The 1,004,175-nt window shown below is 38.6% G+C and overlaps 4 protein-coding genes and 1 non-coding gene across 9 annotated transcripts; 3 read left to right on the forward strand and 2 right to left on the reverse strand.

Moving 5' to 3' along the window:
- Nucleotides 1-49,156: 49,156 nt before the first annotated feature.
- LOC134363271 (cytochrome P450 26B1) lies at nucleotides 49,157-64,943 on the reverse strand. Of its 2 annotated transcripts, XM_063078843.1 has the most exons (6): nucleotides 64,740-64,943; nucleotides 60,950-61,174; nucleotides 51,887-52,162; nucleotides 51,550-51,705; nucleotides 49,935-50,219; nucleotides 49,157-49,549 (listed from the first exon to the last, which is right to left on the reverse strand). In XM_063078843.1, exons 1-6 carry the CDS (start codon nucleotides 64,941-64,943, stop codon nucleotides 49,157-49,159), a joined length of 1,539 nt encoding a protein of 512 aa, XP_062934913.1. The 2 variants fall into 2 exon arrangements, with proteins under 2 accessions (XP_062934913.1, XP_062934915.1); XM_063078845.1 differs by lacking the exon at nucleotides 60,950-61,174.
- Nucleotides 64,944-107,943: 43,000 nt separating this feature from the next.
- EXOC6B (exocyst complex component 6B) lies at nucleotides 107,944-873,517 on the reverse strand. 3 transcript variants are annotated; one of them, XM_063078344.1, is made up of 22 exons: nucleotides 873,293-873,517; nucleotides 768,818-768,983; nucleotides 761,940-761,987; nucleotides 760,227-760,317; nucleotides 760,075-760,120; nucleotides 736,038-736,242; nucleotides 561,304-561,480; nucleotides 539,786-539,854; nucleotides 485,428-485,511; nucleotides 484,996-485,042; nucleotides 482,123-482,243; nucleotides 474,290-474,361; nucleotides 473,479-473,576; nucleotides 471,891-471,996; nucleotides 470,905-471,014; nucleotides 468,644-468,755; nucleotides 449,231-449,365; nucleotides 436,073-436,252; nucleotides 346,631-346,772; nucleotides 293,253-293,326; nucleotides 115,667-115,779; nucleotides 107,944-111,393 (listed from the first exon to the last, which is right to left on the reverse strand). In XM_063078344.1, exons 1-22 carry the CDS (start codon nucleotides 873,403-873,405, stop codon nucleotides 111,267-111,269), a joined length of 2,436 nt encoding a protein of 811 aa, XP_062934414.1. In that variant the 5' UTR covers nucleotides 873,406-873,517; the 3' UTR covers nucleotides 107,944-111,266. The 3 variants fall into 3 exon arrangements, with proteins under 3 accessions (XP_062934414.1, XP_062934415.1, XP_062934416.1); XM_063078345.1 differs by lacking the exon at nucleotides 761,940-761,987; XM_063078346.1 differs by lacking the exon at nucleotides 539,786-539,854.
- Nucleotides 750,925-751,115, forward strand: LOC134363487 (U2 spliceosomal RNA). The gene has a single exon (XR_010021734.1). It is a non-coding gene; the product is annotated as a U2 spliceosomal RNA (small nuclear RNA).
- A 77,528-nt stretch (nucleotides 873,518-951,045) lies between the features above and the next one.
- SPR (sepiapterin reductase) lies at nucleotides 951,046-955,171 on the forward strand. The gene is made up of 3 exons (XM_063078519.1): nucleotides 951,046-951,567; nucleotides 952,141-952,431; nucleotides 954,200-955,171. Exons 1-3 carry the CDS (start codon nucleotides 951,246-951,248, stop codon nucleotides 954,388-954,390), a joined length of 804 nt encoding a protein of 267 aa, XP_062934589.1. The 5' UTR covers nucleotides 951,046-951,245; the 3' UTR covers nucleotides 954,391-955,171.
- A 25,301-nt stretch (nucleotides 955,172-980,472) lies between these two features.
- EMX1 (empty spiracles homeobox 1) lies at nucleotides 980,473-996,410 on the forward strand. Of its 2 annotated transcripts, none has more exons than XM_063079034.1 (3): nucleotides 980,473-980,992; nucleotides 986,835-987,019; nucleotides 996,243-996,410. In XM_063079034.1, the coding sequence occupies exons 1-3, from the start codon at nucleotides 980,473-980,475 to the stop codon at nucleotides 996,408-996,410; spliced, it is 873 nt and encodes a 290-aa protein (XP_062935104.1). The 2 variants fall into 2 exon arrangements, with proteins under 2 accessions (XP_062935104.1, XP_062935105.1); XM_063079035.1 differs by having other exon boundaries at nucleotides 980,572-980,996; nucleotides 986,839-987,019.
- The last annotated feature ends 7,765 nt before the right edge of the window (nucleotides 996,411-1,004,175 follow it).

Consider the following 1,004,175-nt stretch of genomic DNA (forward strand, 5'->3'; position numbering starts at 1 on the left):
GGCAGCAGCCCTAGGGTTCCCGCCCTCCCCCACACAAGGGTTTCCAAGGGCCGACCAGACCTGCAATGCCACCTGCCAACCAAACACCCCACTCAACATGTCCCACACCAAACTCGCCTTTCTCCCAAGACCTGCTCCTTCCCTGTCACCCCCACAACTTCACCACACACTCGGGGGTGCCTTTACTCCCTGTTCCTCCTCATGCTCACGCGCAACAGGCTGCCCGTGCCCACTGCTCTTCTTCCCAAATGTCTCTCTCACCTACCTCCGCCTCCCGCCGCAGGGCCACTGCCCCACTTCAGGGCCTGATCATCTTTCCTAGACCATGCACTTGCCTCTTCCATCAGTCAGGATTCCCTCGGCTGCCACAGGATGCCCAACCAACAGAGGGTAAAGCAAGCAGGATGCCGAATACTGGTTCTTTCACCTACTAGTTGTGTGCCCAAGTCACTTCCATTCTCTGTGCGTAGTTTCCTTATCTGTAAGGTATGGATAAAAACCTTGAATAAAATGTATCTAGGCAAGGTATAGACATAATTATATTATAGATATGATATAGATTATATGTTTATATTATATAGATAATGCAATACATGTGTTGCATGTATAGATAACAATATATGTTTTGATTCTTTAACTGCCCCTGAGGTTGGGACAGCACTGAGCAGATGTTAGCCACCGCTGCTCCATGGTAGGCAGTCAGGGCTCGGCAACCCCAAGCCTGGTTAACTCAGCTACCCTGCGAGGCTCCAGGCCAGCCTCGCCTTGATTCTCTTGGCCATGGATCCCAATACCACATTCTCACATGGCAAAGTCTAAAAGCAGAAAAGAAGAAAAATCCTCCTCAATTATCTTTTTATCAGAGAGGAAATTTTTTCCTGGAAGCCCTGCCACAGTGGAATTCCTGCAGCTTCCATCAGCCAATTCAGGCCCTACGCCCATAACCTGGCTGTGAAGGAGGCTGGGAAAGCCTGACGTCTTCAGCCTCTTCCCCAGAGGGCGGTTTCTGCCAGCAAGGAGAGGGGAGGCTGCCACCCTGGCTAACTGGATTACCCGCCCTTGACTTTTTCTTCTCCAGTGCATCCTGATACCTGAGACTCCAGACTGATCTGTCTACTCAGACTCGGTTGTGTTGGTCCTGCTTAACATCTTTTAATAATCGACCTCAGGATAAAGGCCACAGTCTTCGGTGTGGCTTGCAATGTCCTCCACTGTGTGGCCACGTCTCCTCCTGCCGTTCCCCAGCCTCCAGCCAGTTCAGACTTCTCCCCGTCCCTCAGCCAGGGCGCCCGTCCCCAGCCCGCCCCTCCTAAACCGGCCTGACCAAACCAAACTCCTACTCGTTCCTCAAGACGCAAGCTTCTCTGTGAAACTTTTCTGGCTTCCTCCTCCTGTCAGGCCAAATTCCTACCACGGTGCTGGACGGGAGGTGTACAATCAGGGTTTGATGAAGGAAGGAAGAGAGGGCGGGAGGGAGAGAGGATTAGGAAGGGGAGAAGGGTCAGGATGATACAGCATGCACCCCTTTATTCCTCCTGTGGAAAGCTCCACTCCCTACTAGGGTAGCCCTAGGGGGCCACCTGCGCGTAACATTTTGTCCCATAGCACTGGTGGGGATGGAACTAGAGACCGTACTCTCATTATTTCAGGATTCAAGTGTTTTGGCTTTTTCCCTTTGGGGCAACTCCCTCACCCGATGGACTATTCTCCTGCAGCCAATAAGAAACACCAAGCAGTTTTCAAGAGCGGCAGTGCCCCAGGATGCTGCGGTCAGTGGGGGCACATTTCCCATTTGTCCACTTTGAGTGTCCTCACATTTCACTGGGCCCATCTCTCCAGCCTGACACCCAATCGCTGTCCCTCTGAGTCTTGGGTCACGCCCTCATTTGGTAAGTTGGTCATCTGTGTCCTCATCTCCACAGCTATTAACATCATTAAACAGGCCGAGACATTCTGAGGAAACCTCCCTCAGTTTCCCTCCATCAACAGCCTTTGTGTGTGGTGAGCTGGGTAGGAACAAAGCCTGACTCGGGGTAACCTCAGGAGATGGGCAAGTGGAAAACCTGCCCCTACAGGGGCTCACCAGGCCTGTGGAAAGCAAGGGAGGGGAGACTGATGCAGACCCCTGAAGGCTCAGCATGGCCGTGGAGTGCATCTTCCCCAGCTCAGAGCAGGCGTCTCTCCTGCCCCCTCCCCTGCCTCTGTCTCTCCTTTTTCCTGCCTGATTTCTATGAGTTAGCACACTCTTGAAATTCCCAAGAGAGAAGATCTTTTAGGGCCAGCTAGTCACCATCTGATATGGAGAAAAACGCTCCTACTATCTCCAGCCACGAGATGGCTTCCTTGGACCCAAGTCCTGATTCCTGGGCCAGCCAGATAAGGCCGGAGGATCAGGGTCCCAGACCCCAACACCCAGCATTCACTTGCAAGGAGCTGCCCAAGGCTGCTTCCCTCAGAAGAGGGCAGTGGGAATGGCAGGCACTTGGAATCCCATGGACTAGGCTTCTGGCACTGAGCCTGTGAGAACAGGAGCTTGAGGCCTGTAGCCTGTGATGAGCTGGGATCTGGAACTAGCCAGGACTCTGGAGCAGCTGTTTGCTGGGGGCACAGCTAGATGTTATCAGGGGCAGAAGTGCAATTAGGCCAGTAGGAAGGAGCAGATTAACAGCAGATACTGCCAAGGCGGGGCCAGCCATGGTGAGGCCCAGACAGAGGGAGGCAAAGAGAGGAATCCAGCAATGGACGTCCATGGGCTTCCTGGCAGATGGGGCTGCACATGCCCAGCGGCAGTGTGGAGTTCATTGGAAAGAGGTGTTACCAAGCCAAGGGCTCCCTGCCCCACGTGCTTAGAAAACAACTGCTACAGCACCGGTCTTGAGAAAAAGAGAGGCTTTATTGCATGCAGGTGGACCGGCAAGGATACAGGAGGTGCAACTCAAATCTGTCTCACCGATCCACTGTTGAATTAAACTTTTATGGGTTAGGAGAACAAGCTGGGATGCAGAAGCGCTGGTGGGGCGGGTGTTGACTGGTAGACTTCAGCACAGGAAGTGCCTGGACAACGGACCCATCACTCCTGAAATGGCCCCGATGCTTCAGGTTCTGGTCATGTCGTAGCCTTCTTGATTCTGTAGGAGAGACGTTAGTTCCAGGTGTTATTTGGCCCCTGAAGGGCCCCAGGAAGAATACAGGCCCAGAAACACAGTGGGACCCTGTGTTAGGCTGGGTTCAAGCAAGCCCTATTCTCTGGATCTGGGGCATTCAGTCACCACAAGGCTGAAAATGAAAGATAACATCACTGCCTTATCCAGTTACAGACCTAGCTCCTTACATTTCCCACAGCCCCGGTGGGGATTTACTCCTGAATCAACTTTCCCACTAGCTGGACATCCACCTGGCCTCAGCTGTAGGGGGAAGAAAGAGACAGGGTTAGAGAAGGGCCAGGTCGTCCCAGCCCATGGGTCTCCATTTGGCCCCACAGGGATGACTTGAGAGACTTTGGCTGAAACAGACACACCTGTCCCCCACCCAGCCCCCTCTGTCACCTCCTACTTTGTAACCCTTTAAAAATGAACATGAAGGAATTTCGCAGGTTTGTCAAGCACAGCCAGGACGGTTCCTGGTGGTGACCATGTTCCTTTCTACGGTCACAACTGTATCTTTATCTACCCAGTCCAGGAGCCCACCTGGGTTTGATACCTTCTGCCATAATCAGCTCCTCTCCTCTCTGCCCTCCTTTAAATTCAGAATGCTGTTTGCACACGTTTCCTGACTCTCTCCAGTTTCCATGACGGTAGACTTGGCAGTGAGCACAGTTCTCTCCAGGCCTTCCAGTTAGGACCCACAACTTATCAACAGGATACCAGAGCTTCAATTGATTACCCTGGGGCAGTGTTTGCATATTGTCTGAGTAATCAGGTTCAAAAGGGCAGCATTGGAGTTGAACCTTTACTTCTGGATTGTTCACCTAAGAGGAGGGAAAATTCAGCCCACGGGCAACAGGAGGAGCCCTGGCTTACACCTGGGGAAGGGCTCCTGAATGGTGGTGTTGTATGAGCCAATTCCTCACTCATTTTGTAAGATCAAGTCCAAACTCCTCAGCCTCATGTGAGGAAATGACTCTTCACTGTAGGCAGCAGTTGGTCGATGTGCTGCTACTGTGCATTTTGAAACATGAACGTAAAACAGTAGTGATAATATACTGGAAAATTATTTCACCTGAAAGGCAGGAGGGAGGCCTTGGGCATTGCTGAAGGCTGGTGACTTTGGCTGAAAAGGGCTAGCTCATCATGAGTCTTAGTCACCTCTTCCCTCCAAATGTGCTGGGAATTAGAGGTGTCCCTAGGCTGGAAACTGGAGACATAAAGGTCCTAGGGGGACCATGACCTTGGAACCAGGCTTCTCATTCTCTCCTGGTCCCTCAGCTTCTTCCCTCCACTAACTCAGCATGAAAGTTCCCACCATCTTAATAAACAAAACAAAAATAACTTCACAGAGAGGGAATTGGTTAAATAAATATAACATTATTTAATATATACCTAATTTATATTTATTTAATACTCATATCAATAAATTGTATTTAAAATGATATAATTTTATTCTGCTGTTAAAATCAGAGTCGTAAGGAGCATGTACTGCTTTTATAAGAAAATATCGGGATTACTAAAGTCAAAAATTTGTGTTTAAAAACATTGTTTTTGAAAGTTTATAGTAGCACTCCCTTTTATTCATTCAATGGAAGTCCCTTATTAATGTGTCTAGCTCTCTGTTAACTTTTCTGATCATTTGCTTTTTAAATTTTACAGGGCTCGCTTTCAGAATTTTCTGAATCTCTGGAATCCCAGTTTTCCCGTCCTCCTGTCAACTTCTCTTTGGCTCCCTTTCCCAGCCAAGCTTCTCCATAAAGAGGTCAGGACTAACCGCCCCCATCCCCTCCCCTTCCCTCCCCTCCTTTGCAATCTGACTTCTGCCTCTGTCACCCCAGGAAACTGTTCTCCAAGGTCACCAGCAGCCTCCTGCTACTAAACTCAGTAGATGATTTCCGGGCTTCATTGCAAGTGATTTCTTGATATTTGACACGCGGCAACTCCCTGCTCCTCCCAAGTTGCTCTCCCTTTAATGCCCACACATCCCCTTGCTCTGATTTTCCTCTTGGTCCTCTGCAGGCTCTCTCTTCCTTAGCCTGTCCTTAGAGGCTTGCCTTCCCCAACCTTCTGTCCTGAGCACCTTCTTTTCCCTCTACCTGTGGCTCCCCTCACACGGATTCAATTCCATTGATCAGATGATGACCCTCCTGAGCTCCAGATCCAAGTCCCACAAGTGCCTCAAACCCAACAGGTCCAAACCCAACCCATTGTCTCTTGCCATGTGCCACCACCCCCACTCCTCCTCCCTTGGCATTCACCTCTGGTGGTGGTGCCACCACCCAACCAGCCATTTGGTCAGAAAAGTAGGAGATCTCCTTATCTCCTCCCTTTCCCTTCTCTCCCTCATTCAACCCATCTTCAGATCCTCCAATTGCCTCCTCTCCAATAGCTCTCAAACCCACTTCCTCCTTTCTGCCTCTTTCTTGCCTCACCAGGGCACTGCAGTGGCCTTCCAGCTGGTCTTGTTGACATCCCACCCCTGACATGCCCATCTCCACCCTCACTCCAGTTCATCCTCCGTGCAAGGTGTGATTTCTATAAAATGCAGGCCTGATGATGTCATTGCCCTTTTTAAAGGCTTTCAAGGGATCTTTCTCACCTTTCAAGGAGAGCCCCACTCTGGGGCCGGCCTGCAGCCCTCACATCCTGAAGCTGTCCACCTCTGCAGCTCCTGCCCTGCACCAGATCTCACTCCTAGTCAGTCCATCCCAAGCCTCCTTCAACTCCTCAAGCAGGTAATGGTACCCCAGCCTCCAGGTCTTATTCCAAAATCCTACGATTGCGTAACCCAGGTTGGCCAAGAGCTCACCAGCCTCAAAAAAAAATGAGGTCACCCTCTTGGTAATAACGTAAATTTCTCTGGTCTATATCAAGCAAGAATTTGGCATCTTACAATCTGCACTCCAAGTATTTCTAGGAGTACCCAAGAGTGTCTCATGTATGTCCACACACAAGTCCAGTTGCCACCTAGTGGTCTGCTGGGCACTTGTCGAGGATATATGGTTGTCTTCCCAGCCTTCACTTCCCACTTCTCCTTGTGTAGCAGCCAAGAAGCAAAATGGTCCTGGCCCCATCTCAACTCTAAGGGGGATTCTGAAGAGTCTAAGCCAGGGTTTCTCAACCTGAGCACTACTGACATTTTGGGCCAGTTGGGGGTGTGGGGTGGGGCTGTCCTGTGCATTGTAAGATGTTTAGCTGCATCTCTGGCCTTTATCCTCTAGTCACATACACACACCCCTTGTGACAAAACATCTTCAGACATTACCAAATGTCCCCTGGGTGGGGGCGGGAATTGCCCTTGGTTGAGAACCACTGGTCTAAGCCAATTCCATAATGTCATTCCCTTCCACAGTTATTGGTTAAGTTTGGAGACATAAATTAGAATGAAGTTCAAAAATCATGTTCGGTGTTTGTGGTGTTTTGTTTGGTTGGTTTATTTGTTTGTTTGTTTTCTCTCACCTGCTCGATGTGGCAGCTTGGGGATTGGATGCAGCCATCTTTCAAACACAAGAAGAAGGAACTCTCATACATTGTTGGTGGGACTGCAAAATGGTGCAGCCTCTATGGAAAATGGTATGGAGTTTCCTCAAACAATTGCAGATAGATCTGCCATACGACCCAGCTATCCCACTGTTGGGAATATACCCAGAGGAATGGAAATCATCAAGTCGAAGGTATACCTGTTCCCCAATGTTCATCGCAGCACTCTTTACAATAGCCAAGAGTTGGAACCAGCCCAAATGCCCATCATCAGATGAGTGGATACAGAAAATGTGGTACATCTACACAATGGAATACTACTCAGCTATAAAAACGAATGAAATACTGCCATTTGCAACAACATGGATGGACCTTGAGAGAATTATATTAAGTAAAATGAGTCAGGCACAGAAAGAGAAATACCACATGTTCTCACTTATTGGTGGGAGCTAAAAATAAATATATAAATTCACACACACACACACACACACACACACACAAAAAACCGGGGGGGGGAGAAGATATAACAACTAAAATTACTTGAAGTTGATACGACAAGCAAACAGAGGGGACATTGTAGGCGGGGGAGGGAGGAGAGGGAGGAGGGAGGGAGGTTTTGGTAAGGGGCAACAATAATCAACCACAATGTATATTGACAAAATAAAAGTTAAAAAAAAAATTAAAAATAAAAAAAATTAACTCATCTCATTCAAATGCCAAAAAAAAAAAAAAAAACACAAGAAGAGCCAGCTGCAGGATAAAACTGACATTGTGGAAACAAAACAGAGAGAGGAAAAGAAAAGAAGTCCTGAGTGACATCCTTAGACCTCAAATTGCCTTAATTAAGCTCACTGCATTTTTGGACATTTCTATATACTAAGCCTATAAATTCTCTTTGTTGTTTATAGTCTTGTTACTTGCAACTGAAACCATCACTGCTACATTCTCTCTTGGGCCAGATCCACAATCTGACACAATCTGACACAGGGCTCTGCACAACCACTGGTTACTACTGTCATTCCCCTCTGGGCTCTGATCTCCCTCTGAGCATGTTACCCACATGCAGCACTTCCCAGTGGGCACTGCCCAGTGTCCTGCAACCCTCAAGATACAAAGTCATCAGGGTCCAGGGCAAAGTAAAATGGAATATCTTTCTCCCCTTCATGTTACATTCTGGGAGAAGATATCAAAGCTCATTATTATTCACATATTATTCAGAGTTTTAGTAAATCAGATATTTTGGTTTTACTTGCATTGCAGCTCTCTCTCCCGAAGGACAAGATGTGGGTTCATGGGACATGGTCAAGGGTATATGTAAGTAATAGACACCACTCTATATTACCCTTAGCCTCTCCAAGGCCACCTAGGCCACATGTGGATCTTTCTAATCTTAGAACATATTCTTTCCCAGAAGACCCCTCAGTTCCTCATTCAGATAGACAATGGTTTATTAGACCAATATTGGTGAATCAGTCAGCTTGTGCTGGTGTAGGCTGCAATAACAAGCAATCCCCAAATCTCATTGGCTTGCAGCAACACGGGTTTTACCATAGTAAATATTATATTTATAATAGAAACATAATATCATACACAAATTTATTCAAGGTTCATCACCAGCCCTTTATTATAATGGTTTCTCCATTCCAGAGTTCTCTATTTAGATTCATCTTTTGATTGACTGGATTCTATCATCACATAGTCTTTTAAGAACTACTGATGGTGCAACAGATCCCGCATATTTTTGTGTTTGTGAATGCCTATTGCTTTTAGACTTGAGTGACAGTTTGGCTGAGTGGGAACGTGTTGGGTCATACTTCTCCCGGAATTCTGCAGATGAAACTCCACTACTTTTTGCTACTGAATGTTACTGGGGATATGTCTGAGGCCAGTCGATGTTGTTTTCTCCTTTGTGAGTGACTTGCTTTTTCTACATGGATGCCCAGATATCTACCTGGATAATTCTTTGTTTAGCTTTGATACTTAGTTACCTCACTAGGCTGTGTTCTTTCTGGAACATAACATACCCTTTCAAATTGTACATTCAGGTCTTCCTTTATAAGACAGTTTTATTTTTTAAGTTTTTTCTATTCCATTCTTCCATCTACTTCTACTGGAACAACAATTGCATATATGCTGGAGATTTTCTGTCAGTCTTGAACATCTACCTACCTTTTCTATCTTTATTTTTCTCCATTTTACTTTCTGATATTTTTCTCAGGCTGATCTACTGTGCATCTGACTCCACTTTCAAAAATCTGTTCCTTCCTTGTGATTTTTCAGTAAGATTTTTGTCTTTCTAATCTATTTATATTATCTAATATATTTACTATTTTCTTACATTTCTATTGTTTGGGTGTTTCTATTGCTTTGTCAGCTCATTTTTCGTCTCTGTCCATTCTCTTAATGTTGCTTCTTTAGTCTCTTCTCTGAGTTCTTCGTTTCCCCCATAAGAATTCATGTTCCCATCAATTTCTTTGAGAGAATGGACAAGATGTTTTTCTGAAATACTCCTCTGTTTCCTGAAGTAATTCTTTTTCTGATCTGTATTCTTCGTCAGCTTTTTACTTATGTGTCTTTTCTCCTTTCTCTGTTGAAGTAGTTTGCTCAATGATTCTTTTCTGTTTATTACTCATCTTTGAATGGGGAAAGTTCTGCATAAGCCAAAGTTTTTCTCAAGAATTATGATGAGGAGATACAGAGGAGTGGGCCAGGGCAGCTGACAGCATCAACTGAGGCATTATCTCAAGACACTTTCTCATCTGAAAGCACTGTGTTCTCTGCCTAGGGGCACAGTAGCGCCTCAGGTTCTGGTGATCCTCTCCCTTCTCGAATCTTCAGGATGAGCAGCACATTTTTTTCACAATTCTCTCTTCTTTGAATGCCCTTCCTATTATTTTTATACTTTTTTCCTTCATTTTTAAAAATCAGCTCTATGGGGTTAAAAGTCACCCATTTTAAGTGTACAGTTTGAGGAGTTTGGCGATTGTATATAGTCATGAAATCACTGTCGCAATCAAGGTAGAAAGCATTTCCATCACCTTAAAAGTTTCCCTGTGTCTCTTTGCCTCAGTCCCCTTCTCTAGCTGCCCGCAGCCCCAGGCAACCACTGATCTTCTTTCTTTCAGTATAATTTTACCTTTTTTACAATTTTATATGAATGAAATCATATAATACACATAGTCTTTGGTTTTACTTCTTTCACTTAGGAGAATACTTTTGAAATTCACACATACTGTGTGTATCAATCTTGTGTGTCACTTTTGACTGCAGAGTAATATTACATGGAAGTTCTACTGTTTGTCTACTCATTTGCCACTTGACGAACAATTGGGCTGTTTCCAGTTTGAGCCACTTACACATAAACCTGTTAAGAACATTCACCTCCAAGCATTTGAGTGAACAAATGTCTTCTCTCTCAGATACATACCTAGGCGTGGGATTGCTGGGTTGTATGGTAAGTGTGAACTACACTGTTTTCTAAAACAGGCGTGCTCTCCTACATTCCCAAGTAACGTGTCAGCCTTCTGGATGATTGTCCTCAGCAATCTTTCATCAATCTTTTAAATGTAATTCCAGTGGGTATATAGTGGTATCTCATTGTGGTTTTAATTTGCATTTCTTTGCTGGAGAATAGCAAGGTCGAGCATCTTTTCTTGTGTTTATTGGCCATTCGTATGTCTTCTTTAGTGAAGTGTCTCTTCCAATATTTTGCTGATTTTTAAATTTAAATTGGGTTATTTGTCTTATTACTGGGTTGTAAGAGTTCTTTAAATATTCTGGATACAAGTCCTTGGTCAGATATATATTTAGCAAATATATTCTCCCATTCTGTGGCTTGCTTCTTCATTTTCCTGATGTCTTTTGAAGAAAAAAACTTTTTAATTTTGATGAAGCTCATTTTCATCAATTTTCTTTTTCTATGGTTCATGTTTATTGGGTCCTGTCTGAGACATCTGTACATAAGCCAATGTTACCAAGATTTTTGCATGCATTTTTTTCTAGAAGCTTTATCATTTTACCTCTTACACTTAGATCCATGATTCATTTAATTTTATGTATGATGAGAGGTAGGGGTTGGGATTTCATCTTTCCAGACAGATATCCAGTTGTTCCAGCCCCTCCACTTGTTCTCAACTAACTTTCTAAATTATCACTGAAGTAATATGTGGCCATTGTAAAAAAAATTCAAATATTCATACATGACCCCCCCCCCAAAAAAAACCCACCCATAATCTCACTACTCAGAATTTAAAACACTCACCAGTAGTTTATGGGCTCCTTTTCAGTCACCCCCCTAAAATCTGGCATTTTCATTGTTTTAGTCTTTACAGCCAATCTGGTAAGTGAAACTTATCTTTCTTTATTTTGGATTTATGTGATTGGTGTTAAAGTTTGTATATGTTTGCTGGTCGCTGTATTTTTTCTTTTTGTGAGTCTTTATCTTTATGTCTTTAATCTTCTCTTAGTGTGTTTATATTTTTCTTAACAATGTATACTGGCTCATTATATATTAAAGATTTTTGTTATATGTGATACAAATATTTTTCTAGTTTATTATTGGCTTTGTATTCATCTATTAAATAATTGTTGAGCACCTACTATGTGCCAAGCATTTGATTAGATACAGAAAAATCACTGGTGAACAAAATATGATTAAAAAACCATGCCTTCATGAAGCTTATGCTTTTAATCATGAGTCCAGAAACTTTTCCTGTAAAAGGACCAAATAATAAATAGTTTAGGCCAACAGGCAAATTTGAAGTACGTTCCTAATACAGCAAGAGAGAACTCCTGCTCCTCTCTGCCCCACCCTAGTAGCCTGGGTGGTGGTACAATTTGTGCAGGCGGCTGTCCACTGCAGACTAACAGATCTGCAACATAACCAGCACCATTTTAGACAAGCCCAAGTACAAAATGGCACCATCCACCTCTTCACTTCTCCTTCCCCGTTCTCTTTTACAAGAAGCCTCATGGTTTCAGAGAAAATGAAACTTTTGGCGTTTCGCATGCACAGAACTCTCCATTCCCATGACCTAACTCAATCCCCACCCCGGAATTACATCACCCAGTTCTTGGTCCCAACATACCAATATAAGCTCCCACCGCCCCATGTTGGCTATTGTCCTTGTTTTCAGGGCAGCCCCGAGCTGCCTGCCACTTTGAGCACAGCCCAGCAGATTTTCTTCCTTTAGTAAAGCTTGAATGGTACCCAGCATCTTGGCTCACTTTCTTTCACAGACATTCTTAGAAAGAGGAGCAACCATCCCGAGAAGAAGGGGGCAGCAGGCAGGAGTCAGGGGCAGCTGCGATGGTCAGCTTCACTGTCTGCCTCAGCAACAACCAAATCCTGGCATGCTTTGCTCCTACAGAAGAAGCCAGCCTTCTCAACTTGTGCGGCTGGGTAGAGGGGAGGAGACTTTCTGGGTCACTTACTCCTGGACTGAGATTCTACCACTCAGTGTCTGACAGCTGCCAGCAGCACACAGGTGGCAACCAGAGGGTCCTGGGAAGTTGGGAAGTATGATGGGGGAGGTAGGCACTGGGAGCTGAGGGTAAAACAGGGTCACAGGAGGATGCTCCAACTGGGAACTCCCAGTGCTACCCTGCATGAGCAGTTGTACAAAAACAGACCGCAGACTGGATTTGACCCACATGCTGTAGCTTGCCAACCCTGCTCTAGAAGAATGAGCCATACAGTAAATAAATAAATACACAATATGTCAGATTATTGAGGTGCTGTAGAAAAAATATAAAGCAGAGAAGAGGGGCAAAGGGTTCTGGTAGAGAGATAGGGATTGTAACTTTCAATAGGGAAGGCCTCACTGAGAAAGGACCATTAGATCATGACTTGAAGGAAATGAGGGAGCCAAGCTATTCACATGTCTGAGGGAAAAGATTCTAGACAGGAAGGAACAGCATGTGCAAAGGCCCTGAGGCAGGAGCATTCCTGGTATGCTAGAGGAACAGCAAAAAGCCTGGCTTGATTGGAACATAGTGAGCAAGGGAGGGAGGAGAAGATTGTAGGAGGTGAAGACAATGAGGTAATGGGGCAGATCATGTAGGACAGGGGTTCTCCACTCTACCTGTGCTCTACGACCACCGGGGAACTCTCTTACACTTCTGATGCCAGGGGCACCTCTAGAGATACTCATTTTATTGGCCCAGTCCTATGCATCTCTGTTCCTTTTAAAGTTTTTGAGATGATTCTAATGTGCAGCCAGAGTTAAGAACCAATGGTGTTGGGCCATGGAGGCTGTTGTAAGGATTTGGGCTTCTTCTCTCAGAGTTATGGGAGCTGTGGGGAGGATTCTGATGGAGGAATAGTGTGATCTTACCACTCTGGCTGCTCTGTTGAGAACAGATTATAAGGAGCAAGGGCAGAGCAGGAATTCCACTGGGGAGGCTGCACAGCGATCCAAGTGAGTTGTTCTAGAGTGGAGACAATGATCATGTAGGACAGGGGTTCTCCACTCTACCTGTGCTCTACGACCACCGGGGAACTCTCTTACACTTCTGATGCCAGGGGCACCTCTAGAGATACTCATTTTATTGGCCCAGTCCTATGCATCTCTGTTCCTTTTAAAGTTTTTGAGATGATTCTAATGTGCAGCCAGAGTTAAGAACCAATGGTGTTGGGCCATGGAGGCTGTTGTAAGGATTTGGGCTTCTTCTCTCAGAGTTATGGGAGCTGTGGGGAGGATTCTGATGGAGGAATAGTGTGATCTTACCACTCTGGCTGCTCTGTTGAGAACAGATTATAAGGAGCAAGGGCAGAGCAGGAATTCCACTGGGGAGGCTGCACAGCGATCCAAGTGAGTTGTTCTAGAGTGGAGACAATGGGGTGATGAGCAGTGGCCAAAGTCTGGACATATTTTGAATGTAAAGCTGACAGTATTGGCTATGGATTAATGGTGGGATGTGAGAAAATGAATGTATTCAAAAGTGACTCCAAAACTGTTGGCCTGAGCAACAGGAAGGATGTATTTGACACTAATTGATATGAAGATGACCATGGGAAGAGCAAGCTGGGGAGAGAGAGAGATGCTGGGATGCATAGTGGACATCCCAGTAGAGACCCAAGCGGGCAGCTGAACACAGAGGTCAAATCCAAAAGAGAGGTCCAGGCTGCAAATGTAAATGTGCTAATCCTCCGAACACAGAAAGTCCTTAAAGCCATAATATTGGCTGAGATCACCAAGGGAGGAGGTGTGGACAGAGAAGAAACCAAAGAATGAGCCCAGGGCCTCTCAACATTTTGTTTATGATAACTTCCTAAAGAAGTTCCCAAATGTGTATGCAGTGAAATCTATGGAGTTTGCCTTTGATCTTATGTTAAAAAGTCCTTTCTCACCCAAAGATTATATAACTATTCATCTATGGTTCTTTTATGTAATTTTTATATTTAATTATGTTTAGATCTGTATTTCTCAATACGATTTCCCAGTCAAAGGAACCAGAGTTCCTTAGAGAAATGGCTGATTCCAAATCTGGGGTAAGGAAAGTACAAAATACACTGGAACATCTTCTTGTGCCAGAAAGCAAAGTAGTGCTCAAAAAATGATGGAAAAAGGCCAGAAAGCACAGGACCCACTGGCCAAGTCTAGGACAATTTGAGCATCAAAATGAATAGAGACGGTAATGGGTGAAGTCCCACTGAATAACACACGCATCCATGGATGCATAATGAGAGGAAAGAAAGAGGGAGAAGGTGGGAGGGGGAAACGCTTCCTTATAATAAGATGCCAACCAATCAACACTGAAACAATGATAGGGTTAGAAAATCACCACCTTACAGCAATAATGGATAACAGGATATTTACACAGCCTCAAAGTATCCTTCCTCAGATTTTGTATTCATCAAAAAAGGAAATAGAATAATTTAATAGAGAATACATCTGTCCAACATTTTTTAGCCAAGTAATTAAAGTTAACATCCCCAATAATGGAGCAAACATTAACCATGAGCCTCTTGAAGTGATCCCCTGAGAAGAACACAACAGTCTTACGCTGCATTCCTGCAAAAATGCATAGCCTGAACCTAATTATGAAGAAATAGCAGATAAACATGAATTGAGGAAGATTCTTCAAAACAACTGGACTGTATATTTCAAAAAATATCAGTGACATGAAAGACAAAGAGAAGCTGAGGGATTATTCAGATTAAAGGTAACTAAAGACACGACAACTAAACGCAATGAATAATCCTAGGTTGTATTCTCAATGGAGGAAGAGGAACGCCTATAAAGGACATTATTAGGTAACTGCGAAATTTGAATGTGAACTAAACATTAGATAATAGTATTGTGTCAATGTTAAAAATGTTGAATTTGATCACTGTATTGTGGTCACATGAGAGAATGCCCTTGTTCAGAGGATCTCACTGAAGTTTTACGGATAAAGGGTACACGTTGCCTGCAACTTACTTTAAATGTTACAGGAAAATATACATCTATGTATTTGTGTGCATATGTGCGTGTATATATATATGCATGTGTATACATATGCACATGTGTATATGACAGAGCAATTGTAAAATGTTAACAAGTGGTGAATCTTTGTTAAGAATATGATAGAATTCATTGTATTATTCTTACATCCTTTTTTCTAAATTTGAAATCCTTTCAATGAGTTAAAAATAAAACTATACATAATTAAAAACTATACATAATCATGCATTTTGAGGAAGGAATCTAACTTAGCCTTTATTCATTGATTTTTCATTTTCCGATGCTATGAAATACCTCCATAATAATCAGTAATAATTTTTCACATGCATTTGGATTTGTTCCTGTCTTTCTAGTCTGTCCAATGAATCCATTTGTCCGTTTTTCTTCACCAGTAAATGTTTTAATTGTTGTAGCCTTTAATTATGTTTAATATCTAGCAGGGCAAGCCTCCACCTTGCTCTTCTTCCACATTTTCCTCTCCACACTTCTGTTCTTCCAAAGAAACTTACAATAATTTTGTCAGGATTCCCTTAAGAAAAAAATCTCACCGAGATTTTGATTGGAATTTAGTCATTTATAGATTAATTGGGACAATTGAAATCTTATATGTTACTCTTCCTAGAAAAAAGTGCCTGGTTCTCCTTTTGTTGAAGTCTCAATTTGGGTTCCTCTGTAAAGTCTTTTCATTTTCTTTGCATAAATCTTGCACATTTCTTGTTAATTTCCATGAATTCTGTTGCTGTAGTAAATGCAATATATTTCCATGATGTTTTCTAATGGCTTGCTCATTATCATAGGAAAGGTATTTTTTTTCACAACTATATTTCTATATTTTGTGACTGCCAGCCTACTAAATTCATTTGTTAGTTATATGACATTTTCAGTTGATTTTTTTGAGATGTTCAAATTAAAAAACCATATCCTCTGAAAATAATGGTGATAATATTTATTCCTTGGGAATATTTATGACCTTTATTTTATCCTCTTGTTTAATTCCATTGCTAGAACTTCCAGAACATTAATAAGTAATAGGGGAGATAAAGAGGCATCCTTATCTTGTTTCTGAACTTAATTGAGATGTCACTAATGTTTTCAGTTAATGATGATGTGTTTTGGTTTGAGACAGATTATCTTTGCAATGTTAAAGGAGTGTTCTTCAGTTCTGCTTTTATTTACAAAAACATCCCCGGGAATGGATGGCAATTCCTGGAATTTTCCTAAAAGCTCTGATTCTGTGTCCAGCTCTGTACGAAGAGTTTTATATTCATTATTTATTTTAATCTGTACATGACCCTGACTGACTGTTAAGCGTTATTCTCCAGATTTTAAGATAGGAAAACTGACCAAGGGTCCACAGTTGAGAAGTGAAGAAAATACAAGATTTGAACTCAGGCTTTCTGATTTCAAAACCCACATTACTAATACTCCATGACAATAATAATGTGGGGTTTTTTTGCCTTCATCTATTAACATAATTGATCACAGTAAGAGATTTCCTAATATTGAACCACATTTGCATTGCTAGAATCAGCTTTGCTTGTACACAGTGTATTGCTATTTTAAACATACGGCTACATTCAATTTTCTAATATTTTGAGTCCATATTTGTGAAACTGAGCTTACAGTTTCTTTCTTTGCCCATCTGGCTGGTTGGCTTTAGTGTCCAGGCAATGCTAGTTTAGTAACATGACTTGGGAAGCTGCCCATCGTTTTCCACGTACTCACCCTGTTTAAACAGTACAAAGATGATCTGTTCCGAAAAGGGTGGAAAGAACTTGCCTCTAAATTGGTCTGGGTTTAATACTTTTTTTTTGGACAACTTTTTCAGCATCATGTAGGATTATTAGTCTATTCAAGTTTTCTACCATTTCTTCCATCAAATTTGGTAATTTATATTTTCCTAGAAAACTATCCATTTCATCGAGATATTCCAGTTTATTAGCATAAAGTTATAAAACCTGTTTCTTTATATTTTTCATTTACTTTGTCTCATATTTCATTTCCGAACTCGCATATTTTCTCTTTTTCTTGATTAGGCTTGCCAATGGTTTCTGTAATTCATTGGTCTTTTTAAAGAGCCAGACCCTGGATTTATTTATCAATTTATGTTTTCCATTTTCTAATCCATTAATTTCTGGGAGGTTTTATTATTAGCTTTTCCTTGTTTCCTTGGGTTGTGTTGCTGATGATGGTGGATGTAGTTTGCTTTTCTCTTTTTCTGGCATCTGGAAATAAATGTCTGGCTCATTTATTTTTCTGTGTCATCATTATCATTATGTTCTATGCAGCCTGTTATTGATGTTTGTTTTCCCTTTTAGACCCAAGAGTTACTTAGAAGAGTGATTTTTAATTTCTCACGTGGCTCAATGTTTTTGTTCTTTGCTTATCCTTTGCTTTTTCATTTCTGGTTTTCTTGAATTCTGGTCAGAGAATGTGACCTGTACATTTTAGAGGTGATTGATCATTTCTTTGTGACCTGGTATAAGCACAATTTTTGAAAATGCTGTCAACATTTCTGAAACGAATGTCCATTCTCTGTTTGCACGGTCCTCTCGGATGACCACTGAGCCTGCTGGAGGAGTAGAAGACGGTGAGGCTGTGCACGCCCACAGGGGCCAGTTAGCAGGGGAGAGAGGAAAATTAAGAGAAGGAAAGAAGCTAACAGATGGGGTTCCATGGACAGCAAAGGCACATGAGGAATTGGTGAGACACCCCCCCCATGGTCCTCCTGCCACATCTTAAAGTGGGACCCACGGGCCTGGAAGCTCTCCCTTGGGATGCTCGTGGCAGGCAGTGGGTGGGGTGCTTGGGACCCCTCTAGGAACATCGTTTGCTCGGTTCCCACCGATGTCTACTTATTGAACTGAAAAAGGCAAAGGGGTCAGGTGGGGCCTCAATGTCATCTGAACCATTCAGATTTGCCGCAGTCCCCTCACGGCCTCCCTTCTGCAGAGAACAGGCCTGCTCCTCACTGGGCCTTCTCGGTCAAGGTGTGACATTAGAATTTGGAGTGGGGAAGTCATGTAATCTGAATACAGTCTCAGAGAAAAGAGAGCCTGCTGGCGCGACGGTTTGTCTTGCTTAGAAAAAGCTGGAGTGCGGTAGCACAGCAGCAGAATCCACAGCATGTGTGCGCGTGGCCACTGCAGACCGCCCTCGCCAGTTCCCAGAGCCCCACACCCCAGCCTTTCCAGACCACAGCCCGCAGGCCACCACAGCCATCCCCAGGCCCCGGTCCTCCTGGAACCAGCCTTTCATTGCTCTCCAAGTCCCTTGTCCCCATTCTCTGTCTTTCTCTGTCTCTCATCCCAGACCCTTCCTCCTATCTCTTGAAACAGAAGCACAGAAAATCTCCATTACTGGATCACACAGAAGAATTCAGCTCCTTAGTGAAGCTTCCCCTCTTCACATGGAGCCCTGTGCCCTTCTTCAGTCACCTGCACATTGAATGCATGCTCATGGATGTCATCAGAAGGCTCCTTTACTTTTACCACTGTCTCTGTCTGTTTCTGCTCCTAGAACAGAATGCCTTAGACAGAGTGAATTATAAATAACAAAAATTTATTTCTCACAGTTCTGGAGGCTGGGAAGTCCAAGGTCAAGGCACCAGCAGATTCCGTGTCTGGTGAGGGCTGCTCTCTGCTTCACAGATGGTGCCTTGTGGCTGCGTCCTCACCTGGCAGAAGGTGAAAAGGCAAAAGGGACTAACAGACCCCCACTAGCCCTTTCATCAGAGCATGAATCCCATCCATGAGGGTTCTGCCAAATCCCATCCCAAAGGCCCCACGTCTTAATACTATTGCATTGGGGACTATGTTTCAATGTGAATTTTGAGAGGACACACACTCGAACCACAGCACCCACCATCAGTCATTTAAACTTTATTCGCTGAGAGATATTAGTCCCCAACACCAAGGTCAAAAATTGGAACATTTCCCCCCCCCCTCAGTTATAGATAAGAAAAATTGCTTAAAGTCCCAAATACTGACTCAATCAAGTAATTGAGTATCCAGGCCTGTTTGACGATAAAATCCCCAAACATGATTTTGAGTTTCTCCCCTATCTCATCAAGGGAAAGCTTCGGCGGCCACTTACAGTGTGAGTGGTGCGCAGGGACAACTGGGGAGGGGTGTTCTGAGATGTCTTTGTGCTCTGCCTCGAAAAGGTGACCTCCTTATGGTGCACGTTCATAGTCTTCAGAGGCCACAATGGGACACTGGACCGCACTTGCTATGAAGGGGGCCGCAATCTCTTCCATGACCCTTCCCCATTTTCATGCTGCCTGTCTGTCACATGGGTCCTATAGCCCTTTCAGGAGGTCGTCTGGGCAGGGTTTCTAACAGCTCTAGACCAGATGATGTGTTCTCATCCCATGTGGCTCTCTCTGGTCCATGAGAAATGAGCACATGCACACCAACCCACTGCAGAAGCAGATTCTGTCCCCAGGTGGCCAGTCTCCCTCTGCCTTGCTGCCACGGCCTGAGAGACACAGCCTCTTCTTTCTTTTGTTGCCTGCACACTGAGAAGAAGGATTCATGGATGTCATCAGAAGGCTCCTTTTCTTTTCCCACTGTCTCAAGCCCATTTCTGCTGCTAGAACTAAATGCCTTAGACTAGATGATTTATATGTAGTAGAAATTTATTTCTCTGGAGGAGAATTATTTATACAGTTCTGGAGGCTGGGAAGTCCAAGGTCAAGGTGCCAGCAAATTCCACGTCTGCTTCATAGATAGTGCCCCACTAAGTCCCTCACGCGCTCCCAGGACCTTCTCAGTAGAGTCAGGCGAGTGGGAGACAGACCCAGTCACACTGAGGCTCTCTGAAGAAATTTTCCCTCTGATTCTCTCTAACCCCGGCAACCTGACCTTCTCACAGGCAGATGTGGGTAAAGAGCTCAAGGACCAGAAAATCATTTTTTTTTTTTTAACCATTTTGTGACTTTGGCATATGGTATCAAACAGCAGTTCACAACTTCAGGTGCACATTGAAATCACCTGGGGTGTTTTAAAAAATAGTGATGTCTGAGTCCCAGCCTGATTCTTATTTAATTGGTCTGGGGTGTGACCTAGCATTGGGATTTTAAAATACTCTCCAGGTGAGTCTAATGAGTAGCCAAGAATGAAAACCAGTGTCCTCAAACTTAAATATGTTTGTGGAATGCCTGGGATGCCATTAAACTGCAGGTTCCTGTTCAGCAGGTCTGGCCTGGGGTCGAGAGTCTGCATTTCTAACTAGCTCCAGGTGATGCTGATGCTTCAGAGTCCAGGATCACACTTCCAGCCTCAAAGAGCTAAAATATCTAAGTTCCTTGGTAAAACTCGGATTTTTTTAAAAATAGAATCTATTTTTTAGAGCAGTTTTAGGATCACAACAAAATCGAGTGGGCAGTACAGAGAGTTCCCATACAGCTCCCGCCCCACACGCACAGCCTCCCGTCTATCAACATCCCCCATCAGACTGGTGCGTTGTGTCAAATGATGAATCTCCATGGACACATCATTATCACCCAAAGCCCATAGATTGCATTAAGGTTCATTCCTGGTGTTGTACACTCTGTGCGTCTGACAGACGTATAACAACACGAATCTACCATTATAGTATCATATGCAGTAGTTCCACTGCCCTGAAAATCCTCTGTGCGCTGTCCACTCATCCCTCCCTCCCCCGGCACCCCTGGCAACCACTTAAAACTGATTTTTAACGTCTTATTACCTATTTAAAAATGTTTTAAATCCTAAGAAGGTGTCTTTCTAAACAAAGTAGACAATAATGGCTCTACAGCAGAATTTCCCACCCTGAGCACCATTAATACTTTGGGCCAGATAATTCTCTGTTGTGGGGGCTGCCCTGTGCATTGCAGCTGTTCAGCAGCTTCTGCGGTTTCTACCCACCAACTGCTGGTAGCAATCCCCCTCCTCCAAGTCGTAACAACCAAAAATATCTCCAGGTACTGCTAAATGTCCCCCGGTGGCCAGAATCACCCCCAGTCAAGAATCACTGATCTATAGCAGTAGGAAGAACTTAAAGAAGTTTAAAATTTTTATATTTAAAATTTCACTTACTTATGAATTATACTATTGAGCACCTATTGTGTGCCAAACAGAGTTTTGGTACTAGAGATACGAAGGTGAATGAATCAAAGGATATAACATCAAAAGGCTGGCCCAGTGCTCATCATACTAAGGTCCAGGCTTTGATCCCTGTACCAGCCAGCTGCCAAAAAAAAAAAAAAAAAGAATGTAACATCAAGTAATGATTATTATATGCAAAAAAGATAAATAAGCAAGATAACAGAGTAGTGGTGGTCTAGAGCAGGGTTAGACAGCAGGGAAAATCCCTTCAGGGAGGGAGAGGCAGGAAAGGCCTCTTTGAGGAGCTAACTTTTGAGCAGGAAAATGACATGCCGACAAGTCAGAAGAACACAGGGTGAGGGCAGAGGGCAGGTTGTTCCAGACTGAGGGAAAACTGGTGCAAAGGCCCTGAGGTGAGACCCACAGCAAAATGTTAGGCTGGGCTGAAGATGAAGGGTTTGTGCTGCCTTCTCCATCAACAGACAAAAGGGAGCAGGGCAGGCTTGGAAGATGGTTCTACCTTGTTCAGGTAGAACCTTGGGGACTCCACTTTTCCATCTATTCTGTTATACTCATATCATTCTATTTCTTTACACTGTATCTTTTTTTAGTCACCTTGATCTGTCAAATACAGGGATCCATATGTATAAAATCTCCACTAAGACCATGGATGTATGGATTTCTTCCTCTGTTCATAATAGATTTTGCCTTCTGTTTTTTGATGGGATGTTATTTGGTTTGTAAAAGTTTATAATGTATCTGTCTTATGGATTGTCACGTTTTATTTATTTGATTTTTTTATTGGCATTATGATCAGTATAAAATAATACTGTCTTATTTGCATTTTTCCTTGAATTTCACCTCTTATAATACTAATATTGTATCTCTGCTTTCTTTTTGTTTGCATTTTCTGAGTATAATATTTTCCCATTTAAAAAAATTTTTTTATATTTTCATGTCATGTTTCTGGAAAATTATCTATTTTTTTACATGATTTAAACATTTTTATCTCCTCACAATAGAATTTTATATGTTCATATTTGTTGTGAAACTTGCATATTTGACATTGTTTCTGTAATATTATTTTGTGCTTTGTTTTTATGTTTCCTTGATGTTTCTTTTTCTGAATTTACTTGATTGGCCAATTTTTCTTGGCTCTTTTTTCTATAATAATTTGAAAATTATGTACCTTCATAATAAAACAAAATATTTAAAGCAACAAGTATTCTACCAATATCAAGAATTAAATAATGTATTTAAGTACAGAGCAGTAAGATGAGAAATTTAGGACACTTGTATTTCTTTCTTTGCCTTACCCGCATCATAAATTTTTGTTTTAGAATAATCATATGTTTTGGATTTACATTTCTTTTCCTTCAAGAATTATTTCTGATGTTTGCATTTGGTTTTATAACCATGTTCCAAACAATGATTTAGACATTAACTGTTCCTTATTGATTTAATTACTCATGTTTGTTTCTTTTGTACCACGTCTTCTATTTTGTAGTACTTAATTTTGACTCATTTCTAGGTTGATTGGTGAACCTTTTGGGGCATTGTTTTTCAGGCAAATTACGTGAGTTTTTTCATGTTTGAGAATGTCTCTCTTTTGACCTAGATATGAATTACATCCAGCTATGTACAGAATTATTCACAACTGTTGCCCTTCAAAATTCGGCAGACATTGCCTCATTGTCTTCTGAAATTTAGAGTGGCATAAGTGAAGTCTGGGTCAGCCCAATTTTCTCTCTCTATCTGGGTAACCTGTTTCCTTCCTGCATAGATACTAAAAATGTTTTTCCTTTACCCTTTCAAACTTGAGATTCTATAAAGATATAAGTATTCATGGGTCCCTTTAATATTAATTTCACCTCTTAAATCTGATGGCTCATGTCTTCCTTCACATCAGAGAAATTTTCTTCTATGATTTCTTTGATTATAAAACCAGTAGGTTATAAAAAATAATTAAATTAAAATGTCAGATAGAAACTTTAAAAGCTCCACTAGTTGTTGGCTCATAATAGGTTCAATAAATATATGTTGAATGAATGATAAACAAATGAATGGATGAATGAATCCTTTTTCTCCTTTTTCTTTGTTCTCTTCATCTCCCTGTTATACGAATGTATCACCTGAGTTCTCTACGCCGTTTATGTTTTCCTTCATCCCTATAGCCTTTTCCTGTGACATCTGATACAATTCTTCAAGCTAGTTTTCTAATTTAATTTGGTTTTATGCTATTCATGGCTTACACTTTTTAAATTTTATAATAGTGATTTTTCGTATAAAAGGAATTTTTGTGTTTGAGATTGTTCCTTCTCTTAAGTGCAATGAATCTGGTAGAAACTATAAAGAAGTGTAGTATTTTATTTTATTTTATCTTTTTGTTTTGTTTTTTGTTTTCTCTTGTTTCTTGCTGTAACTCTTTCCTACAAGGGAACACCTGTTCAGTGTCCTGGGATTAGTCCTTCCCAGAGCCAGCCTCCAAGACGTCCCCTCAGGAGCCCACCCCTGCCCTTCCTGCCCTCCCACATGAACCAGGACTGACCTGTGAGACCAATAGCGACTCATCATGACCTCTGAGGCTCGGACGTCATAAAAGAGAGTGTGGCTTCCTCTCTGTGCTCCTGGACTTCTCAGTCCGTGGGAAGCCAGCCATCATGCTATGAGGACACTCCAGCAGCCAGTGGAGAGAACCACCTGGGGAGGAAATAAAGTCTCCGCCAAAAGCCAGCACCACCTTTCCAGCTGTGTGAGAGGCCACGGTGGAAGTAGATCCTCCCAACCCGTCAAGCCTTGGATGACAGCAGGCCCAGCCGGCTCATGAGAGTCCCCATCCCCAACCACCCCACCAAGCTGCTCCCGAACTCCTGACCCCCCAAAATTGTGAGACATCGTAGTGTTTATTACAGTTTTAGACAACTAAGCTTTGAGGTGATTTGTTAGACAACAACAGATAAGTGATACAGTCCCTTCTTTAGAACTACTTGGCCATTTCAATAAATGTTATTTTTCCTCTCTTTACCCATGGGATTCGACATAGGTTCCATCAGACATCTGTGGGTTTCTGTTCAAATCCTTCATGCCTGGGGGAGGAAGAGGAGAAAGTTTGAGCTGTGCTGTAGGTTCACTTTACCTGTCCAGAGCTCTGTGTTCCCCGTGAGCAGAGGTTTCAATGGCTTAGGTAGCGGTGCCAGCTGTCTCGTCACTGTGTGGAAGGGTTGTCTCTGGGTATATGTGAATGCCAGCAGTAGCAGGGGTCTGTCCCTGCTCCCAACCAGAGGTTAGTGATCACTAGAGCCAGCAGCTCCATGGCTCATGGGCCCACCATGTTGATCTTCTTTCTGACTTACGCCAGTGTCTCCCTGGCACCTGTGTTGACTGTCCCCAAGGCTGCTGCAGGTGCCAGTGATGCCATGTTGTAGGGCATTCGAGAGCCAAACACTCCTTTTCCTTCACTGAAACCCATCACTCTCATCAAATTAACTCCCCAGACCATGAAGTACTAGGGCAATATCAGGAGCATTAACCACACAGGAAGAACAGACTTTGGGAAGCAGAGTGGCATCATCTCACAGAGTATGTAACCTACTTCTAAAGAAGTTCTGGAATTTGTTCACTGAGAAACAAGAATGTTCATAGCAGCACTGTTTACAGAAGGAAAAAACTGCAAACAACCAAGTGTTCATCAACCACGCGATGGATAGATACATGGAAGTATGTCTGTTACGTATAGTGTTCGTTATACAGTAGTGAAAAAATGAAGCACACACATCAGTGTGGAGGAATCTCAAAATTCATAACGTGGAATAAAGGAAGCAAGTGGAACAAGAACGATTCCACTCATGAAACGGCAGCCAGCGCCACATACTATTTTGCTCAGGGCTGATGTAACTGAGGCGCGCCTCGCCGGAGTTGGTGCAGGGCCTGCAGAGTCCGTTTCTCATCCGGAGTGGTGGTTCCGGGGTGTTTGCTTTACTGTGATTCTTTAACCTGTACACTCCTGTACACACCTGTACACATGCTTTTTTTAACATGCTCTTCAATATGTAAGAAGTACTTCACAATGTAACAAATTGAGAAAAGGTCCTAACCAGCCTTGTGACTCAGGTCTTTACAATGAGGGTGTCCTCTGGACTAGATGCTGACTCTCCCCCTCCTTCCTCTTTCAGTCTCAAGGCAGCAGTCCCTCCCTGGACCAGAAGTCCCCAGCCCTTCCCCAGGAGAAGCCCACGTCAGCTGTTCCTCCCAGGGTCCTCAGTCTCAAGAAGCCCCTGTGTCCAGCCAGATTGGCTCCAGTTTGGCATCTCTCAGGCTGAGGTCATCTCCTCCCTGGACCGCCTTGAACAAGAGGCAGGAAATTCCTTCTTGTGCACAAGCTAGTTTGAGTAGGGATTCTGTCATTTGCAACTAAAAGAACGCCGAACCATACACAAGGCTTTGTTTACTGAGTATTTCTCCAAAGGTACAGGGCCCATTCTGACACATGTGAGAAGGTCTGAGAATTTATCCACATCCTTCAAGTGGCTGGTTTCAGAGCAGAAGACTTGTTCGTTGCCTCCGTACTCAGGGTAGCATGGGCGGGGGCAGACACTGGCCTGAGAGCCAGGAGAGCCAGGCTCTGCAGACAGCCCTTGACAAGCCAGCTGGTTGCGGACAGTCACTTTGCCCCTGCGCCTCAGTTGCTTCATCTGATAGGTGGCAAGTTTGGACGTAATGAAGTATGTGTCCATTTTCACTTCAGTCCCCTCATTGCTGTGCAGAGTGTGAGAGTCACTGGGGAGTACAAAGAGACCATGTTCCCCTTGAGAAACAGGGCCACCCTCAGCATGTAATCAGAGAGCGATATGAGGGGGCGGACTTGAGAACCAGATTCCCCAGCACAGACGCACCAACCACAGGCCCTGAGAAAAGTTGCCCACTGAGGCTGGACTTGGGAGCACATGTGCATGGGGATGGGAGCAGGGGTGTCACCTGGGACCTCGTGGTCCCACCGGCTCACAGAAGTTTCTCCTAGCCTATTTCTGGCACAGTCCTGGAAGGCCCAGCTGGAACCAAGCGTGGAGGGCGTGAGAGGTGAACCCCAAGCTTTCAGCTGTGGAAGACTGCAGGCAGGCTGGGTTTAGAATCAGTCCAGTGGGGAATGGGGAAACCTGGAGCTTTGGGGTGGAGGAGTTTGTGAAGCATGCTGGCTTTCTGGAGGGGGCGCTGTGTCCATTCCCCAGTGTGAGGCCCTCTTGTTGGACGTAGGAGTTAAGTGTTACCATCAGAAACTTCCCAATGGCTGAATGTCTGGTGTGTAGACAATGCTGAGGAATGTTCTAGCATCAGTCCTCCATCCCCTCCAGCAGCTGTGCTGAGTTTGACTCCAGCCTGTGGGCTGATGGAGCCCAGGAACACTGGCTACTCTGGGTCCTCTACCCTACCCCATCCTTGACTAGTAGGGTTTTCGTAAGATCGTTGGTGCAGGATTGGATGGTTTGTGGCTGGGCCAAGAGAGGGAGGTGAGAGGTAAGAGTCAACTTGTCTAAAACTGATCCCCTGTGGCCTGGCCTCCCAGAGAGGGAGCTGGCCTCCTGCAGAGCTCCCCAAAAGTAGCCTGGTCCTAGCACCCAGGAAACCAGTCCTGGGAGCAGGTGGAGGGAATGGGGCAGGTTGCTGTGCTGAGAGCTGCCACAGCCTGGCCCCAGATCCTGATGTCAAGCCCTGAGGACCTGTGTAGGCCACCCCGAATGAGACGTACAACAAGGACCCACAGCCCTGTTGCCCCATCTCTGAAAGTTGCCTGTGACCAAATGCCCCAGAAAGCACAGAGAGTGTATGTGGCCTGGTCACACTCTTTGTTTGCTCAACATGAGGGAAAAGACATTTCCCTGTGGGAATTGCCTGTCCTGAATTGGACAGAAATCCTCTTGTTACTGAGACACAAGGTCTGCCATCTGAGTCCTCCCAGGTCTGTTATCTCCTGACCCTCCCGACCCTCTGGGAGGAAGCCTGGCAGGGGAATTAGCCTCTCAACGGTCAGGACTTCACTACAGTTGGAAAGGGCCAGAACGGCAGCCAGAGTCGCCAGTGTGCACAGGAGCAGCGGCTGGGCATCCGGGAGGGGCGGTGGAGGCGTACTTTACCACCTGCTTCCTGGTCATGTGGAAGCTCCTGTCTCACTCCAGGCACTTGCAGTGGGACTGACAATCACGCGTCCCCCACCCCGCATCACTCCATGGGCAAGCACGTGGCCTCACTGGCCAATCAGGTAGCCCAGTGTCCACCTACAACCAGTCAGTCTTCCCTGAGACTGTGGTACGGAGGGTGGAGAGAGATGTTCTCCTCCCACTGGGGTTGTATGGACTGGGACAGTGGCGGTCACCCAGCCTCCCAATCACCAAGAGCGGAGCCAGCCAGAGACAATCAGGGACCAAGAGATAAACCAGAGACCACCTGGGGGTCCCATTTGGACCCCAGGAACCAGTAGGTCCCCCTCTGCACTTGGCAGCTCTGTGAGCCAGTAGGAACTGTTTCTTGTGCTTATAAATGACACGCCTGGGCCTGTGTCCCACAGCTGTCACCGTAGCCCCTCAGCCTCACCCGCCACAGCCCACTGCTCAGCCCCCGTGGCCTGCAGCCGCGGCCCAACACATGAGGACCTCGGCCCTAGCCTGGCCATCGGACAGCTCGGAGGCGGAGGTGCAGAGCACACTGCAGGCCTTTGTGCCCGGTGCCGAGCGGGCAACGCTGGGCTGGCGCTGCCTGGCCTGGCCACAGCCCTGTCCGTTCTCGGGAATGCACGTTGCTCCGAGGAGCTGCCCTGCAGCCCAGATGCAAAGGCTCCCTCCCAGCCCCAACGCTTCCCTCCAAGAACATGTCACACACCATTCTTCTGGTACATTATTATTTGACATTTTGTCTCCTTAGCTTGAAAGTTTGTGAATTATTTCTCCTTCGAATGAAATGTCAAATCAGCGCTAACGATGAAACTAAGTGGTGTGTTAGGAAAATGCTTCTTTGAGCCCCAGCACAAAATTAGTACAGCCTTTCCGTGCTCTGTGGACTGAGGGAGCCGGGGGTCTGCACAGTGCCGGGGCTGGGGAGGGCTGGGGTGCGATTCTGAGCCCGCGGTGAGGGGACACACTCATTCAGTCCCCAAGTGCGTGCTGAGCACTTGCACATGCTGGGTTAGGTCGAGATGCAAGGAGGCCATGCAGAGATCCCGCCAGGGGCAGGCGAGGGGCCGGGCACAGGGCTGGCCTGTCCAGGACGGAGGGTCCATGCACCTTGCCATGGGAGGAGCCGCCCAAGAGAGAGATGCCCATGTCTTCCCCGGCGTGTTGTGACAGGGAGGGCACAGGCTGGGGAAACCAGTCAGTCACTCTGTGAGTCAGGGCTTTGGTAGGCGGCCCATAGCCCCAGGGCATCTCTGACTCAGCCTGCTGACTGACAGACAGTAGGCAGTGAAAGTGCCAGGAAGGGGTGGCACTGAGGGCAGGTGAGGCCCCCAGCTTCTCCAGAGAGCTTGTGCTGGGCTTCCTGGGGCACCCCTTAGTCTTCCAGGCCTTATCCCCCTCCTCCTCTCCACACAACCTCCTCAGTCCGAGAGCCGGGGCCTATGAGAGGCGATTGCAGGACAGAGAAGGGCACTTCCCGGGCACAGGCAAGTGAGCGGCCCAGTGGCCCTACTCCAGGGCAGACATCACCCTGCCCTTCAGAGGACAGGGCCCTCTGGTAAGGGTGGGGTTTATGCTGAGGGCTGAGGAAAGATCACTTCCTGGCCTTGAACCCTTCCACACCCATCATGGGTCCCACCCCATAACCAGTTCTCTCCAAGGCCTGCTCACTGCAAGCTTGGGGCCAGCCCTGACCCCCGGGTCGTTTTCTTAAGCATGTGCGCCTCATCAGCTTCCCCCACCCTGAATCAGTGCTGCCAGTTTGGCCCCTCAGGACACACCTTGTTCAGCTTGAGCCCACACATGCCCTGACTCTTCTCTAGACTGTCATCTCTCCTCCCAGCCTCCCAGGCACAGATCCCAGTCTGCCACTGCCAAGGGACCCCTAAGGATCCCCCCAGCCCCAGGGCCACCTAGAGGCCAGAGAAGGGGCTGCATGGGCTCTCTGGAGCCCTGGGAGGGGCCTGCTTTGTCCCTTTGTTCAGCCCCTTCTCTGCCCTCCTTTCAGGAGGGAAAAGAGAAGGCTGTGCCTGACAGCTTCTGCCCAACCTAGAGCTTCTGTCCCAGTGCTCCAGGCCCATCGGGCAGCTGTCCCACCCCAATCCTGAGCCAGGAGAGGCGAGACTTCCTGCAAGCTGCACACCAGGCCCCTCCCCAGCTCCGCCCCGTTCCCCATTCTGGGAGAAAACCCCAAGGGACAGCCTGTGATGGGGAAGTCTAACTTTTGAGCTGTGGGACCTTGGGCGAGTTACTTAGCACTCAGAGCCTCAGTTTCCTCAACCATAGAAAGAGATATCCTGGCCTGCGCTGTAGTAGAATGATGAATAAAAGTTATCTCTTATTATTCTATTACTGGCCTAAATGTAAAGCACTGATTCTTTACCTCCATTGATCTCTGGGCCCCTTTTTAAAGTGATGGGAGCTATGAACACTCACCTCTGAGAAGGCACATACACAAAAATTGTAAACAAGACACTGAGAGTGTAAAGGACCCCTGAAGCCATCCGTGGATCCCAGGTTAAAAACCTCTATCCTACAAATGCGGGCTGGGCTCGGGCTCGGGGCTCACTCTGAGGCCAGCGTTCACAGTCACTCTGGGCCCCACTGAAGTGATATTTCTGCTCCATCGTTTGCCCGTCTGGGAGTGGCACTCTCAGGTTTCTGCAAGGGGACAGGAGCCCCCATGCAGCTTTGGTCTGGATGTGAACCGGGACCGGGAGATGGCCCCCGCTCTCCTGGCAGAGCTGCGGGAAGCCTGTGGGGTGTGCCGCCCCCTCCTCCACCCTCCATGGGCTGGGGTCCCCAGGCTGTCTGCCACCCCAAGGCATCGTGCACAGGTGCCTCCAAGCAGTCCAGACGTCCCCAGAGGGATGCGGCTTGTGCCACGCCCTCATCTCCTGCCCATCTCTTGCCCAGGACGATCCCACGTCCTTGTGTATTTTAAACTGTGTGTGTGTGTGTGTGTGTGTGTGTGTGAATACAACAGACCTACGGGAAAGTGCATAAAAAGATAGATGTATAGTATTTGAAAAGTTTATAAAGTAAATGCTAGTGTGACCACCACCCAGCACCATCAGGATCAAGAAGAGAACACTCCTCCCACGAGGCCCCTCGGGGGCATCACGGCTTTGCTTTTCACTGCAATGTTGCACTCCTGTGCATGTATCCCTAACTATACACTTAACTTTGCCTGTTTAAATGTGTGTATATATATATATATGTAAAATCTCAAAAGTATACACATGTATAATATCACATTTTATGCCCGGCTTCTTTTGGTCAAACTTCCATTTGTCAGACTAACCCACCCATTCGTGCGGCTGTAGGTTGTTCATCGGTGTTGCTCTGTGGTTGTGTAGACAATTCTAAGATGGCCCCAAAGATCCCTGGCCCCTGGTGTGCACACCCTGTATAACTACCTCCCCTTGAGTGTGGTTGACTTGTGAATGTGAAGGATTTCACTCCAGTCTTTAGGTTATGCTTTCTGGCAAATGTATAGTGATCTGCCAATATAGTTAAGGTTCTAATGAATTGATTTTAAGTTAATCAAAAGGAGATGCCCTTGGGTGGGCCTGGCCTAATCAGAGATCTAGAGGTCAGAGACAGATAAAGCAGCAGGGACACCTCCAGTTGGCCTTGAAGAAGCAAATTGCTACATTGTCAGAGGACCATGTGGCAGGAATAGCAGATGACCTTTAGGAGCTGGGGCCTCCATTCCACAGCTTTGAGGAGCTGAATTCTGCCACTAGCTAGTGGGTTTGGAAGAGGACCCCGGGCTCAAGATGAAAATGCAGTCTGCTGAGACCCTGATGCAGAGAACTCCGCTAAGTGTTGCCCAGATTCCTGACTCATGGAAATGGTGAGATAATAAACAGTGTTGGTTTAAGTACTGAGTTTGTGGCCTTGTGTTAAGCAGCACAGTACGCTATTTCTCTGGCCCACCCCACCCGTCAGCATCCTCCTCTATGCTGAGAGACCCTGCCTCCCTGGACATAGCTAACTGGCCCAGAGGTTGACACAATTGGTCCAATCAGATGCTTTCTTTTGAGAACTGAAATGTTAGACCGGAGGATCCACTGCCAAAATGCCACTGGAGCTGAGTCACACTGATAAAGGGCAGTGCCACAACCTCCCATTACTGGGGTCTCCAGGCCTGCCTCTTCCTACAGCTCAGGGTTTGGCTCTTCCTGGGAGTCCATGAGACATCCAGTGTCCTCCCAAACAATTCCGCTTTGTGCTGAAGCTATATGTGTTTAGTCTCTTTTACTTCTAATGAAAAGAATCTGAACTGATCCAACATTGGATCAGGAAGAACAGTCAGCCTCCAACTCCACTTTCAGATGGGAGAGCCAAAGCCAGAGAAGAGTCAGTAGCCCAGCACCCACAGATAGAGGATGGCAGAAATTGGACTGGACCTCAGTCTCAGACTCCCTGACCAACAGCCACCGTGTCACCTCTGAGAATTGTAGCAGTGCTCCCAGTACCTGCCTCTTCCAACAGCAGCAGGCTCTCAGATGGTGCTGGGTTGGGCAAATGAAAGGGATGGGACTGGAGGGAGACCTGGGGCAGAGGCTTGTAATAGTACGTGTAGCATCAAGTACATATTTGTACTTAGAAATTTATAATGGTCTTCATAACCAACCCCTGCCCTACCTGGGGTATTAAGTTATTCATAAGTTATGGAACTCAATCAAGACTCAGACTATGAAATCAATACAGAGGCATGATGCTAATGACAGGCAAAAGTGTGTGGGCTGTGTCTCGAGTTCACACCGCAAGTTCGTTCTGTCGTTGTGCTCTACCCTCCAAGAGGGGATTAATGCATCTTCCAAGCAGGGGTGCTACCAACATGGGCAGTTTAGACCTTGAGGATGATTTTTTATTCCTGATACCAGCTCCAAAGGATATCCCGCTTTTTGGGTAAAAAAATCAAGGATTGACCTGATGGAACTTTGCTTGGGATGGAGGCACCTTTGGGTGAGAGCCAGTGGTCTGTTCAGTTCAGTTCAGCTGGAGTTGGTGGCGGTGGGGATGGACTGGGTTGATTCCTGCTTCCCCTCTTATTCTCTACACTCCTCATTCACTCAAAGGGATGGAAAACTGGAAATCTGGCTCCAAACCCAGGAGTGGAGAATAAAGAAGTGGGTGTGGGAATGAGAAAGTATCTGCCGAGGTGACTTGTAAGGTAAACTCTCCCTGTACAAGGGGTGGACATTGCCACTCTGAGAAGAAGTGAGAAGACCAGGTCTTCTGCACCGTCCACACCCACCCCCTGGCCTTTTCTGTCCCTAATAGAAATCACTCTGCCACATCTGACTTAATTTCACCCTCTTTTTCCCCACCCACTCTTCAAACCAGCAGAGGACCTTTGGGGAAACTTTCAATCCTGGATGTTTTGGGAGCAGAATAGAGCAAACCACACATGGCAGCTGGGACCCTCTGTACAACTTGACACCTCTGTCTGCATTCTGGGACCCAAATGTGAAATTCAGCCATGCTTTTATGTCTTTCAATTTAAAAAATGCTTATTTAGTGCCTATTATGGGCAATGCATCCTATAAAGCATGTAATAAATATTAACAAAAAAGGCAGGAAAGATATTTCATTTTCTGGTTTCTTATCTTATTTTTGAAATTCTAAGACTTACAATGTTACGTATTAAACCAAAATAATCTTCAACCATTCCCGCCTTCTCATCCCCAATCAACATATTTTAATTTTGAATTATCCCTATAACCAGTACCTATGCACTGAAATCCATAAGTTGAACATATTTTTATAGAACAGAATGAGTAAGCGTCTCCTCCCTCCCCTCTCTTTTGTCTATCACTGGGATATTCACAAGTTCTTTTGTTTATTCATTTATATTTATTTATTTAAAAGACTTTATTATGTACAGCAGTTTTTGGTTCACTGCAAAATTAAGAAGATACAGAGATTTCCCTTTTACCCCCTACTCCCACACATGCATAGCCTCTCCCATTATCAGCATCCCCCACCAGAGTGGTATGTTTGTTAGAACTGATGCACTTTGATTTTTAAAAATACACACACACATACACACACTCACACAAAGCCCTTGGGAACATGGACAATGGACGTTGTTTTGATGGAGAGGTAGCTGACATCATAATAATGCAAACACCTTCACATGGAGTCGCAACAGCTTCGACTTAGAACTTCCCCACTCTTAAAATGTCAGTGACCACCCCCCATCCCCCTTGGCTCACTTACCACTTTGCTAGCACCTTCCCCCTCTTCTGGGGTAACATTGTTCTCCACTTGTCCTCTCTCCCATTTCTTCCTCATCTCAACAGCAGGCTGCCAAGATGTCAATTACCCCCAAATTGACATACACATTTAATACAATTTCTATCAAAATCCCAGCAAGAATTTTTGCACAATCTTATTTTAAAATGTATACGAAAGGCAAAGGATCTAGAATAGCTAAAGCAATATTTTTGAAAAAGAAAATAACGTGGAAGGAATAATTCTACCCAATTTTAAGAATTATTATGTAGCTACAGTAATCAAGACAAGAACCCTGCCTGGGAAGCCCACTCATTCTTCAGGCTCAATACTCCCTTTTGTCACCCAGAGACACCAGAGTCTAGGTGGCACTACCAAGGTGATCACGCCACAACAGGCACCTAGCCTGGGAAACTCCTTTGTTCGAGACAGGGGCTATCCTGTTACAAGTGCCCAGTCTGGAAGAGACCTTTTTCCCTGTAGACCATAAACTTCCTTCTCCCACCCAGAATCACCAGGCAGCTCAGCACAGGGAGGCTCCTTCTGCCCTCTCGAGCAGCACTAGAGGGCTAGTGGGAGTCTCAAAGGCACTAGATAAACTAAGCAGACCAAAATAGCACTGCAAAGACTCCGAAAAACTAAGCAAGGACTTTCAGTCTAAACTTAATCAAGGAGACTGACTACTGAAACAAGAAATTTACATAGGACACAGAGTCTCCTATCATAATAGTCAAAATATACAAGCTACAATAAAAAATCACCTGTCACATGAAGAATCAGGACAATACCAACTTGAGTAAGGAAAGGCAATCAACTGATGCCAATCACAAAATGAAACAGATGTTCACATTATCAGACAAAAATGTTAAAGTAGCCATCATAAAAATACTTCAGCAATTACAAATTCAATTGACACCCAGAAAATTACAATATATCAACAAAGAAATAAATGCTATTTTAAAAAGAAAATTGAGGAAATAAGAAACACAATGACCAAAAATTTAAAAAGACTCACTGGATGGACTCAATAGTAGAATGCAGATGACAGAGGAAAGAATCAGTGAACTTGAGGACAAAATAATAGAATAGAGAGAAAACAGAATGAAAAAATATAAACAGATTATATTAACAGATTATATTTCTGTTGCTTGTAACAGAATATCTGAAACTGGGTAATTTATAAAGAAACAAAATTTATTTCTTACAGTTTTGGAGGCTGGGATGTCTACAGTCCAGGGGGCACAGCTGGTGAGGGCCTTCTTCTGGGTGAGAACTCTCTGCAGGGACACAGAGTACCATGGAGTGAGGAAGGCAAGAGCTCTCTGATGTGCTCCTTATAAACCATCAGTCCACACCTATGATAATTCATCACTCCATGAATGGATTAATCCATTCACAAGGGCACGGTCACCACAATCCAATCACCTCTCAAAGGCTCCACCTTTCAAATACCATAATCAGATTTCCCACCCTCTTAACACTGTTACAGTGGGGGTCAATTTTCCAACACATGAACACTGAGGGGATACATTTGACCCATTGCAGGGATCTCTGTGAAAATGACAAAAGATACAACATTTGTATCACTTGAAGAAGTGGGGGATGGGGACCTAAAAAGTACACATAAAAAATAGCTGAAGTTCTAAATTTGGCAAAAAAATAAAATAAACCCACAAAATACAAGAATCTGAGTGAACTCCAACAGGATAAATTCAAAGAAACCTATGATGAGACACATTATGATTAAACTTGTGAAAACTAAAGATGAGAGGGAAATCTTTTAAGCTGCCAGAGTGAAATGACACATTAACACTAGTGCTACACCAGTTTGAATTTTAAAAGTCTCATCTGAAACCACTGAGACCATAAGGAAGTAGCACAACATTTTTCAAATGCTGAAATAAAAGAACTGTCAACTATGAATTCTACATTGAGTGAAACTATTCTTCAGGAATGAAGGGAAAATAGACATTCTCAGATGAGTTAATTTGTGGCTAGCTGACCTAACCTTAAAGAATGGCTAAAAGAAGTTCTTCAAATAGAAAGGAAATGATACAAGGAGGAATCTTGGAACATCAGGATCGAAGCTAAAACAACAGAAAGAAAAGAAATATGTCTAGGTACAATAAACTAAACCTCTCCTCACGAGTTTTCTAAATCATATTTGATGACTGAAACGAAAAATTGTAACACTGTCTGAAACTAAGGGAAAATATTTAAAAGCAGAGAGGAAAGCAAGAAAATAAAAACAGAGAAATGAGAAACAGAGTAAACAAACAGAAAACAAATAACAAAATAGCAGCCTGAGGCCCTAACATATCCATAATTACCTTAAATGTAAAGGGTCTAAATACACCAATTAAGAGGCAGACTTTCACGCAGAGAATTTAAAAAACAAAAACAAACAAAAAAACAAAACACAGCTATGTATTGTTTATAAAATCTCACTTTAAATTCAATATGATAGGTAGGTTAAAAGTAAAATAATAAAAGAAAAGTGTCATGCAAACATTGTATTTTTAGATAGTGGGTATAGCTCTTTATTCATATGGGATGAAGTACACTTTAAAAAGAAAAAGTCATTACTTAATGATAAAAGGATCATTATATCATAAGCTATAATAATCCTAAATGTGTATGCACCAAACAACAGAGCTTCAAAATCTATGAAGCAAAAACTGATAGAGCTGAAAGGAGAAATAGACAAGTCACAATTATAGTTGGAAACTTAAATAACCCCCATTGGGCAACTATTAGAATTATTAGACAGAAAATCAATGAAGATATAGAAGATCTGAACAACCCAATCAATCAACAAATTCTAATTGACATATATAGAATACTCCACCCAAAAAGAGCAGAATATACATATTTTTCAAACACTCATGGAACATTCTCCAACATAGAGCATATCCTGGGCCATAAAACAAACCTCAACAAATTAAGAGGATTGGAATAATACAAGTATGTTCTCTGACTATAATAAATCAAACTAGAATTCAATAACCAAAAGACACGCAAAAAATCTCTAAACACTTGGTAACTAAACAACACACTACTAAATAATTCAAAGGTCAAACAAAGTTTCAAGGAAATAAAAAATACATAGGACTGCATGAAAATGAAAATACAACATTTCAAAATATATGATAGGCAGCTAATGCAGTGCTGAGAGGGAAAATCATACTACTAAATACTTACTTCAGAAAATAAGAAAGATCTCAAGTCAATAATCTAAATTCTTACCTCAACAAAATAGAAAAAGAAGAGCAAGGTAAATCCAAAGCAAGCAGAAGGAAGAAGAGCAGAAATCAGTGAAATTATGAACAGGAAACTAATAGAAAAATAATCAATGAAACAAAAAGCTGCTTTTTTGAAAAAAATCAACAAAATTGATAAACTTCTGGCAAGACTGACAAAAATAAAAAGAGAGAAGGCACAAATTACCAATATATGGGATGAAATAAGGAATAGCACTCCAGATCCTGCAGCCATTACAAAGATAATAAGAAAATAATATAAGCAACTTTACACTCACAAATTCAACAACTAGAAGAAATGAGTCAATTCCTCAAAAACTACAAACTATGAAAACTCAACTGAGATGAAATAGATCATATAAAATGGTCCTATTACCATTATGGAAATTGAATTCATTATTTAAAATAATGCAAAAGAGAGAATGTTCACTGGAGAACATTCAAAGATGAATCAACACCAATTTCAGACAGCCTCTTTCAAGACATAAACAAGAATACCTCGTAAGTAATTTTATGTGGTCACTATTACCCTGATGATAAAACCAGACAAAGCCAGTACGCAAATCAGCAACAACAACAAGAAAAACTGTCAAGTATTATCTTCAATAAATATATATGCAAAAGTCATCAATAAAATATTAGCAGATCATCTCCCAACAAAGAAAAACCCAGGACCGTATGACTTCATCAGTGAATTCTACCACAGATTTAAAGAATTAACACCAATTCTCTTCAAACTTTTCCAAAAAATTGAAGAGGAAGAAACACTTTCAAATGTGTTCTATAAGGCCATTTGGTATCAGCATTACCCTGATACCAAAGTCAGAAAAAGACGCTACAAGAAAAGAAACCTGTAGATCAATAGCTCTAATGAATATTGGTGTAAAAATCTTCACCAAAATGCTAACAAATAGAATTCCACAGTACATTAAAAACATTATATATCACAACCAAGTGGAATTTATTCCTGGAATGCAAGGATGGTTCAACTTACAAAAATCAATCAATGCATATAAATAAATAAAAACAAATAAAAAATTTTAATCAATCAATGTAATACACCACATTAACAGAAAGGAAAAAAAACCCACTATAATCATCTCAATTGATGGAGAAAGCACATTTAAAAAAATTCAGTACCCACTCATGATAAAAACACTCAACAAACCAGGAATAGAAGAAAACTACCTCAACATAATAAAGGCCATACATGAAAAGCCCACAGCTAAAATCATACTCAATGCTAAAACACTGAAAGCTTTCTTCTAAGATCAGGAACAGGACAAGAATGCCTACTTTGGCTAGTTCTGTTCACCATAGTACTGGAAGTCCTGTTTAGAGTAATTAAGAAAGGAAAAGAAATAAAAAGTTTTAAAATTGGGAAGGAAGAAGTAAAATTAACTCCCTTAACAGATAACTGGATTGTATGTGTAGAAAACCTTAAAGATTCCACATACACACAAAAAATTATTACAACTAATATGTCAATTTAGCAAAATTGTGGGATACAAATCAACACACAAAAAACAGTTGCATTTCTATACACTAATAATAAATACTCTGAAAAAGAAATTAAGAAAACAATTGCAATTACAACAGCATAAAAAAGAATAAAATACTGAGGAATAAATTTCCCCAAGGAAGCAAAAGACTTGTACACTGAAAACTACAAAACATTGCTGAAAGATATTAAAATGGAAATAAATAAACACAAATAAATGGAAAAACATCTTGTGTTCATGGATTGAAAGACTTAATATTGTTAAGATGTCAATGTTACCTAAAGCAATCTACAGGTTCAATGTAATCCCTATCAAAATTCCAATAAATTCTGTTTTGCAGAAGTAGAAGAATCTATCCTAAAATTTATATGGAATCTCAAGGGACTCTGAATAGCCAAAACAATCTTGGAAAAGATGAGCAGGGTTGGAGGTCACGCATTTTATGATTTCAAAACTTATCACAAAGCTACAATAATCAAAACAGTATGGTGCTGGCATAAAGATAGACCTATAAACCAATAGTATAGAATAGAGAGCCCAGAAATAAACCCCCACCTACATGGTCAAATGATATTTGGCAAGGGTGCCAAAATAATTTAATAGAGAAAGAACAGTGTTTTCAACAAATGGTGCTGAGAAAATTGGATATATCCACACACAAAAGAATGTTGGGCCCATATCTTACACCATGTAAAAATTAACTTAAAATGTATAGAGCTAAAACTATAAAATTCTTAGAAAAAAATATAGAAGAAAAACCTCATGACACTGGATTTAGCAATGATTTCTTGGAAATGACACCAAAAACACAGGCAACAAAAAATAGAGATAGTTTGGACTATCTCATAATTAAAAACTTCTGTGCACCAAAGGATACTATCAACAGAGCAAAAAGGCAATCCACAGATGGGAGAAAATGTTTTCAAATCATATATATGATAAGAGGTTGAAATCCGGAATTTATAAAGACCTCCTACAACTCAATAACAACAATAATACAACCCAATTAAAGAATGGGCAAAGGACTTGAATAGAAATTTCTTCACAGAAAATATACAAATAGCTAATAAGCAAATAAAAAGATGCTCAATGTCACTAATCATTAAAGGAATGTAAATTAGAAACAAAATGATATACCACTCACACTCATTAGGATGGCAACTATTACCAAAAAGAAAAAAAAAAAAAAAAGAAAGAAAATGGCACGTGTTGATGGGAGTATGAAGAAAATGAGGCCCTTGTGCACTGCTGGTACACTGGAATGTAAAATGGTGTGGCTACTGTGGAAAACAGTATAACAGTTTCTCAAAAAATGAAACATACAGTTAGACTATGATCCAGAAATTCCATTTCCAAATATATAGCCCAAGAATTGAAAGTAGGAACTCAAAGATATATTGTGCACCCACATTCATAGCAACATTATTCACAATAGCTAGAAGGTGGGAACAACTCAAGCATCCATCACTAGATGAATGAACAAAATGTTTACATCTAACGACATGGATGAACCTTGAAGACATTATACTAAGTGAAATAAGCAAGTCACAAAAGAGCAAACATTGTATAATCCCACTTATATGAGGTACCTGGATTAATCAAATTCATAGAGACAGAAAACAGAATGGGGATTTCCAGAAGCTAGGGGCAGAGAAAGAAGGGAGAGTTAGTGTTTAATGGATACAGAATTTCAGTTTTGGAAGATGAAAATGTTCTGGAGTTGCATGATGGTGATGGTTGCACAACAATGCAGATGTTCTTAAAGCCACTGAACTGTGTACTTAAGAATGGTTAAGATGGTGACTTTTCTGTTTTGTCTATTTCACCACAATACATATATATATTTACCAAATCAAAACTAACAATCTATAAACAAATTATACACCATGACCAAGTGAGATTTATTCCAAGTATGAAAGACTGGTTCAATATTTAAAAATAGGTCAATGTAATTCACTATTTCAACAGGCTTAAGAAGAAAAATCATTTGATTAGATCATTGACAGAAAAAGCATTTCACAAAATCCAACATCCATTTGTGATTAAAGACAAAAATCTCAGCAAGTTAGGGATAGAGGAGACCTGTCTTAATTTGATAAAGAGCATCTAGAAGATACAGCTAATGGCAAGCTTTCCCTAAGATCAGGAATAAGGTAAGGATGTTCACCTCCACCGCTATTATTCAACATAGTATTAAAGTCTTAGCCATTGCACTAAGGCAAGAAAAGGAAATAAAATGTATACAGATTATGGGGAGGGGGAATAAAACTCTCTACATTCGTGGATGACATGATTATCTATTTAGAAAATACCAAACAAACAAACGAAAACCTCCTAATAGCTCTAAGTCATTCTACCAAGACTTCAGGATATAGGATCAACACACAGAAATCAGTGCATTGCTATATACTAATAATGAAATGTGGAAACTAAAATTAAAAACATATATTCACACTAATGCAAGATGTTAATAATAGGGGCAATGGTGGGGGCGCACAGAGGGACATATAGGAACTCTCCAAACTTTTTGCTCAATTTTCTGTAAACCTAAAACTGCTTTAAAATACACACACACATACATTTACAGTCACTCCAAAAGAAATGAAATACCTATATATACACTTGACAAAAGTTGTAGAAGATCTGAATGTTGAAAATTGTGAAATGCTGATGAAAAAAATCAATGAAGACCTAAATAAATGGAGAGACATACCATGTCCATGGATTGGAAGACTCAACATGGTGAGGATGTCAATTCCCCTCAAATTGATTTAAACACAATACAATTTCTATTAAAATCCCAGCAAGATTTTTATCAATATATACAAGCTTATTCTAAAGTTTATATGGAAAGGCACAAGCCCTAGGATAGCTAAAAGAATCTTCAAAAAGAAGAATGAAGTGGGAGAAATTACTCTACCAAATATTAAGTTCTGCTACATAGAAATAATCAAGATAGGTGATATTAGCAGATAAATAGACACATAGTTCAACGGAAAAAAAGAGATTCTTGAAATAAACCCATACAAATATGCTCAGCTGACTTTTGACAAAGGTGCAAAGGCAATTTAATGAAAGAGAAATAGCCTTTTTAACAAATTGTGCCAGAACAATTGGACATCCATTGCAAAAAAAGAAAAAGAAAAGAAAGAAAGAAATTTGACCTAAATTGCTCATCTTATTCAAAAATGAACTCTAAATGGATTACAGACTTAATAATGAAATATAAACCTATAAAACTTGTAGAAAAATAGGAGAAAATATTTGGAATCTAGGGCTAGGCAGAGTTCTTAGACTTGACATCAAAAGCATGGTCAACTAAAGGAAAAATTGATAACTAAGACTTTATCAAAATTAAAAACTTTTGCCCTGTGAAAGACCCTATCAACAGGATGAGACATCAAGCTGCAGAGTAGGAGAAAATATTTGTAAGCCACATACCCAACAAAGAGCTAGTTTCTAGAATATATAAAGAACTCTCAAAATCAGCAGTAAAACAAACAATTCAATTGGAAAATGAGCAAAAGACCTGAACACCCTTATCAGCCAAGAGGATTTACAGACAGCACATAAGCATGTGATAAAATGTTCAACATCACTAGCAATTAAAGGAATGCAAATTAAGATGACAGTGAGATACCACTATGAACCTATCAGAGTAGCTAAAATTTAAAATAGTGACAATACATAATGCTGAGAGGATACAGAGAAACTGGATTTCTCATACATTGCTGGTGGGAATGGAAAAGGGCACAGCCAGTCTGGAAAACAGTTTGGTAATTTCTTATAAAACGAAACATGTAACTACCATATGGCCCAGTAATTGCACTCCTAGACCTATATCCCAGAGAAATAAAAACTTACGTCCACACAAAAACCAGTACACAAATGTCTATTGCAGCTTTATTTATAATAGCCCAAAACTGGACGCAACCCAAATGTCCTTCAATGAGTGAGTGGTTAAACTGTGGTACATCCACACCGTGGAATAGTGCTCAGCAACAAAAAGAGACGATTGACACATACAACAACTCGGATGGCTCTCAATGGCATTATGCTATATGGAAAAAGCTGATTGCAAATCATCACATACTGTATGATTCCATTTATGTGACCTTCTTGAAATGACAAAATTATAGATATGGAAAGCAGATTAGTGGGGCTAGGGAGAGTGGGGGCAAAAGGGAAGAAGGGGGTGTGTCTGTAAAGGGGTAGCATGAGGCAGATCTCTGTGGCAGCAGAACAGTTTTGTATCTTGATTACCGTGGTAGTTTCACAGATCTACAGGTGTGATAAAATGGCATCAAACTATGTATATACATTGTACCAGTGTCAATTTCCCAGATTTGATATTGTACTATAATTAGGCAAGAAGCCTCTGGGTGAAGGGTACACAGGACCTCTCTTGTACTATCTTTGCAACTTCTTGTGAATCTATATTTATTTCACAGTAAAAAGTACATACACACACTGTCACACAAAGCCCTTGGGAGCATGACAGGCATTGTTTTGATGGAAAAGGAGTTGACATCGTAGTAATGCAAACAACCTCCCATGAAGCAGCAGGGGCTTCCATTTAGAGCTCCTCCACTCTTAGAACGTCCCTCATTGCCCACCCGCCGTTTTGCACTCCTGGCACACGACCTCGGCAGCCCTGGTCTGCCCCCACCTTGCTAGCTCCTTCCCCTCCCACCTTAGCTGTGCTCTGGAGTAACCTTTGATTCCACCCGTCCCCTCCCACACTTCTTTCTGACCTCTACCTCCAGTTGCCAATCATAAACCCCTCCTCCGCCCCACCCCAAGACAACCAATCAGAGGAAGCCGTCCTCCTGGGGCAGGGGGGTGGGGGACGGGGAGGGGGTGGCCTGTGACTCAAGTTAGGCAATCAGAGTCCCTGCAAAGGGTTGTTCTAAGGCCTGTGCAGTGACGGGCTCAGAGTGAGGCCTCAGTGCACACCTCCGGAGGCACGATTCATGGTTTGTTCTGCGTAATATTTGGTTCAGAGGGAATCTAAGCCCGAGTCTGAGAGGATGAAGATGTGGGAAGGACGAAGATGCGGGAAGGACGAAGATGCGGGAAGGACGAAGATGTGGGAAGGAAGCAATGTCCAAATGTCAAGTCTATACCAGGCAAGGCAAAAAGAGCTTCTGTGGGCACAGACAAGCCAGAAAGGAGGGGACCACAACCAAGCATGTGGGCACTGCCCAGGGACACCTGTCTGCCAGACCACCCACATCCCCTCTCGGGGAGCCCATACCCTCAGGTGGGCTGGCACCCTGGCCACATAGCTACTGCCAGCCAAAGAACACCCACTGTGCCTCAAACAGCCTCCAGGGCAGAGCCAGCTCCCTGGGAGGGGGGTCTCAGTGCCCTACTTCATGGAAGCTTTTCTGGGCTCCACCATCACTCTCGTTCCATGCAGGTTGGGGGATCATTTGGAGGAAGCCAGAGTCTTGGAGCAGCAGGGCTTGGGGGATAGAAGGGACACAACTCTTTACAGGAAGGAGGCCAAGGCTGAAGGGACCAGAACAAGAGTCTCTTGGGAGCACAGAGTCTGGGACGAGCAAGGCCAGTGAAGGCCAAATCTTGGGCCAGATCAGCCTCTTCTGGTGAAAGGGAAGTTGGGTGGGAGGTGGAGGAGCTGAACCGACACTGCAGCCTGCTGTCCCTCCACCACCACCTCTGAGCTCAGCGTCCGAGGGCCGCTACCAGGCACAGTGCTGGGCCAGCTCAGCCCAACGCTCTGAGGCAAGCCAGGCTGGTTCCTCCTCTGTCCCAACACAGACACACACAGTCACTGTCTCACCCCTCTCTTTCTCCTCCCACTCTCTCCCTCTCTCTCTCTCTCTCTCTCTCTCTCTCTCTCTCGCTCTTTTCCCTCCAAGGCATGTCAAAGCGGAGCAGAGCTGGCAGAGCAGCGTCTCTGTCCTCACCTGGTCACCCATCCTACTGGCCCCAAGGCCCTGCTTTTGCCTGCTCTGTTCCTGGCTCCCAGCCCCCTGCCACCCTGGGCAGCCTGGCCCGACAAGGCCGGGCTGTTTTGGAAAAGTGCTGGGAGGTGGCAGAATGTGCGGTCTGCAAGTTCCCTCCAAACTGGTGCCCCAATCCCCGGACAAACAGTGCCCGTGTTTGCCTGTCCGCAGCGGCCTGTGTTCTCCTTCCAGCCAGGGGATCCCGGGGGCCGGCGGCCGTGTGGGGAACGGCAGGCGGGCGGGCGGACGTCACTGGCCCCAGGCCCAGTGGGGAGAGGCAAAGACAGACTGGGTTATGACGGGGCCAGCCACCCTCCCAGCCGGACCCACCCCGCAGCAGGGTGGTCAGGCCAAGGGCAGCCCAGGGACCCATGCTGCCTTCACGTCTGCTGCCACACGGGACACTCCGCTGGGAGAGATGGAATTTACACTCTGAAAACCACTACCTGTCCCTGGCTGCTTCCCCGCGGGTGCCGGGGCTTTTCTGCGCTGCTGCTTATGCTGGCGGCCACCGTCTGAAGGAGTCCCTCAGAGTGGCCCTGGCTGGGAGGGGCGGGTCGCCAGAACCACCCTCCACTTCTGTGTGGCCTTGGGAAAGTCGCTGCCACACTGAGACTCTGCTTTATCTTAGGGACAAGAGGGACTCACCTTGCTCCTCTCCACCCTGGGGAGAGTGAGGGACAGGACAGGGAGCAGACCCAGGCACGGGAGGAGAGGGACAGGAGGCCCAGACAGCATGGGGCAGATGAGCGGGCGACCAGCGCTTGCTGAGCATCCTGCCCGGGTGGCATTGTTCAGATGTTGGGTCATTCTCCTCTGGGTGGCCAGGTTCTGTGACGCAGGCAGAGCAAGGCCCTGAGTCCCGGGTTGTGCCTGGGCCAGAGTGCTCTGAGCCGAGGTTGGGTCTGACTGACTGACTGTGTCACAAACAAACACTGCAGCCACAAAAAGCTCTTCTCAGGCAGTTCGGGATTGGGCCGTGGGAGGGGACCAGGGCATGTAGAGGCTGGGACCAGCCTGGACACTGTGGTCTCTCACCACGGGGCTGGGTCCTTCCTGGTGCCTAGCCTGCAGCTCAGGGGCCAAGGCTCCATCTCTTGCTGCCCTCGCTCCCCGTCCCCAGCCCCCTGGTCCTCAGGACCACGCCGGACATTGCTTGTCTCAGCACTGGACATCTCAGCCTTTACTTGTCCTCATCTTGGGCCTCTGTGGCAATCAGGCTGGGGAGAAGCTTTATATAAAAATGTGGTGAGCAGCAGAAGAGAACAAGGCTTCAGTCCTCAGACAGGCCTGGAGAACGCTGCAACCCGCGTCTCCCTACACTGCACCGCCCTGAAGCTACCTGTCCTGGGGCTCAAGGTTCTGAGATGTCCTGAAGAAAAGGAGCCTAACTTCATTTAGCTCATTTCCCAAACTTCTCTGATCACGGAATCTATCTGATCCTGCAGTACCCATGAAACAGGCCTTGAGAAGTGCCAGCATGGGGCACGAGGCAGACATTAGGAGAACTGAATCCTGCTCCCCAGTTTGCCATGTGGCTGTGGACATCAGTGTTCTCACTCAACTAAATTAGACAGGCTCTGAGGACAAGACCCCAGAGCTCTGGATCGCCGTGTCCAGCTGTGAGACCCCTGGCACAGCCACACCCGGTCGGGGCTGCGGCCTCCCAGCTGCCCCATCCCCCAGCAGGCCAACCAGTTACATCTTTCCCTCCCCGGGGGAACCTGCTCCTCCCGAGACCCTGCTATGGACTTCTCTGTGTCTGCACACAGGAACAGAGGCCCGGCCTCACAGGACAGACGTGTCATGGAAGAACTTCCTAAGTGCAGGTTGGACTGGGTGTGCAACGTGAACACAGGTGGACCAGAAGGACCCTTTCAGTGAGGCTGAGAAGGCAGAGACCAGAGAGGCAAACGAGACGAGGTGAGTCCCCACGGTTTATTATGGAAGCCGATAAAAGAGCCACATTGAGTATTTCCAAAAATCACAAAATGCACAACATTCATTTTTTTAATATGCAACGTGGAATATTATATACAGATTAAAACCACATGACAGCAAAAACGCTCACACGGCACCAGTTTCATACGAAAACGAAACACACAAGTGCTTTTTCAATATTAAAACAACTGTGATAAAACATATTAATATTTTGAACCATGTTTACAATAGAGAAAAAAAATCCATATTTTACTAAATAACAAATATTTAACAGCAAAAAACTTTATACTAAATATCTATTTTGAATTATAACAAAAATAGTACTTATAATAGTTTATAAAGACAGACACAAAATTATAACATTTATGAAAAAAAAAAAAAGTTTTGTGTATAAAATAATATCATAGCCATCTGGGCAAGGTCAGGATGGTGCCCAGAACACATACGCCAGCGCCCAACATCGAAAGTGCTTCAATCTGCAAGCCCATGGCAGGAAGAGTTTTGTGGGGTTTTGTCTTTTTAATGTCAAGTTACAATAGTTAAGAACGGTAAGTGAGAAAAACACCCATCTAATGCTACGTCTATAAAACACACACACAGACACACGGATACAGACATCTCAGTACAGCTCTACAGAGGAGACGGACCAGTTGCAGCCCTGGAAGCCCGTCCGCCAGCCCGAGCTTCCTGCAGGCCTCTTTTCCTTGCCTTTGAGACCCAGCAGGGCAAATGATCCTTCTCTCCTCCCTCATAGGGATCCCCCTCAGCTTTTCCTTCTCTGCCCCCTCCCAGGCTGGCCATCCCAAGGGAAGGCCCCTGAGACCCCCCCAGAGCCCTCCAGCCCCCCCCCACCAGGGCCAGACCTGGGGGGGCTTCCTGTCTGAAGTTTCACTTACTGCACTCCTAGATAGTCAGTCAAAAGCGATTGGTTCAGGGCAAGCTGGATCAGCTTAAAGGGAAAGGAACCTTCCAGACACTGGGCTTTTTTGTGGGTAACAGATTCTGGTGCACCATGCAGCTATTTTGCAAGCTTTGATGAGTCTTTACACATTTTGGCCTGTTTTTCAGAATTCGGGGGGATTGAGGGATTTTACTAGTTTTCTTAAAATCTCTAACTATTTTTGCCAATAATGTCTGTTCCCCATTGTTTTTAGTAGCGAAAAAGTAGGAAACACTGAGCTGCTTGCAGCAGCAGTTAGGGAGATCGTCATGTCTGCATTCTTCTGTGTTTTTTATTTTCTTGTAAAGCAGATTCATTGCTTTCATAACATCAAAAACCAATAGAGAAATACGGAAGGCAAAGAAAAATCTGAAAACAGACAAAATTGCTTAGAGACTCAACAAAGGCCCCCAAACCATCCCCAGGAGGCATCCCAAATTGCCAACACTCAAAATGGCAGTGGCAGGAGCTACTTCTCTGCTCCCAGCCATCCCCACTGGCCCGTTTTCAATCGCTTCTGACAAGTCACACGTACCCTCCTCCTCAGCTCCCGCCGCAGCCTCCCCGTGGCTGCTGGAGGCCACCAGGCCCCAAGTCAGCCCTGAGGAAGGACTGTCTCTAAGCTCACCACCCCTTGCTTTCAATTCGTCCCCACACTTGAGCTGGGCTGGGCAGACAGTGGCATAGAGGTGGAAGGGACATCAAGGACACCTTTCCAAAGGCTAAGGACAAAGGGTGAGGGTTACAGAGGGGAAGACGACGGAGGCCCTCGCTCCCCGTCACAGGAAAGAACCCGTATCCTTCCCCTACTCACTAGCTCAAGTAGGGGGGCCCTGGGGGGAACAGTGGCCAAGCAGGAAATCATGGCAGCCTCCAAATCCACGTGATCAGGGTTTTTGACAGGACAAGGAGGAGGCAGTGGGGCCATTTCTCCATCTCCTCCAGGGAACAACGGGCGGAGGTGCTGGATTTCAGCTCAGAGCGAGGCTCTGAGGTAAAACCCAAGTAACATCTGGAGTCCGGGAGGGCTGTTCCCCTAGGCCAGGGGGGCTGGGTTTGGCCAGAGACCCCTTCATCTTCACTTGCAGAAGTCTTGCCTGGGACGGCTGGGACGGAGGCTAGGGCATGGAGGAGATGTTTGCTCCGGACCCAGCACGGCCAAGATTCTCTATCAGGGAATAAATATGGGGCAAGGGGCGGGCAGCCCATGAGCCAAGGGCCTCTGCTGAGCGTGCGTGAGCAGGGAGTGGGCCTGGCCCAGCAGGGCCTGCCTGGTGGGAGGGTGGGATGTCAGTGCGCCTGCCCAGGGCCACCAGAGAGGATGCTGGGGGGACAAGGCCTGGGACTACTTTGCCCCAAGGTCAGAGGACAGAACAAGTAGCAGCAATAGGTGATTTCAAATGTCCAAACTGGCGGGGTGGGGGTGGAGGGGGCAGGGAGGGCTCTCCAGGATGGTGTAGCCCCTGCCCCTGCCTCCACCGAGGCTGTCCTATTACCCAGGATGCTGTTCTTTGGGCAGCCACAGACAAGGGGCACAAGCCTGGTCTGAGCAGTGGCAGGCGAGGGGACACTGAGAGAGCACCAGAGAGGCACCTCTTTTCCTCTCTCCCCCAGCTCAACCCCCTGATCCAACTAAAAGGGGCCAAAAGAAATAGGAGCAAAGGGGCCAAGTGGGAATATCACAAGCAAACACTGTAGCATGAACCGACAGACACTTAACACTGTGACAGGCATGCAGGGCCCGGGCCACACCTGCCCAGGAACTAAGCTGGTGGAAGTGGAGGAGCCTGGGGAGAAGTGGGAATTGGGGAGGACGGGGCCCTTCTGGCTTTGGGTAGGTTTGCCAGGGAGGGGAGACAGGGGAGGGCAGTATGGGGGCCGCTGGCCCTCCTTGGGTTCCAGCCCCCCGCACACACAGGTTTTGACCTCCCATCACCCCCACCCGCTGCCGGCTGGGCTGAGGCAGGTGCGGGCTGGGCGAGCCTGGTTAGACCGTGGCGCTCAGCATGGCCTCCGTCTCCGGCAGGATCTTGTTCTGGTTGGAGTCTAGGCCGAAGAACTTGACGCTGAGGCCATCCACGGGGTGCACGACAGGGACCAAGGTGACGCGGGGGAAGGTCCGGGTGGCCAGCTCGAAGCGGCTGGTGCTGGCCAGCTCCACCGCCAGCACCTTCAGGAACAGCTTGGCCAGGTGCTTGCCCAGGCAGGTCCGGACGCCGCCACCAAATGGCAGGTAATGGAAGCGGCCATCCTTGTCTTCGCGCCGCGCCTGGCTGAAGCGGTCGGGGTCGAACACGTTCACGTCTTTGAACACGGGTGCCGTGTCGTGGGTGTCCCGGATGCTGTACATGACACTCCAGCCTTTGGGGATCTGGAAACCCTGCAGTAAGATGGGGGGCAGAGGTGGGGTGGTGAGAGGCAGAGGAGGCCAGGGGAGGGCCCAGGACTGCCACTTGCCCGTCCCCACCCCCAGAATGCTCATGATTGGCCTCTCCCTAGAGGTGCCCCGCTGTGGTCCCCAGGCCTTGCCAGCTTCTCCCTCCCAGCATGTTAGTCCAGTCTCCTATTTACAGACGTCCATATGCAACATCACATATGACACCTGGGTTGGCACCATCTGACGCTCTCCCATCAGACTGCAAGCTCCCTGAAAGCTGGCACTGGCTGCCCAAGGGGGAGGCTGGTCCTTCCCATGAGTCAGCCCCGGCCCCCATGGCAATGTCCCCCTGGCCCCCCACCCCCAGCCCTGCGGGGCCCAGCCTCACGTCGAGCTCGAAGGTCTGCAGCACGGTGCGGTAGCCGCCAGAAATGGGTGTGAAGAGGCGCATGACCTCCTTGATGACACAGTCCAGGTAGCGCAGCCCGCTGAGTGTGTCGAGGCGCAGGGTGCCCTCGCAGGGGCAGCCGCCACTGTGCAGGATACCCTGGGCTCGCAGCTCCTCCCGCAGCTTCTCCAGTACGGCCGGGTGCTTCAGCAGCTGCATGATGAGCGAGGTGCTGGCGCTGGCTGTGGTGGCGTAGGCCGCGAAGATCAGCTCCAGGGTCCCGTCCTGCAGCGGCACAGAGGAGAGGCGTCACTGGCTATCTGACCGTGGCTGGGTGGGCCCAGCCCGGGGCAGCCCTGTTCTGCCAGTGTCCCCTGTGCCCAGGGTCATCTGTGCTGAGCCCTGCCCACTTCCTGATGTGGATTCTGCCTCCTTGGAGACTCATGTTGCTGGGGCACTAGGGCCACGATGGACATGAGGGCATAGACAGTCCTTGGCTAGACAGGAGACACAACTTCTGCCATCTAGGGCAGAAGCACTAGTCTGTAAGTCCCTTGGGGCAGAGCCTCTTGTCATTTGCTGCTGGATTCCTGGGCCAGCCCAGCAGGCCTGATCAATGCCATGAGCTCACAGAAGAAAAAGAACAGACCCTAAGGGGCTGGGCACCAGGCGAGCAAGTGCATGTGTGCGTGTGTGGGGACACAGGTCTGAACCCGGCCTTCCCACTTCCAGCCGCAGTTCCTTCCTCCATCCCCAGGAGAAGGACATCGGGTAGGTGGTCAGGGTAGCTGACAGGGTCTAGGAGGCAGCCTGGGGCCACATCCATGAGGACTGCAATGAGAAGGCTGAGGGGAGGTGACCCCAGAGGACTTAAAGGCACCTGCAGGGTTCTCTGGGGAGCAGGCCACAGTGGCCATGGGTTTCCCATGGAAAGTCCCCAGTAGGTCATCTTATTCCTAGCCCTACAATTTACAAATGTGGACACTGGTCCCAGAGAAGGGAGTGAGGGGGTCTGGGTCTCCTCCCTGACATGGCACTGCATACAGGTCACAAAACTTCTTGGTCTCTTCCTGGCTCCCCAGGAAAAATTTTAGGGCTAGAATACGGGAAGCAAAGACAGTGGGGATGGGAGTTTCCAGTGAGTGCCAGGGGCACCCTAGGTGGGGAGGATAAAGACCCCTCCTCAGTGGCACATCTACCCAAAACAGGCCTGGAAGTCCTGCTTGGGGCCCCACTGGGCTTGGCCAATGCCAGGCAGGATAGGAGAGTCCACAAGGGCCACCAGCTTGGAGGAGAGCCCAACTCAGGTCCACATCTCCCCTGCTCTTCCCCAGGGGCCAAGTCTGGCCTCAAGCAAGTGGCTTCCCTTTCTGGACTGCATGTCCTTTGCTGCTCAAGCTCCCAGGAGCTGTGCGGAGAAGACAGTGGCCCACTGCTTCCTACACAGCAGGGGCAGGGACACATTCTCTGCTTCTGGTTTAGCTCCCTCCAGCCACGCTTGCAGCTCAGAAAGTGTGTGTGTCTTGGGACCAGAACAGATAGAGACAGCCAGGTGCCTTTCCCAACCCAGAGGAAGCCCCGGAAGGGAGCTCGTGCTGCCGGGGGCAGCCCCCACCTTCAGCTCCTGCATGCTCATCTCCTTCCCGTGCTCCTTGCTGCTCTCAATGAGGATGTCCAGGGCGTCTGAGTAGTCCTTGCCCTGGGTGCACTGCAGTTTCTCCCGGATTGCCTTTTCCAGCCCCTTCTGCAGGATCTGCCGAGCCTGTATGCCCTGAGGGGAGAAGACGCTGTCACCCAAGGGCAGGGCAGGGCTCCCATCTGATCCTCAGGACTGTCCTACCCTGACACCTCTCCTCTTCATCCCTGTGCCCTGGTGCCTGTGTTGGTGGCCTCCTCAGGGTGGGCTTGTGGAAGCCCCCACTCCCCTCTCCTACCAGGCCCTGGGTGCTCACCCGCCGGTAGCCACTGAAGGGCAAGTCGACTGGCAGGGAGAAGATGTTCTCCACAAACTGCTGGTAGACCTCGAAGAGGTGCCCGAGGTCTTCCTCGGGGATGCTGAAGCCCAGCAGCACCCGGATGGCCATGCGGAAGGTGAGCTTCTGTGCCTCCTGGTACACATTGATGGCCTCGGGGTGGCTGCTCCAGGCACGCAGCGTGTCCTGTATCACCAGCTGGATCTTGGGCAGGTAACTCTCCAGGGCCTCGTGGCTGAAGATCTTGGAGAATACCTGGAGGGCAGACAGGCAGGCGGGTGAGCTGGTCAGCACAGTCCGCCCCAGGCTGGTCTTCTGAAGCTGACATGGTCCCCGCTGTGCCTGGATGAGGCACCCATCCCAGGACTGCAACCAGAGAAATTCAGGTCCTCACTTCCTCCCCACTGAGCTCCCTGCTTCCATCTCCCAGAGGCCTCCCAGACACAGCCCCCTTACTGGGTCCCCTACTCCGAACCCCCATTCTACTTCCTGTGTCTTGGCAGGGAGGCGGGAAAGAACAAGATTAATACATAGTTCATAAGCATTTTCATTCCAAGTTGGGACTCTCCACATAACTCATAGGGTGGTGACCTGGGCTGTCATCTCCTTTCTTGACCCACAGAAAAGTGTGTGCTCCACACAACAGCAAAGCCTTGAGGACTGGGCAGTCCAGATGCCAACAATTCTGCAGGGGATGTGGCTGTCCCAGCTGTGGGGGGGCACAAGAGAGGGTTGAGACAAGCTGGAGCAGGGAGGCTGTCTTTCCACTGCAGGGAAGAGTCCATTCCCGCACTCCTGGGATACAGGGCAGAAGTGCCCAGGAGGAGCAGGAAGCGGGCGAGTGAACTGGATAGAGAAGAGGCAGAAAGTAGTAGGTGGCTTTTCTTCTGCTCCACTGATGGGAGAGCAAGAGAGTCTAAGGCTAGACCACAAGCAGAACTTCCTGGGAACAAAAACTGTCCTCACTCCCTGGGAAACACCTACTGGCTGGAGATTCTAGGAAGTTTATTAACAGTTGTGCCACTAAAATGGCCACCAATGTGGCCAGGTCTGGAGGCAGGGGGATGGGGGCAATGGCTTTCCACCCCAAAAGACCACAAAGACAAACAGAAGCCCTTTTAATTCCCTGCATCTTCCAGGACCATTTTAAGTGGCCACTGAGTCCCTGCTTCCACCTCCCCCTGCCTTCCGTCTGCTGATTGGCCCGGTGGCCCCCTTGCCGCCCCTCCTCACCCAGATACCCCTGCACATGTTTTTCACACTGCTGCCCACGGTGCACAGAGGGGGAACGATACTAGTTTATTTACTGACAGCCTGTGGGTGTCCCTTGTATCCAACAAACTCCGTCCCTCCAAGAGTCCAGCGCAGAAGGGGTGCCCCCCCCACCGGCGGCAGGGGAAAGGTCATCAGGGAAGGCAGGGAGGGGAGGGGCAGTGCAGAGGGAGGAAGCCCCCCACCCACCCCATGCAAACCACACACACACGCCTGCCCTCCCCTCCAGCTCCCCAAACACAACCGCCGCACAAACTGTAAATGTGAGAATTTCCCCTGCAGTCAGCTCAAGGAGGAAAAGGTAACATTTTCCTGGCCTGGGCCCTGCATGGCTAATGGGAGGGCTGGTTTGCAGAAATAACAGTGCTGGCCCTTCAGTGGCCCAGCCAGGCGCTCACAATAGCACTTTCATTCCGAAATTCCCGGTGGGTAGAGGGTGGGAGGGAGGGAGGCTGGCGAGGGGCAGAGAGGCCCGCACTGTTTGGAGCTGCTCCCGCTACAAAGAGACAGCTGAAAGGTAGAAGGACAATACGAGGTCACCTAGGTCAGCCCAGGCCCGGATGAGTCACTCACACCTTGCCCAGTTTCGGGGGTCCCAGAGAATTTCCAGGGGGGACTTTAGCTACCACCTCCATCCAGAGGGTTATGAATAAAAGCCATGCTGTCTGCCTCCACGCCCTCTGGTGTCCTTAGGATTCCAGCTGGGTTCAGCCCTTGGTGAAAGGGTCTTGGTGGGGAGTGGGAGTGGGACCCTACCCCCAGAACCCAACACTGTCCAACTCAGGGCCCTTACAGATAGTGAAGAGGCCACCAGGGGAGCAGAAAGCAGCACAGAGGAGCAGAGCAGGCCCATCAGGAGAAGAGAAAGTGAGGCAGAAAGGAGGAGGCTACCAGGCCCCCATGGAAGGAAGGTGAGGTAGGAGGCCACGCCGGTCCCTGAGCCAGCCAGCTCAGGGCAGACTAGGGGTACTGTCATGGAGGGGGTGGGCTAGCCAGGGACCCCTGCACATGGCAGACATGGGCCCAAAGAGGGGCATGTGGAGGAGCGACAGGCAGAGGCCAAGCCCACCAGGAGCAGCTGGACTCTAAGGTGCATGGGGTGATGGGAAAAGGTAGGTTGGGCACCCAGAGACTTGAATTTTAACCACAGATCATCCACCAACTTATTGTGTGTTCCTGGCCAAGTCACTATCCACCCCTGAGCCTCAGTTTCCCCATCTGTAAAATGGTGAGGTTGAACCAGGTTTCTATCCAGAGCACCCAAACGCTAATATCCACTTGCGCCTAAGTAGATGCAGACCCCTGAAAGCAACCCAGAACCAGGCAATGCTCGAGCCACCTGGGGAGGGCCTGCTAGACCCAGGAGGGCCCATCCCGGGGTTTCCAAAGATGGAGTGCTGAGGGTCCCCACTGCACCCCAAGAGTGGCCAGCTAACCCACTGGCAAGCCCTGACCTGCCCCATAGGTTATGGTCCCCGCGCCCTCTAGTGATGGCTGGCTGAATCGCGCCTGCTTAGGCCTTGGGGGCCAAGCAGGGCAGGAGCAACCCAGTAAGACAGAAGGGTCCAGGCAGACCTGGGACTGAGCAAAGAGACTCCAAGGGCAGGAGGTCCACACCTGACTCCCAGGTGGGAAGGGGTCCCAAGCAAGGCCAGGAATTGGAATGGCCCCAGGAAGCCCACTGCCACCTGTACCTGCAAGAGAATTGAAGCCAGGACCAAGGCTTTTGTCTTGACCAGCCTCTGGTCTGCCAAGTAACAGCTAGCAGGTTGCTGCCCCTCTGAGGCTGTTTCCCCACTGGTTTCATGAGGGGTACAACCGGATTTTCTGAAGCCCCTTTCCACCTGGCTGTCCCATGATTCTCCTCAGAGCCCCCCTGAGGTGGAGAAAGTACCCAAATGAGAAGCCAAGCATAGGGAGTGGCAGGGCACTCTGGCCCCGAGGGGCTTTGTTCAGAGGTCACCAAGTCCATGGCCCTTCCTCCGGCCAGCTGTTCCACAGGCACTGGGGCCCCTCAAGGGCTGGGAAGACTCCAGGGCCTCATCCCTGGGTCCGTGCCCAGGGTTAACAACTCAGGCACTTCCTGAAGCCAGGCAGCCCAGAAACCACCACCCACCACAAAGGACAGGCGGAGGCGGAGGAGCCGGCCAGGGCAGAGGGAGGCTGGGCTGCGTCAGGGCAGGCTGGGTCTGAGGCGGCCGCCTGCCGGGGTCAGGACTCGGGCACTCTGGGAAGATGCCCGGGAAGCGGCTCGGTGTGAAGAGAGGAAGGGTTCCCGGCCCCCAGAGCCGGCTGCCCTGACCACAGTCATCACAGGAGCCAGGGCTGCTTTGTTTTCCTCTGGGGCTTCCCTCGGAATTCCCAAAAGTGAGCCAAGAATGTCGGACAAAGGTCACTGGGAACCAGCCCAGGCCCAGGCAAAGCCCTGCAGAGGGAGCCGCAGGTATGGACTTCCCACCAGGGTTGGGGTCTGGGCGGGTGAGGGCAGAGGGTCACAGGAGACCTGGGCACTCCCATCCAGGTATACCTATACCTGCTGGAGCCTCAGAGGCACAGGCAGAGGGGAGGAGGGGCTCCTGTCTTGAGGGATGGCCTTAAACAACCCCCCAACAAAAACAATAAGTTTCCCCAACAAAACAATAAGCTTGCGAGCCACATCCCAGGTTCTCTTCCTCCCTTTGGAATGTGAACCGATTCACAACAAGGCTCTGGGGGCACCACTGGGGGCTTGTCAAGGCACAAAGCCCCTATAATTGTTTCTGCAAATGCTTTCTGCCCCCAGTCAGGCCTGTATCGCCCCTCTCGCCCCAATCTAGTGTCCTGGGAGAGGTGGCTCTGGAACCTCAGGGCCCTGCATGCTGAGCCTGCTCAGCCAGATAGCCTCTCCTTCTCCGCCAGAGGCTAAGGATGGACAGACACAGAGATGGGCAGCCACGGGAGCAGGAAGAGCCCGAGAGAGACCCCACTGCCTGTGCCAGTGACTCAGACTGGGAGGAATGGAAGCAGCTGCCCAGGAGGGGTGGGGGCCCGGGCAGGCCACCCGGCCAAGCCACCGGAGCCGCAGCCTGCGGAGTGGAAAGAATAACAGAGGGAGGGCAGCCACCGAGGCAGCCGTCCACACAGGGTGACGCCAAGGTGTGTACTTTATACTCAAGTAAGGGGGGTGGACAAGAGAGGACGTCATCTTCCCAGCTGCCTGGGGTTTCTACCAGGCCTCGACTTCACCCCACTCAGCCCTCTGGTTGGGAGAGGCTGGCCCAGAGGGCACCCCCTGTCCCCAGCCTGTGCATGCCCCTTTCCTGTCCCCCATGGGCTCACCTCCAGGCCTGCTTCTCACCCCCCTGACTCCCACACACACAACAAAAGCACGTGGAGGTGAGGGCAGCGCTTGGCAAATAACTGCTGGGCCCCAGACGCAGAAAACGCTTGCCTAAACACTCTTATCCCTCTTCCAGCCACAAGATACCCCCTTAAAAAGCTGAGGCCCAGAGGGGAAAGGTCACAGTGCAGGGCATGACTGGCCACACCCACCAGGGTCCCTGATCCCCCTGCCTCCCACCACTCCGAACCCCACTGAGCTGCCTTCTACTAGCCCTGGTGGGCTCTGAATTTATCTAAGAGTCCTGAAGTGGATTTCCTCCATGGCCCAAGTTCATTCTTGGGGTAAGGCCAGCTGTTCTGGCTACTCTGGTTTGTTCTCAGCATTTATCAGGTCCCTGGAGCCCCTTCTTTTCAGGCCTGGGGAACTGAGGATGGATATAGCGGCTGGCACAGGGGCTCAGGGCTAGAGCAGACCCCAGCCAAGCCTTCCCACTCCCTGCCAAGGCCACATTTGTCTTCCAAGGCTGGGAGAGTGAGCAAACACATCAGCACCACAGCCTTGGACCCCTCCCTGCCCTGGGAGAAGGACACAGAAAGGAGAGAAAAAAGGAGGGGGCGGCCTCCACACCCAGCCCGCCCACCCACCCTCTGCCTGGCGCAAGGGCATGGACAGGGAGGCGCCCACTCCCAGGCACCCTGGCGGCTCCCTCCCCCGCTGACCTTCACAGAGATCTGCTCCTGCCTCCCGCCCCCTCAGCAGCCCCTGTGCCCACCAGCTGGTGCTACAGTAACTTTTGGGTGAAGGACTTCAGCTGGCAGAACAAAGGCTCTGTGCCTATACCAGGGGCTGGGACAGAGCTCCCAGAAGCAGAGCTGCCTGGCTGTGCCACCTGCCTTCCCATCCAAGGTAGGTTGGAGCTTCTGCCCTGAGCTGAGCCTGGTGGACATCACTGTGCAGCCAGAGGCTGTGCCCTGGTCTGAGGACCCACAACTGTAGGTCCTCCTGGCTTTGCCCTCCTGCTGAGGTCCCTCCTGGCCTCTCCAGCCCAACACAAACTTCAGCATGCACAAAGTCTCTGAGAGGAGTGTGGTGAGCCTGAGCCTGAGCCTGACCTCCACCCCCACTCCAGGACAGGGCCCAAAGGCCAGGTCAGTGAGGGACAGTGGCTGGGTAGGCAGGGCTTCTCTAGCCTACCCCCAAAGCCCGTTCCTCCACCTCAGCTTTGGGCACAGAAGGCCCTGTAGGCAGGGATCTGGGTAGAAAGGCCAAGAAGACCACTCCTGGGGTCACCCTAGTCCAGGGGCTCCAAGGCTAAGTGCATCTCCTGAGATGCTCTCCAAGTCCCCTGAGGGTATCTCAGGGCCACCGTCAGGGGTACACTAAAGCTGCTGGCCCCTTGGCTTGAAGAGGCCCAGCCTCATCTCCAAAGAGAAAATGCCCAATCCCGGTGTGGGGCTAGGCATCAGAAGCTTCCAGAACTACGCCCTCCACCACGTCTCTGACAACCCTTTCACCCCCCACCTTCCCAAGCAGACTCCAGCCACCCTTCCAGGGCAATACCCCAGCCACTCTGTACACTAAGAGGGACGAGGTCACTCCCCCATTCATCAGACATCTCAAGCCCCGGGTGGGGGAGGGGTTGTAAAGGAGGAAGGAGGGAGTCTCAGGCCCTGGCTGTAGGGACACAGACCTGGCTTCCAGATGATTCTGTTCAATCTGGCAAGACTTTCTGGACTTCCTCCCTGGCAACCCCAACCCTGCTGGCCCTAGACCACCAGGGCAGCCAGGGCAAACACCTGGAGTACAGCGATGGCAGCAAGGAGCCCCCTCCCAGCACATCTGGTCAGACCTCCCAGAGAAGGGTGAGCCACCAGCCCCAATGGAAACAGTGACGCTTCTAATTCCCCCCAGCCAGGCCCCAGCACACCTGGTCCCCACTTCCTGCCTGTACATCCTAACCAGGCCACTCTCCAGCCAGGTCCCTGACTGAGGCCTGGGCTGGAGAAGGCAGTGTGAGGTGCACGTGGCAGCCCCCACCCTCGCCACATGGAGTCCACCAGGCACTGGGTCCAGCGGACTGGCCATTCTCTCCAGGACCAAGGTGGATATTTAGAAAGAGTGTCCCCAAGTATTCTCTTCTTATTTCTCCAGCTAGACTCCACTTCTTGAGGACAAGGGTCAAATTTCCTGCTTCAAAGCACCAGCCCTTTTATCTGGTTCAATTAGGGAGATTTGGGGGGCAGGATCCTTTTGTCTTACTGACTACTCATTTACTGCACGGCCCACACACATGCCAAGTAGCAAGCACACAGCTAGTACACACAAACGGAGGGCCCTCTATGTGGTTCTTAAGCCTCGGTCAGGATGAACTGGCTTCTGGCCATTCCCTGACCCCAAGCAACTAGAGGGCCAGTGCTCTGAAGAGGCAGACCATCAATATCTCACCCTCTGTCCTCACTTTCTGCCCCCAGCCCCAGCCCCATCCCTGTCCCTCTCTCTTCCTTCTCAGTGTATCCCTCTCACTGTTCATCTGTACTGTTTGCTTCCTTGTGCTGCCCTCAACCCCCACCCCCAATGGACAATATAAGCCAAAACCTTGGGGCTTTCCAGGCAGGCCCTCTCCACCTGGCACCTGGATGCCCAACATCAAGTCAGGTAGAGGGTGGGTGGAACCCCAAGGCCTCATCCCAAAGCCCTCTACACCCTCAAGGTCTCACACTCTGGCCCCAGCCAAGCCTCTTTCTTCCTCCCAGCACCCCCTACTCACCTACCCCAGCTTCTGGTAGTCCCAAGTGAACAGGACCGAGTAGAACTCTACTTGGTGGCCGAGACACACCTACTCCCATGGATGCCGAAGGCCTGTGTTGCAGGCTCTCCCTGCTTTCTTTGCTTCCTGACCTAGTTCATGCCTCACTCAACATCTCTAAGCCTTGGTGTCCCCTTCTGTGAAAGGTGTACAATAATTCCTTTCTTGTCAAAGCTTCTATACAGATGAAATGAAGAAGCAGCCAGAGCCTTTGGAGCTGGGGTCTTGAGTCTCAGCTCTCCCCTCACTCTTTGGAACGGGTCCTTTGGTAGAGTCACAAAACTATGTCCAACACCTTTGAAAAGCCCTCATTTTTAAGTTTACAGACCCCCTTCCAACCACTCCTCAGAACCGCCCCCCCATTTGTCCCTAGGACGTATTAACTGCTTCCATCTCTGAGTGAGGTAGATGGAAGAGATGACATCGGCAGCCCCTTTCCAGTTGCTAAAATACATGCTTTATTAAGGATTGGGGGGGGGGGGACACGCACTCTCCTCAGTTTGATTTTTCTTGCTTTTGTCTGCCATGGAGATTTACCTTTCAGAGGCAGTTCAGAGAACATCAAATTCTACAGGGCTGTCGGCGAGTAGCACGGTTCCCCACGTTCACCAAGGCCAACTCACGCACAGACTACTGGCGGAGGGGCCTGCCCCGTCGCTCCCTCCCCTGTCCCGCGGTCGCCATTCCTCCGGGAGACCAGAGACTGACTCTCCCTTTCCTTTAGGTTTCCAACCTGGGTGAGTCCTCTGACCCAATGGAAAAAAATGGAGTGGGGGAGGTCCTGCAGCCTCCCTTCTGGCAGATTCAGGCCCGCAGCCGGCGCCCCGCCCGCTCGCCGGCCCGCCGGCTCAGCTTCGGGTTACTGCAGTTCAAGCAGCACGTGCCGCCCGCGCTCTGAGCCGCGGCGGCTGCGGCGGCGCAGCCAGGGGGAGGCGGCGGGGAGGCTTGCTCCGTGCGCGCTGGCTCGCCGCCTCCGCGCCTCTTCCAGTCGCTCGGGAAATCCACAGGATAAACACCCACTTTCTCTTCCTCTTTATGGCGGGTGGGGGCGCTTTGATCCCCCGCCCGCGCCTGGGCTGCTCTCCCACCCCTCGCCCTTCCCCCACGTCCAGGCCGGTGCGTGCAATGGCGCAAAGCTCACCCACCGCACCTCTCCCAGGAGAGGCCCCGCAACCGCTGCCCGTAGGCGGCCCACCCGCCCTGCCCCGCGTCCGCGCGCGTCTCCCTTAAAGCAAACTGTGCGGTGAGAGCCAGGTTTGATTTTAGAATGATCAGTCTCCAGTCCTCGGAATTCCCGGGGGAAACTTGGAGCACCGACCAATTTTCCCGCCCCCTTCTTTTTGCAGTTCCGTGGAGCACCGCAAAGACAGGCGTTGGACACCCCAGACCCCGCAGGTTCAAGCTCTGTCCAAAGCATCCCCAAACGGCCACCCTTTGGGCCTGGTGGTGTCCCTAGCGCAGTCGGCCAGGAGGAGGCCTGTGCAGGCCGTAGAAGGGCTCAAAGCCGTCTAGGCAGGAAACTGCGGGGTCCTCGAGTATGATCCGAAAAGAGGGGAGCAGATTCGGGTGGGGAGTTTCCGCCGGGGTTCGCAAACTCCTACCCCCAGGGGCGTGCACAGAAGAAGAGGGCCAGAGCTCTTACCTTGCGCTTGTTGCGGTGGATGTCGCCGATGGAGTTGGCCACCGTGTTGGGGCCCAGCAGCATGCGCGCGCTGCGCGGCCACTCGGTGCTCACAAGGTGGTGCTCACCCATGAGGATCTTGCGCACGTTCTCCGCGCCGGTCACCCGGATCAGCGGCCGCCCCAGCAAGTGCGTCTTGAACACGTTGCCATACTTCTCCCTCCGTGACGACTGGAAGCCGGAACCCTGCGGAAGCCACACCAGAAACCTTTTTCGGGGTGCCCATATCCAGAAGGCCCTTGGGGGAGGGACGGCACACCCCACTCCAAAGTGTCATTCACCTGTCCCTCCCAACACACACACACACGCAGGTTTTATTTTTTATAGCGTGCACAAGAACTGGGAAGTAGGACCTAGAGAATAATTAACGCAAGGAGGCGGGAGGCCCAGAGCACCCTTGGGACGCTGTTTTTTAGTAATGACTTTCGGGAGGGGAAAGGTATCCCGGACGGCTGGACCCGAGGCTAGAGCTTCTACTCCCCATGCCCCACCCCCACCCCGCGCTCGAGAGCCTCTCGGAATAAATATTTCCAGGCTTCGGGCCACGGGCTGGCGAGACCCCGCGGGGTGGCCGCAGGCCAAAGATTATTTATAGCAGTGAGCGGTCCGTGCCCGGAGGCAGTCACTACAGATGGGGGTTGGAGTTTCCTCCGTTCTCCGGTGTGGCCCGCGCAAGAACCGGGCAGCCCTCTGAGGGCTCTGCAGGGCGGGGTCGCGGGGCGAGAGCCGCAATTTTCCGAATGCATTTTGCCCTGGAAATAACTGAGTCGAACTTTCGTTACCGCCCTGGAGTTTGGAACCAGAGCGCGGAGGAAGGCGCGTTTCGCGGGGCGGGGCGGGAGCGGGCGGAGCGACCCGCGCAGGTAACCGGATCCCCGCCGGCGGCGGCGGCGGCGCGAGCCGAGGATGGCTGGGACCCGGCCCCGGCCTGGCGCTCCGAAGAGGTGGCGGAGCGGGCCCCGCGAGGGTACCGGAAACCGAGGGGACCTCGGAGGGGCGGGGGCAGGGACGTCCCGCTCACCTTTGACGTCGGCACTCGCCACCCCACCCCACATTAACTCTTCTCTTGCCAGGGTAGTACCGGGTGAGAAGAGGAGAGGCGCCACCTGTCCAGCCGACCAGCCTGCCCGCCGACAGACGTAGGCATTCGGGCTCCAGACCCCCCAGGTCATGCACCCCCAAGGAGACAACCCGGCTCCTTCCTTTCCCGGGTAGTCTCCCTCCTCACTGTCCTTCCTTCCACGCAAAACTATTCTCCAGCTAGATGTGCACACACCCCGGCGCAGTCGAAAAGTGACTCTGCAGAACCCGAATCCCTAATCGCTTTTCCACATGCGCCTCCGGCCCTGGCGCGCGACAGGGAGCTAGCGGCGAGCGCCCGCGCCGCCAGGAGGGGGCCAGGTTGCGGGGGACGCCGCCCCGCTCCCGAGGTGGAGGGTGGGGAAGGGCTCCCCCCGCCGTGTCGCCGCTCCAGACGGCGTCTACCCCTTTAAGAAAACCGAGGCGGAGGGGGCGAGGAGCGGGCTTCCCTCCCACCGTCTGCTGTGCCCGTCTCCCTCGCTCCGTCTGACGCTCCGTCTCTCCTCTCCTTCTTTTCCTCTGTTTTTCTTTTCTTTCGACACAAAAGTTGGGTTGTGAATTTTCCGAGGTCGCCGCCGCCTCGCCCCCACCCCCCGCCTCTGATCTGCCTAACTATAATTAAAGTGCGTTTTTTGTGGCATTAATAAAGAGTTATTTGTCCGCCGTTTCCACAGTCTTCACAAAGAGGACTTTCATAGGGGCGGCCGCTTGGGCCGCGAGTCCAATTTATACAAAAATGTTGTATTTTTAGCCCTGGGCTCTGTTTAGATGGCGCTCGGTGGAAACGGAGAGCCCTTGGAGGTCCCCCCGTAAAATCTGATAAATGACTCCAAAAAAATAACGTTTGCTTCAGAGGGCTCCCATTAACCCCTTCAGCGTTCCTTTTTACGCACCCCCTAGTTTTCCTCCCCCCGCGGGATCTCGGGCCTGGGGCTGATGGATGGGGAGGCGCAGCTTTTCCCTTCCCCAACTTCCGTGCGGGTTGGACGCGGACCCCCTGGGGCCCTTGTAAGATTCAGAGAAGAGACCAGGGGAGGGAGACGGGGAGACAGAGAAAGGTCTGCAAACGGGGTGGGGGGCGGTGACAGACGGCGGATTCTGCAGTTTGGCTCTAACAAGGCGGGAGCCATTGCCCGTTTGAGTTATTTTATTTCCTAAATTTGCGGCCAAGAGCCTAGACCACCGCCGCAGTTAACCCTTTAAGTGTGGTGGCAAAAAAGGAGACGCTCTAGGGATTTCTTGGCGGGTGGGGAGGGGGTACTCCTATTGGTTGAAGTGAACCCCACCCCAGTGCACAAACAACCCCCAAAAGAGAAAGGTCGACTCTGGGACATGGAAAGACCACAGGGCAGAGGAACCTCCCGCCCCCTCTCCGTCCCGCTCCGCTCTGCTGTCACTTGGCCCGCGGCGGTGCAGAGAGAGAGAGAGAGAAAGAGAGAGAGAGAGAGAGAGAGAGAGAGAGAGAGAGAGTGTGTGTGTGTGTGTGTGTGTGTGTGTGTGTGTGTGTGTGTGTGTGTGTGTGTGTGTGTGTGTGTGTGTGTATGTGTGTGTTCGCGCGCGCGGATTGCACGCGTCTGTTAATTTCAAGCCAAGCTTTCGCACCTAAACCCACAGGTCCCCGGGCTCACCTTTCGCTTCACCTCTCCCGTGCAGGGGTTGTCTGTTTCAGGACATCCACTCTTCCCCTAACCCTCATCAGCACCCATCGGACAAACACGCGTACACATTTACACACACACACCTCCCGCGGTTACCCCAGAGGGCCCGCCCCCCCCCCCCGAAAAAACCTGGTGTGTATCAAATTGCAAAAGCGATTGTCTAGCATTTGACAAGGTTAACTCCAGTTTAACCTCCCCATTACCTACCTGGGTCTGGTGCCCGACGCGCCCCACCCCCATTATGAGCAGAGTGGGGTTCTGGGGCGTCTAACGACAAACACACGCACTCTCTCAATAGATCTTACACACACCTCTCCCAAGTTTCCCTCTCCTGCAAAACTGTCCCCACCCGAAAAGTAAATAGACCCTTTTCCCCGAAAGCCGAGAGTCCTCAGGTCTCTAGTTTCTTATTTTCCTTGGGTTACCTTCTTCCTCTCCCACCACAAACACACACACTTGCGCGGACCGCGGACGGGGCAGTTGTACCTGGCGCAGCCGACTATGCGGCAGGAACACAGCCCGAGTCTTAAAGGGGCTACTTAAGTTGCCACCGCCCCCTTCTCTCGACACTCGGTTTTCGACTCACAGCGACACCGTCAACGGCGGTGCCCAGGAATACGTCGGAAACTGGGGCCTGCCTGGAGCGCGAGGGGAAGGCGACAGCAACTCAAGATCGGACGCCCCCTCCGACTCACGCCAGGCGGGGAGTAGCCAGGGCGCTCCACGCATTCTTGCTTGGTCGCCCGCGACCGGGGCAAGTCAGTCTTCAGAGCCTCCTCGGGTCACGGAAGCCCTCCCAGCTCCCTGAACGTGCGCACCGGGCTCCAGTGGCCTCGCAACCACGCTGCAGGCGGGCAGGGGAAGCCCGGGCGGCGCAGGCTGCGAGGAGGGAAGGGGCGGGGCGGGAACCAGTGCCTTCAGGCTCCCGGCGCCCCCTGGCCCGCCCGCGGCTCCGTCTGCCCGGCGCTCGCAGCTAGCGGACCCCTAGAGCAGCGGAGCGAGCGCGCCCTTACCTGTAGCAGCCAGTGGCCGGTCTCTCCGATGAGCGGGAAGCCCATGGAGCCCTTGGGTATCGGCAGCTTGCAGCTCTTGTCGCGTGTGGCAGCCCAGCGCAGCTGCCACAGCTGCTGCGACACGGCCAGCAGCAGCGTCACGGACACCAGGCACGCGGCGAGGGTGGCCAGCGCCGACACCAGCTCCAAGCCCTCAAAGAGCATGTTGGCGGCCGCTCGGGGGATTGGCTGTGCCAGCGGCGGCGGGGGAGGGGAGGGCCGGACGGGAGGGGACCGGAGCGGCGGGGGAGGGGAGGCTGCGGCCAGGGGTCCTGGCACCTCCAGCCGAAACAGAGGAAGAAGGGGCCGAGGGAAGGAGAGTGGAGGCTGCGAGGGGAGCGGAGAGAAGGAGAAGAAAAATTGTCTAAAAGAAGAGAGAGAGGAGACACGAGGCGACTCGGGGTGCAACTTTGTTTGTTTGTTTGTTTGTTCCTTTATAGCGGGTTTAGGGGCTGCTCGGGGGGTGGTGAGATGAAGCCGTGAATCAGGCTGGTGGATTTGCTCTCCCCGCAACCATCACACTCGGAAAACTTTGGAAAACTTTGTCCAGCAGGAGCCTCTCTCTCGTAAGCCCCTTCCTCTGCTCGGAAAAAAAGAAGGGGGACAGAGAGCTAGCAGAGAGAAAGTGCGATCGGTTTGTCACAAATATTCCCCCAAAATTCCTAGGTTAAAAAAAAAGAAAGAAAAAGAAATTCTTGAATCCAAAAGTTCCAACGAACCCAGAAACTTTGGGGGGCGAGGGAGAAGGCTCCCCGGCTGAGGCGAGTGGAGAGGCCCGAGCCCAGAGTCCCGGGGCTGCCCCGGCGGCGCGCCCGAGCCCCAGAGCCTCCGCGGCACCCCGAGGCGGGCGCGGCGGGCGAGGCGGCGAGGCAGGCGCGGCGGCCGGAGCGCGGGTGCGGAGCCGGCGGGCCGCGGCCGGGACGGGACGCAGCCGGCGACAGAGCCCCGGGCGGGCGCTGGGGCGGCGGCGGCGGCGGCAGCGGCGGGCGGGCGGGCGGGGTGAGGCGGGGTGGGGTTGGGGGAGGAGGTGGAAAACCCGATCCGGGCTATTGTATCAATTAAGGAAAGGCAGTCCGTCCTGGGACGCAGTCTCTCGGCTCTGGAGCTGCTGCTGGGGAAAGAAAGGGGGAAAAAGGAAAGGAAGGCAAAAGGAATGAAAGGGGGGGAAAGCAGGAGGCAGGATTTCAGGGCTGGTGGTTTTAAAAGCTTGTCTCAATGTGAATTTGAGTCCAAAGCGCGGCGATGCGTGTGTTTATATAGAGGCGGGAGGCTGCGCCGTGGGCGCCCCGCCGCCGCCCCCACCTCGCCGAGCGCACAAAGCCGGAGGCGTGGTGAGAGGCCGGGCCCGCGGCCGGAGCGTGTGAGCGCCGGCCGGCCCCCCGCCCCGCCCCGGCCGCCCGCCGCCCGCCGGGGACCCACTTGTAGCCGCCGCAGGATCAAACTCAGTTCACCTCTCGCCTCCTCTTCCTTCTCTCCGGCGTCTCGCTGAGCCCGGCACCTACAGACGGACGAGATGAGACACGCGCGCGCACACACGCGCACACACACACACACACACAAACACACACACACACACACAGTGCGCACTCGCTTGGTGCCCGTTTGGCCGCTAGGCTACTTCCCTCCCTCTTTTCCTCCCTCCCCCGTCCCTGGCCCCCTCCTCCCGCTCCGGGCAGTCCTGCGTGGGCCGGAGCCCCCGCAGCAGAGGTCCTGGCTGGGCTACCCTCTCGACTGGAGGACGACACCAGAAGCCCCGGAACCTGGGCCTGGTGTTCCAAGCGCCCATCCAGCGGGATCCCGCCGGCTCTTATCTCCCAGGTCCCCTCATTTGCCACTGTCTAGCCCGGGTCCCCCATTCCCGGGCCGCTGACGCTGCAGCCCCTCCTCACCAACACTTGGAGGCCCCCCACCCCGACTCCGTAGTCCCTGTCCGCTGCTCGCAGCGTTGGAGGAACCCCGACGCTGGTCCCGGAGAGTGTCCCGCGCCAGGGACGAATGCCGCGGTCCCGGCACCCGGAGGCAAGAAGAGTCGGATACAAACGTTCATTGATACAAATGAATAAATAAACAGGCCTGGTGAACGCGGCCACCTTCTGAGCGCCAGCCGCAGAGGGCCCGGGGCGCGTGCCTGTGTGAGGTGTGCGTGTGGCCCTGGGCCGCACCTGTGTGTGTGCGCGCGTGCGTCCCCGAGTCGGCCCGACGTCTGTGGAACGAGGTGGTGTGTCTGCGGGTTGGTTGTGTTCTCTCTGAGGCTGTATTTGTGTCTGTGCATCCACGCATCTGCCTGTCACTGGCCTCTCCGCCCGCGAGCCTGCGTTAACACGGAGCTACGCACATACCAAGCCCGGTATCTGTCTAGCTAGGGCCTGGCTCTCCCTCTCCCGTGCGTCCTGTTTCTCCCAGCCGCCTTGGCTCTGTCGTCCACTCTCACTCTCCTGGAGCAGAAGACTTCATACCCCTCCTTAAGTTTAGGGGTGTGTGTGTAAGAGAAAGTAGACTCCCCTTTCGACACTTCCCTCTGCATCCAGTACGAGTTCTGCTTTAGCGTTCACTAGAAGAGAATGTGTGTGAGCGTTTGAGGTGCACGAGTATGTGTTGTCCCACCCTGCGTGAGCGCTTCCCAGGCTGATGTGGCCAGCGATCTAAAAGCTGGTCTCTTGCTCCTTAGCGTTGGGTCATCTCGGCTTTCACTCTCTGCCCTAGAACCCCACCTGGTGGACAGTTATAGTACTACAGATTCAGGGGAAAGCAATTCCCGCTCCCCCCTTCCCCCAATCTCCTTTCCTAGTAGGAAATCAGTTCCAAAGGGCTTGCTTGTAGGCTCCCAAAACGCTGCATTCCCGCCTCAGTGCCCTCAGACTTCCACCCCAGGCCGCTTTGGGCCCGAACACTCACGAAGTACCTGTGAGGACACTGTGGCCCCAGAAATAGAAAGGTGTGGAACACCGCCACAGCAGGGAGGTTTCATAGGACAGTCAAATCTGGACTGGCAGGAGGAGGAAAGGGGAGTTAGGGGAGGGGCGGGGGGGATGGCCAAGAGTGGTGAGGCCAGCACCACTTCACTCCCCATCTGTGGATGAAGCTGGGGTAAAATGGGGCTGGGGAAGGTTGTTGAGGCATGCTGTCTTGAAGAGCCCTAAGAATCTAGCCTGTCCCCCAGACACAGCACTGGCCCTGAGGGGGTGAAATGGGCAAGATGACCCTGGGGAACCCACCTGTGGAGACATCCATCTCCAAAAGGATGGACATGCACACACAAAGGTGCACATACACAAAATTGGAGGATCATTGTCTACAGACCTCCTAGCTCCCAACCCAACAATCCCCAGGAGGTATCTGCTCTGTGGAGATCACGGCCCCAAGAAGTGCCCCCCAAACTCTGATGGCCTTCCCCTCACCCCCTTACTATCCTCCCCAGAGACAGCTTTTGTGCACTTTCTTCTTCCAGTGCCTGGCCTCTCTTCCTGGTCAGGTGTAGAGTGGGTGTTGGGAGGGGCACGGGGAAGAAATTCTGAGTCCTTCTTATTGCCCAGCTGCTAAGTGAGGTCCTAGGGAATGTCCACAGGGACAGCACAGTCCCACAGCAATAGCTGCTGGATTTCCTAATTGGAACTTTCTGCTCACATCCCAAAGAGTACTTAGTAAAAAAGAAAAGGAAAGTCATGATATTATAATTCTCTAAGATTTCCTAGAAGAGCTATGGAGAGTAGGAATGCTGGGACTGTGGCACAGGCTTGCTAGAGGATGACTAGGACAGAGGAAAGTCAACAACCATCTTCACCAGTCAGATTCCATCAGAGGACATTCTTTCATCAGCCTCAGATGGACTTCTGACTCTGGCCCCAGACTGAGCCCTGCTCCAGATCTCAGTCTGATCCACAACCCTGACCTAAAGCACACCCCAGAGCCGAACTCCAGACTGATCCTTAATCCCAGTCACAGATTGACCCTGTCCCTGACCCCAGACTGAGTCTCAGTACTACGAAGCATCATCCAATCCCACCTTTGGCCACAAGTGTGTAGCTGGCCCCTTGTGGACCACCCCACAGCTGGGGCACAGCTCAACCCATGAGGTTGTGGGAGCAGGAGTGTGTTCTAGAACAGAATATTTTTCTCATTCTGGACTTAGAATGTATTTGCCTGTTCCCCAGTGAGCACCTCTCTCCCTCCTGGCTGGCTGTAGCTAATATCACAGGAACTACTCGCTCCCCCCCACACACATGCAAACACACACTTTTCCATGTGACCAGGGCACACCCCAGGACTTCAGCTGTTGCCTGCAGTGCTGTGAAGACTTGGTTCAAGGCTTGCCTTGCATGTACCTGTAGCCCTTCAGGCACTTTGAAATCAGTCAGAGCAAAATGGGAAATCAGTCTGGGGATGCTGGTTCAAGTGGAGTTTTGTCTGGATGAGATTTACGATGCTTGGCAGGAGAGGCTGGGAGAATACAGAGGACCTGCCTCATGCACTCTCGGAATATGCAGACAATGGGCAAGGCACAGCCTCTGCACCCTATTCCCAGGCTTAGAAAACACACACACACAGGGGCAGCGCTGCCTAAAGTCCTGCTCCTCACTGAGGTACAAAGCTGCCCAGGAGTGCTGTTTGTCCTGGACTTTCTACATCCAAGGGATTGAAGATATTGCATCTTCCAAGTCCCTTACATGTGTGCAGTTCTGTATAGCCAACAAATCTCTCCCACAGCTATTATTTTATTTCATCTCCACAACAGCCCGTGAAATAATATTATTTTTAGATATCAGATTTACATTATCACTTTTTGTATTGATGAGAAAACTGAGGCCCAGAATCCCCCCTCCCTATTCCCATTGTATTGTCCTGTCTCCTCTCCCACCAAACCAGCACACATTTCCATGAGCTGTGAGATCCTGTCCCACATGGACACTCCCTCTTTGTTTAAAACCCATGCTTCTGACAACTAAAGCTGACAACAGAGGGAGTTGTCAACATCACACTCAACTTTTGCATAGTTTTGGCCCTGAATTTTTTTGGTTGATGCTTATTTACTTTCTTTTCCCTAAAATCACCTTTAAGTCTTCCATCAAGAACCAAACTGAAAGGGGGAAAAGCCCAGGATAAAGGTGGAGGTGGCCCTTTTACCCTACTGGCCAGAGTATGCAGAGAGCAAAGAGATCAGGAGGCGATGGGCAGGAGGCAGGGCTGCATACTCAGGGGACAACAGAGTTCGATCAGGGCCTTCCTGGCCTCCTGTCTGTACCTTGGGCAGTCTAGCCTGAGGGACTAAGATTCCACCTTAGGGAGTTCTCTCTGTTCTTACCCTGTCCTGTCTTGCTGGCACCCAGCAGCCATTGGAAAACAGCTCTCAGCTCCTCCTCATCCTCCCCAGGGCCTCGGGCTAGTCCTGTTCTATTCTAAGGCCTCTTGGTACACTGCCTGAATGTGGCAGTGCCCCTTGGTTGCAAAATTCCAAGTCCAGTGGGGAAGTGACATTCTGAGGAGCTGTGGAGGGGAGGGACCTGGGACAGCAGGTCCTGCTTGTACCTTTCTCCGGAGCTGGAGCAGAAACTGCTACTCCAGCAGATCCCAGCTCGTGGCCCAAGATATTCATCTGAGGCCCAAGCTCCATTTGCCTACTCTTCTCCCTCTCTGCCCTCTCTCCAGCACAGGCGCCGCAAGGCAGGAAGTGCCCCTCCAGTGCCCAATCCTCAAGGACAGTTTAGAGGACGCTCCCTGACTGTGCCCTGGCTATTCTGAGAGGGACTTGGACCACAATGGCCAGGCTGGTTGGGGGTAGGGGGATACAGCGGTGTGGGGGTGCAACACACCTAACCCAGCGAGGCTTAGAAATCACCACAGTGCCACAGACTCGCTTTCAGAGCCTACAGAGGCTAAACTCCCCTCCCTCCTCCCCTCGCAGCTGCAGTGGCTCTGAAGCTGTTTAGAGAATTCACTGACCCCTTCAAAACCACTGCTCGCCAGAAACCCACCCAGCCCACATACTTCTTTGGAGAGGCCATCCTGCTGTTTGTGATGCTGCTGAAGCAGAGCTGGATTCTGGAGTCTATGTATTATTTTGTAAAGTCTTCCTTCTTCTCTTTCTTTGTCCCTTAGTGCAACTTGCTCCCACTCCACCCCCAAGTATCTTTAGGTTTGTTTTAATTTTGTTTTATAGATAATAACCCCTGTCTAAGCCCTTCTACATGGCAAAGCCAGCCGCAAGCACAGCCTGGCTCCTCATTCCCAGCCCCTCAGAGAGGAAGGGCTAGGAGAGCCCCTCACCCACCCCTCTGCAGCCCTCTGGGAAGTGGGTAGCCCTTGAGAAAGAACTTTGCCTCTTTCTCCTTTGCCTGAATATGGGACAAGCCTCACCCCTTACCTCATCTCAGAAATCTCAGCTTCAGAGACTTGCCCCAGAAGGAATTTTTTTAAAGAAGTGGAAATACCCCATTCTCCCCGGTCAAAGCCCCCATACCCAGTCCTTCTCCTCCCACCCACACCCAACCCAGATGAAAGCAACCCAAAAAGGGACTTGCCGATGGAGAGGACGGGTAGGTACGAGGAACGCAGCTGATGGCTGTGTCCAAATCGGCACTGCCTGGAAAAGAGTAGCCTGCCCGGTGGCGATGGGACACCAGCAGTGCCCCAAGCTGGCTGTGGCTGGCAAGGACACTGCTGCAGCGATGGCGTTCCCTCAGGCCCGGGGAGCCAAGAGCCCTTTATAGCCTGAAACCTGCCCTGGCACCGCCCACTGGGCGGTTGAAACAAGGGCCTGCAACTAGGGGAGTCGCTAGGAGCTGGGAGGGCATCTGTCCCAGCACCCCAGGACCAGGCCCCCACACACAAGAGTCTGGGCTTCAACCTCCTCCCACCCCAGGCAACTCTGCGTCCTGTTGTGTGCGGGACTGTGTGTGTGTGTGTGTGCGTGTGTGCATGCGTTCATGCTTAAACGTCCATTCAAAGACCTCAGATCTCTTTCCCTCATCCTCTTTCTCTGGCAGTAACAGTTTTTGAAAGGATGGGGAGAGCAGTGTGTTTCTGCTCAGTTTATCAAATTACACTCAGTGACAAAGGACTGAAGTGCATTTTCTTGAAGGCTTGACAGTTGGGATCCAGGAAGAAAAAAGAAAGGCATGACAGAGAACCCAGAGCTTTTGTCAAAGGTAAAACACTGATATGAAAGGCGGGGGATGTGGTTGGGTGGCTCTAAGTGAGTTTGCCTTCATGTTGCTTGGTGTTAAAAACTGCTTCTCCCACCCTCAACCCAAGCTGCAAAAATCCCACGGATCCCAGAAATTGCAAGATGGTTGATTTTTAAAAGGAACACTGTTCATTTTTGCAGGGCTGAATCAGACAAGCTGGAGCATAGCCTCCTCCCTCCAGTGCTCCCGGGACTCCCAGGTCCCCTTCCCGGCCCCCATGCCAGGATATCCTCCTCAGAGAGGTCACTCACAGAGGTACAGTGCCCTCTGTACCCCCATCTTGGCCTGACCAGCTAGCTTCTCTTCAGGGATACGGTTGGGACAGGAGTGGGGTGGGTTTCTCTCTTGCCGATCAAAGTTCTGTCCTGCACCTGAACTCGAGGACTGCTAGACGGAGAAGGGTGGACTGGCAGGGCAGGTTTGGGCCTGAAGCTGAGTACATGGGGGCAGTGGACTGCTTGTCTCAAAGGTTTCCATTCTCTGGGGGCAGGGAGGAAGGCAGCAACCTAAGTCATCAACCTCAGACACAGAAGAACAAATCTGGGAGGAAAAAAACTCCTTTTCCAGAGCTTAGAGACAATCCCTGCCTTCTCGTTCCACCTGATTTTTGTTCAGAAGTCCCCAGTAGGCAGGCCAATCGGCTGACCAGCACCCTTGCCCAGAGACCTTGGAAAGCGGAGCTAACTGACAATCAGGTTGGCAGAGCTCCCCACCCCCAAGTCCCAAATGCTACCAAATCGCTTCCTCTTGCCTGAGGCCATGGCTGCTACTGGCTCCCTCTGAGAAAAAGGAGATGGACAGATAGAGAAGAGAGGCTGTGCGATTGCCCACCTGAACACCCCCAACCCTTCTCCTCACACCTACACCAGCACCACACCCCGCCTCCAAACTCACCTGGATCCCTGATGATGCAGCTTTAGCTAGTTTCCTTCCCAGACACTGGTGTGATGGACAAATTTAAGAGGAAGGATTTTCAGTAAGATGCCCCCTCCCCATCCTGACTGTTATGATGGCCAAGGCTATGCTGGCACACACCTGTGGTCCCTCCAGGATTTTACCTGGTCCCCACTGCTGAAGATGAGAATGTGTGAGAGGGGCAAAAGTCTTCCCAAGAACCTCTTGGGGACTTCAGACTTTTGCCCCTCTCACACATTCTCATCTTCAGGATTTCAATCAAATCTGTATGCTTACTCCTCAAACCTAACTCCAATACAGTCCCCTTGTCCCCACCCCCTGCAACCAGATTGCCACCCTGAAATCCCTTCTATATGGAAAATCTGAAGCACTTCCAACTCTTCATTTTCTCTTCATTGGCTTCATTCCTTCCTCACTGTCCTGCTATTCTAAATCCATTAATTCTTCATACTTGCAAATAGGCAGAGTCCAGTAGACCGAGGCTCAAAATCTGCTCTGCTACTTGCTAGCTTGAGAAATACACTTTACCTACCTGAGCCTCAGGTGCTTCTCCAGTATAGAGAAGAGAAGAGAGTGAGAGTGGAGGCCGGGATACCTGTCAGGAGATGATGGTGATAACTCAGGTAGTAATAATAACAATAATGGGAACAATAATAATAATATCAAAATAATAATAACAATAATAGCTAACACTTATTTAGCACCTTCCTATGTGCCAGGCACTTTATAAGGCACTTCACATGTGTTAGTTCATTCAAACCTCACATCAACCCCAGGAGGTAGATACTAATATCCTCACTTTACAGAGGAAGAATCTGAGGTACCAAGTGGTTCGACAATTTGCTCAAGTGATTCTTCTAGAATTCAAACCCAGAGAATCTTGACTAGAGCCTGAGCTGTTAGCCAACACACTAAAAACTAAACCAAGCTAGTAGTAGTGAAGATGGAGAAAAGTATATAGAATTTAGAAGTATTTAGAGTAGAATAAAAAAGTGAAAAGAATTGATTTGGTGTGGGGGAAAGGGGGAGCAGGGTTCCGGGTTGGGGAATGGGTGTGTGATGACGATATATACTGAGCTAGGGAACTCAGGAGAAAGATGAAACGTGGGGATGAGATGGTGAGTTTGGTTTGGACCACAGTAGGTTCCAGGCAGTTAAGGGATATTCCAGTGGAGCTGTCTGGAGGCTGTTGGATATTGAGGTCTCAAGTGTGGAAGACAGAGCTGGGCTAGAGTGAGAGATTTGGATATGATCTGCATTCAGATGCTAATGGAAGACACAGAAGCCTGCCTAGAAAGATAAGTGGGCTTACGACAGAGCCCCAAGGAACACCAACGTTTAAGGTACACATAGAGGAAAAGGAGTCTGGGAAAGAAGGGTCTCTTTTCTTTGCCCCAAATGCACATCCTAGTTAACCTCACTTGAAATTGATTATTCCTTTTGTTTGTTTCCTTTCAGCACTTAGAATCTCAGGGTTATCAAGGAACTCAGAGGTTAGCAATTTTGCCCCTACCCAACCTAGGAACCACTACACACACACACACACACACACACACACACACACACACACGTACATTTGTGTGGACACACAGAACTTCCTGACCTATGGACTCCCTTTAGCAGAATTCTTTATCCATCTGCCTTTTTAGGAGTTAATTTTGGCATTCTATATTTGTATATAAAACCATCTATATCAATGAGGCTTTTCACTACATCATAGAGTGGCACAAACACCTCTAGGGGCACCTCCTAAGTGGATATAGATCTTGCTCACCCCAGACTGAAACTTCATCCAGGCTGCAACTCTTTCATCAGGGTAGAGCTCCCCGACTCCACTGTGTGCTCCTTCAGGCTGTGAGTTCCTGGAGAATACAACCTGACTCTGTAGCCTTCTGCTGTGTGCTCAGGGCTGACAGGAAGGGGACCTCTGTGGGAGCAGGGAGTGTGAGGAATCCAACGAGGTCAATGAGTAGAGAGTATCAGGCAATGAGTGGAGAGAAACGGAACCCCTTCCTGCCTCACCCACTGTGTGAGAGCTTATGCATTGGAGGAAGAGGGAGGGATGCAGAGGAGTATTTTGCATTTAGAGGCTGGAGAGGTCAGGGCCTGGGGGAAGGCAGGGAAAGGAGGGAGGAGATAGGTGAGCGAGAGGGAGGAAGATGGAGGTGCTTGGACAAGGTCTCTACATGATAAAGCTGGTTATTAAAGTCCCAGCTGAGACAGCCCTGGGCTAGGTATGTCCTCTGCGGGAAGACAGGCATTGCCCTCAGGGGCAAGTGGCCACTGTGGGGAAGATACTTGTCAAAACCAGCAAATAGAGAGCAAGTGAGCAGGGAAGAATTTGTGATGCTTCCTCCACTAAGTGGATGCACACATTCTTATTCTCACAGATGCTTCTGCACCTGTTCACAGAGTTTCACACGTTCTCTGCCCATGCACGTGCCCAGCCCGCTCCCCATTCTCCACAAGCTGGTTCAGGGGCTGAGCTTCATGGCCCTGAGACTCTTGCCTGGCAGGAGCAGAACCACACACCATTCTCAGCACCTTAGTACCCAGAGGAGTAGATTGGCTTGGCTCCAGTGTGAGGGACACTTCACAAGAGCACAGATGGAGAGAGGAAGGCCTGCTGGGGATGGAGTGGGGATGGGAATGGGACAGGCTTCTCAGAGAAGTCAACACTAATATAAAAAGGACCCTGCATGGCCCTCAACCTGGGCCCCAGATATGGGCTTCCAGCTCTGCTCAGCTCCTGAGCTCCTTCCACCAGGAACCAGTTCAGATGGGCCACAGTCAGTTTGGGGTGGGCAAGATTAACTGTTGTAGGGTAAGGGAAGCCCTAGGCTTAGAGCACCCCTCATTGATCCCTATGGCTCAATGTTACAAAGATTTCTTCCACCCTTCCTATCTCTGTCTCTGCCTCTGCCTGGTCCCTCTCAGGCCCCCAAGGGCAGCTGCAGCACTGGTTATAGAGCAACTTCAGAGAGAGGGGACTCCCTGTCTACAGCTTGAGGGGAATCTGGAAAGGAGACACTTGGGCCAGAGGCCCCTCCCAGCCCACCACATAACCAGGCACCTCAACTCAGGCCAAGGGGCGGTGGCGTGAGCACAAGCCAGGAGATAATGGACCTGGTTGCAGGCATCATTCTGTACTTACCAGCTGTAGAAACTTGGCCCAGTCACTTCTTCTCTCTGAGGCTCAATTTTCTTATACAAATGGGGAGAATAAATCTTGCCTCACTGGACAATTGGAAGTTGTGAGGATTTTAAAAGAAGATAATGCATGTAGAACACTTGGCATCGTATCAGGCACACAGCAGGGACAGATTCACGGTGAAGCTGAGGAAGCTGAGGCTTTAGGGCCCTTCACTTGTACAGGCTCCTTCCAAAGCCCTAGGAGGGGCCCTAGCAATTCATAATCTGCATTATTTTCTTAAAAGGGTCCTTGAAATCATACAAGCTTCATGTTCCATGTATCCTGGGACCTGAAAGGTAGTTGTTTCCCCTCTCACCCCACCCCATTCTCAATCCCCCGAAGTCTCCTCCATGCACAGAGGGAGACTCACCCATTATGGCTGGGAATAGCTGAAATGAGCCCTCAGCAAGGCCTCAGCCCAGTTAGAAGACTGGCTGAAATAACCTTCCATGTGAAGGTTGCTCTAGGACTGGTCTCATTCCTGAACTGGACTTGGCACCTACTCCTCTTCACCTTCTTAACCCCACCTAAGATCCCATTTAAATGCATGCCCTGGGATTCTTAGAAGTTGTGGTGGCTGCTGTGCTCCAAAAATGATGAACTCCTAGAGAAGCCAGTTCCATGTCTGTGCTAGGCAACACAGGGGCTCAGGAATGGGCCTTAAGGAAAACAAAGGCAACTTGGTTTGCTTCTCCATTAGCACCCATTTCCTTAAGGAGCCTTGGAGGGAGTGGGAACACAGGGCTCTCTCCTCAGTGTCTGGGAGATGGATGGGCTGATTTTTTCTACAATTCTTCCCCATAAATCTGATATGGCCCCTCATCTGTCTAGGCCAGTCTCCATGGAGGAGTGTGGTAGTGATGAATGGGCTGCCTGGCTAATGTGACGGGGGTGGCAGGGACTTGGGGAGGGGCTCTGCTCTGATGGATGGTCCTCATGAGGGCATATTGCATTAGACACCCATAATGCAATCAGCAGGGCCATTACGATACCAATTTGTTGCTCCTCCTCACAGGGTGGGGCAGTGGAGCTGGAAGATTAAGGAGGTGTCAGGACTTTGGAGACACCTAGGGGGATTTTGGGAGGGGGCAAGATTTCCCTTTTGGGGGTTATTTCTGGGGAAATAATATGGAGCCAAAGAAAGTGCAAGCTGGAAAGGGAAGAGAGAGGATGTGAAGCTCAGAGAGAAGGTGTGACCTATCCAAGGTCACTTCTGGAACCAAAGGGAAGAGCTGGAATTAGAACTTGAGTCTCCTGCTTACCATGCTGGGGTAGAGAGGGATGGAAGAGGGAATGGGAGTGGAGGGGAGAGACAACTTCGCTCTGGCCTGTATGTTGCTAGAAGCCTTCCCACCTCTCAAGAGAGCTACTGAGATCGGTGAGGCCAGTGACTGCTTCTATTCCAGAAGGAGGTGGCCGACTGTGGGTTCCTACACTGGCCCTAGAAGGCACCCACTCCAGACCATCCACGGTTTTACTGTCCCCACCTACGCACACTAGTTCTGACCTCTGTATCTTTCTCCTGTAATTTTAAAGCAGTCTCCCAAACACTACATTGTTCCAGTCTTTCCTTATTCTCTAGGTCACTAGAGGGGATCTTTTAAAACAAAAATGTTATTTCTTGCTTCGAAGCTGACAGCAGCTCCCTGTTGCCCTCGGGACCAGGGACCAAGGCCGCCCACGGCACTCTGACCCCAGCCCGTCTCCCTGCCTCAGCTCCAGGGCCCCTCCACCTCACCCAGCTTCTTCTGTGGTGACAGCATACCATCCGTTTTATACTTCTAGGTCCATTGTTTGGTCCTCGGGGGCTGGAAACTGATCATCATACTCCTCAGTTCATGGATATTTCAGTGAGTACAGGTTTCACTCTTATTTCCTCTTCCCCTTCAATTACCAGCCCTACTCTCGATCCTCCACTTCTGTCCCCAGACACGCATTCCATTGTGTTGGTATATGCCCCTGGTGATGGATATGCATCTTTGAAAAACACTGCTGTCTTATGTATGCACGTATTTTTAACTTACATGAACAATCTTGCACTATAGAGCTCATTTGTTTTAGATTTTTTTAAAAACTTAACACTGCTTTTGAGATCTATTCGTGTTGCTTTGTGCACTCCCTAGTTTGTTTCTTGTCACTGCTGAAAATATTCCAAAATAAGTACAGTAACTGCCACATTTTACCCTAGTAACAGACACCTAGATTGCCTCCACCTCCCTGTTACTGCAGTGCGCAGTGAATTCATTTCATCCGGGTGTTTAACCGGGAGTGAGCTTATGGGGGCCTACAGGATGCGCACACTTTACGCTCTGCAGTGACTCTCCACAGAGGCTGCACTAGTCCACACTGATCGGCAGTGCACAGAGGTGCCGAGTCACTCATCCTCAACTTGCATTAGTCCACTTTCTCATTTTGCCAGTGTGACAGGTGTAAAGTTACATAAGCCTTTACTCATACCAGTTACCACTGCTTTGAATATCCTTCCTTTTAATATTCTCTTGAATACCCTTCTGCTTTTAATATCCTCCCTTCACTATTTGGTAAACTCCTACTTATCTTTCAAAACCCAATTCTGCTATCATATTCTTTGTGAAGTTTTCCAGTTTGTCACCCCTTTCTTAGTGCTCCAGAACATTCTGTACAGACCATCCTAGCACTTATATCACTGTAATCCTTTCTTCCTTTCTCATCCACACACTACTTCCTACCTTGGCTATTAAGTCAGATATGGTTCTTGCCTCATGGAACCATGGGGAGTGGAAGGGACAAGGTGAAGAAGGAATGAGGTGGGTTGTAGAGGTGGGAGCTGGAAAATTGGATAATTATATTCTTCTTTCTCTTGATGGTTTAGAAAGATTTTAAGTACAGAGATAGCGCATTCTTCTTCTATATGGATCCAGCGTCTATGTTCTCATTAAGTTTTTCTGAATAAATACTCTTACATACTTCAGGATCTCACTCACTTACATCTCAAGCACCTTTATCCTAGCTATTTCTAAATGTTTCTTCCCTTCTGCCTATAACTAAGCTGATATTTCTCAGCTTGAAACGACTTTCCCTTAATGCCAATGAAATCCGGGTTGACATCTCACAAAGGATGAGATGCAAGACAAAGAGCATGGTAATTAGAATTAAAAGACCTTGGGGAACTCACTTAATCTGTCTGGGCCTCTGGGTTTACTGATCTGCACAATGCAGATAGGTTAGTTGTGAGGATTACAGGAACCACATCATAGAACTCCGTGTTCATTCTCTTTTCTTCATCCAGTTTTTAAAAGATATCTTCTACATGTTCAAAATTTAATTCTTCATATTCTTTCAAACCAACCCTCCTCTGGAACTTTTTGCTTCCCACAACCCTATTATTTTCTCACCTCCCCGGCTGTTTAGTTAACCAAAAGTCCATTAATTTATCTTTCACGATGATTCTTAAATATACTTATCTCCATCCTCATTTCTACTATCCTCAGAGTGGGGGAAACCTCAGACTGGGTACTAGTTTACATACAAATTAAGTCTGTTGGTAACCTATTTTCTTAAGTTACATCGCACCTTAACTGCTTCTTTCCCATCTGTATTCATTTGATGGTTTACAGGAATCACAAAACATCAATGACCAGCACTCTAGCTACCTCCCCCTGCCCCAGATAAAGTTGGTTTTAAAAGTTGTGTCAAGGAATAGACAGTCCCCAGTGTCACTGTCTCCCACAAATCAATGAATTTACAATTATAAAAATGTAACATCAGCCAAGCTGGGGCCACTGGAGCTCAGGGGAAGAGGAGGAGAGACCTGTGGAACTCATGAAGGTGGAGGAAACATGAAGAGAGAAAGAAAAAACTGCTCTCAGAGTTTCAGGCTGCAGCTGCTTTAATGCTGGAACACATGGAGCAGGAGCTGGCAGAAGCCGCAGCTGTGCCCTTTAGACGGGACTACTTGGAGGAGGAAGGGGAGGAGAGGACTTTGGTGGCCCCAGGACAGCAAGACCACTAACAGGGTTCCCGTGGACCCACACAGGAGCGAGGAGCCAGAAAAGCTGGAAAAAGGGAGCCACTCAGAGGCCAGTGAGTCATCGCAAGGGACCGGCGCATGGCCCGTCCCATGGGAAGTGTTTGCAGCACAGGCAGTGGGGGAGACGGGCCCACCGGGAGAACACTGGGACACGGCAGGGACAGCTGATCCGCTCCCCAATCAGCACAGGACCACTCAAAGGAGACTGGTTGGGAATGCAGAATTGCATGGGGTGCAGTTTGATGAAAAAACTCAGGCCCAGATCAGAGTTTCTACACAACCCAAGTGCAATGAATACCTGGAGAGGCGGAAGTACCTGTAAGGTCAACCATTAAACCCTGAGCTGCACAAAAAGCCTTCCCTAGGGAAACAGCAGCAAAGCAGCAATTTACTCAACCACACAGCTCAAGTACTGGTTCCACAGGAAGTTCCCCCATGTTAAAAGTAAGCAAAGAACAAAAACTTAGTTCTGGCCCAGGCACACCACGAATGCCTTGGGGCCCACCAGGGTAATTTACCTCAACCACACAGCTAAAGTATTGGTTCCCACAGGAAGTTCCCCTGTTTTAGAAGCAAGCAAAGAACAAAAACTTAGTTCTGGCCCAGGCACACCATGAATGCTTTTGGGTCCACCAGGGGACATGAGGCATGGAGCCAGGGTCAGGACCCCCGTCCACAACTACTCATACCACCAGCACCTCAGGGCCCCACCTAGGAACCCGAGGATTGGAGATGAGGACTGGACCCCACTCCCACATACAGGCATATTACCAATGCCTAGGGGCCTGCCCGAGGACCTGGGGCTAGCAGCCAGGGACTGGACCCCCTTCCCACAACCAGGCATGCTGTGACAGTGCTCCACCTGGGGGCCCAAGGCATGGAGAAGGTGACCAGACCTCCCTCCCTCAACCAGGCACACAGTGCCAGCACCTCAGGGTCTGCCCGAGGACCCAAGGCATGGAGAAGGGGACCGGACCCCCCTCCCACAACCAGGCACACAGTGCCAGCACCTTGGGGCCCACTTGGGGACCTGAGGTATGGAGAAGGGGACTGAAACCCCTTCCACAACCAGGCACCACACACCAGTGCCTTGAGGCCTGCCCAGGGGCCTGAGGCATGGAGAAGGGGACTGGACCTCCCCTCCCACAACCAGGCACCCTGCGCCAGCACCCTGGGGCCTACTCAGGGACCCAGGGTATGGAGCCGAGGACCAGACCCCACTCCCACAACCAGGTATCCCATGCCAGTGCCTTGGGGCCTTCCCTGGACCCCGGGGCATGGAGAAGGGGACCAGATCCCCCTCCTACCACCAGGCACACCGTGCCAGTGCTTTGGGACCCACTCAGCGACCCAGGGCATGGAACTGGGGATCAGGCACTCTCCACAACCAGGCACACTGCCAGCACCATGGAGCAGACCAAAAACATCTCCTCCATGTGGGTGGCCCACCATAGCTACCATGATAACGATGGCTGCCGCAAAGGCAGCTAGATGCCACAACCACCACACAGATGGTCCACCAGCCACTGGAGTGAGTTGACACAAGGAGAGTCACCAGCAGAGATAAAGGAGGAGGATGTCTGTCTCCACAGAGCCCATTTCATAGTGACGGAAGAGACATTTGCTCTATGATAGTATTGGGGGACCTGATCACGCCTCTCAGCATTGGACAGATCATTTGGGCAGCAAATCAACAGAGTAACCATTATTCTTTCAGAGGGAGAGAAGAAATCTAGAGGGGGTGGGGGGAGAGAAAGGGGGATGAGGAGGGATTGGACAAGGGGCATAAAGAATAATTACAGTTTGTAACAATATATATGCTAGTAATATTGATTTGATCAACATATCTCAATGTTGAAACCCCAAAATATGTATAATCAATTTTGATTCAATAAAAATTAAAATAAAAAAAAAAAGTTATGTCAAGGAACAGATAACCGTTGATACACAAAAGCAAAGAGAAGGATAAGATTTCTCAAAAAAATGTTTCCTGCATACCAAAACTAAACCTTTTAAAGTCAGCACAAAAACCGTTAAGTACAGACAAACCTTGTTTATAAATATTTATATAAAAATTCTAATCAAATGTTACCAAGTAAAATTCAGAAGTTCACCAAAATAATAAGACACCTTGACCAAGCAGGGCTGAACCCATAAATGAACCAAAAGATGTTTCAGCATTAGGACTTTACTATATCAATATTAGCAGGTAAAGGCAAAAGGTTTATCACTCCAATTGATGCTGAAGAAAAGCATTTGATAAAATTCAACACCAATTTCCTATAAAAACTTACAATAAGCTAGAAATAGAGGAAAACTCCCTTAACTTGATACAGCAAACCTCATAATTAACAACTAACATTAGAAGCACTTTGATAAAAGAGACGAATTCTTACCATTACCACTATTTCACCACATTGTCTGGTTGTCTTAGCCAATTAAATAAGAAAAAAAAATCATAAATGCAAAGAAATATCTAAAGTATAAAAATGAAGAGCTATCAGAGATAGCTCTTGGACAACTTTCTCAACTTCTTTCATGATTATTGGTATTTGGGGGCTTTCTCTGTCTTCCTGGTTCAATTTTGGTAATACGTATTTTTCTAGAAGCATCATCCATCTTTCTTTAGGTTTACAGATTTATTTCCATAAAATCACATTAAGTATCTTCAACATCATCTATATTTAAATTGATATTTTCAATTATTGTTTAAATTGTCTCAAGTCTATGGTTATTTCCATTTTCTGATTTCTAATTTTGTTCAGAAATTAGAAAAGTATTTGTACTTTTTTTTACATTGTTTATTCTTGATTAGGTTTGCTAAGTGGTTTGTCTATTTCATCACCCTACCAAAAACCAGCTCTTTGACTTAGAAAGGAATAGAATATTGTCATTGTCTACAGATATTGGTCTGTCCAAAGCAGAATTTTCCAGGGAATCAACTGAAAACCTATTAAATCTAGTAAAAGCATGCAGTAATTTGTTAGGATATGCTATAAACATAATCAATAGCTCTCTCATATGTTACCAATAAAATTGAAAATGTAATTTAAAATACTTAGAGAATAATGTGAATATTCATGTGAGTAATGTGAATTCATGAATAATGTAAGATTTCTAGGAAAAAAGCATAAAACTTTGTGAAAGACACACACACACACACACACAAAAACCATGTTGGGATGTCAGTTTCTCCCAAATTGGATAAATTCAACGTAATCTCAGTCAAAATCCCAAAGGGATTTTAAAAGTGAAATTTCACAAGTTAATTCTAAAACTCATCTATGAGACTAAACATAAAAGGAGAGTCAAGAAATTTTTGGAAAAGATCAACGATGGGAGACTTTTCCTACTAGTTATTTAAGGTTACAAAAATTAAAACAGTCTTGTATTGGCACAGAAATAGACCAGTAGAATATAGAGTCTAGAAACAGACCCATGCATTGCAAATCATTGAGGAAAGAACTGACTAATAATAACAGGTGTTCAGAATCTTTAGATAAACATTTAAGAAAAAAAATTATATCTGTATCTTTTATATAACCCAAAATAAAATCCAGATAGATTCAATATCTAAACATAAAACAAAAGTAAAATACTTTTATAAACTGGAGGTGGCAGTGAGTGGGAAAGACAAGATATAAAACTCAATAGCTTAAAGAAAAAGACTAATGATTAAACTACATTCTGTAAGAGGACAGCTACCAAATACAAAGATTAAAAGTAGGTGAAAGTGGGGTGTCTGGGTTAATTCTGAAACTGTATAGTAGGGTTGAGTAAATAAGTAAATGGTAGTAGGTAGTGGGAGACATGATGTACTCTTAGAGAGAGACAAGCAATAAGAAAAGAGTGGAATGATCCCTGTGGTACCAGATTAGAGCTGAGACATAAGTATGAACTCATGTTTATATATATAATGCCTCATAATACAGACACACACACTCATATATACATACAGATGTATAGAAGAAACAATCAGAGATATCTGTATATACATGCGTTATTATACATAATTAATATCTAGCTGTCTGCTGAGAGCCTAAAAGCAATGACACACCAGTAGTGATGAGTACACCCAGCAACCAGATCTTGATTTTTAAATACCATTCTCTAATAAAAGAAGCCAGGTTTTCATGATGAATTGGTTAATTCCAGGGCTGGGACAAAGAAAGTACAAGATAAGTTTGCAGCATCTTGTAGTACCATAAAGCAAGAAAACACTCAAAAAACAAGAAGATAGGGATATGTCAAAGGCACACAGAAGACAACCTGAAAGAGCTCCCTATGGCCAAACCTGGAATAATTTAAGCAACAAAATAAATATATAACATAGAATTGGATTACAACCTAAAATATAAAACAAATACATAAGTCCAAAGGATAGATATATAGGTCATTAGGAAAGAGCTAGGAGTCCCAAAATAAATCCATATATCTATGATTAATCAATTTTTTTAACAAGGGTGGCAACACCATTACATGGGGATTGCATTCAATAGTATTTTTAACAAATAGTGCTGAGACAACTCATATGCATATATACAAAAGAATGAATTTGGATCCCTACCTTATACAAAAATCATATACAAAATCAATTCAAAATGGATGAAAGAGTTAAAACTATAAAACTCTTAAAAGGAAACAAAGATATAAATCTTCACACCTCTGGATTAAGCAACAGTTTTTTAGATTCTCAGATATCAAACCAAAAGCACAAGCAACAATAAAAAATGGATAAATTTGGACCTTATCAAAATGTAAAACCTTTTGCATCAAGGACACTGTCAAAGTATGAAAAGACCCACAGAAAGGGAGAAAATATTTGCAAATCACACATCTGATAAGGGTCTGGTATCCAAAATATATAAAGAATTCTTACCACTCAACAATAAAAAACCAAATAAACCAATTTAAAGAGAGGCAAAAGATTTGAATACATTTCACCAAAGATGGTACACAAATGTTCAATAGCCAAATGGAAAGATTCTCAACATTATTAGTCATTATGGAAATGGAAATCAAAACTACAATGAGATACCACATTACACCCATTAGGATGGCTATTATTTTAGAAACCCCCAACTAAAACCAAAACACAGAAAATAAGAAATGTTGGCAAGGATACAGAGAAACCAGGAACCTCACACATTGCTGGTGGGAATGCAAAATGATGCAACAGCTTTGGAAAACAGTTTGGCAGTTCCTCAAAAAGTTAAACATAGAGTTACCATATGATCTACCACTTTCACTCCTAGGAATATACCTAAGACAAATGAAAACACAGGTCCAAACAAAAACTTGTACACTGATGTTTATTCATTATTCATATTAGCCAAAAAGTGGAAATAACTCAAACGTCCATCAACAGATGAATGGATAAACAAAATTTGATATATTTATACAATGGACCATTATTCAGCCATAAAAGGAATGAAGTACTGATACATGCTACAACATGAATGGACCTTGAAAATATCATGCTAAGTGAAAGAAGCAAGACATGAAATGTCACATATTATGTGATTTCATTTATATGAAATGTCCAGAATAAGCAAATTCATTGAGAGAGAAAATGGGTTGGGGGATAGGGGAAGAAGGTAATTGGGAGTTATTTCTAATAGGTACAGAGTTTCTTTTGGGATAATTCTTTTAGTGAATACACTAAAACCCACTGAATTGTACATTTTGAAATGGTGAATTTTATGTTGTGTGAGTTACATCTCAATAAAAAAATTACAAAAAAGAAGGAAGCCTAAAATCGGTGCAAAAAGATACACGAGTTCATACTGATATAAATAAATGATTTAAATAAATGGTTAAATCAATCAATCGATCAATAAGTAAATGGGGGTGAAGAGACAAGTCTTCCTTAGAGAAGAATTCCAAATAATTTATGGAGATAGTCCCTGTAGGAGATGAAGCTTAACGCTTTAACTCCGCTACTCCTCCCTGCCACCATCTTAAGTCTAAGCTGCAAATAGTGACTTGCTTCTAATAAATATAGAAAGGGAAAAATAGTAACTTTACAATGGAGAAACCTGGCAAACACTGCCTTAACCAAGTGATGAAGGTTAACATCACCAGTAATGTCACGTGGACATCATGTGTCCTCTGACAGACGATGAGGAGGGCACTTCACTCTTGTGGCGTCCTTCAAAATAAATAAATAACCCCAATCTAACCAAGAGAAAAGCTTCATACAATGCAAATCGAAGGATATCTGACTATTACTCCTCAAAACTGTTCAGATCGTGTGAAGAAAGAATAGACTGAGAACCTGTCACAGACCAGAGGAGACTAAGGAGGTATGAGAACTAAGTGCAGTGTGGTATCCTAGATTGGATCCTGGAACAGAAGAACATGGTAATGTACGATGTTAACAATAGGAAATAGTAGGTGAGAGGTACATGGAAACTTTGTACTACTTTGCAACTTCTCTATATACCTAAAATTATTCTAAAATAAAAATTTACTTAAAAAGTAAGTGAAATACTGGGAGAAATATTTGCTCATATTTAAGAAACAAATATGTAATTGGCACCAATAGGATCAATAGGTTGAGGATATTGTGAAAGACCCCATTTCTTTTTTTTTTTTTTTTTTTTTTAAAGATGACTGGTAAGGGGATCTCAACCCTTGACTTGGTGTTGTCAGCACCACGCTCAGCCAGTGAGCGAACCGGCCATCCATATATGGGATCCGAACCCGGGGCCTTGGTGTTATCAGCACCGCACTCTCCCGAGTGAGCCACGGGCCGGCCCGAAAGACCCCATTTCTTGACAACATTCCTTTTCCCCTGACTTCCCTACAGTCAGCACTCAGACTGGCTCAAGTAGTGGTGCAGATCCCTTAATCTCTTGCCCCTACCCCAGCTCCACTGATCTTTTCATTCATGCATATAGTTTAGCTCATTCAACAACACTTATTGAGCATATTCCATATGGCAGAAACTCTTCTAGGCCCTAAGGATGGAACTGTGAACAAAACACTCTGCTCTCATGGAGCTCACAGGGAATGAACCAGACACAATGATCCTACTCCCTTTGACCATGATTGGTTTGGGGGTGGCCATGTGATTCAGTTCTGGCCAGTAGGATGAAAGAGAAGATAATATAAAGAGATCATTTGAAATGGTAATTTAAATTTAAATAATTTTGAGAACAATTTATATAATTTCAGGGAAATAAATCTGAAAGATGGAAATCATGGGTTTCAAAGGGATAGATCCAGCTTGAACAGCCCTTTATCTCTTTGCTCTTCTTTCTTTTTTCTGCCTAAAAAGTGGATATGATGTCTGGAGGTGAAGCAGCTGTCCTGTGACCATGAAATAATAAGCTTGCTAAGGATGACAGAACAGAAAGACAGAAAATGCCTAGGTCTCTGTTGCTTAGCTGCTCCAGTCCTGTAGTGCTCATGCTTAACCTCCAGAATTCCTCTTACACCAAAAAGCAAAAACAACACATAAACAAAAAACAACTCTCCCCCAAACCCAAACAAAACAAAATGAAACAAAAACCCCTACCCCATTCTTTACCATCCTCATAGTCCATTTTCAATTACTTGTAGCTGAATACACGTCTAACTGATGAAGATACCAACAATTTACTGAGAATAACTATAAGTAGTAATGAGATGTAAAAAGATGACTCAGCATAACAGAAATTGGCAATTGCAAATTAATACATCATTTCTCCCCATTCCAGTTTGACAGTCTTACTGAGGGTGTGAGGAAATGGGTGCTCTCCTGTGTTGTTGGTAAGGGTATAAACTGGTACAGCCTTTTGAAAGACAATTGGCATTATGTATCAAAATGTAAAATACATACCCATTACCTCCAGAAATACATGTACATATGCAAAAAGTTACCAAAGATGTTTGCCTCAGCAGTTTTTGTAAGAATTAGCACGTGAAAGCAAGTTAAGTAACAAAGAAACGGTGACAAAAATTAAGGTATAGTCATACTGTAGAATATATGTAACCATTAAAAAGATAGAGAACATTTTGTAGAATACAAGTCTATTTGTAAAAACATTTAAACATTTTGCCATATTCTTTTAAAGAAAGAAATCAAACTTTATAAAGTAAAAAAACAATAACAAAAACCTACTGTGTACTACTCCCGGGGCCCTCAATGAATATGGTGTTTATCACCTTCATGCATGTTTAAATTTTAAATGGTATTGTACTGTTATCTATCATTCTTCAACTTGCTTTTTTTATTCAACAACTTTTTTTTAGATTTACTCATGCTGACACATGTAGCTATAATTCATTTTAATTGCCATATAGTTTTCCACTGACGAATATATCACAGTTTATTTATTCTCCCATTGAAGAACATTTAGGTTATTTCTAATTTTTCATCATTATAAACAATGCTAAAATGAACATTCTTATAAATGTTTGCTTGTACATATGTAGATAAATTTCTCTAGGGAATATCCAAAGAAATGGAATTGCTGGGTCTTAGGATATGCACATGTTTGACTTCACTAGATAAAGGTTCACAATATTTTGTTCAAAACCCTTGGGCCCAGATGTTTCAGAATAAGAACTTTTCAGATTTTAGAAAAGCTATATGGTATACGTGCCATATATAACAACCTTAGCAGGATTTGGGAAGTAGCCCATAATCAAAAAAATTATTTTTTCCTGGGTTAAAAAGTATAAATATCCATATTAAGTGGGATAAACAAAGATAAATAACTTCACATCAGTCAGATTTTGCCACCAAATTAGTTCAGAAAGAACTTTTGGTTTTTAGAACTTTTCGGATTTCTGAATTGCAGATAAGGGATTTGAACCTGTACCACCAAATTGCTCTCTAAAGTAGTTGTATTAATTTATATTTTCACCAGTATGAGATTCTATTTCTCCATATCCTCACTAATAATTACTAATCAGACTTTAAGATTTTGCCAGTCTAATATGTGTGTACATATTACTTCTGTAATTAAAAAAAAACATAGAACATGGAAGGAAAGATCTCATTTATAACAGCAATGAAAACATAAAATATCCACAATTGTACTAAGTAGCAAGTGTAAAGAACCCAAATACATAAAATGTAAAAACTAACCGAGGAATATATGAATATGATAAATAAATGAACAGAGATTTTTCATCATTGCATAGGCAGGCTTTGCATTACAGAGATGTCTTTTACCTGTAAATTATTTTATAAATTCAATGCAACTCCAATCAAGATCACAGGAGACTGTGGGAAGATGGTGGACTAGAGGAACCCAGGATGCATTCCTCTTGTGGAAGAAGACCAGAACACAACCAGCACAAACACTGCTGCACTCACTGGTGACACTGTTGAGACCCAAGACCATTGCCCACATTCCCATAGTGAGTTTTACCTTGCCCCATGCTGCTGCAACCTGTGGTGCTACACCACCCACTGCCGCAGCCAGTAGCCATCCATACCAGTGCTGCAGTGCTGACCAAGCCAGCCATGCACAGGATACCTTCCCATGCCACTGCACCAGCCAGCCTGACTGTACACAGGACCAACTCGGACTGGCTGTGGGAAGGACCCACTGCTGCCACTACACATTGGCACAAGAAGGGTCACAAATGGAGCCACCAAAGAGGCTAGCCAGCAGAGATCCATTCCTCAGTGGTGCAGTACTCATGACTGCCTTTACCCAGGGAATGACATATACAGAGAACCCAGGGAGTACAGAAACCTATAAGAATGAGGAAAGAGAAACCTCTTCAGGGTTGCCCATTCAAGCTGAGGAGATCCAGTATACCCCAGTGCACCCATCAGGGTCACTGGACACTAGCCAGGGAGCCAACAAGTCTTCCTAGAGTCACCTACCCCAGCCAAACAGTGAGAAGGCACCCAGGCACTTCACCCAAAACCTTGAGAGCTCACCCATGTCCTTGACATCCCAACACAGTATCATGAACATCAGCAAGAAATCAGTAAGTGCCCCAGTGCCTACACCATGGAGACATGCACACACAACTACAAAAATGAATATGGCAGAAGTACCCATACAGAGACTACACTACTGTGTCTACCTGGAACAAATACTAAAACAGCCTATTCAACAGTCAGTATGAAACACATCCCCAGGAGGAAGTCTCTCCTTAAAGCCCACTCCAGAGTAATAGAAGAAGCATCTGCTCTACCAGGTGACTACACATCAATGTAGAGACTAGAAATATGAAAAAGCAAGGAAATATGGCACCACCAAAGGATAATTCTCAATCCCAGACCTCATAAGCAGGAAATGCTTGAAATACCTGAAAAGGAATTCTGAGTAACAATATTAAATAAACTCAGTGAGATACAAAAAGACTCAGACAACACAATGAAATGAGAAAAATAATCCAAGACTTGAAGGAGGAAATTTACAAAGATATTAATACTGTGAAAAATAATGCAGCAGAACTCCTGGAACTGAAAGACTCATTCAATGAAATGAAAACTATACTTGAGAGTGTAAGCAGCAGGCTAGAGCAAGTGGAAGTAAGAATTTCTGATCTTGAAGACAGTCTCTTGAAATAACCAAAGCAGGGGGAAAAAAAAAGAAAAGAAAAAAGAATTTTTTTAAAAATGAAGAAAATCTAAGAGAGCTAGCAGACCACCTTAAGTGCACAAACATTTGAATCATGGGTGTTCCAGAGGGCAAGGATAAAGAAAAAGGCATTGGAAACACAGTCAATTAAATAATAGCAGAAAAATTCCCAGATATTGGTAGAGATACAGACTTTCAGTTCCAAGAAGCTCAAAGGTCCCCAAATAGATTCAGTCCAAAAAGGTCCTCTCCAAGACACATTAGCCAAACAAGAAAAACTCAAAGACAAGGAGAGAATCCTAAAAACAGCAAGAGAAAGCACTGAGTCACCTATAAGGGAGTCCCCATCAGACAAACAGCAGTCTACACAACAGAAACTCTACAGACCAGAAGAGATTGGGATGATATATTCAAAGTACTAAATGACAAAAATTGCCAGCCAAGAATACTATACCCATGAGGCCATCCTTCACAAATGAAGGGGAAATAGTGTATTTCTCAGAAAAACAAAAGCTGCAGGAGTTCACCACCACATGACCAGCTCTACAAGAAATCCTTAAAAGAGTCCTGCACCTGGAACCCCCAAAATGATAACCACAACCATGAATACATAAGAAAGAACAAACAATACTAGTAGAGCAGATATGCAAATAAGAAAGAGAAAGAGAGTATACCATAGCACCACAAAAAACCTACAAACATCAAAGACAAACAATAAAATGGGAAGAAGGGAACAAAAGATAGTTAAATCGATCATATTAAAAGCAATTAAACGTCAGGAGTAAGACAATACCTTTCAATAACAACCCTAAATGTAAACGGGTTAAATTCCACACTCAAAAGACACAGACTGACCGATTGGATTAAAAAGCTAGACCCAACTATATGTTGTCTACAAGAGACTCACCTCACCTATAAAGACAAAAAAGACTAATAGTGAAGGGATAGAAAAAGATATACCATGCAAATGGGAATCAAAAATGAGAAGGAGTAGCTATTTTTGTATCAGATATAATAGACTTTAAACCAAAAACCATAAAAAGAGACAAAGAAGGTCATTATATAATGATAAAACGATCTATTCATCAAAAAGACATAACAATCACTAGTATACGTGCACCCAACTCCAGAGCAATCACATACATAAAATAAACACTATTAGACCTAAAGAAAGAGACCTCAACACAATAATATTTGGGGATCTAAATACCCCTCTCTCAGCATTGGACAGATCATCTAAGCAACAAATCAATAGAGAAACACAGGATTTAAACTACTCTTTAGACCAATTAGACCTGGCACAAATCTACAGAACATTTCATCCAACAACTACAGAATATATATTCTTCTCATTAGCATATGGAACATTCTCCAGGATAGACCACATGTTAGGTAACAAATCAAGTCTCAACAAATTTAAAACACTGAAATCACTTCAAGTATCTTTTCAGACCACAATGGATTAAAACTAGAAATCAATAACAAGTGAAACTTTGGAAACTATACAAACACATGGAAATTAAACAACATACTCCTAAATGACCTACAGGTCCAAGAAGAAATTAAACAGGAAATCAAAAAATTTTTTGAAACTAATGAAAATAAAGACACATCCTACCAAATCTGTGGGATACAGCAAATGCAGTATTAAGAGGGAATTTTATGGCAATTAACACATATCAAAAGAATAGAAAGATTTCAAACAAACATCCTAACATCACACCTCAAAGAGCTAGAAAAACAAGAACAATCCAATACCAAAATTAGTAGGCAGAAAGAAATATTAAGATCAGAGTGGAACTAAATGTAATAGAGACCCAAAAAATGATACAAAAGATCAATGAAATAAAAAGTTGGTTTTTTGAGAAGGTAAACAAAATAGAGAAGCCATTAGCTGGCTAACTAAAAAAACAAGACAGAAGACCTAAATAAAAAAAATCAGAAATGTAAGAGGAGACATTACAACTGATATCACAGAAATGCAAAGAATCATTACAGACTATTATAAACAACGTTATGCCAACAAATTTGAAAACCTAAAGGAAATGGATAAGTTACTGGATACATGCAATTACCAAGATTGAACCAAGAAGATATAGAAAACCTGAACAGACCAATAACAAGCAATGAGATTGAAGCAGTAATCAGCAGTCTCCCAACAAAGAAAAGGACCAGATGGCTTTACTGTTGAACTCTACCAAATCTTTTAAGAGGAATTAATACCAATTCTCTTCAAACTATTCCAAAAAATTGAAACAGAGGCTATTCTGAGCGGTTTCAAGATGGCGGCGGCTGCGGCGGCTGGCGCGGAGTAGCTGAGGTGGAAAAGGTGGCCACTGGGCCTCAGGCAGCCGGGAAACTTGTGGACCTTCCTCTGGCCATCTCTTAAGGGAGGACTGCTGCTGCTGGCCGGTCGTGGGGGCTCAACGCCACTTTGCCCCCGGCAGGAGAGGCTGCCTCATTTACAGGCAACAGCTTTGAAGTGTGGAGCAGGAAAAGAACTGATTCTTAGCTGCAAAAGCGAGTCTTGAAACAGGGAACACGGCGCCAGGGCTGCTGTGGATGCAGCCAGGATCCCGGAGGCTGGGGCCGCACTGAAGGCGGCCAGCTGCCCTATTCAGGATTCGAGGTTTCAGGCCGGCATTAAAGAAGATTCCTGGGAGCGCCCGAGCGGCGCCGCGACTGAACAGCCCGAGGCGGCAGCGCCGAGAACACGGAAGGCAACAAACCAGAGACAGAGCGAGCGCCCGACCTGGCACAGCACTGTGAGTGATCCCTGGCCCACGCGGCTCCCGCCTGCACCACCAGGCCACTCACTGCCCCGGTGCTGCCTCCATTTTCCCAGGTGCGGGCAGCTCCGCCCTGCTCGGCCATCACTGAGCCCATTTGCTTGGCCTGGCGCGGGGCTTTCCGGACCCTGCGGGCCGACCTCCTCTCCCACTCCCTCCGCGGTTCTCTGGCGGGGCTGGGGGTGTGGGGCGTCCCGACCAGTGTTGGGAGGGCTAGAAAGTACGGGCGGGCCGACTGTCACTCCACCACACCCTGGACTCCGGCCCCGGTAAACTTCCTGTTACTGGGAGGCAGATAACATCTCTGCGACCACCAGTTTGGAAAAAAGCCTAACGAATTTCTGGTTGGGAATAGTGTGGTAGGAGAGTTCCCAGGTCCGCTTGAACCTGCCGGAGAGCAGGCTGCAGGCAGGCATTAGACTCGGTTTATACCGGGGGGATACAAAGGTGAACAAGACCCGAGAAAGATCTACACAGTGCTACAAAGGCACCCAGAGAGACCGGTTGTCTGTGCCTAGCAGAAACCTGATAGACTTCCTGGGCGAGTCGGTGCTGAGCAGGGTCTTGAAGGCCCAGCTGATAGACGAGGGGTGCAGAAGACACGCCCCAGCCCAGCACAGTGTGCACAGAGGGGGGAGACTCGACAGAAACCACACACCCGGTGGGGTCGCCACTGCACGATCTAACAGCCTGGGCCAGAGCACACGGAACGGGGAGAAGTCCTGTACAGAAAGTGAAAGCTCAACAGAGATCACACACCCTGTGGTACGTGATCCACCAGCCCAGCAGAGTACAAGCTGACCAGAAAGGTGGATCCCCGGAGAAGCCCAAGACCCGAGGCAACCCCACACACAAGACACTAGAGGCCAACTGAGCAGTCACGGCGGGAGCCATACCAAATTAGCAACCACAGCAACATCCTAGTTAGTCATTAGTCTCAAACCGGTGGACTGTGAAACCCCCTGCCACAATGAATAAACACCAAAAAAAAGACACCAGAAATACAAAAAATCAAGAAAGTACACCACCAAAAGTTAATAAATCTCATACTCTAGATCCTATAGAACAAGAAGCCCTTGAAATAACTGACAAGGAATTTCGAGTGATAATTCTAAGGAAACTGAATGAGATACAAGAAAACTCAGCTAGACATCATGATGAAATGAGGAAAAGTATACAGGATCTGAAAGAGGAAATATACAAGGAAATCAATGTCCTGAAAAAAAATGTAGCAGAACTTGCTGAACTGAAGAAATTATTCAGCGAAATAAAAAACACAACGGAGAGTTTAACCAGCAGGCTTGTCGAAGTTGAAGAGAGAACCTCTGAACTTGAAGATGGGCTGTTTGAAATAACACAAGCAGACAAAAAGAAAGAAAAAAGAATCAAGGACATGGAAGAAAATCTGAGAGAGATATCAGACAACCTCAAGCGCTCAAATATCCGAGTCATGGGTATTCCAGAAGGGGAGGAAAATGGAGATTCCATTGAAAACATATTCAACAAAATAGTGGCAGAAAACTTCCCAGGTATAGGAAAAATCACAAATCTTCAGATCCAGGAAGCTCAACGATCTCCAAACGTATTCAACCCAAAAAGGCCTTCTCCAAGACATGTCATAGTCAAATTGGCAAAACTCAGAGACAAAGAGAGAATCTTAAAAGCTGCAAGAGAGAAGCGTCAAATCACCTATAAGGGAGCCCCAATCAGGTTAACATCAGACTTCTCATCACAAACCCTAAAAGCTAGAAAGGAATGGGATGATATTTTCAAAATACTAAAAGACAAAGATTGCCAGCCAAGAATACTCTACCCTGCAAGGCTATCCTTCCGAAATGAGGGGCAAATAGTATATTTCTCAGACAAACAAAAACTGCGGGAGTTCACTACCACAAGACCACCCTTACAAGAAATCCTCAAGGGAGTACTGGGTTTGGTTCCCGAAAAATAACTACCACTGCCATAAAAACCTAAGAAAAATCTAAACCCGCTAGTACAATAAAAATGGCATTCATGAAGAGAAAACAAGCTAACAAAAACACTATCTACAACCTAAGGAACCAACAAACAAAGAAACCAAACAGTAAATCAGAAAGCAAGGAACAAAAGACACCTAAGACAACCAAACAACCAATAAAATGCTAGGAATAAATCAACACCTTTCAATAACAACTCTTAATGTTAAAGGCTTAAATTCCCCAATTAAAAGACACAGACTGGCTGACTGGATCAAAAAGCAGGACCCAACTATATGCTGCCTACAAGAGACCCACCTCACCCATAAAGATTCACACAGACTAAGAGTGAAAGGATGGAAAAAGATTTACCATGCAAACAGAAAAGAAAAACGAGCAGGAGTGGCTATTCTTATATCTGACAAAATAGACTTTAAACTAAAAACCATAAAAAGAGACAATGAGGGACACTACTTAATGATAAAAGGACTGATCCATCAAGAAGACATAACAATCATAAATATGTACGCACCCAATGTTGGAGCAGCCAGATTTATAAAACAAACTCTATTAGACCTAAAGAAGGAAATAGACACTAATACCATAATAGCAGGGGACCTGAACACTCCACTGTCAATATTAGACAGATCATCTAGGCAAAGAATCAGTAGAGAAACACAAGATCTAAACAAGACTCTAGACCAATTGGAATTGGCAGATATCTACAGAACATTCCACCCAACAACCTCAGAATATTCATTCTTCTCAGCAGCACATGGATCATTCTCCAGGATAGATCACATATTAGGTCACAAATCAAGTCTCAATAAATTCAAAAAAATTGGAATTATCCCATGTATCTTCTCAGACCACAATGGATTAAAACTAGAAATTAATAACAAACAAAACTCTGGAAACTATACAAACACATGGAAATTAAACAGCATTCTACTTAATGACATATGGGTCCAAGAAGAAATCAAGCAGGAAATCAAAAAGTTTATTGAAACTAATGAAAACAATGATACATCATACCAAAACCTGTGGGATACTGCAAAAGCAGTATTGAGGGGAAAATTTATTGCATTAAATGCTCACTTCAGAAGAATGGAAAGATGGCAAGTGAACAACCTAACACTTCACCTTAAAGAACTAGAAAAACAAGAACAATCCAATCCTAAAGTCAGCAGACGGAAAGAAATCATTAAGATCAGAGCAGAACTGAATGAAATTGAAAACCAAAAAACAATTCAAAAGATCAACGAATCAAAAAGTTGGTTTTTTGAAAAGATAAATAAAATTGACAAACCATTAGCATGGCTAACAAAAAAAAGAAGAGAGAAGACTCAAATAACAAAAATTAGAAATGAAAAAGGCGATATTACAACTGATTCATCTGAAATACAAGGAATCATTCGAGACTACTATAAACAACTATACGCCAACAAATTTGAAAATCTGGAGGAAATGGATAAATTTCTGGACACACACAAGCTCCCAAAACTGAACCGTGAAGACGTAGAAAATTTGAACAGACCAATAACAATAAAGGAGATTGAAGCTGTTATCAGAAGGCTCCCAACAAAGAAAAGCCCAGGACCAGATGGATTCACAGCAGAATTTTACCAAACATTCAAAGAGGAATTGACACCGATTCTTTACAAACTATTCCAAAAGATTGAAACGGACGCAAATCTCCCAAACTCATTCTATGAAGCAAACATCATCCTGATACCAAAACCAGGTAAAGATATAACCAAAAAAGAAAACTACAGGCCGATATCCTTGATGAATATAGATGCAAAAATCCTCACTAAAATACTAGCAAACAGAATACAGCAACACATACGAAAAATTATTCATCATGATCAAGTGGGATTCATCCCAGGGATGCAAGGTTGGTTCAACATACGCAAATCAATAAATGTGATACACCATATTAATAAACTCAAACACCAGGACCATATGATCATCTCTATAGATGCTGAAAAAGCATTTGATAAAGTTCAGCACTCATTCATGACAAAGACCCTCTATAAGTTAGGTATAGAGGGAAAGTATCTCAACATAATTAAAGCCATATATGCCAAACCCACTGCCAATATCATCCTGAATGGGGAAAAGCTGAAAGCTTTTCCTTTAAGAACAGGCACTAGACAAGGATGCCCACTCTCACCACTCCTATTCAACATAGTGTTGGAAGTACTAGCCAGAGCAATCAGAGAAGAGAAGGAAATAAAGGGCATCCAGATTGGAAAAGATGAAGTCAAACTGTCCCTGTTTGCAGATGACATGATCCTATATATCGAACAGCCTAAAACCTCTACAAAAAAACTCTTGGAATTGATAAATGATTTCAGCACAGTAGCAGGATACAAAATCAACACACAAAAATCAGTAGCATTTCTTTTCTCCAATAGTGAACAGGCAGAAGGAGAAATCAAGAAAGCCTGCCCATTTACAATAGCCACCAAAAAAATAAAATACTTAGGAATTGAGTTAACCAAGGAGGTGAAAAATCTCTATAATGAGAACTACAAACCACTGCTGAGAGAAATTAGAGAGGATACAAGAAGATGGAAAGATATTCCATGCTCTTGGATTGGAAGAATCAACATAGTGAAAATGTCCATACTACCCAAAGTGATATACAAATTCAATGCAATCCCCATCAAAATTCCAAAGACATTTTTCTCAGAAATGGAAAAAACTATTCAGACATTTATATGGAACAATAAAAGACCACGAATAGCCAAAGCAATGCTCAGCAAAAAAAATAAAGCTGGAGGCATAACACTACCTGACTTTAAGCTATACTACAAAGCTATAATAACCAAAACAGTATGGTACTGGCATAAAAACAGGCACACTGACCAATGGAATAGAATAGAGAATCCAGAAATCAACCCACACACTTACTGCCATCTGATCTTTGACAAAGGCACCAAGCCTATTCACTGGGGAAGGGACTGCCTCTTCAGCAAGTGGTGTTGGGATAACTGGATATCGATATGCAGGAGAATGAAACTAGATCCATACCTCTCACCGTATACTAAAATCAACTCAAAATGGATTAAGGATTTAAATATACACCCTGAGACAATAAAACTTCTTAAAGAAAACATAGGGGAAACACTTCAGGAAATAGGACTGGGCACAGACTTCATGAATACGACCCCAAAAGCACGGGCAACCAAAGGAAAAATAAACAAATGGGATTATATCAAACTAAAAAGCTTCTGCACAGCAAAAGAAACAATTAAAAGAGTTAAAAGACAACCAACAGAGTGGGAGAAAATATTTGCAAAATATACATCTGACAAAGGATTAATATCCAGAATATATAAGGAACTCAAACAACTTTACAAGAAGAAAACAAGCAACCCAATTAAAAAATGGGCAAAAGAGCTAAGTAGGCATTTCTCTAAGGAAGATATCCAAATGGCCAACAGACATATGAAAAAATGCTCAACATCACTCAGCATCCGGGAAATGCAAATCAAAACCACATTGAGATACCATCTAACCCCAGTTAGGATGGCTAAAATCCAAAAGACTATGAACGATAAATGCTGGCGAGGCTGCGGAGAAAAAGGAACTCTCATACATTGTTGGTGGGACTGCAAAATGGTGCAGCCTCTATGGAAAATGGTATGGAGGTTCCTTAAACAATTGCAAATAGATCTACCATACGACCCAGCCATCCCACTGTTGGGAATATACCCAGAGGAATGGAAATCATCAAGTCGAAGGTATACCTGTTCCCCAATGTTCATCGCAGCACTCTTTACAATAGCCAAGAGTTGGAACCAGCCCAAATGCCCATCATCAGATGAGTGGATACGGAAAATGTGGTACATCTACACAATGGAATACTACTCAGCTATAAAAACGAATGAAATACTGCCATTTGCAACAACATGGATGGACCTTGAGAGAATTATATTAAGTGAAACAAGTCAGGCACAGAAAGAGAAATACCACATGTTCTCACTTATTGGAGGAAGCTAAACATTAATATATAAATTCACACACACACATACACACACACACACACAAATCGGGGGGGGGAGGGAAGAAGATATAACAACCACAATTACTTGAAGTTGATACAACAAGCAAACAGAAAGGACATTGTTGGGGGGGAGGGGGGGGAGGGAGAAGGGAGGGAGGTTTTGGTGATGGGGAGCAATAATCAGCTACAATGTATATCGACAAAATAAAATTAAAAAAAAGAAACAGAGGCTATTCTCCCAAACTCATTCTATGAGGCCAGTATCACCCTGATACCAAAACCAGACAAAGATGCAATAACAACAACAACAAAAGGCCAATATCTTTGATGAACAAAGATGCAAAAATCCTCAACAAAATATTAGCAATCAGAATACAGCAACACATCAAAAAAAATTTACACCGTGATCAAGTGGGATTCATCCCAGAGATGCAAGGATGGTTCAAAATATGCAAGTTAATAAATGTGATACACCACATCAACAAAATCAAGGAACAAAACCATATGATTATCTCAATAGATGCAGAAGAAATATTTGACAAAATTCAATATCCTATCATGATAAAGGCTCTCAGCAAATTAGGTATAAAAGGAAAGTATCTCAACAAAATATAAGCCATATATGACAAACCCACTGCCAATATCATCCTGAATGAGGAAAAGATGAAAGCTTTTCCCTTAAGAACAGGAACAATACAAGGATGCCCTCTCTCTCCATTCCTATTTAACATAGTGTTAGAAGTACTAGCCAGAGCAATCAGCAAGAGAAATAAATACAGGATATCCACATTAGAAAAGATGAAGTCAAACTGTCCCTGTTTGCAGATGACATGATCCTATATATAAAAAAACCTAAAGATTCTACAAAAAGACTCTTAAAACTGATAAACAATTTCAGTAAAGTAGCAGTACACAAAATCAACATGCAAAAATCAGTAGCATTTTTATACTCCAATACAAAGAAATCTCATTACAATACTCACCAAATAAATGAAATACCCAGGAATAAATGTAACAAAGGAGATGAAAGATCTCTACAATGAGAACTCCAAATCACTGCTGAAAGAAATTAAAGAGGACATAAAAAGACAGAAAGACAGTCCATGCTCTTCGATTGGAAGAATTAACGTTGTGAAAATGTCCCTACTATCCAAAGTGATCTACAGGTAGAAAGCAATTTCCATCAAAATACCAATGATATTCTTCACAGAAATAGAAAAAAATAATCCTAGAATTCATATGGAACTACAAAAGACCCTGAATAACCAAAGCAATCCTGAACAACAGAAAAATAAAGCTGGAGGCATAACACTGCCTGACTTCAAGTTATACTACAAAGCTATAGTAACCAAAACAGCATGGTACTGACATAAAAACAGACACATGGAACAATAAAACAGAATAGATAACCCAGAAATTAACATACATACTTACAGCCAACTGATCTTTGACAAAGGTGCCAAGAACATACATTGGGGAAAAGTCTGCCTCTTTGATAAATGGTGCTGGGGAAAATGGACATCCATACATAGAAGAATAAAACTATATCTGGACCTCTTACCATATATAAAAATCAAGTCAAAATGGACTAAAGACTCAAATATAAAACCTGAAACTATAAAATACCTAAAAGAAAACACAGGGGAAACACTGCAAGATGTAGGACTAGGCAAAGACTTTAAGAATGAGATCCCCAAAGCACAGGCAACAAAAGAAAAAAATAAACAAATGGGATTATATCAAACTAAAGAGCTTATGCACAGCAAAAGAAACAATTAGCAGAGTGAAAAGACAGACTACAGAATGGGAGAAAATATTTGCAAACTATGCCACCAACAAGGGATTAATATCCAGAATATACAAAGAACTCAAATACCTGAACAGTAAGAAAACAAGTAACTCAATTTTAAAAAATGGGCAAAGCAGCTGAACAGGCATTTCTCCAAGGAAGATACAACACAAATGGCCAACAGACACATGAAAAAATGCTCAGCAATACTAAGCATTGGGGAAATGCAAATCAAAACCACATTGAGGTATCATCTCACCAAGTTAGACTGGCTATTATCAAAAAGACAGAGAATAACAAATGCTGGCAAGGATGGGGAGAAAGGGAAATTGTCTTACACTGTTGGTGGGACTGTAAATTAGTACATCCATTATGCAAAACAGTATGTAGTTTCTTTAAACAACTACAGATAGAGCTACCATACAATCCAGCAATCCCACTGCTAGGTATACACCCAAAAGAATGAAAATCATCATGTTGAAGGGATAACTGCACTCCCATGTTTATCATAGCCCTATTTACAGTAGCCAAGAGTTGGAACCAACCTAAATATACATGGACGGACTGGATAAGCAAAATGTGGTATATATACTCAGTGGAATACTACTCAGCCATAAAAAAGAATGAAATTCTGCCATTCACAGCAACATGGATGAACTTAGAGAAAATTATGTTAAAGTGAAATAAGCCAGGCACAGAAAGAGAGAGGCTACATGTCCTCACTCATAAATGGGAGGGAGGGAGGGAAGGAAGGAGAAGGAGAAGGAGAGGGAGCAGGATAGGGAGAGGGAGAGATAGAAAGGGGGAGAGAGAGAGAGAGAGGGAAAGAAAGGAAAGAAAAGAAGAAAGAAAGAAAAGGAAAGAAAGAAAGACCAGTCACAATAATACACTGGACTTTCAAAAATAAAGGAAAGAGAACTGTGGTTTTTAGAGGTAGGAGAGGGTAGAGGGAAAGGGGTTAGTGAGAAACTGGTTAAGGGTCACAAAGATTGATTATGTTTTGTAAACATGAGTATACTAATTACCCTTATTTAACCACCACATATTGTACACAGGTACATATTGTACAAAGGTATTGATATTCAAATCTGTACCCTCAAAATACGTATAATCAAGTATTTAAAAAACTGTAAAAAAAAAAAAAAAAAAACCACAAAAAAACCTTTTGAAATTTGAAAAAAAAAATGATAAAATTACCCTGGAAGAATAAATATCCAGACATTCATGAACATTCTGAAAGAAAAGTATGATGCAGGAATGGACTACTAGATATTAAAACAGATTACAAAGACATGGTAATTAAAACAATTTGGCAATGGTTGAGAAACAGAATGATCATGTTATATAGTAAAGAAAACTCAGAAATAGACCCAAGGATAAATGGGAACTAAATATACAATAAAGATGACATTTTAAAATAAATCAATAACATTGTGAGACAACTGGTTAGCCATTTAGGGAAAAGGGAAAAAAAAGCTGAATTACTGTCACATTCCATATCTCAAAGTAAATTTCAAATTGATAAGTGATTTACAATTTACATATTAAAAATTAAGTATCAGAAGAAACACAGGATAATATTTTTATAATTTTGTAGTGGGGAAATCTAAGTATGACATGACATCTAAACATCACAGAGGAAAATTTTGATATACTGACATTTCAAAAATAAAAACCTTCTATATAGCAAAAAAAAAAAAAAAAAAAAAACCACCGTGTGGTGAATATTGTGGCTGTGTCCTCAATATTCCTTCTACCATCCTCCCCATTGTGTAGCTGCCATGCAATTTGTTTGGGGGTGAGTATTCACACCTCCTTACTCCAAGTTCCAGGGGTGAGAACTGCTTGTTTTAACCTATCAGGGTAATCCTGTTGCCCTTGCCACTGTGACCGGTTTGGGTAACCCTGATCAAAGCAGTAACTATGGCATGCTTCTGGTCAAAAAGAACAACACGTAATCCAATTTAGGGCTATAAATATTGGAGACTTGTGGAATAGAAAGTTCCTTGCTCTTCTAAGAGGGTCATTGGAAGTCAGTTTCTGCACAGTGTAGAGTAGGTATATGAAACCTGGAAAAAGAGCAGCCATTTAGCCACCATGAGGGAAGTGATATTTAGGATGGCTTTGTTACCATGAAAGGGGGAGTAGAGGGAAGGAAAGAAAACAGAACCCCGACATTTTTTAGTGACTGAATTAAACTAATCCTGAACTACCTTTGGACTTTCAGTCAATAAATCTCTGACATGGACCATGAACAAACTCAAAAGACAAACTGGGAAAGTATTTGCAGTGCGAACAACAAATAGTTAAAATTTCTAATACAAAGAGCTACAAATCAGTATGAAAAAGAAAACAACTTAATTTTTTTTTAAAAGGCAGGATTTCTGGATAGCCAATTCATAGAAGCAGAAATAAAATGACCAACAAACAATATAAATACATGCTTAAGCTCACTATCAATTAAAGAAATGTAAATTAGAACAAAGGAAAATTATTTTTTTTTACTTATAAGATTGGCAAGAATGAAAAAATTGATATTACTCAGGGCTGAGGATATGTAGAGAAACAGACTCTCACATCATTTTGGAGTGTGTAAATTGGTGATTTTCAAAAGCATAATTACACAATTCTAGTAACATTTATGTTTATAGCTTTTAACTAATCAATTTTACTCCTAAAATTTTATGCTATAGAAATACCTAAGCAAGTAGGCAAAGATATACACAAACCTCTTACAATATTGTTTATAATAGTGAAATACTGGAAACATTCCAAATATCCATCAGTTCAGAATTGGTTAAATAAACTCACGGTATATCCATGCAATGGAAATACTTTATGAGCTTTGTAAAGCATGAAGAAATTCTATATGTTGCCAATAAAGGATATTTAAGATACATTAAGCAAAAAAAAGGTGTAATATAATACACTATGATTATAATTTTTTTGTGTAAATATATACATATTAAAATAATCTGAAAGAATACCATCATGCTGTTAACAGTGATTATATGTGGAAAATGGGATTAGGGTTCAGTGAGGAAGGCCACAATTCTGTCAGATACCCACATACACATACATATACACATACACGCACACACATACACATACACAAATTCATCACCACTGCCAGGACCACATCCTCCATCAGGAATTAAACAGCTAGTTTGGTTACTCATCTTGCTCTTAATCTGCTTGCAGCCTGTTCCCTACTCTGCGGCATGACAAGAGTAGGATGGTAAATGTTTGTAGACAATTTTAAAACCATAATAAAATGACTAAAAGTTGGTTTGTTTTTAATTATCCACCACTAAGTTGGCAATTCTAAACAATGCCAGTAGGGAGTCCTGCTCTCACAGCCACCTCCCATGGTATGCAACTGTCCTTAACAGTAAGTGTGACTCATTTGATCATGAGTGCCCATGTGCCATTTGCTGGGCTAGGTGCTGAGGGGGATTCAGACAGGAGTATGATGTTTTCCCTGGCTTCAAAGAGCTCATTATTCAGCAGAAGCATCAGACAAGTCCACCATTAACTAGAGATCACATCTCTCTGGGGCTCAACTTCCTGCCTGCCTGACCCAACTCCCATGTCAGCCTCTTGTCCAGCTGTCCCTGGATGGGCCCTATTGTCACCTCTCTTACTCTGTTGCCCTTATGCTGCCCTGCACCTAAGGCCTTACTGCTTTTCTTCACCCGGGAAAGAAAAAAGTTCTTTGATCTTTTGGTGTTATTTTCTCCCATGGCCATTTTTGCCTCTCTTTGTCTCCAGTGCCCAGATCACCACTTAATCCTCACTTTGTGACTGCAAGCTCCTTCCCTAAAACCTTGGAAACATATCTGGAGAGAAAAAATGAAATGATCACTCAGAACTGGCTATCTGAAAAGCCTTTGGGTGGTGCAATGATAGGCCCCCTTTCAAGTGCCCACAAAATTGTTTCCCCAGCAGGCTTCTCTGGAGAAGGGGCTCACTGGAGAGGGCAGAGCCTTACTCTATCAGCTTTAAAAGTAAGCACCCCATGGAATAGAAAGAAAGAAAAGCCATCCACCCAGCTTAACATGAGCCTTGTAACAGAGAGGGGAGTGTGTGGGGAGAACAGAGGGAGATCCAATTAATTACCCTTAGAAGCAAAGGTAAAAGTTGAAGATTACGAGACCCATTTACAAGAGGAAATAGACCCATCATTGAGCCTAGAGAATGAGAGGATTGTTTAGGGCCAGAAAAGCGTCTCAATGTTCAGATTCCATTCCTTTTCTGGAGCTTTGGAGAGAGGAAGGTCATAGCTTGGGCTTGGAAGGTACACTTAGTAGTGGGTTCAGACAGGGAGGGGGGATGTTGTCTGGGCCCACAGCCTGATCCCACCCTGAAGGAATAGGAGCTTCCATCCTTTCTGGGAGCTGGTGCAGGCTGGCCAAGGAAGGGGTGCCTCCTGTAAGAGAGGCCCCTCCATTACCATCACAACAGCCAATGTCACAGACCCCACAAAGCAGCTAGGGCCCCAAATGCAGGGAAACCCTAATCCCACCAGCGATTGAAACAGATAGAGGGGTAGCTCTCCACACAATGCCCAGGGCCTCACTTTTCTCCTCCTCCTCCTTGCACTTCCTCAGAAGCCTTTGTCTTCTGGTCCCTTGGGCCTGGAGCTCTCTTATTCCAGGCAAACACTGCCCATTAAATTCAAAATGAGGGCCTCTAGGGAAAGGGTCTGGCACTCTCTCCCTCCCTTCTCTTATCTCCCATTAGCTATTACCCACCTTCATCTGCCTGGTGAGCAGATAAGCAGCCCAACTGTGAGAAAAGGGGCAAGCCTGTGACTGCTTCACATCCTTCCGTTTTGTTTTTTTGTTTTACTTCATTTTTCCTCCTCAGAGTACCTCAAGAGGGCTGCTTGTACCTCTCTGGATAAGGCCTTGGGCCAGAAGTTGTAATAGTCAGGGCTCAGAGCCTATGAGAAATGTTCTGGTGTGAGTCACGGTCAGTTTCACTGTGACAGCCTAAGCCTCTGTCTGTATTGGACCTCTTGTTTGTCATCTCCCCAACCAGCTGGAAGCCTCTGTCTTCTCAGGGGTGTCATCCTTCCCCCCTCAGTACCCCAACATTGTATGGGGAGAGAAAGCTAGGAGAGTGGCTATATTGGTCTGTAGGTGTGACCTGAGGTTCAGGTGGGGGCTCCTGGAAAAGGTGGGTGGCAGAGCAGCAGGTGTTGAAAAATCTGCCAGAGCTATATAGGCAAGGAGAGGAGGTAACTGCTCAAAGCTTCTGGCTTTCCTTCATGGGAAGATGCATGTTTCCAAAGGGATTTATTTATTATTCAGTATTTTAGTCATGACTCTATCCTAGAAATTGATGGAAGCCATGAATCTTTCCAGAAAAAATAGGTGGATACAAGCCTGTGGGCGTGGGCATGCGTGCGCGCACACACACACACGCACACATACACACACTTCAAGGGTTCTTGGACCCCTGGTTAAGAACTTCTGAGTTCTAGAGGGAAGTATACATTTTGGCAGTAAAGTGAGAGCAGAAAATGTTCCAGGTGGTATTGAGGGTCAGGTTCCACCTGAAAGATGGCTCTACTCTGACCAGGCAGCTGGCCAGCTGATTTGAAAGGATTGTCCCTCTGTTTCATGTACAAGTGCTTAAGGGATGTCACTACAACCAAACCTGTGCTGGCCTTGTGGAGAGGAAGCCAGGAGGCAGAGAAGCTCTGGACACTTATGTCCAATGCTCTGTCATGAGGTATGTTGTGAAATTGGAGGGAAGGGAGGAAAGGCCTTAAACAGTGCATATGTTACGGCTTCAAACTGGCTAAGCATTTTGAACTTTGATAGCTCGTTTACACTTCACAACAATCCTGTAAGTTAGGGACTACCATTCTGCTTTCCCTGATGATGATTATGAGATTTAGGGAGTTAGTTAAGTAATTGCTCAAGGTCATCCAGCTAGTAAATGACAATGCAGGGATCAAAGCCCAGGTCTCCCAGACATCAAAACCCAGTTGCAGTAGTCAGACTTGCTACTGAAGAAATTCTTCCTAGCCTATTCCCATGGCTTCCATGCCAGCCTGGGGGGCAAGCAGGCTGGGTGTTGCTGCACTGATTATTTCTGGTCTCACCATGATTCCAGATGTGCCTAGCAGGTTCTTCACTATCCTCCCAGTACGTGCCAGGCTTGTGCCAACTTTGTACTCTAATGTGGTCTGCACCTAAAATATTCCCAATAGCTTAACAAAGTTTGAATTGAATTCCTTCAATTCACTAATTAATGTCCTGCTTTCTCTGTGCTGTCTTCCCTGACAAGACCCTTTCCCATACCAGGCCGAGAAGCCTGTTTCTCTCCCTGACTGAGCTCTAAAATAGGCTCTTCTCTCTGCCTTCCCCAGCTTGGCTTTGTTCTGGATAATCCTACATCACTCCATCTTGACTGGGAGCCTTTCTATGGCAGGGCTGGGAAACACACTTGGCCCCAAGTTGCCTACTCCAGTACTGGACATAAATCAGGCATTTCAAAAATTATTCCTTTTGATGATGATATGATGACAGTGTTAGCTGTATAGACTGTAAAACAAAGCCCAGTGATTAGGGTCATTTCCAAGGCCACAATATAGCTCCTTGCCTTGTGTGAAAGACAGGCTTTCTCTTCCCCACCAGGCTCTCGCCTGCTCTTGTCCTCAGTTCAGCTGAGTGCAGATGCAATGTCTGCCATCCAGTTCACCAACCACAGCTGCACTGTGGAAAAGGTATGGAAGAACAAAAAACCCATGAGACAACACCGTGGCTTTTGAAACAGGTACGTAGGTTCTCTTTTTTAATAGCAGTTAAAAGAGGAAAATGTACAAGATGAGTAAACATGCTCTTTCCACAGAGGAGCTTTTCCCTAACCATACGGCCCATCTGTATCAGTAGCTTTACTAGTCAGTTTTAGAGAAAAAAGTTCCCTTTAGAGTTAAAAACGGACTTTACTAAATTTTCTTCATAAATGTGCAATGATTTGTGCAAAATAAAAAGGCCATTTCCAACATATTAGTGAAAAGTAATTGCAAATGCAGGCAAAACAGAACAAAAAAACAAAAACAAAAAAAAAAAAAGAGGCAATTAAAGGGTTCAGGAGAAGAGTCCTGGGGAAAGGGAGGCTAAGGCAGGGAGATTTCTGCAGCAGGCCCCAGGGAGTGTGCTCAGAGGCCTGATGAGGAAAGTCATGGCCGATGCTAATCTAGGGGGATGAAGGACCCTGGGTTCTGGGACCTGCTGAGCAAGCACTTGTCAAGTGTGCAGTGAAGCTAGGCTGACTTTGAGGACTGGGAGACTGTTAGGCCTGGTATGCAATAAAAACACTGCAGAACTCTTCCCAGAAGCTGTGTATTCCCTTTGCCGACAGGGACTTCCTGCTGATTCCAGTTTCCAGTTCTTGTTCTTCCCCACCGCCAACAGCTTCATTTATTGGTTGCTAAAAGAGATTTTCATATGAATGGTAAACTATGCAAGCTGCCTTATACTACTGAAACCCACTAGGGTCCCAAACCAGACTGTCCCTTCAAGAACATAAACCTGGTTTCCCTAAGAACTTGGCCAAAGGTTCATACTGACCAGAAGGTAGTCAAGCTTCCAGCTACCTATGTTCTTGCCCTTTTATTGAGTCTCTCCGGGGCACTTCTATGTCTCTAGGTATTTGATGCCATATCGAAGGAATCTGGGGGTGTGGGCACAAATGCTCTCAAGGACTGACCCAGCTACAAGCATATAACAAAACTGAGAACATCCCACTTCACCAATTCAAAAAACTTTGACATTGCTGGTCCATTTTTACCTTCCCTGGCCCACTAAGCATATGTCTCTACATACAACTCAGTAGGAGTATGCTGTTTTTTGTTATAGAAGAGTGAAGGCAGGCCGAGGGAAGAGGAGGTACACCAGAGGGTCCATCCTTTGAGTTCTGAGCTTGAATAAGCTTTTTCTTTAGCAAGATTTCTGTATTGAAGGTGCAGGGTAATCCCTATTCCACCACAGCACAGTTCGTCCAGGGTAGAGGTTTGAGAGCAGATCAGCAATGGTGACTTTCTAAAAAGACAAACACTGTGATATGCTTAAGCTTCTCTCCATTCCCACTTCAGAGCCTCACCACTCAAAGCTGAAGAGATCTTGCTGCAAACTGGGTCCTAGTGATAGATGGGTTTTGGGTCCTTCTCAAGCAACAGGACTTCATATTAGTAGAAACATTTCTCACTCTTTTCAACATACTCCAAGGCTTGGAGATGCCATCTTGGATCTAATTTCCACAGGTCCCTGCCTTCCTTTGGCTTATTATTAAGTTCCATGTGGCAGTTCTTACCTCTGAACCTCATCCTAAAACCCTGGGTCAACTGTCTAGCCCTCAGGATGAGCCTCAACAGGTTTCTGCAGATCTCACATGTAGCCTGGTCTCTCCAGCTCTGAGAAAGGTTGTATATCTGTGTGCATATTCTCTTCCACATGGTTTTCAAGATGTGATAGGATGTGGTGAGGGTAGGGGTTAGGGAACAAAAAAGGAAGCACTGTCCTCCCCAGAAGCAACTCAGTAGCTCACAAAGGTAGTGAAGAATTCTATTTGATGAGTCTCTCCTCCCACTAATCCAAGCTGGAAATTCCTGTGTAGCTTATTTGTCATTGCTTGGTGATGTACAATTATACTCTTGCCAGAAGCCATAAGAGCATCTTCCTGAAGGTCTTAAAGTGCAGGTTCCTTTGACGGGCCACATAGCAAAGTCCTATTAAGTCTTAGGAGTCTATCTCGGACAATGGACACAGCTTCTAAGAGAAGCTGGTCTAGGCTCCAAAGTTTTAGGGATAGTATTATAGGCAATTTTTCTCAGATGAGGCCAAAAGAAGGCTTTTGGGATCTTGAAAGAAGATGAATGCCTTGGACTTGAGCAAAAAGAGCTTCATAATCAGAATATAAAGTAGTGAGGGACAGTTGGACCAGAGGCAACAAGCCACTAGCCATGGTTGGCCTTTTCTACTTCATGGTGACATTGACTCCATCCTTAGAGGAATCCAGTCCAGCTGTGGCTGCCCCCTCAGTGCAGAGCTGGTGACAATTCCTTTAAAGATGGTGGCTAGAAAGCTGGTTTTAAAATATGAAGGAATCTGGTAATCCTCAAGTTTTTTCCTAAGGGTAAAGTAAGGGCTATTTTCAGGCTTGTGAGATCTGACCTATCCCAATGACATTGCTGGAGGAGGCCAAGTCTGAGACTCTCTGTGAGGAACTATGGAAATAACTGTTGACTTATTCCCTGAACCAAGTGCTCTGACTGTGAAAGAAGGAAATGAGAGGAATGGGGAAGGGACTGGAGCTCTGATTCCATTCAAACTGGATTTCAAGATGCACAAAAACTCCTGAGGCTGAGACCCAACAACCCTAGTGTGGGGGCAACCTGCAGTTAATCATGTGAGTCCAATTATTACTGCTGCCTATTCAGCTCTATCCCACCCCAGAAAAATTAGCAATTAATAGCCTTGAGCAAGATCTTGGCTAAAGAAACTGCCATTGTTAGGGGACTGGAGTGAAGCTGTCATCTTGCCCCGTGTTACCCTTGTTCACCAGCCAATGAAAGTCAGCGGACAACGAACTGGACAATGAACATCCAGAACTGTGTGCTGGCCTTTAGTGTACTAAATAGTAATGTTTTCCAGGCCCTTTCCTTGTGTCAATAAGAATCAGCCTCATCTATGTGGTGAACGGGACACCCAAGAGTGAACAGGATATATCTTATTATCCTTTGACTTACTCACCTTACCTTCTAGCACCAAGCACCCACTTTGTTTATGTAGTTCTTAAGCTCCAGACCTAAGCTCTAGAACCATGGGTGAAAGGTGGCTCATCACACTGGGATTGATGATACCACTATCTCTAGGATAATACGGATAGAGTAGTAATAACTTCCTCTGAGTCCCAGCCTAGCAACATCTCATGTACTTGCTTATTTTTGTGACTCTTTTACTACAGGGAAAGGTAATATGAATACTGTACAGGGGTTAATAAAAAAATACATATTTTCTTTTTGAAGAAGAATGCACAAATGCTAGGCCAGCCAGGGCTGGATCCCAGACTATGTAGGCCCAGGACCAGCCTTCATGAGTGGTGGCTGCTGATGAGTCCTCGGAGCTGCTTGGCCACAGTGTCAATCAATTTCTGCTTGTCTCGTTCATTTTTCCGAAACTGTGCAAACATGTTGTTCTTGCGGCTAGTATCCTTCATCCTAAACAGAAAAGGAAAGAAAGAGGACAAAGTGTTTGAGAAGACAATGGTGGAAGGAGAACTTGCAGGACAAAGGATAGTATAATGCATCTATATGATCACTACTCAGAGTGAGAGAGTCCAGAATACTTCTGTCGTCAGGCCCATACTTACCTACTGATCAGGAAGCTGTTCTTCTAGCACCCACAGCCCTCCCAACTTTAGTCACTTCTAGAAAATAGTGAAGAGCCAGCTTTGGAGGGGCCAACCTCCTGACCCATAACCACCCCACCTAATTCATTCACTTCTCTCCCCCGATATGTACCTATTGTAGGTGTCTGGGACATGCTACAGTCCTTCTGGTCAGCAGGCTCTTACAGAATATCTAGGATCCATTCATTACCTTACAAGCCTACTAAATCCTGCTGGGACCTTAGCAATAGTATTTGAAAGGTTAAGCATGAAAGATGCTCCTAACTAGCAATTCCAAGAGAACATAAATAACTGAAAGCCATGCATATTTCCAAACCTCATTCTAGCTGGTTACTCTAACCCATCTTTAACAAAACCAAGGGCACGACTGATCTCTTTTCTTTTGTTTCAGAGTAAGGGCTGATATGCAGTGAGGTGGCTAAGATGGTATGGTGCTGAGGAAAGCAGGTGCCAAAGGGCTGGGCTATCCTCTCACTTGATAAACCAGGGCTTTCAGCAAGAGAAGCCCTGAGTTCTCAGCGGCTGTTTATATCCTCAGATCTGTGACCTTTGGATCATGCTATTGCTCCACAGGTGACGTATTCCTAGAGCACAAACCATGGGCAGCTCTGGTCAATGATCCTGTCAGAAAGAGAGCCCTAACTTTGAAGCCGCAATAAAGAAGATCAAGACTAGGCTGATATTGTCACAGAACTCCCAAGTCTGACCAAGCCACTGTTACAGAATCCAGGAATCTGCTATTCCCTGCAGAGAGCCCACAATCACATCTACTGGTGGGCATTAACTCTGTTCCTGGCCTCTGTACACCAGACCCCCAGCCCATAGCTAGTTCTAGTGTTAGAGGATTAAGAACAGTGCCCAGATCAATTTCTCCCTGGGATAGAGAAAGGAGCTGGGCCAGCTCTCTAACTTCACTGCTCCCTGGGCTGCATGAAGACAGGCTACAAGAGGGGAGGGAAGGAACCCAGCACTGGGGTATAAATTATGCCTAGGTTTACTTCCTTGGGACCTTTAGCTAATCCTGGGCCTTTTATTGCCTGTGGGTGACCCTTTGCAATGGGGAAGATTAAAGACCAGTAAGTCAAAAGGCCAGAGATCCCACAAGAGCATTTTTCATCTGATTTATATCTGATATATATAATACAAATATATGACACACAAGGATACTTCACAATGTTTGTAGAAAAATGGAATTAAATGATAATACAAATCTTTCCATGAAGTTTTTGAAGACCCCTTGTATATATATTCCATAAGGACATTATATGTGGCAAGGAGGTTCTGATGAGCACCAAGTTGTATGGCTCTGGCTGACAGTGACAGTCACAAACTAATTGAGACTTCTCTCCCTGATCTAAGTTCAAGGGCCTTCAGGCTGGAATCACTCATAAAGGAAACTCAAAACACTGAATATAAGGTACGACCACCCATATGTAGAGGTCTGTGCTTAGAGCAGAGAAAAAAATGGTGACCAGGCTTGGTTAAAGAGAAAGCACAAGGATCCTCAAGGATCTGATGTTGACTGTATTTGGTCCCTTACACACTAACTGAATAATTATATTCATGGAACTGGCCTGGTTTTGGATTATTTATTCCAGAAAAGGATTCCCTTTCCTCTGTTGGGTATGTTATAAATCTAAACAAGAACAATACAAAACAAACAAAAAAGAGAGAAGAAACAAAGAAAAACATTTCCTGTATTCATAAAACATTTAGTTTAGTGTCCTACGTAATCATTAATTTTATGACTCTGCAGACCTGGCTTTCAGTTCCCATAGGGAGGCTCCTGTAATGCCTAGGAGAAAGGGAAGAAGAGGGTAGTTTCTTAGCTCCAGAGGCTAGGATTTCTTGGTCACTGAGGCCTGGAGTTGGGATTAGGCACTGTACAGATAAATTCAAGTGCCCTGAGGGCTGATGGTGGCATATTGGTTTGTGCCCAGGAATGCTCCAAAACCAAAAGAGAGTCTTCTCACCTTCCCTCCCATTCTGTAAGCCCGGGATCCTTTTCTACTCTAGCTATGCCCTCCTCTCAATGACACAAGGACCTCTCTTTTTCCAGAATGTCTTCAGCAGGTCTTTGGGTCTTTCTATATTTCACCCTGCTAAGAAGGACCAGGTTGAAAAGAAGAGAAAGGTCAAGCTCTGGTGGCACAGGTGGCTGTGGGGAAAGCAGGAATGGGTTAGGTAAGGGAATTGATTCCTGTGAGGCTGGGAAATATGGATTTTATTGACCTCAGAGGCCTTTGTCTTACTGTGTTTGTAAAGAAGCTTTTAAACCCTGCTGACTGCTAGGGCTGAACACATAGCTTTGTTACTGGTGAGGCCTCTAAAATGGTAGAGAGAGGCTGATTATTTTAGCCTATTGTTGATCCCCAAGAAATGGATGAGCCAGTACTTTCTGGATATAGAGACTCTCAGGATCAGAGGAGTAAAGGACTGCTGAGAGAAGTAACTGACTGGAAGGATTCCCAGAGCCCATTTGGATACATCATCAATATGACCATTTAAGTATCAACTCAAAGGCAAAAATGTCCCCCCAATTTTAGCTGAGTACTGAGAACTCTGGGATTAAGCCTGGCCTCTAATGAAGAGTCTTCTATGGAAGATGTACATTCCAGATCGTAAAGCCATGGGCCTTACCACCAGGAGGTAGGGGAGACTGCTGAGGAGCTCTCTTTTGTCAGGGCTGAATTTCAGGTCCTGCGCTAGCAAGAGTATTAAGAGTGCCAGAAAGCTGAGTGGGAACAACCCTTTATCTGGCACTGATGGGGGAAAATCCTTACCACCAAAATCCTTGCCACTCCCAGCCCCAAAGAAATTAGTAAGCCAAGGGTCACTCTGAGAACCAAAGATAGAGGAGGCAGTCAGCCAGATGGCACCAGGCTAGTTTAGTAGATTAGTAGGTCAGGGCGGGGATAACTTACAGGGTAGGTATTTTAATGTAGTCATTAGTGTCAATGAGGAAACCAGAAGGACTTGCCTCAAAGTAAGGGAAAAGACCCAAGTGAATAATATACTTACTCTCTAGATATCCTATGAAGAAAGGTCATTGGGAGAGAGAACCATGGGAAACAGAGTTAAAATGGAAACATCTGTACCTGATGGTCAGGAGAAAACTGCACTCTGGTTTCTTAGTCTCTTGGCTCCAAACACATATCCCCGTATCCTGCTCTTGTTACCCTCCATCTCTTCCCCTTCGCTCCCACTATAATATTACCTAGTAAGAAGAATATACCTCGGCATCCCCTTCTTCTTAAGGCTCTACTCTGACTGCCTATGCCCTAGGCCTTGCCTTCCTAGGATTTGAGACATACTTGACTGGCCATATATATAGACTTTCTACACTGCTTAGATATAGGGCATTATTTTGAGCAGCTGGGGATCAACTAGTTCTTCTGATTACAAGAGAAAGCTTCCCTTTTATGGGGGTCTTGGTCTCTTGTCTGCTGACTGTCAACTAGGTTATCAAAAGCCAGAGCCAGGCTGCAATGCATAGTAAATCCCAGCTTTTGGGTGACATATTGGTTAGCCCTGAGATATTCTGGGGCTGGCTAACCTAATTTCAGTGGTAGCACCTCTGCTTCAGAGAGGGTACAACTCTGTGGTAAGGCAACCTTTGCTAGCTAATGACTGCTTAAGGCAAGACTGAGACACCTTTGCCAACACAGCTTTCTTGGGACAGTCAGCACAGTAAAGCTCAGTCTGACAGGGGGCAGGACGTGGGAGTGGGTGAAGGTTCCATTAATACTGGGGCCAGCCTCATTCTGTTCACTAGGCTGGCCCGAGTTCCAAACTAAGCCATCTTCCTTTCTTTTCTTGTCATCTTTACTTAAAAACATTTTGCCTCATTGAATCTAATTCTGACCCACACTTGGCTTAGCTTGTTGGGGCTCAGGAATTAAGAGGCTAGAAGAAGACTGGCCTGCTAAGTCCAATGACTGAGACTACTGATAGCGCCTATGGCAACTTCAAGTACAAGGCTGTCTTTCAAGGTATTGGCAACAGGAAAATTATCTTTTAATCCCCCAATTCCCATTCCCCACCCCACCCCCCCAACACAGACCATTGAACTGAGTACTCACTTTTCAAGCAGGGTCAGAGCTGTCATTGGGTTTACCCGGAGATACTTGCAGTTGGGCTGACCATAATCAGCCAGGTAGGTTGACCAATCCCACTGGATGAAGAGATCCAAAAGCTGTAAGATATCCAAACCCCCACCCCAGGGATTAATTCAACAGATGAGACCAAACAGGATACCAGAAGCCCCATCATTCCTTACTATTACCTAATAAATTTGAAAAATAAATATAAAAATGTAATAAGAGAAAGAATGGCTACACAGTGTGATGCAACTAAAAAAATAAATGAGTAAACATTAGAAGGCAGAGTCATCTCTGCCATGAGCACGTAACACTGCTAAAACTACATGTGATTGGTTAGCTCTCAGAGTCAGGCCTGTGACAAAACTAACACTGGACTGAATCAAAACACAAGACTATCATAACAATATTTGTTTAATTTATTTAATAAATACTTATCAAAATGCCTTGCACATGTCAAGCACCATTCTAGGAGCTCAGTATTCAATAATGGACAAATAAACGTGGACATAGCTCAGTGCCACATATGTAACTGCTTGAACTTTGAGGTTAAAAGGTCTGGGTTCACATATAGTCAAGCATCGCTTAAGACAGGGATGCATTCTGAGAAGTTTGTAATTAGGTGATTCTGTCATTGTGTGAACATCATAGAGTGTACTGACACAAACCTAGATGGTATTGTAGCGTACAACACACCTAGGCTATATGGTACAGCCTGTGGCTCCTGGGCTACTAACCAGTGCGGCATGTAATTATACCAAATACTGTAGTCAATTGTAACACAATGGTAAGTAATTGTGTATCTAAACATATCTAAACTTAGAAAAGGTACAGTAAAAATACAGTATTATAATCTCATGGGATCATTGTCACATATGTGGTCCATCATTGACCAAAACGTTGTTATGCAGCACATGACTGTACTGGTTTCATGGCTTGCTGCACTGAATGTACCCAAGTTACTCAGTAAATACAGATATATACACATGCCTATACACATAGAGGACAGACAGACAATGCATAAACATTGAACCAAGGCACAAATGGGTCATGTTGCATTTATATGAGGTGATATGTGTTACACCTACGTAGATACAGGATGAGCAGATGCAAACCAGGACTGTGGTAGGTCAGGACTGTGAAACAGGCTTAGTCCATAACTGAGGACACAGAGTACGGTATTGGGGGTATGGATGTTAAAGAGAAGTGCCCAAAAACCAGATGTGTGAGAAGACAATGAATGCTTTTTGAGGGTAATCAGAGTTCTGACACTGGGGGAGATTTTGACTTCAAGAAACTGAGGAACTTTTGTCAAAGTCCTTCCTTCCCAGCCAGTTTTAGTCTAACAAATACTCAACAATTATAACTGAGTAAAACAAACAAACAAAATCACTGCATTTCAAAGGTGGGGGTGTTAGCTCTCCTCTATAAGCTTCTAGAGGAGGCACAGTACTGGATTCACATCATTACATAGAAGAAAGGCCCTCATATAAGTATTTTTTAAATTTTTTTTTAAAGATGACCGGTAAGGGGATCTTAACCCTTGACTTGGTCTTATCAGTACCACACTCTCCCAGTGAGCCATGGGCTGGCCCTAAGTACTTTTTTTTTTTAACTTATTTTTTTAACTGTACATTTTACGAGGTACAGTTTGTTGTTTCAATACATGCATGTATTTTATAATGATCCAGTCAGAATAGTTAGCATAACTACCACTTAAACATTTATGATTTCTTTGTGGTTATAATATTCAAGATCCTCTTTTCTGGCTAACTGGAAATATACAATATTATTAGCTACTGTCACCCTGGGGCACTAGAACTTATCCTTCCTATCTAACTGTAACTTTGTAACTTTGTACCCCTTTACCAACCTCTCCCCAACTCCCCTTTCTTCCTCCCTTTCCTTGCCTCTAGTAACCACTGAGATGACGGATATGCTAATTTGTCCCACCATAGTAACCATTTTACTATATACATATATATGTAACTTTTTTTTTTTTTTTTTTTGTCTTTTTCGTGACCGGCACTCAGCCAGTGAGTGCACCGGCCATGTGACCGGCACTCAGCCAGTGAGTGCACCGGCCATTCCCATATAGGATCCGAACCCGCGGCAGGAGCGTTGCTGCGCTCTCAGAGCCGCACTCTCCGGAGTGCGCCACGGGCTCGGCCCTATATGTAACTTCTAACATTGGGTTGTATATTGTAAAATAAAGAAAGTAAGTAAGAAAGAAACCATCACAATAATACATTGAAGTTTCTAAAAAGAACAGAACTGTGGTTATTAGAGGTGGGAAAGGGGGAGGAGGAGGAAGGTTAGCAAGAAATTAGTTAAGAGTGGCAAAGACTGATTATGTTTTATAAACATGAGTATACTAATTATCCTGATTTGATCACCACATATTGTACACATGTATCGACATTCAATTCCATACCTCACAAACATATAGAATCAATTATGTTTCAATAAAAAAACTGTCAAAAAACAAGGATGCCCACTCTCACCACTTCTATTTAACACAGTACTGGAGGTACAAGCCAGAGCCATCAGGCAAGAGAAAGAAATAAAGGACATCCAGATTGGAAAAGACGAAGTCAAACTGTCCCTATTTGTAGATGACATTATACTATATATAGAAAAACCTAAAAACTCTATCAAAAAACTCATAGAGCTGGTTAATAACTTCAGTAACATTGCAGGATACAAAATAAATGCCCCCAAATCAGTTGCATTTATATTCTCCAATAATGAACTAACAGAAAGAGAAATCAAGAAAATAAGTCCATTTGCAACAGTCGCACACACACACACACACACACACACACACACACACACACACACACACACACACACACACAAAAAAAAAAAAAACCCCAAAAACCTAGGAATCAATTTAACCACAGAGGTGAAAGATCTCTACAATGAGAACTACAAACCACTACTAAAAGAAATGAAAGAAGATACAAAAAGATGGAAAGACATTCAATGCTCTTGGATTGGAAGACTTAACATTGTGAAGATGTCTATACTACCCAAAGTGATTCTACAGATTCAATGCAATCCCCATCAAAATACCAATGACATTCTTCACAGAAATGGAAAAAAACCATCTTAATATTCATATGGAACAACAAAAGACCCCAAATAGCCAAAGCGATCCTGAGCAAAAAAAATATAAAGCCAGAGGCATGACACTACCTGACTTCAAATTATACTACAAAGCTATAGTAACCAAAACAGCATGGCACTGGCATAAAAATAGACACTTGGACCAGTGGAGCAGAATAGAGAGCCCAGAAATCACCCCTCAGGCTTACAGTCATCTGATATTGGACAAAGGCAACAAAAACCTACACTGGGGAAAAGACTGCCTCTTCAATAAGTGATGCTGGGAAAATTGGATATCCATATGCAGAAGAATGAAACTAGACATGTATCTCTCACCATGCACTAAAATTATATATAAAATGGATTAAAGACTTAAGTATAGGATCTGAAACTGTAAAATTACTAAGGGAAAATATAGGTGAAACACTTCTGGAACTAGGTCTGGGCACAGACTTTATGAACAGGAGCCCGAAAGCACAGGCAACAAAAGAAAAAAATAAACAAATGGGACTGTATCAAACTCAAAAGCTTCTGCACAGCAAAGGAAACAATCATCAGAGTGAACAGACAACCTACAGAGTGGGAGAACATTTTTGCTAACTATGCATCCAACAAGGGATTGATATCCATAATATACAAGGAACTCAAGCAATTATACAGTAAAGACCAATAACCCAATTAAAAAATGGGCAAAAGAGCTGATTAGATGTTTTTCAAAGGAAGACATACATACGGCCAACAGGTACATGAAAAAATGCTTAACATCACTAGTCATCAGGGAAATACAAATTAAAACCACATTGTGATATCATCTCACTCCAGTTAGAATGTCTATAATCAAAAAGACAGAGAATAACAAATGCTGGCAAGGGTGTAGAGAGAAGGGAATACTCCTACACTGTTGGTGGGACTATAAATTAGTACAACCACTATGGAAAACAGTATGGAGGTTTCTCAAACAACTACAGATAGATCTTCCATACAATCCAGCAATCCCACTTCTGTGTATATATCCAAAGGAATGGAAATCATCATGTCAAAGGGATACCTGCACTCCCATGTTCATTGCAGCTCTGTTTACAATTGCCAAGATATGGAACCAACCTAAATGTCCATTGATGGATGATAGGATAAGGAAACTGTGTAGATATACACCATGGAATACTATTCTGCCATAAAAAAGAATGAAATTCTCCCATTTGCAACAACATGGTTGAGCTTGGAGAAACTTATGCTGAGTGAAATAAGCAAAGCATAGAGGGATAAATACTGCATGTACTCACTCGTTAAGTGGGAACTAAGAGAGAAAGAAGGAAGGAAAGGAAGACCACAGTGGTTTGTTGGACTTGCAGAGGGAGAGAGCATACCTAGGGATACAAAGTGGAGTGGGAGAAAGGGGATGAGGAGGGATGTTGGGGATAATTGGGTGGGGGACATGGGGTATAATTGCTATCTGTGGTAACGGGAGTGCTGCCAGTATGGATCTAGCCATCACATCTTGGGAACAAGTGGTGACAATCAGCTTTGTATCTCATGAATATTCATAACAAATAAAAAAAGATTTGCTTAAAAAATAAAATAAAATCAGTTACAGAAAAACATTAAAAAAAAAAACTGTCAAATAAACCCCCCAAATAAAAACATGTATAAAAAAATGGCTAGCATCATACTTTTAAAAAATGAATTTATTTATTTTTTAATTGACACATATTAGTTGTACATATTTATGGAGTACAGAGTTATATTCCAATACATGTGTGCAATGTGTGATAATCAAATCAGGGTAATTAGCATATTCATTATTGCAAAAATGTATCAGATATTTGGGTATTTTCACTTGTATCATAGCACTTTGCTATCAAAGTATGGTTTGTAGATCAATAGCATTGTAGCATTATACTTAAAAAAAAAGTACTTTTTGACTCAAGACATTTCCTTATTTCTCCTTTTCCAAGAGATAACTGCTGACGGAGACAAGATGGTTGTCTCTCTCTGCAGAACAAAGACTGAGAGGCCTAGAGTGCCATCACATCTAATGCCAGAGCCTGGGCTCTAAGGTACAACTTCACCCTATGTCTGTCTTCACTGTGCAGCTGGGCAAACAGGCACTGTGAGCCTTGTCCTGCTTGGCCAAGTCTCCACTTCCATCCATTCTCTTAGAATAGCTATTATAAACTTCCTCAAGCAGGACAGGAATTGGCTGAAATCCCGAATTTAAAACTGAGAAAAGCCCGTACAGTCTTAGCCAAGAAAGGGATGTTAAAGATGAGAGAAGGAGGGAATGGGAAAGACAAACATATATGCTGGTTGGTCTGGGCCAGCATGGCCCCAAGGGCCCTCTCAGGCCTCTTTTAGGTCATGCCTATTTTAGTTGGCAAGTAAAAAGGCTTCTACCACTTCCTTCTGCTGACCCAAGGCCTCACAGAGTTGTCTTTTAGGAGAGAATTTTCCCTTTCTACTGTAACTTTGGTATTTTTTTTCCCATAGTATCCAAAGACCACTCCAGATATATCCTTTTTAGTTGCTCCTAGGGACCATGATAGACATCAGAGTGCCCCCTCTGTTTTATAGTTCTTTCAGTACTGTGCTTTACCAATCTGATTGTGCTTTCCCTCAAATACCAGGGGAAAAAAACTATGAAAAAGGATAGCATTTTCTCAATTAAAATTTTTTCACAAAATCTAAAACATACCCTGGGGTTTTTTTTCTGTTTGCCCACTAGGGAGCTAATAAAAGTGGATGATTACCAAAAAAGTCTATGTGAAAAACTGGAAAACCTGATATCTTAAAGCTACTTTAGGTATTACTTTTCAGATGTGGTCATATAAAGGTACTTTAAAAAGCTTGTGGATTCATATTATCTTCTAATTCTATATTTCCAAATAGTTTTTGAAGTATTCTCATATACATGTGTGTAATAAAACTACCTTCTTTGTTAATTAATTCCTAATTTCTGCTATGAAATTAATGGTATCAGTATTTTCTGATTTATTGCAAAGAACACCGTGTCTTTCTGGGTAATGACACCTGGGTAAATCACTAATGGACAGTGGAGGATAGTTCATGACTTAGCTCTAGGGATTTCCGTTTTTATCTTTCTGCCAAAATCTCTCAATGCCAGTACTGAGCCTAGGAGCGCTGGAATGATAAGCTACCTAATTTATTTTACTCTAGTCATGGAAGCTGCATAATTTTATTAAGCTCAACTACCATGAGCCTGTAGATCACACTCTGGGCCCATGATGTTTTCCACAGTCCTTTAGGGTACACCTTTAGGACTACACCGAAGACTTATGGCCAACACCTAGGTCTTATGACCTTCTGTGAGAGAGATGGGCAGAGAAAAAAGTCAGGAGGTATTTAACTAAGTTAGCTGTCTGGATGCACAGTTCTACTGGATTCAATAGAATATAGAATAAGAGGCCAAGAAAACCAGCAGATCTATTTATCAATACAGTATGTTGGTTTCCACACTCTGACTTTCAAAGATGAATGCAACTCTCCCAACCTGGTTCTCCACATACAACAATCTTGTTAGATCTCAATAAATACTCTCCCAAGGATGCAGAACACTCAATCATCACTAATGACCACTAACGATTCTTCTTTATTTTTTAACCTTTCATTTGGAAATAATTTCAAACTTATCAAAAAGTTGCAAGAATATGCACAGTATAAAAAAAGCATATACCTTCCACCCAGATCTACCCATTGTCAATATTTTACCCATATGCTCCATCATTTTCATTCTCTACACACACACACACATTTCTTTTCTGAATCTCTTGAAAGTAAATTGCATATATCATGGCCCTTTATCCCAAATACTTCAGTGTTCATAACAATTAGGGATATTTTCTTATATAATTACAGTATAATTTTCAACTTCAGTTAATGTAATATTGATACCATCCATAAGTATTATATTAGTCGTCAGGTCTCTTCAGTCTCCTTTAATCTGGAATATTTCTACAGCCTTTCTCTTTCTTATATGATACTGATATTCTTGAAGAACATAGTCCCCCGCCTTCATTTTTTCCCTCAGTTTTATTTTGTCTAATGCTTTCTCATAAGATTTAAGACATGCCACTCCCAGCCAGCACACTACACACATGATGCTGTGTCTTCCTTAGGGTGTCACATCTGGAGTCATATAATACTTTTTTGTCTCTCATGGTGATATTAATTTTGATCACCTGGTCAAGATGTTGTCTGATTTCTCCACTGTCTATTTATTACATTTTCCTTTGCAACTAGTAAGCTATTGGGGAGATGATTTAAGACCACACAAATATACTGCTCCTGATTAAAATTTTCCTTATATTTAGCATGTGGTGAGGATTCTTGCGTGATCCAATATTCAGTACGAGGACTGCAAACTGATGACATTCTAACACCATCTTTCCCTCCACATTTATCAGTTGTAACTCATTCTTCTGTAAGCAAGTGCTCTCCCTTCTCCTCTGTTAATCTCTATTTATTTTTGGTATGGGCTTATGGGTTCCCATTTTTTCAATGGCTTATATTCATTATTATGCCTATCGTTTTGCTGCTCAAATTGTCCCAGATTTGGTAAGTGGGAGCCCCTCAAGCCTGTGTCCTTGTGACATGCCACCCCCCCCCCCAATTTTTTGAGTACTTTCTTACTTTCTGGCATAATAAGGTATTGCAGGCTCATCTTGCATCTACCGTGCCCCAGCTCTACAACCAGCCATTTGTCTGAGAAGAAATTTCTTTTACTGGGAATGTTATTGGAGATCAACATTTGTTTGCTAAGTGCACTCATTGCTACAGGAGTGTCTCTGTTCACTGCTATTGGGGGACAATCTGTGGGGAACTAAGTGCTTTCAGCAGACAGAGCTAGGAATAATATGCATGTTAATATACACATACACTTACAAGGGTACCTCAAAATGTTTATGGAAAAATAGAATTAAAAGATAATATGAATCTTTCCACACACTTTTTGAAGAAGACCTCTCGTACATATTTTAGAAATCATGAGTTCACACCAATACTTCCAATTCTAACCCATTCTCACAGGGTTCTTTTTTTTCCTTCCCCTATTCTATTTATGTATGTGCTTTCTTCCACAGTGAGAACCTGGCTCTCAACATCATTATCTCATGTACTAATTTGCTCAACCCTAAAATACATCTACAGCGGTTTCAGAATTGTTCAAGATTTGTTTGCAATTCTCCATCACTTAGATTCATTTTTTTCCCCTTCAGTGTAGCTATGTATTCTTATAAATGCAACTGGGTTCTCTCTCTCTCTCTCTCTCTTTTTTTTCATTTGCTTTTAGTTTTACGTTCCTCCCTCCCATCCTTGTTAATTTAATTTTTTGAATATGTTGAACATTAACATGCTTCCAAAAGTCAAAACTATACAAAAAAGGTTCAAGATGTGTTACTCCTCTTATTGTATCCCTTTTACCCCAGTTCCTCCTGAGCCTTGTAGGTAAATAACTCCACTGTTTTCATGTTGGTTCTTCCTATGTTTCTGTTGATAAAGATAAAGCAGATACATGTATGCTTTCTTGTCTGCCCTTCTTTCTTACGTAGAAAGTAGAAATGCTATACGTACTTCAAGGCATCTTATTTCTTGAATTGATAAGTAGGTGGTGGATGGAAAAGAAGAAGGGGGAAGGTCAAAGGTGGAAGACTAAATTTAAGATCACTATCCCCCAAGTCTATTATTTATCACCTTCACAATTTTTATCATATCCTCATGCTACATGTATTAATATTTACTTAATATTTTTCTTTGTATTGATTCATTTTTTTGTGTTGTATAGATTCATGTTTTGATCATAAGCAAAATTTAAAAGAATATTTAACATCACTGTCATAAATGGGAAACTATTCTCACTTGCCATAAATAGAAGACAAATACTCGTACCACAATGAGATGTCCTCCTTGTCATCAGAAAAACTACAAAGGAATAGCTTTCTCATACCATGATTTAGTGTTTAGTGGCTCATCATTAATGGGTACTATCTAAACCCATCTTGCCTATCACTTTATATAGCCTTCTATACCTCTAGTATTCCATCACCCTATGTTTTAGGATTAGTTTGCGACTTCAACCAAGAGTTGAGTGATGACTCTGTGCATGGAATAAAGTGGTCTATGTGTACAAAGAAACACTTATAGCAGAAGTTCCAGCCAAGCATCAGTCTCATTATGAGAGATCAGTGCACACACAGGCCTTGTGTCCTGGACTGGCCAGGAAGGTCCATGGCTAAGGGCCTGGTTTGGCTGGTGAGGTCTGATGAGCATAAATGGGCTGGACAACTTGCTAACACAACCACAAAAATAGCTCATAAAGGAAAAGCAAACTAGTCCTTTGTATCCTCATTTTTCTCATTACCAGGTTTCCTCATTAGTTATTAAGTTACCTTGATCTTGACTTTTGATGAGTTCTTACCTCTATTAGAACATTGCTAAAATTCTTGATTCTGTACATGATGACTTCTGGCAGAACTTACAGAACCACACTTTTAACCTGCACTGTTCATTCTATTCATATTTTTTTTTTTTTTTTTTTTTTTTTTTATTTTTTTATTTTTTTTATTTTTTTTTATTTTTTTTTATTTTTTTATTTTTTTAATTTTATTTTGTCGATATACATTGTAGCTGATTAATGCTCCCCATCACCAAAACCTCCCTCCCTTCTCCCTCCCCCCCTCCCCCCCAACCATGTCCTTTCTGTTTGTTTGTTGTATCAACTTCAAATAATTGTGGTTGTTATATCTTCTTCCCCCCCCCCCCCGGTTTGTGTGTGTATGTGTGTATGTGTGTGTGTGAATTTATATATTAATTTTTAGCTCCCACCAATAAGTGAGAACATGTGGTATTCATTCTATTCATATTTTGTATAAAAATTATAACCTTCTGAAGTTTAAAAAGTTCAAGTGAAGTAATTTCTAACATTTACTCATAGAATTTGAAACATAAATAATAAAACATATATGCTTGTCCCAGATTTTCTTAATGAAGATGTAAACCCATTGAATTCAGCATACTTTTTTTTTTTTTTTTTTTTTTTTGTCTTTTTTGTGACCTGCACTCAGCCAGTGAGTGCACTGGCCATTCCCATATGGGATCCGAACCCGCGGCGGGAGCGTCGCTGCGCTCCCAGCGCCGCACTCTCCCGAGTGCGCCACGGGCTCGGCCAGCATACGTTTTTAAAGCATTTAATATGTGCAAGCAACTGGGCTGGGACTTGCAAGTGATATTAAAATAAGTGATCTCTCCTCATATAGGAGAATAAAAGAAAAACATTAATAACTGTAATTCAAGCCAAATTAGTTAAATGCTGTTTAAGTAACATACTGACTGCTGCTCCTTTCTGAATCACCAATTGAACATTTTACAAAGTTTTCCATTTATAGCAAAATTTAAACAGCTAATATAAATTGTGGCACAGAATACACACAGACACATGTGTGCGCGCACACACACACACACACATTGGGTGTACTTTAAGTTTATTCTGGTTGTCAGATAATGCCTTAGAGATGATGGATACTATATCAGCAATATCAAATAACAGTTATGCTTTTATCTTTGTCACAGAGTTCAATATGGGAAATTTGGTTACATTTTACTAACATCTGTATCAGATTTTGTTTTTTCTCAAAGCTTTTCACTTTGAAATAATTTTAGACTTACATAAAAGTTGCATAAAAATAGTTCAGACTGTTCTTCTATACCTTTCACCAGCATCTCTAATGTTCGTGTCTTACATTACCACAGTACAATCGTCAGAACCAGGAAATTAACATTGGTATAATACTGTTAACTAAACTATGACTTTATTCTAATTTCACTAGAGTTTCCACTAAAGTTATTTTTCTGTTCCAGGATACAACTGATCCCGCATTGCATTTGGTCATCATGTCTCCTTCATCTCTTCTAATCCTGTACAATTCTTCAGTCTCACCTTTCAAGACCTTGGTACTTGTGAAGAGTTTATTTTGGGTCATTTATTTTGTAAAATGTCTCTAAATTTGAGTTTGTCCAATATTTTCTCACTATGAGATTGAGGCAGTAGTTCTCAACCAGGGAAGATTTTGACTCCCAGGGGACGTCTGGCAATGTCCAGAGACATTTTTGGTTGTCACAAGGCTGGGGTGGTGGTGGTGGCGTGCTGCTACTGGTATCCAGCGGGTAGAGGCCAGGGATTCTGTAAAACATCTTACAATGCCCAGGACAGCCTCCATAGCAAAGAATTATCTGACTCAAAATGTCAATATTGCCAAAGTTAAGAGACCCTGGATTAAAATTATGTTGTTGTTTTTTTTTGCAAAGATACCATGTAAGTGATATTGTGCCTTTCTTAGCACATCATATCAGAGAGTACATGATGTTCATGTATTGCATTACTGGCAATATTAACCCTAATCACTTGGTTAAGGTGGTGGCTCATAGGTTTCTCTACTGTAAAGTTACTATTTTTCCCTTTGCAATTAATATATTTCTTGGGGAAGATATAGTTTGTGACTATGCAAATATTCTGTTTCTCCTCAAACTTTCACCTGCCAATTTTAGCATCCGTTGGTGGATCCTGCCTGCAACAACATTTACTGTGGTGTTTGACTAATGGTAATTTTCTATTTCCCTCATTCCTTCTGTAATTTTTAAGTGGAATTCTTCTGTGAGGAAAAGCACTGTCTGTTCTCCCCCATTTATTTATTTATCCAATTATTTATATCAGTATGACCTCCTAGATATTTATTTTATTTTATTGGTTATCATCCAATACAATCATTATTTATTTTGTTATTCAAGTTATTCCAGCTTTGGCCATTAGAAACTCTTTAAGATTGGCTCCCCTGTCCTTTTCTGAACAATTCCCTACTTTTTGGCACTACCAGATGTTCCAGGCTCATCTTGTACCCTTCCCTGCTCTGGCCTTGGAATCAATCACTTCTCCAAGGTGTACAGGTTCCGTTTTTAGAGAATGGTATGTAGAAACCAAGATCTAAGCACTTAGCATGCTCATTTCTAGTGGGGTATTATTGCATGCAGACCCTCTCAGTGGACAGAACTAAGGAAAATATGTATGTATACTAACTTGCACATACATCTATATTTACTTCTGTAGCTATCTGTGTATATATATATGTTAAAATCATGAGTTCACACTGATGTCTCCAATTCCAGTCCAGCACTACAGGGTTCATTCTAGCCTCTTCCTTCTTTCCTTGTTTATCACTTCTTTCTCTGACAGTGAGAAAGCTGGCTGTCATTATCTACAATGTATTTGACTTATTTGTGCAATCCTAGTATAAAGTAGTTTTGGAATTGCTAACCCATACCCCTGTGAAACAAATTTACTAACTAGAGTACAGTATTTGTACACAGTTCTTTCTGTCTTTAGCCTTACAATTTCCAGTCAAAATATTGGTTTTTAAAGTTACTTAGGTTAGTTTTTCCTTCCTCACTCCTTTCAGTGTGGTTATGTTATTCTTTTGTAATTTGTTTAAATTCAATCTTTACTGACTGTGGTTCATTTTGGATTCCCCCACATTTTGGTTGATTTTAATTATTTATTTTAGGGTATATGAAACAATACCATAGTTCTAAGAGTCAACTATATGAAAAAGTATACTCAGAGAAATATCAGTTCCTTTTCATCCTAACTAACCTGTTCTCATCCTCCCCCACTTCTTTCCCATCCATCCCTTACAGGTAAACAATATAGTTTCTGGTTTATAACCCTCTTTTATTTCTTTTGTACAAATGAGCAGATACATGTGTGTTTTCTTATATCTTCCTCTTTCTCACCTAAAGGGTAGCATACTATAGCTACTCTTTTGCACTTTGTTTTTTGCACCTAACAGTGTATCCCAGAACTCACTCCCTAGAAGCTCTTTCCTCATTAATGATCATATTCTTGATTTATTCATACAAATGCTGTTTCTGTAAGCTAGATAAGAGAATAAATTTTATTCTATTTTATTTATTTTCATTGTAACATAGTTGACTGTACAGATCTGTGGGGTACAGTGTTGAATATCAGCTGTGTACAATATGTGATGCTCAAATCAGGATACTTAGAGAGAAGTCATTTTCAAGGGACAGACCCAATATTACATTTTGGCGCATTCATTGTTAAACTGGTTGAACAGAGGAGTGTTAGATATTTACAGGGTAGGACATATTGATGGTTTGGGCTAATTCAATCAAAAGCAAACTCAACCAATCATTAATGATGCTTTGATCTCAAACACAGAGCTATTTGTTTAAGATATTTCTCAGAACACAGGAACTAAACTAGTGTAGTAGTTGATGTGCCACCTTATAAGCTACATAGATTAATTAAAATTGTATATAATGTGATTATTGACTATTATACAAAAATGTGTACAGTGGGAAAGGATAAGACAAGGAAAGATATTTTGAATCAGTTTATACTAAGCAAGTTACTATAATAGAATACATTTTTTTTGGCCGCTTGTATGACTTTTATCTATGTGACTTTTAACTGGGGCTTTGGCAAATTTCTAAAGCTGCCTGTGCTATATTTCTTTCTTACTTCAGACCATTCTCATGGCTTAATAGGACTCAAATTACAATTCCGATTTTATAGTGGGGGTGAGGGGAAGGGAAGGGGGAGGACCAAGATCTAGAAAGGACAAGTGACTTGCTGAAAACCACAGGTAGACAAAAGGTAGAAGATGCTTCGTTTGGTCACATTCTCTAAGATGCCATAAGCTGTCTGTTTTTTCAAATCCTCATTGCTTTTGTCTCTGAGCTAGGTACTCCTCTGAGGTGAGGCCAAACTTCTGAACAGACTTTGCAATGGCAGCTAATACAGACTAGAAAAATCCAAAGGAGTCAAAGCAAAAACTAGTCCAAGGCCACACAGTGAGTTAACCGCACAGAGAACACATTAGCATCATTATAATAGCAGAACAAATGCAAAGTTCCAGAAAAGACTCTCAGAATGAGAAATTATTAAGATAAAGTAGGACTCTGCTAGTCATTGTTACTGCATACCAACATACACACATCTCCAGAAGAAAATATAGAAATAATTCAGAGATGAGTTGCTCGTAGTTAAAGGAGTAGAAGGAAATCTTCAAGTAAAAATTATAGGCTAATATTCAAGTAAACTATTTTGAGGGTGCCCTTGTATTCTCTTAGGCAGAAAGGATTACCCATGAATTCACAAAGTGAAAATGAAGAGCCTGGTGGAGAATGCTCTGCTTATTGCTACTACTGAAGTACTGTTCATTACCAAACCAATTCATATCATGCCTATCACAGGTAAAGAGAATTGTTGGATATATCTTGTCTTCATTGCTAGTTCTTGGGATCTGAGCCTCATCTCCTATGTAGGCTGGGAGCTCCTCAAGGATGGGGAGTATGTTTTCTCCTTCTGACTCCTCCACAGCATGGACTAGATTCCCAGCAGGTAGTCAGCAAAGGCATGCTAACTGGAATTAAAATGGGTGAACTAACATTTCGTAGCAACAATACTGGCTAAATGGTGGGACATGCTTATAGTTTGTGTTTCTCACAACAAACTTCCCAAATGTTCCAAGCCTAGGGTCCTCCTGACCAGCACTAAAAGGAAAGTGGTGTGAGGAAGAAGGGAGCTTCAAACAGGAGAAATGAGATCTATGATAGGTGAGTGGAAACCCAGTCCTAGATATCTGATTTCAAGGTTCCAAGGGAAGATACCTATGACTAGTGAATGGAAACTCAGAGGATATTTCGTGACATCTGGTCTGGCTCCTGGTGGGCACCATGGGGCCTACCTCATGTTTAGGAAAACTTTCTCTTCCCAGAATTCCATGGGGAAAAAAAGATCATAGGAATTAAGGTAGGCACACAGACAAACACAGATACAAAGACACACTGACAACAGCTGTACCCCCTCTTCCCCTAGGGGATTTTCTTTACATGTTTTCTCTTGAACAGGCACACTGAGTCCTGTACAGAATTGTGCTCCCAAAGCAGGTATGTCCTTGAAGTAAACTTGATGTAGGAAAACTTGAATTTGTACTTTATATACATTCCAGAAGAATTCTTCATGTTAAACAGGATAGACTACAAAATGATTTCAAATAACATGCTTCTCTGGGACACTTAACATATAATCCAACAAAAATTCTAAATATGCTACCTCTTCAGAACATGGCTACTACATAAAGTGCAGTGTACTTACTCAAGAGAACAGTAACACGCAGAATACTAAGCCAGGAGAAGTTTCTTTTGTCTACTCCCTGCCTTTAACAGAATGAAGCTAATCAGATAATTATAAAGTATGTTTACAGTCACCGATCCATAGGTGCCTTTTTAGGAGGCAATAGAGCACAACAAAAAGAGCCCCAGACGGAAAGTTGCCTGACTGATATTGTGCCCCCAGGTATGCCACCAAATCTGTTTTTCTGGTTCAGATATGGAATCATAACAGCTCCTATCAGCAGCTAAGGGAAGACCAAGAGAACAATTGGGAAAAGTTTACTAAAAAGCATAGAATTGACTGATGACCTATATGTGTATATTGCCCAAGATTTCTTCAGTTCCTTGTCCCTGGTGTGGGGCCACTCTGATTCAAAGAAAAGCATCTGCCTACCTCCCGTGTATGCTCAGGAGCACTTCCTGACACAGAAATCTGGGAAATGTAGGAAATTAAAAACAGGATTTATTTTAACAAACATAAATTGAGCACCAACAATGTGTCAGACACTCTTCTAGGCTCTGCACATGAAAAGATAATATCTCCAGTCTTGAGAAACTCAATCTCGTCATATACAGAAGGATGTGAACACTCTAAGAGGTACTCTAACAGGGTAGAGAAAGTTCAAAATAAGGGCATCTAAGCTTGAGCCACGTAGGTGGGGAGTGACAGGGGTCGGGTGGAGGTGTTAGTCAAGGAATTTGACATGGTTGGATCTCTCAGGAGTGCTTTGGGAAGCTAAGCTAAGGAGACTGAATTTTAGCCTTGAGACTTCTCTTCTTATTTTCATCAAGGCTGCAACCTGCTTTCTTCTAGAACAGGGGATGGAAAACTACAGTCACCACCTCTTTTCGTAAGTAAAGTTTTATTGAAACACAGCCATGTTCATTGGTTTACATATTATCTGTGACTGCTTTTGTGCTATAATAGCTGAGATAAGTAGTTGTCACAGAGACAATATGGCTCGTAAAGCCTAAAATATTCACTATTCGATCTTTTACAAAAAAAGTTTATGTCTAGATCCAGGGCAGGGAGGTCAATGTTCTCTGAAATTCTCAGACATAAGATGTCTAATATATATTAAATTAAAGAAAGAAAATGGCTTTATGGAGACCCTTCTAATTGTAATAAGATGGCAATAAACTTTATTATCTTCCCAACTGGCATGAGAATTCTTTTATGGGAGAGAAACATGTTTGGGGAAATATCTTGCTTGGTGAGACCCACAAGGTGCAAACAGAAGAGGGAAGGAATTTGGTATTCTGATTTTTGAGAGGCAGAATGTGAAGGGAGGAGATTTAACTAATATGTGTGAGAAGAGCTAAGGAGGAAATCCTTAACTGTATTGTATCTCCAGACAACTTTGGAGACCTGGCATATCTAATAAGCGACTTTTTCAAAGCTGTTTGCTGTGTAGTCCCAGTCTCTCTCTCTCTCTCTCTCTCTCTCTCTCTCTCTCTCTCTCTCTCTGTGTGTGTGTGTGTGTGTGTGTGTGTGTGTGTGTGTGACTCAAGAGAAGCAGCTGAGATTCACATCTAGAAAGTTGCAAAACTGCATTGTGAAAATGGGAGCCCAGGAGGCAAGAAGACTGAAGATATCCAGGGATTCACAGAAATCTGAAGGAAAACCTTAGATTTTCCATAGGCTGTGGAACTGGGGTGGGGAGAGGTCCCAAGTTTCTCTGGACTTCTGTAGGTTAAGGGAGTCTGGCTTATACCTAAGCTTTGCAACAATGGCCACCCAATAGGCTGGCTCCTGGACCTCCCAGGAAGGTCTGACTTCCTCTTACTTTTCCCTGCTTGACTGAGGGCAGAAAAAGAGGTAGGAGAAGGGGCAAATAGTGGCTGTACACCTCCCTGCTCTCACTGCAGCCCAGTTCCAGGTGGATAGAGGTTTCATTAGGCTCTTTGTCAGTGACCAAGTGCATGTCAGCAGCTTTCTCTGAAGAGGAAGATCATGCTGAAAAATATTTATTTGCCTCATAAGTATGGGTTTTCTCTCTAAACTTTTTACCTCTAAGACCACCTTGGTAAAGAGGAAAAGAAACGTAGGGAGTCTTCTGGCTCTGCTATTGTCACCAGGTGATGCTTAAGGGAAGACTCTGAAATAAATATGCCCAAACCAAGCATTCCTTTGAGTCAGAGACTGTCCTGTAAGGCCATTTCTCACTGATGACAGCATCCATCCTGTTGCAGGGGGCAGAAAAAAAACTATTATCACACTGGCTAATAATAACCATACTGTACATACGTATATGTTTAAGGGGAGGATAGGGGGCCCCTTGCCATGGGCTGACTGAGTTGCTCCTTGTTATGGTGGGGGAGGCAGGCAGACATGAGTTTTGAATGGAACCTCTGCCACAGATGTGGTAGGAGAAGAAAATAAGAACGTTGGGCCAGTGCTTATTTTCTTTCAGTATATTGTGCCTTATTAAAGATTCCTAGGTGAGTAGATTAGGGACTATATTATTCGGTTGCTAACTAAACTAATCTCCCTCTCCAGCCAGAATGACCAGGAGTTTTAAAAACATCCCTGTAAAGATGTTTAATAACGTAAGTGTAGCAAACATCAAGAAAGTGGCAGAGCTCAAAAATCTCTTAATCATAATATAAGATCTTTGTCATCCACATTATAAAGTAAAAATAGTGATGCGCCAGTCAGATTTGATAAGTCAGTCCCCCAGATTTGAAGTGACAAAAAAGCTATTTAAAATATAATTTATATCCGCTATTGTGAAAAATGAATTTTACTTAGCCTAAGTACATATTTTGCCTCGAAATATTAATGATATTAGTATGTGTGTGCCCATACATGTGCACACATACAGATTTTCAAAGGTAATAATAATGTTCTGTTTCTTAAACTGCAGTGGGGAGGAGGCTGTGTTTGGAAATATCCTTTTGTAGCTATTAAATTCTAATTAAAATTTATTAATAAATTATTATACCTACAGATGTATTAGGATGAGTCCTCAAAATTTATTTTACCAACACTAGTGCTTAATGAAAAAAGTTTGGAGACACTGGCTAGGTAACCTGCAGGGAAAACTATTACAAATTTATAATAAAAATGGTTTGTGTTCACTTTACAAATGAATAAATTAAGAAATATCATTGTAGAATAAAAAATTTTTTTAATTTTAAAAAATAAGTATAGTTATAGAAAATTACTTATTGTTTCATATGAGTCATTATTAAAAATTACAGCCCAGGTACCTTATAGGCATAAGCATAAATATCTAACATTTAAGCATAGTAAAACAGGGAATGTCCTTATACCCTGGATACATTTAGAATAAGCTAGAATCTCAATGGCCTAGGAAATATGCTTGAGTCTGGCTAAAAGGCTCAGCACTAGATAACTAATTTCTTAAGACCCTTAGATCAATTAGATATGCATTTAAAATCTATTTCGTTCACTTGGGTTTGAGGGGTTGGAGATTGAATAAAATTGCAACTCAGAATTCCATTGTCAAATTTTGGAAGTAATCAATAGATCAATTAAAGAAGTATTAGGTAATAAGAGGTTCTCAACCACCAAGGGATCCTGTTTGTTTGTTTGTTTGTTTTCCCTCCATAAACTCCAAATTTCAAAAGGTTCTGCCTCCCCAAAACTGTGCTAAGTAAACACTAGTTCCCAGGAAGGCTATATAGTCTAAGCCCCATGGGGTTGGTATATTTGCTGTTTCCTTTCCCATTAAATTTCTTTTCTTTCTTTCAATTCTATTTACTAATTGTATTTTATGTACTTTTTTAATGAGACACCTCAATTCCATTTTGGATATAAGTGGGACTAAACAAATTCGATAAAAAGTGCTATTGAGCATGGCATCTGCTCTTGAGAGTCAAAGAAGGAGCCCAGGTATTGAGTACTGCATGCATTCAGAGCAAGGAAAAATCAGGGGCTCCCAAAATTTAAAGTTCTACTCTGTCAAAAAGATAGGCATGATTTAGATAAACAGAGAAGAAAAAGAATGGAATTTCAAGTAAAGAGACTAGTGGAAGCCAAGGAACAGAAACAGAAGTACCTGAGAGGTGTTCAAGGGAAAAAGAAAATGGATATTTCTTGAACTCCTACTATGTGACAGATACTGGGCTAGGTATCTTACTTATCTATTTCATTTAATCCCCAGGAAAGTCAATAGCTTAAGTGGTAGGTATCTCCATTTTAAAGATGAAGAAATGGAAGACCCAAAATGTTGAATGAATGGGTCAGAAAAAAGAATGGGTTGAAAGGAATATATCCAGTAAGTGACAGAGTCAGGAATCAAATCCAGGATATACTGACTCCCAAACCTTATCTTTATCTTCATTCCCTTTGGGCCTTGGTCAAGGGCCAATTGGTATACAACTTGGATGAAAGCAGAGGTGATATAGAAAGGAATAATAGTGGAAAGGTTGAAGAGGAAGTAGGTAGGGTTAGACTATGGAGAGTATTGACTCCCAGTCTAAAGATTTCTTAAAAAATAATATTCCATGAGGAATGGTAACATTTCAGTAGCTATTTGTTTAGTAAGACAAATTTGGCAATAACATACAAGATGGACATGAGGAGAAAAGTTTAAGGCAGGAATATCTAACATAATGAGTATCTGGACTAGGACAGCAGCAATGAGATGAGAGAAGAGTGGATGGCCACTGTCTCAGTACAGGTGAAGGATCTGAAGGCTAAGTGTTGAAGAGGACAGGGAAGACTAAAAAATAATCACAAGGCAGGGTTTTCAAAATCAGTTGCCTCCGGAGACTAGGCAAGCAATACAAATAAATGAATCAGGCAGGTGAAATACAATAGTGAATGGTGGGGGCTGTGGAAAACTGGAGACTACATAATACTCCTAAAGGCAGTCAGATTCAGATATTGTAAAGACACTTCACCAGTCACTTCTCGGGCCATTAGTCTGAAACTTTTGTATACGGTTTTGAAGCTGGATGGGACACAGGGCAGATGAAAGAGGAGACTGTTGGGTATTGCCTAATAATCTATGTACCATTCATGTTCCCACAGTCTATTTCCTTCTCCCTTTAGCAGGATATACCAAGTTAATTAGGGTCTTTATCAGAACTCCTTTCTACCCACCAACTGAGATGACATGCCTGTCCCACGAAGAGGAAATAAGGCCAATGTGAAAAGAAAAGTATTTCAAGTTCAAGCCAGTGTTGTCAAGGTTGCTTAGAATACCATACTTTGGCATGAGCTAAACCAATGACCTTTAGGAGAAGAGACAGATACCAAATGAGCTGTTCCTCTAAGAAAAACCAACATAGCATCAAGGGCCTGTTCTCTCACAGAGCAGGGCTGCTTCCTTGCCTATTTTACTCCCTTTCTCTAGTATCTGAGTCCATTTTGAAAAGAACTCAGATCAAGTCAAGTCAAATCGTAAGCGAGAGGGGAAAGAAGGTTACGAATATTTATTGAAATCTACCAAGTGTTGGCTCTGTGGTATATGTTTTACATAAATAATCTTATTTGATCCTTTACACAATTCTGTGAGATAGGTATTATTGGCCCATTTTTATAGATGTAAATAAGAGAGGTTTAAGTGACTTGCCCAAGTTCATAAAGTTCATAAATAGCAGGGTTTGATCTGAATTTAAGTCTCTTTAACTCCAATGTTACACCCTTCTCTACTAAGCCAAGTTACTTCTCAAAGAGAAAAGATGTCAAGGGCTCAGGTCTCCACCACTCCCCGTAACTGTTCTCATGCTAAACAAAAGCAAATGAACCAACACGTCTCTGAGTTCTTTCACACCTGTCTTTTGCTTAAGCTACGTCCAGTACTTACACAATTCAGTAGGAGGCAACACTGAAATCAGATTACTTCAAATCTAGGGTGTCTGAGTCAGGAAAGTCCGGACTGATGACCATATTTAAATCCTGGAATGAGGCAACTATGAGAATGTGACAAGGGCTGGATAAATCACTGCCTGACTTTCCTAGCCTTTACTCGTAAGTTTAAAAGCTGGAAAGAACCTCCAAGAAGGGCAGAACAGAAGCTTAATGAGATTCCAGGAAGCAACAGCATTCACTAATGGAACCACATGGAAAAGAGAGTGGTGCTACAAGTGCAAGTATTAGACTGGAAAATGAAGAGTCTCACCCAGAACTGGCTTGTCTCTGTAATTCAGTGATTTCTGACAGTAACTAGGCAGCAACACTGAGCCACCACCAGGGGGGACAGAAAATCATTCAAGATGATTTTATTAGGCAAGTGACTTAGAGGGTAACGTTACCTTAAACCTTTGCTCAGCACCACACTCAGTTCCAAGATGCTCAAAGGCAATGCATACGAGTAGGACCAGTAAGTGGGTACTTGCTAAAAATCTTGGCTAAGTCTAGGTGGCACAATTTGCTGAAGACTATTCAGAAATGTGTGTGTGTTTGGGGGAATTGGGGAGGTGAAAATGTATGTCTTGATTTTTTCTGTCTTTGCTCACTGTAAACTTTTATAGGCAGAGTGTAAGGCTGGCCAGGGGCCCGTGGCAGGTTTCACTGACCAACGGCAGTCAAGGCTCAAAGAAATAGGAAGTCTTAGAATCCTTATCTAAATCCTTGGACAAATAGCATTCTCTACATCCCCACCCACATCATGAATATCCTTCCTTTTCTATCAGAATCTTCTTTCTCAAATTGTATACATGCCAAAAACTGTCACAATATTACTTCTTACAATTCTGCTCTGAGAGATTAAGAATCCTACATAGAACAGTCTTTGATTGAATTCGGCCTGGCATTTAAAAAATATCCTGAACCCTAAACCTTTTCAGTTTGTTCCGTATTATCTGTCTCTTGGTTAGTGAACATACCTTTAGTCATCCTGCTTTCCTTTGCTAGCTTTAGACTTATTCCTTTGGCTTTTGAGAGGTTTTCAGACTCCCAAAATAGAAGACAGAAGACCAGCATTGTAGCCCTGGATCAGTCACTAGTCGTCTTGTGACTTAAGACTCTTCTATAACTCACTTTATTGATGACTGGATATCTAATGTCCCTTCCAGCTCTAAAATCCTAAATCTAATGAATTCCTTATTAGGAAGTGAACAGTTATAGGATAGAGAGTGATTCTCATCACCTCGCAGGAATGAGGCTGCTAAAATGACAGACTGTGAGGTACTACAGAGGACAGCACCTTCCTTCATCCTACAGAGGAGGATACTGAGGTCCAGAAAGACTAATTATGGCAAAGCCACCACGGATGGGGCTGTGGTGATAACACAAGCTCCAGACTTCTAGTCTGCTTTTCTTTCTACTGCATAATACAATTTAGTCAGCTGGTGGAGAACCAAAATCTTTGAGAACGGTATACCAGTAGATGCCTAGAGAGGTAAAAAATGCAAGGGAGATTTGTTTTGGTTTTCAAATAAAAAAGTAATAAAGGATATTAAATCTACCTTATACCAAATGAACAGACGTTAATGATTTGTCTAATTTAGTTTAAAAGGAATAAAATGTTATAAATAAAGATGAAATCCCCCTCCCTTCCTCTGTCCCTTCACCTTCCTGGAGAAGACCGTTATCATGATTATGTTATGTATTTGCTACACGATTTCATGCTTTTAATCGATAAACAGTATATGGTAATGTTTTGTTTTAGTTTATGTATATATATATATATATATATATATATATAAAACATTGTACACAATGTTCTGCAACTTGCTTTTTTCACTCAATCTTATGTTTTCAAGATCTATCCATGTGAATACAACTAGATCTAGTTCATTCACTTAAAGAGCTAAATAATATTCTCTACTGTATAAGTACAGTCAGCCCTCCGTATCTATGGGTTCTGCATCTGTGGATTAACCAACTGCAGATCGAAAACATTTGGGAAAAAAATTGTGTCTGTACTGAACATGTACAGATTTGTTTTCTAAACATAATATCACAACTATTTACATAGCATTTACATTGTATTAGGTGTTAAAAGTAATCTAGAGATGATTTAAAGTATACAGGAGGATGTGCATGAGTTATATGAAAATACTACACCATTTTACATGAGGAACTTGAGCATCCATGGATTTGGGTATCTGTGGGAAATACTGGAACCAATTCCCCACAGATACTGAGGGATGACTGTATACTTAAATATACTACAATGTATTTATCAATTCATTCATGATGGGAATTTTTACAATTGTGTTTCTGACTGATAGGGGAATGGGATGCTTGCCTATACCCAGGGAGCAGACAGCAACCTAGGTGAGTATGGTGAGTATGTATTATCAGTCAATCTTTACTACCATACATATAAAATGATGTAAAAATGTCAGGCCGCTTAGTGGGACAACTTAAATACTTCCTGAATTTGATCCCACAGCAAGTGGCACAGAGAAAACTCAGATGACTAGCCCAGGCCAAGACTCTTAATCCGTCTCTCCTTGGAAGAGAACATGCAGAGGAATAAAGAAAAAAGCACAGTAAAGCTGAGGTCACTAAGCCTACCTTGACCAGAATTAAGATAAACACAAAATATTTCTTCTCTGAATTGTAATGTCAGGAAGTTTCATCTCCATTTCTGAGCCTTTGGGTATGGTGAGTAAGTCTCTACAGAACATTCAAAGGTATGTGAAGTTGACCTGGGATGGTAGAAAGGGGTAAGCTCTGCTTCCATAGCTATCATCCTTGATTCCAATTTACATTTTCCTTTAATTTGACTAGATTGTCTCTGAAATTCTCTGAGAAGCATCTAAATGCCCATTAGGTAGTGTTTGAGTTGGGTAGGAAGGAGAAATTAGGAGAAGAAAGAAAACCTTCCTGTCGTGGGAGAGCTGGGAGAGCTTGGTATAATTCTCAGAGATCCTAGGATGAAAAGATTTCTTCCATATTCTGGATGGACAAGCTTAATCTTCTAATTTCTTATGTGGCCAGAGCAATATGCTCTTTAGTCTTTGATGGGATGGGGGCTTTTATCCAACATTAGATCTTTATCTTTATTATCTCTGGGTTATAGTATGCTTTTTGTGAGGTCTCAAACAAATCATTACAGGTTTCTGACTCAGTTTCTCAATCAGTTAGGTGAATTTGTTAAAACCTGCTCTAATTTACTGCATAGGATATGAAAAGAGATATAGTAAGTGAAAGCACCTGAAAACTTTACATTGTTATAGTTAATAACACTATTACCACAAGGCATCATTATTCCAAGAGATTTTTAAAAAGCAACTTAACATTGCCCTTTGTGAACTTGAAAGCAATCGAAGTTGTTCTTTTACTTCAATTTAATATAGACCGGAGGTCTTGGCTCTCATCCAAACTACAACCCTCTTCTCCCAACCCCAGAGCCATCATGTCCATATTCCCTGTGAGCTAGGACCATATGGACATTCTCCAGATTATCATTTGTCCATGTGGCTTGTTCCCTGGGAGCAGAGTTCCTTTAAGGATCTTAACAAGGGCCAGATTATAAGCAGTGGTTTTTGGAAGGGGACCACCCACAGCTTAAATACAATGAGCAAGCTGTGGGAGAAACAATCTATCCTTTTACCTGAGATCTCTCCCATGTCTACCAAATATCACCCAAAAGCAAACAGCAGGGTGACATTGGAAAATCACCATCATCTTGTTTTGGCCAGTCCTTTCCATCTGGTGACAAGTCACATGCCTGACTTGAAGACACTGTCTTTAGTAGACAAATTTTCCCAACACCTTCCTACCTCCTGTCCTCTTTATGGATCTCACAAACAAATACATTGCAACACTGAGCTGGGGACAGAGGGGGACGGGGGGGCAGTTAGGAAATCTTCAGTTATAACAAGTAGTGGTATTGAGGCAACTCCAAGTCATTCTGCCTAGTAGCTGCTGTCAGTTCAAGACTTTCATTGTTTCTCACTTATGTGCCCTTGGGCAAGTTACTAACCTCTCTTTAAAAGTGGAAATAATACCCACTGTGGTAAAGTACTCAGTGTGGTGCCTGGCATATAGTAAATGCTCAGCAAATATTAGCAATAATGATGATGATAATGATGATGATTATGATGATGATGATGATGACGAGAATGAAGATGACAGACACATTCCTGCGTTCAGAACTGCACTCCTTCACTCACGCTTTTCGCTGATGAGAATGTGTTTCCTTTTTATCAGTAAATATTGATTTACTGAAACCCAGGCACAATATTTCATTTGGTATTATTGTAGCCTATCTTAAATCACTAATTGTTTCTTTTGTCTGGCCTCCCCGGGAGATTATAAGCTCCTTAAGGGCAGGATCTTTTTCTCTGCTTCTAGTTGGCGCAGGTCTGGACCCATGGTAGTATGAAATACTTGATGCTAAGGAGATTTCTATTTTCTGGTCACAGAATGGTACCAAGCACAGTATAAAGGGAATTTCACAGCTAAAGGCCATGTCTTCTTGGCTGCTCAATACCTTTGGACTCCCTTTACCAACTGTCTGGCGCTCTACCGTGGCTAATGTCTGCAATCCTGCTCACAGCACCAACTGCAGAGCTACTTATCCTGTTCAGACACCAATGTAAAGCTACTCGACCACGCTAGTTGTCAGGCTCTTTTACCTGCTGTTAATCCTGCACCGACTGGGCTGATTGTTGAGCTAGGGCTGGGTCTGGAGCTCCCAGACCCCTCAAGCCCATTCATAGACTGGGTCACAAACCCTTCACATGCCAGGCTGGGTCCCCAGACCCCTCACATGCCAGGCTGGGTCACCAGACCCCTTCACGCAGGTCTATGAGCTAGGTAACTGGCCAAAAGGAGTCATAGGTTGGAAAGCATGGCTGCGTGGTGTGGATGCCTGAGGCTGATGCCTGCCTGCCTGCTTCACCAAAATACTCTCTCTCTCACTCTCTCTCTCTCTCTCACTCTCTCACACTCTCTCTCTCTCTCTCTGTCTCCTCTTTCTTTTTCTCTCTGCAGAACACAAGAACAGCAACAAAACTAAAAAGATACATTGGCACACATGCCCACTAACTCCACACACACAATTTGCTTACAAAGGATGCCGAACCACATCCAACTGGACCCGAGGCGAAGGCCCTGACCAAACTATTCTATTTTCCTAACACCAACTCATACAACTAAAATGGATGAAGAGATGAAAAGTCTATATTGGATGAAGAAATGAAAAGTCTACATCCCGGAATACCCTTCAAATGAGGAAGGGGTTCTAGAAGCCAGTTTGGGATTTAATAGTTGCCACTGATAATTCACTAAGCAATTATTTCTACTCTAGATATTGGAGTACTAATTATACCCCCACATCCCCAAGACGGCTGCTGAGGTGCAGCAGAGATATGTTTCCCATACAAGTTTGTACTGGCCTAGAGGTGCTGGACTGCCAAGGTATTGGATTTACGGCAAATTAAAGTTGGTAGAAATCAGCAAATGGCAACTGCTCTTCTGCAAGCTCTTGATGTTCAGGCTATGGGACCCCAATATATTATATACTACCTCTTTAAGCTTCTGGAATTCTCTGGTCTGAAGGCATCTCTGCAAATGGGCTGGAGACTATAGCACAGCCCTACAATGGAGGAGAACTTCCAACAGGGTTCTCTCCAGATGCTATTGTCATCTTTCTCTGAATACCAGCAAAGTCTGCCTCCTTCATTTTCCTACCTGTAAGGCCAGATCATAGATACTCTCACCTTTCAGCGTGTAAGCACCTTAAGGGCTTGTTCATCCTTGTTTTCTTAGTGTTTAGCACTGTGTGGTGGAGCAGAGTAGGAGCTCAATAAATATGTACTGACTGATGATTGTGAGAAAGCATTGCAGGAAGCCAGTGTCCTGGCAAGGCCCGGAATGTATCACAGCAAACACCTCTGCCTGAGGTCTCTCCTCTCCCTCCTCCCAATCTTACCTCCACTCTCCCTCCTCCTAATCTTACCTCCCCACTCCCCCCAGCTCCTTAAAGTTCTCTGGGGTACCAGGGTCTAGCTCCAAAAGGTGCTAGTCTCTGCTTTCGGCTGATGTTTCTTTATGCTCTCCAAAAGGCGGAGAATGGGTGGAAAGGCTCAGCCACAGGATATTGGACTGTTTACAGCTGGCCAGGCCAAGATTAGCGTGAGCACAACATATGCCAAGTTCATTGGAAGTTACATTTTCCCTTTGTTTACACATTAAAGGGGAGAAGACCAGAAGAAAAAAAAAAAGGTGACCTCCTGTTAACCTCACCCGTCTGCAGAAGGCTGCTGCCCTCACCTCTGAATGAACTTTCAGATTATCTCAGACGAGATTCACCTTGCGCTGAACTTGTACGCCTGCTCTGAAGCCCCCAGTCACGTAGCTGTGATTAAACATTACAGAGTGGCCATAAATTTACAGAAGTATTATTGTGGCTTGCTTTCCTCTTTCTTCTTTGGGAGAGGAAGAGAGCAATGGGTTTGGGGTGGGGGGAGTTAAAAAAGGGAAACCCATAGTCAAACACACAGTTCCTTTTCACAGCTCTGAACAAAACAGAAAACATTGCATAGGTGTCCCAGAAAGAAGGGGAAAGAAATCTGTCCGTGTAAGAGAAATTAAAGCTCCAGAAAACTGCAAAAGCCCCAAACTCAACAGAATAGCTGAGGTTCTTCTGGTCCCATTTCCAGACAATCTGAAAGTTTGCAGGTGAAACACAAACCTGTTCCGCTCTTGCTCTTGGTTTGTCTTGAGGGGAATCCCTAAGTAATACTTCGGTGAGACAGAGAGTGAGAGTGAGAGAGAGATAGAGAAAGAGAAATGCCCCGCCTTGGGCTCGCTATACAGTATGGGGTAACTGACAGGGTAGCAGGCAGGGGAAAGAAGACTGCAAGAAAACACAGTTCATTTTGTTCTTTGAGCTGCTGTGAGAGATGAGGAAGCCCTAACATCTGGTACATTTAAACAGAGGGACAAAGACTTTACCGTGTTCTAAAGGAAACACCCTGTAGCTGTACCCAGGAGACTGGCCAGATGACCTAAGAACATTTATTTCTATCATTCACTGTTTTATGCTTAAAGTAGGGGGAGAAAATGGATAATCTACTGAAGTAAAGTTTGCTAAACCCTCTAGGATTCCAAAGCCAAGATTCGCCTGCAAAAGGCTTGTGCTGACCATGAAACAATGAGACCTCTATAACCAGAAAAGGCCAGAGGGTACTCTACTTGATCCAAAAGTATTGAAAAAAGTGGTCAGGAAGCCCAGACTGAGGTGATAGTTGCTGGCCAGCAAAGTCACCTTTGGAAAGGAGTCATTCTGTCTCTGGTTACCCTATGGCAGTGACAGGGGTGCTAAAGAGGCTCATTGTTTCTACAGTTGGCAAGGTCCCTCCATAAAAGCAGCAAAACCCAGGGTCCATCCATATGAGGAAGGCAGCTGATGGCTTAGCTCAGCGCTGACTTTCGGCAAGATCTCTTGCTGCTTGTAAGAATCAGACCTTTGGAAATGCTCAGGCTTTGACTCTGACACACAGAGCTGAGCCAGGAAGTGAAATGGCCATGGTGTCAGGGCAGTATTGGGAATATTTAAGTTTGGCATGAGAGTTTGGAAGTCAACCTCTGGTTCTCAGAGGCAACCTGTGTTCAAAACTCTGGTCTGGATGTGGGAAAGAAAGAGAACGGGTTCCTGCATCTCAGTGGGAGTAATGTTTTTAGTGGTGAGTCCAGGAGTCTGGACATATGGAGGCTGGAATATGAGAATCATGGGAAGGATGAGAGCGCAAGCAGGGGGCTGTACTGAAGTTGACTATCTGAAATCAGGCAAATAATCATGCAACATATAGGTACCACACAAGGGTTGGAACCAGGAAAGCATAAGAGGAAGGAACACAAGTCAGTACCAAGAGCTAAAAAATGAGATGAGACTGCTGGGTGGAAACACGGGAGGAAGAGGGGAGCATGATAAAATTTACATTTTTTGAGAGCTGAAAGTGGGCCAAGTACTATATTAAATGCCTTATTGGTACAGTCTCATTTAATGTAATTCTAAGAGGAAGATACTATTACCATGCCTATTTTACAGACAAGGTAATTAAGGCACAGAACAATGAAAGCAACTGCTTAAAATGACATTGCTAGTAAGTAAGGAAGTCAGAATCTGAACTCCAGGTCTATCTGGCTCAATTTATCTTTAAATATGAAAGTAGAATCTTAGAAACATAGAATTAAGGAAATCTGTAAAAGTTCATGCCACTCAGACTGAGTAAGATTTCCTCCTCCTTTTCCTACCATCCTTCAAGACCCTGCTTAAGTCCGCATCTCCTCTAGGAAACCCCTGAATACTACTATCAGCTTCTTAGATTTATCCTTTCTCTGAACTCCATTTGTACTTACTGTTTAGAGTGCACAGGAAGCACTGTATCATATATTTTTCTACTACCCAACTCTCTGTCCCTCACAACTGAACAACTGATTGTGTCAGTAAACCAGATGCTGACATAGAGAAAAACCTAAATGTTTTATGTTTGTCATCTCCCAGAATAGAAAGTCAACTTTTTGAGGTCTAGGACCCACAATGCCTAATACAGCAAGGAACACACAGTGGGACCTCAATATATTCTGACTGGGCCCCTCAGAAATGAACAGAAAGCTCTTGATGTATAAAATAAGGAAAAATTTTATAATAAAGAGAGTTGTTCATTAGTGGAATGTGCTGGAGCACAGAGTGAAAGGGATATATATGTTAAAGTAGAATGAGTTCTACTTATGTGTATAATTTTTTCCTCAGATGATGCAGTGTATTTCTTCATAAAAACAATATATGTTCTTCATAAAAAAAAATTCAGAAAAAGCTTTACCTCAAAAAAACATAATGGGAAACTATCACTCATAATTTCATCTCCTAGAGATAACTGTCAATAATTTGGTATCTAGCATTTAAGACTCTTTTTCTCAGCAAAAATAGGGCAAATTATATATACTGTCTGTAAGGTAGATGCTGGACATAGCCCTATTCCCCCTTCCCTCCTCCCTGGGGCGGGGGATGGGTGCTGCCCCTGGCCAAGGCAGTTGTCCAAGGAGGGGTGCATCCCCTTTAGAAAAAACAGGATGCTGGAGGAAGCAGGACAGCATGTGAAAGTGAGGTGGTTGAGGGCCTGCATGTGAAAGTGATTAACGTTGATCTGTTGACTATATAACTATCATGTGTGCTCCGTGGTGGCATAGGCTTATTACCATCAGTGCTCCTCATAAGTCTAATAAACCCATGTCTCTACCTGCTGGATGTTCGGGTGATTTCTTCAGAATAGGTAAACAATACACAAGTGCCCTCTCAGATCTGGGGCTTCTGTGTTACACTGTCAAAAGTTGAGTTTTTTTCCACTTATACAGCACAGACATCTTTAACACGTAAATACACAGGGATGAACTTAATCATAGTATCTATTTTTAATGGCTATCATACTAAGTTGAACAAATCCCTTATTCATTGATTTTTTTTTCCCCAATCTTCCCCTATACTACCCAATGCCTTGAATATGTATCTTTGTACATTTCTCCAAGTGTTTCCTTAGGAAATAGTGCAAGTTACAATACAGCACAGTAGTTATAAGTGTTGGCTCTAAATGTAGACAGTCTAAGTTAAATTCCTGGCTCTTTCACTTATTAGCTTTGTGACCTTGAGCAAGTTATCTAACTTCTTTATAATCCAGTTTCATCATCTGTATAGCGGAGATAATAGTACATATACCATAAGGGTGTTATGTGGATTGAATGAGTTAATTCACGCAAAGCACTTAGAACAGTGCCTTTCACACAGTAAATGCTGAACAAATGTTAGCAATAATGATGATGACTGATGATGATGATAAATTCCTGGAAGCAGAATTTTAGGTCAAAGCTTTTGATATCCTCTGATAAATTGTCCTCCAGAATGGTACAGCAATTTACACTCCCATTAGCAGCTATCAGAGTGTTTTTGAATGGAAATACCTGAACAGAGCCTAGATAAACATCTGTCAGAAATACTACAGGGGTATCTCACTGAACAAAAAGCTTTAGGTTTATGATCTCAATGATCCCTTTATACCATAAAATCCCATACATTCTTGCACTTTTCCTAAATTATACAAACATAATGAAAATTGTGAGAACAAGTTGAAAATACCTGGAACACTTTGGAAGGAGAATGCTAACTTGCATTTTTTAAATTCTTTTTCTTTTAAAGAAAATGAAATTTTATTAATATTATTTTCTACATTCTAGGATGTTGTGGAGCAATTGGGAAGGAGGGGGAGAGGAGAAAAAGGATGGAAATGGGATGGAAGGAGGAGGGAAAAGGGGGGATGGGATTGAGGCCTGTGGCACCACCCTCATTCCCACAGGGGAGACTGGGTAGCTTCCAGCAGTGGCTTGGTCATTGCTGCGCTGGGTGCAGATGTCAGGTGGGTGTGGGAAAGCCCTCGCCCCCACCTTCCCAGCTCAGGAACCCGAGGCCCTTCTTGCTGCAGCTTGGTGGTTGCCGCTGGGCTGGCTACGGGTGTTGGGGGTGTGGCTGAGGCCCTCAGCCCCCTACCACCCCTGCTTCGGAGAGCCCAGGTGTTGGGAAAATATAGGAAAATGGTCAGAGCCCCTCAGACGTTCAGAATCTTGCTGAGCATATGATGTAAATACACACATGCGCCCAGGTGTTCCTTGGTTATTGTCTAATGTAATTGCAACTGTGCACCCAGGTGTCCTGGTTTATGGACTTAAGTATAAAGGATGAATGGCTCTGATGCACGGGCGCCCCCCTCTCCCTGGGATGCCCGCGGGGAGCCATGGGGAGGACACTACTGCTGCTGGAGGCTGTTGCTGTAAGCTGTTACTGGCACTGTCCCCGGGATGTCTTGAGAGGCTGCTGCCTCTGCCAACCGACCCATAAGTTGCTGGACCTGTAAGCTGCTGCTGCCATTGCTGAGGACTGAGCTCACGTCATCTGCCAATGGCTCCCGGGATCTTGCCCAGTTACCTTAACATGGACCTCTATGTGAGGGCTCTGGTGACCCAGCCAGGCATGTGAGGGGTCTGGTAACCCAGTCTGTACAATGAGTTTGAATGGTCTGAGCCCTAGCCCTGACAATACAAATGGATACTTAGTATAACTAAAATAATGAAACGTTTTGTCTCTAGTTATGAATTGCCTCAACCCAACAACTGGCGTAGTCATGTAGCTTTACACCGGGTGCTTCCTGTACCAGCTTGGTGGTCATCGCTGGGCTGGTTGCATGCATCGGGGGGGAATGTGTGGCCGAGTCCCTCGGTCCCCCACCACCCTGAGTTGGGAGAGACTGGGGTGCTTCCTGCAGTGGCTCAGTGGCCGCCAGTGGGCTGGCTGTGGGTGTCGGGGGTGCATGGCTGAGGCCCTCGGCCCCCCACCACCCCAGCTCAGGAGACCCTGGGGTTCTTCCTGCTTCAGCTTGGTGGTCACTGCTGGGCTGGCTGCGTGTTGGGGGGGGTGTGGCCAAGGCCCTCATTCCCCACCCTTGAGATTGGTTGTGGGTGGCAGGGGACATTGTTGAGGCTTCTGGCCCTACCCCCTTTCTAGCTTGGTATCCCAGGGACTTCCAGTCCTTCTAGGTATTATAGGTGTTCTTTGGTGAAATGAGACCTTTACTAGTTACTATCAAACTTTGTCTCTGGTTGCAGGTACTTTGTTTTTTCCTTCAGTTCTGTGTTGGATTATTTGCTGTTCCCACCACTTACACTCTGTGCGGGAACTAATTTGTTGTCCTTTGCTTACTTCTAAAATGGGGGAACTTCCTGTGGGGACCAGCACTTGAGCTCTGTGGTTTAGCTAAATTGCTGCTTTGTTGCTGATTCCCTAGGGAAGGCTTTTTGGGGAGCTCAGGTTTTAATGGTTCACTTTTAGGTACTTCTGGGTCTACTGACATCCAGTGTACATGGGTTATGTAGAAACTCTGGTTTGGGCCTGAGTCTTTTCACCAAACTGCACCCCATGCAATCCTATATTGCTGACCAGTCTCCCTTTGTGGTCCTGCACTGATTGGGGTGCAGATCAGCTGTCCTTGCTGTGCCCCAGTGTTCTCCCAGTGGGCTCATCTCCCCCACTGCCCATGCTGCAATCACTTCCAACGGGATGGTCCGTGTGCTGGTCCCTTGCGATGACTCACTGGACTCTGAGTGGCTCTTTTTCTTCAGTTGGTGTGGCTCTTCACTGCTATGTGAGTCCACGGGAACCGTGTTAGTGGTCCTGCTGGTCTGCAGGTCGCCAAGGCCTTCTTCTCCCCTGCTGCCTCCAAGCAACTTCATCTGGAGAGCACAGCCGTGGCTTTTGCCAGCTCTTGATCCGTGTGCTCAGCAGCTCCAGCCTGGACACAGTCAGGGCTTGAAACAGTCTGAATGGTTTTTTTCTTTCTCTCATTATGGCTTCTCCCACCCTCATGCACTCCGGCGGTCTCTCCTCCTCTTCCCCTGAGCTCTAGCAGCCCCACCTTGGCTGCTGTTGCTTTTTTATAGTTTTAAATTGGTTGATTTGTGGGTGAGAGTTATGCTGGGGACTGTCTATTCTGCCATCTTGACTGGAAGTCTTAAGTTGCATTTAGATAGTATTTTATAGTTTGTGAAGTATTTGAAATACGTTCTCATTTTTTGGTACAAATACCACCTACCTTATTGGCTATGCAAATTCATACTTTCCAAGTGGGACAAGTGAAGGATGATTAGATTACCAAATAACCAAAGAGACGTCAAGTCTCATCTTAACCCTTCTCAAGATCCTAAGATTCAACCCTGTGCCTCTGAATGAAGTAGACCCAGGATATTTGCACCCTTCACCTCACCACCTCCATTGTCCCTATATGAATGTTAAGAAGCTTCTTTGGATTTTAACCTTGCAACCACAGCTTTTTCTCTCTACTCTATAGAAACTCATATTAAATGAACACATAGGCAAGGAGGTAGAGATACAATCTTATTACCTGAAGTAGCTTGAAATATTTTAGCTTCTTAGCTGTTTCACCCTTTATCAACTGTGAGCATTTACTAGAATTTAACAAGTTAAAGTTCCTTAGCTGTTTCTATCCTTCTGGTCCCTACTCTAATAAAACCTTTTTTTTCTTAAATTTTCAGGTTTCTAAAGAAGCAAAGCTCAGTCTGGTGTTTTTAGGACTTCCCTATAATTCTCTCTATCTTAGAACTTCCTTCTGCTAATAGGAAGTGTGACTATCTTACTCTATTAGAAAATAGATGTTTCAGCCAAAGACTCAATGCAGATCTATGCTTATAGAAGAACAGGCTCATTTTGACTATCTCACTCTATTAGAAAATAGATACGTTTCAGCCATAGACTCAGTGCAGACCTATGCTTATAGAAGAAAAGGCTCATTTAAAAACTGGGCTCTAGTTATATTTCTGATTGTTACAGCATTTGCTGAAGTAAAGGCTTCTATGTCTACATCAGAGAATTAGTGCTGTAACCTGTGCCCAAGTGTTAAAATCAAGGCTAGGGCTTTGAAAATACAACTATGGGCATTTGAATACAGTCTTACTTACCTCTTGCTTAGAATATATGGTCTTTAATTTTGGTCTCCAGTGATAACATTTTTATGTTGTTGCTCTTTCCATTCAAATATCATGCACCTAACGATGCTGGTATGCATGAATTACATGGGCATAAATTTTTAAAAAGTACTATAAATAGTAGACTTTTTTGGGTGGGTATCTGTAGCTGCCATCTGCAGGGTGTGCGGCTCTTTTGGGTCCTAAACCTTTGCTTGCTATCAGCTTCCTCCCTAATCTTCCCTGGTTTGTCTCCAGTGTTTCCTTAGGAAATAGTGCAAGTTACATGTTTTTTAGGCATGTACTTAATCAACCTTTCAGTATTTTCTCTGCATCTACCATCATGTAAAATGCTATTAGGACTACTAAGAAAGGAAAAGATACAACCTCTGCCCTCAAGGAGTTTACAATTTAGCTGGGGAGCAAGATCCACATATCTAAGTCAATCAAAACACTATTGTTATGGATGGCATGTTGCTAACTTTCCAAGGCTAAATAAAATGAATACGTAAGTCTGATATAAGGTAAGGATCACCACAGAAAATTCAGAAGGAAAAGCAGTGGACAATAATAATATTTTGTTCATACTGGATATCCATTTACTAGCACAGTGCCTGACACAACAGACACTCAATAAATATTTATAGAATGAATTCCCTCTCCTAACCTGTTATATTTCAAAGCTAAGGGGCCTGGTGTTTTCCAGGACACCTACCTTCCCCAAAGGGCCCCTGAATCAACAATTTCCATAAGGTTGTGCAGTTTTCTGGCAGCCATCCCAGAGGAGGCCACGCCTCATCTAACAAGTCAGTGTGTGCTGTTTCTCTGGAGACAGCACCCATGGGAGCTTGGTTTGCATTTGTAACAAGATTTTTTTTGTGTGGTGGCAGTGGGAAGTAGCAAGGTGGAAATATAGGTCTTCAGTGGTAAGGCAGAAACCTTGGAATGTTTGTCCCAGTTTCCTCAGCAAAGCATGCATATATCCTGAAAGGGCTTTCAGCTGTGGGATCCCGGATATTATGGCTGGGCTACAAGAGAGCAATGCTTGTTTACAAAGGCATTTCCTCAAAATGTTTTTATTTAGTGATTATTTGAGGGTGCTGATTATACCAAGTCCAATGGTATCTGTAGAAGGTGACAGTACCACCTCCTGCAGCCACAGCTTCCTCCAGCCAGAGGTGATCCTGGAAAGTATTAGCAGTTTTACTCTCCTCTTTTCCACCTAAAGTGAGACCTGTCTGCACCAACTGCCTGGGCACCTTTAATGTCTAAGACTTATTTCTCAGTGGACCAGTTTACATGCCCTCTGGCAGAGATTCAATAACAGATGTACTGACAGGTGATCCTGGAAAAAGTCATAATATTCTGGACTCAATTTCCCCAATAAAATGAAGTTTTGGGGCTAATTGATTTCCAAGGGCCCTTTTCTAGCTCTGAAACTTAATCTCTAAATGTGTCATATTCTCCAGTGAGAAAATGAGGTGGAAAAATGAGCACTCCTCTTCTAGAGCTGTGCTGTCAGGGGAAGGCAAATCTTTAGAGAAGTCTGGTACAAGCTTGGGTCTAAAGTTGGGCCCCATTATTTCTGTACATGCATTCATTTACTCACCATTTAATGAATGCCTACAATAAATGCCTACCATGTGACACAAACAGTGTGAAGCCATGCCAGAAATAAAAACTTTGTCCCTGCTTGAGATGGAGCATTATCACATAAACACCATAGGCTGGGTTTTATGGAGAGTTTACATGAGGCACCATACATGGCGAGGTTACTAGAAGGCGATGTGCAGAATTATGAATGATTTTTATTATACACCTGCCCATTTCCCATTGTAAATTTGTTATATGGTCAGGAAGCATACACTGAATTACTATGAAACTAATGTGATTTTGGATAAAAGTTTGTTTTGTTTGTCAATCTTAGAGGCTATGTGAAGGATTTATGAGGATGCAAATCAGTTTGGTTTACCTGTTGCTTTGGTTTGACTTTCTCTGTCACCAAGGGTTAATCTTATGCCTCTTAAAGTTTTATCCCAGTGACTCTCAATGGTGGACTTTTGCCAAACCACATAGCCCTCTCGCAAACTCACTGCCCTAATGAGCTATGAGCCTCTGCCACTGTTAGGAGTGTGTGGAATCCCTCAGGTGTATTGAGGTGGGAAAAGAAGAGGTTCTACTGCTTTGGAATATGCTAAGGGCATTTCTCCCTTTGGCCCAAGAATGGTATGTCAAAGTGACTGCTGTTTCAAACGTAGCTGGAAGGGTCTGCCCTAAGACTAGATAGGGCCTCTCTCTGTAGTAAGGTGGCATCTTTGTCCTGGGGGGACCTGAAGCATGTCTAGATGTACGGAGCAAAAGCAGTAAAACACTTTCAAAGGGTATAATGGCATCTATCAGCTACCAATACAGTTTTTTTAAATCTTTGCCCAATTTAGCTCTTAGTCTTCTCCACAGTTCTAGTTCCTTGGGGGCAGGGCAGGCTGTTTTATGACTTGTTGTAGAGATTTGCTTTAACTACTAACATGTCATAGAGATAAACCTGAGTTTCTAACACACACAGGAAAAGAACAGCCCTCGAAAATAACAGCCCTATAAAAGAGTACTTGGAGTTACTGGTACTGAGAAGGGATAAAAGAACAGAGCAATAAAAAAACTAAATGTCAGTATCAAGCATATTAAGTGAACTGAAAAATCCCTGTGTTGATAATAAAACACCTTCAACTTAATAATAATAAAAATACATTTGACTTAGATAATAATTGGGGAAATGGACTAAGAATTTGCATCTTGTCTCCTTCCAGGTTTCTTCTTCACAACTAATCTTAAGAGAAACAGAGTTCAAGCCTATTGGGTAATCAGCCTTTCAATGATGTATTGAGAGCAATGACTCCCATGTTCTCCATCTCCATTATAAAGTGAACAAAAAAACATGAATGCCACTTGCACTACGTAATGCTTGGGTCCTTTCCCTTTGAATCTGGACTAGCCCTAGGCCTTGTTTTCATCAAGAGAATATGGTAAAAATGATGCTTTATTACTCCTAAGGCTGAGCCTTAAAAGATCATAGTTTCTGCTTCATCACCTGGAATACTCATTCTTAGAATCCAGTTGCCTAGTCATGTGGAGAGGTAGAGAGAGGTCCCAGCCTATCAGCCAATCCTGCCAATGAAGCCATCCTGGTATTCCAACCCTAGCTGTCACCTGATTGCACTCTCACAACAGATACCAGTTAACACCACATAAAATTGTTCACCTGAGCTATGGCCAAATTCCTGAACCACAGAATTGTGAACCAAATAAAATGGTAGTTGATTAAAGTCACCAAGTTTGGGGGTAATTCTTACCCCAAACAATGTAACAAAAGTCAAAGATAATCAAAACTGGTGGAAATCTTCCTCATGGATAACTTATAGGAACAGATTAGATAGCCATCTGTTTGGGAAACTCAGGCAGAGACAATTTGAGGTCTTGATCTCAACTTTCTAGTTTTAACAATCCACTGGACATGGAGAAAATGAGGAGGAATAAATTGCTTTAGAATCTCTATAATGAGATTTGTTAGGAATTCTGACAAAGCCTTCAAGTGGTTCTATGGTCTGAATGTTTGTATCTCCCTAAGATTCATATGTTGAAATCCTAGCTAGCCCCACGCGTTGTATTAGGAGGTGGGGCATTTGGGAGGTGATTAGGTCATGTGGGTGGAGGCCTCATGAATGGGATTAATGCCCCTATAAAAGAGATATGAGAGAGACCCCTTGCCCTTTCCATCATGTGAAGATACAGCAGACGCTGACTGTGTCTCGATCTTGGATTTCCCAGACTCCACAACTGTGAGAAATAAATTTCTGTGCTTATATGCTACCCAGTTCTTGATATTTTGTTATAGCAGCCAAATAGACTAAGACAAGGGGAAATTCTTTTTTCTCTTTAGGCTTGAAGCTCTTTGTAGTGGATTGAATTATGTCCCCCCAAACTCACTGAAGCTTGAGTTGTGTCCACCAAGTTTTATGTATTAGGAACTTAGCCCCCACTGTGACTGTAAGGAGGGTGGGAAATCCTATAATGGTAATTGTAAGGTGGGGTCCTGAAGAGGTGACTGGGTTGTAGGACTGTGCAGTATGGATTAAAAATGGTAGTCAGGGGCGTGGATCTGAGTGCTTTAAAAGAGGAGGAGAGTCTCTCTCTCTCTCTATCTCTCTGCTCTCTCTGCTTCCACTATCTTGCAATGTGAGACCCCTGATTCACTGTTGCCACCACCAGATGGACTTTGGACTTCCCAGTCTCAGAAACTATAAATCACCCAGTTTCAGGTATTTTGTTATAAGCAACATAAATAGACTAATACACTCTTGGAACAGAAACTCTGCTCCAACAGAAACTTTGCAATGATGCTCTTCCGCCCAATGCCCTCTAGAGCCCCTTCCTGTTATGGAAAACTGATGTCAAGAATGAGTCATTTCTTTTCATATTGCCATTTGATATTACTGAGAATTGTTACTGATGAGACTTCTGGTCAAGATGGCAGAATAGATGGTCCCCAGCATCACTCTCACCCACAAATCAACCAATTTACAACTATAAAAAAGCAACGATAGCCAAGCTGGGGCCACTAGAGCTCAGGGGAAGAGAAGGAGAGACCTATGGAGTGCATGAAGCCAGGAGAAGCCATGATGAGAGAAAGAAAAAACCTTTCTGACTGTTTTGAGCCCTGCCCACTTCCAAGCTGGAGCTGCTGAGTGCACAGAGCAGGAGCTGGCAAAAGCCACAGCTGTGCCCTTCGGATAGAGTTGCTTGGAGGCAGCAGGGGAGAAGAAGGCCTTGGTGGTCCCCAGGCCAGCAAGACCACTAATAGTGTTCCTGTGGACCCACATAGGAGTGAGGAGTCACAACAACTGAAAGAAAGGAGCCACTCAGAGGCCAGTGAGTCATCGCAAGGGACTGGAGCACGGCCTGTCCTATGAGAAGTGTTTGCAGCATGGGTGGTGGGGAAGACAGGCCCACCAGGAAAACACTGGGGCACAGCAAGGACAGCTGATCTGCACCCCAATCAGTGCAGGACCATGCAGAGGACTCTTGTCAGCAATATAGAATTGCATGGGGTGCAGTTTGGTGAAAAGACTCAAGCCCAGACCAGAGTTTCTACATAACCCATGTACACTGGATTTCAGTAGACCGAGAAGTACCTATAAAGTGAACCATTAAAACCTGAGCTGCACAGAAAGCCTTCCCTAGGGAATCAGCACCAAAGCAGCAATTTAGCTAAACCACACTGCTCAAGTACTGGTCCCCACAGGAAGTTCCCCCATTTTAGAAGTAAGCAAAGGACAACAAATTAGTTCCAGCACAGAGTGTAAGTGGTGGGAACAGTAAATAATCCAACACAGAACTGAAAGAAAAAACAAAGTACCTGCAACCAGAGACAAAGTTTGATATTAACTAGTAAAGGTCTCATTTTACCAAAGAACACCTATGACACCTAGAAGGACCGGAAGTCCCCTGGGATTCCAAGCCAGAAAGCGGGGAGGGCCAGGGGCCTCAACAATGCCCCCCAACACCCACAACTGATCCCAAGGGTGGGGGATAAGGGCCTTGGCCACACACCCCCAACATGCGCAACCACCCAGTGATGACCACTGAGCTGCTGCAGGAAGTGCCCTGGGCTCTCCCAAGCTGGGGCTGTCGGGGACCTTGGGCCTCAGCCACGCCCCCACAACATGTGCAGCCAGCCCAGTGATGACCACCAAGTAGCCATAGGAAGCACCCTGGGCTCTCCTGAGCCAGGGCAGTGGGGGACCTTGGGCTCAGCCACACCCCCTGACACATGCAAACACCCCAGTGATGACTACTGAGCCACCACAGGAAGCGCCCCCAGCCATCCTAAGCTGGGGTGGTGGGGGGCCTCGGGCCTCAGCCATGGCCCCTTGACACCCACAACCAGCCTAGCGGCAACCACCAGGCTCCTGAAGGAAGTGCCCTGGGCTCTCCCAAGCTGGGGTGGTGGGGGGCCTCGGGCCTCGGCCACACCCCCCTGACATGTGTAACCAGTCCAGCAATGGCCACCAAGCCATAGCAAGAAGGGCCCCAGGTTCCTGAGCTGGGGTGGTGGGGGATGAGAGCTTTTGCCACACACCCCTGACATCTGCACCCAATCCAGCAATGACCAAGTCATCGCTGGAAGCCCCCTGGTCTCCCCCATGGGAATGAGGGGGATGCCACAGGCCTCAATCCCACCCCTCCTCCTTCCTCCTTCTTCCATCACATTTCCCTCCCTTTTCCCCTCTCCCCCTCCCTCCCAACTGCTCTGCAACAACATCCTAGAACATAAAAAATAATATAATAAAATTACATTTTCTTTAAAAAAAAAGAATTGTTAGTGGTGCTTGGGGCACAGGACATGCTCTTAAGTATCTTCTCTTATGACTATTTGTTACCACACATGATTGTGGTAACCCAAGCCCCTATTCGGTGTCTCTTTTGGCTAGGGTTCCCCAGACAATTCACTGTGCTTCCATGGAATCATCTCTTGTATTTCCTTCCCATTATCCATCCATAGTTTCCACTCGTCAGCTGACCTGCAGTTAGAATGCATCAGACACATGGAGAGGTGGCTACTTGTAGGCTTCTTCCTTTAAGACTGTATCAATGCCATTGATGAGAGACTCCCACCTTAATAAAGGGATTAATTTGATTTCATGAACAGAAGCATGAGCTGAAAAAGTTCAGGAGAAGCTTTCCCAAAAGGTTTGGTTGATGCTATGTTTTCATATGTGAAAATCTTGCTTTGGGGTTGTGAACTCTTTAAAATAAACAGTTGAGGTCATTGTTAATGGGAGACAGGATGACTCGCATAGCTTCTGTCAAGACTGACTGCTTTTAGGGAGGAAATGCAACAAACAGGGTTGAGCCTTTTCACAATGATCCATCTTTCCAAAGCACAAGTGAATGTCCTCTCTCATTAATCATAACAGTCTGGCTTACATTGAGAATGGGAGCAACAGCTATACATGAGGTATCACATCTCTTGCTGAATAGTGAGAGAGATCAAATAATCTCATCTTTTCCCCACTTGCCTACTAAGGAACACTTCTCTGGGCAGGCTGGACACAGGAAGAAGGGATGGACATTCAAATAAGTGAGTCATTATTTCATGGCTCTCCTCTGAGGTAGGATGTTTGGGAGAAGAAATCATGTTTCGTTCTGGGTTTTCCCTGGGCTAGGCACAAGTGCTATCATGTCTCTTTGATTTACCACCTTACCATTACCCAGTAACCAAAAAGGACAGAGCAAATACATCTTCTGCTTCACATTACCTCCCAAACCTGTCTCACTCCCCTACCTCACAAAATGCTTATTACCTAAACCTAACATCCAAGAAAGAAATCATTATCGCCGACAAAATGACTGTAGTAGATTGAATTATATCCCCCCAAAACTCTCTTAAGCTTGAATTGTGTCCCCCAAGTTTTATGTATTAGAAACTTAGCCCCTACTGTGACTGTTAAGAGGGTGGGAGATCCTATTATGGTAATTGAAAGGTAGAGCTTTGAAGAGGTGATTGGATTGAAGGACCATGCAGTAGTGAACAGATTAAAAATGGTGGTTCAGGGGCGTTGTTCTGAGGGTTTTAAAAGAAGAGGAGAGTCTGTCTGTCTTGCTCTCTCTCTGCTCTCTCTGCTTCTACTATCTTGCAATGTGAGACCCCTGGGTCACTGTCACCACCACCAGATGGACTTTGGACTTCCCAGCTTCAAACTGTAAGCAAATAAATTTCATTTTCTTTATAAATTACCCAGTTCCAAGTGTTTTGTTATAAGCAACACAAAATGGACTAATACAGAAAATTGGTACCAGAGAAGTGGGGTGTTGCTTGTAACAGACACTTGAAAATGTGGAAATGGCTTTGGAACTGGGTGTTAGGCAAAGGTTGGAGGAGTTTGGAGGATTCAGAAGAAGATAAAAAAAAGGAGGGAAAGTTTGGAATGTCTTAGAGACTGATTATGTGGTGGCAAGCAGAATGCTGATAGAAATATGGACTGTAAAGACCATTCTAAGGAGGTCTCAGATAGAAATCAGAAGGAGTTTATTGGAAACTCGGGCAAAGATCACCCTTGCTGTGAACAGGCAAGGAACTTGGCAGTGTTGTGTCCATGCCCTATGACTTTGTGGAAGTTGGAACTTAGGAGTTGTGAGCCAGAACATTTGGCTGAAGAAATTTCTAAGCAGCAAAGCATTAAGGAAGCTGCACGGCTACTTGTAACAGCCTACGCTGAGTTATGGCGGCAAAGGCATGACATAAAGCCAGAATTTAAAAGGGAAGCAGAGTGTAAAAATTTAGAAACTTTTCAGCCTGGCCATGCAATAGAAAAGCAGAGAGCATGCAATGGTGCAGCCCAACGAACACTAGCTAAGAGGATTAGTATAAAAAAAGCAGATTATCAAGAGAAGGGGAAAAGGGCTGCGAAGGCACCGCAGAAGCCTCTGGGGCCAATCATTCCATTTCAGGCCCAAAGACCTAGGGAGACAAAATAGTCTCGGGGAATAGGCCTGAGGCACCTTCCACAGGCTCACTGCTCAGGGCAACCTTGGGAAGCTGCTTCCAGCACCAGTACCCCTGCTGCTTTAGCTACTACAGCTGTGTGTAAATTGGCCTCAGGTGTGGCTGTATGTGCAGCTTTGGAAAATACAAGCCAGAAGCCTTGGTGGCATCCACATGGTGTTAATTCTTTAGGCTTACAGGCTGCCAGAGCTGTGGAGGCTTCAGAGCCTCCACCCTGATTTCAAAGGATGTATGGAAAAGTCTCGGGGCCCAGGAAGAGATCTGTCGCAGGGGCAGAGTCACCACAGACAACCTTCACTAGAGCAATGCTGAGCAGAAATGTGGGGTCGGATTTGCAGCAGAGAAACCCCATCAATGCCATGTCTAGTGGAGCTGTGAGAGCGGGACCACCATGGAGACCCCAGACCTGTGGAGTTACCAGGGTGCAATGCCAGCCTGCCAGAGCTAAAGCATCACCTGAGAGCAGGAAAGCCATAGAAGTGGAGCTACCTGAGAACTTGAGGATCCAACCCCCACACCAGTGTGGAGAGGACATTGAACATGGAGTCAAGTTACAAGATTCACCAGCTTTAAGATTCAATGCATGTCCTGCTGAGTTTCAGACTTATTTGGGACCTATTATGCTTTCCTTTTGGCCTATTTCTCCCTTTTGGAATGGGAATATGTACCCTATGTTTGTCCCACCATTGTATCATGGAAGTAGATAACTTGTAGTGATTTCACAGATGGGATTTTGAACTTTGGACTCTTGAGTTGAAACAAGTTAAGACTTTGGGGATGAAATGAATATATTTGCATGTGAAAAGGACATGAGTTTTGGGGGGCCAGGGGTGGAATGTCATGGATTGAATTATGTCTCCCCCAAACTCCCCAAAGCTTGAATTGTGTCCCCCAAGTTTTATGTATTAGAAATTTAGCCCCCACTGTGACAGTTAAGAGGGTGGGAGATCCTATTATGGTAATTGAAAGGTAGAGCTTTGAAGAGGTGATTGGATTGAAGGACCATGCAGTAGTGAACAGACTAAAAATGGTGGTCAGGGGCGTGGTTCTGAGGGCTTTAAAAAAAGAGCAGAGTCTGTCTGTCTTGCTCTCTCTCTGCTCTCTCTGCTTCCACCATCTTGCAATGTGAGACTCCTGTGTCACTGTTGTCACCATCAGATGGATTTTGGATTTCCCAGCCTCAGAAACTGTAAGCAATAAATTTTGTTTTCTTTATAAATCACCCAGTTTCAGCTATTTTGTTATAAGCAACAAAAATGGACTAATACAATGACCAAAGAAATCAAAGCAGTGTAAAAACTTCATAGGAAGTTGGTTGAAAAAACAACTAGCCTGAAATCAAAGAAGATCTAAAGAAATGGAGGAGATATACTATGTTCATAGATCAGAGGACTCAAGATTATTAAGATGTCAAATTTCCCAAACTGATCTAAAGATTCAACACAATTCCAAATAAAGTTCCAAATAAAGTTCCAATAAAGTTTTTTTGGTAGAAATTGACAAGCTGATTCTAAAACTTATATGGAGAAGCAAAGAAATTAGAAAACCTGACAAAATTCTAAAAAAAGAAAAACAAAGCTGGAGTATTCACACTACCTATTTTCAAAGGTTATTATAAATCTACAGTGATTACAACAAAGTAGTTTTAGAGAAATGACAGACCCATAGATCAATGTGCCAGAGTAGACAGTCTAGAAATAGGACCAACACATATGTGTGGTCATTGGTCTTGACAAAGGCAACTCAAAAGAGAAAGAAGAGCTTTCTCAATAAATGGTGCTGGAAGAATTGGATAGCCATTGCATTAGTTTCCTGTGACTACTATAACAAATTATCACAAACCAGGTGGCATAAAACAACATAAATTTATTCCCTCCCAGTTCTGGAGACCAGAAGTCCAAAATAAAGGTGTTGGCAGGGCTGCATTCTCTCCAAAGGCTCTTGGGGAGAATCTGTTCCTCATCTCTTCCAGTTTCTGGTGGCTCCAGGCATTCACTGACTTGTGGACATGTCACTCCAATCTCTACTTCTGTGGTCACATTGCCTCCTCATCTTTTGTGTGTCCCCCAAATCCCTCATTTACTCTCTTATGAGGATACATACAATTGCATTTAGGGACCCACTTGGATAATACAGGATAAATGCCTCCTCTCAAGATCCTTAACTTAATCGTGTCTTTTGCCATACAAAGTAATATTTACAGGTTTTGGGATTAGTATATGTGCATATCTTTTTGGAGGCCACCACTCAGCCCACTACAGCTACACACCAAAAAAACAAAACCCAAAAACAACTCCAATCTATATATTGTACCATCTACAAAAATTAACTCAAAATGGATCATACCTAAATACAAAACCAATAGCTATAAAACTTCTAGAAGAAAAAGTAACCTTTGTGAGCCTGGCATAAGTAATAAACATTTCTTACATATAACAAAGTGTACAGATAAAAAAATGATAAAAATTAGACTTCATCAAAATTAAGAACCTCTGCTTTTTAAAAGAGAATAAAAATGAAAGAAAAAAGTGAAAGAAGCCAGACTCAAAAAGCTTCATATTGTACTCATATGATTCCATTTATATAACATTCTGGAAAAAGCACAAATATAGGGACACTAAACAGATCAATGATTTCCAAAGTCTTGGGGTAGAGAAAGGATTTGACTACAAAGGGGATGAAAAAAACCTTTTAAAGTGATGGAACTGTTCTATATCTTGGTTATGATGGTGGTTATATGACTGTATGCACTTGTCAGAATTGTACACTACAAAGAGTGAATTTTGATGTATGTAAATTATACCTCCATTAAGGCACCCTCCATGCACAGACATCCTCCTCATTCTGCTCAGACTGTGACATCCATGCCAGGCCATTCTGCAGAGACACCTCCTCACCCTTAATTTTATTTTCTGAATATGTAAACACTAAGGATTACTGAAAAATAAGAATTATAGAAGCTTAGTGTTGACCAAATGTTGCCTCAGTTTTCAAAAAAGAGAAGAAAATGGATGCCAAAAACTAAAATAAAAGACATCTCATATACTGTCACTGATATTCTTTGACACAGTGATTTTATTCCTGATAGTTTGTACTAAGTCATCTGACATGACTTAAAAAGACTTATATACCAAAATGATCGCTACACATTTATTTATATTAACTAAAAATTGGCAACATTCAACGACAGGGGAATGCTAATGTAAAGTATAGTGCAATCATGACAACTTTATGTTTGTAATGGCAGGAGAAAATGTTCTTAAAATAACCAGTAATAAATATCAGAATATCGAATATATGAGGGTACTTCAAAAGGTCATGGAAAAATGGAATTAAAAGATAACGTGAATCCTTCCATGACCTTTTTGAAGACCCCTCATACAGTATGAGCTCAGCTATGTAAAAATATATATTAAGTGAGGAAAGGAAATACACCAAAATATTTACAGTAATTATCTCCAGGTGGTATGACAACAGGTAATTTTTTCCTTCTGAATTGTATCTCCTATATTTTTAAAATTTATTTAATGAACATGTATCAGTTTTAGAATGGGAAAAATAAATTTTAAGACATTAACTAGTATCTATTTTCACAGCACTGTAAGGAATACAAATTAAGGAAGGATAGATCCTGCTTTTAATGAGCTAATACTGTAACCACTACTCATACCTTTGACCAAACAATGAGTCTCTTCTTTACGGGAAAGTCATCACCTTAGAAGCAAGCATAGAACATCAAGAGCCATGAGGAAGGACACTCTCATCTGACTAATAGCAGCATCAGTAGTAGTAGCAACAGCAGCAGCTAACATTTATTGAGTACTAACTGTATGCCAGGTATTGTTTGTATATCTCCTTATTTAATCCTTATAGTAGCTCTATGGGATTCTATTATCTTCTTTTTACGAGTGAAGAAACGGAGGCACTAAAAGGTTACCTTACACATAACCAGACAACTAGCATATGGCAAAGCCAGGATTTGAATATATGCAACTGATTCCATAGATTAGTAGGATGGGCAGTTTATAAAAGAATAAACCCTGATAATGAAATGGGTGAAAGATTGCAGCACAATGACCTCACAGCCTTCTAATTTGGCAAAGATAAGATATGCATACATGGTTCTATCAAGGTAGAAAGCAATAAATGTCATAAAAGTGAGTTATGGTCATGGGATCTTTGAGAGGGGAGAGATGACTTCCATTTGACAGCGACATGGAGAATGATTCAGCAGTCCATAAGAATGGTGGCAGGGAAACCATTAAGAAAAGTTGTAGTAATCAAGGCAAGAGAAGAAGGTGACTTGAACCAAGGTATTTCTGTCTCTTCTCCTATATGCCTAGCTTTGTGGATTAAAGGTTTACATTGTGTGCTTCCCATAGAATTCCATTAGTACAACTTATTTTCCCATTGCTAGACCCACCCTGGATAATACCAATATTTGCAGGTCAGGAAAAGTTGGAAATTAAAAAACATTATGCAATTCTGGACCTAAACCTCACAATCCCTCCCTCTTAACTACTTTCTCTCCCCTTTGCTCAAATTAGGATAAGAAACAGGATTCTCTGGTTGGTACAGCATAGATACCCAAGCTGGATTCCAAACTCAATGGCACAGAATAAGGGTATTGCAACCTCAGCTACAAAAAGGAGCTGGTGTAAAAGGAGTGGGTGCATTCAGAGCACTCACTTTGTGCAAGACTCATTATGTACCAAGTGTCTGCTCACAGAGGAAGAAAAATTCCCCCCACTGAGGAGCTCCTGGTCTAGTGGCTGAGACACAGTCTTCCATAACAGGGGCACTCCCTCTTCAAAGTAGGAGTGGGGGAACTTGCCTTCAAAGGGCCAGACATAAGAGTGGAGGTCAGGGAAAATGATGTAGGACAATCACAGTATGAATATGGATGCCCGAGTGCTTCCTCAGACCAGGGTCTGCTTCAAGGGACAGATATCAATTTTAGTTAGGGGTTTCCAGCAATTGAAAAGATAATGAGCATCTTTAAGCTCCTTGATTATGCTTTATTTTCTTTGTGCTTCAACTAGGATAGGACCTATCCCATAATTAAGCATCCAGTAAGTAACAGGACTAATATGGTTACTATGTGACAGGCACGGTGCTAAGCATTTTTATACATCATTTTAATTATCCTCAAAACAACTCTATGAAGCAGAATTTATTAATAAGTCCCCAATATAGATGAAGAGAATGAGGCCAAAGAGGTTAAGTAACTTGTTCCAAATCACTGAAGGACTCTTTGGAAAAAGGAGAATGTGTGCTATTAGGGGAGATAGTGAACATATTGCCAGTCAATGTGCACTCAGAAAAAAAAGTACTTGCCTTTTGTCAACTAAGAGAACACCTCAAAAAGTGTTATTTGTGGATTTGCACATTACTGTGTAAAAAGTAAAGTGAATATTTAGTGTTCAACTCATCAGCAAGGTAAATTTTTCAGGTTGCTTCTTGCTCTAGTAGCCAGAGAGCTTTAATCCTAAGAATAAAGTCATTTTACAGTTTAGCATTTATGCACATTCATGAATTCTTTGATTCTGCCTTAATTTCTAGGGATTAAATTTAGAATAAGGAGGCCACCCAACAAGGGTCCCAGAATATGGTGTGCATGTGTGGGTACATGTGTGTATGTATATGTATGTATTTAGATATGTGTTTATATCTAAGACAATTACTAATCTCTTTAATCAACTTTAACTGATTAGGAATAATTTATTTTTCTACTGTCCTCCAATAGTGTTCCTTACCTGCAAAATTTTTGTTTTTTCCCAGGACCTCTTCTTTTGCATTTATCTTTCACAGCTTGCTTCAGTTTTTTACATTTCCTTTATCCTTCGATTCTACTCTTATATGCCCAATCTTTTTTTTAAAGAAATGCAGAAAAGAAAAAAAAAAAAAAAAAACCTAGAGAGAATAAAAAGAAAAACCAATGTTTTGGTAACTTGATTGTCTGCAGTTGTTTGTATCAGGGGGCCTTGCTTTCTATTAGCAACAACAAGCACTGGCGTTCAGCAGTGATAACACTGAAAGAAATTGTTGGCTTGGAATTCTTAAGGCCAGAGAAGGCTGAAGAGAACATCAACTGCAATCATCAAGTGGCCAGCCAGTGTGTGGATACTGATAACCAAGTTACTGGTCTCAGGCAGTAGCATGAGGGAGCAAGGCAGTGAGGAGGTAGAATGCAGGACTATATGATCTTGAATGATCATTACCACATCTGGGATACAGACCAATGGTTTGGACAGCAGAATCCAGCTGTTAAAGCATCCTCTGCTCTTGGATTTTAAGCTTCTTTCATCCTGTTGCAATACTGCTTGAATTCATACAGTAATTCTTATGCCAGGATTAGCAGTTTTTATAGCATTGTTGTACTAGTACTGAAGACTCACAATTTACCTCTTTCATTTTACCTCTTTTCTCCGAGCATTCCTCATTCTTTTAACTTTAGTTTACTGTGTTTTGTTTTCTGTTTCTTTCCTACTCTAATCTGAGTCAAATAGGGGGAAGAGTGGCTTAGTTTTGTTAAAGGGTCAGTCATAGGTTTTCTCTCTCTCCATTTTTTTTTTCTGCTCTGGCCCTAAACAAGAAGAACTCCCTAAATATGAAATAATTAGGCTTCTGTCCTTCTGCTTTAATCCATTACCTAATTATAACTAGCATTATAGCACTCTGTTTGCTTCATTTTCACAATCATTCTTTGAAATAGGTAGGACAAAGATTATTAGTACCCCATATATGAGAGTACTTCAAAAAGTTCATGGAAAGATTCACATTATCATTTAATTCTATTTTTCCACAGACTTTATGAAATGTCCTCATATGTAGGAAAAAACTAAGGCTCAGCTAAGGTTAAACAATTTGTGCTGGTGAAGTCTCAGTTGAATACTGGTTCATGTACTATGGAGGTAGTGGGGACCTGACTCACAGTATAGCTTCAGGTAAGTCACTTTAACCCATTTGTGTCTAATCTCTAAAATGGGGATAAAAATACCAACTTGTTTCCCAGGGAAGTTGCAGAGATTAATTAGCCAATAAGAAATTGTAAAGGGATTTGGAAATTCAAAATGTTACATAAGTGTTTTAACAAGCTTTTAATGCTAAGGTTTCATTAGGTACCCACAGGTGGAAATTAAGGTGAACTTACCTGTGAGCATTTGTATTTTCCAGGGTCTGGTGAGAACATAAATTGGATTAGAGAATATGCTCAGTTCTTTCTAAACTGCTCCTAAGTGCTGTTTCCACTACTTGCAAATCCTATTTCTGCTGGCCCTCCCACATTTAAATCCAAGCAGATGGGTTGCTATCCAGCCAAGGCAACTAGAAAATACCAGAAAGAGGGCTGGCTCTTCATGCCCTCTGGGTGCAGCAGAGATGATCATAAGCAAGCGTCTATTGTTAGCCCTAGAGACCTTCCAGATGGTCACTCTGACCTCCATGAAAACATCCCAAATAATTTCCAGAGCATTCAAAGCATATACAGTGTAATACAGCTACTAAAAAATGACTCAGACTTATACCTAAGGTCTCCAGGCTATAGCTTCCCTCTCTTCATTGAAATTCATTTAACTTGCTTCATAACAAATTTAAGTACGTTATATTGCACAGGGAAATTGGTGACAATTTAACATCATATCAAAGAAAATATCTGAAATCAATTCACTTTATAAGAAAAGAAATCTATGAGGCCCAAGGAAAATGAGCTGTGCATGACATGCTATTACAGTGCTCATCTAAAACATTGTGCATTGGGCAATGTTCAGTTTTGTGAGTCTAAGGGAGTTAGGTTAGTTCCCCTTTCCTTTCTGTGTCTAACTTTTCCTAATATAGATAATGGTTTCTGTCTAAAATCCACCTGGATTTTAATTCATTTAATCCAGGGCTGATATTCAGCTGGTACATCAGATTTCTTCATTTAAAAATAAGAATAAAACAATTCACATCAAATTACTAAATTTAAAAAGGCTGTAAATTTTAAATATTAAATCATGGCTCTCCCATCACATGGAATACTACTTTTCTCTCAGATATCTGCTTGACTATTACATCATCTCCATAAAGGCGTTGCTCAAATCTGGCTCAATGAGGCCTATTCTATAATATTTAATACTGCAACCTGTTCTCCCAAGTCCCCATACTCTCAAATCCCTTTCCCCTGTTCTACTTTCTTATTCCTTCCACAGTACTTATTACCTATCTACAACTGTAGAATTTATTAATTATGCTTGTTGTTTATCTTATTTCCTTACTCTTCTGCCCTAAATTGTATGCTCTGTGAGGTTAGGAATCTTTGTCTGTTTTTTTCATTGATGTATCTTAAGTGCCTGGCACAAAGTAAAGGCTCAGCAAATACTTATTGAATGAATGAATGAATAAATGAACCTCTAGGAATAATTAACTTTTAAAGTACCTTAGGGCAAAGGCTAACTTCTTTTGAATGGTCTCCCAGAAGATATTTAAAAACATGTTCTATTTGATTAACATATGAATCTGAAAACCATAAATACTCTGACTAAATTTTTTTATCTGTCTTCTCTTTAGTTTGGGGAAACCCTTGTGAATTAGCCAGCCAGGTGAAGCTAGAGAAGGATAAACTGGATAAAGATCCAAAAATGGATAAAGACCCAAAACTGGATAAAGGCAAGGGATATGAAGGAAAAAGTAAGAGACGATTGAGCAGAGATCCAGAATAACTGACGGTCAGTGTAATCATAATGATAAGTCAATAAGAGCTTCATGGAACTGGGGAGATTTCACTAATGGAGTAAACAGGGAAGATGGAGACTCTTTTAAACACATGCAACCTTTTTGTTGGCTGGATACCTCTATTTGGTATGTTCTAGGCACTTGAATAGTGAGTCCTGTAAGATACTGGAAATAGTATGGCTGCCACTGAAAAAGAGAATCAGATCCAAAAGAAGAGGTAAATGCTACACCAAACCGATCAACACCTACACAATGCTATAGGTAAATGCAACGTGGGGGAAAAGTTCACAGGGCTGACTATGTGTCCAAAGTTTATCAGGATGCTTTCTACAGAAAAGGTGGGCCTTAAAGTATGGATGGAAATATTTTTATGCATACATAAGGACAGGTATATAATAATTATATCTTTATAGGTAGAGCTGAAGGCAAGGGACAATACATTCTAGAAACTTCTTAATCATTTTTTAATATAAAAAGTGTATTGTATATTTGAGTGTCACTGTACCTAGCTATGAATAATCCCCCAAACAAACAAAAAGCTCTAAGCTGGAAGCTAAGCTGATTATCAACTGGAGAGAGTACACAGCCTTTCTTCTTGTGATACAGACAGTGTTTCGTTATTGGATCCATATGGGGGCACATATACCTTTCCCAGGTTATATCTGATATTGGCCTGTGTTGGAGACAAGTCATGTGGCTGGTTGGGCTGAGTGGGTTATTCTCCTGGAAAATCCTGCTATTGCATGATGAGCTATGTATATTACTTAACATATCCCTAACTCTTCAAATAAAGTCATCACAAGCTACTTTGAACTTTTAACTGGGCAGAGGGAACTCTCATGCCAGGGGTCTCCTCATGTATTCGTTATTATTTAGTGACTGAAGCAATTAAGGTGAAACTAATAGCTAAGTCACTGAGAGGAGGAAAGAAGGTATTTTCATGTGAAGACTTGCAATACACTCACTCTCTAATGACTAGCTTTATACAAGTCAACAGCACTGAAAATGTGTGGCAGCAACATCTGTGTTCAGTGTGTCTCTAAGGTCCATCCTCTCTGGCTTTTACCCTCCCCCCATTTCACCCCCAAAACACAGCTGTCTGTTCCTTGGTCACTAGGCTCTACTCCAATTTGGTAAGAAAATAGAAAGAACTCCAAAGGCAGATGAAGTTATAAGGGTTAACTGATTTCAAACACTAACAGCATTTGAGAGATTACTATTCAGAAAATGCAGTGGGAAAACACACACACACACATACACACATCCCAAACAGAGACTCCTTCAGCTTGTTTTAAATCATTGGACCAAACACACTTAGACTTTGGGAAAGTGAGTAAAGCACCAAGTTATGAGTGCAATTTATAAAAGGTAAAGATCTGACTCAACCCTTATGGTTACAGATTATGAAACTATTTCAGGTCCTCCCTAGGCAGTATTCCCTATGAATGTTAGATTGCAAACAGAGCAAGCCAGAAGAGTTAGCATCTCACTACCCCTGTTAAGGTTTTCTCCTAAGCATCCTTGTAAACTGTACTATTTAATTTTTTGCCTTTGTAATCTGTAGCCCTTGTGTACATACCATCTAATGAAAAGGTCTTTTTGAATTAACATGGTATTTGGAAAAAGAACATGTGTTTCTGTTTTATTATTTAATACATTTATAAAGAGAGAAATGATCTCAGATCTAGTGGAAGTCTGTTTTCTGTTTGTTTGTTTGTTTGTTTGTTTGTTTGTTTGTTTGTTTTAAAGCAAGAATCCTGTAACACTTTGGGAGGGTAAAATCCTTAATGCAAACACTTAGATGGACTACGGCATGATCAGTTTTCAGGCAGAGTGTAATTGTGGAATTTAGGAATTCAGATTTGCCTTGTCTGGACCATCTTGGAGATGAACATACTGCTCTACCTTTTCCCAGTTAGCTGGTGAAGTTGGCATCTATTAAGGAGGACATTCTGGAATACAGACCATTCTAATCACCACAATGGTCTTATATTTCAAGACTGCTTTTTTATAATTCAGCCACTTTCTGGTTTAATTTCTCTCCTTTTTTGGTTTGTTAAAGCTTCAAACCTTTTCAGAGTACAAGAGTCTAAATAAGGATTTTTTAGATTAATGCCTACTAATATGAACTAAAATAATAAAAGATATCAGAAATGTATGTTGTGTAAACATCTAGTTTACATTCACTAGTAATCAAGGAAGTGGACAACAAAGCAATGAGAAGTTCCATTATATGCCTAAGAATTAGCAAATAAGTTAAAACTATTAATTCTTGATGTCTGCAAGGTTCTGATAAGATCAGTATACTCCTGCATTGTAAATAGCACTATAATATGACAAATCATTTAGGAAGAAATATTACCTTATGTCTTGCAAATCACAAAAATATTTGTACTCCTTGGCATAATGATTCCACTCTTAGAAATTTACTTGAAGGGAATAATTTACTAGACTAAAGATACTATATGCATGAAGATGTATATTACAGAATTCTCAGGGGAAAAAAGGAAAAATAAAACAATATACAATTGGAAACAAGCTAAATAAATGGATCTCAAGTAGGTTATAGTACCCTTTTATGGCAGAAGGAAATATATATGAGAATCTACTCAGGGGAAAAGAGGAAGGAATAAATATATATATTGCTTTTATTTTCTTTTAGAAGACACAACAATCACAACAATTCCTTGAACTTGTTAAGACAAGTGAACAGAAATGATGTAGTGGGGGCAGGGAGGGTCAGGAGGGAGGGGTTGAGGGAGGGGTTAAAGAGAAACGGGTAAAGGGACAACAAAATCAACTACACGTATATTGAGAAGTTAAAATAAAAAATAAACATTAATAAAATAAATAAAATTGTTTTATTTTATAATTTTAAATAATACTAATTAGAATGTGATAAATTTATATTCATTAAAAAGAGGTATGAGAAAAGAAAATTTGAGAAATGCAATCTAAATATCAGTAGCAACATTACTGAAATTGTTAATCAGTTCTAAGAGTCTTTTGGTAGAATCTTTAGGTTTTTCTATATATAAGATCATGTCATCTGCAAACAGGGACACTTTGACTTCCCTTTCCAATCTGGATGCCCTTTATTTCTTTCTCTTGCCTGATTGCTCTGGCTAGTACCTGCAGAACTATGTTAAATAGGAGTGGTGAGAGTGGGCATCCTTGTCTTGTTCCTGTTCTTGCTTTTCCCTATTCCAGATGCTACTGGTGATTGGTTTGTCATATATGGCTTTTATTGTGTTGAGATGATTTCCTTCTATACCTGATTTGCTGAGAGTCTTTATCATAAAGCGATGCTGAATTTTGTCAAATGCTTTTTCTGAATCTATTGAGATAATCATATGGTTTTTGTACTTGATTTTGTTGACATGGTGTCTCACATTTACTGACTTGCATATGCTGAACCATTCTTGCATCCCTGTAGGATACAAAATTAACACCCAAAAGTGAGTAGCATTTTTATATTCCAATAACAAACGAGCAGAAAAAAAATCAAGAAAGCAAGCCCATTTACAATAATTGCCCCCAAAATAAAATACCTAGGAATCAATTTAACCAAGGAGTGAAAGATCTCTACCATGCAAACTATAAAACACAACTGAAAGTAATGAAAGAGGACACAAAAATGTGGAAAGACATACCATGCTCTTGGACTGGAAGAATTAACACTGTGAAAATGTCCATTCTACCTAAAGCAATTTACAGATTGAATGCAATCCCCATCAAAACACCAATGAAATTCTTCACAGAAATAGAAAAGGCAATCCTAACATTCATATGGAACAACAAAAGACCCCAAATAGCCAAAGCAATCCTGAGCAAAAAAGTGAAGCCAGAGGCATAATACTTCGTGATTTCAAATTAGATTACAAGGCTATTGTAACCAAAACAGCATGGTACTGGCATAAAAAGAAACACTTGGATCAATGAAACAGAATAGAAAACCTGGGAATCAACCCACATACTTACAGCCAACTGATCTTCGACAAAGGCAACAAGAACATACATTGGGGAAAAGACTGCCTCTTCAGTAAATGGTGCTGGGAAAACTGGATATCCACATGTAGAAGAATGAAACTCTACATGTACCTCTCACCATAAACCAAAATCAACTCAAAATGGGTTAAAGACTTAAATATAAGATCTGAAACCATACAATTACTAAAAGAAGACATAGGGGAAACCCTCCAAGAAGCAGGACTGGGCAAAGACTTTATGAATAAGACCCCAAAACACAAGCAACAAAAGAAAAAATAAACAAATGGGATTATATCAAACTAAAAAGCTTCTGCACAGCAAAGGAAATGATCAACAGAGAAGAAAGACAACCTAAGGAATGGCAGAAAATATCTGCAAACTCTACATCCAACAAGGGATTAAAATCCAGAATATATAAGGAACTCAAACAACTATACAGCAATAAAACAAATAATCTAATTTAAAAATGGGCAAAGGAGATGAATAGACATTTTTCAAAGAAGACATACAAATGACCAATAGGTACATGAAAAAATGCCCAGCATCACTAATTATCAGGGAAATACAAAACAAAACCACAGTTAGACTTGTGGTGAGGATGTGGGGAAAGGGGAACTCTTGTACACTGTTGGTGGGACTGTAAATTAGTACATCCATTATGGAAAACAGTATGGAGGTTTCTCAAACAACTACAGATAGAACTATCATATGATCCAGCAATCCCACTACTGGGTATATATCTAAAGGAATGGAAATCATCATGTCGAAGAGATACCTAAACTCCCATGGTCATCACAGCTCTATTTACAGTAGTCAAAATCAGAAACAACCTAAATGTTCATCAATGGACAACTGGATAAAGAAAATGTGGTATATATACACAATGGAATACTACTCAGCCATAAAAAGAATGAAATTCTGCCATTTGCAGCAACACAGATGAACCTAGAGAAAATTATCTTAAGTGAAATAAGCCAAACACAGAAAGAGAAATACCACATGTTCTCACTCATAACTGGGAGGAAGGGAGGCAGGGAGGGAGGGAGGGAGGTAGGGGAGGGAGGAAGGAAGGGAAGGAAGGAATAGAAGGGAAAGAGGAAGAAAAAGAAGGAAAAGAAAGAGGAGAAAAAAAAGAAAAGAAAGAAAGAAAAGACCACAATAATATGTTGAACTTTCAGAGGAGAGAACAAAGCTAAAGATACTATAGATGGGGGGAGGAAAAAGGGTTGGGGAGTAATAGGTCGAGAAGAGGGCATGGGGAAAGATTACAATTTATAATGATGAATATGCTAATTAAAAAAATAAATATCAGTAGCAAATCTAACAACAGGCAAAAAATTACAGCAACTTAATCACAACAATAATTAATGTGTATTGAATACTTTATGTGTCACACACTGGTCTAAGTTCTTTGGAGACATTATTCTTTATTTAATTTTTCACATCCCTAGGTGGTAGAATTTTTGAGACATTTATTTAAAAAGTCATTATCAGAACCATATAGTAACATGAAAACTCATTTTGTTGTCCTAGAAGGCAGGGAGTTATTTGAGGCTTGATTTTTCAAGCCCACATGGGGACTGGAGACAGTGACTTAGATATGCCTATGGAGCAGGGTTAGAAATGAGATTCACTGTGTAAAGACAGGGCTCTTCAAGAGTTGAACCTTAGCAAAAGGCAGATCAGAAAAAAAAAACCCTACCTCTTGGTACAGACAGACAATAAGGAAACCTATTTATCATAGCATACTAAACACACTGTTCTACAATTTGTCCTCCCTGCTCTGCATTGAACAATATATTGGGCATCATTTCATATTAATATTGAAAACATTTCCTCATTAGTATCCTATTAGACAACTATAAATAATGATATAGTGAATAACCTGGGATGTGCATACAAGTATATAAATCTGTAGGACTGAATCCTTGGAGGGAAACCACTGGATCAAAAGACATGCACACTACATTCTCTCTTTAGAAGTTGTATCAATTTACACTATCACAGCAACAGCAAAGAATGTGACTCTCTCTCCTGATCCTAGAAAAACTGGTGTGTTGGTAACTTCTAAAAGAACAGAAATAGAATGTAAAACCACAAAACTAATGAGAACACAGGGGAAAGGGAACTTAAAAAAACAATCAAATACAAGGCAGAGAGACTAAGGAGATATGATGACTAAATGCAATATGGTATCCTGGATTGGATCCTGGAACAGAAAAAGAACATTAGTGGAAAAATTAGTGAAATTCACATAAAGTCTACAGTTTAGTTAATAGTAACATACCAATATTAATTTCCTAATTGTGACAAATTTACCACTGTAATAAAAAAATTAACATTAGGGGAAACTGAGTGAAAGGCATATAGGCATTCTCCGTACTATCTTTGTAACTTCTGTAAATCTAAACTTATTCCTCCAAAAGTTCATTTATTTATTTATTTTTAATTTTTTTATTTTTCAATTTATCAATATACAATGTAGTTGATTTTCATGTCCCTTTACCAATTCCCCCTTTTCCCACCTCCCACTACTTCCTCCCCCCAATCAACATCATATCCTTTCACTTATCTTAACAAGTTCAAGAAATTATTGTGATCATTGTGTCTTTTTTTCCCTCATTTATTTGTTTGTATATTTATTTATTTTTATTAGTTCCTACATATAAGTGAAAATTTGCAGTATTTCTCTTTCTGTGCCTGGCTTATTTCACTTAATATAAGTTTCTCTAAGTCCATCCCTGTTGCTGGGAATGGTAGTATTACATTCTTTTTTTATGGATGAGTAGTATTCCACTGTGTATATATACCACATTTTCCTTATCCACTCATCCAACGATGGACATTTAGGCTGGTTCCAACTCTTGGCTATTGGGAAAAAGTAAGGCCATCCCAGCAGGGGAGGAGGGCAGTGGAAGCAAAGACATGGAGGGGGAAAATAGCACCATCCACACAAGAAACTATAGGCAGTTTGGTGTTGCTAGAGAGTAAAGCTGCATCTCTTAATGTATGAGTTGTTTAATTATTCCTTTTCCTCCTGCCATCCCTTTAAAAAATCTTGATCTAGGTTTAATGGGGTTATCATGTTTTAAAGAAGACATATATATTTAGGTTTCATGTTCACTTTGACTAATACCATCCCCAAAGCACTGTCATTTTGGTAGTAGCATCTATGAAGGGACTAACTCCACTCATTAAGTTAGTACACTTGACACATCAGTAAACTGGTTTTTGAGGTATATGAACAGCCAAGTAGTGATTATAAGTCTGACATCTCTGTCAGTCAATTAAATAATGTTTAAAGCAAAAACAAGTCCTTTGAGATTAGAAACAATACGAGGGTACTTCAAAAGTTTGTGGAAAAATAAAAAATAAAAAGATAATACAGGGCTAGCAGGTTGGCTCAGTTGGTTAGAGTGTGGTGCTTATAACACCAAGGTCCAGGGTTCAATCTCTGTGCCAGCCAGCTGCCAAAGAAACAAAACAAAACAGCAAAAAAAAATAATAATACAAATCTTTCCATGAATTTTTTGAAGCACCCTCATATGTCTTCTGTCCTCTTAACCAAAAGCAAATTGTCTGTACATTTGTCATGCAAATAGGAAGTAACGGAATTTTTAACCACTATATAAAACAGAAAGTATTACAAGAGAGATAAATATAATCCTTGATATGTATGTCAAAGACTAAAAGTAATTTCAGGTGTAAAATACCTTAAAAATATATATGCACTCTATACAGTCATATTTGTAATGTTAACTTTTTAAAATAAAAAAATAAAAAATATAAGGCAGGAAAAGACAAAAACAAAGAAAAGCAAATAAAAATCATGGTAAATAGCACAAATAAAATGTTAGAAATAAAAGTATGAAAGCAATAGTCTAAATTTATCAATTAAAAGACAGAGGTTCTCAGATTATGTTAATAAGCAAATCCAACTACTGCTTATAAGAGATATCTAAAATATAAGTATGAAGAAAGTTAAAAGTCGAGCAATGGAAAAAGACATACTGAGCACATCTGTAAAAAAGAAAGTTAGTGCAACATGGACTATAAGGCAAAAAAAAAAAGTTTTGGAATAAAGAGAGTCACTACATTCTGGTAAAAAATAATTCACCAAGACCACATAAAATTTCTAAGCTTTTGCAATAGCATAGTCTCAAAATATATCACTAAACAAAGCAAAAACTGACACTATTCAGGATAAATCGATACACCACAATCATAGAGGGAAATTTTAACACATCTCTCAGTAATTGATAAAGCAGATTTTTAAAAAATAGTAAAGATGCAGAAGATTTGAATAGTACAATTATTATGTTTGACCCACTAGATATATAAACTTGCATTCATTTACTGGAGAACACATTCTTTCAAGCACCCATGGGGCATTTACAAAAACTGGTCACAAAGATGCTATAAAGCACACCTCAACAAATACCACGTTCTTTGAATTGCTGCAGAGAAATTATAAATAACAAACCTGTCTTTTTTTTTTTTTTAACAAGACAATCTTTCCCTAGGAGGCTTACAATTTTACTCAATTTAGCAAAACAACTTTGTGGGGCAAAAAACCTAAGGAAGTAGTAGCTTGATTTGAAACATTACACAACTAATGTAGCCATCTAATGTCATTCACCAGGTCAAGAAGAGTACTGCTGGCAGAGGAATAGTTTTTGCAAAGGTAAAAAATATGAAAGAGCAAGGCAGCTGAGGGGAAGGTATGATTGATGCATAGGATGAGAGGGGAAAAGTAGAAAAAGAGGTTGTTAAGGTGAACTGGAGTTAGGAACCTTGGATTTTATCCAGGAGAAGAAACTTTGGCTTTTATCATTTAGGAAAAGGGGAAGTGATTAAAAATGTCTAAGTCTAAAGGCATGGAGTTGATATCACTTGACAATTTATCCTATGTAGCCAGGGGAATGAGTTAAGGAAATAAATCTAAGGTTTCTTAGTTTGGGCAATTGATTGGGTGGTAATGCCTTTAATGGGGAGTAGGAATAGAGAGGGAAAAAAAGCAGGTAGGAGAGGAGAAAAAGTAAAGCATGGGGTTCACAACATACTGCATTTGAAGTATTGGTAGGACATCCTTAGTAGCTCTAATCTGACCATGATGGGACAGTTTAGAGGAAGCAACAGGAAGCAGGTGGAGATTAGGGGCTAGAAAGATTCAATTTGGCTGAAACTGAGCAAACCAGGATCAGGTTATCATTTGCTTTAAAGCTACAATCCTTATAACAACAGGAAAAGTTTAGTACAATAATTTGTTTATAACAATAAGCAAGACATCTTTTCAGACCTGGAAAAAGCCAAGTATTATCAGAGGGAGACAAGGCAGGGAGTTCTCCAATGAAGAATATAGAGCATCCATAAAAAGAAAAAAGAGACAATCCATAAATGCAAATATCTGTTCCATTTTCATTTTTTAATAGTTAACACTGAATACAAATGATCGAATCACTTGCAAAAACAAAAATGAGAAACTATATTCCAATAAAGATTCAAATTAGTAAATTATAGCATATTAACTCAAAATATCTCTTTTTAGAAAAGCTGCCTGTGTACAGAGAAATAGATACCACATGCCACCCAATAGCCTTCCATAAGATTTACATTGTTGGTGAAACTTTGGCTATTTTTGTAGAACTGGATGTAATTATAACAAAATAGTGATTCTTTCTGACAGGTATCCCCATCTCAAAGCATCTTAAAACGGCAGGAACATTTTACTGGTACAACGTACCCAGATAGAAAACCAAAGAAGGAACAGAAGAAGCAAGCAGGAAAGGGGTGAATGCAGAGGGAAAGGCATAGAATAGCACTATTTCTCAAAGTACATTCACAGATTCTCTGTGAAAAAAGTTCTGCATGCAATGAGTTTTATTAAATATGGCCAGTACAATATTAAAGATTCTGAGATGTCCTGCTATAAAGAAACCCATTGAAATTTGTTTAATTGAGCATGTCTCAAATTTATTTACTGTGAAACTCTTTCACTGCAGGACACATATTAGCATGCTATGGAACCATGATTCTGTTGAACATACTTTGAAAAATATGATCTAAATTGAAAAAAAGTTTTTTTGAGAACAAAGTAGCTTTGGAAAGGGATGAAATAGTGGAAAGACAGTAAGACTGAATTTGGGAATTCTGACTTCTGTGTGATGTCTTCAAGTAATTGAAGGCATATCATTTTATCTTTGTATTGCAATTCCTTCTAGTGTCAAATGGGGATAGTAATTTATTTCACTACTGTTTTACAGAGTTATACTAGTTATACTAGTTCCATGAAATACTGGCAGTGAGGGTTGTAAATACATAACAATGGATCCCCTGCATCCTAACTTTTTAACTAGTGACCTGATACATATATTTAAATGAGGTTTTAAAATATTCTTAGTGCTAGGTACTAAGGAAAAAAAGAAATAGTTTCTGCAAGAAGCTTACAATATCTCATAAAATAAGACTTACGCATAGGATAAAATGAATTTAAGTGGTCAATTGGTATGTATAGACTATCAGTGCTACTGGAGTTCAGAGGACAGAAATATTAAAGCTAGCTGGAGGAATTAGGATTTGATCTGGGTATTGAAGTACTGCTATGAGATGGTTATACAGAGGGCATTTCAGGCAAGGAACAGTATGAATGAAAGCAGTAATAAAAATGACATTCCTAGAGTGAAGAAGCAGGCTTTACTGGTCTGTGTGGAAGAATAGTGGTAAAAAACAAACAAACAATAAGGAAACACTTAAAATGCTTTTCCCATCAATGAGAATAGCTAGAGATAAAAACTAAAGCAGTTAACATTGATTTGATAAATTCGAACTCACAGAGAATGTTTGACTTATAGGTTCCCACTGAAAATAGAATCTAGTTCTGGTTCAACATGGTGGAAAATTTTCCCAACTTCCTATTATCCGTGAACGTGTGCGCGCGCGCGCACGCACGCACGCACGCACACACACACACACACACACACACACACACAAACATACTCTTTCTCTTCTCTCTCTCTCTCAATAATGAATTTAAAATTCATTGTAAATTTAAAAGACCCAATTGCCAAACGCAGAGAAATGGATTAGTCAACAACAGTGCTGGGAAAATTAACTGTATGAGACAAAAGCAAATTAAATCCTCATTTCAGTCCTTTTTCTACAATAAATTCTGGATGCATTTGTAATCTAAATATTTCAAGTGGAACAATAAAGAAGAAAATGGAGTTATTAATCTTATTTCTGATTGTGGAATGTCTTTTGAAGAATAAAAGCAATAAGATAAATCATAAAGGAAAGTTATAGATTTGACTACATACAAATTTAAAACTTAAGTATATCAAAAACAAAAATAAAAGGCAAATAAACCAGGGAAAGTGACTTCAGTAAATAAGACAAAGGAGTAGTAACTCTACTACATGAGGAGCTACAACTGATAAGAATTTAATACACCTATGAAACATGAACAGAGAAGATAATGGACATTATTAGATACTTCAAGGTAAAAAAACATAAATAGATAATAAACATTAAAAGAATGTTTCAGCAATCAAAGAAATGCAAATTAAAACAATGAGGTACCTTTGGTTTATAAAATTAGCAAAGATTTTAAAAAACTGATAATATTTAATACTGGTCAAGGTGACATTAAAATGAGCCCACTCATCTACTATACATGGGAGTAAATTGGTAAAACTTTTCTAGAAAGCAATTCGTTAATATACATCAAAAGCCATTAAATATTCACATGGCTTAACCTAGTAATTCTACTTCTGAGAATTGATCCCAAGGAACTAATGAGAAAATTTAGACAAAGATATATGTGCAGGATGTTCATCATAGTATTACTTATAATAGGGCAAAACTAGAAATGATCTAAATCGCTAAACTTTTTAATATGAGGAAATGCTCGTAAGATAATATTAAGTGAAAAATTCAAGATACAGATCTATGTAAATAAGTAATTTCAAATTTCAAATTTTCCATCTATTTCAAAATTTCCATAATAAATGTGTATTACTTTTAGAATCTGTGAAAGAAACCCTATTAAATGTGATACGCTTCAGAAAGCTACCATGGGGACTAAGCACTTCAAAAGATCACATAACTGTGAAATCCATATTTTCTTTATTAAATAAAAGGGACTAGGAAATTTAGGCAGAATTGACAAATATAGCTTCTAAATGGTGCTGTCTAGAAATTCAGTGAAACATAAGAATAATCCCAGTTCACATGTGTACAGGGCTTTCCCATTTATAACTCCCTTTACTCTAGCCTTCATTCCTAGCCATGGTTCTTTGGATGTCCTGTGCTTCTTTCCTGTGCTGCCATTCTTGTCTTCCCCTTTGCTTTAAGGCCCTTGGTCTTTCCAGGCAGCCTTTCCATACCATTGTAGCCTTTGCCATCACCTCTTCTTCCCACTACTTGTACCACTTATTTGGCATTTATCATCTATCACTTTCCACTGTGACTTATCTTTTTACAGGTATACTTTGCCTCCCCTTCAAGGCTAACAGAGCCATACAAAAGTGCTTAACAGGTGTCAGTTGATGACAGAGCTTAAAGCATCTAACAAATGCTGTATTAATCATTTTGACCATTCCTGAGACGAAAGGATTCCTACTCATGTTTTATGGAAGTAAAAACCGATATCCAGAAGAGTTCATTTACTTCCCTTGGATTCTTGAGCTGACGAAAATGGATTGCAAATGCTCCTCTCCTGACAAAGTACATAATCCCTCCAGTAACACTGGATGCTCATCAGCATAGTTTGTTTGTATTGATTTATGCTTGCAGGCACATGGCAGCTGAATAGGGCTGTAACATTAGGCTACTAATACATTAAGAGATTAAATGGTTTGAAATATTCTGAATCCTGGTTTTCTGTGAGCTTGGAAAATAACCTTCTGGATATACTATTCTGAGGGCAAAGGGAAGTAAAATCACATCCTGGCACTGGCTTGTCAATACTATCTTGAATTTAGACTTCCAAAATCATTAAATATTTGGTTTTCAAGTACAATGTAACTTTCAACACACTTTCCTGCAAGACAGCTACCAATAAATTCAAGTATTTTTAGGTTCTGCAGAATCCCCTGGAAACTTCATACAAGCACTGTCCCTGTCTCTGAATTGTTTTGACATGTTTGGTCCACAATGACTCAATCAATTAGCAATGCTATTCCACAGGCAAAGTGGCTGGGATTTCTATGACTCAGCAGAAGGGTCTTGAAAGACATGGTTATTTTCCTGGCAACTTTTTACTTATCTGTCATCTAGCTAGATCCAGTATAAATAGATAAATAGTGGGACAAGCAAAGACAGACAAAAATTCAGGGGACCCTGGGCAGTCTCAGTTTCTCCCACACAATCTCAGGTGATTTCACTGCTTTTTGGCAAAGTCTGTGCTATCTCTGATCACTATCAACAGCAGATTACAAGTCTCATATTTAAACACAGCAGAATAGTAGTCATATTTTTCTCTCTTCTGGAATGATTTTCTTCTTTCTGCGTAGAAAGATGACATGGCTATAAGCTCTATACATACTCAATACTTCCTGAGACTTCAAGGTAGAAAGGTAGGTTCGGAAAAGAAAAAGGCATAGTGGCCCATGGAGAATAGAGGATAGAAGCTCTAGTGCTAGGTAGAGGCTATCCAGGTAGTTCATTCATTGATTCATTCATTCATAAATATTTATGGAGCACATATGAAGTGACAGACATTGTATCAGGCAGAGGGAATGAAAAGTGTTAAACTCTTAAAGTTTAATATATCCTTGAGATGGGAATTTGTCCAACTTAGGAACATATGTGTGTTATGTGATGGGTATCTGGTAATTGGGATGCCATCCTCCTTTACTTCTGACCATTGATTTTTATCATTGACCAAATATATTTTTCTCTTTGACAATATAATCAGGAAGTTGAAAATTTACATATGTAATTTTCAAATAAAACATGTTCAATAGAAGAAGAGTGTAAATAATTCAGGGGAACAAAGATTCAACAAATATGCATAAGAAAAAATATGCAAAGAAACCAACATATAGATTATGAACAAAACACAAAGAAAACTGGAAAACTGACTATAAATGAAGTAAAGCCTCTGACTGACAATATAAAGGAAGCTACATGGCAAAGAGAATTTAAATGTGTTCCAGAGTCAACTCTGTCCTTCTTACCCTTGCCCCTCGCCTGACCTCTGAATCTCTTTGTAATTGCCAGTTTGTGTCGGACTTCACATACTATGACTTTTTGATTTCTGCTCTGTATAATATATTTCTACAGAGTTTGACATTGTGGCAGCAGGGGCTGTAAACTGAGCGCTCCTTGGAGGCTGCTGACTTGAAGTGTGGGTGGAGAAGAGGCAGGAGAGAGCCAAGACTGGGAAAGAAAGAAGGAAACAAAAATTTCTCTCACTTTTAAACTTGGGGAACATTTGCTTTTTTTTTTAAAGCTTAGTTAAGATATAATTCACATACCATATAATTTACCCATTTAAAGTATACAACTCAGTGGTCTTTAGGATGTTCACAGAACTGTGCCAACAGCACTATGATCACTTTAGAACATTTTCATCACTCCAGAAAGAAACCCTGTACCCATCTTCAGTCACCCCTCATCCCCCTTTCCCCGGCCTCTGGCAACCACTACCCTATTTTATGTCTCTATAATTTGTCTATTCTCAACAATTATACAAATAGAATCATACAATATGTGGTCTTTTGTGGCTGGCTTCCTTTACTTAATGTTCTATTTTCAAGGTTCACTCATATTGTAGCATGTAACATTACTGTACTCCTTTTTATAGCTGAATACTATTTCATTGTATAAATATTTTATTTATCCATTCATCAGTTCATGGACATTTGGGTTGTTTCCATTTTTTGCTATTATAAATAACACTGCTATGAATGTCTGTGCACAAGTTTTTGCATGGACAAATGTTTTCATTACTCTTGGGTGTATACCTAGCAGTAGAATTGCTACGTTACACAGTTAACTCCATCTTTAACTTTTTGAAGAAATGCCAGGCTGTTTTCCAAAATGGCTGCATCATTTACATTCCCTCCAGTAATATATGAGAGTTTTACTTTCTCCACATCTCCACCAACACTTGCTGTTGATTCTTTTTGATTATAGCCATCCTAGTGGGTGTGTAATAGTATTTCTTGCAGTTTTTATTTTATTTTCCCTAATGACATCAAGCATTTTTTCATGTGCTTATTGGCCATTTGTATATTTTCTTTGGAGAAATGTCTATTCAAATCCTTTGCATTTTTTGTGTTATTTATCTTTTTGTTATTGAGTTGTAAGAATTCTTTGTGTATTCTGGATATAAGTCTCTTAACATGTATACGATTTATCAATACTTTCTCCCATCCTGTAGGTTGTCTTTTCACTATCTTAACAATATTGTTGGTAGCCCAAATGTCTTAATTTTGATTAAGTCAAATTTACCTTTTCTTTTTTCACTTGTGGTTTTAGTGTCATGTCTAAGACAACGTTGCTTAATCCAAGGTCAGAAAATTTACTCCAAGGATTATGGTTTGAGCTCTTAACATTTAGGTCTTTAATACATTTTGAGTTAATTTTTGTGTATGGTATACCAACGGGTTCAATTTCATTCTTTTGCCTGTGGACATCCAATTGTTACAGAACATTTTATTGAAGACACTATTCTTTCCTTCACTGAATTCTCTTAGCACACTTGTCAAAAATTAATTGACAATAAATGCAAGGGTTTTTATCTGAACTTTCACTGCTGTTCTGTTGATCTATGTGCCTATCACAGTCTTGATTATTGTAGCTTTGAGGTAAGCTTTGAAATCAAAGATTGTTTTGACTTCTCTGAGTCACTTGCATTTTCATATTAATTTGGGATCAGCTTATCAAATTAAGCAAAGAAGTCAATAGGGATTCTGATAGGGATTGTGTTGTATCTACAGGTCAATTTTGGGAGTACTGACATCTTAATAATACTAAGTCTTCTGATCTACAAACTTGGGATATCTTTCCATAGATTTTGGTGTTCTTCAATTTCCTTAACTATGTGTTTTGTTAGTTTTTAGAGTATAAGTCTTGTACTTCATTAGTTAAATTTACCACTATGTATTTTATTCTTTTTAATGATGTTATAAATGGAGCTGTTTTCTTAATTTTGTTTTTTATTTTATTGCTACTGTATAGAAATACAATTGATTTGTGTATATTTTGCATAGTACACAAAGGTACAAGTACAAGGTTGTATCCTGCAAACTTGTGAAACGTGTATATTAGTTCTAATAGTTTTTTAGTGAATTATTTAGAATTTCTACATACAAGATCATGTCATCTGCAAATAAACATAGTGTTACTTCTACCCTACCAATCTGAATGCCTTTTATTTCCTTTCTTGCCTAATTGCCCTAGGTAGCACCTCCAGTACAGTGCTGAATGGAAACGACAAGAGCAGACATCCTTGTCTTGTTCCTGATCATAGGGGGAGGTCTTTGCTTCCTAAGAAATTTTTCTTCAAGGGGAAAAAACAATTAACAATACAATATATCCAAAGGGACAAATGCATTTGAACTTCTATTCTCTTGGCTGTTAAAGCCTGAAACAGAAACTAATTCTAGTTAACATCTACTTAAGAAAATTAATATGTAAAGCAATACTAAAATGGATAGTGCCCAAACTGATTGTTGGAGAAAGAAGGGAATATGTATAGGAGTGACCTATGTATATTCCGAATGACTTTTACTCCAAAGTCCTCTTGAGCCCTGATGTTTTAGCAAAATATTACATGAAGGATGAGGTTGTACATGAGGTTCATTTAATATGAACAATGATAGCTACTGAACAGATCCTTGGTCTACAACCATCTGTCTAGAAAGGATAAGACACTTACCAGCCTACTTAATAAGAGTGCTATAGGCTACTATAAAGAAAAAAAACACAAAAAACAAACAAAAAACCCACATTTAAACCATGTAGTATAAGTTAAAAGGACAAATACTGACTACTAGTTTCCAGTCCAGCATGTAAGGGGCTTAGAAGCTTTCACTACAGTTCTTGCAACAACAAAAAAGCTGAATAAACTGAACATCAACACTGTTCTTAGATCCGTCAGAGATTGGAGTCACAGGGAAAATTGCTGGTTCAAAATACAGAGAACATATCTTACTGAAGTAGAAGCAGAAGAGCAGAAATCACCACTGGAGCCAGTACCAGAGTAGGAAAACTTAAGCCATAATTGATGAACTACTATAGACTTAAAGTTTGCAAGCTTGAAAAATCCATGGGGTACTCTCATACTTCTAGCAAGGGAAGGAAAAAGGTAGCCATTTTGAAATATATCCAGAGCATTGTGTTTTTCTTAGCAAGGCTTACACTCAACAGAAATTACTTTACAGGAGCCTAACTGACTGGAGTTTTATAAGAGTGTAACCAACCTGGGGAATGGAAATACTCAGCTCCAGCCCACTCTAGTCTTCCACACGGGGAAAGAGACATACCAATTCCAGCATCCTCTAGCTTCATATGTCAACTAAGGGTTGAACAGTGGGTTGGGGGTGGGGAACCATCTGTGAAGCACTTGTGAAGGTCACATCTCTGGGGCACAGGTACACTAAAAGACAGAACTAACCATTGGACTACAAGATGCTTCCCTTCTCCCCACACCTCATGACCACATCAGTAGGTTTCCTGTATAATAACGGGAATACAGCTGAAAGAACAGCCCATCTCAGACTTTATTTAAAAAGAAGTGTCTAGTGAAACCCAAAGACAATGGGAGAGACAAAAATGAAAACACTAGAAGAAACTTTACCCTCTGACAGTTACAGCTACAGGAAATAGTAAGCACAGCCTAACTCCTATCCAGATAATCATAAAAAGTTTCTTTTACCCAGTACATCATACATGGCTTCTAACAAAAATTACAAGTCATACCAAAAGGCAAAACATACAGCCTGAAGACACAGAACATGTGTCAAACAGACTTAGATACAGCAAAGATGTTGGAATTATCAGACTGAGAATTTAAAACAACTATAATTAGTATGGTAAGGGCTCTAATGGAAAAAAGTGGACAGCATGCCAGACAAGATAGGTAATGTAAGCAGAGAGATTAAAACTCTAAGAAAGAATCAAAAGGAAATGCTAGGAATAAAAAACACAACAGAAATGAAGTATGCCTTTGATAGCTCATTAATAGACTGTACACAGCCAAGGAAAGAATAAGTAAACTTGAAGAAATGTCAGCAGAAACTTCCAAAACTGAAATGCAAAGAGAAAAAGTATGAAAAAGACAGAAAAGATTTCCAATAATTCTGGGACAATTACAAAAGGTGAAACATATTTGTAATGTGAACACAAAAATGAGAAGAAAGAAAGGAACAGAACAAATACTTGAAGTCACAGTAACTGAAAATTTTCCAAAAGACAGACATCAAACCACAGATTCAGGAAGCTCAGAGAACACCAAGCAAGATAAATACCAAAGAATCCTTAACATAGGGATATCATATTCAAACTACAGAAAACCTAAGGCAAAGAGAAAATCTTGAAAGAAGCCAGAAGAAAAACATACTTTACCTATGGAGGAGCAAGAATAAGACTTACATCTGGCTTCTCAGAAACCATGCAAGCAAGAAGAGAGTAGAGAGAGAGAGAAATTTAAAGTAATGAAAGAAAAAAACCCCACCAACCTAGAATCCTATACTCAGCAAAATTATCCTTCAAAAGTGAGGGAGAAATAAAGACTTCTCAAACAAACAAATATAGAGAGAATTTGTGCCAGCAGACCTACCTTGCAAGAAATTTTAAAAGAAGTTCTTCAGAAAGAAAGAAAATGATATAGGTCAGAATATTGCATCTAAACAAACAAACAAACAAAAAGCATTAAAGAAGGAAAAATAAAGGTAATGAAAAATCTTAATTTTATTATTATTAATTGATCTAACAGATAACAGTTTGTTCAAAACAAAAAGAGCAACAATGTATTCAGCAACTACAGCTATGGGTAAATGATATGAATGACAGCAATATTAAAAGTGATAGAAAGGAGGAATTGGAAATACTCTGTTATAATGTACTTGCACTATACAGGAAGCAACACAGTGTAATTTAAGAGTAGACTTGGATTAGCTCTAAATGTATATTGCAAACTCTAGTTCAACTACTCAAAAAAGTATAAGAAGTAGTGTAATTGATATATTAAAAGAGAAGAAAAAGAATCACTAAGACCTTCGATTAAAACCATGGAAGGTGGGAAAAAATAGAAGACAAAAAGGGAATCAAAGAACAAGGGTAACAAATAGAACACAATAACAAATATGGCAGATGTTAATCCAGCTATATAAATAATCACTTCAATTGTAAATGGTCTGCATATCAATTAAAACACAGAGATTGTCACAGTGGATAAATTAATAAGACCCAATTATATATTATGTATAAGTGTATGTCTGTGTATACATATCCACATACAAGAAACACATTTTAAATATAAAGACACAGACAGATTAACAGTAAAGGGATGGAGAAACATATCCTATGTTGACACTAATAAAAAGAAAGCAGGAATAACTATCTTCATTTATGACAGAGCAGACTTCAGGACAAGGAAAATTTTCAGGGATAAAGAGGGGCATTAAATAATAATAAAAGGGTCAATACTCAAAAAAAGACTTAACAATCCTTAATGTGTATGCACTGAACAATAGAATGAAAAATACATTTGGCAAAAACTGATAGAACTGCAAGGAGAAATATACAAACTCACTATTATGGCTGGAGAGCTCAACACGCCTTTATAGTAATTGATCCAGCAGGTACAAAATCAATCAGAAAAAAGCTGAACTAAACAGTAGCATAAATCAACTGGATCTAATTGACATTTACAGAATATTCCATCCAGCAAGAGCAGAATATACATTCTCCCCAAGGTGATATAGAGCATTCACTAAGACTGACCACATTCTGGACCATAAAACATACCTTAACAAATTTAAACAAACAGAAATTATACAAAGGGTGCTCCAAGACCATAATGAAATTTAATGAGAAATCAAAAAGATAGCTGAAAAATCTCAAAATACCTGGAGATTAAATAAAATGCTTCTAAATAAAATGAATCAAAGAAGTCTCAAGAGAAATAATATTTTAAATTAAGTAAAAATGAAAATATGACTTATCAAAATTTGTGGGATGCAGCAAAAGTAATTTTCAGAGAGAATTTATAGCATTGAATACATAAAATGATACTTTAAAGAGTTCATGGAAAAAGGAATTAAAAGATAATATGCATCTTTCCATGACTTTTTGAAGACCCCTTGTATATTAGCAAAGAAGATAGATCTAAAATCAGTAAGCTTTCACTAAAAGGAAACTGGACAAAAGAAGAGCAAATTAAATTCAAAGTAACCAGAAGAAAATAAACAATAAAAATTATGGCAGAAACCAATAAAATTGAAAGTAGGAAATCAACAGAGAAAATCAACAAAAACCTGGCTCTTTGAAAAGATCAATTATGTTGATAAACTTTTAGCCAGGCTACCTAAGAAAATAGAATTAAAAACACAAATCACTAATATGAGAAACGAAAGAGATGCTATCTCTCTTTCTGCTGATACCATTGACATAGAAAAGAATAGTAAAGGAAAGTTACAGGAACTAACAAGCAATTATAACAAGGGTGGAGGATACAAGGTTAATATACAAAAGTCAATTACTATCTTATATACCAGAAATGAAGGACTTGGAATTGAAATACCATTTACATTAGCACTCCAAAAAAGAAATACTGAGGGATGAATCTAACAAAACACACATGATATTTATATGAGAAAAACTACAAAAATCAGATGAAAGAAATCAAAGATCTAAATAAATGAGAGATATTCCATGTTCATGGGTAGGAAGACTCAATATTGTTAAGATGGCAGTTCTTCCCAACTTGATCTATAGATTCAATACAATCTCAATCAAAATTTCAGCAAGTTATTTTGTGGATATCAACAAACTGATTCTAAAGTTTATATGGAAAGGCAAAAGACCCAGAATAGCCAACACAGTACTGAAGGAGAACAATGTCCAAGGACTGACACTACCTGACTTCAAAACTTACTATAGAGCTACAGTAATCAAGATAGTTTGGTATAGGGAAAAGAATAAAAAAGTTGATCAGTGGAACAGAATAGAAAGCCCAGAGATAAATCTGCACAGTTTTAGTCAATTGATCTTTGACAAATAAGGAAAGGCAATTTAACGAAGAAAGGGAATCTTTCCAACTAATTGTGCTGAAACAACTGGACATCCACATGTAAAAAAAAAAAAAAAAAAAGACTCTAGACACAGATTTTATACTCTTCATAAAAATTAACTCAAATACATGACAGATCTAAATGTAAAATGCAAAACTATAAAGCTCCTATAAGATAACATAGGAAAAAAATTTGGGTGACTTTGGATTTGTCAACGACTTTTTAGATACAATACCAAAAGCACAACTGGTAAGTTGTACTTCATTAAACTTAAAAATTTCTGCTCTGTGAATGATAGTTAAGAGAATAAAAAGAAAAAGCACAGAATGGGAGAAAATATTTGCAAAACACACATCGCATAAAAGACTTGTATTGGGATGTACAAAGAACTAAAAATTCAACAATAAAAAAGTAATCTAATTAGAGAATGGGCAAAAGATCTGAACAGACAACTCACCAAAGAAGATATACAGATGTTAGATAAGCATTTGAAAAGATGCTCAACATTGTTGTATTCATCAGGGAATTGCAAATTAAAACAATAATAAGACACCATTAATAAATGGTAAAAACAACAATAATAAAAGAATAATGAGATACCATTTTACAATGGCTAAAATCCAAAACAGTGATGACACTAAACGCTGTTGAGGATGTGGATCAACAGGAACTCTCATTCGTTGCTGGTGAGAATACAAAATGGTTCAGCCACTTAGAAGGCAGTTTGTCAGTTTTTTTACAAAACTAAACATACTTTTAGCAGATAATCCAGCATCTATGCTCTGTGGTGTTTACTCAAATAGGTTGAAAATTTATGTCCATACAAAAACCTGCACATGAACATTTATAGCAGCTTTATTCATAATTAGAAGCAACCAAGATGTCCTTCAATAGCTGAATGGATAAACAAACAGATATATTCACAGAATGGAATATTATTCAATGATAAAAAGAAATGAGGTATCAAGCCATGAAAGGACATGGAGCAACCTTGAAAGCATATTGCTAAGTGAAAAATGCCAATCTGAAAAGGCTATATGCTGTATGATTCCAATTACATGGCATTCCAGAAAAGGTAAAACTATGAAGACAGTAAAAAGATCAGTAACTGCCAGGGGTTTGGGGGGAGCAAGGAAGGGAAGAATTGGTTGAGCACAGGGGATTTTTAGGGCAGTAAAACTATTCTATATGATACATAATGGTGGATACATGTTATACATTTGTCAAAACCCATAGAATATACAATACAAAGAGCAAACCCTAATGTAGATTATGATATTTAGTTAATAATAATGTATCAATATTCATTCATCAATTTTAGCAAATGTACTTTACTAATAAAAGATGTAAATAATACAGGAAACTGTGGCAGGGGGAGAAGGGGAGCAGGCATGTGGGAATTCTCTGTCCTTTCCCATCAATTTTTCTGTAAACCTAAAACTGCTCTAAAAAACAGTCTATTACTTTTTCTTAAAATGTGAAATATTTCTGCTTTAGATCTGAGTAATCAAGGAACTGTACCCATATTCCTCTTAAACACTTTCCTCCTTTTCTGTTTCACATCTAAATAAGTAACACCATCTTCACCATTTGCTCAACACCAGTTGCTCAAGCTAGAAATCTAGGTATATGTTCATGTATTTGTTCAATTTTGTTCATTCAAAAATTATTTAAATACATCATATTTGCTAGATACTAAGGTTATAACAAAAAGAAAACATAACAAACAAAACAGAGCCTTCTCAGAACTTGTGGTTTACTCACTATGTATCATACTTGATTTTTTCTTCTTCTCAATCTTTCACCAAATATTGGCAATTCTACCTCTTTCTAATTCACCTACTTTTCTTTATCCCTACTGCTGGTATAGCAGTTCAAGGTACCCCCCCCCCACCTTTTTTAACATCTGTACTACTGCAAAAAACCTCCAGATTTATCACTTATGTTGATTCTTTAATTCCAATCTTTAGAGTGATTTTTCTAAAAAACCAGATTAGATCAGTGCTTTAAACTCTATCAATGGCACATCATTTCTTGAATAAAAATTTTTATAAATTAAAAATATAAAATGGCATATAAAATCATGATCTGTCTGCTGTCAAAACTCCACCATTTATCCATCTTCCTAAGCTCTACAGATACTGGATTCTTTCAGTTCCTCAAATGCACCAATCTTTGTTACTCTTCATCTTCAACTCTCAGTTTAGATGTCATTTTTTCACAAATGCTATCTCAGATTAGGCTAGGTCCCTAAAAATTGTGCTTTCATAACACTTTATACTTCCCCTTTCATAGAACCAATCACACTCATCATGTTATACTGTCTATTTTATTTTCTAGAATGTTAACTCCATGAGGGCAGGGCCTATAATTTTCATTGATATATGTGAACTGCCTGGCATATTGTAGATGCTCAGAATTAGCTGACAGACTGACTTACTGATTGACATTCTGGAATAGATTAATTTAGGAACTGGCTCTTGTCCTATCCATGAGACAGAGCTGAATACATGTGAAATACTAGGTAAAAGGTTGGACCACATTTCTCTGAGATCATTTTCCATTGTAAATCTATGAAGGCAGGGAGCTGAAAGAGATGACCTTCAGAGAACCTGTTTTGTTGAGATTTTTGAGTTTCCATAATATAGCTCCCATGGTGTGATCCATATTTAGCAACTTAACAGGTCTTAACACTTTTCTGTAGAGGAAAGTGGCATACATGGTAACAAACACACATTTCTGGAAGTGGAGAACAAAACCTGCCAGCTAGAAATGCAGAAGGTAGGACTGTGCTGTAAGGCAAACATTTTGTCATGAAGAATATGAAAAAAAAAAACCTTTCTTCTAAACGCTTTTTAAATTTGTTAGTGAATACAGATTCTGTTCTGTGGGGTAGTTACTTGGTCAATCTTATTTCCATCTCAGGAACAAAGAAGTGGAAAAGCATAGGCACATACCACACCAGGAGTTGTATTGTTGGTACCACTATGTGTCCAAGATATTGAATTATGACTCCTACTGTGAGGATCCAGACATCTTCGAAGGTAAAGAAATAGGATGCCTAAAGTAGTAGGGGAAAGAATTCAGTAGAGACTACTGCCTAAGAGAAAAAGGACACTGAGTTGCTGTCATTATCATACAGATGCAGTGCCTTTTTTTTTTTTTTTTAAGTTTACAATCTTCCCCTAACTTTTCTTCTGGGATTTCACAAGGATAACACACTATGATGACCTGATGGTCTGCCCCTGGCCTTTCCAGCTCCATCCAGATGTCAAAAGTCCTCCCTTTTAGATCTGCCATGAAATTAAGACACTTTTTGGCAGGCTAAACTTTCTAACTGTAACTACTCATGTAAACTCCCAGCTGCCTTGGAACGCAAACACGGGAAATTTCCAAGTTTATTAGAATATGATGATTGGCCCATAGATGAGATTCTTTTTTGAGGCGATGGGAGAGAGGGTGGTTGATAGTTTTCTAAAAGTGACTGCTTTTGGTCCTTTAATAATTTGTTTTGATTCATCTTATGTGGAAGTTTGGAAGGTATATTAAGATGCTCTTTTCCTTTTTTTTTTTTTAAAATAAGGACATGGACCCTTGGGTTATGGAAGGCCAGGGAGAGTTCTGAGCAGAGCACTGACATACAAAAATCACCATTTAAGAAAGAGTCATACAGCAACAGTATGCAAGATGGGCCTGGAGCAAGGAAAAATGGATAATTACCTAACTAACACTTGTGCACAAATTATGTCCCATGTCCTGTTTTAAATGCTTTGCATGTTAACTTATTTAATCCTCAAATAACTCTCTGGGGTAGGTGCTTATTTTTTTCCCACATTAACCTATGAGGAATTGAAGCACAGAGAGATTAGGTTAGGATAACTCACCTAGGTTCACATAGCTAATAAATGGTAGAGCTGAGATTTGAATCCAGGTATTTTGACTCTTGACTCTAAAGAGTCTAGTCCCAAGCTCCTAACCACGGTGCTATTCCAAAGCTTTGTAACAGTTTAGGTATGATGTGATTTTGTAAGGGCATAAGCCAGGTTGAGAGCAGGAATGAAATGATTAAATGCCTGAAAATGAAAAAAGATAGGAGTAGTAAATTAACTTGCCCATTAGGATTTCAGCAAAGAGAGAAGTTATGTATGAACTGAAGATTTTAGGGACAGTTTCATGGACGAGACAGTTTCATAGATGAAATGCGATTTTAGCTAGACCTTAGGAATTTCAAAAAAGAGAAGAATATAGATAAGAGTCAGGGAAAGGAGTTTTGGGGAGGAAATGCTCAAGCAAAGGCACAGAAGCAGGAATGATATGGTATGTTCCACTGACATTGCAAGGAAGTCATTGCAAAGGAAGAATGCAGAATTTGACTACCAAGATTGTTTCTTCCCTTTTCCTCCACATACCAAACATGACTGCAAAGATCCTGGCCTCAGCTTTTGGGAGAATGACAGCTCATACATTCATTGATTTTTGTTTATTTGTTCATGTGTTTGTTTTAATAGGTACCTATTTTATTTTATTTTATTTATTGGTTATGCATATTCATGGAATACAAAGCTGACTGTCACCACTTGTGCCCAAGATGTGATAGCCAGATAAATACTATCAGCATGCCCAACCAGAAATAGTGATTATTCCCTGTGTCCCCCCACCATTAATCTCTGACCTCCTTCCCCCTCCCCACCTCCCCCCACCACACCTCACAACCCTAGGTATGCTCTCTCCCTAGGTATGCTCTCTCCCTCTGCAAGTCCAACACACCACTGTGGTCTTTCTTTCCTTCCTTCTTTCTCTCTTAGCTCCCACTTATGAGTGAGGACATGCAATATTTCTTTCTCTGTGCCTGCCTTATTTAACTTAATTTTCTCCAAGCTCATCCATGTTGCTGTGAATGGCAGAATTTCATTTTTTTTATGGCTGAATAGTATTCCATAATATATATATGCCACATTTTCCTTATCTAGTCATCTATCAATGGACATTTAAGTTGATTCCATATCTTGGCTATTGTAAATACAGCTGCAATGAACATGGAAGTGCATGTATCCCTGACATGATGATTTCCATTCCATTGGGTATATACCTAGAAATGAGATTGCTGGATCATATGGCAGTTCTATCTGTAGTTGTTTGAGAAACCTCCATACTGTTTTCCATAATGGCTGTACTAATTTATAGTCCCACTAACAATGTGTGTAAAGGTTCCCCTTTCTCCACATCCTTGTCAGCATTTGTTATTCTCAGTCTTTCTGATTATAGCCAGTCTAACTGGGGTGAGATGATATCTCAATACGGTTTTAATTTACGTTTCCCTGATGATTATTGATGTTGAGCATTTTTTTAAGTGCCCGTTGACCATTTGTATGTCTTCCTTTGAGAAATACCTATTCAGCTCCTTTGCCCATTTTTTAACTGGGTTTTTTTTTTTTTTTTTTACTGTATAGTTGCCTGAGTTCCTTGTATATTCTAGACATTAACCCCTTGTAGAATGTATAGTTTGAAAATATTTTCTCCCACTCTGTAGGTTGTCATTTCACTCTGTTGATTGTTTCCTTTGCTGTCCAGAAGCTTTTTAGTTTGATATAATCCTATTTATATATTATTTCTTTTGTGGCTTGTGCTTTTGGGCTCTTGTTCATAAAGTCTGTGCTCAGTCCTAGTTCCTGAACTGTTTCCCCTATATTTTCTCTTAGTAGTTTTACAGATTCAGGTCTTATACTTAAGTATTTAATCCATTTTGAGTTGATTTTGGTACATGGCAAGATGCTCTGAACTTGAACTTGAATCTCTTCCTTAAGAATCTTGGAGAGTTAGAAACGTTGTCATCTATCTTTTTATGGTATAGATGAAGGATGCCTGGAGGGCTGGAGATGGACTAGCTGTCCCTAAAGAGCATATAATAATATATACTAAAGAGTGTATAATAATTTACAACCAAATCTCATAGTGATTCTGTCAATGGATATGCAGGCCAAAGGCCCTAGGATATTGGTATTTCTCTAGTCACTTGAAACAGTTCTCCACATTACCCAACTCCCTCTGATCTACTTAGATAAGAGAAAAACAATGATGATAACAACAACTAAAAAATGTATTAAAGTTTTTTCATTCTACAATTCCATGTCCCATGGCATATATATGTACCTGTACTATTCCTCAGTTTCTTTAATCTCCAATTTGTGTTCTTATTTATTAACTAGACTGAAGGTCTTTAAAGGTAGGATCTAGGTTTGATAAATCATCATTGTATTGTAAATAGGACTTAGAAGAGAAACTTAAAAAATGATAGTTTTATTTGGATTTGTAGAACTTTAAACTCTTTGTAGGCAGAAGCATTTTAGCTTAAATTCATCCCAATTTTCACCATTTCACCATGTGCCATATGCAGTGTAGGTTCATTCAAAGAGTGTTACCTGAAGTTGAACTCAGCTTTCTGAATATCTAGAGTCTTCCACCAAAATATCAAGCTCTAATCATTCATTTATTTTGAAACACCAAAAGCCCATTTCACCTGTAATATCTATATAACCCTTGCCTTTCTTGTTCATTGTTTTATTTCTAAAGCCCAGCACAGTAAATGGTCAATAAATATTTGTAGAATGAATGTAAAAGAATTGTGTGTTAACATCTAATTAAATTATTATTCATACCATGCCTATTATCAAAAAGGACATAAGATGGCCTAAAATATTAAAACATATACAAAATAAGACAAAGTAGAAGAAAAAGATAAATTAAAAAACAAAAAAACAGAAAGAAAAGAAAGAAAGATGAGCCAGAAATATGAGCGAATTTATCACTGCAATGCAGCACTAAATGTGCTTTTACTGGCTTCCTGGTAGCCAAACAAAAAGAGAAATATACCAAATTTTTTGTTTCAATAGAGTTCAAATAAGAGGCAAACATTTTCCTGGCACTGAATTCCAGAAGAGAAAATTTTTTGCATGAATTCTTATATGTGAGATGTTAGACAAAAAAAGTATGCAAAGTTTTTACTTTAACTCTGTAAAAGATCTGTAAAATTTCTTCCAAATGAATACTTCTAATATCAGCATCTACAAAAGTGTATGATTTATTTTCACCATGAAAATTATCATAAAATTATCATTACCTGATAATTTATGTCTATGGTCATTTGTTTACTGTCTTACTCCATCAGCTTCTAAACAGACTGGGAACCTTGTCTATCTTGTTCAACATTGTATCCCTGACTCACAAAAGAATGCCTGGCAAAGAGAAGGTGCTCAATAAACAAATGCTCACTGAATAAAAAAATTCAAGTGAGTTAATTGAGCATTAGAGTTTTTTTTTTATTTAACATTTAGCAAGTATAGAGCTTAAATAACTACACACCTGGTCAATATCGACATTAGATAACTACTTTTGTTTCCATGATTTTATTACCATTAAATCTATCAGCACCCTTGCATCTGTTCCCATAACTTCTCCCTCTTGTTATAATGAATGAACTATCCTGTCCCTTCACTTGTGTACTTAATTTCACCCCTTTATTTCTATTCAAAAGCTTTGTTCCTGCAATTATTCCCTCTTTCTCATTAGATTCATCAACTTTTCCCTCCTTATTCGATCACTCCCATCATCACATTAATGTATTATCTCCTAATTTTATAATTCCTGAGTAACAGTAGGGCACAGGACAGAGACGATGGGCATTGAAGCCACAGAAAGGGTTACAGCTATTTTTGGAAATCATACAATTTTACTTGATTGCCTTTATATAAATAGAGGTGAAATGCCTGCTACTATTGCCTATGTAGACATTTTTTCTTCTTGCTCAACCCTGTGTGTGTGTGTGTGTGTGTGTGAGACCGTGTGTTGGGGGGGCTGAAGGAATACACATTCCTACTGTCTGGTATTATCACAGGAGTGATATTCTGCTCCATATAAGCTCTGTACTGAAAAAATAATTAGGAGGCAATATAACGTAAAGGGTGAAAGCTTCAGTTTTGTCATCTGACAGATTTAAGTTCACTTACAGGTTCTGTCATATATTTTATAATATTGTGCAAGTCACTTCATAGTTTTGAGCCTTAATTTCTTAATTGTACAATGGCAAAAATAATACTTGCTTTATAAGTTGTGAGGATTGAATAAACAATATATAAAAATACACTGACACTTACCATTAATACTACTAATAATAGTTCCATTAATGAAAAGACATAGAAATCACAGATAACTATACCAGAAGGGAGCTTTAGACATAATGTGCTTCCATTATATTTGGCAACTGTAGTGGGTTAAATGGTGGCCCACAAAAAAAGATAAACAAAATAGACTATCCATTAGATAGGTTAACGGAAAAAAGAAGAGAGAAGACCCAAATAACAAAAATCAGAAATGAAAGAAGAGACATTACAATTGATACCACAGAAATACAAGGAATCAATATGGACTATTGTAAACAAATATATGCCAACAAATTTGAAAACCTGAAGGAAATGGATAAGTTTCTGAACACATACAAAGTACCAAGAATGAATCAAGAAGACATAGAAAACCTGAACAGACCAACAACAGGCAATGAGATCAAAGCAGTAATCAGCAGTCTCCCAATAAAGAAAAGCCTAAGACCTGATGACTTCACTGCTGAATTCTACCAAACCTTTAAAGAGGAGTTAATACCAATTCTCTTCAAATTATTCCAAAAATTGAAACAGAGGCCATTCTCCCAAATACATTGTATGAAGCCAGCATCACACTGATACCAAAACCAGACAAAGATACAACAACAAAAAAAGATAACTACAGGCCAATGTCTTTGATGAACATAGACACAAAAATCCTCAACAAAATATTAGCAAACAGAATACAGCAACACATCAAAAAAATTATATAGCATGATCAAGTAGGATTCATCCCAGGGTTGAAGGAACACTTCAACATATGCAAGTCAATAAATGTGATACAACATACCAACAAAATCAAGGACAAAAAACCATATGATTATTTCAATAGATGCAGAAAAAGCAGTTAACATGATTCAACATTGCTTCATGATAAAGACTCTCAGCAAATTAGGTACAGAAGGAAAGTATCTCAACACAATAAAAGCCATATACGACAAACCCACTGCCAATATCATCCTGAAAAGCTTTCAGCTTTTTATTTAAGAACAGGAACAAGATAAGGATGCCCACTCTCACCACTCCTTTTAACATAGTACTAGGAGTACTAGCCAGAGCAATCTGGCAAGAGAAAAAATACAGGGCATCCAGATTGGAAAAGATGAAGTCAAATTTTCCCTGTTTACAGATGACAAGATCCTATATAGAGAAAAACCTAAAGATTCTAAAAAAAAAAAACAAAACCAACCTTAGAGCTGAAATATGATTTCAGTAAAGTTGCAGGATACAAAATCAATATGCAAAAATCAGTAGCATAGGCCCGGCCCATGGCTCACTTGGGAGAGTGTGGTGCTGATAACACCAAGGCCATGGGTTCAGATCCCTATATAGGGATGGCTGGTTAGCTCACTTGGGAGAGCGTGGTGCTGACAACACCAAGTCAAGGGTTAAGATCCTCTTACCGGTCATCTTTAAAAAAAAAAAATCAGTAGCATTTTTATACTGCAATAAGTAACTAGCAGAAAAAGAAACCAAGAAAGAGAGCCTATTTACAATAGTCACCAAAAAAAATTAAATACCTAGAAATAAATTTAACCAGGTAGTGAAACATCTCTACAATGAGAACTACAAAACACTGCTGAAAGAAATTAAAGAGAGCACAAAAAAGATGGAAAGACATTCCACATTCTTGGATTAGAAGAATTAACATTGTGAAAATGTCCATACTGCTCAAAGCAATGTACAGATTCAATGCATTCTCCAACAAAATCCCAAAGACATTCTTCAGAGAAATAGAAAAAACAATCCTAACATTCATATAGAACAACAAAAGACCCTGAATAGCCACAGCAATCCTATGCAAAAAAATAAAGCTGGAGGCATAACACTACCTGACTTCAAATTATACTACAAAGCTATAGTAACCAAAGCAGCATGGCATGGGCATAAAACAGACACTCTGACCAGTGGAACAGAGTAGAGAACCTCTGGTACTTATGAATGTGACTTTATTTGGAAAAAGGATTTTTGCAGATGTAATTTGTTCAGGATCTCAAGATGAGAACATTCTAGGTCAACTAGGTGGGCCCTTAATCCAATGACAAATGCCCTTATAAGAAACAGAAGAGTAAAGACAAGGTCATGTAAAGAGGCAGAGGTTGTATTACACAGCCATAAGACAAGGAACCCCTGGAGCCACCAGAAGCTGGAAGGGGCAAGGGAGGATTCTCCCCTAGAGCCTTTGGAGGGAGCACAACCATTCTGACATCTCAACTCTGGAATTCTGGCCTCTAGAACCGTTAGAAAATAAATATCTGTTGTTTTAAGCTATCAACTGTGTGGTAATTTGTTACGGCAGCCACAGGAAACTAATACAGCAAATAAGATATTAGCAAACCATTTTGCAGATAAAGAAACTAAACTTTAAAGAAATTACATGATTTCAGTTCAGAGAAAAAGCATGAAATAGTTGGTCCCTGAAACTTCCTTCAAGGTAGAATGAGAAGGCACTGGAGTGGGAATTAGGAGACTGGAGTTCTAGCTCTGGCTTTAGCTAAGTGACTCTGAGCAGACACAACTTGTCTGGGCATTAGTTGCCACATCTGTAAAACTGAGTAGGAGTGATAAGTATAGGTAAGCATAGTTCAAAACTGGGTGATCATCTAATTATATTGAAAACTTACTTAAAACACCACTCCCACTGCAACTTGCTAAATCAGAATCATTGTGGTCCTGAAATCTATCTATTTTTTAAAAGCTCCCAGGTAATTCAAGACTAACCTAGTTTGGGAATTGAAAAGCTAGATGATTACCAAATTCCTTCTGGTGCTAAATTTTATATTTGGGATTAGAGACCTATTCCCATAGTTTTCGGCACTTAAATATTTGCATGGCTTGGACTGTCTGTATCTATGAACAAAAGGAGGCTGAATGTAAAAGCGCGTATCTGGAATCTATTTATTCCAGGTTCCAGGGGCATGGAATTGGGTCTACATTAACCCTTAATATCCTTTGTTCTGCATAAGCAGTCACTGTCCCTATGCTGACTCCCTCCTGCTCCACCTCATCATGTTCTGAGAACAACATGACTGCAAGTGTTTTCTCTCCACAAAGGGAAAGCACATATGTGCCACAACACAGGCCAGGTGATACAGGTATTGTTCAAAGTGTCTGCATGTAAGGTAGTCTTTGCCAACACTGATTTGCCACATCTGAGAATAATATTCATAAAATCTCTTCCAACTTTCAAGAGAAATCACACATACACACATGAAATAAAACATCTTCTTTCTTAGAAAAGGCCCAGTTAGACTAAATAAGTTGGTGTGTTTTTTTTAAACACAGGCTTGGGTTATCTACTTGGCTCTTGAATTAACCTTTTTCTACTCTGAATTTAATCTCTGACAATACTAGAATTGGATAAATTACATTTGTTTTAGAGCCTAAATTTAATTATTAAAATTAGTTGATCCTGATTAAACCAAATTTTAGCAGAATGAAAAACCACTATCAATTTCTGGTTATTAAGTAAATACTGAAGGCAATGTATTATCCTGATGTTTATTTACCATTAGCTGAATGAATTATGTTAACAAGGCCTGTTAACACATAAAGCTTGAATTACATGTCTTTCAGCAACCAGAAGATCCTTATGGAGACAGGATTCATGTATTTTGCAGAATCAGGAACACTTAGAAAGATCGATGAAATACTGATGCCTCCCTATCTTGAGGAAGATCAAAGCAGGAGTTATTCTGTTCACTCCAAGCCACCAAATTTCCCAAGGCTGGGCAAGTCATCACAACCCACACAACCAAAGGACAGTATGAGGCTGATGGGAAGGAGTCACATGGTCCCAGACAGTTTTCTGGTTCCTATAACTGCAGTCTTTTTGAAGAGTTGGAGTTAAATCACAGAAATATCTCCATCAGGCAGTTAGAGCTCCTCCCATGATTCTGTGTCAAGTCCTGCAGAAAGGATATACTCTGGGAACTTCCATCCTGAGATTTTCAGGATCAGGCTGGCTCACTCACTAAATTTCACAGTCTTTAAGTAATTTAAAGCTAAAGGCTACATGTGATTACATTCTTATGCATTCTTTAAACCTAAATGGCCTAGAATTCTCTATTTCTTTTTAAATTCTTAGACTACTAAGACAAAGACAGCAAGGAAACAGTGCTATCTTTCATTCTGGAAAGTTAAGAATGGTCAGCATGGAAGTATTTCTTATCTCTCCCATTAAACTGTGAGCTCCTTAAGGAAAGGGTTTTGTCTTGATGTTCCCAGCACTTAGACCAGAGCTTGATACGGAGTAGGTGCTTGTTGAACAAATGAATGAATAACAACAACAACAATAATAATAGTAGTAGTAGTAATTTTAAAAAGGTATTAGAAGGCTCCAATACATACAGACTGAACAGTAATTACTCCACCGAGATTTTTAAGCTTGGCTTTTCTTGTCATTGTGGCTGTTACTGCTTCCCAGTTACCCCCCCAACAAACATTTTGTGAAAAATTTCAAACATACAGAAAAGTTGAAACAATTTAACAGTGAACACCCATACACCCACCACCTAAATTCTACAATTTACATTTTACTATATTGGTTTTATCATACATATATATTCATCAATTATTCTTTTCTGATCTAATTAAGAGTTGTAGACAATTTGACAATTTCATCATACATATCATTAACTGGAGTTCAATACCTGTTTACAGTTCTACTTTTCATTTTGATGTAAAATTTACATAAAATGAAACGCACACATCTTAAGTGTACAGTTTGAGATGAGTTCTGACAAGTGCATATACTGGTGTAACCCAAACACCTATTAAGATAGAGTATTTCCATCACCTATCCCACCCCTCAAAAGCGACCACTGCTTTAATTTTTTTCCCATCTAGATTAGTTTTGCTTAATTCATAAAAATTTATAATTATTCATGAATTTACATGAAGTAGTCACCTATTATAAACTTTCACATAAACGAGAACATACAATATGTTCTCTTTTACATAAGATTTCTTTTATTCAGTTTAATGTTTTAGAGATGCATCCATGTTTTTGCATGTATCAGTAGTTATTCCTTTTTCATTGAAGGATAGCATTCCATTGTATGACTATACTACAGTTCATCACTTTTCCTATTGGTGAATCATTGGGATGTTTCAGTTTTTTATAATTATGAATACATTTGCTATTAACATTCTTTTATAAGTCTTTTTGTGGACATATGTTTTCATCTTGGATAAATACCTAGGTTTTGAATTGCTGGGTTACAAGGTAATTATATGTTAACTCTCATAAGAAACTGCCAGAACTATTTTCCATAGTGGTTGTATCATTTTACACTCCCAATAAGAATATATGAGAGCTCTGGTTGCTCTAAGCCCATTTTTGACTAAACAATTTTGCTCCAGCTAGTGTCACCCTAGAATGCCCTTCTGGATTCCTTTGCTTTGAAAGAGTAGCAGTGATTGAACTCCCCCTTCAAGTTTATGTATAATAAAGTTTATAAATAATAGCAAAGCAGTCACTTTAATTATACATTATAGAAATGTAGGTAAATGAAGAGAAATTGAACTGTGTGTGCATATGTAAGGGGAATTCTTTGGCTCATGGATACTGTTGGACATCCATAGATATCACAGGGTGAGGTGAGACTGATTAGGTCATTAAGATATAATGGCAACTTACTTTTAAAAATTCATGCTTTGGAGCTAGCCTGTAGAGTAACAGAAGCCATATCCAGTTCTGATTGTGTGAGGCAATGATTATGAACAGAGGGTCACTAGCACAACCTCTGTGAAGTTGGAAGAGATTGCTTTAAAATATGTCACCACACAGATCAAGTTCAAAGATTCCTTTTCCCTGCTCCATGGCCAATAATTTAGACAGGAATTCAAACACCCTGAAAGTGTAATGGAAAAGAAAATCATATAAAATGTGGGCTCCAGCAGATTTCATCAAGGGGAGTGGGGGAAGTAAAAAAGAGCCATCCAGATCATTTGATAAGAGAACAGAGAAGATCTTGGCAATTTCCTTGTAATAGCTGTAATTCTTGGTAACTTAATCCTTGGGGGGATGGTGGAGTGAAGATATTCCCACATGCAAGAACATATTCCAACAGATTTCCTAGTAGAGAGACTGTCTACCAAAACTGAGGGCTTACTTTCTATCTCGTAAAAATCTATAGAATTTCTTTTCCCTAAACCACAAACTTAGAAATATAAAAGTTACTAAATTTATCCAGTTTAGAGACTACTATAATTCTGCATGATTCTGTATGTGTCTGCTGTATGACATCTGTGACATTAGGAACCTCATCTCTCTGTTCTTTAGAGAGATGGGAAGATGAATATAGAGTTTATGTTGACAAGAACTATAAACTAAGCAGCTCCAAACACACTCCCCCAGGCTCTCAAAATACAAAGAAAAACGTAATCACTCCAAATGACCCCCAACTATTTAGAATTTCATACCATCAAGTCAGATGAACCAAAATTGCTACCACCTGTAAAGATTCAAAGAAATACAAAAATCACTAAGAGGAAGAAGAAGAAAAAAAGTGGCAGATGTTCTTGGAGGGCGGGATAACAAGCAGAAGAACATGCTTGGAGCACCCCCTCTAGGGAACTTATGATCATATCAGAGGCTGAGTAGTCCTGCCAGATTGGAAAGCGATAAAACAACATGCCTTATCTATTCTTCTCATACTTATGACTTTAAGAAAAGTTTGTTCAAACTTACAGATCTTTTAGGATCATAGAACTAAAGGCTGGAAGGAGTTTGAGTCTGTCTACTCACAAAATTACAGACTTTTAGCTTTGGAAAGGACCTTGGGAATCACTTAGTATAATTTGCTACCCAATATAAAACAGCCCCCATAAATGTGAATCTGTTTTCTGCTTGAATGCCTCTAGTTATAGGAAATGTAGTTCTGCTCCAGTTTTTGAGAGCTCTAGCTATTTTTTCTCTTACATTGGGGCAATCTGCTTTCCTTTAACTTCCAATCACAGAACCTAGTTAGCGACATACAAATAAGTATACTTATAGCTCTCTACAAGTTACATCTTCATATATTTGAAGCTGGATATTATGAATCTCCTTAATCTCCTCTTTTTCCAGGTTGAAAATTCACAGTTATTTTAACAAGATTTCCAGACCTTTTGCTAGCCTGGTTAACTTTTTCTTCTAATGTACTTTATCAGTGGGCTGCTTAAAATGTGGTGCTCCATGTGAAATGTAATGCCTTAGGTATGAGCTTATTATCATAGCTAACTGCCTCCAATTACAGTTGATGAAAGAGATGCCCACAAAGGTTAAATTATTTGCTCACATTTATGAAAGCAAGTAGTAGCAGAGATAGAGACAGGGTATAGATCTCCTGATTCTCAGGTTGGTACTCTTTCCCCATATATTACTGAAAATAACTTGTTGGACAGAAGAAATCAGAATGTTTCTTCAACACGGATAAAAGAATTTTTGCAATGACAAAAAAGAATGAATGGAAAACAATGAGTCTTAGGATCAAGAACTTCCTTCTCCTTAGTTCCTTTTCTTGGGTCTCTATTCCTGCCCACAGAGGAAAACAAAATGTAATCGCAGGTAACTTCTTTGGGTAAAGGTCTTAAAGAATCTAGTAGCAGAAGATCAAAGCACATGAATAGCCTCTGGTCTTTGTTGAAGAGGTACAGTCCAGTCCAGACAGATTCTCTGACCTCCCAACTGAAATCCCAACACACAATTAGTCAGGCAATAGTATTTCCTGACAGTAAAGGCAGCTTACAAATAATAAAGAAATTCAAAGCAATTAAATATTGGTCTGGATGGTGGTGGTGGTGGTGGTGATGGTGGGGTTGGGGAAGCCCTGGCTTATACACTATATTTACCTTTTAACGAGAATTTTGAGTATAAAATGTATATAGCAAAAGTGCAGAATGAAAGACATATATTACTGCTATAATATAAATTATAGTAGTCAAAATTAATTTTGAGAACACTGGGCAAAACAGAATTCTAGTTGCATATTGGTTTAGAGTGATTTCATTATATATTTTTCCTATCTCCTAGAAGTTCTGAATTCATCCCTCAAAATACATATGTTATTAATTCAATATATACTTACTACACATCAATAAGACAAAAAGCATCGAGAACTGAAATTCATAAAAAAGAGAACAAGGTCTGCCTTAAAGAAACTAATGTAAATAAGACAAACATGTAGACAATATACAAGCCACACTGATATTAAAGAAAATAGATGTACAGAACATTATAAACATACCTAGATTGAAGCTTTTCTTCTGAAAGCAAGATCCAAAGTTGGGGGACAATTTAGAATTGGGACTAATTTACATTTTATATCGGATTGAAAATTCTATGAAAGCTTCACAACACAAAAGATCCAGGAGTCCCTCTTCTGTCAATGGACTAAACTTGCCCTATGAAATTAACTGGCTCCTAGAATGAGCAGGTCTGGATAACAGCCTGCCAGAGCAGGTTGACAACAGAACAGCAGTCAGTGCCAGGCCTGGCCTGCACATCCCAGTATGATCAGCTGTGCTGTACTTTAATTTTGATATACCTGAACTTTCCATGACTGAAGGTGGGTTGCTGGGAAGAGATTGTGCTCCATGGTCAAAAGTGATATGCAGTCCTTGTTTGTTTGGGAGAGGGGCACTGTTATGTTTGGAGTAGAATATGAAAAGAACAACTAAGATAGGGCCAGGGCAAGCTTTCCCCTCCTGCCACTGGGTAGACTAGTAAGCAGAAATCTGTGTCTATGCTAGACACAAGCTAGTCTTATCCCCAAAGCAATGGATTTTACAAGCCAAATAACAAATAGAAACCAAATCCAGGAATGCTGAATTTAGTGAGAAATCCAAAGGAGAAATATCAATTGTCAATTCTTTCTCAAAGGGGTTAAAAGGAAAGATTGAATAAAGCAATTCTACAAAATGCAATCCAAAAGCCCTCATTACTTACTATGTGGTAAATCATATTGGCAGGAGTGGTCTTACCCTGTTATGCTGGAAAATGAGCTAGAAGAAGATAAAGTCACAGCCACATCCACTAAATAAATAAATAATTTATGCATACAGCAGAATGCCCAGACAATGCACAGTCTCTCTATTCTTAGCCACTCCTGCAAAGGATAATTCTCTCTTTCAGACTCTGCTACAGGCATCACAGTAAAGCATTCTGACAGACAGAGAGAATGCTACGAATATCCTGAAAGCAGTATGCTTAGAACACCACAGAATTGGCTGATGTTTGAATCGTGGGCATGGCATTTTATTTCCTTTTTCTGAATTAAGTAATGGGCCTTTTGCTGAGTGTGTACAAAAAAAGGATTGTGTGCCAATAAAAAGCAGATGCCATATATACTCAACTACACCATGTTGATCTCTCCTTCCTATAGAGCTGAAGATTGTCATTGTGTCTGTTGAATGGAAACAAGGTTATTGACAATCATGAGACCCAGAATTTCTGATTTCTATACTCTACATTGACACTATCCCCACCCTTCTTCTTTTACTGTAAACGTATACCTACAATTTCACTTAGGGTCATCTTACTAAATAAAAATCTCATGTGCATCAAGACAAAATGATTCAATGAGCCAGTCATTCTACTTCTAGGTATACTTGTAGAACCCACCCCCCCAAAAGACTCATATGTATTCACAAGGAAACAAGCATAAGAATGTTCCATGATACGCTATTTGTAAAAACAAAAACGAAACAACTTAAATGTTCATCAATAGGAGAAAGAATAAAATGTGGCATATTAATATAATGGAAGATTATACAACTGATAAAAGTAATAAATTAATGGCACAGAGAAACTGTGAAAATAATATTGAATTTTAAAAAGTTGCAGAATGATACTAAGCCATAGTGTGATGCATGTATGTAAATTTCAAAAACACAAAGCAACTCAAATAACAAAAATTAGAAATGAAAAAGGCGATATTACAACTGATTCATCTGAAATACAAGGAATCATTCGAGACTACTATATACAACTATACGCCAACAAATTTGAAAATCTGGAGGAAATGGATAAATTCCTGGACACACACAAGCTCCCAAAACTGAACCATGAAGACGCAGAAAATTTGAACAGACCAATAACAATAAAGGAGATTGAAGCTGTTATCAGAAGGCTCCCAACAAAGAAAAGCTCAGGACCAGATGGATTCACAGCAGAATTTTACCAGACATTCAAAGAGGAATTGACACCGATTCTTTACAAACTATTCCAAAAGATTGAAACGGACACAAATCTCCCAAACTCATTCTATGAAGCAAACATCATCCTGATACTAAAACCAGGTAAAGATATAACCAAAAAAGAAAACTACAGGCCGATATCCTTGATGAATATAGATGCAAAAATCCTCACTAAAATACTAGCAAACAGAATACAGCAACACATACGTAAAATTATTCATCACGATCAAGTGGGATTCATCCCAGGGATGCAAGGTTGGTTCAACATACGCAAATCAATAAATGTGATACACCATATTAATAAACTCAAACACAAGGACCATATGATCATCTCTATAGATGCTGAAAAAGCATTTGATAAAGTTCAGCACTCATTCATAACAAAGACTCTCTATAAGTTAGGTATAGAGGGAAAGTATCTCAACATAATCAAAGCCATATATGACAAACCCACTGCCAATATCATCCTGAATGGGGAAAAGCTGAAAGCTTTTCCTTTAAGAACAGGAACTAGACAAGGATGCCCACTCTCACCACTCCTATTCAACATAGTGTTGGAAGTACTAGCCATAGCAATCAGAGAAGAGAAGGAAATAAAGGGTATCCAGATTGGAAAAGATGAAGTCAAACTGTCCCTGTTTGCAGATGACATGATCCTATATATCGAACAGCCTAAAACCTCTACAAAAAAAACTCTTGGAATTGATAAATGATTTCAGCACAGTAGCAGGATACAAAATCAACACACAAAAATCAGTAGCATTTCTTTTCTCCAATGGTGAACATGCAGAATGAGAAATCAAGAAAGCCTGCCCATTTACAATAGCCACCAAAAAAATAAAATACTTAGGAATTGAGTTAACCAAGGAGGTGAAAAATCTCTATAATGAGAACTACAAACCACTGCTGAGAGAAATTAGAGAGGATGCAAGAAGAAGGAAAGATATCCCATGCTCTTGGATTGGAAGAATCAACATAGTGAAAATGTCCATACTACCCAAAGTGATATACAAATTCAATGCAATCCCCATCAAAATTCCAAAGACATTTTTCTCAGAAATGGAAAAAACTATCCAGACATTTATATGGAACAATAAAAGACCACGCATAGCCAAAGCAATGCTGAGCAAAAAAAATAAAGCTGGAGGCATAACACTACCTGACTTTAAGCTATACTACAGGCCGGCCCGTGGCTCACTCGGTAGAGTGCGGTGCTGATAAGCTATACTACAAAGCTATAATAACCAAAACAGTATGGTACTGGCATAAAAACAGACATACTGACCAATGCAATAGAATAGAGAATCCAGAAATCAACCCACACACTTACTGCCATCTGATCTTTGACAAAGGCACCAAGCCTATTCACTGGGGAAGGGACTGCCTCTTCAGCAAATGGTGCTGGGATAACTGGATATCCATATGCAGGAGAATGAAACTAGATCCATACCTCTCACCATATACTAAAATCAACTCAAAATGGATTAAGGATTTAAATATACACCCTGAAACAATAAAACTTCTTAAAGAAAACATAGGAGAAACACTTCAGGAAATAGGACTGGGCACAGACTTCATGAATACGACCCCAAAAGCATGGGCAAACAAAGGAAAAATAAACAAATGGGATTATATCAAACTAAAAAGCTTCTGCACAGCAAAAGAAACAATTAACAGAGTTAAAAGACAACCAACAGAGTGGGAGAAAATATTTGCAAAATATACATCTGACAAAGGATTAATATCCAGAATATATAAGGAACTCAAACAACTTTACAAGAAGAAAACAGGCAACCCAATTAAAAAATGGGCAAAAGAGCTAAGTAGGCATTTCTCTAAGGAAGATATACAAATGGCCAACAGACATATGAAAAAATGCTCAACATCACTCAGCATCCGGGAAATGCAAATCAAAACCACATTGAGATACCATCTAACCCCAGTTAGGATGGCTAAAATCCAAAAGACTATGAACGATAAATGCTGGCGAGGCTGCGGAGAAAAAGGAACTCTCATACATTGTTGGTGGGACTGCAAAATGGTGCAGCCTCTATGGAAAATGGTATGGAGGTTCCTCAAACAATTGCAGATAGATCTACCATACGACCCAGCTATCCCACTGCTGGGAATATACCCAGAGGAATGGAAATCATCAAGTCGAAGGTATACCTGTTCCCCAATGTTCATCGCAGCACTCTTTACAATAGCCAAGAGTTGGAACCAGCCCAAATGCCCATCATCGGATGAGTGGATACGGAAAATGTGGTACATCTACACAATGGAATACTACTCAGCTATAAAAACGAATGACATACTGCCATTTGCAACAACATGGATGGAACTTGAGAGAATTATATTAAGTGAAACAAGTCAGGCACAGAAAGAGAAATACCACATGTTCTCACTTATTGGTGGGAGCTAAAAATTAATATATAAATTCACACACACACACACACACACACACACACACACACACAAAACGGGGGGGGAAGAAGATATAACAAGCACAATTACTTGAAGTTGATACAACAAGCAAGCAGAAAGGACACTGTTGGGGGGGAGGGGGGAGGGAGGGAAGTTTTGGTGATGGGGAGCAATAATCAGCCACAATGTATATTGACAAAATAAAATTAAAAAAATAAAAATAAAAATAAAAATAAAAAACAAACAAAAAACAAAACAAAACAAAAAAACACAAAGCAACATTACATATTGCTTACAAATACTCATATATGGCTAAAAGCATAAAAAATAAACTAAAAAGATAAATACCAAATTCATGGCAAGAATGGACTTGCCTAGGCCTGGGGATCAAATACAATGTTATATATGCTACAGTGAGTTGCTTCTTTTCTTTTCCTTAATTTATTTTTTCTGTCTTTTTACATTTCTTACCAATTGTACAGATTTTTTTTAAAAAGATAAAGATGAAACAAACAAAAATGTTAATTTTCAAGTCTAGATAGTAGAAATATAGTATTTATTTTATTTAAATTTCTCCAAGAAAATTAGGTCTCAAAGGGGCCAGTCAGTTCATTGCATTTACTTTAAGGTATGAAGATATGTATCTATTGGGTATAAGGAATTCTAAACATAAATAAAGAATTAGCACTGTTTAACGTTTCCTCTGAAACTTAAAAGGCAGAGAGCTCATGGCTATCTGAATGAACATCTGCTGTTTCAGACATAAGCCATCCATTCAGCTACACTCATTCTAGGCAAGGACATTGGAGAGAGAAGGTAGAAGAGCATAACAATTAAGTATCTCTGGCATCAGAAAATCTTGGTTCAACTCTTGGTTCAGCCACTCAGTGTAACTTTGGGTAAGCTGCTTAACCTCCTCGAACTTCAGTTTAATCAACTATAAAATAGAAATAATAATTTTTATCTCACATGGTCTTTGGAGAATTACCTGAAATGATGTATGAATATACTACTTAATTTTTGCCTAGCACAAAGGAAATATTCAAAGAATGATAGCAGAAAATAAAAGAGATGAAGAAGCATTTATTGAGGGTTTTTTTTTAAGGTAACCACTTTTGTTAATTCAGCATTATGAGGAATATGGCACATTCCTATCACAATAACGAGGTACATGAAGGGGTAAATAGGCATGGGATGAGGTTTTAAACAGGGACAGGAAGCCTCCTAGACATGTGCCAACGCCCCATGCCTTCCCATCATTGCTGGTCTAGTCTAGCAGAAGCAAGACCTAGGTATTTTAGGCTCACAGAATTGTAGAGGTGTAGTTGGATTCTCATGACCACTGTTCCCTCCAGAAGCCTATGTTCCAGAGGCCAAAGTTATGTCAGAATAGATTCCTGTTGGCAGCAGCTAAAACCACTGGGCAGACAAAATCATGGGGCACTGGAAGGTGGTGGTGTCTGTTCTTCATTCTAACCTCTTTGAGCTTCAGTTTCATCAACTATAAAATGGAAATAATAATTTTTATCTCACATGGTCTTTGGAGAATTACCTGAGATAACATATGAATATACTACTTAATTTTTGTATTAGTGGTCTCAGGGGATCCCACCCAAATCAGAGGGCAGGACTCCCAGAAAAGAGCCAACAGGTTGTTCGAAAATATCTGTGCACTCCAAGTCTCACTTAGAGAGAGAGAGACAGATAAGGAAGGAGAGAGAATCTAATCTATCCTTCTGTCTTTAGAAAAAAAAAACACTTATTAGCACAATGTTGGTGCTAATATAAAGTAGCATGTGTACCTAGAGGGAAAAGCTGCATTTTCATCTTGATAAATACTTCTGGGTTTGCACATTTACCATAACACATTATATAGTTCAAGATCAAAACTGCACCTGCAGTTCACAATGACCTATATTTTGCCCCAATCCCCAAAAGTTGCTCTGTAGCAAAGCCAAGTCATAACAATGCTCAAAAAGAGGCTGAAAGTTCCTGGCAATTTCCCTTCTATTCCTCATGCTGCCAAGGTCACCTAGAGGTGAAGCTGAATTTTCCATTTGGCCTTTTTTTGCTTTTTCCTACCCTTCTCCCCTTCCTCCACTTAACGTACACAATGATATGGCTTATAGCCTGTACCTCAATAGCCTTACCACCCTGGATTTTTATCAGACCTGGAGTCAGGGAAGCAGGAAAGGAGACTGAATGTAAATCTGGGTGTGGCAAGGTCCCATTGCCTTATCGGGGAGGTAAGAAAGTGAATCCACCTGGTATGCTTCTGGCTGTGAAGTGCAGTGAGGTGAGCCAAGGTGCCAGGAGGTCACTAGGAGTTCACCTTGGGTAAGTGCCCAATGTTTGCAGGACTTAGCTCATCAACTTTTCTAATTTGCAAAGGTGTATTTCCTGTTTTGTTTCTTCCTCCCTGTCATCTAGGCAGAAGAATCCAGTATGCAGCCTGTTTGGTGTGTACAGGAAATATCCCCTTCCTGAATTAAATCCAATTACGGTAAGTCATTCAGAAAATCCTTGGGATCACTAGCACAAGTTAAATAGCACAGGGTGGAGGAGATAGGTGTTTAGCAATGGGGAGTACCTGTCAAGGATACCCTGGGTGCTTTCCTCACCACTGCATTGACCGATACTTGAGCCTACCCAACATCATTTCACAAACTATGTAACCTTGGCATGCCTTGATTTCCTCTCCCATAAAAATGGCAGTCCTCACTATTTATTCCTAAATTGCTTCTGTTATCTGCTTAGAGAGTCTTGGAGAGTAGAACAACTAAATCTCAGTGACGGAAAAAGAAACATAAGATCAAAGTTTGAGAGCCGTGCTTCTGGATTTTGGGGCTGAGGGTGGGCTGACAGGGGGAGTCTTATGGCTGGCCCTGAATAGGATATTAATGGCATTGTTCTTTTATGCTAATTTTTGACAGAATTGGCCATTGCTTGGGTACTACTAGAAAATGATTAAAAGTACAGAGTGGGTAGGATTACTGACTAATTGCCTCCTATTAAGGTCCTGGCCAAAAAATATTACAGAATGCTAAGAGAAAATGTACATTTTCTGAAACTCACATTGCATTAAAAAGAAGGTAAAAGATGAGAATGAAGATACTACTCTCCCAGTTATAGTCAAATTGCCCTCACATTTACCTCACTTACTTTGGAATCTAGGTCTGATCAACTATAAAGGCAATAATCACTTTCACTCAAACTAGAAGACTTTCTCAAATCAAAGTATCCATTTTCAAGACCCATTTCAAGGTACTGAATTCTTTGATGAGTGTGCACCAGGCAAGTAGCTCAAAAAGCAGGACATATATCAACATGAAATACTTTACTTTCTAAGCATCTCTCTCACTGAAAATTACCGGGTTTCTTTTTAATTCCATTAAAAAAAGTTTGTTCATTTGTTTCATTCATTCATTCATTTATCCATGAATCGATTGATCAATCCATCCATCCATACATTTGACAAACATTTATTGAACAGTTGCTCTATGTGCCAGGAACTGAGATAAGGACATAAAAATGAGTTAGACAATAGTCTCTATCTTAAATAGTTCACAGCCTAGTAGAAGAGATATACAGGAAAATAAAAACAGTATCGTATGATATGCTGTAACAGAGCTTTGTGTAAGGTGCAGAGGGCGGGCGAGTCCGGGAAAGGTTCCCTGGGGAGAAAACATCTGACCTGAGTATTAAAAGTTGAGTAAATGTTTGCCAGGGGAATAAGTGCCTAGCTAAAAGGAAGAAGCTTTGCTATGTCATGATTGGGGAAAAGCAACAAATCTGATGCAGGTATCCCAGAGAAATGGTAGAAAACGCAGCTGAAAAGGCAGGGGCTGGCCTGAGAAGGTATTTGTATGCAAGGGCTTAAGACCTTCTCTGAAGGTGATGGGCAGACCTTGAAGAGTTTTAAGCAGAAGAATGATATTCAAATTTATATTTTAGAAAGGTCACTTTGGCAGAAATGTGGGGGAAAAGGGGAGAAAGTCTATGAAGCAAAAGTAGTAGGAACATTGTTACAAATACATAAAATAACTATGATAAAGTTTATGATAAGTGCGGATATTAATGTGAATACCTTTGTTAAGTTTTGTCATATATCTGCCGACCATTATGAGTGCTATAAAAAATTAATAAAATAAGAGTTCAGAGTCAGAAATAAAATGATGAGGGAAGGCTTCATAGAGAAGGCAGAAACTGAGAAACAACTGAAGCTTTCATAGGGAGGGTACCCTGGAGTGTAGAAATAGCACAAATAAAGTGTGATGCTTCTAACTGCATGGATGTGTCTGTAAGTCAGAGAATATCTACCATACTGATGGAATAAGCGAGGGAAATAAAATTGCCTGAGGCCCTGCACATTTAGGCAGATATTCCAAGTTACATAGAAATATAACACAGAAATCCAGTAAAATCTAAATGGGACACCAAAGTGGGACTAAACAGTCAATTTTTGTGAATACTGAGCTGACGTGATCATGCCTATAACTGCTGTACACGGTCTGGTGCATTCAATTGAGATGATATACTCTGGGCAAATACAAAGTATTTTCTTTCAAAAACACATAAATTCCTTTGATCTAATAGCAATACTGAACCTTAATCACCAACCAAGTGAAACGACATTAATTTGAGATAGGGGGCCTTGGTTTACAATTAGTACCTTGTGAAGTTTCCTTTTCATTTAAGAGTTCTTGAAGAAACACAAGATGTTACTAAAGGAGGAGTTGGAAAGGCAAAGAGTGTTTATATGTGTGTCCTAACTGAAACTTCTTTTGAAATGGGAAAATCTCAGTGTCACTTATACACATAATGCTTAAATTAGGTAGAGATGTGAACAATTAGATCATTCCAATCCTATGAATAGAGTAATTCCACCCAGTAATAAAACCTATTTTGGATTATTATTCTTTGTTTATTAAGCCAACAGGAGCATTCATTCCAGCCAGCCTGTCAAAAGCAGAGAGTGAAACTAAACAGTTTGTTTAGTCTAATGATAGATATTCTCAGCCAAAACAAGGAGGGACCCAAAATTTTTGCTTTTATAAAATGTGAGTTTACTATGGAATGATATTACATAATTAGAGGGAAGAGATGTGAAGATAGAGGCAACAGAATGATGCACAGCTCTTTTTCATTCAGTGTGACAAAGGATGAGATGGATTTTTTTTTTGCCAGTCTAAAGCAGTGACAAGGTACCATGAGTGACTCTATCAATAAATCAGTTGTTTATGATCTTCCCTTAACCTAGTACCCACTTGATAACCTCAGCATCATTATTCAATTTTGTTCATGATATAAGATATTAGGTTGCAGACTTACTTTAAAATAATATTCCACAGACAAGACAGAGTTAAAGTTTATCTGAGATCCATTTATTCTACACCATAAATGACCTCACCACTCCTCCTTGTCATTAACAATGCTAAGTTACTGCTGTATGGTTTTACCTACCTCATTTTGAATAGTTCCATAAAGTTGTCCAACCCATGTGTCAACAGACCACTTGGAGTTCAAGCAACACTTCATAGCTTTTGGTTGGTAATTACAATGTTTTCCTAAACATGTAGATGCTATATGATTTCCAAATTGCAATAATCTTCCTAGGCCACTGTCAGGACTGGTAACCTCTTATCACTTCAGGAATCAACTCCCAAATTAGGCAAGTAAGTCATTTTCTTCAACAGTTTTAACAAATGTTATGCTTCACATACAAATGGGTGGCCAAAACTCATTTTTATTTTCTGATTAGTGCTGCTCAATTAATCCTCAACTCTCTTACAATTGGCACTAAAAGAGATATAATCTTCTTTCTAAAGGGACGATTCGTCGTGGACATATCCTGATTTCACCTGTTCAGGTCTCTGGGTACTCAATAAAGCAAGTTCAGCCGCTGTGCCAAGAGGCCACACAGAGTTCAAGGTAACACCTCACAGCCATCAGCAGGTTAATTATAATTTCATTTTCAAACATACCGACTGCATGCTTGTTTCAACTCCAAATGACCTCACCTGCTTAATTTTTTGGGGGGGAGGCTCTACATGGAGTAAATTTCTGTCAGCAAAGCTGAAAGGCCACTCAGAGTTCATGGTAACAATTCATATTTTTAACAGGTTGCCCAGACCTAAATCCTCACCTTCAAACATTCCAGAGAGAGCACTTAGTAGCTATGAAGGAAGTAGGGAGTAGGGGGTGGAGAAGAATGAAGGATGGGGATGGGGATGGGGGAGGGTAGAAAAGGGAAAGAGAGATATGACTCCTGACCTCTGGAGTTTTGGTGGGTTTAGTGCCAATAGACATCTTAGTGAGCTGATTCTGGCTCACATGGGAAGGGCCTGCACTTTTGGGGTGCAGCCTTACAGGAGTTTCTAGATATTTAATGGCTGCACCACTACCAGAAACAAAACTGGCTCAAAAGCAGCCTTGTGTTACATTCTGAAGTGATCATAATAGTGGGAGCTTGATTCTGCATTGAAGGCAACTGGGACAAAAGCTGACTTCCTTCTGCTTTCCCAGTGAGCAGGAACAGAAAAGGAAATTTTCAGAAGGGTAGGTGTTTTCTGCAGACAAGGGCTCTTTCTCTTATCAATTAGGCTGAAAGAGTCCAGTTAACATCAATGAGAGGAGTCATTTCAGATGCGATTTTTCTCATCCCTTTCTGCCTATATTGTATCACATGTCAGAATGACAAGTTTTATGGGAATGTTCTCTAGGACCAACTGACCCATTTTGTCACTTAAAATTCCAAACCAAAAACAAGTGGCCCCAAAGCTTTTGCTCAGTAATGCTTTCTGCTTACCTCATCACTCATCTGGTATAGAAATCTCATTTTCCTTTTCATAGAGCTTGGCTGATTTTTGTTGTTTTAATTCTTTTTTTTTTTTTTTTTTTCAAATAACTCCAATGCTCATAGTATTAAATTGTTCATTTTGTAAGCTGACTTAAAGAGACCAAAAATAAGTATGGAATCCATTGGCATATTTCATTCTTGGCTATCTATTCCCCTTGAAATAATTATTAGTAGCATGGAACCTTGCCTCAAGTTGTTTAAGAGAAGTCTTCTCTGACACTTAGATCACTGCCTGCTGGGCTGCAAGTGCTTTCTTACAGTCTGATCTGCCTTGTCAATCCTCTTTGACAAAATGACAATTTCTATAATGTTCACTCATTCCTTCAGAGGATCCTTTTCTTGGCAAACAAGTGGGTGGTATAACAACCCTTTTCACTTTCAAATCTTAACCATGGATTATCTCAATATTGCTTTTCAAATCAGGGAGGTAATTTCTGGTTGCCGCAGGACCACAAAGCATTTAGTTGAGTGCAACCACCATAAAGCCTGAATGTTTTATTACTGTTGCATAATCCAATGATTTAAACTTTTCTAGTTGCAGAGCCCGATTTTTTTTCCCCCAGAAATGAATTTTATGAAGAGGCCCAATATATAAAACATATAATATCAAAGCTGCTTAGGCAAATTTAGAATATAAACCACCCATAAATCTATCAGCTCAGCCTTTCCACCTTCCCCCATTCCCCCAACTTCTACTGTCACAGCACAGAATCACACCCAAGGGAGCTCAATAGAACTATTAGCTTCCAAAGCTAGTAAGACATGGATGTTGGTAGTAATCAGAAAGTAGATATCTGTAAGTGGCAAACCATTTCTCCAAATTTAATTAACTCAGAACTATGTGAATGATCATGTCATAACATTTTTTCCATTAAATTAGCATCTCTTGAAGTCATGAACTTTGGCTTGTTTATATGATTTCTCCCAAAATACCTAGCTCATCCTAGATGTTCAATAGATGTTTGTTACATTAAACTCAACAAATATATTACCTGCCTCAGATTTGAAAAAAATTGCTTTTAGTGCAGAATTTGTCATTGTAAAGAGGCAGGAATAATATCTCTTTCTCTTCCTCACTCCACATTCATCCAGAAATCCCTAGTCATCACAGGGATCACATAAAACTAGTCATCATATCAGACTCTATTCATCACAGATACACTCCATCTGACCTTCAACAAGGTGACAACCTCCATGCATCTCAACTTTCCTTAATGAGAAATGTAGAATGACAATTGAAAGTTGAGGCCTTCAATAAAGTTTATTTGGTCTCAACTTTCCCACTTACAAATGGCAATTAAACTGATCTTTCCCCTTGTCTGGCATTCAAAAGGAGATGGTGAGTGTCAAACCAAGGCAAGGAAGTCATATAAAGTATGCCTTTCATTTTAGAATAATTGTTCCATGTCAGCGAACAATCAAACAAGTTATTTACTGATATCCTTTGGAGTTCTAAAAAGAGCATTGAATTTGAAGTCTTGGGCCTAACATGAACAGTTGGGCCCAAATTTAGGATTTGCTACTCCATGGCTGTGTTACATTGTTCAAGAGCACCTTGAGTATCTGTTTTCTCTTTTCTGTAAGTGTAATAATAATTGCTACCTTACAAGATTATTTTTCAGATAAAAAAGATAGGATTTACAAAATTAGTACTGTTCCTGATCATATTTGATTTAGGGTCCTGTTTGAGACCCCAAGTACATAAAGGGTCAAAGTAGAGATACAAAAGAAGTATACTAATGACTTTGCAAATCAACTACTATAATTTGAATACTGAGGCAGTCTGTATTTTAAAACCCACAGGGTTCGGGCCGGCCGTGGCTCACTTGGGAGAGTGTGGTGCTGATAACACCAAGGCCGCGGGTTTAGATCCCTATATAGGGATGGCTGGTTAGCTCACTTGAGAGAGCATGGTGCTGACAACACCAAGTCAAGGGTTAAGATCCCCTTACTGGTCATCTTTAAAAAAAAAAAAAAAAAAAAAAGATCGCACAGGGCTCAGTGGTACAAGCTCCGCTGTAGGGAATTAAAGTTGTGGGGTAGATAGGGAAAGAACCAAGGGCTCTGAATTTGTTCCACAGTAAGCCTCAGAATATATCAAATTAAACTAGACTCAAAACACTACTAAGATTAAAAGCAGAACCAGAGATACATTTAATTTATAGGGCAAGAATACTAACAGTTGTTCCATTGATGCCAAAAGGACTTTCATTCCAATCACCATATCTTTCCCTTCACTATCTCTTCCCCCTCACTCTTTTTCCTCTCTTCCTCTCTGTACTTGAATCAGGGATAACTTGGAGCTATAACAGAGAGTGGATATTCTCAGAAGTGAAGAGTCTCATGGTCACAGACCCATTTCCCAGTGCTAAGACATGAGTTATTCCAAACTTGATCTATAGATTCAACACAATTCCAATCAAAATCCTGGCAAGTTATTTTGTGGTTATTGACAAACTGATTCTAAAGTTCATATGGAGAGGTAAAAGACACAGAACAGTCAATACAATTTTGATGGAGAAGAACAAAGTCAGAGGACTGATGCTATTTGACTTTGAGACAATATAAAAGCTACAGTAACTAGGACAGGGTGGTATTGATTAAAGAATAGGAAAACAGACCAGTGGAACAGAATACTGAGCACAGAAATAAATCTGCATAAAGACAGCCAGCTGACCTTTGACAAAGGAGCAAAGGGAAAATAATGGAGCAAAGATAATCTGTTCAAGAAATGGTGCTGGAACAACTGGACATCAACGTGAAAAGAAAAGAGTCTACATACAAACTTATACTCATCACAAAATGAATTAAAAATGGATCATAAACCTAAATGTAAAATGCAAAACTATAAACTTCCTAGAAGATAACATAGGAGAAAATCTAGATGACCTTGGGTTTGCAATGATTTTCTAGATATGACTCCAAAGGTACATTCCATGAAAGAAATAATTTATAAGCTGGAATTCATTAAAATTAAAAATTTCTTCTCTGTAAAAGACACTCAAAAGAATGAAAAGACAAACCATAGACTGTGAGAAAATAGTGGCAAAGGACATATCTGATAAGGATTGTTATAAAAATATACAAAGAACTCTTAAAACCGAAAAATAAAAACAAAAACAAAACCTAATTAAATAATGGGCCAAAGGCCTTAACAGATACCTTAGCAAAGAAGATATACATATGTCAAATAAGCATATAAAATGATGCTCCACATCATATTTCATCAGGGAAATGTAAACTAAAATAATGAGATACCACTACACATCTATTAGAATGGCTCAAATTCAGACTACTGACAAACAACAAGGGCTGGTAAGAATGTAGAGCAATAGAAACTCTCATTTATTGCTGATGGGAATGCAAAATGATATAACAATTTGGAAGACAAAAAATGTGGACATTTTTTATAAAGCTAATCATACTCTTACCATGAGATCCAGTAAACGTGCTCTTTGGTATTTATCCAAAGGAGTTGAAAACTCATCCACACAAAAACCTGCACACAAATGTTTATAGCAGCTGTATTCATAACTGCTAAAACCTGGAAGCAACTAAGATGTCATTCAGTAGATGAATGGATAAATAAATTAAATATTTAATGGAACTTAAATATGGGGGAACTTAAATGCATAATGTTAAGTGAAAGAAGACAATCTAAAAAGGCTACATATCTCTGACTCCAACTATATGACATTCTGGAAAAGGCAAAATTATGTAGACAATTAAAAGATCAGTGGCTGACAGGGGTTAGTGGGGAGGGAGAGATGAAGAGGTAGAACACAAAGGATTTTTAGGGCAGCAAAAATATACTATGTACTGTATGATACTATAATGGTGGATTCTTGTCATTACACATTTCTCCAAAGCCATGGAATGTACAACACCAACAGAGAACCCTCATGTAAACCTGGACTTCAGGCAACAATGACATATCAGTGTAGGTGCATCATTTGTAACAACATACCACTCTGGTGGGTGATGTTGATAATATTGGAGGCTATGCATGTTGGGTGGAGGAAGTATATGGGATATCTCTGTATCTTTCTCTCAACTTTGCTGTGAACCTAAAACTGCTCTAAAAATATAAAGTCTTTTTTTAAAGTTAGCTAGAAAATCCAAAAATGGAAAATAATACCCTACTAAATTACTCATGTGTCAAAGAAGAAGTAAAAATGGAAATTAGAAAATATTTTGAGCTAAAGCTAAATGCTAAAGAAATACAATATATCACGATCTGTGGTATGAAGCTAGCACTGCGCCTCATGGAAAATTTATTGCGCTAAATGCATACATTGGAAAAGAAGAAAGACTGAAAAAGAATAATGGATCTAGGTACCCATCTCAAGAAGTTAAAGAACAGCAAACTGCTGCTGCTGCTGCTGCTACTGCTAATAGCAAAAATCAGAGAAACAGCATACAAACATAAAGTAAAATCAACAAAGCCAAAAAATGGTTCTTTGAAAAGACAAGTAAAAATAATAAACCTCTATAAACAATGACAAAGAAAAAATGAAAGAAGGCACAAATTATCAATACTAGGAATGAAAAAGGGCACATAAGTACAGATCTTACAGATATTAAAAATACAATGAGAGAATATTATGAATGGCTTTATGCCAACAAATTAGGAAATTTAAATAGACAAATTTCTAGGAAAATACAATTAACCAAAACTGATATAAGAATAACAGAAGATCTAACTAGTCACTTACATATTAAAAAGATTAAGTCTGTATAATAAGTTTCCCACAAAGAAATTTCCTGGTCCATATGATTTAACTGGCAAAATCTCCATAACATTAAAGGAAGAAATACCACCAATCTTACATAAATTCTTCCTGAGAAATAAAATATGGGAATACTTCCCAATTTATTTTTATTAGACTGGCACAACTTTGATACCAAAATCTGAAAAGAAAATTATAAGAAAGGGAATCCAACAGAAAGTTGGACAAAGGACTTGAAATGGCACATCACAAAAGAAGATATCAAAATGGCCAATTAACATATAAAAAGGTTGCTCAACATCGAGATACCATACACACTCACCAGAATGGATAAAATTAAAAAGAAAACAATACCATGTGTTGTTAAGGATGTGGAGCAATTTGAATTATCATTATTCTTGGTATAAACTGGTTACAAACACTTTACAAAACTAGTATTATCTATTAAAGCTAATATACATATACACTATGATCAGCAATTCCAATCTTAGATATATATCCCACAAAAATGGGTATACTAAAAGACACACACAAAACTGTTCAAAGCAGCACTATTTGTAAATACACTGACCCTGAAACAATCCAAATGTCCACCAACAGTCAAACAGAAATTAAAAAATTGTTGTGGCATATTCATATAATGGAACACTTTATAGCAATGAAAAAGAATAAACTAATGATTCATGTAATAGTTTGTATGAATCTTATAAATTAATGAAAAAAGCCAGACATAAAGGAGTATATACTGTATGATCCCATTCACATAAAGTTCAAAATAGGCCGAACTGATCAATGCTGATGAAAATACACATAGTATTACTTTTGGTGTAAGACATTGAGACTGGAAGCAGGTATAAGGAAGGCTTTGGGGAATGTTGGTAATGTTTTATTTTTTGATCTGGATTTTATGGGTCCATTCACTTTGTGAAAATATATCAGCACTGTAATTATGACTTACGGATTTTTTTTTTTTTTGTTCTACAATAAAATGTTTACTTTAAAATGTCAATAAATAGAATACTTTTCCCCTTTAAATATATACTGCTTGAGATCCTCTATGTGAGGATAGAATAAGTCATGAGTAGCAGACAATTGAAATCAAAAGACTGTGCTCATGATCCAGTCACCTGGTTGGTATTTCACTCAACTGAAGATGGCTAGGTGCCGTGATGTGTGGATGTATATGTGTGTATGTGTGTGTGCACATATTTTAACCTTTATAAAATTTGAAAGTGTTCCCATTTTTACTAATTGTGATGGTTACTTTTACATGTCAACTTGATTGAGCCACAGGGTGCCCAGACAGTTGGTAAAATATTATTCTGGATATGTCTATGAGGGTGTTTCTGGATGAGATTAACATTTAAATTAGTAGACTGAGTGAAGCAGATTGCCCTCCCTAATGCAGGTGGGTCTCATCCAAACGGTTGAAGACCTGAATAGATAAAAAAGGTTGACCCTCCTGTGAGAAACTCCTCCTGCCTGACTACCTTTGATCCAAGACATCAATTTTCACTTGCCTTTGGACTTGAACTGAAACATCATTTCTTCCTGAGACTCAAGAAATACTTACTAGCATAAAATATCTTTTCTAATGTAGAAACAAAACTTGAAAATTATAAAAACAAATTAGTTTTTAAAATTCACAATTAAAAACATCAAATGGGTCATATAAGTTGATCTGGTTCTTTGGATCTACACTTCAATAAATATTTGATCTCCAAACCATTTGATAAAACATTATAGTTGGATAGTCAGTAAACTATGCTTTCTCTTATATAATTAGTTTAAAATACATTAAATACTATGTGTACTTTTTATATGGGAAAAGGTAAAATGTATTTGATATTCATCAATATTACATTGGAATTAAATTTATAATCTTCAATTATATGCAAAATCTGAATTTTTCTTTCATTTGCTTTTTTCATATGCCATGAAAAATTGACATTATTTTTAGGTTCCAAATCGAGATGATCTTGAGACTATGTTCACTGTAAATTTCATAACTCATACATTTTTGAAAATGCTAAATTAGTGTAATCTCTAACCCTGGCTTTTAGAGACAAGGAAACTGAGACCTTAGTTAGGTGATTCAACCAAGGATACATTTTTAGTTAATGGCAGAGTAAACATTCATTTCCTGATTATTGGTGCAGTGTTCTTTGTACCACAGCATAAGATATCCATCCCTGCTAGCACTATGGGTCATATTCTTAGCTCCACAATGTATTTTTCAAATGTACTAAAAGAACCTGGTCAACTATAACTATTAAGAAGTTGCCATGTCTGACTGAGAAATTCAGAAATATAGGGGCTCTTTCCATTCTCCTCCATCTTCAATAAATTTGGCTTTCACCAGCTAATGTCTGAAAACATCTTTGGATAATTTTCAGCAGAGAAATAATAAATCAGGGATGTCAGTGGCTGAGAGGGGAGAGCTTTTCCAATTTACATAAACAAAAACTTCAGTGACAGCCACTTTCAGGTTTTGGATGTAATTTTCCTAAGTGATGTCTTCACTGTGGTGTGCACTGGCTGTCTTCCACTCACTAACCAATCTTGAAGAAAATGAGATTTATGTTGATTCCATATCAATGTGAAAAACTGATCAAGTAAAGTAGAATTCTGCATTCTTGCTGGGGAATGCTGGAATCAAGTCACCATTCACGTGTGAATGACATAAAGACAAGGTCCATCTGTAAGAGTATTATTGCCCTGCTTCTAGTTAAAATTGGCAACTGATTAGTAGCTAATGACACAGCCTCAAGAAACTTCCCACTGAGATAGATATACAAACTCAGAAAAAAGTAAAAACTCCTTACAGTGCTACAATCTAAAATGGATGGTTAACCTAGTGCTAGAATTCAGAAGAATTTTCACAGTAATAAAACTGAAGCAGAACTGAGAAATCACAATCAAGGTTTCATACGAAACAAACCCACCAGTTTTGTCCACTCCTACTGCTGGTTGAGAAACCAGGCTCTGTACCACTATTTCCTAACCTTGGGCAATTTTCTGAAAATACAGATTGCTTGGCTCCATTTCTTGAGATCCTGATTTAGTAGGTCTGGGGTAGTGGTGGTGGGATGATCCACATATACATTATATATACATGTTTTTTTGTAAAGCTCTTTAAGTGAATCTAATGATCTGCCAGGTTTGAGAATTACTGGTCTATACCAATCAGAAAAATTCAGTAGTTATCCCTGTGTTGCACAGTTGCTTCTTTTTTTTTAAATATAATTTTTTTTGAAGCAGACTCACAAGAAGTTGCAAAAACAGCACAACAAGTTCCCGTACACCCTTCAACCAGCTTCTCCCAATGATAATACCTTATATAAACATAGGACATTGTCCAAACCAGTTAATTGATGTTGATATTAGAATACTATGAATTCAGGTACAGACCTGATTTGGATTTCACTAATTTTACATGCACTCTTTGTGTTGAATGCACAATACAAATTCTATAAAATTTTTATCACCTGTGTAGATTCCTGTAATCATCACAACAATCAGAATACAGAATTGTCCCATCATCATAAAGAAACTCTTTGGTTTTACTTCTTACGAGTCACAGCTTCCTCCTCCCTTAAACATTAAACCTAATCTCTGGCAACTACTGATCTGCTCTCTATCACTATAGTTTTGTCACTTAGAGAATGTTATGTAAATGGAATCATGCAGTATATAAACCTATTGCAGAGTACTATTCTATCACATAGATGTACCACAGGGTGTTTATCCATTCATCCTTCAAAGTACATTTGAATTGTTTCCAGTATTTGGCTAATACATATAAAGCTGCTATGCAAACAGAGAAAGTTTGACTTCATCTTTTTCAGTCTGGATTCCCTTTATTTCTTTCTCTTGCCTGATTGCTCTGGCTAGTACCTCCAATACTATGTTAAATAGAAGTGGTGAGAGTGGGCATCCTTGCCTTGTTCCCATTCTTAAGGGAAAGGCCCTCAGTTTTTTCCCATTCAGAATGATACAGGTGGTGGGCTTGTCATAAATGGCTTTTATTGTGTTGAGATATTTTCCTTCTATACCTAATTTGTTGATAGTCTTTATCATGAAGAGATGTTGAATTTTGTTAAATGCTTTTTCAGCATCTATTGAGTTAGTCATATAGTCTTTGTCCTTGAGTTTGTTGATGTGATATATCACATTTATTGACTTTCATACGTTGAGCCATCCTTGCATCCCTGTGATGAATCCCACTTGATTGATCATAGTGTATAATTTTTTTAATATGTTGCTGTATCCTGATTGCTAATATTTTGTTGAGAATTTTTGCATCTAGGTTCATCAAGGATATTGGCCTGTAATTTTCCTTTTTTGTTGTGTCTTTATCTGGTTTTGGTATCAGACTTATGTTGGCATCATAGAATGAGTTTGGGAGAGTAGCTTCCATTTCAATAGTTTGGAATAGTTTGAGGAGATTTGGTATTAACTCTTCTTTAAATAGAATTCAGCTGTAAAGCCATCCAGACCGACTTTTCTTTGTTGGAAGATTGCTAATTACCACTTCAATCTCCTTGCTTGTTATTGGTCTGTTCAGGTTTTCTGTCTCTTCTTGGTTCAGTCTTGGTAGTTTGTATGTGTCTAGAAACTTATCCATATCTTCCAGATTTTCATAGTTGTTGTCATACAGTTGTTTATAATAGTTTCTAATGATTCTTTGTATTTCTGTAGTATTGGTTGTAATGTCTCCTTTTTCATTTCTGATTTTTGTTATTTGGGTCTTCTCTCTTTTTTTTTTTTTTTTTTTTTTTTGTTAACCTAGCTAATGGTTTGTCTACTTTATCTTCTTAAAAAAACAACTTTTTTGTTTTGTTGATCTTTTCTATTGTTTTGGGGTCTCTATTTCATTTAGTTCTGCTTTGATCTTAATTATTTCTTTCCATCTACTACCTTTAGGTTTGGATTGTGTTGTATTTCAAGTTCTTTGAGGCATAGTTAGGTCGTTTATTTGAAATCTTTCTGTTCTTTTGATGTAAGCATTTATTGCAATAAATCTGCCTCTAAGTACTGCTTTTGCAGTATCCCACAGGTTTTGGTAAAATGCATCTTTATTTTCATTAGTTTCTAGAAAGTTTTTGATTTCCTGTTTCATTTCTTCTCGGACCCATAGGTTATTCAGGAGCCAATTATGAAAAAGCTAACGATTCTATCAAAAAAACTCCTAGAGCTGGTTAATAACTTCAGTAACATTGCAGGACACAAAATAAATGACCAAAAATCAGTTGCATTTATATACTCAAATAATGAACTAACAGAAAGAGAAATAAAGTAAGCCCATTTATAATTGTTGCCAAAAAAATAAAATATCTAGGGATCAATTTAACCAAGGAGATGAAAGACCTCTACAATGAGAACTATGAATCACTTCTGAAACAAATTAAAGAACACACAAAAAGATGGAAAGATATTCCATGCTCTTAGATTGGAAGAATTAACATTGTGAAAATGTCTATACTACCTAAAGTGGTCTACAGATTCAATGCAATCCCCATTAAAATACCAATGACATTTTTCATTGAAATGGAAAAAAAACCATCTTACCTTTTGTATGGAACAACAAAAGACCCTGAATAGCCAAAGCAATCCTGAGCAAAGTAAATAAAGCTAGAAGCATAACAATACCTGACTTCAAATTATACTACAAAGCTATTGTAACCAAAACAGCCTGGTACTGGTATAAAAATAGACATTCAGACCAGTGGAGTAGAATTGAGAACCCAGAAATCACACCTCAGGCTTACAGCCATCTGATATTGGACAAAGGCAACAAAAATCTACATTGGGGAAAAGACTGCCTCTTCAACAAGTCATGCTGGGAAAACTGGATATCCATATGCAGAAGAATGAAACCAGACATGCATCTCTCACCATGTACTAAAATTATATACAAAATGGATTAAAGACTTAAGTATAAGACCTGAAACTGTAAGATTATTAAGGGAAAATTAGGTGAAACACTTCAGCAACTAGGTCTGGGTACAGACTTTACGAACAGCAGCCCAAAAGAAAAACAAGCAGCAAAAGAAAAAATAAACAAATGGGACTATATCAAGCTCAAAGGCTTCTGCACAGCAAAGGAAACAATCATCAGAGTGAAATGACAACCTACAGAGTGGGAGAACATTTTTGCTAACTATGCATCTGACAAGGGATTAATATCCATAATACACAGCAAACTCAAGCAATCATACAGTGAAAAACCAAATAGCCCAATTAAAAAATGGGTTAAGGAGCTGAATAGACATTTTTTTTTTCGCCTTTTTCGTGACCGGCACTCAGCCAGTGAGTGCACCGGCCAGTCCTATAAAGGATCCGAACCCGCGCTGGAGCGTCGTCGCTGTGCTCCCAGCGCCACACTCTCCCCAGTGCGCCATGGGCTCGGCCCTGAATAGACATTTTTCAAAGGAAGACATACAAATGGCCAACAGGTATATGAAAAATGCTCAACATCACTAGTCATCAGGGAAATGCAAATTAGAACTAAATTGAGATACCACCTCATCCCAGTTAGACTGGCTATAATCAAAAGGATGGTGAATAACAAATGCTGGTGAGGGTGTGGAGAGAAGGGAACACTCCTGCACTGTTGGTGGGACTGTAAATTAGTACAACCACTATAGAAAACAGTATGGCAGTTTCTCAAACAACTACAGATAGATCTTCCATACAATCCAGCAATCCCACTTCTGGGTATATACCCAGAGGAAAGGAAATCATCATGTCGAAGGGATACCTCCACTCCCATGTTCATCCCAGCTCTGTTTATAATACACAAGACATAGAACCAACCTAAATGTCCATCGATGGATAACTGGATAAGGAAAATTTAAGTATGTATATATACACCATGGACTACTACTCTACTATAAAAAAGAACAAAATACTTCCATTTGCCACAACATGGTTGAGCCTGGAGAAACTTATGTTGAGTGAAATAAGCAAAGCACAGAGGGCTAAATACCACATGTTCTCACTCATATGTGGGAGCTAATAGAGAAAGAAGGAAGGAAAGAAAGACCACAGTAGTGTGTTGGACTTGCAGAGGGAGAGAACATTCCTTGGGCTAGAAAGTGGAGTGGGACAGAAAGGGGGAGGAGGAAGGAGGATGGAGCTAATTGGGTGTGGGACATGGGGTACAAATGCAATTTCTGGTAATGGGTATGAATCTGGCCCTCACATCATGGGCACAATTGGTGACAATCAGTTTTGTATCTCATGAATATTCATAACCAATAATAAAAAAAGCAGCTAACAAACAACAACTAAATAAATAAATAAATAAATAAATAACTTGTTGTACCAGAAACATGCAAGTGCTCACAGGTTAAGGAGGACATGTCAAAAGGACACAGCCAACTGGACTTTCATTGTCAATATCTGGGACAATTTAAACATTAAAGATCAGCTCTGTTTCAGAGTGAGGGAGGGTCAGGGAATGTCTGGGAAGGGGCCAAAGGAAAGTTTTTGTGGTAATGTTATATGTATCTTGATAGGGTGGGCGTTACATAGACATACGTATATGTCAATACTAATTAAATTGTATACTTGATATGTATACATTTCACTCTGTATAAATCATATCTCAGTTTAAAGTATTCCTTATACCTAGATTTCATAATGATAAAAAAAATTTTAAGTTCTTAATTTTAAGAAAAAAGCTGCTATGACCATTTGTGTGCAAGTTTTTATATAATCATAAGTTTTCATTTCTCTAGGATAAATGCCCAGGATTGTGAGTGCTGGTTTGTACGGTAAGTATATAAGTAATTTTATAAGAAACTACCAAGCTGTTTTCCAGACCATTTTATATTTCCACCAGCATTGTGTATATGGGAGATGCAGTTGCTCTGCATCCTCACCAGCAGTTGGTTTATCAGTTGCTGTTTTTTGAGGTGCAAAGCTGGATATCCTTTTTTTCTCAACCCCTACCTAATTACCTCTGCTTTAGTAATATTACAGAAGGCAAGAGGACTTGAAGTGATTGATGCAAAGCATTACAAAGATACAATATAGATACGGATTAGAAGATCTAAGGAAGAGGACATGTTGAGGGCAACAGCTTTTCCATTTATCCTACTGGTTAATATTAGAAAAAAGAACAATGGGGGTAGGCTTATGTTGGGAAAATGGAATAATTTGGCCAGGCTCCCCTTGCCTTGGAGCCGGTTCAGGGTGGTTCCATAAACATTGTGTGTGGGTGGAGTAAGTGCACCTGCAAGCCGGTGCCACTTTGGCTGGTGTTTTACTGCCTCGGGTGCCTGCCCTGCACAGCCATGTTTTTCCAGACCTGCAGCTTCCAAGGACCGTGGGGCCGGTTACCTACCACATAGACCTGCATGAAGGGATCTGGTGACCCAGCCTGGCATGGAGGGGTCTGGTAACCTTGCCTGGTGTGTGAAGGGTTTGTGACCCAGTCTGTGAATGGGCTTGAGGGGTCTGGGAGCTCCAGACCAAGCCCTAGCTCAACCATCGGCCCAGTCGGTGCAGGGTAACTGGCAGCTAAAAGAGCCGTGACAACTAGTGTGGTCACCTAGCTTTATAATTGGAGTCACAAGCAGGATTCGAGACCTTAGCCTTGCAGTAGCCACACATATTGGCGTAGCTGGGCAGGATTACACCACATTTGGCGTAGCTTGTGACAGGACTCTGAGCAGGTACGGGAGATAAAAGCCCTTGGAAGAAGGAGGAAATGTGGCTATTTGTGAGTACACTGTGCCGTATGGCCACCTTTCTGTTGACTGGGATCTGGTTGCTGCACACTGTACTGCAAGGCAGCATAGATCAGGTACTACGGCAGAAAACCCCTTGGGAGTGGGAAGAAATGTGGCTGTCTTTGAGCATGTGGTGCTCAGTGGCCACTTTTCTGCTGACTGGAGCCTGGCTTTTGCTCACTCTGCTGTAAACTGATTGAGAGCTGAAGTGAAAAGCAGAGTTGTTGGCTGATGATGTGCAGCTACTTGCAGACTGGAGGCAGAAAGCAGAGTCATTGGAAGCACGGATGAATCTCCTGGAGGATGATGTGCAGCGACTGGCCAATCCTGCCTCTCACACCAGGGAAGACAACCAACCCAATGATGAGTTGGGGGAAACCGTGCATCTCCAGGCACGACCTGCCGTGCATGAGAAATTGAGGCATGAGAAGCCTGTGGGACCGGATGGACAACTGGTGGGCAATCCACAGGTGGCCCAGTTCACTACCTATGTCCCGTATACCCAGGTTGAACTGGTTGACTTGGGGAGACAGTTCAGGATGAAACATGGGGAGACGCTGGCTGCTTGGCTGTTGCGGTTATGGAACATAGGGGTGGATAGTGTAATGTGCTCTGGTGAGGAGGTGGAGAAGTTAGCCTCCATCACCATGCACCCATCCCTGAGACAACAGTTGCAAAAGAGCTGTAGATATGCACCCGGATGAGGTAATCATTCCTTGATGGACTGGGTGAATGCAGCTGCTCAGTGGATTTAAAGGACATTTTGGTTGCTCCCGAGGAGGCGGATAAACTGTTCAGTTTCAAATAGGGAGCGGGACAAGGTACTCATCTTTTGGGGGCAGGCGAGGACTGGAGACCACATGTTGAATTGGCAATACATTGGTCGAGGACAAATGTGCAGTATGTTTTGGCATTGGTGGATACAGGTGCAGAATGTGCAATCCAGATAAGTTTCCAGGGGCCACACCACAGACTGTATAGATGGCTATGGAGGACATACAACTGAGGTCAAAGCTGTGTCATTGCCATTGGGCATAGGAAGATTACCTCCTCATGTATATACTGTATATATATATCTCCTATAGCTGAATACATCTTAGGTATGGATGTACTTTATGGTTTGCACCTGCAAACAACAGTTGGAGAGTTTCAGCTGCAAATACAGACAGTAAAGCCTGTGTTATGAGGATATGCTAAACATGACCCATAGGTGTTACCCAGGCCAAGACGTGTAGTTAATGTAAAGCAGTATCGCCTACCAGGAGGACATGCAGAGATAAGTGCTACTATATTGGAATTAGAGAAAGTTGGCATTATTTGCCTGGCTCAGAGCCCATTTAATGGTCTGGTATGGCCAGTGAAAAAGAATGACTGTAGATTATCGAGAACTGAACAAAGCAGTGCCTCCTTTGCATGCAGCTGTGCCTTCAGTTCATGACTTGATGGATCAGCTGACAACTCAGCTGGGGACTTATCATTATGCACTGGACCTTGCAAATGCTTTTTTCTACATTACAATCTTGGCTGATAGCCAAGATCAGTTCACCTTCACATGGGAAGGGAGACAGTGGACCTTTCAAGTATTGCTCCAAGGTTATCTACATAGCTCAACCATCTGTCATGGTTTGGTGGCTGGGGACCTAGCCAAGTGGACTAGGCCCAGCACGGTTACAATGTTTCACTACATTTATGATGTGTTACTAACCTCTGATTCTCTTGCAGACTTAACCCAGGCACCTCCAACACTGCTAAGTCATTTGGAACAATGTGGGTGGGCCGTGAACACAGCCAAAGTGCAAAGACCTGGGCTGTCAGTCAAATTCCTGGGAGTGGTCTGGCTGGGTAAGACGAGGGTCATCCCAGAAGCTATTATAGATAAGATACAGGCATACCATTGACCCACAATGGTAGCTGAGCTACAGACCTATTTAGGACTTTTGGGGTATTGGAGAGCTTTTGTACCCCATATGGCCCAAATGGCATGCCCACTATATGCACTGACAAAGAAAGGAGCCCTCTGGGATTGGACTGAGGAAGTAGAATAAGCTTATCAGGCTACAAAAACGGCAATACAGCAAGTACAAGCTTTACAAGTGGCCAACCCCACTAAGCCATTTGAGTTAGACGTACATATAACCCAGGAGGGGTTAGGATGGGGTTTTTGGCAGAGACAAGACCAATTCTGCACACCTGTGGGATTCTGGTCTCAGCTCTAGAAGGGCACTGAAGTGTGTTACACCCTAATAGAAAAGCAGTTAGCAGCTGTGTATTGTGCCTTGATAGCCACTGAAGCTATCACAGGAACTGCCAAAGTCCTAGTAAGGATGGCATACCCCATAATAGGTTGGCTGCACACGTGGGCAACCAACCCTAAAACGGGTGTAGCTCAGACTCCCACTCTGTCTGAATGGGGAGCATATGTAGAACAAAGGAGTACTGTGTCAATGAGTCCTTGTCCAAAGAGTTGCAAACTGTGCTAGGCCCAGTAGAGGTTGTGGAGGAAACTTTGACACAACCGTTACCCATGGAGGTAGAGGCTACACCTTTCCATGAGGGACAGGGACCTATCACAGAGCAAGCTTGGTATACAGATGGCTCTAGCATGGGAACTTCAGCATCGTGGACAGAGGGTGCTGTCCAGCCCTTAACAGATACCATGTCATATGAAAATTGTACAGGGCAAAGCAGTCAATGGGCTGAACTGAGAGCAGTATGGATGGTGATAAAGAATGAGCCTGGGCCATTAACCATCTGTACTGATAGCTGGGCTGTGTACAAAGGTTTAACCCTTTGGATTTCTAAATGGAAGTATCAACAGTGGATGGTAGGCCACCGACCCCTGTGGGGACAAGCCATATGGCAAGAATGGAAATATTCTCTTACCGGCCCCAACCTGTTTGCAACAGGGACAGACAGTACAATGGGAATGGCCTTGGAGAATAAAAGCCCCCCATATATGCTGGATAGGTTTAATAAGGCCTTGGGGAAAAGGATTAGAGGAAGGCTTTCAAGTTTCACCTTGAGTGACAAGAACCTGGCCTTCTTGAGTAAAGGTGACATGGCCTGGAACAGATAAGTGCTCTATTCCAAAGGGCACATTTGTATTATCATTATGGCCAATTATGAGGTCCCCTATAGTGTTGCATGTAGAACCTACAGATGCAACAGTGTCAGCAGATAAAGTATGGTACCATAAGCCAGGTGAGATACCTACTCCTGCAACCATCCTTTCTCAGGATGGCAAACTGACATGTATCTTACCAGAGCGGCAAGAACTTCCCCTATTGGTACCAATAACTCTTCTCTCTTTTCACCTGTAGTGTTCTGGCTGCAGGCAGTGCACCAGAGTCACGTGATCAATATGTTGGCCTGCTGAATATGCATTGAACTGCCCATTGGTATGACTGCAGGACTTGCATGGAGGATCACACCAATGGTTACTACTAACCGGACATATGCAGCTGACAGTTAAAAGGACAGAACTGCAAGCCTTAAGGCATATTCAACGGACAATAGGTTATGTAAATATAAGTGTCACTTATCCTCCCTAAGGGAACATTACAGAAGATTCTGGACACATAGATTGTATGGCGAGGGACCCTGAAGGGGTGGATTGTTGGGAAAATGGAACCCGGTCAGGTTCTCCTTACCTCAGAGCTGGTTCAGGGTGGTTCCATAAACATTGTGTGTGAGTGGATTAAGTGCACCTGCAAGCCGGTGCCGCTTTGGCTGGTGTTTCACTGCCTCACGTGCCCACCCGGCACAGCCATGTTTTTCCAGACCTGCAGCTTCCAAGGACCATGTGGCCGGTTACCTACCACATAGACCTGCGTGAAGGGGTCTGGTGACCCAGCCTGGTGTGTGAAGGGTTTGTGACCCAGTCTGTGAATGGGCTTGAGGAGTCTGGGAGCTCCAGACCCAGCCCTAGCTCAACCATCGGCTTAGTCAGTGCAGGATTACTGGCAGGTAAAAGAGCTGCGACAACTAGTGTGGGCGCCTAGCTTTACAATTGGCGTCATGAGCAGGATTCAGGACATTATCCTCGCAGTAGCCAGAGAGCTTATGATGAAGAGTAAACCATTTACGTTGCATTAAATAAATAATTGCTAAGGTGAGATACTTAGGAACTGTGCATATCAATGTGCTCTGAGATGGGTCATTCACACTCAAGAATAGGGTCAACATAAGGTTTTTAAAACTGAAAGTCTGGTCTTGGAATTTGGGTCCTAGAAATAAATACATGCTATGATGTAACTTATGGGCCAACATTCTTGCTCATTCTCTAGACATTTAATACACAATACTGTGCTAACTCCTTACATGGATACAAGAGCATAAACTTTCTTTTCTTATATTTCTGAGGATATCATATGGCAAACAAACCCAAGTAAATAAGACTGTGGTGAACCACAATACTGTCTGTTGAAATGCACAATGAATCTGAATATTTCTTCTATGATGAGTAATCAGGAAAAAAAAAAAAATGGAAAAAGATGGTAGGATTAAATTAAGGAACGAGCATCCTTAAAGTTCCAGAGGAAAAACATATATCTGAAAAAGATCTAATATAGACACCAGAAAGAAATTAAAAACTTCTTTTCATTCTTAATAGGATGCAAGGAAGCAGAAGTCTACTTAGAAAGTAGTCATGATAATGAAAATAGCTGAAACAATGAAAGAAAAAAAATTGATAGAAGAATTTCAATAAGCATTAAAGTTAATAATAATCACGACTTTAGCAACTTAAACAATGGATAGTAAGTACAAGCCTGAATAACTTTCAAAAGAGTTTTGAGATTAAAAACAAAACAAAACAAAACAAAACATATAAATAGAAAGAAAAGATGGTTTGTGTGGGGAGATAAGACCTATGAATTGAATAAACAATAATATGAACATTTACTATAATCACTCTACTCTCCTTTCCTCAATTTGACTTGTCACAGCAGAAGCAGACCACTAAGAATCTGATACAATTGCTTATCTCTAAAATTTTGACCAATGTAGCTCTAATTTGAAGGCATTCAGAATCAGAAAAGTACATGTTGAGGACAGGTAACAGTCATCTTCATCTGTCTTTCTTGTCTCAGAAACTTAAGTATATTCTCCTGCTCTTAAACAGATTTTCTTCTTTTTATATACATAAGCACATATCCAAAGGCTAAGGCTATAATCTTCAGAAAGTATTTATGTGTTTTCTGTAATGACAGGTCTGAATGATATTGCTTGATCCATATCTCAATAACATGTCCAATGAAATTAAATGAAGTTGCACTTCAATCTCAACTAAAAATCAATATACTTACTTACAACCTGCTCACCAACTATAACACCACAGCTTCTACTGCCCTTTAAATTGCATTTGGTTGAATGTTTTTGCCTTTTATTTTGTCTTTTAACATTTTAGTCACTTTTTGATATTAGATTCTTTCTTTTCTTGTCTTTTTTTAAAAGCCAATCTGAGCCTTTTAGTAGCCCATATTTGTTATCATAATGAGTATGTTTGATTTTGTGTTATCTGGTTCTATGCTTTCTGCTTCATGTTATTCCTTGTTGTTTCCTTTGCTTTCTCTCGTTTGCTACACACATAATTTCTTTGATTTTGTTTCTGCTAATGATTTGGGATATATATAAATGGTCTCAATTCAATTTTTAAAATATGAAAATATACAATGATCAGTATAAGGAATAAAAGAGATCTATTTACTCCACACTTCATCTCATCTCCCAATTTGATTGATATAATTACGGATTTCACACCTATTCCTTATTTTTAAGAATTTAAAAAAATTTACATACACATTTATTTTTGTTGTTATTTTTTTTGGCAGCTTGCTAGTATGGGGATCTGAAGCCTTGACCTTGGTGTTATAACACCACACTCTAACCAACTGAGCAAACTGGCTGTATCTTAAATATTTTATTTTATTTTAATTTTTTAAAACTATTTATTTATTTTTGATTATCCATATTTATGGGGTCCAGAGTTGACTGTCAATATTTGCGTACAGTATGTGATGATCAAATCAAGACTACCAGCATGTTCATCATTATAAATCATGATTACTTTTTGTGTTCCTTATCCAGTCACTCCCTAGCTCCACTCCCTTCCCCCTTTCCCATCCCTAGTAACTATAGGTCTGTTCTCTCCTTCTGAAAGTTCAAGATTTATTGTGGTCTGTCTGCCTTCCTTCCTTTCTTTCTTTGCTCCAACTATGAGTGAGGACATGTGGTATTTCTTTTTCTCTGCCTGGCATATTTCACTTAACATGATTTTCTCCAAACTCATCCATGTTGCTGCGAATGGGACAATTTCATTCTTTTTTATGGCTAAGTAGTATTCAATTGTGTATATATACCACATTTTCTTTATCCAGTCATCCATTGACAGACATTTAGTTTGGAAAGAGAAAAAACAATCCTAAAATTCATATAGAACAACAAACGACCCTGAATAGCCAAAGCAATCCTGAGAATAAATAAATAAAACCAAGGTATGAAACTATCTGACTTCAAACTATTCTACAAAGCTATAGTAACCAAAACAGCATGGTACTGGCATAAAAACAGACACTCGAACCAATGGAACAGAACAGAGAACCCCAAAATCAAGCCATATACTTACAGACATCTGATCTTTGACAAAGGCAACAAGAACATACATTGGGGAAAAGACAACCTCTTCAGTAAATGGTGCTAGGAAAACTGAATATCCACATGGAGAAGAATGAAACTAGACCCAACCTTTTGCCATATACCAAAATCATCTCAAAATGGATTAAAGACTTAAGAAACTATAAAACTCCTAGAAGAAAACTTAGGGGAAACACTTCAGGATGTAGGACTGGGCAAAGACTTTATGAATAAGATCCTAAAAGCACCAGCAACAAAAGAAAAAATAAATGGGATTATATCAAACTAAAAAGCTTTTTGCACAGCGAAAAGGATAATGAATAGTAAAAAGACAACCTACTGAATGAGAAAATACTTGTAAACCATACACCTGACAAGGGATTAATATCCAGAATATACAAGGAACTCAACAACTTCACAGTAAAAAAATAAATAATCCAATTTAAAAATGGGCAAAGGAGCTGAATAGACATTTTTCAAAGTAAGGCATACAAATAGCCAGCAGGTACATGAAAAAATGCTCAGTACCACTAATCATCAGGGAAATGCAAATCAAAACCACACTGAGATATCATCTCACCCCAGCCAGATTGGCTATTATCAAAAAGAGTGAGATTAACAAATGTTGATAAGGATATGGAGAAAAGGGAACTCTTCTACACTGTTGGTGGGACTGTAAATTAGTACAGAAATTATAGAAAACAGTATGGAGTTTCCTCAAACAACTACAGATAGAATGCCATACAATCCAGCAACCCCACTGCTGGGTATATGCCCAAAAGAATGGAAATCATCATGCAGAAGGGATACCTGTACTCCCATGTTCATCACAGGTCTATTTACAATAGCCAAGATATGGAACCAATGTTTCTTAAATATTTTACACATTAAAAATATGTCTCTCAAAAATTTCAGACTTCATGTTTTAAAAAGTTTTAATGCTCTCTACCAGTCCTTTTATACAACTACATTCTTTTATTAACATATATATATGTATATTATATATACATATATATATGTATATATACACACACACACACATTTCCATTGGCTAAGAACATGAACAACTTTAATATATAACACGGATTTTTTTCCCTTAAAAGTTTGTACATGTTTTCACTTTCTTGCATTTAATATTGTAGAGCAGGGAGTGAAAAACTTTTTTTGTAGAGGACCAGATAACAAATGTTTTAGTCTTTGGAGGCCATACATTCATTCTCTGTTACAAGTACTCAGCTCTGCAACTGTAGTGTGAAAGCAGCCAAAGACAATAGGCAAATGAGTGGGCATGCCTATGTTCTCATAAAACTTTATTTATAAAAACTGGCAGTGGGCCATATTTTGCTGTAGAGAAAAGGTCTGGGGCCAGCCTAATTGAGTTGAATTCTTCTGCAATATTAGATGATGCTATATGAAATGACAGGCACAGCTCCATGTTCTCTACTTTCATATTCCTAATATAAGAGACTGGGTCATATATCCAATAGATATTCAGTCATTATTTCTTATGATTTTTTAAAAAAGTAAATCTAGAGCTTCAATGACTATTTTAAAACCAAAAGGACAAAATATATTCTCACTGAAGAGCATGATCTCTTTAATCTCTACTTAATTTCTTTTGACATGCTTATTCTGTCAAGTAGAAAATTTGGCTTTTCTGTAATATAAAAGCAAGCTTGAGAATTTGTCCTATGTCTCATGGGGTTCTGGTGAATCTTACATTAGGGTGAATCCCAAAGGTTCTATAACTTTTTACAAGTGTGACAAACCCAGATTGTAGTACAGAATGAAGAGTAAGAACTTTAGTCTTGTCTGCTTCCTGGACTTAACTGAAAAAGAAATCCAGAAAGATTTGTGGATATCTTATAGTAACAAAGTCTTCAATGATTCTAATGGGCAGGTTTCATTTCCACCAAATTGGAATTATAAGAGAAACATTGGAAGATGTGTATCTTCTAGGTGGGAACAAGAAATAAGAGGAGAGATAAAGAGTTAGTTACCAGGGAAGAGGAATTATTGGACCCCAAATTAATCCGGACAAAAATACAGCATAAACTAAGGATCTACAAACCTCTGAGCTTCAATTTACCATTTAAAATAGGAACAAGGAAACTCTTAATTTTCAGAGCAGATATCCTTGGTTTGCCTCTTTTTCTATCTATCTAAATTTACTACAGATTTCTCAGAATAAATATCTGTGTTAGGTATTAATGGCATTTTTCTTTCTATTTTAATTATAAAAACTTAAATATTTGCTAGAAAGGGTTAGTTAGGTTCCTTGCAGGAAAAAATGCTTCCAGAAAAATATATTCATATATTTGAAGATATCTCTAGGACCTATATCATAAAAATGTAATCGTATAATCTCTATTTTTCAAAGAAAAAAAAAAGTAAGCGACTTCCAATCATGATGGCAGAACAGACGGTATCCAGCATCACCCTTTCCCATAATCAACCGATTTACCATTATTAAAAAGCAACGACAACCAAGCTGGGGCCACTAGAGCTCAGGCGAAGAGGAGGAGAGATCTATGGAAGCTCATGAAGTCAGGAGAAACCACGATGAGAGAAAGAAATGACCGCTCCAATCTTTTCGAACCCCAATCACTTCAAGTCTGGCCCTGGTAAGCACACAGAACAAGTGCTGGCAAAAGCCACTGCTGTGCCCTTCATATGAAGTTGCTTGAAAGCTGCAGGGGAAAAGAGGGCCTTGGTGGCCCCTAGGACAGCAAGACCACTAACAAGGTTCCTATGGACACACATAGAAATGAGGGGCCACAGACAACCTGAAAAAAGGAGCCACTGAGAAGGTGGTGAGTCATCGCAAGGAACTGGCACATGGCCTGTCCCATGGAAGTGCTTGGAATGTGGGCAGTGGGGGAAACCAGAAGAACACTGGGGCCCAGCATGGACAGCTGATCTGCCCTCCAATCAAGTAGGCCCACTCAGTGGAGACTGGTCAGGAATATAGAACTGCTGGGGGTGCAGTCTGCTGAAAAGACTCAGGCCCAGACCAGAGTTTCCATACAACCCAGGTATACCAGACCTCACAAGACCTAGAAGTACTTACAAGGTCAACAATTAAAGCCTAAGCTGCACAAAAAGCCTTCCCCAGAGAATCAGCAGCAAAGCAGCAATTTAGCTCAACCATATGGCTCATGTGCTGGTTCCTACAGAAAGTTCCCTCATTTTAGAAATAAGCAAAGGACAACAAATTAGTTCTAGTGTAGAGTTTAAGTGGTGTGGGTAGCTAATAATCTAACACAGAAGAGAAAGAAAATACAAAAAACCCAGATCAGAGACAGAATTCTGATATTAACCAGTAAAGGTCTAATACCACCAAACAACACCTACAAAACTTAGAAGGACTGGAAGCCCTCCAGGCTCCCAGGCCAGGATGGGGAGAGGGCTGAGGGCCTTAGCCACACCTCGCCAATGTCCACATCCAGCCTAGTGACAACCACCAGGCTGCCACCAGAAGCACCTGGGCTCCTCAGCTGGGGTTGAGGGGGTGCCGAGGGCCTCATCCATGTCCCTGCAATGTCCACATCCAGCCCAGTGAGGATCACCAAGCTGCCACCGGAAGCACCCCAGGCTCCTGAGCCAGGGCAGTGGGGGGCCAAGGGCCTCAGCCATGTCCCCCTGACATCCACATCCAGCCCAGCAATGACCACTGAGATGCCACTGGAAGTGCCCTGGGCTCCTGAGCCAGTTTGGTGGGGGTCCAAGGGCCTCAGCCATGCACCCTGACATCTGCACCCAGCCGAGTGACAACCAACAAGCCACCACTGGAAGCACCCTGGGCTCCCAGGATGGGGTGGAGGGGCCAAGGGCCTCAGCCATGCCTCCCCAAAGTCGGCATCCAGCCCAGCCACAACCAAGCCACTGCTGGAAGTCCCCTGGGCTACCCTGCCAGAATGATAGGGGAGCCACGGGCCTCAACCACACCACCTCCCTCCTTCCTCTTCCTCCCACCCTCTCCTTCTCCCCTTTCTCCCCTCCTCCTTTCGCTCAAATGCTCCACAACATCTTAGAATGTAAAATAAAAATTAATTAATTAATTAATTAATTAATTTTTTTAAAAGAGTGAGGCTGAATGAAAAAGGCATGCAAACAAATACTAAAGCTCACTTTTATATGAAATATCTATTAAAATACCTGAAATTAAGGCTATCAAAAGCATAGAGACAGAAAATGATCCACCAAAATTCCAAGAATGCCTTAAGCCACAAGGTTTAAGAGATGGCACATGGCTCCAGAAAAAGCTAATAAAGCTGGGGAGATTTGAGCCTTGGGAAGAAGTGGTTGAGAAGAAAATGCCCTTAATGTGTGTACTTGTCTGTGTACATATAGTAGTGTATATGCCTATTTCCAGTCATGATCAAAAAAGTATAATGCAGTAATGGTTTGTGATCTCAACCAAGGCCAGAATAATAAGAAACAGGCTTCAGTTGAAGAGTTGGTAACACTGGCTGCAGAACATCTTTTCTCAGACAGTGAAGACCATTTTCCTCCCTAACAAACTACTGCTGTAATCTCCTACGAGTAAGCTTTAGTATGACCTAGAGGGAAAGAGATGCTCTCACTTTGTTACTTCAAGAAGTCCTTTCCTTTCCAAAACATGATCTGATTTTCTGCCTTTTTTCATATGAACAACTTCTAATGGTGTAGTGTTTCAATGGTAATTTCCGGGTCACTGCCTAATTAATCACTACAGGTGATAACTTCTGCAGGAAGGAAATAAACCTAGCTTTAAACATATATCGACCTAGTCTGCAGTAAAGATGTTCTGTCATCTGTATATGCTAGAACTTCTCAGACAGGTGTGCCTCAAATTAGGTTTTATTCCAACCTTTTAAGCATCTAAAGAAAAGAGAAAGACCTGGGGGATATTTGATTTCAAGGTGACTGTCAGGTGACTTGCTGAGTTAATCCCTAGTTTGAATCCTTGCCCTAGGAATGAATTCAACTGACTACGGATTGGTGTGGCTCTTAAATCTCTAAAAAGCTACTGGTATGTGAAATTTTTTATTTTCATAAGAAACAATTGGATATTTACTATCATGTGTCTGGACATGTCAGCAGGTATGGCATTAGCATTTCCTGAAACCCAGACTAGAAGAAAAGAATAGAATGTGGCAAAAGTGATTGGATATCACTTGTTTGACTGGGTTCCAAAAGACTGACTTCTGTCATAGTCATACTTTCTTACCTACTCACTTGCTCACTCTGATGAAGCAAAGTGCCATGTTGTGAGATGCTCTATAGAGAGGCCCATATGGCAAGGAACTGAAGGAGTTCTGTGGCCAACAGCTCTTGAGGAAGAAAGACCTCAGTCCAACAACTTGTAAGGAACTAAATCCCACCAAACCATCTGAGTAAGCTAGGAAGTGAATCCTTCCAATAGAGCTTTGGAATGACTGCAGCCTTGTGGAAGACTCTGAGCCAGAGAACCCAGCTAAGTCACACTCATTCTTGACCCACAGAAGCTTTAAGATAATAAATGTGTTACAGTATGCCACCAAGTTTGGAGGTAATTTGTTATGTAGCAGTAGATAACTAATAAAAATGATAAAAGGGTGATTTAAAATTGTCCCTTAAGTCTAAGGATTTTTTTATATGAGTAGATGCTGGGCTGTTTTCTATGGTCAAGGAGCACCACAGTTAGTGTTTATTAAGACAGAAAGAACTAGAACAGGGCTTAAGAACTACCTCCAGAGTATAAGGGACCTCATGCTAAATGACTGAAGAAGGAAGATATGAAGTTTACATCTTTCTAGGTTTTCAAGCAGAGAAAAGATGAATCTGTCCTGAGTTCTTGAAGTATTTACCTGCCTAAAGGCTGATAATTAGACCAGATGACATTTTGAAGTCCCTTCTATTGTACTTATTTTATGACAGATTAGAAGAAAAAGCAGACTTATAATATGTACTTTTTTCAGAATATAAAAACAGAGATTGTACAAAAGAGAATGTAGAAGTTAAATATTTATAAGGAGTCTTTCCAATGAGAACATGCTTCATAATTTTTCTGTAAAATAAATACAAAGACACGCCCTTAAAGATGAAGAACTCAAGGGTTATACTGGTTACACAGCAAGAGTTATAAAAGAATCCTGAACAGGCATGTCTCAATTTTAAATGATATGAAATAATACATTAAAAATAGATTTGCTTCTGAATAAATTAGTATGTAATCCTGAAGTACTGAATGTAAGCTTATATTTTTTCATTCTGGAAGTTTCTAATGTAAAACAATAAGTTTCTAATGTAATATAGTATGAACCAGCTGAAATGATACCTTCATATGCTTGGGGGAGAAGAAACATGGGTCTTTCGGATTCTTCCAGAGGAAAGATGCTCCTAGTTGCTAAAAACCAGAGTCAAATTTTCTTGTCCTTACTAAGGATAATGACACCGTTCTCTTTATAGCACACACTGACAGAGAAAAAGGGGAATTCTAAAGAACCCCCTAAATATAGATAAAGATAATTCATTCAGTATTCACTGAGGGCCTCTTATATGTATATAGCATACATTTAAATGGTAGGCAGAGAGCAGAGCAGATAGATGAAGATGTCATGATTTATTATGATTCTATTTTGCCTGCTCCTAAAAAGTGTTCCAGGTATTTCACAATAAAATATATGTGCATGATAACGCTTTTAAAATGGAAATAAAGAAGACATGATCATGACTATTCTCTAGGCATTTAATGAACATGACAATCAAGCAACAGAAAATAGTAAAACATGTCTCAAGAGACCAAATCTAATGTAATGGGATGAAATGGGATGAAATTAAGCAAAGGAAAATGCAGGATAAACAGAATGCTTTTCTATTTTTCTACTTGTGTGAACTAAATCCCCTGAGGAATATTGGTTACAGTTATGTGAAAAGAAGATTATTCTTTTTGTTCTATTCTATAGAGGCTAAATCTGCAAAAGGAAAGAAGACAAGGGATGAACAAAGTTACCTTAAAAGGATTCTCTACCTTTAAATTTATCCTCTATAATTTACTATATTTTGAAACAGTAAGCAAGTAATACTGAACACATTCTTAAAAGTTACAAGAATGCAACCAAATAAAAATTGAAATTCCCCCTTTTCTTCCATTCTGAAACCTCATTTCTTCTTCAAGATGAAAGGATAATTTAACTAATAACATATATAGATATCCACAATACAGATAGATTTTTATGTGTAGATGGTATTTCACATTGTTTGGTGACCTACCTTTTTAAACTTTGCATGTTTTAGAGATCTTTTAATGTCAGCACATATGACGGTCTCATCCCTTTTTAAGGGATATATAATATTCCACAGTGGGATGGCCCATAATTTAGCTATTTTTCTACTGATATTTAGATTTGTTCTAACTTCTTACTCTTAAACACAATTCTATAGTGAACATTTTATACTTATATTCTTGTACACATGTGAGAGTATTTCTTGAACAGAACAGAATAGGAAAGTATACAATAGGATAGGATAAAACAGATCACTGGAGGTACAAATTGTCCTCAAACATGCTGTACAAGTTTATACCCTAATTTATAGCTTCAAACAGCGTTAGTTTTTTCACTCCTTTTTTCAATACTAGATATAAGTGTAAACATTTTTTACTAATCTGATAATTGAAAAATGATATCTTATTATTATTTTAATTTCCATTATTAGTAAAAGTAAGTATCTTCATTTTGGGGGAACAATTTTAGTTCTTGTGAACTATCTGTTGATATCCTTTGATCATTTTTCTTTTTTTCTTTTTTTTTTTTAAAGATGACCGGTAAGGGGATCTTAACCCTTGACTTGGTGTTGTCAGCACCACGCTCACCCAGTGAGCTAACCGGCCATCCCTACATGTGATCTGAACCCGTGGCCTTGGTGTTATCAGCACTGCACTCTCCCGAGTGAGTCACAGGCCAGCCCCCTTTGGTCATTTTTCTATAAGCTGTTAGCCTTTTTAATTTTTAAGTCCTTGGGAATTTTTTTTTTGTATATTCTGGATATTAATCATTGATTCATTATAGACATTGCCATTATTTTCTCAGATTGTGATTTAACTTTGTTTATGCTGTCTTCTATCATATTAAAGTCTTAAATTTTGTCAATAATTTATTTTATGGCTTTAGATTTTATATCTTAGAAAGTTTTTTCCCACACTCAAGAGTATTAAAAATTGTGTTTTCTTTCTAATACTTTTTATATTTAGGTCTTTAACGTATTTGGAATTTAATCATGGGCATGGTATAAGGCAGTGAACAAATTCATGTTTTTTTTCAAAGAGATAGTGAATTGCCTCAACACCATTTACTAAACTTTTTCTGACTAATTTGAAATAACTGATTTATCATAAATAAGCTAAAGTCCAATGGGTATATTTTATCCCATTGTGTTAATTTATTTTTGCACCACAATCATACATTTTAATTTATAACTTTATATGATATTTTGAAATCAAGTAGTGAAAATATTCCTTCAGTATACATGTAGCAGTGTAGTTGTTAAGAATAGAAGTTCTGGAATCAGACTGTTTGAATCCCAGTTCTGTCATTTACTAGTTGGGTGTTCTTGGGAAAGTTACTTAATCTCTCTGTGTTTTTCTAGTAGATGTGATCTGAAAAATGATGATACTAACAATTCCTACATCTTATTACTAGAAGGATTTAACGAGTAAATACATTGTAAGAACTTAAACTAAAACCTGACATCTAGTAAGAATTCAAATATCACAGCTATTATTCAAAATTTTGTTGGTTATTCTCATATATTACATATTCCAGAAAAAAGTTGAGAATCAACCTGTCAAGTTTCATTTAATAATCCACAGGGTCTTTTGTTGATATTCCACTAAATTCACTGGTAATTTCAAGGAGAAAATGACAAAATTGAATCTTCTGATCCAAGAACATGGTGTCTCTCTTCACTTATTTTTCTTTTATGTCCACCAGCAAAGTTTTATAATTTTCTTCCCATAGATGTTGTACATTTTTAGTTAGGTTTATTTCCCAGTAGTTTTATTGATTCTAAGTGGGATCTTTTTTTTTTCCCTATTGATATTTGTTGGTATATAGGAAAGCTATTTTTTCTTTTAATATTAATCTTACATTTGACAATCTTGCTGATCAGATTTTATTGATATATTATTTTTCAATCCATTCACTTGAAATGTTTAGGCCAACAATTATACAATCTGTTAATAATAACTGCTTTGTCTCCTCCTTTCCAATATTTTTTGATATTTGGTAAAAAAAAGTGGGAAAATTATGCCATTTCCTCCTATCTTTAGGTTAGATAGGAGTAGTCATCAGGTGACAGACACTTCACTAGAACTTTTGCTTCACTTAAATACTGCATGGCTCAAATAAAAACACAAAAATAACAATAATAAACATATAGTGCCTACTACATGCTAGGTACTCTTCTAAGTGCTTTAGATATATTAACTCATTTAATCCTCACAACAACCCTATGAAGGATAACTAGAATTTTAACAGAAAAGTGATTCTGACAGTTTTCTCTTCAAGGAAATTTGTAATCTGTTAGTTGTATCTAAATACCCCCACCCTAGGTACACAAAGCAAGTTGCCCTTTGACAGTTTACCCCCAAAGCTTCTTAGTTTCTAAGTAAGCAGGCCTAATCAGTTTGAGCTCTAGCAGCTCACTATTAATCAGAATAAAAACAAGATCCATAGCAATCTACTTTGACTTTGATAGCCACATGGACCTAGAGGAGTTGAAGGCAAATTCTTGAAAATCTTCACCATTAAACACATTTCTTGAGGTTTTATATAACCCAGTTCTGACTTACTGCCAGGAAATCAGGTGTTAGAAAAATCAGTCTGTACATTGGGTTCTGTACTTTTTTTAAAATTTAATTTAAAAAAGAATTTTAGTATATTCTCCCAGACCTTTATTAGTGATACCATAGGTAATGTCTTATAACCTATTTTCTATCATAATGATACACTGTGACCAATTTGAATTAAAATGTAGATTTGTAATTATCATTTTTAACAAGTATATTATTACAATATATTCATATTCTGTGATATGAATATAATTTTTTAAAAGCACAGTGATTACTATGTACTAGGCACTGTTCTAAATGTTTTATAAATATTAACTCACTTAATCCTCATTACATCTCTATGAAGTACATACCATAATTTATTTAAACAGATTTAAAAAATCAAATTTTGATTTGATTAAATTAAAAATTCAGTTAAAAATTAAAAATTTAATCAAATTGCTCCAAATTTTTGTCGTGATAAATAATACTGTGACAAACTTCTTTGTAGATACGCCTTAGTGCAGGTATGATTATTTCCTTAGTCTAAATTAAATGGGTGCCTTTTCAACAGATTGAGATTAGTGGCAAAGAGAGAAAAGGGAGTAGAGACATGAAGTCAGGAAGGCACTAGGTATGCCTCAAAAACCAGAATTGGGGAAAAGGAGAAAATGAAAAATTAATGAGCACTTACTATTTACCAGACATTATACTACAAACTTTGACATACATTGGCACATCAATTCTCACAAGAACTATTTGAGGTAAGGTATAACAATGCTCTTTCTACAAATGAGGATACTGAAACACAAAGAGGTTGGTCACTTTAGTAGTTCACACAGCCAGTAAGTAATTGAGGCTCTGCAATTATCAGCTTAATTGTGTTAAACAAATTGTGTAATCTTGTTGGCTATATATATTTTTTAAAGACCACATTTTTTTACTATAATGGAATATTATTAGATTTTAGATATGAGAAATAAAAATAGACACAAAGACTATTTGGCTACCTTTTAATTCAATTGTAAAATGGGAATCAAAAGATTAACCTCATGGAAATGTAAATTAAGTCAATATGTATAAATTATAAACTAAATACCAGGTATAATTTAACATTTTAAATGATTAGAAAAGGACTGACACTAATCTTTCTAAGAAAATCACAGTCTTAGACTAAACAACATTTATAGCTAAACACTCTATAAGATCTATGCCTTTATAAATCTTCACTTGATTCTATGTTACAGAGAAATATTTAAATTGGACTACATGTAACAAAAGGATCACTGAATCATAATATATTAGTTTGGGTGGCAGGATACCTCAAAGTCATTTATGCAATTCTCTGTTCAGTGAGGAATTCTCCATATAGCATTTCTCAAAAATGGTCATCTGGTGACCATTTTTATAGTGAGGACGTCTCAGGTAATGATGGAAACATTAACAATGCCCAATTTGCCCTTCCTAATCTTCCCGTTAAAATTCTCATGAAAATACAGTGATGACAAGTTTCAACCTTTTTGGAAATTAAGGAACATATATGTTAGAATTTAGGAAGAATTTCCAGTATTCCAATCATGAAAAAGGACATTTCAGGACCATGGTTCCCTGTGAAGGCAATCAGAATATATCACCTCAAAATATTTCACTTTGGCATAAGGATTATTTTGATATGAAGGCAATTGAGAAATGACAGACACAGGAAGAACTCTCTGCCATTCCTCTTTCTCCTTTTAAGCAGGGTAAAATTTCCCCTTGTTAAGGTGAAGAAAATTTCCATTTGTAATGGTGTTCCCCTCTTCCATATCAGGAAGACCTGAAACGACAACCAGATCAGTCTACATAACAAATTTTACTAAACAACCCTTATCTACCACATATTTCTTAGTCAACTTCTCACAATTTTCCACCCCTAGGAGCCTAACCCCTCTTTCTTTGTCTAGTCATTTCTTCATAATTTATTGCCCTTTGTTAAAATGATATATAAGCCCCTGGGTCTAACCACTTCTTTTGATTTTCATTTCTTTTCTGTGAAGTCCCCATGCATGTAAAAATATTAAAATTTGTATTACTTTTCTCCCGTCAATCTGTCTTTTGTCAGTTTAGTTCACAGGCCCTAGTCACTGACCATAGGAGGGTAGAGATAAAGTTTTTCTTCCCCTATGTCAAGAATAAAACATGGTTTGAGGTTGAAATAGTGAAGAGGACAAGCCTGGAAAAGCAATGGGAGTAGCATACTTTGTGGGTTATTGATTCCCCACTCCCCATTTTTTAAAGATTGCTTCTTTACAGAAAGATAAACAAGTATATAATGAAGTGGGTCTAGGAGGTGCTTCCTCAGACAGTAACACTAAATACCCCAAACCAGGGGTTAGGGCCATCAATCATCCCTCAAACTTGGGAAACTGTAATGAGTATTCTAATAGCATTAATGTAGATTAATGCTTTTCATACTTTAATGTCCACATCAATCACCCGTGTATCTTGTTAAAATGCAGATTCTGATTCAGTAAGTCCAGGCTGGGGCCTCAAATTTTTCATTTCTAACAAGGTCTTGGATGATGCAGATGCTGCCTATGTGCGAATCACTCATCTCTCTTTGATTGATAATGTAACACCTGTTCAAAGGCAAATAATAGGTTCAAATATAACTTTCTCTTCAGAGTTAAGTAAACAGTTTTAAAGAAAAGGAAAAGAAGGTTGAGTTTCAAGATGGCGGCGGCTGCGGCGGCTGGCGCGGAGTAGCTGAGGTGGAAAAGGTGGCCACTGGGCCTCAGGCAGCCAGGAAACTTGTGGACCTTCCTCTGGCCATCTCTTAAGGGAGGACTGCTGCTGCTGGCCGGTCGTGGGGGCTCAACGCCACTTTGCCCCCGGCAGGAGAGGCTGCCTCATTTACCGGCAACAGCTTTGAAGTGTGGAGCAGGAAAAGAACTGATTCTTAGCTGCAAAAGCGAGTCTTGAAGCAGGGAGCACGGCGCCAGGGCTGCTGTGGATGCAGCCAGGATCCCGGAGGCTGGGGCCGCACTGAAGGCGGCCAGCTGCCCTATTCAGGATCCGAGGTTTCAGGCCGGCATTAAAGAAGATTCCTGGGAGCGCCTGAGCGGCGCCGCGACTGAACAGCCCGAGGCGGCAGCGCCGAGAACACGGAGCAGCGCCGAGAACACGGAAGGCAACAAACCAGAGACAGAGCGATCGCCCGACCTGGCACAGCACTGTGAGTGATCCCTGGCACAGCTCTGTTCGGGGGGTGGTTGCCCACCTGGCACCCGCCTCCACCACCAGGCCACTCACTGCCCCAGTGCTGCCTCCATTTTCCCAGGTGCGGGCAGTTCCGCCCTGATCGGCCATCACTGAGCCCATTTGCTTGGCCTGGCGCGGGGCTTTCCGGACCCTGCGGGCCGGCCTCCTCTCCCACTCCCTCCGCGGTTCTCTGGCGGGGCTGGGGGTGTGGGGCGTCCCGACCAGTGTTGGGAGGGCTAGGAAATACGGGCGGGCCGACTGTCACTCCACCACACCCTGGACTCCGGCCCGGTAAACTTCCTGTTACTGGGAGGCAGATACCATCTCTGCGACCACCAGTTTGGAAAAAAGCCTAACGAATTTCTGGTTGGGAATAGTGTGGTAGGAGAGTTCCCAGGTCCGCTAGAACCTGCCGGAGAGCAGGCTGCAGGCGGGCACTAGACTCGGTTTATACCGGGGGGATACAAAGGTGAACAAGACCCGAGAAAGATCTACACAGTGCTACAAAGGCACCCAGAGAGACCGGTCGTCTGTGCCTAGCAGAATCCTGGTAGACTTCCTGGGCGAGGCGGTGCTGAGCAGGGTCTTGAAGGCCCAGCTGATAGACGAGGGGTGCAGAAGACACACCCCAGCCCAGCACAGTGTGCACAGAGGGGGGAGACGTGCGGCCAGGGAGGCGGAGACTCGACAGAAACCACACACCCGGTGGGGTCGCCACTGCACCATCTAACAGCCTGGGCCAGAGCACACGGAACGGGGAGAAGTCCTGTACAGAAAGTGAAAGCTCAACAGAGATCACACACCCTGTGGTGCGTGATCCACCAGCCCAGCAGAGTCCAAGCTGACCAGAAAGGTGGATCCCCGGAGAAGCCCAAGACCCGAGGCAACCACACACACAAGACACTAGAGGCCAACTGAGCAGTCACGGCGGGAGCCATACCAAATTGGCAACCACAGCAACATCCTAGTTAGTCATTAGTCTCAAACCGGTGGACTGTGAAACCCCCTGCCACAATGAATAAACACCAAAAAAAAGACACCAGAAATACAAAAAATCAAGAAAGTACACCACCAAAAGTTAATAAATCTCATACTCTAGATCCTATAGAACAAGAAGCCCTTGAAATAACTGACAAGGAATTTCGAGTGATAATTCTAAGGAAACTGAATGAGATACAAGAAAACTCAGCTAGACATCATGATGAAATGAGGAAAAGTATACAGGATCTGAAAGAGGAAATATACAAGGAAATCAATGTCCTGAAAAAAAATGTAGCAGAACTTGCTGAACTGAAGAAGTTATTCAGCGAAATAAAAAACACAACGGAGAGTTTAACCAGCAGGCTTGTCGAAGTTGAAGAGAGAACCTCTGAACTTGAAGATGGGCTGTTTGAAATAACACAAGCAGACAAAAAGAAAGAAAAAAGAATCAAGGACATGGAAGAAAATCTGAGAGAGATATCAGACAACCTCAAGCGCTCAAATATCCGAGTCATGGGTATTCCAGAAGGGGAGGAAAATGGAGATTCCATTGAAAACATATTCAACAAAATAGTGGCAGAAAACTTCCCAGGTATAGGAAAAATCACAGATCTGCAGATCCAGGAAGCTCAACGATCTCCAAATGTATTCAACCCAAAAAGGCTTTCTCCAAGACATGTCATAGTCAAATTGGCAAAACTCAGAGACAAAGAGAGAATCTTAAAAGCTGCAAGAGAGAAGCGTCAAATCACCTATAAGGGAGCCCCAATCAGGTTAACATCAGACTTTTCATCACAAACCCTAAAAGCTAGAAAGGAATGGGATGATATTTTCAAAATACTAAAAGACAAAGATTGCCAGCCAAGAATACTCTACCCTGCAAGGCTATCCTTCCGAAATGAGGGGCAAATAGTATATTTCTCAGACAAACAAAAACTGCGGGAGTTCACTACCACAAGACCACCCTTACAAGAAATCCTCAAGGGAGTACTGGGTTTGGTTCCTGAAAAATAACTACCACTGCCATAAAAACCTAAGAAAAATCTAAACCCGCTAGTACAATAAAAATGGCATTCATGAAGAGAAAACAAGCTAACAAAAACACTATCTACAACCTAAGGAACCAACAAACACAGAAACCAAACAGTAAATCAGAAAGCAAGGAACAAAAGACACCTAAGACAACCCAACAACCAATAAAATGCTAGGAATAAATCAACACCTTTCAATAACAACTCTTAATGTTAAAGGCTTAAATTCCCCAATTAAAAGACACAGACTGGCTGACTGGATCAAAAAGCAGGACCCAACTATATGCTGCCTACAAGAGACCCACCTCACCCATAAAGATTCACACAGACTAAGAGTGAGAGGATGGAAAAAGATTTACCATGGAAACAGAAAAGAAAAACGAGCTGGAGTGGCTATTCTTATATCTGACAAAATAGACTTTAAACTAAAAACCATAAAAAGAGACAATGAGGGACACTACTTAATGATAAAAGGACTGATCCATCAAGAAGACATAACAATCATAAATATGTACGCACCCAATGTTGGAGCAGCCAGATTTATAAAACAAACTCTATTAGACCTAAAGAAGGAAATAGACACTAATACCATAATAGCAGGGGACCTGAACACTCCACTGTCAATATTAGACAGATCATCTAGGCAAAGAATCAGTAGAGAAACACAAGATCTAAACAAGACTCTAGACCAATTGGAATTGGCAGATATCTACAGAACATTCCACCCAACAACCTCAGAATATTCATTCTTCTCATCAGCACATGGATCATTCTCCAGGATAGATCACATATTAGGTCACAAATCAAGTCTCAATAAATTCAAAAAAATTGGAATTATCCCATGTATCTTCTCAGACCACAATGGATTAAAACTAGAAATTAATAACAAACAAAACTTTGGAAACTATACAAACACATGGAAATTAAACAGCATTCTACTTAATGACATATGGGTCCAAGAAGAAATCAAGCAGGAAATCAAAAAGTTTATTGAAACTAATGAAAACAATGATACATCATACCAAAACCTGTGGGATACTGCAAAAGCAGTATTGAGGGGAAAATTTATTGCATTAAATGCTCACTTCAGAAGAATGGAAAGATGGCAAGTGAACAACCTAACACTTCACCTTAAAGAACTAGAAAAACAAGAACAATCCAAACCTAAAGTTAGCAGACGGAAAGAAATCATTAAGATCAGAGCAGAACTGAATGAAATTGAAAACCAAAAAACAATTCAAAAGATCAACGAATCAAAAAGTTGGTTTTTTGAAAAGATAAATAAAATTGACAAACCATTAGCATGGCTAACTAAAAAAAGAAGAGAGAAGACTCAAATAACAAAAATTAGAAATGAAAAAGGCGATATTACAACTGATTCATCTGAAATACAAGGAATCATTCGAGACTACTATAAACAACTATACGCCAACAAATTTGAAAATCTGGAGGAAATGGATAAATTTCTGGACACACACAAGCTCCCAAAACTGAACCGTGAAGACGTAGAAAATTTGAACAGACCAATAACAATAAAGGAGATTGAAGCTGTTATCAGAAGGCTCCCAACAAAGAAAAGCCCAGGACCAGATGGATTCACAGCAGAATTTTACCAAACATTCAAAGAGGAATTGACACCGATTCTTTACAAACTATTCCAAAAGATTGAAACGGACGCAAATCTCCCAAACTCATTCTATGAAGCAAACATCATCCTGATACCAAAACCAGGTAAAGATATGACCAAAAAAGAAAACTACAGGCCGATATCCTTGATGAATATAGATGCAAAAATCCTCACTAAAATACTAGCAAACAGAATACAGCAACACATACGAAAAATTATTCATCACGATCAAGTGGGATTCATCCCAGGGATGCAAGGTTGGTTCAACATACGCAAATCAATAAATGTGATACACCATATTAATAAACTCAAACACAAGGACCATATGATCATCTCTATAGATGCTGAAAAAGCATTTGATAAAGTTCAGCACTCATTCATGACAAAGACCCTCTATAAGTTAGGTATAGAGGGAAAGTATCTCAACATAATTAAAGCCATATATGACAAACCCACTGCCAATATCATCCTGAATGGGGAAAAGCTGAAAGCTTTTCCTTTAAGAACAGGCACTAGACAAGGATGCCCACTCTCACCACTTCTATTCAACATAGTGTTGGAAGTACTAGCCAGAGCAATTAGAGAAGAGAAGGAAATAAAGGGCATCCAGATTGGAAAAGATGAAGTCAAACTGTCCCTGTTTGCAGATGACATGATCCTATATATCGGACAGCCTAAAACCTCTACAAAAAAACTCTTGGAATTGATAAATGATTTCAGCACAGTAGCAGGATACAAAATCAACACACAAAAATCAGTAGCATTTCTTTTCTCCAATAGTGAACATGCAGAAGGAGAAATCAAGAAAGCCTGCCCATTTACAATAGCCACCAAAAAAATAAAATACTTAGGAATTGAGTTAACCAAGGAGGTGAAAAATCTCTATAATGAGAACTACAAACCACTGCTGAGAGAAATTAGAGAGGATACAAGAAGATGGAAAGATATTCCATGCTCTTGGATTGGAAGAATCAACATAGTGAAAATGTCCATACTACCCAAAGTGATATACAAATTCAATGCAATCCCCATCAAAATTCCAAAGACATTTTTCTCAGAAATGGAAAAAACTATTCAGACATTTATATGGAACAATAAAAGACCACGAATAGCTAAAGCAATGCTCAGCAAAAAAAATAAAGCTGGAGGCATAACACTACCTGACTTTAAGCTATACTACAAAGCTATAATAACCAAAACAGTATGGTACTGGCATAAAAACAGACACACTGACCAATGGAATAGAATAGAGAATCCAGAAATCAACCCACACACTTACTGCCATCTGATCTTTGACAAAGGCACCAAGCCTATTCAGTGGCGAAGGGACTGCCTCTTCAGCAAGTGGTGCTGGGATAACTGGATATCGATATGCAGGAGAATGAAACTAGATCCATACCTCTCACCGTATACTAAAATCAACTCAAAATGGATTAAGGATTTAAATATACACCCTGAGACAATAAAACTTCTTAAAGAAAACATAGGAGAAACACTTCAGGAAATAGGACTGGGCACAGACTTCATGAATACGACCCCAAAAGCACGGGCAACCAAAGGAAAAATAAACAAATGGGATTATATCAAACTAAAAAGCTTCTGCACAGCAAAAGAAACAATTAAAAGAGTTAAAAGACAACCAACAGAGTGGGAGAAAATATTTGCAAAATATACATCTGACAAAGGATTAATATCCAGAATATATAAGGAACTCAAACAACTTTACAAGAAGAAAACAAGCAACCCAATTAAAAAATGGGCAAAAGAGCTAAGTAGGCATTTCTCTAAGGAAGATATCCAAATGGCCAACAGACATATGAAAAAATGCTCAACATCACTCAGCATCCGGGAAATGCAAATCAAAACCACATTGAGATACCATCTAACCCCAGTTAGGATGGCTAAAATCCAAAAGACTCTGAGCGATAAATGCTGGCGAGGCTGCGGAGAAAAAGGAACTCTCATACATTGTTGGTGGGACTGCAAAATGGTGCAGCCTCTATGGAAAATGGTATGGAGGTTCCTTAAACAATTGCAAATAGATCTACCATACGACCCAGCCATCCCACTGTTGGGAATATACCCAGAGGAATGGAAATCATCAAGTCGAAGGTATACCTGTTCCCCAATGTTCATCGCAGCACTCTTTACAATAGCCAAGAGTTGGAACCAGCCCAAATGCCCATCATCAGATGAGTGGATACGGAAAATGTGGTACATCTACACAATGGAATACTACTCAGCTATAAAAACGAATGAAATACTGCCATTTGCAACAACATGGATGGACCTTGAGAGAATTATATTAAGTGAAACAAGTCAGGCACAGAAAGAGAAATACCACATGTTCTCACTTATTGGAGGGAGCTAAAAATTAATATATAAATTCACACACACACATACACACACACACACACACAAACCGGGGGGGGGGGGAAGAAGATATAACAACCACAATTATTCGAAGTTGATACAACAAGCAAACAGAAAGGACATTGTCGGGGGGGAGGGGGGGAGGGAGAAGGGAGGGAGGTTTTGGTGATGGGAAGCAATAATCAGCTACAATGTATATCGACAAAATAAAATTAAAAAAAAAAAAAAAAAAAAAGAAAAGAAATAAAAAAAAAAAAAATATGATCGTGAAAGCTAAAAAAAAAAAAAAAAAAAAAAAGAAAAGGAAAAGAAGAAATATGGAAGACTTGGAAAGTTTTTGTAACTTAAAAGACTATATATATGGAGTTTATAATTTTTTTTAAAAAGAGCAAATTTAGAAAAAAACCTTCTGAACAGAAGAAACTTTTAGTGTTTTCAACAGAAGTCAAAGAATGCTCTCCGGAAAAAAATTGGAAAATAAAGATTAAAAACAGAAGAGATAGCGTTAGTTGTGTGGAATTTTAAAATGAGGTAGATAATACATAAGATGTTAATGAAGTAAAAATTAAAAACTAAAACTACAATCAGCCTTATACAACAGTGAAGGACAGAATCAATATTGAAAATTAAAAAGAACAAACAAACAAAGAAAAGACAACAACAGATTTAGCCATTTGGTTTGAGATGCTTTCCCTGAAAGCAGAAGAAAGGACAGAAAATATAAAGTTATAATGACATACAGACTATTCAGATCCACAAGGAAGAAAATAGCATGGAAAAGAAATTAATAAAACGGAAAAAAAAAATCTGAGCAATGGAAAGAACTAAGTATACAGATTGGAAAGATTTATCACATAACAAAGTTAATTTTAAAAAGACCAATACCTGCATATTTATCCTGGAAAATTTGTGAACTTCGATGACAAAGAAATAGGCTTACAAATATGCAGGCAGCAAAAGAGATAAATTATCAAGTACCAAAAATCAGGCTGGCCACATAGCAAAGTCTAAGAAGAGAAAAAGGGAAAACCCAAGAATTTTATGTCCTTCAGATTATCATTTTTATAGGACACTAAAAGAAAGACATTATCTGGTATATAAAGACTTACAAAATCTACTACAAACTACTACTGAAAAAATTACTCAAAGACACTGCCAGCTTACCATGAACTCATGAATGAATCATGTTAAAGAATGGTAAGGAACACAGAAATCAGTCAATTCTAAAATTTACTAAATCTAAATATTGTTATAAATATAATTACAAAATAGAATACAAATATCAAAACTATTTCCTAAAAGGACTCCCAAGCCCAATTCAATTTAAGTGTGCTCAGTGTACCCTGTAAATTCCTTTTATAGCATTTCATACGGTATTGTCATTGCCAATTTAATTTTCTAGTTCCCCCACTAAGATGTTGCCACTTTCCCTTCCTCTTCTCCAGTTTTGTAACTGATGTACATATATAATGTAGAATATATACAAGAATATATACAAGTATTACTAGCAACTAAAATGAAGCTTCAGGATTCCTTCAAGATGGCAGTAGCTGTGGCGGTTGGCGCGGAGTAGCTGAGGTGGAAAAGGCGGCCACTGGGCCTCAGGCAGCCGGGAAACTTGTGGACCTTCCTCTTGCCATCTCTTAAGGGAGGACAGCTCCTGGTGGCCAGTCGTGGGGGCTAACCGCCACTTTGCCCTCAGCAGGAGAGGCTGCCTCATTTACAGGCAACAGCTTTGAAGTATGGAGCAGTAAAAGAACTGTTTCTTAGCTGCAAAAGTGAGTCTCGAAACAGGGAACACGGCGTCAGGGCTGCTGTGGATGCAGACAGGATCCCGGAGGCCGGGGCCGCGCTGAAGGCGGCCAGCTGCCCTATTCATGATTCGAGGTTTCAGGCCGGCATAAAAGAAGATTCCTGGGAGCGCCCGAGCCGTGCCGTGCCGCGGGACTGAGCCAGCAGCCCGAGGCGGCGGGAACCAAGAACGGAGAAGGTGACAAACCAGAGGCAGAGAGTGAGCCCCCGACCTGGCACAGCCCTGTGAGGGACCCCCGACCCGGGCCTGCTCAGGGGGCTGACGCCCACCCGGATTCCACCTGCATCACCAGGCCACTCACCGCCCCAGGGCTGCCTCCATTTTCTCAGGGGGTGGCAGCTCCGGCCCGGCTCAGCCAAGCCTGCCCTCCTCGCCTGGCTCAGCTCCTCTCTGAGCCTCCCCACTTGCTTGCCCCAGTGTGGGGCTTCCCAGGGCCTGCGGGCTGGCCTCCCCTCCCACTCACTCCGTGGTTCTCTGGCGGGGCTGGTGGTGTGGGGCATCCATGGCCAGCATCGGGAGGGCAAGGAAGTACGGGCAGGGCCGACTGTCACTCCACCACACCCTGGGCTCCGGCCCCCGGTAAACTTCCTGTTACTGGGAGGCAGATACCATCTCTGCGGCCACCAGTTCAGAAAAATGCCTAACCAATTTCTGATTAGGAAAAGTGTAGTAGGAGAGTTCCCAAGTCCGCTTGAACCTGCCAGAGAGCTGACTGCAGGTGGGCACCGGACTCGGTCCGTGCCAGGGGGATACAAAGGTGAACCGTGTGCTGCGGGCTCCTTCCCCGAGGAACTCACGCTCTGGTGAGGGAGATAAGACAAGTACACAAATAACTGCGATACCAGGAGGAAGGTGATAAGTCCCGAGAAAGATCTAGACAGTGCTACAAAGGCACCCAGAGCGACCGGTCGTCTGTGCCTAGCAGAAACCTGGTAGACTTCCTGGGCGAGGCGGTGCCGAGCAGGGTCTTGAAGGCCCAGCTGATAGACGAGGGTTGCAGAAGACACGTCCCAGCCCAGCCCAGTGCGCACAGAGCGGCAGACGTCCGGCCAGGGAGGCGGAGACTCGACAGAAACCACACACACTGTGGGGTCGCCACTGCATGATCCAACAGCCCGGGCTAGAGCACACGGAACAGGGAGAAGTCCTGCACGGGAAGTGAAAGCTCAGCAGAGATCACATATCCTGTGGTACGTGATCCAGCAGCGCAGCAGAGTCCAAGCTGACCAGAGAGGTGGCTCCCCAGAGAGGCCCAAGACTTGAGGCAACCACACACACAACGCACTAGAGGCCAACTGAGCAGTCACGGAGGTAGCCATACCAAATTGGCAACCACAGCAACATCTTAGTTAGTCAATAGTCTCAAACCGGTGGACTGTGAAACCCCCTGCCACAATGAATAAACATCAAAAAAAAGATACCAGTAATACAAAAAATCAAGAAAGTACACCACCAAAAGTTCATAAATCTCAAACTCTAGATCCTATAGAACAAGAAGCCCTTGAAATGACTGACAAGGAATTTCGAGTGATAATTCTAAGGAAACTGAATGAGATACAAGAAAACTCAGCTAGACATCATGATGAAATGAGGAAAAGTATACAGGACCTGAAAGAGGAAATGTACAAGGAAATCAATGTCCTGGAAAAAAAACGTAGCAGAACTTGCTGAACTGAAGAAGTTATTCAGCGAAATAAAAAACACAACGGAGAGTTTAACCAGCAGGCTTGTCGAAGTTGAAGAGAGAACCTCTGAACTTGAAGATGGGCTGTATGAAATAACACAAGCAGACAAAAAGAAAGAAAAAAGAATCAAAGACATTGAAGAAAATCTGAGAGAGATATCAGACAACATTAAGTGCTCAAATATCCAAGTCATGGGTATTCCAGAAGGGGAGGAAAACGGAGATTGCATTGAAAACATATTCAACAAAATAGTGACAGAAAACTTCCCAGATATAGGAAAAATCACAGTTCTTCAGATCCAGGAAGCTCAACGATCTCCAAATGTATTCAACCCAAAAAGGCCTTCTCCAATACATGTTATAGTCAAACTGGCAAAACTCAGAGACAAATAGAGAATTTTAAAGCTTCAAGAGAGAAGCATCAAATCACCTATAAGGGAGCCCCAATCAGGCTAACATCAGACTTTTCATCACAAACCCTAAAAGCTAGAAGGGAATGGGATGATATATTCAAAATACTAAAAGACAAAGATTGCCAGCCAAGAATACTCTACCCTGCAAGGCTATCCTTCCGAAATGAAGGGCAAATAGTATATTTCTCAGACAAACAAAAACTGCGGGAGTTCACTACCACACGACCACCCTTACGAGAAATCGTCAACGGAGTACTGTGTTTGGTTCCTGAAAAATAACTATCACTGCCATTAAAACCCAAGAAAAATCAAAACCCACTAGTATAATAATAAGGGCATTCATGAAGATAAAACAAGCAAACAAAAACGCTATCTACAACCTAAGCAACCAAAAAACACAGAAACCAAACACTAAATCAGAAAGCAAGGAACAAAAGACACCTAAGACAACCCAACAACCAATAAAATGCTAGGAATAAATCAACACCTTTCAATAACAACTCTTAATGTAAAAGGGTTAAATTCCCCAATCAAAAGACACAGACTGGCTGACTGGATCAAAAAGGAGGACCCAACTAGATGCTGCCTACAAGAGACCCACCTCACCCATAAAGATTCACACAGACTAAGAGTGAAAGGATGGAAAAAGATTTACCATGCAAACAGAAAAGAAAAACGAACTGGAGTAGCTATTCTTATATCTGACAAAATAGACTTTAAACTAAAAACCATAAAAAGAGACAATGAGGGACACTATTTAATGATAAAAGGACTGATCCATCAAGAAGACATAACAATCATAAACATGTATGCACCCAATGTTGGAGCAGCCAGATTTATAAAACAAACTCTATTAGACCTAAAGAAGGAAATAGACACTAATACCATAAAAGCAGGGGACCCGAACACCCAACTGTCAATATTAGACAGATCATCTAGGCAAAGAATCAGTAGAGAAACACAAGATCTAAACAAGACTCTAGACCAATTGGAATTGGCAGATATCTACAGAACATTCCATCCAACAACCTCAGAATATTCATTCTTCTCAGCAGCACATGGATCATTCTGCAGGATAGATCACATATTAGGTCACAAATCAAGTCTCAATAAATTCAAAAAAATTGGAATTATCCCATGTATTTTCTCAGACCACAATGGATTAAAACTAGAAATTAATAACAAATGAAACTCTGGAAACTATACAAACACATGGAAATTAAACAGCATTCTACTTAATGACATATGGGTCCAAGAAGAAATCAAGCAGGAAATCAAAAAAATTATTGAAACTAATGAAAGAAATGATACATCATACCAAAACCTGTGGGATACTGCAAAAGCAGTATTAAGGGGGAAATTTATTGCATTAAATGCTCACCTCAGAAGAATGGAAAGATCGCAAGTGAACAACCTAACACTTCACCTTAAAGAACTAGAAAAACAAGAACAATTCAAACCGAAAGTTACCAGACGGAAAGAAATCATTAAGATCAGAGCAGAACTGAATGAAATTGAAACCCAAAAAACAATTCAAAAGATCAATGAATTGAAAAGTTGGTTTTTTGAAAATATAAATAAAATTGACAAACCATTAGCATGGCTAACTAAAAAAAGAAGAGAGAAGACTCAAATAACAAAAATTAGAAATGAAAAAGGCGATATTACAACTGATTCATCTGAAATACAAGGAATCATTCATGACTACTATAAACAACTAAACGCCAACAAATTTGAAAATCTGGAGGAAATGGATAAATTTCAGGACACACACAAGCTCCCAAAACTGAACCATGAAGACGTAGAAAATTTGAACAGACTAATAACAATAAAGGAGATTGAAGCTGTTATCAGAAGGCTCCCAACAAAGAAAAGCCCAGGACCAGATGGATTCACAGCAGAATTTTACCAGACATTCAAAGAGGAATTGACACCGATTCTTTATAAACTATTCCAAAAGATTGAAACAGACGCAAATCTCCCAAACTCATTCTATGAAGCAAACATCATCCTGATACCAAAATCAGGTAAAGATATAACCAAAAAAGAAAACTACAGGCCGATATCCTTGATGAATATAGATGCAAACATCCTCATTAAAATACTAGCAAACAGAATACAGCAACACATACATAAAATTATTCACCACGATCAAGTGGGACTCATCCCAGGGATGCAAGGTTGGTTCAACATACGCAAATCAATAAATGTGATACACCATATTAATAAACTCAAACACAAGGACCATATGATCATCTCTATAGATGCTGAAAAAGCATTTGATAAAGTTCAGCACTCATTCATGACAAACACCCTCTATAAGTTAGGTATAGAGGGAAAGTATCTCAACATAATCAAAGCCATATATGACAAACCCACTGCCAATATCATCCTGAATGGGGAAAAGCTGAAGGCTTTTCCTTAAGAACAGGAACTAGACAAGGATGCCCACTCTCACCACTCCTATTCAACATAGTGTTGGAAGTACTAGCCATAGCAATCAGAGAAGAGAAGGAAATAAAGGGCATCCAGATTGGAAAAGATGAAGTCAAACTGTCCCTGTTTGCAGATGACATGATCCTATATATTGAACAGCCTAAAACCTCTACAAAAAAACTCTTGGAATTGATAAATGATTTCAGCACAGTAGCAGGATACAAAATCAACACACAAAAATCAGTAGCATTTCTTTTCTCCAATAGTGAACATGCAGAAGGAGAAATCAAGAAAGCCTGCCCATTTACAATAGCCACCAAAAAATAAAATACGTAGGAATTGAGTTAACCAAGGAGGTGAAAAATCTCTATAATGAGAACTACAAACCACTACTGATTGAAATTAGAGAGGATACAAGAAGATGGAAAGATATCCCATGTTCTCGGATTGGAAGAATCAACATAGTGAAAATGTCCATACTACCCAAAGTGATATACAAATTCAATGCAATCCCCATCAAAATTCCAATGACATTTTTCTCAGAAATGGAAAAAACTATCCAGACATTTATATGGAATAATAAAAGACCACGCGTAGCCAAAGCAATGCTGAGCAAAAAAGATAAAGCTGGAGGCATAACACTACCTGACTTTAAGCTATACTACAAAGCTATAATAATCAAAACAGTATGGTACTAGAATAAAAACAGACACACTGATTAATGGAATAGAATAGAGAATCCAGAAATCAACCCACACACTTACTGCCATCTGACCTTTGACAAAGGTACCAAGCCTATTCACTGGGGAAGGGACTGCCTCTTCAGCAAATGGTGCTGGGATAACTCGATATCCATATGCAGGAGAATGAAACTAGATCCATACCTCTCACCGTATACTAAAATCAACTCAAAACGGATTAAGGATTTAAATATACACCATGAAACAATAAAACTTCTTAAAGAAAACATAGGAGAAACACTTCAGGAAATAGGACTGGACACAGACTTCATGAATACGACCCCAAAAGCACGGGCAACCAAAGGAAAAATAAACAAATGGGATTATATCAAACTAAAAAGCTTCTGTACAGCAAAAGAAACAATTAACAGAGTTAAAAGACAACCAACAGAGTGGGAGAAAATATTTGCAAAATATACATCTGACAAAGGATTAATATCCAGAATATATAAGGAACTCAAACAACTTTACAAGAAGAAAACAAGCAACCCAATTAAAAAATGGGCAAAAGAGCTAAGTAGGTATTTCTCTAAGGAAGATATACAAATGGCTAACAGACATATGAAAAAATGCTCAACATCACTCAGTATCCAGGAAATGCAAATCAAAACCACACTGAGATACCATCTAACCCCAGTTAGGATGGCTAAAATCCAAAAGACTCTGAACGATAAATGCTGGCGAGGTTGCAGAGAAAAAGGAACTCTCATACATTGTTGGTGGGACTGCAAAATGGTGCAGCCTCTATGGAAAATGGTATGGAGGTTCCTCAAACAATTGCAGATAGATCTACCATATGACCCAGCTATCCCACTGTTGGGAATATACCCAGAGGAATGGAAATCATCAAGTCGAAGGTATACCTGTTCCCCAATGTTCATTGCAGCACTCTTTACAATAGCCAAGAGTTGGAACCAGCCCAAATGCCCATCATCAGATGAGTGGATACGGAAAATGTGGTACATCTACACAATGGAATACTACTCAGCTATAAAAACGAATGAAATACTGCCATTTGCAACAACATGGATGGACCTTGAGAGAATTATATTAAGTGAAACAAGTCAGGCACAGAAAGAGAAATACAACATGTTCTCACTTATTGGTGGGAGGTAAAAATTAATATATAATTCACACACACACACACACACACACACACACACACACACACACACAAAACGGGGGGGGGAGAAGATATACAACCACAATTACTTGAAGTTGATACGACAAGCAAACAGAAAGGACATTGTTGGGGGGAGGGGGAGGGGGGAGGGAGGGAGGTTTTGGTCAGGGGCAACAATAATCAACCGCAATGTATATCGACAAAATAAAATTTTAAAAAATAATAATAAAAATAAAATAAAATAAAATGAAGCTACAGTTGAGAAAACAGATCAGAGGGAAAAAAATCATGCTTATTTCCTTGTACTTATCATGGGAAAGAGGTAAGAATCAACACAGAATGTTTCATACATAAAAGAGATGATAAAATTTAAGAATGGTAAAATTTAAATACTAGTAGAAATAAAAATAGAAATAAAAATTTAACACACATCTTCTGTTTACTAGAGAAAATAAAAACAAAACAAAACAAAACAAAACATAATAGGTCAAATAGCAATAAAAAGAAAACAAGCAAAATAGCAAGAAATAAAAATATAAAACAACATATGAAAAGATAGTTATTTGGGTACTTCCCTTCCAGTAGGAGGAGGACAACAAAGACAGAGAAACTGCCCCCTCACCCAAGAAGTTTTCTCTGTGGTTCTGATCTATAACTGAGTATTGGGCATGAGGGGGGAGGGAGGGTTTGATTTCAGAGAGGTATTTTGGGGAAAGCATTTATGATAAAATGTGTAGTGGAAATATAAGGTTTGGTGACCAAGAAACCGATCCTTTATTTCCAAACCAAAATTACCTAGATTAAAATAAAGTACCCAAACAAAATAAAACACCTACTGTGTCTTCTAGGGCAGTTTTGCCTCATTTTGTCATGGGCAAGGAGTGTATCTCATTCCCTAATCTGCTCTAGCACTCCTTGAGTTCTAGACTGCTGCTTCCTAATGATGCGGAAGAGACAAACTCAGCTTTTCCAGACTAGAATAAAGTAACTTCTCTTTTTTTCACATAGTACAAAACAAACAAACAGACAAAAACTTTTTGATGTTGATGATCTGTCTGTTCCCTACCACCTGTCTCTTTCTGACCTGTCAGTAAGTAGGGCTCTTAAAAGTCATTCTAATATAAATAGATTTTGGAGTAGATGGAGTGAACTTTATACAGTAGAAAGTCAACTCAAAGATCAACCCTTAATACAAAATACTCTTTGTGATATGAAAAGGTTAGTCAGCCCTGCCTTCAGTAGAACCCCTACTTTTGGTCATACCAGTTCTATTATTAATCTCCTTTACCAAAAATGGGAAACTGTTGTTTGGGAATCTGACAGCCTTGAGGCTGCAAGGGCGCCTAGACAATATGAAGCAAATTCACTAAGACTGGGGCTAGGTTATTTGTGCTAGTATCAGAAAGTTGCGATTAAGAACAAGGTTTCTTGAGAAATATGGGAGTTCAGAAGCTCCTGGTACAAGGATTGGGAACAGATGCATCATATATTTCTATTCATTACATCTAAAGTGAGCATACATCTGAAGGATGAAGGAGTTCCTGAGAGGTACATTAAATCACAACTATGAATCACAAATATTTATTGAATGTTTACCATATGACAAGTAGGATGCTAAGCATTTTGTATAGGCCTATTGAATCATGAAAAAAAGTGCAGGAGGTAGCTGCTATCATCAGTATTTTGTGAGTGAAGAAACTGAGGCACAGAGAGGTTATGAACGTGTCCATAATCACAATGCTAATAAGTAAAGCCAGGTTAGCCTTGGCTTGGAAGCTAGCGGGGAAACTACTTCATGGGAATGCTTAGAGAATTAAGTTGAACAAATATATGGGGTGAGTGAATGTGTGTGTGTGTGTGTGTGTGTGTGTGTGTGTGTGTGTGTGTGTGTGTGTGTGATTTTTTTTCCTCTTCAGTGTTTGATCAATCATATGCTTATCCAGTTGTCCCTTATGAACCCTGTGAAGGAAGGTTAGGAGTTTTGTCTCCATGCAAAGGTAATGTGAACGCTAAAATTATTTAATCAAATTATCCAGCTCAGACTTTATTCACCATGTATTTACAATTATCCAGCTCATAGTATGCACCACGGTACATGTGAATACTAAAATTATATAATCAAATTATCCAGCTCGGATTACAGAGTAGATTACCATTATAAATACTGTAGTCTACTAAAGGATCAATAAGAAGACACTTCAGCAAATAGTGACATAAAGTTTCAACTATAATGTACTGAACCAAAGTCCTTGTGTGCTCTAATAAGTAGAAAGTTTCAATATATTATTATGCTCCAAAATTTTAGAACACTAATCTCTGTTGATTCTTCAGATTAATTTTATGTTTGTTAAAACTGTGAACACCAGCCGATTGGTTTCAAGTTATCCCAAGAATCCAGTGAAATAAAAGGATTATAATTCTAGGGCCCAGAAATTCTGTTCTTGTTCATATAGCACATGACTGGGGCCTCCTGTCTTGTTTTCCTATTCCAAAAGGGGGAGCAAGCAGCATGGTCCCAGAATCCTGAGAAACCTGAACACATTTTCCCTCTTGGGGAGAACAGGCCCAGTTAAGGGAAAGAAGGAACACTTCCTGCTCTGAATACGCTGACTTGCAGTAAAGCATCTCTGAAGATATATTCATATATATCACCCATTTAAACATATTTATAAAAAACAGGGTAAATAACTCATAGATCTGTATTAGAACAAAAATGAACCCCTTTATAATACTCATTTCACTCAACAAACCCTTATATTCTCATTTCATAGTTGATAAAACTGAGTCCAAGAAACCTAGGTGACTTCACCTTGAATAATGCCTCAAACTCTTCAAGTGTTTACTATCTTTAATATTAAAAAATTCATTTTTAGGGCCAACCCCGTGGCTCACTCGGGAGAGTGCAGCGCTGGGAGTGCAGCGGCGCTCCCGCCGCAGGTTCGGATTCTATATAGGGATGGCCGGTGTGCTCATGAGCTGAGCGCAGTGCGGACGACACCAAGCCAAGGGTTGCGATCCCCTTACCAGTCACAAAAAAGGGGAAAAAAAAATTCATTTTTATATAATTGCATCATTATGAACATACTATTTTCTTTTTTTGTTTTGTTTTGTTTTTTGTGACCAGTAAGGGGATCGCCCACACCGCGCTCAGCCAATGAGCGCACCGGCCATCCCCATATAGGATCCAAACCCGCCGCCTCCATGCTCCCAGCACCGCTGCGCTCCCAGCGCTGCACTCTCCCAAGTGAGCCATGGGTTCAGCCCTGAATATACTATTTTCTGATCTCTTTTTTTAAACATTACTTTGTTGTAAATTTTATATGTATTATGTCCCTTATGTGCATTAATCTGGTCTACAAATTTGTCATTTTAATGGCAATTTTCAATGATAGTTAATATACAACAATTTAACTCCTCTCAACTGTTAGATATTTGTGCTGTTTCTCATATTTCTGTAATAAAACTAGTGATGGTGTAGCTACACATATTCCATGTAGTACTTTTACCTTGCTTGAGTAATTTTATAAAAATAAAGATTATTTTTAGGTCAAAAACAGTGGTCAGTTTTATGACCCTCATTGTCTACAAGTACTGCTAAACTCTTCTCCAAAAAGACTGGCAATTTACTCAATTATGCCAAGTCTATGCTTCCAAAAATCCTTTCCTCTTGTAAGTGGCAGTAAGTTTCCATATGCTGTTAATTTCCAAAATTCTGGGAAAATGTGATAATAGTTCCTAATTACAAGTCATGCATTTCTAGACAATTCTACTTTATTTAAGATATTTGTATCTATGTTCATAAAAAAGATTACTTTCATGTTTGTTTTTAGGTGCTCACTTTAGTATACATTTTAGGATGAAGACCATATTTAATTTATCTCATAAACTGAGGAACCTCCTAGTTTTCTTCCCAAGTCTGTGACAGCTCTATTCCAGTCTCCCCTCCACATTACAATCAGAGTAACCTTTTAAATATTCAAATCTCAACGCATCCTTTTCTTAAAATCTGCAGTGGCTTCCCATTACTTTTATGATATAGTCCAAAACCCTAACTTGGTCTATACAGTTTTGGATCATACAGTTTGCATGCTTCATCCTCTCCTGCACTGGGGTCTTCAAATGCACTCTCAACAGAACTTCTACTCCCTCTCCCAGCTCAATTTTACTGAGCTACTCTTTAATGTCACTAAGATCTGTCAACTAGGTTAAAACTCTCTCACTATCCAGTTCACCTTACTCAAAATTCCTTAATCAACGTCTGCCCTCGCTGATAAACTGAAGAAAACAGTATTCCTATGGCAAAGACCCTTTCTTTCAGGCAATTAGTAAGTAGGCATTCTTTGCCTCAGGAGTTCAAGAATGTGATACTGTATATACTGTCTCCCTACTAGACTATAAACCAAGGTTAAGGACTAGTTATACAAATCTTACACTCAAAGTTTAGTACAGTGATGTGCACTCAAGATATGATGTAGTGGGAGAGGGAGAGCAGAAAGAGAAATGGGTAAAGGGACACAAAAAGCAACTACAAGGTATATTGAGAAGATAAAAGAAAAAAAAAGTTCAATGAATTTATATCAACATGTACTCTAGAGGAGTAATGCAAAGAGTAAACTTAATAAAGTATGTATCTGGCAAATACTCCTTAATGCTTGTAATATAAAATAGAAGAGACATTCACTCATCACAAGAACATACCCATATTGACTTTCACAGTCCATTGTTGAAAATTCACCAGAATTGCTGAGTTAAAACATTTGACTCATTTGAAAGCCTTATATAATTGAATGGGTAAAGTCCTTTTAATATCTTGAAGTGAAGAAATCTCCTTAGCAAGACTTCAAAGAAGGAATAATCAGCAAAGACCACAACACCTCAATATTTGCAGCTTTTCCCACTTACCTCATTAGGTCCAAATAATCCTACAGTCTCTAGGAAATGCCTACGTGTCCATTGCATATGCCCAATGAGAGCCATCAACCTCGAACACTACCCTCCTTACCAAGACAGTGGATCACAACTTTAAATACCTCAGCCCTAGATTCTCAAGTTCTATGGCATTATTAACTTCTGAAATCAACTTGTGTACTGTAGAATATTGAAAACAGACCACACTCTTTTCTCTCTACTGTACTGCATTTCATTATTGAGTACCATAATGTAAAGTTTTTGACATTGACAAGAAAAGAAGGAATATATGTTGTATTAGTTTTCTATTGCTTCCAAAACAGGTAGCCACAAATTTAGTGCTTAAGAAACACAAATTTATTATCTTACAGTTCTGTAAATCAGAAGTCCAACACAGATGTCACTGGGTTAAAATCAAGGTATTGGCAAAGCTGCACACCTTTCTAGAGGCTCTAAGGGAAGGCCTGTTTCTTTGCTCATTTGGGTTGTTAGCAGAATGCAGTCGTTTGCAGTTGTAGTACTAAGATCCCCATTTCCTTGAGAGCTGTCAGTTGAGGTCATTCCCAGCCTCTAAAGGCCACCTGTACTCTTTGGTTCATGGCCTTCTTCCTCCATATTCAAAACCAGCAATGTTAGGTGGAGTCCCTCTCACACTTCAAGTCTCTCCTCTTCTTCCATGTCATCTCTCTGACTCATTTTTCTGTCTCCTTCTGCTTTTAAGGACTCATAGGATTAGACTGGGCCCATCTAGATAGTCTGGGATAATCTTCCCATCTCAAGGTCTTTAACATCACATCTGTAAAGTCTCTTTTATCCTGTAAGGTAACATAGCCCAAGGTCCTAGGAATTAAGATGTGGACACACATTTCTTCATCCAAGTGGAATATAGAGAGTAAGGAAAGAACAGAGGACTAAAGATAGAGCTCTGAAATAAAATATTGAAGGATGAACAGAAGAAAAGGAGGCCCCAAAAAAGAGCCTGAGAAGGAGCAAACAGAGAGGTAGGCAGGGAGTAGATCTAAAGGGACAATGGTCTTGAAGACACCTGTCTTGTTTGTTCATGCCTTACGGATTTCCTCTTTTAACTTAGAAATAACTTTCTCAAGGCTCTTTTGCCCAGTCTTTCATCCCCTGATACAGTCATTTTCAATGATGTTGATAGTTGGGCAGTGACCACACAAATTTCAATTTTGCACATAGTATCCTGAAATCTCTCAGAACATTCAGCCAATGAATTGTTAAATTGGCTGAACATTCAAAGAGCTCTTTTCTGGGAACATCTTGCTCCAAGCAATGGAATAACAGATCATTGCTCAAACTCCCTAAAGCAAGGTAGCTGGGGAAAGCTTGCAATACCGAGAGAGCAGGTTCCATTGCTGGCAGGCAAGATCCTTACCTCAGGTTTTCAAACTGAGAAACCAAGCACACCATCTCCTGTTATCAATATTTTTTCCCCAACTGAGTCAGGTAAGTTCTATAAGGTATAGACATGTGGGTTGAATAGTATTATTTTAATTAAAAGAGTTGGGTGGATCCTGTGTTAGAAACTGAGGATTATTAGTGATAGGAAACCTAAAGACTCCAACTAAATAAATGCCAACTTCTAAAACTCAACTATAGGAATTCTAAGCAAGCATATATAAAAAGTTAAGGGATAAATCATCTATAAAGAGGATAAGTCTAAAGCTAGTAAGGATGATCAAGAGTCATAGAACATAAGAGATCAAAGAGAATGTGAGGATTATCTAACCTAATTTTTTCATTTTACTTTGGGTAAATAAAAATACAAGGAAGGGACTTTCCCAAGATCACCTAGGTCCTGGCAACATCCCAGATATCCTGACTTGCCCTTCAATGTTCCACATACTGGGGGTAAGCCATAGGAGGTGGATCTACTATTATTGCTAAATGGACTTTAATCTCTCAGCCACTTTATTCTGGGGCCTTAATGAGAGGGACAAAAATGTGGGTGAAACCATTCCAATTACCACTTAAGCTATTCTAGCCTTAGCTCTACTAGAAACTCAGTAAAAAAACATCTTTTCAAAAGTAATAGGGGATGACTTATGAAAGATATGAGCTTTGATTGTTTCTCAGGGGCCAGTGTACCTAGAAGACCAGAGACAGTACACACTTAAGACTCACTAACACTGCACAAGAGATTTTAGAGGTGTGTGTGTATGTAAAATTACTAGATTTTAGGGAAAGAAAATTGAGAAAGTAGACAAAAGGTTAACAGTTTCACCTCTGCCAATCTGTCTTTTGCCAAGACTTTTTAAACTCTGTTACCTCATAAAAAGTGAGAGCCAAAATAAAGAAATCTCTGAAACCTATGCTGCCTGTCACATTATGGGATACAGCTAACATAGAACCACAGCTATTTTATTCTTCTCCAGACTGACCTTTTTTCAAAAATATTTCAAGGAGTCAGTTGGCTTATCTGGGCCTCTCAATCCTAGCATCTATGCAATTAGCAAGACATAGATTTAGCAATTAAATCCTATGATCCCTGTCCAGGCAATTTGCTACTTGAGAATAGTGAATTGTTGCTAGCTGCCCTCTGTAAAAGAAGTGGGAGATTTCAGCAGGCTACACCCTCCACAGTTCATCCTCCACTCTGTGGGTTTCAGTGGACCTAAAGCCCTCCAGGACACTGATAATCATTTTGAGATATAAGATAAAGACAAAGGGCATAAGGAAAGCAACAGAAGGTGCCTAATCAATCCTGGATAGCTTACTTCAGATTTTTCTGCCCCTTCTCAGGATGGGATACTGAATTTGTAGACTATAACTTAAGGCTATGCTGTTTAGATATTTTTTATTTATTATTATTATTATTATTATTATTATTATTATTATTATTATTATTATTATCCAAAATACTGTACTTGTACTATCACAATTACAGAGAGGACTTTTCCCAACTCTCTATTCTACTCATTATTCCAGGATGTCACAATCAGCTGGTATACCTTGATTTCCCAAATTCACCCAGTCTCATCATCCTCTACTGTACTCTGCTGGAAAAAGGGACTACCCTGTCCCTATACGATATTAAAATTCATAACACACTTTTCTAATCAGGAGTTGGTTTTCCATTTACCAAAACACTGCTTCCAAACATGTTTATTGAGTTACTTTGACCATTTTCAAGTGACTTCTGCATGTCTTGACATGCTCACAGTTTTCCTCTCCACCCTAAATGTCACAATCATCATCACCATCACCATCATCATCATCCTGGGTGACATGTTATTAGGGAAGAATATTTATCGGCAGGTATATATCGATTTATATTGCGAAGTAAAGAAACCCATAACCAAGAACACTTTTAGGAGATATCCTTTCTCTACTTTATTGATAGGTATAGAGTTTATATCCAATACATACAACAAACTTTTAAACCATTGATCAAAAACTCTTTCTAAAATCCTTACTTTTAATGGTATATCAGCTTGCTTTGTAGAACAATTCACATATAAAAGGCTATAAACCACTAGGTACTTAAAACTAAAGCAATCATGCAGAGATTATACTTTTTTCTTTCAACAAATACTTACTGAATGGCTACCACATGCTAGGAATTATTCCAGGCAGTAAGAATAAAGTTGTTCACAAAATGGGTAAAGTCCCTACCCTCATGAAAATCATTTTTTTAGTATGGGGAAGAACATATTAGACATGTATAATGTACTAGAAGATGATACACTCTTCAGAGAAAAATGAAGCAAGAAAGAGAATGGAGCTTTGCTTTGGTTTTAGTTTGGTGATGAAGCGATAGAGGTAGCAGGAGAGGGAAGTTGCAATCTTAAATAGGAAAGGCCTTAATGAGGTGAACTTTAAGTGACTTGAATAAAGACCTGATAAAGATGAAGGAAAAATCAATAAAGGTATCTGGAAAAGACTCTTCAAGGAAGAGTCATATCAAGGGTAAAGGCACTGACATGGAAATGTACCTAACATGCCCGAGAAATAATAAGGAGGCTATCTGAGTGAGAGTAGAGTGACTGAGGTGAAAAGCAGTAGGAAATAAAGTCAGAGTTAAAGGGTGTGTGTGTGTGTGTGTGTGTGTGTGTGTGTGTGTGTGTGTGTGTGTGTGTGTGTGTGTGTGTGTGTGTGTGTGTGTGTAGACTCTATCAGATCCTACAGATCATTAAAAGAACTTTGGTTTTTACTAGAGTGAAATAGGTAGCCCTTGCAGAATTTTGGGCAGAGGAATGACATGATCTGACTTCTGTTTTAACTGTTTCACACTTGTTGCCATATTGAGAATGGCCTGTAGAGGGCCAAAGGCAGAATCATGGAGAACCGTTAAAAAGCTATTGCAAAAGACAGGAAAAAATTAAAAAAAATTTTTTTAATTAATTAATTTATTTATTTATTTTTAATTTTTATTTTGTCGATATACATTGTGGCTGATTATTGCTCCCCATCACCAAAACCTCCCTCCCTTCTCCATCCCCCCCAACAATGTCCTTTCTGTTTGCTTGTCGTATCAACTTCAAATAATTGTGGTTGTTATATCTTCTTCCCCCCCGCCCCCCCGGTTTTGTGTGTGTGTGTGTGTGTGTGTGAATTTGCAACAACATGGATGGACCTTGAGAGAATTATATTAAGTGAAACAAGTCAGGCACAGAAAGAGAAATACCACATGTTCTCACTTATTGGTGGAAAAAATAAAAATTACTTGAACCAGGAGAAGAAAGATGAGAGTTAAAAGTGGTTGGTTTCTGAATATATTTTGGGGAAAAAAATGCAATTTTCTGCCAGACTGGATGTGGGATGTGAGAGAGAGAAAGGAGTCAAAAATGACTCCAAGGCTTCTATTCCTAGAAGAAACAGCAGAATTGCCATTAATTGAGATGAAGAGAACTGCAGAAGGAACAGGTTTTTATGGGTTTAATGGGGTAATTAGGAATTCAGCTTTAGAACATTTTAAGTTATAATAGAATATAACACACTAAGAGTGTTTTATTATCATACATGATGAAGATAAGCATATTTCTGGCATAGTTACATTTTCAACACATTAATCACTCTCACTCAAAACTGCTCACTGCTTCAGCAGGGATTATTTGTAAACTACTTTAGAAGTCATTCCTAGAAAGATTTCAACATCTTGAATTGGTTACAGTCTGGATTGACATTCTGGCTTAATTTGGAGCTCAGTTAAGTGGGCCACATATGTTTCAGAGAGGTACGAGGGTACTTGAAAAATTTCGTGGAAAAATAGAATTAAAACATAATATGAACTTTCCCATGAACTTTTTGAAGATCCCTTATCTAACAAAGATGAAATGCTGTATGAACTACAAGGGTGCATTTACATTGAGAAAAATGGCTCCCAATGGAGAACAGGAATAAAAAGACAATATCCAACTCTTAAACCCAGGTGCTCACCAGGGTTGGAAGAATATGACCAAGTATTTCATCTGAAAGGTCATTTCCTGTTGAAGCAGTAGGAGTGATTTATCAGGTGAGAAGGTATTTTCTTTTCCACTATGAACCATCTAGCTGCATGGTGCTCTTCCCTCATGGCTCTTTCTAAGAGAAAGTCCTCATGGGCTAGCTCCCAGAGACTACTAGCTAAGTTCCCTTTTCCCATATTTGGTCCTGCCTTCCCCAGGGTGTGACCTCTGCACTTTATTTAACAAGATTAAAGCAAACTGAGAATTAAGAGCATAGAGTGGCAGGAAATTGATGAATCTATTTATTTATAGGAGTTTGAGTACAAATATTACTCAGAAATGCAATCTAGTTCAATTTACTTCTGAAATGCCACGAAACTATTAAATCAATGCATTCAGCAAGCAATTATCAAAGCATAATATCTAATAGAAATTATGTTACCTTCTGAGGGAGGGAAAATTCAAGGATAAATAAAACAGGGTTCCTGCCCTTAGTGAACTCAGAATCTAACGGGGAAGGCAGATAATTAAAAAGTAATTACAAGAGCATTTGTAACAAAGGGACATACAAAATGTCAGGGATCCAAAGGGGGAACAATTAAATCTGCCTGAGGAGGTTAAGAAGGATTTATAAAGGAGATGACATTTGAGCAAAGCTGTGAAAGAAGGGAAGGAGTTTGTCATCTACCAAGAGAGATTTAGGCAGGACAGAATAGGGACACACCCCAGGGAAGCTGCTCATAAATATTCAGGTTGGATCTGCATGAGCCGCCTCTTTGTCTGATAGTTAATGAATCCATAATGAGCTGATGACAGCTTAACCACCCTACCAATCAGCATGCTACACCTGGTATCTTGCAGATTACAAAACCACCACACCTGAGCACTAGGAGGTACAAAATGCAGAAGACCTTCCACCCGTGACATTAGACTGGAAAGAACAAAGTTAAGGGGAAAGTGACTTCACTGCACATGACCACAAACTTCAGACACTCAGGGACACATGCTAGGAAGCTTATGCAACCTCGCATCAGCCTATTAGGCCTTAATTACCCTAGATCCTCCTCTATGCCTGAATATTCTTCCCCTTAGTTAGGATAGAGAAACACCCCATCCCAGAAGAACATGTAAACCCTCCCCTTAGGAGTCCACAGGTGTTCCTCCCTCATGTAGATGCACACACACCTTTCTGTGTGTACTTTTGCTTTACAATAAAGTCCTATTGTTTAAATGTTCCGTGGGTGTATTCCTCTCCTCTTCTTTCACTGAGCACCATGCTGCAGACTCCACACGGTTCTATTAAAGATTTTTCTACACAGTTTGACCAGGAACCTAGAACTGCTGACCAGTAACAAGCTCACTCTGTGATTGGCAGAGGGGGACTAAAGCTTACCCAGTTTGGAGATCAGAGTGGTGTTAAGAGTAGTATGAGTAGAGGTTACATGGGGAAGAGTGACAGGAAGAAGAGACAAGCTAGAACCAGACCTGCTTAGCTAGAGGTTTGTCCTTTGTTCTCTGGGCAACAGAGAGCTCTGAAGCTTTTTAGGCAGGCAAATGACACACTTATAATTGTGTTTTTTTAAAATAGTGGGTGGCAGAAAAGAAGAAAAGAAAGAAAAGATCCCCAGTGGCAGTGACATAAAACAGATCGAAAGAAGAATAAAATAGAGTTTCATATGTCATAGAAAGAACCATGAACACATCCACTTCCATGCCCCTTCCTCATCTCGCCCGTCCTATCATTACCTCCCACCAATTAAATTAACTGTCTCCTTTCACTGTCGCCTATCATTGCATCAAGCAGGCAGTGAAAAAACAGATGTCCATACAGTAAGACAGATGGAGGAAGTTAGTACCCCAGAGGAAACACGTGGAAATCCACCTTCTTCCTTTTAATTATTTCTCTCAGAGGTTATAAGGGAAGGAAAAATTAAGAGCATCATATGGAACTCTAACCACACCCAGATTTAGAACACAGAGAAGCATGTATGAACACTCAAACACACATATAAACACATAATTCTTGTACTGACAAATGGTAAGCACTATAAACACCAAAAACAATGATTACATATATCTCACCCCATAACACACATTCACTTTCAGTGATGTTGCAAATTTACTACTGTCTGAGATAGCTCTTTTTATTATAGCCTTGGTGTACCAGTAGCTTGTGAGAACCACTTCCTTTCCATTGTCATTCCAACTCTCTTATAGTCCCAAGGCACTAAATACTACAGGCTATACCTGTAGTGGCTATGAGAGGGCCATAACACTGCTGCAGGGAACCTGCTGCTTGCCTTGATCAGAGCTCTGGAAAGAACTGGAGGGACCTCTCTTTCTGACTGATGTTTGGCTTAAATGAACAGCTCAATCTTTAGGTCTGCAGAGCATATTTTTTAATAGTCCGGAAAATTGAGAAGTTATACCTTAATTTTGCTAGCCAATAGCAGACTAATCTACTCATTTCAGTAGTAACACTGGAGCCAAGCAATGGTTTGAACATTTTTTATTATCAGCATGGGATTAAATGACCACAATTTTAAGAGACACAATTAATAGTGATTCTCAAATATTTTGGTCACAGAACACTTTTATAACAACTAAACAACCAAAGTAAAACTATAAGACCCAATCAGCTCTCACCAACTACTTGTGAAAACAATAACAAAAAAGGCAAGAATCATCATTTCTAATGGCACAACAATATCTCCTTCCTCCAAACTCATTCAATACTTGCATGTTACTCATTTAGCACCTAATCACATGCTGCCTTTTAATAGTTGTTAACTTTTTAGAAGTGTTAGTCTTGCTTTCTTGTTTGATTGCAACATGTTAAGGTTAAATTAGAGATGTATAAAATCACATTGCAAAATACCTCCCATTACAGGACAGAGCATTAAGAATTGAAAATGTGGACATTGGTAAATACATATTGTTACTGATGTTCATGGGCGATTCAATATTTTTTTATGTGTAGCAAAAGAAAAAAAGTGGAATAAGAAATAAAGGTACCCTCTTATACCTATGCAATTAACCAAAAAACTTAAAATCGTAAGACCTTATATTTGTGTGGCTCCTGCAAAACTAGTGCATGAATATACTTCCAGAAGTACTTTAAGTTGGTATAACCCTTTTTTAGAAACCAGTAATACATTCAGAATCCACAAAAATGCTATAACTCTTGTAAAAGGATTTACCTTAAGGAGTAATTCAGATAAAAAAGGCTTTAGGTACAAATACATGTATTAAATTTAAATATAAAAACAAAACATTAGAAACAACTTATAAGTTTAAAATAATGACTAATTAAATGGTCTATGACACTGATGGACCAATGAAAATAAAAACTGAGCAAATTAAGAATTAAAAGAAACTTCCTCAACTGACAAAGGGCATAAAAAATTTACACTTATCATTATATTTAATGGTGAAAGACTGAATATTTCCCAACTAAGATCAGAAACAAGTCAAGAATATCTATTCTCAGCACTTCTATTTAACATTTTACTGGAGGTCCTAAAACAATAAATCAAGAAACAAAAGGCATCTAGATTGGAAAGGAAGAAGTAAAACTGTCCTTATTCACAGATGCCATAATTGTCCAACTGGAAAATCCTTAAGAATATATTAAAAACTAGATCTAATAAGTGGGTTTAACAAGTTTGAGATTCAAAGTCAACATACAAAAACCCATTATATTTCTATATAATAGTAATGAACAATTAAACATTGAAATTAAAATTATAACATCATTTGCAATGAACATGGAATACTTTAAAATAAACCTAACAAAATATGCGCAAGATTTTTTGAAAAGTGCAAAACACTGATGAGAGAATTAAAAGACATAAATAAATGGAGAGACAGACGGTGTTCAAGGATTAGAAGACTAAATGTTGTCAGAATATAAATTCTCCCCAAATTGATCTATGAATTCAACACAATCCTAATCAAACTTCCAGCAAGCTTTTTTGTAGAAATTGACAAACTCATTATAAAATATATTTAAAAAGGAGTTAGAATACACAGTAATTTTGAAAAAGAAGCAAAAATTGTAGAACTCATACTATCTGATTTCAAGACTTAATATAAAAGATCAAGACATAGCAAAAAGATAGACACAGATCAATTCAATAGAATATAGAGAATCTAGAAACAGAGCAACACATATGGTCAACTGATTTGTAATAAAGGTGTCAAGGCACATCAACGGAGAGAACATAGTCTTTTTAACAAATGGTACTGGAACTACTATACAATCTACATAAAAATATGAACCTTGACTTTACCTCACATTTTACTGAAAAATTAACTCAAAATGTATCATTATAAACCAAAATGTAAAACCTAACACTATAAAACTCCTAGAAAAAAACATAGGAGATAATCTTTGTGACCCTGGGTTAGGCAAAGATTTCTTAAAACAAGACACACAGAGAACGAATCATGAAAGAAAAATTCATGTCATTATAAACTGGATGTCATTAAAATAAAAAAGCTGAAGCTTTTAAAAAGATATTGTTAAGAAAATATTTAAGAAATATACTATTAAGAAAAAATTGATGTCATCATAAACTAGATGTCATTAAAATAAAAAAAACCCAATCTTTTTGAAAGATACTACTAAGAAAATGAAAAGCTATAGTGTGTGAGAAAAAATTGTCAAACAGACACCTAATAACGGACTGTTAACCAGAATACAGAAAAAAACTAACTGTCCTTGTTGGCTGATGATATGATCTTACACATAGAAAAACCAATAGACTCTACCAAAAAACTCTTACAGCTGATTATCAATTTCAGTAATATTGCAGGATACAAAATCAACACCCAAAATTCAAAAGCATTTTTATACTCCAATAACAAACTAGTAGAAAATAAAATCAAGAAGGCAAGCCCATTTATAGTAGTTGCCAAAAAAATAAAATACGTAGGAATCAATTTAACCAAGGAGGTGAAAGATCTCTACAATGAGAACTACGAAACACTTCTAAAAGAAATTAAACAGGACACAAAAAGGTGGAAAGACATACAATGCTCTTGGATGGGAAGAATCAACACTGTGAAAAAGTCCATTCTACCCAAAGCACTCTACAGATTCAATGCAAACCCCATCAAAATACCAATGACATTCTTCGCAGAAATAGAAAACGCAATCCAAGCATTCATATGGAACAACAAAAGACCCGAAATAGCCAAAGCAATCCTAAGCAAAAAACTAAAGCCAGAGGCATAATAACACTACCCGACTTCAAATTATATTACTTAGCTAAAGTAACCAAAACTGCATGGTACTGGCATAAAAACAGACACTTGGATCAATGAAACAGAACAGAAAACCTGGGAATCAACCCACATACTTATAGCCAACAAAGGCAGCAAGAACATACACTTGGGAAATGACAGCCTTTTCAATAAATGGTGCTAGGAAAAATGGACATCCATATGTAGAAAAATGAAACTGGACCTCTACCTCTCACCATATGCCAAAATCAAATCAAGATGGATTAAAGACTTAAATATAAGACCTGAAATCATAAAATTACTAAAGGAAAATATAGGGAAACACTCCAGGTAATAGGACTGGGCAAAGACTTTATGAATAAGACCCCCAAAACACAGCAACAAAAGAAAAAATAAATAAATGGGATTATATTAAACTAAAAAACTTCTGCACAGCAAGGGAATCATCAACAGAGCAGAAAGACGACCTACAAAATGGGAGAAAATATATGCAAACTATACATCTGACAAGGGATTAATATTCAGAATATACAAAGAACTCAAACAACTATACAGTAAAAAAACAAATAATACAATTAAAAAATGGGCAAAGGAGATGAATAGACATTTTTTGAAGGAAGACATCCAAATAGCCAACAGGTACATAAAAAAATGGTCAGCATCACTAGTCATCAGAGAAATGCATATCAAGACCACACTGAGATATCATCTCACCCCAGATAGACTGGCCATTATTAAAAAGATTGAGAATAACAAATGCTGGTGAGGATGTGGGGACAGGGGGAACTCTTCTTTAGTGTTGGTGGGATTGTAAATTAGCACAGCCATTATAGAAAATAGTATATGGAGGTTTCTCAAACAACTACAGATAGAGCTACCATATGATCCACCATATGATCCAGCAATCCCACTACTGGGTATATATCTAAAGGAATAGAAATCATCATGGCAAAGGGATACCTGTACTCCCATGTTCATCGAGACTCTATTTACAGTAGCCAAAATATGGAACCAACCTAAGTGTCCGTTGATAGATGACTGGATATTGAAAATGTGGTATATGTACACAATGGAATACTACTCAGCCATAAAAAAGAATGAAATTCTGCCATTTGCAGCAACATGGATGAGTCTGGAGAAAATTAAGTGAAATAAACCAGATAAAGAAACAGAAATACCACATGTTCTCACTCATAACTGACTGCTAGGAAGTAAAGAAAGGAGGGAGGGAGGAAGAGAAGGGCAGAGGGAAGGAGGTAAGAAGAAAGGAATGAAGGAAACAAAGAAAGAAAAGACCACAAAAACACGTTGAACTTTCAGAAGGAGAGAACAAACTAAGGATTCTAGAGATGGAGGGGAGGGAGGGAAGGGGTTTGGGAAGTGATAGGTCGGGTAAAGGGCATAAAGAAATATCATGATTTGTAAAAATGAATATGCTAATAACAAATAAAAATTTTAAAATAAAAAATAAATAAATAAAAAGTATAGGCCTAAAAAATAAATAAAACTGTCAAAATCTTTGAACAAACACATCACAAAAGAAGAGATACAATGTCAAATAAGCACACAAAAATATGCTCGACATCATTGGTCATTAAGGTAATACAAATTTAAAACCACCACAAGATACTACCACGCACATATTAGAATGACACAGATTAAAAAAACAAAATACTGACAACATCAAACACTAGCAAGAGTGCAAAGCAACTGCAATTCTTACGTATTACTGGTGGAAATGCAAAATGGCAAAGCCACTTTAGAAAGCAGTTTGACATTTCTTATAAAGTTAAACATATGCATAATATGACAAGGTAATTCCACTCCCAAGTATTTACTCTATAGAAATAAAAACATGTATTCACGTAAAAATCTGTTCACAAATGTTTACTGTGGCTTTATTCATGATATACCCAAACTGAAAACAACCCAAATATTCATCAACTGGTGAATGAGTAAACAAATACTCAATAGTGTGGAATACTATTCTGCAATAAAAATGAATGGACTACTAATATAAGCAACAACATGGATGAACCTCAAAAGCACCACATTAAGTAAAAGAAAACAAAAAGCATATTCTGTTTATACGTATGATTGCATTTATATGGCATTCTGGAAAAGATAAAACTATGACATCAAAGAGCAGAGCAGTCATTGCCAGGGTCTGGGAATGGGAGGAGGAGACTCATTGCAAAGAGACATAAAGGAACTTTCTGATAAATAAAAATATTCTGTACCTTGACATTGGTGGTGGTTACACAAGTGTATAAGTTTGTAAAAATTTATACAGCTGTATATCCAAGAAGGATGTATTTTACTGTATGTAAATTATGCTTCAATAAATCAACAAATAAAATATTGTCAACACCTAGTGTTGAAGAGTACATAGAACAATTAGTGCTCTCATACACAGCTGGTGGGAATGGAAAATGGTACAACCACTTTGGAAAACAGTTTGACATTTTTAGAAATAAAGTTAAACATACACTTACCATAGACCCAACAATTCCACTCCTAGTATTACCCAAGAGAAATAAAAACATATGTCCACACAAACACTTGTACATGAATGTTCATAGTAGCTCCAAACTGGAAACAACAAAATGTTCATAAATATCAACAAGTGAATGGATAAATAAATTATGATATATCCATATAAAGAAATACAACTCATCAATAAAAAGGAACAAATTGTTGATACATCCAACACCATGGATGAACCTCAAAATATTACGCTGAATGAAAGAAGCCAGACACAAAGGTACACAAAAGAATATAAATTCTAGAATTTACATAAAATTCTAGAAAATGCAAACTAATATAGTGATGGAGAACAGATCAGTGGTTGTTTGGGGTCAAGGGGACCGAACTGACTACAAGGAAGCACCAGGGAGCATCGGGGACATAACTGACTACAAGGAAGCACCAGGGAGCATCTTGGCATGATAGAAATGTTCTTGGTGGTGGTGGTATTGGTTACCTATGTGTATATATTAATCGAAACTCATGGAACTGTACATTTAAAATAGGTACATTCTATTGTACATAAATTATATCTGAAAAAATTGATTTTTAAAATGTAACAGCCTAAAAAAATGTTTAAGATATTTTAAATTTAAAAGCTAAGTATAAAGGATAGGTATTACAAATAAGTATGTAAAAAGACCAGAAAGAGCCCCACATAAGTAAAAACAGTTGTGTTAAGATAATACATTTAGTAAGGCTTTAATTTTTATTTTTAAAAAATATTTTTAACATACTATAGTAATATTTCCGTAAGAATACTTTTTACTGGAAAAAAATAAAACAAATAACTTATAATTTTGTTAAACATAAAAAATGAACTTGAGGTTTATTTTCAGTCACCTCTATGCTCAGAAGAGCTCAGAACATTAATAGTTATTCTCAATTCTTAAATCCCTGAGAAACAGCAGGAACTCCACTATGAGCCAGCAGCCGAAGGCACGAGTACCCTATATCAAGGAATCAGCTCCCATTAAGAGATCGCTCCAGATCTACTGACTTTCATTTGGATACTGTCCCCATGCAGGCAGAGTTCTCAAGTAGGCCTCCACAGTATAGTAGTAGCAAGAGTAGAAGGAATAATAATACCTACTGTCATTGATTATAAGCTTACCAAATATTAACCAATATGATTATATTGTATTATTTAATGCTTTCCTCAAAATTATAAGTTTTAGAAGTTATTTAAAATCTTCATTTTATAGTCTAGGAAACTACATCTTAGAGAGGTCAAATAATTTGCCAAAAGTGACAGCTAGCAATCCAAGTCTGCCCAATTCCAAAATTCCTAACCACTATACTGTCCTGCCACTCAGTCAGTATAGGGCTCCTGGAATTTGTATTTACAGGAGCCCCATTTTCCTGACGCTTGAGGGGTTGAGGAAAAAAGGGAGACGTTAAAAGTTTAACAGGCCAAGCAAGAGTTTTCTTTCTTCACATCTAAGGAGTTTGGAAAACTGCTGAGTACTCAGCACTTAGAAGAGACTCCAAACACAGCTCTCTGCTAATCTACTGGGAACAGATCCTAAGTCCCTGGATTGATTGAGATCATGCCTATATAACTAGTCACCGGAGCCAGTTTTTCTTTCCTACCGAATATTCTTAGCAAGTGTTACAGTATAAAATATGAAAAGGGAACATCAGAAGCTACTCTAGGAAAGGGAGCTGTCCTTTCACACAAATGCTATGCAGAAGAGCTATATGCCCATGTTCAATTTTATTTCATGTTTAAGAATTCCTTAATCATATCTTATTATGTCATACCATTTCTCCTTCTCTCTCCATATTCTCTATGAGTTATTTTACTCTTAAAGTCAACAGACCAAGAAAAAAATAATCCTGACTAATAAAGAATGAGCTACTTTAAGAGATGAGAATCCCATAGATATGGCTGTTTGGTTGTGTCTGAAATTGCTCCCCTTGCAGATTACTCCTTGCAGATTACTCCACTGCCTCAGACAATCAATCTCTCCTGACTATATCTCTGCCTCCTCAAATCACTCTGGATTGACTCCCACTATAGTTCTTTCTTTCATTTTGATTCATCTTCTGTCTTTGTTTCCCCTCTGGGACCTGACATGTAGACTATCCTTTTGGTTTCCTACCTTCACCAATGATGGCTGGTTTCCCTTCCTAGTTAGCCCTACCTCATTTCTTTACATATTTCTGGTTCCTGAACCGGTATAGAAGGAAGTGTTTTAACCTTCAGATTAGTGTTCTGGATTCTCTTTCTGGTCCTTGTTCCCCAGGGGTCTGTGCTTGTAACTGTGGCTCCCAGGTTTCTAATTCTCTTATAGCTATGGGAGCTTCTTCCTTGGCAAACTGAAATATACCCCAGTTCCCTAAATCTGGACCTTTGTTGTCACTCTCTGCTGCCCTCCAGCGGCTATCAGTAGGATGCAGTATTTAGAAATTAGTTCCAAGTCCTGGCTCTCTTACCCTTTCCTTGGTCTGTGAGTGTCCTTCAGTAGGACACAAGGCAGTGCAGTTAATGGTGGTTAGATCAGTATTCAGAACCTGGCAGGCTTTCATTCAGTCAGCACTATCACAACAACCTTGGATAACACTGCTACTCCCAAGGAAATTCATTGGTGATGACTCTCCTCTCCTTTCTCCTAAAGATTTGACTGTCTCAGAAACTCACAAGTTCCAGGATTGTGAGTATGCATATTCACACTATGTGCTGGAGGTAAGGTAGAAACCTCCTGAGTTTCTCAGGCTTGACTTGTTGGGAGAAGCAAAGAGTGGCGCAGTGCCTCAGGCTAGCCAAGGCAGCATGCTATTTCATAGGTTACATAGGTCTCTTATGATATAGCATGAGAGGATCAATGATGCTGTCTATGGGCTAAGGTAAAAATTGTCATATGCTATGCTTGTTAGCTCTTTACTCAAGAGCTGAAATAGCTGAATATCCCTGGCCTCTGAACTGACAGACTTTGCCATAAGGCTATCTAGAGTGATGCTGGCATGATGCCCACACTAAAAGTTACAGCCATTCTCTTGGAGCAAAGGAGTAGAAGGGTTGTCATAGAATAGACTCGCACTTCTGGAAAAGATCCTTCTAACACCTACTGGAAAAGGTCTTCTGAACCTCTAAGTGATAGGGCCCTACCTCCAGGTTTAATTAAACCTCCAGGTTGAGGTAGGAAGTACTGGACAACCAGGCTTTAGGTTAGGCTCCCCATCTAACAGTGGCAATATGAGTTGACAGTAATAATGGATAATGTTAGCCTGGTAGGCCTATGAATCAGAAGGCTAAACCCAATGTATTTTTCCTGGGAAAATATGTCAAAAGCCTGGTGTTTTGTCTCCTGCTACCCAAACGGTTGTCAGCAACTGCTCCAAACTGAAGGACCTTCATCTACTGCTGTCTTCACATATCTACCATTTATACAGTTTAAGAACCCTGATAGGGCCCACAGTCCCTGCTATTCACAAGCCCAGCATTTTCAGACACACAACTGTCTAGAGGGAAGCACCTAGAAGCTACCTGTCCACCAAGCACAACTGTGCAAAGAACCAAGTGTTTGGGGCTTACACTGCTGCTAAGTGGGTATGCATACTCTCAGCAAAACCAAAGCTCTTGGAAAATACACAATGGAGTTCATCAGGCCTTCCACCTTCCTTCAAGGATCCCTTTTCTATTAAAAAAAAAAAAATCAAAAAGGAATCTACCTCTTACAAGACTACCATGGTCTCAATGTGGTTATCATATACAACTAATACTTACCTCCTCTCCTCTGATTTCCATCCTCCTGAAACAATTCCATGGGGACTGTAGGAAATTAGACCTCTGAGGTGCTAAAATGATTTACATAGTGAGAAGATAATGAATACAAAATGGCCTTCCAAACATGGCATTTGGCCCATTAAATGTCTGGGTCATTTCCTGGCACTTAAACGACATCTTACATGATTTTCCATACCAAAGAACTATGCTCTGTTTGCATATTATTTCATGATATCCTGGTCTGCAAAAAATAGACTGTGAAAAATTGAAAGAGGTCCTGCAGTAGAATTTCTGAGCTTAGTACCTCCCCAGTTAAGAGGCTAGTATGAGATGAGACAAATTCTCAGCAGTTTTAGAGTAGACTCTTCACCAATCAACCAAGAACTTTCAGCAAATCCCAGAATTTGTTGCATATTACTGGCAATTCCTTCATTAATTTTCCTTGAAAGCTACAGTTACTAATGTCCCAAGCAAGATAAAGAGATATATATGGTCTGCAGAGGCTGCTGCCACATCACAGTAGCTAAAGACCTTATTCACCTGTGCCCTATCTTTGCATATGCTGATCCAGCCCTGTCTTATTTAAGGTCAAAGGTCTAGCTCAGTGCAGTGTATTCTCAGAATGTTCCTATTTATATTTTTTCACAGGACCAGGCCCAGAAGATGATGTTAACTCTCTCCGGCTTAGGAACAGGAATTATTTACTGTCAGAGCTTCTGTTGATGTTGTAGGTATCACCCTAAAGATTACAAGTGTCTGTCAGATCAACTTGGGCAAACAACCTCATCAAAACAACCAGAAAACTCTTCTTCCAAAAACCAAAGGACCACGTTTGAAGTTGACTATTTGTTCCAGGCTGCCAAATCATAGCTAAAAGTTCTTTTCTAAAATCCTGTGTATTGTTATAAGCCGACTTGGCCTTGCCCTGGGGATCTTGCCAGAAAACTCTGCAGCTGTCCCTAAAACTGAACAATATAGCATCAATACAAAAAATCAAAATCTAGATAAAGTGATATCCCCTTGAAGTACTAGGGCCTCCTGCAGAGACAAAGGGAAGAAGAGAATGTTGAAAAGGCTTGCTTTACAAGTATGGGCAACTATCCACTGCACTCTACCCACTGCCTATAACAGTGCTGGGCATAGTGTTGAATGAATGAACGAGTACTTCCTGATTAGAGAGGTCTATATTTATATCCAAGTGCTTGCTGTGCCTAGGTCAATGAATGGAATATGGTCTGCAGGAACTTTTAATGGTTCTGTATTAGCAAAGAGATCTGTGCCAGGGGTCTGATATATAACTATATCCTCTTCTAACCACCAAATACCTTTGGGATATGATGACTGGATTTCACTTCTGATCTGCCCTCCCCACATATACATGCTACTATATCAGTAATACAAATTATCTTTTCCAAGATTACGTGCCTTATGGTTTAAACCATTCCTTCCAACCCTACCATTCACATTAGTCACTGTAACGACATCTTCTAATTCCATGCGTTATCGCTATTTGACTTCTGACTCTGGTGCAGATGGCTCTCAGTTTTAAAGGCCATTATTCAAGATTATACAGAATCTGAAAGTCAACGGAATATTTCAACTGAGCATTTGGAAACTATTTCTGCTGACAACAGTACCAGTCCATACATTTCATTATTAGAGGATTCTCAAACAATTCTCTCTGTTTTCCTCTACCAAGAATATGTCATTCATAAAAACTTCCCTCTACTATCTACCTCCACACTTCTCTTCTTCTCCATCAAGTCTCCTTGGCAACTGCTCAGTAAACTCTTGGGCAAACTACAGGCCATTCCCCCAAAATGTGAGTTATATTCCAGTAGGTTCAGAACCAATATTAAAAGTGCATATGGGAGACGGCTTCCCGCTAAAAGCTTTACGGTTGTGATGAAAAACAGGAGATTGATACCTCAGGCCTTTTGAGACGTGGGCCTGCCCTACACCCTACTCCCACTTCCTATGAAGTCTCCTAATTAGGGGTAGTTTAAACTAGTTAAGGTGAAACATTAAAAAAGAAATCCTACAGAATATACATAATTTTGATATGTCCTATATCAGACAAAATCAGCTTTGATATATAAATGGATTTTCTACTGAGGCTAAATTCAACTGATTGCTAAGCAAAGTTAAGATTTCCCATATGAGCCATAGCAATCAAGCAAAGGGGGAATGTTACTCTTAGAAACAACTTAATGTTCATGAGATCTGGGCAATTTGATTCAAAAAACAAAATTTTATTGAATAGGATCAAGATAGGATGGGAAGTAGGAGGGGCAGTAATACATAGTTAGGTTCCTGAGTTGTTCTCAGGTTCCCCTAACTGGTGCTGACTAACTGAAAGTACTGGTTTTACCTCTACACCTCTAACAGGAATAGCATCAGAATTTGTTCAACATCCCAAAAGAAATATACAATTATTTCTCTCAGGTACTATAGTTGTTTTTAAGGCAAGTTAAGCATCTGCAATGGAAATGCACTGTGTTTACTTAGACTGTACATTAGAAATTGGGGAATAAGTGGCCTACAGGGAATATCAACAGCTCAATCTAAAAAAAGCCCTAGATATCTTGGGATGGCATGCTGTGTAAGAGTCATTGCCAATAAGCTCCATTCAGGAGATCTGATGCAATGTTACAACCTAGTTCATTCAGCTTTATAAAAGTTTACATATATCGAAAGTAAATTGGGGCCATGGAACAGAAAACAATGTGATGCTACTAAGGAAAAGACCCTTTTCCTGTTGATTAAGCATGAATGTGAACTGCCATAAATTAATAATGCAAATAATTATTGAGGAAAGTCAAGATTCTCTCACACAATAAATGTGAATAACAGAAATGTGAAATGTTTCAGGGTAGCCCACAATAAGCAGCATTTGATAAGGAGAAAGATAGATAGGACATATAAAAAGAGGTCCATGAGGAAGATGACTGCAAAAAAATAAGGAATAAGAAAGAGAAATTTAAAAATGGGGGTTTAAAGAGATTAGCCTAATTCTTAAAGGAGGAAAAACAGCCTAGATCCTAGTTAAATCAATACATACCCCATATTTTGAAATAAAACTTAAATCTGCTATTTTCTATGTTTAATATACTTTCTGCCCTCATCAATGCCTAATTTTCTCTCAGTTTACCTCTCCACACCTTTTCCAATATTGCTGCTGATTTGCATTTTTCATATATAAATTTTATATCTCAACTAGAGTGTAGGTTGAAGTCTATTTCCCTGTTTCCTGAATTTGGGCTGGCCTTGTGACTAGCTCTAGCCAACACAATGTGGTAGAAGTGATGATTTGCTAGTTCCAAGTGTAAGACTCAAGGAGCTTGTATATTTCCTCTTGCTGTCTTGAAACCCTACCAAGATGCCATGTGAATAAGCCTGGTTAGGCTGCTGGTGGATGAGAGATCACACGAATCAGAGATAAGTCGATCTAACTAAGGCATACTAGACCAGCCAATCCCTAGCCAATCTAGCAGCTGATCTCAAGTAGTGTGAGCCCAGTTGAACCTATCCCAACTGTTAATCTGTAGAAATTTGAGCTTAAATAAATGGTTCTTGTTTTAAACCAATATACTGTGGGGATTTAGTGTGCAGCAAAACCTGCTGAAATAATCGAAACATACACAATGGCTTTATCCTACTAACATAATACTTATCACAATGTGTCTTACATTAGAATCAAGTATTTATTGACCATCCCTTTGTTCCTGGAGGGCAGAGATTATATTACATTCATTTGTGTATTCCCACAGCATTTAGGATTACGCTTGGTACACAGTAGGCACTCAAAGTGTGATAAAATAAACTAAAATGAAAATCAAATTCTTGTGTTCATCAGCATTATCTACTTAATGTTCAACCATGGGAAAAAAATACAAACTACAGTACTGTTAAATAATCAAAAAACTCCTGAGAAGCTACTATTGTGTGTAGTATTTATTGTCTTATAATTCCCAATTATAAACCATTAAAGGCCAGCAATTATTAGTACTTAGAGTGTACATGCCACTTCAAGACAGTTAATTAAATGAACCCTTAAGTTGTCCTTCTCAAGATTTAGCATTAACCCACATTTGAATTTTGATAAAAAATATACACATATATTTGATAGTTGTATGTGAAGTTGTACTACAATCCTACTTCTATGAACTTATAAAGAAAATATAAAACGTTAAAGAAAGATATTTTGATTTGTACTGTCTAACTCGCATTATTTTAAATAGCAGGTTTTCTAAACCCAGAAATCCATCAAATGAGATTTAACTCATTTGTATTTTAATTCTGAAGTGCTATACAAATGTAAAATATCATGAAAGCTTGTATATTCAAAATGCCATTTTCACTCTTTTCCTTAAGAAGGAGGAAAGTGAAAATAGGCAGGACAGATGAGAAAGGATGAATAATTTTGCTCTTCAAATCTAATTTGCTTCCTAGTGAAATCTTTAGCTTTTAAATGACACTCCACTATTACAGTGTATACAGGGATGATTTCATCAAATATTCCATGTTTTGAATATTTTAAAAATTATCATTCAATTTATAGTGTCTGAAACTCACTAAAGCAAGAGAACATGAAAGCATGAACAGAATTAATATACTCATAAACCAGTGAAGCAAACACACAATGACAGTAAAAGAATATTCTTGCTGCGTTGCACTGGGGACAGATTCTGATCCACTTCTTGCTTAGGTGTGTATCCTATAACTTGCCTTAACTTTAACTTCTTTTAACTTCTGCCATTCCTGTTTAGTATTTTTATCTTCGCATTATAAATGGCATAATGATTAAATCGGTTAATATGCTGGATAAATGAAAAAAAAAACTGTGTTGTTAATAACATATCTGAAAGGGAAATGTGGACCAATGAGAGTAAAGTGTCAATTGGTCAACAAAATCAACTATATAAGGACTAGATGAGGAATAGGTAACAATGCCACATGTGAACTCAATAACTAGCAAATAGGAAGCTCAACATATCAGGAATGAATAGAAAGCCCATCCCTGCCCCACACCCCCCCAATTTGGAGATGCATTAATAAAAATGTAAAAAGTCAAAGGGTCAGTGTGAGGTGAGATAGATTTTAGCCAACTTAAGAAACACCTTTCTAATAGTCAGATTGTCCTAAGGTGGAACTTGCTGCTTTGGGGCAGTGGGTTCTCCTCAAGGAGAATACTCAAACATAGTCTGGAGTGTTGTATGGGGACTTAAGTATCAAGCAAAAGGTTATACTACATAATTTTTAAGATTAGCCTCCATCCCCAAAACTCAAAAATTCTATTTAGGATTCTGAAGAGTACACGCAAAAGGACACTTAATCATGCCTCATTTGATGTCAAATATCTGCACTGTAAATATACTCCCAAGCTTTCTATTTACAGTTTGAACATCTCTATAGTTCAAAAGTCTCCTTTTAAAAAGATGCCCACTTTAGATAAGTTCTGAGAATGACTAAAATGAACTACAAAGAGATAAATATTTTCAGCATAGGATGTGGAAGGATCATTTTTCTCACAATGATTCAACCTAACTGAAACCTGCTAATAATAAGCTACAGCCCAAGATCTAAGGACGTTTTTAAAATAATCTAGGTTAGAAAAATTATGCTTTTCAACTGTTTTAATAGACACACATAGGTAGAAATTAAAAGATAGATTCAATAGAAAGAGGAAAATTCATTATCAATAAAATTTTGGAGTTTTTGTTTCTACCATAAAAATATCATAAAGGAAAGTCTGGGAACAGAAATGTATTAGAAAATAGAAACTTAAGCATAAACAACAGTGCTCACTGAGAGCTCACAAGTATTCATCCTTTTGAGCTTTCATATCCGGCTCAGATCCACCTTATTTTGGCTGTGCTTTTTAACTTACTCCCTTAGTTAACATTTTCTGTGAACACGAATTGCTTTCCATAGGGACCAAAACCCACAAACTAGAGAGAATGACCACATTTCCTTCTTATGAATAGTGAGAATGAAAAAATCTTTTCTTGGATGTATTTCTTCAATGAAGTTCAATTTCTGCTTTCCAAGAAAAGCCAATTGTCTTAGAAGTTTCTGAGAAGAAACAGAGGGGAAAATCCAGTGGATACCACCCCACAAAACCCTAAAGCAAAATCCCAATCTTCCAATCTTACATCAGTCAAGGGGTTAAAACCCAAATGTCAGTTGAGTTGCTCAATCCACAGATGGAAGGTCCGAAGTGTGGGAAGAGATACTGACTTCCACTTGTGACCGTGCTGGGAAAGCCTTTATATGTAAGAGAACCCCCACTCCGGCCCTCAAATATTAAGTTGACACACGTTTCTGGGACACAGCCTGAATCCTCAAACTTTGGCAGGTGTACAGACATGCAATTTTCTGTTTTCTGTTTAACAGAGCTTTCCAGAATTGTCATCAGATGACAGATTATACCACCCATCCACAAGGACTCAGGGGTAGCTCAGGCCATCCATTATGGGTTAAAAGCTGTTCCAGCATGAATCAAGTCACAGTGGTAAGGAGACTACCGATACAAGGGGTCCTACAGCTTTAAGAAATACTCTGGGCATCTAAAAGTTTTCAGAATGCAAACTATGTCAGCTCTGAAAACAAGAGGCACTGCATCATTATGGCAGGAGAAACAAAGCCAGCCCCCTTTTAAAAACAGACAAAAAAAAAAGATTGTTTTAATAGGAGAGAAGCATCAGTCATTAATTCTTACTTCATTCACAGTTTCTATCCAACCCCATCCATCTTCAGAGTGAAGAGATGACAGAGCCCAGTTAACTCTCTCCTTCTTTGGGCCCCCACCCAGCCAGCTCCACTATATCCAAACCACCGAGGCCTACCATCTCACCTATTTGAATCTGCAAGAAACAGCCCTGTAGAATGATTTTATCTATCTAATGGGACTGCCAAAGCTCAGGTATGCCTAAGCACTAGTTTTCATCACATTACTTTAATAGGGCTGCCTGTCAGGTTAGCATGACTGGTCAGGGCTTTGCCAATCGTCTTCAGAAATGACCACTTAGTTACTCATGTCTGAACACAGTCAACAAAGGAGGGGATGGGAAGACTTAAGGCAGTAGGAAAAAGCCAACAAACCAAACCAACAATTGAGAATGTAAAAAATTTCATTTTTCTTAAATGATACTGGCCACATTATCTGCAAATAAAAGTTCTCCAAGCAGGCAGTCTCTGCATCAGTGCACCTGCTTAGCATTGGTTTGCTGAGTTATCTTTTTGCTGTGTCTGCAAAAGCCAACTGCAGCACAATCGGTCACATCACTTGAGGGTCACTTGAGTCCCTCTACTCTCTGAGTTCCTCCTCCCACCTCCCTGCCTTCCCTTCTACCCACAAAACCTTTAACTTCACCATAGCGAAGGATCCCAGATAGCTAAATAAAAGAGGTGGCCTCAAACACAGGGAAAAACCCTTAGGTCTCCAGTGTGAATCGCCAACACCAATCTCCCTCCCCTTCCCTTTTCCTTAAGACCTGATGGTCTTCAGTCACACATCTTAAAAGAAAAACAAAAAACAAAAACACAAAGACTTACTTGTCTCAAGTCGATGAAGGCCAACTGCAGCGTGTCCTCCTGGAACCCAGGCACCGGGCCGGATCTGGCAAACTCTGTGGGAAAGAAAAGAGGATAAAAAGCGCCTTTAACTAACCATGGACAGGGAGATTGGCAGACGGATGACAGGGAAGACAAGAGAGGCTGGGGGAGAGGAGGACCAAGCTTCTAAGGAGTCATGTCTCTCTCCCTTCAGCTTCTTTGTTTGCCCTTCAAAATTCGTGTCATCAAAACACCATTAATTCCAACATCCTGACAGCAAGGAAACTGTACTAATTCGACCTGAAATTTATTCCCATGAGCCGCGCTGGGCTTCAGAGTATTTGTTTTGTGAATGGACAAACAACTTGCAAAGGAGGAGGGAGTGAGGGAGAAAAAAAAGTTTTTCCTCTCAACACAATAAAATCTTCAGCTGTGAAACTCTTTTCAGTTCCGAAAGCTATTTATATTTTAGATCGCTGGAGGAATTTTCTAATTTCACGCTTGTCACCTCATTCCCCAAGTATTTATCAAAAAATATTCCCTGCCACAACATTAATTATTCCCTCACTGATTATTTGCATTATCTCATGAGTGCATTATTGCACACACACACACACACACACACACACACACACCCTAGCAGCAGAGGCTGTCCCAATCCAGTCTTTGGCTTTTGAGCAAAGGAGTATTTGCAGATATGAAAAGGCCTATCTGAATATATCTCACTGCAAAACTTAGGGAACATTTGCACATTTCTGTTCTTCTAGTATATTCTTTGTCCTTCACTTCTACTTGCATTCCATTCTCAAAAATTCTTTCTCTTCTTTCCTCTACCCCAATTTAGTCATAGGTCAAAGAGACCACATGAAAGCTATTTGCAATTTACAGTAGCGCCTTGGGTACATGCTCAGTTTATGACTCTGGCTATGTCGTTAAATAACTGCATAGGGCTATAGGGACAAATACTAACAACAGCTAAGAATGTCAAGTTTTATTGTCCCTGAGCCCTTTTTATTATGCAATCAAAAGGTCTTAAGTTCCCTACATACACAGACACACAACGCAAATCCAAAAATTGGACAGTTACTATGTCTTCAATTCTCTCTGAGAAGCCAAAGTGTGGTGGACATTTAATATCAATTTACTACTTACCTCAAAAACAACTCAAGTGTCTGTTAAAAGCAAATATAAAAGTAAATGTTTTCCTTTCAGTTATATTTTTCTCCAGGACTAAATTTAAGAAACTGTAAATTTGGCATCTTTTGAAATTAAATAAAATCCATCAAGATAGTTGCATATATGTCTGAAAAATTACTTCCAACAACTAGTAGCTGGAAAAATTCAAATGACAGTTATAAACAATGATAGAAATTTCTGTTCTTTAAAGTATTTTCCACCTGGGGGCCTCTTAGACATAACAGGTTTTCATAAAATCCTTGCCCCACTTTTTAATAATGCTAACAACTTAGGTTTCAGGGATTATGAGAACATTATGTGAAATGAAATTAAAAGCACTTTATTAAATGAATTAAAATTTAGCACAAATGCTATTATGCATCTGTAGACAAATTATTCTATTGTAGACATTTCAAATAAAAATGACATAAATGGAAGGAGTTCTTTAAATTATAGCCACAGCCACTCTTTCTGAGTTTTGATTGTTAGGTGATCAGCTTAAATATGCTTCCCATGCTTGATGATTTTCTTTTTTATCACTATAGATCCTGCATAACTCAAGCCTATGTGAGAAGTACCTTTCATTTGAAGTCCTCTCAGTAAGATGAAACCCTACTGAGTCAAAATGCAATAACTCTCAAGATGTTCTTCTGTCCTGTATATGTCCAACTCAACAGAAATATCCTGTGATACATATTTGAAAACCTGGGAGCTGGCCTCACATTCTTGAATCTCCTTAGTGGACATGCTCCCTGGGGCTAATAGATGAAGCTTATAAAACCACTCAGGAATCTGGATGTGACACATATTTAGTTCTCAGAGTTACTTTATAGACCTCATTTTTATGACATAATGAATATTCCAGGTTCCCAAGAGAAATGATGGCCTTTTAGATTTGATTTCCCCTTTTACAAATCAGAGAATCCAAGAATGATAATCGCATCAGGTATGACAAAGTGGATATATTAATTTTCACATATAGTTTATGGAAATGTCTAATTACTGTATACTCAACTTCATATTTGTATTTTTTCTCATTGCTTTATGTATATAATTCTTGTCTTACTGTGTAGGTAGCAGCAAACTCCTTAGAAATAAGGACCATATCACAAAACCTAACAAGTATTCAAAATACTAGATGCTCAACAAATATTGTGTTTTAATTAAATAAGTTACCCAAATAGGCAAGATTCATTAACCACATATACTCTTAACTGCCAATGCAAATCTCTGGATTGCAATAGGTAAGGGGTCCTTAACCTGAGTATCCATAAGTGGGCTATAGGAATTCATAGGCTCCCTAAAGTTACATGCTCAATGATTAAAGGGATAGGCTTTGGAGTCATAAAAATCAGAATTTGAGCCCCAGCTCTGCAGTTAGCTCTCTGGGCTTATACAAATTACTCGCCTTCTTTAAGCTTCAATATCTTTATCTCAAAAATGAGGATAACAACAGAGCATTCCTTATAGTGCTGCTATGAGGACTAAATGAAATAACAAATGGAAAGCAGTTGGCAGAATGCCTGGCATATTAATTATCATTATAATTAGTTTTTTGTGTGAATATGTATCTTTCTGTGAAGGAAGTTCTTAGCTTTTATTAAATTCTCAGAGGACTGGTGACCCAAGAAAAGTGAAGAAACACTGTTCTATATCTAGAACAAAAACTCAATAGAAATTCAGCTACCATTCACTGATGAGTTAATGAACTGGCATTGCAAATTTATTTATAGGTGAATATGTAGTTGCTCAATGTAGAGGAAGTTGATATGACTAATTACTAGTGAGTTAGCCAAAGCACAGTAATCTTCATTTGTATTTCCAAAAAATTCAATACAAAAAAATAGATCTCCTATAGCTTTGTAACTCAATATACCCTGAGAAACATGATTGTCCTCTTGGAGTCAATTTTTTAAATATATGAAACCTGTCAATAGCATAAAAAAGTGTAAATATTTTCAAAAATAAAATGAGAGTTTATATATAGTCTCATTTCAAGTATATGAAATATAATATGCACAGATAACACGAAGTAAACACTCACTTTACCATGTCAACAAAGGCTGCTACAGAGAGGAAGGTTATGAGAGGGTTTTTTCTTTCTTTATATTTTATAAACTTTTAAGATGAATATAGGCCACTTTTATAACTGATAAAAGGAAGTGGAAACACTCACACACACATACACATTATGTAGTGGTGCTGATGCAGCAGTGACAAGAAATATAATTTGATCAAGACTTAGCATAATAAGCAACTGGGATTATTCTGCACACCCAAGTTCCCAGATGCTGCTTGATAGAAAGACAGGAGGAAAACTATACATGAGAGGGGGCTAAGAGGCTCCCGGTCTTCTGCAATATGCTGACGCATACACAAACTGATTATATGTACATACAAGAAGCCTCCCTTTAGAATCATCAATAAAAAACTTCCTTCTTTTGATATCATAAAAAGGGGTAAATACATGCAATTGTGGCCAAGTGGAATCAATGGATACATGGGTCACAATGGACAATCCCTTTCTGGACTTGACTATGGATTCCAGGATCTGTAGTAGGTGTGCAGTCTCTAAATGACCAAGCCAGCACCAAAGTCTCCAAAGCATCAGCAAGGAAATCAAGGTGTTTGTTTGTTCTACTTACAGAACCAAACCCTACCTTTGACCAACTCCTGCTACTTGGGGACTGAAACAAAGTTCCAGTGAGGCTGGCAAGGAGGGTTCCTCTTGAGAAACTTGAATATTAGAGCCCCTAACTGGCACCCACCCATCCTCTGAGAGCTTGGCTCTCTCCAGCAGCTCTATCCTGCCATTGTCCAATCACAGTAGGGACTCACAGAGTCTAAGCTGGTATCAGGGTGTGAATCCAAGATCCAATCTGCAAATGTGCAAAATCTTTCAATGAGGAAATTGCCAAGTCATTGAAATTTATGAAGGAAATATTTTCATTTAAAAAAAATTAAATGGAGGTGTACAAAGTTATAGGAAAGAAGGCATATATTGTCAGTAAAGGTACAAGAGAAAAAAAAATCACAAATAAACTTATTTTACTTACCAAATATCAAACAATCCCTCACATTCTTATATACACATAAATCTATGAGATGTGGTAATCATCTTTAAAAACAATATTAATTTTTCAAAAATATGCTGTATATTTACATTTCTAATAATCTGTACATTATAATGAAATGAAATTAACAAAGGGGAAAAAGAAAAGATTTCACTAATTTCAAAAGGCTTTCTAGACTTCTTGAAGGTTAATCTTAAAATTAACAAACTGTCACTTAGGGGGGAAAGAAAAAAGTTTTTTTACTTCAATTATCTGGTACATTCACACTTGGCTGAAGGAAACAAAACCATATAAAAGCATAGAATACTAAATTAGAATAAAGTGGTAGAGTTAGAGTCAGAAGGGGCTTTGGGAAGTCAAAATGACTGTATTAGTCTACAATCTGTATATGTAAACAGGACATTTGGGAGTTTATCAAAAGTAGGTTGTGAGAAAGAATATAAAACTAATTCTTCTGAATCTTTGCAAATTGTCCATAGAACAAAAACAGTTTTCAAAGGAAGATGAGCAACAAGGTAAAATATACTTCAGAAAAGCAAAACTAATATAATGTCTGGCAATCAGGTAAAATCACAATTGTGGGAGGAAAATATAATTTGTTCAAATAAGAGGAAGGTGAACATACAATCTGCAAAATGTTTATGAGAGGTCCCTAGATAACATCAGTATACTATTGCTCCCATTGAACTTCCAGTTCAGACAATGGACAAGATAGCTACGCCTGCTCTTGCTGAATGGATAAGGGATATGGTTTTCACCAAAATGCCAGATAAGTAAGAAAACTAAGTAGCTCAAAGCCTAAAGTATACTGAGCACTTGTTTATGTCTTAAGATCACGTCAGGTCACATGTGTTTTTTGTGGGATTGAAAAAAATAAGAACTGTTGTTGCAGTATTAACATAATGGTTTCCAGGTATCTGGCTCCCTGGAGCAACAGATAAGGGGTGTGCTAGACTACGAAGTACGACTCTAGGGAAGCCAAAGCCTTCTTGCATCACTTCACAGTGGCTCCACTAAGCTAATTACAGAGAGGAGTTGATGGACTCCACAGGGAATCCACTCCAGACCCTGCTGGTCAGAGAAAGGTTGGCCAGAACATAAGGAAGTAAGAATGAAGGAGAACAATATCAAAGAGACAGAAAAGAAAGTGGAAGGGGTGGGAAGGGAAAGCTCCTTGGAGATTCAACTTATATTCGTGTAAGAGTGCTTGTACGGACATGTGATTATAAAAAATAGCTACCCTTAACTATCAGGGCATGACTCTGTGAAGTACATTATTCTTTTCTTTTTCATATCTTAAATATGTAACTCACTGGATCTCCCACATCAAGAAAGGCTGTAAAACATTGTGCTTGTGGGTAACAATACTGTACTGTACACTTAACAATTTAAGAGGGCAAATCTCATCTATGTGTTTTACCACGATAGACAGACAGACAGACAGATAATTAGATAAATAGAAAAATAATACATAAGCCACAGACTTTTAGAAAATATTCACAAATCATGCTTCACAAAGGACACATCCAGAATGTATAATCGATTACTATAACTCAATAATAATAATAATGATAAAATCATTAAAAATAGACAAAGGCATTTCATAATAAAAAACATTTGAAGGTACTTGAAAAAGTTCATGCAAAGATTTATATTATCTTTCAATTCTATTTTTCCACTAATTCTTTGAAGTATCTCATACAATTGGCCAATAATCATGTAAAAATTATTCCATGTCATAGTGATGTCAATAAGATGGTAGAATGGGAGGTCCCCCTCTAATATCCCCACACAACAACAAAAACATTGCAGTCATCCACAAACAAAAATACTTTTATGGGCGCACTGGGATTCAGGTAGGAAACTGAAACCTAGGGGGAGCCCAAGAATGAAGAGGATTCCTTTTGAGAGGGTAGAACTGCATCCAGGTGGCAGACTTGCCAACTGTGGTACCAGCTCCAGACTCAAAAATTCCCCTGACCCACTGTGGACTTGGCCATAGACCCATTTGGCCTTCATTATTCCTGCTACCAAACCATCCTCCAAAAAAACCAAGAGTAGTCACACCCAATCGTGCCTTAAGTGATATGACTGCTGACGTTGGTCCTGGCTGTGGACCCTGAAGTGAACCTGGGACTCAACAATTGCTCCTCTCAGCAGTGATCTGAGAATAATAGTCCTGTGTGTCTGACTACAGAGAGACCTAGGGAAAGCTATGCTGTTCTGAGGACCTGGGGCCAGCTCATTGACTTCAGTCCCATAGTAGATCCTGAAAAGACCCCAACGCTTGACTCTAGGCCCTCTCAGCTGCTGTCTGAAAGCAGTCTTGATTGTGAAGAAACCCAGAGGGAGATACACCTGTCTGTTCCCACAAAGGTAAGCCTGCAGACCTCTGTCTTGGTAATGGACAATGAAGCAGCCCTGTGACTTTCTTCCAAATCCTCTTAGATGCACTCAGGAGCCAGTACTGCCTGTGTAGACACCCACTCAGGGAGAGCTTGTGAGACCTTCAGTGGCCTGGAAGAAGCCATATGCATCAGCACACATGGTAATAGGCTGCCATCTTTCCATAAATAACCCCCATCTCACCTACAACCCTATGGATCAAGGTCCTTAGAGCAGTCCAAGCCACCCAGGGACCAAACTGGATCCATACCTGCTAAAGCCCCTGGCAACACTTCTGTCAACTGTGGACCCCACTGTGAACCCAGCAACAACCATGTAACCAGCTCTAATTCTATTTAACCACTATCCCAGAGGCCATGGGACCTACTATGGTTTGAATGTTCTTATGTTCCCAAAATTCATGTTGAAACTTAATCCCCAATGCAACAGTATTGTGAGGTGTGGCCTTGGGGGGTGACTGGGGCATGAGAAGTCTGCCCTCGTGAGTGGGATTAGGTGCCCTTTGAAAAGAGTTTGTCCCTTTTCCCCTTTTACCTTCTTCCATGTAAGGACATAGCATTCCTCCCCTCCAGAAAATGCAGTATCAAGGCACCATCTTGGAAACAGAAAACAGCCCTCATCAGACAACTGAATCTGCCAACAACTTGATCTCAAACGTCCCAGCCTCCACAACTGTGAGAAACAAATTTCTGTTGCTTACAAATTACCCAGTCTCAGGTATTTTGCAATAGCAGCACAGTGCAAAAAGACAGGAGGAGGTTTTTATCTACCTACTCCAGTCCGCAAATACGGGAAGAGGTGTTTGATCTTTCAAATGCACAGATAAAACACAAGGCTACACAGATAAGAAAGAACCAGGCAAATATGAGACCACCAAAGGAAGCAAAGCTCCAGTAAGCAACTCCAAAGAAATGGAGATCTACAAATTGCCTGAAAAAGAATTCAAAATAATCACCTTATATGAGATGTAAGAAAACACACGTAACTAAATAGAGTTAGAAAAACAATGCATAAAGAAAATGAGAAATTTAATTTAAGAAATTGAAACCAAAATAAAGAGGCTGGCAGCAGCACCAGCCAGTGGAACCGCGTGGCTCTAAGTGGTCCCCTCACCCAACTGCCTTGGTCCCAGGTTGGGGGGGAGCTCCAGGCCCTGCACCTGTGCCCTGAAACAGCATCGCGCCGGTGAGCCCACCTGTAGTGGCTGGCAGGAGTACCAGCCAGCAGAACTGCCCAGCTCCACAGGGCCCCCTCACTCCACCACCTCAAACCCAGGCAGGGGGAGCTCCAGGACCCACCCCCGCACCCTGAACTGGCATCTCACAGGTGAACCGGCTGGTAGTGGCCAGCAGCAACATCAGCCAGTGGAACTGCATGGCTAGATGTGGCCCCTCACCCTGCCTCAGACCCATGGGGGAGCACTAGCCTACAGATCTGACCCATCAAGTTTGGCCCAGCAGAACTCCACGGGACTAGGGGCTCATTCTATGACCACAGAGTCTGGAACAGGAACCAAGGCAGTTTAACATAACCACCACCACTCCTACTGTCAAGCAAAAACAATTCACCCCCCCCCCCCACAGTAGCAACCAGGGCCACTCCACAGTGAACCTCAGTGTAATAGAAGAAGCAAATCCCCTACCAAATGACCAAGTGTCAGTGAAAAAATACTAGAAGTACAAACAATCAAGAAGAAATGACACCACTGAAAGTACACAGTAATGCCCAAAGTCAGACTCTATGGAACAGGGAATCCTTGAAATGTCTGAAAAAGAATTTTGAGCAATGATCTTAAGAAAACTTGAAGAAATAAAGGAAGACTCAATTAGAGAACACAATGAAACAACAAAAAAAAAAACATCCAGAATATGAAGGGGAAATCTAAGAAGAGATTAATACCATAAAAAATAGTGTAGCAGAACTCCTAAAAATGAAAGAGTCACTCTATGAAATAAAAAACACAACTGAGAGCTTGAGCAGCAGGGTAGAGCAAGCAGAAGAAAGAATTTCAGAGCTTGAAGATGGTCTTTTTGAAATAACTCAGGCAGACAAAAGAAAGGAAAAAAGTTAAAAATAATGAGGAAAACCTAAGAGGGATAGCAGACAACCTCAAGTGCTCAACATCCGAATTGTGGGTATTCCTGAAGGGCAGGAGAAAGGAAAAGGTATTGAAAACCTACTCAAGGAAATAGTAACAGAAAACTTCCCAGGTGTAGGGCAAGATACAGACCTTCAGATACAGGAGGCTCAAAGGTCCCCAAACAGATTCAACTCAAAAAGATCCTCCCCAAGACATATTATAGTTAAATTCAAAAAGCTCAAAAACAGAGAGAGAATTCTACAAGCAGCAGGAGAAAAGTGTCAGGTCACTTATAAGGGAACCCCCATCAAAATAATAGCAGACTTCTCAACTGAAACCCTATAGGCCAGAAGAAAGTGGAACGATATATTCAAAATACTAAAAGAAAAAAACTGCCAGCCAAGAATTCTTTATCCAGCAAGGCTCTTCTTCAGAAATGAGGGAGAAATAGTGTATTTCCCAGACAACCAAAAGTTGTGGGAGTTCACTACCGCATGACCAGCCCTGCAAAAAATTCTCAAGGGAGTCATTCATCTGGAATCTGAATAATGGTGACCACTATCATGAATACACAAGAAAGAGCAAAACCCACAATTAAAACAAAAATGCCAGCAAGAAAGTGAAAGAAGCTAAATCACCCCACCTTAAATTTTCAACTAACTTTGAAGAAGAGAAATAAAAGGGGAAATAATGATCAAAAGATATTTAAACCATCTAAACATGAAGCAATTAAATGACAGAAATTAAGCAACACTTGTCAATGACTACCCTAAATGTGAATGGACTAAACTCCCCATTCAAAAGACACAGACTGACTGATTGGATTAAAAGCTAGACCCAAGTGTATGCTGTCTTCAAGAGACCCACCTCACCTGTAGAGATACACACAGACTAAAAGTGAAGAGATGGAAGAAGATATGTCATGCAAATGGAAACCAAAAATGAGCAGGAGTAACTATTCTTATTTTGGATAAAATAGACTTTAAACCAAAAAACATAAAAAGAAGGCCACTGTATAATGATAAAGGGATCTATCCAGCTAAAGACATAACAATCATAAACATGTTTTCACCCAGTACTGGAGCAACCAGGTATATAAAGCAAACACTCTTAAACCTAAAGAAAGAAATAGGAACTAATATATTAATAGTGGGTGATCTGAACACCCCTCTCTTAGTAAGGGGCAGATCTTCCAGGCAACAAGTCAACAAAGAGAAAAAGGATTTAATCTACACCTTAGACCAATACGACTTGACAGATACATACAGAACATTTCACCCAACAACTAAAGAATACACTTTCTTCTCATCAGCTCATGGAACATTCTCCAGGATAGACTACATATTCGGTCACAAATCTAGTCTCAGCAAATTTTAAAAAACTGAAATCATTCCAACTATCTCTTCAGACCACAATGGACTAAAATTGGAAATAAATCATAAGCAAAACTCCGGAAGCTATACAAATACATGGAAACTAAATATTAGGCTCCTAAATAACCTATGGGACCAAGAAGAAATTAAACAGAAAATCAAAATATTGATAGAAACTAATAAAAATAAAGATACATCATACCAAAACCTGTGGGATACTGAAAAAGCAGTACTAAGAGGCAAATTTATTGCAATAAAATAACTGCTTATATCAAAATAATGGAAAGCCTTCAAATAAATGACATAACACTATGCCTCAAAGAACTTGAAAAACAACAATCCAAACCTAAAGATATTAGATGGAAAGAAATAATTAAGATCAGAGCAGAACTAAATGAAATAGAGACCCCAAAAACAATAGAAAAGATCAACAAAACAAAAAGTTGGTTTTTCGAGAAGAGAGATAAAATAGACAAACCATTAGCTAGGTTAACAAAAAAAAAAAAAAGAAGAGGGAAGACTCAAATAACAAAAATCAGCAATGAAAAGGGAGACATTAAATTGATACCACAGAAATACAAAGAACTATTAGAGACTGTTATAAACAACTGTATGACAACAAATTTGAAAATCCGGAAGATATGGATAAGTTTCTAGACACATATATATTACCAAGACTGAAACAAGAAGAGATAGAAAACCTGAACAGACCAGTAAGAAGAAGGAGATTGAAGTAGTAATTAGCAATCTACCAACAAAAAAAAGTCCGGGTCCAGATGGCTTTACAGCTAAATTCTATCAAACTTTTAAAGAGGAGTTAATACCAATTCTCATGAAACTATTCAAAACAATCAAAACAGACACTATTCTCCCAAACTCATTCTATGAGGCCAACATAACTCTGATACCAAAACCAGATAAAGACACAACAAAAAAAGAAAATTACAGGCCAATATCCTTGATGAACCTAGATGCTAAAATCCTCGAGAAAATATTAGCAATTAGAATATAGCAACATATTAAAAAAATTATACACTATGATCAAGTGGGATTTATCACAGGGATGCAAGGATGGTTCAACATACAAAAGTCAATAAATGTGATACATCACATCAACTAACTCAAGGACAAAGATCATATGACTATCTCAATAGATGCTGAAAAAGCATTTGACAAAATTCAACATTCCTTCATGATAAAGACTCTCAACAATTAGGTAGAGAAGGAAAATATCTTAACACAATAAAAGCCATTTATGACAAGTCCACTGCCAGTATAATTCTGAATGGGGAAAAATTGAAGGTCTTCCCCTTAAGGACAGGAACAAGACAAGGATGTCCACTCTCACCATTTCTATTCAACATAGTACTAGAGGTACTAGCTAGAACAATCAGGCAAGAGAAAGAGATAAAGGGAATCCGGATTGGAAAAGATGAAGTCAAACTTCCCCTATTTGCAGATGACATGATGCTATCTACAGAAAAACCTCAAGACTCTATCGAAAAACTTCTAGAGCTGGTTAATAACTTCAGTAACATTGCAGGTTACAAAATAAATGCCCCCAAATCTGTAGCATTCACATACTCAAATAATGAATTAACAGAAAGAGAAATAAAGAAACTAAGCCCATTTACAACTGTCATCAAAAAAATATGATACCTAGGGATCAATTTAACCAAGGAGGTGAAAGACCTCTACAATGAGAATTACAAACCACTTCTGAAAGAAATTAAAAAGACACAAAAAGATGGAAAGATATTCCATGCTCTTGGATTTGAAGAATTAACATTGTGAAAATGTCTATACTACCGAAAGCGATATAGAGATTCAATCCAATCCCCATCAAAATACCAATGACATTTTTCACAGAAATGGAAAAAAACAACCTTAACATTCATATGGAACAACAAAAGACCCCAAATAGCCAAAGCAATTCTGAACAAAAACAAAAACAAAAAAACAAAGCTGGAGGCATAACTCTGCCTGACTTCAAATTATACTACAAAGCTGTTGTAACCAAAACAGCACAGTACTGGTACAAACATAGAGATTCAGTCCAATGGAGTAGAATAGAGAACCCAGAAATCACTCCTCAGGCTTATAGCCATCTGATATTAGACAAAGGCAACAAAAATCTACACTGGGAGAAAGATTGCATCTTCAACAAGTGGTGCTGGGAAAACTGGATATCCATATGCAGAAGAATGAAACTAGATATGCATCTCTCACCATACACTAAAATCAACTCAAAATGAATTAAAGACCTAAGTATAAGACCCGAAACTGTAAAATTACTAAGGGAAAATATAGGTGAAACACTTCAGCAGTTAGGTCAGGGCACAGGCTTTATGAATATGAGTCCAAAAGCACAAGCAGCAAAAGAAAAAATAAACAAATGGACTATATCAAACTAAAGAGTTTCTGCACAGCAAAAGAAACAATCAACAGAGTGAAAAGACAACCTACAGAGTGGGAGAAAATTTTTGTAAATTATGCATCTAACAAGGGACTAATATTCAGAATATGCATAGAACTCAAGCAATCATAGAGTAAAAAAATAAATGACCCAATTAAAAAATGAACAAAGGAGCTGAATAAATATTTTTCAAAGGAAGACATAAAAATGGCCAATAGCTACATGAAAAAATGCTCAACATCACTAGTCATCAGGGAAATGCAAATTAAAAGTTAATTGAGATACGACCTCACCCCAGTTAAGACTGGCTATAATCAAAAAGATGGTGAATAAAAAATTCTGGTGAGGGTGTGGAGAGAAGGGAGCACTACTGCACTGTTGATAGGACTGTAATTTAGTACAACCACTTTGGAAAACAATTTGGCAGTTTCTCAAACAACTACAGATAGATCTTCCATATGATCCAGCAATCCCTCTTCTGGGTATATATCCAGAGGAATGGAAATCATCATGTCAAAGAGATAGCTGCACTCCCGTGTTTATTGCAGCTGTGTTTACAATAGCCAATATATGGACACAACCTAAATGTCCATCAGTAGATGATTGGACAAGGAAACTGTGGTATATATACACTATGGAATATTACTCTGCCATAAAAAAGAATGAAATATTCCCATCTGCAACAACATGGATGAACCTGGAGAAACTTATGTTGAGTGAAACAAGCAAAGCACAGAGGGATAAATACTGTATGTGCTCACTCATATGTGGGAGCTAAGAGAGAAAGGAAGGCAGGAAAGAAAGACCACAGTAGTGCTGTGATCCAGCAGAGGGAGGGAACATTCCTAGTGTTACAATTTGGAGTAGAGGGGAGAGGGGGAAAGGGAGGGAGGTTGGGGTATAATTGGGAAGGGACAAAAGGTACAAAAGGTACAAAAGTAATTTTTGGTAATGGGTATGTCCCCAGTATGAATCTGGCCCTCACATCATGGGCAGAAGTGGGGACAATCAGCTTTGTATCTCATGAATATTTGTAATAAATAAATAAAATAAATTTTTTTTTAAAAAAAAAGAAAACTAAGCAGACGTCATGGAGCTGAAGAATACAAAGAAATAAAAAGTCAACAGAAAGCTCTAACTGAAGACTTGATTATGCAAAAGCACAAATTAGTGAACTTGAAGAATGTCCATTTGAATCAGCCAATCAGAGGAATTAAAAGAAAAAAAAATTAAAAAGAGTGATGAAAATGTAAGAGACTTGTGAAACACCATCAAGCATATGAATATATGAATTATAAGAGTCCCAGAAAGAGGAGAGAGAGAGAAGGGAACAAAAAACTTATTTTAAAAAATACTGTCTCCGGGACTGGGCCCCCCTTCCAAAACTAGGCACACCATGCCAGCGCCTCAGGGCCTGCCTGGTGACCTGAGGCATGTAGCTGGGGACCGGACCCCTCTACCACAACCACGCACATCATTCCAGTGCCTTGAGGCCTGCCCAGTAATCCGAGGCATGGAGCCAGGGACCGGACCCCGCCCACCCACAATGAGGCACACTGCCAGTACCTTGCGGCCCAGCCCAGAGGCCCGGGGTATGGAGCTGGGAACCAGACTCCCCTCCCACAACTGGAGACCCAAGGAATGGAGAAGGGAATCAGACCCTCCTCCATGCCCGTGCCTCAGGACCCACCCAGGGATGCAAGGCCAGGAGATGGGACCCGACACCCCCCCCACAACCAGGCACACAGTACCAGAGCCTCAGGACCAGCACAGGGACCCAATGCATGGAGCTGGGGTCCAGATACACCCCACAACCAGGCACACCGCCAGCACCAAGGAGCATGCCAAAAACCTCACCTCCATGTAGGTGGCCCACCACAGCCACCACAATAACCATGGCTGCCGTGAAAGTGGTTAGATGTCACAACCACCACACAGATGGTCCGCCAACCACTGGAGTGCATTGACACAAGGAGAGTCACCAGCAGAGATAAATAAGAGGATGTCTCTCTCCACAAAGCCCATTTCAGAGTGACAGAAGAAGCATCTGCTCTATGATAGTATTGGGGGACCTGATCACACCTCTCAGCATGGGACAGATCATCGAGGCAACAAATCAACAGAGTAACCATTATTCTTTCAGAAGGAGAGAAGAAATCTAGGGTAATTAGAGGGGGAAGGAGGGAGGAAGGGGAGATGGGGAAAGATTGGACAAGGGGCATAAAGAATAATTATGATTTGTACTAATATATATACTAGTAATATTGATTTGATCAACATATCTCAATGTTGAACTCCAGAAATATGTATAATGAATTTTCATTCAATAAAAAAAAAACAAATAAAAATAAAAATACCGTCTGAAAACCTCCCAAATCATGGGATGGCAAGAAACATCCACAAACATGAAGCTCAAAGGACCCCACAAAAGACCAATCCAAAGAAGAGTATTTGAGAAACATTATAAGAAATCTATCAAAAGTAAAAAACAAAGAGAGAATCTTGAAGGCAGCAATATAAGAGACTCAGCATATATAAGTGATTTCCTATAAGGCTATCAGTTGACTTTTCAAAAGAAACCTTGCAAACCAAAAGGGAATGAGATGATATATTCAAAGTGCTAAAAGACAAAAAAAAAAAAACAATAAAAAAAACCCCTGCCAACCAAGAATGCTATACCCAGCAAAGTTGTCCTTCAGAAATGAAGGTGAGATAAAGACATTCCCAGACAGACAAAAGCAAGACTTGCCAAACAAGAAATGCTAAAGGGAGTTCTTCAAATTCAAAAAATAGGATGGTAACTAACAACATGAAACATGTGAAAGTATAAAACTCACTGTAAAGGTAAATAGTCAAATTTAGTATACTCTAATAACATAACAGTGTTGTGTAAACCACTTTTAACTCTAGTATAAAAGTTAAAAGGAAACATATACTGAAAATTATTATAGCTCCAGTAATTTTTTAATAAATACATGATATGTAAAACTTATAAAGTGTGACATTAATAGCATAAAATGTGGGTCTATGTGGGGGGAGTAAAAGTGTAGAGTAGTTGTGTGAGGTTAAGTTAAGTTGTTATCAGCTTAAAATAGAATGTTATACCTGCAACATGTTTATGTAAGTCCTATGGTAATATCAAAAAACCCCCATAAAAACTAAAAAAAAAACAACCCACTAGTCAATACACAAAACATAAAGATAAAGAAATCACAGCATATCACTACAAAAATTCAATGAAATACAAAGGAAGACAGCAAAATTGGAAGAAAAGAACAAAGGAACGACAAAGCATTCAGAAAACATCGAACAAAACAGCAACAGTAAGTTCTTACATATCAAAATTTACTTTAAATGTAAATAGATTAAATTCTCTAATCGAAAGACAGAGATTGGGAAAATGGATTTTAAAAAACTGCAATTCAACAATATGCTGCTTATAAGAGACTCACTTTGGTCTTAAAGACACAAATAGACTGAAAGTAAAGGGATAGAAAAAGACATCTCATGCAAATGGTAACTAAAAGGAGCAGGGGTTATTATACTTAATCAAATCAGACAAAATATGCTTCCAGTCAAAATCTGTCACAACAGATAAAGAAGATCACTATATGATGATAAAGAGATAAATTTATCAAGAGGATATAACAATTATAAATATGCATCCATACAAAATTGGAGCACTTTATAAAACAAATATTAATAAAACTGAAGAGGATAAATAAACAGCAGTACGATTATAGTAGGGAACTTCCACACCACAGTTTCAACAATGGAGATATAGTGCATCCAAACATAAACTCAATAAGAAAAAAACAGATTTGAACAACACTACAGATCAAATTAACCTACCAGATACATACAGAACACTCCATCCAACAGCAGCAGAATATACATTCTTCTCAAGTGCACAGAGAACATTCTTCAGGACAGATCATATGTTGGTTCACAAAATGAGTCTTAAAAAATTAAAGATAACTGCAATCATCTCAAGTATCTTTTCTGACCACAATGGTATATCAAGCTAGAAATCAATAATGAAAAGAATTTCTGAAAATTCACAAACACATAGAAATTAAACTCACTCCTGACAAATCACCGTGTCAAAGAAGAAATCAAAAGGAGAATCGAAAAGTATCTTAAGATGAAAAGAAAATGAAAACATAACATACTGCAATTTATGGGATGCATAAAAAGAAGTTTTAAGAGGCAACTTTACACTAATAAACACCTATATTAAGAAAAAAGAAAGATCTCAAACATCCTATCTTCACACACCAAGGAACCATAAAAATACGAACAAACTAAGCTCAAAATTAGAAGAAAGGAAATAATAAAGACCAGAGCAGAAAAAAATGAAGTACACTAGAAAAACAGTAGAAAAGATCAACAAAACTAAGTGGGTTTGTTTGGTTTTTTGTTTTTTTGGAAAATAGAACAAAAGTGACAAACTATTAGCTAAAGCAGCCAAGAAAAAAAAGAAAAAGAAAAAAAAAAAGAAGATTCAGTTAAATAAAATTATAAATGAAAGAGGAGACTTTACAAATGATATCACAGTAAAACAAAAATGATCATGAGAATACTACAATTATATGCAAAAAAAAAAAAATACTTAGAAGAAATGTACAAATTCCAAGAAACATACAACCTGCCAAGACTGAATCAGAAGAAATAGAAAATCTGAACAGACCAGTGACAAGCAAGGAGATTGAATCAGCAATTAAAAACATCCCAACAGAGAAAAGCCCTAAACTTGATGACTTCACTAGTGAATACTACCAAACATTTAAAGAAGTAAAGCCAAGCCATTCGAGGAACAAATCCCACTTGATAATGGAGTATAATCCTTCTAATACAGTGTTGAATTTTGCTTGCTAGTAATTTGTAGGGGATTTTTGCATTAATGTTGATAAGGAATATTGGTCTTAGCTTTCTTATACTGTCTTTGCCATTGTTTTCAAGGTAAAGCTAACCTCATTAAATAAGTTAGGAAGTGTTCCCTCTTCAATTTTTTGGAAAAGTTTGAGAAGAATTGGTATTAGTTATTATTTTAATGTTTGGTAGAATTCATCAGTGAAACCATCAGGCATAGGGCTTTTCTTTGTTGAGGGAGTCTGTGTACTTATACAATCTCCTTACAAGTTATAGGCTTATTCAGATTTTCTATTTCTTCACAATTTATTCTTGGTAGAATTTGTGTTTATAGGAATTTGTTCATTTCATCTAGGTTATCCAATTTGTTGGCATACAATGTTTATAGTAATCACTTATAATTCTTTTTATTTCTGTAAAATCACTGATGCCCCATTTTTGTTTTGGATTTTAATAATTAGAATCTTCTCTCTTTTTTGTCCATCTAGCTTAGATTTACCAAGTTTGTCAATCTTTTCAAAGAACCAACTTTTGGTTTCATTGATTTTCTCTAATGTTTTTCCTGTCTCTATCTTGTTTATCTCTGTGTTAATCTTTATTATTTCCTTCCTTCTGCTAGCTTTGGGTTCCGTTTGTTCTTCTTTTTCTAGTTTAAGTGGTAAAGTTAGGGTTATTGATTTGAGATCTTTTTTGCTTTATAATGTAAGAGTTTATAGCTATAAATTTCCCCCATAGTACTGCCTTCTCTATGTCCCATAAGTTTTGGTACATTGTATTTTCATTTTCATTCATCTCTAAGTGTTTTCTAATTTTCCTTGAGATTTCTTCTTTGATGCACTGGCTGTTTAAGAATGTGTTGTTTAATTTCCACAAATTTTTGAATTGTACAATTTTACTTCTATTATTGATTTCTAACTTCATTCTGTTGTGGAGAAAATGCTTTGTATATAATATTTACCTTTTTAAAGGTAAGACTTAATTTTTGGCCCAGTAAAAGTCTATACTGGAAAATGTCCCATGCACTCTTGAGAAGAACATGTATGGTGCTGTTCTTGTTGGTAGAATGTTTTCCATATGTCTGTTACATGTACTTGGTTTACTGCATTAAGTCCTCTATTTATTTATGTTCTGTCTGGTTGTTCTATCCATATTTGAAAATAAGGTATTGAAGTCTCCAACTTTTACTGTAGAACTACCTATTTCTTTGATCAATTCTGTTAGTCTTTGCTTCATATATATTGATGGTCTGTTATCAGGTATGCAAATGTTAAGTTATTACATCTTCTTGCTGCATTGAAAATTTCATTATTAATATATAATGTCTCTGTCTTTTGTAACCTTTTTTGATTTAAAGTCTACTTTGTCTAATAGTATAACCACACCTGCCCTCTTTTTGTTACTATTGTCACGGAACACTTTTTCCATTCTTTCACTTTCAATCTATTTGTGTCTTTCTATATAAAGTGAGTCTCCTATAGACAACACATAGTTGAAGCACATTTTAAAAATCAATTTTGTCAATCTCTGTCTTTTGAGTACACAGTATAATCCACTTACATTTGAAGTAACTAATGATAAGGAGGGACTTACTTCTGCCATTTTGCTATTTGTTTTCTGTCTGCCATGTGGCTTTTCTATTCTTCATTTTCTGCATTACTGTCTTCGTGATTTTTTTTTAGAGACATGTTTAAATTCCTTCCTTATTTTCTTTTGTCCACACTATAGCTATTTTCTTTGTCGTTAACATGGGGATTTCATTTAACATCCTAAAGTTATAGCACTCTAATTTAGAGTTTAACTTCAATAATGTACAAAAACTCTGCTTCCTGAAAGCTCTATTCCCACCCATTTTGGTTTCTGATGTCACAAAAGTATGTCCTTATACATTGTGTGCACCAAAATATGAACTATAATTCTTTTAAATGCATTAGTCTACTAAATTATAGAGAAAACAAAATGTGGAGTTACAAACCCAAGTTATAATAATACTAGCTTTTAGATTAATTTGTTTTATCAAAAATGTACTAATCTCTTAAATCGTGTAGAAAACAAAAAGATTTCCAAACCATTGTTATAATAACACTAGCTTTTATAATTGCCCATGTACATACCTTGACTGAGATCTTTATTTCTTCACATGGCTTCAAGTTATTGTCTTGCTTACTTTCCTTTTACCTTGCAGGACTTCCTTGAGAATTTCTTGCAGGGAAGGTCTAGTAGTAAAAAGTTCTCTTAGCTTTTGTTTATGCAGGAATGTCTTAATTTCTCTTTACCTTTGTTTTTTCATTTATTTTATTTTATTATTATTTTTTAATTGAAACATAATTGATTATACATATTTACAGTGGTCCACAGTTGACTATCAATATGTGTACAGTATATGATGATCAAATCAATATTATTATCATGTTCGTCATTACAAGTCATAATTATTCTTGTGTCCCTTACCCAATTACTCCCTAGCCCCACTTCTTCCCCCTTACTTTAGTAACTATAGGTCTGTTCTCTCCTTCTGAAAGTTCCATGTTTTATTGTGTTTTTTCTTTTCTTCCTCCTTTCCTTTTTTCCTTCCTTCCTTCTATCTTTCTTTCTTTTTTGGTGGCTGGCTGGTACAGGGATTCTTTCTTTCTTAGCTTCCACTTATGAGTGAGGACATGCAGTATTTCTTTTTGTGCCTGGTTTATTTCACTTAACATAATTTTCTTCAAGCTCAACGATGTTACTATGAATGGCAGAATTTCATTCTTTTTAATGGCTGAGTAGCATTCCATTGTGTATATATCACATTTTCCTTATCCAGTCATCCACTGATGGACATTTAGGTTAGTTCCATATCTTGGCTATTATAAATAGGGATGTGGTGAATATGAGAAGGTATCCCATTGACATGATGATTGGGAGTGGGATTGTTACTTTGTATGGCAATTCTATCTGTAGTTGTTTGAGAAACCTCTATACTGTTTTCCATAATGGCTATATTAATATACAGTCCCACCAACAGGGTAGAAGAATTTCCTTTTCTCCACATCCTCACCAGCATTTGTTATGCTCAGTCTTTTTGACAACAGCCAGTCTAACTGGGGTGAGATGATATCTCAATGTGGTTTTGTTTTGCATTTCCCTGATGATTGGTGATGTTGAGCATTTTTTCATGTACTTGTTGGCCATTTGCATACCTTCAAAATGTCTATTCAGCTCCTTTGCCCATTTTTAAATTGGATTTTTTTTTTTTTTACTGTGAAGTTCCTTGTTTATTCTGGATATTAATCCCTTGTCAGATGTATAGTTTGCAAATTTTCCCTCATTTTTGAAGGACAGTTTTTCCAGGCATAAAATTCATTTTTCATTTAGCACTTTGAATATATCAGCCCACTGTTTTCTGGCCTCCAAAGTTTGTAATGAGAAATCTGCTCATTATCTTATTAAAGATCCTTTGTGTGTAATAAGTTGCTTCTCTCTTGCTGTTTTCAAGATTCCCTCTTTGTGTTTGTCTTTTGAAAGTTAGATTATAACATCTCGGTGTGGGGTTCATCTTAAAGTTCATCTTACTTGGAGTTTATTGATCATGCATATTTATATTCATGTTGCTCATGAAATTTGAAGTTTTTAACCATTATTCTTGAAATATTCTCTCCACCCCCTTCTCTCTCACTTCTCTGGAACTTCCAAAACGCCTATGTTGGTCCACTTGATGGTGTCCCATATGTTCCTTAGGTACTGTTCATTTTTCTTTCTGTATTTCAGACTCAATAATTTCCATTATCTGATTTTTGCCTTCACTGAATCTTTCATATTTCTGCTCAAATCTGCTTTTAAATCCCTCTAGTGAATTTAGTTCAATTATTGTATTTTTCTGCCCCAGAATTTTGTTTGTTTGTTTCTTCTTAGGCTTTCTATGTCTTTATTAATATTTCCATTGTATTCATACATAATTTTCTTTACTTTCTTTACATCTTCCTTTAGTTCTTTGGGAATCTTTAATACAGTTGTTTTAAAGTCTTTATCGAGTAAATCTGCCATCAGGTATTTTCAGAGACAGTTTCTGTTGACGTTTTTCCTTTGAATGGGCCATATCTCCTATTTCTTTGTATGCCTTATAATTTTTTGAAACTGGACACCTGAATCTAACAGTGTGATAATTCTGTAAGTTCGATTTTCCCACTTCCCTGGGGTTACTGTTTTGCATTATTGTTTTTGTTTTGTTTGTTGCAGGCTGTGTCTGTGTTAAGGATCAGCCTGAGATGTAAACTTAAGGTCTTCTCATGACTTTTCTGAGCTTGCACTGTTCCCTGAACCTGCATGATCACTTTCTAATTTTCTCCGATTATGCAGTTGCTTTTGAATGTCCTAGTCTTTAATGTTTGGTTCCCCAAAAAGCTAGAAGAAAAAATGAATGAGAGAAAAAAAAAAATACCAGCCCTTTAAATCTCCTGGAAGTCACTTCAGCCAGAGGGGGGCAGGACTTGCAACATTCCCAGGAGAAGCAACAACAATGTCCTTCTGCTTCTCTGCCTGAACCTCTATGATCAAAGACCAGAACACTGATCCCTGATATTTGAAGGAAAAATTCCTTTTTGCCTGTCCTGGCTCCCACAAACTGTGTGCAAACTGCTCCAGAAACATGTGCACAGCTGCCTGCCACAGGTCGGGGATGGGGATGGGTAGCTGCTACTGAGCTAAGAAAAAAAAAAACTGATCAAAGTTAGTTACACATTAAGGTCCAAGCCTTCCCCTGGAATTTTCAAGTCTTCAAAGACTCCAGAGCTCCAGAGTAGCTACACCAGGTTCTGCCAGTTTAACTGTCTAGGTGGGGAGATAGGGCTATGCCTAAACATACTCTTTATCATAAGATACACAAACTGAATTGCTTGGTATTTATCCAAATGAATTGAAAACTAATGTTCACACAAAAATCTAAACATGGATGTTTAGAACAGCTTTATTCATAATTGCCAAAGCTTGGAAGCAACCAAGATATCCTTCAGTACATGAATGGATAAATAAACTGTATTACATCCAGATAATGGAATATTATTTAGTGCTGAAAAGAAATGGGCCATCAAGCCAAGAAAAACATGGGGAAGCCTTAAATACATGTCACTAAATCAAAGAAGCCAATCTGAAAAGGCTATATATTATATGATTCCAACTATATGACATTGTGGATAAAAGGGAAAACTATGGAGACAGTATGGGACCAGTGGTTGCTAGGGGATAGAGAGGAGAGAGAGATAAATAGGTGGAGCACAAAGGATTTTTAAGGAAGTAAAATTATTCTCTATGAAATTATAATCTTGAATGCATGCTATTATACATTTGTCCAAACCTATAAGATGTAAAACACCAAGAGTGAACCCTAATGTAAAGTACGGACTTCGGGTGATAAGAATGTGTCATTGTAGCTTCATAGATTATAACAAATATACCATTCTGGTATGGGATATTGATAGTGGAGGAGGCTATGTGTATGGTGGGGCAGGAAGTATATTGGAACTCTCTGTACTTTCCGCTCAAGTTTGCTGTGAAACTAAACTGCTCTAAAAAATAAACTCTAGTACTTCTTTTTTTATTTTTTAAATAATAAGGTCAGAAGAAAGTGAAGGCTAACTCTAATGTATTCTCAAAGGTTCTTCATAGGAAATGTGGTTAAAACTGATAATAATAAAGTCTGATAGCAAATGCCAAACCAGTACTCCAAGTGGATTTATAAACTGTTCCTAAAGTTCAATTCTCCAAGCTCCTTTTTCTCTGAAAAACAACTGAGAACTAAGACAGACGTGGCTTTCTAATTAATAAGGAATTAATCCCCTATAACCTAGGAAATAACCACAGGCATGCAAGGCTTTTCATGCTGCTGCTAAGTAAATAGGCCAATCAATCACCATCTGCTTGTACCATGTACTGTACACTGAGAAGGAATGAGGGTCAGGCACATGCAGTGACTAATGTCAATGACAGCACAAATTCACCTAGAAAGAGAAACTATCTCAAGAGGAAAAAAACCTAGAAAATTAGAGGAGCTGATTTCTATGTCTTGCCTAAGAATTTGCTTATAAAGCAAAGTAGAAAATAATTTCATTTCAAGATTTAAAGGAAGGAGATGATATAAATTCTTACCAATTCATGGATTCCAGGGGCACTGGGTGCTTTTATAGAAATAAAGCACTGTTCTTTGTCTAAAGAAATAATATCCTAAATGATGAATATTTTATCTACATTTACTAAATTAAACAGAGTGACTTTTGCATTATGTGATTCCTTGCAAAGGAAGAAGGATTAAGGAAATTTAAAACCATAACAAGTAGCAGAACGACGCCAATCAACATGGCATTAGATTTTCCCTTAATATTCCACAGACAAATAATAGCCAAGGATACCAAAGAGGCCTAGGACTTAAACCTATAACCCTAGAATCCTAAAGATGAAAGAAGCATTTGTAATTACTGAGAACTTTTACATATGAAAAAATAAGGCCAAAAAGGTTAAGTCAGTGAACGAGTTAAAATGGAAATCCCTCTAAGTTGGTCGGTCTATTATTTCAACATGTATCTTCCACCCTAGAATGTCTAAAAACAAATATTCACTTTACATGTTTTTTTTTTATTTACATATTAAGCATTCTTTTCCATTTAGTTAGGGAAAAATAAAATCATAATACATAGATCTGTGTAAAGAAAGTCATAATTTTCCTCTGAAATTCCCAAATGCTTTACAATTTTGCATAATAAGAGACTGTTTCACAATAGATCTTTAAAAATTATGGTGAAAAGAGGCCTTTCCCAATTAGTAACTAGCTGTGCTTCTGTGCATAATCTCCAGGAAAGTGAAAAATCTGTCATGAAAGTAGTACAATTGTTAAGAGATGAGAAAGATTGGTGTGCCAAAGTAGTAGCTTTATATCCTTGATATTTTTACTATGCTTTTAAGGACTTAATTTTATCCATGTGTTTGTTCAGCACTGATCATTCTGCTGTATTAACATATATACAAAACTATAGCTATCTGAAATTTTACACTGGGAAAGGATTCTGAAGGACACATTTAACATAACAGTGAAAAATCAATTCTCTAGAAAAGCACTGTCTAAATAGAAATGCAAGATACATGGGTAATTTTAGAATTTCTAATAGACACATTAAAACAAGAAATGAGTGACAATTTTAAAATCAATAATAATACACCTTGTTTAACCAAATATATCTAAAATATAATTTCAACATGAAATCAATATTTTCAAAATTATTGATACTTTAAATTTTTTTCAAAATCTGGCATGTATTTTACAGTTACAGCACATTTCATTTCTGACTAGCCACATTTCAAGTGCTCAACAGCCATTTGTGGCTGGTAGCTATAGTATTGGACAGCACAGTTCTAGACAAAGGTGATTGTAATGAATGTAAGCTAAAATGAAATGTGTGAAGAATGACTTCAGATTTTGAAATGACAAGGAAAGAACAATGCCAAAATTCACGTAATATGAATTCAACTTTTACATTGGCTATGAAATTGGAATTGAAGCAAATGTCTGTGATACTACACTATGGCTTCTTGTCTTAGTCCATTTTATTAGGCTGCTATAACAAAATACCATAAAGTGGGGAGCTTATAAATAACAAATTTACACCCTGAGGCCCCGCCAGGGTCCTGAGGTATGGAGCTGGGGAGAAGCCGAACCCAGATGCGACCAGGTGAAGAGCACACCAAAAACACCATTTCCACATGGGTAGCCCACCATAGGTACCAAAAATGCCATGGCTACTGCAAAAGCGGCTAGTCTGTATAGCAGCAGTCACAGACACTGTGCAGATGGCATGCCTGACTCTCAACTGCATTGACACCAGGAGAGGCAGCAGTGGAGACCAAAAAAAAAAAAAAAAAACAAGCATACTCCAGAGTAATAGAAGGAGCATCTGATTTACAATAATAGGGGAGGACTTAATCACACCTCAGTACTGGACAGATCATCTAGGCAACAAACCAACAAAGGAATAGTTAATCTATCAGAAGAACAAATCAATGTTTATTAGAGGTGGTAGAGGGAAGGGGAAAGGGGGAGGAGGACTGGATAAGGGGCATAAAGAATAAATATGATTTGTAACAATGAATATGATAATAAAAATAAAAAAATAAATAACCTAATAAATAAACAAAACAAACAAACAAACAAATTTATTTTGCAAAATTCTAGAGTCTGGGAAGGCGAAGATCACGGTACCTGCAGATTCGAAGTCTAGTGAGGGCCTGTTTTCTGGTTCACAGACAGCACATTCTCACTGTGTGCTCACATGGTAGAAGGGTGAAATATCTCTCTGGGGTCTCTTTTATAAGGGCACTAGTCCTATGTATAAGGTCTCTGTCCTCACAACCTATTAACCTTCCAAACGCACAACATCCTAATACCTTGTGGTATCAGAATTTCAACAAATGAATTGAGGGGGTAGGGGGCAGGACATAAACATTCAGACTACAGCACTTCTACTCAGTTCCCATTATTAGAAATTTCTCTTACAGGGCCGGCCCGTGGCTCACTTGGGAGAGTGTGGTGCTGATAACACCAAGGCCACGGGTTTGGATCCCTACATAGGGATGACCAGTTAGCTCACTTGGAGAGCGTGGTGCTGACAAACACCAAGTCAAGGGTTAAGATCCCCTTACCGGTCATTTTAAAAAAAAAGAAAAGAAGAAATTTCTCTTAGAATTTGGAATTTTAATAATGTTGTCATTTTAGATAATGAGAGAACTATATATTTTGTGTATTCATCTATATGCCTGTTTCTTTACTAATCTTGTATGCTTGCCTTCCTTCTCTTCATCCCATTTTTGCTTTCTTATACTCAATTTATTTACTTTTGAAATTTAAACTGCTGAAAGTAGCCTCAAATCATTTTTGGAAATACATTCTGCTGTTTTCCAAAAATTATATATAAAAACATACATATTTTTAAAATAATGATAGCTGGTCAGCATATAAGTTTCTGGGCAAAGCCCCTTGCCCCCGTTTCCTCAGCCAATAATGACAGTAGCAATCTTGAGGTATAACTGCAAAATGTTTTATAAGGGAAAAATTTTATTTATTCAATATAAAATAAATGCTGACCATTAAAAGGAAAAGTATCAAGATTCATTAATGATCAGGACTCTTGAGCAGGGTGGTGGTATAGCATACTACACTACGAAAAAAGGTAAAAATCAGAGAAATGATTAAGGTGGGTTCCATGGGATGTTTCCCATGTTAAAAGAGCTAGATTTTTTAAAAACTCAGCACAACCCTTTCCAAATAGAAAGTAAATAATGTTTCTTTGGTGCACATTTCATGGATGGCCTTACAATCTGCTAGAAAAACTTAGTCTTGCACTCTAAGTTAATGTCCACAGAAAATGAACATATCATTGGCTATGGTAACTGTAATTCCAACCCTTTGTAGAATTTACTAGTTATGTAACCTTGGGCCAAACATGTAAGTTCTTAGTGCCAGATGTCTGAGCTGTAAAATTGAAGGTAATAACATTTCACTTGCTTAAAGCTATGGGACTGAATCAAATATATTTTTGAGGTCTGTAGTATAAAAAAGAATATATCTGATCTTTGTCCCTTGCTCCTGGCACAGAGCTTCAAAAACTTAGAACATCCTGAATGATAGGAATAACTTTTATTGTTCATAATGAGCTCCTTTTGACAACATCTGAGTTTATGTTAATGAGGTGACTCCTGGTGGGCCCTTAAGAGAGTTTTAAGAGAGGGGCTGGCCATACCAGAAAGACCAACCACAAGACTGGAGGGTTGGAAACTTCAGCCCCATCCCTGACTTCCAGTAAAAGGAGAGGGACTGAAGATTGAATTCAATCACATGGCTAGTTATTTAATTAATCATGCCTATGTAATGGAACCCCATATAAAAACTCTGGATACTGAAACAGTGCAGTTTCCTGCCTGGTAAAAACATTGATATACTGGGAGAGTAAGACATCTGGATTCTATGAGGAGAGGACATGTACACTCTGTGCACCATCCAAACTGACCTTGTCCTATGTGTCCACCTCATTTGGCTGTTCCTGAGTTGAATCCTTTATAATAAAACTATAATCGTAAATACAGAGCTTTCAGTGAGTTCTGTGAGTTGTCCCAGTGAATTATTGAAATAGGGGTGTGTGGGGAGCCCTGAATTTGTGGTTGATTAGGCAGACATGCAGATGGCTTGGGGACACATGAAACTTTTAGTTGGAGTCTAAAGTTGAGCAGTCTGTGGGGACTGTGCTAACTGTGTAGTTAGCATGAGAATTGGATTGAATTGGAGGACACCCCGTTGGTGTTAGAGTATTGTGGTCAGAACACAAGGTCCAATCCAGCTTAAGGGCAGTATAACTTGGTGCTGTGTCCATTTTAATATCCAGGTTATAGCTATACATGTACCAGAAAATGTAATGTGAAAATTATTGGACATGGATACAATAAAAGAACAATATGCATTTTTCCCTACACGGCCACTTCTTAATGAATTGAAAATTTAAAGATATTAAATTGAAACAGTCTTCATTATTAGAGATCATTTTTGATATGATACAGTAAAAAGTGCTATATATCTTGCCCGGAGGAAGTTAACATTTTCTATATTTTCTAGTTTTCCTTCTTTGCTTCATGGAATTCTAATGTAAAGTATTAAAACAATGATCCAACATCCATGTTAAATGTTTGTGTTAGATCTATATCAATATAAATACTGGTCTGCTGTTCTGCTTACATAGGATAATGAATTTATTTTCAGAGGTCAAGAGCTAGACTTAGGATCCATCTTACTAGAAAAAACAAACTTGTCGGTAAGATCTCAGTTTGGGGTGTTGTTCTCCCTTTTCTTTTCCTAAAACAAACAAAAAAAATGAGAAGAAAATCTCTGCTAATTAAACCTAAAACCTTAAGCTGGTAGTTATTAGGTAAGGGGTCAAGGAATCGACTTTAGACACCACAGGAGCTCTAGAGGAAGTATTAGGCATTTGAACTCTTAGGCACTGCTGAGAGAGAGGGATATCGGTATTTAAAGAGCATTCAGGTTACTTTGAGAAAAAGGAAACGAACTTTTTCTTAAGGTGCATAAGCAATTTCTTTCCATGATAGACTGGTGCTTTTAAAGGAATATCATAAGTGCTAGGAGGTATAGAAGATAAACTAGCATTTCAAGTATTATAAGTACTCTGTCTTTAAAATGGTCCTTGTTGAAAAAGGCCTTAAAAATGCTTTTGTAGGGGAGAGGAGAGAACCTCACTCTTTTCCCTGGTTAATTGCCTAGCCAGGCGATTACACTACAATTTCTTTCTATGCATTGATAGGCACACAGCTGACAAAGAGATTCCAGTGAGTCAAAGAGGAAGGGGCAGGCCGCAAGCAGTCTGACTGCTGGAATTTGGTAAAAAACTGAGGAGATCTGAAAGTCACATCATTCAGAAAGACAGGGCAGAGAAAGAAGAGAAAGATTACTAGGCAGATTTTACTGATGCCTACAAAGAAAATAAATAAAGAATTATGTCTCTTATTCTTGGTAATTTATATAAAATGTTTAGTATTATTTACGATTAAACAGTCAGAGTTATTAGACTTAACAATGGCAACATAAGAAAAATAACCACTAAAATTCTCAGAGGCAGTGAAATAAACCCCTCCTTTCCTCTCTTTTAAAGAATTTCTGAAAGAGTCATTCAGAAACACTGATTCAACTTCTTTATCTTCCATTCATTCCCCAACTCTCTACAATCTCGTTTCTACCACCCTATTTCCACTAAAAGTAATCTTTCTTAAATCTTTTTTGGCTTCCTTCTTACTAAAGCAACATTTTTTCAGTCCTTAGGACATTTTCATGAATCCTGCAATATTTGGGACATGCTTATGTTAAAAAATTATTCGTTGTTTTCCTGAAATTCAAATTTACCTGGGCATCCTATTTCTTAGCTGGCAACCCTGCTACTAACTGGTTTTTATATCTAGTCTTGCCCCTCTCCTATGCATTTTTCATCTTTTTGCCATAGTGATTTTTCTAAAGCAGACAATGATCATGTTATTCTCACACTTAAAACATAAACAGCTCCCAGTGTTCTTAGAATAAAGTATACACTTATTAAGTCTTATAAGATCTAACAACGACTTACTTTCCATCACTTCCTTTTGACTATGCCACTTCATTTTGCCCTATTCTCCAGTCACAACAAACTAGTTTTAGTTCCCTAATATGCTATGCTCTTTATTTCCTCTCAGAATTTGTACATACTTTGTCAGAACACACTTCATAACCTACTTCATCCCACTTGAATGGTTAACTACTAGTTATCTAATCCAATGGGATATTCTAGCCCAACCTATTCACATATAACAAGTGAATAAAAAGATTTTGAAAGAGTTTGAGTTGTACAAATTCACAGCTACTTAGTGATTAAACAAAGAAAAAAATTCAAACCTCAGTTCACCCACCAAAATGTATATCATCCTACCAGTGACCCTACCATACCAACTTCTCCTCCCAGAAGAGGAGTGAAAAATAGAAGTAAAATACAGATCAAGCACCAATATACAACACCATAGGCAGGACTTTAAAATCTACACGTTGACTTACTAGTCTCTAGAAATTTCAGCTTTTCTAAATGGAAGTGTTGGCAATGATATTTTCCTCACATTTCCTAAATTCCAATCTGAGAAATATGAAATTGGGAATGTTAAGGTGATATTTGGGCCTCTCTCTCTCTCTTTTATCCTCTTCCCTTTCTCACTCTCCCTCCCCCTCCCCTTCCCCCTCTCCATCCTTCCCTACCACCCATATGCACACGCACACATAAACACAACAGGTTAAAGAGAGAGAAAGAGGGTAAGTTTTTAAAAGTGATAATACTAAAAGTAGATTAAATAGTTGGTTTAATTAAAACAGCAGAATCCAAGTCAGAATATATTAAATACCGAAATGCCAGAGCAGGTAATGATGGAAAGGCACAAAAATATTTTCTTTTAAAATGTCTTATAAAAGTTAGGACTTTCATCGATTTTTTTTGAGATGTGTAAGGTGTTGTACCACCTATAGGCCACTGATGGATTAGAATGTAATGGGAATGTTTTGTAGACCTGAGTAGAAGGCTGTCAACTTTCAACAATTAAAATAATTTTTAAATAGACATGGTATTTAATATGGTTTCCTGGTTTACACCCTATAAAATGGCTCAATTAAAATAAACAGTTTACGGGCCTCAGCCCCAAAGACATGAAGTGAGGGCCAAAGAAAATATGAAATGCATAAAATGTACCAGTGTAAACACTTGGTGACAAGCAAGAGCAGTGAATGCATCAGAAATTCTTGAGAGAGTATGGCTTACTACAAACATTAGGATGTTGGCTATGTGAGTAAAAGGAAGGTACAAAGGCTTGACAGAAGGAGGCAGCAGTGCTAAAACAAGTAAAATAATATTCGGCTGAAGTGATGTTTGGAGTCTATTGATATAGCAGAAGGAGATGGCCACACACTCTTCTGGGGCTAATGGTGATGTGTCTGGTTTGGAATGATTAAGATGAGGTGTTGTTTCTACTGGCTCATTTATCCTTGAAAATGCTTCTAAATGTCTTCAGCAACTTATAGGAATTAATAAAAATTTTATATAATTGTTTTTTAAAGTTTCTAATAAAAAAACAGTAAAAAGGCTTTGGAAATTAAGAAGTTACTATGGTATACTCCTTAAGAAAACATGTTTTAACAAGTCTGAAACCAAGGCCAAGTAATATAAAAGTAGCAATAACCACAATATACCTTCTACTATTTTTTCTTTGAAATGGCATTTCTTAGTCTTTCTGATTCCAGAAATTTCCAAAGTATATAAGGTCTCAAAGTTGAAAAAAATAAGGAATGAAACCAGAAACAGCTGAAATGTAAAAATGTAGAGAAAGAAGGAAGGAGCACCAAGATTGAAACAAAAAAAAATCTGGTCCTCTACTTTTCAAAACCATGAAGCATGAAAATGGCCTTTTGGAAAATATCAGTTGAATAAGTTAGATCTCCCACCACTACTCCCCACTCCTTTCAGTCTCCCTTGAAATAAAACCAGGAAGAAAAAATCTAAATAATTTCAAAGAGGAACCAGCCACTGTCCTTAAAATTGGGAGAGGTGCCATATTTACTAAAACAGCCAGACAGAAATTCAGGGTATTGGGAGAGTTTGCCACAGAAAAAAAGAGCTTAATTGGGAATTATGATTGTTCATGTAGCAGGTCCTTTGTACTCCCTCATCACCAATATCCCCCACAAACAATACAAGGTAACATCTGCTACCAGCAAAGATACTTTGTCTGTGTTGGCCAATCTCTGCAAGCCAGTAGCAGGGCTTGACAGTGATGTATAACAAGGTTAGAGAAGCATGATCCATCTCCATTTTCTTGACAAGGATGGCATCTTAGACCATGGTGAGGAGGAGCAGGTTGCCTGCCCCCACTGCACAGGTTGGCAGCACCTACTATCAAATGACCAGGTATCTGGTGATGGGCTCAGAGAAACAATGACTGCTTTATCTCCTGGAATTCAAGGAACTTCAGCCCATAAACCAAAATAACTGGTAAATGGGCACTACTCATTGACCCATGTCTGAGTAAAGCCCTCTCAGAGGGTATAGGGTATATCATCCATAGTAAAAGAGAAGTTACACTGCCATTTTAATGGCAAGGAAGCTTCTATTTGCATTCTCCCTATCTAAGAAAGACATCATAAAAGCATAGCACCTAGCACGATAGGCCCTGTAGGCGTGGAAAGACAACAGCAAACAAAGCAGGGGTTTTGTACTACATATTTTTGATGAAGATATTTGCAGTTTGTGCTCTTCCCACACCACTTTATGTCTGAGAATCCAAGCTCAATCTAACTTTTAAAAAGAAATGGTAAGGGTCTGGGAGATAGGGGAGAGACAAAGCCACACAATCCATAAGTTTCCAAAGAAGCCTTTGCATAGGTGAGAGTTGTTTGCCTGGGAAAAAGATACCAGGCAATAGTCCTTATTTTCAACCTACAATTTCCTACTGCACTTGAATTTTAAGTCTGATTTCTTAAATAAGATATGAATGGTATGCCACCTCTTAAAGAGAAAAAAAGAAACACAGAGAATGTATGAACTGTTGATTATCATACATATATATAAAATATATATATAATAGCCTACTTAATAATTCTCCCTTGCAAGTATATGTTTCATTGCAAATATTAAATTGAGAATTAGAAAAAAGAATACAGAACAAAACTGAGAAAAGGGGAAAACAAATGATAAAAGGAATAAAGAAGGATATGCTCTAACAAAGACCGGCTACCCAAATCCCTATATATTTCCAGTAGAGAATGAAAGCATTATTGTAAAGAACGAAGTATTTTTCTGATTCCTTTAACCAGTCCATCAACCAAAAGACAAAATTCATTAGCCACAGAGCTTTTCCCATGGAGCAGTTATTGTCTTCATCAAATTAAAGAAATAACAACTAATTATCTTAGATTTTCACATGTGCAGAGCACTGCAAATTAGAGGAAACAAGTTTATTCTTCTGTATATGAACTCAAAGTGTATCATCAACCTTCTGAACTTAGTACTTCTCAGATGGAAGAGGACAGAAAGGGAAAGCTTATTTTAAAATCATAATTCAGAAGGATGAGGCTGAGGATAGCAGCTTAGGGATCTGAAATTAAAGATACTGAAACACACAAAATATCCTTCAGTAGTCTACCCATAGGAAATTTGCATCTTCAGGCTTGTATATCCTCTAACAAAAGGGGCATCTGTTATTTTCATTTAACTAGTAGATGACGTTTAAAATTTTACTGGGCTCAAACTTCCTCCATTTGTCTCCCTTCAAACCTTACATTCTTCAGATAACTCTCCTTTAATACTTGAGGAGGTACCAAATACCTAAGATAGAATTTGAAAAGTGTCCTTTGGATAAAGTATAAAATAATGTACTTCAATTGGAAAGGAAGTAAATTCAAAACTTTTCATAAGAATCCCTCAGTATGAAATAGTGCTGTTTACTATAATGATTGCGCATTTCCAAGATTAATTTAATTTCATAAAGAGCTAACTTCTCTTTTTAAAAAATCCATTTCTACCAATATTCATGTCCAGATGCCCAAGTTTCCAAAAGAAATGTAATCCATATTCACTAGTCTCCTTTCAGGTTCAGGACTGCTTAGTTTCATTATGGGAACTCTGATCATGTCCACAACCACATAATCTCCCCTCTCATGATGAATCTTAGTATCTTGGAACTAAATACAAATTCGGAGATTATCTAGTCCACCTTTCTCATTTTATAAATGAGGAACCCAAAGCCCAAACAGGTTAAATGAATACCCAAGACTATATAGCTAGTTGGTGGCAAAACTGGGATTATAATACAATGACTTCCAGCCTAGTGCTCTTTCTAATGATGATGATAGTGATAATGATGATGGCTGCTAACAATAATTAAGCATTTACAATAATAATTACTCAATCATCACTAGTCAATGAGATAGGTAGGTACAGTTGTAAACTCATTTTACAAATGAAGGAATTTCTTCATGTAGAGGAGGAATTGAGTGAGTATGCTCAAACTACTAAATTGAAGATCCTGGTTTCAAAGAACAATCTGTTCCCATCATCTGAGATTTTAATTAGTATGACACAGCTGGCATATTGAGAAGTGATTGTTGGTGGCAAAGATAGCTTTATAATCCCTAGAAGTTTGTGGTCACTCACTGACTCTCCAATGGCATGCTCTTCTAAGAGAAAATTCCATAGGATTCCAACCACATCCCACTTTACCCTGCTATTCACATAGCATGAAACCATCCTGAGCTACCTCCTACCTCTACTACCTCCCATCCTCAGTGCTGACTGAAGAGATCCAGAAACTGAATTAGTTGCTAACTGCATCATATTTATTCATTCAAAAATATTAATTATGCAAATACCATATGTCAGGTACTATGTTCGGTGCTAAGGAGGCAAGGCTGAGTAGGGCAGATATAATCTTTGTCGTAAGTAATCTACTGTTTACCTTTTTCTTGGACTCTGAAATCTATACATTTAAAATAAGCCCTCCTTTATTCTTGGACAGGTTTGAATAGATTTTGGATCTTTACTGCCATGCTTTAAATGCTTGTGTCCCCTCTTCAATGGTGAGGACACAGCGTTCAACCTCTCCGGAGGAGGCAGCAACAAGGTGCCATCTTGGAAGCAAAGACTGGGCCCTCATCAGACACAAAACCTGTTGGTTCCTTTATCCAGGACTTCAGACTCCAGAACTGTGAGAAAGAAATTTCTGTTGTTTATAAATTACCCAGTTTCAGGTATTTTGTTATAGCAGCAGGTATTCTAGTTAAAACAGATTATTATTATGGAATGAGCTGCCAAACAAAAATAGAAAGTTTGGAACTGGTTAGCAGCTAATGGTAAGGAAAACAGAATTGAGAATTCCCTCCATTTCCCAGGACGGAAAGCCAACACTCTATTAAATGTGGAAACCACATTTCATTTGGGGACTAGGTTCTGTTGCCATTTGATTGGAGAATATAAGTCACGTGATCACTTTTAACAAGACTGGGCAACTTACCATGAAAATGGGGCAATTTCTTTTTTTTTTTAATATTTTAATTTTATTTTATCGATATACATTGTGACTGATTATTGTTCCCAATCACCAAAACCTCCCTCCCTTCTCCCTCCCCCCTCCCCCCCAACAATGTCCTTTCTGTTTGCTTGTTGTATCCACTTCAAATAATTGTGGTTGTTATATCTTCTTCCCCCCCCCCGGTTTTGTGTGTGTGTGTGTGTGTGTGTGTGTGTGTGTGTGTGTGTGTGTGTGTGTGTGTGTGAATTTATATATTAATTTTTAGCTCCCACCAATAAGTGAGAACGTGTGGTATTTCTCTTTCTGTGCCTGACTTGTTTCACTTAATATAATTCTCTCAAGGTCCATCCATGTTGTTGCAAATGGCAGTATTTCATTCGTTTTTATAGCTGAGCAGTATTCCATTGTGTAGATGTACCACATTTTCCATATCCACTCATCCGATGATGGACATTTGGGCTGGCTCCAACTCTTGGCTATTGGAAAGAGTGCTGCGATGAACATTGGGGAACAGGTATACCTTCGACTTGATGATTTCCATTCCTCTGGGTATATTCCCAACAGTGGCATAGCTGGGTCGTATGGTAGATCTATCTGCAATTGTTTGAGGAACCTCCATACCATTTTCCATAGAGGCTGCACCATTTTGCAGTCCCACCAACAATGTATGAGAGTTCCTTTTTCTCCGCAGCCTCGCCAGCATTTATCGTTCAGAGTCTTTTGGATTTTAGCCATCCTAACTGGGGTTAGATGGTATCTCAGTGTGGTTTTGATTTGCATTTCCCGGATGCTGAGTGATGTTGAGCATTTTTTCATATGTCTGTTGGCCATTTGTATATCTTCCTTAGAGAAATGCCTACTTAGCTCTTTTGCCCATTTTTTAATTGGCTTGCTTGTTTTCTTCTTGTAAAGTTGTTTGAGTTCCTTATATATTCTGGATATTAATCCTTTGTCAGATGTATATTTTGCAAATATTTTCTCCCACTCTGTTGGTTGTCTTTTAACTCTGTTAATTGTTTCTTTTGCTGCGCAGAAGTTTTTTAGTTTGATATAATCCCATTTGTTTATTTTTCCTTTGGTGGCCCGTGCTTTTGGGGTCGTATTCATGAAGTCTGTGCCCAGTCCTATTTCCTGAAGTGTTTCTCCTATGTTTTCTTTAAGAAGTTTTATTGTTTCAGGGTGTATATTAAAATCCTTAATCCATTTTGAGTTGATTTTAGTATACGGTGAGAGGTATGGATCTAGTTTCATTCTCCTGCATATGGATATCGAGTTATCCCAGCACCATTTGCTGAAGAGGCAGTCCCTTCCCCAGTGAACAGGCTTGGTGCCTTTGTCAAAGATCAGATGGAAGTAAGTGTGTGGGTTGATTTCTGGATTCTCTATTCTATTCCATTGGTCAGTGTGTCTGTTTTGATTCCAGTAGCATACTGTTTTGGATATTATAGCTTTGTAGTATAGCTTAAAGTCAGGTAGTGTTATGCCTCCAGCTTTATTTTTTTTGCTCAGCATTGCTTTGGCTACACGTGGTCTTTTATTGTTCCATATAAATGTCTGAATAGTTTTTTCCATTTCTGAGAAAAATATCTTTGGAATTTTGACGGGGATTGCATTGAATTTGTATATCACTTTGGGTAGTATGGACATTTTCACTATGTTGATTCTTCCAATCCAAGGGCATGGGATATCTTTCCATCTTCTTGTATCCTCTCTAATTTCTCTCAGCAGTGGTTTGTAGTTCTCATTATAGAGATTTTTCACCTCCTTGGTTAACTCAATTCCTAAGTATTTTATTTTTTTGGTGGCTATTGTAAATGGGCAGGCTTTCTTGATTTCTCCTTCTGCATGTTCACTATTGGAGAAAAGAAATGCTACTGATTTTTGTGTGTTGATTTTGTATCCTGCTACTGTGCTGAAATCATTTATCAATTCCAAGAGTTTTTTTGTAGAGGTTTTAGGCTGTTCGATATATAGGATCATGTCATCTGCAAACAGGGACAGTTTGACTTCATCTTTTCCAATCTGGATGCCCTTTATTTCCTTCTCTTCTCTGATTGCTCTGCCTAGTACTTCCAACACTATGTTGAATAGGAGTGGTGAGAGTGGGCATCCTTGTCTAGTTCCTGTTCTTAAAGGAAAAGCTTTCAGCTTTTCCCCATTCAGGATGATATTGGCAGTGGGTTTGGCATATATGGCTTTAATTATGTTGAGATACTTTCCCTCTATACCTAACTTATACAGAGTCTTTGTCATGAATGAGTGTTGTACTTTATCAAATGCTTTTTCAGCATCTACACAGATGATCATATGGTCCTGTGTTTGACTTTATTAATATGGTGTATCACATTTATTGATTTGCGTATGTTGAACCAACCTTGCATCCCTGGGATGAATCCCACTTGATCGCGATGAATAATTTTACGTATGTGTTGCTGTATTCTGTTTGCTAGTATTTTAGTGAGGATTTTTGCATCTATATTCATCAAGGATATCGGCCTTTAGTTTTCTTTTTTGGTTATATTCTTACCTGGTTTTGGTATCAGGATGATGTTTGCTTCATAGATTGAGTTTGGGAGATTTGCGTCTGTTTCAATCTTTTGGAATAGTTTGTAAAGAATCAATGTCAATTCCTCTTTCAATGTTTGGTAAAATTCTGCTGTGAATCCATCTGGTCCTGGGCTTTTCTTTGCTGGGAGCCTTCTGATAACAGCTTCAATCTCCTTTATTTTTATTGGTCTGTTCAAATTTTCTGTGTATTCATGGTTCAGTTTTCGGAGCTTGTGTGTGTCCAGAAATTTATCCATTTCCTCCAGATTTTCAAATTTGTTGGCGTACAGTTGTTTATAGTAGTCTCGAATGATTCCTTGTATTTCAGATGAATCAGTTGTAATATTGCCTTTTTCATTTCTAATTTTTGTTATCTGAGTCTTCTCTCTTCTTTTTTTTATTAGCCATGCTAATGGTTTGTCAATTTTATTTATCTTTTCAAAAACCCAACTTGTTGATTCGTTGATCTTTTGAATTGTTTCTTGGGTTTCAATTTCATTCAGTTCTGCTCTGATCTTAATGATTTCTTTCCGTCTGCTAACTTTAGGTTTGGTTTGTTCTTGTTTTTCTAGTTCTTTAAGGTGAAGTGTTAGGTTGTTCACTTGCCATCTTTCCATTCTTCTGAAGTGAGCGTTTAATGCAATAAATTTCCCCCTCAATACTGCTTTTGCAGTATCCCACAGGTTTTGGTATGATATATCATTGTTTTCATTAGTTTCAATAAATTTCTTGATTTCCTGCTTGATTTCTTCTTGGACCCATATGTCATTAAGTAGAATGCTGTTTAATTTCCATGTGTTTGTATAGTTTCCAGAGTTTCATTTGTTATTAATTTCTAGTTTTAATCCATTGTGGTCTGAGAAAATACATGGGATAATTCCAATTTTTTTGAATTTATTGAGACTTGATTTGTGACCTAATATGTGATCTATCCTGGAGAATGATCCATGTGCTGATGAGAAGAATGAATATTCTGAGGTTGTTGGATGGAACGTTTTGTAGATACCTGCCAATTCCAATTGGTCTAGAGTCTTGTTTAGATCTTGTGTTTCTCTACTGATTCTTTGCCTAGATGATCTGTCTAATATTGATAGTGGAGTGTTCAGGTCCCCTGCTATTATGGTATTAGTGTCTATTTCCTTCTTTAGGTCTAATAGAGTTTGTTTTATAAATCTGGCTGCTCCAACATTGGGTGCATACATATTTATGATTGTTATGTCTTCTTGATGGATCAGTCCTTTTATCATTAAGTAGTGTCCCTCATTGTCTCTTTTTATGGTTTTTAGTTTAAAGTCTATTTTGTCAGATATAAGAATAGCTACTCCAGCTCATTTTTCTTTTCTGTTTGCATGGTAAATCTTTTTCCATCCTTTCACTCTTAGTCTGTGTGAATCTTTATGGGTGAGGTGGGTCTCTTGTAGGCAGCATCTAGTTGGGTCCTCCTTTTTGATCCAGTCAGCCAGTCTGTGTCTTTTGATTGGGGAATTTAAGCCTTTTACATTAAGAGTTGTTATTGAAAGGTGTTGATTTATTCCTAGCATTTTATTGGTTGTTGGGTTGTCTTAGGTGTCTTTTGTTCCTTGCTTTCTGATTTACTGTTTGGTTTCTGTGTTTGTTGGTTCCTTAGGTTGTAGATAGCATTTTTGTTTGCTTGTTTTATCTTCATGAATGCCATTTTTATTATAATAGTGGGTTTTGATTTTTCTTGGGTTTTTATGGCAGTGGTAGTTATTTTTCAGGAACCAAACCCAGTACTCCCTTGAGGATTTTTCGTAAGGGTGGTCGTGTGGTAGTGAACTCCCGCAGTTTTTGTTTGTCTGAGAAATATACTATTTGCCCTTCATTTCGGAAGGATAGCCTTGCAGGGTAGAGTATTCTTGGCTGGCAATCTTTGTCTTTTAGTAGTTTGAAAATATCATCCCATTCCTTTCTAGCTTTTAGGGTTTGTGATGAAAAGTCTCATGTTAGCCTGATTGGGGCTCCCTTATAGGTGATTTGACGCTTCTCTCTTGCAGCTTTTAAGATTCTCTCTTTGTCTCTGAGTTTTGCCAATTTGACTATGACATGTCTTGGAGAAGGCCTTTTTGGGTTGAATACGTTTGGAGATAATTGAGCTTCCTGGATCTGAAGATCTGTGATTTTTCCTATACCTGGGAAGTTTTCTGCCACTACTTTGTTGAATATGTTTTCAATGGAATCTCCATTTTCCTCCCCTTCTGGAATACCCATGACTCGGATTTCTGAGCGCTTAAGGTTGTCTGATATCTCTCTCAGATTTTCTTCAATGTCCTTGATTCTTTTTTTCTTTCTTTTTGTCTGCTTGTGTTATTTCAAGCAGTCCATCTTCAAGTTCAGAGGTTCTGTCTTCAACTTCGACAAGCCTGCTGGTTAACCCTCCGTTGTGTTTTTTATTTCGCTGAATAACTTCTTCAGTTCAGCAAGTTCTGCTACATTTGTTTTCAGGACATTGATTTCCTTGTACATTTCCTCTTTCAGGTCCTGTATACTTTTCCTCATTTCATCATGATGTCTAGCTGAGTTTTCTTGTATCTCATTCAGTTTCCTTAGAATTATCACTCGAAGTTCCTTGTGAGTCATTTCAAGGGCTTCTTGTTCTATAGGATCTAGAGTTTGAGATTTATGAACTTTTGGTGGTGTACTTTCTTGATTTTTTGTATTTCTGGTATCTTTTTTTTTGGTGTTTATTCATTGTGGCAGGGGGTTTCACAGTCCACCAGTTTGAGACTAATGACTATCTAGGATGTTGCTGTGGTTGCCAATTTGGTATGGCTACCTCCGTGACTGCTCAGTTGGCCTCTAGTGCCTTGTGTGTGTGGTTGCCTCGGGTCTTGGGCTTCTCAGGGGAGCCACCTTTCTGGTCAGCTTGGACTATGCTGGGCTGGTGGATCACGTACCACAGGCTATGTGATCTCTGTTGAGCTTTCACTTCCTGTGCAGGACTTCTCCCTGTTCCGTGTGCTCTGGCCCAGGCTGTTGGATCGTGCAGTGGCGACCCCACAGGGTGTGTGGTTCCTGTCGAGTCTCCGCCTCCCTGGCCGCACGTCTCCCCACTCTGTGCACAATGTGCTTGGCTGGAGTGTGTCTTCTGCAACCCTCATCAGCTGGGCCTTCAAGACCCTGCTCGGCACCGCCTCACCCAGGAAGTCTACCAGGTTTCTGGTAGGCACAGACGACCGGTTCTTCTGGGTGCCTTTGTAGCACTGTGTAGATCTTTCTCGGGACTTGTTCACCTTTGTATCCCCCCGGCATAGACCGAATCTAGCGCCTACCTGCAGCCAGCTCTCCGGCAGGTTCAAGCGGACCTGGGAACTCTCCTACCACACTATTCCCAAGCAGAAATTGGTTGGGCTTTTTTCTGAACCGGTGGCCGCATCGATGGTATCTGCCTCCCAGTAACAGGAAGTTTACCGGGGGCCGGAGTCCAGGGTGTGGTGGAGTGACAGTCGGCCCGCCTGTACTTCCTTGCCCTCCCGACACTGGCCGGGGACGCCCCACGCCACCTGCCCCGCCTGAGAACCTTGGAGGGAGTCGGAGGGGAGGCCGGCCCGCAGGCTCCGGAAAGCCCCGCGCCGGGCCAAGCAAGTGGGAAGGCTCAGTGACGGCCGAGCCGGGCGGAGCTGCCAGAACCTAGGAAAATGGAGGCAGCCCCGGGGCGGTGAGTGAACCGGTGATGCAGGCGGGAGCCGGGTGGGCGTCAGCCCCCCAAACAGGGCTGGGCCAGGAGTCACTCACAGGGCTGTGCCAGGTCGGGTGCTCACTCTCTGTCTCTGGTTTGTTGCCCTCCCCGTTCTCGGCCGCTGCCGCCTCAGGCTGTTCAGTCGTGGCGCGGCTCGGGCGCTCCTAGGAATCTTCTTTAATGTCGGCCTGAAACCTCAAATCCTGAATAGGGCAGCTGGCTGCCTTCAGCGCGGCCCCGGCCTCCGGGATCCTGTCTGCATCCACAGCAGCCCTGGCGCCGTGTTCCCTGTTTCGAGACTCGCTTTTGCAGCTAAGAAACAGTTCTTTTCCTGCTCCACACTTCAAAGCTGTTGCCTCTGTAAATGAGGCAGCCTCTCCTGCCGGGGGCAAAGTGGCAGTCAGCCCCCACGACTGGCCAGCAGCTGCGGTCCTCCCTTAAGAGATGGCTAGAGGCAAAATGGGGCAATTTCTGGTTCTTCCTAGAATGCCCAGCTCATGAATCCAAGAAAATACAGAACGATAATGAAGCTCTATTTCAGTAACCCCTTGCTGCCTGCAGCTGGATAGCTGAGTGAGCAGAAAACCAAGTGCATAAATTGATATTTCAAGTTTCAGCTGCCCTCATAATCTCACCATATTTTTTTGGTAAACACAAGGGTACTATGAAAAGTTATAGAACCTTGATCCATTGGTCTTTTCCAGAATGCTTTCCATTGCAACCCCCTTGCCAAAGAAGAGTAGCACTCTGCTTTGCTATGCTCTATTCCTTATTGAATCTTGTCCTGTGACTATGATCTAAACATAACATGGGCTCAAGGGTGATAAGCAAGATAATGGAAGGGAAAAGAAGAATTACATCCAGAAGGAAATGTAAGAGTTTTCTAAGGAACCTCAGCAAAAACAGGAAAAACTGTGGATATGCATTTTGCACTACTTCTTCAAGGACGACTAAACATAATTCTGATTGACAACTTAATTACTACAGGGCATCTCACTGGAGAGGCTTGATTTAATGACTAGCTGGTAGTTACTTTCACAGTTTGCTTGGCTGGCTGATGCACATTTGTGTTTAGCACTGGCTTAGTTGCTACTCAAAGACAAGAACTCCCTTTGCATAATATAAACTTCAAGGGCTGCAAAAGAGGAATGATAGCGTGGATCTGTCACATATGCTTTTCTTATGTTTCTCACCAGGGTCCTGAGGACTGTCCTCTCTTCTCTCTCCCTCACATTAGGAAGAGATTGGTAAAAGAATGGCTGAGGTTCTAAGAGAGACTTTCATGGAGAGTAACCAAAGGTGGAAAGCTTACTGTACGGAATTAGAGAGGCAAGGATAGCTGAGCTCAAGAAGTGAAAAAAAAAAAAAAAAAAGAAGTAGGCACAGTTATCCCAACTGGCAGTTGTTTGGGCCTGGTACCTAGGGTTCAGAGAGATTTCTTTATAAAGATTCCTTTGTTCAGAAGCCCCAGTGGCAAAATCACAAGCAAGCCTACTAAGGTTTGCCTGATTAATATTGACTGAAGCATCTCACACCTGAGTTAGAGGACAGCCAGCTATGCCATAAACCCGCATTTATTTTAGTGAATATACATAAAGAGATAGAAATGTCCAAACTTTTCAGAAACTACTAGATACTGACTTTGAGCTAAACTAATTCTTCAGGGATGCAGAAAGCCATGCAATCTTTCAATCAAAGTACGGAAGTGAGTGATAAATTGTGTTTTGCCAGTATTTTAAGTGACAAATTTTGTTTTACCACTATTTTTTAATAACAGTAGGCTCAGTAAGACCATGAATTTATTCTGAAGTTGTTTTCCTAAATTCTGAGGTTAGGCAAAATTTTTATTCGTTTCCTGAACTCTAAAGGTTATAATGGTAAGAATGGTGATATAACAGGTTTTGGAAGCCCTTGCTCCTTTCCAAAATAGTAAACCAAAGCCTAGATTGACCACCAAAGAACAGAGAGAAAATGGTAAGATGCATTCTATTACCTTCCTGTTCAAGTACCCAGTTTATTCTTTGCAAAAGATTCATGGGTCCTGAGAAATGATGGATTACGCTAAATTTAAAATGATGCAACTGCTGCTACATTTCCTTGCAACCAGATGTGCCCTGGATTTGGCTTAATTATGTTATATTTCTAATGTACCAATCTTTGGAATAATTTCAGGACTGAGCAGATAACTAAAAACTGTAAATATTTAACATTATGATGGAGTTTGGATGTGTTGTCCCCTCCAAAACTCATGTGGAAATTTGATCTCTAATGTGGCAGTGTTGGGAATGGATTGAGTCATGGGGCAGATCCCTCATGAATGGATTAATGCTCTCCCTGGAGGAGGAGGGGTAGTGAGTGAGTTCTCTATTAGTTCCCACACTGATAGTTGATTGTTTAAAGGACCCTGGCACCTCCTCTCTCTCTCTCTCTCTCTCTCTTACTTCCTCTCTCCATGTTATCTACTTGTACCAGCCAGCTGCCTGCCGCTTTTCCGCCATGAGTAGAAGCAGTCTGAGGCCCATGCCAGATGCAGCTGTCCCAGAACAGTAAGCCAAATAAAGCCCTTTCCTTTATAAATTACCCAGTCTCAGGTATTTCTGTCATAGCAACACAAAACAGACTAAAACACATTATAACCATAAAAGAGTAGAAGTGGGGAAGAAAATAAGAAAGCACATAGACATATGGATAAAGAAATGATAATTGTAATAAATAAAATTTCCATGTCTGTTTACACATGATTTCACATATATTATTTCATGTGACTTCTTAATAGTACTGTAGCAGGGATTATTATCTCTAGTTTATTGATGGGTTCAGGGAGGTTAAATGAGTTGATTCATTCACTCCCATGGCTTGGAATTATCATGAAGATACATGCTGAAGTTTCCAAATCATCTCTATCTTATAACTGGTCTCTGAGACTCCTGATAATTGCAGAGCTCCTTCTGCAAATGAAAATCTAATCAAGTCAATTTCCTATTTAAAATCCATGATTTATCATTTTGATATCTCCAGCATAGTATTCTGCACAGAATAAGGGCTCCACGTGTATTTGTTGAATAAATAAACACATTACTGATTTAACGCTGATAACAAGTGGTTGAGCTGGAATGTGAATCTGACCTCCTTATTTTGAATACACAAAGAGAAAGCTTAGGAAATTCCAAATCCAGACACAGACTGAACATCCCAGAGCATGAAAGAGACAATAGCCCCAGTTAGATCAAGGAGATAAGTATTAGACAATCAAGACCTGCTGGTGTTTTAAACCCAGTTTCTCTGCCAGTGTTCCAATATCCAAAACCAAATATAGGACATACAAATGAATGGAGATGTAAGATGAAATCCATACAAAGCAAAAAAACTCAGAGGTCACTGTTAATTTTTAAAGGAAAAGAGATAATTTCTTCATACTCCCTAAATTTCTAATGACTTCCCTTAAATATACTTGGTTTGGTAGCCTGTCAGTAAGAATTACCCAACAATAACATTCCTGTTAGATAATGGTACCTTAAATATTTCGTTAGTTACCATCTCTAGAAAACAGCTGAGCTAAGTGACCAAATCTTACAAAAGCGTCAGAGAATTAGAAAATCACCAGTTTTGGACCACATCTTTCAAGAAAACTGTATAAGTTTCACAGAATACTAAGAATCAAAAGTTAATTACTTATACCAAATTAAATGGCATCTCCAAACCTAACTGATTCACAAACTATAGACAAAGTTTCAAGTGGTCTGCAAAAGACCTTCTGAGAGTTGCTAGATATATGCTAACTGCTGCTGCTGATGATGATGATGAAGATCATCATCATGATAATGATAACAACAGGAGCAGCTACTAATATTGCATATTTAGTGCTTTACTACATGAAATCCTTTTATGCATTATCTCACTTAATCCTGACCCCTACGCCTATAATATTAGGTACTATTATTATTACTATTTCATAAATGTGGCTGAAAGTGGTTAAATAATTTACACATGGCCACACTAAATGTAAGTGGTGACTTGAATGTATTCTGTCAAGCTGACTCTATAATCTTTGTTCTTAATAACTACACTATACTAGTTGATTATCTCAGGCTTGTGGTAGTGTATATAATTCCTCTATGCATTTGAGATCTAAGAAAATAGCAGCCCAGGCCTCAGAGTCCAACATTCAAGGTACATTCACATTCTATCTTGTCCAGAGTTTGATTTCTTTCAAGACATATACAGTTCTTCCAAGGACTAACAGACAAAAAGAGAAAATACCTCATGCACACACCAATGGGTAAAAAGATGTAAGTGTTAATTATCTTGTCATTTGGAGCTGCTTTTATACGCCTCTGTACAGTTACTTGAATTTTATGTATCATTTCTTTAAGATATTTTTATAGACCACTGAGCATCTAAAGAAAAAAAAATGAGGGGGGTGGTATGGGGAAAGACAGAGAATAGAGTTCTTTCTTTTAAAGTAAAATAAATGTCCATGGAAAGTTTCTTGACAGATAAATTACTGCTAATCAGAAATGAAACATTAAATTCTAAATCAATGAACCCTAGTGGCTCCACAATATATGGAAAAAATTTCAGTGCTTGTATTATGGTTGTTAGCTGTACTTTGATGCCCTTCAAATGTTAACTGCAAGGTGATCCTAAGTCTGAAAGACTATTACAAATATTGAATGCCTTTTCAGATAACATACTGGCTCTCTGGAAGGAACTCCTTTTATATGGTTAACAAATTCCATTTTTACCTTTTCATTAAGTTATCTTTCCAACCTCTTAGTCTTAACAAAAACTGGCTTCCACTAAGGATGCTGATTCTCCTATAGTTCTCTCAAGTAGAAGCTACTCATTCTTCTAAATAAAATGTTCTTCAGAATCAGGCTAAGATGAGCATTTTTCTTACTTTTCAGTACTTCTTCCAGAACATTACTCCTCCTCAAGGTGCATATATTTCAGCTTTATCATCCTCCATCCCTCTTTATCTCTTAGCTCTATAAAAAAATGCTTGATTTTCCTATGGGCCATAATGAGCTAATAGGCAGAGGACTAGTCTTCTCACTGTAAAAAAAACAAAAACAAAAAACAAAAACTGGAAAACTGGACAAGAAATCAGAAAGAATGGTTTTAGATGTTAGACAAGAGGTAATGCAGGACTATGGTTCCACAGAGACTATGATCCTGAGAGAAGGAAAACCAACCAGGTGAGCCTGCCTAGAGGCAGTTTCCAGGCTGTGATACAAAGCAGGCAAAGGAAGGGAATACAAACAGAACATAGCTGTCTTACTGAGTTGAAAAGACAGAGAATAGAGTCCATGAGGCCAAGGCAAGTAGTATTTTCAGGGGGGAGCACCAGAGAGGAGAAAGCTGCAAAAAAACACTCATGAAAACTACAAAAGGGTCCCATTGGATATTTGGTGGAGTACTAATTTGTGCATGTATGAAAAGAAATTACCCAAGGCTGGTGGAAAAAACACCAGAAATGAGTAGGCAAAATAATTTAAGCTCTTATAGAGCTGGCATACTTTGTGTTCCCACCAGCCAGAGTTGAAAGATCTTCAGATATCCAGAGCTTTAGGCAGAATCCTCCAAAGGGCATTGCTTTAGAATTGGGGTTAAATTAGACCTAAACGAAAGGCTACTATGAACTTACTATATGCTTAAGAGCATGCCTTGAATGGATCCAACCAATCCCAAGTAATTTAATGCACAACAGAACAAAATCTAATCCTATTTAAAGAAATACAACAAAATGCAGCACCCAACAACATAAAATTTAAAATGTCAGGAATCCAATAAACATTACCAGTAGTACAAAGAAACAGGAAAATATGACCTATAACCAGGAGGAAAGAAGAAATCAGTAACAGAAGTAGACCTGGAAAATATACAGCTGATGAAACTGGTAGAATAGGACCACTAAAATAGCTATTATAAAATTGTTCCATATGATAAAGAAGGAAGAGGAACACAAGCATTATGGGGAGAGAAATGAAAGATATAAAAAAGAATCAAATGAGGTTCATATAGATGTAAAAAAGCGATAACTGAAATAAAAAAATACATTGGAGTAGATTAACAGCAGATTAGATACTGCAAAAGGAAAGAACTGGAAGACAAAGCAATGGAAACCATCTAAAATGAGGCACATAGAGAAAAAAAGATGATCTTTAAAAAGTGAACAGAGTATCAGTAACAATATGAAGTGGTCTAAAATACACCTAAAGGGAATTTCAGAGGGAAGGGAGAGATAGGAAAAAAATTTGATGAAAGAATGGCCAAGAACTTTTCAAATTTAATGAAAAATCATAAACTTATACAACCATGTTCAATGAATTCTAAGCAGAATTAACCTATAGAATACCACAAAAAGACACAGCATAATGAAATTGCTGAGAACCAGTGATGAAAATCTCAAAAGTAAGGAAAAGGAGACATCATATGTACAGAGAAAAAATGATAAGGATAAAAATAACAATAGACTTCTCATCAGAAACTATACTGGCCATAAGAGAATACACAGAAATCTTTAAAGTATTAAAAGAAAAAAAGGTCAATTTAGAATTCTTTATACAGTGAAAATATCTTTCCAAAATGAAGGCAAAATATTTGGTCAAAAAAAAAGTTTAGAGAATTTAACACAAGAGGAATTGCACTATAATACACAATACAGGAAGCTCCTCAGCAAAATAAAAATATTGGATGGAAATCTGAATCTACACAAAGGCATAAAGAATGTTGGATATAGTAAATATGTGGGTAAATATAAAATATATTTTAATCACTTATAGATATAATTAATAATGATTTAAACCACAAATAATGGATTGAGGGGTTCACAGACTATGCAGAAGTGATATGCATGATAATAGTAACATAAAGGACAAGAGATACAGAAAGAAAACTATACTGTTGTAAGATCCTCACACTAATACAAAATGGTATAATATTATTTCAAAGTATTCTATGCTAAATAAAAGATGTATATTGCAAATCCAGTAGCAATAACTAAAATAAAAAACAAAGTTATAGGCTAACAAGCCACAGATCACATAAAATGAAAAAAAAAAAAACCCAAAAGACTTAATCTAAAGGAAAGCAATGAAAGAGGAAAAATGGGACAAAATATGGATCGGAAAACAGAAAATATCAGAACGACAGATTTAAATCCAGTCATATTGAAATTTACATTCAATATAATGGTCTAACAAACCCAATTAAAGATAAGAGACTGTCATATTGGATAAAAAAGCAAGACCTACCTATATGTTTTGTACACTTTAGATTATATATTTTTAAAAGTGAAAAGGATGGAAAAGAATATACTTATGCAAACACAAACCATAAGAAAGTTGGATGGGACTATATTAGTATCACACAAAGTAGGTTTTTCAAACAAAGAATATCATTAAGGATGAAGATGGGCATTTTACAATAATAAAGATGTCAATACATCAGGGAAACATAACAGTTCTAAGTTTGTATGCAACTCTAACAGAGCTTCAAAAATACGTGAAACTGATAAAATTGAAACTAATAGAATTGAAATCCATCAATATAAATGGAGATATCAATACTCTTATCAGTAATTGATAGAACAAGTACAAAGAAAATCAGTAAGAATATAGGAGACTTTAATAACATTATCAACCAATTTTACCCATTTGATATTTATATAATACCTTATACAGGAACAGCAGAATACACACTCCTTTCAAGTGCAAATGGAACATTTACCAAATCAGACCAACCATATATTGGGTCATAAAACAAGTCAATAAATTTAAGAGAATTGAAATTATACAAAGTATACTCTCTGATCAAAAAGAAAGCAAATTAGAAATCTACAGTAGAAGTATACCTATAAAAATTTCTAAATACTTGGGAAGTAAAAAACACACTTCTGAATAACCCATAGGTCAAAGGAGAAAACACAAGAAATTTGAGAATATTGAATTGAATATAAATCAAAACAACGTATCAAAATCTGTGGACTGCTGCTAAGTAGTACTTAGAGGATAATTTCTAAGATTAAAATGCTCACATGAAAAAGAAGAGAATCTCAAATAAATTATCTAAGTTTCCACTTAAAGAAACTAACAAAAGAAGAGCAAAACAACAAAAAGTAAGTAGAAGAAAGGAAATAATAAAGATAAGGAGAAAAAAATTAGACAGCTGGAAATTGGCTAGGCATCTATCTCTCTGTTGACATAGTCTCAGGCCATCTTCATGTGATGTCTCCACATGAGCTGGTATGGGCTATCTCAAAGCACAAAGGCCTCAGGCTAGCTGGACTTCTTACACACCAGCTAACCAAGGAGACAGAGGCTGCATTGTTTTTTTATGACCTAGCCTCACAAGTCACAAAGGGCCACAAGCTTGTGCAGATTCAAGGGGAGGGAAATTACATGCCATCTCTTAATGAGGTAGTATCAAGGTTCTAGAAAAATATGAGGTAAAAAAGATTGTTGTAGACATCTTTGAACAATATAATCAGAACTATAGATCTGGCTTGACATATTATTATTTCCCTTTAACTTAAAGAACTACCTTTTACATCTGTTGTGGTACAGATCTTCTGGTGACAAATTCTCTTAACTTCTGTTTTTTATTTTACTTTTATTTTTGAAGGATATTTTCACAAGATACAGTTATAGGTTGACAAGTTTTTTGTTTTTCTTTTAGTGCTTGAAAGATGTCATTCTACTACCTTCTGATTTGTACTTTCTCTGATAAGAAGTTAGCAGTAACTCTTATCATTGTTCTTCACTATGTAATATGCATTTCCTTCTTTAGCTGCTTTTAAATTTTTCTCTTTATCATTGCTATTTAGCAATAGGACCACAATGTGCCTTAGTGTGGCTTTCAGTGGGTTAATACTTTTTTTCAAATCTGGAAAAATTTTCAGCTGCAGTCACGTATTATGTCCATCTTATCTTTTAAATTACTGAATATATTATATTAAGTTTTCTTAAGGCCCTGTTTCCAATGTCCAACATCTGCGTCATCAGTAGTTCTATTTCTATTGCTTATTTTTTCTTCTGTTATGGGTCACATTTTCCTGCTTTTATGCATGTCAAATTTTAGCTTTTTGCTAGAAAATTATGGATGCTATGTGGTTGACAGTGTTGAATTTTTTTGTATTCCTCTTGCTTCAGAGTGAGTTTTATTTGGAAGGCATTTATTTTATTGGTGGAGGAGTTTTATCTCATCAAGTCTTGTTATTAGGTATTATAGGGTGGGTCAAGAGTAGCTCTTCGGGTTAATATTTAAAATATACAAGGAACTCAAACAATTCAATAGCAAGAAAACAAATAACCCAATAAAAAATGGACAAAGGACCTGAATAGCCATTTCTCAAAAAAAAAATATATATATAAATGGTCAACAGTTATATAAAAAATCACTAATCATAAGGGAAATATAAATTAAAACCATAATGAGATATCATCTCACACCTGTTAGGATGGCTACTATCAAAAAGACAAAATATAACAAGTGTTGGATAGGATGTAGAAAAAAGGAAACACTTTTTGGTGGGAATGAAAATTAGCACAGCCAATATTGAAAACAGTATGAAAGTTCCTCAAAAAATTAAAAATAGAAGTACCATATGACCCAGCAATTCTACTACTGGGTATATATCCGTAGGAAATGAAATTAGTGTGTTGATAAGATATCTGCACTCACATGTCCACTGCAGCATTATTAACATAGCCAAGATATGATATCAACCTAAGTGTACATTGATGGATGAATGGATAAAGAAATATGTTATATACACAATGGCATACTATTCTACCTTAAAAAAGAAGGAAATCCTGTCATTTGTGATATGGATGGACCTGGAGGACATTCTGTTAAGTGAAATAAGCCAGGCACAGAATGACAAATACTGCATAATCTCACTTATATGTAGAATCTAAAAAAGTTGAACTCATAGAAGTAAAGAATAAAATGGTGGTTACTAGGCACTGGGGTGGGGGTGGGGATTAGGGAAATGTTGGTCAGAGGGTACAAAATTTCAATTAGATGGGAGGAATCAGTTCAAGACATCTATTGTACAACATCTACTGTATGTATATCTATTGACTATAGTTAATAACAATGTAGAGTTGTCCCTTGGTATCTGTTGGGGATTGGTTCCAGGACCTCCCATGGATACCAAAATCAATGGATGCTCAATTCCCTTATATAAAATGGTGTAGTGTTTGCATATATAGCAAGCAATCTGTACCATCATCCCATATACTTTAAATCATCTCTAGATTTCTTATAATCCCTAAAACAACATAAATGCTATGTAAATAGTTGTTACACTATATTTTTTAGGGAATAATGATAATTTAAAAAGTCTGTGCATGTTCAGTGCAGAAGCAACCATCCATCTTTTTTCCCTGAATATTTTCCATCTGTGGTTGGTTGAGTCCATGAATGTGGAACCCATGGATATGGAGGGTTAGCAGTACTATATTCTAGAAAATTGCTAAGAGAAGAGATTTTAAGTGTTCTAGCCACAAAAAAAAAAAAAAAAAAGGAAAGAAAAGAAAAGAAAAACACAAGTATGTGAAGTAATGCATACATTAATTAGCTCAATTTAACCATTCCAAAATGTATACATATTTCAAGACAACATGTTGTACATGATAAATATACACAATTAAGGGAAAAAAAAAAAAGAGTAGTTCTTACTCAACAGCTTCAATAGCACCCTTAAGACTTAACTTTCTGGGGTCTTACTGAATGCACAAGCTGTTTAGCTGGTCTCCCCACTGTGGTGGGTTAGAATTCCAATGTCTCCTAGTACTCAGGGACCTCTGGCATCCCTCTTCATCTCACAGACCCCCAGTGGTTATCCTCTGCTAAGTCTCACAGTTTCACCCTACATATGGCCTTGTTCTGTCTGCTGTCCAATGATGTACGAAAAGGGTTCCCTCATATAGTTTATCCAATTTTACAGTTGTTAAGGGCAAAGGGGTGACTTTGATACCTTTCACTCTGTGATGGCTGGAACTGGAAGTCCCATTAATACATTTTAAAATTAAGAATAGCATAGCCAATAAAATCTTTCAATAAAAAGATTAAATTAAAATTTCCAGCTATCAAAAGTTAACCAAGGGAAACAATAAGCAGTTAAAATAAAAAGGTTGAACAGAAGTGTCAGCAGACTCATGTGATTTTCCACTATTTTAATTTTCTTATAATCAGAAAAAGAATTCCAGAAGTCATGTCATATTTTGTACATTTTCATTTCTCACTGATAGCACAGTAAACAACACTTTAACCAAAGCCTAATTTTGTGTTCAAATCTGAGTGGACGATTCACGATGAGTCAACTACACCACTGTTCCTCTTTCACTTTGCCAGATACTCAATCTCCTAGCCTCCCTTAATGCTAGAAGTGACCACATGGCTGTGTTTTGATCAATAAGACAAACAGGGAATTTGCTAGGGATCTCCTGAAAAGATTTTTATTTTCTTTATAAAAGAAATAGGTGAGACTGACCCCTTTTCCTGTCTTGAATTATACAACTATAATGTATATGAGAATGAAAAGTCCACACTCTAAGCACAGCAGAGAAGAAACAAAGAGCTTGGGTTCATGATGACATCACTGAGCAACTAAACCAATACAGCAACTGACTGCCTCTGAGAATAATAAAACATGTTTGTTTAAACCACTCTGTCTGATGTTTTCTATTTCCCATAATAGAAAACATTTCCAACTGATTAATGCACACACCATTTGTTCTCCTGACTAAGAAGAGTTTGCAGATAAGATACAGTTAGTTTGAAAATAGAATATGAAAAGTAAACGTTTGGGAACTGCATTCTTCTGAAGTCTTTGGACCAGTCAGGTTTCCTTTGGTGTCTATAAAATGCATACCTGCCTTATATCCACTTCTAGATTGCAAACTTCCTTGTGGCCATGTAGCCATGGAGCTTCTCTGTTCTAAACATGGGTCTAAACACTTTTGAGTGCTCAAATTAGCTGGCTGATAGACTCTTTTTCTAGATGTCCTATAAGTTATCTCTGTCATCTAGGTAACCTTACAGACCTAAAACACTTTTTTTTTTTTAAAAAAAGTGAATATGCAGGTAAGACAAACAAGCAAAGGGATGGTTCATGTCTTACGTTCACATTCTCTGACATCCAAGTTGAACTGCTGTAAAGCTCCCAAGGTGAGCTGCCTTACTTCAGCTTCCAGCAAAAGTTGCATCAAGGATGTGGCTAAGTGCTTGCAAGCTGACATACACGCTGTCTGGGCCACCTTTCCCTGAAATACAAAGAATAAACAACAAAGTTAATGGATTAAGATGAAATTCCAACAAAGATTAAAATCACTTATTTTTCAGTTAGAAATTTCTCTAAGGTTCTCCTCATTATGATAGTCCTGCATTCACATAATCTTGGAATTAAAGCATCTGATGGAAATCATCTTAAATATTAACTCCATCATTATTAGTCATGACAGCTATAACACTAAGCTGAAATTCACAAAGCCCTGCTACTAAGAAGCACTTTTTTTCTAAATTGACAATAAACAATATTCAAAAATCTTAATTATACTGAGATAGAATATTCCACAGAGAATAAATTTCAAAAAGTCCCTTCCAAAAAAAATTCTTAAAAAGCAAATGTAAATAATAACCTCTAACTTTATCAGTGCTTTATGATTTTACACATACAAAATGACTGGCAATTTTTTTTTGCATCTGGCTGGTGGAGGGATCAAACACTGGACGTTGGTGTTATCAGCAGCACTCCCTAACGAGGTGAGCTAACCAGCCAGCCACTAACACATGTAAAATGAAAAGAATAATTTAAAACAAAACGATTACCTGAAAAAAAAATTAAAAGAATGATTTTTGTTTTCTTAGAAAATACAGAGATTTATTAATATAAACTTAAGCTAATTTTTAAAATACGGATTTTAAAATTAGTATTTTACCATCTTCTTTAAAGGACTCAAAGTACGTTACATTTAATGAATTACATCTTATTCCCAGGTCTAAGTTACATATCATAGAAGATATATCTACTTTTTCTAGATACATATAAATTTTATTTCTAAGTTATTTATCATCTCTTCTGAAAAACAGGATGATATATAGTCGTCCCTCATTATCCATGAGGGATTGGTTCCAGGACTTCCCATGGTTATCAAAATTCATGGATGCTCAAGTCCCTTATATAATATGGCCTAGCATTTCCATATAACCTATACACATAGTCCCATAAACTTTAAATAATCTCTAGATGTACAGATAATACCTAATACAATGTAAATACTATGCAAATAATTTTTTATACTGTATTTAAATTTTTTTTGTTTTATTATTTATTTATATTTTTGATCTCTAATTGGTTCAATTGTGGATGTGGAATCAGCATATATAAAGTACCAACTATGTTTTTAAAAGTCTGGGTTTTCAAATTAGTCAGTGAATCCTTCTTTTTTGAAATTATGATGTATTTTAGCCATACGCAAAGTTATATAGAACCATATGCTAGACATTTTTGTATCCATTAAACATTATAAATACAGTTTAAGTCCCTGTGTGACCTCCTTAATCATTTTCCTTCCTCTTCCTGGAGATGACCATTATTGGTATTAGGTATTCCTTTTGCATTTTAATATTACTATTATGACAAGTATATAACCTGAAATAATACATTGTATTATTTTACATTTTGAAACTTTCTATAATATCATATTGTATGTGTAACTTCTGCAACTTGCTTTTTCAGTTTAATATTATGAATGTGAAGATTTTTTAATGTATCTGTAGTTTATTTCTTCAATTGTTCCATAGTGTTCCTTTTTGGGACTTTTTCACAATTTATTTGCCCATTTTTCCATGGTTGAAGATTTAGGTTGTTTGTTTGTTTGTTTTCTTTCTTTTGTGTCTGTTATAAACAGAATAAGTCACAGAGTAATAACACAGGTAAGAGATCATAAAAAACTAGAGTCTGACTACAGTGTCCTTTTTATATATGTTTTATTGGGCCAGGGCCTTCCACAAAAGTAGCAGGCTTTAAATAAAATAAATAAATAGAGCTATAATAACTTTTTAAAATCTCTATCCTTTTATATGCATTGGATAATTCCTTTAGGATTATTTATCAAACCTACTAGCATTATCAAAAATATGATTCATAACAAACATGCATATATACGAAGAGGAACATACGCAGAAACCAGATTCTACCTATAAATGGTTCTGCTTAAGGTATGTTCTGATTGACATTGTTCCCAGATATTTCTGAGACTATAACTTCATTGCATAATCATCAGCAGTGAGTACTATTATAAATTTTTCTACTAATTAAACAAAAGAGATATTTTATGGCTTTTATGTCTTTGATTAGTTTGTGCAATTGAATATTTTCTAAATTTGTATTTATTTGACTAAAATCTTATTTTGTAGTATGAAAATAACAAACAATAATCTATTGTAGTATACACACTATAAATGTTCTTCATCTATATGGTTTGGTTTGTATTTTCTGATGATCCATACTCTGGATAATGTAAAACAAGAAATGCAACTACTTAAGTTAGGGAGTAATTTAGAAATCAAGTTAGTAAAGAGGCAATGGAGGCATAAGAATCCTAAAGAGAAAAGTCACATTATAAGAGAAATCCACATTAAATGGATTGCTTTCAATTAAACTCACTAGAAACCTGAGATAGGCACCTCCAAGGAGCAATAGGGCTCAACATAGTTGTCTGGCTATGCCCAGTGTGGACTCTTAGAAGGTATAGCTCAAAGGTGTAAGACTTTCTGTGGTTTTCAAAAATGAGAGTAGGAATAGAATGAAGGAATAGCATAAGACTAAAGCAGATATTCAGAGACAGCCTGATAGACCAGAAGCCAGAGGAAAGGGAAAGGAACTATCATTTCTTGGGCATTACTATACACGATATGTGCTATGCTTAGTCAATTGACATCTTAGGTCATTTCATTTAATCCTCATAATCATCCCAAGAAGTTAGTATTATTCTTTTCTTGTAGATAAAGAAACACTTAATGAGCTTAAGAAGTTTAGACAAACTGCTACAGTCATCTGGTATTTCTACTCAGTCCCAAATCTGTGTCTTTCTACTAAACAATCAGCTAAAAAGAAGTGACATATTACACTGTATTAGTGTACTACACGGACACAGTAGGCAAAAATAGTTCCAGAGAGTAACAGGGGGTTAATACATTATCCAAGACAAAGGATAGACCCAAACAGATAAGGTAGTGGTAGTTTAGGAACTAATTCTTCAAATATTGAATATCTGCTGGGGCATACTTTTTAACTTGTGGCCTAACATCCTCATATGTCCCATCATAAAAGACCCAACAAGCTAAGCATGGAGATGCTGAGAAAATCAAAGAGCTAAAAGCTCAGTAAAGCTGAAGGCTGAGAAGATAGCATTTGAAAGGCTTGTTTCAGTGACCAAAATAGATTGCCAAGGAGAACCAAATCTGACCTGGTAAAATGAAAATAAGATTGCTCAGAGTTAGGAAGTACCAATTTTGAATTTTTACCTCCACCAATTTATTAGCTGTGTGATTTTAGGTAAATTATTTGACATCTATTACTCATTATTCATCTCAAAATATTAAATAGGTTATTAACCTTAACATTAACATGAAACAGAGACTTGGTTTTCAAGCCTAATCAGTATATTTCAATCAATAGAGCCAAATGTACTTATATATGACCATACGTTATGTTACTCTGACATCCTGGGTTATGTAACTGCCCTCTAATCACTTTTTGCCCTACTTCCCCTCAAACCAACTCTTTACTTCTAAACACAGCTATAATTGTGGAAATGTATGTTTTCATTGTTACATATTTTTCTAATTCTAGAAATAACTTTGGGGCTTTGCTAATTCATAGTTTACTCTACATTCTCTTCCTCATTTTTAGTTTTCATTACCATGCTGTCAATAGGCTTTCCAGGAAAGAATAAACACAGATTCAGGCAATAACAACCTAATAAGTATCTTAATATGAAGCAGACTATTTCTGGGAATGTATAGCCAAAATCACTGGGAAAAGGTAAGAATCTGAAACTTTAAAAAACCTAACCTGGCCAAATATCCTATAAAATTGCCTTTGGATACCTCTAGGAACAGTTTAAAATCAATCATAATCACACATAGGCTATTCAACTCATGAAGCTATGACAGTATCAGTGGACAGAGACTACACAACAATAAAGATAGAATAAAGAGGAAAAATAAGCTTAGTATCATCATCATATTTTGAATACACAAAGAACCTGGGATGCAGAGATAGTTGGGACATGAAGTCTTACAAATAACTCTATAGGCAACATCATGCTACCTGTTAATGTGTTTATAATATTTATGTACTCCAAGACAGTCAATAAATATCAACTACATGAAATAAAAGTCAACTAACAAAGCAAATAAGAAGTTCATAGTATTTCTCAAACCAGTTACAAAGCCTTTTTGTAAGTTTTGGGAAGGGCAGAGGATTTAACTGGTGAGAAAATTCATGATACTAATTCAAAGCCAGGCTTATTAACATAGTGAGAACAACAACCGGGCATGAGTTAAGGCCCATAAAAATTCTTTTTTGATTTTTACTAGGTAACTCTTTGGTAAACAAATCAACTCACTTCCTTCAACAATATATCACAGATTCATATTCTATAATTTTAATTACCCGCCTTACCTCCTGCTCTCTTTCTATTTACTATTCTACATATTCAACTTGTACCATAACACTGTGCACTGGATAATGCACTGCACTGTCATTTCATGCATGTACACTATCTTAAAAAGTACATGTAATGCTTGAGACAAACAAATATGGAAAAACAACATACCAAAACTTATGCGATACATAAAAAGCAGAGGAGCGTTTATAGCAATAAATGCCTACACCAAAAAAGAAGAAAGATCCCAAATAAACAACCTAACATTATACCTCAAGAAAGTAGAAAAAGAGCTTACCAAGACCAAATGAGTAGAAAAAAAGAAATAATAAATATTAGAGCAGAAATAAATAAAATAGTACCTAGAGAAGCAATAGAAAATATCAACAAAACTAAGAGTTGGCTTCTTGAAAAGGCAAACAAAATTGACAAACCTTTAGCTAGACTAACTGAAAAAGAGAGAGAGGACAAATAAAATCAGAAATGAATAAATATGTATTGCAACTGATACCACAGAAATAAAAAAGATCATAAGCGACTACTATGCACAATGGCAAACCAACAAGTAACCTAGAAGAAATTGGTAAATTTCTAGACATACAACCTACCAAAATTGAATCATGAAGAAATAGAATATCTGAATAGTCCAATGACAAGTAAAAAGATTGAATCAGTAAGCAAAAATCTCCCACCAAGGCAAAGTGCGGGGGCTGATGGCCTCGCTGGTGAATTCCACCAAATATTTAAAGAACAAATACCAACTCTTCTCAAACTTCTCCAGAAAGTTGAAGAGGAGGGAACACTTCCAAACTCATTATACAAGGCCAGTATTACTCCGATACAAAAGCCAGACAAGGACACTACAAAAAAGGAAAATTATAGGCCACTATTCCCAATGAACACAGATGCAAAAATCCTCAAGAAAATACTAGCAAACTGAATTCAATAGCATATTAAAAGGGTCATTAACCACGATCAAGTGGGAATTATCCCTGGGATGCAAGGATGATTCAACACATGCAAATCAATAAATGTAATATACTACATTACTGAATTAAGGGAAAAAAAACATATGATCATCTCAACAGATGTAGAAAAAAAGCATTTGACAAAATTCAACATCCTTTCATGATTAAAAACTCTCAACAAATTAGATATAGAAGGAATGTACCTCAACACATTAAAGTCCATATATAACAAGCCCATAGCTAACATCATATTCAATGGAGAAAAGTTAAAAGCTTTTCCTCTAAGATCGGTAACAAGACAAGTATGCCCACTCTCATTACCTCTACTCAACACAGTTCTGGAAGTCCTAGCCAGAGCAATTAGGCAAGAGCACAAAGCAAAAGTCATCCAAATTAGAAATAAATGAGTTAAATATTATCTGTTTGAAGACTACATGACTTTATATATAGAAAACCTTAAAGACTCTACCAAAAATTGTTAGAACTAATAAACCAATTCAGTAAAGTTGCAGGATACAAAATGAATATACAAGGTTATCAGCTGTATTTCTATACACTAACAACAAACTACCTGAAATAGAAATCAAGAAAACACTTATAATAACTACACAAAAAATACTTAGGAAGAAATTTAACCAAAGAGGTGAAATATCTGTATACTAAAGGCTATAAAACATTAATGAAAGAAATTTAAGGAGACACAAATAAATGGAAAGATATCCCATGTTAATGGATTGGAGGAATTAATATTGTTAAAATGTCTATACTACCCAAAGCAATCTACAAATTCAATGCAATCCCTACCAAAAATTCTAGTGATGTTTTTCACAGAAATAGAAAAACAATCCTAAAAGTCATACAGAACCACAAAAGACCTCAAATAGCAAAAGCAGCAGGGATCAAAAAGAACAAAACAAGAGGCATAACACTACCTAATGATTTCAAAATCCACCACAAAGTTATATAGGAATCCAAACAGCATGGTACTGGCATAAAAACAGACACATAGGCCAATGTTATACAAGAGAGATCCCATAAATAAATCCACACATTTACAGTGTATTGATTTTCAACAAAGATGCCCAAAACACAAAATGGGGAAAGAGTAGTCTCTTCAATAAATGGTGTTAGGATAATTGGAAATACACATGCAGAATAAAATGAGACACCTATTTCACACGATATACAAAAATCAACTCAAGATAGATTAATGACTTAACCTAAGACCTGAAACATAAAACTGCTAGAAGAAAAATATAGGGGAAAAGCTCCATGACATTGGCCTAGGCAATGATATTTTTGGATATGACACCAAAAGCACAGGCAACAAAAGCAAAAATAGACAAATGGGATTACATCAAACTAAAAAGCTTCTGCACAGCAAAGGAATAACAAAGCGAACAATCTAAGGTATGGGAGAATATATTTGAAAACTACACAACTGATATGGAGTTAATATCCAAATACATAAGGAACTCATGCAACTCAATAGTAAGAAAACAACCTATCTAAAGATGGGCAAAGGACCTGAATAGCCATTTCTCAAAAGAAGATATGCAAATGGCCAGCAGGTATATGAAAAAATGTTCAACATCACTAATCATCTCAAAATGCAAATTAAAACCACTATGAGATATCACCTCACACCTGTTAGAATGGCTATTACCAAAAAGATGAAAGATAACAAGTGTTGGCAAGGACGTGGAGAAACAGTAATTCTTGTACACTGTTGATGGGAATGCAAATTAGTAAAATCACTATGGAAAACAGTATGGAAGTTTCTCAAAAAATTAAAAATAGGACTACCATATGACCCAGCAACCCCATTATTTTGTATATATCCAGAGGAAATGAAATCAGTATGTCAAAGAGATATCTACATGTCCATGTTTATTGTAGCATTATTCACAATAGCCAAGATATGGAATCAAGCTGTGTCCATCAATGGATGAATACATAATAAAAATGTAGTATGTATTCACAATGGAATAGTATTCAGCCTTCTACTGTATACTTTAAAACTGCTAAGAGAATAGTTTGAAGTGTTTTCACCATGTGAGGCAATATGTTAAATAGTTTGATTTAGCAGTTCTACCAGGTACACATATATCAAAACATCACGCTGTACACCATAAATACACTTTTTACTTGTTAATTATTTTTTAAAAATGAACAAACTCTTAGTGTACATTCAACAACATGGATGATTCTCACAAACATGATTTTGAGCCAAAGAAGCCAGATATAAAATCAGATGTATCACATAATTCCAATTATATAAAGTTTTAAAAGAGGCAAAAATAATCATCCTGAAGACATGTTATATCCCTGATTAAAATTCCTTCTATACGTCAAGGAAGAACAACATAGCAGGGACTCCTGCCTAATTTTCTCAGAATGCTGCTTACACAGGGTGTTCCATTTGTGAAAATGCATCCAGCTCTACACTTATGATTTGCTCACTTTTTTTGTGTGCATATGTTATACTTCATTTAAAAGTTTACTTAATAAAACAAACAAAAAACAAGTACATGGTTTGCAAGAAAAAAATATGGCTTTTTTCTTTTGGTACTCCTAAATGAAGTATAATTCAAGACTGTGCAAAGTAGGTACCCAACTGATACCTAACTATGTCTTGGGGGTATCTGATTCTCTTCTCAGAAAAGGGAAATACCATCCACTGTTTCATACTCAAAGACACAATTAACACAATTAAGATGAATGTGTAGATATCTTACAAACTCCTTTGAAGACATACAGAAAGCTCAGTATTCATTACTTTCAGTTACTATATAGTTTAATTACACAGTACTAAGTTCTGTGTCACAGTATTAAATGCAAGTGAGCAGAGGTGAAGAGCATAGAGAAAGCCTCACCATCATCAATACCACTACCATCTTTACCACCATCACCACAGAGGCAGCTCCCATTTACTGAGCATTGACTCTGTGTCAAATGTTTTGGAAATACTACCTCATATAATTCTCACAAGAACCCCATGAGGTATTTAATTCTCAATTTATAGATAAGGACAGAAAGAGAGTTTAAGAAGTTTGAATATATCTTGTAAGTGGTGGATCTAGGATTTGAATTCATCCCTGTCAGACTCCAAAGACTCTTAACAATAATTTGATCCTGCCTCCATGTAAAGGGCCTTGTGGTAGGTGGTACATCTTTCAGTTGTGACTTGAGATGATAAGGTAATGAAGAGGATAAGAAGACAAGCCTCCGGTTTACTTAGCATAGTAATGAGTTACATTCTGATGATCAAGTTCTAGGAATTCCCATATGTTCACGTTACTGGGACCCATGCCTAAAAGTCTGTTTCCCATGTGCTGAAGAAAATCCCATGGCAGGTCTCACTCCACTCTTATACCTAAATCACCTTAAAATCACATATCCTCCCCAAGTAGATTCTCCCACAACTGAATTCATGTCTTAGGAAGAATTAAAATCCAGTTCAAAAAACATTCTTAAAGGCAATTACAGTATATGTATAAATGTCCACTCATTAAAATCCCCATTCTAGACAAATAAATGTTTCCTAACAGCTAAAGAAAAAGAAGCCCAAGGATGACGGTTGAAATATCCTGAGAAAGACATGGGGCTATTATTTGACAGGAATAGAGCCTATAATGAGATGGTAGATCTGTGGTTTAAAAAAAAAAAAAAAAAAAAAAGGAAAATAATACCCACCTTATTTTTCATGAAAAAATTAAGAAGATCAGAAGAAAAACCATAGTTCAAAGACAGCTAGAAGTATACATTCAGGATACGGACGGAAGGAGTCAGAGGATGGATACAGCAGGGCTTTAAACTTGGTTCTGAGACTTTCCCACTTGTTTCCCTTTCTTATTCTCAGTCATTTTTCAAGAAGCACAAGAAATCCTTTTTAAAACACTTTTTGGTATGTTTTTTATTGAGATGTAACTACATGAAGTGAACATGTAAATCTTATGTACAGCTTGTTGACTTTTATATATGTAAAAACCTATAAAACTGCCATGCAGATAAAGATACAGAACATTTCCAGAAACTTGAAATTTCTTCACGCCCCTTTCAAACCATTAGACCCACACATACCGAGAGATAACTTTTCTGACTTAAGAGACCCATAGCTTAGTTTTGCCTGTTCTTGAACTTTATGTAACTGAACAATCCCTTTTCTGGTCATATACCCAAAGGAAATGAAATTAGTGCCTCGTAAAGATATCTGCACTCCCATGTTCATTGCAGCATTATTCACAATAATCAAGATATGGAAACAACCTATAAACAACCTACACACACACACACACACACACACAATCAAATATTATTCAGCTCTAAAAAAGGAACAAGATCCTGCCATCTGCCACAAATGGATAACCCTGGAATATATTAAGTGAAATAAGCCAGACACAGAAAGAAAAATATTGTATATTCTCACTTATATGTGGAATTTTACAGTAGCCAAGATATGGAACCAACCTATGTGTCCCTCAACAGATAATTGGATAATGAAAATGTGGCATATATACACAATAGAATATTATTCAGCCATAAAAAAGAATGAAATTCTGCCATTCATAGCAACATGGGTGAGCTTGGAGAAAATTATCTTAAGTGAAATAAGCCAGGCACAGAAAGAGAAATACTGCATGTTCTCATTCATAAGTAGAAGGAAGGAAGGAAGGAAAGGAAGGAGGGACGAAGGAAGAGAGGGAGTAAGATAACAAGTTGAACTTTCAGTAGGAGAGAACAGAACTGTGGTTACTAGAGGTGGGAAAAGGGGAGGGGGAGGAGAAATAATGAGATGTTGGTTAATGGACACATAGCAGCTAGACAGGAAAAATAAGTGTTATGGGTGTACAGTTGAGCTAGTCATCTATAATTAATAATTTACTGCATGTTATCAGATGGCTAGAAGAGATCAAATGTCTTCATCACAAAGAAATGATTAAGTTTTATAATAATGAATATGCTAATTACCATTGATATTCAACCCTGTACCCCACAAAAATGCATAATCAATATGTTTCAATAAAAAAATAACACCAAAATTTTTTTTAAAAATCAACATACAGAGAACAAAACATTGGTTACCAAGGGGAAGAAATGGGGAAATGTACGTCAGAGGATACAAAGTAGCAGAAACGTAGGCTGAACAAGTCTAGAGATCTAATGCACAACATGAGGACTATAAGTAATAAAATTATGCTGTATATGGGATTCACCCTAGAAGAGTGGACTTCAGCTGCTCATGTCACAAAAGCAAAAAAAAATTGGGTAACTGTGAGATGATGGATATATTAATTTACTTCATTATAGTAACCTTTTTACTGTCTATATGCATCCCATAACATCACGTTGTATACCTAAAATATACACAATGAAATTTACTTTTTAAAAAAAAGAAATCCTATATTATTGTCCTCTTCTATACCTAGCTTCTTTTGCTCAGCATAGTGTTTTTGAAATTCATTCATGATATTGCATGTATCTATAGTTTGTTCCTTTTTTTTACTGAGGAATATGAATATATCACAATTTGTTCATTTTTCTACTGATACACTTTTGAGTTATTCCAATTTATGAATAATGTTTTTAAGTAGAAATATCCACTTTCTGGGCCGACCCCGTGGTTCACTCGGGAGAGTGCGGCGCTGGGAGCGGAGCGGCACTCCTGCCGCGGGTTCAGATCCTATATGGGGATGGCCGGTGTGCTCACTGGCTGAGCGCGGTGCGGGCGACACCGAGCCAAGGGTTCCGATCCCCTTACTGGTCACAAAAAAACAAAAAATAAAAATAAAAATAAAAAAATAATAAGAAATATCCACTTTCTTTGGACAAATACCTAGTACTAAAACTGCTGGAACACAGAATTTTATTAGAAACTGCCAAAGACTTTCTGAGTGGTTGTCACATTTTGCACCCCCCACAAGCAATGTAGAGAGTTGTTCCATATCTTCTCCAACACATTGCATCATAAATCTTTTTAACTGTAGCCATTTTGCTGGGGTACAGTGGTATCTTAGTCTAGATTCAATTTGTCTTACCCTATGAGTAATGTTAAAGCATATTTTGATCTGCCTATTGGCAAAATGGACATTCTCTTTTGTAAAGTACCTGTTCAAGTTTATTATCCACGTCAAGGATAGGTCAGGATGAAGACTAACATTTTCTTAGAGATTTGTCCAAGTTCTTTATATTTTCTGAATACAAATTATATATCTACATGATTAAACTGTCAGATATATGCCTTGCAAATATTTTTGCACATTGCTTGGGTGTCTTTTTGCTTTCTTAATGGTCTTTTGATGATTAAAAATTTATAATTTTGATGAAGTCCATCAAAATTTGTTTTATTGTCATGTCTTTGTGACTTGCCTATGAAATCTTTGCCTACCTCAAAGTCATGAAGATGTTCTCATACATTTCTTAAAAGACTTCTTGTATTAGCTTTCACATTTAGCTCTATTATTATTAATCCATCTCAATTTATGGTGTGGGATAGGTGTCAAGATTAATATTCTTTTTACTTTTTCATGATAGCATTGGGTATTTCAGATCCTTTGAATTTTTATATGTCTTAAAATCAGCATGTTAGCATATATTAATTCAGCTGTCATTTTCATGGGAATATATATCAGCATTTCTCAGCCAAGACTCAATGATTCAGAATGCCTTACAGAAAATAAATGTAGTAACTATTTTCTCATTTTCCCCAAGGTTGGTATAGCTAGTACTATTCCACATGCATAGATGAAATGTTAATTCATTAACTATAATGGATACTTCAGAGCATTAGGGCTCAATTCTCATCAAGAACCCTAGTGGAGAAGAGCTGGTATAGATTAATTTTAGAAGAACTGATGTCTTAATATTGAGCCTATTGATCCATAAACATACCTCTCCATTTAAGTCTTCTCTTTATTTCCCTTGGTAATGTATTGTACTTTTATGTGTACAAGTTTTGCACATATTTTGTTTATTACAAAGTATTTCCTGTTTTATGTTATTCTAAATTAATTTTTTATTTCAGTTTCTAATTATTCATTATTAGGATAGAGAAACAGGATTGCTTTTTGCATAGCAACCTGATATCTTATGATCCTGCTAAACTGTTAGTACTAGTATCTTTTCTTGAAGACCCCAAAGGATTTTCTACATAGGCAATAATGTCAATTTTAAAAAAGAATGAAGTTTAATTATTCCCTTTCAAGTAGCATCCTTTTTATTTATTCTATGCCTTATTGCACTAGCTAACCCCAACAGGATGTTAAGTTGGAATGGAGAGATCAGATATACTTACCTTGTTCCTGATCTTAGGGGTGAAATATTCAGTCTTTCACCATTAAATAAAATGTTAGCTGTAGGTCTCTCATAAGATACCCTTTATCAGATTTCATAAGACCAGACTAAACCAATGAGATGTTTTTGTTTACTTTTCATGAAAAGGTGTTCAATTTTATTAAATGCATTCTCTATACCTATTGAGATGATCCCATGGAAACATGTCTGTATGTGTGCATGTGCATATATTCATATGCTTAATTATATAATTTATGCAATAACCAGATTTAAGCATAGTGTATCCTTTTTTATATAATGCTGGATTTGATTTGCTACTATTGTGTTGAAGTTTTTTGAGTCTGTGTTCATGCAGGATATTGGTCTATAGTTTTTTGTTTTTATATTGTCTTTGATTTTGCTATTAGGATAACATTAGTCTCATAAAATAAATTTAGAAATGTTTCCTCCACCACCTCTGTTTTGTGAAGAATTTTGTTTAAGATTGGTTTAATTTCTTCATAAATGTTTGGTAGAATTCACTAGTGAAGTAATCTTAGCCTGGAGTTTCTTTGTGGGAAGGCTATAAAATAGAAATTAATATTCTTCACTATAAGTAAGCTTATTAATATTTTCTGTTTCTTCTTCAGTAATTTGTAATTTGTGTCTTTCAAAGATTTAACCAAGACATCACGTTTTCAAATTAATTGGCATAAAGCTATTCATATTCTTACTTTATTATACTTTTAGTTTCTGAAGGGTCTATAGTGATATTCCCATTTTCATACCAGAAATTAATAATTTGAATCTTTGCTCCTTTTTTCTAACAATGTATTAATTTTTTTAAAAAAAGATTTTGATTTCTTTTACTATTTGTTCATTCCTATTTCATTAATTTCTGCTCTTATATTTATTATTTTCACCTTACTATTTACTTGGACATTAATTTGCTCTCAATTTTTTTTAAGGTGAAGCCTAGAATTTGGTTTTGGACCTTACTTCTCTTTTGATATAATTATTTAAAGTGATGAATTTCCCTCTAAGCTAATAGTTCTCAACTAAGAGAAATTTTGTTTCCCAGGGACAGTTGGCAATGTCTGAAGAAATTTTAAGTTGTCTACAATTGGTGGGGGGGTCAGTGGAAGAGGCAAATACTACTGGAATATAGTGGGTAGAAGCCAGGGATGCTGCCAAACATCTTTTAACACACTGGACAGTCCCTCACAAGAGAGAATATCTGGCAAAAAAATGTCATTACTACCAATTTGAGAAACCCTGCTGCAAGTACTGCATTAATGGCACCCCACAAATTGTGATACGTGGTGTTTTCATTTTCAGTCAGTTCAAAATATTTTCCGATTTCCTTTGTGCTTTCCTTTGTAAGAACCATGTTGTCTAATTTCAAAGAATTGGGGATTTCTCTGGATGCATCTGACATTGATATCTAATTTAATTCTATTGTAGATTGGGCAAACATACTCTACACAATTTTACTCCTTTTAAATTTTTTAACACTTACTTTAAGGCCCAGAATATGGTCTAGCTTAGTGAATGTTCCATGTCACTGGAAAAAAATGAGTATTCTGCTGGTTGGTGGTAGAGGGTACTATAATGTCAGGTAAGTCAAGTCATTTGGTACTATTCTATAAATAGTATATTTTGTACACTTGTTTTAACTGAAAGAAGTTTAGTTACTGAAAGAAGTGTTAAAATCACTAACTATAATTGTGAATTTGTCTATTTATCCTTTCATTTCAGTCACGTTTTGTTTTTCATACGTTTTGAAGATTTATTATAGAACACAGACATATTTAAGATTGCAATGTTTTCTGGATGAGTTGGCCCTATCATCATAATAAAATGTCAATTTTTTTTTAAAACATTGTACATATCTGTGGGGTAGAGAGTTGAATAGCAAAACCTGTGTGCACTATGTGATGCTCAAATCAAGATAATCAGTATATTCAACATTACATAATGTAATCATTTTTGTGGCCTTTTACCAATTTCTCGCTAACCCCTCCCACCCCACTTCGGCTCCCCCTTTCCCACCTCAGGTGGCCTCAATTGTGTTCTCTCCTTTTGAAAGTTCAATTAATTATTGCGATTGTTGTACATTTCTTTTTTTATTCATTTGTTTATATTTTAGTTCACACTTATGAATGAGGATGTGCAGTACTTCTCTTTTTGTGCCTAGCTTATTACATTTAACATAATTTTCTCTAAGTTTATCCAAGCTGCTGCAAATGGCAGCATTTCATTCTTTTTTATGGCAGAGCAGTAATCCATTGTGTATATCTACCACATTTTCCTTATCCAGTCATCCATCTATGGACACTTAGATTGGTACTCTTGACTATTGTAAACAGAGTTGCGACAAACATGGTAGTGCAGTATAACTTCAACATGATGATTTCCATTCCTGTGGGTACAAACCCAGCAATGGGATTGCTGGATTATATGGCAGTTCTATCTGTAGTTGTTTGAGAAACCTCTATACTGTTTTCAAATAAGTGTTTTAAGCCTTTTGTTATTTAACAAAGCTTTCCAAAACTAAATTCTAGAAGCTCAAGCTTTTGGTTTAAACTAACTTTAAGGAGTTCCAAGGACCATGGAACTTCTCAAAGGATATATAAAAAATGTATCAAAACTAATTTATTTAATAAACTAAACTATATGGGAAAACATTATCAGTACTAAAGGTGTTATGGATATGTGTTCCAAAATCTTGTAAGGTTCTTAAAAATCTGGGTCTTAATATATATGCTACCGGTCATAATCTTGGCTCAATTATAATTTTAAAATGTTATGTTTTCAAATATTTCATAAAAAAACTCTAATAGGTACAGTTTCCTAACAAACTTTAAGCTCATAGCTTTAAACTAAAGTTCCAAAATTCTAATAAAAAAACTAATGTGTTTGTAAAATTGTTCACAAAGGTCAAAACAACAAAAGTTAATTAATAAACTAATTTTAAAAAATTATGGGTTTTTACAATTTCCTTATTTTAAAACATTGCTGGTTCTCTTAATGTTTTATTTTCCAAATTAAAAAAAAAACTCTTTCTTAAGCTATCTATAACTAACAACAATTTGATAAAATATCATTTAAAAACAAAAATTAAAGCATTTGTTTTCTCCCTATTTAATTTCCCCCCAAATTTAATAACTTTAAGTATCTTCATAATTATTATAACAATGTGGCAATTCTTATAAATTCAATAAAAATTAACTCTCTTTATAACAGGATATAATTTAAAACTTTGGATATAAAATAGCATGTCTCACTTCTAAGTTCTAAGCCCTCTTTCATGTTGCCTTAATTTGGTCTAACTGCTGCTTCACCCTGCTATTCATCTTCACCCTCCCCCCTGCAACGTGGAACAAAACACCACCTGGGGATGAGCCTTCCCAGTGCCATAAAATTTATACAAAAAAAAATAAAACCTTTTCGATCAAAAAATTAATCATCAATGCTTTTATAAAAGTGCCTAAATCATTAAGGGGGAAATAACATCTTCTCTTCAAAAACAGTTCTCTAAATTTACCTGGCCTTAAAGACAGTGTTTGTAACTAAATAAAACATCCTGTTCCTAAACAAAAAACTTGTAATTAATCAAAAATTTTACAAGAAACTAAATGCTTTAAAAGCAGTAATGTCCTAAACAGGTAAACATTAACAAACTCTCTAAACTCAAAATCAACTATTATACGAAGCAAAATCCCATTCCAGAGTTTCAACAATTGGTAATTACACCTAATTCACAGCACCTGGGATAATGCCAGTGCAACCGCCCTAAAAAACAATAACATCATCAGTCCTCATCTAAAGTAAATTTAAAAAACTTGCTATGCTAAATAATACTAACTCCGCTTTAAATGCTTTTGTCTTAACTGTAAAAACCTAATCTATAGCTTTTGCTTTTTCTTTTAAATAAATAAAACGGGGGAGATGTGGAGTATACATAAAGCAAATGTATTTCACAGGGCCTGGTTTTCCGAAGCCTTGCAGTTTCCAGTTTGGCCTAGCTTCTTAAAAGTACGTATAAAATGTTAACCTTGCGGGGAACAGGAAACTTTCCCCAGGCTAGTCTCTGTTGTAAGATAGAGAATTGTAACACAGCAAGGTTGCTGGCTCAAAGGGCAAAAAGGTTACTGATTAATATGTAAAAATACTGGGAAATTGCTGTAAAAAAATGCTTGCTAAAATCAAGCTTTTGTTGGTGAATGAACTTAACTTCTTAAAAATTGCATTATAAAATGTCACCTTTCTTGTTTTACTAAATGTTACCAGCTTCTACTACTAAACTTGTTAAACTATACTTAGCAAAAACCCCACCTATGTTCTCTTCCTATAACTTCCTGGCCTAAAAAATAAATGAGGGAAGAAAACCCCAATTTGTGGTTAATTTCCCAAATGGAAGGAATGCCTCTATCTTAAGGGTCCAGGAGATTAACCCCTTTTTGGCGATTCTCACTGCTCAAAAAAAAAAAAAAAAAAAAAAAGATCTCTAAGTAATCTTTGGCGGCTCCGTCTCCCAGGAAAAAGGGGTAACAAATCCATAAAAGGCAAAGCAACACATAATGGCTACACTAATTTATAGTCCCACCAACAGCATAGTAGGGTTCCCTTTCTCCGGACCCTTGCCAGCATTTGTCTCTTTGATACCAGCCAGTCTAACTGGGGTGAAATAATATCTCAGTGTGGTTTTGATTTGCATTTCCCTGATGTTTAGTGATGTCGAGCATTTTTTCATGTGTCTGTTGACCATTTGTATATCTTCCTTTGAGAAATGCCTATTCAACTTCTATGCCCACGATTTAATTGGGTTATTTGGGGTTTTTTTTAACTGAAAAGTTGAGTTCCTTGTATATTCTGGCTATTAATCCCTTGTCAAATACATAGTCTGAAAATATTTTTTCCCATTCTGTAGGTTGTCATTTTGCTCTGTTATTTGTTTCTTTTGCTGTGCAGGTTCTTTTTAGCTTGGTATAATCCCATTTGTTTATTTATTTTTTTCTATTGTTGCCTGTACTTTTGGGATTTTATTTAGAGTCTTTGCCCAGTCCTATTTTCTGAAGTGTTTCCAATATGTTTTAGGAGTTTTATAATTTCAGCTCTTATATTTAAGTCTTTAATCCATTTTGAGTTGATTTTGGTACACAGCGAGAGGTGTGGGTCTAGTTTCATTCTTCTAGATATAGATGTACAATTTTCCCAATACTATTTATTGAAGAGGCAGTCTTTTCCCCAATGTATGTTCTTGGTGCCTTTGTCAAAGATCAGCTGGCAATTAAGCATGTACGTTGACTTATGGGTTCTCCATTCTCTTCCATTGATCTCACTGTCTGTTTTTATGCCAATACCATGCTGTTTTGTTTACTATAGCTTTGTGATAAAATTTCAAGGCAGGCAAGGCAGGTAGTGTAATGCCTCAGGCTTTATTTATTTATTTATTTTTGCTCAGGATTGCTTTGGCTATTTGGGGTCTTCTGTTGTTCCATATGAATGTTAGGATTGTTTTTACTATTTCTATGAAGAATGTCACTGGTATTTTGATGGGGATCACATTGACCCTGTAGATCACTTTGGGTAGTATGGAGATTTTCACATTAATTCTTCCAATCCAAGAGCATGGAATATCTTTCTGTCTTCTTGTGTCCTCTTTAATTTCTTTCAACAGTGATTTGTAGTTCTCATCACACAAATCTTTCATTTCCTTGGTTAACTTTATTCCTAGGTATTTTATTTTTTTGGAGACTATTGTAAATGGGCTAGCTTTCTTGATTTCTTTTTCTGCTAGTTTGTGGATGAAGTATAAAAACACTACTGAGTTTTGCATCCTGCAACTTTCCTGAAATTGTTTATCAATTCTAAAAGTTTTTTGTAGCGCCTTTACATTTTTCTGTATATAGGATTATGTCATCAGCAGAGACAAATTGACTTCTTTTCTCATCTGGATGCCTTTTATTTTTTCTCTTGCTTGATTGCTCTGGCTAGTACTTAAAATACTATGTTAAATAGGAGTGGTGAGAGTAGGCATTCTTGCTCTGTTCCCATTCTCCCATTCAGGATGGTATTGGTGGTGAGTTTGTCACATACAGCTTTAATTGTGTTGCAATACTTTCCTTCTACAACTGATTTGCTGAGAGTATCATGAAGGGATGTTGAATTTTGTCAAATGCTTTTTCTGCATCTATTTGGATAAACATATGGTTTTGTCCTTGATTTTGTTGAAGTGGTGTATCACATTTATTGAGTTGCATATGCTGAGCCATCCTTGCATCCCTGGGATGAATCCGACTTGATCATAGTGCATAATTTTTTCAAAGTGTTGCTGTATTCTGTTTGCTAATATTTTATTGAGGATTTTTGCCTATGTTCATCAAGGTTATTCGCCTGTAGTTATCTTTTTTTCCTTGTATTTTTGTCTGATTTTGGTGTCAGGATTATGCCAGCCTCATAGAATGAGTTTGGGAGAATGGTCTGTGTTGCAATTTTTTGTAATAGTTTGAAAATAATTGGTATTAATTCCTCTTTAAATGTTTGGCAGAATACAGTGGTGAAGCCATCTAGGCTTTTCTTTGTTGGAAGACTTCTGATTACTGCTTCAACCTCATTGGTCACTGTGGGTCTGTTCAGTTTTTCTATTTCTTCTCAGTTCAGTCTTGGTAGTTTTTATATGTCCAGAAACTTATTCATTTCCCCAGGTTTTTAAATTTGTTGGCATATAGTTGTTCATAGTACTCTAATGATTCTATGTATTTCTGTTGCATCAGTTGTAATGTCTTCTTTTTCTTTTCTCATTTTTGTCATTTGGGTCTTCTCTCTTCTTTTTTTATTCAGTATGACTAATGGTTTGTCTATTTTGTTTATTTTCTCAAAAAACCAAGTTTTTGTTTCATTGATCTTTTGTATTGTTTTGGGGTCTCTATTTCATTTAGTTCTGCTCTGATCTTAATTATTTACTTTCATCTACTAATTTTGGGATTGACCTGTTCTTGTTTTTCTAGTTCTTTGAGGTATAGCAGTAGGTTGTTTATTTAAAATCTTTCTATTCTTTTGATGTAATTATTTAAATTACAATAAACTTCCCTCTTGGTAAAGCTTTTGCTGCATCCCACAGGTTTTGATATGAAGTCTCTTTATTTTCATTAATTTCAAGAAACTTTTTTATTTCCTGCTTAATTTCTTCTTAGACCCAAAGGTCGTTCAGGAGCATGTTATTTAATTTCCATGTATTAGTAAATCTTTCATAGATTTGCTTGTTATTGATTTCTGGTTTTAAACTGTTATGGTCTGAAAAGATACTTGAAATGACCTCAATGTTTTTAAAATTGTTGAGACTCAATTTGTGACCTAACATGTGGTCTATCCTGGACAATGTTCCATGTGCTGATGAGAAAAACGTATATAATGTAGTTGTTGGATGAAATGTTCTGCAGGGTCCAGTTGGTCTAAGGTGTAGTTTAAATCCTGTGTTTCTCTTTTGATTTGTTGCCTAGATGACCTGTCCAATGCTGAGAGACTGGTGCTCAGGTCCCCTACTCCTATTTTATCAGGGTGGGCCTCTTCCTTTAGGTCTAACAATGTTTGCTTCATATATCTCAGTGCTCCAGCATTGGATGCATATACATTTATTATCATCATGTCTTCTTGCTGGATAGGTCCCTCTGTCATTGTATAAAGGACTTCTTTGTCTCTTTTTATGTTGTTTGGTTTAAAGTCTATTTTATCTCTACACTGATGTCTAGTCATCCAGCAGGGTAGTTGCTTTCTCTATTACTCTAGAATGGGCTTTGAGGAGAGAGACTCCCTTCTGTGCATGTGTTTTATACTGACTGTTGAGTAGGGTGTTTTAGTATTGGTTCTTCTAGTACTCTGGAATGGGCTTTGAGGAGAGAGACTTCCTCCTGTGTATGTGTTTTACACTGACTGTTGAGTAGGGTGTTTTAGTGTTGGTTTTAGTATTGCTACACTACTAGAAGTAATGTAGTCTCTGTGTGAGTACTTTGGCCATATTCAGTGTTGAAGGTGCGGGTGAGTGCCTTCATGGCCTAGGCACTGGAGCACTTAGAGATTCCTTGCTGATGTTAGTGACACTGCATTAGGTCATCGAGAACGTGGGCTAGCTCTTGAGTTCTTGGGAGAAGCACCTGAGTGTGCTGTCACTCTTTGTCTGGGGTGGGTGACCCTGGTTGGGCTTGTTGGCACCCCAGCAAGTATCCCATGATCACGATAGGTACACTGGATTTTACTGGAGCTCCTCAGTTTTAATGGGTGACCCTGGGTAGGGTTTCTTTTTCCTGTTTCCTACAAGCAGAGGCTCCTCCTGGGTCCTTCCTTCCCCTGGTTGTGGGATGGGTTGGTGGTGATTGAGAATTTTCTTCCTTATTCTATTTGGGTATCCTGGGTTTCTGCAATATCTGAGGGTTCTGCATGTGCCTCTCCCCAGTCAAGGCAGTCACATGGACTGTGCACGGATCTTCCCACCATAGGTGCCTTACCACTGAGGGCAGCATAATAGTGTTGGGCCCCTGGGTTGTTGGTCTGTGCTTGTTTACCTATTCCATGGGCTCCAGTGGTGATCCTCCTTGTGTCAACACAGTGGAGTTGTTGGCTGGCTGCCTGCACAATGGTGATGCACAAAGGCAGTGGGCTATACTTGTGGCGGCAATGATGGCAGGCTACCCTTTTGGTGGAGGTGGCTGTGGCAGACCATCTGTGTGTTGGCAGTGTCTGCAGCAGTGGTGGGCTGCCTGCTTGATGGCACCCTGCTCTTCTGCTGGCTGTTGGTGAGGGCAGCTCTCAGCAACTGAAGTCCTCCTGTACTCTTGGTGGCTGTTGGCAGGGGTTGCTCTCAGCTCCTGAAGTTCCTGTGTGCTCCTGCCAGCTGTGATTGTGGGATGCCCATGGCTACTGAGGTCCTCACACTTCTGCCAGCTATTGTCAGGGGCTGACCACAGCTCTAAATGTTAATCTTTAAATCGAGAATAATCCTTCTGAGCTCTACTTTACCTGATATTAATATAAAAACTCAATTTTTTTATGATTAATGTTTGCATGGTATATCTTGTTTCTTGCTAATACTTTTAATCTATCAATGTCCTTATAATTTAAAGTGATTTTCTTGTAGACAGAATTTGGTTGGTCATTCCATTTTATTTGGGGTAATAAATCTCTGCCATTATTGTTTCCAACATAAAATTATATTTAATATAATTAACAATATGGTGGGATTTAAATCTATTACCTTGATCTCAGTTGTCTTTTAGTCTAATCTGCTCTTTCTTTTTTCCTATTTTCCAGTCTGTGACTTAACTAACTGAATATTTTTTATATTTCTATTTTATGTCCACTTTTGACTTTTTAGCTATATCTCTGTTTCATATATTTAGTGGTTGCTCTAGGGTACAGAATACACATCTTTAATTTATCACAGTCTACCATCAAATAATATTAGGCAATTTCATATAAAAGAACATAGTATCCTTTCATTTGCCTCTTTTCATGCAATTATTTTCATGTTTTACTTCTATATATGTTATAAACATGAACACTGTCATTATTTTTGCTTTTAAAAGTACATTATGTATAAAATATACACAAAAAAAGAGAAAAATATTTTATCTTTCCCACATATTTTTCATTTCTGGTGTTCTTCATTCCTTTATGTAGATCCAAGCTTCCATCTTATATTATTTCTGCCTGAAAAACTTTAACATTTCTTGAATTTCAGGTCTTCTGAAAATAAAATCTCTTGGCTTTTGATCGCCTACAAAAGTATTTCACTCTCACTGTTTGCTGGTTATAAGATTCCTTGGTGACAGTGTTTTTTATTCTTACAGCACTTTAAATGTGTTGTTTTATTTTCCTCTGTCTGTATCATTTTTGATGAAAAAGAAGTATGCAGTCATTTCATTACTGTCTCTCTGTATGTACCATGCTCTTTTTTCACTAGTTTCTTCTAAGATTTTCTCTTTATCATTATTTTTTCAGCAGTCTAATTATGATGTGCATTGGGGTATAGATGGGGTGGAGGAGAAGGGGTACGTGTGTCCTGTTTAGTGTTAATTGAGGTTCTCTGAAATACGAGTTTACAGTTTTAGTCAACTTTGAAAATTTTTCAGTCATTATTTCTTCAAATACTTTCCCTATTCTTCCTTCTCTTCTTCTTCTGGGAAACCACGTAGACATATTTGAGAGTGGGTGATATTGTCCCATAGGTAACTGAGCTCTGTAAATTTTTTCCTCCATCATTTCTTTTCCTGTAGTTCAGTTTGGATAGTTTGCACTGAGATGTCTTTGAAGTTCCACAACTTTATCTTCTACAGTTGCTAATTTCTGGTCCTAATCCAATTCATTGCAATTTTCATTACAGATATTATATTTCCTGTCATTTGATTCCTTTTTTATACCTTCTATTCCTCTCCTATGTTTATATTTACCTTTAAATATTAAACATACCGAGTGCCCGCGCGCGCGTGCGTGCGTGCGTGCGTGTGTGTGTGTGTGTGTATGCATGTTATCAGTTGTAAAGTATTTGCCTGCTAATTGTGTCTCTTGTCATATTTGGATGTTTCTTTGGACTGATATTTTCCCTTGTTATGGGAAACATTTTCCTGCATCTTGGTATATCTGGCAAATTTTTATTGAACACTGGACATCGAATGTTAGGTTGTTGAGTGTCTCTGTTTTCTTGAATTTCTTAAGTGTTGGGTGGGCTTTCTTTTGAATTAGTTTGAAATTTTGAGGCTTGTTGTATGTACTCTTACGTAGAGATCACAATAATCTTTTATCTAGAGCTGTTTTAGGCCCAATACTAGTCACTCTTTGATATCTCTGCTACAAGCCTGAGGAATTCAGTGGAGTCTTTCTCTTCCTATGGTTTGCAATGTGAGCAGCCCCCACACCTTTCTTGTTTGAGTTCTGGCAATTGTGCTCAGCTTCTGTGTTATGGCAGTTGTCTTCTTGCCTGGCCTCATGGATTTTTCCCCTTACACATGAATAGCTTAGTATTCAGCCAAAGCCTCAAGGGAATCTCAATGCAGATTTCTGCTGCTATTCCTCTGAATACATTCCCCAATACCTGTTTCCAAATGTTTCCTTGGAAATTTCAGTCACTTATTCCACAAACTCCAATTTTTTTCTTCTTAACTCAACTCTACTGCCACGCTCTGCTTCAGTTCACACCTTCCCCACCAGTATCACAGTTTGCAAAGTACATGTAGAAGATGCTGAGGTTACACTTCATTTGTTTGCCTTCTTTCAGAGGTCACTGACCTGTACTGCCTGCTGTTCAAAATCTGAAAACAGGTTGTTTTGTTTATTTTGTCCACTATTCCAAATGTTTATGGTCTAGATCAAGACTGCTACCAGTTATCACATCATGGCCAACAGTGGGCATCTCAGCATTTTTTTTGAAATACAGTATGTGCTGCAAAATGTTTTGGTCAGTGATGGACAACATGTACAAGAGTGGCCCCATAAGATTATAATGTAGCTAGAAAATTCCTATCACCTAGCAATGTTGTAGGTGTCCTAATGTTACAGTACAATTACCATATTTTTAAAATAAATCTAGTGTGGTCTAAGTGTACAGTGATTTTAAAGTCTACAGTACTGTACAGTAATGTCTTACGCCTTCATATTCACTCACTACTCATTCAATGATCTACTCAGAGCAAATTATAGTCTTGCAAGCTCCATTCATGTTAAGTGCCCGATAAAGGTGTACCATTTTTTATCTTTCACCATAGTTTTACTGTAGCTTTATTATATTTAGATATGTTTATATACAGAAATACTTACCATTGTGTTACTTACAATTTCCTAACATTATTCAGTACAGTAACACGCTGGTAAAGGTTTGTAGCCTAAGAGCAATAGGCTGGGTTTGGGTCATAATTCCAAATGGCGCTATCCTGAACACCATAATCCCAAATGTTGAAATGCCAAAAATTAAAATCCCTGAAATCTAAAATCCTGAAAGATTAAAATCCAGAATGTTAAAATCCTGAAAGCAGAATTTCAAAAAGAGCAGTACCACATAGAAAAAGAATGAGAACATATCCTCTGAAGATAGCTGTGTGCTAAAAGAAAAAAATGCAAGAGTTCAAAATATAGTTAAGGTTGGCAAGTTCTTAATGGATTATTTCATTGCAATTGCCCATAATCTATCCCAGGGATACACTTTTTCTTATGTCAGAATTTTTTTTAGTTCAGTTTAATTTTGGGTTCTTTTAGCTTCTTTTTCACCATTTTAAATTGTCAGCATTACTTTTTACAATTTACTATATTATGTATTTGTATGTATATTACATAATATAATACTAATCAATATATGCATATTACATAATATAATACTATATTATGTATCTTGTACTTGCATCATTTCCAATACTGGATGTACAAATTGTGTAAAGACTTTTAGAGAGTTCTAATTTATTTTATGCATTTTTTTGAAATTTGACTACACAAAAGTGCATTATCACTGTGTCGACTTTGCGTGTAAACATTGTGTGTGTACGTAAAAATGTTTAAACTTCCTTAATAAATGAAGAGATGTCTTTTTGTACATCTGCATTTGTGAAAGATAAAATTTCTCAAGATCTAGGCTCTTTGGGTGACTGCTATGTGATAGTGACTCATCATGGTCTTTGATCAATATTGTCAAAAGAATTAAATTGTCCCATCACAGTATTTCAGTTGACTGCAGTTATAAAGCTGGGTGCACACCATTACCAACCATAGTAATATACATTTATATATTTTTATTATAAATATGGTTTGTCTGCTCAGAATTATACCCATGTGACTCTCACCTATATACTTGAGTGTTTATGCTTGCAAATATGTGTGTTATTATTGCCTATTATATTGTGAAAGTGGCCTATGAAGTGTTCTGTTGTATTTTTATATATTTCTCAAAAAAATCATTAAAAAATGAAATAAAATGTCTGTTAATGAATTCTTTCATTATTTTCCCCAGAATTATAATTTCAGGACTTTGATCTTTCAGGATTTCCACATTTGGGATTGTATCTTTTAGGATTATGATTGGCACTGCAATAGGCTATACCATATAACCTAGGTGTGTATTAGGCTACATCAGCTAGATTTGTGTAAATACACTTCTATGATGTTGCACAAATGACAAAATTTTTTGATTTCCTGTTTAATTTCTTCATGGACCTATAGGTCATTCGGCAGCATGCTGTTTGATTTCCACGTGTTTGTATAGTTTCCTGAGTTTTGCTTGTTATTGACTACTAGTTTCAATCTGTTGTGGTCTGAAAAGATACTTGAAATGACTTCAGTGTTTTTAAATTTGTTAAGACTTGATTTGTGACTTAACATATGGTCTATCCTGGAGAATGTTCCATGTGCTGATGAGAAGAATGTGTATTCTGTAGTTGTTGGATAAAATGTTTTCTACATATCTGCCAGATCCAGTTGGTATAAAGTGTACTTGTGTTTCTCTGTTGATTTGTTGCTTAGATGATCTGTCCAGTGCTGACAAAGGGTGTTCAGGTCCTCTATTATTATCATATTGGTGTCTATCATTTTCTTTAGGCCTAACAGTATTTGCTTTATATATCTGGGTGCTCCAGTGTTGGGTGCCTATATATTTGTAATTGTTATGCCTCTTCGTTGGATAGATACCTGTATCACTATATAGTGGCCTTCATTGTCTCTTTTTATGGTTTTTGGTTTAAAGTCTATTTCACCCATTATAAGAATAGCTACTCCTGCTTGTTTTGGGTTTCTATTTGCATAGCATATCTTTTTCCATGCCATCACTATTAGTCTGTGTATAACTTTACAGGTGAAGTGAGTCTCCTGAAGACAATATATAGTTGGGTCTAGCTTTTTAATCCAATCAGTTAGTCTGTGTATTTTGAGTGGGGAGTTTAATCTATTAACATATATGGTTGTTATTGAAAGGTAGCATTTTATTGATTTTCATTAGGGTGTTCTAAATATCTTTTGTTCCTTTCTTCCCCTTTTATTGTTTGTCTTTGCTGTTTGTTGGATTTTTTTTTTTTTTTTTTTTTTTTTTTTTTTTTTTGTCTTTTTCGTGACTGGAGTGCACCGGCCATTCCTATATAGGATCCGAACCCGCAGCGGGAGCGTCGCCGCACTCCCAGCGCCGCACTCTCCCGAGTGCGCCACGGGCTCGGCCCTGTTTGTTGGATTTATGAGGAGGAACAATTTAGTTTCTTTCTCTCTCTTATTTGCATTTTTGTTCCAGCAGTGGGTTTTGGTCTTTCTTGTGTATTCTTGGTACTGATTATCATTTTTTATATTCTAGATGAAGGACTCCCTTACAGATTTCTTGCAGGGTTTTTTGTATGGTGGCAAACTCCTGCAGTTTTTATTTGTTGGGAAAATATACTACTTCTCCCTCATTTCTGAAGGATAGCCTTGCTGGGAATCGTATTCTTGGCAGGCAGTTTTCTTCTTTTAGTATTTTGAATATATCATAACATTTTCTCCTGGCATGCAGAGTTTCTGTTGAAAAGTCTGCTGTTTGTCTGATAGGGACTCCCTTATAGGTGACTTGACAGTTTTCTCTTGCTGCTTTTAGGATTCTGTCTTTGAGCTTCGCCAGGTTTACTATAATGTGTCTTGGAGAGGATCTTTTAGGGCTGAATCTGTTTGGGTTGGGGATTTTTGAGCTTCCTTGAGTTGAAGGTCTGTCTCTCCCCATACCTGGAACGTTTTCTTTTGTTATTTCATTGAATAGGTTTCCAATGCCTTTTCCTTCCTCCTCCCCTTCTGGAACACCCATGATTCAAATGTTTGTGTGCTTAAGGTTGTCTTCTAGCTTTCTTAGATTATCTTCATTTTTGAAAATTCTTTTTTCCCTTTTTTTTGTCTGCCTGGGTTATTTCAAAAATACTATCTTTGAGATCAAAAATTCTTTCTTCTGCTTATTCTAGCCTGCTACTTAAGCTCTCTGTCATGCTTTTTATTTCACTGAATGACTCAGTTCCATGAGTTCTGTTACATTCTTTTTAAAGGTATTATTAGTCTCTTGTTTAATTTCCTCCTTCATATACTGGATTTTTTTTTCTTGTTTCATTATGTTGTTTAACTGAGTCTTTTCATATTTCATTTTATTTCTTTAAGAATATTGCTTGGAATTCCTTTCCAGTCATTTCAAGGGTTTCCTACTCTATAGGGTCTGGTATTTGAGAATGACTGTACTTTTTTGGTGGTGTCATATTTCCTTGGATTTTTGTATTTCTAGTGTCTCTACATTGATGTCTGCTCATTTGGTACAGCAGTTGCTTCTTCTGTTACTCTGGAGTGGGCTTTGAGGAGAGAGACTTCCTCTCCTTTTTCCTGTCTCCACTGGTGACTCTCCTTTTGTCAATGCAGTCAGTGTCTGGCAGGCTGCCTGCACAGTGGCTGTGGATATTACTGTGGCGGTGAGCTGCTTTTGTAGCAGTTGTAGCTGTGGAAGTGACTATGGGGGGCCACCCACATGGAAGTGGTTTTATTGGCATGCTTCTGCCTGCTGCCAGGTGGGGGATGCTGCCCATGGTTCCTTCCTAAGACCTTTTGTATGCTCCTGCCTGCTGCCAGTTGGTGGGGGCTTCCCATAGCTCCTGCCTAGGACCCTATTGTGTGCTCTTGCCTGCTGCCAGGTGGTGGGGGCTGTCCACAGCTCCTTCTTTTGTGATTTTAAAAGTTCAATTCTATTGTCCTCTGGCCTCCGTCACATCTGTGAGAAGTCAGATATTATTATTGTTTATCTCATGAATGCATTTTTGTTCTCTGGCTGCTTTTAAGATTTTCTCTTTATATTTAATATTAATAATCTGACCATTAACTGCCTAAGCATACTTTTCTTCAAATTTACCTTACATGAGCTTGGTAAGCTTCTAGAATCTGTGGATTGATGCATTTCCTCAGATATGGAAAATTCTCAAATGTTATTTAAGTATTGCTTTTTCTTTTGGTGGCTGACTGGTACAGGGATCTCAATCCTTGACCTTACTGTTATAAGCACCACACTTTAGCCAACTGAGCTAACTGGCCAGCCCTTTTAAGGGGTATTGTACCATTCTCTTTCTCTCCTCTCCTTTTGGGACTCCAAGTACATGCAACATAGACCTTTCAACTGTGTTCCACATATCTCTCACCCTCCATTCTATTCTTAAAATTAAAAATGAAATTTATATTCTTTTTCTCTGTGTGTATTTTAGTTTGACTTTTCTACAGACTTGTCTTTGAATTTACCAGTTTTGAATTCTACTCTTCTGAGTCTGATGTTAAACCCATTTAATGCATTTTTTAAAATTCATATAATGAACTCTTAATTACAGATTTTATACTTTGCTATTCTAGAATACACATTTTATTCTTAAACTGTTCAAATAATTCAATTTTTGTGATTTTTGTCCCTTCTTTCCTCTGTTTTCTGTCTTTGCTAACATCAATAACTGGATCATCTCATAATCTGCTTCTGTTGACTATGTGAACTTTTGATTATAGGTATTTTTTTCCGCTTTTAGCATGTTAGAAAATTTTGTTTTATATGCCATACATTGTGGATAAGGTGCTATAAAGGCTCTAGATTATCAGCCTCAATAGTTTTGAGTTTTCTTCTAGCAGGCAGTTAAAATACTGCTGGGTCATCTTGATTTTGTCAGACTTAATTTTAAAACTTTATTACAGTGGGCACATGTTAGTTTTGCCCTTACTCTTAGGACCTTGTCCTTAATCCCTGCATATGACCTTACTGATGTTTAAACTAAAAGCCCATGGTGTTGCCCAGGTCTCTCTATGAGCCCAATCCTCGATGTCTCTGTTATACAAGTTCTAGAATATTTGCTCAGCTCTCAGTATTCCAGCAGTTGTTGTCTTCTAAGCCCAGAGATTGTGCCCTATGCATGCACAGCTTATAAATCAGCCAAGGACTAAGGGGGAATTTAATGAGGATTTTTTTTTGGGGGGGGGGGGTTCTCTGTGTTTCTCTCTTCTTTGGTATCCTGCTTTTCTAAATCTTATTCTTACTGGCATCCTAAACATTGATCCCTTTGTTCATTTAGCTATATTGTGATTTTATATTTCCTCCATGTTTCATGCTTGTTTATGACTGGAGGATAAGTCTGAAACTATCTTTGGTATCACAACTAAATCCCTACCCAAATCTTTTTAATTTATTAATTTTTATCAAACCAGAAAAAACTATAATAACCACTTAAATAATTTCTCCATGGTCAATAATTTTACATGTCTCAGTCTTGATTTCCATCATCATTCTGGTAAATACTTTTGCTTTATAAAAAAAAAAAGCATACATATATATGTCTTTTGAAACCAAATTTACCATAAAGGATAAAGGGTATAATTATTAATCAGTGCATGCCCATTCCAAAACAATAACAACAGAAGCAAGTACCATAACTTACATGTTCTACTGCCATGAACTAAAAACAGTGTCAGAGCAAAAGCAAAGGGAAAAAAAAGAAAACAGAAAAATTACAGATATGTGGTTTAATGAAATCCAACATACACTTTAAATATAATGCCCTAGAACACTGATTTTAATCTTTGTATCAGTTTCATCATCTGCAAAACAGGATTGTTGTAATGGTTAAAAGAAATAAATCCTATGTGGCATTTAGCACAGTACCTGGCTTATGTTAAGTAAGCAAATGTGTTATGATTATGAAAATTTTTATTCCTATGATCCTGAATATGTAAAAACATTGAAAAAGACATTGGGTATATTCGCTTAAAATGTAAGTATTTTATGAGTACATAATATTTTACTCTTTATGTTTTTTATAGAGTCATGATTTTCTTCTTTTAAACTACACAATTCTGTCTGTGCAAAAAAGTAGAAAGTGTATTTCCTATTCTGAAGCAAATCAAGAACATGTAATTAAATGCTAAACTGAGCAGAATAAACTGTAAGCCCTATATGATTTTAGAAGAAAATATTATGAGGCCGAGACTCAGGGAAGGCTTCACAAAAGTGGTGAGACTTGCTGGGTGACACTCATTAGATTCCAACAACAACATGAAAATTTTTCAAAGTGGCTTACAATTCGAAATGGAAGTAATATAATGTACTCTACCAATAACAATTACTACTACACAAACTTCCAAACTACTACACAAACTTCCATAGAATAATAAGTCCTCACAATGAGACATAAAACTTCCTTTCTCTTTCCTCCACTCCTGTTCAGGCTAAAAGTCAACTTCAAGTCATCTTATTAACACAGAAATGTCTTTGAAGGTATTCAGTCTTTGCCATGCTTAACATTTCACCAGACTACAATCAAGATGCCAAAGAATCAGAATCAGATTCATTAATGAGCAAAAGGTCATGTAATTTCCACAGCTCTATTAGTTCCTGTTTTCTGATCCTATCCAATTCCTGCTGCCCTTTCTCCAGTCCTCTCTTATTAAATACATTTAAAGTCACTGGTTTAGTTTCAAGACACACCCTCTAAGTTGTAATTTCACTTGAAGTACATTTTAAGTGGAGGCCTCCCAGATGCCAGGTCCCCAATCCAAGGGTGATCTGTAAAGATATAAAGTTAAAACAAAAAAGAAGAAAAGGAATCAACTGAAAACTAAATCCAATTTTGATATTTAACTACTAGGAAAAAAAAAAAAAAGAAGGGAAGGAAGGAAGGAAGAAATGAAGGAACAAAGGAAAAAAGGAAAATAAAAAATAAACCCTCTATTTCAAACTTTCCAGTAAGCCATTTAATAATGTGACAAAGCAAAGAGTGTTAAAATATTAACCAAAGCTTCCAGCAAAACCTTTATAATCTCAATTGTTTATTCAAGCCCTCTACCAACCTCTTAAAAAATTAAGTGGACTTGGAAAAAACACACCACAGCCATAGCAGAAAAATTACAAAATACAAGGTACAGATGCCTGATTGTCTGTCAGCCAGTCCCTTTTAACTTCTACATACAACTTGTCAACAAGTTCTTAACTGGTCAATACCCTAAATAAAGCATTTCTCCTCCCAAACACCTCATTTACCTGAGTTTTGTTTTTTGTTTTGTTTTGTTTTTGTTTTTTGGGGCTAACATATCCTATAGGTACTTTGGTTCATTATTTTCTGCCAAGAACAGATGCTGCATTTCAAAATATTTAAAACTTTAGGCTTGTCTGAGAGAAATCATTTAAGATCGTTTTTACAAAAATTTAATTAGCTCTTTAACTACTCAGTATGGAACAACAATACATGAATAGTGATGTCCAATTTATGAGAAGTGGGAGTAAAAACAAGCTAGGACTAGAGAGGAAGTGATATATTAAGAGCAAGGACTTTGGTTTATATTAACTTAGGTTCAAATCTTGGCCCTTTCACTTATGTGACAGTTATTTACTCTCAGTTAGAATCAGGTTCCTCATCAGTAAAATGCAGATAGTGACATCAACATTATAAAGACTGTATGCAATAAATGAGATAATATAATACAGAGCCCTGTAGAGTGTATGGCACATAGCAGGGACTCAATGAATGGTAGCTACTTTATTATAAAATGTTTCTGTCTTTTTTAGAAGTAACGTCCATAGCTAAAGGGACACCTAAAATAAAATTTTACGTGGGTTTTTCAGGCAAAATTAAATATTGTACATTTTTTGAAAAGCGGTTATAGGAAAATTCAACAAAAAATTCTAACATGAGCTAAACTCATAATCAACTTTCATACACCTAGAAATCCACTCTGAGTTAATCATGTTATAAAAAACAGAGCATGAAATGTGAATATTTTACTCCGTTTGGGAGAAGAAATACTCTAACATAATTTATATCTCAAGGAAACATACTGCATATTCTTGCCATCACCTTCTTTGTCCCTTCTGAATAGCCCTAAAAGAAGGTGTGAAAGAAGAAACTTTTCATTACAGTGTATCTATGTGAAAGCACCAAAATGTGTTAACAATTAAAGAAGAGGAAATCTGAAAGTCTGCTTTGTTAATTCCAATTAAAGAACTCATTAAAAGATAGTGAAAACAAATGGCTATTAAAATACATAGCCAGGCAGAATATTTTTGGTGGGTAACAGCCCCTCAATATAGCTTTTTTCCAAATACTCCAATAATATAGGCCCAGAAAAAGGCGAAAAGCAACAATAATGCTAAAACAAAGATTGACAAAACCATAGATGAAGTGATCCTAAGTAGAAGGTAGAAACTGAATTGAAAAAAAACCTACCTAGAATTCAAAATATGGGACATCAAACATACTTGAAAAGTCCTCCACCATCTATCCTCTGTTCTCAGAGACCCTGGGTAAAGCATAATAGAGAACTGGACACTATAACTCTGCTACTCCTAGCCATTAAGTTATAATGTGGTTCTTCCTATTACTAGTGACTACCTCATACAACTCAGCTTCTTTCTTATCTAAACATGTATAAGTGAAAGGTGAAAAACGGGCTAAATTATGCATTGTCACAGAGGTATAATCCCCTTGAGCCAAGTACTCTAAGTAAGAACAAGAACTGAAAGATCTTTGTAACAGGGCATGCTAAAGATTTATTATATACATTGTACTCAACAAGTTCAGAGCACTTTCAGAGTACCAGACATTGGATATAGGAAGAAGATGCCACCTCTACTGAAAACAATAAATATTTTCAGAATATGTTGGCTGCTTACTCACTATACATGCACCCTTCTACCTCAACAGTAATAATCCATGGCAATACAAACAGAAAAATTACAACTCTCAGTTCTCATCAGGTATGGGAGGCTAATGATTTGAAAGTAGCAATGTTTGCAGGAGCCTTTTTGCTTCTCCCTTTTCCTTCCTTCTTCTCCCTCCTTCTTCCTCCTGCCTTGAATATAGATGTGATAGCTAGAATTCTAGCAGCTGTTTTGGAACTATGAGGAAAAAGTCAAGAGAATGACAAAGACCTCAGCCCTGACATTCCTTAGTCTCTCAGATAATATCATTTCTGGAGTTCTTAATATGTAAGAAAATATACTTTTATGTATTCAAGCCACTATAGTTGGTTATCCGTTACCATTGCTAACTGATAACCATGTGAAAGTTAGTAGACTAAGGAATCATATGAGAGATATGCACACCATTATGCATGTAAATGATCCAAATAAGGAATGAAACATTCATAAAATGGGGCAGAAAAATGGATCAAGGACTATCTACTCAATTTGTTTGTTGATCTGTTAAGATCTTGCCAAGTCTGAAATCAAGCAAGGAGGGGAGTAAAATACTAGCACAGGGCACCAGAAAAAATACTGCAAAAAAATAGGAAAAGGAACAGCATCTATGAGGATTAATTTCACATGTCAACTTGACTGAGCCACAGGGTGCTCGGATATTCGGTAAAACATTATTTTGGGTATGTCTATAAGGATACTTTTGGATTAGACTAATATTTGAATCTGTAGACTTCAATAAAGCAGACTGACATACCTAACATGGGCCTCATCCTATCAGTTGAAGGCCTGAATAGAACAAAAGGGCAAACCCTCCAGAGATAAAGAAGGGACTTTTCCTGCCTGACTGCCTTGAGCTGGAACATTAGTCTTTTCTGGCCTTCAGACTTGATCTGAATCATTAGCTCTTCTTGGGTCTCAAGCTTTCCAGCTTTCATACTGGAAGCTACACCATAGGCTCTTCTGGTTCTGAGGCCTTTGGACTCAAACTGAAACTACACATTGGTTTTCCTGGTCTCCAGCTTGCTAATTTCAGATGTTGGGGCTTCTCAGCCTCCATAATCACATGAGTCATTTCCTCGCAGTATATCACATATATATTAAATACCGGTCTGTTTCTCTGGAGAACCCTGACTAATATAGCATTCAAAAGACTCAGAATAATCAAAACTCTGAAAATTATATATGAGAGGATCAAAAGGAAAAGTTCAAAAAACTCTTTGTAATCATAATCTAGAGTATAAAAATAAACTGTTTTCAATGAAAGAGAAACATAAGCTAACATGAATCAAAATGTCAACAGGAAATAAAAGGGAAGATAAATAAGATATAACAGTTGTAAGAAAAACAAAAGCATAATAACTAAATTAAAATCCATATAAAGAAAATAAATGCAGATTTATACCATGAAAAATTACCCAAGTCATGTGAAAACAAACATGAGAACTTAGAAAATAATATGAACTTAGAAAAATAGAAACTTAAAAATAGAAACTTAGAAAAATAGAAAGTTCCCAGAACTTAGAAAAATATGAAGCTGAAAATTATAACAGAGTTGATGATCAATTTAAAAACAAAACATAAAGTTAGTATAAGGTCAATTGATGTTTGTAAAGGGGAACTGACAAAAAAATTGTAACATCAAAAATAATATACCAGAGAGAAAACTTTACAAGGCTGAGAAAAGATCTAGATGTGCAAATGAAAAGACTCACCAAGAATCAAACACAATCAGTGAAAACAAACTAAAACAAACATGTATATCATGAAAAAATGTATAGACAAAATAATTTTTTTATGAAGTATATGCACTCAGACAGAAAAGTAAGGCTGAAGAAGAAAGAAAAATATTAGATTTCTCTGCTACAACACTGAAAGCTACATGACAGTGAAACAGCATGTATAGAATATTGAGGGGAAAGAATGTGACATAGAATATTTTAATTAAGCCGTTTGTTTTTTTCTGAAATAAATAAGGAAGGGCTCAGAAAATATGAAACAAGTATCTTTATTTGAAAATATAAAAGCATGGAAACTAATTAAAAGCAATGTAAGTTTAATAATTGTGTTCAACTAAATGTAAATTTTAGTAATTACTGTTGAAAAAAGACACATAACATAAAAAGTAATCTCATAGTAATAATAATATTCTTGATCTTGAATATATTAACAATATAAGAGAAAGAGGAAGAATAAAAATTAATTTTATATTAAAATAAATTAAAATTTAATTAAAATTAAAAATTATTTTTATACTAAAAATAGATCACAAATGAAACTTTTCACGCTTAATTCCAACACTTAGAATCACAAGTTCAAAACTCTCGTGGAAAAAAAGAATATAATTTATGTTTTTCAAAACACTAACTATGTGCAAAATCTAAGAAAATATGGTTCATGAACCAAAATATAGGAAATGAAAGAAACTTTAGAAAGAGAAAGCATAAAACAAAATAACACAGGTATAACCAAATAATCAATTAGCACAATAACTGTATATGGTTTAAATCATCCTATTAAAAGACAAAGGCAAGATCAAAAGCTAAACGATAAAACTGACAAATGAAATAATGAGTAAAGGCATACAAAGGGAAAAGCAAATGTAAAGGAAGAGCTAGTAATATATTAACAAGATATAACTTCAAATTCAAGGTAAAAGTTATTAAACAAAAGAGTTATTTCAGGAGTTTCAAGATGGCGGCGGCTGCGGCGGCTGGCGCGGAGTAGCTGAGGTGGAAAAGGTGGCCACTGGGCCTCAGGCAGCCGGGAAGCTTGTGGACCTTCCTCTGGCCATCTCTTAAGGGAGGACTGCTGCTGCTGGCCGGTCGTGGGGGCTCAACGCCACTTTGCCCCCGGCAGGAGAGGCTGCCTCATTTACAGGCAACAGCTTTGAAGTGTGGAGCAGGAAAAGAACTGATTCTTAGCTGCAAAAGCGAGTCTTGAAACAGGGAACACGGCGCCAGGGCTGCTGTGGATGCAGCCAGGATCCCGGAGGCTGGGGCCGCACTGAAGGCGGCCAGCTGCCCTATTCAGGATTCGAGGTTTCAGGCCGGCATTAAAGAAGATTCCTGGGAGCGCCCGAGCGGCGCCGCGACTGAACAGCCCGAGGCGGCAGCGCCGAGAACACGGAAGGCAACAAACCAGAGACAGAGCGAGCGCCCGACCTGACACAGCACTGTGAGTGATCCCTGGCACAGCTCTGTTCGGGGGGTGGATGCCCACGCGGCTCCCGCCTGCACCACCAGGCCACTCACTGTCCCGGTGCTGCCTCCATTTTCCCAGGTGCGGGCAGCTCCGCCCTGCTCGGCCATCACTGAGCCCATTTGCTTGGCCTGGCGCGGGGCTTTCCGGAACCTGCAGGCCGGCCTCCTCTCCCACTCCCTCCGCGGTTCTCTGGCGGGGCTGGGGGTGTGGGGCGTCCCGACCAGTGTTGGGAGGGCTAGGAAGTATGGGCGGGCCGACTGTCACTCCACCACACCCTGGACTCCGCCCCGGTAAACTTCCTGTTACTGGGAGGCAGATACCATCTCTGCGACCACCAGTTTGGAAAAAAGCCTAACGAATTTCTGATTGGGAATAGTGTGGTAGGAGAGTTCCCAGGTCCGCTTGAACCTGCCGGAGAGCAGGCTGCAGGCGGGCACTAGACTCGGTTTATACCGGGGGGATACAAAGGTGAACAAGACCCGAGAAAGATCTACACAGTGCTACAAAGGCACCCAGAGAGACCGGTCGTCTGTGCCTAGCAGAAACCTGGTAGACTTCGTGGGCGAGGCGGTGCTGAGCAGGGTCTTGAAGGCCCAGCTGATAGACGAGGGGTGCAGAAGACACACCCCAGCCCAGCACAGTGTGCACAGAGGGGGGAGACGTGCGGCCAGGGAGGCGGAGACTCGACAGAAACCACACACCCGGTGGGGTCGCCACTGCACGATCTAACAGCCTGGGCCAGAGCACACGGAACGGGGAGAAGTCCTGTACAGAAAGTGAAAGCTCAACAGAGATCACACACCCTGTGGTACGTGATCCACCAGCCCAGCAGAGTCCAAGCTGACCAGAAAGGTGGATCCCCGGAGAAGCCCAAGACCCGAGGCAACCACACACACAAGACACTAGAGGCCAACTGAGCAGTCACGGAGGGAGCCATACCAAATTGGCAACCACAGCAACATCCTAGTTAGTCATTAGTCTCAAACCGGTGGACTGTGAAACCCCCTGCCACAATGAAAAAACACCAAAAAAAAGACACCAGAAATACAAAAAATCAAGAAAGTACACCGCCAAAAGTTAATAAATCTCATACTCTAGATCCTATAGAACAAGAAGCCCTTGAAATAACTGACAAGGAATTTCGAGTGATAATTCTAAGGAAACTGAATGAGATACAAGAAAACTCAGCTAGACATCATGATGAAATGAGGAAAAGTATACAGGATCTGAAAGAGGAAATATACAAGGAAATCAATGTCCTGAAAAAAAATGTAGCAGAACTTGCTGAACTGAAGAAGTTATTCAGCGAAATAAAAAACACAACGGAGAGTTTAACCAGCAGGCTTGTCGAAGTTGAAGAGAGAACCTCTGAACTTGAAGATGGGCTGTTTGAAATAACACAAGCAGACAAAAAGAAAGAAAAAAGAATCAAGGACATGGAAGAAAATCTGAGAGAGATATCAGACAACCTCAAGCGCTCAAATATCCGAGTCATGGGTATTCCAGAAGGGGAGGAAAATGGAGATTCCATTGAAAACATATTCAACAAAATAGTTGCAGAAAACTTCCCAGGTATAGGAAAAATCACAGATCTTCAGATCCAGGAAGCTCAACGATCTCCAAACGTATTCAACCCAAAAAGGCCTTCTCCAAGACATGTCATAGTCAAATTGGCAAAACTCAGAGACAAAGAGAGAATCTTAAAAGCTGCAAGAGAGAAGCGTCAAATCACCTATAAGGGAGCCCCAATCAGGTTAACATCAGACTTTTCATCACAAACCCTAAAAGCTAGAAAGGAAAGGAATGGGATGATATTTTCAAAATACTAAAAGACAAAGATTGCCAGCCAAGAATACTCTACCCTGCAAGGCTATCCTTCCGAAATGAGGGGCAAATAGTATATTTCTCAGACAAACAAAAACTGCGGGAGTTCACTACCACAAGACCACCCTTACAAGAAATCCTCAAGGGAGTACTGGGTTTGGTTCCTGAAAAATAACTACCACAGCCATAAAAACCTAAGAAAAATCTAAACCCGCTAGTACAATAAAAATGGCATTCATGAAGAGAAAACAAGCTAACAAAAACACTATCTACAACCTAAGGAACCAACAAACAAAGAAACCAAACAGTAAATCAGAAAGCAAGGAACAAAAGACACCTAAGACAACCAAACAACCAATAAAATGCTAGGAATAAATCAACACCTTTCAATAACAACTCTTAATGTTAAAGGCTTAAATTCCCCAATTAAAAGACACAGACTGGCTGACTGGATCAAAAAGCAGGACCCAACTATATGCTGCCTACAAGAGACCCACCTCACCCATAAAGATTCACACAGACTAAGAGTGAAAGGATGGAAAAAGATTTACCATGCAAACAGAAAAGAAAAATGAGCTGGAGTGGCTATTCTTATATCTGACAAAATAGACTTTAAACTAAAAACCATAAAAAGAGACAATGAGGGACACTACTTAATGATAAAAGGACTGATCCATCAAGAAGACATAACAATCATAAATATGTACGCACCCAATGTTGGAGCAGCCAGATTTATAAAACAAACTCTATTAGACCTAAAGAAGGAAATAGACACTAATACCATAATAGCAGGGGACCTGAACACTCCACTGTCAATATTAGACAGATCATCTAGGCAAAGAATCAGTAGAGAAACACAAGATCTAAACAAGAGTCTAGACCAATTGGAATTGGCAGATATCTACAGAACATTCCACCCAACAACCTCAGAATATACATTCTTCTCATCAGCACATGGATCATTCTCCAGGATAGATCACATATTAGGTCACAAATCAAGTCTCAATAAATTCAAAAAAATTGGAATTATCCCATGTATCTTCTCAGACCACAATGGATTAAAACTAGAAATTAATAACAAACAAAACTCTGGAAACTATACAAACACATGGAAATTAAACAGCATTCTACTTAATGACATATGGGTCCAAGAAGAAATCAAGCAGGAAATCAAAAAGTTTATTGAAACTAATGAAAACAATGATACATCATACCAAAACCTGTGGGATACTGCAAAAGCAGTATTGAGGGGAAAATTTATTGCATTAAATGCTCACTTCAGAAGAATGGAAAGATGGCAAGTGAACAACCTAACACTTCACCTTAAAGAACTAGAAAAACAAGAACAATCCAATCCTAAAGTTAGCAGACGGAAAGAAATCATTAAGATCAGAGCAGAACTGAATGAAATTGAAAACCAAAAAACAATTCAAAAGATCAACGAATCAAAAAGTTGGTTTTTTGAAAAGATAAATAAAATTGACAAACCATTAGCATGGCTAACAAAAAAAAGAAGAGAGAAGACTCAAATAACAAAAATTAGAAATGAAAAAGGCGATATTACAACTGATTCATCTGAAATACAAGGAATCATTCGAGACTACTATAAACAACTATACGCCAACAAATTTGAAAATCTGGAGGAAATGGATAAATTTCTGGACACACACAAGCTCCCAAAACTGAACCGTGAAGACGTAGAAAATTTGAACAGACCAATAACAATAAAGGAGATTGAAGCTGTTATCAGAAGGCTCCCAACAAAGAAAAGCCCAGGACCAGATGGATTCACAGCAGAATTTTACCAAACATTCAAAGAGGAATTGACACCGATTCTTTACAAACTATTCCAAAAGATTGAAACGGACGCAAATCTCCCAAACTCATTCTATGAAGCAAACATCATCCTGATACCAAAACCAGGTAAAGATATAACCAAAAAAGAAAACTACAGGCCGATATCCTTGATGAATATAGATGCAAAAATCCTCACTAAAATACTAGCAAACAGAATACAGCAACACATACGAAAAATTATTCATCACGATCAAGTGGGATTCATCCCAGGGATGCAAGGTTGGTTCAACATACGCAAATCAATAAATGTGATACACCATATTAATAAACCCAAACACAAGGACCATATGATCATCTCTATCGATGCTGAGAAAGCATTTGATAAAGTTCAGCACTCATTCATGACAAAGACCCTCTATAAGTTAGGTATAGAGGGAAAGTATCTCAACATAATTAAAGCCATATATGCCAAACCCACTGCCAATATCATCCTGAATGGGGAAAAGCTGAAAGCTTTTCCTTTAAGAACAGGCACTAGACAAGGATGCCCACTCTCACCACTCCTATTCAACATAGTGTTGGAAGTACTAGCCAGAGCAATCAGAGAAGAGAAGGAAATAAAGGGCATCAAGACTGGAAAAGATGAAGTCAAACTGTCCCTGTTTGCAGATGACATGATCCTATATATCGAACAGCCTAAAACCTCTACAAAAAAACTCTTGGAATTGATAAATGATTTCAGCACAGTAGCAGGATACAAAATCAACACACAAAAATCAGTAGCATTTCTTTTCTCCAATAGTGAACATGCAGAAGGAGAAATCAAGAAAGCCTGCCCATTTACAATAGCCACCAAAAAAATAAAATACTTAGGAATTGAGTTAACCAAGGAGGTGAAAAATTTCTATAATGAGAACTACAAACCACTGCTGAGAGAAATTAGAGAGGATACAAGAAGATGGAAAGATATTCCATGCTCTTGGATTGGAAGAATCAACATAGTGAAAATGTCCATACTACCCAAAGTGATATACAAATTCAATGCAATCCCCATCAAAATTCCAAAGACATTTTTCTCAGAAATGGAAAAAACTATTAAGACATTTATATGGAACAATAAAAGACCACGAATAGCCAAAGCAATGCTCAGCAAAAAAAATAAAACTGGAGGCATAACACTACCTGACTTTAAGCTATACTACAAAGCTATAATAACCAAAACAGTATGGTACTGGCATAAAAACAGACACACTGACCAATGGAATAGAATAGAGAATCCAGAAATCAACCCACACACTTACTGCCATCTGATCTTTGACAAAGGCACCAAGCCTATTCACTGGGGAAGGGACTGCCTCTTCAGCAAGTGGTGCTGGGATAACTGGATATCGATATGCAGGAGAATGAAACTAGATCCATACCTCTCACCATATACTAAAATCAACTCAAAATGGATTAAGGATTTAAATATACACCCTGAGACAATAAAACTTCTTAAAGAAAACATAGGAGAAACACTTCAGGAAATAGGACTGGGCACAGACTTCATGAATACGACCCCAAAAGCACGGGCAACCAAAGGAAAAATAAACAAATGGGATTATATCAAACTAAAAAGCTTCTGCACAGCAAAAGAAACAATTAAAAGAGTTAAAAGACAACCAACAGAGTGGGAGAAAATAGTTGCAAATTATACATCTGACAAAGGATTAATATCCAGAATATATAAGGAACTCAAACAACTTTACAAGAAGAAAACAAGCAACCCAATTAAAAAATGGGCAAAAGAGCTAAGTAGGCATTTCTCTAAGGAAGATATCCAAATGGCCAACAGACATATGAAAAAATGCTCAACATCACTCAGCATCCGGGAAATGCAAATCAAAACCACATTGAGATACCATCTAACCCCAGTTAGGATGGCTAAAATCCAAAAGACTATGAACGATAAATGCTGGCGAGGCTGCGGAGAAAAAGGAACTCTCATACATTGTTGGTGGGACTGCAAAATGGTGCAGCCTCTATGGAAAATGGTATGGAGGTTCCTTAAACAATTGCAAATAGATCTACCATACGACCCAGCCATCCCACTGTTGGGAATATACCCAGAGGAATGGAAATCATCAAGTCGAAGGTATACCTGTTCCCCAATGTTCATCGCAGCACTCTTTACAATAGCCAAGAGTTGGAACCAGCCCAAATGCCCATCATCAGATGAGTGGATACGGAAAATGTGGTACATCTACACAATGGAATACTACTCAGCTATAAAAACGAATGAAATACTGCCATTTGCAACAACATGGATGGACCTTGAGAGAATTATATTAAGTGAAACAAGTCAGGCACAGAAAGAGAAATACCATATGTTCTCACTTATTGGAGGGAGCTAAAAATTAATATATAAATTCACACACACACATACACACACACACACACACAAACGGGGGGGGGGAGGAAGAAGATATAACAACCACAATTATTTGAAGTTGATACAACAAGCAAACAGAAAGGACATTGTTGGGGGGGAGGGGGGGAGGGGAGGAGGGAGAAGGGAGGGAGGTTTTGGTGATGGGGAGCAATAATCAGCTACAATGTATATCGACAAAATAAAATTTAAAAAAATAAAAAATAAAAATAAATAAATAAATAAATTAAAAAAGAAAAAAAAAAAAACAAAAGAGTTATTTCATATTCTAAAATAAATTTCTGACTACCGCTAGCCTTCATACAACATATAATATGTATAAAAATATATAAAGAAACAACTCTAGTAAAGGAAAAAATATCAAAACCAAAAGGAAGACAATAAGAGACCTTAACAGGCATAAAAACAAACAAATACATCAACAGAACAGAACTGAGAGCCCAGAAATAAATCCACACATTTACAGCCAACTGATTTTCAACAAAGGTGCCAGGAATATACATTGGGGAAATGACATCCTCTTTAATAAATGGTACTGGTAAAAATTGGATATTCACATGCAGAAAACTGAAACTAGATTTCTTTCTCTCACCATACACAAAAATCAATTCAAAATGGATTAAAGTCTTAAATTTAAGACCCCAAACTAAGAAAAAAGGCTTAAATTTGAGACCCCAAACTATTAGAAGAAAACATACAGGAAACACTACACAAACTGGGATTGGGCAACGCTTTTTTGAAAAGACTTCAAAGGCACAGGCAACAAAAGCAAAAATAAATAAATGAAATTACATCAAATTAAAAAGCTTCTGCACAGCAAAGAAAAAATCAAAAAAGTGAAGAGACAACCCACAGAATGAGAGAAAGTATTTGCAAACTATGCATCTGACAAGAGCTAATATCCGGAAGATATAAGGAATTCAAACAACTCAACAGCAAAAAACCAAATTACCCAACTAAAAAATGGGCAAAGGACCTGAATAGATACTTCTCAAAAGACATTTCTCAAAAGAAGACATAAAATGGCCAACAGGTACATGAAAAACTGCTCCTCATCATTAATCATCAGGGAAATGTAAATCAAAACCACAGCAAGATATCCTCTCACTCCGGTTAGAAAGGCTATTGTCAACAAGACAGATAATAACAAATGCTGGTGAGCATGTGGAGAAATGGAACTCTCACCCATTATTGGTATGAATGCAAATTAACACAGCCATTTTGGAAAATAGTATGAAGGTTCCAAACTAAAAGTAGAACTACCTTATGAACGAGCAATCCTACTACTGTGTACATATTTGAAGGAAATGAAATCAATATGTAGAAGTAAATCAATATATGATTCAATATGAACGCCCATGTTCACTGCAGCACTATTCACAATAGCCAAGAGATGGAATCAACTTAAATATCCATCAATGAATGAATGGATAAAAGAAAATGTGGTATAGATACAAAATGGAATACTATCCAACCATAAAAAAGAATAAAATCCTGTCATGTGGAGCAACATAGATTAAACTATAGACTATCATGTTAAGTGAAGTTAAGTCAGGCACAGAAAAACAAATACCACTTAATCTCACTCATAAGTGGAATATTATTAAAAAAATAGAAAGTGATTCTAATAGAAGTAGAATAGAATAATGGTTACCAGAGGCTGGGAGGGGAAGGTGGGCAAGGGGGAAGTGAAAAGGTGCATTAACAGGTACAAAGTTACAAGCACATAGAAAGAATAAGTTGTGGTGTTACAGAATGACTACAGCTAATAATATTGTATTATATATTTCAAATAGCTAGAAAAGAGGATATTGAATGTAATCACCACAAAGAAAAGATAAAAATTTAAGTGATGGACATGCTGCCTACCCTAAGTGAATCATTGTACAATACATTCATGTATTGAAACAATACACTGTACCCCACAAATAGGTATAATTTTTAAAATAGCATATTAGTAAAACTAATTTCACCTGTTTCTTTTTATCTGCTTTAATGTGGCTATCAGGAAATTTAAAATTAATACATAGCTCACATTTATATTCCTACAGGACAACAACGGCTTTGAAGTACTTATGATACCAAGTTGTAGGAAGAATCAGAATAAATAATTCATTTGAGCATCTTTTCTAAGCTTTAGAAGAAATGCAGATATCAAAAGTCATTATCATTATCATTAAGAAAGGTTCTCATGCCTCTAGGTCTTAAGTGACAGATCTTAACGGTCAGTGTCATTCTGGTCTACCTAAATTCATATTTTAAAAAAATGAGGAAATGGTTTATGAACAATTCATTTTCTACCATTCCCCTATTAATAATGTTTAATAAATCTCTCAATAAACACTTGTTGAAACTGAGAAAGAGAGAGAGAAAGAGAAAGAGAAAGAGAGAGAGAGAAACTACACTAAAACTTTGACAGGTCAAGCAGAAAAAATTGTAATGATGAGTAGGATCTGAATAATATTGTAATAATATGGATTTAAAAGATATGTATTGAACTCTGTACATTATGGTTATGATACATGTCATTTTAACAGTAAACAGGGTAATATCCAATAAAATACTAAAGAACTTTCTCAACATTAATGTTTGAACAAATGGATATCCATGTAGCTAAACACAAACCTCAACTCTTTTGTCACATTACACAAAAGGAAACATCTTAAATGGATCATAGATCCAAATATAGAAGTTAAAATTATAAATCTTTTAGAAAAAATGTAGGAAAACATTTTCTAGACTTTAGAATAGGCAAAAATTTCTTAAATAGGACAGAAATATTCCAAACTATAAAATCAAAAATTGATAAATCAGTCCTCATAAAAATTAAAAAATCTGCTATTCTAAGGACATTTCAGAGATCAAAAGGAAAGACAATAAACAGAAGAAAGGACACACAATAGACAAAGCTGAAATAGCACTAGTATCTACAATATACAAAGAACTCTTAAAACTCAGTAATAAAAACAATCCAATGTAAAACATAGGAAAAAGATTTGAACATGCACTTGACAAAAGAATATATATGAATAGCCACTAAGTACATGAAAAGTGCTCAGCTTCATTGGGTATCAGGGAAATGAAAACTAAAACCACAAGGAAATGCCAGTACATACTCGTTAGAATAGCTAAAATTAAGAAAAAAGATGACAATGCCGAATGATAAGGATTTTGAGCTACTGGAACTCTCATACATTGGTTTAGGAAACATTAAATGGTATAGTTTCTTTTAAAAACCACTTGTCAGTTTCTTAAAAATATAAACACACATTTACAATTTGACAGAGAAATACAAATTAAAACAAAATTGAACCTATGGATTAATTTTAACAACACATAGACACATATACAAACAAAATAAGACATTATGAGCTTTCTAATGTCTTTAATGCAATTAGAAATACACACACATACCTATAAAGAATTTTTGCCAAAGTTATATCTATATCTAATTATCTGTTTAAAGGAAATATAGAGGATAAAAGATAGTGTGAAATAAAACCACAAGGATATACCATGGGAAATCCTGTGAGACAAATTACTGGGTTTTTGTTTGTTTAACCTTGGTGTTATAACACTGCTCACTAACCAACTGAGCTAATTGGCCAGCCCAGGGCTCTTTAACAAATAAACAGCAAAACTCTTTTTTTAATAAAATGGTAAAGTACCTATAGATGAGATTTTAGAACCTTCCACTTCTGCCAGTGACAAAGTAGCTTACATAAAACCAATCTTCCCACCAAGACCCACTGTAAAACTTAATAAAATGACAACCAAAATAATAGAAAACAAAAATAATTGTTTGAAGGCATCAAAGAAAAATCAAGGATACAAAGACTTAGGGGAAAAAAAGAGAGAAGTTAAATATTGAGGTGACCTAGAATTTCTCCAATATTCCTTCCCCTTACAGAATTGACCTACCCCCTTATCTCTGACCTTCACAAAAAAAAAAAAAAAAAATTGGTCAAAAGTTAGGGAATAAGATGATCCCAGAGTAAAGTGTCCTGCAGAAATATGAAACTGACATTCATTATAACATTTTCCGATACTGAATCCTAAGCTTTATAGTGGTATGAAACAGAATCAGCAACCAAGAAGCACACACTAAGAAGCTAGAAAACTAAGCAGAGTTTAAGCAATTTCAGAGTTAAGCAAAAAATTAGAGGACAAAGTCCATCAAAAAGGAGGGACCCAGGATCCAAGTTGGGATTTTAGCAGGACTACACTCCATGGTTAAGTGCAAACTAGAAATACATTAATCCTCAGAAAGTCTTACATATAGCCAAGAAAGATGCCAATCTTTATGACAACAGGTAGAATACCGTTTTCTAACTAAGAACCAGAAGAAGTATATACTTTGTGGGGAGATTACATGATCTAGGGCTTAAATTTTCTGGCTAATGTCTAGCATTCAAAAGAAAAATATCAGAAATGAAAAGAGAAGGACATATGTCATATGGAGATGATGCCAAACAAGATAAAAAATAGACCAGAAAAGAAAACAACCTTTAGGTGTTAAGATATTGCAATTATCATAGAAAATCTTCATAATTAGATTAATATATTTTTTTAAAATAGGTAACATAATAGAGAATTTCATTAGAGACTCAGATCTATAAATAGAGAATCAAATAAAAATACTAAAACTGAAGAACACAATTTCTGAAATTAGGAACCCAAAAGATGGCAAATTAGACACAACAGAAGAGACAATCAGTAAACTGGAAGGTAGGCCCAAAGAAAATATCTACACTCAAGCACAGAAAAAAGACAGATGTAAAAGGCAGAAAATACAGTAAAAAACATATAAATCATAGTGAAAACTAATATATATAACCCAAGTCCCAGTAGAAAAGTAAAGAGAAAGAGAATTTGGCAGAAGAAATAACTGATGAGATACTGGCAGGGAATTTGACAAAACTAATGAAGGGCATCAAGCCACAGATTCAGGAAGCTCTATAAATGACAAATAAGATTTTTTTTTTTGTACCATTGCAAAAATACAAAAATAAAAAATAAAAGGTAAAAAGAAAATAATAAAAGTAACTAGAAGAAAAAACAATTATAGTTATCTTTTGGTATCCACAGGGGATTGGTTCCAGGACATACCCCCTCCCACCACAGACACCGAGATCCATGGATGCTCAAGTCCATTATATAAAATGTCATAGTATTTGCATACAACCTTTGCACATCCTCCTTTATACTTTAAATCATCTCTAAATTACTTATAATACCCAATACAATGTAAATGTTATGTAAATAGTTGTTATATAGTATTCCTCTTTTATTTGCATCATTTTTTATTTTTTTATTTTTATGTTGATTTTTTTCAAATATTTTCAAACTGCAGTTGGTTGACTCGATGAATGTGAAAACCGTGGAAATGGAAGGCCAATTATATAGCAACAATACTGAAGCTTACTCTTCACAGAAATGACAGATGCAAGATAATAGGATTACCCATAATTTTTTTTTAAATCCTTCGAAAATGAAGGAAAAATATATTTTTAGACAAATAAAAATTGGCCTCATAGAATGAATAAGGAGATGTTCCCCTCGCTTCTATATTTGGGGAGAGTTTAAGAAGAATTGGTGTTAATTCTTCATTGAGTGTTTAGTAAAATTCACCAGTGAAACCATTTGGTCCTGGACTTTTCTTTATCAGAAGGTTTCTGATTACTAATTCTGTCTTTTTTCTTATTATATACAGTTCCTTTATATAATTTCTCTTTACTAATATCCTCATTTTGTTATTATAGGTCTGTTAAGATTCCCTATTTCTTCTTTAGTCAGTTTAGATAATATATGTGTTTCTAGGAATTTATTTCATCAAGATTATCTTTACACTGTTGTCACAATTTACATTTTTATACATTGTGTGTCCAATAACATTTTTATAATTAATTTAATGCATTTGTTTTTTAAATCATGTAGGAATAGACCAAAAAATTATAAATCAAAATATAAAACTGGTTTTTATATTTAGACATGTATTTACTTTTACCAGAGATCTTTATTTCTACAAACAGACTTGAGTAACTGCCTAGTGTCCTCTCATTTCAACATAAAGGAGTTTTTTAGCATTTCTTGTAGGACTGGTCTAGTAATAACAAACTCCTTCAGATTTTATTTATCTAGAAATGTCTTAATATCTACCTCATTTCTGAAGGGCAGTTTTGACAGTTGGTTTTGTTTGTTTGTTTTCTTTCAGTTCATTGAATACATCACCCACTACCTTCTAACCTCCAAGGTTTCTGATGAGAAAACTGCTGAAATTTTTATTGAGAATCCCTTGATGAGACAAGTTACTTCTCTCTTGATGCTTTCAAGATTCCCTCTTTGTCTTTGTCTTCTTTTTACAGTTTCATTATAGTATGTCTCAGTGTGGATCTCTTTGAGTTTATCCTACTTGGAGATCACTAAAATTCTTGGATTTGTAGATTTCTTTCTTTCATCAAATTTGGGAAATATTCAGCCATAATTTCTTCACATATTTTTTCTGCCCCTTCTCTTTCTCCTTTTGGGACCCTATAATGTGTGTGTTGGTCTGCTTTATGGTGGTGTCTCCCATGCCCTTCAGGCTCTCTTCATTTTTTTTCAATATTTTTTATTTCTGCTCTTAATATATGATAATTTTAACTGCACTATCTAGAAGTTTGCTGATTCTTAATTCTGACTATTCAAATCTGCTGATGAATCCCTCTAGTGAATTTCTGACTTCAGTTAATAATTTTCTGCCCCAAATTTGTTCAGTTCTCTTAAATAATTTCTCTTTACTAATATTCTCATTTTGTTCACACATAATTGCACTGATTTCCATTAGTTCTTGGCCCATGTTTTCCTTTAAGCTCTCTGAGCATGGGACAACTGTTTTAAAGTCTTTGTCTGGGCTTTCTCAGTGATTGTTTCTGTCAATGTATTTTGGTCCCTTGTATAGGTCATCCTTTCCCGTTTTGTTGTATATTTTGTGATTTTTGTGCTGAAAACCAGATATTTGAATATTTCTTATAATGCAGTAACTCTGGAACTCAGATCCTCCCCCTTACATAGGGTTTGCTGTTTTTGATTGCTGAAGGCTGTAGTAGTCTGTTTGTTTAGTGACTTTACCAAACTATTTTTGCAAAGACTGTATTCCTTGTCATGTGTGGTCATAGATCTAAGATTTTTAAGATTTTGTAGAGCTAAAGTTTTGACAAAGATTTCCTTGAATGCCAGGATCAAAATGAAATAAAATAAATAAACAAAAAAATGAAAACAACCAAACACCTATCCCAGTCTTTGAAAACTGGCTCTCTGCTGGAGAACTTCAACACTTATCTAGGCTGGCATTGAACCCAGAGATTGGCCTGAGGTAAAATCTTAGGGTCTTAAGTCTTTTCTGAGTTTATTGCCCTGGGCATACATATGGCTTTCTAAATTTACCCATATAAAGTTGCTTTTGAATGTTTTAATTTCTCAAACAATCTTTCCCAGCTTTTCCTCTTGGTCTTTATGTGGTCTGGTATACTTGTATGTCTGCATCTTAATTTTGCTCCAAGTACCTGTAAGTTTTTAGTTCACCCTACACCATTTTTGCTCACCACTTCTTTGGTCTGAGTTCCACATTCCACAAAACAAAGACAAGTATCTTGTATGCGGTAGCTCTAAATAGGTTAGAACTGTGAAAGTAAAGAAAATATACAGATGAATTACTAAACAAATGTCTTATTTGGGAAAAAGAGAACTACACTTCAGAGCATATACTCAGTCTGGAGTGGTCTTTGGTATGTCCAAAAAAAAAAAAATAAATAAAATAAAATAAAATAAAAGTTTGGGAGTTTTATAAAAAGAGAAATGTTACATATTGTTTTGAAAAAAAACTCATCACTCATTAGCATTAGAGAAGTTTTCAAGAGCTGGTAAGCTCTGATTTCTGAATGACAGTGATAGGAAAACTAGTCTTAGAGTCATGGCAGTTCACTTCAGCAGCTGCTCAAGGAAACCAGTCTTAGGGTCATAATAGCCTGTTTCAGAAAATGGACTTGTGAGATAATTCTTAGAGCTAGTGCTATGTGCTCTGAGTGCTTTTCCCCCTAGCGCCTTGACTCTGATTTAGTTGGGTATGACAAGAATAGCCCAATTTCTATAATAAATGTTCACAGAATAGACATATACAATAATTTGCATATAGGACATTCTCTCCCTCTGGAACTAGTGAACAAGGTCCTACTGGAAATGTGGGCTACCACTGCTTCAATACTGCCACCACACTGAGGGTGAGATGGGGCAAGAACAAGTAAAAATTCCACACAGTTCTCCAACCATTTCCAAGTTGCCTTTATCTTGATTCAACACAATCATTTGGTTGCTGTAAACCTTTGACTATTTTCCACAGTTCTGAGAAAGTTGGTTTTGACAGTTTCTGCTTATTTTTCAATGTTTTTGTGGTAGGATTACATTTTAGAGCTGCCTACTCTTCCATTTGCAAACATCACTCCCAGAGGCTGTTCCTAATTCAAGCAGCCTTGTCACAAACATAAGCATTCTTCAAAAATTCATGTAAAAATTTGTATTATTTTTTATTCCATTTTTCCATGAACTTTTTGAAGTACACGTGTATGCCACAGATCAGGATTATCAAACTCATTTCCAGGGACAGATTGCATGGTTCTTGGTAGAACATTTCTAAAAAATTGTTTTCCTTTTTTGTGATTATCTAAAAGCATAAAATAAGTGTGGTCTGTTTCATTTGAATGCTTATATTTAAAATTAAAAATTACCATGTGATTTCAGTACTTCAAGTAGTATGTTTACAATCAGGTTGCTATCAAGTAAGGAACATTTTTGACATAAGCAAAAGACTACCCATGGACCTTTATGCAATAATTGTACCACCAGGTGAAGATCAAATTAGTTAACAAACAGTACTAAAAAGTTTCACAATAAGTTAAATAAATAACAATAGTAGAAATATTGAAAAATCACACATCACATGTTAAAAGTAAGTACTATATTCATGTTGGGTACAGCAATTTAGCTTTAGCAAAACAACAAAATTGATCTTGTTACACTGATGTTGCTAATTTCAATTTTATTGGTTGTAAATTTTTATATTTGTTATAAACTTTTAGTTTTATAGTAGTATAAGAATCATCTGTATAAGATAAGCTTGCTCATTGCAAGTCACAGATAGACACATTGTAATTGCTAGAAAAGACCTTAGGTAGTGGCCATCTGATTTAATCCACTACGTGAATGACTAACACAACATTGCCATTAAGATAATATCTGGAACCTAACACAAATGTTTCCAGAGAGGCGAAACTCACTAAATCATGAAGACAGCAGATAACACTTTGCCAGAAAGTTCCTTTTACTTAGTCCTCTTTTTTGGAGCTAAAATAGCGCTTTAACTGAAGGAAACAATTATATGTCTTAACCCTCTAAGTTATATTTTTTCTAGGCTAAACAAACCAAATTTCTTTCCAATATGCCCATAGGATTTAGTTCCTAGTCATTTCTATACCACAGATAAGTACTTCCTTTACAAGTACTCCAGCTTGTCAATATCTCTTTTAGACTATAAAATAAAGAAAAAATAATTAACTAATGATGGAGGCAGCTCTAACCAGTATGAATTTCAGCATACAACAGAACTACATGGAGGACTTACTAAAACACAGATTGCTGGGCCAAAGCCTGAGTTTCTGATTCAGAAGTTTTGGTATAGGTCCCAAGATTTTGCATTTCTAACAAGTTCTCTAGTGATAGTGACACTACTGTTCCAGGGACCACACTTTGAAAACTATCAGATAACATTCCTCTATAGAGCACACTCTAGAGTCAATCTAGCCTTTCAGCAGACCTACAATCATGGTGACTACACCTGAGATTGTAGTCAATTCTAATTCCCAAGTCTTTTTTACAGGTACAAATTGATTTTAATAACCTACTTAATATTCCCCTTTCTTGTATTCTAACACATGGAGAAAATCAACATGTTACAAATGTTATATCATTAGTTATATATTCATATATGAAAGACAGTATATTATTTTTTATATTTTAGCTTTAATTCATAAACTAAAAGGAGTTCCAGACCTCTGTCATTTCTAACTTAAAAGTCAGCCAGTTTTTGAGATCTCTTGGTGTCCTTTCTCTGACATTAAAAGAACTCCAAGGCTCTATCCTGAGTCCTCTACAAATTATTTTTCTAAAATCCCATAACAACAGCACAATTGCTAAGGGTGACAAAAAACAATGAATCAACTACATAATGCTTTCCAAAAATCCTTGAAAAATAACTATTGGCTCCTTCTCAACTATGTCAATAGTTTATCTAAACGTCTAATTACTAGAGGTCCAAAAAACTGGTTTTATAAATACTTATCCACCATTGAAAAAAAAATAGTTTTGAATTTGAGTTCTTGACTCCAGCTAGCTAACATGACAAGAAGACAAAGAATCCTATCGTTTTCACTTAACATGGACAGAAGCCCTCTGTGCAGGGATATTAATATGCTAAGAGAACAACCTTTCAAGGAACAGATGCACTCAATGTCAAACAGTTAAACTTTAAAAATTAATGACTTTCACTAGCTTTGCTTAGTCATTTTCTTCTGCCAACTAATTGGGTACCAAAGTTCAATTCAAGTCAGTCTGACAGACTGAAGATACTTCCCAATAAACAAATTTTCAACTCTACAGAAATTTACCAGCTCACTGAAGAGGCCCAGCTTTGTTCATACTTACCCTAATTCAAGATGCTTTGGCTAGCAAAGGTTTAGTGGCCAGCCAGTTACTGGACTGCAGTATAACTTGTATGACATTTCTTTACTTTTCCTCACCTAATTTAAGACTCTGTTCACTGCTTTGGCTATTAAGTTGATAACAGGTACTCCTCTTTCACTAATTGGATAAAAATATTTATGTTAAATGATATGAACATGCTGTGTTTATACATATCTTTTTTAAGAAATATGATCAATTGCTATAGCAATCCTGAGTGAGCCTAAGACTCAGGTACTCATTTGCATTTTTAAGCCAGGAAAAATAATGATTAGGGTTCTACATTCAGTTAAATCAGAGAAGCCAAACCTCCCAAATGGAGCTTTTGCCCCAGTCTCCCAAACATAGCTCTAGAGTTCTGAAAGCTTATAAATCAAAGGAAAGACTTCCACAAAGGAAAAGATGCTGAGCCTGTAGTCCTCCAAAAAATACACTGATCAAAGTATCAATCATTGTGACTGTGGCATAAAAGTAGTGGAGGAAAGAAGCAAGGTCGTCATAGGTTCAAACAAATAATCAAAAAACCTACATATGAAGAGCAACCTGAAAACTCTTAAACATGCACTGACAGTTTAATTTGAAATATATGGAAGCCATCTGGTGTGTGTGTGTATGTGTGTTTGACAGTGTAATCTATCACAATCAGATTCTACAACTCACTATCTATAAGTGTCCAAAGTGTGAAAAACAGATTTAGACCCATTAGATTTAACCATGAAAGTATAAAAGCCAATTAAATAAAACTGTTGCAGAACACTGCTTTGCTCCACAAATGAGGAGGAATAGGTAGCACAAGGTGAAATTGCTGACTACTGGCACTGACCTTATAACAAAGCAATTAGGATCTTGGTATACACCATACATATGGTACATAGGGAATGGTGCGAAATAGCAATACGTAATCGTTTTTTTTACTTTATACCTTTCATTTAGCAAAGTGCAGAAAAAAATGATTTCTAAGAGTGTGGAGGCTTATCTTTTTCAGGATTTGAGAGGTGAACACAAAATTTTGACCAATACTGATTTATCAGTATTAAAGACAGCTTAAAATAGGTTATGTTGCAGAAACAAACAAGCCTAAATCTTTTATAACTAAAAAGATTTATTTCTTGTTTATGTTACATGTCAGCTGTTCGTCAGGCTAAAGAAGCAGCCCCTTTTGGGGGACATGCTGCCTTTGTGGTGGAAGATAGTCATGACAGAATGATGTAATATTTTTTAAGGATTTTGTTTGAAAGTGACATCCATACCTTCTGTTCACATTTCATCGGACAAAGGAAGTCACATGGCCAAGCTTGATATCATTGAGAAGGGAATTAAAATTCTCTCATTGGGAGACCCAGCAAATAATTAGGGAAAATAATAATACCACAATCTGCCAAGAGGTACAAATATTTTCTTTTTCCTTCTGCACAAAAAATACACACACCCTGATTCCCAGGGGAGCTAAATCTAAATTCCTGTCCAATTATGGCAACAGACTCACAAAGTCAAATGATCTTTTTGATAGACCTTATTTATAATCTAGATGTGGCATCTTTTACTCTAGAGACATATAAACTAAAAAGACAAGTTAGTTGTCCCTCAAACATTCAACATGTAATTGGAGAATGGAAATAATATAATTGGAATGAATCTCCAAATTGCAAAAGGGACAAATGGGAAACACAGCAGTCACTTATCCATAGGAATTCTGAAATTTTGCTGAGCAGAAGTTGCAAGGGCTGCTGCTTGCTCTGGAAGTGGAGAACATTCCTTAACTGAGTCCTGGTTCTGCTCTCTGGAGAAGGTTCCCAGTTCACTGCTCTCTGAGGCTGCTGGCTCTGCCACATAGGAGGTCATTTCTTTTCCTTGATCTTTCTTGGATCAAGAAAGATCTCTATAAACAAGAGATTATAGAGTATGTCTGCCCTATGCATACACAGTCACTATCACCAGCTTGGTGGCTGAGCAGCTTTCTTAGGCTGCTTCCTATTCATAGAAGGTTGGAGGCATACACGTTGTAAACAATTACATTCTCTTTTACTTGAATCTAGTAGCTCTTTTAGCAGTAAAACTCTAGAAAGTTTACTTGGCTTTTTATTTGTTTGATTGCAGTCATCTTGTTAGGCCCATAGCCATACCCACGATTTTTTTTTGAGATATGCAACTTACTCTTCAGGTGACAAACTTTCTCTGGAAGAGCCACACTTTTAGTTTTGTTTTGTTTTTTCTATCCTTAGCCATTTCATCCAAATGAAAGGATTTACTGGATACTGAACTTAATTGATTCTGAGTTATTAACAAAGTGTGTTGGGTTTAGCCTTGATGTGGTATTTGATAGGTGGCTGAAATATAATGAGCTTCTATTCATTCAAATAATTTTTCAATTATATATTTTACCAGTTTAAACTGAGAAAGTTACATATTTTAACCCTTCAAGTGCTGGAATTTCTAGATTCTCCCCATTCCCTTTAAACTCTGCTTAAAAACTGGCCAATTCTTTTCTGAGCTCATCTCTATTTTGTAATAACTAATCAAATGAAGCCAAGAGCAACCAAAGAACTCTGATAATATTTTATTTCCCACACTCTTTGCCTAATACCACATATTCATTTGGTACATTATCTGATTTCTAGTTGCCTCGGGTAACAATATCATCAAAAATTTTGCCACGGGAAGTAGCTTTTGCCCAGTCCCAAAGTCAATGTCACATATCTTAATTTTGTGTGTGTGTGTGTGTGTATCTGTGTGTTTATTACAATCATATCCCATTCTGGGATCAACTTCTGTATCAGTCAGCCTATGTACTGAGTTATGATTAAATAACAAGTAGCTCTGAAATTTCAGTGGTTTACAAAACAGCTCTAATGCTTACTCAAATTACTGTTGGCTAGCAATCAGCTACTTTCTTTCACTTGCTTTTCATTGAACAACCAAGTTAGAAATGGGGAAGCTCCTCTGTGGAATATTCCATGCACACAGCTGATGGAAAAGGGTCACGGAAGAACAGCAAAATTGCTCTTAAAGCCTCTTCTGAGAAGTAACATATGAAACTTATGCTTCCATTTCACTAACAAATGCAAGTCATATGTTCAAGCCTCATGCAGTGAAGGGCACTGAATAACGGAATAACAAAATCTTCTAAAACAACTTTAAAAAACTGATTGAATGCAGAGCACATATAAGAATTCTGCTATCTTCTATTAAACCAGTCATTAAAAGGATTTGCAAAAACGTAAAACAATGCCACTCTTCTCACTAAACTTTTCATTAGAAAACAGCCATTTTTTTACAAGTGATACTCATGTTAATGTATATTGAATTTATAATTGCTCTTTTAAAATAATGCACATTTAAATGATTTCTGGGGGTTTTCAAGATGGCGGTGGCTGCGGCGGTTGGCGTGGAGTAGCTGAGGTGGAAAAGGAGGCCACTGGGCCTTAGGCAGCCGGGAAACTTGTGGACCTTCCTCTTGCCATCTCTTAAGGGAGGACCGCTGCTGGTGGCCAGTCGTGGGGGCTGACCGCCACTTTGCCCTCAGCAGGAGAGGCTGCCTCATTTACAGGCAACAGCTTTGAAGTATGGAGCAGGAAAAGAACTGTTTCTTAGCTGCAAAAGCGAGTCTCTAAACAGGGAACACGGAGCCAGGGCTGCTGTGGATGCACACAGGATCCCGGAGGCCAGGGCCCCGCTGAAGGCGGCCAGCTGCCCTATTCATGATTCGAGGTTTCAGGCCGGCATAAAAGAAGATTCCTGGGAGCGCCCGACCACGCTGCGGGACTGAGCGAGCAGCCCGAGGCGGCAGGAACCGAGAACGGGGAAGGTGACAAACCGGAGGCAGAGAGTGAGCGCCCGACCGGGCACAGCCCAGTGAGTGACCCCTGACCCGGCCATGCTTGGGGGGCTGACGCCCACCCGGCTTCCGCCTGCATCACCAGGCCACTCACCGCCCCAGGGCTGCCTCCATTTTCTCAGGTGGTGGCAGCTCCGGCCAGGCTCAGCCAAGCCTGTCCTCCTTGCCCAGCTTGGCTCCGCACTGAGCCCTCCAACATCCTTGCCCCGGCCCGGGGCTTCCCAGGGCCCACGGGCTGGCCTCCCCTCCCACTCTCTCTGTGGTTCTCTGGCGGGGCTGGTGGCATGGGGCGTCCCCGGCCAGCATCGGGAGGGCAAGGATGTACGGGTGGGGCCCACTGTCACTCCACCACACCCTGGACTCCGGCCCCCGGTAAACTTCCTGTTACTGGGAGGCAGATACCATCTCTGCGGCCCCCAGTTCGGAAAAACGCCTAACCAATTTCTGGTTAGGAATAGTGTGGTAGGGGAGTTCCCAAGTCCGCTTGAACCTGCCAGAGAGCTGACTACAGGCGGGCACCGGACTCGGTCCATGCCGGGGGGATACAAAGGTGAACCATGTGCTCTGGGCTCCTCCCCCGAGGAGCTCATGCTCTGCTCTGGGAGATAAGACAAGTATACAAATAACCGCGATACCAGGAGGAAGGTGAAAATTCCCGAGAAAGATCTACACAGTGCTACAAAGGCACCCAGAGTGACCGGTCGTCTGTGCCTAGCAGAAACCTGGTAGACTTCCTGGGCGAGGTGGTGCCGAGCAGGGTCTTGAAGGCCCAGCTGATAGACAACGGCTGCAGAAGACACGTCCTAGCCCAGCCCAGTGCGCACAGAGCGGCAGACGTCTGCCCAGGGAGGCAGAGACTCGACAGAAACCACACACCCTGTGGGGTAGCAACTGCACGATCCAAAAGCCCAGGCTAGAGCACACGGAACAGGGAGAAGTCCTGCACGGGAAGTGAAAGCTCAACAGAGATCACACACCCTGTGGTAGGTGATCCACCAGCCCAGCAGAGTCCAAGCTGACCAGAAAGGTGGCTCCCTGGAGAAGCCCAAGACCCTAGGCAACCACACACACAAGGCACTAGAGGCCAACTGAGCAGTCACGGAGGGAGCCATACGAAATTGGCAACCACGGCAACATCCTAGGTAGTCATTAGTCTCAAACTGGTGGACTGTGAAACCCCCTGCCACATTGAATAAACATCAAAAAAAAGATACCAGAAATACAAAAAATCAAGAAAGTACACCACCAAAAGTTCATAAATCTCAAACTCTAGATCCTATAGAACAAGAAGCCCTTGAAATGACTCACAAGGAACTTCGAGTGATAATTCTAAGGAAACTGAATGAGATACAAGAAAACTCAGCTAGACATCATGATGAAATGAGGAAAAGTATACAGGATCTGAAAGAGGAAATGTACAAGGAAATCAATGTCCTGAAAAAAAATGTACCAGAACTTGCTGAACTGAAGAAGTTATTCAGCGAAATAAAAAACACAACGGAGGGTTTAACCAGCAGGCTTGTCGAAGTTGAAGAGAGAACCTCTGAACTTGAAGATGGGCTGTTTCAAATAACACAAGCAGACAAATAGAAAGAAAAAAGAATCAAGGACATTGAAGAAAATCTGAGAGAGATATCAGACAACCTTAAGCGCTCAAATATCCGACTCATGGGTATTCCAGAAGGGGAGGAAAAAGGAGATTCCATTTAAAACATATTCAACAAAATAGTGGAAGAAAACTTCCCAGGTATAGGAAAAGTCACAGATCTTCAGATCCAGGAAGCTCAACGATCTCCAAACATATTCAACCCAAAAAGGCCTTCTCCAAGACATGTCATAGTCAAATTGGCAAAACTCAGAGACAAAGAGAGAATCTTAAAAGCTGCAAGAGAGAAGCGTCAAATCACCTATAAGGGAGCCCCAATCAGGCTAACATGAGCCTTTTCATCACAAACCCCAAAAAGCTAGAAAGGAATGGGATGATATTTTCAAAATACTAAAAGACAAAGATTGCCAGCCAAGAATACTCTACCCTGCAAGGCTATCCTTCGGAAATGAAGGGCAAAAGCATTTGATAAAATTCAACACTCATTCATGACAAAGACCCTCTATAAGTTAGGTATAGACGGAAAGTATCTCAACATAATTAAAGCCATATATGATAAACCCACCGCCAATATCATCCTGAATGGGGAAAAGCTGATAGCTTTTCCTTTAAGAACAGGAACTAGACAAGGATGCCCACTCTCACCACTCCTATTCAACATAGTGTTGGAAGTACTAGCCAGAGCAATCAGAGAAGAGAAGGAAATAAAGGGCATCCAGATTGGAAAAGAGGAAGTCAAACTGTCCCTGTTTGCAGATGACATGATCGTATATATCGAACAGCCTAAAACCTCTACAAAAAAACTCTTGGAATTGATAAATGATTTCAGCACAGTAGCAGGATACAAAACCAACACACAAAAATCAGTAGCATTTCTTTTCTCCAATCGTGAACATGCAGAACGAGAAATCAAGAAAGCCTGCCCATTTACAATAGCCACCAAAAAAATAAAATACTTAGGAATTGAGTTAACCAAGGAGGTGAAAAATCTCTATAATGAGAACTACAAACCACTGCTGAGAGAAATTAGAGAGGATACAAGAAGATGGAAAGATATCCCATGCTCTTGGATTGGAAGAATCAACATAGTGAAAATGTCCATACTACCCAAAGTGATATACAAATTCAATGCAATCCCCATCAAAATTCCAATGACATTTTTCTCAGAAATGGAAAAAACTATCCAGTCATTTATATGGAACAATAAAAGACCACGCGTAGCCAAAGCAATGCTGAGCAGAAAAAATAAAGCTGGAGGCATAACACTACCTGACTTTAAGCTATACTACAAAGCTATAATAACCAGAACAGTATGGTACTGGAATAAAAACAGACACACTGACCAATGGAATAGAATAGAGAATCCAGAAATCAACCCACACACTTACTTCCATCTGATCTTTGACAAAGGCACCAAGCCTATTCACTGGGGAAGGTACTGCCTCTTCAGCAAATGGTGCTGGGATAACTCGATATCCATATGCAGGAGAATGAAACTAGATCCATACCTCTCCCCGTATACTAAAATCAACTCAAAATGGATTAAGGATTTAAATATACACCCTGAAACAATAAAACTTCTTAAAGAAAACATAGGAGAAACACTTCAGGAAATAGGACTGGACACAGACTTCATGAATATGACCCCAAAAGCACGGGCAACCAAAGGAAAAACAAACAAATGGGATTATATCAAACTAAAAAGCTTCTGCACAGCAAAAGAAACTATTAACAGAGCTAAAAGACAACCAACAGAGTGGGAGAAAATATTTGCAAAATATACATCTGACAAAGGATTAATATCCAGAATATATAAGGAACTCAAACAACTTTACAAGAAAAAAACAAGCAACCCAATTAGAAAATGGGCAAAAGAGCTAAGTAGGCATTTCTCTAAGGAAGATATACAAATGGCCAACAGACATATGAAAAAATGCTCAACATCACTCAGCATCCGGGAAATGCAAATCAAAACCACACTGAGATACCATCTAACCCCAGTTAGGATGGCTAAAATCCAAAAGACTCTGAACGATAAATGCTGGCGAGGTTGCGGAGAAAAAGGAACTCTCATACATTGTTGGTGGGACTGCAAAATGGTGCAGCCTCTATGGAAAATGGTATGGAGGTTCCTCAAACAATTGCAGATAGATCTACCATACGACCCAGCTATGCCACTGTTGGGAATATACCCAGAGGAATGGAAATCATCAAGTCGAAGGTATACCTGTTCCCCAATGTTTATCGCAGCACTCTTTACAATAGCCAAGAGTTGGAACCAGCCCAAATGTCCATCATCAGATGAGTGGATACGGAAAATGTGGTACATCTACACAATGGAATACTACTCAGCTATAAAAACGAATGAAATACTGCCATTTGCAACAACATGGGTGGACCTTGAGAGGATTATATTAAGTGAAACAAGTCAGGCACAGAAAGAGAAATACCACATGTTCTCACTTATTGGTGGGAGCTAAAAATTAATATATAATTCACACACACACACACACACACACACACACACACAAAAAAAAAAAACAGGGGGGGTGGAAGAATTTATAACAACCATAATTACTTGAAGTTGATACGACAAGCAAACAGAGGGGACATTGTTGGGGGGGATGGGGGAGAGTGAGGGAGGCTTTGGGCAATGGGCAACAATAATCAGCCACAATGTATATCGACAAAATAAAATTTAAAAAAATAATAAAATAAAAATAAAATAAAAAATAAAAATAAAAAAATAAAAAAATAAAATAAAATGAATGATTTCTAAGATATAATTTCTAATATGGATAATATAGACAGACATAACACAAATAAACAAAGTTGTGTGGGGTCCTCAATAATTTTTCATGTAAAGTAAGTCATGGAATGGCTCCTAAAACCAGAAAGTTTGAGAACTGCTGCTGTACAGGACAAACAATAATAATAATCTAAGAACTGGAAGGATTAAAACAAATCCTGTTTATAATGCATAGCTCTTGGCACAGAGTACACATTGAATAAATATTAGATATTATTGTTACTAGTAATGATAACTAAAGGGATGAAAATAAGAGAAGATTCTTCATAAACAATATTCAACTCTAAAAAATCACAAAAGAACAATTTTTTCTTCAAATAGAAAGGTAGATTTCTGAAGACTTTATAGCGCAACTGCTATATTGTTTTCTCTAACAACAAAAGTTATGCATAATTGTGGTAATCAAACAAACAAGCATTATAGAACTGTGCAAGAAACAAAAAGAAAGCCCACTGTAATCCAACATTGCAGAGAGTATAGATTTCTTACACTTTACTGACATATAAAAGTTTTTTTTTTTTCTAACAAATATTTCATACAGACGCACACACATATTTTGGAAAAATGAGATCACACTAGACATACTACTTTGTAAAATGCCTTTTTTTTGTAAACTTAACATATATCTTGTAAAAATTTTAATGTGTATATATGTTGACCTATGCCTTTCTACTACATGAATATGTCAAAATTTATTTTAAGTACTTTCTGGTTGTTTCAAACATATCATTACTAAAAACAATGCTGTTCAGCAAAGGAGCTTAATAGACATTTCTCAAAGAAAGATATACAAATGGCCAACAGACACATGAAAAAATGCTCAATATCACTAATATCAGAGAAATGAATATCAAAACCACATTGAGATATCATCTCACCCCAGTTAGACTGGTCATTAACCAAAAAGCAGAGAATAACAAATGCTAACGAGGATACGGAGAAAGGGGAACCCTCCTACACTGTTGGTGGGACTGTAAATTAGTGCAACCATTATGGAAAACAGTATGGAGGCTTCTCAAACAACTACAAATAGCACTGCAACGTGATCCAACAATCCCAGTGCCGGGTATATACCCAAATGAATGGAAATCATCATGTCAAAGGCATACTTGAACCGCCAGGTTTACCATAGCTCTATTTACAATAGCCAAGAATTGGAACCAAACTAAATGTCCATCGAAAGACAACTGGATAAGGAAAATGTGGTATATGTACACAGTGAAATACTACTCTGCCATAAAAAAGAAGGAAATTCTGCCATTTGCAGCAATGTAGATGAACTTAGAGAAAATTATGTTAAGTGAAACAAGCCCAGCACAAAACAAGAAATACTGCATATTTTCACTCGTAAGTGGGAGATAAAAAAAGTAAACAAATTAATTTAAAGGGGAAAGAAAAGTACAATAATCACAATAATTCACTGAACTTTCAAAAGGAGAGAACAGAACTGAGGCTACCAAAAGGGGAAAAGTGGGGGAAAGGGGTTAGTGAGAAATTGGTAAAGGGCCGCAAAAATGATTACATGGTGTAATGCTGAATATACTGATTATCCTGATATGAGCATCACATATTGCACACAAGTACTGATATTCAATGCTGTACTACTCCACAGATATGTACAATCGTTTCAGTAAATAAATAAATATTAAAACAATGCCGTTCAAAACACCTTTTTTTTTTAGGCAGCTGTTCATTACAGGAAACCAATCAAAAAACATTCTTACCAGATACACTGTTGCCTATTCATGATGGTATTTATAAAGTAATAATGAAATTGCTAAGTTACAGAGTAAAGATTTTGAAAAGATGATGTCAACTGCCCATTAAAAATTCATATTCTAACACTGTATCAGTGCTTTTTTTGGTTGCAACTTTGCCAAGACTGGATATTTCCATACTTCACCTATTTGACAATAAAATTCAAGCAATGTTTTCATTTACATTTTTATAATTATGAGGGCAAGTAAGCTTATTTATTGACTTTTGTATTTTTTTCATTTGCATATATTTTCTTCTAGTTTTTTATTACATTGTCATAATAAAAGACTCAAAAAGAAACAGAATTTAGTAGATCAAAATGTGAAAGTCCTTCTTTACATTTACTCATTGGACAAACTCCCTTCCAGAAAGGAACCTAACAAAATGGAGTAAATTATTCCAGTCCTACTTTTGTGCATCTCATACATGTACAAATACACTTTCCTTTTTTTAAATGCAAAGTCATAATAGACATCGTTCTGTAACAAACTTTTCAAATAATAACTTACCACATCAATGTATTTTTAAAGGTTGACTATCATTCCAAGTCTTTACCATGGTATGTACTTTAATTTACCTAACTACCCCTCTATTAATAGGCATCTTGATTGTTTTCAATTTTTCATTCCCCAATGGTGTGATAATATTTATGATTTACTGATCTTCATCCATGGGTATAAAATGAAATTGCTGAGTGTAAGTTTTACCAGATACTGTTAATTTGGGCTCCAAGAGGGCTTTACATCATCAAATATGTATGAAAGAGCTGATTTTCCTGCATTTAATCAATCTTTTTTATTTTTGCAAGCCTGATAGGCAAAATACATATTATTGTGATTTTTAACTTCGTTTCTCTAATTATTAATGAGGGTTGAAAATCTTTTCATATATTCACCTGTTATTTCTGTTCCTGCTTTTGTAAAATATCTTCCATATTCTTTCCCCTTTTTTCTATTGGATTTATTCTTAATTTGTGAAATGTAGAAGTTAACCTTTGTTATATATACTATAGATATTTTTTCATTCTGTTTTAGTTATCTAGCACTATCTTTAATTTTAGATTGTAGTACCATGCAAATACACAAATTTCCATTTTTAAGTGGTCAATTGCTTTAAAAATATGATTTTAGTCTCTTGATAAGTAATAGGATGATCATATAGATTTTATATCTTAATCCTCCTAGTGTATTATAGATTTTTACAGTAAGATATATACCTTCTTTATACAGTATTGAGTTTGCTTGCCTTAAGTTCTATTTTACATAATAATATTACTACATTTCCTTTCTCATAGCATTTACCTTGATTTTTTATTATACATTTATTTTGCACTTTTCTATCTAGTTTTATTTGAGTAGTATCTATTGTAAACAATATGAAGCTAAATTTTGTCTTTAGGCAAATCTGACAATTGCTGTGGTTAAAAAATATTTTAATAATTTCCACATTAAAAATGATTATTGAGGGCTGACCCCATGGCTCACTCGGGTGAGTGCTGCGCTGGGAGCGCAGCGGTGCTCCCACCGCGGGTTCGGATCCTATATAGGGATGGATGGCTGGTGTGCTCACTGGCTGAGTGCGGTGCAGGTGATACCATGCCAAGGGTTGCAATCCCCTTACTGGTCACAAAAAGGACAAAAAAAAATGATTATTGACATATTTGGACTTATTATCATCTTATCTCATATTTTCTGTTTTATCATACTTTTTCTATATTCTCTCATTCCGAACTGGTCAAATTTTCCTGTTTTTATTTTTCCCTCTGCTGTTATAGAATCTTTCTATTATATATATATACATATTTTTAATTGTTACTGTGATATTTTTAACACATTTAAAAGATGTATTTCAATTACTATCAAGAGTTAATCCACATATTATATTAAATAAGCCATTTAAATTCTTGCAGGATTTAAACCTGCAACCATCCTCACCATCCATCTCCAGAACACTTTTCATCCTGCAAAACTGAAATTCTATACCCATTAAACAACTCCTCATAATCCTCAATTCCTCATTCTGCCCAAACCCTGGCAACCACCATTCTACTTTCTTTATAGTTGTTGTATCCATTATTGAGATGAAGACACTGAAGTCTCCAATTTTCTTTGTAAAACTATCTGTATCTCCCGCCAACTCCACCAGTTTTTCTTCATATATTTTGATGGTCTGTTAGTAGGTACATAAATGTTTATAATTGTCATATCTTTTTGCTGTACTGAACATTTTATTAATATATAGTCTTTGTTTCTTATAACCATGTTGATTTAAAGTTTATTTTGTCTGATATTAGTATAGCCACCCCTGCTCTCTTTTAATTGCTATTTGCATGAAACGTCCTTTTTCATCTTTTCACTTTCAGCCTGCTTGTGTCTTTGGATTGAAAGTGAGTCTCCTGTTGACAGCACAAAATTAGAACTTTTTAAAAAAAATCCATCTGCCAGTCTCAGTCTTTTGATTAAAGATTTTAAGCCCCTTACATTTAAAGTAATTAGTAATAAGGAGGGACTAACTTCCATCATTTTGCTATTTGCTTTGCATATGCCTTATGGCTTTTTTGTTTCTTCTTTCTTGCATTACTGTCTTCTTTTGTGTTTAGTTGATTTTTTGTAGTGAAACATTTAAATTCCTTTCTCATTTTTTGTGTGTGTATATTCTACATCTATTTTTGTGGTTACCATGGGAATACATTCAACATCCTAAAGTTACAATTTATTTTGAATTTATACCAGCTTAACATAAACAGCATATTAAAACTCTACTCTTTTACTGTTCCAATCCCACCTGTTTTAGTTGTTGGGGTCAAAAAATTACAACTATATAAACTGTTTATCCAGAAAAAATAAACTAAATTTTTTAAAAAATTTGTTAGTCTCTTAAATTTGGAGAACACGGTCCTTTTTGCCCACCCTAGCTCCCATAAGCTTCATGAAAGCTGCTTCTGGAATATGTGCATGGCTGCTGCCACGGGGATGAAGGATGGGGGATGGGTATCTGCTATTGTACTAAGAGCTGAAATTGACTAATATTAACTGTAATTTACTGTCCAAGCCTTCCCCTGGAAATTGCAAGCCTTCAGTATGTTATAGCTTTCTAAAATAATTACAACAGATAGATTATGCCAGTGGAAGAGTTGTCTACGTGGGGAGATAGATTCCTGGTGTTTCTTACTCTGCCATCTTCCCAGAATCCTCTTTGAATATCATTTAGTTAAGTACTGGTTTTTTGCTCACTGCTCTTGCCTGGATTTATGCCTAACTTTACTGATATACATCCTTGAGTGATTTCAGAGAAAGATATAGAGAAAGATTTGCCAGACTGCCTTAATACTAGTTAAGATGTAGGCAAAGTCTACTTTCAAAGTGAGTTTCCTTCAGAAACTTAAAGCTATTGCTGTATTTTCTTCCAGCACCCAATGTTGCTAATACTCAATTGTCCAAGCTTACTGGTAGTTCTTCAGCTTTGTCTATTCTATTTAGCTAACATGTTATGTCTGTCTTTCATGTTGTTGGTTTCCTCAATTATTGGGTCGTTTTGTCTGTTCACCTCTTTATCTAAGAATGCATTTATCTTTGGGTCATGCTGGTTATATCTACAGTGGTATGCCCTCAGTGACTGTGATACAGGATGTAATACATGTTTCTGGAAAAGACACATTTTAAGTTTATATACTGGTTGGGGGTGATGCCTATCCTTCCTTAAGGGGCAGTAACTACCTAAAGACTGGCTTATCAATTCAGCTGTGGTACCCACATACATTTCTTTAGACACACAGGAAATCTGTCAATTGCCCACTGAGAAGAAGTAGGACAGAGTTAGTTGACCACTGGGCTGATCTTTCTAAACATAACTCCACAAAAAAATATTAACATTTAACAACTGTCCCAGAGTCCATTCCCTCCTTTTATCAACTGTGTTGAGTAGGAAGAATTAATAAAAAATTAATCAATTATGGGAAAAGGAAAAGACATGAAGAAGTCATCAGTAAATTCAGAAGAATTCTGTAGCGGTGAGACAGGCCTTGTGGAAAAACAGTCAGATCTTCTGGAAAGAGATAAGAGCGAAACTACTAGAAAAGGCAGTCAGAACTTCTGAATGATTTGCACTCTTTTAACAACATGCATAAGAGAAACCAAAATAATCATACAAAGAGGAGTCAAAAGTCTTGTTGAAACATGCAGAGCACATAATCCATTCCCAGTTGTTTTGGTGATAGGACTCCACACCTTGGCAAAGAGGAAAAAAAAAAACATGAAATAAACAGTAAGTAGGGAGAAGCTGGGCCACGTATACTCTTGATAACCACACCTTGAGTGTTGGGGGAGAATTTGATACAGAGTTATGCCACACACAAAAAATGACGACATGAAGGAAAAGTATATGATTTATGTGTAAAAGGATTAATCTTATCGTGAGAACTCAAGATACCTTCTGGGAACTGCTATTGTGGGTGTCACGAAGTTATATATCTATCTTGTCTTGACAGTTCTTACTCATTGACATTGCAGCAGAAAAGGAACCATGAACTTTTTTTCCTGGAGCACTATATAAACAGGCTGGCATCTGAAGAAATCCAGGGACCTTTCTACTTAGATTGTTCTCTATACCTTTATCCCATTCACCCTGTGATTGAGCTAGCCAGCAGGGAAATAAGAGAATAAGGAGTCAACATACTGGTTCTGAGCTTGGTACAACCAGGGCAATTTACTACCTAATCTTTAGAGGATGGCTTACTCTAGTTTTCCTTCTCCAAATAGTCTGATATATTTTATTTTTTATATTTTAGAAATCCGTTAATTTCTGGTTTGCCAATGATATTCTTTATTGTTTCCCAGCACTGCTATTAACTTATTTCTATTTAAAAAATATATATATTTGCCCTACATGTTATGGGACCAAAGGTGAAAGAATATTTGAACATCTGCCTAGTCTATTATCTTGATCTGGTACTTTTAATTGGTAATATTTAAACTTATATATAAGAGCATGATGTTTATTAAGAAATTAGCACAGTCTGTCCCTACTAGACTTTTGGCTGTTTATTGTGATTTTGACAGAGGCATACTAAGAGTTTTCATAATCAAATTTAACAGATTTTACTTTATGACCTCTGAATTTTGTACTATCTTAGAAAATCCCCACTACATTTTCTTCTAGTACTTTACCGCTTTTTAAAAATATATATTTAAGTCTTTGGTGTAAGGGCAGTAGAAGAAATCCATTTTTCTCCAGATATAGAATAACCAAAAGGATATTTCATGAGATAGGAAGAATTCATTTAAGCATGTCATTAAGCCTGAGGCACAAGGGTTCTAAAAGTTTCTGACACAAAAGCTAACACTTCAAAATGTCACCTGCTGGACAGAACTTGCAGTTTACTCTCAATCCTAGGGTACTGCCCTCTCTTTCTGTATTTGAATCCATTATCTGATATAGCCTGGAGTTCAAGGAGAGTTTGACACACCTGACCTCAGTTAGAAAGATAAAACAAATTCTCTGAAAAAAAAGTAAAAACTAATTTCCCCAGGATTTCTCCTTATAAGTTTCACAGGGAGTTAAGAGACTACTATTAACAAACTCCTTTTTCAAAACCACAGAATTTAAGATTATTAGAGATTATTCAAACATCCATGCATCTAGTATTAAACCCCTTTTACAACCTCTATATAAAAAATTCCATCTTTGGAAAAATGTTCCTCTTATAAAATTCTTCATTATTTTTAATCCATTAAATCTGAGTTAGTTACTTGAGGGCCATGTTTATTTCATTTTTGTATTATAAAACTTAAGATAGTGTCCCTTGCATATGGTAGTCACCAAAGAAATGTCTATTAAACAGATCTATCTCTATGGAATTTTTTAGCAATTACCTTGTAATAAAATCAAACAAATGTGATCTTCCTTCTACTTGATATACCTTCGAATATGTGCAAACAGTATGTTCACCGTATTCTTCACACTTCTATATCAAAAACTCCAGTCATCTTAGTCACTCACTTCTTTATAAGCTCTAGTATGTTAATGTCATTTTGAATGCAGGGCTCAGAATTCAACCCAATACAGAAGGTGTGGCTAGACTGAAATACAGCAGAAATTGGACCAACACGGTCCTGATTTCAGAAATTATATTTTTGCTAATGCAACCTAAATTCATATCACCTATTTTAGAAGCTGTATTTCACCAGTTGACACTTACGAGTCTCCAGCACTCCCCAAACTTTAGTCATAGGATTTGATGCTATGCTGTATCTTCCCTTACTTGTACTTGCAGAGTTGATTATCTGGATCCAATTATATTTACTACATTTAATCTTCCTTGTATTAGCCCTCTCTTTAAGTCACTGCCAATGATTTAGTATGGACCAGTCATTATCTCTAACCAAAAATATTAGAATATTTGCTAAATGATTTTTCTGCCATCATTCATACTATACTCTAATTCACTCTTAAAGTGCAAAGTGATTGTCCTTAAACACAATTTGATCAGTAATTTCCTATTTTCACTTATATTTCTACATCATTTTCAGTACCAACGTAATTGCCTACTATGGTGTGCAAGGTCTTTCACATTCAACATCTTGTTTAAGTTACTAACTAGTCTATAACACCCAAGCACATACTCCCTTATAGTTTCTAAAAGCTCCATGATTAATTTCTCCCAACTAACAAATAAATTTTATTGTGGGAACACAGAATAAGTGAACTAAATGTTAAACCAAACATATCACTTAGGCAAATAAAACAACAGGTTATATGTAACATGAAAATATAATAAAATTAGCAAAAATGATCAAGTTGTATGATGAAAATAATTCCCTTGGTTTAAAGTATCTGGCCAATTCAATAATATGCACAAATCAAAATGGCCCCAATTTAAGTTCTCTATAAATACTGAGTGTGGTGCTGCATTAGAACAAATGGACAAGAAAATAACCACAAATCAGTGCACTTCAATGTAAGCTTCTGTCCAGTTTTGGATGAAACGTTATTGTCACAGTTGCACCTGAGAAGATGGCTAAAACCTTTGGGGAGATACAGAGTGTCATCAGCATTCTTTTACATATTCACAAGTTTAAAACAGTCATATAATATTTCATAGTGCCACACTGTGAAATAAGAGAAAAGCACTTAACTATAAATTGTTTCACTTATATTTAAGCTTAAAAGGAAAATATATCTCAGCTCATATTATGAAGCTTTTGGAAGTCTTAACCAGAGCAGTAAATGATAAATTTTTTTTAAATCCTTTATCTTTGGAGTTTATGTTCCTCATTTCACTTTTCAGTTTGTCTTACAGGATTACCTTTTTTCTTTTCCATTGCAAATAATGAAGGAAAAAATTATAACGAAGTTTTAGAAGTGATACCTCTCAATAAAGTTGTATAACTATATTGGACCAACACAAATATTTTAATAAATAAATAATACAAGAAACATAAGGTAAAAATTCCTCCAAATTCAGGCCTTGAACTAAAATTGTCTCCAGTCTAAGTTTAATTTCTAATATGCTATAATTTTACAGTTATAGTGTTGGATGACCTCTAAACATTATACAGATACTAGTTCAAACAATATTCCAACTAATTCATCACATGTGGTTCTAGGACATAGAGGAAGAAGCACAGAAATCTCAGAGTTAGAAGACTCAGAGTTCTAGTCCAATACTTTCTTACGCATGGATTGCCTTTGCAGCATCCCATCAAAAGTCATCTACTCTGTTTCAATGCTGCCCATGAATAAACTAACTCAAGCTGTATGTAATACACATTTCTCTAACTTCTATGTCTTAGCTCCTTTCATAACAGGTCTAATTAATCTTCCATACAACCACTTTTTCCAGCTTTTGGCTTTCCCATTTCAAGAACAAGACACAAAGGGCCATTGGATATTCAAATATTACTCAAAATAAAAGACAACAAATTAATGGTAAGAGTCAGGAACAAAACTCATAGCAGCCTGCTGTAGATTCTTTTATTTCCATAATAATTTGACATTCTATCCTTTGGAGAAAATAATAAACAGATAAAAATCAGTAGTCCAGAAAACTGTAGCAGGCTCCCCAGTATTCCCATACCCTTTTAATTTTGAGAGTCTAAAAATAGCCTGCTAATAGACCCGAAAGAAAGGTGGAAAAAGAAGCTAAACTCTGGTGTTTGGACAAGATAATTTTCTAAGAGTGCCTCTTAGGCTATTGGACTAAAAGCATTTAAGCCAAATATCTGCTCAGGCTCCATGATATCAGAGACAGCCTGTCAAGGTTACCAGAGGGGCCTGAAAGACAGACATCATACACTGGAGAGGGTATAGATACATTAAGAATTAATTATATGACCTTCATATTATTAAAAAAAAATTAAAGGAATTAAACAGTGAGGGAGGTTACATGTTAACTCACAGCAAAATAGACTCAAGGTGACTCATAAGACAAGTAAGTATTCATGAGTTACAAAGACATTGTGGTTTGGTCATTGTGGGTAGTGGTGTTTTTAATTCAAAAACAGATCAAGTGCTATATACCATAATTAGAGGAATTCACTGAATCAGACAGACAGTCACTAGAACTTCCTCTCGACTTCTACAGTTAGTATCAGTAATACAATTGCACCAGATCGAGCAATCTTCCCTCAATAGCACAGAATACCTATGACTAGGGCTAGACATAGTCATAACATTTGCAGTAGACTGGGGCCATGAACTAACACCAGAGCTGGACTAGGACTGGAGTTTTAAGCAGTACTATAAAAGTGATAAAGCTTAAGCTCATTAGACTCACTCCCTCCCTTGGGAGCCAGGTTCCATCAGGAAGGTAAAGATATAAACAAAAAACACTGGAAGGATCCCTGTGGACCACTGCTAAAGGAAAGGGAAACCCTAAAGAAAGATCACAATTAAATGTCCCCTCAGGAATCTCATATTTCCTTTACCAACTGCAGCGCAGCATATCAATATTATTCCTTTAATCACCTCGAAATAACTAATGCCTCATATATATTATAGAAGCATTTTAATGATAATATCTATTACATAAGTTTTAATATTATCTATTATGAATATCATAGCTAATATTAAATTCTTACTATGTGTTAGGCTGTGCTATCATTCACTACATATAAAGTTTTGATGATTTTGGAACAATCTTGAATACTCTTGAAATAAAATTCTTATAGGTTTACAACTGTTAATGAGAACACATCTATGATCTAGAGAAATCTAACTTCATGTAAATATTTGAGATCTACTTTTACAGTCTTTCCCTTTTCCTCTCTGAACTATCAATTAATATCATGAACACTTAGGTTAACTGTAATGTTTGAATGATAAAGCAAAGAATGCTTAATACATATAACTAAAGAACTCAGAGCTGTAAGAAGCAGAGACCACATATACCAACACTGTAGAATGGACATCTATCCCCACTGAGCTAGGGAAGAAAACAAAGAATGGGAAACAGGGTATGGCACAGACAAGTAGAATAGGGAAATGATAATATGACAAATTTGCTGTGACCAATACTGCAATTCCTTTGGAGGGGAAAAAAGTTTAATTTTGAAAATTATATTAGAAAATAAATTTATACTTCTTAAAGGGTAATATTATCATCAAATGACACCATTTAGAGAGTGAAAAGGCAAGCCAGAAACTAGCAGAAAATATTTGCAATATATATATATATATATATATCCTATAAAAGACTGTTAAGTAGAATAGCAGTTATCAAATTGTGGTCTGTGTCCGGGAACACTTTAGACCCCTTCAAGGGGTCCACAAGGTCAAAACAGTTTTTGTAATAATACTAATATGTTATTTGTCTTTTTTACTATGTTGACATTTATACGGATGGTGCTACAGCAATCGTGGGCAAAACTACTAGTGCCTGAGCATGAATTAAGGTCATGGTACCAAACTGTATTAGTATTATTTGTGTTCTTCACTGCTAGGCACTCACAATACAACAAAAGTCAGTTTCATATAAAAATATCCTTGATGAAGCACCAAATATTATTAATTTTGATGAAGCACCAAATATTAAATTTCAGCACTTGAGTACATAGCTTTTTAATATTCTTTGTGACAAACTGGGAAGTATGCAGAAAACACTTGTGTTGCATACCAAAGTATGATGCTTATCTCAAAGAAAAGCATATGTGTGTGTGTTTCAATTTCAAGCTAAAATAGTCCCTTTTCAATGAACGCCATTTTTACTTGAAAGAATAGCTAGGAGACAAACTGGTTATTCAGACTTGGGTATCTGGTAGGCATTTTCTTATAAAGGAAAGACATAAACCTGCCACTTCAAAGAAAACAACTGATAGATATAGTTGCAAAGACAAGTCTTAAGCTCACAAGCAAAATTTAGAATTTTGGAAAACTAATATCTGCCACCATGAGATAGCTTCCCAATACCTAAAGACTTTTTTTATGAGACTGGTGGTAATATTAAAGAATATGATTTTGAAAAATATTATATAATAAAACATGTCAACATTTGAAAGATCAGCATAACTCAGTGAGCCAACATTTTCTAAATAATCGATGAATGATGCTACAAAATCATGCATGAGTACAAGTTATATTCAAAGTAAAAAATACATGAATAAACTATTATGGTAACAAAATATAAAAAATTCATTGATTGGTTTCAGAATGCACTTTGCAACTAACCTTTAAGAAACTACTATGTGTCAAGTTTTGCTTCAGTATTAAATAATATCAACAATTACCTGAAAAGATTATTTAAGTACTCCTCCTCCATTATCCAGTTACATATCTACAAGGCCAGATTTTCTCATACACTTCAACCAGAACAATATATTTCAAAAGACTGATGCAGAAGCAAATTTGAGATATCCATCTTCTATTAAGCCAGATATTAAAATTATGTACAAAAATATAAAACACCACTCTTTTCACCAAGTTTCTTTTGTTTGGGAAAATATAATTACTATTCTTAAAATTATATTACTCATATTAATAAATAATGGGTGCATTATTATTATTTAAAAATAAATTCATAAATATTTTTACAATATCTTACTATTAAATTTTAATATGATAAATATTGATATTACCAGCATAAACAAAAGCTCTCTGGAGTCCTAAATAACTGTTAATAGCATAAAGGAATCTGACGACCAAAAAGTTGGGAACAGATGTATTAGCTTCCTATTGCTGCTGTAACAAATTACCACAAACTTAGTGGCTTAAAACAACATTGACTTATTATCTTACAGTTCTGGAGGTCGGAGGTCCAAAATGGGTAATATGGTGTTAAAACTAGAGGCTGCATTCCTTCTGGAGGCTCTAGGGGGAAATCCATTCCTTGTGTTTTTCAGCTTCTAGAGGCTGCCCACATTCCTTGGCTCCTAGCTGCATCAATCAGACCTCTACTTCTGTCATTATGTCTTCTCTGTCACTCCTATCTCCCTCTCATAAGGACACTTGACATTACATTGAGTCCATACATGATCTCCCTATCTCAAGACCCTTAATTTAATCATACCTGCAAAGTCTGTTTTGACATGTAACATATTTAAAGGTTCTGGGGATTAGGATGTGGATATCTTTGGATTCTGTGTACTTTGCTGAACTAAATGTATATTGAACTTTTTAAAATCAATTAGAAAAAGGCAGATATCCCAATAGAAAAATGGGCAATGGACTTGAACAGTTACATCATAAAGGAGTATACACAAATGGCCAACAAGCATATGAAATATTGTTTAATTTCATTAATCTTCAGAAAAATGGGGATTGAAACACCAGTGTAATACCAATATATACCAAGTAGAAGCATCAAAATAAAAAAGACAGATAAACTCAAATGTTAGCAAGGACGTGGCTCAACTGGAACTCTAATATGCTACTGGTCAGACTACAAATTGGTATAATCCTTTGGAAAATTGTTTGGCAGGATGCTGGATCATATCAAACCATATGACACAGCAATTTCACTCAAAAGTATGTACTCAAAATAAACATGTTCACCAAAATAACATATGCAATAAATTTCAAAGCAACACTATTTCTAATTACCAAAAATTGGATATTACTCAAATGTCCAACAACTCTAGGATGGATAAAAAAATTTTCATTTAATGGAATATTGTATAGGAATGAGAATGAACAAACTTCTACGTGCAATGGATTAATCTCATAATGCTGAACTTAAGAAATAAGAGAAAAGAGTACATACTCTATCATTCCACAAACAGGCAAAATCAAGCTATGTTATTAGAAATACAGATAATGATTACCCTCGAAGAGAAAGGTAAAGATGGGGGTGGGGTGTTGGGTAGGAAGCAGGTAGAAGGGTCTTCCAGGAAACTAGTAATGTGCTGTTCCTTAATCTTCATGCTGTTCACTCAGGTATGCCTATCTTGTGAAAATTCATCAGACTGTAAGCTTATGATTTGTTCACTTTTCTATGTTTGTTATTCTTCAATTTAAAAAGGCACATGAAGTTATTTCCTTTTCTAAAGGATGAATGGACTGGTTAAAAAACACATTTTTCCGGGGGTCTCAACTAATATAAGGCACTACAGGAGTCACTGTGTCTGTTTTATAAGATCAGAAAAATATTGTCAACATGGCACCTAGAATATAGTTTTAGGAAAAAATCCTTAGATTTTACACAGTTCCAGCTGAAATCTATGCTCAAATCTAGGAAAAATAGATGCAGAAGAAAATTACCTTTACAAAGTGTTTATGTTAAACTTCATGAGTGTGTAGCACTAGGGCATGTTTGCCTAATGAAAGACAGTTTCCCATTTTCAGGTCCCTGTTACCTCTTGACCCTGAGACTACCTTCCAAAGGAGTTATAAGACACACAACAATTAAATAAAACTTAAAAATAAAAAATAGTAACCTACTAAAACAAAACAAAACACACATAGGCAAACACACAATATAAAACTTCTATGTTTTGTTATCATCTTGGAACAGTTAAAGACAGCAAATCATTCATTGGCAGGAATCCTATAAAGGCAGTCAAATTATCCTCCATAAAATAAAAATAACAAGTAGATGTCCTTAACAGAAACCCTTTCTAAAAATATAAAATAATGCATTCAGGGAAGCATTGCAGGGTAAACATTTGTTTTTTGTCTTAGCATGTCCACACACACACACATCCCTAATCATTTTTTTAAGAAGGTAGTTCTTCCTTAAAAAAAGAGTGGACCTCATCTTCAGCCAGGTAGCAAAAAAACAACAAGCCTGCAATTGCTAATTCAAAGGAGGAGGAGTCCCCAAAGGCAAGTATGCACTGTGTCTGATATACAATACTTTGTGTTATTTGTTTGGAGAAGTTCAAGCTCTTACTAAACCATATTAAAACCATGGCTACAAACCACCGTGAAAGTATTGCAGAACAGTGGCATGTACCAGATTCCTGTTCATTTAACTGTGAACTCCTCACCCCACAACATGTACAATAGATATACTGAAGTATCCCGGCACCAATTTGCAGGCTCAAAGTTGCCATCTTATCAAAGAAGTAAAAATGTAGTTTAGAATGACCTAACGACAATTTTCCTAAGCAATATTTTCTTCCTTGGGAACTTGGATAAATGGCTTTTTATTGCTTTCCCAACCTCATTATTAATAAAATGAAATTGCAAATCAAAATCAATTAGTAATAAAGAACTGTAATGAGAATAGAAGGTATCATGTGACGGCAAACAGTCATCTCAGTTGTAGGTCACTGTTCCATGCATTATGTCTCTGTCAGACAAATCTAATAACATTCACTGGATACCTACTCAATGTTGGACATATTAAAAAGTTGAAGACACTTTCCTTCAAAGAATTCATAACCTTAGTTGATGATAAAGGGAATATACAGAAAAAAAATTTAAGATAATATATCTTAAGTTTCAAGCAGAGAATGGAGACAATGAGATCTAAAGGAATTCACAAGTAAGTCAAATCCTTGGGGTATGATTTGTGGGGAAATGGGACGAGACCTGAAAGGCTTCATTGGAAAAATACACTTTAAATTGTATTTTAAAGGAAGGAAAGATTTGAAAGTGAGATGAGAAGTCATTCCAAAGAGAAGGAAAACCATGATGAACAAGAGTCTATAGCCAGGAATAAGCATAGTATGTTTTGGAACAATGAACAGACATACTTGGCTGAAGTCGTATCTTTATGTAAGAGAATTATAAGAAATATATTTAATATGAATAGGAGCTACTCCTGAAGGAGTAGGAATAATTAAAAATTTCTGAAGAGAGAGAGTGAAATACAAACTGGTGTTCTAGTGTTCTTGGAAGGTACACATGGAAATAAAGAGAAACTCTGCCTTATGTTCTTCCATTGGTGCTCTTTTATACAATGACCACACACTCTGAGTAGTCTGATTTATTGTCCCTGATCTAGGCTAATCTTGATTATGCTTCTCAGCCCCTTTGCCTAGGACTTCACTACAAAACCTCAATCCCACAGAACTCCTAAATACTCCAGGCATCTTTGAGATTGTAGAAGAGCAACTAGTTTACTATACCAAAAACAACATAGGCTTTGGAATCAGAGGGACCTCAATCTGAATCCCTATTCTGCCACATATTATTTCTGTGATCTTAGGCAATGATTTAACTTCTCTATACTGAAATTTAATCTGTAAAAAAATTTAATCTGTCACTTTGCAGACAAAAATGAGCCAAATGAAGGAGACTGGCACATGAAAGAATTTTAAAATGTGAATTTTTTTTCCCTTTACTATTGTAATTTATAAGCAAAAGAAAATCTGAACAAGGCTCTATAAAGATTTGGAACTTTTTATGTAAAGGAAATGTTTAGATTTTTTAAATGACAAGAACAAAATAAATTATAAAATACTAACAATTTTGAAGAAAAATAAGAAGCCACACTACTAACACAGGTATTTACATTTAATATATTTCCTGCTTACCTTTTTTCCCATTATGAACACGTTTTTAGAGTTTTTACACACTCGCAATATTTTGTTTATAAAAACTTCATTCTGCTTCTTTTATTTAATATCATTTTATAAATATTTTGCAAGGTTATAATTTAATCTTCATAAAATTAGTTTTAATAAATGCATAGTATTTCATTGAACAATAGTGATATGGTTTATACAGCCATTTGTCTATTTTTACACAGTTAAGATTTTAATTATTTGCTCTTATAAGCAACATTGAAATAACTATTTTGTCCTCTGATAATACCCAGAATTCCACCACCTCAGCACCAATGAGAAAGAATCAATGCAGTCTTCTCTCCATCTCATAAAGATATCAGAGATACTGAAGTGAACAGGTACAGCAGTATCTAAGAGATTCTCACTGGCTCTTGAACTCTTAAACAGGACATCAAACATGGAGGTGTAACCGCTGGTTTTACAGTCCTTTAAACTCAAAGTTCTACTTATTTTCTACCTTATCACATCAATAAAAGCAGGATTAGAAGTAAATGGTTCTAAGTATTTGGAATCAAACATGTTTAAGTTTTTATTTAATAACTGTAAGATTAGGAGAAGGTTTAAAGGTGTCATTAAAGAGGCAAAGGACACACTGACCAATGGAATAGAATAGAGAATCCAGAAATCAACGCACACACTTACTGCCCTCTGATCTTCGACAAAGGCACCAAGCCTATTCACTGGGGAAGGGACTGCCTCTTCAGCAAATGGTGCTGGGATAACTCGATATCCATATGCAGGAGAATGAAACTAGATCCATACCTCTCACCATATACTAAAATCAACTCAAAATGGATTAAGGATTTAAATATACACCCTGAAACAATAAAACTTCTTAAAGAAAACATAGGAGAAACACTTCAGGAAATAGGACTGGGCACAGACTTCATGAATACGACCCCAAAAGCACGGGCAACCAAAGGAAAAATAAACAAATGGGATTATATCAAACTAAAAAGCTTCTGCACAGCAAAAGAAACAATTAAAAGAGTTAAAAGACAACCAACAGAGTGGGAGAAAATATTTGCAAAATATACATCTGACAAAGGATTAATATCCAGAATATATAAGGAACTCAAACAACTTTACAAGAAAAAAACGAGCAAGCCAATTAAAAAATGGGCAAAAGAGCTAAGTAGGCATTTCTCTAAGGAAGATATACAAATGGCCAACAGACATATGAAAAAATGCTCAACATCACTCAGCATCCGGGAAATGCAAATCAAAACCACACTGAGATACCATCTAACCCCAGTTAGGATGGCTAAAATCCAAAAGACTATGAACGATAAATGCTGGCGAGGCTGCGGAGAAAAAGGAACTCTCATACATTGTTGGTGGGACTGCAAAATGGTGCAGCCTCTATGGAAAATAGTATGGAGGTTCCTCAAACAATTGCAGATAGATCTACCATACGACCCAGCTATGCCACTGTTGGGAATATACCCAGAGGAATGGAAATCATCAAGTCGAAGGTATACCTGTTCCCCAATGTTTATCGCAGCACTCTTTACAATAGCCAAGAGTTGGAACCAGCCCAAATGTCCATCATCAGATGAGTGGATACGGAAAATGTGGTACATCTACACAATGGAATACTACTCAGCTATAAAAACGAATGAAATACTGCCATTTGCAACAACATGGATGGACCTTGAGAGAATTATATTAAGTGAAACAAGTCAGGCACAGAAAGAGAAATACCACATGTTCTCACTTATTGGTGGGAGCTAAAAATTGATATATAAATTCACACACACACACACACACACACACACACACACACAAAAAAAAAAAAACCGGGGGGGGGGGAAGAAGATATAACAACCACAATTATTTGAAGTTGATACGACAAGCAAACAGAAAGGACATTGTTGGGGGGGAGGGGGGGAGGGAGAAGGGAGGGAGGTTTTGGTGATGGGGAGCAATAATCAGCTACAATGTATATCGACAAAATAAAATTTTAAAAATATATATATATATTTTAGGAGGAAAAAAATAAAAAATAAAAATAAAAAATAAAAAAATAAAATAAAATAAAATAAAATAAAATAAAATAAAAAAAAGAGGCAAAGGACTACTAGCTGGATATCACCAAAAGAACAGCTGTGGCTGTTGGTAATAGTAGTTTTGTGGGGAGAAAAGTGCTAAGTAATAGCTCAACACACAAAGATATCTCTGAAGAAATATAAAACCCCTAAAGGATTTAAGTGATTAACTAAACTCAAAACCCTAATACCACACTAATAAGAAGCTAATTTGTTGATTTTAATAATGGACTCTATGTAGTTCAAATAATGTAAATGTTAACAGCATATAAACAGGAAACATAAATCAATTTCTTGGTAAGCAGAGAAATTATTACCAAATCAGTAATATCTGTCCCATCCCAGAAAAAAAAGAGAAATTTCCTTGGACACTGGGTCTACCTATATAATTAATTTGAAGAAAAATGTGGCTGCATCTTGAAGGCTCTGATCCATCTGGTCCCTTAATGACACCTGCAACTTCCTTATTTTGCTGCAGAGAAAGCCATAGGGATTGAGTCAACTTAGAGGATCATTATTACTAGTAGATGAGAGAATTTCCACATGAGATGTCAAATAGGGAACTCAGGTTAGTTTAGAAACAGACAATCCACTTACTGGTATCCTTCCCATTACCAAACAGAGTTGAGTTCCCACTTTATGAGAATGTTACCACAATTTATCTCCCTTACTAGGAATTGTTCTGGTCACAATGACTGAAATTTTATACACTAACAAAATAATTCTGAGTAAAAATCCCACAGGGGAAAAGGCATTTAAATGATGGCTCTGGAAAACACAGCCTAGTGCTCCTCTTAACTTAAAGGTAGTGTAGCCAAGTGCAAAGAAACTTGGACTTTAAAGGCAGTTCACACCCCAGATCCACTACCTCTGGATGAGTAATTTGTTTCACTTTTATCATCTATAAAATGGGATAATAATAGGTTTTCTTTGCAAATTTGTTGCAAGAAATGAGGATATATATATGTATATATATATATATAAACCCTAATCCCATATATATATTAGAATATATATACATATAAATATATGTATATATGTATGTGTGTGTGTGTGCACAAAAATCACACATGGAAAGAGAGAGAGAGACAGAGAGGGAGAGGATGGTTTGCATAGTACCTGGTGTATGGTATGTACTCAAAAGATAGTAGCTGTTATTAAATAATGAGAGACAGCTTAACATAGTGGAAAAAGCACAGCCCAAGGTAAAAAGACAGAATCTAGCGCCAATATTGATTAATTTTCTGACCATGGGCAAGACCACTTTAGGCCTCAGTTTCCACATTTGTCTAATGGTAAAAATAGTAACTATCCATATATCATAAAGGTTGTTTTTTTAAAAAAATGAGATAATAATATGTAAAAGAAGTCTGAATATTACAAAGTGATAAATGAATGCAAGACATTTTTATAATTAAAATTCTGACACTTGAACAATAGTCTTTTTTATTTAGGGAAACTTGAGAGATTATGAAAGGAGAAAGAGCAATTTAGAATTTTAACTTGAACAAACTTTTGGTCCTTATCTCAGAATAGTAGGTTATGACTTCTCTTTTTAATAAATAAATGATAATTTTTAACATTACATATGATCCAAAAATTGTTTTCAACCCCAAGCAAGAATTCACTTACTTTATTATTCAAAACAAGTAAACTCCACAAAAACTTATTGTGCACAATTTCGTGCAAGGTGCTACACTGTACACAGAAATAGGTCTCTACCCACAGGGTTCACAGTCCACAGCTGGCAATCAATCTAGTAGGTAGGATAGTATAATGGAAAAGCTTTAAAGCCAAACAAATCTGTTTAAATCCTGTCCCCGCCACCTATTTCCTGTATCCCTTACAAAGTACATATCCTCCCTGAGTTCATGTTCTCATCAGTAAAATGTATTAATAATACTTATCTAATTGGGGTATTTTGAGTCTTCATTAATTGCAATGACATAAAACACATGTAAAGCATCTGAAACACAGTGGATATTTCTTAATTACCATCCTCCCTTTTCCTCAACCAAGTACACAAATGTGAGAAATTGGTAAAGGGCCACAAAAAATGATTACACTGTATAATGTCGAATAAACTAATTATCCTGATTTGAGCATCACATATTGCACACAGGTATTGACATTCAATTCTGTACTCCACAGATACGTACAAGCAATTATATGTCAATAAAAATAAAATAAAACAAAAACAAATGAATGATACATCCCACCCAAGGTAGGTTAGTGATGTAAAAGAAATGCCATAAGACGGAAGGTGTCACATCTGGTTAGCAGAACTGAAAAGGACATCATGGAAGGTGCAGTATTTGAAATGAGCCTTGAAAGATGGGGAAGATTTCAATAGATATAGTTAAAGGGCAGAACTAGTAAAAGTAGACAAAAAGGCATGTGAAAAAAGATCGAGAATAGAAAACAGTTGTGCATGCTTGACAAAGAGCATTACTTCAGTTTGGGAGAAGTATCTTTGGTAAACAGAAAACAGAGAGAAAGATAAAGACAAAAAGGAGTTTGAAGTCCCACTGTGGAAAGTCTTAATGGTCATAGAGAATATTTTGTACTTACTAGGAGGCACTGACAGTTTCTCAGTAGCAGAATCACTTGGTTAGTCCTGAGATGACAGCAGTTCATTGAATTAAATAGAGTGCTAACAGAAATGTCAGCTTTAAAAGGGTTTTAGATAGGAAGAATTTCAGGAACTTGTATGTGGAAAATAACTTTCCCTTCAAGATGGCCCATCAAGTACCCAGGGATAAGTATCCTTGTATTCTTAGACAAGGAAATGAAAAGAATTTCCACACTTAATCCAGAAACCAAGGTGGATTATGAGAGATCCTGCCCCAGGTTATATAAATCAACATTAACAGCAGACATATAAAACAAATTCAGGATTCCCTCCTCTGAGTTCGTTACTTGAGAAAGCATTTCCTCTCTCTCAAGCATTTCTGAAACAAAATTATCAGGATAAAAAGGATAAATTCTCAAAAATATGCTCTTATGCTGAGCATGCAAAATGGGTAACTGTGCATGCAATTGTAAATTATACAATTAGAGCCTGAAAATATGCTTGTATGCTTACCTCATCTGTTAACTCTAGGGACATGGTAACATTTTAAAACTCTAACTGGGTAAAACCTTATTATTACAGTCATTTCTTGGTGCCTCATGAAAATAGGTAGATCGCTTTGGTCACCAAAACATCAAGGGAAAAAATGGTTGCAGAATTCAGTAATTTTCCCCACTGAGCATTCACTGTTTAACAATGAGTGTAATCTAGTACATTCTCCCCCACCTAAACAAACACTCACACTCACACTCATACTCCATAATCTTCAGGTCTCTCTGTTTCTCTTTCTCACACACACACGCAACCCTAGACAATGCCCTAGCCTGTTGGGTATCCATTTCTGTTATGATGTGGTCATAAAAATATCCCTGAAAACTAAGAGAAACTGGGGATTTCTTTTTTCTTTTTTTTGTTTTCTAAAGATGACCGGTAAGGGGATCTCAACCCTTGACTTGGTGTTGTCAGCACCACGCTCACCCAGTGAGCAAACCGGCCACCCCTACATGGGATCCGAACCTGCGGCCTTGGTGTTATCAGCACCACACTCTCCCGAGTGAGCCACAGGCCTGCCCCGAAACTGGGGATTTCAAAGTGTAAGAGAACTTGACAGTTTTTGCCTTTTTCTTTTCAGTTCTCTCCATATACAGATTCCCTACCTTTCTTAAATAAAACACAAGGTCAACTTTTAGACAGAGTTCTGTTCTATCACTAATATGGAGTTCCATAAAATTATCTAGCATGCTGGGGAACATGAGCACAAAAGCTGGGTAATCTATTTTGCTGTCTGTGAAAAAACGGAATAGTTTTAGAAATCATACTTACCTGATTCTAGCATATATAATGCTTGGTGAATCCAACTAATTTTTGAAAGTGTAGCTTCAGAAAGAGATCTCTATCTTAGACAAGACAGAAACATGGCATTTATGGAAGTAATATTGAGGACTTAGGGCTGTCAATTACTTTCCACCTTGATTCTGAATGGCAAATGGTAAGGTGATTCTGTACTCTAAATGGTAGGATCAACTCAATCCACACTGAGAGGTTACATAGTAGTTAGGTAGCAATAGCAGCTTAGAATAAACAAAAGACTTTCAACTCTTTTTTTTTCTTTTTTTTGTATGATACTACAAGATCTTACTCATTCAAATAACTGTACAATACTAGGAGAGACATAATGGCCAAAATACTATTGGCCATTTTCTCTCCAAAAATTGAAACACATTTGAAAAAAATCTTTCTTCATTAAAAGTGTTTTTTTAAAAAATATAAATTAGTTTTCAAAGAGATAAGAATGATTCTAAATATCACTTTCCCCTGCCCCCAGGATTATAAAAGCAGCAAATGTTTCATGAAAGAAAAATATTTTTAAAACACAGATAAACAAAGATGAAAAACGAAAAGCTACATAGAGAAGAGCACAGTTAAACCAGAATATATAATTCTAGACTTTTACTATATAAAATGTAGATGATTAACATGTGTATGTGTATATTAATAAAAATGAACCATATTATATATACTACTTTGCAATCTGCTTTTCCAATTAAGAAATAATGAATATATTTTAAATGAATAAATATATATCTACATTAATTTAATAAATGAATGACATTATATAAATATACAATAACTTAGTTAGCTAACACACCTGTTTATTGGACATTAAATTTATATCAACTCTTGAATGCACAAACCACAATACTGTGTTGAACATACATATATCTGAATTTCATGATATACACATGATTATTTCATTAAAATAGAATTCCAAAAGTGGAACTGCATGGCAAAAAGGTAAGCACATTTTAAGGGATTTCTGAGGTATACTGTAAAACCGATCTCCAAAAAGACTATACCAATTTAGACCCTACCAACAATGTATCAGATTATCTACTTCCAAAAATATTTCTCACAAATATTGAAAGTTACCATTTCTTAATTTACTTTTGGCAGGTTTATAACCAAAAATATCACAAACTTTAACATGTATGTCTTATTATGAGAGTTACACATTTTGTTCAGGTTCTCATTAGTCATTTGTCTTTCTTCTTTTCTGCCTGCTTACACACAAGTTTTGCTAATTTTTCCATTAAGTTGTGTGTCTTTTTGTTATTAAATTGGAAACAATTTAATATGTGTTATATATTTCAGATATTAGCCATTGGGGATATTTACTGCAGTTAATTTTGATGATGATCTTGCATTCTATTTATTAATTCCCTTCAGGGTCTTTAAAAATCATTGTATATAGTCAAATAATCAACCTTTTCCTTAATGATTTCAATCTTAGTGTCATCCTTAGAAAGGTGACACTTTCTTATTATAGAAAAATAATATTATATTACTTTCATATTATAGAAAAATCTGCCGATATTTTATTGGTTTCCTCCTAATTTCTTTCTTTTAAAAAATGGGAACATTTATTTGATCTAAAATTCATTTTGGTATATGAGGTATGAATTTAACCCTCTTTTTATCCATATATGCAAATAGTAGTGGCAACAGCAATTGCTCATGGTCATCTTAATCGTATATTAAATTCTTACATAGAATTTGAACTATTTATAGATTTTATATTGTGTTCTTTTAATCTGTTTGATAGGGACATTAAGTTATTTTGTTTCATAATAACATTTCTATATTTGATAAGAAAAGCCCACACAGATTAAGTTTCTTTTTCACATTTTTTAGCAAATATTGTCCACTTTTGCTTCCAACTGAAATTTAGAATTATTTTGTTAAGATACCTCTGCCCCATCAAATTCACCTGGTACTCACTGCAACTAGATTAATCTTGGAGAACCTCGCTACAAACTGAAATATTCTCATCCTGGAACACTGAATGTATTTGTACATAGCAAAGTCTCTTTTATACTACTCTGTGATGTATTCTTCACATGAGTTCTACAGAGAAATTATATCTTATGCATACAGAAATTATATCTTAGTTGATAGGGCTTTTTTGGCTGTATATTTTCTATGTGATACATAAGAGAAGCTAATTTGTTTTCTAAGGGAACCACCTAAACTTAATTCTTACTAGTCATAATTATTTTTCAGTGGATTTCATTGGGTTATCCAATTAGACAATAATAATTTATGAATAATGATAATATGGATATGCTAAGGTTTGAATGTCTGTTTTCCTACAAAATGCATGATGAAATTTAACCCCCAATGCAATAGTACTAAGAGGTGGGGCCTTTTGGGAAGTGATTAAGTCATGAGGGCTTTGCCCTCATGAGTGAAATTAGTGGCCTTATAAAAGAACTTGAGGGAGCAAGTTTGTCCCTTTTTGCCCTCTCTGCCATGTGAGGACACAGAAGGCAGTACCTATAAGAAGCAGGCCTTCAACAGACACCAAATATACTGATGCCTTGATCTTGAACTTCCCAGTCTCCAGACTGTGAGAAATAAATTTCTGTTGTTTATAAATTACCCATTCAAAGGTATTTCGCTATAGAACAAATGAACTAAGACAATAGCAGTTCATTATACATTTATAATTTATTCTTTTTTTATCTTATTTATTTGATAGAACCTCTAAAGCATTGGTGAGAAGCATCTTCACCCCACTTCTGATGTTAATGTAAATAAATGTTTTCAGTGTTCTACTGTTAAAACTATGGCAGCTGCTGAATTTCAAATTGATGCTCTTTATCATGTTATTGAAACATCAAACTGCTTGTATTTTAGTAAATTTTGTTTTTAAATCAAGAATGCAGTCCAGATGTTATACAATGCCTTTCTACAATATATCAAGCAAGATACTTCATCTCTCAGTAACAGGGTCAATTATATTAATAGATATTTTAAAATATCAAACCATCCTTGCATTACTGGAATAAATCCTACATAGTAGTGCTAAATTGCTTTCTTAATACACTAAGAATTGACTTGCTAAAGTTTTATGTATTTTATTTTTAATCCATAATTATAAGTGAGATTACTTTGTAATTTACTTTTTTTGTGCTAGTTTTGTCTGGTTTTGGTATCAAGATGAAGCTAGATAAAATGACATAATTTTCTAAAGGTGAATGCTTCCAATAAGAATAACTAGAAGTAAAAAATGTAGAAAAAACATATGTTTAAAGATACCAGAGTTCTGTGAAGCAATGAGGACTAAAGGAAATAAAAGTGCAGAAAAAGCACAACCTTTTAATGGTGAGATGAGGATATACATGCAGCTGCCCCTGGGGACATTTGCCAAACCTAGGCATGGGCAATAGACTGAGAATCTAGGTTAGGTCCAGGCCAAAAATAACTACTTGGTTGAAAGAAATCACAACAGTTTTGCTGCTTACAAAGGACTAGAATGCCTAAATTAGAGATTTGCGGACAAGTTTTCCCCTCAAGACATTTGCTAAATTCTAAAGCTACAGAACTGAGGAAAACAAGGGGTTAAACCGAAATTTTTGAAAAGCAATGTGGGATTTCCCACAGTTTCCCACTATTTCAAAAGACTCACTAGCGGAAAGATGCATAAGAGTCTCAGGTTGGAGCTGTCAGTCTATTCAGGCTGCTATAACAAAGTACTATAGACTGGCTAGCTTATAAACAACAGAAATCTATTTCTCACAGATCCAGAAGCAGGAAGTCCAAGATCAAGGTACCAGCAGATTCAGTGTCTGGTGAGGGCCCACTTCCTAGTTCATAAAAGATGTCTTCTTTCTGTGTCTTCACATGATGAAAGGAACAAAACAGCTCTCTGGAGCCTCTTTTATAAGAATACAAATCCCATTTGTGAGGCTCTACCCTCATGATCTATCACCTTCCAAGGACCTACCTCTTAATGTGATCACACTGGTAATTAGGTTCGACATATGAATTTTAGGGGTACACAAACATTCAGACCAGAGGAGTAGCTGAAAGCTCTTGGAGTGGTGAATTGACATGGACAATCTTCAACTACTATTTCCATGTTGGCAATTGCTGACCTGGGTACTGCTAAGACTCATTATCAAGAATTTGCCAAATTCTAAAACTGAAGAAGGAAGGAGGCTCAAATGATAAGGTTTCTCTGCAAAGCAGAAATTTCTACAGTCCTCTTTAGTGCTAAAGAGACAATGGTATGCCAGGCTCTTATTAAAAGCCCTGCAGACCATATCCTAGGAACAGAGACAAACTAGAGGCAAATTACACCAGCAACCCAAGCTTGAGCCAGATCAGTACATAACCAGACTAAGGTGATCAGCATCAATCCACAATCCATCTGCCCATTCTACCCATTTAATAAAGGAAAGGGTATGGACCTTTTCTGGTGGAAAATAACATCACCTGAAATCTCTACATATTTTAAACACAACGTCTTACATCAATCAAAAAATACTAGGAAGAGACAGGACCATATGACTGAAAACCAAGAAGAAAATCAGAAGCAATTCTACCAATATATAGGAAACCATACATAAGAGTTAGTAAACAATGACTTTAAATGACTATAACTAATACACTCAAAAAATATAGACAAATTAGATAAAAGGATGAAAAGTTTCATCAGAGAATTCCAGTTTATGAAAAAAAATTAGAAGATACTTTGAAACTAAAAGATTCATATCTGAAACTCTAACTCCTGTTTCCTGTTTATTTCTAAAGGCTTTCATGAGGTCTTTGTACTAACTACCCTGAAGATAGTAGAAAGATAAGTAGACATGATACTAGGGAACATTTTCAGAATAAACAAAATGCAAAACTCAGTGAAAAAATTATTGAAGAGGCCTCTAAATATCATTAAGGGTTGATAAATATAGCATGAGCTTTTATATACTGAAGAGCTTCTGAGCTAGTTAAAGCAGATACTGACATCTTTCATGAAAATACATTTTTAGGAAACTTTTTTCTACATAAAGGACAAAGTAAGAGCAACTGTCACTTACAGGAAGGTGTGTGAATACAGCAAAGGTGCTACGCAGAAAGGCAATGAGGTCTACTAGGTAATCACTAGCTTTGTTGTCCAAATCTCCTGTCGTCCAGTCATAGTCTGCCAGCTGTAGAAACTGGTCAATCTTCTGGTTTAAGTTGGTATAAATCTCTTCTTCAGCTGCATGCCTAGCATCCTGTAAAATAATATGAAATTTGAAAAATCATTCAGATTTCCCGTATGAACAAGGCAGACATTTATATGAGCTTAGAGCTATCTCACACGTATACTCATTAAGTAACATAATTGGAAATACTGAGTCATATCACAGTCTCTATTAATTTTTCTGTTTTCAAAAGCACAATGCAGTCTTTTCTAATTTTGTCTACAAGAAAAGCTATTATTCTGCTTCACTAAATGGGGAAACTGATTCAGTGCTCTCAGCAATCTGCATCCTTTTTTTACTTTCTTATCTCTGTTCAAAAATAAACTTGCTCTCAGGATTCTATGCCCTTTCATCTCTTCAGGGATTCCAGGAAGCTTCCCTCCTGTAATACCAACCTTTCTATATCGATATCTATAATATGTTCACAATATAAGTATCCTGTAGTTTGAACTCAATGCTATGTAGTCTCACTAGTTACTATCATACCTCTCTTCTTCATAATTGAACTCCTTAAAGATTGGTACACTGCAATGTTTTTTAAAATGCATTCTAGGTAACACTAATCCTAAAAGACATTAAAACAACATCAAAGAGTTCCTAGATCAAATAACTTTGAGATAATCTATATAAGAGATTCATAATGTACACTAGCAAATTAAAGTCTCTAAGAAGTATTGCATAAGTGGAACTAATGTGCCTAGAAAAATACTTTCAAGAAAAATGAGTAAACATTACACCAGGGCAATCAACATTCCAATGCTACGAATCCATCGAGTTCAGGGTAAGCCATGAACTACTTGCTACTATCCAATATGCATTTTTGAGTCTGATATTACCTGATCTCAATAAAACTTTCTCTACTGAAAACCCTGTCTTCTCATGGCTTTCATTACATAGTTTTCTCCTGGCTTTCCTTTTACTCCTCTAGCCTCAAAACTGATCACTTTCTCTGGATGATTTAATTAATTAATATAGCTTCCAGTATTTCTGTCTTCAATATAGATCTACTCGAAGCTCATTCTAATTCAGGAACCATATATCTGATTGCTCCATGGTCATTTTCACTCACTGAAACTTTGAAATCAGAAGGTTCAGGTCTAGACTCATATCCCCTACTCATCAACTGTTCAGATCAGATCAAGGCAGACATCTAAGCACCAAATTGGATTGCACTCTTTGCTTCACAGTCGGGAACTGGGCCCTGCAAATTCTTTTCTTTTAAAAAACATTTTATTGAAACATATTGATTATATATATTTATGGGGTACAGAGATATTTCAATACATGTATACAATGATGATCCATTCAGGGTAATTAGTATATTCATCATCACAAAACTTAATCATTTCTTTGTAATGTGCACATTTTATCTCCTCTCTTCGAGTCGTTTGGTAACATGCAGTAAATTATTGTTAATTACAGATTCCTGGTCAACTGTATACCAATAGGACTTATTTTTCCTATATTGCTGCAAATGACAGAATTTTGTTCTTTTGTTATTGTTGAGTATCTGTTGATGGACATTTAGGTTGATTCCATATCTTGGCTATTGTGAACAGTGTTGCAATAAACATGGGAGTGCACGTTTCTCTTCACCATGATGTTTTCTGTTTCTTTGGGTACACATCCAGTAGTGGTATGGCTGGGTCATATGGTAGTTCTTTCTTAGTTGTTAGAGAAACCTCCATACTGTTTTCCACAATGGCTGTACTAATTTACAATCCCACCAACAATGTATAAGGGTTCCTCTTTCTCCACCTTTTTGCCAGCATTTGTCATTTTCTGTTTTTTGAAAATAAATAGTCAACCTAAATGGGGTGAGATGGTATTTCAATGGGATTGTGATGTGCATTTCCCTGATGATTACTGAAGTTGAGTATTTTTTCATATACCTTTGGTCATTTGCATGCCTTTAAAAGAAATTTCTGCTCAGCTCCCTTGTGATTTTTAAATTGAGTTATTTGTTTTATTACTATTAAGTTGTTTGAGTTCCTTGTATATCCTGGATATTAGTCCTTTGTTGTATGCACAATATGCAAATATTTTCTCCCATCTGGTAGGATGTCTGTTTCCTCTGCTGGCAGAAGCTTTTTAGTTTCCTAAAATCACATTTGTTTCCTTTAGCTTTTGTTGCCTGTGCTTTTGAGGTCTTATTCATAAAACCTTTGCCAGTCCTTTGTCCTGGAGCTTTTCCCCTGTGTTTTCTTCTAGAAGTTTCATAGTTTCAGGTCTTACATTTAAGCTTTTAATCAGTTTGAGTTGATTTTTTATATGGTGAGAAACAGCGGTCAGTATCACTCTTCTACACATGGCTATCCAGTTTTCCCAGCACCATTTAATGAAGAGGTTGTCCTTTCCCCAATGTATGTTTTTAGCACCTTTGTCAAAGATTAGTTGGCTGTAAGTACGTGGGTTATTTCTGGGTTTTCTATTTTGTTCCATTGGTCCAAGTGTCTGATTTTATGCCAGTACCATGCTGTTTTGATTATAATAGCTTTTTAGTATAATTTGAAGACGGGTAGTATAATGCCTTCTGCTTTACCCTTTTTGCTCAGGATTGCATTGGCTATTCAATGTGTTTTGTTCTTCCATAAGAATGTGAGGATTGCTTTTTCTACTTCTTTGAAGAATGTCATTGGTATTCTGACAGGGATTGCATTGAATCTGTAGATCACTTTGGGTAGTATGGACATTTTCACAACATAAATTCTACCAATCCATGAGTAGAAAATGTCTCCTCATTATTTTGTATGCTCTTTAACTTCTATCATCAGTGTCATGTAGAGATCTTTTCATTGTAGAGATCTTTCACCTCCTTCGTTAGACTTATTCCTATGTATCTAATTTTTTTAGTAGCTATTATAAATGGGATTTTTTTCTTGATTTCTTTTTCTGCTAGTTTGTTGGTGTATAGAAATGCTACTGAGTTTTGTATTTAGATTTTATATCTTGCAACTTTACTGAATTTGTTTATCAGCTCTAAGAGTTTTCTGGTTGAGTCTTTACATTATTCAATATATAAGATCATGTCATCTGCAAACATGGGACAATATGACTTCCTCTTTTCCAGTTTGGGTACCCTTTATTCCTCTCTCTTGCCTAGTTACCTTGGTTAGAACTTCCAAACTATGTTAAATAGAAGTGGTGAGAGTGGGCATTCTTGTCTTGTTCCTGATCTTAGAGGGAACGTTTTCAACTTTTCCGCATTCATGATTTTAACTGTGAGTTTGTCATATATGTCATTTATTGCATTGAGATACTTTTCTGGTTGGATTTTATCAAATGCTTCTTCTGCATCTATTGAGATGATTGTATGATTTTTCTGTTTCAATTTCTTGATATGGTATATCACATTTACTGATTTGCGTATGTCGAACCATCCTTACATCCTTGGGATAAATCCCACTTGATCACAGTGTATAATCATTCTGATGTGCTACTGGATTCTGTTTGATAGTACTTTGTTGAGAATTTTTGCATCTGAGGTCATCAAGGATACTGGCCTGTAGTTTTTTTTGTTGAGTCTTTGTCAGGTTTTGGGATCAGAATGATGCTAGTCCCATAGAATGAATTTGGGGGAATACTCTCTGCTTTGATTTCCTGCAATGGTTTGAAAAGAATTGGAACTACATCTTCTTTAAAAGTTTGGTAGAATTCAGCAGTGAAGTATTCTGGTCCCAGGCTTTTCCTCGTTGGGAAACTGTTGATTACTGATTCACTCTTGTTGCTTGTTATTTGTCTCTTCAGGTTTTCTATTTCTTCTTGGTTCAGTCTTGGTAGGTTGAATGTGTCCAAATATTTATCCATTTTCTCTGGATTTTCAAATTTGTTGGTGTATAGTTGTTCGTAATACTCTCTAATGTTTCTTTGCATTTCTGAGGACTCAGATGTAATTTCTCCTTTTTCATTTCTGATTTTTGATATTTTGGTCTTTACTTTTTCTTAGTCTAGCTAATGTTTGTCAATTTATCTACTCAAAAAAATAACTTTTTGTTTCAGTGAACATTTCTATCATTTTGGGGGGGTCTCTATTTCATTTAGTCTACTAATTTTGGAATTGGCTTGTTCTTGCTCTTCTAGTTCATTGAGGTGTAATGCTAGGTTATTTGGGATCTTTTAACTTTTTTGATGTAATAATCTTCCCTCTTTGTACTGCTTTTGCAGTACCCCATAGGTTTTGGTATATTCTGCATGTATTTTCATTTGTTTCAAGAAATTTTTTGATTTCCTGTTTTATTGTTTCTTTTATCCATTGGTTTTGGTATCAGGATGATGTTTGTTTCATAGAAGGAGTTTGGGAGATTTGCCTCTGTTTCAATATTTTGGAATAGTTTGTAAAGAATTGGTGTCAGTTCCTCTTTGAATGTTTGGTAGAATTCTGCTGTGAATCCATCTGGTCCTGGACTTTTCTTTGTTGGGAGCCTTCCGAAAACAGCTTCAATCTCTTTTATTGTTGTTGGTCTGTTCAGATTTTTTACATCTTGTTGTCTCAGTCTGGGTAGTTTTGTGTGTCCAGATATTTATCCATTTCCTCCAGATTTTCAAATTTGTTGGCATATAGTTGTTCATAGTGTCTCTAATGATTCCTTGTATTACAGAGGTATCATTTGTAATATCACCTTTTTCATTTCTAATTTGTGTTATTTTGGTCTTCTCTTTTCTTTTTTTAGTTAGCCTTGCTAATGGTTTCTCAATTTTATTTATCTTTTCAAAAAACCAACCTTTTTGATTCATTGATCTTTTGTATCATTTTCTCGGTTTCAATTTCATTAAGTTCTGCTCTGATCTTAATAATTTCTTTCCGTCTGCTAACTTTGGGTTTGGATTGTTCTTGTTTTTCTAGTTCTTTAAGGCTGTTCACTTGCCATCTTTCCCTTCTTCTGAAGTAACCATTTAAAGCGATAAATTTCTGCCTTAGGACTGTTTTTGCAGCATCCCACAGGTTTTGTTATGATGTATCATTGTTTTCATTACTTTCAAAAAATTTTTGATTTCCTGTTGAATTTCTTCTTGGACCCATATGTCATTAAGTAGAATGCTGTTTAATTTCCATGTGTTTGTATAGTTTCTAGAATTTTGTTTGTTATTGATTTCTAATTTTACTCCATTGTGGTCTGAGAAAATACATGGGATAATTCCAATTTTTTTCAATTTGTGGAGACTTGATTTGTGACCTAAAATGTGATCTATCCTGGAGAATGATCCATGTGCTGATGAGAAAAATGAATATTCTCAGGTTGTTGGGTGGAATGTTCTGTAGATATCTGCCAAGTCCAATTGGTCTAGCATGTTGTTTAGATCTTGTGTTTCTCTACTGATTTTTTGCCTAGATGATCTGTCCAATATTGAAATAGTGGGGTGTTCAGGTCCCCTGCTATTATGGTATTAGTGTCTATTTCCTTCTTTAGGTCTAATAGAGTTTGCTTTATTAATCTGGTTGCTCCAACATTGAGTGCGTATATATTTATGATTGTTATGTCTTCTTGAAGGATCAATCCTTTTATCATTACGTAGTGGCCCTCATTATCTCTTTTTATGGTTTTTAGTTTAAAGTCTGTTTTGTCAGATATAAGAATAGCTACTTCAGCTTGTTTTTCATTTCTGTTTGCATGGTAAATCTTTTTCCATCCTTTCACTCTTAATCTATGTGAGTCTTTATAGGTGAGGTGGATCTCTTGAAGGCAGCATATAGTTAGGTCCCCCTTTTTAATCCAGTCAGCCAGTCTGGGACTTTTGATTGGGGAATTTAAGCCTTTTACATTAACAGTTGTTATTGAAAAGTGTTGATTTAATCCTAGCATTTTATTGATTTTTGTTTGGATGTCTTAATTGTCTTTTGTTCCTTTCTTTCTGATTTACTGTTTGTCTTCTGTATTTGTCGGTTCCTTAGGTTGCATATAAACTTTTTTTTCTCTTCATTATTGGCATTTTTATTTTACTAGTGGGTTTTGATTTTTCTTGAGTTCTTATGGCAGTGGTAATTGTTTTACAGGTACCAAACCCAGTACTCCCTTGAGAATTTCTTGTAAGGGTGGTCGTGTGGTAGTAAACTCCCACAGTTTTTGTTTGTCTGAGAAATATACTATTTGCCCTTCATTTCAGAAGGATAGCCTTGCGTGGTAAATTATTCTTGGCTGGCAATCTCTGTCGTTTAGTATTTTGAATATATCATCCCATTGTGTTTTTCCTTTCTGTAAAAACTTTCTAGTCAGTTTGTCGATATCCACAAAATAATTTGCTGAGATTTTGATTGTAATTGCATTGAGTCTATACATGAAGTTGGGAAGAAATAAGATCTTGGTAATATTGAGTCCTCCTATCCATAACATGGAATAGATCTCCATTTATTTAGATCTTTCTCCTTTGGTTTCTTTCATAAGAGTTTTGTAGTTTTCTTCACATAGATCTTGTATATATTTTGTTAGACTCATACCTAAGTGTTTTATTTTTATTTTTGATGCTAATATAAATGGAATTGTGTTTGTAATTTCAAGTTCCAGTTGTTCGTTGATAGTATAAAATAATTAATTTTTGTACATTAATGTTGTATTCTGAATTTTGCTATAATCACATATTAATTCCATTCATTTGTTATTTCTTTGGGATTTTCTACATAGTTAATCATGATATCTGCAAAGTTCCGTTTTTTCCATCCCAATCTAAATATCTTTTATTTCCTTTTCTTGTCTTACTGGATGTTGAATAGGAGTGATATAAGAGACATCCTTGCCTTGGTCCTGATCATAGAGGGATAACATCCAGTTTCTCACCATTAAATTTAATGGTAGCTGTAGGTTTTGCTGCAGATTTTCTTTCTCAAGATGAGGAAACCTTCTATTCTAGTTTTCTCAGAGTTATCATGAATGGTTTTTTGGGGTTTTTTTTTTTTTTTTGCATCTATTTATATGATCATATGATTTTTCTTCTTTAGTTTGTTGAAGTGATGAATTACAGAAGTTGATTTTTGAATGCTGAACCAGCCTTGCAGACCTAGAATAAATTTCACTTGATTGTGGTTGTACAATTCTTTTTCATACATTGTTGGATTTGATTTGTTAATATTTTATGAGGATTTTTGCATCCACGTTCATGAACAATATTGGTGTATAGTTTTCCTTTCCTATGATGTTTCGTTTTGGTATTAGGATAATGCTAGCTTCATAAAATGAGTTGGGAAGTATTCCCTCTGCTACTATATTCAGGAAAAGATTATAGAGAATAGATTTAATTTCTTCCTTAAATGTTTGGTAGAATTCACCAGTGAACCCATCTAGTTCTGTTGCTTTCTGTTTTGTAAGGTTGTTAATCATTGATTCAGTTTCTTTAAGAAATACAAGCCTATCCAGTTGATCTATCTCTCCTTGTGCAAGTTTTGGTAGATTGTGTCTCTCAATGAACTGGTCTATTTCTTGTGGGTTTTCAAATTGTGGTTAAGAAGTTGTTCATAATATTGCTTTATTATTCTTCTAATGACCATGGATTAAATCAATAGTAATGGCCTCTCTTTCATTTATGAATTAGTACAGTCATGAGACACTTAATAATGGGATACTTTCTGAGGAATGTATCCTTAGGCAATTTTGTCAGTAAAGTCATTTTGCAGTGCATGACTATATTATCAATTTCTGTCTTCTCCCTTTTTTCTTGATTAGCCTGGCTCAAGATTTATCCATTTTATTGGTCTTTTATAAAAACCAGCTTTTGATTTTGTTCATTTCTCCACTGATCTTGTGTTTTAATTCTCATTAATTTCTGCTCTAATTCTTATTTATTTTCTTCTGCTTACTTTGGATTTAATTTGCTCTTCTTTTTCTAGTTTCCAAAGGGGGAAGCTTAGTCTACTGAATTTAGATCTTTCTTACTTCCTAATCTATGCTATTAATGCTATAAATTTCCCTCTAAGCAATGCTTTTACCACATCTCACAAATTTTGGTAGGCTGTATTTTTATTTTTATTGGTTCAAAATATTTTTAAATCTCTTGAGACTTTTTCTTTGACCCATGTTTTATCCTGAAATATGTTGTCTACTTCTCAAATATCTTGGGACATTCTAGCAATCTTTCTATTATTCATTTCTAGTTTAATTCCATATGGTCTGGGAGAAAGTTTTACATGATTTCTATTCCTTTAGAATTTGTTAAGGGATGTTTATTTCCCAAAATGTGGTATGGCTTGGTGAATGTTCAGTATGTGCTTGAGAAGAATGTGTATTCTGCTGTTGTTGAATGAAATATTCAATAAATGTCAATTAGAACTAGTTGATTGGTGGTGCCATTCAGTTCATCTATATCCTTACTGATTTTCTGCCTCCTGGATTTGCGAGTTACAGATAGAAGGGTTTGCTAAGAGATTTTATCAGGAATAGAAGTTGACATGTAAAATACATTTTTTAGTATCTTTTAAAATACTTATATATTTTTTCTCCTTTTATCTTTTAAAGTAGTAATTAATTTTAAATAATTTTCTAATACTAATCATCCCTGCATTCTTAATCTTAGTTTAATCCCATGGGGTGGTTTTTTGGTTTTTTGTTTTTGTATGTACTTCTGAATTTTGTTTGATTTTTATTTACAATTTTTACATCACTATTTACCTTTAATTGTTTCAATCTTATGTGTGTGTGGTTTTTCCATATTTTGAATCATTTTATGCTGATTTTGAAAAAAAGAATCACAATAGTTTGTTTCTTTCTCTATGATCTGGAATAGGTTAAATTATACAGCAATTATCTCTTTCTTGAAGGCCTAAATGAATTCACTGGTAAAATCATCTGAACATCACCCAATTTTAAAATCTTTGACAATGGCCGCACTCGGGAGAGTGCGGCGCTGGGAGCACAGCAGTGCTCCTGCCGCGGGTTCGGATCCTATACAAGGATGGCCGGTGCGCACGGTGCGGCCGGTCACAAAAATGACTAAAATCTTTGACAATGTATTCATTTCCTACATAGTTATTAGTCAATTTGGGTTTTCCATATCTTTTAAAATCACTTTTAGTCATACATTTTCCTATAGATCCTCAAATTTACTAGCACAGAGTTACACAAAGTATTCTAGGTATTTAATTTCCTCTCATTCTGAACTTTGAGTAATTGTGATTTATTTATTCCTTCCTTCTTTCTCTTCCTTTCTTTCCTCTTTCTCTCTTTCCTTTTAATTAGGCAAGACAGAATGTTTATTTTTAAAAATGCAACACCCCCTTACTTGAAGTCTTTCCAAGACTTTAGAATAAAGTCCAAATATCTATCAATATAAAAGAAAGTGCTTCATAGTTTGGCATTTACCTACTTCTATATTTTCCTGCCATATTTATTCTACCCTTAATATGTCTGACTTTATCTTTTCATCTCTGTACATGAAGTTTAAATGTCCCTCACATCCTCCCCATCCTTTCCTGTGTGGACACCTCTTGCTGGTACCAAGACACATTCCACTTTGTACCTTGTCTGGGAAGTCATCCTTGGAGGTCCCAAAGCTGGGACCTAATTCTGTATGGAATTTTCCTGTCAATATTCAAGTCCCTTGGCACTCAATCCTCATATCTTTTCTCTGTCTATACTCAATTACCAGAACAAAGTTGGTCCCATGGCATTAAATACAATCCTTATGCTAATGAATTCTAAATTTTTATCCCCGGCTCTGATCCTGCCCTGCCAATTTAATATCTCTACGCAGATGACAACTAAATATATCAAGCATATATGTCAAAAATGGAAGTCTTGATTCTGCTCCTACTCCCCAAATCTATTACTCTCTCAGTGTTCTCCATCTCAAAAAATAATACCACCATTCATCCAGTTTTTTGAGTTCAAAAATATTAGAATTTTCCTCGACTCCTTTATTTCTCTTAAAACCCCATAATAAATCAGTAAGACTTGCTGTCTCTACCTTCAAAAATATTTCTTACCACTTTTACCTCTACCACTCTAGTCCAAGTGACCTCTATCTCTTACCTGGACTACTTCAATAACCTATAAATTGGACTCTCTTCTTCAACTCTGATTTACAGTGTATATATTTTCCACATGACAAACTGTATTAGTCATTAAAAGATAAATCAGATCATCATTACCACCCCCAATCTTCTAATGACTTCACATCTCATTTCAGAATAAAATCTAAAGTATTTATTATGGCTTACAAGGCCAGAAATCACCTGACTCCCAATTACCTCATCTCTTACCACCCCTACCACTAGTGATAGATACATCACTGCTAGACTGACCCCCTTGCTATTCCTTAAATACACCAGTACCTACCACTGTACTGCCCCCTTTGACTGGAATGAGTATCTATCAGAAATCCAAATGATTCAATTTCTCATTTCATTTGGGTCATTTATTTTTTTCCTAGTTCTTACCAGTATCTGACATTATATTAGATTTGTTTGTTGTTTATCATCTATTAACTCATTAGAAAATAGTCTTTGTAAAGTCATGAGACTTATTTATAAAGGTACTAAAAAACTTCATGGAAAAATGGAATTAAAGATAATACGAATCTTTCCACAAACTTTTTGAAGTATCCTTGTATTTCGTTCATGTCTATATTATTGCCTGGTATGTAGCAAATGCTTTATAAAAACTTATTGAATCAACAAGGGATTGACATGATCATCACATGTTGTACACAAGTAATGATAGTCAACACTATACCCCCCAAATATATATAGTCAATTACACTTCAAGAAAAGAAGGAAAAAAAGAAAAAAATGAAGAACTGAATGCATTTAATGTATTATTCTAGTACTTTTTATTTAGTTACTTATAGAACTTATAGTGTCTGTCTTCTCTGTGAATCATAAACTCTAAGACCAGGGACGAAGTTTTTCTCTCTTTCCCCAAGAATCTACCAAATTGTCACCTAGTACATATGCAAGCAGTATTTGTGATGAAGAAAATTAATAAACACTTTCATTCTCTTTTCTAAGAGAGTGAGGAAAATCTTACAAACAAGGAAAGCTAAGAAGAATGCCAGCTTATGTCACATATGGCAGAAACAAGAGAGAACTCTGCAAGAAAATACCTTGAAGACCTTCTCATTCTTTTGCCCCTTTTCCAGAATTAAGGTTTCCATCTGCAAGGGAAAGTTTTCTGGAAACAGCAGCTTAGGAAAACACACAACATATAGCTGTTATAACTGCCATGTTTATATTGAGTTCTGGGTTAGCTAGCCTGAAGCAACCGTGGTAAAAATAAACTTTCAATGTGTTTTAACAATCGGTGTTTCCAATAAGCACTGTCAACACGACCTTTAGTGGTCTCCAGAACTTCTCTGTTACTAAGTATTTAACAGGTTGCTCAACCCCTATGGCTTTCTGTCTGCCTTTAATTTACCTCAGCATTTTTAATGCTGGAGTAACAATACGATATACAAGCCATCCTTTGGGAGGATTTCTGAACATAATTTGAAAAGCCATTGAACTAAAAAAAATTGATATGGGTTGGAGGAAAGAGGGTCAGTAGATATTATATATTCCCCATATGATAAACAAGTATAAATAAACCTCATGTGGTAATTCCCTAACTCCCTATTCTCTGCTTAACACTGAACTATAGCCCTTCCCACATTTTCTTTCCTGGAGAAATTTTGGCTTTCAGAGATAAGCAAATAGAAACATTTTTTGATAAAATTATTGCCCATGCTCTATAATAATGCTAGGGTTTAAGAGCAATTATAATCCTTCTTAAACTGCCTAAGGCCATTCTGAGCTCCTAGAAGCTCTTCTCATATTTTTGTACTCATTGTTCTTATTAAATAATTCTTTTCTTCACTAAAAGACCATTGATATTAATATAATTAGAGATTTTGAAAAAATTGGAAGTAATAATACGAACATAACATGATGTATACTAAATTTTGTTGTAGGTAATTTTGTTGGTAATTTGAAATAAACAATCTGTGGTCACCTAATAAATGTATAACGCAGTCTAGCAGCTGACCTAATCACATAAGTACATAAAGAATATTTCATGGTCAACACTGCATTTTCTTGTTACAACAGAATATAATAAGTCTTACAAACAATTTTTATCTTTCAGAAAATGTAATAGCAGTATGAATCAAATTTGATTTCTTCTCTTGTCCCTACCCCCAAGGGAAGATACAGACAAATAAAGGCAATAAAAGGATGAAAAAAAGTAGATACCAGGGTACATCATCATGGTTTCAACACAACAACTGTATATCTAATTAACATCAATTTCTGGATTTCAAAAGGGTGAAACAGAACATATTTCAAAACTAAAACAATCAAATAACAATAACAAAAACTCAAACCATATAAGTTGGCCTTTATATCAGAATCCACCCTTTTAATGTTTCACTTGTTGCCCTGTTACTTTTTCTGTTTAATATCTATTTAAAACTCACATGACAATGTAAAGAAATTTATGAAGACTATTCTAAGTTAAGGTATTTATCCTACAGAAACTCACCCACCATCACTCCTTTTTTTGCTCTACAAGAGAGTCATTTTTCCCATTTGATCCAACACTGGATCAAAACTAGTGCTGTGCCTTGTGAAATAATTATAAAATTGACAACTGTAATAGAAAGGCACAGAAACTCCTCATTAAAAAAGTAGGATAAAAAATTGGTCACAAAACACAGAGAGAAAAGAACTAAGTAGAAAATTTTAATTGATATTGATGTTAGCCATAACCACAATTATCTAGACCACACTTAAGAACTCTTGACTGTGATGGGAGTCAACTTAGGAAATAGTCACTTTTTCACAAAATACAAGGAAGGGTTTAGAGGACACAGTTGTAGTTGTCTTTTGGGGTTTTTTGGTTTTTTTTTTTTTTTTTTTTTTAGTTTAAACACTCTTAAATTAATACTAGTATTTCTTTTTCTAAGAAAATAGAGAAGAGAAACAAAACCCATCATAAGAACTTATTCTTAAGAGCATGTTTTAAATAGTTCTGCAGAAACAAGCCAGGTTAAGTAGAATACCCCAGACTATGCACAGCAGAAGCAATTTCATAATACTGTGGGGACTCTCACCTTAAAAGTTGTGGTGCCATAGAGCTTGGTGGTATGCACTGTCTCTGGAAGCACATTGGTGATATTGGTGATGAATTCTTCCAAGTACTTACAGGATTTCTCCAAGTGTGTTGTATTGATAATAATCTGGACAAGCTAGAAAACAACAAGCGCATGTAAAAGTGGTACCTACTACTTATTTCTTAACTATAAAACTATTAAAACTATTCATATTCCCCAGAGTCTAAAAGAAATATGAAGAGGAAATGGAATGGAACCATTTTTGTCTCTCTTTTCTACATCTTTAACTTTTTATTTTCACAAGAATATGTCTGGTGGCAGGGTTGTGGCAGATAGGAGTTTTGGTGTGTGAATTTAGTTTGTATTCTAGCCTACTGAGGTACTGAGCTAGGGAGAGAGTGGTTAGAAGATACAAAAGGAGAACCCGGAACTAAAGATGAAGGGAGGTACTACACATTTTTAAAATCAATGGTATTTCAAAACAATGTTTAAAAGTTTGATTTATACTTCAATAAGAATCATTGACATTATATCACATCATGGAATATTAAACAAAAATATGAATATATCTATAATCTGAAAGTAGTCTTACCTCCTCCATAACATGTAGCACTGGGCTAAAGCACACAGTTCAATCTCAAAAAAATACGTATCATCTCAAAATGACAATGCTTTTATAATGGGTTGAAGTAAAAAAAAAAAAAAAAAAAAAATACCTTTTACTCCACTAAGGAAGATCTCAGGAAAACAGCTACTTTTAAACACAATGACAAATGGCAAAGATTCACTTTCAACAAATTCTCTTAGAGAAAGAGGTAGAGCAACACTGGGCCTAGATCTCTATTTCTCCCCACAACTCATGAGAAAAGTTCATATTCATCAGAAACCCTTTCCATTCATTCTACAGTTTGAATTTAGAGACATTGAGTTTTGAATATAAGACTACTGTCTCCTATAAAATTACCTGAAACATCAGCCTTTTAACTTTAGAGTGCTCTAGGAAAAAATACCCAACAAAATAAGCAATTCATCATCCTCTTCCTTTCATCATGTTTCTCCTTCAGAAGAGGACTAAAGTCATTTTTAAAAGATTTAAATTGTCTAAATTAAATCACTCTTCTTCCTGAGTGGGAAGGTGGCTACTGGAAAGGTTGTCTTGATGTGGAAGTCAGAAAAGTAAGAGAGTTAATTTGGAGAACTGCAGAATTTCTATTTTAAAATCAGCATTACCTATAGGGAACACATTCTGTCTATCAAAAGAAATCCTAATAATAAGGAGAAATCGTGTCATGTAACTGAAATAAAAAACAGTGGCAGCCAAAGAGAAAATTGTCCTGTTTTGCAGGATATTGGCAGTTTAAAGGGAAAAAAAGGAGGCAGTTTCACTGGGTACAGTAGTAATTTCTCATGACTTTTTAAAGATCTGTCAACACAAAAGATCACCATGAATTACATCAATTGGCTGTCAGTCACTTTTGAAATGTTTCATTGCTGAGCATATAATAGACTATTAAAACACTCTAGGATTACAGTAGATACCATGTCATTTTCAGAGGGCATACTGTCTATTAATGAGGTCTAAGTGATCTCTACTCCTGAATGACAGCTACCAAAATCTTTGCAAGGGCATTTACGAATGTAAACCAGAGGTTTTTGGAATTAATTTTGAACTTAAAGATGAAATTAAGCAATTTCAGATTATCAACTTCCATTAGAATTTGAGCTCTTTTGATGATATTTTTAAACCCTACTTCCCAGTCTCTTACAAACTGCAGCAATCTGAACTGTCTCCTTGTTTCAAGGACATGGAACTAACAACAAATTAGATAGATGTTGGTTATCTCTTATATAAAGTTAAGCTCTATGAGAACTATCCAAAAAAACCGTAAAGTAAACAGCCAGCACTCACAAATAAATGAAAGAAGTCACTTAAAGTTAAAAACTATTAAGAATTAGAAATTTTTTTGTCTCTCCTAGTATCAGAGAGAATTTAATTAGAAAAGCACAGAGAACAACTTGGAGGTCACTTCTCTTCCAAACCTGCTCCGAACACCCCAGTGGAACCTGAACCATGGTGACATATGTTCTATTCTTGACCAACTCCAGAAAAGAAAATATCTTCATCATCTTCAATATTTTAGAACTAAGTCCTAAATTCCAAGAAGAGGTTTCCATTCCCAACCATAAATTACTTCTGGTGTATACACACGTACATATACCAGAACTACTATTAGCTTGTTTCCAAAAAGCAAAGAATTCAGTACATTGAATCTTTGAGAGTACTAACTCAAAGCAAGAAAATGACAAGTGACACTCTTTTCCACGCCACCCATGCCTCTCAACTGTTATATCTGCAAGAAGACAAACAGCTAAATAGCAGTGCTCATTCTCATTCACAAAAGTAAGCTAGCCCTAAGATTTCAAGGGATTTTATCTCCATTTAACCCAAGCCAGGGTACAAAAAACTGTGTTAACTACTCATTTTATATTATATCCAAGACTAAAATAACTAAAATATTAAAATGCATGGAACTACTGGCTCCAAATTCTAAGGTCTACTACAAAGTTTACATTGAACAAGTCTTAAGTATAAAATGTTCTAACATGAGGGCAAGATGGTGGACTAGAGTTGCCAAGGGTGCATCCTTCTCACAGAAAAGGACCAAAACAACTACTAGAAAGTTAAGTACTGACAGGATTGTGTGTGGGAGAGTGCAGGAGTACAGCAGGAGACTGGTGAGATCCCTGTAAAGCAAAAAAACCCAGAATGACAACATAAAGAGGAGTGAGAGGCACATGGTCTCACCTGCCAAGACTCTACCACCAGAATGAGTACAGAAAGGACTCTCGTACAGAAAGGGTAGGAAGAGGGCCCACACCAACCTTCATCCTCACCACAGTGGTTTGCAGTTCTTACTGGATTAGGATGCTACAGCCCTTGCAATAACAGAGCCAAGTGTGGGGAGCAGCCTAGAATACATGTACTGTATTACTAAAGAACAGGAGTACATACTGTGTACTCCCCACCCCCCAAACTCATGACCCACGCTGATGCAGTAGAATGCCATCTTGAAACCAGAGCCACTGCCAGAGAACACCCTGCCAGGGAGTCCAGTAGCCACTATGCTCCCTCACAGGAAAAGCTACAGAGCCCAGAGCCCAGCAGCTTGAAGCCTGGACCCAGGAGTGGCTGTGACTATAGTCTAGTACCTCTGGGAAGCCTATCCTAGGCCTGCTAAACTGACAACATACCCCACAACCCTGGCCAGAAATCAGACAGACGACATCCTTCAGTAACCCCACCAGCAGGCTGAGTTCTGTGCACCCAAGCTCCCAACCCAGAAAAACAGCCCATGGGTCCCTACTCTAACGAACATACCCTTGCGCTGGCAGAACCAATGTGTATCTACACACTCCTGGAGAAGCAGCCAGGTGGTCTCGTGCTCAACAATCCCACCTAATGGCCTTACCCACCATCTAAGAATCAGCTGGCAGTGCCCCCTCACTTAAGTCCCACCTAGTGGCTTCCCACACTGCCCAAGAAGCAGCTGGCTAGGTCCTCTCTATCCAGCCCCACCTAGTGGCCTTGCCCACTGTTCAAGAAGTGGCTGGCAGGAACCACTCTCTGCAGCCTCATCTACCAGCCTAGGATACTGCCCAATTAGCAGCTGGCTGGGCCCACTCTCAGCAAGCCTGTTTCCCAACCTTGCACACCACCCAAGAAGTGACTGGCCAGGCCCTCCCTCTGCAGGCCTGTCTAGTGACCTCAACTGCTGCCTGAGAAGTGAGTCAGCAGCCTCACCTTGGCAGCCCTGCCTTTGGCAGACCCACTCCCCAAACTGCTGAGGGAAGCATGACCCCGCACCTGACCCCAACAGTTGGCACAATAGAACAGCTCCTGGCAGACCCACACCTTGTTAGCCAAACCAAAGCATGCCCATGCCCCTGAGAGCAACAGCCTAGCTGTCATGTCCCTGGTGGATCCGCCCAAGTCTTTGCACCATCACATGCAAAAATATCTGAGTGAGAAACAGCTTAGCTGATATGCCCGTGGCAGGCCCACTCTTGCTCAGAGAATCAGCATGGTGGCCCTGCACATGGTGATCTAGCCTTGGAATCCCTGACACGACACACATACATGCCCACTACCGGAAAAATCAATCCAGCAATCCCACCCACAGTGAGCCAGCCCCAGAGACAACTGACTCACATGAGCACAGGCATATCCCCAGCCTGAACCAACAAAGCAAGCCACCCCTATCAAAGCTATGCCACTGCCACCACAAACCTCCCGAGCATAGGCCAGTGAGGCACGCGCAGACATAGTGAATGTGAAAGTGAATTACAGCTGAAAAAACAACACTGAGTCAACACTAATATATCCATCCAGAACAAAGCCACTATACACTACCCAAAGACATATTGGTAAGGGCACGTCCTTCCCCACACAAGCCATTCTACAAAATTCAAGGAAGTGACTGTTCCACCAGATGCACAGATATCAACACAGGGAAACAAGAAACATGAATCAACAAGGTAACATGGCACCAACTAAGAAACACAATAATTAAAATTATATTATAAAGCTATAGTAACTAAAACAGCATAGTGCTGGCATAAAAACAGACACCCAGAAATCAAACCTCATACTTACAACCAACTAATCTTTGACAAAGGCACTAGGAACATACACTGGGGAAAAGACTGCCCCTTCAATAAAATATGCTGAGAAAACTGAGCATACATATCTAGAAAAATGAAACTAGACCTGCACCTCTCGCCATATACTAAAATCAACTTAAAATGGATTAAAGACTTAAATATAAGATGTGAAACTACAAATATCCTAAAAGAAAACATAGGGGAAACACTCCAGGAAGTAGGACTGGGCAAAGACTTTATGAATAAGACCCCAAAAGCACAGAAAACAAAAGAAAAAATACACAAATGGGATTATAAACACTAAAAACATTCTGAACAGCAAAAGAAACAATTGACAGAGTGAAAAGACGACCTACAGAATGGGAAAAAATATTTGCAAACTATGCAACTAACAAGGGATTAATACCCAGAATATATGAGGAACTCAGACAACTTAATAGTAAAAAATAAATAACCCAATTATAAAATGGGCAAAGGAGCTGAAGAGGTATTTCTCAAAGGAATATATATGAATGGCCCACAGACACATGAAAAAATGCTCAACATCACTCAGCATTCTGGAAATGCAAATCAAAAGCACTTTGAGATACCATCTCACTCCAGTTAGGATGGCTAATATCCAAAAGACTAAGAATGACAAATGTGGGTAAGGTTGCAGAGAAAAAAGAACCCTCCTACACTGTTGGTGGGACTGCAAAATGGTGCAGCCTTTATGGAAAATGATATGGAGGTTCTTCAAACAATTACAGATAGATCTACCATAGGACCCAACTATTCCACTGCTGGGTATTTACCCAGAGGAATGGAAATCATCATGTTGAAGGAACACCTGTACTCCCATGTTTATTGCAGCACGATTTACAATAGCCAAGGGTTGGAAACAGCACAAATGTCCATTATCAGATGAGTGGATAAGGAAAATGTGGTATATCTACACAATGGAATACTACTCTGCTATAAAAAAAGAATGAAATACTACCATTTGCAGTAACATGGATGGACTTAGAGAAAATTATACTAAGTAAAATAAGCCAGGCACAGAAAAAGAAATACCACATGTTCTACTTATTTGTGGAAGCTAAGAATGAATGAATGAATGAATAAATAAATAAATAAATAAACAAACAAACAAACAAACAAACAAACAAATAAATGGGGGGGCGAGAAGACACAGCAATCACAATTCCTTGACCTTGCTAAGACAAGTGAACAAATATGACGTTGATGGGGGGAGAGGGGAGGGGAAGGGGGAAAAGAAGAATTGGTAAAGGGACACAAATATCAACTACATAGTATATTGATAAATTAAAGTTAAAAAAAAGAAAATCATTTGTCACTATCCTCTAAAGCCAAACATATGCCTACACTACAACCCAGCCATTACATTCTAAGACATATGCCAGACAGAAATATGAACTTATGTGCACCAAAAGCTATTTATAAAAATGTTCATTAGCAGCGCAACATAAAATACCAAAATCTGGAAACTACTCAAATGCCAATCAACCAGAGAATGAATATATAAATTGTAGTGTATTCACACGAGACCACAATGAAAATGAATGATCTACAACTGCACACCAAAATCTGGGTGAATCTCATCAACATTATATTGAGAAAAAGAAGTCAGACCCAGGAATAGAAATAATTCTAATTCCATGAAGATAAAGAGCAACAAAATTATGGTCTCAGTACTGGACAAATCATCTACACAACAAACCAACTGAGGAACAATTAATCTATCGGATAAAGGGAACAAATCTACAGTTATTAGAGGGGGAAGGGAAACGGGGAGGAGGAGTAGGAAAGGGAAAAAGAGGAGAATGAGAGGGGGATGGGGAAGGGGAGAGATTGAGTAAGGGGCATAAAGAATAAGTATGATTTGTAACAATGAATATGCTAATAAAAATTTTAAAAGATAATAAATTGGATTATTTATTTTTTTACTGTAATGTTGCTTGAGTTCCTCATATATTCTGGATATTAATCCCTTGATGGATGCATAGTTTGCAAATATTTTCTCTCATTCTGTAGGTTGTCTTTTCACTCTGCTGTTTGTTTCCTTTGCTATACAGAAGATTTTTAGTTTGATATAAACTCATTTGTTTATTTTTTCCTTTGTTGTCTCTGCTTTTGGGTTCCTATTCATTAAGTCTTTGCCTAGTCCTACATCTTAGAGTGTTTCCCCATGTTTTCTTCAAGCAGTTTTAAAGTTTCACATCTTATATTTAAGTCTTTAATCCATTTTGAGTGGATTTTGCTGTATGGCAAGAGGAATGGATGTAGTTCCATTCTTCTACATATGGATATCCAGTTTTCCCACCACTATTTATTGTAGAGGCTCTCCTTTCCCCATTGTATGTTCTTGATGCCCTTCTCGAAGATCAGTTGGTTATATATACGTGGGTTGATTTCTGGGTTTTCTATTCTGTTGCATTGGTCTGCGTGCCTGTTTTTATGCCAGTGAAGAAACATGGCAAACACTACTTTGGTCAGGTGATCAAGGTTAACATCGTCAGTGATAAGGTATGTTGATAGCATGTACTTTTTCCCTCTTTCAATACTCTATTTTTGGAAGCAAGTCACTAAGCATAGCCCACATTCACCTCCTTGAGGGAGTAGTATCTAGATAAATTATTTGAAATTACTTGAATTCTAAAAGAGGACCCATTGTCCTTTAAACCTACTCCATTAGGAGTTTCCCATCATCGTTCTAGTAAAAGTGCTCTCGTTAAGGTCACCAACTTACTCCAAGGTGGGAAATCTAATGGTAATTCTTTTTCTCTTTTTATTGAAACACAATTGATTATATACATGTGTGGGTACTGAGCTGACTATCAATACTTGTGTAAAATATGTGATGATCAAAGCAGGATAATTAGCATATTCAACATTATAAAATGTAATCATTCTTTGTATCCCTTAACCAATGTCTTGCTTAACCCTCAATCCCTCCCCCTTTCTCATTCAGTGGTAATTCTTGGTAAATCTTGATCTTCATTGTACATATCAACAGTGTCATAAGTGATCATTCCTTCCTTCCTTCATACATCTTCTCCACTTTACTTCCTGGACACCATACTCTCCTATTTTTATTTTTCCTACTTCCCTGGTGGCTCTTTCTCAATCTCCTTTCCTAAGTTCTCTATTCTCCTGACTTCTTAATATTAGAGTGTCCAAGGGTTCAGTCCTTCATCCTCTTATCCATCTTTATTCATTCCCTTAGTAATATTATCCAGTTGCATGGTTATAAATATTACTTATAAGCTACCAAATTTTTACCTCCAGGACAATCTCTCTCCCAAACTCTAAAATCATATCTACAACTGCTTACTCAACATCTCAACCTGTATGTCTAATAAACACTACATATTTAACATGTCCAAAGTCAAATTCCTAATATGCCCCCACTCCAAATTTAGCTTTCTGTAAAGTTTTTCCCATCATAGTTCATGGTATATATATAGTCTTTGATTTGCTCAAGTCAGAAACTCTTGGAGGTATCTTCAGCTCCTCACTTTCTCTCCTCCTTTGCATCCCATCATCAAGAAAGCATGCTGGCTCTACAATTCAAATCTTATTAGTGTCCATGGCTACCATCCAAGCCTCCATCAAATCTCGTCAGATTACTGTCACAGTCTCCACCCTACAGTTTATTGTCAATATCTCGGTCAGTGTGATCTTTCTGAAATATGTCAGATCATGTCACTAATCAAAAACATGCAATGGCTTCCCATTTCACAGAAAATAATAGCCAAAAGCTTTACAAAAGCTTCCACGAACCCCTGGTATCTCTCTGATCTAATCTTCAACTTTTCTTCCCATTGCTCACTCCACTCCAGCTACTCTAGCTTCCTTATTATTCCCTAAACTTTCCTAGAATTTTCCTACCTTCAGGCCTTTGCTCTAGCTCTATTCTGTGCCTAGAATGCTCTTTGCCTTTCAATGATAGCTCACCCTCAGGACATTGCTCTAAAAATAAGACCAACCTGCAACATCTACCAGACTCCTAATTTCCTTAACCCAGGTACTTTTTTTTCTCTCCATAGTGTCCATGACTTTTTATCATATTATATAATTTACTTATTTATTTGGGTTATAATTTATTTTCTGTTTTCCCTCACTAGAATGTAAAGAAGGGTCTCTGTTGCAGTAGTTGTTGCTCACTAATTTATTCTAAGAGCTTGGATAAGTGCCTGGGACAAAGCAGACAATATATACTGTAAAGTTAATAAACAAATTATTTACCCTAATATGACATCTTGTTCTAATTTGCTGACATCTCATAACTAAAAAACTCCCTTTCTGTACTAGGCCTGACAATCATTGTTTGCCTGCCCAGACATCGCAATAACAACAGGCAATATGCATTGAGTATTTACTTTGTACTGGACACTTTTCTAAGTACTTTACATGCTCATGTAATCCTCATAACAATCTATGAAATACATGCTATCATTGTCCCTATTTTATACAGAAAGCCAAGTAATTAGTTCAAGGACACAGCTATTAAGGCAGGATCCAGAATTGGAATGTAGGTATTCTGCATTAGAACATACACCCCTAAAGTAAAGCTCAACTGCTCTTCCCACAAACCTGGAACAAGCAGCCCTGAGAAGATAGCTGTTCCTACTCAATGAACTAGAAACAGTCACATAAGATTGCAAAGAAAGGTTTTCAAGTTCCAGTAGGTGCTAGAACTAAAAAGTAATGTTGAATTGGCTCACCATGGGAAGCAAAGAAGCCATGAGAAAAGCAAGAAAGGCAGTGTGTAGAGAGAAAAAGATAAAAGGATAGAGCACATGAACAGGAAAAAAAAAGAGATGAGATGCCATGTAACCCCAAAACCAGACAGACAGAAATTAGCTTACAGGAACATTTAGTCCTGAGAGAACTACCTGACACCCTGAAATAAGATTCTGTAAGTTTTACATGCTTATAATAATTCCATTGGTTGAGTGGATTTCTGCTTCCTGACACAAAACCATCTTTAACTAGAACAATTTTCTTGTTACTATGGACTTCCTGTAAAATCTCTATCTTTGTTAGGATGAAATAATTAAATCAATATAGAAGGTAGTACAATATACTAAAAGTAAACAGCTTTGGGAAAACCAACCCACATTTATGTCTCATTTCTACCACTTTGTTAGCTGGGTGACCTTGGGCAATCTCCCTGAACATTAATTATGCCTTCTATAAAATGGGAACAATAGTGTTGGGAAAAATAGGAAAATGTCAGGGCCCCTCAGATGTTCAGAATCTTGCCAAACATTTGCTGTAAATATCCTCAGGTGTTCCTTGTTACTACTTAATGTAAATTGTGTATGGGCACCCAGGTGTCCAGGGTTGTGGACTTACATATAAAAGACTAACAGCTCTGATCCACAGTGCTTCTCAGAACTCAGAGAAGCCACTAGGACAGTTGCTCCTAGATCTGAATAAAACCCATTCATTTTTCTATACTCACGGCTCCCAGAACCTTTTTTTTCCCTACTACCTAGCTCACAGACCTGCATGTAGAGGGTTTGTAACCCAATCTGTGCAACAGACTCAAGGGGTTTGTAAGCCGTAACTTTACAATTGGTGTAGTCATCAGGATATTTGAGCAGGTACAGGAGCCAAAAGCCCCTTGGAATGGGAGAAAATGTGGCTACTCCTGAATATGTTGTGCCCTCTGGCCACTTTCCTGTTGACTGGGATCTGGCCGCGGCTTACTATATTAGAAGTCAGCATAGAACAATCACTCCATGAAGCAGTGCGGCCTCGGAGAGCCCCCTGGGAGGAGGAGGAAATGTGCCTATCCTTGAGTATATGGTGTCCAGTGGCCACTTTTCTGCTGACCAGAGCCTGGCAACTTCTCACTATGATACAAACTGATTGAGATTTAAAGAAGAAAGCAGAGCTATTGGAAGTACAGATAATCTGTCTGGAGGATGATGTGCTGAGACTTGGCACCCCTGCCTCTCACACCTGGAAGAATGACAAACCCAGTGGTGAGTTGGAGGAGACTTTCCACCTCCAGGCATGACCTGTTGTGCACCAGAAACTGAAACACGAGGAGTCAATAGGACCAGGTGGACAACCAGAAGGTAATCCACAGGTAACTGAATTCATTAGCTATGTCCCATATACCCAGGTTGAGTTAGTTGATTTAGGGAGATAGTTCTGGCAGAAACAGGGGGAGCCCCTAGCTGCTTGGCTGCTGTGGTGATGGGACATAGGGGTGGATACTGTGTTATGCTCTGGTGAGGAGAAGGAAGAATTGCCCTCTATTACCATGCACCCATCCCTGAGGCAGCAGCTGCAGAATAGCCACAGATATGCACAAGGGCCAGATAATCACTCCTTGATGGAATGGGTGAGTGCAGCTGCCCGAACCATGTAGGCAAATGCTGGAGAACTGCCCAAGACTGTGAGTAAATGGCAAACATATACTGACTTGGTTCAAATAATTCAGGAGCTGGGGATGAGGCAGTCCATGTTTAATGTGAACACCCATGGCCTGGATGATGAAAATTTTACAGGCAGTATGAGAGACATAGTGCTACAAAATGCCCCGTCCATACTGGCCCCATACACTGGTCATCCTATACATGAAGTAACGACCATGATAGTTAGCCTGGGTGAAGCAGAGAAGATAAGACAAGGAAAAGAGGTCCGGAAGGTGGCTAAGACCCGATCCCTAAGAAATGATCAGGATCTTATCCTAATGGGACCAAGCAAGACTAGCCATAAGCAGATGTGGCTTGACTTGCTTGCAGCAGAGGTTGATAGCAAGAAAACTGCCCAGCAGCCAAATGCGGTCCTGTTTGCCTTGTGGCAGCAATTACGCCCTGAACAGCATTTCACTAAACTCCAGAAATAGGTAGCAAAGTGCACTCGGTAGACTTAAAGGATTTTTTGATTGCTTCTGAGGAGGTGGATGAAATGTTCAAGTTTGATTAGGGAGCAGACCAAGGTACTCGTCTTTTGAGGGCAGGTGAGGACCAGAGATCTCACGTTGAATTGGCAATACACTGGTCAAGGACTAATGTGCAGCATGTTTTGGCGTTGGTAGATACAGGCGCAGAATGTAGCCTGATATATCACAATCCAGATAAGTTTCCAGAGGCCACAATTCATATAGATGGATATGGAGGACATACTATTGAAGTCAAAGCTGTGTCATTGCCATTAAACATAGGACGATTGCCCCCTCTTGCATATACTGTATATATATCCCCAGTAGCTGAGGACATCTTGGGTATGGATATACTTTATGGCTTGCACCTGCAAACAACAGTTGGAGAGTTTCGGCTATGAATACGGACAATAAAGCCTGTCTTACAGGGATATGCTAAACATGACCCAAAGGTGTTACCCCAGCCATGACGTGTGGTTAATGTAAAGCAGTATCGTCTACCAGAAGGACTGCAGAGATAGGTGCCACTATATTGGAATTAGAAAAAGTTGACATTATTCATCCAGTTCATAGCCCATTTAATGTTCCGGTATGGCCACTGAAAAAACGTGATGGTACCTGGAGAATGACTGTGGACTATCGAGAACTAAACAAAGTAGTGCCTCCTTTGCATGCAGCCGTGCCTTTGGTTCATGACTTGATGGATCAGTTGATGACTCAGCTGGGAACTTATCATTATGTACTGGACCTTGCAAATGCTTTCTTCTCTATTCCCAATCTCAGCCGATAGCCAAGATCAGTTTACCTTCACCTGGGAAGAGAGGCAGTGGACCTTTCAAGTATTGCCCCAGGGTTATCTGCATAGCCCAACCATCTGTCATGGTTTAGTGGCTAAGGACCTAGCCAAGTGGACAAAGCCCAGCATGATTACGATGTTTCACAACATTGATGATGTGTTGTTAATCTCTGATTCTCTCACAGATTTAACCCAGGCAGCTCCAATGCTGCTAAGCCATTTGGAACAATGTGGGTGGGCCGTGAACACAGCCAAAGTGCAAGGACCTGGGCTGTCAGTCAAATTCTTAGGAGTAGTCTGGTCGAGTAAGACGAGGGTCATCCCAGAAGCTATTGTGGACAAGATACAGGCATACCCTCAACCCACAATTGTAGCTCAGCTACAGACATATTTGGGACTTCTGGGGTATTGGAGAGTTTTTGTACCACATATGGCTCAAATGGAATACCCACTGTGCATTAACAAAGAAAGGAGCCCCCCGGGATTGGACTGAGGAAGTCGAACAGGCATACTAGGCTACAAAAAGGGCAATACAGCAAGTACAGGCTTTAAAAGTGGCTGATCCCACTAAACCTTTTGAATTAGACGTAAATATCACCCAAGAAGGGTTAGGATGGGGTTTGTGGCAGAGACAAGACCGATTCCAAACACCTGTAGGATTCTGGTCTTAGCTCTGGAAGGGTGCTGAAGTATGCTATTCTCTAATAGAAAAACAGCTAGCAGCTGTATATTCTGCCTTGATGGCCACTGAAGCTATCACAGGAACTACCAAAGTCCTAGTAAGGATGGCATACCCCATAATAGGTTGGCTGCACACGTGGGCAACCACCCCTAAAACAGGAGTAGCTCAGACTCCCACTCTGTTTAAATGGGGAGCATATATAGAACAAAGAAGCACTGTGTCGACGAGTCCTCTGTCCAAAGAGTTGCGAGCTGTGCTAGGCCCAGTAGAGGTTGTGGAGGAAACTTTGACACAATCCTTACCCATGGAGGTGGAGGCTACACCTTTCCACAAGGGACAGGGCCTATCACAGAACAAGCGTGGTATACAGATGGCTCTAGCATGGGACCCTCAGCATCATGGACAGCTGCTGCTGTCCAGCCCTTAACAGATACTATGTGGTATGAAAATGGCACAGGGCAAAGCAGTCAATGGGCAGAATTGAGAGCTGTTTGGATGGTAATAAAAAATGAGCCTGGGCCATTAACAATCTGTACTGACAGCTGGGCTGTGTATAAAGGTTTAACCCTTTGGGTTTCTATTTGGAAATATCAATGGTGGATGGTAGGCCACCAACCCCTGTGGGGACAAGGCGTGTGGCAAGAGTTATGGGAACTGGGGCATGAGAAAGAAGCAACCCTTTTTCATATCACAGGACATTTCCCCCTAGCCAGTCCAGGAAATGATGAAGCTGATGCCTTGGCTAAGGTAAGATAGCTGGAGAGAGCCCCAGCTACTGATGTAGCCCAATGGTTACATCAACGAATGCAGCATGCTGGCAGCAAAACCATGTGGATGGAGGCTCAAAGATGTGCCTTGCGTATAAAATGGGAAGATGTAGTAAATGCCTGTCATGCTTGTCCAGTATGTGCTCAAGAGTCTACACCCCTGGCAGGTACCCCATATAGACAGGCAAAGAACTCGAGGAAGGGTGCCCCTGACTTGATGACAAGAGGCCTTTGTCAGACCACTGCCAAGGTCAGAGAATTTCAGATACATCTTCACTGCTGTTGATACAGCTACTGGTCTTCTGTTTGTATGGCCTTGTAAGGCCCCAGACCAGGTAAACACTGTGAAGGCATTGAATAGCCTTACGGCCATGTATGGCCAGCTTATAGTCACAGAGAGTGACAATGGAACCCACTTTACCGGACATGAGGTTCAGATGTGGGCTTCCCAGTTGTCTATTTAGTGGAAGTTACATATGCCATATCATCCCCAGGTAGCAGGGATGACTGAGTGATACAATGGTCTTTTAAAAAAGGGGCTAAGGCTATCTGCCCAACCGCCATCACTGAAGGGGTGGACATAGTGGTTATGGCCAACAGTCAGGATTCTAAATTAGAGACCCCACAAGGGTGGGCCCTCTCCACTGGAAGCTCTGTTGCTTAGGGCTGCAGCACCTATACAAATGCAAGTAACTACTAGAGACAAGCTTTTGAAGCCAGGATATGGCAAGAATGGAAATATTCTCTTACCAGCCCCAACCTCTTTAAAACAGGGACAGACAGTAAAATGGGAATGGCCTTGGAAAACAGAAGCCCCCCATATACTCTGAGTAGGCCTAGTAGGGCCTTGGGGGAAAGGATTAGAAGAAGACTTGCAAATTTCACCTTGGGTGACAAGTGCTTGGCCTCCTCTAGTAAAGGTAACATGGCCTAGAACAGATAAGCACTCTATTCCAAAGGGCACATCTGTATTATCATTATGGCCAATTATGAGTTCCCTGTACAGAATCTGCAGATACAACAGTACTAGCAGATAATATATGGTATCATAAACCAGGTAAGATACCTATTCCTGCAACCATCCTTTCCCAGGATGGCAAACTAGCATGTATCTTACTAGAGGGGCGAGAACTCCCCCTGTTGGTACCAATAACCCTTCTGTCTTTTCGCCCATAGTGTTCTGGCTGTGGGCACCAGAGGCAACTGGATACAGATATACGTTCATGTGACCAATGTGTTGGCCTACTGAATATACACTGTACTTCATACCAACGATGACTACTAACTGGACATGTGCGGCTAATAACTGAAAGAACAAAACTACAGAACAAACCTTAAGGACAAGCCTTAAGGCATATTGGACAGACAATAGGTTGTATGAATGTAAGGGTGACTTATCCTTGCTAAGGAAACATCGCGGAAGATTCTGAACGCATAGATTGTACAGTGAGGGACCCTGAAGGGGTGGATTGTTGGGAAAAATAGGAAAATGTCAGGGCCCCTCGGATGTTCAGAATCTTGCCAAACATTTGCTGTAAATATCCTCAGGTGTTCCTTGTTACTACTTAATGTAAATTGCGTATGGGCACCCAGGTGTCCAGGGTTGTGGACTTAAGTATAAAAGACTAACAGCTCTGATCCACAGTGCTTCTCAGAACTCTCAGAGAGTCCACTAGGACAGTTGCTCCTAGATCTGAATAAAACCCATTCATTTTTCTATACCCACGGCTCCCAGAACCTTTTCTTTTCCTATTACCTAGCTCACAGACCTGAGTGTGGAGGGTTTGTAACCCAATCTGTGCAACAGACTCGAGGGGTCTGTAAGCCCTAGCTTTACAAATACCACATGCCCAGCCTGTTTCAAATGGTACTACACTAAATGAAATCACATTTGATTTCATTTAGTGGGCTTTGAAGACTATAAACTGCTCCACAAACGTTACCTATTATGATAATGATTTCACATGTGAACTCACTTTAATTACTTATAAAGAAGGACATGTATTCTCTTTCCAAAGATGAGTAGTATAGTTATTCAAAGATTTTCTGGTTAGTGATAAAAATAATCACTTTAGTGCTGGCCCTCTGGCTCACTCGGGAGAGTGAGGCACTGGTAGCGCCAAGGCCGCGGGTTCGGATCCTATATAGGGATGGCAAGTGTGCTCACTGGCTGAGCGTGGTGCAGACCCCACTGTGCCAAGGGCTGTGATCTCCTTACCAGTCAAAAAAAAAAAAAAATCACTTTATGTGTATGTGTCTATACCTATAAGCACCACCATAATAGCTAAAATAAATATGCAAAGATACTGATGATGAAAGTACCTTTTTCTAAAAACACCAAACAACTTAGGAATAATGTTTAGCATTCAATGAAATAGTGCCAAGAATTATGACACGGTTCTTTCTTGATAAGCTCCTACTGGTTCTTCCTATCATTACCTGATCTGTACAGTGCCCTTGAAAAGGACAATGGGATGACGAAAACCCAAGCTAAGAAGTTAGGCCTTTCTCAAGATGTCACAGTAAACCAATGGCAGAGCCACAAGTAAACTCGAGTCTTCTGAGGTCAATGCTATTTCTATCAGACCATATTCCTGCTATGCTATTATTTTAAATGGATTTTAAGAGACTGTTAAATTAAATGGCATAAGGAGAGTTATATCATGAGTTATAATGAAGAGATACTTCTTGAAATAAATAAATTTCCTGCCCTTGTGTATGCGTAAGTGACTACGCCAATGTATGGTTAAGCAATTCATAACTAAAGTCAAACTGTTTCATTATTTTAGTTACACTAAGTTTTCCATTTGTATTGTAAGGGCTAGGGGTTGTCACAGACCCTTCAAACCCATTGTACAGATGGAGTCACCAGGCCCCTCACACACAGGTCCATGCTCGGTCATTGGGAAGGATCTTGGGAGCTATTGGCAGATGACCCGAGCTCAGTCGTCAGCTTCCTTGGCAGCAGCAGTAGCTGCGGTGGAGGTGACCTCCCTGTGGTCCCCCCCAGGGGGATCCCAGGGGCAGGGGGCAGTGTGAATCAGAGCAGCTTGTCCTTTATACTTAAGTCCAATAACCCAGGACACCTGGGTGCACATGCGCAATTACATTAGACAATAACCAAGGAACACTTGGGCACACGTGCATATTTACATCAAATGTTTGGCAAGATTCTGAACATCTGAGGGGCCCGGACCATTTTCCTATATTTTCCCTACACCTTCAGATTCAGAAAAGGAAAACAGGATAATCTATCTAAAGCAAGGGGGATTTCCTAATTTTTACTCCAACTTTCTTTTTTGTAGCCTTCCTATGTTTTAATGAATAGAAATTAGCCCATTTTAAGACACATAAAGGCAATATTTAATATTTCCATACCTGGTAATAGAAAAGAAGCTCTGCAAAATGAGGAGACTGTCCTAAATAATGTCTAAGGTGATTATCAATTGAAAAAAAAAAATAGTGTTATAAGTAGATTTTAATCACTGCCAAAGTCCCACCTTACAATATAGTATTTTTTAATCTTAATGCAGAGAAAGAGAAAATTACTCCAATATCAGAAGTAGATGCTCATTCTTTACCTACAAGTCAGTATCTCTAACCATTTGCTAAATTTCACCATAATCCTTGACAGTGTTATTAGAAAATGTCAGCTCTCCTGAGAGCAACAGACTTTCAAATCATACCACCTCTATAAGTAAAACAGATGGCCAAAAGCCTTTCCCTTTTTCTGTGAAAAAAATTTCTCTAAGCTCTCATTTTTGGCACTATAGCTTCCAATGAGTGACAGGTTGAGGCTATGATGCAATCCTGGGATTCCAAGAGAAAGGAAACTTCACATCTTTCTAAATTTTAGGACTACATACCCAATGGGCCAAATCTTCAGTTTGCCAAGACACTATCCGCAACATATGTACAATGCCACCCTCCCTTTATGAGATTACATAAGCTTCCTCATAAATGTGACTATTGCCTTTCCCTCACATTTCCTCAATCCCAAATCTCCAGTTGTTAGGGTTGCCCTTTAGGGTTATAGTAATAGCTATGCTAATTGTATTGTTAAAGAAATTCATAACTAAAGCCAAAATATTTCATTATTTTAGTTATACTAAGTTTCCATATGTATTGTCAGGGCTAGGGGTTAGGGCCCACAGACCCTTTGTACAGACTGGGTAACCAGACCCCTCACATGCTAGGCTGGGTCACAGACCCCTCACACACAGGTCCACGTTAGATAATTGGGAAAGATCCCGGGAGCCATTGGCAGATGACACAAGCTCAGTCCTCAGCAGTAGCAGCAGCAGCGGTAGCAGCGGTGGCCTCTCGGGGACACTGCCAGCAACAGCTTGCAGCAACAGCCTCCAGCAGCAGTAGCAGCCTCCCCGTGGCCCCCTGGGAGCATCCCGGGGACTGAGGGCACTGTGGATCAGAGCTACTCTTCCTTTATACTTAAGTCCATAACCCGGGACACCTGGGTGCACATGAGCAACTACAGACAATAACCAAGGAACACCTGGGCACACATGCATATTTACATCAAATGGTTGGCAAGATTCTGAATATCTGAGGGGCCCTGACCATTTTCCTTCACTTTCCCTACACCAGTCCTTTTGCAAAACAGATTACATGCTGATAAAGAGTAATTTACCATTCTCAAAAACAAAAACTGTAGGGAAAGTGAAGGAAAATGGTCAGGGCCCCTCAGATGTTTAGAATCCTGTTGAGCATTTGATGTAAATATGCACATGTGTCCAGGTCTTCCTTAGTTATTGTCTAATTGCATGTGTGCACCCAGGTGTCATGGGTTATGGACTTAAGTATAAAGGACAAGTGGCTCTGATCCTCAGCGTCCCCCTACCCCACCCCAGGATGTCCCAGGGAGTGGGGGGCCATGGGGAATACTGCTGCTGGAGGCTGTTGTTGCAAGCTATTGCTGCCAGTGCCCCCGGGATGCCCTGAGAGGCCACCACTGCTGCTGCTTCTGCTGCTACTGCTGAGGACTGAGCTCATGTAATCTGCCAATGGCTCCTAGGATCTTTCCCAATTACCTAGCATGGACCTGTGTGTGAGGGGTCGTGACCCAGCCTGGCATGTGAGGGGTCTGGTGACTACATCTGTACAACGGGTTTGAAGAGTCTGAGCCCTAGCCCTGACAATACAAATAGAAACTTAGTATAACTAAAATAATGAAACGTTTTGGTTTTAGTTATAAATTGCTTTAACAATGCAATTGGCTACGATGGCAAGAGTCCAACAATAGCCCCAGCCAGACAATTAGCATAGCTATTGTCCTAACCTGACACGAACCAAAAAAAATTTTATATGGTCAATGGCAATAATACAAATTCACTGCAACAACTACAGAAAAAAAAACTAGTTAAGCTATTAAAAACAGTGAAAGAGGAAAAAAATGACTTCTTAGAAAAAATAATTGATTTCTCAAATGTGACCAAAGAAAAGAAGGGATTTCATTTTGCACTTTCCTATCAGGAAAACCATGATAGACCATGTAGAAAGTTGTAATTAATTCACACACAAGGCCCAGAATGTAGGACATCTGTTCACATATTGGCTTGACTGCCTTCATTAAGAGCAGATTTACCTCAGTAAGCCCAATATTTTTCCTTTTAATGACATTCTGCAGAGAGTTGCTCAGAGTCCTGGTTAGCAACAGGTTTGTAGATTTACGAATCATGTCATCAACTTCAGTAGAGCTGAAAAAGAAGTGTCAAGAGTCATTTACACTAGGTAGCAGAATTACTATGGCAAACAAACAAGGTATTTGTGGTAATAAAAAAGTAATGATAATAATAATAGCAGGAGCAAATAATATTTATTATGTGCCAGAAACTATTCTAAGTATTTTAACAAATTCTCTCAGCTTTTGTATGGCTACAAAAATTTACTTTGCCTTCATTATTAAAAGTTATTTTGCTTCATATAGAATTCTGGCTTGATTTTTCTCTGAGTACTTTGAGGATGTCACTCCATTATCTCTGGTTTACAGAGTTTCAGACAAGAAGTCTGCTGTAATTATTATTATTATAGCTGTATGTGATGTTTGGTTTTCTGAATGGCCTTTTTAATGTTCTCTTTTCCTTTCATTTTTATCAGTTTGAATATGGTGTCTTTAAGTATTTTTTGTTTGTTTGTTGTTGCTATTTTTCATCTGGATTAGGCTTCTCAAAATCTTGAATCTCTGGTTTGATGTCTTTCATTATTTTTGGAATACTCTCAGTGATTATCTCTCAAAAATTTCTTCTTCCCTGTTCGCTCAGTCTTCTTCTTCTTAGATCTACTCTTTGAAATTGCCCCACAGATCTTGGGAACTTTGTTGTATTTCTTTCACCTTTTTATTCTCTTTGTGTATCAGTTTGGGTAACTTTTACTCACTGATTCTTTCCTAAGCTAGATCAAGTCTACTGATGAACCCCTTAAAGGAATCCTTCATCTCAAAAACTGTTTAATTCAAGAATTTCTACTGGACTCTTTCCTACAATTTCCATCTGTCTGCTAAAAGTCCCTACAGGTTCATACATGTGGCATTTTAAAGTCCCTAACTAGTAGTTCTAATCATATGGTCATCTCTGAGTCTGGTTCTGTTCATTTCATTGTCCCTTGACAATGAGTTGTTTTAATTGTTTTGTTTTGTTTTGTTTGTATATCACTATTTTTGACTGAAGGTTGGACATCATATGTAAAACAATAGAGGCTGAGGTAAACAGTATTTTTGCTTGGAAATGACCATATATCTCTTTTCCTTTTGGGTCATTAGTGTGGGAGTTGAATCAATTGAGGCAGGAGTTAAGCTGGGTTTGAGTTTTGCTGATGCCATGATTCAATGCCTTACTGAGTTCAAATTCCTCTAATGATAGAATGGGCTAGAGGATTTTTCATAATGTTTCTCCACCATACACAGCTTTCAGCTATACCTGTATGTCTCCAACACAGAAGGGAATCTCTCTGTCTACATTCTTGGCCATCAACCAGTGGTAGATTTCTGCCACTTCTTACACAGTTCTTGCTAAGCTGTTAGTGAGAATCAAAGGACATACTCTTGTCCTGGCCAGACTAGTCTTAGGTATGCCCTGTGTGCTTGGTACACAGGAGTGGAGCTTGCACAATATCCCTGCCTTTCCTTCCACTAGTGGCCAAACTCTGCTTTGTATTTGTAGTGAATCTAGTACAGGAGTTTTCTGCCCTTTTGCCCAAAGTAGAAGACCTCTTTTGGCAATGGTATAAGATCCTTGGCACAGGACTGCTTCTTGCCCTTCTTCTCCCAGGGGTAGAACATTTTTTTTTCCTTCGATCCTTCCTATAATAGCGATAGGTCTTTTCCTGTGCTATACAGAAAAAAAGGGTTTCCTGCCATTTCCCCAGTGCCATTACAGACCTTTTCTAACATCCTCAATTTGTATTAACGTTGGCACCTGTGCTGCTACCATATATCTCCAGCACTTATCATTATTTGTTCAGTGTCTCAATTAGACTTCAAGACAGGGAATGTATTTCCAGCATCTTAATGTCTTCACAACTAAACAGCATCTGACAAATAATAAATTAGTCATAATGTATGGTGAATAAACCAATAATTGAATAAAGAAACAAAGGAGCCTACAGTCTAGCACATACAGAAACATATACACACAAGTAGAGCAATAACAATATTTCCAAAGGATTTTACCTGCTACTCCCCTTCTGACTTTAAAGAAGAATGTTAAAGTAGAATGTTAAAATTAGTATGTTATACTACAATTTTCTAGTGAATTCTCATTAAGGGAATATCGAAAGTTTTTTAGAATATTTGTGTATATAGAATCACATTTTTAGCATTGGTTCCATTTCCACTGTTTCATATTATACCTTAGATGAAGATCTTCTGAAAACTTCAGACAAGCGTAGATAAATTCCTTAATTTGGTTATATACTTTTGGCACAAATTCAGAGAAAGGAAACTTTTTTGGAAATGGTTGCTGCAAATGCAAGAATTAATAAAAGCAAGTCACAAACTAATGAACATTGAAGATACTTAAAAATTATTTAAAATGCAAAAGGAATTTTCTTCCACATTTTGAACTATCTGTTCAACAACTTCAAATTTAAAAAAAGGTCTCGAAAAGTTTTCTGGTACTAAAAAGAATAAGACATAAATTTAAATAAAACAATAATTCAAATGTCCTTCAACAAGTGAAGGAATAAACATTGTGGTACGTAGTCTGGAATAAAAAGGAATAAACTACTGATACATTCAACAACTTGGATTGAATTTCAAAAGCATTGTGCTGGGTCAAAGAAGTCAATCTCACAAGATTACATACTGTATGAATTTATATGGCATTCTGGAAAAGGCAAAAGTAGACAGAGAACAGATTGGTGGTTTCCAGGGGCTCGGAATTAGGGTAGGGGTTGATTACAAAAGGGCAGCATGAGGGAATTTGGGGGGGGGGGCAATGGAACTGTTCTGTATAGTTATTCTGGTAGTGAACACATGAATCAATGCACTGTCAAAACCAACAGAATTATATACAACGAATGGTAAATTTCACTGTATGTTTTTGGGAGAAAATGTATTAAGAGTATAATAAAGGCAAGTATTTCAAAGTATAAATATAATTGGGACACCCCCAGCAATCCTCCAAACACTTCACATGTGATAGGACTCCAGAGCCAACTACTGATTCATAAATTAGGAAACTGTATTCTTCTAAGCTCCAGAAAGAGTCCTTTGAAGGTATTTTAGAATTCTAACCCATTCTGTTGAAGGTAATGCTTTCAATGAAACTGATACAATGAAAGTTTTTACAGAATGCCAAAACAACCTAAGAAGTTTATTTTAAAGTATTCCTTACCTTTTCCAGCTCTATATCTTGGAATGGGAATTGTCCTACTACCTTTTTATACATCTCTTCACTTGTTACTGGTATGGGACTGTAGTTGTCCAAATCAAGTATGTTTCTATAAATAAAATAAGGAAGGATGGAAGGAAGGGAGGGAGAAATAGTGGGTTAATGAAAAATAATTTTCTGATGAATTCTAATGGTTGTATGAGTATATATACCACAACTCAAAATGAATGTTTCTAGTCCCTCTTATACCCTATAATATTCCTTCTGTAATAAAGCTATTTGTTTTGGGTTAAAACCATCTTTCAAAGAAGTCGGAAAGAAAACTACACTCTGAAACAAATGGAACACAATATAAACATGATCTACTAAGTTTCTGAGATTTAAAAATGGGACAAAAAATTTTAAGGCAAGTGAGAAGTAAACAACAAAAAAATGTGTGCTTTAGAGAAGGCAAAGAGGTTGATTCTGTTTGTTTTAATAAGATACATTTGATTATGTTTTTTAATTTGGAACTAGAACTTTTAATTTTCAAAATTGGATGGTAGGAAAAGTAATTTCTATAAATCCAAATTATGTTCATTAAGTTCATCTAATGCTCTGTATTAACCATAAATTTCATCTATAGATTGTCCCTCCTTAGCTAGACTGAGGGTTCTCTAAAAGCAGAGACTGTACTACCAAAATCAAAACAGAAACTCACTAACGGCATCACATTCGAAGAACCTTACACTATGTATATACCATGTTATTAATTTTCAAACTTCTTGCAGAGATAACCCTCCCCTAAATGCAATTATACCATTACATAAATTTAGGTTTTAGAAATATAAATATTTATATTAACATACAGATGAGTTAGACTAAGTGATGATCAAGGATATGTTCATAAACTGTGAAGAGTAAGAGTAAAAGAACAATATAAGATCTTATAGCTACAAGAATTTGAAAACAGGATAGCTGATTAGGGGAAGGGGTCTTACAATACACAGAAAGATCACTTAAAGTAAAAGAATAAAGGATTAAAAAGACAAGAAATCCAAATGAGTTGATATGGGGGCATGTGCCAAGAAAACAGTCTAAGGAGACATTTGTGAGTGGGAAATACAATAACTTTCTTAAAACTGTATGCATGTTGCAATAACTACTTTAAAAATATGCTTCAAACATTAGAATGTAATAGGATGCTTCTCTGTGTGTGGAAAAGGAAGAATATGTGAAATATTAAGAGTGAGTACTCAAAAAATGTTTCCCGAAAGCCTAAATTATTCATAAGGGCTCAAATGCCACTACCTTTTGGAGCCAGACTATACATGATCCTCAAAAAGAAAACATAAAAAAGAATGAGAAGACATAAGATGATCTGGATGGTTTGAACCAAGGAAACTGACATTTATCCAAGGAAACAAAAATACCAAAATACAGCAGGGGGACTTCCCAGCACCATAGCGATGAGATTGGATATCTTGGATATAATCATTTTAGACATGATTATAATTCACTTAAATTTTGGATCATAAGCCACATATACTTCTTGCTTATTACACCTGAAAAACCTTACACATAAATACACATATGACAGATCATTTCTCACCTGAAAATACTTGCCCACTTTTTTAGCAGAGTTTCGCTATACTGGTCTCTGATTTCTAACAGCATGTCAAAAAGCTGATTTACAGGAAAACCATACACCTGAAACAAGATAAGAAAATAGCTTCATTTTCTAAGGTGATTTTTTTAGCAACATGAAAGAGATTAGGCATTAGAAGACATTTTGTTCTTTGGACAGCAATTTAAATGAAACCAAAATAGTAGAATCTTTCATTCCCACCTAATATCTAGTGTTTATCTCTCAGGAATTAAAAAATACATACCAAAATGTTTAAGCCAGTCAGATAAAAGAAAAAGATGAAAATTGAAATCAATATATCTGGGTATATTGTTACATAAGTTCTCTCTACAATCCTCCTATAACTCTTACTACCTATACCAACCTTCAGAGTAGGGAGAGAAAGTGCTACCCATCTCACCTACTTCTAATGCTGTTCTATTGGTTATAATATATGGTTCAAATCAATCACCATTATTCAAGATGGTAGTTAAAGAAACTACAAAATCACTCAGGTTCCATATCTGAATTAACATTTTGAAAAACCAATGTAGTGAGTAGTTAAATTAACTCATTTGATCTGAGAGAAAAAAGGGTGTCGAAACCATTTATGAGAACATAAAGGATCAGGGTGAAGCCCAGAAAATGTTATAAATAGATAAAAAGATCTAGCTCTAAGAAAAGAATAAACATAACTAAAAAATAAAGGGTACTTATTCAAGTTCATGAAGACAATGAAAAGATTAAGAGCTGATGAATTAATGTAGATGACCATATGCAAACAGAAGTCACATACCTGAAGTGTATCAGCAAAAAGCACAATGAGATTCTTCAAATCTAACACTAGGTTTGGATCAGTGCAGTAAGACTAAAGGAAATAAAAGACAAAGGGGAAAAACATATTAATTATTAAAAATATGACTAAGTTTTTACTTATTTAACTGTTTACTGTTTCACCTGGTGAAGCCTCCCTAGAAAGGGTCCAGTCCTTTTTTGGCATGAGGTAACACCAGATTCAGCCATGGAAAAGCCTAATAGAGAGAGTTCAGTAGCCATGATCTACATTTTTTACACCTGGAAATTTAAAAGCACAGTTCTAAATAATTCTTCAGTTAAAGAGGAAACCAAATTGATACTTCAGATTATTTTAAAATGAACAACAATGAAATACTTCATATCAAAATCTGTGGTATGTAGCTAAAGCCACTTTCAAAATAAATTTATATCTTTATATGCAAACATTCGAAAATACAAAAGACTTAAAAAAAAAAAAAAGGCTAAAATAAGCACTGAATTCATGAAACTAGCAGGAAAAAGCCAAATAAACCATAAGTAAGTGAGAGAATAAAATTGATCAAATTAATAGCAGAAATTAATGGCATAGAAAAGATTTGAAAGATTTTATCAATTAAACCAAAAACCCACATTAAAAATAAAATCAGTAAAATAGACAAATCTAAGCAAGTCTGATTAAACAAAGAAAAAACACTAAACAATACAAAGACTACAAAAGGGAAAAATATAAATACAGAGAAAAACTAAAATTACAAATAAAGTCCATGTATAACTTCATATCAACAAATCTGAAAACTTAACTGACACAGAAGATAGTTTCTATGAGCAGGATACAAACATGTATATATCACAATTTTAAAAGTTCATTAGTTTTGATGTATATACCACTTTTTAAAAAAATTCACTGATTTTGATACACATATTCTCTCAATTACAATTTTGTTACTTGCTTTCTACTGAATCTCTCAATTCCTGAAAGAGATGTGCTGAATTCTCCCACGATAATTTGATTTGTCAGTTTCTCTTTTATTACTAACACTTTTTATTTTATATATATGACTATTGATGCTTCCTTGTCCCTTCTAAAAGGACTATTATCTTTTCAGTGGGTTAAAACTAATATCAATACAAAATATCCCTCTTCTTCCATTTGAAGTTCTTCAACTTCAATTCTATTTGCCTCATAGAATACTGACATTTCTGCTTCTCCTGTATTTTATCTATTTAGGTAATCTTAATTTGTGACTATCTCTTAGTAACCATATTGTAAAACTTTAACATTCTTTGATATTTCCTGGGATTACTGACATATTTGGATCTATTAGAGCCACTGTTTTGTTTTGTTTTTTTTGACAGCTGGCCTGTATGGGGATCCGAACCCTTGACCTTGGTGTTATCAGCACCATGCTCTGTCAGCTGAGGTAACTGGCCAGCCTTCAAGCCATCTTATTTTAAGTTTTCAATTTCAATTTAGAATTTCTTTTTTTTAAATTTCCTTATATGTCTTTTAATGTATCAGTTCTTTTTAATTATATTATAGTGGTTAATAAGTTATATCCTTCCTGTCCACTGTTTATTTGAAATAATCTCGAATCTTCATTTTAAGAACTTTTTGAATATGATGTCTCTCCTTCCGTAGGAATTACTAATAGCATTTATCATTACAAATAATCAAATAATTAGTTATTGAGAATTATCTATAAGTTTTACTCATTGCTTGCACAAATTTTATTTAATCCTATCCCATTTAATATTTTAGATTTCTTTTTCATTTTGGAGAAAACCAATAAGAGTCTTTCAAAGATAGGAAGGACAAAGAGTAAACTTTGAATCCTCACATGTTTAAAAATGCCTTTCTTTTTCTCTCAAATTAAAATATAAAATTTCAGATATGAAAAAACTGTCTCCTGATAGTTACCCTACTTGACACTCAATGTATCCTTTCAAGTTTAAGAATCTGATCTTTTTCGCTGCAGGGAAATTTCCTTCTTTTATTATGTCGACCCCTCCTTTGTTACTGTTCTTTCTTTCTCAATTTCTTTTAGAGAGAGAGAGAAAGAGACAGAGAGAAAGAGAAGAGGCAAATCATATAGACTAGAAGCAGACCTTAGTGTATGCATAATATTTTATTATATAATAAAGGTGGCCTTCAAAATATGTAGGGAAAGAACAGATATTATGAACTGAATGTTGTGTTTCCACAAAATTCATATGTTGAAATCCTTACCCCCAGTGTGGCTGTATTTGGAGATGGGGTCTTTGGGAAGTAATTAAGGTCAAATAAAGTGATATGCGTGATATCCCTAACTCAGTGGGATTGTGTCCTTATAAAAGGAGAAGGAGATACAAGAAAGCAATGTTTCTCTCCACAGGCACACACTGAGAAAAGGCCAAAAAAGGACATAGAGAAAAGGCCGCTAGCTATCTTTAGATCAGCAAGAGGAATCTCACCAGAAACATCATCTTAGCACTCTAATTTCTGACTTCTAGTCTCTAGAACTGTAAGAAAATAAATTTCTGTTGTTTAAGCCAGCCAGTCTATGGTACTTTATTATGGCAGTCCCAGCTGACTAAGACAACAGATTATCACAATAATGCTATGGGAAGTGATGAGTCATTTTCAAAATAATTAAAGATAGGGTCTAAACTCACACCTTATGCTAAAATACACTTTTTATGTTTGTGATTTATATGTAAAAAAAAAAAAGTAACTATAGAAATACTAAAATGAAACATAGACAAATAATTACATATTCCTTGGAATAGAAGACATATTGTAAAGGAAAAGATCAATAAATTTAACTACACAAAAATTTTAAAACTTCAATAAAGCTGCAGAAAAGAACAGCAAAGGAAAGCGACACATAAAACTAAGAAAAAATATAACATATATATCAGACTAGAGGCTAACTTTAGACTAAAAGCTAACATTCATGTTTTATTAATAGGTAGTACAATATAAAAACCTATTAAAATATAAAATAAAAGCAATGTATATAAACAGAAAATTCTCAGATACACAAATAACCAAAAAAATGTTAAGAGATTTTCAATATCAGTATAAACCAAGTAAAAGTACATATAAATAAGATAAATTTCTGACAGACTGGGTATGATATTTTGTTCTTAAACATAACCTGTTCAGTACAAGGAATACGGAAATAGGCATTCTAATAGATGTTCCTCAGAGTGTGAAATGATTTAACATTTTTGTAGAGCAAATTAGCAATATCTGGAGCCTAAGAAATGTACAGATCTATTAACTCACTAATTTAACTTCTAAGAATTTGTCCTAAGTATAATCAATTATGCAAATATATATTTATAAAAATATTCACTACAGTATTTTTAATACCTAGAAAAATTCCAAATAGCCAAAGCAATCCTGAGCAAAAAGAACAAAGCAACAGGTGTCACACTGCCTGACTTCAGAATATACTACAAAGCCATAGTAACCAAAACAACATGTAACCAAAACAGCATGGTATAGTAAAACAACATGTAACCAAAACACCATGATATAGTAACTAAAACACATGGTAATAGCATATAAACAGACACATGAGCTAACAGAACAGAATAGAGAAACTAGATATAAATCCATACATTTACAATCAACTCATTTTCAACAAAGATGCCAAGAACCTGCCTTAAAAATTAGTGTACTTTAAAAAGTTCACAAAAACACTCGTATTCTCTTTCATTTCTACTCTTCCATAGACTTTCTGAAGTACCCTCATACATTGGGGAAAGAAGTGTCTCTTCAATAAATGGTGTGGGATAACTGAATATCCATATGCAGAAGAATGAAACTAGCTCCCTATTTCTCACCATATACCAAAATCAACTCAAAATGGATTAGAGATGTAAATGTAAGATCTGAAACTATGAAACTACTACAAGAAAACATTGGGGAAACACTACAGGACACTGGTCTGGGCAAAGATATTTTTCATTAAGACCTCAAAAGCACCAGCAACAAAAGCAAAATTAGCCAAATGGGAGTACATAAAACAAAAAAGTATCTGCACAGCAAAGAAAACAATCCATAACACAGTGATGAGACAATCTATAGAATGGAACAGCAAAGAAAACAGTCAACAGACTGATGAGGCAACCTACAGAATGGAAGAATATACCATCTGACAAGAGATGAAAATAACCAAAATATACAAAGAACTCAAACAACTCAACAGCAAAAAACCAAACAATTCAATTAAAAAATGGGCAAATCATCTGAACAGACATTTCTCAAAAGAAGACATAAAAATGACCAACAGTTATATGAAAAAATGCTCAACATCACTAATTATCAGGGAAATGCAAATCAAAATCACAATGAGATATCATCTTACCCCAGTTAGACTGGCTAGTATCAAAAAGACAAAAAAATAACAAATGCTGGGGAGGATGTGGAGAAAGGAACAACTGTGTACTGCTGGTGGGAATATAAACTAGTATAGCCATTATGGAAAACAGTATGGAGATTCCTCAAAAAACTAAAAATAGAAATACCATATGATCCAGCACTCTCATGTCTGGGCATATATCCAAAAGAAAGGAAATCAGAAAACAGAAGAGATATTTGCACTCCCGTGTTGATTGCAGCACAAATTCACAATAGCCAAGATGTGGAATCAACCCAAGTGTCCATCAATGGATAAATGGATAAAGAATGTGGTACATATGCACAATGGAATATTACCCAGCCATAAAGATGAATAAAATCCTGTCATTAACAGCAACATGGAGACTGGAGAACATTATGTTAAATGGAGTAAGCCAGGCACAGAAAAAAATAAATGTTCCACATTCTCACTCATTTATGGGAACTAAAAAAAAGTTGATCTTACAGAGGTTGAGGATAGAATAGTGGTTACCAGAGGCTGGGAACGGGTGGAGGAACAGGGGAATAAAGAAAGATTGGTTAACTAGTAAAAAAAATACAATTAAATAGAAGGAATAAGTTCTAGTGCTCAAGAGCACAGTAGGGTGACTACACATAACTATACAGTTAACAAATATTTATTGAATATTTCAAAATAACTGGAAGAGAAAGTTTGAAATCATCCCCAAAAAAGAAATTATAAGTGTACAGGTGATAGATATCCCTATTACCCTGATGTGATCATTATACATTGTACAATACACATATACCCCATAAATATATACAATTATTATATAACAATAAAAAATAATAAAATAACATTTACTGCAATGTTTTTAATAGCTAGGAAAACAAAGCCAATTTTAAAAAAACCCTAAATATCAAATGTATCATTTAAAAAATAATGGCATATTCCTACAATGAAATATTATGTAAATTTATATTAAAATTAAAACAAATTCATTACGTACTAAATAAAAAACAAATCACGTTCCTTACTAAAATATGTATTACATATTGTATACTCTGTATTTAGGCACTGAAGAAAGGGTTTTTAAATTTACATATAAGAAAGCTAAGTAATAACAATGCTAATAATTATGGCCAAAATTTGTTATTAATAATAAAAATTTTCTATCTTATAATAAACATATTTTCCTTATATAATTAATATTTATATGTTAGAACACACCATTCAATGGAGAAAAATAAGGTATTCAAAAAATGATCCTAGGACAATGGATGCACTATTGCAAAAAATTAAAACAAGATCCTTAATCACACCATAAATGAAAGTAAATAACAAGTGGTTGTAAACATATAAATGCGTAACAATCCAGCCATAAAATAGTTAAGGGACTGTTTTCTAATTTCAGAACAAACAAAAACTTTAAAAAATATATTTCAAATTTGTCAGATTGTATTATGACAAAAGAATAAAATGGTAAAAATATCAGATCAAGTCTTTGGCCACATATAAGCAATGGGGAGAAACTTAATACATGATAAATATAATTAATCAAACATTTTAAATTTCCATACACTATAAAAGAAACCATAAATAAAGATAAAATGAGAGAAATATTTGCAACACATTCAATAATGACATATCTTCATTGGTTCAAACCCGTACATTAACCAATCTCCTAGAATTTGCTATTTGGATGACACAAATGCACTTCAGAATAATCATACCCAAAGTCAACTCATTACTTCCCCATTCCAAATTATCAAGACCACGAACACTATCATCCACGGAAGAAAACTATAAACCTAGGCATCACCTTGACATTTCTTTTCTCCTCACCTCTTATAATCTTTCTTCCTAAAAAATCTCTCAAACTCATCCACATTTCTTTATATCCACTATTAACCCTTGATCCAAGCTATCATAATCTCTTACATGGAATACTAAACTAGCCTACAATAATGGTTCTCAAATCCATTCTTTCCCCTTATCCACTGTCCATACTTTAGCCAGAATAATATTTTCAGAATGCAAATCTAATCATCTCACTCCAATTTACCCCAGTCCCACTTGGAACACACTCCATTCAGCCCACTGCTCAAAAGGTCAAATGGGTCCTACTTTTCCATTCTTACTTCCTACCTTTCCTGCCTAGCTTTCTATGTTCTACGTTCTGTCAACTCTGGACTTCTTTAAATTCTCTAAAAAGACTATGTTCCCTTTAATCATGTGACGTTACTTCAAAAAGATCATGGAAAAATAGAATTAAAAGGTAATACGAATAGTTTCATGAACTTTTTGAAGTACTCTCGTAGATTTTGCACATGGTGTTTAATCTGTCTGGAACATTTGCTGATGAATTGAGAGAGCTGAAAGGTCATGAATGACTTATAAGTTTTTAGCCAGCACACCTAGATGGACAGTAGAGCCATTTAATGAAATTTTTTAAGCACTAAATTATCTTCTGTTACTGACTCCTCACTATTATTCTTCAAATACTTCAGACATAAAAGCCCTTGCACTACTGTCTTTATGCTTAAAATGATCATTTAATTGATATTTGCATAAGTGGTGACTTCTTGATAATGCTGATCTCAGAATGCCACTTCTGATTAACACCTTATTGCCCTAATCTATCACTCTATTTTAATTGTCTACATTGTATTAACACTGCCTGATATTCTTGTTTATTTTTTTATTGGGTATCTCCCCCAATTAAAATATAACTATCTGAGAGCAAAGAACTTATCTGTCTTGTTCATTGTTGTATTCTCACTGTTAACATGTAATCAGTGTTCAAAAAATACTGAATGAATAAATAAATAATTCAGAGCCAGCATTCTGTACCTGAAATAAAGTGGATTGTCACCAAAAATTCAAGCTATGTTAAAATATATCAACAGATCATGGGAACTGATAATTAGGCAATTGAATAAGCTGTAAACTATTTTTCAAAAAGTAACAGTAAAACGGTGTACTCCAAATCAATGTTTATAATATTAATAGACATTATAGATGGCACTATGGAATAGTGGCTAAAAACATGGTCTCCAGAGTCAGACTGTCTGGGTTTGAATACAAGCTCCACCTCTTACTGTGTGATATTGGGCTAGCTACCTAACCTCTCTGAAGTTCAGTTCCCCAGACTATAAAGTAAATATAATAATAACACCTACCTTTATAGCGTTGCAGTGAGACAGTATATCTGAAGTACACAGAACAATGCCTGATACATACAGAGCAATCAATAGATGTTAGCTGTTGTCTTCTTATTGCAAAGAGCATTCACAAAAGTAAGTTCAATGTTAGAGAATATGGCAATTTGAAGGGGCTACTTCCATGTGTCTTTAAGGAACATATACAGTTCCAATGGGTGATTCCAAAGATATACACATACGTTGATTTTAAAGCAGTAAAGCACTGAATAGTATATAGATAATCAGCTTTAAGGAAGAACTTCTTTTGGGTTTCTTACATACCGAGTGGGTACGGAGTGCTGCGATGGTTTTTGAAAGTGCCATTTCCCACAGTTCATCAATGTAGGCTCTATTTACTAAGCCCTGGGTTGTGTGTAAAATGTGATCTTCAACCACAAAAAAGCTAAGATTGAGGAAAAAAGAAAGCACAGCTGTCAGAAATTATAGTTTGATTACTATCTCTATTTGACAAACATTAAGAGCTGTCATTGAATTTAAAGTTAATAGTAATTTTTTCCTTTAAAAAGGCTTTGCTCAATATCATGAATAAAATCACACTTCCTGGGCTAAGAATTTTGTCCATGATCATGATATCTTCTAACCACTTCTACTGAGATTGGAGTTACATTTCTATTAAATGTTATCATTTTATCCAGCAGCAATTTAAAAGGAAAGAAAATGTGTATAGGCAATAGAGGATAATTTCACTATATTAAAAAATACTAAGACATCAATACAAGCTCATTTTTAAAAACTAATAGATTTTAAAGAGACAATGAGAGATTTTGTGTTGGGTTCTTATATATATTTATAGGAATTCTTACTTCTTATATTAATTCTTAATTAAGAATTCTTTTACATATAAGTATATATATAAACATATATATAAATATATATATAAACATATATATAAATATATATATAAACATATATATATACACACACATACATATGAACCCAACACAAAATATCAAAATAATTCCCCTTATGTGGACTCTCTCAACAAAGTTTTGAGAAGGTTTTTTTGTTTTGTTTGTTTGTTTGTTTGTTTGTTTCGTGGCTGGCCAGTACAGGGAACTGGCCCATTGACCTTGGTGTTATCAGCACCACACTGTCCCAAGCAAGCTAACTGGGCAAGCCCTAGAAAGTATCTCATAATGATTTTTTTAAAAAGCAAAAGTATTTTTGAACATTCTTGTTGTGGTTTTTGTTATTATGCATTAAAAATATAACTGATGAAACTTCTAAAGAAAAAACACAGAAGAAATCTTTGTGAACTTGAGATCAGAAGAGTTTTTAGAAATGACACCAAAAGCATTACTAACAAAAGAAAAAAAATCAATAAATTGGGCTTCATTAAAATGAAAAACTTTTGCGCTTCAGAGTGCATCATTAAGGAAGTGAAAAAGCAAGGCACAAACTGGGAGAAAATAATTGCAAATTGTATACTTGATAATAGATTGGTATTGAGAATATAAAAAGTCTTACAACTCAACAAAAAGAAGACAAAAATCCTAATTAAAAATGGACAAAAGATTTGAGTAATAGATATTTCACCAAAGAGGTCATGTGATTGGCTAACAAGTGCATAATAAAATACCAAACATCATTAGTCGTTAGGAAAATGCACACTAAAAACCACAATTACATACCATTATATATTCATAAGATTGACTATAATCAAATAGAAGACACAAAGTGTAGGTGGTGATGTGGCGAAGCTGGAACTATTATACATTTCCAATGGGAATATACAGTGGTACATCTAGTTTGGAAAACATTTGGGCAGTTTCCTAAAAAGTTAAACATAACCTTACCACACAGCCCTGTAATTCCAATTCTAGGAATCAACAGAAGAGAATAAAAACATATGTCCAAAGAATTGTATGTTAATTTTTGCAGCAGCATTATTAATATAGTAGTCCAAAACTGGAAACAATCTGAAGATGCATCAGTTTCAAAATGTGATATAAATGTGATGTATCCATATAATTAAATGTTATTTAGCAATAAAAAAGAACAAAATACTGATACATACTGCAGAATGAATGAACCACAAAAATAATTATCCCAAGTGAAAGAAGCCCCACAAAAGGAGCAAATCTCTGTATTGTGTGATTCCATTTATATAGATATCCACAAAAGGCAAATTTATAGAGACAGATAGAGCAGTGGTTGCCTGGGCTTGGGGTCGAAGCCAGGACTGAGTGCAAATAGGCTCAAGGGAATTTTTTGGAGTGATGAAAATGGTCTAAAACTGACTTGTGGGGATGGCTGCCAACTCTATAAGTTTATTAAAAATCATTTTATTACATAGAATATCATTTAATCATGGAATTAAAATAATTTACTTCTACATATACAACAGATGTATATTATGGTATGTAAATTATAGCAAATAAATAAAATGTAACTTCAGGTATCTTGCCTAAATTTTCATACTAATTAAAACAATTCTTTATCAGGAATTTTTATGATATATCTTAATCAAAATGATTAGTTACAACGAAACAATCTACATCTGAAAAACAAAAGAAATTTGATGGAAGAATCCAACCTATTCCCTTTCTTTTAACTGTAAAGCCATTAATTTGCAATTAGAACAAGGTGCCTATATTTGGGATGTTTATTTAGGAACTGCAATTCCATACTACTGTATATACTCTAGATGAAGGTAGCAAGCTATACACCATGGGATAAACCTGGCCCACTGCCTGTATTTATAAAGATTATTTTATTGGAACAGAGCTATGCTCTCATTTATGTATTGTCTATAGCTGCTTTCACACTATAACAACTGAGCTGAATAGTTGTGAAAGAGACCATATGGCATGCTAAACCTAAAATACTTTACTATCTGGCCCTTTTAGAAAAAGTTTGCCAACTCTCACTGGTTATTTGGTTCCATCTTACCAAGAATGGAGAAACAAAACCTCAAGCATAATAAGATTAGTACCCTCCTAACAATGTAATGTTGAAACCAATAGGATGGTTACTACAAATCATCAGAAAATCAAAAATAAGTCATTTCTTAATGATTTAAAAAAAGAAAACAAAAAGAATATTCCAAGGAAAACCTGATTATTTTTCCAAGTTGCACAAATCTATGTAATGAAAGTGTATAAATTTAAATATATATATATATATATACCTACCCTACAATTTGATTAAAATACTTCCTGTAGCCATCTAAAGTTTCATGCTGCAACAATGCAAAAAAGAAAAAGTTATTTTTCTGTTTTGTTACATTAAGACAAAGTTAAAATCAGTTACTTAATCTCTTAAAGCTTAATTCCCTAGACTATAAAGTAAACATATAATAACAGTATTTACCTTATAGGATTACAATGAGGATGAATCGAGACAATACATATCTAGTTCTTAGAACAATGCCTGATACACAGCAATACTTAATGTTGGTTGCTATTACTATTGCAAGTCACGTCCACCAAAAATGGTCTTAGAATGACAATAAACACACAAGTACACACACATGCACACACGTGTATGTGCGATCATACAAAATAATCAAAAGATACCAGAGGAGAAAAGTGAAAACCTGACAAAAATGAAAGTGATAATCTTACCATGTTAGATGGAGGCTGGAGCACCAAACGGGCCTGTTTTCGCCTCTGTTTTCGGTAGTAGTTCTCAAACGTTTCTCGGGCACCCTGTAAAATAAATGGGTCAACATAGTTGGGGCAATTATTCTTGTATTTCAAGGGAAAAGAGAAGTTCCCAGGTCTGGAATTTGAGGCAATACCATATTTCTTGAAATCTGCTATTCAAACAATGACAATAAGCACAGAAAATAAAAATAACTTTCACCATTTATTAAACCTTATTTACAAATCCTGTAAGGTTGGATATGAAAGATCCTTACAAAGAAACTACCAGAACTCAATCACCAGCACATCAAAGCTGGTTTCTGAATCAACTATTACGAATTCACAAGAATGAAGGCAAACCATTCTTCCCATAGGTTATAATAACAGGTGAAAAAGAAGCTGGAAAAAGGCAGGTTCTGAGAAGAGGTCAGTCTTCCCAAATAGAACATAATCTAGCACAGGATTAAACCCCAAAAGGAAGAAACGGAAGAAATTCTTGGTGCACAGTTTCCATTTTTCATTTAGGGTCCCTATGCTTAAAATAAGAGGTGCTCTAGAGAACCATATCAGGCTCATGAGCTCTGTACTGTGTTTAACAGAGTCTCCTCACCAAAATTCATGTCCTTCCAGGAACCTCAGAATGAGATCTTATTTGGAAATAAGGCTATTGCAGATGTAATAAATTAAATTAAGATGTGGTCATACTAGTGTAGAGTGGGCCCTTAATACAATATGACTGGTGTCCTTAAAAGAAGAGAAAAAAAGACAGAGATAGAGGCACATATGGAGAACACCGGGTGACAACAAAGGCAGAGATAAGAGCAATGAAGTTGCAAGCAAAGAAACACCAAGGATTGCTGGTCATCAGCAGAATCCAGAAAGAGGCAAGGAAGGATTCTACCCAGAGTCTCAGAGGGAGTGTGGTCCTTCTGATGCCTTGATTTGGACTTCTAGCCTCCAAAACAGGGATAGAATAAATTTGTTTTGTTTTGTTTTAAGTCATCCAGTTTGTAGTACTTTGTTACAGCAGCTCTAGGAAACTAATACAAACTCAAAGTTTTTAAAATATCATGCCCCACTTATTACTGAATTCTACTCTTAATCCAAGACTTTTCTAAATAAGTAAGAGTGGAGAGGGAAAGACAGTATGCCATAGTGATAAAGAGCACAGATTCTGGAATAGTGAATTTGCCCCTTCATAACTGTATTAATCCTATAAATAGCTGTATTACTTCTCTTCCACTAAGTTAAGTTCTATTATTTAACTACTTAATTTTCACTAATAGTTGTGCTGTTTTCTCATTTGTAGAGAAGCCAACCTTACATGGTTGCTATGAGAATTTAGCAGTTATTAAGCTCTTAGAACAACATCTGATAAATAATAAGCACTTATGAAAGTACTTATTGAAAAATAAATAAGATGAAATCAGTGATGAATGTGAAAGCACTGCCCACCTGAAAAAGTATAAGCTTCATGAAATACCTAATTCAGTTTCTTCTGCCTTCCAGAAAACTTGAAGAACTTCATTAAACATGACTTCTTTGTTAGACTCCTAAATCAGCTCTAAGTTAGGAAAGTTGACTTAAGGTACTAAATCATGCAAACACACTAGTGCAGCTCAGGGGTTGGCAAAAAATTTCTGTAAAGGGCAGGACAGTAAATATTTTTCATTTGGTAGGAAACTACTCAAATCTGCAATGTAGCGCAAAAGCAACCACAGACAATACATAAATGAGTCTATGCCCCAATAAAACCTTATTTACGAAAACTAAAATTAGAATTATATATAATTTTTACCTGTCATGAAATATTATTCTTTTGACTTGAAAAATGTAAAAATCATTTTTAGTTCACAGGTCATACAGAAACAGGCAGCAAGCTGGATATGGCCCATGGGTCATGGTTTGTTGAACACTGGTATAGCTTAAAAACAAAGGTTTTAAAATGCTAAAGTGATTATAATTGCATACACCTGAGTTTTTCTATCTATAAAATAAAATCAAACATTAGGACAGCTCTTTCAAGGTCTTTCTTAGTCCATAAGTTAATGAGGAAGGAAATGATATGTTTAAGAAATAAGAAGTAGAAACTGCTAGTCAGTTTGTTAAAGTTATTCCCCACTTGTCACCATTTCACAGCACAGTGGTGTTATTAAATGTCAGTTACATTCTGTACACACTGAAGGGCTTTTTATTTTAAGGTTAACAGCCCTAAAAGACCTTTATTATTCTAGTGTGATGTTACTTATTCAACATGCTTTGGAGCCAAGATATACTTACCTGAGAATTTAGGGAAAGCCTTCCCTCTAATTAGACCATAATTACACTAATTTAATTTTTTTCTTATAAATGATAGATGACATTCTATATAAAAACCAAATCATGAACCTCTACTTAATTCTAAATTAAATACAGTGTTGCCTTTCAAATATTCCTTCAACAGAATAGAAACAAAAGAAAAGAACAATTTATCTAACAGGTCTGGCCTCCCCATTTACAAAAATGAGCTGGATTTTCCTTTGTGGCTACTAAATAAATTCACCTTTGATTATCCTATTTCCTCTGTCAATTTTGTCAAGTCAATGCTTAAAGGTGGAATTTGAGAAGTAGATGTTTGACCAGTCCAGTTGAGTAACTGGTGAAGTGTCTATTCAAAATTAGGTCACTAGATAAACTGTAGAAGTTTCACTTGAGCTCCAAGCTCTCTCAGTCACTAACATAAAACAAACAAGCAACAAAACCTCAAAAGCAGGTGAAGGCATAAGCAAATAGATATAAAACACTGGGTAGGCAAGTGAAAGGTTGCTTTTCCCCATTTTATGTCATTAATACTACATTGCTCCAAAGGTTTTGTGATAATTAATATACACAATATCACAGTAAAACAAGTGAATTAATATATTCTAAACGCTTACCACACGATACGCACTGAGAATGGTCCCCGTCTACACTGAATTTATAGTCTATAGTGGGAGACTGGCACTTAAACAAGCAATTATATTAAAATGAACTAGAGAACCCTATGGATTGGAGTAGTATGTGTTTTTGAGAGAGAGAGAGACAGAGAGAGAGAGAGAGAGTGCATGTGTTTGTATGTGTGTAGTGAGTGGGGGATGTGTCAGAGAAAGCTTTCCAGGAAAAAAAAAAAAAAAAAAAAACAGGACATTTATACTCCTACTTGAAGAATGAGTCAGAAGAGTAAGGCAGGTAAGAGAAAAGCAAAGAATTTTCCTACTAGAGACAAAGAGGTTCAAAGACAAAAAGGCATCACACATCCCATGAATTTGGAAGAAGTTCTCTATGGCTAAAACATCAAGATATAAGGTATAGGGATAACTAGAGATGAGACTGCAGGGTTTTGTAAATTATGTTAAGATATTTGGACTTCAACTCTAACGACAAGTCTTCCACATTTTGGAGGTTGTAATGTAGACAGTAAAATAAAGAAAGGGAAGTTAGATTTTAAAAGATCAGTCAGAATCTGAGATGTATTTAGGAGGTACAATTCAGTAATTGATTGGATATGGGTGATAAACGTTAGGAAGAAAAGATGGCTGATGTGAGGTTTATAATCTGGGTAATTGGTTTGATAGTGGTGTCATTTAATGAGAGAGGGAATATAAGAGAAGGAATATACAGTTGATCTTCATTTTTCACGGATTCTGTATTTGCAAATTGGCCTACTCACTAAAATTTATTTGTAACTCCAAAATCAATGCTCATAGCTCTTTCATGATCATTCATAGACATGTGCAAAGTGCTGAATAATTTGAGTTGCCCACTGCACATGTTGCCAGCTAAGGTCAAACAAAGCAACATTCTGCCTTCTTGTTACAGATGTCATACTATAAACAAGTATTGTTTTCAGTCTGCCCAGTGCCATGTTTTTTGCATTTTTGTGCTTTTTGTTGGTCATTTTGCTATTTAAAATGGCCTCCAACCATAGTACTGAAATGCTGTCTTAGTGTTCCTAAACTCAACAAGGCTGTGATATGCCTTATAGAAAAAACATGTGTTAGATAAGCAGATAACCTTTATTCAGTCATGAGCACAGTGCTGCTGGCTGTGAATTAAATGTTAATAAATCAAAAATACATATTAAATAAGGTATTTTAAAACAGAAACACACATAACCAAAGGTTATGCATTGATCAATTGCTAAAAATGTGACCAGAAATTCAAAGGAAACCAACCCTATATATCCTCTAGATGCAATGATTCAGTATTTACTGACTCAGTGTTCACAGTGACTTTACAGAACATATGACCATGAAAAATGAGAATTGACTATATTTGGGAAGACTGATGATGATGACTTCTATTCTAGATATATTTAGTTGGCAACTTCCAATTGCCATGTGTTCAGGAGCTGGCATATTTGGGTCTACAGCTCAGGAGAAAGCAATAGGCTAAAGACAACAAATTTCAGAATCATTAGCAGAGACATAGTAATCAAAGCTCTAGGAGAAAAGGAGATAATCTAACAAACACCTGTAGAATGAAAATACAAAAGGACCTAGAACAAAAAACCCAAGGAACACCAACAATTAGGAAATGCTTAGCTCTTCCTTGTAACTCAAATATAACTTTGAAATATCACCTACCGAGAGAAGACATTTCTACTACTCAATTTAAAATGAAAAGTCTTGCCTAATACATAACACTCTTTTAATTCTCTGTATAGCATATATCTCCATGTGATATCATATTATTTATTGTGTCTTCTTGCATTAGGATGCAAGCTCCATGAGAACAAGTTTCTAGTTTATCTTCTTTATTGTTGTGTTCCCAGTCCCTACAGTAGTGCCAAGCACATAATGCCATTTAATACATATTTGTATGAATAAGTGATTAAAAATATGAATAAAATATTAATCTATATTTTCTTGTAAGGCTCCACTTTTATATTTATACTTTACCGGCTACTGCAATTACCATCTCTTTGTAATTATTCCTATTTATCTCATCCTATTTTTTATCTCCATTTATTCTTTTAAAGTTTTTGTTCCTAGTTCACAGAATTTATGCTTTCTTTATACCAAACAATTTTCAAGAATTTCCTTTTGGTTCCTGTAGAAAATCATTTTTAGAACCATGTTTTCTCTCGATTTTTAGGATGATATTCCTTGACCCTTTTTATTCAATAAGTTTTCTCAGATCTCATTTTGTTTTGTATTGTTCCATTTTCCCACATGCTCTGTTTTGAACAAGAGGAGCTCTTTATGCACCAGACTTTCTTCCATGCTTGATTTGTGGTTTGCCTTTTGCTCACTCACCATTCATCTGGCTACATAGATCTAATGTCCTTATGGAAGTAGCAACTAATAGCAGGTTGATGTAGACAGATCCTAGGCTGTGTCAAAGTCAATCCACAAATTGATACCAGTAATTTAGCAAGCAATTAGCCTAGTAAGTTCATATGAAATATGGCCAAACATTCTCCTACCACACAGTTCCCAGGGTTTAACAATGTGAACTTCTTAAAGTGAATGAAAACCAGAGTAATATAGTGTCCTCCTATCTGTGCTCTTCTACAACACTATTGAGTATTCTCCAGGGCAGAATGAACTATGCTGCCACTAACAGTCCTTCTATCTCCTTCACCCCACACTCTGGCAGCCTTCAAAAGAAAAATCTATGCCCCACAGGGGTTGCTGACTGGTATGGCCTGTATGTATCCCCCACAACTCATATGTTGAAACTTAATCATCAATGTGAGTGTTAAGAGGTAGGGCCTTTAAGAAGTGATTAGGTGACAATGGTAGGGCCCTCATGGAGGGCATTAGGGTCCTTATCAAAGAACATGAGGGAGTGGGTTTACCCCCTTATATCTCTTCCTCCACAGGAGGATACAGTATTCCTCCCCTCCACAGCAACAAGGGGCCATGATGGAAGCAGAAAGCAGCCCTCACCAGACAACCAAACCTGTCAGCAACTTGATTTTGGACTTTACATCCCCCAAAACTGTGAGAAATAATTTTCTTTTGTTTAAAAGCTACCCAGCCTGTGATATTTGTTCTAGCAGCACAAATGGATTAAGACAGAAATTGGTGCCAGGAGCAAGGTGTTACTGTAAAAAATAACATTAAAATGTGGAAGCAGCTTTGGAACTGGTAGAGGCTGGAAGAGTTTTGAAGTGAGTGCTAGAAAAAGCCTGTATTTGCCATGAACAGAACATTAAGGGTGATTCTGGTGAGGGCTCAGAAGAAAAGAGTTGTAAAGAAAGCCTCAGTCTTAAGAGATTATCTAAGTGGTCATGTACAAAATATTGGTAGAAATATGAACAGTAAAGGCCATTCCAATGAGGTCTTAGATGGAAATAAGGAATACCTTATTGGAAACTGGAGGAAAGGCCATCCTTGTTACAAGGTGGAAAAGTACTTAGAAGTATTATGTCTGTGTGCTAATGTTCTGTGGAAGGCAGAATTTAAGAGCAATGAACTAGGACATTTGGTGTAAGGAATCTCTAAGCAAATAGTTCAGAGTGCTGGCTTCTCTTAACTGTTTATAGAAAAATAGCAGAAGAGAGAAATGAGTTAAAGACAGAATTTATAATCAAAAAGGAAGAAGAACATAAAGATTTGGAAAATTCTCAGCCTGATCATGTAAAAAAATAAAAAAGCATGCTTAGAACAAAAATCCAATGGTGTGGCCAACCTACCCTTTGATAAGGAGGTCAGAAGGAAGCCAGATGCTATTCATCAAGACAATGGAAGAATGACACCAAAGACATTTTGAAGATATGCAAGGATGCCCCTATCATCACAGACCCAGAGTGCCAGGACCTTGAGCTCAAAACAGTTTCAAAAGAGATGCCCAGAGTGCTTGTGTGACCTCAGGGCTCACTGCTCAGGGCCACCTCAGAGCTCTGCTCACCACATCCCAGTGCAGTGCTCCTTAGCCACCCCAGCTATGGTTCAAGCAGGCCTAGGTGCAGCTTGGGTTGCTGTTCCAGAGATCACAAGCAGTAAACCTTGGTGGTATCCACATGATGCTAACTATGCAGGTGTGCAGAGTGCACAAGCTATGGAAGCATGGCTAGCTCCACCTGAATTTCAAAGGATGCCTCAGAGAGCCTCAGAGTCCAGGCAGAGAAATGTCATAAGGGCAAGGTCACTGCACAGAATCCCCATTAGGGCAATGCCTAGCAGAGACATGGGATCAGGACCACCTCAGAGAGACCACACCAGGGCAATGCCTAGCAAAGCTGTGTAGGCAAGGCCACTGCAGAGAGTCCCTCCAAGGGCAATTTGTAGTGAAGCCACAGGAGCACAGCTGCTCCCAAGATCCCAGAACGGTAGAGCCACTAAAGAGCAATCCCAGCTTGGGAGAGCTGCAGGCACCCAACCCAGCCCATGAGAGCTGCTGTTTGGGGTGTGTCCAGCAAAGCCATGGAGGCAGGGGCCCCCCAGGATCTAGAGAGTCCAACCTCCACCCCAGTGTATGCGAAAGGCAGGACATAAAGCCAAAGAAAATTATTCTCAAGCCTTAAGATTTAATGTTGTTTGCCCTATTGGGTTTTGGACTTACCTGAGACCTGTTACCCTTCTTCCTGCCTACTTTTCTCTTTTGGAACAGAAATGTCTATCCTTTGAATGTCCCACCATTGTATTTTAGAAGCATACAACTTGTTTGATTTCACAGGCACACAGCTGGAGGGGAATTTGCCTTGGGAAAAATCCTACCTTGAGTCTCAACCATTTCTGATTTAGATGATATTTAGATGACACTTTGGACTTAAACTTTAAAGTTGATGTTGGGACAAGTTAAAACATTTGGGAGCTACTGAGATGACTCCCAAAATGAATATATTTGCATGGAAGAAGGACATGAATTTGGGGAACCAGGGTGGAATGTTATGGTCTGAATGTTTCACCCAAAACTCATATGTTAAAACTTAATCCTCAGTGTGATAGTATTAAGAGATGGTATAGAATTAAGGTATAGTATTAAGAGATAGTATTAAGATAAAGTTCTGACTTTTAAGGTTTACTCTGTTTATAGCAGCAAAACACACATCACTCAATAACTAGATTTCTCAAACCATTCAATTAGCCCAATAGAGAAAATTTTACACAAATTCAGAAAAAATGTTAATTGTCAGCCTTATTTATCAACAGTAGTGTACATTTTCAGATTTTTATGCATCTAAAGTATTTTGGTAAAAGTTAAGAAAGACTTAGAAGCCAAGCAAGGCATTATTTAACATTTGCTATCTTAAATTTATATATCACATCTGAAATATAATCTAAATACTAAAATCTGTATTAAAAGAAAACTCCACAAGAAATTTCTTATTGTTCAGTTATAGAGAAACTACATAAGAAGAGCCAAATGATCATAGCACATATTCTAGTTTTACTTTGTCAAAACAAGAGAAAGAAATATTCTCTAAGCTCTATTAACCGCTTCTTCAATTCACTGGGTATTTTATTTACTAAATTCATATTTAACTTAAATATTTAATGTTATATCACACCCTATGATAAACTTGGGTGCTACTGGGTCAAATACTCTAAAAGCCATCGCTATTTGCCTAAGTCTAATCATTAATCCTAGCACTAGATTTTACCAGGAAATAACACATTTTTCCTCAGGCTAAGCTGGAAAAAGTTCTCTTTTTTTAAAATCTTTTGCTTATAGCTGTGTTTTCTACATTGTTTATCTCTTCTTAAATTTTTATCAATTACAACAGTAAAATACATGACTTGCAGAAAAATTAGACAACACAAATTGGACAAAGAGAGAAAATAAAACCATTCATAATCTCATCAACTAGAGATAACTACTGTTTACTTTTTGGTACTTTTGTATAGACTTTTTTAAGTAGTTTTTTCACATATACATTTATGTACATATATGGTTGGCTCATATGGTATATACTCTTTTCATTGAATTTTACATGCAAAAACTTTTCTCCAACACCACAACAAGATCTACTTTTACTCTACAACACTGTTCCAACTCCCGTTCTTCAAACTGTCACCATACAAATGCTGAAAACAACATGGGCTTTGAATAAATGTTTAAAAATAAAAATGCAAGTGACAACCTTGAATTCAGCTCCATGTTTCCAGACACTTGTCTGGATATAAACATAGGACACACAAACAATATTGCCGTACTCTTGTGTGGGCAAGTGAGTGAGGCTTTTTGATTTTTGTCTGTAACAGTGGTCAAATTTATATTGCTAACAAAGCTCAAAGCCACATTTTAGCTGCTATAGGTTACAAATGTGCACCAGTAATCAAATAAGTCAGGATAATGTGATCTCAGTCTTGTGGGGAAAGTAAAGGCCACATAAAAGACCTTTCCTTGGACTTTATTTTCTTCATAAAAGGTGAGAATGCATCATATACACGGATACCCTGAACATTTTATACAATTATTGAGCCCCATGCTCTAAACATTAGTGGCATCTACATGCCAAGTTTTGCAGAGAAAAAAATGTATATAGTACAATACTTCTTCATATGGGCAATATGGCTAAACAGCAGGCAAAGAGGGAAAGACCTTATATCCTCTTCATTAAATATTTATCGTGTCATTATTTGGCTAAACATCTCTTCATCTAGTGCATCTTTCATGGCAGATATTGGTATGAAGACTATTAGAGAGTGGGCCGAGTCCTTCTCATCCATCACAATAACAGAAAATTAGCCCTTAGAATGAGAAGCAGCTAAGGATAAGTACACAAAGAACAAGGGAAGGTAATAGAAGAAGAGGAAGCATACATCATTGTTCTTCGGCTTTGCCTACAGGAAGCAATATTTCCATTTGGTCTAGGGCAAAGCCTGTAATTTCACCACCCTGACTGCAGCTGGAACTCCCTTTTAACTGTCACAGCATCCAAGTGAAGACAGGTTTATTCGGAGTTTTAAAAAAAACAAAAAACAAAGGGCCATTTTAATTTGCTTCCATGTGAAAAGGGGAGTACTTTTCATAGGACCCCATAATGATGTTCAGCGGGATATTACACTTCACCATATGGCTAATTTGCACAGCAGGACCAAAGGCCCAAAACAGGATTTTCTTTCATTAGAATTACTCTAAAGATCAGACTATAGAAATATGCGTAAAGAACAAACCCAAGATGCCCCTATTGCTTAAATCTAGAAACATTTGATTTCCAGATGCAAAAGCCAATTCAGAGAGTTCCCATGGCAAGGTCATTCAAGACTCATGAAGGTATGTGTCAAAGCTCCACTTACCTTACCTATATTAGGGCTTTGACAAATGTGCAAAATTCAGAGCCACAACACTGGGAGAACACCTTGGGAAAAAACTACATACGGAGAAAGGATAACTGCTCGGGTAGATAATTTATCATTAAAAATACCATTACTTCCAACTTCTCCAGTTCTTGATATCATTCAATAGCCTACAAAATAAATCTACATAAACTTCTGACCCTTTTTGAAGAGAGCACAGGCAGTCTGACATTCTGTTTTTTTTTTTTTAATGGCCCATATAACCTATGTTTGTCTTGGCATATCCTCCTTCTGCTATACCCCAAGCATGAGCCACAGAAGAGCATCCCCTCTGAGGACTGACAGAGTCAAAAGGATTTAAAAAAAAAAAAAAGAAAAGAACGAAAAATCTGATGTCTAATGATTATGGAGTAGCTGAGTCTGTGCTTTTGAAGAAAGTAAACATTATGATTAACAATCTTGGCCTTGGTAATTAGTTTCCCCCTTCCAAGACAGAGTGTTAATTTATTAAATATTTTAACAAAGAGTCTTTCATTATCAGATTCAGTTTGACTGGCTCCTTTCATAGCGTTACCAATTACAACCAATAAAGCTTTAATTGATGACTACTTTTTATAACCTTTGACCCAAGATGATAAACAGTTGTACCATGTAGTGAAAGGGTAAACCTCAAAGGGAATGGTGTCTTAATCATGCTTAGCAAACCAAACTGCTTAAAATTACCACTCACCTGACTGACTAGAACAAAAACGCAGACTTCCTCTATGATTAAGGTAATTGATCTGGGAAAGATTTGAATTTCACTTTTAAGATAAGTGTCCCTTTTGTTAGGGAAACCCTAACTTGAATAATCTGCATATAAAGGTGCACCGTAATGGGCTAATTATCCATATGTGATTTAGTCAATTTGTAGACAATTAAGAAAATTTTAATACATGACATATCATGTACATAAAGAAGTTAATGCCAGGAAAAGCACAAAATCTGAGGCTCAGTCAAAGTACTTTAAAAACTAAAAGAGCTATACACATTATTTTTGTGATATATAAATGTATGTAATGGCTCTTTTATTAAAGACATGTGGTTGTTCCCTGCATTTCAAAATCACATTTACCACACACACACAAAAATAGCCCCTTGTATAGTTAAGTGAGGATTGGTGAAATTTCATATAAATAAATATGTGCCTTCTTCCTCCCAACCCCCAAGTAACAGATGTTGTACAGAAACAGACAAATTTAGAATCTAAGATTGAACAAATCTGTCACACTAAACTTCAAATGTTCAGGAAAACAAGGAGAATATCCTTTATATTGCTGGTAGCATTCAATAGTATGAACGTACCATAGTTTATTTAACCATTCCCCCATTAAAGGACATCTAGGATGCTTCCAGTTTGGGGATGTTACAAATAAAGCTCTATAAACATTCATGTACAGACTTCAGACTGAACTAAGTTTTCATTTCTCTGGGATAAATGCCCACAAGTGCAATTGCTGAGTCATAGGGAAGAAACTGCCAAACTGTTTTCCAGAGTGAGTGTGCATTTTACATTCTACCATTTTACATTCCCACCAGCATCCTACATCCTACCAACATTGGGTGTTCTCACTATTCTGATAGGAGTGATAGCTCACTGTGGTGTTAACTTGAATTCCTCTCATGACTAACGACGTTAAACATCTTTTCATGTGCTTATTTGCCATCTTTATAACTGCTTCAGTGAATTATTTCTTCATGTCTTTTCCTCATTTCCTAATTGAATTGTTTGGTGGTTTTTTTGTTTGTTTGTTTGTTTTTTCCTGTTGAGTTTTTGAAAAGTCTTTATATATTTTAGATAATACTCCTTTGTTGGAAATGTGGTTTGCAAATATTTTCTCCCAATGTAGCTTGTCTTTTCATCTTCTTAGCAGGGCATTTTGCAGAGCAAAAGTGCTTAATTTTGAAGAGGTCCAATTTATCAATTTTTTCTTTTATGGTAATACTTTTGGAGTGACATCTAAGATCTCTTTGCCTACCCCTAGATTCTGAAGATTTTCTATTTTTTTTTCTAAAATATTTAATACATTTAAGTCCATGATCCACTCTATATAAAATGTGAGTTAGCTCAAAGTTTTTGTTGTTGTTGCTGTGCATGTGCGTGCGTGTGTGCGTGCGTGCGTGTGTGTGTGTGTGTGTGTGTTTTGGTCTATGTATATTTAGTTGCTCCAGCACTATATGTTGAATTGCTTTTGCAATTTTGTGAAACAGTTTTGCGAGTCTATTTCTGGGTCATCTAATCTATCACATTGGTCTATCTGTCTGTTCCTCTGCCAATACCACTGATTCTTGGTTACTGTAGTGATGTAAAGTCTTGAAATTGCGTGGGTTGATTTCTCCCATTTTATTCTTTTTTTTTTTTTTTTTAAATTTTATTTTGTCGATATACATTGTAGCTGATTAATGCTCCCCATCACCAAAACCTCCCTCCCTTCTCCCTCCCCCCCTCCCCCCCAACCATGTCCTTTCTGTTTGTTTGTTGTATCAACTTCAAATAATTGTGGTTGTTATATCTTCTTACCCCCCCCCCGTTTGTGTGTGTATGTGTGTATGTGTGTGTGTGAATTTATATATTAATTTTTAGCTCCCACCAATAAGTGAGAACATGTGGTATTTCTCTTTCTGTGCCTGACTTGTTTCACTTAATATAATTCTCTCGAGGTCCATCCATGTTGTTGCAAATGGCAGTATTTCATTCGTTTTTATAGCTGAGTAGTATTCCATTGTGTAGATGTACCACATTTTCCGTATCCACTCATCTGATGATGGGCATTTGGGCTGGTTCCAACTCTTGGCTATTGTAAAGAGTGCTGCGATGAACATTGGGGAACAGGTATACCTTCGACTTGATGATTTCCATTCCTCTGGGTATATTCCCAACAATGGGATGGCTGGGTCGTATGGTAGATCTATTTGCAATTGTTTGAGGAACCTCCATACCATTTTCCATAGAGGCTGCACCATTTTGCAGTCCCACCAACAATGTATGAGAGTTCCTTTTTCTCCGCAGCCTCGCCAGCATTTATCGTTCATAGTCTTTTGGATTTTAGCCATCCTAACTGGGGTTAGATGGTATCTCAATGTGGTTTTGATTTGCATTTCCCGGATGCTGAGTGATGTTGAGCATTTTTTCATATGTCTGTTGGCCATTTGGATATCTTCCTTAGAGAAATGCCTACTTAGCTCTTTTGCCCATTTTTTAATTGGCTTGCTTGTTTTCTTCTTGTAAAGTTGTTTGAGTTCCTTATATATTCTGGATATTAATCCTTTGTCAGATGTATATTTTGCAAATATTTTCTCCCACTCTGTTGGTTGTCTTTTAACTCTTTTAATTGTTTCTTTTGCTGTGCAGAAGCTTTTTAGTTTGATATAATCCCATTTGTTTATTTTTCCTTTGGTTGCCCGTGCTTTTGGGGTCGTATTCATGAAGTCTGTGCCCAGTCCTATTTCCTGAAGTGTTTCCCCTATGTTTTCTTTAAGAAGTTTTATTGTCTCAGGGTGTATATTTAAATCCTTAATCCATTTTGAGTTGATTTTAGTATATGGTGAGAGGTATGGATCTAGTTTCATTCTCCTGCATAACGATATCCAGTTATCCCAGCACCACTTGCTGAAGAGGCAGTCCCTTCCCCAGTGAATAGGCTTGGTGCCTTTGTCAAAGATCAGATGGCAGTAAGTGTGAGGGTTGATTTCTGGATTCTCTATTCTATTCCATTGGTCAGTGTGTCTGTTTTTATGCCAGTACCATACTGTTTTGGTTATTATAGCTTTGTAGTATAGCTTAAAGTCAGGTAGTGTTATGCCTCCAGCTTTATTTTTTTTGCTGAGCATTGCTTTGGCTATTCGTGGTCTTTTATTGTTCCATATAAATGTCTGAATAGTTTTTTCCATTTCTGAGAAAAATGTCTTTGGAATTTTGATGGGGATTGCATTGAATTTGTATATCACTTTGGGTAGTATGGACATTTTCACTATGTTGATTCTTCCAATCCAAGAGCATGGGTTATCTTTCCATCTTCTTGTATCCTCTCTAATTTCTCTCAGCAGTGGTTTGTAGTTCTCATTATAGAGATTTTTCACCTCCTTGGTTAACTCAATTCCTAAGTATTTTATTTTTTTGGTGGCTATTGTAAATGGGCAGGCTTTCTTGATTTCTCCTTCTGCATGATTTCAGCACAGTAGCAGGATACAAAATCAACACACAAAAATCAGTAGCATTTTATTCTTTTTTAAAATTGTTTTAGGGCCGACCCTGTGGCTCACTCAGGAGAGTGCGGCGCTGGGAGCGCGGCGGCACGCCGCCAGTGCGGATCCTATATAGGGATGGCCGGTGCACTCACTGGCTGAGCAGTGCGGACGACACCAGGCCAAGGGTTACGATCCCCTTACAGGTCACGAAAAACAAAAAATAAAATAAATAAACAAAATAAAATAAAATTGTTTTAGCTATTCTAGATCTTTTGCATATAAATTTTAGAATAATCTTATCTATATCTAGAAAAATCTTGCTGGAATTTTGATAGGAATGTCATTAAATCTGTATATCAACTTGGGAAAAACTGATATCTTTACTGTGTTGAGTCTTCCAATCTATGAACACAGCACATCTCTCCATTTATTTTAGTCTTTGTTGATTTTGTCCATCAGCATCTTGTAGTTTTCAGCATACAAATGCTGCAGGGTTTTTTTTAGATTTACACCTATGTATTTTTTAAGCAATAATAAACAGTATTCTATCTTTAATTTTTGTATCTGCATGTTCGCTGCTAGTACATAGGAATACAATTGACTTTTGTATGTTTATCTTCTATCATGCCATCTTGCTATATTCACTTATTAGTATTAGGTGGTTTTAAATGGATTCTTTGGAATTTTCAATACAGACACTTATGGTACTGCAAATAGGGACAATTATATTTCATTCTTTCCAATCTGTACGCCCTTTATCTCCTTTTCTTGTCTTACTACACTGGCTAGAACTTCCAGCACCTATGTTGAATAATAGCAGTGAGAGCAGATATCTTTGCTTTGTTCCTGATCTTAGGGAAGAAACTATTATGGTCTTTCATCCTTAAGTATAAAGCTCGCTGTAGGTTTTTTGCACATGCTCTTTATCTAGTTGAGGACGTTTTTATTGTTGGTGTTATTTTTTAATTATGAATGAGTTTTGAATTTTGTCAAATGCTTTTTCTGCATCAATTGATTTGATCATATAATTTTTCTTCTTTATACATCCCTAAAATAAACCTTTCACTTGGTCATATATTCTCTTTACATATTACTGAATTCTACTTGATTTTATTTTGTTAAGAAATTTTGCATCTATATTCATGAGGGATATTAGTCTGCAGTTTTCTTTTTTGTGCTATTTTTGTCTGGTTTTGCTGTCAGGGTACTACTAGATTCATAAAATTAACTGGAAAGTGTTCCCTCCACTTCTATTTCCTGTAAGAAATTGTGTAAAATCGGTGTTAATTCTTCTATAAATGTTTGGTAGAATTCTACAGTAAAACCATCTGAGCCTGGATATTTTAGGGGAGAGTTTTAAAATTATGAACTCAATTTCCTTCATAGTCACAGAGGTAGTCAAATTACTGATTTTATGTTGGGTAAATTGTTGTAGTTTGTGTTTTTCAAGGAATTGATTGTTTCATAAGCTGTCAAATTTATGCATGTAGAGTTGTTCATACTATTCCCTTATCATCATTTTGATGTCTATAAAAGCTACAGAGAAATCCCATTTTAGTCATTATAGAGGTAATTCACTTATTCTCTTTCAGTCATGCTAAAGGTTTGACCATTTTATGTCTTTTGAAAAGAAAAATCTCTTTCACTGATTTTCTCTATTGTTTCCTGTTTTCAGTATCACTGATTTCTGCTCTTACCATTATTCTTTCCTTCATTCTGCTTGCTTTGGGATTATTTTGCTCTCTTTTTCTAGGTTTTTGAGATGAAAGCTTACATTACTGGTTTGGATTTCCTCTTTACTAATGTAAACAATTTAGTGCTATAAATTTCACTCTCAACACTGTTCTTTAGCTGTGTCCCACAAATGTTCACTTTCATTCAGTTCAATATATAATTTTATTTCCTTTGAGACCCACCTAAAATTTTATTTCCTTTTAGACCCACACATTATATAGAAGTATATTATTTAGTTTCAAAGTGCCTAGAGATTTTCCTGTCATGGATTTCTAGTCTAATTCCATTGAGGTCTATGAGTAATTTCAAAATTTGTTGAGGTTTGTTTTATGGCCCAGGATATGGTCTAACTTGGTATATGTTTTGTGGATGCTTGAAAAAAATGCGTATTCTATTGTTGTTGTTTCTGGTGTTCTATAAATGTCAGTTTACATACTGTTGGTTGATAGTGTTGCTGAGTTCTTTTATATCTTTGCTGATTTCTTGCCCAGGTATTTTAACAATTATTAGAAAGGGAGTTTTGAAGGCTTCAACTATAATTGTGGGTTTTCACTTTCTCTTTTCAGTTCTATCAGTTTTTACTTCACACATTTTGCAGTTGTTTGGAACATACTCATTTAGGATTGTATACTTCTTAATAGATTGACCCTTTTATCATTATATTATATTCCTCTATCTCTGGTAATTTCCTTTGTCTGATGTCTACTTCATTTGATATTAATACAGACAATTTTGCTTTTCTTTGATCAATGTTTGCATGATGGATTTTTTCTATCTTTTCTATTTTCAACATGTGTATATCGTTATATTTTAAGTGATTTTCTTTTCTATAGTATATAGTTGGGTCATGTTTCTTAATCCACAGTCAATATCTGCTTTTTTATTAGTATATTTAGCAAATTTACATCCAATGCAATTATTTATATGTGAGGGCTTATGTCTGTCAATTTTTTGTTGTTGTTGTTTTATGTTCCTTCTCCTTATTTTTAGTTTCTGTTTCCTTCTTCCTACCTTCCTATGGGTTACTTGAATATTATTTTGCATCCCATTTTTATTTATTTTTAGTGTTTTAGAGTGTATCTCTGTACAACATTCTCAGTGGCAATCCTAGATATTACACTATATATACGTAACTAATCCTGAGATACCGGAGCTGCCATTTTACCAGTTCCAGGGAAATGTAGAAAACTTACTTTGCTTTACATCTTTATCCTCCTCCATTTTAAATATAATTGTCTTAAATATTTTCTCCATATACTGTTGGAACCAAATCAAAAAGTACTGGCAAATCAAAATGTCATTTATAAAATACTCTAACAATCTCATTTATATTCTTTTCCAGTGAACACTGAACATTTACCAAATTATATGATATGCTGGACAACAAAATTCGAAGTGTTGAAATCTACAGGTATTTTATCTGACTCCAATGGAAATCTACAAATCAAAAATAAAAAGATAACTAGAATATGCCAGTCGTAAGTATTTTCCCAAGAGAAAAAGAGTATCTAGATCCATTTTAAAAAGTTGTATGTCATAGCACCTTGATTCATTATAAACCCCAAACTGGAAAAAACTTAATGTCCATCAATATTCATAAAATGCAATACTACTCCACAATAAGGGAACAAACTATTGACACATGCCACAACATGCATGAATCTCAAAACACACAGACCGGACAAAAAATAAATAAAACATAAATATTCTATGCATACACCAAAAAGAAATGACTGGCCTCTAAACATTTGAAAAATATCCACATCAATAGTGATTTTTTTAAATGCAAGGAAAATTCACAGTGCCATTTTTTTCCTACCAAATTAGCAAACAAAACAAGACAACACCCAATATTACTGAGAATATGGTAAAACCACACTCCCAAATTCTTTTTCTAAAAAATGTAAATAGTTATGACTTTTCTGAGAGGTTTGGAATCAGAAAGCTTAAAATGTGCATGCCCTTTAATTCACTTTAATAATTTTACCTAAAGTGATAATCAGATGAGTGAGGGAAAAAATATTTAAAATGTGGACAGCTGAAAGAACTTGGGTTCAGATTCTAATAGTATCGGTTAGAACTCTGGCCTAACCCTAACTATGTGATCGTAAGCAATTTATTTAATCTCTCTAAATTGCCTTAATTGCCTCACCTGCAAAATGGAGATATTAATACATACTTGTCAGAGTTGTTTTGAGAATGAAATCACATAGTACAGTACCTAGCATGTAGTAAGTACTCAATAAATGGTAGCCATTATATCATCATCATCATCATCATCATCATCATCATCATCATCATCATCACTATTCCAAAACACTTCATGATTAAGTAAACTCATACAGAGGAAACAAAAACAATAATGTTGGGTCTCTACTGATATGAACATATATTTGTGATATGGTATATGTTAAATGGGGGAAAGCAAATTGAAAAGAAATGCACATAGTATAACTAAATTTTGTAAAAAGTATATCAAATGTGCCCAAAGAATAATGTCTGCAAGAAAGCAGAGCAAAATTGTGGTGAAACTGAAAGTAATTTGGCTTCTTCAAAATTTTCTATTTTCTTTTAAAACAATGAACAATGTGATATTTGGAAAATACATAAAAGTATTTCCTTAGTTCCCTTTTTCTTAAAGAAACAAAAAGCAACAGAAGGATCTATATCAAAGGCATCACAGTGTCCACTGACTAATCTCACCAGGTCAGGATAGAAAGAGACTACATAGACAATGGTGGAATGATTGGTATATAAACGGCCTGATGCCAAGAGAAAGAACACAGGAAGAGGGGAGAAAAAAGTGCTTTCCTGAAAGCAGATAGGTGGGAATACAAGTGGTTCCTGTGCTTATCTAGACTTAGAAAGGGTTAGAGTTAACAGTGCCGGCACCTGGAAAGAAACTCACTGTCCTGATAGCAATAAGATGACCATAAAAGTGATGATTTGTCACCTACCACTTGTACATAAAGACATGGTAGCTGGCTATCTGATGATTCCCCTCTGTAAATACCAAGTATGAAACTCTAGGATAACTATATGGGATGATTTCAGGCATCAAAAGACATCTTGCAGAGTGGAAACCTTCAACAAAAAATCATTTGAAATAGCCAACTGTCTGTAGGTCTCCCTTAAGAGAGTCATAAAGCTATGCCTGAAAAGAAAGGAAATTTTTGCTCTTTTCTAAGTGGGAGGGCCCAAATAATGCCTGATCCTGGAAGAAACTGCACAATAACCTACCATTATGCAGGGCTATTTGGCAACTCAAGGAAGGATGATCCACCCTAAGATGAGGCCAGAATGAGATTGGCTCTACCTAACCTAGGTCTGGCAATGATTCTTTTAAAACAGATTTTCCAAGCCAGATCTAGAGTGAAGAGCACAGAGTACAGGGCAATTCTAATTAAAACTAAGCCTCAAGGATGAACTCCAGAGAACTATCCCAGCAAGACTGAAATTTTACATGGCAGCTGCAGAACCCTGACAGGCCCAAAGAGACTTGTATGATGATATTAACACATTATTAGAGTTCCTCATAAGACAATACCCCCAATCTTTGGAGCAAACTATTAAACGTATTTTGACCATCATCTCTCTCTACCAAGTTATTTTTCTAAGCCAAGAACAATGTGGTTTATGTGACTGTCTTTCTCTAGGTCCTTATATCTGATTTCCAAGTCTTTGACAATATTAGAAGGTAGGGCATGACTGTTATTTTCAATGTATTTTTTTTCCCCCAGAAACTACCAAGAGCATTACTTTAATTAAAATTTCTGTAAACAGCTCTTTCTCCTAAAACTTCAAAGGCCAGAATTAATGAAAAACAATGCCAATGTATTTATTTTTTAGTAATACCGTTAGAATGTATCATTATGGAAAAAAAATTTTCTTCTAACTGCAAAGTATTTGCCCCTGCAACAGCAACACCAATAGTATAGTAAAGTAAAAGGAGGTTTCAAATACAACTCGGAATGGATTAAGACTTAAGTATAAGACCTAAAACTATAAAATCCCTAAAAGAAAACATATGGAAAACACTTCAGGAAGTAGGACTAAACAAAGAATTTATGAATAAGACCCCAAAAAGCACAAGCAACAAAAGAAAAAATAAGTAGAAGGGATTACATCAAACAAAAAACTTCTGCACAGCAAAAGAAATAATCAACAGAATGGAAAGATAAACTACAAAATGGGAGAAAATATTTGCAAATGATATATCCAAAATGGGATTAATATACAGAATATACAAGGAACTCAAACAACTTCACAGTAAAAAAACCAAATAATCCGATTAAAAAATGGGCATAGGCTATTGTTCTTCCATTGTGGGCTATTGTTCTTCCATATGAATGTTGGGATTGTTTTTTCCAATTCTGAGAAAAATGTCATTGGAATTTTGATGGGGAATGCATTGAATCTGTGGATCATGTTGGGTAGTAGGGACATTTTCACAATGTTAATTCTTCCAATCCAAGAGCATGGGATATCTTTCCATCTTCTTGTCTCATCTTTAATTTCTCTCAACAGTGGTTTGTAGTTCTCGTCATAGAGATTTTCACTCCTTGGGTAAATTTATTCCTACGTTTTGTTTGTTTGTTTGTTTTTTGATGACTATTGTAAATGGGCTAGCTTTCTTGATTTCCTTTTCTACCAACTCATTGTTGGAGTATAGAATTGCTACCAAATTTTGCATGTTGATTTTCAATCCTGCAACTTTACCAAAATCATTTATTAACTCTAAGAATATTTTTGTAGAGTCTTTAGGCTGTTCTATGTATAGGATCATATATCATCTGCAAATGGGGACAGTTTGACTTCATCTTTTCCAATTCGGATGCCCTTTATTTCATTCTCTTCCCTGAGTGCTCTGGCTAGTACTTCCAACATTATGTTGAATAGGAGTGACAAGAGTGCGCTTCCTTGTCTTCTTCCTTTTCTTAAGGGAAAAGCTTTCAATTTTTCCCTATTCAGGATGATACTGGCAGTGGGTTTGTGATATATGGCTTTAACTGTGTTGAGATACTTTCCTTCTATACCCAATTTATACAGAGTCTTGATTTATCATGAATGAATGTTGAATTCTGTCAAGTGCTTTTTCAGCATCTATACAGATGATCAGATGGTTTTTGTCTTTGATTTTACTGATGTGGCGTATCGCATTTACTGATTTGTGTATGATGAACCAACCTTGCATCCCTGAGATGAATTCCATTTGATTACGGTCTATAACTTTATTTATGTGTTGCTGTATACTATTAGCTAGTATTTCATTGAGGATTTTTGCATCTATATTCATCAAAGATATTGGCCTGTAGTTTTCATACTGAAACAATAAAACTCCTTAAAGAAAACATAGGGGAAACACTCCAGGAAGTAGGATTGGGTACAGCCTTTATGAATACGACCCCCAAAGCACAGACAACCAAAGGAAAAATAAACAAATGGGATTATATCAAACTAAAAAGTTTCTGCACAGCAAAAGAAACAATTAATGGAGCAAAAAGACAACCAACAGAGTGGGAGGAAATATTTGCAAAATATACATCTGACAAATGATTAATAATAAAAATACACAAGGAACTCAAACAATGTAACAGCAAGAAAACAAGTAACCCAATTAAAAAATGGGTAAAGAGGCTGAATAGGCATTTCTCAAAGGAAGATACATGAATGGCCCACAGACACATGAAAAAATGCTCAACATCACTCAGCATTCAGGAAATGCAACTCAAAAGCACACTTAGATACCATCTCACTCCAGTTAGGATGGCTAATAGCCAAAAGACTGTGAATGACAAATGCTGGCGAGGATGTGAAGAAAAAGGAACCCTCCTACACTGTTGGTGGGACTGCAAAATGGTGCAGCTTTCGTGGAAAATGATATGGAGGTTACTCAAACAATTACAGATAGACCCACCATACGACCCAGCTATCCCACTGCTGGGTATATACCCAGAGGAATGGAAATCATCAAGTCGAAGGTATACCTGTTCCCCAATGTTTATCGCAGCACTATTTACAATAGCCAAGAGCTGGAAACAGCTTAAATGCCCGTCTTCGGATGAGTGGATAAGGAAATAAATATTGGATATATGTGGTATAACTACACAATGGAATACTACTCTGCTATTAAAAAAAATGAAATACTACCATTCACAGCAACATGGATGGACTTAGAGAAAATCATATTAGGTGAAATAAGCCAGGCACAGAAAGAGAAATACCACATGTTCTCACTTATTTGTGGGAGCTAATAAAAATAAGTAAATATACAAACAAATGGGGGGGAGAAGACACAACAATCACAACAATTCCTTGAACTTGCTAAGAGTAATGAACAGATGGGGAGTTTCAAGATGGCGGCGGCTGCGACGGCTGGCGCGGAGTAGCTGAGGTGGAAAAGGTGGCCACTGGGCCTCAGGCAGCCGGGAAACTTGTGGACCTTTCTCTGGCCATCTCTTAAGGGAGGACTGCTGCTGCTGGCCGGTCGTGGGGGCTCAACGCCACTTTGCCCCCGGCAGGAGAGGCTGCCTCATTTACAGGCAACAGCTTTGAAGTGTGGAGCAGGAAAAGAACTGATTCTTAGCTGCAAAAGTGAGTCTTGAAACAGGGAACACGGCGCCAGGGCTGCTGTGGATGCAGCCAGGATCCCGGAGGCTGGGGCCGCACTGAAGGCGGCCAGCAGCCCTATCCAGGATTCGAGGTTTCAGGCCGGCATTAAAGAAGACTCCTGGGAGCGCCCGAGCGGCGCCGCGACTGAACAGCCCGAGGCGGCAGCGCCGAGAACACGGAAGGCAACAAACCAGAGACAGAGCGAGCGCCCGACCTGGCACAGCACTGTGAGTGATCCCTGGCACAGCTCTGTTCGGGGGGTGGATGCCCACGCGGCTCCCCGCCTGCACCACCAGGCCACTCATTGCCCCGGTGCTGCCTCCATTTTCCCAGGTGCGGGCAGCTCCGCCCTGCTCGGCCATCACTGAGCCCATTTGCTTGGCCTGGCGCGGGGCTTTCCGGACCCTGCGGGCCGACCTCCTCTCCCACTCCCTCCACGGTTCTCTGGCAGGGCTGGGGGTGTGGGGCGTCCCGACCAGTTTTGGGAGTGCTAGGAAGTACGGGCGGGCCGACTGTCACTCCACCACACCCTGGACTCCGGCCCGGTAAACTTCCTGTTACTGGGAGGCAGATACCATCTCTGCGACCACCAGTTTGGAAAAAAGCCTAACGAATTTCTGGTTGGGAATAGTGTGGTTGGAGAGTTCCCAGGTCTGCTTGAACCTGCCGGAGAGCAGGCTGCAGGCGGGCACTAGACTCGGTTTATACCGGGGGGATACAAAGGTGAACAAGACCCGAGAAAGATCTACACAGTGCTACAAAGGCACCCAGAGAGACTGGTCGTCTGTGCCTAGCAGAAACCTGGTAGACTTCCTGGGCGAGGCGGGGCTGAGCAGGGTCTTGAAGGCCCAGCTGATAGACGAGGGGTGCAGAAGACACGCCCCAACCCAGCACAGTGTGCACAGAGGGGGGAGACGTGCGGCCAGGGAGGCGGAGACTCGACAGAAACCACACACCCGGTGGGGTCGCCACTGCACGATCTAACAGCCTGGGCCAGAGCACACTGAACGGGGAGAAGTCCTGTACAGAAAGTGAAAGCTCAACAGAGATCACACACCCTGTGGTACGTGATCCACCAGCCCAGCAGAGTACAAGCTGACCAGAAAGGTGGATCCCCGGAGAAGCCCAAGACCCGAGGCAACCACACACACAAGACACTAGAGGCCAACTGAGCAGTCACGGCGGGAGCCATACCAAATTGGCAACCACAGCAACATCCTAGTTAGTCATTAGTCTTAAACCGGTGGACTGTGAAACCCCCTGCCACAATGAATAAACACCAAAAAAAAGACACCAGAAATACAAAAAATCAAGAAAGTACACCACCAAAAGTTAATAAATCTCATACTCTAGATCCTATAGAACAAGAAGCCCTTGAAATAACTGATAAGGAATTTCGAGTAATAATTCTAAGGAAACTGAATGAGATACAAGAAAACTCAGCTAGACATCATGATGAAATGAGGAAAAGTATACAGGATCTGAAAGAGGAAATATACAAGGAAATCAATGTCCTGAAAAAAAATGTAGCAGAACTTGCTGAACTGAAGAAGTTATTCAGCGAAATAAAAAACACAACGGAGAGTTTAACCAGCAGGCTTGTCGAAGTTGAAGAGAGAACCTCTGAACTTGAAGATGGGCTGTTTGAAATAACACAAGCAGACAAAAAGAAAGAAAAAAGAATCAAGGACATGGAAGAAAATCTGAGAGAGATATCAGACAACCTCAAGCGCTCGAATATCCGAGTCATGGGTATTCCAGAAGGGGAGGAAAATGGAGATTCCATTGAAAACATATTCAACAAAATAGTGGCAGAAAACTTCCCAGGTATAGGAAAAGTCACAGATCTTCAGATCCAGGAAGCTCAACGATCTCCAAACGTATTCAACCCAAAAAGGCCTTCTCCAAGACATGTCATAGTCAAATTGGCAAAACTCAGAGACAAAGAGAGAATCTTAAAAGCTGCAAGAGAGAAGCGTCAAATCACCTATAAGGGAGCCCCAATTAGGTTAACATCAGACTTTTCATCACAAACCCTAAAAGCTAGAAAGGAATGGGATGATATTTTCAAAATACTAAAAGACAAAGATTGCCAGCCAAGAATACTCTACCCTGCAAGGCTATCCTTCCGAAATGAGGGGCAAATAGTATATTTCTCAGACAAACAAAAACTGCGGGAGTTCACTACCACAAGACCACCCTTACAAGAAATCCTCAAGGGAGTACTGGGTTTGGTTCCTGAAAAATAACTACCACAGCCATAAAAACCTAAGAAAAATCTAAACCCGCTAGTACAGTAAAAATGGCATTCATGAAGAGAAAACAAGCTAACAAAAACACTATCTACAACCTAAGGAACCAACAAACAAAGAAACCAAACAGTAAATCAGAAAGCAAGGAACAAAAGACACCTAAGACAACCAAACAACCAATAAAATGCTAGGAATAAATCAACACCTTTCAATAACAACTCTTAATGTTAAAGGCTTAAATTCCCCAATTAAAAGACACAGACTGGCTGACTGGATCAAAAAGCAGGACCCAACTATATGCTGCCTACAAGAGACCCACCTCACCCATAAAGATTCACACAGACTAAGAGTGAAAGGATGGAAAAAGATTTACCATGCAAACAGAAAAGAAAAACGAGCTGGAGTGGCTATTCTTATATCTGACAAAATAGACTTTAAACTAAAAACCATAAAAAGAGACAATGAGGGACACTACTTAATGATAAAAGGACTGATCCATCAAGAAGACATAACAATCATAAATATGTACGCACCCAATGTTGGAGCAGCCAGATTTATAAAACAAACTCTATTAGACCTAAAGAAGGAAATAGACACTAATACCATAATAGCAGGGGACCTGAACACTCCACTGTCAATATTAGACAGATCATCTAGGCAAAGAATCAGTAGAGAAACACAAGATCTAAACAAGACTCTAGACCAATTGGAATTGGCAGATATCTACAGAACATTCCACCCAACAACCTCAGAATATTCATTCTTCTCATCAGCACATGGATCATTCTCCAGGATAGATCACATATTAGGTCACAAATCAAGTCTCAATAAATTCAAAAAAATTGGAATTATCCCATGTATCTTCTCAGACCACAATGGATTAAAACTAGAAATTAATAACAAACGAAACTCTGGAAACTATACAAACACATGGAAATTAAACAGCATTCTACTTAATGACATATGGGTCCAAGAAGAAATCAAGCAGGAAATCAAAAAGTTTATTGAAACTAATGAAAACAATGATACATCATACCAAAACCTGTGGGATACTGCAAAAGCAGTATTGAGGGGAAAATTTATTGCATTAAATGCTCACTTCAGAAGAATGGAAAGATGGCAAGTGAACAACCTAACACTTCACCTTAAAGAACTAGAAAAACAAGAACAATCCAATCCTAAAGTTAGCAGACGGAAAGAAATCATTAAGATCAGAGCAGAACTGAATGAAATTGAAAACCAAAAAACAATTCAAAAGATCAACGAATCAAAAAGTTGGTTTTTTGAAAAGATAAATAAAATTGACAAACCATTAGCATGGCTAACAAAAAAAAGAAGAGAGAAGACTCAAATAACAAAAATTAGAAATGAAAAAGGCGATATTACAACTGATTCATCTGAAATACAAGGAATCATTCGAGACTACTATAAACAACTATACGCCAACAAATTTGAAAATCTGGAGGAAATGGATAAATTTCTGGACACACACAAGCTCCCAAAACTGAACCGTGAAGACGTAGAAAATTTGAACAGACCAATAACAATAAAGGAGATTGAAGCTGTTATCAGAAGGCTCCCAACAAAGAAAAGCCCAGGACCAGATGGATTCACAGCAGAATTTTACCAAACATTCAAAGAGGAATTGACACCGATTCTTTACAAACTATTCCAAAAGATTGAAAAAGACGCAAATCTCCCAAACTCATTCTATGAAGCAAACATCATCCTGATACCAAAACCAGGTAAAGATATAACCAAAAAAGAAAACTACAGGCCGATATCCTTGATGAATGTAGATGCAAAAATCCTCACTAAAATACTAGCAAACAGAATACAGCAACATATACGAAAAATTATTCATCACGATCAAGTGGGATTCATCCCAGGGATGCAAGGTTGGTTCAACATACGCAAATCAATAAATGTGATACACCATATTAATAAACTCAAACACAAGGACCATATGATCATCTCTATAGATGCTGAAAAAGCATTTGATAAATTTCAGCACTCATTCATGACAAAGACCCTCTATAAGTTAGGTATAGAGGGAAAGTATCTCAACATAATTAAAGCCATATATGCCAAACCCACTGCCAATATCATCCTGAATGGGGAAAAGCTGAAAGCTTTTCCTTTAAGAACAGGCACTAGACAAGGATGCCCACTCTCACCACTCCTATTCAACATAGTGTTGGAAGTACTAGCCAGAGCAATCAGAGAAGAGAAGGAAATAAAGGGCATCCAGATTGGAAAAGATGAAGTCAAACTGTCCCTGTTTGCAGATGACATGATCCTATATATCGAACAGCCTAAAACCTCTACAAAAAAACTGTTGGAATTGATAAATGATTTCAGCACAGTAGCAGGATACAAAATCAACACACAAAAATCAGTAGCATTTCTTTTCTCCAATAGTGAACATGCAGAAGGAGAAATCAAGAAAGCCTGCCCATTTACAATAGCCACCAAAAAAATAAAATACTTAGGAATTGAGTTAACCAAGGAGGTGAAAAATCTCTATAACGAGAACTACAAACCACTGCTGAGAGAAATTAGAGAGGATACAAGAAGATGGAAAGATATTCCATGCTCTTGGATTGGAAGAATCAACATAGTGAAAATGTCCATACTACCCAAAGTGATATACAAATTCAATGCAATCCCCATCAAAATTCCAAAGACATTTTTCTCAGAAATGGAAAAAACTATTCAGACATTTATATGGAACAATAAAAGACCACGAATAGCCAAAGCAATGCTGAGCAAAAAAAATAAAGCTGGAGGCATAACACTACCTGACTTTAAGCTATACTACAAAGCTATAATAACCAAAACAGTATGGTACTGGCATAAAAACAGACACACTGACCAATGGAATAGAATAGAGAATCCAGAAATCAACCCTCACACTTACTGTCATCTGATCTTTGACAAAGGCACCAAGCCTATTCACTGGGGAAGGGACTGCCTCTTCAGCAAGTGGTGCTGGGATAACTGGATATCGTTATGCAGGAGAATGAAACTAGATCCATACCTCTCACCATATACTAAAATCAACTCAAAATGGATTAAGGATTTAAATATACACCCTGAGACAATAAAACTTCTTAAAGAAAACATAGGGGAAACACTTCAGGAAATTGGACTGGGCACAGACTTCATGAATACGACCCCAAAAGCACGGGCAACCAAAGGAAAAATAAACAAATGGGATTATATCAAACTAAAAAGCTTCTGCACAGCAAAAGAAACAATTAAAAGAGTTAAAAGACAACCAACAGAGTGGGAGAAAATATTTGCACAATATACATCTGACAAAGGATTAATATCCAGAATATATAAGGAACTCAAACAACTTTACAAGAAGAAAACAAGCAACCCAATTAAAAAATGGGCAAAAGAGCTAAGTAGGCATTTCTCTAAGGAAGATATACAAATGGCCAACAGACATATGAAAAAATGCTCAACATCACTCAGCATCCGGGAAATGCAAATCAAAACCACATTGAGATACCATCTAACCCCAGTTAGGATGGCTAAAATCCAAAAGACTATGAACGATAAATGCTGGCGAGGCTGCGGAGAAAAAGGAACTCTCATACATTGTTGGTGGGACTGCAAAATGGTGCAGCCTCTATGGAAAATGGTATGGAGGTTCCTTAAACAATTGCAAATAGATCTACCATACGACCCAGCCATCCCACTGTTGGGAATATACCCAGAGGAATGGAAATCATCAAGTCGAAGGTATACCTGTTCCCCAATGTTCATCGCAGCACTCTTTACAATAGCCAAGAGTTGGAACCAGCCCAAATGCCCATCATCAGATGAGTGGATACGGAAAATGTGGTACATCTACACAATGGAATACTACTCAGCCATAAAAACGAATGAAATACTGCCATTTGCAACAACATGGATGGACCTCGAGAGAATTATATTAAGTGAAACAAGTCAGGCACAGAAAGAGAAATACCACATGTTCTCACTTATCGGTGGGAGCTAAAAATTAATATATAAATTCACACACACACATACACACATACACACACAAACCGGGGGGGGGGGAAGAAGATATAACAACCACAATTATTTGAAGTTGATACAACAAACAAACAGAAAGGACATGGTTGGGGGGGAGGGGGGGAGGGAGAAGGGAGGGAGGTTTTGGTGATGGGGAGCATTAATCAGCTACAATGTATATCGACAAAATAAAATTTAAAAAAAAAAAAAAAAAAAGAAGGCTCAAAGCTTTAAAAAAAATAAAATAAAATAAAATAAAATAAAATAAAATAAAATAAAAAAAAAAAAGAATAATGAACAGATACGATGTTGATGGGAGTGGGGGTAAGGGCAAAGAGGGAGGGAAGAAAAGAAGGAACTGGTAAAGAGACATGAAAATCAATGACATTGTATATTGATAAATTAAAATTAAAAAAATAAAAATCAGAAAAGGTTTTTTAAAAAATGGGCAAAGGAGCTAAAAAGACATTTTTCAAAGGAAGACATAAATGGCCAACAGGTACGTGAAAAAATGCTCACCACCACTAATCATCAGGCAAGTGCAAATCAAAACCACACTGAGATATCATTTCACCCCAGCTAGACTGGCTCTTATGAAAAAGACTGAAAAATAACAAATGCAGGTGAGGATGTGCAGAAAAGGAATTTTTCTACACTGTTGGTGAGACTATAAATTAGTATAGCCATTAGGGAAAACAGTACAGAGGTTTCTCAAACAACTACATATAGAACTGCCATATGATCTAGAAATCTCACTTTTGGGTATATACTCAAAGGAATGGAAATCTTCATGTCAAAGAGATACATGCATTCCTGTGTTCATCACAGCTCTATTTACAATAGCCAAGATATGGAACCAACCTAAATGTCCATCAACAGACAACTGGATAAGGAAAATGTGGTATATATACACAATGGAATACTACTCAACAATAAAAAGAATGAAATTCTGCCATCCACAGCAATGAGCTTGGAGAAAATTAGGTTAAGTGAGAAAAGCCAGAAAGAGAAATACCGCATATCTTCACTCACAAGTGGGAGCCAAGAAATAAGTAGAAAGAAAGACCATAATAAAACGTTGAACTTTAGAAAGAAACAACAACAAGAATATGTTGAACTTTTAGAAGGAGAAAAAACAACTGTGGTTTCTAGAGGTAGAAAAGGGAAGGGGAGGTTAATAAGAAATTGGTTAATGTACCCAAGGAAGGATTATGTATTGTAATGATGAATAAGCTAACTATCCTGATCTGACCATCACACATTTTACACAACTATTGAAAATCAACTTTGTACCCCCCCTTTAGCCCCCTTTTTAATATATAACAAATTATCTTAAAAAAATAAAATAAAACATTGAACTTTCAGAAGAAGAGGACAGACTTATAGTACCTAGAGTTGGAAAGAGGGAGGGGGGGAGGAGATAGGGAGTAATTGCATAAGGTACACAAAAAGTAATTACGATTTGTAATGAACATGTTAATAATAATGTAATGATGCAAAGATGATCTGATTTGATCATATACTGTACACAGATACTGATAGTCAATTCTGTATACCATAAATACGTATAAATAAAAATAATAAAAATGAAAAACCATAGTAAAAATATTTTTTAAGTATAATTTATTGCAATGAAAAATAATAATAAAATCAGTCTTGGATCCAAGTTTTGCCAATCACTAGCTCTATGATCCATTGGGCAGATCAATTAATCTCACAATGCCTCAATTCAATCAACCACCAAGTCAGTTTAAGATGCTCATTATAAAACCTGTCTATGTCAGATTGCATCCTGAGGATCAAATGAAATTAAGTATGTGCAAAAGTTCTGTGGAAAAATACAAAGCTCTTAAATTAAAAAGGATTCAGCAGTTTGGGATGGTGATTATAAAATACTGTAAGGCTATTACTAATACTGTCAAATGGGGAAAAAAAGACAAACAATATCCTTTCTTCTAATGAAGATTACAGCTTTGGTTCTTTTCTATTTTTATACTTTCAAGAACTTTTTGAAACACTTCAGGAAGTAGGACTGGACACAGACTTCATGAATATGAACCCAAAAGCACAGGCAACCAAAGGAAAAATAAACAAATGGAATTATATCAAACTAAAAAGCTTCTGCACAGCCAAAGTTACAATTAACAGAGTTAAAAGACAACCAACAGAGTGGGAGAAAATATTTGCAAAATATACATCTGACAAAGGATTAATATCCAGAATATACAAGGAACTCAAACAACTTTACAAGAAAAAAACAAGCAACCCAATTGAAAAATGGGCAAAAGAGCTAAATAGGCGTTTCTCAAAGGAAGATATATGAATGGCCAACAGACATATGAAAAAATGCTCAACATCACTCAGCATTCGGGAAATGCAAATCAAAACCAGATGGAGATACCATCTCACCCCAGTTAGGATGGCTAATCTCCAAAAGACTCTGAACGATAAATGCTGGCGAGGTTGCGGAGAAAAAGGAACTCTCATACATTGCTGGTGGGACTGCAAAATGGTGCAGCCTCTATGGAAAATGGTATGGAGGTTCCTCAAACAATTGCAGATAGATCTACCATATGACCCAGCCATCCCATTGCTGGGTATATACCCAGAGGAATGGAAATCATCAAGTTGAAGGTATACCTGTTCCCCAATGTTCATCGCAGCACTCTTTACAATAGCTAAGAGTTGGAACCAGCCCAAATGTCCATCATCGGATGAGTGGATACGGAAAATGTGGTATATCTACACAATGGAATACTATGCTGCTATAAAAAAAGAGTGAAATACTGCCATTTGCAATGACATGGATGGACCAAGAGAGAATTATATTAAGTGAAACAAGTCAGGCACAGAAAGAGAAATATCACATGTTCTCACTTATTTGTGGGAGCTAAAAATAAATAAATACAAAAAAAAAAAATGGCAGGGGGGAGAAGACATAACAATTACAATTCCTTGAAGTTGATATGACAAGCGAACAGAAAGGACATTGTTGAGAGGGAGGGGGGAGAGGAAAGAGGGAGGGAGGTTTCAGCAATTGGCCACAATAATCAACCACATTGTATATTGACAAAATAAAATAAAATAAAATAAAAGAATTTTTTGAGGAGGAGATAGACATAGCACTAAAAATTAAACTGTATCCTCTGTGCCTGACAACTTCATAAAGGATATTTCATAGAGGCCACAGGAAAAAGATATTTTTAATTATACTGAAAGAAGGGAATGGAAAACTGAAATAATCTATGCTTTAAGTTTAAAAAGCATAATAAAATTTTCTTTTTTTTTTTTTCTTTAAATTTTCATTTTGTTGATATACGGTGTGGTTGATTATTGTGGCCCATTACCAAAACCTCCCTCCCTCCCTCCTCCCACCCAACAATGTCCTTTCTGTTTGCTTGTTGTATCAACTTCAAGGAGTTGTAGTTGTTATAACTTCTCCCCCCCTCCGGTTTTTTGTGTGTGTGTGTGTGTGTGTGTGTGTGTGTGTGTGTGTGTGTGTGTGTGTGTGTGTGTGTGTGTGTGTGTGTGTGTGTGTGTGTGTGTGTGTGTGTGTGTGTGTGTGTGTGTGTGTGTGTGTGTGTGTGTGTGTGTGTGTGTGTGTGTGAATTTATTTATTTTTAGCTCCCACCAATAAGTGAGAACATGTGGTATTTCTCTTTCTGTGCCTGACTCGTTTCACTTAATATAATTCTCTCAAGGTCCACCATCCATGTTGTTGCAAATGGCAGTATTTCATTCGTTTTTATAGCTGAGTAGTATTCCATTGTGTAGATATACCACATTTTCCGTATCCACTCATCCGATGATGGACATTTGGGCTGGTTCCAACTCTTGGCTATTGTAAAGAGTGCTGCGATGAACATTGGGGAACAGGTATACCTTCGACTTGATGATTTCCATTCCTCTGGGTATATTCCCAGCAGTGTGATAGCTGGGTCATATGGTAGATCTATCTGCAATTGTTTGAGGAACCTCCATACCATTTTCCATAGAGGCTGCACCATTTTGCAGTGCCACTAACAATGTATGAGAGTTCCTTTTTCCCCACAACCTCGACAGCATTTATCGTTCAGAGTCTTTTGGATATTAGCCATCCTAACTGGGGTGAGATGGTATATTTTAATTATATACTTCATAAAAATAACCTTTATCTAAGAGTCTTGATGAGGTAGGGGTTGAATTTAACGTTTTGAGGAAGTAGAAAAGGGAACCTTACATATACTTAAGAAGAAATTTTTATTACAAAGATTTAATATATACTGAGCAATCACTATGCGTACTATGTGTAGGCAGGCATAGTGGTAACTTGATAAAAACTTTATTTTTATAAAAGGAGCCTTATAAAAATAAACTCATTATCTCATTAATTATTTTCTACAACTCTTTAAAGTGCATTTTCCTATCCCTATAAAGAAACTGAAAGCCAAAGTCACAAAGATCATTGATAGCAACACAAGTTTTTCTGATACTAGCTCATGTCATTTTTACTACACCATCCTTTTTTCTATGTCAGTTTTTCTGCCTAGTTCAATAGACTCCACTTTCAGCCACCTGGCAAGGGTAGCTTTTGGTTTCTTTCCTCCAGGAATGGAGGAAGGTTTCCTTCTGAAACCTTCCCCTCCTGTGAGTCACACTTTTAATACTTAGTCACAGAGGCTGGAATACTACTTGGTTTGAAATCCACAGGTATAGGATAAAATATATTTGCAATAAATATTGTTAATAAAATATAGTTGTATTAAAGCACTAGTTAGTTAGCTTATTGGTGTATTTGTTGTTTTCCTTGGAAAAAGTGACCTTCACAGAATGTACAGTGACTAAAAATTCTCTTTAGATACACTACAGGTGTACATACTCCTTGCTGTAAGCTCCAAAGTCTTTTTCATTTTGGTTCTCCAATTGGATAATTAAAACCACTCTGTGTGGCTTGACATGTACATCATAGACCTTAAAAAGAACTACTGGTTTTCCAGTTGCACGGAAGAAAGAGAAGAAATATACGAAATCTTCCACCACTGTTTTATGGAAATTCTGTCAAGATTTTCAGGGTAAAGTTAGGGTTATAGCAAAATCCCAACAGCCTTTTGACAAATGGTAATAGGAGTTCTCTGATATGTGACATTCAAGTAGAAACAGTTTAGAGCATTTTGTTAACTTTTTATTAGGTAATAGTCTCCCAGTTCAAGACACACTGTTGAAGCATGTAGTATCATATATTTTTATTTCTTCTCTTTCATGCCTCATTTCTAATCCCACTTCCTACATCAACACAGGTACCCACTTCAATGTATATAAGACATGTCATTCAAATCAACATTTTATATTTATTTATATAAAAATATATTTTTGAAATATGTATGTATAGTATTAATTCATGGGGTTGTTTTAATTTATATAAAGTGTATCGAACTATCAATTGTATTATTTATTACTTTGATCCCTACAGCATCATATTCCTGGAATCTACATATTACTATATTTAAATATTGTTCATTATTTACAATTGCTTGGAATATGTTGCCTATTGCATTCAATCATACATAAACATCAATTTTACTAATCCATTTCCCCAGTAATGAATACTTACTAGATTGCCTCTATTATTTGCTACCAGAAACAATGTCAAAATAAACACTCCAATAAATGTTTCCTTGTGGCAATACAGGAGAACTTCTTTGGGGTATGGGCCAACACAACACAGCCTCCAATCTTAACAGCAAGTCACCAGCCTATACAGCACATCAACTTTGGATGAATTAGAAAAAGGTCTGCCAAGTTAACACAAATTTCCCATTGGAATTTTTATTTAAATTATTGATTTTACAAAGTAAATTAAGGAGAAATTGAAAATTTTATAATTTTCAGACAACCAAACTATCTATTAAAAGAGTTCTCTCTCTCCATTTATCCAGCACTTCCTTTATGTTCTTTAACAGAATTTTGAAATTTTCATCATAAAGTCCTTGCATATATTTTAGGTTACTTGCTATATAACCTATCGAAAGGTTTATTTTCAATTGTGTTCTCTTGATGGAATAATTGGCATAGATAAATGTTAATATGTATGTTGTTCCATTTTTTACCTACCTTTTTTCCTCCCCCGCTCCTTCAGCGTAAGACTTTGGGAATAATGAACGCAATGGGTGCTAGTGGACATCTTTGTCTTAGCATTTGTTTTTGTCTTTTTCCTGATTTTATTGAGAATGAATTCTTCCAAAGTTTAGCCATTAAGTATGATTTTTGCTGGGGATTTTTCATAGAGGCCTTTATGAAATTAAGAAGCCTCCATACATATTGGGAGTCATCTCGTATTTTGTCTATATCAATAAGAATATGTCTCATACTTCTTTGCCACTGCTTCTCCCCCCCACCCCCCCACCCCCACCCCCCACCCCACACACACAATGTATAAGAAGATATAGTAGAAACTCAATCTTCTCAGACTGGTCTTTTTCCCAACAAGTCCACTGCAAAAACATGTTGGAGCTAAATAACAAAAACAATGGCCATGTGCAGGGCACTGCAATACTTATTATATCCTGGCAGCCTTCCTGGGGTATGAAAGAACCAACATTTCCAAAAGACACAGCCAGGCAGACACCAAAAATTTTTGCCCAGTCCATTCTCTTCAGAGCAGAATGCACTATAGATTTCAGCAACAAAAGAAATCTTTACAAATAAGGACTAACCATGCACTGTATTATTTTGTACTTATCTAAAGTTTCATAAATGACTAAATGCTCAAAATTAGGGATGAGTTTTTATTTCTTTCATATTTCACAACTCATTACATCTTGCAAATGCCATGACCTCATTTCCCTGTAGCTAGAATAGTTAAAACAAAACAAAACAAAAACAATGGATACTTTTCTTAAGGTTTTAATAACATATAAAAATCCTATTAGAATTAGAGAATACCACAATCAAGATTTCTGGGTAATATTCATCATTTTTACAAATTTCAGCATGTTATTAATAAATCTGGCTGCACAGAGACATTCACCCAGGGCTCTAAATTTACTCAGAAATGGTACACCAAGGTGACAAGAATTGATGGTATTTTTGAGATACACTGATCATCATCAAAATTGAAAGAAAAATAAAAGAGGGCTCAATAATCATGGCCAATATTCTTTCATGGAAATGTTAAATATAGAAATGACCAGGAAATTCCTTCACCATAAGAGAAAGGAGGAAAAAATACTTGGGGCTCATATATATTTATTCACATGTGATGAGCAGCAAGGTTCAACAGAAATATAATGTAACTCAAAATATGAGCCAGATAAGCAATTTTAAATTTTCCAGTAACCACAGTAAAAAAAAAAAAAAGTAAAAAATAGCTGATATTAAATTTCATAATGTATTTCACTTAACCTAATATATCAAAACTATCATTTCAATATGTAATTAATATAAAAATTTTTAATAAAATATATTACATTCCTATTTTTGGCACTGAAGTCTTTGAAATTTGGTGGGTATCCCACTCTTGCAGCACATCTCAATGCAGACTATCCATGTTTCAAGTAACCAAAAGGCACATGTGGCTAGTGACTACCACATTGGACAGAACAAGTCTAAACCATCCAGAACAGAAACTTTTCCCAAAGGAAGAAGGATAGACTATGTGCTCTGCACAATTTAAGTATACAATAAATATTTATTGAATAGCTGAATGAACAAAGTAAATAAAGTGAGACAAAATCCTGAAGCAACAAAAATAGTACAACATAAGCATATAAATAAAAAGTCTGCCATCAAACAAAGAGGATTTGACGCTATGTGGAGTCTCTGCACCAAGCAGAGGACTGGCCTGCTATGGTATTACAAGTTCTTATAGGAAGAGAACTCTAGGGATGAGCCTCTTGAAGTGGGAGTAGGCATTGGTGACATAATGATTCTTGGTCATGGCCAGAGCAGCCAGTGAAATATAACAACGTTTCAATAACCTCAAGTACCATTTTTCTATCAGTGGGATAAACTCAAAGTACCTAATTCACTAGAACATACCACTATCCACAAAACTGAAACACAAAAACTGCCCCAAAGCCCAGAGTAGTGCAAAACTTCCAGCTGACAAAACAGCCTCCCCAGAACTGCTTGATTTGCCAGTAGAATACAGAGAAAGAAAAAAGAAGGGGGAGGGGAGCATGTAACATACTTCTTCTGCCCTGTTATTTCTACTCCCCACGATGACAAGACCTTTGTGAGCAGGCAAGGGAGTTGAGAAGAGAGAATTCAATCTCTGCAGTCCAGGCTGCTTCACATTTTTCAGAAATTACTGCATGTTCAAACAATGGAATATTTGTCAAAGTACAACTTGATCACCAGAATTCATCTGTTTTTCATAATCACATTTGACCTAAACTGTGCTGACTAAACAAGGTACCCTGTGTTTCGCAGTTTGGAAATTGTGGCTCCCAACATCATTTTTAGACCACACTAAAATCTCTGGCCCCTAGACTACAGCCTCTTGGTAACTAAGTGCATTCAGATTAGGCCAAGGATGATGTTCGCTGGCTTCCCTTGTTACATCAATCCCAGATTTTCATTTTCAACTAATATTTTATTTAATTTCTCCTTTTTTGTAGGCATCCATCAAGAGAGCATGAAAGAGCTACAAAATTTTTTACATTTTTTTCCTTCCCTATAGGCTACATACATACATACAAGTTACATATTTAAATACACATATTCTTTTTATCTTTAATTTGGAAATAATTTCAATTTACAGAAAAATTATAAGAATAGTACCCCCAAAAAACCATGTACCCCTTATCTAGATGCCCCATATGCTTTATCATTTGCTCTTTACCAAATCATTTTCTACATTTTTTTCTTAACCATTTGAATGTATGTTATATACATCAGATCTCTTGACTTCTAAATAGTTCATTATGCATTTCCTAAGAATAATGATAATTTCTTGTATAACCTCAGAATAGTTATCAATTTCAGAAAATGTAACAATTTCTTAATCTACTGTCCATTTCCAATTATGTCAGTAGACCCCAAAATGTTGTACTATATAGCATGTTTTCCTTCAAGTAGAGCACTCAGTCTAGAGCAGGGGTCTGCAAAGCATGGTCCATAGGTCAAACTCATCCTATTACCTGTTAGGTAAACGAAGTTTTATTGGAATACAACCACACTCATTCATTTACATATTGTGTTCGAGTGCTTTCAAGCTATAACAATTGAGTGGTTGCAACAGAGACCCAATAGCCTGAAAAACCTAAAATATTTACTATCAGGACCTTGACAGAAATGTTTACAAATCTCTGGTCTAGGACAATGTGTTGGCTTTAGCTATTACGTCTCTAGCTTCCCTTAATCTGAAATAGTTCCTCAGCTTTTTTTTAATCTTTCATGACTGATACTTTTGAAAAATATTCTTTTCTTTTCTTTCTTTCTTTTTTAATAGAATGTTCCTCATTTGAGGTTCCTGTGATGTTTCCTCATGAATTAGATTCATGTGATACACTCTAGATTGGAATATTACATAAATAATTTTGTATCCCTTTTAGGGCATCTTATTCTGAGACACACAATGTCTACCACATCCTCAACTGTAATGTTAATTTTGATCACCTGGTGAAGATAGTGTTCAATTATTTTTTTAAGACTTCAGTTTTTCAGAGCACTTTTAAGTTAACAGCAAATTTGAGATAAAAGTATAGCTATTTCCATATATCTCCTGTCTCCACACATGCCTAGCCTCCCGCATTAACAACATCCCCTCCCAATTACTATTTTTCTCTTTTTGTTAATAAGCAAATTGGGGGGAGACACTTTAAGACCACACAAATATCCTATTTCTTACCAAAACACTCTCCCTAGATTTAGTATCTGCTAATGATTCCTACCTGAATAAATCTTTATTACAATGATTACAAAATGAAGAACCATAACAGGTCTGAGATTGTATCCACTTGCAAGCCAACAAATTACGGTGCCACAGTTTCATGGATGCTAGGAGAAGGCACAAGACTCCTAGATCAGAGATAAAAGACTTTATTAATCATATCAATAGCAGTAGCAAGAGTATCAGCATTTACTTGCACCAGTTCCCAGAGACTTGATTTCCACATGGCAATGTGAAGAAATCCAGATGACGTGACACCTGCACACATGGTAATTTACATTGAAGGTGAGAAACCCTGGGAGTAGGAAACCCAAATTATTTTGTTCTACAGAAAACACTGTTAATACTATCTTCCAAGGCTGGGAGTATACTGACTTTTTTCTCTGGCAGGAGACATTATCCCTATCTTCAAAAGCTGTTGGCTATATATCCATAAAAACACAAACACAGTTAGTGCCTCTGCTTGCAAGATGCAAAAGACCCATGAAGAACTGTCTCCCAATAGTCAATATTCAGCTGTCTACTTTAAGGTCATATCCTTTCCCCCTACTTGTGTATGTATGTTTGTATTCAATTATTCATATATCTGTCTATTATTATTGTGCACTCGGGATTTTTTATTTTTACCCAATGAAAACATCCATGCTCATGCACTCTCCTATTTTTGTATGTTTCATTAAGATTTTTAAAGTCCTGCTAGTTTACTGTGTTATTTGATGGAAAAAATATATAATTCTGAATGCCTGAACAATAAAGGAAAATAAAGAAAGACAAGTAGGTCAAAAGCACCTAAAACTTAGGGAAAGTGTTCCCAAGGCCCTCCTAAAAACCTGAATAATGGCTAAAAAAATGCCCACTGCAGACCACTAAAGCCCACAACCAGTTGCAGCCAAGTGTGGTCTCGTTTGGGTCATTCACTCTCTTATACATGATACTGATTTCAATGGCATTTTATGTTAGAAGAAGAAGAAAGAAAAAAAAAAAACTAGTTGGCAGACAGATTCATTTTCATACAAGAAATGAAACTGATTTTACAATTTATGAAAGGAAAATCTTCTTTTTCCCTGCAATGACTATTGTCATCAGACTTCCCCATAAGATGGTTGTGAATAACTAGAGCAAAAATTTTGACAAACATTGTCACATAAAAATTGACAGTACAGAATTGTTAAGGTATGCACCAAAGGCAACACTGAAGGAGAAAAGAGTTTTTGAAAAGGTAGCCTAAAAAAATGTTGAAGGCCTTCCCCTCCGACCTCTATTCCCAATCATTATTCACAGGAAACCAGGCCCAGTCCCTGACTGGTAGTAGTAGAAGAAAAACCAAGGATGATTAGGTTTATAAAGTTCATATATCCATTATATACCATATTAGAGTACAATATAACATATGGAATAAATTAACACTTGTAAAGGGATTAGAATAGTTCTTCACATACAGCACAATAAATTTAGCTGCTTTGATGACTATGACAATTGATGAAGAAAAGAAAACAATACAGAGAATCTGTCTAGTTTTTATTTCTATTCCACTGTTTACCACTTATATGACTTTAGGTGAGTAATTTAACTTCCCTAGGCCTCTTCTTTAAAACGAGATGGTTAAAAGAAAGGATATAAAAAAGTAGTTCTCTCCCTAACATCTCATGGTTTTTAATCTCTAGATCAGAATTTTCATAAAGGTAACATTAAATGGGGATGTGTTGTGGGAGAGAGTGTACATGTTTGCTTGCACTATTTCTTATATCTGTGTATCTATGTCTATACATACAATAGTCTAGATCTTGGTTCCTAATTTCTTCCTCACTGCATTCTTAAAAAGTCCTTTTTATAATATAAATATCTGGAGTATGTGCAGGTTCAGAGAAGAAATGTTTTTCTAAAATTTAGTATATTACAGGTATTATGCCAGGAATTTTTACGTATGTATTCTTTTATTCTCATGGAAACACTATGAGATGAACATTATTATTCACATTTTTTAAATGCAAAAATTGAAGCTATAAAAAGTTATGTGACTTATAGAGGTCAAACTCAAGTGTTTACCTGATATTTTTAAAAAGTTGACTAGAAGTCAATTAGTTTCTGATTTTAGTTGTTTTTAAAATTACAAAACAATTCAACATGTTTGCAAAACCTTTTATTCTTTGTCTGCAGCTACTGTTTTCTGGATGAATAAAAATAAACTCAGATGGAATGTAACTTTTGCACTTTGGCCTCCCCACCCTTTTTGTTTCTGAAATATAAAATGATGACTAAAGATATAGTATCCATCTTGCAAGCATAAGGACAAAAGCTACATGCTAAAGATGCAAAACCAGAATAACTAAAAGAATTTAGGTCTTTGATGACAGTGTGAAACCATCATACCAACATTAACCTGCTTACATCTGGACATATTGTCATATTTTTTTTAAAAACTCTGTATTTGTTTAAATCATCATAGTTTAGTTTCATGCAGTCAATCTGCAGTATAATCTGAACTGCTACAAAGGACACCACTAAACATCATAAAAGACCTCATTTTTCTTCTGCAAAATAAATATGTTAACGCTTCTTATACTTTATTTCAAGGCAATGAGAAATCCCTAACCTTAATTAATAACACTCCATATAATAGATCAATGAACTATATAATCTCAACCAAAATAACTAAGTCTTCTTAGTGTATGGCATACTTCATAGTCCTTTTATAGGTCTCTATTAATTTTTCACATAGTATTTTCTTGAGGTATTTTAAGTATTCATTTATTCTACAATTATTTATTCAGCTCCTTCTATGTGGAAAGAATAACATGATATTCTGAGGTTTTCAAAAGCTCTAGCTAAAGAATCTGAGGTAAGAAAATGAGATGGATCTTGCTTACATTCTCTGAGAAAGCCGGGGTATAGGCCGGTAGAGACTGAACTTCTGCTCCAGTGTTCAGGTCCTAATCTACTTCACATCTAGATTGTGGTTTGAGTTATAGGAATCTCAAAAAGTAGAGAATCCATCACAGTCCCAAGCTCAGCTTTTTCAGTCTCCCAAAATTAAAAATGAATTCCTATTCATGGGTTAAAAAACAAAGTCTTCATTACACCTGCTGTAAACAACCATAAATAAATATGAGCTTCAGCTTTATTTATATGGCATTTGCTTCTGATAAGAAGAATACTTTGGTATACGTAGCTTATATAAATGTCTGAATGACCAAGTTCCCCTACAAAACTCCTTTTCTCCCCTGTATGATCTTTTTCTGTTTAGATCATGAGGCTCTGGCTACAGTTATTTATGGCCTGCCTCATGACATTCAAAACTACTTGGACAATGTATCAAACTAGATGTACTGTATAGAAGGCATCTTAGGCATACCACAAAAAAAAAAAAACCTAAAAATAAAAAAAAATTTAAAAATAAAAAACAAACCTGGCAGTTACAATCAAAATAAGTTCCAGGAGGAAAAATGTGGAAATAGAAAAAGGAAGGAAAACATGTAAGAGATCTGACTGGGTATCTAAGAAGAGGGAGGGAAGGTTATAAATGACAAATCCAGAGAACTCAGTAATGGGAGAAATTTGGTATAATTTCAAAGAGTGATCAAAAGAAAGAAAGAAAGAAAAGGAAAAGAATTGTTTCAGGAAAGAGAATTGTCTGTGCAAAGGCATCATTGTGAGAGCACATGGGGTATTTCTGGAGCATAAACTGTGAGCAGGGAGAAAGAAAAGAGCAACTAGAAATGAGGTGGAAGAGTTAAGCCCCTGGGATAGAATATGGAAGAAAATATAGACCATGTAAATTTACTTTATTACTTTACTTTATTCTGAGAACAATGAGAAACTAACGTATTTTAAGTACAGCCTTGATAGATAAAAATTTTATTTAGAAGAATTATTGGGTGTTATATGGAAAATGTATTGTTTCTTGTTTACTTTGTAACTTCAGAATTTGAAAAGTAGTCATCACATAATTGTGATGTCTAAAGCTGTTGAAGAGAGATATTATTGTTAAAATACAAGTAAGCACACTTGAGAAGTTCAATCTTCCCAAAGTAAGCATTTTGAAAAACAAATACAAGCACGTCTAGAAGAAAGTTCTTTTAAAAGTCACTTTTTTTTGGCCTCTTGTTTTATTCAAGGCCAAATGATATGTATGCCCATGGGTAATAAGGTCATCCGGTTAAAAAAGCAATATGACAATTATAAAAAGTTAGATTACAGCTACTACAAACCAGGGCCCATTAGCCCACACTGTAGGAAAGTTATCACTATAAATGGTTTTTCCTGTGTCCTTATCAATGCAGTGCACAAAGTATCTCCCTCAGCTTTTTCTCTATGATCTATGTAGTGTTTATGCCTATCTAGCCACACCAGGCACTAGTGGGTCAGTGAAACTAGAAGGCAGTGAGATATGGCAGGAGAGTGATGAGACAACCTGTTAAGTGTCAGAGATGTACTAGGAGTTACCAAATATTTAAAGGCAAAACTTTCCACATTAAAAGAACATCTCTAAAGAAAATACTTAAAATACATTGTTATTGCTCAGTAGTACTCAAGATCACCATGGAAACAAACCAGAAAGCTTCTAGCTTTTTTCTAACAGTACAAGTTGTCTCCTCAAAGATCAACTTGCATTTGTTTTAGACAGTGAGGGAAAGCAGATGAATATTTTGAAAGGAAAAATAAAGTCCATTCAGAATAAAAATAATGCAGTTATAAAAAGGATCAATAGTGTCTAAATACCAGCTCCTCGAATTTTAGTCACCTTAAAAAATAAATTTCAAGTATATAAACATTAGAATTCTCTCTAAAACCAATGTTATCCCAAGGATTTGAAAATAGTATCTACTCATTTCAAATTATTGTTCTCAGGAAAGCTTTTTCATTAAAAGTTCAATGTTCTTTTCTTATTTCCCAAAGAAAATTTATATATTTCAACTAAACATTGATCAAGTTTTTTTAAAATGAATCTTCTTCAGGTCTCTCACAAAGCAACTTTTCTATAGATCCACTAAATTATAAATTTTTGAGCACAAAAGAGTGTCCTGATCATCTTTATATCTTTCAGTCTATTCAGACATGCTCACTTAAGTATAACATGTTTATTTTTTTGTAGATCTTCTCAGAATATACTTGAATATACTGATGTGAACTGTGAAAAGCCCAAGACAGCAGTACAGGACACAGAGTTTTCAATGACATTTGAAACAAGGGGCCACCTCCTTTTTATTTCTTTATTTTTAAACAGATCAACTGATGAGACTAGTGTTCCCTAGAAATACAGCTCCAGATACAACTTTAAGGAGATGTGGATCATTAAGATCTATGCTTCTGGCAGTGCTGAAATTCTGTATCCACAATTTCCAATTTCTCATCAAGAACAAAAGAAAGTGTTGTTTCCCTCTCTCTGAAACACCATCTTTAGGAATATCAAATAAGAAAAAACCTTATTCACAAACTCTTAAGTACCTAGAATTTTGCATATAGGTATTTCTCATTAGCCTTAATTTCTAGCATAGGAATAGCAAATGACCCCAATTGTGTTTATACTCAAACCAATATTTAAATATTCACTCAAGTACATGTGAAAAGTTCAAATAATGTATTTTACTACAATTAAGTAAAATAAGTACAAATCATTTGCCAATAAATTGTCTTAGTATCTACACATAGCAGAAATGTTTAATTATTTTTTAAGTCACATTTTTAAAAAAATCAATATGCTAATGCTATCAAAAATATACCTGATACTTCAGATTTACTTGAACTCTATGTTCCAATTCTTGCTCTAAATTTACCTGGTTATTAAATAGCAACAGTGCCTTCAAATAAAAATACAAAAATAAAAACCCTAAAATCTTTACTCTGGTGTCAACGAAGGAACTATTTCATGCCATAATTCAGAGTGAGGCCAGTCGCTACCTAATGAGGTGTTTTCCCCATATCTACCACATGAATAAGTCACTTATTTAATGTAGTCAAATCTATGAAGCACCATGAGACAGCAAGTTGTTATATAAAATCCAAGATGATATTATTATAAATATATATAAACAATGACCCTTCAACTACCACTATTCAAGAATATCTTGAAGTCTAAACTTGAGAATGCTAAAACTAATCATTTTTCTTTAATTGGAAACTCCACTAGTGTCTTAAATTCTTCATTTATTTATTTCCCAAGTGCTTTAACATAATAGCCAATTGCTACAAAAGTTCTTTAAGTAATTTTATTAAGAAATTCCCTTAACACTTCAGAAAACACGTCACTTAGAACTGCTTAAATCTCTTCCTTTTTCCACTCTCCAAATCCTTCCTTTGCTATTATCTGTAGTTACATGACAGTGGTTTTTGTAGTCTCTCCCAGCTGCCAGTGCAGACCATACCAGTAGAAATCTTCAGATTAGAGTGAGAGAAACATGTTCCAGAAAGATTCCTGCCCACCCTATCCCATCCCACCCTCCACCCCTGCACTGCCCATGAAGGACTATGAAGATATCATGGGTAAATTCTAGCTCCGCTGCTGATTCACTTCCACTAATTATAACTAAGTCCTTAAAAGAGATATTGTTAAAAGCAAATAAGAAGTAAAATACCCTGAAACTTAACACAATTACTAACAGTTCTCATAATTACTTCTAAATCTTTGCTCTGAATCCTTTTAAATAAAAGAATTCAGTGGACAAAATTATTACTTTAGCTGTTGAGGCAAACTTATTTCTAACAGAAAAGCAGGTAATCAGCTTGCCATGCATAATGGCTGCCCAGGGAATAAAGATTTATGACACAGAAATAAGGTCGCTTTGAAATATGCTTTTTAAATTTAGATTTTGGCAAGGCTTCCAAATCTAAGAAAAAGACAAGGTAGTAGGGAGTTCTTAAGAGGCTTATAAAAGAGGATACTCAAATGGAATTGGGGTAAGCTATGCTGGGTCATAGGTCTCAGCAGATACCTGAAACTTGACTCAACCTATACTTCCCTATAGATAAAGGATTCTTTCTGAGTCTATGGATAAAATTTAGGGAGTTGGGGAAGCCTCCAAAATTCTAAGCAAAATATCACACACATACACATATGTGCATTTTGTCTGGGGAAAGGATTCACAGCTTTCATCAAATTCTTAGAGGCCCGTTGCCCAAGAAAATTTAAGAGAAATGCTGCACTTGCAAGAGCCTTTGTACTAACAAATTCACTGCACAATGACATTCTGATTCCCTTACATCTTAGGCTATTTCATAGTCTCCTTCAATAATTGGAAGAGTATTAAATAAAACTCAGGTTCTTATGATTCATGTAATATTGGGGGTTACTATTTACTAAAAAACCCATACATTGCTATAATTGCTATCCCTGGACCCAAGATGCCAGAAATCTTTAAACTTTTTATTGTAGTATAACACACATGCAAAAAAAGTACATAAATCAAAGTGTATATTTTGTCAACATTTTCTTAACCTAGGAATTTAAACTCTTAATGAGCAGATGATGTAGATCACTGGAGACCAAAATACGACTTGAGACCAAGATACCACAAGAAGACAAGATCACAAATGAGACCCACAAACTAGGGGTATTATTATTTACAGGTTTGCCCCTCCAGTCTCTCATAATGACACCCAAGCTGCTTGTTATGGGGTGTGTACATACCTTGCCAGTGGACAGAAGGGTGGGTGAGCAGCGAACATGGAGACGATTCAGAAAGATATTTCAGTGTATAAAGGAGCTTAAAGCACATGAAAATCTTTGTCCAAATTGAGCTGAGTTCAAGGCTTAGAGCCCATAAATACAGCAGACAACCCTGTCAATAAAGTTTTTAAAAATCTGCAACATAGACTGGTTTCTGACTTCATTAGACAGTCAGTTCGTCAACCTTTTTAACTAACATTATACTATGGACAAGAACCTCAAATTATTATTATTATCTATGATTTCCTCAACAGTAAAATTTTTAGTTTATGTTGCCTTTCTCTTTCTAGAAAAAAATTTTTTTCTTTAATGACTGGAAAATGTTTTATATCCTGCTCTTTACTTACCCATCTCTAAACTGTATGTGAAGATTTAAACCATATAAATTGTTTAGAACAATTCTATAAAACACACCTGCCTTTGCCCTGCACACTTCCATTGCATTATTATATCAAGGACCAAGTCTCAATTAACCATTATCTGACCTTTGTTCACTTTCTTCCCTCCCCTCCCCCTGCCAAAGTTTGCCCTTCCTGCCTAAGTTCAGCACTTCCTAGAAAAGTCTCACTGCCTGTTTGATATTGTACTTCACTTTAGTCACCAAAGGAAGAATTTACAGGTGCTTGGCCCCATCTATAAGACCATGACCGAAATCTGACCTCCTGTTACAATACATGAACTCCTGCCCTACTGATAAGGCTGGCAGATATAAGTAGGATTTTTCAAATAATCCTTTGGGAATTTATAAGCAGCACAGCCATAAAAAAGGGGTGAGTGGAAGGTCGATTTCACTAAAAATAATAAATATTGCCATGTTTATTCAAAGTGTGCCTTGTTATCCTCCAGGCCAAAAGTTCAGATAAACACTATTGTAAATGACAAAATATTAGAACTTTTTGTTACTTATGTTATGATCCTTCCGTTGGATACCAATAGAACTGCTTTCCTTCATGTAGGTCCCAGCCCTGATATTGTATAACACTGCCTGAGACTAGAATACTGGAGTCATTTGCAGGTCAAAAGGAGGGTAGCTATCTTCCAAAATCAAAAACAAACATTTATTGAGTATTATACTCGTATACTACAAATACTAAGTTCTAAGTGCTAGGGCTAAAAAAAAGATGAATTAATATGGTACCTGCCCTAAAAGAGCTTACAATCTAGTGAGGAAAAAGAATACATTTAGAATATGATGATATCATATAGTAAGCACTAATAAAAATATGCACTGGATCCTATAAGAGTGTGAAGACGAAGGGGGTCCACTGAGTTCAACTTGGAACATTAGGAAAATTTGCCAGAGGACACAAGTACAGAATAAATAAGAATCAGCAAAATAAAAAGAAATGGGAATAGTAATTCAGGCAGAAGGACAAGCATGAGGAAAAGATAAGAGGCAAAAAACAGCATGATGCATTCAAAGAATCAGAACCATTTCAGGATCATGAAAGCAAGGAAGTAAGCAGCAGAAAAAAATGGATGAAAGGACAGGGAAGGCCTTCTATACTTCTATACATTACTTTCTTCTGTATTTCTATATTTTACTCTATAGATGACCAATTGGAGAATTTTTAAAAGATAACATACATGTCATATTTGTATATAATAGATTACTATGGCTATAGTGAGAACTGACTTAAGATATAAGGTAGGGAGACCAATTAAGGAGTCTGTTTTCAATAATTCTCTGAAGAGAATCTGAAATAGGGCAATAATTTTAGAATAGGGGAGGATGAAATGGAATAAAACTATATCTGGGAGATAGCATTTGCAAGATTTTGATATCTGGATATGGCTTTGAGAAAAAATGCAAGAGTTTAGGTTTCTAGCTGGTGTCTAGAGAAATGATGCTTTATTACCTAAGATGACTGGAAATTCAGGAAAAGCAGACTGGGTGGGGTGGAGGGGCAAGAGATAATGAGTTCATTTTGAAACATACAAAAATACAGTTTGAGCTGCCTGCAAAGTCCAAAAGATTAGACTTAGTAGATGGTTATATATACAAGTCTGAAGGTCAAGGAAGAGTTGAGGAGTGAAGATAAAGGTTTGGAAGACATAAGCACTTCAAACTGTGAGAATAGATTACATCATTCAAGAAAGGCGGGAGGCAAAGAAAAGTGGGGCAAGGGTAGAACCCTGGGAACAGTGAGGAACACAAAGAAGAAGCAGAGTCCACAAAGACCAAAACAGTCAACAACTATCAGAAAGACTGGTAGAGAAGAAGAAAAACATATTGCAAAGAAAGACAAATGGATTAAAAGTTATAAGGTGAAAATGATCAACAAAGTCAAAGTCAAAAGGTCCAGTAAGATGCAGGGTAGTGATATGAACAGAAGAGAAATACACTGGGTTAATGAGCAAATGAAGAGTAAATAAGTAGAGACAACTATTGGAATGAAAAGGAATGAGAGGGCTGGCCAGTTAGCTCAGTTGATTACAGTGCACTAACACCAAGGTCAAGGGTTTGGATCCCTGTACTGGCCAGCCACCAAAAAAGAAAGATAGGGAGGGAGGGAGGGAGGGATGGAGGGAGGAAAGGAATGAGAGGGATATGGTTTATTTTCTACCCAGTCCCCATTTCTCCATTCCCAAATCCTCGTTTCTTAAGGCCTAACATTAATATTAACTATATTAGAAAACAAGAAAAATGTATATTATAAATATTTATATTAAGTAATTCATTTTAAAATATCTTTGTCATTAATATTATGAGTTATTATCACTATCCATTACCATACAGTAATACAAATTAGTGACTTGAGAATACGGAAACAAATACAGAGAAGTGACAAATTATAGCCCCACAAAAGGCTATGAAAATAGTCAGCAGTAAAAGTTACATATGCTCTGGCCCTTCCTTTAGCAAAGGAGACATTTGAGTTTTTATTTAAAGTACCTACAGGTCTGGAACAGTAATGTCTAAATAATAAACATATTCCAAAAAAAATAATAAAGTTGAGTTCTTTCCACTAGTTGTACCTTTTTAAAACCAGGAAACACTGTGAATGAGGAAGAGACCTATTTCTGTCATATAAACAATGCCTTACAAATTGTTATAAAAAATTTATGAATATCAAACATTTCAACATTACAGAACAGTAGTGTGTAGAATTTATTTTTAAACAGACAGTGTAAGGTTCTCCTGCTTTTCCCGAGTTTTATCCTCTCTAAATAATTACAATATGCCCTAGTTTCTACATAGTTTAGGACTATACAGTCATATACAATTAACAATGTGTAAAGTTTTAATAATTGTAAAATTTGTATGTTGACAACAAAAACTATATGTCTATACTTTACGTCACATACTTTTTAAAATACCAATACTGTGTCTAACTATCAGCATCAAAGTAACATAACCCTCACGAGATAACTGCCATTTATTAAATGCCAATTATATGCTAGAGACTGAGTTAAGCACTACTCATTCAATATCGATAACTGCATGAAGCAGGTAATTATTATCCCATTTCATATACCAGAAAGCTACACTAGTCTAACATCATACAGCTAGTAAATGTGCAATTATATTATTTCAATACTTTTATGAATCACTGTTAGAGTTATCACTTAGAAAAAATTTATTATATTTTCATATCATAAAATCTTAATAAAGCTTATAAAAACTAGCATATACACAGTGATGAGATATAGTGCTGTCATATTATAGTCATTCAAAGAATATAATTTCTCTCCTGGTATAATTATTTTAAAGCATAAGTCCTTGACTTATTTATACATCCTTGCTTCTCCAAATCCATTTCATGTAGAAGAGAAATTTAACCACCATTTATTAAACAAGTAAACAAAAAATAAGATTTGAGTCAGCATATGTTTCAACAAATGTACTGGGTTCTTTAGCTACCACTTATTTATTTATTCATTCAACTAATATTTACTGAGTACCTATTATATGCCAACTACTGTTGTTGGTACTGAGAATACAACATTAAACAAAACAAACTACTCATTTTCATAGGTCTTACATTGTTTGAGGGGAAAAATAATTCAATTTTTCAATTATGAGGCTTACTATGAACCTTGAAACTTGATAGGAATTAATATGATTCTTTTTCTATAAACATTTGGCTTAAATACAACTGTGAACTCCCACGTCCATGAAGCATGGAAGCAAGATGATAAGGGAAAAGGAAAAAGTGTATAGCAAAGGAAAATTGCATATTATGGAATATGTGAGTTCTATCCAACTTTCAAGGGACAGAAAACTCCTAACTTATATAAGTCATTTCGTAACATTTTAAAAAGGGAGAGATTCAACTCATTGACTTACAAACTACATAAGGACTACACACACAAAAAAAAATTGCAAGCCTCTGTTACTTATGACCATATATACAAATAAAAAATAAACACGCTGGTCAGTTAGCTCAGTTGGTTAGAACATGGTTATAGCTGATAACACCAAGGTCCAGGATTCAATCCCTGTGGCCAGCCACAAAAATAAATAAATAAATAAACAAGCAAACAATAACAAGGAGTTAAATTCCACAAAATGTTATACAAGTGGTAATATATGTTCATCAAGTTGGGTTTATCTAAAGAATGCAAGGGTGATTTAACAGAAAAATCTATCAAAGAAATTCACCACAGTAGTATATGCAAAAAACAAATTCAGTAAAATTCATCATTCATTTATGTTTTAAAAAAAATTATCAGGAATCTAGGAATAACTAGATAAAGAATATTTACCCAAAATGTACTTTAAATATCAGTTAATGATTTAAGATTAGAAATCAGATGAGGTTGCCCACTGACACCTTAACTGAACAACAAAGTAATAATGATCCCAATCAATACAATAAGACAATTTTTAAAATAATGAGATATTTAGATAGGAAGAAAAGAAACTGAAGTCAGTATCTACAGACAATACAGTTGACTACACAGAAAACATATTACAAACCAAATGCACTGTTGCCAGATATAAGATCAACTTAAGAAAATCAATAGTGTTCCTCAATATCAGCAATAACTAGTTAAAAGTAAAGTAGAAAAATTATAAATATTCTGCTATTAATCTAACAAAGTATGCCCAGGACTGTTAACATGGGGGGGGGGGGGGAGCTCAGTTAAGTAATTTAAAAGATCTTATTCTTCTATGAATGGGATAACTTAGCATCATAAAGTTGTCATTTCTTCCCAAAATTTATCTATAAATTCAATCAATTCAAATCAAAATAATAGAAGAATTTTTTTTTATAAATTCAAACTGATTCTAGAATATATATGAAAAAGGAAAGTTCTATAAATAACTAATGTAATTTAAAAGAAGAGAAATGAGAAGGGACTTCTTTTACCATATATTTAGATATAATATAACTTTTTAAATTTTATTTTTTATTTTTATTGATTATACATACTCACAGAGCGAGAGCTGACTGTCAGTACCTGTGCCCAAGTTGTGGCAAGCAAATCAGTGCTATCAGCATGTCCACCACCTCAAACCACAATTATTCCCCATGTCCCCCACCGAAACTATGCCCAATGCCCTGCTCCCCCCACCCCACCTTGACAACCCCAGGTCTGTTCTCTCCCTCTGCAAATGCAACATACCACTATGGTCTTCCTTTCCTTCCTTCTTTTTCTCTTTGCTCCCACTTTATGAGAGAGGATATGCGATATTTTTCCCTCTGTGCCAGGCTTATTTCACTTAACATAATTTTCTCCAAGCTCATCCATATTGCTGCAAGTGGCAGAATTCAAAATCAAATATAACACACAAAAAAAGAGCTCAGAAACAGACTCATGTAAATATGAAACTTAGGATATGCCAGAGGCACTACTAGGAATCACCAGGTGATGTACATATTACATAGTAGATGGGACTGGTAAAACTAAAACTGAGTCTCTACCTCATTCTATACACAATGATGAACCCAAGATGGATTAAAATCAAAATGTGAATGGTAAAATATTAAAAGATTTTTCTTAAAACAAGACTCAAAAAGTAAAAACTATAGGCTTAAAATTGATGGATTTGGTTACATCAAAATTTTGAAGATAACATAGACATAGTTCAGAGTCTGGTGACAAACTGAAAGAAAAGATACTTGCAACATCCTAAACTGTCAATATCTACAATACATAAGAAATTTCTGAAATTCTCTTTCTAGCAAAGAGAGAGAGAGAGAGAGAGAGAAAAGATAAGAAACCAAATACAAAAATTGAGCAAAGTAATAGGCACTTTATAGAAGAAAAATATTAAATGATTAGTAAGTCTTTAAAGAAAAGCTCAGTTTTTACCAGTAATCAGAGAAATATAAATTAAAACAAAGAGATGCCATTCAATATCCATCAGGTTAGCAAAAAATAGAAATTAGTGAAATTAAGTATTATATCATATTACCCAACAATTCCACTTCTAGGTATAGAAACCACAAAAACTGACACATAAGACCATAAGGGAGTACTACTTGTTACAGCAGAATGCCAGAGGCAATTTAAGTGTTGATGACTAAAGTGATAGATAATTACAAATACAAACCATCAATTAACTATCATTCGGGCGGGGGGGGGGGGGGAGCCAGATATACAGATTATAATACAAATAGGTATTTAAAATAGTGCTGAATAAAAAAAAGAAAGAAAGAAATAGAACTAGATCCATGAGCCCAGCACCATCTGAGTAAATTAAAAACACATATATATATACAAAATCACTATATATTTTTCAAGGACACATACATATCCATGACCATAATGATAATAGTGTGTCACATTCTAAGATGCATACATTTAATTACGTATACCTGAGATTGAAAGAAAATTGTCTACTTATATTAGATGTCTTGATACAATGCAATCTACATCCAGCTTCATCTTCATATAACAAGGAATGATAAATGGATAGAGAAGGAGTGGAGAGGGAGGGGAAGAAAGAAGAGAAGAGAAGAGGAAAGAAGAAAGAAGCAGTGGGGGTAGCGGGGAGGCAGTAGCAGGAAGAGGAAAGGAAGCTACTGGGTCTTTTTCAAACTAATGGAGACTACCACAGAATACTTCAGGCAATAAAGTTCAAAGACCAGTGTCCCAGATTGTCTGGAGTAATGAGTAAGTGACACTATGTTAAATACATGAAGCAAGAAAATGGATAACAGACTAGGCAACAAGACACAACTGAACATATTAAAAACAACCTGATAAAAGCTTCACTAAACTTAGCTATAAAAATATTAATAACGGGCTTCTCTCATCAATTTGTCTTTGTCAATACTACATTTTAATTTTTTTATTCACTTTGTGTGTATATGTGTGTCTGCATGTAGGTGTACTACCAAGATGGAGAAAGCAGCCATTTCTTAGAATATTATTAATAATCATAATACTTTCCCCCAGAGAAGTTCCTTTTTAACATATGCTTTATATGACCCCGCCAAAAAATTGTCATCAGAAAAAAAAATAAACAGTATTCACAAATACTAATGTGTAAAGATAGTCTATTGTTAAATAAGTATATTATTAAATTAAAAACAAATTTAAATATATGTATGACTATTTCTGGTGAAAAATCTACTACTTTGTTGATGACTTACAGAAATATCACTAGGTATAGCAAACAAAGAAAAGATTCAAGAAGAAAAGAAGGGATTATTTTTTACAATTAATATTCCTTAAACAACAATAATTTCTCATTCCTTGCTCTTAATAATAAACAGAATAACTACCAAAAATAAGAAAGCAGAGTTTTGAATTTAACATACAGAGCCAGATAAAGACTCACCAGCACGGAATATATGTGTAGACATCGATAAACAGGAGAGAAATCCACTAACTCTTGGGCCCCAGGTACCTGCAAACACAATATTATCACCAAAAATTCAAAGTTATTAAGAGCAACTGTATTCATTTTTAATACTTAAGTATTTTGTTTTGTAGCTCTATCTTCTAAGAGAGAAATACAAAACAAAGCAAAATAGAAACATACTCTCAAAAACCTAGTTTTGGTATTTTAATTATTAATCATGGGATTAATAAACTGTAACGGTATACACCAAAAGGACCAAGTGCACAGGGATGGATGGCAGAGAAAATAAATAGATGGCACTGGTCCTGCATCTGCCCTTAGAGGTACATCGTGGGCTACAGACCTCTAAAGAGAAAAAAACGCGAGCATGTGACTTTAATGACTTGATTTTATTTTCTAAAATACATGGTAGTTTACATAAAAAACTAAGTTTCAGTGGTCAAAAACAAAACTTGCCATACAAGATAAATTAAATGGTCTGCCAACCAGCTTCTGAAGGGCACAAGAATTAGTGAATACTTAAGTCAGCATACAATCAAAATACAGAAGTATGTATACTGGGAGGAGAGAGAAATTCATGTGAAAAAATCAGATAATAAATGGAAAAGCCAAACCTAAAAATAATGCCACCAGATTATAACATCAATAATGCATGTTGATTAAACCTAAACATTAAAAAAGAAAGCAAAGGAAATAATATCAGGTAAGGATTGAAGTCTAGTCTAGGTGCTAAAACTGATTTGCTATATGACTTAACAATGAGTAGGTCACAATTTATTCTGGCCTCAATTTCCTCAAGTGAAAAAGGAAACTATCAATTGACTTATAGGGATTTTAAAAAGAATAAAAGGAGGCACTGAAAATAAATGTTGAATAAAACAAAAAGGAAAAGGAAAAAGATAAAATACATTAGAAAAATTAAAATAAAGACCTAGCTGAGGTTTTTACTGTAACACTAGTAACTTATCATAATATAAGTGTCAGGCACATCTCAGTTGGGTTAGGCTGATTTGTGATTACAAGGTCTTTTTTCCTTATTTCATAAAGAAAACCTCATTTTTCATTTTGGGGTATAGCTTCTTCACCAAGATGCTTTTCTTAATGAAATCTTTTCATTCTACAATTCAGTAACACAATACCTACTTTTTTTTTCCTCCAAAACCATCACACCTCAATATATACTGGTTCAAATTTATTGACTGTTCTGTTTACCTGCTTTGCACCCATAAGGGCAAAGATTAAATCTCTATATTTAAATGCCTCATGACGCTATATACTCTCTGTAAGCATGCAAAACAAACTTTTACATGAATCTAAAGACTGACGATAAGATGCTCAAGATTCTACACCATGGCCCCCAAAATAATTTTACTTTAAAAAAAAGCCTTTAGAAGAGTTAATGAGCATTACAAATAACTGGAAAAAACATTTTATGGACAGATGGGCACTATGCAGATAAAGAAAACATAAGATTAAAAATCATGTAAAAAGTATAACTTTAAGAGTACAAATGGACACTCATTTTGATCTTAAGACAAAAAGGATCAACAAGTGACCATTTTAGGCACTCTTATTTGAAATGACCACAACATTAAAGCATCTTCACAGTCTTTCCTCTTTGATTGCAAAGTGGAGATTTAAAGGAAATTCATTTTGTCTTCCAAGAGACCCACAGCCTATTTTCATCTTGCAAAAAAACCAAGAAATTTCTTTTATCTTGACAGACAACTAGAACCCACAGCTAAGCAAACCATAATCTCAAAATAGAAAAACAAAAAATTATATTCACAATAGAATTTAAACTACATAAAAACTACACATGGATACGAAAAAAAGACATAAAAGTTTGATCTGTATAGGAAATGAAACTTTTTTCTTTTATTCAGGATCAATGACTATAAACTTATTTATTATGAATATATATTCACAAAAACTTTAAAGAAATTTCCTTACCAAATTGTGAATAGCAAATTCAATCATAATTTTGTTTATGTGTTCTTCTTCATGAGGTTTGTTTTACTTTGTCTCAGAGCCATAGTTTCACTCAAAAGGAAACTGGTTGTAGCTATGCCTCAGAAAGAGCCTTGGCCCTTTCACATGTCAGATCCATCCTTATAGAATGAACATCCACATTAAGGAAGTTTCCCTAGAAATCTGTGACAAATAAGCTGATGGGGCCCGTTAACAAAGCAAGATATTTGCTTACTAATGGGCTAAGATTGGTTTATCTGGACAGACTAAAAAAATAGATATATTTAGAGAGGAGGACAAAGGCCTTTTCTGTCATTTCCAACAAATATTTACAACCAAGTCTATTCTCTGTAAGGCTTTTGTGGCATCATTATATCAGCTACACACTGTTTAAAGTGCCCTGACCTGTAAGTATTGGCTCTACTATTTCTTAGCCGCTGGAACCATCATCCAGTTAAGTCCCCCTGAGCACATGACTGCCCTCTTTGAAAGCAGTTCACAGAAATGTAGGCGAAAAAAAGAACCAGCAAAACAAATGGGGCTTCAGTTCACAATCTTTACCTCCACCCCCCAAATATCCTAATATTTAGAAATCATTTTCCCTCTATGCTCCCCTCTGTGAGGAACACTAGGAATGAACACTATGAGGAACGAAGAAGAGTGCTGTGAGAATAAAGGTATGTAAAGTATGCACTGACTCATGTTGCTCTGAGCTAGATGTGTTTTCTCTGCTTCCACTAATGAAAAAGAATCACTTACATCTACAGAAAGGCAAAAGGAGAAGAGCAACATACACTGTACGTGAAGGAATGCTACACATTTGGAAGGATAAGAAATGAACTTTCAAAAATCTAAATAAATGGGGGCAGGGAAGAGTGCCAAAACAAAGGCAGTTGTTCGTGACTAACAAAAATAAGTCTGTTTTAACGTCCACATTTTGCTATCCATTTAAAATGCTAACTCTCTGTCAAAGTTGTCTTAATACTTCTTCCCCTCCTCATCCCCTCCCTCCCCTCAAGTTGCAAAGAATGATTCAAGCAGGTTTAGGTTTCAGCTGGGGCAGAGGGAGGGGTCCAAGGACACTTTCCTAAGCTAACAATGACTGTCTCTAATGGTTTCTGTCTCCTAACAAAAGCCATGACTCCTTCTTTATCAGCTTCATCTAATTTTTCCTTTCCAAAGTAAATAACACAGCCCTTGCATTTTACACATGTCCAAATTTGACAAATCATTATCGACTGAGACTATAACTGATAAGAGATAACTTTGTGGTAGAATGTTGTTGTCATTTCCTCTCATAAGGGCTTGCTTTCTGAGATACAGAAACATGATTAAAATAGTTAAACATTTCCTCTGCCTGGCAGTCAGGAACTCAAGACATTAAGATTACTGGAGTCTGTATTTTTCTAGAAGTTCAAATAGATCTATTAAGATATTAACAGTAGCCACAAACGGTACATCCAAGATTATCCTGTTTTTTTAACTAGTTGTTTTCCTTAAGAATTCACACGAAATAATTTCATCACCAAGGACAGCAGCTGCCTAATTTCCTATATAGTTTCTGAATGGAGATATCGTGGAGGCAACTACTATATACTTGTACAATTACACACTCACATACCTAGCAGAGATGGTGTATCCACTAGATAGCAATATATATGGCTAATCTGTTTGTTTCAATACAATATTTGTGTGATAAATATTAACAGCTTCAAAAGTGATATTTCCTAATTTTTGTCTATGTAATATTTGTTGTTAAATAGCATTTATATACTATAAATATATCAGCTATCACATGAAGCCACTACACAGATGACCAAAAAGTGTGTGGAGACAGAAGAAGCTACAAAGTAAGAAAAGCAAATTTATAAACAAAACTGTGAAAGACCCCTGAAAAACAGTCTTATCAGACTCTGCAGACAATATTTATTGGAGAAGATAAAAAGATTCTGAGTAGAATTTTATCTATGGAAATACTAGTCAAGAAAAGAAACATGAACATTTCTGATTATGAAAATTCTTACAAAACATCAAGATCTGACTTTCATGTTATCTTTTTCTTCTTATACATTTTATCAGGTAAAAGGAAATCTCTGAAATGGACAGGTAAATGGCTAAGTTCCTCTCATAAAACATAAGAAAAATGTTTTTACATATTAAAAAAGGAGATTTTAATTTCAAAATAAATGATGCCATTCAAGTTTTAACAGACACATTCATTTAATATTTTTCTAACACTCCCCCACAACCCCAAAATAAGTTGGAGTTGATGGCTATTTTTACTATCTTAAAAGACTCACCAGTTAAGGAAGGCAGGAAGAAAACTTATCTGCAGGCAATGACCTGATAAATCTACCTGCTTTACTACTAGGTAAGCATATCCCTAGAAAACGGAATAGAACAAGAAAAAATGCTTGCCTCTTTCGTCTCAAGAACAGCAAATGTTCTATGAGAGATTTACCTATGCTGCTGATAAAGATAGTGCATGAAAACAGAAATGCATGAGTGCACTCTAGCCCTGTTGTTCGCACCTCTCCCAGAAGAGACATGTACACAAACACTCTCTCCCTCTCTCACACACACATACACCCCATTTATTTTTCTCTTAAGAAGCCTTTCAAAATGGATAGATCACCCATAAAGAGTATGAAAGACATTTGCAAGGAATTTAGATATGTTTCCCACTAATTATTTGAGCCATTCTCCACCTTGAAAATACTTTTGATTACCACATTGCAAAAAACAGTTTCTCTGGATTGCTAAATGAGTGCAAGGACTTCGTGCCCATTTCTGAGCATTACTTAGATTTAGATCTCAGGTCATTAAAATGTACCTGGCATTTTTCTGTATGGAGCAAACAACAGATGATTAGCTAAAGGGGCATTGCTCTTGCATTCAGAGGATCAATTGTGACTGACCATATTATTGTCTAGAAGTCAGTAAATATCTGGCAAACATTTTTCACTAGTGTGCTTTTCTGAACTACTTAACTTCCAAAAATTTAGAGAAAAGGGTAGAATTCATTTGGACAGAAGCTTTCATGAAGCTAGACTAAATACCACAGACACAACAAACTAGAAGGGCTGAGATTCTAAGTGACTAGAATTAGCAAATATTATAATTGTCTAAGCCTTTGATCATATAAAAATACCCTGATCAGAGCCCTAGCCTCAAAAGAACAGAATTTTGCAATAGAATTCTCACAAATTATTATGATCCTTTTTGAGAAACCCCTAAACAGATTACCACTTAATTTAATAAAGTGCACTAAGCAGAAGAAAATCTGAAAAATCACCATTTCCACTTACAGAGGCACTGCAAAAGTTCTGTGGCCAAAATTGAAGGATAGTCCTTCAAGAATTTTCTGCTTAAAACTGAACAATGGTGAAATAAAAATTCAACTAATCTTAATTTAACAAGGGCTCACAACATACAAAGAAACTCTAAATTAGTAGGCAAAAAAGACAATTTAGCACTAAATATGGTATTAAATATAAGAGATCTAAGAGGAGGAAAAACTAAGGTGAGCAAAAGAAAGTAGAAAAAAGCTACAATATTATAGTCAAAGAACTAATATTCCTAATACAGAAAGAACTCATAAAAATTGAGGAAGAAAAAAATGAAATTATTGGAATAATGGGCAAAAAACATGAGCAAACAGTTTACCAAAAAAAAAAAAGTGTACAAATACCTCAAACTTACAAGGTATTCAACTTTACCTATAGTAATAGGTATGCAAATGAAAACTATACAGAGAAACCATTTCTCATCTATGAGACTGGCAAAAACTCAAAAGCCTCAAAAATACTCTCTTAAAGAAACCATAAGGAAATAGGTACCTCATTAATTGCTAGAGTAAGGTAGAGAAAATAGTACAACCCATATAGAGGAGAATTTGACATTATCTAACTAAACTATACATGCATTTACCCCTTGACTCAATAATTCTGCTTCTAGGAACCTACCTTGAGGATACATTTTTATCTCTGACTAAATAATTCTTAGGGGGTTTTGAGGGAAATTTTTTTAACTTTTAAGGTGTTTTACATACAGTAGAATTCGCCTTTTCTAATGAACAATTCCATAATATAAAGAAATAGTCCTGTACTCACCATCATAATCGAGATAAAAAGAAACAGTTCCACCCCCCCAAAAAACTCCCTCCTACCTCTCTGTAGTCAAAGTGTTCCCTGATGCCTAGCCCTTGACAAACACAGAACCATTTTCTGTCCATACTGTTTTGCCTTTTCAGGAGTGTCATATAAATATGCTTATACAGTAGATAGCCTTTTGAATCTGGCTTCTTTCATTCAGCATAATGCATTTGAGATTCATCTTTGTCATTTCATGTATTTACAGTCTATTCCTTTTTATTTCAGAATTATACTCCAATTATGTATATATCATAGTTTGTTTATCATTTCATCCACTGAAGGACATTTGGGTAATTTCTAATTTTGGCAATTTATGAACAAAGTTGCTATAAATATTCAGAAACAGATTTTCAAATGAACATATTGGGTAAATACCTAGGAATGAGATTGCTAGGTCATATGGTCAGTATATGTTCAACTTTATAATAAACTGCCAAACTGTATTCCACAGTGACTACAGCATTTCACATTTTCACACCAATATATGAGTTCCACTTGCTGTACATGCTCGCCAGTACTTGGTATTCTCAGTATCATTTTTTTTTTTTTTTAATTTTGGCTATTCTAACAGCTGTGCATTTGAAACACTATTTTAATAGGAAAATATTAGATATCATTAAGAGCCCATATATAGGTTATCTGAATAAACTATGGTATATCCAAATACAGCAATATTTAACAGTAAAAAGAGAATGAGAAAGATTTCCATGAACTGACATGGAGTAATTTTCAGGATATATTTTCAAGTGAAAAAGTAATGTACAAAAATATGTATGTATCATTAAATTCCTCTCTCAAAAGAAACAGACTGATTGGATTAAAAAGCTAGACCCAATAATATGCCATCTTCAAGAGACTCATCTCAGCTGTATAGACACAGACAAAGAGTGAAAGGATGAAAAAAGATGTACCATGAAAATAGAGACCAAAAACAAGCAGGAGTACCTACTCTTATGTCAGAAAAAATAGACTTTAAACCAAAAACCATAAAAAGAGACAAAGAAAGCCACTATATAATGATAAAGGGATCTATCCAGCAAGAAGACATAACAATCATAAATATATATGTACCCAACATTGGAACAGCCAATATATAAAGCAAACACTATTAGACCTAAAGAAAGAGATAGACCCAAATACCATAATAGTTGGGGACCTGAATATCCCTCTTTCAACATTGGACAGATCATCTAGGCAAAAAAATCAACAGAGAAACATAACATCTAAACCACAGTTTAGATCAATTGGACTTGGCACATATCTACAGGACATTTCATCCAAAGACAATAGAATGTACATTCTTCTTATCAGCACAAGGAACATTCTCCAGGATGGACCACATATTAGGTCACAAATCAAGTCTCAACAAATTTTTAAAAACTGAAATTATTTCATGTATTTTTTCAGACTGCAATGGATTGAAACTAGAAATCAATAACCAATGAAATTCTGGAAACTATAAAAATTCATGGAAATTAAGTAACATTCTCCTGAATGACATATGGGTCCAAGAAGAAATTACACAGGAAATCAAAAAATTTCTTGAAACTAATGAAAATCATGACATAACATACCAAAACCTGTGGAATACTGCAAAAGCAGTACTAATGGGGAAGTTTATCACAATAAATACATCAGAAGAATAGAAAGATTGCAAATAAACAGCCCAATGCTACACCTCAAAGAACTAGAAAAACAATAACAATCTAATGCCGAAGTTACTAAACAGAAAGAAATAATTAAGATCAGAGCAGAACTAAATTAAATAGAGGCCAAAAAAACAACAAAAAAGATAAATGAAACAAAAAGTTGGTTTTTTGAGAAGATAAACAAAAAAAACAAGCCATCAGTTAGGCTAACTAAAAAAAAGATGAGAAGACACAAATAACAAAAATTAGAAATGAAAAAGGAGACATTACAACTGATGTGACAAAAATACAAAGAATCATTACAGACTGCTATAAACAAATATACTACAACAAATTTGAAAACCTGGAGGAAATGGACAAATTTCTGGACACATCCAAATTACCAAAACTGAAACAAGAGGACATAGAAAATCTGAACAGAGCAATAACAAGCAAAGAGACTGAGCCATAATCAGCAGTCTCCCAGCAAAGAAAAGCCCAGGACCACAGAGATGGCTTTACTGTCGAATTCTACCAAACCTTTAAAAAAGAATAAATACTAATTCTCTTCAAACTATTCCAAAAAATTGAAACAGAGGCCTTTCTCCCAAACTTATTCTATAGGCAAACATCACCCTGACACTAAAATCAGACAAAGATACAACAAAAAAAGACAGGCCAATATCTTTGATGAATATATATGCAAAACAGGCCAATCTCTTTAATGAATACACATGCAAAAATCCTCAATAAAATATTAGCAAATAGAATACAGCAACATATTCAAAAACTTATACACCATGATCAAGTGTGATTAATCCCAGGGATGTCCAACATATGCAAATCAATAAATGTGATACACCACATCAACAAAATTGAAAACAAAAACCATGTGATATCTCGATAAATGCTGAAAAAACATTTGACAAACTTCAACATCTCTTCATGATAAAGACTCAGCAAATTATCATTGAAGGAAAGTATCTCAACACAATTAAAGCCATATAAGACAAACTGACTGCCAATATCATCCTGAACAGGGAAAAGTTGAAAGCTTTTCTCTTAAGAACAGAAATGAGACAAGGATTCCCACTCTCACCACTCCTATTCAGCATAGTTTTGGAAGTACTAGCCAAAGCAATCAGGGAAGAGAAAGAAATAAAAGGTACCCAGACTGGAAAAGACAAAGTCAAATTGTCCCTGTTCGCAGATGACATGTATATAGAGAAGCCTAAAGACTCTACAAAAACCTGTAAGAGTCAAAAACGATTTCAGCAAAGCTTCAGGTTACAAAATCAACAAGCAAAATCAGTAGCATGTTTATACTCCAACAATGAACTAGCAGAAAAAGAAATCAAGAAAGTTAGTCCATTTACAATAGTCAACAAAAAAATAAAATACCTAGGAATAAAGTTAACCAAGGAAATGAAAGATCTCTATGATGAGAACTACAGATCACTGTTGGAAAAAAGAAAACACAAGAAGACAGAAAGATATTCCATGTTCGTAGGTTGGAAGAATTAACATTGTGAAAATGTCCATACTACCCAAAGTAATCTACAGATTTAATGCAATGCCCATCAAAATACCAATGACATTCTTCACAGAAATGGAAAAAAAAATCCTAATATTCATATGAAACAACAAAAGACCCTGAACAGCCAAAGAAATCCTGGAGAATAAAACAAACGAACAAAGCTGGAGGCATAACACTACCTGACTTCAAATTATACTACAAAGCTATACTAACAAAAACAGCATCGTATTGGCATAAAAACAGATGCATGGACCAATGGAACAGAATAGAGAATCCAGAAATCAGCTCATATGTCTACAGCCAACTAATCCTTGTCAAAGGCACCAAGAACATACACTGGGGAAAAGACTACCTCTTAGATAAATGTCCTGGGAAAATCAGACATCCATATGTAGAAGAATGAAACTAGACTTGTACTTCTCACCACATAACAAATCAACTCAAAATGGATTGAAAAATTAAATATATGTCCTGAAATTATAAAACCCCTAATAGAAAACAAAGAAGAAACACTTCAGGAAATAGGACTGGGCATAGAGTTCATGAATGAGACACCAAAAGGACAGGCAACAAAAGAAAAAAATAAACAAATGGGATTACATCAAACTAAAAAGCTCCTACACAGCAAAAGAAACAATTAACAGAGCAAAGGGACAACCAACAGAATGGAAGAAAATATTTGCAAAATATGCATCCAGCGAAAAATTAATATCTATAATACAAAAGGAACTCAAAGAAGTTAACAGTAAAAAAAACAAGTAACCCAATTAAAAAACGGGCAAAGGAGCTGAATAGGCACTTCTTAAAGGAATATATACAAATGGCCAACAGACATATGAAAAAATGCTCAACATGGCTAATCATAAGGGAAATGCAAATCAAAACCACACTGAGATATCATCTCACTCCAACTGGACTAGCCATTATCAAAAAGAGAACAACAAATGCTGGTGAGGATGCAGAGAAAAGGGAACCCTCCTATACTGTTGGTGGGACTGTAAAATGGTGCAGCCATTATGGAAAATGGTATGGATGTTCCTCAAACAACTACAGATAGAACTGCCATATGATCCAGCAATCCCACTGCTGGGTATATAGCCAAAAGAATGGAAATCATTATGTTGAAGGGACACCTATACCCCCATGCTCATTGCAGCTCTATTTACAATAGCCAAGAGTTGGAAGCAACCTAAATGCCCATCACTGGATGAATGGACAAGAAAAATGTGGTATATCTACACAATGGAATACTACTCTGCCAAAAAAAAAGAAATACTGCCATTTGCAGCAACGTGGATGAACTTAGAGAAAATTATGTTAAATGAAACAGGCCAGGCACAGAAAGAGAAATACTACATGTCCTCACTTATATGTGGGAGCTAGGTAGCTAGACAGACAGACAGACAGACAGACAGACAGATAGATAGATAGATAGATAGATAGACAGACAAACAAACAAATAAATAAATAAATAAGGAAAAGAAAGAAACAACAATCACAATAATGCAATGAACTTTTTAAGAGAAGAGAACAGAACTGAGGTTGCCAGGGATGGGAAAGAGAGAGAAGAAGGGGGTTAAGGGAGGAATTGTTAAAGGGACACAAAAATCGATTACATTGCATAATGATAAATGTACTAATTATCCTGATTTAAACATCAAAAAAACAAAAACAAATATATGTATATATGCATTGTACTATTAATAATCATGTTGTTTAAGGTATAACGAAATGTACACACACACTAACAATACTGATTACTTACAAAGGGTGGATAGGAGCACTGTGGAAAGGATAAGAATGAAAATGAGATTTTACTGAATATATCACCTTATACAGTTTTGTCTTTTGACATTTTATGCATTCAAAAACTTAAATTAATAAGGCTACGGGAATCCTAAAAAATAATACAAAAAGAAACAAATGGGCTTAATTATATATCAAATTGGTAACAATCACAAAGAAAAAAATTTGCCAAGAAACGTTCGAACACAGTACTCCAAACTACATGGACCTTGTGGGATACATAGCAGGATTAAAAGAACTGCAAAGAAATCTTAAACTTAATAAGTTCATTGCTGTTAGTGACCTTTGGATAGTAATTCTGAAACTATTTTGTGCATAGTTTATCATCAGGCAACTGAGTAAATAAATTGATACTCTGGGAACCAGAATTCTCACAGATACAAATATAGAATTAGAGGAAAGACCTATGACATCAGATTGGAATCACCTTTAACTCCTGACTTATTTTTTAAAAAACAAAAAGTCTATGTATTGTTACAGCATGTGCATTTCTTAGCTCCGTCCACAAAAGAAGCATACCTAATGCTCATATCTCAGTTTCTAAGTATCATTCTCCAGTAAAATAAATGAGAGCTCTGTGTAGAAATGGCTAATTCTGAGGCTTGGAGAGAACCTAGGTGAACCTACAGCATCTTGTGCCAGAAAGAAAGGAAGGGCTCAAAAACTGGATGGAATGGTATGTAACCCAACATCCTACCCCTACCCCCAAAAATAAAATCTGGATGGACAATGGATGAGACTCTCACTAGCCAAATTTGAAACAATTGGAGAATCAAAATAAAAGACAAGAATGGAATATAAGCCATTATACACAAAATAAGAATCCACATGCCCATACATAAAAACTAAAAAAAGGAAGAGGAGAAAATGAAAGTTCCCTATAGAATTCCAATTAATCAATGTGAAAGAAATAATAAAAATAGAAAATCACTATTTTACAACCACCTTAGTAACGCATAATTCAGGAAAGAATCATCAATGAATTCTAAAACCACTGGGTGACAAACTGTTGGGAAACAAGATAGCCAAAGATAACTTAGAGCAGAAAAGTATATTTGCAATGAAGAAATCTAGTGGACACCACCTTAAGCAACTGTGTACCTCCTATATGTGATGCACTGAAAACAACATAATATTACCTTTGTAATATTCCTGCTAAAGATAGATCTACAATATGACCCAGCCATCCCACTGCTGGGAATATACCCAGAGGAATGGAAATCATCAAGTCGAAGGTATACCTGTTCCCCAATGTTCATTGCAGCACTCTTTACAATAGCTAAGAGTTGGAACCAGCCCAAATGTCCATCATCAGATGACTGGATACGGAAAATGTGGTATATCTACACAATGGAATACTACTCAGCTATAAAAAAGAATGAAATACTGCCATTTGCAAAGACATGGATGGACCTAGAATTATATTAAGTGAAACAAGTCAGGCACAGAAAGAGAAATACCACATGTTCTCACTTATTTGTGGGAGCTAAAAATAAATAAATAAATACACAAAAAAACGGGGGGGGGACATAACAATTACAATTCCTTGAAATTGATATGACAAGCAAACAGAAAGGACATTGTTGGGAGGGAGGGGGAGAGGGAGGGAGGAAGGGAGGTTTCAGTAATTGGCCACAATAATCAACTACATTGTATATTGACTAAATAAAATAAAATAAAAAATAAAAAATAAATATTCCTGCTAAAAATGATTAGCCTGAATCTAATCATGAGAACATAACCAGATGTACCTGAACAGAGGGATATTAAGGGAGGTCAAACAGGCATGAAAAATAAATGTAATGTGTGATATTTGTCTGGATGTGGTTACGGGAAAAAAATAAAAGGAAAAAAATCTGCTATAAAGGACATTATTGGGACAATTGAGGAAATTTGGATATGGATTGTATATTAAGTGGTGTTATTGTATCAATGTTAAATTTCCTGAATGAGATCATTGTATTATGGTTATGGAGAAGAATGCCACTCTGCCGGTCAAGATGGTGGAATTGACGGTCCCCAGCATCACTCTCTCCCACAAATCAACCAATTTACAACTATTAAAAAGCAAGACATCCAAGATGGGTCCGCTACAGCTCAGGGTAAGAGAAGGAGAGAACTACAGAGTTCATAAAGGCAGGAGAAGCCAGTGAGAGGAAGAAAGGACTGCTACTACCATTTTGAATCCCAGCCATATCAAGGCTGGAGCTGGTGAGTGCACAGAGCAAGAGAAGGCAAAAGCCACTGCCCTTCATATGAAGTTGCTTGGAGGCGGCAGGGGAGAAAAGGGCCTTGGTGACCCTCAGGCCAGCAAGACCACTAACAGGGTTCCCCCATGGACACACATAGGAGCAAGGAGCCACTACAACTGAAAAAAGGAACTACTCAAAAGGCCAGTGAGTCATCGCAAGGGACTGGCACATGGCGCATCCCATGGGAAGTGTTTGGAATGTGGGTGGTGGGTGAGACGGGCCCACCGGGGGAACATTGGGGCACAGCATGCACAGTTGATCTGCCCCCAATCAGTGCAGGACCACTCAGTGGAGACTGGTCAGGATATAGATCTGCAGCGGTGCAGTTTGCTGAAATGACTCAGGCCTAGACCAGAGTTTCCACACAACCCAGGTATACCAGACCTCACAAGACTTAGAAGGACACAGGAGATCAATAATTAAAACTTGAGCTGCACAAAAAGCCTTTCCCAGGGAATCAGCAGCAAAGCAGCAATTTAGCTCAACTACAGGGCTCAAGTGCTGGTCCCCACAGAAGTTCCCCCATTTTAGAAGTAAGCATAGGACAACAAATTAGTTCCAGTGCAGAGTTTAAGCTGTGGAAACAGCGAATAACCCAACACAACTGAAATAAAAAACAAAATACCCACAGAGCAGAGACAAAGTTTGATATTAACTAGTAAAGGTCTCACTTCACCAAAGAACACCTACAAAACCTAGAAGGACCAGAAGCCCCCTGGGCCCACAAGCCAGAGACAGGAGAGGGCTGGGGACTTCAGCCAAGCCCCCAACACCCACAACCAACCCAGTGATGACCACTGAGCTGCCACAGTAAGTGCTCCAGGCCCCTGAACCAGGATGGTGGGGGGCCAAGGGCCTCAGCCACACCCCCCTGACACCCGCACTGAGCCCAGTGACAACCACTGAGCTGCTGCAGGAAGTGCCCTGGGCTCCCAATCTGGGGTGGTAAGGAGCCAAGGTCCTCAGCCACAAAACCCCAACACCTACAATCAGCCTAGTGACAACCACCGAGCCACAGGCTCCTGACCTGGGGCAGTGGGGGGCTGAGGGCTTTTGCCACACCCTTGCAGGTGGACATCTGCATTCAGCCCACCAATGACCAAGCCACCACTGGAAGCCCCGTGGTATCCCCTGCAGGAATGAGGCGAGTGCCATGGGCCTCAGCCATGCCTCCCCTCCATCCTCCTTCTCCTACCCTATTTCTTTCCCCCTTTCTTTCTCCCCATCCCACCCAACTGCTCCACAACAAAAACTTAGAATGTAAAGACAGATGGAGTTGGGGACCGACCCCTCCTCCCACTTCTCCTCCATACAGGCATGCTGCTATTGCCATGGGGCCCACCCAGGGTCCTGAGGCATGGAGCTAGTGACCAACCCCTCCTCCCACAACCAGGTAAGGAGCATGCCAAAAATACCACTTGCATGTGGGTGGGCCACGACAGCCACCACAATAGCCACGGCTACCAGAAAAGCAGCTAAACACAACATCCACTGTGCAGATGGCCCGCCAGCCACTTGAGTGCATTGACACAGGAGAGTCATCAGCAGAGACCAAAGAGAAGAAGAGGGTGCCTCTCTTCACAAAGTACATTCCAGAGTGATAGAAGCATCTGCTCTATGACAACAGAGGGGGACCTGAACACACCTCTCTCAGCACTGGACAGATCATCTAGGCAACAAATCAACAGAGTAACCATTACTCTTTCAGAAGGAGAGAAGAAATCTAGGGTTATCAGAAAGAAAAAGGGGGAGGCAGTGGGGAGAGATTGGATAAGGTGCATAAAGAATAAGTATAATTTGTAATAATGTATATGCTAATAATATTGAATTGATTGACATATGTCGAGATTGAACACCAAAACTATGTACAATCAATTATGATTCAATTAAAAAAAAAAAGGAGGCCACTCTCAGGAAACACAGATTACTGCAGCATTTAGAGTTCAACTATGACAAATGAAGTATGCCACTTTCTTTCAAATGGCTCAGTTTGGGGAGGGGGAAAATACACACACACATATATATATATGTATATATACCTGACTCTTTCAAAATCAAATTTTTGAGAGAGGAAGTATCAAATTAAAGTGGAGTATTTAATGAAGGGCACATGGATACTATATGTGTAACTTTTCTGAAGATTTAAAATTCTTCAAAAGAAAAAAATCTTTATAAACAGGGTGTTGCAGAAGAGGTGGAACTGAGCTGGTCCTTCAGAGAAAAGTTGCATAGTATATTTCAAACAAGGAGAGGAGTGAAAAGGAGTTATTAGCAACTTCGCACAAGGGGAAAGGGGTTGAATAAGCAATAAGAATGTAAAGGAGAAATTCTAGAAGACCTTTAAAGACAGATAGAAGTTTACAATTGAGTCACATAATTTCAAAATAACAGGACCTTTATACTATCCCCATAATGAAAAAACTTAAAAAGTCCTTAAATCAATGTAAGACATAATATATCTTCGCCACTGGATAGACCTAAAAGACCAAAGACTGGGAATTAGAAAGCCAAAACAGAATGCCTAAAACATGCCAAAATGTTTTCATTCAACTTTCTAAACTCTTCTTTTGGCATTTGATTATATGTATAGGTACCCACTTTTCTTTCAACTTATATGTCCATAATAGGCCAGCTTTCATTAAGAACAGAAGTGAAAAACTCAAAGCCTGCTGAGGTCAATAGGCATTGGGAATAAGTAAATACGCAGTATTCTAAATTACATTCTCTTAATGGACTACTTTGTATATGAAATATCTAGGACTACTATTCATTTTTACAAAGGACTGTGTTCTCTTTCATTTTTCAAATATGCGGTCCTATCAGTCTGTCTTTCACTTTGCCATTTGTGAGAGACCCAATATAAGCAATATTATATTTCCCTCAACAACAGCACAAATGTAATGATAAACAGCAATTGCCAGTGTGCAGAAGCAGCAGTGAATGTAGCTTACTGAAAAAACCATACCTCTGTTGGCAACATTGCTACTCAGGGCCAGTCTGTAACTACCATCCTTAGAAAGAGAGTAAGTTAGAAATCTAGATTTTTTTTTTTTTATGTGAATTCAATTGACTTTTAAAAGTTGGCAACTAATTTTAAAAATCTCCAAAACTGTGCAGGCCAACAACCAGTTTGCAAGCTGTTTCTGGCCCATGGGCTGCCAATCTACAACCTCTGGCTTAAACTCTAAAGTTTTAATGGCATCCTTTATTTCACTTTAACTTACTCAGAAATGTTCCTCACATTCTGTTACCTTTCTGTCAAAAAAAAGTTTTATAATAAACGTTTTGAAATTTGGGTCAAATATCATAATAACCACAAATTTTTTTTACAAGCAATTTAACATAATCATTGTCACTATTTTATAGGTAAGAAAAGAGATGCTTAGAGAAATTATATGATTTGCCCCAGTAGCACAAATCTAATAGAACTTGTACCTCCTAAATACAAATCGTATTTGTGTCTTTTCCAACCACCCTGTGTTACAGATTGAATTGTGTCTCCTCAAAAATTCATATGTTGAAGCCCTCACCTCCAATGTGACTATATTTGAAGACAGGGCCTTTAAAAGGGGTCATTGAAGTTAAATGAGGTCATAAGGGTGGGGCCTAATCCAATAGAACTAGTGTCCTTATAAGAAGAGGAAGAGACAGCAGGGACATACAAGCAAGGAGAAAAGGCCATGTGAGAACATAACCAGAAGGCAGCCACATGCAACCAAGGAGAGAGACCTCATGAGAAACCAACCCAGCTGGAACCTTGACTTTGGACTTCCAGCCTCCAGAATTGTGAGAAAGTAAATTTCTGTTGTTTAGGCCAACCAGTTGGTATTTTGAATTGGCAGTATTTTGTTATGGCAGCCCTAGCAAATTAATACACCCTGTTACCTCAAAAATAGTACAGTACCACAACCATAAAGACATCTCAGAAGGTTTTCTATTACATGGCATTTGTATCTAAATTAACAGTTTCCATCTTGTTAATTCCAAATTTCAAAAGAGGCGCCAAAATCTGGAGAGCTAAACTTAACATAAATCATTTGGTTAACAAACATTCATTTGACCCATACTGTACAACTGGTGGTGTGGATGACATGATGACCACTATATTCCTCAACAGTTTATAAACAAATTAAGAGAGATACAAACTACAGTATGATATATTTTATAGGTGTGGTACCAATGAAGTATTCTAAGGATGCAGAAGCCCTGAAGTAACCTAGAAACAAGGAAGAAATCATAGGCTCTGCTTTTTCAAAATATTTCTTACTCAATACTGCTTTGTTTCAGCAGATTATCTGTTTATAACAATAGTGTTCAACATTTCATGCAAATATACATTACCAAAAACTATATCAACTTAGATTTCCCAGTCATAATGCCATAGTAGTAACTATTACATACTGATAGCATTATATGTACCAAGCACTGTGACAAGAGCATCATACACATTACTTCATTCAATCCTTACAACACCCCTACTTTCAGTAGATATTATTGTCCCCCTTCTCACAAGTAATACTTCACCTTGAAGGCTTCTTTGTATTTTATCTTCAGATATTTCAAATATTATATTCCTGATAACTCTAGGACCATAAATACATCAATCTAAAATGTTCACTATTTCTAAAAAGCTTTTTAAGTCCTATCTAGACATTTAGAGAACATCGACATCTGCATAAACCCTACAACATACATATTTCCTTTATAAGTCAATTGAATTAAGTTGTTGATCAAAAATGGTTAAATATAAGCAGTTTTATATAGTTCAACTTTAATATATGATTAGAAAAAAAAATTTTATATTAATTGCTACACTTTCATTAGCCTAGCCAAAACAGAGAGAGAATTTTACCAGGGAATACTTTTCTTTGCAACACTTCTCAGCAATCATTAAGAGACTGAGTCTGTTATACTTCAATAGAAGTTGGATGGGACTGACTCCATCAGTTGATTCAACACGTGAGTTGGTTTTTTCATCCAAAATGATGATTTACTACTGGGACTTCATTTTCAGTTCCCCAGGCTATTAAGTTTTTCCCACCTCTAACACAACTTTATTTTGGTTTAATAATATATTAACTATCTGCTTATTACATGCAAAGCTATGTTCTAGGTGCTTGAGTTTTCCTACCCACCTAATTCCATGATCTACCAAGTATCATCAAGCTAAAGACATGGTAAACAGCCTAAAAATACCATTCAATTCAAAGAATGTATTAAGTATATTTCCATCAAAAGAGCAGGAAAGGGTGAAAAGTTCTTCAGAAAATAAAAAGGTACCTAAACTTGTTAAATAAGAATTACGAAATTTCACTAAAAATGCTGATAATCTATTATAAACAACAGATTTTAGAAAGCAAAATATAACTTCCTCTTCAAGTGCTGCATTTATTGCCAGAAAAAATTTTAATCATATTAATGGAAAATCAATAGGAGAGCCAAACATTCATTTGTTTAATTTGTGCATTAAAAAAGCTTCCTCAAAGTCCTCTATAGCCTTACAATGTACAGTGTGCTCCAGGGACTAGAAACACCATCCTCAACAGAGACCTTGTTAAAAATGCAGACTCACAGACTCATCCCCAACCTGCAGAATCAGAATCTGCATTTTAATATGATTCCCAGGCGATTCTTACACACATTAAAGGTCAAGAAGCACTGCTTTACAACATGGGTTCTTAAGTTGGGTCCTAGGGGTAACATGAATTTCATGAATCCCTTAAAATTTCAAGCAGAACTTTTTGTAAGAGAATATATCAGAGTACTTCAAAAAGTTCGTGGAAAATGGAATTAAAAGACAATATGAATCTTTCATGAACTTTTTGAGTACCCTCATAAATTCTGCTGGGAAAAGACTACATATATTTTTACCTAACTCTCAAAGTAACATATGACCCCAAATAAATTAAGAACCACTGCTCTTAAAATTCTCTGCTACAGTTAACAATGCTCACAGATTAAAAGTCACAATATTCCAAAAACTAAGTTGCTCTCAATGAGGTCTATTGAAGAATGACAAGAATGAAGGTCAGAACGTCACAGTGGGTCACGAAAGACCTTATCTGAAGAATTTATTCACACCATGCAAGAACTATGCCAAGAAGCCAGTTTGGAGACATCTAAATAAATAATTCTCTACATGAGGTTTGAGATTAAGAATGTGCACTGGAAGAAGAAGATTCAAACTGAGAAGTAAATAAATATAAGGTAGAATTTTTTTTTAAAGATAGGATGCCATTGGATAACAGTGAAGTGCTGAATTCTTGTTGTAAGCGCTCAATCAGCAAATCTCTAATATGAATTCTGTTTGATTTGGGATATGGGACCATTTAAAAATATTATCTTCCTAGTACATTCTTATAGTACTTCCTTTATGAGAAACACCCAACACATTTTAATAGTCACACTTTCTTCATCTTCTCTGGACCCTTGGGACAAAGCAAAGAAGAAGCATGGCACACAAATTAAAAGGGACTTACCCATGAACTTAAATGAGTTAGTGATAAAGAATGGTTCCAATCCAGACGGTTCTCAATGATATTTAAGAACTATGTGTATATTTCATTCTTTTATCTTATCATCTAACCATCTCTTCAGAATGTGTGTGTGTTATCCAGAAGCACATACTACATCTAACTTCTGTTTCCATAAGCCATAGTGCCTGATAGAATTTCATTTCCTTGATGGGTACCCAAAACGTAAATAAAGGGAGTTAACTGGTCTTTCTTGAGATTGATTCTTTATTGTACTACTACTGTAAGTGGTCATCTGTAATGAGTGTAATACCTGACTGTCTGGTCTCAAGGGTAGAGCCATCATAACAAGTCACTCTAGGCAAGAAGAAAGAATGCTAGAAAATATTCAGAGGGATCAAGTCCTCTAGATCTTTGCCCCTTTCTATTTCCATGGGTTATCAGGCAAATGATTGGTTTTTTTTACTTATATCCTTAGTATGGAGACTAAAGAACAAATCTAACAAAACAACAACAAATGCAACCACCACCATCATATAAGAGATAGGCAATATTAAAAGATATAACTTGGAACAACAAAATGCAGAAAGTGGGGGGGAATGATACCAAAGCGTAGAGTTGGCTTTGGATCTTTCTTTTTTCTTAGTATGGAGACAAGTGACAAGTTTTGGGGCATAGTTTTGGGGGAGAGAGGAGAACAAGAAGGGTAGTAAGGGTGTAATGGGGAAAAGATGAGAAAGAAATAGTGAAATGAATTATCTGGAGAAATAAAACAATGAAAGAAAACAAGCACTTGAAGACAAAACAGGTTACTGAGTATAGGAGTAAATGGTTCCTCGCACATGTCAGTGGCCATTTTAAAAGTAAATGATACAATTACTAAAAATTTTTTAAAATAAAATAAAATGGCAGAGCCAGGATTTGAATACAGTCTGAGTCCAAAGCTCATTCTCCTAAACACTACACTTACAAAAAAACCTGATCTAGTTTGTGCAAATGGTAAGTATTTAGAAAAAAAACATTTTAACAGGAAATTTCAAATGTCACAATAGTTTTATATTTTAAAACATATTAGATATACTTCCAACAGCAAAGAAGGTATAAAAATATGTACTAGTTAAGCCACTTAATCTTATTCTTTGCCTGATTGGGAAAGAGAACTAAACTAAGAGGTTAAGGATATGTCACAAAATTCCCAGATACCCTATAATCACTCATACATTTATTTCCTCCAGAAATATATTCTCAACTTTCTGAAATCTTTTTATATTTTAAATCTGAACCATTTTTCAAGGCAAAAAATATCCATTTATTCAGTCCTCACCTTTTGAAGTGATATCTTTCATTTGTCTCAAGTAACTCTGTTCCAGTTTCAACAGAGGTTACCTAGATCTCTTATCTCTAGGTCAGGTACCCCAGTCAGTACAGAATCAAAAAACTTGAATCTTTTCAAAAATGGAAAAGTGCAATTAAAATCCAAATTCTTTAAAAAGAATCAGAAACTAAATAATTTCAGATTATTTTCAATTTCCTTAAATTGGGGCCCATTTGTATCCAAAATGGCATTTAATATCCAGAAGATCACATAAACTGTATTACATGGATAAATTCTTCAACCATACTATATCTAGGCTTTAAAATAGTCTCACTTCCCCAGTTCAGATGTTAGTTACCTCTTCATCATCTTCCTCATCTTCAACATCCAGAATTCCTGAATCCTGTTCAGACTTTGGGCTGGTGCTTTCTATCTCTGCATCAAAGATTGTATATGCATCTTTCTTAGATTTTCTCTTGCTACCTATTCTGGGTTGTTGCAAGACGATGTTATCCATGTTTCTTTGTTGTTGGGCCTAGGACAGAGGGAGGGAGGGAGGGGGAGGGAGGGGGAGGGAGGGAGGGAGGGAGGGAGGGAGGGAGGGAGGAAGGAAGGAAGGGGAGGATACAAAATTAAGTTTTCAATGAACTTCTAATTTTGAACAAATCAGTGTCTTAAAGAAAATACTACAACAAAATACCTTAATACATAAACTTTTAATCCCAGAAATAAAATCAAACATACTACTGTAATACATTTTTAACTCTGAAGTTATCCTATCTTAACTCATTTTCCAAGTTAACACAGAAAAAAGATAATCAGTCAATATCACCACAAGATTTTTCAAATATATCCAGTAAATCATCACAAAATAAAATCTAACCATTTTCACCTAACTAGCCAAGAAAACAACAAAAATGCACCTTTAACAAGAAAATGCCACAGTGAAACTATGATCGATAGGGGAGAAGGGATAGGAGATTGAAATTAATTTTGATACATTTAAGCTTAAGCTTAGGGGACTCTAACAGTTCTGTAAGAGACCAGTAAAATGTAATCAGGACAATGAATTATCTTAAAAGAATGATTTAAACTAAATAATTTAACTGAATTCCAACAGATCTATAAAAAACAAGGTCTTAAAAGGTTTCTTCTTCAAAAATGTTACAGAAAAAGAAGTATAATCCCTTCAGCCTAACAAAATAGACAGAAATGATGGTATGATTTCAATAGATACAAAGAGGTAGAAAGTGTAACTATTCAGAGCTAACAATAGAAGCATTAAACCACATGGTAATAGAGCTGGACGTGACCCTAGTCACCACTCAGGAAACAAAACTAGAAGACAAAAGATTGTTTGAAGTCACAAGGCTAGTGATCTCAAAGTGTGATCTCTTAAATTTCGAATCAGTGATCTTTCCATTAAACCAACAGTCCCTCAAAGCATGCCCTCTTGAGCATATGGCCCCTCAGAATATATATTCCTTAATTAATATATGATATTTCTTCTCAGTGACAAGTAGAAACTCATTCCAGAGAAAAATCAGAGTCTCCAAATCTTCTGAATTAGATTAGGGAATTCAAGGTAAATATTAACTATGAGAAGATAATCCAGGCACCGGTCAAAAATGACAATTATAATAGGACAGAGAAAAACCTGAACCATGTGAGCTAGATTCTACCAAGAAAATGAGAAGAGTCTACATTCCAGAGATGTGAATCAATGAACAAACTCATTTCTCTGCATATGACCCATTGATATATTTTAGGTTGGCTTACATAAAACACATAGTTTTAGTAACAAACTGAGATAGACAAGGTACCCAAAAATATTTAATTTAGGTTTGTACATAGGCATACACATACTCCAAGCATTTGAGACACCAAATTAAATAGAATATTCTTTCTATTCCTCCCCCAAATAAGATGTTCTTTTCCCCTTACTTCCAATGCAAACCATGTAAAAAGGGAGGCACAAGGAAAGGGAAAACTTCCTAAAGCAAGCTTTCATATTTAAAAAATACAAGCCCTCAACTAGAGAGTAATCATTTGCTTCCTTAACTCTATCTTCTTTCAGTACAGCAACAGCAAAGCCTTTCATAAATAGGTCTTATTTTATTGAATCCCAAGTTAATTATTTTTCTTTCATAATCAGTAAAATACTGCCAGTATATCTAAAGCAATCAAGAGGAGCCACACATAAGTACTGTCATTTAAACTTGAAAGGATACAAATCCAAAAATATCCTATTGAAGTAATTTTAGATTTTCTATGACTTGTTCTTTTTAGTTGGCATCTAGTTTTCCTATCAATTTGGAGGAGTGCAAAGTAGTTTGAGCCAAATCAGCAAACAGAGATAGTGAACCCTATGCTAGAAATCAAAATGCATCAAGTTGTATTCTGAAGCTCTGTCAGAACCTGGGGTTTCTGTCAGAATTATCAGGGCTTCCCCAGTCTGTAAAGGAGCAGTCAGGGAAGATCTGCCAAGCCGGAATTGGCCGAGTTGGAAAACACCAAATTTCAGGTAGAACAATGAAATAAATACTCAAATATTAACATTATAGATGCAAATGAAAATTACCATCTATTCAAAATGTATGTTATGGGACTGGCAGGAAGTAGTAAAGACTAAATATAGATATAAACATATAAATACATATAATATATACAAATGAAAATGACATTAAAATCCATGAAAAAAAATCCAATAAAAGTCCTTCAGAGCTCTTTTCTAATATGCTAAAGCCATTTCACTAGGACTACTTACTCTCTCTCCAAAGACAACCCTTATAATAATGTGCCAAGGAAGCAGCCAACTGATTTTCTGCTGGGCTGGAGTAGGGGAGTGGGGTACAAAACACATAAGGAGTAACAGGTAGATCTTATAAGGCATTTAGTTGTTTTCATTTTCTTAGCTGTTCTTCTCTTTGTGAACAATTTTTACACATTTAACCACCTCATGCTCAATATTCCCTCATATATATTCTTACCTGATTTACTACTATACAGAAATTGAGCAAGGTTACCCCTTAAGCCTCTTCTTTCTTGCTACTCTTTCCACTCTCCCGAGATCCAGTAGCACAACTCCAGTTTCCTACAACTGCTGTGTATTCTACTATCATCTCACTTCCAACATACCTAAAATGGAACTCCTCACCTTCGCATTACAATCCCACCTACTGCAGCCAGGCTTTTCTTAAACCACACTGTTCATCATACCAATTAGGCATGGGGGAAATTGGGGAAAATTTTTAAACAATTTTAAGTCTAAACTTCATAATCTATCACTTAAATTCATCCCATCCTTAATGTAAGCTGAACCTAATTTTCCAATGTACTTATCTAGTACTCTCCAACACGATTCTTCCACTTCAATCAGACTCTACCTCATAATGTTCTTGATATATTTCCACTTCTGTATCTTTACTTATGCCTGCCATTTCTCTACCTGATGATCTCTCCCTGCCTCCCTCCCTCCACATTTTCCTCCAAAACCCAACTAAAATTATTCTTCCTTTGAAAAGCCTTCTCTCACTGCCATACTCATGGGCACTTTCTCTTTGTATTCCAGCTTTCAGTCAAACATATATTGAATGCCTACTTAGTATCAGACATTGTGATACATACAGGGTATACAAAGAAATAAGATGGAGTCACTGACTCATGAACCTCACGTCATATTATCATGGGAAGCAGATAGGCAAACAAATAGCTGAAATTCAATGCAATGAGTATAATAATCAAAATAAATACAGAAGACAATAATTGAGCAAAGAAGAAAGTAATCAGAACTGATTGGAGGACAGAATGGGAGAAAATATTTGCAAACTATACATCTGACAAGGGATTAATATCCAGAATATACAAGGAACTCAAATTACTTAAGAGTAAAAAAAACCCAATAATCCAATTAAAAAATGGGCAAAGGAGCTGAATAGACATTTCTCAAAAGACATACAAATGGCCAACAGGTACACGAAAAATGCTCAACATCACTAATCATCGGGGAAATACAAATCAAAACCATACTGAGATACCATCTCACCCCAGTTAGACTAGCTATTATCGAAAAAACAGAGTATAACAAATGCTGGCAAGGATGCAGAGAAAGGGGAGCCCTCGTACACTGCTGGTGGGACTATAAATTAGTACAGCCATTATGGAAAACAGTATGGCATTTTCTCAAACAACTACAGGTAGAACTACCATATGATCCAGCAATCTCACTTCTGGGTATATGCCAGAGAAATGGAAAGCATCATGTTAAAGGGATACCTGCACTCCCATGCTTATCACAGCTCTATTTACAATAGCCAAGATATGGAACCATCATAAATGTCCATCAACGGATGACTGGATAAGAAAATGTGCTATATCTACACAATGGAATATTACTCAGCCACATAAAGAGTGAAGTTTTGCGATTCACAGCAGCATGGATGAGCTTGGAGAAAATTAAGTGAAATCAGTCAGGCACAAAAAGAGAAATACCACGTCCTTATTTGTGAATTGGAGCTAAAAATAAATAAGTGAATAAGAAAGAAAGAAAGAGAGAGCAAGAGATGAGAGAGAGAGGAAGAAAGGAAAGGAGGAAGGGAGGGAGTGAAGAAGAGAGAAAGAAGAGTCACAATAATACGTTGAACTTTCAAAAGGAGATGGGAAAGGGGGAGGCGGAGGGGGTTAGCAAGAAATTGGTTAATGGACACAAAGCATGATTGCGTTTTCTAATGATGAATATGCTAATTGTCATGATTTGATCATCACACGTTGTACACAGGTATTGATATTTAACCCTTTACCCCACAAATATGTATAATTGATTACATTTCAATAAAAAAAAGAAAAAGAAGAAAAAAAAACTGTTTGGAAGGGTTTCAGGAAAGGCTTCACAGAGGAACAGGTTCAAAATGTTGTTCTTAAAAGATAAATATGATCTACCCAAACAAAGATAGGTGAAAAGGGTAACCATTCCTAAAGAAGGAAATAGCAAAAGAAAGGACCACGTGCGAAAAAACATTTTCCACCCAGGGAATGATAATTTTGCATAATTAGAGCATAGTTTATGAAAGATATTAACAAGAGATAAAGTCAAAGATGCCATATAAAGCAGTTTCAGTGTTAGCTAGTAGGCAATGGAGAAACAATAAAAAGGGAATAACAGTATCAGTTTTACAATTCAGACAAATCCTCTAGGAGCAGAGGAGAGGTCAACTGGAAGGAGAAAAACCAATATGAATCACTATAACAATCCAAATAACAATTATGAGAACTTGACTTAAGGTAGCAGTAGATATATAAGATGTAGAAGTACAGAATTTACTGATTTGAATGTAGTACATGGAAGATAAAAAGGAAATAAGAATAACTCCAAGTATTGTTGCCTTGGTAACTAGATAGCGAGGCCACTCCAAGCAACAGGATCCATAAAGTAATAAGCTGAATGCAGGATGGAGAAGATGAGTTCAGTAAGCCTGTGAAAATGACAATAAAGCACCTTAGTATGCAACTCTTCTCTTTAATGATAAAAAACGCACTTTGTACCATTCTTAGAATCCCTCAAGTCCAGACAGAGTGACATACACATAGTAAATTTAATAAATGTTTACAATATAAATGCAATAAATAACAAAAGGAATACATGTAAGAATGAGATTTGGCCCAATAAAAGAAAGGGATATCTGTAAAAGACGTGACTTGGGTTCTCTCCTACCTATTAGAAGGAAGGGGGGAGAATCCATAATCTTTACCTAATCTGGACCATTAACCTAAAAAGTCACTATTAACACTTATTACTGCCAAAGAGTGTCATGCCAAAGAGAGGAATCCTATATATAATATTAAATAAAGATTTATTGTAGAATACAATTTCCAAAGGTACCTAGCAATAAGTTAAAATCATGTAAATCAAAAGCCAAAGGTTCCTGTCTTTATCAACCCAATACTGACCTCTAGCGCATTAAAGGAGTACATACAAATGACCTTTATAATCAGAAACTAATTGAAAAGTTTAGGCATATAGATTGGAGGCCTAATATAATTACATAGGCTTCAATAACAAGATGCTATAAAAGGGGGGGGGAAATTCTTGGAGTAAGAGGTCTTTAAAGCTAAGCTCTGCAATTCATTAATTCTATATCCTTGGGCAGGCTACTTTACTTCTCTGTGCAACATTCCTATAAAAAAAATAAGATTAATCAAATCTACCTCAGAGCCGCCACAAGAATTAAATAAGACAATACATGTGAAATATCTTGAATTAGAACAAAAAAACATAAAAAATGTAAGTTCTACATGTCTTCCCTCTGAAAATGAAATAGAAATCTTGTTTTACTAACTAGTATAGAAGCATCTGAGACTTAGTAATATTTACATACATAATCATTACTGGCATCTAATATTACAATACATTTTCATTCAAATTTTGCATTTGTATATATTTCAGATATTACGTATGTTTTAGTCCGTTTTGTGTTGCTATAACAGAAATACCTGAGAATGGGTAATTTATAAAGGAAAGAGGTTTATCTGGCTTACAATTCTGGGACAGCTGCATCTGGCACGGGCCTCAGGCTACTTCTACTCATGGCGGAAAGCAGCAGGCAGACAAGCAGATCACATGGTGAGAGAGGAAGCAGGAGAGAGGAAGAGAGAGAGGGAGAGGAGAAAGAGAGAGAGAGCACACTCCAGGGTCCTTTAAACAATCAGGTCTCGGTGGGAACTAATAGAGCAAGAACACACTCACTACCCCTCCTCCCCCAGGGAGAGCAGTAATCCATTCATGAGGGATCCGCCCCCATGACTCAATCAGTTTCCAACACTGCCACATTGGAGATCAAATTTCCACATGAGTTCTGGAGGGGACAACACATCCATCGATGTATCTCTGTACTGTATACCTCTAGTCCTCCACTCAAATCCTCTCAGCCTCACCTCTTATTCCAGCTACATCAGCAACCAGTCCTGAACAGGTTTAGAAACATCACATAATGAAACCTGATACCAGCTCAGGTATTTATAGCACACCTCTTGCTTCCTGCCCTGGGGCTTTCTAACACCAGAATGTGGAATTCCACAGAAGCACATAGCACTCATGAAGTTCAAACCAAAGCAAACCTTGAAAATAAGCTGATATGAGATGGGGAGGAGAGAGGGCAGATAAGGAGAGGTTGGTTGATAGACACAAAATTACAGCTAGATAGGAAAATTAAGTTCTAGTGGTGTACAGCAGTGCTAGGCATCTATAATTAACAATAATTTATTGTATGTTCTCAAATGGCTAGATGAGAGGAAATTAAATGTTCTCATCACAAAGAAATGATAAGGTCTTATTATGATAAATATGTTAATTACCCTAATTTGATCATCACACATTGTACACATGTATTGAAATATAACTCTGTACCCCATAATATGTACAAGCAATGTTTCAATTAAAAAAATAAATTCCTTTTTTTTCAAAAGCTGATAGATAAATGCTTCCCTGCTTTGTTCCTCCCATAATTGGTTCCAAAAGGCTACTCAGAAAATCCCATGGATTAAGCACCAGACAGCCCTAGCACTGTACCATTGTATTGACTCTCTCACCTTCTCTTTTCACTACTCCTAAGCCTTACTCCTGTTCCATAAAATCATAAAACCACTCAATATCAACCCCCAGTTTCCATCAGAGAAACCAAGGCCAAAATAACATTCCATAACAATACAGTCAAGTAAAATTATGGCCCCCCTGTTTTGTGTCTGAAGCCCAAAGGATAACCTAAAAATAAATGGCAAAATCAAGATATCAAGTTTCACCAATCAAAAGAACTGCAAAGGAGCTGCAGTTTCAAACCAGGATGTCTTTCACACTCCAGAAAGTAGATTTCTTTGGCAACTAAGCCCAATATCAGATTCAAACAAACAAACAAAACGAAAAACAAAACAAAACAAGAATAGTGATTTCCAACGAAGGAAAAAGAACATTTCAGGATGATCTCAAAAAAGTTATCCTATTGTTCACAGGGGTGTGTTTGTGTGTGCATATATATGTATGTTTTGTGTAATATATTAAAAGAGAAATAAACAAATAGATAAATAAACAGTTTTCAAGCACCTTTAGCAGGCCCCAAAGGATTTCCATCAATAGGACAAGAAATCTAGGATTATGATACTTTGGGCCTTTTTTTCTTTAAATAGAGGGAGGTGGTCACTATATCACCTTTAAAATTATAATCAATGAGCATCAAAGAAAACAATCAACAGAGTGAAAAGGCAACCTAGAGAGTGAGAGACAATATTTGAAATCATATATCTGATAATGGATTAATATCCACAATATATAAAGAATCTCTATAACTCAACAACAACAAATAATAATAATGCCATTTTTTAAATGGGCAAAGGACTTGAATAGACATTTCTCCAAAGAATACACACAAATGGCCAACAGGCGTATGTATGAAAAGGTGTTCAACATCATCAATCATTAGAAAAATATAAATCAAAACCACAATAAGATATCATCTCATACCCATTAGGATGGATTCTATCAAAAACATAGAAAATGACAAGTGTTGACAAAGATGTGAAGAAATTGGAACACTTGTGCTCTATTGGTGGAAACAAAATGTTTTCCACTATGAAAAACAGCACCGAGGCTCCTCAAAAATTTAAGAAAAGAATTAAATGTTATCCAGCAGTCTCATTTCTGGGTATATATCCAAAAGAATTCAAAGTGGGGACTCAAAGAGATATTTGCACAAATATGTTCTTTGTAGCATTATTTACAATAGGCAAGAAGTGAAAGCAACCCAAATATCAATCAAATGATAAATGGATAAAGAAAATATATATACATAAACGGTATCATGCAGCCTTAAAAAATAGGGAAATGCTGCCACATGCTACAAGATGTATGAACCCTGATGATAAGCCAATCACAAAAAGACAAAAACTGCATTGATACCAATTACATGAAGTAACTAAAGTAGTCAAATAATAGAAACAGAAAGTAGAATGGTGGTTGCTAGGGGATGGAGAGGGGGAAAATGGAAAGTTGGTGTTCAATGGATACAGAGTTTCAGTTTTGCAAGATGAAAAAGTTCTACAGATCAATTGCACAACAGTGTGAATATACTTAACACTACTGATCTGTACAATTTAAACCTGATAAGATGAAAAAAATCAGTAATTAAAAAAATTTTAATTATAAATAAGATCCTTAGCATGCTAAAAGTATCTAGCTCATATTTAAACCTATATTTCATTGAGAGGAAAAAAGTCTTTGTATTGACAAATTTCACTGCAATAAGTTGGACCACATGTAGGACATTACAATTTGTGAGACAATAGTAAAATTTTTATAGAATTCTCTTGTGAATTAGGGTACTTCCCAGTTCTTTTTAAATATTACCTTTTTCCTTTACACATATACACATACACAGGCATACACTCACACAAGAATATATTAATTGCAGTTAACTGGAAAATAAATTACAAAACAGAAAGATGAAATTTCTCTTTTTGCTTGTCTATACTTTCTATTTCTCTGCAATTAGCATTTGTATTATTATACCAAAAAAGAAAAATAATTTTAAAACATAATAAAAAATTGCAAAAAAATAAACTTTTTATTTATTTATTTTTTTTTAAATGATCTTTTTTCTCAGAAATATTTCACAAATATATTTCTATGCAAGTAAGTAAGTTTACAACAATATTAATATTATATTGCATTTCAAAAAATAGATAATGTTTATTTAAACATAGCCTAGTACTGGACATTTACATTGTTCCAATATTTTGTGATTTAATAATGATACAAAAAATATTCCCAGAGTAAAAATATATTTTATTAGGGGCACTCTTAGATGTGGAAAACCTATATAAAAGAATAAAAGATCACTAAATAAGTAGGTAAACAAATATTGACAAACTACCCTCCAGAAAAGCTATGCCATTTCACAGTACAACCTAAAAGTATATAGATGGTTATTTCCCATTCCCTATAGCATTACTAGGTATTATTTCTCTTTACAAGTTAAATGTAAGGTTTCAGAACGTAATAGCAAAGGAAGAAGCTATAACATAAAATATTAGGTTTAGCTATGTAAAAAAACTAAAAACATCCTAAACAAGATCATGGTAATATTTATATACTTTTCTCTAGTGTATGTGTGGCTTCATTTTATCCCAATATTTTTAATCCTACAATTTACCTTGAAGTGTTAAATAAGGCAAAAAATCACACCTCCAAACAGTTGTTTTCCCCAACTCAACTTTTTCAGAAGAATTCATTTTTTCCCTATTGATTTAATTTTTTTAATTCTGTAAGCACTTTAAATGCTGCCAAATGAATATAAACTCATGTTTTAAAAAACTTAGATTTTTCCAGTTTCTGGTCTGAAATTTAAGGAGTCTTGAAGTTGCCACACTGTACTATCAAGTAAAGAGCTGAACAAAATAAAAGCCAACAATTCTTCTTCAATCTATCAGATAAGTGATAAAGGCAAACTGCTACTCCAAAAACTGGAGAGGCAGGTGGCTACAGAGAATCACAACCAGCAGAGCAAAAACCTTCATTAGAACCAGTGCCAGTGTAGGAAAACATAAACTGTAATTGATAAATTACTGGAGACTTGGTGTAGACAAGTCTCAGAGTTAAAAACTTCAGGGGGACCCAGTCATTTTGTGAGTTTTAATTCCAGAAACCCAACTTGGTTCTCACATGAGAGAAAAAAATCCCATCAGGCTTCCAGCAAGAGAAAAAGAAAACAAACTATTTTGCAATACACCAAAGCATTCTGTTCTTAACAAGGCCTGCCCTCAGGAGAAACTATTTTCCCAGGGCCCAACATGCTAGGATTTTATCAGAGCCAAATCTAACTGAGGGAAGAGAAATACCAAATAACAGTTCCATATAGCCATCATGTCCCACCTAAGTTGGGAAAAAAACTGAGAAGCAATAGTGAGGTTCACAGCCCAAGAACACAAAACAATGAGACCTAATCACAGGACTATAGAATACTTCCCCTCTCCCAACACCTTACCACTACATTACTAAAGGCCTATATATTGCAGTTCCTTTTACCCAGTACATCATGTCCATCTTTCAATAAAAAATTACACGGCATACTAAAAGGCAAAAAGCACAGTTTGAAGAAAATAAATAAGCATCAATACCAGAGGAGGATATGGCAGGAATGCTAGCATTACCAGCCCAAGAATTTTTAACATCTATGATTAATATGCTAAGGGCTTTAATTGAAAAAGCGAACAACATGCAAAAATAGACAGGTACTGTAAGCAAAGAGAAGGAAATTCTAAGAAAGAATCAAGAAGAAATGCTAGAGATAAAAAATAGTATAACAGAAATGAAGAGTCCCTTTGACAGGGTCATTAGTAGACAGAACACAGTAGAGAATAAAATCTCTGAGCTTCAGGATATGACAATAGAAATGTCTAAGACTGAAAACCAGGTAAAAAACAAAAAACAAACAAAAAAAATCCCAGAACTGAATATCCAAGAACTGTGGGACAATGACAAAAGGTATAAATATGTGTAATTGAAATACCAGAAGAAGAGGGAAAAGAGGAATGAAAAGAAGCAATAATTTGAAGCAATAATGACTAAGAATTTCCCCAAATTAATGACAGACACCAAACCACAGATCCAGGAAGCTCAGAGAACACCACACCACATAAATGTCAAAAAAAAAAAAAAACTATACATAGGCATGGCACATTCAAACTTCAGATAATCAAAAATGAAAAACTATTGAAAGAAGCCAAGGAGAAAAATGCCTTTCCAATAGAGAAGCAAAGATAAGAATTATATGTGATTTCTCCTCAGGAACCATGCAATCAAGAAAAAAGTGCAGTGAAATATTTAAAGGATTGAAAGGAAAAAACAACCAGCCAGGAATTCTGTACCCTTAGAAATTATCACTCAAAAGGGAAAGAGAAATATTTTATCAGACAAACAAAAACTGAGGAAATCTGTTGCCAGAAGAACTGCTATGCATGAAATACAAAAATTTCTTCAGAGAGAGAAGGAAAATAATATAGGTCAGAAGCTCAGATCAACATAACAAAAGAAAGTAGATGCTAGGGGTTAGGAGTGAGGGAGAGAGGAACAGGCAGAGTACAAAGTATTTTTAGGGCAGTGAAACTATTTTGTATGATGGTACAATAGTGGATACATGTAATCACAAATTTGTAAAAATCCATAGTATGTACAACACCAAAAGTGAGCCCTAATGTAAACTATGGACTTTAGGTAATATGATGTGTCAATGTAGGCTTAATTGTAACAAATGTACCACCAGGCACAAGATGTCAATAGTGACAGTGGTTGTTTTGGGGTAAGGACAGTAAGTAAATGAGAATTATGTCGCTTTATGCTTAATTTTGTTGTGAACCTAAAACTGCTCTAAATAATAAGATTTATTAATTTTAAAAAACCTAGTAATACTAGGATTATTTTAATGAAAAAGAGTAGACTCCCCCTTTTGCCTTTTCCTATCCTCAGATCTGCTCTGTAAGGTTAATATTTGTACATCCACATTTCTAAATAATGCCTTTCCTTTGCAATAAAACTTAGCTCACTTCAAAGTCCAGATGCCTTATACTACTCCTTTTTCAAGTGTCTTCCCAACATAATATGTTAAATTAAAGCAAAATAATCAATGTTACATCATTAGATCCATGTAAGCATACTATCTCATTACAGAGCCAAGTATACAGACAGTGATTACATATATTACATTTTTATATATATATCTGAAATAAAGAATTCATCATTTGATGAACTTAATAACCAAATAGAGATAACATCAGGTAAGAGTTACTGAACTTGAAGACAGGAAGACATATTCACAGAAATTATCCAATCTGCCAAAAAAGAAAAAACAATAAAATTCATGAACAGAGCCTGAGGAACACGCTGGACAATATCAAAAGTTCTAACATAAGTGGATCTGACATCCCAGAAAAAGACGAGAAATAAAACAGGGCCAAAAATTTTTCTGAGGAAATAATAAATGAAAATTTCCCAACTTTGACAAAAGACATAAAGTTACAAATTCAGGAAGCTCAGTGAATTCCAACCAGAAGAAAATCATGCCTAGGCATATCACAGTCAAACTGCTTAAAAGCAAAGATAAAGAGAAAATTTTGAAAGTCATAGGAAAAAAAACACATTGTATTACAATGGGAAAACAACCTTGCTGATTTCTCATCAGAAACTTAAAAAAGCTGGAAAACAGTAGAACATCTTTAAAGTGTTGAAAGGAAAAAAAAAAAATCATCAACTCAGAATTCTATATCCTTCAGGAATTGTTAGGGATTGAATTTTGTCCCTTAAAAAAAAATGTTAAAGACCTAAATCACGACACCTCAAAATATTACCTTATTTGGAAAGAGGATAATTGCAGATGTGGTAAAGTTAAGACAAAGTCCTACCAGAGTAGGCTGAGTCCTTAATCCAGTGTGACAGGTATCCTGATAAGAAGAGAAGACACATAGACAAAAACACAGGGAAGAGTGCCAGGTGATGACAGAGGTAGAGATTGAAGTGTTGCAGCTACAAGCCAAGGAATGCAAAGGATTGCTGGCAAATCACCAGAAGCTAGGAAGACACTAGGAAGGATTCTCCCCCATAGGTTTCAGAGGAAGCATGGCCCTACCTACATCTTGATTTTGAACTTATGGCCTTCAGAAATTTAATGTGAAATTAAGCCACCCAGTTTGTGAAACTTTGTCATGGCAGCCCTAGGAAACTGATACAGGAATAAAGGCAAAATAAAAACATTTTCAGGCAAAAGAAAAATAAGGGAATTTAAGACCAGCAAGCCTGTACTAAAAGAAATGCTAAAGGAAGTTCTTCAGGCTGACATAGACCTAAGAACAGCAAACCTATACTGTCAGAAATGTTTAAAGAAAGTTCTTTAAGTTAATGAGAAATGATATTAGATGGAAATTCAGATCCTCAGGAATGAATGAATGAAAATCATCAGAAATGTGCAAATATAAAAGAAGTTTTTATGTTTATAAGTTGGGTAAATATAAAAAAAAAGAATTGTTGCTTTTTAAATACAGTGTTCAAGGATAGCCTCTGTCATAAAGTAGCATTTGTTTTTCGGACCTTAAGAACTTATTTATTTAATGTTGGTAAGGGTTTAGGGAAAAGATACAAATACATGTACTCAATCTACCACATTTAAACCCAAGCCCTCACATAGATTTAAAACTATTGTGTTATAATATATTCTAAAATCTGAAAAGATAATGCCCACCATGTTAATCATATTTCAAAAATTTCATAATCATTTTCAAATACAACATTTTTTTAAAATGCCACCTACCTGAAGACAGGAGCACTATGGTATTTTTTTGTTTAATGCCTAGCACATTGACAGGGGCCCTAAAAATTATTCATGTATGATTCTAAGATAGACTAGCTCATGAATAAATTAAATTTCAAAATAACCTTTAACATTACTTTTGACAATAGCATTAACTCTTCTCTGTAAATTTTTTCTACAAATCACTTTGGGTTTCATATCCACTGACAATGTCAACCTTCAGGTGGTAAAGAAAATGACCCCAAAATATAGATAAAGTTGGGAGGAATAATAGTCAAGAGTAGGTAGTGGTACCCTCAGATCAGTAATACCATAGGTGCTTAGTATTTTATGTTTTAACCTATCCTTTTCGGAAAGATGAGGCCTATATAAAGAAAGCTTTCTCCAAAGACCAACTCCCCACCCCACCCCACCCACACAATAGAGCCAGAAAAAAGAAAAACCCTAGCAAGAAATACACCTCCTTAGCTAATATTTCAGCTGAACCAATAATTTCAACTATAACTATGGTATCAATAAAGATGTTAATTTAACAGCCTATTTCTAGGTTTCCATGGTAACAAAGAATAAAACTATTCAAAAAACATGACTTCTTTCTATAACTTCTTTTTCCCCTCAGAAGACAACTGCTAAAAATAGAAAAAAAGAAAATACGCTATATCCATCAATATACATATTCTGTAGTTGGGCTTAACAATTCTTACTGGTTTTAGAGCACTTTTCTCATCAAATCAACCTAAATCAGATATGAAAAGTAAACACCAAATAAATGTGTTATTAGGTAGCACAGACATAGTGTATCACCAAACAATATAATAAGCTATCTTCTACATCCTTTCCATTTCTACTACATAAAACAACCTATAGAGAAGTGTCTTCTTTTTTCTACTCCATTTATAAGATTTACAATCAAAAGCCAAGTGAGTAGGTACTCCAAAAGGACACCATGAAAAACTGTAGTGATAGAAAGTAAAAATCACTAACATCTTGAGATCTATTTTTGAATAGCATCATAATTGTCTATCCTATTGATTCACCCTTTCTGCAAAATAAAAATTTTAATAAATTAACCTTTCTTTATTCACTGTCTTCCTTCTAATAAACTAGGTGAGTCCTACATTTCACCCATATCTTTAAATTACAGAAGGCATTCTTAATAAATACCAGAGTCTGGAGCTCTCAGAAGCAGAGGAGATACTATCTTTCCACAGTGTCTCAGGAACAAGTTATTTTACCCAAGGCAAATATTGTTACTACATTGTCATCCCTTCCAAACTCTGAATATTATATATTTTTTTGAGTGGAGTTGAGGAGGGTAGGGGAACAGAGAAAGATGGGGATCAGTAGGAGGAAACATGTTATGTTAGGTAAACATAAAAGAAGAAAAATCAAGTATCACTACCAATGACCCCCAAAGGACAAATGCTTCTGATTCTAACTACATGATATTAAAGATTCCAATCTTATATAATACTACCTTTCAAAGGTACTGTTAGGTTTTCTCTCTGGAAAAACCTATCATAAGAAAAGGAATCCAATTAGGATCCAGTTTAGAACTTTCTATCAGAAGAAATTTTTTTTCCTGACAGATTTCTTCACAGGAAAGTTAAAAATTAAAAGAACTCCTATGATAAAACAACAATACGGCAACACCAAGAAGAAAAAGCACTGGAAAAAGGGTTATGAGGCCTAACTTGTAATTCTAAATGTGATTAACTAGTTGTATGACCTTGTATGATTTTAGTTTACTCACTAAACTAAAAAAAAGCCTCTTAAAATAGGCCTAGCCTTAAATTCTATACATTTGTTATTTCCATAACTGAAACAATATAAACTAAGTAAAAAAAATGTTGAATGCTTCATTCTCAGACTTCAAAAATGAAAAAATAATAAAGAGATAAAATTTTTAAAGTACCATACTCTTTCTGGTAAGATACTTGATACAAACCTAGTAATTCCTATAATAATTAATACCCATGTTATTTGAGTTGAAATATTAATTGTAGTGCAAAGTGAAAAGCAAATTTCTTTTCTTCCTTCCAGCATCTTCAACAAAATGTCACAAAGTACTCGGAGTGTCTAAAATGTTATCAAAATGCAAAACATTCAGTAGTATATACTGAATACTAAAAACACGTAAGCATTCATCCCAGAAAAAGAAAATTATTCTTTTGTTAAAAGAATAATGTTTAAATTTTAACAAGGAGCAGGATATGCAGGTCTATTCGGTAACTTCTTTGGATCCAAGTGATCCACTGCAATGTAGTACCTACCTGAAAATTGGTTTCCTCTAGCAAAATTAAGGGGAATCGGAAAACAAGTTGTTGTAAGTGTGCATACTGAACTACCTCCCCTTGTCCACTTACTCTTTTTTTTTCCTCCTAATGTCTACACCAAAAAATGATATAACAGATCTGACATAACTTACTTGACAGGGCAATGGATGGGAGGAAAAAATGATGTGCTAGTAAACCACATTTGGATTTAAACATTCTGTTTCAAATGAAAGCTTCCTTAAGAAGTTCAATGAAGAGAAGAAATTCGAAGACCACATCAAAGTGAAGGGCAATACTCCAAACTGCCTATTGAAGAGGGGAGAACGATGAAGACAATTTTTAGCAGAGGAAATACGTACCTTTAGTGTGGTTTACTGGGAAAGCTAGGGCATACTTCTCCTATCCTGTAAATTACCTTGACTAGGGGGCATGATCTGAGGATTCCAGTAAAGTTGCTGGATATAAGTCATTGGCTATGTAAGCTGCTAATGAGACCAAAGATAAGGGATTCAAATGTATATAAAACAACTTCTCAAGAAAAAATAAACTCCATGCAAAGAAAAATTGGATTACAGTCCATCTATACATTGTATAAGCTACTGGTAAAAAAGCAAATCTACAAAAAGAATATGGATAACAATGTAGTTTATAAATATAAGTTTAAAAGTTATAAAAAGGCAAAACTTAATTCATATTCGAATTTGGTCTGAAGAAAAATTATCAAGAGACCCAATCTATACAGTATAGAAATTTTAACAAGAAAATTGTAACTTACTATGCAGTACTTGATTCACATCCCCTTGAAACAGCACAAATAACAAAGAAAAACCTTGCAAAAACTAAGGATTCCAAAGCCTACCTTTGTCCACATTGAGAGTTTTTTATTTTTCTTTATTTTTTTATTTTATATTTATTTTTTTTATTTTATTTTATTTGTTTTTTTAATTTTATTTTGTCGATATACATTTTGGCTGATTATTGCTCCCCATCACCAAAACCTCCCTCCTTTCTCCCTCCCCCCCTCCTCCCCAACAATGTCCTTTCTGTTTGCTTGTCGTATCAACTTCAAGTGATTGTGGCTGTTATATCTTCTTGCCCCCCCACCCGGTTTTGTGTGTGTGTGTGTGTGTGTGAATTTATATATTAATTTTTAGCTCCCACCAATAAGTGAGAACATGTGGTATTTCTCTTTCTGTGCCTGACTTGTTTCACTTAATATGATTCTCTCGAGGTCCATCCATGTTGTTGCAAATGGCAGTATTTCATTAGTTTTTATACCTGAGTAGTATTCCATTGTGTAGATGTACCACATTTCCCGTATCCACTCATCTGATGATGGACATTTGGGCTGGTTCCAACTCTTGGCTATTGTAAAGAGTGCTGCAATGAACACTGGGGAACAGGTATACCTTCGACTTGATGATTTCCATTCCTCTGGGTATATTCCCAACAGTGGCATAGCTGGGTCGTATGGTAGATCTCTCTGCAATTGTTTGAGGAACCTCCATACCATTTTCCATAGAGGCTGCACCATTTTGCAGTCCCACCAGCAATATATAAGAGTTCCTTTTTCTCCGCAACCTCGCCAGAATTTATCGTTCAGAGTCTTTTGGATTTTAGCCATCCTAACTGGGGTTAGATGGTATCTCAGTGTGGTTTTTATTTGCATTTCCCGGATGCTGAGTGATGTTGAGCATTTTTTCATATGTCTGTTGGCCATTTGTATATCTTCCTTAGAGAAATGCCTACTTAGCTCTTTTGCCCATTTTTTAATTGGGTTGTTTGTTTTCTTCTTGTAAAGTTGTTTGAGTTCCTTATATATTCTGGATATTAATCCTTTGTCAGATGTATATTTTGCAAATATTTTCTCCCACTCTGTTGGTTGTCTTTTAACTCTGTTAATTGTTTCTTTTGCTGTGCAGAAGCTCTTTAGTTTGATATAATCCCATTTGTTTATTTTTCCTTTGGTTGCCCATGCTTTTGGAGTCGTATTCATGAAGTCTGTGTCCAGTCCTATTTCCTGAAATGTTTCTCCTATGTTTTCTTTAAGAAGTTTTATTGTTTCAGGGTGTACATTTAAATCCTTAATCCATTTTGAGTTGATTTTAGTATACGGTGAGAGGTATGGATCTAGTTTCATTCTCCTGCATATGGATATCCAGTTCTCCAAGCACCATTTGCTGAAGAGGCAGTCCCTTCCCCAGTGAACAGGTTTGGTGCCTTTGTCAAAGATCAGAGGGCAGTAAGTGTGTGGGTTGATTTCTGGATTCTCTATTCTATTCCATTGATCAGTGTGTCTGTTTTTATGCCAGTACCATACTATTTTGGTTATTATCGCTTTGTAGTATAGCTTAAAGTCAGGTAGTGTTATGCCTCCAGCTTTATTTTTTCTGCTCAGCATTGCTTTGGCTACGCGTGGTCTTTTATTGTTCCATATAAATGACTGGATACGTTTTCCATTTCTGAGAAAAATGTCTATGGATTTTTGATGAGGATTGCATTGAATTTGTATATCACTTTGGGTAGTATGGACATTTTCACTATGTTGATTCTTCCAATCCAAGAGCATGGGATATCTTTCCATCTTCTTGTATCCTCTCTAATTTCTCTCAGCAGTGGTTTGTAGTTCTCATTATAGAGATTTTTCACCTCCTTGGTTAACTCAATTCCTAAGTATTTTATTTTTTTGGTGGCTACTGTAAATGGGCAGGCGTTCTTGATTTCTCATTCTGCATGTTCACTATTGGAGAAAAGAAATGCTACTGATTTTTGTGTGTTGATTTTGTATCCTGCTACTGTGCTGAAATCATTTATCAATTCCAAGAGTTTTTCTGTAGAGGTTTTAGGCTGTTCGATATATAGGATCATGTCATCTGCAAACAGGGACAGTTTGACTTCATCTTTTCCAATCTGGATGCCCTTTATTTCCTTCTCTTCTCTGAATGCTCTGGCTAGTACTTCCAACACTATGTTGAATAGGAGTGGTGAGAGTGGGCATCCTTGTCTAGTTCCTGTTCTTAAAGGAAAAGCTTTGAGCTTTTCCCCATTCAGGATGATACTGGCAGTGGGTTTGGCATATGTGGCTTTAATAATGTTGAGATACTTTCCCTCTATACCTAACTTATACAGAGTCTTTGTCATGAATGAGTGTTGTACTTTATCAAATGCTTTTTCAGCATCTACACAGATGATCATATGGTCCTGTGTTTGACTTTATTAATATGGTGTATCACATTTATTGATTTGCGTATGTTGAACCAACCTTGCATCCCTCGGATGAATGCCACTTGATTGTGGTGAATAATTTTACGTATGTGTTGCTGTATTCTGTTTGCTAGTATTTTAGTGAGGATTTTTGCATCTATATTCATCAAGGATATCGGCCTGTAGTTTTCTTTTTTGGTTATATTCTTACCTGCTTTTGGTATCAGGATGATCTTTGCTTCATAGAATGAGCTTGGGAGATTTGCATCTGTTTCAATCTTTTGGAATAGTTTGTAAAGAATCGGTGTCAATTCCTCTTTGAATGTTTGGTAAAATTCTGCTGTGAATCCATCTGGTCCTGGGCTTTTCTTTGTTGGGAGCCTTCTGATAACAGCTTCAATCTCCTTTATTGTTATTGGTCTGTTCAAATTCTCTACGTCTTCACGGTTCAGTTTTGGGAGCTTGTATGTGTCCAGAAATTTATCCATTTCCTCCAGATTTTCAAATTTGTTGGCGTACAGTTGTTTATAGTAGTCTCGAATGATTCCTTGTATTTCAGATGAATCAGTTGTAATATTGCCTTTTTCATTTCTAATTTTTGTTATTTGAGTCTTCTCTCTTCTTTTTTTTGTTAGCCATGCTAATGGTTTGTCAATTTTATTTATCTTTTCAAAAAACCGACTTTTTGATTCATTGATCTTTTCAATGGTTTTTAGGTTTTCAATTTCATTCAGTTCTGCTCTGATCTTAATGATTTCTTTCCGTCTGCTAACTTTAGGTTTGGATTGTTCTTGTTTTTCTAGTTCTTTAAGGTGAAGTGTTAGGTTGTTCACTTGCCATCTTTCCATTCTTCTGAGGTGAGCGTTTAATGCAATAAATTTTCCCCTCAATACTGCTTTTGCAGTATCCCACAGGTTTTGGTATGATGTATCATTGTTTTCATTAGTTTCAATAAATTTTTTGATTTCCTGCTTGATTTCTTCTTGGACCCATATGTCATTAAGTAGAATGCTGTTTAATTTCCATGTGTTTGTATAGTTTCCAGAGTTTCGTTTGTTATTAATTTCTAGTTTTAATCCATTGTGGTCTCAGAAGATACATGGGATAATTCCAATTTTTTTGAATTTATTGAGACTTGATTTGTGACCTAATATGTGATCTATCCTGGAGAATGATCCATGTGCTGATGAGAAGAATGAATATTCTGAGGTTGTTGGGTGGAATGTTCTGTAGATATCTGCCAATTCCAATTGGTCTAGAGTCTTGTTTAGATCTTGTGTTTCTCTACTGATTCTTTGCCTAGATGATCTGTCTAATATTGACAGTGGGGTGTTCAGGTCCCCTGCTATTATGGTATTAGTGTCTATTTCCTTCTTTAGGTCTAATAGAGTTTGTTTTATAAATCTGGCTGCTCCAACATTGGGTGCGTACATGTTTATGATTGTTATGTCTTCTTGATGGATCAGTCCTTTTATCATTAAGTAGTGTCCCTCATTGTCTCTTTTTATAGTTTTTAGTTTAAAATCTATTTTGTCAGATATAAGAATAGCTACTCCAGCTCGTTTTTCTTTTCTGTTTGCATGGTAAATCTTTTTCCATCCTTTCACTCTTAGTCTGTGTGAATCTTTATGGGTGAGGTGGGTCTCTTGTAGGCAGCATCTAGTTGGGTCCTCCTTTTTGATCCAGTCAGCCAGTCTGTGTCTTTTGATTGGGGAATTTAAGCCTTTTACATTAAGAGTTGTTATTGAAAGGTGTTGATTTATTCCTAGCATTTTATTGGTTGTTGGGTTGTCTTAGGTGTCTTTTGTTCCTTGCTTTCTGATTTAGTGTTTGGTTTCTGTGTTTGTTGGTTCCTTAGGTTGTAGATAGCGTTTTTGTTTGCTTGTTTTCTCTTCATGAATGCCATTTTTATTTTACTAGTGGGTTTAGATTTTTCCTTGGTTTTTATGGCAGTGGTAGTTATTTTTCAGGAACCAAACCCAGTACTCCCTTGAGGATTTCTTGTAAGGGTGGTCGTGTGGTAGTGAACTCCCACAGTTTTTGTTTGTCTGAGAAATATACTATTTGCCCTTCGTTTCGGAAGGATAGCCTTGCAGGGTATAGTATTCTTGGCTGGCAATCTTTGTCTTTTAGTATTTTGAATATATCATCCCATTCCTTTCTAGCTTTTACGGTTTGTGATGAAAAGTCTGATGTTAGCCTGATTGGGGCTCCCTTATAGGTGATTTGATGCTTCTCTCTTGCAGCTTTTAAGATTCTCTCTTTGTCTCTGAGTTTTGCCAATTTGACTATGACATGTCTTGGAGAAGGCCTTTTTGGGTTGAATACGTTTGGAGATCGTTGAGCTTCCTGGATCTGAAGATCTGTGACTTTTCCTATACCTGGGAAGTTTTCTGCCACTATTTTTTTTAATATGTTTTCAATGGAATCTCCATTTTCCTCCCCTTCTGGAATACCCATGACTCGGATATTTGAGCGCTTAAGCTTGTCTGATATCTCTCTCAGATTTTCTTCAATGTCCTTGATTCTTTTTTCTTTCTTTTTGTCTGCTTGTGTTATTTGAAACAGCCCATCTTCAAGTTCAGAGGTTCTCTCTTCAACTTCGACAAGCCTGCTGGTTAAACTCTCCGTTGTGTTTTTTATTTCGCTGAATAACTTCTTCAGTTCAGCAAGTTCTGCTACATTTTTTTCCAGGACATTGATTTCTTTGTACATTTCCTCTTTCAGATCCTGTATACTCTTCCTCATTTCATCATGATGTCTAGCTGTGTTTTCTTGTATCTCATTCAATTTCCTTAGAATTATCACTCGAAATTCCTTGTCAAGGGCTTCTTGTTCTATAGGATCTAGAGTTTGAGATTTATGAACTTTTGGTGGTGTACTTTCTTGATTTTTTGTATTTCTGGTATCTTTTTTTTGATGTTTATTCATTGTGGCAGGGGGTTTCACAGTCCACCAGTTTGAGACTAATGACTAACTAGGGTGTTGCTGTGGTTGCCAATTTCGTATGGCTACCTCCGTGGCTGCTCAGTTGGCCTGTAGTGCCTTGTGTGTGTGGTTGCCTCGGGTCTTGGACTTCTCCGGGGAGCCACCTTTCTGGTCAGCTTGGACTATGCTGGGCTGGTGGATCACGTACCACAGGGTGTGTGATCGCTGTTGAGCTTTCACTTCCTGTGCAGGACTTCTCCCTGTTCCGTGTGCTCTGGCCCAGGCTGTTGGATCATCCAGTGGCGACCCCACAGGGTGTGTGGTTTCTGTCAAGTCTCCGCCTCCCTGGCCGCACGTCTCCCCACTCTGTGCGCACTGTGCTGGGCTGGGGCGTGTCTTCTGCAACCCTCGTCTATCAGCTGGGCCTTCAAGACCCTGCTCGGCACCGCCTCACCCAGGAAGTCTACCAGGTTTCTCCTAGGCACGGACGACCGGTCGCTCTGGGTGCTTTTGTAGCACTGTGTAGATCTTTCTCGGGACTTGTTCACCTTTGTATCCCCCCGGTATAAACCGAGTCTAGCGCCCACCTGCAGCCAGCTCTCCGGCAGGTTCAAGCGGACCTGGGAACTCTCCTACCACACTATTCCCAACTAGAAATTGGTTAGGCTTTTTTCCGAACTGGTGGCCACAGAGATGGTAACTGCCTCCCAGTAACAGGAAGTTTACCAGGGGCCGGAGTCCAGGGTGTGGTGGAGTGACAGTTGGCCCGCCCGTACTTCCTTGCCCTCCCGACACTGGCCGGGGACGTCTCACGCCACCAACCCGCCAGAGAACCGTGGAGGGAGTGGGAGGGGAGGTAGGCCCGCAGGCTCCGGAAAGCCCCGCGCCGGGCCAAGCAAGTGGGAAGGCTCGGTGATGGCCGAGCCGGGCGGAGCTGCTAGCACCTGGCAAAATGGAGGCAGCCCTGGGGCGGGGAGTGACCCGGTGATGCAGGCGGGAGCCGGGTGGGCGTCAGCCCCCCAAACAGGGCTGGGCCAGGGGTCACTCACAGGGTTGTGCCTGGTCGGGTGCTCACTCTCTGCCTCTTGTTTGCCGCCTTCCCCGTTCTCGGCCGCTGCCGCCTCGGGCTGTTCAGTTGTGGCGTGGCTCAGGCGCTCCCAGGAATCTTCTTTAATGCCGGCCTGAAACCTCGAATCCTGAATAGGGCAGCTGGCCGCCTTCAGCGCGGCCCCGGCCTCCGGGATCCTGTCTGCATCCACAGCAGCCCTGGTGCCGTGTTCCCTGTTTAGAGACTTGCTTTTGCAGCTAAGAAACAGTTCTTTTCCTGCTCCACACTTCAAAGCTGTTGCCGGTAAGTGAGGCAGCCTCTCCTGCCGAGGGCAAAGTGGCAGACAGCCCCCACAACCGGCCAGCAGCTGTGGTCCTCCCTTAAGAGATGGCAAGAGGAAGGTCCACAAGTTTCCCGGCTGCCTGAGCCCCAGTGGCCGCCTTTTCCACCTCAGCTACTCCGCGCCAACCGCCGCAGCTACCGCCATCTTGAAACGCCCCGAGAGTTTTTTATTAAAGATTCAACGTTCAAAAAAAGTCATTCACTTCATTTCATGGGAGAGTGCCTCGCACTATAACTGCCACAGATCAGGCATTTTAAAAATGAGTTTCTTTCTTCCTTCCATAATCTAATGTTTCCTTATTCTATCAACAACTTCCTGCTAATATAGAAGATATATTTTTCATGGACCACACCAGGCAGGTAAGAAGAGTATCAGAACAGGGAGATCATATCTCTACTACCCACTTCTTTAAGAAATGCCATAGGAAAAGAAATAGCATAAATGCACTTTAGTCAGTCTATGAAAGACCAAACAGAACAACCATGCTCTGGTTTATACAAATGAATAGAAAGGCTGATCCCAATTTCTTTAAAAAAATTGAGTTTTGTTGAACTATTATAGACAGCTAGGAAGAGTATCAGGGAATGAAGAGGACATATCTCTAGTCTCTACTCCTAAAAAAGTGCCATAGAAAAAAGAATAGCAAAAATTGCAATATCGGAGCTGGCTGGCTAGCTCAGTTGGTTAGAAAGTGTTGCGGATAGCATCAAGGGCCAGCGTTCAGTCCCTGAACCAGCCAGCCACCTCCCCCTGGCCAATAAAATGCAATGTAGCCAATCTATGAAATATCAAACATTATAAATAAGACCTAGTTTATGAAAATAAGTAAAAAGGCTGACACAAATGTCTCACAAAAACTGAGGCTATAATATTTAATCAAAATGAAGTTATTAGAATTTCCAGTTTGGACTGTCTACAAATGTGTTTTTTAAATGCCCCTTATCCACCAAAGAAGCTAGTGATGTTTGTTTCAAAACGAAAAATTAATTTGTTGTTTTGTGATGATCACTGGTAGCTGATTACTATATACAGTTTAAAAAAATACCTAATGTTAACTCTGGTTCTGACTAGTTACTGCATATATTGTGTTACAATATTTTATGAGTCCTTTTAAGGGACTGGGACACACAATTTTAAGACACCATTTACAATACTTTTGAATGACATTACATTCTTAAAAAACAATATTACATAAAGCAGACTTTCTATATGAAAAAAAAAAGAGAACAAAGTTAATAAAAAGTGACAGAAAGAATGGCTCAGAGCCAGAGATCCATTTGAAACTTATAAAATCTTCCTAAGATCAGATGGACATGTGTTCTCTTATTGCTAGGTGTAAAGCTATACACTCTCACAAGCTTCTGTTTCTAGTTTTAACTTAAAAGCCAGGTGTTTCTCAAGATTATTAAAGGTTCCTATTCATCCTCCTAATAAAATGTAATTTTTTTTTATCACAGCGGGTATCTAGTCAGCAATAACTGACTAGTAAGAATGACCAAGTTTACATTTATAAATGTGTAAAGTAGAGGGTCTGTAAATAATTTTAAATCTAGAAATGTCATTATGTAGCAAATAAAAAGAGAAAATATAAAAAGGAAATCTAAATGTATACTAATAGAGGAAAAGAATGGGAAGTTACACAGAAATATAAAGAAATATTATTTAACCAATTAAAAAAACATGTCTTTAAAGAATAGTTACATGGAGAAATGCTCTTAGTATTATGTTAAGTTTAAAAAAAGCAAGATACAATTTATATGAACAATACAATCAAAAAAATTGTTTTTAAAGTTCGTAGAAGGATTCACATTACCTTCAGTATTTTGTGTGTTTGTGTGTGTGTGTGTGTGTGTGTGTGCGTGTGTGTGCGTGTGTGTGTGTGTGTGTGTGTGTGTGTGTGTGTGGCTGGCCAGTAAGGGGAATCAGAACCCTTGACATTGGTGTTATCAGCACCATGCTCTAACCAAGTGAGCTAACTGACCAGCCCCCAAATTTTATTTTGAATATAATCTATTGTAAAGGAATATCCACCTCTGGCAATGGTGAACTAGATACTTTAGATTTTTAAAAAATGAACAAAATATAAAAGCCATCTGCTTGAAGGCATCAGAGAGCTAAAAAGATGGTGAAAACCTGTCAGGCCAGGATCCAGGAAAGGAAAGTGGCACTGGGAAAGAGAGATCAACATTTGTAGTCATTCTGTATTTGTAGCATTTGTCAATAGTGAAAGGAGTGACAGAGTGGCTAAATAGCCCTTTTGGCAACATCAAAGAATTAGAAAACAAATAAAAGTCAAGTTCCAACAGGGAGAGATGCCCTTGGTATACCCTTCATTTTGGGTTGGAACCCTTAACAGTTGCACCCTGTGACAAGGGTACAACAGGATTAGAGTGGCTCTTGCAGGGATTCACTAAGCATGAAATTGAATTAAGGTGATTGTAAAGTACTAGTGTTCCCCCAGCATCCTAGAATAATACTGTCCACTGGTATCTGATAAAAGCAAACATAACTCTTCTCCAAGAAAAAAATAACATCATTGTAGCCTTTAGATGATTTCTGCAAACAATTTTGAAATGACAGCGCTGTGATGTTATGATACAATAAGAAAAATATATTTGATCTGTATCCCCAGTGCCTGACACAGAGCTTCTAAAATGCTTGTAACTTCCTGAATGATAGAGGTGATAGGAGCATCTTTTGTTACAATATTTGGGTTTTGTCCCAGGTTCCTGGTACTGACTTCCTTAAAACCCGTGGAATTTCTGAGTGATGGGGCAAGAGGAGTATCATTTGTTATTCATAATAAGCCCGTTTCAACCAAACCTGAGTTTGTGCTAATGAGATGATTATCAGATGATGGTGGCTGCTTTCTAGAAGAATCAACCACGTGATTAGAGGGTTCAAATTTTCAGCACCACCCCTCAACATCAAGGGAGGCAAGAGGTTGAAGGTTGAGTTCAATCACCAGTGGCCAATGATTTAATCCATCATTCCTACATAATGGAACCTCCATAAAAATCCTAAACAACAGGGTTTGGAGAGCTGCCAGGTGAGTGAACACATCAAGGTGCTGAGAGAATGGCATGCCTGGGGTGGACATAGAAGCTCCATGCCCCCATACTTTGTCCTATGCCTTTCTCCCATTTGGCTGCTTCTAAGTTGTACCCTTTCTAATAAACTGTTAATAGTAAATAGTGTTTCCCTGTGTGTTAGTCTATTTCTGTTGCTCATAACAAAATACTTGAAACTGGGTAATTTATTAAGAAACCATATTTATTTCTTACAGTTTTGAAGGCTGGGAAGTTCACAACCCAGGGGGTGCATCTGATGAGGGCCTTGTTCTTGGTGGTGACTCTCTATAGTGATGCAGGGTATAACATGGCAAGAATAGGATGAGCAAGAGAGAGCTAATCTTCTCAGTTGCTCTTCCTATAAAGCCACTAGTATCATGCCCATTACTACATGAATGATCAATCCATTTACGAGGTCACAGTCCTCACAATCTAATCACCTCTTAAATACCCCACCTTTCAAATACCATAAATGGATTTCCCACCCTTTTAACACTGTTAAAATGGTTGTCAAGCTTCAGTGAGTTTTGGGGGGACATTCAATCCATACATCCCTGAGTTCTGTAAACCATTATATCAAATTATCAAACCTGAGGAGAAGTCATAAGAACCCCTGATTTGTAGCCAACTGGACAGAAGGGTGGGTTACCTAAAGATCTACTCCTTACAACTGGCATCTGTTGGTAGGGGGGAGATAGTACTGTGGGACTAAATCCTTAACCTGTGGAGTTTACTCTAAATCTGGGTAGTTAGTGTCAAAAGTAAGTTAAATTGTAGAAAACCTAGTTGGTGTCCACAGAGAACTAGAGAATTGCTTGCTGTAGAAAACCTACACATTTGGAATGTGTTCTAAGAACACAAAAACAGGTTGGGTTTTTTCCCTTTAAATGCCAGGATACAATCAAAATTAAAAAGCACAAAAGGAAATAAGACAACATACACCAACAAAAAACAACAGAAAGTAAAAAAGAAACAAACAAAAAAAACAAAAGACAAACACAAGATACACCAGAGTTCCAAAATTTATAATTATAAGATACAGACTTTAAGTATGCAAAGACAGAACATCACTACAGACCCAACAGACATTCAATAGATTAAAAAAAGAATATTACAAACAACTTCATGCCTAATACTCAACAACTTAGTTGAAATGAACAAATATCTTAGAAGATATAAAGATATATCTGAAGTTCACTAAAGAATAAATAATAACCTGAATATCCCTGTATATATTTAAAAAATGGAACTCATAGATAAAACTCTTCCAAAAAATAAAACTATAGGCACCAGTGGTTCACTACTAAATTCTATCAAACATTTAAGAACAAAATGCAGATCAATTCCACCCAACACTTCCAGAAAATAGAAGCAGAGAGAACACTTCCTAACTCATTCTATAAAGGCAGCATATTAGAAGTCAGAAGACACATAAACACAGTAAGAAAACAAAGATACAACAGAAATCAGATATTAAAAAAATGATGATAAATATGAGGGACTGGCAATGGAATGCCAACATACTGGTAATTATTGTTTCAGATTAAGAGAAAAGAACAAGTACAACATAAAATATTGAAGAATACAAAATTTTTAAAGTTCTCAATTTGCACATCAAAAAGATCACCATGTTTTAAAAAAATCAATAGCAAAATATAGCCTAATAAAATTCCTGAAATGTTAGTGAAAAGATATTACCATCAAGTCAAAAGAAGCACTCCACACTCAAGAAAACAAAAAAGAAAAGAAAGACTCAAGAAGACCTCAAGCTTCTCCTCAATAACAATAGATGACAAAAGACAGGGGGGTAGGGAAACAGACAGCCTAAGAAAGATGTGTTCCAAAAATAATATAAAAAGCCAACATGGAACTTCTGGTTTCAGCTCCAAAGTGTGAAAAGCTTAGAAGTCATCACTCACATATTCAGAACCAGAAAAAAGCTAAAACCTAGAAAACAAACCAATTCTTCTTAGATCTATCAGAAAATTGAGGTCTCAAGACAAACTGCTACCCTGAAAACAAAGAAACAGGTGAATACAAAGAATCACAGTTTACCAGGAGCAGAGCCCTCAATTAAAAAAAAATCTTTTTTTAATTTCTTAAAATAATACCAATAAGGTATCAGATTATTATAACTTATGGATAAGGGAAATGAATAACAAGATTATAAGGAACTAAAGGGAGAAACTGGGAGTACTCCATTACAAGTTATCTGCCCTACCCATGAAGATTACAGTGTTATTAGAAAGTGAACATAGACTAATTATAAATGTATATTGCAAACACTAGAACCATTAAAATTTTTTTTAATTATATGATGAGAGGACAGAAAATAAAATCATATAAAATTTTCAATTAAAACCATAAAAGGCAGAAAAAGAAGATATTTTTATACAAAGAACAAGTGAAATGAACATAGAAGTAACAAATATGGTAGATATTAATCCAAATACATAAATTATCACTTTAAATACAAATTGTATAAAAACACCAATTAAAAGACAGAGATTGAAAAAGAGGATAAAAAGAAAATCCCAGCTATATGTTTCTGACATGAAACCCACTTTAAAGTCCCAGATAGATTAAAAGTAAACTGAAGGAGAAAGATATACCACACTTATACTAATCAGAAGAAAGCTGGAGTCACTATATCACTTTCAAACAAAGCTGACTTCAAAACGGAAAATTATCAGGGATAAAAAGTGGCACTACATAATGATAAAGGGGCCAATTCTCCAAGAAGGTGTAATAATCCTTAATGAGTATACACCTAACAGAGCATCAATATACATGAGACAAGAACTAATAGAACTGCAAGGAGAAACTGACAAATCTATTATTACAACTGGAAACCCCAACACACCTCTATCAGTAGTTGACAGATACAGCAGACAGAAAAGCAGTAAGGACAGGTGAACTGAACAACTGCATCCAATTGACATTTACAGATTACTTCGTCCAACAGCAGAGTACACTCTTTTCTCAAGCTCACATGGGACAGCTCACCAAGATAGACCACATTTGAGACCGTAAAACACACCTCAACAAATGATAAAAAGTATCCTTTCACATTACAATGGAATGAGACAAGAAATCAGTAACAGAAAACCTGAAAATATTTGGAATTTAAACAACATATTTATAAATAATACAGGAGTCAAAAAAGAAGTTTCAAAATAAACAAAAAAATAATTCGAACAAAATGAAAATGAAAATACAACTGATCAAAATTTGTGGTATACAGCAAAAGCAGTGCTTAGAGGGAAATGTATAGCATTAAATACATAATTTTTTTTAAAAAAAGAAGATCTAAAATCAATAATCTAAGATTCCATCTTAGGAAAATAAAGGGCAGCAATATAAACCTACAGCAATAAAAATAAAGGAAATAATAAGAATTAGAGTAGGAATCAATGAAATTGAAAACAAGAAAACAATAGAGACAATGCAATGAAAAGGTGGTTCTTTGAAGGAAGTCAATAAAATTAATAAATCTTTAGCCAGGCTAACTGCAGAGGCAGAGAGAGAGAGAGAGAGAAAGAGACAGAGAGCGAGAGACAGAAAGAGAACACATAAAGTATGAATAGCAGAAATGTAAGGGAGACCATCACTATTAATCTCACGGGCATTAAAAAGATAACAAAAGAATACTATGAACAAATCTATACCACAAATTTGCTAATTTAGGTGAAACAGAGCAATTTCTTGAAAGAAACCATCCATCATGGAGAAATAGATAATTTCAATATGCCTATATCTAATAAAAAAATTGAATCAATAATTAATACCCTTCCAAAACAGAAAGCAGCAAGCCCAAATGTGTTCACTGGTGAGTTCTAACAAACATTTATGGAACAAATGATAGAATTCTCTACAATCTCTTACAAAAAGTAGAAGCAGAGAGAACACTTCCTAACTCATTCTATAAAGTCAGCATTACCATACCAAACCAGATAAAAACCTTACAGGAAAACTACAGATCAATATTTCTAACGAACATACATGCAAAAATCCTCAACAAAATATTAGCAATGCAATTCCAACAATTCATAAAAAGAATTATACACCATGACAAGTGAGTTTTATTATAGGTATGCAAGCCTGGTTTGACATCCAAAACTCAATTAGCGTAATCCATCACAACAGTAGGTTTTTTTCAAAAAGCATATAGTCATATCAATAGATGCAAAATTAGCATTTGACCAAGTCCAACAGCCATTCATCACAAAAATTTCCAGCAAACCAGGAATAGAGGGAAACTTCCTACACTTGATGAAGAACATCCATTAAAAAACCATACAGCACAATCATACTTAATGGTGAAAAACTAGCTGCTTCCCTCCTAAGATCAGGAACAAGACAAGGATGTCACAACACACCACTCCTATTTAACATCATATTGGAAGTCCTAGCTAATTAATGCAACACAACAAGAAAAGGAAATAAAATCTATACAAATTGGGAACATAACAGTCTTTCTTTGTTAGTCACTACTGTCTATGTAGAAAATTCCAAAGGATCACAAAAAAAACTCCTAGAATTAAGTAATTATAGCAAAGCTACAGGATATAGGTGAATATACAACAGACAATTGCTTTACCAAACACCAACATTAAACAATTGGAATTTGAAATTCAAAAGTCAATACCATTTATATTATCACCCAAAAGAAATATGTTTGTATAAATCTAAAAGATACTTACAAAACCTATAGGGGGAGAAATACAAAACTGCAATGAAAGAAATCAAAAGAAATCTAAATAAATGAAGAAATATTCCATGTTCATTGACAGGAAGATTCAATATTATTAAAATAGTTTTCCCAACTTCATCTATAGATTCAATATAATCCCTGTAAAAATCCCTGCAAGTTATTTTGTGGATAGTGACAAAATGATCCTAAAGTTTATTGAAAGGGAAAAGATATAGAATAGTCAAAATAATACTGAAGAAAAAGATCAGAGAACTGACCATGTCCAACTTGGAGACTTACTATAAAGCTACAATAAACAAACAGTGTGATATTGGCAAAAGAACAGACAAGCAGATCAAAAGAACAGAATACAGAGTCCAGAAATAGGCTCACACAAACACAATCAACTGATCTTTCACAAGAAGAAAAAGACAATCCAATGAAGAAAGAATAGTGATTTCAACAAATGGTGCTAGAACAATTGAACAGCCACATGCAAAAAAAAATAATCTAGACACAGACCTTAATATCATTTACAAAAAAATAACTCGAAATGGATCACAGACCTAAATAATATAAAGTTTCTAGAAGATAATATTAGAGAAAATCTAAGTAACCTTGGACTTGGTGATGACTTTTAGGGAAAAAAAAAAAAAAAGCATGATCCATGATAAAGTGATAAGTTGGAATTCATTAAAATTAAAAACATCTTCTCTATAAAATATATTGTTAAAAGAATGAAAAGACAATCCCCCCCACACACACACACACTGGGTTGCAGAATACAATAAGAAAATAAACAACCCCATTAATAAATGGATAAGAGACTTCAACAGATACTTCATCAGAAAACATACACAGATAGCAAATAGGCACATGAAAAAGACAAAACATCATCTGTTACTAGGGAATTTTTAATTAAAACAACAACAAGACATCATTACAGACCTGTTATGGCTAAAATCTGAAAAACTGACAATAACAAATGCTAATTAGGATGTGAAGCAATAGGAACTCTCATTCATTGCTGGTGGGAATACAAGATGGTACAGCTAATTTTGAAGACAGTTTAGCAGTTTCCTACAAAACTAAACATGGCCTTGGTATATGATCCAGCAATCATGCTCTTAGTTATTTATCCAAATGAGCTGAAAATTTATGTCCACACCAAAACCCACTTAACAAATGTTCACAGAAATTCTATTCATAACTGCCAAAACTTGGAGGCAACCAAGATGTCCCTCAACAGGTGAACAGATAAACTGTGGAACATTCACACGATGAAATACTATTCAGAAATAAAAAGAAAAATGCCATGAGAAGACACTGAGGAACCTTAAATGTATACCGTTAAGTGAAAGAAAACAATTGGAAAGGCTACATACTATATGATTCCAACTATATGACGCTCTGGAAAAAACAAAACAAAATATGTACAGACAATAAGAAGATCTTTGCTTGCCCAGGGCTTGGGGGAGGGGATGATAAACAGGTGAAGCATACAGAATTTTTAGCACATAAAATTGTTCTGTGTGATACTACAATGATGAATATATGGCATTACGTGTATCTCAAAACCCATAGAACTGTATAATACAAAGAATAAACCCTAATATAAGCTATGAACTTTAGTTAATGATAATATATAATATTGGTCCATCGATTACAACAAATGTGTCCCAGTAATGCAAAATATAAATAATAGGTTACTTGTGACTGGGAGAGAGTAGGGATATATGAAAACTCTGATAATCTGCTCAATTATTCTATAAAACTAAAACTTTTCTAAAACAAAGGTCTACTAGTTTTTTTAAAAAAACAAGAAGGTATTTTAATATAAAAAATAAGAGTGGTACATACTTATATTTTTTTAAATCCTTGGGGGGAAACTACATTTAGTGAAATCCTCTTGAAAAATCTACTTAAAGTTAGAAATACAACTAACCTTGATTCAAAATAAAGTACTCATGACCAGGCAAGTTGGTTAAGAAGGGATCAGTAGAAAATACCAATTCTTTTAAAACTGAATTGGCTCTAAATAACTTATCACACATTGATAAGACAACATGAAACTGCTATAATTATTAAAGCTTTCTATTACCTAAAAGTTATAAAATATTTTTAAAACTTCATCTTATATAAAAAGAACAAGTAAATTATAATTCTAACCAGAATTTACCTCCCAAAAAAAGTTAATAAAAGAGATAAGAAGAAAAAAGATGTAAGAGTATTAATTTCTTTATCCTTCATTCAGAGTCATCAGACATTCATCAATAAGAAGCACATCATGGATGTCAGGGTAAACTCCCATAGAACTAAGTATGTATCTCTATTGAAACATCTGTCTTAGTCCATTTGAGCTGTTATATATAAATAACTGTGAGTTATTTATTTCTCACAGTTCTGGAGGCTGGAAAGTCTAAGATCAAGGTGCTGGCATATTCAGTGTCTGATGAGGGCCCACTTTCTGGTTTACAGAAGGTAACTTCTCACTGTCTCCTCACATGGCGGATGGGGTAAGGGGTCTCTCTTGCAGTCTTTTATAAGGACACCATGAGTCTCATTCATTAGGGCTCTACCTGTATGACCTAATCTCCTCCCCAAAGCCTCAGCTCCTAATACATCACCTTGGGAGGCATGATTTCGACATACGAATTTGGGGGGGACACAAGCATTCAGACTAAAACAGCATCTATCACTTGATATCAAAACTTGACTAAATCTTCTTCACCAGACTGAAACATACACAAACTCCTAGACTACAGAGGCCAGAACTGGTTTACCTTTGTGCTAAGCACACAGTAATAAGCCTCAGTAAACGCTGAATTGATCTGAAAAACATTAAAGGTATGACTTTAAAGCATTAAAAAGAACTAAAGCTAAAGTTTCATTTGAGAGGGAAGTATAGCTGAAAGAATATATTTTTTCTTTTTATTCTTTTGTTATTTTAAAGTAATATAAGACCAAGTTTGTGGAAAGAAGGAAATGGCCAATCAAGAAACTAAAAACATACAGAAGAAAGGAGATTACTAGTAAATCAAAGTTTTAGAAAAATGTGAAAAAAGCAGGATCAAAAAAAGTTAATAGCTATTAGCCTCAGTAAGGAAGCCAGGCATTTCTTTCCCTGAAATAGGAAAGGGAGGGTGATGACCTAAAGGAAATTCGAAATAGAAAAAAGTAAATTTGAGAAAGTTATTCTAAATAACCTAGATCTCTTAAAAACCTCTAATGATTTACTTTTCCTAGACAAAGGATCATCTGCTGAAATGTAGGACAGAGGTAAATTTGGGTGACTGAGTAACATGAGAAGAGTTTAGAATCATCACCCCAGAGAAAGTACTCAGGACTTAAGATATAGATGATGAAAAGTATTTAAAAGTAGCCATGAATGTCTTGGTGAGTTCAGGTAGCATGAGTATAGTGAATAAAATCAGGATGATTACATTACTTTTTCCAGGAATGAATATAACTCATTTTTCTTCTCATTATGGATTTTATTGCTTAAGTCTCTTACTTGTTCAATAAAATCATCATACTTCATGCTTCATGTGAGAAAGAGAAGACAATAATAAACATAGCAGTTAATGGTTAATAGACATAATATTCTCTCACCAACAGAACAAACCATGTTGACAGTCCCATATTAACATGCCTATCAATTAATTTAAATTTTATCAAATACTTGATTGTTATTTAAGAACCCATTTGTTACAACAAATTGCTGATATAGTACAGCAATCTGATATAAACTTCAGTTCCCACTAACACTTCATAAATTCATGACAAAATGTACTTTTGATTATAAACACTACACACAATTCCTGTTGTATATAGCATCATTTTATCCCACAGATTATTGGCTTCTGCTAACATACCCAAGACAAAAAAACAGAAATAAGGCCCAAATTCAAAAGGAACAATTTGTTGAGACTGGGCAGCAGCCTTAGATCAAAATTAAACATTCTTCCTACCCACTCAATACACTTGGATCTGGATTAAATTAATCAGAGCAATCAATGTATAAAAATGACAGCTTCTGGGAGATGGTGGCACACAGACTTTGATGGACCACGGGTCTGGCTTTAACCTGAGTCTTTGACCAAAAAAATAAAAAAAAGAAGAAAGCAGAGGAGGAGGAAAAATCGGAGGAGGAGGAGGAATAGGAAGAGAAGGAGACGGAGGAGGGGGAAGAGGAGAGAACGAAGAGGAAAAAAGAAAGTAGAAAGGGCTAACTTGTGTATGGACAGATGGATTTTTTTAAAGCACTTTCTTTTCCACCAGGGAATATCAATAGCCTTTTAAGCAGTCTCACATTTAAATGTGTGTTCTGACAGTCATGTCAGAGCTGGGTAAAAAGCCTTTTCATGGAAATCATTAAAACGAAAAGATCCAGACAAGAGGCCCGTTTTTTTCTAGGGAGTGAGGGTGGAACAGAATAATGTCAGTTTTGAAAGATGGAAGTAACTTAAACACCGATGGGATAGATGAAACAACTTCCTTTCCTTCCCCTCCCAAATCCTCCACTCCCTTGCCCCCTAGCATCTGAAAATTTTTACCTGCTGCTGTCTAGAATACTCTATTACAAATAGTCAAGGAAACTTGGAGTGGGGTTAGGAGTGAGGAGAAAAAGAAGAAAAAGGCTATGATAGCACATCAGCTTGTGATTCAAAGCAATAGGGAATACAGCAATCCCAGAAGTATTCCAACAGAGCTGACCCTCCTGGGTCCTATGCTTCCCATGTGTAACTCACAAAGTCTCACAGCTCTCAACTTTAAACTGCTGAATCATTTCAGCAAGTAGTGTGTACATATCTGCTGGTGAGAAATAACAGTCATTCCTTACTTCAACCATCATTTCCTTGCTTCCCACTGATCAGTGCTCTGCTGCCCACTGTCAAGCACCTAAGCAATGCTGACTCTCCCTAGGAAAACTGGGGGTTGAGCCAGCCAGCCATAAAGGTCACTTTATATCTTGGCTCAAACACTAGACCCTCTGCAAAAGATGATTTTTGTTCCTGAAAGACCACTGAGATACTGGTATTTCCCTTGCCCAAGTTAACAACTTTTCAAGGACTTCCCCCATCCACCACATTTTTCCCTTATGGTCCTTTTTCCTCCCCTTAATTTAAAGTCTGGAATCTTGATCTGTTTAAATGTTTTTTTCATTTATATGTTCCATCAAGATCATTTCTGAATAATTATCAACTGTGTCAGAAAAAAATCATCTTAGATTTATTAGTGCCTGCTCATTTGATGCTGATGGAAGTTTCTGTCACACTGATATTCTTCTAGATACCCCAAATGATTTAGCAGCTCTAAACATCTTAGGAAGAATTGTAAAACAAAACTCAAAGTCCATGTTATTCAAATAAATCTCACAGATGCCTTGAGATTTCCCCTTGAGCATTAGTGCTATTCTACTTAAATAAACCTCCTAAACAACAACAACTACAAAAAAAAAAAAACCTGCGAGTAAATTCTGGTTTCAGCTTCCTCAAAGAAACTTTGAAATTTTTACTTTTGCCTTTACAATCTTATAATCCTCGAGTCTTTTTTTAAAAAATTACAAAAAGAAATCCTAAATAATAATGATGATGATGATGATGATGATGTTTGTGAGTGCTGTTTATGCACCTCGCACTGTATTAAGCACATAATCTGAATTAGTTAAATCTCAAACAACCTAAAGTAGATACTTTTGTTATTCCCACTATAGAAAAGAGGAAATTAAAAATTACAGAGGTGTTTTAAGTGATCACAGGTTGCAAATCCCAGAGAGTGTTAGAACCAAGATTTGAGGGCAAACTAATGAGTGGCTGTACCCTTAATCATTACAATTCTAATCTTAGGTGCATAATAATTACACTTCTCTTACTGATCATATCCAGACTACCTTACATTAAAACTATTTAATTTTGAGTCTGGCCAATATTATACCAAAAAGTGAGCAAAATTATATAAAGCCTTTCTACTTAAAAAAAAGTTTTCTGTAAAGACCGGCTGTTACACAAATTATTTCTTCTGAATCACTCATTTACTCTGTTTCCCTATTACTGACAATTAAATACCATTAAAAAATAGTGATAGCTCTACCACTTAATTATTCAATGGTATGTGTACAAAAATACACACATCTCTTATACACTTAGAATCCCATAAAATCTGAAAGCAAAACAACCTACAAAGGTCACAATTAAGAATCTCCAACTTTCAGAGGAACACTAAAGGAAACTAAACTATTTTACACTAAAGGAACTAAACTATTTTCTTTGCATTTTATGCTCACAAATTGCCTGTAATAAGAAGAAACCTTTACTTTTTTTTTTTGTTCAGTGGGAAGGATCACTTCTGTGGCATCCAAGGGAAGATAAGACTAGCACACAAATGAGTATATTGAGGATTGCTTTATTAACTAATCCATTCCAGGCAAAGGACTCTTAGGAAGGTTTATTTATATCTTCTCAAAATCCCTTTAAGCCTACTTTCTTCACTTAGTCCTCAGAAAAGTTGAAAAGATAGTTAAGTAAAATGTTATTGTAACAAAAAAATCATTGTAATTGGATTAATTTTATAGTTTCATAAGTATCTTTTATCTCAACCCAATACCACTAAAGACAATAATCTTGGTATTTATGATATGTCATAGAATATGTGAATAATAACTAGAACCTATTTCAACTTATATGACTTTAGATAAAATAACTAAATGATTTTAGATAAAAATTGAAAATACAAAGCTATATTTACTATACATGTAATGCCCTCTACAGGCTATCAGTGGAATGAACTGGAGAGAGAGAAATAAAGATTTCTCAAAGATTCAGTTATACTGCATTAATACAATATATTTTCTAGATAGGTCAGTAGTAATTACTCTCATTTTTAATCTATATGAATTTCAAACAAAATATTCTACATTCTTTCAACTCTTCGAATGAAGTCTTTCAAGGACCCAATTAGGTTATTTTCCAAGCTTATCTATACTCAATGTACAGGTAAGATAAAAAGAATTGCATACCTATACACTATATGTAAACATGCCGTATGTAAATAAATACACACACACAATATTGAACAGGCCTATGAAGTAAAAATAAAAAGTCTAATCCATATTAGTAAAAATGTCTACCCATCCCTATTCCAAAAGAATCCAGATATTAGTGATGGCTCTAATATAAAGTATAGAAAATAATCACTTCCCAGAAATAAACTATACAATCACATTATTTTAACTAATGTTATCTAGATTTAATCTAAGAAATATTTCAGTGTCCAACAACAAAATCACTCTTCTGGCTAGCACAATACAACAAAACAAGATACTTATTTTAGTGAAATCATTTTTTACTTGTGGCATTTTAAACATATTGCCATTCTCAGAACAGCATTACGAATCAGTAATGGGGTATTAAACATATTGCCATTCTCAGAATGAACTAAATCTAACTCTAAATCTCAATTTATTTCCTTATGTTATTAGGACAGTCTTTGTCTCATAACTGCTTGAATATATAACCACACCCACCCAATTTTTTAAAATCATCTGAGTTTTAGGAACTCTCTCTCAAGAAATAAAATTTTTACAAATGCTGTATAATGCTTAACCCAAGTCTTTACGTGAATGTGTAAAATATGTATTTTATATTCTAAAGTCCAGGGTAGAGTTCAGCACATAGTCAGTCATTCCTTGATCCATACGCAGGAAAAATCAGTCCTCCTTTTGTTTGCTTTCGGGGGTTTTTTGGTGGTGGCCAGCACAGGGATCCAAACCCTTGACCTTGGTGTTATAACACCATACTCTAGCCAACTGAGCTAACCAGGCAGTTCTGTCCTCCTTTTTAATGGGATTTATACAGAAATTGGACAATCAACAACATGGTAATTCTTCTAATTTCAGGAAATGTTATATACAAGTGAATTTTCTAAGATTCTATAAAATATATTGAGTCATTTAAATGCCCATGTGTGAAGAAGAGAGATATAGGTTATTTAAAAAAATGGCCAACACATGATAACCCAAATATTTAATTTTAATTTTATTCAATGTGACAATATAAGAAAATATGGGTATGATACTATTAGACAGCTGGTCTACTACCTGATAAGTAACACACAACATTTATCCAAGTTTCAAAGACACCACATGGGAATTCAGTAAGATTTTTTTACTGGGTGGTCAGAGGCCTGGGACTAAAATTTTCATAGTCAGTTGGATGATGGAATGAAAAGAGAATGAAAGTTATGCTAAATCAAAAGAAAAAGAATTCCAATTCACAGTGAACAAAAGACATTAAGGGAATTATCAGAAATAAGACCAAATAGGATACTATTTGAAAGTAGGATGGTTTCATACAAATTTAACAAATATGAAAAAAGGTAATAATAAAAAAAAACAAGTTTAAATGAATTAAACAATGCTGTTTAGACCTGAATACACAGTACTAACAAATAAAAACGTAACACAACATTCAAGATTCTAACAATTCTGTCCCCGAACTCTTGAGCTTTATGGATCTCACAATGGAACATTACTATTTAGGACACAAAAGACTGAAGCTTTAAGAAACTTGATAAAGTGCAAGAATGTAATAATGTACTTATAGGTAAGGTTTTAAAAGCAGAGAATTAAAGGACAAACAAAATTTAGCAAGATATCTAGATACTAAAGATACAATCACGCAGGGATGCATTCTGAGAAATTCGTCACTAGGCAATTCAGTCATCGTGCGAACATCATAGAGTATACTTACACAAATCTAGATGGTACAGTCTACTACAAACCTAGGCTATATGGTATAGCCTTTTGCTCCTACATGAGTAGTCGTTGTGCTAAAACTTTACACCAGCCATTACATCACTAGGGGACAGAAATTTTTTAGCTCCATTATAATCTCATAGGACCACCGTCATATATGCAGACTGTCATTGACAAAAACATCATTATGCTATGCATAAGTCATATGGTTAAATTCTAGAACAGCCTTTTTGTAAAGAGTAAAAAAATCATTGATCTCAAAAATCATTAAGAGTAGTTTATACCAGCATGCATGGAGCAGGGAGACGTCCAACAGGGGAGGCAGAAGCTCCGCAGAGACCACACACCCTGCGGTGCCACAGCATGACCCAGAAGACCGGCCCAGTACACACAGAGCAGGGAGACGTCCAACCGGGGAGGCGGAAGCTCTGCAAAGACCACACACCCTGCGGTGCCGCTGCCATGCGATCCAGCAGGTAGGCCTCACCACCGCCACCCATCTCCAACCCAAGCCCAGCCCAGTGTGCACGGAGCAGGGAGACGTCCAGCAGGGGAGGCGGAAGCTCCACAGAGACCACACACCCCGTGGTGCCGCTGAGGGACCCAGCAGCCCGGCTCAGTGCGCGTGGAGCAGGGAGATGTCCAGCAGAGGAGGCGGAAGCGCCACAGAGACCACACAACCTGAGGTGCAGCCGCGCAACCCAGCGGCCCAGCTGCGTGCATCCTGACCAGTGAGGTGGCTCCCTGGAGAGGCCCAAGACCCTAGGCAACCACACACACAAGGCACTAGTGGCCAACTGAGCAGACACTGAGGTAGCCATACCAAATTGGCAACCCCAGCAACATCCTAGCCAGACAATAGTGTCAAATCTGTGGACTGTGAAACCCCCTGCCACAATGACTAAAAATCAAAGGAAAGATACCAGAAATATGAAAAATCAAGAAAGTACACCACCAAAAGTTAATAAATCTCAAGCTCTAGATCCTGTAGAACAAGAAGCCCTTGAAATGTCTGACAAGGAATTTCGAGTGATAATTCTAAGGAAACTGAATGAGATACAAGAAAACACAGCTACACAACATGATAAAATGAGGAAAAGTGTACAGGACCTGAAAGAAGAAATGTACAAGGAAATCAATGCCCTGAAAAAAAATGTAGCAGAGCTTGCCGAAATGAAGAATTCATTCAGCGAAATAAAAAACATAACAGAGAGTTTAATGAGCAGGCCTGCAGAAGTAGAAGAGAGAACTTCTGACCTTGAAGATGGGCTGTTTGAAATAACACAGGCAGACAAAAAAAAAAAAAAAAGAAAAGAAAAGAAAAAAGAATTAAAGGCATTGAAGAAAATCTGAGAGAGATATCAGATAATCTTAAGCACTCAAATATCTGAGTCATGGGTATTCCAGAAGGGGAGGAAAATGGAAATTGCATTGAAAACATATTCAAAAAATTAATGGTAGAAAACATCACAGTTATTGGAAAAGACACAGATCTTCAGATTCAGGAAGCTCAAAGATCCCCAAACATATTCAACCCAAAAAGATCTTCTCCAAGACATGTTACAGTCAACTTGGCAAAACTCAAAGACAAAGAGAGAATCTTAAAAGCTGCAAGAGAGAAGCATCAAATCACCTAAAAGGGAGCCCCAATCAGACTAACATCAGACTTTTCATCACAAACCCTAAAAGCTAGAAAGGAATGGGATGATATATTCAAAATACTAAAAGACAGAGATTGCCAGCCAAGAATACTCTACCCTGCAAAGCTATCCTTCCAAAATGAACGGCAAATAGTATATCTCTCAGACAAACAAAAACTGCAGGGAGTTCACCACCACACGACCACCCTTACAAGAAATTCTCAAGGGAGTACTGGGTTTGGTTCCTGAAAAATAACTACCACTGCCATAAAACCCAAGAAAAATCAAAACCCACTAGTATAATAAAAATGGCATTCATGAAGAGAAAACAAACAAATAAAAAGGCTATCTACAACCCAAGGAACCAACAAACACAGAAAACAAACAGTAAATCAGAAAGTAAGGAACAAAAGACACCTAAGACAACCAAACAAAAATCAGTAAAATGCTAGGAGTAAATCAACACTTTTCAATAACAACTCTTAATGTAAAAGGCTTAAGTTCCCCAATCAAAAGACACAGACTGGCTGACTGGATTAAAAAGGAGGACCCAACTATATGCTGCCTTCAAGAGACCCACCTCACCCATAAAGACTCACATAGACTAAGAGTGAAAGGATGGAAAAAGATTTACCATGCAAATAGAAAAGAAAAACAAGCTGGAGTAGCTATTCTTATATCTGACAAAATAGACTTTAAAAACCATAAAAAGAGACAATGAGGGACACTACGTAATGATAAAAGGATTGATCCATCAAGAAGACATAACAGTCATAAATATATATGCACCCAATGTTGGAGCAGCCAGATTTATAAAACAAACTCTATTAGACCTAAAGAAGGAAATAGACACTAATACCATAATAGCAGGGGACCTGAGCACCCCACTGTCAATCATGTAGGCGAAGAATCAGTAGAGAAACACAAGATCTAAACAACATACTAGACCAACTGGACTTGGCAGATATCTAGAGAACATTCCATCCAACAACCTCAGAATATTCATTCTTCTCATCAGCACATGGATCATTCTCCAGGATACATCACATATTAGGTCACAAAACCACACTGAAATATACCATCTCACCCCAGTTAGGATGGTTAATATCCAAAAGACTGTGAACGATAAATGCTGGTGAGGTTGCAGAGGAAAAGGAACTCTCATACATTGCTGGTGGGACTGCAAAATGGTGCAGCCTCTATGGAAAATGATATGGAGGTTCCTCAAACAATTGCAGATAGATCTACCATATGACCCAGCCATCCCACTGCTGGGAATATACCCAGAAAAATGGAAATCAACAAGTCGAAGGTATACCTGTTCCCCAATATTCATCACAGCACTCTTTAGAATAGCTAAGAGTTGGAACCAGCCCAAATGTCCGTCATCAGATGAGTGGATACAGAAAATGTGGTATATCTACACAATGGCATACTACTCTGCTATAAAAAAGAATGAAATACTGCCATTTGCAATGAAATGGATGGACCTAGAGAGAATTATATTAAGTGAAACAAGTCAGGCACAGAAAGAGAAATATCACATGCTCTCACTTATTTGTGGGAGCTAAAAATAAATAATTAAATACAAAAAAAAAAAAAAAACGGAGGTGGGAGTAAAGGAGACCTAACAATTATAATTCCTTGAAGTTGATACAACAAGCATACAGAAAGGACATTGTTGGGAGGGAGGGGGGAGAGGGAGGAGGGAGGGAGGTTTCGGTAATGGGCCACAGTAATCAACCACATTGTATATTGAGAAAATAAAATTTGGAAGAAAAAAAAAGTAGTTTATAAACTAAAAGACCATTATATACCTGTTTCAAGTGTCTTCAGTAGCCTACTTCCTCCTGCTAAACTCAACTTCACCCTTCCTCCCCAAAATAGTCATAAATGCATAAAAACATGACTATACTAAGATTCTTAATAATTTCTTTTATTGTTTACACACACACAGTAACCATGAGATTTAAGGCTTCCTTCTATTCATGTTGATGTTTCAGCAAATGAATGTCAAAGCTAAAAGAAATTTTTAAAAACTAAATTCAAAGAAGAGAGAGGAGTTTCAATTCTCGTTATGCCATTGAAGGCCACAAAGACCATTGCTCTCATCATACCAGTAACAACGAAAATAATAATAAAAAGAAAAAAACTTCTTTAAAAACTAGAAGAGATGTGGATGGAAAAAAAATTGAAAGAACACAGTGCTAGAAAGAGACAAGCTCTTCCTAGTTAGCATAGATTGGCATCCACTATTACCACTAAGGACAGATATCAAGTCTGAGTGACAGGCAAGAAGACAAATAAGTACACTGTAGATAAAGGAACATTGTTGGAACAAGGGGAAACCAGTAAAATTTTTAATACTGACACTTAGGCTGATGTGGGGGACTGGAATTTAGTAGAGTTCCAAACACAAAGCTAGTAGTTCCCACCTTCCAACTGTCACTTCACTTTCTACCTCTACCCACAAGGCTCATAACTGAGTAAGCAACATGTGGGAAGATAAGAATGGTTTGGGAAAACAGGGATATATTGAACTTCACAGTGCTTAGATCACAAGGTCCTGTTGGAAGAGCAAACAACCAAAAATTATGACCCATGGAAAAAGCAGAAAAATATGACATACTCAGGAGAACAAACAGCAATACAAGAAGGCCCACAGGTGACCTAGATATTCGAATTAGCAGACAAAAATTTTTAAATAACTACCGTAAATACATAAAGAATTCAGAGGAAAGACTAAACAAAGCAAGAGAAAAAAGTAGACAATTTCAGCAGAGAAATAATAACTCTACAAAGAACAAAACAGAAATGCTACTACTGAAAATACAATATCTAAAATGAGAAATTTATTCAATGTTCTTTTTTATTGAAAGATAATTGATTATACATATTTGTGGGATAGAATTGAATATCAATATCTGTGTACAAAGTGTGATGATCAAAACAGAATAATTAGGGCCAACCCCGTGGCTCACTCGGGAGAGTGTGGCACTAGGAGTGCAGCGGCACTGGGAGTGCCGAGGCCGCAGGTTCGGATCCTATATAGGGATGGCCGGTGTGCTCACTGGCTGAGTGTGGTGCAGATGACACCAAGCCAAGGGTTATGATCCCCTTATCAGTCACAAAAAAAAATAATAATAATAATAATAATTAGCATGTTCATCATTACAAAACATAATCATTCCTTGTGTCCTTTAATTTCTCATTAACCCCTCTCTCCCTCCCCCTTTCCCACCTCTAGTACCCACAGTTCTGTTCTCTCCTGCTGAAAGTTCAATACATTGTTGTGATTCTTTCTTTCTTTCACTTCCACTTACAAATGAGGACATGTGGTATTTCTCTTTCTGTGCCTGGCTTATTTCACTTAACATAATTTTCTCCAAGCTCATCCATATTGTCGTGAAGGGAAGATTTCACTCTTTCTATGACGGAGAGTATTCGTGTGTGTGTGTGTGTGTGTGTGTGTGTGTGTGTGTGTGTGTGTGTGTGTGTGTGTGTGTGTGTGTGTGTGTGTGTGTGTGTGTGTGTGTGTACACACACACTACATTTTCTTTATCAAGTCACCCAGTGATGTACATTTAAGTTGGTTCCATATCTCGGCTATAGTAAATAGAGCTGCAATAAACATGGCAGTGTTGGTATCCCTTCAACTTGACGATTTCCATTCCTTTTGGTATATACCCAATAGTACAACTGCTGGATCGTGAGGTAGCTCTATCTGCAGTTGTTTGAGAAACTTCCATACTCTTTTCCATAATGGCTGAACTAATTTACACTCCCAAAAACAGGACATAAGGGTTCCCCTTTCTCTGCATCCTTGCCAGAATTTGTTATTCTCTGTCTTTGTGATAACAGCCAGTCTAACTGGGGTGAGATGGTACCTCATTGTGGTTTTCATTTGCATTTCCCTGATTATTAGTGATGTTGAGCAGTTTTTCATGTACCTGTAGGCCATTTGTATGTCTCCTTTTGAGAAATGTCTATTCAGCTATTTTGCCCATTTTTTAATCAGATTATTTGTTTTTTTATTGTTAAATTGTTTGAGTTCCTTATATACTCTGGATATTAATCCTTTGTTGGCTACATAGTTTGTAAATATTTTTTCCCATTCTGTAGGTTGTCTTTTCACTCTGTAGATTGTTTCCTTTGCTGTGCAAAAGCTTTTCAGTTTGATATAATCCCATTTGTTTTATCTTTTTAAAAGCAGACTGAGCAAACCAGAAGAAAGCATTAATGAACTCAAACAAACTTTCAAATTGCAGAAAAAAGGATCAGAGACCAGTAAGTCAATATCTAACAGTATGATGGAAGTATAATTGGATTCCCAGAAGGAAAAGAGACAGAAGATAGGGCAGAAAAAAATATTTGAGTAGATACTAGCAAAAACTTCCCCAAATCAATAAAATATTTCAAACCAAAGTTTCAAGAAGCTCAGTAAAGCACAAGAGGATAAAAAATAATAAACATGCACAAAAAACAACCCCACACCTAGTCAACTCGCCCAAATTCTACAATAAGAGGAAAACATTAAGAGCAGCTAGAAAAATTAGATACATTATGTTCCAGGGGAGAACAGTTAGAAGAAAACTGACATCAGAAATAATGGAAGCAGAAGACAATGAAATAACATGTTAAAGTGCTGAAGAAAACATAAGTTTCTTTTAGGTTTTAAAAAAGATAAAACCTAGTGATGGAGTTTGGATGTGTTGACCCCTCCAAAATGCACGTGGAAATTTGATCCCCAATGTGACAGTGTTGGAAAGTGACTGAGTCATGGGGGCAGATCCCTCATGAATGGTTTAATGCTCTCCCTGGAGGAGGGGGGGATTAATGAGTGAGTTCTCGCTCTATTAGTTCCCACGAGAGCTGGTTGCTTAAAAAGACCCTGGCACCTTCTCTCTCTCTCTTGCTTCCTCTCGCCATGTGATCTGCTTGTATCTGCAAGCTGCCTGCCACTTCTCTGTCACGAGTAGAAGCAGCCTGGCGCCCATGCCAGATGCAGCTGTCCCAGAATCGTAAGCCAAATAAACTTCTCTTCTTTATAAATTACCCAGTCTCAGGTAATTCTGTTATAGCAACACAAAACAGACAAAAACACCTAGAATTTTATATCTTGTGAAAATATCCTTCAAAAACGAAGATATGATCAATACATGCTTAGACAAGTAAGCTGAGAGAAACTGTTGCCAACAGACCTGCAATACAATAAATATTAAAGTAAATGCTCGGGCTGAAGGAAAATGATCCCAGATGAAAAGTACAGGTATAAAAAAAAGAAGAAAGCATATCAAATAGTTTAAATAGGCAAATAAATATAAAAGACATTTTAAAAAATTTATTAAAAGATTACTATTTTCAAAATATATAGTAATTGTATTAATCCATTTTTCTGTTGCTATGACAGAAATATCTGAGACTAGGTAGTTTATAAAGAACAGAAGTTTATTTGGCTTACGATTCTGGGACAGCTGCATCCGGCACAGGCCTCAGGCTGCTTCTACTCATGACGGAAAGCAGCACACAGCCAGTGAGTATAAGCATATCAAATGGCAAGAGGAAGCAAGACAGAGAGAGGGGAGCTGCCAGTTCTTTTAAACAACCAGCTGTCACGGGAACTAATAGAGCAAGATCTCACTCAGGACCCCCACCCTGCAGAGAAAGCATTAATCCATTGCTAACGTATTCACTCCTATCACTCAAACAGCTTCTAGCACTGCCACATTGGGGATCAGATTTCCATATGAGTTTTGGTGGGGACAACACACCCAAACTCTATCAGTAATAATATATTATGGGGTTTGTAAAATATGTAGGAGTAAAATCCAACAATAACAGGATGGGAGTGGATGTAAATGGAATTGTACTGTTATGATGTATGTAAATTGTTTCTTAATTGGTATTACATTAATTAAGGGTAGGCTGCAATAAGTGAAGGACACATTAAAATTTCTAGAGTTACTATTAAAAACTGGAATATAGCTAAAAATTCAGAAGATGAAATGGAATTCTAGAAATGCTCAATGAATCCAAAATAAGGAACAGAGGAACAAATGAATAAGAGATAATGACAAATTTTTTAAAATTTTTAAAGGGTTAAAGATTTAAACATACCACATATGGATTTATGACAAATATAAATGAACTAAAAACATATTTTTAAAGACAGATAATCTTTAAAGAAATGATGGCTGAGAATATTTCAGAATGAATGAAAGACACAAATCCGTAAATTCAAGAGGCCCCCAAAAGACCAAGCAGTATAAGTAAAAAGGAAGCTCTTTCCAAACATATCACAATGAATCTACTGAAAACCAAAAACATAGAGAAACTGTAAATGCAGACAGAGGAAAAGACAAATTGCATTCATGGTGACTGTAGTAGACTGACAGCTGACTGAGGACCTTCCAAAACGGAAGCTAGAAGACACTGGAATGAATTATGTAATATATTAAAGGAGAATAACTGCAAGCCCAGAATTATATACCTACTTTTAAGAATAAGAGTGAAATAAAGAAATTTCAAGCCAAACCCCAAAACAACAACAAAAAAAAAAAAGAAAAGAAAAAAAAACCCTGAAAATGTTAGTTACACACAGACTTCCATCAATGAAAATTCTAAAGGATGAACTTCAGGTAGAAGGTGAGTGATTGCAAATGGAGGGGCTGAGATGGAGAAGATATAGAATAATAATAACACATAAATCAGGTGGAGGATAAATGGAATTTTGGTGTTCTAAGATCTTTATCAAGAAAGAGGGTAAAAGTCTTGATTAACATTAGACTTTCACAAGTTAAAGGTGTATGTTTTCATTTCTAAGGTAACCACTAAAGAAAGTATATATAACTTTCAATGGGGCTGGGGTGGGGGGAGTGCAGACGGAGAGGGGATGGAATCATTTTTAAAAGTCAATCAAAAGGAGGCAAGAAAAGGTAAAAAGGAAACATAAAAGCTGAAAAACAGAAAGTGCAAATTAAGATAACAGATGTAAATGGACTGAATGCTGCTGTTAATAAAGATAGTCAAAGTGGATTATTTTAGAAGTCCAGCCATACACTATTTATAAGAGATACATCTAAAAACTTATTTTCAAAGAAAACAAATATAAAAATATGAACTAAGATACACCATGAAAATACTAACCAAAAAGAAAAAAACTGCTTTTAATATCACACAAGATATCAGAAACATTACTAAAGATAAAGTTCACCTTATAAGATTCAAATACCTAGTAACAAAGCTTCAATGTAAACAAGACAAAATGTGTTAGTAAGGCCAGGCCGACATGCCCTGAGTCAGCCATGGTGGAACAGGAAGGCACTAAGGGACCCCAAGCCAGGCCACTCCCCACCACCCAGAGAGGCCCAAAAGTCACCAGGCCCATACACCCCGAGACAGCCATGCTGTATTAGGGAGGCGCTGTGAGAACCTCAGTCCAGGCCAGTCCCTGCCGTCTTGAGAGGCCCGAGAGCCACTGGGCCCACATGCCCAGAGCCAGCCATGCCAGAACAGGCAGGCACTGTTGGACCCCCAGCCCAGTCTAGTCCCCACTGCCCAGAATTGGCAGTTCCTTCAGGATCCAGGACAGACATCAGGGTGGAATGAGTGGACCCCTGCTACAATGACTAAACATCAAAGGAAAGATACCACAAATATGAAAAATCAAGAAAGTATATCACCACCAAAGGAAAATAATAACTCTCAAGCTGTAGATCCTATACAACAGGAAGTCCTTGAAATGACTGACAAGGAATTTCGAGCAACAATTCTAAGGAAATTAAATGAGATTCAAGAAAACTCAGTTAGACAACACAATGAAATGAGAAAAAATATACAGTTTTGAAAGAAGAAATGTACAAAGAAATCAATGCCCTGAAAAGAATGTAGCAGAGCTTATGGAGCTGAAAGCTTCATTCAATGAAATAAAAAACAAAACAGAGAGTCTAACCAGCAGGGTAGAACAAGCAGAAGAGAGAATTTCTGACCTTGATGACAGGCTGTCTGAATTAACACAGGCAGACAAGAAAAAAGAAAAAAGAATTTTGAAAATTGAAGAAAATCTAAGAGAGATAACAGACAACCTTCAGTGCTCAAATACCCAAATCATGGGTATTCCAGAAGGGGAGAAAAAGGAAATGGCATTGAAAACATATTCAATGAAAACAACAGCATAAAACTTCCCAGGTATAGGGAAAGTCACACATCTTCAGATTCAGGAGGACCAAAGATCCCCAAACATATTCAACCCAAAAAGGTCATCTCCAAGACATGTTATAGTCAAGCTGGCAAAACTCAAAGACAAAGAGAGAATCTTACAACCTGCAAGAGAGAAGCAGCAAGTCACCTGTTCGGGAGCCCGAATCAGACTAACATCAGACTTTTCATCAGAAACCCTAAAAGCCAGAAAAAACATGGGGTGATATATTTGAAATAAAAAAGGGCAAAAGTTGTCAGCCAAGAATATTTTACCCAGCAAGAATATCCTTCTGAAATAAAGGACAAATACTATATTTCCCAGAAAAACAAAAACCGTGGGAGTTCACTACCACATGACCAGCCTTACAAGAAATTCTCACAGGACTACTGGGCTTGATACCTGCAAAACAACCATCACAGTGATGAACACTCAAGAAAGAACAAAACCTACCAGTAAAACAAAAATGCTAACAAAAAAGAGAAAAAATAGTTAATCCACCACCTCCAGAAACCAACAAACACAGAAGACAAGCAGATATCACAAAGAAAGGAACAAAAGATATTTAAGACATCTAAGCAAAAATCAATATAATGCTATCAGTAAATCAACACTTTCAATAATAACTCTAAATGTAAAAGGATTAAATTACCCACTCAAAAGATACAGACTGACTGACAGGATTAAAAAGATGGACCCAAGAATATGCTGACTTCAAGAAACTCTCCTCACCTGTAAAGACACGCATAGACTAAGAGTGAAATGATTGGAAAAGATATACCATGCAAATAGAAATGAAAAACGAGGTGGAGCAGCTATTCTTATACCACATAAAATAGACTTTAAAGAAAAAACCATAAAAAGAGATAAAGAAGGTCACTATATAATGATAAAAGGATCTATCCATCAAGAAAACATAACAATCATAAATAAATACACACCAAATGTCAGAGCATCCTGATTTATAAAGCAAACACTATCAGATCTAAAGAATGAGACAGAAATTAACACCATAATAGCGAGGGACCTGAATACCCCACTCTCAACATTGGACAGGTCATCTAGGCAAAATATCAATAGAGAAACACAAGATCTAAACAACACTTTAGACCAATTGGACATACAAGATATCTACAAAACATTCCATCCAACAACCTCAGAATAGTCTTTCCTCTTATCAGCACATGGAATGTTCTCCAGGACAGACCACATGTTAGGTCACAAAGCAAGTCTCAACAAACTCAAAAAAATTGGAATTATTCCATGTATTTTTTCGGGTCACAATGGATTAAAATTAGAAATCAATAACAAATGAAACTCTGGAAACTATACAAACACATGAAAATTAAACAACATTCTACTTAATGACATACGGGTCCAAGAAGAAATTAAACAGGAAATCAAAAAATTTCTTGAAACTAATGAAAATGATGACACATCATACCAAAACCTGTGGGATACTGCAAAAGCAGTACTAAGGGGGAAATTTATCACATTAAATGCTTTCTTCAAAAATGGAAACATGGCAAGTAAACAACCCAACACTTCACCTTAAAGAACTAGAAAAACAAGAACAAGCCAAACCCAAAGTTAGTAGCTAGAAAGAAATAATTATGATCAGAGCAGAACTAAATGAAATAAAAACCCAAAAAATGATAGAAAAACTCAATGAAACAAAAAGATGTTTTCTGAAAAGATATATAAAATTGACAAACCTTTGCAAGGCTAACTAAGAAAAGAAGAGAGAAGACCCAAAAAACAAAAATGAGAAAGGAAAAAGGTGATATTACAACTGATACCACAGAAATACAAAGAATCATTAGACACTACTATAAACACCTATACACCAACAAATTTGAAAATCTAAAGGAAATGGATAAATTTCTGGACACATACAAACTACCAAAACTGAGCCAAGAAGATACAGAAAATCTGAACAGACCAATCACGATAAAAGAGATTGAAGCTCTTATCAGAAGGCTCCCAACAAAGAAGAGCCCAGAACCAGATGGGTTCACTGCAGTATTCTACCAAACCTTCAAAGAGGAACTGGTACCAATTCTCTACAAGCTGTTCCAAAAGATTGAAACAGAGGCCATTCTCCCAAACTCATTCTATGAGGCAAATATCACCCTGATACCAAAACCAGACAAAAATACATCAAAAGTGGAAAACTACAGGCCAATATCTTTGATGAATATAGATGCAAAATGCTCAATAAAATACTAGCTAACAGAATACAGCAAATCCACCACAATCAAGTGGGATTCATCTCAGGGATTCAAGGATTGTTCAATATATGCAAATCAATAAATGTGATACACCACATCAATAAAAGCAAAGACAAAAACCATATGATCATCTCTATAGACACTGAAAAAGCATTTGACAAAATTCAACATTCATTGATGATAAAGACTCTTTACAAGTTAGGTGTAGATGGAAAGTATCTGAACACAATTAAAGCCATATATATTATAAGCCCACTGCCAATACCATCCTGAATATAGAAAAGCTAGACAAGTATGCCCATTCTCACCACTCATATTCAACACAGTGTTCGAAGTACTAGCCAGAGCAATCAGAGAAGAGAAGGAAAAAAGGGCATCCAGATTGAAAAGGATGAAGTCAAATTGTCTCATTTTGCAGATGATATGATCCTATATATTGAACAGCCTAAAGCTTCTATAAAAAAAACTCCTAGAGTTGATAAACAATTTCAGCAAAGTTGCAGGATACAAAATCAACACACAAAAATCAGTAGCACTTCTATACTCCAACGGTGAACATGCAGAAAAAGGAATCAAGAAAGCTAGCACATTTATAATAGCCGCCAAAAAAATAAAATACTTAGGAATAAAGTTAACCAAGGATGTGAAAAATCTCTACAAAGAGAAATACAAACCACTGTTGAGAGAAATTAAAGAGGATGCAAGCAGATGGAGTGTTATCCTATGCTCTTGGATCAGAAGAATAAACGTTGTGAAAATATCCATGTTACCCAAAGTGATCTACAGATTCAATGCAATCCCCATCAAAATTCCAATGACATTTTTCTCAGAAATGGAAAAAACTATCCAGACATTTATATGGAATAACAAAAGACCACACACAGCTGAGGCAATCCTGAGCAAAAAAAATAAAGCTGGAGGCATAAAACTACCTGACTTTAAACTATACTACAAAGCTATACTAACCAAAACAGCATGGTACTGGCATAAAAACAGACACATGGACCAATGAAACAGAATAGAGAACCCAGAAATCAACCCATACACCTACAGCCAGCTGATCTGTGACAAAGGAACCAAATCTACACACTGGGGAAGAGACTGCTTCTTCAGCAAATAGTGCTGGAAAAACTGGATATTCATATGTAGGAGAATGAAACTAGACCCGTACCTCTCACCATATACCAAAATCAACTCAAAATGGTTTAAAGAATTAAATATAAATCTGGAAACAATAAAACCCCTTAAAGAAAACATAGGGGAAACACTCCAGGAAGTAGGAGTGCATACAGACTTCATGAATAGGACCCAAAAAGTGCAGGCAACCAAAGGAAAAATAAACAAATGGGATTATATCAAACTAAAAAGCTTCTGCACAGCAAAAAAAAAAAAAAAAAAAAAACAATTAACAGAGTAAATAGACAAACAACAGAGTGGGAGAAAATATTTGCAAAATATACATCTGACCAAGGATTTATATCCAGAATGTACAAGGAACTCAAACAACTTTACAGCAAATAAACAAATAAGCCAATTAAAAAATGGGCAAACGAGCTGAATAGGCATTTCTCAAAGGAAGATATACAAATGGCCATACGGACACATGAAAAAATGCTCAACATCACTCAGCATCTAGGAAATGCAAATCAAGTCCACTTTGAGATACCATCTCACTCCAGTTAGGATGGCTAATATCCAAAAGACTGAGAATAAGAAGTGCTGGAGAGGTTGTGGAGAAAAAGGAACTCTTATCCACTGTTGTTGGGGCTGCAAAATGGTGAGGCCTTTATGGAAAATGGTATGGAGTTTCCTCCAACAATTACAGATAGCTCTACCATATGACCCAGCTATTCCACTGCTGGGAATATACCCAGAGGAATGGAAATCATCATGCCAAAGGGATGTCTGTACTCCCAGGTTTATTGAAGCACTATTTACAATAGCCAAGAGTTAGAACCAACCCAAATGTCCATCATTAGATGAGTGGATAAGGAAACTGTGGTACACCTACACAATGGAATACTACTCTGCTATAAAAAAGAATGCAATACTACCATTCGCAACAACATGGATGGACTTAGAGAAAATTATATTAAGTGAAACAACTCAGGCACAGAAAGAGAAATACCACATGTTCTCTTACTTATTTGTGGGAGCTAAAAATAAATAAATATACAAACAAATAAAGGGTAGGAGGGGAGGAAGACGCAACAATCACAACAATTCCTTGAACTGTTAAGACAAGTGTACAGATATGATGTAGTGGGGGAAGGGGGAGAGTGAAGGGGGAAAGGAACAGGTAAAGGGACACAAAAATCAATATAAAAGTGATAGTAAGCTCAATAATATAATATATAATACCATAATAGATAACTATTATAGATATAGTATTATATACCAAACCATATATATTACTTTCAGGTCATCAAACTTGCATTACTCTCTCTCATTTCCAAGCCTGTGCCATCTTAAAATGTCCATCTTCAGTTGAATGAGTAAGTACATCATGATATTTCCCTATAGCAATGAAAATGAAAATGCTTCAAAGACATGGATGATTCGTAGCAATATAACATTGAACGTAAAATGCAAGCCCCAGATACGTTACCCTTTTTGTAAAGATCAAAAAGAAGGAAAACTAATATATTATGTATGAATATACACATAAACAAAAAACAGAGGCAAATGATGTACAGAAAATGTACCATCCTGGTTATCTCTGTTGTGGGAGAAAGTAGGGACATGACAAAGCTGGAGCAACTCAGAGGGCTTCAAAGATGTTGATAATATCTGCCTTAAGCTGGGCAGTAGTATAAGGACGTTTCTTTTATTTTTATGCTTCACAATTTACAGATATTACACAGTTGAATGTATTATTTCATAACAAATGGAAAATATAAATACTAAACTATCTTCAGTAGTTATTTGTAAATCAATTTTTTAATAAAAATATGTATTTATATATCTTTTTTAAAAAGAATGAAATCTATTAAAGTGCTAATAAACTCTGTCTAGATGATACATAATTAATGTATATTTTCTCATTGTACCTTTTAGCATTTTCCAAGTTCTCTAAAATGAGCATATATTAATTATATATATAATCAGGAAAAAAAGTTAGCTTCCATAAAATTAAAAATAGAAACAACAGCTCAAGGAAAATGTTTGGAAAAATTTCTGTCTTGTTGTTTGCAACTTATTTTAATAAAAAAAAAATATGGTTCCAATTTTTAAAATAACAACAACACTTTTATTATTTACATAAGGAAAGTCCCAATAATATAGCCTTTGGGGCACTTTAGAAAAATAGTAGAAAACTGAAATGATCACCGTGTTCTCAGGCCAAGAGCCCCATCAAAAATCAAAAGATGTGGGTAACAAACTATTCCAAATATCCACAAGTGAAATTGGATGTAGAAAAATATGTTCTCAACTTTTACTTCTATTGATGATAAAACCAAAAACATATGACCCAAAAAGCATATTTGTGTGAACGGTCTACAGATGTTACATAGCACTGATCATTTCCATGCAAGACCAACAAAGGTGAACAAACAGGTAGGTGACTTGGACAGCTAAAGTATTCTCAAGAGATAAAAAGTGAAACAGAGGTTGATATTCTGTCTTCCTTCTCTTTATCCCTGGATTATTTTAAACTCTCAGAATTATGAAAGGGGATAAAATCACAAAAGCAATCATTTTGGTGTCTGTTATTTTAAGAAGAAGGCGGCAGAGAAAAAGCAGATAAAGTGTAAAGTATAAGAAGGCAAAAATGCAAATGTAATACAAAGTCCACTGTGGGTAAAGAGCAAGCTTAAAGGTTAAAAGGAACTACTGTTAAAAGATCTAAAAGATCAGTTAATTCTTCACACTTTCAAAGTATTTAACAAGTATTCTCAGAATTGCTGATTCTGCTGGCAGTTCTCATAATTTTTACCTATGCTAGGAGGTAACCACCTCAGGTGATGGTTGGGAAAATACATCAAAGAAGTTAAAATAACTTCACTAAAGTCCTAAAACAAGTCTGGAGCAAAACCAGAACCTAATACACCCACAGTATTCTTCTTCTTCACATGCTAGTGCTGGAAGCTGCTTAGGATCTGCTCAAAATCTCTATTATATATTCTACTGTGAATAAAATGGAAATGACAGTAAACAAAAACTTAAAATTAATTTGGTAAAAAATGCATTCTTAGATAATACCACTCTTTAAGAAGAGAGAGTAAGCACAGAATGGAAAGCTAAGCAGTTTTTTCTTCTTATTGACAAATTTGGTGAGCACAGGCTAAGCCCCTCATGTTTTTCATCCTATCCAATATAACTCATAACAATATAACAGGGATTAAACAATCAATGCAAAGTACTTCAAACACCAGTAGATGACAGCTATTAACAAACATGTAAGGTTTTTTTAAGTGTCTGCTTGCCAAATGTCCTAAAACACAGAAGCTATAATAATAAAGTATATATCCTGACCAAATTCAGAGTCAGAAAGCAGAGAATTTGGCTGGATATGTTAGGGGTGTGAGACTGCAGAAATGAGAAGTCCTAACATGATGACAGAGGAGAAAAATTGACAAAAAACAAATACAAGGGCAAGGGCAAGAATAAGTTCTATTTAGAAAATAGAATCATCATAAAACATAGGCTAAACGATTCCCAATCATTTTTCTTCTGGTGAGCCAATTACCATAAGAAAAAGCAGAGTTTGGGAGGTACACAACGGATAGACTAGGACAAAAAGTAAACATTTAAGAAAGCACTGATATAGACTATCAGCATTAATTGATAGCATTCTGGGTGAGAAAACCAAGTTCAAAGATATATATTGAATATATATTGGCTCAGTATCACTCAGCAAAACAAAAGCAAGATGTGGACCACCATTTCCAACAGAACATGTTTCCAATGAAATAGTATAAAAAGTATTTTACTTACCTGGTAATTATTGATTCCAAATATCCAGAAGAATAAATGAAACTTTACAAAGGTGGGTTGAACTGCCCACACATCTTCTGTTCAGTGTCACTGTAGCGTGCAATGAAAAACTGTACAGCTTCATACCAACAATTGAATTCACGCAACACACATTTATATAGCAACTAGTATATGACACACACAATGGGTAAGTATTAGAAATATAAAGATAAATATAACAATTCAGCTCAATCCTACAAACATCTATTAAACAGCTATTATGTGTCAGGCACTTTACTAATAATGCTATATACCAATATCAATGTGGCATGGTTCCTTACCCTCAAGAAGCCCAACTGAGTGGAAAAGACTAATAAAACAAATCATTACACTGCAGACTAAGTGCAATGTTAGAGGTATACACATGGCACCACACCAGCCCACAAAGGGAAGAGAGGGGAAGGGAGAATTCAGGGAAGGCTTCCAAGATGAGGTGACCCCAAATTAAACGTTATAAGTTTGTTCAGCAAAAAAGAGAAGACAACATATCAAGAACAAAAGAATATATGAAAAAAGACATAGTGGCAAGAAAACAGAAAGAGATTATTGGGCCAAAGTGGGACACTAAAAGTGACAGAAGAAGAGGAGCCCAGGAAGGAATTGGGAAAATTTTTAAAAATTGCTCACACAAAACCAGTTTCTGGTCTGAATGACATCAAAAACTACTGAGTTTAGAGTTGCTACAAAGTAAAGTGAGATACAAGAGGAAGCAGAAGGATAGGAAGTAGACATGAACCAGATAATGGATAGCCTTGGATGGAGGGATAACAAGCCTAGATGTTACTTCCAGGTATTGGGGAGCTACTGCTATTTGAAAAAGGGGAGCTGTCCTTTAGTGCTGTCATTCTAGTGACTATGTAGAAAATGGACCTGAAGGAGAAAACAATGAAAGGCTGTTAGTGTGATAGCTTACACCCAAGATGATGACAGGCTGAACTGGGGCATTAGTAGTAGAAATAGACATGAAAGATTTAAAACAAAAATCTTCAAGGTAAAACTATGATGACTTGGTAAGACAGATATTCTAGGGCCTGAATGCCAAAACCTACCAGGCTCCTCCACTTCCTGTATGATCTTCGGCAATTTCCACAGCAATTTAACCTTTTAATGTCTCAAGTTCTTCATTTATAAAATAGAGAAAAGAGCAATACCTCCCTCAAAAGCACGTTGTGAGAATTAAATGGGTCAACACATATAAAGAACTCAGAGCTGAGAATAATAGATACCAAAGTGTGAATACTGAAAAATTGTTAGACAGCTGTGTCAGAAGTAGCAACAGCAATGATGATGAAGTTTATACTAATAAAATGAATGTGAAAAGAGTGAGGGAAAGGGGTGAATCACAAATAACTTCTAAGATTTAATTTAAAAGATTGTGTAGTTAGTGCAGCTACCTACTGAGACAAAAAAAAAGGAAAAGAAAAAGTTTTGTTGGGCTAACAAGGTAAATGAATTATGAGTTTAATTTTAGACATTTTGAGTGTAGGGTGTCATTCTGAGTTTCATTAAGATGAAGCTGTCCTACAGATAATCAGAAAACAAGAGTGGAATTCAGGTAAGAAATCAGACAAAACAAAACATCTCATAGTCAATCATACATAAGTGGTAGTTGAAGTCCTGGATCAAAGCAGGTCTGAAGTCTTTTGGGAAAGGGGGATAGGAAAATAACCACCATAAAATTTTCCAGGGCTAAATGGGCTATATATTTTTTTAAGTGTTCTTTAAACAGCATGAACCACTGAAAAATCATGGGGAAGATAATGGGAAAATGAGAAAGGCACTGAAAAGAGGGAATAGAAGACAAGGCAGCTATAAGCAGAGAGAGAGAGTAAACTACAAAACACTAAACAGTACATAATACAAGAAAATCAATAACAACATATCATGCGAAACAAAGCTGGTACTAGGAAAAACAACTAGAGAGAAAGAGAGAGGAGGGTGAAGGAAATGGAGAGAAGAAAGAAAGAAGGCCAATTCTTCCATACCTCTTGTTTCCACTCAAATGCACAGCCCCTTACAAAGACATCTTTTTAGTCCTTCCATCTTGCCTTCCAATACCTACTATATAAGGGCCAAAATACACCACACTCACTGAGACAGAGACATAGCCAATCTGAAGCAGTAACACATGAAGGAGACACAGTTCCTCAAATTGCAGTTATTAAATGCTAATTGTATTATTCAACTAACCAAAGATTAAATGAGGTACAGGAGGCTGATCATTTTTTTATTAATTTTTTATTGTATTACTAGCATATTCATTCTTACAAATCATATTATTTCTTTATGCCCTTTACCCAACCTATCACTACCCAAACCCCCTGCCTCCCTCCCCCCGCATCTCTAGTATCCTTAGGTTTGTTCTCTCCTTCTGAAAATTCAACATATTGCTGTGGTCTTTTCTTTCTTTCCTCCTTCATTCCTTCCTTCTTCCCTCCTTATCTCTCCACCCCACTTCCTTCCTTCCTAACAGCCAGTTATGAATGAGAAAATGTCGTATTTGTTTCTTTGCTTATTTCACTTAAAATAATTTTCTCCAAACTCATGCATGTTGTTGCAAATGGCAGAATTTCATTCTTTTTTATGGCTAAGTAGTATTCTATTGTGTATATATATACACAATACATTTTCTTTATCCAGTCATCAATTGATGTACACTTATGTTGGTTCCATATTTTGGCTATTATAAATAGAGCTGTAATGAAACCGGGAGTGCAGGTATCCGTTTGATGTGATGATTTCCATTCCTTTGGGTATATACCTAGAAGTGAGATTGCTGGATCATATGGTAGCTCTATCTGTAGTTGTTTGAGAAACCTCCATACTGTTTTCCATAATGGCTGTGCTAATTTACAGTCCCACCAACAGTCCCCTTTCCCTGAATCCTCACCAGCATTTGTTATTCTCAGTCTTTGTATTATTTTTTTAATTAGTATTTTTTTATGTTTAGTATTTTTAATTATTTTTTTAATTTATTAATTTACAGTGTAGCTGGTTTTCATGTCCCTTTACCAATTCCTTGTTTTCCTCCCTCCCTCTTTTCCCTTCCCCCATCAACATCATATATTTTCATTTGTCTTAACAAGTTCAAGGAACTGTTATGATTGCTGTATCTTTTTTTTACTCCCCCACATGTATTTGTTTGTACATTTATTTATTTACTTTTATTAGCTCCCACAAAATAAGTGAGAACATGTGGTATGTCTCTTTCTGTGCCTGGCTTATTTCACTTAACGTAATTTTCTCTAAGTCCTTCCATGTTGCTATGAATGGGAGTATTTCATGTAATGGTGAGTCTAAAAGAAAGAAAAACAGAAAAAGAAAGAAGGACTGAAACAAAATAAAATGTAAACAAACAAAGAAAAGAGAGATAGGGAAGATGAGAGGGAGAGAGGGAGGGAGGGAGAGAGAAGGAAGGGAGGAAGGGAGGGAGGGAGGGAGGGAGGGAGGGAGGGAGGGAGGGAGGGAGGGAGGAAGGAAGGAAGGAAGGAAGGAAGGAAGGAAGGAAGGAAGGAAGGAAGGAAGGAAGGAAGGAAGGAAGGAAGGAAGGAAGGAAGGAAGGAAGGGAGATGATATCTCAATGTGGTTTTAATTTGCATTTCTCTGATCACTAGTGATGCTGAGCAGCCAACTGATATTTGACAAAGGCAGCAAGAACACACATTGCAGGAAAGACAGCCTGTTCAATAAATGGTGCTGGGAAAATTGGACATCCATGTGCAGAAAAATGAAACTGGACCTGCACCTCTCACCATATACCAAAATCAACTGAAAATGGATTAAAGACTTAAATATAAGACGTGAAACCATAAAATTACTAAAGAAAAATATAAGGGAAACAGTCCCGGTAATAGGACTGGGCAAGGACTTTATGAATAAGACCCCAAAAGCTCAAGCAACAAAGAAAAAATAAATAAATGGGATTATATCAAACTAAAAAGCTTCTTCTGCACAGCAAAGTAAACAATCAACAGAGAGGAAAAACAACCTATGGAATGGGAGAAAATATATGCAAACTATACATCCAACAAGGGATTAATATCCAGAATATACAAAGAACTCAAACAACTATACAGTAAAAAAAACAAATAATCCAATTTAAAAATAGGCAAAGGAAATGCATAGCCATTTTTCAAAGGAAGACATACAAATGGCCAACAGGTACATGAAAAAAAGGAAGCTAATCATTAATTTAAAGAATTTAAAAACTCATTATAGAGTCAAGGCAAATATATAATGAAATAAGTCTTGGTAAAAAATAATATTAAGACTACCAAGTTAATGATCACACACAGTAAATGCTATACTCACTCAAGTGAAGGAGGATTGTTTTAGGGTAGAATGACTGAGAAGCAAAACTGGTAGAATAGGACAAAAAAGAAATGTAGGATCAGAACTGCTGAGTTTCTGACACTGGCTGTGTTCTTGAATATTTTTAATCCTCAGGCCCAATTCTAAACCTATTAAATGTAAATAATATTACCAACAGCTACACCACATAAGTTTCTTGTAAGGGTCAAGTGCATAAAAGCACATTGCTAATTTTAAATATTGTAAAAAGAAGTTAACTAAAGAAAGAAGAAGTAAACCACACTTCTGCCTATTCCTTTAACTAAGTAAAGCTAAAAGTCCTGGACATTATATATAAAATAAACATAAGAAGACTCCGAAAGGTAGAGAGAAGGAGGCAGATTGGCTAGGACTTCAGAAACCAAGGGACATCATGGCAGTGACTTCTCTGGATTTTTGCCGTTTTGTTTTATTTTTAGATGGAGGGGGGTGGTAGGTTGTTCCTTCATCTATCCTGGAGTAGATACAAGAGAAGCCAACAACCAGTAAAACTCAACAAATGCAGAGAAGATTCTGGAAAAGATCCCTCTCTTTAGCCTAAAAAACTAATAAAGGGTCACTATAGCAAGACAACAAGCTTTCAAGCGAAAACCATTCTACTCCAGCCAAACACCATGGGGAAGAAATGCAACCTCCAACTCAACCTCATCAGAAAAGGCTGAGTTGGGAGCCCAGACTTCCACCCTTATCAGGCAGTAATGAGTCTTGTGTCCAGGTGTTAATGGAGGTCACAGGTGGATCCTAGACTCCAACCCCCATAAAGGGGTAGTGAGGAACCCCCTTCCCACCCCACCACCACAGTGGTGTCAAAGGAGGCCCAGTGGGAAGCCAGAACTTCAACCATTACCTAGTGGAACAAAGCCTCCTCCTGCTGTGGTGTCAGCAGAGGTTGTTTGAGGAACAGTAAATAGGGGTCTCTCCCCTTCCTTACCAAGGAGGTGTCAGGGAATGCCTAGTGGGGAATCTGAAATCCCACCTCTTCCCAATAGTAACCAGGCACTCCTCCCAGGATGTCAAAAGAGATCAAGTGGAAAGTCAAGGGAAAAAATTCCCTTAAAAATACTAATAAAAAGTCATTTAGTGAGAGCTAAAGGGAATTTTTGTCAACTTAATAAATGCAAAATATTTTTAAAATTTACTTCATCATTATGTTATAACTTTTTAACTTCTACTTTATGCACATGTTTTAAAATATTTATGATATATTGGTACAGGTACTCATATAATTTCTAAGTTAAAAAATATCTTTTTTTTCCTATATGGAATATGCTATCAAAAAACTAGAAACCATTGGGTTAAAACCTATCTCTGGAGTTACTAAATAGAATTCCTTCTAAGCAGGGTAGAGTAGAAAAAATGGTGATGATGCATGACTCTAACTCCAGGTCAAATCCTGTCACAACAAAATTCTGGGCTTGCTATCCAACTATTCAGAATCTCCAAATATAATAGTTATTCTGGTATGTGCATTAAATCAGCTTCCTTTCTGTGTCTTTGTGTTTATATGTTTATAATTCAGGAAGAAACTTACCTCTTACTGTGACTGTGTAGTATTTTCCTACCTCCAGATGGTATTACCAAATTAGATTATAAAATGCACTCAAGGAGCTCTATTCTGATTGGCTTAGAAATAAAGAATCACTTATACAAATAGAATATTCCTTCAATTCCCAGAAATTAAGAAAATTAAAGTTCTAATACTTTATATGTGAAAAAAGACCACCCAAGCAGAAGGCAAGAGGGCATCAAACAACCAGGTACCTACGCAGAAACTCTGGGAGGCCCTCCCACCATCCAAGCAGAAGGTAAGAGCATGCCACAACACTACTTCCATGCTGGTGGTCCTCCACAGCCCTCACTACAACTACTGCCACTTCAAGGATGGCTCACTGCCACAGTAGCAGCCAGGACTACTCTGCAAGCAGCCAGCAGCACACACAACTACACTAACAGAAGAATCACCAGCAGTGCCTGCAAATAGAGGAGAAAGTCTTTCTAATCAAAGCCCACTCCACACTAATGGAAGAAACAACTGATCTACCAGGTGATGAGATATCAATGTACAGATTCTAGAAATATGAATAAACAAAAAAATATGACACCACCAAAGGAATACAGTAATTCTCAAGAAACAGAACCCATAGAGCAGTAAACCCTTAAATAAATGAAAAGGAATTCTGAGCAATGATCTTAAGAAAACTCAAAGAGACTCAGTTAGAGAACACAATGAAAAAAACAAAAAAAAAATCCAAGATACAAAGGAGGAAATTTACAAAGTGATTAACACCTTTAAAAAGAATATAGCAGAACTCCTGGAACTGAAGAATTCATTCAAAGAAATAAAAACTACAAGTGAAAACTTAAGCAGCAGGTTGGAGCAAGCAAAAGAAAGAATTTCAGATCTCAAAGACAGTCATTTCAAAATAACCCATTCAGACAAAATTAAGGAAAAAAGAATTTAAAAAATGAAGAAAATCTAAGACAGCTAGCAGATAACCATAAGCACACAAACACCTGAATCATGGATATTTCAGAAGGGGAGGAGAAAGGAAAAAGCATGAAAAACCTATTCAAAGAAATAATAATAGAAAATTTCCTGGGTATACAGAGAGACACAGATCATCAGATCCAGGAAGCTCAAAGATTCCCCAAACAGATTCAACTCAAAAAGATCATCTCCAAGACACATTATAGTCAAACTGTCAAAGCTCAAACACAAAAAGAGAACTCTAAAAGCAGCAAGAAAAAAGCATCTAGTCATAAGGGAGCGTCCATCAGACTAACAGACTTCTTAACAGAAACTCTATATGACAGAAGAAAATAGGATGATATATTCAAATATAATACAATAAAATATTGTATATATAATATACTATATAATAAAATATATAAAATAATATAATAAGGTAAAATAATTGCCAGCCAAGAATATTACACCCAGCAAGGTTATCCTTCAGAAATGAAAAAGAAAGAGTGTATTTCACAGATAAACAAAATCTACAGGAGTTCACCACTACATGAACAGCCCTATGAGAAATTTTCAAGGAAGTCTTGACCTGGAATCCAAAGACAATAAACACTAGCATGAATACAAAGAAAGAACAAGACCCAATGGTAAAACAAAAATGCAAACAAGAAAGAGAAGGAAACTAAATCTTTCCACCTCAAAAAACCAACAAATATTGAACATGAATAATAAAAGGGGAAGAAAAGAACAAAAGATATTTAAAACATCTAAACAAAAAAGCAGTAAAATGCCAGGAGGAAAACAATACCTGTCAATAACAACCCTAAATATAAATGGATTAAACTCCTCATTCAAAAGACACAGACTGATTGGATTAAAAAGCTAGACCAGGGCCGACCCCGTGGCTCACTCAGGAGAGTGCGGCGCTGGGAGCACAGCAGCGCTTCCACTGCGGGTTCGTATCCTATATAGGGATGGCCAGTGCGCTCACTGGCTGAGCGCGGTGTGGGCGACACCAAGCCAAGGGTTGTGATCCCGTTACCAGTCACAAAAAAGGACAAAAAAAAAGCTAGACCCAACTATATGCTGCCTTCAAAAGATTCACCTCACCTGTAAAAACACACACAGACTTAACACTGATGGGATGGAAAAGATACAGCACACAAATGAAAACCAAAAACAAGCAGGAGTAGCTTATTCTTATATCAGATAAAATAGACTTTAAACCAAAAACCATAAAAAGAGACAAAGACAGCTAATAGATAATGGTAAAGGGATGTATCCAGCAAGAAGACATAACAATCATAAATATATTTGCACCCAACATTGGAGCACCCAGATATATAAAGCAAACACTCTTAGACCTAAAGAAAGAGATAGACCCCAATATGATAACGGGGGACCTGAACACCCCTCTCTCGGCATTGGACAAATCATCCAGGCATCAAATCAACAGGAAAAAACAAGATTTAAACTATATGTGAGACCAACTGGACATGGAAGATATCTACAAAACATTTAATCCAACTACTACAGAATATACACGCCTCTCATCAGAACATGGCACATTCTACAGGATAGACTACATGTTAGGTCACAAATCAAGTCTCATCAAATTTTTAAAAATTGAAATCATTTCTAGCATCTTTTCAGACCACAAGGGGTTAAAACTAGAAATCAATTACAAGGAAAACTCTGGAAACTATACAAATACATGAAAATTAAACAACATGCTCCTCCAAGACCTATGGATCCAAGAATAAATTAAACAGGAAATTGAAAAATTTCTTAAAAACTAATGAAAATAAAGACATCATATCAAAACCTGTGGGATACTGTAAAAGCAGTATAAGATGAAAGTTTACTGTAATAAACACATACATCAAGTGAATAGAAAGACTTCAAATAAATGACCTAACACAACACTTCAAAGAACTAGAAAAACAAGAACAATCCAACTGCAAAAGTAATAGATGGAATGAAATAACTAAGATCAGAGCAGAAGTAATGGAAATAGAGACCCAAAAAATGATACAAAAGATTGATAAAACAAAAAGTAGGTTTTTTGAGAAAATAAACAAAATAGACAAACCATTAGCCAAACTAACTAAAAAGAGAGAAGAACCAAGTAACAAAAATCAGAAATGACAAAGGAGACATGACAACTGATACCACAGAAATACAAAGAATCATGACAGACTATTATAAATAACTATATGCCCACAAATATGAAAACCTGGTGTAAATGGATAAATTTCAGGACACACTCGAACTACCAAGACTGAACCAAGAAGAAAGAGGAAACCTGAATAGACGAATAACAAGCATCAAGATTGAAGCAGTAATCATCAGTCTCCCAATAAAAAAAGCCCCAGGACTGAACAGCTTTCCTGCTGAGTTTACCAAACCCTTAAAGAGGAATTAATATCAATTCTCTTCAAACTACTCCAAAAAATTGAAACAAACGCCATGATCCCAAGCTTATTCTATGAGGCCAGCACCAACCTGATACCACCACCAAAGATATAACAAAAAAAAACTACAGACCAATATCTCCTAAAGACCACAGATACAAAAATCCTCAACAAAATATCAGCAATCAGAATACAGCAACACATCAAAAAAATTATATACCATGATCAAGTGGGATTCATCCCAGGGATGCAAGGATGGTTCAATATACACTGGTCAATAAATGTGATATACCACATCAATAAAACCAAGGATAAAAACCATATGATTATCTCAATAGATGCAGGAAAAGCATTCAATAAATTTCAACATCTCTTCATGATAAAGGCTTTCAGTAAATTAGGTATAGAAAGAAAGTATCTCAACATAATAAAGGGCCGAGCCCGTGGCGCACTTGGTAGAGTGCTGCGCTGGCAGCGCGGCGACGCTCCCGCCGCGGGTTCGGATCCTATATAGGACTGACCGGTGCACTCACTGGCTGAGTGCCGGTCACGAAAAAAACGACAAAAAAAAAAAAAAAAAAAGAAGAACATAATAAAAGCCATATACAACAAGCCAACCATCAATGTCCTCTTGAATGCTTTTCCTTTGAAAACAGGAACATGACAAGGATGCCCACTCTCAAAACTCCTACTTAACATAGTATTTGAAGTACCAGCCAGAGCAATAAGGCAAGGGAAAGAAATAAAGGTCATCCAGATTGGAAAAGATGAAGTCAAACTGTCCCTGTTTGCAGATGACATGATCCTATATAGAAGAACCTACAGACTCTACCAAAGAAACTCTTAGAGCTGATAAATGATTTCAGTAAGGTTGCAAGATGCCAAATTTACTTGCAAAAACCAGTAGTGCTTTTATACTCCAATAGTGAACTAACCGAAAAAGAAATCAAGAAAGCAAGCCTATTCTTAATACTCACCAAATAATAAAATATCTAGGCATCAATTTAACCAAAGAGGTGAAAGATCTCTACAACAAGAATTACAAAGCACTACTGAAAAACATTAAAGAGGACAAAAAATGTGGAAAGACATTTCATGTTCTTGGCTTGGGAGAATTAACATTGTGAAAATGTCCACACTATTCAAATTGATCTACAGATTCAATGCAATCCCCATCAAAATACCAATGACATTATTCAGAGAAATAAAAAAACAATGCTAACATTCATATGGAACAACAAAAGACCCAAATAACCAAAGCAATCCTGAGCAAAAAAAAAAAAAAAAAAGCTGGAAGCGTAACACTACCTGACTTCAAACTATACTATAAAACAATAGAGCCAAAAGAGCATGGTACTGGTATTAAAACAGACACCTGAACCAATGGAACAGAACAGTGAACCTGGATATCAACCCACATACTTACAGCCATCTGATCTTTGACAAAGGCAACAAGAACATCCATTGGGGAAAAGACTGCCTCTTCAATTAAAGGTTCTAGGAAAATTGAATATCCATATGCAGAAGACTAAAACTAGACAATACCTCTTGCTATATACCAAAATCAATTCAAAATGGATTAAATACTTAAGTATAAGAATCTAAACCATAAAACTCCTAAAAGAAAACATAGTGGAAACATTTCAGGAAGTAGGACTGGGCAAAGACTTCATGAGTAAGACCCCAAAAGCACAAGCAATAAAAGAAAAAACAAACAAATGGGATTACATCAAACTAAAAAGCTTCTGCACAGCAAAGGAATCAACAGAGCAGAAAAACTACAGAATGGGAGAAAATTTTTGCTAACCATGCACCAACAAGTGATTAATCCAGAATATACAAAGAATTCAAACAACTTCACTGTAAAGAAAACACAATAATTTGATTAAAAAATGGGCAAAGGAGCTGAATAGACATTTTTCAAAGAAAGACATACAAATGGCCAACAGGTACCTGAAAAAATGCTCAACATCTCTAATCATCAGGGAAATGCAAATCAAAGCCACACTGACATATCATCTCACCCCACTTAGACTGGTCATTATTAAAAAGACTGAAAATAGCAAATGATGGTGAGGATGAGGAGAAAAGGGGAACTCTTCTACACTGTTGGTAGGTCTGTAAAATAGTACAGCCATTATGGAAAACAGTATGGCATTTTCTCAAACCACTACAGATAGAATTACCATCCTATCCAGCAATCCCACTTATGGGTATATACCAAAAGGAATGGAAATCATCATGTCAAAGGGATATCTGGACTTCCACGCTCATCGCAGCTCTATTTACAATAGCCAAGACATGGAACCAACATAAATGTCCATCAATGGATGACTGGATAAGTAAAACATGGTTTATATATACAATGGAATACTACTCAGCCATTAAAAAAAGAATGAAATCATGCCATTCACAGCAACATGGATGAGCTCAAAGAAAATTATGTTAAGTGAAATAAGCCAGATACAGAACAATAAATACTATATGCCCTTAATCATAAGTGGGTGCTAGTCTAGAGATTTATCCAGGCTGTTATGTGCTTCAATAGTTTGTTCCTTTTTGCTGAATAGTTTTCTGTAGCACAGATATACCACAGTTTTTTTAACCATTCACCTATTGAAAGCATCTGGATTGTTTCCAGTTTGGGGGTATTACAAATAAAACTGCTACAAATACTTGTGTACAGGCAAAAATAATAATAATAAGTGGGGGCTAGGAAGGAAGAAGAAAGGAAAAAAGGATGAAAAGAGAGAGAAAGAAAGAGAAGAGGAGAGAAATAAAGATAGACCACAATAACATGTTGAACTTTAAGAAGAACATAACAAATCTGTGGTTATTAGAAGTTGGAAAAGGGGAGGGAGAGGTGGGTTAGGGAGAAAGTGGGTAAGGGATACAAAGAATAATTACAATTTATAATAATGAATATGCTAATAACATTGATTTGATGATCAAAAAAAAATATTTTCAAAAAATGAAAATAAAATGAAAAAAGATAAATGTGAAAAAGGGGTATTCTCAAGAATTCAGATATTCTAAGTAAGAGAATAAAACCCAATGACCTGTTATAAAATGTACTTGTATATTAAAGTCTACATTATCAAGATTAGCAGTTACTATTCTGAGGACATAGAAAGGAACGGTGGACACAAAAGTGAAAAGTTGTGGTCTCAGATTTTCTTCTACCATAAAATTACTTGATGGCATTAGTTTCTAAGTATAGTTCTGTTGTTTTTTTCCACAGGAGTAGTACAGCTAATGATTATTCTTTTAGTAAAAAAAATAAATAAATAAGTTAGAGGCATGGAGCAGGGGGAAGCTGAACCCAGCCACAACTAAGCAAGCTGCCGCCACCACCCCGAGGCCCAGCCAGGGTCCACAGGCATGGAGCCAAGGGAAGCCAAAATCAGCGCAACTAGGCAAGCTGCCACTGCTGCCACAGCCCCAGGGCCCAGAAGAACCCTGAGGCATGGATCCGGGGGAAGCCGAACCCAGCCACAACTAGGCAGGCTGCCATCACCACCCCAGGGCCCAGCAGAGGACCTGAGGCATAGAGCCAAGAGAAGCCAAACCAGGCCACAACTAAGCAAGCTGCTGTCACCACCCCAGAGCCCAGCTGGGGTCCTCAGGCATGGAGCCAGGGGAAGCTGAAAACAGCTACAGGTAAAGAACACACCAAAAACACCATTTCCATATGAGTAGTCCACCACAGCCACCACAACAGCAGCTAGTCTCTTTAACAGCAGTCACAGCCACCATGCAGATGGCACGCCAGACTCTCAACTGCATTGGCACAAGGAGAGGCACCAGCAAAGACCAAAAAAAAAAAAAAACAAAGAAGAAGAAGAAGAGGTCCTATCTCTCCACATAGCGCACTGCAGGCTAATAGAAGCAGCATCTGCTTTACTATAATAGGGAAGGACTAGATCACACCTGTCTTAGTATTGGACAGATCATCTAGGCAACAAATCAACAGACGAACAGTTAATCTATCAGATGGAGAGAACAAATGCATGGTTATTAGAGCGGGGGGGAAGGAAATGGGAGAGATTGGATAAGGGGTTTAAAGGATAAGTATGATTTGTAATAATGAATATGCTAATAAAAATAAATAATTAATAGATAGATAGATAGATAGATAGATAGATAGATAGATAGATAGATAGATAGATAGATAGATAGATAGATAGATAACAAAGGAAGACTACACCGTATAATGTATATAATTTGGAAATAAATTATTCTTAAAAAATCTATTTTGCTCCAGGTCATAAATGGGAATTTCTAAATTTTGATCTAAGTTTGTGATGAACTTGTGAAATAGGAGAATGGACAAACGTTGGGGGGTGGGGTTCAGATAAACAGAATTTAGGTAAATCTTTGGTTAGCAAAACTAGTTTAATATTGGTTTATTAAAAATAGCTATGTCTTCTTTGTTGCCAGGGTTAAGTGTAATATATGCATAGATGTTTTAATTCTACTTGGGTATGTTCTTCCTAACTTATACTTTACTGACTGGAAAACTAGACTGCTTCTACTTAACATTTGAGATGACAAAAGAGATAAATTTGTATTAACCTAAATTGAATCATTGTTTTGACGAATATTATTTCACCAATGATTATGTCAGCTTCGAGATAATTTCTAAGATCTTTGGGTAACTTAAGATCTTAGACTAATACTGAAGTTAGTTCCTTAATGGATATTCATTACATGTTTGTATTATTTCTAAGCAAGATGGGAAACTGAAACATTGACTTCAATATTCGAACTTATTATGGTTTGAATGTCTATCCCCTCTAAAGCTCATGTGGTAGCTTGATCCCCAATGTGGCAGTGCTGAAAGATGGGGCCTTTAGGAGATGATTGGATTGTGAGGGCCCCGCCCTTATGAATGAATTTATCCATTAATCCGTTAACCCATGTAGTGGATTTAATGGGTTGTCACAAGTATGAACTGGTAGCTTTATAGGGAGAGCACACAAATGCACTCTTGCTCAGCCCTTGCCATGTGATACCCTGTGAGGACAGAACACTCTGTAGAGTCTCCAAGAAGAAGACCCTCACCAGATGTGCCCCCCAAACTTCCCAGCTTCCAAAGGTGTAAGAAATAAATTCCATTTCTTCATAAATTACTCAGCTTAGGTATTCAATTATAAGCAACAGAAAACAAACTAATTCAAAACTTAAACATAATTTTAGTTGCATACTTTGCTTCTTATTTCTATATGCTACTGAGAGGCCATATGCATTTGGATCTTTTTATGAATAACTTTTTTGCCACTTTGAGATATGTATGGATATAGAAAGATATAGAAGGTTGGTGGAAAGAAAATTTTATTTATCAGGTCAAAATTAACTATGGTTGACGGGTTTATTCATAAGATTTTCATAAGGAATGTTAATATCAGACATTGTACTGATAGAAAACTAGAATTTGGTTTTCTCTCTGTTAAAATGACAAAAATTTCTTGGATTATTGGTCAGTTCTAAGGGGTTGTAAAAGACTATTTTTTACCATCTTGTAATCAGCCCAGACAGCAAAGATTCTGTGTCTTAAGAGAAAAATCTTCTGTGGTTTATGTTTATTTGATTCTGTTTTGTTTTTATGTTTTCATCCTTATTTGGTCAACTAATAAAGAGGAGGCAGGTAGGGAGTAAGCTCAGTGGAGGATTAGAGTCTTTAGAAAAAAATAATCATAAACTTTTTTTTCTTTCTTTTATCATTTGTTTATTTTCTTAGCTCCCACTTATGAGTGAGAACATGTGGTATTTCTCTTTCTGTGTTGGCTTATTTGACTTTATTATGTCCTTGACTATTTAAGAAAACAAACATCTCTCACTTACATTAGAGGCTCTTTACAATCTATGTTTGCTTTTAAAATCTTTACTCTCACTTTGATAAAATAGATAACCAAGAATTGTTTCTCAGTAACCCATGATGCTATTTTAATATGTATTCAAATCTCCAACAACTTTTGATATTTTCCTTCTTCAAATTGTACCCTAAATTATGTCTTTTGCACATAAAACTGTCTTTGATATTTCCCAGAAGGACCTTAGAAAACCACAAAGGATTGGTTCTTTCTTTCACCTTGTATAAAGAGAAGTGCTAAAAACACTTAGGTTTATTTGATAGGTTATGATTGATGATCTGGCAAATCAGAAGAGATGCTTAGCCTTCCCTAGATTTAATTTGTAAAATATAACAATTGTTTCAGAAATTGTATGCTGTATGAGAAGCTCCTAGAGAGTCTTCAGTGTCCTTGGTGTCCACGATATGTTTCTATTTATCAGAGCTTTGGTGCTACTTTGCCTGATATTAGATAACACTACAGTGTTCTCAGTCATAATATCAGTTATTTTTTAAAATGTTAACTTGGCCACAATTTTACTTCTTTAACTTGAATCTAGCATCCTCTAGAACACTGGTGTTCAACTGAGAATTCACGTAATTTACCTACTAAATTTTAATTATATATACATGTATGTTTAGAACCTACTCCAGACTTACAGATTCTCTTTACTTGATAGCCTTGATATATTCTTGTTATATTCTATCTATATACTTAATATATACATGGTATATTATATAAGGATTATTACATGTTAAAACTGAAGATTTTATCTGCAAAGACTTATATTTGTCCATTTTTATGAATTAGATGTAATATACACTCTTTTTTGAAAATAGAGTTAATACGTTTATGGACATTTTGTCCAAAAAATTTGGGGGGGGGCTGGCTTTTATTTTGTTTTCCGTGCCACAGAAAACAACCATATTTCCTTATCAGTTGCATTATTTTTGTAATAAATTCTCATCAGATCTTTCACTTTTTAAATTTACCAGTAATAATTTAAACACAGCCAATTTAAATCCTTTGTCATCTGCAAATAACTTTCTCTTTTAATCTGAGTTTCCTTGAAATACTTGCAATCAGCTACAGGCCAGAGTGCTTCATCTTCAACAAAGAAGTTTCAGAGGAACTTTTCCCTTAAATGACTCTGAGACCATACCAGTGGGCTAAGTAAGGATTTCTAGAGCACTAGAATGAATTACATAGGACTGAATTTATTGATGAGAAATGACTGTAGTTTTTATTTGGAATATTGTTGATGTTTTGTTTGGTTCACTTTTCTTGTTTAGCAAATTAGGCAGCATATTGTTCATGTTTTAATGGTTTATTTCTAAACCCCTTTCTCCTATTAAGTTTTCTATAACTCATAACAATTTAGCAGACTATGCTTTTGTTAACTGAAATGAAATACTTTTACATACTATAATTCTCCTTGCCTGATGGCTCCGAATCCTGAAGCTCTTATTGAGTATTCTTATTTTATGGCAACACAATTACTTGCATAATTTCTACAAAAATTCATCCTTCTTCTTTCCAGGACATAATTGAAAACATCGGCTATAAAAGCAAGGCCTTGCCTGGAATGTCATATTTGAGAATGATGTTCATTTAATCAGATATGACCAGACACTTTTTTAGAAACTGAGGTTGACTTTTCGAGCCAATGGTTTACAAAGCCCTCTTGTGAAAATCAGTCTGATACCAGGCTTACAAGTTCCTAGCCACTCAGGTGAGTAAGAAGATCACTTCTTAGTAGGCCCAGGAACCTTAGATTATTTGGGGACTCTTTGAGAAGACAGTAATTCACCCAAATTTATAGGTACTACAGGTGAAATCTGGTGTCAGGTTCTTGGCTTGATTTCCTAGCTATGAGAAGCTTTTAAAATTCCAATCTGAGATTCCTTATAAAAACTGCCAGCAAACCAAACTTAACAATATATATCATAAATTACCATTCTTGCTGTACCTATGTAAAAAATTAGGCAAAATCTAACGAGACCAGTCTCATTTTGTTATTGAGAATACTTAAGATTACTTTAGATTAAAAGAAGAGTATCTCTAAAGAGAAATTTTATCTTTCAACGCAAGACTATATCACCTCTTTCCATTATCAGATTGTAGCACTATTTTGCAGATAACTGATTGATATACAAATTATGTCTTGCATGTTAGACATTTAGTTGACTTCTTCCCACATCTCATCACCATCATGTGCATAAACCAGTTTCTGTACCTAAGTATAAGTTGGATTGGATCCCTATTATCTTGTCCAAATTATCAATGTTACAATCCTTCAAACTCTTTCAGTTTTTCTCCCTCTGTGTCACTGAGACTAAAAGCTGACTTCCCAGATCTCTATCAGGACTCTAGGTTGCCTTGCAGCTGACTCTTTTTCCCAGGACCTGAGGAAGCTCTTTGAGCTGAAGCCTGGTGACTTGATATTCAATCCTGAAGGACTGACCACATCAGACCGTGCTTCAGCTGGGAAAAGCTAATGTCTGAAACACTAAGAATATGTGGCAAAATCCTTGGGTCATGCATGGCCTTATATAAAAGGTAACCAAGATTACATCACTTGAGAACATCAACATTCAAGAGCTTCAAAAATCTCAACAAGTTGTATTGCATAAACCAAAAGATTTTCTTCCACCTACCTCTGAGAATCCACTAGATTGATTCAGCATTTGGCTCCTTATTTTAATGCAACCTTCATATTAATATTCCTCTTCTTCATTTTAGGCATCCCTCTTTTAAGATACCTGATCTTCAAGAACCTGTTGGGTCCTAATCTTTGCTACAGACTCTTAGCAGATAGTTCAACTGGTTTTACAGGAAAAATGCCAAAAAGAATTCTCAAGAGACTATTAGATTCTGTTACACCCCACACAGGAGGTTTGTAATTGCCTCTTAGTTGTTCAGTGAGAAACGATATTCATCTTAACAAAAGTGGGAACAAACAATGTTGAACTTTACCTGAGCCCTATTCTCCTGGAAAACAGAGGTTAAGAAATCCCTTCACACTACTGTGTTCTGAGAAAAAGCTAACCACAAAGGACCACCCTGACCTCATATATTCCAATATAAGACTCGCCTCCACCCTTCCCCAATGACTCCATTGTTTTATAATACCCCAAGATTTCTCCCTCTTAAGATATTCCTCATTGACAGACATTCTCCCCATCACAACAGGCTGAATAAAGTCATCTCTCTAATTGCCTTGTGTATTTTGTCTTTCACAGCAATTTGTTTAGTATTTATTAAAGCATTCCTTTTGAACCAGCACTTCTATGTCTGGCAAGGAAATAGTAACATGAATGGCGGGGGGTGGGGGGGAAGATGGCTGTGTTACACATTGCTTTTTGCTTACATCCATTCCTCTACTCTCTTCCCCTCCTTAACCTTCAATTCTTTCTCAAGATTTCATCCTCTTCCATTCAGTCAAGGTGATTCAGGAAACTGACCCTACTCCTAGCACCTTGCTGAGTGCAAAGGCAATCCCAACGCCTTACCATACTCATTGGTTCAGGAACAAAGTCTAAGCCAATTAGCAGTTGAAATTCCATGGATAACAGGAACTACATTCAGGAATTAGCATGTGACAATATAGGCCAATGAAATACAAGGAGGTATTGCTGACAGGCTACTAGAAAAGAAGCTTCTTTGCTCTCAAGGGAAAGCCAATAGAAGAGCTGCATTCTCTTTCTCTTGAAGTTGTGATACACAGATGAGACTTGAAAGTGCTACAGCCATTCTGCTACCATGTGGAAAGCCAGCCAACGAACGAAGCCAGAGAAACACACAGTCCCCCCCCAAAAAGAAAGGGGGGGGAGGTGGAGGGATTAAGTTGGATTCACTGGATTAAACCAAGATGGAAAACTCAAGACTTCCTTCTCTATAATACAATGATCCAAAAGATTCCTTTCTTGAAAAAAAGAGTTTGAGCTGGATTTTCTTATACTTGTTCTGCTGACAAAAGCATTATATCTGATAAAAATAAAGATGTTCATAGACAAGGTAACAGGCAGACAAATTATGTTATTATGTAATAATAAGTTGTGTTACTATGTTATCCTGTTCATAGATAGGATAACAGTCAAACAAATTATAATACAGCAGAAAATTAAGTGTTTTTATAAAGAATAAGGAATTATTTGTCAATTTAAAAAATAAATTTTTTTTTAATGGGGAAGATCTTTGTAAACTAATTTAGGAGGATAGCCGTGCCACATTAAGTTGGGGAAGAAAGAAATTTCATTTTTAAAACCAGGAAGAAAAAAAAATTGTGTAGATATAAAAAAAAGTCTACAAAGATATATACCAAATGATTACCTCTAATATTATAGGGTTGGAAGGGGAGGGGGTCAATTTTACATTACATACTTGAAATTTTTATCCTGTCTGTAGGTATCTAGAATTGCTTCTCTTCCCCCACTTTTTTCTTTCTGAGGGATGGATTATTACAAACTATGCTGCAGTGAACATCTTTATTAGATTTTTATAATAAGCATATATTTTACAAAACATTTTTTAAAAATTAGTGCAGTAGAAAAAAAAAATTACCCTCTTAAGCCCCACCTCAGACCAGCTGAATCAGAATTTACACACAGTGGGATCCACAGATTTATGTTTAAAAAGCTCCTCAAAATCTAGAGTATATGAATAACTCATATAAGTTATTAAGAAAATAAGACAGACAACCCAAAATTTTTTATACTAAGCAGAAGTGAACAGACACTCTTGAAAAGAGGATATCTAAGTGGCCAATAAACATGTGAAAACATTATTAGTTATCAGCAAAATACAAATAAAAACCATAATGCAATACTACGTATTACATACCCAGCAGAAAGGCTAAAATTATTAAGACAGAAAATACCAAGAATAGTTAGAATGTGAAGCAACTAGAATTCTCATACTCTGTTGGTAGGATTGTACATTAGTACAGCTACTTTGGAAAACATATTGGCAGTAGGTATTAAAGCTAAACATGAGCTTACCCTAGGATCTAATCAGGTTAAGGGTTATCCTTTGTGGAGAGGGGTTAGACTAGAAGGGAGCAAGAGAGGAGCTACTGGGACACTAATGATGTTCTGTATCTTGATCTCAGTGCTAGTCACATGGGTGTGTCTATCTTGCGAAAATTCATTAAGCTGTACATTTACGCACAGCTTTTATGTATGTATATAACACTTAAGTTTCTTTAGAAATGACAAAAAAATCCATTAAAAAAAAAAAGTTGAGCACCTTCTCTTCTCAGTGTAAAGCAGGGTGTTCTTATCCAAGTCCATGTCGTTAGCTACCACATATGCATGCTACATATTGACATTTGTATATCTCTAATCTTGAATTCTTAGAGGGCCTGAGACACGTTGGCAAAACCAGTAATTTGCACATGTTCAAACAGATATTCTTTACATATCTACTCAACATTACAAGAGGAAGCTAAGTGCTATATGGGGGAGTATAGAAAAGAACCATACTGATAGAGCTTAGCATCTTCTCTATTACCCCTATTAAGTTTAGAACCCAAATTTGAAAAACAAAACAGTGAAATAAAGTCCTTCAGTTAAACAATCCTAAATTCCTTAGAGAAAGGTTCCAAAGTCCTCTGTTATTTGAACATGTCCTTTCTGACAGTCACCATCCCCAACAACTCCAGAGGTTTATCCAAGTACATCTGCTCACATAATGTTTCAGTGCCCTGCGCACGGGCCCAGCTGACCAACACCTTAATCAGGCTCAATTACAGAGTTACTCATCTGTTCACTAACCTCTCACTAAATATCTCTAATCCAAAAGGTTCAAAACTTATTATTCTTATAGCCGCCATCTCCCTTCACCTCCCAAAAGCAACATAACTTTGAAAGTAAGTACTGCTATTCCTATTCCTGCTAGTCTTCCTATAATCTCCTCTTTGATGAATGCACAATCCTCCTAGTCAATTCCAGCCAGACACCTAGAAGTCAACCTTGATAGTGTTCCTGCAGTGTGAACCAATGGGCTGTCTCTAGTTACACTTCTACAGCAGATAACCAAAAACTAAATGCTAATATAGAATTTTAAACAACTTACTGTTTTTAGTCTGCAGAAATGAAACTGAAATGAGGAGTGAAGATATGGAGAGCAAATGTATATTTTCTCCCCTCAGATCAAAATCAGAGAATCTTATTTCATTATATTTTACTTAAAATGCATATATATATATGGTACCTACCATTTTCCAGGCACCATTCTAAGTATTTTACACATATTACCTTATTTAATTTTTATATCAATCCTATGAAAGAAGAAACAGCAATGGGTTAAGTGACTTGTGTTACAAGGTCATACAAATTGTAAGTGACAGAGTTGGGATATGAAACAGTCTGGCTACAGAGTCAACACAATAATAATGACTATACTCTTCTACCTCCTAATCAATGATAATAACCTGGCAATCTATCTTTCTATATATCTTTTTCCATGATCAAGAACATATAGAGTTTTTCCCTTTATATTAAAAGAAACATAAAGAAGACTTTCAATATTGTTTAACATTTTATTCACTTAAGAAATTCCAAATGAGACTAAAACAGTCTTTTCATATTTGCCTATAATTACATATTCAAATACATGTCCAGAACCCTTAGAGTCAACTCAGCTAGGTTCACTGCTTTTTGTTCTCTCATACAAAATTTATTGCGATGGGAACTGGCCCACTCTCCTGTCCAGAAGGAAGACAAGGAAACATCAGTTTCTTGTTTCCCCTATTGTCCTCATCCCAGCAGCTCATGACAAATTCTCCCATGTAATATATCTAGAAAGAAAACTTTTTCTTTCCCCCAAATTTGCTAGGATATGCCAAGAAAGGTTCCAAGCATAACAATTACCTTCAAATTCCAAATACTTGTATTCAAGATTCCAAATGTTATGCATTCTCTTGAGATTGTTGGTCTTTTGCTGAATTGTATAAATATCAAAAGATATTCCTATTCTCCTTCCACTGCTACAATAGCACCACAGCAAATCCATTACACATCTATCTGCAGGAATACTCTCACCTTGAATTCATATTTGGTCATCATTTACACTACCCAATGATTTTCAATAAAACTGACAGTGGTTTTTACAAAACTATAACTTTTCCATTGTGTGAAAGAAACTAAACTTACATGTTCTGCCTATCATTCAAAGTTTCTACTAATCTAGCCCTCCCTTCTGAATTCACCCTCATTCAGAATTTAACAGTAGCCCTTCCTTTCCCATATGAGGACTACTTCATAAATCAAGTAATTTAACGCTATGTTTTTCCCCACTTCCCAGAAAACTTCACCAAATGTGGAATAGTAAAAAATTTCAAAACACATTTTTTCACATAAAAGAATAAAAAAAGATGAAATATAAGATCACCCTAAATTCAGTTTTTTCACATTCAACAAGAGAAATAAATGACTCGTTCAACATTGATCTGGCTAGATTTATCAAGAAGAGAATAAACACTAACTTGCTAACAGGAATACCAAAGATTCCTAACAGCATCTAGAGTTCATCTGAAGATAACAGTTGGCATTACAACTCCCAAATCCAAATTCAAAAATATTTTATGACTTAGCCTGATCTAAAGATTTAGAGGTATCTTTTGGAGAACTGTCAATCTTTAAATGGGTTATCTGACAAGATGATTTTGGAGGCCCTTCAAACTGTGAGATGCTATGAATTCTCTAATTTAGCTTTCCTTGACCACTCCACCAACAATGATCTCTCTCTGACATGATCATTTTCACTACGTCCTCCCTATAATGTTTATTTACTATTTATATAATACCGTTTAACTTTTTTCTAGGTGTAATAGTTCTGTCTTCCCAAGCAGATCATAATAATAATAAAGACAAAATCATAACCTTTTAATGTTTTTGTTATCTAACTGGCATACTTTACAAATACTATTAAATATTGCCAAGTATGAGAAGGAAAAGCTTTTTCCTTCCCCAGTACCCTATAATCTACTTAAATGAGAGAAAACTCCTTTTTGTTTTTATATTATTTTTAGTATGTTTATTAGCCATCTAATATATACTCAATCTTATACTATGTGCTAAAGTTTGATCCCAGTTGGGCAATAATCTTAATTAAGATGATTCTGGTCTATGCTTTATTTGATAGATGTTAGTATTCAGAAGCAACTTTAATTTCTATTTAATGAGGCTGATTGATCAATCTATTGCCGACAGTGGACTGGCTGAAGATTTACAGAAGCAGTATCAGATGAATATCAGGTATTTTGTAGTTGAGGAAGGAGAGATTGCTTTCTGAACTGTTATGGCAATGGAGAATAGGGCAGAATTCATGCACAGACTTTTAGTAAGCAAAATGGAAAATAAGTGTCTTGTTTTTCTTTAGCTGTTCTGACTGCCTTTCTGCATGCAAAATTGTTCCTCTCCTAATCTCTGCTTCTCAGGTTACTGAAAGTAAGGGCAAACTACAAACCAAATTCCTTCTCTAATTAAGTCTAAGACCCTGCAAATGTACATATTAAAAACACTCTGCATTTCAGCAGAGCTCCCTTTACTGGTGCCACATCAGAAACCAATGCCCAACTGTATAATAATAACTTGCTGCTCATACAGAAGAACCTTTCTATCTTAACAAACTATGCTGTACAGACTTATGCAACCAGTGTTCCATCCACAGAAATCATTCCTGTGATAGAAAAGCTTTTTGGATGGGATTAGTTTCAAGTAGGAAGCATTATATTTTTACACTGAAAGAAAAGGATCTATAAAGTTACTAATAAAAGCTCTGACATGAGTTGTTAATGAAAAGTGTTAGCTGTTTCTGCTCATGTAAATCAATTGCCTGCCATGCATAATTTGGCCATATTTTAAGCACATGCTCTGTGCAGGTCTGGCTGCAGCCTATCTTTTCCATACAACCTCTCTTTTTGGAGAGAAGATGATAAAGCATTCCTTGGTACATTAGGTCCTTGTATTTGGAAAATGCCAAGTTTAGAAAAATCACTCAAAAGAAACAAAGAAGTAGTGTATAGAAGGTTTAGGTTCTTCTATTTTTATTTTTCGTTGTGTTATTTTTGTGACCTATGAATTCTCATAGATACATTTGTTGTTCTCAGCTAGTTTTATAAGAGCAGGATGTAGAAGCCATTTGAAGTGTAGGACTGGCTTTTTAAATGCAGTTTTAAGCAAAAACATGAAATTAACAAATTTTAAACAACATTAAGAAAAAAATGTTTTGTAGAAAATTAAATTATTTTTAAAATAATTTTTAATGTATTGGATATTATAAGGATTATATAGTGTAATTGTTATGAATTGTTTGTGTCCCATTAAAATTCACTTGTTAAAATCCTAACCCCCAATGTTATGGTATTAAGAGATGGGGCCTTTGAAGGTGATTAGGTTCATGAGGGTGGAGTCCTCATGAATGGGATTATTGCCCTTATAAAAGGGACTCCAGAGAGTTCTCTTTCCCTCTTTTAGCCATGTGAGGATACTATGAGAAGACGGTAGTCCGCAGACTGGAAGAGGACCCTCACCAGAACTCAACCATGCTGGCACCCTGATCTCAGACTTCCAGCCTCCAGAACTGTGAGAAATATGTGTGTGGTGTTTACAATCCACATAATCTATTGTACTGTGTTATAGAAGCCCAAAATGATTAAGACAGAATATATATAACATATACATATATAGTATATGCCCAAAAATGTTAGTTCCCATCACTTCACTTTCTTCCTGTGCTCTAACCTTTCCCCGATCTCAAAGCTTCTATCCATCTAATATAATACTTCCCTCTTGGTGCCAAAGCGCTACAATTCCAATCAATTTTCTATGTTTAACCCTTTTAAAATATGAAGCCACAATTATGACCCCAACAGTTCTGTTTTCCAGGTTAAAAACAACTTTAGTCCTTCACATGCCATGGTACCTTTTTAGATAGCTACTCTATTTTCTTTCTCTTGAAGATATCCTGCTTCATTTATTTCCTATCAAACTGTGGCACCCAAAGCTGAACATAACATTCCAGGTATAATTCAAATGCAATGTCTATCATCTCCTTCATTGAGATACTACAACAATACTAAACTATTCATGCAGCCTTGGCTTTTTGGAATGACCACATTGCACTGCCTTTTTCCTCCCATGTGTATTGCTCATAAACTTTTCCCATCCTATACTTACAATTAGTTATTTGAAATTTAACTAATTTAAAGATAAAATTTAATTCCAATAGATGAAGCCAGATTAAAGCTCTGTAAAAACCTAGAGAATCTTGGTTATGATATTTATCATATTCATTTGCTACAAAAAGAAATATAGTAAGCATACTCTTAACATCTTTATTGTGATGTGAAAGCCAATACTCAGCACAAAGGACCCTACCACACAATGCCAGTAATCTTCTATTCTCACAGATTCACTTATCTTTACATTTTATATTCAACCAGTAGTCTATTTATTGGTTTTTTTATTCAATTCATGTATCTTCGCCTTGTATAAACACCAACTAGGATGGCAATGCTATCTAAAACAATGTTAAAAATGAAGAATAGTTACAAGAAGTGAATTACTTTCCAATTCCCAAATACACCATCCTCTCTTGACTTCTGGCTTTATAAGCTTTGTTCTCTACACACAGCATGCCACCCCCAGAACCCTGATCTTCATCAAACTCCTTTGTCTCAGCTAATACAACACTTTTCATGGGAAACCTTCTTTGGTCACTAAAATCTGGGTTAGATATCCCTCTTATGGGATTTGGAAATATCCTATACTTCCTCTATTATAATACATCACTTTATTATAATTTCTTGTATTTAATACTCAACAGATTGCAAGCCTTAGGAAGCACCATTTGCCATGGGTAACATTATATCAGGCCAAGTCTCAAGGAGCCAATAAGTCCAGAAGGAAGCATTCAGGACTAGAGCAACAGATCTGGTTGCCCGCCATCATTTCATAGATTTTGGGGGACTAATTCCATCACACCTCACATCAATTTATTTTAGTGATTGAAGTCTAACCCTCTAATCATAAATCATCCTCCAGACTACCATTCCCACACACTCTCTAGATCTCCTTAGTGTGAGATCACAAATGTGTGGTCTGCCAATATTTAGAAATTAGGAGAATTTACAGAAAAATCCAGGTTTCTAATATCTCTTGAAAAAACAATTAAGGTTTGGTAACATTAGGCCTATATTGCCCCACGTAAATAACCAATTAGAGCTGAACAGTAGCTAACCCACTTAAACCTGCATACCCTCACTGCACTCATTTATATACCTAATTCTAAAATTAACGAAATATGTAGTACCTCTTCTAATATAATCTATTCCTATCATGTCCATAATCTCTCTCCCAACCCTTCTACTATGACCTTTGGAATCTCATTCAGAGATCACTGAACTCTTATATTCCCTTCTGTATTGTACGACAAACAAGTATTTTTTTCCTAAATGAAAAACAAAACAAAACCTTTTACACTTTTTAAAGCAGTAATACTTCCAGAAGTGAGGAAACAAAGGATTACTTCTCAAGCTAAATAAGAGAGAAAAAAATCTCCTGAACTAGTTAATTAAACAATTACAGTAAGAGAAATGGCAATCCTAAGATACATTAACTTTATTTTTGTCCAGGAAAAAATTTTCTAATCCTCAACTGCAAATCTCAGGAGAAAGGAGCAATCTGAGTAATAATGTAATACCACAGTAGTCAACCATAAAGGAGAAACACTGGCACCATATCAAATCACCAAATTAAACTAAATAATCCCAAAGTGATGTCCCAGCATAGCAAACTTCATAACAGCACAATCACCATGACTCTGCATTACCACCATTAATCAGAACATCCTACAAAATTCAGCTTATATTTATAACGGAGAATATATGACAGTGTGTGAACAAGCAAATGGCATAGTTAATGCTCTTTGATAGTTCTAAAGTATAAAATATGTATATCTATGTGTGTATTTGTAAATGTATGCATATATATGTAATGTGTATATCTCTCTGTGTGTATAAAACAATGTAACATTTAAATGAGTCAAAGGTAAATTATCCATAATCCCATATCACTCTTATTATATAGGACCCCCACTGCTCCACTCTATCACCCCATCCAATTATAATGTTTAACTTTGACACCAAACCTGTAAAAGAAAATGCACAAACACATGTGCATTGTAGGAGTCATGAATTCATAATAGAACACAAGGATTATCCAATACGTGGTGATGCCAATGTGGAAAGCAATTTAGATTTTTACATCACATCATACAGCAAAATAAATTCCAGATGGACTGAAGAGTTAAATAAAAGGGGAAAAAAATACACGAACCATCAAAAAAGTGTCAAATATAAATATCCAAACATAATAATAACCAAAAACCACAAAGATGAACAGATGCTACCACGGGGAAGTGAATACAATTGAAAATTTAAAAAAACAAAAAACTAAACACAACCTCCCAATAGAACAGAAAAATGAACAAGGGAAACAAACACACAATTCACAAAAGAGAAATATATCTAGTGGATAAACACGTCAAGATGTGTGATGTTACTAGTGACTAGAGAAATGCAAAGTAAAACAACACCTATGAAATTTTTAAAGAATGAAGAAAATAATAATATCTGCTAGCAAGAGTACAATGAACAAAAATTCTCTGACAGTATCAGTAAAAATGTAAATGTAAGAAATCAATTTGGAAGACAATTTTTTAATGTGTAGCAAGAACCTTAAAAATGTTTATATTCTTGAATCCAATAATTCCATTTCTCAGAATCTGTCCTAAAGAAATGATCATAAATGTAGAAAAGGTTATGGTCATATAGTTGGTGTTTTCATATTTTTAAAAACCTGGAAATAATCTAAATATCCATCACTTAGTAAAAATAATTGACTAACATATAGCATAATGACTTTCTAGGTTTAAAAAAAAATTTATTAAAGGTGATGTTTACCTAGAGTAAATAACAACATGAAAAAAACTTATGAGTAAAAGGTAAAATAAGATGTACAGTTGCATATACAATTTGATTAAGATTACATTTTAAAAAGCACAGCCATGAAGACAAAAATTCTCAAGAAAAATAAGTAAAAAATTTAATAATAGTAGTCTCTTACATTCTAGTTAGCTTTTCCTCTATTTCTATTTAGTACCCAATATTACATCTGGTAGGAGACCACACTAACTGGCCTCAGGAAGTAAGTCCCAGACACTAGCTTCTTAATCTATACCCTGGTTCCTCCATGAACAAACTTCTTTAAACTAGAAGGAATTGTACGCTTTGCTATACCTATTGATATTTTGCTTTTTTTTTTGTACTTTGTATTATAGCATTTATTTAATTCTGCTTAATATTACAGCTCATTGCAAAATATAATATTATCTCTCCGACCAAATATTAAACCCCTTAATGAAAAGTACTCCATCTGTCAGCAGGTGCAAAGGTTAATTCTAGGTGTCAAATTGGTTAGATGAAGGAATGCTGAGAAACCCAGTAAAACTATCTTTTTGGGTGTGTCCATGAGGGTGTTTCCAACAGAGATTAGTATGAGAGTTTTAGTGGACTGGGTGGGAAAGATCCATCCTCAATGTGGGTGGGAAGCATCCAGTCCGCTGGGGGTCCAGAGAGAACAAAAGACGGAGGAAAGAGGTGAAGCTCTCTCAATCTCCTGGAGCTGGGATACACTCTTCTCTCCTGTCTGTGGACATCAGAGCTCGAGACTCCTCAGCTTTTGGGTTCCAGGACTTACACAAAGGACACCATCAGCTTCCCTGGTTTTGAGGCCTTTGGACTTGGACTAAGCCATGCTACCCACATCCAGTTTATAGACGGCCTATCGTGGGACTTTTCTTCAAGTCGCGTGAGCTAATTCCCCTAATAAATCCCCCTCGTATAATTATAACATATCCTATTGATTCTGTCTCTCTGGAGAACCCTGATTAATACAGCAGGTAAAGGTACAATGATTCTAAATAGAGGACCATATCCCTGGCAACCTCCCAACCCTCCATCCCTATCCCACAAACTGGAGAAGGAAGTAGGCAGGATCAAACACTGCGTTGTTGTTGTTGTTGTTGTTGCTTTTGTTGTTTTAATAACACTTCCCAGGCCGGCCTGTGGCTCATTTGGGAGAGTGTGGTGCTGATAACACCAAGTCCACAGGTTCGGATCCCTATATAGGGATGGCCAGTTAGCTCACTTGGGAGAGTGTGGTGCTGACAACACCAAGTCAAGGGTTAAGATCCCCTTACCGGTCATCTTTAAAAGAAAAAAAAGAAAAATAACACTTCCCAATCCCCTATCCCCATAAAGATTCTGAGGCCTTGGTGAGAACCTCTGGTGTAATTAAAACAAAATGAGTTTGAATTCAGGCTACCATCTGACTCTGGTCCTTTCTAACTCTCCAACCTTAAACAAATGACTTTAGCTCTTAGATCTTCAGCATCCTCACCTGTAAAAGAGAATAATGATATTTGCCTTATAGTTTGTATAAATATTAAATTAGCAAACAGGTACATAGATAAACATAAGTTAAGACACCTACAACAATATCATGTAACTGACTCAAATTAAGGTTTGCTTCCCCTTAATCAAACTGAAATGTCAACTACTGTGCTAAGCAGTGAAATATTGTTCTAGGACAGTGCAAGCTGGTGAATAAAAAAGATGGGGTCTGTTCTATTAAAGAATTTACAATTTTGAAAGAATACAAAAAAATTTAAACAAAGAATCGCACTAGTAAATTAAGAATAAGATTGTCATTAGTACTATGAAGGAAAAGTTGGTAGTGTTATGAAGTAGAGTAGGGGATCTAACTCAGTCAAGAAAGGTCCCTTTAAAAATATGATATTTAAACTGAAATCTAAAGGATAAAAAGAAGATATCTTGGGAAACAATGGAGATAAGAATGACCCAGATGGGGGAAAAAAGAACATGTGTGAAGGTCCAAAGACAGGAAAGGGAGGGAATGAAGGTGAAGGAAGAGGGAGGGAGGGAGGGAGGGAGGGAGGGAGGGAGGGAGGGAGGGAGGAAGGAAGGAAGGAAGGAAGGAAGGAAGGAAGGAAGGAAGGAAGGAAGGAAGGAAGGAAGGAAGGAAGGAAGGAAGGGACAGTCAGTGGCTGCAGTACAGTATACTGAGCAACCAGGAAGAAAGAAAGAATAAAAGAATAAAGCCAGTGGCTGCAGCATAGTATAGTGAGCAACCAGGAGAAAGACTCAAGATAAGACGAAAAAGATACAGACAGCTGTCATGTTGGCGAACTACAGCCCATGACTCAAAGCCAATCCATAGCCTGTATTTGTACAGACCTAGAGCTGAAAAATATTTTTTTACATTTTTTAAGGGTTGTAAAAAGAATACTAATTTTTTTAAAAAATAGACTTCTACTTCCAGAAAAATAGATGTACAAGTACTTTTCCTCCTCTTCCTGCTAAATACAACTAAAAACTCTGTATACAAAATATAAAACAAACATAAGACTCTGAGAGGAGGAAACAAGACGAAAAGCCACCTAGAAACCTCGGGACCCAAGAAATAACATGGCAGTGAGTTTCCCAGGTTTTATTTTGTCTCATAAGTACCAAACTGGTTACTAGAGAAGCCCTAGGTCAAGACTCCCAATCACTCCAGGCTATAATGAGATGCTCCAACCCCTCCTCACCTTCGGGATGGTGTCAGGAAAGGCAGAGTAGGGAGCCAGGACTTTAAACACCACCAGGCAATAACAAGGAACCCTTACATGGTGTCAGTGAAGATCATGTGATAGAACAGAAAGGAGAAATAGACAAATCCACAGTTATAAGTAGAAACATCAACACCCCTATCTCAACAACTGATAGAACAATTATACAAGAAATCAGCAAAGACACAGAACTCAAAAATACCATCAAGCAACAAGACCAAATTGACATTCACAGAATATCCTCACAACAACAAAATATACATTCTTTTCAAGTATCTATAGAAAATATATCAAGATAGAACATATTCTGGGCCATAAAACATATCTCAACAAATTTAAGAGAAGCAAAATCATACAGTGTGATCTCTAAAAATACTGAATCTCCCACACACTTGGAAACTAAGAAAAATACCTCTAAATAACACATGGATCAAAAAAAAGTCTCAAGGAAAATTGAAGAACGTATTGATCTGAGTGAAAGTGAGAATAAAGCACATCAAGATTTGTGAGACACTGCTAAGACAGGGAGGAAATTTCTAGCATTAAATATATAGATTAGAGAAGAGAAAAAGCCTCAAGTCAATAATCTAAGTTCCCACCTCAAGAAACTAGAAAAATAACAAAATAAACCTAAAACAAGCAGAAAGAAGAAAATGACAAAAGCACACACCAATTCAATGAAGAACAGGAAAATAATAGAGGAAAGTCAATGACACAGAAAGGTGGTTTTTGAAAATATCAATAAAACTGACAAACTTCTAACAAAACCGACAATGAAAATAAGACACAAATCAGGAACAAAACAAGGGATATCACCAGAGAGTGTGTAGACAAACACATAAATTTGACAACTTAGATGAAGAGGACCAATTCCTAAAAAACTACAAACTACCACAATTCACCCAATATTAAATAGATAGTTTGAACAGTCCTCTAACCATGAAGGAAATTTAATTTGTTACTAAAACCTCCTACAAAAAAAAATTCCAGGACAATATGGTTTCAATAGAAAATTTTACCAAACATTTTAAGAGTTAACATCAATTCTACACAACCAGAAAAAGAAAAAGAAAGAGCACCTCTCACTCATTTTATGAAGCCCTGAGACCAAAACCAGACAGACACTACTAAAAAAGAAAACTACGGACCAATATCCCTTATGAATATAGATACAGATATCTTAGCAAAATACTAGCAAATAGAATTCAGCAATACATAGAAAGAATTACACACTAAGTCCTGGATGTATTCCAGGAATGAAAGACTGGTTCAATACTAGAAAAATCAATTAATGTAATCCATCATATAAACAGGCTAAAGATCTAATAAAAGAAAGGAAGATCTAAGAAGAAAAATGATATGATCATATCAATTGATGTGGAAAAAAAATTTGACAAAATCCAACATCCGTTCATGATAAAAATTCTGAGAAAACTAAAAATAGAGAAGAATTTCTTCAACTTACTAAGAAACATCTACACACACACACAAAAAAAACCAGTGCTGACATCATACTATATGGAGAAAGGCTGAATATTTGCCCCCTAAGACAGAAAACAAAACAAATATGAGTGCTCCCACCACTGCTGGTCAACACAGTGGTGGAAGGTCTAGCTAGTGCAATAAAGCAAGAAAATGAAATAAAAAGCATACAGACCAGAAAGGAAGAAATAAAAGTGTCTCTATTTACAGATGACATGTATGTAGATCTATGTAGATGATTCCAAGGAATCTACAAAAAAAGAGACTACAGAACTAACAAATTAGTTCAGCAAGGTCACAGGATACAAATCAACAATAAAAGTCCAATTGTATTTCTACGCACAACCAACAAACATGTGGAAACTGGAATTAAAAATACAATATCATTAACAATCACTACAACAAAAATATATACATAGGCATAAAGCTAACAAGATGTATACAGAATGTATATGCTGAAAACTGCAAAACACTGATGAAAAAAGACAAAGAAAAAAATAAATGAAACATATTGTGTTCATGGATTGGAAGACACAAAATAGTAATAAAGATGTCAATAATCCCCAAATTCACATACAAATCAATATAACTCCTATCAAAAATCCCAGCTGGATATTTTATAGATACAAATAAGGTTAATCTAAAATTTATCTGGAGAGGCAAAGGAACTATAATATCTAAAACCAATTTTGAAAAAAGAAGAAGAAAGTGGGAGAAAGTAGTCTACCTATTTCAAGACTTATATAGCCACAGGAATCAAGACAGTGTGGAGGGACAGACATTTTGATCAATGGAATGGAAGAGATCCCAGAAACAGCCAACTGATTTTTCACAAAGGTACAAAAGCATTTCAATGAAAGAAGGTACGTTTTTCAACAAATGGTGCTGAAGCAATTTCATAACCACAGGCAAAAAAAAATAAACCTCAACCTAAACCTCACACCACATACAAAAATAAAATGAATCATAGATATAAATATAAAACATAAGCCTATAAATATTTTAACATAGGAGATAACATAGGAAAAAAATCATTGGGAACTAGGGCTTGTGGAAAAGTTTTTAGATATGACAGCAAAAGCACAATCCATAAAGGAAAAACATCAATAAATTGAACTTCATCAGAATTTAAAACTTCTAGGCTTCAAAAGACCCTGTCAGGAGTATAAAAGGAGAAGCTACATACTGGGAGAAAATATTTTCAAGACGTATATCTAACAAAGCACTCATATTTAGAATATATAAATAACTCAAAACTCAACACTTAAAAAAAAAAAGCAAACAATCCAATTAGAAAATAGGCCAAAGATGGGAAGATGATTACTGAAAAGGATATAAAGATATAAGGATGGCAAATTAACACAAGAAAAGATGTTCAACGTCACCACAACTCCTATCAAAGTAGCTATAATAATAAAAAAACAAAAAAAAGTTGCTGAATCAAATGCTGTGTAGGATGTGGAGAAAACAGGTCTCTCATACATTGCTGACAAGAATGTAAAATGGAACATCCACTCTGGAAAATAGTTTGGCAATTTCTTAAAATACTAGACAAGTACTTAACATACAACTCAGCTTTGCATTCCTGGGTATTTATCCCAGACATGAAAACTTACATCCACACAAAACCTGTACATACTTATTCATAGCAGCTTATTTGTAAGAGCCAAAAACTAGAAACAACCAAAATGTCCTGTAACAGATGAAAAGTTTAACAAACTATGCTACATCCATAACATGAAATACTACTCAGCAATAAAAAGGAATGAATTACTGATTCATGCAACAACTTGGATATCTCAAGAGCAAGTGAAAAAAGCCAATCCCAAAAAGTCACATACTGTATGAGTCTATTCATATAACATTCTTGAAATGACAAAATTATAGAGATAGAAACAGATTAGTGTTGCTCAGGAGTTAGGGATGGTGAGGGAGAGGAAGTGGGTATGACTATAAAGAGAAATCATAAGGAAGTTGTAGTTGATGGAATAGTTCTGCATCTTGATTGCAGACTGAACTGATAGCTACAGGAATCTAAAGATTGATAAAATTATGCAAAACTAAACATACACATTGTACCAATGTCAATTTCCTGGCTTTGATATTTTTCTATAATTATGTAATATGTAACTATTGGGGAAATTGTGTAAAGTGTACACAGAACTTCTCTGCATTGCCATTGCAACTTTCCACGAATCTACAACTATTTCAAAATTAAGTTTCTTAAAAATATCTAAATACAACGTATGTAGCCCCCAAAATCCTAAAAGCCTAAAACCCTTAGCCCCCAAAGCCTAAAATATTTACTATCTGTATTTATTCTCTTGCCTACATACAAAAAAAAAAAAGCCAACACATGATGTACAGCATTGGGAGAATGGATAGGAGGGTGGCAAAAATAGAAGGAAATAATTTAGAAGACTATTTCAATCTCTCTTGAAAATCTTATATGTATGCTAGGAAACAAAATCTTGAATCCTTAAGTCAGGATTAAGGTTACGTAAAGACTAGTATCACCCAAGAATTGATTGAAAAAGTGAATGAATCAACCAGTGATTAAGCAAAATAAGAACAAGAAAAACAACACCCAATTCTGTCATTGTGTGCCAGGAATTATATTAAGTACTATCTCTGCTTTATCTGTTGAATTCCTCAACTGCCCTTTCAGTTAGGTTATTGCCTTAAACTGTGGATTATGGAAGTTAAATTCTGTGCTCAAAGCCTTACTTTCATGACATGATATAGCCAGGTCTCAAAATTCAGGCAGTCTAATCACAAAGTCTTCAGTCCTGATACATGATTTGATACCGTCTCCACTAAACTATCCTTCACATTTATTGGTAAGAGAACAACCAAATAAAATGCAGGAAATTAAATTTAAGACATTGGTGAGGTGGCTGAAACTGAATTGATATTAATTTAGTTGACCTTTGACAAGGCACTTGAAAGGAAAACCTCTGAAGACACATTGCTCTATGTATAAGTAGTTGGTTAGTAGAAGATGTTACAATAATTTCTTATTTAGTGAGCATTAAATAAGTTTGTGATTAGAATGCCTATGTTTGTTAAGCCTAAAAAGATCTATGAATCCATTCTACTTGAAGAGAAAATATGTGTATGTATGACACAATAATATATGGATCCAGTACTAATCTGGCCTGCTTCCGGTAGGGGTACAAATTAAATGCCTTCTAAGAGTCCCTTCCTAATTGATCCATGATCTTTAGTTTGGAATTTATTAACTTCATAAATAAGACAATATTTTTTACTTTTCTAAGTTTCTATAAAATAAAACTACACACTGCCAGGTAAGAAATTTATGACAAGTAATACATTAAATTTCAAATCCCCCCTGCAAAAAAATATATAAGAACAAAACTGAATGATTACACCTAATGAACACAGTAGTGGAAAAGTCAACCTTTAAAAAAAATTTAAAAGGTGGGGACGGAGGGAGCGGGTCAAAAAAAAAGTGTAAACATCTGGCAACCATATAATATTTGAGAAAATGTCAGTGTTCTACTTGGGTTCTTAATTGAGTTTGATTTGCTTGCCAAGATAAGTGCTTCAGCATTAATTAAATGTGTCTCCTCCAGCTCCACAGAAAACTGAACCTTACATTCAGCTGATTATACAGGATACACATCACTCATTCCAGTCAACATTGCTAGGTTCATGTTACACCAAAAATAGTTCTCCATATATTGATTATTAGCATCTCAGATTATGACATTAGTATTTTTTCCATAGATTAAGAATAACATGTCTTAAACCTTGAAAGGAAATTGGTGAGGCTACCTAGCGATTAGTCGAAAAACTATTCATTAACAACATTCACTTCAGAATAGCTCTTTTAGAAGAAAAATTCTAGTTTTAAATCCCCAGAGTAGCTGAAGTACTATAATTACCTATATTTTAGTGACTGACAAAATAAACATCTGAAATCATCTTTACCTATTTTCTTTATAATATTTCTCTGCTTACAAGGTTCAGATCATCAACCCAAAAAGATTGAGACCTTCTTCCCATATTAAACAAAACAAAAAGTGGCACGTCTCATTGCCTCATTTAGTAATTAATTCCCAGTTCTGTTGGCAATTGTGAAATTGTTCCCATATACATTGAATTTAAATTCTGCTATAGAATCAAGCAAATTCTTTTTACTCATGAAATGGTGAAGAATAGCTGACTAATATTCTTTGAAAATTAACTGTGCATGCACATATTTAAAGACAATTTTTAGATAATCCTACTAACCTTTAGACCACTCATAATCCCCTCAATTCCTTTAACTTTGCCTCACTAGTACTACTTTCTAGCTCATTAATTAACAAGGAAATTCTCTTCCAAATTCCTTCCAAGTTACTTGATAGAATAAAGAAGTAAAGAACTAAAGGGAATTACAGCCAAACCAAGGCAGGTTACATGAGTTACACTTCCTAAGACCACACATCTATGCATTACTACATTTCACCTTCATGTTTCTTTCTTCATCATAAGCCCCTTACAGAGTGAAAACATTGTGTTCAGATATGGCTGGGAAACTAAAATACATCTAACACAAACTAAAATAAAAGGAGCTCAGATGTCTGGAAAGGAGAAGCCAAATGAAGAATTATGAAAGACAAGCAAGAGAGATATGAGTCTGGATTTTATTCTGAGAGCTAAGAACACATTAAGTGATTTTAACCATTTCCTTCAATGCTTCAAATTGGAATTTAAATCTTACAAAATTATTCTGGCTGCAGTGTAAAGAACAGATTAGTAAACAGAAAGGTTAGAAGGATGTGAAACCAGATTAAGAATCTATTCCAGAAATTCAACAATGAGATTATAACAAACTAAATTGAAGCGATGGCAAAAAGGAATGGCAAGCAGAGGAAAGAGTAATATTTAGAAAGTAAAACTGATAGAAATTTAAAACTGATTTTATATGGGAGATGATAAAGGAATTACATATGGCTTGAGATATTAAGGTCTCATGCTAGACATAAAAAAAAAAATTGAATTCTCCTACCTTATCTTTTAGTTTTTTAAGTTGTTTCAATTTTTCCCCTCATTTAAAAATACTACTTCTCCACTGCAGAAAAATTTTAAAACACAGATTAACAAAAAAGCAGAAAATGAGAATCATCCATATATCCATTACATAAAATAACCATTGTAAACATTTTGTGTATATTCTTTCAACTTTTCTTTACAAATGCATGCAAATAATTTCATTTATAAGATTGGGATCACATGATAAACTAAACACCATTTTATAATCTGCATTCTATCACTAAATATTTCTCTAAAACAGTGATTCTCAGAACAAGGTCCTCAGACCAACAGCATCAAAATCACATGTGAACTTACTAGAAATGCAAATGCTCAGGCCCTAACTTCAGAATTTCTGAAAACAGAGTCCAGGTGATTCACTCAAGTTCGAAAACCACTGTTTTCACTGCAGAGCATGATTAATGGCAGCAAATATGCCCACTGTATTAATATATGATCATTTCTTTAGTCATTCCTCTAATGGTTTACCATTTTAAGGACTTAGGTGGTTTCAAATTTTTGCTGACATACTACAGTGTATAACCTTATAACTAGATCTTCATATCATTAATGATTTTAACTGGGATAAACCTTTGAACTAGAAATTCTAGGTAAAGGCATTAAAGCTTTGATACATGTTCTCAAATTTTCTTTCACTCAATACATACCATGAGTATATGAGAATAGCTATTTCTCTATATTCTGGGTCACATTATATTATCACTTTTTTAAAAAACCTATGAAGCTGTAACCCCTGGAGCCCTACCCACACAGCTTCGGCCATGGAAGCCTTGAGCTGCCTAGTTGTGGCCTCCAGATCCCCAACCTGAGTGGCTTCTGCCACAGAAGTCTTGAGCCATCTGGCCACAGTCCCAGTCTGTAGCCCAGCCACAGATACAGGAGCCCCACACCACATGGCCACAGCCCACAGAGCACCACACCATAAGGTTGCATCATCCCTCATGTGCAGCCACACACATCAGTGCCTCCCAGACACTGAGTCTACACAGAACTACTGAGTCTACTCTGAACAATTGAGTCTACCTGGAACTACTGAGACTATAGAGACTACCCAGAAATAAACTAAAACATACCACCCAAAATGCAACATAAAACAAATCTACAGGAGGAATTCTCTCTCCTCAAAAACCACTCAAGAGTAATTGAAGCAGCAACTGCTCCATCAGAAAACCAGACATCAATGTAGGGATAATAGAAATACGAAAAAACAAGAAAATAGCATGGCCCCAAAGGAAGACAATAACTCTCAAATACCAGACCCTAAACAACATGAAACCCTTGAAATGTCTGAAAAAGTATTCCAAGCAACAATATTAAGGAAATTCAATTAGATACAACAAGATGCAGACAACACAAAAGAATGAGAAAAACAATCTACCACAAGAAGGAGGAAATTTACAAAGAGATAAATACCATAAAAAAGGATGTAGCAGAACTTCTAGAACTGAAGGACTCATCCAATGAAATAAAAACATTTGAAAGCTTAAGCAGCATGCTAGAGCAAGCAGAAGAAAGAATTTTCGGATCTCAAAGACAGTGTTTTCAAAATAACCCAAGCAGGAAAGAAATAGAATTTTAAAAATGGAGAAAATCTTTGGGAGCTATTAGACAACCTCAAACACACAGACATATGAATTATGGGCATTCTGGAAGAGGAGGAAAAAGGAAAAGGCATTGAAAACCTGTTTCACAAAATAATGGCAGAAAATTTCCCAAGTGCTAGTACACAGGCTTCCAGATCCAAGAGGCTCACAGACCCCCAAACAGACACAATCCAAAAAGGTTCTCTATAAAAGCACATTATAGTCAAACTAGCAAAAGTCAAAAACAAACAGAATCCTAAAAACAGCAAGAGAAAAGAGTCAAATCACCTACAAGGGAGTCCCCATCAGACTAACAGCATATTACTTAGGAGAAAAACTACACACCAGAAGAGAATGGGATGATGTATTTAAAGTACCAAAAGAAAAAACTGCCAGACAATAATATACACAGCAAAGCTTTCCTTTAGGTATAAAGTAGAAATGGTGTTTTTCCCAGACAAACAAAAACTGTGGGAATTTTGCAGTACTTGACGAGCCCTACAAGAAATCCTCAAGGGAGTCCTGCATCTGGAACCCAAAAAAACAATAATAACAACCATAAATACACAAAAAAGAACAATTCCCACTACAACGGCACATAGGCAAACAAGAAAGAGAAAAACACTGTATCACACCATTTCAAAAAGCCTACAAATGTCAAAGACAAACAAAAACCAGGAAAGAAAGAAACAAAAGATATTTAAAACAACCACATGAAGGAAATTAAATGATAGAATAACAACTCTAAATGTAAATGAATAGAAATTGCAATAACAACTCTAAATGTAAATGAATAGAACTTCCCACTCAAAAGACACAGATTGACTGGATGGATTAAAAAACTAGAGCCAACTATAGGCTGCCCAAAAAACCCACCTCATCTTAAAGACTCACATGGACTAACAGGGAAAGGATGAATAAAACATATACGATGTACAGGGGAACCAAACATGACAGGAGTATCTATTCTTACATAGAATAAAACACACTTTAAAACAAAACTATAGGGGGACGGGTCAAGATGGCGGAGTAGTTGGCTCCTGGTGTCACTCTCCCCTACAGAGCACCAATTTGCAGCTTTTGAGGAGCAGCGACAGAGGACCCGAAATCTGTGCTGGAACGGACAGGAGCCACCCACCACGGGATCCCAGTTCAGGTTGCTCCGCATTTCATACAGACACTTTAGAACTTTGGGGCCGACACATCCTGCTGGCCAGAGAAGGCAGGCGGGGCCAGGGCAGGACTTCCAGTGCAGACTGTCCCATCTCCGTGAGTGAACTGAGAGGCACGAGTTCCCAAGCCCTGAGCCAGACGAGCCGGTGAAGGCTGACGGAGTGGGAATTTCAGCCCAGGCTAACCAGTCTCCGTGAATGGCCTAAGAGGCTCCAGGATCCTAAACCCTGAATCAGACAAGCTGGTGAATGCAGGCGGGACAGCACTTCTGGTGCAGGCTGTCCATCTCCATCAGTGACCTGAGAGGCACAGGCTCACAAGCCCTGAGCATGACAGGCAGGTGAAGGCAGGTGGGGTGGGACTTCCAGCCCAGGCCATCTGTCTCCATGAGTGACTTGAGAGGCTCTGGACTTCCACCACACCGGACCAGTTGGTGAAGGCAGGTGGTGTTTCCAGTCTAGGCTAGTTTCTGCTATCCAGAAGCAGCAGACCCTTCAGGATCCAAGCCAGACATTAGGGTGAAACGAGTGAACAGGGATACCTCCAGCCACAATGACAAAACACCAAAAGAAAGAAACCAGAAATATGAAAAATCAAGAAAGTACATCACTACCAAAAGAAATTAATAACTTACAAGTGATAGATCCTATAGAACAGGAAGTCTTTGAAATGACAGACCAGGAATTTAGAGTAACTATTCTAAGGAAACTAAATGAGATACAAGAAAACTCAGTGAAACAACACAATGAAATGAGAAAAAACATACAGGGTCGGAAAGAAGAAATGTACAAAGATATCAATGCCTTGGAAAAGAATGTAGCTGAACTTGTGGAACTGAAGGATTCATTCAACAAAATAAAAAATACAACAGAGAGTTTAACCAGCAGACTTGAACAAGCAGAAGAGAGAATTTCTGACCTCGAAGACAGGCTGTTTGAATTATCACAGACAGACCAGCAAAAAAAAAAAAAAAAAAAAAAAGAATCAAACTGACAACCATAAGCACTCAAATATTCAAATCATGGGTATTCCAGAAGGGGAAGAAAAAGGAAATGGCATTGAAAACATACTCAAGGAGATAAGAGCAGAAAACTTCCCAGGTATCGGGAAAGTCACAGATCTCCAGATTCAGGAAGCTCAAAGATCACCAACACACTGAACCCAAAAAGGTCCTCTCTAAGACATGTGATAATCAAACTGACAAAACTCAAAGAGAGAATCTTAAAAGCTGCAAGAGAGAAGTGGCAAGAAACTTATAAGGGAGCCCCAATTAGAAAAAATCAGACTTTTCATCAGAAACTCTAAAAGCCAGAAAAGAATGGGATGATATATTCAGAACACTAAAGGACAAAAATTGCCACAAAAGAATACTTCACCCACCAAGGCTATCCTTCCGAAATGAAAGACAAATAGTATATTTCTCAGACAAACAAAAACTGCAGGAGTTCACTATCACACAACCATCCCTACAAGTAATTCTCAAGAAAGTACTGGGTTTGATACCAAAAAAACAACCATCACTACAATGAATACACAAGAAAGAACAATACCTACCAGCAAAACAAAAATGTTAACAAAAGAGAGAAAAAATAGTTTATCACCCCAAGAAACCAACAAATACAGAAGACAAACAGAAAATTTGAAAGAAAGTAACAAAAGATACTTAAGACATCTAAACAAAAACCAGTATATTGTTAGGAGTAAATCAACACCTTTCAATAATAACTCTGAATGTAAAGGGACTAAATTCCCCATTCAAAAGACACAGACTGACTGAGTGAATTAAAAAGATGGACCCAACAATATGCTGTCTCCAAGAGACTCGCTAGACCTGTAAAGACTCACAAAGACTAAGAGTGAAAGGATAGAAAAAGATATATATGCAAATAGAAATGAAAAACGAGCTGGAGTAGCTATTCATATATAAAATAGACTTTAAAGCAAAAACCATTAAAAGTGATAAAGAGGGATGTGCTGGGGTTTCAAGATGGCGGTGGCTGCGGCGGCTGGCGCGGAGTAGCTGAGGTGAAAGAGGTGGCCACTGGGCCCCAGGCAGCCGGGAAACTTGTGGACCTTCCTCTTGCCATCTCTTAAGGGAGGACCGCAGCTGCTGGCCGGTTGTGGGGGCTGAACGCCACTTTGCCCCCGGCAGGAGAGGCTGCGTCATTTACAGGCAACAGCTTTGAAGTGTGGAGCAGGAAAAGAACTGTTTCTTAGCTGCAAAAGCGAGTCTCGAAAGAGGGAACACGGCGCCAGGGCTGCTGTGGATGCAGACAGGATCCTGGAGCCTGGGGCCACGCTGAAGGCGGCCAGCAGCCCTATTCAGGATTCGAGGTTTCAGGCCGGCATTAAAGAAGATTCCTGGGAGCGCCCGAGCCGCGCCACGACTGAACAGCCTGAGGCGGCAGCAGCCGAGAATGGGAAAGGCTACAAACCAGAGGCAGAGAGTGAGCACCCGACCTCGCACAGCCCTGTGAGTGACCCCTGGCCAAGCCCTGTTCGGGGGGTTGACGCCCACCCGGCTCCCGCTGGCATCACCGGTTCACTCACCGCCCCGGGGCTGCCTCCATTTTCCCAGGTACTGGCAGCTCCGCCAGGCTCAGCCGTCACCAAGCCTTCCCACTTGCTTGGCCCGGCGCGGGGCTTTCCGGAGCCTGCGGGCCGGCCTCCCCTCCCACTCCCTCCGCGGTTCTCTGGCGGCACTGGAGGCGTGGGGCGTCACCAGTCAGTGTCGGGAGGGCAAGGAAGTACGGGCGGGCCGACCGTCACTCCACCACACCCTGGACTCCGGCCCCCGGTAAACTTCCTGTTACTGGGAGGCAGATACCATCTCTGCGAACACCAGTTCGGAAAAAAGCCTAACCATTTCTGGTTGGGAATATTGTGGTAGGAGAGTTCCCAGGTCCGCTTGAACCTGCCGGAGAGCTGGCTGCAAGTGGGCGCTAGATTCGGTCTATGCCGGGGGGATACAAAGGTGAACAAGTCCTGAGAAAGATCTACACAGTGCTACAAAGGCACCCAGAGCGACGAGTCGTCTGTGCCTATCAGAAACCTGGCAGACTTCCTGGGTGAGGCGGTGCCGAGCAGGGTCTTGAAGGCCCAGCTGATAGACGAGGGTTGCAGAAGACACGCCCCAGCCCAGCACAGGGCGCACAGAGTGGGGAGACCTGCGGCCAGGGAAGCGAAGACTTGACAGAAACCACACACCCTGTGGGGTCGCCACTGCACGATCCAACAGCCTGGGCCAGAGCACACGGAACAGGGAGAAGTCCTGCACAGGAAGTGAAAGCTCAACAGAGATCACACACCCTGTGGTATGTGATCCACCAGCCCAGCAGAGTCCAAGCTGACCAGAAAGGTGGATCCCCGGAGAAGCCCAAGACCCGAGGCAACCACACACACAAGGCACTAGAGGCCAACTGAGCAGTCACAGAGGGAGCCATACGAAATTGGCAACTACAGCAACATCCTAGTTAGTCATTAGTCTCAAAACGGTGGACTGTGAAACCCCCTGCCACAATGAATAAACACCAAAAAAAAGATACCAGAAATAGAAAAAATCAAGAAAGTACACCACCAAAAGTTAATAAATCTCAAACTCTAGATCCTACAGAACAAGAAGCCCTTGAAATGACTGACAAGGAATTTCGAGTGATAATTCTAAGGAAACTGAATGAGATACAAGAAAACTCAGCAGGACATCATGATGAAATGAGGAAAAGTATACAGGACCTGAAAGAGGAAATGTACAAGGAAATCAATGTCCTGAAAACAAATGTAGCAGAACTTGCTGAACTGAAGAAGTTTTTCAGCGAAATAAAAAACACAACGGAGAGTTTAACCAGCAGGCTTGTCGAAGTTGAAGAGAGAACCTCTGAACTTGAAGATGGGCTGTTTCAAATAACACAAGCAGACAAAAAGAAAGAAAAAAGAATCAAAGACATTGAAGAAAATCTGAGAGAGATATCAGACAATCTTAAGCGCTCAAATATCCGAGTCATGGGTATTCCAGAAGGGGAGGAAAATGGAGATTCCATTGAACATATATTCAAAAAAATAGTGGCAGAAAGCTTCCCAGGTATAGGAAAAGTCACAGATCTTCAGATCCAGGAAGCTCAACGATCTCCATACGTATTCAACCCAAAAAGGCCTTCTCCAAGACATGTCATAGTCAAATTGGCAAAACTCAGAGATAAAAAGAGAATCTTAAAAGCTGCAAGAGAGAAGCGTCAAATCACCTATAAGGGAGCCCCAATCAGGCTAACATCAGACTTTTCATCACAAACCCTAAGAGCTAGAAAGGAATGGGATGATATTTTCAAAATACTAAAAGACAAAGATTGCCAGCCAAGAATACTATACCCTGCAAGTCTATCCTTCCGAAACAAAGGGCAAATAGTATATTTCTCAGACAAACAAAAACTGCGGGAATTCACTACCACACGACCACCCTTACAAGAAATCCTCAAGGGAGTACAGGGTTTGGCTCCTGAAAAATAACTACCACTGCCATAAAAACCCAAGAAAAATCAATACCCACTATTATAATAAAAATGGCATTCATGAAGAGAAAACAAGCAAACAAAAACGCTATCTATACCCTAAGGAATCAACAAACACAGAAACCAAACAGTAAATCAGAAAGCAAGGAACAAAAGACACCTAAGACAACCAAACAACCAATAAAATGCTAGGAATAAATCAACACCTTTCAATAACAACTCTTAATGTAAAAGGCTTAAATTCCCCAATCAAAAGACACAGACTGGCTGACTGGATCAAAAAGGAGGACCCAACTAGATGCTGCCTACAAGAGACCCACCTCACCCATAAAGATTCACACAGACTAAGAGTGAAAGGATGGAAAAAGATTTACCATGCAAACAGAAAAGAAAAACGAGCTGGAGTAGCTATTCTTATGTCTGACAAAATAGACTTTAAACTAAAAACCATAAAAAGAGACAATGAGGGACACTACTTAATGATAAAAGGACTGATCCATCAAGAAGACATAACAATCATAAACATGTACGCACCCAATGTTGGAGCAGCCAGATTTATAAAACAAACTCTATTAGACCTAAAGAAGGAAATAGACACTAATACCATAATAGCAGGGGACCTGAACACCCCACTGTCAATATTAGACAGACCATCTAGGCAAAGAATCAGTAGAGAAACACAAGATCTACACAAGACTCTAGACCAATTGGAATTGGCAGATATCTACAGAACATTCCACCCAACAACCTCAGAATATTCATTCTTCTCATCAGCACATGGATCATTCTCCAGGATAGATCACGTATTAGGTCACAAATCAAGTCTCAATAAATTCAAAAAAATTGGAATTATCCCATGTATCTTCTCAGACCACAATGGATTAAAACTAGAAATTAATAACAAACGAAACTCTGGAAACTATACAAACACATGGAAATTAAACAGCATTCTACTTAGTGACATATGGGTCCAAGAAGAAATCAAGCAGGAAATCAAAAAATTTATTGAAACTAATGAAAACAATGATACATCATACCAAAACCTGTGGGATACTGCAAAAGCAGTATTGAGGGGAAAATTTATTGCATTAAACACTCACTTCAGAAGAATGGAAAGATGGCAAGTGAACAACCTAACACTTCACCTTAAAGAACTAGAAAAACAAGAACAATCCAAACCTAAAGTTACCGGACGGAAAGAAATCATTAAGATCAGAGCAGAACTGAATGAAATTGAAAACCAAAAAACAATTCAAAAGATCAACGAATCAAAAAGTTGGTTTTTTGAAAAGATAAATAAAATTGACAAACCATTAGCATGGCTAACAAAAAAAGGAAGAGAGAAGACTCAAATAACAAAAATTAGAAATGAAAAAGGCGATATTACAACTGATTCATCTGAAATACAAGGAATCATTCGAGACTACTATAAACAACTATAAGCCAACAAATTTGAAAATCTGGAGGAAATGGATAAATTTCTGGACACACACAAGCTCCCAAAACTGAACCGTGAAGACGTAGAAAATTTGAACAGACCAATAACAATAAAGGAGATTGAAGCTGTTATCAGAAGGCTCCCAACAAAGAAAAGCCCAGGACCAGATGGATTCACAGCAGAATTTTACCAAACATTCAAACAGGAATTGACACCGATTCTTTACAAACTATTCCAAAAGATTGAAATGGACGCAAATCTCCCAAACTCATTCTATGAAGCAAACATCATCCTGATACCAAAACCAGGTAAAGATATAACCAAAAAAGAAAACTACAGGCCGATATCCTTGATGAATGTAGATGCAAAAATCCTCACTAAAATACTAGCAAACAGAATACAGCAACATATACGAAAAATTATTCATCACGATCAAGTGGGATTCATCCCAGGGATGCAAGGTTGGTTCAACATACGCAAATCAATAAATGTGATACACCATATTAATAAACTCAAACACAAGGACCATATGATCATCTCTATAGATGCTGAAAAAGCATTTGATAAATTTCAGCACTCATTCATGACAAAGACCCTCTATAAGTTAGGTATAGACGGAAAGTATCTCAACATAATTAAAGCCATATATGACAAACCCACTGCCAATATCATCCTGAATGGAGAAAAGCTGAAAGCTTTTCCTTTAAGAACAGGAACTAGACAAGGATGCCCAGTCTCACCACTCCTATTCAACATAGTGTTGGAAGTACTAGCCAGAGCAATCAGAGAAGAGAAGGAAATAAAGGGCATCCAGATTGGAAAAGATGAAGTCAAACTGTCCCTGTTTGCAGATGACATGATCCTATATATCGAACAGCCTAAAACCTCTACAGAAAAACTCTTGGAATTGATAAATGATTTCAGCACAGTAGCAGGATACAAAATCAACACACAAAAATCAGTAGCATTTCTTTTCTCCAATAGTGAACATGCAGAACGAGAAATCAAGAAAGCCTGCCCATTTACAATAGCCACCAAAACAATAAAATACTTAGGAACTGACTTAACCAAGGAGGTGAAAAATCTCTATAATGAGAACTACAAACCACTGCTGAGAGAAATTAGAGAGGATACAAGAAGATGGAAAGATATCCCATGCTCTTGGATTGGAAGAATCAACATAGTGAAAAGGTCCATACTACCCAAAGTGATATACAAATTCAATGCAATCCCCATCAAAATTCCAATGACATTTTTCTCAGAAATGGAAAAAACTATCCAGTCATTTATATGGAACAATAAAAGACCACGCATAGCCAAAGCAATGCTGAGCAAAAAAAATAAAGCTGGAGCCATACCACTACCTGACTTTAAGCTATACTACAAAGCTATAATAACCAAAACAGTATGGTACTGGCATAAAAACAGACACAATGACCAATGGAACAGAATAGAGAATCCAGAAATCAACCCACACACTTACTGCCATCTGATCTTTGACAAAGGCACCAAGCCTATTCACTGGGGAAGGGACTGCCTCTTCAGCAAATGGTGCTGGAATAACTGGATATCCATATGCAGGAGAATGAAACTAGATCCATACCTGTCACCGTATACTAAAATCAACTCAAAATGGATTAAGGATTTAAATATACACCATGAAACAATAAAACTTCTTAAAGAAAACATAGGAGAAACACTTCAGGAAATAGGACTGGGCACAGACTTCATGAATATGACCCCAAAAGCACGGGCAACCAAAGGAAAAATAAACAAATGGGATTATATCAAACTAAAGAGCTTCTGCACAGCAAAAGAAACAATTAACAGAGTTAAAAGACAACCAACAGAGTGGGAGAAAATATCTCCAAAATATACATCTGACAAAGGATTAATATCCAGAATATATAAGGAACTCAAACAACTTTACAAGAAGAAAACAAGCAACCCAATTAAAAAATGGGCAAAAGAGCTAAGTAGGCATTTCTCTAAGGAAGTTATGCAAATGGCCCACAGACATATGAGAAATTGCTCAACACCACTCAGCATCCGGGAAATGCAAATCAAAACCACACTGAGATACCATCTAACCCCCATTAGGATGGCTAAAATCCAAAAGACTCTGAACGATAAATGCTGGCGAGGTTGCGGAGAAAAAGGAACTCTCATACATTGTTGGTGGGACTGCAAAATGGTGCAGCCTCTATGGAAAATGGTATGGAGGTTCCTCAAACAATTGCAGATAGATCTACCATACAACCCAGCTATGCCACTGTTGGGAATATACCCAGAGGAATGGAAATCATCAAGTCGAAGGTATACCTGTTCCCCAATGTTCATCGCAGCACTCTTTACAATAGCCAAGAGTTGGAACCAGACCAAATGTCCATCATCGGATGAGTGGATACGGAAAATGTGGTACATCTACACAATGGAATACTACTCAGCTATAAAAACGAATGAAATACTGCCATTTGCAACAACATGGATGGACCTTGAGAGAATTATATTAAGTGAAACAAGTCAGGCACAGAAAGAGAAATACCACATGTTCTCACTGATTGGTGGGAGCTAAAAATTAATATATAATTCACACACACACACACACATGCACGCACGCACACACGCACACACACACACACACACACACACAAAACCGGCGGGGGGGGGGGAAGAAGATATAACCACAATTACTTGAAGTTGATATGACAAGCAAACAGAAAGGACATTGTTGGGGGGGAGGGGCGAGGGAGAAGGGAGGGAGGTTTTGGTGATGGGGAGCAATAATCAGCCACAATGTATATCAACAAAATAAAATTTAAAAGAAAATAATAATAAAAAATAAAAATACCCAATTAAAAAATGGTCAAATGAGCTGAACAGGCACTTCTCAATGCAGATATACAAATGGCCATAAAACACATGAAAAAATGCTCAACATCACTCAGCATCAGGGAAAAGCAAATCAAAACTACTGACATATCAATTCACTCTGGTTAGACCAGCTATTTTCAAAAAGACAGAATAAATGCTGACAAAGAAGCAAAGAAAAGGGAACCCTGCCATACTGTTGGTGGGAATGCAAATTAATGCAGTGATTATGGAAAACTGTATGGGAGTTTCTCAAATAACTACAGATAGAACTGCCATACGATCGAGTAATTCCACTACTGGGTATATAGCCAAAAGAAAGGAAATCGTCATGTCAAAGTGATACCTGCACTCCCATGTTTATCACATCTCTATTTACAATAGCCAAGAGTTGGAACCAACCTAAACATTAATTAATGGATAACTGGATAAGGAAAATATGGCATATATACACAATGGATTACTACTCTGCCATAAAAAAGAATGAAACTCTGCCATTTGCAAAAACATGACTGAACTTAGAGAAAATTATGTTAAGTGAAACAAGGAAGGCACAGAAAGAAAAATATTGAATGTCCTCACTCATAAGTGGAAGCTAAAATAAATAAATAAGCAAATAAATAAAAAAAGAAAGAAAAATATAACAATCACAATAATTCACTGAACTTTCAAAAGGAGAGAACAGAACTCAGGCCAACAGATGTGAGAAAGAGGGAGGGGAATTAGTGAGAAATTGGTCAAGGGCCACAAAAAATGACTACATTGTGTAAAGTTGTATACTAATTATCCTGATTTGAGCATCACATATCGCAAACAGGTGTTGATATTCAACACTTTACCCCACAGATATGTACAATTGTGTTTCAATAAAAAAAATTAATTACAAATAAAGTTTTTCTAAATAATAATAGGATATTGAAGATAGCAATAAAGTTTCTGAAAATTAAAAAAAATTACCAAGGGAAAATGTCACACTTCTTTTTATTGAATAATGATGAAAATTATACAACCCATGTTGTCTTTTTCAACCTTGTCTGACCAAAAATGCAGAGTAAACTTATGAATCGAAATTTAGTAACTTTCTTACCTCAGTTTCCTGGTATTTATTTCCTCCTCCCTTTAGTTATATCTCCTATCCATCATATTTTCATTACTATATTACTGTTCATTTAACCCCAATATTTGTAGGTCTGTCTTTTCCCAGAAGGTACCTCAAATTATTTAATTATTTTGGGAAACAGGAAGAAGTATACAATAAATTATTAAACGAACTGGAATATACATGATATAGTTGGATATGTTGCTCCCCACCAAAGCTCATTTTGAAGTCTAATCCCTAATGTGTTGGCAGCTGTTTGGGTCATGGTGTGCAGCTCTCCCATAAATAGATTAATGCCCTCCCTGGGGCCGGGTAAGGGAGTAGCAAGTTCTCAATCTATTAGTTCCTGCCTCTGCTTCCTCTCTCTTGCTTCCTCTCACCATGTGATTTCTTTGCATCCACCAGCTGCCCTGCCACCTTCCACCATGAGTAGAAGTAGGCTGAGGCCCACGCCAGATGCAGCTATACCAGAATCATGAGCCAAATAAACCTCTTTTCTTTATAAATTACCCAGTGTCAGGTATTCTGTTATCGTAACACGAAAACAGACTAATGCAATACAATATGTAAACAATGCAGTCTTTTGTCTACAGCCTAAATTCCAAAAAATAACCTAAAATAAAATATTGTTCTCCTATTTGAAGATGATAAACTCGAACAAGAAACAAATATCTTACCATAGGATTGTTATCCTTCAATCAAGTAACTAATAATCTCCTAGCCTCTGTATAACAATGGGCAAAATCCTTTCCACATAACCATGATTCACTTTACACTGAATTCTTACAATTTCTTATTCTAATTCCTAGGTATATTATCATAAGAAAGCTGAAGAACTATGTTCACAGCTATACTTTATTTCTCCTAGCCTACGTACCAGTTCTTTACCTTGTAATTCAATTGCAAACAGACTTCTGTGAAGTGTTGGGTTGGGGTTTTGGTTTAGTTTTGGTTTGGGGGGTTTTTGTTTTACTTTTTGTTTTTGGGTTTTTTGCATCAAAAATTTCACAAATGCCATGACCAAAATACTAGCAAATAGCTCCTAACCTAGACGCAAAACAGATTTCAAATAATTTATCTATATGACCTTCTGATATCAGCATGTGTACCAGCTGATAGAGAACAGAATATTCAGTCATAGGTTAGAATATTTAAAATCATTTTATTTATTTTTAATTAGCATATTCATTATTACAAATCAAAATTATTTCTTTATGCCTCTTACCCAAACAATCACTCCCCATCCCTCCTAAATCTCTCCCTCCACCTCATCTCTAGTAACCTTAGGGTTCTTCTCCTTTTGAAAGTTCAACGTACTATTGTGGTCCTTCCTTTCTTCCTTCCGTCTTTCCTTCTCCTTTCTTACTTCCCTCCTTCTTTCCTTCCTCCCTTCCACCTTTCCTCCTTCCTTTCTGCCTCCCTCCCTCCCTTCCTTCCTTCCTTCCTTCCTTAGCACCTAGTTATGAGTGAAGACATGTGGTATTTCTCTTCCTGTGCATGGCTTATCTCACTTAACGTAATTTTCTCCAAGCTCATCCATGTTGCTGCAAATGGAAGATTTTCATTCTTTTTTATGGCTGAGTAGTATTCCATTGTGTATACATACCACATTTTCCTTATCCAGTCATCCACCAAAGGACATTTAAGTTGGTTCCAGAGTTTAGCTCTTGTAAACAGAACTGTGATGAATATGGGAGTGCAGGTGTCCCTTCCACATGATGATTTCCATTTCCTTTGATACGTACCCAATAGTGGGATTCCTGGATCATACAGCAGTTCTATTTGTAATTGTTTGAGAAACCTCCATACTGTTTTGCATATTGCTGGACTAATTTACAATCCCACCAACAGTGTAGAAGAGTTCCCCATTCCCTACATCCTTTCCAGCATTTGTTATTCTCAGTCTTTTTAATAACTGCAAGTCTAACAGGAGTTAAGACAATGTCTCAGTCTGCTTTTCATTTGCATTTCTCTGAGGATTAGTGATGTTGAGCATTCTTTCATGTACATGTTGGCCATTTGTATGTATTCCCTTGAAAAATGTCTTTTCATCTTCTTTGCCCATTTTTTAATTAGATTATTTGAGTTTTTTACTGTGTAGTTTTTTGAGTTCCTTATATATTCTGGATATTAATCCCTTTTTGAATATATAGTTTGCAAATATTTCTCCCATTCTGTAGGTTGTCTTTCTGCTCTGTTGACTGTATCCTTTGCTGTGCAGAAGCATTTTAGTTTGCTATAATCCAATTTGTTCATTTTTTCTTTTGCTGCTTGTGCTTTTGGGATCTTATTCATGAAATCTTTGCCCAGTGATACTTCATGGAATTTTACAATTTCACATCTTACGTTTAAGTCTTTAATCCATTTTCAGTTGACTTTGGTATATAGTAAGATGTACAGCTCCAGTTTCATTTTCTGCATATGGATGTCCAATTTTCCCAGTAACATTTATTGAAGAGGCAGTCTTTTCACCAATGTATGTTCTTGTTGCCTTTGTCAAAGATCAGTTGGCTATAAGTATGTGGATTGATTACTGTGGTTTCTATTCTGTTCCACTGGTCTGGCTGTCTGTTTTTTATGCCAATACCATGCTGTTTTGATTACAATAGCTTTGTAATATAATTTGAAGTCAGGTAATGTTATGTCTCCTTTATTTATTCATTTATTTATTCATTTATTTATTGCTCAGGATTGTTTTGGCTTCAAAGGTTTTTGTTGTTCCATATGAATATTAGGATTGTTATTTATACTTCTGACAAGAATGTCATTAGTATTTCAATGGTGATAGCACTGGATATTGCTATGGGTAGTATGGTCATTTTCACAATGTTAATTCTTCCAATATACAGCATGGTATGTCTTTCCACTTTTTGTGTCCTCTTCAGTTTCTTTCAGTAGTGTTTTGTAGTTCTCATTGTAGAGATCTATCACCTCTTTGTTTAAACTGATCCCTAGATATTTTATTTTTTTGTCGACTATTTTTAACAGGCTTGCTTTCTTGATTTCTTTTTCTGCTAGTTTGTTATCGGAATATTAAAACCCTGCTGATTTGGGGGTGTTGATTTTGTATCCTGCAACATTACTGAAATTGCTAACCAGCTCTAAGAGTTTTTTGGTAGTGTTTAGGTTTTTCTATATGCAGGATCATGTCCTCTGCAAACAGGGACAATTTGACTTCATCTTTTCCAATAAGAATGTCCTTTATTTCTTTCTCTTGCCTGATTGCTCTGGCTAGTACTTCCTATACTATGTTAAAGAGTGGTGAGAGTGGGCATTCTTGTCTTACTCTTGTTCTTAAGTAATGATATTGGTGATTGGTTTGTTGTATATGGCTTTATTGTGTTGAGATAATTTCCTCCTATCCCTAATTTGCTGAGAATCTTTCTCATGAAGGGATGCTGAAATCTGTCTATGCTTTTTCTGCATCTATTAAGATCATCACACAGTTTTTGTCCTTGGTTTTGTTGATGTTGTGTATCACATTTATTGACTTTCGTACACTGAACCATCCTTGTATGCCAGGGATGAATTCACTTGATCACTGTATAATTTTTTTCATGTGTTGGGGTATTCTGTTTGCTGATATTTTGTTGAGGTTTTTCAGGTCTATGTTCATCAAGGATATTGGCATATAATTTTTGCTTTGTTTTGTTTTATCTTTCTCTGGTTTTGATATCAGGGTGATGCTGGCCTCATAGAAAGAGTTTTGGGAGAATGGCTTCTGTTTCAATTTTTTGGAATAGTTTGAGGAGAACTACTATTTATTCTTCATTAGAGGTTTGATAGAATTCAGTTGTAAAGCCATCCATTCCTGGGCTTTTCTTTGTTGGAATATTGTTGATTACTGCTTCTATCTCATTGCTTGTTACAGGTCTGTTCAGGTTTTCTATATCTTCTTGGTCCTGTCAGGGTAATTTGCATGTGTCCAGAAACTTATCCATTTCCTCCAGGTTTTCACATTTGTTGGCAAACAGTTGTTTATAGTAGTCTCTAATGATGCTTTAATTCTGTAGCTAATTCTCTTTTCATTTATGATTTTTGTTATTTTGGTCTTTCCATTTTGTTGTTGTTGTTGTTGTTAACCTAGCTAATGGTTTGTCTATCTTCTCAAGAAAACAACTTTTGTCACTGGTCTTTTGTATCATTTGGGGGGTATCTATTTCATTTAGTTCTATTCTGATCTTAATTATTTCTATCTACTACTTTTGGGATTGGATTGTTCTTGTTTTTCTAGTTCTTTGAAGTGTAGTGTTCGGTTATTTATTTGAAGCTTTTCTATTCTTTTGATGAGAGTTTATTGTGATAAACTTCCCTCTTAATACTGCTTTTGCAGTATCTCACAGATTTTGGTATGATGTATCTGTATTTTCATTAGTTTCAAGAAATTTTTTGATTTCCTGTTTAATTTATTCTAGAGGACATAGGTCATTCAGGAGCCTGTTGTTCAATTTCCATGCATTTGTATCGTTTCCAGAGTTTTGCTTGTTATTGATTTCCAGTTTTAATCTGTTGTAATCTGAAAAGATACTTGGAATGATTTCAGTTTTTCTCTTAATTTGCTGAGACTTGATCTGTGACCTAACATGTGGTCTATCCTGGAGAATGTTCCATGTGCTCATGAGAAGAATGTATACTGTGTAGATGTCGGATGAAATATTCTGTACATATCTGCCTGGTCCAGATGCTATAAGGTGCGGTTTAAATCCTGTGTTTCTCTGTTATCTGTTGCCTATAAGATCTGTCCAATGCTTAGAGATGGTGTTCAGGTCACCTACTATTATAGTATCAGGTTCTATTTCTTTCTTTAGGTCTAAGAGTGTTTGCTTTAGATATCTGGGCACTCCAGTGTTGGGTGCATATATATTTATGACTGTTATGTCTTCTAGTTGGACAGATTGTTTTATCATTATATAGTAGCCTTCTTTGTCTCTTTTTAGTTTTTGGCTTAAAGTGTATTTTATCTGATATAATAATAGCTACTCCTGCTCGTTTGGGGTTTCCATTTGCATGTTATATCTTTTTTCATCCCTTCACTCTTAGTCTGTGTGTATCTTCACAGGTGAGGTGCATCTCTTGAAGACAGCATATACTTGGGTCTAGCTTTCGAATCCAATCAGTCAGTCTATGTCTTTTGAATGGAGAGTTTAATCCATTTAAATTTGAGTTGTTATTGACAGGTATTGTTTTACTTGTATCATTTAATTGCTCTTTGTTTTGATATTTTAAATATCTTTTATTCTTTTCTTCCTCTTTTATTTTTCACCTTCAATGTTAGTTAGAAATTTGAGGTGGCATGATTTAGCATCTTTCCCCTTTCTCATTTGCATTTTTGTGTCAACGGCAGGTTTTGCTCTTTCTTGTGTATCTGTGATAGTAATTATCATTTTTCAGGTTCCAGATGAAGGATTCCCTTGAGAATTTCTTGAAGGGCTGGTCGTGTGGTGGTGAACTCTCACAATTATTGTTTGTCTGGGAAATACACTATTTCTCCTTCATTTCTGAAGGATGAATTTGGTCGGTATAGCATTTTTGGATGGCAATTTTTTTCTTTTAGTATTTTATATATCTCATCCCATTTCCGTCTGTCCTATAGGGTTTCAGTTGAGAAGTCTGCTGTTAGTCTGATGGGGGCTCCCTTATAAGTGACTTGATGCTTTTCTCTTGCTGCTTTTAGAATTATCTCTTTGTCTTTGAACTTTGCCAGTTTAACTATAATGTGTCTTGTAGGGTATCTTTTTGAATTGAATCTGTTTTGAGATTATTTGGCTTCCTGGATCTGAAGATCTGTGTCTCTCCCTATACCCATGAAATTTTCTGTTATTATTTTCTTGAATAGGTTTCAATGCCTTTTCCTTTCTCCTCCCCTTCTGGAATATCCACAATCAGATGTTTGAGTGCTTGAGGTTATCTGATAGCTCTCTTAGATTTCCTTCATTTCTTAAATTTTTTCCCTTTTGTTGCGCACTTTGGTTATTCCATAGAGACCATCTTTGTGACCTGAAATTCTTTTTTCTGCTTGTTCTGGCCTGTTGCTCAAGCTCTCTGCTGCATTTTTTATTTCAATGAATGAATACTTCAGTTCCAGGGGTTTTGGTACATTCTTTTTCAAGGTATTAATCTCTTTGGAAACTTTCTCCTTCATATCTTTAATATTTTCTCGTTTCATTGTGTTCTCATTGATTCTTGGCCTTTTGACTAAGATCAAGTGTAGTATCACTGTGCTTTGTAACTGAGTCTTCTCTTATCTCTTTGAGTTTTCTTAAGATCATTGCTCAGAATTCCTTTTCAGACATTTCAAGGGTTTACTGCTCTACAAGGTCCAGTACTTGAACATTACTGTATTCCTTCGGTGGTGTCATGTCTTTTTTTTTGTTTGTAGTTATAGTATTCTTTCACTGATGTTTGGTCATCTGGTAGAGTACCTGTTTCTTCTATTACTCTGGAGTTGGCTATGAGAATAAAGATTTCCTTCTCTATCTGCAGGCTCTGCTAGTGACTCTTCTTGAATCAATGCAGTTGAGTGTGTGGAAGGCTGCCTGTAGAGTGGCACTGGCTGCTACCATGGTGGTGAACCACCCTTACAGTGGCAGTGGTTGTGGTAGACTACCTCAGCTCCTGCTCGGACTGTGGGTGCAGCTATCAGGGGCTTGAGTCTGCACCCCCAGTGGTGCATGGGGCTCTGCTCACCTCAGCTTCTGCTCAGGCTGTGGGCAGGGCCCTCCAGGGCTTGAGTCTAGGCCCTCAGTGGTGTGCAGGGCTTGGCTCACCTCAGCTCCTGCTCAGGCTGTGAGCAGAGCCCTCCAGGGCTTGAGTCTGGATCCCTGGTGGCACATGGGGTTTGGATCACCTCAGCTCCTGCTCAGGCTGTGGCTCAAATAATTTATAAATAATCATTTCAAGAACATATCTTTTCTTCTTTTATCCTACAAAAGACAGTATTTTGTTCAGGACCCACAAGCTGTCAACTTCTCAGCATACCCCAAATCCCACTTAACTCTCTATTGTAAACAGTGTAGTATTTCATTACCACATCAATAAATAAAATTCTTGAAGGAACCATTTTTGTGCTTGATTCCCATTTGTTCTGCATATGCCAATAAACCTAAGGTATTTATAATGTTAAACTATTAAAAGCCTTAACTTACAACAGGGTCAGACAATCTGAAAACAGCAAAATGTCTATCCCATGTAGACCAGTCTGGACAAAATCCAAAATAAAGAATCACTGCATAAGCTGGGACAATAGTCTTTTTTACTAATCCACCCAACTCTCTCCCTTTATTAAACCTCTTTTTTCAAGATGAAAAGTGAAGAACTAGCTGTTAAAATGTTGTCTGCAAATAGGCAGTACTATCTTAATTTTTAAAAACCATAATTTACCTGATCAAAAATCTGAAATAAAGCCTGTACTAACTTAATTCTCTCAAACATAGCAAAAAATATATACTTATTGTACGTATCTCCTGTAACATTTGTAGACTGGTATTAAGAAAGCACTCTCCTTTCTCAGCCTTAAAAATTAGCTTTTTTCTATTCTCTTTAATTAATAATTTTAAAAAGGTATGTAAATGGAGCTCTTCCTAATGACACAGATAAAGGAGAATTATCTATTGTATCCTTGGAATTCCATTCAGGAGCAGAGTACAAATGCCATCCTGATTCAATACCTCCTTACAAAACTTTGTCTCCACCAATGCACTTGCCTATGAATTGTCCTATCATGAAATGTTTCCAATTATAACTAAGGCAACATCATGAGTTTATTCATTCTGTGATTACTAAGTTTACATAAAAGAGAGGGTGGTTCAGCTCAATCCCTGTAAAAATTTCATTAATGGAATCTAGTTCCACATAAAATGAAGTTAAACATACCCAAACTTTTCTCTCCCACTGAATACAGTTATAAAATCTTGACTTAGGGAATGGAGCAACTATTTGAGGACACTGAAAAAGAAATAGTAGCAGGCAATTTGAAGAAGACCAGAATTTGAAGTACCACAAAACTGGCTGATAAGTTTATCTTTCTTCTCCCCCCTCCCCCACTTCTGGTGTCTCCTAACCTAAACTCAGTATACCAGAAACATGAAAGTAGGCAATGAAGCTCCAAGACCAGCCCTCTAGTCTGGCTCAAGGATCAGCAAAGGGACTAACCAATGCTTAGAGAAAGTATGGAAATGTCCTATCACTTTTTTGTTTCTTTTCTCCACCCTGCCACACAGCCCATAAACAATCTCCAAGCACCAGTGGCAATGGCCACCAATGAGAATCTACAGGACTTCAACTCTAAAGGTGAGGAAACTTGCATTCAGCGGAGCCATGGTTCCAAGAGAGTAGAGCCAAACCCATTTTTTTCCTTTTATCTGTCCTCTCAGGGCTTGACTTGAGATAAGGGAGCAATTGGGGAAGCCCACACTAAAGTGCAGTAACAAAAGCGCCAGCTTTCTAGACAGAGAACAAAAGAGAAAAGCCCCAGAGAACTGAAAAGTACTCAGTCAATGCAGTAAGACCAGAATGAGAAATAAGAAGCACATCTGGTTTAGAAAAAAAAAAATTGTCCCTATTCACAGATGACATAATTATCTATGTAGAAAATACCAAGGAATCTCCAAAAAACTTCCTACAACCAATAAGTAGGTTTGGCAAGCTCTCACAATATAAGGTCAACACAAATATCAATCATACTTCTACAAACTGGCAATAAACAATTTGAAACTTTTGTTATCATTTGCAATAGCTCAAAAGAAATATGAAATAATTGGTATAAACCTAGCAAACATATATAGAATTTGGACACTGAAAACTATGAGATGCTAATTAAGGAAATCAAAGTAGACTTAAATAAATGAACATACTATGTTCATGGATTAGAAGACCCAACATAATAAAAGGTATCAGTTCTGCCCAAATTAAGCCATAGATTCAATGGAATTGCAATGAAAATCCCAGAAGGGTTTTTTGTAAATGTAAACAAGTCAATTCTAAAGTTTATAGAAAAAATTAAAGGAACAAGAATATTAAATCAATTATGAAAATGAAGAATATAAAGTGAGAGAATTACACTACCCAATTTTAAACCTTACTTTAAAGCTATAGAAATCAAGACAGTTCATTGGCAAATGGATAGACACCAGTGATACTGATAGATATCAGTAGAACAGAACTGACATTCCAGAAAAAGATTCACACAAATATGGCTATTTGATTTTTGACAAATGTGCAAAAACAATTCAACAGAGAAAGAATAGTTTTTTTCATCAAATAGTGCTGAACAACTGTGAGAAAAAGAAACAAACAAGAAACTTCGAGTTAAACCTTATACCTCATATAAAAATTAAGTGACAATGGATCATAGACCTAATTGTAAAACCTGAAATTATAAAATGTTTAGATGGAAATCATCATGGCCTAATATAAAGCAAAGAGTTCTTAAACATGACACCAAAACTATACTCCACTTTTTAAAAACTGTTAAACTGAACTTCATCAATATTAAAATTTTTGCTCTACAAAAGATACTGTAAACATAGCCCCATCTCAAAACCCCATAAAATCTCCCTTTCCCTGGCAATCAGGGAGGCAGTTGGGATTTTTCCTTCTGTCTCCCAGTCAATATCTTCTATAATAAGGAGCAAGTACTATCTGGTGAGTACTATTGACAACCATAAAGTAGCAAGCACTTGGACCCAGTGAGGTCAACCTCCCATCATGAACAGTGGCACACAGCAGAAGTTCATCCAGGAATTTCATCTCAAGGAATCCCTTGAGAATTGGTCGTTTACAAATTTGGAGCACCTAAACAGGGACTTGAGAGCAGCTCATGGCTTGGGTGGCCTCTGAGGAACAGGACTTTCCAACTCGCTGTCCAAGCAGCTGCTTGGCTCCTTTTAGACAGAGAACACAATCAGGAATTCTCAGCTTCCATGGATGTCCCTGGCTACTTGTGCTCAGAGAACAGAAACTCGTCCATAAAGGAAAGCATTGAGATTTTTGTCTGGACAGGTGAGTGCTTTTGGAACCCACACTTGGGAATTTTATAATTTGTATTATTTGGAACCCCATTTGCTGAAAGTCTCCCATAGTGTTATAAGAACTCACCAGGGGTTCTTTTGATAGGCCTATTTTGTTGTACATATTACTTTTTTAACTGTATATTTTATGTTTGTTGGAATGGATAATGAGAGCTCCATACACTTTTGTGGCCTTTTAGGATGACTGTACAGAATTGGTCTGAGCTTCTCTTGGCAACAAGACTGAGAAACAGAAACTCATAACTGGCTATGGTCCAGAAAGTCATAACTGGCTAGGTCTCTGAACAAAATTCGTGTATCTAAGCATGCCGTTTATCAAAAACTGAGACTGTCTCAAAACTTAAAAAGTCCTTCACATAAAATAAAGAGCCAGGCAAAATTGTTGAAAACCTTTTCTTTTCTACAGAAAATTGTTCTGTTCTAACATATAATCTTGCACGGAAAGAAAGGATGAGCCATTTTCAGGTTACAGAACTTATTTAGAAACAGTTTATAGAATATTCTGAGCTTGCTACTAAAATTCAAGGCCATTTGGAAATGTTTTTCCTATACAATTCAGCCAGTCCTAACTACAATGTAAATATCTGAAAACTTAACCCTAACTCATTTGAAACTAAAAAGGTAGAAAAAAGTGAGAAGGTTTTTCTTTAAAAATCAGACTGTGATGAAAACTGCTTTACCTAAAAACTGGTCCACAGCCCTTATTAGATTACCTAGTAGGGCAAATAAATTTTAGCCACGTGAACAGGCCCCATTTTGTATGAAGTATAATTTGAACTCAATTGTCTTTTATAAACTGGTGAGTTTATATTACAATCCCATGACAAAAATGAAAGCTATACGGTCTTTATTTGTACATATACATACGTGTTTATGGGTGTTTACACATATGTACATCTATTGTTGTATGTTGTATCTACATGGTCAACTCTGGCATAGTCAGCCAGAAATCCCTTAAGGAGTTTATGATTAGCTTAGATAAATGAGCACTCAATAAAAAATTTACTAAACTGTATAGTAATTAACCCAAATGCCTTTTTAATTTAAATGACTTAAATAAATCTTTAATAAATAAGCTGGTCTTAAAATTATTGATAAAATAAAAATAGAAATGTCTTCAGAATTGTCAGCATACATTTTTGCCTGGGTTTACTAGTCAGACAGGATTGTATTTGTCTCTGCTTGAGGCTTTTAAGGTTAAAATTATAAACCCATCCTAAAATAGCATTATCTTTGATTATGTAATTCTTTGATAAATGAGACTAATTTAAGTTGTTGGTTTAATGAAAGCAACTGCATCTTCTGAGTTATTAGCAAAGTACCCCTATTTAATTCTAAGGTTCTTAACTCAGGTGAACACCTGATATTCACAGGCTATAAAATGGCCTATAACATAAGAAGAAAATTTTAAATGATGACTAGCCTTCTCTAATATCTCAACTTTCATATGTAATCTAGGTATTACTGTTAAATATTTTAAAAACTAGATAAATATAAATGGGATAAACCTTCATAAACAAAATACGTAAACATGGCAGTTCAAAATTGCTTGCTTCTTAGGTTTTCCTTAAAAATTAAGGTTATTAGGAATTAAAAGTCTAATTAGTATATGTAATTCTGTATATAAGCATACAAAAAAATTTTTTGACGAAAAAAATAAGATGTAAAAATGTGTTCATTATTAAGAAATAAGAATAATTTTGCATAAATTCAGAGGTTATTAGAGGTTGTTTCAAAAGGTAAATTTAGGAAGAAAATAGAAATAAGATAGAAAGGAACCAGTAAGTAGGAAAAAGGGAAATGTGAGAAAAGTTATGGATATGAAGATGTAGTTTTGGTTAGGAAGGTTAAAAGGAAAAGAGAATACTTTTATATGAGAAAGAATGTATAGTGAATTTTTGTCCTAAAATAAAACAACTGGTTATTTAAGAAAGAGGAAATATAGGACAAAGCAGATGTTTATAGCATTTTGTGAAAACATCTGAGTAAGTTGTAATAATGGTTTTGAAGAGTGAATTTATGAAAGAATTTTATGTGTGATTAAAATTGCCTATAATTAAAAAGGAAATTCTTCCTAAGTCGTTCTAAAGATTGAGTTTTGATAGTAAAGACACTGATACAGAACTAAAAATATCCCCCTATAAGAACAAGGTTTTCTGAAGTATTGATCTGCTCTTAGTAAAACTGAAAGAGGCTTTGATTTTTAATTCCAAAATTTGCTTCTTTAACAGCCATTTTCTAAACTACAGTTTCTATGGTTTCTACAGTTTGTCACATTTATTCCTAAGATTCATTTAATCTCTCCATTTTCAGATCGGAAATTCTGTCGTTTTCATTTAGAATAAGAATTTCATTTCTTGAAGTAAAATCTTCTTCCTGTAGCTTCTTAGAGTTGTATCTCGGATGTTCAACTTTGCTGTATCTTGCAGGTTATAATTGCCTGCAGCCCCCATTTTTTCCACCCTTGAAAAGATTTGAATAACTCTTCAACTTTTTTGTTGGCTAAGCTGTTATCATCTGACACTGAAATGTTCTGTTTTGAAGGCCTAGAAAAGCAGTGTTTTTCCTCCAATGTAATTTGATTCTGTGCTCTCTTGGCTTTATCTTGATATGCTTGAATTGTTACTCTTATAACCTTGGACGCTTTCTTCATGTGTCTGATTAAATTCATAGTCCCTGTCATTAAGTTTGATCTATAGGTTATCTAAGTGGGCTTCCTGTAAGGAGAAACAATCACACTACAGGTTTTTCTTTACCTTTTTGGTAATTGGCCTAACAAAGATTTTGCAATTTATCAAAATAATTTCCTACGTTGTTTTTATTAGGTTTTTAATTACTTGGGGAAACTGAGCTTTGAAAGGGTTAAGGTTTTTACATCCATGTAAACTGCTGAGTTGCTTTTGAAGTCTCTGATTATCTCTCTGATTTCAGATCTCTAATAAGAAATCTGATGAGTTTATAAAACTGCTAATCAAGATCAAGCAAAACAAAAAATTCATTACATAAAGTTAAATAACTGATAAAGATAATGCTTTTATGACTTTTACTTAAAGCATTGTGGTTTTTTACTTACATGTTTTGTTTTCCATATTTAAGGAAAGTTTCTCTTTTAAGCTATCTATAACTTACAGAAATTTGGTAAAATATAATTTTATGAAAAAAAATGGAAACATTTGCTTTTTTCTCCCTATTTTCTCCAAAATTTGAAAACGTACAATTTTTACAGCAATGTGGTTATTTACATAGGTTCAATTAAAATTTGCTCTCTCTTTATGACAGAATAATGGCCATTTAAATTATTCATTGGTTATAAAATAGCATATCTCTTCTAAATTCCTGACCCCACTTCATGGCCTAACTGCTATTTCAGCTCTCCCCCTGACGTGGGACAAGACTACCTGGGAATGGCTTCCCAGCACCAAGGGATCTTTCAATCAGGAAATTGATCATCAATGCTTCCATGAGGATCGTTTTGATCAAAAAGGGGGAAATGATGTCTTGTAGCTGACCCAGCTACACAAGCAGCTCTCTAAAAATATTAACAGCATTGAAGGGGGGCCTCCTGACTTGGACGAGACATTCTGTTCTTAAACAAAGAATTCATGTAGTTCTTAAAATTGTTGATGCACCAATTAATGTATATAGCTTGCTAACTCTGAATAGGCCACCAAATTATCTTTATAATTAGCAGAAGCATCACGCCACACACAGACATATTATTGTAATCTGTGATTAATGGTTCTAACTTCTGTATTTTGCATATAAGACACAGCATATAAACAGATAAAAACACAGAAGGGAAGAACACTTCTGTCCTTGAAGCTGACTCCATCAGGCCAAGCGAATACTCATATGAACACCTGACAGATCTCAAATTGTTACCAAGGAACAGAAATCACAGAGATAAGTGATACCAGATTCTGGGTCATATATTCTTTATTATATAGTACTTGCTTATATACAGCATAGTCAGATGTATCTTTTTGTGTGTGTGGTATCCAAGTTTGCAAAAAGAGCTCTAATATCCTAAATATGCCAAATAAGGGAATTCAGCCTGGAACACAAGAATATTTTGACATACATGTTCCTAATTTTTTTGCTTTAAATCCTAATGCCCTTTCTTCACCCCGTCCAACAGAAAGCAGGTAGATGAGAGTTCAACGGCCCTGTTCCTTCCCCAAGATTGCAGAAGTTATTAACAAAAGGGAGGATTTGTAACCATAGCCCCAATCCCAAAACCCCATAAAACCTCCCTTTCCCTGGCAATCGGGAAGGCAGTTGGGAAGTTACCCTCTGTCTCCCAGTTGACATCTTCTGTAATACAGAGCTTTTCCTTTAAGTACTATCTGGCGACTGTTATTGGAAACCCTATAGCACTTGCCAATAACCCAGATATTAACAAGGATTTCTCCAACTAACTCAGCCTCCCATCATGAGAAGTGTACACCAGGAAGATCCTCCCAGGTTTACCCTCACAAGTTGGCTGACAGTGAAGGGCAATCCCTCAAGACTCATTCATTTGTAATCCTTAAGAAAATTAGAATTCAAGCTACAGACCTGAAGAAGATATCTGCAAATCACATTATCTGACAACTTGTATCCAGAATATACAAACAACTCCCAAAATTCAAAAGCAAGAAAACAAACAACCCAATTTAAAAATGGGCAATAGCCACTTCAACAAAGAGAGCAACTGAATGGAAAATAAACACATGCTCAAGATCATTGGCCATTATGGGAATGCAAATTAAAACCACAATAATATATCACTATACATCTAAGACTTACAAAAAAAGCTGACAATAGCAAGTGCTCAGAAAGGATGTAGAGCAACTGGAACTCTCAGACATTGTTGGTGGGAATACAAAATAGAACAGCCATTCTAAAAAAGCAGTTTGGCAATTTCCTAAAAAGTGAAACATACACCTACCATATGACCCAGTAATCCCATTCCATGGTTTTTACCCTAGACAAGAGAAAACTTAAGTTCACACAGAAACCTGTATACAATTGTTTACAGTAGTTCTATTAACTGAAAACAACCCAAATGCCCCTCAACAGCTGAACAGATAAACAACTTGTACTATATCTATACAATGGAATAATATTAATACTCAACAATAAAAAGGAGTGAATATTGATACACACAATAATTTAGACGATTATTAAAGGCATTATGCTGAATGAAAGAAGCCAGTCTCAAAAGTGTACATATGTATGACACCATTTATATGACATTCTCAAGGAGACAAAACAAAAGTTACGGAGAATAGATCAGTGGTTGGCAGCAGTTAGGGATGGGAAATGGATGTGACTATAAAGGAATAACACAAGGGAGTTTTAGAAATCAATAACAGAAAGATAACTGGAAAGCCCCAAAATACTTGCAGATTAAAAAGCACACTTTTAAATAACACATGGGTCAAAGAGGAAGTCTCAAGAGAAACTGAAAAATAGTTTGAAATGAAAAAAAAAAATACAACTTATCAAAATCCGTGGGATGCAGCAAAACTGTGCTTACAGAGAATTTTAAAGCTGTATGATTCCAAGTATATGACATTACAGAAATGGCAAAACTATGGAGATAGTAAAAAGATCAGTGGTTGCCAGGAACTGGGGGAGGAAGGGAGAAGAAGGAATGAATAGGTGGAGCACACAGGATTTTTAGGGCAGTGAAACTATTCCATGTGATACTGCAATGGTGGATGTCATTGCATATTTGTTAAAATCCACAGAATGTACAAGACAGAAAAGTAAATCTTAATTTAATCTATGGACTTTAGTTAATAATAATGTATCAATACTGGCTCATCAACTGTAAAATATGTACCACACTAACGTAAGATGTTAATAATAGGAGAAGCTAAGGGTGGGAGTGACAGGATATATGGGAACTCTATATTTTCCACTCAACTTTTCTGTAAACCTAAAACAGTTCTAAGAAATAAAGTCTATTAATTTTTCAAAAAGAAACAAAAGGAGTCACTCATTACTCAAATATGGAAAAATAGTTGTAAATCCTGGGAACAAAGATCACCAGCATCCCAAGAACAACACAGCAGCCAAAAATTCTAATCACTACAAGTGGCCAAGAAATTCTCACAATGCTCAAGCAACAAGTGGGACGTTCACTGCCAAGCTTCTCTTACCCAAAATGTAACTAGTCATAAAATCTGTTAATAAAGGCCATTCACTTAAAAAAAAAAAAAATACAAGGGAGAAACAAAATCAAAGAAATGATTCTGATTTGTAAGTGTGGAAGAAGGTAGTATCACATTCATCTGTTTTTATATGCTTCAGAGGTCCAAAAAAAATGAGGAATTAACACTAAAACACATATGTCATTACCCATGGAATCACAGACTATTTAAATATACATCTATACAATTACAGAAACAGCAAACCAAACAATATAATTTCCTGATGATTCATAAAATGATAAAACATGACACCAAAATCCACCACAGGTTTCTTATCAGAGTTCTTTAAAAAGGGGAGCAACAAAAAACAGAAATCAAGCAGACTATCAAGCCTTTAACTAAGGATCTCTACACTGTGTGTGTGTTGGGTAAAGGCATGTGTTAAGAAATGTATGGAAGAAGTTTTGTTATTACAATAACTGGTAGGTAACCAGGCATTATTGACAGGGGTGGGCAGAGCCAGGGATGCTAGACAACCTGAAATGTGTGGTGTAGTACTACAAAAGGAAAAAATGTCCCACATCACTCTCAACTGTCTGATGTCCCAATGGACATTCATGTAAGCGAAAAACATATCCGTAATTAGCGATCTGAATTCATACTGTAATGCTAGTATTCATATAAATATATTTCCTGCACAGTTTTAATATATACTGAACTTCCAGAAATGCAATAACTGTATAAATTGAGGGAAAATTGTGTTCTATAGTTTGTTCAGAACTTTACAAAGAGTTGTGCACTGACACAGAAAATTAAACATCAATGGTAATGCTTCTTACAGTATTTAAGTTGTAAATACAGCATACTGGCATGAGTCTGCATTTCTGCTATAACATACGATGTGACTGTTAAGTATCAATTTCATTATGCCTTCAATAATTCATTATGTCTTCAAGCATTTATAAGTAGAAATATATTTTGTTATGAATTACTCTCATTTTATTTCTCCTTTATACTACAGCTAGGACATTATGATATTTTTTGAACTGTTTAGATAGATTACAATATCTCTGAACTTAAATTCAGGATTATAAAAGAGGCATTACAAAATATACCTTATAAAAAGGCAGCATTAGGTTTGACAGAGTTGAATCAATACATTAGACTATATCACCTCTCCCCTGAAACTCCGCAATAGTCTCTCAACTAGGTCCCTTTTTGTTTAATAAGGCCTACACATTGCTTACCAGTAAGTCTTCCTAAAACACAAACTGGATCATGCTCCTCTCCTGTTCATAAACGCTTAATAAGGCTGAGAGGAAAAAGCCCAAATCCTCAAAATGGCATTCAAGACCCTCTGCGGTCTGATATTATTACTTGCCTAACAACATCTCTTTTCAGGAACTTCTTTACCTCTCATAGTAAAACCTTTCTTCATTACGAAAGAACCTGGAACACCTCTGCCTCTGGCTCTTCTACTTCTTTGTTGAATGCTATTCTTAATCATTTTTGTGGCTACTCCTTTCCTCATCCTCTCAATGTTAGAGTTTCTGTGCTCAGTCTTTGGATCTCTTCTTTCTCTATCTACATTCACTATCTAGGAGATTCCATCCTATTCTGTGAATCTCAAAATTATATTGCCAGCTTAGGCCTCTCCCTTGAACCCCAGACTCATCAATCCAATCTCTCTACTCAACAGCTCTATGTGGATGTCTTATAGCTATATCACATTTAACATGTACAAAATCAAACTCTTGACTCCTTCTCCTAGCACCCCAACCAAACCAAAATTATTCTCCATCTTGGTAAAGAGCAACTCCATACTTTCAGTTATTCAAATGAAAAATTCCAGAGTCATTCATGATCTCTCCTTCTTCTACAACCTACTAATCCATCTATTGATTCTATACTCAAAACATATAAAATCCAGATATAACACTTTTCAGTACCCCTACTCCTATAGACTGGTCTTCTAGCTACAGTCCTCTCTTGCCTGTGCCTGTATTATTAAAATTGCCTCCCACCTGTTTTCCTTATTCTACCCTTACTCTCCTTGTCTATATTCCACATAGCAGTGAGAGTGATATATTCAAAGCGTCAAAAAAGTGACCTATTCTTTCATGGTCAAAACTCTACAATAGCTTCCTTCTCACTCAAACGTAAGACTTTACATTCTTAAGGCCTACATCAATAATTATCAAGCCTGGATGCATATTAGAATCAGCTGGAGACCTTTTAAAACATACCAATGCCCAGGTCCCATCCTCAGTGATTCAGATTCAACTCCTACAGAGTGTAGGGTATTGGTATTTACTGAATGAATGAATATGATTGTCAGTTACACACCCTGCCTTCCCTACCACACGGGTGCCCATACAACCTTGGCTAGCCATAGTATCCCATTCTTTTGGTCTTAGTTAAATATTAAACAAAGGATTCAAGCTGAGTCATTTCCTGGGCTTTGGTTGAAGTTATCTGGAGAGGTATATGGTTAATATTGAACATTATGTAAGCCTAGAGCTGCTGGAGGCCATCTTTGCCACCCTGTAGAAAAAGTCTCCTTAACAATAAAGTCATCACAAAGAAAAGCAGATATTATTAGCACACTGTTCTGTGCTTAAAGGTAGAACCATTCCTGGAACTTTCAATCACAGGTAAATCCATGCCCCTTCCCCTGTTTTTATGACTAAGGTAATCTGAGTTGGGTTTCTATCATTTAAAAGAAAAAAATTCTTATCACATTTATAAGCATGTATTTAGTTTTTAAATCCTTTAAGATTAGTCTTTCACCATCTTCAACCCCCAATTAGACAGTAAGATCCATGAACAGAGAGAGTGCATCTATTTCTTCCCACCTGTATCTATAGCATTAATAGTACACTGTCTGACACACAGCAGATACTGAAATATTTACTGACTAACCAAATGACTATTTTTTTAATTGAATCATCATTGATTATACATATTTTGGGGGCTCAACATTGACATACGTTGATCAAATTAATATTATTAGCATATACATTATTACAAATTGTACTTATTCTTTATGCCCCTTATCCAATCTCTCCCCATCCCCCTCTCATTCCCTCTTACCCCTTCTGATAACCCTAGATTTCTTCTCTCCTTCTGAAAGAGTAACAGTTACTATGTTGATTTGTTGCCTAGATGATATGTCCAGTGTTGAGAGAGGTATGTTTAGGACCCCGCTATTATCATAGAGTAGATGCTTCTTCTATCACTATGGAATGAGCTTTGTAGAGAGAAACATCCTCTTTTCTTTGGTCTCTGTTGGTGACTCCTTGTGTTAATGCACTTGAGTGGCTGGCAAGCCATCTGCACAGTGGTTGTGGCATCTAGCCACTTTTGTGGGCAGCCATGGCTATTGTGGTGGCTGCAGTGGGCTACCCACATGCAAGTGGTGTTTTTGGCATGCTCCTTGCCTGGCTGCAGGAGGAGGGGTCAGTTCGGCTCCGTACCTCAGGACCCTGGGCAGGCCCTGGTAGCAGCAGCATGCCTGGTTGTAGCAAATGACTTTTATTTAACATTTAAAATTTCCCTTCATTTAAAAGTTATACTGAAGAATAATTTTTGCTTTGGCAAAAAGGACAGATTCTATGACTTTAAAGGTTTCTTTTACCACTTTAATGTTATGAGAATCTTTATGTCAGTAAATTTCAGTAGAAAGTCTTAATTATCAAAATTCCCTATCTCCCTAGTTTGGTCCTTTCAACTCCTACCAATCAAGCATACTCCTAATCTCCCTTCAATAACACCGCCCTTCTGAGATTTCTCTCAGAAATCTATGATTACGAAGGTCCTACCTTCTATAGATGATCATGCTCACCATCTTCAATATTCTTTCAAATCCACAGTCCCATCTTATCTACAAAGTAGTTTTGGAACCAGCACTGTCTGAATATGCAGTGTTCTTCACTTTTCACACTGTTAGCCACATACATTAACAGAAGATGCATTTATACAAATGACCATTTAATTCAATCATTTATGTCTATCTAATGATAAAAATTAATATACCTTGTAAAAGTTTGTGTAACTGACCGAAAAACAATATTAGACAATATTTATATGTTTTCACTTACAAAGGCCTAGAGAGTAGACGGTGTCAATTTAACTAAATTGCCCAATGCACAATAAAAAATGTGTGTAACAATGATGCTTAAATGCTTCCTAAATATTTTTTTTCATATATTTAGGCTAATATCAAACTCAGATGTATATCCCCTCTACAAAATCAAATTAACATGTTTCTTTATATACCACTTAATATAAGCACCACTAAAATATCTTGTTCAACCATGAGTGGTATAGGTATACACACAATATAGTATATCCAAAGGAGGGTTATTGCTAAATGCTGCATGATTAGGGAATATCACTAACTGGTTCCTTGAACTTTGTAGTTACTTTCATGTTTGGAACTCTGTAACACAAAATTGCCATAGTTGAAATAAATAAGTAAACATGTGTGTGTGTATGTGTATGTGTGTGTACATACATATATGAAAATACCTGAACAAGATCTCTCCCAGTTTAAAGACAACATTTAAACATTCTATTAGTCTGATGCCGTTAAAAAAAATCTCCTGAAAAGTCTACCAATAAAAGCTAGAATTCTCTATAAGTAATTGACTGTGCAAACTGAGTGAATTACTTGAACATTTTTCTTGTGGAATATTTATGGCTCATAAGATCACCTAAGGCAACTAAATGCCTTGAGCTGGCATGTTGAACATCAGAAGTAGAAAAAACAATGTACGAATCACAAAGTTTTCTCTATCATTGGCTCAATACACTTATGTCATGCTTTCCTTTATGTTCTACTAATACATCCCTGGCACCTGAATCAATCTATAGCTTAGCTTCTGTAGTAGAATTTTTCTTAAAGCCAAAGAAAAAAGAAAAAAAAATACCCACACGCAAACACACACACACCCTCTAATTGGAAACTCTAATTGAATAGATGGTAAACTATGGAGAACAGCCTTTATAAAGGGATATGGCATGAATAGACAAAGCTATGAACCAAAACGTATGCATCTTATTCTAGTTTTTTTTTTAAATGTATATTTTCCATTTGGGGGGGCAGAAAAATCAGTTTGCTTATGATAACTCATTCTTAGTCTTTACAGAATGCATTGACCATTTTCTGTCTCTCCACTCAGAACTTCAACCTTTCAAATGACTTTTTTTAAAAGATTCAAACACTACAAAGGATCTGATTTAGTGAAAAGCACTTTAAATACCTCTCCAAGTACTCCCTACTGGATCAAAATGTCACAGAAATGTTGTAAACACTATCAGTCATGTTCCAGAGAACAATTTAAACAAATACTGTTTTGCTCTTTTGTCTGGAAAAGTAATTTCTAAAGTGAAGAGTTCAAAACCTTTAGTCTTACATACTACACAGTATGAAAAAAATACATCTTTTAAGCACCAGAAGCAGAGTACACAATAGGCTTTGTCTGGTTAAACAAAAGAACATGCTTTTCTTTTCAATCATTTCCAGCTGTTCGATCTGGACTTCATGGAATCAGAAATTAACAGCATATGGCATCTGGCTACCTGCAAAGACTGGATATAAAATTTGAAGTCTTCAATAAGATTAACGGGTCTAGTGGTTAAAAGGGGGGTGGGGGACCACCAAACACCATTTCTTATACACAGGCAATAACCCTAACTAAAGAAGGCAAGAAAAATCATCCCTACCTAATCAGATATCAACTGTATTCTTCTGAAGTGACTCAGATCACAAGATCTTCCTGCCTCCTAGGCAACTGCAGAAGATACCACCACTGACCATATAACTGTTTCAGTTCTCAAACAAGGAAGGAATTCCCACCAAAAACCCCCAGAACAAAAAAGTTCTGGGTTAACCTACCTTATGATACATACAGCAGAGGGATGTTTTGGACTCAAATGAGCTAGAAACAAGAATAACTGAAATGACTATCATCCTTATCATAAATTCCACTAAATCTTAGTACCAGAATGTCAAAATAGAGTCTTAGACTAAAAGGTCTTCAGGGGTCTTCTAAAATAAAGCTATTCCAGACAAAATATATATTTACCTTTCTTATTAAGATCAGTAGGCCAAAAATCTGCTAACTCTTGGAATATATTTCCACGTTTCAGAATCCACACAGCCCTTATCTCTAATCTGACTCTCAGTTGTCATAACAGAAAACTTATATCTTCCTTCCTATAGTCAGATGCAGATGGGGGAAATGAGTGCAGGACAGTAAAAAAATAACCAAGTACCATCAAACATATAAGAAATAGCTGCTCAAAACAGTGAAGACGGATCCTTTTCTGCCCCTCCCCAACTCTTTCCCCTACAGCTCAGACACTTAACACGTTTAAGTCTACTCTTCATACTTTTAATCCTGTTTAATACTTTTATCTGACCCTCTCCAAATACTCTACATTGAGCTTCAGTGGGCCTGGAAAATCAAACAGTGCTATATTCTTTGACAGTTTACTTCATAACTCCTAGAGGAGAGAAAAAATACAATTTATTAATAAATATTATCAGAGATAGACTTATAGTAATTTCATCAATAAAGTTTAATTCTGCCCTCAAGTATTTGGATCTCATAAAAAGAGTGCTCAACAATGCCTTAAGTGAAGACAGAGTAGAAGATCCAAACACACTCAGAGGCAGAATTAAAATCTCTTAAAGACATACAATTCAGAAAAGACAAAATAAAAAGATGAGCAATCCATGAGAGAGTAACTACTTTGACATTTTAAATGATAAAGACAATCAACCACCGAAATTCCTAAATCAAAAGCTCTGTTAGTAACTATGGGGATTGCTTGATTCCAGTAAGACTATCTAGATTTAAAAAAAGAAAAAAAGAGGAAAAACTGAAAAGAATATCAAAACTTGTTTTCTTCTCTCAGATTCTCCCTCTCTCAACAGCTCTCACCAGGACCTTGACAGCCTGATGACATCAATGTATTGTACACCCTGAGGCACTAGGTCAAATGCAGGAATCTAGCTATCATAGCTGCTAATGTTTTATCTTCACTTAAAACTTCAGAAATGCAAATACAATGCACCAACAGCTGTTCACACTTCCAATTTTTTCTTGGAAAGCTGGTCATGAAATGTGGCTTGCTGAACATTTGTAACACAATTACCAATTTCTGTTTTGATGCCTATAAATACTGCTGTTACTGTGATTTCACTGCCTAGGAGTGAAACGGTGTGGCTGGACTGGTATTAGTTCCCTCTAAGAGGTCTCAACAGGAAGAAGATAGCACTGCTTATTAAGGAACTGGAGCAGACTGACAGCTAAAACGGTAGTCTGTTTAAATGAGGAATATGGATACACTACATGTGTGCATGCACACATCAAAATGGTGTGAAATATGAATTCTGAATAAGTACACTTCATTAAAATTTACAAGGACCTACTGTTTTGTTGTCTACTGGGATTTTATGAGACAGAGAAAATACCCCAAGATACAATCTCTCTCCTCTAATAGTAAACACAATAACAGGGTAATTCTTAAAATTATTCTGAGTTACCAACCAATTTGAAACCCTAATGAAAATTATGGACCCTCTCCTCAGAAATATGTGCAAGTACATATAACATTGCATATAATTTCAGAGAGTTAATGGACATCCTGACCCTATAGTTCATGGGCCCCAGATTAAAAATCCCAGTTCTAGAAGTATACATTTTATGTGATAAACAAAGGAAATGTGGGTCTCTTAGTTGTAATCTGTTAAGATCATGTTTTTTGGAAGTGTATTTTCAATGAGAGAAGAAAGGAAGTTTGGCAAAAAGAATAACATTCCTGATTAAAAATTGGTAATTCCATGGGACTTAACTGATGGCATAAACGTTGTAAAGTGAATTAGGAGGGAAGAGGTGACATAAAAAGTAAAGCAAGAGGGTGGAATAGACGGTCCCCAGCATCACTCTCTCCCACAAATCAACCAATTTACAACTATAAAAAAGCAACAACAGCCAAGGTGGGGCCACTGGAGCTCAGAGGAAGAGGAGGAGAGACCTACAGAGTGCATGAAGGCGGGAGAAGCCACAATGAGAGAAAGAAAAAACCACTCGGACCATTTTGGGCTCCGGCTGTGTGCAGGCTGGGGCTGCTGAGTGCACGGAGGAGCCGGCAAAAGTCACAGCTGTGCTCTCCTGATGAAGGTGCTTGGAGGCAGCAGGGGAGAAGAGGGCCTTGACAACCCCCTGGCCACCAAGACCACAAATAGGGTTCCTGTGAGCTCACAAAGGAGCAAACAGCCACAACAACTGAAGAAATGGAGCCACTCAGAGGCCAGTGAGTCATCACAAGGGACCGGCGCATAGCCCGTCCCATGGGGAGTGTTTGCAGCACTGGGGGTGGGGGGAGACGGGTCCACGGGGAGAACACTGGGACATAGCAAGGACAGCTGATCGCACCCCATCAGCAAAGGACCACTCAGAGGAGACTAGTCAAGAATATGGAATTGCATGGGGTGCAGTTTGATGAAAAGACTCAGGCCCAGACCAGAGTTTCGGATCTCTCGAGAGCCGGAAGTACCTATAAAATCAACCATTAAAACCCGAGCTGCACAAAAAGCTTTCCCTAGGGAATCAGCAGCAAAGCAGTAATCTAGCCCAACCACAAAGCTCAAGTACTGGTTCCCACAAGAAGTCCCCCCATTTTAGAAGTAAGCAAAGGACAACAAATTAGTTACAGCACAGAGTTTAAGTGGTGGGAACAGCAAATAGTCCAACACAGGACTGAAGGAAAAAACAAAGTACCCACAACCAGAGACAATTTGATATTAACTAGTAAAGTCTCATTTCACCAAAGAACACCTGTAACACTTAGAAGGACCAGAAGTCCCCTGGGATACCAAGCCAGAAAGGAGGGAGGGCTGGGGGCCTCAGCAATGCCCCCTGACACCCACAACCAATTCCGAGGTGGGGGATGAGGCTCTTGGTCACGCCTCCCCCCCCAACACCCACAGCCTGCCTAGCAGCGACCACTGAGCCCTTGCAGGAAGCGCCCCAGGCTCTTCCAGCCAGCGCAGTGGGGGCCCCAGGCCTGGCCACGCCCCCCTGACACCTGCAGCCTGCCCAGCAGTGACCAGTGAGCTGCTGCAGGAAGCACCCCAGTCTCTCCCGACCTGGGTTGGTGGGGGGCCAAGGGACTCAGCCACACACTCCCAATGCATGCAACCAGCCCAGCAATGACCACCATGCTGCTGCAGGAAGCGCCCCGGGCTCTCCCAAGCAGGGGCAGTGGGAGACCTCGGGCCTTGGCCACATGCCCCCCGACATGTGCAACCAGCCCAGCGACAACCACCAAGCTGCAACAAAAGAAGGGTCCCAGGTTCCCGAGCTGGGACAGGAGGGGGGTGAGGGCTTTTCCACACCTCCTGACATCTGCACCCAGCCCAGCAATGACCAAGCCACCCCTGGAAGCCCCCCAGTCTCCCCTATGGGAATGAGGGGGATGCCACAGGCCTCAATCCTGCCCCTCCACTTCCCTCCTTCTTCCATCTCATTTCCTTCCCACTTCCCTCTTCCCCTCTCAACTGCTCCACAACAACATCCTAGAATATAAAAAATAATATTAATAAAATTTCATTTTCTTTAAAAAAAAAAAGTAAAGTGTGCATTCATAATTCAAGAAAATACTCTGAAGAAGAGAGAAAAACGGAGTCATAAAATTGTTATATCTTTAATGTTGACCAGAAATAGCAACAGAAGATTTCAAAAGAAAAATGTAATATAATCAAGGCTTAGCTGGAGATAATGATTCTGCTAGTACTAACAAAGACGGCCAGCCCATGGGAAGGCTACACAGGCTCTGATCCTGGATTAAATCCTTGACCAAAACAAATTTTTTTCTTTTACAACATTTGAATAAGGTTTGTATATTGGATAAGAGTACTATATGAATATTAATTTCCTGATTTGATAATGTGATTTTCAAATGAATGCTTTTTTGGTTTTGGTTTTTTCAAAAAGAGGCCATTATGTCTCCAACTAACCCTAAAACAGTTTGGAAAAAATAATATGTATAATTATATGTACAGGCAGAAGGATAAAAGCAAATGTGGTAAAATGTTAACACTTGGGAAATCTGGCTAAAGTACATAAGGACTTGTATGTGTTACTTCTGCAACTTTCCTGTAAGTCTGCTATTATTTCAAAGAAAGGGTTCTAAAAAAATCATAGGCTCTGGAGCATGGCTGCCTAGGTTCACATCCTGGCTCTGCCACTTCTTAGCTATGTGACCACAAGCAAGTCAGTTTTTTTAACTTCTCTTTGCCTGTCTTCTCATTTGTAGAATGCAGATAATAATAGTAGTACCTCAAGTTGTTGTAAAGAATAAAATGATAAGCGGATAATCCATGTAAAGTTTTTATAACAATATTTGATAAATAAGAAGCACTCCAATCTTCATCATAATTGTCATTGCTATTCCTTTCCAAATATAATCCTTATTCCCTCCTCATTTCATCCCACCATTCTCTGTCTTAGATGAGACCAATTCTATGGGGGGGGGGGTAAGAAGCAAAAATGAAAAAAGTCATGATTCTTCATCTTCAGCTACAGGGTTATTGATCCTCAGCATAGGCTCCCTGCCTCCAGGCTATTCCTCCTTTAGCCTATTCTCTGATTGCTGTCATAGGGATCTTCCATCTTCATACACACAACTCTTTATATACACAATTCTAAGTCAATGTCTTCCTTAAAACCTGCAATGTTAGATTTGAGGATAAAATTCCATGTCTTTAATTTATTATATAAATCCCATCATGATCTGGTCGCAGCATACTTCTTTGTTCTCATATGTCAACACACTTCCACAAATATACCTTTCACTCAAGCCTCAATGAACTACTTGTCCGTCTCTGAATATAAACCTATAGGACCTGAAACAGAATATTCTCTTGGCTTAGAATAGGATTTCACCCTTATTTATCTAGCCAGCTCATATTTGCCTTCAAAACTTACGTGAGTCTAATATGGATCCTCTGTGAACACACCAAAACCCTACCTATAAACTTCCAGCGCAGTATCATACTATAATCAGTGATTATAGTATATCACACTTACTATGTTCTAAGTCTTAAAGGCAAGAGTCATACATCTTTAAGCCTTTGAATCCCAAACACAAAACCTGATATAATACAGACTTTCAATTCGTGTTGAGTAAATGAATCTTTTGACAAGCAGTAATGTATACCAGCTTTTATCCACACCCTGACCTATTCCTAAAGTTCCATTATGCACACACAGGATAATCTACTGAGTAACAAATGAAAGCATGTGTCAAATGCAGAGGACTAACACTTAAGCCAACTCTATACTTTTGAGCAAGTATATAAAATGTTAGCCACGTACATGTCCCATCATTAAAAAAAACTAGCTCTATGACTCAAGACTTCAGAAAAAGTAGATGATAGTGGAGTTAGTAAGAAAGGGGAGTCCCCTGAATACATGTTCATGGATTTCCTAAAAGACATCAATTACAACAATGATGTAGTCTTAATTTGTTAAAAACAATATAAATTACTAAAAATGCTTCTGTTGCCAAAGGTATACACCATATAAAATGACAATTCTTGCAAATCTCTTCTCTCCCCTAGCATGAAATTGAAGGAAGGCCTAATTTCAGTTCATAAAAGTATTTCTAACCAGAGTATCTTAAAAAAAGAAGAAAAACTAACACAATCTGTCAGAGAAGATTTTTAATCTTGCTAGTCACAATGGCTGGTTAATTCCTAGAATCAAAGTCTTCACCAGAGTTCCCTTTCCCACCATGAGCTGAACAAAACACATGGCCAAATTAAAAAGGTGCTAGGAAAAGGCCTTTGAGCTTTATTGAACACAATGGAAATAACCTTTGAAAATAGTATCCTTCCCAGCTGGATAAGAAATACAATGGTTCCAACAATCTGCTCTTTCTCCTTAAGATTCCTTTTTCATAAATGAATAGACTGACATTATTTATTCCATTCAGGAAACAATATCCCAGGAGTTGTGTATCACAATTTAAACCAGGCAAAATTCAGACAGTAAGATAAAAAGTGCACAAATTCCTAGACATATTTTGTTGTTTTTCTTTTTATATTATATTCTCCACTTCCTTTTCCTCTTTTTACCTTTTTAAATTGCTATCTCTTCTGTAACAAAATTCACTAAGAAGTTTCTTGAAAGAAAACATGTTTTAAATGAATTTTGAAAGGAGAGATGATGGGCTTGAGTAACCACCAGGGTGGCCATATGAGGTAAGGAGAAAGCACAGGCAAAAAGCAAACTATTCATTCAATCAATAATTTAAAAAGGTATAAGCTGCTGGTGACAAAATTACTGGCTATTAATATTTGAACTGATTTCTTTCTGACTTTATAAACATAAGTAAAAAGAACCCAATAAGGAGGAAATCCATCTTGAATCCACGTATAAAGTAGAAAGGTTATGAAGCTATTCCGTGGTATTTTTTATATACTATACCTCCAAATCCTGCCATGCGATTTCATGTAAACAATGGAAGAGACATATCCTTTATTATTATTCTTTCTTTCAAAGAACCCTTATGAAGTTCTCATGTAATTCTAGGGTTCTATGGAATAACATTTGAAAACCAGAGAAACAGTTTTCTATTCCCAACTGCAACTAATTTACTATACTTAGAATACCAAATTCTATTAAAATTTGGCAATTTTGCTGCCCAGGTATACTGACAAAGTACTGACCAGCATAGAGTCATACTAAGTCTGACTTAAAGAGCTTTTGCACAAACCACCACATACTCCCTGTACACCCTACTAAGAACAATACTTACTCTGAAAGCTTTTAGCATCTGATTCAGTTTCATTGGATTAAGAGTTTCTAGAAGATAGAACTATGTATGTTTCATTTTGGATTCGCTACTTTCCTCAAAACCCTGCCCCACAAGAGCTTTACACATAGTGGATGCTAAAAAATGGCTGCTTTAAAAAAATAGAAATAACCCAATGTCCAATAATAGAAGAATAAAGTCTGGTATTTATTTATTTTATTTTATTATTATTTTTTTTTAAAGAGGTGAGTCAGTTTATTTATTTATTTATTTATTTATTTTTATTTTTTTAAATTTTCTTTTGTCGATATACATTGTGGCTGATTATTGCTCCCCATCACCAAAACCTCCCTCCCTCCTTAAAGTCTGGTATTTATATAATAAACTTTCTTAAATGATTTGACAGATTTATATGTATGGACATTAAATACGTCTAAGAGGTAAATAAAAAAGCTACAATTTGTATGTATAGCTCAAGCCCATTTTTGCAAATATGTATATATTGGCATGCATGTATAGATAGATAAATGAGTTTCATTTATCCGTAGATAAAAATCTAAAACTTTTTCACCAAAATGTTAATAGTAGTTATCTGTGGGCAGTGGGATTTTGAGTGATTTCTACATTCCTATATACATACACCTTTATATAGTATATGAAATTTTAAAATAATGAATACTATTCCCTCTCATGGATATCAAAACAATAAAGATGTTTTCATATTATGGAAAAAGAGTCAACAAAATTTAACTTTCCAAGCCAACTACTATTCTTCTTCTTCCCAAATCCCTGAAATGACTTCAGCCCTACTATTCCTCAGGTTGTTGCTCCTTTTGTCACTTGCTTTATCATTCCACCTTTCTGTCCTGCTTTTCTTTGTGTTTTCTTCACTTATTGCTTCACACTTGCCCCATACTGGGGCAGATAATTCACTGTCTGGGCTACGGCAATTTGTTTTTATGTCCCTTCCATATCTCATTCCTCATTTCCCACATTAAACCAAAACCAAATGTTGACCACAATGAAATACCATTATACACCTACCAGAATAACTAAAATTAAAAAGACTGACAACAAATAATGTTGTCAAGGAGGCAGAGCAACTTAAACTTCCATACATAAATTGAAGAAGCATAAAATGGCACAACTACTTTTGCAAAAATGTTTGGCAATATCTCATAAAATTCTGACCCAGAATTACACTGGTTGGTATTTTACCCAAGAGAAATGAAACATATGCCCATAAAAAGACTTGTATAAGAACATCCATAATAGATTTATTCATAATAGCCAAAAAATGGAAACATCTCAGGTTTCTATCAATAGGAGAATGAACACTTAAATTCATAGCAAGGAATACTACTCATTAATGAAAAGGAATACACTACTGAAACATGTAACAACATACATACATCTCAAAATCATTATGCTGGGTAAAGAGTACATAGTGTATGATTCCATTTATATGAAGTTCTACAATAGGCAAAAATAATCTAAAAATCAGAATAATTGCCTCTGGGAAGGGGAGTGGAGAGGACTGAGTGGAAGGAGCATGAGAGAACTCTCTAGGAAGACAGTAATGTTTCATATCTTAACAGGAGTTTAGGTTAAAGAGGTATATACATTTGTCAAAACTCACTTCAGATTTGTGCATATCATGGTATTTTAAATTTACCTCAAACAAATATTAAGCTCTAACTAATGTTACACCTGCTGAAGTATTTAGAGGTGAAGTGTACTAATGTCTCAAACTTACTTTGACATGAATTAAAAAATGTGATGGGTTGATAATAGATAGACAGATATATAACAAAGCAAGAAACATAAGATGTTAATTATAGACTCTAGATGGCAGGTATGTAGGGGTGTTGACTGTACAATTCTCCCAACTTTTCTGTATGTTGAAATTTTTCAAAATAAAATGTTAAGAAGAAAGTAGTAAACTTTGATCTCCAACTCAGATTACTTTTTGCTCAGTCTTTAGAGAGAGACAGTCTTATTTTGCTGCAAGAAAAATCAATTTCCCTCTACTCAGATCACTAGGCAGGCATACACTGTGTGAAACCTAGCAGCGTAGTCAGACATGGTAAATTAGCAAGCTTCCCCCTTAAGGAAGACTGGTCCCAAAGGATGAGCGAAACAGGAAACTCATTGGCGCAAAGCAATCAAAGAACAACTATACTACTACTGACTGTAACAGCACCTTTGGTAACTACCTTCTTGAACCAATCAACCAACAGCGCTTCCAACCAGTACTAAATTCCTTTTAGGGGAGTCTGCCACCACCACCCAAATATTCTCTAACCTTCTTAGGCAGCTTTTCTACTGTGAGTACAACCAGAAGTACCTTCTAACAGAAACGCACACAGCTTTGAATTGTAGCATGGGATACATTTATGGAATATGGAAGACATTAAAGTATTTGCTTTCTCTCTGAAAATAAAGAGTACAGACTGATAAACAATGCCTGAAAGGCAATTCAGCAGCTTAATCCACACAGGACATGTTTTGCTTTTTGAGACAATCAGGAACTGTTTGGTACAGGAAGCCGTAAACAAGAATTTGGCTTAAGAAAGAGAACAAAATAAATGTTTTTTATGGAAATTACTTAACATTTTTTAAGGGGTTTATTTATATGTGACAAGGTCTACAAGACACAACTTGTACATAAGCAGCAGCTCTTACAATATGTCTAATATTGATTGACTTCTCACGACAGTGGCACCAAGCAGAACCAGTCTGTCAGCATTTCCATCAACAACTACATTTGGTGAGTTTAATAATTCCCTTTTTCCAATTTTCTCCAGACAGAAAAAAAAAACCACTCAGCTGGTTCTCAGCATTCAGGCTCAGCTAAGAGTTTTTCTTTTAAGTTCCATCACACATGAAGTCTGGAGTCTGGAAAAGTGGATTTCCTAAGGTAGGCTCAATGTTTTAAAAGTCTGAGGGGCAAAAGAACCATGATAAAAAAAAAAAACACCCACAGAATTCTGTAAGTTAACAAACATGTCATATACAAAATTTACTAAGGTAAGATTTAAGGTAGAATAAAAAAGACAACACCATGGGGTAGAGGGAGAGAGATAATCCCTAAGAGAAAAATTACTATTTTCAATAGATAGAGTGTACAATTATGATCTAATAATCCTACTAAAGCAAAACAATTTATGAGTAAGGCACAGATTTTTTGCCACTGGGTAGTATCTGGAAAAGTCCAGGTTTCAGAGATAAAGGATTACTGCTGTGTTTTGAGACTGCTACATAACCATAAGCAAGATTCTGAATTCTTTATTTACCCCATTGATAAAATTAACATAAAATTATTTATGTTCAAAGACTTTAATTTCTCATAAAAACAATAGTAATTATTGTTGCTATAGTCTTATTCCTCTGGCTACAAAAAAGGAGGCACTGTACAAAATATATAAATACTACTTACATTCCAAATGATGATGTTCAGCACAAGATATCCTACACAAATAGAGAATACATATCCCATATATACTAAAATCATAAAATCTTAGTTTCTCCCCCAACTTTCGCTTCTGTGTTTTTCTTTCTTCACAGTATTTTATGGATAGTCTGGAAATAAATAATTGCTTATAATGTTTTTTCTCACATGCTTAAAAATATATAAAGTGTTAACTATTGGGGTACTACATGCAACCTCTCATTTTTTTTCATTACTGCAGGCTATATAGCCTTATTTTATCATTTTTCCTTAAGTGAACACTAACTTCCATGACTTCAAGTTAAACATGACAGATTGAACATGTGCACTGAGCTAAACTCCTTCAAAATTCCGCTAAAACAAAACTAAACAGCCTTTTATTAAAAGGCAAAAACTCACACAATAAAAGAGTACAGAAGAACCAACAGCAACAAAATTTTAGAAGTTGGCCCAGTTGGTAAGCAGACAAAGAGAGTAATGGAGAAAGCCAATAGGCACCCTGGCCTGTACCATATTGGTAACACCAGGTATGTCTGGAGGGGAAGGCAGAAAATGAAGTTTGAAGGGGTTAAGATGAAAGTCTGCTTTAAAAAACAGTTAGACCCTGAGATCACCTTGCTAATTTCATCTAGCCAAGCAACTGTTCCTCCCCCACCATAGCAAAATGCTGGGAATTTATTTATTTATTTTAACTTTTTTTTTATTGAAGCATAACTGATTATACATATTTGTGGGGTACAAATTTGACTATCAATAACGGTGTACAGTATGAGATGGTTAAAACAGGAAAGTTCACTGATTTGTTACTACAATACATAATCATTCTTTGTGTCCATTAACCAATTTATCATTAATTTCTTATGAACTCCCCTCCTTCTTTCCCTCCCCTTCCCCCTTTCCACTTCTAGTCACCACAGTTCTGTTCTCTCCTTCTAAAAGTTCAACGTATTATTGTGATGGTTGTTTCTTTCTCTCTCTCTCTCCTTCTTTATTATTTATTTGTTTGTAATTAATTCAGCTCCCACTTATGATGGAAGACATGTGGTATTTCTCTTTCTGCACCTGAGTTGTTTCACTTAACATAATTTTCTCCAAGCTCATCCATGTTGCTATGAATGGCAGAATTTCATTCTGTTTTTATGGCTGAGTAGTATTTCATTGTGTATATATACCACATTTTCCTTATCTACTCATCCATGGATGGACATTTAGGTTGGTTTCATAGCCTGGCTATTGCAATAAACATGGGAGTGCAGGTATCCCTTCAACATTATGATTTTCATTCCTTTGGATATAAAACTAGTAGTGGGATTGGTGGATCGTATGGTAGTTCTATTAGTTCAAGACAGTTGTTTAAGAAACCACTATACTGTTCTCCACAATGGCCGTACTAATTTACAGCCCCACCGACAGTGCCTTTCTCTACATCTTTGCCAGCATTTGTTATTTTCTGTCTTTTTGATCATAGCCAGTCTAACCGGGGTGAGATGATATCTCAAAGTGGTTTTGATTTGTACTTCCCTGATTATTAGTAATGTTGAGCATTTTTTCATATACCTGCTGGCCATTTGTATTAGATAAGGCAAAACAGAGGGTCTCTGGACTGTGGGAAAGCTGTCACAATTGAGGACAACAGGAATACTACTCTGAAAACAGGGGGATTAAGTATGAGAGTTTACATACTGAATGCTGAGATCCCCAATCTCCACTTTTCTGCCCCCCAGACTCCTTAAAATACTGGCAGGCTAGAAAAACACTAGAAGCTCCTTCTTGGGGTAATTTGACCAACCGAAAAAAATCACCAAAAGATACTGATAAAGGAGGTTTCCCCGCTAAGGAAACTGTCTATCTAGATCACCCTAGAGTGGGGTAAGGGTATGCGAGAATAACTTTCATGGAAGTTAGAGATAAGTGCTTTGTTTTGTTTAGATCCACTAGCAACCCACATTTATTGGTGAGTATGTATAGAAATAAGGTGCAGACTTTTCATTGCTAGAGACTACTATCTTATTTTAAGTTCTCCCAGAAACAGAACCTGAGAAAAGGATTTGAGTTCAAGGAATTATTCGGGAGAGGACTCCAGGAAGGACATGAGGAAGTCAGAGAGGGAAAAGAAGAAAGTCAATAAAGGATATGTTATCAAGCAAGTTAGGTCAACTAAAAATTCCATGGGGAACTCAGAAATGGTATAGAGGCAAGGGAGCTGAGGTGTTTTTACACCAACTTCCATGACTTATTGATTGAGGGCTATGGGGGCAGGAGGCAGGAGAAGAGGTGGTATTAATTCCCTATTTCTCGCTTCCAGAAAAAGCCTTTAGAGCAAAAGAGATGCTTTTAGAGACTCCAACAGCACAAACTGAAAGGGTAAGAGATAAAGGGATATGAACAGGGCACTAATAGCATCTGCTATGTCCATGATGATAACTGAGCTAATCTGCGTCACTATCTTATTCAATATAAAAATCATCTCTTATAGGTTCAATCTTAAATCCTTTCCTATCCCGTCTTTAAGAAAGCTAATATCTGTAGTGAATGATAGGGGTCCCAATATTGTCAAATACTTTTACAAAATTATCTAGCCACAGCTGTACATCATTTTCGTTAATGGTACCAACCCCATCACTCTGTATTGCAGATAAACATTAACCATCCCTATTTTACCTATGAGAAAATGACTCCAAACCAATACAGTGATGCATTTGATCCAAAAGAAAACTGAGGTAAAATTAAAATCTAAACTCATGACTCCCATATTAAACTTTCAAAACATGTTATTGATTAACTATCACATTCATATTAATTACACCAATTCTTAGCTCTAAGAATTTTAGCCCAGACCAACTGGGCAGAAAGGTAAATGTTACTTTATTTCATGATTATGTAACTAAAACTAAAAACTATACCTGGCTGCAACATTAAATCTCTGAAAAGGAAGTGTAAACTGAATGTCCCCTAAGCCCATCAATCTAAGCATCCTAATAGTTTACTCTAACAATATTATGTCTCTAAACCCATCGGGTCAAAAACTTCACTTATCAAAGTGGCTAAACCTCAGTTTCCACACGTATTCTCACTCACAGCCCACTTCATATCTCTGTAGGAGTCTCTCTTCTGTACAGAAATGCCTTCCTTTTTAATAACTAGTTTGTTCAAAGACAGGTGCACCATAGTAGGACTAGAATTCCTAATGATATAATCTTTCTGTTTCATATCCTGAGGTATACAATTGCTCATCTGTGAAGTGAGATTAGGGAAGAAGACTTGATCAGAATTGTTAAACCAACACTTTCTGATATTTGGGTGTGGTAGCAAAGACTGGCTCACTGTGCCAGGATCCTTACTAATACACTTGTTTCTCCTAGGGACCCTACTGTCTCTCCTTGCAATCTGATTGCCTTACCCCAGTTTAAGTAATGTACAATTAAGCACAAGGTTTGATTTCTTTCCCATGTGGTCCATAATGCACCATACAATTTGGGGACATAGGTAGGTGCATACTTAATTGTCTCTAAGGTTTTTGGAAAGCATACATAAAATATCCAGTGGAATACTGCTTAGCTCCTTATTCCAGGTCTGACTTGGCAATGACAACCTATTACAGAAGTCTGAATTCTTCAACAGGATGACATAAATGGTTTATGAAAACCCAGTAATTAAACCTTCAGTTCAAACCAGTTTATCACCAAGTTTCTGCAGCTGGCCTGCCCAAAAAAGTTGGATTTTCTTAGAGCATTTACTTTTCTAGCCTACAAGGCAGGAAGCAAAAGACACCATCTTTACAAAAAATGTCAACAATAACTACAAAACCTCTAAACAGATTTTTCATATCATCAATAACACTTTCATCATTTGAGCACCACCTTAGGTACATGATAACTAAGAATAGCAATGTTATAATTAACAAATATCTCTTACCCAGAGATCATGAAAAAATGGCCTTCTTTTCTCATGTCCTTGTGCCCCTACACATATTCTAATCATTTCATTTCCACTGCTGAATTCTACCAAACATTTAAAGAAGAACTAATACCAATTCTCTTCAGATTATTCCAGAAAATTGAGGAGAAGAGAATACATTCCAATTCATTTTATCAGGCCAGCATTACTATGATTCCAAAACTGGACAAGGACACAACAAAAAAGAAAATTATAAGCCAATATCCCTGGAACCAGACGTAAAAATTCTCAACAAGATACTAGCAAATCAAATCCAATAGCACATTAATAAGAGTTCACTATAATCAAGTAGGATTTATTCCAGGAATGCAAAGCTGGTTTAACATATGCAAATCAATAAATGTGCTACACCACATTAACGGAAATAAAGACAAAAACCATATGATCATTTCAAATGATGCAGAAAAAGCATTCAACAAAATTCAACATTCCTTCAACATTCTTAACAAACTAGGTATTGAACGTATGTACCTCAATAAACGAAAAGACAAATATGACAAACCCACAGCTAATATCATACTGAGTGGGGAAAAGCTGAAAGCTTCCTGTCTTAGATTAGGAATAAAACAGGGATGCCCACATTCGCCACTTCAATTCAACATAATACTGGAAGTACTAGCCAGAGCATTTAGACAAGAGAGAGAAATAAAAGGCATCCAAATTGGAAAGGAGGAAGTCAAATTGCCCCTGTTTGCAGATGACATGATCGTATATATAGAAAACCCTAAAGACTCCACCAAAAAACTACTAGAACTAATAAACAAATCAGTAAAGTTGCAGGACACAAAATCAACATACAAAAGTCAATAGCATTTCTATATACTCAGTGAACTATTTGAAAAACAAATCAAGAAAATAACTCATTTTATGATAATTACAAAAAAATAAATAAATAAATACCTAGGACTAAATTTAACCAAGGAAATGAAAGATCTGGACAAAAAAAACTATAAAACTTTAAAGAAAGAAATTGAAGAGGACATAAATGGAAAGATATTCCATGTTCGTGAAATGGAAAAATTAATATAGTTAAAATGGCTATTTTACCCAAAGCAATCTACAGATTCAATGCAATCCCTATCAAACTACCAATGACATTCCTCACTGAAATGGCAGGGGGGGAAATCCTAAAATTCATATGGAACCAAAGAGGACCCGGAATAGCCAAAGAAATCTTGGGGGGGGGGGCGGGGGGGGACAAACAAAGCTGCAAAGCTGGAGGTGTCACACTGCATGATTTCAAATTATACTACAAAGCTATAGTAACCAAAACAGCATGGTATTGGCATAAAAACACAATTGGGCCAATGGTAGAGAACAGAGAACCCAGAAATAAACCCATGTACTTACAGCCAACTGATCTTGAACAAAAATAATAAAAACATACATTCAGAAAAGGACAGTCTTTCATTAAATAGTGCTGGGAAAACTGGATATCCATGTGTAAGAGAATGAAACTAGACCACTGTCACTCACCATATACAAAAATCAACTCAAAATGGATTAAAGACTTAAATGAAAGACCCAAAACCATAAAACTTCTAGAAGAAAACACAGGGGAAATGCTCCAGAACATAGGACTAGGCAAAGATTTTATAAATAAGACCTCAAAAGCACAGGCAACAAAAGCAAAAATACACAAATGGGATTTTAACAAACTAAAAACCTTCTGTACAACAAAGGAAACAATAGAGTGAAGAAACAACATACAGAATAAGAGAAAATATTTGCAAACTGCTCATCTGACAAGGGGCCAATATCCAGAATATGCAATGACTTCAAATAATTCTAAAGTAAAAGATGAGCAAGGGAGCTAAATAGATACTTCTCAAAAGAAGATATACGAATAGCCAACAGGTATATGAAAAAATGCTCAACATTACTAATCATCAGGGAAATGCAAATCAAAACCACACTGAGATATCCATTTGACCCTAGTTAGACTGGCCATTATCAGAAAGACAGAGAATAACAAATGCTGGCAAAGGTGCAGAGAAAGGGGAACCCACACTGTTGGTGGGATTGCAAATTAATGCAGCCATAATGGAAAAACATCACTGTACAGCTCAAACAACTACAGATAGAACTACCATATGACCCAGCCATCCCACTACTGGGTATATACCAAAGGGAATGGAAAGCTTCATATCAAAGGGATACCTAGACTCCCATGTTTATCACAGCTCTATTCACAATAGCCAAGATATGGAACCAACCTAAATATCCACTAACAGATGATTGGATAGAGAAAATGTAGTACATACAAACAATGGAATATTACTCAGCCATAAAAAAGAATAAAATTTTGCCATTCATAGCAACATGGATGAGCTTGGAGAAAATTATGTTAAGTGAAACAAGCCAGGCACAGGAAGAGAAATACCACATGTTCTCACTCATATGCTGGAGTTAAAAAAGAGAACAAAACAAAACAAACAAACAAATAAATAAATAAGTTGAACTGTTAAAAGGAGATGGGAAGGGGGGGTAGTGAGGGCTGGTTAATGGACACAAAATTACAGCTAGATAGGAAAAGTAAATCCTATTGGTGTACAGTCAACCCAGAAATCTCTGATTAAAAATGATTTACTGCATGTTACCAAATGACAAGAAAAGAAATCAAATGTGCACATCACAAAGTAACTGCATATCTGACAAGGGGCCAATATCCAGAATATGCAAGAATTCACAAAGAAATGATTAAATTCAATGATGAATGTGCTAATTACTCTGAATAGATCATCACACATTATATACATATATTGAAATATAACTCTGTACCCCATAAATATGTACAACCAATCTGTTTCAACAGAAGTTTTTTTTAAAAAAAGAATAGCTATTATCAAAAAGGCAAAAGAAAACAAGTGTTGGCAAAGATGTGAGAAAAAAGGAAGACTTGCACACTATTGGTGGGAGTGTAAACTAGTACAGCCATTATGGAAAGCATGTATGGAGGTTCCTCAAAAGATTTAAAATAGAACTACTATTTGATCCAGCAATTTCACTACTGGGTATATACCCAAAGGAAATTAAGTCAGTATGTCAAAGAGATATCTGCATTCCCATATTTACTGCAATACAATTTGCAATAGCCAAGATATGAAATCAACCTAAGCGTTCAATAACAGATGAATGGTTTAAAAATGAGGTATACATACACAATGGAATACTATACAACCATAAAAAGGATGAAATCCTGTTATTTGCAGCAACATGGATGGATTTTGAGGACATTATGTTAAGTGAAGTAAGCCAGGCACAGAAAGACAAATACCACATGACCTCACTCATATGTGGACTCTAATGGGGGGAAAAATTAATATTACAGAGGCAGAGAATAGAACAGTGGTTACCAGAGACCAGGGCAGGGCCAGGGAAGCTGGCCAACTGGCTCATACAAATTATAATTAGAAAGTAGGAATAAGTTCTGATGTTCTATTTGCCCAGTAGGGTGACTATGGTTAACAGTTAAGTTTTGTATATTACATAATAGCTAGAGGAGAGGCTTTTGAATGTTTTCACTACAAAGAAATGATAAATGCATGAGGTGATTGATACATTAACTATCCCAACCCAATTATTATACAACATATATATGTATCAAAACATCATATTGTGCCCCATAAGAATGTACAATTACAGTGTATAAGTTAAAATTTTAAAGTAAATAAATAAATAATGTTTTATAAATAACTTTTACTCTATTTCTGGTTAATATCTCAGGGGAAAAAAAACTATATGGGTAAAGAAAAACAAAATTTTAACAGGAATGCTTGCAAAAAAAAGAATTGGATGATTCTTCTTCAGGATACATACAATGTTCTAGAGCTTCTGAGAAGTATTTCTAGATATGCGTCCTCTGGAAACCAAAGACTCTCTTATTTGCTGTAGAACAAGGATCAGCAAACTTGCTCTTAAAAGGCCAGAAAGTAAATATTTTAGGCTTTGTAGGCCACAGTCACTGTCCCAACTATTCAACTCTGTCTTGGTAGCACCAAAACAGACAACCTGTAAACAAATGAGCATTGTTGTATTCCAGTTAAACTTTATTTACAAAAACAGGTAGACTACCTACAGACTATAGTTCCAATCCCTGCTATAGAGTCTTGGGATCATAGACACACAGTTGTAATGCGTCAACTTGGCTATACCTAACTCCATTTCCCAGAGTTCCCTTCCCAATATGTTTCTAATTAAGATGGAGTACAAGAGACATTGCTTTGCAAGATTTAAAGATGGAAAATGAAGGAACAGCCATTTTGTAGTTCACACATGTTACACTTATCTGCTGGCTAAGCTTGTTGGCATGGGGCAGCAGAAAGATCAGCAATTACTTCAACTTCCCTTTGATCCTCCTTCAGCTTCTCCTAGGTCATATGTGTGCTTAACTTCATGATATGATGAAGAGCACCAGCTTCTCTTGCAGGATATACACATCATCAAGGTCCAAGGCTGCAAGAACTGATATAGGTTCAGTCCATCCTCCTGAGTTCTAGCTCATGCTTGTAGGTTCCTTGTCCTTTCTCTCCCCTATTTTACATCCACTTTCCATTCCTGACCACTTTCCTATGGACTTCAAACTCCAGCATAAGACACAAAGATAACAAACCTACTTAGGGATTTGACCTTATGCAATTGTGCAAATTGAGTAAGCACTCTCCTAGTGGTTCTACTCCTCTGACTACACTTTGATACATAGACTGCTTTGAGAGTCTATGAAATTTATAAATCTGGATAATGCACATACACATATAAGGACAAAATTTGAAAACACTTCCAGGGGGTTACCAAATTCATCTCAAAAACCCTGCTACAGACTAAAATAAGTCAAACTTCCAAGTGTCAAACAAAGGACTGGATGATTTAAAACTTTCCAACCCTGAAATAAAACAGTGGAACACAAATGTGTCTAACAACCTGTCTAAAACTGAGAAAGCTTATCAAAGATATCAAATGCAACAAAAATGGGAAAATCATCCAAATTTGTTTTTGACATATAAATTTATAACACACACACGTGTCTTTGATCTTGAAGTTTCAAATACTTCCCTCTTTAAAAAAAAAAAAGGATACTATTATTTGGTGACCTGCTGTTGTATCTGACTTTGCACTAGGCAAAGATACCACGAAAATCACCAAGGACAAATACAAAATTTTATGCCCACTTACTTAATAATTACTCACAGTCAAAATCTGGTCTATCCAAGAAACAGAGCATTAAGTGCCACCAACCAAAGATAGCCTAAACTTTGACAGAATGATGTTTCAGTTGAAGTGAAGGAACAACGAATCTTGAAAACAACAGCATTTCAATTTTTAAATGTCTAGTTAAAGAATATTGAAGGACTGAATACTTTACCTAACCCAAAATAAACAACTAAATCTTCTTCCTTCTCCTGCTTTATTTTCTCCACAGCAAATATCACTATCTGACACACTGTATAGTAACTTGTTTTTAATATACACTCAACAGATATTTGTTGGTTGAAAGAATAAATGAAGTGTAAATCAACAAGATAACTAATCTTCACATTTCTCCAAAACTGTATTCAAATTTAGGGATATTACTAAACAAGGATAATCTTTCCCCTATAAAATAAATTAGTGAGGTGAAAGTGCTAAATAAGGAGAATATTACATGATTACTGACAAGTTTCAAATTCCTTTTGTATTATTCCTGCTTCTCTTTCACAATTTTCACTACTCAGAGAAGTGTTTAAAATCTCTCTCTTCCTTGTTCACAGTACGCTTTATCAATTAAGATTGCTTCACTTAAGATGAAGCTTCCATTTGCTAACTGATCCACTTGAAACTCTATGATGATCCTTAGAAAGAAGTGGCATTCACTAGGATTTAGTGGCTGACTACATTCCAACTGCATTTTTCTCTCTGTAAAAAATATTCTACAAAATCCCAGGAGAGAAAAGTAATTGGAATCTTAGGTATTAAACTTCTTTTACATGAAGTCAACACTAATATCCTCAGGGCAAGTCCTATTTGGCCCAACTAGGACTCTAGGAGAGAGAAAAACAGATTATCAATTCTCCCAATCCCAAACTATTCTTTAAAAAGCTTTAAGTCAAAAATACACTTTAGAAATAAGTATCTTTGTAACTGAAATACTGAGCTTTAATACCAGAGGAAAATGAAATGTATGAAATTCAATAAAAGCTTCAAAATGGTAAACAAACAGCCAGCATTTTCTCTTTCAGTTCCCTGAATATTCCCTGTCCCTACTTCAAAAGGATAAGGATGAAGGGAAAGGAGAAGGACAAGGAAGAGGAAGAGATTTGAGTTAACGGAGAAATACGACAGATCACAGAAAACACTTAAAAGATAAAAAGATTCCAATGGACTCACCTGGAAAACTGGAATATATCCTTATGTATAAGACTTGCAATTTTTTAAAGACAGTGTATAAAAGCAAGTTCTGAACAGTAAAATGTATTTGTTTTCTCAATCCAGGATATAATGTTTTTCTTTGCCTATTAAGTTTTCAGGTTATGCCTCCCTACCTCAAGTATAACCTAGATGATAACACAGTCCTACAGTAAGTGCCCAAAGCCATGTTTTGAGACATTCTGAAAAACAAAAGGACAATGCATATGATCAAATAATTCTTCAGTCTTGGCAGCAGAAAGTGAATGTGATAAAATAAATCAATGTTTGCTGAGGTTTTTTAAATCCATAAGCCAATATAATTGTGGCTGCTCCCTATTGGTTTTTACTACTCACTCCACATTTTGTAACCTCTAATCTTATACCTGTTACCTCTGATTCACCAATGAATTAGAAGCCTGGTTTACCTGTCTATTCGCTCTCCTCTTTCCACCAATTTCTTCAACCTCTTTCTTCCCTTTTTTCTTTTTTTTTTTTAACTGCTCTAAATTCCTTACCTTTTCTGCTTTCCTAACAAAATATCTAAATCCCTTTAAAGAACTGATGGTCTCTCTATCCTAACCCTGTCATAAAAGCAGTGCAAGACACCTGAGGAAATGTGACATGAGATATTAATGTTGTCCATGTTGCCTTTGTGGAAGTGTTAATCTATGTCTATGATATAAATGCATATTTCTTCCTAAAAGGACATGTTGAGGAGACCTTGAATCTAAAAGCTCTGGAAACAAACTTATCTGCTTTGTAAAGAGCTTCCTTCCTTCAAGAATGAATTTCACAGACCTCATCTCAGTGACCCACAAATCTAGCTCTAGAAGGAAGGTAATTCTTCGACTTCCATGTCTTTGGTCCAAGTTAGGTTTTTAAACAAATGTTCAATGGGACTGGGGAACTTAAGGACATGGTAATGCAAAGTATTGTTTCCGTATGAAATTTGTTTTTGTTATTGTTGTTGTTTAAAGGAGAAGAAAAATAAAAAGACTTTCCAATGAAAATGCCATAATAAAGGAGTTACTAAAGAATCCTGTCTGCTCCACAGGCTATGCATATACACATGGCCAGAGTCACCTTTCCTTTTGCAGGCTCGCATATTGTTAAGACAGACAGATTTCAGCCCTTCCATTTGTAGCAAGACATTTCTCTGTATGTCACTTGGCAGATGCAGTTGTGGTGCTCTGCCAATTCACCCTAGAGCCCTCCATTTTAATCAGTATCACATAAAATTTAACACATGCATTTCAAATATGTACCAGATCCAAAGCTTTGCCTGGGGACGGGGGTGGGGATGCTTGCTGCAAAAACACATACCATCCCAGCCCCTACTCCACAAACAATTATCTTTCACCTTTGGCTGAACCAGAAGAACTGTCAACACCAACACAAGGCCAACCAGGGTAGAGGTTATAGGGTCAAAGCAGGAAAGAGGGCTGGATGCTCTGGGATTCAGACTGGCCATCTGTTAATCCTGCGGGCTGCATGGAAGAAGCATTCTCTTAAGTCACCAGGACACAAAAAAGCATAGCCATAAGAGAAGCAGCTAGTACACTAGCTAGGCTTTTCAAGTAGTAAACTCCTCAGTAAAGGCAAACAGCTCCTGCAGTACAACAGGACAACCACATATGAAAAGTTAAAGGACTAAGAAGAGCAAATTCATACACATCAGGAAATTGCAACTGTGAACTGTGTTTTGTACAAAAGAGGATTAAAATAAACCTCATATATTGGGAATAAGCACTTGTTTTCCTTTCCCACCATAAACACAAGTTAAAAATATATGAAAACATTCCTAAACTTTTTCTTTGAACATAGAAACCAAAGGAAAGTTGCCACTGATAGTTTAAAAAAAAAAGTACTAAAGCAGAGATAGAAGGCTAGAATCTCTTCAGCTCCCTAATAAAAACCCCCAAATACACACACATACACATGCACACATACGCACACACTGCTAAGTTATTTCCTAAAATGCCAACTCTAAAATATATAAACACTCTTCCTCTTCCATAAGTAAAATTAATCTCTTACAACCAAAATAACAAACATTTAATCTCATATACCATTTAACATCTATTTGTGAAGCCTGGTCCAGATCACTGCATTGAGAAGGACTCTAAGGCTTAGTCCAGTGCAGTGAGAAGAGTGCCAGACTGAATCAGATCTGTTAAGGTTGACATTAACAGGCATACCAGTACCGCAATTTGTAGCACTTAACTGTTCCATATCAATTAGACCGATTTTCCAAAGTGGGATGTGTCCACCCGAGGTTACGCAAAAACAATCCACTAGTACTTACATTTATATTTATTTTCATCTTAAACAAAGAACTATGTCTTACTAACATTTGACTCAAAAAATGACACTTATTCTCCATATGTCAGAATAATGTACCATATATGGAATTCAAGATACACTATACTGAGGAAAGACAGTGCAATATGGCTTATAATACTACCCTCATTTGTTGACTTTCTCTCAGTTTATGGTGATGTATTGTAAATTATGTGTTAAATAATTAAATAAAATTAGCTAGACGATCCAGTTTTAAACTTGTACAAAATGGAAAAATGGCTTTAAAATATTCCTAAAATATTCCTGTGGTTTGAAAATAATACTAATAATGCTAGTACATGCAAATGACAAGAAGAGTTAATACTTGTCCTCACCCTGGTGTGGTAAGACCATTATAATAATGGTCCCCAGTGGATCATGCTTCTCTGTGTCCATGCCCCTTTTCAATGTGACTCTGCTACTTTTCCTAGCAAGAGGTGGAGACCATTTCTCCATCTTCTTGAATCTGGACTGGCTTTGTGAGGTGCTTTGGCAAACAGCATTGGTAAACATTCTCAAATTCTGGAGCCTAGGTCTGAAGACGCCTAGCAGTTTTTCTCTCCCTCTCTGAACCATGTGACCACCATGCTATGATGAAACATTCTAGCCTACTAGGGGATGAGAGGCCATGTGGAGAACTGAGACAGCCTATCCAACAGCTTATACCAACTGCCAGCCAGCCACATGAACAATTCCAGGTGAGGCGAGCAGACAAACTCTCTAGTTGTGCCCAGCTTGAAGTACTGATCTATGGAGTCATAAGAAATAATCAAATCAATATTGTCTTAGCCATTAAGTGTTGGGGTAGTTTGTTACACAGCAATGGATAACTGATATACCTGGTAAGAGCCCCTGTCAAACATATAGTATGGTAAATATTATGATTAGACCTGACAGAAAAGAACACCCAAAACTTGAAATTATCAGACTATCTGCAAAAGGGATATAAATACATTGTTAACAATGGACCTGTCCCTAAATTATATCCTGCCCTATGATACAACCTAACGAGAGCAGTACGTAGGCACATAGCTATATACATACATAATAAACAATATATACATATACAGAGTGTATACACACAAAAATGTTGTACTGAAGGCAGTCCACAATCAAAAAGGTTTGTAACCACTGAGCTAATAATAGTAGTACACATTTACAATTTATAAATACAAATATACAGATATTGGGCACAAATGCTGTTTCTTTTGAAGAAAATTTTTGAAGAAAAATTGTCAACATTTTTAGAAGATTTCTACTGAGCTGCCATGCACTAGGCCACATAGTACAGTTTAAAAAAGAGCCTCATCAGGCTATTTAGTTCACCTCTATTTCCAGACATTACAAATTCCTAACTATCCCAGAATGTAAGAGTCTCTATAGTTCTAATATTCTGCTTTTACTAATACAATGCATTTGTACTCTGCAATATTGTGTCTACTCCTCCACCATGCCATGATATTTTACTCACTATACTGAGATTACTACAGCTAAGATACTAATCTCAATCAACTGGTGGAAGACCTTAAAAAAAGACCCAGGAAAAAAATCTAATCATGCTCCTTTCCAGCCCTGACTTAAAACTCTTCTGGGACCTATATATACGTTAATGTCTACATTTCTTAGCAAGGCAGATTTCTGCTTTAGATCAATGATGATATTATTCAATGAGACAGGAAATATGGAAAGAAAAGCATTTAATAGTTTGGTGATAGGGAGATGGAGCACAGCGGTATGCCAATGAAAAGGGGAGACCTGGGTCAAGTGCTAAGTGGAAAGAGTCATTGGAGAGAGAAAGGTTGAAAAATAAAGGGAGGAAATAGAGGAATTAACTGTCCAAATAAAGAAATGAGATGGCACACAGGTGGAAGAAATAGAACTAACCAGGAGGAATAGCTTCTTCCTCTGAGACTGGAATTAAACCAATAAAGAACAGTGGAGACATAGATAGTTAAGGAACAAGTGCACTGATAGTCAAGAGGGTTTCTGCCTAATAGCCCCCAGTTTCTCTATGACATTAGTTAAGAGGTAAGGTTATTCATAAAGAAAAAGGGGAATTTTCTCTGTGAAGGAGGTAAAGTTTTCACCAAGAAAAAATGTCTTTTCATTTCAACTGAACAATATTAATATTTAAATGGATACCAAATTTAAGCTTATTCATACTTTGCTATCTCTAGCTATTTCAGTCAAAATCAGAACATTTTTCATTGTTATTTCACCTTTCTCTAATTTCTTCTGTACTATTTTTTGGCATTTACTTGTTTTCTTACTATTTGTACAGAAGAAATAAGGAGAGAAATAATTGACAAAAGCAAATAAGAAGCACAGTTAAAACTAAGTTTGGAAACACAACCTTACCCAATTTTACCACTGCCCACAGAAAAATGCGATATAAATCAACTTATTCTCTGACACATATCTACTCTCTAAACTTGGCTACTCAGAAAAGTTTATCAATATCTTGAACTTGTCTGTCAATATGTTAGTGAAGACAGCATCCATTTTCACTAATGGTATAAAATTAAACTATGAGATGGTTACAACTTTTTCTACTTCAACATTTTCTACTATTTACTCTTCATGAATCTTGAACAAACTAGAAAAGGAGAATATAGTACTGATAGTGGATCTTAATCTGGATGGCTCCCACAAGGGATATATAATTGGATATATTTCAGACAGTATCTAAACCTCCTGACATTTTATAAAAAATTTATGTGCACATGGTAATTTTTATAAGAGGGCTCATGACTTGCATCAGATTCCTGAAAGGATTATGTCCCTAAAATGTTTATGAGCTACTGCTATAGAGAGCTCCCTTCTCCAATGTTAATAGACCAAACTCTGCTTGAAGACCTACCAAGAAAGTCAAACAGAACACATGCCCAGTTAAGCCACAGCCTTCTTCACCAGGGCAGCTGGGAGATCCACATGCTTAGCCAACTGAAAGAGCTGTTCATTCTATTGGGAAGTAGGCTGTAATATTTTCTGGCATTTGCTTCTTTTCTTATAGGGTTTATTTAGAAGCAAGGGAAAGGTACAAATTACTAACAGACTTTAGTCTAAGTCAAAAAATAATGTTATAGTACTGAAAAAGAGATACTCCTTATCCTCAATTCTCTGGCACCAGGGTAAGATTACCATGTTCAAGGGGAATTTAGCCCTCAAAAGTAGACAAAGACCACCACAGTTCAAGCCAGCTTTTAATGGCACTATAAATAAAATCTAAGCTAAAAATATATCTTTGTACATATCTTGTTAAATACAAAGACCACAGAAATACACACACACATACCTGCACGCACACACACATATAGAGTTATCTGTATCAACCACCAATAGGTTCTATGAAGACAAAAAGATGAAACCAATTCAGACACATATCCTCAAGAAACTGCCAGTAAATGATTATAATTTTTAGTTCCACTTCCTGAAGTTTATTCTAGCTAAGATTCCCCTCCTCCAAACACCAGCCCCAGATCCCCTTTGTCACCTAGTATTCTGCAAGTGGGTGCCCTGTGATTTAAAGTCCAGTTTCTTCCTGGTGGTATACCACAGGACAGAAAAACATCTTAACCAGCAGCATTGTAGGACTGTTTTTAAAAACAAGGGCTCTCAAATTCCCTACTTCCCTCCCAATCTTATTACCACTCACTGGTATAGTGAGTAATCATGTCCCACAACAGGCTACTCTGATTTTTTAAATAATATTTTCTCAATTTCCAAAAATCTCTGAATACTTAAAAAGTAATATGAAGATCCATTATCACTGTTCCATTTTAATGGCTTCCCACACTCAGAGGCCTCAATGGTTGGCTGATTTCTGAATTTAAGCAAACACACACACACACACACACACACACACACACACACACACACACACACACACACACACACACACACACGTAAGTTGGCACCACAACCTGACAAGTCTTTTCTTTCCCCCCAAACAAGTGCCCTAATCTGAAGATAATTTTCTCCTCTGCATGCACGCGCGCACACACACACACACACACACACACACACACACACACACACACGCACACACACATAATAACTGAAAGCTGTTCTAAATTTGCTATAGACATGCAATTAGAAAAGTATGTCAGGAAGGTAAAGTAGCCTGAACTTGTCAACAGAACAAGTATTTTTGCAAGCTTTCAAAACAAATAAAACGTAGTTGGTTGAAAACTTTCAAATCACAATATAAACTCTTGATGTGGCCTTGTTCAGCAGCCTCTCACAAAGAACAAAGAAAGAGTCTGTGAGTGAAAAATTCAACTCTAACGATCTGACCACTTTCCATACTTCTCAGTCCCTTGCCATCTTGGCAAAGTCACTTATCCATTCACCTTCTAATGGAGAAACAAAGAATTCATCCCAGTAGAGTCAGGTTCAAAGGCCATAAAGGCTCCAAAGCTTAAAATCACATAGACCTAGAAAAAGGAACAACTTAGGTGGCCATCTGTCATTTTTCAACTGCAAAAATATAACTTTTTGGTGTTTTTGGTTAGAGGTTCATTTCTCTGTTGAGATCCTAAACAAGAGGGAATAATAAAAATACCACATTCCCAACAGTGAGAAGCCTAGCAATAATCAACTAAAGCTTCTAGTAGTCTTCTTTAACTGTTGAATATGCTCCCCAGCCTATATTTCTGTTATACTTCATGATCAATGGCCAGAGAAAAGAATACATATTTACAGTTTGTACATGATATTAAAAAATGGTGTCAAGTGCTTCTTCCCTTATAATATATGAATGTATCCCTTCTGAAAAATTCCTTTGAAAATCATTAAGTGACACAAATAGATATACATGATACTCACAAGAAGGCACTTGCGAACAAATTTTTGGAGGAAAAACAATTACTTTCCAATAAAATGTTTACCTAGACTCCTTCACTCAAAGAACACCTGAAAGATTGTGTGTGTGCACACATATGCCCCACACATATGTCACACCAGGGGTGCTGGTGTGAAGGGAGACAGGCAATGCAATTGTTTATCCAAAAAATTAACTTGCCTTATTTATTTTGGATAACTATCATGAGCTGAAACTCTGCCTTAGGTTCTCTCTCAGAGGTTTTTACATCTCTGTCCTTTTGCTATAATTACATCATTCCTGTTGCCTCGAAAGACATTCAGACATTTATGGCTTTGTGGATGGATTTTTAAAACAGCTGCTTGACATTTATCCTATCAAGATAAGGGTGTCAGACTTCTGGTCAAGATGGTGGAATAAACGGTACCCAGCGTCACTCTCTCCTACAATCACCCAACTTACAACTATTAAAAAGCAATGAATGCCAAGCTGGGGCTGCTAGAGCTCAGGAGAAGAGGAGGAGAGACCTACGGAGTTCAAAAAGGCAAAAGAAGTGCAATGAGAGAGAGAAAGGACTGCTCTGACCGTTTTGAGCCCCAACCACCTCAAGCCTGGCCCTGATGAGCACACAGAGCTTTACCCTTTGTATGAAATTGCTTGAAAGCTGCAGGGGAGAAGAGGGCCTTGGTGGACCCCAGGCCAGCAAGACCACTAACAGGGTTCCCATGGATCCATATAGGAGCAAGAGGCAACAGACAACTGAAAAAAGGAGCCACTCAGAGGCCAGTGAGTCATCGCAAGGGACCAGTGCACAGCCCACCTGTGGGAAGTGTTTGGAGTGTAGGGAGTGGGGGAGACGGGCCCACCGGGGGAACACTGGGGCACAGCCAGGACAACTGATCTGCCCTCCAATCAGCACAGGCCCACTGAGTGGAGACTGGTGAGGAATATAGAAACATAGGGGGTGCACTTCGCTGAAAAGACTCAGGCCCAGACCAGAGTTTCCACACAACCCAGGTGTAACAGACCTCACAAGACCTGGTAGTACTTAAAAGGTTAACAATTAAAACCTGAGCTGCACAAAAAGCCTTCCCCAGAGAATCAGCAGCAAAGCAGCAATTTAGTTCAACCAAAGCTCAAGTATTGATTCCCACAGGAAGTTCTGCCATTTTAGAAGTAAGCAAAGGACAATTAATTAGCTCCAGTGCAGAGTTTAAGTGGTGGGGGTAGCTAATAATCCAACATGGAGGTGAAAGAAAACACAAAAAACCCACAGATCAGAGACAGAGTTGTGATATTAACCAGTAAAGGTCTAACACCACCAAAGAACACCTATAAAACCTAGAAGGACCAGAAGGCACCCAGGCTCCCAAGCGAAGGGGGCGAGGGCTTCAGCCATGCTCCCCTAACATCTGCATCCCAGCCCAGCAACAACCACCAGGCCACTGCCAGATGCACCCTGGGCTCCCGAGCCCAGGTCAGCAGGGCCGAGGGCTTCAGCCACACTCCCCGCTGGACATCTGCATCCAACCCAGTGACAACCACCAGCCTGCTGCCACCAGAAGGCCTTGCCTCCCAAGCCAGGGTGGTGAGGGATTGAGGGCTTCATCCACGCCCCCCCAACATCCACATCCACTCCAGCGACAATAGAGCCACCACCAGCAGCCCCCTGGGCTCTCCTGCTGGAATGAGGGGGATGCCACGGGCCTTGACCATGCCCCTCCTCCCTCTTCCTCCCACCCTGTCTCCCTCCACTTTCCCCTGTCCTCCTCCTTCTCACCTGCTCCACAACATCTTAGAATGTAAAAAATAAAAAAATTTTTAAAAAAAAAAAAATATATATATATATTTAAAGATATGGGTGTACGTGACCCCCCTTCCTTGACTACAGCTGGCTTTTAACTGCTTTGACCAATGCAATGTGAATCCAAGGCTAGATCAAATAAAGTGATGCGGCTTCCACTTTTTGTTTGTGCTTGCAACCTTTAAGAAGTTCAACCATACTTAGGTTTCCATGCTGTGAGGAAAGGCACTCAACTCAGCAGATCTAGTCTTCAAGTCATCCCAATGAATATGCCAGACTTGTAAGTGAAGGGGCCTCCAGATGATTTCAGTTCCTAGCCCTAAGCCTCTCCCAGCATTAAACGCGTTCCAGCTGATACCCCAGACATCTTGGGGCAGAGACAAGCCAACTTCACTGTGCCCTTATCAAATTCCTGACTCACAGAATTTATAAGCATAATGAAACAGTTGCTATTCTCAGCTACTACGTTTTGTGATAGTTTGTTACACAGCAATAGTAACTGGAACACCAAGTATCCAAATTAAACTCAAATGCCACCTGATTATTAAATCTGGAATATCTCATACAACTGTAAGAGATTTCTCATTCCTTTAAATTCTCCTAACATTTTACCCTTATTTCTCCCATGGCACTCACCATTTTCTACCTTGTAGTCCTATTATTTGTGTATATTTTTTTATTTCTCACTAGAAAACAGAGCTCCTTTTTGACGAGGTATTTCAGCTTTGAACACCATAATGCCTACCATAGTACTTTACATATCATAAATACGCAATACATATTTCATGAACCAATGAGTAAGCTAATCAAGATTAAGTGAAAAAGAGACATTAATTCTAGAGAGGAAAAGAAATATATAGCAGACAAGAAAATGAAGAAATATTTCTCTTTGTTTCTGTCTCCTCTTCTCCTGAGTCTCTTATTGATATGACTGATCACTATATATTGTTCCACAGTTTACTGATATTCTGTTCATTTTTCCTTAATTTTTATCTCTGTTCTGATGACTGGATATTTCTATTGATTTATTCTCAAATTAATTGAGAATTATTTTTTTTACTCTCAAATCTGCTGTTAAGCCCATCCAGTATTTTTCAAATGTTTTATAATTTATTTTTTGGATAAAGAATTTCCATATGGTTCTTTTCTATAGTCCTAATTTCTCCATGGAATTTATCTGTTTTCATTTCTAAGCCTTTATTTTTATTTTAGTCTTAACATATTTATAATAGTTACTTCAAAATCTAATTCCAACATCTATGTCATGTCAGAATCAGTTTCCCTTTTCTATTTTACCCTTGTCTATAAGTCACATTTTTGTTTGTTTGTTTGTTTCTTCTCCATTGCATCGTAAGTTTTTATTTTGTACTGGACATTGTGAATGATAATTCCAATATTTTGTGCAATTAAAATTTTAGAAACTTCAAATATTTTTTTTTTAAATAAAGAAAATGAAATAAAATAGTTATGATTAAAAACAAAAAGCATGCACTTGTTTTCCTTTTGGAAATATGATGAAAAAATTCGCAATAAATCAACAGATTTGTTATAAAATTTTAAATTTCCAAAAATTAAATTTAAAAAAAAAAAAAAAACCCAGACTGGGAAAATATTTACCTCATAAGACAAAGCAAGAGTCTCTATTATATAAAGAGTTCAGATGTTTTATAGAAAGTCAAGATCCCAATAACAAACATGATAAAATTTACACAAGAGGAAATGCAAACATATAAATAATAGATGGAGAAAAAACACAGGAAAATAGCAATGACATGTTAGGACGGTGGAACTGTAATCTTGCACAGTTCAAATACCATTAAAGTACTCACGAATCTTCATTTATTCTAGCACAATCCTTTAGTACCAGAATTGTAAGGTGGCAGAAACCTTAATTTACATGCAGTAAAATTTACGTTTTGGTACACAGTTCTATGAGTTTGACACATGCATAGAGTTATACAGTCACCACCATAATCAAGATACTGAACAATATTCCATTTATATGATATTCTGGAAAAGGCAAAACAATTGAGGTGAACAGATCAGTGATTTCCGGAGGGTATAAATGGAGGGAAGGTTTGACTATAAAGGGTAGCACAAGGAAATCTTTGGAGGTGATGGAATTATTCTGTATCCTGTTTGCAGTAGTGGTTATATAAATCTATATATGTTTTAAAACTCATGTACACCAAAAAAAAAAAAGGAAGTTTTATTGTATGTAGTTAAATTTTTTTAAAAAACTACTTTAGAGTTAGTTGCTAAAATTTTTTCTCAAGGAGATTCAGAAGGATGTGAGAAAACACAACTAACCTACATTCCTCTCTCTTCTAGACCATCCTTAGGTCCATTGCTCTGGTTCACCAACATATTGGATTTTTTTTTTCTTTATTTTTATTTCCTCACATATCAGTTCCCTTAGCATTATTTTGAAGGAGTTTTCATACTCAGTAAAAAAAAACATCTGGCAGAGGACAAGATTAAACTACCTGCTGAGAGCACAACAATCCTAGGAATTCTCGACTGGATTTCTCCTGGGCCAGTAAGAGCTATCCCCCCCGTCAGAAGGCACATGATGGGGATTTTTGGAGGGCTCTAGATCCGAACCTCAAACTCGGCTTCACTACATTCTGTACACGTGGCAGGGGTACAGGGTCACTGAAAAGAAACTACAGCCCATCAATACACTGGATTGTTCATACCGAGAAGTATCAGCACAGAAGGAGATGAGAAAATACTGAACTCAGTGTACAATTCAATCTAGTCATTAAGAAACACAATCACCAGATACATAGTGAAATTATTTGAGGAGACTGTAGAAAGGCTAAGAACCCAAAATCAAATTTCCAACAACAAAATAAAGAGATCCAGTTAAATCTCACTAATGTCTATTGTCTGAATTGCTTATTAAAACAAATCCAGGGTCTGGTTTCTCACTGACATTAAAGTCACCACCGCAAATATAGTTTCGGGGTTTTTTTTCTTTAAAAAAAAAAAAACAACTGCATTTCTTAACACTGACGCCCAAAAATAATAGGGAAAACCTTTTAAATTAAAAAAAAAAAAAAAACTCCCCCTCCAGAAGCTCATACTCTCCCAAATCAGTTTACTCAAAAACTTTCATGGAAGAAATGTAGTTGCAATTGCTTAGTAAGGTAGAAAAGTGAACAGTTGGTGTCAGGCTATCAATACCCAAGCTACCCAAGTGAAAATTTCAGTTGCCTGATAAAACCAAATAGAGATCAAAATAAAATCAGCCAAAATGCCATATTTATTAACTGCCTGCTGTGTGTTGGTCACAGTGCTAGGTACTTTATATACATTACCTGATTTGACCCTCATTAATAAAGAAGGAAATTAAAGCTTAGATTAAGGAGTAATTTGTCCAGTCAATTTCTAAATGAGAGATCCAGATTTTAATCTTGCTTTCTTGACTTCAAAACCTATATTCTTTACTACTGAAGATACCATACAAATTGTGCAACAAGAAAGACTTGACTAAAAATGGATATGAGCTTACTCTCTCTAAAACTTATCAGAAAGAGGCTACTGTTCTGTATTCTGTATTATCACTATAACTGTATGACAAAGATAGGGTAAAACGTGATCTCTCTTAGCAATTAGCTCAAGTCAAGCACGTACATGCCTATGGTCCTAGAGGGTGTCAGCATGAAACCAGTCTCATTTCTTCCAATCCTAAATCTGTTAAAGGGTCTATATTCTTAGACCACTATCTTAAAATGTTCTTATAACCAATACAGTCAGACTCAATCTTTTAAAAGTAAAAACAGTTTTAGTTGGTGCTAATTCTTCTTTGACTATAATATTTGATAACTTATAGTAACTTCTATAATTAATTTCCTAAGATACCAATTTCCTTGGGTATTAATGATCCCTGCTGGCCCAATGAAAGCATTAAAAAATAAAAGGCAATTGAAATGACCAAACTTATCAATCATGCTCTATGAGATCTACTTTATACAATTACATTAAATATAGCTAAACTTAGTGTAGAGAAGAATTGAATGTAAGAAAGCACTCACCAAATTTAAGACAGAATTCAAACAGTAAAAGGAATTACTATCTGCTGGCAGGGTTCAAGGACTAATTACATTTAAGTAAAAAATGGGCAAGATTTATAATTATTTTAAAACATGTCCTTAGTATATCCCTGTTTGCTTTGTACACTTAATACTGTATTGGAATCAGGACTAGAATTAATAGTGAAAATAAATCAGGATATCAAAAAAATGTGGGATCTAGGAGGAACCAGAACTGCTTACTCCTTATCTATGAATTCAAACCTTCTGAAAAAGTCGTATTTGAAATTATTCTTTAGACCAAAAGAACCACTATCCAGACAGTTAAACATGCTTATAACAGAGAGCAAATTCCATGGCTCTCAAACTTGATTTAAACTTTATTAAGATTTTAGATTTTATATCATGGTTGATTTTAAAAATTAAGATTCCCACCTGGGGTGGCCAGTATGTAAGCCTGCTCAGGAAGAAGCTGAATCCTCGTGTCTTGTAATTAGTATTTATAGAACTAAGAGAGACGGAGAGGAGGGAAGAGAAAGAAAGAAGAAAAGAGAAGTAAAGAGGGAAAAAAGAAGAGAAGCAAAAGAAAGAAAAAAGGGAAATTTAAAACTAACCATGTAAAAAGATGGGAAGTAAAAGAGACGCAAGTCTTTATTTTAACATATTTATCCTGCATTTCAGTTATACAGTTGTTATATCTGACGTGAGAAAACACCGTCTATATCCAAGCAAAGTAAGAAACTGTAGTAGCTTTATAAATACATATAAGACAAGAATATTAACTTTCAGACTTGTAACAAGAGATCACCACCTAATAATCATAAGCTTTGATAGTTCATACCAATGAAGATACGAAAAATACATCTTTCTTCCACCCATCTTTTAGAAAGACAGACAGACCGTGCCTGACCAGATCTAGACTTTATCTGGCAATGACTTGTGGTTGTTCTTGACTCCCTGTGTAGTGCTGTTTAAAAGCTCTTAGGCTGAATATTTACGTATTATTTTTAAGGCATTATTTTGAATAATCTTTCATATTATTACATATTTCAGAAGTTAAACTATATAATAAAAATACAACCAGACAGCTTCTTACTTATGTTAACAGGATTAATTCATTTCAACTTCATAAATTAGATCAAAAGTACTGTTCTCAAGGTCAAAATTAAAAGTGCGTTCAGTGAACTGAACCTCATTTCCACATTAGTGTGGTACATTTATTCATGATACTTGGAGCAGTAGGAGCATTATAGTAGAATGAAGTTCAGTTATTGTACAAACCACCCAAGAAAAACTTCATAATGTGGGTCATGTTCCTTTATTTTAAATTTAAGAGAAACTTAAGTTTCCCTATGAAATAATAATGAGGCCTCTGGCTCTCTCCCAGGAGACTCTGAGGCCAACCCAATTATATGAAGGCTAGCCTATCAGAACGATTTCACTGTACTAATTCCCTCTTTTCCCCATCTTCTGATGCAGCAACATAGGGACCACTCATTCACTTACCAGAACACTTGCCCAAGCATGAAATGAGTGTGTGGGCCTGCAGTAGTGGCAGGCTGAGGCAGCATGACTTTTATTTTGCAACCAAAAAAGAGTGTTGAAGAACATATACCTTCTTCTGAACTCAGGTAAATATTCAAGGCTAGAGAAAAGAGCTCATTCTGATTACCATAAATTTTCAACTTTTATCATTACTCTCAAGAGGTTAAATTACAAAGAATAACACTTTGTTGCTCATTATATCAAATTTATCTGTTCTCTTTTTCTATAAGGCACACAATACAATAAAGAATTAACTGGATCTTAATTTAATTTATATCTAACACATAATTCCAATCCTATCTTGCTATAGCAATGAATCTGAGAACCAGAGACTCTTCAATTACCCCACAAAAAGCAGAAAAGAAATTAATTAATGCCACAGGTAAGTATAAATAGTCCCCTAAATAAGGGGAACCCTTCGTACCCTGAGGGTTAGAATTTTTCCTACTTCATATTGAGTACACCAACAAATTTTGTCTGCCAATTGTTTGTCTGCAAATTTTTGAATATATATTCCAAATACACATATTTCTTTTTTGTTGTTCAATATATTTTATGAAAATTACACATGCAAAGCTATCCATAGATAAGTTATACATAGTCAAATAGTTCTACAGGGTTTATGATGAGAAACAACAGTTTCTCCATCTTCTCTTTCTCCGCAAATCCTGCTCCCCAGAGGCAATCACTCTTTTGATGTTTACCTCTTAATCTCTACATAAAAAGCTTATATGTGCTACTGCTTGGGCTTTTTTGTTTTTCTTTTATTTGTAGTAAAATATACGTAACATATAATTTACCATTTTCACCATTTTTAAGTGTATAATTCTGTGGTATTAAGGACATTGTTATGCAACCATTGCCACCATCCATCTTCAAACCTTTTCCACCTTCCCCCAGTGAAATTCTGTACCCATCAAACACTAAGTCACCATCCCCACTACCTCCAGCCCCTGGAAAACATCATACTACTTGTTGTCTCTATGAATTTAACTATTCCAGGAACCTCATATAAGTGGAATAATATAACATTTGTCTTTTTGTGTCTAGTTTATTTCACTTAGCATAATATCTCCTAGGTTCATCCACGTTGTAGCATGTGCCAACATTGCCTTCCTTTTTAAGGCTAAGTAATATTCCATTGTATGTATATATGATATCTTTTTTATCCATTCATCTGTCAATGAACACGTGAATTACTTCCACCTTCTGGCTACTGTGGTTTTTTTTTTAGTCATTATCTACTGACTTTCCACAGTGGAAAATGAGGACTTAACTCCTTTCCACATATACCACACACCAGCATCACACATCTGCAGACAGTGCCCATTCACCTATCCTTCCAAAACAAAGATAAATCAATTATTTAATTTAATAAATTAATTTTTAAAATTTAATTATTATAACTATATAAATGCAACTCACAACCAAGCTATGTAAGATACTATGATCGCTTTCCCTTTTTTAAAGAACTTTTGCTTTCCGGAGTTAATAATTTTCTTATTTTTATGTTTGCTTAGTTTTCTGTGTACTTTCATTACTTTGTTCCCAAACTCTCCCCAACTATCTGAATTTCCTCTCAAAATGCATGCCGTGGATTGAATGTCCCCCCCAAAATCACTGAAGCTTAAGCTGTGTCCTCCAAATTTCCAGGTATTGGAAACTTGGCCCCCACTGTGGCAGTGTTCAGAGAGTGGGAAATTATATTGTGATGATTGAAAGGTGGGGCTTTGGGGAGGTGATTAGATTATAAAGGCCACGCCCTAGTTCGTGGGCAAGGTTCTGAGGGAGAGCACATGATAGTCTCGCTCACTCTCTCTCTCTGTGCCACCATTCTGCCATGTAGATAGATCCCTGCATTACTGCCAAGGAAGACCCTCATCAGATGTGTTCCCTGGACTTTGGACTTCTGAACCTCCAAAACTGTAAGCAATAAATTTCATTTTCTTACTAATTACTCAGTTCCAGATATTTTTTATAAGCAACAGAAATGGACTAATACAATGCACAAACACATGCAGTATTCAATCACTTTCATCTTCTTAGGAATATCTCTTTTAAACTTTCTAAAATGCTCCAGGCTATGCTGGTTGTACTTTCTACATGCTACTCAGCTGTCAACCAAGTATCTGCCTTAACCATCATCTTAGGAATTACATTTACTGCTCAGATTTTTCTACCGCTGGTTTCTATTGCTGGTTTCTACTGCTGGTTTAGGGCTGAGTTTTCTTGGATATGCTAGGACAATTATCACACATCTTTCTACTTTTCAGCTTTCAAAAAATTATTGCTATCTCCTATTTTGTGTGTGGGAGCTCATGCTTTTTTTAATATTCCCCTAGCTGTTGTTTTTATGAGTTTGGAGGGAGAGAAGATATAAATGGATGTGTTCAATCCACCTTCTTTAACAAGAAGTCAATTTAACCACTTCTTAGCACCTCCATAGTACTTTTAGAAAGGGTCAAAATCCACTTAAAGAGCAATTTCAGATATTTTCACACACTTAAATTAAAATGTAATTGGAGACTAAAAGCATATATCTTAGAACACACAAAAGAAAAAGATGGTTTTTCCTGAAAAATGTTAAGATGTAGGCATGTTATATTTCACTAAATACACGCTGAATATAATTGATTTATTAGCTATCTACTGTCATGAAGTACTATTAGTAAGGTGCTGGAGACAGAAAGATAAAAACCATACCTTTACCCTTAGACAGACTAATTTGGAAGACAGCTAAGTAGAGCCACAATCACATTAACCTCACTGATGTGAGATGTTACTCTAGAGGCCCCTAGTGGCTCTTTACCTTCCCCATTCTCATAGTTTAGCAATGAGTTGGCTCAGTAAGACTTAGTTAGCCCATCTGAAGATACTAGGTCTCTTTTAGCTGATACAAATGGCAATGATATAAGAATCCCCCTAGCCAAGTCATTTCTCTGACCAGAAAGGATAAACTTAGTACACTCTCTGCCCTCTTCTCAACTTTCCAATAAATGATACAGAAGCAGGGTCCCTCTCCTGAGGCATGTCCTACTTTTTATACAACAAAGCTGAACCCATCAGATCCCTCCACAGGATGGTGTTCCCAAGTACTGTGTTGACCTTTCTACCTACTAAGATTGACTAAGATGAAACTTAATTTGCACCTATATGGTGTGGTGCTACTGTGTGTGTATGTCTGTGACTCATATGACACCACCTTTATTGCTTATTAAACTCTTATACATATTTAGGTCAATTTCTGTTATTTTATTCTTTTCCACTCATCATTTAATTTATTCTTGTGATACCATGTTGTTTTAAGTATTATTACTCTTTAGTACAAGCCAAGGCCCAGTAAAAGGAATAGTCTCTAGAGAATTTAATCTCAAAATAACTGAAATATATACATATGAGGGTACTTCAAAAAGTTCATAGAAAGATTTGCATTGTCTTTCAATTCTATTTTTCCATGAACTTTTTGAAGTACCCTCATGTATGTATGTGTGTGTTTGTACATATATATGAGATAGTGTAACTACTGTCATAACTGCCCTTCCCCTAAATTTTCTAAGCAAAAGTCTATTTTAAGACGAGCACACCACAAAGCCATGTTCACAAACTGTACTGAGAATCCATATCACAATTTTCTCTTAAAGTTTAATAAAAAGTTCTCCTAGTAAACTGGTATGCTTTGCTTAGTAAAAACAAATAAATATTATATATACTATATACACACACCATACGGTTTCCTTTTTACCCTGAAGAACAAAAAGCTCAAAACCAAACTGCCATACTGTCCTTAAATTAGATTTAAGGAATAAATGACTTCTCTCATCCCAACTCAATATCAATAAAGAGACACTGATCTTTTAAACTTAATGGTCATCGAATATATATGTGCTTTTTCACTGAAATTAGGTTCAAAATATTTTGAAAGTGTATATAATAGAAATAATTTTTAAGGCAAGCAGAAAAAAATTGTTTAAAAATGAGATCTAATTCAATGCTGAAAACTGCCACAAGAAACTAAATTTTAGGAATAAAAAAATGAATTTCAATACATCAAGTTTAACCTCTCCATCTTTTCCTTCTCCACAAGAGTTTATTCACATTCAACATTCATTTACGATAGCCCTGTGTTTTTTGTTTTTGCTTTGTTTTTTTTAACTTAAAATGTATTATAGGGCTGGGACTGGGCTAAGTACTTGATTTCCCTAAGTCTGTTTCCTCACCTATGAAAAGAAGATTAAAAATTTCAATTTTATGGAGCTGTTGTGAAGAATGAATGTGAGGTTTAGCAACTTACTCGCTATCACACAGCTGGCAAATGACAAACTAGGAGTCAAACCCAAATTCCAAAGTCTATTCTGTTAACTACTGTATTACCTAACAGTAAACTATCACTAAATTCCTACTATCCTCTCAGATTCTTTCTAAAATTGTACTGTTCACTATAAAGTATTCTTGCTTCCCACCTACATCAAGAATCTCTATTATTAAACAGCCCTCTTACCCTAGGCCACCCATAAAGGCAAAAGAGGAAAGAGCAAGAAATAGTACCAATATATAAATATCAAAATCAAGAAGAAAAGAGAATATAAAGTAAATCCAGAAACACCAGACCAAATTCTCTGACTCCAAAGACCACATTCTGTGGACATTTTGCAAAGCATCCAGCACACAAGAGGCTTCAACAGCAATACTGCTTTTACATGGCAGTCATCACATGGCCTGCACGAACTCAGCTAGTAGTACCATGACACATCTAAGTCAAAAGTTGTTCCACACAATAAATAAAAGAGCACATTTTGCTCTAGTCAAGACATAACCAAAGAAAGTCAAGGGCTAAAAGAATCATGGTGACAAATAATCTTACCCAAGGGTCAGTTTCTTTAAAACCAGTTACTAAAGGAAGAATGCCTAGGAGCCTTCAATTTCTTTTATAGGCTACCAGTTCCTTTCCTTAACATCAGTTATACAACCCATATAATTTGGCAAACGCAACTTAGAAGTTTAAAAGTAAATAAATCTTTCCCTTTGTTAAAGGGTCTCACACAGAAATCAACCTAGCCAAGAATGTTTACATTACAAATGTTATTTAGCCCCCACAAAGCCTAAGGCAAACAAATAAGAAATACAGAACTTCCCTCCTACACAAATCAATTCCATAACAAGTGAATTCCAGAAATCAATTTCAAAAAGAAAACTAGAAAACAGTAGACAATTAACAAAGAACTTCTTCAGGCATTTTTTTTAAAATCACTTCAAGCTAAAGTGATAATTCCAAAATAAAATATAAACAGTATTTTGGAAACACGGAGGAAGAAGATCAACACATAAAACAGGGTCGGATAAAATGGATGGTTTTTCTACCTGCTCTACAGATGGCTCTATTTGCCATGGCAGAACCCACATGTGGATCCACTAAATACTTTCAATTCAATACCATGCTAACAACAAAAACAACGAAATGCAATATAAGCACATGAAAGATGTTATAAAAATAAAAACATGACTGCTTAACTTAAAATTCAATACAATATTAAACAGTAAAAAAAAACATTTTAAAATTCCTCCCCAAATTCTGCTAAATGATTGAATTTCTATCCTAGTTTTCACACTTGTACATTTTCTTATTTTTCTGCAGCTTCCCGGATATATTGGAAGAAAGATAAAAGACGGACAGACTTCTAGCTGGATTATAATCTTAGATAAATGTTTGGAGCCTAATTTGCTCATTAGAGCTTAATTAGAGTGGAGCTCTTCTGGTGATTTTTTTTTTTTTTGGGGGGGGGGGTGGTATATTCCAAAGAGAAGCCAATCTACTAACCTGGCTCCATCAGTTCACTGTACCAAGGCTAAAGTCCACCCATGGATCACTGCATGGATATGGTGGGTAAAAGGAGAAAAACAGGGACATTCATCAAGAAAAAGCAGTCATCTATAGAAGGTATAAAAGAACCCAGATCAACTATCAATATTAAGACTTTCAAATCTGTTTTCCTAGTATGATTCCAAAGAAGGCTACTTAGAAATGTTTTAAAAAGGAATTTACTATGTATGATACAAGAGTAATATAAGAACAAGAACCAAATATTTAAAGCCAAAACTATGATTATTGAACTAAAAATAATAAATAAAAAATAATAAAGTTCTAAATAACAGCACTGACAATGCTGAAAACTGAATTAATAAAATAGAAGACATGAGAAAAAAATGACAAAAGGGTGAAAATTGTACAGAAACAAGTAAGCCACATGGAAGATATTTATCTTTCTAGGCTGTATGATAGCAGGTTGCAGACAGACTAGCTAACTGTTCACCAAGTCTATTTCCTCTTCCTCCTGGTCACACAGCTAGAATATATTTCCAAGCCTCCCATGCAGTGATTGAGCTCTAGCCAATGTAATGTAGGCAGAAGTAACATGTGTCACTTACAAGCTTGATCCATAAAAAACCTCCAGGTATTATTTACTCTCTTTTCTCTTCTGCTGTACCCTCAGAAACCACATGGTGAAGAGGTAGAGCCACAAGATGGAAGAGGCCTGGCTCCTTTGATCACTTGAAGGAAAGCCACCCCACCAGGAATTTTGGTCTCCACATAAGCAAGAAATAAAACTTCTGTTATGAGATTTTAGAGGTTAGCTATTATAGCAGGCAGCATTGTTTAACAAATATGGAAACTAATATTACAAGTATTGTATTGCCATAACAAAAAAAAACTAAAATAAATGGCACTGGTTTATTGGTCAGGCAGTAAGCAGCCCCAGAGGGTTAGAAAGCTGAACACATGTAGATCCCAAACAGCAAGAAAAAGGAATAGCAAAGGCTTGAGTAATAAAGTCCAAGGAAGACTTCTAGTTGAACAAAGTGACTCAATCCCGAGGCAGAGATCAGATTCAAGTGTGGTCTTCCCAACCATTGTTTCATATAGCCTTAAAGTAAGGCCATTAAACTGAGAACAAGGCATGAGGCAAGGGTTATACTCCCCCACCTCCACTACTTCCCCAAACAGGGCAAAAGAAAAACAAAATAATTCTCGAAAATTATATTTAGGAAAGAACACTGGGTATGGTGTCCACATAGAACCAACTAGAAAGAAACAGATCAGAAGTCTATTCACTTTTGAAGGAACCATAATGCTAAAAAAAACACAAATCTGGACTAAATAAACTTTTTGACTGTTCAGAGCCTTTAAACAACCCTAGGGCCCCTAAACTTGCGGGAACAGAAAGCAGGCAGTGAAAGATATATATATATAGATACAGATGTGGATGTAGATGTAAATGTAAATGCAGGTGCAGATATAGATACAGATATACAGAAATAAAGAGAAATATGCCTTCTAAGGAATGTATAGTACCCACCATCTACTTCAGAATTATACATAGAAAAAATATACAAGGAAAAACCAGTGTGCAGCTAGGAGCCCTGGAGAACAATGAGCAAAGGAGTTCATTCCAGTCAACCAAACTTTAGGCAAGGAAGTTCTACTACTACCAAAGCAGAGGGACTTCCCAATGCCTGCTCAAGAGAATTACAAGATTTGCCAGAAAGCAGGGAATACTGTTTATCTTTCTTTTTTCTAAATATAAGTTTTTGTTGTAGTTATTCTATTCTAGCTTCTCCATTGTATAGTGAGGGCATACAGGACACAGGTGCAACTAACTTGTAATTTTAGTTAACTGGTCACAAGCCCATGAAGAGCCACATCTGAATCTGATGGAGAGGACTGGGCATCCCTGTAAGATACCACACTTTGACATAAATGTAGTGACTAGATGGGCCATTGGACTGTCTCCTTTAGGGAAGGAGCGAGTGTGTTCTATGCATGAGAGGAAGAGTGAAGAAATATTTGATGATCAGAGGGTAGACTGTGCCAGAGACTAGCTACTATTCACCAAACCTGTGTCCTCCTCCTCTTAGGGAAAGTGAGATTACATTTCCCAGCCTCCCTTGCAGGTATGTATGGCCACATCATTGAGTTCTGGCCAATGGAATGTGGGTAGAAGCAATAATGTGTGGTATCCATGCTTGGTCTTTAAAAACCCTCCCACACACAATACACTTTGGTCTTTTCCCTTCTGTAGCAATCTTCAAAGACATATTAAAAATGGCAGAGCCACACAATGGACAGATTTTTAAGTCCGTATATCACCACTGCAAAGAAAACCATCACCAATCAGAAACACCATTTTGGGCTTGACCTAAGTGAGAAATAAACCGCCTCCTCTCCCTCTTTTCCAATATCCATAAGTTCAAAGAAATTCTTATTGAACACCTACTATGTATAAAATGTGTGGCAGTTTCTTTACCGTCTTCCTTTCTATGTACTTACTACAGACGATTTAAAAATGTGTAAGATATCTTTATTCAAGAATCTTATAAATACCACAGCATTGGATAATAAGGAATGCAATATACCACAGCACTGGATAATAAGGAATGCAATAAGAGCTATTCCTGAAATGAAAAATTTTATAGGAGGAATAAAGGCTTATCAGTTAATTAAAAGTTCTGAATTCACAAAAGATTTCTTTACTATTTCTTTTTATGACAAAAATGCAGCAGCTAATAGTTTACACAGATTGAATACCATAATGGACAAATTCATTTCAACCTGACCTGAGTTCTACTACATGCTCCGATCCTAACAAGTTGTTTGAACTTGAGCAAGTCACTTCCCTCCCCTGGACCTTAATTTTTTCAGATAATTAAGGAATGAGACTAGGTAATCTCACATGAAGTAATAATATTCTTCATGGATTCCTCTTTCATCAAAGGGAAGTAAAGTTAATTTCTCAAGCAGAGACCGAGAAAAAGCAACTTTAAAAAAAGCAGCTTCCATAGAGGCTTTGCACTATACTCTACTATACTTCAAAAGTTTAGTAAATATTAGTCAACGACAATAGTTAAAGACTTGTCTTATAAGATATATTCATCCCCCTAATTAGAATATATACCCAGAAATGCAAAAGTATATTTTCAATGATTAATTTTGTTTATTTACCATTACAAAAAATGACATGTGATTATTTCTATCAGGTTTATCATCAACTACTTTTAAACTCTGCACTTTATAAGGTATAACACTGACAAAATTTAAAAGAAGGTGAAAAAATATCCACATTCCCTGAGAAAAATTGGCAAGTTTCTTTTGTAGAATCAAATAGCCATCTGAACTAAGATTATCAAGTATATTTGAGACCTAAAATATGATTCACAATATAACCTATTTCCTCACTTCCCACAGAATGATAAGAACTATAAATGACCTATTCAGGAATATTATTGTTTATAGAAACAAAAACAAAAAAAAAAAAAACACTTTCCATAAACAACTGAATCTTCTATTTATTGTTGTAGGCTACATTATCAGGTACACTGCGAAATTTTAATAAAATCAATGTGACAAATTTCAAAAGAGCACGTACTACTGCAAATCATTACTGCTATTTTGTTCATAATGACCAAAGAAACGTAGATATTCCTTGTGGCTTTGGTAACATAGAGATGAAGATATTTGTTTTTAAAAATCTAAATATTTCTAACATATTTGTTAATTGAACAAGCCACAAATAAATCCCCTTCTATGATCATAATTCACACTATTTCCCAATAGGTCTTTTTTATAATATTTCTGTTAATATCAGAAATATCATTTATAACATGACATCTTGCTTACATAGTAAATAATCAGCCAAAGGCACATGCAACAAAATTTAGGTCATTAACTAGAAAGAGAACTTTAAAATATCTTGGGCTTCAAATCATATCCGAAGTCAAGGAAAGTATAGAAAAACAGAAAAAGTTCTTCAAATCCCCAATATAAACCATCACAATCTATCAGCAATTATTGAACAAACACAGAGCAAAACAATATACTTAATCAATAGCTCATTGCTCTGTCAAGAAAACAAAAAATATTTCTTAATCATGTGTTCCCATAAAGATGAAGGACTCGCCTTAAAAAGAAATTTATAAGAAACAATTAAGACACTTGGCAAAAAGAAACCTGTGTTTAACTGAATACTTGAAAAGCCACTGGCCAACCTATCATAAACACAAGACCTACTTGCTTCATGGCAGTCTCTCCAATTTTGTCTGAATGTTTGCGGATGCTCTCCAGAAAGTCTTTGAGATCAGACATAGAAACATCTTTAATTTCTTCTCGAAGCTTGGGGATGTTGTCCACCATCACCTTGCAGAATCGATAGTGGCTCACTTGAGGCAGATAGGTATGTTCTAGATGTTCCAGCGTTTTCAGTGCAGGATAATGCCTACAAAAGAAATTGATCACCTTTAACTCAATTCAGTCTTCTTTAGGGTTACAGATATACTCCTCAGGCAAAACTTCTAGCTGTTGTTTTCACTGTACATTAAGACAAATCCAGTATTAAGTTTTAATAAAAACATCAATAGATAAAAAATCTAAAATTATTATAAATTAATAAATATATGCTTTAAAAGACTAAGAAATTACAATCAAAGACTTTATCCGATGTATTTCCAGACTTGCAGCTTCCAAGGACCATGTGGCCTGTTACCAGCTTATAGACCTGCATGAAGGGATCTGGTGACCCACCCTGGCATATGAAGGGTTTGTGACCCAGTCTGTGAACAGGCTTGCAGGGTCTGTGAGCTCCAGGCCCAGCCCTAGCTCAACCATCAGCCCAGACAGTGCAGGATTACGGGCAGGGTTTTTCAAGATGGCGGTGGCTGCGGCAGTTGGCGTGGAGTAGCTGAGGTGGAAAAGGCGGCCACTGGGCCTTAGGCAGCCGGGAAACTTGTGGACCTTCCTCTTGCCGTCTCTTAAGGGAGGACCGCTGCTGGTGGCCGGTCATGGGGGCTGACCGGCACTTTGCCCTCGGCAGGAGAGGCTGCCTCATTTACAGGCAACAGCCTTGAAGTATGGAGCAGGAAAAGAACTGTTTCTTAGCTGTAAAAGCGCGTCTCTAAACAGGGAACATGGCGCCAGGGCTGCTGTGGATGCAGACAGGATCCCGGAGGCCGGGGCTGCGCTGAAGGCGGCCAGCTGCCCTACTCAGGATTCGAGGTTTCAGGCCGGCATAAAAGAAGATTCCTGGGAGCGCCTGAGCCGCACCGTGGGACTGAGCGAGCAGCCTGAGGCGGAGGGCAGCCGAGAACGGGGAAGGCGACAAACCAGAAGCAGAGAATGAGCGCCCGACCTGGCACAGCCCTGTGAGTGATCCCTGGCCCGGCCCTGCTCGGGGGCCTGACGCCCACCCAGCTTCCGCCTGCATCAGCGGGCCACTCACCGCCCCGGGGCTGCCTCCATTTTCTCAGGTGTGGCAGCTCCAGCCCAGCTCAGCCAAGCCTGTCCTCCTCGCCCGGCTCGGCTCCTCACTGAGCCTTCCCACTTCCTTGCCCCGGCACGGGGCTTCCTGGGGCCTGCAGGCTGGCCTCCCCTCCCACTCCCTCTGCAGTTCTCTGGGGGGGGTGGGGGTGAGGGGCGTCCCCAGCCAGCATTGGAAGGACAAGGAAGTACGGGCGGGGCCAAATGTCACTCCACCACACTCTGGACTCTGGCCCCTGGTAAACTTCCTGTTACTGGGAGGCAGATACCATCTCTGCGGCCACCAGTTCGGAAAAACGCCTAACCAATTTCTGGTTAAGAATAGTGTGGTAGATGAGTTCCCAAGTCCGCTTGAACCTGCCGGAGAGCTGACTGCAGGTGGGCACAGGACTTGGTCGGTGCCGGGGAGATACAAAGGTGAACAGTGTGCTGCGGGCTCCTCCCCCGAGGAGCTCACACTCTGGTGTGGGAGATAAGACAAGTACACAAATGCGATACCAGGAGGAAGGTGATAAGTCCCGAGAAAGATCTACACAGTGATACAAAGGCACCCAGAGCAACCGGTCGTCTGTGCCTACCAGAAACCTGGTAGACTTCCTGGACGAGGCGGTGCCGAGCAGGGTCTTGAAGGCCCAACTGATAGACGAGGGTTGCAGAAGACACGTCCCAGACCAGCCCAGTGGGCACAGAGCGGGGAGCAGTCCGGCCAGGGAGGCGGAGACTCAACAGAAACCACACACCCTCTGGTGTCTCCACTGCACGATCCAACAGACTGGGCCAGAGCACATGGAACAGGGAGAAGTCCTGCACGGGAAGTGAAAGCTCAGCAGTGATCACACACCCTGTGGTACGTGATCCAGCAGCCCAGCAGAGTCCAAGCTGACCAGAAAGGTGGATCCCCGGAGAAGCCCAAGACCCGAGGCAACCACACACACAAGACACTAGAGGCCAACTGAGCAGTCACGGCGGGAGCCATATCAAATTGGCAACCACAGCAACATCTTAGTTAGTCAATAGTCTCAAACCGGTGGACTGTGAAACCCCCTGCCACAATGAATAAACATCAAAAAAAAGATACCAGAAATAGAAAAAATCAAGAAAGTACACCACCAAAAGTTAATAAATCTCAAACTATAGATCCTACAGAACAAGAAGCCCTTGAAATGACTGACAAGGAATTTTGAGTGATAATTATAAGGAAACTAAATGAGATACAAGAAAACTCAGCAGGACATCATGATGAAATGAGGAAAAGTATACAGGACCTGAAAGAGGAAATGTACAAGGAAATCAATGTCCTGAAAACAAATGTAGCAGAACTTGCTGAACTGAAGAAATTATTCAGCAAAATAAAAAACACAACGGAGAGTTTAACCAGCAGGCTTGTCGAAGTTGAAGAGAGAACCTCTGAACTTGAAGATGGGCTGTTTCAAATAACACAAGCAGACAAAAAGAAAGAAAAAAGAATCAAAGACATTGAAGAAAATCTGAGAGAGATATCAGACAACCTTAAGCACTCAAATATCCGAGTCATGGGTATTCCAGAAGGGGAGGAAAATGGAGATTGCATTGAAAACATATTCAACAAAATAATGGCAGAAAACTTCCCAGGTATAGGAAAAATCACAGATCTTCAGATCCAGGAAGCTCAATGATCTCCAAAAGTATTCAACCCAAAAAGGCCTTCTCCAAGACATGTTACAGTCAAATTGGCAAAACTCAGAGACAAAGAGAGAATCTTAAAAGCTGCAAGAGAGAAGCATCAAATCACCTATAAGGGAGCCCCAATCAGGCTAACATCAGACTTTTCATCACAAACCCTAAAAGCTAGAAAGGAATGGGAGGATATATTCAAAATACTAAAAGACAAAGATTGCCAGCCAAGAGAACTCTACCCTGCAAGGCTATCCTTCCGAAATGAAGGGAAAATAGTATATTTCTCAGACAAACAAAAACTGCGGGAGTTCACTAACACATGACCACCCTTACAAGAAATCCTCAAGGGAGTACTGGGTTTGGTTCCTGAAAAATAACTACCACTGCCATAAAAACCCAAGAAAAATCAAAACCCACTAGCATAATAAAAATGGCAGTCATGAAGAGAAAACAAACAAACAAAAACGCTATCTACAACCTAAGGAACCAACAAACACACAAACCAAACAGTAAATCAGAAAGCAAGGAACAAAAGACACCTAAGACAACCAAACAACCAATAAAATGCTAGGAATAAATCAACACCTTTCAATAACAACTCTTAATGTAAAAGGCTTAAATTCCCCAATCAAAAGACACAGACTGGCTGACTGGATCAAAACGGAGGACCCAACTAGATGCTGCCTACAAGAGACCCACCTCACCCATAAAGATTCACACAGACTAAGAGTGAAAGGATGGAAAAAGATTTACCATGCAAACAGAGAAGAAAAACAAGCTGGAGTAGCTATTCTTATATCTGACAAAATAGACTTTAACCTAAAAACCATAAAAAGAGACAGTGAGGGACACTACTTAATGATAAAAGGACTGATCCATCAAGAAGACATAACAATCATAAATATGTACGCACCCAATGTTGGAGCAGCCAGATTTATAAAACAAACTCTATTAGACCTAAAGAAGGAAATAGACACTAATACCATAATAGCAGGGGACCTAAACACCCCACTGTCAATATTAGACAGATCATCTAGGCAAAGAATCAGTAGAGAAACACAAGATCTAAACAAGACTCTAGACCAATTGGAATTGGCAGATATCTACAGAACATTCCACCCAACAACCTCAGAATATTCATTCTTCTCATCAGCACATGGATCATTCTCCAGGATAGATCACATATTAGGTCACAAATCAAGTCTCAATAAATTCAAAAAAATTGGAATTATCCTATGTATCTTCTCAGACCACAATGGATTAAAACTAGAAATTAATAACAAACGAAACTCTGAAAACTATACAAACACATGGAAATTAAACAGCATTCTACTTAATGACATATGGGTCCAAGAAGAAATCAAGCAGGAAATCAAAAAATTTATTGAATCTAATGAAAACAATGATACATCATACCAAAACCTGTGGGATACTGCAAAAGCAGTATTGAGGGGAAAATTTATTGCATTAAACGCTCACTTCAGAAGAATGGAAAGATGGCAAGTGAACAACCTAACACTTCACCTTAAAGAACTAGGAAAACAAGAACAATCCAAACCTAAAGTTACCAGACAGAAAGAAATCATTAAGATCAGAGCAGAACTGAATGAAATTGAAAACCAAAAAACAATTCAAAAGATCAGCGAATCAAAAAGTTGGTTTTTTGAAAAGATAAATAAAATTGACAAACCATTATTAGCATGGCTAACAAAAAAAAGAAGAGAGAAGACTCAAATAACAAAAATTAGAAATGAGAAAGACGATATTACAACTGATTCATCTGAAATACAAGGAATCATTCGAGACTACTATAAACAACTATACGCCAACAAGTTTGAAAATCTGGAGGAAATGGATAAATTTCTGGACACACACAAGCTCCCAAAACTGAACCATGAAGACGGAGAAAATCTGAACAGACCAATAATAAAGGAGACTGAAGCTGTTATCAGAAGGCTCCCAACAAAGAAAAGCCCAGGACCAGATGGATTCACAGCAGAATTTTACCAAACATTCAAAGAGGAATTGACACCGATTCTTTACAAACTATTCCAAAAGATTGAAACAGATGCAAATCTGCCAAGCTCATTCTATGAAGCAAACATCATCCTGATACCAAAACCAGGTAAAGATATAACCAAAAAAGAAAACTACAGGCTGATATCCTTGATGAATATAGATGCAAAAATCCTCACTAAAATACTAGCAAACAGAATACAGCAACACATACGAAAAATTATTCATCACGTTCAAGTGGGATTCATCCCAGGGATGCAAGGTTGGCTCAACATACGCAAATCAATAAATATGATACACCATATTAATAAACTCAAACACAAGGACCATATGATCATCTCTATAGATGCTGAAAAAGCATCTGATAAAGTTCAGCACTCATTCATAACAAAGACCCTCTATAAGTTAGGTATAGAAAGAAAGTATCTCAACATAATTTAACCCATATATGCCAAACCCACTGCCAATATCATCCTGAATGGGGAAAAGCTGAAAGCTTTTCCTTTAAGAACAGGAACTAGACAAGGATGCCCACTCTCACCACTCCTATTCAACATAGTGTTGGAAGTACTAGCCGGAGCAATCAGAGAAGAGAAGGAAATAAAGGGCATCCAGATTGGAAAAGATGAAGTCAAACTGTCCCTGTTTGCAGATGACATGATCCTATATATCGAACAGCCTAAAACCTCTACAAAAAAACTCTTGGAATTCATAAATGATTTCAGCACAGTAGCAGGATACAAAATCAACACACAAAAATCAGTAGCATTTCTTTTCTCCAATAGTGAACATGCAGAACGAGAAATCAAGAAAGCCTGCCCATTTACAATAGCCACCAAAAAAATAAAATACTTAGGAATTGAGTTAACCAAGGAGGTGAAAAATCTCTATAATGAGAACTACAATCCACTGCTGAGAGAAATTAGAGAGGATACAAGAAGATGGAAAGATATGCCATGCTCTTGGATTGGAAGAATCAACATAGTGAAAATGTCCATACTACCCAAAGTGATATACAAATTCAATGCAATCCCCATCAAAATTCCAAAGACATTTTTCTCAGAAATGGAAAAACTATCCAGTCATTTATATGGAACAATAAAAGACCACGCATAGCCAAAGCAATGCTGAGCAAAAAAAATAAAGCTGGAGGCATAAAACTACCTGACTTTAAGCTATACTACAAAGCTATAATAACCAAAACAGAATGGTACTGGCATAAAAACAGACACACTGATCAATGGAATAGAATAGAGAATCCAGAAATCAACCCACACACTTACTGCCATCTGATCTTTGACAAAGGCACCAAGCCTATTCACTGCGGAAGGGACTGCGTCTTCAGCAAATGGTGCTGGGATAACTGGATATCCATATGCAGGAGAATGAAACTAGATCCATACCTGTCACCGTATACTAAAATCAACTCAAAATGGATTAAGGATTTAAATATACACCATGAAACAATAAAACTTCTTAAAGAAAACATAGGAGAAACACTTCAGGAAATAGGACTGGACACAGACTTCATGAATACGACCCCAAAAGCACGGGCAACCAAAGGAAAAATAAACAAATGGGATTATATCAAACTAAAAAGCTTCTGCACAGCAAACGAAACAATTAACAGAGTTAAAAGACAACCAACAGAGTGGGAGAAAATATTTGCAAAATATACATCTGACAAAGGATTAATATCCAGAATATATAAGAAACTCAAACAACTTTACAAGAAAAAAACAAGCAACCCAATTAAAAAATGGGCAAAAGAGCTAAGTAGGCATTTCTCTAAGGAAGATATACAAATGGCCAAAAGACATATGAGAAAATGCTCAACATCACTCAGCATCCGGGAAATGCAAATCAAAACCACACTGAGATACCATCTAACCCCAGTTAGGATGGCTAAAATCCAAAAGACTCTGAACGATAAATTCTGGCGAGGCTGCGGAGAAAAAGGAACTCTCATACATTGTTGGTGGGACTGCAAAATGGTGCAGCCTCTATGGAAAATAGTATGGAGGTTCCTCAAACAACTGCAGATAGATCTACCATATGACCCAGCTATCCCACTGTTGGGAATATACCCAGAGGAATGGAAATCATCAAGTCAAAGGTATACCTGTTCCCCAATGTTCATCACAGCACTCTTTACAATAGCCAAGAGTTGGAACCAGCCCAAATATCCATCAACAGATGAGTGGATACGGAAAATGTGGTACATCTACACAATGGAATACTACTCAGCTATAAAAAGGAATGAAATACTGCCATTTGCAACAACATGGATGGACCTTGAGAGAATTATATTAAGTGAAACAAGTCAGGCACAGAAAGAGAAATACCACATGTTCTCACTTATTCGTGGGAACTAAAATTAATATATAAATTCACACACACACACACACACACAAAAAAAAAAAAAAAAAAAACCAGGGGGGTGGGAAGAAGATATAACAACCACAATTACTTGAAGTTGACATGACAAGCAAACAGAGAGGACATTGCTGGGGGGGGCGGAGGGGAAGGAGGGAGGTTTTGGTGATGGGGAAAAAATAATCAATCACAATGTATATCGACAAAATAAAGTTTAAAAAAAAAAAGATTTTATCCAAAGAATGTGTAAAACTTAGAATATCTATCAGTGAAATTAACTACATAAAGAATAAAAACAAATAAAAAATGATCATCTCAATGCAAAAAATAATCTTATAAAATGAAGCACCCAGGCTGGCCAGTTAGCTCAGTCAGTTACAGCATGGTGCGGATAACACCAAGGTCAAGGATTCGGATCCCCACACTGGCCAGCTACCAAAAAGAAATAAAATAAAATGAAGAACCCAAGGCTAGACTTCCAACTACAGCAGAGGAAAGAGCTTTGTAAATCTTCTACCCAAACAAATGCAAACTAGACAAAACTATCCAGAACAACCATTTCAAGGCTCTGGAAATTGACCAAAGTAGAAAAACAAATCAGGAAGTGTTTATTCATGAAAACTGCTGAACAGTGAGGCTCTGCAGTATTTTTGCCTGGGGCTACTTTTATCAGCTCCCCTCCAATTCCCCTACTCCTGGTCATTGATCATGACTAGTCACAAAAACCAGCAGCTTCACGGGCATTAGGGGTTTGCATGATTTGGAGCAGAGGGTGAAAATCCCATATCGAGTGGTATTGATAGTAAAAGTACCAAACTCAGTTTAAACAAAAAAGAAGAGAAAAGAAAAAGCCTTCAGCTCTAGCCTAAAGTTGCAGTCTGGGTTGGGGCAAACAGCAGACTGGAGAACTAACGAGAAATTCAACAGGGAGGTAACAGAAATAAGAGTACTACAGAAGGGTTTGATAAGCTCTCCACGTGTTTCTTACTGACTGACAGGCTGTGCACACATGCAAGGAATACCTAAAAGGCCTATGCACTCCACACATCAATGGCTAAGAGGCTGTACGCACATAAGAGACCTAAGAAGGCCTGGCAGAAAGTAAGAGCTCAGACACACTTGGAAACTGCCTGAACTTGTAATGCACTCCCTAACCCATATACATTCCATTGGCAGAGTGGAAACCTTTGTTTAAGCACAATCTCTGACCAATCATTAACTAATGACTATCCTTTAAAAATGAAAGTGAGCCCAGCAGACACCGAGGTGAGCTGAGACCTGTGCGGCACTGGGGGCACAATCTAAGGCCCTGCAGGGAAGCGCCCACAGGCCCCAGCAGCCACCCAGGTGAGCCAAGACCTACACGGCATTGGGGGATCAGTCTATGGCCAAGAAAAGCTGAAACAAGAGCCAAGGTGGTATAATATAACCACCGCCACACCTACTGTCACCACAAGGACAGTTCACCACCACAGTAGCAGCCAGGGCCCCTCTACAAACAACCTGCCGCTCACTCAACTACATTGATATAAAAAGAGTCACCAGTAGAGATGCAAACAGTGGAGGAAATTGTAATCCTCATAGCCAACCCCAGAGTAATAGAAGAAGCAAGTCCTCTACCAGATGACCAAACATCAACGAAAAAATACTAAAGCTACAAACAAACAAGAAGATATGACACCACTGAAGGAATACAGTAATGTTCAAACACCAGACCCCATAGAACACAGAATCCTTGAAATGTCAGAAAAGGAATTCTGAGCAATGATCTTAAGAAAACTTGAAAAGATAAGAGAAGACTCAACTAGAGAACACAATGAAACAAGAAAAAATATCCAGAATATGAAGGAGAAAATTTACAGAGATTAATACCTTAAGAAAGAATGTGGCAGAACTCCTAAAAATGAAAGATTCACTTATTGAAATAAAAAACACAACAAAGAGCTTCAGCAGCAGGCACAAGCAAGCAGAAGAAAAGAATTTAAGATCTCAAAGATGGTCATTTTGAAATAACCCAGGCAGACAAAAAAAGGAAAAAAGAATTAAAAATAATGAACAAAATCTAAGAGAGATAGAAGAAAACCTCAAGCGCTCTAATATCTGAATTGTGGGTATTCCAGAAGGGGAGGAGAAAGGAAAAGGCATCAAACACCTATTCAAGGAAATAATAACAGAAAACTTCCAGGTGCAGGAAGAGATGCAGACCTTCAAATCCAGGAAGCTCAAAGGTCCCCAAACAGATTCAATCCAAAAAGATCCTCTCCAAGACAAATTATCATCAAATTGCAAAGCTCAAAGACAAAGAGAATTCTAAAAGCAACAGAGAAAAGCATCAAGTCACCTAAAAGGGAACCCCCATGAGACTAACAGCAGACTTCTCAACTGAAACCCTACAGGACAGAAGAAACTGGAATGATAAATTCAAAATACTAAAAGAAAAAAATTTCCAGCCAAGAATCCTTTACCCAGCAAGGCTCTCCTTCAGAAATGAAGGAGAAATAGTGTATTTCCCAGACAAACAAATATTGTGGGAATTCACCACCACATGACCAGCCCTGCAAGAAATTCTCAAGCAATTCCTTCATCTGGAATCTAAATAATGATGATCACTACTATAGATACACAAGAAGAGCAAAACCCACCATTAAAACAAAAATGCCAGTGAGAAAGAGAAAGAAGCTAAATCATTCCAACTCAAATTTCCAAATAACATTGAAGAAGAGAAATAAAAGGGGAAGTAAAGGTCAAAAGATATATAAAATATCTAAACAAAAAGCAATTAAATGACAGGAATTAAACAATACCTATGAATAACTACCCTAAATGTGAATGGATTAAACTCCCCATTCAAAAGACACAGACTGACTGTTTGGATTAAAAAGCTAGACCCAAGTATATGCTGTCTTCAAGAGACTCACCTCACCTGTAAAAATACAAACAGACGAAAAGTGAAGGGATGGAAAAAGATATACAATGCAAACAGAAACCTAGAACAAGCAGGAGTAGCTATTCTTATATCAGATAAAATAGACTTTAAACCAAAAACATAAAAAGAGACAAAGTAGGCCACTATATAATAATAAAGTAATCTATCCAGCTAGAAGATATAACAATCATAAATATGTATGCACCCAATACTGGAGCACCCAGATATATAAAGCAAACAGTCTTAGAACTAAAGAAAGAGGGCCGACCCTGTGGCACACTCGGGAGAGTGCGGCGCTGGGAGCTCAGCGGTGCTCCCGCCGTGGGTTCGGATCCTATATAGGGATGGCCGGTGCGGCCAGTCACAAAAAAAAAAAAAAGACAAAAAAAGAACTGAAGAAAGAAATAGACCCTTATAAGTTAATAGTGGGTAACCTGAACACCCCTCTCTCAGTATGGGACAGATCTTCTAGGCAACAAATCAACAAAGAGACACAGGATTTAAACTACAACTTAGACCAAATGGACCTAGCAGATATATACAGAACATTTCACCCAGCAACTAAAAAATATACTTTCTTCTCACCAGGACAGACCAAATAGTAGGTCACAAATCTAGTCTCACCAAATTTTAAAAAACTGAAATCATTCCAAGTATCTTTTCAGACCACAATGGACTGAAACTGGAAATTAATAACAAAGAAAACCCTGTAAACTATACAAATACATGCAAACTAAACAATAGGCTCCTTAACGATCTATGGGTCCAGGAAGAATTGAACAAGAAATATTTATTTTATAAATAAAATAAACACATCAAAAGAATGGAAAGATATCAAATAAACAACTTAACACTATGCCTCAAAGAACTAGAAAAATAACAACAATCCAATCCTAAAGTTAGTAGACTGAAAGAAACAATTAAGATCAGAGCAGAACTAAATGAAAGAAACCCAAAAAATGATACAAAAGATCAATGAAACAAAAAGATAGTTTTTTGAGAACATAAATAAATTAGACAAACCATTAGTTAGGTTAACAAAAAAAAGAATAGAAAAGACCCAAATAACAAAAATCAGAAATGAAAAGGGAGACCTTACAACTAATGCCACAGAAATCAAAGAATCACTTGAAACTATTATAAATGACTGTATGACAACAAATATGAAAACCTGGAAGATATGGATAAGTTTCTGGACTCATACAAACTACCCAGACTTAACCAACAAGAGATAGAAAACCTGACAGACCAATAATAAGCAGCAAGATTGAAGCAGTAATCAGCAGTCTTCCAACAAAGAAAAGCCCAGGTCCAGATGGCTCTACAGCTGAATTGTATTGAATCTTTAAAGAGAAATTAATACCAATTCTCCTCAAACTATTCCAAAAAATTGAAAAAGAAGCCATTCTCCCAAACTCTTTCTATGAGGCCAACATTACTGTGATACCAAAACCAGATAAAGACACAAGATAAAAGAAAATTACAGGCCAATATCCTTGATGAACATAGATGCAAAAATCCTCAACAAAATATCAGCAATCAGAATACAGCAACACATCAAAAAAATTATACACCATGATCAAGTGGGATTCATCCCAGGGATGCAAGGATGATTCAACATATGAAAGTCAATAAATGTGAGACATCACATCAACAAAATCAAGGGAAAAAACCATATAATTTGATTATCTCAATAGATACTGAAAAAGCATTTGACAAAATTCAATATCCCTTCATGATAAAGACTCAACAAATTAGGTGTAGGAGGAAAGTAACACAATAAAAGCCATATATGACAAGCTCACCACTAGTATCATTCTGAATGAGGAAAAACAGAAAGCTTTTCCCTTAAGAATAGGAACAAGATGCCCACTCTCACCTCTTCTATTTAACATAGTACTGGAAGTACTAGCCAGAGCAATCAGGCAAGAAAAAGAAATAAAGGGCATCCAGATTGGAAAAATGAAGTGAAACTGTCCCTATCTGCAGATGAAATGATACTATATATATAAAAGCCTAAAGACTCTATCAAAAAACTCCTAGAGCTGGTTAATAATTTCAGTAACATTGCAGGATACAAACTAAATGCCCCAAAATCAGCTGCATCTACATTTTCCAATACTGAGTTAACAGAAAGAGAAATCAAGAAAGTAACCTCATTTACAACAGTCATGAAAAATAAAATACCCAGGAATCAATTTAACCAAGGAGGTGAAAGATCTTACAATGAGAACTACAAACCACTACTGAAAGAAATTAAAGAAGACACAAAAAGATGGAAAAACATTCCATATGCTTGGATTGGAAAAACATTGTGAAAATGTCTATACTACCCAAAGCAGTCTACAGACTCAGTGAAAAAACAATCTTAACATTCATATGGAACAACAAAAGACCCTGACTAGCCAAAGCAATCCTGAGCAAAAAAAATAAAGCCAGAGGCATAACACTACCTAACTTCAAATTATACTACAAAGCTATAGTAACCAAAACAGCACGGTACTGTTTCTCTCTAAGAGAGAAAGAAGGAAGGAAAGAAAGATCACAGTGGTGCATTGGACTTGTACAGGGTGAAAGCATACCTTGGGATACAAAGTGGAGTGGGGGGAATGGGAATGGAGAGGGAGGTCAGGATAATTGGGCAAGGGACATGGGGTATAATCGCAATTTGTGGTAATGGGCATGCTGTCAGTATGGATCAGGCCATCACATCTTGGGCACGAGTGGTGACAGTCAGCTTCGTATCCCATGAATATTCATAACCAATAAAAAATAAAATGAAATAAAAATATTCTCAAATGGAAAAAACCAAAAATGAAAGTGAAATACAATATGTTCCCCAATAAATAAAAACTGAGAGAACTCCTTGCTAGCAGACCTGCATTACAAGAAATACTAATGGAAGCCTGAAAGGAAACGACAGCAATTGGTAACCTGAATTCAAAGGAAGAAATAAAGATCATAGGAAATAGTAAATATATGCTAAATATAAAAGATTATATAAATATATTTTTCTCTTTAATTTCTTAAAAGATATTTAAGAGAAATGATTGTTGGGTTTATAAAATATATAGATACAATGTATATGACAACTGTAGCACAGAGAAGAGGGAAAAATGGAGCTGTGCTGCAGCAAAACTACTCCTATACATTGTTTCAAATATCCATCAGCAATGACCTAAAGTAGACTGTGATAAGTTATGATGCATGTTATAATCCACAGAGCAACCTCTAAGAAAATAACTCAAAATATATATCATTAAAAAATAAACAAAAGAATTTAAATAGTACACTATGAAATATTTAACACAAAAGAAGGCATGAAGGAGGAACAAGAGCAAAAAGGACGTCAAAAATACAGAAAACAAAGAGCAAAATCCAATCATGTCAGTAATAACAATAAATGTGAATGGACTAAATACTCCAATCAAAAGGTAGACATTGTCAGATGGGATTCAAAAAGCATGGTCCAACTACATACTGTCTACAAAGACACAAATAGGATGAAAGTAAAAGATGGAAGACAAGATATACCATACAAAAAGTAGCCATAAAAGATCTGGAATGGCTATATTAATATAAGATACAAAAGACCTTAAGACAACAAGTATTGCTAGTGATACGGATGACATTCTATTATAATAAAAGACAATATTTATCTGATAGGCAGGAAAGCTTCCATAAGCATAGGAAGACAAACAAAACTAAGACTAATAAGGTTGACTAGGTAAAAACAAAATAAGTTCTACATGAAAAGAATATAACAAGACTAAAGAGCAAATAAACTGGTAAAGTTTATTCATTACATATATATAAAAGACTAATAAACTAGAGTTCTTTAAAAAAACAATGAACAAAGAAAATTTACAAAAGAGCAAAAAAAGGACCAACACATAAAAAAAATTGAACATCAGTTCAATGATGCATGTAGAAAATGCAAATCAAAAACATAATTTTGTCACTCAAGTTGCCAAAGATTTCTTAAAAGATAATATGCATTATTATCAGGAGTTTCAAAAAATAAGAATTCACAGCCTGCTGGTAAACAATTATTAAAAATACAAGTTTTCAGGGCCGGCCCTGTGGCTCACTCAGAAGAGTGCGGCACTAGTAGCGCTGAGGCTGCAGGTTTGGATCCTATATGGGGATGGCCGGGGCACTCACTGGCTGAGCGTGGTGCAGGCAACACCAAGACAGGGGTTATGAGCCCCTTACCGGTTAAAAAAAAAAGAATACAAGTTTTCAATGAAGAATTTTAGCAAAACAACTATTCTACAATAGCATTTCCAAAAAAACCTCAGATGTACAAAAATATGTTTAGCCTCTTGAATTACAGAGTTACTTATACTAGCAAATTAAAAAAAAACTAACCCAGACATCTAGTAACAAGAAATTGGTTAAATTACACATTACGATATATCCATGTAGTAAAAGACTAATGAAATAACAAAATGTTTACAATATTGCTGAATTGTGGGCCGAGCCGTGGCGCACTTGGGAGAGTGCGGCGCTGGGAGCGCGGTAATGCTCCCACTGCGGGTTCGGATCCTATATGGGAATGGCCGGTGCACTCACTGGCTGAGTGCCGGTCACGAAAAAGACAAAAAAAAAAAAAAAAAAAAAAAAAAAACCAATATTGTTGAATTAAAATCATTTCAAAAAACAGATCTTATCACTTCTCAGCCTTTTGGCTAAGATCAAGTATATTATCTGTTCTTATCAGCTAAATATTTAATACATCCTCTATCAGAAGACAATATATTAAATAAATTATCAGAGCAGGAAGATGGAATGAGAGCTTGCTGCATCCACTCCACACACCAGCCTGGCATTGTAGTAACTCTAGGAACAGTGCAGCAATTAAAAAAAAAAATAGATCTTACGAGTATAATCATACATTTTTCAAAATTACAAATATTTATACATGTATAAAATACAATTATGTATGGATGTATGACATACATGTCACTGAATACAAGCATACATAAGTGCAGAGAAAAATGACTAGAAAAATACATATATACAAAATGTTAACCATGATTTTTTCCTTTGGACAGCAACATTACAAATGATAATTTTCTTCTTCATGCTTTTAATTTCCCAATTTCCACATTTCCCATTATGTATTTAGTACAGGAAAACTCAGTTCCATCCCTATTAATAAAAAAAAAAGACTTATAGTTCTATTTTGGACCTTAAGAATGATTTTCATAGCAGATACTTAAGCTCTTCTTGCTCCAATGCACTTGTACCACAAACACTAAAGACTAGAGACTGGTTTTACTTGTTTTATTTCTTTTTACGTTTTCCCTCATGTGTTCCAAAAATCAAAATCTTAGTCGAAATAAATGGAGGGAAGAAAGATTTATTCCCACTAAATTTAGAAATAAAGTACAAATATAGTTAAATCTGAAATAGTTGCTTTTATTAAAATTTTACAGATTCAAGAACAGTACAATTCACATGGTTTAGTGTAAACAAAATGGTGTTTATACTACAATTAGGTACAAAGAGCTATGTATAATAAAATGCAATTCCTCTAGAGAGAAACTTTAGAATGGAGAGAAAGCCAGAAATTAAGCCAAAAAGATAAACATACTTTGGGGTTTAGTTATATTTTGGAACATTGTTTATAGAATGAAAAAAAATCCAACAATGTTGCCTGCAGACACAAGGCACATTCACTGATGAGACACATGGCTCATGCTGAAAACATCTGGTCTGTCAAATAACTCCACATTTTTCAAGGCTAATTAATACAAAACCCTGTGATTCCTGGCAACAAAGAATATCACCTTATTTCCCCATTGTCCCTTCCTTAGCACACTCATGTTCCAACTATAACAGATCAATAAGAATATTCAAATTTCTAGTGTATTTCAAGTGTATTTCTAGTGACAGTCAAGTAAACACCTGTATAGCAAGCACCAAAAGAAAAAATTCTATTTACTGTGGCCATGGAAATCCAAAACTAGATTTTGACATTACTTTTAACAAAACTTCGAAACATTATTAAAACTAAACCAAAAGCAGAATTCCTAAGTTTCATTTGCATGTGTGCTCACTCTGCATGCAGGCTCCATAATGGAGATGTAAGCAGAAATAAAGTAAAGGAATAAAAGTGAAGAAGGCAGGAAAAGAGGTCTAAATAATCCTATAAATTGGATACATGAGGTCAGTGCAGTAGATTGAATGGCCCCCCAAAGTCACTGATGCTTAATGACCACTGTAACTGTTGAGGGTGGGAAATCCTATTATGGTAATTGGAAGGTGCGGTCTTGAAGAGCTGATTAAATTGTAGGACTGTGCCCTACATGAATGGATTAACAATGGTGGTCATGGGTATGGTTCTGAGGGCTTTGAAAGGAGAACATTTGAGAGTCTCTCTGGCTCTGCTTCCACCACCTGGCAACATGACACCCAGTGTCACCACCAAAGAAGATGCTCAACCAATGTGTTCCTTCAACTTTGGACTTCCCAGCCTCTGAAACTGAAAGCAACGAATTTCATTTTCTTACAAATCATCCAGTTCCAGGTATTTTGTTATAAGCAACAGAATGGACTAATACAGTCAGAATAAGTTAGACACAGTTGAATGCTATCATAAGAAGAGTAACGTTGATTCCAGGTAAATAAAATTTTGGCAAATTTTTGCCCTTGCCATGGCATGAAACTCCTTCACAACGGTTATTTAAATCCTAGTAAGAGGTCCTTGAAAGCTAATCAGAACCACTTATAAGAATTTTTTTTAAATTCAGAGTATGATAAAATATGAAATAAAAGCTTTCATCACAGAAAAATATTAGCCATTCCTAACCAAAGAGCATCATAAATAAATATTTAATCTCTTCTATGCATTACAGACAGAAAGATAGTCAGATGTCTTTCCTTAGGCAGCATAAAACCCAGCAGTATAATCAGTATTTACAGCTTTAAAATATATAAATAAAAAATAACTAGGCATCCAGCCAATGAATGCATAACAAGGAACAGACATGAACTCTCACTTTATAAACAAGTAGAATACTGGCTAAAACACAAAAACAACTGTTTTCAGACACTGGACATCATGTAACACAAAACTGTGATCTCTGATAAAAAGGAAATAAATAAGGTGAATTTAATAATTACCTGGGTTATCTACCTGAAGGTGATTTCTATCAGGGACACAGAGAACACCCAAACAGAGCCCAGCAGCCTTGCTGACCTAAAGAGTCAGAAATGGTAGTTCAGGAAACTTGAGGAAGCTTAAAGTTGTATGGAAGAGTTCCCACAAAAAAAAAAAAAAGAGAGAGAGCAATGTAGAAAAGGAACTGCAGAAATCTACACAGGGATTCCCTTGAGTCTTTGCTGAGTACTAGGCCAGGCAAGGAAAAAGTGAGATTCCACACAGATAGGCAAAAAGAAATAAAGATAGAAAGGGAGGGAGAGAAGGAGAGAGGAAGCAAGCAATTAGGGAGATGTAAGATGAATCTGTCAAGGCAGAGAAACAGAACCCTAAACAGCTAAAGTGAAGAGTCTTTGGGAACGCCTGAGTTATTCGAAGTAGATTACAGAGAGATCAAGTCTTTTTTTAATAGTTAAACTGCCCCTGGAATAAAGGTAGGCCTGGTAGAACTTAAAAATGGAGTTTAAAGGGATCAAACTGATCTGCAAACAAATATTTGCCAAAACAAAGCCCAGTGCTCTCTAAGAAAAAAAAAAGTCCCCCAATATCCAGACACTCATTAACATAATATCATAACATCCATTATCCAATCAAAAATTACTAGACATAACAAGAACAAAAAAAAAATTGACTTACAACCACAAAAAACAAAACTGGTCTGCAGAAAGATTCAAAATTGCTACAAGTGGCAGAACTAGCAAAAACGTACATGAAAACAGCTATCAGAACTATACACGTGTATTTACAAAAAGACAGAAAAATAATGAGAGAAATGAAACATAAAAAACCAAATGGAATTTCTAAACATAAAAAATATATGAAGTGAACATTTCATTAGATGGAATTAAAAGATTAGACAACACAAAAGAGAGAGAGAGATCAGTGCACTTAAACAGAGCAATAAAATCTATCTCAACTAAAGCACAAAGAGAAGAAAGAATGGGGAAAAAAAGAATAGATCTTCAAGTCACCTGTGAGATTATATCAAGCTGTCCAACAGAGATGTAACTGAAGTCCCAGAATGGCAATGGGGAAAGCACAGGAAAAAATGTCTGGGAAAATAATGTCTGAACATTTTCCAGATTTTATGAAAATTGTAAACTCACAGTTCCAAGAAGCTAAACAAACCATAAGCAGGATAAATAACATGCACGCATGCACACATATTTACACCAAAGTGCACCAAAATCAAATTGCTGGAAACAAATGATAAAGAAAAAAGCTTTAAATCAGCTGGAGAAAATACATGTTACATACAGACAAAGAGACTGTTCATACACCTCTTCTCAGAAACTTAACAAGACAATGAAATGATGTCTTACAAACTAATAAAACTATAAACCTAGAATTCTATACCCATTGAAAATATTTTTCAAAAATGAAAGTGAACAATGAGATACTATGTCCTACCCACCAGGATGGCTATAATCAAAAACACAGACGATAAATATTGACTGGGATGTACAGAAACTGGATCCCTCGTATATTGCTATTGGGAAGTCAAAAAGGTGCATCTGCTTTAGAAAACAGTCTGAGGGGCCGACCCTGTGGCGCACTGGGAGAGTGCGGCGCTGGGAGCGCGGAAGTGCTCCCGCCGCGGGTTCGGATCCTATATAAGGATGGCCGGTGTGCTCACTGACTGAGTGTGGTGCTGCTGGTCACAAAAAGACAAAAAAAAAAAAAAAAGAAAACAGTCTGACCCAGCAATTTTCCCAAGAGAACTGAAAGCATATGCCCACACAAAAACTTGTAAATAAATATTTGTGGCAGCATTATTCATAACAGCTAAAAAGTGAAAATAAACTAAATATTAACCAATTGATGAAAAGATTTTAAAACGTGGTATATCCGTGCAGTGGAAGAACATTCAGCCATAAAAAGGAATAAGCTAGTGATACATGCTACAACACAAATGGATCTTAAACACGCTATGCTAAGTGGAAGAAGCCAGTCACAAAAGGCCTCATATCATATGATTCCATTTATATGAGATGTTCAAAATAGGCAAATCTATAGAGACAGAAAGTAGATTAGTGTTTGCCAGGGCTGAGGGGAAACAGAAATGGCTACAGGTTTCTTTCTGAAGTAATGAATATGTTCTAGAATCAGGTAGTGGTGGTAGTGGCACAGCCTTGTGAATGTACTAAAAACCACTGAACTGTACACTTAAAAATGAATGTTATGATATGTAAATTATAACTCAATTAAAAACTGAAGGTAAAATAAAGACTTCTTCAGAAATATTGTATTATTGAAAGAATTCATAGCCAACAGACTGGTCCAACAAGAAATGTTAAAGGATGTTCTTTAAGCAGGGAAGAAAAATAATACCAGATGAAAATCTGGATCTACATAAAGGAATAAAAAGTGCCAGAAGTGGTAAATTGAGTAAATATAAAAGACATTTTCTCTTATTTCATAATTTCTTTAAAAGGTAAAAAGTTTACAGCAAAAATGAAAATGTATTGTGGGCACTGTACCATATTTAGAAATAAGATCTATGACAACAATAACATAAGGAAGGGAAGGAAAATGGAAAGATATTGTTATAATAACCTTACATTGTGTATGATTTGATATAATATTATTTAAAGATCCACTATAAGTTAAAGATATCATTATAAAGCTAGAAGCAACCACTAAAAAAATAACAGAAATAGACAGGTATAGACAATAAGTTATAAGTGAAGATCAAAAGAAATCCTAAAATATAGTTGATTGAAAAGAAGACAGGAATAACAAGAAGAAACAAAGAACAGATAGGACAAATGGAAAATAAATTAAAAGACAGTAGATTTAATCTCATATATTGATAATTGCATTAAATGTAAAAAGATCTAAACAGTCCAAGTAAAAAACATTGTCAGATGAGACCTTTTTAAAAAAGCAAGATCATTCTACAAAATTACTGGCCTGTACTGTTCAAAAATGACAAGGTCATGAAAGTCAAGGAAAGACTGAGGATAATTACAGACTGAAGAACATTAAAGACACATGACAATTAAATGTAGGATGTGATTTAAACTCGATTCTTTTACTATAAAGAACATGACTTAGATAAGTGTCAAAACTTGAACTGGGTATGAGGATTAGATGCTAGTAATATATCAATGTTAATTTCCATTCTGTATTTCATTGTGGTTGCACAGGAGAATATTTTCGTCTGCAGGAAATCACAGTAAAGTATTTGGGAATGACAGTGCATCATGTTAGAAACTAACTTTGAAATGGTTCAGGAAAAAGACACATTTATTTATACTGAATTTGAGAATGTAAATTTGACTATATCAAAACTTAAAACTAATACAGCAAAAATTACTAACTGGACAAGGTTAATAGATAAGCCATGCACTGGAAGCCAGTATTTGCAGCATGTAACAGGAAAAGGCATCCAAAGTACATAATGAATTCCTATGAATGAAAAAGAAAGCAACAGACAACCTAAGAGAAAAATAGGCAAAGCATATGAAAGAAAACTCAAATGCCTAAAAACCAGTCTTACTAGTAATCTAATCAAAGAAATGAAAACGCAGAACAGTGATCTATCATTTCACAATCATCAGACTGGCAAAAATCAAAAAGTTTGACAATATAGATCTTACAAGACGTAGAGTAATAGGACCTCCCATAAAATGCTGCTGGTAATGTAAATGTGTAAATCACTTTGGAGAACAGTATTTAATAAGATTAAAGACATGGATACCCTTTCTTTGATCTAGCTGATCTCCCTCTAGGTATAAATCCTAGATCAGCAGAACTGACATTACCTGGAATCTTGGAAGAAAATGCAGAATCTCAGGAATGACCTGAGACCTACTCAGTCAGAATCTACAGTTAACTAATCCCCATGTGATTCATGTGCATAGCAACATTTGAAGAGCACCACTCTCAAGAAATTTTGAATGTGAATCCAAAGAGACATGAACAAGGATATTTATTGCACCATTATCTGCCATAGCAAATAACAGAAAACATACCAAATGTCCCTCATAATATCATTCAGCATAGTTATCCTGTAGTAACAACCACTGCAAAAATCTCAGTGGCTTAAAACAAAGATTTAAAACTTACTTGTGTTATACAGTCATAATAGGTTGGCAAGAAAGTTCTGCTCCATTGAAGTTAATCAGGACATCATCTTGAAACTTTCCATTTGTCATGACCAAGGGAAAATAAGAAAACCATGGAGGGACCCACACTAGAAACTAAATGCTAAGCTCACAGATGATACACATCACTTCTCACATGTTACCAGGAAGAAACAGTCACATGGCACAACCCATACATAGGGAGCCCAGGAAATATAATCTACCTTGTGCTCAAAGAAGGTTGAGCTAGATATATTGGTGAATAGCACTTATGAAAACTGGAAATTGGGAAGGGAAATATTTTATATAATGGACTACCATAGAGAGCTTAAAATGAGTGAACTAAATCCATGTACATAAAGAAAATAAGCTCTACACTAATATATAAGCTCCATAAGAGTAGATAGTTTTGTCTGTTTTGTTCACAGCTATATCCCCAGCACCAAGAGTAATGCCTAGCACATACTAGATGCTCAATTCATTTTTAAGTGAATGAATGAATCTCAAAAAACGAGGACTGAGAACCACCTACATAAATGTTTTTAAACACAAAACAAAATAATATATGATTTATAGATATTAAAAACATGGACTAGAAGGACACTCACAGAAGTTATGACGCTGATTTCCTCAAGGGAATAGGGAAAGGAATAGGACTAAGGAAGGGGACATAAATTTAATTTATAATTTTTTAAAATGTATATATATCTCTCTGTCCATATATATTTTTTATATGTATGTTGCATATATTTACCTTTAAATAAAAAAATCAAAACTGAAAAAATTTTAATATCTATTAATTCAGGGAAGTTGTTGCACAAGTGGTTTTTTTAATTCTCTGTAATTTTAAAACTTTACTAAAAAGTTATTCAGGAAATAATACTACTTTCATATATCATTAAACAAAACTTCTCATAGTGTTTTACCTACGTTCTCTTATGTGAGCATGTCCTCCTGGGGAAGAAGGAAGTCTGGGAAACAATCCTAAGAAATTCAAAAAATTCTGATGCTTCATGCTTTAGCTTCAAAATTCTTGAAAATTTAGAATTTTAATAACAATATTTCTATTCTTATTTCAATGTTAATTATTTTTTAATTACACAGTTTTTCCCTCAAAACCTAGGTAAAAATAACATTCCAGGAAGATGTATCCTGTTCATCCTATAGCTTCTGCAGGGTAGACCAGGGCAGAGAGGGGGCAGATGCTCACTCTAGTTTGGGAAGAGCCAAAAAAATCACTGTGAAATTTCCTCTGGAATAAAACTAGAAGAAAACAACATACTGAAGAGGAATCCTCTGAATTTAACCCTGACCTTGACCTTTGTGATGGTTAATTTTATGTGTTACCTTGGTGTAGTGGATTGAATTATGTCTCCCCAAAACTCACTGAAGCTTGAACTCTGTCCCCCAAGTTTTAGGCATTAGAAACTTAGTCCACAATGTAACTGTTAACAGGGTGGGAAATCCTGTTATGGTAACTGAAAGGTGGAGCCTTGAAGAGGTGATTGGTTTGTAGCACCATGCACTCATGAATGGATTAAAAATGGTGGTTAGGGGCGTGGTTCTGAGTGCTTTAAAAGGAGAGGAGAATCTGTCTCTCTCTGCTCTCTCCGTTCCACCATTTTGCAATGTGATACTCTGCCATCACTCTCACCACCACCAAGGCCTTCACCAGCTATGTTCCCAGGACTTTGGACTTCTCAGCCTCAGAAACTGTAAGCAATAAATTTCATTTTCTTTATAAATTACCCAGTTCCATGTATTTTGTTATAAGCAATGGAAACAGACTAATACACTTGGCTAGGTCATGATATTCAGACACTTGGTCAAACATCATTCTAGATGTTTCTGTCAAGGTTTTTTTTTTTAGATGAGATTAATATTTACATCAGTGAACTACGAGTAAAGAAGACTACCCTCCGTAACGTGGGTGGGCCTCATCCAAACACAGATGAAGACCTTAACAGAAAAAAAACTGACCTCAACCAAGGAAGAGGGAATTCTGCCAGCAGACTGCCTTTGGACTCAAGCTATAACATTATCTCTTCTCTGGGACTCTAGCTTGACAGCCTACCCTGCAGATTTTGGACTTGATAGCCTCCACAGTTGTGTGAGCCTATTCCTTACAATAAACACTTAGAAAGATAGATAGATAGACAGACAGACAGACAGACAGACATATACACACACACTATTGGTTCTGTTTTTCTGGAGAACCTGACTAATATACTCCTGCAGAACCAGTGACTATTTTTTATAACAATACTAAACCAAAGCATGTTTCTCAAACCAACTATCACTAAAACAGTTAATGCTTTCACCTAAAGGACTGCGTCTTTTAGAAATCAAACTATGAGTAGTATTTTTTATTAAACATAATACATGACAGAACACATCAATACCACTAGCATATGTAAACCTAGGATGAATCAATAGGTATACAATAGGCTAGAGAAGATGCTATAGACCTAATTATTATTTGAAAAGTTATGCTAAATATGAACCCTAAAAGTATTCTAAATGACAGAAATTTTAGATAAGAACCATTCAATGAAAAAATCTTACCTTTTAGTTTTCATCTGATCCCTCAGTTTGCTGTACATCTCTAAGACTTGAAAGAGAGAAAAGAGCACACAAGTATTATTTAGAGAACATGAAAGACTAATTAAAGCTAAAGGAATTGCATCAAGAAGGCTATTCCATTTCCAGTTCCTCACCTGGAAGACACAGCATTAATTTATCAACAGTAGCAGAAATATTTCTCTGTTGTAGTCGACACTGCTTCAGCTCTTCCATTGCTATTACCAGCTTGGCAAGAGGGAAAAAAAACTGAATTATGCCAAAAGCTATAAATAAAAAAGCTTTCAGTCACATTCTTCCACACTGTGTTCAATTCATCAGAAAATCCCAGACAGTTTCATTGTCAGACCTGCCAAGTGGACTAAGGAACTGCCTTTCCTAAATAGTAAAATATTTCTGCACTGTGTCTCACTTTCTTCCCAAGACACATGCTATACTAGGGAAGGCTAGGTAAAATGAAATCCTAAAATACAGGGGCTATCCAGGAGAAAAGAAAAAATTTTACATTGTTTCTCCAAACCCTATGCAGACTCTTCATAATTCATGGTTTCATCAATCTAAGAAGATCCTCTATTTCTTTCATCAGTCCTAGACTCCGGGAGGAAAATAGTCTTTCTCATACATCTTCAAGTGAATCTTGAAAATGATCTTCAACTAAGTCTCTATTTCATTGAATAAACAACACACTTAGAAGATATGTTTTTTCTAAGAGTTCCAATTTAGTGAAGGGTAAATAATTCATTTTTCTTCCCATAGCTCCTGTTTCAAACGTTTTTATCTGAAGTCATCCCCCAATGTAACTAGAAGGAACTGCATTCTCTACAGAATTTAGAATATGTGAGACAAAGTTAAAAAGCAATAATCCACATATCCACTTACAGCATTCATCCCATACCCATATTTAAAAATGTTATTTGCTTAGATACCATGCAAAAAGAATGACAGAGAATGACCCTGATTAAGTCACTGATAAAAAAACCAAAAGCTAATCTTAAAGAGTATTAAAATTAAACATTAAATAAGTATTAGGTGCCTAATACAAAGAATAATGGACTGCAAGTAGTCCCATCCTTGCCAATTACTATGTAAACTTTAGCAAATCATCTGTTTGTTTCCTCATCAATAAAATAGTGATAATACCTGTCCTGACTTTGTCATCAGTCTGCCATGCAGATCAAGTAAGTAGATGTAAAATAATATTGTACACTGTGAAGGTTTAAACAGTGAGTATATCAATCAACAGAATCAATGATTAATTTTTTAAATAAATATATATTGAGCACCCACTTTGTGCCAGTCACTGTTTAGCAGGTGGAGGGGATACAGCAATGAATAAAACAATCAAAAATTTCTGACCTTATGGAGCTTAATTTATAATGGAGGGAGATAGACAAAAAACAAATAAGTAAAAATACGTAATATGAGAACATGACAAGTGAAATGGAGAAAAACAAAGTGGAAAAGGGTAAAAAGAATACAGGGGATGAGGGTGAAATAGCAACTTCAAATAAGGTGGTTAGGAAAGGCCTCATTAAGAAAGTAACATTTGAACAAGATTTGAAGTAGGTGAATATTGGAGAAAGAATATTCCACGCAGAGAGAATAGCACTGGTCATATTATGACTATTTACTGATTTAAAAACACAGCTAAGGAAAGCTGCATCCTCTCTCATTAGGCTTTCTAGTGGCTATATTCATTTAATTCTGATAAAATTAGGAGAAGCAACAATAATGTCCAAGTACTTCCAATAACCGCCTATAGTCTTACAAGCCACTAAATGAAGAACACAGTCATCAAAAGAGAATAGCATGAAACAAAAAAAATTTTTCAAAAGGTAAACTGTCCTTACTTCCTTTCCCTCATGTTGTAGTTTTCTATTAGTATCCGTCACTTGATTCTGTGGAGAGAAGACAATTTAAACTCATAAAAAACAAACATTTAGACAATAGTTAGAAAAGATCAAATTTTAATATGAAAAGACTGGGGATAAGTAGTTAGATATTTTCAGAATTCCACCACATGTTGGTTCACTGGCATTCCCTCAGATTTAACTTATATCAGATTTGCTACCGAACATTTCCATGACCTTTTGAACAACAAAAAGAAAAATCTACTAAAAGGTATGTTAAGTTCAGAACATCCCAAATTAAGATACTACAACAACTAAAGATCATACTTTAACTTTGGAGAGAAAAAAGAAAACAAAAGAGAGAAAAATAAAACTGAAAAATAGCCCACAAAAAGCTTCACTGTTTCTATGAAAGAACAAATTTTATCATAGATATTCCTCACTTTACTAATATATTCCTGGAAAAATTGGTATAAATTAAACTTTTTAGTTCAAGTCAAATTTTTCCTGTTTATTATCCTAATTTTAAAAATGTTTAACTTAATTTTTTTGGATCATTAATTCTTAACAGTTCCTAACACTTCCATAGTCTCATTTTTCCAACATAATCATTCCATCAAATAGTCAAAACTATGTGAATAAGCATTTAAATGATCTACAGTTCATAATCGAGAGGAACGGGCTCCCACTTTTTTTGGCATCCTCTTTTTTGACATCTCAATTGATGTACAAAAACTAAGTATTTAGAATAATAATTTCATCATTTCAGACACTATAAAAACATGAGCAATATTAACTTCTAAAACATTCTCTAATATAGGCTTTCTGGCTTTCTACCAATAACTGCCACTTCTTATACTTTAAATGCATTCCCCTAACCCAGCATTTCTTATGCCCCATAGAACCTCAAGAAATGTTAGTTAATAGGTATGCTGCACATGCACACAGATATACAAACCCACATGTGCATAAGTATGCACACACATGCACTCACACAAAATATGACACACATTGTAAATGCCCAAGAAAGGGATATCATACAGAATGTTTTTCAAACTTATTTAACCTAACACCCTTTTATTGAAGATCATCTCAAGAGATTAGTTTTTAAGAAAGCACACTTTTGAAATCACTGCCCCAAAATATATACTATACCTGGACTATCATTTTCAGAGCTGATTACCACATGCACCCCCGTTCAAAGACAAAATGAAATCTGACCTCCTCCAGAAAGCCTTTATAAAGTAACAGAAAGAGAGGCAAGAAACCTTCAAATTCCCTCTTTATTATCTACTTAATAGCATCACATGTGAAACACTTTGTGGTTTTATTGGACTGCAAGTTCAATATGAATGCAGATCATGATGTAGCTGCCAAAAATAGAGATCTAACGTTAATAGAAGCACTGTCTAAAAGACCACAACAATATGCTGAACTTTCAGAAGGAGAGAACAAACTTAAGGATGCCAGAGATGGGGGGAAGAGAGGGGAAGGTGGTTTAGGAAGTGATACGTTGGGCAAAGGGCATAAAGAAATATCACAATTTGTAAGACTGAATATGCTAAAAATAAATAAAAATTAAAAAAAAAAAAAAGCATTGTCTAAAACAAGGGTCAGCAATCTGTTTCCACAATGGGCCAGACAGTAAATATTTCATACTTTTCAGGCTACACAGTCTCTGTTGTAACTAAGAAACTTTGCCACTGCAGCAGGAATGCAGCCATAAACAAAATGTAAATCAATAGGAATGGCTGTGTTCCAATAAAACTTTATTTACAAAAATAAGAGAAAACTGGATTTGGCCTATAAGACAGAGTTTGCTGATGACGGCTGGCCAGTTAGCTCAGGTGGTTAGAGAAGGGTGCTGATAACATCAAGGTCCAGGGTTTGTCCCTGCACTGGCCAGCTGCCAAAAAAAAAAAAGAGAGAGAAGTTATAGAGTAATTGAGATGGTATGGTTGTAAGACCATACCATGAAAATTACATTATTATATTCATTTGCCATGTTGCCACTGACAAGTTGAAGCACGATTAGATGTGAATAGGTTCAGATTCATATACCACATGAAAAATGAAGAAATTTTTAGCCCACGCAGGGGAAAAATACTCATTTGGAGACATATACAATATACCAGGACCCTATACACAATACACCATGCCTGAACAACAGCTGCCCTTCACATATATGAAGAGCTATCAGAAAAAAGGTGGTTCCCCAAAAATAGAACTTATTACTCAAACCATAAATGGATATTACAAGAAAACAGGATTCAGCTCAAAATAAGAAAAAGCTTTCAAGGACTGTGAATAAAAAAGGGTTGCCCTGAGTGATAGTGCTATCCCCCTCACAGTAGTTATTCAATAATAAATTAGATTTTTAAATCCTAAGCTGGAGATCTAAAATTCAATCCTCCATAAATAATCCTAAATTCAGCATCATTTCTCTACTAGAGTAGCCTTATTTACCTTATGAGGACACAATTTCCCACTTTTTTTTTTTTTTTTTACCTCAAACTCGTTGTAAAAAATACATTTTCCATTGCAACTCAGTACACAAATATAGAGAACACACACATATACATATACACAATTTTCAAGAAACTATGTTTATCCTTACTACATGTAATACACTTTTATTTTCTACTCAATCCTATTTAATTTTAGTTTTTGTTAAAAATACTGATCAAGGCCCACTAAATTGATTTCACGCAAACGATGGTTGTAAAACATATCCATAGGAACCTAATCAATGCTTCTGGTAAGAAAGATAATAACTATTTCAATACAAAACAAAAAGAAACTATACTGACTGTCTAGGATGCTACTTCTTTTGATTCAAAGAACATAAATGAGTGTGTGTATATGCATACATACATAAACACACACACACATATATATATGTACACACACACACACCCCCAAAGTATGTATGTGTATATATATATGCATGCTGCTAATGAAAAATAATGGGCATCCTAGACAACATAGTTTCTTTTCATTGCTAGATTAAAAAAGTATATAGACAGTACTTAATACTTAACCTTTTCCACTTTCTAAACTCTTTTCTAGAGTTCAGTAAACTCTACATTTCATAGGTTCTTAATCTAGGTCAAATGGATCCTCCTAGGGCAGAGCCTCCCAAGTGTGCTGCTAGACATTAATCCCCTCAGCCCCCAGAGTAACCAGGTGGAGCCTGAAGGAGCCAAAAACCCTGAACTGGTAGCCTTCACTTCAGGCATTCCTTCAGGGGCATCTTGAGCAATTTTGAAAGAATTTGCATTTTGAAGCAATTTGAAGGAAGGGGAGGAAAGTAAAAGGAAGAGAAGATGAAAATCAAACAGAAATTGGTGAGTATTATGGGCAATATTCAGTACTACCCTGCCAAGAAGGTATTCCACCACATGACCACTACAAGAACCAGAGACAGAGCACCCTCCTGCCCATAATGGATCAGGGTCCCAAGGAGCTATGACAGAAGTTCGGGATACAGGTGTCCAAGAAGCATAGAAAAGAACAGTCCAAGATGAAGAAGGGAAGCTGGAAGGCTGGGTGAGAACAAATACACACACAGCTCCTGGCAGGAACCCCTATATCTTTGTTTTCACACATTTCAGATACTTTTGTCCATTTGAGGCTAATCAGCCCCCAAAATTTCAGTATTACAAATGTTTGGACCAATACATTTTAAAAAGCACTAAGATTCTTTAATATAATCTCAAATGGTGGACATTTTGAATGGCAATACATAGTTAAATTTTTTTATCAGCTACTTCTGAAAAAAGGTTCTCTTGAATAGTGCCTATGAAGAATTCAAAGAGGTCATATTTTAAAAGTCTTTATCACATTTCCATGTAGTAATTTTAAGCATAAAACTGAATATTTAAAAAGTTATTTCATGTTAGCAAGTTCAAGTTTCCCATTTTAAAGTGATAAAGAGTTTTTTGGAAAACTTATATCTATTCTTAATATGTCCTAATCCTCTATATCTCATTTTTCTTATTATAATGCATAAAGAAAATGTAAAGATTCTTTTCATCAAGCCCCATATTCTGCCAAATCCCTTTTAGTTTATCCCTATGTGCCCACCACTCAAATATCACTTTCTGTTTGTGCCATGACAATAAAGAGGATGGAAAGCACAACCTAGAGGAATTACTCTTCTCTCAGGGCTTCTCTCTGAAGTCATTTAAAATTGTTCTCAATTTATTTTCTCATACATGCATACATTTTTTAGGGAAAGGATCTGAACTTTTCATAAGATTCTGGCCCTCCTCATTTTATTCCACAAATGAGTGATTAAAACTACAAAGTACTGAGTCCCCCAAACCAGAAACCTGGGAGTCATGGGCTCTATTCCAGAGATACTTTATCTCATAAGCATCTCTGCAATTTGCTCCTTCCTTGCCATCTCCTTAGTTTTAGGTCTTCGTCGTTTTTTACCTAGATTTAAACTAACTTACTTATTTTCCCACATTGAATAAAAATTATGTTTTAGTGTGTACATTACAATACTTAATTTTCTGACATTCAAAATTTCCACTTGAAACTGCAGGAAACTTACAATACAAAGAAAAGACACTAACAAAATATTTAAATTATCTATTATCCAGAGATAATTGAAAACATTTTGGTGTACAGTTTTCCAATCATTTTTAATGCTTATTTATTTACATATAAAGAATGTGCATATTTAGTTTATAAAAAATAGGATCACATTGTTCATACTTTTTAATCTGCTTTATACATTAAGCAAACATTTCTAATACTTTCCTATGTCAAATATCATTCTACAATATATTGTAGTTTATTCTTCCAAATGGATGTACCATAATTTCTCTTAGTAATACTCTATTAAATGATTTTTAGGGACATTTTTAAATTTTAACTATTATTAAAAAATCATATGAATATTCTTATATATGCACCTACAACCTTAAAATAAGAGTTTTAAGTATTGATAAATATTTTAAGTATTAATAAATTTGCTCTCCTCAAAGGCTGTACCAAACTAGACTCCAACCAGGCAATCCCACTTCTGTATCATCACCAGTCGCAAATATTATCATTTTTTTACCTTTGTTATTTTAAGTGGCACCTTATTGTTTAAATTTTCATTCCTTTAATTGTTTCTAAATTGTAGAGCTCCCTGTATTTCTTCTTACATAAACTATATGTTAATGTGTATTTCTCAATTTACTATTAGAATGTTCATATTTTTCCTATTAACTTGTAAAGAATCTTTATATATTAAGGATGCCAAACAGCTGCCATATGAATTTGTAAATATTTTTGACTTATTATTTGTCTTTTAATTTTTAATTAGTATGTAGAAAAAAGGTTCTTTCATTTTAATGTCATTATATCTTATCAGTGTTTTCTTTCTTGTGTAGGAATTTTTCCCCACTCCTATAGTCATATAAATATTCATCTACACTTTCCACTAGTTCCTTTATGCTTTTATTTTATACATTTAACTCTTCAGCTCCTTTAAAATTAATTTTAGTATGTTGAATGAAGAAGGAATCTAACTTACTTTAAATTAAAATAGTTAAGCATTACAGAACATTAATAACAAATCAAAATACCTTTTACCTCTGGGGTGGAGAAAGCAACTGAGAGTGGTACAAGAGAGACTTAATTGTGTTGGAAATACTGTATTTCTTAAGATGGTTGGATACTGTGTACAAGTCCATAAACACTTTTTCAAAACCTTGGGACCCAATGTGTTTGGACCTAGGAATTCTGGAAATTTTATAAAGATAATAAGGTACATACCGTATATCACATAATACTCCCCATAAAATTGTTTCTTTGCTTTTCTTACCAATGTATTCTTTTAGACGAATTTTACACTCGCTGTCAAGTTAATTCCATGCCCAGAAAAATCCTTTTAGGACTTTAATACAAATTTTAATTTTAAAAAAATTTAAAGTATAAGGACTTGAAAGAAGAAAATAAAACTGTTATTATCTACAGATCATATGAGGAGTGTACATAGAAAACTCAAAAAAAATTACAATAAATTATTGGAAATAACTAAAGAGTTTAGTGAGTAGTTAGATTTAAGATCAATAAGAAAAGTCAGTTATCCAAATGAATTTGTTATGCCAGGGACCAGACCAATGTAACTAGCCTTCTTCCTGAACCTGAATCTGTCACATCAAGAAAGAACCAGCATGCTTTGGTTAAAGACCCTCCACAACTACCACTAATTTTTTTCCTTTGGCCTAGGTTCCATGCTGCAGTTTTAAATAAATCATTAAGAATTAGATATTGGGATAAAAATACATGCTGTAAAATTATTAAACCTGCAAAATTAGACCTAAGAGGCAAATGTAACTGGTTTTGTGAGGGATGGTGCTGTGCACAAGGACACTTAAACATTTAGATCAAGATTATAGGGCCACAGCGAATGCATAACCTCAAGATGTGCATGATAATGCTGCTCAAATATCCACTGTTCTTTCTCCATATGAACAGTAGGTTCGTTCATTCCATTAGAACATAAGATCATTACACCCCCATTAGAATTTAAATGTTAGCGATGCCCTGAGATTTTGTCATCCTACAGTGATAGCTTTAATCCAACAAGGAAGCAAGTGATATGAAGTGTCAAACTGAGTTTCTGTTTAAAAGAAACAGTTACTAATCACTGGTTTTGCTTTGTTATCCCAATTAAATTCTAGCTTCAAAGGGTGTTCTTTTTAGCTAAAGAGCCATAATCTCAATTACCTAGATTTCAGTTAAAATTCCTTTCTCACTACACAAAAATCTTTACTACAAATATGTGACCTGCAATGTAGACAGACCCTACTTCTTTAATGCTAACCCCAGCATGGGACAAAGAAACAAGTGTCTCTTAGAGTAAGTATGCTTACTTTGAGTTTCTGGGCTTCTCCTCTCACTTTCAGCAGTTCAGTTATAGAATCCACAAAGCCCTGGTAATGAAAGTTGCACATTTTTTCTATTTCTCGGTCATGATTGCGGATGCGAGTTTCAAGCTTCTCCATGAATCGTCCATGTTCCTCCCCATCATAAACAGACCTTTAAAAAAAATAGCATGAAGTTACTTCTAAGAAGGAAAAATAGAATTACAAACCCAGAAGCAAATTTCTTTGGAAATTAGATATCTTGGGTGCATAAACCACAAAGTAATCCAATTGTATTAACATTGTCTAAAGGTTATATGAGTGTTGTCTAAGAATATCTAAAATTTTGCTTTCTCATTCATTTAAAAATATATGAATGTTTGACAGCATTCATCACAGAATTCTCACCATAAAATGAAAGCTACAACTTCCTTGTAACTTTCTTTCTCAATTTAACTAGTATAGAGAAACTCAATTTTGGTTAATCCCAACTATCCAATTACTCCTTGACTACACCCAAGAAACTGAACACTGCTAGAGAAAAATCACATAGCTGTGCTGTCTAGACTGAGTATGGGTATATAACTATAAATCTAAATTAAGCACTCAATACTACTAAATAATTCTATTATTACTATACCCTCACTCTCCCTCAAAAAAAAAAAAAATCACTTTGCAATCTCCAAAATATCTTTGTGTGGGAACTTTAAATGTTCACCTCTGCTTAAATGTTCACCCCCTCACTCTCAGTTGATGGCCTTACTACATACTTCACAGAAAAAAAAAAAAAAATAGAAATATCTCCTCTTCCCCCACTAAAATCAACCCACCTACTTACATCTATAACTCCCACTCTGTTCACTGTCCTGTAACAATGGAAGAAGTGTTCTAAGCTCTTATCCAAAGTCAATCCGTGTTGTCTCAAGAACTTACTCCTACAACTATTCCCCTTTTTCCCTCCTCGGCATCATATTTTTTTCTCTTTGCTGGATCACTCTCATGGGTATACAAACATGACTTTTAAAAATCTGCCCTTAACTACACATCCCCTTCCAGCTACCATCTTGCTTCTCTGCTTCCCTTCCCAGCAAAACTCCTTTCTACTTGCTTGACTTACTAGACTATATTCATTTTACTCCACCTAATAGCAGCATTTGCTATGGTTTAATTAATATTCACTCTTCCTGTCAACACTCTTCTATAGATTTTAATAATATCATTCTAACATGGTTTTTAATCTTTCATTGACATGTCTTCTCAATCTTTCTTGGCTCCTCCTCCTCTGTTACATTTCTGAATATTCCTAAAACCTCCTCTCTTCTGCATCTATGCTCTCTCACCAAGCAGTGACATCAAATCTCGTGGCTTTAAAATGCAACTCTAGAGTGGATAAAGAAAATATGGTATATATACACAATGGAATATTACTCAGTCATTAAAAATAATGAAATTCTGCCATTTGCAGCAACATGGATGAACTTGGAGAAAATTATGTTGTGAAATAAGCCAGGCACAGCAAGAGAAATACCACATGTTCTCACTCACATATGGAAGCTAAAAAAGTTGATCTCATAGAAGTAGGAGTAGAATAGTTGTTACTAGAGACTGGTAAGAGGAAGGAGGAGGGGAAATGGGGAGAGGGTGATCAATGGATACAAAATTGCAGCAAGATAGGAAGAATAAGGTCTAGTGTTTTACAGGACTGTAGAGACACTACAGTCAACAATAAATTACTATACAACTTCAAGTAGCTAGTAGAGAGGATTTTGAACCTTCCCAACACAAAGACGTGACAAACGTTTAAGGTGGTGGATATGCTAATTACCCTGTTGCAATCACTGTATAAACATACCCAAATATCACACTGTACTCCATAAATGTATACAATTATCATGGGTCAATTAAGAAAAAAGAAAAAGAAAAAAAATTTTCAGAGAAAGAAGTAGATTAGAGGTTACCAAAAACGGGGAAAAAATAATGGGAAATTATTGTTTAATGGGTACAGAGTTTACATTTAGGATGATGAAAACGTTTTGGAAATAGAAGTGATGGTCACATATCACTGGGAATGTGATCAATTCCAAAGAACTGTATGTTTAAAAATGGTTAAAATGCCAAACCTTATCTTAATATATATACATATATATTTACTGTAATAAAAAGAGAGAGAAAGAGAGAACAAAATCCTGCAATTTGAGGCAACATGGATGAACCTACAAGCCATTATATTAAATGAAGTAAGCTAGGCACAGAAGACAAACACCAGATGATCTCACTCATATGTAAAATCTTAAAAAGTTGTTCTCGTAGAAAAAGAGAGTAGAATAGTGGTTACCAGAGGTTGGGAAGGGAAAAGGGAAGGAGGAAGGGGGAGTGAGAATGGGGTCAACGGGTTGGTCAATAGGTATAAAATTACAAAGTTACAGTTAAATAGGAAGAATAAATTGAATAAGTTCTGGTGCTCTAGAGTGACTGACTATAGCTAACAACATTGTATTGCACATTTCAAGATAGGCAGAAAAGAGGATTGTGAACGTTATAATCAGAAAGAAGTGATAAATGTTTAGGTGATGGATATGCTAACTGTTCTCATTAGACCATATACAAATGCATGTATTGAAACAACAACCTCTATCCCATTAAAATGTATAAAACACATTAATAAAATAAATTTTAAATAAACAAAATGTTAAAATAAATAAATATAAATATAAATAAATATATAAACATAAATAAAATATAAATAAATAAATTTTAAAATAAAATAAAATAATATATCATCTACACAATACTGACTTCCTAATCTATACCTACAATCCAGAGCACTTCCCTGAGCATTACACTCAAATATCCAGCTACTATTTAACAACTCCAACTGAATTTTTAAAAGCAATCTCAAATTTAACACAGGGAAAAAAAATCATTTATTACCAACCTATCTCCACTCCCAAATCTTTTCCTCCCCAAATTTCCCACCCAGCCACCCATCTCATCAAAGTTAATGGCACTATCTAATTGCCCAAACCAAAATTCCAGGAATCATTCCTAATCTCTTTCCATCTGCTGTGAATTGAAAGTCCCCAAAATTTATTGAAACCTGACACCCATTGTAACAATGTTAAGAGGATGGGAAATCCAATAATAGTATTTGAAAGGCAAAGCCTTTAAGAGGTGATTGGATAGTTAAGGACTGTGCCCTCATGAATGGATTAACCCATTCATGGAGTAATGGGTTAACAGTTTAATGGGTTATCAAGGAGTGGTTCTGATGGCTTTTTAAGGACAGCAAGTGAACACATTAACTCACTAGCTCTTGCCATTCTCGCCATGTGATAGATACCATGTGTTGCCACAGGACTCTGTACAGAGCCCCCTCCAAGAAGTCCCTTCACCAGATGTACCCCCTGGACCTTGGACTTCCCAACCTCCAAAACCATAAGATATAAATTTCATTTCTTCATAAATTACCTAGTTTCAGGTATTCTACCATATGCAACAGAAAACAGACTAATACATCTTCTTATACTCCATCCAATCTACTAATAAGTCCTGACAACTCAACATCTAAAACACATGTCTTAAAATTGACCACATCCCACCATTCCCACTAAAACACTCGTGCAAATCACCACCACACTGGAACAACGCACAGCCTCCTAACAGTCTCCATTCTTCTCTCCCCACCTCCCCAATCCTTTGCCTCAATGCAGACACTCCATATGGCAGTTAAAACAATCTTTTTAAAATAATAATTCAGATGTATTCCCCTACTTAAATCTCTCCAATGGCTTCCTTTTACAAAAATAATAAAAATCTTGAATCTTTACCATGGCATATAAGGCCCTACATAATCTAGCCTCTGATTATTTCTCTAACCTCATTTCTCTCTTTTCTCTAGTATTCACCCTCAAGGCCCCTCTATCCTCTGTGCTCCAGCTACACTGGCTTTTCTTTTTTCATCTGTTCCTGCTTCGAGGATTTTGTTTTAATGTTCTTATGCTAGTAATGCTCACCCCCTATATCTTTGAACAATCTCCCCTTCATCATCGTACATGGTTTGTTTATCGCACCCCCCAACCCACCCCAACTAGATTATAAGTTCAAAGACAAGAACTTTGTCTGTCATATTCATCACTGTACCTCAAGAATAGTGATGGACATGACTAAAGAATGATTAACACCATCTCTAAGACCTCTTCAATCTCTGACTTTTGTTCAACAAATACACATTTGTTCATTGCCAGCATTTTCTGGTTCTATAATCATTTGTAGGTACTGGATCACTACCCTGCTCCTCTGGATCAGAAAACACACTCTACCCAGCAGGTCAATTCCACTGCCCAAAATTTCTTCTTTTTTTCTGGGACCTGTAAGGGGATCATAACCCTTGGCTTGGTGTCGTCCGCACCGCGCTCAGCCAGTGAGCACACCGGCCATCCCTATATAGGATCCGAACCCGCGGCCGTGGCTCTCCCAGCACTGCACTCTCACAAGTGAGCCACAGGGTCGGCCCCACTGCCCAAAATTTAGCAGTAACCATAGACAAATATATACATGTTTGGCTTCCAGTAAGAATCCTGAACACTTACTTCCGAAAAGACAGAGCAGTCTAGATTCATTTTTCTTATTTTGAAAAAAAGGGAAATCATCAAATAAATTATAAACAATCCCTGTTTTGACAAGTAAGACAACTGTAGAACAACCACTTGCCTGAAGGAACTATTTGGAATAAACAAAACAGAATCTACCATTGACATTTCAACTAACCTCAAACAAGCTTAACTTTTCCCCTTTCAAAGAAAAAGATAAGAAAAGTTTCCATATAAAGACACCCACATTCCTTGCCATTTGGAGAATGGAAAGAATCACTGAAAAGTCCATTTATCTCAATAGCATAAGCTGATATTATTCAATATTAGACAATCTCTTGGTTTCAAATTCAGTACATCCTGACTCAGCAATCCTTCTAAGTTAGGTAGCAAGTCTAGTTCCTTCTACTAGTTAAACCTTTTTGTTTTTTCCCTCCAAAGAGCTATATTAACATCACAAAAGACAACCTCAGGGAGAAGAAAATCCTAAAATTAGAAATTCAGAACTTATATTAATAATGTGCCCCTAAACTCCTGAACTTCCTATTTAAAAAAAAAACAGAAATTAAAAATAAAGGAAAGAGGGCCGAGCCCGTGGCGCACTCGGTAGCGTGCTGCGCTAGGAGCGCAGCAACGCTCCCGCCGCGGGTTCGGATCCTATATAGGAATGACTGGTGCACTCACTGGCTGAGTGCCGGTCACAAAAAAAATAAAAAAAATAAAAAAAAAAAATAAAGGAAAGAAAGTGTGGATTTTAGTTGTAATTAACTAGCTATGACTCTGGCCAATTCAGTCAATCTCTCTGACCCTCAAGCTTTCTCATTTAGGAAATAGGAAGCAATCAATTACAAATTCTCTGAATACTAGCTTAGCTTTGTTTCTACAGTTGACCTCTACTTTCAAATACAGTCAATAATGTAAAAATCATACATTTTCGGAACAGTGTAAATACATAGTAGTTCAAAACAAGTTAATGAATTTTCTACCTCCTTATCACTACCCCACACCTGTTTCTCCTATCTTAGGACACTTATGATTCTAATTTTCTCTTTAATTATGACATTGAATAACATGTAAGGTTTACAGTGGATCCCCAGAGTATCCTGAGATTTAAAAAATTCAGGTATAAAATGCATTTATTTAAAACAAAGAATGTGAACTATATTTAACAGATGTGTGTTCCGTGGGTATGCTTCAAGAAATCCATAAATCCATGATTCCCAGATTCTATGTGGATGTTGTGTTTTTAGGCAGACGTACATACATGTATTTTTAAGGGAAAATGATCCATTGTTTCCATCTGGTAATCAGTTAAAAACCACTGATTTAAAGGTTTTGTTTCAAATTTTCTACTGCAGGAAAAGGCAATTGTAGACTGATCACTACCTAACAGTTCACCTTGAATCAGCATTTCAAGCATATCTTAGCATAACTAATTGTTAGCCAACATACCTATCAAATATAAAAGGCTAAAAACAAAATTAAACAAGTCTTAAACTCTGAAAAAGTCAGAGATCTACTGAAGCTAACTAGTATTGGTAGTCAACAAAGTACTTAAACCAAGTTTATGCTTTTTTCTGAACACATAGAGAAAGACTGCCATCTAGTGACAGCCCATTTCTAACATTCCTTGAAACTTGAACTTGAGGTGGCCAAGTAAAACGGACTCTTAAAAATCTAAAAACTATATTCTATAATATTTGTTGGCCAAAGACTTATATAGCTAATTATTAAATAACATAACAGGTATTGTAACGTTTAAATTTCTATTTCTATTATAAAGCAGAATCTTAAGAACAAAGTCATATGCTTTTGACATATTCAGGTGCATCACAGTTAAATAAGACTATCTATGGCATAAACTGCACCACTGGTTTAATTATACATAGTAAAAAGCAAACAAGAAGAAATGCTTGGAAATTAACAATAACTTTTTATAGCCTAAATTTTGATTCATCTAAATAAATGCCACCCTCTGGGATCTGATTTCCAAACACCCCACAAATAAGCCATAGGTTTTTGTAAAAAGTAAAATATTTATCCTAGTGTCTGTATCTAGGATACTTCTAAACATTATAATGGTACTGTATCCCTCTCCCACTTAGATTTCATGTGCACATTAAGAGAGAGATTTTTAACTTACTTAAATTGGCACTTGAGAAATTCTAGTCAACAAATATTTACCATTCCCCTGTAATGAACCACTACAGGATTATATCACTTGCTTAGAGCCTACATCAGCTCAAATCTGTTTGTCAAAAGAAAAGGAAAAAAATAATGTTATGAGGATTATGCTATTGCATTTAAATCCTATGCACCTTATAAATTAGACATTATTCCCATTTTTAAAATGACAACCCTGCACTTGGTTAGAGTGTGGTGCTGATAACACCAAGGTCAAGTGTTCAGATCCCTGTACAAGCCAGCAGCCAAAAAAATTAAAAAATAAGGACCCTGAAACCCAAGAAAATGAAGTAACTTGCCAAGTTCACACAGCTAAAAAGTGTCCTCTCTATTACATCAGTCTATCTCCTGTTTCAGCAAGGAAAGCAAGCAAGTCACGTGGGTCCCCAACACATTAGAGTTGTAGACTGGGAATACAAAGTTCTCATTGTACACTCAAGGAAACTGAGGCCAAGAAAAGTTAAATGCCTTAATCTAAATGACATTGGTTGTTATTGATACATCTGGGCCTGACTCCCAGTGAAAACATGATTAGAAAAAGCTAATGCAATATGAAGCCCGACACAAAGCTAAAACGTTTAAAAGAGGAGAGAGAGAAACAAACTTCTACTTCAAGATGAATCATTTGCCTATTAATTGTGCCTACACAACAGCATTCACTTCTTTCCATTGGAGAGTCCCAATTCATTGAGATATTTCACCTTCCCACCCTACCACAGGGATAAATACTAATTAGTCTGTAAACCAATCATGGTAACTCCATTCCCCTTGTCAGTGACCAGTTAATGTGAGGGCACATGACACAACTCTCACCAATGAAAAGCAAAGGGAAATCTGGCAGTGAGGGACCAAGAAAAAAAGCTTTCTTTCCTGAAGGATGCAAAACAAAGAAACTGCTTTTCCTACTTTGGACATTGCTTGTGAAAGTACGGTGTTTCAGAGAGGAGAGGAGATACTGCCAAAAATCTGAGTATGGCAAAGGAAAAAGATGGAAAACATCTGGGTCCTTTACAGTAAAGCTATCCCAGAACAGCCCTATTTCCAGACTTCATGTTATAGGACTTAATAAATTTCCTATTTTTTAGGCCACTTTCTCTCAATATTCTGCTACTTGGAAAAGAAAGTATCCTACGTGATAAAACATTGTTCAGCTTTCAAAGGTAGCAGGCAAATCAAAGAAACAACCAAAAGCAAATCAGAGTCTACACATTGCTAAGGAATCCCCTCCTCAAACCTAGATTTTTCTTCTCCCTTTTCTTCCAGTTTAGTTAAGAATAACAACCATTCACCCTTCAAATCTCAGCTTGTACCTTACTTCTTCTGGGAAACGATCCCTAATCACAGAGATTTTGTTATACACTCCTCCTTTGTGATTACCACCATCACAGAATGTATTAAACTATATTCTGATTGCCCATTCACTTGTCAATCTCCCCATACGAGAATGTTATCCTAGTGGGCAAAGACTGTCTTACCCATTTTATCTCCACCTACTAGCAAAGTATGGCAAGGAGGAGGTCCTCGATGTATGCTGAAGACAGAGAAAGAAGGAAGGGTAGGAGGCTAACTGATGTGAATTTCTGATTGTTTGAAAGGTGGATGCAAAAGAACATCACATCATACAAAGCATATCTGTTGGGATGTTTGCAGAATGAGAGAGAACTTCAAGATACAAAGGACTGAACATTTTGTTTTTTTGTTTTTAATTAATTCAAGAAAAATTTCCAGAGTTTATTCTGGTCTTTTCTTTTTCATATATATGGTTTTTAACTTCTGTCATGGTTTTAGTTCTCAAACATTTTCTTCTCATTAAGCTCCATAAAACCATCATTAGTATTTTTGTTTATTCCAAAAGTTAAAAATAAAGTGGAAAAACAGATTTGAGCATGATGTTGACAGAGAAACTACAGGAGGTCAAAAAGAGTTTAAAGTCCCTTCTCCTTACTTCAGTTAGTCTATCAATTTAATTCAGACCTTAGTACTATAATTTGGATTCTCTACGTGCATAAAGATGAAGTAGTTCAATGTATATCATCATCAATGGCAGGAGAAGCATTTATTAATTAATGAATTCTAAGCTGATACTAACCCAAATATTTTTGTACTGCCACAGGAGATCAAAGACATTCAAATCATTTTCCACCCTTGCAGATACTAAGATATCAAACTGGCTTCACCAAGACAGCTCACGCAACCGAAAGAATGCTATTGGCACCTAGAAAAAGGGCCTACTAAAAACCTGGTTTTGGTTAAATACCACAGGAAAGTGGAGAAGGGGAAGTTGTCACAAAACATCAGTCAAATCAACAACAGACTGTTAGGAAATAAACTAATGAAAGCAAGGAAACTCTAAATTAAGGATATAGAGACGGCCATAACTACAGCCATGATAATGTCACACTGTTAGAACAATTAATCATCATCAGTAACTGAAAATACAAAGGCACAAGAGGATATGTTAGTGGCTTCATTTTGTCCTTTGTATCAATTTGTGTTAAGTGCAAAAAGATTTATTCCATTGCATCCTTCAGAGGTGGTTATGAAATCTGGCAGCCCGTAGTTGGATCACAGACGTTGCTGCCAATTATAAGATAAGAAATAAAAGAGTACTTCTATAGCCTCGTGATACCCATTGAATCTAACCTGGGAAAGCAGAGTAGTAATACAGGTGGTATGTATACACAGGATTACAATACACTTGGTAGATTAGTCTTACTGTATAGAATTCAAAGTGTCAAGTTTAACACTTAAACGTGCAATGTTAGAGCTAAATGAAACTACCGGATCACTTAATATCTACCACCACCATAATGAGTCTGAATCTAGGATATGTTGGTAAAATTCTTCAAGGCGCTTTACAAAAGATATTAAGTATTTAGTTAAATAATTACTCTGAAGAGATATATAAACATTAAGAAACTGTACATGTATATTAATTGTTGAAACACTTCAGAGTCTCCACATTTAAAATTATTATTATGGTTCCAATGACAGAGATCATAAAGCTCTTAATAGAGAAAAACAAGCCAATGGTAACACTAATATGGTGGAAACACTGCAGTGAATCGTCTTGGTCTACTTACGCATGTAAACTTAATGCGGGCTTAAGAAAATAGATCAGCCAAGTTTCCTAGAATCACTGACTCAACTCTAATAAATGTAAGTGACCTCATTTGTAGATGAGTATGTTGTGTATACTATATATATGAATGTACCTGCATACATGTATAGATACATATAAATATATATATAGTGTTTATGCTATGTGTGTGTGTGTATATGTGTGTGATACACATCTACATATACATTACACACATATATTTTTCTAATTTCTGAGAAACAACCAGATCTACTATCACATTCAACTCCTGGTCCAATTTCATCCATAAGGGGTGTTTATTGACACCCCATGGCTAAAAGTGACCACAATTTAAAACTCTTTAAGTCTATAAGCAATGAAGATCCTGAAGGGGGATGTGTACAAGGTATCAGAATAGTTTCCAACCTAAAATGTGACAAAGAAAAAAGTACACAAAATAGGATGAAGTTCCATGAAAAATAAGTAAGATTGGATATACCTTGAAAAACATTTATACTATTAAAATCCTAAAAATGCAGGCTTACATTTCTAAATCTTTAGTGCACGGCTAAGCAGGAAAAAAGAAGAAGAAAAATCTCCAGAGGCTAAAACAAAGCAGGAACAGGAATCCAGATTTTGCCAATTACCTACAACTTAATGCTTCTATTTTGTAGCCATAAAGAGAACAGGAGACAAAGCCTATGGCCCACACAAGGTGGGGAGTCAAATCAGAAGCCTCCAAATGAAGAAAGCCAAGATACTCAAGGGCTATATACTTAGTGAAAGATAAAGTAATAAAACACTTCCCATAAAGGTAGACTGTAAGGAAACTTGCCTATAAGGTGTTGCCTCTGGGTGGGGCAGGGGAGAAAACTTCCATAATAATTTGAAACCACAAGCTGGCCTTCTCACAGAATGGAGGCCCATATTCATACTGCCGGCACTATCTGTGTGGTCTGACAAATCTGAAACTGAAAATTTATTTTAAAAGTACTCCCAGTCTGGTTGTTACTACCCCCAAATAACTTACTGAAACAAAGACAATCTTCTCTGGAGGAATACACCTTAACCCATAATTCTAAGAATTCTCACAAATAATATTCCTTTGAGCTAGAACTTAAATATCAAAAATCATAAAACACACAGGAATCAGAAGAGACACAAATAGAATCAAACTTGCAAAGGCTTAAAAATTAATGTGTGTAAATTAAAAATAAATGTGTAATATGTTTAGAGGAATATAAGAGGGAATTACCATAAAAAGAAAAAAACTACCAAAAATGAATAGACAAACTGTAAATGAAATATAGAACTTTTAGAACAAAAACTAGACTAACTGATATTTGAAACTTAAAAAATAGGAGGGGATAATATTTAACTAGGAGGTATATACAAAACATACAAAATGTAGCACAGAGAGTCAAAAGATAAAAAGAGAGAGAGAGAGACATGGAGAATCCAATCCTGTAACTTTCATTCACTACAAATGATGCTGTCACCTATTTCATACAGAAAATAGAAGATTAGGCATGAATCTTCTTAACTTCCTGCATTCCAATATACAAGTCTACCTACATCTCCATCTATCTACATTTGTTTCTTCCTATCTCAATGGAATAGGTACCCCACCTCGATGTAAAACTAATCCTATTCTCTAAAAACTCATCTCATTTTTCCTCCACTCCAGGAATGCTATTCCATCAACACTTTTTTTTTGGGGGGGGGGTGTTCTGTACTTTTCTCTACTGATACTCATTATCTCTCTTATAACAACTGTTTTCACTCCTCCACCCTCTAATTTCCCTAACAATCTATCTTCAATACTTCTTTGATAATAATCTTTTTAAAATGAAACCTTGATCATGAGACTGAGACATACACACACACACACAACTTCAGAATTAAGTCCTGCCTCAGGATCAAGTCCAAAGTCCCTAGCACAGTATATAAGACCTGTCTTTGTCCAGCTTTATCTCTGAATACTCCTCACAATTCACTCTACAACTCTACTTGAAGTTCCTTGAGTGTTGTATGTACTCCCTCTGCATGGAATCTCCTTACTATCACTATCTGGCAAATTCCTACTCACCTTTCAAGATTCAGCTCAAAACTCAACTCTTCTAAAAAAAACCTTCCTACTTAATACTACTACTATATAACCTGATACAGAAGCTCCCCTCCTAAACCAAGGCAGAACCTAAGAAACTGTTCATAAAACGAAACCAATTATGAGGAGTTTAAGCTTGCTCTCTCTAGAGGCACTTACACCAAACAAGATTGTGAGTCCATTCTTTGAAGATTCAAAGTACAGGCTATTTTTTCTCCTACTTACTGATATGCCAATATCGGGCATCTTTTCCCAAAAGAGGCCAACTTCATGTAATAGTCTAGTTTTTTAAGGAATATATCTTAAAATATATTTTGAAGGAGAAAATCTGTTGAAGCACCTAGCCCTATCCTTGATAAGGAGTGATGTGGGATAAGGACATAGGTTAAGAGCTATTCCTTAACAGCTATGGTATCACCATTTACCACCTGGCCCATATGTTGACATTGTACAAATCTGAACTTGCCTTGAACCTATGAAACCAGGTGTGGCTTGAGGTAAATTTCACCAGAAGTTTTACCATCATGTTTTGCCTTAAAGTTCTTGAACAAATGCCTGGTGTTATCCTGAAGTTACATTAGCGTAATGGGCCTAGAAATGAATGGGTACCACCACTAATGACATTCACTGGTAGAAGGCAGAGTTGATATCCTTTTGCCCTGAAATGTTTATTTGTTCATATCTTTAAAAAGGTACTACACTGAACACTCTATACAGTAATGATTTTACATGCCTATCTTCCCTACAGGACTCCGAGTTCCTTGAGAGTTGATTCCTGTAACAATGCCTGTATTCTACAGATAAGGCCTTATAAAGTGACAAAGAGCCTAAAGTAGTGCCCAAAAATGTTTCAACATTTAAAGCTTTCCCCCAAAACAAGCACTATGGTTAATAATAAACATTCTTACTAAAAAGTAAATCAAGTTCTAGCAATGCAAACAATTTGTACTTCAGTTAAAATGCTAAATAGAAAAAGAAACAGGAAGGAAAGAAGGAACTTAGAAGGTTCAAGGAAATCTACTGCAGGAGGAGAGTAGTGTCTGGGAATAATTTGTTATTTCCCTAGCTCTCCTCTAACCTTCTCTGGAAGCTAGGAGAAAGATGATTAAACTGCCAGAGACCTGGCTCTAAAAAGAACTGGTGTTTCTTGCCCTTGTTGCCAATAAAAGGGGGAGGGTGACAGCAGTCCCTAAGGGCTTTTAGAAAAAATTGCTTCCAGGTGGGAAAATTTTATGGGCCTGTGCAGCCTGGAGCCATTTTTTGCTTTCCTTCTTAACTACTGATGATTAAACCATGAACAATCAGGCTGCAATAATGGAAACAGTTAGATAGCTCCCAAACATCATGGTTATATACTCTAAATTACCAAGTTAACTCTTAAGGAACAAAAAAAAATTTGCTGGCAAAGTCTTTTCTTAAATGGGGGGCTGGGGATGGAGTCTGTTAAAGATTTGTATTTGGTAGGACATAAAAGTAGCCAAGGACTCTGTATCAAGGACTCTTGTACCATGCCAATTCTAGACACTGTAATATACAGTCATAGAGAGGTGAGCAAAGGACAATGCCTGTTATTTAGCAAATTTTCATTACTGTATTTTGACCTGGATTAAGTGTTCTATTTATTAAATGGTTATCATACAGGTTTATAGAGAAATCCTACTAAACATCATGTGGAAGAGCTAAGTCAATTTATACCTGATCACGCTTCTGAAAAATATTCTGATGTGTATGTCTGAGTTTGTAATGACAGCTCAAGAACATGAGCAGAAAGTTATTTACAGCACCAACTCATATGAAAAGCACAGAAAAGTAGCAAACAATTATTTAACCCTCCAGCAATTTAATCTAGGCAATCTTACTATATCAATATCACCCAGACCATTAAAGGATAAATCCAGCTCAAAATTATAAAGTAATACTAAAGGTAAGCATTTTTAAAATATGTGCCAAGCCCTCTGTTAAACATTTCACATATACTACTCACTTATTCCTCAAAAATAATCCTACTGGAGTACTTATTATTATCATCATTTTGCACATGAAGCGACCTTTCTCACATGGCCAGCACACAGAACATTTATCTTTCCCAGGTTGCCACAATTATATCAAGGAAAATAAAATGAAAGGAAAAGGATGAGGGAAAGGAAAAGTAAGATGGGAAAGAGGAATAGAAGAACAAGAGGGAAGGTGAGGCAAAAAAAAAAAAAAAAAAAAAAAAAAACAGGATATAAAACCATACACATACATTCAATATGAAGGTAATCATGTCCAAATATTTTAATTCATATCTCTAGAAAAATAAAATAAAGAACAGAAAGAAAAACACCAAGATAATATAAATTGCAGTGTTTGGATAGTGCAACTGTGACTTTTTTCTTTCTACTTTTCTATTACTTTATTTTTTATTTAAATAAACGTGTATTGCTTTTATAATTGAAAAAAGAAAATGCATTTAAAAGAGTCTAGCATAGTAACTGGCTCATACTAAATGCTCAATAAAATATTAATTGAAATAAACATCAAACAAAAACAAACATTTCAGGGCAACTAGACATCTAATTTTTGACAATTATTGAAAAATAAAATAAATTTTAAAAATAAATAAAATTTAAAAAATAAAATGAAAATTCTTCTTACAATCTATCCCTACAAACCAAAAAGCAATCCCACTGTCAGAACTTTAAAAATTCAGTATATTTCCTATATTCTAACTTCCTCTTGTTATTGGTCATGATCTCCAAATGGATTTAAAACGCACATATGTTTGACACCCTGAAATTCTTGATTTGAAAAATGATATAGCAGTTTCCTAGATCCTTTCCATTGCTACTGTGAAGCCCACCAGTTTATGTTCTTTCATTACCCCTCAAACGGCAGGGGGAGGAAAAGAGCCTCAATGGTTATTATGACGGATGATCCATTATCTAAGTAACTTGATTTGTAAACTGGAAAAGTAGGCCACTTTCTTTTGCTTCCTAGTCTACTAACATGAAATGCAAAGAACTCCCTAGTAACATTATAAAGCTAATAAAAAAAAGCTTCATGTTTTAGACAAAAATAAATCTGGCCCCCCTCTTCTCATACCATGGATGCAATATTTCCATTAGGAATCTATATTGCATCCTTTTTTCAAAGAAACATTTGTTTGAGAACAGTATAAACTAGCCCATTTTAATGATCTTTCATTAATATAGAAATGTACAGGAAAAAAAGGAACCTCGGAGATGATCCAGTCCAATTTCACAGACATGACTTTTTTTTCCAGATATCTCCATTAAATACTAGTCCAGCTTCTGCTGAAACATCTCTAGTAAAAGGAAGTTCACTACAAAGCAACCAATCCCATCTCAACAGCTGTTGCAAAGTTCTTATACAAAACTAAAACTTGCCTTCCTATAATTTATCCTATTTTTGTCCTCAAAGGACCACAGAAAACAAGTCCTTGATCCCTTCTTCCCGTCTCCAGACTAAACAATCTCAAATTATTCGACTATTCCACATATAAACAGCTTTTCAATTCAAGTTTTTACCCTCTGGACATGTTCCAGTAGTCACCACTCTTTTTAAAGTGTAACAAAACAGGCAGTATAGCCAAGTGGTCAAGAGCACAGGCTTCAAAGCCAGACTTCCCAGATTCAAGTCTTGGCTCTGCTACTTATTAGTGGTTTAAACTTAGAAGTTATTATACTTTCTATATTTCATTTTCCACATCAGCAAAATACAGATAAAAATAGCAACCACTTCGTACGGTTGCTGTGTGAAGATTAAATGGGTTATATAAGTAAAGTTTCAGAACAGTGCTGGGCACACAGAAAGTATTTTATAAATGTTAGCAATTTTAAAATCAAGTATGGTCAAACTAGTTTAAAAAAAAAAAAAAGGGCCCATCTCCTTTAACCTTGTTACTTGGCTTCTATTAAAACAGCCTAACAATAATTCTTATGAAGTTTTAGCAGTCATATCATGCTACATATTAAGCTTAGAGTCACATAAAATCTTTTATTTTTATATATTGCTATACACACTCAGTTGATATATTCTGAATCTATAATTTACTAGCTATTACAATTATAGACCATTTTTTCAGTCTTTTGAGACCTTTTGGAACAATGATTTTTGTCATTCAACTTTGCATTTCCATGTTTCCTTTTGTTAAATAGGTAAATCTTGTAAAAGATTTTCACAAAAGAAAGTTCACTATGCAGAAGGGCAGAAACCCAAGCAACTACAGGATCTAAGAAAGGAAAACCCTGGAAAACACCAATGTATAAAACTGAGATTTTCTGGTTTCAATTTTTAAGGGGGAATGAAGGACCATTAATCACATAAAATCAAATAGAGACTTTAAAAAGTTAATGTTGTCTTAAAAAAAAAAGTTCAGGAAATAGAAGTCACACCAATCTCACTCCCTTAAGCCAATATCCAGCCCCCCAACTGCATCCAACTTGGATAGAACTTGCCATGTGACAAAGCTTTTAATGTCCCTCCCTTTTGAAGGCACAATGGAAACAATTCCCCAGAACAAAGGAGTTGCGTCAGCGGACTCTCTGCTCTTTCAAGTTGGAAGGACAGTTGATTCACACCATGTGTCAGAAAGAAACACCAGTTAGAACCAAGTGAGATAAATTTTAGGCCTCTAGAGCTGTTTAATATTAAACTGTAATAAATCATCTTTACAGCAAATTATAAACAAAATATTTTATTTATGCTCCCTCTCATATGCTCCTTCCCTTGAAAAGAAATTTCAAGACAATTCATAATTCCAACGTCACAGATGCTCCACCAAGAAATCATTTTCAAATGTTAGCATCCAGATCTGGATCATAGACCCAACAGACTCCCCTGGAATATCACAGAGTCAGTCTTGCTATACTGACTTTTATGTTCCAAAACAGTTTGTTCAGTGATGGTCATCATCTTAGACTAAGACCTCACTTTTGTCATTGACTGTCTCTACATGGAGTCATCTTAGTGTTCACTCTACTCAATTATTTTACTTTTAACCTGACCAAGAAATCAAATATTTGTTCAACTACATAAGTGAAACTAAATTGATTTTATTTTTAATATTCTGAAAGATAATAATAAAACCTGAAACAACCTTGATCTATATGGATTTGGGAAAATGGTCCCAAAGCAATCAAAATAAAGTTTAACAGAATGAATGATAACAAAACTCAAACCATAAAATAAAGGCTGAGAAAAGACTATTTCAATAATGTAACTATTATGATAGCTTAACACGTTAAAAGACATCTTACTGAACAGAGATGCATGATTGGTTCAACAGAAGGCACTAAGAAATTACAATGGGTAACTATGGGGAAAGTAAATCGCACTTCTTTCAGAAATAACCTGTGGTTAAAATATTGCTTTCCAGTAAATTCCTTTTCCAAAAGGTTATGTTTAGGACACTCTCCTAAAGCTATGAAATATCACTACCACATTCTAGTTCTCCAATCTGTGGAGCAACTTTATTATTTATTGAATGAGTAAAAAAGGAGGCAACTTTCTTTTAACGTTCAAAATACACGAAACTAAAAGAAATAGACTTTTTAAAGGCAGGTGAAATTTGACTAAAGTAATAAAATAAAATAAGTGGCCACAGCAAACTAAACAGAAACTGTTTTCTCAAAAATTTAACAATATTGGCTCTATGAGTGGTTTGGACATTTTCCCACCATAGCCTCATTTAATATGTATTTTTGAGAATTTACTAGAAAGAAAATGACAAGAATGTGTCCCTTTGAAGGAACCCATACTGTAATTAGTAAGAAAATAAACAAAAAAGCACAATTAAAGGTAACTATAAACCTGTACAGAAATATAATGTTTAAATCTGTACACTTAAGTGACATAGCAATACAAAATAAAAGAATGTTCAGTGTGAAAATGTATTAGTCAGAAAAGGCTTCTTGGATTTGCTGAAAACAATAACAAACAAATAAAAAAAAAACCTTAAAAGCAAAATCAAACAAAAGGGGAAGAAGGACACACAAAACACATGGAAATAAGGAATGACTGCAGACTTCTAATCTAAATTATGTGAGCAATAAGACAATGGAAAGATATCTTTAAAGTGCTAAAGGAAAAACTTTTAACATAGAATTCTACATCCAGCAAACATATCCTTCAAAAACTAAGAACAAATAAAGATTTTTTTAGCCAAACAAAATCTTTAGAGAATTTGCTGCCAACAGACCTGCACTATAAGAAATGTTAAAGGAAGTCCTTCAGGCAAAAAGAACAAAATCTGGTCAAAATCTGTATCTGTACAAAAGAATAAAGAGCACATGAAAGAGTAAATATATGGATAAATATAAAATTTTTTATTTTTTAAACTTCTATAAAATTTAACTATTTAAAGCAAAAATAATAACAATGAATTGTGGAATTCATAATATACGTAAAAGTAAAATTGTGTGATAAAATTAAAAGACTAAAAGGTCAATGGGACAGATGAAAGTATAGTGTTGTAAGAATCCTGTGTTATACATAAAGAGGCAAGATATCATTTGAAGGTAGATTCTGATAAGTTAAAAATGCATACTTATACCCTAGAGCAACCACTAAAAGACAACAACAACAACAACAACAAAAAAAAAAAAAAAAAAAAAACAAGAAGGTATACTTAATAAGCCAATAATGGAGTAAAATGAAATCCTAAAAAAATCTTTGTTTATTCTAATTCAGCTAAGGAAAGTAAGAAAAAAGAAATAAAGGGACAAAGAACAGATGGGACAAATAAAAAATAGCAAGATAATAGATTTAACTCTAATCACATAGATAATTATATTAATGTAAATTATTTCCCCTTTTCCTGCTTTCTTTTTAATGAATAGAACGTATTTCCATTTCCCCCTTCCCATATTTGAAGCAATTGCTGCCATTCCTTTGTGTAGTGCCTTGGTATAATTTTGTTGCTTCTGTTTATCCTGCTTGAGTATCCTTGAGCTTCTTGAATTTCCAATTTTCCTGAGAAAACCAACTTGAACTTTTTGGGGGGGGGGGGTTCTCCAATATTTTAATGTATAAATCAAGTATTTTTCCTTGCAGAATAACAAAACAGTTTCTGAGTCTGGGAAGTCCAAAGTCCATCTGGTGGTGGCAACAGTGACCCAGCAGTCTTACATTGCAAGATGGTGGAAGCAGAGAGAGCCTGAACTTTTTTAAATGTTTCTATTTTTAATTTTATGGAGGTAAGCCCTTATCTTTAAATAACATAATGTAATGTTGCTGTTTTCTTTTTATCCATTTTAGATAGTGTCAACTTCCTGCTAGAATTAATCAAGATTTACTTCATCATATCATATCATTCTTCTCCCTCTTCTCTAATCTCAATATTTTATACCACTTTTAGTTTTTTTAACAATTACTTTTGTAATTAAATAATATATATATGCTTTTATTTCTTGTATTTAACAACATATTATCTTATCAACTATGAAAAATGAGGCATTCGATCTCCTTTACTTTCTCTTTATTTCTTTTTCTTACCTTCCTCAACTGAGAAAATGAATTTTATGTTGACAGGGGTGATAACATATTATATTCTGTTCTATAATCAATTGTTTCTCACGGATTGCCCATACTTTGTCTTTGAAAACCAATAAACAACATTTGCATTATTTTGACCAAATAAATATTCTTTACTCTTAAGCCAGGTTGTATACTAAGATTACCATTATTTTCTTCTTGGAATCTCTCCTTTCCTAAAAACCTCTCTTAAAGCCCTCCTTTCTTTTGCCTCACTCTAAACTGATACCTCTCCAGGCCTTCTGTTACCTGTTTGTGATGTTCTTCCTCAGTTGACTTACAGAGCCGCTCAGGAAAAAGAAATTTAGAAAACAAAACACTGAAGAAGAGAGCAGCAACAAGAAGCAGTGAGCCAACATTTTTCAGTCACTTTTTTTTCCCCTCAAGGCATTTACCAAATCTGTGCACCAGAGGCTGAAGTCCCCAGTAAAGGGATCAGGCAGAAAGCTATGACTAAGAGGTAATTAGCTAAGAGAAATTAGCTTTTGACAGTTTTGTGGAACTCAGGAAATTTAAATTAGAGACTTAAGAGGTTAGAACCACGGAGAGGAAAAAATGGGACGAAAACAACATTCTTATGATCTTCTCTCAATACATTTGCTGAATTCTTAAGCTATGCAAGACAAGAAGCTAAGAAGACAAGCAAAAGGCCTCAGAGAAGCAAAACAGGTAGTTCCAAGGTAGAAAATATAAAGAATAGAATTCAGAATCCACCTGAAGGAAGGGGCCCTAATCATCACATCAGGCTCTCTGGAATGCCTGAAAGACTATACCACAAGGCAGTAATAAACCAGAGACCCTCACAGCCCTGCCAAAGCCATACCCTAGATTTAGCCAGCTCAGTCCCTAACTAGATTAAGAGGTCACTGCCATACCATCTGCTTTACATTTAAAAAAAGGGGGGTGGGGGGGAGATAGACCTGCTCTTAAGGAAGAAAACACCATCCAGAACCTACACAACATTTTTTTTATATCCATTCAGTCCATAATAACCAGACATGCTGAGAGAGAGGGCCACATGACTGAAAATCAAGATTCACAAATGATCCTGATATTGAATTTATCAGACAAGGATTTTAAAGTGGCTATGATTAATATGACAAGAAATAGAGAAGATAAACGAAGTAGAAGAAACAATGGAGAATTTCCCCAAAGCTTTGGATATGGTTTTTTAAAACTTGAGGGAAAAAATCCAGAACTGAAAAATACAACTGTTAAAATTAAGAAGTCCATAGATAGTTCATAAGCAAAGGAGAAGATAAGTCAATAGAAAATATCCAGATTGAACCACAAAGAGAGGGGGGAAAGGATATAAAATGCAGAATATAAGACACATGAAACATATGCAACATAGTCAAAAGGTCTAACCCAGCAGATCTCAAACATCTTACCTTAACAATATTTTTATACTCTTAAAAAAAAATTGGGTTCCCCAAGAACATTTGTATATGTGGTTATATTTATTGATATTTGCCACATTAGAAAAACTGAAAAAAAAAATTTAAACGTAAGAATACAGAAGCATAAATTATATTTGCCTTTGAAACAATGATGTCTTCACATGTGGTGCTACCTCTGGGAAACTCCACTGTATTCCCCTTTGAGGATACAAGTAAAGAAAGCTAATAGCATCTTAGTGATATCATGAAAATAGTTTTGAATTTGTGACTCCCCTAAAAGGGGTTTAATCTTTGTGTGAAGCAGAAGCAATATTTATTTAAAGACATCACGGCCAGACATTTCCCAAAACTAATGAAAGACATCAATCTGCAGTTTCAAGCCCTACAAACCCCGAGTAGTATGAATGTAAAGTATACCTAAGCATATAATAAAACTGCTGAAAACCAAAAACAAAGGAAAAAATATAAGCCCCCTGAGGAAAAATCACATTACCTTCAAACAATCAGCAAAAAGACTAAGAGCTGACTTTTGAACAGAAAAGATATGCCAAAGGACAATTAAATGATACTTTAAGGTACTGAAAAAAATAAACTGCCAGCCTAGAATTCTAACACTAATAAAAAATGCCCTTAAAAATTAAGGCAAGGAATGTAAAATGCAATACATCTGCTACTGAAAACAGTATGATAGTTCCTCAAGAAATTAGAAATGAAATTACCATATAATCCAGCAATTCCAATTCTGAATCTATATACAAACGAATTGAAAGCAGTGACTCAAAGAGATATTTATACACCCATGTTTATAGCTGCATTATACACAAGAACTAAAATGAGGAAGCAACCCAAGAGTCCACCAAAAGATGAATGGATAAACAAAATGTAGTCTGTACACACAATGGAGTATTATTCAGCCTTAAAAACGAAAGGATATTTTGACACCTGCTACAACACAGATGACCCCTGAAACATATGCTAAGTAAAATAAGCCAGTCGCAAAAGGTCAAATACTGTATGATTATACTTATATGATTTACTTAGAGTGTTCAACTTCTTAAAGACAGAAAGTAGAATGGTACTTGCCAGGAGCTGGGGAAAGGGGAGAATAAGGAGTTATTGTTTAATGGGTACAGAGTTTCAGTTTGGGAAGATTAGAAAAGTTCTAGAGATAGATTGAAGTGATGGTTACAAAAAAACGTGAATATACCTAATGCCTCTGAACTGTACATTTAAAAATGGTTAAAATGAAAGTATATGTTATGTATATTTTACCATAGTTTTAAAATAACAAAGGTGAAATAAAGACATTTTTTATACAAACAAAATAGAGAATCTGTCAGCAGTAGGCATGCGCTAAAAGAAATGCTAAAGAGAGTTCTTCATACAAAAGGAAAGTGATCTCAGAATGAAGCACAGAGATATAGAAGAATGTGAAAATCAAACAAAAAAGGTAAACATAAATAAACACTGACTCTAAAAAAAATCAGGATGATGTCTTGTAGGGACTAAGTTACAAGTAAAATTAAAATTCATGTCAGCAGTAGTTTAACAGGTAGGAGAGGGTAAATGAAAAAGTGTTATATAGTCCTAGCAGTGTTAAAGAAGTAATAAAATTACATATTAATACATATTAGTCTCTAATGAGTTAAGGATGCATGCTAAAATCCTTAGAGTAATTCTTACTGATTAAAAAAAGAAGAATCAGTAGATATCTCCCCCACACTCCCCAAATAAAGCACTTATCAGGAAAAAAGGGGAAAAAAACCAGCAGTCATCAGATTTTACAACAACATTGAACACCAAAAGACAAGATACTTGAGGAAATCAAACATGAGCAAAGAATTGTAATTTTAAGCTATCCTTTGAGTATAAAATCTACGGAGCAACCATTCTGAAAATACAATTAGCCAAATACTACTGTTCACATAAGTCTCTCTTAAGTCAACTACTAGAGAAGGAACTCAAACCAAACTAAATGACAGGAAACTTCAGCAAAAAAAAAAAAAAAAAAAAAGACTGGCAGGGAAGATCAACTAAATTGAACTGCAACTCTAAGACAAAAACACGGTCAGATTAAGATTGACAAATATGGTATATAAAAATAATATGTCAAAATTATACAACTACCAAGAATAAGAGAAGATAGGAAGCAGAATAAGCTGATCAACTGCCTCATACCAATAACTTAGAATCAAAACTAGGCAAATCAAGTACAGGTATACAATACCTAATCTAAAATCCTTGGGGCAGAAATGTTTCATAATACTGAACTCCACAGATTTTTAAAAAACAAGTATAGTGCATTTTTCATACACTATGTAACATCCCCAGTGAGATCTTAAGAAGCATTCCATAATCAAACACATTAGTAACTCTGCAGCAAAATGCAGCAATATTCAAAGAAACGGTAAACACAGAGACTACCAATATCTCAAATCAACTCATGTCAGGATTTCTTACCAAATAAATTCAGGTAGGTTTTCACAACAAATGGTTTTTGACAGCGTTTAGTATTTTGAGACTGTAAATGAGAGATTATGGGCCAAGTAAAGTATGCTTGACTGCAAAATAAAACACTAAAATAATGCTACTAATATTTAGTGGTAAGGGAAAAGAGAAGAGGGAAGAGTACATAGTAAGTTTTATTGTTGCTCTTCGGTGAGAAACCAATAAACAGTACCTTTTTAAAAAAGAAAAAAGAGAAAAAAAGAAGGGACTGAGGATCCAACACAAAGGAATCGCAAGACCAAAAATACAACTTTTAAAAAATTCAAAGAAAAAAAGAGGTTATTATATTTGACTTCATGGTAGCCCCCCATGCCCCCAGGAAAAAGTTATTTTACTTGATACTAAGTTATTTTTAAATGATAACTACAGCGCTCTAAATTCCCAAGTTACTGCATTTGCAGAATGAATTGCTAATGAGCATAAAAGTCACTAGGGGGCAGCAGAGCACAAAGAGTGTTCTCTGAAAAGTGGAGAAAACTCCAAAGTACTTAGCTTGGGTCTTCAACTGCTCAAAACATTTCATAATCGTTCACAAGTACAATGAAACTCTCACCACCTAATCTGTAAAAATTGCTTCCAAGACACTCATTAGATTACTTTATAATTTTTTAATTTATATTTTGAAATAATTTCACATTGCAAATACGGAGAACTCCTACATAGCCTTTATGCAGAATTCACTTATTTAAAATATTTTTGCCATATTTGTTATCATTTTCTCTTTCTACATAAATATGTATATATCTTTATTCTTCTAAACCACTTGTAAGTAGGTTTCATATATTGCACCTGTAAAATTGCTGTGTGTACTTCCTCTCTCACATAATTATGGTATCATTATCAAATTCAAGAAACTTACACTGACACAATTATAATCTAATCCACAGTCTATGTTCCAATTTTGTCAATTGTTCCAATAATGTTCTTTAGAGAATTTTCATTTCCTCCTGGAGAGTACCCAGTCCAGGATCAGTTTCCTTTCATCTAAACTAGCAGTTCCCAAACTTTTTGAGCACAGCCACTTTACAGTAACTATAAAAAATTATTGAGAACCCTAAAGAACTTTTGCTTATATGGATTATATATATATATCAATATGTACTGTTTTAGAAATTAAAGCTGAGGAGTGACATTAGCAAGATGGCAGAATAGTAGTTTCCAACACTTATCCCCTCACAAAAACATCAATTTGAACAACCATCCACACACAAAAATACCTTCACAAGAGCTAAGAAATCCAGGTAAGAGATTACAGCACCTGGCTGGAACACAGAAATAAGAAAATACATATTAAAGAGAATATGAAGGAGAGTTTCACATTACCCATGATGCCCTTCCTCCAAGCACATGCAGCATAACCAAAGAGAGATACCCTTCATGTAGGGAAAGGAGAGTTAAGTGAAAACCAGACTTCGCCAAGGACCCCAGCACCAAGCCTGCCCCAGTGAACCTCAATTCCAGGCCATATATACCCAGGTTCTAGGTCCAGCCCAGTACTAGGCCAGCCTTTGTGACACAAGCCTCCAGGCCTGCTCCAGTAGGCCCTGGTTCCAGGCTGACACCTGAGGCCCCAGGATCTAGGCCACTCCACACCACCACTGCTGTCCCAGGCACCAGGCCCACTGCAACGGATCAGGCACCAGACCTGCCCTACCACCCAGGTTGGCCCCCATGGACCCAGGCATAAGGTCAACCCCCATGGGTCCAGGCATATAAAGTCAACCCCCATAGATCCAGGCATAAGGTCAACCCCTGCAGACACAGGCCCCAGGCCCACTCCAGCAGATACAGTCACCAGACCTGTCTCAGGAGGCCTTGGGACCAGGATAGCCACTACAGACTCAGGCACAAAACCCACCCCAGCATCAGGTTGGCCCCTGTGGATCCAGGATCCAGACCCACTCCCACAGACTCAGTCACCAGGCACAATGCAGTGGATCCCAGCACCAGGCCCATATCCATGGACCCAGACACCTGGACTGATCATGTGAAATTAGATGCCAGACGTGCCCACCTGTGTGAGTCTCTTTAATATCTGGCTTGAAAGAAGACAAGTGGATTCTGTAACCGCTTCTGCATTCAATCTAGGGCAATGTGTAGTTCGGGTTGAAGTATATGAAGAAAACCCTGCCTCACACATATGTAGTTGGTACTTTCTTAAAGGTAATTTATAATTAGAATCTGAAACCATATCAGCAAACTTTTTGTACTCTACTAGATTAAAATCCATTAGTCTATCTTACATTTTGAATGGCTCTTTTACATGATTTTGTAACATCGGGCATTGGTCATTTGAAAAATACTGATTCACAGGGTTCTACAGGTCTTCCAAATGTTGACATATTTCATCATACAATATCAAAAAATCACATTCATTAATATCACCCAATCTCATAAGAACAATTTTTAAGTATTGGCAATCGAAGGCAACAGGCCACATCAGTTTAAATGTAAACAGGGGAGCAGGTAGGCGGTGCTGCTGCCAGACCCCACCCCCAGCCCTGGCGAGGGCAGGAGCAGAGAGCACCCCCACCCCAGGCCCAAGACCGCTGCAACCATGCGCCCCTAGGTGAAAGCACAACAGAGCGGGTAGGTGCTGCAGCTGCCGGACCCGCCACCCAGCCCAAGCAAGTGCACGCCAACCAGAGAGGCCCTCAAGCCACGGCAACCACATGCCCCGAGGAGCACGCATGGGAACAGATAGGCACAGCTACCGGACTCCCACCCCAGTCCAATCCCCACAGCACAGAGAGGCCCGAACCTTCCGCCCACAGCCACTGAGGCAGCCATGCCAAATTGGCAGTTCCTGCAGGATCTTAGCCAGACAATAGTGTGGAACCAGTGGATCATGAAATCCCTTACCACAATGAATAAACACCAAAGGAAAGATACCAGAAATATGTAAAATCAAGAAAGTACACCACCAAAGGGTACTAGTTCCTACAAAACAAGAAGACCTTGAAATGACTGACAAGGAATTTCACGCAATAATTCTAAGGAAACTAAATAAGATACAAGAAAACTCAGCTAGACAACACAATGAAATGAGGAAAAGTATACAGGACCTGAAAGAAGAAATGTACAAGGAAATCAGTATCCTGAAAAAGAATGTAGCAGAGCTTGACTGAGCTGAAGAATTCATTCAACGAAATAAAAAACACAACAGAGAGTTTAACCAGCAGGCTTGCAGAAGCAGAAGAGAGAACTTCTGACCTTGAAGATGGGCTGTTTGAAATAACACAGGTGGACAAAAAAAAAGAAAAAAGAATTAAAACCACTGAAGAGGGCCAAGCCCGTGGCGCACTCGGGAAAGTGCGGCGCTGGGAGTGCAGCGACGCTCCGCCGCGGGTTCGGATCCTATACAGGAATGGCCGGTGCACTCACTGGCTGAGTGCCGGTCACAAAAAAGACAAAAAAAAAAAAAAAAAATTGAAGAAAATCTAAGAGAGATATCAGACAACCTTAAGCGCTCACATATCCAAGTTATGGGTATTCCAGAAGGGGAGAAAAAGGGGATTGCATTGAAAACATATTCAATAAAAGAGTGGCAGAAAAATTCCCACATATAGGAAAAGACGCGGATCATCAAATTCAGAAAGCTCAAAGATCTCCAAACATATTCATCCAAAAAGGTCCTCTCCAAGACATGTTATAGACAAATTGGCAAAACTCAAAGACAAAGATAAAATCTTAAAAGCTGCAAGAAAGAAGCGTCAAGTCACCTATAAGGGAGCCCCAATCAGAGTAACATCAGACTTTTCATCACAAACCCTAAAAGCCAGAAAGGAAAGGGATGATATATTCAAAATACTAAAAGACATAGATTGCCAGCCAAGAATACTTTACCCCTCAAGGCTATCCTTCCAAAATGAAACACAAATATTATATTTCTCAAACAAAAACTGCAGGAGTTCACTACCACATGACCACCCTTACAAGAAAGTCTCAAGGGAGTACTGAGTTTGGTACCTGAAAAGTAACTACCAAAGCCATAAAAACTCAAGAAAAATCAAAACCCACTAGTAAAACAAAACTACTAACAATGAAGAGGAAAAAAAAAAGTTTATCTGCCACCCAAGAAACCAACAAATACAGAAGATAAACAGTAAATCAGAAAGAAAGGAACAAAAACACTTAAGACATCCAAACAAAAATCAATAAAATGCTAAGAGTAAATCAACACTTTTCAATAACAATGTAAAAGGATTATATTCCCCACTCAAAAGACACACACTGACTGACAGGATTAAAAAGGTAAACTATTTGCTGCCTTCAAGAGACTCACCTCACCTATAAAGACACACATAGACTAAGAGTGAAAGGATGGAAAAAGATATACCATGCAAATAGAAATGAAAAACGAGCTGGAGTAGCTATTCTTATATGTGATAAAATAGACTTTAAAGTAAAAACCATAAAAAGAAATAACAAGATCCACTACACAATGATAAAAAGATTGATCTATCAAGACGACATAACAATCACATAATGATTGTTATAATATATATGTAAATATATACATATATAAATATATACACCTAATGTCAGAGCAGCCAAATTTATAAAGCAAACTCTATTCGACCTAAAGAAGGAAATAGACACTAATACCATAATATCAGGGGACCTGAACACCCCACTATCAATATTGCACAGATCATCTAGGCAAAGAATCAGCACAGAAACACAAGATCTAAACAACACTCTAGACCAATTGGACTTGGCAGATATCTACAGAACATTCCATCCAACAACCTCAGAATATTCATTCTTCTCATCAGCACATGGATCATTCTCCAGGATAGATGACACGTTAGGTCACAAATCAAGTCTCAACAAATTCAAAAAAATTGGAATTATCCAATGTATTTTTTCAGATCACAATGAATTAAAATTAGAAATCAATAACAAATGAAATTCTGGAAACTATACAAACACATGGAAATTAAACAGCATTCTACTTAATGACATGTGGGTCCAAGAAGAAATCAAACAGGAAATCAAGAAATTTATTAAACTAATGAAAACAATGATACATCATACCAAAGCCTGTGGGATACTGCAAAAGCAGTTTTAAGGGGGAAATTTATCGCATTAAATGCTTACTTCAGAAGAATGGAAAGATGGCAAGAAAACAACCTAATACTTTACCTTAAAGAATTAGAAAAACAAGAACAATCCAAACCCAAAGTTAGCAGACAGAAAGAAATCATTAAGATAGAGCAAAACTTAATGAAATTGAAACCCCCCCAAAAAATACAAAAGATCAATGAATCAAAAAGTTGGGTTTTTGAAAAGACAAAATTGACAAACATTTAGAACAACTAACTTAAAACTGAGGTAGAAGACCCAAATAACAAAAATTAGAAATGGAAAAGGTGATGTTACAACTGATACCTCAGAAATACAAGAAATCATTAGTAACTACTATAAACAACTATATGCCAACAAATTTGAAAATCTGGAGGAAACAGATAAATTTCTGTACACACACAAACTTCCAAAACTGAGCCACGAAGATGTAGAAAATTTGAACAGACCAATAACAATAAAAGAGATTGAAGCTGTTATCAGAAGGCTCCCAACAAAGAAAAGACCAGGACTGATGGTTCACTGCAGAGTTCTACCAAACATTCAAAGAGGAATTGACACCAATTCTCTACAAACTATTCCAAAAGACAGAAATAGAGGCAATTCTCCCAAACTCATTCTAGGAAGCAAACATCACCCTGACACCAAAACCAGACAAAAATACATTAAAAATAGAAAACGACAGACCAATATCCTTGATAAATACAGATGCAAAAATCCTCAATAAAAACTAGCTAACAGAATACAGCAACACATACGCAAAACTATATATCATGATCCAGTGGGATTCATCCCAGGGTTGCAAGGTTGGTTCAACATCTGCGAATCAATAAATGTGATGCACCATATCAATAAAATCAAACACAAGGACCATATGATCATCTCTATAGGTGCTAAAAAAGCATTTGACAAAATTCAACACTCATTCAGGATAAAGACTCTCTACAAGTTAGGTATAGATGGAAAGTGTCTCAACATCATTAACGTCATATGTGATAAACCCACTGCCAGTATCATCCTGAATGGGGAAAAGCTTTAAAGAACAGGAACTAGACAAGGATGCCCACTCTCACCACTCCTATTCAACATAGTGTTGGAAATACTAGCCAGAGCAATCAGAGAAGAGAAGGAAATAAAGGGCATCCAGACTAGAAAAGATGAAGTCAAACTGTCCCTGTTTGCAGATGACATGATCCTATATATCAAACAGCCTAAAGCCTCTACAAAAAAACTCTTGGAGTTGATAATGATTTCAGCAAAGTTGCAGGATACAAAGTCAACATGCAAAAATGAGTAGCATTTCTATTCTCCAACAGTGAACATGAGGAAGGAGAAATCAAGAGACCTTGGTTTAGAATAGCCACCAAAAAAATAAAATACTTAGGAATACAGTTAACCAAGGATGTAAAAAATCTCTATAATGGGAACTACAAACCACTGTTGAGAGAAATTAAAGAGGACACAAGAAGATGGAAAGATATCCCATGCTCTTGGATTGGAAGAATCAACATTGTGAAAATGTCCATACTACCCAAAGTGATACATGAAATCAATGCAATCCACATAATTCCAATGACATTTTTCTCAGAAATGGAAAAAACTATTCAGACATTTATATGGAATAACAAAAGATCACACATAGCCAAAGCAATTCTGAGGAAATAAATAAAGCTGGAGGCATAACACTACCTTACTTTCAACTATACTACAAAGCTATAATAACCAAAACAGCATGGTACTGGCATAAAAACAGACACATGGATCAGCGGAATAGAATAGACAATCCAGAAATCAGCCCACACACCTACAGCCATCTGATCTTTGACAAAGGCACCAAGCCTATTCACTGGGGAAGAGACTTCCCCAATTGGTGCTGGGATCACTGGATATCCATATGCAGGAGAATGAAACTGGGCCTATACAACTCACCATATACTAAAATCAACTCAAAATGTATTAAAGAATTAAATATACACCCGGAAACAATACAACTTCTTAAAGAAAACATAGGAGAAACACTTCAGGAAGTAGGACTGTGCACAGACTTCATGAATACGACCCCGAAAGCACGGGAAGCCAAAGGACAAATAAACAAATGGGATTATATCAAACTAAAAAGTTTCTGCACAGCAAAAGATACAATAAACAGAGTCAAAAGACAACAGAGTGGGAGAAAATATTTGCAAAATATACATCTGGCAAAGGATTAATATCCAGAATATACAAGGAACTGAAACAACTTTACAACAAAAAAACAAGTAACCCAATTAAAAAATGGGCAAAGGAGCTAAATAGGCATTTCTCAAAGGAACATATATGAATGGCCAACAGACACATGAAAAAATGCTCAACACCACTCAGCATTACAGGAAATGCAAATCAAAATCAAAACCACACTGAGATACGATCTCACCCCCGTTAGGATGGCTAACATCCAAAACACTGTGAATGATAAATGCTGGCAAGGTTGCAGAAAAAAAGGAACTCTCATACACCATTGGTGAGACTGCAAAATAGTGCAGCCTCTATGGAAAATGCTATGGAGGTTCCTCCAACAATTGCAGGAAGCTCTACCATACGACCCAGCTATCCCACTGCTGGGAATATACCCAGAGGAATGGAAGTCATAATGCCAAAGGGATATCTGTACTCCCATGTCTATTGCGGCACTATTTACAATAGCCAAGAGTTAGAACCAACCCAAATGTCCATCATCAGATGAGTGGATAAGGAAACTGTGGTATATCTACACAATGGAATACTACTGTGCTATAAAAAAGAATGAAATACTGCCATTTGCAACAACTTGGGTAGACCTAGAGAAAATCATATTAAGTGAAACAACTCAGGCACAGAAAGAGAAATACCACATGTTCTCACTTATTTGTGGGAGCCAAAAATAAATAAATAAATACACAATTAAACTGGGGGGGAGGGAAGAAGACACAACAATCACAATTCCTTGAAGTTACTACAATAAGCAAACAGATATAAGGTTGTGGGGGGTGGGGGGAGTTTCGGTAATGCACCACAATAATCAACCACATTGTATGTTGATAAAATAAAATAAAGTTAAACAAAAAATTATTTAAAAAATGTAAACAGGAAGCAAACAATAAATCCACATACAAGGGTACTTCAAAAAGTTCATGGAAAAATAGAATTAAAATATGAATCTTTCGGGCCGAGCCCGTGGCGCACTTGCTAGAGTGCTGCGCTGGGAGCGTGGCAACGCTCCCGCCGCGGGTTCGGATCCTATATAGGACTGACCAGTGCACTCACTGGCTGAGTGCCGGTCACGAAAAAATGACAAAAAAAAAAAAAAAAAAAAAAAAAAAAAAAAAAAATATGAATCTTTCTATGAACTTTTTGAAGACCCCTGATATGTAGTGCAAATAATAAACTGATTATTCTATAGAATGCTTTAATAAAGATGGACTTAAAATCTAATTATAATAAATACTACAATATTACTATCTAATAAATAAACTAATATGATTTCAGAATAGCTAAAATAAAAAATAGTGACAACACCAAATGCCAATGGGGATGCAGAGAAACTCAATCACTAATAGGCATACATTACTGATGAGAAAATAAAACGTTACAGCCACTCAAGAAAATAGTTTTGTAGTTTCTTTGAAAAAAAACTAAACATACACTTACCATACAATATAGCAACTGCACTCCTGGGCATGTACCCCAGAGAAATAACTTATGTTGAGAAAGCTACAAAAATCTGTACACGAATATTCATAGAAGCTTTATTCATAATCACCAATGAAGGGTTCTTTTTCCTGCTAACACCAAATACATGGTATCTTTTCCAACACCAATTCTCTGACACCTACTAGTATCCTACAATTCAACTGAATTCTAAGACTATCTCCTGGAGTTAGCATCAGTTTCCAAAATTTAAGGGTTCAGTCCCATAAGACTGCCCCAACTTCAGGTGCCAGTCACAAATAGGGAGTCCAGATGTCCCACATTTCTGCCCATCCTACTCCAAATGCAGGTATTCCCATAACGTCCCCTACCCCCAAGGTTCAAAAATTCACTAGAATGATTCACAGAACCCAGGAAAGCGTTTTACTTTCTGTTATTGGTTTATTATTAAGGATACAACTCAGGAACAAACAAATGTAAAAGATTCATAGGGCAAGGTATGGGGGAGGGGAATGTGCGAAGCTTCCATTTTAGCTCCTGATGTACCACCTCCTCAGCACCTCAAAGTATTCACCAACCTGAAAGCTCTCTGAATCCTATCCTTTAGAGATTTTTATGGAGGTTTCATTACATAGGCATGATTGATTATATCATTGGCCCTTGTGGACTGAACTGAATCTCTAACCCCCTCTAGCCCCTTTCCCCTCCAAGGAGGGTAAGAGGTATGGGGATGAAAGTACTAACCCTCTAATCAAGGCTTGATCTTTCTAGTGACCAGCACCCATCCTGAAGCTGTCTAAGGGCTCACTAAGAAACATCTCATTAGCATAAACTCAGGTATGACTGAAAGGAGCCTCTTATGAACAACAAAAGATGCTCTTATCACTCCTATCACTTAGGAAATTCCAAGGGTTTTAGAAGCTCTATGCCAGGGACCAGGGACAAAGATAAAATACAATTTTTTATTATGCCAGAAACTGAAAACAGCCCAGATGTCCTTCAACAGGTAAATAGTTTAAAAACTGTCATACATCCATATCATGGAGTACTATCAGCAATAAAAAGGAATAAAATACTAATACAACTTGGATGAATCTCCAGAGAATTATGTCTAGCAAAAAAAAATTCCAGTCCCAAAAGGCTACATCATATGACCTCAATTATATAACAATTTTGAAATGATAAAATTTTGAAAATGGAGACAAATTAGCGGTTGCCAGGTGTGGGGGCAGGGAAGCAGGGAACTGGATGTAATTATAAAAGGGCAATACGAGGGATCTTAATGGTGATGAAACTGTTCAGTATATCGACTGTGGTGGTAAATACACAAACCTACATGAGATAAAATTGTACAGAAATATATACATACACACAAATGACTATAGTAAAATTGTAGAAATCTAACAATATTGGTGGATTGTATCAATGTCAATATCCTGGTTGTGATATTATGCTACTATTTTGCAGAATGTTACCACTGACAGGATCCAGGTAAAGGATATATGGGATCTCTCTATTATTTCTTACAGCTGTATGTAAAACCACAATTATCTCAATAAAAATCAATACTACTTATCTAAAGAAAATTCAGCAGAATATTTTTACAATTTTGAAGTAAGACATAAAATGCAGATGGCACAAAGTAAAAGACTGGTAGATTTTACAACAATAAAATATAAAACTTTGTATAAAAACTTGGAACATGAATTAGGTCAAAAAACAAAATATAAAATGGGGAAATGTATTTGTAAAAATTAATAGAAGATTAATATCCATGACATCTAAGAATTTCTACAAATCAGTAACTAAAAAGAATACAACAGAAAAAAGTACATGTTTCTGAGTTTCCAACAGATAGCAGAATAATAAACTGGTTGATACACATAAGAAAAGATGCTCAAGTCATCTGATCATTAAGGAATTGCAAATAAAAACAAAAATCAGATATCATAAAACAGTGCTTACTGGCTGGCATCAATGAATGTTAGCTTTCTATCCCCCTTGCCTCAGGCTTTCCCAGAAAGGTCAGTATTTTGAATGCTGCATATGTTCAAGCCCCAGCAGTGCCTGGAACATCATAGAAACTCAATAAATATTTGTTAGATGAATGAATGAATGTGGTTTCTCAAATTCAGAAGCAAAAATGGCAGGCTAGGAAACTCCAAAAGTCCACCCCTCCATAAAAACAACAAATAAACTGGCAAAATGGTCAGAACCAACCGTCTCAGTATTCTTGACACTAAACAAAACCCTAAAGCGACCAAGGGAAAAATTAATCAGGAAAAAACAGCTAAGTCACAACAGTTAAGTAAATCTCTATTGAATGATTAGCTGACCACTAAACTAATAGAACAGAGGCTTCAATGGCCAAACACAACAAAAAGTACAGACTTCACAAAATTAACTCAGAAAAGTTTATAAAAAAACAAACAAACAACAACTACAAGAAGCAGCAACAATAAACTCTGGAGAGGAAGGAGAATCTAATATCCAAAGTTACCACATTATGATATTCAAAATTCAGGTTTTCAACAAAAAAATTACAAGGCATGCAAAGAAAAAAGGAAGTATGAACCATACAGAGATATTTCCATTAATATTTTTTTAAAAGAAATTAAAAGAAACTGTCCCTAAGCAAATCAAGACAGTGGACTTACTAAACATAGACTTTAATCAACTACAGTCATGTGTCACTTAATGACCAGGGTACATTCACAGAAATGTGTTGTTAGGCAATTTCATATGCGGAAGTGTATTATAAAAGGGAACAGCAATAAATTTTCCTGTTATCTACACTGGCCACTAGTTGCATGAGAAAGGGCCCTCTAATAATGTTACTAAGTCTGTGCCTCATTTTCTTCATCTGTTAAATGGCGATTAGAATGATACCACCCCCAACAAAGTTATGAAAATTAAATTACAGGTAGAGATTCTGCCTGACACTCAGTAAGCACTCAATGTGTTTCAGCTATTATTACTATTATTTTTGCTATGGAGATGGGTGTAAATTATTTTAAAATGCAATAAATCTAAGATAAACAACAACCTTTCCACTTGAGATCAGACCCAAAATGTCAAAGCTTGTCTTTCTATCTTAAAGACTACCTTTGGTAAGCTCACTCCATGGGTAAGCTAGGCACTCCTCCTCAACATATTTTGCAGTAGGTTTGTTTGCACCAGCATCACCACAAATGTGTTGTGCTACAATGTTATGATGGCCACAACATCACTAGGCAATCGAGGTTTTTCAGCTCCATTATAATCTTACAGGACCATTGTTATAAATGCAATCTGTCATTCACCAAAATGTTATGTGGCACATGACTGTATTCTAAACATGCTCAAAGAGCTAAAAGAAATCATAGACAAAAACCTAAAGAAAACCATGAAAACAATGTCTCACCAAATAGAGAATATCAATAAAGTGATTTTTAAAAAACTATAAAAAGAATTAAATAGAAATTCTGCAGTTGAAAGCTACAATAACAGAAATAAAAAGTTCACTAGAAGGGTTCAACATCAGATTTAATTAGACACAACCAGCTAACTTGTCAATAGGTTTATTGAAATTATCCAATCTGAAGAGCAGAAAGAAAAAAAGTGAAGAAAAATGAGTCTAAGAGAACTATAGAACACCATCAAGCATACCAACATACACATAATAAGAGTTCCAGAAAGAAAGGAGCAGAAAGAATATTTGAAGAAATAATGGCCAAAAATTTCCAAAATTTGATGAAGGACATGAATATACACTTTAAGAAGTTCAACAAACTCCAAGTTTAATAAACTCAAAAACATCTATGCCAAGGCACATTATAATCAAACTGTCAAAAGATAAATATTAACACTAATTTACTGCATGTTATCAATGGCTTGAAAAGAGAAGATCAAATGTCCTCATCACAAAGAAATGATTAAGATTTTAATGAGGAATATGCTAATTATCCTAACTTGATCATCACACATTGTATACAGGTATGGATATTCAACTCTGCTTCCCACAAATATGTATAATCAACTATGTTTCAATCAAAAAAAAAAAAAAAGCTTTGGATAAATGTCCAAAAATAAGTGAATAAAACCTATTTAAAAGAGAAATACAAAGACAGAATTATTGAAAGCAATAAGGAAGAAGCAACTCCTGTTCTGATTTCTCCTCAGAAACCATGGAGGCCAGAAGGAAGTAAGAGAACACATTCGAAATGCTGAAAGAAAAAACCCGTTGAACAAGATTCATTATCTGGCAAAACTAACCTTCAAATAAAGGAAAAATTAAGACATTCTGGGATAAACAAAACAGAGAATTCATGACTAGTAAACCTGCCCTACATGAAACACTAAAGGGAGTCCTTCAGGCTATGAAAAAATATTAAACAGTAACTCAAACCCACACAAGAAAATAAAGAGCTCTGGTAAAGGCTAACTACACAGGTAAACATAAAATCCAGCAAAAATGTATTTTTGGTTTATAACTCCTCTTTCTTCCTATATGATTTAAAAGACAACTATATAAAGCAATACATATCTATGTTGATGGGCACATAATGTGTAAGGATATAACTTCTAACAACAAGACAAAGGCCGAATGGAGCTATGTAGAAGCAAAGATTTTATATACTCTTGAAACTAAGTTGGTATTAACTCAAACTAGATAGTCATGAATATAACATAAGAAAATAAGTTAAAAATATACAGTAAAAGAAAACAGGAGGAAATCAAAATGGTATAGTAGAAAATACCTATCTAACACACAAGGCAGTAAAGCAGAAACCAAGAAACAAAACATATATAACATATTTAACAAATAGCAAAATGGCAAAAGTAAGTCCTTGTCAATAATTACAATAAATGAAAATGAACTAAACTCTCCATTTAAAAGGCAGAGATTGACAGGATGGATTAAAAAATAATAATAACTAGGGCTGGCCCATGGCTCACTTGGGAGAGTGTGGTGCTGATAACACCAAGGCCACAGGTTTGGATCCCTATATAGGAATGGCCAGTTAGCTCGCTTGGGAGAGCGTGGTGCTGACAACACCAAGTCAAGGGTTAAGATTCCCTTACCAGTCATCTTTAAAAAAATAAATAATAATAATAATAACTACAACATGATCCAACTATATCCTGTCTATAAGAGACTCACTTTAAATCCAAAGACACAAACAGGTTGAAAGTGAAAGGGTAAAAAAAGATATCTTATGCAAACAGTAACCAAAAAATTAACTAGACAAACCAAAAGAGAGCTAGAATTTGACAGAATAAGCTTTAAGACAAAAGAAGCTGCAGTAGGAACAATAGGACATTATATAATAATAAGGACATTATATAGTAAGAAAATGGCCAACCCATCAAGAAGATATGACAATTATGAAAGATAGCATAATAGTAGTATCTTCATTAACTCTATTTTGGAGGTTCAGAAATCAAGTATTACTCAAACCCTAGTCTTCATACTGTTCCTTCTAGAATAATGTACTGTCTACAATAGAAATGGAATCATCTCTTTGTTGCCTTAATAGGTAGGAACTAACGTGCCTTATGCTAATTACAAAGAAACTTCCATTTTATACGCTGGGAAGGAGGCCATAGTTAATCTTTAACCTGTTTATGCCAAATGATCATCCATTCAATTCAGGAAAGGGATATACTAATCTCACTCACTATACTAATCTCACATTCAAGCCAAGAACTGTAAATCATGACTAAGATTTGCTATTAGTCATCTCTCATTCCTTCCAAACACATCACACCTTTGGGTTAAAGGCTATCATACCCAAGTAAGGTTTTTCCCAAACTGCCATGTTTCAGAGGAAAGTTAAGATTACCAAGGAGCTCCAAAATATATTTTCTTTAGGTTTGTTAGTTTTCTAAAAAGAGTTAAATGTCAAAAATATAATAAAGCAAACAAACAGATTAGTAAAAAAAAAAAAAAGCAGGATACAAAATGTTTGTGCACCTATGTAAATGTTAACACAATATTAACAGACATAGTAAGTATGTACAAAAATACTATAATATAAACATTACAGTATTTATAATAACTAATGCTTATTCCATGTTTACTACTTATAAAGGACTGTTCTAAACATTTTTCATATATTATCTTGCTTAATTTCAAAACCACCCCCATGATACAGGATAACAGTATCATCCTCATTTTACGTACAAAAAATCTAAGTCACAGGTAACATAAATTATTTGCCCAAGTGACAAAGCTAGTGAATACAGCCATAATTAAGGTGTAAGTATACAGACTCAGAATCCCACACTGACCCATTTCTCTATCTGCCACTCTATAAAAAAAGTGTATATACTATACAAATTATATACATGTACATATTATAACTTGCTGCCCCTATACAAAATATAAATAACATTATATAACATTATAAATACATATACACAAAATTTTATATACATGCTTATATGTAAATTTGTGTGATATGGAATGAATTGTGTCCCCCAAGTTTTACATATTAGAAGCTTAAGCCCCACGGTGACAGTTTAAAGAGTGGGAAATCCTATTATGGTAATTGAAAGGTGGGGCCTTGAAGAGGTGATTGGATTCTGAGGACCATGCCCTAATGAACAGATTAATGATTGTCATGGGTGTGGTTCTGAGGGTTTTAAAAGGAAAGCGCATGAGTCTCTCTCTCTCTCTCTCTCTCTCTCTCTCTCTCTCTCTCCTCTCTCCTCTCTCCTCTCTCCTCTCTCTCTTCCTCTCTCCCTCCCTCCCTCCTCCCTCTCTCTGCTCCCTCTCTCTCTCTCTCTCTGCTCCTGCCTTTCTTGCAATGTGATGTCCTGCAGAAGACCCTCACCAGATGTGTTCCCTGGACTTTGGACTTCCCAGCCACTGCAAGTGTAAGAGATAAATTTCATTTTCTTTATAAAATACCCAGTTCCAGGTATTTTGTTATAAATAACAGAAATGAATTAATACAGTGTGTTGTTCAACTACATAGAGAACAAATGTGCACAATGTAAAATACATTGCCAAGCAAATACGCTAAAATATAAATGACTATAAGAAGTTTATAAAAAGAGCTTTCTTCCATTTTAAGTTTTTCTATATATTTCCATATTTTCATCAATAAGCATTATAGTGGCAACTATTTTGGTCAGACCCTGCCCCCCTTGCCCACTCTCTCTGAGAAAAGACCATACCCACTAACCATAAAAGTAAACATGGGACCAAGTTTGGGCCAAGTATAATATCCCATGTCCCTGAGGACATGAGAATTAGACTCTTGCCTAAGGGGTGGGAAATCAGATACTTTTCCCAAGATTTTAATTAAGCTGACAAAAAGGGCCCTTCTCCTCTTTAGTCTCAGAGACATTATAATGGAAACCTAGAGTTCCCAATGTTATGTCCCCTGCTCCAAGAATAAGTTTGGCTATTTTAGGACAGGATGAAGACAACACAGAGAGAAGACACAAGAAGTGTAAAGAGAGAGGAAAGTCTGTGAAAAAGAAGAGACCTGGTCAATAGGAGAGTCCCTTGTTGCAATCTTACCTGACACCAGTTTCACCTTTTGCTTTCAGATGCTTGGTGTAAGCTAATTATTCAAACTTTCTTGCTTACATAGTTTCTGTCACTTGCAACCAAAGAGTTCCAACTACTACAAACATGTATTATTTTCATAATCAGAAAAAAAGCAAAAAATTATTTGTATACTGTTTATGTCTTTTTAAAAAATGACCTGTATGTATCATTTTGTATTATTAAAATATAGGAGGTGGCCTGATTGGTTAGCTCAGTTGGTTAGCACATGGTGCTGATAACACCAAGGTGCAGGGTTGGATCCCTGTACCGGCCAGCTGACAAAAAAACAAAATGTATTACTAAAACATAAACCCCAAGGGGCTGGCTGGTTAGCTCAGTTGGTTAGACTGTAGTGTTAATAACACCAAGGTCAAGAGTTTGGACCCGCATACTGGTGAATCACAAAATAAATAAATAAATAAATAAATAAATAAATAAATAAATAAATAAATAAATAAACCCCAAGAAAAAAGGAATAATTACTAGCTTAATAAAAAATTAAAAACATGCCTGCAATACAATGAATTTTCTAAATTTCCAAATGCCCTTATGCCAATAAAATCAAAACAGGTAAAGAAATTACTTCTGGGCCGAGCCCATGGCGCACTTGGGAGAGTGAGGCGCTGGGAGCGCTGCGACGCTCCCACCGCGGGTTCGGATCCTATATAGGAATGGCCAGTGCACTCACTGGCTGAGTGCCGGTCACGAAAAAGACCAAAAAAAAAAAAAAAAATACTTCTTTCACTAGGGAAAAACAGGATTAGAAGAACAAATTCTATCACTTTACAAAAATAACCTGATCACACAGGGATTATTTTACAGCATTTTTTGTTGTTGTTGTTACTACTGTTGTATTTTTTTCCTTCTATGTATCTTCAGAACAGCACAGTTAGGATGAAACTGCTTTAGGAAACCCAAAAGATTCAGTCCCCTAAAATATTTTGTCTTAACCTTGAAGAGCAGCCACATACTTTTAATTGCATTCACATAACTTGACAAGCTGACAAAGGTTTCCTTCAATAGAAATATAGCAGATTAAGTAACAGGAAATGAAGTGAAACTTAACTCTAAAGTGACTGTTTTTCACTTTAAAATACTACATTAGGCTATCTAACAGCAATTTTCATTGAGTCGAAGGCAGAATTTGATGTGTTTCCTTTATCTAAAAAAGAAGTCAAAGAAAAAAGGAAGTACAGAATTAGTCCCCAGCTATGACAACTCCCTTTTTAATGACATTTCCTCACCTCGAATTACAGAAAATCTGAGGTTGCTATTAAGCATTAACTAGGACAAGAAACTAAATCATAGCAACTTGTTGGATTTTTTTTTAATCCATTTAAGTAACTGTTAGTTGGATTTTCAGGCATTTTTGTTTTGTTTTGTTTTGTTTTGTTTTGTTTTGTTTTGTTTTGTTTATAGGTGATCAAATTCCTAACTCAATTACTACTCCCAGCCCTTCTTTAACTATTGACAGATTAATCTCTTTTATCATGAAGCTCTGGCCATACTACTCTAGAAAAAAATCCCAAATCCTGAATCCATATTGAGGATCCTAAATAAAACCTAAAGTTCTGAGCTTAACAGTCTTTCACAATATTACCCTAACATTCCTATCCATCTTTTGTTCATACCACTTGTCTCCATAAGGTTTCCTCCTCTCCAGGCAAACTGAATTTTTTCTTTAATCCTATAAAAGCCTCATTGTCAGGATGGGCTATATTATGCTACTGTAACAAACAACCTCAAAATTTCAGTGGTTTAAAACACCAAAGATATATTTCCTGCTGATGGTACATGTCCTCCGTGGGTCAGCAGAGGCTCCACTCGACAATGTCCTCACTCTAAGCAGCAGCCAATTATCTAGAGCAGGAGTCGGCAAACTTCTTCTGTAAATGATCAGATAATAAATATTCTCAGCTCTGTGTGTCATATGGTCTCTGTCACAACCATTCAACTTTTCTATTGTAGTGCAAAAGCAGCCATAGACAATACATCAACAAATGAATACAGCTATGTTCCAATGAAACCTTTTTTACAAAATTAGGCAGCAGGTCATTTTTGGCCCGCATGTCATAGTTTGCGGCAAGGAAAAGAAAGCATAGTGAATGCATGGACTCCTAAAACTTCTATTTGGAAGTGATTCATGTCACTTCAGCTCACATATCATTGGCCAAAGCAACTCACATGGCCACAGCTAACTTCCAAGGAGAAGGGACATGCAATCATAACATGTGCTTGGGAGAAGAAAAGAAATATTGAGTAGATAATCTTAATGAATATTACAAAATACATTTTCTTGACCACTTCTTGTTTCCGCCTACTGGTATGCACATCTCTCCTTTCTCTACAAGTCCAAATCCTAGCCATCACTCAAGACTGAATTCAAATGTCACTGTGTCCAAAGCCTCTACCTCTCATCAGCTCACAAAGTACTCTTGTCTAACCTTTCTTATATCAAATGTTTTCTACATTAACAAGTTCAATCTCCTTAGGACATGTATTATTTATCTTTGTATATTCCATAGGACTTAGTACTATGACCTAAAAAGGGGTTCAATAAATACATGTTGGATGAATAAAAGTACCACTGGTTTCTGTTTTGTTTGTTTAAGGGTTTAAAGATACAAACAATACAATATGAAATAAAATTAAAAATTGGTGAACAATCAGTATAAATGGCAGCAACCTAAAACAGTCAGAATTTGAAGACAATACCCAATATGCATAGCAAGAAACCATACATCATTTTTGAAGGTGAGTCACAATTTAGCTCTAAGTATTCTAGTAGCCAAACAGGAAAAGGAAGCAAGATCTATTTTATCAATCACAGAAGCAATAAGATAAACACTGTTTAGGATAGGCAAACTAAAAGTCTCCTTTAAATAAAATGTTGGATTTTTTTACATAAAGTAAGCCATTCATTCTGCAAAACAAGGGACCAGGAAATGCTTTTCTAAACAATGAAGTTAATATGCAGAAGCTATTGAAAGAATAATAATAATCAGTAAATATTTATTTAAAATTATATTATGTCCTCTACACCAACATGGATGCCAGAAGAAATAACAAAGAAATTATATGACAGTCTGTGACCTAAGAGATGAGGAAACAAGACATTCACATATGAAATGATAGCAAGTACCATAATTCAAAAATTTATTGAGCATTTATATTCCACATACTGTATTCTACACTGAGGATAAAACAGTAATGAATTAAATACTATCCCTGCTTTCAAGAAACTCACAAACCACCAGAGATGACTGATCTAAACAAATATAATGTAATTAATATTATGATAAAAATTTTTATAAAGTTCTATGACAACCAAGATTAAGAAAATTATTATTTCTGCTTCTAAGGAAAGATCAAGGATGGCTTCATTGGAGAAGTCATTTGAACTGTTAAGGTATGCTACAACCTGACTATGAAGAGACTATACAGAAGGCAAAAGAGAACCAGCAAAGATCTGACGTGGATTTTTTCAAAAGTTTACGGCAATTGTATGGAAAATGGACAGACCAGTAGTCCATACACTCCACTAGGAAAAGCATGAGGTATGCCTGGTTTGCTATACACTTAGTGCTGAGCACAGCATCTTACACATTAGCAGCCTTTAAGTACGAGGGTACTTAAAAAGTTTGGAAAAATGGAACTAAAAGATAATACAAATCCTTCCATGAACTTTTTCAGGTACCCTCATATATATTTATTGAAAAAAATGAAGCAGAGACACCAGTAAGAAGGCTGTTGCCCATGTGAAAAATATGGGCCTAAATTAGGGCAATGACAAGGGAGAATTGGAGATGACATCAACACTGAGTTAAGACTTTATTTAAATGCTAAGTTGTATGACTTATGAACTGTAGGAACTTAAGAGAAAACAGCTACAAAGACTAGAGAAGAATCTGGTCAAAAGAAATCTCAATGAACTGTAAGCCAAAACAACCACCTAACACCCTTAAATGCATTGCATATTATTGGAGAATGATTCTCTCAACTAGTACTGACTACAAATTCATCCCAGAAAATCTTTTTTAAAATTTTCTTAATCTTTCTTTTTTATTATCACTATTTTCCATAAGAAATAGCTTTAAGGAAAGTTTAAGATTATTTTACTTTTAAATATAACAGAAACTTTGAGAAGTTTCTAATGAAGACCCAGAAAGACATTACTGGTCTAATTTCTAAGACATGGCACTACAAATTCAATAGACTAAAAGGAAGACCCATCCAGCCATCTGAGCTAGATAAGAGAGACATGTGATAAAAAACTTTTTAGTACTTGATGTTCTGGGCTTCCAGTCAAGATGGCAGAATAGACGGTAACCAACATTACTCTCTCTCACAAATCAACCAATTTACAACTATTAAAAAGCAACTACAGCCAAGCTCGGGCCACTATAGTTCAGGGGAAGAGGAGGAGATACCTATGGAATGCATGAAGGCAGGAGAAGCCATGATGAGAGAAAGAAAGGATCACTCCCACCATTTCAAGCCCCAGCTGCTTCAAAGCTAGAGCTAGTGAGCGCACAGAGCAAGAGCTGGCAAAAGCCGCAGCAGTGCCCTTCATATGAAGTTGTTTGGAGGTGGCAGCGGAGAGGAGAGTTGGTGGCCCCCAAGCCAGCAGGACCACTAATAGGGTTCCAGTGGACCCACACAGGAGCAAGGAGCTACAGCAACTGAAAAAAGTAGCCACTCAGAGGCCAGTGAGTCATCGCAAGGGACCTGCATATGGCCCACCTCATGGGAAGCGTTTGGAGTTCAGGCAGTGGGGGAGACAGGCCCACTGGGGTAACACTGGGGCACAGCAAGAACAGCTGATATGCCCCCCAATCAGCACAGCACGACTCTGTGTAGACTGGTCAGGAATATAGAACTGCAGGGGTACCAGTATGCTGAAAAAACTCAGGTCCAGAAGAGTTTCTATACAACCCAGGTGTACCAGATCTCACAAGACCTGGAAGTACCTACAAAGTCAACCATTAAAATCTGAGCTGCACAAAAAGCCTTCCCCAGGGAATCAGCAGCAAAGCAGGAATTTAGCTCAACCACATGGCTCAAGTGCTGGTCCCCACAGAAAGTTCCCCAATTTTAGAAGTAAGCAAAGGACAAATAAGTTCCAGTGCAGAGTTTAAGTGGTGGGAACAGCAAATAATCCAACATAGAACTGAAAGAAAAAACAAAATACCCACAGACCAGAGACAAAGTTTCATGTTAACCAGTAAAGATCTTACTTCACCAAAGAACACCTAAAAAATCTAGAAGGACCAGAAGCCCCCTTGGCCCCCAAGCCAGGTAGTGGGGAGGGCTGGGGGCCTCAGCTATGCCCCCCAACACCCACAACCACCCCAGTGGTGATCTCCCAGCCACTGCAGGAAGTGCCCTGGGCTCCTGAACCAGGATGGTGGGGAAGCAATGGCTTCGGCCACACACCCCTGACATCAGCAACCAGCCCAGTGATGACCAGCAAGTCACCACAGGAAACACCCCAGACTCTCAAGCTGGGTCAGTGGGGGGCTGAGGACTTTAGCCATGGCCCCCCCGACATCTGCAACCAGCCCAGTGACAACCACTGAACCACTGCCAGAAGCCCCCTGGTCTCCCAAGCCAGGTCAGTGGGGGGCCGAGGGGTGCAGCCATACCCCCCTGACATCTGCATTCAGCCCAACAACAACCAAGCCGCCACCACTGGAAGCTCCTTGGTCTCCCCTGCAGGAATGAGGGGGGTGCCATGGGCCTCAACATACCCCCTCTCCTTCTTCCTTCTCCCACCCTACTTCCTTCCCCCTTCCCCTGTCCCCCTCCCACCCAACTGCTCCACAACAACTTAGAATGTAAAAATAGATGGATCTGGGGAAAAACCCTCCTCCCACAACCAAGCACACTGCCTCTGCCACGGGGCCCACCTGGAGTCCTGAGGTATTGAGCCAGGGACTGACCCCTCCCCTCCTGCAACCAGGCATGCCACCGCTGCCACAGAGCCTGCCCAGGGTCCTAAGGCATGGATCCGGTGACCAACCCTTTCTCCCACAACCAGGCAAGGAGCACACAAAAACACCACTTGCATGTGGGTGGCCTAACACAGCCACCACAATAGCCACAGCTGCTGCAAAAGCAGCTAGACACCACAACCACCAAGCAGATGGCCCACCAGCCACTCAAGTGCATTTACACAAAGAGAGTCACCAGCAGAGACCAAAGAAAAGAGGATGTCTCTCTCCACAAAGCCCATTCCAGAGCAATAGAAGAAGCATCTGTTCTGCAATAATAGTGGGGACCTGAACACACCTCTCTCAGCACTGGACAGATCATCTAGGCAACAACTCAACAGAGTAACTGTTACTCTTTCAGAAGGAGAGAAGGAATCTAGGGTTATCAGAGGTGGGAGGGGGGAGGGAGAGGGGGGACAAGGAGAGATTGTATAAGAGGCATAAAGAATAAGTTCTATTTTTGATTTGGTCAACATACATCAACATGGAACCCCAAAAATACATATAATCAATTATGATTCAATTAAAAAAAAATTTGCATTCACATTTTTGCTATATAAGCATGAGCTTAAAGAAAAAAATTATAGAAAGGATGAGATAATATCTACCTGATAGTGTTCTTATCTGATACACTTTAATGATTTTGACATAGTATGTAGTAAAGGGCAAAGACTCCATAAATTCAAATCCAGCTCCTTTGCCTCCCCTTGATCTCTGCATTATTCAACCTCTCTGATCTTATTTCCTCATCTACCTCATAGGATTGCTGTATTAAATGAGTTAATATGTAAAATTGCTTACACAGGGCCTAACACAAAGTAAGTCCTCAATAAATGTTAATTGTTATCATTATTTAAAATACCTAGTACAAACAGAGGTGTGAAGTTGAATGTGAAGGCTAGTCATTTAGCCTGTGCATAAGCCTAGTAAATTACATAGCATCAACATTTCAATTAGCAACATTTTGGCATTGGGTGTTCTTAACAACATATATCCTTCAGGAATATCAAGAATCTCTCATATTCATAGTGCTACCACTGGCAGAATCTTGAGCAAGTTATGACCCTATTCTTTACTTTAGTTTTCTCCTTAGATCCTCATGTCAGCTTTTCTCCAGGATTCTGGAGTGAGTCACAACCTCCCCCACTGAACTCCTGATTTAGGTTCTTCCATGGGCTGTGCCTGGCTGATTCTGGGTGTGGTGCCATGTCTGGCATCATTTCTTCTGAGAATGCTGATGTGGTAGAATTCAGCTGTATTTAGGCTGATTTACCCTGTAATTTTCCACTTTCTTTATTAGAGTGAGCAAAAGCACAAAACATAACTACAAGTTCTGTACTTAGCACTATCAAGGCCCCTAAAATCCCAAAGTTACTATACCTTTACCAACTACCTTCTAAGAAGTAGTATTGACAAGTCCAAACCAGACTGCCAATCATGTGATGTTTAAATAATTTATCCAACTATAAAATGGCAAAAGCATTATTTATTACCTGAGATTCCTAATTCAAATGTACTGTCATCACAGCCACCTGAAAATAACAGATTTTTTTTTAAATTCAAATATGCAGGGACATGTATTCAGCTTCACACCTTCTCTACCACTATGTGACTCTGGGCAAATTATTTAACTTATCTGAACTTCAATCTCCTTTGCTATAAAATGGGGATACTAATATCTATAACAACATTATCATTATTACAAAATAATTATGATTAAATGAGCTAAAATATGAGATTCATCTAGCTCCAACCAATAAATACTCATTTCTACCTTTCCTCTCCCTACTTCATTCCCACCCTCAGGGAATATATGATGAAAAAGTTTGAGTATTGTACTAGGACTGTATTCATGGTTGGTTTGTTGGAGTACAGACATCCTGGAGACACTGGAGCTCTTGACAACAACTCTGAGCTGAACATGAATTATTATCAGTCTCCTAATTCTTTATTTTAGCTATGCCACCTAAGTTCCCAAAGGGTGGGTCTGATTAAATGAATATGTTTGTATCACAACGTTAATATCAGAAACAAAACTGGTTCATTTTATGACTCAAAAGGTAAAATGGTGTACCGTTCAGGCAGAATGTGAAAATTAGAACTACTAACTGATGATACCAAACTTAATTTTCTCCAACTATATAATAAAAAAACTATTTCACATACAGAGGAGAAAATGCATATAGATAAAGTAAATATAGCAAAATATTAATAATTAATTATTGAATCTAGGTGGTTGTTCTTTCAATTTTTCTGTAAGTTAGGAATTTTTCTTGATAAAAAGTTAGGGCAGTAGAGGGCAGGGGAACAGAACATGACACATTCATATATTAACACTCCCAGAGTTCAGAAAAATAAACAATTTACTATTTATACCATCTAATTAATAGAAAATAAAGCCTCTCTGACTTTTTTCTCTCTTCATAAACTTTATGAAGTCTAACAGCAATCTACCTAGACACTCACAGACTTCCTCCGCTCCCCCCATAGGTTGAAAAGGAAGAGCATAGGGCTGATTAGGAAAAGGAGCTCCCATCCAGCAGCCATAACTCTCTGTGCTAATGGTCAGCTGAAATGTATTGCCTGCTGAGGGTATTCCCAGGGTCCACCATGAAAAATACTTCCACTCCAAAGGAACAGCAGAAATCTTTACTGAAATAATTTTTTTTAATTTTAAATCCAAGAAGAAAAATACTGAATACAATCACATAAACCTAAGAAAACAAAAATAGTAAGGCAAACTGTGAGTTTCTTCAACCTAAGTGATAAAAGAGGGGTTTTATCACCTAAATAGAAATGAGAAAGGAATTCTGTATTTATTTTCCCACCAATATGTAAAATGCAGAGGGACCTAGTACATAATATGCTCCTTAATGAGGAATAAACTATAAATATGTAATTCAAGGCGGATCCTAAGATGGCGGTGGCTGCGGCGGTTGGCACGGAGTAGCTGATGTGGAAAAGGCGGCCACTGGGCCTTAGGCAGCCAGGAAACTTGTGGACCTTCCTCTTGCCATCTCTTAAGGGAGGACCGCTGCTGGTGGCCGGTCGTGGGGGCTGACCGCCACTTTGCCCTTGGCAGGACAGGCTGCCTCATTTACAGGCAACAGCTTTGAAGTATGCAGCAGGAAAAGAACTGTTTCTTAGCTGCAAAAGCGAGTCTCTAAACAGGGAACATGGCGCCAGGGCTGCTGTTGACACTGCGAGGATCCCGGAGGCCGGGGCTGCGCTGAAGGGGGCCAGCTGCCCTATTCAGGATTCAAGGTTTCAGGCCGGAATAAAAGAAGATTCCTGGGAGTGCCCGAGCCGCGCCGTGGGACCAAGTGAGCAGCCCGAGGCGGCGGCGGCCGAGAATGGGGATGGTGATGATGGAGAGGCAGAGAAGGAGCCACCCGACCCGGCACAGCCCTGTGAGTGACCCCCCGGCCCGGCCCTGCTCAGGGGGCAGACGCCCACCCGGCTTCCGCCTGCCCCACCGGGCCACTCACCGGCCCCGGGGCTGCCTCCATTTTCTCAGGTGGTGGCGGCTCAAGCCCGGCTCAGCCAAGCCTGTCCTCCTCGCCGGGCTCGGCTCCTTACTGAGCCTTTCCACTTGCTTGCCCCAGCGCAGGTCTTCCCAGGGCCTACGGGCCGGCCTCCCCTCCCACTCCCTCCATGGTTCTCTGGCAGGGCTGGTGGCGTGGGGGGTCCCCAGCCAGCATCGGGAGGGCAAGGAAGTACGGGCTGGGCTGACTGTCACTCCACCGCACCCTGGGCTCCGGCCCCCGGTAAACTTTCTGTTACTGGGAGGCAGCTACCATCTCTGCAGCCAACAGTTCGGAAAAACGCCAAACCGATTTCTGGTTAGGAATAGTGTAGTCAGAGAGTTCCTGAGTTCGCTTGAACCTGCCAGAGAGCTGACTACGGGCAGGCACTGGACTCGGTCCGCGCCGGGGGCATTCAAAGGTGAACCGTGTGCTTCAGGCTCCTCCCCCGAGGAGCTCACGCTCTGTTGTGGGAGATAAGACAAGTACACAAATAACCGCTATACCAGGAGGAAGGTGATAAGTCCCAAGAAAGATCTACACAGTGCTACAAAGGCACACAGAGCGACCGGTCGTCTGCACCTAGCAGAAACCTGGTAGAATTCCTGGGCGAGGCGGTGCCAAGCAGGGTCTTGAAGGCCCAGCTGATAGACGAGGGCTGCAGAAGACAGGTCCCAGCCCAGCCCAGTGTGCACAGAGCAGGGCGACGTCCGGCTAGGGAGGCGGAGACTCGACAGAAACCACATACCCTGTGGGGTCACCACTGCGTGATCCAACAGCCCAGGCCAGAGCGCACGGAACAGGGAGAAGTCCTGCACGGGAAGTGGAAGCTCAGCAGAGACCACACACCCTGCGGTAACGCCCTGTGATCCAGCAGCCCAGCAGAGTCCAAGCTGACTAGAGAGGTGGCTCCCCGGAGAGGCCCAAGACCCAAGGCAACCACACACACAAGGCACTAGAGGCCAACTGAGCAGTCACGGAGGTAGCCATATCAAATTGGCAACCACAGCAACATCTTAGTTAGTCAATAGTATCAAACCAGTGGACTGTGAAACCCCCTGCCACAATGAATAAACACCAAAAAAAAGATACCAGAAATACAAAAAATCAAGAAAGTACACCAACAAAAGTTAATAAATTTCAAACTCTAGATCCTATAGAGCAAGAAGCCCTTGAAATGACTGACAAGGAATTTCGAGTGATAATTCTAAGGAAACTGAATGAGATACAAGAAAACTCAGCTAGAGATCATGATGAAACGAGGAAAAGTATACAGGACCTGAAAGAGGAAATGTACAAGGAAATCAATGTCCTGAAAACAAATGTAGCAGAATTGGCTGAACTGAAGAAGTTATTCAGCGAAATAAAAAACAAAACGGAGAGTTTAACCAGGAGGCTTGTCGAAGTTGAAGAGAGAACCTCTGAACTTGAAGATGAGCTGTTTGAATAACACAAGCAGAGAAAAAGAAAGAAAAAAGAATCAAAGACATTGAAGAAAATCTGAGAGAGATATCACACAACCGTAAGCGCTCAAATATCCGAGTCATGGGGATCCCAGAAGGGGAGGAAAACAGAGATTGCATTGAAAACATATTCAAAAAAATAGTGGCAGAAAACTTCCCAGGTATAGGAAAAATCACTGATCTTCAGATCCAGGAAGCTCAACGATATCCAAACATATTCAACCCGAAAAGGCCTTCTCCAAGACATGTCATAGTCAAATTGACAAAACTCAGAGACAAAGAGAGAATCTTAAAAGCTGCAAGAGAGAAGCGTCAAATCACCTATAAGGGAGCCCCAATCAGGCTAACATCAGACTTTTCATCACAAACCCTAAAAGCTAGAAAGGAATGGGATGATATAATCAAAATACTAAAAGACAAAGATTGCCAGCCAAGAATACTCTACCCTGCAAGGCTATCCTTCCGAAATGAAGGGCAAATACTATATTTCTCAGACAAACAAAAACTGCAGGAGCTCACTACCACACGACCACCCTTACAAGAAATCCTCAAGGGAGTACTGGGTTTGGTTCCTGAAAAATAACTACCACTGCCATAAAAACCCAAGAAAAATCAAAACCCACTAGTATAATAAAAATGGCATTCATGAAGAGAAAACAAACAAACAAAAACGCTATCTACAACCTAAGGAACCAACAGACACAGAAACCAAACAGTAAATCAGAAAGCAAGGAACAAAAGACACCTAAGACAATCAAACAACCAATAAAATGCTAGGAATAAATCAACACCTTTCAATAACAACTCTTAATATAAAAGGCTTAAATTCCTCAATCAAAAGACACAGACTGGCTGACTGGATCAAAAAGCAGGACCCAACTAGATGCTGCCTACAAGAGACCCACCTCACCCATAAAGATTCACATAGACTAAGAGTGAAAGGATGGAAAAAGATTTACCATGCAAACAGAAAAGAAAAACGAGCTGGAGTAGCTATTCCTATATATGACAAAATAGACTTTAAACTAAAAACCATAAAAAGAGACAATGAGGGACACTACTTAATGATAAAAGGACTGATCCATCAAGAAGACATAACAATCATAAATATGTACGCACCCAATGTTGGAGCAGCCAGATTTATAACATAAACTCTATTAGACCTAAAGAAGGAAATAGACACTAATAACATAATAGCAGGGGACCTGAACACCCCACTGTCAATATTAGACAGATCATCTAGGCAAAGAATCAGCACAGAAACACAAGATCTAAACAATACTCTAGACCAATTGGAATTGGCAGATATCTACAGAACATTCCATCCAACAAACTCAGAATATTCATTCTTCTCATCAGCACATGGATCATTCTCCAAGATAGATCACATACTAGGTCACAAATCAAGACTCAATAAATTCAAAAATATTGGAATTATCCCATGTATTTTCTCAGACCACAATGGATTAAAACTAGAAATTAATAACAAACGAAACTCTGGAAACTATACAAACACATGGAAATTAAACAGCATTCTACTTAATGACATATGGGTCCAAGAAGAAATCAAGCAGGAAATCAAAAAATTTATTGAAACTAATGAAAATAATGATACATCATATCAAAACCTGTGGGATACTGCAAAAGCAGTATTAAGGGGGAAATTTATTGCATTAAACGCTCACCTCAGAAGAATGGAAAGATGGCAAGTGAACAACCTAACACTTCACCTTAAAGAACTAGAAAAACAAGAACAATCCAAACCTAAAGTTAGCAGACGGAAAGAAATCATGAAGATCAGAGCAGAACTGAATGAAATTGAAACCCAAAAAACAATTCAAAAGATCAATGAATCAAAAAGTCGGTTTTTTGAAAAGATAAATAAAATTGACAAACCATTAGCATGGCTAACAAAAAAAAGAAGAGAGAAGATTCAAATAACAAAAATTAGATATGAAAAAGGCGATATTATAACTGATTCATCTGAAATACAAGGAATCATTCGAGACTACTATAAAAAACTATATGCCAACAATTTTGAAAATCTGGAGGAAATGGATAAATTTCTGGACACACACAAGCTCCCAAAACTGAACCATGAAGACGCAGAAAATTTGAACAGACCAATAACAATAAAGGAGATTGAAGCTGTTATCAGAAGGCTCCCAACAAAGAAAAGCCCAGGACCAGATGGATTCACAGCAGAATTTTACCAAATATTCAAAGAGGAATTGACACCGATTCTTTACAAACTATTCCAAAAGATTGCAACGGATGCAAATCTCCCAAACTCATTCTATGAAGCAAACATCATCCTGATACCAAAACCAGGTAAAGATATAACCAAAAAAGAAAACTACAGGCCGATATCCTTGATGAATATAGATGCAAAAATCCTCACTAAAATACTAGCAAACAGAATACAGCAACACATATGTAAAATTATTCACCACGATCAAGTGGGATTCATCCCAGGGATGCAAGGTTGGTTCAACATACGCAAACCAAAATGTGATACACCATATTAATAAAGTTAAACACATGGACCATATGATCATCTCTATAGATGCTGAAAAAGCATTTGATAAAGTTCAGCACTCATTCATGACAAAGACCCTCTATAAGTTAGGTATAGAGGGAAAGTATCTCAACATAATTAAAGCCATATATGACAAACCCACTGCCAATATCATCCTGAATGGGGAAAAGCTGATAGCTTTTCCTTTAAGAACAGGAACTAGACAAGGATGCCCACTCTCACCACTCCTATTCAACATAGTGTTGGAAGTACTAGCCAGAGCAATCACAGAAGAGAAGGAAATAAAGGGCATCCAGATTGGAAAAGATGAAGTCAAACTGTCCCTGTTTGCAGATGACATGATCCTATATATCGAACAGCCTAAAACCTCTACAAAAAAACTCTTGGAATTCATAAATGATTTCAGCACAGCAGCAGGATACAAAATCAACACACAAAAATCAGTAGCATTTCTTTTCTCCAATAGTGAACATGCAGAATGAGAAATCAAGAAAGCCTGCCCATTTACAATAGCCACCAAAAAAATAAAATACTTAGGAATTGAGTTAACCAAGGAGGTGAAAAATCTCTATAATGAGAACTACAAACCACTGCTGAGAGAAATTAGAGAGGATACAAGAAGATGGAAAGATATCCCATGCTCTTGGATTGGAAGAATCAACATAGTGAAAATGTCCATACTACCCAAAGTGATATACAAATTAAATGCAATCCCCATAAAAATTCCAATGACATTTTTCTCAGAAATGGAAAGAACTATCTAGACATTTATATGGAATAATAAAAGACCATGCATAGCCAAAGCAATGCTGAGGAAAAAAGGTAAAGCTGGAGGCATAAAACTACCCAACTTTAAGCTATACTACAAAGCTATAATAACCAAAACAGAATGGTACTGGCATAAAAACAGACACACTGACCAATGGAATAGAATAGAGAATCCAGAAATCAATCCACACACTTAACTGCCATCTGATCTTTGACAAAGGCACCAAGCCTATTCACTGGGGAAGGGGCTGCCTCTTCAGCAAATGGTGCTGGGATAACTGGATATCCATATACAGGAGAATGAAACTAGACCCATACCTCTCACCGTATACTAAAATCAACTCAAAATGGATTAAGGATTTAAATATATACCCTGAAACAATAAAACTTCTTAAAGAAAACATAGGAGAAACACTTCAGGAAATAGGACTGGACACAGACTTCATGAATACGACCCCAAAAGCACGGGCAACCAAAGGAAAAACAAACAAATGGGATTATATCAAACTAAAAAGCTTCTGCACAGCAAAAGAAACAATTAACAGAGTTAAAAGACAACCAACAGAGTGGGAGAAAATATTTGCAAAATATACATCTGACAAAGGATTAATATCCAGAATATATAAAGAACTCAAACAACTTTACAAGAAAAAAACAAGCAACTCAATTAAAAAATGGGCAAAAGAGCTAACTAAGTAGGCACTTCTCTAAGGAAGATATACAAATGGCCAACAGACATATGAAAAAATGCTCAACATCACTCAGCATCCGGGAAATGCAAATCAAAACCACACTGAGATACCATCTAACCCCAGTTAGGATGGCTAAAATCCAAAACACTCTGAACGATAAATGCTGGCGAGGTTGCAGAGAAAAAGGAACTCTCATACATTGTTGGTGGGACTGCAAAATGGTGCAGCCTCTATGGAAAATGGTATGGAGGTTCCTCAAACAATTGCAGATAGATCTACCATATGACCCAGCTATCCCACTGCTGTGAATATACCCAGAGGAATGGAAATCATCAAGTCGAAGGTATACCTGTTCCCCAATGTTCATTGCAGCACTCTTTACAATAGCCAAGAGTTGGATCCAGCCCAAATGTCCATCATCGGATGAGTGGATATGGAAAATGTGGTACATCTACACAATGGAATACTACTCAGCTATAAAAATGAATGAAATACTTCCATTTGCAACAACATGGATGGACCTTGAGAGAATTATTTTAAGTGAAACGAGTCAGGCACAGAAAGAGAAATACCACATGTTCTCACTTATTGGTGGGAGTTAAAAATTAATATATAAATTCACACACACACACACACACACACAAAAGAAAACCAGGGGAGGGGGGGAGAAGATATAACAACCACAATTACTTGAAGTTGATACAACAAGCAAACAGAAAGGACATTGTTGGGGGGGAGGGAGGAGAGGGAGGAGGGAGGGAGGTTTTGGTAACGGGCAACAATAATCAACCACAATGTATATTGACAAAATAAAAGTTAAAAATATAAATAAAAGTTAAATAAATAAATAAATAAATAATAAAATAAAATAAAAATAAATAAATAAACTATAAATATGTAAAGATGGGAACTTTTTAAAAAGCTCAATAATTACCTTATTAAAAGTTTTCTCGACTAATTTCTGGAACCTAAAGCCGACCCATGAAAGCTATGCTTTCACCTTACTCTGGACTCTGAACCTTTTAAAGCGAAACATAGTAAACAAACTGTCCATATCTCCTTTCTTAAGTAATACAGGAGGCAAGCCAAAAGTACTCCTTTTTAATCCAAACTGCTCAGTAGAGAACATAATAAGAGTAGCAAATTAGACAAGGAGATTACTATAAGCACTAACAAATAGCTGGGAATATAAATCTTGACATCGCTACAACCTCTCTAGGTGGTTTTTAACAAACTACTTAACTATATCTGTATGCTGAAATAGAAACCAATATTAATCATAGTTTCTCAACTGAAAACAGGCCTATTGAAAATAAATTTAAAATCAAGGGCTACTTAATGCAAATTAACAAATAGTAATGATGTGAGAACAAACACAGCTGGAAAGGCGTCAATACCCAAAGGATATACATCTACAACACCTAGTAGATAAGCAATCTTTGATGAAGTCATCTTTTTAATCCTTTGAGTACACTGTAAATCTGATCCTAAACTATCAGATCTGGTCTCACCACAAGAAACAACAACGGCAGTGAGCACATAATACACCAACGTGAGATATAATTCAGCAAACAACCCTGGAAGTTTTTGCCAGTAATTTTGAATTTACTGAAATTTAGATTCTAAATAATTAACCAAAATCCAAACTTCAGCATTTCAGTCTATACTCTCTTAAAAAAAAGAATTAATACTGAAGACCCATAATAAACTGAATTAGTTTAACCAGATTCTGTTGTGTAACCATGGAAGATGGAGTCCCTCCCTAGAAATGGGTATAATCTAATGGTCGAGCTGGATCACAGACCGCTCTGCCCAGTCCTGTGCAGGTCCAAATGTACACAAAAGCGGCAACGAGCCAAGGGGTACACAGACACACATGCGCACTAACTCTACTCTTACATAACTTGTTTACAACGGATGTGCTGAATCATACCTAGCCGGAATCATACCTAGCCGGATATGAGGCAAGAGGGCCTGACTAAACTAACTCCACTTTCCTCACACTAATGTTCTTCAGCAGAACTTCCTCAGGGTATCTCTCAGTGTGAGGAACGTAAAGCTGGTTTGGTCAGGCCCCCTAACCTCATATCCGGCTGGGTATGATTCAGCACATCCTTTGTAAACAAGTTGCATGGGAGTAGAGTTGGTGCACACGCGCACCCGCAAAACACTTGACTTGTTGCCATTTGTGTGTACCCTTTCAGTATGGAAGGCAGTGGCTTTGAACTGCTGGTCGGCAGAGCTCACATCTAAAAATAAAGCATGTCAACTTTGCCAGTGGCTTCTCAGTTTTTCTTTCGCTTACCTGACTCAGGACCTGCACAGGATGGGGTAGAAGGGTCTGTGACCCAGCCCGATAACTGGCACAGTTTCAGCAGGATGAGCAGGTAAGGGAGCCATGAGCCCCTCGGGAGGAGGAGGAGATGTGGCTACCCTCAAGCATGTGGTACCTGGTGGCAGCGTTCCTGTGGACTTGGGCCCCACTGGAAATATGGGACCAGGTGGACAACTGGTAGGCAGCCCACAAGTGACTCAATTCACTATTCATGTCTCCTACACTCAAGCTGAGTTGTTGGACTTAGGGAAAAAGTTCCTCCAGAAACATGGCAAACCCCTAGCTGCTTGGCTTTTGCAGCTGTGGGACCTAGGGGTGGATGGCATAATGTGCTCTGGTGAGGAGATGGAAAAGTTGGCTTCCATCACCATGCATCTGTCCCTGTGGCAGCGGTTACAGAACAGCTGCAGATACGCACGGGACGGGATAAGCACTCCTTAATGGAATGGGTGAAGGCAGTCATCTGGATTGTATGGATGAGCACCGGAAAACTGCCCAAAACTGTGAATAGGTGGCAAACTTATGCCAAGCTGGTTCAAATAATTTGGGAGCTGGGGATGCGACAGTCCATGTTCAATGTAAACACTCATGGCCCAGACGATGAACGTTTTACCAGCAGCATAAGAGACGCAGTGCTGCAAAATGCCCTGCCAACATCCTTTGGGTCACTGATTGCCATACTGGCTCCATACGTTGGTCATCTGATACATGAAGTGATGACCATAATGGCCAGTCTGGGTGAAGCAGAGGGGAGGAGACAAACAAATGGGGTCCGAAAGGTGGTAAAGACTAAATCCCCAAGAAATGCTCGGGATTTTACCCTGAAGGGACTAAGTGAGACCAGCCGTATGCAGATATGGTTTGACCTGTTTATGGAAGGAGTTGACAGAGTAAAATTGACCGGCAACCAAATGCAGTCTCGTTTGCCTTATGGCAAAACTTGCGCCCTGAACAGAGTTTCACTAAACATCTGGAAACATGTGGCAAGGTATGCCCAGTCTACTTGAAAGATTTTATGGCTATGTCTGCAGAAGTGGATGGACTGTTCTCTTTTGGCTAGGGAACAGGCCAAGGTGCTCACCTTTTGGGGGCAGACAAGGATCGGAGGCCTCATGTTGAACTGGTAATACATTGGTCAGAGATAAATGTGAAGTGTGTATTGGCATTGGTGGACACCAGCACAGAATGTAGCCTGATACGTGGAAACCCAGATAAGTTTCCAGGGGTCACAGTGAATGTTGATGGTTATAGAGGACATTCTATTACAGTCAAAGCTGTGTCTTTGCCACTGAACATTGAACAATTGCCCCCTTGTGTATATACTGTGTATGTATCTCCTGTATCCGAATACATCTTGGGTACAGATGTGCTTTATGGGTTACACCTGCAAACAATGGTTGGAGAATTCCAGTTGTGGATATGGACAGTAAAGCCTGTGCTGCAGGGACATGTCAAGCATGATCCACAGGTGTTACCCACACCAAGACGTGTGGTTAATGTGAAACAATATCGCTTGCCAAGAGGAAGTGCAGAGATAAGTGCCACTATGTTGGAGCTGGAGAAAGTTGGCATCATTCATCCCACACACAGTCCCTTCAGCATTCATCCCACACAGTCCCTTCAACACCCCAGTATGGCCAGTGAAAAAACCTGATGGCACCTGGAGGGTGACTGTGGACTATCAACAACTGAACAAAGTAGTTCCTCCTTTGCACGCAGCTGTGCCTTTGGTTCACAACCTGATGGATCAGCTGACAACTTAGCTAGGAACTTATCATTATGTACTGGACCTTGCAAATGCTTTTTCCTCTATCCCAATCTCAGCTGATAGCCAAGATCTATTTGCCTTCATCTGGGAGGGAAGGCACTGGACTTTTCAAGTGTTGCTCCAAGGTTACCTGCATAGCCCAACCATCTGTCATGGTTTAGTGGGTGGGGACCTAGCCAAGTGGACTAGGCACAGCATGGTTACAATGTTTCCTAACATAGATGATGTTTTACTAATCTCTGATTCTCTTGCAGATTTAACCAAGGCAATTCCAACACTGCTAAGTCATTTGGAACAATGTAAGTGGGTCGTATATAAGGGTCTTACCCTTTGGATATCTACTTCAAAGTATCAGCAGTGGCTGGTAGGTCACCAACTCCTGTGGGGACAAGCAGTGTGGCATGAGTTATGAGAATTAGGACATGGAAAGGAAGTCTTTTCCATGTCACAGGACATTTCCCCTTAGCCAGTCCAGGCAATGATGAAGCTGATTCACTGGCTAAGGTAAGATGGCTAAAGAGAGCTACAGCAGCTGATGCAGCTGGGTGGCTACATTGGAGAATGCAGCATGCTGGGTGCAAGACATGTGGTTGATGTCTCACCGAGTGCCACATAAACCTGAGAAAGAATGCCCCTGATGGGCAGATGTACCCTTGATGGCTTGCCAGGTGGTGCATGCAGATAGGCAGAAAACCCAAGAGGAGGATGCTCCTAAAATGGTGGCAGGTGGATCTTGTGGGATCGCTGCCACAGTCAGAGAACTACAGGTATATCTTCACAGCCGTGGATACGGCTACTGGTTTTCTGTTTGTATGGTCTAGTAAGGCTCCAGACCAGGTAAGCACTATTAAGGCACTGAATAGCCTTACAGTGATGTACAGTCGGTCCCTGGTCATAGAGACCGATAATGGAACCCACTTTACTGGACATGAAGTACAGAAGTGGGTCTCTCAGTTGTCCATTCAGTGGACATTACATGTGCCATATCGTCCCCAGGCAGTGGGAATGACTGAATGGTACAATGGTCTTCTGAAAAAGGGACTAAGGCTGTCCATCCAACCCCCATCCCTGAATGGGTGGACACAGCAGTTGTGGCCGACAGGATCTTAAATGAGAGACCCTGCAAGGGTGGGCCCTCTCCAGTGGAAGCTCTGTTGCATAGAGCCACATCACCTTTTCTTGCAACCATTCTTTCCTGCAACCATGGTTAGCTGGCACATATTCTGCCAGAGGAACAAGAACTCCCTCTATTGGTGCTAATATTTTTTTTGTCGTTTTGCCCATAGTATTGTGGCTGCAGGCCCAGAGTCGACTGGACATATACGTACATTTGTGTGGCCAATGTGTCAGCTTGCTGAATATGCACCAAGTTTCCTACCAGTGTGGCTGCAGGATTCCTGTAGAAAATCACCCCAATGACAACTACTAATTAGACACGTTGTACAGGTGGTGTTTTCATGGCTAACAGTTGAAAGGATGGAGCTACCAGGACAAGCCTCAAGGCTTGTATTGAACAATACAATAATACTAGCCTCAAGGCTAGTATTGTATTGAACATACAATAAGTATGGAAGTTATATGGATGCAAGGGTCAGCCATCCTCCCTAAGAGATCATCACAGAAGAACCACTGGTCGGCAGAGCTCATGTCTAAAAATAAAGCATGTCCACTTTGCCAGTAGCTGCTCGGTTTTTCTCTCACTTACCTGACTCAGGACCTACACAGGACAGGGTAAAAGGGTCTGTGATCCAGCCCAACACTCAGCCAAATATTTTTGAGACAATTTGCATGTATACTGGATATAGACTAATGACTATTTTCTAGCAACTTTCAAGTCATATTTAATAACAACACAGTGAAATAAATCTTGGTTTAAATCCCAACTCTACCATTTAGTAGCTATAGAACCCTGGGAAAGTTGCCTAACTGACCTGATATAAAATGGTGACAATGACACCTAAACCAAATGATATGGGTAAACTCTGGCTGTTATAACTTAATCTGGTCTCAGGGTTATTTTGAAGATTAAAATAATGTGCCCAATAAGCATGACATATGACACAAAAGTAGCAGCAGCATCCAAATGCAGTGTACTTGTCCTTGTCATTATTTCTAGCCTTTCTTCTTATTTCAATTTCATCCACTTTTATCAAATTTTATCCTCCCTACTAAAAGCCTATAGCATCTGTTTCAAGTCATGGTGAGAGACACAGTATAACAAGGAAAATATTGCATGTGGTGTTTACTGTGAGCCAGTCACTTAGCTAAGTGCTTTACATAGTTTATCTCAATCTTAACAACTTTCATAAGGTGTTTATATTATTCCAGTTTACAGTCGAAGAAACAGAGGCTAAGAGGTTAATTTGGCCAAAGTTGCTTGTTTCCCAGAATCACTTTTACTTTTGCCCTATCAAGTATCTATCCCCCAGTCACTACCTTGTTCCCACAGTTAACCATCACCCTGTGATTTCTGGGAGTCATTTCCTTGTTCTTCTTTATATTCTACCATATACAAGTATGTATACACCTATAAGCAATATTGGTTAGTTTTGACTATTCTTGACTATTATACAAAGGAAAATACAGAATTTTTTTTCTGCCATGTTATGTAAATAAGGAGTTCAATCCATGTTGTTTTATCTTACTTATGGTTCATCCATTTTCCCTGTTGTATAACATTCTACTGTTTGAACATACCATAATTTATCAATCCTATTATTTGTATATCTGAACTGTTTCCATGTTTTAGCTGTTACTATATATACACTGGTGCTGTGAATATTTCCTTTACATGTAAACTGATGTAAATGTACAATTTTTTTCTGGCAGTGGTCTTCAAACAGACACAGACTTATACAAAGGGTGTACTAAGGGCACATAAAGAATACACAAAGACTTTCAAATGTTAAGTAGGCATATTGTTTTTCAAGAATCTAATTCCAGATCCACAACTTCCAAAACTGATCTGCCTAACAGGCTGCATTTAAAAGAGAGTAACTTTTTATTAAAAAGACTAACCCCTCACCTATCCCAAATCTTACTAATATACATTGGACCCAAATATAAAACCCATAGAAGAGTAAAATGCTTAGTCTTGAGGGAAAGGAAGAATTGCTGAGAATAATGTGATAAATTCTATAACAAAGGTATGAACAGGTATGTTCTTTACAAGCAAAGAAAATAGACTACTGAACTGCCTGGAGGAATCAGAAAAAAAGAGATGATATTTGAAGTGAGCACTGAAGAGTGAGTATGGTTGTCAGGTGGAAAATGGTGGAAAGGACACTCCTTACAAACAGGTCGATGAGATCTATATAAGAGGAAGTGCTTGGGTAGAGCCTCAGGAGTAACTATTAAAGGGGGCTAACTCAACCAGGAGATGAGCTCCTTTTGCCTCTGGAAAGGTATATATTTGAAGTAGAAAGAAGAGGGTATACAAGAAAAGAGGATGCCAAAATAATGTGCACCCAGAAGAGCAAGTATGACATGGGCAAAAAGTTGATAGATAGTATGTAGAGACATATTAATAAAAGAGAAACAAATGTTAAGAAAACTAAATCAGTCCCAATCTTTCCATGGGATCCATGGTGTGCCAGCAGCAGGTGTTCTAAAAGTCATTCCAGGAGGAAGGTATCCACTGGTAAAAAGATGTTTCTTGTATTGGGGAATGAGAGATAAATACAAATTTATGAACAACTAATTGCCCTCCTGGTAGTCACTGCCATGTTGTCCAGTACACTCACATTAACCATTATATAGAGACATCCTGTCACATGTTACATAGAGTTGCCCTTGTTAGAAGCAGCTCAGTTTTGATTAAACACAGTAACCTGCCAATTAACTTTTGCTCTGGAGCTCATATATGAAACCACTATTTTTCTGACTATAGCATCTTAAATATATACGGCATGACTCTCCAACTGGCAGTCACATGGACCTCTTAACTTAGTATCAGCTGCTCTGGAATGATACTAACTAACTTTAAGACGACCTCCCCTCCAGAGCTCCCAAAGGGAATGTCATAAAAACCTTTATTTTAAGTCAAACAATCACAAATGTAATATCAAAATTTAGTGAATATCATCAGATATTTTGTTAAGATGTGTACCAACAAACAAAAAATTTATTCATATAAAACCCACTAATCAAAAACACTTTAATCAGTTCCTACAACTCTATAAATTTCTATTTCCTCTATTCACTTCTTGGGGGAGGTACTGATACTTTATGACCTAACCAGAGCAGAAGAATAAATTCAGTGACTATTATTTGATAAATGATCGAATAAACATTGAGTGTCTGCCATGACTCACTTACTGCATGCAGTAGGTGCTAGAAACAAGGAATTCATAACCTGCCAGGAAACAAATGTGAACAAGTACACATAATGAGCAAATTGCTATAACAGAAATATAAAAAGTGTGAAATGTAAGTAAAAAAGAAATTAACAGAAAAGTTCTATTAGGAAATGAGTCAGGAAAACATCACAGAAGAGATGACCTCTCACCTAGATCTTGAAAAAAATACTACGAATTTATCCAGTAGAGGTAAGGCGAGAAAAAGAGAGAGATGAAATTCAAAACAAGTACAAGGGTACAGCAAAGACAAAAGAAGGGAAGTATAAAAATAAATTAATTTTTCGAGGAATAACAATCAGTCCGGTGTAGCTATATCATCTTTCCCTCCCTGCCCCGTCAGCATTTGCTCAGAGTACTGATCTGAAAAAAACAAACAAACAAACAAACCTATCTTCCCATCCAATAAATCTTGGCATACTGCCAATATACACAGGCCCTCTACCTGGCACAACCCATATGCCACTTTACATAGTCAACTGTTTGGAGGAAGAGATATCCCACACATTCCCACTGGTCTCCACTGCCGGAAGAGACAACTAGCTGAATTTGCAACCAGAGGCAAATACACTTCATCCTCAGGACAGCACCCATAAAAAGAGAACACAATTTATCAGGATAGAATAGGAATAAGGTTATCTTACAAAGTAAACTTCCCAAAGGGGAAGAGTTAATGCTATACAAACGTATCTCAGGTTAAAGCACTTCTCGGGAGGGGAAGCACAGAGTAAATTAAGCTTCTGAGAAGACTTCGGAGGAAGGGGACTTGAGATAAAAGGAATGGGAATAGCAAAATGGGAGTTAAAGGAATATCTTCCCCTGGAAAAGCCAATACTGGGATCATCATGCCTGGGGCCAGTGGGCACCACTTACCACTCCATCATTTTCTTTGGTTCATCCTTTCCTTTTACCTTTTATTTTCTATGGATAAGGCCATCAAGTAGATAGCCTGCATTGCATACCTGAATGTTCATACAGACTAGAAAAATTAAGCCAGACCCCACTCACCATTCTTCTATTAGAAAATGGTGGGAGATTCATAATACTAGTCTCTATTCTTGCACATGTTTGAAATTTTCCATAATGAAAAGTTTATTACCTAGAAAACAGCAGGATAAATTTTAATATATTCTGTGTACTTAAAATGAAAAGAAAAACATTCTTAATTAAAAGTAGCATATTATTTCTATTTTGGTTTTTAATAATTTATTTTCCTATCTCAATAGTCAGTTAACCTAGAACTAAATAATAATTTTACTGAACCACAAACTGAATCAAATGTAAAATTGCAAAAGAATAAATTTACCACAAGTTAAACCTATACATTTTCTACAAACACTAAACTGGATCAAAATATTTGCCAAAATAGTATTTCACTTGATTCGAGTTACAGATTAACTGAATCTACTATGTACCTAACATCTAGCATCAATAATTATCAGCATATGGAGAATTTTGTTTCAACCCCACCCCCACTCACAACGGAAAAAAAACTAACCACTCAAAACAAGGATGATACAACTAATTTCACTTCCTATATTTCTGGTGAACAGTTTTCTTTGAAAAGAAAACCATATGACATTACGGAAAAAACTACTTAAACATGACTTTACAATTCAAGAATTTGAGTGTACTGCCAAAGATATTCCCAATAAACTATGTTCTCCGAATCCTGTCTTTATATCCCCCGTAACTGACAAGTAGATAATTAAGAAATGTTTATAAACCAAATAAATAAATGAAAAAGACCTACAAAGACCATAAAAAGTAACTTTAGCCATTTTCCATTCCCAAAATTTACCTGTCTGAAAAAATAAATAAAAGATGAGAATTCATTTTGTGTAACTCTATAAAGCAAAGAAAAATAATTTTATCTAATTTTTACAATACGTAAGCTTTCTTTATCACAAACTCATATTCACCTTATCCAAATTCAAATTTAAAAAAGAGATGCATATAAAATTGGAATACATTTCTTAAAAATTTAAACTCTAATCTGTAACATGTTGGCTTAAAATAGCAAAATGTTAGATATTTTAATCACTAATCAAAATACACTACTTGGAGACCCAAACTGCTAAATACCACATATTTATAAGACCCAAAAGCAAGTTCTGAGATTCTAGAAAAAAAGAAGTATGAGTGATCACACAACTTAGATATTTTTCACTTTGTCATTTTTTTTTTTAAATTTTATTATTATTTTTTTTAATTTTATTTTGTCGATATACATTGTAGCTGATTATTGCTCCCAAAACCTCCCTCCCTTCTCCCTCCCCCCTCCCCCCCAACAATGTCCTTTCTGTTTGCTTGTTGTATCAACTTCAAATAATTGTGGTTGTTATATCTTCTTCCCCCCCCCCCCGTTTGTGTGTGTGTGTGTGTATGTGTGTGTGTGAATTTATATATTAATTTTTAGCTCCCTCCAATAAGTGAGAACATGTGGTATTTCTCTTTCTGTGCCTGACTTGTTTCACTTAATATAATTCTCTCAAGGTCCATCCATGTTGTTGCAAATGGCAGTATTTCATTCGTTTTTATAGCTGAGTAGTATTCCATTGTGTAGATGTACCACATTTTCCGTATCCACTCATCTGATGATGGGCATTTGGGCTGGTTCCAACTCTTGGCTATTGTAAAGAGTGCTGCGATGAACATTGGGGAACAGGTATACCTTTGACTTGATGATTTCCATTCCTCTGGGTATATTCCCAACAGTGGGATGGCTGGGTCGTATGGTAGATCTGTTTGCAATTGTTTAAGGAACCTCCATACCATTTTCCATAGAGGCTGCACCATTTTGCAGTCCCACCAACAATGTATGAGAGTTCCTTTTTCTCCGCAGCCTTGCCAGCATTTATCGTTCATAGTCTTTTGGATTTTAGCCATCCTAACTGGGGTTAGATGGTATCTCAATGTGGTTTTGATTTGCATACTAAAATCAACTCAAAATGGATTAAGGATTTAAATATACACCCTGAGACAATAAAACTTCTTAAAGAAAACATAGGAGAAACACTTCAGGAAATAGGACTGGGCACAGACTTCATGAATACGACCCCAAAAGCACGGGCAACCAAAGGAAAAATAAACAAATGGGATTATATCAAACTAAAAAGCTTCTGCACAGCAAAAGAAACAATTAAAAGAGTTAAAAGACAACCAACAGAGTGGGAGAAAATATTTGCAAAATATACATCTGACAAAGGATTAATATCCAGAATATATAAGGAACTCAAACAACTTTACAAGAAGAAAACAAGCAACCCAATTAAAAAATGGGCAAAAGAGCTAAGTAGGCATTTCTCTAAGGAAGATATCCAAATGGCCAACAGACATATGAAAAAATGCTCACTTTGCCATTTTTAACTATTTGGTCCCATGGGTTCCCATAAACCATAACAAATTCCATTATTTCAGCAAATTGTAACTAAAGTATTTCATATCTTTTTTGTTTTAAGTTTTAAAGACTGAGCCGCAAAAGACAGACAACATGGGCCAAAGCAACACCATAATTACTTATGAAAACATGAAGATGACGGGGATGTATCATACACATATAGTTATAACGTTCAATAATAGCCCAGTAACATAAAAGCCCACGCAACTGGGGTAGCAAGAAAAAGTTGAGAGTAATATGAGATAATAACAACAATGAACTTATTTCCAGGTATTATATTACATGTGGTCATTTGGCCTAAAGTTCAATATCATTTAAAATACATTCTAAATTAAAGTATAAAAATGTATTTTAATGTCAAAATGTATGCAAAAGAAACTGTACTTTTCAAAATGTTTATAAAAATAAGCTTTTCCTTTTGAGGAAGTAGTAAAACCAAACTAAAACACCTTATTTCAACTTAAAAAAAGGAAAAAAAAGAAAAGAAACAACTGATTATAAATATTTGTCAACTCTGTATTTGTGTACAATATATGATGATCAAATCAGGATTATTAGCATATTCATCATTACAAGACAAACCACCTTATTTCTAACATAGAAGTGAGATAATTATTGTTTAGAGTTCAAAGTATCTCAAAATAAGAAAACAGTACACAGACATTAAAAATTATAAATATAACCAAATCAAAAACATAAAATAAAATAAAATTATTTTAAAAATTAAAATTTATAAATGTGTATTTTCAAGTATCTGTGAAGAATAAAATATATGGTTTTTATTGGTCACTTACCATACCCAGGCATTCTTCTAAGCTCTATACAGGTAACAATTCACTCAATTTTTAGAACAATTTTATGAGATAAACACTATTATTATCACCCATTTAAATGATGAACCAGAAGCAAAGATAAGTTTATTTGTCACATTAAAGTGAAACAGGTAATAAGTAATGAAGGCAGGATTCAAACCCAATTAGTAAGACTCCAGAAAGTTACGCCACTCACAAAACTTCCCGAAACTTTAGCGTGTAACAGAGAACTTTTATTTTTTTTTATTTATTTATTTATTTTTTTAACAGAGAACTTTTAAAAAGTCAAACCATCTTTTCATACATACATATATTCATACACACACACACACACACACATACACACACACACATTTTGTGTGTGTGTGCTAGTTGTCTCTAAATGCCTGTCACAAAATATCAAAACACCTGTTGGTAGATTTACAGGTGAATTTTTTATTTTTTTGATTTTTCTTTTTATATTATTTAGAAGTTAATTTAGTAATAATGACCAACAATAATAGTAGCAAACATTAAATGAAAGCACTAACTACAGGATAGACATCATTTCTCACTACAGCCACACAGGAGGGATGCTCTTATTACGCCCATTTTACAGATGAGGAAAGTGAGTCACAGAAAGGTAAAGAAACTCACCCAAGATCACACAGTGAATAAGCAGCAGAGCCAGAAACTGAATCCAAGTACTCTAACTCCAGAATTTTGGCTTGGGCTCTTAACTACTATACTGTACTAAAGTTTAGATAATAAAGAGAGATGAGACAAGATGACTTTTTATAATACCTTTTATAAACTCTATAGTTCTGAATAGAAATGGATCTAAAATCAAGGCAATGTACATTCTATCAAGGATGTTAAATAATAGAATTTCTCCATCTACCTAAAGGAACAAAAAAATACTCTCTTCCCTCCCATTCTCCATTGTGGTGATTACAAGTAACTTCAGTTTTTCAGAAGTTGCTAAAGAAACATACTTGGCTCAGGAACAAACAATCAGAACAGGTATTCAAGCTTGGCAAGACTGTGATAGGTATGAAAGTTCAGTCCAGATATATGCCTCAAATCATGAAGCCCACTGATCTCTGTAGAACATAGTTCTTAAAAATAAACCCTGCATAGAACAAGCAGTTCCTATTGAGGTACAGAAGGAAAACATGAGCATCTCTATTCTATCACTATCTTAATCTCATCCTTTTAAATTTCTATTTTTTCTGTATATGTTTGATAATATACACATTTTAGTACTTGCCTATAATTTATAAATAAACACACTTAAAGTAGGTGAGTATGATCATCCTTTACCAATAGGAATACATGGTCAAAAACTAAGAGACAGCAAGCAAGAATAAAAGAAGATACAGCACTGAAAAGACAGTCTGACTTTTATTTTAAAGGTTTTCTTTTACACCCTAAAGTTTCAAGATATTTTTAGTTGTTTAATTGGTCACCAGATGGATTCCTAAAGCACTAGCACTATGTTGACTGTCTCTACCCTGCAATAAAGGCCCTTTTCAGAACTTTCAATAAAATTTGTGAAGGACAGATAACGTAGTTGTCATCTGAGAAGGTGCTTTCTGTACATGAATATAAATAAATGTCTCAGACAATGTTTTGAGGCTTACCAAGATTAAATAAATTTATCAAAACTACGATAGAAACTTGAGAGAGTAGAGCTATGAACTCTATCCACCCTAGACCTACCAGAATTCTTATTTGCTTCAAGAAGAGTAATTGTCAGAGAAAACCTTTTCTACCATAAGAAGACTGGACTAAGGGAAGTTACTACAGTATCTTTAAAACTACTTCATTTTAGGGCCGAGCCCGTGGTGCACTTGGGAGAGTGTGGCGCTGGGAGTGCAGCAACGCTCCCGCCGCCAGTTCGGATCCTATATAGGAATGGCCGGTGCACTCACTGGCTGAGTACCAGTCACGAAAAAGACAAAAAATAAATAAATAAATAAAAATAAAACTATTTCATTTTACAAGCAACGTTTAGGCACTGTTGGTGGAAGTGTTAATTCATACTACCTGTCTGGAGGGCAACTTGGCAATATATATCAAAATTTTAAATGTACATCTCCTTTGACCCAGCATCATTTCTTAAAATTCATAATAAGATAATTTGACATATGTACAAAGATGTAACATAAGAACTTGTAAGTGCGAAAAAACTGGAAACAATTTAAATGTTTACCATTATCATTGGTTAAATAAATTATACAACCTATATAATGGAATATTATATTTTCTATACATCTGTCTATTGTATATTGTTAAATTTTAAAAATAGGTTACAAAATATATAAATGAAATCATTTTAAATGAGATTATAAATTCATATTAAATGCATAGAAAAACATCTGGAATGAGGTTTACCAAAATGTTTACTGTATTGATAATGGGGTTTTAAGTAATTTTTACTTTTATCTTTGACCTTTTCTTATGATTTGAATTTTTTACTGTATACACATATATTACATTCAAATCAGAAAGAAAAAAATCCTTTCTCACCTTGGAAAAAAAAATCCTAAGATTCTGATAGTTTTCTCAAAGGCCTATACCTGCTTCCTCTTATACTAGATGCTATACAGTACAGATTTAGAGGATAAGATAATTTTATCTTAGGGTAGTGGTTCTGAAAGTGTGGTACCCGAACCAGCAGCATCAGCATCACCTGAAACTAGATAAAAATGCAAATTCTCAAGCCCCACTCCAGACCTACTGAATTAGAAACTCTGGGGTTGGAGCCCAGCAATCTGCATTAACAAGCTTTCCAGGTGATTCTGATACACTCAAGTTTGAAAACCACTTTTTAAGATGAACTCAAAACTGGTAACCTGAAAGGCCAATTTAAACTCCTCTTGGTATTGTTACTGCCATATAAATCAAATCCAAACAAATGCAGGTAATGTCCCCATCAGAAGATCCTGCTGGCTGATAAACTGAGAGATTAAAAGCTCAAGAATAGGGCCGGCCCGTGGCTCACTCAGGAGAGTGCGGTGCTGATAACACCAAGGCCACGGGTTCGGATCCCATATAGGGATGGCTGGTTAGCTCACTGGGTGAGCGTGGTGCTGACAACACCAAGTCAAGGGTTAAGATCCCCTTACCGGTCATCTTTAAAAAAAAAAAAAAAAAAAAAGCTCAAGAATATTCAAAATATCAGAAGTAAAACAGTAACTCCACCTGCATTGTGATTAATCTTGATGCAAATAAATAAATAAAATTTCCAAACTCAACTACAGAAACAAGATTTCCATGTAATGAATAGTACCCAAAGCCTAGTGCTACCCAGGGCAAATTTGTGGATACTCTGAGCAATAACAAATGAACTGAAATCCTAGCTGACAACACAATGATAGAATCACAACTGAGTAATACCCAAATCTTTGGCAAAGATGTGAGGCTTATTCAACATACAATGGAGCTATTAACTGCATCCAAGCATTGTCATCTCAACAAGACAAGAACATCCACATTAAGACTTCAGAATCGCTCAGTTGTGAAAAAACTAAACATATCAAAATTAAAAGTTCAAAACATTTTCAAAGCAAAATCACTTAAGAGCTCCTTTCTCAAGTGAAGAAAAAAACGCTGTCAGTATTAAAATAAGGAAAATGTGGGTGCGGATGGATGCCCCATTGCTAGAGGAGCACAGAGAAGGGACCTGGCTCAGCACTTGCAGAAAGCTTCCCAGAAGAGATGTCTGATGCTGAAAGTGAAGAATGGTTAAGAGAAAGAGACGTGAGAGGGGTATTGCAGATAAAGGGAAGAGCACTAGCCAAGGCCCAGGGGTGACAATGTGCATGGCAGCAGTTACAAGTGACTAATGCTACTAGTCCGTGAATGAGGACACTGACAGTTAAGGAGGAGGAGGCAAAGGAAGTCACTCTGCATGGACACGAAAGGCTGGATTGTCATCTGAGATGCCTGATGTTTTCCTCTAGGTTATGGGGAACAGAGGAGTGACATCGATTGATTTATAGAGATTTTTCTGCTTATATCAAAGACATAATATGTAAAAGGGTAGAATTAATGTCAAAGAAACTAGTCAGAATTGCCCTGTAATAGTTTAGTTGAGACATAGAAAGGTCCTGAGCTAGTGCAGTTGTAGGCGGATGTAAAGGAGGGAATCAAAAGGAGAATATTTTGTATTTAAAAATCAACAAGAGTTTTTTCAAGATGGCGGTGGCTGCGGCGGTTGGCGCGGAGTAGCTGAGGTGGAAAAGGCGGCCACTGGGCCTCAGGCAGCCGGGAAACTTGTGGACCTTCCTCTTGCCATCTCTTAAGGGAGGACCGCTGCTGGTGGCCGGTCGTGGGGGCTGACCGCCACTTTGCCCTCGGCAGGAGAGGCTGCCTCATTTACAGGCAACAGCTTTGAAGAATGGAGCAGGAAAAGAACTGTTTCAGAGCTGCAAAAGCGAGTCTCTAAACAGGGAACACGGCGCCAGGGCTGCTGTGGATGCAGACAGGATCCCGGAGGCCGGGGCCGCGCTGAAGGGGGCCAGCTGCCCTATTCAGGATTCGAGGTTTCAGTTGGGCATAAAAGAAGATTCCTGGGAAATGCCCGAGCCACGCCGCAAGACCGAGCAAGCAGCCCGAGGCGGCAGCGGCCGAAAACGGGGAAGGCGACAAACCAGAGGCAGAGAGTGAGCGCCCGACCTGACATAGCCCTGTGAGTGACCCCTGGCCCGGCCCTGCTCGGGGGGGGCAGATGCCCACCCAGCTTCTGCCTGCATCACCAGGCCACTCACCGCTCTGGGACAGCCTCCATTTTCCCAGGTGCTGGCAGCTCCACCCGGCTCGGCTCCTCACTGAGCCTTCCCACTTGCTTGCCCCGGCGCGGGGCTTCCCGGGGCCTGCGGGCTGGCCTCCCCTCCTACTCCCTCCGCGGTTCTCTGGCGGGGCTGGTGGCGTGGGGCATCCCAGGCCAGTGTTAGCAGGGCAAGGAAGTACGGGGGGGGCCGACTGTCACTCCACCACACCCTGGACTCCGGCCCCGGTAAACTTCCTGTTACTGGGAGGCAGATACCATCCCTGAGGCCACCAGTTCGGAAAAACGCCTAACCAATTTCTGGTTGGGAATAGTGTGGTAGGAGAGTTCCCAAGTCCGCTTGAACCTGCCAGAGAGCTGATTGCAGGCGGGCGCTAGACTCAGTCAATGCCGGGGGGAGACAAAGGTGAACAAGTCCCGAGAAAGATCTACACAGTGATACAAAGGCACCCAGAGTGACCGGTCGTCTGTGACTACCAGAAACCTGGTAGACTTCCTGGGCGAGGCAGTGCCGAGCAGGGTCTTGAAGACCCAGCTGACAGACGAGGGTTGCAGAAGACACGTCCCAGCCCAGCACAGTGCGCACAGAGTGGGGAGACGTGCAGCAAAGGAGGCGGAGACTTGACAGAAACCACACACCCTGTGGGGTCGCCACTGCACGATCCAACAGCCTGGGCCAGAGCACACGGAACAGGGAGAAGTCCTGCACGGGAAGTGAAAGCTCAACAGAGATCACACACCCTGTGGTGCGTGATCCAGCAGCCCAGCAGAGTCCAAGCTGACCAGAAAGGTGGATCCCCGGAGAAGCCCAAGACCCGAGGCAACCACACACACAAGACACTAGAGGCCAACTGAGCAGTCACGGCGGGAGCCATACCAAATTGGCAACTACAGCAACATCCTAGTTTGTCATTAGTCTCAAACCGGTGGACTGTGAAACCCCCTGCCACAATGAATAAACACCAAAAAAAAGACACCAGAAATACAAAAAATCAAGAAAGTACACCACCAAAAGTTAATAAATTTCAAACTCTAGATCCTACAGAACAAGAAGCCCTTGAAATGACTGACAAGGAATTTCGAGTGATAATTCTAAGGAAACTGAATGAGATACAAGAAAACTCAGCTAGACATCATAATGAAATGAGGAAAAGTATACAGGATCAGAAAGAGGAAATGTACAAGGAAATCAATGTCCTGAAAACAAATGTAGCAGAACTTGCTGAACTGAAGAAGTTATTCAGCAAAATAAAAAACACAACGGAGGGTTTAACCAGCAGGCTTGTCGAAGTTGAAGAGAGAACCTCTGAACTTGAAGATGGGCTGTTTGAAATAACACAAGCAGACAAAAAGAAAGAAAAAAGAATCAAAGACATTGAAGAAAATCTGAGAGGGATATCAGACAACCTTAAGCGCTCAAATATCCGAGTCATGGGTATTCCAGGAGGGGAGGAAAACGGAGATTGCATTGAAAACATATTCAACAAACCAGTGGCAGAAAACTTCCCAGGTATAGGAAAAATCACAGATCTTCAGATCCAGGAAGCTCAACGATCTCCAAACATATTCAACCCAAAAAGGCCTTCTCCAAGACATGTTATAGTCAAACTGGCAAAACTCAGAAACAAAGAGAGAATCTTAAAAGCTGCAAGAGAGAAGCATCAAATCACCTATAAGGGAGCCCCAATCAGGCTAACATCAGACTTTTCATCACAAACCCTAAAAGCTAGAAAGGAATGGGATGATATATTCAAAATACTAAAAGACAAAGATTGCCAGCCAAGAATACTCTACCCTGCAAGGTTATCCTTCCGAAATGAAGGGCAAATACTATATTTCTCAGACAAACAAAAACTGCGGGAGTTCACTACCACACAACCACCCTTACAAGAAATCCTCAAGGGAGTACTGGGTTTGGTTCCTGAAAAATAACTACCACTGCCATAAAAACCCAAGAAAAATCAAAACCCACTAGTATAATAAAAATGGCATTCATAAAGAGAAAACAATCAAAGAAAAACGCTATCTACAAGCTAGGGAACCAACAAACACAGAAACCAAACAGTAAATCAGAAAGTAAGGAACAAAAGACACCTAAGACAACCAAACAACCAATAAAATGCTAGGAATAAATCAACACCTTTCAATAACAACTCTTAATGTAAAAGGCTTAAATTCCCCAATCAAAAGACACAGACTGGCTGACTGGATCAAAAAGGAGGACCCAACTAGATGCTGCCTACAAGAGACCCACCTCACCCATAAAGATTCACACAGACTAAGAGTGAAAGGATGGAAAAAGATTTACCATGCAAACAGAAAAGAAAAACGAGCTGGAGTAGCTATTCTTATATATGACAAAATAGACTTTAAACTAAAAACCATGAAAAGAGACAATGAGGGACACTACTTAATGATAAAAGGACTGATTCATCAAGAAGACATAACAATCATAAATATGTACGCACCCAATGTTGGAGCAGCCAGATTTATAACACAAACTCTATTAGACCTAAAGAAGGAAATAGACAATAATACCATAATAGCAGGGGACCTGAACACCCCACTGTCAATATTAGACAGATCATCCAGGCAAAGAATCAGCACAGAAACACAAGATCTAAACAAGACTCTAGACCAATTGGAATTGGCAGATATCTACAGAACATTCCATCCAACAAACTCAGAATATTCATTCTTCTCATCAGCACATGGATCATCCTCCAGGATAGATCACATATTAGGTCACAAATCAAGTCTCAATAAATTCAAAAAAATTGGAATTATCCCATGTATTTTCTCAGACCACAATGGATTAAAACTAGAAATTAATAACAAACGAAACTCTGGAAACTATACAAACACATGGAAATTAAACAGCATTCTACTTAGTGACATATGGGTCCAAGAAGAAATCAAGCAGGAAATCAAAAAATTTATTGAAACTAATGAAAACAATGATACATCATACCAAAACCTGTGGGATGCTGCAAAAGCAGTATTGACGGGAAAATTTATTGCATTAAATGCTCACCTCAGAAGAATGGAAAGATGGCAAGTGAACAACCTAACACTTCACCTTAAAGAACTAGAAAAACAAGAACAATCCAAACCTAAAGTTACCAGACGGAAAGAAATCATTAAGATCAGAGCAGAACTGAATGAAATTGAAAACCAAAAAACAATTCAAAAGATCAACGAATCAAAAAGTTGGTTTTTTGAAAAGATAAATAAAATTGACAAACCATTAGCATGGCTAACAAAAAAAAGAAGAGAGAAGATTCAAATAACAAAAATTAGAAATGAAAAAGGCGATATTACAACTGATTCATCTGAAATAAAAGGAATCATTCGAGACTACTATAAACAACTATACGCCAACAAATTTGAAAATCTGGAGGAAATGGATAAATTTCTGGACACACACAAGCTCCCAAAACTGAGCCGTGAAGATGTAGAAAATCTGAACACACCAAAAACAATAAAGGAGATTGAAGCTGTTATCAGAAAGCTCCCAACAAAGAAAAGCCCAGGACCAGATGGATTCACAGCAGAATTTTACCAAACATTCAAAGAGGAATTGACACCGATTCTTTACAAACTACTCCAAAAGATTGAAACAGACGCAAATCTCCCAAACTCATTCTATGAAGCAAACATCATCCTGATACCAAAACCAGGTAAAGATATAACCAAAAAAGAAAACTACAGGCCGATATCCTTGATGAATATAGATGCAAAAATCCTCACTAAAATACTAGCAAACAGAATACAGCAACACATACGTAAAATTATTCACCACGATCAAGTGGGATTCATCCCAGGGATGCAAGGTTGGTTCAACATACGCAAATCAATAAATGTGATACACCATATTAATAAACTCAAACACAAGGACCATATGATCATCTCTATAGATGCTGAAAAAGCATTTGATAAAGTTCAGCACTCATTCATGACAAAGACCCTCTATAAGTCAGGTATAGAGGGAAAGTATCTCAACATAATTAAAGCCATATATGACAAACCCACTGCCAATATCATCCTGAATCGGTAAAAGCTGAAAGCTTTTCCTTTAAGAACAGGAACTAGACAAGGATGCCCACTCTCACCACTCCTATTCAACATAGTGTTGGAAGTACTAGGCAGAGCAATCAGAGAAGAGAAGGAAATAAAGGGCATCCAGATGGGAAAAGATGAAGTCAAACTGTCCCTGTTTGCAGATGACATGATCCTATATATCGAACAGCCTAAAACCTCTACAAAAAAACTCTTGGAATTCATAAATGAATTCAGCACAGCAGCAGAATACAAAATCAACACACAAAAATCAGTAGCATTTCTTTTCTCCAATAGTGAACATGCAGAAAGAGAAATCAAGAAAGCCTGCCCATTTACAATAGCCACCAAAAAAATAAAATACTTAGGAACTGAGTTAACCAAGGAGGTGAAAAATCTCTATAATGAGAACTAAAAACCACTGCTGAGAGAAATTAGAGAGGATACAAGAAGATGGAAAGATATCCCATGCTCTTGGATTGGAAGAATCAACATAGTGAAAATGTCCATACTACCCAAAGTGGTATACAAATTCAATGCAATCCCCATCAAAATTCCAATGACATTTTTCTCAGAAATGGAAAAAACTGTCCAGACATTTATATGGAACAATAAAAGACCACGCATAGCCAAAGCAATGCTGAGCAAAAAAAATAAAGCTGGAGGCATAATACTACCTGACTTTAAGCTATACTACAAAGCTATAATAACCAAAACAGAATGGTACTGGCATAAAAACAGACACACTGATCAATGGAATAGAATAGAGAATCCAGAAATCAACCCACACACTTACTTCCATCTGATCTTTGACAAAGGCACCCAGCCTATTCACTGGGGAAGGGACTGCCTCTTCATCAAATGGTGCTGGGATAACTAGATATCCATATGCAGGAGAATGAAACTAGATCCATACCTCTCACCATATACTAAAACCAACTCAAAATGGATTAAGGATTTAAATATACACCCTGAAACAATAAAAATTCTTAAAGAAAACATAGGAGAAACACTTCAGGAAATAGGACTGGACACAGACTTCATGAATACGACCCCAAAAGCACAGGCAACCAAAGGAAAAATAAACAAATGGGATTATATCAAACTAAAAAGCTTCTGCACAGCAAAAGAAACAATTAACAGAGTTAAAAGACAACCAACAGAGTGGGAGAAAATATTTGCAAAATATACATCTGACAAAGGATTAATATCCAGAATATATAAGGAACTCAAACAACTGTACAAGAAGAAAACAAGCAACCTAATTAAAAAATGGGCAAAAGAGCTAAGTAGGCATTTCTCTAAGGAAGATATACAAATGGCCAACAGACTTATGAAAAAATGCTCAACATCACTCAGCATCCGGGAAATGCAAATCAAAACCACATTGAGATACCATCTAACCCCAGTTAGGATGGCTAAAATCCAAAAGACTCTGAACGATAAATGCTGGCGAGGTTGCGGAGAAAAAGGAACTCTCATACATTGTTGGTGGGACTGCAAAATGGTGCAGCCTCTATGGAAAATGGTATGGAGGTTCCTCAAACAATTGCAGATAGACCTACCATACGACCCAGCTATCCCACTGTTGGGAATATACCCAGAGGAATGGAAATCATCAAGTCAAAGGTATACCTGTTCCCCAATGTTCATCGCAGCACTCTTTACAATAGCCAAGAGTTGGAACCAGCCCAAATGTCCATCATCAGATGAGTGGATACGGAAAATGTGGTACATCTACACAATGGAATACTACTCAGCTATAAAAACGAATGAAATACTGCCATTTGCAACATGGATGGACCTTGAGAGAATTATATTAAGTGATACAAGTCAGGCACAGAAAGAGAAATACCACATGTTCTCACTTATTGGTGGGAGCTAAAAATTAATATATAAATTCACACACACACACACACACACACACAAAAACCGGGGGGGGGGGGGAGAAGATATAACAACCACAATTACTTGAAGTTGATACGACGAGCAAACAGACAGGACATTGTTGGGGGGGTGGGAGGGAGGTTTTGGTGATGGGGAGCAATAATCAGCCACAAAGTATATCGACAAAATAACATTAAAAAAAAAAAAAGAAGAATATAAATTAGAATTATTGGTTCTGCAACAAAAAAAGAAAAAAAAGAAAATCAACAAGACTGGCCAACAAATGAAAGTTACAAAGACAAATGATCCAATAAAACAAGGGTTGAACAGACAAAAGACTTGAACAGACAAAAACCGATAACACCTGATTAGCACATGAAAGAGTCTTCAACATCACCAGTTATCAAGGAAATGTAAAACTACAAGATGTCCTTTCACACCCTGTAGAATGGCTAAAACAAAATGACTGACCAGTACATGTGCAGGTGGGAAGAAGGAGAAACCGGAACTCTCACATACTGCTGGTGGGAGCGTTTAATGGTACAAACCCTTTGGAGAACTCTTTGACTATTTTTTATAGAGTTAAATATACATCTACCCTATGACCAAGGCTTTCCACTCCTAGGTATTCATTCACCCAAGAAAAATGTGTTCCCAAAAACTTGTACAAGAAAAATATGTTCCCAGTAAAGTTGTAAGGAATGTTTATAGCAGCCTTATTCACATATCGAAGAATTGGAAGCAACCCAAGTGTCCACCACCAAGGGAATGGATAAACAACCTATGGTATATCCATACAGTAGAATACCACTAAGCAATAAAAAGGAGCAAAGTATTTATACATGCAATGACATGGGTGAATAGCAAAATAGTACAAATTGTACAATTCCATTCATGTGAAAAATACAAACAAAACTAATATAATGTTAGAAATCAAACAGTGGGTGTGTGTAAGTGTTCGGGGGAGGGGGTGTTGACTGATGAGAGACCTTAGGGAACTTTCTCAAAGAATAGAAGTGTTCTATATTTTATGTCGGTGATCATAACACAGGTGTATATAGTTATCAAAATTCGTCAAATGGAACATCATAATCTGAACACTTTTGTAAGTAAACTTTATCTTAGAAAAAAAAAAGAAAATGTGGGAGAAATAAAAAACACAGGGAAAGGGGGGTAAAAACAGAGTGCACTTCAAACTGTTGGGTCTATAAATGCAATTTAAAGAGTTCTTGTTTACAGTTTTGCAAGTTTTGAATACTTAAAAATAGGGTCTACACTTGTCCACTGGTACCTTTCTCCTCTTCAAGATACTTGACTGCCATCTTCTGGATAACTGTCCTAATAAATATATAAATCTAAACTAAGCTATAAATGGTACCACCTTAGATATGGTGCAGCTGTGCACTATACAATCTGCATAACTGTACAAAGCAACCATACTTAAGAATTAACCTAATTTAGACCATATCTGAACCTCCACAGTGAATTATAAGTCTTTAAGACATCTGACTGTATACTTCACAGATGTTAGTCTGACAGGAGCCTCGCAGCTATGTGCATAACCTATAACCTCATCTTTACAAGTAACCAGTGATAAAGCAATACAGCTCTGGGATTCCAGTCTCAAGCAGATAAAGAACAGCAGGTTGTTCTCTCACCTTTGGCTTTCCATCAAACAGGATGATGCTGTTTCAACTACTGATTCTAGTATTCAGAAAAGCATCCTTTTCCAGACTCAGTCTCTGCCTCCAAAGGGGACTTGCACATTTCAGGGAACTCATTAGCATATCAGGAGTTTTATCTGAAGAAACTTGCTTCTAGGTCAGCTTACGGGCCCGCTATTTAAATTCTATTTTTTAAAGATAAGAAAAAGCATTAATTTTCCTTTTCTCCTAAAGTGGGAAATCAATTAATACTGTCTAAAATTGAATATGATTTTTTTTATTTACAAATGGAGAAACTGACTTTACTATCTGTATTAGTCCATTTCCATTGCTTATAACAAAAATACCTGAAACTGGGTGACTTATAAAGAAAAACGAAATTTATTGCTTATAGTTTCTGAGGCTAGGAAGTTCAAAGTCCATCTGGTGGTGGCGACAGTGACCCAGTGGTCTCACATTGCAAGATGGTAGAAGCAGAAGAGCAGAGAGAGAGAGACACACTCCTCTTCTTTTAAAGCCCTCACAACCACACCTCTGACTACCATTTTTAATCCATTCACTATGGTGTGGTCCTACAATCCAGTCACCTCCTTAGGGCTCCCGCTTTCAATTACCGTAATAGGGTTTCCCACCCTCTTAACAGTCATAGTGGGGGCTAAGTTTCTAATACATAAAAGTTGGGGGACACAATTCAAGCTTCAATGAGTTCTGGGGGGACATAATTTAATCCACTATACCATCTTAAGAGATGTTTGAAAAATTAACATCACTTGTGCTGAAGAAACATTTATCTGAAATTCAATAGAATTCAATAGAAATTCCATGAGTTTCATTTCAGTTTCCTCTCCTCTTCAAATAAGATTAAATTTAATTATTTTTATTAGAAATAGCATTAAATTATATCCAATTTTTATGAAAGTTATTTTCTTCTCAACATCCTAAATGTATATTTGTGTGGAATGATGTTTATCTGGAATGATGACCACCTAAAGTTAATAATGGTTGTTTCTCAGAAGCAGAATTTTGTCTGATATTTACTTTTATCATCTTTATACTTTTCTATACTGCTTGATCTTATTTTTACAAATGCACCATTATACTTATAAAAAGAAAATAATTTGAAAATTAAAAAGCATGTAATAGGACTTCCACTTTGGGGAAATAGAGCAGGCATAGTTTTTTTTATTCCTCCCACTGAGTACAATTAAAAACTCTGGACATTATATATAAAACAAACATAAGAAGATTTGAAAAGTGGAGAGAAGAAGGCAGACTAGCTTAGGACCTCAGGACCCAAGGAACAACATGGTGGCAAGCTTCCTGTATTTTCTTTTGGTGTCACATGAGTATATCACAGAGTTAGAACTGAAGAGAGTGGCAACCCAGAAACAGAAACAAGTGTAACCAATAAAAGCCCCAACTAAAGTCTGCTCTCTAGCCAAAAGTTCACAAAACGAGGAACCTACCAAGACAGAAAACTTAAACAATAACTGTCCTATTCCAGACAAACACCAAAGAAAAAACCACAGCCCCACCCCAATCTACACCAACAGAGGTAAAGAGGGAGCCTAGATTTCACCCTCACAAGGTGTTAACAAAATCCCCAACACCCCCATCAAAGAAGGCCAACAAGGGAGCTGGGATTTTCATCCACACCAGTTACACCCCCTCTCCCATACCACAGTGTCACTGGACATGAGGTAGGAAGCCAGAACTGCCATTTCCCAGAGTAATAAGAAGCTCCCACCTCACGCATCAATAGAGGAAACATGAACACTACCTCCACCTAGCCGTAATGAAATGGCACCCCCATCTTCTTCCAGACTGGTGTCAAAAAAGCCAGCTAAAAGAGTGGATTTCAGTAAGAGCCAGAATCTCATAACATAATATAAAAACATACAGGTTTCAACTGAAAACTTTTCTTCATACCAAGGACCAGGAAAATCTCAAACTAATGAAAAAGGGCAACCACTAGATGCCAACACTAAGATGACAAGCATGTTAGAATTATCTGATGAAGATTTTAAAGTGCTCATGATAAAAAAAAAAATAGTTCAACAAGCAATTACAAACACTCAACACAAATAAAAAAAAACTCAGCAAAGAAATAGAGGATGAGACAGCTAAATGGAATTTAGAATCGAGAAATATTATCACTGAAATAAAAACTCAGTAGATTGGACTCGAAAACAGAGTGGAAAACGCAGAGGAAAGAATCAGTGAACTGAACGATAGAACAACAGAAATTATATCATCTGAACAACAAAGAGAAAATAGACTGAAAAAAAATTGAACAGAGCCTCAGGGACTGTTGGACTATAACAAGAGATCTAGGGCCAAGCCCGTGGCGCACTCGGGAGAGTGCGGCGCTGGGAGCGCGGTGACACTCCCGCCGCGGGTTCAGATCCTATATAGGAATGGCCGGTGCACTCACTGGCTGAGTGCCAGTCACGAAAAAGACAAATACAATTCAATATTGGCAAATAGAATTCTGCGATAAATAAAAAGAAATATACACAATGACCAAGTGAGGTCTATTCCAGAGAAGCAAGCCTTGTTCAATATTCATAATCAATCAAAGTAACCAACCAGACTAAATCAGAAAAATTACACAATCATATTAATTGACACATTTGGCAAAATTCACTCTATCTTGATAAAAACTCTCAGAAAATAAGAACAGAGGAGAACTACCTCCACTTGATAAAGGGCATCGCAAAAAACCTATAGTTAACATGACACATAATGAGGAAAGACTGAATTCTTCCCTTCAAACATTGGGAAAAAGACAAAGATGTCCACTTTAACAAGTCTTATTCAACGTAGTCCTGGAAGTTCTAGCCAGTAAAAAAAGAAAAAGAATGGCATACAAATCGGAAAAGAGAACTAAAAAACTGTCCCCATTTGCAGATGACACTATTGTCTACATAGAAAACTCAAGGAATCTACAAAAAAACTCCTAGACTAATAAATGAGTTCAGCAAGATCACAAAAATACAAGATAAACATACAAAACTTAATTATATTTCTGTACACTAGCAATAAACACATAGGCACTAAAATTAAAAATACAATGCCATTTACAATCAATATTTTTTTGGTGGCTGGCTGGTAAAGGGAAGTGAACTTTTGACCTTGGTGTCACAAGGCCATGCTCTAACCAACTAAGCTAAACAGCCAGCCCATCAATTTAAAAATAAATAAATACTTGGGTGTAAATCTAAGAAAATACACCAAACTTGCATGCTAAAAACTACACAATGCTGATGAAAGAAACCAAAAGGGATCTCAATAAATGGAAAAACATACCATGTTTGTGGATTGGAAGATTCAATGTAGTAAAGATGTCAATTCTCCCCATACAGGTTTCATGCAACTCCTATCAAAAATCTTAGCAAGAATTTTTTTTTTTAATACAGACAAGATTATTCTAAAATCTATATGGAAACGCAAAGAAACTAAGTTAGCAAAAACTATTTTGATAAAGAAAATCAAAGTATTTTGATAAAGAAGATTAAAGATGGTAAGAGTCTATCCAATATCAATATATTATATATAGCTACAGTAATCAATGCTGTGCTATTAGCAGAGTGATGGACACACAGATCAACAGAAAAGAGAAAACCCAGAAGTAGACATACATAAATCATAAATATGTCCAAGTAATTCTTGACAAAGGTGCAAAAGCAATTGGATGTTCACAGGCAGGGGAAAAAAAAAGGACGTCAAGCTAAGTCTCACACCTTATACAAAAATTACAAAATTACAAATTTAACTCAAAATCAATCACAGGCTTTACATCATAGTAAAACTATGAAAGTTTTAGGAGGAAAAAAACAAAGGAGAAAATCTTCTGGATCTAAGACTAGGCAGCTTAGACTTGACACCAAAAGCATGTTCCATACCAGGAAAAATTAATAAACTGGACTTCATCAAAATTAAAAAACTTCTGATCTGCAAAAGACCCTTGTAGTGTATTGAATTATGTCCCCCCAAAACTCCCTGAAGCTTGAATTGTGTCCCACAAGTTTTATGTATTAGAAACTTGAACCCCACTGTGATGGTTAAGAGGGTGGGAAATCCTAACATAGAAATTGAAAGGTGGAGCCTTGAAGAGGTGATTAAATTGTAGGACCATGCCATAGTGAATGGATTAAAAATGTTGGTCATGGGTGTGGTTCTGAGGGCTCTAAAAGGACAGTGCATGAGGAACTGTCTCTCTCTACTCTCTCTGTTTCTATCATCTTGCAACATCAGACCCCTGGGTCACTGTCGCCACCACCAGATGTACTTTGGACTTCCTGGCCTTAGAAACTATATGCAATAAATTTTGTTTTCTTTGTAAATCACCCAGTCCCATGTATTTTGTTATAAGCAACAGAAACAGATTAGTAATGCTGTTATGAGGATAAATACACAAGCCACAGAGTGGGAGAAAATATTCACAAACCACACATCCAACTAGTATCTGGAATAAATAAAGAATTCTAAAAACTCAACAGTAAAAAAAAATCCAATTAGAAAATGGGCAAGGACATGAAGAGGCAAATCATCAAAAAAAATATACATACAGCAAGTGAGCACATGAAAAGATGTTCAACATCATTAGCAATTAGGGAAATGAAAATTAAAACTACAATGAGATATTACCATATATGAGAAAGGCTAAAATAAAAAACAGTGACAATACCAAATGCTGGCAAGGATGTAAAGAAATTGGAACACTCATACATTGCTGGTGGGAAGGTAAAATGGTGCAGCCACTTTGGAAAACAAGTTTGGCAATTCCTCAAAAAGTTAAACATAGAGTTACCATATCACCCAGCAATTCTAATCCTAGGTATATACCAAAAGAACGGGAAACATATGTTCATGCAAAAGCCTGTACACAAATGTTTATAGAAGCTTTATTTGTGATAACCAAAAACTACAAACGACCCAGATGTCCTTCAACAGGTGAATGATTAAACTGTGGTACAGCTATACCATGGAATTCTACTTAGCAATAAAAAAGAACAAACTATTAATACATGCAACAACCGGGAAAAATCTCCAGGGAATTATGCAGAGTGAAAAAAACCAATCCTAGAAGGTCATATACTGTATAATTCCATTTTGATAATATTCTTGAAGTGACAAAATTACAGAAATAGAGAACAGAGTAGTGGTTGCCAGGGTTTAAAGAGCAGATAGGGACAGAGAAGTTCTTGGAGCTATCGGAGCTCATTATGAGTGCTTCTTGCGGTGATAGAAATATTCTACAGCTTGACTGACAAGACACAATGTCAATATCTTGGTCCTAATATTGTATAATAGTTTTGCAAGATATCACCATTAGGAGAAACTGAGTAAAGGGTACAGGGGACCTCTATTATTTCTTACAACTACATGGGAATCTACGATTATGTCAAAATAAAAAGTTTAATTTTAAAAATTAGATAATAGACTTCCAGTCAAGATGGCGGAATAGACAGTCGCCAGCGTCACTCTCTCCCACAAACCAACGAACTTACAACTATAAAAATGTAACATCAGCCAAGCTGGGGCCACAGGAGCTCAGGTGAAGAGGAGGAGATACCTACGGAGTTCATGAAGGCAGGAGAAACCATGAAAAGAGAAAGAAAAAACTGCTCTCAGCGTCTCAGGCTGCAGCTGCTTTAATGCTGGAGCACATGGAGCAGGAGCCGGCAGAAGCTGCAACTGTGCCCTTTAGATGGAGTTACTTAGAGGCGGAAGGGGAGAAGAGGACTTTGGTGTCCTCCAGGACAGCAAGACCACTAACAGGGTTCCCGTGGACCCACGCAGCAGTGAGGAGCCAGAACAGCTGAAAAAGGGGAGCCACTCAGAAGCCGGTGAGTCATCCATAGCAAGGGATCGGCACATGGCCCGTCCCATGGGAAGGGTTTACAGCACAGGCAGTGGGGGAGACAGACCACCGGGAGAACACTGGGACACAGCAAGGACAGCTGGTCTACACCACAATCAGCACAGGACCGCTCAGAGGAAACTGGTCGGGAATGTAGAATTGCATGGGGTGCAGTTTGATGAAAAAAAAAAAAAAACAGGCCCAGATCGGAGTTTCTACACAACCCAGGTGCACCGTGTATCTAGAGAGCTGCAAGTACCTATAAGGTCAACCATTAAACCCTGAGCTGCACAAAAAGCCTTCCCTAGGGAAACAGCAGCAAAGCAGCAATTTAGCTCAACCACATAGCTCAAGTACTGTTTCCGCAGGAAGTTCCCCTGGGTTAGAAGCGAGCAAAGGACAAAAACTTAGTTCCAGCCCAGGCACACCACGAATGCCCTGGGGCCCACCAGGGGACATGAGGCATGAAGGCAAGGACAGGACCCCCACCCACAACCACTCATACCACCAGCACCTTGGGGTGCCACCCAGGAACCTGAGGATTGGTGTCAAGGACCAGACCCCACTCCCACATACAGGCATACTACCAGTGCCTAGGGGCCTGCCCAGGGACCCGGAGCTAGCAGCCAGGGACCAGACCCCCTTCCCACAACCAGGCATGCCATGACAGTGCCTCAGGGACCACCCGGGGACCCAAGGCATGGAGAATGAAACCGGACCCCCCTCCCACAACCAGGCTCACCATGCCAGTGCCTCAGGGCCCACCAGGGGACCCAGAGCATGAAAAAGGGGACCGGACCCCCCTCTCACAACCAGGCTCACCACACCAATGCCTCGGGGCCCGCCAGGGGACCCGGGGCAGGGAGAAGGGGACCGGACCCCCCTCCCACAACCAGGCTTGCCACGCCAGTGCCTCGGGACCTGCCTAGGGACCCGGGATAAGTAGCTGGGACCGGGACCGCCCTCCCACAACCAGACATGCCAGGATAGCACATCAGGTCCTGCCCAGGGGCCTGAGGCATGGAGAAGGGGACCGGACCCCCCTCCCACAACCAGGCACCCCGTGCCAGCACCCCAGGGACTCAGGGTATGGAGCCGGGGACTGGACCCCCCTCCCACAACCAGGCACACTGTGCCAGCACCCCGGGGACCCAGGGTATGGAGCCAGGGACCAGACCCCCCTCCCACAACCAGGCACCCCGTGCCAGTGCCTCAGTGCCTGCCCTGGGACCTTGGGCATGGAGAAGGGGACCGGACCCCCCTCCCACCACCAGGCACCCCATGCCAGTGCCCCAGGGCCCACATGGGTACCCAGGTTATGGATCCGGGGACCAGACCCCCTCCCACAACTAGGCACCCCGTGCCAGCACCTGAGGCATGGAGAAGGGGGCCGGTCCCCCCCCCCCACAACCAGGCACACTGCGCTAACGCCTCGGGGACCGCCTAGGGACCCAGGGTAAGGAGCTGGGGACTGGACCCCCCCTCCCACAACCAGGCACACTGTGCCAGCATCTCAGGACCCACTCGGGAACCTGGGGCATGGAACCAGGGATCAGACAATCTCCACAACCAGGCACACTGCCAGCACCATGGAGCAGGCCAAAAACATCTCCTCCATGTGGGTGGCCCACCACAGCCACTACGATAACCATGGCCGCTGTGAAGGCGGCTAGATGCCACAACCACCATGAAGATGGTCCGCCAGCCACTGGAGTGAGATGACACAAGGAGAGTCACCAGCAGAGATAAACAAAGGAGGAGGATGTCTGTCTCCACAGAGCCCATTTCATAGTGACAGAAGAGACATTTGCTCTATGATAGTATTGGGGAACCTGATCACACATCTCAGCATTGTACAGATCATTTAGGCAGCAAATCAACAAAGTAACCATTATTCTTTCAGAGGGAGAGAAGAAATCTAGAGTGATTGGGGGGAGGGGGAGAAAGTGGGGGATGGGGCGGGATTGGACAAGGGGTATAAAGAATAATTACAATTTGTAACAATAAATATGCTAGTAATATTGATTTGATCAACCTATCTTAATGTTGAACCCCAAAATATGTATAATCAATTTTGATTCAATAAAAATTTTAAATTAAAAAATAAATAAATAAATAAATCCGATAATAAGTATATACAGTCAGATCGTCAATGATCATTTAAAATGTTTCTAATAACCTATTTTTCTTTGGATTTCAAGAGCTCTTCTCATTTTACTTTCCTCTTACTTCTGCTACTCCAATACCAAAATATCTTCATTGTACACCTCTTCTTTACAAATGTCAAGGAATTCTTTCACTCATCAAAAATATTTTTCCTTTTTTTTTAAAATGTGTTCCATAAACATCTTTCTTTGGCCAGTTAGCTCAGTTGGTTAGAGCACAGCCTTGTAATATAAACATGTCTTTTCTTAAGTTAAACTCCATGCCAAAATTGCTTCATAACATAAATTCAGTCAAGCCCAATGTCTGTTGTTTGTTCTCATTCATATTGCTTGATAAGATCACATTTCATATAAATACATTCAGAACGTTATTGTTTATTAGCACTAAAGTTTCCCCAGGAAGTGGAAATTGGTTTCATTGTGATGATTCTTGCTTGCTTAGATGTTTCACTGGACAATGTGTGTTTTAAAGTTTTAAATTACAGGAAGTGGAAGGGAGATACAAAGGCAAGCACAAACATGAGGAAAGAAACAAAGGCACAATTTGCAAAGGAGAAAAACATAAAGAAGTAAGTCTCAAAAACAGAGATATTGAAAACAACAGGAAGAAAGAGACTTGTCTGGGATATGGAACAAGATATCAGTGCTCCACTATACAATATCTTGGTTCTGAAAGATATACTTGAGTCACAGAACTTGTCATGTTCCAGGTCTATAAAAACAAGGTCAAAATGAAATCCTGAGGGGCCCCCCCGAGGCTCTCAGCTACACACACCCCATGTCCACATCCAGCCCAGGGACAACCACTGAGCCACTGACAGAAGCACCCTGGTCTCCCCTGCTGGAATGAGGGGGGTGCCATGGGCCTCAACCATGCCTCCTTCCCTCCTTCCTTCTCTTCCCACCCTATCCTTCTCCCCCTTCCCCTCTCCTCCTCCCAGCTAAGTACTCCACAACAAAATTTTAGAATGTAAAAATAAAAAATAAATTAAAAAAAAAAATGAAAGTCTGTGTTCCTCCACAGCTTTTTAATCAAAAACTATGTAAAGCACAAGTGCCTATATTTTAATCAAATCATGACTTTTGGCAAATGGTCTTCATCATTTATGTAACGTACAATAGATAATTTATCTAGAGTTCTAAACACTGGAAGTATCTAAATACTCAAATGATAGAACTGTTCTAAAAGAAGTTTTTTATTGTTGTCATTGTTTTTGATTTTGCTTTCATCTAATGATGAACCTGATTATCAAACTACAGAAATAACTAAAAATAAATTCATGCAAGTGCAAGGTGCATGTTAATGGGATGATCTTCAAGACTGTGAATGGCAGACAGATGTTTCAAAAGAGCCCCAATCCCTATGTATCATCACAAATCACATTAAGGTAATCTAGTTGGTTGCACAGTGATGGTTCTTACTGGCTCAGATGTTTCACTGAGTAATGTACAAGGGTACTTCAAAAAGTTCATGGAAAGTTTTGTATTATCTTTTAATTCTATTTTTCCACGAACGTGTTGAAGTACCCTCATATTTTAAAGCTCTAAATTACAGTTATGCAAATATACACATATTACACGCTTAAATTTCTTTCAATCATCATGCTCTTGAGAGTTAACACAACTCAATTTGAAAAGTAACTCCAGAACAAGGTAGGTTCCAGACATTACAGGTAAAGAACCTACTTAATAAGGCATACATTATCCAGCCACCATATTTTACAAATTATATAGCATAAGGCAAAATATCTATGGTTACTTGACTTGTTGGTAATGTTTCTTTTGTTGTTGTTGTTGGTAATGTTTCAAATGACCGAGGTTGGTTTTTTTAAACACCAAATTTAAGATTGTTCCAAACAAAATTATTGTGGCATTAATGGCATTTATTTCTGTACTAGAACACACCCCAAATTACTTGTACGGAAGAATCTTAGCCCTGTCTTTGGGTACTCTCCCTCACTCCACTTCTTTAGGAGACATAAGGTGGCTAATTCAGGTTTTTCAATTTCCATAAAAAGATATTAATTCTACCTACAGCTGCTTTACTTTTAAAGCACATACTGCTCTGTACTTAACCAAGAACACAAGCAAATGATATATTCCGAAAAAGTAGACAAAAAAATATAAACTGGAACTCCCTGACACTCAATACATATCAAAAAGCTGGATTTCTAAAAGCTGGACTTGTGAAGAATTAACTAACATAAATAAACACAAACATTCTTCCAGTTTAGAAATCACAGACACTGGACACATATGCATTTTTATTAAGAAAATAATTTATCACTTTCATAAGAGTTTCAAAGTGATTAATGATCCCAAAAAAAGGGAGGGAAGGGCCATGCACTTCCAACTTCTACTCTAGGCATTATAAAATATGCCTTGATTAAGCCAAGACCAGCAGAGAACTGCATTCCTTGGGCCACTTTATTTTGGCTCCCTGCAGAACTGCTTCTACTAAATTGTATTTTGGTTATGCCATATGCTTTCACCAAAGGACAATACAAGACACAGCCTGTCACATGCAAGGGTACTTCAAATAGTTCATGGAATAATAAAATTAAAAGATAATATAAATCTTCCCATGAATGTTTTGAAGTACCTCATATTGCTGCATTTACTAAATAGATATTAAATTTACATTATACAAGGCCTTCTTTGTCAGAACACATGGGAAAAACAGTTCTCTGGTCTTAAACTCATAACCAAGAATAACTGTGATTCTCCTAATTGCTTTGTAATTTTACAACACCATAATTCAAATACCTGAGTATGTGTCTCTTTTTGCACTAGCTACTGGAAAGCCTAGAGCCAAATTGATGGTTTATCTTACAAAATGGACAGGCCCTCACATATGACTCCTCTAATTGTTCTCACTCTTGACTTCATACTCTCCTTTCAACTCTTGTTTTCCCTTTGACCCAATTTCCTCACCATCTTTGATGTATCTATTATGCATATTTTTTAAATCATGTCAATTTTTGGAAACTGTCTAATTCCTTTCTAGAACAAGTCAAGAAAAAAATCAGAGACAAAGAGAGAAAGAACAATCAATTGTCAATTAACCAGAATAAGAGGGGAAGGAGATTGAGAATAACAAAAAAACAAATTAAGACAAAATTAATCCTCCCACAAAAACTTGTCAAAATGTGGTATAAAACATTAATGTTGTTATATGCAATTTAAAGAAAAACATTTATCATTCTGCAGTCCTCTAGAAATGTAAAATATAATTTATGATATGCAACATCATAAATTGTTTAAAAATAGCCAATACATTAAAATACTCCACTACTCTTATCTATTTCTTAGCTGAACTCTCCTTAATTCAAATATTGGGACAAAAGTCATGATACATCAATCTGTCTGTGAGCAAACTGTCTTCCTCGCTTTTTAACTACTCCAGCAGACCATCACAAAAATGGCTTAACTCTTCTTTCCCACAGCCATGGCAGACATCTCTAAGAAATAACCTACTACTCTCCTCAGGTCTCAAGTGTTAAGTTCAGCTGTGTAACTCGGTTTTTACTAACTCCTTCCCCTCACTATTTTTGCTATTTCCTCCAAGCAAACCTAAAATGCCATCAGTGCTCTGCATCTTAACTCTGACACACTTTGTTAGGCAGTGACTCATTAATTTTATTTGATTCATGTTGCTCAGAGATAGAAGTTTGATTTGGGTATATAATTAAATGTACCCCATAATTAAATGTTATTACATCATTAGCAAATACTACCAAAATATCAACTTCAGTGATGTAAAGAATCAAAATATTTTTATTTTCTTCAATGACTTAACTAATGCTCATATGTATTATATTCCAAACTAAAGCTATGTGATAAATGTCATCCGAAATTCTAAACTGCTTCCCAAACCACTCTAAATAATTGTCCTTAACAATAAATTTTTGCAACTAATTCATATGCTATTTGTGTTGATGCTGAAAATGATGTAAACATATGGATATATGTATGCCATAATATTTTAAGGAATTCATTAAAATGTTGATATTGCCTGATTTTCTAAAAATTTTATTTGTATAAAAGCAGTATTATCTAATAACACTACATTCACCAATAAAAACTTCTACTTTCAAATTATCACAATGTCCTGGTATAAGATTTTTTTTAGCTCTTTTTAAATGCCTCTGTTTATTCATGTCTCTTTATGACTAAGATAATGAAGAGGCAGGTTTGAAGCTTTCATTCCTTAAAAAACAATGGTTTCTTTATTTAGTAATCACAACTAATTTCAGTTTGTATACTCCAGATGCATTTAAGCAAAGCATAATCATCAAAGGTTCTCTACCTGTCCTCCCAAATATCAAAAAGAAAAATATCAACCTTATAGAAAAATAAGCAAAGGACACAGACAGAGAGTACACATGGGTGCATGCATGCACACAAACACGAAGTTATATAAAAAGCCTTAAACATATGAAGAGATGTTCAGCCTCACTCATAATAAGAAAAGTACAAATCAAAACTACATTGAAATACATTTATCACTTATCATACTGGCAAAAATCCAAAAGTCAAAAAAAGCTATGGAGAGATGAGCAATCTCATAGACTGCTGCAGGGAGAAAAAAATTGTACAACCTCTATAGAGAGTAATAACTACCAAATTACAGATGCATTTATCATTTTATCAGCAACCCCACCATCTGGGAATCTGTTCTATAGATACAGTACCTAACGTACAATAACAAATGACAAATATTCAAGGCTATTCGCTGCTATATCAATTTGTCCAGCAAAAGACTGAAAATGATCCAAGTATCCAGAAATAGGGAACTAGTTGAAAAACCCATCGTATATTCACATATGTAATACTATGTAGCCATAAAGAAAATATGGACAGATCTCCAAAATACACTGATGAGTAAAAAACTAAGCTGTAGTTATGCATACAGTAAACTATGTATTTTGTAAAAGGAGAAAATAAAATCATACATGCTTCTATTTACATAAAAAAGCAATGGAAGAATAAACAACAAAAAGTGAAAATAGGCAAAATGAGACAAAAAAATATTTGCTAGGTCAATGGTTCATATCCCTTTACTTCCATTTTTTAAATAAAATATTTCAAACCCAGATAAATAAGATAATTTACCTATATCATTTTTTATTTTCAAAGTTATAGTAGGGTAGGGCACAGCCTTATAATACCAAGATCACGGGTTCATATCCCCATACCAGACAGCCACCAAAAAAAAAAAAAGAAACTTATTGTAGGTAAAACTTCCAAGAGATTAGTTTTATCAGCATTATATATTTGATCTGGTGATAGTAAACTATTGAAATTCAATACAGAAATAATTATCAAATGCTATACTTCCATTTAATTTCTCTCTGTGGCTACTAATTTTTCTGTGGTTTGAATGAGATAACACATCAGAATAACCTTCCATTGGAAGAGCTTCAGTGAATATTTTTGTTTATTTAACCAAATCGGCACTGTCTTATCAGCTACAAGAGGGCTTTTTCACAATTTTTTCATTTTTCACTCTTCCAATTTGCATGGCAACTCAATGAGGACATTTTTTAAAAACTAATTTCTCTTTATCAAACCACAAAAAATTTATTCTCCTATTCCATATTGTAATGAAACTTATTTAACGCTATCCATGTCCTGTTTTCCAATTGTACAATTTCAACTTTTTGCTACATGTTAAGCCTTATTTATACAACATACACTTAGACTATAATATTTTAATCATTAGAGTTATCATACCTAAATTTGCAAACTTTTGACAACACTGCACAGAACAGTGAAGACAGGCTTTAGGGGCCAATTATTTTAGATTATACTTTTGATTGATGAAAAGAAAGAACTATAAAATTATATGCAATTCCAAAAAATAAGCATTTCTGATGTGCTGAGGCTTTAAGATTTTCATCAGTTTTATTTTTTCCTGAAAGTTAATCATATTCAAGATAGTTAATCTGTAAATCAGTTAATCAATCCCCAGATAATTAATAGTTGGTGATACAATTGTTTTATTTTTCTATTCATTCAACAAGTATTTACTGAACACCAACTGTATGCCAGCTTTCTTTAGATTCCCAGACACAGCAGCAAACAAAAGAAACAAAATCTCTTCCCTCTTGGAATACACATTCTAGTGGAGTAGACAATAAAAAAAAAAAAAAATGTCAGGCAGTATTAAGTTCTATGAAGAAAAATAAAGTTCTCCCTCCCTCCCCCGGTTGTTCCCTATTCCAATAATTGACACCACCATTCATTTGGATACTTAGGCCAAGAGCCTTGGACTCATCCTTGATTCCTCCCTTCCTTTAACACCCATAACGAATCAAATATTTTGGCTCTACCTTCAAAACATATTTTAAATCATTTTGGCTCTACCTTCAAAACATGTTTTAAATCCAACTACTTCTCATCACCTCCTCCCTAATACCTTATTACATGCCACAACCATCTCTTGCCTCTTATTACTGCAAATATCACTTGACTGGTTACCCTGATTCCCCTCTTATTCTATCTCCACACAGCGGCCAGAATACTCTTTGTTTAATTTAAGTGACAGCACGTCACTTTTCTGCTCAAAACTCTCTTAGGATAAAATCAAAGTTCCTTCCTTAGTCTACACAAACTGGACCATGACTACTTTCCCACCACTGCTTTTCACCGTTATTCTTCACCTGAGGACCTTGGCACTTACTGTGCTCTTCGCATAGAAGATACTTCCCACAGACAGCCATATGGCTTGCTGCTTCACTTTATTCAAACCTTTGCCAGAACTACCTTTCCTAACCACTGAATTGAAAGCAATATCCCTGACATTATGTAACATTAATCATTAAACAGCATTACATAATGTATCTATTTATTTGTTTATATTGTGACTGCCCCACTAGAATGCAAGCTCCATAAGGATAAGGACTTACCTATTTTGTTCCCTGCTCTACCCCAGAGCCTGGAAAAGTATCTGGCACATAGACATTGCTTGATAAATATTTGTTGAATGAATGAATAGATGAATGAATAAATTAATTCATTAATAAAACCACTCAAATGATATAGCTATATAATACAAAACAATGTATAAAACTGTATATAACACGTCAGCTGAAAAAGCAAAACATACATAATACTTATCTAATAATGTAATAAAATACATCTGGAAAAAGTTAAAATATACAAATATAAAAGCAGTGTCAGGGTGGTAGGATTAATATTTTTGTTATGTCTGTCTCTTATTTTTTTATAAGTAATTATACTAAATTTTAATTAAAATATAAAAATGTTATTTTTTTAAAGGAAGCTACTATTAAAAAATAAGCAATTAGCAATGGGGATAACATGCTTCCTCTCAGTGACTGTTAAGGACGGAGTATATCAGCATCACCGGAAGAGCTTTTATAAACTTGTTTCCTATCTCCTCCTCCATTCTCCATTCCATCCCAAAATAAGCATCCCCAGGGTCTGATTATTGATAAGTATTATATTCCTCAGATATGTGGAAGCAGGAAAAAAACAATAGGTTAAGAACCACCGAACTAACAAAACTCCAAAAATAGAAATACTTGAGTCCATATAGCAAACTCAAGGGTAAAAGGTATAAGATGACTCACATCTGAGTGATTACTGCCTAACAGGTGCCATGAAGGATGATCGATCTCTTCATTTTTTTCTTTTAATACTCTTCCTGCAATGTAGGTGGTACCCCTTTTTATAGATGAGAAAATTTTGCCCACTTGGGTGGTAGGTTGCTTGTAAAAATAAATTGATTAATTAATTGATTAAAAAGGGCCATGTGTGTGGTGTTATAACACCAAGGTCAAGGGTTGGATCCCCTTACAGGCCAGCCACAAAAAAGGGGGGGAGGGCTCCATGGTCCGATAATGAAAAAGTGTCATGAACCAAGTATTATGATGAATTGATTACTGTACAACTAAGGCACAAAGGCAGAGGATGGAAAAAAAAAAAAGAGCCATGTGGCCAAAGGCCCAGAAGTAGTAAGTGGGGAAGCCAGGTCTCCATATTTAATCATTAAATGACATTAAGTAAAACAGCTTTTGAAAATATCACCCCCAATTTGTTTCCTGTAAGAGCCAGCTCTATAAACAAACAACTTAAGTGAAAAAAGCACGACAGAAAAATTGTTCCTATACCAACAGTACAGCTTTATAACACCAAAATATATAAGGCAAAAGTCTAGAGGGAAATGCACCAAAACAACAGCATTATAGGATTATAAGTAATTTTTAGTCTAGTTTCGAAATTTCTTATGTTGACATAATGTTTTAACAGTGAAAAAGATTAAACAGATAAAACGCTATCATTAACATGCTTTATGTTACTTGTAAGACTGGGTAGTATGACAAAATAATTCTGTTAAGGTAAGACAAGAATCAGTCCCTAAAGTAAAGCTCTATGGTCAAATATAACAATCACAACATTCTTATGATACAGGCACCTCAGAAATGGGAAGCAGCAATGAAGTAAAAAGAGAAAACCTTTAACTGAAAACCTTAGTGCAAACTTCTTCCTGGTTGAAAACACTAAATGAAGGGGATTAGACTGAATAGCAAAGTCAAACAAACTCCGTGACAGGGTCTTAAATGTTAAATTTCTGCCACAAATAAGGAATATAAATTTCATGGCAAGTAGATCAAAATCAATCAACCAAGAGGAATCTGGTTACAAAAGATGGCACTCAAAAATGATACTGGAACAACTGAATATCCACATGCCAAAGAATGAAACTGGACACCGTTTTTACATCATATACAAAAATTAACTTGAAATGGATCACAGACCTAAATATAAAAGATAAAATTATAAAACGTTTAGAAAAAATATAGGAGCAAATCTTCATGATCTTGGGTTAAGTAAAAGCTTCCTAGATATAACACCAAAAGCCGAGACAAAAAAAAAGAAAAAAATAGATAAACGAGACTTCATCAAAACTAAAAACTTTTGTGCACCAAAAGTCAAGAAAGTGAAAGATAAATTGTGAAAAGACAGCTCACAGAAGGGGATAAAGTATTTGCAATCTTATATCTAATAAGGGACTTATATTAAGACTACATAAAGAACTCCTACAACTCAACAATAAAAAGACAAATAACACAATTTTAAAATGAGCAAAGAATAAAAGAATATAAACAGACTAATAGGCACATGAAATGAATAGCTATTAGGGAAATGTAAATCAAAACTATAAGGAAATGCAACTTCACACCCACTAGTATGGCTAATAAAAAAGATAATAACAAAAGACAATAACAAGGATATGGAAAAATTGGTACTCTCATACATTGCTGCAGGAATGTAATATGGTGCAGACACTTTGGAAAACAGTCTGGCAGTTCCTCAAAATGTGAAACATACAGTTACCACATGGCCTAGAACTTTCACTCCTAGATATATTCCCAAGAAAAATGAAAACATGTACACACAAAAACTAGTGCACAAATGGTCACTGTAGCATAGTTCATAACAGGCCCAAAATGGGAACAATCCAAACATCCATCAAGTAATGAACATATACAACATGGTATATCCACATAAGGGAATATTAGCAGAAAAGAAATAAAGTATTGATACACACTACCACATGGATGAACCTTGAAAATGTTATACTAAGTTACAAAAAAATATACACTGCATGATTCCCTTTATACAAAATGTCCAGATGTCCAGAATAGACAAACCCGTAAAGAAGGAAAGTAGCGACTGCCTGAGGGGGGAGGGGATCAGAATGAAGAGTGGCCACTAATGTGTGTAAGGGTTTCTTTCTGGGGTGATTAAGACATTCTAAAATTAGACTGTGGTGATTGCTGCACAACCCTGTGAATATACTAAAAATCACTTAATTATACACTTTAAACGGGTGAATTGTATGATATATGAATTTTATCTCAATAAAGCTATTTTATAAATGGCAATATATTTCACTGTTCAATTTTAAAGAAAACAAAATCTTAAATAGCAATTAGACTGAATGTTAATTGCTATTACTCAGAGAGCAAAGTAAGGAAATGACTTCTACTGAGTATGTGATATGAAAGAAGTGCAGAAATATAGAGATGGGATTTTCTTTTTTTTCTTTTTACATTTAGCACAGACTTTATTTTTTTGTTTGTTTTTTGTTTTTTGTTTTTTAATTTTTTTCTTAATTTTATTTTGTCGATATACAATGTGGTTGATTATTGTGGCCCATTACCGAAACCTCCCTCCCTCCTCCCTCTCCCCCCTCCCTCCGAACAATGTCCTTTCTGTTTGCTTGTCCTATCAACTTCAAGTAATTGTAGTTGTTCTGTCTTCCCCCCCCCCCCCGGTTTTTGTGTTTGTGTGTGTGAATTTATTTATTTATTTTTAGCTCCCACCAATAAGTGAGAACATGTGATATTTCTCTTTCTGTGCCTGACTTGTTTCACTTAATATAATTCTCTCAAGGTCCATCCATGTTGTTGCAAATGGCAGTATTTCATTCGTTTTTATAGCTGAGTAGTATTCCATTGTGTAGATGTACCACATTTTCCGTATCCACTCATCCAATGGTGGACATTTAGGCTGGTTCCAACTCTTGGCTATTGTAAAGAATGCTGCAATGAACATTGGGGAACAGGTATACCTTCAACTTGATGATTTCCATTCCTCTGGGTATATTCCCAGTAATGGGATACCTGGGTCATATGGAAGATCTATCTGCAATTGTTTGAGGAACCTCCATACCATTTTCCATAGAGGCTGCACCATTTTGCAGTCCCACCAACAATGTATGAGAGTTCCTTTTTCTCCGCAACCTTGCCAGCATTTATCGTTCAGAGTCTTTTGGATTTTAGCCATCCTAACTGGGGTGAGATGGTATCTCAGTGTAGTTTGGATTTGCATTTCCCAGATGCTGAGTGATGTTGAGCATTTTTTCATATGTCTGTTGGCCATTTGTATATCTTCCTTAGAGAAATGCCTACTTAGCTCTTTTGCCCATTTTTTAATTGGGTACCAAAACCTGTGGGATACTGCAAAAGCAGTATTAAGGGGGAAATTTATTGCATTAAATGCTCACCTCAGAAGAATGGAAAGATGGCAAGTGAACAACCTAACACTTCTCCTTAAAGATCTAGAAAAACAAGAACAATCCAAACCTAAAGTTAGCAGACGGAAAGAAATCATTAAGATCAGAGCAGAACTGAATGAAATTGAAACCCAAAAAACAATACAAAAGATCAAAGAATCAAAAAGTTGGTTTTTTGAAAAGATAAATAAAATTGACAAACCACTAGCATGGCTAACAAAAAAAAGAAGAGAGAAGATTCAAATAACAAAAATTAGAAATGAAAAAGGCGATATTACAACTGATTCATATGAAATACAAGGAATCATTCGAGACTACTATAAACAACTATACGCCAACAAGTTTGAAAATCTGGAGGAAATGGATAAATTTCTGGACACACACAAGCTCCCAAAACTGAGCCATGAAGATATAGAAAATCTGAACAGACCAATAACAATAAAGGAGATTGAAGCTGTTATCAGAAAGCTCCCAACAAAGAAAAGCCCAGGACCAGATGGATTCACAGCAGAATTTTACCAAACATTCAAAGAGGAATTGACACCAATTCTTTACAAACTATTCCAAAAGACTGAAACAGACGCAAGTCTTCCAAACTCTTTCTATGAAGCAAACATCATCCTGATACCAAAACCAGGTAAAGATATAACCAAAAAAGAAAACTACAGGCCGATATCCTTGATGAATATAGATGCAAAAATCCTCACTAAAATACTAGCAAACAGAATACAGCAACACATACGTAAAATTATTCACCATGATCAAGTGGGATTCATCCCAGGGATGCAAGGTTGGTTCAACATACGCAAATCAATAAATGTGATACACCATATTAATAAAATCAAACACAAGGACCATATGATCATCTCTATAGATGCTGAAAAAGCATTTGATAAAATTCAACACTCATTCATGACAAAGACCCTCTATAAGTTAGGTATAGACGGAAAGTATCTCAACATAATTAAAGCCATATATGATAAACCCACCGCCAATATCATCCTGAATGGGGAAAAGTTGATAGCTTTTCCTTTAAGAACATGAACTAGACAAGGATGCCCACTCTCACCACTCCTATTCAACATAGTGTTGGAAGTACTAGCCAGAGCAATCAGAGAAGAGAAGGAAATAAAGGGTATCCAGATTGGAAAAGATGAAGTCAAACTGTCCCTGTTTGCAGATGACATGATCCTATATATTGAACAGCCTAAAATCTCTACAAAAAAACTCTTGGAATTCATAAATGATTTCAGCACAGTAGCAGGATACAAAATCAACACACAAAAATCAGTAGCATTTCTTTTCTCCAATAGTGAACATGCAGAAAGAGAAATCAAGAAAGCCTGCCCATTTACAATAGCCACCAAAAAAAATAAAATACTTAGGAACTGAGTTAACCAAGGAGGTGAAAAATCTCTATAATGAGAACTACAAACCACTGCTGAGAGAAATTAGAGAGGATACAAGAAGATGGAAAGATATCCCATGCTCTTGGATTGGAAGAATCAACATAGTGAAAATGTCCATACTACCCAAAGTGATATACAAATTTAATGCAATCCCCATCAAAATTCCAATGACATTTTTCTCAGAAATGGAAAGAACTATCCAGACATTTATATGGAATAACAAAAGACCACGCATAGCCAAAGCAATACTGAGCAAAAAAAATAAAGCTGGAGGCATAACACTACCTGACTTTAAACTATACTACAAAGCTATAATAACCAAAACAGTATGGTACTGGCATAAAAACAGACACACTGATCAATGGAATAGAATAGAGAATCCAGAAATCCACCCACACACCTACAGCTATCTGATCTTTGACAAAGGCACCAAGCCTATACACTGGGGAAGAGACTGCCTCTTTAACAAATGCTGCTGGGAGAACTGGATATCAATATGCAGGAGAATGAAACTAGACCCATACCTTTCACCATACACTAAAGTCAACTCAAAATGGATTAAAGAATTAAATATAAACCCTGAAACAATAAAACTTCTTAAAGAAAACATAGGAGAGACACTTCAGGAAATAGGACTGGACACAGACTTCATGAATACGACCCCAAAAGCACGGGCAACCAAAGGAAAAATAAACAAATGGGATTATATCAAACTAAAGAGCTTCTGCACAGCAAAAGAAACAATTAACAGAGTTAAAAGACAACCAACAGAGTGGGAGAAAATATTTGCAAAATATACATCTGACAAAGGATTAATATCCAGAATATACAAGGAACTCAAACAACTTTACAAGAAAAAAACGAGATGGGATTTGAAAAATGAAAACATGGAACTATTGTTGATGAGTGATTTGAAATCAAAATTTTCGTATCTGTACTACAAAGCAGGAATCAATACTACTTTAAAAACAAGACAGGCCCTAACATCCTATGGGCCTCTTTCCAAAATTAGGACTTTCAGCCAACAAAATAATTTTTAAGATGAAGACAAAGAAGAGATGGCTGCTTTCCTAAAAGAATTTGCTAGGCAACAGCCTCTATATGTGTGGATATGCTTGGGCCTTTCAGAATTACAATGAAAAGAGAGAGGCACTTCCTTACAACATATGGGAATCTACCAACATTGCATGTATGGTTCAAGACTAAAATAAAAATTTTATATAATAAAAGTCAAGCCACTTTGCCTTCTCAAACAAAAAGGGGTAAGACTGGAAAAGCAATTTGGTATCACAGCATAGAAAGAAACGAAGTACAGACACAAAAATAATAGTTGGCAAAGGAAAGAGTCTGGTTAGGCAACATAGCTAAGTATATTTTTTCGAAGAGCAGGAATTTTAGGGATGGTTATACTAATCTTATCTGCTATCAATTTACTACTATTCTCTATTCTTTAGTTCCTCTTCAGTTAGAAAACCTATCTCAGGAACAGCTAAGAATCTGGTGGTGCCTTTAAAAAGCTGCCTCAAAAAATGGAGGAAACAGAAAAGACATACTATGAAGAGGGGTAGAAAAGTTTGAGATTTACATTTGAGGGTAGTTAGGGAAGAAAGCCTACTGCCTTAGTCAAACCTGTTTAACGATTGGGACGGAAAGAAAAGGAGATAATGACAATGGAAGTACATCTAGGGTAAGGCATGGGATCTGAAACACCAAGTCTGTGCATGTTGCTGCTTCTGAATGGGACACGGAAAAATGTTGAGATCATCCCCTATAAACATGTCAGAGACAAGGGGACAAGCTACACTAAAGACAAAGACAAAGACAATGAGTACTACTTGTATTACAGGATGTTCAAGTGATTGAACCTTGGATCTGATAACAAGATTTAGGATTATGTGCCAAAGAAAAGATGAGACCAAAAATGAAAAGCCCCTAATAATGATACAGGGAGTCAGGAAAAGCAACTAAAACTAGTAGGATAGTGTATACACTCAGTGATAACAACGAAGCAAATTTTAGAGAGAATGGGTAACTTATATTTGAACATAATGCATATATATTCTTTAAGTCAACATACATAAAAGTATAGGCCAAAATTCAATTGATACAAATACATATTACCATTTAGTGGAGGGTTAACATAATAAATCACAACAAACTAAACTGATAACACTAAATTAAAGTCATTTACCTTATGAAACAAAAATGACAGCAATTGGAAACCACAAGCAACTCAAAACAACACTGATGGTGCTCTGATAAAGAATTCCTCCTGAAAACTTTGGAAACACCAGCTGCTCCAGTGGGAGCTTTGCTAGGCTGCCAACTGTAGCTCAGCAGCCAAATAATATCAAAAAAGCATGCACAGTAACATTTTAATTTATGACCAAATATTGGGCCAGCCCGTGGCTCACTTAGGAGAGTGTGGTGCTGATAACACCAAGGCCAAGGGTTCGGATCCCTATATAGGGATGGCCGGTTAGCTCACTTGGGAGAGCGTGGTGCTGACAACACCAAGTCAAGGGTTAAGATCGCCTTACCGTTCATCTTTAAAAAAAAAATATATATATATATATATATACACACACACACACACACACACACACACACACACACACACAGACAGACAGACAGACAGACAGACAGATAGATAGATAGATAGATAGACAGACAGATAGATAGATAGATAACCATTAATGATGAATTTAGTAGAATAATTGTAAGTAGCACTTAGCTTTTATAAAAGTAAAAGACTATGAAATGAGGATCACTGACCCTTAAAAGCTTAAGAAAATGAGAAATGAGAGGAGGAGGATGATCACCATCACAATGCAGTTGGGGGGTCAGGGTGAGGGTAGAAATTAAGTGCAATAGGTGGGCCAAAAAGGGAATCGGAAGTCACTTTAAAGGGGCAAAAGACACTACTAAGAATGGTTATGCCCAGGAATGGCATCGGGAGAACTGTGCTAACAATGTGCCCCGGAAAAGGACGTTGTGCAGGTGGAGATGAGGAGCACGGTCTCCAGCCTGCCCTTCCTCCAATCTCTCTTTAATGAGGCAACTCTCCTCATGAAAAAGAAGGCAGTGAGTAGTAACTTTTTTTTTTGAAGGGAGGAGTAGTGACTCAAGAAGGCACAAGGAGAGGAAGATAACTATCTTATCTATTGGCTGCATGGAGATCAGAACTCACCACAGGAAGGGATGAGGACGAGTTAGTTCTAGCGCAACAGTAATCCAAGGGGAAAGTAGCTCAAAATTGAGCTTGGTAAATAATTATCAACAGAAAGTACGGAAAGTATGGGTAATCCCCAACTGAGGCAGAACAGTGGTTAAGAGTCTAGATCCAGACTGCCTGAGTTGGAATTTCAAGTGCTGCACTTTATTTTCTCTGTGACCTTGAGCAAGTCACTTTCACCGCTCTGTGCCTCATCTGTAAAATGAGAGTAATAATAGTACCTACCTAATAAATAGGATTGTTTTGTGGTTTACATAAGTTATATTTGTAAATACACTACAATGTCTTGTACTGTATACAACAAGTGCTACCTAAATTTTGTTAGGTTGAGGTACGTCGGGGTTTGTTTCGACATCTCCAAATAAAAGGGAGGTGTGCATGAAAAGTAATGGTAACTGGGGCGCAGGAGCGGGGTAAATTTTCCTCAGAAATGAGAATACCTAAATGCTGCACCTTAAGGAGGGGTCGTCCTCCTAACGGTTCAAGGAGCACAGGCTCCCAGGAGAGGGGCGAGGGTTGAGGAAAACTTTCTTCCTTCTAGGGCCTAGGATTTTCGGGGACTCGTTTCTAAGAAGTGATTGTGATTTTTGAAGCAAGAGTTTAATTTCGAGCAACAGACCATGGGGTGAAATTCTGTTTTGTCTGAAGAGCAGTACTCACACCTAGGGCAGGATGGGGTTTGAGTTGGAGGGAGAAGGATGATGTCCCCAGGCGGAAGATCTGCTAAGAGCCACCACCATCTGCCGGGCGCTCTCGTTCCCTGGCGCTGGCTGCCCCAGCCCGGTGGGAGGCAGGAAGAGGCTCATGAGTAACTGGGCTGTGGGGCGCCGGCGGATGGGAAGGGACCCGACGTCCGGGCTGCGAAAGGAGACCAGCCTCGCCCAGGGCGCAGGTAACTAGTGGGTCTCTTCAAAGGGAGGGGCCGGCGCCAGCCCTGCGGGCAGCCGGACGGCGCTCAGACCCAAAGGAGCCTTCCCCGAGGTCCCACCCGTGCCCGCCCGTCTGTGGCCCCGGCACCCGGGGTACCTGAGCGTGGGCCCGATGCAGGCCGTGTCGGTGCTCTCGATCTCTCGTAGGATCCGCTCGTGCTCTGCCGCTGTCTCCAGGCTCTCCGCCTCCGCCATTTTACCCCTCTCCATAGACTGGGGGCGCCCTGCAGTGTGTCCTCTCCTTCAGCTTGTCTCACCTTTCGCTCCCTCACACTCTCACCGCAGGTTCCACAGTCGTCCCAGCCTCCAGCTAACCGCAAGACGACCCCTCCCTCAGCTTGGCACGCCCCCTTGCGTCATCGCGTCGGCCGACGTTCCGCGCAATGTCCTCTGGGATTTGTAGTTCCCTGGGCAAAGTTAGGTTGGGTTCCATTCATTTATTCTTTGAGTACACAATTCCGTGTTGAAAACCCACCATAAGCCAGGAACCGTTAAGGACACCGCATGTACAGTGATAATCAAGTCAGGCAATGGCACTAATCCTGAAAATTCTTGTTTAACACCTTTGCCACAAAGTGCAAAAGTCTCCTTAGGCACAAATAATAAGAAAGAACAACTAGGTGTCTGCTGACAATGGGGGTGGGAGTTGCGAGCCGGGGAACTGGAGAATCCAAAACTATGATGTGAGGCAGAACGTGGCTATAAGCCAGTTCAGACAATCGAGTTCAGGGATCACTTCTGGCTGTGAAGGCTTCATGAAGAGACTGGGCTTGGAAGATTAAAAAGTGTGGCTGGAAGGTGTGAGAAGCATACACACAGCTAGCAATAATTTCATTTGCACTCTTGTGTAAAGAAGTAGTAGTAAGAGATGGGGATGGAAGAGTACCTTGGAGAGAAATTGTGAGGAGTCTTAAATACCGGGCTGAGAAATTTGTACTTTATTCTAATGGTTCCACTGATCCAACAATCATCTGTATCAGAAGTGCCTGGAAACTTTTTTTTTAAATACAGACTAGAGTTCTACATCTAGGGATTCTGATCCAGGCATCTACATTTCATAAACTTCTCAGATTGCAATTTAAAAATCAGATTTACTGATCAGTGCTTGAGTTTTTTTTACATAACACAATGAATGGGAAAACAGTGAGGACTTTAAAAAGGAGGATTGACACAATTAGAATCTTGGCATTAGGAGATTTGATCAAGACCACGTGTGCAAGATGTATAGAGATAGAGAATTTGGAGATAGGGAGATGCTATAGGAAATGATAAGGCCTGTCAAACCTGAATAACAGACAGACAGAGATATTCTCTAAAAGAAAATTATATTTATTTAGGAGTAGCACTACAAAGGGAATATGTGTGCCATAGTAAACTACAGTAAGTGTGTATTCAGAGCGATTGAGGCAAGAAGAAAATTTTAAAGGAAAAATGAAGAAGATTATGTAATTGTCTTCAGACAATTATCCTTGACTACAAGGATCAATAACAAGGGTGGCATCAGCCCAAGACTGGATAGGCAGTTGCTGGGTAGATGTCTTTACAGAAGTTGTGTGTGTGTGTGTGTGTGTGTGTGTGTGTGTGTGTGTGTGTGTGTGTGTGTGTGTGTGTGTGTTTTGTTTGTTTCTTTTTTTGTGGTGGCCTTTGTGCAAGGTGGTGGTCTTGTGGAGTCTTTTGTGACAGTTCTTGTTATCAGGCATACATGCACGAGAATCCCCCCTTCATGGCTTTCCCAGGCTCCATTTGTCAGGATTTTGACACAAGTGACTCCGTTTTGATTCTGACAGCTTTTACAGGCCTGAATTAGGAAAGTGGCAATGAGAATGAAAAAGAATAGACAAACAGGAAAAACACTGTAAGGGAGGAATTAGCAGGATTTACTAGATACAGGAAGGAGGAGGTTGGTTATTTCTCCAAGGTTTGCAGCCAGAGTGACTGGAAGAACAGTGTTGCCACCAACAAAAAAATAGTAAAAATAGTTGTTATTAACTGAAAACACACTTTAAATATAAACAAGCCAGTAGTGAAGATAATGGATTGCAAGTCCTGGTTTGCCAGTAACTGAGCAAGTTGCTAAACCTGCCTGTCTCTAGCTAATCTCCGGCTGTCCTCATTTTATTTCATTACTCATGCTTAAACAATTCCAGGCAGATGTAGGAAGGGTAGGGAGAATATGGAGCCTTTCATATTTCTAAAACTCTCTTGAAATACATGACAGAGGGTCCCTTCAGGTGCCCACTTTAGCATCTCACTCAGCAAAAAGCTTCTCATTCATCACAGAAAGTAGACTGGTGTGGAGGCCAGATATGTATAGCAGTGGTTAAACTAGCTTCTGCTACTGTCAGCAGTTTTTTTGAGCCCCCACAGAGGCCAGAGGCCTCACAGCCTACCAACAAGGGTATGTGAATCTGGAATGACTAGAAAAGGAAAGCTTCTGTGAAGATGGTCTTCCTAATGTTAATGCCCTCCAATTAGAGAGAATGTCACGACAGTGTAACATGACAGGAAAAGCACTGGACTAAGAGTCAGGGTCCCTTTGATTGAGTTCCAGCATTAGCAGTTAATTAGTAAAGGGCATCAGGTCATGCCGTGATCATCTACTAATCTCCGTATTCCTCAGAAATTTTACCACTTAGCTTGCAGTTCTCTCTGCCATCATCCTGAGGTACTTCAACATTAATGTGCATATGGATGTTATTGTCTCTCCAAAACTCATGTGGAATTCTGATCCCTAATGTGGCAGTGTAGGGAGCTGTTTGAATCATGGGGGCAGATCCTTCATGAATGGATTAATGCTCTCCCGGTGGGTGGGGGTAGTAAGTGAGTTCTCGTTTTATTAGTTCCCACGAGAGCTAATTGTTGAAAGGACCCTGGCACCTCCTCTCTCTCTCTCTCACTTCCTCTTGCTGTGTGATCTGCTTGTACCCACCAGCTGCCTGCTGCTTTCTGCCATGAGTAGAAGCAGCCTGAGGCCCATGCCAGATGCAGCTGTTCCAGAATCGTAAGCCAAATAAACCTCTGTTCTTTATAAATTACCCGGTCTCAGGTATTCTATTACAGCAACACAAAAACAGACTAATACACCTACTCGACACTCTGACCTCAAAGATCCCAACTATCCCAGCCAGGTTCTTCATGCCACATGGGCAATATATTCATGGCTCATCTTTTACCTTAAAATTCCATAAACACTGCTCTACTCCCAAGATTATAAACTGTGCAATTAATCTCTCTGACTCTTTTCCATCCACCTCTTCCTCTGCCTAATTTCTATCCTTTTTATCTCCTATGTAAGAGGAATAGGGATCCCCATCACTTTCCAAAGTCAACGTCTCCTCTGGGAGTTGCTTCTCATCTGTCTGTGACAGTTCCTGAAATTTTCTGCCTTTGCTCTTATAGCTTCAGTCTTCCCCCTTTGCTTTACCTTTAACAGTAGGTATTTCTATCTGATTTCTACTCATTTGATATTGTTGACCCAGGTACTGGTATGGAACCAAGGAATACAAAGAAAAGGGGAGTGAGCCTCTTATCATAACTTTAATCCAAGTCTTCACAAAATGTTAGAGTGCAGGCCTAGTTGACTACCTGTATATAGTTCATCGCATTATTATTCCCAGTTCTTCACTTTACCATGTGGCTTTGTAGTTCTTCGCACTACAGGTGGAGTGTAGTCCCCTGACTCTTGAATTTGGGCTCAGCCATATGACTTGCTTTGGACAATGGGATAGACAAGTGGTAAGCAGAGGCCTGAAATGCACTTACATAGTTGAGCTTACTCTCTTGCCTTTCTGACATCACCATGAGAAAAACATGGTCCAGGAAGAAAGACATGTTCAGCAGAGCTACCCAGCCAATCTATAAACTGCAGCCTAAGGCAGAGCTGCCCCAGATGACCACAAACTCATAAGTGAGAAATAAACACTTTTTATTGTATGTCACTGCCATTTGGTTTGGTTGGTTACACAGCTTTATTGTGACAATAGCTGTCTAATACACTCTTCCTTCCTTCAAAAAAAGTTTCTCCTCCTTTGGCTTCTGAAGCACTTAACTCTTTTGATTCTACTCCTACTGTGTTTGCATCTTCTTACTTTTCTTCACCACATTTTTCAGTCTGTCTACAAGCTTGGTTCTCTTCTCAACCTCCTTTTCCAGCCACTTCACACTCTCTCCTTGAGTGATCTCATTTAATCCCATAGGGTCAGAAATAATCCCTATTTTTGATTCCCAAAGCTCACTTTTAAACTCCAGACCCAGATTTCTGGCTGCCTTCTGGACATTGCTATTTAATATCTTGCTAATGCTTCAAACTCCGTATTTTAAACAAATTTCTAAATTTCACAACAACATCAGCTCTTACTTCCTCCCATCTTCTCTCTGACAGATAAACCACCACCTATTATTATTTATTCAATAGTCATAAATTTGTATAGTTCCATCCCAGTCCTACACAAAGCCAAAAACACCTGGGATTAACAGTAGCACCTGAGCTGATGCAGACTGGTTGCCTTGTACTGACATGATTGGGACAAACATTAATGTCTGGAAGTTAACCCCCTGAGCTTCAATCAGAGATCAGTTAGGAAGACATAGCCAGAAAATTTTCATCTTTGCTTCCAATTCTAATCATGCTTGACTACAATCCAAAATGTAAACTCCTCAGACTATCTATAAAGCTAGGGCTTACAGAACCCTCAAGACAAACCCTCAAACACACAAGTCTGTAAGCTAGGTAATAGGAAAAAAAAAAAAAAGGTTCTGGGAGCCGTAGGTATAGAAAAATGAATGGGTTTTATTCAGATCTAGGAGCAACCGTCCTAGCGGCTTCTCTGAGAGTTCTGAGAAGCACTATGGATCAGATTTGTTAGTCTTTTATACTTGAGTCCACAACCCTGGACACCTGGGTGTCCATATGCAATTTACATTAAGTAGTAACAAGGAACACCTGAGGATATTTACAGCAACTGCTCGGCAAGATTCTGAACATAAGGGGCCCTGACCATTTTCCTATTTTTCCCAACACTATCTTTCTCCCTATTGCTCTATAATTCCTCCCCACTGCCAACCACTACTTCAAGCCATCTTCTTTTAACCTTTTCCCAGAATACTACTGACACTTCCTGCCTTAAATGAACTTTGGCCTCCCTACAAGGACTTTTCCTTCCTTACAGCCTTCCTGAAACAAGTTTGATGGTTCTGTTCTTCCATCATCATCCTCAATGCCTGGCCCTGGTACTCCCACTTTACTGCCTTACAAATCCCAACTGTGAATCAATCATCCTTCTCTAGTCCTGCACACACCTGAACTGCCAAGGGCAAACAGAGAAGGGAGCACAAACATGCAAACTGGTGCTGCCGCTAACCCAAGGTACCATGCCTTGTACCTGTCCTTAGTAAATTCTCACTCACATTTTCCTCAGCAGCTGTTCAACACCTCACTAATGTGATCACCCCTAGAACTCCACTGCACACACACACACACAGAACAGTTTGCCTCGCTCATCTTCATTTAAGAGAGACATCATTAGATGAGAACTCCCTTGTTTCAGTACTATTGCTGTGTTACTAGTCATCCCAAACTTAGCAGCATGAAACAACTATTTTACTATTCTCACAGATTCTATGATTCAGTGTTTTTGGTATATTCAAAGAGTTGTGCAACAATCACCACAATCAATTTTGCATTTTCCTCACCCCAAAGAGAAACCCCATTCCCATTAACAAGCAATCCCCATTTCACCCCAACCAACCCAGGCTTAGGCAACTACTAAACTACTTTCTGGCTCTACAGATTTGCTGATTCTGGACATTTCATGTAATTGGAATAATATAATATGTGACCATTTGTGTCTGACTTTTTTCACTTAGAATAATGTTTTCAAGGTTTATCTATATTATAGCATGTATCAGTACTTCATCCCTTTTTATGTCCAAATAATATTCCATTGTGTAGCTACACTACATTTTGTTTATACATTCATCAGTTGATGACATTTGAGTTGCTTCTGCTTTTTAACTATTATGAATAATGCTGCTGTGAATATTCATGTACAAGTCTTTATATGAACATATGTTTTCAATTCTCTTGGGTAGATACCTAGGAGTGGAATTATTGTTTGATATGGTAACTCTATGTTTCACATTTTGAGGAACTTCCAGACTGTTGTCCAAAGTATTTGTACCATGTGTAACAAATTACCACCAGCAACGTATGAGGATCTCAATACTTTTACACCATTTCTAACACTTCTTTTTGTATGTCTTTTTCATTTTAGCTAGTCTAGTGGCTGTGAAGTGGCATCTCATTGTTATTTTGTTTTCATTTCCCTAATGGTTAATGATGTTAGGCATATTTTCATGTGCTCATCGGCCATTTGTATATCCTTTTTGGAGAAATGTCAGATCCTTTGCCCATATTTCAATTGGTTTACATTTTTTATTGTTGAGTTGTAAGAGTTGTTTATATACTCTGGATATAAAATATCTGCAAATCATATTCCTTATCCCCCCATTCTGTGGGTTATATTTTCACTTTTGTGATAGTGTTCTTTGAAGGACAAAAATTTTAAGGTCAATGAAGTATAATTTATCTATATCTTCTTTTGCTGTTTATATCTAACAATATCTAACAAACATTGCTTAACCCAAGATAATGAATATTTATCCTATGTTTTCATGTAAGAGTTTTATAGTATTAACTCAGGTCTGGATCCATTTGTGTTAATTTTTGTAAATGATATGAGGTAGGGCTCCAACTTTATTATTTCACATGTGGATTCTAGTTGTCCCCTTACTGTTACTGAAAAGACTATTCTTTCCCTATTGAATTGTCTCAGCACTCTTGTTGAAAATCAATTGACCATAAATGTATGGGTTTCTCTCTAGACTCTCAATTATATTCCATGGATTCATATATATAGCCTTATGTCAGAACAACACTGTCTTTATTACTGTAGCTTTTTAGTAAGTTTTAACATTAGGAAGGGTGAGTCCTCCAATTTTGTTCTTCATTTTCAGTATTGTTTGGTGATTCTGGGTGTCTACATTTCCAAATGAATTTTAGGATAAACTTGTCAATTTTGAAGCAACAACAATAACAACAACAGCAACAACAATGACAACAACAACAACAAAACCAGTTAGAAAGTTTTGATAGGGACTTTGTGAATTGACAGTTCAGTTTGTGGAGTATTACTATCTTCACAATATTAACTTTTCAATCAATGAAGCTTGTTTCTTTAGGTCATTTAAAATTTTTTTCAACATTTTCCAGTGCCAAGTCTTATACTTACTTATTAAATTTCCAAGTATTTTTCTTTTGTATTTGAGTCTTCTCTCTTTTTCTTGGTCAGTCCAGCTAAAGGCTTTTCCATTTCAGTCTTTTCAAAGGACTGACTTTTGGTTTATTGATTTTCTCTATTATTTTTCTATTCTCTATTTCATTTATTTGTTCTCTAATCTTTATTATTTCCTTCCTTCTCCTTGCTTTAGGTTTAGTTTGCTCTCGTTCTTCTAGTTTCTCTAGGTGAAAGTTTAGGTTATTAATTTGAGGACTTTCTTCTTTTTTTAATGTAGGTATTTACAGCTATAAATTTCCCTCTTGGTACTGTTTCAGCTGCATCCCATAAGTTTTGGTATGTTGTGTTAGTATTTCCATTCATCTTGAAATATTTTCTAATTTCCCTTGTGATGTGGCTTTCAATCTACTGGTTATTAGGAATGTGTTGTTTAATTTCACATATTTGTGAATTCCCAAATTCCCTTCTGTTATTGATTTCTAATTTAATTCCATTGTGGTGCAGAAAACATACTTTGTATTATTTCAATCTTTTTTAATTTATTGATATGGTCTATCATAGAAAGTATTTCATGTGCACTTGAGAAGAATGTATATTTGTGGTTGTTCAAACCTTCTATTCTCTTGTTCCTGGTTGTTCAATCCATTATTGAAAGCAGAGTAATGAAGTTCTCAACTATTTTGTTGAATGGATATGTACTCTTAAATATCTCCAAGGTGTTTCAAACTCAATGTGTTCAAAACCAATTTTATGCTCTCTCACTTCTCAAACCCACTTAATAATGATACCCAGGTGCTCTCACCAGAAACTTGGGAGTCATTCTAATCATTCTAGGAAAAGTCCTTCCTCATTTTCCCTCATCTCCTACAGTCAATAGACAGCAGAGTCCTGCTAATTTTACTCATCTGTTCACTCCTCCTTATCTCTTCTATCTCTATGCTACCTAGTTCAGATTCTTGCTTTTCACAGCAGATCTAGTATAACCAGTCTACTTGCCTCCATTCTTAACATCCTTTTGTTAATGTTCATTCCGCCTGGAACAACACACTCATTCTTTGAGACTTAACTCTAGACTCAATCTCTCCTTTGGAGAGTCTTCCCTATATGATTTCATTCTCTTCTCTAGGCTGTCAGTCTACTGTATATGCCTCTATCCCAGTGCTTACCCCATGATTTGCCACTTTCTTAGCCTCAGGACAGCTTTGTCACTTATAGCAGAGTAGTCAGGAGCACAGACTCTGGAGTCAGGATAGATTAAAATCCTGACTCTACCAGTCTCTAGTTGTGTGATTGGGCAAATTATTAATCTCTTTATTCTTCAGTTTCCTCATCCATATACAGGAATGATAATAGTACCTACCTCATAGGGTTAAATTGAATTAATATATGCAAAGTACGTAAAATAAGTGTTACTCTTATGATGTAGACTGGATGCCTGTCCCAACTACATTGAAGCTTAAATCCCCACTGTAACTGTTGAGGGTGAGAAATTCCATTATGGTAATTGAAAGGTGGAACCTTGAAGAGATGATTAGATTGCAGGACCATGCAGTAGTGAATGGATTAATAATGGTGGTCAAGAACATGGTTCTGAGGGCTTTAAAAGGAGAGTGCATGAGGAACTATCGCTCTCTCTGCTACACAATTTTCTGCCATGTAAGACCCCTGGTCACTTTCACCACAACAAAGGCCTTCACCAAAAGTGCTTCCTGGACTTTGGATTTCCCAGCCTCTGAAACTGTAAGCAACAAATTTTGTTTTCTTTATAAATTACCCAGTTCCAAGTGTTTAGTTATAAGCAGCAGAAATAGACTACTACAGAAAATTGCTACCAGAGAAGTGGGGTGTTGCTTATAACAAATAATTGAAAATATGGAAGCACCTTTGGAACTGGGTAATGGGCAAAAGCTGGAAGGATTTGAAGGAGCAGGCTAGAAAAAGCATAGCTGCTGGTGGAAGCTTAGAAGACAAGCAAACTAGAGAAAGTTTAGAACATCTTAGAGACTGGTTACATGGTGTCAACCAGAATGCTGGTAGAAATATGGACTGTAAAGACAATTCTAAGGAGGTCTCAGATGTAAATGAGAAGAGACTTTTTGGAAACTGGGCAAAGATCACCCTTGCTATGAAGCAGCAAGGAAATTGGCCGCATTCTTTTCATGCCCAAAAGCTTTATGGAATGTGAAACTTCAAGGTACTGACCAGGGTATTTGGTGGAAATTTCTAAGTAGCAAAGCATTAAGGAAGCTGCATGGCTACCTGTAACACCCTATGCTGAGTTATGGCAGAAAAGTCATGACATAAAGGTAGAATTTTAAAAAGAAGCAGAGCATAGTGGTATTTGCTGGTCATGTGGTAGAGAAGCACAGAACATTTTCAGGAGAAAAATACAGTGGTGCAGCCCAGCAATCATTTGCTAAGGAGATTAGTACAGAAGAAAGGGATTATGAAGATAAGGGGGAAAGACCTTGAAGACATTTCAGAGATCTTGGAGGCTGTGTCTTCCATTACAGCCCAAGAGGCCTAAGGAGACAGAATGGTCTCAGGGAACAGGCCTGAGGCACCCTCCATGGGCTTGCTGCCCAGAGCCACTTGGGAAGTTGCTTCCAGCATCACCACCCACACCCCAGCTGCTTTGGGTGCTCCAGCCATGGCTAAATTGGCCCCAGGTGTGGCTGGGCCCACAGCTTTGGAAAATACAAGCCAGAAGCCTTGGTGGCATCCACATGACGTTAGATCTGCAGGCAAACAGAATGCCAGAGTTATGAAGGCTTGGGAGCTTCCACCCCGATTTCAAAGGATGTATGGAAAAGCCTGCAGACCCAGGAAGAAATCTGTTGCAAGGGTGAATTCACCACAGACAGCCTTCACTAGAGCCATGCCGAGTAGAACTGTGGGGTTGGAGTTGCAGCAGAAAAGCCCCAAGAGCACCATGCCTAGTGGAGCCATGAGAGTAGGACTGCCATGGAGACCCCAGACCTGTGGAGCTACCAGAGTGAAACACCAGCCTGGGAGAGCTGAAGCACAGCCTAAGACCAGGATAGCCGTAGGAGCGGAGCTGCCCGAGGACTTGGGGGTCAAACTCTCACACCAGTGTGCAGAGGATGTTGAACATGGAGTCAAGGTATGTGATTCACCAGCTTTGAGATTTAATGCCTGCCCGGTTTCAGACTTGCTTAGGACCTGTTACTTCTTCTTTTTTTTTTTTTTTACCTGTTTCTCCCTTTTGAATGGGAGAAATATGTACCCTACACCACTGTATCTTGGAAGTAGGTAACTTCTTTTGATTTCACAGATGGGGCTTTGAAGTTTGGACTTTTGAGTTGAAACAAATTAAGACTTTGGGGATGAATTGAATGCATTTGTGTGAAAAGAACATGAGTTTTAGGGGGCTGCAGTAGAATTCTGTAGATTGGATGCTCTCCCCCAACTTCACTGAAGCTAAATCCCCATCGTAACTGTTGAGGGCAGGAAATCCTATTATGGATTGAAAGATGGGTCCTTGAAGAGGTGATTAGATTGCAGGACTGAAGTAATGAATGGATTAATAATGGTGGTCAGGAGTGTGGTTCTGAGGGCTCTAACAGGAGAGTGCAGGAGGATCTACTGCTCTCCCTGCTTCGCCATTTTCTGCCTTGTTAGACCCCTGGGTCACTGTTGCCACCACGAGGACCCTCACCAAAAGTGTTACCTGGACTTTGGACTTCGTAGCATCTGAAACGGTAAGCGATAAATTTTGTTTTCTTTATAAATCACCCAGTTCCAGGTATTTTGTTATAAGCAAGAGAGACAGACTAACACATCTGAATACTATTATTCATCTCTGTGGCCCCAACACTTTAGCAAAAGGCCTGGAAGAGAAGACACTTAGTTCATGTAACTTGAGCTAAAATAAATTGAACTTAACTACTCATTTTTCTGTTTTGTTTTGTTTTTGCACATGCCATTCTGTTCTTTCTGTATGAAATACTCTTCCCCTGACTCCCCCTTGCTTACTTGGTGAGTTCATTCTTTAAGACCCAGCTTGTGTGACCTTCTTCTGTAAAGAGAAGCCTTCCCTTCCTATCACTCTGCCTTGTCCCTGTCACACTGTGTCACTTTGAGTAGTGGCAATAATAACAGCTATTTATTAAGCACCTGATGGTTTTTAAGAACATAATATGATTTATTTTATTTAATCTTCATAACCATCCTGCTTTGAGACAAGAATTATTGTCTCCATTTGTTGATGAAAAACTGAGGCCCAGTGTGGTCAAATAACTTGCCCAAAATCAGATGGTTAATACTTAAGTGACAGACTGAGATTACTAACCAGGCCTAACCTCAAAGCTCATACACTTTCTTTATTAGTTTGCAAGTCTGTCTCTCCACCTATACCATGAGCTGCTTGGAGGCAAGGGTCTGTCCCAGCAGATGGCCATCTTAGGGCAAGAAATATGTCTCCCCATGAGGCCTAAAGTTTCCTGAGTTCAGAACATCAATACTCCTTCCTTCAGTTTCTCTCCACAGTGCTGAGGTAGGATTCTATGCTGGCGGGAGGGTAAAGGAAAAGAACAATAATTGGATAGTGATGGAAGCAGCTCAGCCCCTAGGGCCTTCTTGGCCCTGTTTGCTGCTCCAGCATCGCTGGGGCTGTGAAGAGGCCTCTCCAGAGTCTGGGCTCACTGGATCCCCTGGGTGGTGATGTCAGCCTCCTGCTCTGCCGGGCCTCTGCGTTCACAATCACACTGACATCACCCATGTTTTCATGGGGATTAATAACTCAGATCTTATCCACATGTCCTTGCCTGAGACAACTTCTGTGATCATGATTCTAGAGGTTCGTTTCTTTGCCCAGAGGTGTCTTTCCGTGTGTGGGCAGCTTTTCTCCCTGTCCCTATCCCTAACTTATCTGTCCCCTAAAATTGCAAGCTTCACTCAGCATTTTGCTCCACTCATAAACTGTCTGGAATCTCTGACACACCGATCTAAATTGAGAAACACAAGGGATTATGAAAAAAAAAAAAAAAAAGTGCTCCCCAGTGATTTTGTGAGGCTGGAAAAGGGAAAAGCTGAGCAAGAGGAAATTAGGACAACTTGTTAACTTTTCCAGCATGTGATTGGCGCAGGGCTGCTCCACTTTAGAGTAGATGGAAACTCAAAAGGGCTTCAACCCTGAACTTTCAGGTTTTTAACTTGCCAGTCTCTGTTAGCCATAAGGAAGGCATCTCCATAGACAGATTTTCTCCCTCCATCCACCAACTCCTAATTTAATTCAATTCAGCAAGTAATCATCAAACAACCAAACAGACAGTCATTTATCCTAATAACTGGCATTATGGAATATGTTTTTGTTTTTGTTTGGGGGGCTGGCTGGTATAGGGATCCAAACCCTTGACCTTGGTGTTACAATACTGTGCTGTAACCAACTGAAACTGCCAGCCCTGTATATGTTTTAAAACAAAAATTAGACAGATACTCCGCTGCTTAAAATCCTTACGTGGCTCCCACTGCACTTAGAATAAAATCCAAACTTTTGACCATGGCTTTTTGCACCTTCCCCCTGACCACCCCCAGCTTCATCTTGCACCACTCTTCCTGTTCCCTCCCCTTCAGCCACATCAGCTACCTTTTGGTCCCTTAAACACACCTTTATCTTGAGCACTTCAGGCTTCTGCAATTTAGATTTGTATTGAAACCTGCAGGATGAGTCAGAAATAATAAGTCTTAAGTTCATTATCTCCTCAGAGATAGTAACAAACAGAATGTGATTGACAACTTGAGCATGGCGTTTGAAGCATAAAAAGGAAAACTGAAAAGATATGGAAAGTCTGACCATTCCAGAAAGCAACACTGGGCCCAGGACCAAGGTCAAGATGCTGCTCCAGTAGAGAGCAGAGGCATGGGCTGTATTAGTACACCTAGTTCCTCTCACTGTGACAGTGCTGGCTTAGAGGGTGGCTCTTGAATCACACTGTGTCACACTAACTGTGTGACCTTGGGCACATTGCTTACATTCCCTGCGCCTCAATTTTCTTATCTGTAAAATCAGGATAATAATAATACCTCTCCTATAGGATTGTTATATTGTTATAAGACAGTTCCTGTCACATAATAAGTCCTGGATAATGTCGGCTATTGTTTGTGTTATTATTGTTGCTGAAATTACTTGTCAGGCATTCTTAGATACTGGAGATATAGCAGCAACAAGACAGACAAGATCTCTGTTCTTATGGAGTTTAAAATGCGGTTAGGGAAGAAAAAGATGTGTGTATGTGTGTGTTTCTAAAATCTCACATAGTTACAGGGGTTATTTAGAGAATTAAATGGAATGACATAATACCCATACCCACTAGGGTGGTTATTATAAAACAAACAGAAAATAACAAGCATTGGTGTGAAATGTGGAGAAACTGGAGCCCTTGTGCATTGCTGGTGATAATGTAAAATGGTACAGCCTCTGTGGAAATCTCTGTGACAGTTTCTCAAAATAGTTAAATAGAACTACCATATGATCCAGCAATTCCACTTCCGAGTCTGTATGCAAAAGAATTGGAAAGAGCACTCAAACAGATACTTGCACATCGGTGTTCACAGCAGCATTATCCACAGTAGCCAAAAGGTGGAAATGACTCAAATGTCCCTCAACAGATGAATGGATAGATAAAATGTGGCATATACATACAATGAAATATTATTCATCCTTAAAAAGGAATGGAATTCTGACACATACTACAACATGGATGAAACTTGAAGACATGCTAAGTGAAAAAAGCCAGACAGGAAAGGACAAATATTGTATTCCACTATCATGAAGTACCTAGAATAGTAAAATTCATAGAGACAGAAAATAAGATGGTGTTTGCCAAGAGCTGGGGGGAGAGAGAAATGGGGTATAGAGATCCGATTTGGAAAGATGAAACAATTCTGGAGATGGGTGGTGGAGATGATTGCACAACAATGTGAATGTACTTAATGCCACTGAATTATATACTTAAAAACAGCTAAAATAGTAAATTATATGTTGTGTGTATTTTACCACAATAAACATAAATAGATTTTTTTAAAAGAGTGACATAATAGAGCCTGCTCAGGTAGTCTCCAGATCGCTGGTCAGAGAAGGTGTCTCTGCGGAAGTGGTACTTAAGCTGCGCTCTGAATGACGCGAAGCAGCCAGCCACGTGAAGATAGTGAGTGAGGGGGAGCAGCACAGGCGAAGAGTACAGAAAGGGCAAATCCCCAGGGCAGAAACACATTTGGAGTGTTCCAGGGACCTAAAGAAGGCTAGGGTGTTGAGAAGGGAGAGGGCAAGGGAGGGAAGGCCAGCTGGAATGGAAGGTGAAGAGGTGAATGTGATCACCATGGACAACTCTTTCAAGAAGTTTCTGTATAAAGGGAAACAGAAGTGGGGCAGATGTCAAAGGGGACAGCGGGGAGATTTTTATTTTATTATATTTTTTTCAAGATGAGAATGATTCAGTGGAGAGGGGGAATTGACAATGCTCAAGAGACAGGCAAAGTTGGAGGTCTAAAGTCCTTGAGTGAAGAGAAGGAATGGAATCTAGACCACTAGGGGAGTTTTTGGTGAGACCTGCTACCAACGTAATTCTCTGTTCCTATATTTAACAATACTGGGACTGGGTATACTTTCCTATCCTCATGGTAAACAAGACCAAGTGAAAATAACTTAACTGATTGCTCCAGGAAATACTCGCTCCTGGGAGATGAGACCATGAATGAGCTAAAATGACTTGGCCAAGACTTGCTTCAAGACCTTCACCTAACTGTGCCCACCAAACCGAAGCTGTTTTAAACTCTGTCCAATTCTAACCATTCTTCTCCTTGCAAGACTAGGCACAAGGTAAAATCATCCAGCCCAGGCCCTAAAAGCCTATAAATATCCTGTCCTAATTTCCCCATTTTGAGACTTTACTAATATTCTAGCAAGGCAGTACTCTCTTATTGCAGTGAGTCTACATGCTAAGTTTAACTTGATAAACAGATTGTTCTGGTAGTATTTTGGAGAATCAAAAGTGTAGATTAGCTTTTGATGTGGGCAGGAATATTCATCCATTGTAACAGGGAATAGTGTATAGGTGCAAGTGTTTTGAGGTTTAGGTTGTGGAGATATGATGGAGTCATCTTCCTAAAATATAAAAATTATACCATGACTATTATGTATTAGTTTCCTTGCTGCTGTAGCAAGTCACCACAAACTTAATGGCTTGAAACAATACAAATATATTATCTGACAGTCCTGTAGGTCAGAAGCCTGAAATGATGAGTTTCACTGGACTAAAATCAAGGTGTCATCAGGGCTGCATTCCTTCTGGAGGCTCTAAGGGGGAATCCATTTCCTTGACCTTTCCAGCTTCTCTAGCTGACTGCATTCCTTGGCTTGTGGTCCCCTTTAATCTTCAAAGTCAGAAATCCTGTCACTCCGATTCTGCTTTAGTCATTACACCTCCTTCTCTGACTCTGACTTTCCTGCATCTCTCTTTACCTATAAGGACGCTTATGATTACATTGGGCCCAACTAATCATCCTGGATAATTTACCATCCCAAGATCCTTAATTACATCTGTAAAGTCCCCTTTGCCTTGTAAGGTAACATATTCACAGATTCTAGGGATTAGGATGTGAACATCTTTGGGGCCCACTATTCTGCCTACCACACACCATTATAAACACTTAGTGATCATTGCCAGCAAAATTGAGTTCAGACCTTCAGCATGGCACTAAAACTTCTTCCCTCAAAAATCCAGCCCCATCCTAACCTTTCTAATCTCATACATCATTACATTCCTCATCCAACTGTATTCATTCACTTCATAGAAAATGTACTGAACACCATCTATGTGCCAGGTACTATATTAGGTACTAAGTATATGGGAGGGGAAAGAGATGATAACCAATAAACAAATAATTATCTAAGATGTCAGGTGGTGATAGTATTATAAAGAAAATAGAGTTTGGCAAGGAGAACAGAGAGCAACAGAGAAGGCAATGCTAGTTCATGTAAGTGGTCTTGGGAGGTCTTTCTGAAAGGAGAAGTGAGGGAGAGAGCCATGAAGATCTGAGGGGCCCGCAACTGCAAAGGCTTTGAATGGAAAGCATGGCAGCTGGTCACGGCCCACCAAGGCACACGTGTCAGGAGAGTGAGTGAGAAGGAGAGTGGTAAGAGCCACGGACAGAGAAGGAACTGGGGGCCCAACAGGGGACTTGGAATTTTTTCTTTTTTTTTTTTTTTTTTTTTTTTGGAATTTTTTCAAGACAGAGGAGTGACAGGATCTGACATGTGTATTAAAAGGTTACTCTGACCTCTATGGAGAGAACAAACTGTAAGGCCAGAAAAAGGAAAGTGGGCACATAAATTAGAGGGAGGTTATTGTGATTGTTTAGGCAAGAGATGATGATGGCTTGGACCACAGTGATGAGAGATCATCACAGAGGTGATGAGAAGTGCTGGGATTTGAGACGTTTTAAAAGTAACACTGGCAAATTTTCCTCATGGGTTAGACATGTGGTGTGAGAGAAGGAGAGGAGTCAAGGATGATTCTAAGGCTTTGGGTCTGAGCAACCAGAGGAAAGGAGTTTCTATTTTCTAAGACAGAAAACTTGGGAAAGATCAATTTGGGGAAGTGGGCAGTGAAATTGAGAGTTAGATTTCGACATGTATATTTTACATTCCGGTTGTAATGTCAAGTAGGCAATTAAATATGAGTCTAGAGTTCATGTGAGATTAGGGTTGGAGATACAAATTTGGGAGCCATAAAAATGTAAGTGGTATAAAATCCATGATACTGGATGGGATTCCTGAGGGAGTGAGCTTAGATAGAAGAAGAAATTTGACTGAGTCCTGGGTACCTCAATAGTTAGAAGCTTTTCAAACCCAAGATGTCTTCTCCTGTTCTTTGCTCCACTATTCCTTCAGTCTGGTGTATCTTCTTCCAACCCCACCACTATCTTTCAAAATTGAATTCAAAAAACAGGAAAGGGCACTTGAGGGGTCACTTCATTATTCAGCCCTGTTCTGGGGACCGAGGCTGTTGTACTGTGGCAGTAAACACAGACATTAGGCTTTCCTCTTCTTTCCTGCTAAAAAAACCCTTAAGTTTAGTTACGAGGAAGTGTTGAGCCCTAAGCAATAAGTCCTGACTATCCAGTTATTCTCGATCCTCAAGTGCATCAGCATCACCTCTGGAGCTTAAGATGATAAAGTTTGTTATGCACATTTTACCACAATAATTTTTTTAAATGCCAACTCTGGTCACACACCCAGAAATTCTTTTTTTTTTTTTAATATTGTTTTTTTTACATTTTGTCATGTTGCAGAGTGGTTGGGAGGGAGGAGGAAAGGGGAAAGGGAAGGAAATGGGATGAAGAAGGAGGAAGGAGGAGGGGTAGGATTGAGGCCTGTGGCACTCATCCCCTTCATTCCCACAGGGGAAACCAGCGGGCTTCCCGTGGTGGCTTGGTCATTGTCGAGCTGGTTGTAGATGTCAGGGGTGTGTGACAAAAGCCTTTGTCCCTCACCATACCAGCTTGGGAACCTGGGGTGCTTCCTGCCCCAGCTCGGTGGTCGCTGCTGGGCTGGTTGCACGTGTTGAGGGGCTGTGACCAAGGCCCTCAGCCCCCACCCTCAGGACTGGCTGCAGGTGTTGGGGGCATGGCTGAGGCCCCTGGCGCTCGCCCCTTTCTGGCTTGGTAGTCCATTTGACTTCCAGTCCTTCTAGGTGTTATTGGTGTTCTTTGGTGAAATGAGACCTTTACTAGTTAATATCAAACTTTATCTCTGGTTGTGGGGACTTTGTTTTTTCTTCCAGTTTTGTGTTGGATTATTTGCTCTTCTCACCATTTAAACTCTGTGCTGGAACTAATTTGTCATCCTTTGCTTACTTCTAAAATGGGGGAACTTCCTGTGGGGACCAGTACTTGAGCTCTGTGGTTGAGCTAAATTGCTGCTTTGCTGCTAATTTCCTAAGGAAGACTTTATGTGCAACTCAGGTTTTAATGATAGACTTTATAGGAACTTCTGGGTCTAGTGAGATCTGGTGCACCTGGGTTGTACAGAAACTCTGGTCTGGGCCTGAGTCTTTTCATCAGACTGCACCCCATGCAATTCTATATTCCTGACCAGTGTCCTCTGAGTGGTCCTATGTTATTGGGGGCAGATCAGCCATCCTTGCTATGTCCCAGTGTTCCCCCAGTGAGCCCATCTCTCCCACCACCTGTGCTCCAAACACTTCCCATGGGATGGACCATGCTCCAGTCCTTTGTGATCAATCACGAGCCTCTGAGTGATTCCAGCGTCCCTAGAGTGGTCATGTAACCCAGCTCTGGCCAATAAGTCCAAATGGAACATCTGCTGGGGGCTTCAGGGAAATGTTTTCCTTCCTGATTAAAGTACAGTCTTTCCCCAGACCCTCACCCCTGTCTTGAATAGAGTTAGGATGCCTGGAGTTCTTTTGAGATTGTAGGCCTACTCCTAATGGAGGAGACACAGCTCACCACCTTCTACCTCCCTCAGCTACCCCCAGCAGGGTTACATCCACATCTTACTGATACTGGAGTTCCTCACCAGTGTACATACAGCCTTCTTGGATGGATCCCGCCTTCCTACACCTGACAGTGCCAGGTCTGGAGTGAAGGCAGAAATGGAGACCCACACACCAAATGTCTAATGATTGAAATGTTAGATATGTTCTATCCTCATACCTTGACAAATATACCTTTATAATGATGTAGGAGGCCAGATTTTAATTAGAATAATCAGACTCCTCTGCTTTCTGTGTCAGAACATGGAGGTGGAGTGACAACCATAGCCTGGATTCTGACAAGCACCATTAGGATTCACACATGTGTGGTCACCTCGAACATCCAAGCTCCATCCACACCTGCACAAACAGCAGCTCCTTGGCCATTCCTTAGGCCTAGGGATAAATATATTGGCAGCAGCCCAGTCTGCCCTCAGGTTGAAAAGGAAGAGACCCACACAGATGCCAGAAATAATCTCAGAGCCAGCTGGGCAAGGAATTCTGGAGTTCTGGGTCCCTGGACCATGGCCTAGAAGATGAGGCATGGGTTCCAGGTGGGCATGCCCCCTTTGCCCCATGGACATCTCAGACACTAGAGAGGACTGGGCTGGAAGAGGGCCAGGCCTCATCCTCTAACACACAGGGCCCAGGCCAGTGGCCCCTTTCACTCACTCGGGCCTATAAGGGTTGTACTGCCTGTCCGGAAGCCAAGCCCAGCGGCTTACGCGTTACTTACTTTGACCCTCAGGAAACTCAGCATGATACTAATGCAGGCTGCTTTGCTGCTCCCACTTCTTCCCCCTTGCCCTCTCTCTCTTCTTTGCTGCTTAGATAAGCCAGGGCAAGATCAGGAATTCCACTGTCTATGCTGACATCCCTCAAGAAGTGGAATGCCATTCTCCCCTCAGTCTCTGTGAATTGTCTTCTTGGAGTTTCTCCTTCTCTTGGCTTGTGGGAAGAGCAGCCAGGAGAATCACCACTCACAGCAAATATGCTCTCCCTCAAGACCTCCTTCCTCTTCCCTTCCCATATGGGGGCATTGATTGTTGCAGGTGGTGAGGACATTTTCATCCCCTCTTCATAACTTCCTGGAATAGGGGTCTGATTAAATACTTGGCAACTTCCTTTAGGAATATGGGGTACTTGGCATTTTTGTTTGTGTGGGGTTTTTTTTGGTTTTGGGAGATATTTTTGTCCTCAGCTTTGCACACCATCATGTGGGAAGCTAGGGATAGAACCTCACCAGGAAGATGATGGCAGGGCCCCCAAGAAGCCTGAGAGACCCAGAAGTGAGTCAGAGACCTCAGCAGCTGAGAATCACTGCCCAGAACCTGGAAACTGCCAATTTTATCACCATCCTCTACTTTCTATTTTGTCAAAGTGCTTGGAACTTTTAACATCTAGAAGCTTTGGAGGGATTCATTTATTTGTTTATTTATATATTACAAAAATATCCTCTTAAGACAGTTCACAGAAAAGGGGAATAAAAAGCCTCAGAAACATACGAAAAGGTGCTCAGCTCTATATATAACAAGAAAAATTTAATTTAAAACTTATATTGAAAGATCATTTCTTTTTACCTTTCAAGTAAGCAAAAAAAAAATTTTTTTTTAAAAATTTGATTGTAATACAAACTGGGAGAGTTTAGGAGAGTGTGGGGAAAGAGGCATTTCCTACATTGTTGGTGGAAATATAAATTGGTTCAACATTCTAGGGAAGGCAATTTGGCAGTATTGATCAAAATGACAAGTGCCAATGATTTCTAATCCAACAATTGCACTTCTAGGAATTTATTCTCCAAATATTCCTACGTATGTGTAAATGACATATCATCCAGGTGCCATTGTTCATAATAACAAAAAGGTTAGAAACAACCTAAATACCCACGAGCAGAGGACTTGGTTAAATAAATTACAGTAAATCCACACAATGGAATACTACGCAGCAGTAAAAAAAGAAAATGAGGAAGCTTTCCAAGTACTGAATCTATAACCTCCTAGACAGATATTTTTAATAAAACTTTTATTTTGGAATAATTTTAGATTTAGAGAAAAAATATAAAATAGTAGAGTTCCTATATACCCCTCACCCATTTTCAGTTTCCCCTAATATTATCCTCTTATTTTACATGGTACATTGCCAAAACTAAGAAACCAATATTGAGACATTTCTGTTAACTAAATCCAGATTTCATTTGGATTTCCTTGGGTTTTCCCATTAATGCCCTCTTCTGCTCCAGGTTCCAATTCAGGATCCCACATTGCATTTAGTCCTCATGCCTCTTAGTCTCTCAATCTGTAGTCATTTTTTAGTCTTTCCTTGTTTTTCATGACCTTGATGGTTTGGGGCAGTACTGATCAGGTATCTTGCAGGTTATCCCTCAATTTGGGATTGGCTGATGTGTTTTTCATGAGTAGGCTGGGGTTATGAGATTTTGGAAAGAATAGCATAGAGGGGAGGTGCCTTCTCATTGGATCATAGCAGGGGGTACATAAATGCATACATCACATGGTTAGAGCAGTGTTTGCCAGGTTTCTCCACCGTAATGTTATCATTTTTAACCTTTACGAATTCTCTGTACAATTTTTTGGAGCCCAGTCACTAAGTCAAGTCCACCCTCATGGGTGGAAGGGGAACTAAGTGCCACCTCCTAAAAGAAAGAGGAATATCCACATACGTTAAATAAAATTTATGGGAAAGAAAGATATCTCTCCTCCCTCTGATTTACTTATTTATTCAAATGTCTATTTTTATCACTATGGACACATGTATATTTACTTCATATTTTGAGTAATAATCCAATACTATGTTATTTATCTTATTGCTCAAATTGTTCCAGCTTTGGCCATTGGGAGCTCCTGCAGGTCAGTTCCTGCATCCTTTCGACGGCCCCCATCCTGTTGTTTTTGAGTACTTCCTTGCTTTTGATTCTGTTGCTGGAGGCCAGGAGCTAGCTTCCTTCTCTCTGCACCTGGCTCCTTCCTTGTGATGCCTGGCATTTCCTCCCCTTCAGACCGTAGCCCTTGCACCCCTTCCCTCAGGCTGGGTTTGACTAGCCCTTTGTGGAGGGCTGAAATCAGAAAACGCCATGGCTCAGCTATGTCTGTCACCAAGACAAGTAAGCAGCCCAGCAGGAAAGCCCAGGGGTCCAGGTGCAGCTCCCAAACCTCCTTCCACCTGTGGAGCACTGGGTCCTCAGGGAATGGAGGTGGGGGCCTACATCTGTCACATGACCACTGTAGCCATGGCACTCTGGTGTAGCTTCTCCAGGGACCAGGACCTAGGGAGCTAGGTCTAGGAGGAACAGCCCATTAGCTTTTCTCCAGGGCTATGAGGGAAGGCCTGGCTAGCTAAAGTCTCAAATTTGTTGAGCTAGAGTGACCCACACCTTGGGATCTCATTCTTCTAATTTCACCTATTGTGTGTTTGTATTCTTCCCCAGAGCCACCCTGAATTCTCCCTCTGAGATGATGGACAGAGAAAGCTTTCCCTCCGAGGACTGACAGAGAAAGAACTGTGGGGATGTGGCATCTGTTGGCGTCCATGCATTTGTGCATGTAGCAAAGCTCCAAGTGCACAGGGAAGGGGAGCAAAAGTGTAAATGAAGGTGAGACTGTGTGTGGAAGAGTGAGCATGGTCACAGGAAAATCACCTCATCCTTGTACTGTAAGTGCACCTTTCATCCCTCACCCCCAGACTCTAAATAGCTCCCTACATCTGCACAGCCACCACCCTCATACCACCATCATCTCCCACTTAGACCATAGCTTTATCTTCCTAACATGCTTATCCCACTCCAAATCATTTTACAGATTTTTAAAAACACAAATAGGATCATATAATTAATCTGCTCCAAACCATTGAATAGCCCTCCCTTGCTATCATGATAAAGACCAACATTTTTTATCCCTGATTTCCTACTTTACCTTGCCCACTCCTTATTCATCATCCAGTTCCAATCCACCTCAGCTGTTCATCACGCCAGGCCCTTTTCCCTGGAGTGCTTCTCCTTCCACTGCCCCCCAACCCTTCACGTCCATTCCCCTTCATCCTTCAGACCTTAATGCAAATGTCACTTACTCAGGGAAGGCTGCCTTGATCATCAGATCGAAATTAGACCATGAGATAAATTTTCTCATAACCCCTGTACACACTCTGCAATTCATAATCATATAGTTTCTTGATTATTTTATAATATATGTTTACCTCACTGCATGGTAAATTCCTTGAAGGCAAACATGATATTTGTTTTGCTAACCATTGTATCCCCAGTGTTCTGCACAGTTACTGGCATGTAGTAGGTGCTCAATAAATATTTATGAAATAAATGGATGGAATCCATTTCTCCTGTGTTCCAAGTCTCAGAGAGTGATATTACCATCCAGTAGGGAACCAACTTTGACTCCTTTCTCCCCCCACTATCCATGTTCAGTTGTTCACCATGTGCTGTGGGTTTAACCTCCTAAATATCTCTCAAACCTATCCTTCCTCTCTATTCATCATTCTAGTATCTGACTTATTGCAACAAGCCCCTCACTAGCCTTCTTGCCTCACGCATTATCCCCCACCCCCACCCAAGTCATTTTCCACATTGACTGAAAAAGGAAGTTTCGTCTGAAATATAAATCTGATAAAGACATAAAGCTGCCTTCATCACAAAGTTCAAATACAGACCCTTAGAAGAATGTACCAGATCTGTTACTGACCCTGTCTGTCTCCCCAGCCTCACAGGTCTCTGCTCACAGCCTACACTGAGCAACAGGAAACAACGTCATTTCTCAAACACAACATTCTCTTTTATTCTGATGTGCTTTGCAGACCACTCTCCCTTTCACACATGATTAACCACAACTCATCCTTGAAGATAACTTCCGGGAAGACTTCCCTGATCTCTCCCCACAGCAACATGGAGTAAGATCCCCATCTCACATGTTCTCCCTAGGTTCTGTGCCAACCTTTATCACAGCATGAAACACACTGAGTTGTAATGGTCTACGTACCCATCTATCTACTTCTCTATTTTGAAACGTTGAGAACTTGAGTCCTCTTTTATTCATCTACTGGGATGTTTTCCAGTTTTTGGTAATATGCCCAAATAGTGTTTTATGATTTTCAGAACAAACTCACGTACTTTATCTGGTTCTACCCTCTCAAAAACTCTTTGAGGTAGACAGGACAGACATTTTTATGCCAAATTACAGAAAGGAGTGACTGATTCCATGGCAGGATGAACCCCCAGTCCTCTGTGCTCCCAAGCCTAATGATCATGTCTCCAGATAAGCACTTAACATGTGCTCCTTTGCTCAGCTCCAGGAATCCTGGGCCAGGCTCCCATACCCACCCTGCTGATTGGAGAATCTTCTCAGTAGAATCTGGCCAACCTAAGAAAGAAGATTCAGGTGCTGACATTTGGGTTCCCTGGTGAAACAAGTGGGTCCTGCCCCTGCCTCCATTCATTCTACCATAAAGCCCACTGGTCAGTAAATGCCCATCTCACACACACACACACACACACACACACACACACACACACACACACACACACACACGACTTCCAATCAACTTTCTAATGCTCCTTCTTAAATCTGGACAGCCAAGCATTACCAGACATTTAAGGAAAGACTCTAACATGAAAGACAGAGAACAAAATACATAAACAGAAAAAAGTAAAGAAGAAAATCGATGGAAACATTCAATACAAGGAGTAGGAGACCAAAAAAAACAAAAAAACAAAAAACCCACCCACACACAAAAATACCCACCTGAGTAACAGTCAATTGTATGGATATGCCCCAATTTATTTAACTCATCCATTGATGGGTTTGGGTTGTTTCTACCTTTTGGCTATTATGAATAATATTGCTATGAGCATTTATGTACAAGTTTTTGTGTTGACATATGTTCTCATTTATCTTGGGTATACATACCTAGGAGCAGAATTGCCAGTTCAAAGTATAACTTTACGTTTAACATTTTGAAGAACTGCCAGACTGTTTTCCAAAGAAGCACTCCCATTTTACATTCCCACCAGCAGTGTATAAGGATTCTGATTTTTCCACATCTTCACCAATACTTGTTATTATCTGACTTTTCCTTTTCATCCCAGTGGGGTAAAGTGGAATCTCATTATGGTTTTGATTTGCATTTCCCTGATGATTAGTATTGTTGAGGATTTTTCATTTGTTAATTGGCCATTTGTAAATTTTCTTTGGATGTTTTTGCCCATTCTTCTTCTTTGCCCATTCAGATCTTTTGCCCATTTTTTAATTAGGTTATTTGTCTTTTTATTATGGAATTGTAGGAGCTCTTCATACAGTCTAGACACGAGTCCCTTATCAGATATATGACTTGCAAATATTTTCTCCTGTTCTGTGGGTTGTCTTTTCACTTTCTGGATAGTGCCCTTTAGAGCAGAAATGTTTCTTTCTTTTAATGAAGTCCAATTTATCTACTTTTTTTCTTTTGTTGCTTGTGATTTTGGTGCTGTATCTAAGAATCCATTGACAAATCCAAAATCACAAAGATTTACCACTGTGTTTTCTTTAAGAGTTTTCTAGTTTGTGCTCTTAACATTTAGGTCTTTGGTTCATTTTGTGTTTATGGTGTGAAGTAAGGATCCAACTTCCTTCTTTAGCATGTGGCTATCAAGTTGTCACAGCACCATCTGTTGAAAAGACTACTTTTTCCCCATTGCATGGTCTTGACACCTTTGTTGAAATCAACTGACTGCAATGCAGGGTTGTTTTTTTTTTTCCCTGAACTCTCTATTCTATTTCACTGATCTATGTCTATCTTTATTCTAGTATCTTAATAACTTGCTTCGTAGTAAGTTTTGAAATTGGAAAATGTGAATATGTCCACTTTATTATCTTTTTCAAGGTTTTTTTGTTTTCTGTTTTTTGTTTTTGGCTATTCTAGATCCCTTGAATTTCTATATGAATTTTAGAACCAGATTGTCAATTTCTATGAGAATTTGTTTTTAAATGGAAAAGTATGGCATAAGAACAAGCTCCTGGTTTGGTAACTAAAATTTAAAATTCGTACAAGAGTTGAAAGATAAAATTGAGGAAATGTTTCAAAGAGCATAACAACAAGAAGACAGAAAATAAGAAAAAATAAAAGAGATTTAGAGTTTAAATTCAGAAGATTCAATATCCAACTAATAAGAGTGCCAGAAAGAGAAAAGAAAAAATAGAGTGGAGGAAATTTTTTGTTATAAAAGAGAAGAAATGAAAATTTAACAAAACTAAAAGACATGGTGTATTAGTCAGGGTTCTCCAGCAAGATAGAACCAATAGGATATGATAGATAGATAGATAAGAAGGGATTTATTAGGGGAATTGGCTCATGCAATTACGGAGGATGAGAAGTCCCGCAAAAGGCCATCTGCAAGCTAGAGAACCAGGGAAGCTGGTAGCATGGCTCAGTCCAAGCCCAAAGGCCTCAGAAACAGGGAAGCCAATGGTGCAACTCTCAATCTGAGGCTAAATGTTTGAGAATCTGGGGGACTGCTAGTGCAAGTCCTGGAGTCCAAAGGCTGAAAAACCTGCAGTTCTGATGTCCAAGGGCAGGAGAAAAAGGGTGTCCCAGCTGGGGGGGGGGAGAAAGAGAAAGAGAGAGAGAGAGAGAGAGAGAGAGAGAGAGAATTAGCCTTTTCTCTGCTGTTTTGTTCTATCCAAGCTCTCAGCAGATTAGATGGTGCCTGCCAACATTAAGTGAGGAGGATATTCCTTACACAGTCCACTGATTCAAATGCCAATTTATTCTGGAAACACCCTCACAGACATACAAAGAAATAATACTTTACCAGCTATCTAGGCATCCCTTAATCTAGTCAAGGTGACACCTAAAATTAACCATCACACATGGGTTCCTAAATTTAATGAGCCCATCGAGTGCCTAGCACAATTAGTAAAAATAAACCTACACCAAGATACACAATAGTGAAATTTTAAAATACCAGGGATAAAGAAAAGATCCTAAAATTTCTAGAGAAGAACATAAAATTCACCTATAAAAGTCCAGGAATTGGAATAGCATTGGCTTTCTCAACTGCTGCCTTGTGAGCTATAAGGCAAGAAAGGAATGTGTTCCCTCAAACTCTGAAGAAATATTATTTTCAACCTAGAATTATATACCTTGTCATATTCGTCAAGAATAAATATAGAATAAAGATATTTTCAGATCTCAAAAATGTATTTTCCATGCATATTTTCTCAAGAACCTGCTAAGAACGCATCCCATCAAAACAAGAAGAACCAAAAAAAAAAAAAAAATGTTTCCTGAGGTCTTAAATTTTTTCCCACAAGCAACACCCCTCAGAAAAGATGCATAAAGTGACCAGACTCAAGCGACTGGTTGGCCCTAAACCAGTGGTTCTCAAACATGTACCAGAAGCATCTTGATGCATCAGAAGCACCAGGAGGGCTTGCTGAAACAGAGATTGCTGGGCCCCACCCCCAGAGTGGATTTTCCTACTAAGCTGTACTCCTTTTCTTTTTAATATTATTCCCTTCTTAATCAACCCTTGAAAATTCAAATTAAAAGAAGTTCCCAAATGTTTTTCTGAGACCTCATGGAAGGGAGGCCACAGTGACAACAGGGATCTTTTGGGTTGGGGCTCTCACCCAGCTGCAGAAGAGCATTGTGGTCAGGAACATGGACCCAAAGGGACTCTGGTCAGTAAGAGCATCATGGAAGAGAAAGGGCCACAAGGAGAATCACATAGCTGGGTCATCCTTGGCTGTGACTGAACATATGAGAAGAGGGAAGAATTTTTTTTTAAACCAGTCTAGATAATACTTCTTCTCTACTCCTGGGAGTTTTTATTTTCCAGTGCCACAGACACTATCTAGCCAGACTTCCCTTGACTTCCTGAAGACAGTGAGAAGTGATCATTGTAGGGATGGGATGGATGGAAAGGGGAGGATACCACTGCCCCACTGTTAATTCTAGGAACCTTCAAATTCAATATCTGGCTGTTCCACAGGACAGTCTAATGTTCAGCCCAGTTGTGTTTTGAAAGATGGTTCTGGCTAACAGTCCTCAATGCAACCTCTTTTATATTCTGCGTGAAGAGGGCTGGCCAGTTAGTTCAGTTGGTCAGAATATGGTATTGATAACACCAAAGTTAAGGCTTCAGATTCCCATACCATTCAGCTGCCAAAAAAAAAAAAAAACCCTGTGGAGTACCATGAAAATATAGATCAAAAACAAAAGGCATGACTTGGGAAGAAGGCAATATGATATAATAAAGATGCCCAGAGAACATTCTTCCCACAGAAAAAGACCATAACATGGAACAGACAACTAAATATTGAAGAGAGGATCAGTGGGAGAGCATGGGAGGGCAGCAGGAGCCTGGTAACATCTCTGTGGAGCATGAAAACCCATGAGGGTGGCAGAGAGGAGAAAGAGGTATACAGCTTCAGTCATCCCATCTCTGACACCAGGATCAGTGCAGGAGGAATTTTCCCTTTCAGCAAAAAGAATATGCTCAGCCATGAGTACTTCCTAGCAATAATCCTCCTCTCACTAGTACCCGAGCCCACCACTATCAAGACCACAGTCACTGCCACCATAGCCCAGCCACAGAGCACTGTAGATGCAGCCACCCATCTCCCTACACAGTAGTCCATCCTGCTCCCTGATGACACCCAGTCTGCAGGCCACCAGCTCCACCTAGCCCAAATCCAGGTGTTCCTGTGTTTTACCAGGCGAGAGGAAAGGGGTGAGCAAATGGCCCCACATACCAGGTGGTGGGAACTGCTTGTGGAACCCACACAACTTGACCTAGGGAGGGACATGCACAGAGCCACTAAAAAGAAGTGAATGAGCTCAGCCACTTTACCCAGTATACCAACCCACATTGGAAATTATGCTAACCCTGCAATCACACACATATTAGTGGGAACTACACATGGAGTACTACAGGAGGGATTCCCTTTCCTCAAAAGCCATTCCAGAGCAATAGAAGAAGCAACTGCTCCATGAGATGCCCAGACATCAACTTAGGGATATTAGAAATATGAAAAAAGAATATATGATGCCACCAAAGATTACACTAATTTTCTAGTACTAGACCCCAAACAGTAGGAAACCTTTGAAGTGACTGAAAAGGAATTCTGAGCAACAATCTTAAGGAAACTCAACGAGATACAAGAAGATTCAGACAGATGACACAACAAAATGAGAAAAACAATCCAGGATATGAAGGAGGAAATTTACAGAGGTAGAAACCTTACAAATGAATGTAGTAGAACTGCTAGAACTGAAGGATCCATTCAATGAAATAAAAAATACAACCGAGAGCTTAAAGAACATGCTAGAACAAGCAGAAAAAAGAATTTCTGATCTTAAAGACAGTCCTTTTGAAAAAACCCAGGCAGACAAAAGAAAAAAGAAAAGAAAAGAATTTTTTTAAATGAAGAAAATCTATAAGAGCTATCAGACAACCTTAAGAATGCAAACATCTGAATCATGGGAGTTCTGGAAGGGGAGGAGAAAGGAAAAGGCACTGAAAACCTATTCAATGAAATAATATTAGAAAACTTCCCAGGTGTTGAGAGATACAGACTTCCAGATCCAAGAGGCACACCACAGCCACTGCCACAGCCATTGTCACCACAAGGGAAGCTCCCCACAACAGCAACAGCCATGTCACTGTGCAGGCAGCCTACTAACCATTTGACTGCATTGACACAAAGAGCATCACCAGCAGAGCCTGGGAAAAAAAGGAGGAAGTCTTTCTCCTCAAAGCCCACTCCAGAGTAATAGAAGAAGCAACTGCTCTACCAGATGACCAGAAATCAACATAGAGATACTAGAAATATGAAAAAACAAGAAAATACAACACCACCCAAAGAATACAGTAATTTTTATGTACCATACCATGTAGACCAGGAAACCCTTGAAATAACTGAAAAGGAATTCAGGGCAGCAATCTTAAGAAAACTCAGTGAGGTATGTGAAGATTTGGAAACACAATGAAATGAGAAAAAGTATCCAGGATATGAATCAGGATATTTACAAAGAGATTAATACCTTAAAAAAGAATGTAGCAGAACTCCTGGATCTGAAGCATTCATTCAAAGAAATAAAAAACATAACTGAGAGTTTAAGCAACAGGTTAGAGTAAGCAGAGGAAAGAATTTCTGATCTTGAAGATGGTCTTTTCTAAATAACCCAGGCAAACAAAAAGAAAAGAAATTTTGTAAATGAAGAAAACCTAAAAGAGCTAGCAGACAGCCTTAAGTGCACAAACATCTAAATCATGGGTGTTCTGGAAGAGGAAGAGAAAGGAAAAGGCATTGAAAAACTATTCAACAAAATAATAATGGAAAACTTCCCAGGCACAGGGAGAGACATGGACCTTCAGATCCAGGAGGCTCAAAGATCCCCAAACTGATTCAAGCCAGAAAGGTCCTCTCCAAAACACATTGTAGTCAAACTGTCAAAAGTCAAAGATAAAGGGAGAACACTAAAAACAGCAAGAGAAAAGTATCAAGTCACCTATAAGGGGCCACCATCAGACAGCAAACTTCTCAGTAGAAACCTCACAGGCCAGAAGAGAAAAGGATGACATATTCAACGTACTGAAAGAAAAACAAAGCCAGCCAAGAATACTACACCCAGTAAAGCCATCCTTCACAAATGAAGGGGAAATAGTGTATTTCCAAGACAAAAACAATGAGAGTTTACCACCACATGACCAGCCCTACAAGAAATCTCCAAGGGAGTCCTACACCTGGAATCAAAAATGCTAATCACAATGAATACACAGGAAAGAATAAAACCCACTGATAGAGCAGATATGCAAGTGAGAAAGAGAAAGAAATTAGATCTTGTCATTACAAAACCCAACAAACACAAGACAAATAATAAAAGGGAAAGAAAGGAAGAAAAGATACATAAAACAACCATTAAAAAATTAGTAAATGCAAGGAGTAAGACAATACCTCTAATTATAACCATAAATGTAAGTGGATTGAATTCCGCTCTCAAAAGACATAGAATGGCTGAATGTATTTAAAAATTAGACCCAGCTATATGCTGCCTAGAAGAAACTCATTGAACCTATAAAGACTCACACAGTCTAATAGAGAAGGAATAGAAAAAGATATACCATACAAGTGGAAACCAAAAATGAGCAGGAGTAGCTATTTTTGTAGCAGATAAAATAGACTTTAAGCCAAAAACTGTAAAAAGAGACAAAGAAGGTCATTACATAATGATAATGGGTTCTATCCAGCAAAAGGATATAATAGTTGAAAATATATATACACCCAACATCAGACACCCAGATATAAGAAGTAAATATTATTAGACCTAAAGTTAGAGATAGATGCCGATACAATAACAGTTGGGGACCTCAACACTCCTCTTTCAATAAGCAGAGAAACTCAGGATTTAAATTTTACTTTAGACCAATTGCACTCGATGGATATCTACAGAACATTTCATCCAACAACTACAGAATGTTCATTCTTCTCATCAGCACATGGAACATTCTCCAGGCTAGACCATGTTAGGTCACAAATTAAGTCTCAACAAATTTTTAAAAACTGAAATCATTTCAATTATCTTTTCAGAACATAGTGGATTAAAACTAGTAATCAATACCTAGTGAAATTCTGGAAAATATACAAATACAAGGAAATTAAACAAGACATTCATGAACAACCTATGGGTCAAAGAAGAAATTAAGCAAGAAATTGAAAAATTTCTTGAAACAAATGAAAAAAAGCACATCAGACCAAAACCTATGGAATAATGAAAAAGCAGTACTAAGAGGGAAGTTTATTGCAGTAAATGCCACATAAAAAAAATAGAAAGACTTCATATAAACAGCCTAATGTTACACCTCAAAGAGCTAGAAAAACTAGAGCAATCCAATCCCAAAATTAGTAGATGTAAGTAAATAATAAAGAGTAGAGCAGAACTAAATGAAAGAGAAACCCAAAAAATGATGCAAAAGATCAATGAAACAAAGAGTTGTGTTTTTGAGAAGAGAAACGAAATAGACAAATCATAAGCTGGACTAACTGAAGAAAAGAGAGAAGACCCAAATAACAAAAATCAGAAATGAAAAATGAGGCATTATAATGAATACTAAAGAAATGCAAAGAATCATTAGAGACTATTAGAAACAACTATATGCAGACAGATTTGAAAATCTAGAGGAAATAAATAAATATCTGGACACATAAAATCTACCAAGACTGAACCAAGGACAAACAGAAAACCTGAACAGACCAGTAATGAGCAACCAGATTGAAGCAGTAGTCACCAGTCTCCCAACAAAGAAAGGCCCAGGACTGGAGGGCTTCACTGCTGAATTCTACCAAACCTTTAAAGAAGAATTAATACCAATCCTTTTCAAAGTATTACAAAAAAATCAAAACAGAGGCCCTTCTCCCAAACTCATTTTATGAGACCAGCATCACCCTGATACCAAAATCAGACAAAGACACAACAAAAAAAGAAAACCACAGGCCAATATCTTTGATGAACATAGATGCAAAAATTCTCAACAAAATATTAGCAAACAGGATTCAATAGCACATCAAAAAGATTATACTCCATAATCAAGTGGGATTCATTCCAGGGATGCAAGGATAGTTCAACATATGCAAATCAATAAATGTGATACACCATATCAACAAAATCAATGACAAAAACCATGTGATCACCTAAATAGATGCAGAAAAAGCATTTGACAAAATCCAACAGCCCTTTATGATAAAGACCCTCAACAAATTAGGTATACAAAGAAAGTATCTCAATACAACAAAAACCACATATGATAAACCCACCACCACCATCATCTTGAATGGGAAAAAGCTGAATGCTTTTCTAACCACTCTAACCACTCCTAATTAACACAGTATTGGAAGTACTAGCCAGAGCAATTAGGCAAGAGAAAGAAATAAAGGGCATCCAAATTGGAAAAGATGAAGTCAGATTATCCCTGTTTACAGATGACATAATCCTATATATAGAAAAACTTAAAGACTCTACCAAAAAATTCTTATAACTGATAAATGAATGCAGTAAAGTTGAAGAATACAAAATCAATATACAAAACTCAGTAATGTTCTTATACACCAACAACAAACTAGTAGAAAAAGAAATCAAGAAAGCAAGCCCATTTACAATAGCTCACGAAAAAATAAAATATCTAGGAATTAATTTAACCAAGGAAGTGAAAGACTTGTACAATGAGAACTACAAAACACGGATGAAATAAATTAAAGAGGACTCAAAAGATGGAAAGACCTTCCACGTTCATGGATTGGAAGAATTAATGTTGTGAAAATGTCCATACTACCCAAAGTGATCTACAAATTCAATGAGATGCAACCCCCATCAAAATACCAATGACATTCTTCACAGAAATATAAAATGCAATCCTAATATTCATGTAGGACAACAAAAAACCCTAAATAGCCAAAGCAATACTGAGCAAAAAAAATAAAGCTGGAGGCATTACACTACCTGACTTCAAATTATACTACAAAACTGTAGAAACCAAAATAGCATGGTACTGGCATAAAAAACAGATACATGTACCTATGGAACAGAATAGAGAGCCCAGAAATCAATCCACATACTTACAACCAACTGGTCTTCTATAAAGGTGCCAGGAACATACACTGGGGAAACAACAGCCTTTTCAACAAATGGTGCTGGGAAAACTGGATATCTGTGTGTAGAAGAATGAAACTAGACCCTTACCTCTTGCCATACACCAAAATCAACTGAAAATGAATTAAAGACTTACATATTAGACCTAAAACTATAAAACTCCTAGAAGAACACATAGGAGAAACACTTCAGGATGTAGAATTGGGCAAAGACTTTATGAATAAAAACTCAAAAGCACAGGCAACAAAACAAAAAATAAATGGGATTATATTAAACTAAAAAGCTTCTTCATAGCAAAGGACATATCAACAGAGTGAAAAGACAACCTACAGAATGGGAGAAAATATATGAAAACTATGGTTCTGACAGGGCTTTAATATCCAGAATATACAAAGAACTCAAACAACTTAATATTAAAAAAAAAAAAAATTCTGATTTTAAAATGGGCAAAGGATGTGAATAGACATTTCTCAAAAGACATACAATGGCCCACAGGTACATGAAAAAATGCTCAACATCGTTAATCATCAAGGAAATGCAAATCAAAACCACACTGAGATATCATCTCACCCTATTTAGACTGGCTATTATCAAAAAGACAGAATAACAAATGCTGGCCAGGAGGCAGAGAAAGGGGAAACCTTATACACTGTTGGTGGGATTGTAAATTAGTGCAGCCATTATGGAAAATGGTATGGAGTTTTCTCAAACAACTACAGATAGAACTACCATCGGATCTAGCAATCCTGCTCCTCCTGAGTATATGCCCAAAGGAAAGGAAATCTTCATGTTGAAGGGATACCTGCACTCCCATGTTTATCGCGGCTCTATTCATAATAGCCAAGATAAAAAAAAAAACCTAAATGTCCACCAACAGATGACTGGATAAGGAAAATGTGGTATATATACACAATGGAATACTACTCAGCCATGAAAAGAATGAAATTCTGCCATTCGCTGCAGCATGGATGAGCTTGGAGAAAATTATGTTAAGTGAAATAAGCCAGGCACAGAGAGAGAAATATTGCATGTCCTCACTCATAAGTGGGAGAGAAAGAAAGATCATAACAATATGCTGAAGTTTCAGGAGAGAATTAAACTGATTTCTAGACATGGGAAAGGTTGGGGGATTACCAAGAAATGGGTTAAAGGACACAAAAGAGTTAAGAAAAATATGCTCTATTGATGTACAGTTGGGCTAAGCAACTATAATTAACAATAATTTACTGCATGTTATTAAATGACTAGAAGAGAGGAGATTGAATGTTCCCAACAGAAATAAATTATTGTTTTGTAATGATGAATATGCTCATTACCCAGACTTTATCATCACACATCTTACTCAGGTATTGATACTCAACTCTGCACCCCACAAATATGTATAATCAATTATGTTTCAATGAAATGAAAAACCAAAAAGGCAAACCATGGAACACTCATTGCAAATCTTAGAGGAACTGATGATAATGTTAAGCAGATAGAACCAGGTTTACTTAGCAACGCCAAGGCAGTTTTAGGAATTTTTGTCTCCCACGCCTCAGATTTTAGCTAGTTCTAGGGAATCCGTGAATTTCGTTAGATTTTACTTATGACTAGATGCCAAAATTTGGGGGAAAGTGATGAAGTGGTAACTCAGGAAAATGTTATATTACTCATTAATCAAAATAAACACTTTGTGAAACAAAATAACTAAATTTCTATGGTATTCAGTACATAGAGTAGTTGTTTTACATAATTTATATTTTGAATAGGACTTGTTGGGTCTCATAAAATGATAACCCTAAGTATGGTGCTTGGGCATGCTGAGTATTTTAAAGGAAATTGGAAGGCCTCAGACAGATCTTGCTGTGTTTTCCCACCTCAGTCTATTACCATTAGATTATACCCTTCTGATCAATCAAATTTCTACATGTCTGTCCATTCTTCATCAAACCAGAGCATAAAAATGGACAGTTTTCCCTGGGTCTTGGGTCTTCATTTCTGAAGCCTCCTGTGTCAGTGTTATGTAAAATATTGATTAAATAAATTTGTTATGCTTTTCTCTTGTTAACCTGTCTTTTGCTATAGGAGTGTTAGCCATGACCCTTATGGTAGGTGAGGAAAGGTGTCATACCTTTATATCCCTATAGACTCAAGTACAGAAAACTCACCGTGTATTAGCAACCATGGTGTTTTAATGCAAGCCAGAGCCATGTTGCTCATTTTGTGGGAGGCAGAGTAGTAGACTCTGAAGCCAAACTAGAGACCAAAGGATTTTGAGAAAAAGGAGACCTCCCCTACCTGTGCAAATTCATAAAAGGCAAGAGGCGGGTGGGGTCTGGACTTCTTATCAGATTCAGATTCTGCTGCCACCTTGTGGCAGTCATACCAAAACACGGTGTCCCATGCTCTTGGGTTATGCTGGGGCTCCCACTTCAGGTCATACCTAAGACCAAAAAAAGACCAAGGTAGGCATACATATTATTTTTTATATAACACAACAAGAATAGAGAAAAATAATTTTAAAAGCATGAGAGAATATAGCACAATGGCAAGACAGTATCTTTGGAGCTATACAAACCTCATTTATATTCCTTGCTCAGCACTGGGTAAGCCGTGTGATGCTGGACAAGTCATTTTAACCCCTCTGCGAGCCCTAACCACGAAGTGACAGTAACAATAGTACTTACATCATGCTAAGAGGTTAAATGAGATAATGATTAATATAAGTGGACAAGGAAATGAGGCTAGTTCCTTTCTGGGAGCCTTTTCTTTTTCTTTTTTCTTTTGGGTGCACAACCAGAATTAATCAAAATCCTTGGTTTATACTGTATGTTCATCACTGGTCATGGGACACACAAAAAATATGATTTTGTGTTGGGACTGGATATTTAGAAACTACTTGGATTCAACAATTTAATGTAATTCTAGGATTGAAAGAAAACAACATACACACAAAGGTGTAACCACTTTCCAACTGGCTATAATAACTAATTTCATCCTTATGACAATTTTGTCATGCTGTCATCCTGAGGGAGGACTGTTTCCTATCTCATCTGAGCTATGCAGGTGTAGAATCTTCAGGATATTAAAGGTTACCTTAAGATTGATTGGGAGTGAGCTCTACACAATGAGGAAGGATGTATTGTGACTCTCCTTAAAGTGGTACAGTGGGCAAATTGGAGGGAGGAAAGGGCCCTCTGCTGAGACAGATGGCTGTGTGCTTTCTGAAGGACAAGGTAAGTGATCTGTGCTTTGCATTTTCTCTTAGTAACATTTGTCTATTAGTTTTTTGAAAATAGCTAACTCTGTTTGTTTTCCTAATTAATTTCCATAGCTATGTCTTTACTCCTTTTTAAAGAACTTTTCATATTTCACAATTCTAAGTAGAATACTCAGTTTATTAATTCTCTCTCTCAGCTAACAAAAACAGTTAAAGCTGTAAATTTATATCTGAAAACACAGCTTTGTCCATGTATCTTAGACTTGATATGTTGTATTTTCTTACTTGTTCTTTCTCTAAAGAATCTGATATGGAAAAACTTGATTTCTCTGACTCTGGTGCTATTGCATAATTTTCCTTCTTTTTTGATTTTTAAGTGGCTGGTCTTCGTATTGTTTTATTTTGACATATTCGCTGATTACAATTTGGTTAAGAATGTGGTTTATACAATTTCTGCCTTTTGGAATTTGTCAAGGTTTCTTATATGCAATCAATATTTATGAATATTTGCAGGTGACATCCATTTCACAGCACAAATTCAGGTTTGGTGAGAAAGCATAACTTTATTTTCTATTACACACTTTTCCTCTATTTTGAATATTTTTTACTTCTAATGTGCGTTAAAAAAAAAAAAAAAAAAAAAAAAAAAAAAAAAAAAAAAAAACCACCAACCACACACAAATAAGATTAGTCACTTCCAGGTAAACTCAGACATTTGTGTTTTTTCCAGGATTTTCCTAATTGGTGTTTCCCCTTTCCCACGTTCTCCCAGTGGGGTTTGCATCTTAGTCATGGGATACTTTTGTAGCATTAAGGGAGGGTTATCTGAATGTTTTAGTCATCACCTGTCCACTTTGGCATCCATTGAGATGTATGTCATCTTCCCCCCTCCCAAGGCCTTTGTCACCTGCCGCAGGCTTTGCAGACATTAATTAGCTTAGTGGCCTGTTTCCCACGTGTTTCCCAGTTAGGGGCACATTCACTTCTGGACTGGACCTCAAGGAAACTTCCAGTATCCTAGCCACCTCTGTGCCTCTCTCAGGCAAAGGGGAAACGTTGCACACTCTCCCGAGCAATTCTAGGATCTGAGCAAACATGGGGCTGTCCCAGCTCCTCTAGTCCTTGGTCAGCTTCGATACCTTAGCAGGCTGCTGTGAGCTGACCTGCAAGACTTACTGCCTCCCTGTTCTTCCCGGAAATTCTTCACTTTTGGATCTCACATCCGTAACTGGGAGGTTTTCATACTCTTCAGGGAATTTTCAACTCAGGGGAAGGATGAGGTGAACAGAGAGCGTGGCCTCTTCTCAGAGACCCAACCAGCATCCGATTCTTGTGCCCTCCCGACAGCTCCAGTCTGAGGATGCATCATCCGAATTCACCAGGTCTCGGGTGCGCTTTGGCGCCACCTCGTGGTGGTGTGATGGCCCATCGTAAACCCTGCTTGGGACTTTGAAGCTGCTGTTGGGGGGCACCTTCTGGCTATGATTCCCAGGATCCACTCTGTTGGATGGCGACTGCCTTGCTGAGTGACCTGGGGAGACTGGGTAGCTAGAATACCAAAGATAAGGGGTCCACTTTCCACTTCTCACTTTCCAGAAACAAGGTGGCCCGCTTTTTCACCTCCCGGTTTTCAACAAAAGACAATCACTTTAATCCCCAGCCCTTAGAGACAGGAAACAACCACTACCTTGTGCTAGACAGGAATTCACAAGGTGGTGCAGAGTGTTACCATTGGGTTTCACTCACTGTCCCTCCACATGTGCTATGAGTACTTGAAAAGGCGGTAATGGTCCCTCTCTGTAAATGTGCGATTCCCCCTTCCCGAACAAGTGGAAATCCAGGATGAGGAGTATTGGGGTCAGGCACGGCAGGAACCAAAGCGGCAGCGGAGAAGGGTCAGACTGAACCTTAAGCCAGTTCACCAGCCAACCCAGACACCAAGCAAAGCGAAGCCAGGAGCTAGGAAGGAGAGAAACAGGAATCCGAACAAGATCTGGAAAGTGACCGGAAAAAGAGCCCAAACATTAAAGAATCGAGTAAGAGACACGGCTAGAGGGGTTCCCTGAGTCACAGTGGCTGGCTTTCCCATGGGGAATTGACCGTGAGAATACAGGCCCATTGAATTTCTGCTTAAATTCTATTTTGTATGATATTGAACTTGCTAACCTTCTTTATAGTCAGCTTTTAAAACAATATATCTTATTGCGGAAAAACACAGAAAATTTGGGAAAATACATGTCATATAAATTATATAGAGAGATAGAAAGACTACTGTTTATTTGTGTGCATATAGGTATATATACGTAAGTTTCCTAAGGATGCTGGAACAAATTACCACAAACCGGGTGACTTAACACAAATTTATTCTCTGGCAGTTCTGGAGGTAAAAGTCCAAAATCAATTGATAGCAGGGCTGCCCTCCCTCCAAAGACTCTAGAGGAGAATTGTTCCTTGCCTTTTCCAGCTTTGGGTGACTGCAGGAGATCCTTGGCTTGTGGCTGCATCACTCCCGTCTCTGCCTCCTTCTTCACATAGCCATGGTCTTCTCTGCGTCTGTGTCTTCTCCTCTTCCGTCTCCCATAAGGATCATTAAATTTAGGGCCCATCCAGACAGACTAGGATGACCTCATCTTGAGATCATTAACTTAATTACATCTACAAAGACACTTTTCCCAAATAAGGTCACATTCAGGGGTTCAGGTGTTAGGATATTGGGGGTGGGGGGTCATCATTCAATTCATTGTCACATACGAAAGTACTTCAAAATGTACATGGAAAGATTCCTATTATCTTTCAATTCTACTTTTCCACAAACTTTTTGAAGTACCCTCATGACTAGATAGATATGAGGAGAGAGAGAGAGAGAAGGAAGAAGCCATTATTCTACTATTCACATTTTGGTACATTTCTTTCACATTTACAATCTACACTTCAAATTAACAATTTACATTTCTTTCAGGTGTTGGTTATTTGAAGAAATAAATCTTAAACTAAATTTAATTTATAGACTGTATACAGATTTTATTCTATTTTTCCAAAATGAGTTTTTCTACCTTTAAATATTCATTTAAAACATGATTCTAGTGGCTGCATCATAGACCATCTTAAATGTGCTACATTTTATATAACCATTCAGTTAATACAAGTATTAAGCACTCATACATTTTTGCCACTATAAATAAATAATGTAGTGAACATCCTAGCAAAAACCTAGCTTCTGAAGGAATGTTTGTTGTTTTTGCCACCCCACATCCATTGCCTCTTCTTCTAATTTTTCTTGGTGAATTAACATTTCCCCACTGGTTTATGTTTGGTGAGACTATCAATTTCAATGCTCTGAATGTTTCTAGATTAAAAAATAGACGTGAAACTTGACCTAGGCTAATTGTATGCTCTCTCCATGGCAACTGAATCTGAAGCAAAATGTTAAGACAAAACAGCTGTAGCTGATTCATCTGGTAGCTGATTCATCTGGCTGCTGATTCAAGCCATATCTGATTCACTGCTGTTACCTGGTTCCCCAGAGCCACCCCGGTTTCTGCCCTGGTTCCTTTCGGGGCCTCATTTTTTAGATTTGTCTTTCTGTGAACTGAACCAAAGTTTTATTTTATGTCTTCATTTTGTCTGAGTTGATTTCAATTTTTGCAAGCAAAGAATCTGAACTTCTACAATGTGAATACTTGATTCATTTGTTGTTGGTCTTTTTTACTTTCTAATAAAAAACATTTAGTAATATAAATTTTCCTCTGAAAACAGTTTTGTTAGTATACAAAGTAGTGCTCTCACTGTTACTGTTTTGTAAATAGACTTTTATTTCCTTGACCTGAGTTATTTGGAAAAGTGGTTTTAGAGCTCCAAGTGATTTTTTTGACAATCATTTTATTGCAATTTTTTCATTTTGTTACATTGTGTTAAGAGAATTTGGGGGACTTATAGAGATCTTTATGTACATGATGAATTTTTGTAAATGTCCTTGGGTAATTAAAAAATAGGTATTCTCTATATTTGCATATACAAAATTCTCTCTCTCTCTCTCTCTCTCTGTCCACACACACACACAGCATATATCTTTTAAGTCAGACTTTTAACTGTTGTTCAAATCTCTTTTGCCATTACTCTGATACCAAAGCCACACAAACACACTACAAGAAAAAAAAAAAAAACTACAGACTAATATTTGAAAATAGATGCAAATATCCTCAATAAAATACTAGCAAACTGAATTTATCAGCACATTAAAATGATACCCCTGACCAAGTAGGATTTATACCAGGAATGTAAGGTTCACTCAATGTATGAAAATTAATCAATATAATACACCACATTAGTACAATGAAGGGGGAAAAATCCACATGATCATGTCAGTTGATGTAGAAAAAATATTTGACAAAAATCTAACACTCTTTCATGAATACACTCAATAAACTAGGAGTAGAAGGGAACTTCTTCAACATAATAAAGCCCACATATGAAAAACCCACAGCAGACAATCATACTCAATGGTGAAAGACTGAAAGCTTTTCACTAAGATTAGGAAAAAGACAAGGATGCTTCCTTTCACCACTTCTCTTCAACATTGTACCATAAGTTCTAGCTGAAGCAATTAGGCACGAAAATGAAATAAAAAGCATCTAAGTTAGAAAGGAAGAAGTAAAATAAATTATCTCTATAAACAGATGACATTATCTTACACACAGAAAAACTTTAAAAATATACACACACATAAAACAGCTAATAAATTAATTCAGCAAAGTTGCAAAATACAAAATCAACACACCCAAATCAGTTGTATTTCTGTACAATAGCAATGAACAGTGTAAAAAGAAAATTTAAAAACAATTCCATTTTAAAAACATTGAAAAGAAAATACTTAGAAATAAATGTAACTAAGGAGGCAAAAGATTTAAACACTGAAAACTACAAAACATTGCTAAAAAAATTAAAGAAGACCTAAATAAATGGAAAAAATCACACATTCATGGATTGAAAACTTAATATTGTTAAGATAACAGTACTACCCAAAGTGGTATACAGATTCAGTGCAATCCCTATCAAAATCCTAATGGCATTTTTCTCTTCTGTTGTCTCTTTTCTTTCCAGAAATGGAAAAGTTCTTCATAAAATTTATATAAAATTTCAAGGGACACCAAATAGTCAAAACAAGCTTAAAAAAGAACAAAGTTAAAGTACTCACACTTCCCAATTTCAAAATCCTACTGCAAAGCCACACCACAGTCATCAAAAAAGTGGGATACTGTCACAAAGATAGACAAATAAACCAATAGAATAAAATAAAAATAAAAATAAATAATCATATCTATGGTTAATTGATTTTTGATAAGTGTGCCAAAACTATTCGATGGAGAAAGGACAGTCTCTTCAACAGTGTTTTGGGAAACACAGGATATCCACATGCAAAAAAAAAAAAAAATTAAAAAGTTTTATCTTTATCTCACACCATGTACAAAAATTAACTCAGGATTTTGAGAAGCACCAAGAATTTGTCTCTCCACCTAGACAACATCTGCACTGGCAGAATTTGTCTGATATAACTATTTTGAAACTCTGGAGTCTGTTGAAGTCTTTCAGCTTCTAGGGGAAGGCTTGGATGGTAAAGTGAGTAAATTTTAGCACTTAGCGAGTAGCAGTTACCCATCCCTTCTCCCTCCCAGGACAGGCACCTGTACATGTGTTCCTGGAGTATTTATTAGTCTATAAAGTAGTATTGGGACTTCAGTTTGTAACTCTACATTTTGATTTCTACATAACTTAGGAAACTAATGCATTTAAAAGAATTATTAATTTATGTTTTGGGGCACAAAATGTATAAGGAGGTAATTATATATATCAAAAACTGAGAGGGATGGGGACAAAGCTGTAAGGAGTAGTTTTTGTATGTTATTAAAGTTAAACTGGTATAAGTGCAAATTAGAGTGTTATAAATTTAGGATTATAAATGTAATCCCCATACTAACTGCAAAGAAAATAGCTATAGAAAATACATGAAAGAAAAGGAAAAGAGAATATAAACACTTCACTACAAAAAATAAACTAAATGCAAAAAGAGACAGTAATATAGGTAATAAGGTACGAAAAATTTACAAAGCATACAGAAAACAAACAGCAAAATGAGTGAAGTCCCTCCTTATCACTAATTATTTTAAATGGAGGTGGATTAAACTCTCTAGTCAAAGGCAGAGTTGGTAGATGAATAGAAAAATATGGTTGAACTATATGCTTTCTACAAGATACCCACTTTACATCCAAAGACACAAAAGGTTGAATGTGAAAGGATGGAAAAAGATACTCCATGCAAGTAGTAACCAAAAAAGAGTGGGGGGAGCCATACTAATATCAGACAACATAAACTTTAAGTTAAAAAAGGTATAACAGCCCCAGCATCACTCTCTTCCACAAGTCAACCAATTTACAACTATTAAAAAAAAGCAATGACAGCCAAGCTGGGGCCACTAGAGCTCAAGGGAAGAGGAGGAGAGAACTACAGAGTGCATGAAGGCAGGAGAAACCATGATGAGAGAAAGAAAAAACTGCTCCAACTGTTTTGAATCCCGGCTGCTTCCAGGCTGGAGCTGCTGAATGCATGGAACAGGAGCTGGCAAAAGCCTCAGCTGTGCCTTTAGGATGAAGTTGCTTGGAGGCATCAGGGGAGAAGAGAGCCTTGGTGGCCCCCAGACAAGCAAGACCACTGACAGGGTTCCCGTGGACCCACATGGGAGCAAAGAGCCACAACAACTGAAAAGAAACAGCCACTCAGAGTCCAGTGAGTCATCGTAGAGACTGGAGCACGGCCCACCCCATGGGAAGTGTTTAAAGCACAGGTGGTGGGAGAGACATGCCCACTAGGGGAACACTGGGGCACAGCAAGGACAGCTGATCTGCCCCCCAATCACATAGGACCACTCAGAGGACACTGGTCAGGGATATAGAATTGCATATAGGGGTGCAGTTTGATGAAAAGACTCAGGCCCAGACAGAGTCTCTACACAACCCAGGTACGCTGGATCTCACTAGACCCGGAAGTTCCTATTTAGTCAGTCATTAAAACCTGAGTTACACAAAAAGCCTTCCTTAGGGAACCAGCAGTAAAGCAGCAATTTAGCTCAACCACAGAGCTCAAGTACTGGTCCCCACAGGAAGTTCCCCCATTTTAGACGTAAGCAAAGGACAACAAATTAGTTCTGGCACAGAGTTTAAATGGTGGAAACAGCATATAATCCAACACCAAACTGGAAGAAAAAACAAAGTACTCACAACCAGAGACAAAGTTTGATATTGAATAGTAAAGGTCTCATTTCACCAAAGTACACCGATAACACCTAGAAGGACTGGAAGTCAAATGGGCTACAAAGCCAGAAAGGGGGATGGTCATGGGCCTCAGCCATGCCCCCCAACACCCACAACCAGTCCTGAGGGTGGGGGACTTGGGCCTCGGCCACACACCCCTGACACACGCAACCAGCCCAGTGGCAACCACTGAGCTGCTGCAGGAAGCACCCTGGGCTCTCCTGAGCTGGGCTGGTGGGGGTCCTCAGGCCTTAGCCATGCTCCCCTGACACATACAACCAACCCAGCAATGACCACCAGGCTGCAGCAAGAAGAGCCCCAGGTTCCTGAGCTGGGGTGGTGAGGGGCAAGGGCTTTTGCCACACCCCCCTGACGTCTGCACCCAGCCTGGCAATGACCAAACCACCACTGGAAGGCCCCTGGTCTCCCCTGTGGGAAGGAGGGGGGTCCACAGGTCTCAATCCTACCCCTCCTCCTTCCTCATTCTTCCATCCCATTTCCTTCCCCTTTCCCCTCTCCCTCTCCCTCCCAACTGCTCCACAACATCATAGATTGTAAAAAAATAATAATATTAATGAACAAAAAGGCCATAAGAGAAAAAGAAACACATTATCTATTAATAAAGTTTCAATATAGCAAGAAAATCTAACACATAAAATTTTATGTACCTAATAACAGAACATCTAAATATATAAAGCAAAAACTGACAGAATTAAAAGGAGAAATAGACACTTCTAAAACAATAATTGGAGACTTCATACCCCACTCTCAATAAAGGATAGAACAACCAGACAGAATGTATGTAAGGAAATGGAGGACTTAACATAATAAATCAACTAGATCTAATGGATATGTACAGAACACTCTACCCAACAACAATCCCATACACATTCTTCTCACGTGTGCATGAAACACTTTTCAGTATAGACTATATGTTAAGTCACAAATTAAGTCTCAATAGATTTTAAAAGGTAGATATTATATAAAGTATCTTCTCCAACTACAATGGTATAAAGTTAAAAATCAAAGGCAGAAATAAAACTGGAAAATTCATACATTTGGAGAAATAAACAATACATTCTTAAGCAACCAATGGATCAAAGAAGAAATAACAAAGGAAATTAGAAAACACAAGAGACAAATTAAAGTAAAAACACAACACACCAACATTTATGGGACACAGCTAAAGCAGTGCTAAAGTGGAAATTTATAGCTACAAATGCTTACATTAAAAAGCAAGAAAGATCTCAAATCATTAACCAACTTCACAATTTATGAAACTAGAAAAAGAACAAACTAAACCCAAAACTAGCAGAAGGAAGAAAATAAAGATTAGAGCAGATATCAACAAAATAGAGGATGGAAAATCAACATAGAAAATCATTAAAATCAAAAGTTGGTTCTTTGAAAAGAACAACAATTTTTAGGTAGATGGACTAAGAAAATAGGAAAAGATTCAAATTACTAAAATCAGAAATGAAAGTGGGGACATTGCTCTTGATTGTACAGATTTAAAAAGAACAAGAGAGTATTATGAACAATTGTATGCCAACTGTTATGGTTTGAATGTGTTCCCCAAAGTTTATGTGTTGAAAACTCAATCCCCGATGCAACAGTGTTGTGACATAGGGCCTAATAATATGTGATTAGGTCATGAGGGCTCTGTCCTCATGAATGGATTGATGTCATCACAGGAGTGAATTAGTTATCAGGAGAATGGGTTTATTAAAAAAGTGATTTCAGCCCCCTCTTGCTCTCTTGCTCTTGCTCTTCCACCATAGAATGATGTAGCATGAAGGTGCACACCAAATGCCAGTGATATGCTCTTGGACTTCCCAGCCTTCATAACAGTAAGGCAAATAAATTTCTATTGCTTATCAGTTATCCAGTCTCAGATACTCTGTTATAGCAGCACTAAACAAACTAAGACACCTCAAATTGCGAAGCTAGATGAAATGGACAAATTCCTAGAAACAAAAAACCTACCAAGACTAAATCATGAAGAAGTAGAAAATCTGAATAGACCTATAACTCGTAAGAAGATTAAATCAGTAATCAAAACCCTCCCAACAAAAAAAATGAGCCCTCGACCCGATGGCATTGCTGATGAATTCTACCAAACACTTAAAGAAAAACTAATGCAAATCCTTCTCAAACTTTTCCAAGGAATTAAAGCAGACGGAACACTTCTGCAGTGGATTAAATGCCCCTCCCCAAAATCATTGAACCTTAATCCCAACTATAACTGTTGAGAGTTGGAAATCTTGTTATGGCGAAGAGGTGATTCAATTCTGAGGATCATGCTGTAGTGAATGGATTAACAATGGTGGTCATGGGTGTGGTTCCAAGGGCTTTAAAAAGAGAGTGCATGAGAGTCTCCTTCTCTCTGCTCTGCCATTCTGCCATGTAAGACCCCTGCATTACCGCCAAGGAAGACCCTCACCAGATGTGTTCCTTGGATTTTGGACTTCCCAGCCTCCAAAACTGTAAGCAAAAATTTTGTTTTCTTATAAATTACCTAGTTACAGGTATTTTGTTATAAGCGACAGATACAGACTAACACAGAAAATTGGTACTGGAATGGAATGTTGCTTATAACAAATACTTGGAAATGTGGAAGTGGCACTGGAACTGGGTGTTGGGCAAAGTTTGGAGTAGTTTGGAGGACTCAGAAGAAAACAAAAAGAGGGAAAGTTTGGAACATCTTAGAGACTGGTTAAACGGTGGTGACCAGAATGCTGATACCAAATATGAACTGTAAAAACCGTACTGAGAAGATCTTGGATGTAAATAAGAAGAAGTTTATTGTAAACTGGGGCAAAGATCACCCTTGCTATGAACTGGCAAGGAACTTGGCTGCATTGTGTTCATGCCCAAAAGTTTTATGGAATGTGGAACTTCAAGTGCTAACCCAGAGTATTTGGTGGAAGAAATTTCTAACCAGCAAAACATTCAGGAAGCTGCAACAGCCTACACTGAGTTATGGCAGAAAAGGTATAACATAAAGCCAGAATGTATAATTAAAAGGGAAACAGAGCATAAAGATTTGGAAAATTTGCAGCTTAGCCATGTTGTAGAGAAGCAGAGAGTATTTTCAGGGGAAAAATACAATTGTGCAGCCCAACAACTGTTTGCTAAGGAGGTTAGTACAAAAGAAAGGGATTATCAAGAGAAGGGGGAAAAGGCTCTGAAAGCATTGAAGAATTTTCTGGGACCAACCCTTCCATTACAGGCCCAGCAGCCTAGCGAGACAGAATGATTTCGGGGAATAGACCCGAAGCACCCTCCACAGGCTCGCTGCCCAGGGCCACTTTGGGAAGCTGTTTCCAGCACCAGCACCCCGTCTGCTCCAGACATAGCTAAATTGGCCCCAGGTGTAGCTGGACTCACAGGATTGGAAAATACATGCCAGAAGCCTTGGTGGCATCCATGTGGTGTGAGGTGTGCAGGCTCACAGAATGTCAGAGCTATGAAAACTGGGGAGCCTCCACCCTGATTTCAAAGGATGTATGGAAAAGCCTGGAGACCCATGAAGAGATCTGTCACAGAGGTGGATTTACCACACAGAGCCGTCACTAGAACGATGCCAAGAGGAAACATGGGGTTAGAGTTGCAGCAGAAAACCCCCACCAAATCCATGCCTAGAAGAGCCGTGGGATTGGGATAGCAGCCATGTAGACCCCAGAATTGTGGAGCTACCAATGTTCAATGCCAGCCTGAGAGAGTTGAAGCATGGCCTCAGACCAGGAAAACCATAGACGTGAAGCTGCCTGAGGACATGGGGACCCAACCCCAACACCAGCATGAAGAGGATGTTGAACATGGTGTCAAGGTACATGATTCACCAGCTTTGAGATTTAATGCCTGCCCTTTTGGGTTTCAGACTTGCTTAGGACCTGTTACCCCTTTCTTTTGGCCTATTTCTCCCTTTTTGAATGGGAATATGTGCCCTCTGCTTTTCCCACCATTGGATCTTGGCAGCTGATTACTTGTTTTGATTTCACAGATGGGACTTTGAGCTTTGGACTTTTGAGTTGAAACAAGTTAAGACTTTGGGGATGAATTTGTGAAAATGATGTGAGCTTTGGGGGGCCAGGAGTGGAATGCAGTGGATTGAATGTCTCCCCAATGTCATTGAAGCTTAATCCCCACTGTAACTGTTGAGGGTGGGAAATCCTGTTATGGTAATTGAAAGGTGGGGCCTTGAAGAGGTGATTAGATTCTGAGGACCATGCCCTAGTGAATGGATTAATAATTGTGGTCGTAGGAGTGGTTCTGAAGGTTTTAAAAGGAGACCACATAAGAGTCCCTCTCTCTCTGTTCTCCACCATTCTGCCATGTGAGACCTCTGCATTACTGCCAAGGAAGACCCTCACCAGATGTGTTCCCAGGACTTTGGACTTCCCAGCCTCTAAAACTGTAAGAAATGCATTTTGTTTTCTTTATAAATTATCCAGCTCCAGGTATTTTTTTATAAGCCACAGAAATGGACTAATACAACTTCCTTACTCATTTTATGAAGTCAGCATTACCCTGATACCACAGCCAAAGAGACTACAAGAAAAGAAAAGTACAGATCAATATCCTTTATGAATGTTGGTGCAAAAATCCTCAACAAAATACCAGCAAACTGAATTCATCAGAATATTAAAAGGATTATACAACATGGCCAAGTGGGATTTAATTCTATAATGCAACGTTAAGATGTTAATACCACCCAAAGCAATCTACACATTTAATGCAATTCCCATCAACATCCCAGTGATAGTTTTTGCAGAGATAGAAAAATCTATTCTAAATATCATATCAAATCTCAAGAAATCCCAAAATATCCAAAACAATCTTGAAAAAGAAGAACAAAGCTGGAGCACTCACACTTCCCAATTTCAAACTTACTAAAAAGTGACAGTAATCAAAACAGTATGGTACTGGCATAAAGACAGACATATGGACTAATGGAATAGAATAGAGAGCCCAGAAGTAAACCCTCACATATATGGTGACATAATTTTTGACAAGGGCTCCAAGACCATTCAATGGAAAAAGAACAGTTTTTTCAACAAATGGTGCTGGGAAAACTTGATATTCTCATGCAAAAGAATGAAATTGACCTTTCCCCAGTACCATATATTAAAATTAACTCAAAATGAATCAAAGACCTAAATGGAAGACCTAAAACTGTAAAGCTCTTAGAAGAAAACTAGGGCAAAAGCTTCACAACATTGGATTTGACAAATAATTTCTTGGATGTAACACCAAAAGCACAGGCAACAAAACAAAAAATAGACAAATTGGATTTCATGAAAAATTTTAAATTCGGGGAATCAAAAGACACTATCAACAGAGTAAAAAGGCAACAGAATGAGAGAAAATATTTGCAAATCACATTTACAAGGGGTAAATATCCAGAATATATAGAGATCTCCTAAAACTCAACAATAATGATAACAACAACAACAAAACCAAACAACCTGATTCAAAAATGGGCAAAGGACTTGAATAGATATTTCTCCAAAGAAGATATACAAATGGCCAATAAGCACATGAAAAGAAGCTCAACATCGTTAATCATTAGGGAAATGTAAATAAAAACTGCAATGAGATATCCCCACATACCCATTAGGATGACTATTAAAAACAAAAACAAAAACCAGAAAATAACACATGTTGTGAGAATGTGGAGAAATTTAATCTCCTGTGCACTGTTGCTGGGAGTGGAAAATGGTACAGCCACTGCAGAAAATGGTACGGTGATCCCTCAAAAAATTAAAATTAGAATTCCCATATGATCCAGCAATTCCACTTCTGAGTATATACACAAAATAGTTGAAAACAGGGTCTTGAAGAGATATTTGTACAGCCATGTTCATAGCAGCATCATTAACAATAGCTGAAATGTGGAAGCAACCCAAGTGTCCATTGAAAGATGGATGGATAAGCAAAATGTGGTACACAAGGAATTATTATTCAGCCTTTAAAAGGAAGGAAATTCTGACATATACTACAACATTGATTAATCTTGAGGACATTATGCTAAGTGAAGTAAGCCAGTCTCAAAAAGACAAATAATGTATGGTTCCATTTATTTTAGGTGCTTAGTCACAATCATAGAGATAGACAGTAGGATGGTGTCTGTCAGGGGCTATGGCAAAGGGTAAATGGGGAGTTATTGTTTAATGGATATAGAACCCTTGCTTAACAAGATGAAAAGAGTCAATACTACTGAACGGTACACTTAAGAATGGTTAAGATGGTAACTTTTATGGGTACTTTAACACAATAAAGAAGATTGAAGAAAAAAAAAGAGTGGGGCCCTAATCCAATAGGACAGGTGTCCTTATAAAGAAGAAAAAGAGACACCAGAGAGCTCTCCGTCTCCTTGCATGCACACAGAGGAAAGACCATGTGAGGACACAGTGAAAAGTTGGCCATCTACCAGCAGGGAGAGAGCCCACACACCAGACATCAACCCTGACAGCACTTTGATCTTAGACTTCTAGTTTTCAGAACTGTGAGAACATTGTTGTTTAAGCTAAAAATAAAAATTAACTCAGAATGGATCAAAAACTAAATTTAAGAGCTAAAACTATATAACTCTTACAGTTGTGCGACTATCACTACAGTCCAGTTTTAGAACCCTTCTATTAGCCCCCAAAGTTCCCTCCTGCTTATTTCCTGCTAATCCTTGTTTCCATTCCCAGTCTCAGATAACCACTGATTTGCTTTCTGTCTCTATAGTTTTGCCCTTCCTAGAAATTTCATTAAAAAGGAATCATACAATATATAGTTATATGTGTCTAGACTTTTTCATGAGGTTCACCTATTTTGCAGCATATATTAGAAATTTGTTCCTTTTTATTGTTGAGTATTGTGTAGATATACCACATTTTGTTTATCCACTTACCAGTTGATGAGCATTCAAATTGTCTACAGCTTTATGCTATTGTGAATAATGCTGCCACGGACATTTGCATGTAAGTCATTGCGTGGACATATGTTTTCATTTCTCTTGGAGTGAAATTGCTGGTCAACCAACTAGATTTTACAATTAACAATTTACTATAGTTGCTTTATCATATATCTATCCATATATTCATATCTCAATTCTTCCAGTAGTCCAGATGATTTTTTTGGATTTATTTTAAAGTAAATTTCAGACATCAAAACACATCTACCCAAATTCAAGTAATTTTTTAAAATAAAAGAAGGGTTAATGAGTAGATTACTATTTGTTAATACACTTTTATTTTAGAATAGTTTTAGATTTACAGAAAATTTGTGAAGATATACCCCACACCTAGCTTTCTTTGTTATTAACATCTTACATTCGTGTGGTACGTTTGTCACAACTAACAAACAAATATTGATACATTACCATTAGCTAAAGTCAACACTTTATTCCTATTTCCTTACATTTTTACCTAATGTTCCTTTTCTGTTCCAGGGTCCCATCCAGGATACCATATTAAATTTATTCACCATGTCTCCTTAGGATCCTTTTGACTATGACAGTTACTCAGGCTTTCTTTGTTTTTGGTAACTTTGACATTTTGGAGAGTTACTGGCGGAGTATTTTGTAGAATATCCCTTGATTTGGGTTTGTATGATGTTTTTATTATGATTGGACTGGGATTATGAGTTCTTGGGTGGAAAACCACAGTGGTAACGTGGCACGCTTATCACATCATATCAAAAGTGCATACTATTTATTACCAATGATCACCAGGCTGAGGCAGTTTTGTCAGGTTTCTCCACCATAAAGTTACTCTCCCACCCACCTACTCACCCCCCGCTTCCCATATTATACTCTTTGGGAGGAAGTCACTATGCACAGCCCACACTTAAGAAGTGGAGGTTGTGTTCCACCTTTTTGAGGAGGCAGTAGCTACAGAAATTATTTGGAATTCTTCTGTATGGGAGATTTGTCTATTCTACTTCCTTTATTTATTGATTAAATAATATATTTATAGCATATGAATTCATGGATAATTATTTTGTATTTTGGGTTATAATCCAATACTACTTTATTTTATTGCTCAACTTGTTTCAGCTTTGGCTATTGGGAGATCTTTCAGTTGCCTCATACGTCCTTTTGACATTTCTCCATCATTGTGGTTCTGTTTTGTTTTGTTTCTGAGAACTTTTTTACTTTCCAGCACTAGAAGATGCTCCAGCCTGTTTCCTGCACCAGTTCTTGAATCAGCCATTTCTCCAAGGAGCCCTGGTTTCCTTTATTGCAGAATGGTATTAGAAACCAAGATCTGGGCACTGAGGTTGCTGAGTGAGGTTGACGCTTATTGCTACTAGGCTGTCATTGTCATTGCTTCTTAACCCTTCAGAGGACAGAGCTTGGAAATATATCTGCATATAATAACTTGTGTATGTACACACATATCTATAATTACTCATATATTTATCCCCCGTGTATATATTATGCTAAACATGAGGTCATATCGATATCTCTCATGCTAATCCAGTATCACATGGTTCATTCTAGCCTTTCCTTCCTACCCTTGTTTATCTGTAAATTCCCACTCCAGCACTGAGAAACCTGGCTCATACCATCTGCTCTTCACTTACTTATTTATTTAATTTGGATTACTTTTTTAAAGTACAATTTTGTTTTTAATATCATAAATTGGTCAGGTTTACCATTATTTTACATAGTCAAATGTTTGGATTTATCTCATGTTTATCACTTTCTTTACTCATCATTTCTTCTTGTATAGCAGATGTCCCTTTTGAGATCAGTTTCTTCCTGTCTAAAAAATATCTTTTAAAAATTTCCCATAGCAAGAACTTGGTAGTAAATTCTTTCATTTGATTTATGTGTAATGTCTTTCCCTCATTCTCATTATCTAATGTTAACTTTCCCAGATATTGAGTAATAGTTTGAAGGTTATTTTCTCTCATTACTTGAAATATATTATTCCATTGCCTTCTGGTTTCTGCTGTTGCTGTTGGAATGTCATCTGACAGCCTAACTGTTCTTCCTAAGGCAGGATGATCTGTCTTTTCCCTGTTGTTCTGCAGTTTCAATAGGATCTATGTAGGTGTGAATTTCTTTTTATTTATCCTGCTTGGTATATGCTGAACTTCCTGTCTCAGAGAAAGCATGCTTTTAGTTAGTTCTGGAAAATTTTCAGCCATTATGTCTTTGAATAGTGACCTTTTAAAATTTCTGTTAGTTCCTCTGAAACTCTGATCAGGCTTATATTATTTCTTCTTATTCCTTCTTCCATGTCACCTAACCATTCATATATTGTTCATATATTTGAATCTCTGTTCTTTATTCTAGGTTCTTTCTTCAGATTAATATTCTAGTCCATCCATTTTCTCTTCAACTGTTGACCTACTATTTAATATCCATTTAATTTTAATTTCAATGATTATATACTTTCATATTTAGAAACTGACTCTTTTCTAAGTCTGTTTGGTAATTTTTAAAATTTCATCCTTTGCTTCTTTAAACACATCATACATAGTAATTTATATTCTTTTTTTTTTCCATTGGCATATTAATGTTTTATTTTATTTTTTTTTAATTTTATTTTGTCGATATACATTGTAGCTGATTAATGCTCCCCATCACCAAAACCTCCCTCCCTTCTCCCTCCCCCCTCCCCCCCAACAATGTCCTTTCTGTTTGCTTGTTGTATCAACTTCAAATAATTGTGGTTGTTATATCTTCTTCCCTCCCCCCCCCGATTTGTGTGTGTGTGTGTGTATGTGTGTGTGTGAATTTATATATTAATGTTTAGCTCCCTCCAATAAGTGAGAACATGTGGTATTTCTCTTTCTGTGCCTGACTTGTTTCACTTAATATAATTCTCTCAAGGTCCATCCATGTTGTGGCATATACATCTGACAAAGGATTAATATCCAGAATATATAAGGAACTCAAACAACTTTACAAGAAGAAAACAAGCAACCCAATTAAAAAATGGGCAAAAGAGCTAAGTAGGCATTTCTCTAAGGAAGATATCCAAATGGCCAACAGACATATGAAAAAATGCTCAACATCACTCAGCATCCGGGAAATGCAAATCAAAACCACATTGAGATACCATCTAACCCCAGTTAGGATGGCTAAAATCCAAAAGACTATGAACGATAAATGCTGGCGAGGCTGCGGAGAAAAAGGAACTCTCATACATTGTTGGTGGGACTGCAAAATGGTGCAGCCTCTATGGAAAATGGTATGGAGGTTCCTTAAAGAATTGCAAATAGATCTACCATACGACCCAGCCATCCCACTGTTGGGAATATACCCAGAGGAATGGAAATCATCAAGTCGAAGGTATACCTGTTCCCCAATGTTCATCGCAGCACTCTTTACAATAGCCAAGAGTTGGAACCAGCCCAAATGCCCATCATCAGATGAGTGGATACGGAAAATGTGGTACATCTACACAATGGAATACTACTCAGCTATAAAAACGAATGAAATACTGCCATTTGCAGTAATTTATATTCTGAGAAGCCTGATTGAATGCTTTTTCTTCCAGAAACAATCTCCATTTGTGTCTTTGAGTAACCAGAGGCACTAACAACCTGCTACCACTTCAACTTATTTCCTTAGCTTGAAGTTTCCCATCCCCATAGAAGTGTAGATTTGAACTCTAGACCCATGTGAAAACTGGTCTGTGGTAAGAAATTCTTGGAGAAGAGCATCAAATATATCTTTGACCAAATGCCTAGTAACTGAGTGCTAAAACCAATATTACCCTAAATCCAAGGCCCAAGATAAATATCACCATCAAAGAATAAACTCTTGTGATAAAAAGAATAAAGTAAAATTTCATCAAAATATTAAATTATTTAAATGTTATTATTACAATGTTAATGGTCAGATTTTAACAATTTATCATTATAGCAAAGAAATAATTCATCAGCACTGTCAGTTTGCTCCTGGGGTCACTATACTGAATATTTGTAATACTAATTGATAAATACTAGGTTGGTAAAAGAGCAAAACATTTCTTGGCTTTCTCTGCCATTCAGTTCCTGCTAATGGTGATGTTGCTACCATATTATTGAGCTTTTTTGCTCTTTAATAGTACCTAACCAAAGTAAAGACATCTTTTCAACTTCTCGATTAAGGATTAAGTTGGTGGTGACAGTACATTTTCATTATGGCAGTTTTACAAACAAGCTTTTTGCATTGCTGAACAAAAATGCTTTCTAACTATTTTCAAAATCAGATTTAAGATAATTACCCTCATGTATAATTTTATTTACAATTTTTTGGTCATGAACTTGTGGCTTCACATAATCACTTGAGAAAGTATTTGTCTTTAAACCTGAAATCTTGAAATAGGACACAATAGAACAGTAAGATTTAAGTTCTGAATTTACATCTTTATCTCTGGTTTTATTGCATGCTCACAAATTTCAAAATTGTCTCTAGAATAGACTGATAGAAGGATCTTTACAGCAGGTTTCAGTGGAAGGAATATTGCCCTCAAAGACGACTGAGTTGGTTACTTCTTCAGCAAGTTCCAGTAAATTAAATCCCTTTTCTGTAAGCCACCATGGGTTGTTAGAAAGTCCTGTTATTGTCACTATTCCTATCTGCAAAGTAAAGTATCAAGGCCTGTTTTGGTCAAGCAGCCTTCTTAATGATTAATAATTATTATTTTATCTTGCTTGAACATCTCGAATAAGTACATGACAAGGCAGTTCCAAAGTATCTTGTATATCACATAGTTTGCTTTGGCTGAAGAAGAATGTGGAAAAGGTCTACTCTTTTTTTGTTGTTTATTGCCAGTAACACCTGCTATCTTATTTTTTGTAAAGGCATCTGGTTGTTTCTGCATGTCCAAGTGTCTGATGTAGAGGGTACAGAAGTAGCACATTTAATAATATCATTAACCTTTTTATACAGCAGACTTTAATTCTAGAAACTGTTTTTAGTAACATTTTATAGAAGAAACTTTGTATATTCATCAAATGTCAAAAATCCTTCATCTTCTACCACTAAAAATAGTTGGCAGTCTATAGTAATATTTTTGTCAAGCTTCTGTTTAAATTTTTGCATTGACTCAAAAATAAAAGGAACTATCTTCCTGAAACATTTTTGTAGTCTGTTGTTTGAAATTTGATTAGTAAGAACAGAATGAGTTTGGGATACCTTATTATTCTCTGAAAGTTTCTTCTTTTATTCACTGTCTATATTCCTTGTTACATCTAGGTCAAAGTTTTTTCAGCATGGATATTGTTCTTTATTATTTTAGAGTTTTTATCCTTATAAACTTCTGGGGTGACAAAGTTAATATTATTTTTTTAAGTCATCTTCCCAAGATGTGAAGGATTCTCAAAGAATCCTTTTTTCTTGAAAGACTCAAAGATAAGTGAAATTAAATAACTCAAAATTAAATATGGTTCTTACAGATTATTTAGTTTAATGTCATGAATACTAAAATGCCAGGCAGGTCTACAAAGATTAAAATTCTAATATAATCTCTCCTTATTCTTTTCTTCTAGTATGTTTAAAAAGCTGTTTATTTTTAAACACAGAAAACATTTACATAGTTTCAAAAAATAAAATAATGTAAAAAGGTACATTCTGGGGGGAGGGGGGGAGGGAGAAGGGAGGGAGGTTTTGGTGATGGGGAGCAATAATCAGCCACAATGTATATTGACAAAATAAAATTTTAAAAAAAAAGAATGTAAAAAAGTAATAATATTAATAAATAAGTAAATTAAAAATAAATAAATAGCAATATAAAAAAAAAGGTACATTCTGAGCATACTCATTTTCACCCCAACTCCTCTCCCCCTCCTCTATAGTTAACTAGGTTTATAATTTATTGGGGATCTTTTCAGTATTTAATGTATCAATGTTAGAAAATCTATGTCTTTATTTCCCCTCTCTTTATTGCACAAAAGGTAGCATAATATATAATTTTTTTCTGTTCATCACTTTGCCTTTTTTATTCAATATACTTTGGAGATCCTCTCACATCAGTATATAGAGGAATTTTCATTCATTTTTACAGCTGCATATTATTCCATTAAGTATGATGTACCATAGTGTATTTAACCAGGTCCCTGTTTATAACATTTGCATCTTTTCTAGTCTTTTGTTGTTATAAGCAATGCTACCATGCATAGCCTTGAACATAAGTTCTTTCACACATGCGGAGTATATTTTAGGTAAATTTCCAGAAGTGGGATTACTGGTCAAAGGGTAAAAGCATCTGTAATTTTGAGAGATATTTGCAAATTTCCTTCCATGGGACTGTAATCTTTAGGGCTCCAGTCAGTGATGCATAAGAGCTCCTTGCCAAAATTATGTGTCATCAAATATTTCTATTTTTCTTCTTTGCCAATCTCATGGATGAGAAATGGCATATCAATTTTGTTTTAATTTTCAGTTCTCATGCTATAAGTGAAATTGAGCATCTTTAATGTGTTTAAAGTCATTCGTATTTATTTTTCTGAAAACTATCTGTTCATGTCCTTTGCCTATTTTTATATTGGGTTCTTTGTCTTTTTTTGTCTTTATTTCAATGAACTCTTTATGTATGGAAGAGATTAGCCCTTTGTCAGTTTTATGAATTGCAAAATTTTCCTATTTTTCTCTGTTTTGTAATTTTGTCCAATTTTATTTTTGCCATCAGAATATTTTTTTGTAGTAAAATGTATCAATCTCTTATTATACTTTTGGATTTTTGAATCATAAAAAGGCCTCTTCACTACTGGGTATATATCCAAAGGAATGGAAATCATCATGTCAAAGGGATACCTGCACTCTCCTGTTAATTGCATCTCCATTTACAATACCTAAAATATGGAACCAACCTAAGTGTCCATTGATGGATGACTAGATAAGAAAAATGTGGTATATATACACAATGGAACACTGCTCGGCCATAAAAAAAGAATGAAATTCTGCCATTTTCAGAAACATGGGTGAATCTGGAGAAAATTATGTTAAGTGAAATAAGCCAGACGAAGAAAGAGAAATACCGCGTGTTCTCACTTATACCTGGGTGTTAAGAAAATAAGAAAAAGGAGAGAGACAGAGAAAGAAAGAAAGAAAAGACCACAACAATATGTTGAACTTTCAAAAGGAGAGAACAAACTCAAGGATACTAGGGATGGGGGTGGCGAGGGAGAGGGTTTGCGAAGTGATAAGTCGGGTAAAGGGCATAAAGAAAAATTATGATTTGTAATAATGAATATGCTAATAATAAAAAATAAAAATTAAAGAAAAAAAGGCCTTCTCCACTCCACTGTTACAAAGAACTTTGCACATATTTTCTTCTACTACTTTGATGACTTTATTTTTTTCTATATAAATATTTTCTCTATTTGGAGTTTATTTTAATGTATAGTGTGGGGTATATATCAGACTTTATCTTTTCCAGATAAATATCCAGTTGTCCCAATACAATTTATTAACATTGAGATACCTCCTTTATCATAAACTAAATTCGCTTATGTTCTTCATCTTTTTCTGTATTTTTCTTTCTGTTTCTTTGTCTTGTGTGTACCAACACAATACCATTTTAACAGTATATTTATGGTAGAACTAGACTCCTTCAGTTGCTCTTCTTTTCAGATTCTTTCTATTTTTTATTTTATTTTTATATTATTATTATTATTATTATTATTATTATTATTGGCAGCTGGCCAGTACAGAGAACCAAACCCTTGACCTTCGTGTTACAAGGCTGCACTCTAACCAACTGAGCTAACCGGCCAGCCCATTTACTGAAAAAAATTTTTATTTGGAAATAACTTCAAATTTACAAATAATTGCAAACATAAAAGTAGTACAAAAAATAGCAATATATCCTTTATCCAGATTCACAATTGTTAATATATGCTTTATTATTTTATCTTCTCTTTATCCCTCACACATAACTTTTTTGCTGAAATATTTGAGGGTAAGCTTCACACATCATGCCTTTTAACCCCTAAGTACTCCTAAGTGTACATTTCGTAAGAATAGGAATATTCTCTTACATAACCACAGTACAATTATCAACTTCATAAATTTCCATTAGTACAATATTTGTATATATTTCACCATTCACATCTCAATTTTGCAATTTGACCCAATAATGCCCTTTATTTCTCCTTCCTCCAGTTCAGAATCCAATCTGGATTGTTTCATTTCAGGAAAAAAAAAAACTTGTTGGTATTTTCATCAAGATTCTATTATAAATAATTAATTTAGGGAGAACTAACATCTTTGTAATGCTAAGTCTTCCTGTTAAGAACATTTTATACTTTTCTATTCTGGCCTACTTTTTTGTTCTTTGGGAAAATTTTAGTTCTCCTGATGTAGGTTTGCAAATTTCTTGTTCAAATTTATACCTACTTATTCTGTCTTTTTTCACCTGTTATGTATGGTCTTCTGTTATGTCTTCTAACTGGCTGTCATTAAGTGTAAAACTATTGATTTCAGGATATTCGTTTTATACTAGTGACTTTACAAAATTTTCTTATTGTTTGTAATGGTTTTCAGTTGTAATTTTGATTATTTTGTCTGTAATATTACTTACATTTGTAATAAAGACTTATTGGATCAAAAGGGATAAAAATTTATTCTAAAATTATCTCTCACACACTTTCTTACTCTTGCAATAATACTTTAAAGTGTAACAAAAATCAACATAGAGTGTATAATGAGTGATATTTCTACCCCAAGTTAAATCTAGTGTGACTACTTGTCGAGAGCCATCCTGTTAAAGGGAATGGTGTGGGAGCTTGAGGAGCAACACCCCTTGTTCAGTAGGCTGCAAGGGGGTCCCATGTATGTGGCACGGCTCCATGGAATTTCCTGTTTGTTCACCTTTGGTTATTTGACAAGGCCTCCCAGAATTAGAAGGCCTAGCCTTTTGGCTTAGTATGGCTTTGGGAGATTCGAGGGCCCTGGAGTTTCTCAAAGAACATGTTAATAATATATCAAAATTAATTGGTTTATTTAAAAGGCATTGTCAGTACTAGAAGTGTTTTTGATGTATGTTCCCGGTATGGGTTGGCTTGATTTAATTTTGTTGTTTATCTTTCCTGTTAGTGGTGTGTGCATTGACCTATAATTTTAGAATAACTAGCTCTATAGTTGTGATCATGCTCTTGTGCGTGTGGAATGAAGTTATTGTGTTAAAAATTCTATCCAGGGCCGAGCCCATGGCGCACTCGGGAGAGTGCAGCACTGGGAGCGCGGCGATGCTCCTGCCGCGGGTTTGGATCCTATATAGGAATGGCTAGTGCACTCACTGGCTGAGTGCCGGTCACGAAAAAAAAAAAAAAAATTCTATCCACATCTCCTAGGGAGACGGTGAGTCCGAGTGCAGTGGTTTTTACAACTAATTGATCACAACCAGTTACTGATTTCTTTGTTCCCACTGCTTCACTTGACTCACCAAGAACATATCATTCTGGGATTGGAATGATTCAGTGTATTTTAACAAACTTAAGTTTACTGGCAGAGAAATAAAAGGTTTCATTATAAGATAAATAAGTTAGATAGTAGAGAAACACAAATTTTGATATTAATAGGTTTTGTTTAAATCAGTTTGTAACACAAAATTTGTAACATAACATAGAAATTTAATAAGATTTATAGTTAAAGTTTATTATAATATTCATATTAAAAACATTGTAATTTTGATTATAAATTAAAACGATCAATATAGAGTATAAGCAATATTAAATTGTTAACCATAACTAATCAATGTTATTAAAATTAAGTGTAGTAAGTATAAGTAAGATTTTAAAAGGGTTAAATTGAAGAAGGTTAAGGTTTATGATTCAGACCAAAAGTCTGACGTTTTAAAGCCAAGCATGCTGCTATTGTATAGTTTCCTGGCCACAAGCCACAGGCTTTGGGTGAACTATTGATGCATGAGTAGATGTTTTTGTCACAGCATGAGTGCTTTGGAACATTTTGATTTTTCTTTTTCTATAGAGATGAACTAAGAAATGTTTTGATTAAAAGATAAATCATCATGTAAAAGGTTAAGTAAAAAATACAAATAAAGCAAGATTCTTGTGGTTGGTGTCCACATTTGTACTAGACATTTGTGGTCCGCCTTTTTCTTTTTTCCTCATCCTATTCCACACCACCTATTCAGGTCCAACGAATCCTGCGGAGCTGGACTCCGGCAATTACCTGTATATGAAGTGAATATTCAGATGTCAATGGTAATTCTTAATGACATGCCTCATTTTTATTATTGGCATTGTTAAATGCACTTGTATTCATGATAATGTGTAATTTTGAGGGAGGTTGACACTGGCATCTTTTAATCTGGGGAGTGGGGTCCCTGCAGAGAGTATGGAAAGCAGGGACAGGGACTCCATAGATTCAGAGAAGCAGGCAGTGGGAGGAGGAGGATGTGCTCTATAGACAAGCAGGTCCTTTCAGGAGAAAGCCTGTTGCAAACAGGGCAACATGGAATGATCCTGGAAGCTAGAGACATTACTCTGCATTTCAGTTGTAGATCTGAGATGAAGATTCAACAACAGCAGAGCTGAATAGTGAGTGGGTTTTGGATAATCTACACATGCTGCCCTCATCATTTTTCCTCTCCTCTATTCTCTCTTGAACCCACTTCAGCCAAGCTTTTGTAACCATCATACCACAGAAACTTCTCACGTGAAAGCCACCAATGATTTCTGTTATTAAGTCAATTTTCTATCTACTTGACCTATCAGGAGCTTGTGACATGTTGGTCACACATTTCTTCTTGAAGCACTTTTAAAACTGGACTTTGAAGACATCACACTTTCCTGATTTCCTTTCTACTTCCATGTCCAAAATTCCACAGGCTAGGGATGTCAGATTTAGAAAACAAAAATAAGTTAAATTACTTGAATTTCAGATAAAGAACAAGTAACATTTTGTATAAGTCTATGCCAAAGATTGCATCAGATAATTATGTGCTACAAATTATTTGTTCTTTATTTGAAATTAAAATTTAACTTGTTATCTTTTATTTCACCTGGCAACTCTGTCTCTGTTTCCTTTCACGGGTTCTCCCTTATCTCACCATCTTCCCTTCATCTATGCTCATTCCCTAAGTGAGCTCAGCCTGTCTCGAGGCTTTAAAAACTATCTGCTGAAGACTTTCAAATTTCTATCAACAGTTCAGAATTCTCCTCTTTACTCCAAACTTATATATCTGTCTACTTGATATCTCCTCTTTGATATCTAGTAGGCATCTCAACTTAATGTATCCAAAATGAAACTGCTGATCTCCACCAAAGAATTCTGCTTCTTTTGCAGTCTTCCCCATCTCAGAAAATGGTCATTTTTATCCTCCAGTTGCTAAAGCTCAAAACCCTGGAGTCGCTATTGGTTATTCCCTTTTTTGTGTACTACAAATCCATGTCTTCAGCAAAACTTTTGTCTTTCTCTTCAGAATGTATCCCAAATGAACCACATCTCACCACCTTCCCTGGTACCTCCCTGGTCCAAACCTCCAGAACCTCTGATCTGTATTATAGAAATAACCACCTAATGGTTTCTCTTCTTCTCCCTAGAATCTACAGTTTATTCTCAAAGCTGAAGCAAAAATGATCCTGAGTTTAAGTAGGTCCCTCATGCTCAGATCCCTTCAGTACTTTCCTCTCTTTCATAATAAAATGATAAGTCTTAAAATAGCCTATGAGGCCCTACACAAATTTGGTCTAACAAGACTTCTTTGATCCCTCCAAATTCTCTCCGGCTTGCTAACACTACTAAAATGATCCTGGCCTTTTTCCGTTGTTCAGACAAGCCAGGCACCCTCCCACTTAGGAGGCTTTGTGCTTGCTGTTTTCTCTGCCTGAAATAGTTTTCCTCTGGATAGCTGCATGGTCACTCTCTCACCTCCTACAGTTCTCTTCTCAAATATTATGCTTTCAATGTGACATTTTCTGATTACCCTATATTAAATTGCAAGCAACCTCCACCCCAGCACTTCATATTTGCCATCCTTGTTTTATTTTCCTATGAAGCTCATCACCATCTGTCTTAGCTTGTTTTGTGCTACTATAACAGAATACCTGAGACTGGGTTATTTATTTATTTATTTATTTATTTATTTATTTATTTATTTATTTATTTATTTATTTATGTCTTTTTCGTGACCGGTACTCAGCCAGTGAGTGCACCGGCCATTCCTATATAGGATCCGAACCTGCGGCGGGAGCGTCGCTGCACTCCCAGCACCGCACTCTCCCGAGTACGCCACAGGCTCGGCCTAGACTGGGTAATTTATAAACAATAGAAGTTTATTTGGCTCACGATTCTGGAGGCTCAGAAGTCCAAGAGCACTGCACCTGCATCTGGCGAGGGCCTTCACACTGCATCATCCCATGGTGGAAGGCAGAAGGGCAAGAGAGAGCAAGAGGAGGCTGAATTCACTTTTATAACAAGCCCACTATTACAATGACTAACCCACTCCTGCCGTAACAACATTAATCCATTCATGAAGGCAGAGCCCTCATGACCTAATTTCTTTTCACTCATCTCTCAACACTGTTGCATTGGTGGATACATAATTACCCACCTCCCAACACTGTTGCATTGAGGATTAAGTTTACAACATATAAACTTTTGGGGACACATTCAAACCACAGTACCATCCAACATACTAACTATAGGTTTTACTTTTTTTAAATTAAAGAAAAACATTTTTGTTTGGTTTCTCCTTCCAAAAACATAAGCTTCAGGAAGACATGAATTTTTGCCTATTTTGTAAACTGATGTATTCCCAGCACCTGTATGTGGTGTGGATGTAGTGTCTTTGAAGCTTGGTACTTGGTAGGCACTCAGTAAATAGTTGTTGAATGAGTGCATAAATAAATGAATTAATAAAACTAAAGAATACACACAAAGCATCTGTCACCAGGTGACAAGTTATTGAGGAATCTCGGGTCAAAGGAGGCACTAAAGAAAATATGAGTTTTGAGGAGTAATGAAAAGCATGGCCTGGCAGAAAGAAGGGCAAAGGGACTCCGGCTGATTTCTTTGTCTTTTTCTCAAGGCACTAAGGAAGGGCTGGAGCTGTCCAGCCATGATCTGCTGAAGTTTGAGTGCTGCTGCAGAGAAGAAAGCCCGCTTTCCATACCCTGGCCCAGAAGCACTTGATTGCCATCCTTCCTATGAAATAAGCCTTCATTCCTTGTGTGCTTCTCCTTCCTGGTCCTTTCCCCTTTACTGAAAGGTGCCCCGAAAGCCCCTAAGCTACATGAAATCTTATATTTCCCATTCTTTTCCAAAAGTTTTACTTACTCCAGTAAACTTCATGTCATTAAAGCAATGATGAGGATGATGGAAACAATATCTTCATAAATGTATCCTTGGAATGTACTTGATGCCTCCTTTGTGTATACCTCTCAAAACTGTAAGCTTTTTAAATTCAGCTGAAAGTCAAGTTTTGAGGCTCAATAGTCTAGCAAATTTCTCAAAGAGAAAGCCCTGTTTCTCTATCACACACTAGTGGGTGCGTGCTGAGTTGTACGTACCCCCACCCCACCCCACAAAGATATGTCCACCTGGAACCTGTGATTATGACCTAACTTGCAGCAATAATTAGTTGAGCTTCTTGAAATGAGATCATTCTTGATTCAGGGTAGGTCCTAAATGCAATGACAGGTGTCTGTATAAGAAGAGGAGAGAACACGGGGACACACAGAGACAGAGAGAGAAAGGCCATGGGAAGATGGAGGCAGAGTTTGGAGTTATACAGCTACAGCTACAAGCCAAGGAATGTCAAGGATTGCTGGCAGCAATGTCTGGAGCCACTGGAAGATGGAAGAGGCGAGGAAGGATTCTCCTCTAGAGACTTCAAAAGGAGCATAGTCCTGCTGATACCTTGATTTCCAATCTCTGACCTCCAGAACTTGGAGAATGAATTTGTGTTGTTTTAAGCCACAAAGTTTGTGGTCATTTGTTATGACAGCACCAGGAAACTAATGCACATGCTGTCCTTCTAACCTGTGTACAGGCCACCACCTTGTCATTGCTCATGTGAGAAGTTAGTAAGAATGTGAGCCTGGCTTCATATAGTTCATCTGCCCTTGTGGAGCCATCCCTCAGAACCCATAGCTGGTCACCAATGCGGTGCCTGAAATGTTTCATATTTCCCCCCACAACCACCACCACCATGCTGGGAGAGACAGGAAGGCTAGAGAGTGCAGGAGTTGGGTATTTCCCTTCTCCTATGTGGAAGACTTGAGCAGGCTGGAGCTGGATGTTTCCTTTCCCCCAGGTCAGCTGGGTTCTGATAAAACCCCCCTAGGTAGACTGGCTCTGGCAATATAGTTTCTCTTGAAAGTAGGCCCTGTTGGGCCGGCCCCGTGGCGCACTCGGGAGAAAAAGTAGGCCTTGTTAAGAACAGAATGCTTGGGTGTATTTAAAAATGGCTGCTTTCCTCCTCCACCTTCCAGAAGCATGAAGAGATTTTTCTCCTGTATTCACTATGAGAATCTGATAGGGTTCCTGGAGGAAAAGTTCACAAAAGTGTGGGGGTCCCTCTAAGACTCTCCCTCACTGGAGTTTTGAACTCTCAAACTTGTCCACACTGAGCCTCCAGTAATCCATCAATTAAAGATTTAGCTTTGCTAACCCAGTACTGGTTCCTGAGAGGTTTTCTGCTCCTGGGCTTCTGCTCTGGGAAGTTGTGATTCTCTGTACTCACTTATCTCTTTAATTTGGGGGGTAGTGGTTTGCCCTATGACCTCAGTTCTCTGATATATCTAAGAAGAGTTGTTCATTTTCAGTTTATTCAGCCTTTTTCTTTCATGTGGATGGGAGAGATGGCTTCCAAGCTCCTCACAAGCTGCACCAGGAACCATTAGTCCTTTATCGTGGTTTTATTTATTTATTTATTTATTTATTTTTCTAAAGATGACCGGTGAGGGGGTTTTAACCCTTGACTTGGTGTTGTCAGCACCACGCTCTCCCAAGTGAGCTAACAGGCCATCCCTATATAGGGATCCGAAACTGTGACCTTGGTTTTATCAGCACCACACTCTCCCAAGTGAGCCATGGGTTGGCCCTTATGACAGTTTTAAAATCAACAATTTACCTGCACACAGCTAAAGAGTCCATTACTTTTAAAGGGTTTGTTAAAAGCAAACAGCAGTCCTCAGACCTGCTTTCTCCCATTTTTTCTTCCTTGGAGGAACCCTCTTTCAACTCTTCTCATGGATTGTTTTCGTATTTATTACCATATCTTTAAATTACATGCTTGTTTTGCTTTGTCTACTCCTTGTACTTTTAGGTATTATCTACAGATGTCCACTATGAAAACTGAGGAAGCAGCCATCTTTCCTTCCCTTGCTCCCACCATAAACAATACATACTTCCCACCCCCTCATCGTTTTAATACAGCTATGTCTTAGTTTTGGTTAAATAACTATGCAGCATTTATGTTATTGTAACTTTTTAGATACTACTAAGAACTAAATCACATATTAACTATGTTTCTGCATAACTTGTTTTCCCTGGAGTTTAGAATTGTCTTATTTGTATATTTGGTTGGCTGTTTAGTTTCCTAAATATTTATCACTAATTCAACCCCAAACTCCACCATTTTTCTAAGTCTTCTCACAGTAAGTTTGCTCATATTACTGATGTGTCACACACACTTTGAACAGTGTCTAGCATATAGTATACATTCCATACATATTTGTTTAAATGAACTTAATTTAATCAAGTAGTCTTTCCATGTCACTTTCTTCAGGAAGTCACTCCTGGAAGAAAGGTTATCATTACTAAAACACGGTCTGTTTGCCTGCACTGGCTGTGTACAGATGCCATCCCAGGGTCTGCCTGTTCCATTACGGTGCATTGTCTTCTAAGACTCTTTCTTCTCTTCTTCCCTTCTTTTAGAAGCAAACCCCTCACCCCAGTTTAGCAAGCATGTGGCTGCCAGGCTAGAGATTATACTTCCTGGCCTGCCTTACAAGGAGGGATGGATATGTGATCGAATCTGACTAATGAGACGTGAATGGGAGCTGCTTAACCTCTTCTTCCTGAAGGCTGGAAAGTAGATGGGATACTAGTGAGTCAAATGGAGCCATATGGGTGTGGAATATTCTAGGAGATGCCCAAGCAACAAGATATAAGTATCTGGGTCCCTGGACAATCTCGTGGGAGAGAGCCACCTACATTCCCAGGACAATGCATCTACTCTTACAAAGAGAAATGTACTTCCATCTTATTTTAACCACTATATTTTAAGGTCTTTTTGTTACAGGAGCTTAACCTGCCCTCAAATAATTCAATCATTATTATGGGTTAATATTAGTAGTAATTATTAATAATTTAACCAGTATTTCCTCTGTACTGTGGTTTATCTCTTCTATATCATGTATCATATATGTGTGAGTGTGTGTGTGTGTGTGTGTGTGTGTGTGTGTGTGTGTGTGTGTGTGTGTGTGTGTGTGTATCTTTTCTTTTTTGGTTGATCTCATTTTCATGGAGCACATCTTCAAGGAATTTCCCAACAAAGATTGGGTAAGAGAGAAATACTTTGAGATCTCTTTATCTGGAAGGACATTTTTTCTACCCTTGTACATGATTAATGGTTTGTGTAGGTATAGCGTTAAAGGTTAAAAATCATTTTCCTTCAAAATTTCTGGTGGGGCTGTCTATAAGTCCAGAGACATTCTGCTTACAATGCTTTGTTTGTATCTGACATGTGGGTTTTGTTTCTACCTCTCTCTCTCTGAAAGCTTGTAGGAGCTTTCTTTAGTCTCTATTGTTCTGGAACTATGTAATAATAAGCCTTGCTGTGAGCCTATTTTCATCCCTTGTGCTGGACGTTCAGTGGGCCTTTTTTATCTGGAAAGTCATGTCCTGCAATTCTGAGCAATTTTTCTTGATTATTCTTTTGCCCACTTCCTTTCCTTCTCTTTTCCTCCCTCCCTTCCCCATCTCCCTCCTTCCTTCTCTTCTTCCCCCTCCCCCATTCTCCTCCTCCTTCCTTTTGCTCTCTCTCACCCCTATCATTCAAATTTTGCATCTTCTGGAGTGGTCCACTAACATTCTTGCCCTTTTTGCCTTATTTTATATTTTTGCTCCACTATCTGAAAAATGTTCTTAAATTGATCTTCCAGCCTATCTATTACCTTTTAAAACAATTCTGCTGTCACATTTTCAATTTCCAAGTCTTTTTTGTTCTCTGGATATTCCTTTTTATGATGTCCTGTTCTTGTTTCATTCATAGAATACATTATATTTGGGGTAAAAGGACTAAAAAACTATTTGAAAATCCAGAGTAAGAGGATGGGGCTTGTTGATTTTAAACTTCTATATAAGGTGCCTGGCAGAGCAAAACTGGTAACTCCTGATTTCAGTATATTTAGGTCTCTCCTCTTGGGGTGGTCAGATTCCCCAAGGAAGATTTTTCCAGTCTCCACTCTGAAGGATGAAGTCCCAGCTAAGTGTCAGGATTCAGTGAATGAAGGAGGCTAGTGGCTCAGGCATTCAGTATCACCTACTCAGTTTATCCTGCCTCCCCCTTTCTGCCCATCCCCACTTAGTAGGGTATTCATGCTCTCAGCTGTGCCTGATATTCCCTAGCTCAGAAATCTTATGTTTCTCTCCAGAAAATAAATCTTTAGTCCTCATCTGGGGCAAGAGAGGGTTAGTCAACCACAGGCATAGTGTGAGAAAAGGGATTCAGAATCTCACAGACTTTTAAATAGCTTTCACCCACTTCTTATTGTAGCCTGCCTCATTATCTCCAACCTCGAGGTAATTGGTGTTGCCAATTCCTGATCCTTTTTAGAATTCTGCCAGTGAATTAGGCTGGATCTCACCTCTCCCCATTGCTGTTAAGGATTTGGATTCCTTGGGTTTCCTAAGTCATTCATGTTATTTCTAGCCTCCAAAATGTTGTAGTTGTCTCCTCTTCCATCTCCCCATGTGAGTGTGTTTGTATCTTTAAAAACAAAACAAAACCTTTACTATAGTTTTAGTGATGTTTCAGAAGGGAGAAAATTTTAATGCGTGTGTTTATTTGACTATCTTGGTTCAGAGGTCTGGAATGCTTCTTTGTACGTGTATTATATCTCTGTGTTTTGCATTTGCTATTAAGTCAAAAGATTCTGGAGTGCTTGGACCAGATACCTTTGCAAGCAGTCAGTATCTTCCCTCCATGACCAACAAAAAGACTAGAGACTACCTTGTAGACACATACACACACATTCCTCACAAATTCTTAGGTAACTTAGAACCTGTTCATACAAGGGGCAGCCAAAAATCTGCAAAGTGCTGAACTTGACTTCTACACTGAGCTCCATCCCTATAACTTACAGACACCTGGAGCCCTGTATTCAACAAGATAACCCTATGGAGGTAATAACTCACAGGTTGAGACTACAGTGACTTAAAAGGGGGACTCAAGAAATATTTTAGGAATTTAAATGAAAGGATAAAGAAATTAATATGATGGTAAGTGAAAATATAAAAGACTTGGAAATAGATCCAGGAGATCCAATGAACTAATTGTGGGAATTCTACTTGAAGAGACTATAATGACAGAAATTATAGAAAGATGCCGCTTCACTGAAGAAGGATTTGAGTCTTTCTAACAAAAGAGCCCACTAAATTACTAAGAAAACATGGTAGATGCTCAGTGAATCTTTGTATAATAAATTAATAAGTGATAAAAATGACACCTACATCTAGACATAGGTAGACTTTTAAAGTTTCAAGTATAAATTAAAAATTCTGAATGGACCCAGGCAGAAACAAAATGGGTTATGTGCAAAATAAAAAACAAAGACTTTTGAGAGGGTAGCATAAAATACCAGAAAGATGATGGTGTATTGTTGGGGCTTAGAAAACGATACCCCAAAGTGTGGTGCTTTGGCATGCTGAGTACTTTGAACTGAAGGAAATTAGAAGGACTACAGAAGCCAAGTCTCTCTCTGCCCTTCTCCTGCTCCCTTTTCACTCCCAAGGCAGGCCTTAGAACTATAATCCCTCTTCTCCAAGGCAGATCGTAGAAACTAGAACCCCTCTGCCCAAAAGCCAGCCATAAAACCTAGAAATAGTACTCTGCCCTTCCCCAGCCTTTCTGCATACGAGCTGTCCATAAAGAAATTCTCTGATCTACCTTGTCTGATAGCAGGGTCATAAGGACCCTCATTCCAGAAGGGGTCCTGCTCTATGCCCAAGAATAAGGAATGACATACAGAGAGTTGAGAAGAATCTGAGCACACAGGCCTTGCTGAGTTCCCCCCTTAGCCTATTACCATTAGATCATTCCCTTTTGTCCAGTCACATTTCTACACGGCTGTGCACTCTTCATCAAACCTAAGCATAAAAAGTTTTCCCTGAGTCTCTGGGGCCTTCATTTCTGAAGGCTCCCATGCCATGTAAAATAATTAAGTAAGCTTGTTATGCTTTTCTCTTTTTAAACTGTCTTTTGTTATAGGAGTATTGGCCATGTCACTTATGATGGGTGAGAAGGAGTATCACACCTCTCTGTCCCTACAGTGTCATTTCAGAGTATTGAGTTAAATATTATGAGTCAATAATTCTATGCTCTATTTAAGGTCTTGCTCATAAAGGAGAGCAACAGAAAGACACTTTTATTATTATTATTATTATTTTTGTCTTTTTCGTGACCGGCACTCAGCCAGTGAGTGCACCAGCTATTCCTATATAGGATCCGAACCCGCAGCGGGAGCCTCGCTGCGCTCCCAGCGCCGCACTCTCCCGAGTGCGCCACAGGCTCGGCCCGAAAGACACTTTTAGGTATTTTAATTTATTTAATATATTTGAATATATTTAACTTTAAAATATTTAATATATTTTATCTTATATATTAAAGGGCTCAAAAAGTATACAACTCATTTATCTTCTCTAAAAACAAAAACAAAAAACCTCAAGGAAGTACTTCAGTTAACCAAAAAAATGGATCAAAATAAAGAACTCAAGTACATGAAAGATGTAGTATGATGAAAATATAGAAAACCAGTGAGGCCAGAAAACATAGTTAGTGTTTAAATACTTTTTTGTTTCATGCTGATGAAACAGTAAAGATGTCCAAAACAATTCATTAAGGAGAAGACATAATGTATAAAATAAAATATTAATAAGCTGAATCTAAAGTCTACATAAATTTTTCTAAAAACTGGTTCCTGGGAAGGTATGGAGAAAGGAATTAAAATGTGCTAAATCTCTCATAATATTGAGGGGTATTAATAATAATCATCATCTCTCCTTTTTGATGAATCATAAAACAATGTACTAAGTGCTTTATATTTAGCTGCACTATTTCATCCTCTATGAACACAGGGATTGTCTGAGCTGCTCCCTGTTATAACTCCAGAGCCCAACCCATTTCATGGTAGGCACTCAACTAATATTTGTACAATGTTTAATACACCAGCCTATAAAGTAATTGTAGTGGATTGAATTATGTCCCCCCAAACTCACTGAAGCTTGAACTATGTCCCCCAAGTTTTATGAATTAAGAACTTGGCCCCCACTGTGACTGTTAGGAGGGAGGAAAATTCTGTTATGGTGATTGAAGGTTGGAGCCTTGAAGAGGTGATTGAATTGTGGGACCGTGCCATAGCAAGTGGATTAAAAATGGTGGTCAGGGGCATAGTTCTGAGGGCTTTAAAAGAAGAGAGAAGAGAGTCTGTCTCTCTCTGCTCTGTTCTGCTCTCTCTGCTCCACCGTTTTCTCAATGTGACACTCTGCCCTCACTGTTGCAATCACTAAGGCTCTCACCAAATGTGTTCCCTGGACTTTGGACTTGCCAGCCTCAGAAAGTGTAAGCAAATAATTTTGTTTTCTTTATAAAATACCCAGTTCCAGTTATTTTGTTATAAGCAACAGAAACAGACTAATACAGTAATCAAGGCTTAAAGATATTAAATGACCTGACCAAGGTTTCACAAGTAAGAGCTAGGATTCCAACCATGCCTGTTTACCTCCAAAATTATGTTTTATTTTTAATATTGATGGAAAAGTAAAAGTTCACACATTTATAATTTTATTTCAAAAGTAACCATTGGTAGACTAAAAATAGGATGTGTTCTTGCAAATCAATGGGAGAAAAAGTAAGTAGAACAAAGAAAACTTGAGAAAAGAAAAAATAAATAAAAAGAAACTACAAAGAAGCCTAGAAACAGGAAGCCTCCAAAAAATGGGCAAAGAGCATAAGCAAACAGCTCACAGAAGAAATAAGAATGTACAACCTTACTAAAGCCTAAAGAAATAAAATAAAATTAATCTGGTGAAATGGACATGCTTATATACTATTAATTGGAGTATAGAATTGTTCTATCCTTTTTAAAGGTCTTTTTGGCAATATTTATTAAAACGTAGAATGTCCCAGTCATTTTACCAGTTTCCCGGGCTTCAGAAATTATTTTCTATTATAAAAATTTTTGAACATGCACATAAGAGAGGAAATAATATAACGAACCTCAATATACCCATAAGCCAGATTCAATTATTCAATAATTATCAAGGTTTTGCCTCCCCTTGCTTTATCTCCTCCTGTTTTCTTCTCTCTCTCTGTGTGTGTGTGTGTGTGTGTGTGTGTGTGTGTGTGTTACTGAGATATTTTCAAGAAAATCCCAGACTTCATGTCACTTTATGTCTAACAAATTTCATCATTTTCTTACATAACCATATGCCATTATAACACCCCCAAAATTAACAATAATCATTGACATCATTTAATACGTAGTCCATACTGAAATTTCCCCAACTGTCTCAAAAATGTATTTTTACATTGGTTTGTTCGAATCAAAATCCAAACGAGATCCATATTTTGAATTTGACTGTTAAGTCTCTAATATGAAGCAGTCCCTTCCACCTTTTTTTCATGTCATTTACTCAAAGAAACTGATATGTCCTGTAGAAAGTCTCCCATTGTGGGTTTTTCTGCTTTCCTAATTTATTCTTCAATTTTCCCCACAAAATACTCTTTAGGTGTTGTGGTCGATTTTACATTGCATCACATCAGAAGGCACATAATACTTCAAAACCACATAAGGGAGGCCTTCCCGCTCTTTGAGATATTGAAATTAACCAATGCATTTAGTGTAGTCCCATCCCTCTGTTATAAATTTCCCCCTTAACTTTTCATTTAATGGTTTCATTCATTTATAATCTTTGGCTCAATCAATTATTTTGTTAGGAATTACAAAACGGTAATATTTTTCATTCTGTCATTTCTTCTACACTTATTAGCTGAAATTTTCCTACAAACTATTCCTCATCTACTAAAGCAAACTGTCAATTTTCAGAATAATGAGCTGGTGTCCTAGTCACCTCCAACAGTGACCAATAAACTCTATTTTTGTATCTTTTTTTTTAGTATTATTATGTATTCACTGATATTTATATATTCAGCATGTTTTAATAAATTGTAGTCTCTCTTTCATTTTGAAGCTCATATTGTTCCATATTTGATTTGTTTTAAAATATTCCATCAAAAATGAGGTGGGTAGATAAAACAAGAATGGCAACATGTTGATAATTGCTGAAGCTGGGTGTTGGGTACATGTGAACACATAATACTGTTTCTTTTAAGAAAAAGGATTTTTATTTATTTATTTATTTATTTTTGGTGGCTGGTAGGTATGGGGATCCAAACCTATGACCTTGGTGTTACAAGGCTGTGCTCTAACCAACTGAACTGGTCGTTAGCCATGAGCAAAAGTTTTTAATAAGTGTTTCATCTTTGACCAAAGGCAACCACTTCATGTTGGTCCTTTTGCATGACCCCATTAACTTTTTATGACTTTCTTGTTTTCTTACATAAGGCAAGATGTTCCACACTCATCTTGTATATTTCTTTCTCAGGCCTGAAATCAGCCATTTCTCCAGGGAACTGGTTCCTTTCAATGAATAACGGTATTTGGAGATCACAACCTGGGATTATAAGGGTGTTCTTTGCCAGTGTATTGTCATTACTTTTAGATCTTTCCACTGGATGGAGCTAGAAAATGTTTATTTTGGGAAGGGGTGGGTTCTCCGATTATGCTAATATGTCTAATTCAATTTCTCCCCAACATTTTATTATAAAAATTTCAAATATATAAAGAAGTTGAAAGGATTGCATAGTGAACACCCATATACCCACCTAGATTGTGTAAACAATATTTGGCTATATTGCTTTATCACATCTATCCATCTCTCTATCCATTCATTAATTTATCTTTTTTTATGCATTTCAAAATAAATTGCAGACACCATTACACTTCACCCTAAACAATTCAGCAAGCATTTCTTTAACAACCATATTTATTTATGGTTTTTTAATAACAGCTTTATAGAGATATAACTCATATACCATACAATTCACCCACTTAAAGTGTACAATTTAATGGTTTTTAGTATCTTCACAGAATTGTGCAACCATTACCACAATCAATTTTACAACACTTTCATTACTACAAAAAGAAATCCCATATTCATTAGCAGTCACACCCCAATTTCAGCCCTAGGAAAACACTATATACTTTTTTTTTTTTTTTTTTTTTTGTCTCTATAGATTAGCCTACTCTGGACATTTCATGTAAATGGAACCATATAATATGTGACCTTTTGTGTCTGACTTCTTTCACTTAGCATGTTTACAAGATCAGCCATGCTGCAGCATGTATCAGTACTTCACTCCTTTTTACTGCCACATAAAATTCCATGGATATGCCACATTTTATTTATGCATTTAGTTGATAAATATTTCAGCTGTTTTGCTTTTGCCTATTTTAAATAATTCTACTATAAGCATTTGTGTACACAAATTAAAAGGAGCATTTGTGTTTTTGTGTGAACATTCATTTTTCTAACACCTGGTATACACCTAGGAGTGGAATTGCTGAGTTAAATGGTAATTCTTTGTTTAACCTTTTGATGAACTGCCAGACTCTTTCCCAAAGTGGCTGTACCATTTTACATTCCCCCTAGCAGTGCGAGGGTTCCAAATTCTCCACATCTTTGCCAATACTTGTTATTATCTGTCTTTTTTTTTTTTATTACTGTAGCAATACTAATGGGTATGAAATAGTATCTCATTGTGGTTTTGATTTGCATTTCCCTGTAAGATAATGACGTTGAGCAACTTTTCATGTACTTATTGGCCATTTGTATATCTTCTTTGGAGAAATATCTATTCAGATCCTTTGCCCATTTTTAATTGGATTATTTGTCATTTTATTATTGACTTGTAAGCATGGTTCATTTTAAAAGCTTTGTTATTTAGAAATAATTTCAGACTTTTAAAAAGTTGCAAAAATAGTATAAAGGACTCCTGTATACCTTTAACCCAGATTTCCTAAATGTTAACATTTTACTACACTTGCTTTATCATTCTATTTTTTTTCCTGAAACATTAAAAGTAAACTGCAGATACGATGACTCTTTACCTCTAAATACCTCCATGTATTTCTAAAAACAAGGACATTCTCTTACATAACAACAGTTCAACTGTTCAAAATTAGGAAATGATACAAAGTCAATAATTAACCTGCAGAGCTTAGTCAAGTTTCACCAACTCTTCCTTTCTCAGACTTAGGCTCTTAGCACCATTTTAACTTTTTCTTACCTTTCAGGTATTTGTACCTTTTTAAAAATGTTACTGCCAGTTGCTATTAGTGGTTCTCAAACTTGTCTGCACATTAGAATCACCTGGAGATCTTTTAAAAGTTACTAAGTCCAGGCCTGAGGGACACTATTTTTGAAGATCCTCAGTGACTCCAATGTGCAGATTTGGGAGTTTTTAAACTTCGTGCTGTTGTTAAAAGAATTCCACAAGCTGTGTTGCCCCTGAAATTTTACTTGTAACCCTGGCAGTAGGGGGAGATGTGGGGCAGATAATGATCTTCCTCAGAAAGGAAGAACTTTACAGGCTCTCTCTCAGTCTAGGCAAACCACACTCTCCTTGGAGGTTGTTCCCAAATAGTTCTTCCTAGAAGTAGCTAGGTTCAGCAGAGGCTAGGTCTGATATTTAGCCATCCCTTCATCATACCCTTCTTTCTTCAAAGCCTGGCACATGGGAGAAATTCAATAAATGTCAAGTGAATGAATGGATGTGATTGTGCTTTCATCAACCTGCCTTCTGAGGCCTGGAGAGCAGGGAGAAGCTATTAAAATGCTTTGAAGAGTAGGCCGTTGTGCCAGTACAGGAGAGTATAGCTTTGGAGCTATCAGATTTAAGATCTTTATCTTTCAGCGTGAATAGATAAGTGAAAAGCAGGGCATCTTCACATGGTATACTGTACACAAATACAGAGAGTCCTGCCTGTGTTAAATATCAAAAAACCTCTCACCCCTCCCCAGGCCCTCCTCTCCACAATCCAGCACAGTGGCCTGGGTCTGTAGGTGCCCAGCTGTTGAACGTTTTGACCATCTAAGCATCAAGAGGAGGAAACTCACACGCCTACTTCTGTGAGTGGTGAGGCTCCTGCAACCTGGTGCCCGCAGTCCCCTCCCCAAAAGGCACTGTTGCTCACATCATCCAGAAAGAAGCCCAGTTTGCCAGGCCTTGTCATTATTCAAAAGAAGCTAGAAATTCCTATATTATACAAAACCTCTCAATTTAGAAAGGCCACCTCAAATTTAAAAAGAAAAAAAGAGCCCCGTTTGGGCCAAACAAAACACAACTGTAGACTTTATCTGGGCACCTACCGAATCTCTGCTATTGCTGCAGGGAGAATCCTTAAAAACAAAGGTCAGTCATGGTTACAGGAGAAGCAACACTTCTGGAAGAGAAAAACCACATGCTTTTTGGTGTTGTATAAAAGTAAAACTAATTGCAATAAATTGTACAATTTTCTGGCTTCCAATTCACATTTAACTTTACAGACTTTTCCCTTAACTTCCTTGAATGTATTATACTTGATCTCTTTTCTCTAACACTGAAAATCTTGGCTCCTAACAACATTAGTGTAATTGCTTATTTTCTTTGACATACTTTACATAAAAGTTTCAAAATAACACTATGTATATTAACAATACATCTACTAAACGAAGATTAAGGGATTTTTTGCAGGTTCATTTGTTCTTAGAATGTTTCACGGCGCAGGTACAGTCTGAACTTTTTTTACAAAAAGTTTGTGCTAAATGCTAAAAGCACCTATGTTGACGAGTGAAAACGTTCCCTCAAAATTGTTCTTCGTTGGTACTGGCAATGATAGCACACAGCACAAGGAAGGAAAGCACATTTTTGCAGGAATCTTGGAAGGCAATTTTGCTGTCTGTTCCTAGAGTTGGGAACAGCCCTGTGGGGAGTGGGGCCGAGTTATCCGAGGTTACTTAACTGCCCGTGCTAAACTCCGAAGAAAGTTTTTTAAAGATCTGTAGCTGCATGCCAACTTATCTCATCTCCCCTCTCCTTGAAAAAACCTGTAAGTGTGTGTTTCCTGAAGCACGGGTCCGGAGGTACAGACTTAGGTGATCGTCTGCGTCACCATGAAGCCGGGAGCGGATGGAATTGCTTACGAGGGGGACGGTAGCATGAGTGAGTGCGGAACCCCAGGGAACACAGACATTCAGGGACAGGAGTCGGAAGTCACAGAGCGGCAGGGGGAATCGGCACAAGCACCAGTTATTCAGAGCTTAGGAAGGGGGGAAAGATTTTAACACTTGGAGGAGAAACTGTGGTTCTCCCAGAGGAAGCTTCTGTCACCCAGAGGGTTGGGGCAGGGATTTCATTCATGGCTTTTACTGGCCAGGTCCAGGAATGCTCGGCACCGAGCAGATGACCCGCTCTGGGACGTGAGTTGTGCAAGGAAGCTGGGTCTGGAACTGGCCGGAAATCCCGAGCATGCGCCCCAGCCGGGGGCTGAGCGTGCGTGAGTGACGGGCGGAGAATAAGGCAGCGCTGGCACCTGCGCCAGGATTTCCCGTGGGAGGCGCGCCTCCCGGCCCTTTCCCCTCGCGCTGCTCGGGTCGTGCGCGCGCCTTCCCTTCTGCCGCCAGCGGCCAAGGAAGCCAGTCCCTGGGCGCTCGCCGCCGGCAGCCTTAGAGGTTTCCGCCCGCCGCCACTGCCGCGCCACCGCCCACCCCTGACGCGGCTCCTCCCACCGCGGCCGCCCCGCCCCTGCCGGGTCTCGGGTCTCGGATCCCAGCGCCGGCGGGCGGAGGTCGGTGGCATGGAGAGTGGCAGCGGCAAGGAGGGTAGCCTGGGGCGCGCCGTGTGCGTGCTGACCGGAGCCTCCCGAGGCTTCGGCCGGGCTCTGGCCCCGCTTCTGGCCCGGCTGCTGTCGCCTGGCTCGGTGCTGGTCCTAAACGCCCGCAACGACCAGGCGCTGCAGCAGCTGGAGGCCGAGCTGGGTGCTGGGCGGCCTGGCCTGCGCGTGATGCGAGTGCCCGCCGACCTGGGCGCCGAGGCCGGCTTGCAGCAGCTGCTCGGCGCCCTGCGCGAGCTCCCCAGGCCCGAGGGGCTGCAGCGACTGCTGCTTATCAACAACGCGGGTAAGACACAAGGGGCTGGCGGCGGACTCCCCATTTGAGCGCTCACCTCCCCCCTCCGCTGGGGGATTTAAGGGCAAGTCCGATAATGTCAGGCAAGACGCCCGAAAATTCAAAGTCTTAGTTCCAGCTTGAGTCGCAACCAGAGACGAGGTGTGCAGGAGGAAGACCCAGTGCTGTCGGGTTTTCTCCCCCCGCTCTTCCAGGATTTGCCTGGCCAGGTTTTCTAAAAAGCCTGTAGAACTTTCCCGATCGCCTTGCTCAGCGCCCTCTGGCGGAGATCTGAGTCAGGGCATGGGGTTTCCAAACAGACTCTCTTGCTTCTCCACGTGGCCCGTAGAGTAAATCCAGTTCCTAGAGCAAGACAGGTGACTTTTCAGTCTGCAACTGGTTGTGGGTGGGTTCCCCAGGTGTGTTTGTCTGCAGAGCTGGGGAAGAGGGAAGCGTCTTCAGAAGTAGTAGGCAGATTCCTTCTCTAGGTCTGTATGGGAAAGGGATGTCTGGAGGAATTCGGGGAGAGCTGGGGAGGAGAAAGCCCCGACTGCATTGGGTTATACCTAAGGTCTGGTTTTTCAGGCACTCTAGGGGATGTGTCCAAAGGCTTCGTGGACCTGGGTGACCCAGCTGAAGTGAACAACTACTGGGCTCTGAACTTGACCTCCATGCTCTGCCTGACCTCCAGCATCCTGAAGTACTTCCCCAGCAGTCCTGGCCTCAGCAGGACAGTGGTTAACATCTCATCCCTCTGTGCCCTGCAGCCCTACAAGGGCTGGGCACTGTACTGTGCAGGAAAGGCAGCTCGTGACATGATGTTCCAGGTCCTGGCCACAGAGGAACCTAGTGTGAGGGTGCTGAGCTATGCCCCAGGTAAGTGGGAAGTACTGCCATCCCTGTCCCCCAGAACCAGCTAGCTTTCCTTTGGGGACTGGGCAAGGGGCCTAGTCTAACCCCTGCAGGAAAGGACTCACAGAATATATTGTCCCTGAATCATGACCATCACCCCTTAGGGGAAACACAGACTACAAAGAAATTGAAGCTGTCGTGGAGGACATGGAGAGTTGGGAGTTGCCTGGAGTGGAGGGTGGGGCAGGAAGGTCTAAGTTATTAGATGGAGTTTGAGAGAAGACTGGGGTTTGAATTCAGGGCCTGTACCCCATTTCTTCCTGTGAGATGGGGAAGATGCTACCAGTCTCACAGGGCAGTTTGGAGGACTGAGTGAGATAATATATGTGAAAATGATCCATAACTGTGAAGTTCTAATTGTTAGTACTCCTAATTGTTAAATAGGACTTATCACACTGTATTGCCTTCATATATTTACTTGTTTGCTTCTCTCCATTGACAGGAAAGCCTTGAAGGCAGGGGCCATGCACTATTTGTCTGCATGTCCTTAGCACCTAGCAAAGTACTGCACTAAGGCAGTCTGCAGTAAATGTTAGTTGAATGAAGAGCAGACAGACCTTACTGAGTGCTGACTATCCCAGGATGAAATGTGCTAGGGGGGGATGCTGGCATAAATAAGATAGGGCCTCTGTTCTCATGGAAGGACACTTGGTATGGTTTCTGACCACCCTATCATGATGCCACAGTTCCCCTTTCTTAATAGTGCAGCTTTTATTCAAGGCCTGAGTTGCTGCAGTTAGAAGGTAGTGCCAGAGTTGTGGTAGAATGTCTGAGCACCTTAGGTAGAGATCTTTTCCCCTTTGGAGTAGAAGTCAAGATCCTGGGGCAAGGAAGTAGAATGGCCTGCTGAAAGCCCAGATGTGGCAGGGCCAGGATCCCACCCTGCTTCCAAATTGTTCCTCATGTTTCCATTACCCAAACCCCCCTTCCTCCCCAACACACACACGTGCATGTGCACACACACACATACACACAGAGTATTCTTGCAGCCAACATTCAACTCATCACCCACTCTGAGCTCAGCCTAGGAGTCACTCAGACAACAGTGACCAAGTATAAACTCCAGCCAGAAGCAGAGCAGACTCCAGAATGCCATGTTGCTAGGTTAGATCTCAGGACACTGCCCTGGACATTATGAGGGTGCTGTTATTTTGGAGAGGTCCCCAGGACCTGAGCAAAGGCAGAGGCCAGTCTGGTTTTCGTTTCATTCTCAGAATGTTTTCACAGGTGTCCAAAGATAGAATGGGCTGTTTGCAAAGGTAGCAAGTCCCCTCTCATCAGGGATGTACAGATAGTTGGAAGACATTGAAAGATCAGGAGGGTGGTCTCCTTCTAACCCTGAGATTCATGATTTTCTGCCCCTGAGGACCATTAACCCCAAATCCTGAGGTGCCATGACTCCTGTATGAAGAATAGAAAGTGCTTATAAGAGTTCAAGAAGGGAACAATTCTCTTTGGGTGGGGTGGCTGGGAATGGCTTTATTGGAGGTAGTTGAACTGGACATTGACCTTGAGGGCTGCTTGGATGTTAGCAGGTAACATTCAGTGGGCTTTGGAATTTGAGTCCAGAATTCAATAGTGACAAAGTGGAGCCTTTGGCAACCCTGACCACACCTTTCAGCCAAGTGGAGTGTTGCTTCTGGCCAGACTCAGTCCCACACACAGCAGGGACACAGGGCCTTCTCTCCCTTCCTTGGTTGTGTCCCCTCATCTTCTGCTTTTCATTCCCTAGGTCCCCTGGACACAGACATGCAGCAGTTGGCCCGGGAGGCCTCCGTGGACCCAGACTTGCGAAAAAGTCTGCAAGAGCTGAAGACAAAGGGGAAGCTGGTGGATTGCATGACGTCAGCCCAAAAACTGCTGAGCTTGCTGCAAAAAGACATGTTCAAGTCTGGAGCCCATGTGGACTTCTTCGATAAATAAGCCCATGTCCTTGGCTTCCTGGTCCTTTCTGCCCCCACTGTCAGGCATACCCCAGAAGCCCGGTGGCTCCCCATATCCTGCCACAGTGGCACCACCATCCCTGCCTTACCCAGATAAGCACTCATGCCTGCTGCCCCCTCAGACACAGCCAGCTGTGAGAGCCCCAGGGCTGCTGGCGTCCAGTTGTCAGGAGACTGTGTGCACCCTGGGTCATGAGGAGGCTTCTGTGGGAGGCTTATGAGAGAGGCTATGGGTTCTCTATTCCCAGGAACAGAATTTCAGGGATGGGAAGAGCAGGAAAAGAAGCTGAAACACTGAAGAGAGGAAGTTGGGTTTCCTGCCCATGGCTAGTTCATGGGGAGAGGAGGGAGGGATCTGGTATAAAACAGGAGGACCTGGGCTGGCCTGTGGCTCACTTGGGAAAGTGTGGTGCTGATAACACCAAGGCCACGGGTTCGGATCCCTATATAGGGATGGCCAGTTAGCTCACTTGGGAGAGCGTGGGGCTGACAACACCAAGTCAAGGGTTAAGATCCCCTTACCGGTCATCTTTTTTAAAATAGGAGTACCCATGTGGATTCACAGGTGGCCTGGAGAGGGAGGGAGCACAGTGCAGTTTCCAGCCAGATGAAGTCCCTAGCTCAGGGTCACAGGACCTTCTCTTGAACTCTGGGTCCTCCTTCCGATGCCTTTTTCCTCCAGAACCCACCGCCCCTCCCCCACCTGAGTGTCTGTGTACATGGCAACGGCAGATACAAATAAAATGTGGGTTCTTTATTAATGCTTTATTAATTTCCCCTCTAATACAGGGCCCAGGACAAGCTCCCTGGTTTACTAGGCCCAAGGGTGTTCCTGAGCCAGTTAACTCAAACTTCAGGTACTGCCCTTATTTCCTGGGGCTGTCTCATCCTCTCACTGAGCCTCACTCAATGGCAAGCCCAGCTCCAAATCGAGTTGTCCCCGATGGACATGCCCACATGCCTGTTCCTTCTCCATGCTTTTGCCCACACTGACCCCAGTCTTTACTCCCCTTATTCCCCTTTGGGCCATTCAGAGAATATCCATCCTTCAGGGCCCAGCTCACAGCCTGTCCTCCCCATGGCCCTTGCAGATGGGTCCTTTCCCTGTCTGCCCTTTGGATTCTCAGTTCTATGCCTTGCCAACATGGCAATGTTCAGAATGGGCCCCAGCTCCCGTCATGGCCCCAAGTGGCGTAGTCCATCTGGCCTGTGCTACTGGTCCTCATTGGGGTGGGCTCAAGACAAGCCTGCCTTTGGGAGGGATGGGCAAGATTCCAAGAGAGGAAAGCCCTGAGAAATCAGGTATGCAGTGAAGCCTGTTCTTCAGTTGGTAGATGCAGGCTGGGCTGGGAGCTCTGCAGTGGTGGTGGTCTGCAGCCAGCCCTCAGCCCCTGGCCCATACCCAGGAGGAGGGAGCATGGTCCCCTGCCAGCTGACCTCAGGACCCAGCCCTGTATCTGTGCAGAAAGGAACTCTGTTTGATCCTCCTTGTGCACAGCAGAGGGCGCACCGAGGCCGTGCCTCCTGGGCAGCCTGTGGCAGCTCCTCTACTGGAGGGCATGCACTAGTCCTGAGCTGGCAGCTGCCTGCGGGGTCCCCTAGGAGTGAGTGAGCAACTATCTTCGTACCTCACCCAGCAGAACCCTCATCCTCACTGGAGTCAAAATCGCTGGGCTCAGATCCCCGCTCTGCCACTTACCAGCCGGTAACCCAGGGCAAGTTGCTTCTCTTCTCTGTGCCTCAGTTTCCTCATCCAAGAAATGTGGATTATAATGGCATCTACCCCAAAGGACCGTTGTATTAAGCGACCTAATGTCCATAAAAGTTCATTACAGTGCTATCATTGCAGCAAGTGCTCCTTAGATGCTAGTATTGTTTATTGCCTTTTAATACCGAGGTCTAGGTTATCCTGGATCTCTGCTTGCAGCCTCATCTACTCTGAGCAGCTCAGATGCCCTCCCCTTACTGACCTGTGGCAAGAACTCTTACTGTACTGCCCTTATTCCAGGCTTCCTGGGGGCAGGGAGCAGAGCTGGGGTTCAGTCTGGCCACCTTGTCTTGGACTCATAGGAAAATGCATCAGCTTTAGAGTCAGGACCCTCAGTCCCACTTTCCTCTCTGTGACAAAGATACTGTGGAGTCTTGGGCAGAGTCCCACTCCCTCTCTGGGCTTCAGTGTCCTTAGAGCAGATGGGCTTCAAGGTTCCTCCCTGCAAACCTTCCTCTCAGGTATTTCAAACGTGGTCAGGCTGCATCGCACGGCATCAGGGTAGGCCTCTGCAGGTGGGGATGGAGCCGCCTAGGCTTCCCCTTCGCCACGGTGGATGGTGGGTGGTTTGGTGGGTTTCCTCACTAGCCGTTGTTCCCATGAGAATGTAGAGAGTAGCCAGTGCCAGCCCAACCTGTCGTGGGTAGTCCATTCAGTTGACTCTCTCCCCTCCAGACTGGTTGGCCAGGGGCTTAGTGAGGAGTACCACATGTCCCCACGAGGTGGCGAGGCCCTCCCATGCCTGACATTTGTCTTCACTGAGCCCAGAGGTTTAAGAGCCTTGGAAGTGCTTGCTAGGCCTATGTCTCCACGCAGTCTGGGATTTTGGACTCTCAGGGCCCCCCAGGGAACTAGGAAATTAGAAAGGGAGGGGATCCCTCTCCCTGGCAGCACCCAAGACCTCTTCAGTGACCCATGGCTTCTGCCCACTGGGCTTTCCAAGGTCTTGCTCCCAGCCCTGGACTCAGCCTCCCCAGGTCCCGACCACTGGGGCAGGGAGGCTTCTGTGTCAGTCTCCAGGCCATGAGCAGCCACCCTCCAGGGGCTAACCATCTGTGTTCCCAGAGTGCATAGCCTGGTCTTGGCCACCACACACCTGAGCACACACGAGCACACACACAAATACATGTCTGCACGTGCCCAGAGCCCAGCTGCTGGAGTGAGTAGGTCACAGATTAGCCAAAAGACAAACAGGGTTTGTCTTTGTCTTTGGTGTGAAAGAGCTGGGCAGTTTTTTGGTTTTGTGTTTAATTCCCCTGGGCTGGGGGCCTGCGACTGGCCTGTGAGGGGCAGGGGAGTGAATTTCCAGGCCCACCCCAGGGAGCTCTGGCACCTCTGTCCATGAGCATGACTGGCTGGGACTAGGATGGTCAGGAGCTTCCCCCTACCCACACCTCCTGCCCTTAGTCCCATGAATACACACGCATGCGTCATGCCCAGGCTGGTGTGGAGCCTGGAGGTGTCCAGCTGCTCCACCTCCCACTCTGGATCCCTGCCCCGGGACATGCTCTGTGCTAACATCTCTCCGTGTCTCACCCGGGAACTGGGCTCTAGGATGCTGCCTTCCGGCTGCCTTCACCCACATCCTTTCCTGCAGAACGTGGCCTCAGAAGCTAACATGTCTGCAGTAATTCTGACTCACACAGCACATGGGCACCCAGCTGTGCACCCTCACCCATGGGATCCCGTGTGGTGACAGGAAGGTGGGTGAAGAACACTCACAGCCATCCGAGTGGAGACCCCGAGGGATGACACCTCTCCAGTCCCCATGGCATCCCTTGGTGGTCCGGGGTGTGGGAGAGGAGGGGAGCGGACCAGAAGCCACTAGACAGCTTGCTGGGAAGTTAGCTGAGGAAACATTCCGAGCCTTTGGGGTCGGCTGGGGGAGGTTAAAATGTAGGGCTGCTGGGCCGAGCCCGTGGCGCACTCGGTAGCGTGCTGCGCTGGCAGCGCGGCGACGCTCCCGCCGCGGGTTCGGATCCTATATAGGAATGGCCGGTGCACTCACTGGCTGAGTGCCGGTCACGAAAAAGACAAAAAAAAAAAAAAAAAAAATGTAGGGCTGCTGAAGAGAGGATGGAGCCAGCCGTCCTGGCCCCCTCCCCAGTCCTGAGGTCTTCCAGCCAGTGCAGGGAGACAGGGAGGTGCGCTGGACGTCCTCTCAGACCTTTGAAGTGGAGCTCACCTCCGCACTCCTACCGCGGGAAGTTATGGTTACTTTGCAGCAAGACTCCCCTCCCTCACTCTTTGTCTAGAAAATGACATCCTCAGCCCTAACTGCTCTGAGTGTGAGCTGGGAGAGTTCTGAGCTTCTATTTTTAGTGAAGAGTTGGGGGAAAGGAAGACGGGAAGGAGAAGGAAATTCTTCATTTGGAAAATCCACCTCTTGGCCCTCCCCCAGCTGACTCCAGAGGCTGAGTGATCCCTCAGCTGACTAACCTGAGAGCTGTCCAGGGGTCCCTTAGTCTACCGGCCGCCTTCCCCCTCCCCAACTGCAGGGCAAGGGGAGAGAGAGGCTTGGCTCCCACTGCTCCCCAGACCCTGGGCCTCCTCTTGGAGCCATGGTCTCTCTGGCCCATCCTCTGGTTCTGGTCCTTGTTCCTCTGCTGCTGAGGCCTTTCCTGCTGGGGCCTGCAGTGGTGGCTGGTGTCCTGCCTTTTCCAAGCCCCAGCTTGACTCTAGGGTTCCAAGGCCTCCGTCTCAAGAGGCTGTGTATACCCCACAACCTTTAATCAGACCCAACACATTGGAGGCACTGTTGACTGTTTGATGAATGATGGCTGGCTGGATGGAAGGCGAGTGAATGAATGCTGCTGTGACCTACTGTCAGGTGTATAGTGAAGCCTTTGAAAGGGCTGGCCGTGATGACTGCTGCCAGGAAGGTAGGCCTCTGCAGACAAGCCCCAGCTGTATGTCCCATACCCACAACCCCAGCCCAGGCATCCCAATGTGGCCTTCCGCCTTGGAATCCTTAGAGGAAAGCTCATGTATGTTTACTGTGGAAGTGAGTGGGGCTGGGATATGTCAGAGGTTTAAAAAAAAAAAAAAATCACTCTCCCATTGTTCCTTCTTCACTCCAGATTCTAATTCGGTGGGTCCAGGTGTGTCCCCTCTTGCACCAGAGCATTAAAAGGTGAACTGGGAGCCTTGGGTACCAAGTGGTATTGGCAGAAATCAAAGGAGGCAGCCCTCAGAGAAGGGGAAGTTCATGGGACAGAGCCTGGGTTGGGGATTGGGGTCAGTCTAAAGTCAGAATTAAGGATCAGTATATGGCCAGGGTCAGGGTTACTGTGAGGCCAGATTTGGGGTCAGCACAGGGCCGTGGTTAAGCTCAGTCTCTGGTGAGGTTGAGAATATGGAGATGTAGACAAAAAAACTTTGAGAGGCAAAAAAGATCTGCTTTTAAAATGTTAATTTGGCTCTTCTCAGCCCAGCCATGTGATACTTTGTACCACCCTGGGACTCTGCCAAGAGCCCTCACCAAGAAGGCCCTCACCAGGTATGCCCCTCAACCTTGGATCTCCCAGCTTCCAAAAATTTCTAGACTTCCTCAAGAAGCATCAGTCCCCACCATCGGAACCACGAGTACAGAGAATTGAAGCCGGGTGGTGTTTTCTGCAGCACTAATTTCTGAGTTAATCTGAAAAGACAAAACTCTGCCCTTCCAGAGCATATATCTTGTAGAAATGCATGGCGTTTAAAACTTTTTAGTTTTTTACATTAATTTCTCAATTGCAATAAAAAAGCTAATTTGTCTATAAATGATGAATGCCAGGGCGAGCTGGCCCTTTAGGAGAAGACATCCAGGTCTGAAGAGGTGACCAAGCCTGGGAGCTGCTCTTGTGGCAATAGGATAGCCCCAGCTTCCCCACCTCACTGCCCTGTGCAGGAGCCCTATGCAAAGGGCAGGGTCAGCTGCATGATCTTCTGGAACAAATGGGCTTTCTTTAAGAGCCTGTCCTTGTGTCCTGCCTAGGTGAGACAGGAAAGGGGCAAAGTTCCAGAGTTGGGAGGAGGCAAGTCCTCTTTCTTCTCTGGAGCATCCAGGCAGAGAACAGCAAGTGTCAAAGACTGAGGCTGGGTGAGCAGGACAGTGAGAGAGGAAGGTGGGAAGGAATGGACACAGGGAAACACAGGGAGGAAAACTGCCAGACACAGAAAGATTCAAAATATAGTAAGACATTTAGATGGAGGGAGAGAGATCGAGGGAGAAGTCACACACACTCATATTCTCTCTCACATACACACACACTCACACACACCCAGGCGTGCGCTCATGCAGCCGCCCTGAGCATTGCTGGAAATAATCCCGTTCGCGACGCCGGGGCCTCAGCTGCACAGGCGGTGCCGAGCTGTTACCTTGCACATCTGTCAGCTCCAAATGTAGAAGCTGTCATAGGGTTGTGTGTGTGTGAGTGTGAGAGTGTGTGTGCGTGCGTGCCTATTCCTCCCAGAGAGTTCTGAGGCCTTAGTCGACAGAGGGAGATCCCCAGGGCCTCAAGGCTCTCCGGGAAGTCCACACATTGGGAAGCAGGCCCCCTCCTTTCCCTCCTGCACAGCAAGAGGCCGAGGGGCCGCCCAGCTTTAGGAGAAAGCCCACTGGACTTGGCTTCTATGGCCAAGCTTGGCCACTTCCAGCCAGGGGGCCCTTGGCAGTCACTACTTGGAGCAGCTGGGTCTCCTCACTTGTCTCGTGGAGATGTCAGGTAGCTGTACCGTACCGCCCGGATCCAAGAGGGGTGATGAGAACCTGGCGTGATGTGTGTCGGTCACTCCTGGGATGCCAGGGATTCTTTTCATCTTGCTTACTGTAGCTGGGAAGTCCCTCCTGTGACTGACTCTGACTTCTGAGGATGCACCAAGCTTCCAGGATCTGCTCTGGGGCACCAAGGCCTGCTCTTCTGCCAGCTGCTTTCATTGCTGGACTTGAGGGTGTGCCTTGGGCACTGACTCTGAGCTGGAGAGGGGCTGAGAACCTCAAACCCTGAGACTTCAGGAGCAGAGAGGGTTGGCACAAAGCCTGGAGGACATGAGAATGTAGTCCTTTCTTGTAAGGATCCTTGGGTCAGACCATGTGCCCTTCTCTTTGGTGACCCTTTCCAAGTTTTCATCCTCCCTTCCCAGCCTCCAAATGTCAGGCCATTCTTTTTTGTGTGTGCACTCCCTCCTGCTTTAATCTAAGTTTATCATAGAGGAATTTTATAGCAATGAGGAGAGGCTTGGGAAACTATCCATTAAGGAGGGCAACCTTTGCACTCTAAGTAAGAGGAAAGAAGGACCCTGGCCAAAGGGACCCAGCCCTTGTGCTGGTGCTTTTCCCACAAGGCCACGCCCACCCAGCGTAGGCCACCCCCCCAACCCACTGAACTCACCCTTTCAAGACATGTGTACAGAGGCCCTGCCACCCATCCCAAAGGCAGGCACCCTCCCCACTGACCTGGCCTCATTAGAGCCCATCATAAGCCCCAGGCCATCTCTCACGCTCTCTTCAGACCTCCTCCCTTTCTGCCTAAAATTTGGATAGAACGTTCTAAGCAGGCTTTCACAGTGCTCACAACAGAATGTTCTGAGAGGAGATGAGGCCAAAGGCCTTGTATCTGTGGCTCAAGCTCTATCCTTTCAGGAAGGCCAGCGGCCATCATGTATTCCTCGAGGGACTGGATATGTTCCTCGGGGGATGTGTTCCTCAGGGGCCCAGGTCTCTGTGCGTGCACACTATGGATGTGTATGAGCCACATGCAGGCCTGCCCTGGGCCCCAGCCACGTGTGTGTGTGTGTGTGTGTAACTGTTTGCCACCTTAGAATTAGTCATATGGGGGCTTGAACATTCAGACTTGCTTCTGCACAGAGGGATATAATTGTGTGTGTACCTGTGTGAAGGTATTCTGATGTAAACCTGCCAGGTAACGGTGTATGAATGCAAATGTGGGCTTGGGTATGGAACTGTACGCACATACCTATAGGCCTATTGTGTGATTGTGAGTGTAACTTTGAAAACTGCTCTGACTGCACATCAGCACATGTATTGGAATAGCAGTGGGTCGGTGTGTTTAAACCACAAATGTGTAGGCCAGTGCGCATACGTGTGATTCCAAGTGATTGTGTATACCCATGTGGTATATGCCTGGGCAGCTCTCGGTTCATGACTGGGTGTGCATGTGTGCACACGTGACAGGGTGTTGCCTTGAAAGCAGGAACCATGCAAAACTGTGCATGAGATTTAACCAGTGTGTGTGTGTGTGTGTGTGTGTGTGTGTGTGTGTGTGTGTGTGTGTGTGTGTGATTTTTGACATGGGGCAGGTGTTCCTGGACAAATAAATGGGTGTGTTTAGGCCTGTGACCGGGGGACAATAATTGTGTGTTGACAAACTCCAGCCACCCCTTAAGCCATGTCCAGTGAAAAGGCAATGTGTAAATGTGTTTGTTCAACACAAAGCAGAACAGCAACAAAATGCCAGGTCCTGCAGTGGCACCGCAAACTGAGGAAGTTTTTCCTCCTCTCCCTCTCTGCAGCGTCTCGGCCCCTCTCTGGCGTCGTTCCCTCACACCTAAGCCCAATGGTGTTTTGCAGTCTTTCAGCTGTTACCTCAGTCCCTCCTCGCCTCATTCCCGATTCACTCCGTTGCTATAGGTATGTTTGAAACCCCAGCGTGGTAGATTTTAATTAGTCTTCCTACAGATGGCCAATTAACATTCATTACTTTTGCCTTGAGCGATTAATTATGAGTTTGGATAGAAAAGGAGAGAAGAGGAGAGGAAGATGGGCAGGTGAATGAAAGGAGAAAAGAGAAGGGGGTTTGATTGGGAGTTTGGAATTTTTACACAGAGCAGGCTGGTGGGGGAGAGGGTGGGAAAGAGCCGTTTGAATCCCCTCACTCCCAGCGGCCTCCCTCGGCCCACAGCTGCTCCAGGCCCCTAATCGGCTTGGCTGGCCCAGCCCTCCAGGAAAACAGAGCTCACACCCTAGTTTGGGAGTCCTTAAGCTTTTGGTGTTCCCTGACCCCAGCCCTTTCATAATACTGGCCCTGTTGTTTCTTGTGCCAGAGCTGGGTGGGAACTGTGTCAGGAATTGTCCAAAATGCAGCAGATGACCCAGGAATGAAGCTCTGTGGATGTTCACTCATTCCTACAATTGTAGCAGCTTACTGGAGAGATGAGGAAACTGAGGCCCAGATAGGAAATGACTTCCCCCAGCTCAGGCATCTCAGGAGAGTCCAGCTTTGTTAACCCATGGCCCAGTCTTCTTTCTGCTGCAACGAGGGTGGTTTATAAAGACTTTGTGCAACATTCAACATTAACGATCTGGTTTCAAACACAATTCATATCCTTCATTGTGCACCAAACTGTCTAATGCTCATGTGATTTTCCAGCTCAATGAAAGACTCCCTGGGAGATGTTGCCAGGTCAGGAGCTGCATCTATATTCCTAATCCTGAAGTTATTCCAGAAAAGGAAGACAGATGCCTAAATGTAAATGGTGACCTTTTGGGTGGTGGGATTATAAATGCTTTTTGTTTTCCTCTCTCAAATCATCTGTATTTTTTATTTCCTCTAGCACACATATATTACTTGAACAATATAATGTACATAAAGTATGACTACATACTACTTGAAGTTTTTTTGAAATATATTTCGTGTAAAGAAACAGAAAAGGAGTCCATATTAGTTTATGATTTTTCAAAAAAGACCATGAATATGTACAACAAAATTTTAACACTGGGTATCACACAATTCAGCCTGCCCAGATTCATGTAGCAGCTCTACCACCTACTTAAACAGTGTCCTCCTCTGTTAGGTTGGGTTGAAAGGAGTATCCATCTCATAGGGATGTGAGGATTAAATAAAATAATGCATGCAATATCTTAGAAAAGTGTCTTGTATGTAGAAAGAGCTCAGTGAATGCCATCTATTGTTAATAATAACATTAAGATTTTTAAATAATGTTATCTGTGGTGGGATTTTGAGATATTTTTATTTAGCTCTTTTTGCTTTTCTGTATTCTGAAAATTTTCCATAGTGAACATGCATTACCTTGGTAATAAGACAGAGAAATTTGGAAGGGGAGGGGAAAGGAAGGAGGGAAGGAAAGAAGGAAGGAAGAAAGGAGGGAAAAAAGAAAGGAGGCAGGGAAGGAAGGAAGGGAGAGAGGGTGGGAAGAAAGAACATGAGAGAGAGAGAGGAAGGAAGGGCAGTTGTATTTATTCTGCTCAAAGCAAATGCAGTTCTGCTTTTTAAAATTTCTATTAAATTCCCAGCATTTTACTCATCGTTGAAATAGTTGTGGCTACTACAATTGTATGGCCTATGTCCCCTGGAGGCCTTGCTCATACCATGACTAACATCCAGACCTCCAGGAAACTCCTTCCCTCTTCTCTAGTTGGCTAAGTCTTCCTCACCCTTCACAAGCTCATCTTCCTAGGCCTGTCCCACACCCCACTCTCCTACAGGTCGGTTGTGGAGTCGTGCGGGTTACTGTCCAGATGCCTGGTGAGCAGGGCTGGAGCCCAAGCCTTCTCCCTCAGGGGCCCATGCTGACGTCTCTGCCTGCCTGCGCCCTTCTGCCTATGTCCCAGCACACCATATGTGCTCACACTTCATCTCAGTGCCCGATCGCTTGTCCCGGTCCAGCTGACATGCTACGTGCTATGCTCCATGAGAGCGGCAACCGTGTTCTGGCTTGCTCACTGCTGTGTCCTCAGCACCAAGCACAATTCTTGGCACATAGTAGGTGCTTGGTACATATCTGCTGAATGTCAGTGAAGTGCATCATATAATCACACCATTCTATATATTTATAAAGGTCTTATAGAGAAGCAAAAGGTGAACATGTAGAACCATTTGTGAGCCTCAGACTTCTCTGATGAGAATTGGATGATCCAAGTGAATTAGATGTAGCACAGTCAGGGAAGGCTTCCTGGAAGAAGAGCAACAGCTACAGGAAGAGAGATGAGGCTCCCACTGCAGCAAGAGAAAGCTTGGCTTAGCACCTCCTGGCCTTTTTCATGGTTCATGTCTGTGCAACCAGAAATTGCAATGACCCCGGTGTCAGGACTGAGGTTGTTGTACCAGGTCAGAGCCTAGAGTCAGGCTTCCAGGCAACAGGGGGCAGGTTCAGCAAGATGGAGGACTGAGCTGCAGGTGGCAGCAGGGTGGGCAGGGCAGGGCAGACCCAGAGGTGCAGAAGAAGGAACAAAATCTGTGATCAATCCCTGGAGAAAGACAAGGGTCTCCAGAAGAGCTGCCAGCCAGCTCATTAGGACACCAACAGGCTCAGCCCCAGCTTACTGAGACTCCTGGGCTTGCCATACCTGAGCACTAATATGCTCATTAAGGGATGGTTGGCAGCAAGGTGCTGGGGCTGGGGGCCTGGGCTGATATTGCAGGATGGGGCAGAGACAGGGTTGTCCCCAGGTGGGCGTGAGTTGGTTGACTGCAGCCTGGGAGAAGCATCCCTGTGCCTTTGTGGAGGCAGAATGAGAATGAATAACTGAAACCAAAGGCTCTCTGGGCACAAAGGAGGAGGTGTTGGAAACCCAGACATGGATATGGGAGAAAGAAAGCTCCTCTAACTCTCCTTTCTTTTGGGGCAATGCTGGCTATGGAGCGAGGCAAAAAGTGGGTAAGGAGGGCCTGAATTTCTGGTGTTGGAACCAAGGGCAATGGCTGCCTTGCTCTTTTCATGCCAAGGTCCTGGGGAGTCCTGGGTCCCTTCCACACGCCTTTCCTGAGTTATACAAATGCAGGTGAAGACAGGATGGCCTCTCTACAGGGGTCGCTATCCTGGGCTCACCCTTTGATCTGAAGACTCCAAAGGGAGTCTTCTTACCACACAGGGTAAGAAGGGTGGGGAGGGCTGCCCGGAAGAAGTGAGTCTTGAACAGGCCTTTGCTGTTGAGCGGGTTGGCACTGTCAGGGAGAGGGAAGGCATGCCAGTTGGCAGAAACCTCTTGAGCAAAAGCACTGAATGGGCAATGGGCATGGTGTGGGGACAGGAAGACCAGATAGCTGGGTGGCTAACAAGGAACATGGTCTCTAACAAGGAAGGAGTGGGTGAGCCAGATGACAGATGTCTCTGAAGCACCGGGCTGAAGAACCCGTCTACATTACCAGGACCCCTGTGCTCAATGTCAGGCTCCTGAGAGTTCTCACGGTCTTCCTCCAGGCCTCTCCCCAGCCACTGGTGGCCACCAGCCAGGGGATCCAGTCAATAGCCAAGAGTCCTGTGCTGTAGTGTCTTCCACACTCATCACAGCCTTCACCCAGCTGTATATCCTAGCTGTCCTCTTATCCTAATTAGTCCATTTCCTAATGTGCCTGGAGAACATCTCCTGTAGAGGGACCTGAGAAAACAAAACATAAGGAGTGCTCTCAAAGACTTAAGAGCTGCTCAGGGGAGACAGACACGGGTAGAGCAGTTGCATGATGAAGGGTGTGTTCACAACAGGGCTTCAGGATGAGGGGATGAGGATGGAAGCCAGGATGGCCTCTCAACAGGAGCTGCTGTCCTGGGCTCACTCTGAGGTTCAGCCCTCAGGGGCTCCAGGCACTGTCCTGCCTCCCTGGTTTGCCACACTCACTCTCTGCTCCTCTACCCATTATCAATGTCACTTCCCTTTGGGTCACTTTGTTCAAATACCTGAGAGAGAACCTCATTGTTTGAGCATGGCCCCAAATCAAGTTCACGGGGACCTCCTGATGCAATTAGCTGTGACCAGAAGGAAGGCCATGGGGTTCACCCAGGACCAATAGGGGGTGTGTGGAGGTGTGGACATAGCAGGCAGCTGCACCAAAAATTTTTGCACATGCCTAGCTATTTCTTCATTTAATATACTGTCCCATGAAAAAGTGTTTCTGAAATTTCCTTCATTTTGCTGGTACTGGCTTTTGAAAAATACAAGTCTGGTAATATGGCCACTATTTATTGGAAATGAACATTTATTCGAAATTGTTTTTCTGATGTAGTAGGGGAAAGTGTACTACCTGAATTACCATGAATATTTTTTTCCTTAAAAAAGTTTTTTTTTTTTTTCCACTTTGAAACCTTTGGGGATTACTTATTGGCATAATTTCTCTGTTCTGTCCCAAATGGTTTTGAAATATTTATCACTTATCTAAGATGACAAAACATGAAATATTGCTTCAACCTTTGATGGCAAAGAGAAAAATGTCTACAGTTTCAATTAGAAGCTGCCCCTGAGGAAAAAAAAAATGACTGCAATTGCAAAATTTGCAAAAATTGCAAATTTGTTAAAATTTGTAAACAAAAGGTAAATTCAAATTTGGAAACCAAAGTCAGCCAAGACCTTGCTACACAGCCACCTGTGCATTTCAAGAAGAGCTTGATACAACTTCCCATGTGGGAATAATCTGCAGAAGCCCTTCAATCACAACCAATAATCCAACGTGTTTTCAACATCCTCAGAGCTTCCTGTATCTTATGCCTTCACTCTGCTTACAAATGTTTTGAAAATTTGCCAGCCTTTCAGAGATGCATGAATAGTGTCATACAAAGAATTGACAGTGCTGAGATCACTTCGGAGTTCTTTCATATCCTGACAAACCTCATCTCCATTAAACCCCCAAGACGTGCATGACAATGTGTGTATAAAGCTCTTGGCTCATCCTCCTTAAACGTTGTAGCAACACCATTAAATCTTCCACTTGTGTCAGCAGCTCTAGTATAGACAGGGCCACGCATGTTATTAAAATAAGCTTCCATAATAATCAGGAGTAAGAGCCTCCCAGTGATCTTATCTGTACTCATGGCACCCATGGAGGTCTGCTTGATGAAGACGACCTCCAACATTTTCCGCAGGGACCTTGCACAGGTTGATGGCTAGGCCTCATTACACCATCAGTTGTCTCATTGTATTTCAGTAATTTAGGGGAACAACGCACATCTATATTATCTCATTAATAATCTAAGTGCTTCCTATGTGCCAGGCACTATTCTAAGTGTTTTACATGTATATGCTCATTGAATCCTCCCAGCAAACTGTAAGGTAGCTTCTATGACTTATTCCCATTTTTCAGATGGCAAATGCCACTGAAAAAGTTGCCCACATTTCACAACTATGCACAATTTGTAGAAACCAGCTTAACTTAGATGTAAGTTCTCGTTATATTTCTTTTTGATTTCCAACTCAAAACACTTGCCTTTGTTCACAAATTAGAGCCCCTATACCAATGATAGACACAAGTTTCCTAGAAATAAAATATTTCCAACTTCAGATGCATCCTATTTTCTCATTAGGTTTCACCTAATAATAGTTTACAAAAGACAATGTCACCAAAAACTATATATTTACTACAGAACTATACCAATGATAAATGCATTTTATATTTTTTCTGATGTTCTGAAAATTTCCAGGAATTTTTCCAAGTTAGGATTGCTCTTTCATTCCTGAATTATTTTAGCAGAACAACTAGAACGGGTAACAGAATTGCATATTTTTTATGAGGCTCTGCTCTATCCATGAAAAATCTGACCATTGAGATGGTTTTAAAATGTGTTCATTTGCCTTGAACTTTTTGTCCTTTAAAGGCAGTTGTGGGGTGATAAGGCCCATTACTTCCCTTCAAATTCCAAACTATGCACAGAATTTTGGCTCGAAAAATTCTGTGTCACTCTCTGTACCCACCCTCATGTCAATCCTGATTTACTCTTGATAATGAAATATTTGATTACTCTTCACTACTACTATTGGCATCATAATTTGAGGGTAAACTCTTGGAAATTTTTGTGAAAAACAGAAACTCAAACTTTTGTTTTGACATCACTTTCTAGATTCCCGTGATTGAAGTATTTATTTAGAATTGCTCAGCGATTGTGTTCCATCTACAAGAAGAGAATGCCAATGACAGATTCTCTAACACTTCTTGTTAAGACACTTCCCGTGTTTTCTCAGTTATTTTCTAACCAGATTAATGTCCCAAAGCAGGGTTCTTTCAGCCTAGTGGCATACTCCTGCGATAGCCTAGAAACCATGAATTTAAGGTTTTTCCACTGACTACTGTTTTTATTAAGAAAGTGTTTTATTGCCATTTATCTTTCATCCTAGTTTTTCCATTCTACTTTTTTCCCTCTTTTACTAATTTGGAAGTAATGCTCCATTTCTATTCCTTTGATGATTGTCCTAGACTTTTTATCAGTCATATTTAACTTCCCAAAATCTAACGTTAATCACTATCTTTACCTTCCACAAAAATATACGATCCAAATACACTTTATCTTTAATCACCATCCCCCAAACTTACGTGCTGCTGTTGTTCAATATTTAGTTCTATATTTTTAGTCCCACAAACTGTACAAGAACAGTATAGTTTTATATGGTCAATATTTATTTATATTGACTTTACTCATCCCTCATCCTTTCATCTCAGACTTTTATTCTGCAGTGATTTTCCTTCTGCCTGAAATTCTGTTAGTGATGGTCAGTTGGTAAAATTTTTATTTCTGATTTGTCTGAAAATGTCTTTATTTCACCCTTGTGCTTGAAAGACAGTTTTTACTAGAAATGCAGTTCTCGATTGTAAGTTATTTACTCTCAGCACTTTGAAGATACATCCCACAGTCTCCTGGCATCCACTGCTGAGAGTCAGTTGTCAACCCAATTGTCATCACTTTCTAATAAACCATCTTTTCTCTCTGGCTACTTTTAAGACCTCTTTTCCTTAGGTGTTCTGCAATTACATTGTCTAGGTGTAGATTTATTTATCTTGTTGGAATAGAATGGGTTTTCCTATTCCAAGGATTGGTGTCATTCGTTAATTTTGGAAAATTCTTAGCCATTAGCTCTTCAGATGAAGCCTCTCCTCCATCACCTCTATTCTCTGCTTCTAGAACGGTGATTAGATTGACAATAATCCTTATTGACTCTGTATGTCTTGACCTGTCAATGTATTTTGCAGCTTTGCCTCTCTCTGGGCTGCATTTCTTCAGCTCTTCAGATTTCTAGTTCATGAAGTCTCTCTTCTGCTATGTCTAATCTGTTAATTTCTTATTGAGTTTCTAATTTCAGTGATTATAATTTTTATTTCTCTTTTACACTTTTCCAAATTGGCTGGGCCATTCTTGTGTATATTAATGAGGTAGGATTTAAATACTCTAAAATGCATAAATCTTAAGTGTATATCTTGATGAATTTTCTCCTATGTGTACATCTACGTAAACCACCCAGATTAAAATATAGAACATTTCCAGGGCCTCAGAAAGTTCTACTGTGCCACTTTCCAGTCAATAATCCCTCAGAGGTAAGCACTATTCTGACTTCTACCAACATAGATTAATTTTGCCTGTTCTATGGTACCACATAAACAGAATCTTACAGCATGTACTTTTTTCAGTCTGGCTTCTTTTACCCAGTACCACATCTGAAATTTTATCCATGTTGCTGAGTGCATCAATAGTTCTTTTTTTTTTTAATGGCATTTCTTTGTATGAATCTAACAATTTATTCACATTGCTGTTTATGAGCATGTGGATTGTTTGAAGTTTTGGGCCATTATGAATAAAGATTTTCTGTGACATAAGCACTCTCTTCTCTTCGGTGTATACCTAAGAGTAGAATGGCCAAATGGGTATATGTTTAACTTTATTTAAAGCTGCCAAGAAATTTTCCAGAGTTGTACAATTTTATACTGTTATGCTAGGTATCTTTCAGTTTCTTTTCAATACTCTTTTATTTTTTGACATATTAAATATAATTATCTGATATTCTATATCTGATAATCTATATACATGATCTTTTTGTAAATCTGGTTCTACAGTTGTGGTTTCTGCTAACTTCATGGTTGTTTTCCTACGTATTTTGTGATTTTTGATTGTGTTTATCTTTTTTGTTTTTTTTTGGAACTTTATCTGGGGAATTATTTGAAGTTTGGCTTTCAAATGTATTCTTCTACAGAAGAGGAATACACTTGTTTGCTTCTGCTTGGGGCTACTAAATTTTCAGCTTGGAATCTTTCAGGACTTCCTGAAATTTTTTGGTCCCAAATCCAAGTGAGAGTGGAGCTATGGTTAGAAACTCTTATGGAAACGTGTTTTCTTTTTTTCCCTGCTTCTCCACAGAGCCAAAGCTGAGCCAGGCACATATGCCCACCACCTCTCTTGGTACAGTAGAATTTTTTCTCATTCACTCAGTAAAAATGTCACCTTTCAGAGACCTCTGATCTGACTTACTGCCTTGGATGAGTCCCAAGCTGTGTCCTCTGTGCCTCTCTCTTGTGGCCCTTTAAAGCCCAAGCTCTGGACCACCAGGGAATTGTTGGAGTTTCAACAAAACTCTAGCTGTAGAACTCACTTTATTGTCTCAATACAAACTTTACATAATCTCTAGGCAATTGAGAATTTTTCCTTACCTTTATGCCTGTTCAAAAAGATGTTTTTAAGACTGGCAAAGGGTTAATAACTGAAGTTGAGTAGTAATTTTATTGGGATTTGTTATGCTTTTCTCTCTAAAAAATATGTTTGAAATTTCACATAAGAAAGAAGGAGTTTTTGTTTTTAAAAAGAATTTCCCATAGAGATTCATAGTAAGATATTTAGCAGTGAAATATTATGATGGCTATCATTTCCTTTAAAATACTTCAGAGAAAAAAGGATGAAGCAAAATGGAAAAATGTTAATAATGGTAAAATCTAGATGACAGGGTATGTGGGTGTTTATTATAAAATTTTTATAATAAAAAGTCAAAGTAAAATAAAACAGAGTCTTAGATGTTCTATACTGGGAAGGTTCTCTGGACATCTAATCTATAATATTATTAGAAACAAATTTGACATCATATTCAGATGATTGCATTTATGAAGAAAGAATCTACAAGTGACCTTGGCCAAATCATTCAGCAACCAAAGAAGAATAAGAAATATGTGCTTGAAGTAATGCAAAGCTATTCAGATCTCAATACGAACAAACCAATTTGTGTGAGTGGGCAGGTGAGCAGGTCGGCAGGCTGCCAGCATGAGGATCCAAACCCATGACCTTGGGATTATAAGGCTGCCTGCTAACCAATTGAGCCAACTGAAGTGTCTTGATATTGAGCTATTCCAAAAGGCTGTGTTTTTTTTTTTTTTTTTCATTGTGTGACCCAGAAGTCTGCTGGTTGATAGTCCCATCCATGTAAAAATAGTAAGATCTTTCCTAGATCTAGCCCCTCAAGTCTTAGGGAGGGGAAATTGTCTCACAGTTCCAGCCCAAATCTCACCTTGCTTTCTAAGTCTTCCCATTTCAGCCCTTTCTGCTGCCCCACAGGATGCCCCGAGTCAGCATGTCCATTATAAAACTCCCAGGGGCTGGCCATGCCTAGAGCCCTACTGGGCCAATCTACCACTACATAATTATGTGATGTGAGTACATTTCCCAAAGTCTAAAAATTCCTTCTGGACTGAAAACCTCGGTGGGCATTCAACAGAATAGCTCAGGGTGGGCTTTGGCAATTCGGGTCAAGATGCCCTCTACCAGTGGGAGATGAAGATAGAGGCCTCCCTGTCCCTCATTTTCCAGTTCTGTGGAGAACTATTTGAATAAGAATGAATACATACATACTTCCAAGAAAGAGCCCTAATTTTCAGGGACAGAGGAGCCGAGGCCCATATGTTGAAAAGAAGCATTTCCTGAAGTTAATCTGCAAAGATAACATGCTGTTATAGAGAAGACATTTAAATTGTTATGCAGAACACTTGAGCTTGCAATCTCCAATAGACTACATTTAAGAATTAAGACTTCGGTTTGTCTTTGCAAGAACAAGGTATCTACTGAAGCGGTCTTCCCAGAAAAAAGGGACATTTGCTCCAATTTCACCTGTCTTATAAATCAGAGATACACTGGACACTGCATTTATAGTCCTTCCCACCCAAGAGCTTAGCCAGTTATTGGGCAGGCTCCAAGTTCAGAGTGTCTGGGTTTCCTTTCCTGGCAGGCAGAACTTCTGCAGGAGGAATCTTCTTCCAAGATGAAGCCTAGAATGGGAAGCCCACCCTTAGGGTCAGGCAAGAATTCCAACTCTCCTGTGAGGTGTGGAAAGCCCAAAGGGCATGGGCTGTCTCTTCTTTATGTTCTATTTTAATAAAAACTTGCATTTTTTACACTGTCTCCAGACAAACATAACTTTGAACTGTATTTCTCAGATTCATGTGTTCAGTCAACAAATCCTTAATGAGCATCTAATGCATGTCAGGTGAGTGCTGAGTGCTGGAAACACAGCAGTGAACAAAATGCACAAAATTTTCATGAAATTGGCATTCTAAACAGTTGACTGCATACACGCTTGACAATTTTCCTCCTCTCAGAAGTTGGACTGACACATGTTCTGGAGCAATATTTTTGAGCAAGGCTTGGAGGGAAAGTGTACAGGACATTCATGGAGAGGAACTGAAGGCAAGGAATCCCTGGATGAATGCTCTGGCTCATGGTGCTATTGCCACAGTGCAGGCTCCCCATGGGTGAGCAGAGGACGTGAGGCTAGAAAGGTATGGGATTGCTTACAGAGATCCTCGAATGACAAACTAAGGCATTTGAACTTTACTGGAAACAGCGACACTAATAGTTAATGCTTATTTAGTGCTTACTCTGTGCTAAAATCTATGCATGAATTACCTCATTCTAATTCTCTCAACAACTCTCCTGAGTAGGCTTATTATCTTTGCATTGCAGATAAAAAAACTGTCACAGAGAGGTAAAAAAAAAAAAAAACTGCCTTGGATCTCAGAGCTGTTTGAAAAAATTTTATCAAGTGTATTAGTCTGTTTCTGTTGCTTATAACAGAATACCTAAAACTGGGTAATTTATAAAGGAATGAAATTTATTTCATACACTCACAGAGGCTGGCAAGTCCAAAGCCCAGAGAACACATCTGGCAAGGATTTTTTCTTGGTAGTGACTCTCCACAGCAGTGCAGGGTATCACATGGCAAGAGAACTGCCTGAGCAAGAAAGCTAACCTTCTCAGTCACTCTCCTTATAAAGCCATCAGAACTATGCCCATGACATCAATTTATAAGAGCATAGTGCTCATGACCCAATCACCTCTCAAAAGCCCCACCTTTCAAATATCATAATTGGATTTGCCACCCTCTTAACACCCAATGGAGATCAAGTTTACAATACATGAACTTTGAAGGGACACGTTTAACCCACAGCAACAGGATAATTTTGTGTTGTAGAAATCTGGTGGCCACACGTAAGATGAAGTGTAGAGAGGAGAGACCACAAATGGTTATTGTAACAGAATCACTGGGAAAAGCAACAAGAGCTTGAATGAAGCCAGTGGCAATGGAAATGGAAAGAAAGGAATGGATGCGAACACTGACTGGATGTGCAGGATAGTGACTGAGAGAAAGGGGATATCACAGATGACTCTTCACTGCTGAGCCTGGGTGTTCTGCAGAAAGGTGAGGCCATTATCAGAAGAGGGAAGGCATGGAGAAACACGGATTTGGAGGGGAAGATGTCAAGCTCAGTTCTGGGATATGGTGAGTGTCTAAGGGGCTTGTAGGACCCCCAAGAAAGCATCTCACAAGTGTTCGAAAATTAGTACTTAATCTGGGGAAAAATATAGGGTTGGCATTAGAAAACCATAAGGGGTCTGCATCAAGGTATTGAATGAAGCTGTGGGAGTAAATAATGACAGACAGATGGATAGATAGACAGACAGACAGACAGACAGACAGAATGATTAAGTAGAATAAGGGGAGAGCTAAGAACAAGGATGCCTTAGTGGATGCCCACAGTCAGGAGAAGAAGGCGGAGTCCATGAGGGATCAATTCCCAGAGGCAGCAGATCCAGGCATAGAACTTGTCCAGAAAATGAAGGGAAGAGAGTTTCCAGAAGAAAAAGAAGTTGAAGGTACTCAAATGGTGAAAAGCCCATGGACAATTATGACTAAAAAAGACTCAGACTTTGAAATGAGTCCTGATCAATGTTTCAGAGGATGAAGAGAAATTCCTAAACTCTACTTGTAAGATAATAAATGGAGACAACATTTCCAGAGGCCAAATTGGTGATATGGATAAAAAGAATTAAAATATTGCATATCTGGAAATTACATTTCGAGAAATTACACTTCTAGAAATGTTTATAGAAAGGAAACATAGACATGTTGTACAACACAAGTAAGGGACTATTTGTCAAAATTTTGTTTAAAACAGTGAAAATTTGTAAACAGCATAAATGTCCAACAATAGAGAATATTTAATGAGAGGCAAAGATGCTTGTGATTAATTGTAAAGATAAAGAAGCAGGTAACAAAACTATGTACAGTATGATCCCATTTTTTTTTAAGGGAGGCACATATAGAAAGAACTGGGAAAATATGCTGCAAGAATTTCATGAAGGTTGTTTCTGGGTAGTAGGAATGGATAATTATAAAACCTCTGTTTCCCTTCCCCCATGCCCTTTCACTCTCCCCCTATTTTGGATTATCTGTATTTTCTGTAGCAACTGTGTCCAGTAGAAATATAATGTGAGATGCCTATGTAATTTTAAATGTTCTAGTAGCCACATTAAAAAGTAAAAAGAAACAGGTAAAAATAATCTTAATTATATAGTTTATTTCATGGAATATATCCATTATAAATGTAACCAATATAGAAAACATTAATAAGCTATTGTACATTCTTTTTTAAAAAACTATGACACTTTATTGCTAAATGCAAGCATGTATTTACATTTACAGAGCATCTCAGTTTGGGCTCTCCACATTTCAAGTGCCCAATAACCACATGTGGCTCTTGGTTTCCATACTGGACAGAACAACTCTATAAAATAGTAGCTGCGAACATTTAACCACAGCTTACTATGTGCCAGTCACTGCTCTAAGTCCATCGAGTGGGGAGATCATACCTCATTCAATCTTGCAATAACTCCATGAGTTTGTTGTGCTTATTATTATATCCATAAGCATATGTGGCTCTTTGCAAGCCATTTTGCCAGTGTGATGGAGATAGAAGTCTGACTGCAAAGGCTTGAATGAAGGGGAAGTGGGAGAGTTGGAGAGAAACCAAACATTATTCAGGAAGTTTGGTGGTGAAGAAGAAAAGTAAACAGAGTAACAGAAACATAAGGATGAAAAAATTTTGCAGAGACATGAAGAGGAAGGTAGGTTGAAGAGGAAAGAGGGAGATGAGAGGTGAAAGGGAGATGGTTGGGGATGTTGTTGGACCAAGCTCCTGGCAAGAGTCAGGTCTCTGTTGGAGAAACTACCTGGCCTGTGCTGGGGTCCATGATGTACACCACAGCTTCCCAGCTGGAGGGAGGTAGGAGCCATGGCCTAGTGAGGGAGACAGTCAGGGACATACACGACTCTGCAGTGCAGGTGAATTCTATGACAGAGTGATGATGGTAGTGGTGGGGCTTCACAGGGAGTTGTTGAACTGAGTTGTGAAGAATGAAGTTAGCCAGCGAAGAAGCAAAAGGAAAAGGATACAGACTTGAGAAGAAATTTAGTGCAAGACTGAGGGACTGGTTGGATGCAGAGGATGAGAGAGAGTGAGGATTTGAGCACAACTCCCAAGCTTCCTGCATGGGCAAAGGCAAAGATAATAACTTTTACCAAGTGCTTCTTTGGAGTCAGGCATTGGTCCTGTGCACTACACGTATTATCTCACGTAATTCTCACAAAGTTTCATACAATGCTTGCCATTTCACAGATGTGCAAGCTGAGGCCAGATAATTGGCCCCAGGTCTCACCACTAATAAGTGGAAGAGTAAGGATTTAAGCCCAGGTTATTCCAGAGATGGAGAGATGGGGGAGGAAGGTTGTTGTGGGGCCAGAGCCAGAATGGTGGTCCAGGTTGTATCAGCCCAGTAGGCATCAGGCTCTTCTGCAGAAAGTGGGGCACTGGGTTGCAGGAGATGGGAACTCCAGGAAGGGGGATTGGACAGGTGCAGAGTGAAAGGTAAGCAGCCCACAGATGTGTGGGGTGTAGGGTACTCCCGTGTGAGGGAGGCATGATCAGCCTCCGGTCTCTGGCAGACCTTAGCAGCCTGAGTGGGAGGAAACGAATGGAGGAGAGGAAGGGTAGGGCAACAGAAGGTAGAGGAGGGGGCAGCAGGTTTTGGTGGGCAGCTGTACAATGGTGAAGAGAGGAGGTACTTGTGTAGAAGATCAGCTGTGGGAGGTGGTGATACAGCGAGAGGTGTGAGAGCTTGGGAGTCACAGGACAGAGAAGATGGCACAGGAGGAGATTGGGGTGGAGGTGGGGGCATTGACGCTGAATTCAGAATACAGTGGCAGGCTTAGAGACCCCCTGAGCTTGACAAATTCTTCTCTTAACTCACTGCAGGGGAAGTGACTAGAGGGAAAAGGCCCTGAGGTCAGCGGAAATAGAGGAAACCGGGCAAGGGATAAATATCTGCATAGTGAGAGAAAGACAGAAAGGAAATTACAAAATTACAGGAAGGGAAAGCGGGAGAAAGGGGTGTTGGGAGACGAAAAGTGGAGGGAGGATGAAAGCAGAACTCCTGTCACCCAGGGCACGCCAGCACCCCATCCCCATCCCAATCCCAGTGGACGCAGGACTGGGGAGAGCCAGCTGCAGCAGCCCGGCTGGGGGTAGAATGGGGGTGGAACCTGGGCCAGGTCAGGACCCCTGGGCTGACCCAGCTCAATCCAGTGACCAGACTCAAGTCACTGATCCTCTGCAGTCTGTTTCTTCATCTGTAAAATGGGGTTAACGACAGACAACAAGATGTCAAAGTATTTTGAAAGCACGACCACAAGGGAAGGTGTTATTATAAAGGTCTATTGATTTAGATACGATCATGTATACCCAGAGCCATAGGAATTGAAAGTAGATGTGGCCAGAGTAGACGCACGTCTGGGAATGGTCCGGTAATGGTCCCGCACAGTCCAAGTTCCTCTACCTGCCAATGTAACAACTTTGCGTCACTGCCCATCTTGCTATGAGGCTAGGAGCTGGGCACCTGCGGCCGGATGGATGGCATTCAGCCCGGGCTAGGAGCGCGAGGCCTTGGGACCAGGTTAAACTGGCTCCTGTCTTCTCCCTCGCAGCTTCCAGCACTTGTTCTGTCGCCGCGGAGGACAGGCCCAGGCAGTTTATTCAACTGAACCTGGGTCCCTGAGGGGACCTTGCTCCAACAAAATTCCCTGTCACCTCCCTCCGTATGGAACGAAAATTTCGTTCTGTGCCTCTGCCCAGCTCCGCCCCTCCCCCCGCCCCCTTAATGACACGGTCTGCTCGGGTCCTTGTCCCCATTCAGCGGCGCTTCCCCTTTTCCAAGAGTGAGGGTGGGGGAAGGAGGAGGGAGAAGAGATACGGGGAAGAAAAGTCGGCGGGGGTGGGGGGCGGAGAGGGGGAGGAAAGAAAGCCTGAGACAGAAATGAGAGAGACGGAGAGACCATCACAGAGAACCAGAAAGATCCCGAAAGGCCAGCAAGAGGCACAGGCGCTCGCCACGGATTCGGTAACGATTCCTTCCCAAGGCGTTTTTGGGGCGACTCCGCGGTGTCTGGCCCCGGGTTGCCCGGGACGCTAAGGGCTGCAGGGTGCGGTCGCCTCGCCTCCCCCGTCTCGCCGTCCCCTCCCCACCTAGCCCAAGGGGGCCGGAACGGCGTCGGCGCGCGGGGGCTTTTCGGAGCAGTGGAGTGGAAAATAGACTTTAACCCGCTTTGTGGCGGCAAGGGCGCCCGGAGCGCTCTCCCAGACCACGGCTCCCGGCGCTCAGGCGGGCCGCTGCCAAGACCCGGCCTGGAGTTCCCGCAGAGGTGCTCAGGGCGCGGACCCCCGGGCTCGGGGCGCCGGCAGGCCCAGCCCGGCTCTGCGCGCCTGGGCCGGCTCTGACCACGAGGATTGACCCCCGCAGCGGCGAGCAAGCGGAACTCGTCGCGGTGCGCTGGCAGGGTCCGGGTCCCAGCCTCCCCAACACCGCCCAGCGCCCTCCTAGGCCTCGGCGCGGTGTTTTCCTGCGGCCCGGATAGGCCCGAGCGGAAAAGTTTGTGGGGTACGGGTTCTCATTGCCAACCGCTCGCTCTCCCCGGGGAATTAGTGCTCGAAATGGAAACTGGACGGACCAGAGTCGTCCCCTGCTCCGCGGCCGCGGGTGGAAGGTGAAGGTCGAGGGAGGTCAGGCTGCCGCCACATTCTCGGAACGCCCGGCTTGTCCTCTCGGGGACCGGCTCGGCCTGCTCAGCCAGCTCCAACTTAAGGCACGATGTCCCCAAGGCCCCGGCTTGGGCCGGCCCGCGAACGCCCGAGCCCCACGACCCAGAGAAGACGAGGAAGGCAGATCGCCGTGCTCTGAGGCCCGCCGTCCAGGTCTGCGCCCGCAGCTGCTTCGTGGCTGGGCAGAACCCAGCCCTGTGAACTGCGGCTTGAGAGCTGCGGGGTGACCGCTCCGGCGTTCTCCCGCGTTGCGCCTCGCCTCGCCTCGCCCCTGTGCAAAGAATGGGCGTTCCTATTCCAGAGCTGTTCCCTATGAGACCCAGAAAACCCGACACTTCAGGAACAAGGCTGCGGCTTTAGACCGCGGCCCAGGTGACGGAACGTGGGTGAGCGGGAGGGTCGGAGGCCAGGGGAGCAGGGAGCTGGTGCTCGGGAGAACCTATTTGTTGGACCCCGAACACCCGCCATCCGATCGAATCCAAGTTCTCTAAGAACTGAAACGACATCCCGGGACGAATGGGAGAGGGTTCAGCTGAGTTACACGCCGGGGAGGAGGGTTGGAGTTTCTCTCCAAGCCCGCCTCTTCGGACGCCTTCTGCTCCAGCGCGTGCTGAGACGGCTGCAGCGGCCGCCAGACTCAGATAAAGGGTGGAGTCGAGAGGAGAAGCCCGAGGAGAGAGGTGGAAGAGGCCTAGATCGCCCCGCGACTGCTCCAGTCCGGCTTTTGCCTCCGACCGTGGGCTCCATCCCCACCCGCCGTCCCTCGCCCCGCCCCGCCCCGCCCCCCACCTTGGGGCAGGTGAGCGGCGGCCAATGGGCGAGCGCAGGGCAGGTGCCCGCTAACTCGCGCCTCGCAGAGCGGCTGCCGAGGTCCGGTGGGGCAGTGCTGGGGGGACCGCGGGCTGGGGTCGGTCCTGGCGCTACTCAGAAGGGAGGGAGCCGGGCTCAGCCCTTGGGCCGTAGAGGCAGCTCGCAGCATCGCACCGAGTCCGCGCCAGTGCCGGCGCCGGGAGGGGCCCGCTCGGCGGTAGGAGCCGACCCGCCTGGCTGTGCGCGGTGGCCCGACTCAGCGCTCGCTCGCTCGCACACCCCTCGCCGCTCGGCGCCGGGCTCGCCCGCGGGGGCCGAGCGCGAGCGGGCGGGCGGGGGAGGTGAGGGGTGCGGGCGTGTGTGCATGTGCCTGGCTGGGCGCACACCCCGCACGGCTGCGGCGCCAGGACGCGGAGCGCTCCCCAGAGCCCGGCTGCCTTGCTCGGCTCAGGCGGCCGCGACCATGTTCCAGCCCGCGGCCAAGCGCGGCTTTACCATAGAGTCGTTGGTGGCCAAGGACGGCGGTACCGGCGGGGGCACTGGCGGCGGGGGTGCGGGCTCTCATTCACTGGCGGCGGCCGCCTCGGAGGAACCGCTTCGGCCCACAGCACTCAACTACCCTCACCCCAGCGCGGCTGAGGCGGCCTTCGTGAGCGGCTTCCCCGCCGCAGCCGCCGCGAGCGCGGGCCGCTCGCTCTACGGTGGGCCCGAGCTCGTGTTCCCCGAGGCCATGAACCACCCCGCGCTGACCGTGCACCCGGCGCACCAGCTGGGGGCCTCCCCGCTGCAGACCCCGCACTCCTTCTTCGGCGCCCAGCACCGGGACCCTCTCCACTTCTACCCCTGGGTCCTGCGAAACCGCTTCTTCGGCCACCGCTTCCAGGGTGAGTGCCCATGCTGTGACCGCCAAGGCGGCCGGCCGGCGCCCGCGCTGCGGCGACGCGGGGGTGGCTTGGGGGCGCGCGGGGCTGTTCAGAAGTTGTTACCGAGGAGGTTGCGGGTCCACAGAGGTCGATTCCCATGCCGGGAAAAACGACTCCGGGTCTACCCGCGCCTCTGCCGCGTTGCTCTCCCTCCCGGAGAGTCAGGTTGGGACCTCCAGGCTTTCCCAGGAACGATGCCGGTCCGGACGCCAAGCCCTGGCGCATCCTTGGAGCCTCTCCCGGCCGTCCCCATGGTCTGTCCTATTCTCCATCTCGGCTGAGCCAGTCTCAGCCCCAGCCCAGAAAGCGCAGCGTCCGCCGCTCGCCCTCCGCCCGGGCTTGACCTGGGACCGTACTTCCCTCGCACGTCCATCACCAACTCCCAGGGATCAGTACTCGCTGGCGCGTGCGGGCGGGGGAAAGTCCATCCGCGTGCCCCGGCTCTGTGGGAAGCAGGGGCAGTAGGGAGGGCGAAGCGGGGAGTTAATGTTCAGTGTGCAGTGCTCTGCAGTCTAGGGATGTTTCTCCGCAACCTCGGCCGGACTTGCCAAGTCACACGTGCCTCTCTGAGGAGGTTCGCAATAAGCAAACTGGCTTCCTCCGCCGCTGGCAGCCTACGGGAGCCCTCCCGGCTACTGCGGAACCGAAGGCAGTATTTCCGGACAGGGGGCGGGGGCAGGGGGCTTTCGAGATTGCAGCCAGTCCGAGCCCCCTTTTCTGCACCGAGCAATCGGTTTGCTAATGAAGATGTCCCACTGGACACACACACACACACACACACGTTTCAAATACTTGACTTTTCCAAAGAAAAGAGAGTTGCGTTTGTTGGAGTTCATTTTCTTACTTGAATTTGTTGGAGTTTGTTTTTCTTTTCTTTCTTTCTTATCTTTAAAAGAATGGCCTTGATTTATGCAGAAATTGCTTAGTTTCCAGTTTTATTTTGTTAGTGTAGACCAGACCCCAGCCTGTGAGATTCCATGGCTCAGAGCTAGGTAACCCTGCTTTTAGTGAAACAAATGAAAGGATATGCCTGGAGCTTCCGGCTCCTAGAGCTAATCTGACGGTAAGCCAGGTCTACACAAAGTAAATTTGATGATTGGTCCAATTATTTGATACTAAAAGAAAAATGTTGAAGCTTTGGGTATGGCTGCTTGACTGTTTCACAGAAAGCCGCTTTTCCGGGTCCCGATTTGCCAGACAGTTTTCTCAGTCCCACCTGGCCAATAGATACTGACCCGGCAGATCCCACAAAACCAGAGAATGTAATTATTTGAACAAGAATTTTTGTGGGCAGACTTACCTCCTCTGGGGATTTCAAAGACTTTCCCAAATCCAAATCAAAAAAAAAAAAAAAAAAAAAAAAAAAAACCAAAAAACCTACGATGTCAGCCGTTTGGAGCAAGAATTCCTGTCACTTAAAATCAATATTTACTGACAAATGAGGTTTTATTCAAAAATGAGCAGACTACCCCGGTCCTCCGTGGGCTCGATCCTCAGCCTGAGTTTTGCAGCCTGGAGCCCAGTGGCCGAGTTGGAGTTGCGGCGGTTTGCGAGCCCGCGGGCCGGGGCGGCGGAGGGGCCCGCGGGTAGGGAGATAGTAGGAGGGAAAGGGACTCAGGGAAAGGAAAAGAGGAGAGGGCAGGGCCGGTCCCAAGTCCTGTGGCCTCCGGCGGCATGGCTTGTCCGGAGGCGGTCTCCCGGGCGGCGCCCTCGGCTTCGGATCCGGCGCCCCGTGCTCTCCGCGCGGTCTTTCGCGCCTCCGGCTTCTCCCGCGCGGGCCCAGGGCGCCTCGAGAGAGAGATGAAGCTCCGGCACTGAGCATCCCCAGCCAGGCGAGGCCGGATAAACCCTCCGCAAAACCCTCTCGGAAATTGCCGCCTCTGCCAGAGCAATCGGTCTCAGCGGGTATGTTGTCGAATGGCACAAACGGTTGGATTTTTCTCTCAAGAACCGTGTCTGGATGCGGAGATGGAGCCAAGTGTGGCCGCATTTTCGAACCCAGAAATCCACTGGGCACGGAAGGACTTTTCGAACTCTGAGATGCTGCAGATTTGGGGCCCCGGGAGACCAACGCGCGCCTGGGCGACTCTGCGCCCTCCGGTCCCGGCCTGGCCTCGGGGCGGCGAGTCGAGCTGTCCCCGGCCCTCCGGCGCCGCGTTTTCTAGAGAACCGGGTCTCTCCGATGCTCATTTCAGCCCGGTTTTAATGCAAGAAAAGAAACCCTACACGAACGAACGAAAAAGGAGCGTGTCAGCGCTGTGTGCGCGGCGCTCTCGGGCGGCGCGGTCCCGGCGCGCGGAGCAGCGGCTTCTCCGCTAAGCGAGGCGGTGGCGGAAAAGCGAACGCAGAATGGCCGGGACCCCGAAGCCCGGGCCCGCTTGCGAGGCCCGGAGGGGAGGAGCCGGCGAAGACAGGGCCGAATTTCGGTGCTACTTCCCAGAGATCAAGAAGTTTCCGGGCCTGGGAGCCGTGCCTGGAGGGGGCTGCGGGTGACCCAGACCTCCGGGACCAGCGATGGTAAATGGGCCGGTGCTTCAAAGGGCGCCTTTGTTCCGGCAGGAGGAGGAGGAATGGGGTTATCTTCGCTGCTTGGCCTGCCTCTCCCTTTCCTAGCCCCAGGCCCCGCCGCCTCGCCATCCGGCCCTGAGCCCCTGGCCGGCCGCGGCCTTTCCAGCGGGGCCGGCAGCTCGAGCCCAGGGTGCTTCCGATCCGTAGCCCCCTCCTGCAGCCGCCCCATTCCTGAGAGTCTCTATTGCTAGTCCCCAGCCATTGCCTTGAAGAGGCCCGCAGAGAGAGGCTGTAGGAAAGCTGGAGGGGTGTGGGGGGCGGGGGGTGTTCAGTTCCTAGCTCCAGGGAAGGCTCTGACAGTCCCTTTCCACTTTTCCACCTGTCCTAGTCTGAAACTGACAGCCTGTTCTCACAGCCGGGAACTACTTCATCCAAACAGGCTGCACCTCAGCCCCAAGCTTGTTTTGCTTTTCTGGTCTAGTCAAAGCAAACGGAAGACGTGGTGTGGATGGTTAGGGCCTCCCTACAGGTCAAAATGAGAGGAGTCCAGGTACATAGGCATCTAAGGGAGCATCTTGTCCTTACAGAAACGTGTAGCAATTAATCAGTTTCTCAGCGTGTTTAGTTTTGTACTCAGCATCCTCTTTTTTACAGGGAAAAGTCCTGCTTCTTTTAAAATCAAATAACCTGTCATCACTTAGCAGCATCTTGAATAATTTTCCAGCCTACTGCTTCTTCTTGGTTGGGTTAGAAGAACCTCTGTGTTTTTGTACATGCATGTGGGCAAAGACTGTGGGACACATACCATGGACACTCCAGGGAATTGGGGCCATTCTTTCAGAGGTAGACTCCAAACAACCTAGCTTTCCTTTTAAATTGCTGGGCTTGAGGCAAAGGAGCTTGTACATCAGGACAGAAGTGCGTTGCTTCCATCCTCCACTCTGGGTTTACAGACAAACACGCAGCCTCCACCACACAGGTGACTGGCACATACCACAGAATCACAAAACAGCCACGAAGTCACACACCCTGGGGCAGATTGCAGTCCTGACTTCTCAGCCCCTCACTGACCTTCTCACTTCTGTATCCCACTCACACACACCTTCAGGGCCTTTCCATGCTGCGGCCTCACTTCTGACCTGGGCCAGCCCAGCAGCTGAGGCCAAACCCTGAGAACACTGTGATGAGCTAGGCTTTCTCCCTCCCTCTCTTGTTTATTTGTCCAGAGGAAACCACTGTTGGGACTTCACCTTTGCTCAAAATGTTGTTTTTCAAAGTAATTCATTTTAACATCAACAAGAAGTATTTGCTTCCCACCCTCCTCCCTACCTTTCCCCAGCCAACCACATTGGCCCCCACCCCAGGGACTTTAATTCTCCTTATTCCCCCTGGAGCAGGCTCTTCATTTCTCTGCCTCTTTCCCCTTTCTGCCAGGCCACATCCCCTGATCATCTGTCCCCTCCACCACCCCAAGTTAAACTTGTTTTCCTTCAGACAGGCCTGAGGGCTCTGGGCCTCCCCCCACCTTATACAGGGTGTCCCTCTTCCATCTCCCTGTGGTATGGTCCCACCCCTTTTTGTAGCAGCATAGATACAGCAACTTGAAATGGATAAGGTGACTGGAGGTTAGCGACTTTGTCTCCCCACCAGGCACTAGCTCCTCAATCTTAGGCAACACTGTCCACAGAACATTCCAGCAACACAGCTGTTCTGTGTAGGTATCCAAAGCCCAGGGACTTGGAGAAAGTGAGGTCAGGCAGTTTCCACCAGCAGAGGGACATGAACAGTTACCTGGAGAGTTTTAGCAATAGAATCTCAATTACTACGTTCCTTTGCTTCATTTATATAGACGTTTCCAGAGATGGGAGATCTCGATGAATTATCCAGATAATTGTCTTAAAAGCAAAACAACAGGTCAAATTGAGTCAAACCAGTGGCCATCTCTGAAGAAATTAATTGTATCCATCAATCACAACAACTAACTGTCAAAATATTCCATGTAGGGCTCCATGTCCTTGGTGGGTCAGAGGGATTGTGCCAGTGCCTGAAAATCCACGGCTGATGTTGTCAGGGCCTGTTTTGAGTCAGCACTTGCAACTAAGCAAGAAGTCATGTGAGGGCCTAGTGGGGGGTTCATTGAGACTGTGGCTGTGGGTGGAAGCTTGGTTTTAGCTTTTGTAGTTCCTGACCCACCACCCCAGCCTCATCCAGTTCAGTGTTAATCCCTCCCTCTGTGTGTGGGAGCTGAATCACCATGATGGCCAACATTTGCCAACGGACAGTCACACTCTGAAAATCCTGTACAGTAGATGGGAGAAAAAGACAGTAGGGAGGCTGGAGTATATATTTACACACGCCCATGCAGAAACCAATATATCTATATCTATATATATTAGAGAGAAAGATGACATCTAGATATTTATACACATGTTTCTTCAGCATGGGACTGTTCAGGGATGAAGCAGGGACTTTTCCCACCAGAGAGCAGTAAGAGTCTCCTGTGCGAGGCAAGGTTTCACCCTAGAGGCTGAGCCTCCAGGCAGCCAAGGCTTGGGGAGAGAGAGATGGGGTGGGGGGAAGAAGGAGCCTGACTTTAGATCTCCAGGCACTGCCTGGACCATTAACCTCGCCCCTGGCCTATTTTTAACTCCTGCAAGATAAAGCCTGGGCTGTTGGCAGGAGTTTTCTATGGGCGAGTAGCCTGATCATTTAGCTGCAAGACTAGTTTAAGCAGGTGTGAAGGGAGCTCTTCCTTGGACACCTTCTAGTTCCTAAATCTGTGTTTGGCATGGGCTTGCCCAACAGCCTGGCTGTTCCCCTTGACACCTTCCTGGCACCAGCCCTTCTTCTACTCTTGGTCCTCTTTGAGGGAGATGCTTTGCATCCAGTAAATTAAAAGCAAATTATGGAGGCCGTGTGGGGGCAGCGCTGCCGCCGGGAAAGGTCAAAGAAAGAGAGCCAAGGGACTTTTGCTCCCTCTTGGCCTCTTCTTCGGCTGCTCCAGGCAGTGTGATTTTGGGCTGGTCGGGACCTCACCGCCTCTTGGCCTAACAGAGTGCAGTGCTGCGAGTCCTCGAGTCTCCCGGGGTAGCTCTCGGAATGTGGGGAGGCGGTGGGGAGGGAAGGGGCAACAAAAGGGAAGGGAGAAGTGTATGTGAGAGAGAGAGATTGGAGAGGGTAGCGGAGCGCCCAAAGGCAGGGCGCGTGGGAGCGGGGTGGGCGGCCGGGCTGCAGCTCACGCGCCCCTTCTCCCTGTCTGTCCCTGCGTGTGCTGCCGTCGGCCGCGCGGCCACAGCGAGCGACGTGCCCCAGGACGGGCTGCTTCTGCACGGCCCCTTCGCGCGCAAGCCCAAGCGGATCCGCACGGCCTTCTCGCCCTCGCAGCTGCTGCGGCTGGAGCGCGCCTTCGAGAAGAACCACTACGTGGTGGGCGCCGAGCGCAAGCAGCTGGCCGGCAGCCTCAGCCTCTCCGAGACACAGGTAACAATCACCCCCGCCTCGGCCTGCCCTGCGCCCGGCGCTGCGCCCGGAACCCGCGTGCAAGGGGGGCGGGCGGGTGCAGGACCCACCCGAGCCTCGTCCCCCAGCCTCCTAGCCCCGAGTTCTCTCCCGCCGGGTTCCGAAAGCCGCCCCGCGGCGCTCCGGCAAGCCCATCTTTAGAGCCCTTTCCCTCCTACTGTGTCGAGCTTGCTGAGGCCGCAGGTCCTTTATCAAGCACTGAGGCCCCAGCAGGAGGCAGAATAAATACAAACCGTATCCGACTCCTGCTCGCAAAGCCACTCAGAAGGGGCCAGATTACTAGGAGGCAGAAGGCCTCCCCGGGGGAGGGCAGTGCGGGCCAGCACCGTGTCCCCTGGAGCGGGTCCTAGCCCTGTTCTCCCTCCACTGTCTGGGGGCGCTCACAGTTCTGCGGGATAACCTGGCCTTCCCCGGGCAAAGCTGGCGGAGGCCTCGGCTGCCCGCCAGCGGATGTGGTGTGGGGAGAAAGCCCGGGTGTCCTCAGGCTCTCAGTGTCAGAAGCAGAGGGGCTTAGCCAGGGAGGAGCCAGTCCCTGCTTTGGGTCCGAGGGTGGCACTGATCCCGGCGCAGGCAGGCTGCTAGGGCTCCGGAAACCACGGTGTGTGCGCACAGAGCATGTGAAGGGCCTGGAAATGGTGTGAAAGTAGACTCTGGGGACCCAGGGGCTGTTCTCAATCACTGGAAAGGCCGTCGAGTTGGGGAGGGAATAAGTCCCGATGGTGTTGGAGGGGTATGAAATGGATGAAATTACAATTACCGTGTAGTATTTTTGTAATTAAGAAAACATTTTCTAAAGAATTACATGAGTTACAGGGAGGTAGATTTGGGTTTACTGTAAGTAAACCTTTGCCATAAATAAATGGCTGCCTGGAAGCATTGCCTAAGCTCTTGGTCCACCTGGGGTCCCACGTGTTGGAGCGGCTGAGCGACCCTCTGCACAGCTGCTGTCCTGGAGGCGGATTTCAGTGTCTGGATGGGCCTTGCGTCCCCGCCAGCTCCCAGATCTGCGAATGGGAGACGTCGTCTCGCGCCCCTCGGCAATTCCCACCGGGTTACAGTTCACCTTGGCTCCCCTTTCCTCCTGGTCTCGCTCCCTGCTACTCCTCCCCAGTCCCGGACGGTGAGAAGGGAAGGGGGCGACGTGGGCCTACTGTTAGCAGCAGGGTAGGAAGGGGACCTAGGAGAGGAGCCCAGACCCCAACCGCATCACCAGCTCCCTGCGGCCGACCTCATCCTCTTCTCCTCCTGTCGCATTTTGGCATCTGTTGTCATATCTGTCTGATGCCCCACTTAGTCGGTGCATCCGCTCCCAGTTGCATGGTAGGACCTGTTTTCAGATTTGCCACCTGGGCTGTTCTAACTGCAGAGAAAAAACTTATGAAACAACGGGGTTAATTTTTTAAATGTTTTTTAAAAAGATATTTAAAAAAAATAAGTTAGTAAAATAACACCCCTTTTTGCCCCCTGGCAAAAAGTGTTTTGAAATTGTTTAAAACAAGGTGTCAACTTAAGAATGGTGTTTATAATTAGCGTTATTTAAAAAGTAATATTTATTAAATTTTAACTGTAGAAGTGTAAGAAAACAAAACGGTTTATAGTCCCACCACCCACAGATTAATACTTGTTGAAATAATGTCATTGTTTTTAAACTTTCAGTTTTTAAGCTCAGCAAGAGAATTTTTAATTAACTTTCTTTCAAACTGAATCTAGCTGCCTGTCAATATTTGCTCCTAACAATGCAGTTAGTAAATGAACCGATTGTCTTTCATTTTTATTATGTTTCAGACATATATTTAGAACAAAACCAGATTGAATAATATAATGTATCCAGCTTCATTAACTATCAAAATTTATGGCTAACCTTGTTTCATCTGTAAATGAACTGCTTTTTGCATATGAAACAAGAAGAACCATGGAAGGTTTGAGCCTGAATAACCTCCTGTGGCTGCCTGTCTTTCCAAGCGAGGACCCTGAGATGGAGAGATGTACTGGGCAGAGCTCCCTAGGCAGGCAGACTTGATTTTAAATACTTGCCTCCCTGCTAGCTGACCGTGTCACCATCGGCAAGTTATTCAACCTCTCTGAGCTCTGGTTTTCTCATCCAGAAAATAGGTTGTTTAAGGATTAAAGCCACCTAATATGAACTCAAATAATATTAATTCCCATCCCCAGTCCCTTTCCTTCCCTTTATTCAAAGTAATATGTTAAGTTAGTGGCATGATGAGATCCAAACCTGGGTGCCCTCTTGGTCCAGTGTTCTTCCTGCCACATCCAGTCTCCCTCATCAGAGTTGTCTTTCTGTTGCCCTTGAAACTTATCATTTGGACCTATGCTATATAATTAACTAATTATCTATCCACCTCTCCAAATTTACCAAGCAAGCTTACCTGTCATTTCCAGCTCTAAGCTATTTGTCAAGTATCAGTTACTCCCATCAGCCCCGCCATGTATTTCTACTGTTAAAATCTATATTTGTCTCTCAGAGCTCTCTAATCTGTCCCTCACAGATAGCTGTTTTATATCTAGCCATCTATGTCTGTCTGCTCTCATTATAATTGCCTTCCCCAAACTGGCTAATTTATATTCCTATTTTCTATTAATTACGTTCTTCTTCCTAACAGTGACTCCTATTTACCCATCTGTTGATTGTCTCTTTATCATCTATTTTGTTTTATATTCTGCGTGTGCACCATCTATCTCAAACTTCCATCTCTATAGAGCTATTTAGGAACTTACACAGTATATTCTGTCTGCTAAGGGCTATCGATCATCTCGTCGGCTGTAGCTTTGTCTTGTCTCTGGGCCTCAGTTGCTGTATCTGTGAGAATGAATGAAATGAATTCCAGGGTTCATTCCAGCCCTGTGTTTCTGTGGCTCATCTATATTCTACTTTTCTGTGTTTTCGTATAATCTCCACATTCTCAGAGCTTGCATTATATCCCTACCTATCATAATATGCATCAAACTTTGCTGTTTTTACTTGTTTAATTATCTGCCAAGTCTGACATGTAGAACAGCTGCCTCCATCTCTCAGCGAGATCTTAAAATACAGATTCCCAGGCCTCACCCAGGAGATTCTCTTAGCGGGTCCAGGATAGGGCCCAGGAAAGAGTTTTTAAAAACAGCTCTCTAGGTGATCCTCAGGAACAACAGGCATAAGCATCTTAGCTCTGGGAGGCAGAAGCCAAGCCTGACTATTTCCCACAGGGCCCAGCTCAGTGTCCAGCATGGAGTAGATGCTCAATAAACATATATTGTATGAATGGGCAAATTTCTCTTGATTCCACACACATCTGAACATTAGCTTTATCAGTCTTTCCTCTTGCTTTCTGCTGTCACTGCTCCCTCCCTTTTCCTCTCCTTCTATCTTTCCCTTGCATTTTCACAGGTGATTATTGATTTAGATGATGCAAATCCCAGTTCGTGGATAAAACTTCTGGGAGGGTTAAGCAGATTAGTGTGTGGGCAAGATCTTAATTTAGAGCTCAGGGGTCTCTATACTCCCAAAGCTCAGCATGAGGTGCTGGAAGGTGGGCATCCTGAGCTACTTTGTTGAGATAGGGCAGTATGTTTAGTTGGGAGTGGGGTATTTCTGCTGGGATGGCCAGTGGGTCAACCTAGGAGGTGGAGGGAGGAGCACTGGGCAAGGGTCAGTTCTCCCTTCTTGTTCTAATGACTTGCTCCTCGCTGCTGTGGTGCAGCCCTGGAGTTTGACCAGTAAGGCACCTGTCTAAGCTTCAGTCCTGGTGCTGGTTGGGCTGATCCAAGCCTAGGTCAGATCAGAGCCTCCAGTGTGGTGGTGTGTGTGATGGGCATGTGTAACGTGTGTGCCCACAATATGGGGTACGTATGGGCTTAGTGTGATTGATGCCTAAAGGTCAGGTGATACCATAGGTATGCATCAGATGCCAGTAGGCAGTCACATGACATGGAGTGCAGCTTGCATGCTTCTGTGTATGTGTGTTCTTATGTGTGTTTATGGAGGGATGTTAATTTTAGGGGGAGTGAGAGAAAGCATTTGGTTGCTCCAGGATGATAAATTGGTCAGTATTTCCAGCTGCCCTTCCTGCTCTGTACCAATCAGCAAATGTTTCTTGATTTTGCCTGGCTTTGAGTTTAGCTGAGCTGTGAGGAAAAAGGGTGCAGAAATGTGTTCCTTGGCCTTGGAGATTCCTCATTTAGTGGTGGAGGCTAAGTGCAATGCTTGCACACTCACAGAACATGTAAAGGATGAGCTACTGGGGTCCCCCTGAGGTCACAGCTGTGGGCTGAGGGGGTCAGGGGAGATCTGCCTGGGTGGAAGGCTCCCAGGAGGCCTCAGACATGGAAGGCTTGGAGGGATGCCTAGGATTCTAGATTTGTGGAAAGAAAGGGCAGGGTTTGAGGTTGGCAGATTAAAAGGAAGCAGGAGTCACCAAGTCCAGTTGCCGTCTTGAAGCCTGAGAGCAAGGAGGGATGTCTTGGGAGGCAGAAGTTTGTGGTCACCTGCCTATGGGCTCTCCCCCCACCCCCTAGAGGCATGATAAGGAGGCTTCTTAGGGTCTCTTCCTGCTCTGGAATGTTCTGCCCTTAGAAGTATGGATGAGAGGGAGATATCCAAGCAACTTGAGTTTTAGGGAAAAGTCAAGAGACCTTTGCTACTAGCTCACTGTGTGTTCTGAGATGAACACATCCCTTCTCTAAGTCTTGGCTCTTCTCCAAGAACTTCTGTATCTCTGACATTCCAGGAGTTCTGTGTGGTGGGGTGAGGAAGAGGTAAGGGAGATTTGAGCTGTTCCTGGAGGAGTTGGGACAGGGGACAAGTCTTGAGGAGACAGGTTAATTTTGTGATGTCTCTCTGAGAGTGAGGGTGAGGGTCCAGGACAGGCTGAGAGAGGAGGAGACAAGAAGGCTTAGGAAGAGTTAGGACTATGATTGGTGGGGAGTTGGAGGTGACCTCAGCTTGGTGGGGTGAGGGTTGAACTTAGCAGGGCAGTGGGCTTGACCCCTGAGAGTAGGAACAGCACATATGATCAAATGATAGGAAATGGATTCCCAGACGATAGGGCCAGGAAAAGAGTAGGCTGAGGGGTGACTTGATTGATGTCTCCAGCCACTATCTATTCTGAGGATTTTCTCTGTGTCTGAGGATGACAAAATAAGAGAACATAAGGAACTTCCTATGTTAGAGTTACAAGGCCTTAATAGGGATATTTGAACTCCTTGAGGACAGAACAGGTATTTACCTGAAAATATGCAGTGGTCTGGAGCCATAGACCCTTCCATTTGGGATGGGCTAAGTTTGGAGGAGAGATGGAAAAGAAGGGATCTAGACCTCATTCATTCAACATTTACTTTATTCAAAAGTAAAGTCTGATTAACTCTGAAAATATTGGCTGGAGCTTGTTAGTTCATTTGTCCATTCATTCTTGCATTAATACATGGATGTCTTCATTCATTAATGCGTACATTGATCAATACTCTGATGAACTGATGCATTCATTCATCCACAGCAGTTTCACCCTCCTCATCCTGCCTGACTCAAGCTGACCTTTGCTCCCCCCTCCAGTTATACATCTTTCTCCCCCACTCCCTCCCCCAAAGTGGCTGATCCAATCTACCACATAGAGAATTAAGAACTGGCCCTCTTGCAAAACTGTTCACTGAACTAAGCTAAAAAAGGATCCCATCTCTCTAGCACTTAGCTCTTCCCAAACCCATTTTCTGATTAGAGTTCAATCCCTCTACTGTTGATTTTGTCCTGTTTTCGAGGTCTGGCCCAGGCACCTTTTACCTAGAGCATAGAGCTATCTTACCTCACCTCTGCCCAGTTGGGTGACTGTACATGGAAAATATCCTCTGGGCTGAGCACTCGGACCCCAAAGCTGACTATCACACCACTTTCATTCTCCAGATTCTTACAGTCTGGTGAGGAGACAGATGTGAATAAATAAATCAGTGCGCAGCTGAGGTCACTGTTACTGAGACAGGGAAAAAGTACAAGCAGGTGATGGGGCAGATCCCATCTAGGAACATCCAAGCAGGATGTCTTGCAGGCTGAGACTATTCTGGGTTGGGTAAGTCAGGCAAAAATGGAGAGTCTTGGAAGGATCTGGCCTCTCTGAGAAACTCAGAGACATTAAGTGAGGTGAGGACTTGTGAGACCACAAGGAACCTTTCTCCAAACCCAGAGAGGTCAGAGTTGGGCAAAGGGATCCTCCAGCCAACATCTCAACTGTCTTTTGGGGGCTGACAGAGATGCTGGTATTGGGGGTAAGATGCATGCAGAATAGGTACAGACTCCTAAGCTGGCTTTCATAGAGCTGGTAGCCATATCATGTGACCTGGTTTCTTTCTAGGTCCTCTGTCCTCTAGGGAAGGAGCTTTGGGATGACCACAGAGTTGCCCGGCTGGGTTAGGGAGGTCATGGGATATCACTCTTATCTCCTACTACACTCAGAACCCAGTCCCTTTTTTTTTTGTCAAAGTAAACATTAATGTCGTTATCCGTAATGTATTAAAGAAAGTTCAGAAGAGCAGAAAGAAGAAAGAAGTCATCCATACTTTGGGTACATTTCCTTCTAGTCTTTTTTCCCCATGCAGATTTTGTTTTTCTATGGTTGTGATCGCACTGTGCCAATGCTGTGCATCCTGGCTTTTTCACTAATATTATGAAGTCATAAGCATCCCCCTGTTACTACAGTCTTTGTAAACAGCATCTGGACACTCAGCCCAAGGCTGTTCTTCAGAAGATAGCCAGGCTGCCTAGGGAGAGGGTTTATGTCCCTCTTTCTAGAGAGCTGCCTCCTTGACCCCAGTATTTTTCATGGAGAAATTATTCAGAATCACCTTTCACTTAGGTGTGCCAGGAAGCTGTCCTTGGCCTGAAAACACATCTTTGTGCCTCAAGTTGCACCATAGAAGTTTCCCTTCTTTGTGCCAGTGGGATTTTTTTGTTTGTTTTTTTTTGCGGGGGGGGTTTTGGTGGCAAGTCCAGATCCAAACCCTTGACCTTTGGGTCAGTGTTGCTGGGCAAGGATGGCGTGCTGGGTCATCTCGCTAGAGGCCAGTGTGATTGTCAGAGTCTCCTTCTTGGAAGGAGACTTGGGAGTGTGGGGGGGAGGGAGAAAAGTGCAGAAAGGGGTCCTCTGTCCCTTGTATCACCCACCATCACCTGGTGATCGCCTTCATCCAGCCCACTTGGGCTTCTCAGGAATGAGCCCCCAGCCCTGTTCTAGCCCTGAGTCATGCACAGGAGGCAGGGTGAGCTCGCCCGCCCACTGGCTGGCACAGTCTGAGGTGGGTGGGATCCATGGAGGGGACCAAGAGGAGTGTCTGGGAAGGGTGTGTGAGGCTGGTGCATCCTGGGCATGAAAACACCCTCAGGGCCCGGATGCCAGGCCTGCTTCTGGCTGCCGCTTCCTGGCTTTGAGGCTGAGGCCTGTGCTTTCCCCCATTCTCAGGGAGTGGGGGCTGGACTAGGTAGTTTCTGACTACCCTCTGTCCTGTCCAGGGCTCGAGGATCTCCCTCAGTAGCCAATGCTGCTGCCAAAACCGAGGTGCTCACCATCATCGCACACACACACAACTTACCACGCATGCTCTGCACAGCTGCAGTTGGCATCACCTACTTACTTTTAAATATGCTGTCATTTCCAGGAAACCATCCCTGCCTCTCTGCATCACCTCCCCCAGGGACCCTCTGAGCGAGAGTCCAGGAGGTGCCCCAGAGGTGCAAGGTTCCAACAAACATTTCTCCTGAGATGAGGATGAGGGACTTAAGCCCGGCGAGAGGAAGCGACTTAGCCAAGGATGGGCACCGAGGCTCCTCCTGCCAACTCTGAGGCTGGTTTGGGTCTGGCCCGGCTCATCAAGACCATGTAGTCAGGTGGAATGGACAGACAAAGGCCCTCTCCACCGTCCACGAGCACTGAGGCTAGTTCAGGAGCCAGGATGACCCTCCTAGATCACGCACAAGAGGATGTTAAGGGCTGTGTCCTGGACACTGACCAAATGCCGGAGGAGGAGGGAGAAGAGAGAGATGATTCATGATGGGATTAAATCTAGGGAGGCTTCTTGGAGGAGATGAGCTTAGACCTGCCTTTCCCCCTCCTACCTCCCCCCAACACAGAGGGTGGTTGTCCAGTCTCTGCACCTCACCCCTCACCTTGTCAGGCTCTCTGCCTGACACAGAAGGGGGGTGCTCACTGTGGTCAAAGGGGAGCTCACTGTCTTCTGGGATTTCTCCCACCTGATCCTTCTGTGACCTGTTCCTACTTCTGGATGGGCCATAGGGACCAGTGCTCTGGGGCAGGAGGTCCAAGGCTGCCCCTGAAGGTCAGAGCACTGCACTGTGGTGGGGCCCCAGGCACACCTCCTCCCTGTCCCATCTGTCCAAGGAAGATGGGGCCTCATTGGTGGATTTCAGACCCTGAGAAGCTGGAACCTGAGGGACCAGGGCTCCCCACGTGCAAAGCTCTGGCCTGCACAGCTCTACCTCTGATGTGGGATGGGGGAATTCCACATGAGGTTGCTAAGAAAGGGCCCCCTGATGAAGGAGACAGGAAAGAGCATGTGAGATTAGGCAGAGTTTCCAGTGGCAGGTTCCATAACCCTAGGTGTGGCCTGGCTGTCCCAGGCACTGCTCTTGCTGTGGACACCACCTCCTGGTTACAAAGCCATGTATGTTTTGCCTCTTTGTACGGCAAAGGGTATGGGGTCCACTTTAGGACCTCTGGGAGCTCATCGGGACCCATGCAATGGCTTGACATATGCTGTCTCATTTACTGTTCACATCAACCCTAGGAAGTGATTATTCTCTCTTTCCTAGAAACTGGTAGAGACCCAGGTCTCCTGGGTTCCAAAGCCTGTGCTCCTTCACCTCTGTTTTGCTGTGGCAATAGGAACCAGGATATTCAGCAGCTCCGAGACTCCCTCCCTTACCTTTGTTTGAGAGGAAAACTGCCCTCTCTCTGGATCACTGTGTCCTCTTCCCACCCCACCTCATTTCACCTGGAAGAGCAATCCTTCAGACCCGTCAGGTGGCAGCTGGCCGGAGGAGAGGACCTTGGCCTAGAAGCCTGACTCTGGGTAGCTTCAGTTTCCCCATTTGGCTCCCAGCTCAGCCCAAGTGCTAAGACCCCAGTGGCTGCTTTGGGGGGTCTCCTGGGTGTTTCTCATCTGTGACCCCTCCCTCTTGGCCCAGGTAAAGGTGTGGTTCCAGAATCGGAGGACAAAGTACAAGCGGCAGAAGCTGGAGGAGGAAGGGCCTGAGTCTGAGCAGAAGAAGAAGGGATCCCACCACATCAACCGGTGGCGTATTGCTACGAAGCAGGCCAATGGGGAGGACATCGATGTCACCTCCAATGACTAGGGTGGCCAAGCACAAACCCATGAGGGCAGAGTGCTGCTTGCTGCTGGCCAGGCCCCTGGGTGGGCCCAAGCTGGACTCTGGCTGCTCCCTGGCCAGGCTGCAGGGAGGCCTCCAGTCACGGCCCCACAGAGCTTGGAGCCTGGGGCTACCATCGACAGAGGGACAAGAAATGGACTGGCTGAGGCCTGGGACACTCAGCCTTCTCCTTGGAGAGTCTACCTGCTTGGCAGGCCGCCCGTCACCATCACTGCAGCCTCCCAGCCGCTCTCCATTTCTTATCTCCTTTTTGTTTTGCTGCGTTTCTGTCTTAATTTATTTTCCAGGCACCCACTGTAGTTCTTAGTGATCCCCTTGTGTCTCCCTTCCCTCTGGGAATAATAAAAGTCTCTCTTAATGACACAAGCATCCAGTGCCAACCCCAGAGCCTGTGAGCCTGGGGTGGTGGATTCTGGCTCTGGCAGTAGAGCAAGTGTGTTCAGGTCCCAGGAGCTTGGGGTGGGACATAGGGTAGGACAAGGTCAATTCATTAACTTCACTCCTTTGTTGGTGGTTAACTCTGGTCTGTAGCTCCATCTCCGCAGCAGGAGAAACTGAGGCTAGACATAGGAAAGGCCACCCTGTGTCTTGAGGGAAGCTAGGCCAAGGTCTTTCCAGACTTATTAAGGGGGTGGAATCAGGTTCAGGTAGTTCCATGAGAGAGGAAGAGAAGGAGAGTTTCCCCATGCTCAGAGACTCTGGTGGCTTCTCTAGTAGAGGAGAAATCGGGAAAGGGGAGTACTGGGAGCTGGGTTAAGGGGGCACCATTCACATAGGCTGACAGTCCCAGCCCTAAGTTCTGGCCCCACCAGGATGCTCACCTGTCCTTGGAGAATCCCTGGGCAGGTTACAGCTTCAGAGACAGGGCTTGAGGCTGAGCCTGCAACTGGTGCCCAGGGACTCAGGGCCTCCCCAGCCCAAGAGTGAGCTACAAGGCAGGGTCCACTGAGCTCTTTAGTTCACCTGCCCTTTGGTTTGTGCATTTGTCTTCCCTACGTGTCACCTGTTAAGATTTTCTTCATCCTGGAAAAGCACAACCTGCATTCCTAACAGTCTTTCTCTTACGATGTCCAGACCTGTCTCCACTCCTTCACCTCCCATGTGTTCCCCAACCCTCTGCTCCTTGGCCTCTGCTCCACCACTCATCTGATGCTAATGACTGTCACCAACCATGGTCACTGGCCACCCCCTTCTGGGTTCACCTGCTCCCTGGCTGCTGGCCATGCCCTCCTTGACACTCCTGCCTCCTCTGCCTTCACTGGTACCTTTGACACCTCCTCTGGCCTCTCTGAGTGCACCCGTTTCGGCCATGCCTTATCGCCTCTGTCCACCCCAGGGTCAGTCCTTGCTGCTCCTTCCTCCTCATCCTGCCCTCTGCCTGGGGGCTTCCCATCCACTTCCAGGACTTCTCTTTGGCTCTCTGGCCCATGTCTCTAGCTGACCTATGCTGAGCTGCAGACCCTCTGAGCCAGTCACCCTCTGCACCCCATGCCCCAGCACCTCAAATCCAGCATGGTCACACATGACTGGACTCATATCCCCACCTGCTCTCCTAGTGTGTTCTCCTCCAGGATTACCCACCTTGGCAAGCAGTGTTAGCTGTGTCCACTGTTGCCCAAGGTAGAGGAAACCTAGGAGCCTTTCTTAGCTTCCTCTCCCCCTGTCCAGCTCCATCCACTCCCATCCAGTCTGTTGAGTCTATATTGGCTTCCCAGTCACACCTCCTCAGTATGGCACCCCTCAGCTCCCCTGCCACTGGCCTGGCCCACATCTCCTTTTCTGGGGGGACTGGGGACATAATGAGACTTCCATGAATGTCAAGGATGAGGCCCCCTCCATGCTGTGGCTAGGGTTCTCTTCCTCATGCCTAAATAAGACCATGTCACCTCCTTTCTGAGCCCCTCCCTCTGCTCCCCACCTTTGGCCTCTCCCATCTTGCTTCTGGTGTCCTCTGCCTCAGTCTCACCCTTCCCTGTCCCTGAGCAAGCAACGGGTTTTCCCTGGGCTGTGCCTTTGCTTATGCTGATCCTCCAGCTGGAGTGGTGGGTGAGTGCACCATGGGCGCTTGACCAATGTTGGACTCTTTGGAAAGATGTCAAAGGCCCAGGCAACAAGGCTGGGATCCAAGCACACAAGGTCCTTCTGCTGGGAACACAGACCCAGGTCCTGTTGGGACTGTCAGCACCTCTCGTCGCTCTCTGCCCACCTCACTTGTGTCCTGTCAATGCTAGAAACCAAAGGGCTTTCTCCCATCCCAATGTCCCCTTCCTCCATCAACCAGGAATGGGTTCCTCATATCCTGAAAGTCCTGACCTGGGTAAGTCCTGGTTAAACAACATGGTGACCGTCACTGCCAAGGTGGAATAACTCTGGGGAGCAGGTACGCGCATGGGGTGATGGTGAGAAGAGGCATCCTCGGCCACTGTGGGGGGCGGAGGAACGGGTGAACAGGTCCTCTGGACATCCTGTCACACTTAGTGGGGGAGGGGTCTGGGAAGATCATGGCAGAGCACCCGTCACCCACATAAAGGGCTGGGAAGGAGCCAAGGAAACTGCCAATCTCCCTGGGCCCAGCCTGCGTGGGGCGGCGGGGAGTCCCTGCCGCAGTCCCCTCCATCCCCCATGTTGTGCCTCTCCCCGCAGACGGTAAATATTGGTGTTGTGACTTCATTAATAAAGGCTTCTGTGAGCCTGAAAAACATGGAATCAGGATGAACTATTTTCTGAGCTGCGGGCTTGCCAGGTTTGCTAATTTGGGAGTTTTTGGGTCCTCTCCAGGGAACAAACCAAAGTCTCTCTCCCGGAGACACAGATGCAGCCGAGAAGGGGAGAGGAAGGCGACGACTGCTGCTCCTTCCCTCCCGACGGCAGCGCTCACCTGCAGCCCAGCGTCCTGTAGAGTGAGGACGGGGACCCTGGCCTGCTGGCTTCCTCAGCAGCAGGAGCTGCCCTGCCAGGGCTGAGGTATGGTGAGCCCCTGTGAGACTGGACTCGCATGCGGCTGACGTGGAGGGCACGCAGGGGAGTCGTTCTGAACCCTCGCCTCATCCATGTGCCTCACCTTCAGGGAACGATCTTTACACAGCCTCTTGTCCGTGGAACTTTCCAGAACTAGTCCCCACGGGCTTTGCAGCAGTATGGCTCTTGCTCTTACCATGTCTGCGTCTTTGCACCGACTCCTCACAGGTGCTACGACTGCTTCCGTCGGGGCAGCGAGCAGCCCTGGCCAAGTGGCTCTGTCCAGAGGGACAGCCGGGTCACAGGCCTCTCCCGGAGCCCCTGCTCCGGGGCAGCCACGCAGGGGAGGGGCGGGAGGGGAGGCCAGCCGCCGAGAGCGGTGCAGGCCCAGCCAGCTTTCTTGTCAGACGGGCGCCGCCGAGGCGGAGCCAGACATAGGGAACAGGTTTAACCAATTACCCGAGCGCCCCATCTGCTGTCTGGGGCGCGCGTGGGGGTGCGTGCACGTGCGGTGCTCGGAGTCCGGGCAGGGCTGTGGGCGCGCCCGCGGGGCTGGCTGGGCGGGCGGGGGCAGCTGTGTCGCCGGCGGTGTGGCTGCCGGGCTCAGCCGTGCCCCGCTCGGCAAAGGCCGTGGCCACCAGCTTACCGTCTTCCTACCGCTCTGTCCTTGGAATCCACGCGGACAACCCACCCAGCACCCCAGCCTCTCATTCCCTACCTTCTTCCTCAACACACGCTCCCCGGTCTTGGCAGAGCCCCAAATTGGGCCTTCTCTCAAATCACACATTCAGATGTCCTTTCCTGTCAGAACACAAGTTCTTCACTTGCCCCTCTGTGTCAATGTGGGACCTCATGGAACCCTCCCAGCACAGCCCTCTATTCTCTCTGTCAGACATGTCCTTGTCCCACTCTTCCCTGGTTGCACCTGCCTGGCAGAATAGCAAGCCTGCTTGAACCAGTTTCTCTGCCTGCCCTTGTGCTTGAGTCTGTGAGGACATCAGGTGAGCCTGTGGGATGGAGTCCCGGGTCCTGCCTCAGCTGAGGCCTCACCCCTGTTGGTAAGTCCTCTCCCACTCTCCACAGGAGATGCCTCAGACCGTCACCCTTCTCCCCACACCTCTCTTGCCCCTTACTCTCAGCAGAGGACCTGACTTCCATCTTCAGAGAGAAAAACCCTCAGGAGGGAACGCTTTGCATCAGTCAGAGATGGTGCCTTCCAACAGGACGCTTTGAGGAGAGTTTAATAAAGGAACAATTAAATTCTGGGGAATCCACAAGGATATTGCAGTGTCCCAGGGCTAGTAACAATGGGGAGCCCACATGACCCTTAGGCCTGAAAAGGCAAGGGGCAGGAGCAGTGACCAGGACTTGGGGAGGACAGCTGGCTGAGAGGCCCCCAGACGGCAGGAGGGACCAGGAGGGACACATTCCCCAGCCTCACTTTCCAATCCTCCAGTTTCCTGCTGGTGACTCCCAGCAGTGGAAGCCAGACAGCAGTCCACCCGAGTCAGCCTCTCGGGCAGAGGCAGCATAAGGGTGCGGGCTGGATCTGGAGGGTGTGGGTAAGGGGTTGGCCTCACCTCAGCCCCACACTACCTGCACCCAGCCCATCCTCTCCACCTGCCTCCTGTTACCACCCATGACCATTTTCTCCTTCTGGCCCAGGAGGACCCCCCTACCTGGGCTCCAGGTTCTACCCTCCCCTAGGAGGCTCACTCCTGAGTTCTTCCTCTTTCTAGCCTTCACAGTCTCTTCTGACTCTTGCATAAGAGACTCCCTTCTAAGCCCTCCCTCAGCTCCATGTCATGCTGTGGCCATTGCCACATCTGCCCCGCCCAACTCACAACCAATTTCTTTAAGGAATTACCTGCACTGACAGTCAGTGCGAGTCCTATTGACTTCTCAACCTGTGAAGGTCTGGCTTTCGCCCTGACCACACTCCACTGAGACCATTCTCTCCAGGAGGCCCACCTTGGTCTTCACCCTCCTTTGACTCCCAGCACCAGCTAACGATGTGGACAACTCCCTCTACCTGAAGCACTCCCACCTCATACTCCTCTTCCTCATACCGCTTGTACTAGTGTTCTAGGGCTGTCATAACAAAGCACCATAGATGGGGGGCTTAGAAAACCAAAATTTATTTTCTCACCATTCAGGAGGCTAGAAGTCAGAGGTCAAGGTATCAGCCAGGTGGGTTTCTTTTGAGGCCTCTCTCCTTGGCTCAGAGACGGCCGCCTTCACATTCACATGGCTTCTCCCTCTGGCATGTCTGGTCCTACTCTCTTCTCATACAGACACCAGTCATATTGGATTAGGGCCCACCCTACTGACCTCATTTTAACTTAATCACCTCTTTAAAGACCCTATCTCCAAACACAGTTACATTCTGAGGTACTGGGGTTGGGACTTCAACATAACGAATTTCGGGGAGACACAAGTCAGCCCCTGACACCTCTGTTTGGCTGAGCTTCCTCAGTAGCCTCCTGTCTGCCCAGGCTCAGAGGGGGGCTCCTCAGGCTTCCATCCCAGGTCTTCCTCTTCTCACTTACACACTCCCCCTGGGTGATCTCCTCTGTCCTTTAGCTCCAGGTGCTCTCTATAGATGGATAGAATGATGCAAATCTGGATTTCCAATCCCTTGAGCTCCAGACAAGCACACCTAATTGTCTCCTGCCATCTCGACTTGACCTCATAGGAATCTCTAATACCTTGTGAAAGGGAATGCGTGGTCTTCCCTGCAGGTATTCTTCCTTCTCTGTTCCTCAGTTCTGAGGGATGGCACCACCACCTCTCCAGCTGCCCAAGCCAGAGACCTGGGGTCATCTTTGACTCTTCTCTGCCACCCTCCCCACAACGAATCACAGGGAGCTGAGCAGTCCTGAATCCTTTGCTTCTCTCCATCCCCATCCCCACCATGCTGACCCTGGCCCAGGCCCCATCTTCCCTCCCCGTGACTGCTGCAGTGACCCCTGACCTGGTGTTCCAGCAGTCTTGAAGTGTCCACACTGTGGCCAGATGAATCCCCTCCCCTACTTAAAGCCTCCAGTGACTCCCCTCTGTCCTCAGCCCTGCGCCGCCTCCCTGGTGTTTTGCCCTCTGTTCTCTAACAACATTGAGCTTCCTGTTGCTCACCCCTGCAGCAAGGCAGGGTCCTTGCTGTACTGTCACTGTCTCTGCCATGCTCACATGTGAAGAGGGGGAGAACCAATGTCAGGTGGCCTGGGACTGATGGCAGCCCCCTCCCCTCCCCTCCTCACTGGATTTGTATGGGGGCTCCAAGGAAGGGTCTGGGGTCTCTGTCCATTTGTCCACCTCCGCCTTCCCCCTTTTGTGCTTCTCTTTCCCTCTCCCCATCCCTCCATAAGGCCCAGGAACTGGGGTGTGGGGGGGCCTCAGATGCTTGCCCTAGCTGAGGAAGGGTCTGTGTAGGGAAAGAGGCAGGCCCGGCCTTAGACAAGGCTGCCAGCAGCTGCCCCACTGTGGGGAATGGAAAATGAAAGCTTTTGCGCCACTACCCTGAGAGATACCAAGTGCTGCAGGGGGGCGGGGGAAGCAGGCATGTGGGGGTCAGGCCTTGGGGGGAGTGACTGAGACATTCTTGTTTTGGGGGCTAATCAGTGGCAGGGGAATGGGCGAGATGGCAGGAGCAGCAGCAGCTCTAGAAGGCTGCGGGAGGCTCCATTCTGAAAATGAAGCCAGGACCCTGGGGCTTTGGGAAAAGTTCACTCATCGCTGCCCTCATCCCCTGGCATTCTGACTCCCCTTCTAACCATCACCTGAATGGGAGGAGGGAGGCCCTATGGCCAGGCAGGTGGGGCTGGGGGGCAGGGGAGGCTGCATTCCTAGAGTGTTAATGATCTCCGGGCTGGGCAGGAGCTGAGCCCCCAAACCAGTTTAAAAACAACAAACAGCTCCCAGGAGGGATTTGTGTCTGTCCTGAGAATCAAGGATTTCCGCCCGGATGGGGGCTGTGGCCTGTGGGGCTCTTAGCAAAGAAATTCCCCAGAGACCAGAAGCCCCCTCACCTAGAAGTATTACTTTGAGAACACACCCCTCCCCCATCCCTTTCTCTCCTCCCATCCTCCTAGGAAGGCCCAGTACCCAGGAGGGGAGGCGGCAGCCCCCCACCCCACACACACCTGGGAGGTATGAGAGAAGCATCTGAGCATTCCTCATCTGTCTCTCCATCCTTACCATAGTCCAGTGAGTGATGCTGTCCTTGGCATTTTATAGAAAAGGACTCCAAGGCTCAGAGAAGTGCCTGACGCAGAGAAGATGCTCAATAAACATCTGAACGAATGAATGTGTGAATAAAGGACGTGACTAGCTAGAAGTCACAGAGTTATGCTGGGCCAAGCTGCAGTTGCAACCCGTCTGCCTGACCCCAACCATGAAGGCTTTTCTCTACTACATGCCTGGCCTCCCTGCCTCGAGAACTCTGGGGGCTGCCTGGAAGACGAGGAACCAGGGCTATCAGGAGGTGGCCAAGTCATGGCCCTAAGGGACCATGGAGGACTTCGGGAGGAGTAGAGTACCGAGGGCTGGTACCATGAACGCTGCAGACATTAGCACCTTTCCACTTGGCTCAAGGCTTCCCTCTGAACAAAGCCTCTCCTGGTCCAGGACAGTCCAGGAATAGTCCCCTCCACCTCCTTCCTCCCAGCCCCATGGATATTAAAAGTATGGGACTCTACCAAAATTCCTTATTTACTCAAGTTCCTTGAGGTGGATCCCATAGTGAATGCTTAATATCACACTGTAAAGGGAGATC

This window comes from Cynocephalus volans, chromosome 14 (genome assembly GCF_027409185.1).
Source record: "Cynocephalus volans isolate mCynVol1 chromosome 14, mCynVol1.pri, whole genome shotgun sequence".
Lineage (NCBI taxonomy): Eukaryota > Metazoa > Chordata > Mammalia > Dermoptera > Cynocephalidae > Cynocephalus > Cynocephalus volans.

Coding starts and splice junctions, on each gene's coding strand:
- EXOC6B (XM_063078344.1), bottom strand. CDS start 873,405: ATGGAGAGGGGTAAAATGGCGGAGGCGGAGAGCCTGGAGACAGCGGCA. Junction 485,512..539,785: donor TACACATATATTCCGTGCTG/GTGAGTCTTTAT, acceptor TTTATTTTACAG/GGTGCCCGAGAAACGTTTGA. Junction 449,366..468,643: donor AAAATATTGGGCTTACTGAG/GTAAATCTGCTC, acceptor GTTGTTTTCTAG/CTTGTCCAGATTATTATCAA.
- EMX1 (XM_063079034.1), top strand. CDS start 980,473: ATGTGCCTGGCTGGGCGCACACCCCGCACGGCTGCGGCGCCAGGACGC. Junction 980,993..986,834: donor CTTCGGCCACCGCTTCCAGG/GTGAGTGCCCAT, acceptor GCGCGGCCACAG/CGAGCGACGTGCCCCAGGAC. Junction 987,020..996,242: donor TCAGCCTCTCCGAGACACAG/GTAACAATCACC, acceptor CTCTTGGCCCAG/GTAAAGGTGTGGTTCCAGAA.
- LOC134363271 (XM_063078843.1), bottom strand. CDS start 64,943: ATGCTCTTTGAGGGCTTGGAGCTGGTGTCGGCGCTGGCCACCCTCGCC. Junction 61,175..64,739: donor CCGGCCACTGGCTGCTACAG/GTAAGGGCGCGC, acceptor TGGCTTCCGCAG/GGTTCCGGCTTCCAGTCGTC. Junction 51,706..51,886: donor CCTTCAGTGGCTACCGGCGG/GTGAGCACCCAG, acceptor TTCTCCCCTCAG/GGCATACAGGCTCGGCAGAT.
- SPR (XM_063078519.1), top strand. CDS start 951,246: ATGGAGAGTGGCAGCGGCAAGGAGGGTAGCCTGGGGCGCGCCGTGTGC. Junction 951,568..952,140: donor GCTGCTTATCAACAACGCGG/GTAAGACACAAG, acceptor CTGGTTTTTCAG/GCACTCTAGGGGATGTGTCC. Junction 952,432..954,199: donor GGTGCTGAGCTATGCCCCAG/GTAAGTGGGAAG, acceptor TTCATTCCCTAG/GTCCCCTGGACACAGACATG.